Genomic DNA, 1,153,433 nt, shown 5'->3' on the forward strand with positions numbered 1-1,153,433 from the left:
AGCCTATTCTCAATACCGCAACTTGAGTACTCCTTTTAAAATGAATGTTAAATCTTGCTACTCCTCCACATAAAACCCTCATTGCACTGAGTGTAAGTCCTTACAATGGCTTGCAAAACCCGGTATATTGCTCCTCTGACATCCTGTCCTAATATCTGTCTCTTACTAAATCTGTTCCAGCCCCACCAGCCTTCCTCTGGTTCCGTAAGCCCCCAGGCATGCACCTACCATATGGTCTTTGCTTTAGCTGTTCTCTCGGCCTGGAGATCTCTTCCGTCAAATATCAGTTTGGCTGTTTCCCTCTCTTCCTGCAAGTGTTCACTCAAATGTCGCCTGTTCAACCAGGAACATTCCAACCATTTATTACTCTAAACACCCCTGTTGCCTCTCTTCACTCAAGCCCTTTATCATTTTTTTATCCATAACACTTACTATGTAACATACTATATACTTTATCTATATATATATTTGTGTGTATGTATATATATTCTTTTTCAGATGCTTTTCCATAACAGGTTATTACAAGATATTGAATATAGTTCCCTGTGCTATACAGTAGTACCTTGTTGTTTATAGTTTTGTTCACTGTTTATTGCCTGTATATTATTATATTTTAAGTTCTAAAAAAACAGCGATCTCTGTTTTGTTCACTATTCTAATCCAAGCACCTAGCATAATGCCTAGCCCATAGTGAGCACTCAATAACTATGTGTTGAATGGATCAAGCTATCAGAAAGTCACATTGACTCTACTTTCAAACTATGTCTTGAATCTGACCATTTCATATCACATTGTCAACAATTCCATTGCAACTAAGTTGTTTTTAGCCATCATTATCATTTGCCAGGATGATTGCTATTAACTTCTTGAACAGGTTTTATTTATACTTTTGCTTGCCCTCCTTCAGTCTATTTTAAATACACACACATATACACACTACAAAACAAGCAAATATAACAGTAACAAAGTTAAATTAGATTGTGTCACAGTTTCACCCCCCCCCCAGTGTTCTCCTTTTATTCACACTGTGTAAAATCCACACTCTTTACAGTGGCCATTCAGGTCCTGCAGGACACATGACCACCCCACTTTAAATTTCAAAGTTCTTCAACATTGTTATCCCCCCGCTTCACTTTTTTCACAATTATTATTGCTATGTCTCATATAATTTTGCACATTTATTTTATTCATTGTCATTTCCAACTAAGCTGTAACTTTACAAGGGCAATGGCTTTTTCTCTACTTTGTTCACTGCACTGTCCTCATGGTCCATAACAGTCTTAGCCCATGGGAGGTACTCAATAATTGTAGTGGAAAACATAAAGTAAGTACTCTTGGCATTTTCCGGCCTTCCAAATGGAAGTCAGAAAACAAGATTTGGTCTGCCCTCCAGGCATCAAGAAAAAGGGAGAAGGATGTAGAGTAGACCTAAAGGGTCAAACAAATGATATTCGGAATAATAGCATTGGTGATTTTTTTAAAGATATGACTGAAAGAGAGTCAATAACATCTCAAGCAACTGTTCTCTATAGTCTCAATACCTATATATTTAAGTAATTTAAATTACTTAAATACATAACCACAAATTACCACTATTCACCTAACTTGAAGACCTACCCTAGTTTATCTTCTAAGACTGACCTTAGGTGCCATTGTGAATAAGACTTCCCGGATTCCTGGAAGAGTGCATTATTGTAGTGCTACTAAAGGAGGACTCATTTCATAGGTAATTATGCTGTAAAGTGGATCACTTCATGATTATAAATGACTTTAACAAACAAGTAAGATCAAGTAGTTGAAATAATTGGAACAGAAATAATTAAGGCAAAGTGCTAGAGCATAATGATGGGTTACTTTAGGTAACTGGGGGAGGACTTCTCTGAAGAAGTGATCTGTGACCTTAGATCTTAATGATGAATAGAAACCAAGCCAAAGTTGTGCCATAGGAAGAGTATGTTAGGCAGAGAGAAGGTGGAGTGTACAGAAAGGTTTGGGGAACAAAAATCTCAGTGGACTCAGAACATAGAGAGTAAGGGGAAATTGGGAGAGGAGGATATGAGGTGTAAAGTTAGGCAGGGACCAAACAGATGATTTGTGACATTGTCTGCCATTGAAGGAGTTGATATTTTATTCAAAGGCAGCAAGATGCCATTGGAAGGCTCTGAACATGGAGATGACACAATCTGATGTACATTTAAAAATATTCTCTGGCCAATATGTAAAGAACATTGCAACTATTTAGTTTTGTTAAAATTTCACTGTAATGTTTCTTCATATAACTTTACTTCCCACATTTATATGTCACTTAACTTAGCTGTCTCTTGAACAACATGTTGTAGGAATTTGTTTTAAATTATTTTTGTTATTTTAAAAATTTCTATATTTTACTTAAATTGATATCAACTTTCTTATTTTGATTTCTTCTCCATGCTCCCTCTTTTTTGGAGAGATCTCCTTCTGAATATTTCCACCTTTTATAAAATTGATGGAGAACTCTTTGTTGCAGTTTAATTTCTTAGTTATTTGGATGTCATACATTCCACTACTCTTCTTCTGGGCAATTCATTTGTTGAATTTAAATTTAACAAACAGTGGTTAAGAGCATACATTCAAGAGCCAAACTCATAGATTCTTACCCTTGCTCTACCACTTAACTACATGTATGATCTTGGGCAAACTACTTAAACTCTCTGTGCCTCAATTACCTTATCAGTAAACATATAATAGCACATAGATATAGATATAATAGCACATAGTTCATAGTTTAACTGGGAAGGTTATATCAGTTAATACATATAAAACATGTAGCGCTTGATATACTATAAGTACTATAAAAGTTTATTTTTGTTTTTCAACAAATGTTAAGACATTGTAGAATTTGAAATGTGACCTCCCAAAAGACATGTCTACATGTGAATATGACCTTATTTGGTAAAGGAGTCTTGGTAGATATAATTTGTGTAAGAATCTCAAGATGATATCATTTGGGGTTAGGATGGGCTCTAAAGCCAAATATGGGTGTTTTAATAAGAGATAGTGAAAGACACACAGAGAGGAAGGAAGGAGGTAGAGATAGGAGGTGATGAATCTACAAGCCAAGGAACACCTAGAACTGCTGGCTGCCACAAAAAGCTAGTTGGGAGGCACGGAACATATTTCTCCCTCAGAGCCTGCAAAAGGCACCCACACTTCCAACACCTTGATTTTTGAGAACTGTGAGAGAATAAATTTCTGTTGTTTCATATTCAGTTTGTGATAATTTATTACGGCAGCACTAAGAGACTAATACACATATTCACAGTGCTTAAAATATTTCAATTTCTCCCACAAACCAAGACAAGAGTCTCAGCTGGCTGTTATCTCTTTCCTGTGTTCAAGGCCATTTCATGTTGTTGAAATCATCTCGATTTTTACTTTCATTTTGTTATAATTTTGTGTTGTCTCCATGTTTTTACCAATCATTCCTTATTCATTGTCTTAAAATTCACAACTATTGTATTAATCATTATTTAGACAGTAATATAACTTACAGGTGTTTTAGTCCATAATGTTTGTGAAGTCCACATCTTCTTTATTCTTGGATTTACTTTTGGTTTTGTAAGAATATATTCTCAAATAATTCATTAAGAAAAAGTTTGTGGGTGGAAAATGTTCCTTCCTTACATAATAATAATGCCATTATCTAGTCCTCACACTTGAGTGCTGTTTTGGATGGGGACAGAAAACAAGATTCAAAGCACTCTTTCCCCAGAATGCTAGGACATTGTTTCTTGCTTCAAGCTCCCTTTGTTGCTGAAGCAAGTTGCCTTCTTATTGCCATTTAGATAATCTGTGTTCTTTTTTTTTTTTTTTTAGGGTCTCTTCTTTTTCTTTCTAGTATTTGGTGAGTTTATTCAGTCAGAAGCCTCTTATTAGCTCTGAATACAAAATTTTAATTTCCTCAAATTGGGTGGGTTGAACCTCCCATCAGGTGAGTGACTCCTTCTCTGTGTAGGAAAGTTCCTCAACACTTCTGTCTGCCTTTATCACTTGCTTACTTTTTAGGCCTATACAGTTACCTTGGGATATCTTCCTCTGAGAAATTTTTGGAGTCAGGTGCTCTATAATTGGGGAACTGATGCAAAGTTTGTCTTTGAAATAATTTCCGGGTGAAATTTTACCACATTCAGATCCTTCTTCCTGATTCTGTCCCTTTAGATCTCTTAGCATTATCCTCACATTCTCCCAGATAAACGCTTTGTTTATAAATCCTCCCTGATACCTGATGATGTTATAGAGGCATCATACCTGCTGGGCTTCACTGTCAAGCTCCAGAAATCCTTACCATTCTTCTGTGCTAGTGGCACTCCTCCTGACTTTCCAAGGTTACTATGAATTTACTTTTATAGTTTTCCAATAAATCTGATGAGATTTGAATGAAAGAGAGTTAAAAATTTTTTGATCAGCCATCTTGATACCTTGAAAGGTATCAAGGTATCAAGAAAAGGAAAGGAAAATACCTTTCCTTTTCTCCTCAATTATACACACATTTTTGAAGAAAAGTGACAGAAATATCAACGTTCACTAATGTACATTCACTAATTTCAAAATAAAATTGCTTAAACTGCCCAGAAGAGTGTTTAGGATCTTCCGTTGGCAGCACAATTCAGTAATACTGCCAAGTCTCTCGTATTTCACAGAATTATTTAAAGTGTGTTCCTGGCCCGCATCCATCTTCTCCAGCCATTCATTCATTCATTCAAAAAAGATCTTTGATCATGTGGCCTGTGATGCGCCCTGTTATTGGCATGTGTATTCCAGAAGAAGAAAACAGACAAAGCTCCAGCTCTGTGGAGCTTCCATTGTAGCAGGATTTCAGGTGTAAACAAGCAAGCAAATGAAAGATGGCAGTTGAGATAATGATAAACATCCAAAGAAACGAGCAGTGTTAGAGGGACAGAGTGAAGCTATGTTATTCTGATAGAATTTGGTGATACTCTGTGAGTGTCTGTGTTTTCCAGTTGGTGCTTAACTTACTGGTTTGTTTTTCCATTTTACTTTTAAGTCAACCCAGGACAGAAAAATACCAGTAAACATCAAGGAAGTTCTCTAAGAAGAGGCAGGGAAGAGCCTCAAAGACTCAAAATAGCAGTTCTCACAAGCAGTGAATATGGCCAATGACTCAAGCTTCTCAGGAGGAGGAGCAAGGTGGAAATAACATAAGGATTGAAACAAAGTTTATTTTAGGAGTTTGGGAGTAACAGATACACACTACTTTATATCAAATAGATAAGCAACAAGGACCTACTGTATAGCACAGGGAACTATATTCAATATCTTGTAATTACTTATAATGGAAAATAATCTGAAAAAAAATACATATATATATATATGAATCACTTTGCTATACACCTGAAACTGACACAATACTATAAATAAACTATACTTCAGTGAAAAATAAAAGTTATGAATACAATGTATGACAAAGAACTTTTAGACTTGAATTCCAGAAATGAAAAAGATGAAGGAAACAGACCTAGCATTTATTAGCTAAGGCCATTCCTAGCTCAATCATCTGTGACCATTTAATCAGTATATATATGTACAAATATATATTTTTACTTATGTATATATTATACAAATACATATAATATATAGTGCATTTAATTTTTCTATAACCTGTTTATTTATTCTTCCTATTTATGTGGTTTATCAGAAAAATTCTATGATCTTTAAAATTCTCATAATAGATTTCCTACCTTATTTCTCTTGAGAAAATTCACTTGGATTGAAGCTTTCGAATGACCTATTGCTTTAGTCAAATCACCAAGTCATTTCTTAAGTTGAGAAACATATATTTTAAAAAAACAAGTGAGATTGAAGGAAGGGGGGGCATGCTGGGGTGCAGAATCAATTTTAGCAATCAAGGAACAACATTAGGCTGTGTCAGGACCAAGAACTCAAGAAAAGGAAGATGAGGGCTCCAAAAAATGAAAGGTAGTAAAGACTAAGTTTACTCTAATGGACATTTTCCCTGGGGTTGTCAAGCCATTTTTATTTTGGAGAAGGCAACCATATGTCTTTACATATTAGTCATCCACCTCTTGTATCTTGGTGTTCACTGAGTCAGTTTTAAAATGACCTCACAAGTTTAAGTGGTGTCCTAAATGATACTGACTTTATTTTTGCTGTTTAAAATCTGTGCTAAACAGTTCAGACTACTTTTGACTGTGTGGGATGCATAAAATAGCCAGTCTCCTTGGGAGTAAAAGACCCTTTTATGTTTTATACCAATGAGATTTTTCTACAACTGAAGCACATCTCAATACTTGATATCTTATGCATACCCCATTTAGGATAGAGCTCCTAAATAAAAATTCTCAGTATTTGCTCTTTTGCTCATCTTATTGGCATTACTGTAAAACATGGTTCATTCTCATTCCACAGAAGCAGCAGAAATTTTACCCTCATCTTTTTATATTGATTTGATGGGATAAAATGCAGGTAAATCTCGATATCCATGTTGTTGTTTCATTGCAATGGAAAGCAATTGACATTGCGGGAAGCAGGTGTCTACATGCTTTTAAAGTAGCTCAATCCTTTGCAAAACAAGCATGTCTTCTCAAAATGGAATTGGTTTCCCCCTTCAAACTTGCAGACAAGATTTGCTAACATCCATGGGGCTAACACCTGCTGTTGAGGTCCATGATAAGATGGTCCAAAAGCACAATAAGTCTATGACATTCACAAATGAAGATGGGTGGTCCAACATTTTAAAATGGAATATTTTCCAAATGTGCCTTTGTAATATGAATTTTAGCAACATGGGAACATTTCCCATGGATCTATTGTTCTACTTTGGCAATCTCTGTTAGCTTCCTCCAATTTTATGTGAGATGGTAGTGGTGAGCAAGTGGAGATTGAGGCTTCTTAATCCCATAACAACAAGAATAAATTTTATATTATTTAATCATTTATACTTAATGCTAAAATGTCACAGCCAAAGAAGAAGTTGAAAACCATAGTGCCAGCTTCCTTGTTAAGCTTTGTGAAATTCCATGTATTCTCAACTTCTCCAGCTACAGAACACCTAAATATGCTCATAAAATTCAGCTTTAAAACTCCTTCTCAGTACTAGCTAACATCACAAGAGAGCTTCAGAGATACAGACAACAGAATGATAATTGTTACCAGAGAAATCTTTACATATCAAGACCCAGAACAAAAGCAAATCCAGCATGGTAAATGGACAAGGATGCTAAGGGTTCCTTTGGTGCAGAGGCAAACACAGTAATCTAGAGTTTGACCTTTAATCATAACACATGTGAAACAATATTACTTGAGCTTGCTCAAAATAAAAAACCGGAATCGAGACCTCTACACAAAGCTGCAACCTCCCAAAACCTATGTGCTCAGGAAAAGAGTAGACTTCAACAAATACGTGTAAAAGGAGATGACAAATAGCATTGTCTATTCACCATTGTTATGATGGAAAAGGAAAAAAAAATTCAATGAGTATGTGTCTACATAAAACAGCCTAAATTAATTACCAAGTGTAAATTCTTATTTCCTAATTTAACAAAAATCCCCAAGCTGAGAACACATTTTATAGTAGGACCAGTTTGACAATTCTCCTGGAAGCCCAGGAAAACCAAATGTAAATAATCTCTTTAGGAATCTTTCCTAAACATAGACATCATAGAATTCCCCAAAATAAAGGCCCCCAAAAGTAAAATTAGACAATTTTTCTAACATCTTTATTGGAGTACAATTGCTTTACAATGGTGTGTTAGTTTCTGCTTTACAACAAAGTGAATCAGTTATACATATGTTCCCATATCTCTTCCCTCTTGCATCTCCCTCCCTCCCACCCTCCCTATCCCACCCCTCTAGGTGGTCACAAACCACCTAGCTGATCTCCCTGTACTATGCGGCTACTTCCCACTAGCTATCCACCCTACGTTTGGTAGTGTATATATGTCTATGCCACTCTCACTTCTTCACAGCTTACCCTTCCCCCTCCCTATATCCTCAAGGCCATGCTCTAGTAGATCTGTGTTTTATTCCTGTCTACCCCTAAGCTATTCATGACATTTTTTCCCCTTAGATTCCATATATATGTGTTAGCATACAGTATTTGTTTTTCTCCTTCTGATTTACTTCACTCTGTATGACAGACTCCATGTCCATCCACCTCACTACAAATAACTCAGTTTTGTTTCTTTTTATGGCTGAGTAATATTCCATTGAATATATGTGCCACATCTTCTTTATCCATTCATCTGTTGATGGACACTTAGGTTGTTTCCATGTCCTGGCTATTGTAAATAGAGCTGTAATGAACATTTTGGTACATGAGTCTTTTAGAATTATGGTTTTCTCAGGGTATATGCCCAGTAGTGGGATTGCAGGGTCGTATGGTAGTTCTATTTGTAGTTTCTTAAAGAACCTCCATACTGTTCTCCATAGTGGCTGTATCAATTTACATTCCCACCAGCAGTGCAAGAGTGTTCCCTTTTCTCCACACTCTCTCCAGCATTTATTGTTTCTAGATTTTTTGATGATGGCCATTCTGACGGTGTGAGATGATATCTCATTGTAGTTTTGATTTGCATTTCGCTAATGATTAATGATATTGAGCATTCTTTCATGTGTTTGTTTGCAATCTGGATATCTTCTTTGGACAAATGTCTATTTAGGTCTTCTGCCCATTTTTGGATTGGGTTGTTTGTTTTTTTGTTATTGAGCTGCATGGGTTGCTTATAAATTTTGGAGATTAATCCTTTGTCAGTTGTTTCATTTGCAAATATTTTCTCCCATTCTGAGGGTTGTCTTTTGGTTTTGTTTATGGTATCCTTTGTTGTGCAAAACCTTTTAAGTTTCATTAGGTCCCATTTGTTTATTTTTGTTTTAATTTCCATTTCTCCAAGAGGTGGGTCGAAATGGATCTTGCTGTGATTTATGTCATAGAGTGTTCTGCCAATGTTTTCCTCTAAGAGTTTGATAGTGTCTGGCCTTACATTTAGGTCTTTAACTCATTTTGAGTTTATTTTTGTGTATGGTGTTAGGGAGTGTTCTAATTTCATACTTTTACATGTACCTGTCCAGTTGTCCCAGCACCACTTATTGAAGAGGCTGTCTTTGCTCCATTGTGTACTCTTGCCACCTTTATCAAAGATAAGGGGACCATATGTGTGTGGGTTTATCTCTGGGCTTTCTATCCTGTTCCATTGATCTATATTTCTGTTTTTGTGCCAGTACCACACTGTCTTGATTACTGTGGCTTTGTAGTATTGTCTGAAGTCAGGGAGCCTGATTCCTCCAGCTCCTTTTTCCTTTCTCAAGATTGCTTTGGCTATTCAGGGTCTTTTGTGTTTCCATACAAATTGTGAAATTTTTTGTTCTAGTTCTATGAAAAATGCCAGTGGTAGTTTGATAGGGAATGCATTGAATCTGTAGATTGCTTTGGGTAGTAGAGTCATTTTCACAATATTGATTCTGCCCATACAAGAACATGGTATATCTCTACATCTATTAGTATCATCTTTAATTTCTTTCATCAGTGTCTTATAATTTTCTGCATACAGGTCTTTTGTCTCCTTAGGTAGGTTTATTCCTAGATATTTTATTCTTTTTGTTGCAATGGTAAATGGGAGTATTTTCTTAATTTCACTTTCAGATTTTTCATCATTAGTGTATAAGAATGCCAGAGATTTCTGTTCATTAATTTGGTATTCTGCTACTTTACCAAATTCATTGATTAGCTCTAGTAGATCTCTGGTAGCATCTTTAGGATTCTCTATGTATAGTATCATGTCATCTACAAACAGTGACAGCTTTACTTCTTTTCTGATTTGGATTCCTTTTATTTCTTTTTCTTCTCCGATTGCTGTGGCTAGAACTTCCAAAACTATGTTGAATAAGAGTGGTGAGAGTGGGCAACCTTGTCTTGTTCCCGATATTACTGGAAATGGTTTCAGTTTTTCACCATTGAGGATGATGTTGGCTGTGGGTTTGTAATATATGGCCTTTATTATGTTGAGGAAAGTTCCCTCTATGCCTACTTTCTGCAGGGTTTTTATCATAAATGGGTGATGAATTTTGTCAAAAGCTTTCTCTGCATCTATTGAGATGATCATATGGTTTTTCTCCTTCAGTTTGTTGATATGGTGTATCACGTTGATTGATTTGCATATATTGAAGAATCCTTGCATTCCTGGAATAAACCCCACTTGATCATGGTGTATGATCCTTTTAATGTGCTGTTGGATTCTGTTTGCTAATATTTGGTTGATGATTTTTGCATCTATGTTCATCAGTGATATTGGTCAGCAGTTTTCTTTCTTTGTGACGTCTTTCTCTGGTTTTGGTATCATGGTGATGGTGGCCTCAGAATGAGTTTGGGACTGTTCCTCCCTCTGCTATCTTTTGGAAGAGTTTGAGAAGGATAGGTATTAGCTCTTCTCCAAATGTTTGATAGAATTCGCCTGTGAAGCCATCTGGTCCTGGGCTTTTGTTTTTTGGAATATTTTTAATCACAGTTTCAATTTCAGTGCTTGTGATTGGTCTGTTCATATTTTCTATTTCTTCCTGGTTCAGTCTCAGCACATTGTGCATTTCTAAGAATATGTCCATTTCTTCCAGGTTGTCCATTTTATTGGCATACAGTTGCTTGTAGTAATCTCTAGTAATCTGTTGTATTTCTGCAGTGTCCATTGTTACTTATCTTTTTTCATATATAATTCTATTGATTTGAGTCTTCTCCCTTTTTTCTTGATGAGTCTGGATAATGGTTTATCAATTTTATCTTCTCAAAGAACCAGCTTTTAGTTTTATTGATCTTTGCTATCATTTCCTTCATTTCTTTTTCATTTATTTCTGATCTGATCTTTATGATTTCTTTCCTTCTGCTAAATTTGGGGGGGGGGGGTTGTTCTTCTTTCTCTAATTGTTTTAGGTGTAAGGTTAGGTTGTTTATTCGAGATGTTTCTTGTTTCTTAAGCTAGGATTATATTGCTATAAACTTCCCTCTTAGAAGTGCTTTTGCTGCATCCCATAGGTTTTGGGTCATCATGTCTCATTGTCATTTGTTTCTAGGTATTTTTTGATTTCTTCTTTGATTTCTTCAGAGATCACTTCGTTATTAAGTAGTGTATTGTTTAGCCTCCATGTGTTTTATTTTTTACAGATCTTTTCCTGTAATTGATATCTAGTCTCATAGCGTTGTGCTCAGAAAAGATACTTGATACAATTTCAATTTTCTTAAATTTACCAAGGCTAGATTTGTCACCCAAGATATGATCTATCCTGGAGAAAGTTCCATCAGCACTTGAGAAAAATGTGTATTCTGTTGTTTTTGGATAGAATGTCCTATAAATATCAATTAAGTCCATCTTGTTTAATGTATCATTTAAAACTTGTGTTTCTTTATTTTCATTTTGGATGATGTGTCCATTGGTGAAAGTGGGGTGTTAAAGTCCCCTACTATGATTGTGTTACTGTCAATTTCCCCTTTTATCGCTGTTAGTATTTGCCTTATGTATTGAGGTGCTCCTATGTTGGGTGCATAAATATTTACAAGTGTTATATCTTCTTCATGGATTGATCCCTTGATCATTATGTAGTGTCCTTCTTTGTCTGTTGTAAGAGTCTTTATTTTAAAGTCTATTTTGTCTGATATGAGATTTGCTACTCCAGCTTTCGTCTGATTTCCATTTGCATGGAATATCTTTTTCCATCCCCTCACTTTCGTTCTGTATGTGTCCCTAGGTCTGAAGTGGGTCTCTTATAGACAGCATATATATGGGTTTTGTTTTTGTATCCATTCAGCCAGTCTGTGACTTTTGGTGGGAGCATTTAATCCATTTACATTTAAGGTAATTATCGATATGTATGTTCCTATTATCATTTACTTAATTGTTTTGAGTTTGTTCCTGTAGGTCTTTTCCTTCTCTTGTGTTTCTTGCCTAGAGAAGTTCCTTTACATTTGTTGTAAAGCTGGTTTGGTGGTGCTGAACTCTCTCAGCTTTTGCTTATCTGTAAAGTTTTAATTTCTCCATCAAATCTAAATGTGATTCTTGCCGGCTAGAGTAATCTTGGTTGTAGGTTTTTCACCTTCATCACTTTAAATATGTCCTGCCACTCCCTTCTGGCTTGCAGAGTTTCTGCTGAACGATCAGCTGTTAACCTTATGGGGATTACCTTGTGTGTTATTTGTTGTTTTTCCCTTGCTGCTTTTAATATGTTTTCTTTATATTTAATTTTTGATAGTTTAATTAATATGTGTGTTGGCATGTTTCTCCTGGGATTTATCCTGTATGGGACTCTCTGTGCTTCCTGGACTTGATTAACTATTTCCTTTCCCATATTAGGGAAGTTTTCAACTATAATCTGTTAAAATATTTTCTCAGTCCCTTTCTTTTTCTCTTCTTCTTCTGGGACCCCTATAATTCGAATGTTGGTGCATTTAAAGTTGTCCCAGAGGTCTCTGAAACTGTCCTCAGTTCTTTTCATTCTTTTTTCTTTATTCTGCTCTGCAGTAGTTATTTACACTATTTTATCTTCCAGGTCACTTATCCGTTCTTCTGCCTCAGTTATTCTGCTATTGATCCCATCTAGAGTATTTTTAATTTCATTTATTGTGTTGTTCATTGTTGCTTGCTTGCTCTTTAGTTCTTCTAGGTCCTTGTTAAATGCTTCTTGCATTTTGTCTATTCTATTTCCAAGATTTTGGATCATCTTTACTATCATTATTCTGAATTGTTTTTCAGGTAGACTGAAAAACAGTGGTTTTCATGTGTTAGGTCTGGTGGTCTTTTACCTGACTCCTTCATCTGCTGTGTGTTTTTCTGTCATTTCATTTTGCTTATCTTACTGTGTTTGGGGTCTCCTTTTTGCAGGCTGCAGGTTCGTAGTTCCCGTTGTTTTTGGTGTCTGTCCCCAGTGGCTAATGTTGGTTCAGTGGGTTGTTTAGGTTTCCTGGTTGATGCATCTAATGCCTGTGTTCTGGTGGATGAGGCTGGATCTTGTCTTTCTGGTGGGCAGGTCATGTCTGGTGGTGTATTTTGGGTTGCCTGTAGCCTTATTTTGATTTTAGGCAGCCTCTCTGCTAATGGATGGAGCTGTGGTCCTGTCTTGCTAGTTGTTGGGCATAGGGTCTCCAGCACTGTAGCTTGCTGGTCGTTGGGTGAAGCTGTGTCTTGGTGTTGAGATGGAGATCCTTTGGAGATTTTCACCATTCGATATTACGTGGAGCTCGGAGGTCTCTTGTGGACCAGTGTCCTGAAGTTGTTTCTCCCACCTCAGAGACACAGCCCTGACGCCTGTCTGGAGCACCAAGAGCCTTTCAACCACACAGCTCAGAATAAAAGGGAGAAAAAATAGAAAGGAAAGAAAGAAAGGACGGAAGGAAGGAAAGATGGAAGGAAGAAAGGAACGAAGGAAGAAAGGAAGAAACAATGAAAGAAGGAAGATAAAATAAAGTAGGATAAAATAAAGTTATTAAAATAAAAAATAAATATTAAGAAGAAAAAAATTTAAAAAATAAAAAACAAAACAAACAAAAAGAAGCAGGACAGTCAGAACCCTAGGACAAATGGTGAAAGCAAAGCTATACAGACAAAATCTCACACAGAAGCACACACATACACACTCACAAAAAGAGAAAAAGGAGAAAAAAATAATATATCTTGCTCCCAAAGTCCACCTCCTCAACTTGGGATGATGTGCTGTCTATTCAGGTATTCCACAGATGCAAGGCACTTCAAGTTGATTGTGGAGCTTTAATCTGCTGCTTCTGAGGCTGCTGGGAGAGACCTCCCCCTCTCCTCTTTGTTCACACAGATCCTGGGGTTCAGCTTTGGACTTGGCCCCACCTCTGCACGTAGGTCGCCTGAGGGCGTCTGCTCTTTGTTCAGACAGGACAGGGTTAAAGGAGCAGCTGATTTGGGGGCTCAGGTCCCTCAGTCCGTGGGGGAGGGAGGGGTTCAGATGTGGGGCAATCCTGCGGTGGCAGAGGCCAGCATGACATTGCACGAGGCTGAGGCATGCCGTGCGTTCACCTGGGGAAGTTGTACCTGAATCAGGTGACCCTGGCAGTGGCGGGCTGCACAGGTTCCCTGGAGGGACGGTGTGGATAGTGATCTGTGCTTGCACACAGGCGTTTTGGTGGTGGCAGCAGCAGCCTTACCGTCTGTCTCAAGCCCCTCTCTGGGGTCCACGCTGATAGCTGCGGATCACACCCGTTTCTGGAGCTCCTTTAAGCGGCACGCTTAATCCCCTCTCCTCACGCCCCAGGAAGCAGAGGGAAGAAAAGGTCTCTTGCCTCTTCAGCAGCTGCAGACTTCTCCCGGACTCCCTCCTGGCTAGCCGTGGCACACTAACCCCTTCAGGCTGTGTTCACGCCGCCAACCCCAGTCCTCTCCCGGCTTCCGACTGAAGCCTGCACCTCAACTCCCAGCCCCTGCCCGTCCCGGTGGGGGAACAGACAAGCCTCTCAGGCTGGTGAGTACCGGTCGGCACTGCTCCTCTGTGCGGGAATCTCTCCGCTTTGCCCTCCGCAACCTGTTACTGCGCTCTCCTCCGTGGCTCTGAAGCTTCCCCCTCTGCCACCCGCAGTCTCCACCTGTGAAGGGGCTTCTAGTGTGTGGAAACCTTTCCTCCTTCACGGCTCCCTCCCACTGGTGCAGGTCCCGTCCCTATTCTTTTGTCTCTGTTTATTATTTTTTCTTTTACCCTACCCAGGTACGTGGGGAGTTTCTTGTCTTTTGGAAGGTCTGAGGTGTTCTGCCAGCATTCAGTGGGTGTTCTATAGGAGCAGTTCCACGTATAGATGTATTTCTGATGTATCTGTGGGGAGGAAGGTGATCTCCGCGTCTTATTCTTCCACCATCTTCTCTCTCCTCCCGACAATTTTTAAAGAAATGAATAAGCAAGACATATAAGAATGGCAAAAGATACTACAAAATAATGAGACATTTTTATCAGAACCAAATAAGTTTTTCGTAAATAAATTTATACTTGAAATTTAAACTCCAATAGATGTATTAAATAATAGACTTGATTTAGCTAACAAGAGAATTAGTGAGCCAGAATATGGATCAAATAAAATTACTCAGAATGAAGCAAAGAGGTCTGTAGAGAGATTAAGTGATACAAGGAACAGACTGCTAATGCCTATCACAGATCTAAACAAATTTCCAGATGGAACTAATACAGAGGATAGAGTTAAAGTAGTTTGAAGTCATAATGGCTTAGAATTTACCTGAAATGATGACATCAAACAAGATGTTAGGAAATACAGTGAAGCCAAATCAGGATGAATTTTTAAAAATTCACACAATTATTCTCTAGTAAGATTTTGGAATGTAAGGTAAAGTATTAAACATATCCAGAAAAAAAAAAGAATGCCTGAAAGAAATGAAAATTACGTTGACTTCCAAGAGTAGAAATGGTATCTAGAAGATAGTACAATAAGTTTACAATAATACTTTAAAGGGCTAAGAGAAAATAATTACCAACTTAAAATTATAAACCCTAATTTATTGTCAAAAACGCAGACAAAATAACAACATTTTCAAACAAACAAACAAACAAACAAATGAGTTTACCACCACAAGGCCATCACTAAAGGAATTTCTGGAAACCTATTTCAATAAGAAGAAAAATAATTCCAAATATAAAATTAAACTCCAAGGAAAAATAATAGTTCAAGAAAACAATAAGGAGAAAAAGAAATCTAAACAACTTAAGTGACATAAAACAGTAATGATAATGTATAATATGTGGATATAAAACAACTAAGCTTCTTGACATGTATCATAACCATGGGATAATTTGCTCAAAAAAATTTTAGGGTACTTATGTAATTCAGAATTAAATGTCTGTTAAAATGTTTATAATAATCACTAATAAAATTGAAATACATAGCATAACCTTCAAAAATACAGAAGGATAACTGGAATAAGATTAAAAAATACTAAATTCTAAGGAAGTCAAGAAAGAATAAGAAGTATTTAAAAGTAGGACAAAACTCCACTCAATGCTCTGTGGTGACCTAAATGGGAAGGAAATCCAAGAAAGGGGATATATGTATACATATAGTGGATTCACTTTGCTGTACAGCAGAAAGTAACATAATATTGTAAAGCAACTATACTCCAATAAAAATTAATGGAAAAAATAAATAAAAGCAGGACAAAACAAGCACACAAAATAAGGTACTGGAAAAACCCCCATAATCACTCTAAATAGAGACTAGTCTTGATAGTTAAAAGATAAAATTTGTCATGTTTTATAAATAAAACAGTATCCAGTTATATGCTACTTATAAAAGACATTTAAATCAAAGAAAAACAGAAAGGTTAAGTGAAACATCATCTAAAAGTTGCCAGGCATTTACTAGCCAAAGTATAGAAAGTATAGCTATATTGATAGAGAAAAAAGTAGACATTAAGCCAGAAGACACTGCTAGAAATAAAGAGTATATCTCACTAAAAATAAAAGTTTTACTTAAAAAAAACTATATGATGATTCCAGACTTATAATAACTTTATGACATAGTGTCATAATACACAAATAAAGCCTTATAAAAGGGCAAATTAAGAAAGTATCATCATAGTAAGAGTGTTTAACACACACTTATTCAGTAATGGTTAAATTAAGTGAACAAATCAGCAAAGTTCAATGTCTATAAAGTTATGGTTATACAAAATGAATACGTTCTAGAGATCTGCTGTACAAAACAGTGCCTATAGTTAACAGTATGGCATTGTGCACCTAAAAATCTACCCTCAAAAGAGGGTAGATCTCATGTTAAGAGTTCTTAGCATACACAAACACACATGCACTCGCATACACACACAAAGGAAATACAACAACAAGAAAACAAATAACCCAATCAAAAACTGGACCAAAGACCTTAACAAACTCTTCACCAAAAAAAAAAATATAAAGGTGGCAAATAAGCATATGAAAAGACGTTCCACATCAAATATCATCAGGAAAATCCAAATTAAAACCACAATGAGATATTACTACACATGTATTAAAATGGTAAAAATGGAGAACACTGACAAAACCAAATGCTGGTGAGGATGTGGAACAGGAAGACTCATTTGTCACTGGTGATAATGCAAAATGGTACAGCCAGTTTGGTGGTTTCTTACAAAACTAAACATTCTCTTACCATATAATCTAGTAATCCCACTTTTAGTTATTTACCCAAAAGAGTTGAAAACATGTCAACACAAAAACTTGTACTACTTTTACTAGTTTATAGCAGCTTGATTCATAATTGCCAAAACATGAAAGCAACCCAGATGTCCTTCAGTAGGCAAATAAATAAATAATCTGTAGTATATCCAGACAATGGAATATTATTCAGTGTTAAAAAGAAATGAGCTCTCAAGCCATGAAAAGACATGCAGGAACCTAAAATAGATATTCCTAAGTGAGAAAAGTTTATCCGAAATGACTGTATACTCTATAATTCTAACTACACGACATCCTGAAAATGGCTAAAATATGAAAAAAGTAAAAAACTCAGTGGTTGCCAGGAGTTGGAGCTGAGGGATGAATAGGTGGAGCACAGAGGAATTTTAGAGCAGCAAGAATACTCTGTATAATACCATAATGATGGATACGTGTCATTATACATTTTTCCAAACCCATAGGATGTACCACAGGAAGAGTGAACCATAATGAAAACTATGGACTTTGAGTGATTATGATATATAACGTTAGGTTCATCAATTGTAAGAAATGTACCACTCTGGTGGGGGATGTTGATAATGGGAAAGGCTATGGATATATGATGTCAGGGACTATATGGGAAATCTCTTCACCTTCATCTCAATTTTGCTGTGATCCTAAAACTGCTATTAAAAAATAGTCTAATAAAAAGCAAGGAGACACAGGAAATCTTTTGGAGGTGATGGATATGTTTATTACTTTGATTGTGGTGATGGTATGATGGGTGTATGCTTATGTCCAAACTTATCAAAATGTATACATTAAATCCACATAAATTTTTGTTTATTAAGTATACCTCAGTAAAGCTGGAAAAAAGACATAAAGGATTTGTACAATTTGATCAACTGAACGTATAAACAACACAGCATCCAATGCCAAATAAGGGCGTTTGGCTACTTACTGGGCCATGAAGTATGTGTCAACAAATCTCAAAGAGTCATTATCATTCAGAGCATATTCTAAGGCCATAGTGCAATTAAGTAAGAAATAAATAATAAATTTTAATTTTAAAGGGATAATAAAATTGGAAATTGAAAACTACACATTTCCAAATAACTCATGGGTCAAAGAAAAGTATCAAAATGGAAATGTAAGAATTCTAAGAACTGAATGATAATTAAAATAATGCACATCAATAATTGAAGTTTACAGTTATAGAGCTAATGCAAGAGAAATGTATTAACTCAAATGTTTATATTGAAAAACAGCTAAATGTTTGTTAGAAATTAGATGAAGAGCAGTAGAATAAATTCAGCAAAAATTAAATGAATTTAATAAATATAAGGGATACAATAATGAGAATTTTAAAAGCCAATTTACATTATTTGAAAAGGCTGAGAAAGTAGGCAAACTTGCATAATAATTGGTCAGAAAAGAAAAAGAGAAAAAATGAGTAAACCATTGTCGGAATGTAAAAGGGAATATAGCTTTAAAAACACATTCAGGAAGGGAGGGGGAGGAGCATCAAGATGACAGAAGAATAAAACACAGAGATCACCTTCCTCTCCACAAGTACATCAGAAATACATCTACATGTGGTATAACTCCTATAGAACACCTACTGAATGCTGGCAGAAGACCTCAGACCTCCCGAAAGGCAAGAAACTCCCCACATACCTGGGTAGGGCAAAAGAAAAAGCAGAGACAAAGAATAAGGACAGAACCTGCACCACTGGGAGGGAGCTGTGAAGGAGGAAAGGTTTCCACACACTAGGAAGCCCCTTCCTGGGCGGAGACTGTGGGTGACAGGGCGGGGGATCTTCAGAGCCATGGAGGAGAGTGCAGCAACAGTGGTTCAGAGGGCAAAGCAGAGAGATTCCCGCACAGAGGATGGGTGCCAACCAGCACTCACCAGCCCAAAAGCCTTGTCTGCTCACCCGCTGGGGTGGGAGGGGGCTGGGAGCTGAGGGTCAGGCTTCGGTAGGATCCCAGGGAGAGAACTGGTGTTGGCTGCGTGAACACAGCCTGAAGGGGGCTAGTGCACCACAGCTGTCCAGGAGGGAACCCGGGAGAAAGTCTGGAGCTGCCAAAGAGACGAGACATTTTCTTGCCTCTTTGCTTCCTGGTGCGCGAGGAGAGGGGATTAATAGCACCACTTAAAGGAGCTCCAGAGACGGGCACGACCATAGCTATCAGTGCGGACCCCAGAGACGGGCATGGCACGCTAAAGCTGCTGCTGCCACCACAAAGAAGCCTGTGTACAAGCACAGGTCACTCTCCACACCTCCCTTCCCAGGAGCTTGTGCAGCCCACCACTGCCATGGTCCCGTAATCCAGGGACAATTTCCCTGCAAGAAACCATGGTGAACCTTAGGCTGTTGCAGCGTCATGCCAGCCTCTGCCTCCGCAGACTTGCTCCACATACGTACCCATCCATCCCCCCAGCCTGAGTGAGCCAGAGCCCCCGAATCAGCTGCTCCTTTAACCCCGTCCTCTCTGAGCGAAGAACAGTTGCCCTCAGGCGAACTACACACAGAGGCGGGTCCACAACCAACCTGAACCCCGGGAGCTGTGAGAACAAAGAAGAAAAAGGGAAATTTCTCCCAGCAGCCTCAGGAGAAGCGGATTAAATCTCCACAATTAATCTGATGTACCCTGCATCTGTGGAATGCCTGAATAGACAACGAATCATCCCAAATTGAGGAGGTGGACTTTGGGAGCAAAGATATATATATTTTTCCCTTTTTCCCTTTTTGTGAGTGTATATGTGTATGCTTCTGTGTGTGATTTTGTCTGTATAGCTTTGCTTTTACCACTTGTCCTAGGGTTCTGTCTGTTGTTTTTTTTTTTACTTAAAAAATTTTTTTTCTTAATAATTATATTTTATTTTTTATTTTAATAACGTTATTTTATTTTACTTCACTTTATTTTATTTTATCTTCTTTGTTTCTTTCTTGCTTGCTTGCTTGCTTTCTTGCTTTCTATTTTTTCTCCCTTTTATTCAGAGCCCTGTGGTTGAAAGGCTCTTGGTGCTCCAGCCAGGTGTCAGAGATGTGCCTCTGAGGTGGGAGAGCCAACTTCAGGACACTGGTCCACAAGAGACGTCCCAGCTCCATGTAATATCAAACGGTGAAAATCTCCAAGAGATCTCCACCTCAACGCCAACACCCAGCTTCACTCAATGACCACCAAGCTACAGTGCTGGACACCCTATGACAAACAACTAGCAAGACAGGAACACAACCCCATCCATTAGCAGAGAGGCTGCCTAAAATCATAATAAGGCTACAGACACCCCAAAACACACCACCAAACGTGGACCATCCCACCAGAAAGACAAGATCCAGCCTCAACCACCAGAACACAGGCATTAGACGCATCAACCAGGAAACCTAAACAACCCACTGAACCAACTTTAGCCACTGGAGACAGATAACAAAAACAATGGGAACTACGAACCTGCAGCCTGCAAAAAGGAGACCCCAAACACAGTAAGTTAAGCAAAATGAGAAGACAGAAAAACACACAGCAGATGAAGGAGCAAGGTAAAAATCCACCAGACCTAATAAATGAAGAGGAAATAAGCAGTCTACCTGAAAAAGAATTCGAAATATGATAGTAAGGATGATCCAAAATCTTGGAAATAGAAGAGAGAAAATACAAGAAACATTTAACAGGAACCTAGAAGAACTAAAGAGCAAACAAACAATGATGAACAACACAGTAAATGAAATTAAAAATACTCTAGATGGGATCAATAGCAGAATAACTGAGGCAGAAGAACGGATAAGTGACCTGGAAGATAAAATAGTGTAAATAACTACTGCAGAGCAGAATAAAGAAAAAAGAATGAAAAGAACTGAGGACAGTCTCAGAGACCTCTGGGACAACTTTAAATGTACCAACATTTGAATTATAGGGGTCCCAGAAGAAGAAGAGAAAATGAAAGGAATTGAGAAAATATTTTAACAGATTATAGTTGAAAACTTCCCTAATATGGGAAAGGAAATAGTTAATCAAGTCCAGGAAGCACATAGAGTCCCATACAGGGTAAACCCAAGGAGAAAAACGCCAAGACACATATTAATCAAACCATCAAAAATTAAATACAAAGAAAACATATTAAAAGCAGCAAGGGAAAAACAACAAATAACACACAAGGGAATCCCCATAAGGTTAACAGCTGATCGTTCAGCAGAAACTCTGCAAGCCAGAAGGGAGTGGCAGGACATATTTAAAGTGATGAAGGAGAAAAACCTACAACCAAGAATACTCTAGCCAGCAAGAATCACATTTAGATTTGATGGAGAAATTAAAACTTTACAGATAAGCAAAAGGTAAGAGAATTCAGTGCCACCAAACCAGCTTTACAACAAATTCTAAAGGAACTTCTCTAGGCAGGAAACACAAGAGAAGGAAAAGACCTACAGGAACAAACTCAAAACAATTAAGTAAATGATAATAGGAACATACATATCGATAATTACCTTAAGTGTAAATGGATTAAATGTTCCCACCAAAAGACATAGACTGGCTGAATGGATACAAAAGCAAGGCCCATATATATGCTGTCTACAAGAGACCCACTTCAGACCTAGGGACACATACAGAACGAAAGTGAGGGGATGGAAAAAGATATTCCATGCAAATGGAAATCAGACGAAAGCTGGAGTAGCAAATCTCATATCAGACAAAATAGACTTTAAAATAAAGACTCTTACAACAGACAAAGAAGGACACTACATAATGATCAAGGGATCAATCCATGAAGAAGATATAACACTTGTAAATATTTATGCACCCAACATAGGAGCACCTCAATACATAAGGCAAATACTAACAGCGATAAAAGGGGAAATTGACAGTAACACAATCATAGTAGGGGACTTTAACACCCCACTTTCACCAATGGACACATCATCCAAAATGAAAATAAATAAAGAAACACAAGTTTTAAATGATACATTAAACAAGATGGACTTAATTGATATTTATAGGACATTCCATCCAAAAACAACAGAATACACATATTTCTCATGTGCTCATGGAACATTCTCCAGGATAGATCATATCTTGGGTGACAAATCTAGCCTTGGTAAATTTAAGAAAATTGAAGTTGTATCAAGTATCTTTTCTGACTACAATGCTATGAGACTAGATATCAATTACAGGAAAAGATCTGTAAAAAATACAATCATATGGAGGCTAAACAATACACTACTTAATAACGAAGTGACCAATGAAGAAATCAAAGAAGAAATCAAAAAATACCTAGAAACAAATGACAATGAAGACATGATGACCCCAAACCTATGGGATGCAGCAAAAGCAGTTCTAAGAGGGAAGTTTATGGCAATACAATCCTAGCTTAAGAAACAAGAAACATCTCAAATAAACAACCTAACTTTACACCTAAAGCAATTAGAGAAAGAAGAACAAAAAACCTCCAAAGTTAGCAGAAAGAAGGAAATCATAAAGATCAGATCAGAAATAAATGAAAAAGAAATGATAGAAAATATCAATAAAACTAAAAGCTGGTTCTTTGAGAAGATAAACAAAATTGATAAACAATTAGCCAGATTCATCAAGAAAAAAAAGGAGAGACTCAAATCAATAGAATTTGAAATGAAAAAGAAGTAACACCTGACACTACAGAAATACAAAGGATCATGAGAGATTACTACAAGCAACTCTATGCCAATAAAGTGGACAACCTGGAAGAAATGGACAAATTCTTAGAAATGCACAACATGCTGAGACTGAATCAGGAAGAAATAGAAAATATGAACAGACCAATCACAAGCACTGAAATTGAAACAGTGATTAAAAATATTCCAACAAACAGAAGTCCAGGAGCAGATGCTTCACAGGCGATATCTATCAAACACTTAGAGAAGAGCTAACACCTATCTATCTAAAACTCTTCCAAAATAGAGCAGAGGGAGGAACACACTCAAACTCATTCTGTGAGGCCACCATCACCCTGATACCCAAAACAGTCAAAGATGTCACAAAGAAAGGAAACTATAGACCAATATCACTAATGAACATAGATGCAAAAATCTTCAACAAAATACTAGCAAACAGAATCCAACAGCACATTAAAAGGATCATACATCATGATCCGCTGGGGTTTATCCCAGGTATGCAAGGATTCTTCAATAAATGCAAATCAATCAGTGTGAAACACCATATTAACAAATTGAAAGAGAAAAGCCATATAATCATCTCAATCGATGCAGAGAAAGCTATTGACAAAATTCAACGCCCATTTATGATAAAAACCCTTCAGAAAGTAGGGACAGAGGTAACTCTTCTCAACATAATAAAGGCCATATATGACAAACCCACAGCCAACATCATCCTCAATGGTGAAAAGCTGAAACCATTTCCACTAATACCAGGAACAAGACAAGGTTGCCCACTCTTGCCACTCTTATTCAATATAGTTTTGGAAGTTCTAGCCATGGCAATCAGAGAAGAAAAAGAAATAAAAGGAATCCAAATCGGAAAAGAAGAAGTAAAGCTGTCACTGTTTGCAGATGACATGATACTCTACGTAGAGAATCTAAAAGATGCTACCAGAAAACTACTAAAGCTAATCAATGAATTTGGTAAATTAACAGGATACAAAGTTAATGCACGGAAATCTCTGGCATTCCTATACACTAATGATGAAAAATCTGAAAGTGAAGTTAAGAAAACACTCCCATTTGCCATTGCAACAAAAAGAATAAAATATCTAGGAATAAACCTACCTAAGGAGACAAAAGACCTGTATGCAGAAAATTATAAGACACTGATGAAAGAAATTAAAGATGATACTAATAGATGTAGAGATATACCATGTTCTTGTATGGGCAGAATCAATATTGTGAAAATGACTCTACTACCCAAAGCAATCTACAGATTCAATGCATTCCCTATCAAACTACCACTGGCATTTTTCATAGAACTAGAACAAAAAATTTCACAATTTGTATGGAAACACAAAAGACCCTGAATAGCCAAAGCAATCTTGAGAAAGGAAAAAGGAGCTGGAGGAATCAGGCTCCCTGACTTCAGACAATACTACAAAGCCACAGTAATCAAGACAGTGTGGTACTGGCACAAAAACAGAAATATAGATCAATGGAACAGGATAGAAAGCCCAGAGATAAACCCACACACATATGGTCCCCTTATCTTTGATAAAGGTGGCAAGAGTACACAATGGAGCAAAGACAGCCCCTTCAATAAGTGGGGCTGGGAAAACTGGACAGCTTTCCAGTAAAAGAATGTAATTAATGTAAAAGAATGAAATTAGAACACCATACAGAAAAATAAACTCAAAATGGATTGAAGACCTAAATGTAAGATCAAACACTCTCAAACTCTTAGAGGAAAACATAGGCAGAACACTCTATGACATAAATCACAGCAAGATCCTTTTTGACCCACCTCCTGGAGAAATGGAAATTAAAACAAAAATAAACAAATGGGACCTAATGAAGCTTAAAAGCTTTGCACAACAAAGAGAACCATAGAAAAGACGAAAAGACAACCCTCAGAATGGGAGAAAATATTTTCAAATGAAGCAACTGACAAAGGAGTAATCTCCAAAATTTACAAGCAGCCCATGCAGCTCAGTATCAAAAAAACAAGCAACCCAATCCAAAAATGGACAGAAGACCTAAACAGACATTTCTCCAAAGAAGATATACAGATTGCAAACACATGAAAGAATGCTCAACATCATTAATCATTAGAGAAACGCTAATCAAAACTACACTGAGATATCATCTCACAACGGTCAGAATGGCCATCATCAAAAAAATCTAGAAACAATAAATGCTGGAGAGAGTGTGGAGAAAAGGGAACACTCTTGCATGGTTGGTAGGAATGTAAATTGATACAGCCACTATGGAGAACAGTATGGAGGTTCCTTAAAAAACTAAAAATAGAACTACCATATGACCCCACAATCCCACTATTTTGCATATACCCTGAGAAAACCATAATTCAAGAAGAGTCATGTACCACAATATTTATTGCAGCTCTATTTACAATAGCCAGGTCATGGAAGCAACCTAAGTGTCCATCAACAGATGAATGGATGTGGCACATATATAGAATGGAATATTACTCAGCCATTAAAGAGAAATGAAATTGAGTTATTTGTATGAGGTGGATGGACCTAGAGTCTGTCATACAAAGTGAAGTAAGTCAGAAAGAGAAAAACAAATACCGTATGCTAACACATATATATGGAATCTAAGAAAATAACAACAACAAAAGGTCATGAAGCACCTAGGGGCAAGATGGGAATAAAGACACCGACCTACTAGAGAATGGACTTGAGGATTCAGGGAGGGGGAAGGGTAAGCTGCGACAAAGTGAGAAAGTGGCATGGACATATATACACTAGCAAACGTAAAATACATAGCTAGTGGGAAGCAGCCGCATAGCACAGGGAGATCTGCTCAGTGCTTTTTGACCACCAAGAGGGGTGAGATAGGGAGGGTGGGAGGGAGGGAGATGCAAGAGGGAAGAGATATGGGGACATATATATGTATAACTGATTCACTTTGTTATAAAGCAGAAACTAACACACCATTGTAAAGCAATTATACTCCAATAAAGATGTTAAAAAAATATTCAGGATTCAAGAGACAAAAAGAACATACAATAAAAAAATCATGACAATAAATTTGAAAATTTACATAAAATTTACAATTTTCTAGCAAAGTAGAACTCACCAAAACTGTCTCTGGAAGGTAGAAGAACTAATTATTCTATACCCATTTTAAAAATGCATCACTAGTTTAAAATCTTCTGATGGAGAATAAACCAAGTCTCAAATATTTTATAAGCAATTTCAGTTAAACATTCCAGAAATAGGTGTTTCTAGCATCATTTATGTTTTTAAGAAAAAGAAAAAAAAGAAGGGGCAGGGAAACAATCCATTAAATTTTGTGAAGCCAGCAGTACCTTGGTACTAAAACAAGACAGACAAGGTGTAGCACTGGAGAGGACTATTATAGTCTGATCTTATTCATAGTTACACCTACAAAAATCACCAAAATCTGCATGACAAAATGATCCATCAATATTCATGTTAGGGATGCAAGTCTCATTTGACTTTAGGAAAGCTCTTAATGTATTGATAATTCATCCTATTAGCATATCAAAGATGAAGAAAGCTATATGAACATGGAAATAGAGGCATAAATTATAGTAGGTAAAATTTAATCCCCATCCATGACAAAAACTCTTAACAAGCCAAGTAAAGAAAGAAATGTCTTAAAATGATGAAGATGGTCTAACCAAAGACTACAGTGAGATTATATATCATGATAAGTCTTTATATGTATTCCCTTTAAACTCAGAAATGAGGTGAAAATGAGGAGGCAACTGTTCTTTACATTATATACTCTCCTTTTCATCATTTATTGAGCTCCTAGTCATAATACTTTGAAAAAAGAAGTTTACAGGTTTAAAAAGAATAAACAATAATGTCATTATCCACAATGTATAAGATTATCTACATAGAAAACCCATGTGAAAACACTAAAAATTTCTTAAAATTAAGATATTTTATTATATTTGTTGAATACAAGACCAAATATAAAAATCAGTTATATTTCATTTCCATGACAGATGAGATAGAAATGTAATTTTAACAAGATAAAAATATATGCTACATAGGAATTAAAATTTAAAAAGAGGAAATGACCTTTATAAGGGAAAATTTCAAAAATTACTATTAGATATAAAAAAGATCTAAATAATGGAGAGATATACCATGTTCATGAATAGAAATCTCAACATTTTAAAATGTCAATTCTTTTCAAATTGATGTGTAAATTTAACCTAACTTTAGTAAAAATTCCAACAGTTTTTTATGTGAATTAGATAAGCTGTTTATAAAATTAATATGAATGAAAAAGGCCCAACATTAAAAGATATTTCTGAAGAAGAATCAGTTGAGGGGACTTATTATATACATTAAGACTTGTGATAAAAGTATAATAATTAAGACACTATTATTGGCACAGATTAAGACAAAGAGAACAATGGAATAGAATAGGAAGTTCAAAAATAGACCCACTACTTTATGCAAGCTAGATGCATGATAGAGGTAACATTTCAGAGCAGTGAGAAAATAGTGGACTTGTAAATAAATGCTGCTGAGGCAATTGGTTATCTATATGGAAAGAAATACAATTATATCTCTACCTCAAACACTTTCTTTGGTTTAGGAGATAAATTTGAAAGGTACATTTTTACCTTTTTAGAATAAAATATAGAAAATTATCTTCATGACTTGATGTAGAGGATTTTAAAATATATATAATCCATTAAAGCAAAGACTTAATGAATGTAAATATTAATAATTTTAAAACTTCTGGTTATCAAAAAGTACCAGAAGAAGAGTGAAAAGATAAGCCATAAACGGGGTGAAGATTTACGAGCCAGTAAAGACTAGAATGTAATAAAAATCCTATAAATCAATAAAAGACAAACAATCCAACAGAAAAATGGGTAAGATGCATGCACAAATACTTAACAAGAGGTGATATACATATGGTAAATGAATATATTAAAAGATGCATAATTAGAGAAATAACAATAAAATCACAATAGGTATCATTTCACAGACTGAACAAAAATTTTAAGATTTTGACAATGCCCCAATTAGGCAAAGGTATAAAGTAATGGGTAATTTCTCATACTGTTGGTAGCAGTAACACTGCCACAGCCACTATTCTTTGGAAAAAAAACCTTGATATTATTTGCTAATGCTGAAGATGTGAATAACTTATAGCCCTAAAATGCTTCCTCTAGGTATACACGGGAAAATTCTTATTCATTTGTGCCAGAGGATATGTTCAAGTATGTTTGTAAAGCCCATTGCTAATAGCCCATGGACACTTTCCAAAGGTTATCAAAAGCAGAATGTTTAAATAAACTGTGGTCTATTCATCCAAAAGAATACTATACAATTGCGAAAATAAATTATGTAGACTATACATATAATCCATAACAAAAAGTACATCTCTAAAAATAATGTAGCATTTTAATATTACGTAAAAACAGGCAAATTTAAGATAAACAGAAAATTTGGGTTCCTGGTTATCTCTGGATGTAAAGATGGAGATGGAGAAAGTAAACCTGCAGATGGTTTTATAATGACCTTGATAATGTGCTACTTCTTCAGCCTGTATTACATAAGAATTTGTTATAATATTATGCACGCATACACAGAAACATACAAGATATATTTATATATCTTTTTAAAAAATTTTATTTATTCATTTATTTAATTTTGGGCTGCATTGGGTCTTAGCTGCTGCACGTGGGCTTTCTCTAGTTGCAGTGAGCCGGGGCTACTCTTTGTTGCGGTGCGCGGGCTTCTCATTGCGGTGGCTTCTCTTCTTGCGGAGCATGGGCTCGAGGCGCACCGGCTTCAGTAGTTGTGGCATGTGGGCTCTAGAGCACAGGCTCAGTAGTTGTGGCACATGGGCTTAGTTGCTCCGCGGTATGTGGGATCTTCCCGGACCAGGGATCGAACCCGTGTCCCCTGCATTGGCAGGCGGATTCTTAACCACTGCGCCACCAAGGGAAGCCCTATTTATATATCTTATACATGTATATCTTATATATAAAGTATATAATAATTTTTAAAAAATATTTTTATTAGGCATCAAGGCAAGCCTACTTCATCATTCAGGAGTCCTCTGGTTGCAAGGAAATTAAGCATAACCCAAACTAACATCAGCAGAAATAGAATATGTTGGTTCAGGTGACTGAAATTGGAAGCTGAAAATGATGTTCTGGAGATTTGATCTCTTTGCTGGTTCTTGCTTTCTCCAAACTACTGGCTTCATTTTCAGTCTCTTTGTGGTAGTAGTATAGCTGAAGTAGCTCCAATTTTATAACCTCTCAGGTTACAATCTAGGAGGGAAGGAATGACCCCTGTTTATGATCCCACAAACAAAGTCTCTGGGATTGGTTCTGATGGGGTTTGCCTCTTGGGTTGAGTCACATGCCTGTCCATCCCTGAACCATTCACTGTGCCCAGAGCAGTTAATACTCTCCCTTGCTCAGTGTGTGCCACATGTTCCATATCTAGTCTTTGGTTAAGTGCTCACCTTCTGAAGAACATGTACTGAGTGTTGGAGTGTTGTTTTCCCAAATCCCATTTAGGGTGCTAAAACCAAGAAATTGGTAAATAGGATAGAATAAGGAAAGGTGCTCAATATACCCACAAAATCCTATTTAAATTCAAATGAACTATAGTTCAAATAGAACCTAATTACCATTCAGTAATTAATTCATGGAAAGAGCATGCGTTATAGTGGTTAAGGATTTGAGCTTTTTAATCAGACAGAACTGGGTCATGTCCCAGCTTTTCCCCATGCTACCTGTGTAACCTTGTGATTTTCTACAATATGGAAATTATATTTCTCCCTCACTAGAGTGTTGTGAGGATCAAGTAATAAATGCAAATTGAGTTCCTACAACATAGCAAACATGCAATAAATGTAAACTATCTCCATCATTATTGTCAACATAATCACAAACTTCATTTTTATCATCATCATCAACAGCATCATCACTATTATCATTAACTGAATATTCACCAGGAATATGTTCCTTAGGAAACAATTTTCAGAGTTTCTTTTAGGCACATCAGGAAAAATATCTTCCTCTATATCTCATATTATTTTTTTACATTTTTCTAGTATGATATTTATCTGAGTGTATTATAATTGTGTTTACATGTCTGTTGTCTCACCAGATTGAGATCTTCTTGTACATAATATTTAATTTATCATTGTATCTTCTCATATGGTTCCTTAAACGCAATGGGAATGTAGGGGCATTATGGCAAAAAAAGGAATCCATATTGATTAGGAGTTTACTATGTGTAAAACACTATGTGACATACATACATACATCATGCTCTATCTTCCTCATAAGAGCTCTGTTACATAAGCAACTTTATTCTCATTTTTAAATATAAAGATATTAAATCATCTAATCTTACTAAAATAAAACGTCTTATAAATTCCAGAGCCAGGATTAAAATTCTGGACTATTTGAGTCTCAAAACTATTTATTTTCCCACTATGCTAGGATTTCTAAACTGCAGAATGTCTTTGTGATTCTTAAGATAAATTTTTCTAGGTCCATATTTTTCTAGGTCTCTGTAAATTTCTTGCTTGAGTTTCAATGATATTAAATATAAATATGAATATATCTTTGAGGATCACCTTATAATTTGCTGCTGGTATAACGTTTCAAAGACTCACTTTTGAGTTTGTTTTCAACAATATTGGTATCAAGGGAACAACTAAAGTGACAGCCTTAACTTTTACTGCAGTGTTTCACAAACCTGGCATCTGCAGACCCCTAAGGATCACTACACCCTACTTGATAAATGTTGGTTGAATAAGCAAATGATTATATTCTCCTCAGAGAATAGCTCTCCCTGTGGCAGAATTAGGGAATTTCCCTCCCCCCCCCAACCCCCGTCCCTTCCTACTCATCAGTCAGTGACAATAGGGAGTCCTCAATTTCAAGTTCTAGGTTCCATGGCCTTGAGAAGGCAGGGGCTGGAGTGGAGCTGGAGAACACCAGGGAGACTGAGCAGCAGATAGGGATAAAGGCATCATGAACTAACCCATGAAGGTAAGGCCCTGTGAAACCCTGAGTCTGGGTACATTTCTTAGATGGAAACTTCAGGAACATTTATAAATCTCTCAGTCTGAGTCCTAATACCCTACAAATGGAATAAACCTTTAAAAGCCACAGTGACTTCATTCTGTTCTATCACCTTTTTCTTCCTAGTTTCTTTCTGTTGAAGTTCTTTCTTTTTGTTTGTTTTAGTTGTTTTTTTGTTTGTTTGTTTGTTTGTTTGCCTCAATTCTCTGCATTAGGGATCTCCCTGATCAGGGATCACACCCAGGCCCCCTGCAGTGGAAGCGTGGAGTCTTAACCACTGGACAGCCAGAAAGTCCCTCCTCCTAGTTTCATTGTCCCAGATGAAACCAAAGCAGTTCTAAGGCCTTCCAAGAAATGATCGTACTGCAATACACAAATGCATGTGCAGCAGTGTGCATGTCGTCCTATAACTCTTCACATCGCGTGTCAGTATTTTCTCACTCTTATTCCCACCTCTTCCATGGAGGGGAACAGCTAAATTTGATTAGTGAGAACCTAACATTGCTAAGACTACACTTTTCCTCATGGGTGAGGGCACAGTGCTGCAGATCTCTGCTCTTGCCGGGCATGGGCTCTTGCTCTCTTGGCACTGGTTATACTTATAGGGGGTGAGCTTTCCCTCTCTCTTCTCTGTTCCCATAAGTCCTCTGAAGGAGACCTGCCCTTCCTCCCCGCTTTCTCTCTCATTCTCAGGTAACCATGTGTGTGGCAGGCCTACACTCTTTTAGTAGACTGGTTTTGTATCATTGGAGTATGTTTTGCTAACCCAGCTCTCCCCTCAGACCTTATTTTGAAATGAAAATAAAAAGTTTTCATTAGGCTTTAGTTCTAAGCTACATTCTCCAACACACTTTATCAGGAGCCTTGTAGTTGGAGGACAATGGGCACCTGATTAGCCATTAGCGAAACTAACATCTTGTCACATTTAGCTAGTGATCCTTGTGTCTAGTCTCTATTATTGTAACACAGAAGGAAGGAGGGATGATGAGTCTTAGCCCTGTAATCTGTGAAACCAGATTTTAAGGGATTCTTCATAGGTCATGCTCTATCTTTTCTTACTTAGCTGCAAAGACACAAATGGATGATATTCTCCTGGTAGACAAAAGTGGCCTGGAACCTTTGTGCAAGAGTCCATGATGACCAAAGATTAACTAAGACATAAACTGCACTGAGACTTAGAGGAAGACATGGGAACAACAACAAAAAATAAATTTAAGATTTGTTGGGGATAATATACCTTTATTATCTACTTTGTTACCTCCCCTGGTTAATTCCTAGCAGCTATTTGTACATGAAAGGCACATAGAAAGTTAGCAAAACGTCTCTTGGAAATGTCTTTCTCACCAAAAATATAAAAACAGCTACAATAACATAAATCAAAATCTCTAAAACTTAATTTATTAAACTCAGAACCCATCAAACAGCAAGCATTATCACTGATTTTAGAAAATCTAGTACTTACAATAATATTTTGGTTACACACTTGTAATATCACTATGTGGAAACAAATCCAGATATGAAGGTATTCTCTAAGTTGAACCAAAATATGTATAATTTTCTTTTAAGGACTAGTAAATGGATCATGTCAAGTTAATGTGACCACTGAAGTAGTCCTGCCGAGCATGGAATTAGAGTTTGATAAAAATGCTCTGACACCTAAATCTTATAAAGTCACAGTTTACTGCAATAAATGCAAAATATTTATTTTAGGTAAATATTGCTAGAAATGGTCATCAAGCTATGGATATTCAGTGACTGTAGCTCCTCAAAAATCTCCCATCCAGGATAGGAATAAAGGAAGGAATGGAAGGAAAGAATGAAAGAGGTCTCTTGTGGTTTATTCAAGCTGTAATCATTCCTTTCTGCATTTGCCTGAAGGACATCAAATCAAATGGATGGATAGATAGATAGATAGATAGATAGATAGATAGATAGATAGATAGATAGATATACAGATATATATCCTATAGGTGTGTGTATGTATACATATATATACTTAAGATTCCGATTTATCTATTTCTATACATGTATATCTTTAACTATTATCTATATCTATCTATACCTATAGATATATAGAAATGCCTAAGGACATCATATTGGATATATGTATACCTAACTTTCAAGTGGCAGATTTTGGACACTGGCAGTTTGGGTTTCGAGTTATACTTTGTTTGGTACTAGCTGAATATCCTTAGCATTTAGCTTTCTCATCTTTCAAATGGACTTCATCTTACCTAATTTATAAGATGGTTTCTAGAATTAAATGACAAAGTACCTGTTACATAATAAGCATATAACAAACTTTAATTTCCCTCCTTTTTAAACATACCCTCCTTAAATATTCTATCAGGTCACAAAATCTTTAAGAAGTAGATCTGCAAACTAAGTTTTGTTATTTGCACAAAAAGTTGTTCCAGACATATTTACTGAGTGTGCTAATGCCTAGCTTAACCTTAAGCTGATCTTACTAATTTAAGACATCTTGGGTTTGGGCATGTTTTCCTGAGTGGTAAGGTTGACCAGTTGTAGAAATCTAGTTGTAGAGGAGTGAAGAGCCTCCTAAAACAAAATAGAGAGAACACCCTTACATGGGGTCATGTACAAGGTCATGAGATAAACTTGGTATAGAATCCTAAGGCATTGTTTTACTTAAAAAAATTTGGGGGGCTGATCACTTCATACTCTCCCAGGAGAAAACATCCATGATTCTCTAACTAAGGGATATTTCAGTGGAAATGCTTAAGAAATAATGATCTAAGTCAGACATCATTTACTAGGTACTTAGGGACCAAATGGAGATGCATTGTGCTTGGCCAGGACTTTAGTTTTTGAATTAGTTGCCAAGATTCAAAAATCAAGTGAGTACACATAAAAGTCTAGATTTGAGCTTTACCAGAAAATTTAGGTCTGATTATATTTGGCTCACATCCTAGCATGACAACAATTGGCTCAAGCTGAAAAATACTTTTAAATAGAGAATGAGATTTCTTTCTTTGCTAGAGTCTCCTCCCAGCCTGGCTCACTAATTTATCCACTCTCTTAGATCTTGCAGGCCCATGCTATGCTTAGCCCATGGAAAGAGAGTGAGATAGACAAGTTTTGCTCAGTTAGGAGGCATTTTCTACCGGAAAGTAATGTGTGGTGCACAGATTTTTATTTGAATGTGTCTCATGTTCATCTTATCACACTCCTCTCAGAGACTCATGGAGAGGCAAGTACTAAAACTGTGAACTAAATGTGTTGGTATCAATTCTGAACATTCCTGGGGGCAGCAAAGAGCTCTGAATGGTTACCCACATATCAAAGTATACCTGTAATTAAAGGGGAAAGACAGTTTTCTTCCCACCACTGCCTGGAACACAGCTTCTGTTAATGGGGTTTCCAGAAGACTCTGCAAGTTGTCCCACAAATTTGGAAAGGTGCCTGAACAGTGCCCTTCAGGAGATGACATAACAGGAAAAAGCAGTGGCCAGAAAATGTGAAGGTGACACTAAGAGAAGATTCTGTCAGACCTAGCTTTGAGAAAGAAACTGTAGACACCAGGAGATGGGACTTGTTAATAAGTACATAAAAGACCATCCCCCCACCTCTGTCTAATAAATCTCTAAAATGCATCAGTAGTGGAACTAGCTGCCGGAGACTGAGTTTCTGTTTAAGCCCATGGGACTGACAGCTAAGGAAATGCAGGATACAAAGAAATGAATGGTAATTTGCAGGCAAACTACTAGAGTCTAATATTATTTTTGGACCTCTCTGCACCGTTACTTTTAAATAAAGTAGAGCGGAATGAGTGTTAATACAAGTGTAGAATTACACTACAAGCTCTATTTGTATGTAGCCCTGCCATTCAGGCAAAAAAGGTAATAATGACTTGAAGATCAGATTGGCTCATTGGAGCACAGCAGTAGCAAAGAAAAGCCCCAAATGACTTACACAGAAGAAAGAAAAGGAAGGCAAGATTGGCCTTTTTACATTCAGCTGCATTTCCTTTACTTGGTCTTACTAGCAGCTATTATGAAAATTCTTTTCACCAAAATATTTAATTCATGAATTAATTCATGAGGGATAAATGAAGACATTTTTAATTTCTTGTGAAAGTGAGAATGTGAATTATTACTTTTCACTTTTTAGGATATTCATCAAAATTACTTGAAGAAGGCTTCCATATTTCACACACCTTATGATCTCCACTGTACCTTCCAGACTGCAGCAGTCTATAGACCCAGCTATCACAGATATCCAGAGGGCATTCCCCATCACCAGATACATGTGAGCCATGTATAAGCATTTGTTGGACACGTGCTTATTTCAATGTTAAGTGTGTTTTAGTGACTCATCCTCATCAAGTCTTTAAAGCACTTCAATTAGTTTTATAGAATCTATAATTCTCTTCTTTACACTCATAATCGGTTTACCTATTTAATTAACTCACACAATTACACTAAAAAGCACAGCTAGCACACACAAAAAATTTAGAAATACGCACTACTGGTTCTTCATAAACCAATTGGGCAGGAATAGCTGTAGGCATTCACTGCGCTAAGGGCAGTGGCCAGTATGTTTTAGGGGAGGGATGGAGGGCTTGATTGATCTGGCAAGTTGGTCAGGTTTGAGAGAGCCTTTTCCATATTACCTCACCCTATATACAGATATAAGAAAAGGCTATGCAATGACACAGCAGCTTTGTTCAATCATTCCTTGTTCACTAATGATACCCAGTGGCTAGAAGTGCCTGATATATAGTAGCATCCTAATTAGCAGTTTTTGACTGAATAGATGATATATGTATACATGTTCATGAGAATATAAAATTTAGGTATCTTTACTCAGCACCTATCTTTGTTCTCTTTGCTGCTAAAATATTTATATTGTTTTATAAATGACTGCTAATTGAAAAATGCTAGAGTTACTGACAACGTTCTAAATTCCAATTATCCAGAACTGGATTGATAAAATGTTCTTCTAATGCTATTATCCCAAACTTAAATACTGTTTTTCTCAGGGTTATTATCAAGTGTGCTCTCCTCCATGCTGCTGTTGTTGCTACTGGATGATCTTTATATCACATTTCATCCCTTTCAAAAACATGCAGGGGTAGGGGAAAAGAAGGAGAACAGGGAAAGTGTGTACTATTTTATTGCTATACACTCTGTATGTAGCACATTGATTTGGCAAAAAAAAAAAAAACCACCACTATTGAATAAATAAATGAACTGTTCTAGGAACTTAGGGCTAAACTAAAGACTATAGAAATGTACCACCAATGTCATAATGGCAGCACCAGGTAGAGGGCCTGGGAACAAGGACCTATCTTCTTATTTAGGGAAAAAAGAAAGAAAAGAGACCTTTGAGTTTAAGAAAAAAATCCATATAATTTCATGATGGAATAGAACAATTTGAGAGTGGTTGCCATGGTTCTGAGTTATAAGAAAGACCATCAAGTAGTTTCATGAGAATATGATGTAGATGGCGTTGGACCTGGGTGCAAAAATCATGGAACTCTGACAACAAAGGGCCTTCTCTGGTCTCTGAATTAGCACATCTGGCCTCTTGACACCCAAACTCCTAAGGTAGCTATAGAAACAAATCAGTCCAGGATTTGGTATCAGTATGCTTGTGTTGAGAGGACGTAGGAGCCTCCCTACCACCTTCTGTCATTTCTCTCACATCCCACCCATACTTTCTTGTTGATGTGTGAGCACTTGGCCATATGGTCAAGGTGCTGGTTCATTACTTCCAGCCCTGGGATCTCTCTTCTGGCCAGGAATCGGGGTAATGGTCACTCACTACTAATGACTTGCAAATAGAATGAACATTATCCTGGACAAATCTGACTTTACTTTATGAAATCTTTGGGACCCACATTGAATGAATATGATCTTTGCTATCCTAACCAAGATCTCTGTATTTGGCAGATCAGAAGTAGCTGGAGGGGAGCTTTCAACCAATGGAAAATTTCAAAGTGAAATGAATGAGTTGGTAAGTTTACAGACAAAAAAAATGAGTTGTGTTCTGCTGTAAATAAGGCTGAGAGATAAGGCAGTCCATTTCCAGCATAGAACAGGTAGAAGTTCATTACAGCAACTTTGGGAGATTGTTTCTTTGCAGTGTGTTTTCATTATTTAATTTGAATTAGAGTGGATTTCTAGGTAATCAGGGATGTCTGTTTTCAGAAGCTAGTAGAAAACATATCTCCATATAAAATAAAACTCATGAAATGATTGTTAGGTTGTAATATTAATTTCAGATCCTCTAGACATCTACACTCCTCCATGATTCTAATACAGATAATAGCAACCACCCCTTACTGAGCTTTTAAACTGTGCCAGGCACCCTGCTGAGCCCTCTGTATTCCTTTTATTCCTCCAACATCCCCTACAAACTTAGTCATTATTCTCATTATACTGATGAGGAAACCAAGGCTCAGAGAGGTTAAACAGCTTATCTAAGTCACACAGCTAATTAGTAGCAGAACAAAGGATGAAACCCAGCTTTGTTTGACATGACACCAAAGCATATGTTTTTTCCTTTATACTCTGTTTTGGCATAGATATTCTCCAAGAATTCATTGTAGGCATTTGTGTAATATTCTGAAACATGCTGAGCACAGATGAAAGAGGAGCAAAAGCCATAAAAATGTGGGGACAGTATAAAATGATTTGACTTTTAAGGCAGCTATGCTGTGATACAGAAAGCTTTTCAATTCATACTTGTTAGCATTTCCATATAATAGCTTCCATAACACTACTCTGTTGAGAAGGCAGATAAAAAGGGTCCCTTTTTGTGTTTGTGCACAGAATAGAATGCCTTGGAGTTGAATTGATATAACATGGAAGGGGTGCTATTGAATATTGGACTTGTTGATTAAATACAATGAGTCCTTTTTTTCTCTTCCTCTATAAACTAGTAGGCAGGCTAGTAACCTGATAAACGGGAAACACCCCACTCTCCATCCTCTCTCTTTCAAAGCAGGAAAAAAGAAGGAAAACAAACATTCTTTATAAATACATTAAAATTCTAACTAAAAAGCTAATTATAAGTGTATTTGTTTTGTTGGAGGTAAGGCACATATATTATCATAAAGATAATTAACTCAGTCTGACAGATCTAATAAAAGGACAAGTTTAGCACTGGCTTAGCCGGAAGCCAAAGGCAAGCAATTCTTATAATTACTAGTTATTGTAACTGGGCTCAGAGAAAATGGTCTGTGATATTTAAACAGTAATGTTAATTTGCATTTAGACTCGCCCTTTTTTTCCCATGAAAGAATAAGTAAGACTGGATTAAGTACAAGAAACGTCAATAACTAAAATATTTTTAAATATATTAAAGCATGTGGAATGAAAATCTTTTCATCTATAAACTCAAGAATTGCTCTAAATACATAATGAATATCCATACAAAGTAAGTGTTTTAGCAATGACCAAAGAACTAAATAAATTAAACCAACTTTCTGATGCATAAGGGGAAATTATCCAATCTACAAAGATGGGTAAAACCATTATGCTGTGCCCTGTTTCACTCTCCCATCTATAAATATGTGTGATTGTGCCTACCATTGGCTAGCTCTTGAAGTGGGAATTAAAAAATAATAATTAAATAAAGAGCACTGCAAATAGGCAAGTGAGAATACTGACTTTGTAACCAATTACTTGCAGTGCAAGAAAGATGAGGAAATAAAAGGATAAGTATCATGCAAAGGAAATGAATGATTTCCATTATTACCTGGCAGCTGTCCTTATCTAAAGCTTGTCTCAACATTTCACACAAGACTCCTTCCTGGAGCAAAACAAATCAACCTTTTTAAGAGTGGAAGTTACTCTTTAACTGCTCCTGTAATAAAGGCTGTAGAAATAAGTAATAACCAGTGTCAGAAAATAAGTTTGTAATACACCAAGAAAAGCACTTTAAGGTAAAATACCTGTTAGTCAAGAACACGTTATTTTGTTCTACAAATATGGTGATAGAATCAGCACATTACATTTGGTAAATATGTTGTATAATTTCTCCTGTAATGCCTTGTCCGTGCTCCTGTTACCAAGGTATTTAATCCATCAGGCTAATTGCATTATCAATACTTGTAAAAAAAATATGTTGACAAAGTATGTGGAAAATGGTCTTTTTCACTGCACTCTCCATGGAAGCCACTCTCCAGTGGCTTCAGATTTATTTCTTCACATTCTCCTTGGCTTCCCTTCATTTTAAAACTTTTATTTTTTTCAGTTTTCCGAGTGATTATAAATGGAAGCAAGTTTGACAAAATTCTTGTTTTCATCTTTGCACTGAGATGTGGTAAAAAGCAAAAAGCAGTCCTGTGAAGGACAACACTTCTATTCCAACACTGACAAAGCAGCACTCTTCTTCCAACTCCATATTCTTTATCTCCCCACTGGTTCCCACATCGAACCCTTACTGTGCTAGTCTTATATATTTACTGTATCATGTTCTCATTACATGTCTTCATGATGCACTTTCAACTAATACTCACTAATGCAACATATGAAAAGATTAGTGCTCATAAAAGGAAAAGAGAAGAAAAAGAAAGAAAGAATGGGATAAAGTTTCTTCCTTCAAGGTTCTCAGGTCTATGGTTTGAAATCAACATAGACTTAGGCACTCATATTACAGTGGGCCCTCAGTATCTCCAGGCTCCACATCCGTGAATTCATCCAGATGCAGATCAAAATTGAATCTATGAATGCAGAACCCACGGATACAGATGGGTAACTGGACTGCACCATTTTTTTAAGGGACTTGTGCATCCATGGAGTTTGGTATCCATGGGGTTCCTGAACCAACTCCCAGGGGTACTGAGGGATGACTGTATCAAGTGAGAAGTGCCACTCGAGGTAAGTATAGCTTACTTTGGGGAAAACGGGACTTGTAAACCAAATTTATGAACAGAAAGTTGAACTAGAACGAATCCTAAGAAAAAGAAGGAGCCAAGATAATTTCTGCAGGATAAGTAGGAGGAAGGGGAAGGACATGCTAGATAGACTTTCAAGGTCAGTGAGGCAAGAGGGAATGAAATTATTAACAGAAACTGCCAGTGTCTATTTTTTTCTTCAAGATTTAGCCCTCTTCAACTCTATCTGACTCATGTAAAGATTAGACAGATAATTTGAGTGTTTTATGCATTTGTATGCATCTGTGTTTTTTCTTTGATTCTAAGTTCTTAAAAATCAAGGACCATACCTATTACTTAAGTTACAGAACAAAAAATCTACAGAGCACCGACAAGCTGTTGAGGACCTCATACTAAGATATCAGGGTAAGAGAAATTTAAAATACTAAAACATTCCATAGCACAAGATACTTCTCTGCAGGCAACTAATTCTTATTCTCATCAGCCTCTGCACTGCCCCAGTGTGGTAGATTTGAAGCATCAGAAATGAAGCCTTAAGCTTTTATGGTGCTAAGGTTGTAGTCTTCAAACTTAAGAGTTTTCCAATAATTTCCCTTTAGCCAGATGTCTGTGAAGTAGACAAACTGGAATTGATTCTATATTTTTCAAGGTCCCATTCCAGGTCATTGCTGGGAATGTACCAGTGGCAGTGGAGCTTGAAAGATGGGGAAAAAACTGATGGAATAGGTGTCTCCAACCTTTCTCCACAAATGGGTGGGCAGAGCACATGCTTCATTTCTTATGATTGCCAGGGGTCACTGTGTAAAGGCAGGGTTCATCTGCCTGAAATTGAAACCAAATTGACTATTATTTATATAGTCTTTGGTAGGAGTACATAGCTTTGTGTGGTAAGGGAAAGTTGTTCAGAGATAGGAGTGAAAAATCAGCACTTAGGGTCCACATCCTACTCTTGCAAGTACAGCATAATAAAGAACAAATGAAATAAGGTGACACAGAGTAGGTAGGAGGTCACAGTGAGAATACTCCACTGAAAAGATGTAGCCAGGAGCCTTCATTTTGCAAAATGTGAAGACAGAAGAGTTGGTGTAATGGATTGTCAGGTTGCTTCAGGACAAGGTGTGGCACCTGGAGGAAGCTCTGTCTCATTACCTGAGAGTGGAAAGATCAGCAAAGGAGGCTAAGATGCAAGATGGAACGATCAGGGCTTCCCTGATGGTGCAGTGGTTAAGAATTCGCCTGCCAATGCAGGGGACATGGGTTTGAGCCCTGGTCCGGGAAGATCCCACATGCCGTTAAGCTCGTGCACCACAACTACTGAGCCTGCGCTCTAGAGCCCGTGAGCCACAACTACTGAAGCCCACGTGCCTAGAGCCTGTTCTCCGAAATAAGAGAAGCCACCGCAAAGCCCGCACACTGCAATGAAGAGTAGCCCCCGCTCGCTGCAACTAGAGAAAGGCTGATGCACAGCAACCAGAGACCCAACTCAGCCAAAAATAAATAAATTTATTTAAAAAAAAAAAAGATGGAAGGATCAGATTGTGAGGAGAGAGAGAAATTACACAACATAGGTCCTGACTTTTAAAGACTATGCTTTTGGGTTTTTTTTTGTCACTGATGCAGAGTGTAAATGATTGAACAAGACTTTACACACTGAATCAGGAAGAAAAACCAATATGAAACATAAAATGAATATTTTTTCTTATAATTCTTCTTAGAAACTCATTTGTGCATGTACTGGTTAGAAGGAAGAATCTGGAAGCATATGAGTCTCCCTGAAATTTTACTGAAGCCCTTTCATCCTCATTTTCACTGCAGTGTAATTGGTGAGACTCTCAGGAAAGAGATTTGATTGTTTTAACTGTGATTCATTAGTGGAATCAGTCACAAGAGGTGGGACAACACTGCCGACTTTGTTATACAAAGGCGGTGCATTTTTATTATTATCCTTAATTTCTCACACAACAGGCCTGTTAGCCAAAGCTGTTCAGAATTAGTGTGCAATTCCTCCTCAACTTTTAATGCAGGCCAACTTGTGGGTCTTAAAAGATTGACTATGGCCCTTTAAAAACATTCTCCAAGTTGTGGTGTGTAATTAATCAGAGCAACAGAAGCAAAGTATATTGTTTCCTTGCTGAGAATAGCATGTTTTCTTTGCTTATGAATTGATCCCTTAAACATTCCTCATGGGAATATATTTTTCCCTCCTAATGCAAACTGGCTTTAAACTACAGATGTGCTAATCTACCTGTAGGAAGTTCCAGGGCTCATTGATTTGTGAGATGCACAGGTATTCATCTACTTTCGATGGAAAACTAGAAGTCTGGACAATTAACTGTCATCCTGCAGTGATTTTTGAAAACTGTAATGTAAGAAGTGACCAGGAAACCCCCAAGTCTTTAGAGTTTGTATTTGGTTTCGAAAAGCCACTGAACTTTTGCAGACTGGGTTGATTTGAGGAAAACAGTTTGATTTGAGGAAAAATAAAAATACTGTGTCTTGCATTGAAGAATGTACACATTATACTTCTCATACAAGGATTATCATACTCAGCCTTCAGTTTAAGGTGCATGTGTGATAGAGTGAATCTTTTTGTGTGTCGGTGGGCATGTGATGTCTCCACTATTTGATTACAAGGGCCTTTAGAAAGAGATTGTGTCATGCACCCCACCACAGGCTGCTCAGTGCTTCGTCTAATAGTTGTCATTGCATACAAATCATCCATACCTTACACCTTCAATAAAACATTCATTCATTTATTCCTTTGTTACTAAATACTAGCTGAGATCTGCTAAGCATCATCCACAGGCTCAGAGAGCCCACAATTAGTAGAAACCCATAAGCATTATTTAGGGGAAAGTAAACAATTCCTTCAATGCCAGTCTTCCGGTTTTAGAAACTGATGAGTTTTTGAGAAAAATCATTACCATAATTGTATTATCTGCACAGTGCCCCAAATCCTTTTGGAAAAAGGCAGGCTCTAAATATAAAACAAAGGAGATTTTTAGTAGAATTATCCATGAAATATTCAATTCAAATGAAATATATTGAGCATCTACAAAATGCAAAGGTCAAAGCTAAGTCTGTGGGTAGCATACCTATTAAAGACTTCAAAGAAAGCAGCAAGAAACATCCTTCAAAATGTATATTTAATTAGTCCATTATCAAGTTCAGAAATTGCCATTGAAGTCCCAGCTCTTTAACAGAGCTGATGTGGCCTCCACACTCTGTACCCTCTTCTTTGGCCTCCCCCATCTTTATTTTTCCCATTGCTGTCGGGATTCCAGGCATTCTGAGAACCTCCAGTTCCTCAGCGGTGCCAAGTTCTCTCTCTGTCTCTCTCTCTCTCTGTCTCTCTGTCTCTCTGTCTCTCTGTCTCTGTCTCTGTCTCTGTCTCTCTCTCTCTCTCTCTCTCTCTCTCTCTCTCTCTCGTTTGGACCTTCAAGTGTACTGTTGGTCTTGCCTGGAACCTCCTCTCTGTCACCGTATTTTCTAGTTGTTATCCACTCACCATTTAGGCCTTCACTTGAACTTCACTCTCTTTCTCTAAACCTTTTCTTATTTCTAGACCTGAGTTCATTATGGATGCCTGGACATCCAATGCTTCTACTATCTTAATACCCAGTTCATTGGTTTAGGGTGTCTTCTCTGATCGATTGTAAGCTCCATGCAGACAGAATAATATCGCTAGCAAAGAGTATGGGTCCTGGTACTTAATATGCACTTAGCAAATAATTGTTGAATGAATGAATGAGTGAATAGAGAGTTATATACTTTTGTCAAATTTCAACAGAAGTGTTATATAGAAAAATAACTTTTTTTTTTTTTTTTTTTTTTTGCGGTATGCGGGCCTCTCACTGTTGTGGCCTCTCCCGTTGCGGAGCACAGGCTCCGGACGCACAGGCTCAGCGGCCATGGCTCACGGGCTTAGTTGCTCTGCGGCATGTGGGATCTTCCCGGACCAGGGCACGAACCCGTGTCTCCTGCATCAGCAGGCGGATTCTCAACCACTGCGCCACCAGGGAAGCCCGAAAAATAACTTTTAACATTACAAATACAAGAAACACATTTGAAAGTTTCTTTTATGCATAAAATGCTTTGGGATTTCTCAGTGTGGTCATTGTTTTGAATGGAAAGTCATTTTGCTGCAGACACAGTGAGAAAGTAAAAGAGAAATTTTTGCCTAAGTGAAAAATACGCATTTTATTCAATATAAAATATTTCAAACTATGAAGTTATTTTCCATATCTAAACTCTCAAAATCACCTCGATGAATAGAAGAAAGATAAAATGTAGCCTTTCTCTTACCAAATATCAGAAAAGATGTAGTTACTTTTTGTTTCTACTTTTAGATATCAATTGGTATAGGTAATTTAAAATATTAAATTAAGAATATTCTGGGGGCTTCCCTGGTGGCGCAGTGGTTGAGAATCCGCCTGCCGATGCAGGAGACACGGGTTCGTGCCCTGGTCCGGGAAGATCCCACATGCCGCGGAGCAACTAAGCCCGTGAGCCATGGCCGCTAGGCCTGCGCGTCTGGAGCCTGTGCTCCTCAACGGGAGAGGCCACAACAGTGAGAGGCCCACATACCGCAAAAAAAAAAAAAAAAAAAAAAAAAAAGAATATTCTTTTTGCTTGGTTTGTCCTAGTGGGAGAGGCAGAAAAAAATGCAATGGACTCAGAATCCGAAGATCTATGTTAATACATACCCCATCACTCACCTACCACTGCCCCTCTCCCCCAACACACACATAGGTCATGGCTTTCCTATTCCCCTGAAATGGGCATTGTTATCAGCCTAGGGTATATTCTTCCACTACTTTCCCTATATTCATACAGAAGTATCTACACACATTTATGTACAGGAGTATTTGCTGTCAATGCTTGTAATTACAAACCTGGGATCATATTTTATATATAACTTTAGAACTTTCTTTTCTCACTTAAAACTCTTATTGATGTCTGCCCAGGTCAGAAAATATGGACTGGAGCTAACTCATAATAATTGCATGATATTTCATAGTATAGGTTTACCACAAGTGATTTGAACATCTCTCTATTGATGAACATTCAGGTTTTTTCCAGATTTTCATATTTCTGTTTCACTTTGTTTATTTTACCACTATACCACTGCAATGAAAATCCATGCATGTCCTTATATGATAGTAATGTTATTCCTAAGGCATAAATTCCTCAAAAGGAGGGTGTGGGGCTTATGATAATAGAGTATTACTCTCCCTAAAACTCTGTAACAAGTCATGCTCTAGCCAGAAATATATGAGTGTGCTTGCCCATATCTCCGTGAGCACTGGATATTATTGTTCTTGTTCCTTGTGGCCAACCCAAAGGGTGAAATATAGCACCAAATTATTAATTAAATCTGCATTGTCCTGAGTGCTAGAGTTTAAATATTTTTTTCATAAGTTTCTTTTTCTATTTGTATATGCTCTTTTAAAAATGTACCTAATTGGATCCTCTGCATATTTTAAAGATTTCTTTGCAGATAATTTTAGACTTACAGAACAGTTGCAAAAATATTACAGAGAGTTGATGCATAGCCTTCACTCAGCTGCCACTAGCATCTTACATAAGCACTGAGCAATTATCAAAACTAAATTTGGTTAGAAATTAACCTCGGTAAAATACTATTAACTAAACTACAGACTCTATTTGGATTTCACCAATTTTTAAACTAATGTCCTTTTTCTATTCAAGGAACCAATCTAGGATTCCAAATTGCATTTAGCTGTCACATTCTTAGTTTCCTCCAATCTGTGACAATTCCAAAGTCTTTCCCTACCTTGCACATTCAAAAATATGGTCATTTATTTTGTGAAATGCTCTTCAATCTGGTTTTGTCTGGTACTTGTTCATGATTAAATTAAAGTTTTCTATTTTGGTGAAGAATATCAAAGAAGTGATGCATTCATCTCAGAGGGTATGTAGTGCTGCTATGTATTCTGAGCAATGGGTAACATTATTTATTTGATCAAGGTGGTGTCTGCCAGGATTTTTAGTGTAAAGTTACTATTTTTTACTTTGTAAACTCTAAACGTTTTGAGGTGGATAACTGGAGACCGTGCAGTTGTCCATTTCTGCTACTAATTTTAAGAACCATTGGGGAATAATGCCTGTGGCAATTACTACTGTTGTGTTCTAATGTTGATCTAGTTCTCTAATTCCTTCAGCATTTACTAATGATAATTATTCTGTAAGGAAGAGTCATTCCTTCTCCCCCATTCACTTGTTTATTTATATCAGTATGGAACCCTGGATAATTATTTTATCCTTTTGATTTGAATACAATACTATTATTGTTTACTTTGTTGCTCAAATTGTTCTCACTTTGGACATGCAAAGCTTTTTCACTTGCCTCCTGTGCCCTTTCAATATGTCCCCACATATATTTAAGCACTCCAAGATACACTAGACATATCTTATATTTTTCCTGTGCCATTCCTATAATCCATCAGTTCTCCAAGGGGTCCTGTTATTTTTATTTTTTTAAATTACAGAATGGCATTTAGAAAGCAATATCTGAGCAGTAGGTGTGCTCAGCGATACAGGTTATGTCATCACTTTTAGTCTTTGTTAGTAAACAGAGTTAGAAAATATATGTATATATACTATCTCAGGCATACACACACACACACACAAACAAGCATTTTTTTCTGTGTCCATAGTGATTCAGTTGATTCTAACCCAAAGCTCATTCTAACCTTCCTCATTTTCTTAATCATATTTTTTCCTCCAACTGTGAGAAGTGTTTCTCATTATCTACAATAATTTGCTCATTTGTTCAAACCTAATAAAATATAGTTTCAGACTTGCTTACCTATATCCTTACGAATAACAAACTTGTAAATTGAAGTACACTGCTTATGTATAATCATTTTTGTCATTAGCCCTATAGTATCCAGTTAAGACATTATTACCAACATTCTTAGATCAGCTTTTTTCCCCAACCCCTTCAGAGTGATGATATGATTCAATATAATAATTAGATTTGTTTTCTGTCTGCATTCCATCATTCCTCCATATCATGGTTGATTTCTTAAAATTTATATAGAGTACAATTCATTCTCATTTGGTACCATTTTATGCATTTTGACAAATGCATACAGGCATATGTCTCCTGCCTCCATAAAGAGCCTCCATCATCCCCTAAATTCCCTTATGCTGTCCCTTTCTAGTCAACATCTCTAACACTCCAACCACTGGAATTCACAGCTTACATGTGAAAAAATTCTCATGTTTTCTGAAAAATAAGGAAACATACAATTACAACAGTTGTATCCATGGTTAACTATATGAATTACTCCTGAAATACATTTACAGACCTACTAAATAAGTAAAAACTAAATTGTGAATTTAAATTCTAGTGACTTGTATATAAAATAAAAATGGGAAGAATGAAGAGAAGAAACAGGATATTATATACAAAGAAACACATACATATAGCAAGCAAAGAGAAAATATGCATATTTACTTACAATTCCTTTTTAAAATAATTGTTCACAAAGCCCTATGAACATCTGTGGCATTTTTTCCCCACTCTTAATTCCACATTTCTATTGCCCTCAGCTAGAAGCACAGTTTCTCAGGATACTTTACCTGGTAGAGTGACAAAAATTTTTATTCTTGAAAGGGCTAAGGCCTCAATCATTCTTTATTTTTTACTGTACTTTTTCATTAATCTTTAGAATTGGAAGTTAAAATATTAAGAGACATACCAGAGAATACCCTGCGTTTCAGACATAGTTCTCTTTTCCCCATAGTTTATCAGTAACCCAATTTCCTGTCATCATAATCTATCACTCCAGACAGCATAGTAACTTGTATTCTTGGTTTTTGCCTGTTTTTTCAGGGGCACAGGAAGTACAAAATTGTTATCTCATTTCCAAGATATCAACAAAATTGATAAACCTCTAACCAGGGTAACTAAGAAAAATAAAAATAAAAAGAGAGAGAATACAATAATCATTGATAACAGAGAAGAGTTTCCATCACTACTGATCCTGTGTATAAAAGGATAATAGAGGATTATGAACAATTCTGTGCCTACAAATTTGACATCTTGAAAGTATTGTCTTCCTATCCATGTACATGGAGTATTCCATTTATTTAGATCTTATTTGATTTTTTTCATTGGAAATTTTTAGTTTTCCTCATAAAGTTCTTGTATGTACTTTGTTAGATTTATACCTAAGTATTCATTTTATTGGTGCTAATGTAAATGATACTGTGCTTTTAGTTTCAAATTCCAATTATGCACTGATGGTATATAAGAAAGCAGTTGACTCCTATATTTTAATATTGCATCCTACCAGGCTTCCCTGGTAGCACAGTGGTTGGGAATCCGCCTGCTGGTGCAGGGGGCGCGGGTTCGTGCCCCGGTCTGGGAGGATCCCACGTGCCACGAAGCGGCTGGGCCCGTGAGCCATGGCCGCTGAGCCTGTGCTCCTCAATGGGAGAGGCCACAGCGGTGGGAGACCCGCGTATTGCAAAAAAAAAAAAAAAAAATTGCATCTTACCATCTTCTTACAATTGCTTATTAGATTTAGGAGTTTATTGTTGTTGTTGTTGTTGTTGATTGTTTGGGATTTTCTACATAGAAAATTATGTTGTCTGTGAACAAAGTTTTATCTCTTTCCCATCTGTAAACATTTTATTGTCTTATTGCATTAGCTAGGGTTCCATTATATTGCTGAATAGGAGTCGTGAAAAATAATATCCTTGCATTATTCCTGCTCTTAGTGGAAAAGCATCTATTTTCTCACCATTAAGTATGATGTTAGCTGTAGGGTTTTTGTAGATATTTTTTACCAATTGAATAAGTTCTCCTCTATTATTAGTTTGCTCAACATTTTTATCTTGTATGGGTTTTTATCTTTTTTCTTTTCTTTTTAAATGTAATTTGATTTTCTGACCTATATAATTTTTCTTCTCTCTGAAGAATGTATTTTAGCATTTCTTACAAAGCAGGTCTACTGGTGACAAATTCCCACAACTTATATTTGTCTGAAAAATTTTTTATTTCTCCTTTTGAAGGATAATTTCAATGGATAGAGAATCAAGTCTAGTGTGTGTGTGTGTGTGTGTGTGTGTGTGTGTGTGGTGTGTATGTGTGTGTGTGTGTGTGTGTGTGGTGTGTGTGTGTGTGTGTGTGTTTTAACATTTTAAATATTTCACCACTCTTCTTGCATGGTTTCTAAGGAGTTGTCTTAATTCTTACCCTTGCTATTTACCAGATAGTGTGGCTTTTTTCTCTGGCATTTTTCAAGATTTCCTCTTTTCTTTGATTTTTTTTTCAGTTTTAATATGATATACCTAGGTGTGATTTTTGTGGTATTTACCCTGCTTGGTGCTCCCTGGGATTCCCGGATAGTTTTCCCACAGTTTGGTGGCTGTTATTAATTTTGGAAAATTATCAATCATTATTACTTTAAACATTTATTCTGTTCCTTTCTCTCTTTCTTCTCCTTCCAGTATTTTCACTGCATGTGTGTTAAACTTGTTGTAATTGTTCCTCAGTTCTTGAATATCTTGTTCCATCTTTTTCACTTTTTTTCTCCTTGCATTTTGTTGGAAATTTCTATTGATATTTCTTCAAGTTCACTGATTCTTTTTGCATGATGTCTAGTCTGTTGATGAACTCATCAAAGGAATTCTTCATTTCTTTTACAGTGTTTTTGATTTCTAGCTTTTCTTTTTGATTCTTAGAGTTTTCATTTCTCTGATTACTTTATCTAACTGTTTTTGTATGATGTCCACTTTGTCCATGAGAGTCCTTAGCATATTAACTATAGTTGTTTTAAATTCATTGATCTGATAATTCCAAAATCACTGCCATATCTGAGTCTGGTCCTGATACTTGTTCTTTTGCTTCAAACTGTGTTTTTTGTCTTTTGGTATGTTCATAACTTTTCACTGAAAATCATACATGATGTACTGGGAACTCAGGTAAGAAAGCTTTAGGGTGGATTTATGTTTATTGTGACTAGAAGTTAGGCTGCATTTACTATTTGTTTTATCTGTAGTTATCAGAGGCTAAAATTTCCTCTAGTGTTTTTGTCTTCCTTGTTGTATTTGTGTTTCCTTAGAGATGTCTTCTTAAATAAGGTTTACAATGTATAATTATATTCATTTAATTTGTTGTTATTTTACAGGAGACATGATGTGGTGGTAAGGTATGGGGGAGGGGAAGTGTTCTAAAGTCCTATCAGTAAGTCTCAGTCTTCTAGTCAGCCTGTGCCCTTGGGCTGTGACCTTTACAAGTGCTTCCCACTCACACCCTTGGATGAGACAGAAAGTTTAGAGGGAGCTAGGACTGGGTATTTCCTTTCCCTCAGGTAAGTTATGCTCTGGTAAAATCCTGATTCGTCTCTGATAAAATGTTTTCCTTTGAATAAAGGTCTTACTAAGAAGGATAAAATACTCTAAGCATATATCAAAATGACTACTTTTTTCTTCCCAGTACTGGAAGCACAAGGAGATTTTTCCCTGACTATCATTCTGCAAATCTGGTATGGCTCCTGGAGATAAAATTCATGAAAGTGTAGGGGTATCACTGACTCTGAGCCCTCTTGGAGTATTTAAATCTCAAAATTGCCCACATGAAACTCCAGCAATTCATTAACCAAAGTTTAAGTTTTCCTTCTCTGGTTACTGACTTCAACAATAGTTTCTGCTCTTGGGCTTCTGCTCCAGTAAGCTGTGATTCTCTGAAACCACCTGTCTGTCTCCAAATTTCAGGACATCAGTTTGCCCTGAGACCTTAACTCTATGATGGATCTAAGAAGAGTTGCCAATGGATTTTCAGTTTTGTTTGTTGTTTTAGTTGTTATGGGGACAGTAGTGATGACTTCCAAGCTTCTTACATGCCAGATCAAAAACTGGAAGTCTCCTCAATAGATTGCTTTTTAATTTCAAATTCTTTTTGTTCACTGCTAGACCACAGAAATACATTTGAGTTCTGTACTTTTACTTTGATTCTATAACCTTGTTAACCTCCAGGAGCTTTTTATGTAGATTATTTAAGATTTAACACGTAGAAGTATTACAGACTTCATGCTTCTCTATCTTTCAAATCTGTATTCCTTTTTTAAATTTTTCTTGCCTTATTACACAGACTATAACATGCAGCATGATGGAGAATATGATATACTTGGGAAGTATATTTGGGAATATAGTTATTCCCAAATTTGAGGAGGTGGATTTCAGTCTATCACTACTATTAAACAGGATGTTAGCTGCATTTTTTTGTTTGTTTGGTTTTGTTTATTTTGTTGTTGCTGTTGTGGTGGTACGTGGGCCTCTCACTGTTGTGGCCTCTCCTGTTGCAGAACACAGGCTCTGAACACACAGGCTCTGGACACACAGGCTCAGCGGCCATGGCTCACGGGCCCAGCTGCTCTGCAGCATGTGGGATCTTCCCGGACCGGGGCATGAACCTGTGTCCCCTGCATCGGCAGGTGGATTCTCAACCACTGCGCCACCAGGGAAGCCCGTTGTTGTTTAAACATATGTTCTTTATCAGGTTAAGATAGCTTACTTTTCTGCCAAGTTTGCTGGGACGTTTAGAATCAGGAATGGCTCCTGGGTTTTGTCAAATGGTTTTCTGCATTGCTTGAGATTATAACATGATTTTTCTTCATTCATCAGTCAACATAATAAATTACATCAATTAATTTTTGAATCCTAATCCAGCATTCTTGGAGAAACCCCACTTTCCCAAGATATATTATCTTTTTTATATACTGCCAGATTCAGTCAGCTAATATTTTTTTCTAACCTTTTATATCTCTATTAATGAGTGATATTATTCTGTACTTTTCTTTTCTTGTAATGTTTTTATCTGCTTTTGGTAATAGAAATGCTCACCTGCCCTCATAAAATGAGTTGGGATGTGCTCCCTCATATTTTCTAGAATATATTTTGTAGACTTAGTGTTATTTTTGTTCCCTTAAATGTTTGGTAGAATTCACAAGAGAAAACATCTGGTACTGGATTTTCCTTTTTGGAAAAGTTTTAACTATAAATTCAATTTCTTTAATTGATATATGATTAATTAATTACCTATGTTTTTCTTGAGTTAGTTTTGGTAGTTTGTGTTTTCAAAGAATTGGTACATTTCCCATAAACTGTAAATTTATAGTAGTTGTTGTTTATATTATGCATTTAATCCTGTTAATATCTGTGGGTCTATGTTGTGAGTTGTTCATTTTCTTCCTTTTTTTCTATTAATGTCTGTGGGGCCTGTAGTGATATCCTCTCTTTTAATGCTGACATGGTAAATTGTATCTTCTCACTCATTTCCTCAGTCTGGCTGGAGATTTATTAATTTTATAAATGAACAATTTATCAACTGTTCATTGATTTTATCTAATGTTTCTTTATTTTTATTTATTCTTTATATTTATTATTTTTATTGTCTACTTGATTTGGATATAGTTTGTCCTTTTTCTAGTTAAGATTATTTTACCCTTTTTCTATTCTAACCATTTAATCTACAAATTTAACAGTGAACATTGTTGTTGATGGATCCACACATTTGAATATATTGTATTTTTATTTAGTCCAAAATATTTTTAAATTTCCCTTGAGACTTCCTATTTGCATCATTTGTTATTCAGACCTGTGTTGTTTAATTTCAAAGTATTTGGAGGTTTTCCAGCTATGTTTCTGTTATGGCCAATAAACATAATTTATATGATTTCTAATCTTTAAATTTGTCAAGATTTGTTTTATGGCTCAGAACATAGCCTGTCCTGCTGAATGTTCTGTGTATATTTGAAAATTAAGTGTTTTCTGATATTGTTGAATGAAATCTATTAATATCAAATAGGACTGTTGGTTATAGGGTATTCAGTTCTTCTATATCTTTATCTTTTCTTTTTAGATTGTCTATTATTTCTTTTAACTCTATGAGTTTTCCATCATGTACTTTAACACTCTGCTGATAAATGCATATGTATTAGAATTGTTATGTGTTTTTGGAGAATTGACTGTGTTATCATTACGTAGTGTTTCTATTTATCCAGGTTTTAGAACACTTCCTGCTCTAAAGTCTACTTTATGTGATATTAATCCTACTTTCTTTTGGTTAGTGTTTGCATCATACATCTTTCTCCATCCTTAATATATTAATTCACATTTAAAATTGGTTTAAACATAGATCTTCCTAAATTTTTAAAATAGTTTTACTATTTTACATTTTCATTGAAACCTTAAATTGATCTTATTTTTTTTCATATAGTGTAAAGGTATGGTCTTCCTTTGTTATCTTTCAAGTGGATAGCAAATTTCATCAGCACTATTTATTACAAAAATCATTCTTTTCCTTGAAGAAGTTAAGTGACACTCTTTTCATGTATTGATTGCTCATATATACCAAAAGGTATTTTGAGTTCTTTTATCTAGTTTCACTAATATTTTCTATATATTTTGCTAGATATACTATCATTAGACTTTTAAGACTTCCCAGTAAATAATCCTACAACTTCACTTTATGAGAAAATCTATGGTCTTGAAAAGCCTATGACCAGAAAGATCTAAAATCAGAATCTGTCATACTTCCATCCAAAATCATTCAATTGTAAGGTACCTATCTCCCTTCAAAGCTGTAATAATATGTATACTTTCACCTGAACAAAAAGACTTTTGCAGAAAAGAAGTTTAATAATTGTATTCTCATGCTGTCCTTCAAGAAAAAGGAAAATATTTGAATATACGGTAGTTCTGTTGGTTTTTATTTCTTTTTCCAAATTTCAATTGTGAAATCTGATTTTTATTTTAATCTAATTATTCAGGATCCAGTATCATAACATGCATTCATATATAATTAACTTTATTCAGTGATGGAATATCCAATAAAACTTAAAAAAAAATTTCTGTTTTATGCAGCCATGTCTCCTAGGTTCTTTGGAGATGCAAAATCATATAATAACACACAATTAATTTGCTTTTTTGGCAATCTTTTTAGGTGACCTAACATAGACAGTGACATTTATCAGTAATATAAAGCACTAAAGTTCAAGCATTCAATGAGGGATTTAATTTATAAATGGTTAGGTGGGGAGCTATTCAGAAGGAGCTAATGTTTAAGGAGCCATGAACTTTTGACACATGTATTACAAATATGTTTATTAACCCTTGAAACTACTTTGTGACTAGGAATTAAGATGCTAAGTATACTTTTGAGGAAATGGAGGCTAAGAGAGGATAGGTCTCACGGACTAAGTATTTGAACTATGGCTGGTTCATAAGGTGCATCGACAGTAAAAGTAAATGTTATGGGACCTTACTTGGAAATAAGATCAGTGCAGATTATAAATTAAGATAATTAGTTAAGACAAGTTCATACTGGAATAGGATGGGCCCCAATCCAATATGACTTGTGTCCTTACAAGAAGACAGCCATGGGAATACAGGGACAAGCAGAGAGATCTCATTGTGATAACAAAGCCAGAGATTGGAGTTATGCAGCTGCAAACCAAGAAATGTCAAATATTACCAGAAAATCACCAGAAGCTAGAAAGAGGTAAGAGAGAAATCCCCTACAGTTTGCAGAGGGAGTACAGTCCTGCTAACACCTTGATTTTTGGACTCTTAACCTCCAAGAACTATGAGATAATAAATTTCTATTGTTTGTTGTTTTAAGCCACCCAGTTTGTAGTACTTTGTTACAGCAACTCTAGGAAACTAATATAGCAAGTGATAAATGTATAGTAATGGCTTAGTGGGGAGTGTGCTCTCCAGACTGCGTACTCCATGTTGGGTGCATGCAAAAGTATGGAGCTGAGTAAGAAATGCATTATTGCAGGTCACCAATATCAGGTCATTGGTTAGACCACAGAAGTAAATTCCAACCATACAGTACTATTCCTGGAGAGGATGATTATGAGTTAAAGACAGGGAACTCTGGTAAATGTGCTAATATAGTTACCAGTTGATCCACTATAACCATAAAGAGAGCTTTATATACTTAGGAAGAGAGAAACAGGTATAGACAATGCTCAATTTGTATGGCAGTGCAGAACCATAAAAATGTGAGGTAAACTGAAACCCCGCAAGGCAAACTTAATAATCAATGGAAAATTATGACTGTTCTGTAACTTTAAAAAATTTTTGTCAAAATATTAAAAATCTTTTACTGTCTATTGTAGATGTAGAGAGGAATGAAAAAGAAAAACTACAGTAAAACTAGTACTTATTTAGTACACTGTAATTTAAAACATTGGAAAGACTGAGAATTAAAGTTTTATTTCTTTGCATTAAGAATAGCTTGAACATTGCTTTCCTTCCTGTCCTATAATTTAAGATATGAAGTGAACATCTTTTCTATGCCTTGGCGAATTGCCATATACCTTTCTAATTTTGGATCACCTTCCAAAATTGTACCTTTTGCACCTTCAATGTCATGAAATATCTTTGAGAGGTATATTAATGTGAAGTTTTTTCTGGCATTTCTTATATGGGATATGGTCATGTTTTCCATCATAATCATTTTCTTCATGTATGTTGATAAGTTCATCGTCGCTAATTTCCTCTGGCTTCTTGTCTGGAGTCTTTCAAGTAGTGACAGTGTCTATATTTCACAGTCAGCAATTTCTTCTATAACTCCATTTACATTTGATTGCAATTTCACTTCCAGTGTTATCACTTTGTTTCTTTGCTGTACTTTTATCTTTGTTAGCCAATTCTCTCTTTTGATTATCCATTTTTGTAAAATGCCACATTGCTTTATTACTGAGGGATAAGGAGGTAAAACAACTACATGCTTTGCTGTCTGCAGGTAAACCAGCAATGCCCATGGTAGCAACCACCAACGGATTTTCAAAGAATTGACATGATTGGTCATTATGCACATCTTTTATTCACACAGTGATTTGTGGACTGCAGAACTGGCCATAGAAGTCTGTACTTTATGCAATCACTCACAGTTAATGTACTATAGTAATTAAAATTTAAACCATGTTGTGGGGGACTGGTATTTTTTAACTAAATCATGATAACTGAAGTTCACACATATTGGAACTATCAAAGGGAAGATTGTTTGAATACATCTAATTAGGAGTTAGAAGTAATATAGAAGGGAATGAGGTGAGAAGAGAAAGTAAATGCATAGGATAGTGGTTCTCAAAGTGTGATCAGCAGACCAGAAGCACTGGCATTATCTGGTTACCTGTTAGAAATGTAAATCTCAGGTCCCAAGCCAGACAGACTGAATCAGAAACTCTGAGAGTGGGGCAAAGCCATCTAGGGTTTCATAAGGTCTCCAGGTGATTCTCATGCTACAAATTTGGGAACCATTGAAATAGAAGATACGGATTGATATGATGGAGAGTGAGAATAGAACAAGGATAAACCCCTTATTTTAGAGTTGAGATGAATCAGCAGAAGTTCCTTAAGGTTCTATGAGTCAGCACTTCCTCTAAATGGCTGCTATGAGAATAGGCTCTTTCAAGTTTATACTAACTAGAAATACAAATTAATGGGAGAAACTAGCATAGCTGTCTCAAATCTATGTGGTTTAGGCCATGGAAGATTATGGTTAACAGGGTACATTATCTGAGAGGCCACAAAAATCACACTCCCAGTAACTAGCAGAGAAAACTTTTTAATTTAGGTCTTTTTGCCTTGAAATTTTATGCTAACTTCTCTCACAGTGTTTATTCATGGTTTCAGGGAAACCCACTATAATGAACACTTTATTCATGGGTTCAAATTCAAATTTCACCATTTAATGTGTGTGCGGTTTTGAGGATAATAATACCTATTGATACTTCAAGTGGTTTTCAGAAGGATTCAAAGAGATTGATAATGTAAAGTTCCTAGTCTGATCAATTATACTTAATAAGAACTCAATTCTGTTTTTAAATTCTTTCATGGATTCCAATCTCCCATTTTTTGCTATTTTATAGTATCATTACACCTATAAATATTACATCTTAGTAATTTAAGATGTCAGTGATCTTTCTTTTATTCACTGATGTATTCTAAGACCCTAAAATTGTGCCCAGAATGCAGTAAGTGCTTAATTACAATTTGTTGAATTAATGAATGACTTCTCCCACTAGTCCTAGTGCAAGCTACTCATTCTCCATGAAGACAACCTAGAGAATTTTCAATGCATTAGAATGATTATGTGACAATGAGAATGGTATTGGCATGTGATGTGGCAGTGCCTGAGTTTTGTCTCAGTCTTGTTTGAAGAGCTAGCATGAACTCAGTAGAAGATTCTTAAAGGAGAAAAGGGCCACCTTAAAAAGTTGAAGATCTCAGCATTATACATTATGGGATAAAGATACCATATTCAGGGAAAAATGTAAATCATATTCAAGAAAGGAAGCAAAGGCTATAACTATAAAAGTGCCAGGGTGAACATATCAAAAGGTCAGAAATTAGAAGAATCAAGTGCAAATTAGGGAGTAGAGAGTCAGAGGGATCCAGGCAAATGGTACAGGAATAACACTATAAAAATTTGATGCCCTGTGGTGCTCTCTGCATGGTGCTAAGCCTTGCAGGATTGAAAAATTTTTCTTGCATGCATTTTAAATGCTTTGATTTGTACTTAATGACAGGGAACTTGTATATGCCACTCAGTAAAGATGGATTTGTCCGAGGCCCTGCTAAATCAATGCATATTCACTGAAATCTCTTGTCATTGTTCTGTCAGAGAAAGCTCTGCATCCATTCTGCCACATGGAGATCTGGCTAGTCTGTATCTGTGTTTTTAACCAGCTGGGACTTTTACTGGCTTCATTATGTCATTTATTTTACCAGTAGACAGTTTTCCTTTAGTCTTTGTTTTCCTTGGTGAAAGTTATGCTCCTTTTGTTTGTGTTATAATAGAGAACAAGCCATTTCCTTTTCAACATTAACAAGCCCATCAGTCATGCACTTTGACTTATAATTTTGAGTGCCTTTCAGCACTTTTAGGAGCAAGAAAAGATGACATTATGCTGAGCCACCACATTATGGGGGCAAGAAATTCCCTTAAGAGGTCCTATAATCTAATCCTCTGACTCCAACTGAACATTAGCTTTTGAAGAGATCATCACTTATAGATAAAATCTTCCTTTTTGCATTATATTCACATGACATTGAAGGGGGCTGCATTTTCAGTGAGCCTAGAGGAAGAGAAAATGGCTTTCTTCAAGCCAAAGAACCTCACTTCTCTCTTTTCCCAAGATTTACAACCTGGCAAAGAAACCTGAAAGTGGACCATCTCTGTTAAGTCACAATTCTGACTATATCTAAAAGTTGAAGGACTAGATTGGTATATTTGTTTTCTCCTGCTGCGTAACAAATCACCACAAATTTAGCTCAAAACAAAACGAATTATTATCTCATAGTTTCCATGAGTCGGGAGTCCAGGAATCTGGGGGCTTTGTTCAGTCTCATCAGGTTGAAATCTAGCTGCCGACTGGGGCTGTGATCTCATCTGTGGTTTGGGGTCCTCTTCCGAGATTTTAGTTGCTGAAAGTTTTCAGCTGGAGGACTAAGAGTCCCATTGCCTCGCTGCCTGTCACCTGGGAGCTGTTTTAATCTCTGAAAGCTGCTCACCATTTCCTGTCATGTAATCATCTCTACAACATCGCAGATTATCTTTTCAAGGACAAACGAAGCATATCTGCTTCTGTCTCAGGTTCTGCTGATCTCTTTTAAGGATGCAACTTATTAGGTCAGCCTCACCTAGGATAATTTCCACTTTGATTAACTCAAAGTCAACTGATCAGAGACCTTAAGTGAATCTGCAAAATCCCTTCATCTTTGTCTAAACACAAGAGTGACGTCCTCTTCCATTCCCCAATTATATACAGCATTCAGGGGACAGGAGTCTTGGGAACCAATTTAGAATTAAGCCTATCAGAGTTGGAGACACGTTAACCCGTTATGTTAGTTTTTGATGCATATAAGCCACCCTTACACGTAGTGGCTTAAAACAGAAATAACTGATTATTAGCTTATGATTCTATGGGTTGGCAATTTAGACTGAGCTTAGTTGGGCAGTTCTTCCAATCATCTCAGCTGGATTTACTCATACAATTGCAGTGAGTTTTTGAGTTGACTGCATCTTGGTTGTAGATGGTCTCACTTACGTTTCTGGTGACTGGGTGGGGCAACAGGGGCAACTAGGCCACTTTCTTCCAGAATCTTGAAAGCTATCTCAGTCTTCTTCACAAGGCAGCAGGGTTCCAGAAGCAGGAAGAGTAAAAGAAAGCACTTTTCAACCCTTGGCTTCTATCATGTTTCTTAATGTCCTTTTGGTCAAAGCAAGTCATGTGTCCAAGCTAAGATTCAAGAGGTGGAGAAGTATATTCCTAATTGTAAGAGCTGAAAAATATTGTAACCACTTTTTAAATCTGCCACACCCATTAGAAATGTAAAGTCAGTCCAACAAGGGATAAGGAAGGCTACTGGGTGCAGCAATACCACAATACACACATATACTCTATTTCTATAAAGCAAAGAATGATTCTATAATTTACTTGAAAAAACTCTTTTAGTTTATTTTCTAAAATTAGACCGTTCCTTTTGAAGCTTGGATTTTGCCATATTTCTCTCAATTAATGTGTTTCTTCTGGTTTCATTTTTAAAGCAGCTTTTCTCCTTGAAAATACAATACAGAAAGATATGAATCACTATTTCTCTATTACCTCATGAAAGATTTTGTAACTACATGCACCCTTATGACCACTTCTCATTTCAGCTTCATTAAAAATTAGGATGTACAATTAGAATATGTAATTTGGCTCAATTATATTGAAAAACCAACCAAATTGGACCTCATCTCTAATGGCATTGAAGCCCTCAGCGTTCAAAGAAAATTACAAATGACTCAGCAAATTTAATGATAATGCAGACAGCTCTCTCTGATCAAAGACTACAAGAAAGAGCGGAAATCAAGCAAAAGAAAAGACAAGAGGAGAAAAACAGTATTTGGCTTCATCCTGTCAATAAAAGGAAACCAAATTAAGGAAAATCCCAAGTGTAGTTTCTGGAAAAGCAGGATAGAAGGAATGCTGATTTAACCTAAAAAGGAGGCACTGTGACATGGGATTCTGAAAAAAAAAGTGTTTAAGATGAGAATGTGAGCATGAAAGAGAGAAGGAGCAAAAGGAGAGGAAAGAGGCTAGAAAGTAACTTTTTTTGAGGAGCACAGGCTCCGGACGCGCAGGCTCAGCGGCCATGGCTCACGGGCCCAGCCGCTCTGCGGCATGTGGGATTTTCCCGGACCTGGGCACGAACCTGTGTCCCCTGCATCGGCAGGCGGACTCTCAACCACTGCGCCACCAGGGAAGCCCAAGAGAATATCTTTTCAAATAAGCAAATACCTAAATTAAGTGTAGTTAAGATGTTTAAATATTTAGCACATTATTATACTTAGGTTTCCAAAGAACCATGTAAGCATGGGAAGGACATTATATAGATTCACCTCCCCTTAATACTGCCAGCAGAATTACATTTTCAAACACATGTGTGTTTGTATCACTTACCTGCTTTAAAGCAAAAACAAAAGCACTGATGGTTCCTTATTATCTGTAGGGTAAAGCCCTGATTCCCTAGCCCTTCAAACAATCTGCCACAACCTAATGGATAGGATAAGTAACCTGCACAGCTGTACCTTGTATACCTAAGAGGGGTTATTTAATATCTCTGTCTTTTTGTTTTACTTTTTCCCTCTCCACCTAGAGGATTAATTATTGTAGGCTTGGCCAGTTTCCCAAGGAATAGTAAGGATTTTTTCCATGCTTTGTGTTTCACAAACCATAGTTTATTACTCTAATGGCATTTATTCCTCTGCCCAGTAAATATCTATTTATTAACCTGCCTTCTTCATTGGCAGATTAAAAATGTGAATGACTCTGGGACAGGGACTGTACCTGGTTCACTGCTCAACTTGTAAAATTCTGGTGATGTATAAGGGAATCAGAGCCCAATTACTCCAGCCTTCAGAAGCACTCACTGAATACCAATGGTCCATGGACTCCCTTAGGAATTGTCTGTACACATCACCTGCCATTTTTGTAAAATATTTTAACCTGGGTAGAGTGATACCAACTGGTCAAGTGAGCATGTATTGTGCTCTAGAGACACTCTAATATATATTTTTGGGCTACCTATTAGGGTGTCCTTTGATTTCACTGAAGTACAGATTACCCATACACTCTAGATTGCCTGGACTAAATCTGGTTTATGCCTATTGTCATGGATTAATTTTTATTTATACCTCTTTTCACTGCCAAAGGTGTTATTCTTCAGATGATGAATTATGTGATCATCCTGAGCCATAGTCTTTTCTTATTAAATTTATGTGTCTAATCTAAGAGAATATTTAGAGGGTAAAGAGTAGACTGAATCTGGAGCAACAATATCAAGGAATTAGAAGATTCAGATTTTAACTGAAGTCCTGCCAATAACTTGAAATAGTATTTATTGGAATCCACCTAACATTTAATTCACTTCAGTTAATATTATCTGGAAAATGAAATAGGGAAGGGAGGGAAAACAGTATAATATAATGATTAAGGTAAAAAAATTAAATCAAACTCTTGATTATACAAGGTTAAGGGAAAGAAACCTAGTGAAGAGAAAGGTACAGAAGATCCTCAGATCCGATTGTATTCATTACCTTTTTTATGCTTTTTCCCTTACTAAACTTTTTACAAGAGTTGCAAGCAAATAAAATGTTGACTGGTTTGGCTATCACATCTTTTCTCTCTAGTAGAGGTGCAAATGAGCAATAAAATGGTTACCTGACTGGTAATAGAAGGGAGATAGTGAAAAAGTAGAGGACCAAAGCAATCCATAAATGGGATAATAAGATCCAGGATAACTGAGCAGATTGTGAAAGAGGAGAAGGAAAATGATGTATAAATATGACATTTCAAAAGGACCTTATGGGATTAAAACCATGAAATTCAGCCAGAAAAGGATTAGCTTTCCCGGAGGTTAATGACTTGTCCAAAGTCACAATGCAAGAAATATTCATAGCTCACATTTACTGTGTTCTCAGCATGCATCTTGTTATAAAGCCATGTTGACAACTGATCATTCTTCAAACATACCATGCCATTTTAGAACTTTGAACATGCCTTTGACCCTATTTGCAATGCTTGATGACCTTCTTCTCAACCGTCAAAGCTCAGTTTTGCTATCACTGTGTCTTCCTTCTCTTCCACTTCAGTTTACTACTATGCATCACCTTGTTCAGACTTGAGAGAAGTTCAACAGCTTTCTTATTTACTGAAAATCAGCCAGCACTTTTTGCATACTTCTATTGTCACACATACCACTGCATTGCTGAATTATTAAGGACATGAATTGTGGAATCAGAAAGGTTTGGATTTGAGCTCTGTCATAAGCCATGTATCTCTGGACATTCTTTAAAACTTCTGTTAGTCTTAGTTTCTTCACCTAAAAAAATTAGTGAAAATAATATCAATGTCATAAGATTTTTCTGATGATCAAGTGAAATAATGCACAGAAATTGTTTACCATATGCTCAGAAGTCAATGAAAACTAACTGTATGAATTTTTTTTTTTCTCTAAACTGTGCAACAAAAATTTCATTATTCACTTTTGTGTCTGTAGCATCTCTCTATGGTTCCTGTCTCAAGAATGACACATTCCAATCACTCGTGTCATTTCCCTCTTCTGCTTTGTGCCCCAATTCTAGAAGAACTGGTCAGAAAATTTATGATTATTTTAAAATTAACATCCAAAGAAACATGTATTAGTGTTTTCTCCATGGTTTTATCTGGATAAAATATGCCTGGCTAACTAAGACCTAAACCATCAAGGAGAGGTAGATACAGATGGGTGGGAATGGGAGTGCCTTACGTCAACCAACTTCCTGGAGGGAAAACAATCTTTTTGTAATACTGTGACCACTACATCAAAGAATAATCTCTTGTTTTACTCTCTGCAATCAGTGACAGACCATTCCTGTCTAATATCTTCTCTTCCTTCATATCATTTTGTGCTTCTTCCATTCTCTTCCACAAGACATTTTCCTACCTTGTTCAGATTTCTTGAGAGATGTTGCCAAAGTTACCCGTTATGGCAGGGCAAGTTGAAAATGACATTTCAGGACTATGGACAGCAGACCACATCTATTTTCTATACCTTCTTCTCTCTCCATATCCAAAGACATTTCCTCTGTCAGAGCCTAGCCATGATACATCTACACATGTTGAAAGAATTCATACGAATAAAAGAGAGGATACAGATTATTTCTGTCACCACCACTTCTATCCTGGTTTTGAAATGAGATAAAGGAAAACCCAGGTCTGGAATTTAGAGAGGAGGAAAGCTCTTCGGTCTGTGGCAGAAATAATAGAAGAATTAAAACTAGAGTACTTCAGTGACAACTTCTGGTACCAACAGAATAAGCCTACAAAATCAGGCCTATAACCAGATGAACTTGGGACTGCTTAAAACTTTAATCTTACACAATTGTTACTTAAAAGTTTTCATTTAGGTCTTTAATCTATTTTGAGTTTATTTTTGTATATGTTAGAGAATGTTCTAATTTTATTCTTTTATATGTAGCTCTCCAGTTACCCCAGCACCACTTATTGATGTGACTATCTTTTCTCCATTGTAAATTCTTGCCTCTTAGAGTAATTGAGCATAAGTGTGTGGGCTTATTTCTGGACTCCCTATCCTGTTCCATTGATCTATGTGTTCGTTTTTGTGCCAATACCATACTGTTTTGATTACTGAAGCTTTGTAGTATATTCTGAAGTCAGAGATCATGATTCCTCCAGCTCTGTTCTTCTTCTTCTTTTTTTTTTTTTGCGGTACGCGGGCCTCCCACTGTTGTGGCCTCTCCTGTTGCGGAGCACAGGCTCCGGACTCATAGGCTCAGCAGCCATGGCTCTCTGGCCCAGCCGCTCCACAGCATGTGCGATCTTCCTGGACCAGGGCATGAACCCGTGTCCCCTGCATCGGCAAGTGGATTCTCAACCACTGCACCACCAGGGAAGCCCTGTTCTTCTTTCTCAAGATTGTTTTGGCTATTTGGGGTCTTTTGTGTTTCTGTACAAATTTTTAAATTATTTGTTCTAATTCTGTGAAAACTGCTATTGGTATTTTAATAGGGATTGCATTGAATCTGTAGATTGTTTTGGGTAGTCATTTTAACAATATTAATCCTTCCAATTCAAGAACACGGTATATCTTTCCATCTGTTTGTGTTGTCTTCAATTCCTTTCATCAGTGTCTTACAGTTTTTTTAGTACAGAGCTTTTACACCCTTAGGTAAATTTATTCTTAGGTATTTTATTCTTTTTGATGCAATGGTAAATAGGATTGTTTCCTTAATTTCTCTTTCAGATAGTTCACTGTTATTTTAGAAAAGCTGCAGTTTTTCAGTATATTAATTTTGTATCCTACAACTATACCAAATTCTTTGATGAGCTCTGGTCATTTTCTGGTGTCTTTAGGATTTTCTGTGTATTGTATCATGTCATCTGCAAACAGTGACAGTTTTACTTCTTTCTTTCCAATTTAGATTCATTTTATTTCACTTGTCTGATTTCTGTGGCTAGGACTTCCAAAACTATGTTGAATAAAAGTGATGAGAATGGGCACCCTGTCTTTTTCCTGATTTTAGAGGAAATGCTTTTGGCTTTTCACAATTGAGTATGATGTTAGCTGGGAGTTTTCATATATGACCTTTATTATGTTGAGGTATATTCCCTCTATGCCTGCTTTCTGGAGAGTTTTTAACATAAATGGATGTTGAATTTTATCAAAAGCTTTTTCTGCATCTATTGAGATGATTATATGGTTTTTATTCTTCAATTTGTTAATGTGGTATATCACACTGATTGATGTGCAGATATTGACTGTGATGAAAGGGGAACCCTTGTACACTGTTAGTGAGAATGTAAATTGGGACAGCCACCATCAAAAACAATATGTAGGCTTCTCAAGAAACTAAAAATAGAACTACCATATGACCCAGCAATTTCACTCCTGTGTACATATCTGAAAAATACAAAAACACTAATTCAAAAAGATACATTCACCCCAATGTTCATAAAAGCATTACATACAACTGGCAAGATATGAAATCAACCTAAGTATCCACCAACAGATAAATGGGTAAAGAAGATGTTTTATATATATATATATATATATATATATATATATATATATATATATATATATATATATATATGTACACACCCATACCCACAATGGAATACTAGTCAGCTATAACAAAGGATGAAATTTTTCCATTTGCAGCAATGTGGATGGGCTTGAAGGGTATTACACAAAGTGAAATGAGTCATACAGAGAAAGACAAATACTGTATGATGTCACTTATATGTGGAATCTAAAAATACAACAAACAAGCAAATAGAACAAAAAAGAAACACTCATATATAGAGAGAACAAACTAGTGGTTACCAGCAGGTGAGAGGGGAAATATAGGGGTGGGGAGTGGGAAGTACAAAGTATTGGGCATAAGAGAGACTACAAGGATGTATTTTGCAACATGGGGAATATAGCCAATATTTTGTAATAACTGTAAATGGAGTGTAACCTTTTAAAATTGTATAAAAATATAAAGTGAATAGTGCTAGAATTTGCAACAATAATACCAAAAATTTTTCATATTTCTCCCAGTCCCCAAGAGCCATATTAAAACCTTTCAAGAGATGTGAACAAGTATGATCAGCCTAAAAGAAAACACATGGAACTGGGGTCTAAAATGAGGCACTGGGTCTCATCCTGCCACTATGACCTTAGGAATGTTCCTTCATCTTCCTAAGCTTCAGGTTCTCCAGCATTGGTATGAGTCACTAGCCTAGATAATATTCAGTTAAGTTACCCATTTTTCTAGACACTATAATGAGTAAATGTATTCTGAAATATTTAGGTCCTTGAAAAGAACTTTTCACATTTGGAATCATGTTGAGAAAATCAGGACTAATGGCTCCTATAACTTCTAAAGTCCTCAGATGCATTAAAATTTATTAATCTGTGTAATCCTTTTAACTCATCTAGTCTCCTAACATTTAAGATTATAAAGAATGGGTATGATGAATTCCAATGTCTAATAAGAAAACATTGACTATGAAGCCCAGAATTAATTTCCCAGAAACTAATGAGCAAGTGAAAACAAAGATAATAATAAGAGTCTACCTAACATGGACTACCATGGTGATTACAATCCCACAAAATTCTTCTTACTGACAAACATAATACTGATTCTAATATTAAACAAATTATTGCCAGTGTTTCCAACCAGACGGTCAACAATTTCGAGCTCCTTGCTGAGAAGTTCTTGAAGGGGTGACAAAGCTGTTGTGTGGTTCTCGTGATCATTCTGGATGTTAGCCATGTTGTGCCCCATTGTGAGTTTTGTCCTGGGGGTAAACACTGGCCACAAATGGTCAAAGCACAGTCATTGAGCTGCAACACCTCATGAACAGGAAAGGCATCTTGAGCTTATGGATAGAGGTAAATGCATGTAATTGTCCAAACTCAACAACAAAAAGCTATCTTTTTAGTTAGATAGATAGATGATTTTACTGGAATGCTTTTCAGGTACCATGATATCCAGGTATGCTTCTGCAAAAATCTAGAGGAATGGACCATTTCATATTCACCAAGTGTTATGAAACCAAAGTACTCTATTTGTACTATTTGTAATCAGAAATTTATTCGAAGCTTTTTGCTTGACAATGGTGGGAATAGTCCCAGACTTTTAAGAATCTTAATATTAGATCAGTTAATAGTTTCAGTGCTTTTACATTACCACATTCCTTTCAGGTGGCTTTGTGCTGTATACCTCATTGTGAGTCAAGTCTGTAAAATTTAGATTCTTTATATTTGTAACTACTTGGATCATTGCTTTATGACAGTTGACAAGTCATTTGTTTTTCTGAGACCCAATAACATGAGTTGAGAAAATCATAGAGCTTCTGGAGTCTCCTTTAGCCCTGATATCTACAGTTCACACAAAAAATAAATGGAAGTGATTTCAACTTTTTGAAAGTTATTTAGATAGCATATTATTTGTCACAATACTTGAAGATTTTTCTTCAAGCTCCTGAGCTATTGGGAGGTAGGAAGGTGAAGAAAGGGAGGGTGTATACATTATTTTTTCTGCAGTATTTAAATGAAATTAATCATGTTTACTTCTGATTGCAAATGTAATCAACCTTCACTATAAAAATATTGAAAATTGTAGAATGCTATAATAATAAATAAAAACTACCAACAGATACCTAAACAGAAATAAACACAGTTGAAATTTTGAAACAGAGTTCTCCAGGCTTTTTTCTATTCCATTTAACACACATATATCTTTAACAAATTTATTTTTATCTTTAACAAAATTGAGATATCTTCTTACTGCTTGTAATCTGATTTTATTATTTGGATGTCACTGTGAACATGTTCTATGCCATTAAATAGTTTTCAGCAATCTGAATATAAATAATTGTACCTTATGCCCTCATATGGATAAATAATAATTTATACATTCAATCATTTTTTATTGTGAGGTTAGTTTGTTCCCAACCTTTACCACTTAAATAATATTGAAATAAACATTCTGATAGATAAATACTTCTGCAAATGTCTTATTATTTTTATGTAAATTTCCAAAAGTAATATTACTACATCCAGTGCCAAACTTGATTTTTAGAACTTCAATACATACATATACTGGACTATCCTTGAAATATATTTAACATTAGAATGATATAATAAGGAACTTCTAGAGGTGCAGAGTATGATGGAGACCATATAAAAACTTTAACTCCCATCTTCAGATGGGAAAAACAGCTCCAGAGTGAGCAAATAATTTCCTCAGCAAGTTATTGTTAGAATCTGAAATTAGTCATAGTATAAATCCCAATTAAGTCCTTTTGTTCAAAGCCAGTGTCTTCCTCCTTCCCCTGACAAAGAATTTTCTCTTTGTGATTGTATTTGTAATGATAAATTGGAGAAGTCCACAAGAAACATAAGTGTTGGTTCTGTTCCTCCAAGGAAACCACAGTATGGAGAAAGGCAGTATGCTGTAGCTATCTCTATACCAGCATGGGACCAAAACAGTCCTGGACTCAGCACTCTTCACATGCTTTTTGAAGACAGAGCTACTGGAGTGAGACAGTCCTTTCCTCCCACTGAAGCTATCTTATCAGTTTCAGCTCTTCATCCCCTGTGGATGCGGGGGAACTGTTAGCATAAACCCTTCCATAAACAACTCAGTCAGCTGAAGTACCAAAATTAAGCTTCTTAATTTAGCACTTTGATTTGAAAACCTTCTTCTCTCTCAGTTTCAAGCCAGGTATTTATAAAAGTTTTTACTTATCTAGCAGAGTCTAGCCTCTTCCAAGTAACTTTTCCCTTCCTCTGGGAAGCACTTATTCAGTAGCTTGCCTTCTGGAGCAATGAAGGAGAGCATCCTAGGGAGGAAGGGCTTCGGGAATTGCCAGAAATTAAGAAACTCCAAGTGGGAGGACCCTGATTTTACTGAATTCAACATCGGAAGGCAAGATACATCCAGGGAGGTCACCAAACCCGTCAATGTCTCATTCGTTGAATCCCTAATAGGGTATGTCTGGCACTGTTTGGAGGCCTGGAACAAGGAGATCTAAATCTGAGATTCACAAATGTCAATCAGTCACAGCTTCCATGTGAATCAGAGTCAGTGAAATTAGAACTGAAAGAAACATTAGAGATAATCTATTCTAGTCTTTCAAAAATGCCAGTATTTTGGATCATTAAGCATATGAGTTCTGTATCTTCCATACTGCAGCTATCCAGGAGATATTTAATACAATATGCTAAGGCCTTGCCATATTCCAAATGCCCTTTCAATTACTAAAGAAACAATAAACCATTTTCAATACATTTGTGTTGAGTGTTTGTTTCCGTGTATTCTTGTCTTTAAAAGTCTAAATCGTTTTGATATTGCCTGATTCTTTTTTGATATTGATATTTTAGAAATACAGTAAAATGAATAAATGATTTCTATTTTTTTTTCTTTTTTCTTTCTATCATTTTTTGGTTTTTGATTCTTGGAGCTGAAAGGTGAATGTGAAATTCAATTAACATCTAACCTGGCCTTGATGATCTGTACTTTTTAATTTTTACATGTTCTTGATTTTCTACTTATATTTTATTTGTATTGTAAGTGGCTTAAAATTCTTCATGAAATAAGCAAAATGTATACTAAATTAAATGAAATGTCAGGCACTTTAGTTCAATGTAAAATGTTGTTACTTCAGCATTACTCAAAACCTTTGTTAACTGGATTGTAGTGTGGGATGGGAATTTGAATGAAATTCTATTGTAATAACTGTAAATGGAGTGTATTAAAATCTGAAATGGCTTTGAATATTTTTTAAAAATATATGCACTTTTAAAAAGTTAAAAACAAACACAGAAAAATGTTTAGATAATATCTATAATGCATCACTCTGTTAATCAGGATGCGTGGATTAACCATTTCACACCTATACTTGGATAAATAGATATTTCTGTATGACAAGGTGAATCTGCTACATAGCCATTGTCAGCCTTTGGGTCCAATCATTTTGCTGAATTCACAGAGTTTCCTTAAAGGAAAAAAATATATATATCAAAGTGATCAAATATATGAATGTGCTTTTTGGATCTACAAAGTACTCTTACAATATAAGATTATTATTACTTTGAGCAAAATCAGTGTACAAGGACAGCATGTCTAACATAACTATTTACCTTACTTTTTGTTCATTTATGAAGTTCATCATATAATGGTCAATGATAATAATGAGCTGTGAAGGTCATATTGGGCTAATCATAGCAGGATGCATATTAAAAAACAGATCAGAATGAAGCTCACCCAAGAGATCACACTGATGTAGCATGGAGTCAGAGAAAGCCCTTGGAACTGGAAGTCAAGAAATGGGACTTATCATTCCATCTCTGCCTTTTCCTGTTTGGCCTTGAGCAAGTCACTTCCTTGTGTGAAGCTTTCTTCATCTGTTCTATGAAATAAGGGCTCTATAGAAGGTAGTTGCCTAAGCGCTGGTGCTCTTGGGTTTGAGGAGTCTACCGGTTCTTATCAATTGGAAAAAGGACAAAGAAGACAGGGATGCCCTTCTGAAATTTGGAAATGAACAGTAGGGGAATCATGAGTTTCCCAGAAGTAGAGAACATAAATTTGATTAAAAATATGATGTAACTTTGAAGGCAAAGTGATCGTGTCTCTGCCAATTGCTGAGTGACAGGCTCCATGGGTGGCCCTGCTGGCTCCAAAATACAAACTGTATTTGCAGTCAGAATGGAACAGACTGCAGGTCAGAAATGAGCCCCTTTAGCCACACTTGAATGACTGGGTAGCAGCCTTGTCAGATGTGTGCATGTTCAGTACTGAGAACAGTGATGGACATATATTGGCTATCTCCCATCCGTTAATATTCTAGACATTCAAGAAGAATGTCTGTAGCTCAAGAATGTAGAAGTCAGTTACTGCATGTCCTCAGATTTTGCTAGACAATTTTGCTGTTCAGATGCAAACTTCTGCCACCTGAACGTTAAAAGATACTTATAGTCTTCCCCCATACCCAGTTCTTTTCACTTCTGAGAAAGCAACTTGAAACGTTTTCTTTAGACTCAGTTCTGAAAGTCTTGTTAATTGATTTCGGCGTCCTGGTTTGTATTCTTGGTGTTGATAACAAAGAGAAGTTCTATTCTCTTTGAAGTAGAGATCGAAAGGGATGCCTGATTATCTACCCTTAGTTGGAAATCTCTATCTTTCTATACCTCCTGACCAGCACAAATTTATATGTCAAAACTCCTGATGTGACTTTAACAGACCTATCCTGTTCTCAAATGAGCACCTACACAAGCTTGAGAATGAAGAAAGAAAACTGAAAGTTACAATAAATTATGAATGAATGCAATTTTATAAAAAGAAATTAATAAATGGAAATGCAACTAATTTTCCAAAATTGTAGAGCCCATAGGAACTAAAGAATCACCTTCTCCAAATTCCTCAGTTAATAAACAAAAGCCTGGGGCTCAAAATTATAAGATGACCAACTCAGTAGTTGACTATAACTTATTTATTACATCTGAAATTACAAAGTTACAAGGTTAAGTCTGTGCCTTTATTTATGTAAGGATATATATTTTTAAAAACACTCTCAGGGAAAATTCATGAAAGTTATTCTTTTGGGGGGAAATATGTTATGCTACTTCATATTAATTTTAGAAATGGACTTTAAAAATGAAGTGCCAGAGTGTTCCTTAAAGAATATAGTTTTCCCACTGGAATTATATAATGAGGAATTTATATAATTAAAACTTTCCTGGCAGGTATCGTAAAAAAGCTATCTAATACCTAAAACCATAAACCAGGGCCCTAAATATTCCCCCCTCCCCCTGGAGAGTTCCAAAAGACTATTAAGAAGATGAGAGAGAAAGAGGCCCTAAGATTGGAATATAACAGGGTCTAGAATAATAAGGATAGCCACCACAAAATGAATTCTATAATAAAGTGATCCAATATTGGATAAGGGTAAACTGCCTAATCATTTCATAGATTTGCTGCAACTTATTCCAGAGATTGGGGAGAGAATGTGGATGAACCAGTATAGATCCATCACCACAGCTGGAAAACCTACTTGACATTATCACCCCCCAAAATGCAATGTGTAATAATTACATATATCTCCCAGATGTGTATACATATACACATAACAAAATTAACTATGCTGACTAATATGCATTGAGTGTTAAAAATGATATAGAGAGTAGAGAAAGGCAAGAAAAGGCGGGGAATAAAGGAAACACTATTTGGATAGGATGTTCTGTGGACCAGGCTATTTGTGTATAATTACAGTTCCACTTCTCAAGAAGCAGGTGAAGCAAATAATACTATTCCCACTTTGCCAATAAAAAGGTTAATATTCAGGAAGTTTAAATAATCTTTCTTAGTTCATAAAATCTAGTGAGTGATAAAGTCAGGATTCATACCAATATATATCTGACTTGAAGAGAAGAGAGAAATTCCTGTGAACTAAGATAATCAAGAAAAGCTTAATGTGATTTGATCATGGCCTAGTAGTAGAAATATTAGAAGACATTTGGAAGAATAAGCTTGAAAGTAAGAATGGAAAAATGTATGATAGATAGATAGATAGATAGATAGATAGATAGATAGATAGATAGATAGATAGACAGAATTCCCTGGAAAACTAAACCACTGGTTAAAATTCAATTTATAATAGATAGCTCAAGCCCCTACCCCAATTAGCTTTCCTTCTGGAAAACTGTTCTTTTTTTTCTTCTAAGAAAAGTGTAGATAACAGAAAATTAGTAATTTCTAATGCCCTGTTAAGATAATATTGCAGAGTGTGGAAGAGAACTGACTCTAATGTGGCCCCATGATTCCTACCTCCAGAAATTCATGTCTTTGTGTAATTCTTGTGTGAGTGTATGTGGGACCTATGACTTTACTCTAACCAGTAAATTAAGGCAAAGATGTTGAGATGTCACGCATATATTATGTTACATAACACTTCATCTTGCCAGCCGACCAGCTTTTGCTCTCCTACGGGCCTTGAAGAATCGAGCTGCCATGCTGTAAACTGCCTACGGAGAGGTCCACATGGCAGAGAACTGTGGGCAGTCTCTTAGATCCAGTGATCTCCAACCAATAGCCAGAAATAAAACCAAACTTCAAGTCCTACTGCTGCAAGGAAATAAATTCTAACCAATAACCTGAGTGAACATGGAAGTGAATTCTTCTTCAGTTGAGTCTTCATATGAGAAGGCGGTTTGTTGGCACTTTGATTGCAGCCTAGTAAGACCCTGAAGGAGAAAATCTAGCTAAGTCATGCCTAGACTCCTGCCCTCAAAAACAGTGAGATAATAATCATGTGTTATTTCAAGCCACTAAGCTTTTGGAAATTTTTTTATGTAGCATAAATAACATGCTTTGCCATGCTGGAAACTTTTCCATGCTGGAAACTCACAAAGAGCCTTATGCTATTTATTGATTCTAGTTGCATTTCTAATAGTGATGACTCTTAATGGTGTAAATTGGTTAGCAATTTGCTCATCTGCTTCTAACACATGTGACTCTCATTGGAGAAATTTTCCAGAAACTGTTCCTCTCAGTAGGATATCTGGATTATACGGCCTGCCATGTTTCTTCTGCCCTCAAATAGATCCTGGTACTTGCAGACATGACCCTTTACCACCTCCACTAGGGTATAGGTCATACCAGAGTCCCTGATTAACCAGATTGACCATATAATTCATTGTCTAAACTGGGACACTCTCAAGAGTAAAAGGAGCACTATTACAAATTAAACTGGCCTCATGCCTGTTAGGATGTCCATTATCAAAGAGACAAGAGATAACAAATATTGACAAGGATGTGGAGAAAAGGGAATGCTTGTACACTGTTGGTGGGGATATAAACTGATAAAACCACTGTGCTAAACAGTATGGAGGTTCCTCAAGAAATTAAAAATAGAATGATCATATGATCCATCAATCCCACTTCTGAATATATATCCAAACAAAATAATTATCTCAAAGAGTTATGTGTACTCCTATGTTCATTGCAGCATTCATTATTCATAATTTCACAATAGCCATGGTATGGAAACAACCTAAGTGTCCATCAATGGATGGAAAAAGAAAAAAATATATATATATATAATGTAATACTATTTAGTCTCAAAAAAGAAGGAAATCCTGGCATTTGTGACAACATGTATGAACCTGTAGGGCATTATGCTAAGTGAAAGAAGCCAGACAGAGAAGGACAAATACAGGATGGTATCACTTATATGTGAAACCTAAAAAAGAAATAAAAAATCCAAAAGTCAAATTTACAGAAACAGAGAATAGAAAAGTAGAAAAATGGTTACCAGGAGCTGGGGGATTAAGGGGAGAACAGGGAGAGGTTGGTAAAAGGATACAAACTTTCAATTATATGATGAATGAGGTCTGAGAATCTAATAGATAACATGGTGACTATTGTTGGTAACACTGTGTTGTATAATTGAAATTGGCTAAGAGAGTAGAATTTAAATGTTCTCACTAAGCAGAGAGAGAGAGACAGAGAGAATTAAACTTGGACACCAAGCATAAATCTGGACTGTCCCAGACAAACCAAAGCAGTGTGCATGGCCATCCTATTGACTAGAATGGCTAAACTAAAAAGATTTACATTACCAAATGTGAGTAACTGGAACATAATGGTACGAATGCAAAATATTACAGATGGTATGGAGAACAGATTGATCATTCTTCTATTTTAAACATACACTTTTCATACTACCCGGCAAGGCGACTCCCAAGAGAAATGAAAATGTATATCTATACAAAGACTTGTACACAAAAATTCATAACAACATTATCCACAATAGTGGAAATCTATAAACAACCCAAATTCTATCAACTAGGCAAAAGACTGGCAAATTGTGATATAATCATACAGTGGAATACTGCTGGGCAATCAAAAGGAACAAACTACTAATACAAAAAACATCATGGATGAATCTCACATCCTTAATTTTGAGCAAAAGAAATCAGACTCAACAAACCTAATTTATCTGAAGTTCAAGAACAGGAAGCACTAAGTTAAAGAAAAATATATAAGAACAGGGGTTGTCCTTGTGTTAGGGCTAGAGGGAATTGTTTCGAAAGAGACATGAGGATATATTCTGGAGAGGTGGAAATATTTATATTGTGAGAGGGTGTTGGTTAAACAGGTATAACCATGTTAAAACTGCATAGTTAGTATTTATGTATTTTAGTGCATGTACATTTCACATCATTTAAAAAAGAGTAACTATGAAAGAGAATAATATAAAAGATATCTTATTTTGAATAGGGTTAATTTTAAAACCACCTGAGGATTTTGCTTTAAATTAATGGCATTTTAGCATCCCAAGTAAGGGAGATGATAGCTTCAAAATACTGCCTATAACTAGAGCCACCTCTAGGATATTATTTTGTCCCATGAGGGTTATTGACCAAATAAAGCATGTTTAGATCAGAAAAAACTGAATGACCAAGAAGCTGAAAATCATGTCTTACATAAAGTCCTGGAAGGAACTGTGTTTATTTTTCTAGGAAATGATTGGAAGAACAAGTCTAGCTGTCTTCTGACATTTGAAAATGTGGCTATGGAAATAAGAATGTACTCTGTGATGTCCCAGTGGAATAGGACCAACAGTTAGGATAAACTTGCATACATATGAAGTAGACTGTTTGAGACATAGCAATATTGCAGAGAAACAATTAGCATGGTGAAGTAGTAAGTTCTCCATCAGTGGGAGTATCAAACAGAGGCTTCAGCTATGTTTCGTCCTGGAAGTTTCACAAAGAATTGCTGCACTGAAGGGAGATTGGCCTTCTCTGTTTCTAAGATATCATGATTCTGTGTGTTAAAGCCTGAAATCTTAGATTTCATAGGTTTCAAATCTTAATGGGAATCAAATGTGACATATGATGCACATTCATCAATACCAGTAGAATAAAATAGTACTGTTTCCTTATCATTTTCATGGAAATGGCTTTCACTACAAATGTAAAGGTATCTTTAACACAGACCAGATCTCCTGGTCCATGCAGCCATATTGTCTCCATATAACTGCAGATAATTTATCTTAGCCCTTGAAATAACTATCAGAATGATGGGATCCTGAGTAATCTTGTACTCACACTGTGTATTTTCGTTTGTTGTTGTTCTTGTTGTTGTTTGACACAATAAAAACAAAAGGAAAGCTGAAGTGTTTCTAAAAGTGTGTTTATCCCAATAGAATAACAAAGATACCATAAGTTTTTCAGCTCTGGAAGACTTTCAGAGGAAGTGTTACATGAGACCAATGTAGAATTATTTTTACAGCAGAGCTGAGTGTTTTTTAAGTTGCAGGGCATCGAGTGGGAATTACTAGGCCCAGTAAGGTGTCTTCTCACATCAATCCCTGTGTGATTGAGAAGAATGTTGTAATATATTTTGTAGTTAATACAAAACCACAAAATTGTATTTAAACGTATTGTAAATAAATCTGAGCCTTGATTTTTGTATAGAATTCAGTCTGTGTGTTGTACACCTTCTACAGTCATCTTCTATCTTCTTTCACTTCTTTTTTTTTTATAACGTCTTTATTGGAGTATAATTGCTTTACAATGGTGTGTTAGTTTCTGCTTTATAACAGAGTGAATCAGTTATACATATACATATATCCCCATATCTCTTCCCTCTTGTGTCTCTCTCCTTCCCACCCTCCCTATCCCAACCCTCTAGGTGGTCACAAAGCACCGAGCTGATTTCCCTGTGCTATGCGGCTGCTTCCCACTAGCTATCTATTTTACGTTTGGTAATGTATATATTGTCCATGTCACTCTCTCACTTTGTCCCAGCTTACCTGTCCCCCGCCCCATATCCTCAAGTCCATTCTCTAGTAGGTCTGTGTGTTTATTCTCGTCTTGCCCCTAGGGTCTTCAGAACTTTTTTTTTTTTTTAGATTCCATATGTATGTGTTAGCATACAGTATTTGTTTTTCTCTTTCTGACTTACTTCACTTTGCATGAAAGACTCTCGGTCCATCCACCTCACTACAAATAACTCAGTTTCATTTCTTTTTATGGCTGAGTAATATTCCACTGTATATATGTGCCACATCTTCTTTATCCATTCCTCTGTCAATGGACACTTAGGTTGCTTCCATGTCCTGGCTATTGTAAATAGAGCTGCAATGAACATTGTGGTACATGACTCTTTTTGAATTATGGTTTTCTCAGGGTATATGCCCAGTAGTGGGATTGCTGGGTGGTATGGCAGTTCAATTTATAGTTTTTTAAAGAACCTCCATACTGTTCTCCATAGGGGCTGTATCAAGTTACATAGCCACCAACAGTGCAGGAGGGTTCCCTTTTCTCCACACACTCTCCAGCATTTATTGTTTCTAGATTTTTTGATGATGGCCATTCTGACCAGTGTGAGATGATATCTCACTATCATTTTGATTTGCATTTCTCTAATGATTGGTGATATTGAGCATCCTTTCATGTGTTTGTTGGCAATCTGTATACCTTCTTTGGAGAAATGTCTATGTAGGTCTCCTGCCCATTTTTCACTTTCCTTCTTTTATTCTTGACTTTAACCACGTCAATGTGATTGTTAGAAGCTCCTTAACCAGAAGGGCAGAGGCTAAAGAAAAGAACAGTAGTGAAAATCAGTTCAGATATTGCCCTCATAAAATTTTAGTGAAGACGTTTGAAATTACTGGTTGGAGGTTTCATAGGTCTATGCAGACTTTCCTCCATTAGTAGGTATAATTGAGGGTTATCTATGTCTGAGTTCCATGAACTACTTTAGAAATTATGATGTTTCTTTACACTTGAATATTCCCTCAAAAATTCCATGAAAATATTTTAAGCTACTACTGTGAGTGAATATTTTTCTTTAGATTCCACTTAAAATGCAATAGTCTTTAGCTCTGTGTATTTTCCTTAAACAGTTGATCGATTTAAACTTCGAAAATTACCTCTCTGAAACCACTCATTCAGGAAAAACAATAGAAGAAGGAAAAGGAGAAGAAAAAGAAGTAAATTTCACCACCAGTAGGTAGATCTTAGATTTGAAGTAAAGAAAAACTTTTGAGGTGACAAATAGTGGATAAATTTTGGGGAAGACCTAGGGAAAGAAGTAAAGGAGTTTTCTTATAAGCTTTATTTAAACACAGGGCACATTCTTCTTTAATGGGATGTTTTTCTTGTGGCCTTACTGGAAGGCAAGGTGAGCTTAATGAAATCACAGCTCCTTCTAAACTCAGTGGTCCTATGCAAATCATTCCAAGCCTCTTTTCTTGAAAAACTTGCCTGCACGTGATGATAGCGTAAAGAACTCACTTCTGTTTAGACTCAAGAAAGATTGCCCACTATGCTGTTTCAAATAGGGTTTCCTTAAGAGCTGCCCAGAAGGCATGGTGATTACTTCACAGAAACAAAACACATAAATAATAAATGCAGAAAAAAAATTACTTTTCAAAAATCTAAAATAATCTCTGAATAGAGCAGTGGTTTAGAGTTATAAACACAAAAGTCACGTTGATTTATATTCCACTATTATGAAATTTATAATGATTACTTGACAGGTAGACTTGAAAAAAGTTTGCCATGTAATTAGATAGTATAAACAATATGGCTGAGATAAATCAAGTGTATGAATTAATTTTGAAACATTAATATGGAGGCTAATGATTGGCCAATTTCAAAGGCATCTAGTACTCAGTCAACTCAAACACTAACTTGAAATCTTCTCTCCCCAAACTTGGTTCTCTTTCAGTTGCCTCAAATTCATTCAATCAAACCACCACTCATCATTCTCCATGACATGTCATTTTCGATATCTCCATTACTCCCCATTTCAAAAGCCTTTAACAAATCCTGTCCATTTTACGTACTAAATAGCTCTCATGCCTCTCTGTCTTCCATTGCAACTATGACCATCACCACCCTTGTCCAACTACTCTCTTTGCCTGTATTTCCACAATCATTTCCTAACTATTCTCCTTTTCCCATCTTTTTTTCCTTGCAACAGCTAGAAATAGATTTTCAAAATGTCATCTACAACTTATACTCTTAAATCCTTCACTAATTTCTTATTACTCCTAAGATAAAGGTAGATTTCTTTAAAGTCACCTACAAGAGCAGCTTTTTGCAGTCCAGCTCTGCCTCCATCATTTTTTTTTTTTTTTTTTTTTTTTGCAGTACGCGGGCCTCTCACTGCTGTGGCTTCTCCCGCCGTGGAGCACAGGCTCCGGACGCGCAGGCCCAGTGGCCACGGCTCGCAGGCCCAGCGGCCACGGCTCACGGGCCCAGCCGCTCCGCGGCATGCAGGATCCTCCTGGACTGGGGCACGAACCCGCGTCGCCTGCATAGGCAGGCGGACTCCCAACCACTGCGCCACCAGGGAAGCCCCTGCCTCCATCTTTATCCTCTACCTGAAAAAAATTTGCTTCAACTTTTGGGGGAGGGGATTATTTATCCCCTACTCCATCTGCTTCCCTGTGAAGGTTATTCTGTTTTGAGTGACACTCCTAGACTTTTGTGCTACCCCTACTCATTCTGATCTCCATCTATCTGCTGCCTCTGCATCTCTTGATTGGTTCTGTGGAAAAGGAAAAGACAGAGAGAGCCAATGTTGACCCCCTATGTTGCGGCAGGATAAATTTCTTTATTCTCACCACTCCAGCTTTCTCTCCTGCTAGAGATCATTTTCTAAGCTGTTCCTTCTGCCTTGGACATACTTCCCTTCTCATATCACTTCTCTTATTTCACTTCAGGTTTTTCCTTGTCTCTCTCACTGAGGTAAACATTTCTCTTATAGCCTCTCTCAGCAGAGTCACGCTTACCACAATGTCAAGTTCGCAAATTTTTGGTAACAAGTTGAATAATATCCATCTCTTTCCGTATTCTAGAAACCTTCCAAAGACAAGGACTACCTAGTTTTGTTCCCCACTGAATTCCCACTACTTAGCCCCTTAAACATTTGTTGATTGGCTGAGTGAATGAATGGATATCAAATAATCTTAGATAATAATTATAATGATAAAATCTCAAATTTGGTATCACTGTGTGCTATGTACACCCTATGACCATGTACTCCATAAAGTTGATCAAATAAGCAGAACTCTAAAGTTGCAAGGAAATTTGGGTGAATTTATACTCATCAAATATTTCATAATTCAGACTTTTTCTATTTAGCATAGATGTCCCCCTAGACACACTTTGTTACATTGGCAAGGCTCTACTTTATGTAAATAATTAAATATGAGGAATGCCAAAGGAGAGGACTAGGGAGTAATTCATCAGTTGATTCATAAAATATTTGCTAAGTGCCTATCTTACATTTGGACAAATTGCTTAACTTCAGACAGGTGAGCCTCATTTCTTTAAACATGAAGATAATGTCTTATCAGAGGGCTACCATTAGGATTAAATAAGATAAAGTATGTGAAATTACCCTGCATTATCACCTGCTCATTGTGGGATCTCAGTGATGATTTTTCATATTTATTGAATACTGAACACCACTTTATCTTATTTTTACAACAGTCATAAAACAAAATAATTATGCTAATCTCTAATTTTTAGATCAAAAACTTCAGAAAGTTTAAAGGGCTCCTGTCAAATGTTGCCCAGAAGTTAGCAACAGAACCTATGATAAAAATGTCAGTTCTCCTAACTTCTACTCCAGTGGAGTCATTTTTAACAAGGAATAGGTAGTCAGAACCTAAAATGGTAGAACTTAAGTCTCATCAGTGTTCAGAAGAGAGGGTTCTTGCTGTTTAGTAACTATGGAGATAAACTTTGGTCCTGATGAACCATTATGACATTTACAAACAGTTAAGATAACACCTTTTTTGTAGGCTTGAAAGATTTGCAGGTAAAATAGTCTCTGCAATTAAACAGAACAAAAATAAACTAAAACAAATAAACTAAAACAATAACTGTATCCCATTTCAGAAACAGAAGATAAAGAGGAAAGAAATGAAATTTACCAACATATTGCCTTTAATTTTTTCTTTTCCTATTTATATTTTGAAATATTCTCCCTTTTTATTTTTTATTTTTGTTTTGTTTTGTTTTGTTTTGTTTTTGCGGTATGCGGGCCTCTCACTGCTGTGGCCTCTCCCATTGCGGAGCACAGGCTCCGGACGCGCAGGCCTAGCGGCCATGGCTCACGGGCTTAGTTGCTCCGCGGCATGTGGGATCTTCCCGGACCAGGGCACGAACCCGTGTCTCCTGCATCGGCAGGCGGACTCTCAACCACTGCGCCACCAGGGAAGCCCGCTCCCTTTTTATTTGAAATATGTTACTTCATATATTTTGAGTATTTTTTGACTCCTCCCTCTGAATGACCCTTGCCTGTCCAGACACCCCACATATACACCCTTACAATTACTACCCTCCCACCTCCTACTTCTGCATTACCCAGATGTCTTCATCCCTTTCCCCAATCTTCATTGACATCTTCTCTGCACCCTTAACAATGAGACTTCCTTGTTATGCACTTGCTTAATGTGTGTATGTTTTACACAATATTCATTGCCAAGACATCTGGTTCCTTCCAGTCATGAAAAACACATAGAAAAAGAAGAAAATTCATTTTTCCAATGGAAAACATTTAAATGGTTAAATAAATTAGTTGAAACTCTTCATTATTTTTTTGTTCCCTTTGTTCTAATCTTATCTGCCATCCCTTAACATCTCTATGCCTGCATTTCTGTCTTCCTTCTGCAGATATTTACTGAGTACTTGTTATGTTCCAGACCCTTACTTCCTTGGGATGGTAAATGCAGAGATGACAAATTGATAATGCATGATGGATAAAGAGAGTGTGCATATGTCTGTGAGTACATGTGCATGTATCATGTGCTGTGTGTATGTGTGTATTCCCTGCCCTCAAAGATCAGAAGGGGAAACAAGTAATTAAGAATATAAAAAAAAAAAAAGTACAATCTATTTCTTTCTCTAATGACCCTTAGGCAGTGTCTACCGGGCTGAACCATATGAAATTGCCAATATTCAACTTTTTATAACCACAAAAAATGGCTTTGTCATATTGTTCAATCTAATGAAAGCATTAAGACCATTTGTCAAAAAGTGAGAAATGCTGTCTCCCAGCTACACCTGGTTGTTTTGTCATTATGAACTCAGCTGAATGATTTCACTTTTTAAGTGACTTAATGGAATTGACCTGAATGGGCCTTTTTCAGAAGCATTTTAACTTAAGTAAACTTTTGTTTTGTTGCTACACTACTCACATATGGATTGTAGATAATATAAAGTCAAAGTTCAGTGACCCCTTAACTGACCACCCCAGTTGGCCCTTTTCCCGTGGAGTGGGGTACAGGGAGGAATTCTGCCTGGCTGCCTACCACGCTCCCTCTCTCCCCCCACCCCGTCCTCCTCCCCGCCTCCCGCTCCCCCCATCCCCCTCCCACTCCCCCACAACTGCTCTGCCACCTCATTTCTCTTTGCCTGCGCTCCAATGCCAGCTTAAGCAAATGTTGTGCTTTTTTTTCCCCGCAGTCAGGTAACATTTATCCTAACCAACATTTACCCAAATCAATGCATTTTAATCGAAACTAATGGCAGTTAGCTTAAACCAACAGATTTTTCACAGACCCAAGTACAGTAAATCAATGTATTTCTCAAAATTGCTATATCTTATGTAAAACAATGCATTTTCATTTTATCCAGGACACATTTTTATTTCACTCTAATCTGCCAAGTTAAGGAGTCAGACTGAAGTAATAGGTTTCTTTTTTCATAGCAGCCCTAAGATCTTGAATGAAAGAAACATATTAATCTTTCAGATATATGAATTCGATTTCATTCGTTTGAATGTAACAGACATTTATTGAGCACCTACTGTTTGTGAGATACTGTGTGTGACACTCTGGAGGATATGGAGTGATTAAGATAGAGTTCCTACCCATAGAAGCTCATAATTTCGTGGTGAATACTTCCATGGACAGAATTAATTATAACCTAAGACAAACAGCTAGGGAAACATAATGAAGGAAGGTATGAACTGTGACGGGGATTTAGGAGGAGATGCCAAAGAAGTTGCATTTAAGTTCATCTTTGAATGATGGACACCTGGAGTGGCAAGAACATGCTAGATAGATTGGATAGATGGAACAAGGTATTAGTTATATCATACTAGCTATTGTAACTAAATATACACCCTAAATTTTCAAGAGCTTAACAAAATAGAAATTAATTTCTCACTTCCATTACAACCCACGGTGGCCATTCCTGATCAGGAGTTCACAATTTTTAACTTGACGTTTCTAAAATGAAGGGTCCTTCCAACTGGTGACTTCAGCATCTGGGACTTCGAGGACTCTGCATCCAGCAAGTGTAAGGGGAAAGAGCTTGGAGAAGGCACATCTGATTCTAAGAGCTTTAGCTGAGAAGTGATACCAGTCACTTCTGCTTACATTCCGTGGGTAAAAACTGGTTTTGTGCTGTACCTTGATGCAGATGGACTGGGAGATGAAGACCTTGTCTGGGAAGTGACACCTAGTGATAACTACATACTGTGCAGGGAGGAGTATGAGTTTAAGTGGACACCAGCTACTTTGTCACAGTCAAAGACACAGGTGAGAAATACAGAGGGTTATGATTATGGCATAGAAGGGAGGTGATGACTATTTTAGAAGGAAAGCAAGGCCAGAGTATGAAGAGTGCTCTACACCACCCTGGAGTGCTAATTCTGCACATAAATGGGAGTTACTGAGTGAGATTCATGTTCTTATGAAAGAGACCCCACAGAGCTCCCTCCTGCCTTCCCCGTGTGAGGACACAGTGAAAATTCAGCGGTCTGATCCTGGGACAGGGCCTTTGCCAGTCCCTGACCATGATGGCACCCTGATCTTCCAGTCTCCAAAACTATGAGATTTAAGTGTCTGTTATTTATAAGCTACCCTCTCTATGGTAATTTGTTATAGGAGCCCTAAAGGACTAAACAGACCCCTACTAAGTTTTCTCGTCAGTAAAATGGAGTGAGCAGTACTCTCACACAGCAGTTTCCTCTGTGATTTACCTTTGGATTACCCAAAAAAGACAACGAAGTGGCCTTCTGTAATCATTTCTTTTAAAAGGAAAATGTATATTTATGTCACTTAGGTTATGTAAGCTCAAGAACAATTAACGAGATAATGTAGCCATCATTTGTTAAGGAACTACTGTATGCTAGGTGTGCTATATATTGATAAATTATTTCTAATCCTTACATAGTTAAAACCCACCCCACTTTGAGATTCCTTTCACTTCATTGTTCGGCCTTCTGATAGCCTTCTCTACCCTCTTCATTTTTTCAACTGAATTTCAACAGGAAGTATCCTTGTGATGTAAGTAAACTGCATAATTGCTGTGTTTTAGAGATGGTGCACCTGTACCTCATTGGGTAAAGCTGGCAATTGCTTGCCTAATTGGGCACATGACTGTATTCTGCCACCACGCCAGCATTTCTAGCAGGTGGGACCCACGAGAAATGAAATTAACTCTTACTTTGGCGAGAGCCACCAAACAATTTTTGACCCTAGGCTGGGGATTATGACCATTTTTGAGCACTCAGGTACACATGAAAGATTATTTGTTGCTTGACTGCTTACCTAAAATTTATTCACAAATTTACTTGTATAATTATGAATTTTTGAAAATCACTGGGCTTATAAAGCTTTGGAGCTGCATTTTCTCTCTGTCCCAAGGGATAATATGTGATATTTACATTGGTCATAAGTATATGTGCATTTATTTATTTATAAAAAGTGTCACATTCGCTGACAATAAGAAAAATCCCCTTCCCTCTCACACCCCAACACATTTCCTGATAGTGTTCCTATTTTGCCAGATGGAAACTTTTCCCCTCTTTGCCTCGCCCAATATGGTTGACTTGCTATGATTAGGAAGAAAAGTCCTTCCTATGTCCTGTTTCTGAAAAAGGAGGAGACTGGGTCTTGTGTTCATTTTTACGGTGATTACGGTGCCTGAGAACACAGATACTACATCTTCAATTGTCAAGGCCTAAGAGGCTGCTGCTGCAGTGCTTACTAAAGGCCAATGAGAAACTCAGCAGAACCAAGGATCTTGATTTGATCCATTGACTTGATTCCTTTCTGTGAATCTCAAAATACAAATATTAGTTATGGCACATTAGCTATAGAATTTTTAAAGTCTATCCCCATATATTATTCTTGTCCATCTTTTACATATATATATGGAAGTGCTATACTAAACCTGAATTTTAGAACTGGGCACTCTTCAGCTTTAGCTTTCTTTTCTGTATAAAAAGGATTAATAACATTGTTTGGATGATTAAGCAGGGAACATATGTAGAGAGTCTACTACAATGCCAACCATCTAATAATCTTTAAAATGTTGGTATTAATCTGGACAAATATATGACATATGCTTAATGATTGCATGCTATGATTTATAAGTCACACATAAATATATAACACAAAATTGAGTGGGATTCTTCCTTTTGCCCCGGGTTTAGTGCTTAATGCCCAAAGCTGAAGGAAAATCTGTACTGAGTCCCCTACATGCAAAAGAGAACTTGCAACAACTGTATCCTGACAGCTCCTCCCAAGTCTTTCTTTAAGGCAGCAGAACTGGCCCTACTACCAGTTGCCAAAAACAGAATGCTCCACAATTCACTTATGATTAAAAAATAATACTGGAAAGAGGAAAAGTTAGTTACCATCCTCGGCAAGGTAGTGTTTATGGTTAAAAAGAAAGCGCCCTTCCACTCCTTTGCAAAGCTAAGTCATGGTGTTAGGAAGAAACCTCTTCTTAGAGATTGGCATTGTGTGAAAGGAGGAAGAACTTACATCTCTGTTTCCTGCTAGATGATTAATTAACTAGTGTAAAAGAGTTGTTGGGAGAGAATGACTGCATTTTCTGAAGGTTAGGGGCTTACAAGAGCACTGATACAGAGGTCTGGTTATTATCTGGAGATTTCTAAAAGTGATAGGGTTGACGACAACACAACAAAAAGAGATCACAATATAGAAGGCCTAGGAAGAAAATGGGGCAGCTTTCCACCCTATCCCAGTTTTCTGCAGCCCTCAAAAAACATTGATAAAGAAAACAGCTATTCCAATTCCAAAGAGCCCAGAGCTTTGAGGTAGAAGCAGATAACTTGGGCTGGCCACGTGTTCAAAACTAAGAGAACGTGTTAGAGGCATGAATTGCTGGTAAGAGCTGGAGAGAGGTATGACTTCCTCCTCTAAATGGACTAATCATAATAGAAAGTGTTAGGTTAAAGCTGACCACTGACTCAGTAAAATTATACACACTCTCCATGTGGAGACCAATACATTGGCAGAGACACCAACAGTGAATGGTAGGTACCAAGCCAGAGTGAGATTAGGGAAACTTTCCTGCAACCAAGTCTGAGAAAATGGTTTCTCACTTACCTCCCTTCCCATTCCTGATTCCTGAGGGTTTGAAAAGGGGCAGATGCTAGAATAGAATGAAGAGGGAAAGTAATGGCCCTTCCCCAAGTCAGATCTCTTTGAGACATAAGAATGTGTTGAGGAAAGTGATAAAATGATAATGAAAATAACAATTATTATATTAATAGATAATACATATTTCTTTCACTCGATTCCAGGCAATATTCCAAGTTCTCTACATATAGAAGAGCCATATAAGGTAGGTTATTTTATTATCTCCATTTGATTGCTGAGGAAATGAAGTCCATTTGAGTTTGAGTGACTAAGTCAAGGAACCAAAGCTAGTAGTTTGTGGTTCTGGCATTGAAATCAATAGAATATGGCTCCAGCATCTGCACTCCTAGACTGGAGTTCAAAATTGTAATCTGGACTGAAATTTTAATAATCAACATGTATGTACATTTTCACTGAAGGATGTGAGAAGAGAATTTGACAGAGCATGTCTAAAGACAGATACCAGAGAAAAATAGAAACACCTTAGCTTTATACCTCAACAAGTTAAAACTGCTTGATAAACTCCCAATAAACTGATTTTAAAAGCATAAGTAAATATATATATGATATACAATATATATGTATTTTATATATGTGTGTGTATGTATATATACATGTGTGTGTATATATACATATATATATATATATACACTGATATATATATATTTTTATATCTATATATAGAACAAATTGAAGACTTGTAAGGGCACCCAGTAAATTTTTGTTAAAAGAATGTTACTTGTATATGTACAGCTGATTCACTTTGATATAAAGCAGAAACTAACACACCATTGTAAAGCAATTATACTCCAATAAAGATGTTAAAAAAAAAGGTTACTCATATAACAACTACTGTACTGTGTATAATTTGCATAATATATGTGCAAATTCTATGAAAATGTTAGAGATCATTATTGATCATAATTGAAATTATTGATCACAATATATTGGATTTATTTTTATTTCCTAAATGTTCACCATGAGCTTTCTTTATTGAAAAGCCAGAGAAGATAAACATAGATGCATTCTCTTAAGAAAACCAACTCTCATTCTTTATATTTATGTCATTACAATGGAAAAGGTAGATGCATGATCACAAGGGAAGTTTAATATTAAATTGAAGAAAATATTAAAAAGTACAGCAGACTGGCTAAAACAAGTCTGTACTGGCACAGGGAAGGGTCCTGGTGACATGCTAGGTCTTCTCCACATCTAATTTTGATAATATGATTGATGATGTGATTTCTCATAAGTGGTGGAAAGAAACAACATCAAAATTAATCACATTATGCTGGCATTTGGAAGTCTAAACAAAAGGTATGTGAACTCATTACAGGAAGATATTTTTTCATTTGAAATTTAAATTTGCCAGCCCATCCATATTTGTCTGGGAAACTTGTGAATTTGTTTGTAGATGAAAATGACCAGAGTTGAGTAATCAGTTCTAGCTGATTACGGTTTATAATAGGCAACCCAGGGACTTCCTGGCAGTTACAGATCTGCCTTTACTAATATCAAGAATAAGGAGGATTATGGGATGCCCTGAGTCTCTGTGGCCATGTTTCCCTCCTTCAAAGAAAGAAATGACCACCCCCTCCACCAGCCAAATGCCAATGAAAATTCTCTTTGCAAATTTGGTTTGCTCAGTAGTTAGATTTTTCCTTTTCAGTTGAGAGGATAGTACGCTTTATTTCATAGACTTTTCAATGATATAGTCATGACTGTGTGGCAGTCTCCACCAAGGGGGAAATTAACTTTAATATAAAAGCACACGGCTAGGAGAACTCAAGAAGTCTATTATTTTTCCAATATGCAGTATTCAAGCCCCACAGTAGCACACCCTACACTTAAACTATCAGGAAATTTAGGCTACTTGAAATGTTACAAATGTGCAAGCAATACCCATTTTCCTAGATGGGCAATACAATTTATGGAAGATATAATAAATAGAGGGAGACTTAGTATGTTTGTTCAATATAGAGTAGGCAATTGAAGTACAGGATCCAAAGTTAAACCATAAACAATAATTAGATAGATAGTGAAAATGTGGAGAGTTAACTGTGACCCACATAATAATACAGCTGAGCATCAGCCAAGAGAAAAGTTGCCTTGCATTTGGAAGCAGATTATAAAGGGAATCTCTGCTTAATAAACATCTGGAGAAACTGTGATGATATCTGAAGAAGAGTATTCCGAAGAAGGAAACTCTCTAATCTTAACCTTACAATCTTAATTTGTGGAAGAACATATGATTACCTAGATGTTATTATGTACATCTGGAATGGAGTTAGTGAGATGTCTCTGTGAGCCTCAGCGTTAAGTAAATTGCAATAAAAATGTGTAGAGTTGCTTAGTACAGTTAGTACCACTGACAGTTTCAAGTTAAAAGTTCTCTTCAAGGTTGTTGTACTGTTTAGGGTCTTGGGTGCAAATAAAAGAAAGAAATTCTGTCTATGTTAAACAAAAATAGAATTTAATGGAAGGATGTGAGAGGCTCACAGGATTACTGGGGAGTGAAAGGATAGGACTGGAGAAAGGAGTAGGGCAAAGCAGCAGGAACATCCTTGGAAAATGCATCCTCATTTCAGCTGTAATACATACTTTCTAACCAGTATCTACCACATGATCAAGAGTCAAGATACCGGGAGAGAACACCTGATTGGTTGATGGAAGATTGAAGGTACACCCGTCATTGTACTGGGACAGAGAGAGGCAGAATATGTACCTTGAAACTTTCCTCAGGAATCATGTGCTTTTTAATGCCTATTATGTAATAGACACTTTTGAGTGTCTGTTATATAATAATATTATATATTATACATATAATATTATTATATAATAAATACTGCAAAGCACTAGGATGCAGAAGTTCTGCCTTTTAGGAGTTTATTTGATACTTTTAATCACTGCAGGAAGTAGGAGAGAGCAGTACAAGATAGAACCAAAAGAAGGAGCTACTACTATCCTCGTTTTACATACGAGGAAGGAGATGCCTAGAAAGGTAAAATAACATGCCACATATTACATAGCTTGAATGGAAAGAAATGAAAATCATGAGTAATGTCGAATTAGGCAATTAAGGTGGCTCTAATTTGTTGACCAAACTGGAACATTTTTGAGATCGTTATTAACATTTATGCCAGGACAACAGGCTTAAATAAGAGTATCCCTGGTTGATCATATCCTTGGCATATCAGAATGCAATAATCCTGAGAATGACAACAAGCTACGAAGGACACTGCTTACTGTCTTTGTCCAGTTCAGGCAGAAGAAACAGGAACAGTGCTGACCAATAGAAATTTCGACAATGAAGGAAATGTTCTATTTCCACGTGTCCAGTATGTGGAATCTGTCCAAAGAGTGGCAGCCATTAACCACATATGGTTATTGACCTCTTGAAATGTGGCTAATATGACTAAGGAACAAAATATTAATTTATTTAAATTTAATTAATTTAAATGAGAATACACATGCCTGGTAGCTACCCATATGAATAACATAGAACTAGATTTTAATTTTAACTTAGGGTTCATTGGATTTTTATAGCTATTTATCACAAGACTCTAAGAGATGATTTAACTTGGAACTTTATTATGACAAAAGGATTAATGGTTACCTAAAAATGATATTCATAGACTAAAAATGATAAATGATATTCAGTTGGAATAAGTGAAAATATATATATATACTAAATATGGCAAATCAGTCTCTGATATTTATTTATTTATTATTTGTTTTGCTGTACGCGGGCCTCTCACTGTTGTGGCCTCTCCCGTTGCGGAGCACAGGCTCTGTATGCGCTGGCTCAGTGGCCATGGCTCACGGGCTCAGCTGCTCCGCAGCCTGTGAGCTCTTCCCGGACTGGGGCACGAACCAGTATCCCCTGCATCGGCAGGCAGACTCTCAACCACTGCACCACCAGGGAAGCCCTCTGATATTTATCTTTAATTCCACTTCACTAAGGAGTTGTGAGATTCTGGGTATTCTCTTTGCTTGTCATTGTAGCAAAAGGAAAACAATTTCCCCTCTCCCTTTCTAGGTTCTTGGCTGAAACCCTCCTGTAATGAAATATATTAACAAGAGAAAAACAAATAGAAATTTAATAACATGTACATTTCCTATAAACTTCAGAGATACCCAGGAATATTGAGTAACTCCCAAATGGCTCAAACCACCACGACTATCTTCAGCTATTATTTTTCTTCCCTACATTTGCTCATGCAGTTTTGCTTTGTTTTGTTTTGTTTCCTTTTATCTGTGACTGATCTTATGCTTTGGAAGCCATGTAGTTCTCATCCAGGTTGGTGTGAGATGCTAGCTAATTGCTTTACCCTGGGAATGACCTCTGTCAAAATAATCCCCAAATCCTCAGTTCCTTTTCTTATCTAACTGTTTCTGTGTGAGTCCACACTGTCTCTGTGGGAAGAAAGACATTTTATATCTCATTTCTTGGCATAAAGAGTAACTGCAGCTTGAGTCTAACAAATTAGGTCCCCCACTGGGCTGAAGTTTGGGATACCACTAAGCAGTATAATAGCATGGTTGGAAATACAGGCTCCAGTGAAATAGAATACATGTGAACTACTATTCAATCAATTACGAACTGGATGATCATGGGCAAATTATTTACCTTTCTTAAGTCTCAGTCTCTTCATTTATAAAACAAGTTTTAAAAAGTGCTTTCCTCTCTGAGTTACTGTGGGGCTGTACATATAAAACACAAAGCATGGTTTATAATATAAAGTAAGCATTCATTCAAATCAACTAAACTTTTGAGCCCCTACCAAGTGTGCTAAAGGCTGAGGAATGTAGCATGGAGCTGACAGTTTAGTGGGCAATTCTGCCAATAACCCAACCCCTGACTCTATGTTGATACGTGCTATGATTGGTAAATATTGGGTTCTATAAGAAGATGCTAAGGAGGTCAGAGAAGGTTTCCTGGGAAAAGAATTAAACATTCCTCAAATTCTGCTAGTGTAACCTTGGAAATTTTGTGTACAGTTAGGTCCTAGGAAGTTAGGACTCATTCACAACTGAACTTAAATGGTTTTGCTTCTCTTTTTTTTGGCTTTTGTTTTGCTTTGTTTTTTGTATGTTTGCTGATCTTTAGCTATTTTCAGGAGTGTGTATTAATCCAAGGAGTCAAAATTGTTTAATCATAAGTTGTAGTGTCATTTATTTATGCATTTACTCAATAACGACTTATTGAGTATCTAACACACCAAACACTGTGCAATCTTCAAGACATAATGGTGAATAAATCAGATGAGACTCCTGCCCTCATGATGCTTAGAATCTAGTGTGTGGCTTATTATCTATGTTCACTATATTATTTCTTTATTGAAGTATAGTTGATTTACAATATTATATTATTTTCAGATGTATAATGTAGTGAGTCAGTATTTGTATAGATTTTACTCCAGTTAAAGTTATTATAAAATATTGACTATATTCCCTGTGCTGTACAATATCCTTGTATCTTAATTATTTTATACATAGGACTTTGTATCTCTTAATCCTCTAATGCTATCTTGCCCCTCCCCACTTTTTCCCTACTGGTAACCACTAATATTTTCTCTACATCGCTGAGTCTGTTTCTGTTTTGTTATACTCACTCATTAGTTTTATTTTTTAGACTCCACATATAAGTGATAACATGCAGTATTTGTCTTTCTCTGTCTGACTTATTTCGTGAAACATAATACCCTTCATGTGCATGGATGTTGCTGCAAATGACAAAATTTCATTCTTTCTTATGGCCAGGTAGTACTCCACTGTATATATGCACCACATCTTCTTTATCCAGTCCTCTGTTGATGACCACTTAGGTTGCTTCCATGTCTCCATAGTTGTAAATAATGCTGACATGAACATTGGGGTGCATATATCTTTTGGTATTTTTATTTTCTTTGGAAAAATATCCAGGGGTGGAATTTCTGGATCGCATAGTAGTCCTTTTTCTTAGTATTTTGAGGAACCTCCATATTGTTTTATACAGTGACTGTACCAATTTACATTCCCACCAACAGTATACGAGGGTTCCCTTTCCTCCATATCTTTACTAATGTTTCTTATTTCTGGCCTTTTTGATGATAGTCGTTTGAGCAGGTGTGAGGTGCTATTTCATTGTGGTTTTGATTTGCATTTCCCTGATGACTTGCAATGTTGAGCATCTTTTTGGGTGCCTGTTGGCCATCTATATATCTTCTTTGGAAAAATGTTTATTTAGATCTTCTGTCCATTTTTTTAATTAGGTGGTTTGTTTTTTTGATATTGAGTCATATGAGCTGTTTATGTATTTCAGACATTAACTCCTTATCAGTTATGTTATTTGCAAATATTTTCACCTGTTCAGTGTGTTGTTTTTATATTTTGTTGATGGTTTCCTCTGCTATGCAAAGGCTTTTAAGTTTAATTAGGTCCCATTTGTTTATTTTTGCTTTTGTTTTCTTTACCTTAGGAGATAGATCAAAAAAATATATTGCCACCATTTACATCAAAGAGTGTTCTGCCTATGATTTCCTCTAGGAGTTTTATGATTTCTGGTAATACATCTAGATTTTCAATCCATCTTAGTTTATTTTTGTATCTGGTATTAGAGAATGTTGCAATTTCATTCTTTTACATGTAGCTGTCCAGTTTTCCCAGCACCACTTATTGAAGAGACTGTCTTTTCTCCATTGTATATTCTTGCCTCCTTTGTCGTAGATTAATTGATGACCATAAGTGTGTGGATTTATTCTGAACCCTACATTCTGTTCCATTAATGGGTCTGTTTTTGTGTCAGTACCATACTGTTTTGATTACTGTAACTTTGTAGTATAGTCTGAAGTCAGAGCTCATGCTTTCTCTAGCTCTGTACTTCTTTCTCAAGATTGCTTTGGCTATTCAGGTTCTTTGTATTTCCATACAAATTTTGAAATTATTTGTTCTAGTGCTATGAAAATGCCATTGGTATTTTAATAGGAATTGCTTTGAATCTGTGGCTTGCCTTGGTTAGTATGGTCATCTTAACAATATTCATTCTTTCAATCCAAGAAAGTGGTATATCTTTCTATCTGTTTGTGTTGTCTTCAATTTCTTTCATCAGTATCTCACAGCTTTTGAAGTACAGGTATTTTGCCATCTTAGGTAGGTTTATTCCTAGGTATTTTATTCTTTTTGATGCAATGATAAATGAGATGGTTTCCTTAATTTCTCTTTCTGATAGTTTGTTGTTATTGTATAGAAATATGACAGATTTCTGTATATTAATTTTGTATCCTGCAACTTTATCAAATTCTTTGATGAGCTCTAGTAGTTTTCTGGTAGCATCTTTAGGATTTTCTATGTACAGTATCATGCTATCTGCAAACAGTGACAGTTTTACTTCTTCTCTTCCAATTTGTATTCCTTTTACTTCTTTTTCTTGTCTGATTGCTGTGGCTATAACTCCCAATACTATATTAATAGAAGTAGCTAGAGTGAGCATCCTTGACCTGTTTCTGATTTTTAGTGGGAAAAGCTATCAGCTTTTCACCATTGAGTATGATGCTAGCTGTGGGTTTGTCATATATGGTTTTTATTATGTTGAGGTATGTTCTCTCTATTCCAACTTAGATAAGAGTTTTTATCATAAATGGATGTTGAATTGTGTCAAATGCTTTTTCTGTGACTATTGAGATGAACATGTGATTTTTATCCTTTCTTTTGTTAATGTGGTGTATCATATTGATTGTTTTGCTGATATTTAGTCATCTGTGAATCCTTGGAATAAATGCAACTTGAATGATTTATAATCCTTTTTATAGACTATTGAATTTGGTTTGCTAATATTTTGTTGAGGATTTTTGCATCTATACTCATAAGAGACATTGTCTTGTAATTTTCTTTTTTTAATGTCTTTGTCTGGTTTTGATATCAGTGTAATAGTGGCCTCGTAGGATGAATTTGAAAGAGTTCCCGCCTCTTTAATTTTTTGGAATAGTTTGAGAGGGATAGGTATTATCACTTCTTGTTTGATAGAATTCCCCCATGAAGCTGTCCAGTTCTGGACTTATGTATGCTGGGACTTTTTGATTACTAATTCAATTTCACTATTAGTGATTTGTCTGTTCAGATTGCCTATTTCTAATTGTCTGTTCTAATTGTCTATTTCCTTATTTGGTCTTGTATCTTTCTAGAAATTTATCCATTTATTCTAGGTTGTCCAGTCTGTTGACATATAACTGCTTGTAGTGTTCTCTTACGATTTTTTGTAACTCTGTGATATCACTTATAATTTCTCCTCTTTCATTTCTTATTTTGTTTATTTGGGTCCTCTCTCTAATTCTTGATGAGTCTGGCTGAAGGCTTATCAATTTTGTTTATCTTTCAAAAACCAGCTCTTTGTTTCATTGATCTTTTCTCTATTAATTTTTGGCCTCTATTTTATTTATTTGCTCTCTGATCTTTATTATTTTTTCCATCTGCTAACTTTGGGCTTTGTTTATTCTTCTTTTTCTAATGCTTTTAGATGGTAGGTTAAGTTGTTTATTTGATATTTTTCTTGTTTCTTGAAGTAGGCCTGTATCACTATAAATTCCCATCTTAGAACTGCTTTTGCTGCATCTCATAGATTTTGGAAAACAGTTTTCTATTTTCATTTGTCTCCACGTATTTTCTGTTTTTCTCTTTGATTTCTTCACTGACCATTGGATTTTTAGTAGCATGTTGTTTACTCTCTACACGTTTGTGGTCTTCTCATTTTTCTTCCTGTAATTCATTTCTAGTTTCATAACAAGAGTGGTCAGAAAAAAATGCTTGATGTATTTTCTATCCTCTTAAATTTGTTGAACATTTTTTATGGCCTAGCATGTGATCTATCCTGGAGAATGTTCCATATGCACTTGAAAAGAATGTGTATTCTGCTGTTTTTGGATGTAATGTCCTGTAGATATCTATTAAATTCAGCTAATCTGGTGTGTAATTATACTACTGTTTCCTTATTGCTTTTCTGTCTGGATGATCTGTCTATTGACATAAGGTGTTAAAAGTCCACTATTATTATTGTATTATTGTCAATTTCTTCCTTTGTGTCTGTTAATATTTGCTTTATATGTTTAAGTGCTCGTATATTAGGTGTATATGTGTTAGCAAATGTTTTATCCTCTTCTTGTATTAATCCCTTTAGCATAATATAATGCCTTTCTCTGTCTTTTGCTACAGATTTTGTTTTAAAGTCTATTTTGTCTGATATGAGTATTGCTACCCCTACTTTCTTGTCATTTACATTTTCTTACTTTCAGACTGTGTGTGCCTTTAGTTCTGAAGTGAGTCTCCTGTAAGCAGCATATAGATGGGTCTTGTTTTTAATCTAATTAATCACCCTATGCATTTTGATTGGAGTATTTAGTCCATTGATTTTTAAAGTGATTGTTGACAGGTATGTACTTATTGCTATTTTGTTAACCTATTTTCTGATTGTTTTGTATTTCTTCTCTATTCCTTTCTTCTTATTTTAGTTTCTTCCCTTGTGGTTTGTTGATTTTCTTTAGTAGCGTGCTTGTGTTTTCTTCTCTCTGGTTTTTGTGCATCTATAGTAGGTTTTTGATTTGTGTTTGCCATCTGGTTCATGTATGTTCACCTATAAATATATTTACTTGTTTTAAACTGGAAGTCGTTTAAGTTCAAACACATTCTAAAATATCTACATTTTCCTTACTCCCCTCTCACGCATTTTGTGGTTTTGATGTCATATTGTACATCTTCATGTTTATCCCTTGACTGTTTATTGTAGTTATGGTTGATTTTGCAATTTTTGGTCTTTTAATATTTAGAGTAGCTTATTTAAGTAGTTGATCAACATTCTTTACTAGATACTGGCTTTCAGTAGTGTGATTTTTTTCCTTTTGTATAAATTCTTGCTTCTTACTATAGCCTTTTATTTTCCACTTAGAGAAGACCCTTTAACACTTCTTTTAGAATAGGTTTATTATTGATTAGCTCTTTTAGTTTTTGCTTCTCTGAGAAGTTCATTGTCTCTCCTTCAATTCTGAATGATAATCTTGCTGGTAGAGAATCCTAGGTTGTAGGTTTTTCCCTTTCAGCACTTTAAATATATCATTCCACTCCCTTCTGGTCTGCAAAGTTTCTGCAGAAAAATCAGTTGATATTTTTACTGGAGTTTGCTTGTATGTGACTCTTTGTTTTTATCCTGCTGCCTTTAGAATTCTCTCTTTAACTTTTGCATTTAATTATGATATGTTTTGATGTGAGTCTCTTGGAGTTCATCTTGTTTGAGACTCTCTAGGCTTCCTGTACCTTGATATGTGTTTCCTTCTTCAGGTTCAGGAATATTTCAGCCATAATTTCATCAAATATATTTTCAAACTTTTTCTTTCTCTCTTCTCCCTCTGAGACCCCTATAATGTGGAAGTTAATACACAGAGGTCCCTTAAACTGTTCTTGTTTTTCTTTTAATTTGTTTTTCTTTTTGCTGTTCTGATTGCATGATCTCCATTACTCTATCTTCCAGATCACTTATGTGTTCTTCTGTATCACATAGTCTGCTCTTCATTCTTTCTAGTGTGTTTTTCATTTCAGCTATTGTATTTTTCAGCTCTGACTGGTTCTTTTTTATTTTCTAGTTCCTTGTTTAAATTCTCACTGTGTTCATCTATTCTTTTCCCTAGTTCAGTTAACATTCTTAATACTAATGCTTTGAATTCTTTATCTGGTAAATTATTTATCTGTTTCATCAGTTGTATTTTTCATTTTTTTCCTTGTTCTTTCATTTGAAACAAATTTCTCTGTCTTTGCATTTTGCTTAACTTTCTTTGTTTCTAGTAAATTAGGTGAAACAGTTACCTATTCTGGTCTTGAAGTGTTGTGTTTGTGTGGAAGCATCCCTCTGCAGTCTGTGCATGACCTCTGGCTTTGGTGGGAGACCTGGATCAGAAGTGGGAATGAGTCATGTCTTCTTTCAAGGTGTGCTGACAGCTATCACCTGGTTGGGAGGTAGGGGAGGAAATGGAGAACCTAGAGCCAGAGCCCAGTGTGAGCTCAGGCTTTTGCTATGCTCAGTGGCCAACACCACCCTATCAGAGGTGGGGTTGGTCCCAATGTACTGGAGCAGAAGCCCCAAGGGTTGGGTTCTAGCTTGTTCCATTCCAGTAATGGTTGCCCTTGCCCTGTTCAGATATGGTGCCAGGTCCAAGCAGGCTTCTTCCCCACAACTGCGCACTGTCCTCACCAATGGCAGGTTTTGCCCTAATTGGGAGCTACACAGCAGAGCAAGAGGGGCCAGAGCAAGAACTTGGCCTGGGCCAGGGTGCATGCTGGGGTAGTCAGGGAAAATTGGCCAGAGTAACAGGCAGTCTCAATTTAATTCCTCCACCTTGTTTTCAGAGCAAGCAAGTGTGAACATACTCTTCATGAGTAGAGTTTGAGTTTCTCATAGTCGCCCTGCCAGTTCCACTGGTCTTCAAACCAACCAAGAGGAATCATCTTCCTGGTGTTGGACCCCATGACTGGTATGCCCAGTAGGTGGTTTGAACCTCTCACTCCCCAAGGAGGATCTCCAAGACTGTGTAATCCCCCTCTTCTGTGTCCCCTCCTGGGGCACAGATCCCAGCCTAATTGCTGCTCTTTTTCCACCTGACTCCATGTGGATATTTCTTATAGCCTTAGTTATATAAGAGTCTTTATGCCAGTCTCCAGTTTATTTTCAGTGAGAATTGCTCTACATGTAAATGCATTTTTGATGTATTCATGGGTGGTGGTGACCTCTGTGTCCTCTTACTCCACCATCTTTATCTCCTTCCCCTATGTTCACTATTATTGTAGGTGGCCTTTTCAGATACAACTTGCAATTTTACTTTGTATGTACATCATATCCTCTGTGTGTGGACCAATGTTTCTCAAACTATCAGGGTTGAGGATCAGTTCTTTTTCTAACCTGTTGCACTGATATTAATAGGCAGCTCATACTACACACAATCCATCGCACAAGATAGACAACATTAAAACTAATTAGTAGGGCTTCCCTGGTGGCGGAGTGGTTGAGAGTCCGCCTGCTGATGCAGGGGACACGGGTTCATGCCCTGGTCTGTGAGGATCCCACATGCCGCGGAGCAGCTGGGCCCGTGAGCCATGGCCGCTGAGCCTGCGTGTCCGGAGCCTGTGCTCCGCAACGGGAGAGGCCACAACAGCGAGAGGCCCACGTACCGCAAAAAAAAAAAAAAAAAAAAAAAAAAAAACAGAACTAATTAGTAACCAGTGCGATGATGTAAATCCATAGTCTATGAGCTTGAATGTCACAGTGATGGCAAATTGCCATAAAAGTTTCTAGACTCTTTTTATTTGTATACCAGCAACAAACTCTGTGTACCAACTCTTGTCCACAGATCACATGACTAGCAGCTGTGATATAAGTTACACTAATATGGGAATAAGCCTACTGTGTTCATAGAAGCTACTGCAAAGGGGTGGAGGAGGAGGAGAAATCTTCCCATTTTAATGGCTGTGTATTAGATAGACTGTGTATCATTTGCACCCTGTTCATACTGAGGACATTAATGTGCATCTATATCCACAGCAAATAAAGTGTTCTATCTTTTGGCGCCAGTGAACCCTACCCAGCAAATGAAAAAGCTGTGCAGCTGTTGTGTTGTAAAGTTAAGGGAGGAAGTTTTCAACTTGCCTTTATGAAACTTAGATAGGAACATAAATGGAAATATTTAGATTTCTAATTGGCAGTAGGGTAAGGGATCAATGGTAGTAGTAGCTATAGGATAGTAATTTAGTACCCTATATATCCTAATATATATGAAGGAGAATACTTTCTAATCACTTTGCTGAAAAATGTTAATACTGCTTTTATAATTATTCATTTTGCTCCCAAAGATTATGAACAATATCAAGTCAGATCATATCCTAGGTGCCATTTCTATAAAGGAAAGACAAATTTAATAAACTACTTTATGACATATTTATAAATACAACTAATAAAAATGTATTTTATCACTTAAAATTATTTTTATAAACTAAGGTGAAATGGATATAATTATTGAATTTAAGCAGGAGGGGATCACAGCACTAATTAGTCACATTTGTAAATGTTTGCTCTTTTCCAACTCCTAAAAAAATGCTTTTTGATGACTTGAACATTATACAATGACACCTTCTATATTTTTAATTGGAAAATAAAGAAATGTAGAATCTAAAATTATCCATAATCTTATTATCTAAACTCAAACACTAAATTACCTTGTGTTGTACTCAGCAATCATTTCAATAACACCAGTTTTTGTGCTTGACGTAACTAGGCCTGCCTAACATTTCTACTTCCCATAGTAATGAGTTTCTATGGGAAATGAGGATTCCCAAACTTCAGCAAAACTTCGAATAGGAAGCTCTATGTTTATGCAACCACTACAACATTTGACTATCTTGGTCTTGTGAATAAGACCCTGATACTCACAAAAGAAGAAATTATCTGGAGATTTTTAGCTCAGCAAGAATCATTTCTTAAGTCGTATCTGAATTCTTGTAAATTCAGAACCAGTGGAATCTGAGCTAATGGGGTTTGATTGTATCCTGGGCTACTCATACAATTGCAATGCCACAGATTCAACACAGTGACTCCCACCGCAGCTTCAACAAGGGTTGGAGAGGGCAGATTCTTCCTGGTACCCAACATCAGCGCTTTTTAATTACACTCTTTTGTGGTATAAGATAGACCTATAAGATGACCTACCAGAGGAAGTCAGCACTTTTTGAGTCAGCACCAGCATATTTTTCACTTTGCTCTGCAGCCCCCTATTCACTTTCAAATGGATCAGGTTTCCTTTCTTTGGATCTTTAACTTCTGTCCATTAGAGTTTCCCCTAAAGACTATTTTATCAAACAAAGCAAAACACTTTAGAAAAGACTGTAGTAAGTTCTTTGCAGAGTTATAGCCTATGCTTTGTTTATGTATAGGGAACACTTACTGAGTTAGCACTCCCCATAGGAAAATCTGGGGAGACAGCAGAAAAATGTTTTCGGTAACTGCTACTTGGTTTGATCTCCTGGTATTTTGTGGTGTGATATGCAGCTTTAATAGTATAGCCTGAGATTCTCAGGGTATAAAAGAACTTCTAAGTACAGGTCCATTATCAGATATAAGGGAGTAATTTTTAACCCTCTGAGGGAATCAAGCAAATTGGTATTTAAATGTTGTTCTTGGGCTTCCCTGGTGGCGCAGTGGTTGAGAATCCGCCTGCCGATGCAGGGGACACGGGTTCGTGCCCCGGTCCGGGAAGATCCCACATGCCGTGGAGCGGCTGGGCCCGTGAGCCATGGCCGCTGGGCCTGCACGTCCGGAGTCTGTGCTCCGCAACGGGAGAGGCCACAACAGTGAGAGGCCCGCGTACCACACACACACACAAAAAAATGTTGTTCTTCAAGGAATGTGACAACATGCCTCCAGAAGATTTAATCCATTTTAATGTCTGTGCGTATGTTTGTGTGTACGTGTACAATCATGCCTAATCACAAATGTTATCCAGTACCTCTCTTTCAGGTACACAGAAATATCTAATCAAATTATATATTTTTTGGCAAACCAGCCAATTAACTTTCAGTATCCCTCTAATGCCTGTTTATAATTTATGTAAATTTTGGAGCTCCTGAAAAGTCTTTCAATTTCATTTAACGTGGCCTGAAAATTGTTATTTCTGGTCTTTAAGCTTGAATATTTTTATTCACAATACTTGGGACTTGGAGAGTGATAGAGCAGGAAGGGAGAAGATTGTAGACAAGTTTATATCACTTTACTACCTTGGGTAGTTCACTAAGTTCAACTGCTCTGTGTCTAAACTCTTCTCCTAGATCTGAAATCTGGTCTTATCAATGGGTAATAAAAATGCCCATTAATTTGGTGGAAATATAAGCACATCTCATTATCTGTAATCTTCAGGATACACTCATTTTTATTCCATATTATACTGTATCTTTATTTTGCTGTATTTTTATTTTGGGATATCTAAAGTGTATATCACTAGGATAGAAGCTCCAGACAGATTTTCTATGTACCTCGTTTCTAGTTCTACAGGAGACAGAGCACAGTATCAAACTCAGTTGCTAGAATTCCAGTTAAGATGGGCACTGAGAACTGTTTTTCTGATGGTACTTGGAAGCATGAAGTATGCTATTAAGAATCTGGTTTTTGAAGTTAATCAGTCTGAATTCCCACTAAGTTACTTCCTAAACTACTTGGATAGCCTCCTCTCCATCCCTCAGTTTTCTCAGGTGTGAAATGGGTTGAAAGGACATACATTGCAGTGTTGCCATACTAATCAAAAAAATAGGGTACGCTAAGAACTTATTGTGGGTAGCTGTCACTTTAGACGGTTGAAGAAAAGAGGCTGAATCTCTGATGCTTAAAGGAAAGAAAATATGGGTACAGATATCTTAACTGAACCTAAATAGTGATTCCATAAACTAAGTTGTTAAGAGGTATTGGGAGTTTACTGGGAGGATAACACAAAGTCTGCCCAGTATACCTGAAGCTGTTTACCCACTAGGTGTGCTATGGACCCTGAAATTCCAAATTCATATTTCTTATGTCCTTGGATATTAAATTACATATGTAAAAACATCAAATAAAAATAGTAAATGGGATGATGAAAGTTAATATAGATTGAGTGATTTCTAAGCAGCAGGCACTGTCATAGGATACTTACCAATATTACTTTGTTTAATCATGTCAATATTAAAAGCAATAGCTAATATTTACTGAGTGCTGACAGTGTGCCAGGCAATATTCCAAATGTTTGATTTAAGCTAAAAAAAAATCCTATGAGGTAGAGATGTTATTATATTCACTTTAAAAATGAGGCACAGATAGGCTATTTTGTCCAGTGCTTTTTTGCTAGTAAATAGCAAAACCAGATTAGGAATTTGGACAGCCCAATTCAAGTACAGAGCCTTAATGCATAAATTCACCAAAGAGCATTCTGTCTTCACCCCATACCTTGCCTTTTATCTAAACGTTGATGTGTCTATTTTTTTTAAAAAAAAGTTTAACTGTGTTGACTCTTTGGTTAACTTCAAAGCATAAAAGAAAGTGGTTGTGTTTTATGTGTCAAAAGTGGAAGCCTGGTTTAAGTAGACATTAAAAGAAATCACAAGAGAGTAGAGATTGGTCATGGTTAAGTGTGTTGGCTCTGGAGCTACATACTTCATTTTACATCCAGCTCTGCCACTTCTTAGCAATTACTTCTCCTTTCTAGCTCAGCTTCCTTATCTTAAAATGAGCATATTAGTACCTTCTCAGAGATTTCTCTGAGTTAATATAAGTTAATGTGCTTAAAGTATTTAAAACCAGTCCTGACATAGTAAGCAATATATAGATTAGTTAATATCATAATTTGGCTCCATATGCAAAGCTAGAATCATAAGGTAGAGCATTCTGGAAACAGATTTCAACACTCTAAGAACTGATTTAAAAGACTGTGCAAAGATGAGCTCCTCATCATTAGAAGCATCCAAGGAACCTGGATTTGGTGTAAATTCCAAAAGATCTAGTTAACTCAATGGATCACTGTCAGGCCAGCTCGCTAGAAACTGACTTTTTTTTTTTTTTTTTTTTTTTTTGGTTTTTGTGGTACGCGGGCCTCTCACTGTTGTGGCCTCTCCCGTTGCGGAGCACAGGCTCCGGACGCGCAGGCGCAGCGGCCATGGCTCACGGGCCCAGCCGCTCCGCGGCATGTGGGATCTTCCCAGACCGGGGCACGAACCCGTGTCCCCTGCATCGGCAGGCGGACTCTCAACCACTGCGCCACCAGGGAAGCCCTGAAACTGACTTTTAATTAGGAGGTTTTGTGCTTCTATGACCCTTTGTAATCTTTATCAGTGATGATCACATAAGTGCCAGTTAGTACATGAGAATGAAGAGCTAAAGGAGTTAGCATTGTGAGGTGTACAGGAAAGAAACAAAGGCTTAAGTCAGCAGAGTATTTGACCTTGCGATCTGGGGAAATTCCTTAACTGCTTTGAATTTTAAAGAGAGAAAGAGAACTTATGAAGAACTATAGATAAGGGTTTCATTTAACATGAGAGAGAAGGAATCAACAAAGGCCTTGAGTGTGAAACACCACCCAGGATGATCTAGAGCTAAGGGAGCAGAGAATCAGGAGGAAACTGGTTTGATGGAGGAGTTGGGTTGAACAGGATATTAAAGAACAGAAATGGAGAACATCCAGATCTTGAAAACAAAACTAGTTGCGGCATAAATCCCCCTGAGACCTCTAGCAACATCTCTGCCACCCTTTTTTGAGAAACAGCTCTGTCTGGGTTTCCCAGTCAGAGCTCAGTCAAGAGAATTCTGTGAAATAAATAACACCCCTACCCCACATTTCAGCTGTCTCTGTCTACAATACTATAGAAGCCACCATTCTTAAAGTGTGTCATCTTTTATTTATTAGCATCATGAAATATCCTGGAAGTGACTGAATTATGCGATCAATGTTAATGCTAATCAAAGTTATCAACGTGGAGTGTTCTCTTCTCCACATGGCATGGTCCTTGCTGCTCCCATGATGCCAATTGCATGATTTGTACATAGCCCTAATTTGCTGATTGCACTGATCTTCTCAGTTCCTGCTAGTCTGAGTCCTTACCCCCTTGCTATTTTTGGTTTCAGTTCAGCATTAATATTAGGGAAATGCCATTAGGAAGAACAAGGTATTCAAAAGAAAATCCAGTCAGATAAATTTTAGAACCTTAAATATGTGAATCTTTTGAGTATCTAAGTTATTAACCATTAGACTTTTAATAAGTAATTCAGTCAGATTAGGAGGAAACTGGTTAAAAATATATACATTTATTTCCCATATAAGCTTCAGTCAAAATTTAACAGCAATCAATAAGTCATATGCCAAGTACCAGAAATTACTTCCTATAATAAGTGCATCTTGTCTTATTTCATTCACTGTCAGCTGGTAAGTACAAATTCATACGTAGCTGCATTAGAACATCATTGCATAATACTCTATTTCTTCTTGGACAGAAGGGGAGTTTCTGGAATGAGAGGAAATGATTCAACAGGTGTTAAAAGGATATGTAAGCTGGGGGAAGGGGAGTAGGAGAGGGTTGGATGCAGAGTTTGGGACTAGCAAATGCAAACTATTATATATATTTAGAATGGATAAACAACAGGTCCTATTGTATAGCACAGGGAACTATATTCAATATCCAGTAATAAACCATAATGGAAAAGAATATGAAAAATAATATGTAAAACATAAAAATAAAATGAAGGGAAAACACAGGGATCATTTTCAAAACAAAACAAACAAACAATCAAACAAAGGAAATGAAAGCGAATACACAAAGTTGGTACAAGCTCCCTACCATTAATGCCCCAAAGCAGGAGGTGCACTTACTGCTCCCCTCTTTTTTGTCTTGTCCCCTCTTTGTATTGTCCCAAGGGAAATGGAAAAACAAAAGAAAAATATCCTGGCCACTTGCTGTGGCTTGTGGCCTTGGGTACTTTGCACTTTATTTCACATCCTATGAGAAACGTGAGAAACGTTTACTTCCCTGAGGGTTGTGAGGTTGAAACAATGCCTGCCACAGGGCTGGAAGTATAGCACACAGTCAGCTTCTGTTTGTTTGTGACACCTCACCCTTATGTCTTCACCCTTTGACATTCATGATGCCTTAGCTTTAGCAAAACAAAGATGTGTGTTGGGTCGAGAGATAAAATGGGTGGAAATTCTAGGTCCTGCTCATCACTAGGAAATATAGCTTCTGGCTTTGGAACTGGGTTCTCTGCTGCATTAGTTTTTACATTCATACTCTTGGTATAGCTGTGGATTGGAGAAATTCCTAGCACAGTATTCCGAGTTAGTTTTTACAGTAGCTATGTTGTCGCTCTTTTTCTCATAATAAAGTTATTGCTTGCCAAATACTGTGAATTTAGATGAAAAAAAAAAAGTATAAAGAAAACAAAAATTGTCCATAATTCCACAGTTCACATCACTCTGATATATTTATTTCTGGCCTCTGTTTTTCTATCTATCTATCTATCTATCTATCTATCTACCTATCTACCTACCTATCCGTACATACCTATATATAAACAGATGGATATAAATACTTATAAATACAACCATACACATATATAAAACATGTAATAGACCCATATGTAAACATATATATACATTTACAAATATGTAGAAATGTGCCAAAAAATACATATACATGCACATCTGACATATATGTACACACCTATGCATAAATGTATGTGTATATAAAATGCATGCCTATACAAATAGCTGATAAAGTCTGGTGTGTGTGTGTGTGTGTGTGTGTGTGTGTGTGTGTGTGTGTGTGTGTATAATCTATGAGATTGTTTCCAACTTTTTCTCTCTTAGTATTAATGGTGTAGCCTATATATTATAAACTTTTATCTAATTTACATTGTGACCTTAAAGTGGATCTCAGAAAATGGACTCACTAGCTCCAAGGCAAGTCTAGTATTTAACTGCTATGCATTCAAATGGCATATCTGCTGGCATTCACTTGGATTAGTAGGTGGTAATGCTGTATCAATAGTTTAACATTTTCAATAAGAACTACGTTCTAAGAGTATGGAGATTTTAAAATGTGTTGCTTTATAAAATAGATTTTTACAATTCAATTTGCAGAGTCTCCACCAAGCTGAGCCAAGAGAATAAAATCTACCAGGTTATCTTGAAGCACTCTGCTTGCAAACACATGAAACACAAATTTATCACAGAGGTTTAATCAATCGAATATAATGTAACAAATATTAAATCTGTAGATTACCTCAAAAATTGAAAATCTCCCTCAAGGAACATTCTTTGTGGCAGATCCACAAACTCATTTCAGGTGCTCAGAGGACTAAGTGACTTCTGTTCTGCAGCCTCCCAGCTCTTCCCCACTCTCCCACCCTGGTCCTGTACTGTAGGCCCTGCTTCCTGTTCGATGGGGCTACCACTACTGGTTTCAACAGATCCTCATCACCATTTCCACCTTATCTCAGTTCTCCAGACTCTTCTCCAGTCTTATTTGGAGAAGGAAGGATCTCATCCTTGGGTCTTCTCTGTGAACTGCCACTTCCTCTGGTCCTTCCCATCCCTCCAAGCAGGACAAGCCCTCTTCTTGCCATTGAGGCAGCACACAGAATACCTTTACTTTAGCTCTCCCTTGGGAGGCTTTGCTGGCTCTTACCTAACAGCAGACCTGCTTCCCATTTGGTGATGGAAAGGTAATATCCAGATACCTCAAGAAAGGTGTAAAAAGGGAGTGTTACTGTGGCCTATCAGCCTTCAATAAAATGAATCTAAACATTAAATACAAGCATGTGAAATAAGCACATTAAATGTATCACTTTTTATAATGTATCACTTATTATAAAAGATGCTAAACAAATAAATGGATGATAAGAAAAGCTTTGTTTTTCTGTAAACATCTAATCTTTTTCAGAAGACACTGACCAATGGATAGTCAGGGAGGTTTACAGAACTTAGAAATTATGAATTTATTCCTCTTTCTCAATTTAAGCCCATCTATCTCACCCTCCTTTCCTCTGCTCCTTACCAAGACAGTATCTGAGAGTAGGAGAAAGCTTTCAGCCTATATGTGCTGGTAAAGAGGTGATATCTCACATCTGGCTCCTGTCCTCCACATGCAGGCAGCTGGTCTCTGAGTGAGCACCATCTGTCAGGCATCTTTTTTTTTTTTTTTTTTTTTTTTTTTTGCGGTACGCGGGCCTCTCACTGCTGTGGCCTCTCCCGTTGCGGAGCACAGGCTCCGGACACGCAGGCCTAGCGGCCATGGCTCACGGGCTTAGTTGCTCCGCGGCATGTGGGATCTTCCCGGACCAGGGCACGAACCCGTGTCCCCTGCATCGGCAGGCGGATTCTCAACCACTGCGCCACCAGGGAAGCCCTGTCAGGCATCTTTTGAAATGTACATTTGGCTGCATCTCTGGGGTTCCTGGTGGGATGTGCTGCTGCTGTCTGCCCCTGGGGCTCCGTGGTCTGTCCATTTGACTTGGTCAGGTTCTCAGCCCCATCTTATTTCTTGTAGTGGCTCCAGAGTCCAGACTTTGACAACTAGACCATCCCTAACCTGGGTGCTACTCAGTTGCCTTCAGTTATAGAGTAACATCCTCCTGTCACAGAAATACTCCCTGTTAAGTTTCCCAACCAATCTATCAGCTTTCTTCATCCCCAGACCCATCACACCCATGCCCCACACTTTGTCAGGCATGACACTGATCCCACTCAGGATCTCAGTGTCCAGCTCTGGGTTATTAACCTGGGCTCATCCTTGCCCACCCCTGCTCATTCCGCATCTTCAGAGAGCTTCTGCCAGGAATATAAGGAGGAGCTCATCAAACCACTGTTGCTTTTATCTTTTCCTCGGTTATGATGTCTCTTTTCTCTGGAAGGAAGATCAGAGGACTTTTTCCTACTAACTCTTCCTTTTCCTTTCCACGATTGCCAGGCCAGAATTTTCCTTTTTCTATTACTCTCTGGCATTGACTTTTACCTTGCTTACTCATTCTCTCTCTCTCTATCTCTGTCTCCGTCTCTCTCTCTCTCTCTCTCTGTCTCTCTCTCTTTCTGGAGGCCTTAAACCTGACAACTTAGCTTTCTTTAATTACAGACAGAATGAAGAAAGGAAAATAAGCTTACATATAATGAGCACACATGACTAAAATTTTAGAAGTAGTATTTTCATGACTAATTTTATATTATGGCTTTATTGGTACAATATGTTTTTTATTTGTGACTGCCCTGTTTTTCAAGTATGTTAACCCCTTCCTATATCTACGTGCTTCAGACTAGGAGTCACACAGCCTCGAGCATATTCTAGAAAAAAAATTACATTTTCTTACTCTCCTCCCCCACATTTTATGGGTTTTTTTTTTTTTTTTTTTTTTTGTGGTACGCGGGCCTCTCACTGTTGTGGCCTCTCCCGTTGCGGAGCACAGGCTCCAGACACGCAGGCTCAGTGGCCACGGCTCACAGGCCCAGCCGCTCCGCGGCACGTGGGATCCTCCCGGACCGGGGCACGAACCCGCGTCTCCTGCATCGGCAGGCGGACTCTCAACCACTGCGCCACCAGGGAAGCCCTATTTTATGGTTTTGATGTCCTCGTTTACCTCTTCATGTTCATCCTTTTGCTGTTCATTGTGGTTATCATCATTTTCACAGAAATTATTTGATTTTATTTTAATCTGTATACTGGCTTATTTAAGCGATTTAGTTTCCATTTGTGATTTTCTCTTTCCTATAGATTCTTACTTCTTTCCTATTTAGAGAAGACCTTTCAATATTTCCTTTAGGATAGGTTTAATATTGCTGTATTCTTTTAGTTCTTGCTTGTCTGAGAAATTCTTTATCTCTCCTTCTGTTCTAAATGATACTGTTGCCGGGTAGAGTATCCTAGGTTGCAGACTTTTCCTTTTCGGGACTTTGAATATATCTTGCCACTCCCTTCTGCCCACTCCGTTTCTGTAGGGAAATCAGCTCATAGCCTTATGGAGTTTCCCTTGTAATTAACTCTTTGTTTTTCTCTTGCTGCCTTTAGAATCCTCTTTATCTATAATGTTTGCCATTTTAATTATAATATGCCTTGGTGTAGGTCTGTTTGGGTTTATCTTTTTGGGGACCCTTGTGCTTCCTGTACCTGGATATCTGTTTCCTCCTTTAGGTTTGGGAAGTTTTCAGCCATAATTTTTTTTTTGCGGTACGCGGGCCTCTCACTGTTGTGGCCTCTCCCGTTGCGGAGCACAGGCTCCGGGCGCGCAGGCTCAGCGGCCATGGCTCACGGGCCCAGCCGCTCCGCGGCATGTGGGATCCTCCTGGACCAGGACACGAACCCGTGTCCCCTGCATCGGCAGGCGGACTCTCAACCACTGCGCCACCAGAGAAGCCCCATAATTTTTTCATATACATTTTCAATCCCCTTTTCTCTTTCCTCTCATCCTGGGAACCCTATTATGCATAGGTTAGCATGCTTTATATTAGCCCATATGTCTCTATATATTGCTTTCATTTTTTTTTTTTTTTTTCATTTGGGTTTCTGTCTGCTGTTCTAATTGGGTGATTTCCATTATTCTAGATCACTTATTCCTTCTTCTGCATTATTCATTCTGCTATTCATTGCCTTTAGTTCAGCTTTCATCTCTGCAAATGAATTTTCTAATTTTCTTGGCTCCTCCTTATAGTTTCTGGTTCCTTTTTACAGTAATCTGCATTTCTGTCAATAGCCTTTCTTAATTCCTTTAGTATTTTCGTTATCTCCTTTTTGAACTCAGCATCTATTAGACTGAAGAGGTCTGTTTCATTGTTATTTCAGGGGAATTCTCTTGATCTTTTAATTGGGAGTGGTTCCTCTGCTTCTTCATTTTATTTATATTTCTCTTGCTCTATGAGTTTACCTACTGTGGTCTTGGAGGGCTATTTTTATGTGGGAAAGTCCCTGTGTAACCTGCGTGGGTCTAGTATTTCTCCGCTGGAGCTGTTCACCTATGAGTGTGCTCTGTGTTGTCACCTGTCGTGCAGGTTCACAAAGTACACTGTTGTTGGCATTGCCCTTGGCTCCTCCTCAACCATAGGAATGATTGCAGTTGGCCCTAGTCTGCCTCAGGCATTGTCTTCACAAGGCCACCAATACAGATCCACTGAAGTCGGGTCCCAGGACTGCAGTAGTTGCACATCTGGACCCGCTGTGAGAGCTATGGAGGTGACTCAGACCCTGGCCTGGCCCAGCCCCTGCATGCACACACACACACACACACACACACACACACACACACACACACACACACACACACAAAGTCCACAACTACTAATGCCAGCCCTGCCCCAGCTGCAGGAACACTTGTTTTCCACTCAGGATGTCCCATAGGTGCTGAATTTACAAAGCTGGCAGTGGAGGTGTAAATCAATGGCTCACACAGCCGTGAGGAGAGATTTCAGCCCTGCTTCCTAAGTTGCATGGCTCCTGGGGCTCAGCTCTGGTTTCAGCCCCACCTCGGCACATGGGTGACCCACTGGTGTCTGCTCCCAGGTCCTGCCAAAGTGGAGGTTTGTGCAAGAGCCTCCCAAGAGATGGCTGGGGCTCACTCTCCCAGAGCCTGCAGAGGCCAAGTGGGTGCTGGCATATGGAGAAAGAGGCTGCTATGGTGCTCCCCACCCCCAGCTTTGTGTACCACTTAACAATGGTGCTTTGTTCCTATGGTGGGCCTGGGCTTCTTCCAAGAACAACCCTGGTTGCAGAGGTACCATGCTCCAGCCCCTTCAGGCTGTCTCGGTTCAGCCAACAGCAGTCCTCTCCTTGCGTCTGTCCTCTGAATCCTGAATTCCAGCACCCAGCCCCTGCCTGTACCACTGGACACACCTCTCAGACTCGGGCACACAGGTCAGGGGGATGGACCATTTGTGCATGTCCCTTTCTGTTTTGCCTGCCGCAAACCATTTGTTGTACTCTCCTCTGAGCCTCTGAAGCTCCCTTTCTGTCCCAGCTGGTCTCCCCACCAGTGAGAGGGCTTCCCAAGGTGTGGGACCCTTTCCTCTTTTTCAGCTCCCTCCCAGGGGCACAGGTCCCATTTTGCTTCCTCTTTTCTTTTTTTTTCCTTTCGTCCTAACCCATTTGTCCTTTCAGGTATTTGAGGTCTTTTGCTGGTGTTCAGTAGGTGTTCTGTGAGAATTGTTCCATTTGTATAAGTATTTTTGATGTATTTGTGGGAGGAGGTGAGTTCCACGTTCTTCTATACCATCTTGATTAGTTATATTTTAATGCACATTAAATAAGTATATAATTTAATATATGCCACACTTGAAGTTCATTGCTTTATTTTCTTTTATTCTCAACCATTTTGTCAGCCTCCATCTACTTTTACCCTATTTCTTGTATGGAAATTCCGGCAGACATGGAGCCAAGCTTATCCTAAAAGACCTATCGAAAACTAGCAATTCATATGGAAAAGAAGAGAAAAGAAAAGAAAATATTTAAGGTTTTCATTGACTACAAATTCTGTATGAGACAACAATGAAATGTAGTAGCTCAAATGATCACATGAATTCAGAGATACTAGCAAACCAAAGCCCACTAAAATGAGGACAATCCAAGTGATAAGGGTAAAAAAAAACAAACTCCAAATTAGAGTTTGAAGTATCTGAGGATGTTTATACCAGAAAAGAGAAAACTACAGAAAATGATACTGATCTCCAGATCTTTATAAAGCACTGAGAAACCAAAAATAGACTTGCTTCGTGCCCTGGAACTATAGTTCTCCCATGCATCTCCCAGTGGGACACACTGTTTTCCAGTTGGTAGGTGAATCCCAAAGGATGAAAAATAATTAAAAACCACTAGTCTGGGATTGAGTCTTACTTGTTATAAACTAGAGAAGATTGGGGCTATTCTTAATACATACTTTCATTCATTTGTTATTGAGAGAGATACAGGTGAATTTATATCCAGTATAAGTGGAATTACACTCTGTTATCCTCAAGGGACTCTGAGTCACTCAGGAAGTTATCAATAGAACCAGTGTCTGGGAATTACATAGAGCCTGACTTCAATTCAATATAATGATATAGGATCTAATAATGGAATGGTCAGAATGTAACATGAAAATACACAGATGCTATTAGATGGAGCCTGATACTCAGTTATGTGGCTGGACTCAATGTCTAACTTCCAAAGAGATATGTTTTTTATTTTAAAAAAATCAGAATTTCTGACTTTCTTTCCTTCCTTTAGCTTTAGGATTTACCTCCTCTTCCTAAATATTTGTTGTGTGTATCCCAGCCTTTCCCAAAATGTGGAACACTTACTATGTGACTTAAGATTTTAGCAAGCATATGTAATGGCTTTAGTTTGTGGTACCTAAACTTCAAATCAAGTACAAAGATACAGTCCTCTTAACTCTTTCAGTCTGATGAAGTCAAGGAGAAATTCTCAGTTTAATTCTGTCCATCTTTAATACATTTTATTTATTTATTTATTTTAACATCTCTGTTGGAGTATAATTGCTTTACAATGGTGTGTTAGTTTCTGCTTTATAACAAAGTGAATCAGTTATACATATATCCCCATATCCCCTCACACTTGCATCTCCCTCCCATCCTCCCTATCCCACTCCTCCAGGTGGTCACAAAGCACCGAGATGATCTCCCTGTGCTATGCGGCTGCTTCCCACTAGCTATCTATTTTACATTTGGTAGTGTATGTATATCCATGCCACTCTCACTTCGTCCCAGCTTATGCTTCCCACTCCCTGTGTCAAGTCCATTCTCTATATCTGCAGCTTTATTCCTGTTCGGCCCCTAAGTTCTTCAGAAACTTTTTTTTTGATATACATATAAAACATATATATGTGTTAGTATATGGTATTTATTTTTCTCTTTCTGACTTAATTCACTCTGTATGACAGACTCTAGGTCCAGCCACTCACTACCAATAACTCAATTTTGTTTCTTTTTATGGCTGAGTAATGTTCCATTGTATATATGTGCCACATCTTCTTTATCCATTCATCTGTCGATGGAAAATTAGGTTGCTTCCATGTGGTGGCTATTGTAAATAGAGCTGCAGTGAACATTGTGATACATGACTCTTTTTGAATTATGGTTTTCTCAGGGTATATGCCCAGCAGTGGGATAGCTGGATCTTATGGTAGTTCTATTTTTAGTTTTTTTTTTTTTTTTTTTTTTTTTTTTTTTTTGTGGTACGCGGGCCTCTCACTGTTGTGGCCTCTCCCATTGCGGAGCGCAGGCTCCGGACGCGCAGGCTCAGCGGCCATGGCTCACGGGCCCAGCCGCTCTGCGGCATGTGGGATCTTCCCGGACCGGGGCACGAACCCGTGTCCCCTGCATCGGCAGGCGGATTCTCAACCACTGCGCCACCAGGGAAGCCCTATTTTTAGTTTTTTAAGGAACCTCCATACAATTCTCCATAGTGGCTGTATCAATTTACATTCCCAGCAACAGTGCAAGAGGGTTCCCTTTCCTCCACACCCACTCCAGCATTTATTGTTTGTAGATTTTTTGATGATGGCCATTTGACTGGTGTGAGGTGATACCTAATTGTAGTTTTCATTTGCATTTCTCTAATGATTAGTGATGTTGAGCATCCTTTCATTTGTTTGTGGGCAATCTGTATATCTTCTTTGAAGAAATGTCTATTTAGGTCTTTTGCCCATTTATGGGTTGGGTTGTTTGTTTTTTTGAAATTGAGCTGCATGAGCCACTTATAAATTTTGGAGATTACTCCTTTGTCAGTTGCCTCATTTGTAAATATTTTCTCCCATTCAGAGGACTGTCTTTTCGTCTTATTTATGGTTTCCTTTTCTGTGCAAAAGCTTTTAAGTCTCATTAGGGCCCATTTGTTTATTTTGTTTTTATTTCCATTTCTGTAGGAGGTGGGTCAAAAGAGCATCTTGCTATGATTTATGTCATTGACTGTTCTGCTTATGTTTTTCTCTAAGATTTTTATAGTGTCTGGCCTTACATTTAGGTCTTTAATACATTGTGAGTTTATTTTTGTGTATGGTGTTAGGTAGTGTTCTAATTTCATTCTTTTATGTGCAGCTGTCCAGTTTTCCCAGCACCACTTATTGAAGAGGCTATCTTTTCTCCATTGTACATTATTGTCTCCTTTATCAAAAATAAAGTGACCATAGGTGCATGGGTTTATCTCTGGGCTTTCTATCCTGTTTCATTGATCTATATTTCTGTTTTTGTGTCAGTACCATACTTTCTTGATTACTGTAGCTTTGTAGTATAGTCTGAAGTCCAGGAGCCTGAAACCACCAGCTCCGTTTTTCTTTCTCAAGATTGCTTTGGCTATTCAGGATATTTTTTGTTTCCATACAAATTGTGAAATGTTTAATTCTAGTTCTGTGAAAAATGCCATTGGTAGTTTGATACGTATTGCATTGAATCTGTAGATTGCTTTGGGTAGTAGAGTCATTTTCACAATGTTGATTCTACCAATCCAAGAAAATGGTATATCTCTCCAACTGTTTGTATCATCTTTAATTTCTTTCATCAGTGTCTTGCAGTTTTCTGCATACAGGTCTTTTTTCTCCTGAGGTAGGTTTATTCCTAGGAATTTTATTCTTTTGGTTGCAATGGTAAATGGGAGTGTTTCCTTAATTTCTCTTTCAGATTTTCATAATAAGTATATAGGAATGCAAGAGATTTCTGTGCATTAATTTTGTATCCTGCTACTTTACCAAATTCATTGATTAGCTCTAGTAGTTTTCTGGTAGCATCTTTAGGATTCTCGATGTATAGTATCATGTCATCTAGAAACAGTGATAGCTTTACTTCTTCTTTTCTGATTTGGATTCCTTTTCTTTCTTTTTCTTCTCTGATTGCTGTGGCTAAAACTTCTAAAGCTACGTTAAATAATAATGGTGACACGGGATAACTTTGTCTTGCTTCTGATCTTATAGGAAATAATTTCAATTTTTCAACATTGAGAATGATGTTGGCTGTGGGTTTGTCATATATGGCCTTTATTATGTTGAGGTAAGTTCCCTCTATGCTTACTTTCCAGAGGATTTTTATCATAAATGGGTGTTGAATTTTGTTGAAAGCCTTTTCTGCATCTACTGAGATTATGATATGGTTTTTCTCCTTCAATTTGTTAATATGGTTTATCACATTGATTGATTTTCGAATATTGAAGAATCCTGTCATTCCTGGGATAACCCCCACCTGATCACGGTTTATGATCCTTTTAATATGCTGCTGGATTGTGTTTGCTAGTATTTTGTTGAGGATTTTTGTGTCTATGCTCATCAGTGATATTGGCCTGTAGTTTTCTTTGTGACATCATTGTCTGGTTTTGGTATCAGGGTGATGGTGGTCTCGTACAATGAGTTTGGGAGTGTTCCTCCCTCTGCAATATTTTGGAAGAGTTTGAGAATGATAGGTGTTAGCTCTTCTCTAAATGTTTGATAGAATTCTCTTGTGAAGCCAACTGGTCCTGGGCTTTGTTTGTTGGAGCATTTTTAATCACAGTCTGAATTTCAGTGCTTGTGATTGGTCTATTTATATTTTCTATTTCTTCCGGGTTCAGTCTTGGAAGGTTGTGCATTTGTGGGGAGGAAGGTGATCTCCATGTCTTACTCCTCCACCATCTTGAAGGTCTCTCTTTAAGTTCTTACCCATCTTCTTGTGTTCAGTCTTCCTAGGCAAAACAATAATATCTAACAATAATATCTAAAATATTATTTTGTTTTTATTTCACCTTTATGTGATTACTTAATGTGTAATTGACTTCCTTTTATATTGGAAATATAAACTCTCTTTTTTATACAAAATGATTTAAACAAAAAAGTAAATCAATATAAAGAAAAATATTAAGTACTAGTACAGTTGGTACAGGACAATGCCAAATTTGAAAGCTGGCTTGATGATGACTGGATCTTGAGAAACATGGGACAATCTTTATAAATATCCCTAACCTTACCCCAAAACATGTAAAGATAATGTGATGGGGAGATATGCATATTTTCAGTCTTCATTTTGGCATTTACTCTTTTAATTAGATGACCTTCTTTCCTCCTTCCTCATTCACACAGGGTTTCTTATGCACTTTCATGGCAACCTGTAACTATCCCTATTAGGGAACATGACCCTCTGTATTTAACCACCTGTTTAGTAGTCTATCCCTTCAGAGTGTAAATTCCTTGCAAAAAAAGCAACAGATCTGGAATCATTATTTTTCCCAGTGAAATTTATGTGATATATCTGATTTTCAATAACTTTGATTGAATAAATAAAATCACCCACAAAGAGAACCATGATTTGCATACCCAATCTAAACACTTAGATCCTTTTTCCTCTTGAGTTATAGTCTACTTTGGACTTATTTCTCACTTGGATGCCTTCATGCCACAAGATCCATATTACAATACTCTGCTTTCAGGTTATACATTAGCATAATATATTTATTATGCCTCCAAAATTTTTAGGCTTTCTATGTCAGTTTTGTTTGTTCTTAGTGTGTAAGATTTTGGAGGCCAAAGTGGAGATTATGTCAAACATTCCCTGCCATCAAGTAAAATGTTATAATAAATTAAGCATATCATGATTGCATTCTGTGTGGTGTGCATTTAACTCATTAAGAGAATGGCCACTAATGATTGAATGAAACATGTTGTGCCCTTTAATATCACTGGTCTAAGAAGCTATGTTTATGAGTTTGTTTTAAATCTCTGGGATTTAATCCTATAACTGAGGGAATTCACTTATAGGTAAATAATTGGAAATATCATCTAATGCAAGAATTTTTTTAAGTATCCAGATTCTTTGGGGCACCTCTGCTTACTTCCCAAGTTTCAGTTGTGATTGAGTACTATTTCATTTATGCTCGATTTATAGGAGTCTGCTTTTTCTCTCAGGGAAAACCAGAGCTTTTAATACCATTGTCATATCTGTCATTTCTCCTGCCATATTCTTGAACTTAGGGCCTTAATATTTGACTTATTGAGACTTCTCCTAAAGCTGACCATATTTTATTATACATTTCTTTATAACTTCTTTTAGAAGAGTGCTCTACTTCCCCAGGTATCAGTGGCTCTCACCATCTTATCCATGAAGACATGGGAAGAAAACTATGTTTAACTTCACTTTTTACTCAGTTCTGTGGACCCAAAATGTATTTAAGGTGACAAAATCATCCCAAGACTAGCAGGTCATCTGCCACAGTTGTCCTCCTCAAAATGACATATTATCCCATCATTCTTGTTCCAGATGTGGTAATTCATCTTTAAATAAATGTTTTGTGTGATTTTAAAGCTTTTTCTCCCTCCTCTCAGACCCCAGATTGTTTTATTTCTCCTCATATATTCAAAGATAAGGATGAGAATATATTTCTCATTGGAAACAAATCAAGTGAGAGGATAGTGGAACATCTTTAAAGAACTGGGAGAGAAAACTATCAACCTGGAAATTTATATCCAGTGAAAATACCTTTGCAAAACAAAGGCAAGACTTCTGGTTTCTGATCCAACATATAAAGAGTTTGGAAGTCATCACTCTAATTCTTACAACAAGAAAAAACTGAAGAAACTGAAAATCAATGACTTCTTAGACCCATCATAGAATTGAGGTCATAGAGAAAACTGCCACCCTCAAAGCAGGAGAGACAGGAGAAGATAGAAAATTACAACCAAGATCACCTAACCCTTAGCAGAAGCCACTGGAGCCATACAGTGGTAGGAATGTTTGAAAAGTAATTTTAACTTTGAAAAGTAATTTTAACAAACTGCTGATTCCCTAGTGTGGGAATGAGAAACTCCTAGGGGTTGTGGTCTTAGACCCCTCTACTCCTCACACATAAACATATATTTTCATGGTATTTACCTCCAGGAACTCCATCAGTTTCTTGAACTGAAGAACAAAGAAACATCCCTTTGGGTTTTAGGCAGGGAAAGGATAAGCGTAACCATTTGAAATATACCCAGAACAACTATTTGAATTAATAATGGCTGAAAACTTTCCAGAATAATGGAAGACACCAAACAGTAGATCCAGGTAGTTCAGATAATGCCAAGCAAGAAAAATATGAAAGAAAGCAAACAAACAAAAAGCCCTATGTAGGCAAATAATATTAAAATAATGGGAAACCAAAGACAGAGAGAAAATCTTGCAAAAAATCAAAAGCCCAAGAGAAAAAATATGCCTTACTTATAGAGAAACAGGCTTAAGAATTACAGTGGACCTCCCATCAGAAACGATGCAAAGAAGAAGAGAGTAGAGTAAAATATAATATTTAAGGTGTCAAAAGGAAAACAAAACCACCAATCTAGAATTCTATATCCAGAGAAATTATCCTTCAAAAGTCAGGAATAAATAGATTTTCTCAGACAAACAAGAAATGATGGGATTCATTGTCAGTGGACCCACCCTGCAAGCAATATTAAAAGAAGTTCTTCAGATAGAAGGGAAATACATAGGTAGAAAATGGGAACTACATAAAGAAACAGTGGTGGCAAAGGAATAAACTTAGGTAAAATAAAATCATATACTTTAAAATTCTTAATAGATAAATGTTTATTCAAAGAAATAAGAGTACCAATATACTGAGTGCTAATAACATGTGGATAGGTGAAAGAAACTAGAGCAATTTATATGGGGCAGAAGAGAGAAATTGGGGAAAGTCTGTTACAAGGTACTTGACATTATCCATGAAGTTGGTATAGTATTATTTGAAGGTGAACTTAGAATAGTTGTAAGTATACATTGCAAATTCTACGTTAGACACTAAAAAACTTTTAAAAGAATTGTACTTGATATGCTAAGAGAAAAGCAGAATAATATAAAATGCTTAATTAAAACCAGAGAAGGCACAAAAATAAAAGAGGAGAAAATAAAATGATAGAAAAAGGCAAAAGCAACAAACATAAAACAATTATAAACATGGTAGATACTAATCAAAATATATCAATTATCAATTTTAATGTGAATGGTCTAAATACAACTAAAAGACAGACTCATACTGATTTTTTTTTTTTTTTTGTGGTACACGGGCCTCTCACTGTTGTGGCCTCTCCCATTGCGGAGCACAGGCTCTGGACGCACAGGCTCAGCGGCCATGGCTCACGGGCCCAGCCACTCCGCGGCATGTGGGATCTTGCCGGACCAGGGCATGAACCTGTGTCCCCTGTATCGGCAGGCGGCCTCTCAACCACTGCGCCACCAGGGAAGCCCTCAAACTGATTTTTTTAAAAAGGCCTGTCTATATGTAGTCTACAAGAACTTGCTTTAAACATAAAGACATAAATAGGTTAAAAGAAAAAGGATGGAGAAATAGATACCACACTAAATAATGAAGAACAAAGAAGGCACAGATGTACTAATATCATGAATGAAGTAGGTGTCATCACCACAGACCCCATGGATCCTCTCAGTTAAGATGACAATAAGGAAATATTCTGAGAAACTCTAGGCCCACAGATTTGATAATTTAGATGAAATGGACCAATTCTTTGAAAGACACACACTACCAAAGCTCTCACAAAAGAAGAAATAGATCATAGAATTGGCCTATAATTATTAAATAAATTAAACAAATAATTAAAAACCTTCTAAAACAAAGAGTACCTGACCAAGACAGTTTCACTGGTCAATTCTACCAAACATTTAAGAAAGAAACAATTCCAATTCTTTACAATCTCTTTCAGAGAATAGAAACAGAGGAAAGATTTCCTAACGCTATGATGCTGACATTACACTAATACCAAAACCAGATAAAGACATTACAAAAAGGAATACTACATGTCAATAACTTTTATGAACATAGATCAAAAATCCTCAACAAAATATTAGCAAATTGAATTCAATAATGTACAAAAAGAATTATACAAAATGACAAAGTGGGATTTATTCAAGTTATGCAAGGCCTGTTCCACATTTGAAAATCAACTTATGTAATCTACTATATCAATAGGCTAAAGAAGAAAAATTATATAAATTGAGGCAGAAAATGCATTGGACAAAATCCAACATGTATTCATGATAAAAACTCTCAGAAAAGTAATAATAGATGATAGCTTTCATAAATAACATCTACAAACTATGTTCAGCTAACATTTACTTAATAGTGAGTTACCAGGATAATTTCCCCTTAAGATCAGGAATAAAGCAAGGATGTCTTCTTCTCCCCACTTTTTTTTCCACATTATAGTAGGACAAGGAAAGGTAATAAAGGTATACAAATAGAACAGAAAGAAAACTGTTTTTTCTTTTCTTTTTTTTTTGTTTTTTTACAGATGCCAGGTTGTCTTCGTAGAAAAACCCAATGCATTGAAAAAATTCAGAAACTAATAAGTGATTACACCAAGGTCATAGGATACAAGGTCAATACACAATATTGGCATTTGAATGTAAAATACCATACCATTTACATTAACATCAGAAATAAAGTATTTAGGTACACATTTAACAAAATACACACAGGATCTATATGTGAAAACTGTAAAACTCTGATGAAAGAATTTTTAAAAATCTAAATAAATGGAGATATAGTCCATGTTCATGGGTTGGAAGACTCAATATTTTTGAGATGTCTATTCTTCCCAACTTGATCTATTGATTCAACACAATCCATGCAAAATATCAGTAAGGTGTTTTGTGGATATTGACAAAATGCTTCTAAGGTTTATATGAAAATGTAAAAGAACAAGAGTAACCAACACAGTATTGAGGACAAAGAACAAAGTGGAGGACTGACATTACCCAGCCTCAAACTTACTATAAAGCTACAGTGATAAAGGCAGCATGGTTTTAACAAAAGAATAGGGAACAGAATAGTGAGCCTAGAATTTGTCCCACATAAATATATTAAATGAACTTTGATAAAGGAGCAATGGTAATATAATTAAGAAAGAACCTTTTTTTTTCAACAAATGGTACTGGCTATCCATATCCAGAAAAACAAAAATAAAAACAAAAACCGAATCTAGCCACATAACTTATACCTCTTACAAAAATTAACTCAAAATTAATCATAGACCTAATTTAAAAATCTAAAAATTTTAAACTTCTAGAAAAAACATAGAGTAAAATTTAGGTGAACTTAGATTTCCTAACACTTTTTCAGATACAACCAAAAGTATAAACCATGATAGAAAAAAATTAATAAGTTGGACTTTATTAAAATATAAAATGTTTGCTCTGCAAAGGACACTGTTAAAAGAATGAAAAGACAAGCCACAGAGTGTAAGAAAATATTGACAAAACACATATTTGATAAAGGACTGATGTCCAAAATATGCAAAGAACTTGAAACTCAACAATAAGAAAACAATTCAACTTAAAAATGGGCAAAAGATTTGAACTGACTTCTGCAAAGGAGAAAAACAGATAAAAATTAAGCATATAAAAGTTTTCAAATACCTACAATATGGAATCTCAAATTACTACACAACTAGGTAGTACCACAAACCTATTAGAATGGCTAAAATCCAAAAAAAAAAAAAATGACAATACCAAATGCTGATGGGGATGAGGCACAACAAGAACTCTGGTGGTGGAAATGCAAAATAGTACAGCCACTTTCCAAGACAGTTTGGCAATTTCTTACAAATCTAAACATATTTTTACCATACATGTGAACCAATAATCATGTTCCTAGATATTTGTACAAATGAGTTGAAAAATTAAGTCCACAAAAAGGCCTGCACATGAATAACAGCTTTATTTGTTAAAAATTAATGCAACCAATATTTCTCCAATAAATAAATAAACAAATTGTGATGTATCCATACAATAAGATATTATTAAATACTAAAAGAAAAAGCTATTAAGCCACATAAAAGGACATGGAAGAACCTTGAATTCATTGCTAAGTGAAAGAAGCCATTCTGAAAGTTCTATAACCTGCATGATTCCAATTATATGACATTCTGAAAAAGGCAAATGTATAGAGTTAGTAAAAAGATCAGTAGCTGCCAGGATTTCGAGTTTGAAGAAATAAATAGATGAAGGAGATAAATAGGAGATTTGAGGAAATAAATAGATTTTAAGCGTTGTGAAACTCTAGGATGCTATAATCATGAACACATGACATTATACATTATTAAAACCAACAATAGTTTAAGACACACAAAAAATATAGTATGAAAAAATTTTTAAATCTTTTAAGAGGTCAGAGAATCCTAGTAGAGAATACAGAGGATGACAAGAGAATGTATGAAATGACCTCAATGAAGAAAGTAGGGGAAAGGTGCTACCCAAATCACATTAGAAATGAATGAAGTCCACAAGGCTGAAGGCAAAAGGAACTGTACATAAGTCCTTTAGTAGTTAAAGTAGTTTTCCATGGAAGTATAGGTTAACAAATATGATACTGCTATAAGTGTATACTGGAATTGAACAATTAAGTAAATGAATGAAGGATGGCAGAAGCTAGATTTGCAACTATTGGAGTGGAAATTTATGTTGGCTAAGGGCAAAAGCTAGAATGATCCATGTTTTAATAGTTAGATCTGGAGCCATCAGTATGAACTCATGTTTAACTTAATATAAATAAAAATGCCTACATAAAGAAATATTTATAGGTGTATGTACATACACGGGTTAGCATATACACATATATTTCCTTGCTTAGTCAGTTAAGAAGGCAAAAATAAAAACAAAGCAACTCTCTAGTAGCAATGAGTATATCTAACCTCCAGATACTGGTTTATAATGCCATTCCAATAAAAGGAAACAGGGCTTATTGGTTCTTGGACTGGGATGGGAACTGTACAAAATGAGCCTGGGGCATCTTATAATGGCAGAAAGTAAGAAATTGCATAAAATAAAATTTTTTTAAATTGATGTGGACGTCAAAAGGGTACTGGAGCTATCTGAAGAAGATTCCAATGGCCAAATTTGGAATAATTTGAGCAAAAAAAATAAAATAGTATTAGATTATAAACCAAAGTATAAAACAAATATCAGTTTATCCATACACGTATGAAAAAATGATTGAATAAATTAATAAATGGGAAAGAGAAGCATCTTCCATGCAGAAGAATTCCAAGTAAATAATCCACTCTAAAGGAGGTGGATCTTGATTCCTCACTCCTTCAGAGTAGATGGCACAAAATGGCTGCCTTCCAAAGGGGACAGTATGAAAACAGGGGAGAAAAAAAGTAACTTTACAGCAGACAAACCTGAAAAACACTATGTCAGCAAGGTGATCAAAGCTAACAACAAGAGTGATAAGAAGTCATGCTGATAGAATATACTCTTGAAATGATGTGATAAAATGGCACTTTACCTCTGTGATCTTCCTCCCCAAGTGCTACAACCTCAGTCTAATCATGAGAAAAACATCAGATAAAACAAATTGAAGGATATTTTACAAAACCTGACCAGCACTCCTCAAAATTGTTAAGGTCATCAAGAAACAAGGAAAGTTTGAGAAACTGTCACAACCAAAAAGGAGTTTAAGGAGACATAGCAACTAAATGTAATGTGGCATCTTAGATGGGATCCTGGAGCAGAAAAAGAATAGTAGATGGAAAACTAAAGAAATCTGAATAAACTATGAACCATAGTATATTAATACTGGTTCATGAATCATAACAAATATACCAAAGTAATGTAGATGCTAATAATAAGAGAAACTTTGTGTGAGAGTACATGGGAAATCTCTATCTATTCACTCAATTTTTCTGTAAGTCTAAAAATGTCTCTTAATCTAAAATGATTCTAAAAGTAAAGTTTATTAATACAATTTTTAAAATGAAGGTGACATAAAGATGTGTTAAGGAATGTGCAAGCTAAAAAAGTTTATCACAGACTTGCACTACAAGACATATTAAAGTAAGTTCTCAGGCAGAAGGATAATGAGACCAGAAGAATATATGGATCTACACAAAAAAAGAATGCATCTGAAAAGGAATAAATATGTGGGTAAATATAAAATATTTTTCATTATTTTTAATCTCTGTAACTGATAAGTGACGATCTAAGGTAAAAATAATACCAAAGTATCATGGAGCTTATAGCTTATGTAGAAATAAAATATATGACAAAAAATAGCACAAAATGTAGGAGGGAGTAAATTGATGTACTCCATTTTAAGTTTCTTATGCTTTACATAAAGTTATATAATATGATCTGACAGCATACTATGATAAATTAAAGATATATATTGTAAACATGACAGCATCTGATAAAATAAGTATAATAAATAAGTTAATATTGAAGATAAAAAATATGAAAAGGGGTCAATCTAAAATAAGTCAGAAAGTGAAAATAAGAAACAAAAAGGTTTGTTTTGTTTTCTTGTTAGAAATTGAGGTGATTCTAAAATTTGTGCAGAAAATCAATGAGAAGAAAAAAATAATTCTCACTACCTGATGTCAAGATTTTAAGATAAAGATACAGTAAGGGAAAAAATAACTATATTTATTCACAATTAGGATAATTGTGAACACAGAAAATCACAGAGGGCAAATATGCACAGGAAAAGAGCTCATCGTCATTAGTCACAGTGGAAGTGCAAATTAAAAACAATGACATATCACTACCTCCTACTGAAATAGTAAAACTAAAAAGACTGACAACGCTAAGTGTTGATGATGATGTGGAAAACTAGAACTCCTCACATATTGCTTGTGAAAGGTAAAATAGTACATCACTCTAGAAAATAGTTTGGCAATTTTTCATAAAGATACAGATATAGAGATAGAGAGACAGAGACAGAGGTAGAGAGATAAAATAAAACAAAATCCAGCAATCCTACTTATGGATATTTAGCAGAGAGAACTGAAAACCTATGTTCACTTATGGACATGTATACAAATGTCTAAAGCAGTTTTATTTATAGCAACCAAACACTAGAATAACCCAAATATGCATCATTTACATATGAACAAATAATTTGTAATACATACATATAGTAGAATACTATTAAGCAATAAAAATGAACTAGTGATATATGGATGGACAGTATGGATGAACAACATGGATGAATTTTAAAAGCATTGTGCATTATATATAGAACATATATACTATATGATTCCATTTACCGGGAATTTGGAAATGATAAATATACAGGGACATACAGTAGAAGACTAGTCATCAGGTCTGGGAGCAGAGGGAGAGAAACAGACAAGAGAAAACATACGTAGTGAAGAAAATACTCCTTTTTCAATATTCTGATGATTATGTAACTACACATTTAAATTCATCAAACTAAACACTTAAAAGAGTGAATTTTATTGTTTATAAAATATACATCAATAAACAACTTTTAAAAAATTAAAAAAATAGTAATAACGATCTTTGTCTTGTTCCTAACTTTATGCAGAAAGATTCTATGTTTTTACAATTAGCTATAATGTTGTTTGAAATAGATAGCCTTCATCACCTTGGGGATTTATTCTTATCTCCTATTCCTAGTTGACTAACATTTTTTTAATCAATAATTGATGTTGAATTATTTTTAAATGCCTTTTCAACACCTATCAAGATAAACTTTTTCTTTCTTCTCCATTGATCAATTATTGTTATGAATTATTACTTGGCTTCCTAATATTGAATTGTTAGTGCATTCCTGGAATAAAAACCTATTTGCGGGCTTCCCTGGTGGTGCAGTGGTTGAGAGTCCACCTGCCGATTCCGGGGACACGGGTTCGTGCCCCAGTCCGGGAAGATCCCACATGCCGCAGAGCGGCTAGGCCTGTGAGCTATGGCCGCTGAGCCTGCGCGTCCGGAGCCTGTGCTCCGCAACGGGAGAGGCTACAACAGTGAGAGGCCTGTGTACCACAAAAAAAACAAAACAAAAAACTATTTGGTCACAGTGTGTTATCTTTTAATAACCAGCTACATTTGATTTGCTAATATATTGCAGTGATGGTTCTAAATATCTTTAGTCTTTTTTATTAATTGACTCATTTTTCTCATGTTTTGATAGAGAATTTTGCTTGGTTTATAATTGAAATTGGGAAGCTTTTCATCAACTACTGTAATAAGAAATAGTTTAAAACTGGTTTCAAAGAACTCAACATAAAATTATTGGTAAGAATAATCTTTTGGTAATTATTTCCTAGGTAATATTTTCTATTTCATTAATGTCTATGAGATTATTTTTAAGCTTCTTCATAAAATATCAATTTTTATAATAAATTCTTTTCTGGAAAATTTTCTATTTCATTGATAGTTTTCAAAAATATATAGAATTTTAAATTATCTTTAATGTCCTCCATATTTGAGGCTGCATTCCTTTTATTTCCTAATGCAACATAAGTGCATTATCTCTTTGTCTTCATTATCTTTGTCAAAATTTTCTCAATGTCAGTAGCTCACAATGTCCAATATACTTTGTAATAGCCTGGACAATTTTTCAATATAAACTTCTCTGAGCTCAATCATAGAACTAGTGACTTAATATTTTTGATATGGGAAAATAAAATGAATATTGAATTTGATCTTTTGTCCTCCATTTAAAATTTCTTTTATGAGTATTCTTTTTTGCTGCCTATGATTACTTTTTTGTTACTTTTAATGCTGATTTCGAATTTGGAAATCTTGTTTTCATCATATATTTTCCCACAGGTTAACTTTAAAATATCCGAGAAAAAAACATTGGACTTTTCTTTCACAAAATTACAAATGCCAAAATCACACATCTTATTTGGAATTCTTCTGTATAGGAGACCTGTCTCTTCTCCCCATTTATTTATTTATTCAAAAATTTATTTATACCCATGTGTACTCACAGATTTATTTTATAGTCCAACATTATTTTCTTTGCTCACATTGTTACAACTTTGGCCACTGGGAATTCTTTTCTTTTTTTTGCGGTACGCGGGCCTCTCACTGTTGTGGCCTCTCCCGTTGCGGAACACAGGCTACGCATGCACAGGCTCAGCGGCCATGGCTCACGGGCCCAGCTGCTCCGTGGCATGTGGGTTCCTCCCAGACCAGGGCATGAACACGCGTCCCCTGCATCGGCAGGCGGACTCTCAACCATTGTGCCACCAGGGAAGCCCTGGGAATTCTTTTAATGTCTCTTGTGTCCTTTGACATGGTCCCATCATAATAGGGTTTAAAATATATTTTTATTAGCATTTCCTTACCTCTGGCACTGCAAAATACTTCAGGATCATCTTTTATATTTCCTACCCCAGCCCACAAATCAGCCATTTCTCCAAGGAACTCTACATTCTTTTATTGAAAAATAATACTTAGGAGCTAAGACCTGGGTACCAGATATACTTGTTGATACTGGGACATTGCTGCTTCCAGACTGTCTCAGTTGACAGAACAAGGAAATATATATGTGTATACTAACCAGTGTATGTGTACCTCTCTGTAAATATTTCTATATGCTATTATCTGTGTATATTAAGGTAAACATGAGTACATAGTGATGCCCTCAACTTTAATCCATTAAAACATTCTTACCTGTAAATTCCCACTTCCCACCTGGCTCTCACCATCTACCATCCATTTACTTCATTGTTCAATTCCTGTAAACATGTATAGCAGTAGGATCATTTTTAACTAATAACCCTGTAGGAAGCAACATTATCAGCTAAATTACAGTAATTATGTACTGTTTTTGACTTTAGTTTTACAGATTCCATTAATTTCCATAGTTACTTAGATAAGCACATTTTTCTCTCATCTCCTTTAGTGAGGTTGTTTCCTAAATTTTTAATACAGTCAGATTGTTTTGTCATATTCTGCATTCCATCCTGGGATTTTCCTAACCACCTAGATGACTTTTTTATTTGCATACATTATGTAGATTACCCACCCTTAAGTAAGTGAACCATAACTCCTCACGTCTTGACTGTTGGCTGTACATTCCAACTTCCTTCCAAAGAATATAGAATTGAATGAGGGGTAGAAAAAAAGTCTTTACAGTGGAGAAACCTGACAAACACTATCTTAGCCGGATGACCAAAGCTAACAACAACAATGATAAGTCCTATGGATAGAATGTATCTTTGATATTATGTGATGAAAATGGTACTCTACTTCTGTGGTCTTCCTCCCCAAAACCCACATAGTGATGCCCTCAACTAGTCATGAAAGGAACCCTAATCTAGTCATGAAAGGAACATCAGACAAATCCCTTTGAAGGACTTTCTACAAAATATCTGACCAGGAGACTTCCTTGGTGATCCAGTGGTTAAGACTTCACCTTCCAATGCAGGGGGTGCGGGTTCAATCCTTGGTCGGGGAGCTAGGATCCCACATGTCTCACGGCCAAAAAATCAAAATATAAAACAGAAGCAATATTGTATTGTAACAAATTCAATTTAAAAAGAGACTTTAAAAATGGCCCACATCAAAAAATAAAAATAAAAAATAAAAAAATCTGACCAGCACTGCTCAAAACTGTCAAGGTCTTCAAAAACAAGGAAAATCATAGAAACTATCCCAGTCAAAAGGATTCTAAGGAGACACAGTAAGTAAATGTAATATGGTACCAGAATGGGATCCTGGAACCAAACAAAAGGACATTAGGTAATGCCCAAGGAAATCTGAATAAAAAGTGGGACTTAAATGATAACATACAATACTGGTTCATAAATTGTAACACATGCACCATTAAACATAATAAATGTAAGATGCTAATAGAGGACAACATGAACATTCTATGAAAATCCTCTGTACTATCTTTATAATTTTTCTGTAAGTATAAACTGTTCTAAAATAGAAAGGTTATTTTTTAAATGACATGTTTCTAATCACTATCCCTTGATAATTAAAACAAAATTACTGGGCTTCCCTGGTGGTGCAGTGGTTGAGAATCTGCCTGCTAATGCAGGGGACACAGGTTCGAGCCCTGGTCTGGGAGGATCCCACATGCTGTGGAGCAACTAGGCCCGTGAGCCACAACTACTGAGCCTGCGCGTCTGGAGCCTGTGCTTCGCAACAAGAGAGGCCGCGATAGTAAGAGGCCCACGCACCGCGATGAAGAGTGGCCCCCGCTTGCCACAACTAGAGAAAGCCCTCGCACAGAAACGAAGACGCGACACAGCAAAAATAAATAAACTCCTACCCCCAACATCTTTTAAAAACAAAATTACTTTCTTTTATTACCTTCTTTTTTCTTATAATCTAGTGTTTTAGATTATGATTATTTGACATTTTACAGAATCAAAATTTCCTGTTTCAAAAATGTATTTTCATATATGCAATTTAAAACCCATATTAAAGTAGCAGTTTGGGGAACTTTTATTGGTTTATTGCTCACAGCTGTTTAGCTAATCCTATGTCTTGAGGAAGTTGGTTCATATGTCAGTAGGAGTACTTCTGTGGGTGGTGTCATTTTCTGAGTCCTTTACATATTTTCCAATTATTTTTATTCTACAACAACAAACTTTTCTACTTAGGTTTTTCTTTGATCATTTTAGTGAGAATCTGGGATGGGATAAAATAAGATATGGATGTATTTATCCCATCATCTTTGTTCAGGAATTCTGACTGAAACACTAAAGAACCAATGGGAGACAGGCAGACACATTGGGGCATAAGGACATGTAAAGTGCAGGAAGCAGTCTGACCAAAATGCTGTAGGGTGCTGAGAAGAAAAAAAATCAATAAGTCCTATGAAGGATATTAATCACAGAAAGCACGGTGTTGTAATCCAGGCTTTTCAATGCTTATCCTGGCAGTGACTTAGAAGGTAAATAGGAGAAAAGTGAGACAAGAGGAAAGGATTCCAAGTAGAAAATCATTGCAGTATCTCACGTAAAAACGTATGGAAAATTAAGCTAAGGCAATATTAGTGGGTCTTGAGAGAAAAAGGCAAGTTATACTATGTTTCCCAAACACCATCGCTTGCATATATTTTCCCTATATTAGTATAGTAACGTAATATTATTTAATATCTTCCTTTAAATTGACTGTCATTTAAATACATTTTGATTAAAAACATATCCAAACTATAAGTGTAAAATAAGAATAATTTATCATAGATAGAATTTAAACATAAAATTGACAAAGTCAACTCTCTCAAAGTCCGACTTGTTAAAGTTTCTGAAACATCTCTATTTGTTAAAATGGGAGTTTCTGAAATACTATAGAAGCACTAAAGACATATTAAGTCCAAAACAGAAGCTTCCTCTTTGATGTAGCTTGAAGGATTTGAATTTAAAAAATGAAAAGTGAGGGCTTCCCTGGTGGCGCAGTGATTGAGAATCCGCCTGCGGATGCAGGGGACACGGGTTCGTGCCCCGGTCTGGGAAGATCCCACATGCCGCGGAGCGGCTGGGCCCGTGAGCCATGGCTGCTGAGCCTGTGCGTCCAGAGCCTGTGCTCCGCAACGGGAGAGGCCACAACAGTGAGGCCCGCATACCACAAAAAGAAAAAAAAAAAAAAAAAAAAAAAAAAAAAAAAATGAAAAGTGAATACTATTTTTATTATCTAATTAAATGGTACCTATTGCTATGGTCGTATAGCACCTAAAATTATCTTATGTACACCAAAAGTGGTGTCATTTATTGAGACAAAGAAACAAGAAGGGGGCAGCTTTCTGGTGCACACAGACAATGGATTCGGTGTTGCACATTTTATATTTGAATTTCCTATGGGACATTTAAGGGGAGATGCTCAGTAAATACTTAAGATATACCAGTTTGGAGTTAGACAAATTGCTCAGGTTGCAAACTCTCTTTTTTTTTTAAGTGAACCCTTAGAAAATGGTAGTTGAAACTGTGAAAATTTAGATTAAGAAGGAAAGAAAACTCAGGGGAGAAAATATTTGACAGATATCCACACTACGTGGGAAGGAAAGGAGAGAGGTTAGAGCAACCAAAGCACTAAGAAGAGACTCAAGAGGTGATGCTACTCCATGAACAGGGAGAGAGAATTTCAATGAGACAATAAAGAACAGTGTCATAGGATTAGGGAGAGGGGTCGCCTGGAAGGAGTTAACCACTACTGCCTGCCTCCTGCAAGCCTTTGTGTTGGTGGTGGTTGTAGTTGCGGTGGGTTTTTTAAATTTCTTTTTAAATTGAATTATAATTGATTTGCAATGTTGTGCTAATTTCTGCTGTACAACAATGTGACTCAGTTATACACATTCCTTTTTATACTCTTTTCCATTATGGTTTATCCCAGGAGATTGAATATAGTTCCCTGTGCTATACAGTAGGACCTTGTTGTTCATCCATTCTAAATGTAATAGTTTGCATCTACTAACCCCCAACTCCCACTCTGTCCCTCTCCCACCCCCTCTCCCTTGGCAAACAGAAGTCTGTTCTCTATGTCTGTGAGTCTGTTTCTGTTTTGTAGATATGTTCCTTTGTGTCATATTTTAGATTCCACATATAAGTGATATCATATGGTATTTGTCTTTCTCTTTCTGACTTACTTCACTTAGTATGATAATTTCTAGTTGCATCCATGTTGCTGCAAATGGCATTATTTCATTCTTTTTTGGAAGTCTTTCATATAATATCTAATTTATTATTCCAGAGATCCTGCTCAGATGAAATTAACATTGCCCCTTAAAAGAAGAAAAAACCGAAGCTGAAGGAGTCTAAAAACACCATCAGTGATCACAATGCTAAGAAGCTAAAAATAAAACTGAAATCCTAGACTCTAAACCCAAGGTCCACACTTTCTTCTCTGTGCCCAGTGAATATGGCAAATAAGAGACATCTTTAGAAAACAGTTCTAATGTTGATGGAAAAGCCTAGATTTTTCAGAAAATTGAGAAAGTTATTGGAGGTGAGAACATGGAAATTATGAAGGTAGATCTTTAAAAAAAAAAAAAGAAGTAGACAAATGTAAAACTTATAGCTAGTGGGAAGCAGCCACATAGCACAGGGTGATGAGCTCGGTGCTTTATGACCACCTAGAGGGGTGGGATAGGGAGGGTGGGAGGGAGGGAGATGAAAGAGGGAAGAGATATGGGGATATATGTATATGTATAGCTGATTAAAAAAAAAAAGACAGGCCTTTTAAACTGAAAAAAAAAAAAGGTAGATAAAAAGACCAAAAAAAATAGAAAATTTTTAAAAAGACAAGAAATTTTTAAAAAAACAACAAAAAATTTAAAACAACAACAACAACAAAAAAGGAAGATAAAATCAGAACTCAAGAAGGGAGTTGTGAAAAAGGAAAACAAAATTAAAATAAGACCCTTTGATCTGGTTTAATATACTAGGGGAAAAGAACTAGTAGAATTGAAGATACAGGAGAAAAAGATGGGAAAGAGATGGAAGTGATCCCTGAGATGTCAGGAGTAATAGGGATAAAGACAAGGGAGGATTCATTTGCCTTCAGGGAGGAATGGATTTTCACTGATAATGGAGGGGGCAGTGGAAGAAGCTCTGTGTCCATGCATGTTGTTTTTACTGTTTATAGACAGAAAGTGAGAAGTCTGTGAGCTGAGCAAATCCCAACCTAATGGCAACGAGTGCTATCATTTTTCCCTGTGATGTAGGAGATGAGAGTGAGGTAGGTGAGCAGGTGACCCAGTAAATAGTGATAAATATATTCTATCTGGGGGGAAAAGGATGTAGCATGGATATTCTTGCTTGCAGTTCTGGAGGCCCATTGAAGTTTGGAGAACGTGAGTGTGCATGTGCTAATAGACACAGCACAGAGTTGCCTGGTGGCTTTGAAAATAAGACTAAATGGAAGGACTATTTAGCAAACAAACGGGGTAAGCGATATATCCAAGAATCCTAAGAAGAGAAACATAACTAGAAACATAACTAGAATGAAGGGAAAGAGTGAAATAGGGGTTCTGGATTAAAGAATAGTTGTAATCCACTAATTTGCAAACTGATGTTCTGTGGATCACTAGACCTCATTGTTATTTTTTTTAATTGCTCATATAAATTAGTTTAAAGCTGTTGCAAATCTTGGTTATTCAGAATAAATGTTAGTGTACTAAATTTCTTCAGTAAAGAAGTATTTCTACTTTTATTAACCCTATTCTTCTAAATGTATTTGACCACACTCCATTTATCTTCCCTTGTGTACCATTAACTATACTAAAACACTACCGTTCCATACAATAATATAACTTGTAACTGATGATGTAAAGGAAGTAGAGAAATGAGAAAACTGGTCTGAGCAGATAGTGGGAAAGGATGGAGTATTTGAATTTAAATTTTTAGACCTGATGCGTATACGTATACAGTGTACAGGCTAGATAGAACATGCAAATGATTAGGCAGTGTAAGCGGATAGCAGTTGAAGGTCACTTGAGTTGAAGAGATGAGGAGCTAATAGTCATTGGATGGTTCCTCCCTGCCACACACATACAAAAGTAATCTGGCATCCAGTAGTCATCACGGGTTGAACTGTGTGTCCTCAACATTCACATTGAAGTTCTAATCCCTCAGTACCTCAGAATGTGAACTTATTTGGAAATCGGGTCTTTACAGAGGTGAAAATGGAGTTATTAGGATGGGCCTTCATCCAATACTACTGAGACTGACATCCTTATGAAAAAGGGAAATTTGGAAACAGAGGAAAGGTGATGTGAAAAGACATATAGGGAAATGCCAGCAATCTACAAGCTAAGGAGAGTGGCCTGGTATAGATCCTTTTTCATGGCCCTCAGCAGGAATCAACTCTGGCAATATCCTGATTTTAGACTTCTGACCTTCAGAGCTATGAGACAAGAAATTTCTGCTGTTTAAGCTATTCAATTTGTGGCATTTTGTAATGGCAGCCCTAGAGAATATAAGTATATGTGGTCAAAAGGATGAATGGAAAGTGTTTGAGTTTTCTTGTTTTTCCTATTTTTTTTTAAGCATGGAATGGGTTTTTCCAAGAACATAGTTGTAAGGTCTAAGAGAGAGAAGATAGCCAGCAGGAGCTGGTTTTCTCTCCCTTAGAAAGCTGACACCACACCTTAGAGAAGCAAGGAGGTGGGATTGGATGGGCTGGTCATTGTTGCTTCCTTATCCTTAAGAGTAAGGAATTTACCTCACGGTGCTCTTTTCTTTTAATCAATATGCTCTGAGAGGTCACAACATCATGGAGGGGTAGAGATGACCTGAATTCTTTAATACAGTCTCCATTCATATTTTAATTTCTTTTGGTGCAAACTAATCCTTGGCAAATAAGCTGGCATTTTGCTTTTCAGAGGGCAAGTGACTCTCCATTGTGGGGACCATTCTGTTCACATCTTTTTTCCTTGCTGCATTTATTTGCTCGCTATCTAAGGTACTTACTACACAGAGATTCTTGTTGGCGGGAATAAGTTTTTCACTGCACATGACATCTTGAATGGTAATACAGGACCTATGATACTCTGATGTGCATAGAACTTGAAATTTTAGCGAATCAGTCCACTGGGGGTTGGAATTTTTCTATATACTCTAAAATATTTCTGTTCCTGGAAGACAGCAGGAGGAAGAACTGCTGTTTGAACCAGAGTCCGGTGAAGTATGATTTTTTAAATATATATAAAAGTGAATACTGTGCAGACCAAGGTGGCTCCTTTTCCATCTGTCAGCACGTTCTTTACAATCATGCATAAACCTTATTATCACACTCTGTGTGTTACTGCAAAAATTATCCCGTCCTCAGAACAGTCTCTCTACAGCTTTGAGTGGAATTCAAACTTCAATGCAGTTCATGTAAAAACAAGCAACCTGGTAAATGAGAGAGAAAGCGACAGACATTTACCTTCCACAGAAAATTTGCTAGAGCTCCTTCATTTTGTCATGTGTACAAGGATAAATATTTTGCATTGAATAAAATACTGGCTGATGACACATATTTGGCCCTGATACAATTTTTCCACTGGATTCACATATATTAACCTTTGATGAAAAGACAAGAAGAAAAAGTCATAAGAAGAATATGGCATAATTTCCGATTTTTTTTTTTTTACATTAACCTTTGAGTTCTGACCTGGTGTAGTTTTGTGTTTGGGGGTATATTTGGATAGAGACATTACTGCCATCCTGTTCATATTTATGGGCCTGACCTTTGTATTATAGTAGCCTGCTTTGAAGCACAGTTATTTTTAATTGCTTCATGTGTCCGTAGAGACTGTTCTTTGCCTCTGTCAGTTATATACAGTACCCTGGCACATATGTTTGTTTAATGAATCTTTCAATGACTGGATATTTACAACCACATCTGAATACAAGAGGAGGAAATGTTACATTTTGGGGATAGTGTGTGTCTTGTGTTTGTGCGAAAATGTGTTTTATTGTCAACGTTGCCATATACTTAATGAGGTGACAGGAAGAATTAAAAGAGACAGATTGTTTTGGTTGCACCGGGGCCATCTGAGATATAGTCTCCTATAATGCAGCTCAATAAACCCAGCCTGTGTGAAGCCCTCAGTGTATGATTCATGGCTGCAGCAGGGCTATACAAAGAGGTTTAATGAGAGATAGGGGCTGGGCAGCAGGAGGATGAAACTGCCGTCAGAAGACAATGGAAAGTTCTATGTGCTAAAACCATGCCTGAAATCTGCAGAGGTGTCTTGATCACCGGTGTCCTTAATGACATTATTCTATAGGTGCCTGACTGAGAACTGGACAGAATGACTGCTGAAAATGCACAACTCAGGATAACTCATTTGGAAAAGAGAGCTGCACCTTCCTTTCTTGCCTGAAGATAGCATGTATTCTGTGTTCTTTTAGTTGATGGGCAGTTAGGTGTAGCCACAAGAGGGGACACAGAGGGACAGAAGAAAACAAGTTTATTCTATTCCTAGGTCCTAAAGAGAGGATCACCGCATGTTATGTGGAGTCACAGGGGAAGTGCCACGTTTTGATCAAATAGCAAAAGACAGGAGTAAGCAGAAAGCTTAGGCAAAAAGCTTTATTGGAGTTTCCATGAGAAAGTCGAAACAGGGTAGAGAAAACAGTTAGGATTGGCTAGTTTGAATAGTTTGTTGGGCTTTGGGTCATAATGGTGGTCTCTAGCTGCCTGGTACCTAACCCTGGGACGAGTCAATCAGAGGAATATTGCTTCCTTCGGTGTATGGGCCAGATAGAGGCGATTTGGATCTGGACTAGTTAGTTTACATATCAAAGGTATGCTCCCAGCTGAGTCCTTTGCTGTCTCTAAAAATTGGCTAGCCTCAGGAGGGACACTCTCTCCTCAGCCAGAAAGGTTTTTTAATATGGCAAAGCATCATGATATACAAAAAAAATTTTTTTAAATATAAACAATATAGCATGGCTGTGAAGTTTCTTCTGCAGATGGGTTTTTGGATTGTGACAAACATATCTCGAGACATCCACCAATGGTAATATCAGCTGTGGCTGTGCTGTTAAAGATGTGGTTTCTGAAACAAGAGGCTCTCCATCCCCTGAGAGCTTATTAGGCATGCAGATTCTCTGCTCCGTCCCAGATCTCTAGAACAAGAATTTCTAGGGTCTGCAAGGGGAAGGGGGAGAGAAATCTATGTTTTAATCAGCTTGCCAGATTGCTATTCTGCACACTAAAGCTGTAGCCTTTAGAAGCCCATACAAGTGACTATAAGAAATGAGAAAAGAAAAATAATTCTACTTATCAGAGATTCAGTTGCATCTAAGGTAAAACTTCAGTTAACGAGAACCAATTAAGTGGAATCCTAAAGACAATTTTAGTTCTTACTCTACTGTGTATTTGCTTGGACCCTCAGGAAATCACATCCTATCCAAGATTCAGCCACCCGATTGGTAAAATAAGAAAGATAATGGATCTTGGAATTTATGAGACTTAAAGGTATTGATGTATTTAAATATACTTTGTAAACGGTAAAGTGTAGACAGATATTAGTTGTATATTAATAATCCTTATCGGGCATGCCATTTGAAGACAGATCACAATGAAACAAGTTTACAACAGGACCTAGGTAATACCAGCTACTCTGTATTTATTGGATTCATATTGTGTACCAGGCACTGAGTTAAGCATAGTACATACATTATCTTATTTAACTCTCAAGACAACCATATTAACGAGGCTGTAAAATTGTATCACCATAATTTTTGAAAGAGAAAATTAGATAAAAGAAGTTAAGCCATTTGTTACAGGACACACAGAGTCCCGTGCCTGTGATTCATACTCAGAGCTATCTGACTTCATGGACTTTCTTAACCCCAGCACAACTCCTTCTCTGAGAGAAGAAAACAATTTTCACTGTATTTTCTAGTATCATAAATTTATCTAAGTCTTGATCTATAGTACCATAATTGCTAAGCAATAATTATGCCCATGAATTATAGTAAGATGCCTTAGAATTTTAAAAAAATGTGGGTACTATGAATAGTAAAATAGAAAAAGATAATGTAAAGTATTTTTTAAAATTGTAATAGCATGAGAAGATGCTAAGAGGGGTTATCTTAAGGCTTCACAATTAAATTAGTGTTGTTCTAAAGTATCTTAATTATTCAGGATCTCACTGTCTTATATAAATAATATTATACAACACATCTTATTGTGGGAGTCCCCCAGGAACTGTGGTATGATTTCTGATATATGTATTTTGACTCATCAAATATACAGGCATAAAGTAAAAGATCAGGAAATACCTAAACCAGAGACATTTCAGATATCAAGATCTTACCTATTCTTATAGCAAGTTCCCAGAGCTTGACAATATAAGCTGTTCCTTGTTTGGTTTGATTTATCACTGCCAGGAAAACAAGGGTTTGGAGTATTGAAAGTGATTTTGTACTGCTGCATCCTCATAGTTTGTACATCCCAGGGCTGACACTACCTCCCACTCTTTCTTTTCCCTCATGTGTGTGTTGGGGAGTGGAGAGAGAATTTCTTTCTCTTTTCCTTAAGGAGCCTGCCCAGGCATTGCTACTGAGTAGTTTCTTTGTAGGCTAGACACTGAAAAAAACTAAAGCAGGCAAAAGGATAGGAGAGCAAACAGCAACAGAAAGACACAGTAACAAGCTGCCTTCCTGAAAGGAGAGCCATTGTATCCCACAATGGTCCGAGTATTTCAATGCACAGGGCAGAATAGAATGCCCCAAACTGTCCTTTGCTCATATCCTGAAACATGAAAAGGGTTGTCCTAGTTTCAGTCATTTGCTTTTCTTCTTCGGCTCAAAGGGAGCTAATGAAACAAAAAGCGAGGTCTATACAAGTGCTGCTCTCTGAGCGAGCTGCAGGGGAAGTGGCATTTCCATCCTTAGTCCTGCTATTCTCAGATTGTTTCTGAGCCCGAGTAAGCATTTCTCTTGGTGAGACAGATTCTCCTGGATGGCAGAATCAACTTCTCCAAGTTCCTAGCTTTTCTCATCAAATCCAGATGAATATCACGTAGTCCACTGGCCAACTTGATGGAACATTAATATAATGGAAGCCAAGAGTTATCAAAAGTATGAAATCACTTCGCCCTGTAGAACTGATAGCATAACCTTTCCACACTTGCTCTCTTTCTCTTGATTACCAGAAAGGTTGGACACAACATTCTGGGAGGCCACTTTATGGTGGAATAGACATTTTTAAGCCCTGTGAACTAGGGAAATATACTTAACCTTTCTGAGTTTCAATTTTTGAATATGTGATCAGAAGAATAAAGCCTAATTAATGGGGGAATGGGCCTGTAAAGTTTAAGTTAGATGAAATGTTAAACTATTTCTTCCTTCATACATTTGGCTGACAAACATTTTACGTTTTTTCTATATTCCAGAACTATACAAGTCCTGGGTATATTAAAATGAAACCCTTAAAGAACTTATGGTCTAAAATTGAAACAAAGATTCTAGAATTCAGGTTCTCCATGAACTTGGTTTGAAATAATAATTATATATTTAGTTTTGCTTACCTTTAGTAAAATTTAGCATTTGTTAAAATCAGGAATGTAGACAACAAGCCACAGTAGTACTTTGGCACAAGTAGAAATTACAAATATCGTATTAGAGTGGCAGAAGATATCCTGAAATATATTTTTTTTACTAACCACCACTTCTAAAATACAATAGTTAGTGGACTTGCTGCTAGGCTTTCTTAATTAATACTTTAATAATTTTATTAAATATATTTAAAACATATAATATATTAGAATATGTTTTGTTAATATTTTGGTAACTTTATATCATTATAATTTTTTCTTTATAATCAAATTTTTTTGTTGCTTTATGTGTTTAAAAACATGGTTCTGAGGATAGGACTACAGGCTTCATCAAATCGCCAAAGGGGTCCATGGTATGAAAGGGTTAAGAATCCTGGCTCTAGAAAAAGTGATATTTAAGTAAATCAACAATTCCAATACATTGTAATTAATGTTATCGCAGCAGTGTAGTTAATGTTGTGGTAGGAATAATGTCACAGTCTGGGTCAGTGTGTGTGTGTGTGTGTGTGTGTGTGTGTGTGTGTGTGTGTGTGCGTGCGTGCGTGTGTGTGTATTTGTGGGATGAGGGTTTTGGGGAGAGTAGTCCTGGGAGGTTAGTCTTGGAAGATCTCAATGGTAAATAATGCTTTAGCTAAGCCTTGAGGAGGTGAGAATTAGCCAGGCCAAATAGAAGGTCAGGTGAGGATAAGATATGAGGGAGGGAAGATGGACATTGCACAGCAAGTGTAAAAGAGGGATGTGTAAGAAGGCTGGGTGTACCTGGCAACGTGTACATGCGACAGCATGGGAGATAAAGCCAGGGAGGTTAGCAAGGGCCAGACCAGGCAAGGATCTGGATACCTTGTGAAGAAGTCTGATCATTGCCCTAGATGAGGTGTGGGACCACAGCAGTATTTTTAGCAGAAGGATGTTGTCAGCAGATTTGTGTTTTAGAAAGATCACTCTGACTGTATTATGGAGGATGGAATACTGGGGCATAGCAATTGTATGGGTGGAAGCAGGAAGCAGTCAGGGGAGGAACAAGAGCTGTTATGAGCCTTCCGCAGCAATCCAGACAAGAAACAATGAGGGCCTGAAGCACAGCAGTGGCAGAGTGTGAAATTACTTTGTAGAGTGTGAAATGTCACAGTGGCATTGAGAGAAAGAAGGGAGGAAGGAAGGGAGGGAGGGAGGGAGGGAGGGAGGAAAGGAAAGAAAAAAAGGAAGAAAGGAAGAAAGGAAGAAAGAAAAGAAAGAAAGAAAGAAAGAAAGAAAGAAAGAAAGAAAGAAAGAAAGAAAGAAAGAAAGAAAGAAAGAGAGAGAGAGAGAGAGAGAGAAAGGAAGGAAGGAAGGAAGGGAAAGAAAGAAAGAAAGAAAGAAAGAAAGAAGAAAGAAAGAAAGAAAGAAAGAAAGAAAGAAAGAAAGAAAGAAAGAAAGAAAGAAAGAAAGGGAGAGAAACAGAAAGAAAACAGTTAAGGGAGAGAAGGGAGACAGAGGAATTGAGTTTTCAGCTAAGTTGACATTTGAAGTCAAAGTGTTTCATTAAACTACAGTCACAACTGTTAGTCTGCCCTGAGGTGCGATAGGATTGCTAGTATGCCAGGTCTCAGCCAATCAGCCAGAAGGCCACTGATTGGTTCTACTGAAAACTAATCAGAACCTTCTTCAGTGGTTCAATTGCTGTGCAAATAGCCACAGCCCAGGTGAGCTCACTGAACAGACCATGTTCTCAAATACACATCCAAAAGGAAACAGGAAAGGTGGCACAGTTTCTTTTTTGACAGTCAGCAGTAGCTAGGTTTGTTTACAAGTTCCCAGAGACTGACAGCACACATATATACACACAATTCTGGAATTTTGTATTTAAGGAACATAATATAGGCTGTATTTCATAGTAGATTCAGTATGAGGGAGTTGCAGGAGCACATCTAAGCGTATATTCTGACCCAGAAGAAGTAAATTAATACTTGCTCATTCTAACATGGAAAATTCGAATGGAAAAATATTTTCTAAAAGCAACCATGCAAGATAAAATCTGAAGATGGCTTCAAGAGATCCAAACTGTTCTATGAGCTCAATTATGTCAATTCTTCAGTTCTTCTTTCCTTTTTTATATTAATTATTGATGTCAAGCAGGAATTACCTATTAGACACCACTAAAGCTATTTTTGAGTTGTTAGGTTATTGAAACTTGTTCTTCTACATGACTCTATTCCAAACAAATGACATTCTGCTTTCATCTTGATGAATTCTTGAGTAATTGAATAATTGTCCAGAAGAGCACGAGTCTGATTTTGGAAAATACTCCAAGTCAAAGATGCTAAGAGGGGAGTCCCCGTTCAAAACACGTGGTTATGCAAATGAATGAAGTTACATATAATTCCAGAAGAGATCTTAAACAACTCTCTCCATTCAACAACAAAGGTTCTAGTCAAAGTTCACAATTCAGCGAATCCGAATCCAAATCCACTTATCAATAGATTAGTTTTTACATAATGGAAGGGTAAGAGAAAGGTAGATAATCCCAAATAAAACAGGAAAAGCAAAGGACACACTTAGTGTAAAAGTTCATGAGAGCAGTGTCATCACAAAAGCATGAAATTAAATTTAAAAAAAGGATGTCAACATAGCTTTTTTAGGATAAAACTTACATGAAGGGTGCCATTTCTTTATTATGTAGATTAAGATTTAAATCTCTGTTTTATATAATGTTGATGGTACTTTGTAAGATAAAGCCTGGTGCACTGTTGTTCCCAAGGTTTAGGATATAAAAAATGTGTGCAAGTTCTATCCATGAAACCCTTGCCCTTTTGAGGAACTGGGTTTGTGTGAACATCTGCCAGACCAACAGAAAGAAAAGCTCTTATTTCACGCAATTTTCATAGAGCCAGAAGCATTTTCAACACATTCCAAAAGCCCTTAATGACACTTCACCCAATTCAGCCTCCTGAAGCTTGGTACATAATTAATGAGGTAGTGGAAGTTCTCAAGAATTAGTTTTCATCTAAATAAAGGTGGCTGATGCTTATCTGTACCCTTTGTACTCATTGTTGCCTTGAATATACCAAGCTTCCTGTTGGTACAGGGAACTATGGATTTGCTGACTAATCTTTTTATCTGATCATTATAGATTGTAACTCTCAGTCTATAACCTTTACACACACTGCTATTGTGGTTAAATAAAACACAATACAAAATAATTAACATGTTCTTATATCGATATTTCTCTTCCAGGAAAGAGCAGGAGTGAGACTTCGACTTGACAACTGGACATTCGTATTTTTAGAGAAAAATATAAATAAAAGATGAATATACAATCTTTACTTCTTTAATATAAATTACTCAGGAAGAAATAGTATGGAGCCTTGGGGAAATCAACAGCTTCTTCAATTGGATTGCTTCTGTCACTGTATGGACACAGTCTTGTTTGATGTCCTCCCACCATTTGTCTTGTATGGAGTCTTTTATCTAAATCCAAAGTAATGCAGTCATAAGGGCTGCAATTCAATAATGGCTCCACAGGAGCTGTCATCCACAGTTTGCTATTCATCTTGTAAAAGGCTTTGAGTTTTCAAAGTACCAACTAAGGTTGGCATTTCAATGCCGCCGGATAGATCGCTTAAAGTTCTTTTGTGTTCACAAGAAAGGGAGTGAAATGGAGAATGGGGTGAGATTAAATGGCCAACCTGCTACTCTACCTGACTACCTAGGGGTAACCCTGAGCTACCCAAGGGAGCGAAGACATTAGGTGATCTGACCCTCACAGTAATGGGACATTATGATGAATGGGGGACTCATTGTGTGGTGTTTCCTTCACACTGAGCTCTACTGCTATAATTAAGAGGCAACAAATTTATGGAAATTGACCCAGAAAAGGCAAAGTTAAAAAAAAAAAAGCAATGATGAGGAAGAGAATTGCTTGAAACATTTTCAGAATCAAAGCATCTTAGAATTAAGAGTATCGTTAATGGATTTAAAGATGGATAAACTAAAGCTGAAGATGTGAATTAATAGGTCCAAGTTCTCATGCATGGCTGTTGCTCTTTGTATGTGAACAGTCTGGACTGGGATTACCATCACTGGACCTGATCGTTTAGCTCTTTGGCTGGAAGTATGGATATTTCCCTGTTATATTCAGACTCAGTTTCCTAGTTCTTCCATGACCATGATATATGTACATTAGGAATGACTAGACTAATAAAGCCTAGGGTAAGAGTTCCTGGAACCATGGAGTCAGTAAGCCAAAAACCACTCTCCCAGACCACCAACATTCAAATATTTGCTTCATAGTCCCTGAGTATGAAGGAGTGTGGAGACACTGAAGCCACCCAACTCCTGCACTAATTCCCTGCAATTCTGGCTCAGAGCTTGCACTTTTGGAATGAGGAGGTTAGATGAGAGGAGCTATAACATAATAAAAAGAGTTCAGAGTAGTAGTGAAAACCTACATTCTAAGTCCAGTTCTGTCATTGTGATTAACTGTACGATCTTGGGCAAGTCATTTGGTTTCTAGGCTTCAATTTCCCTAACTAATGAGAGATTTAAAATAAAAGTTTTAAAAGTACTTTTTTTCCCAAACACACTATGATTCTGTGAATGTAACAGGCGATGACTATAGTTTTTGCACATCCATTCATTCACTCATGAAACATCAACAATATTAATAACTAGGTATTGAGTTTCTTCAGTTCGTCAAAGTGCTGTGATAGTGGTTAAGGACGGAATGGGTTTAAAAAGCATATTTTGTTCCTGTCTTCATAGAACTTGCACTCCAGTGAAGAAAACAGACATTTTATCTATCGCAGCCACCGCTGTACATTTACCATTGTGGTAAGTGCTAAAACTGTAAAAAATGCAAGGTGTTGTGAAACTGACCTGGTTGAAGGGATCGGGGAAAGCCTCCCTGAGGATGTAATAAATAAGCTGAAATCTAAAAGCTAGTGAGGTGGTCTTTTTTGCCATGATCAGTCTAACCTTCTTCCTGAAAAGAATCAAGAATCATTGGAAGATTTTAAACAAGATATAGCATAATCAGATCTGTATTTGCCTCAGATTTCAGAAAGACCATTCTGCTGAAAGTATAGAGAAAGAGTTGAAGGAGAGCAAAGCTAAAAGCAACATTAATGTTCCTTGTAAGATGAAACAAGTGGAACTAATTTTCAGCAGGAATATTAGGAGATACAATAGTGCTTAAACTTTGCATTGCCAAGAATTGAGGTAAGACACAGGTAGAGAGCTGTGTGTGACTATCCCTTCAAATCCAGCTCTGAGAGTTGCACCCTAAATTTAAAAGTATTACTTGCTTCCAGTTTGTGACCATGTTATAGAGTTTTCTGTCAAATCAAAAATGTTGGCTTAAAGAGATATAGGTTGACTTTAAAGAAAACAAGATTTCTTCATCCTTCTTCTTCCCATGTGACATTGAATGATGACTTGCCATGAGAGCAGGTGTTAATATCTGTGGCAATTGTAAATAATTCTGGTGAATACCAAAGCTGAATCATGACTTTATAATGGTCGGACTAAAATGATCATCCCACAAAATTTTGCTAGTTCTGCAGCATGGTCCATAATCTTTTAAATGTTATTTTGTGAACATGCTTCTCAGAAAGGTCACGGGTAAATGGGAAATCTTGATTGAGTATTTTAAAGGCTGTTCATGGTGACTGACATATTACTAAAAAGGAGGAATTTCCAAGCAGATCCAAAATATTTCTTCAGAGTAACTTCTAAATGTTCTGTCACATCCATAGTTAAATCGGGGAAGATAACTTATTTCTGCTTGAAACACCCTTTCCAATTTTCTTATTACTCACAATTCTTTTCACCAATATATTCATCTTTCCAAATTGACATTCTCAGTGTTCCAAATTGACATTCTCAGTGTTCCAAAATAAGCTTCACGTGATTTCATCTTCACCCTTTATATCAACTCATGCCTACATGCTTCACCCATCTCACAGTCTCCTAATCCAACTCCTATCATTCCTTCAAGGCCAAGTTCAAATGTTTCCTCCTGAAGGAAGATGTTCCATTGTCTCTCAATTTCTACAGGTTTTTTTTTTTTTTTTTGGCGGTACGTAGGCCTTTCACTGTCGTGGCCTCTCCCGTTGCAGACGTACAGGCTCAGCGGCCATGGCTCACGGGCCCAGCCGTTCCGGGCATGTGGGATCTTCCCAGACCGGGGCACGAACCCGTGCCCCCTGCATCGGCAGGCGGACTCTCGACCACTGCGCCACCAGGGAAGCCCTCTACAGGTTTTATTAGCTATAGTATCCTTGATCTTTATACCATTATACTAGGTTATTTTATATATAGCTATAAATATATTGTTTTTTATATATTTATATTTATTTGATATATTTTTAATGTATACTTAATACATATTTAATATCACCTGAAAGAATAGATAAGAGATATTTGTTGATTGGATAAAATAATACCAAATGAAGAATGCTTCAGATCCTTCAAAAAGATTATATAGAAGAGCTTCAATATAAAAAGTAAAGTTATAATCAGGATATTACCAAGGAAATTGATTGACTTGGATTAATTTTTCTAAACTGGATGTACCAGCCAAATGTACGGGATGCTTTCTAGTAGAAGCATTATTAAAATCAAGAGTTAATGTGGTGATCAGGGAAATAAGAATAGATTAAAAAATTATAAAACCTGGTCCCAAATCTCTGCTGCTACTTGGGGCATTCATGTAGTGAATACAGCCTTTGTTAAAATTAATGTTTTGGACCATTATTAGAGGACTTTATGGTATTAACTAGATATTAATAAAACTTAAGAGGCAGACACTCTCAGCCTTTCCATAACCCATCAAATTATAGCTCCCATGACTTTCCTTGAAAACTCTAAAATAAAAAAGAATATGGATCCTCCAATTTATTGAGGGTCTGGAAAATTATTGTAGCACTTACAGAAAGCATGAAGAATACATCAGCAGAGCTGTGTGGTCTTACCTTCGCTTATAAGACCCTGCATGATCTGGTCCCTGCCTCCATTTCCAATCTCATCTTGCACAAGTCAGCTTGGGCTCTAGCCTCAGTGGATTTCAAAGACCAGAGTCTTTGAGCATGCAGAACCCATGCATATTCTGGCTATTCACTCTGCTTGGAATGTTCTTTGCATTGATCATTTCATGGCTCACTCCTTCTTGTTATTCATAGTTTAACTGAAATGTTACCTGTTCATATTGGTCTTCTGCCCAACTGTTTTGGAGTAAGCCCCCATCAGTCAAACTCAACCTCTGTCATCAAGATTTGTTTTCTTCATAATACAGCATATCATAGTATAACAGATGATATATATGGCATACACATGTTCATGTCTGGGCCAGTAGAATCACTCGCACATACTTCCCCCAAGGTGTGAAGGTTCATCTTCATCTTGAACATCTCTGCTTTGGTCCATCCAGCAGGGTAGCAGTGGTTAATCAATCTCAGGTCTTCCAGATTTCTATTACGAAAGTTGGATATCATTAATTACATCCTCTTCAAAATGCAGGAGTTTCACATCAGGCTCTTAGTGGTCCATTTAAGTTGCTCTCTCTTGACTGGAGGTGAAGGGTGAAGGAATCCCATCTCTCACCCTGGGGGGTTGGATGGGCCTAATACCTCAGTGTTTCCCAAAGACATCTTGCCTCCCATCTCCATTATTACCCTGATGCCTTTGTACACCTCAAGTGAAGCATGGGAGAGTTTGCTAGTTAGTACCCAGACACTACTAAAGTTCTATTTGATGCTCAGTCTCACATCTCATGATATTACCTGATATGTGCAAGTTTCCATCTTAATCCAAATCTCTGTTTTAATAATTCAGCACCTTTAGAAATTTTTTATAACTATTATATTTTCTTCCTCAGAAAAAGAACTTCTTCCTCAGATCCCACTTTTGTTTTGTATTTTGAAACACCAGACAAAGGAGAAAAGTTAGAGAAAAACAACAAAGTCTAGAAGATACATGGAGTGGGAAAGAAAGAAAAACAAGTAAACAACTACAACAAAAACAAGCCCTGAGTTTACCAGCTCCAAAGAAAATATATGATCACTGTTAATTTAAGGGGAAAAGATATGTCAACTCAATGAATTAGATTCATCAGTTCTCAAACGTTTTGATCAAATTTTAAACTCTTAAAAATTAATGAGAATCCCCAAAAGTTTTTGTTATGCAGATTATATCTATCAATATTTACTGTATTAGTAATTAAAAGAGACATTTAAAAATACTAGACTATATGTGTGCATGCCTTTACATTGGTGTATAATCTGTACTTATCGATGGATCTCAAAAACACATTTCTTTTTCTTTTTCTCTTTTTGAGTAAGGTCTGAAAATTATTCATACCTGCAACATAAAATAAACTTTAAATTTAGACTATTTCCAACAGCACTGGGAAATGTCACCTCAAAGATAATAACATGATAGCAGTTACTAAGAGCACCAAACTTGCATGAGTTCCCTTCACAAAGGAGAGCATGGCCTACTTTATGAAACACCCCAGAGGATATTCCAGTATCAATATCACTGACTCAGACAATTTATTAAGATATTCTTTAAAAAGTATTCTCTAAGAATTATTCTTTCCTATTTTATAGTTAACTGATCACCTCCATACATTTTTATTAAGAATACTTGCCCTGAGGGAGGTATTTAACAAAAGTTCCTGCAGGTCCAGAGTGGCAGAGATGGTGGTTAAAACTGAGATTCAGTGGATGCCCCATGGGCTTGCTGTGATCAGTTTTGGGATGAACAACTCAGGCCTGGTGCGAGATGAAATTTACAGAGATTTGCATCTCAGAGAACCAGTGTCAGCCGGAGCAGGAGCCCAGCCAGCAGGGGGAGAAAGTGATCTCCTCACCCAGCTTTGCTGATACAAAGAAAACAAATTTCACCAGAGGAGGTCCAACCCAGAGGCAATACAAATGAACACAACCCTCCATTTTTGCCAGGATAATAGGTACACCCTGCTACAGAGTTTAGGGGAAAAAAAGAAAGACAGGAGAATCCTGAATGAGAGATTTCATTTAAAGTGGAAGTTCCCAAACTGACCGTGAATTGACAAAATTCCGTTTTAAGTTAGTGGGAGAAATAGAGCCTTGAGAACTAAGTTTATTTCAGACATAGAGAAATAATGAAAAGTAAGTCTTTGAACTTTGCATTCACAGAGTGTTGTGATGGTGAATTTTATACTTAGCGCATGAGAATATAAAATACTTGTTCAGGACCATCCCACTGATGACAAAATACTACTTAATGTGGGAGAACTTGAATGCAAGGCAATATGCAAGGCAACCTTACAATTTTTAAATACACTATATTTATATATTTTTAACTGTCACTTCTTCCTCTACCCCAATCCCAAGGGAAAATCAGGGAGTTTCACCTGCTTTGTTTATTACTATATTCCAGTGTCTGGTACGTATTAAATGCTTAATAAATATTTGTTGAATGAATGAATGATTTGACAAATGAATGCATTAGTCAGAATCTCCTGGAAAGTTCTTTAAAGTGTAATACCCACCTCCAGCCGCAGAGTATCTCTTGAGTGGGCCCTGAGTCTGGATTATTAACAAACTCCCCAGAAGATTCTGATGTACTTTGAAGTTCAAGAATTATCGTGTGACTGGACTGGTGGATAGGGGAAGCATAGAAAACCAGATAAAGGGAAAGGAGACTCAACTTGTACTTGGCATTAAATCTCTCCATGAAATGACTCCACAGCCTACCTTTTTAAAATTTCTATCTTAATAAAATTGTGATATTTGGATTCATGTAGATCAGAGAAAATGGTGCATTAGGCTACCACAAACTTTAAAGTTGATTTCCTACATCTCGACAGTTTTTTAAAAAAAATTTTCCAATAGATTTTTTCTTTTCCTTTTCTCTGAAATATTATTATATCTTCACTTGGAAGCCTCATATGTATCTCAAAATTATCATGTCTTGCATACAATTTTTTCTTTCCATCCAACTCCTAAATAGTTAATATTGCATAGAAAATCTAACACTTCATAGCAGTTATCACAGTTTGCAATTATATCTGTGTTTATTTTTAAAATTTGATTTTATTGTGACAAGAACCCTTAACATGAGACCTACCCTCTTAAATTTTTGAGTGTACAGTACAGTATTGTCGACTATAGTACAATCTTGTACAGCAGATCTCCAGAGTTTATTTATCTTGCTTGACTGAAACATTATGCTCATTGATTGTTAGCTCCACATTTCTCCCTACTCACCCCTCAACCCATGGCTACCACCATTCCACTCTTTGTTTCTGTGAATTTAATTATTTTAGATATCTCATATAAGTGGAAACATGCAGTATTTGTCTTTCTGTGATTGACTTATTTCACTCAGCATAACGTCTTCAGGTTCATCCATGTTGCTTCATATTGCAGTCTTTCCTTCTTTTTTAAGGCTGAATGGCACATTCCATTGCATGTATACAAAAAATTTTTCTTTATCCATTTATGTGTCGATGGACATTTAGGTTGTTTCCACATCTTGGTTATGGAGAACAGTGTTCCAATGAACAAAGGAGTGCTAATGTCTCTCTGAGATCCTAATTTCAATACTTTTGGATAAATACCAAGAAGTAGGATTGCTAGATCATAGGGAAGTCCTATTGTTAATTTTTTGAGGAACTTCCAAAATATTTTTCATAGTGGCTGCCCCATTTTTACATCCCTATCAACAGTACGAAAGGGCTCCAATTTCTCCACATATTTGCCAACACTTGTCTTTTGATCTGCGTTTGCCACTTATATCTGTTTTCTACACTAGAAGGTAAGCTTGATGAGGGGCATTCATTCACCTCCATGTTCTTATTACCTAGAATAGTATACCATGAACCACTACACTATCTTGGAGGCTGAGTGCATTTAAAATGTTTCTGTGTACACTGTATCTTCCTAACACCCCTATGAGGCAGACATTGCAATTTTCCCAACATTACAGATGAGGAAACTGAGGCTTAGAGAAGATAAGTGACTTGTCTACAGCCACACAGCTTGCAAGTAGCAAAGCCATATTTGAAACCTAGTAGGGCTGTTTCTTCTCTATTTTTGTTATGTTTTGTTTGTCCTACACCCTGTATGTTAGCCTTGGCAGATCCCCTCTACACATCCAACAGAGGAATAGAAAGAAGTAATATTTCCAGTTACAAATATTATTAATCAGTATTAACTCAGTTCAATATCCCTCTTATCTGGTCAGAAGTCTTCTAGGATCTTAACCTTCAACTGCAGGCTTGAATCTGGAGTTAAGTCGAAGCTATTTCAAGGCTCTCATAGTAGCTGTATCATAGCCCCAATCCTAAATCCAGTCTTTACTGACCCTAATTTGCTGCCTATTGACTGGTTTAACAAAAAATTTCAACAAGCATGGCTTTTTTTTTTCCTTTTGTACCATGTTAGAGGCAGAAAATTAGGAGAGTAGGACACTGCATGAGACAGGTGCAAAAAGAGAAAGCTGATGCCTCATAGCAAGACAGAAGAAATAAAAGGAAAACAAAACAGGGTAGAGGATATCCTGTCTCTTAGAATGTCCTTCTCTCTTAGAAATGGTGGCCCAAAGTCATGGAGAAAGATTTAAATTACATATAAATACAACTTTTTTTAGGAAGACAAGTAGGTGAATAATTCATTTTTATAATGATTTATATTAAAAATAGTTTATACAATCTGTCACTTGCAAGCTTCAACTACTTAGAAAATTAATATTTGACTTTAAAAATGATACACCAGTGAGGGCATTATTGCTACCACTTCTCTTGTTCAAAAGTCTTCAAAGTGACATATCTGACAATCTGCAAACGGACATGGTCATCTTCCTTAACTTTTATGCTTTCAAATGCTCTTTATTAATCACTAAGTCCAGTGTCTCTATTGTTTCCTATTTCAAGCCATCATCAAAACCAGTGCATTAATTATCACTGTCTTCCCACTTTCCCTATCATAGTCTAGGCATAGTCTAGGTCCTCGTCACTGTATACCTGTATTACTAACGTTGGCCACTTTGGGCTACTTAGCATCCATTCCCCTGTTCTTGGTACAGTATCCTACTTTTGGCTCAGATATTAGTTCTTCCACCTCACAGCCCACATGCCTCAGGGAAGCTGACTTCTATCCTGTCATAGAGGTGGGCCTTGTAAAATTTTAGCCATTTGGCCACAGCAAAATTATTTTTGGATGAGTACATGACCTAAGAGCCAAACAAAATGAAGTACAAGACTTTTTGGACTTTTTGGTTCCATGATTGAAAGAAGAGGTGCAGTTTGCTTTTCTGCATATATACAAAGGGTGTAGTAGCCCTTGGAGGTGCAGGCAGACATCTTGGGACTGTAAAGAAATATCATTGCTGAACTTGGATTTAAGACTGAATAGAGAAGAGAAATGGAAAGAGAGAAACCAGGGAATATTTTGTGTTTGACTTCTCATATACCATTAGGCTCCTTAGTAATGAAGGAATATATGAAAATGTGAATAATATTTGTCTTTAATACAGTATTAAGAATTTTTGAAGTGCATCTATGTACATCATTTAATTTGAACAGCACTTTTCAATTACAAAAAGTAATTACATATTTTAATTTACTCTATACACATATATGTTATAAGGAAAACAGCAAAGATTTTTGTGTCAAAATTAACTGAGATTTTCAGCAGACTTTGTTGTGTGTTCGTTGTATGATCTTTGGTAAATCACACACTCACACAAATCAAAACTTTCCATATTTTAGAAACGGAACTGCCATATAGCATGATCAAATAGGAAGATATTTTCACTTTATAATATTTATGTTTTCTAATGTGTAAATATCAATGTAACTTTCAAAGTTTTAAAATAAAGCCAACTTTTAGACCATATTTTAAAAGATTTTTGCACACTTCTAATGTTTGAATCAAGAATGTATTTTTTCATATATATATTTACTTTGCAAAGTAATACATATATATCATAGAAATAAATATACATTGTACTGTTACATATATTACATATGTATGTATATGTATGTATGTATGTATATGTATGTATAATGTACATACATTACATATGTACAAATACATGAACATTGTCAAAAATTTAGAAAATACAGAGGAACTAGAAGAAAATTAATCCTAACACTGAAGTAATAAACATTGACAATATTTTGGCATATATCCTCCAATTTTTTTCTTTTTCTTTCTTTTTTTTGTTGTTGTAAGAACACTTAACATGAGATCAGCCCTCAACAAAATTTAAGAGTACAATGCAGTATCATTAACTGCAGGTGCAATGTTGTACAGCAGATCTCTAGAACCCTACTACTTGCTTAACTGAGACTTTATACTTGTTGATTAGTAACTCCACAAGGAATGTATTTTTAAATTGACATTTTATATACTAATTCAAAAATGTGGTTTCACAAGTTATTTTTAGTATTTTGTAGCCATATTACTTATTCCCATCATATAAAATCCTAAGACTGCCTTCTCTCTGTTGGTAGGAAAATCACATTATCTTTAAAGAATTTTCTTCTCATGATTCTTTAAAAAGCGTTCAATATCTGATTTTTTTCTTGCCCAAATCAAAGCCAGACTTCATTATTTCCTAACTATCACCACAATTTGTTTTGGTAGACATTACTAGTGTTCACCAATATCTGGTTCATTCTAATTTTCAGTCATGATGCAATTGGAGGAATTCATGAGACTAGATCTGGCCAGTGGCTGTGGTCAGATATAACATGTGAATTTCTGGGCAGAAGTAGAAAAGAGCTGGTCAATACCTTTCCAACTGTCTCTTCTTCCTCTATCACATTGACTGAGTAGATCATGTGTCTACACAGGCATAGGATGATGGGATCTTCCTCAGCCTAGATGGCTGCCTTAGTAAGTGGAGGACAGTTGCCCTACAGTTGAGGCCCCGAGAGACAATTAAGCCCTAATTTGTGAGGGCAAATTGACTTCTCTCTTACGCATCTAGAATGATGATCATATGTATCATCCTACAGAGAATTGAAAAAACAGTTCTGTTGTGAAAAGCTGCCCTTAAAAAGGTGCTAGACTTGCAGTGGACTTTGCCTGAATGAGAAATAAACTTTGCTGAGCTTAGCCACTGAGACTTTGAATTTTTCTTTTTTTTTGGCTTCTACAAAACAATGATGTCTATCCTAACACTGTTGTTTTAGGAAAATCTTACCTTGAATAACCATTTCAAATTGTCTCAGTGTGAGTGAGAAATCCCAAACCACGTTTTTTTATATGCATGTAATTTAATTCTTCATATTATACCTTGAAATGGCCAGGATGCATCAGTTTTCTCTGTTCTCAGGGACCCACAATTACATCTCCAGCTCTCTATACACTTATGGCACTTATTTGTATTATTCTATTTATTTATATTACAATTTTCCTCTTGAAATGTACTCGAGTAATATTCAGATAACTCTTATTATTCCAGCCTGAAAGAGAACATCCGTGATAGTCATAAATATGGTCTGTGGCTCTGAGTTTCCATTCAATGTAATTTCTAATATATAAGCATTCTAACTCCCTCTTTCTTCAGGCAGAGTCCCAAGTACCTCAGGTGATTTTTTTGGCAACCATTCAAATTCTGATAAAGCTACTAGTGCCGACCTCATCCCTACCAATACCCTGAATCTGCTGCTTTTCTGCCTTGTGACTTGACCTTGACATTTCTGCTAGAATGTGACATTACTATCACTTCCCACATTGTTGTCACTTCCCTTTGTCAGTACCAATGGTCCTTTTTGAAATAAAGGGGTCCCTCTGTCTGCATCCCCACCCAGTATTACCAATGAATACTAAGAGAAAACTTAACTCAATGTTTTGGGCTAACTCACAGTGTAGGGGTGTCTTTAATGTTCTTTCATTAGCAATGAGCGATTGATCCTAAAATTAGGAAATATAGCTTAATTATGATTTTCATTGGATGGTGGCACTTAGATTGCTGGAAATACATAGTGCTCAGTCTAGATAACCTCAAAGAATGTGGCAGAACTGGGCTTGCTCTCATGGACCTAACTATGAGAAAGAGATGTGAGAGTCAGGCAAAAAACAGATGTGGGAGAATCAAAGTGGGAAAAGAGGAAGACAAGGCATACTATTTTAAATATAATGAGTTTGAGGTAACTGTGATGAAATTGGGAACACTAGTCAGTGGTTTAGAAAAATAGAAAAACACATAGCTTTAGCAGTCAGCAATATAAATGAAACTCTGGAAGTATATATATGAGGATTTTCTATCTATCTGATTAGTTACAAGGAACTGCCACACCTGAAAACGTGGCTAACTAGATACCCAAAAAGTTTCTGCTATGAAACATCTAGGAGTATTGAATTGTAATATAATAATCATCTTTAAAAATACATAGCTGAGCTTGAAAGTAAAAAGAGGTTTCTCTAGGGGGACAAGATCATAAAGGAAGCTGAAAATAAGTGGGGTGATGAAGCTATACCTACCCTGACTGCATGTATAAATCTTCTGTTACCCAGAGACTTGTGTTTCAGTGATGTTGGGCTCACTCAAGCTAAGGATTTAGAATTAGAAGCCAGTGTCCTTAAGGGGCCATGTGAAAGTATGGACCAGAAGAAAAAACATTTGCCTGAAAGGAAAGGGAGAAACAAAGGAAACATATATTTTAGCTCAGACTTAGATGAACACAAAAGTTTCCCTTGAAAATTTATTAAAATCAAGCCATCCCTTAAGTGTAGTTGGAAGTATTTGTACTATTTATATGATCTGACAAACTATATACTAAAAACTAATGAATTCAAAATGATTTCAGGTTAGTAGAACCCTAGTGTGTCAAGCAGAAGCAAACATAGATATTCTCTGGAAAATGTGCGCTAATAAAACGCTTGCAGAATTTCTCCAGATAAAGCCCAACCATTTGAACAAGAACTTGTAATTCAACACTAATAACACAAAGGGAAACAGGCCACCAGAATAAAAGTCAGAAGAATCAACCAATAATAGAAGTAGACTTCCCAGGAACTTCTGATACTGAAATTCCCAGCTACAAAATTTAAATAAGCATTTTAAAAAAATAAATAAAAAGTAGAATTGAAACATAACAAGAAGTTAGACTATCAAACACAGAGTTGAAAAAATAGAAATTCTCAAAATAAAAAAGTATAATCATTAAGATTAAAAACCTCAGTAAAGGTGTAAAATGTAAGATTAATCACAGCTGAAGAGAGAATTAGTAACCTGGAAGAAACCTGAAAAAAAAATACCTAAGATCCAGCACAAAGGAGCAGAGGTGTCAAGCATGAAAGATTGTTTTAAAAGATGGAAGGTAATGAGGTCATATGCTTCTAGATGGAGTTTCAGAAGTAGAGAATACAAAGAATGAGCTAGAGACAATATTTGAAGGGTTAATAGCTGTGACATGCTCAAAGATTCTAATTCTCAGTGTGGGAGACTGCTCTTGGCACAGTAACCTAGTTTTTCAAGCCCCCCTGCATTTAGGAGAGCCATTCAACTAGTTCTCAGAAAAAGAATGTAAGCCGAAAAAAAAATGAAATGGTCACTTTCTGACTTATACAGTTACAAGTAGGTGCACATTTCCCATTCCCAATTTCTCTCTCTCTCCACTAAACATGATGAAATCATGTCAAGCTTGAAGAAACCTGGATTTCAGAGTTCTTCCTTAGAGGACAATAGCCCAGGAAAGCCACTACCCAGGAACATCTGCATTGAAATTTGCATGAGTAAGAAATAATACTTCTAGTATGTTAAATCAATGACTCTGAGGGTTATTTGTTACAGCAGCTAGTGTTAATTACCCTGACTAATACACTGAGACACAGGAAAACCAGTGAATCTTAAACATGGTAAATAAGAAATACTTATGGGGATTTCCCTGGTGGCACAGTGGTTAAGAATCCACGTGCCAATGAAGGGGACACAGCTTTGAGCCCTGGTCCGGGAAGATCCTACAAGCCACGGAGCAACTAAGCCCGTGCACCACAACTACTGAGTCTGTGCTCTAGAGCCCACGAGCCACAGCTACTGAAGCCCACGCACCTAGAGCCCATGCTCTGCAACGAGAAGCCACCACAATAAGAAGCCTGCACACTACAACAAAGAGTAGCCCCTGCTCAACGCAACTAGAGAAAGCCCGCGTGCAGCAACGAAGACCCAATGCAGCCATAAATCAAAATAAATAAATAAATAGAAATATTATGTATATCAGACTAAAACAACAAGAGAACAACAAAAGTAAAGAATAATCTTAATCAGAAACCAAGTTCTATATATTCTTCCTTTGATATATCTCTCAAAGTTGACTACTTTTTCCTGTCTCCATCACAAATCCCTAAATCAAAGCATCTGGCATCCTTCCCATGAAACACTGAAAGAGCTTCCTAACTGATCTCCTATCCTCCACTCCTGTCCCTCTTCCAGTTCTTTCCTCATCTATAAGAAAGTAAGATCTTAAGAAGTGGAAATTCACTATTACAATACTTCTGCTGTAAAATTTAAATGGACTTCCATTTCTCCTTGGTATGGTTCAGACTTTATAACATAATTTTCAAGGCTTTCATCAATGTGACTAAGGCTACCTCACTGATTTTGTCTCTTGCTATTCTTCTCATTGTCTCTGACCATACCAGACTTACTTTATTTCATTTAATGAGTCATTCTCTCATTTAATGAGTCATTCTCTCATTTCCAGGTGTTCTAGCATTCTGTTTATTTACTTGAAATACTTTCCTTTTCACCTAAATATCTTTTATGCATTCTTCAGGTCTCAATTCAAATGTCCTTTCACCTGAGAAGTTTCCTCAGATAACCAAGATTAGTTTCAATCTTTGAGTTTCACGTTGGAAGCATTCAGAATCCTCCCACAGTAGATATGATTTACTTCTACTTTTTAAGCATTTACCATTATAATAATTATTGGTTTATTCTGATTTGGGGATTGAACCTTAGTTTGTGTCTTAGGGATTGGGTTTATAAACTTCTTGATGGCAGTATACTGAATATAGTTGCCAGTGCATAGTAATGCTCAGTAAATATTTCTAGAATGTGGTTGAATAAATGGATGAATGAACCAAAAGAACAGAATAAGATCATGTTTCAGGAATTTTTCTGCTTGTTTGAAAGAACTGGTATTTGATCTTGGTCTCTGTCAGAAAAATAATCAAATCTTGGTAATTAAAGTAAAAAAAGTCATCTCTCATAATTTGCTCTAAGTATTAATGGATTTCAGATGAACAAAATGGTGTTATAACCACAAACTTTGGTACATTTGGATTGTGAATAGTAGTATATTCATGTTCCTCACTCACTTATTTGCTTGTTTGCTTATTTGTTTGTTGGTTTATTCATCTACTCATGCATGAATTCATGCATCCAATTGTAGTGGTATTATAATGAAAATTTGTGAATGCAGTATCCAACCTAAGACTTGAAACTCTCCTTGCCCTCTGACTTGCCCACGCTCTGATGTAAGAACTATCCTGGGTCTTGTGTTTATAATTTTTTTTGTTTCTTAGAATTATATTATTATGTACACAGATATACCTCAAGTATATGTGTTTACTTTAAGTCCTAATTTTAACTACAATAAAGGGTATTTTTCAGCATGTCATCTGGGACATTTTTGCTCAGTATCCTATTATTGAAATTCATTCATGTTTTTGCATGTAGCTGAGTTTATTTTGCTGCTGTTTAATATTTCATTATATATTTATTATTATTTATTTATTTATTCTTTGTCCTACTAGTGGGCATTTAGTTGTTTCCAGTCTTTTGCTTTTATGCATAGCACTTCTTATGGATATTCTCATGCATGCCTTTTATGGTAAATGTGGAAGTATTTCTTTTGGGTCTATATGTAAGAGTGGAACTACTGGGCCATGAGAGATAATGCCAACTTGTCTTCCAATATGTCTATACGAGCAATGTGTTTGAGATCATGTTGATTTATAATCTATCAGACACTTGGTGTTAACAGACTTAATTTTTGCCAATTAAACTGTTATAAAATTTATTTCCTGGTGGTCTTGTTTTATATTTTCCTTTGCTTTCTGTTATTATAAAATATTCAAAATCAAAATGACCTATTTGCAAGTTAGTGACCTCCTTGCTTTTGAAATGGTCAAAGATTAATTAGATATTCAATTGATAGGGTTTCTTCTTTGGGCCAGGCTTAGACCATTCATCATTCATTCAGCAAACATAATTTACCATCATGTTGGGTTCTGAGGATATATCAGGGAACAAGATAAGCCTGGTTGCTGCTGTCATGGAGAAAGACTCTAAGAGTCAATTTTTAATGTGATGAGTACTATGAAGAAGTGTAGCGAGCTATTGAGTGAATAACATAAATATCTGTTCTGATCAGAAGTTGGGAAGGATGTAGGGAAATGTTTCCCACAGTAAGTGACCCCAAAAGCTTAAACCTGAATTATGCATAATTTTACCTAGGAGATCAGGGATTTTGTGGAAGGGCTCTCCTCAATAGAGGAAGTAGCATGTGAAAACACTGTCTTAGATTTCTGTCTGCATTTCCTCTCTCCTAAGGCTTAAACAGAATTCTAGGTTCCAAGGCAGAAATTAGTGCCTCAGCAGCCATGTTTATGTTCTCTCAAACTTTATCTCTCCCAGGCAGGGCTTCCTCTGCCAAAGGAACCAAAATGTAGCCTCCAGCTGGGGCCTTGTACTACAATTAAAACATAATGATTATTGAGTATCTCTGAGAAAGAAATGCAAACTTCAGAAAACAGGTTGGGGAGTAGACCTCACATAAGATTGGCTCTTACATGAGAGCAATCTTAACACCTCTAATACATTTTAAATAATATGTATTAACATATATATAACATATATAATATATTAAATATACAATTAATATATGATATAGATAATTTCAATATTTCTAGTCATGTATATGCCTTCTCTTATTCTGGGGACTAATTCTATGTTTTTCATTTTTGAGTTGTTTTCAACTCAAGATGCTAAGAAATTTAAAGGTTGTGAACCTACTACAGAAAGGTGTTTTTTTTTTGAGGGGGGGCTCCTAACAGCAGAAAAAACTCCATAAATAATCAGCAATATTTTGGGGAACCTACTAGATATTTATTGCTATTCTCTGATCTGAAATAAACCAGACAAACATAAGATGCCATATTTGAATCTCATCTTGTTGGGTGTATTTATTTACATATATGTGTATTCTTTTATATTAAAACTTTATACACTATATAAATATACACATAATTAATTATAATTTAATATATGTACTCTAAAAATGTATATTATTTATATATTAAGCTTTCTCTTCTGAGGCCTTAATTTGGAAAATTGAATTTGTTCTGTCCTATTATAAAGCTTATGCATGGCCTTCTAATATTCTTTGTGAAATCTGTTTGACAATAACAAACTTGTTCTCCTTTAATCCTTGGGACAAACAGTAATTTCTATTTATTTAAGTCTTAGTTTTCTGACTATTAATGTGCAAGGGGTCATACTGTGAAATAAAAGCTTAACAAATGTCCTCTTTGGAATATCAATGAGTTCCCTTTAATCATTACAAGGAAAATGCAAAGATTCTTTGAAAAAGTAAATACTAAACTGTCACAAAACTCATTCTGGAAAAAAAGAAATGAAAACATATTCATTTGACACTGCCTGCCTTACAGCTTGTTTTCAGGCATGGCACGACAGCTATAAATCTGGAAGTCACCTTACAGCTCCTAAAATAATAAAGTCCCTTCTCCACCACTCCATTCCACAGATAAGGAGACTGAGGTCAGGAAAATCAGTATGAATCCAAAGTCACACAGCAACTTGATGCAAAGTCAAGCTTCGAATCCATGGCTTTTGACACCTGATTGACTGTTCTCTTCACTATACTATGGTTTATCCCTGATAAGCAATTTCATCCCAGAAAAGTGTTTATGTCCATGGTGAAGCATTAAAAGATTAAACAAAAAATTGGATTAGTGGAGTGGGCATCTCTTTCTTGAAAATTTTCTTGAACTGGCATATCTGCCTGCCTACTATACCACCCCCCCACACTTACCCACTCATATATACAAATACAAACACACATAAATAATTGGGAGATACTGAAGGATGAGGCCTTCTCTTAATCCTTGTGATCCCGCAGGAAAGAACCTAGTTCCTTGCACATAATTAAGCTGAACTGAAATTTTCTAAGCACATTTTAGCATCCCTAAAGCCCCCAAGTGTACCTGTTTTATATGTACCTGTTTTATAAGCTTCTTTTTACACTCTTCATTTTCATCGTCTCTCCTATTTTGTGTTGGGATGGGTGGCTGTCTGGTGTGAGCAAAGGAGTTCAGAATTTGAAGTCAGACAAAACTGGACTGCAATATTTACTTAAGTTTCACTACATGTGCTACATTGGAGAAGTTAATATTTTAACATTAAGCATTCAGTTATCTGGCCCTAGTACTCAAGTAGGTTATTATACACGTAGTTGCGTGGGCTGTCAGTTTCTGTCCATATTCTCTCAGGCCTTATATTTCTGTGCACACAAGCCTAACTTCTAACTCATAGTATCTTCATCTTTTTGCTAAGGGCTTATGTACACAGCATGCTGATGGTGCCCTGGAATTATCTCCTGTCCACCAACACTCTCGCACCATTAGCAATAGCCCCTCAAAACAGCAATGAGTGGATATTGGTGTATAAATAATCAGCTCCCTCACTCTCCATTTGAAACAACTGAGACATACGTTTGACATTGATTTCCAGAGTTCCTCAGCTGATTTATGCTCCGGTTGCCAAAATGGTAACTTGTATGATGATGCACACTTTATTGGCTTTCCTCCTCCCCCTGACTCATTTCTCCACTCCCCTACCAGAGTTGCCTGGACTCAGCTTCCTAATAAACTGTTTGTACTCAAATTCTCGTGTCAGCATCTGCTTCTGAGTGAACTCAAAGACTGAGACAGACAAGTGAATAGACCATTACAAAACAATGTGTGAAGTTCTATGAGAAAGTTAACTCAACATTGTAAATCAACTATACTTCAATAAAATAAATATATATATATATATATATATATAAAAGAGAGTTAAGAGTGGGATTTTGCAGAAATATTGATATTTAATACACATTGTAAGGGGCTTTGTTCAAAGAACATTTCCTGCTGTAGGTGGTATTTAAGTTGCTGCTTTTTTTTTTTTTTTTTTTTTTTTGTAGCCACACAGCATAGCTTGCAGGATCTTAGTTCTCTGAACGGGGATTGAACCTGGGCCCCCTGCAGTAGAAGCAGAGAGTCCTAACCACTGGACCACCAGGGAATTCCCCTTGAGGTGCATTCTTGAAAGTATGAAGAGGCTAGCTAGACAACCAAAAGATGGAGGGTTCCAGTAAGGAGGAATTACAAGTACAAAGTCTTGGAGGCAAGAGACAGTATGTTATCATGTTTAAGGAGCTGAAAGTGGTCAGATGCGCCTAAAAAAAGAAAAAGAGTGAGCATTAGGGATAAATGATGAGAAGAAAGCCTGTAGAGATAGGCAAGGGACAGACCAGAAAGACTTTTATGAGCTAACCAAGGAGATGCTCCTTTAGGCAAGAGTCATAAAGAGGCACTGTGGGAAGTTAAGCAAAGCAGTGATATCAGATTTCTGTTTCAGAAAGATTCACATTTGATAGCACTGGGGAGAATAGATTGCAGCAATCAAGATAAAAAGCTGGAAGACCCATTAGAAGCCTGTGGCAATAATCCAGATAAGAAATGATATGAATCTGAACAAAGTTAATGGTAGAGAAAAAGAAGAGAAAGGAAAGATCTCAGAGATATTGTCTGCATCACATCAACAGGACTTTTTGACTGATTGCCTCTGAAGGGTAATGGGAAAGCTAGAATTTGAGAATGACTCCCAAGTGTCTGGCATTGGGGATTGAGTCAATTGATGCAACTGGAGTGGTAGTCACAAAGGGAAAGGTATGGCATGACACTGGGTAATGCCAACATTTAAGGGGCAGGCGGAGAGAGAAGAATTCCATTAGGAGACTGAAACATTGGCAAGAACTGAGACGCCAGCTGCGCAGCATAAGGACCACCAAAACCTATCCATGTGCCCACAGCACACATAGTAATTCATCACAGATCTCTTTCACTTCATCCTCTGATTCAGCCTAGAATCTTCCTCAACTCAGCACACTTGGAGTAGCAAGGGTCATAACTACTACAAAAAGCTGTTGTGTGGATTAAATAAGGTAAATATGTGAAGCACTTAGCATACCACTCCACAAATAGGCCAGAACCTAATAAAAGATATATAACAAATGATAGGGGTGAATGCATATAATTTGGTCATAAGAGATGGGGCAGGGGAAGCTGAGGGAATTCTCTTCTGAAAGTCTATTTTCTCTGAAGTAGGCATCCAGGCTATCTCTAAAGAGGAACAGAGGAAGTGGTAGGGGAGAAGCATGAGGAAATTGGAGATAGTTCCAGATAGCTATTGTAGGAAATGGGTACAGGAGCTGACAAAGGACCCACACAGGAATTTTAGGGAATTGCTGTAGACCTGGATGAGGCTAGACACAATAAATGACTTATCCTAAATAAAAAGTTTTGAATCATGGTCTCATTTTCCTTCAAATGTGAGACATGAAAAAACAAACAAACACTACACTAGCAAAAAGGAAAAAAGGGAAACAATGTTCATCGGTAAAATAATCACTATGCTATGTGTGTTACATAAATTACATAAACTTCACAGAAACTACCTGAGTAGTATGTTATTATTTCCATTTTTTATATGAAGAAACTGAGGCTAAAGATTCTATATCAATCACCTAAGATCACGTTTGTAGTAACTGGCAGCGCTGGGGTGGAATTCAGGTCAGCCTAGAACCCAAGTCTCTGCTATTGGCAGACATATCCTTAATGTGGAATCCACATCTCCATTTTTTATAATTGCTGATGTATTTCAGCTTCTTTCTTCTCTGTTCTGATATTTCACTCCTCATATTTAAGGGAATTCCTTCATAGTCAGCTATGAAGTAGACACTGAATTGCTGTTAATGATTTCAAACCAGCCTTTGTTGTCATGTTGTTTTTTTCTTCTCTTACGGTTGTGGAGTATTTGATCTACTTCAAATGAATTTGATTTAATGCAAAAATTAAAATAAATGCCTTCGTCAGCAGAGATGAATATTCCAAAACAAAAGACATTTTAATACTATTTTAATACTCACATTTTCTATTCTTTTCTCTGTTCTCTGCTCTCCCTCCCTCTCCCTTTGCTCCTTCCTCTCTCTCTCTCTCTCTCTCTCTCTCTCTCTCTCTCTCTCTCTCCCTCTCTCTCAGCAGGTGATTCTCATTATACACAGTCACTATGTCTATAAAATCTCCACAAAAACTGAATCAGTGAATTACGAACCACTGCTCCTAGGAGAAATACAGAGTTAGGTTCCTATGAGACTCTGGTCACAATATTTTTGTCAACCCATAAATACATTATCATGTTTTATCTGTATTTCTGTTTAAAAACACCTTATTCAATAATATTGTGGATTCATTAACACTGAACTCACAGCCAGCTTCACTGTAACTCCTGCCTGAACGAAGCTTACCCGACACACGTATTTTCTCCCTATGGCACATCACAGCCTTCTTGCACTCATGAACACTAGACAGTGCTGTGCTTGGGGACGATTTTAAATGGCGAAATCACCAAAAAAAAGCACACAAAACTTTGAAAAACGTGGTCTTAAATAGACCACGAAAGGACGCTTATTTATAGTATGAGAGTTGAAACAAGGAAACAAAGCATTACCATGTTAGACTTAGCTCAGGACATCAGCAACTCACATTTTCTCCACTCTGTGCAGGTCTGTGAATGACCAAAATATACCATGAGTATTGATTGTGAGGTTTCAGATACATTTTAACAAGTTGACAAGTTCAAAAATACAAAAATCTGTGAATAATGAGGACTGGCTCTGTGTTTGTCACAAATTTAAAAGCTATCCCAACCGCCAGCTAATATTTCTTTATGTATCAGAAACTGTCCCATGCCACAAACAGAAAGGACTGTGTATTGATGGAAAGTTCCATGTGAAGTTTCCTTGGGAAAGGATCCCTAGAAAATCTTGTGAAATTTGGAAACTACTAGAGAATAAACTCCTAACATTTGACCTGCTTTTTTTTTTCTTTTAATAATATGTCTCCTTTGAACTGCCTTCTTTCCATGAATTTTTATATCTTTGCATCTCTTTCAATAGCAGCATGTCAAAAGGATGGCTATATTCTGTGCACATAAAGCCAAAGTACAACACTGGACTGGAAAGACCTTGAAATTTGTTTAAAGCATTTCTGCTTTTGCCAGAACATTAGAAAATCGTTTTTGGCTTTTACTTTTTAAACAGTGATTGTCAGGATATACTAATATACATTTTTAACCAATCCTTTAGATTATGGCACTTCTATCCTTCAACATTTTGCCTGCTGGAGTCAGAGGCTCATTGCCTCTGGTGAGCATAGTAGCAAAGAGGATATAAACTCTGCAGTAATACATCCCCTTCACCTTCAAAAACAAAGTAGAGTATCTTGGACTCTATTCCTGGACCTATTGCTGTCCTAATGAAACATGTTTTGTGTAAAAATTGTAATAACTCTTTTGCTGCAAAACAATTGTAGAAGCCGTAAATGCTTTGGGGTTCTCAGTGAGCTTCCCCTCAGATATTCAGAAGTCCCCATCTTCACATCATCATGCACCAAATTATCTTCTTTTGCTACATCTTGGGTATAATGGTCAATTTCTTTCCAATCCATTGCCTAAATAATTTCATATCAAAATAGATTGTATGACCATTAGAGCTTGATATTTAAAATCCCTTTTCAAGAACTCTCTATCCTCTAGCTAGCTTCACTGAGTAGGAATGTTATGGTAAAAGCCACTCCAAGTGTATCTTCAGAGCCCACAATATTATCATACAATAAGTTATCGGCCCTAGGCTGTATACCCACCCCAAACACCGAGGCCTTATTCATTAGGAACAATTCACCCCTCTAGTGGAAGGATGTGGGTATTGCAGATTGAGTTCTGACAAATAGCTAACTGAGCTTAAGGCTGGAAGAACCCCTACAGCGCTTTTTTATTGTAAGATTCCCCTTTTTCTGCTGATTTTATTAAATATAAGCCAAAAGAGAAATCCCTTAAAAATGTTCACTTGCTTTCTTATGTTTATACACTGGAAAATGCTTAGAGCTATAAACAGGCAATACTAGCATTTGACTAATAGATTTCTGTTTATATTCATCTCCATTTTTCCCTTGTTCACAGCCAAATAGAGATTGATTGAAAAAATGGTGTGTTGTATACTTTACAAAGTTAAACAGTAACAGAAGATAGCTTTTCTCATATGCTTCCTATAAACAGTTAGGTTATGTTAAAATCCACAATTTGGCACCAAAGGGGAAAACTGTTCAGCTGAACTGGATTATAATGGGAAAACAACGATGTCACTACCGGTAAATACTGGTAGCCATAGTGGGAATGATGTGAAAATTCTGATTTCAGCTCTGCTATTGTGATGTCCTTGTCAGTAAAAATGTTGGAGTTGAAAAATGCTTCCAAAGATTTACTAGTCCAAAAGTCTGGAGGGGTGAAAGAATTTGTCCTAAGTCGCACAGTTAGTGGCCAAGCATGAGTCCATTTCTCCTGATTCGGAAATTTACACCTCTTCCTAACACACAATCCTGGTAATCACGGCATGCCTCTGAAGTCTGGCTGAATGAGTTTGAATCCCACCTTGACTGTGGACCGCCTGGATGATCATAGACAAGATCCTTAACCACTCCTCACTTTTCTATTCTTATCTGTACAGTAGGGGTAATGGGGATGCCCATCTCAGAGATGCTTTTGCAAGGATTAAAAGGAGATGCTGCAGGAAAATTACTTATCATAGGACATAATGCATAATATGTACTCAGTATGGGTTGACAATAACTCCTATTAGGATTATTACTACTATGGGCTTTTCTCTCTGCTGTTTTGGAACGTTCTAAAAACAGAACTGCTTTTCACTCCCAGGAGTAAATGAGTATGTAAATTAGGGAAATTTAAGTCTTTGTATTTTATTCCATTACTCATAAGTATTTCAGTACTATGAGAGCATTACTAATCTTCCCCTTCATTTATGCAGTGATATAAGGGTGATAACAGCTGTTTTAAGAGAGAATTTTGATTTTTTTTTTTCAGAGTATCATATGCACTGCCTCTATTAAGCCAGATTTGTAAAATAATTCTAGTATAATTTAAATACTGTGGTATATTAGAAACCAAAGATTATAAAGTGTAAATGAGATTTTTTTTTTCTTCTGCTGACATCATAACAGTTTTTACAGGGCCATTATCATCTCAATGGATACGGATGTCATGCAGTCATTATCCTCAGATCATAACGAGGTGGACCATTAGTGCTTCCTTCAGAGACCTTATGGTCTGAGATGTTAATGAGCCTTTGGGGAACCCTAAATCCTGGGATGGTTGGGAGGGTACTCCAGACCATAACAGAACCTTCTTTGCAATGACAATGGATCCTGTCAGTTTCTATTAAGGAGCTTCTTAATTCCCCAATCATTAAGACAGTGGAAGGACTTATTGTACTAGCCTATAATTAAGGACGCTTTCAGCCATAAATCCCTTCCGCAGAGTCCTTCCTTTTATTCAATATGGAATGAATAAAAGGTAAGTCTTCCACAGGAGGAACAATGTAGACATTATCCATCTCAGGAAAAATCTTGTAGGATGAGAATTCTCTCTGGTTTCCCTCAAAACCTTCAGCCTCTACTCACTCCTTTATAAAGGCACAGAACAAGTGAGAGCCCTTGAGTAAAAACTAGAGGTCCCCAGCAATGGCCCAGTGGGCATCTCTTGTCACAACTGTCATTTGGATTGAACGGTGTTCGAGTATTTATGCTAGGCATTATGACAGAGAAACACACAAGCTCAAAGCGCTATCTCTGCCCTTAAATAATTCACAAACTGATTGAAAAGAATGAATAAGAAAGGTATAGTAATGACATCAGAATTCAAGGCAACAACACAGAGAGGAACACAGGCAGTACCAGAATGATTTTCCAACAGTAGGTACAAAGACTATGTGCTATGAATTAAACGACAAACTACGCATAGAAGTTGATGCTTCATGAGTATTGCATCCTATTTTAGAGGAGGATGAGTTCAGTAGGACTTGTTTACTATTGACCTTATTTCTTTATGCCTCAGTTTCTCAATAGCTAAATGACTGGATTAACATCCTGCTATAAACTATTACCAGAAAGTCAAATGATCATGTTACATTTTTCTGTTATTTTCTATAAAAGGAAGTGATCCCTGGCGTGCTAAAGTGATAGGTGCTATAGAAATATTCAGATAGGGAGAGATACAGGCTTCATTACAAGTGAGGTTTACTATCATAACCCAAAATTTATTGCTTAAGAAAAAAGCAGGGAGCCAACTAAGAACAGAAATTATGTGCTGCCATAAAAATCAAAAATGAAAGAATCCAACCCGTTGACCTTGAATGCACAGAAACTTGAAGTTCCCTCATTCTTTTTGATAATCCCAGACTTTTCATCTAAATTTCATTCGACCTCAAGCAGACCTGCGTTTGGCTTATTACTAAAATTTCATTGCTGAAATTTTCCAATGTAAGAAGTTTTCTAATCAGAAGTTAAATTTATAGAAAATCTCCACTATATTGAAGAAGAAATAAATGTCTGCTTCTGCATTTTCTGCTTTGGGAATTTGAGTTAGTTTTATTGTGGTGTTTCCAAATCAGGTCTTCTTCAGTACCAGCAGAGGAAAGAATCACACAGCACTCCATCTCAGAGTGAAAGCCCTGAATGAATTGAAGATTTATAAAGGGGTCTGAGCTTTGCTTTAAGTTGCTAATAAGAAACTCCTGGGTTTCAGTCTCTCATCTCAGGTAACTGGCGCTTTAAGGGCATTCAGAAACCAAGGTCTATGATACGATATTTGAGACTTTCTTTATTGTTCTATTTAAGTTCCTTGAGGCAATTCATCTTTTTGGCTGTCATTGTTTCTCCTCTGCTTCTAATCACTTCGTATTTGACTGTCATGTCAGGGAAATCTGCATAGCTCTACTAAGCCCTAAAGGTAGGTGCAGTAAGCTAGCTGGCTTGAACATTTTCAGCCTCCAAGGGCATTTCACTAGCATTCCTCAAGTTTATCCATCATATTCACTCCTCCTACTTGTCGTAACAGGAAAGGCCTTTACAACACTGACCACTCTCTGCTGTTCCAACTATGCCCAATGTGAGCATACAGCCTTCTGGCCACAAAGTTGCTTAAAAGGAAATGTGAAAAGCAAAACAACAATAACAGCAGCAAAAGGGAGTGAGGCACGTGGCTTCTTGCTCCCTGCCTGCTTCCTGGATCCTGGACATGTGCTCATGCACGCACGCACACACACACACACACACACACACACACACACACAACCCACATATGTTTTTTCCTCCCTCTATTCATACCCCTCTGCCCTCCTGCAAAGAGCAGATCTGTGGAGAGAGGCTTTCATTTAGAAATTCAGAGAGCATTTCAGAATTCCATTGACTATCTGAATAAGCCCCAAGTATACACAAGCTCTGACTCAGGAACTGAGCTTCTTCTTAAAGGATAGCTCTGTACTCTTAACAACTGCACAAGCAACTTTGGCTGCATTATCCAAGAGCATGCCCCCTTGTTTCAGTCTTCAGATGTGGGTGATGTGCATTTATGAGAGATATATACTGGAGCTGTGAAAAAATGATCTGACATTAGTCCCAGATCAAATTAGAGATTAAAAAAACAATACTCAACCAAATATAAGCCCTTGAAGGGCAGATGTAAATTGGATAAGCTTCCATATTACAAGACTAACAAGAAAGGATTCTGAGACAAGAATGAAAAGCAGAATGCATCCACTCTAAGTTGCTGTTGAAGGAAAAGATAGAGTGAAACTTGGGCTCATGGGTTGCTTTTCTTACTTATACAGGAAGGCATTATCTGGGCATCCCTGGGATACCATGGCAATTATTGGTAAGAGCTACATTTCCCCCGGGAGGAGTCCAGTTAAACTAAGAAGAGTCAACAGCTTCACCTGGGGTGAGGGAAGGAGGTAGAATTTAGAAGCTGATCTGCACAAGTGCCTTCCAACTTGGGCATGAAGGATTCTGTTTGTTTCCTGGGATGCTGATACTCTAGCAGGTGCTGCCCAGTAGAATTTTCTGCAATCATGGAATGACTCTGTGACTGTTCAGTCTAGTATGGTAGCCATTAGCCTCACCTGGCTATAGAGCTCATGATTCCTGGTTCATGTGACCAAAATAATGAAAAATAAATATCCATGTGCCTGTTCTGATATAAATAAGTGATTGAATAAATAAGTAAATGGGGAAAAGAAACAAATCTCTCATACAGAAGCATTCCAAATAATTTATATTATGTAGATATACCTCCTTCAAGGATTAATGTTTAATTTTGTATTTATTTATTTACTTATTTTTATTATTGCTGTTTATGTTATTTGTGATATTGTTGTTAACTAAGGGCATGGTATACTGTTTGTTTATTTATTTTGTTTTAAATTAGGGGACAGTAACATAGCTAAGAGGTATGGCTGAAAGTCAACAAGGAGTGTATTCAATACCCATTCCATTAAATGGGCCAGTGCATGGAGAAGGAGCAGAGGAACTGGTAAAATAGTGACATCAAAATGTATCATCCAGGGCTTCCCTGGTGGCGCAATGGTTGGGAGTCCACCTGCCAGTGCAGGGGACGCGGGTTCGTGCCCCGGTCTGGGAAGATCCCACATGCCGCGGAGCGGCTGGGCCCGTGAGCCATGGCCGCTGAGCCTGCGCGTCCGGAGCCTGTGCTCCGCAACGGGAGAGGCCACAACAGAGAGAGGCCCGCATACTGCAAAAAAAAAAAAAGTATCATCCACCAAACATTAATGTTATATTACGATGCTTCAGGTATTAAAATTGGATTATTATTCGTGTGGTCTCTCCCAGCAAGGAAATACATTGACTTGGGAAAATTAGTTATGTTTTATTTTGCTGCAATTCTACTATTATTTGTACTATAGAAGAAACATCTATGTAGGAAATTTCCTCCAAGGGTACAAAACCCTTTGAAACTAACCTTCATTAATCTTCCCAGCACCATCTGTGTTAGGGGACAAGCTCTGTTCTTCAGAGCTGCTACCTCAGGACTCAAGTTGATGAGCTTATTAGGGCATGTGGCTAAGGCAAGATGGGCTGAGACCCAATTCATGGATTCAGTGTCTGAATACGTGGCAACTTCTAGGCTGTTTCATCTGAAGAATCCATAGAAGTAATGAAAACGGTTTCATCTGAAGTTTGCCCTGTGCCAGTGTGACCCCTGCATTTTCCTCATGAATCTGCATGTTGAGAGAGGTTAAAGGAGTTAGTCCTCCAATGAGTCAGCAGTGTTCAATGGAAATAAGCACACGACACCAAAGCTTCATCCAGGGATCTTTCTAAGGTGAAAATCAAAAATCAAAAACTATAACTATGATCCCCCACCAATTGCTTCAACATTATCAACGACCTCCTCAATGCCTTGGGGTAAAATGCAAAACTTCTGGGCACAGAAGGCAGACCCTCGATGATTTTGAACTGCCTCATCAGACTCATCTTGCATAATCCCTTCATACATTTCTACCAATGAAACTAAACTCCTGATGCATCCAAGCCCTCAGACCCATGCTGTGCCTTTTTGCACGTTGTCCTCACGGCCTGCCACTGACTCCCCACCCCTACTTGTACCTCCATATGGCCCACTTGGCACATGGCTCATTTTACCATTCAAATCTCTCATCTGCAACTTCTACTACAACATAGGGTGACCAACCATCCCAGTTTGCATGGGACTAAGAGGTTTGTAGGGACTCAGAATTTCAGTGCTAAAACCAGGAGAATTCCAAGCAAGCTGGGGCAGGTTGGTCACCCTACACCACCCCTCACTGACAGAATGAATCTCTCTCTCTCCTCTAATTTTCCTCCACTTTTTACTTTTAATGTTTCTAAGAGGGGCACACTATATTGCATTGATTCACACCTTCTCTTTTAGAGTGTAAACTCAGAGGGCAAGGAGGGGGTTTCATTATCTTTGTAGCCTTAGAAAGTATCCCTTAAGGGCAGCAGCATGTTAGAATTGGCCAGAAGGTTTGCTGTTGTTGTTGTTTTAATACCCTCGAACTTCCAAAGATTCTGAATGAATTGATTGGGGTGAGACCTGGGCATGGGTTATTTTCTGAAGCTTAACCAAGTGATTCTAATGGGCAGTCAAGGTTGCTAACACCTGCTCTAGGGTAATGATTCTGCACTGGGGGTGGTGCGTGCCTCAAAACTACACACAGCACCCCAGGCCCAACTACCCACAGATTCCAATTTAGTTTATCTGGAATGGGGTCCAGGCAGCTGTATCCTTTAAGCTGTATCCTTTAATCAGGTGATTCTAATTCATAGTGGTCATTAAGCCCTATTTAATTACATATGTACATATAACCAAACTAAATTCCAGGCCATTCCTATTGCCCTTAACTCTTTCCAGGCGTCTATAAATAATTGCTGATCATAAACAGATATTAACATCTAATGGAATTAATACTTCAATTTTTCACTCATTCCATTATACAAGCTTGTTTTTCTCAATGAATCTCTCCAAGTTGTTTCCTTCAAACCTATATCAACCAGGTAAGTACTCCTTCTCTGCCTTCAGGTCCTTGTTTATAAAAAGCCCTTCTCAAGGCCTTTCTCCTAATCTCTTTTTTATTCTATTCATATTCATGATTTTATCTTTCTTCCTTCCCATCATGTAGCACTTGTACAAAGATTAGTTTTCCAACTCTGTTGTGCCATCTCTCTAATTCTCTCCTGGTGTCCTACTACTCCCCAACTCACCCATCCACCCCCCACCAGCACAGCCCACAGACACACTGGACTTCTTTCTCTCTCTTGAACACACTAAGCTAATCCCCCAAATCAGAAACCTTTCACTTTGGCTGAAAGAATTTGCTCGCAGATTTTCAGATGTCCTGCTTCTTTCATGTCACTAAGGTATGAGCTCAAATATCACCTCCCCGGAGAGGCCTCTCCTGTCTGCCCAGTCCAGAGTAGCTTCCCCACAGTAATCGTTCTCCATCCTTCCAGCCCCTGTTTGTTGTCTCATAGCATTTATCATTTTCTGAAATTACCTTGCTCTGTTATTTGCTTTTCTTTTTATGTCTAACTCCCCTTTAAAGAATGTAACCTCCACGAGGAAAAAGAATTTGTGCATCTCTTGTTTCCTGCCGTGCCACCAGCACCTACAGCAATACCTGGCCAACAATATGTGTGGAAATGAAATAAATACTGACATATGCGTAAGAGCATAGGAGCTAATTAGGTAACCAAATCTCTGAGTCTGGAGCTATTGACTTTTCTACCAAATGGACCTATATGTAGCATAATTCAGACTCCAAGCCAAAAGTATGCCTCCCCAGCCAAAATTTATGGCAACATGGTCAAGACAGTGTGATTTTAGGAAATAATGTACTCTGAAGTTAGACACTCATTGGTTGGAATTCCATCTGACACCTCCCAGCTGTATCATCAAGGGCAGTTTAATCAGTGACCATCAACAGTAGCATCATCTGGGAGCTTGTTAGAAATGCAAGTGTTTGGGCCCCACCCCAGCCCTACTGAATCAGTGTGTCTGGAGATGGTGTCCAGGAAATTGTTCTACCAAGCTCTTCTCGTGACTCTCATGTACACTGAACTTTGAGAAGCACTCATCTAGGTCAAATTAGGACACCCTTTGAACCCCAGTAATATCCTTTATCTTGCAGTAATTGTTAGAGGACTAAATGATAACGATGTATGCAGAAATGCTTAGCACACAGGAGGTACTCAAGAGATAATGGTCTCCTTGCATTTACCTTTATTAAAAAAAAAAAAAAAACACATTGTAGACCTAATTAATTTCTGTTGGGCAGAATTCTGACAATCTGCATTTTTCTTTTTCTGGATATCCAACCCACTAGGAAAAGAGAGAAAGTGAAGGCAAGCTAACTGTGTATCCGTAAGGAAAGAAACAGAAGCACCATAAAAAGGATAACCATCTGGGGTCATTTAGGACAGGGGCAACCAGTCCTTCATACCTCAGTAGCCCCCTACACTACAGCACAGTTCAACAACTGATGTCTGTAATGATGATCCTGCATTATTGAGTGAATGCAAAATTCTTCTCCTGAGTCTCTCCTCAAGTGTGTTCCACTTCTATTAGGAAGATTTCCATTTGAAATATTTAAATCACTTTCTGGAGGCCCAAATGGGACAAGTTTGGTTACTTGAAACATTTTACTGGATAAAATTATCTTGTTCTCTGCAGATTCCCGAAGAATTAGACATTAGTGTGTGTATATATATATACATTTATATGTATGTCAACATATTTCTCCTGGTGAATACAGCAGTCTTTAACAGAAGGGGCTGTGTCTTCTCTGCCCTTGGAAATCCCATTCAGCACCTAGTTCAAGTGACTCTACACAAAAACTCCCCCAGAAGTTCTGTGGTCTGAAAGGCTGGTTGAACTCAGTAACCTGTTTTTTCTGCTGAGAAGAGGATGGGTCATCACTACAATCACTGCCCTCTTGGATACCCTTTAAGCTTGTGCTCTTGCCAGATAAGCTAAAGGGAGAGCAGTTCTCAAAGTCACTGGCATTTATTGAAAGCCAAAGAAATTAGTGAGCTCTGACATTTATAGGTCTTAAACATTACAGAAGTTGGAGCAAGGTTCAAGTCTCAAATGTAATTTCATAAGAGTTGCTGTTAATTCTTTAATAATTACTCTGTTTATTATTTTAACAGCCAAATTTACGGTCCTGGTCAGCCCTAAGTTTAACAACGTTGTCTCTCACGTTTCAAACTTTTAAGTTTCCCAATAACCTAAATTGTCTCTGATGGGGCATTCCCAAATGGTTCACAATTTTGAGCACTTACTATATGTCAAGATTTGTTACAGTTGCTTCACGTGTATTAATTCATTTAATCATAAAAATAACCCAGTAAGGCAGGGACTATTATGAAATTTGTTTTACAGATGAGGATTCAAAAGCACAAAGGCTAAGCAGGGTCCCCAAAGTTCCACAGCTAGTAGGTGGGTACACAGGCATGCCTTACACTCAGAGTCTGTATGCTAAATTTCTCTGCAACACTGTCTTCCAGTGAAGTAAGTTTCAATTGAGGAAAATACAATAAACTCTTAATTATTTATTATGTGGGATAGAGGCTATAAAGCTCTGATTTAGGAAAAACTAGAATGCAAGGAGACCCTTCCACCCCATTGGCATTCTCCCCCTTTCTCTGCTCCAGCACCCACATCCCCCATCCCTCAGCAGCACTGCGGGAATAGAGGGAACTGTCTCTCAAGTTCACGTAAAGCACTTGCATGACTTCTCTGCAGCACTTGCTGTTCCAGACTTGGTGCAGGTAGTCTGGGCAGCAAGAGCTTTGGGAAAAGATTTTGTTGCAAATGAGGTCAAAACCATTGTTAATACGAGGTTTGGACAGGCTTTGTTGATTTGACTTTATGCAGCTATTCTTGGTCTTGGTCTCCATTAGCGTCAATAATTGATGCCTGGCTACATTTCTTTTGAAATCACTGACTTTGAACGATACATATATATGCATACATATATACACAGCACATTCATATACATGCATATATGTATTTACACTAACATACATATATATCCATATATATGATATACATACATATATATGTATGTATATATCTGCACAGCTAATGCTTCACCCTATACGAGAAAATAGTGGAGGGTAACACTAGTGCAAAACTAATCCAAAAAGGAGGCAGGCATTTGCTTAGCTGTATTGAACAAAGTAAACAAAACCTGTCAAACAAGCTTGAACTATAAACAAAATAAAGCCTCTGATGAGCACAGCAGGTTCATCCTTGAAAGAAGCCATTTTGTCTGGACAGGTCTTGAGCCTGAAGTTCGATGCACGAGCAGATAGGAGCAGCCTCTTTCACCTCTTCTGGGTGAGATGCAGGGCTCAGTTGGTATGGGTGAATGAGAAAACTCTTTTGGCTTTTCAGTGAATGCAGAATAAATGTCACTTTCTTTGGAAATGACCTTTCTGCTATTCTCATCTTTGTATATAAAGTTGCTGTGTGAGAAAATCCATGCCTATGAATTTCATTTCCGAAGGTACAACAGAATCATTCCATAGACATTTTCAAGATGGATGGGCTAAAAAGTATCAGAATCAGAGATGAGAGTCGATTTCTTCAGTGATCTTGAAAGAATCAGGGTTCTCATCCAGTGTAATTCAGTAGGGGTTTTAGACTCTCATCAGATGAGTATTTGGATCGAAGTATGCAGTGCATTTCTTAGAAAGGGGTTTGTCTGAAATTGTTTGGCTTTCATCTACCAAAGAAAATCGACAGCACGTAGCCTTCAATGGGGACTTTTCTTGGCCTCTCTATCCATAAAACAGAGCTCAGATTAATCCCCTTGAAATTTTAGAGATGGGCATATTCCTGGTGGTGTTAATGAAAAACAACAGTATATACTCTGTGGTAGAATGGCCAGGAAAAACACAGGGGTCTAAAGCACAGGTGGTCTAAACACAAATGGCCAGCATTTGTAAGAGATGGATATTCTAGCTTGTGCAAACTGAGAATTGCTACAAATGTGTTGCATTCTTCCAGGACTAATAACACAATGCCAAAAACAATCAAGATTTTAAAAAATCTCAGCTGTCCAGCAAATGGATGATCATTATTACAGCAAATCACTAAGCACCTAAGAACAAATAAAGTTTATAATGCAGTGTAATTCAACCTCAGGATTTCATCACCAGCTCTCCAGGGTAGTACAATCTGTCATAGGAATACAATTGGTAATTTCAATCTGGAGACCTAACCAAGGTCTAATTAAGCAACAATTGCAATCTCCTCCCACTCCTCTCTTCCTAACCCCCCTCCCCACCCCAAAGCTGGAAGCTTCCTCATCTTAGAATGGGTATCTGCCCTAAACATTATTTTGGGAGGTATTCTTTCAAAATTCTGACCAGAAATCTCATCCTTTTGGTGCCAGGCCTTACCTCAAAACACTGATATCAGATTTCGGATGCAAAAAAAAAGTTGTGTGCAAGTGCTATCACTGGGTTGCAAGCTCCTTGAAAGTAGTAACTGGATCTTATTCACTACAATGAGACCATTTTAGCCCCAACACAATGCCTAGGACCCAGCACTATAGTTATTGAATAAGGTAATGAGTTATAGTAAGATACCATTAATTTAGAATCCCTTAATTCAGGATTTGTGTTAACTCAGGCAAATCTCAAGCCTAGGTTGTGATCTGTCTGCTTTTATGATGAAAAGTCAATTATTATTCACTTATTTAGGACTAATACATTGACAGTTTGCAGGTGTGTATGGGAAAGGATAAGCTCTGTTATACAGCAGTATTTTAAATGCAGTATTTATATACAAATAATTATTATGTTAATTTCACAGCATCTTGATCTACTCATTAACACAGATACAAAGAATCAGCATGGTGTGGTGGGAAAGCATTAAAAGGGTAATTAGGAGCCCTGGGCTCTGTTCCCAACTCCACCACTTATTAGCAATGTCACCCTGGCCAAGTCACTTAACCCCTCTGAGTGTTTCCTCACCTGTAAAATAAAGAGATTAATCTAGAGCATTCTGAGTGCCCTTCCAGCCTTAACATTTTATGAGTCTATGATCCCAATGAACGCCCACGTGGCAGCCATACTCCCCTTTTAATTCATCCTATGCACAGTTCCCCCTCTTATCACAGGACCAGCTTTCGCACACGATGTTCTCTGAGCCTGAGACACTCTTTCTTGGTGAATTGCCCACACCTCCCTTACAGTGATTAACTCTTCTGTTGCTTCAGGAGGCTGGTTCCGCAGGAAAATCATCCTTGATTTCTCAAGTCAAGTTCTACTATGATCTTGCACAGTTATGTCCCTTTCCTTCAGAGTATGTATCACAATTCTAATTTTAATTAATGTCCATCACCTCCACTAGATTTTTTGTTTCACGAAGACAGGGACAGTGTCTGTTTTTTTCTTGCTATGGCTTTACGAACACCTTCTATGATGCCTTTCACAGAATAGGTACTCGATAAACAGTTATGGAATAAACAATTGAGTGAATGAATGAACATGAGACACAGGGCCAAATACACTGATAAATGTCTTTAGATGAAAGGCAGTGGGGAAGGGGGTTGACACATGTTAGCCTGACTCTCATTACTATGTGAATTTAAAAGTCATAAAATTGCCCCTTTTCAAATGTACCTCATTTCTTTAATTAGATCACTTGCAAATTAATCCAAGTTAAAACAATTTTTTTTTCCTAGTTTCCATGTCAGAATTAAAGTAATGTGAATTTGAACCAGGATTTTTAAATGGTGACATTTGTGGAAGGAGAGAGGTCTTATGGTTAGTGCCAACATAAAGTTGAGCCTATATAGTATTTTTCCTCCATAAATGCTGCCATTATTCTGTTTTAATATGTGTACAATTTCAGCGTTTAAGTTTTTCTGTCATAGTTTCATCCATACATTCATGATCATCTGTGAAGATTTTATAAATGTACATATATATAAAATTTTACTAAACTCTCTTAGTGTCAGATCATTCTTTTTAGTTTTATCTTGCATTTCTCTTGTTTTTTCAAGCCTGGTATGTTTTCAAGCAGCTTTCCCCAGTCATATTCTCTGGTTTTAAACCTTTTCATTGGTAATGAATTTTGATCATGAAGCACAGAAATTTCACATTTGCAGAAGTTCACTGTATGAATATATTTCATGCTATTAACTCATCTCAAATCATATGTAACTAAGCACAGGTACCCCCTGTCATCGCTGTCTTCTGCCCCTTTCTTTTTCCAGAGAAAAGAAGAAATGGTGATTTATACTAAATCCTGGCATTAAAAGAATACCTTGTATGTCTCCTTTTGTGATTTGTTCTGGTCTTGAAGGAGGGCACGTAATAATAAATAGGTTTCTAAGGTGACAGTTTAGAATTTCAAAAAAGAGAAATGACGTATCAGGTAGCAATATTACCATCAGAAGTGTAGGTAAATAGGTTGAGACAAATGAATCTAATTCACTACTTTTGTATGTGAGCCCCTGGCTATAAATCCTCACACTATCTCTTCTGATTTTTACACAGAACAGCAGTTTTTGACACAGCATCATTGGGGAGCCTACCATTTATGTAAACACCATAGACAAGAAGACTTTCATTTATCATTATTCCACATTTTCAAAACTTAAGATGCTGTCACCAAGGGCATTATGAGTACATTCTTCACATAAGCATATTCCAAATCTTCCCTCCACTCAAATTTGTGGACTGGTGACTATCAAGTTCTTAGAAAAATAAAAACTGGGCTACAACAATCCTGAGAGAATGTTTTTCTTCCTCTTTTGTCTTAGATATGACCTTTGTATTTTGATGCAGCAGTATTCTTTAAGGCATCCATCAATAAGCATGCCACTTTTTTTGGTTTGGGGTTTATAAACACATTAACATATAAGTCCTAAGAGAAGATATCTTTCTGAATAATAAACCGCCCAAAGTTATCAAGAGTCAGGTGTCATTTGGGTGTTTTTTCTGGTCTGTGCCTGGTGACAGCCACATTCAGCTGGGACTCAGCTGGGACCTTGTTCTGCTCAGCTCCAGTCCTTAAACCTACCCAGCTAAATGTGAGTATCGCAGATTAGAACCAGAGACACAAAAACCAGAAACTCCACTAGGAAGTTCAGTTGGTGCCTGTGTAAGGGAGGTGAAAGATTTCCACGTACTCTGGCAGAGCTAGTTTCCCTCACTCCCAATGTCTAGATATTAAGATGTTGTAAAATGGAGAAGAGTGGGAAAGAGGAGCCACTCAGGTGAGAAAAGATGACACTGAAAAAGAGTGAGTTTTCACAGAAAGAGAATTAGACCACAGTTCAAGGGAACTGGCTGCATTCTGAGTCATCATCTAGAGGATCTTTCAGTTAGTTGCCTTCAAGTTTCATCCTCAGCGGTCCATCTCATGTCGTCATCTCATTTGGAGTGATGTGTCTATGCTTTGACACTTATACAGGGCTCTACACAGACTAACTGTGGAAAGGAACCCATCCAATGTACCACTCAGAGGATGAGAGTATTTAGAATATGTTAGGAGCAATGGCATAGGAAAAGAATTCTCTTATTCCTGAACAAAATGTAAGAATAGACAGAATAATTTTGAAAACCACCACTAATCTGGAGCAACACCATATTATGTTTTTTATGAAATATGGGAATATTTCTTTAGACTTATGCATGCCTAGCCCACGAGCAAAAGTATAAAGGCTTTCCCCTGTCTTTTCTTTTTTTCTCCAAATTTTATATTTATATAAAATACAGGCCTATGTGAGTGCTGCAATTTTTAAAACCATATTTGACAGACTTTTCAAGTCTTTGGAACAGTTAAAAATTGATCTGGGACTCACCTTCCAAGAATATGTTACTTGCAGTAATAATACCATCATCCTCTAGTGGGCCATTAAATGTGTTTACAGATCAGACATGCAAAAAGACATTTTATCATAATCCTTTTTGCTGGTTTGTATTTAGATTGCTTCTTACAATTTCTACTTTTAGTGGTTAAGAGTCTTTCTGGTTCACTTTTTAAATGTACAAAATCAAAATGCAGAGGCAAAATTCCTGTCAATGTTGAAAAAAATATATTGAAGAACTGTTCAAATCAAATTTATATTTCAGTCATTTGATTTCCCCAAAATGGAGGAAAAAAAGCCTAATCAACAGAAGAGCTTTTTTCCAGTGCTTCATAATTCTCTTTAAGTGAGAACTCAAGAAAAACACTCTCCCAGCACCACACTGTGGAGAAAAGAAACTCCCTGAAGACATATTAAAGCGATGAGGGAGAGATTTTAAGGGAGGGAGGGAGAAATAGCGACAGTGGGCGGATCGGCTGGCCGGAAGCAGTCAGAATGGGGATGGCTCTGACTGAATAAATGCCGAATAAACCCAGAAGCAGTGGTACCAGCCTTAGACCACATGGACAGCCCATCTGCACATTCAGTGAGGAGGACTCTTCTGCTGGCCACGTAATGATTGTCTTGGAGACATGGGCATCCAAGGGAAGGGGAGAGGGGAATGCAACTTTCTTCACGATAAAAAAGAACAACAGCCACACATCCAATTCTGTGCTTTCAAAAGTTCCCCTTTTGAGATAGTGTATAGTAAAACCTCATAAGTTTGGACCCTATTTTAGGTCCTTTCCCCCAGCCATCACGATGGTTTCCTGGGAAAGTTTCATTGCCCACCTAAAGATAAGGAGCTCGGTGGGAAAGAGTGATGTGACAGCTCAAGTCTGTCTTGCAGAAGTGCATTTTTAGCCATGCTTATTTTATTCACAAAACCTCCTGCTCCTTTAACATAGAGCAGGATAGGAAGCTCCTCTTTTTACGGAGACTTATCGCCTATTTGTAACAGGATTCTGGCTTGAGCTGGGGTCTCAGCTCAAAACCACTTCCTCATTGGAGACATTGACTACCCGAGCTACACCAGCTCCTTCCTTCATTTTGTTCTCTTAATAGTTATTTTTACTATGTAAAATCATCCTACTATTTACTTGTGTTTTTATCTGTCTCCCCCATGCAAATGAAAGTTCCATGAAAGCAAGGACCTACTGGGGATTGTTTAGTACTGTATTAGTTAGTACAGTATTGTTTAGTACTGTTCTTTTAGAACAATGCCCAGCATGTAGTAGGTGCTCAATAAATATGGTTAAATGAATGAATCAATGAGGTAGTGCTTGTGGACCCCATATGACATAGAGACAGGTGGTAAGGGAAGGTATCTAATTTGAATTCTGGTCCCCAATTTCAAGATACACGTAGGTGGGGCATGGTTCCCCTATATCAACAAGCAATGCTTGGACCCCAGCTGGGTGCCCTACAGTTCAAGTAAATTCTGACATTATCTACCTTGAGATAGCATCAGGTCTCACAGGTTAAGGGCTCATTTCTACAAGACTACCCACCCCAACTTCAGATGCCAGTTGCAAGCCCAAGTTATCACCTGTGTTTCCGATCTACAGGCTATAAATTAGAGAATCCAAAAATTCCCTTCTTGGATTTCAGACAACACTCACAAGTCCAGATTACTACCTGTGCTTCCAACTGACTGGCTATAAACCACAGGTTCCCACGACCTCTCTTTGGGTTTGAGTAATCTGCTAGGGCAACACACAGAACTCAGAGAAACATTTTACCTACTAGATTACCAGTTTATTGTAAAAGGATATAACTCAGGAAGAACCAGATAGAAGAGATACACAGGGTAAGTTATGGGGAAAGTGTGCAGAGAGAGCTTTCATGCCCTCTCAGAGCATGCCCACTCTCCCCAAATCTCCACATGTTCACCAGGAAGCTCTCTGAACCCTCTCCTTTTGAGTTTTTATGGAAGCTTATTTGCATAGGCAGAATTGATTAAGTCATTGGCCATTGGTGATTGATTTTATCTCCAGCTCCTTCCCCTCCCGAAGCTCCTAAAACATACAGCTGATTCTCTGGACAATCATTCTCCCAGCCCTAGGTACAGTCCCAAAGTCACTTCATTAACATAACCGAAGACACATTTATTACTCTCTTCAAAGGAAATTCCAAGGGTTTGGGGACCTATGAGCCAGAACTGTGGACTAAGACCAAATATCTATGAGAAATATATTTTGATCATCTAAATGACCAAGTATATATTTCTTATAAATCACAATATTGCACTGTATTTAAGAAGAAACCATTGATACTGATGTCAGAAGAATATAGTGGGAATCAACTAAGCTGAGGAGGATGGGGAGCTAAGCAAAGAGTGAATGGAGTGGAGGGGTTGGAATTGGAGGCAGGAGCTAGAGCATGTAAGGTCCTTTGCTCCTAGCATGGAGTTTAGATTTCATTCTAAGTGCAATGAGAATCTAACTTGCATTTTGAAAAGTTTTCAACCATTGTGGATGTACTTTTAAAAAATTTACTCCTATTAACAATTTTTTAAAATTGTTTTTAAAAAATTTAAAAGTTTAAATTTTTTTTTAAATTTAATTTAAAAATTTTTTTAAAAATTTTTAAAAATTTACTTTTTAAAATTTTAAAAATTTACTCCTATTAACATCCCTGTAATGTATAACAGTTGCCGTTTTGTCAAACTGAGATGTGAGTAACACACATCTTTAAGCAGCTAAGTGGATTAAAAATCTCACAATGAATAGGTAGTATGAAAGGAATTTAAACCCATGTCCCTCCAGTACAAAGAAAGTATAATTTCCTCCACTCCAAACACTTTCCAAGAGGCACGGCATGCAAACAATTATCACACCATTTATTATTGCTATTTGCTGCATGAATTATAAACCATTTTAAAGTTATATGTTAAAACAGGTTTCCTGAAGAGCTCTGCTTTGCAATACTTTATTTGGTCTAGTTCGAGTAATTGCTTGCTCTTGAAAGCAGTAAGGCTGCATAAACTATGCAAAAGCTATTATTTCTTGATAGTATTTAACCATTCTGATTTCTTACTAAGTCAATTCCCCCTCCAACCAGGGATGATCAGTTACATGCAACTGTAGAGAGCTAGGGAGAAGCACACTTTTGAGGACTTGAGCTCCTAAGACCTAAGCTGCTAAAAAAACCCACAGAAACCTCAAGCTCCATTCTCTTCAAATCTGAAGAAACAGGGTCACAGATGGTTTCATTTCTAAGACTATCTGCAATCTTTTTTTTTTTATTTTTCCTGTTCAAAATAAGTTTCCTGACTCAACTACAGGGAGTGCCCTCAAGCTTTCCATCTTCTTGGAAAAATAATTGACAAAGCCTCTTCCTTTTCCTGTAGTAATTAGGAGGTTTCTGGCTCCTTCTTCCCCAAAAGGAAAACACTTTCATCAATTTTGCCTCTGCCTTTTTTGAGCTCTGGATGAAACTCGGGGAGCTGCATGAAGTGTGTGGAGGTGTGCCATCATCACTGCTAACCCAGAGCAAATCTCTCCCTCTGACACCGACACGCTTCCCATCTCCCCAGAGAGTGTGAATCTGTTCAGAAACACCTGCTAACAACTGAAAAAGGAGAACTGCCTCCTGAAGGGATAATCCCACACAGTTTTTGATCTAATGTGGCAGCCAGAAAGAAGACTTGCTGTAGGGTCAGAAGCACTGCTATTCCAGAACTGCTAGGCACCACCCCACAAGCATCATGTGAGGCCTGGGAGACAGAATAATATAGGAGTTGACAAGGGACTCCAGTCAAGGGGCTGCTGAAGGCTTCTGATAGCAGGCTGGGAGCTGTCCTTTCCCCTTCTGCAATGCAAACTGGAAGAGAAACTTGCCTCATTTAAAATACCCCTTAGAGGATGAAATAGCAGAGTGAACGTGGCAAAGTAATATCGAGTCATTCCTTCAAAAATGCCTGTTTCTCTGGACTGGCTGCAGAGGTGACCAGGGTAGGTTGCCTCTTGCTGCTCCTTTTGAGGAGTGGGTTCTAAGTTGTGTGCTTGAGCCCCCCTGCCCTAAAGGTAATTTTCCAGGTGGCTATCAATAAAATCAGATGATTTGTCAGGAATAAAGCAGGCCAGGTGCAAGGTCCCCAGGATCCCAGACACAGCCTGCTGCTAATGGAATCAACTGCTTAATGAATGAGGGACTTTACACAGACCCCGAGGTTAAAAGTCAACAGGAAGGGCATCAACAACAACTTTATTAGGCAGATGCGCACCATGGTATTCTAGCCTGAAAATACCTGTCTTGGATGGTTTCTCTTCTATTTAAGGATTCCAGTGGACAAAAACAGATTAAAAAACACATACATACACTTAAAATTACCTCAGGATAACTTCCTTTTCAGGTCATTAAAACTACTTGGCTTTAAGCCTCTGACTTAAAATACCCCCCAAGATGTGCAAATAATGGCTTGGAAGTATGAATCCATCACAATTGTTAGGTAGAAACTTTCTCAATTAGGGCCAATATGTGGAGGAGGAAATTACCAGTGAGGGAATACTTAACACAAGTTTGGAGGAACTGATACACTGCCAATGTTATTACATAGTTTATTAATTTAAGAGCCAAGTTTGTAAACTTAATTTGAAAAACACAGGATCTGATTCTGGTTTTAATTGGCATATGACTAGTGGCTCTTGATGTAGGCACTCCAAGTTTCTTAGGAAAATTTCCAAATAAAGATATAAAACAGTCTCACAACATCACCAAAATCTAAAACTAAAGTCAACTTATTGCTAGACTCTTGGAAGAATTAATATTATCAGTAAGGTCAATGGGAATACACACTATACAACAGAAGAAAACTAAACACACATGAATTAACAGGGCTTTTTAAAAATACGAATTAAAAATCAAAAATTTCCAAAGAAGCAGCATGAAGAAGAAAAAGCCAAAATAAATAAAATTCTATATAAAGAATGACCAATAAAATTCAGACATCTCCAGACTGTAGAGAGAAACAAAGGATAAGAGAGAGGTAACACACAATCAAACGTATGATGTATAGAATACCGATATAGATGTTTCAACATCCAAAATAAAAGGATTTTTTAAAAAGACATAAAGAAATAAATTATTGGAGCAATAAGAGACAGACATTTCCCCAGAGACGCAAAAGTATATAGGGCATTAAGCTTAAACAACCAACAGTTGTTGGTTGTGCAGAGTACCTGCACAATAAGTAAAAAGAAAACCACACCAAGTTTTAAAATCTGCAAAAATTTAAGACCCCAAAGATAAAAGAGAGATTCTGAAAGTCCTTAGAGAGACAAAACTGATCACATAAAAATAAGAAAAATCAGACTGATATTTTTCCAGCAACACCATATGCTAGAAGGCAAATAGAATGGTGCCACAAATATACTAAGAAAAAAATTATTTTCAACCTTGAGTATTATACCCAGCCAAATTATCCATAAAATTTGGAAGTAAAATATTTTCAAGCAAGGACTCAGGAAATGTTTCCCACACACCATTTTTAGAAGCTACATAAGAATATATTGCTGTAGAATTACACCAACAGAAAAGTCAATACCAAAATGGTCTCTTCAAAGAAGATGGGTGGAGAATGGAGATAGGTACTCCTTTTAATTAAAACACTGAATTTAAATGACTTAACATAAGTGGAAAATGAATCAAAAAATGATTTGCTTAGAAGATCATTTTTCTCTTACTCTGAGTTTCTCTTAATTAAATAAAAAGTCTACACTAACCACTAGATCAGTCATTTAACAAACTTAAGAATTCACAAGAAGTACCCAGGTTTCTGAAATTATGGGTTAGTAGCTCTGAGATGAGGGCCAGGAATCTGTTCCCCAAATCGTTTTAAAGCAGTTGGTCTATGGACTACATATTAAACAATACTAGATTGTGCATTTCTTTGGAGCAGAATTGATGCTTTTCCTCTTGACCACAGCAAATTCAGAACACAGCATTTTCATAAAGAATTGAATGCATTCAAAAACTGGGTCTCGGGGCTTCCCTGGTGGTGCAGTGGTTGAGAATCTGCCTGCCAATGCAGGGGACACAGGTTCAAGCCCTGGTCTGGGAAGGTCCCACATGCCACAGAGCAACTGGGCCCGTGAGCCACAACTACTGAGCCTGCGCATCTGGAGCCTGTGCTCTGCAACAAGAGAGGCCACAACAGTGAGAGGCCCGCACACCGCGATGAAGAGTGGCCCCTGCTCACCGCAACTAGAGAAAGCCCTCGCACAGAAACGAAGACCCAACACAGCCAAAAATAAATAAATTAATTAATTTAATTAAAAAAAAAAAACTGGGTCTCAGACCATCTCTCTGTAGATTCTACTCTTTTGGATAGAGTGTTATTCCAACTTAAACAACATCTTGTTCTATATCTAGTCCTAGATGGAGACTTTCAGGAAATAACAAGAGGAAACATGAAGACAAAGGGTTCAGCGCACTACAAGTTATAAGCCCTACAAGTAAAGGACTGTGAGTGAGGCAAAGATGGGGAAAACAGTACATTTGGTGGTACAACTTTTCTGACCTTCGTTTGTTCACTGTCAGGGAGCAGTAATTGATCAATGTAGAGCCAAATGAAAATCTGTTTGAGATTGTGAACAATGTGCCTCACTTTGCTCTCCAGCTCTAAATCCAAAACAATGATCTAATTAGCACCCAAGAGGAAATTATTCACCTGACTTGTTGACAGATGACTTGATTTAAGATGGGCTCCAGTAGAAGAAGAGCCTGAGATAAGGTGAGGGTACAAGTAGATTATATGGGAGGAGGTCCCAAGAAGCTTCCATCAGGGAATGAAGAAGTAATGAACAAAAGGGAAGGCAGCCAATACAAATGCATTAACAAGCAAGTTTTGCTATGAGAAACTGGTGCTCAGACCCACTGCAGATCTCTGGGAAAGAGCTTAGAGCATGCCTTAAAGGTGTCCCAACTGAGAATTTAAGAAGCTGGGCATTCCACCTTGGGCAACCCCCATGAGGACTACCCTCAGGGATGCCAATTCTCTGGCATTTCTGTACCCAAGCATGTTGGAGAAGCCTCAGGTGCAGAATCCCAGATGCTTGTAATAAGAAGCTAGTAGCCAGCCCAGAAAGAGTAGTGAAGGGATACAGCAGCATCTTTTATGTACCTGTTGTGAAAGGTCTATCTTCATTACATAAGAGAACTCAACATAAAATCACAACCTCATGGAGGTGGGGGATTTTGAAATTAAGAAACAAAACAATTTCATCTTAAGAGCACAGAGAAGAAACATATCTCTGAAAACTATGTATTATAATAGCTAGAAACAAGTTTTGGAAAATGTTTTATATTCTTACAAGTATATAAACAGTATGGCCTCTATGTAAGCAAAGCAGAAAGCCATAGGAGAGAATAGACTGTGATAGAAAGACCAATAGCATGTGAAGAAAGGGGAAACAGTTGGAAAAGAAAGTCTGGGGAGAAAGAAAGATGGAGTTAATTACAGAAATTCTGCACTGAAATGAGTGAATAGTATAACTGATATAGTAGAAAATAGAATGGGTGATACAGAAGAAAGATTTGAGCTCTTAGAGAATGCACAAGAAAAAGGCAAACAATAAAGTTTTCTGAAAAGGAGAGAAAGTTGAAATTCTCCTGAAGAACTATGAGATTGCCTCTCCAGCCTTACTTAGCAATGGAGCTTCTCCCCAGGTGCAACAGAATATGTAAGGTACAACAATAATAAAACTAACACTAATAAGAGAACAAAACAGTAGCTCACAGTTGCTGGACACTAGTCATTATCAACAGTGTTCCAATGGCATTATGTTTGCTAATTCATTTATTCCTTTGTTGTCTAGCCTGAAAACTGAGGCAAAGAGAGCCAGTGTGTAGCAAGAGAGAGAAACAGGCAACATGTAGAGCAAGGCAGAGATGAGACAAGAACCACTGAAAGAACAGACTTTCCTCACTTCCATTGTTCCTGCTACTTTTTGACTTTACCTTTGCTCTTTTCTTTCTTTTTTTTTTTTTTTTTTTTTTTGGTACGCGGGTCTCTCACTGTTGTGGCCTCTCCCGTTGCGGGGCACAGGCTCCGGACGCGCAGGCCCAGCGGCCATGGCTCACGGGCCCAGGCGCTCTGCGGCATGTGGGATCCTCCCGGACCGGGGCACAAACCCGCGTCCCCTGCATCGGCAGGCGGGCTCTCAACCACCGCGCCACCAGGGAAGCCCTCCATTGCTCTTTTCAACTCTGCTTAGCCTGTGGTCCTTAACCTAGCCCAGGATCCTTACGTTAAACTCCTGTTTTTGCTTAAACTGGTTAGAACAAAATTTCTGTCACTAGCATCTAAAAGGTCCTTACAAATACAGAATACCAGTCCAAGAAAACTATGAATTACTATTATTGCTAAGGAAGAAAATGAAATATTTGGAGAACCAATCATTAGACTTAAAGAAAATTTTTCCTGAGTGGGTTTGTGGTGGACACACCCTAAAGTGACTCTTCTATACTCCTCTTCCTTGAGTACCTGCAGAAACTATCACTTACTTCTAACCAAAAGAAAGTGGCAAAGGTGATGAAATGTCACTCTCATGATTACACTTCATAATATAAAATCCTGCTTTTGCAGATAAAGAGAGATTCTCTGTGCTGGTTTTAAGAAGCAAGCTGCCATGTTGTGAGAGGGCCTATGGAAACAGAAATCTTCTAGGAGCTGGGGGCAACCTGCAGCCTACAAGCAGCAAAAATCCAGAGCATTTAGTCATCCCACTGTAGGAAAATGGATTCTGCCAACAGCTTGAATGAGTTGGAAGCAGTCAACACTAGACGTCGCCTAGTGAGGCCGTAAGATAGGACACAATCAAGCTGTGTATAGACTCCTGACCCACAGAAACTGTGAGATGATAAATGGGTATTGTATTAAGATGCTAAGTTTGTCATTAGTTATTCAGCAATAGAAAAGTAATACAACGGTGATAGGCTTATCAAGTTACTGGCAAAACAAATGAAAAGACTAAGCATATCTGCTTTGGCAAAATTTTTGTATTACATTCCACCAGAAATTTTGTATTACAATTATTTTTTTTAATGTCCTACATAGAAAAAATGGTGGGGGGTTATTTATATAGGAACCAAAACTAAATTTAGTTATTAAAAAAAATTAACCTCCAGCTTCTCATCTAAAACAGTGAAAGTCTGACGGCAATGTGGCAACATTTACAGGGCTACAGGAGAAGGATTTTTACAAGAAGCTTTCTACCACATTACATATATATATATATATCGTCACTTATATACGTGACGATATATATGAAGATATAGATATACACACGTATGCATTTTTTGAAATATACAAATAGATACATTATATATATATATATAGGTTTCTTAGCTGTATCTTCATCTGTCTATTAGTATATCTTCATATGTATCTTTCTCTCTATATATATATGTATATCTTCATATATGTGTGTGTTATGCACTGAATGTTTGTGTCCCTCCAAAATTCATATCTTGAAGGCCTAACCGTGAATGTGATGCTATTTGGAAGGGGGGACTTTGGGAGATAATTAGGTTTAGAAGAAGTCATGAGGGTGGAGTCCTCATGATGAGATTAGTTCCCTAATAAGAGGAGATCAGAGAGCTTACTTTCTCTTTCCTCTTTCTGCCTTGTGAAGATACAGCAAGAAGGCAACTGTCTGCAAAACAAGAGAGTTCTCACTAGAATCCCACCATACCAGCACCCTAATCTCATACTTACTAGCCTCCAAAACGGTGAGAAATAAATGTCTGTTGTTTAAGCCATCCAGTCAACAGTATTTTGTTATAGCAGCCTGAGCTAAGACATCATGTATTTATCAGCCAACCAAAAGTTGAACAAAATTAACACCTGAATAGTGAATAAATCTTGGTATAAAAAGGTTGTGGATTTTCCCGTACGAATATCCGCTAGTCCAAAAACTAACCTGCTCACCACAAAGCTAAGAAGGAACATCAACTTATAAAATAAATTTGACTGAATTGGCCCCAGTAATGAATCTCCAAGAATACTGAGGCGCTGATGATATTTCACAATCCCATCTGGAAAGAAAAAGTCAAATGAAAAGAATTTTGTTTTGATTCCTTATCTTTCATCATAAGAATACTTATAATGAAAGAAAATAGACATTTAACATTTCTCTGTTTTAGAGTCAGATTCAGAAATACAGATAAATGTCATTACAACCCTGTGAAAACCAAACAGATGCCACCTGGCCAGGGGCAGAGGATGGGTAAGGCATAAAGGGAGGTGGAAGAAAATATGGCAAAACTTGAATGCATTTGTTTGGGTGACAGAACAATTAGAAAATTGTTTTCTGCTAATTCTTCAACTATTCTTTAACAAATAGGATAACATAAGCCTCCTTACTAAAAAGAATAAATATGAAATAAGAAATATAAGTCTTTCTTTCATAGCCACACTATTCACAATAGCCAAAACATGGAAGCAACTGAAATGTCCACCAACAGATGAATGGATAAAGAAGATGTGGTACATATATACAATGGAATACTACTCAGCAATAAAAAAGAACAAAATAATGCCATTTACAACAACATGGATGCAACTAGAGCTTATCATACTAAGTGAAGTAAGTCAGAAAGAGAAAGGAAAATAACATATGATATTACTTATATGTGTAATCTAATATATGATACAAATAAACTTATCTACAAAACAGAAATGGACTCACAGACATAGAGGTCAGACTAGTGATTGATCTCACAACCTCTCAAGGGGAGGGGAGCAGAGAGAGAGGGATGGACTGGGAGTTTGGGGTTGGTAGATACAAACTATTACATTTAGACTGGATGAACAACAAGGTCTTACTGTATAGCACAGGGAACTATATCCAATTTCCTGGGATAAATCATACTGAAAAAGAATATAAAACAATGAAAGTATATATGTCTATAACTGAGTCACTTTGCTGTACAGCAGAGATGGGCCCAATGTTGTAAATCAACTATACTTAAGTTTAAAAAAAGAATAAAAACTGCATAAATTAAAGAGAAAATCTGAAGAAATCTCAGGAACATTGGATTAATCCACACACAATGCAATAAGTGACCCTGATTTGAATGTTTTGAACAACTTATGAGCATAGGAATCTCCAATCTTGTTTTCACAGACTAAGTACCCTTTGTTTTCTTTCATTTCTTTTTTTTTTTTTCGTTGGGGGTAGGAGTTTATTAATTAATTAATTAATTTTTGCTGTGTTGGGTCTTCGTTTCTGTGCGAGGGCTTTCTCTAGTTGTGGCAAGTGGGGGCCACTCTTCATCGCCGTGCGCGGGCCTCTCACTATCATGGCCTCTCTTGTTGCAGAGCACAGGCTCCAGATGTGCAGGCTCAGTAGCTGTGCCTCACGGGCCTAGTTGCTCCGTGGCATGTGGGATCCTCCCAGACCAGGGCTTGAACCCATGTCCCCTGCATTAGCAGGCAGGTTCCCAACCACTGCGCCACCAGGGAAGCCCTCTTTCATTTCTTATGATGTTCACAAGCCCTTGTCCATTTGCCCTCAAGGCTCAAGGAGATTAGAGAGATCACTACTATGTATAGCCTCTTTTTTAATCTACTTTAAGAAGAATTTCATCTAACCCTACATCATTGTAAATATCAAATGTTGTAAGAAAATATTTTAGGTAATTGTATAAAATCACATTCTCAAAGCATGGCTATTAGTTAAATATTTAAGAGATAATGAGATCTCAGAATCTCTATTTTTTTCTCCTAGTCCACCTGTGTAGGTCCTTTACTTTAAACTATGAAAACTGTGTAACTTCTGGTGTTTGAGACAGGAAATTATTCTGTGTATCTACTCTCTGATGTGGCTCAATAAACTTAAAAAAACTATACTACTATTTGTACAGTTGAGCCAGTAATATGCTTCTAGGAATTTATACCAAGGAAATAATCAGAAATATAGTTAAATGCTATATGCAATAGTATTTAGCACAGCATTATTTATAGCAAAATTAGATGAATTTTAAAAAGAAAATTAAGGGTATAGTTAAATGGATTGTGGCAAATTACTGGGCAAATAAATATGATGGTAATTTACTAAAATCCAATGCCTTGCCTTCTTTATAATGATTTCAGTAAATAAAAACAAATAAAATAATGATTTAATTATATTTTCTTTTTGTAACAGTTGTATATGCTCATTGTAGAAAGCTTATAAAATACAGAACTATAAAATGAAGAAGTAAATCACCCATAATCCATCATAGAGAGATATCCAATACTGGCTTCCTAGCTCTATCTTGTTCTCTTTTAAACAATTAACATAGCTATTTAGCTTTCTAATTTTACTTAATATTTTACTGTACAAAAAAGTTCTGGAGTCAAAATGCCTGGATTCAAACCCTAGCTAGACCACTTAAATGCTGTATGTTATTTTGGCAAGTTATAAAACCTTTCCATCTGTATCTTTTCTTTCTTTTTTTTTTTTTTTTTTTTTTTTTTTTTTTTTTTTGTGGTACGTGGGCCTCTTACTGTTGTGGCCTCTCCCATTGCGGAGCACAGGCTCCGGACGCGCAGGCTCAGTGGCCATGGCTCACAGGCCCAGCTGCTCTGCGGCACGTGGGATCCTCCTGGACTGGGGCATGAACCCATGTCCCCTGCATTGGCAGGTGGATTCCCAACCACTGCGCCACCAAGGAAGCCCCATTTGTATGTTTTCTTACCTGCAAAGAGGAGATAATACTAATACTTATTCACAATAGTGGCCTTACACAAATAATTATTTTAAAGAATAAATAATATAACATATATTGAGTTGAGACATGGATGGATCTAGAGACTGTCATACAGAGTGAAGTAAGTCAGAAAGAGAAAAACAAATATCGTATATTAATGCATATATGTGGAACCTAGAAAAATGGTACAGATGAACTGGTTTACAGGGCAGAAATTGAGACACAGATGTAGAGAACAAACATATGGACACCAAGGTGGGAAAGCCATGGGGTGGTGGGGGTGGGGGTGTGATGAATTGGGAGATTGGGATTGACATATATACACTGATGTGTATAAAACTGATGACTAATAAGGACCTGCTGTATAAAAAAATAAATAAAATTAAATTTAAAAATTTAAAAGGAAAAGAAAAAGCTCAAATGCAAAAAAAAAAAAAAAAAAAAAAATCGAGTGTTTAGCATACATAATGCAAGACAGACCTGAAAGGATAAATAGAGAAATGAACCATTGTAGCTGGAAGTTTCAACGCTCTTCTTTCAGTATTGGAAAGAATAAGTAGACAAAGAATCAGTAAAGATGTAAAATCCCTGAACCATACTAAGAAATTACTTGAATTAATTAACATTTATAAGACATGCCACTCAGTAACAGCAGAATACATATTCTTTTCCAATGTAAATAGACATTCCATAGACATTCAGATAGACCACAGACGTTCAAATAGACCATATTCTGAAAAATAAACCTAATCTCAATAAGTATAAATAAATTGAAATCACACACACACACAAACACACAAATGTTCTATGACTACATGGAATTAACTAAAAATCATTATCAGAAAAAATACAAGGAAAGTCTCAAAAAAATGGTTAAAAAATAAACAACACACTTCCAATAACACATAGCATTTTGAAGATAAAATAACAATGAACATTAAAAAATATTTTGAACTGAATGAAAATGAAAACATATCAAATTTTGTGGGAATGCATCTAAATCAGTACTCAAAGAGAACTTTAGCGCCTGAAATGTTTATATGAAAAAAGAAGAAAAATTTGCAAAAAATACCGTAATTTTCTATCTTAAAAAACTAGGAGAAGAAAAGCAAATTAAATCCAAAGTAAGGGGAAGAAAGAAAATAATATAGATAAAATTATGAATATACCGGGCTTCCCTGGTGGTGCAGTGGTTGAGAATCTGCCTGCCAATGCAGGGGACATGGGTTCGAGCCCTGGTCTAGGAAGATCCCACATGCCGCGGAGCAACTAGGCCCATGAGCCACAACTACTGAGCCTGCACATCTGGAGCCTGTGCTCCGCAACAAGAGAGGCTGCAATAGTGAGAGGCCCGCGCGCCGCGATGAAGAGTGGCCCCCACTCACCACAACTAGAGAAAGCCCTCGCACAGAAACAAAGACACAACACAGCCAAAAATAAATAAATAAATATATTTTTTTAAGTATGAATATATCAATGAAATAGAAAATAGAAAAAAATCAATGAAACCAAAAGCTGTTCTTTAAAAAGTTTAATACTTAATAAACCTCTAGCTGTACTAATTAATTCTTTTAAAAAGGCAAGAGAAGACACAAATTTCCAAGATCAGATATAAAAGAGAGAACATCACTATATCAATCCTATAGATGTTAACAGGGTAATAACAGAATTTTATGACAACTGTTTGTTTATTCAACAACTTCGATGTGATAGACAAAGTCTTTGAAAGATTCAAATTACCAAAGTTCATTCCAAAGGAAATAGATAATATAAATAGCTCTATACCTATTAAAGAAATTAAATTTATAATTAAAAGCCTTCAATCAGAGGTATAAAGGGGTTGGGGAGACTCCAAGCCTAGATGGCTTCATTAATGAAATCTACCAAATATTTAAGGAAGAAATATTATAAATTTGACACAAACACAAACTCTTCCTGAAAATAGAAGAAACGGAATACTCCCCAACTCATTAAGTTAATATTACCTTAATACCAAAAGCAAATAAAAATAATCCAACAAACAAAAAAACCACAGATCAATATATCTTACGAATGTAGGCACAACAATCATTAGCCAAAATTAGCAAATTGAATCAAGCAATACATGAAAAAGATAATACATCATGAACATGTGAGGTTTATGCTAAGGATGAAAGTTTGGTTCAACATTTGAAACTTAATTAATGTAAACCATTAAATCGACAAACAAGAAAAGAGAAAACAAATGATCATCTTATAAATGCTGGAGAAGGTGTGGAGAAAAGGGAGCCCACTTGCACTGTTGGTGGGAATGTAAATTGATACAGCCACTATGGAGAATAGTATGGAGGTTCCTTAAAAAACTAAAAATAGAACTACCATACAACCCAGCAATCCCACTACTGGGTATATACCCTGAGAAAACCATAATTCAAAAAGAGTCATGTACCACAGTGTTCATTGCAGCTCTATTTACAATAGCCAGGACATGGAAGCAACCTAAGTGTCCATCAACAGGTGAATGGATAAAGAAGATGTGGCACATATATACAATGGAATATTACTCAGCCATAAAAAGAAATGAAATTGAGTTATTTTTAGTGAGGTGGATAGACCTAGAGTCTGTCATACAAAGTGAAGTAAGTCAGAAAGAGAAAAACAAATGCTGTATGCTAACATACATATATGGAATTTTTTTAAAAGTTCTAAAGAACCTAGGGGCAAGATGGGAATAAAGACACAGAACTACTAGAGAATGGACTTGAGGATACCAGGAGGGTGAAAGGTAAGCTGGGACGAAGTGAGGGAGTGGCATGGACATATATACACTACCAAAGGTAAAATAGATAGCTAGTGGGAAGCAGCAGCATAGCACAGGGAGATCGGCTCGGGGCTTTGTGACCACCTAGAAGGGTGGGATAGTGAGGGTGGGAGGGAGACGCAAAAGGGAGGGGATATGGGGATATATGTATATGTATAGCTGATTCACTTTGTTATACAGCAGAAACTAACACGCCATTGTAAAGCAATTATACTCCAATAAAGATGTTTAAAAAAAATGATCATCTTAATAAATGCAGAAAAAAAATCACTGGAAAAAATTTAGCTTTCATCATGAAAAAACTCACAGTGATCTAAGAATACAAGACTACTTGTTGGGTCTGAAAAAGAGTATATACAGGAAAGCTATATATAACATTATACTTAATGGTGAAAGAATTAATCAATTAATTAAATAATTGTTTTAAACTACTGCCACTTACAGACAACAAAATCATTTATATAGAGAATCCTAAGAAATTTTAAAACTACTAAAACTAATACATGGGTTTAGTAAGGTTGCAGAATAGAGGCTCAATATTCAAAATCAATTATAATTCTCCACACAATAAGTGAACATTTGGAAATCAATTTTTTAAAATACCATTTACAATAGCATTAAAGACATAAAATATTTAGGGATTAATTCAACAAAATATGTGCAAGATCTGAACACTGAAAACTTCAAATCATTGCTGAGAGAAATTAAAGAGATCGTAGAGAAATGGAGAGAAATACAGAGCTCATGAATTGGAATATTCATTATTGTTAAGACATCAATTATTTCCAAATATATCTACATGGTTAACATAATCTCAGCGATAATCACAACATGTTTTTGCAAAAATTACATGTTGAATATAAAATTTATATGGGAATACAAAAGATCTATCATAGCCAGAATAATTTGGAAAATGAAAAAATTTGGAAGAGTCATACTCTCTGACCTTAAGATTCACTCTAAATTTACAGTATCATTGGTATAAGAAGAGAAATACAGATCAATGAAATAGAATAGAGAATTCATATATAGAACCACAAATATCAATTAATTGCTTTTTTTTGGAAAGTGAAAGGTCATTCAGTGGGAAAAGATAGCCTGATTTCAACAATAGTGTTGGAACAATTTGATAACCATGTGCACACAAATGAATCTCAATCCTTACCTTACAACATGTATAAAAATTATCTCTAAATGAATCATAAACCTAAATATAAGAGCTAAAACTATAAAATACCTAGAAGAAAATATAGGGGAAGAGCTTTGCAAACTTGGAATAAGTAAAAATTCCTTAAATAGGACACAAATATGAACCATAAAAGAAAATTGATTGTTGGGTTTCATCAAAATTTAAAACTTCTGTTCCTCTAAACACACTATTAAGAAAATGAAAATACAAGCCACTCATGGGGAGAAAATGATTGGAAGGAACATATCATATAAAGGACTTGTATCCAGAATATGTAAAGAATTTTTGCAAGTTAATAATGGGAAGATAAACAATCCTGCTCTCTCCATTCCCCCAAAATATATGTGGATAATTATTTGAAGAGTCACTTCATACAAGATGATATACAAATGACCCTGAGCACATTAAAGATATTCCACATTGGGCTTTCCTGGTGGCACAGTGTTTGAGAGTCCGCCTGCCGATGCAGGGGACGTGGGTTCATGCCCTGGTCCGGGAAGATCCCACATGCCGCAGAGCGGCTAGGCCCGTGAACCATGGCTGCTGCGCCTGCGCGTCCGGAGCCTGTGCTCCGCAATGCAAGAGGCCACAACAGTGAGAGGCCCACGTACCGCAAAAAAAAAAAAAAAAAAAAAAAAAAGTTCAACATCATGAGTCATCAGAGAAATTCAAATTAAAACTACAATAATATATCATCATAAGCCTACCACAACACTGTATTAGAGTTCTCTAGATAAACAGAACCAATAGGATGTGTGTACAGAGAGTGAGAAAAAGATTTATTTTAAGAAATTTTGTCTTGCAATTGCAGAGGCTTGATGAATCCAAAATCTGATGGAAGAAGCCAACAGGCTTGAAACTCAGTAAGAAGTTGCAGTTTAAGTCCAAAGGCACAGTGCTGGAAAAGCAAGAAGAGCTAATGTTGCAGAAGAAGAAAGTCTGCTGGCAGAACCCCTTTTTGCTCAGTGCAGTTCTGCCTTTTGGTCTATTCCAGCCTTCAACTGATTAGATGAGGCCCACCCACATCATGGAGAAAAATCTGCTTTACTCAAATTCCACCATTTTCTATGTAAATCTCATTCAAAACACCCTCACAGAAACACCCACAATAATGATTGACCAAATATCTGGGCACTGTGGCCTCATCAATCAATTTGACATAAAATTAACCATCCCAAATATCTAAAATTTAAAAGACTGATAATACCAAATGTGGGTAAATTTGTGGAGCAATTCCAAGTCACATACATTGCTGGTGGACATGATACAGCCACGGTGGAAAATAGTGGGGTCACTTCTTGTAAGTTATACATACCTTTATCACACAATCCAGCAATCCTACTCTAAGAGATATGAAAACACTTGTTCCCCCAAGACTTGCATGAAAATGCACATGAGTGATATTCATAATAGCCAACTACTGGGAACAATTCGAATTTCTATTAACTGGCAATGGATAAATAAATTGTGGTATATTGATACAATAGAATACTGCTCAACAGTAGGAGCAAACTACTGATAATACAACATTGTGGAGGAATCTCTAAAGCATTTGTTACGTGGAAAAGGGGATATGTGAATGACTACATATGAGTTCATGACTGTATGAGCCCATTTATTTGACATTCTAGAAAAGACAATACTATAGGAATACAAAATATATCACTGGTTGCCAGGGACTGAGGTGAGAGGCAGAGATAGACTGAAAAAGGATTCAAGGAAACTTTTGGGGGGAAGAAATTGTTCCATATCTTGATTATGATTGTAGTTATAGACTGTTTACATCTGTCAAAACTCATCAAACTGTCTACTTGAGAGGGTAACTTTTAGTAATGTAAATTATATTGCAAAAAACCTAACTCTTAAAAAAATGGACCAAGAAATGCATTAATTAATTAAACAATTAACTTCTAATAAATGTTTTCAGATCATGAAAACTGAAATTATCAAAAAATATTTAATTAGTATTTAGTATTGTATCATTATTTTCTCATATCAGTAAATTATCCTTTGATAATGTCTATAAATTAAAACTGAAAGATCAATCTCTCTCTCTCTGTGTTACAAACACATGCGTACACACACACAAATACACAGGCACGGTTTTCTGGAACATTGGAAAGGCAACAAAGATTTCCTTGGTATCAGCATAACAAAAAATGGCATGACGGAATGTGTGAGTAGCGACTGAATTCTCCCTTTTTCCACAGCGTGCTGTTAGTGTAGAGACACTGGCCTCAAGCAAAATTAAGGGAGCCAATTTAAGAATCATGAATTTGGTAGGTCAAACTTACATCAGTGTTAAAACCAGTGACTCTTAAAGGGTTGTTTGAGAGCACAGGCAGAGGTGGAGGAAATGTGGCAGTTGCCATGCAGTGGTGAAGATTACACGTTCAGCTTCTCTCAAGGGGAAGCCCCTGGGGTCTTCCATAAATAGTTGATGAGACCTGTTCCCTTCAACGGCAGGTAGGTATGAGCCTGGGAGGTAGGTTTGACACTAACTCTAATGAGCACATAATGTTCCAAATCCCGATGTTTTGATCTTTGATGTAACAGAAACTGTTTCTACACTAAGCCTTCAAACAAACTGAAAGCAAAAGGATATATGAGGTTTATGAATGCATTTGAATATCAGAGCTGCATGTTTATTTTAAAACGAGGAGACATGATCTGCATTTGAGGACATGAAATAAAGTCCACTATTGCCTGCATTTTGGGAGCTTCCAGTCCTGCCCCTGCCCCTGCCTGAGCTCTGTGACTGGACAAGGCACTTGGTTTTTCTACATCTCATTTTCCCTACCAATAAAATGGAAGAGTTTAACTAAATATAAGACTAAAAATGACTGGATTCAGGACCCAGGCATGTTGTTTGGCATTTTGTTTTGGCATATATATGTATATAATTTTTAAAATTACATATGTTGCCAACATTGAAAAATTAAGAGTTTTTACACAACATACAGATTTACAGCTGCTTCAGAACACCTTAAAGATACTCAACCTACATTTAAGCTTGAGGCCAAATGTCTGGATTTGATGTACAGTTGGCATGTTTAAACAACGTGTCGCTCTCCATTAGCCAGAATCCCATTACTCTACGTCACCTACCTGACTCTGTAAGGAGTGGGAGTTCATGACATCTGAACTAGCTGCTACTAGGTCCCTTCCATCCTTAAGAAGCCATAGGCCTCCCACTTAATTACTGCAAACAGCAAAACTTGTGAGAACTGCTACCAAAACAAGCTAAAATCCGCCAATTGTCTATTCTATTGTACAACGCCAATTGCTGCCACTGCACCCCAAATACCCTTCTTCTGATCAGAGAGTAAACTTCGAGGAAGCTGTTTCACAAGAGGGGAGGAAAATGCAAGAGAACCCAAAGGAATATGTCCACTGCTTTGTAACCAACCGCAAAATACCACCTCATGACAAAACTTCCTGACCTGATCGGTCAGCAGTTGAAATGCTGCACCCACTCTGTCAAGGAAGATTAGCGTCATTAGTAAGTTTAATTGAATGGACATTTTTGAGAACCAGTGAAGACCAGACCCTATACCACATAATAAGAATACGGAGATCCATAAGACACAATCCTTAGCCTCATAGCCTCAGACACTTAAATACATAATTTTTAAATATATACTTTATATAATATAAAATATATTTAATTAAAATTTTAATAATCGAGAATTACAAAATATTTTAATCAATGTACTAATAGAATTAGATATGGGACAGAGGTAACATAAAGAAAAAGCAGCTCTCCAGAGACTTTGCATTTACTGTTTCTCTCTCTGGAACATTCTTCCCCTAGTTTCCAAGTGGTTCATTCTTTCTCCTCCTTCACATCTTTGTTTATATGTCTTTGCCAACCAATCTGTTTCAATTGAAACTACCCCTCTCCCCAGCCTTAGCATCCTGTACTCTTTCCTGCTTTATTTTTTCCATAGCACTGATAACCATCTTTCATTCTCTATATTTCACTTGCTTATTTTGATTATTGTTCATGTCCCTACTGGAATGTAAGCTCCATGAGGCAGGGATTTTTTTTTAAATGTTTTGTTCACAACCATTTCCTTATTTGCTAGAATAGTGTGTGGACACAGAAGGCACTGGGTAAATATTAGTTGAATGATTCAATGAGTGAAGTCATCAGCTCTCCTCAAGTAGGTCAGGGCAAACTTCTTGAAGATATGATTTATGAATAGATGGGTTTTGAAGGATGAATAAAAGTTCACTATGTTAAATGATGAACTCAGGGAAGAGCATTTTAGGAAAAGAGCTGCATGTGCAAAGGCAAGAATGTGAGAAATGTCACTGCATATTCAGAAAGAGTCAGTGTTTATAGTTATTACATATATATTATTATCAATAATAGTAGTGGTGCAACTTTACAAGTTACAGTTCCAAAGAGTGTTAGACACTCTCATAAGTTCTTTATAGGCAATGTTTAATTTCACTTTCATAAATCCTTTGAGGTTATTAGAATTCACCCTGTTTTGGGGGCTCAAACAGGTTACATCTTGCCCAAAGCCACAGAGCTAGTAAATGCCAAAACGACATTTAAATTAGTTTGGTGTCTCTAAACATGTGCTCTTTCCATAGGTAGACTTTAGACAATCCGATCCGACTTTAGACAATACCAGCTCCATAATTAACCAGAGGTTTACCTTAGTCAAGTACGGTTGATGATTCTCATGCTTTTGAACCCTTTAAGAATGTTTTTATGAGTCACATACATGACAAAAGGACTGGATGGCATAGAAAATCTTCACTTCTTTGGTCTAAAATGACTTACGTGCAAGTTAAACTGATGTTTCCCCCTCCCAGATTCCATTTCTTTATCTGTGTGTCTAAAGACACACATGCATTCTGTGATAAGAAGCCAAAAGTTTCAACTAAAATCTCCTTCTTCTTTTCCAAGAATCCTTTATGATATCATAAAAGGAAAAACAAGGAAAGGGAAGTTAGAGAAAAAGAAAAAGATAACTTCTAATTTCAAAACATACTAATCTTGTCTCTCTAAGGACTGCTATTAGGCATTTGTTTAGTTGTAGCTGATTCAGAAGCCAACTGAATATACAGTGTTTATTTCAAAGCATTATTTTCCTCTGCCACCCTGTAATTTTTCTGGGAGAATATTTGCATTTAGATGCTACCTGTATAAAGTGATGGATATGACCATAAACAATTTGAAGACAATGAGAAAAATAATAGTTAAAGCAAAGTGAAAGAAAAGGCAGCTGCGAAGGCAAGAAGTGAGAAGATAAAATAAGAAAAGGGGGTTCATAGATTTAACTTCATATAAAATAATGGGAAATCAAAAGAGACATGGGAAAGAGTAAGGACAAGTCAAAGAAAAATCAAAGGCAATGAGGGTGCTATTTTTGTATATTAAAACATAATTAATATTCATCATGCTCTTTAAAGGGGAAGTGGACAATTGAGGGAGACAGAAAAGCAATGGAAAGGAGGGAATAAATGGTTCAAGATAATAATAAGGGAATAAAACAGAGATAATTGGAAAGAGTCTATGGCCCAAGCCAAAGTATAAGCAGTCCAACAAAATGCTATTTTTATAATGTTATAAAATAGAATGGAAAACAATAATTCATTCATTCATTCATTCATCCATCCATCCATTCATTCAGCCAGTGTTTCGAGGGTACCTACTGTGTAGCAGGCCTGTGCCAGACACTGGAAATATGAAGATGAATAGGCCTGGTCTTTCCTTCAAGAAAACTAGGATTGGACACTTTGGTTAGGATCAAATTTTTTGAGTAGAAGTAAGAGATTCAAGAGTCATTTCATATTGCCTCTCCACTACAAAATCAAAATGTGTTATTTGAAATATTAAACTACCTTGCATTAAACAGCAGACTCTATCTTGTTTTTCATAAGGATGGCTTTTGACCTATACTTGGCATTCTATGTAACTTGCATATGTCATGAGTTTAAAAAACAGAGAATAGAAGGGGCACAGGACAAGAAAAAACGGTGAGAGATAAACTTTGCAATTTGTAAAGATTAAAACAGAGAACATAGGTCTGGTTCAAGTCATGCTTTAACAGAATAATTGCTTGCCTATTTTCTTGGAGACATCCATAGGTCCAGAAGAAAACTGGTTATGTGCACACGTACATGGATGTGCTGCACACATGTGTGTCGGATGGCAGGGGATCTCAATCTACAGATGGCTGATTACATTGAAGCCAGTGAAGATCTGACTTACATTGAAGGAGAGACACACACTAGTTGAGTCAGAGAAGAATTCTGTGCTGGGTTATCATGTGTTAGGTGAAGCAAGCCGTAAGTGGAGAAAAAGAGTTCTGAGTAAACCCAAGAATATTATCTCTAACCTGACCTTTGCAACAGCCTCCAAAGTTTCCCCTTCATCTTCAGCCTTTTCATACTCTATGCATTTTTCTTATTGATGCTTGATTATTCTACCTGGGCCACAGATCTAGTCTGACCACACAGGTCTGGTCTCCTATCTGATGGTGCTTGATTGTTCTTATTAATTCTGATTACTTATTAAGCGTTTGACATCATCTAAAACCTGACCCTACACTCTTTCCTATTTTATTTCTCATTTTACCCTTTGGCAAACCAATTACTGCCTAATCTTAGGGAATGTCCTACAAGTTTCTATTTCCAAACCTGAGTGCCTTCTGTTGGCAGTGCCTCCCTCTCCCCACTGCTTCGTGCTCAGGCCTTACTCATTCAAGATCTGGCTTCAACGTTACTTCTTCCATGAAATCCTCCTTGATATTGCCAGATAGAAATAACCACTTTCATCTCTGAATTTCTAACGTACATTTTCTGTTTTGGTCCATAGTATTGACTACACTCTGCTTAGGTCAGAGGAATTTATTCTTTTTTCCCTTTCTAGATTATAATCTCACTAAAAGAAGTACCTGTTTCTGAGTCAGGTTTATATAACCTAAAGAGTACAACACCATACCTGCCTGTAAATGACGAAATTAGAAGGGGAAAGGAGCTCATATAGGTGTGATTAGATGGAAACAGTAGAATGGGGGTAAAAATAGAGGGAAACGGGTTGGACGTAGGGACTGGAAATAGTTAGAAGGTGATCAGTAAACCGGTCTTCAAATACTCAGAAACACTATAATATTTGTTAACACTAGGAGATATCTTACATAAACTGCCAGAAGTCAATTTAGAACACATATACCATGTACTTAATTTTATAGTTTTATTAAACAATACGCAATTCAAGAATTACATTTTTCTGTTTACTGTATATTGGTATAGATAAATATTTGCTGGAGTTATCAAATGTGTTTATCCATTTGGGATGCATTAAAAACTTTTATACAAGAGAAATGGTGCCTTCTCTCATAATTTCACATTTTTTCTTCCTCTCTTTGTACCTTTACTTAATCATTGTATTTTGAATGTTCATAAATAATTACATCATGTGCAATAACCTTGTCCATGGGGGTAAAAACAAACATTTTTTGGTCTGCAAGCATTGATTTTACCAGACTAGGGAATCTCTCTGTGTATTTCTGACACATTCTAGAGTCATGGTCTTGTGCCCTGATGTGATTAGCCCAGTTAATGTCTGAGGATGAACACATGAGACTCTTTTCCAGTGATCAGAACCCCTCACTGCTGGAGTATCATTTTAGGTCCTGCAAAACTGCAGCCCAATTAACTTGCAAGCTTTGCACATGACTTTCTTTCATACCTATGGTATACATGTACAATGTATTAGATTTTAATTTTAAATAGATTGTATAAAGCCATTGCAATGATCACTTTACTAAAATGCTAAACTCTTCAACCAGATACATTTATTCCCTTTAGAATGGTCACCTTGAGAGTGTCTGTATTCATTCTAGAACTGGAGTATTTTCTCACTGCATAAGACTGCATTTACAGTCTTAGGGATATTATTTAGGGGTTCCCCTCCTTTCCCTTGGCCTCATGTTTCCATGAGGTAACATCAACATCAACATCAAAGTGCTGGCTGCTTACCTCAGTGCAGTGTCTCCTAGGAGCAGGGCTGAGTTCCTTGTTTGTTAGGTGCCATTTATTGGCCCATGTTTCTCATTTAGCTGTAATGAATCTAATACAAACCTGGAGGCCCTGGGGACTGTCTTCCTATACTTCTCTCTCCTCCCTCCATTCCTGCAGGGCAGCCCAAGATGTGCATACAGTTCTGGTCACCATGGGTGAGGAGCCCGCCCCTGCATCAGACATCTGCTTCTGCCCCATCAGTCACGGATTGGGTGGATCACTCTGTCTCATACCAGGGTTGATAGATCACCAAGGCAACACATTTCCAGAGGTCTCAAGTCATATGTTGCAATGAGCATTAACACTGTTAATGTGGTAAGTTGCTCTCTAACTATGGAACTCCTACATCTGTCTCTTAGCTGCTTCCAAATTCAGCAATGGAAAATAGGGATGTTATATATTGGCACCTTGAAATTCCAATCAAGTTATTTTGATCATCTTTATTGGCAGCAAATCTACCTTCTTTAAGGATGCCTTTATATTTTGAAACAGCCAAAGATATTTTATAAATCTTTGGGTGAGTTGAGTGTTGTGGGTCAGATGATGGGACAAAATTGAATGTTGCAATTTAGGGCTATAAAAAATTGAAACCATGGACTTTGTTTGATTCCTTAAGCTGGCACTGAATGCGTATTTTCAGAAACAGTTTTGAGCCACAGTTGCATCATTAGCACAGATTCACAGCCTCCCAAGGTGATGACTTGGAATGATAGCACTCATTTGGATGTACAATTCCAATGTCCTTATTAAAAAATAAATCATACTACTTTATAATTACACTTGGAACTTGAGAAAAATTGCTGCTAGATGCTTCAATCTGGGTTACGAGGCTGCACAACACTCAGCTATGATTTAGCCTCTCACAGAATTGTTCATACAATACTGTGTTTGGCACTTTGCTGGAGGGTTTGGTTGAGAGACACTATAAGAAAAGTTCAATCACTACTTGCCACTGTTTTTGTGCTGCTGTGTCATTGATAGCATATTCCAAGACATCACACTCATCCCCCTTTGAGAGGCCATGGAAGAACTTTAGTTAAATTTGTTACTAAATGAAAAATGTAGTCCCTTTCTAAGCCAAAGTTCTTTGTTTTTCCTGTCATATTGTATGTTTTTATATTCAAAGGCATGAAACCCTGCTTATAACCAAGTGGAAATAAATAAATGCAAAAAGATGGGAAAAAATTGTATTTATCTAAGGTATTCTTATGAATATCACTGAATGTGCTTGAAAGAACATCTTTCATAAGACTCTTCATGCAGCGGCAAGATCTAAAAGTCATACTCAAATAAAAACAACAGCGACAACAACATTCATTGGGCTCTCGAGATGACATCATAGTGTATGAAGGTTAAGAGTGTGGATACAGGTACCTAACTGCTTGAGTTCAAATTCCGTCTCTGCCTCCTACAGACTACGTGACTTAAGCCAATCACTAAATTTCCCTGGGTTTCAGTTTCATGCTGTGTAAAATGAGGAAGAAAAGCCAAACTGCAAAATACCTTTCTCATAGTGTTATTTTTAAGATTAAATGAATTCATGCATGTAAAGGTCTTAGAAGAATGTCTAACACATAAGTTCTATGGAAGCTTTCCTTTTTTATTATTAAGAATAATAATAAGTAAACAATGACTGTTTCAGTCATTGTTCTAAGAGTTTAAATGTACTATTTCATTGGATTGTCACTTCAATCCTGTGAGGCAGGTAATATTATGTCCATTTTGCAGATAAGAAAACCAAGGCATAGGAATGTTATATACTTGCTTGAGATCATATGGATAACAATTGGTAGCCAACAACAGCTACAAAATGATCACAAAACTGCATCTAAAGAAAGATGAGTTCTGTTGGCACTAGGGCTTTGAGTTTTTGTTGTTGTTGTTATTTTGGAATATGCATATTTAAAATAAGAAGAGAGTTTCTCAGGGCAGCAAATGAGATACTGAGCACTGTGGGAGGGAACTCCTAAGAAGAGACATGTGCAGTGCCTTGGGAGACGGTAAACTTGAGATCAGAGCTATCAGATGACGCAGCATTGGAGAGCATTTGCTCTGAGTATGCAATGCAGGCTTCCTCTCACTATGACATCCTCAGTAAATGTATGGAATATCAAACAATGGTTTCAATTCATCATTCTCCTCATAGCAGAATGACACATCCACACCCTTGCCATGGCCTCATCATAGGCTTGATTGTATACCCCACCCACTAACGTTTGGATTGTCCACATTGTTTAGACCAATGAAGTGTTATTAGACGTGATATGAGTTAATGTTTAAAATGTGATTATGCAGTTGGGTTTATTCTTTTGTGCTTTTGTCATCACCACGAGGAGAACATACTGTAGGTATTCACTGCTCTTCAGCCTGAAATCCAGAATGAGGTACGTGGGTCAGACCTGCCACTTGGATCTGAACAATCCACAGTCTAAAACAGAGCTGTGCCAGCTGACCCTCAGATGCATAATTGACAAGAAATGAAAATGTTTATATCTGTAAGTGTCATGACTTCTAACACCAATTACCTATAGTTAAGCCAAACTTCACAGGTTAAGGGCACAATCCTCCCTAAGACTGCCTTCATGTTAGACACCAGTCACATGTTTGAGGATCATTTCTGGTCAACCTGTTATAAATTTGGGGGTCCCCACTACTGCCTCAGGTTCAATAATTTGTCAAGATTCCTCATAAAACTCAAGAAAGCACTATACTTATGATTACAGTTTGATTATAGAAAAGGATTCAAATCAGAACCAGCCAAAGGGATTGATGTATAGGGCAAGGTCTGGGACGTTTCCAAACATGAAACTTTCCTTGTCCTCTCTCCCCATAGAGCTGGAATGCATTGCCCTCCTGGCACACTGACATTTGACAATACTCAGAACATTGTCAACCAGGGGAGCTCAGGCAAACTTTGGTGTTCACATAGTCATGACTGACTAAATCATTGCCTATGTGGCTCACTCTCCAGTCTCTCTCCTCTCTCCAGAGGTCCGGCTGGTATCACATGGCTTCCCCAACCCTGTAATCATGAGGCTGGTCTTTTTGGCATGACCAGCCCCCATCCTGGGTTAGCATAAACTACCAGGACCTACCATGACTAACAAAGCCACTCCTATCACTCAGAGGATTGCAAGGCTTTAGAGTCTACCTCCTAGGAACTGGGGACAAAGGCTAGCCAAATTCTTTATTACACAGTAGGCCACTGAATCTTTCAGGTGGTTTGTTATGCAGCATAATTGTAGCAATAGCTGACTGATGCCAAAAGTCCATTACAAACAAACAAACAAACAAAACACTAAATACCATACTGGTTCAACTTTTTTATGAAAAAATAAATGGGGATAAGGATCAGATGAAGAGACAACCACACATCTCGGTCTCACATTCAAGCAGATATATAATCTCAACCACTTTAATATATACTGAGCTCTCATTCTGGATTTTTAAAATATGGCTTTGTAGTCCATGATCTATTATATTTTTCTGTCTCCCTTGCTTTGATGTAAACCATGAAAGATTTTAGGGCTAAGGATGAAATTTTTTGTTACTGTTTTTTTTTTTTTTTTTTTTTTTCTGGCTGCGCTGCACAGCTTGCAGAATCTTAGTTCTCCGTGACCAGGGAACCAACTGGTGCCCCCCCTATGGTGGAAGTGCAGACTCCTAATCACTGGACCACCAGGGAATTCCAGAAATTTGTGACTCTTTATGAAGACTTTTTCTCCCAAGAGATAGTTACCATTGTTCTCCTTTAAGTGTTGAAGAGGGAGTATTCATTCATACCAATATCAAGTGGGGTAGCCAATTACCTAGCTAGTACTAACAACCAAGAGTCTGGCATTTGCTTTACATGCAGATTTTTAAGGTTCTCCCTAAAAGTGTCTTTAGTGATTCTTCTTTCCTTCATGTATTTAAAAACATAGTTAAACCTTGTTTCATTTTAATTTTTATAGGGGTAGCATAATGACAAGAAAAGAATAACTAGCCTATCCTCAGGGAATCTACTTTAGAAACTCTGTTCTTCATTTGCTGTGTGACATTGATCAAGTCACTCCTCTTCACTAGACCTCAAATTCTTCATCTATAAAATAAAAAGGTAAAACAGCAGATCTCTGAGTTCCTATTCATCCTGGAGAACTCTATTCCTTGATGTCTTACCAGGGTAACCTTTGAGGAATCATTTAACATCCTCCAGCCTGACTCTCTGGAGTACACTCGCTCACCTCAATTAATAGCAAAATCTATCCTTAAAGTCCATTCTTGACTCCTACATCTCAAACCCCACATTCAATCTGTCAGGAAATCGTGTGGGTGCCAACTTCAACATATACTCAGAATCCAATCACTTCTTACAATTGTTACAACCTGGTCTTCAAAACCCAGTGTGTACTTTATTCTTAGAGCACATCTTAATTTGGACTAGCCATCTCGATTTGAACTAGCCATACTTCAAGTGTTCAATAGCCACATGTGGTTAGTAGCTACTGTATTATGAAGCAGAAGTCTAGCATAAAAGTGTATTCTTCTACCTAACCAATGTCCCCACAGACATTGTTCCAAACAGAGCTGCTTGCTCATGACTAATAATACCTGATACATTCCTTTATTTATTCAACAATCTTTTATTGAGCTTCTGCTACCCGCCATAGTGGGTAACTTGTGGAGAGGAGAAAAACTACTGATTTCATTATTCTTCCCAGACAGCTGCTTCTATAAAGAGGATCGCTGGAAATAGACTGCTGTTATCCTAAGGGATAAATTTCTCTCTGATGGTAAGATTCAAATTGAGTTAGGGGTCAGGGAAAGAAAGAAAAATGATAATTTAAGACCTAGGTGGATTTTTTTCTTGCTCCTTATATCATAAATATTGTTGCTTTCTCTACTTATGCATTACAGGAGTTAAGACAAATATTCCTTTTTTCCCCAATTCGTTTGTTTATTAGTTTAGTGTTCTATTGATCACAATGGACCAAGCACTAACTTAGTGCTGCAGGAATGCAATTATATGTTCTCCATTCTCAGCAAACAAAGAAGTTAGAATGTTTTCTCTGGATGACTTTTCAAGGTACTATCTAATCATCTTAAAGTGCAGGAGCAACAAGAATCTTTGGATATGTTAGATGCATACTCACTTACACCATGCATGCCTTATGTGGGCATTTTATTGCAACTTCTTTTCTAAACTCTTAAAGTAAATCAAGTTGTCAAAATCAGAAAAGCCATTCTATCAAGTGTTAAAGAGTAAAAGTAATCTAGAAACATTTTTCCCTTCCATAGGATTTCAGAATCACTGAGTGGAAAAGATCATCTAGCCCCACCCTTTACTCCATAGAGAATACATGTGGGCCAAAAGGATAAGTAGCTTTTATAAGACCATATAATTAAAAGTGATGGTGCTAGGACTGGGATTTTTTTTTAATGCTTGATTTTCATTGTTTTTAGTTCTTTGTACAAAGGAAAGCCTGGGAAGTTTGTCTTTGTTCTCCAACTCCTTCTCCTCTGAGAATTACACAGTATTAAGGGGATGCTGGAGTCCTCTCCTAAGAGTGGTGGTTACATGTAAGCAACCAAGAAGTCCTCCAAAGATGTACTGAGTTGCACCCTTCCCACAAGCATAAAAGAGCTTGAGAGGTCAAGAGAAAGGCTGTCAGGCTGAGCCACTGGAGGGCACCAAATTATCTCTTTTAACTGGAACTATCCACTTGTGGAGAGGAGAAAAACTACTGGTTTGTGTGGGTGTGAAGACAGAAGAATGGGAATTCCCACAATGCTGATTTTAATTCCACAAGCATAAAACTAAAAAATACTAAACACAGGCCAGGTATTCACAGGTAGGTATTATTTCCTGGGATCAGGGGTCCTCCTGGTTTATGCCAGACTCTCAGTGGTCCAAGACCCAAGGGACTGATACTCTGTATTTTCACAAAGTGATTCTTTGGAGAAGACGAAGAAAGGTCTGTGCAGAGATTTTACTGAATCAGAATGATTTTTCACCTTTATTTTAAGCTGTTCAGCCAGAGTCACTTGCCAATAGCCTCAGCAAAATATAAGATGAATGTCCATCTGTTCAGAAACCTACAGAATCATCTGTTTTCATGGAGATAGGACTCGTCAGCATGTCATCCCATTTCTTATAATTCAGCCTCTTCGTCCTCCAACTGATTTAGGTAGTACTTCAGTTGGTGACCCTCAAAGCCCATTAATGAGTTTGATATTCCTTTTTTGCTCTGCTGGTTCTTCATTTGTCTGAGAAGTAGCAAGAAGCAATGAAATCTTACCTGGCATCTCTGTCCTATAGCAAGGGGAGATAATTGAGACTCCACAGCAATACCACAGGCTCACTTTGGAAAGCAAGGAAGCTTCAGTAATATGTGCACAATTCAGAGAATTACAAATCTTCAATGAAGTTACTAAAGGCCTTTGTTTCTGATGATCGTCATGGAGAGAATAAAAAGAGCTCTGGTTTAGCCTACAGAATAAGAAGTGAATAAAGACCTGCCTGGGTACCTCAACTAGTGATTGAGAACATGGTGTTCCATTTCTCAGTGTGAAGCAATTTGTAGAGCTCTGGAAGATGCTACGTAAAATAAATTTATCTAGTACCAGGGTATAATTTGTCCTTTCACACTAATGCTTTCCAAACAATACAGCTAAACTCACAAACATCCCAGGAAATCTCAGGAATACAACTGATTGCTTTTGTATCACACCACTAAAAGCCAAGAACTAGACAACCCAGGCTCAGCCACTGTTCTACTATTAGGCAAGTAATGGAGAAGGCACTGGTTCAGGTTAGAACTGCAATTCTAATGAATTGTATCTATTAACTAAAGTAGATTATATATATTATTCTATAAGAAGATGCTTCTTATTTCACTCATGGAGGTTAACCAAAAAAATACTAACAATTAGAAACTGTTAATTTCTGTATCATTGTCAAAGCACTTTTCCCCTATATATCCTACTTAATCCTTTCAATAACCTATGAGGTTATTATTATTTCATATTAAAAATGTAGACCAAAAGTAAAACAAAACTAAGGCAAAGAATGGTTGAACAATTTGTGTTAGGCAATGCAGTAAGTGGTCAAGTCAGGGTTCAAATTCTCCTTTTTCAGGCAAATATATCCAGAGATTACTGGAATTGTAAATGAGTATTAGTCTTCTAGAATGTTCTCAGTTCAAAAGGTGTAATTTTGTTGATTCCTGTACACATTTACTAAGTAAATGTAGTAATGTTTCTGCCTCCTTGTTTCCCATAGAAAGCTCTTTATGTATATCTGATATGATTTGCTCTGTGAATATTTATTTTAGCCACTGCATTATAAGCTCCTTGCAGGTTGGGACCATGCCTCATTCATCTTTACAACCCTCTTTCCTCAGAGCCTAGCACAGTGTCTATCCATATAATAGATCTTCAAATATTTATTGAATTACATTGAATTAGTTGCTATAGTAAAGTTTGTAATGGTCTGAGGCATCTCGCCAAATGATGCCTGCTTGAATTTCTTCCAAGACCCAAAGTGAGATATTTAATTGTGTTATACTCTATTTGGAACAAAAAGAATTTTAAAACCAATATAAGAACTATAATTATGATGAACTATGGAGACCCTTAACAGTGACCCCACCTTCTGCATTCTAGACTTAAGTAACTGAAAACATTTAAGAAGTGGAGAGCTGGAGACCATTTTGTAGCAGCAAGCAAAATGCAGCAATATTGCAGGATATATTCTTACAGTTTTGTCTAGTAACAGCCCATGGACCTATCCATCTACTGTCTGGCAAAACAGATTGCATTGACCTGAAGGATCCATTAGTGTTTATCTGGAGACTGCTGCAGAAGAAGGCTTGTGTGTCCCGTGTAGGCTAGCAAGTAGAATTATTCTTCTCTTTGCTTCACAGACATTCTCGGACAAAGGCTGATGACAAACTTGAACATGTTCACAGAGAGCAGAGTGAGAATGTTCGTGTACTTGTGGGGTATGGAAGGGAAGAGGGAAGACAAACCATCATATGAAAAAGAGACAAAAAATTGGGAGTGAGTACCCTGGAGGCAAGAAAATTTAAAGTAGATATTTAAAGAATTTTTTTTTTACATGGAATATACACAGTGTACAATCACCTGCCATAACTATTACTGATGATGGCTTGGACTGAAAAGTAGCAGTAGGTAGCATATCACATACAAAGATACACTTGTAATTTGTTCTTATTCTACCTAACACCTTCTCTCTGATGAAAAATGTACTTTCCCTTCAAGGTTCATTTCAGGTAACATCTTCTCCATGAAAGATCCCTGATTCCCCAACAATATTACCTCCATGGTAATTTACCTCATTCAGCATGTGCCACACTCTTTTACAGCTTTTTGTCTACTTGACTATCACCTTCACTAGATTGTGAGCTTGGAGTAGGATGCAATAAATATGGTTATTTTATCTTTGTATGCCTGGTGTTTAGTAGAGTGTTTAGCATGTACTAAATGCTCAGTGAGAATTAAAGGGAAAAAGAGAAGGAGAAAGAGAAAAAGAGAGGAAGGAAAGAAAATAGAAGAGGTTTATTAGGAAAGGAACTATAATACAACACAGAATTGAGCTATAACAGTCATGTCCCTGAGCTGTTAGGGGTATAGAGTGAGAGTATAATAGTGCTGCCTAGGGAGTGGCATGGTACTGTCAAATGGCCAGCATCAGAAACAAATAATTCCACCGTAATTTTTAATTGCCCCCATTTTAATGCTGCTAAGCTCAGAGAAAATAGTATTCCTACCAAAAGACTCCAACTGTCCCCGGAGAACCTGGTCTCAGTGCACTCTGTTTAAAGAGGCAGAGAGCTGCAGCATCTGGCAGACTTAAATAAAAATGTCTAGAAGCTTCAGAAATTAGTACCAAGAGAACTGAAATGAGAAACCGTGCCCCGTAGCAGGAAGCACAAGGCAAAGATGGCTTAGAATGCCCACAAAAGGATGTAGACTGGATAAGGACAGAAGAGAGGTGATAGTCTTGCTTACACTGGGTAAACAGTGTCACCGGTCTGTTAGTCAAGAAGAGTTAGACACTGACATGAGAACACTTGGAACCACCCTGCATGGCTCATTGTGTGTGTATGGAATAAACTGCATACAATTCCCTACCATAGGGATGGGTTCAGTCATTCTCAATAAAGCTTTTTCTTAATGAAATCTCAAGTTAACATGCCTATCTAAATATTATTATCTATAGATATAAATAGATATATACCTGGAAAGGATGAGCTCTACCTGAAGATGGAAATCAAGATTTGGATGCTCACTATATGTAACACAGGTAAGCAATTCCCCTTTAAGAAATTTCTAATTGGGCTATCTTCTGTGTAGTTGTGTAATACATCCAAGAAGACCTTCAATAGTATTGTATTCCCAGTTGTGCTTTTGTATTCCTACTGATGGCCCATGGTATTAACACTGATATTCAGATTCTACTGTGTCACATGACCAGGTCTTATAGCAACATGAGGCTTGAGTCTCCCAGATCTAGGACTGGCTGGGCACAATTTTTAGCTGTGTCTGGGGACCAAGGCTTTAGATCCCAGTCCATTCTTGTGACCTCACTGTGACTCATTGCTCACCAGCATATCCCACAGTGAGTTTGTGACATCCATGAGGATGAATGCAACAGGCTTTTCAAGGAAGACGTCTATATGTGGGGGGATGGGGTGTCACTCCCCAACCCCATCAGTTAAAAACAAGTCTGTATGAGAAAGTTTTGAAAATTATAAACAACAGGTTTTTTTTTTTTTTCACTTTTTGAGTTCCAAAAGCACCCCAAACACAAATTTCTATAGCTTCACCATACTCTAAGGAAGGAGGACATGAGTATCATTGCCTAGGTTTTCTGCTTCATGAAATGGCAGCTCAGAGAGTAGAAGTGCATTGTGTAAGGTGCAGAGCGGGTCAATTGCAGAAGGTATAGAGAGCTGATGTTTCTAATCTAACCTGCTAGCAATTTAGTTCTTAAGCCATTGCAGCATTCTTCTACGTAAAATTACACAGCTCTCAAGGATGCTGCCTAATAACTTTCATAGATGTTTCTACATGAATTGGAGGAGTATATCTTTGAAATGACATCTGCAGTCATGGTTATATGGTTTTGAAAAGCACTATGCCCTGTACTGCAGTCGTAGTCATTAAATCATTTTTAAAATACCAGCTTACTTTGACGACAATCGCCATGTTAGAAGTTTTTGATGGAAACAGCCCAGTCATTTCAGTGTGAAAAGCCCGGCATTCTAAAGCCAGAGAGCTGAAGGAGCTTTTGTGTTTTTAGCTAGGTCAGTTCTTTATAATTTTTATGAACCTGAGACAGTTGTGAGACCACATTAAGAACTCAATGTTAAAAGCTTACTGAAGGAATATTAATAGTGATTTGAACGAGGTGGGAGGATGTGAATGTCCCCAAACCCAATTCAGCCCTTAGAGAACCCTGTGCAAGTGTCCAACTGCACTGGATCTAGAGTCAAGAGTCCACATGACTTGGTCAAATGTGGCTGCACAGCTGCCAGTTATTTTTTATTTAAGTCTTGGAGCAAGGTATTAGGAATAGAAATCAATCCTGCTCTTTGATCACTGTCCAGAAAGCTGTACTAGTTTCCTAGGGCTGCAGTCACAAAGAAAAAAAAAACTATGTGACTTTAAACAACAGAAATTTATGGTCCCACATTTCTAAAGGCTGGAATTCCAAAATCAAAAAAGCCTGGAATTCTAGTGGATCCTTGGCATTCCTTGGCATTCTTGGCTTGTAGATACATCACTCCAGTCACTCAGCCATTTTCTCCCTGTGTGTCTTCACATCATCTTCCCTCTGTGCATGTCCACATTTCCCCTTTTTATAAGGACACCCCTTTTTATAATCCATATATTGGATTAGGGTCCATCCTGAGGACCTCATTTTAACTTGATTACCTCTGTAAAGAACTTACTTCCAAAAAAAAAAAATCACATTTTGAGGTACTAGGGGTTAAGACTTCAACATATCTTGTTTGAGGGACACAATTCAATCCACAATAGAAGCCTGGAAAAAAAAAATCAAATCTCCGAAACTATGATGGCTCTGATTCACATTCATAAGCAAAGAAAAATCTAAGCTTATGTTTTCTTAAATGATCGATGATCTGAATTAGAATTCCAATGTAAATAACTAATTTTGGAAAATCAAGCCTATAAAGAAAGAATATTCTGTGTAATTCTAAACTCATCCCTCTTCTCTATTCCCACAGTCACTCTCATGATATTTATCATTTTGTGGCTGTATCTTAACACAAATATGACTGTTCCACTGGGCTGTGGTGGCTTAAGGCAGAAGCTGCTTTATTTTTCTTTGAATCTCCAGTGCTTAGTAGAGTGCTTGGATCATATTGATCACTTGAAAAATTTTTTGTCACATGAAGGAATGAATTGATAAAAAGTAGGGACAATATAGAGTACACAAAATAAAAACCTTGGAACTCAATACACTTGGCTCCAGTCCATAAGCTCTTAATAATGAGTTATGTGACCTTGGGCAAGTCTTTTCACCTGTATCTGATTTCTTTATCTGTACAATGGCAGTGTTTAACTAAGTGACCTCTAAGGTCCCTGTGGGCTCCCACATGGATTCTAAGGGACACCTGAAATAGATGGTGGTGAATAGCAGACCTGCCACAGCATTTTTATGCACACTTGCAACTGACTAATGCAAGTAGGGAAATTCAGTGAAACACTAAGGACTCTCACTAGTTCCTTACAACCATCCTTCATCCTCACCTACGTGTCCCCTTTGACTCTCTTGACTGGGTTCAGATCACTCATCTCCTTAGAAAGATCTCTTTGTGCACATCCTTCCTTTGCTCTCTGCCCAGAAATCCCGTGATATATTTCTGATGCCCTTTAAATTCGGCCAAAAGTGCATAGAACTCTCTGTAAGTTATGGGTCATGACCCTCTGTTCCTTTCAAATAGAACAGAACATCCACTTGCATTTTTGTCGACATCCTGACTGTGCTCTCTCTCCCTTCCAAAATAGATCATGATTCAACAGTTTAGTATGTCAGTCAGTTCTGATGTTTTAGGCAAGTGTTATAAATATATCTATGATGATAGAAGGATTTTCTAAAAAAAAAAAAAATCAATTTCTATGTTCAAGCTTAGTCCAACAGGTTCTGTATTAGCTTCTTACTGTTTAGTATTTTCTCCCTCATTCTGATTCCCATTATGTGTTGGAAACTAACCTGTTCTAGACTAGAGATGGAAGGTGGGAAAGAAAACAAGTATTTTTTTCCAGAATTGCTTGTAACACGGGAATAAAAGTCAACACTAAACATTCTCCCAATGCCTCAGTTTCCCATGGGCAAAATGAGTTCAATGCTATTAGCCCCCTACCTCAAAGACTTGTTGGAAGGATTGATTAGGTAATTACCAAACTCTTTGATCTTGTCCAATATACATCAAGCAGTCAACTAATGATTTAGAAGTCTATCTCCTAGTCTTTCACAGCCCTGGACTGGGACATTTACAGCCAAAAATCTATATTCATTGCGGTGTCAATCATTTTCATCAAAACTAAACTAAGAGTAGCTTTAAAAGCCTAAGCTATAACAGTATCTCTACAGAAAGAGGATGTAATTAATTGGTCATGAAAAGAGATTCCTCTCTGGACCCTGGAGCCCTGAGACTAAAAGACATTAAAGTATCCTTTCAAAATCAGGGAATTTACTACAGTGATTCAAAAAAATATGGAAGGTTTTAAAAATTGACTTAGAAAAAACAGAAACATAGTGACACATTCTGATTTGGGGCATCAGAAAAAGGGACATTGATATCCCTTTTCTCTTAGAGAATATCTTACGGCAGGTTTTAGCTAAAAATATTATTTTGAAGACTTATGAGTACTCCCTTTTCCTTTATGGATAGGAGGTCTGTATGTATAAGAAGTGAAGTGGCAATTCTGGGGTTATTTTCTGCAAAAAAGCCTCCAGTTGACTCCTTTAGGTTTATGCCACAAGGAACATCACATTTTAGCTTTGAGCAACAGAGCAGTGGAGGAAATGAAGGAATCGGACTCAGTACCATTTGGCTAGCTCCAAGATATAACCAAGATGCTTTACCTCCTTAATTTTAGTTCATTTATGTATAAATGGAAACCATATTACCTGCTCTGCTACTTCAAGCTTTTCTAATGCAATTTTCATAGGCCCATGCTCTTCTTTTGTATTTTTGTTTATGTGTCCCTCTCCCATCTTTTGCACATGATTTTTAGAATCTGGATGCATGAGAGGGCTCCTTGTGCAGCCATGTTGGTTTCTGTAGCTACCTGAGGTCCTATTTGCAGAATTACATTTTAAAGCTTGCTGTCATTACTTCTTGAGCCATCTCTCTTTTTAGAAGTTCTGCTCAAAGGAGCATATCTCATCTTCGCCTGAGTCTATATTAACTGGTTCATTGTAGGTCTTCTGTAACTCTGCTGAATGAACTGTGAATGAAAACTGACTTCCTAAAGTACTCAACTATCCCCAAAATTTCATTCCTTGGCTGTTAAAGCCCCTAGAAGTTTATTACATTCACTCTCTCCCAAGGTCCCTATCTCTTTTGCTTCACAAGAATGAAGTTCAGGGCAGAGGTTTTCTGGTTAGCTTATTCAATCTTAAAATCAATGAAATTGGAGGTAAGGGATTTGAAAGTTTATTAGATCATCTCTTTTTCCAAGAATTATATGCCCAGGTATTGAAATATATCCTTCATTACTCAACCCTTTAGATCAGTGCTTCCTATACTCACCCAATCATTAAAATTACCTAGAAAGATTGTTCAAAATAGAAAAGCAGGTTCTTTCCCAAACATACTGAATCTGAAGCTCCAAAAAGTAAAACTTAGACATCTGCATTTTTTAAAAGTTTCCCCAAGTGTTTCTGGTATGTAGCCAGGTTTGGGAACCACTGTCTTCGAAAGTTGCTCTTTGAACTGAATGGAAAGCCCTTCTACATTTTTTAAGACGTAAAATATAGTGTCTTTCTCTTGAGGTGGGCAAGGCAAATAGATTCTCCAAAATATTTTTCTTTGACTTAATCTATGCCTTTAAAAAAAAAAAGTCAGATAATGGGGGTGGGATTAATTATCTAAGACTATTGTAACAAGTACCACAAACTGACTGGCTTAAAAACAGAAATGTATTCTCTTAGAGTTTATTTTCTTCTTTATTGGGGTAAAATTGCTTTCCAATGTTGTGCTAGTTTCTGCGGTACAATGAAGTAAATCAGCAATATGTATAACTATACCCATCCCTCTTGGACCTCCCTCCCACCCCACCATCCTACCCTTCTAGGTCATCACAGAGCACCGAGCTGATCTCCCTGTGCTGTACAGCAGCTTCCCACTAGCTGTCTGTTTTACACATGGTAGTGTATTTATGTCGAACTTAATCTCCCAATTCGTCCCACCCTCCCCGTCCCCCCTCCATGTCCACACATCCGTTCTCTACATTTATGTCTCTATTCCTGCCTTACAAATAGGTTCATCTGTACCATTTTTCTAGATTTCACATATAAATCAAGGTGTCAGCAGGTCCATATTCCCTCTGAAGTTTCTAGGGAGGGATCTGTTCCAGACCTCAATCCTCACTTCTGGTAGTTCCTTGGGTTTTGGCCGCATAACTCCAATTTTTTCTTGGCATTCTACCTGTGCATGCATGTCTGTCTAGATAGTAAAAGATACAAAAGGTGAGAGTGGAGGGAGCTGCTTCGTATGCTTGTATGTACCTTGCTATCTTTTTAGCTGCCAGAGTAAAAATAGGCAATAGATTCCTGGCCATACAGTAGAGAGAAGACAAGATGCTACTCTCAGGAAATCAAAGGTCATGGGGAGAAGAAAATGTCTGTAGACAAGACATAACAGGAGGAACATTAAGAGACATGCTGACTGATGCATGAGAAATTTACAATATAACTGGCAGGAAATTATAGCTTGAGTGAAAGTGACAAGTCATTAAATGAATATCAGAGAAAAATAAACTGAAAATGATATTCCTTGGAGACAAATAACCCAGTAGACACTATCAAGCAACTGCTAACAAATGTGCACGTGGGAGAGAAAAAGAGCTTCAAAGCAACATTTGTGATGACATACGGTGACAAATGGAGAAGTACTACTTTAACTAGTGAAAGAGACAGCAACGCATTCCAGGGTGTTAGCATAGGGGAGCACAATAAAACCTGCCTAGAAAACAATGCAAAAGCACATGGACCAACACATGAGGGTTAGACGTGCAGAAACACTGGAATATTCAATCAACTGGGGTTGATCTAATCACCTTGAAAAAATTAACAAAGTATTCTAACTTAAATTACTGACCTTACACAACTTAAACACCACCGAAGACCTGCTAATCAACTAGAGCCTACGTTGTTTTCTTGTAGCAAATGGACTGAAAAAGTAGTATGAACACTTAATCCTATATAATTGATGAAAATCAGAGCAGATTCTATGTCTGAGAATTAAAACTATGCATTAAACTGTACTGTCCTGAACTATTGGTTTATCTTATCCTTTTGGGGATGCATACAAAAACATTTTACTAATCCAGAACTCAAATTCTGGTTATGCTACCTTTGTGAGACACAGCTGAGAACTAAAAAGGAAACACAGAAGTCCTTTGAAGAGTCACAAGAAGTATCCCAAATCTATTTCATTAAGGCTCATGTAGTTTCCTCTTAGGGAGATGTTCTCTGTTCTTCCTTCTGAGACTATCTGGGCAGGCTCTGCATATAGCTCCAGTATACATGATTATCTGGTTTCCCAACTAGTGTTAGCTGAAGAGCAAGTGCTTGAAAGGATACAGTATATCAGTTCATGGTGACACACTGATAGCTGCAGCAAGTGATAGGTGACAGCAAATGAGAAATCAGAGAAATGATAAAAATGAAACTTAAGAAAAAAAAAGCACAACAATGATCTGAAGTTGTTTAACAAAGGGAAACAGTTCTATCTATCTCAATTATTCCAACAGCATCACTGAATTATAGCATGGTATCATGACAAATGATTATAGTGATGACCCTAAGCCATCAAGAAAAAAATAAATTTGGTTCAAGATGTATCATTTAAGGTGGCAGAAAAAGTGAAATAAAATTTTCGATCATCCAAGTGATTACTTTTTTAAAGTTTTAGTGTTTACAGTAATGAATCCTTACTATTCAAAAAATTCAACTCTTAAAAATAACTCACTCTTTGCAGTATTCATGAAATATCATTATATTTCTGTGGTCCTGACCTGTCTCCTAACATTTAGATCCAGATTTTAAAAAGTTTGAGAACATCTCTGTTTAAGTATCCCAATGATTTTTCTTATTACATGTCTGAACTCATATTATGACATTCAACCTCCAAACTTATCCTTGCATCAGTTGAGTGCCACTAGCCATGCAGGAATATGAGTCAGAAATTTCGAGACCCTCTCCCTGATTATGTCAATACCATCTGCCTCTCACTTACATGCAGTCAACCCAATATTTCCATCTAGACCTAAAACCTATTTTGTATCTATGTTTCTATTTACACCTTAGTACTTTTGCCTGAGCTTGCACCATTTCCAGCACCTCTCATAGGCATCCTATGTTAGAGTCACACCAAATCATTTTCCATTTGCCATTCTATCTTATTCTCTCATGTCTTTCCTCCTGCCTGGTCGGAATGAGTCAAGTGCTCTCTTGTCTAGGTAACTCGTTTTACATGTGTGTGTTTGTCAGCTTTTTTTCTTTTTCTTTTCCTTTTTTTTTTTTTTTTTTTTGCAAGACAAAAAAAAATAGATATCTGAGACTAGGTATCATTTCTTAGGCACTTAGTGATTATCTCTTGAAATATTTACTGAGTAGTTAATACAAGCCAGACAGTCTACTAGCACTGGAGTTAGTTTCTTCCACTCAAGAGCACTGTGAACAGGCAAGTTCCCTGAGTCTGAATTTCATCACTTGCTAAATGAGGGAAGTAACAGTAATCTCATAGCATTTTCTGAAGAATTAATTGAGATAATGGAAGTAAAGTGAAGTATCTGACGTACATGGTAAGAGGTCACTACACATTTATATTTTAAAATCCCATTAGAAAGAGTAAAGGATACCCATGTATATGATAGACCCCTAGTTTTCTGAAATGTATAATATACAGAATTAAATCACATTTATAAAGTGCCCAATTATTGTAGTGCTCCCATGTCTATTACCTTTTTTTAATGAACACAGTGTGTGAGCAATTAGTCAAGTTTAAAATACCTCACTTTATACATATATTTATAGAATACAGTCTTTTCATTGGATCATCTCATTTGTTCCTCATACAGCCTTCTGACAGGCATCCTTATTGTCTTTGCTGTGATAAAGAAGTTGAGTCTTGCTGAGGTTCTAGAAGTTATTTGCCCAGGTTTACATTAGGAAGATGGACAGAAGCAAAAACAGACATAGTTTTTGGACTTAGTCTAGTATCTTTCCACTGATGCTTCTCCCCTGCCCAACTGCCCATCCATCAAAACATACATTTGTCAAACATGAAAATCTTCATGCAGAACATACTTTTGTCAAACATGAAAATCTTCATGCAGAGGAAGGTGAATGTTTAGTGAAGAGAAACTGCTTTTACCTTTCTTGAACTATGGACAAGTTTGGCCATTCCATCTACAACAGGAAACTGTATCAGTGGTGGTGCTGGTAAAAATCAGATGGTCCATTCAAAGGGTTATTAATTGGAGAAGGTTCAATGAAGTCTCTATTTACTGAGAGGAAAAGAAAGTCAAGGTAACTAGCAAGAGATGGTGGAGCACCCAGGGACTAGCAATAGTAGGAAGCTGTTATCAACCGAGACCTGAAGGGGCAGAGGAGGGAAAAATGTTACTGGTACTCAAAAAAAGTTGTAGCAAGAGAAAAGACACCTCCACATAGGATATGTAACCATAGAAAAAGGAACACAGTAACTGTAAAAAACATGGCCCAGCAGGGGAAAGTAGAGATAGAAATATTGGTAGCTCTCCCCCAGCTCTTCCTCCATTTTCTCGCCAGTGCCTTCCATTAGCAGAAGCCAATTAGAAGTAGAGAAAAGTGGAGCCCAAATTACGCCATTCTTGAGGTCAGATTTTTGGGGCAGAGTACAGGGATGAGAAGGGCAAAAAGAAAAACAAAAAAGAATCTGGAGGGAAAATGGAGAATGATCAGCACAGAAACTCGTCTACATGATGAAGAAAGGAAGCATGTCATTTTCCTATTAATTCTTAGGATTCTTGTGGCAATAGGATAGGGGTTATGTTATTCAGTGGCCTCTGATTAAAATTAACTATGTCAAGTGACTCTTGGCTTAACAAGGCCACATTTAAAACCATGGACCTCAGAACCTGCCCAAGCAGTTTCCTCCACTCAACAGCACCATGAATAGGCAAGTTCCTTAATTTCTTTGAGCCTCAGTTTCATCATTCGTTAAATGAGGGAAATAATAGTATCCATCTCATAGCAAGCTCTGAAGAATTAAATGAGACAATGGAGGTAAAGTGAAGCCTCTGACACATGTGGTAAGAGTTCAATAGACATTTATGACTTTAAAGTCATGTTAGAAAGAGTAAAGGATACTCAAGAAGCACCATTCCCCAAAGAATATCTGTATTAGGTAGAGAAGGCATGTGGAAAACCCAAAGAATTTAAGTTATGATGACCTTATTTTTATAAATACTTTATTCACCCATTCAGGACCTATTTCTATGCCATGCCTTTGTCAAGCTGATGAAATCTGTGGAAAATAACTTTCTCAGAATAAACTTTTTAAATGCATAAACAAAATTTATAAGATCATAAGTGAAAACAATTATGGAATTATTTGCATATTTGATATTAACCAATCATAGAAATAATTAGAGAAAACATTTATGATATAGTAATGTGTGTTCTTTTTTAGTAATACATTATGAAATAAAATCTCATGGTAAATCAAATAATCAACATAATTTTAAAATACAGTTGATCTTTGAACAGTGCAGGTTTTAACTGTTCAGGTTCACTTATACACAGATATTTTTCAATAGTAAGTACTACAGTACCACACCATCCATGGTTGGTTGAATCCTTGGATATAGAGGAACCATAGATGCAGAGGATTGACTATAAATTATACTCAGATTAACGTCCTGTGTTGTTCAAAAGTCAACTATGGTAACAAAGGTAACATTTCTAGACCTCAACAATAACTGTAATGTGATAATAAAATATTTGTGATTTCTAATGATGACAAAAATCACAGACACTGCTAATATTGCTGGAATTAGCTGCTTTACATTTGCAACTTGGAGAATTAATGATTAGCTAGTAAGAGATTTTTAGGGCAAAGATAGATTTATTTTTCCTACCCCAGTTCACAGATCACATTGGTTTCCATCCACAGTGTTCAGGGTCCATGGAACTCCTGACCTAGAGAGTAACACAATGGTTGTTAAGTAGTATACATTCAATAAATATTCACTAAACTGAAATAAACATGACAAAAGAACCATACCTAAAGACACAAAGTATTAGATAGAATTTCTTGCAGATAGTGAATGACTCTGAGTAAGCCAATAAGATTGGAGTCAATAAGGTAAGATTTCATTAGATCCCACCTGTAATCCCACCTGTAGGTCCCACTAAGCATAGACATGAAATGTGTCATATGTGGAAAAGAACTAGGTCTTTGAATTATCCTGTAATCAAAAGGCTTTACAGAAAGACATGAAGAAAAACTGTGAAGTATGTTAAGGAATAGACATTTTAAACTTCCTGATAAAGGAAAAAGTAAACCAAGAATAATAACACTTTCATACATAAAACTTCTTTTCTGAGGAGGAGAAAATTCTCCTAAGTCAGTAAGTGACCCCAATCAACATGGCAACCAGTCTATGAGAACATACTCATTCTCTCCGAGAAGCAAAGCAGCAGGACTTGAAAAATAACAAGACACTCCTTCTATCTACTGAATCACTGTGAAAAAAAAAAAAAAAAATGCTAAGAAAACTGTGATGAAATGGGAATTTTTCATACTTTACTTATAAGAAGGTAACTTGGAGCAACCATCTGGAGAATGATTCAATAATAAGCATCAAAACCTTACAAGCTATTTAAGAGCTTTACGTACATTATTTCATGTAATATTTAAAACAACACAGTGAAGCAGATATGAGTATCCCCATTTTATAAATGTAAACCCAAAGGATCTGTGAGTTAAGTAATGTGTCCAAGCCACAGGGCTAGAGAGAAGCAGAAACAGAATTCCAGTCCAAGTCTCTCTAGCACCAAGCCCACGCTTTGTCTACCACATCACACCACCACACTTTTGGTAAAGTAATTAGATCTTTGCTAATTTGACCTAATACAATAACTTAAATACAAAAAATTACATGCACCAAGACAGTTACTGCAACATTATGAGTAATATTAAAGACAAGCTCAACAATAGAGGAAATGTTAAGGGAATTATCATGAATTACATTTCTAATTAGTCTGCAGCTATTTGAAATTCTATTGCAAAGTGCTGATAATCACATGGAGAAATATCTATGGTATTTAAGGAGGAAATGAGAGTAGAAAATAGTATGATCAAAACCAAGAAAAGTTTAAAAAATAATTATACATAGAAAAAAATCTTAAAATGTTAAACGTAACACCCGTTTACCCTAAATGGTAAGCTTTGAGTAATTATTTTCTCTCTTCTTTCTACCTTACTGGATTTCTATATTTTTTATAAAGGACATTCACAACTTTTGTGATGGAGGAAATATAAATTTAATTGTGAAAGCTAAAAGTAGAATCATATTGCAATATGTAAATGTATCAAACCAAAACCTTGTACACTTCAAACTTACATAATATTATATGCCAATCATATCTCAATACAAAAATAATTTTTAAAAAGCCAAAAGTAGGAGTTAAATTAGTTAACTAATATATTTAAATTGTTTAAGAGCTTAAATATCATTATACTAAGTCATAATATTGTCCCATTGATCCTAGTACCCCATTTCTTTTTTTTAAATTTAATTTTATTTATTTTTGTATACAGCAGGTTCTTATTACTTATCTATTTTATACATATTAGTGTATACATGTCAATCCCAATCTCCCAATTCATCCCACCACCACCACCCACCTCCCCACTTTCCCCCCTTGGTGTCCATATGTTTGTTCTCTACATCTGTCTCTATTTCTGCCTTGCAAACCAGTTCTAACAGTGACTTTTTAATGTGTTGTAGGAAGCATAGTTACTTTTGATATGGCCCTCAAGAGACCAGAAATAATGGCCACCATGGCAGCAAAATAGGGTTGAAAATTCTCGATTTCTCCCTGGACTCTGCAACTTATTAATTAGTTTTGTGATTTGGGGCAAAGTCCTGAAACTCTCTGATCCTCATCTGCAAAAGATTGCTATCATCAAATTATTATTAAGATGGTTACAAAGAGTATATTGGATATTGTATGTACTGTTCCACATGACATCAAGCCACAGTTGACAGAGTGGAAATCATCATCTCATACAGATATTTACCTCACTGCATTTAATTGCACTATATCCACCTCTTTCTAAAAATAATAATAATATCCAGCTGTCAGAAGAGATCAACATAATACAATTATATAAGAATAAAGTTTATAATGGAAAGATGGTCAAAGGAGAAAAGCCAACCATTCCAATCAGAAGACCAGTACAATTTATGTGACTAAGCATAAAGTCTAGCTCTAAGTTTTCCAGCAGCCAAAGCAAAGCTACTTACACAACGTTAATCATCAGACAAAAGGAAACAGGCTAGTTCCTCAAGAGATATTAAGGTTTTACCAGAAACAAACTTGGAAGTGTTTTTTCCTATGTGGAATATTATGCAGAAGAATTAAATGATATAATGGGTAAAACTCACAAATAATTTTTCACATCAAATGGAGAAGTAGATTCCACATGACTAGCTTTTATAGTGACTTCTGTGAAAGCCAAGAATATAACATAAATCCATAACTCAGTGAAGGCAATTCCATAAGGACTCAAGTGGTATCAGCCAATATTATGGATGTTCAGTTCTCTTTTCTCCCTTTCTTTCATTTTTCCCTCCTTCCCTCCCTTTTCTCTTTAAACTCATTTGGAGACAGCCACTAAAAGTAGCTAACAATGTGGACTCTTGGATCAGATTACTTGGTTTAAATTCTTATCCTCATGTATACTAGTGATTGACCCTGTGCAAATTATTTAATCACTCTGTATTCTCTTCTGTAAAATGGAGTTAATCATGATACCTTCCTGCATGGGATTTGTATGAAGGTTAAACTAGAGAATGCATGCAAAGTAGTTAAAATAGTGCCTAACACAGAGTAGGTAGCCCATAAAGGTTAGATTTAATAATAATAATAAGCAGATTAAGAAGAAGAATATGAATAATTATTTGAATAATATTAATAATTATTTAATTATGAATCATCTTTGAATGCCTATTATGCATCATTTAATATGCTAGATATTGACTGCTCAAAAATAAGTTTTTCTCTGACCTCAAGGAACTCATATATAATGTTAGAGACAGACATCTATAGAGATAATTCTAAAACAAGTTAATATTGTAGTTGATTATAAAAGAAGCACAAAACCTAGTTTGGTAGAGAGAAGAGAGGGAATCAAGGAAAGCTTCCTGGAGGAGGTTATGTCTGAGGCAAATCTAGTAAGAGTAAACACTTGCATAATGCGTTACCCTATACCACTCACTGTTCCACACACTTGCATATTTTAACTCATTTAATCCTCTCAACAATTCTGTAGTGTGCTTTTATCACTGTTTACAAACAGGGAAGCTGAGACATGGGGAAATTAAATAACTTGCCCAAAGGCACACAACTAGAAAGTGACAGAACTGAGTGTTTTCCTAATCACTCTAATTGCATCTTTAGTGTCTTAAACCCAAAAGGACTTGTGGCAGTTACCCATGCAGAATGAGGCATACCATGCAGACAGAAAGGGACAGCATGGTATGGGAAAATAAGATGATTATTTCTCAGCAGTAGATAATGTCAGGGATGTAGCAATAGGAGGTAATAAAGGTGGAGGTTCAGGAAATGGGAATTTGTGAAGATTCTTGCATGCCACACTAAAAAACTTGCACTTTATCCTGCTGGACCTGAAAATGATGATATGTGAATTTGAAACATGCCAATTGAGCAAGAATTTTGCTCCATGTGACATTGAGCAAGTTACTAAATATCTTTAAGTTTCAATTTTATTAGGGGGAAATGGAACAAATAAGTTACATTACAAGGCAAGCAATGGTGTATGCATATATGTAAAGTGCATGGTAACTTGTAGACATTCAACAAATGACCTTTATTCTTGCAAAACACATAGTGAGCAGCCTGAATGGAGAAATAGAGGACACATATGTGCCTAAGGCTCCACTGATGCCAATGAAGTGCAGAGGACCTACATCCTATATAGAGTTGGGGCCTATCCTGAACAGGTGCTGTAGTCTGAATGTTTGTGTCCCCCTCATATATTGAAATCCTAACCACCAAAGTTGATGGTATTTGTAGGTGGAGACTTTAAGAGGCCAGTTAGGTCTTACGGGTGGGGCCCTCATGAATGGGATTAGTGCCCCTTCCATCATGTGAGGCTACATGAAGTGTGCAATCCAGCAGAGAACCCTAAAGCCACCATGCTGGCCACCCTGATTTTAAACTTCCAGCTTCCAGAACTGTGAGAAACAAATTTCTGTTGTTTATAAGCTACTCATTCTGTGATATTTTGTTATAACAGCCCAAATGGACTAAGAGAGCAGGTAAAAATCTCATGAAGCTAAAAAGTACCCTTGAAATTCCTTTAGGAAGTTGTTGACATATCATCTCTCAGCAAGTGCAACATTCAAGCATTGCAATATATTAGTGCTGCTTCTACTGATGAAGGGTTTTCTTTCATCTCTGTCTTGTCTATGTGTTATCTCTCTTTCTTTGTGTCTATCCTTGCTGAATGAGAATAGCTGACTTCACATAAATTAAATGAACATATAATTCAAGTGCTTCTTAGAAAGGCCAAATGGGGGAAATATGATTTGCCCATTAAGTGTAAAAAAATCCCTGAAGCAGACAATCTATCATTAATTGAGTCAAAATAAAGTCTTCATACACATACTTTACATTTTTAAGTGAATTATTCCAAAAATTACTTTATTTTCAGTCTTATAAATCCTGAAACTCATCTATTATACAGAGAGAAAAACAGACTGAGAAAAGGAATGGAAAAAAGCAGAGTTAATAGTTTCAGAATTAAAACCAGTCATCTTGCTAAGAAACTAAGGGCTTTATGGCTCCCCCTGCCCTCAGGTGCTTCTTCACACTGTCTCACTGGAAAGAAACCTTGGTACAGAAACACAGGGCATCTCGCCAAAAACCTCCAGGGAGTATTGACAGGTATGAGTCACAGAGTCTCCAGAGCTAATAAAGCAGGGAAGAAAAAAGAGAAAGAAACATGGATATAGAGGGACTCAATAGACTAAGATTTACCCCAGAACAAAAGCCTTCATCGGGAAGAAATAAAAGGACTAAATTTAAGAGCCAAAATCACCAAACAGCTAGGAACCACCACCACACTGTTTCTTATAATGAAACTGGACTGAAGAAAACAATAGAGATCAGATATGGAGAATAGAGGTGAAGAGGTACTACTTTTAAAAGCTTAGTTCAGGAAGAAACAGTTTAGAAGTGCTCCTTATATAATATTTACAGTGGGAATGATTGCTGAAAAGTAGAGAGTTTGGGATATGCTTAAAGGTACTCGAGGATTACTAAGCATAGAAAGTCGTTCCTAGAAAAAGAAAAATAGTAATTATACATATTGATCAACCACCTTTTGCTGTGATACTGTCCTTAGAGTGAGCCCAGTGTCACCCTCTGCTGGCCCAGTTGTCATACTGCTGGCAAGTAGAAGAAATGGATTTAAAACCAAGTATAAATCCTACAAATATTTCTTCCATATAATACCGAATAAAAAAGCAAATGATGTCAAAGGAAATAAGCTTATGTAAGAATCTTGGGGGGAGAATGTGTCCAGAAGGAAGAAATATGAAATAAATAAAACCTCTTACATGAAAACAGAGCAAGATTAGAATACCACAGAGGGAAAAAGACATCTATCCCATAAGGAAATTTTTCCTTTCCTGATTATTTAAAATTCAAGTAGTGTTTTTCAGGCTCAAAAATTTTATCCTGCCTCCTGGTACCCTAAGACTAATCCATTTCCATTAGTCAGCTTTAATGATCAATGTAACACACCTGAACTTACAAAAAGATTTAGCTCTCACTCACTTCACATGTTGGTGGCTGTGGGTCAGTGACTGTGTCTCTATGGCATGTGTCTTCTGATTCCATTCTCCAGGTGAACAAGCAGCCTCTTGCTAGGATATATATTCCTTGTGGTGAAGGGAAAAGAGCAAGAGAGTTGGAGGAAACTCGAGATACCTCTAAAAGCCTCTGCTGGCAAGTGGCCTAAATCAAGCTGGCTCATGTTGCTTCACCAAAACACATGCAGCTCAATATCAAAAAAACAAACAATCCAATCCAAAAATGGGTGCAAGATCTAAACAGACATTTCTCCAAAGAAGACATACAGATGGCTAAAAAGCACATGAAAAGATGCTCAACATCATTAACTATTAGAGAAATGCAAATCAAAACTGCAATGAGGTACCACTTCACTATGGTCCGAATGGCCATCATCAAAAAATGCACAAACAGTAAATGCTGGAGAGGGTGTGGAGAAAAGGCAACCCTCCTACACTGTTGGTGGGAATGTAAATAGGTACAGCCACTATGGAGAACAGTATGTAGATTCCTTAAGAAACTAAAAATAGAGCTACCATATGAGCCAGCAATCCCACTCCTGGGCATATATCCAGAGAAAACCATAATTCAAAAACATACATGCACCCCAGTGTTCACTGCAGCACTATTTACAATAGCCAGGACACGGAAACAACCTAAATGTCCATCAACAGAGGAATGGATAGAGTAGATATGGTACATATATACAATGGAATATTACTCAGCCATAAAAAGGGATGAGATAATGTAGCAACATGGATGCACCTAGAGATTGTCATACTGAGTGAAGTAAGTCAGACAGAGAAAGACAAACATCATATGACATAGCTTATTGAAAACAAACTTATGGTTACCAGCGGGTAAGAGGTGGGGAGGGATAAATTGGGAGATTGGGATTGACATATGCACACTACTATATATAAAATAGGTAACTAATAAGAACCTACTGTATAGCACAGGGAACTCTTCTCAGTACTCTGTAATGGCCTATATGGGAAAAGAATCTAAGAAAGAGTGGATATATTCATATGCATAACTGATTCACTTTGCTGTATATCTGAAACTAACACAACATTTTAAATCAACTATATGCCAATAAAAAATTTTTTTAAAACCCACACCATATGGCCACTCCTAACATCTGTGGGGAAATCTGTGCACTTTCCCACATAAAGGGCAATGGCTGAGGATGAGGATGTATAATCATCTTACAGGGAAAGGAGGAACAAATCGTCAGGAGTAACAGTACAGTCTATTTCAGTCTACTTAAACAAGGAATACAGGCTTCCTTCCGGCAAACAAAATTCACTTAACCTCTATTCATGGAATACACTCTTAAGGTCTCATGCAGTCACAGCACTGGATCTCTTGGTCTGTAAAATGCATAAATGTGGCTTCACTTAATTCACAGTCCTGTGAACTGAAAACAAATAAACAAACAAAAAACAGGTCGTTCACCACCTATCTGATGCTTATTTGCCAAAAAGGGACGATGAAAGCAAAGATCACTCTTCTGCAGAAGGGAGAAAACCTTGAAGAACACAGCAGTGCTGGTCCAAAGCAGTTCTGAAGTCTGGGAGAGACTTCCTGTTTCATTATCTACTTCAGCCATGTATGAATAAGAATTTGCATCTAACCCTCTCTTAGCCCAGTAGGGAAGTGTGTACTGAAAGGCAATTTTATAGTTTGAACGGTAATAATCTGTTCAAAGCCTGCATCCAGACTGTCTGCAGCTTTGACAATTCAATTTTCTGAAATACCTTGCTAGTGTCTGTTTTGTTTACTTGTTTGTTTGACTCTAATCATCTTCATATGCCAAGAGCCACACTCCCAATTCTGTTCCAGATTTTCCTCTCTCCTAAGAGAGCTAATCAAATGTCCATGAGACCACACTCTTAGTCCCTTTTTCCTTGAGTCATTTTGTGCCTGGAAAGGACTGACTTACTTAACCCTGAATTCATTCAAAACTTTTAATAGAATTATGACAGCCACATTAAGGAACTCAACTTTGTTGTACCAAATGTTAAAGCTGCTTTATCTCATTTGTAGGCATTTTAAAGTAAATCTAGCACGTTATCATGGCACACGGGAGTTGTGCAATTTGACATATTGACTGTAGCTTGGTGAAATATAGCAGCATTTAGAAAATTCTGCAAAGAAAAATGCAATGGTGATATATCTATATATCATATAGATGTACATATATCATATATATATAATTTATATTTATATTATATATACATTAAAATGTGATATGTGACAATCCATGATGAAAGCACAGTGCTGGGATTTTTTTTAAATGGTGTTTATAAAATTATGTGAGTAGTATGGCTGAGTAATTTTCTTAAAAGCAGAAGTCCTGGGGCTTGAGTGCTCTCCTTAATAATTTATCAATCCATCATTGAGCATAAGAATATATGTGTTTATTCACAAGCGTGTTTTGTAAATTATCTTTATAAACAAGAATACATAAGATGTAGAACTTCCTTTTTAGTGAAGGGTGAAAAATTTAGAGAAGTAAGATTTGGGAAATAAATGAAATCAAGGAATCCAGTCAACAGAAACCTAGAGAGCTTTTATGGATTAATATTAGTTTCAGAAAAGTATCTGTGTACAAATTTATAGAATCTCTCATAGAACTTTCACATGGTTAAAACTCCCTGATGCTTGTTCACAGACATACTCCCTAGGTACCCTGAGCCCCAGGTTAAGAGTCATTGAATTGGAGTGCCTGTAGTCCATATAGTCTATGAATATGTAAACTTTCTTGGCAATAATTTTTATTGTCTAGCTCCTCTTCCTATGCTAACTTGGGTAATGTCAGGACTCACTCCTGAGATCCCTTATCTTTCCATGCTACTGCCTCTCTAAGGGACTGCACCAATAATATGCTTCTAAATGCCTCTAAATGTTGCTGTTTCCAAATGTATATCTTTAGCCTAGACATTTCTCCTAACATGTAGACTTGGAAAGCAATCTCACAAGTGCCTCAAACTTTGCATGCCTCCCACAGACATGTACCTCTCCTCAAGTGAAACTAACTTCTATTCACCCAAATGATCGCATCATAAATCCAGGAGTTGTCCTTGGTACCTTCTTCTCTCTCAACATTCCTGTACCAACATGGGCAGGCTTTACTGATTCTACCTTCTAATTATAAACTCAAGTCTGCCTACTATCTCCACCTCTAAGTTCACCTTCTTGGTCCAAACCACCATCATCTCTTTCTCAGAGTGCAGTGATTGCCTCCTAAGTGATACCCTTTTCTTCTCTAGCCTCCCTCTGTTCCATTGTCCACAAAGCTGCCAGAAGGCTCTTTATAAAATCCACAGTAGGCCACAGAATTCCTTTGCATGTGCATAAAACCATTCAATATTTGCTCAGAAAACTTGGAATCAATCCCCAAACTTGGGCATGACACGCACGTCCCAGACTTCTTCATGCCCCTCCATCCTCTTCTCATGCCACCCTCCCCTTCAGAGTTCTCCAGACACACTGGCTTGCTTTCCTTCAATTCCTTGAACATGCCATGTTCTTTCCAACCACAGGACATTTGCACAGGCTTTCCCCTATGCTGGAAGTGTTTTAATCTCTACCATGCAATGAGTGAACTCCTAGTTATCCTTCAGGCCTGAGCATAAATGGCACTTCATCAGACAAGTCTTCTTTGATTCCTCAGTGAAAATGAGGACCCCTTGTAATAACCATTCAAAGTTCCAATTCCTACATTTCCTACAGCACATTCCTTACAATTAGTAATTACACAGTTTCTGATTATTATTTGTTTGATTTCTGACTACCTACCTTACTAGATTGGAAACTATATGAGAGCAGAAACAAATCCTACTTTTTAAAATAAGATACACTGCTGCATCCTCCACATCTACACTTAAAACTGTGCATTACATGCCGAAATATATGCAGAAAAAGTTGCATTGTGACCAAGCATATGTTTATAGAATTGTTTATAAGTCCAGCAATACTTATGGAGTGTCTACTATGACTAGGTACTGGGAATTGAGCAGCGTTTAAGCAGGACCTCTTCCCTGCCCTCATGGATCTTGTGGTCTATACCCCTACAGTCATATTTCCTATAGAGAATTGTCCAAAGCCTCCTTAAAATTATGGCACTTATGCACTTAAATTTCCCCTTGAAAAGAATCATAATTCACGGCAGAAACACAAAGTCAAAAAAAGAAATTCTGTCTTCAGTTTAAGCTATCTTATTCACTTACTCTACCTATGCTAGCAAATCATAAAAGTACAGATCATTGACTTTAGTCTAAATTCCTTTTGTTCATTTGTATCAGAACCATAATGTTATTTAATCTTTGTTTTTTGTGCTTAATGGATATGAGTGTTCTGATAAATGCAGTGCAGCAGTCAATAACACACCAAAGCCTGTACATAATTGGCTAACTTGCTGGGAAATGAACAGCCTTGCTTGCTAAGTCTTAAATAATATTCCCTGGGAAAGTCTGAATATCATTTTATCACCTTTATAGGAATTTAGATGTTTAAATCCAGGTATTATTAATGGGAGTTATAATCCAGTTGCCCACAACCTACTCTAAAAATATACCAAGAGCTATACTGAATTTTCTACTCACTTCAAATTTTTACCTGATCTCCCTGTGCTACATGGCTGCTTCCCACTAGCTATCTGTTTTACATTTGGTAGTGTATATATGTCCACACCCCTCTCTCACTTCGTCCCAGCTTACCCTTCCCCCTCCCTGTGTCCTCAAGTCCATTCTCTATGTCTGCGTCTTTATTCCTGTCCTGCCCCTGTGTTCATCAGAACCCTTTTTTTCCCTAGATTCTATACTTATAGCTGATTCACTTTGTTATACAGCATAAAATAACATAACATTGTAAAACAATTATACTCCAATAAAAATGTTTAAAAAAAAGGTACAATCCAGAAAAAAAAAGTTTTACCTGTTTCTTTCAGTTAAAAATGGGCTTAGTATATAGCCTCAAATAATTTTTAGTCTGGTTCAGTTAAGAGAAATTTAAGATTGTAAATTTAAGATTGTAAATACCCTTTGCATGTTAATAGACAAAGATATACAACTTAACCACATACAAACTATAGACATCATATTTAAATTATAGGAAAATGCAAATAGTACCTCAATTAGTCTCTATGTCAGAGGATTTGCAATTACTTTTCACTGTCAAGCATGATGTCAAAGTATGAACTCTGTCATTTAGACTTCACTAATAATTAGCAGGGAAGGTTTGACAAATTTTCATGTAACTCCATATAAGATAGCAATGTAAGCTAATCAGCTAATGGAAAAGCTTTGACACTTCACTAGTCTCTAAAAGGCTACAGGATGGTAATAGATAACCACATTGCAGTAAGGCAAATAAATCTGAGAATGCATGTGCTGTGTATCGGTTTCATGTGGTACTTAAAGAATTTCCTGGAAATGTCTGCAATGTATAAAGATAATGAGACAGGAAAAACACATCATTCATCAAGTAGAACATACCAAAGCATACTTTCTCATGCAATTCTTGAAGGAATAATACATAAAAAGAAAATAATCCATTCAAATCCATAGAGTTCACTGCCTCATTCTAAAGCACCAACTGATCAAAAACAATTTCAATTGGCAGAGTGAAAATAACCTACACAACACGAGAAGCAAATGAGGAATTCTTAAGGGAGCAAAAAATGGGCTTCATAAGTTCTAGAGCTGGGACTGGAAATCAAGAACACTTGAGTTCCAATAGACAGCAATAGACTAGACTGGCTGGCTTCAGCCATATGCCATTCTATGTCATATGTCATATATCTATGTCAATGTCTGTGCCTACCCATGTCATCTATGTCTATTAACATATATGTAAATATATTCAACAACTATTATGCATCAGATATCAATGCTGGTATAGTATCAAGCATTAAGGAACTCAACGGAACAGAATACACAGAGAATGCCATACAATAACTAGCAACATGACCTACAAAGCTCTACTCATTAGACACTACATGCACAATGGCTCAGGCCCATGAACTTTTCAGAGACCAAGAAAATAGTTGAGTCTTGAATTAAACAATCAAATTTATGGTCTAAAAGAGGAGATCAAAACTGCCAAGTCAAAATTCACAATGGTTTAATCAGATGTTTATAAACATACTATGTCAGCTTCATTCACGATAACATCCAGCATTCATAAACATTTCTTTACACTTGAAATCAACTTGTAGGTTAGATTTTCTTGGTTCACAAAAATTTCTGAGTGTGCGCAAAGATTGCTGAGAAATTGTAATTGACTTTAAATTAAATTAGATATTTGTAGTCCCAAAATTTTGAGGCCCATTATAAGTATCCTCATAAAAATTTCACTGGCAAAAATATACTATTTTGAATGTAGGATTTGGATGCATGTTTATAGGGTTGATATAATGTGGGGTAGGGACTCCAAAAGAAAGAGTGCCAGAGCCTATGGAAGTCTCAGAATCACCTGGATGTGCCAAGGGGAAACATTGGCATACATAGAAAGGGTTTCTTTGAAGATGAGAAATTTGAAATACAATTAAGAGTTCATATGACAAAGGGAGAGAAAATACATACATCTTCAAAGACACAGTCATGCATTTTGGGGCACTGGTAAGGCATTTCTTATGACTGAAGGCTCAGCTCAGGTTTGCAGCTGGAAGGGAAAAAGTTCCTGGAGAAGGATTAAGGCCAAACAAAGAGCAACTCAGGAGAAAAGGACCAGCGAAGCTTTCTCAACAAGAAAATGACATGATCAGATACACTTTCTTATAAGGTAACCCTGGTGGCAATATGGACAATAGATTTAGTGGGGTCACCCATTCGGAGACCATTGCAATATAAGACAGATAAAAGATGATGAGAGTCAAAGCTCTGGCTGGAAATTCAAGAGATATTTAGTTTGTGAAAGTGATTCTTGGAGATAAAAACAGTCTCCTGCTCTGCACTAAGCCTTTGAGAGCAATTCAGAGAAGTGTTGAGTGGGATCATTTTCTCTGAGGTGCAAGTTATTTTATAAAGTGGGTAAGTCCAATCCACAGCAACCATTAATGCATCCTTTCTCTTTTAGAAATGTAGTATGATTCTCTTTTGTTGAGTCCGGCAAAAATCCGAGTGCCCACTATGCAAGCAACATTATTACCTTGTAAGGATTCGAGAAAATAAGCAGTGGCTGTCACACGGCTTTAAAACATGGCTCTTGCTTCTCGTCTACCCCTTTACCTGTTCTTTGTACTTGGGTGGCTCTTTTGTCTTTAGCCAGTCAACTTGCCATCCCCAAATGATGCTCTCATTGTGAACCCAGTGTGCTAACCTCACTACCCGTTTTATCCTCCTACCATCAAGTTGCTAATTATGCTTACCTAGCCTGTATCAGGCTAACTTACCTGCCTTACAAACCATCAATATCCTACACCCAACACTCATCTGGGATTTGCCTTCCCTTCTAACCTGAGGCTGACTACCTTGATCTGCTAAATTAACAGCTCCATGCTTTTTTTTCTGTCTTTCAAAGCCATATTATAAATAGTCCTAATTCTATTGTTTATGACCTAATAATACCTTAACATATTTAATAAGGTCATGACAACCCTGCAATTCATTACTGTTTCTACTCCTAGAGATAATGATAACAAAAGAAACGGAAATGTGATTTCTGTATCAGGTATCCAAGAAACCTGTTTATCCTAAGAGAGGTGGTAAAGAAAGATTTTATTATTGCCTTTTAAAAAATACAGTGACTGAGCCAGAGAAAGGTTAACTGGCCACGTTTACCAATTATTTGGTTTCCATGCCAAGGTAAAGTTCATGCTTCAAATACATCTCCATACTCTTCTCACAAACTTTTTGTTTTTGTTTTTTCTCAATAATCCCTTACCTCAACAGAAACCTAGCACAATTCTTATAAAGATGTTTGTCTTATAAATTGATGTTTGCCTCTGGGCTTCAGATATTTATTTTTGTTTTACTTAAATTGGTTTAAGGTGCATCCCCTGAAGACCAGTGTTCTAACAGTCTCCATCACTCTAGAGGGGTAAGAAAAGGGAGAAAGAAAATAATTGGCTTTCTTTTCCTTTCTGTCCCTGCTCCTGTACCTCCTCTTCATCTCTAGCTTTTCCCATTGTTAAATCTTGTTCCAATAAAGGGAAAATTTAAAAATGGAATAGGAAAATGTGAACAGTGAAAGAAGTTCTCTGATTAACCACTGAGTCATAAAGACCTCAGCTACAGTGTTCTCTGGTTGGTTAAGAATTTAAAAAATAATAATAATAACATATCTGAGAACATTTATAACATAGTAGGTGTTCAAAGAATTTTGTGGGGTTGTTTTTTCCTTCTGTGCACTCCAACCAACAATTTCAGTTCAGTTATTTTTTATAATCCCAAATTGTGTGTTACTGTAATTATGCATAGATCATACATAAACCACCATATTTTAAAAATTATTCATTTTGCATATGAGCCACCTCATAATTGTATTCATTAAAATGATCCTTATTTGAACATCCATCCAGTGCAACCTTCAGAATGCTGGACATTTGTACATAACCTGGAACTATGGGCTTCATTTGGCTTTCTTTGTTGAATTACCAGCAAATATAGAGAACTGCTTTTGGGCAGTTTTATTTGAATTTTGAAGGCAGGTAATTTACTAATCCTCCTTTCAGATGCTTCCTTTGTTATTTTCTGAGATGTGTGTTGACTGAATGTTTCAAGGTCTTCATTGTTTAAAGTCAATAAGATAATGGAATTCCCTTTGATAAACTAAATTTGTTGACAGAAATTTTAAAAAGTGCAGAAATAAAATATTTTATTTCCTTTGCAGAAATAAAAAAAAGTCCTCAATGTATAAATATATGTTGATGGAGGTGACTGCATCTCTTGGTGAAACATTTAGCTGCCTGTCTTCATAAGATCTGGTATCTTAATAGGAGAGCATAACTTTCTTTCTGTTGTAACTTTAACCACCTAAAGGTGCTGGCAGCGAAGCAAAAGCAGGAAGTCTAATAAAGACATTAATAATGCATGTCCACAAATCCTCATTTTCATAGACACTTCCTACGCTGCATCTACACTTAAATGAACAATTTACTTCCTTGGAATCATTTCTAAACCTTCTCCAACACATCCTCTCCCCCAACGATCTACATCTGGGCACCATATGCATGCTCAGCTGCTTTCCTACTGTCTCATCCCACACTCTGCACTGAACTGAGACATTTGCTGAAGAAATAAGAAGAGTACTGCCCCCAAAGTAGAAGACAATGAGTTCTATGGCCACCCTCACCATTTATTCTCTCTTTCTGCAAACCACTGAAATTCTCTAGGCACCAGGAATCTCATGTGTAAAGTAGAGATCATCATAGCTTATCTTCCTAAAATTAGATGATCCCTGAATGCTCTTTCAACTTCAAGGCTCCATTTCAATAGAAATATATGGAGAGGACTTTAAGCCTTGTCAAATTCAAACTTTGTATTTTGACCCTATCTTCCCTATCTCATAGGAATAATATGAAAGCACTTTAAAGATGTACGAAATAATTATCTAAGTGTAAGGGGAAAATGAATTATTGTAGAAAACCTTAAAAAAATCTTAATAACTAACACAGGAATGTCTCTTAGGGTAGAAGTGAAGCTGTGCAGAGAAAATACCTTAAGAGGTTGCTTGTTGGAAGAAGGTGAGGCATACGCTGGGAGAAACCAAGGTAAAAAGAGAGGTAACTGGAATTGAACAGAATTCTGGTACCTGGGCCAGAATTGAACCAAAACTTTGTGTTGGGGGATAGTCAAGCAGAAAAGGGTAACGTTGGAAGAAAGCTGCATGACTAAAGAGTATATGATGGACATCAGGAGCCTCGGTTGAAGTTATAATTTTCACTTTGACTTGAATGTAAATCCCTCAAACCTATATGCTAGAAAGACTGTTTCACACACAAAATCCTGGTGAGTAAGTCTTCTTAGTAGAAATTACAGAAAATGGTTAAAGTTCTGTTTCTCAGTCCATGCGTTAGAGTTGAAGGATAATCAAGTCCAGAAATAAGATACTGTCTAAACTGAAATAATTCAGAAAAAGTAGCGTCTCAGAAACACAGTAGAACATGAAAAACTTTAGAACGTGAAAACCTTAGGATAAGTGTAAAATTTGTTTTGGTCATGATCTGAATCTTACTTTTCTGAAATATTAAGGGGAGGTGATCAATCTCAGCACATATCTGGATGATTATGGTGATGAGGAGGAAGGGGAAGAGAAGAAAGGAGGAGGGGTACGGTGATGATGATGACTGGTATCAGGAGAATTTTTATTTCCACATAAATTTAATGATATAGAAGGAGAAGAATCAATATGCCCTAGTGAAAAAGGGGGTTGTCAGTGAAAAGAATAGCTTTATAAACAAGATAGTAGTTAAAAACCATGAACCAAAAGGTCACGGGTAATTTGTAATGGAGAAAATAAGTTAGGACAGAGGAGTGGTGAACAATCCAGAAAAGAAATGTAAGACTTTGAAGGAGATGCTATGAGGTTAGACTACATCTTAACATGCACAACAAGTTTCCATAAAATTAGCATTCCTTTAGGAATCATAATTATTGTAACATTCAAAGAAATAATTGAAATGAATTAGTAGTCTTCTTCAATAAATGTCTTAGCTACTATTTCAACTAATAGAACAGATGCACTTCCAGAATTCATTTATAATAGTAAGATGAAAAACAACATAAAATGAAGGTGACTAATGTGATGGAGAAAAAAGAAAAGAACTGGACTTAAAGTTCTAGGATCTAAATTCAAACTTTGCTTTAGCTATTGAAAATTATTTACTGAATTTCTATGTGCCTGACTTTGTGTTACATTCAAGGATATAAAAATGACTAACATGGCGTCTGGACTGAAGACATGCACAGTCTACTCAAACAAACATGAAAACAGATTACTTTATTACAATATAAAACGCTACCTTAACAATTTGAATGGTAAGTACAGCGCAGTGTGGCAACAGAGAGCATAGACCCAGAAGCTAGACCTCCAGAGTCCAAATTCTGTCTCCTGCATTTAATTGTGTGATCTTGAGTGATTATATAACTTCTCTGTGCCTCGGTCTCCCCACTAATAAAATGGAAATACTAAGATTGCTTCATGAAGTTATGGAAGATTGTAAAATACTTACAATGATTCCTGGCATATAAAGAGGGTTGTGTCATCACCATTCTCTTCACCATCATCATCATCACCATCATCTTTATCACTATGGAAACGCTAAAGTGAGAAGAGCTAATCTTGCCTAAGAAAACCAAGAAAGGCTCACAAAGTAAATGTGAATCCACTTAAAGTGGATATTCCAGGTAGGTAAATGGGAAAGTATATGCCAAACAGCATGAACTACACATCCAAAAGTGAAAAAATTAAGACAAGCCCTGCTGAATTGCTGGCTACGAGGTTAGGCTCAACTGGATTCCTGTCCCTTTCTCTGTAGTCTCAGAGCTTCTCCACATGGTTCCTCCAGCAGAGTCGTCAGACTCCTTATTGGTGTCTCAGGGCTCCAAAAGACAGAGGCAGAAGCTGCCAGTCCTCTGAAGTTCATGTGTCTATTGCATGCCATTGGTCAAAGAAGTTACATGCAGTCCAGGTTCAAAGGGAAGGGAAATTAACCCCACCTTTCAAAGGGAAGAGGGTCAAGGAATCTGTGGCTATCCTCCATACATGTAAAGGGTGGAGGACAGATTAAGGGGCTATGTCTCAGAATCAGCAGGATATGTTGTCCATCAGTGTGTGGAATGGAAATGAAAGATAAGAATCATGAAGAAACACAGTCAAAGATAAGAGGATCATTTTTGCATAAGAGGATCATTTTTGCAATACTCAAGCATATGGAAATGGAAATTGTAAGTCCTGAATTTTCCAAGAAATTATGATCAAAATGATGGTCACATCCAGGAGATTTATTTCAAGATGTTATTTGTGTAAGATGCTTATAAAACTTCTAAAAAAACATACCAAAAAGCATATGTTAAATCAAAATAAACTTTATTTTAGAAAGTCACTTTAAGTATGTGGTGATATAATTAAGCCTTATTAATATGCTGTTTATTTAACAGATTAAAAATGCATAAGAAGCATGTCTCATTCATCTTAATTAGACAATATGCTTGTCACAATTATTTGCTTTATATTTTCATTTTTCATGAACACTTTGAGGATATCCATTGATGCTATTAAAATCAAGTTTCCCCTTGGTTTGTAGTTCTCTGATCTCAGTGCCACAGCTCTCCTGAGGCACTACCCAGGATTTCTCACCTGACCCTCTGCCAACGCCTGGCTGTTAGATCTGTTCTGGAGCTAAGAACAGCTACAAGAAAATGACTGCATGTATTTTCATGTTCTCAAAAGTGTTCTTGCTTTGTGATTCAGATTTCAAAATTTGCCCACTCTCAAGTATTGCACATAGCTATGGGTGTGAGATAATAGATACTGGCTGACAGAATATCAAATTCTAGAGCTGCAAGAGGTTTTCAAAATTATTCCTTCCAATTTTTTCCAAACACAATCATTTGGAATCATTTTCCAAACTCACCACTTTCACCACATTGCACCAACCATTGACATACTATTATTTTTTCCTGTAAATGTATTTACATTTTTACTCATATACTTTGAGGAATGTATATATTGCTATTACAAATAGAAAACTAGTTGAATCTGCCATAATTGAAGATGATAATGCAAATGAATATAACCAAAACAAAATGATACTAATAGATTCTAACCTGATGTTTTTGCCTGCCTGAAGCTCAGGGCCTGAGGTTCACTCACTCTGTTAGAAAAGTAAATTCTCAAGTTTGAGATTACCAGGATCAAATGGAAGGTTTCTCCTTGAACCAGAAGGATTAGAAGAAAGTTGTAAAGGTATAAATGCCTCCACCATGTCATCCAGTAGACTGCACCTTTGAGGTATCACCAATCACTTTGGTATTTTCAGTGGCATGGAACCCTTGCTTGGGAAGCATGTACTATTCCTTTCCCCTCATCAAAGACACACTTATTGAATATACCTTGTGCCCAAATCTTGGTTTCTAATACCATTTCTGATAAAAGAAACCAGGGCTTCTCGGTGATTCTAGGACTGAGAGAGAAAATAGACAAAATTAGCCTAGAGCATCTTGTAGTGCCAGAAAGTAAGGATATTCTGAAAAAAAAAGAAAATCAAACCATGATGATGGGGTATGTCAAAGGGACAAAGGAGCCAATCAAAAGGGCTTCCAATGGTCAAAGCTGGAACAGTTTGAACAATAAAAAGTCAAGTAGTATTGGATTATAAAGAAAAGCACAGAATAAATAACCATGAGTCCATGTTGATAAAAAAAATAACTGAGTAAATAAGGAAGAAGAGACAAATCTCCCAAGTAGAAGACTTCCAAATCATTTATGTAGATACTTCATCCTCAAGAAGGTGGAGCATAACCATCATTCCTTAAGTGCAGATTGAGCGCAGTGACTTCTTTCATGGTATGGAAAAGAAGAAAACTTTACAGTGGAGAAACCTTACAAACATTACCTCAGCAACAGTGATCAAGGTCAATAACAACAGTGATAAGTCATTTTGATAATATGTGCCCTTGATATGATGTGATGAAAATACCACAACCCCAGGATAATTATGACAAAACATCAGACAAATCCCAATAAGGGAACATTCTACAAAACATCTGACTAGTACTACTCAAAACTGTCAAGGGCATCAAGAACAAAGGAAATATGAGACACGACAACAAAATGTAATGTGGTATCCTGGATAGGAAACTGGAATCAAAAAAGAAAGAAAGAAAAGGACATTAGATAAAAACTAAGGAAATTTGAATAAAGTATGGATTTTGAATAAAGTATGGAACCAATAATGTATTGGTTTATTAATTGTAACACTGTACCACGCTAATGTAAGATGTTAATAATAAGGGAAACTGGGTGTGGGATATATAAGAACTCTTTGTTCTCTTAACAAGTTTTCTGTAAATCTAAAAGTCTTCTAAAAAATAGTTTATTTTTAAAATATGCATTTATTCGTCCATTTAACCCATATTTTTCAAGTGTCTAATAGATGCCAAGGTCCAAGCTAGATGGAAGGGGCACAAGATGGTAGTTGCCCTCATGGAAATAACTGACACACTAAAAAATTAAGTGGCTCATCAAAAGTCATATAGCTGAGAAGGAAGAATTGCCTCCAAACCCATGATTTTGCCACTCAACCTTAGCAGCCTACTTCCTTCCATATTCTGATATATTCAAGAAGATATTCCTTGTTGAGTTATTGTATGTAAATGAACCTGAATCAATCAGCAAATGTTTATTAAAAATGTATCTTGTTCCTAGGACCAAGCTACTTGCTGAAAATTAAAAAGGGAACCAGTGGTCTCTGTCCCCAACAACGAATATGTTCTTTCTGTGACTGTAGAACAAACATACACGCGTAAGATTTAAGGATGATCCTCAATAAATTTGAGGGGTAAGGATCACAAAACAATAGTGGTCAAATAAAATGAGAATGTTTTAGAAGAAAAGGGGACTTAAACTGGGCTGTCGTTCTAGGTAGAGTGTTCATTTGGAACAAGGATTTTTTTTTTTTTTATTAAAGCGTTATAATGTGGTAAAGCTACACTTCCGGTGTTCCAATCCCAACTATTCTACTCACAAGATTTGTGATCTTCTGTAGATTGCTGAAGCCCAACTGTTTTCCTCATTTGTAAAATGAGGCAATAATGGTATATTCCTGAGAAGGTTGATTTAAGCATTCCATGATATATCAGCCAGGGTTCCAAGAAAAAGGATGACCCATTCACTCTAGGGAAATTCAAGGAGAATATATTTTATGTCATAGCCATATATATATATATATACAATTGATCATAAACACATAATTGACAATGACATGAGTTTAAAGGAGTTGGAATATGAACGTTGGAGGACACTAGGAAATGGAGTTGCAGGGGGAGTTCATGAAATCCTTAGAAAACAAAAATCACTCTATTAAAATATCTACTGTTCCACATAGAGGGACAAGTTAGGAAGTGGTAAGGGGTAGTGAGATGCAAGGGACAGATTCAAGCTTCCAGACACAGAAACATGTTCGCCCATGTCTGTATGTCTTTAAGCAAGTTTCTTTCCCCTCTGAGCCTGTGTAATTTTATTTGTCAGCATGACTGGACCACAGAGTGCCCATTCATTTGGTCAAACATTATTCTGGGTGTGTCTGCAACGGTGTTTCTGGATAAGATTAACACTTGTATGGGTAGTAAGCAGGTTTCCACCTCTAATGTTGGAGGTGGGACCCACCCAATCAATCAAACACCTGAATAGAACAAAAAGGCTAAGTAAGTAGGAACTCCTGCCTGACTGTTGAGCTAGGACATGCGTCTTTCCTAGCCTTTTGGTCACCAACCAAAACAAGGGCTCTTCTTGGTTCTCAAGCCTGGTGGCTTTCAAACTGGGCTTACAGCATTGGCTCTTCTAGTTCTCAGACCTTCAGACTCAAAGTGAAAGTACAACATCTGCTCTCCTGGGTCTCCAAATTGCAGATCTTGGAATTTGCCAGCCTCCATAACTGTGTGAGCCCATGCTTCATAATACAGACACACACATGCACACGCACACGCACACACAATCACACACACACACACACACACACATAGGTTCTGTTTCTCTTGAGAAGCCTAATACAGAACCCTAATGCCCTAATTTATAAAAGAGGGATTATCAGGAGAATTCAGTGAGAAAACCATGCAATTATTGCCAGCACATAGTAGGCATTCAATGAATGTGTTTGTTCCCCCTGCACAGTTGAGGGATTGAAAGCACTCCAGTAGAAATAAAATAAAGGGCTATCTTTCTAATAGACATCCTTTCTGCTTCCAGTCTTTAATAGAGTCCATTAATATCTATCAAACATTCCTGGGAATGGAAATATAGAGCTATCGTTGCTATATATGTGGCAGCCTAATGAGCCAGCTTCTCCCAGTGAGGCAATAACTTACTCAAAGGTCCCACACTGGCCAGCATGAGTTCAGACAGCTTTCCAAATGGACCAGTTCTTGCACAAAGAGATTGCATTGTTGTGCTACCCTTCCTGTGTGGTTTGCTCAACGAAGCTCTATGTAGGATAAACCAATGTGATATCTGCCCTCTAGGACATTTCCCTGCAGGGATTTCAGTGCCAACTTCAATCCCCCCAAAATCATGCAGTCAGCTCTCCTAGTTTCAGGCCAATGGAGTTCTCCTAAAACACAGCTTTCTCTAAGTCATGTAATATCCATTTCCCCCAGGAGGGAACGGAGGGGCAGGGGAGGTGGTGGTAATGGGGGCTGGAGGAGGAATGACATTGGGCAATTTCTCAAGCTCCATTTCTCAGTAAAATGTCTCAATATTTGTGTGCATAAGAGCTTTTTTATATTGGCCAATGCATATTTGGTGATGATATATGTATATGTCACTTCACAGTGATGGAAGGCCCAGCTGCAGAAACCATTTTCTGAAGTCAAGGATTGCAGCCCCAGTGCTAATTTGGCAAGAGAAATATTTATGACTTTAACAATGGTACCAGAAGGCTCTCTGTCTCCCCTTTTGAGTCTGGACAGTGCCTGTGGAGAGACTGGATTGCATTTTATTCACCAGAGTTTGATGTTTAAACGTATTAGAAAGCACTTAGCCAAAATGACTGAATAAAATGATATGGAAAATGAATTTAGTAGAAAGAGCACTGCCTTAGAAAGCAGAAAACTGAGTTACCAGGCCTCTTCCAGTCCTATCAGTGTCACCTTGGGCGAGTCACTTAATCTTTCCATGATGAAATTGTGTGACCTGAAAAATGGGTTAATAATATCATTCTAACTTTAAAGCCTAAAAAGAAAGTAAAAAGATTTCCTGAGGTTCTTTCCTGCACTCTTATATCTAAAACTGTGCTTTTTATTCTAGGTAAAGGCAACATTAATCACCATCAGCCTATTAACACTTGATAGATTCCCTTTGTATGGTGCTTCTGATTTGACAAAGTATTTTTTAAGATTATTTTATTTTTGGACTTCCCTGGCAGTCAAATGGTTAAGACTCAGTGCGCACTTCCACTACCAGGGGTGCGCATTAGATCCCTGGTTGGGGAACTAAGATCTCACATGCCACGAGGTGTGGCCAAAAAAATAAATAAATAGGGCTTCCCTGGTGGTGCAGTGGTTGAGAATCCACCTGCCGATGCAGGGGACACGGGTTCGTGCCCCGGTCTGGGAAGATCCCACATGCCGTGGAGCGGCTGGGTCCGTGAGCCATGGCTGCTGAGCCTGCGTGTCCGGAGCCTGTGCTCCGCAACGGGAGAGGCCACAGCAGTGAGAGGCCTACGTACCGGAAAAAAATAAATAAATAAAAGGGTAGATGACTAAAAAAAAAATTATTTGATTATTTTATTTTTTATTGAAGTACAGTTGATTTACAATGTTGTGTTAATTTCTGCTGTACAGCAAAGTGACTCAGTTATACATATATACACATTTCTTATATCCTTTTCCATGTGGTTTATAGAGAAAGACAAGTACCATATGATACCCCTTATATGTAAAATCTAAAATATGACACAAATGAATCTATCTATGACACAGAAACAGAATCACGGAGGTAGAGAACAGACTGGTGCCAAGGGGGAGGCGGTTGGGGGAGGGATGGAGTGGGAGATTGAGGTTAGCAGATATAAGCTTTTATATAGAGACTGGATAAACAACAAGGTCCTACTGTAAAGCACAGACAACGATATTCAATATCCTATGACAAAGTATTTTTATGTACATTGCCTAATTCAATACACACAGTATTGCTCTTAAACACTGGCAAAATGAAATTATCATTCTCACTGGGGAAATGAAGAAAATGGAAGCTAAGAAGGATAAATGACTTACCTAATGTGCTCCAAGTACCAAGTACACTGCTGCCTCAGTTTGAGATTACTCTTCCCTGCCACACTTTCTCAGCTATCTCCCATCTCTCTTCTTCACCTCATTCAAGCATCTCTACTCAATACCACTTTTTTATAGAGTCTTTCTTCCCTGATCACCCCAGATAAAATAGTATCACTCTATCCCCTTATCTTGCTTTATCCTTCTTCAAAGAACTTAATATGTCAAGAAAAAGTCATCATTTATGTGTTTATTCATTTATTGGTCCCTTGTCTCCACTTGTAAGCTCTATAAGAGTAGGAACTGTGTCAGTTTTTTGCTCATTCTTATGTTCCTAAAACCAAGAATAGTGTCTGATCAGTAGTAGGCACTCGATAAATAATTGTTAGTGAATAAATGAACAAATGAGGTGAAACAGGAAAGCCACTGGAAACTTTGGTTTTTATCCTTAAAAAAAATGGAGGTTATCCATGTCCCTTAACTGTTTGAGTTTCCTAGGATATCTTGATTGAATTTTATTTCACATATATTTTTATCTATCTTTCTCATGAAAACTTAGACCCTATTTTATTATTTTTTTCTTAAACCATGGGGAAATGTAATTATATTTTTCTAGTTCAGTAATTATAAGAGTGGTCCTTCAGATAGAAAATAAAAATAAATATCAGTGATTCCAAGCTTGTCTGTATATCAAAATCACCAGGGGACATTTTTTTAAACTCTAAATTCCTGATGCCTACCGTTGAAAATTTTGAATTCATTGGTAAAGTCAGGATTTGTACATTTCAAACATTCCCCAGTTGATTCAGATGCACAGCCATGTTAGAGAACTAATGAGTTCAGTGAGAAATTCCTTTCTGCTCTGCATATTATTACCCGAGGCTTGAGCAAGCACCATGATGGTTGAGTTACAGCCATAAGATCTATTTTGGAAGAATAAGAGTTATATTCTCATCAGAAGCCATCCAAAATTTGTTAGCCATAGGGATTTCTGATTACGTGGATAGAACACAGAGGTCAAGAAGTAGTGTTTTCCTTATGCTAAAGGTCTATCCTCAGGGAACAGAAGCCCAGTCATTTTTCTGAGCTTTTGACCCCATAAGGAAGCCAGGTAAATACAAAGTAGTACAACCCAAAACCTAGAAGCAAGGAATAAGGCAAAATTTTGGCTCAGTGCACTGGGGCAACATGATGGATGGCATGAAGTGAATCTGAGAACATTCATTCAGCCTTCTATGGATATTTACTGAGCATCTACTAGGGCCTAGAAACATACAAATGAGCAAGATGTTCTCTGCCCTCCAGAAACATACATTGAAGAGAGAGAGAGAGAAACATACTAAACATAATGATACAGAAGAATTGGATTTTGGTGGTTAAACATTGAAGAAATGTCTACCTCACTATGAAATAAGGAGAGTTAAATCTAAACCCAAAACGGAAGGATGTGTTAAAGATGACAAATAGGAAATGAAAAGAGGAAAAAGAGTGTTGCAGAAAGTAAAAAGAGCACAGAGGTTGGTCCAGACTTATGCTACAGCTTCAGCATGTAAGGAAGTGAAAGTCTAGAGAAAACAGAATGACAGAGATTAGAAGTCTGAAGTGATAGAAGACAAGTTTGCTTGAAAGACTGTGTATAATATTTTTAATGACTTTTTTAAAGAGAAATTCAGCAAATATATGTTGAGTTGACCCAATATATAGGTTGTGCTTAAAACAGGGCATTCATTGTTCTCGGCATTGGAGATACACTGGAAAGAAAAAGGACAGACCAGATCCTCGCAACCTCAAAGCTAGCATCTGAATAATTGGTTAACCAATATACAAGTGAATAAAAATGTTACCATAGTTCAAGTGACGGTGACTTAAGCTAACTTTGGCAATGGGAATGGACAAAATGAAGAACATGTAAATGACCACCTGCAGAGATATAGCATGAAGAATGAGAATGGAATGGCATCCTTATAGGGGTTACCTGACCCTTGGATGAACCTGACTCTGTCTGGATGAGTGGCTAAATTCTAAGCTCCACTATATGAGAGATAATGAATTTTATATTCTGCCTGCTTCAGTGTATGGACTCCAGTTCAGTGGATCCAGCTGAAAGGTTCTAGGAAGGAATTGCTTGGAAGAATTGAAACTGAGGCTGATCCCATTTATCTGTGAAGAATAAACAAATTTTTTGCATTTGGAAAGTTGTATAATTAAATTCAAATACTGAAGTAAATATAAAACACCAAAATGTTCTCTCTAAACCCCAGTGATCATTGAACTAACATTAAAATAATTTTGAAGGTGACAACAAAACAAAGAGTTTAAAGTCAAGATTAAACCTACATTTATCTTGTTTTATTTTATAATGGGGTGAACTTGTTTGTTATTCCCTTGAAAATCAGATATCTGATAGCAGCACACCTTTTGAGTTATTACATTATGATCTTATAAATCTCTTCTCAACCTTCCATGTGAATGATTCATAGATGTAAAATGAAAGGGAGGGCTTATAGCAAATGGAAGAACGTATCCATAATCCAAGTGGACATAGGCAAGAAGAATTAAATCATAGTAAGACAAACAGAAGAGACAAGATCTGAAGGAGTTAAGAGAGGTTAATCAAAATGTGTACTCACTCCAGAAAAGAAGAGAAAGTATAGAATAATTGATAGCCTCAGGAAAAATCCAAAAGTTATGGGTAATCTAGTATCTGATGGGCTGGGTATGAGACTTCTGTACACAGTGCCCTACAAGCAAGTGAGACTGGACTACGCATAAAGGAAAAGAAAAGGTTTGACATCAGTTGTCTATGGAAAATGAATAGATGATCTTCTAAGCCCCTGGCAACACCATAATGCTTTCTGCCTCTATGACTTGGACTATTCCGTGTGGCTGACAAGGGCTTCATGCTCCAGTTGAGTGTCAGGCCTATGCCTCTGAGATGGGAGAGCTGAGTTCAGCACATTGGTCCACCAGAGACTCCAGGCTCCATGTAATATCAAATGGCAAAAGCTCTCCAAGAGATCTCCATCTCAATGGGAAGACACAGCTACACTCAATGACCAGCAAAGTACAGTGTTAGACACACTGTGCCAAACAAGTAGCAAGACAGGAACACAACCCCACCCTTTGTGAGAGAGGCTGCCTAAAATCATAATAAGGTCTCAGACACCCCAAAACACACCACCAGATGCAGTCCTGCCTACCAGAAAGACAAGATCCAGCCTCATCCACCAGAACACAGGAACCGGTCTCCTCCACCAGGAAGTCTACACAACCCACTGAACCAACCTTAGCCACTGGGAGCAGACACCAAAAATAACAGAAAATAAAAACCTGCAGCTTGCAAAAAGGAGCCCCAGACACAGTAAGTTAAGCAAAATAAGAAGACAGAGAAACACACAGAAGATGAAGGAGCAAAGTAAAAACACATCAGAGCAAACAAATGAAGAAGAAACAGGCAGTCTATCTGAAAAAGAATTCAGAGTAATGATAGTAAAGATGATCCAAAATCTTGGAAAGAAAATGGAGAAAATACAAGAAATGTTTAACAAGGACCTAAAAGAACTAAAGAGCAAACAAACAATGAGGAACAACACAATAAAAGAAATTTTAAAATCTCTAGAAGGAATCAACAGCAGAATAACTGAGGCAAAAGAACGGATAAGTGACCTGGAAGATAAAATAGTAGAAATAACTACTGCAGAGTAGAATAAAGAAAAAAAAATAATGAAAAGAATTCAGGACAGTCTCAGAGACCTCTGGGACAACATTAAATGCACCAACATCTGAATTATAGGGGTCTCAGAAGAAGAGAAAAAGAAAGGGACTGAGAAAATATTTGAAGAGATTATAGTTGAAAACTTCCTTAATATGAGAAAGGAAATAGTCAATCAAGTCCAGAAAGTGTAGAGAGTCCCATACGGAATAAATCCAAGGAGAAAAATGCCAAGACACATATTAATCAAACTATCAAAAATTAAATACAAAGAAAAAATATTAAAAGCAGCAAGGGAAAAACAACAAATAACATACAAGGGAATCCCCATAAAGTTAACAGCTGATCTTTCAGCAGAAACTCTGCAAGCCAGAAAGGAGTGGTAGGACATATTTAATGTGATGAAAGGGAAAAACCTACAACCAAGATTACTCTACCAGCAAGGATCTCATTCAGATTCAACAGAGAAATTAAAACCTTTACAGACAAGCAAAAGCTAAGAGAATTCAGCACCACCAAACCAGCTTTACAACAAATGTAAAGGAACTTCTCTAGGCAGGAAACACAAGAGAAGAAAAAGACCTACAATAACAAACCCAAAACAACTAAGAAAATGGTAATAGGAACATACATATCAATAATTACCTTAAATGTAAATGGATTAAATGCTCCAACCAAGAGACATAGACTGGCTGAATGGATACAAAAACAAGACTCATATATATGCAGTCCACAAGAGACTCACTTCAGACCTAGGGACACATACAGACTGAAAGTGAGGGGATGGAAAAAGATAGTCCATGCAAATGGAAATCAAAAGAAAGCTGGAGTAGCAATTCTCATATCAGACAAAATAGACTTTAAAATAAGCATTATTACAAGAGACAAAGAAGGACACTACATAATGATCAATGGATCAATCCAAGAAGAAGATATAACAATTGTAAATATTTATGCACCCAATATTGGAGCACTTCAATACATCAGGCAAATGCTAACAGCCATAAAAGGGGAAATCGACAGTAACAGAATCATACCAGTGGACTTTAACACCCCATTGTCACCAATGGACAGATCATCCAAAATGAAAATAAATAAGGAAACACAAGCTTTAAGTGATACATTAAACAAGGTGGACTTAATTGATATTTAAAGGACATTCCATCCCAAAACAACAGAATACACTTTCTGTTCAAGTGCTCATGGAACATTCTCAATAGATCATATCTTGGGTCACAAATCAAGCCTTGGTATATTTAAGAAAATTGAGTTGTATCAAGTATAGTTTCTAGCCAAAAAAGCTATGAGACTAGATGTCAATTATAGAAAAAAAAAGCTGTAAAAAATACAAACACATGGAGACTAAACAATATGCTACTGAATAACCAAGAGATCACTGAAGAAATCAAAGATAAAATTAAAAAATACCTAGAAACAAATGACAATGAAAACATGACAAACCAAAACCTATGGGATGCAGCAAAAGCAGTTCTAAGAGGGAAGTTTAGAGCAATACACTCCTACCTCAAGAAACAAGAAAGATCTCAAATAAACAGCCTAACTTTAGACCTAAAGCAATTAGAGAAAGAAGAACAAAAAAACCCCAAAGTTAGCAGAAGGAAGGAAATCATAAAAATCATATCAGAAATAAATGAAGAAGAAATGAAGGAAATGATAGCAAAGATCAATAAAGCTAAAAGCTGGTTCTTTGACAAGATAAACAAAATTGATAAGCTATTAGGCAGACTCATCAAGAAAAAAAGGGAGGACTCAAATCAATAGAATTAGAAATTAAAAAGGAGAAGTAACAACTGACACTGAAGAGATACAAAGGATCATGAGAGATTACTACAAGCAAGTATATGTCAATAAAATGGACAACCTGGAAGAAAGGGACAAATTCTTAGTAAAGCACAACCTTCCGAGACTGAACCAGGAAGAAATAGAAAATATAAAAGACCAATCACAAACACTGAAATTGAGACTGTGATTAAAAATCTTCCAACAAACAAAAGTCCAGGACCAGATGGCTTCACAGGCAAATTCTATCAAACAATTAGAGAAGAGCTTACACCTATCCTTCTCAAACTCTTCCAAAATATAGAAGAAGGAACACTCCCAAACTCATTCTGAGGGCCCCATCACCCTAATACCAAACCAGACAAAGATGTCACAAAGAAAGAGAACTACAGGCCAATATCACTGATGTATATAGATGCAAAAATCCTCAAGAAAATACTAGCAAACAGAATGCAACAGCACATTAAAAGGATCATACACCATGATCAAGTGGGGTTTATCCCAGGAACGCAAGGATTCTTCAATATATGCAAATCAATTAATGTGATAAACCATATTAACAAACTGAAGGAGAAAAACCAAATGATCATCTCAATAGATGCAGAAAATTGTTTCAACAAAATACAACACCCACTTATGATAAAAAACCTCCACAAAATTCAACACCCATTTATGATTAAAAAAAAAAACCTCCAGAAAATAGGCACAGAGGGAACTTACCTCAAGATAATAAAGGCCACATATGACAAACGCACAGCCAACATCATTCTCTGTGGTGAAAAACTGAAAGCATTTCCTCTAAGATCAGGAGCAAAACAAGGCTGTCCACTCTCACCACTATTATTCAACACGGTTTTGGAAGTTTTAGCCACAGCAAACAGAGAAGATAAAGAAATAAATGGAATCCAAATTGGAAAAGAAGAAGCAAAGCTGTCACTGTTTGTAGATGACATGATACTATACATAGAGAATCCTAAAGATGTTACCAGAAAACTACTAGAGCTAATCAATGAATTCGGTAAAGTAGCAGGATACAAAATTTATGCACAGAAATCTCTTGCATTCCTATACACTAATAATGAAAAATTTGAAAGAGAAATTAAGGAAACAATCCTATTTACCACTGCAACAAAAAGAATAAAGTACCTAGGAATAAACCTACCTAAGGAGACAAAAGATCTGTATGAAGAAAACTCTAAGACACTGATGAAAGAAGTTAAAGATGATACCAACAGATTTAGAGATATACCATGTTCTTCGATTGGAAGAATCAATATTATGAAAATGACTATACTACCAAAAACAATCTACAGATTGAATACAATTCCTATCAAACTACAAATGGCATTTTTCACAGAACTAGAACAAAAAAATTCACAATATATATGGAAACACAAAAGACCCCGAATAGCCAAAGCAATCTTAAGAACTAAAAATGGAGGTGGAGGATTCAGGCTCCTGGACTTCAGATTATACTATAAAGCTACAGTAATCAAGCTGTACAGTATGGTTCTGGCCCAAAAAAAGGAGTACAGATCAATTGAACAGGATAGAAAGCCCAGAGATAAACCCACACACATATGGTCACCTTATCTTTGTTAAAGGAGGCAAGAATATACAATGGAGAAAAGACAGCCTCTTCAATAAGTGGTGTTGGGAAAACTGCACAGCTACATGTAAAAGAATGAAATTAGAACACTCCCTAACACCATACACAGAAATAAACTCAAAATAGTTTAAAGACCTAAATGTAAGGCCAGACACTATCAAACTCTTAGAGGAAAACATAGGCAGAACACTCTATGACGTAAATCACTGAAAGATCCTTTTTGACCCACCTCCTACAGAAATGGAAATAAAAACAAAAATAAACAAATGGGACCTAATGAATCTTAAAAGCTTTTGCACAGCAAGGGAAACCATAAACAAGATGAAAAGACAACCCTCAGAATGGGAGAAAATATTTGCAAATGAAGCAACTAACAAAGGAGTAATCTCCAAAATTTACAAGCAGCTCATGCAGCTCAATATCAAAAAAACAAACAACCCAATCCAAAAATGGGCAGAAGACCTAAATAGACATTTCTCCAAAGAAGATATACAGATTGCCAACAAACACACAAAAGGATGCTGACCATCACTAATCATTAGAAAAATGCAAATTAAAACTACAATGAGGTATCACCTCACACCAGTCAGAATGGCCATCATCAAAAAATTTAAAAACAATAAATGCTGGAGTAGGTGTGGAGAAAAGGGAACCCTCTTGCACTGTTGGTGGGAATGTAAATTGATACAACCACTATGGAGAACAGTATGGAGGTTTCTTAAAATACTAAAAATAGAACTACCATATGACCCAGCAATCCCACTACTGGGCATATACCCTGAGTAAACCATAATTCAAAATGGGTCATGTATCACAATGTTCATTGCAGCTCTATTTACAATAGCCAGGACATGGAAGCAACCTAAGCATCCATAGACAGATGAATGGATAAAGAAGATGTGGCACATATATACAATGGAATATTACTCAGCCATAAAAAGAAACGAAATTGAGTTATTTGTAGTGAGTTGGATGGACCTAAAGTCTGTCATACAGAGTGAAGTCAGAAAGAGAAAAACAAATACTGTATGCTAACACATATATATGGAATCTAAAATAATAATAATAATAAGTTCTGAAGAACCTAGGGGCAAGATGGGAATAAAGACATAGACCTACTAGAGACTTGAGGACACGGGGAGGGAGAAGGGTAAGCTGGGACGAAGTGAGAGTGGCATGGACATATATACACTACCAAATGTAAAATAGATAGCTAGTAGGAAGCAGCCGCACATCACAGGGAGATCAGCTCAGTGCTTTGTGACCACCTCAAGGGGTGGGATAGGGAGGATGGGAGGGAGATGCAAGAGAGAGGAGAGGGCTTCCCTGGTGGCGCAGTGCTTGAGAGTCCGCCTGCCGATGCAGGGGACACGGGTTCGTGCCCCGCTCCGGGAAGATCCCACATGCCGCGGAGCGGCTGGGCCCGTGAGCCATGGCCGTTGAGCCTGCGCGTCCGGAGCCTGTGCTCCGCAAAAAAAAAAGAGAGAGGAGATATGGGGATATATGTATATGTAAAGCTGATTCACTTCGTTATAAAGCAGAAACTAACACACACTTGTAAAGCAATTATACTCCAATAAAGATGTTAAAAAAACCACAACAAAACACTGTGGGTAAAACACACATCCTAGAAAGAGCATGTTATGAAAAATATGGAAATCTGGATGCTATAGTTTTAAGAAAAGACCTTTGTAACAAAGTCATGTAACACAAGATTGTGCTTTACTTTAGGTGTTTTAATTTTCTTCTCAATCAGTCCAAGAGCTTTCTTGTCTCTCTTCCTCAAGTCTCTCTTTATCTTTTTCCTATACTCAAGCTACATTGGAATAATACATTGGAATAATCTTGATCCTATAAGTTGATTTTTTAAAATATCTTTATTGGAGTATAATTGCTTTACAATGTTGTGTTAGTTTCTGCTGTACAGCAAAGTGAATTAGCTATATGTATACATATATCCCCATATCCCCACACCTCTCTCCCACCACTCTAACTGGTCACAAAGCACCGAGCTGATCTCCCTGTGCTATGCAGCAGCTTCCCAGTAGCCAACCATTTTACATTTCATAGTGTATATATGTCAACGCTACTTTCTGACTTCATCCCAACTTCCCCTTCCCCCCCGTAAATGTGTTTTCAAAGTAGGTTCATCTTTACCGCTTAAAGAGAGGTTTACCTGCTTTTTGCCAGGCAAGCTGTTTGATCAAGTCATTTAATATCACATATTTGGGATACAAGCAATATAAGTTGTTGAGATCAAGAGGAGCTTTGCACTTAAAACGAGTATGTAGTTGTTGACTGACCTCTAATAAAATGCAGTGTCCTGTTTTCTTTGAGAATTAGATGAGAGGGTGGTTTTTACATCTATTTTTATGTTCCGTTTCCAAGATGATTCCAACAGATTCCATGAAATCCACAAAAACAAATACTCAAACTACAGGATAACATATGCTAAAATTACATGTGCGTTTAAACCAAGATCAGTACAAACAGACCCAAGCTGAGCAATTTTTTTTTTAAACAGCAGGTTAATTTTACATACTTTTTATAACTGAAATAGTGGCTAACGAAACATTATATCAGCATATGTGGTTTAAAATTAAATGATAGCTTGGATTTCCTTGTTCAAGGGTTCTGTCAAAGATCATCTTAAACTTAGAGAAACTATTATGATATAAAATGGGATATAAATGGCAAAATCAACCCCACCCATGATTTGTAATTTTGAAGAACCATAACTAATCAGTACCAGAAAGAAAAGCAGCCAAAGAGACATACCAGTGTAATTGATATATATTTAAATCCCTAATCTGACTTCGGAATAAGACATCTAAACTGATAGTGCTATTCATGTACCACTAAATAAAACTATAATTCAAAGTACAGTGATACTGAGGGTCCCTTAAAGAAGTTATCTAACAAAGATATGGAAAGAAATAAAAATGCAAAAGCCAAATTTCAAGGTAAAACTGATTCCAGGCTGCTTTCTCTGTTTCCCAATAAGACTCCATCTAAGCTGTCTCTTTCCTCCCTAAATCCCCTTAGCCATGTAATCTGGAATTGAAACATCAAGCTTTTGGGTAGCGAGAATCTCGTGGCTTTCTGTTCACTGAGTTTTCTTGCCTCTGTACATAAAGAAGCCAATCCTAACACTGGGAACTTGATCCAATTGGCTTAACTACCTAGAAAAACACTCTTGGTCACCTACCTTCTTAAAGAACCCCGTTTCAGCAAATCGTTAGCAGGACAAAGTGGAAAACTTCATATCTATAATGCTGAACCAAAGAATCAAAATTCCTATTTCTTCAGGAGCTAAAGTTTGAAAGATTCTATCAGTAGATTGTGGAGAGAAATATGGTATATAAAAGTAAAATAGCATGATTTCTACATTTCAGCCTCCTTCAAAATGCTGAGCTTTCCTTATCCTAATAGTTTTCACTTTGGTATACATGGAGTGGAAAGTAACTAAACCCTTCTGAGACAGTCAGTGTACAGATTCAATAATAATCATCCTTATTTCTCCTTTCAGGACATGCATAAAGACTGTTTTAATGTTACTGAAAAATAAGACTATATATAACTAGCTTTCACCAGAGCAATAAAAACACATGGTTCAACTAACATTTCTAAAGCTTTTTTATATTCCAAATTCTAGCAACAGGTGTGGTCAACTGAACCCCTAATGTCCACAAGGATGAAAGCCCTGCATTTGAAGAGATATTGAAATTCTGAGATCTAAACCCTGGTGTTTCACATATGAAGAATCTGTTAAGTTATATAGCTAGTTAGCTGCAGCAGTGAGAGTAGAAATCGAGAGCAGGTTTCCAGACCAGGGCTTTTCCTCATGCATCCTCCTGTCTCTCTCTGTACCTTGTCCTTGTAAAGTTACTTGGACACAAAATTGGGAAAGGCATGGTGATTTTCAAAAGATCATCTGATGGCCATTGGTCTTGGAGGAAGGCATTACTGAGAGGAAGAAAGAGATATCCTTAATATCTTATGAGTGGAGACTGAGTTATTGAATAAGATAGTTCACATAAAGACAATTAAAATGCTGCCTAGCAGGCAGAAAGTCTGCCTAGCACCCCATGAGTGTAATAAATGTAAACTACTACTGCCTTCATCATAGTCTTTTTATTTTTTCTCCTTCTCCCCTCTTCTCCTCCTCCTCTTCCTCCTCCTCCCCCTCCCCCTCCTCCACCTCTCCCTCCCCTCCTTCTTCTTCTTCCTCTTTATTACCATCATCATAATTACCATCTTCACCCATGTCTCCTTCACTTCACAACAACCTAAGGACAAGGAGCATGGGCAGGTGTGAGTTTCACCAGCACCCAGTACAGTGGGGAGTTCTTCATCCATACTTTGGACCCACTTATTTGTAACATTTCCTTGATTTCTTTGGCCAGTATAAACACATCTCCACAAATCAATATCACATTGTTAGCATCCTCACAGAATTATTTCCTAGTGTTTGTGTTGAAATAAGTGTATTCAGAGTCAAAGTTTTTTTTCCAGGAGAAAGTGAAATGAACAAGTTCCCTGAAACAAGCCCTCCACCTGGAGCAAGGATGATGGAAAAGCTAACTAGACTCTTCAGAAGAGATGAGCCTGACTCTAATGCTCTCTGTGCATCTTTGCCTTCTTTGGGTGAAAAAGAAACTTAATTATGACATTTCAATATTGAAATAAAATTAGTTTGGAATATATTCCTCACTCTTGAGAGGAAATTATGCTCCATTTTTAACTGTGCAAGACAACTAATGATTCATCTGTGGAGTGATAGCAGTGTTATTTTTGTGCACAATCAACAAACTGTACATATGCAGGACCTGCTCAGGGCTTCTTTTCTTGTGGGTGCAACTTGGCATCCAAACTTGCTTACAGGAACTTTCATGGACACCTCACATGTCACAATGCCTACCCTGCCAACTGCTCATATTGGTTAAATTTCTTTAGCAACAATAAGCATAGCCAACTGTGATGACATATTTTGTCTGTATCCCATATTTGTTCCTAGTTGTAATGGACCAAAATAAAAGGTTTAGAGAATTATCTTATCCAATTTAACCTAAATATTTTTTCATCCCAAATAGAGTATGTGCAACTTCATAATGTCCCTAGATAATGAATCATATATTAAGGTATTGTTTAATATATTAGAAAAGTTTAAAAATCATGTAATAAATATTAAAGACCACATAGTCAATGTAGTTTCACTCCTCTTTAAATGCCTCTGGCAAGGACTTAATTTAGATTTAATAAAAGCATTATTATATTATTTATTTGATTATAAATATGCTAATGTAAATGCTATGCTATAAATACTTCTGCTAATTAAATATTAGCTGACTTATGGAGTTTTATTTAGGCACAACTAGCAGTTTCTTAAGATCTATAAGTTGAAGCTCAATAACTGTATTCTCAATAATCCATTGATGTTTAATAGGTAATAACCACATTACACTCAATGCAGTGTCTTTACATGTATTCTTTCTATTGAATGTTAGTTTAAAAGTAATTATCAGTAGCATATTTACTAAGCTTTGATTGTTTAAGAGATATTCATCTTAACAAAAGAGGTTGTTATGTGCCAATAGATATTCACAATAATCAGTTTATATTTAATTAACATATAATAACTCCCTCATTAAACCTAAATTAAATCCTTATTTGAAATCCTCAATTTAAAGTGCAACTGAGGGCTTCCCTGGTGGCGCAGTGGTTGAGAATCTGCCTGCCGATGCAGGAGACACGGGTTCGTGCCCTGGTCCGGGAAGATCCCACATGCCGCGGAGCAACTAAGCCCGTGAGCCATGGCCGCTAGGCCTGCACGTCCGGAGCCTGTGCTCCGCAACGGGAGAGGCCACAACAGTGAGAGGCCCGCATACCGCAAAAAAAATAAAAATAAAAAAAATAAAAAATAAAGTGCAACTGAAAATATCGCTATAGAAAATTAAACAGCTTACCCTGCATTGCTTTCACAAGCACAATGAGCGAAGGTCCTAACCACCCAAGATGGAATTTCATAGGACATTGAAGAATGTTTAGAGTACTCTTTAAGACCACATATATAGATCGATCATAAAATAGGACAAGTTTTAAAGTAAATGACATTTCTTGTTGAACTCATATTTAAATGTATTTTATAATCACTAAATTCTAATTATCTAGAAACTAAATGAAACACTAAAGCATTTGATGTTCTTAAATAAAATATACCAATTAAGGTGAAAGGGAAGCTGTAGCAGATATTCATTTCTCCCTTCATACCCTCTCTCCACCTTCCCCTACCTAGTTCTCTGACCCAGGAGGCTGACCCCTAAGGAATGCCTCATCAGGGTCCCTTGCCCTCTAGATTCCAGTTGGTTTTGGCCAATGGGAAGCACCATCAGGAGAGAAGTGAAAGAATAGAGAGATGTTAGGGTCTTTATCCTTTCATCTCTCCTTGGTTATGTTTCTGTACTTAAAGCCACAGGTTCTGTCTGGCAGTCCTTCCAATAGCTCTAATTCTCATTGCGTGGTGGCAACACTTCCTTCTCTCTGCTCTTTCAGTTTTGGGAGAAGTAATGATTTCCTATATTTGCTAGTTCCAGGGTGTTTCTCCCTTGTTGGTTCCCTTAGCCCTGCCCAGAACTTTGTAAATTCTCTATTAATAAAATTATCTCCAATTACTCCTTTTGACTGTGTCATCTATTGCCCTCTATTTAAGAACTTGGACTGATATGCAGCTTAAATTAACAAAACAAATAACAACTAAAACAGCAGCAACAAACCTTTGTAAAACTTTTCATATGGACTCAGGTTTTCTGCACAAAGGCACATGGTTAATAAATGGAAAAGCCAAAAATCAAACCAAGGCCTCCCAATTCCATATCCTAAATATCTTCTATTATATCAAATAAGAATTAAATCCTACTTAGTTTCAAGCAACATTCTGCTAAAGCAGTAGTTGACAAATTTTTGAAGCCATAGAACCCTTTCTTCAAACAAAATCCAAAGGATTTCAACAAGTAAAACAGATAAAAGTAGAGCATCTTTGGTTGAGGTAATCTTTAGTAATCCCATTCAGACCCTGAGGAGATGACTTCACAAAATCTTGCTCCTGGGATTGTCACGTGTCCCAAGACTGCCCATTTAGAGTGCTCTATCTCCCTCACTACAGTGATTAGTTCACCATAATCACATCATCCAAATGTCCCCTATCTTCCCCAGAAGTGCTGCTTTCTTCTGGAATGTCAAGCTGAAAATATATGAAAGCCTTAGATCTGCCAGTAGTTACCTTGGCTGTCATACAAACACAACTATCTTGAGAATATAGCCAAATACAGAGGAAGCCTGAACCAAGTGGAGGGGATCAGAAAGTCTTAATAACACCTTTTGAACCCATGGATTCAAATAAGACTGAAGGCAATGCTATCTTTGGAATAAGCAGGTATGGGAATCATACCTGCTTAAGTTAGTTTGAATTATATTCTCTTTCTGCTTAAGTTAGTTTGAATTATATTTCTAACACCTACAACCAGTAAAACAGAGCTCCACCAAAGTTATATAAGTAGTTAGTTTGGTAGTGACTTATTTTTTATCCAAGAGGCACAGTTCTCCCTGACTTGGAGGTTTATCTGGAGATTTGATGGCTTATTTCTAGATTACTCTTGATGGTAGTGAAGTTGATCCTTGTAAAGAATTAATACAACACAAAATTTTCCAAAATATATGTAACTCTTTTGTTTCATGGTAGAGTAGAATGAGCACTGAGATCTCCAACTTTGTAGCTACATCCTTTGCAAAACTCAATCTCCTTTTCAAACTTTAATTCCTCACTGATCAGCAAATTAAAATTACCAATCTTGCTTTTTCACAGCGTTACTGCGAGGTTCAAATTGGGTTTAAAATTTTTTATAATGTAGAAGAGTTCTATATTGTACAAAATATTAGACAATCTGTCAGTAGTTTACCAAATGTTCATTTTAATTATTTTTCAATATTTTTTATATAAAAGCATATCAAATTATATATTTGTGCCATATATACTAAAGGAGATAATGTGATTAAAAATATGTGTCACTATTTGTTGTTTTTGGTCTGAACCCTGTAGTTAATGTTCTTAAAGCATTTTACAAACATGAAATGATCAGATTTCTTAACAGTCTTCTGACACATCAGTGTTATAAAGGGGAACACTTCACTGCTATAATGCAGACTTGTATTTATTTTCCAGATTTTAAAAATTCACTTAGGGAAAGTCTGGGCATTAAAAATCAATTTAAAATACAAGTAAACTATTAGTGTATCCAAAAGAGACCAATAACAACATGAGGCTATGTCTATTACTGGGTCAAATGACTGGGGAGTGCAGGCAAACGTCCAGACACTTAGGACATAATGGCCTAAAACATCAACCATGGGAGCAGAAGACGTTGGGAGGACTTGAGTTTCCCAAACTAACTCTCCTGAATGAAATCCATGTAGATATTATTCTACCTCCATGTGCCTAAATAAACCCAACTTATGTCTTTATATATTTTTTTGATACACTCAGTTGGTATGTCATAGGTAACAACCATATTATATTCAAGATATTGCATTTAGATATCTTATTTCTATTGAATTTTTAAGACTAATTACTGGTAACTTTATTTTTTTACAACCAAAGTGTATTTCCATCTTGTGACCTCATCCATCCACATGGTGTAAACATAATCATTATCAAATTGGGGTTTCCCTCCACTCAACCTGGATCACATGTTTGCCCTGAGTATGGGTGAGCCCAAATTTCAACCACAACATCCCATTCTACCATTCCTGCTCTAGCTCCTAGGGGGGGAAAAAAGCAATCATTAGTACTTTCTGGCTTTTTAGAACTTAAAAAAAATTTTCCTAGTGACAAAAAATAAAATTGGCCATTGCTAAAATATATTATTCTACTTATATCAATTATTAAGGAAGGGCAGAAAGAGAGCAAACTTGAGACATCTGGAAATAATGATGTGAGATCAACACTTTGCAGAGTCTACAAGTGACAGCCCCTCACATCCCTCTACGGTTCCAGGATAAATTTAATATGTACACTGCCAATTGGCATAAATAGAGTCAACTAATTTTATGCCTACCTAGCAAATAACAAATATTATAAAACTTTTGGTTGGGTCCAGTTCTCATATCTATAGTCACATAAATCACTAGATTGTTAGAACAAAAATCTCTATAATTGTCTTTCCTCACCACGTAAGAGAGTACAGACTAGTTATTAGGTATGTGCGCTCTATTTTCAGACCGCCTGGGTTTAAATCTTGGCCTCACCTCTCTCTCGCCTTGTATTTAACTTCTTTACATTCCATTTCTTCATATGTGGAGTTAATGATAGAGCCTGGCTCATGGTAAAGGACTTGATGTGTGCCTCAAAAATATCCTAAGTGAACACCAAATATTAACAATTGTAAGCTCTGCTTGGAATGTTACCTCTGCTTAAAATCCCACTCTGAGCCCTGTCCAGTTAGCTCCAGCTCAGCTTTTAGATTTCTTTTGGTCACACACACCTCAGTCTAGATTCTGCCTTCCTGTTAAAGCTTTCATATCACTCGGCACTTTTCTTTCAGAGATATGATTACTGCTTTTTATTATACACTTATGGGTTTTTATAATTTTAATATTTGTATCCTCCATTAAACTCTAAGTTCCAGAGAAAAGAGGTGATATTTTGCTCACATCTTTATTTGTAGTGCCTAGCAGCATCTGGTACATAATAGGACCTCAATAAATATGTGTTGAATGAATAAAGGAATGAAAAAATAAATGATTATAATATAGGTATTAATTTTATTTCTTCTTTACTTCTACATATCTTCACTCTTTGAACAACCAATGCTTCAGCAAATATTGCCTTCTTTCCTATTCAGACTTTTCCTATAATTCCAACTGTCTTGCTTAAACTATTGAATTATTTTTCATGATGGAGTTAGGCAAAATCACTCTAAACTCAGCATTTTGTAAGACTTACAATATGACAAACAGAATGTAAGCAATGAATTTGTTAACAGTGCTCCCAAACTGATTCTAATTTAATCTCTTTTTTTCTGCAGCAATATAACAGGATTAAAATTTTCCTTTATATTGCCACAAATCAATAAATATGCATTTTTATGCCCACTATGGCTTATGCACTATGGCAAGGTATCCTATTTACAATAGACATTGTGCCTGTTTCAATTGCTTTATGTAGCACATAACCATGTAAAGATTCAATGACAAATAAATACATCTTTATATCAATTAAATAAATTGGTGGCCACAAACCAGGGCCAATTAAAGAGTTCTAGAGTCAGAATTCTAAGTTTATTGCCAAAAGGAAATGAAACTACTTAGGAGCTCCACATGGAGTAGATGTTAGAAATTACAAATGCAGTAGGAATATTGGAGAGGTCCACATCTGAGCAGAGTCATCACCATCTCCATAGAAACCAGCCCCCCAACCCCTTCTGGGGAGAAAGCAGCAGCTGTTCAACAGCACACAACCAAGAAAAATGCAAATCAGTAGGAAGTGGAAAACTCAGGATCCATTTCAAATTGTTAAGGGGGTGAAATTTGAGGTAAAGGAATGAGATTAATGAAGCCATGATTTAGCAAATAGGCTCTATCAGCCTCCTGTGCATTGTGAAGAATGCCAGGGAGGTAGAGGGGCAAGGTGAACAGAAATTCACATCAAACATCATTACATAGCTATGTTGGAATAATATATGGTAGGAATTTTGAAAAGTGCATTTGCAAGGAGAAAAGCATAGTTTTTAAGAAAGAAACCAGTGGAGATATGTTTGGGGTTAGTTTTGAAGAAGAAAGAAGAAAGTTAGGCATGCCATTAAGTACCATATAGAAGAAAATTTGGAAAAGTAAGGGAAATAAAAGAAAAGGTTGTATTCTATGGGCATGATCAATAAACTTGATTGCTTTATATGTTTCTTTCATGTGAGCTTTTATGTTTTTCTCATAGGTATATGTTCTGCTACAAAGGTTTTACTTAAATGTAATACTCAATACTCAAATAGGGAGCCTTACATGACAGCCTTAGGTGAATACATGCAGCCAAATCAGACAGTTTTAGCCATAGCAAGAAGGACGAGGATCTGGATGGTTAGTGATCTGTTTGCATGAAGAACTCACGATTAAAATGAGAAGAAATACATGAACACTCCTAAGTGCTAGAGTGAGAAAGGCCTCCTGTCTCATCAGATTTTACCTCTTCAAAATTTAGAGCTTAGATTCCTTTAGTCAGCTGCAGAATGAGGAGAAGCTACGATGCAAGATTCCGCAATGGAGATGGAGATGGAGATGATGATGGAGGAGGAGGAGGAGGAGGAGGAGGAGGAGAAAGGAGAAGGAGGGAGAGAGGGAAAAACAGGAGGAAGGGGAGAGGAAAGGGCGAAGGGGAGGAGGAGAAAGGGGGGATGCAGGAGGGGAAAGGGAAGGATGAGAGGGAGGGGGAGGAGGTGGAGAAGGAGAGGAGAGGAGAAGGGTAGACCTTCAAAAGAAGAAAGCAGAGAGAGTTTCTAATACCTGCCCATTTCCTGTTTTCAGCCCCATTTCAAGGTCCATCTACATCTATGCCCTAAAATCCTCAAAATACCACTTTATCCTTATAAAGAATTTCCCCTTATTACGTACAGTAGTTCAAAAGGATTTCCCTTACTGGTAGCCCAAGAGACAGATTGTTATTGCCCTGCTCCCCATTATGCACTGCCTGGGGGTAAAGGACATCTTTAACTCTCTCTGATATAAACACATATACAAACATTGTAACAGCTGGAAAAAGAGGTCAGTTTGTGGGGAGAAATATTCAGAATTTTAGACTTGTGTGAGAACAAGTACAATAATCACCGATGAGGAAGAGTTTACCAGATTCAGTAGAATTTGCAGAGGAATATGTGCTGAAAAATACCAATGTATTTCCTTTAATTCCCGCCCTTTTTTAATGGGAGTAACCTTAGCTATTGTTGGGGCTTTCCCCAGGGTAATGCCAAGATCCTAGGGTCAATTCCAGTGGCAAGCGTTGGATGGTTCACTGCAGTCTTCAGCCACTCGCCAAAAATGGTTATGGATGAAATGCACATGAGCCCTACTTATGTGGTCTTTTCAGGTTAGTCATTGAGACACTTCCCTACTGCTTTTGAGGCTCAAGCATTTGTAAAGATTGGGAGCCTAGGCCTAAGATAGCAACTGAGTACTTCCAACCGTATGCCACTTTCTCAGGGTAGTGCCAACGTACTACCTTGGGACCCACATACCCCTCCCCTCCCCACAGCCTCAGAAAATGATATTCTGGACTGAGGTTAGCACTCTCCCTCTCTTTTGCTTTTTAGAAACACTCCATCTTATTCTATCTTACCCCATCCTTGTTTTCATTTTTTGTTTTGTTTTGTTTTGTTTTTTAATGCTCTCTGTCTTTTGGATGCAAAAAAACAGGAAGTCTTGCAGGTTGCTACTTTTTCTGATTTGCCACATTCTTCTTCCTGGGCTTTAAAGAACAGAGCTTGAACATGTGGAAGAAGAAAAAAATAATGGGAGAAAGTAGTTAATACATCAAATTATGTTCAGCTCACCCTCCCATAGGCTTTCTCTGACTTTTCTTTGAAAAAGAACTGAAATTCTTGTGAAATATAAAGTAAAAATTTTAAAGTTCCATCCTGAAATTTCTGTTGGAAACTCGGAGGACTCAAGGCAAGACTTCTTCATGACCTAATGCAAATAATGGGGAAGGTTCCTTGATGACAGTTGGGCTTACAGAAAGCTGTATCTGAGAAGCAGTTTTTGAACTCTCCAAACAGTGACAGTGACACTTGGTATCCCTAGAAGAAAGTTCTGTATTTTGAATTCCGTTCACCAATTGACTTTTGTGAAAGATTGGGAACACCATTCCAATAGAAAATATCTGATCCTCAAGATATCATAAATTCCATGTGCGGGTACAATAAAGCTTTAAAAGTACATATTTAAAAGAAAATGCTGACTTCCTGATAAAATATTAATACTGTTACTCAAATTAAGTCACTAGATAGGAATGCAAAGTAGCCTAAGTTATTATGTTTAGTCTGATAGCTTAGGCTCTGAAGGAAAAATAACAACCTTCACTCAGCAAAAAGCACTTATATGATTGCCAAGTTCCTTAATTTCTGTCCAGCCCATTCTCCAGTTTCTTAGCATTCTGCACATGGATGGAGACCTTGAATGAAAAGCTAGGGAGGCAGAAGAAGAAACAGTGTGCCCTGGGCACTAAACTCCAAATTAGGAAACAGGAAGAAAATTCTAGAAACATATCCAATCTTCCATGTCTTTCAAAACACCCATTCCTATCACCTCCTGAGCCTCCTCTCATTATTTTGTATCATTTTATCATTTTCCATGGGTGTGATAAGTGATTTAGGATATAAGTGGCTAGGGATTCATATATTATTAAATATCACAGTATAAAGATGCTAATATAATCTTTAATAGTATTCATGCCATATAAAGACAAATTCTTACTTTTCCCATTTAACAAGTGATGCATACTGTTTCCTTTACTTTGAATTAATTATGTAATGAAAAGCATGAATTGTCAACAAATAAATTCAAAAATGATATATATTGTTTTTGTTTGGAGAACTAATGAGTATTAAAATGTAGATTAAAATTTAACTATGCCTCATGTCATAAAAACATAAGACAAAAAACTTTTTAGTGACTTATAATGTGGAGTCTTTGAAAACTGCATTTAAAAGAAACAACTTTTATTTTTTAATTTGCTTATGATTTTTTTCTACATGATGGGATATAAATGTTACTGTTTGCGGGGGGGGGGGTGTTGCCAGCAGTTGGCAAATAGCAGGCTGAAGATGTAAACACTCCTTATTTCAATAAATCAAAAACCAAATTGGATTCAATTGTCACTACCTCTTCAAGTTTCAGCCAGGTAAGCCATAAAAGAATATCTGAATTAATTCAAAGATATGCTATGTTCCTGGAAGGGAAGACCTAATAGTGTAAATATATTAATTTCCCCCATGTCAAACTAAAATTTCAGTTAAAGACTTATTAAAACTCCAACAAGATATTTTTATAGAACTTAATAAGGTGATGCTATTTCTGGAAGAGAAACTATGCAAGAGGTACTGGAAAAAAAATTTTAAGATAGAATAATGATGAGATCTTGTTTTACCAGATAACAAGATATATTACACACCTACAGAAATTCAAATAGTATGATATTGGTATGAGTATAGAGGAACAGATTGAAGAAAAATTATACAGTCTAGAAACATACTGACACATATATGCCTGTGTTATGTGTTAAACTTGATACTATATCAAATTTAGTGGGCAGAGTATAAACAATTCATTAATGTTGAAGTAATTAGTTCACCAGTTTCAAATATTTTTATCACTTTGGTTTAGGAAAATCTTAAAATGCAAGAACAAATAGCAGAAAGGAGGTGGGGAGAGGTAAATTTTAATTCACTAATTTTTTTGTGTGATTGAAAATGATCATAAGAAGCCTCAAAATAAAACATACACAAAAATATTAGCAACACATGTAACAAAGGATTTATATTAATAAAATAGAATGTCTTTAAAATAAATAAAACCAAATAATCCAATAGAAAAATAAGCAAAGCATTTAAACAAAAAAATTCATAGATGAAGAAATATATACGATCAAAAACCAGAAAAAGTTATCTAACCCTAAAATAATTAGAAAAAAATTAAATTAGAACAATAAAGATATATATTCATCCAACTGGTAAAAACAAAAATTAATTGTTAATATCCAGTGTTGGTCAGTGTTTAAAACAAACATTCTCATTATTGAGTTGTATGGCATTTTTGGAGGGAAACTTGACAATGTCTTATTTTGCAAATGTGTAAAATGTATTCCCTTTGATTACCAAACCATAAATTTTTAATTTAAAACCATAAATTTATTTATTTATTAAAAACCAGAAATCTGTAATACATATGCACATATAAATGTATGTATGTATGAGATGTATGAATGGGTACAGCTAGATTCCTGTGCCCTACACTACGCCTCCTGATTTACTATTTGAGGAGATGGTATCTAGGATTTTTATTTTTTAAATATTTCTCAGAAATTTTCATGCAGCCATGTTTACAAATTACTGAAGCTAAGCCAAACACAAAGAACTCTCGGGCATCTACATTGTTCATTCATTCAGAAATATTTATTGAATGCTCATTATGTGTCAGTCCCTGTTCTAGCCTCTGGAAATTCAGTAGTGAACAAAATAACAACTGTGACCTAACAAAACCTCAATTTTATAAGGAAAGAAAACAATCAAATAAGAGAATTTACTGCAAAATGTTCTCAAAACTTGATGTGCATTTTAATTTTCTTATTCAATAGATACAAAATATACAGCTACTCTCTTTTGAAGATACTGAACATTTGTTACATGAAAGAGTTCTTGACACTGAAAACCAATAAATAAATAAATAAATAAATAAAGGAACCATTAATACAGATCTGCATTTTCTAGTTAGTGAATTGTGTACTACCCTAGGTTTCAAGAAATCATTCCAAAATATTCACACCTATTAAAGTAATGGTGTGTTAGTTTTGCTTATACCAGAAACAGTCATTGCTGAGATTGAAGTGGAGCTAATTTAAATGAGAGATGGTTCCATGAAACACTGACAGAGGGACAGCATGTGTCTTAGAGTTATACAAGGAAGCTGGGGTATTTAAACACCAACTTTCATTAGCCATAGAATGAAGAGAGGTTTCTGGGGGTGTTACTTCTCCATAACTCTAGCCACATACTCAGAGAAGGCTGCAGAGGTCAGAGGAAGCCCTTAGAAAAACCTTGCACACACTCACATTTGAACACTGAGTATTGAAAAGATAGATGGTTAGTCTTAGTTGTCAACTTCTCTAGGTTATATTATCCAATTAGTTCATCATACATTAATCTAAGTGCCGCTGTGAAGGTAATTTGTAAATGTGGTTAACATCTAAAATCAGTTGACTTTAAGTAAAGGAGATTACGCTTGAAAATGTGGATGGGGCTCATCCCACCAGCTGAAGGACTTAAGAGCCAAAACTGAGCTTCCCTGGAGAAGAAGACATTTTGCCTCAAGGCTGAAGTACCAAATCCTACCTGAGTTTCCAGCCTGTCCTATGGGATTGCAGATGGAAGCCTCATAACTGCATGAGCCAATTTCTTCAAATCAATCTCTTTCTCTTTCTCTCTCACATGTATGTATGAGTAATATAGACATACATTACATATATAATGAGTATATGTATTATATATTATAATACATTCTCTCTCTCTCTCTCTCTCTCTCTCTCTCTCTCTCTCTCTCTCTCTCTCTCTCTATATATATATATATATATATATATATATATATATATATTCTGATTCTCTGGAGAACCATAACTAATGTAAATGGTAAGGGCCAGGAGGATACAAGTCAGATGCTGAAAGCACTTGCTACAAATGATATTTATACCCATTTCTTTGTTTTTTTTAATTAAAACACAAAAAACACCAGCATAAATTCCATCCCACCTCCATCATGAACACTAAAGATTCAGAGAACTTCTTAGTGTGTACTATTTGAACAAATGGAGACTTGAGTGGAAATCAGATGAATACATCATGTCTTAAACATAGCACTCAGCTAAATCCTAATAGCCAGCACGATATTCATGACTGCTATGAACATTCAATTATATTTTATATATATTGACTTATTTTTAATTTATTCCCCAAATTACAATTGTTTAAGTGCAGGGTTCAGAAAGAACACTGCTATTTAAACATTCAATACAAATTAATAAGCATTAAAATAAAAATAGGAAATTCATCATTAGATGATCTACCAGATCATTTATCTGATCAAAATCCTTCTATGAAATAGCAATATATTCTCAATACATATTTTAAAATTAAACATACAATATGCAAATGTGCTCTTATTTTTTAAATCCAACACTATAAAAGTATATCAATTAAAAAGCAAACATAGCACTTGATGGATGCTTCTTGCCCCTCTCATTCTTCCTCTGCAATTCAGATAAAGATAACTATTGACCATTCGGAGTTATACTTCCAAACTTTTTATACACACACACATACGATACAGGCCATCAGTGACCTAGCCTTTGAAAAATACCAAAAGGCTGGAGGACCTGAGGGATTTACATCTCATCTCTTTTTTGTAGGTATCTATCAGTCTCTGATTTATTATATTTCTTATTCTGAATGCTTTAATACAGTAGAGACTGTATAAAATCCTACATTAAACAAATTTAATAAATTCTACTTAATAACTCCAAAAATTGTACAGTATTGTACTTATGAAAACAATTATATATATAACAATTATATATTGTTATTTAGTGGCTCCTGGTTTCATGTAGAAAACTCAAATTTGGCTCTTCCTGCCCAAGACTCTAATGAAAGAAAGTGATGACAAGCATGCTTGAGCCAAAGTCATGAATAAGATTAACATCATGACCAAGAAGATCCTCAGTCAAAAAACACATTGAAAACTTTTGACTGACAGTGAGTGGAACTGAGAGCTCTGGGTAAGGAAGCTATAGGAGTCAAACAGGAACAGTAGAGTTGTCTGTCCAGAAGAAGGGGCCAGCTACCTGCTATGAACAGAGTGCTTGTGTTCCCTCCAAAATCATGTTAAAACCTTAATCCTCAATATGATGGTATCTGGAGACAGAGCCTTTGAGACATAATTAGGTCATGGGGATGGAGCCCTCCTAAGTGGATTAGCGCCTTTATAAGAAGAGACACAAGAGAACTGCTTCCTCTCTCTCTCTCCACTATGTGAGGATACAGCAAGAAGGTGTCCCTCTGCCAACCAGAAGTTGAATTGGCTGGTACCTTGACCTTGGACTCCCCAGCCTTCAGAATTGTGAATATGAAATTTCTGTTGTTTAAGCCACCCAGTCTATGGTATTTTGTTAGAGCAGCCTGAACTGACTAAAACAATCCCAAATAACAAAATCTGAAGGAATATTGGTCTAAGGTGACTGATTAAGAGCTTGAGATAGGGGCAATTGTTCTAGCTAATGGGCATAAGCACCAAAGGTCAGCAACTTTCTTGACTTACAAAGACAATAGACAGTTTATAAGGGGAAAACTTGTGTCTAAATTCCTCCTAATAATAAAAAGCTTAGGTTTCATCATTCTCAACTGATTCAATGTGTCAAATAATTCTGAGCTCATAAATATTCTACTTCCCAGCGTATCAGTGACCTGTTGTGTTTTATTCATGGTCATGTGCTCAGGAAAACACAACTTCCATATAATCTAATGGGTTAGAGAGTGCATTTTGCAAAGAGATCAATATATGCTGAATTTTCTCCTGCTGAGAAAGCTTCAAAAGATGTAGCAGTCCTCCAATATAAAATCCAAATACAGATGAGTTGCATTACAATAAAGGTCTAATAACAAAACTGAATTTAATTCACTTTTGAAATGGAGTTTATTCTCTAATATAAAGTAACAAGACACCCTTTATAAACTTCTGTTTTAATCTTTCATTTACCCAAGATCAATGTCAACTAGCAATTTCCTGTAAGTTTTTTTAATTTCTAAAGGAAAGTAACATAGTACCTTTACACATCTATAGTACTTAATAGAGTGCTTGATTATACTTTACAATCCCATTCATAAATGTAACATTCTTAGGAGCCAGCATTTATGATTTTCAGAATAACAGGTAAAATTAGGTAACAAGAACCCCTAAGCTGATAGTGTGGAATAGTAGACCAATCTTCCTATGCACAATATGCATACATATTTCATACATATATATGAACACATATATATATATATTTCTTATGTATGCACGTGTAAAGATGTATGTGTTTGCTACAGCTCCTTTCACGTTTTTAAGGAAATATCACATCTATATATACACAGATATATGACACATAATATGTAATATGCCCATAGATAAGAAATAACATATAAATATATACACATAATAGGAATATATATAATTTATACATGTGAAAATGTATATTTAGGAACAGGAAGGACCTGAATCCTTCAGTTTACTGAGAAGCAACTGAGGTCCAAAGACAATACATGACTTCATCAAGGTTACAGTAGTGAGAAAAAAACAAAAGCCTGAGTGTTGTGATTTCAACCTAATGTTTTTCCCACTCAGTATTTTGATTTTATATTTTGAATTTCAGAGATGGAGAATGAACTGTAGACTCCTTTTTACCTCAGCATTCAGGTGACTTGTCTGCTAAGATTTGCCTTCTCTGAGATTTGGATTGTTATCACAAGGCTCTGTTTTAGAAGGACCAATTGCCATTTTAATGCAACTTACTCATCAAGCAGACAGCCAGCCTTTCATAAATCATGTAAAGTACCTGAAAGTGTGATTTATGAGCTAAGTTATGGGAAATGGGGCCCTTTAATATCCTTAGTTCTTCAGAATGTTGTTACCTATCACAGAGTCCCCTTACCTGATTCAACTGAAGGTGTGTCTGAATGTTTTCAGCCCAAACTACCCCTAACTCCACCCCAACTAACACTGACCTTTACCCATCCCCCCCATACATACAGAATTTTAAGCTTCTTTAATTTCATCAGCTGAGTCTGAAATCTTCATTCAGACCCTTACTCTGCTGTGCCTCTTACAGAATATGCTCCTGAGGCATTGCCTCACACGGTAATTAAAGAGCTGCATCGAATATCATCTTACTATAGAATTAAAAGAGCCAGAGTATTACAGCTTGTTGTAGAAAACAGCCCACAAAAGATCTTGAAAACCCAAGATGAAACTAATTTAAACCATATGCCTTGTTGAAAAGGAATATGGAAAAAATGTCTGTAATATGCAGTAAATGAGGCCCATAACTCATTGGGGCCTCCAATGAGTTATGTGTTAAATCCATATTTCACAACATGGTCATGCAGTTTTTTAGATCTCCCGGTCTATTAACCCTTTGCTTTGTGTGGGAGAGTTTCTAAGAACAACATTGTTCTGTGGGTATTAACATATTTAGATATGCAAATAGAAATCCTATACCAATAGTTTTCTTTTACCCCCTCCCTTATGGCTCAACATATTATCGCTTCACCAAACCAACAAATTAAAAACAACTTCCAATTTCTTCCACAAATATCTAGTGGCTAAATGTTATTAATGCATTTGTCTGAAAGGCACAAATTCAAACATTGCTCAGTTAGGGAAGAAGAATATACAGTGCTGATTGCTTGCAATCAGTTTCAGTAATCTATATTTTCTTCACGGAGGTGAAAGTTTATCTCACCATAGAACAACAGTTATAATTTTGCTTCTACCATTCATCAACTCTGATATTTCAGAGCCTCAAATCATCATTTTCTGGAGCTACAGAGTAAGCAAGCTGTTGACTATTTTCTTTTTAACACACTCCTTTAAAGAAAAAATGTTTGCCTGCACATTATGGGTTTATCTTCTGCCTGTGAGAGACCCTAATAAATCACATTTGCTTTCAGCTTTCATAGATTATTAGGCTTTTATAATCATGAAATAAACCCAATAGACTATTGCTATTTTCAGAAAATTGAAAATCACTAGGTAGTTGCCTCTTTGTATGAGTACATGATTCCCTCATTTCTTAGGAGAGTAGTGTTACATGTTGACACTTCCAGTGTATTGCTTGTACAACAATGATGCTTCCAACAAATTGTGATCCAGGAGGTAGGAGACAGAGTAAGCACAGGAAACAAAGGAGCTCCAGAATCACAGGGCTTTAGTCAGCCTCTGCCATCCTTCAGTTAAAAGCCTGAAGTTTATTTCACAATGTGAACCTCTCAAATTGTTCTCTTTCACCCTGTCTCTTTTCATATACAATAATTGCTGATAATCTTTTGTAGAACAATACTTTGAAATCATTTTAGCTTTAAGAGAGTACATTAAGGCCATCAAATGGAATGAAGCCCCTAAAGGAGATTTATGTGAATTCTTTTCACAACACAATTACTGCAGTTAGACACACGTATACCTTTGTGTCCTTAATATTGTAATTTTCATGGGGCAATGATTTGAAGGAGTTCCTTACTAGAAATAAATCTAAAACACAGGGTTTCGATGACAGTCTCAGCTAAACTAATTGTGTGAGCTGGGAACAAGGTAATGAGGACAGATGTCAAGGTCAACATAATTACTAATTTCTGAATCCAGGTTAATATTTCCAAGGGCCTTGAATATAAGTTACAATGTATAACTACCACTAATGGAAAATTCAACTTTGGTTTTCTGGTGTGGATGTAATGTTTGCTTTTTCACAATTGTGTCCCAAAGTGAACTTTATTCGCCAAAGGAACAAAACCAAATCTACTTTCTTGTCGACTCTTCATCATATCGAAAGATGCAGATGTGAACAACAAAAGAAACACTTGGCATGATCGCTGGAAATATGTGCATTTCAAAACGCAGCTCATAAAAATCATATTTATCCCTTTGAGAGGAGACAGGCATAAAAGGGGACAAATTCAAGGAGGAATTGTGGTGTTGGGTTATTTACATTGCTAATAGTATGAAATTATTAGCTAGCTATTTTCTTGGATCTTTTTTTCCCTATCAGCCACAGACTGTACATCTTGTGTCATAATTGCTATGAAAGGACCTTATTCCAAATGACATTCATTTCCAGGTTTTTATGCCTAAGTTGCTGGCTGGTCACCACGTTTCAAAGTGATATAAGAGTATTCCAGAAACAGTGCTTTAGAACTCTATTCACTTATCTTGGCTAGGAAAAATCAACAAAGGTAGAGAGGTGCTGATTAAACGGCATGCTTCAGTGGAAAATTATTTCAAAGCCAAAATTAATAGAAACTGCTTAACTAAACAGATTTAGGGGCCTGGGGAAAAACTGGCATATAATAACACACAAAGGTTAGCAACAAAATCAATCTCTCTATTTCTCTCTCTTTCTCATACACACACATGCACACACACAGAGAACTGCTCAATAATAATGCATGTTTGTCTTTATATTTTATATGATAAAAGTTTCTCTTTAATTAGACTTCTTTTTTTTTAAAATGTGCTTGTTGAACAGAATTCTATTCAACACACTATTTCAGTGTTCCAGAGACAGTGTGGATTGCAAGCTCTCTGAGTTGTAATTGTCCAACAGGTTTCTGGAACTATTTGGCTAATTCAGAAAGGCATCTCCTGTCTTAGGCTTGGCTGACTCTCCCCTCTCTGCAGTGTTCCACTGCCAGTCTGCCTCTGTCTGTCCTGACTTGCTCCACTTTAACACTGAGCCTTGCCTCATGCCAGTTGCTGAGTTCCACTGAGAAATCCCTCCCTTGCGGAACCAAACATTTAAAATCCTAATTAAAAAACACTTCTCAAATTCAACTAAAAGAGAGAAAAGGAAATCTTTCCATCCCCCTTCCCCTTCTTCCGACAGCTTGTCTCTCTATTTTTCATCCAAATAAGCAGAGCTCTGTAAATCTTGTCCAGAAGACACGGACTGAAAGAATTAATCAAAGTGTTGTTTATGAGCTGCTCAGAGCAGATTAAATGTTGTGTTGACAACACAATTTGCAAATTATCTATCAACATCAACAGACATAAAGCAATGAGCCAAGCCAATTGGATACCTTTGGACACAAGAGGACCATGTATCTCCTAGCCTTGCTTCCAAAATTAAGTCCTTTTGAAAGAGTTTAATCCAACATTATTTGCAGTCTCATTGCTGCAGTTGAGCTCCTTTTACAATTTATGTTGGACAATGTCAGTTTTATTTTTGCCACATTCAAGTCAAATTTTCATAATCTGACTACGACTTTTCTTCCCAGTCTTACTTGACTATCCCACTTCAAACATCCTGTGTACCAATTCACCATCAGATGTCTACCAGATAGCCACCTCTGGAAAATACCTAAAGCAGCCAGCCTCCAAAATGATCCCAACCTCCTGATATTCACAACTTCAGAACACTGTGTACAGTTCCTTACATGTAATAAGATCAACCGTGTGACCAACAGAATAGGATAGAAGTGGTGGTATGTCTCTTCTAAAGTTTGTTGTTGTATCTTTAATGTGTTCCTGTATACTTCTGAGGAGTTTTTCATTGTCTTGTTATACCACAATTGGCCTATACATTTACCTATTGATGAATATTAGAGCAGTTTCCAATTTTGGCAACCATGAATAAAACTACTGTCAACATATGTATACAATTCATTTTGTGGGTATATGCTTTCAGTTCTCTTAAATAAACACCTATGAGTGGAACCGGTCACAACATAACTTTATGCTTTGCTTTACAAAAATTGAAAAACTGTTTTCCAGTATAATTTTACAATCTCATAAACAAGGTATGACAATTCCACTTGCTCGACATCCTTGCCAATACTGGCTATTCTTGGTCTTTAAAAAATTTTTGCCAATCTAATTGGTGTGAAATGTTATCTCATAATGGTTTAATTTGCATTTTTCTGATGTCCAATAATTTTCAGAAACTTTTCACGAGCTTATTGGCTATTTGTATACCTTTGTGAAGTGTTCATTCAAATCTTTTACCCATTTTTTTCTTTTACCCATTTTTAATTGATTTGTTAGCTTATTATTGAGTTGTCAATTTTTTAATATATTCTTTTTTTAACATCTTTATTGGAGTATAATTGCTTTACAATGGTGTGTTAGTTTCTGCTTTACAACAAAGTGAATCAGTTATACATATACATATGTTCCCATCTCTCTTCCCTCTTGCATCTCCCTCTCTCCCACCCTCCCTATCCCACCCCTCTAGGTGGTCACAAACCACCTAGCTGATTTCCCTGTGCCATGTGGCTGCTTCCCACTAGCTATCCACCCTACGTTTGGTAGTATATATATGTCCATGCCACTCTCTCACTTCGTCACAGCTTACCCTTCCCACTCTCCATATCCTTAATAAAAGTCCTTTGTCAGAATTACATACAGTGATTATTTTCCCCAATCTGTGGCTTGATATTTATTCTTAATACTGTTTTACTACAGATTGAGCTTTACTCATCACCTTTTATGGTTAGTAAAACTTTTTCTTTTTTATGAAACTGTCCAAGAAATACTTGCCTACCCTAAGTTTGTGAAGATTCTTTTCTATGTTTTCTCCTAGAAGCATTATAATTTATCTTCTTGATATAAATTGTAGAATAAGCCTAATAAAATCTATGAAAAAAATTTCTGGGCTTTGAATGGGGATTACATTAAATTTAATTCAGGAAGAATCAACATCTTAATAACATAGTCTTCCAATCCATGAATATTGTAACCCTCTCTATTCTGTAATTTTTTTGGTCAGTCTCAATGTACTAGTCTTGCATGCCTTTTGTTACATTCATTTCTAGGTATTTTGATGCCATTGTTATTGTTGTTTTATTGTTATTTTATTTTTCAGATATAATAGACATACGATTGGTTTTGTTATAAATCTTATATCCTAAACCTTGCTAAATTCACTTATCAATTGAAGAAGACTGTTTTGTAGATTACCTAAAATTCCCTAGTACTTTCTTTTACTTCATATGGTCTGTAAATAAATACAATTTTAAATATTCCCTTCCTATCTGTTTAGTTACAAGTATGCTCCTGTTTTGTTTTCTTTTGTTTTCTCCTTCTTGTTATACTTGCAAGGACCTCCAGTATTATACTGAATAGAAATGAGTAGAACAGACATTTCTGCCTTACTCTCATTCTTACTCTGTTTTTATTGTTAAGCATAATGTCACTTTTAGAAATTCATAAATGTTTTTTATCAAATTCAGGAAATTCTCTTCTATTCTTAGTTGGCCGAGTGATTTTTAGTGCTTAAACCAACCTTGCATTCCTGGGATAAATACCACTTGGCCATAATGTGTTATCTTTTTTAATTCATTGTTGTTTTCAATTTGATAATAATTTCTTGAGAATGTGTCTGGGTTCATAAGGGATACTGGTGTGTACTTATCTTTTTAATAATGTGTTTGTCAGGTTTGGGTATCAGCATTATTCTTACCTCATAAAATTTGTTGAAGAGCATTCTATCCACCCCTATTTTGTGAAAGAATTTTTTCTAAAAATGATATTATTTATTCCATAAATGTTTCATAGCATTTACCAGTGAAATCACAAGAACTAAAATTTTCCTTAGGAGTGCATTTTTTACTGTGTGTTCAGATACAGAGCTATGCAAATTTTTCTACTTCATTTTTTTTCAGTTTAGGTAAAATATATTTTTCAAGGTACATGGCCATTTCATCTAAGTTATTGAAAGTATGAAAGTATTGGCATAAAGTTGTCCATACTATTCTTTATATTATGTTTAATGTCTGTAAGATCTGTAATGATATTCCCTTTTTCATCTATGGCATTGCTAATTTGTATTTTGTTTGTGTTTTGCTTGATCATTCTAGTCAGGTGTTTCTCAATTTTAGTAATCCTTTCAGGGATAAACTTTTGGCTTTGTTAATTTTCTCTATTGTTTGCCTACTCTAATTCATGGATTTCAGGTTTTTTTTAATTCACATATTTACTGTTTTTCCTATTTTACTTTTTACTGTCTACTAATTTACCATTTTTTCCTAACTTCTCAAGGTAGAAAATTGGGTCATTAATTTAAAGAGGTCTCCATTTCAAATATAAATATTTAATACTTCAAATTTCCCTCTAAGAAATCTCTAATATTTCTTCCCACAAATCAATTAATTTCGTTGATAGTGTTCTTCAAATTTTCTATGGCCTGATATTTTTCTACTTGTTTCATCTTAAAGAGAGAGGGTAGTTAAAATTTTCAACTATTATTATCTCTCCCTTTACTTCTGCCAATTTTTGTATAATGAAATTTAAAGTTCTGTTACTAACTGCATACATCTTTAGGATTGTTATGTCTTCCTGTTGCATTGCTCGTTTTGCATTATAAAATGTCCCTCTTTATCTCTAATAATATTTCTTGTCCTTAAGTCTATATTGTCTGATATAAATAAACTCAATAGAGCTTTTTCTTTGATTAGTATGTCCATAGTATGTTTTTCTATCTTGTCTCTTTTAAACTACCTATATCTTTATATTTAAAGTACATTTCATGAAGACAAAATATAACTATCTTATGTTTTATTCTTTCTAAAAATCTTTGCTTTTAACTAGAATGCTTAAACACTTTGTATTTAATGTAGCAATAGATATGGTTGAGTCTAAGTCTATACACTTGCTATTATTTGTCTATATATCTCACTTGTTATTCGTTTCTGTTTTCCTCTTATATGCCTTCTTTTGGATTAATTGAATGCATTTTATTATTCTATTTTATGTCTTCTATTGGCTTATTAGCCACATTTCTTTTATTTTTAATTACTGTTCTAGCATTTACAACATCCCTGCTTAACTTATCAAAGTCTATTTAGAGCCAATATTGTATTACCTCACACTTCATACCTGATAATTCAGCTTTATCATTTCTCACATCCCTACTGATGAACTTCCTATTTTATACTTCACAGTTCCCAATTAGCAAATCTAGTAACCTTTTGTCTTTTCTTGTACCATAAAGCATACTTTAAAGCATTACTTCTTTATCTCTACATATATTTTAACCCTGACTTCAATATTATTTTTATACTAAATAGAAGTGTGTTTTAAGAAACTTATGAGAAAAAAAATAAGATTTTCCTTTATATTCTCCCATTCCTGTTTCTTTCCTTCCTGTAGTTTCCATTCTCTGCTAAGATGTCCTATCTATTCATGTATTTAGATCATATTTCTATTAGTTATTTTAACTTATTTTAATTCTTTGAGCATATTTATTCATTTGTTTTACAATATTTGTCTGCTAAGTCTAATATCAGGGCACCTTGGATTTGGTTTCTAATGCTTGTTTGTTTTCCTCTACTTAACACTGGATTGCATTTTCCTGCTTCTTCGCATGTCTAGTTATTTTCATTACATACTGGACATTATGAATAATATTGTAGATACCAGATTCTTTTATTTTCCTCTGAAAGTTATTCATTTTTGTTCTATTAGGCATTTCAATTGTGGCTTCTCATCTTTAAATTGTATCAGCTTAATGTCATGTGTTGTTAGATGGATTTATGGAAAACCAAAGACATATTCTTTAGCCTCTCTTATATTATAGACTCTACTTCCAAACTCTCAACTCTAAAGATCTTGTCAGGGCTTCTTTTTGGCTTGGATAAGGCTGGTCCAGAATAGATTTAGCTTAACGATGTGGGTCTTATTTCTGAGGGAAAGTAATTCCTAAAGTGCCTTACTCTTGAGGAGTGTTACTTTCTGGTATCTCAGCTAGGTTCCAAAAATGTTAATGAGATTTTTCTACTCTAGCTGGGCCAGAACGCCAATGTCCCCTGGCAATATTCAAATTCTTGTATCTCTATTCTGCTATCAAACCCATAGTAGCTGCTCTCTAGTAAAACCGGGTAGTCTTATGCTGTGTATGTGTACCTAGGACTCAGTCAGGAACTCATGAGGAACTCCTGTCCCACAAAATACTGGACTTGTCTATCACAAAGAGCTTCTTTCTCTCCAGTGCCCTGTCTTGTAGATTCCAGCTTCTTCAGGATCCTCATACTTAAATCTTAACTTCTTTAGCTCAGCAGGAGCCATTTTATTTTCTTGGAATCTAGCTCCTTGGATTCTAGCTCCACAGTGGGGGATTTGTCCCAGGAAGAGAACCAGAGAAATCGCAGGATTCCCCTTACAAATTTCTCTTTTTCAGGGATCATTGTTCTGCCGTTGTTGAAAGCCTCAAATCCAATAATTCATATATTTTGTCCAATTTTATGGTTGTCTATGGTTGATTATGATGTAATGGTCTTATTTATTATTCTATTATATTTTAATATGATTTATAAGTAAAGAAATTTCAATGTAGATTATTCATGTTTGTGAATGAATTATATTACATTGACTCCTAAGCCCTAGTCTGGGTTTGAGAGTCACTGTAATGGTTCTGCCTACTCAGTATGATTTAAATTTGCCAAAAAAGCTTGTTTCTAAAGAATCCATGACCCATCTATCATGAAGCCTCTTGATGGCTTTTTCCCTTGGTCCAAAATTCCCATTAATTTCTTTCAATGTTGCATTACATGTAGGGACATACCCTTCAAGAGACACCAGTTAAAATTCCATTTGGCACATATTTTTGCAGATGGCCATATGAGTTTTAGAGTAGTATAGCTGCATAAGCTAAAGATTCAGAGTTGAGAGAGGACTACTCAGCCTCTCAAAGGCTCTGTTTCCTAATGTGTAAAGTGTGCTAGAGCTCTTTGTGAATTGTTAAATTCTGTCTGAAAAGAAGGCACTGATTAAAATATGCTTTCTTTTTGGAGGGAAGAGACAGATGAAGGGACAAAAAGCAGAAGAACAATTTTCTTTAACTTTTGCCCATTTTCATATATTAATTTACCAGAATATTTATTATCTGAGGAAATAAAATGGAACTTGTCCCACTGAAGTGTGAAGAAAGGGGTTCATGACATCAAAAATACCAACACTGTTGAGAAGTATTGCAAAATGGAAAGAGAAATACCATAAACTTAAAAACTTGTAGTAGAGGCAATGAAGATAAATTACATTCAAGTTGCCCTGATTTTCAATAGCTCACTCTGGCTAATTATTCATTTTTACCTTCAGCAAATGAGCAACTAATAGATGATACTAATATATAATCTGCCATCAAGTGCCAAGCAGAATGTTAAGCACTTTATATGGATTATTGCACATGGTTGGCATTATTTATTCCCACCATGCAGAAGAAATGAAAGTTTAGAAACTGTGAGAGACAGACTTTAAGGTAGCCTTCATGATCCCTGCTTCCTGGTGTCCGTGACCTGTATAATTTCCTCCTCTTCAGTGTGAGTGACATCTGTGACTTGCTTTTAACCAATAGAATATGTCAAAGGTGATGAATCACTCCCATGATTACAATACATTATACAAGACTCCATCTTAATAACATACTTTATTGGTGGCTATGAAGAAGCAAGTTGCCATGAATGCTACAGTCACAAAGAAATACTGACAACAGCTGAAGGAATTTGGAAATAGATCCTTTCCCAGTCAAAGCTCTAATGAGAACCCAATCCTGACTTAAACTTTATTTACAGTATCGTGTGGCACTAAGAAAGCACAGTTAAAATGTGTCCACACCCCTGACCCACAGAAACTGTGAAATGTATGTTTGTTTAAGCCACTAAGTTTGTGGTGATTTGTCATGCAGCAAGAGATAACTGACATAAGAGGTAAATTAAGTTGCACAAGTTCACACAGCTAGGAAGTGGCAACAATAATAACCAAATCAGACCTATTTGAATTCCAAATCTTTGTTCTTTACTTATATTCTATTTTAAATACCACCCCTCTGCTCTATAGTACCCAGTCCTCCACTAGTGAAAGTGTGATAATGCCAAGAAGTTTCACAAAGTAATTCAGAGTTTCAAATAACTTTGAACCTTGATTATGAAATCTTCTTGTTTGTTATGTGAAGTGCTTATAATATCTCCATGTGTGAATAAGAATAATAATAGGGCTTCCCTGGTGGCGCAGTGGTTGAGAACCCGCCTGCCGACGCAGGGGACGCGGGTTCGTGCCCCGGTCCGGGAAGATCCCACATGCCGTGGAGCGGCTGGGCTTGTGAGCCGGGGCCGCTGAGCCAGCGCGTCCGGAGCCTGCGCTCCCCAACGGGAGGACCACAACAGTGAGAAGCCCGCGTATCGCAAAGAAAGAAAAAAAAAAAAAAAGAATAATAATAGCTGCTTCTTACTGAGTGTACCATGTATGAGAAACCATTGTCAGGGAGGTACGTGCATTACCTTATTAATCCTTTGACACTCCTATAAGGTAGGGACTATAATTATTTTGCAACAGAGAAAACAGCAAGTTAGAGACTTCAACAGATTTGTCAAAGGCCATATAGCTTCTAAGTAGCAAAGTACAGATTTGAACTCAGGTCTGCTTTATCCTGACAATTTGGATTTAGAGTCAGAGGAATCTTCAAGCTCTTTACAGAAATTCACTTAAGTCCTAGGAAATGAAAAAATTGGAAAGTGATGGGTTTCAACTGCAATTCCTAGTCTTTAATGTGTGTGTATGCAATTATTTAAGGAGACAGACACTGTTTATTGACCCCAAGTACCATACACTCTATTGGGTTCTATAATAGTATTAATAATAATAATGAACTTCATCTATCTACTCTGCTATTATTTATTGATTTTTCTCCTATGGTCTAAGCACACAGCAGATCCTAGGAAAGAGAAAGGAAAGTCATAGTGTATGACTTCAAGAAGCTTACAGTCAACTGAAGAAGAAAGACAAGCGAACAAACTAATTACAATTATGGAAAAATGTTGAATCTCTCTACTTGCAAATTCAACTTTCTTATTTATTGGCAAGTGACAAAATCATCCCTGCCCAAATATGTAAACCTCAAATAACTGAAAACTTATTTAAGTGATGATTTCCTCTGAAAGTGAGGTATTAGCATTGCAAATATAAATTTATCTCTATATTTTGTTAAGTGATTAAACAGAAATATATACTCTTTATGAGGTATTTAGGAGAGACATCCAGAATTTGAAAAACATTTTTTTCTTTTCTTTCATCTTTTTTTTTTTTTTTGGAAGAGAATAGTAGTATAAGTTATGCTCATTTTGGTAGAGTGTATGTATCTGGTTAGATCAAGTCAGAGCTACTAATTCTAATAAACATGAATATTTGTCCCTGTACCAGACATTGCGTTTCCTTCCTACATTTTTTTCCATCCTTTTCTCATCATAAAGCAGCTGCTTATTGGGATGGGTCTTAAATGATGGACACATTGAGAATAATCCCTTCCCTTTTGCCACACTGATGGTCCAACCAGAAATATGTTCAGCTAATGAACGTAGATACAGATGAAACTCCCAGGAGAATTTGGCAACCAGTCTGCCACTATGTAAGGAGTCCATTTTAGGATGAAAGCATGACAACAAAATTTAAAAATTAGTTAATTAAAAATATTTTTTTAAAGTAGGTCCTAGATGACATTGTTGAGTACTTAGATTAAGTCCATCTTATTCCTAGACTTCCCCTTTATGTAAGCAAAAAATATCCTCTTTATTTAAGCCAGTATAGATTGAATTTTCTCTTATAGATAACAAACCGAGTGACTGAGTATTATAAAACCTTAAAATTTTTCTCATCACACACAAAAAAATGTTAATTATGTAATACAGTAGAAGTGTTAGCTACCTAAGGTGGTAAAACATATAAATGTAAACATATAAATGTATCAAATCAACACTTTGTATATCTTAAACTTACACAGTGCTATATATCAATTATATCTCAATAAAAAATAATTGCAATTATAGCTCTGATTATTCCTATTTTGCAGATAAGGAAACTAATGCATCAGGAAGTTGAATGATTCACAATCATAGCTGTTTTAATTTACTTAATTTTGAGGTACATTGTTATACAGCAATAGCTAATACAATTATCAGGTATTTAATAAGCGTGTATGTTTTAGAAGCAGGGGAATAAAAATAATAAAATACATCTTCCTGGTTAACAAAAAACTTACAATCTTATTGGAAAGATAATAATAACAAATGAAGAAAACACTCTCCTTTCCATATAGTTGACATACAAAAATGCAACATTAATTAACTTAGAGACCAATACATAATAACCTTTTAACAAAGGTTAGATTGTGCAGTTCAAGAAATAGCTATGAAGTTAGTCAGCTGCTCACCATTTTCTGTAATCAAAAATTGTATATTGTTTTATTAGAATTTATTAGCTTAAATTGTGTTAAAAAATTAAGATTACATCTTTAGGTCTTTAATTCCTACAGTAAAATTTGAAAATTTAATTCCTACAGTAAAGTTTGACTAATAAATGGTTTCTAGCTCATTAATAGGCAGTTTACATTTTAAGGTTATAGAAACTATCCTAGAAATGGTTTATGAGATATCAAAAAAACAAGAAAGCTAATACAGTAATCAATCAATAACCAAAATTTTATATAATTAACATTTGAAATGGAAGCTCAATTCTCAGGTTATAAATATATGTCCCCTTTAATATTTTCCTCTGAAGATGGAGGACTGGAAGAAACAGTATGACCATAGGGTTTTGACAAAGATTTACATCAATGGAGAGCTTAAAACACAGTGTTTCCCTCACTTATGCAATAGCTACATACAGCATATGAAATAGGAACTGAGGATCCCTTTAGTATATAACAAAACAAAAAAATGATAAATATATTTGCTGAGGTCTACAGGATAATTACTCTAATAGGTGAAAAATAAACTTCTATAATGTGGTCAGCAATTTGCTGGAGGACCAGGAACATCTAATACCAATGATTTCATTAAGCTATTAGATTCTCTTTGATTAACAATAACAATTGGTGTTACACCACCTGACAATGGAAGCTTTTCATCAGGGCAGCTAGTCAAAATACAGCAGCATTGTCTCTCTTATCACTGCTTCCATATGAAAATGCTAAGAATAGAGCTTTCTCAGTCCAACAGCTGGAAAACTCCACTTCTGAGATAAGAGATGTTGTGTTCATTGTAACAAAAAGTGCAATATTATGAAGGAATTTGCAGAAATAATAGGATCTACAGGAAATGCTGAAGACAATTTAACAAATGTATCCAGACACTTATGTTTTAAGCTTCTCTCCAAAACTGGCAATTGCATTCATTGGCTGCTAACTTGCACTCGGCTTTTCAGCTTTGAATACTCACACGTAGCTATTCTCTCTCTCTGTCTCTGTCTCTCTCTTTCCCTCTCTCTCCAAAAACAGTAATGATATTTAACAACCAAAACTCAGAAAAGAATTGACTACAGCCAATTTTTCTAAATCTAATAGTAAGTTTTTTATTTAAAGATTGAAGATTTCTTTTTTAGCAGAAATAAAAATAACACTTGCTAGACACTAGACTCAGCTACAAAGATAAGTAAACTAATGCATCAGAAAGTTGAATGATTCACCAAAGGTCATGTAGCTAATAAGCTTTGACATCTGTTCCAGACTCCATGCACTTATTGCCCAACTAACTAGAATGTATGTTCCCCTCACCCAACATTTTTTTTTCATTTTTAATCAAGGAATCAAAACTCTGAATAGAGCTGCCAGACTTTTTTGTGTTAGACAAAGTATTTTTTGTCTGTTGTTCCATCTTTTTAAAACGGCTCCAATATAAGCAATCTACCAGCTAGAGCAAATATATACATTCTTGAAAATGTTTGTGCAAATCTAATACTTTTGTACATAAATAGCATTTTAAATGAACTAAGAGAGCTACTGTTTAAATTACTTTTTGAAGTACATTTTAGAAATTCAAATTCCCATAACTGGGCTTGGTTGAAGCGTGTCTCCCTGTAAATGATTTTTTTACCCTTCTTGGTTAAAAAGGAAAGAAAGACATCAAAGAATGATAGAAGGAATGCCAAGTTGTAAGAAGAAAATATTTTAATGTATTATTTAATCATATGACCCTTGAATAAATAAAAATAATTATAATAAATCCCTGATCGTAGAGAACATTGTGGTTTACAAAATGTTTTCAAATTCATTTGTGTTTTGAGGCTTAAAATGATACTGTGATGAAGAAAGTCCACGTGTAATTATAATCACATTGCATGTGAGTAATTGCTTGGCTGTCAGCTCTTGAAAGATGGGAATAAATTTTTGTTGTTCACTCCTGTACCCCAGCTCTTAACATAATATCTGGAATGTGAGGCACTCAATAAGTAGCTGCTAAATAAATAAATGAATCAATCATTTAATGAGTTGATGTGTGGATGAGAGATCAAAATTTTTATCTCTGGACTGATGGCCTGGGTATGAAGCCCAGCTCTGCCGCTTAAATATTTTGTAACTTTGGGCAAGTTTTCTAACACCTCTGAGTCTCAGTTTCTTCATGATGGGGATAACAGCACCTACCTCATGAAAAGATGCAAGATGCATGAGCTAATGCACGAAAAGTACACAGAATGGAGCCTGGCACATAGTAGGTGCTGAATATATATTTAGTGAATGAATGAAAAAATGCAACTATTAAGTGAACTAAGGCTTAAAACAAGTCTCTGACTCCAGTGCAGGCTCCTTCTATTATCCCATCACCCAAGAAAAATTTAAGTCCTCTGAAATACACCCCCAGAGCACTTACTTAAAGCCATGGTGCTAATGGACTGACCCAGACACTTGACCAAGTACTTGATAGATTTTTTTTTCTTTTTTCTTGGAGTATAATTGCTTTACAATGTTGTGTTAGTTTCTGGTATACAACGAAGTGAATCAGCTATATGTATACACATATATCCTCTCCCTCTTGGACCTCCCTCCCATTACCCCATCCCACCCGTCTAGTCATCAAAAAGCACTGAGCTGAGCTCTCTGTACTATCCAGCAGGTTCCAACCAGCTATCTAGTTTATACATGGTAGTGTATATATGTCAATCCTAATCTCCCAGTTCATCCCACCCTCCTCTTCCCCTCCCATGTCCACATGTCCACTCTCTATGGATGCATCTCTATTCCTGCCCTGGAAATAGGTTCATCTGTACCATTTTTCTAGATTCCACATATATGTGTTAATATACTATATTTATTTTCCTCTTTCTGACTTTCTTCACTCTGTATGACAGACTCTAGGTTCAGCCACATCTCTACAAATGACCCAATTTCATCCCTTTTTATGGCTGAGTAATATTCCATTGTATATATGTACCACATCTTCTTTATCCATTCCTCTGTTGATGGACATTTAGGTTGCTTCCATGTCCTGGCTATTGTAAACAGTGCTGCAATGAATATTGGGTGCATGTGTTTTCTTGAATTATGCTTTTCTCTGGGGATATGCCCAGCAGTGGGATTGCTGGGTAATATGGTAGTTCTATTTTTAGTATTTTAGGGAACCTCCATACTGTTCTCCATAGTGACTGTATCAATTTACATCCCACCAGCAATGCATGTGGGTTCCCTTTTCTCTACACCCTCTCCAACATTTATTGTTTGTAGAGTTTTTTGTTTTTGTTTTTGTTTTGCAGTACGCGGGCCTCTCACTGCCGTGGCCTCTCCCGTTGCGGAGCACAGGCTCCGGACGCGCAGGCTCAGCGGCCATGGCTCACGGGCCCAGCCACTCTGCGGCATGTGGGATATTCCCGGACCAGGGCACGAACCCGTGTCCCCTGCATCGGCAGGCGGACTCTCAACCACTGCGCCACCAGGGAAGCCCTGTTTGTAGAGTTTTTGATCATGGCCATTCTGACTGGTGTGAGGTAATACTTCATTGTAGTTTTGGTTTGCATTTTTCTAATAATTAGTCATGTTGAGCATCTTTTCATGTGTTTGTTGGACATCTGTGTGTCTTCTTTAGAGAAATGTCTGTTTAGGTCTTCTGCACATTTTTGTATTGGGTTGTTTGTTTTTTTGATATTGAGTTGCATGAGCCGCTTGTATATTTTGGAGATTGATCCTTTGTCAGTTGCTTCATTTGCAAATATTTTCTCCCATTCTAAGGGTTGCCTTTTCATCTCATTTATGGTTTCCTTTGCTGTGCAAAAGCTTTTAAATTTCATTAGGTCCTATTTGTTTATTTTTGGTTTTATTTCCATTTCTCTAGGAGGTGGGTCAAAAAGGATCTTGCTGTGATTTACATCAAAGAGTATTCTGCCTATGTTTTCCTCTAAGAGTTTGATAGTGTCTGGCCTTACATTTAGGTCTTTAAACCATTTTGAGTTTATTTTTGTGTATGGTGTTAGGGAGTGTTCTAATTTCATTCTTTTACATGTAGCTGTCCAGTTTTCCCAACAACACTTATTGAAGAGGCTGTCTTTTCTCCACTGTATATTCTTGCCTCCTTTGTCATAGATTAGGTGATCATATGCACATGGGTTTATCTCTGGGCTTTCTATCCTGTTTCATTGATCTATATTTCTGTTTTTGTGCCAGTACCATACTGTCTTGATTACTGTAGCTTTGTAGTAGTGTCTGAAATCAGGGAACCTGATTCCTCCAGCTCTGATTTTCTTTCTCAAGATTGCTTTGGTTATTCAGGGTCTTTTGTGTTTCCATACAAATTGTAAAATTTTTTGTTCTAGTTCTGTGAAAAATGTCATTTATAATTTGATAGGGATAGCATTGAATCTGTAGATTGCTTTGAGTAGTATAGTCATTTTCACAATATTGTTTCTTCCAGTCCAAGAACATGGTATATCTCTTCATCTGTTTGTACCATCCCTGATTTATTTCATCAGTTTTTTTATAATTTTCTGAGTACAAGTCTTTTGTCTCCTTAGGTAGGTTTATTCCTAGGTATTTTATTCTTTTTGTTGCAATGGTAAATGGGATTGTTTCCTTAAATTCTCTTTCTAATCTTTCATTGCTAGTGCATAGGAATGCAAGAGATTTCTGTGCATTAATTTTGTATCCTGCAACTTTACCAAATTCATTGATTAGCTCCAGTAGTTTTCTGGTGGCATCTTTAGGATTCTCTATGTATAGTATCATGTCATCTGCAAATAGTGAGAGTTTTACTTCTTCTTTTCTAATTTGGATTCCTTTTATTTCTGTTTCTTCTCTGATTGCTATGTCTAGGACTTCCAAATCTATGTTGAATAAGAGTGATGAGATGGACATCCTTGTCTTGTTCCTGAAATGCTTTCAGTTTTTCACCATTGAGAATTTGGTGAATTTTCTGTGGGTTTGTCATACATGGCCTTTACTATATTGAGGTAGGTTCCCTCTATGCCCACTTTCTGTAGAGTTTTTACCATAAATGGGTGTTAAATTTTGTTCAAAAGCATTTTCTGCATCTATTGATATGATCATATGGTTTTTATTCTTTAATTTGTTAATATGGTGTATCACATTGTTTGATTTGCATATATTGAAGATTCTGATCTGATCTGGTTAAGGGACTCAGCCTATGACTCAAAGTAACTTTCCTTAATGGTTCCTTCAAGCCTTCTTTGGAAATAGCCAACATTCTTGGAGTCATCTAACCTAAATATCAAATGATGGATTTATATTCCTTAATTTTGTGGTTTTAAGTGGCGTTCTCAGTAAACTGCAAGTTCCTTGAAGGCAAGGACTTCATCAGTCTTCTTCCCCAGAACTTAACATAGTACTTGGCACCTAGCAGTACTCTGTAAATATTTGTTGAATGCATGGACATGCCACAGAAATCTAAATATCCACAGGGAAGCTTTGGGACTTCTGAAATATTTTTTAAAGTATTTATTTTTAATAAGAATTTATTTTATTTTTAATAAATATTTATTTTAAACATTTTAATTATTTCAAAATCTGTAATAAAAATAGCATGCTTTACAGTTCAAAATGTCACATACTGGATACCAGCAATACAATGAATCATACAGTCGGGTGAACACCAGTGTAGTTGCTACCTTGCATAGTGTTTCCTGCCATTTTCTGTGCTTTCATTTACTCATTCATTTAATTCAACAAATATTGATTAAGCAGCTACCCAGTGCCAGGCACCATCTAGGTACTTAGGAAATATCAGCAAATAAAAAAGACAAATATTTCTGTCTTCATGGAGCTAACATTCTAGTGGAGACACTGACAATAAACAGTAAATTGAATGGTTTATCATAAGGGAATAAAGTGTTATAGTCAAGAGTTGTGTTTGGGGAGTGATTGGATGTTGCAGTTTTAAGTAGTCAGGGTAGGTCCCATTGAAAAGATCAAATGAGAGCAGAAACTTGAAGCAAGTGAGGATGTTAGCCAGATGGATATGTAAGGGAAAGATAATTGGATGCCCACATGGGAAAAAAATTAATATTACCTCATGCCTCATACCATGAGCAAAAATAATGTTTTGAATGGAATAAAGATATAAATATAAAATTCAAAATAAATAATGTTTTTAGAAGACAAAACAGGAGAATAACTTCATGACATCGGGTTGGGAAATTTTTAATAGGACATAAGAACTCTAATTATAAGAGAAATGATAATAAATTTGACTATATTTTGTTCATCAAAATCACCATTAAGCAAATAAAAAGACAAGGATGGACTGGGAAAAGGCATTTCATCAAATATAACTGACATAAAACTAGTATCCAGAATATATAAAGAACTTCCACAAATCAATAAGAAGTAATGGCAACCAAATAGAAAGAAATGGAGATTGGAATAGGTACTTCACAAAAGAGGCTCTCCAAATAGTAGCCATATGAAAAGGTGTTCATTCTTAGTAGTCATAATATAAATGTAAATTTAAAACACATGGATTACGGCTGCAGGCCTACCAGAATGATAAAAATTTTTAAGGCTAAAGTTACAAAATGTTTTCAAGGTTTTGGAACAACTGAAACTTTCATGTACAGATTGGTGAGAATGTAAACTGACACACTTTGGAAAGTAGTATGACATTAAAACTGAAAATATGCATCCCTAATTTCACTTCCATTTATATATACCTCTGAATTGCAATACACACAATAATCAAGACACATGTATGAGAATGTCCACAACAGCACTATTCAAAATAATTCAAATCTAAAAGCAAACCAAATGCCCATCAATGGTAGAATGGAAAAATCAACTGTGGTTAGTGCAGTGTGCAGCAATGAAAATGAACAAATTCCTACTACACACTGCATAGAAGTAATAGGATCACAATCATAATATGAGGGAAACAGGCCAGATACAAGGAATACAAAAGCACAAAGACTATATCGCCCTATTTATACAAAGTTCAGAAACAGACAAAACTAAACTAAACCACTTAGATATGTACAGCTAGTATGTGGTGTATATCACAAACAGATTGATATTTTTGAAAAATCATATAGTGATTACCTGTTAGAAGACACCGGGGCAGTAACTGGAAAGACACACATGAAGGGCTTTTGAGATGATGGCAATATCTAATTTCTTGATCTTCATGGTTTTCATGAGGGTTTCTTTATAATAAGTTATTAAGCTATCAATTCACTTTTAGCTAATTTTTGCAAATTATATTTCATAATAAAATATCTGAAGCCATTAGAAAGATACTAAAAATTTAAGCAATTTTAAAAATTGGGGAGCAGGGAGAATACATGGGACATCACTGTACCTTCCTCTCAATTTTGTTGTAAGCTTAAAACTGCCCTTAAAAAAATAAAGTCTTAATTTTTTTTTTACAAAAGAGATAAGATTTTTTCATTTTTTTCTTCCAGTTTTATTGAGATATGATTGACATACAGTACTAAGTTTAAAGTGTATAGAATAATAATTTGACATATATACATCATGAAATGATTATCACAATATGTTTAGTGAACGTTCATCATCTCATATAGATGCAACATTTAAGAAATAGAAAAAATTTTTTTCCTTGTGATGAGATCTCTTAGGGTTTACTCTCTTAACAACTTTTATATATAACATGCAGCTGTGTTCATTATATTCATGTTGTACATTACATCCCTAGTATTTATTTATCTTATAACTGTTAAGTTTGTACCTTTTGACTGCCTTCATCCAATTCTCCATCCTCCCACTTCCCACCTGTGGTACTACAGACCTGATCTCTGATGTGAGGAATCCAAACAAACAAAACAAATGAATAACATAACCAAATGGAAACAGAGTCATAGATACAGAAAATAAGCAGGTGATTGCCAAAAGGGAGGGGATGGGGAGAGGAGATAAATAAGTGAGGAAGATTAAGAGGTACAAACTTCCAGTTGCAAAATAAATGAGTCATGGTACAAAATGTACTGTATGGGGAAAACAGTCATTACCTATAAAATATCTTTGTATGGTGACATTGTAACTAGACTTGTGGTGATCATTTTGAAATGTATAGAAATACTGAATCACAATGCTGTGTAACAAGAACTAACATAGTGTTGTAGGTCAGTCATTCTTCAAAACCAAACAACCTCATAGAAAAAGAAATCAGATTTGTGCTAAGGATTTATTTTTTAATTATGAAGAAAAAGAATTAGAGATTATGACCATAGACTATACTTTTGAGGAGTTCTGTTTCAAAAGGGAGTAAAGAAAGGAGGCTGTAGGTCTTGGGGGGAAGTAAACTCAAGAGGGAGATTTATGGGAGAAACTGATTCTGTAGAAAGCAAATGTAGAAGAAATAAAGGAGAATTTCTGAAGCAAGGTTTTTGAACAGGCAAAAAGAGATGGAATCCAGGGCTCAAGTAGAAGGGTTGGCCTCAGACAGAAGCATGGCTACTTCATCTTTGGAAATAAGCAGGTTGTACTGAAAACAGATGTTGGAAGGTGAATTGATGTGATGGTGCCCCACAGATATTCTCTTCTGATAGATTCTAATTTATCAACGAAGTGAGAGGCAAGGTCATTAGCTGAAAGGGAGGATAGAAAAACTGTGTTAGGGATTGAGAAGAGAAAAAGTGTAAAACAGTTCTCTAGGAAAGTAAAACAGTAAAAAGTAAAAAAGTAAAAGATTAAGGAAGTGCAGTATAAACACCAAGTAGCAGTGAGTCCTCTTCAAGTTAATGGAAATAAATATAAAATGGGAAGAGTCAGCACATTGTGTATTTTTCTCCAGCCCCTATTGAACTGCACAGATGCAGGTTTTGATTTTAGTACACACACATGTATACACTGAAATGTATTCATTTATATGCTTATGTACACATATGTGTGTATTTATTTTCTGTCTCACCTTATCAGAATGTAGTCTCCAAGAGCCAATTACTTTTTTATACAGGATATTAATTATAGTTCCCTGTGCTATATAGTATGACTTTGTTGTTTTCTCATCCAATACATAATAGTTTGCATCTGCTAATCCCAAACTCCCAATCCTTCCCTCCCCCACTCCCATACATGGCATCTATAAGTCTGTTCTCTATATCTGTGAGTCTGTGTCTGTTTTGTAGATAAATTCATCTGTGTCATATTTTGGAATCCACATGTAAGTGATATACTGTATTGGTCTTTCTCTTTCTGACTTACTTCACTTAGTATGATAATCTCTAGGTCCATCCATGTTGCCGCAAATGGCATTATTTCATTCTTTTTTAATGGCTGAGTGCTATTCCATTGTGTGTGTGTGTGTGTGTGTATATATATATATATATATATATATATATATATATATATATACCACATCTTATTTATCCATTCATCTGCCAATGGACATTTAGGTTGTTTCCATGCCTTGGCTATTGTAAATAGTTCAGCTATGAACATAGAGATACATGTATTTTTTCAAATTATAGTTTTGTCCAGATATATGCCCAGGAGTGGGATAGTTAAATCATATGACAACTCAATTTTTAGTTTTTTGAGGAACCTCCAAACTGTTTTCCATAATGGCTGTACCAATTTACATTCCCACCAACTGTATAGGAGGGTCCCCTTTTTTCTGCACCCTCTCCAGCATTTGTTATTTGTAGACATTTTAATGATGGCCATTCTAACTGGTGAGAGGTGGTACATCATTGTAGTTTTGATTTGCATTTCTCTAATAATTAGTGCTGATGATCATCCTTTCATGTGCTTATTGGCCATCTATATGTCTTCTTTGGAGAAATACCTATTTAGGTCTTCTGCCTATTTTTTGATTGGGTTGTTCTTGTTTTGTTATTGAGTTGTATGAGCCAAATACTTTGCTATCTTATACATCACTATATCCCTACCAACTAAAATAATGCTGTTCTTATAGTAGATTCTCAAGAAATGTTTGAATATTGAATAATGAATGAGAACCACTGGTAAATATTACCAGTGCTTTAGTTTTTGTTTTTGGTTTTGGTTTTTTTTTTGTGGTATGCGGGCCTCTCACTGTTGTGGCCTCTCCCGTTGCGGAGCACAGGCTCCAGACGCGCAGGCCTAACGGCCATGGCTCACACGCTTATTTGCTCTGCGGCATGTGGTATCTTCCCGGACCGGGGCACGAACCCGTGTCTCCTGCATCGGCAGGCGGATTCTCAACCACTGCGCCACCAGGGAAGCCCAAGTGCTTTAGTTTTAAGGCAAAATTTTGTACTGTTTCTTTCAAACATCTGATTCATTTCACTTGAAAAGTATCTTGCAGTTATAAGAACAATGGAGTTAAAAACTAACCAAACAAACTATTTCAACTACTTCTATTTCAATCACAATATTCTTAATACTGTGCAACCAAACAAAATATTCAAGTAAATTAGATGATAAGATTGATCTAATTTCAGCTGTCATCCATAAACACTGATTTGAAATTTTGTGTTCAACAATAACCTCCTCATTTAGCTAATATGAAGAACTTCATAACGAATAAATATTAATTATTTAACTTGCAAAATAAAATTATACTGACAAATGTCTCTTTTACATTTTAGGATGTTGTATAACAGTTTACTTCAAAAAACTTTCTGTTCATGTAAATTTTAATCCACTGCCTTAGATAATAATTAGAAAGACGGGCTCATCAAAATATGAGAATGACATGAAACTGGGGAGAGGGGGAACAGCCATTCATTGGCTGATGAAACCAAAACGGAAAATATTTTGACAGACTGAAGCATTGTATTACATCTAGTAAGTTAAAATTTAACAGGAAGAAAAACATTTAGTTACTATTGGGGTTCCCCAATAAACTACTTCACAAGTAGAACACAGGGACAATTTGGCTTAATATAACAGGTGAAAATAATTGTTGTAGCTGGCAATAGGCTCAAGGAATGCTTATGATGAGATGAAACTGCCCCCCAAAGAGCTAATGTGATCTTAAGCTGCATTAATAAAAAATGTATCTTGAACAAATGAGAAGGCAACATTCTTTTCTCTGTACTACTCATAACACACTTAGTGTACTAATCCAATTCTAAGTATAACAATGTAAGTCAAATTGGAACATTTTTGGAAGATAATGTATAAGATGGTGAAGAAAAAATCCAATGTCTTAAGTGAAAGCATTAAAAAGGGGGGCAGGGGGGCAATGGAGTTATTTACCCAGAAGGGAAAACACTGGCTTCATCAGATGATGCCTGCATCTCCATTCAGTCCACACATTTTTATTGAATTTCTACTGTGTGTCAGGCACTATTCTAAATGGCAGGTTTACAAGAGGGAACAAAATGTTCTTCTCCCAAAGTCAGTTTTCCCAAGTATCAAAAACTCCTCAATTCTCACCTTCTCAATAAAGCTGACTCAGACCTCCCCACTGAACACTACATCCTGCTTCCATCATATTACATCCCACCCTCATCCTCACACCTGAGTCCTAATATCCTGTTATCTTTTCCATTTCTTATTCTTATTTTTTTTCACAGCATTTGCCAGTTTCTAATATCTGTTGCAACTCACTTACTTGGAGCTTAGATTCTTCAAATAGAGTTTTGACTATTTCATTTACTGCTAAATCCCCAGCACACAGAAAAGTGCCTAGCAACAGTAAACACACAATAACTACTTGTGAATAAAAGAATAAAAAGCCTGGCACTGCCTGCCAACTGCCTTGGTTGCTGCTGACTCTCCTCTGGGACATGTGGGAGGTTCCTGGTCAATCTGGTGATCAGTCTTAGGTCGAACCTACCGTAAAAACATTGCAGCAACTAGTATAAGATTTGCCCCAGTTGGGCAGAAGAGTCTACCTCCTTTCAGGTACAGTTAAAAAGACAGGAACTGGGGCTTCCCTGGTGGCACAGTGGTTGAGAGTCCGCCTGCCGATGCAGGGGACGCGGGTTCGTGCCCCGGTCCGGGAAGATCCCACATGCCGCGGAGCGGCTGGGCCCGTGAGCCATGGCCGCTGCGCCTGCGCGTCCGGAGCCTGTGCTCCGCAGCGGGAGAGGCCACAGCTGTGAGAGGCCCGCGTACCGAAAAAAAAAAAAAAAAAAGACAGGAACTTACACTGAAGGTGAAAGGAGAAAAATTCTGACCATTGTGGGCAGAAATCAAGCAAATCATTAGAACTTTGTCTGACTGGCTTAGGAAACTGGGGGTGGGGTTTGATGAATATCACTTGATAAAGAAGGGTGGGCAATATTACAGTTCAGCCCCTAATGTAGTTTATCATGCCAGCTAAAATCCATCAGAAATGATAGTAAAAGTTCTCAGATTTCTTTTGTAGTGGGTCCCAGCTGCTATAAGAAAGCTTTGGTCCTCTCAGGGAGATTTCCGTGAGAATGAAAAAGTCCTGTGAAAAACCATAGGTGGAGCACTGACTAATATTAAGACTTTTAATGGCTGGATTGGGTTCATAGAACTGATGAATGTGACCCAACTGGAGAATTGGAAACTGACCCAAATAAACCTAGATAAATTTTTTTTTTTTTTTTTTTTTTTTGCGGTATGCGGGCCTCTCACTGTTGTGGCCTCTCCCGTTGCGGAGCACAGGCTCCGGACGCGCAGGCCCAGCGGCCATGGCTCACGGGCTTAGCTGCTCCACGGCATGTGGGATTTTCCCGGACCAGGGCACGAACCCGTGTCTCCTGCATCTGCAGGCGGATTCTCAACCACTGCGCCACCAGGGAAGCCCAAACCTAGATAAATTTTTGAAGTCACCTACACTGCCTTGGAAAACTCCCTTAGGCCTTCTGCTGAAAGTGGTCAAGAATTTAAGTGGTGTTATCTTGATGACGGGGTAGCAATGTCCCAGATCAAGATAAACTCCTTAAAAGAACATTGATGCTGTGCTAGTAAATCCCAAATCAGCCACAGGGTACAAACCCCATGGGCCACATCAGAAAGCAATGTGGCTATGACTGCTGGATCAAGGGACATCCAAAGCTGAAGTAGGTTATGGCAGTAATGATGACCTCCCCACCTGATATAAAGTATTATGGCCGAAAACGTTGGACCTTTGTTTGTATGAACCATGAGCTGCTGCTCTACCACTTAAAACTAAAAGTGCAAAGCCTTCTTTACTGGTGCAGAGCCATTTCCTTTCCATGGCGCCTTATTCCTCCATCCTCTCCTACCCTGATCTTGGCTGCTTTAAGGACAAAGATGATGAGGCATAGGTCAAAGATCTCACTGTTTCCAAAGGAAACTGAAGGCCACGTTCACCTTTGAGCAGGCAGTAAAACCTTGGGGAGAGAGGGGCACAAGCTTCTATCGTTTTTTTGGATAAAGATAATCAATTAATCATCTGATTCAGTGCAGCAGTGGAGATGGGGCAACTGGATTGGGTTAAGAGTGGAAAAAGAAAGTGAACATGACCTTGTGGATGGAGGCTTTGGGCTGATTTACTGTACTGTTGCTGTTGCTTCTTCATCCAAATGTATAAGAGAAAGAAATGATCTACGTGCTTATTTGCCCCATCCTGTAAGTGCCACAGGAGATTCTCCAGATTTAGAAGAACCACATGAAGAGAAGTACTGATAAATTTGGGACTCACCACCCTAATGACCCATTTAAGCTAAAAGTCTCTGTGACTGAAGAGTCTGTGAAGTGGAGCCTCTGGCAACAGGTGGTAGCCTCAACCCAGAAGAGGGCCCTGGTGTTTGCACTCATTATCTCTAACGACTACCAGTACACTCCTTTTGAGAACTATCTTTTAGCTTGCTACTAGGCCCTTGACATAAATGAACTCCTGGCACATAGAATCTTTGTGACTCTCCGGACTGGCATTCCCATTTTAGAGTGGGTCTACTTAGACTAAATGGTAGAAGGTAGAAGAATCCCAACAAGACATGCTTGTCAAATTGAAATGATATATTCAAAAATGCAGCCAATTTGGTCCCAGCAGCATCTCAACTTTGCATGAAAAAGTGGCAGTTATCCCTTTAGGGGAATATTATACCCCACAAAACTACTGATTCAATGGGACTTCAACGTGCCAAAGTTCCCCTAAATTCCTGAGTGTGGTTTATTGATGGGTCAGCTAACCTGAAATTCAATGGTGTCCACTGGCTACCACAGCAGTTCAACATCAACACTAACTGAACAGAAAGTAGATGTGATTCTTGGGCTCAGTGGCCAAAACTCAAGGCCATTCTTAGCTTATACTAACTCTTGAGCTTGGGACTCTTGTTGCCAATAACCTAGCTGTCTGGTCTACCACTTGGAAAACCGTAGACTGGCAGATTAATGACAGCCCTCTCTGGAACCACGAACTGTAGAGACAAATCATAGCTGATGATGGAAGCATGAGTCACTCACAAAGATGCCTATGGTAAGGGTCAGTCAGACCAAGTGGAATAAAGCTGCTGAGCAATTCCCAGATTGCCACTAGTGCTGCCTAGATACCATCCTAGTACAGGAAGTGCATCCATCATCACAAGCTGGGCATAACACAAAGGATTTCCTATATCTCAAGCAGAAGCTACCATTGCATGCCAGACTTGTGAATCCTCCCACAAGTTGACCAGTTTGCTTTGAAGTGAGGAAGACCACATTGCATAGGGTGTGGCCCCCACCTGTTTGCTATAGATCGATTATATCAGACCTTTGACCCTCTCAGGACTATTGGCAATGCCTCACAAATGCGGACACTATTTCAGGTTGTAAGTCACTTGTCAGTCTAATCAGTCGGCTCTACGCCTGGCATTGCAACCTATAAAACTAATCTGTGTTGGGTTTTCAGCTTTCTGGACTATTTGCAATCTGGCAATGTTGCACCTCTTACTGCTGAAGCCACTTAACAATGGCTGATAGTCAAGGTATTTGATAGACCTTTCCATCCCATCCCGAGGCATCTGGTATTGTTGATGGTTTCAATGGCCTCCTCAAAAATTGACTCAAAGACCTTTCTGACTCTACGTTTCTTAACTCCTTCTGGTCCACACAGCTTAGTTAGTCAATTTGTTCACTAAAACTGTCCACAGAAAAAGATTTTCTCCTCTTGTCTACTTCTAGGGTAATTGTCAGGAAGAAAGTGGTGGGCATCATATAGACCTATTTTGAAAATTCAGGATTTCATCCTGACCATTGCTAGCCATGAAGCTACCTTCTTTCCCTTAACAGCAATCCCAGAATGACCTAGATGATATATCTTCAAGGTGTCTGACCACATAAAGGCCAAAGGGACTCACAGTGAATTCTGGGGTTCAGCCTCCTGGATTCTCCTGTTGGATTGACATGAAACTACATCATAAGGATAATAAATACATGGTCACTGAGTTTTTCTACCATCGCCCAAGTAAGCCAGAAATGTTGAGTATGTAATAGGTAGGTGTCTGTATATTTTATAAAAATATTCTTAGCCCTTTTACAACAGTCTGTTCCAAACAAAAGGTCTGGGCATGAACAGAGGATGACTGGTAACAAGTGTGAAGTTACAGCTACTGGAATGGAGCATACTGACTTTGTGGCAGTGGAGAGAGAACAACACCCCAGCACCCAGTAGCTTCGACCCTGTGAGGTACCTCAGAGGGAGGGACATTGATGGTCTTTTGTCTTTCATAGCCACCTCTAGAACATTTCTCATTAAGGAAAACACCCTCGTACAGCCCTTCCAAAGTACTACAAGCAGATTCAATGACTGCTGGGCCTGCCATCCCCTGCCAGACAGCTCTGAACACAATTTGATCACATCCCCCTTAACCTTACTGAGGAGTCTATCAGAAACATCAGGGTATTCCCCAGTCCCTGTGTCTCCCACTCACAACCCCCATCAGCAACTCAGGATGTCTTCCCCACCTCCATTGCCATAGCTCTTGAACAGGTGGTGGTGCAGACAAACAGGACAGACTGGATGGACTATTCGTGGGTAGTCCCTTCTGGAAAAAGGACTAGACACAATTATTCAAATTGAACTGGGAAACTTTAGGCTTATTAGATGTCCAGGGGGCCATGTTGGAGGCACTGTTAACCTATGTCCCCCAACTGATGTAGGTCCCATTTGGTGGTGTAAACATTTTCTTTCAGGCATGGATGCCCCCATGTATGTTCCCCGTACTGTACTTCTTGTATGGAAGCCAGATGTTAATTTGCTTCCCTCTGCAAAACATGGTAATTTGAACCATTGCAAGCTAAGTCTGTTGGCATGGAAGACTCCAGATGGGGGTACTCCGGGTATTTATGAGGCAGTACTGAAACAAAAGTGAGTACTTGAGTACTTTTGACAGTGGAAGTACTGAGTGCAGTCAGTTTCCATGAACTAGACCATTTTTGCATAGTTTTTTTTTTTGTATAAAAGGAATGTAACCTTTTGTAGCCATTGTAGGGTGAGGGAAAGAACATATTACATAAGGTGGAACAGTTAGAGTGCTTCAAAGATGAGTAAATTTGCTGATTGTGGGTATTCTGTAACTAGAGGCACTCAAGTATGGAATATATAGTTATTTAGTAAAAGTGTTTTAGAAAAAATTCAAATGTTGGCTGCAAGACTGGACTAGATTCCATGATACTTCTTTCTTCTTAATTTTGATCTAAGAAAAAAATACTCCAGCATAAAAGTGTGCACAAAAATTTTAAACTATGAAGCTTCAAAACCCCTGAGCACACCATCAATATAAATAACCCCTCTGCATAATACCTCCCTTCTCATTCACCTGAGATTCTCTGAGTAACAAGCCATCTCAGAAATCGACCAGCTCCTCTTATTTGACAGATAAAGAAAATGATACCCAGTGTGATTAAATGGATTTCTCAAAATCTCACAGATTTATGACATACCAAAATTAGAAATTGAGTATCATGACTCTTAACCAGCCTTTCTCATCTGGGGTTCCTTATCTAATCGACAGAACTCAGAAAAAATCATTTGAATGAATATGTTCTTGATTCTCCCAAAGAGGATACCTAGCACCATTTCAGATGCTAAGGAGAGAAGACAAGTTCATGTGTATCTGGATACCTAGAGTGCTGGGTGTTACCCCCTGGATCCCTAGTGGAGATGGCTGTCCCTGGAAACATGCTGCATCTCTTATCCCACCCAAGTCACTCCTTTTGTCAACATGAAGGAATGTTTTCCCCTCAGAATTAACAGGCAGTCCACAGAATAGAGTGAACCACAGGTAGAATAAACAGTCCTTTTGTAGACTTTGGGTTCTTTGGTAGAAATGGAGGGAAGCATACTTAGAGAATTTGCTGAAAACCAAGTTAGCGCTCTGGCCCTTTGCTGCAAGCAAGCTACCTTACTTTACCAGGGTTCATGCTATCTCAGAAAAACACCGACATTTTTATCCTCAATATATTATTTGCGAAGCAAAATGCCCAGTTGAGCCACTCTGGGGTTCAGTGCTGATTAAATCCTTACTCTTTAAAAAGAAGCACATTCCCTGAGCACTTTGGGGGGAAGTGGGGAGGCCAGTGGCCAAGGCACAATCTGTGCCTCTCTCTATTCTCTTTATCTTTAAACAGCCTGCTAAGTTGTGCAAGTGTGTGAATTATTATTTTCCTAACATTATACACTTGATGTAAAGCATATTCCCTTTGAAGGAAGGTATAATTTGGGAATTATTTGAAGTCTCTAAGTGATTAGAAACTGAGCTTAGCCAGATTTCTAGCTGTAAGCAAAAGTCAGCCTCTGATAAGAAGCTGTTGCACTTTATTGATGCAAAGGAGGTAAGTACCCTCTTGGGTGTTTCTTGGTTCAAGAGCATCCTAGTTGTTATTTGCAAACTGCAGTGTGCAATTCTGAATGTTTTCAGAGAAACTGACCCCATATAACTGAGTTCTCATCGTAGGAAGCTTCCAAGTACCTGCCCAAAGTTTTAACGACATATTGGTTGCAACATGGGTTTTGTGAGGCAGGAAAGCTTCCCTCCATTACCTATTCATATGCAATATTGAATTATAAAATAAAGCACAGAACCGAAATAGATAGACTTTCCAACAGATAGACATGCAGCCGCATTACAAAGTCAATTTCATATATGGGATCCTGCGCTGAATCATTTAGCTATTTAGGAATGCATTTCGCAGCTAACTCATCCTGGCAGGCCCAATGGGATGCAGTTCCTCTTAAAATAAATATGGAGTCATCAAACAGACATCACTGTGACAATTAACTGCTGGGCTTGAAGGAACTTTTGCTTGGCTTTTCAAAGCAGCCAGAACAAAAAGAGAGACTCCATGAGTCACAAGCACAATCCCCATATGGGAATAATCTTTTGCAGAAATCAATCTTGAATAAATACACTATATTAGTCCTCTTTTTCACTTAGCATAGTTAGGAAATAAGGGGTTCCATATAACTGAATTTTCCAAATAACTTGAAACTTACAACTTTAATAATAAAAAAGATTAAAAAAAGGAGAGAGTGGGCTAGAAATAGTCCTAAATATCTTACATAGACCTTGGTTTCCTTTAATAGAGGCTGGGTTATCATTTAATTTTATAAGTTTTTTAGTTGACCTGACATCATCCATTTGGCAAAGCCCTTGCAATAGTTCCAGGAAGGGATGGTGCATGTCTGGACTGGGTAGGGGCAATGGAGAGAAGGGGACAGATTTGAGATATAATTTGGAGGTAGAATTGACAGAGCTTAGTGACTGATTGAATGTGGCACTTGGGCCAAGGGTGAAGGCAAATATGATTCCCAATTTCTGGCGCAAGTTACTGAGAAGATGGGTGTGCTATGCATGGTGATGTCATACGTAAAAGAAGGAGTAGGTTGTAAAGAAAAAGTATCAAATGTACCATAAGGTCAGTAATCAAGAGCTTAATAGAACTCAGAAATAAAGGAAAAAGACCCTTGAGCCAGAGAAATAATGTCTGCAAAAGTCAGGTCTGAGTTCACACAGACTTTGGTGAGGTTCACTCAGCACAGATTGGTTCTTGACTGACCCTCAGGTGGAAGGCATGATGTTTCATGATTTTAGCATGTTGGAAGCAGTACATGAGAGAGGAGAGGCTTCATGAAGCTGATACACTCACAGTTAAAGCAGTGGCTTAAAGCCTGAAAGGAAACCTGGTATATTATAGCATGAAACAATAAGTGATATTCGTCATAAAGTCCCCTACATTGGGTGAGGACCAAATGAGGTATTATCTTTAAGTTCACAGCTCACCATTTCTTTTAATACTCAGAGCAATTCTGTGTGGTCAGCAGATTATCAGCATTTTACAAGTGAGCCAATGGATACTCAGAGAGTTCACGCCACTTGCCCAAAATCACCAGTCAGTGCCTAAGTCGCGATTTTGACTCCCAAGGCTAGCTCTCTTTTTCTCACACTGAGGCTAATGAATGGAATTTATGGATGATATAGCTAGCTCTGTTCAAAACAAAAATTATTCTGAGCAAGTAGAGTTGTACTTTAAAAATACTTGGCATCCTGAAGTCATGGGCTCCCCGTCACCTGAATTTTTCAAGGACAAGTAACTGCAAGTGTCCATTAGGTTTTTAAACGAGATTCTTGTGTTGGATGGGAAGAGAGGTCACTTAATTCCTTTCAATGGCAATATTCTATGACTTCAGAATCCAGGTTCAAATGAACTTGTGGGTAGAAAAGTGCTGCAGATATTATAAAGTGATATTCAGATGTTAGCACCTTTGTTATTTGTGTCAGTGTGGGCACATCAACAGACCCTATTCTACAATAGGCTGAATAATCCAATACTTAAGTATTGTAATCAGATAATCCTGTACTGCCCTGCCCACCTTCATCTGTCTCATTCTTTCCCTCTGATTCTATCTACATTGAAAGGCATGTCATTTCTTTGAATGACTAACAAAATTAGGCATTTTCTCCAGAGGGCCACTATTGAAACGGACACATATGCCACGATGAGGATTGCAGGAGCTCAAACAGCTTCTATCACTGTTTTGAATTATCATATTCACTTAGATGAAGCTGTTTAACAGACTACCTAGCGGTCCCTCTGGGAGGTAAAGACACATGGACAAATCATCTTTGATTGGCAGTGACGTGAAAATGTGGCAGAAAGAGTTTTGCATTATTAATTTATGTTTTCTCTGTCTTTCCCATGTCTTTTGCCCACATTCAAGCAGGCAACAGGCTCACACCCAGAGAGATTTGTGACAAGTCTCCTGGCTTTTACAGTCAAAAGCCTAAACTCATTAAGAATAGTAGCGGGCTTCCCTGGTGGCGCAGTGGTTGAGAGCCCGCCTGCCAATGCAGGGGACACGGGTTCGGGCCCCGGTCTGGGAAGATCCCACATGCCGCGGAGCGGCTGAGCCCGTGAGCCATGGCCGCTGAGCCTGCGCGTCCGGAGCCTGTGCTCCGCAACGGGAGAGGCCACAACAGTGAGAGGCCCGCGTACCACAAAAAAAGAACAGTAGTAGTGCTTGAAATAAGAGGGATACCCAACAATTAAAAGCAATTTTCCTGAATGGAAGAGAGTTGGTGAAAAAAAAAAGTCACATAGTTCTCCGTGCTGAGGACACCTGCAACCTACCTCTTTGTGGTACCAGATGGTGGACAAAAATTCAGTGAATGACCACATACTGTCCCAGAGAGACTAGAGTCCAGGGCTCACAACCTTACCAAAGATTCCTTAAATGCATTGTGCATTGTGGAAGCTGGGACCATGCACTTCTCAATAGAACCAGTACATTGGTACTTTGTGATGATCCCAGAACCTTGGTACAACCTCAGGGAAGTGCTCATAGGAAACCTCAAGAACGTGTCGTTCAATTTTCCATAGGAGAAAAGGTGGGGCCTCGAAAGGTAAAAATTTAGTTGGTCTAAAGTCAAAGAATGTGAAAAAAATTGTTGTTCCTCTAACAAGGATAGAGATGGAGCTGCACATCTACTCCAGAATTTAAAGCCCTAAGGAACAGTAGAGAAACTGCATGGAAGGTTAAAGTGGAAATGCAAACTCTGGTGAGAAAATCCAAGGAAAGCCAGGAGTTCCTAAAAGGATATGAGCCCATACATGACAAGCCCTAGATAATGAATAATCCTGGGTCTAAAAAGGAGCTAAGCACTGCCACAGAAAGAGTAAACCCTCAGAGGAAGAGGGAATCCTACATCACCTATACCAGACTCATATAGTTCCTAAACAGCAGTCTTACCTATGAGATTCATATTCTTGCATGTTTTCATGGCAAACCCTAATTTTACCATCTCCCCAAAGGCCAAGCAGAGCCTAATTTAGTGTGACACTTTCATGTCCAAACTAGTTTTACTCCTCAGAGTGAGCTGGGCAGGACAGGAATAAAGACACAGACATAGAGAATGGACTTGAGGACATGGGGAGGGGGAAGGGTAAGCTGGGACAAAGTGAGAGAGTGGCATGGACATATATACACTACCAAACGTAAAATAGCTAGCTAGTGGGAAGCAGCCGCATAGCACAGAGAGATCAGCTCCGTGGTTTGTGACCACCTAGAGGGGTGGGATAGGGAGGGTGGGAGGGAGGGAGATGCAAGAGGGAAGAGATATGGGGACATATGTGTATGTATAACTGATTCACTTTGTTATAGAGCAGAAACTAACACACCATTGTAAAGCAATTATACTCTAATAAAGATGTTAAAAAAATGAAATTTCAAATACATTAGTGTTTTTTCCCCTAAGCCATGAAACTTTTGCTAGAAAATCCATGGCACTATGAAAGAATTTCTGCCTTCTAACAGAAATACTACAGTTCCCTCTATGGGTAGGAGAAATTCACCCATAAAATCAACTCCAGCCATTAGCCGCTTCTATGGCCAAGTGAAATCCTGGGTTTTCTCTTTGCATATCAGGAAGTTGGATGCATTTTCTTCCCACTCTCCTGTGGTGGTAGATAGTCTTCAAAGATGGCTCTCATCAATTGCCCTTCTCCCTGTTTATGCAGCTTGTCCCTTCATTAAGAGGGAGAGACTATGAGAACTTGTTATATAGCATAGGGAACTCTAATTCACTTCACAGTACAGTAGACACTAACACAACATTGTAAAGTAACTATACCTTGATTTAAAAAAAAGAAAGAGAGAGAGTGTCTACTTCAATCATTCTCTTTGAATCTGGGCTGGCCTTGTAATTACTGGAATGTGCAGAACTGACTTTGTTGAGTTTCATTCCTCACTTTGAAGAAGTCTAGCAACTTTCCCTTCTGTGCTCTCGAAGGAAGCCAACCTCCACACCATAAAGAAGCTAGCAAGATTATTAAATGATAACACACAATGTGGAGACAGAGAAAGAGAGAAGGAAGGGAAGGAAAAAAGAAAGGGAGAGAGAGAGACAAAGAAAGGCCATGTAGAGGTGCCAGACTTGGAAACAAATTAACCTTAGACCTTCCAGCCCAGTCTAGGTCAGATGAGTAACCTAAGTGATGGCATTTCACCAGAAGAACTGTCCAGCTGAATCTTGCCTGGATTCCTGACCATGAGAAACAATAAATCTCTGTTATTTTAAGCCATTCACTTTAGGAGTTATTTGTTATGCAGAAATAGAGAACCAAGACACAAGTCTAGACCTCACAATTTCAACCATTCTTTTGCCACCACTTCAACTCCCATGAAAGTTCCCAATTCACTATAAATTAAAGCATTTATCTCTTAGACAATACCTGCCAGGACCTTCTGGAGAAGAGTAAACATATGTTCTCTGTCCTCAGCTGGGCTTTGATTCCCCTGAACAATTCTTCCATATGTCCCTGGATCACTCTTTCATTCCTCACAGCAGCCATTACACACATTCACTATGTTTCCTCAGCCCTCCTACCCCTATTCTCACCTCCCTCAAACATAGGAAAAACTCACTTTCTGCTTCAAATAATAAATCCAAGTGAGAATTCCCTCAACCTCATCAATTTTCCCTGTTGGAAAGGGGACTTCCTTTATCACCGGTCTCATGGTGCCAGAATTAAGTATCTGATTGGTTCGTATGGAAGAAAGGACTGGACATGCTCACTTCAACCCCTTCTCTCTTTGAGATCCATCTTCAGAGAGCACACATTGGCAACTGCTCACTGTTCTCGGCCCCAGAGAAAGGGGCCCATTCTGTCTGGGGAAGCTTGGATATGTCCAGCTGTCCAGCTCTAAATGCCTGTCTAATTCCTAACTCATGGCTAGAATATTAACAAGTCTCTGGACCCATACCTCACAGGGCGTTTTCCAGTCAACCCATCATTTATAAAGCTTCCACATTGAGTTTCATCTCTCTGCCTCATTGTGTGATTCTTCATTTGGTTCTGAATTCAGGGAACATGGTGTAGAGTGGGGAGAGTTATATATTGATTCCTTAATACCCCAGTGTTCCCCATATGTTTACTTGTAAACACCACCATTCTCTCCTCTCAACTCCAAAGAACAAATAATCTTTTTTTTTCTTTTGGGGGCTAATGCCTCCATTTTAGATCTGCATCCCAACTCCTATTTCTCCCCACACAGAATGGGCCCCTTCCTGCAGGGCTGAGAAAAGCTTAGTCTCTCTCTCCTTCATTTTCAAACTCTTGAACAGCACTGAATCTATCTGCCCAACAATTCTCTCTTGTATGAGAAATAACGTTCTCTTCACCTTATATCCACCTTAAATCGCTTCCTTATTTCTATGCTACCCTTCATATCTGGTTTCTTAAAGACTCATCTATAAACATAATCTTCTACCCATTATACCCCTTAGACTTTTCAATACACTGTAGTTTGTCTTCCATTCCCAAAACGCCTCTGATAATTTTTCTTAGTAAGGTGGGGAACTCCTTGGTCTCCATTCCTTATCTTCAGTGGTCTCCCTATACTACCGAATCATGGGGGTCATTCCTTTCTTTCTTGACTTCCATGACACCACGACACTCTCCTTATCTTCCCAAATCTTTGATGATTTATGCAATATCCCATTCACAGGTAGTATTTCCTCTACCTAACAATAAAATAGTAACTTTCCCCAGAACACCAACCTTGGCTTTCTTATCACTCGGCAGATTCTAGTGGGACAATGACACTACTCATCATGGTTTAACTGTCACTAACTATTCCTGCTCAGATCTCTATCACCACCTTTCTAAACTTGTATCCTAAGTTCTACCCACTCACTTCACTTATTTTTAATTACTCTATGACTCCTCTGGGAGTTCCTTGGCACAAAAAACTCAACATTTCATTAAAAGTATTATTTCCCCAAACCTGCTCATCTCTTAATTTTCCATTTATAGCTAATATCATCACAATCCAATCGGTCACTCATACTAAAAATATCAGAATTATCTTAGACTCATCCTTGTTCCTTGCACTTCATCAGCTATCAGTTACTGATTCGTGAGAGGTCTTCCTTTTAAATCTTTCTCAGACATGACCCCTCAGCTATCTGATTCCATTGCCTTAAATGAAGTCTCCACCAGTATCCTGCAAATGGTTTCTTAGACACCAGAGGCATTTTCTCCCATCCATCCTATGCTATCACTATTTAAAAATTTAAATCGCATAATTTCTCCCCTGTTCAGTCCTTCAGTGAATACCTGTTGTCTTTGGGACAAATCTGATCTCTTTTGCTTTGCAAGTGAGACCCACCATCATCTGGCTCCTCTATTGCTCTACCTGTACAACCTCATTTCCAACTTCTACCTTGTACGTTCCCTGTAATACATCTAAGTGTATTGCTTGCACCTTCTTTCCACAAATATATACACAAAGTGGCTCTCACACACCAGTGCCTTGTCATATGTTGTTTTCTATCCAGAACGCATTCCCTCACCTGTGATAGTCTAGTCTGCCTGGTGAAATTCTCATCATGCTCCCAAATCCTGCACTAATGTTACCATTTCTCTAATCATTTCCTCAAGCTTGTCTTCACCCTCATGTTAACAGAGATGGAAAATTTCTATTTTTACTTTTAAAATAACTACAGACCTCCATCATCACACTTACCAATTGTTTGATATTTCACTGTCTTGTCTGTTTCCCACCATGAAGATAGTTACTTTCATTTTTTGAAAAATATATTTATCAGGTACCTGCTTTTCTCAGACACTGTTCTAGGCTCAGGGAATAAATCACTGAACAAGCAAAGGTCCCTTTCTAATGGAGCTTACATTCTAGCATTAAGAAGAAAGACAATTAACAATAAACATAATAAATATGTAAATTGTGTAATATGTTAAAAAGAACAGGGTAAAGGAAATCAAGAATGCCAGGGTTAACTAACACACACTGTAAATCAACTATACTCCAATAAAAATTAGTTTTTTTAAAAAATGCCAGAGTTGAGGGAAAGGAGGAGGGTTGATTTCAGTTTTAAACAAGGTACTCAGTGGCCACTGAGAAGGTGAGGTTTAAGCAAAGTCTTACAGGAAGTGAGAGTCAGTCATTCAGATATTGAGGGAAGATCCAATAAAAGAGCACTAAGTTGGGAGTGGGTCTGTCTTGTCTGCGAGAAATAAGGAAGAAACAAGCTCTGCAAGTAAACAGAGGCCTGGATCTTGTAGGACCTTGTAGCCTCTGCACGGGCTTTGGCTTGGACTGTGGTAAAATAGGAAGCCAGGGAAGGGTGTTTTGCAGAGGAGGGGTATGACCTGACTTATGTCCTAAAAAGATCTCTCTGGCTACAGGGTTGAGCACAGACTTTAGGGGCAAGGGTAGAATCAGGGAAACCAGTTAGGAGACTATTGCAGCAGCCCAGGTAGGAGGAATGAAAGAAAGCAGGAAGAAAGGAAGAGGAATAGGGGTGGGAGGTAACTTGGAGAAAGCAAAAAAGTGTATAAAGAGCAGAAATAATAACATGGAAAAAGAAAGAAATGAACAGACAAACAAAGCCTCCCTGTGCAAACTTTGAACCACTGGCTAACACATCAGGATGATATTCTATCAGCTTCAGACTCACCAGTGTGTTGTTTATTGGTCTGTTACTAATCTGAGAGTAGTTTTTGCTGGCTGAGCTATCCACTGTAGGTGTGTCTGCTTCTTGAACAACAAAATCAATCAGCCTCTGGGACAAGAGCCTAAAAGAAATTAGGATAAAATTTGGTGGAAATCAGGCAACTGGCGTAAATATAATGTCCTACTTCTCTCTTCAATCTCTCTTTGTCTTGTTTTCTTGTGAATCGGTGTTTGGGAGAAAATTCTATCTGCCTTTACTTCAAGAAAATGTTTGTGTTCTCTTAGCCTAGTAAGATGCTGAGAAATGGAGTGATTCAACAGTGACTCAAGGTCTGACAGGAGAAGCTGAAAAACAGGATGGTACAAATCTCATGTGGGAAGCCAATCGGTCTCCTGCCTTAAGAAAACTATCTTAATTGAAGCAATATTTTTAAATCATCAGAAATAACTAGTTTTAAAATTGTAAGTTGTACTATTTTAATAACATAACTATTTTCTATTTTCTTATAACACGTCAGCTTGATTTTTAGCTATAGAAGAATAACTCTCCATGTTTCTATAGGTCTTCTTCTGTTTCCCATTTTCTACCTAGCAGCCATTTTATTACAATGTTGTTTTGCTCTGATAAACCTGCTAGGATATTTAATAATTGCCCTTCCTGTGTTGGAAGTTGTTATATTGATCACTTTGAGAGATAATATTTACTTTTTGGTCTGTGTCTATTTGCTCAGTGCATTTCTAATGTAGTCACAGCAATTACCAGAGCTAATTCTTAAAAGCTGAGCAATTCCAGTCCTTGGCTCCTATCTATAGGTTTTCCTTCACTTTTACAAATAATGATTTATGCAAAGTCGCCAAGACAGCTATTGCTTCAATGCAAGGTTTATTATCTCCAGGATGAACAGACAAGCCATTAAGCGCTCATGGAAGGATTAGTGTAGAGAAAGATCACCACATTGTGATTTTCTGGTTACATGGTTCAATACAATGATGGCTCAAGGAAGTAAAAGCCAATTTTAGCCCTGCCATTGTAGAGCTGTGTATATCTTCAATAAGCAGTTATAAAAGCTGTGACTGATAGGAATTTCCCTACCATAAAAGTTTCTTCCATCACATACCCGCTAAGTGAGTCACATAGAAGAACTTCTAAGCGATGTGATTGATTCCCCCAGTTTTATTTTCTGATATATTTCTTATATAGGAGCCAAGGCTATAGAATAATAAGATAGGTTCCACAAGAGCCTTGTGCAATTAGCATCATTACTTTATAACCACATTTTATGTGTGGGTTTCTTAGTGTACAGCATATGTGTTTGTGAGTCTATGACCATATCTGTTGTCCTGAGAATAGCTAAGACCTTTTTAGCTACATTCCTAATGTGCATTAGAGTGGATGGAGTACATGGGTGGGTGACGCAACTTAATCATTCCCTTATTAAAAAGACTCAAAATCTCCCATTTTCATAACTAATGAGAACCTACTGTATAGCACAGGGAATTCTACTCGGTACTCCGTGGTAACCTAAATGGGACGGAAATCCAAAAAAGGGGGGATATATGTATACGTATGCATGATTCACTTTGCTGTACAGCAGAAACTGACATAGCAGTGGAAAGCAACTATAGTCCAATTTTTTAAAAAATCTCCCATTTTCCTCAGAACAAAGCCCTATTAAGTTAGAGTGAAATTAAAGATCTCCTATAGTGTGGCACCAACCTCCCTCTTCCACCTGATTTCCTACTTCTTCACCCCACAAGCTCTCCACCTCAGTCATACCGGCCCAGCAGCTCTCTATCAGGCCAGATGGATCTCCACCTTTCTACCTTTACTCACACTAGAATGCACCCCACTTCACCTTAATTTGTTCAGCTTTCCTAAAGCTGTAATGGCATATAATACAAATAATATTAATAACCACTGCAGCAATCACAAAAATAACAACAAAAATAGTCATAGTGGTGGTGGTGGTGGTGGTAGTATAGTAGAAGTAATAATAGAACTGATGTCTGTACAGTTGGTAGAGTTTAGTAAAGAACACAGATTTAAGGCCAGATACCTGGGTTTTAACCACATTTCTCACAATTCCAAATTGTGTGAGTTAAGGCAAGTCATTTAATCTCTCTGGACTTTAGTATTCATATATTTAAAATGGGAATAATAATGCATGACCTCATGGGGTTGCTGTCAAGCTGAAATGAGTAGACATGTGTAAGTAGTGCTTAGAACAAGTAGATGATCAATAAAATTAGCTCTGATTACAGAGCACTTTCCACGTATCAAGCAGTATACTAAGTGTTTTTTTATGTCTTATTTAATTTTCTCAACAACACTTGAGGTAGAACCAATTATTCTCTCCCCAGCTTACCAATGAGCAAGTTTAGGCTCAGAGTCACTTCTGAGAGTAACTGAGTCAAGTTACTTAACCCAAATTCACACAGCATGGGATTGGTTGGGCTGTAATTCAAATCCAGGAACCTAAACTCCAGAGCCTTGCTCTTAACCACTTTGATTTTACTTCTTTCAAGAGCCAGTAAAAATCTTCCTTCATCTGTTGAGATTTCCTTGACCACTAAATATTTCAATATTCTATAACTTTTATTGTTTAGACACTTGTTTGATAGTAACATTATTTGAGTGTTCATTAGGTATTAAGCATCTAACAAAACTGTATTAGCTCATTTGACTCGATATCTGTAATTTGATATTTCAAATCTCCTCTCTTATGTTGCCATGAAAATCACTTGTGTGGTATTTGAACAGCAGGCCTTGACTCCTATGTTCTTTTGTATATCCAGTGTACCATGCAAAATATTCTTTAAACATAATAACTGCTTTTCAGAAGAACTGCCATGGAGTGTTTTGGGTGATAATGGTAATGACGTGGATGATAGCTAAGTATATTATAAGCATATATAACAATTTAGTTTGAACAAACAATATGTGAAGCAAGGCAATCAATTTAGAGGGTTTTGGAAGGATAAAATGAAAAGCATTTTGTTAGATGGCTCTACCACCAAACTAAAAGCTGGGATTCTTGGTTTCATACCTCTGCTTTGTCACAATGCTTTGTGTGATCTTGGGGGTGTCACCCACTGCTATGTTTCTCATTTGAATTATCTGTAAAAATAAGTTAGCAAAATATTCAGCTGGTCAACCTCAAAGTGGCAGTAAGGTCCAAATAAGATAACATATGTGAAGGAGTTCCCCAAACATACAAAATGAACCCCTGACATAGATGAGGTTTCCATCTCAAGTGAGAGTTTCTTAATCCCAAATTGTGAACATCAGTGTAGCATATATTTTCTTCATAAAGTACATTCAATTGCAACTACAAATTTTTAAGTTGCTTCTTTAAAACCTTAATTACAATTACTGGGCGTGTAATAAAAGGAAAACAACACAGCTACCTTGAGCTGTGATTCACAGGTAGTCGATCAGGTTCACTCTCCATTTAAAGGGTGCTCTAAGACCAGCATCATCGGCACCCTTGGAGAAAAATGCAGATTTTTAGGTCCTTCTCTGGACCTAGAAAACCAGGATATGAATTTTCATAAAGTCCTTTGGTGATGTATGTGTAGAATAAAAGTAAGTCACTGCCATAAGTTCCCTAATTACCCTACACATTTGCCTTCAATGACAGCTGAGGTGAATTCACACCAGAAAAAAAAAAGAAAAAAAAAAAAAAGAGCTATTACTACATTTCAGGGATATCCAAGATCACACCCAACATATCAAAGCCACAAAGCTTAAGTCCCAGGATTCCCAAAGGTTGCAGGTAATGAACTAATGGACTAAATACCTAAAATGTACAGTCACTACCGATAACTGGAGCTATTCGAGTATCCTGTCTACCAAGTGATGTTGCTTGATAAAAGGAGCCAGTCTTAGATTCAAAGATTCTTCTGGGGATAACTCATGTATGAGGCATGTGAAGAAGGAGCAATTAGCTGATGAATGCAGGATAAGTACTGGGTTGGCCAAAAAGTGCCTTTGGTTTTTAAGTAAAAATAAAAGACACATTTTTCTTTTCACAAAGAATTTTATTGAACAATGTATTCACCCTTTTGTTCCACTACCTTCTGTCATTTTTCAGGCAACTTCATAATTTCTTCCTAAAGCTTTTTATCTTTTTGAGCAAAGAACTGTTCCAGGTGTCTTTTACAGTCTTCCAGGGAATTGAAATATTTTGCATTAAGAGAATTTTTTAAAGACCTAAATAAATTGAAATCTGAAGGTGCAATGTCTGGTGAGTGTGGTGGATGAATCAGAACTCCCCAGTGAAGCTGTAACAGTTTTTGCCTGGTCATCAAAGAAACATGCGGTCTTGCATTATCCTGATGGAAGATTATGCATTTTCTGTTGACTAATTCTGGACGCTTGTCATCGAGGGCTGCTTTCAGTTAGTCTAATTGGGAGCAGTACTTGTTGGAATTAATTGTTTGGTTTTCCAGAAGGAGCTCATAATAGAGGACTCCCTTCCAATCCCACCATTACACGACATCCCCTTCTTTGGATGAAGACCGGCCTTTGGTGTGGTTGGTGGTGGTTCATTTCACTTGCCCCACGATCTCTTCCGTTCCACATTATTGTACAGTATCCACTTTTCATACCCCGTCATCATTTGTTTTAAAAACAGAACATTTTCATTACGTTTAACTAGAGAATTGCATGCGGAAATACAGTCAAGAAGTTTTTTATCCCTTAACTTATGTGGAAACCAGACATCAAAGTGATTCACATAACCAAGCTGATGCAAATGATTTTCAGCGTTTGACTTGGATATTTTGAGTATTTCTGCTGTCTCCTGCATGATATAACATTGATTGTTCTCAATTAATGTCTCAATTTGATCGCTATCAACTTTAACTGGTCTACCCAACCATGGAGCATCATCCAGCGAGAAATCTCCAGCATGAAACTTTGCAAACCACCTTTGACATGTTCGATCAGTCACAGCACCTTCTGCATACACTGCACAAATCTTTTTTTTTTTTTTTTTTTTACATTTAGCTTGGGTTTTTTCCTTTCTTGAAATAATAAAGCATAATAATATGCCAAAAAAAGTTGTTTTTCTTCCATCTTCAATATTAAAATGTCTACACAAAAATTCACCAATTTTGATGTCTTTTTTAAAATGCACCCTGCTATGACAGCTGTCATATACAATCAAACACAATTGTTTTGAAGGAAGTTAAAGACAACTAAGTATTACTAGAGCCATCTTACAGAAAAAAATGAACGAACCTTTTGGCCAACCCAATAGGTGGCCAATTTTCCCTTTGAAAAAAAAATTTTTTTTTCCCAAATAAAGGCCATGGTTTGTCTTGGTGAGTTACTGACCTATCATGTCCATAGGGGTTCAGCTTGTACACATAGATGACCTTGGGGACTATTGTCCATACCTGTGCAATTTGAGTGAGTTAACGAAGTAAACTTGAATTCACTAAATAATTCACAAATTTTTGAGGCACAATTATTGTCAACAATCCCCTAATTCCCACATATTAGAGCATAAAGGCTCATTACCATTTTACCAAAGCAGAAATTATATTACTTCAATATTGTCCACTGAGAAACAGAGCACAGATCAAAAAACAATTTTAAATATTTTTCTTCATTCTCCATTCTACAAATTTAATTCATTTTCAAAGGAATGTTTGGGGTCCCAATAGGTGGTTAAGGCTGGTTAAGTCTATAGCAGCAGTGAAATGGACTAAAGAGGTGATTATCTGTGTAATTTGGGATAATTTGTTTCCACCTGAATTGTAATTGAGACAATAATGGGAATGAGAATTCCATAAGATCATGGATTTTATCTGTGTTGTTCTCCCAGTTTTCCGGAGAGTAAGGATTTTGTTCAGTTCTGCTATGCCCCAAGCTCAGAAAAGCAGGTACACAGTAGGTGATCAATAAATATTCTCTGTAAAAATGAATTCCAAAATTCCTTGAATCTTTAATTTTATTATGGAAAAACCTAATATTTGGTGATATATCATAATACCTCACAGGATCCTCATAGGTGAAAAATGCAGGCAACTGACTGATTTTTTTCCATGTACTCACCATTTACAATTGTCTTTTTATTTCATTGGATTTTCTGATTATTAGACAAAATATATTCCATCTATCAAGAATTTAATATCATGAGGGACAACATGAAATAATTAAAAGAATACAGAAAATTAAATTAGAACTTGGTGTGACTTCTAACTCTGACACTTACCAGGTGCAAAACCTTGGACAAGTTATTCACCCTCTAACTTCCTAATTTTTAAAAAATAGGGAGGATAATGTTTTCTTACAAGAATATAGAACTTCAGTGTGATAATATCACTGAAAGCACTTAGCCTGGCATTCAAATATATCAGTTATTATCACTAATGTTAAAGTTATTTGTGTAAACATAATTTGGATGACAGGTCAATGAGCATATACCCCTAGTCAGAAATATGGTACAAATTAGAAAGGATTACAAGTGGAGAAAAAGGCAGTGAAAATTATTCAAGATGGGCAAGGAGAAAGGATTTTACTTAAAGCCATAAGTTACCTTTCCACCTGAAAGACTTGCTTGGATATTTTCTCCTTGCCCACGTTGAATAATTTTCACTGCATTTTCTGTAGAACTTCGTGGCATTTTGACACAGATACAGATTTGAGGGAAAAATCAATCTCAGGAGAAGGTCTTTATGATACTAAACTTTTCTACAAAATTCTACAAAATAAAGGCTATTTGCACTTGAAATAAAGATCATAGTTATGTCTGGAGCTTAACCTTTCTGGCTGCTCAATATTATCATAACCTGGGGGAAATTGTAGACTGTCTATAACCATCAGACTTTCAGCAAAATATGAGTTCATTCACTCATTGATTCATTCATTCATCCATTCATCTGGCAAACATATATTAAGCATTTACTACAATCCTAGTTCTGTGCTGAGAGCTGGGGGTGGAGAGATTATTGAGACTTCCTCCTCTCTCCAAACAGACGACTAGACAACTAACCTGTTTTGATACACAGTTACACTTCTTACAGTAGAGGTAAGCATACATACCTGTGAAAACACAAAGGGAAGTCCCCTAAACCAGAATGAATCTGTCCCAACTGGGACAGATGGGGTTTTTAGTGGGCTATTGCTAGCCCACATTTAAGAACAATCCTGATTCCTCAGGACATCAATGAGGAAGAGCGATTTAAGGGGACTTTGGTTTGTGAGCACCACAGTGTTGGACAGTGACTTAAGGAGGCAAGGAGGTGACTCCACCAGTGAAGTTGCAACAAGTCAGGGTCCCATGTCCTGTACCCCCATCTCCCCTTGCCATACTTCTAGGCATCCATCATAGAAGGAAATTGAAGGTGCTTAACCACCAATCCCACTCCAGTTATAGATGAATAATAAGGCTCTAAATAGTTGAGCAGTTAAGGTCACAGAGCTATTCAGTGGGGAAAAAAAGTTAAAAGCCCCTGAGTCTCTGGGGTCTCTGATAAATATCCTACTCCCAGATTTATGGAGCCGATGGCCCCACCTTCCTGATTCACCAGAGCCTTTGAAGAGAAGGTTGACTTCTCGTCACTCTGGGATCCACACTGAACACATGACTTTCCTCTCACCACTCCCTCCCCACCAATCTGTTTATTTAAGAAGTTCCACTTTTTTCTTTTACATTGTGTAATTATACCAAGAAAAGGGCATTGTAGTCGATGGGCTCACATAGACATTCCCCCACCAAACTATAAACATAAACTCTTTGAAGAGAGTATAGATTCTCTTACCTTTTTTTTTTCATCTCCAGTACCTATCTTAGCCCAGTAAATGTTTGTTGAATCAACAAATGCTTTCATCTACATTTGGTTACTGATTCCTTCAGTCCCCTGAATTCACCCTCGAAAATTCTAGAATCCCTTCCCCCAAATTTCACACAACTTGGTTTGAACTCTCTCTACTGGTGAATCTGGTAAAAAATCCCTACGACTACTGATCTAGCTTACAACATTCACTGAGAAAAACAGAACGCTACCATGCAGAAAAAAAGTCTAAAATGGACAGCATTTTCTGAGGGAGTATTATACATCATCTTTAAGAGATCATTGCTTTGTGCAAGGAAACACTATAAAGAAGAGTGAACCTTATCATCAGCTTCACTGTAGTTGAGTCTGGGAGTAAAAAGCAAGAGATTGAGAAAACTCCTGGGCAGAGATAGGAAGACTAATGAACTAGAAGATATCTAGGGGGTGTGATCCTTAATTGTACATTTCATTGCTTTTACTATTTTCTATTACAACTTTATAGGTGGCTAGCTGTATTTTCCAAGAGCCAATACTTGGCAGTAAGAATTTGTTGAAGAAAATAAAAAGAAACTCTCAACTTCTTTAGAAACTTTTTTCCCCTTTAATAGATTTTCACCTTTCTCCCCTTAAGCAGCAATTCTTTCAAAAACAAGCACACTACATTTATTTCAGAAATTCATAAGGAACTTTTTAATATCTCACACTCATTTTCTCCTTACCTCAAGAATTTGTCTTCCTTATATTTCAATGTAAGGCAATAACATGAGTCATAAGATTGATATCTAATTATTACAAGTGAAATAACTGGAAGTAATGGAAATTTATTTCTCTCTCAGAGTGTTGAGGAAATTCAAGCATTTTCAATTCGATAAACAGTTATTGGCTTTGAACTGTGCAGAATTTGGTGAGTCTTAATCCCATTCAAGAAGTTCTCAGTTAGATGAGGCCAACTGAAGTACAAAAGCTCATATAGACCAAATTCACTCCTACAAACTCAAGTGGAAAAGAAAACAACATGGAAGGTCATAAACATTTATTTAGTGCTCAATATGCATGAGAGATTCTCATAAACATATCTGATATTTATGTCAGTTTATCTTCATGGAAACCCACTGAGGTTTCCTTTGGTTTACAAAAGAGTGAATAGGCTTAGAAAGTCTAGGTAACTTGCCTAAGGTCACACAGACAATAAGTAAGAGAGCCAGGATAATAATTCAGGTCTGTAAATCATTGAAGAAGAGAACGGAATGGTGGTTGCCAGGGGTTGGGGGATAGGGAAAGGAGAGGTATTGTTCAAAGGGTATGAAGTTTCCATTATACAAGATGAATAAGTCCTAGAGGCCTACTGTATATCATGGTGCCTACTATTAACAATACTACATTGTATACTTAAAATTTTGCTAAGAGGGTAAATCTTATGTTGTGTTCTTATCACAAAAATATTAATAATAATGTATAGAAGGGTGGAAGAAAACTTTTGGAGGTAATGAATAGGTCTATGGCATAAATCATGATTATGATTTCATGGGTGCACACTTACCTTCAAAGGCATCATGTTGTATACATTAAATATGTACAGCTTTTTGTATGTCAATCATACCTCAATAAGGTATTTTTTAAAATTATGACAATTCTACTCTTCTCACTAAATACTTTTTGTTTGCAAATGTTATTTTTCCTTAAAAAATGTTATTTCTGTAAACAAACCAGAAAACAAAAGCCCTTAACGTTTAAGTTGACTAAAAAAACATAGTATGACACATAAAGTAAATGTGTTATCAATGACCTCTCATAAATCTCAAATTAGAAATAATGGGTACTGTAGAAAGAATATCTGCTCATCCTTTCTTGCTCAATGGGCAATTTCGCCTGAAGTTTCTGGCAGGTGTTTATAATTTGCTCTTCTTTCTATAGATAATATGCACACTGAAGTATTTTATGTTAAAAAAAAAAAAGAATTCAAGTCTGTTGGACTCTAACACCTCCTGATAGTGGTTAAAGAAGAGATAAAATGAACTTCTGGTGTCCCCTCTTTTCCAGTCCTTTAAGTGATAGGAACAGTGAGGACCAGAAGATCTTAAAACTTGTTAGTTTGTGTCAGATCTAGAGGAGACCCATTCCGATAAAGTCTCTGTTTAGAGCACAGATGACCCTTTGTTTAGAGCATAGATGACCCTTTGCTTCACTTATCTGGTATTTCAGCTTAAGTACTTTGAAGATCGGAATCATCTCAGAAAGTTATCTAATTCCGTTTCAGCCAGCACCAGCTGTGTCCACATATGGTGACTGAATTGAACTTAGACTTTAAATAGAGTCAAGTCGGTGAGCAGAACTGCCCAAATGATCCATTGCACCAGTAAACACAGCAGCAAGATGCACCCTAGCTCAAGTGGTCAACACCATCCTTTAGTCCTATTCTTATTTTGAGGAGATAGTGTATCATTATACTATTTTAGAACATACATTTAAAAATATACATTCTGGTCACTGAGAAAAATTTTCCTTCTGAGATTCTATTTGAAAAGTGTGCTGAACCTTCTCAGAACTTCTGAATAAGTAATAAAAATAAAATTGTTTCTCACATATATAAATAAATGTGTTATATTCTCTGGCATTGCTGTCTCATTTGAACCTCACAGCCACCCATTAGATGAGGAAAACTGAGACTCAGAGAAGTTAAATGACTCATCCTGCAAAGTCCAGTCTTTTGAGTCTAAGTCTAGGACTCTTTCCACTGAGCCTGCTGCCAACTAGAAAATTACAACTGGACACTTAAGGCCCTCACACACTTTCCCATAGCTCACATGCAGACAGGACCTCTTTAGTCTACCACTCCTTTGTCAATTCTGACAAGGCTGAGGAAGGAGAATGAGCAGGCAAGAGCATTGGCATCAGGAAGAAAACCCTACCCTTTGTGTCTTCTCCTTTGCAGACTAGGTTCTTAAGGAGATAGATTTCATCTCTAGAAATTTGAAGTACAAACGAAAAAAGAAATACAAAGGAAATACAAAGAAAAAAGAAACACAAAGGAAAAAAGAAATAACCAAAGACCCAAACTCTTGTCTAAAGAGGTGAGGCTGTTGTACTATGATGCCATTTTCCTTCTCACCGTGGGATCACTGCATACATCGCATCTTCCATTTGGGAAACACTCACCTTCACCACCTTCTCTTGGCCAACAAATGCCTATGGTTCCTTCAGATCTCAGCTCCATAGCAGTTTCTACAGAAAGCCTTTCCTGGTCCTCCAGGATAGATCAAATCTCACTTCTCTAAGCTTTCCTGACACTATAAACCTGTCCTTCCTAGCATGTGTCATGATTATAATTTTACATCTCTACTACTGTGATTTACAGATTAATGTCAGCCTTCTCTCCTGGATTACAGTATCCATCAGAGTAGAGACAAAGAGTGGCCCATCATTGTTTCTCTAATGCCTATCATAATATCTGGTATATAGCAGATGTCTACAAATATATGTTTACATGTTCAGTGAATGAATAAATGAAAGAATAAGCCAAGAGAATATGGAAGAAGAAGAAGATATGCATCCTAGGATCACATGCAGAGATAATTGGGGAATTTTCAATTATACAATATGTTGAAGCTTACCTGAATGAATGCAATGAGATATTTTAATTTTAGTCATTATTGTTTTTATTATATTAGCATTTTGATATTATTTTATGGGTCTTTTTGGCTTTTTGCAGGGGAGGTGTAGCAGAGAGTAGATTAAAGAAGATTTGAGGTAAGTAGAGAAAGAAATAAATAGGGAAATTATTTGATGTAATACTTCTGGTTTTCTGCCCTAATAAACCAATAGTCAGGTTGTCAATACAATGAAGCATTATTCAAGGACTGCATTTCTTACCGTTTACCAAGAACAAAAAATCCAAAAAGAGTATATTTCTAATTTACTCTTTGAATCCTTTAACTAACATAAGACTTTGAACTCTGAAAGAATTTCCACCATTTAATTCATGTTCATCATCAGGCCCTATACTCAGTTTTTAAACATTTCATTCTCAATGCTATTGTATTACAGTTCACAACAGAAATGTTTATTCCCCCAAACACCTGTTTTTGCTCAAACAAAACAAAAACCATCAATACAGTTCAAATGCAGTAAATCCTATCTACAATCCCCAGTATTTTCACTGGGAAATAATAAAATTCCTGAACCTGAGAATTGGAAACTCCATTCAACTTCTGTAAAGATTTTCATCAGCAAAACCCAGAGCACTCAAGTATACAATGATGAGATTAGAGTCTGCTAAAACTATTGCATTGTTGGGCTTTCAGATAGTGCTCATTTGACAATCTCTATGTTTTAAACCTAATGAAGTATGGCCAGCATATAAGCAAATTAAACTATGTTGAGAAATACTGCATTGTCCATATCATCAGAAACCCTCATGTGGAAATGGATCATTTCTGTGGCTTGGGGTAGCTAATTATTCCTGGAAAAGGGAGGGGTGGTAGTCAGAGAAGGAAGTGCAGGTGGAAAAATGGGGCACCTGGAAAAAGCAGAGAGTCAACAGAGATAAAAGGGGGCGTTTGACTGCTGAGATGGAGAGACAGAAAAGCCAAAGTCTCCCCAGCTTATCTCCCAGCTGTAAAATCAGCCCAGGATCAGATGAAAAATATCATTAATTTCAATGTAATTAAATATCATTAATAAGATGCTCTGGAGTGTGTGCTGCTTAGAGATAATGGAAGCCCGTGAGCATGACCTATGGGAAGGCTGTATCTCAGGATCACACCGACTCTGGGGTTCCATGCAGAGCTAGAAAAGTAAAAGTTGTGCAGTTAGTTAACTTTGTTTATTGACTTCACAGCTCTTTCAACAACACTGCCTCCAATAAAAAAAAAAATCAGAGAAGATGGTTCATGGTAACCATAAAATTTATCTTCATCAAATCAGTAGAAAGAATTTCATAACCTAAACCCAACCATTTCACCTTAACAAAAACCCCTATGAATAAGTACGTGGTAGGAAGGCCTTTATAAGTGGAAGAACGTCTTACAGGGGTTTCAGTTCTACACTTTGCTTATAAAATCATGTATAACCAAAACAGTTCTGGGTTGCACTGGCTTGTTGAGATGCTAACACATGCCTGTGAGAGGTTTTGATGGCTGTGAAGTTGCCCCTCTTCCTCCGTGAGTGTGAGACTCAATTATGACTCCCTTGAGCTGGAGAGCAATGCACATCACAAAAGCACAGCCTGGGAGAACAGGAGGCATGACATTCCATGTTGAATTTTATTTTCTTTCTAATTTTCTCCCTCCCTTCCTTCCTGTCTCCATAAATAAATAAATTCAGGAAAATGAAATGAATACCTGATGCTATTACACTATACTCTTCCCTCTGTCTGCAAGATCATTTCTCTAACCTGTGTTCTCACACCTCACTCTTTATACAGCCCATTCATACCCAATACAACATTTGAGACTCCACTCGATACCCCTGACTCTCCAAGTCTAATTTACTTGGCCCTCTTCTGGGTTCCTAGAATCCTGTGTGCCCCTCTATGCAATCGCTTATCATGTCTAGAGTAATAAATGGTTTACATAGTTCCATCTGCACTAGTCTAGGAGTTCAGCAGTCTGTGTCATATGTCTCTTTGTATCATTAACATTGAAAACAATGCATGGCATCTGGGAGTTATTCAGCAAATAAGGAAGAGAGGAAGAAGGGAAAGAAGAAAGAATGAGAGATCTGTGTGACTTGAGCAATTTTTCACCGCAAGGGGCATCAATTTCCTTATCTGAAAAGTGATGGGGTGGCTAGTTCCAATTTTGGAAATCAGTATTCTATGTTTCTAGACTTGGAACAACCTCACTGAGACCTAACATCAGGCCAAAAAGAAGCAATTAAAGGAGATACTTTAGATAAGAAATAGGCTTTAAAAATAATCCAATCAGCAGAATGCATCTCAAAATATGTGCACAGCTCTGAGCCACTATCTAAACAGTTGGGAAGTAGCACGTTCAGCAGTGAAAAAATATCTAGGGACTTGGCCAGCATGAACTCACAGATGTTCCTGTTGAACTCAGCTGATGAGTTTCCTTCAAAGCCATGGTTAACCAGAGTCCTTAGTTCACCTCCAGGACACAGCCCACTCAGGCCCTGCACCTTTGGCTTATAAAAAAAGAGAAGGAAGGAAGGAAGGGAGGGAGGGAGGGAGGGAGGGAGGGAGGGAGGGAGGAATGGAAAGAGAAAAAGAGAAAGGTATCCCCTAACAGAGAGTACAACTTGTATCATGTGTTCCAAGAGTTGATGATCTCTCCCTTTCTAAAGAAGAATTATCATTTGAAGTAAGAGTGCCAAAAAAAATAGATTTACTCATTATTTTATGGTTACTCTTCACTTATAATTCCTCCCTCCAGGCCAGAAAGCCCTACCACTATCCACAGGCAGCGGGTATAGAAATTGGAAAAGGCATAGATTTTCTTATCAGGGGATTTTTAGTTGTACATAGGGGAGTTGGAAAGGTGTGGAGAAGAAATTAATTTGTTGAGTGTTGACTCTGCAGCAAAAGCTTTATATACAATATCTCATTAATTTAAGCTTCACAAGGTCCCTTCCAGGTACTGTCATCATTTTACAAGGAGGAAGAAAGGGAAGAAAAGGGGTTTCAAAATACATTGCTTAAGTCATCCAGTAAAAAAGTGACAAAGCCAGAATTTGAGCCTCAGCCATGGAGAGTGCAAAGCCACCAAAATTCCTCCTGACCTATAACCCACCTGCTCAATCACTGCTTCCCTAGTTACTCCAAAACATCCACCTGGGTGCCAAGGGTTATAAGTGAATGGAGTGATACACTCAGATCTCAGAGAAGCCTAGTGGGGCCTAGGGAAGCATGAGTCCCTGGGCCCATTCTTCCATCACAAGTGACTTCATCTGTTTAACCCAGTGCTCCAAATGAAAGAGGAGGGAAGAGGTCAGAGCACAAGCTTTGAAAGAATGACACAGCCTAAGGACATGATATAAACTCATTAGAACCAAATGGGTCCAAGATGGTAGACAAGTCGACTTCCACTAGACCTTGAGCCTCAATATATGCTCACTGTAATACATTAGCAAGCTAAGCAACACACCCACAGGTGCCATTACAGTTCCAAGGCTGACCATAAGGATCAAAAAGTGGGCAGTGGCCCAATTCCTGGAAATCCCTGCACCTTCCCGAAATATCTGGAATACTGCTCCCACTCATTAGCCTATGAAATTACACACCCCTATAAAAACTGACAACCCCATACCCTGGTGCCACTCTCGCCTTCTGAGATGACCCACACTCTGTCTGTGGAGTGCGTTTCTTTCTAAATAAATCCACTTCTTACCTATTGCTTTGTCTCTCACTGAATTCCTTCTGCAATGAGACATCATGAACCTGAGCTTTGGTCAGAGACCTTCAAGATGGCAGAGGAGTAAGACATGGAGATCACCTTTCTCCCCATAAATACATCAAAAATACATCTATATGTGGAACAACTCCTACAGAACACCTACTGAATGCAGGCAGAAGACATAAGACTTCCCAAAAGGCAAGAAAATCCCCATGTACCTGGGTAGGGCAAAAGAAAAAAGAAAAAACAGAGATAAAAGAATAAGGACAGGATGCACACCTCTGGGAGGGAGCTGTGAAGGAGGAAAAGTTTTCACACACTAAGGAGCCCCTTCACTGGCGAAGACAGGGGGTGGTCAGGGGGAAGCTTCGGAGCCACGGAGGAAAGCGCAGCAACAGGGGTGCAGAGGGCAAAAGTGGAAAGATTCCCACCCAAAGGATTGGTGTCAACCAGCACTCACCAGCCTGAGAGGCTTGTCCGCTCACCCGCTGGGGAAGGTGGGGGCTGGGAGCCGAGGCTCAGGATTCGGGGGTCAGACCCCAGGGAGAGGACGGGGATTGGATGAGTGAAGACAGCCTGAAGGGGGCTAGTGTGCCACAGCTAGAAGGGAGGGAGTCCGGGAAAAGGTCTGGACCTGCTGGGGAGGCAAGAGAAGTTTGTTTTGGGGTGCACAAGGAGAGGGAATTCCTTCCCAGTGTGCCCACAGAAGACAGAGCACTGCCAAACGAGCTCCAGAGAGAGGCGTGAGCCACAGCTATCAGCTTGGACCCCAGTGAGGGGCATGAACTGCTAACGCTGCTGCCGCTGCCACCAAGAATCATGTGTGCAAGCGCTGGTCACTATCCACAACCTCTGGGAGCCTCTGCAGTATGCCACTGCCAGGGTCCCGTGATCCAGGGACAAGTTCCACAGAAGAACACACAGTGCACCTCAGAGTGTCCTAACATGCTGGCCTCTGCTGCCTCAGGCTCAGCCCACATTCCAATTATGACTAAGGTACCCCTCCCTCCCCCTGGCCTGAGTGAGAAAGAGAGCCCTAATCAGCCGCTGCTTTAACCCCCTCCTCTCTGGGCAGGGAACAGACTCCTGAGGGTGGTGTACACACAGAAATGGGTCCAAAACCAAAGCTGAACCCCAGGAGCTGTGCGAACACAGAAGAGAAAGGGAAATTTCTCCGTACAGCCTCAGGAGCAGCAGGTTAAATCCACACTTATCAACTTGATAAACCTTGCATCTGAAGAATACCTGAATAGACAACAAATGTTCCCAAAATTGAGGCAGTGGACTTTGGGAGCAACTGTACACTTGGGGTTTGCTTTCTGCGTCTAATTTGTTTCTGGTTTTATGTTTATCTTAGTTTAGTATTTAGTGCTTATTATCATTGGTGGATTTGTTTACTGGTTTGGTTGCTCTCTTCCTTTTTTTTTAAATATATATATTTTTCATTTTGTTTTCTTTTTCTCTTTTTGTGTGTATGTGTATGCTCCTTTGTGTGACTGTATCTGAATAGGTTTGCTTTTATCATTTGTCCGAGGGTTCTGTATGTTCGTTTTTGCTTTTTGGTTATATTTTTTTCTCCTCTCTTCCTTTTCTTCTGCGCCATGTGGCAGGGTCCTGGTGCTCCAACCAGATGTCAGGCCTGATCCTCCAAGGGGGGAGGGCTGAGACCAGGACATTGGACCACCAGAAACAACTGGCCACATGTGATATCAATCGGTGAGAGATCTCCCAGAGATCTTCATGTTAACACTAAGACACAGGTCCATCCAACCACCAGCAAGCTCCAGTTCTGGATGCCCCATGCCAAACAACTAGCAAGAGAGAAACACAAACCCACCCATTAGCAGAGAGACTGCCTAAAGTCATATTAAGTTCAAAGACACCCCAAAACACACCAACAGATGTGGCCCTGTCCACCAGAAGGACAAGATAGAGCTCCACCCACCACAGTACAAGCACCAGCCCCCTCCACCAGTAAGCCTACACAAGCCACTGAAGCAACCTCAACCACTGGGGGCAGACACCAAGAATAACAGGAACTATGAACCAGCAACCTGCAAAAACGAGACCCCAAACACAGAAAGTTAAGCAAAATGAGAAGACAGAGAAATATGCAGCAGATGAAGGAGCAAGGTAAAAACCCACAAGACCAAACAAATGAAGAGGAAATAGGCAGTTTACCTGAAAAAGAATTCAGAGTAATGATAGTAAAGGTGATCCAAAATCTCAGTAATAGAATGGAGAAAATACAAGAAACATTTAACAAGGACCTAGAAGAACTAAAGACAAACAAACAATGATGAACAACACAAAAAATGAAATTTTAAATACTCGAAAAGGAATCAATAGCAGAAAACTGAGGCAGAAGAACACATAAGTGACCTGGAAGATAAAATAATGGAAATACCTGCCACAGAGCAGAATAAAGAAAAAAGAATGAAAAGAATTGAGGACAGTCTCAGAGACGCTGGGACAATATTAAATGCACCAACACTTGGATTATAGGGGTCCCAGAAGAAGAGGAGAAAAAGAAAGGGTCTGAGAAAATATTTGAAGAGATTATAGTTGAAAAGTCCCCTAACATGGGAAAAGAAATAGTTAATCAAGTCCCGGAAACACACAGAGTCCCATACAGGATAAATCCAAGGGGAAACACACCAAGACACATTAATCAAACTATCAAAAATTAAATACAAAGAAAAATATTAAAAGCAGCAAAGAAAAAACAACAAATAACACACAAGTGAATCCCTATAAGGTTAATAGCTGATCTTTCTGCAGAAACTCTGCAAGCCAGAAAGGAGTGACAGGACTTATTTAAACTGATGAAAGGGAAAAACCTACAACCAAGATTACTCTACCCAGCAATGATCTTGTTCAGATTCAACAGAGAAATTAAAACCTGTACAGACAAGCAAAAATTAAGAGAATTCAGCAACACCAAACCAGCTTTACAACAAACCCTAAAGGAACTTCTCTAGGCAAGAAACACAAGAGAAAGAAAAGACCTACAATAACAAACCCAACATAATTAAGAAAGTGGTAAAAGGAACATACATATTGATAATTACCTTAAATGTAAATGGACTGAATGCTCCAACCAAAAGACATAGATTGGCTGAATGGATACAAAAACAAAACCTGAATATATGCTGTCTACAAGAGACCCACTACATGGGGCTTCCCTGGTGGCGCAGTGGTTGAGAATCCGCCTGCCGATGCAGGAGACACGGGTTCATGCCCGGGTCCGGGAAGATCCCACATGTCGCGGAGCAGCTGGGCCCGTGAGCCATGGCCTCTGAGCCTGCGCATCGGGAGCCTGCGCATCGGGAGCCTGTGCTCCGCAACGGGAGAGGCCACAACAGTGAGAGGCCCGCGTACCACAAAAAAAAAAAAAAAAGAGACCCACTACAGACCTAGGGACACATACAGACTGAAAGTGAGGGGATGGAAAAATATATTCTATGCAAATGGAAATCAAAAGAAAGCTGGAGTAGCAATTCTCATATCATACAAAATAGACTTTAAAATAAAGACTATTACAGGACACAAAGAAGGACACAACATAATGATCAAGGGATCAATCCAAAGAGAAGATAAAACAATTGTAAATATTTATGCACCAAACATAGGAGCACCTCAATACATAAGGCAAATACTAACAGCCATAAAAGAGGAAATCAACAGTAACACAACAATAGTAGGGAACTTTAACACCCCACTTTCACCAATGGACAGACCATCCAAAATGAAAATAAATAAGGAAAAACATGCTTTAAAGGACACAATGGAACAGATAGATTTAACTGATATTTATCGGAAATTCCATCCCAAAACAACAAAATACACTTTCTTCTCAAGTGCTCATGGAACATTCTCCAGGATAGATCATATCTCAGGTCACAAATCAAGCCTTGGTAAATTTAAGAAAATTGAAATCATATCAAGTATCTTTTCCAAACACAGCTCTATGGGACTAGATATCAATAACAGGAAAGCAACAGTAAAAAATACAAACACATGGAGGCTAAACAATACACTACTAAATAACAAAGAGATCACTGAAGAAATCAAAGAAGAAATCAAAAAAATCTAGAAACAAATGGCAATGAAAACACAATGAGCCAAAACCTATGGAATGGAGCAAAAGCAGTGTTAAGAGGGAAGTTTATAGCAATACATCCTACCCCAAGAAAAAAGAAAAAGCTCAAATAAACAACCTAACCTGACACCTAAAGCAATTAGAGAAAGAAGAAGAACAACAACAACAAAAAACCAGATAGAAGAAGGAAAGAAATCATAAAGATCAGATCATAAATAAATGAAAAAGAAATGAAGAAAACAATAGCAAAGATCAATAAAACTAAAAGCTGGTTCTTTGAGAAAGTAAACAAAATTGATAAACCGTTAGCCAGACTCATAAAAAATAAGGGAGAAGACTCAAATCAACAAAATTAGAAATGAAAAACGAGAAGTAACAACTGACACTGCAGAAATACAAAGGATCATCAGAGACTACTACAAGCAACTATATGCCAATAAAATGGACAACCTGGAAGAAATGGACAAATTCTTAGGAAAGCACAAACTTCCAAGACTGAACCAAGAAGAAATAGAAAATATGAACAGACCAATCACAAGCACTGAAATTGAAACTGTGATTAAAAATCTTCCAAACAACAAAAGCCCAGGATCAGATGGCTTCACAGGTGAATTCTATCAAACATTTAGAGAAGAACTAACACCTATCCTTCTCAAACTCTTCCAAAATATAGCAGAGGGAAGAACATTCCCAAACTCATTCTAAGAGACCACCATCACCCTGATACCAAAACCAGAAGAAGATGTCACAAAAAAAGAAAACTTTCAACAAAATTCAACACCCATTTATGATAAAAAATCTCCAGAAAGTAGGCATAGAGGGAACTTATATCAACATAATAAAGGCCATATTTGAAAAACCCACAGCCAACATTGTTCTCACTGGTGAAAAACGGAAACCATTTCCTCTAAAATCAGGAACATGACAAGGATTCCCACTCTCACTATTATTATTTAACATAGTTTTGGAAGTGTTAGGCACAGCAATCAGAGAAGAAAAAGAAAAGGAATCCAAATCAAAAAACAAGTAAAACTGTCACTGTTTGCAATGAAATAATACTATGCATAGAGAATCCTAAAGATGCTACCAGAAAACTACTAGAGCTAATCAATGAATTTGGTAAAGTAGCAGGATACAGAATTAATGCACAGAAATCTCTTGCATTCCTATGCACTAATGATGAAAAATCTGAAAGAGAAATTAAGGAAACAATACCATTTACCACTGCAACAAAAAGAATAAAATACCTAGGAATAAACCTACCTAAGGAGACAAAAGACCTGTATGCTCAAACTATAAGACACTGATGAAAGAAATTAAAGACGATACAAACAGAAGGAGAGATATACCATGTTCTTGGATTGGAAGAATCAGCATTGTGAAAATGACTATACTACCAAAAGCAACCTACAGATTCGTTCCAATCCCTATCAAGCTACCAATGGCATTTTTCACAGAATTAGAACAAAAAATTTTACATGTTGTATGGAGGCACAAAAGACCCTGAATAGCCAAAACAATCTTGAGAAAGAAAAGTGGAGCTGGAGGAATCAGGCTCCCTGACTTCAGACTATACTACACAGCTACAGTGATCAGGACAGTATGGTACTGGCACAAAAACAGAAGTATAGATGAATGGAACAGGACAGAAAGCCCAGAGATAAATCCATGCACCTATGGTCAAGTAATCTATGACAAAGGAGGCAACAATATACAATGGAGGAAAGACAGTCTCTTCGATAAGCGGTGCTGGGAAAACCGCACAGCCACTTGTGAAAGAATGAAATCAGAACACTCTCTAACACCTGCACGAAAAGAAACTCAAAATGGATTAAAGACCTAAATATAAGACCAGACACTATAAAATTCTTAGAGGAAAACATAGGTAGAACACTCTATGACATAAATCACAGCAAGATCCTTTTTGACCCACCTCCTAGAGTAATGGAAGTGAAAACAAAAATAAACAAATGGGACCTAATGATGCTTAAAAGCTTTTGCACAGCAAAGGAAACCATAAACACGACAAAAAGGCAACCCTCAGAATGGAGAAAATATGTGCAAACAAAGCAACTGACAAAGGATTGATCTCCAAAATATACATGCAGTGTATGCAACTCAATATCAAAAAAACAAATAACTCAATCCAAAAATGCACAGAAGATCTAAATAGACATTTCTCCAAAGAAGATATACAGATTGCCAACAAACACATGAAAGGATGCTCAACATCACTAATCATTAGAGAAATGCAAATCAAGACTACAATAAGGTATCACCTCACATCAGTCAGAATGGCCATCATCAAAAAATCTACAAACAATAAATGCTGGAGAAAAAGGAGTCCTCTGTACTGTTGGTGGGAATGTAAATTGATACAGGCACTATGGAGAACAGTATGGAGGTTCCTTAAAAAACTAAAAATAAAACTACCATACGATCCAGCAATCCCACTACTGGGCATATAACCCGAGAAAACCATATTTCAAAGAGTCATGTACCTCAATGTTCATTGTAGCACTATTTACAATAGGCAGGAGATGGAAGCAACCTAGGTGTCCTTCGACAGATGAATGGATAAAGAAGGTGTGGCCCATGTATACAATGGAACATTACTCAGCCATAAAAAGAAACGAAATTGACTAATTTTTAGTGAGGTGGATGGAACTAGAGTCTGTCATACAGAGTAAAGTAAGTCAGAAAGAGAAAAACAAATACCATATGCTAACACATATATATGGAATCTAAAAAAAAAAAAAATGGTTCTGATGAACCTAGGGGCAGGACAGAAATAAAGATGCAGACATAGAGAATGGACTTGAGTACACAGGGAGGGGGAAGGGTAAGCTGGGATGTAGTGACAGGGTAGCATTGACATATATACACTACCAAATGTAAAATAGATAGCTAGTGAGAAGCAGCTGCATAGCACAGGGAGATGGGCTCAGTGCTTTGTGACCACCTAGAGGGGTGGGATAGGGAGGGTGGGAGGGATATGGGTATATATGTATACATATAGCTGATTCACTTTGTTATACAGAAGAAACTAACACAACATTGTAAAGCAATTATACACCTACAAAGATGTTAAAAGGGAAAAAGGGAAAAAAAAAAAAAGAACCTGAGCTTCATTAAGTCCTGAGACAAAGTGTGTGATCTCAGTTGGAAGAACGTGGGTTTTGGCCAGGTTTGAGTCCTCGTCGTGTGTGTCGGAGTACCAATCTCAGTTTTGGCTGGGTTCAAGTCCCAGCCGTGTGGGCTGGAGTCCTAGCACATGGGTTCAAGTACTAATCTGAGGTGCATGGTTTCACAGACATGTAAGGCATACATGTGCCATGATGTGAAAAATTTTGGGAAACACTGCTGTAGTCTCGTCTTCTGTCACCCTACACATGTGATGCTCCAGTCACATGAAGTAATATAATAAACAACTTACAAATGTATGTTTATATCATGCCTATGTGGATTTACTCCTTGGTGTATCCACTATACTGGATTCCTTCCACTTCTTCTCTACCTGGTAAATCCTTACCTACTTCAAGAGCAGTTGAAATTTGACTTCAAAAAGAGAAATTTGCATTTTTTTTCTCAAGCACTTTATACCTCTGTTAGGGTACTCATCACATTGTACTGTAATTTACAGGTTTATACAGCTGTCTCATCCACTTAAAGCACATAGGAGATATTCAGTAAAGATATGGTGAATGCATAAATGCATGAAATGCGGAGGGCAAAAACTGCATTTTAATCATTTTAGCATTACCAAGAACTTGCTAAGGGGTAAACAAACTATGGCCCTTGGACCAAATCTGGTCTGTGGCCTGTTTTGTTTTTGTTTTTTAATTAAGACATTAATTTTTTAGAGCAGTTTGGGCTCACAGCAAAACTGAGGAGAAGGTACAGATATTCCCCATATACTCCTGTGCCTACCCATGCATAGCCTCCTCCATGATCAACATCTCCCACCCAGCGTGGTACATTTGTTACAATTTATGAATCTACATGGAAACATCATAATGACCCAAAGTGGCCTGTTTTATATAGCCAGCAGGCTAAGAATGGTTTTTACATTTTAAAAGTTGCTAAAAAACAAAAATAAAAATATTATGTGAAAGAGACTGTACATGGCCAGCAAAGCCGAAAATATTTACTATATCAGGCTCCTTATGAAAAAGTTTGTGAATGCTCCATACCTAAATCAAACAATCAAGATTAATTGGTTGATTTCATAAATATACTCTGTATAAATAATTTTCCTTCTTAACTCATTCTTGTTTTTCACCCAACCCTCTTTCTGGCTTCAATTATACCACTTTTTCCTGTTAACCCTCTAGTCAATATTTCTTAATTTACTATTGAACTATAACACAGATACAAAAGAAGCAAAAATCATAACTGTAGAGTTCAAAGAATTATCACTAAGTGGGCACACTCAAGTGACTACCAACCAGGTCAAGAAATAGAAGATTGCCAACAAATCAGAAGCCCCTATATGCCTTCCTAATCATTATTCTCTTCCTTAAAAGTAGCCATATCCATTACTTCTAGCTCCACAGACTGTTTTTGCCATTTAAGTACTTTTTTATCTTTATATATCAATAAATGGAGTAATTCAGCATGTAACCATTTATATCATAACTCAGTTTTTTGCTAAATACTAGGTTTGTGATACTTTTCTACTTGATTGTAGGTAACAGTAGTCAGTTCATTTGCCTTACTGTATAGAACTCCATTGTTCGTGCATTGTTTTCCTTTCTAATGTATTTTACTGTTGGTAGACATTGGCATATTTTTATGATTTGGGATTAATGTGAATAATTCTGCATTAAATGCTCTTACATGTGCATTTTTAAGGCATCTCTGATCACTTTTCCCACTCAGTTGAGTTCCCACATGATCCACCTTCCTCTGGTAGTCTCCTTCTCTGTGGTTATAGATCCTAGTGTCATCTCAGGAAGACAAAACAGAGTGAGGTTAAGAGCTCAGAGTTTGGAGCTACGCCACCTGGATTTAAATCTGGGTCTCCTGTTACTATCTATGTGATCTTAAATAAATTACCTACCTTTTCTACACCTTGATTTTCATATCTGTAAAATCAGGATAATAAAATTAATTGGGTTAATATTTGTAAACTACTTACAGCAGTGCTTGGCACATAGTAAGTGACAAATATTCATTTCCTCAATAACTAAATAGTTATGCGGAAACACATCTGCGTTTAGAAAGATGACTTTAGCTTGAACAGTTCACATGACACAGGTTAACTACTTTCTTCTATTTGAGAGCAATTAAAAAAAAAATCTAATGGTTCAGGAACTGGAACTTAAATTAAACACACACACACAAAAATTACCACAGCCTTAAGTTTTTGTCTAGGGATATATTCTTTATGTACTCTACCCTAAATATATCCAAAACAATTGAAAACCTAGGCAACAGATAGGTGTTCAAAACAAACTTATTGAATAAATGAAATAAATACCATGCCCCCGAAAAAAGGGATCAAAAAATTCTGATCACTGTAGTCTCAAAATTAAAATCAGTTCACAAAATAACTAGCTTTTTCATTTAACTACAGTTTGTTATACTACCTGAGAAATACTCTCTAATTCAAGTTAAAAACCAAGTATGTATTTATTAAATCATGTTCTCAGTACCGTGATAAACTCTGTGAAAAAACACTAGAGGAACCAGCTTTATTAAATAAATAAATAAATAAATAAATAAATAAATAAATTTTAAAAATTCAAAAAATAAAAGAACACTAGAGGAGTATAATATACCATATTTTCCCTAAAATACTTGCAATTTTGCTATTCATTCATTCATCCTGCATTTATTGATTGTCTATTGGATTCTACGCACTTGAAGTCTACCCTTTTGTCTTAAATAATTAAAGAATATGGGATGACAGCTACTCAGATACTAAAGCAGGGCTGTTTTTGTTCCCAAACCAAAACAGAATGCCTTTCTGGAATCTTTCTCAGAATTGTACAAGCTATAACAACACCCCCGAACCTCATTTTAACTAGAGCTTCGTTCTACATGGGTGAAATTAATTTTCAAATCAAGTAATACAATATGTTGCTTTAGAAGCATGTTTAAAAATTAACATTTTCATATCCATCAGCTAGGTTTCCTAAGTCAATGGAAAAATCCCATTTCTCTTGAGTCCGATGTAAGGCCAGCCTATCTAATATGGGATACTACAGAAAGAAAATACCAAGTGGAAAGAAGGAAAAGGGTGTAGGTAATGGAGAACATGCAAATGTTTAACAACCAGCTGTCTGAAGAGAAGGGCCTGACTTGTATCTTTTGCTCACATCTCTGGTGTAAATATTACCAGCACGGCAGCTTTCAAGCCCCCGGGGAGATGTCACTAAACTTGGAGCTGGAAAGCTGTGCCATCAGCTATCACGAACCAGGGCAAGTTGGTTCCAGCACACTACTGAGGGCAGACAGAGTAAGAGAGCTTCAAGTTTCCTTTGAAGAACAACCCATCCTTCATGGCATGGTGGACCTGACAATGAAGGTGTCCTGCCCTGCTTTGAGGAGTAATCAGAACTGAGGTGGGTCAAATAGATTCTCTCTCCCAGGAATCTGAATCTTGAGTGGAGCCCACTAAAGAACAAGCGCTTGGAAGAAATCCCTGACAGTTTTTGCCTTCCATCCCAGCCCCACCCAGTGCCCAGGCTCTTGGCCACCTAATTTATGAAACCTGGATTTTCCAGGTTTCTCCATGGTTCTGTGAGCTTTTTGAAATCCTTCTTATAGATTTGTTTCCCCTTAATCTGCCTAGAGTCAGTCTCTGACTTAGACAAGGAGTAAAGCAACAGATTTCACACTTATTAGTTTGGGATAATGTGTATTGAAATAGTTGCTCCACAACACTCTCTCCCAGACTCATTCTCAGTCTTATGAGGAAGGAGATGGCATGGAAGGAGTCAAAAGTAATTTAGTGGCAAAGGCACAAGGTGACACAACTTCTTTCCCACCTTTTCTCATTATGCCAACTAATTACATCTAATATTAAGAGAGAGTGGTTTGGGTAGTGGAGGAGTACTATAACAGATTAAAAGCTAAGCTGCTGTAACAAGGGGATGAGAAGCAATAAGGAGGCTTAAAGCAAAAAGGACTTTATTTCTCTGTCTCACAAGAGTTCCAGTGTGGATGATCTGGGTAGGGTGAGCTTCTCTGCTCCACTTGGTCACTCAAACATCCAGGCTCTCACCCCTTGCTGCTCTATCTTTCCTTAGGCATCTTGTTACCTGTATGATTGAAGTTGGGTTTCTACCAAATCCAGTTTCCAGCCATCAGGAAGCAGATGGAGAACAGGGAGGAGGCATGCTCACATTTCAAGGGCAAGAACTTTGCCATATGAAAAAATGTAGGTAACTGGTCATCCACATATCCAGATACAACTTAGTTACAATGCAAAAGAGAAAAGGAAACATTGACTAGAAAACTAGCCATCTCCCCAACAAGAGCCTTTTAGAACCATTTGCTTCTACTTTTTTTTTTTAAGAACACAAGCACAGATCATAAATGTGAAATGTGTTCCAAAAAATTAAAATATAGTCCAACATTCTATACGTTTTCTATATAATAAGTTTACATAGGTTAGCAGTTCTAAACCAGAGTGAAATAATACACTGGGACATGTTAAATGTTTGTGAAATGTATAATAAGGAATCTGTTAGTAATAATCTTCAATGTATTAAAAGTTGAAAAGAATTTATTTTTGAAAAATTAGAGCCAATTCAAGATTATTCCTATAGCAATATTTCCTAAATGTCTATCATTCAATTAGTACTATCAGGATTTTCTCTCTAACTATATTATTATTATAGCATATCTGCATTATTATGCATTACGGGATATATCTTTACTGTTATCTACTTAAATCTTTTTCTTTAAATGGACTCACTTTTTGACTTAAATAAATGTATTTATGAAGGAAACTTTATGTCACTACTATAAATGGAAAACCAGTATCATTTGCCAAAATAGAAAATAAAATTTAAAATAAAATTAATAAACAATTAATAAAATAAAATAAAAATTAAATTAAATTTAAATAAATAAAACTACCACACAATGTTGTCATGTTTTACTTAGATACTGTTACTCACTAGAGACTGTTGCTAGCTGAGAACTCTGAGTCAGAGCTGAGTTTTGATCTGTTCAAAAGGGAGATAGTAAAAGCTGAGATGTTTAAAGAAACACTGGCAACAAATTGAGTCTTTCCCCTTGATGTAATCTAAGAATTGAAAGAGAATTTAAATAGGATTAAGTGGCTATGTGCGTCAATATTATTTGATTCCTATCTATGAACTACCTAAAATCACTCTTTGAGAAACCTGGACCTAAGGAAAATGCCACTTTTACTCATTTGCATATGGATATGTTTTGTGAGTGAGAGAGAGAGGTGTGAAGTTACAGTTGGCACACAGAAGTTCTATAATAATAATCCTGCCAATGCTATGGGTTGTGAACATCATCATTCATCTATGTCCAGGAGTAAGAGGGGACAAGGAATTTCTGTCCTAAATCTAGCTATTGTCTCAGAACCATGAACTGGAAAAAAAAAAAAAAAAGCCACAAAAAATTAGTCATTCATACCCATGGGCCTCATATATGAACCATCTTTCCCTCCCAAATGCAATTTGGATGAAGTTTGACTTCCTGGCTTCACAGGGCTGTTTTCCACTACCGGATCTCCTTGACATGCTCTCTGGAATGTTTGTGTCAGATGCTGCCTCAAATGTTTTAATCAACCACACACTCCTCCCATGAAAAGAAGATGATTTGAATATCTGGTTGGCAAAACTAACCTATAATTATGCTGAGTATCTGACTGCCTTTGATATTCCTAAACTTATACTGCACTCTAGGAAAACATTTTCCTTTTAGAAACAGACAGTCATGAAGCATGAAAATAGCTGTGGCAGCCAGTCTGCCTCTTCAAGTGGCATCCAGCTATTGCCAGTCATCAGGGCTACGAAAGGGAAAGACTTCAACTCTCCAAAAAACTGGAACAATGGAACACTACGGCCACAGATAGACTAGACAATGCAAGAGAAGTGCAGCAGAATATGCCACCCCAAAATATGTCACTTTGACATAAGGATTATTCTGAGCTGAAGGCAATTGAGAAGAAGCAGATACTAGAAAAGCTCTCTGATCCCCCTCTATTTGCCTAACAGTGGAATATAATTTGTAAAAGTGTCCCTTCTTCCTATCAGGAGGGACAGAAGTAAATCACTGGAGACAACTCTAGGACCTTACCAGCCCAGACACCCATCAGAGGAAGCTACATAACAAACCTCCCTAAAAGCACCCCTTAGCTACCCTCAGTTTCCCCATATATTTGCTTTCCCACAATGTATCACACCTAGAAGCTCAAAGTCCTTTTTCTTTGTCACTTCTCTACAAAAGTATTATTCTTTGCTAAGATGCTACATAAGCCAAGTTCTAATGATTCCGTTTGAGTTACTCATCACTGAGGGCTACCATGTATGTGTGACATACATGTTAATAAACTTCTGTTTGTTTTTCTCTTGTTAATCTCTTGTTAATCTTGTTAATCTTGTTAATCTCTTGTTAGTCTTTGGACAATCTAATTTACAGGGCCCCAGCCAATGAACCTAAGATGGGATAAAGAGAAAAGAATTTTCGTCCTCCCCTACACAGAGATACAAAGACTAGATGTACAATTTCTCGGCGATAGGGATCAAGATTTAACTTAAATATCTGGTTACCATAGTGAGACACCAATTTAAATGTGACGTTGAGATGTATTCAGAGATAACTGAGGAAACAGTATTGATGATGGGGTTAAAGGGACGTGTTTTAGTCATGGGTTATGTACATTATAAAGGTTAGTTCATTTGTTTCTCCCAAGTCTTTGAAGATTTGCAGAAGAATATGAGGATAATTTATTGCAATTATTCTCCCTAGTGGCAAGCCAATCAGACACTCAGAGTCAGCAAAGTGCAGGTTCAGGAACTATCTCAATTTCAATCTATCATTTGCTCCCTAAACCATTTACTCTCAACTTGGAAGTGATGAGGTATAGTGAGGGAGTTACTGTACAGGAGCTATTATAACACACTCCTCCAAATCCCCAAGATTTTGATGTTCCTAAGTGTTCCCTTTCCACACCATTGAGAAGCATTGCCTTAGTAAATTACTGTTGTTAAGGGTAATTTAAAATATTCTTCAGGTAAATTCTACAGGTAAGTTGAGAACTATTTCAATACCTCAATTATAAACGATCCCTGAAGATCTTATATTTCAGAGACTTGGGCTACATGTCTAAGACTGCTCCTTACAACTAGAAATAAGAGAGAAATCATTTTCAAACCATATTATGCTATCTTTCCCTGAGTAGAGCCCAACTCTCCAAATGTTGTGTCTCTCCATTCCATCTAAAGTAATTTTCTTGGTGTCCCAGGGACATGTACAGGAGGACATTTCAACATGTCCTCCACCTTGAGATATCTATGATCCCATAATATAATCAGAATAGAAAACATCACTAATATCTGTCAAGTAACTGAACCCAAATATCTCAAAACTTTAAAGAATCCTATTATAGCCTTCCCAGTACTTCTCAAATGAGAAGAAATGGACCTTATCTGGGGAATTATTTTCAGCTGCAATTTTTAGCCACTATAAGCCAGGCTCAAACTCCAGAGCAGTTGGATAAACACTCTTAATTTGCATTTGGAAAAATATATTTAAATCTCTTCACACATGTGTTTGTATTTATTGTGTATAACTAACTTATCTGATAACAGAAGGCTTACAGAATGCTAGCACTGGGGAAGAGCTGTAAGTGGAAAAATGTTGCATTAGTCTGGTTCTTTAATTACAGGCTGTTTGCACTGTGGGTTGCTTATCGATGTATTTTTGTTTGTGTATAGAGAGGTTGATCCTGGATATTTGCAAATAAACTTGTGAATAGGAATAGTTAAGACGGTTTTGTTATTCCTCCTAAAAGGAGTCTAGTGTCTTGATTCCTTTTCCCAAATCACAAAGATGTAAAGATTTCAGGGGTAGAGAGGAAGTTATGCAATCCAATTATTTATTCAATTATTCTTCTTACAATATACTTGACAAATGGTCATTCAAACCCCATTCAAGTGCTTTGAGTCAAAAGGAATTCCTGGAACAGTCTATGCATTTGCAGCAGATGACTAATGTTTTAGCTCTGCATCTTGAATTTCTTCTTCTTCCGAAGGATACACCTTGGTTTTCCTTTGGGGAATTGTCCTTCTGCATTTAATGTTGTCTTAATAGTACCATCAGCTGAGGTGTCCTCCTCTCTGTTAGCCAAGGAGTGCTCATGTGATCCAAGCTATGACAATCCAAATCTACCTCCCAGGGATTTAAATTCTGAGTGTAAGGGGGTAAGAGAGAAAAATAGTTGGAACCAATTTATCCTAATGGCAGTATCTTGAAGAGCCTGGTTTCCTTAAAGAACAGGTTCTTCAACCTAAATTTCAGATCTCTGAGCACACAATACTTTCTCATAAATTTGATTTTTGCCTAAAACTAGGTAAAAATCAATTTATATTATTTTCAACCAGAAAACGTATTTGCTACCCTACTGGCCGTGTATTTATCCACCTGGAGAAATGTAGACAGGCATATTCCCTCTTTAATATTACAGTCTTTCATATGCATGACTAGTTGGCATGTTCTTCAATCAGTTTTATTTCCTTGTATGACTTTTTAAGAGGCCAACTCACCTTTCCTCAACTTCTGCTATGTGTCATATGTTTACTTTTCTGCCCTCATTCTCCCTTTTCTCCCCCACTGTCAGGTATTCCTGAAAATATCTGAAATACAGGATGATAAATGCTTGCCCAATTTTTATTCTGGCACTTTTGCAATGGTTTGTAAAGGTTGTACAGGAAAAACTGTAAAACTATAAATACAATAACCAATGAGTTGACATATGGTGAGTGGAGGTTGGAATTCCCCATGCCACAAAATTCCACTGTTCTGCACGTCCTTTTTTCACTCTCGGTGACTGAGGTATCTCAAGTTTCCTTGACTTGCTTTCACTTTGACTTCCATTGTGTACAATGTGGTGATTCTGGGCTTCATCATCCTTGGGGCTTCAGTCACTGGCATTATTTTCCAAGACTCAAAGAAAATCCTTCCATTTCTGGCTTAAATTCCATTGTATGTTTGGATACCTGAATTCCTTTGCAAATACATGGACACATATTGCCAAATGGTGGGGAAGAAGAAAGAAAACTCATAACTTCTTTTTTCTTGCATCACGTAATTGCTTTATCCCTTTACATACAGATTTCTCATTCTTGCTCTTGGAACAAGGTAAAGAGTACCTTCTGGCTTCCCCTGGAGTCTCTCTTCCCAGTCAATTTACAGACCCTTTCCACAGTACTTCCTATGAGGGGATGAGCTCATCCACCCCTACAAGGAAGAAGCCCACTACCAGTAAACTTGCTAACTTAGCATGACCTGACTCCAACTGGGTTTCATCACGACTTCAAGTCCTTTCACCTTTCTACTTGATCTTCTCCAAACATGCTCCAGCTGGTCTGTTCCTCTCAATTCCATATGTACTGAGCCCCTACTAAGTGCCAGAATCTCTGGGTTAAAAAATCGAATTAGACCTACATCCTGCCTCCAGGACAGATGGACACATAAACAACATGGCAATGAAAAGTGATGAATGTAATACTACAACTGAGTCTGCGCAAGATGGCAGTGATTAAATCTGGTGAGCATGGGGTCAGGAAAAGGGTCATAGAAGACAAAAGGTGACCTTGAGCTGGCTTTGGAAAGATGAATAGGAATTTACCAGGCAGACAAGGGGGCATGCCACACACTTAAAAGGGAATGTGTCACTCCAGGTGTGCAGAAAAAGGGGAATGATCACTTTCTTCTATCCTCTATAATTGCAGCCTATGATCATATTAGTCTTTTTGGCAGCCACAGCACACAGCTGGCTCACAGAAGGCTAAAACCACATCTTTCTTGCATTGTTTTGCCATATCAACGCTCATCGTTCATGCCAGTGAGTCATTACTCTAAATCAAGGAAACAAAAACAAGCCCTGAGCTTCTTTGTCTGTCCCTCCTTGATCACTGCTTCTTGGTTCTGGAAAACGCAGTCTCGTCTCTTCCACACTCAGTGTGAGAACCCCTCCTCCTTCGCCAATTTCCCCTTCCACTCTCCCTCACATGACTCCTTCAGAGATGACATGTTCCGAGTTTTGCAGGAGGCACAAATCATCTTTCGACAAGTTTTACAGACAGTTAGATGCAGTTTCTACCCAGGTGTTGTCCAGTGTTCTCTGAAACCATTCAAAAGAAAAGAAACCAAAAACATGTTTGCAGAAATCAAATTAAAGCCCAGGTCTGAGAGAGACGCAGCTATCTATGCCCATACGAGCTGCCTGCCAAGAATGTTTTTAATGTAATAATTGCTCATCCATAGACCCATAATAATTGATATCTGCAATTCGATAGTGCTTCTTAACAATTTTTTATTTGTTTCCAATCTCTCTGCTTCTCTCCTCACCTCATCTGCTCAACAACCCCCTGTGTCAGTACATTCATGGCTCTTAATGACCGTCTCAGCAGCTACTGATCAAGGTCGAATTTTAATTACAAGTCTAATTTTGAAGTTTGCTTCCTTTTAATCTGAACTTTTAGAAGGTAGTCAAATGTGTGCTTGCAACAACTCACAGGAAAGACATCAAGATCTAGGACTAGTTAATTAGAGATGGCCACCTAGTTTTGAGCCTCATGCTTCCTACCAGTTTGTATCTACCAGGTGATTACACCTATAGAATGTGAAATACATCACTAATGACTGCAGTATGACCTGGGAGATGGGAAGAGTGGAAACAAGATGCAATTGTGTGACCACAGAAATTTATCCTCATCATTTGAGAATGGCTACTTTTTCTCTAATAGTCTTTTCTTTCCCCAGTTTGGTCTGAGCCTACACCAAGCTTTCTCTGCATCTCGGCACTGTTACCACTATCCCTTCAAGAATATCTTACTTCAGCCTTTTGAAATCTTAACAATTCTTACAAGACCACCTCAAAAACTCCATCTTCTGTGCAGCTTTTTTGAGCCCTCCCAATAAAAATGACCTCCCTCTGGAAATCCCATAGCACTTTTTGTCATCATCAATATCAAATAGTAATCACAATGATAACTAGCATTCATTGAGTGCACACTATATTGGTGATTAGGAAACATTATCTGACTTTATCGACCCAACAATTCTATTGTGTAGTATTTTCATCCCCATTTTCTAGATAAAGAAAAGAGTCTCAGACGTGTTAAAATGTGTCAAAGTGAAGTAACCATTTAGTGGTAGATTGAGAATTTGAATGCCAGGTCTATCATAGCAAATCACAAGGATTTATATTCCTCCTACACGCACAAAAATAATCATCATTAGAATGTAAGCTTGTGCAAGAAAGAAATTATATCTCATATTTCTTTGAATTTTCTAATGTTCACCAAGTTGTCATTTAATAAATATTTTTGGATTGGATGACTCCCTCCTAGAACAAATACAAATATATTTAGAAACGTGTTCATAAGGGGGAATGAGTGACTTTTTACAAATGATTTCTCTGCTTCCCAACGTCTTTATACATTTGGCACTTCAAAAAGACAACGAAGGTGATGCCTATACACACCACAGAAAAGCTCTAACAGAAAGATAAAAGTACAGACTTATGCATCAATAGTGTCATTATTAGACAGTAGTTATTTAGGCCCTAATATGTGGGCAATCCCATGCTAAGTGCTGTAAAGGACATGAAGATGAACAAAATTGTTCTTGCCATCAAAGTAACTTACTATCTAGTTTAGGGGCGCAACTAAGAAGAACAGTATTTGCTTTGGCTAATCCAGATTGCCTTCTGAAAAGGTTAGATAATGATAAAAGCAGAGATTTTTTTTCTAGAGAGTATTTAAATGAATAAGCTGGAGACAGAGGGAGAACTCAATTGCTATGAATAACAGAAGGATAATTCCAGATAGACTCTGGACTGAGACGAGAAGGCAAGAGAGAAAAACTGTCAATAGCAATGTTTTAGGAGGGGAAAAAAAAATGTGAGCTGTGAATTGCAAATTGTTTGCTGGTGGGTACATAGTATATAGCCCTCCTCTATGAAATCTTCAGTAGGGTCTATACTGATCACTCATAATCTTAGGTAAGTCAACTTTTCTGGGAAATAAAAAGATGCTCAATTGTACTGCTGTGTCAGAGCAATAGAGTCCAAGGACAGCATGAAGGCTGGAGGGGACCTGAGAGATTTACTAAAGCTAACAGTACAGGACAGCTTCTGTTCAAGATGATCACAGGATCTGCCCCCCACACCCACTCCTTTGTATGGAAGTGCCTGTACTTACTCTCTCTTCTCCTTGGCTTTGGCTTCCTGCTCCTTTACCACAGGGCCAGTGCCCTGACCCTGGACCCCACTGTTAGAATGGGGAATTGGTGGAATTCCCTTTTAGCTTCTCGGGCTCTATACTGGGTTGAAGAGTGTCCTCCAAATATTCATATCCCAATCAGAACCTCAGAATGTGACCTGATTTGGAAACAAGTGTTTTTGCCCATGAAATCAAGTAAAGGTGAGGTCATACTGGATTAGGGTGGGCCCTAATCCAGTGACTGATGTCCTTGTAAGAAGAGAGAAGTTTGGGCACAAACACTCCATTGTTTAACAATGGAGGCAAAGATTGCAATGGTATGTCTACAAGCCAAGCAATGCCAAGATTGCCAGCAATCATCAGAAGGTAGGAGAAAGGCATTGAACAAATTCTCCCTCAGCATTTCCAGGAGGAACCAAACCTGCCAACACCTTGATCTTAGACTTCTGACTTACAGAACTATGAGATAATAAACTCCTATTGTTGTAAGCCACCCACTTAGAGCAGCCCTAGGAAATAATACAGACCCTTAATTTCCTAACAGAGGTTCTGGCAACCCCCAATACTCAACAAGACAATCTTTCTCTGTCCCAGGCCTCAGACCATTTCTAGCCAGATCTACCCTGAAAAATGAGAGGATTCAGTGGAGATCCATACAGAACGAGTTTAGTTTTTTCTAAGATCCTGACAAGGAAAACCATAAGACATATTTTTTTCTACCACAACCCTTTCTGATTCTCTACAATAATAACAGCTCGGGACTCTTCAGAGGTTTAGGGCTCTTGAGTGATAAAATCACTACAGGAACTCAATAGCCCAGTCATGCTAACAGACAATAAGTACAATGTGGCAAACTTCATTTATACTTGAAAACACAGATGATAGGACTGTCACTGTCCATGAACTCACATGTGCTCACTCCATACCCTGCAGACAGACAATAAATGCACACTGCCTAGAGTCAGGATGTTCCTCTGCCATGTGGGCACCTCCGTAAATGACCTAGTCCAAGAATTGTTATGTGAGATGAGCACAAGATAAATACTATTCTGCTCTGATAAGTGACTCCATTCATCCATTTGACAAATATCTTTTTCCTTTCCATTATGGTTTATCACAGGATATTGAATATATTTCCCTGTGCTATACTTTAGGACCTTGCTGTCTATCCATTCTGTATAGAGTGGTTTTCATCTGCTAATCTCAAACTCCCAATCCATCCCTCCCTCACCCTCCCTACCCCTTGGCAACCACAGATCTGTTCTCTATGTCTGTGAATCTGTTTCTGTTTTGTAGATAAGTTCATTTGTGTCATATTTTAGATTCCACGTGTAAGTGATATCATATGGTATTTGTCTTTCTCTTTCTGACTTAACTTCCCTCAGTATGATGATCTCTGAGTCGATTCATGTTGCTACAAATGACATTATTTCATTGTTTTGGGGGGTTTTTTTATGGCTGAGAAGTATTCCATTGTATATATGTATACCACATCTTCTTTACCCATTCATCTGTCAATGGACATTTAGGTTGTTTCCATGTCTTTAGTGCTGCTATGAACATAGGGGTGCATGTGTCTTTTTGAATTATAGTTTTCTCGTGGATATATGCCCAGGAGTGAGATTGAAGGATCATATGGTAGCTCTGTTTCTAGTTTTCTGAGGAACCTCAATATTTTTTCCATAGTGGCTGCACCAATTTACATTCCCGCCAACAGTGTAGTAAGGTTCCCTATTCTCCACACCCTCTCCAGCATTTGTTATTTGTAGACTCTTTAATGATGGCCATTCTGACCAGTGTGAGGTGGTACCACATTATAGTTTTGATTTGCATTTCTCTAATAATTAGTGATGGTGAGCATTTTTTCATGTGCCTATTGGCCATCTGTATGACAAATATTTTTAAGTGCATTGTTTTGGGGACTTAATTCTTTTTTAAAAAAAGACATGGGACTCAAGGTATGATTATGAAGGAAGAGACACAAACACTCATTTATAACACATGGAGATAAATGCTAGGGCATGGGCTTTGGGAATTCTTAGACTGCACTGAAGTTTCACATATTTAGGAATGAGATGAAGGCGCTTTTTACCCAAATTTGTATTGTCAGGTTTAATTGGGTGGGTGAGTCTAGCTAACTGCCCAACATCAGCAACTCAATACAGGTTCACGGTTCTCTGTTCATCTTGTGCACATAGTTATTCTAGTGAGTGATAAAAACCTTTGTTTCTTTGAGATAAAACTTTGGTGTGAGCTGAAAAGGCATATAACTTGCCTTGTGCTTCTAAAGATTCCAAAACATCTATAGACATGGAATTTAACAGAAACCAAGTAACTTATTCAATATTGTTGTTGTAGAAACTGAAGATTTTGAAAGACACCATGAGGGATCACAGATATGTGGCAAAGGTCCACTTTAGTGAAAAAGAGAGAGAAAGAGAGCCTTTGAATACAATTAAGTAATGAAAGTCTGATGTTCCTTTGTTTGGGGGTAAGAAGTCTGTAAAAGGTTTGGAAAAGAATCTCCATCCTCCTGTCCTTGTATTCTCATGAGAAAAATTCAATTAGAGTGAAAATGCTGGTCTCTCTTTCCTCTTCTTATGGATCCTTCAGAAGGACAGACAGGGGATTCATAAATTAGGCAAAGACACTAGGCAAGTGTGGCTTAGTCCTCTCTGTCCTCTGTTTTTCAGAACTGTTTGTCTTTAAGACGCACTTCTACAAGAAACCAGATCCTGGTGAGGCAGAGCAAGACAGCAACTGCCCCCTTTGCCTTCCACTCAGTGGGTGAGTGTAATTCAGTAAAAGCAAGTCTTAGGAATTCAGCTGAGGGACAGACACCCAAGGTGCACCACCCATCAGCTTTATCAGTCACAAAGCTGATCCAGATTCTTACTCCTGCATTTCCTTCTCCCTTGGCTCCAAACTCAGGAAAGAAAATATCAGGTGTGATTTACCAATGCCTCAGACAGTCACTCCTTATGACTCACTTCTGCACTATCCACTGGGATGGCTCCATGCCTTTTCTTATCTCCTTAACTCTGCAGCCCTCCCTGCCAGGTTTCCATTATGAAGCGTTTTTAGGCTCTTTTTAAGGCTGGGGAATTGTGTCCACCCACGTGGGCTCCCCCTCTTCCACTGAACACCGTGGCTTGTCATGAATGTGAGTCTGTGGCAGTTTTCATTCTGTCTTGAGTTGTAGTTTTAGAATGTATTTGATCTGCCCTGCTAAACTCTACCCACACACCACCATGCCATCGACTCCAACCTCATCCCCTTCTTCACATGACTGAGCTTCAAGTTCAGGGATGATGGGGGACTCAAATCATCTTCACAGTTCCTACGGCACCTGTGATAAGGTTTGTCAAAAGGGAGTACATTTCATTAAGAATCTTTATTCTGACACCCCTGTGCCCTGCCTCCCCAATTTCAAGGTACAAATATCATCACACATCCAATCAACTACTCGAATATCCCCGTGCCTATATTAGCAATGAGTCCGGGGGTCTCCTCTGGAGGCTCTCTTCCACCACAGGCTTCAGTTTAGAGGGATGCACTCATCTGAAGATGTGGGTCAGTTCTGCTTCCAAATGGCAGTGACATGCAGGATCATGCCAGTCACATGGCAACACCTGGGCATCAGATGATTCCGTCACTCACCCGTCCTCTTTCCTTGTGGAAAATGTGGTCTCTCTGGGGACCTTGGGGCTCTTTTCTGCCAGTCAGTTGGGACTATCTCGATCCATCAAAGAGATTCTAGTTGCAATCTGCTCTTCTAGGAGATACCTTGGCCCCTATGCAAACTTGCCGCCCCACAGTTGTCTGATCAACTCTGCACTGGGAGGGGGTAGCCTTGGTCAGGACTCAAAATATTCAGTCCCACACAAACGCATCCACACTCATTGCACATTTGCAAAACTAACTCGTCCTTGAAAATACAATGATGCTCTAAGCTCACTAGCTGGGTCCACCTGACAAAGCAGTGCACAGCCCCTATAGCTACAATCTAAAGTTAAGTTTTCCCTCACAGGCACATCACCAAAATTACTTATGCCCAGAAAATATGTGTATGTGTCTGTCTGTTTGTTTGCCAATGCAGAGTTTAGAATTTTTTTTTAATACAAATGCCTTTAGGAAGGATATATACACGCTTGTTCTCCATGGGATCCACCTAAACGTGGAAGCTGAGCTTTCTGCCTGGCCTCTGTAGGCATTTAAGTTTGAGCACTCCGCTTTATGAGTCCACATGATTAGTTACACCCCTGGGGCTGTGGGATACACACACACACACACACATACACACACACGAGGCCACATGAGCTGAGAGCAAGCATGACCTTCACAATACTTGTATGTTTCTGCTATTGATCCTGGAGCTCTTTTTAGCAAACTTGTCCTCTGAACAACCACAGGTAAAGGGGTGGAAATTGAAGCTTATCTGCATAGGAAGAGAAGATGGCCCTACGATCATAAATAGGACCAAGGCTTTTCCCAGTCTTGCATGTTACTGTGATGGTCAGATTGTCTGTTGGATAGTTTAAAATTCTACTCCATAGGATGTATTGAAGTCGGTCGGTCACTGTCCTGGGGGTGGGCGTGGGCACAAGGGCCATCTGCAAGGGATGTGTGGCCTGAGGGGTGATGAATGCTAGCCAGGGTCCCCCCACCACCACCTTCTTCTTTGGTGAAGGAAGTTCTGTTTTCATCTGTTTTACCCAGTGGTGATCCCACCAGGAGAAAATGAAGCAGATGAGAAAACCAATGGGATAAGTTAAAATAATGTTTTTTAAAGCACTCTCTTTAGAAAACCCTACACTTCATTTATTTTGCTTAAGTGAAGTTGAAGAGTAGTGATACTCAACCTTAGATGTGCATTAAAATCATCTGGGGAGGGCTTCCCTGGTGGCTCAGTGGTTGAGAGTCCACCTGCCGATGCAGGGGACACGGGTTCGTGCCCCGGTCCGGGAGGATCCCACGTGCCGCGGAGCGGATGGGCCCGTGAGCCATGGCCGCTGGGCCTGCGCGTCCGGAGCCTGTGCTCCACAAGGGCAGAGGCCACAACAGTGAGAGGCCCACGTACAGCAAAAAAAAAAAAAAAAAAAAAAAAAAAAAAATCATCTGGGGAGAGATTTTTTTTTTTTTTTTTTTTTTGGCGGTACGCGGGCCTCTCACCGTTGTGGCCTCTCCCGTTGCAGAGCACAGGCTCCGGACGCACAGGCTCAGCGGCCATGGCTCACGGGCCCAGCCGCTCTGCGGCATGTGGGGATCTTCCGGACCGGGGCACGAACCCGTGTCCCCTGCATCGGCAGGCAGACTCTCAACCACTGCGCCACCAGGGAAGCCCATGGGGAGATTTTTAAGAATACTGATGCCTAGGTTCAACCTCCAGAGATTCTGATTTTTAACTCATCTGGGCTGTGACCTTAACACTGCAGTTTTTTAAAGCTCCCAACAGATTCTGATGTGCAGCCAGGATTAAGAACACCTGCAGGAGTGGGAAAAGAACAGATTTTGGAGTTAGGGAGATAGAGTGGACTCCTGACTCATCTCTAACTGTCTATAACATAAGCTTATTATACAAACTCTCAGATCCTCCATTTTATGCATTGATATATTTATGTATGTGTATGTTATTATTCACTTACACCTTTTTTATCCTCAAAATAGCTGCAGGTGCCTTAAAGAAATGCATGTAGTATAGCAAGGAGCTTTGGGAAAAGAAAAATGAAGCAAGAGTAGAATATTCCCTAATGGTTGTCAGATAGACCTCTACATTTCCTAGAACTTCATAGCAGTGAGGATAAGTAAAGAGGGACACACAACCATTTGCAAAATATACAGCTCCCATAAGCCACCAACTGCTCAGTGAATCACTAGCAACAGGGTTTTGTTCTGGGGTTCTCCAAAGGGATCACTGTGTGACGTGATAAACAAAATCCTTAAAGCCACAGTAAGAATAATAAGGAGCTCTACAGAGTGGACCCTTTGTTTCATACCTACACCTATAAAAATGGAGACCATGACAGAGATTGCTAGTACCTGCCCCATAACCAGTGTCTCCTTCCTTACTTCTTAGCAAAAGAAGCATGGTTTTTGGAGGCAACGATGTACCCAGGTATGGAGGAAGAGGGAGAGGAGGAGGCCAAGAACAAGAACAGGAACAGGAATAGGATGAAGAGGAGAAAAAAGAAGGGGAAGAAAAGGAGAAGAAGAATGAGAGGTAAAGGAGGAGCCCTATATCTTCCCCATTTGCTTGCAGATGGTAGTGGCCAATGGGAAGTAAGTAGAAGTCCTTAAAGACAAGCTTATCAAGGATATCTCTTTAAAGGGAGATGCCCTAGGTGGGAAAAGTGCTCTTGTTCTTTTTCCTTTCCATTTATAACAGGGTGTGATGGCTGGACTGCAGCAACCACCTCACGACTACTAGGAAAAGCAGAAAGAATTGCAGAACCCTTGGTCTTGAACTATGAGCTCGTAAACTCTAGTCAGTGACACTTGGACTCCTGATGACATTAAGCCTTTGTTGTTGCCATCATTATAGTCAGGTCTCACCAACTTGCAGCCAAACTCAACTCTTAACTAACATAGGGACAATTATATCTTAAGGTCTTGTGAGACTTGAAATGAACATGAGCAGAATTTCTGGAATTTCTTTGTGCTAATTATGTTATTTATCCATTCCATCAGAATTTACGAAATGCCTCCTCTGGACCAGGCACGATTCTTAGCGCTAGAGAACATGACCCTACCCTTATGGGGATTACATTCTACTGAAGCATTACTTCTGTTTGCCCAGATGTTTCCTGTTTTTATCTCTCTACATTTTTGGGGGTAAATTTTTGGCTTATGAAAAATCTGGATTTAACTACTTTCCATGGCACTTTTTTAGCATTAGATCCATTGCTCAAATCAGATTTACATGTATGTGTGTCTGTTGCTATGTAGGTATTGAATATATCTAAACCACACTCTTTATTCTCAAGAATTAAGATTTCTACTGGGAGATATAAGACATGAAGGGATTAAAAAAGCCAGAAGGGCCAACAGACAATAAGGCTAGTTGCTAAAATCCACCAACCTAACTTATTATGTGCTAGACATTTTTCAAGCATGTCACATGAAGTGTCTCATTTATTCCTCACATCTATCTCTAGAGAGAGTGATTAATATTATCTTCATTTGTACCTTAAGTGCCTCCAAATCACAGAACTCTTAAGTGGTAGTGCCAGGATTCAAACACACTTAGTCCAATACTGGAGCCCATGGATTCCACTGCTACTCTAAACAGTCACAAGTAACCAGAGATGCCAAAAAGAGGTAATGACAGCCATCAGTGGAAAGTTTATTCAAACACTATTCGAGGAGCTCCTTCTGAATGCCAAACATTGCTTGGGATACAAACAAGTCCATCAGAAAACAAACAAAAATAGAAAAGTAGGAAGGAGAACTGTCCATCAGCGGGGTCATCCCTTACACTATCACGATATCAGTAATCACTGTGAGGAAAGCAAAGATTTTATGTGGGGAACAAGGGAGATGCTTTCAGTATTGTTTTTAGTATTTTAAGTACCTGTAGACAAAAAATTAGACCATGTTCCTCAGTAATCCACCCAGTTACTGAGAAATCTCACCTCTAGTGACTCTCTCCCCCTGTTCTTCCCAGATCACTTGTGGAAAAGTTAATTTTCTGTTCTCTTTCTTTCCCTCCCTGGAGACCTAAGCGATGACTGATTTTTTAAATCTCCTAACAATTCCTTTCCTCTTCCTCCTTAAAAAAATAGGTGTCGGGCTTCCCTGGTGGCGCAGTGGTTGAGAATCCGCCTGCCGATGCAGGAGACACGGGTTCGTGCCCTGGTCCGGGAAGATCCCACATGCCGCGGAGCAACTAAGCCCGTGAGCCATGGCCGCTGAGCCTGTGCGTCCGGAGCCTGTGCTCCGCAACGGGAGAGGCCACAACAGTGAGAGGCCCGCATACCGCAAAAAAAAAAAAAAAAAAAAATAGGTGTCAAAATAAGAGTCTGTGAGGGCCTGCCCAAATTTGGTGAGATGTGAGAGGCAGTGACCAGCATGACAAACCAGAATGGTATTTCAAGGACGGCTCTGCTAGGGGGAATCATTTGCAAAGAGTGTGGTCTCTAGTGAGAGAAGGGCCCACAAACTCATCCCTAATAGAAACCCTTAGCCACAGGCTGTGATCATGCTTTTAATCCTGAGGGCGCTTCACTTTCACAAACCCCAGTGAGCCATGTTGAACGACTGTTCGTTTCTCTTTAAGAGTAAAGAATATTCTCAGCTTCACACCTTCACTCTTTAGGAAAGAAAAAAAAACCGAAGCTCTCACATCTTTTTTGGGAAGTTAGTCTCTTGTATAAATATGTCGTATCCTTTACAAATAATAGCCACCATTCATGAGGCATTGACTTCTGGCATGTACCTGCCATGGTGCTAGTGTTCTCTGAGCATTTTCTCATTCAGTCTGTCAACAACCTTGTGAGGTGGAGTCTTCTGTACACCCCATTTTACAGAGGAGAACAATGAGGCTTATAAACTATGAAATACAATTTAGTGGTTCCTGAGAACATTAAACATAGAGTCACCATATGACCTAGCAATTCCACTCCTGGGTGTATATATACCCAAATGGCTTGAAAATGGGTATTCAAACAAATATGCCTACACAAATGTTTATAGCAGCATTATTCACAATAGCCAAAAGGTGGAACAACCCAAATGTGTGTCAATGGATCAATGAATAAGCAAAGTGTGATGCAGCCACATAACAGAATGTTATTCAGTCACAAAAAGGAATAAAGGACTGATAACACATGAATACAATATGAATGAACCTCAAAAACATTGTGCTAAGTGAAAGAAACCAGGTACAAACATCACATATTTTATTATACCATTTATATGAAATGTCTATCATAAGTAAATCCACAACAATACAAAGTACATTAGTGGTTGCCAGGGGGCGGGGGAGGGGAAAATGGGGAGTAACTGCTTAATGGGTACAAGGTTTCCTTTGTGGGTGATAAAAATGTTTTGGAACTAGGTAGAGTTGAGGGTTGTATGCAACTTGCACACGTAATAAATGCCTCTGGATTATATAATTTTAAATGGTTAATTTCATGTTATGTGAATTTCACCTCCATTTTAAAAAGAATAAAAGTTTTTAAATGAGACAGAGCCTGTGGTGGCCATGGAGGTACTCCACTCAGCTCTTGCTCTAAGAGGACTGGCCGCAAGGGAGGTGGTTGGCTGACAGCCTCCAGTTACCGCAGTATTTATGCCCCAACTCCATGCTCTCTGTGGGTTGTTCCCAGTCAATGATGAGGCGCAGCAGGGGTACTGGGGCTGCGCCAGTCCTGCCCAATGCAGGACCGCTCTCACAGGCGAGCTTCGCTTACAACTGAGCTGCAAGCTGAGGTTCCTTCCACTCACTTCTACTTCCCTCTCTTCCTTAACACATCAGATGTGTACTTCGCTCCTCCACCTACTCCGGCTCCTCATCGCTTATCCATCGCAGACACTTCCCCCCAGTAACTCTTTGGCACATCTAACCGCATTTGATGTTTGCTTCTTAGAGAGCCCAAACTGACACAGCAAATAAATTGCCCAGAGTTACACAGGTAGCTGGTGGCAAAACCAAGACACCGTATCTAGACAACGAATCTTCATCAACGGCACAAAAATGCAAAATAAGAGGTATTTGATGATGAGAGCTACCTCAGAAGAATTTTCATGTATTTCTGGTGGAATGGTTCTGATTCTCTCGTTAAACAGCTGTGATTTTGAGCAAACCACTTACCTTGCTGTATCTCTGGGTTTTAAAACGTAAAAATGAAAGGTCACCCGCTTACAACTTGTAAACCACTTCTCTCTCAGGTGGCCATGGTTGAGCTCATTAATCCTTCTCAGCCCTTTCTCACACTGAGGCTCCAGGCAGCTATTCTAATTAATTAGAGTTGGGCATGTATATATATGATGAAACACTTGCCTCAGATGTGTAGGGTCTACTACAGCTAGTCCAGCCCAACGTGACTAAATCATCACGTTCTTTTTGACCTTGGCACTACCCAGAGCAGTGAGTTCTCCAAGCAAGACCTCCACTCCTTCCTGCCCAGCATCCTCACTGCCCAAATCAGCCTAAACCAGGACATCTGGATGAACTGATCTTCCCCTGCATCCATATTTATGTCAGTCCACACCAGATGCCCCATCTCCCAGGTCATCTTTCACCACCCTATAATTCTGCATATCTTCTATGTGACTCCATCTCCCAATCCTCCCCACGAGCCTTCTAGAATTCATGGCCCATTGTCAGCAAACCCTTCCTTTTATCTGCATTCCCTTCTGCCTCTCTTACTTACTCTAACTGAAGAGCCCAGCTCCCTCATAGCACTCTTAAGTACTTGTTCCTTTCTCTCCCATACTCCTTATACCATTGAACCTAGGGGCAGGCTGCTGTCTGCACCTCCTAGCCATTTCTAGATCATTGCCTCTTCCTCTCACTGAAATTCCCAGGTTTGAACTTAGCTCAGTTGGACGATGCTACCACTGCCACCCTCCTTCTTAATCACTAGCCCTTAGTCACTCCTCATTTCTTAACAATTTCAGTACATGACTCATGATTAGTCTCCAGTATTCTTCCTGTCATGACTCTTAGTGACTTTCCATATCCATTTAGACAGTTCTTTTATTACTCTAGCTTCTTGGTTAGATGTTTTCTGACCTCCCCTCTCCATGCTATTGTCTACTCAACTTCAGCCATCCAATCCTTAGGCTATTTCCTGAACTTAGTCATCACCATAGTTTCAAGTATCCTCTTCTCATACCACACATCCTCTCTGCGCAGCTTAACTCACTCTTATGTCATGACTCAAATAATTAACAAACCCCACAGGAACCAGTAGACCGTCCATCCCAGCACTCATTCTTCATTTGTCCTCATTTCCCCACTGTCCCCCAACTTAAATTCCATGGTTCTTTGCAAACAAGCTGAAGTCCCTTTCCCTATCTTCCTCCATCGTGATTCCCGGGCCAAGCCCCAATCTTGGCTAAATGTAATCCCCCACTTTCTCTGTGCCTACACCAGGGTAATTGAACTTAGCTGGAGAAAAACATACACAAATGCTCACTCATGTCACTTACAATCATTACCATGGCTCTCAGCAGGGTCCTTAAAGCTGCCTGACAGGTCCCAATTCGGTTTTTTTTCCCATGATTCTAGGTGGCAATTTTACATCTTCTCTTTAAAATTTCAACGTCTCCTTCCTCGTCTTTACTCCCCACAATGATGTCACTTCCAAGTGCACTGAGAAAATAGAAGCAATCAGAAGGGAACTTCTTATGCTCCTACTATCACGTTTACTCTCTCCTCACTCCTTTTCTCTTACTCCCATGGTGTCCCACCAAGGACCTGATTATTACAGAATGATTATATATGTCATCATTTCTGTATTGCTTTGTCATCCACTTTCCCCTGTAGAATCTAATTCCCAAGATAATAGAGATTTGTCTTTGTCCACTGCTATATCCTGAGCACCAGAGTACTGCCTGGCATATAGTAGCATTCAATATTTTCTAATTGTGCAGCCATTATGTTGAACTGGCAACATTTATGTATTCAATCAGCAAACAACCTTGCTTTGTCTCCCATTCCCCTCGTAAGCCCACTCTCATGATTCTAGTCCTGCCAGGAACCTCTGCAGGATTCATGACTTTTTTCAAAATTTTGGTCATCCTTCAGTTTATAATTCGTTTTTTTTCACTTTAAGTAACAAAACACTCTCCCAGTTCAGTAATTAAAATGTGTAGTTCCATGTATATCTTCAATTAAACAGTATATCTTCAATTAAAATTAAAGCTTCTCCCTCACCTTTGCCTCAGACTTTTCCCTTTCGCAGTATTTTCCCCTCTTCCCCAATTTGCCACACAGGGTTTTTGATGGCTTCCCCCCAAATCCAACATTTAGGGACGTAAGAGAAGAAAGTAAAGAGAGAAGGACATTTCTGATTAGCTGACACTATCAAGTTGACTTGTCATTGACTCTTTCTGAAGTTGTCAGCTGTTGACCACTGACTCTCTTATGAAGCTTTCAAGAGTCATTTGGTATCCTTCCGTCACTGAAGATCTCACCTGCAGTTCCTTAGATGGGGTGAATGCGTTTCTATTTTGGCTGACTCTTACTCCTTTTCTCAGATCCTAGGAATCCTGTAGCATCTCCAGCTCATCTCTGCTTAGATCTGCCCACCGCTTTTGGAAGAGACTTAAGACGGTTCCTTGCAGATGTCTCTTGTGTGTAGCCACATGGATTCATATAAAATATTAATTCTTCCTTTACCCTCACAAACTCTTAAGTGCCTGAGGTTCAATGCAGCAAACTTGCCTTTGTTTTACCAAAATGATCATTCAGCCAGCCAGCCCATTCTTGCTGGAACTTGACAGCAAACTGAAGTCTCCAAACAACCATGTCATAATAGCTTACTTTGATACTTAATATATGCCAGCTGCATTTGAAGTGCTTTAAATATATTAATTTATTTAATCCTCTAACAGCCATTAAAGGTATGTATTATAATCATTTCTATCTTACAAATGAGGAACTGAGTCATCCCCTTTGTGGCAAGTCCTGCATGATGGATTCTAGCCCCACTCTTTGGGGCATGATTTCTAGTACCTTTAGCCTTAGCCAAAACAACTCAACTGGTTAACTAATAATTCTAGAGTAGATAATTTCTCAGGTTATTTCCAGTAGTTATAATTTTAAATTTTTAATGATATCATTTTCCCTTCTATCCATGGTGAGGAATAGGAATGGGTTTAATTCATGGTGGTCATGATGGTGCTGACAGTAGAAGACTGGAAAAGGATTTTCCTGGCCTAAATCCCTAGAAGTCCCCCAATGTGATTCTGGCTATGACTTTGTAGTTCAGCAGAAGACTAGCATAACATAGAAAGTATTATTCATGGAACCATGGAGTTATAACTCTTCCCTGGTCCTATTAACAGATGTTTAATTGACTATTCAAACTGGCACCAAACTGCATGAAGCAAATGAAAGCATAGTGCCAGAGAGACTAGATACGAAGGCCTGCTTTTTTAAATGTATATACTTAAAACCAAGCTCCCAACTGTTTATGCATCTCTGCCCCCATACAATTGTACCATTCCTCTATTGCAAAGATTTCAGGAGAGTGGGAACAAAAATTAACTCCATGATAACTAGTTGGAGATATTCTGATATAGGAAAAAGAGGCAATAACCATGAATTTTATGACAATATTTTGGTACTTGTCACTGGGGCATCTCCTGCCTGAAAGGGAAGAAACAAGGGAACTTAATTAGGCATTCAGAAAGATATTTAATTTGGGTTCCTGAACTTTGGTCTGTGATGATCACAGACTTTATAACTGTGTAGCTGAAGAGCATCACCATGATGTAGAACTAAGGAAAGCAAAGAAATATTAAAAGTTAGAAAGCTCCTATGCCTCATGTCTTGTATTTTGAAGGCTCTTCAGTGCACCTGGAGAGCAGAGTCCCCTGTCTACCACTATGCAGCTGTAACTGGTGAGGCATCTGGATCTCATAAATAAAAGCCAAAGAGAATCCGTGAAAGTAAGTATGTAATAATAAGGTGGGTGTAGAAAGAAAATGATACCTGGTTCTTTCCTCTCTATCCCTGCTACCATTGTCTTGACATTGCAGTTATTGCCTAACTCTTTTCTCTACTTTCAGCCTTCCCTACTCTTATCCAAACTCAACTTCACAGCCAGAGTCATATTTCTAAAATGCAAATCTGATCATGTCACTTCTCTGCTCAGAACCTGTTGCTCCCCACTGCCTACAGGCTAGAGTCCAAACTCATTAAACTGGAAGTCAATGTCTTGAAAAGCTGACATCCACCTTCTGGCCTCATTTCTTAATGTAACATTTCCAAACCCATCATGCCCTCTTCTCTGTGAGCCTTTGCACATGTAGCCCTCCTATCTAGAATTCCCTGCAGTTAAGATAAATCAGTTGCAAGTAACAGAAAACTCAGCTCAAACAGGCTTCAATAATGAAGTGTATATATGGGCTCACAGATTGGAAAGCCAAGAGGTGGACAGGATTCAAAGTTGGTTTAACCAATGACTCATCAGCATTATCAAGGGTTCACATCTTTCCATCCCTTTTCTCTGCCTTCTACAGTATCTATTTCAGTATCTGGGAGGCTCATCTTGGGGTTACAGGATGAATATCAGCAGCAACATGGGATGGAGCATACAAACCTTGAGGAAAGAGTGGTTCCCCAGAGAAAAATCTGGATGTTGAAAGGAGAAACAGAGAAATAAATTAAGTGCATCTTTCAAGTCCCAGCTCATCAACTGTGGGGAATCCCCCATTCCCCCACCACCACCACGAAGCTAATAGTTTCCACCTTAATGCTCATCTGATGCATTATACATAGCTCTTTCCTATTTATTAGTACTCCCACAACTCATAAAAGTTTTCATGTTGGCCTATTATGTGCTATTTGATATATGTTAACATATTTAACACTAATAGTAAAACTTTGAAATAGGTATTGGTATCCATGTTTTATTTATGAAGAAACTGTTCTGAGGCATTAAATAACTCTCCCCAAACTCTCTAACTTCTGAGTTCATATTCTTTGCTCTATACTATGTAAATGAAAGCACATTACAAAATATTCACTACATAGCAGTGACCAGAAAGGTATGTTGAATGGATCATATCTTATCATATCTTCAACTCAATCATATCTTGAATGAATCACAGCTTACCATATTGTCATATATTTATGTATCTCTCTTCCACACCAACCATAAAATCCTCATAAAAAAGGGATTGTATTTTATTCCAGTTGAGAGCTCTAAAGTGTCATGATTGAAATCGTGGACTTTAAATACAAACTTCCTGGGTTAATACCTGAGTTCCTTCACTTCCTATGAGATTTTGGGCAGATTTCTTTTTTTTTTTTTTTTTGCCTCACGGCCTGTGAGAACTTAGTTCCCCCAACCAGGGATTGAACCCGCGCTCCCTGCAGTTGAAGTGCAGAATCTTAACCACTGGACTGCCTGGGAGGTCCCCCAGGCAAATTTCTTAACCTTCCTATGCCTCATTTGCCTCATGTGTAAAATGAGGATAATAGTAGTACCTATATCATGGAGTCGTTATAAGAACTGAATAAGGTACAGAAAATCCAAACAACTATGCTTGAAACATTGAATGACCTCAGTAAGTATTACCTATAAAGTATTGCTATAAAGTATTGCTATTGCTATCTGTTGTCCCCTTAGGATAATGCCTGACACAAGGCAAAATAGTCAATGAAGTATAATCAGTCATGGGTAAGATCCTTACCCTGCAGAAAATGTTTAACCTTTCCTCACATTTTTCTTCCCTCTTCTAGTTTCAAGGACACAGAACTATTTTGTTAATCTGCAAAGCAACCAAGACTTGTTCAGCACTGAACAATGACCTTTTGATGTTCTGGACAACACAACATAGGGGAGAAAAAAATCATGTTATGGTGAGATGGAAATTAAACGTCTAAGAATCAGGAGATTTCAGTTCTTAGAGTTGCTTTTTTTATTGGAGTATAATTGCTTTACAATGTTGTTAGTTTCTGCTATACAATGAAGTGAATCAGCTATATGCATACATATATCCTCATATCCCCTTCCTCTTGGATCTTTCTCCCACATCCACCGCTAATCCTACCCATCTAGGTCATCGCAGAGCACTTAGCTGAGCTCCTTGTGCTATACAGCAGGTTCCCACTAGGTATCTATTTTACACATGGTAGTGTATATATGTCAATCCTAATCTCCCAATTCATCCCACCTTCCCTTTCCCCGCTGTGTCCACATGTCCGTTCTCTACATCTCCACCTCTATTCCTGCCCTGGAAGTAGGTTCATCTGTACCATTTTTCTAGATTCCACATATATGTGTTAATATACAATATTTGTTTTTCTCTTTCTGACTTACTTCACTCTGTATGACAGATTCTAGGTCCATCCACATATCTAGCTGTTTTTTTTAAAAACTCTGTGGGACACAGGTGAAATCAATAGAACCAGATGACTGTCTGAATGTTGGGATTGAGAAAGAAAAAGAAAGTAAGAATCATTCTCAGTTACTCTGATCTAGTTTGTTCTCTATATCTATGACTGTGTTATTATATTCATTCTTTTATTTCTTAGATTCCACATATAAGTAATAATATACAGTATTTGTCTTTCTCTATCCAACTTATTTCACTAAGCAAAATAACCTCTGAGTCTATCCATGTTGTTGCAAATGGCAAAATTTCATTCTTTTTTTACCGCTGAGTGATATTCCACTGTGTGTGTGTGTGTGTGTATCACATATTTTTTATCCATTCATCTGTTGTTGGACACTTAGGTTGCTTCCATATCTTGGCTATTGTAAATAATGCTTCTATAAACATTCTATGAACATGTATCTTTTCCAATTAGTGTTTTTGTTTAACCAAAATCTTACTTAAAATGGAGGCAGGAGGCCAGAAAAGAGAGTTGTCATGCCCTACCACTCCACGTCAATTGCAGACCCGACAGGAAGAGATATATCTTGCATCTCCAACAAAAAGAAGGTTACTACTTAGCAGGAGGAAGGGAGAATTTCTTCTTCCCTAGCAACACCCCAGTGAGAGACTGTCACAACTTTAGATGAAAAGAACAAGTAGCTATAAAACATATTATAACTCCATTTGTTTACATTTCAAAACTGAGCAAAACTGTAATAGAGCCAATCCTTGGTATCCACTGAGGATTGGTTCCAAGATATGCCTTGGATATCTAAATCCAGGGATGCTTAAGTCCCACAGTCTGTCCTCCTCTCTCCCATTATCTGTTGATTCTGCATCTGAGGGTTCAACCAACCTGGGAAGGATTGTAAGCATAACACTACACAATTTGTGGTTGATTGAATCTACGAATGTAAAACAGCTAATAGGGAGGACCAACCTTATAACACAGTTGACCTTTGAACATCATGGGTTTAAACTGTGTGAGTCCACTTACACGAGGATTTTTTTCAAAACATACTACTATGTTTATGGTTGGCTGAATCCCTGGATGCAAAATCCCTGAATAGGAAAGGCAGACTATGGGACTTGAGCCTCCACAGATTTTGGTAACCATAGCAGGTCCTGGAACCAATACCCTGCCAATAGAGAGGGATGACTGTATAATATATTGTAAAGATACATATATATGTGGCAGAACTATAAAGAAAAAAAGGGGATCATTAACAAAATGCAGGATAGAGGTTTTCCCGGGAGGCAGGGGCACATGCAATCAACATCTTCAAAGATGTTGGTGATTCCTAAACCTTAAACTTGTTGATGGATACAGGGATGTAATTTTATTATTATCTTTTAAACAATACATTTAAGTCCTCTAAATTCTTCTATTATATAAAATAGAATGTGTGTATGCTATATTTCACAATAAAAACGAAGAATTTAAAAAGAGTCTATTGTCTTGGTCCAGGTGATGGTGGCTTAGTCCAAGCTGGTGGAGACTAAACTATGGGGTCAGATTGGTAATATATCTTAGAGGCAAAAGGCAGAGGACTTTGGGATGGTTTGCATGTTAGTGTTAGGGGTGAGAGTGTCAAAGATGACTCCTGAGGATTTGGAATGAAGACTGGGTATACATGGCATTAGGCACTATTTCTTAAAATGAGAGGACTTGAAGTGAAGCAGAGTTTGGTCCTCAGTAAATTTGGGATGCCTGTGAGATAACTGGGTGGAGATAGCTTTAGGCAACTGAGTATGTAGGTCTTGTTCAGAAGAGAGACTGAGACAGGAGGACTCAATAGGGAGTCGTCAGCAAGAAGATGACATGTCGTGCTGTAGGAGTGGATGGTATCAGCGGATACTAAGCACAGAGGGCTGTTTGTTCAGTGGTGAGTGCCTAGGTCTCAGAGTCAAATCCATCCTCTGCCAGAATGACTTGGGAGAGTTACTAAATACTCTCTGGCTTAGTTTCTTCATTACATGAAGACAAAGGCAATTGAGGTATATTGCTGGTGCTTGATTAAAGGTAGCCCTTAACTAATACTATTATTCATTAAGGTCACAGAAAGTTGACCCAATGAACGAGTAGGGAGACTTGAGAAAGCGTCCCTATTCAATTCTGCCCTTTTCATTCTTGCTGGGGAGAAACATCCACCCTTTTACCAAAACTGTACCTTTTATTCCCAGCCTAAGGCAAGTGGAAAGCTGTGTGGAGAAACCAAGGAAGGAGGAAGGAGGGAGGAAACACTGGCTCACCAGATTATACTGCATTTGAACACAACATAAATCTCACCGAACTTGTTTCCTGCCTATTAGCATTGCATCCTGCTCACTCTCTGAGTAGGCTGCCCAAGTCCGTAAATGTATCTGAACCATGCATAAACTTCATTTTCCCTTCCTCTTTTCTTTACTTTTCATTGAGCTCATCCACCCACATCATTTTCTCTCGATGAAAGCCACCATTCTCATCTAGAAAAAACATTAAGCTCTCAGTATTGTCTGTCACTGGGAAACATTTTCAGAAATTTGGTACGAAGATTGCTGAAGAAAAACAAATTCTCTCCAACCTGCCAGAATGACTGTTGCTATACCAAATTTAGTGGAAGATTGCCATCAGGTGTCTAAATGCTTAAGAGACCCAAAGGTCAGAGGATGCCTTTATCTGCTGTTGCAAAACCTAATGCAAATTACAGACTCCTAGAATCAAGGGAGGGAGAGTAAACAACAGATACAATCATGAAACTCCTTCTCCTTTGTCTTGTCCATATGTTCATGCAAATTTTCAAAAATATTAATAATATAAAATATTTTCTATGAAAAATGTGAAATTAAAAGCTCACCTTTTCCATTACTCACTGCAATGTGTTGTTACATCTTCTGAAACTTAAATATTTTCTAAAATTATTATTATTAGGAATGAGCTCTTTAATTGTAAAAAAGTATTAACTGAAAACATCATTCCTTTTGAGTGAAAGTGAAATGATATAAAATATTGAAGTGGTTTTAACTCTCAGGAAATTACAATGCTATAATTCAATTTGAAACATAGTAATCCATTCATTTATTCAACCACTATTTAATGAGAACCTACTAGGTGCTAGAGACTTCTAGACTCCAGGAAGAAGCAACAGAACTAAATAGACAGGGTCTCTACACACTTAGAGTTTGCATTATAAATGGGGGGCAGGGAGTTGAAGTGGGAGAGGCTGACAATAAGTATAAACAAATATACAAAGATTTTGATTTCAGAGCATACGAAGTGCTTTGAGGAAAAAATAAACAGGGTAGGGACTCAAAGGACCCCGTGAGCAGAGTGCTCAGGAAAGGAAGCAAACCCTCTAGGAGCTGGTTTTAATACCAGAAGGATGGGAATAAGCCATTCAGGTGATGATGGGGGTGAGGAAAGAGTCTTCCAGGCAGTGAGATTTGGAAATGCAAAGGCTCTGGCTGGGAGAGCACTTGGAATGTTTACAGATCACAAAGTAAGCCAGTGGATGGGGTATTTATGTAAAGAAAGTGACTGTAAGAGTGCACCTGCAAAGCCTCATGGCCAATGAGAGGGTTATATTCAAAATCAACCCATTACCTTTGGACTCAGGATTCTTACTATTGACCTAAAACTATAAAACAGCCAGGTATTTTAACCAGCAAAATGGGTTTATTCAGCAACAGCAAAGAATTGCAATTCGGGACATGCAATCTATGGCAAACCACAGGCAAGTCTGGAGAACAAAGGAGAGGAACATTCTTTACAGAGGAGAAAGGGGAGTTGGGAAGGGTTATTTTAAGTCCATTGGAGGAAACTGAGAGTTTGAAGTGTAGTGGCTTTTCAATGGCTGAGATGTGACAGTCTCTCATTGGCTGGGGTCTTGGCAGGCAAGGAAAATTCTTCCTTCCTCCTGCTGACTAGTAAAGTAGTAACCTTCTTTCTGTTGGAGATGCAAGATATATCTCTTCCTGTTGGGTCTGCAAATGAGGTGGAGTGGTAGGGCATGACAGCTCCCCCTTCTGGCCTCCTGCCTACATTTTCAATAAGGTTTCTGTGAAACAAAAACACTAATTGGAAAAGATACATACACCCCAATGTTCATAGCAGCATTATTTATAATAGCCAAGATATGGAAGCAACCAAAGTATCCATCAACAGATGAATGGGTAAAGACGATGTGCTATGTACATACAATGGAATAGTACTCAGCCATAAAAAAGCATGAAATTTTGCCACTTGCAATAACACGGATGGAGAGTATTACTCCTAGTAAAGTAAGTCAGACAGAGGAAGACAAATACTGTATGTTATCACTTATATGTGGAATCTAAAAAATAAAAGAATGAGTATAACAAAATTGAAACTGACTCATAGATATAGAGAATCAACTAGTGGTTACCAGTGAGGGGAGAGAAAAGGGGAAGTAGGGGATTGAGAGGTACAAAATACTATGCATAAAATAAATAAGCTACAAGGATATATTGTACAAAATAGGGAAGATAACCAATATTTTATAATAACTTTAAAAGAAGTATAATCCATAAAAATAGTGAATCACTATGTTTCACACCTGAAACTAATATTTTAAATTATAATATATTGTAAAATGTACTTCAATTTTAAAAATTGTGTCCACAAAAATAAATAAATAAGGTTTCTGTTTCTTAATTTTCACATTACCCACTTGTGATCAATCTGAGGAGAAAACTACTACAAATCTAGCAGCTGTTTTGATTTCTCCTTTTTTGTCAGCTCTGTCTTATGGCTGATCAGGTTTACTTATGCAATGTTTTACAAATCCCACCCAAAGCTCCTGGTCTAATTTAGGTCTTCAACATTTTTCACCTGGCCCATTGAAGAAGCCCTGGGCTCTGGCGTCCTGCTGTCTCCCTCTCCTCCTTCAGCCTAAAGTTTTTCCACTCTGCTGAAAAGTTAGCTTGTTAAGGTACCTCTAACCAGGCTACTCAGCCTCAGACAACCTCAGAAGCTCCCGGCGGCTCAGACTGCTGGGCACACAAATGAAGGGCTCTCACAGTCTAGCCCCAATTTACATTTCCTGCTTCACCTCCTATATTAGTTTCCTAGGGCAGCCCTAACAAACTACCACAGATGGGATGGCTTTAACAACAAATTTTATTGTCTCACAGTTCTGGAGGCTAGAAGTCCAAAACCAATGTGTTGACAGAGTTGGTTCCTTTTGAGGGCTGTGGGAGAAGGATCTGTTCCAGACCTCTTTCCTTGACTTATAGATAGATGCTTGTCTTCTCCCTGTGTCTCTTTACATCACTTTCTCTCTATGTGTATCTGTGCCCAAATCTCCTCTTCTTAGAAGCATACCAGTCATATTGGATTAGGGCCCACCCTAATGACTTTGTTTTAACTTGATTACCTATGTAGGGTTCTATCTCCAAGTAAGGTTACTTTCTGAGGTACTGGGGCTTATGACTTCTGCATATAAATTGGGGGGAAGACACAATTCAACCCATAACACCTCCCATCTCCCATCCAATATTTTCTTATCCTATGGTCTGATCCCATTGAATATTCAGGTCCCCAAATCATCCTATACTCTTTAACACCACCAGGAGTTTCCTCATTCTTTTCTCTCTGCATATGGAATATCCTTCATGTCTTATTCAATTTGGTGAAATCTTACTCACCAAAAAAGCCAATCTCAAAAGCCAGGACCTCCATAAAGTCCCTTATCTCCCCCAATACACACATACCTACAATTGGAAGAAATGGCCTCACCCACTTGTGTTTTTGTAGCAGTTTGTTTATAAGTTGACATGACTTGTAATGCATTGTATTAATTAGCTTGAGGCACATCCATATCCCCAGATAGAGAGTGGTGAGCTGCTCCATGCTCTGCATGTAATAAATCCTCAATAAATGTTTCATGGACCACACTGCATGTCACTGCTTTTACTCTTACTTTTTTGGTTTTTTTTAGAAATATATTTTTTGGAGACTTTGACAGTGACAAATAGCATTATAAAAATGATGATGGAGACAATGTGATGGATCATGTTGTCAGACTCTACAGTTTCTTTTATATATGAGGTATTGACCAGCTGTGTGATTGAAGGAAAATAAAAGTATTATCCATTGGATGAGTGGTTGGACTTGACAACCTTTAAGCTCTCTTCCATCCCTGCCATGTTATGATAGAACTTTCAGTTGGATTTGAATATGTAGCTGTTTAATTACTAGCCTATCCCATAACCCCCATAAACAATACTTTATTACCCAGCTTTTAAACATACATGGCAGTGAATAATAATCCAAACCATTAGCCAATGAATAAAGGTGTTTCATGGTCAAATGAGTTTGACTAAAGCTAAATTCCAAATCTCCCTCTTGAAGATAAGAATGATGTCAACATATTAAAGACTCTGAAAAATCCAGCAGCAAAGAAGACTTTTTAAATGTATTCCAACATTTCTGCCATGTATTTGATTACATAAAATTTTATATATATACAAATATAAATAAATAATGCATAAATTTATAAAATGTTTATTTGTATGTAAATAGATACACATGTATTTACCTATATTATAAAATTCATGTTTTGTATGTAAATGCAGGTATAAATGCAGATAGATATATAAATAACAATATTGCAAACAGACATTTCATCTTAAGAAACTAGTGTTCTGGATTGGTTCAAGATGGCGGAATAGAAGGACGTGCACTCACTCCCTCTTGCAAGAGCATCAGAATCACAACAAACTGCTGAACAATCATTGACAGGAAGACACTGGAACTTACTAAAAGAGGTACCCCACATCCAAACACAAAGGAGAAGCCACAGTGAGATGGTAGGAGGGGCACAATCACAATAAAATCAAATCTCATAACCACTGGGTGGGTGACTCACAAACTGGAGAACAATTATACCACAGAAGTCCACCCATTGGAATGAAAGTTTTGAGCTCCACATCAGGCTTCCCAACTTGGGGGGGTCCAGCAATGGGAGGAGGAACTCCCAGAGAATCAGACTTTGAAGGCTAGTGGGATTTGATTGCAGGACTTCAACAGGACTGGGGGAAATGGAGACTCCACTCTTGGAGGGCACACAGGACCCAGGGAAAGGAGCAGTGGCCCCATAGGAGACGGAACCAGACCTACCTGCTAGTGTTGGAGGGTCTCCTGCAGAGGCAGGGTGGCTGTGGCTCACCGTGGGGACAAGGACACTGGCAAAAGAAGTTCTGGGAAGTACTACTTGGCATGAGCCCTCCCGGAGTCCACCATTAGCCCTACCAAAGAGCCTGTAGCCTCAAGTGCTGGGTCGCCTCAGGCCAAACAATAAACAGGGAGGGAACTCAGTCCCACCCATCAGCAGAAAAGAGGATTCAAGTTTTACTGAGCTCTGTCCAGCAGAGCAACACTCAGCTCTACCCCCCACAAGTCACTCCCATCACGAAGATTGCACAAAACTCTTAGATAGCCTCATCTACCAGAGGGCAGACAGCAAAAGTAAGAAGCACAATCCTGCAGCCTGTGGAACGAAGACCACATTCACAGAAAGACAGACAATATGAAAAGGCAGAGGACTATGTATCAGATGAAGGAACAAGATAAAATCCAGAAAAACACTTAAGTGCAGTGGAGATAGGCAACCTTCCAGAAAAAGAATTCAGAATGACAGTGAAGATGATCCAGGACCTCAGAAAAAGAATGGAGGCAGAGATGGAGAAGATGCAAGAAATGTTTAACAGAAACCTGGAAGAATTAAAGAACAAACACCTAGAAGAATTAAAGAACAAACAAACAGAGATGAACAATACAATAAATGAAATGAAAAATACACTAGAAAGAATCAATAGCAGAATAACTGAGGCAGAAGAATGGATAAGTGACCTGTAAGACAGAATGCTGGAATTCACTGCCATGGAACAGAATAAAGAAGAAAGAATGAAAAGAAATGAAGAGAGCCTAAGGGACTTTTGGGACAACATTGAACACACCAACATTCACATTATAGGGGTCCCAGAAGGAGATGAGAGAGGGAAAGGACCGAAGAACATATTTTAAGAGATTATAGTCGAAAAATTCCCTAACATGGGAAAGGAAATAGCCACCCAAGTCCAGGAAGTGCAGAGAGTCCCAGGCAGGATAAACCCAAGAAGAAACACACTGAGACGAATAGCAATCAAATTGACAAAAATTAAAGACAAAGAAAAATTATTAAAAGCAACAAGGGAAAAATGACAAATAATGTACAAGGGAACTCCCATAAGGTTAACAGAGGATTTCTCAGCAGAAACTCTACATGGCAGAAGGGAGTGGCATGATATATTTAAAGTGATGAAAGGGAAGAACCTACAACCAAGATTACTCTACCCAGCAAGGATCTCATTCAGATTCGACAGAGAAATCAAAAGCTTTAGAGACAAAAAAAAAAGCTAAGAGAATTCAGCACCACAAAACCACCTCTACAACAAATGCTAAAGGAACTTCTCTAGGCAAGAAACACAAGAGAAGAAAAAGACCTACAGAAACCAACCCAAAACAGCTAAGAAAATAGGAACATACATATTGATAATTACCTTAAATGTGAATGGATTAAATGCTCCAACCAAAAGACACAGGTTCAGTGAATGGATACAAAAACAAGACCCATATATATGCTGTCTACAAGAGACCCACTTCAGACCAAGGGACACATACAGACCGAAAATGAGATGATGTAAAAAGATATTGCATGCAAATGGAAATCGAAAGAAAGCTGGAGTAGCAACACTCATATCAGATAAAATAGACTTTAAAATAAAGAATGTTACAAGAGACAAGGAAGGACACTACATAATGATCAAGGGATCGATCCAAGAAGAAGATATAACAATTCTAAAAATACATGGACCCAACATAGGAGCACATCAATACATAAAGCAAATGCTAACAGCTATAAAAGAGGAAATCAACAGTAACACAATAATAGTGGGGGATTTTAACACCTCACTTACACCAATGGACAGATCATCCAGATAGAAAAATTAATAAGGAAATACAAGCTTTAAATGACACAATAGACCAGATAGATTTAAGTGACATTTATAGGACATTCCATCCGAAAACAACAAACTACACTTTCTTCTCAAGTGCAAACGGAACTGTCTCCAGGATAGATCAAATCTTGGGTCACAAATCAAGCCTTGGTAAATTTGAGAAAATTGAAATCATATCAAGCATCTTTTCCAACAACAATGCTATGAGATTAGAAATCAATAACAGGGAAAAAAACATAGAAAACACAAGTACATGGAGATTAAACAATATGTTACTAAATAGCTAAGCGATCAATGAAGAATCAAAGAGGAAATCAAAAATTACCTAGAGACAAATGACAACAAAACATGATGATCCAAAACCTATGGGATGCAGCAAAAGCAGTTCTGAGAGAAAAGTTTATAACAATAGAATCCTACTTCAAGAAACAAGAAACATCTCAAATAAACAATCTAACCTTACGCCTAAAGGAACTAGAGAAAAAAGAACAAAATCCATAGTTAGTAGAAGGAAAGAAATCGTAAAGATCAGAGCAGAAATAAATGAAATAGAAACAAAGATAAAAACAGCAAAGATCAATAAAAGTAAAAACTGGTTCTTTGAGAAAATAAACAAAATTGTAAACCTTTAGCCAGACTCATGAAGAAAAAGATGGAGAGGATTCAAATCAATAAAATTAGAAATGAAAAAGGAGAAGATACAACAGACACCACAGAAATACAAAGCATCAGAAAAGACTAATACAAGCAACTTTATGCCAATAAAATGGACAAGCTGGAAGAAACAGACAGATTCTTAGGAAGGTATAACCTTCCAAGACTGAACCAAGAAGAAATAGAAAATACAAACAGACCAATCACAAGTAATGAAATGGAAACTGTGATTAAAAATATTCCAACAAACAAAAGTCCAGGACCAAATGGCTTCATAGGTGAATTCTATCAAACATTTAGACAAGAGTTAACACCCATCCTTCTCAAACTCTTCCAAAAAATTGCAGAGGAAGGAACACTCCCAAACTCACTCTACAAGGCCACCATCACCCTGATACCAAAACCAGACAGAGATACTACAAAAAAAAAGAAAATTACAGACCAATATTACTGATGAATATGATACAAAAATCCTCAAAAAAATACTAGCAAACAGAATCCAAAAACACAATAAAAGGATAATACACCATGATCAAGTGGAATTTATCCCAGGGATGCAAGGATTCTTCGGTATACGAAAATCCATCAATGTGACACACCACATTAACAGATTGAAAAATAAAAACCATATGATCAGAGACCTTCAAGATGGCAGAGGAATAAGACATGGAGATCACCTTCCTCCCCACAAATACATCAGAAATATATATACATGTGGAACAAATCCTACAGAACAACTATTGGATGCTGGCAGAAGACCTCAGACCTCCCACAAGGCAAGAAACTCCCCACATACCTGGGTAGGGCAAAAGAAAAAAGAAAAAATAGAGACAAAAGAATAGGGACAGATCCTATACCTCTAGGAGGGAGCTGTGAAGGAGGAAAGCTTCCACACACTAGGAAGCCCCTTCACTGGCAGAGACGGGATGTGGTGGGGGGAAGCTTCAGAGCCACGGAGGAGAGCGCGGCAACACGGGTGCAGAGGGCAAAGTGGAGGGATTCCTACACAGAGGACATATGCCAACCGGCATTCACCAGCCCGAGAGGCTTGTCTGCTCACCCGCCGGGGTGGGTGGGGGCTGGGAGCTGAGGCTCCAGCTTCGGGGGTCAGATCCCAGGGAGAGGACTGGGGTTGGCTGCGTGAACACTGCCTGAAGGGGGCGGGTGTGCCACAGCTAGCTGGGATGGAGTACGGAAAAAAGTCTGGACCTGCCTAAGAGGCAGGAGACCATTGTTTCAGGGTGCACAAGGAGAGGGGATTCAGAGCACCGCCTAAATGAGCCCCAGACATGGGTGTGAACCACAGCTATCAGCATGGACAAAAGAGACAGGCCTGAAATGCTAAGATTGCTGCTGCAGCCACCAGGAAGCCTGTGTACAAGAACAGGTCACCATCCACACCTCCCCTCCTGAGAGCCTGTGCAGCCCACCAGTGCCGGGGTGCTGTGATCCAGGGACAACTTTCCTGGGAGAGCACACAGAATGCCTCAGGCTGTTGCAACATCACACTGGCCTCTGCCACCGCAGGCTCACCCATCATTCGTACCCCTTCCTTCCCCCTGGCCTGAGTGAGCCAGAGCCCCCTAATCAGCTGCTACTTTAACCCTGTCCTGTCTGAGCAAAGAATAGATGCCCTCGGGTGACCTACATGCAGAGGCGGGGCCAGATCCAAAGCTGAACCCCAGGAGCTGTGCAAAGAAGAGAAAGGGAAATCTCTCCCAGCTCAAAAGCAGCAGATTAAATCTCCACAACCAACTTGATGTACCCTGCATCTCTGGAATACATGAATAGAAAACGAATTACCCCAAAATTGAATTACCCCAAAAATAACCCCAAAATTACCATTGACTTTGGGAGCAACTGTAGACTTGTGGTTTGCTTTCTGTATCTAATTTGATTCTGGTTTTATGTTTATCTTAGTTTAGTATTTAGAGTTTATTATCATAGGTAGATTTGTTTATTGATTTGATTGCTCTCTTCCCTTTTTTTTCTATATATGGATAACATATATTGTTCCTTTATCTCTTTTTGTGAGTGTGTATGTGTATGCTTCTTTGTATGATTTCATCTATATAGATTTCCTTTTACCATTTGTCCTAGGGTTCTGTCTGTCCTTTTTTTTTTTTTTAAGTATATTTCTTACTGCTTGTTATTAGTGGATTTGTTCTTTGGTTTGGTAGCTCTCTTCCTTCTTTCTTTTTCTTCATTTTTTATTTAAAATTTTTTTATTATTTATTTTAATAACTTAATTTTATTTATATCTTTTTCTCTTTCTTTCTTATTTTCTCCTTTTTCTTCTCAGTCCTGTGGCTGACACAGTCTTGGTGCTCTGGCCGGGTGTCAGGCCTGTGCTTCTGAGGAGGGAGAGCCAAGTTCAGGACGTTGGTCCACCAGAGACCTCCCAGATCCATGTGATACCAAATGGCAAAAGCTCTCCCAGATATCATCATCTCAAAGTAACAACCAGCTACACTGAACGACCAGCAAGCTACAGTGCTGGACACCTTTTTCCAAACAATTAGCAAGACAGGAACACAAACCCACCCATTAGCAGAGAGGCTGCCTAAAATAATAATTAGGCCACAGACACCCCAAAACACAAAACAGGAAGTGATCCTGGCCACCAGAAAGACAACATCCAGCCTCATCCACCAAAATACAGGCACCAGTCCCCTCCACAAGGTAGCCACCAAAACTCACTGAACCAACCTTAACCACTGGGAGCAGATACTAAAAACAATGGGAACTACACACCTGCAGCCTGCGAAAAGGAGACCCCAAACACACTAAGTTAAGCAAAATGAGAAGACAGAGAAACATACAGCAGATGAAGAAGCAAGGTAAAAACCCACCAGACCAAACAAATGAAGAGGAAATAGGCAGTCTACCTGAAAAAGAATTCAGAGTAATGATAGTAAAGATGATCCAAAATCTGGAAATAGAATGGAGAAAATACAACAAATGTTTAACAAGGACCTGGAAGAAATAAAGAGCAAACGAGCAATGATGAACAACACAATAAATGAAATTTAAAATTCTCTAGAAGGAATCAATAACAGAATAACTGAGGCAGAAGAACAGATAAGTGACCTGGAAGATAAAATAGTGGAAATAACTACTGCAGAGCAGAATAAAGAAAAAAGAATGAAAAGAATTGAGGACAGTTTTAGAGACCTCTGGGACAACACTAAATGTACCAATATTGGAATAATAGGGGTCCAAGAAAAAGAAGAGAAAAAGAAAGGGATTGAGAAAATATATGAAGAGTTTATAGTTGAAAACTCCTGTAATATGGGAAAGGAAATAGTCAATGAAGTCCAAGAAGTGCAGAGAGTCCCACACAGGATAAATCCAAGGAGAAACATGCCAAGACACATATTAATCAAACTATCAAAAATTAAATACAAAGAAAAAATATTAAAAGCAGCAAGGGAAAAACAAATAACATACAAGGGAATCCCCATAAGGTTAACAGCTAATCATTCCTCAGAAACTCTGCAAGCCACAAGGGAGTGGCAGGACATATTTAAAGTGATGAAAGGGAAAAACCTACAACCAAGATTACTCTACTCAGCAAGGATCTCATTCAGATTCGACAGAGGAATTAAAACCTTTACAGACAAGCAAAACTACGAGAATATAGCATCACCAAACCAGCTTTACAACAAATGCTAAAGGAACTTCTCAAGGCAGGAAACACAAGAGAAGGAAAAGACCTACAATAACAAACCCAAAATAATTAAGAAAATGGTAATAGGAACATACATATGGATAACCATTATATGTTAACGGATTAAATGTTCCAACAAAAAGACACAGACTGGCTGAATGGATACAAAAACAAGACCCATATATATGCTGTCTACAAGAGACCCACTTCAGACCTAGAGACCCATAGAGACTGAAAGTGAGGGGATGGAAAAAGATATTCCATGCAAATGGAAATCAAAAAAAAGCTGGAGTAGCAATACTCATATCAGATAAAATAGACTTTACAATAAAGAATATTACAAGAGACAAAGAAGGACACTACATATATTTATGCACCCAACATAGGAGGATCTGAATACATAAGGTAAATGCTAACAGCCATTAAAGGGAAAATCGACTGTATCACAATCATAGTAGGGGACTTTAACCTCCCACTTTAACCAATGGGCAGATCATCCAAAACGAAAATAAATAAGGAAACACAAGCTTTAAATGATACATTAAACAAGATGGACTTAATTGATATTTATAGAACATTCCATCCAAATATAACAGAATACACTTTCTTCTCAAGTGCTCATGGAACATTCTCCAGGATAGATCATACCTTGGGTGACAAATCAAGCCTTGGTAAATTTAAGAAAACTGAAATCATATCAAGTATCTTTTCCAACCACAACGCTGAGAGTAGATATCAATTACAGGAAAAATATCTGTAAAAAATACAAACACGTGGAGGCTAAACAATACACTACTAAATAACAAAGAGATCACTGAAGAAATCAAAAAGGAAATTTAAAAATACCTAGACACAAATGACAATGAAAACACAATGATCCAAAATCAATGGGATGCAGCAAAAGCAGTTATAAGAGGGAAGAAAATAGCAATACAATCCTACCTCAGGAAACAAGAAACATCTCAAATAAACCACCTAACTTTACACCTACAGCAATTAGAAAAAGAAGAACAAAAAACCCCCAACGTTAGCAGAAGGAAAGAAATCATAAGGATCAGATCAGAAATAAATGAAAAAGAAATGAAGGGAATGATAGCAAAGATCAATAAAACTAAAAGCTGGTTCTTTGAGAAGATAAACAAAGTTGATAAAACATTAGCCAGACTCAACCAGGAAAAGAAAGGGAGAAGACTCAAATCAACAGAATTAGAAATTAAAAAGGAGAAGTAACAACAGACACCACAGAAATACAAAGCATCCTAAGAGACTACTACAAGCAGCTCTATGCCAATAAAATGGACAACCTGGAAGAAATGGACAAATTCTTAGTAATGCACAACCTGCCGGGACTGAACCAGGAAGAAATAGAAAATATAATCAGACCAATCACAAGCACTGAAATTGAGACTGTGATTTAAAATCTTCCAACAAACAAAAGCCCAGGACCAGATGGCTTCACAGATGAATTCTATCAAACATTTAGAGAAGAGCTAATACCTATACTTCTCAAACTCTTCCAAAATATAGCAGAGGGAGGAACACTCCCAAACTCATTCTACGAGGCCACCATCACCCTGATACCAAAACCAAACAAAGATGTCACAAAGAAAGAAAACTACTGGTCAATATCACTAATGAACATAGATGAAAAAGTTCTGAACAAAATACTAGAAAACAGAATCCAATGGCACATTAAAAGGATCATACACCATGATCAAGTGGGGTTTATCCCAAGAATGCAAGGATTCTTCAATATACTCAAATCAATCAACGTGATACACCATATTAACAAATTGGAGAAAAACAATATGATCGTCTCAACAGATGCAGGAAATACCTTCAACAAAACTCAACACCCACTTATGATAAAAACCTCCAGAGAGTAGGCATAGAGGGAACTTGCCTCAAAATTCTAAAGGTCATATATGACAAACCCACAGCCAATGTTGATCTCAATGGTGAAAAATTGAAACCATTTCCTCTAAGATCAGGATCAAGACAAGGTTGTCTGCTCTCACCACCATTATTCAACATAGATTTGGAGGTTTTAGCCACAGCAATCAGAGAAGAAAAAGAAATAAAAGGAATCCATATTGGGAAAGAAGAAGTAAAGCTGTCACTGTTTGCAGATGACATGATTCTATGCATAGAGAATCCTAAAGATGCTACCAGAAAACTACTAGAGCTAATCAATGAATTTGGTAAAGTAGCAGGATACAAAATTAAAGCATAGATATCTCTTGCATTTCTGCACACTAATGATGAAAAATCTGGAAGAGAATGTATGGAAACACTTGCATTTACCATTGCAACAAAAAGAATAAGATACTTAGGAGTAAACCTACCTAAGGAGACAAAAACCTGTATGCAGAAAACTATAAGTCACTGATGAAAGAAATTAAAGATGATACGAAGAGATGGAGAGATATACCATGTTCTTGGATTAGAAAAATCAACATTGTGAAAATGACTATACTATCCAAAGCAATCTACAGATTCAATGCAATACCTATCAAAATACCAATGGCATTTCTCACAGAAGTAGAACAAAAAATTTCAAAATTTTTATGAAAGCACAAAAGACCCCGAATAGCCAAAGCAATCTTGAGAAAGAAAAACGGAGCTGGAGGACTCAGGCTCCTGGAATTCAGTCTATACTACAAACCTACTGTAATCAAGATAGTATGGTACTGGCACAAAAATAGAAATATAGATCAATGGAACAGGACAGAAATCCCAGAGATAAACCCACACACATATGGTCACCTTATTTTTTATAAAGGAGGCAAGAATATACAATGGAGAAAAGGCAGCCTCTTCAATAAGTGTTGCTGGGAAAACTAGAGAGCTACATGTAAAAGAATGAAATTAGAACACTCCCTAACACCATACACAAAAAGAAACTCAAAATAGATTAAAGATCTAAATGTAAGGCCAGATACTATAAAACTCTTAGAGAAAAACATAGGCAGAACCCTCTGTGACATAAAACACAGCAAGATCCTTTTTGACCCACCTCCTAGAGAAATGGAAATAAAAACAAAAATAGACAAATGGGACCTAATGAATCTTAAAAGCTTTTGCACAGCAAAGGAAACCATAAACAAGACGAAAAGACAACCCTCAGAATGGGAGAAAATATTTGCAAATGAAGCAACTGACAAAGGATTAATCTCCAAAATATACAAGCAGCTCATGCAGCTCAATATCAAAAAAACAAACCAATCCAAAAATGTGCAGAAGACCTAAATAGACATTTCTGTAAAGAAGACACACAGATGTCCAACAAACACAGGAAAAGGTGTTCAACATCACTAATTATTAGAGAAATGCAAATCAAAACTACAATGAGGTATTACCTCACACCAGTCAGAATGGCCAGTAACAAAAACTCTGCAAACAATAAATGCTGGAGAGGGTGTGGAGAAAAGGGAACCCAAATGCATTGCTGGTGGGAATGTAAATTGATACAGCCACTATGGAGAACAGTACGGAAGTTCCTTAAAAATCTAAAACTAGAACTACCATATGACTCAGCAATCCCACTGCTGGGCATAGCCAGAGAAAATCATAAATTCAAAAAAACACATGCTCCCCAATGTTCATTGCAGCACTATTTAAAATAGCCAGGACATGGAAGCAACCTAAATGTCCATCAACAGAGGAATGGGTAAAGAAGTTGTGGTACATATATACAATGGAATATTACTCAGCCATAAAAAGAAACAAAATTGAGTTATTTGTCGTGAGGTCGATGGACCTAGAGTCTGTCTTACAGAGTGAAGTAAGTCAGAAAGAGAACATCAAATATCGTATATTAATGCATATATGTGGAATCTAGAAAAAATGGTACAGATGAACTGGTTTGCGAGGCAGAAATAGAGACACAGATGTAGGGAACAAACACATGGACACCAAGAGGGCAAACAGGCAGGCAGGGATAGTGGTGATGGTGATGGGATGAATTGGGAGATTGGGATTGAAATATATATACTAATATGTATAAAATAGATAACTCATAAAAATCTGCTGTATAAAAATAAATAAATAAAATTTTTTAAAAAGAAATTAATGTTCTGGGGAACCAACTTTAGGAAAGGCAGACCCTGTAACATTCATTGGCTCTAATAACAAAATAGTATGTTTTATTAGAAACAGCTATTTATATTTTTTAATACCATATGCTTGTATTTTTCTCCCACTCTACACAAAAATGGAATTAAGGGAGTAATATAAAACTATTTCTCCACCTAATTCCTCCCTAGAGATATACCAGCAATAGTCCTGAACTTCTGAAGACAAGGTAAAACTAGTGATTATAATTTCGAGGTAAAATTGTTAGCACTTTAGGTAACAGATTCTCATATTTGCTCACCAGTCACTGTGATTTTGGAAGAGATCTCTGACTTATGAGGATTTTGCAAATGATGATTGTGATAATCAATTTTATGTGACAGTTTGGCTGGCTCTAACCCCGGGTTATTCAATCAAACACTAATCTAGGTGTTGCTCTGAGAGTATTTTGTAGACAGGGTAAAAGTCTATAATCAGTTGACTTCAAGTAAGAGACTTTGTTTTAGATAATCTGGGTGGACCTGATTTAATCCATTGAAAGGTCTTAATTGCAGTTGGGGCCTCCCTTATGAAGTACAAATCTATTTGTGTCATCAGCTTCACTTGATCCCATGGATTCCAGCAGGCCCTTCCTGATGGCCCATCCTATGCATTTGAGACTTGCCTAGACAGTCCCCACTGCATAAGCCAATTCTTTGCCATAAATCTTTTAATATGTATCTCCTGCCAGTTCTGCTTCTCTGACTAAGCACTAATTGATATCAAGGTAATGTGTCTTCTATGGCCACCACCTTACATTTTATTTTGCCTTTTTTGATCTGGAGACTTTGAAGGGCAGGGAGCAAATCTCATTCAAGTCGGGGATCTCAGTACCTATGGGACTTGGCAGACTCCAGCTTAGTAAGTGTACATTGAATGAAATATTAATCAACATAGGCTGAACCCATGGCAAAGGCACATTTAAATAGGCTTTTCTGTGCCTCTGTGTGGTTTTAAAATAACCCACTGTGGTCATATTTTTTTTGGTTTTGCTGATAAAGGAAAATAATTCTGTTTTTCTCTATCCTTCTATGGAATGAAAGAAAAATATAAAAGCACTATAAACACAAGCGTTGGCTAATTTTTAGGGAAATTATATGGAACAACCACAACAAAATAGTTTCAAGGGTAATAACACTGTGGCATTTTATATAACTATACACTTTTGTAATGGAAAGGTTTCTTTCCAGTCATATGATAAAATTCCATAATTTTGTAACTAAGATTAATTTCTTTTAAATCATATTTATCACACTCTAAAATTCAGGTGTATCATAAGGAAGAAACTCAGAGTTTCAATGGGGCTGTGTTGGTAAGAAAAAAAGAAAAAGAGCATAATTTTCATTGAATGTGTATATGCTAGGTGCTGCCCTGGGTCATTTGCATTCCCAGCAAACATGTCCTCCCTCAACAATAGGTCAAGTGATTATGATAAAGTGAAATGAATGTACAGAAGATGTGTATGTGAGGGGGTGGAAGATAAATAAATGTTACTTGTTCAAGAGAAGAGAAATGAGGAAAATAATTCAGAGTTCTACTATATGCCAGCTTTGGTGATATTGAGACATAATGAAGTTATACATTTTATATCATTTAATCTTTACAATCCTGTAAGACAGGTTTGTTTGTGATATTTCACAGATGAGGCTCAGATAGGTTGAATAATTGGGTAGATAAATGGTTAGTCAAAGAGGCAAGGTTTGAATTCAAGGCTGACTCCAAGGTTGATGCTCTTTTCATTACATAAATGTTTCCCTTACATTTTATCACACTTTTTACTGGACAAACTCTTTAATATGTGTTTGGGTTAGGTTTCATAAATAATCATACCTATTTCCCACATCCATTTATTAAGAAAGCAGAAGAAACGTTAGGTAGTTGGAGAATAAGTATCCCCTTTATTACAGGTAAAAGTGGAAGAGAGAAGCCAACTTAAATGGGCTTCCACATTAGGGTTTCCCAATACTGACCCCTCAAATCTGGACCTTGGGAAGACCCACCTGAGGGAGAATGTAGACATGCAGATCAGACACTGTTACTCAGAAACTTTGGACCACATGCCTTTTTTCTTACTAGTAGGAAGAGTCAGAACTCCAGCCCACCCTTTAGAAACCAGGCTTAGCCCTGATTCACATGTACTAGTCATATGGAAAACCAAGGCAGAAAACAGCCATGCTGTAGGCAGGCAGATCCAAAGGGAGAAACCAGAAATGGATTCACCTATGCATGTTTACGCTCTTTCCAAATCTCAGCAGTCAGAAGAGTCACACTTCCCCAAAGGAGAGGAGTGAGTGAGTGATGGAGAGATATCAGAAGCACACCTTCTAAAATTTTCCCTCTGGCAAGTGTAGTGGAACCCCACTCCACCAGCATTCCTCACCCTGCTAGTCACAGAAATTTAAGGAGTGAGAATTGAGGCCCTTTCTAATACCTTTCAACAATGTCAATCGGAATGTAGCTACCTTTCTGGCTGCAGATAAAGGAGGAGTGGAAGATTAGCATTTTATTTGGAACAAACTTACTCCACTTTCATGAGATGGTTCCCCTCACCACTGCTTCTTTGGAAGAGCAGGAGGGCAGCTGAGTTTTTCCTTAGAGAAGGCTCTGAATTATTTTTTTAATTGATTAAACACCAAAGCCAAGTCCCACCCACGGTTGCAAATTCATTTCTTAGTCTATTTATCATCCAAAATTTTGCCTATTAAATTATTCTACACGGCTTCCCGGAGCTATACGAAGTGTATTCGTTTCCTAAGGCTGCCAAAACAAATTACCACAGACTGGGTGACTTAAAACAACAGAAATTTCTTTTCTCGAAGTTTTGAAGGATAGGAGCCTGAAATCAGTTAGAGCCATGCTCCCTCTGAAACCTGTACAGGGAATCCTTATTCTTCTTTCAGCTTCTGGTGTTGCTGGCAATCCTTTAAGTTCCTTGGCTTATAGATGCACCACTTCAATCTCTCTCCCCATCATTAAATGGCTGTCTTCTCCATTTGTGTGTTTGTGTCTTCACATGGTGATCTCTTTTCTGTAGTCCCTTTCTTCTTGTAATAAGGACACCAGTCATATTAAGTGCCTACCCTACTGCAGGATGTCCTCTTCTTAACTCAACTAATCACATCTGCAATGACTCTTCCAAATAAGTTCACATTCTGAGTACTGAGAGAACTTCAACACATATTTTGGAAGTACACTATTCAACCCGTAACACAAAGTTATCACATAAATACATAAAGGTACTAAGATGATACAACATTAGCAACCTACACAAAAGAGCTCCAGATTTCAACAAATCTTTCCATTCCTAGAGAAAAATTAAGGCTTCAAGATTAAACGTTCTTGCCTTTCAATTTAATGTCCAATGATATTACAGTCCAAAAAATCTGAAATTCAGGTCCCAAATTTATCTCATTCTGCTGCATCTCAACCAGAATATCTCTCCATGATGTGTTCCTCCAGGAGTCCTATAGTACTACCTGGAATGGAGGTGATTCGTCCATGAATTAGTTCAATACAAAGAATTAATTCAATACAGTTTTTTTGTGTGTGTGCTTTTTACTCTCAAAAGTCTGAAGAGTCAACAGGACACACAGATAATCACAATACCCCTCAAGTCCACACAATTCAGAGAACAAGACCAAAAGAAAAGTTCTAATCCAGCAGTGGGTATAATCCTAGTAAAGGAGGAAATATCCAAATAAGTGAAGACATCCGAGTGAAAGAGGAATGTTAGTGGTAAGATGGTTACTACTATGTTTTATGCTTTCCAGCAGGTCCACTCCTAATAACTATGGGGTTCGGAGCAAGAATATATACAAATGGAAGCCCTCATACCATTGTCTAAACATTCAAAAGTTACAGATCAAGTTAAACTATGAAATACAATATGTTCTATCCTCCTACTTACATAAAAATACAACCTGGAAGTCAAATTAGAATTCAGAATTCTCAAACTCTTCTGTGTTCTTCTAACAACACTTTTAAGAGCAACTAGACCCCGTGGCATCCCCCCTTTTCTCCTGTACCCTGTGATCACAGAGCTCTTCTCAGCAGCTCCCTCTAATTTTTTTTTTTTTAACTTTTTGGTTCTACTTCATTTTCTCTGCTAAATCAGAGCTAAACACTTTGCCTGAGTTCTGGTTCTAAGTTCATCTAAAATATCTTCAATTAGGTTTATCTGCTCTCGCAGGTCTTTGCACTCTTCCCATGTTCACCTGATTCCTAAGAGAAGACATTCCAGATAAAAGCTATCTTTGGTAAATTTGTGGCCTTTGGGTTTGTGATGATCTCAGGCAATTTTTTTTCCTCCTTTGTTCATAGAAACCTTTCCAGTGGATCAAGAGCACCATTACCCTCAATCTGTTTATCAATAAAACACACAACTCTTGCATGATTGAAGCCAGTGTCCAGGCTTCTGGAATAAAAAACACTGTCAGAACTTCTATAATTGAAAAGTCTAGAACCAAAGTGGAACAACGTGATGGGGGGGGGGGGCGGGGGGGAGAGAATTAATGACTGTAGGACTCTGTGAACAATCCACCTGCAACCAAGACGTTGGTCCTTCCAGAGTCCTATCATTGACCCTCTTTATTGGTAGTTCACAGAAAAGAGGAAAGAAAGCGAGAGAGAGAGAAAAGAAACAGAATTGGGGCAGCTAATTGATTGCCCTTTATACCTAGCAAAAACAATTTAAAGGCTCACATATAAAATATAGTTTTTTCTGTTCCAGTGGAACTTAGCTGCCCTCTGCATTTTCAAGTCTTGTTCTGAAGCTCTAGGTGAGAACACAATAAAAGCAACAACAATAAAGATATTGTGACAAATACTGATGGATAAAAAGTCAGCATGTTGCAGATCTACTCTACTTGAAGTGAGCTTTAACAAAAAATAAAAATAGCCTTTTCCTTATAATCTAATCACTGTTTCAGTTAAGCCTGAAAGGTCAAAATCAGCTTTAAAAGTCAGTTCATTCAATCCCCAGATGACTAGGCTTAGCACAGCCCAAGTGAGTTTCAACAGCAAAAACAACAGCAAGGATACACAATTTTAAAACTTTCCTTGCTGTTCTCTCTGGTCCTTACTATCACAAAAAAAGGGTCAATTCCTTCCAAAGGGATTAAGATAGGTTGAAGGAAGAGTTAACCTTGTAAGCAATATACTAAACCAAGTCTGGGAGAAAAAACTTAATGATCTGAAACAGTCCTCTGTAGGAGCTCAGAATAGATGTGATTTGGGGGGGAAAAAAATTGTAATTTACAGACACATTATATGGACAAAGGGGCACTGCACCCTAGAAAATGTCCTTTTCCCAAAACCTGAACCAATAACTTTTACTGAAAAGACCACAGAACTCTCTCTAGTAAAAATAGTTATTTATATCATTAAGGCATACACATAGTCTTGAGAAATACAAAACGCATCAAGACACTTTTTTAAAGAATATTAAATATAGGTCACTCACAAATCTCCCTGGCCGATCACACCGAATGCATTCAAATTACACTCTGATGACTTACACTGTGCCAGCCTGGCATGACTTCCGAGTGGCAGCAGCTGAGATGTGCTTTAAAAATAGATTTTCTTTAATTGGATTCAAAATCAATTAAAATCCCATTAGGAACATAATTGTAGTGATACAAATCATAAAATGATATCTTTTAAAATAAACTAAAAAACGGGGGATGCTGGCATAATTAAGGTTAGGTACCACATAGACAGCATTGTACTTTTCAGTCACCACCTGCCCAGATGCAGGTAGATGCTTCCTTTACTGAAGAAGGAAAAATTGGAAGAGCATGTCAAATGCAAGTGTGGACACCCATAAAACGTACAGATTCCCACTGGTTCTTTTCTGAGAGCCAAAAGCCTTATGTATATCCCATCATGGTTCCAGACACATTCTACATCTTTTCTATCAACTAATTAACCAGTAAGAACATACTAAGCAACACCCCCTTCTACTTACTTTATTCAAGATCCAACCCAAATGTTGTTCTTTTGACAAAGCTAAGCCCGCTTCTCTCAGCTGCAGTTACTAGTTGGCTTCTTAGAACAACCATAACACAGTCCTTTGGCCTTTATCACTTCAAAACTGCTTCCAGTATAGACTCTGTCCTTGTTCTCAAAGGGTGGTCTTCAAACCAGCAGCATTAGCATTGCCTGGGAATCTGTTAGAAATGCAGAGGCTCAGGACCCACTCAGACCTGCTGAATCAGAATCAGCAGTGTGACTAGATGCTTGGGTAGTTTGCCTAGACATTGAAGTTTGCGAGGCAGTACACTTTGCCTTGTTCTTAGGAGAGTGCCTTGGAAAGAACTAATTCTCAATGTACAATTTTAAATAAATTCTTTTAAATTTTTGATGTGTTAGCAAAATTACATTTAAAAATTGAGCCCATTTTTTTTCTATATTGAGGGCATCCTTTGCTTCTGAGTGGTAAGAATTAAGTGAGACAATTACATATAATGTGCTTATACAAGGCAATTACATTTAAAGCACTTAGAGTGTCTATCATTGAGCTTATTAAATGCTAGTTAATAACATCATTATCTAGACTATTATACCAATTGGTTTCTTTACCCATATACGCATGATCTCCCTGTTTTGGTCACTGTATTCCAGTATAACTTGGCTGAATTTTGCTTCCATTTTAAAGCAGAGATATGACACAATATTGTAGAATCATTATTTTAAAAACTAGTGGGAAAGGCCATGGAAATGTGAACTTTTTCTCTTGTAGCAGATGACTGTGAGCCTTAATGTGAGGAATACAATTATTGTGGTCATTGTAGAGTACATTTAAGTAGCCACTGAGTATCTGAGAAAATTCAGAGCCCACAGAAGATGTGTGTTCAATTTAGCATAGTGCTACAAAAATGGTTTTTGTGGAAGGCGGAGTGGGAGGAATCTTCCTTCAACCAAAGTAAATTCTAATTTTCAGTCACTGCCTTGTCAATCTTGCTTTTAAAAATCTTTTTAAAAGAAGATATTTAGAAAAAAAAAAGTTGTGTTAGAAAAGCACATTTCCAGTTTCTGGAATGATCGCTGAAGTAAAAGCCTGTATAAAAATGAAGTACATAGTTTAATTGTCCTTTTATCAGATTGGGGGTGGGTGTGCCTGATAAGATTCCCTTCAGCAGACTATTGACTCTTTCAACCTTGCCTCTTGAAACCTTTCTGAAAACAGGAGCTGATACTGCAGGTTTTATATTTATAATGATTAATTAATTCTGCGCTAAGCAATGTTCTTGACTGCAAGAACAAAATCCACTTTACAAAGCCTAAATGACAGCTTGCCTAAAATAATTAACACCCATCCTGATAGAATTGAAATGTTCTTACTCTACCCAGGCAGATTCCAGCAATTTAATTACTAGTATTTCTAGTTGTTCTAGAATTATAATAACAATAAGGAGAGTTTGATAAAGCAATGGTGTAGATGAAAAAAATCAAGCAAGGGATAGGAAATGAAGAAACAACATTTAAACGAGGATGCACCTAAAATTATTACATACAACCCAGGCACAAACAGGTATTTTGGTTGGGTGAACTACAGACATAAAAATGGAGCTGATTATGGTCTAGGTTTGGAGAGAAAGCTCTGAGAACACCATTGTAGCTCTCTGGAACTATTAAATACCTCAGTGAAGTATTACGTAACTGTGGCTTCTGAATGTCAGAAGTTTAGCATTTTCTTGAAAGTCCTTGGCCCTGTCAACTTTATTATCTAGTTCATCAGGACTTAAAAATCTCCAAATTTAAGAGTTCTGACATCTGGTTCATGTGACATAAGTAAATAAAAGAGGCAGAAGCATGTGATATTGTCTCTTGCCTTTTCCCATGAATTTCTGAGTGTAGTTCATAAAATTACCTTACAAGTGGATGCTTTCAACCAAAGCAAACTCAGTGTAGGGCCTGTCAGATTACGTCTCTATAAAGTGACAGCTTTGCTGATAAAAGACTTTGATGGTATCCTCACAGTTTTCATTCTCCCATCTCCCTGTTTCGTATTGCCTAAATATCTGGGAAATGAATTCTAAGTATTTCCTCCTGTTCCACATAAAATCCTCACTAAAATTTGCTTTTAAAAAAGTAAAAGCAACCGAGCTCCTATTCTGAATGAGCAAATCAGTTTTTTTTCTTAAGAGCAAAGTAAGTTAGACTCTTCTTTTCTTTGTAGATTTAGCGAGTGTAGTCCAAAATTTCACTGACAGGATTGATTCATAAAATCTTTGATCACATTTTCCTTTTTGTTAGTTTTACTAGTTATACTGTGACAATCTTGCTGTGGCTACCAACTTCAATCCCTTCCATAGCTTGGAGGATCATCCAAATTTACAGAGCTGCTGTCTAAAGCTACCCTATCCAATGTGGTAGCCACGAGCCACTTGAGGATTTCCATTACTATTTGAAATGTGGCTAGCCGCCACTGAGATGTGCTGTAACTATAAAATACGTAATGGATATCAAAGACTAAGCACAAGGGGGAAAAACAGAATGCAAACACCTCATTAGTCATCTCCATATTGATTACTTGAAAATGTGTAAAAATATTTCAGATATATTGAGTTCAATAAAATATATTAAAATTAGTTTCACCTCTCTCTTTTTAACTTGTTTTAAGGTGACTACTAGACAATTTTAAATCACATCTGTGTCCTGTTTTGGGGGCTCACATTCTATTTCCATTGGACAATAGTGGTGTGCAAAGGGCTATATACTCAACATTTTACAAAATACGCATCTGTATGTTCTTTTTAAAAATAAATAAATAAATTTATTTATTTATTTATTTATTTTTGGCTACTTTCGGTTTTCGTTGCTGCGCGCGGGCTTTCTCTAGTTGCAGCGAGCAGGGGATACTCTTCGTTGCGGTGCGCGGGCTTCTCATTGCGGTGGCTTCTCTTTGTTGTGGAGCACGGGCTCTAGGCACGTGGGCTTCAGTAGTTGTGGCGCATGGGCTCCGCTGCCCTGTGGCATGTGGGATCCTCCCGGACCAGGGCCTGAACCAGCAGGCAGATTCTTAACCACTGCGCCAGCAGGGAAGTCCCTGCATCTGTATGTTCTCAGTATGGAAAGAGAGTAGGCTTTAGAATCTGTGAATTATGGCTTTAGATCCTCTTTCTGGGATTTTCTATAAATGAAAAGCAGAATGCCTATGTCTCAGAGTTATTGTAAACAATAAATGAATGAACTATTAAAGAGTCAAAGATGATGCCTGGCAATGCTGTAGAAGAAAGGGCTTGGAACATCTTTGAGTACGTGTCTCTCCCAGCAACATGGTTGTGGGTCAGGTAACCTCCAAGCATCAATTTTTTTCACGCACAAAGGAGAGGGATGACACAGCCTTTTTGTGTCATGGTGGTGACAACGAAGCTCTCAACAAGTAGAGACCATTATCAATAGTCTCCATAAACACAATTATATTCCTTTTTCTTTCTACCATTTACGGCTTAGCAGATGCCAGGCACTGTTTTCAAGAATTCAGATACATTTTACCATTTAATCCTCACCACCACCACCATCACAATAATAATACAGTAACAGCCAATGTTTGTAGAGGTTTGACCAGGTGCTGAGCAAAGCAGCTCATCTGTGTCAACTTAGAGCATCACGATGGAGTGTGCACTCTGGTAAGGAAAGTGCAGACACCAAGCATAATTAGACACATTTTATGGATGAGGAAATTGAGATTCAGAGAGGCTAAGTAACCACCCAAAGTCACACAATTAGTAGGAGACAGAGCTGAGAGTCCAATACATTGGTTTTAAGCCATTCTCTTAATCACCACAGCACTGAGTCTGCCAGCATCCTCTCTCCCTTCTCGACTTTGTTCCTTTCTGCCTTCTTCCCCTTCCTGTCTTTTCCTTTCTCCTTCCCATCCTATTCTTCCTTCCTTCATGTCTCGTTTTCATTTATTCTTTCTTCTCTCCAACCACTTTTAAGATGTCAGTTTACATGTAAATACAATTTTTTTTCTCTCCCAGTAACGTGTAGCTCAGTGCATCAAATAACTGTTTTTCAACTTTTTAAAGCATCTCTGCCAAAACTGTCTCTGCCTGTGATGCTGGGTTTGCGCTTTTAGTTGTAAAGTAAGATCTGGTTACTGCTCCTCTAACATATTAACAGTGGATTCATGCAGCCTGTTGGAGTTGCATTTGAGGACTGTCAGATGTCCCAGCAAACCAGTCACATAGCACTGCTGCTGGGTTCCAAATTGTCAAGAATATATATGTGCCACATCTTCTTTATCCATTCATCTGTTGATGGACACTTAGGTTGCTTCCATGTCCTGGCTATAGAGCATGGCCTTGAGGATATGGGGAGGGGGAAGGGTAAGCTGTGACGAAGTGAGAGAGTGGCATGGACATATCTACACTACCAAACGTAGGGTGGATAGCTAGTGGGAAGCAGCCGCATAGCACAGGGAGATCAGCTAGGTAGTTTGTGACCACCTAGAGGGGTGGGATAAGGAGGGTGGGAGGGAGACACAAGAGGGAAAAGATATGGGGACATATGTATATGTATAACTGATTCACTTTGTTGTAAAGCAGAAACTAACCACTATTGTAAAGCAATTATACTCCAATAAAGATGTTTTTAAAAAAAGAATATATATGATCTCATAGTATAAATCATAGAATTTAGTACTAATCAGCATCTTGGACGTCATCTAGTTTCTCCATTTTACATCACCATTATCATCATCATCTCTATATTTTACAAATAAGGCAATTCTACCCCAGAAAGAGTTTGACTTGATTTTATATTTCACATAGCTATTTAGTCATTAAGGTCTAGAGCTAATCCTGTGTTCTTTGTATTATACTAGTTTATCTCCAAGCTTACTTATCTTTTAAAAAATATCTAAAATTGTACTGTTAGATACAAAGCTCCATTTGAGAAAAGAAAATTCAGGGAAAGCAAAGCAGTATTAAAATTTTTGTGGCTGAATCCCATTATTACTTTTTTACCTGTATTGCTCTATTACTATATTATCTATATTACTACATAATTATCTATATTACTGTTTATCTATATCTCTTGACCCTGTTTTAAACTGTATCCTGTCCCATAGCCAAACTTTCCTTGGCTCCAAACTTCAGTGCAGAAAAGAGCAAGCAACCTGACTTTTCCCCGATGTTTGATCTTCTAGCATCCAATGGAAAACCGGTCGCTTGGTTTCAGAGCTGCAAATCCACACCTGCCTAGTGTACAAATCACAACAACAAAGGTTTCAAGTTTGGCTAATGTCTCATTTGCACCTGTCTCCTTTCACAGATCTAAACCCTCAGTACATGTTAGGTATTATTGTTATACTTAGGACTGGAGCTTTACCATTTTAAAAACTACTCTGGAGGAGATATGGGGATATATGTATATGTATAGCTGAATCACTTTGTTATAAAGCAGAAACTAACACACCATTGTAAAGCAATTATACTCCAATAAAGATGTTAAAAAAAAAAAAACTACTCTGGGAAAATATGCAAAGCTGAGTGAAACCCTCTAAGCATTTCTGATCCAACTTTACTAATCATTTCTCTGTATACCTCTAATAAAGCTTTTCGAACTTGGGAGCATCACTTCCTGTTTATCTACTCTCAGTAACAGTGAGCCATTGTGCAACACTGGGGGGAGGGGTGATTATTTGAAAACGCCTTCACAAGTAGAGTTGCCTCAATCTGAGAGAATATTTACAAACCCGTCGTTGTGGCAGCTTACTCCCTCTGTGTTTCATACAATCCCCCCCTACCACCTCCATGTCTTGTCACTTTCCACAGTCAGTTACTGTGATTATATCTTCTAAGGAAGGTGGCAGAAATGATCGTTTATTGTTCTACATCTTTAATATGCTGATGAGAAATGAACTACAAGTTTATTAACCTTGACCAGACTGTAATAAATTTGATGGAAATAATGTTAATTTGTAGAGACCACAGTACACGTTGACATTCCCCTAATCTCTGAGGCTGGTTACCAGTCCTTCTGATCCATATCTCTAGCAGGGGAATCTAAATCTTTCATATCTCCTGGGGTCATTAGTTCTTAGGAGAGTTAGATATATTTTCCAATTGTGCTTTCTGGTGAGTGAACAGAAAGAAATCACCAGCACCAGTAGCTTTAAATAGCATCAATGGAGTATCCATCTACTCCCAGCAGAGCTCTGGGCATCATATAAAACCAGATAAGTAGAGGCCACCCTGCCCTCTAGGAGCTTAAAACACATACCAAGTCTGTGGATACATATAGGCTTCAAGCGTGTATTTCTAGCTCCTATGTGATAGACACAGCCCTCAGTTATATAACATAAAAATATTGGGTTTCAACAGCACTTATTACTGTAGTCTCTATTCATAGCAAATTCTGTAGAAGTGTATTAAGTACCTTCCTAAGAGAGTATGTTCTTAAAACTTGTGTTGACTACCATTTTGCTTCAAGACTGAGCCATAAATTGAACTTGAGTTATAACTCGGTGCCGTCTACAGCCTCTTCCTTTCACGTCAATCAAACTCCGGTGCAAAGATGCAGATTTCTGAGCGATGTGGGGTGGATGTCCCAGGGAGTAAATACCATACATCAGGCATATCCTTTCTATAATATAGAGAGAATTGTTCTATTGTTTCTATAATATAAAGAGAATTAAAAGGAAATAGATCCCTGTTTTTTCCCATAACCCCAAACTTAAGAGACTAAGTGTGAATATGTTCCCTTTGAGAGTAATCATTCTTGGATGCCTGATGACCTGACATGCATGTAAAAGGTATTTCAATTTCCCTCCTCTGAATTCTCTCTTGGTTATTTCTTGAGGTCTCCTGGGTGTGTAACGTACCCTCTGAAGCGTTTTCTTGCTTCACTCCAGCCCATCAGTTGACATCCCTCCTCCCTTCATCTAGGGTCCTCAGTGGGATCAAAGATGTCCACCTGGGGGTCAGAGTCAGAATGTCCCTCCTCCCCACACTGTGAGCTGAGGGGTTCCCAAAACAGCACTGCTACCCTTTCAGGCCTCGCAGAGGCACCAAGCCACGTTTCACACAGAAACGAAGAGAAAGATCACGCACCCAAGCTATCCATGCAAGTGCTGCTGAGACCCCAGCATCTAGAATCCTCTCAAAGTTGACAGAAAGTAGTCCAAGAAGCTGAACCTCCCAGGTATCTGAGGTTTTCCCCAGCCTCCCTTCACTCCCTCCGGACCTCCCCTTCCACACAAAATCAAATTATGAAAACTAGATGTTTAGCTCCTGAACCCAAATAGAGCCAGGCAAGGGATTCCCAGGAAATAGCAGAAGAACATCTCACCCTTTCTGAGCACCTAATGTAAGCCAGGCATTGCTCCAAGCACCTGGTGGGTTCAAGTCCTGACTCTGCCACTTCTGACTGTGCAACTTCAGGCAAATTTCTAAACTCCTCTATGCCTCAGACTCCTCAGCTGTAAAATAAGGATAATAATAATCATAATAACAACAATTCCTTTGTCATAGGATTGCCCTGAGAACCAAAGGATTCAGACATAAAAGACTTAGAATAACACCTGACACATAATAAGCAGGATGTTGTTTTTAATTGTTAATCATTCTGACAATAACCCTCCTAGGACTCATATTATTCCCAACTTGCAGATGAGGAAACCAAGGCCCAGAGAAGTAATGTCACTTGTCCAGGGTAACCCAACAAGTAGGTGACAGACCTGGGACTCAAAGTCAGAGATTCCAGAACAACCACAGCCCAAGCTTTTAACCCCAACTTCTGGACCTGTTGCGTGCAACAAAATTCAAATCTGCAGATTACCTAGCAAGAGTTTTGTAAAATCCCCATTTTAGCCCTTCTGCTTGATTATCTCCAGTTTTTGCATAGTGGTGGCAACAAGGAATAGTAAGCAAAGAGCCCCCAAGCACAAAATACCCTAGCAGTGCCCTCTGCAAAGATGTCTTTTCCTCTCAAATGCAGTCAGTATTACATCTTTAACGCCTGGTGCCACATCCCCTCAACACCAGTAATCGCCAACCATTCCTCTGATTTTTGTCTTGTGTTGTCCTGTTTTGTTATCCTCCAGTAACAACACTGCCTTCACTCCCCCACTTCTCCACTGCAGCTGGGCATCTGCCCTGAACTTTTCTCTTTTGCACTTTATTCCATCAAATAACCTATAACCAAAGTTCTGAAGCAGAAAACTCGGGCAGTGCAGCCCTCCCCCTAGTGGTGATGCAGGGAATATCCTAAATTTGCCTGCGTTACAAATGAGTTGTTTTGTTAAAACCTACCTACTTCTTGGAAAGATATTACAAAAAGAAGCAGCAGACGAGTGTGGAATGTCCAATGAGGATGAAACAGGTTTCTGAGGCGCCCTAAAAACATAGGTACTTCAGTCATCTGGAGGCTAAGTAGAATTCATAAGTTGGAGTAGGGGAAGGGTAAGAAAACTCAAATTTACAGGGGAGACCCTTAGGGTGCATTCAAAGTCCCTGATGCAAAAGGGAGTAAGCTACGTGTGGGAGGGAGAAGGGAATAAAGGAAGGCCAGTGTGGCTGGAATTCACAGAGGAGAGAAAATTAACAGGGCCAGAACATGCAAGCTCTTCTAGGCAAAGTTTAGGATTGGGGGGTTTTGTCTAAAAGCAATGGGAAGCAATTAAGAGTCTTTAATTAAAGAAGGGGCATGATCAGACTAGAATTTTTAGCCAGTCCCTTACATCATATCTATGCCATGTTAGAGCTGGGAGTCTTTCCCAATCCAGTGATTTTGTTATCCGCATTATCTTCATTTCATATTCCTTGACATGGGCGAGACTAAACCAATAGCAGTTGAGACCTGCTCGCTTAACCCAGACTGTAGGAGAGATGCTGTCACTGGGAAGCAAGGGATATTTATAAGTCAGCGTTCCCTCCTGGGCAGATGTCAGCTCCATCTGGAAACGGCTAAACTTATTTGTTGGAATAACAAGTGTAATAATTCCTTGGCAATCTTCCCCTCTGTGAAAGGAAAAACTGTTCAATATAAATGCTTCTCTGTGGTTATAATATATTTGCTTATCCGTTTACTTATCCAAATGACAAGGGAGTCCCAGAGAAGCCTGGAATTTAATACTGCCAAAACTCTACCCATCCTCGAGGCACTTTTCCATGAAACATTTCCGGCTATGATCTGCCTCTTTCTTCTCTGCTCTCCTGTAGTAACTGGCATCACTCCTTGGAATCTAATAGTCAAACCTTTGTTAGCATAGTCAAAAGAGAAACTGTGAGATCTCCTCGCTGCCCCCAGCCTGCTAATGCCATATGGAGACAAATGCAGAGATGAGGAGATGCATCTACATGCCAAGGAACACCAAGGATTGTCAGCGAACCACTGAAGCTAGGGGAGAGGCATGAACCAGATTCTCCCTCACAGTTCTCAGTAGGATCCATCCGTACCAGACCTTGATCTCGGACTTCCAGTCTCCAAAACTGTGAGACAATACATTTCTGCTGTTTAAGGCACCTGGTTTATAGTACTTTGTTAAGACAGCTCTAGCAAACTCATACAGATTTTTGTCTCAGTCTTCCATGTCTGAGGAAACATCACTCGTACTTCCCAAAAATTCAACGTCACAAAGTTAAGAGTCATCCCTGATTTGTTCATTTTCTTCAACAACTCCCTGTATTCCAACCACTAATCAATAAGCAGTCCGTCAGGGAGAAACATTGCCCCCTTCCCTCCATTTTCACTGCTATCCACTAATCTAAGCTTCCATTATTTCTTGTCTGGGCTGTTACAAGAGATTGTCTTATTTTTCTATTTAAAACCTTCCAGTGGCTTCTATCGCATTTCAAATAAAATCCAAACTCTACTCAGTGGCCTCCTGGGCATCACATGACCTTACCCTGCCCATCTCTCTGGCCTCCTCTCTTACCCACCTTATACCCCATGCTTCAGCACACTCACCTTTTTCTGTTGTTAAAAAATCACAAAGCCTACTCCCATTTCAGGGCCTTTGCACTAGCTGTTCATTTCTGAATGGAACGTTCTTCATCCAGGTATTTGCATGGCTGACTTCCTCTTGCCTTTCAGACCTCAGATCTAATGCTGAACTCTTCAGTGAAGTACTCCCTGACTAGCTAATCTGAAATAATCCCTCAATCCCCCTCGATCACGTCTTGATTTGTTTTCTACTTGTTATATTCTATTACTTGGAAGTTTATTTTTGATTAATTGAGAATATTGATTGAACTCTTACTCTGTGCTGAGAACTCTTCCAGGTATTATGGAATGCTGTCATGGACTGATAAAGTCTTTGTTCTCAAGTTCACCTTCCAGTGGGGAAAGACAGAGAAGTGACTTATCCCTACCTGATGTTTTTCTGGTTTATTCATTTCTTAACTGTCTGCCCAGCCCACTGCTCCTTCCACTAGAATGTAAACCATAAGACATCAGGGCACTCCTCTACCTTGTTCATCTCTGTATCTCCAAGGCCTTGAAAAGATCCTGGAACATTTTTATTTAGATAAAAGTATTGAACAAATAAAAGCAAAAAAAAAAAAAAGAATAAAAACAGGACTTGCAACATGGCACTGCAAACTTAAATCTCAACTCTATCACTGAGCACGCCAGGTCGCAAAACTGAGTTTCAGTGAACTCACCTGTAAAGATGGAAGTAATGATAACTACCTCCACGGTTATGTGCACTAAAGAAGACTCTGCTTTGTAATATTTTGCACAGTGTCTCATACACAGGGCATGCACAGTAAATGCTTAATGAATTAAAATTTATGAAAGTAATTAGGAGCCTTTCTTTGAAACCTAAAAATTATGACTGGGTTCCCAGGTAAATTTTTAGATTTTACTAGTACCTTAATTATGCAGTCATCTTCCCTTTCTTTTTACTCCTATACAATCTCTTTCTTGCAAAATTGTGATTTTTTTAGTTTAAACCACAGGTGTTCAGACACATGCTTCATCTGTAATAAGCAACGCCACTTATTTTTACAAAGAATTACACACAGCCTTGTATTAATTAACAATTCCTGTTGGTTACAGGCCATCTCTTCAACTCCACTGCAATTCTCTTGGGAAATGGAAATGACTCACACCCATCTTTTGGCTGCCATAGAGCCCACTCAACACTGCCACACAAAACCTCCTTATCGGTGGAGGAGAGAAGATGGCGGAAGAGTAAGACGCAGAGATCACCTTCCTCCCCACAGATACATCAGAAATACATCTACATGTGGAACTGCTCCTATAGAACACCCACTGAACGCTGGCAGAACACCTCAGACCTTCCAAAAGGCAAGAAACTCCCCACGTACCTGGGTAGGGCAAAAGAAAAAACAGAGACAAAAGAATAGGGATGGGACCTGCACCAGTGGGAGAGAGCTGTGAAGGAGGAAAGGTTTCCACACACTAGAAGCCCCTTTGCGGGTGGAGACTGCGAGTGGCGGAGGGGGGAAGCTTCAGAGCCACGGAGGAGAGCGCAGCCACAGGGTGCGGAGGGCAAAGCGGAGAGATTCCCGCACAGAGGAGCGGTGCCGACCGGTACTCACCAGCCCGAGAGGCTTCTCTGCTCCCCCGCCGGGACGGGCGGGGCTGGGAGCTGAGGCTCCGGCTTCAGAGGTCGGATCCCAGGGAGAGGACTGGGGTTGGCTGCGTGAACACAGCCTGAAAGGGTTAGTGCGCCACGGCTAGCCGGGAGGGAGTCCGGGAGAAGTCTGGAGCTGCCGAAGAGGCAAGAAACTTTTTCTTCCCTCTTTGCTTCCTGGTGCGCGAGAGAGGATTAAGCGCGCCGCTTAAAGGAGCTCCACAAACGGAAGCGAGCCGCGGCTATCAGCGCGGAACCCAGAGGCGGGCATGAGACGCTAAGGCTGCTGCTGCCGCCACCAAGAAGCCTGTGTGCGAGCACAGGTCACTGTCCATACGTCCCCTCCCAGGAGCCTGTGTAGCCCGCCACTGCCAGGGTCCCGCAATCCAGGTACAACTTCCCTGGGAGAACGCACGGCACGCCTCAGGCTGGTGCAACATCACGCTGGCCTCTGCCGACGCAGGCTCGCCCCGCCTCCATTCCCCTCCCTCCACCCGGCCTGAGTGAGCCAGAGCCCCCAATCAGCGGCTCCTTTAACTCCATCCAAGCGAAGAGCAGAGGCGGGGCCAACCCAAAGCTGAAGCCCGGCAGCTGTGCGAACAAAGAGAAAGGGCAATGTCTCCCAGCAGCCACAGGTGTAGCGGATTAAATCTCCACAATCAACTTGATACGCTGCATCTGTGGAATACCTGAAAAGACAATGAATCGTCCCAAATTGAGGAGGTGGACTTTGGGAGCAAGATACATTGTTTTTTTCCCTTTTTCTCTTTTTGGGAGTGTGTATGTGTATGATTCTGTGTTAGATTTTGTCTGTATAGCTTTTCTTTCAGAACCATTTGTCCTAGGGTTCTGACCATCCCAGTTTTGTTTTGTTTTTTTTTTTAATTTTTCTTAATAATTATTTTTTATTTTAATAACTTTATTTTACTTTATCCTACTTTATTTAACCTTTCTTTCTTTCTTTCTTTCTTTCTTTCTTTCTTTCTTTCTTTCTTTCTTTCTTTCTTTCTTTCCTTCCTTCCTTCCTTCCTTCCTTCTTTTCTCCCTTTTATTCTGAGCCATGTGGATTAGAGGCTCTTGGTGCTCCAGTCAGGCATCAGGGCTGTGCCTCTGAAGTGGGAGAACCAACTTCAGGACACTGGTCCATAAGACACCTCCCAGCTCCACGTAATATCAAACAGCGAAAATCTCCCAGAGATCTCCATCTCAACACCAAGACCCAGCTTCACTCAGCAACCAGCAAGCTACAGTGCTGGGCACCCTATGCCCAACAACTAGCAAGAGAGGACCACAGCCCCATCCATTAGCAGAGAAGCTGCCTAAAATCATAATAAGGCTACAGACACCCCAAAACACACCACCAGATGTGGACCTGCCCACCAGAAAGACAAGATCCAGCCTCATCCACCAGAATACAGGCACTAGGCCCCTCAATCAGGAAACCTACTCAACCTACTCAAATCAGAAAAAAGCTGGAGTAGCAATTCTCATATCAGACAAAATGGACTTTAAAATAAGGACTATTACAAGAGACAAAGAAGGACACTACATAATGATCAAGGGATCGATCCATGAAGAAGATATAATGAATGTAAACATTTATGCACCCAACATAGGAGCACCTCAATACATAAAACAAATACTAACAGCCATAAAAGGGGAAATCAACAGTAACACAATCTTAGTAGGGGACTTTAACACCCCCCTTTCACCAATGGACAGATCATCCAAAATGAAAATAAATAAGGAAACACAAGTTTTAAATGATACATAAAACAAGATGGACTTAATTGATATTTATAGGACATTCCACCCAAAAACAACAGAATACACATTTTTCTCAAGTGCTCATGGAACATTCTCCAGGATAGATCATATCTTGGGTCACAAATCTAGCCTTGGTAAATTTAAGAAAATTGAAATCGTATCAAGTATCTTTTCCAACCATAAGCCTATGAGACTAGATATCATTACAGGAAAAGATCTGTAAAAAAATACAAACGCATGGAGGCTAAACAATACACTAATTAATAACGAAGTGATCACTGAAGAAATCAAAGAGGAAGTCAAAAAATACCTAGAAACAAATGACAATGGAGACATGACGACCCAAAACCTATGGGATGCAGCAAAAGCACTTCTAAGAGGGAAGCTTATAGCAATACAATCCTACCTTAAGAAACAGGAAACATCTCGAATAAACAACCTAACCTTGCACCTAAAGCAATTAGAGAAAGAAGAACAAAAAAACCCCAAATTTAGCAGAAGGAAAGAAATCATAAAGATCAGATCAGAAATGAATGAAAAAGAAATGAAGGAAATGATAGCAAAGATCAATAAAACTAGAAGCTGGTTCTTTCAGAAGATAAACAAACTTGATAAACCATTAGCCAGACTCATCAAGAAAAAAAGGGAGAAGACTCAAATCAATAGAATTAGAAATGAAAAAGGAGAAGTAACAACTGACACTGCAGAAATACAAAAGATTATGAGAGATTACTACAAGCAACTCTATGCCAATAAAATGGACAACCTGGAAGAAATGGACAAATTCTTAGTAATGCACAACCTGCCGGGACTGAACCAGGAAGAAATAGAAAATATAATCAGGCCAATCACAAGCACTGAAATTGAAACTGTGATTTAAAATCTTCCAACAAACAAAAGCCCAGGACCAGATGGCTTCACAGGTGAATTCTATCAAACATTTAGAGAAGGGCTAATACCTATCCTTCTCAAACTCTTCCAAAATATAGCAGAGGGAGGAAAACTCCCAAACTCATTCTATGAGGCCACCATCACCCTGATACCAAAACCAGACAAAGATGTCACAAAGAAAGAAAACTACTGGCCAATATCACTGATGAACATAGATGCAAAAATCCTCAACAGAATACTACCAAACAGAATCCAACAGCACATTAAAAGGATCACACACCATGATCAAGTGGGGTTTATTCCAGGAATGCAAGGATTCTTCAATATATGCAAATCAATCAATGTGATACACCATATCAACAAACTGAAGGAGAAAAACCATATGATCATCTCAATAGATGCAGAGAAAGCTTTTGACAAAATTCAACACCCATTTATGGTAAAAACCCTGCAGAAAGTAGGCATAGAGGGAACTTTCCTCAACATAATAAAGGCCATATATGACAAACCCACAGCCAACATCATCCTCAATGGTGAAAAACTGAAACCATTTCCACTAAGATCAGGAACAAGACAAGGTTGCCCACTCTCACCACTCTTATTCAACATAGTTTTGGAAGTTCTAGCCACAGCAATCAGAGAAGGAAAGGAAATAAAAGGAATCCAAATCAGAAAAGAAGAAGTAAAGCTGTCACTGTTTGCAGATGACATGATACTATACGTAGAGAATCCTAAGGATGCGACCAGAAAACTACTAGAGCTAATCAATGAATTTGGTAAAGTAGCAGGATACCAAATTAATGAACAGAAATCTCTGGCATTCTTATACACTAATGATGAAAAATCTGAGAGTGAAATTAAGAAAACACTCCCATTTACCATTGCAACAAAAAGAATAAAATATCTAGGAATAAACCTACCTAAGGAGACAAAAGACCTGTATGCAGAAAATTATAAGACACTGATGAAAGAAATTGAAGATGATACAAATAGATGGAGAGATATACCATGTTCTTGGATTGGAAGAATCAACATTGTGAAAATGGCTCTACTACCCAAAGCAATCTACAGATTCAATGCAATCCCTATCAAACTACCACTGGCATTTTTTACAGAACTAGAACAAAAAATTTCAAAATTTGTATGGAAACACAAAAGACCCCGAATAGCCAAAGTACTCTTGAGAATGAAAAATTGAGCTGGAGGAATCATGCGCCCTGACTTCAGACTATACTACAAAGCTACAGTATGGTACAGTATGGACAGTATAGTACTGGCACAAAAACAGAAATATAGATCAATGGAACAGGATAGAAAGCCCAGAGAAAAACTCACACACATATGGTTACCTTATCTTTGATAAAGGAGGCAAAAATATACAGTGGAGAAAAGACAGCCTCTTCAATAAGTGGTGCTGGGAAAACTGGACAGGTACATGTAAAAGAATGAAATTAGAACACTCCCTAACACCATGCACAAAAAGAAACTCAAAATGGGTTAAAGACCTAAATATAAGGTCAGACTCTATCAAACTCTTAGAGGAAAACATAGGCAGAATACTCTATGATATAAATCACAGCACGATCCTTTTTGACCCACCTCCTAGAGAAATGGAAATAAAAACAAAAATAAACAAATGAGACCTAATGAAACTTAAAAGCTTTTCACAGCAAAGGATACCATAAACAAGATGAAAAGACAACCCTCAGAATGGGAGAAAATATTTGCAAATGAAGCAACTGACAAAGGATTAATCTCCAAAATTTACAAGCAACTTATGTAGCTCAATATCATAAAAACAAACAACCCAATCCAAAAATGGGTAGAACACCTAAATAGACATTTCTCCAAAGAAGATATACAGATTGCCAACAAACACTTGAAAGAATGCTCAACATCATTAATCATTAGAGAAATGCAAATCAAAACTACAATGAGATATCATCTCACATTGGTCAGAATGGCCATCATCAAAAAATCTACAAACAATAAATGCTGGAGAGGGTGTGGAGAAAAGGGAACACTCTTGCACTGTTGGTGGGAATGTAAATTGATACAGGCACTATGGAGAACAGTATGGAGGTTCCTTAAAAAACTACAAATAGAACTACCATACGACCCAGCAATCCCACTAGTGGGCATATACCCTGAGAAAACCATAATTCAAAAAGAGTCATGTACCAAAATATTCATTGCAGCTCTATTTACAATAGCCAGGACATGGAAGCAACCTACATGTCCATCAACAGATGAATGGATAAAGAAGATGTGGCACATGTATACAATGTAATATTACTCAGCCATAAAAAGAAATGAAATTGAGTTATTTGTAGTGAGGTGGATGGACCTGAAGTCTGTCATACAGAGTGAAGTAAGTCAGAAAGAGAAAAACACATACCATATGCTAACACATATATATGGAATCTAAGCAAAAAAAAAAAAAAAAAAAAAATGTCATGAAGAGCCTAGGGGTAGGACGTGAATAAAACACAGACCTACTAGAGCATGGACTTGAGGATATGGGGAGGGGGAAGGGTAAGCTGTGAAGAGGTGAGAGAGTGGCATGGACATATATACACTACCAAACGTAGGGTGGATAGCTAGTGGGAAGCAGCCACATGGCACAGGGAGATCAGCTAGGTGGTTTGTGACCACTTAGAGGGGTGGGATAGGGAGGGTGGGAGGGAGGGAGACGCAAGAGGGAAGAGATATGGGAACATATGTATATGTATAACTGATTCACTTTGTTGTATAGCAGAAACTAACACACTATTGTAAAGCAATTATACTCCAATAAACATGTTAAACAAACAAACAAACAAACAAAATCCTCCTTATCTGTTGGGTAGCCCTAAGGAGAGGCCCACATGGCATGGAACTGATGTCTCCCATCAACATCCAACTAGGACCTGAGGCCTCCTCATAGCCTTGTGAGTGAGCTTGTCAATGTACATTCTTGAACCTGTCAACAGCCATGTGAATGAACCTGGAAGTGGATCCTTCTCCAGCTGAGCCTGAGATGACTGCAGTCCCCAAAGATACCTTCATTTCAGTCTTGTGGGAAACCCTGAACGTGGGGCATCCAGCTAATCCACTCCTAGATTCCTAACCCACAGAAACTCTGAGATAATGAATATGTGTTGTTTTAAGCCACTAACTTGGGGATTACCTATTACACAGCAATAGATAACTAATACACTGATGTAGGGCACTTGGTAGTTGCTCAATCAATGTTCTTCAAGTAACCAAATGAATATCTGCTGACTCTTGATTGACAATTAAGACATACGAATTCAGAGATTTATAAAAGCAACTTTTTTTACTTTACTCTGCAATCCAAAACTACACAAATATAAGTATAGAAATCAGAGATTCTTATTCAATTAACAAAATTTTTTGAAGGCACTAAGTGTCAGAAAGTGAATACGATACATTCTCTGACTCCAAAATGGACCTTGCAAACTAGAAGGAACACAGCAGTCTTCTTATCACTCCATATAGTGGCACCCTTTATAGAATTCTGAGCAAATGAGAACTTAATAAATCTGATAATAATTTTAAAAGAATATTGAACCAGACAAGCCTGTAATAAGTCTTGACTCTCCACTGACTAACAAAGATATCTGGAGGAAGTGAATAAATCTCTCCAAGGCCTCAACTTCTTTATTTATTTCATTGTAAAATAGGTATCATGATATCTACCTTGTTAAAGATGTATATGGTCCAAACCCCAGGTTCAGAATTTCTAATCAAAAAAAAAAAAAAAAAAAAAAAAAAGATGATTTATGGCCTCATTTGCCATAAATAAAAACAGTATCATCAAGTAGGAAAAATACAGAGAGGGTCAACTACAAGGATCCCATAGAAAAGCAAGTGACTCATGTTGGGAAATTGAAAACCTACAGGCAGGAATTTCTGACCAAGCATGACTATAACTAAACCTTTAAAACGAATTGGGGTACACTTAGATCTCAGACTTTTCTCCACATCCTCCAAGTCCATATGGAAGCAGGAGTCACTTATTTTGAGAAAAATCAACTTTAAAAATGACTGTGTAAAATAGGTAATAAACATAAGAAACCAGTAAACCTGAGAAATGGTGTGGGATGAAATGGAAATTCAGAAATATAGAACTGAAAGGGGATTTGAAAACCCAGGGCTTATCTGTGGGAAGCACTAGTCTGACAGAAAGAAGACAAATGACAAAATATCAGACAAAACCTGAAAAACAATAATAAGAGCACTCTGAGGCCATTTAATGAAGAGGAAGGAAGTCCAACTTCACACATAACATCAGTGCATCCCTATTTTATAGAAGTACATAAGTATTCTGATTAAACTGAATCTTTCCAAAGATGAAAAAAATTGTTTTGCATTTTCTCTCTCTAAACATGAAAGTGTGCCATAACTTTTAAAAAAAATTTATTGTTATTTTTCATTAAAAATTATATACAGTGTCGCATTTCAGTCATCCATTGAATTCAAATATAAATCCCCCTAACTTTGTGACAGCAGGTAAATAAAATATTAAATAAATGCATTAAAAAAAGATCTCAGACATCTAATGAATCACTGAGGGATGCTAGGCTGCATGAAGTAGCCCCTAATGTTTGATTTTGACATCCAGAAAGACGGGCATATCTATGTTTCACATGTCCGTTGGGACGATCAGACAGAGGGTTCTGCAGGTGAGAAAGAAGTTTCAAACTATGGTGCCTGGATTTTTCTTTCTATGTGCAGTGATGGGAGATACAGAGGCACACCATGGATGACTCTTTTACAATATCACACTGTACTTTCCTGGTATAGACAGCGTTCCTCAATCAATTTGCCCTGTATTGTCAATTGTCCCATTTGCAAGTCATTTAACTAAGAAGTATTTTCCTATCTAACATTTTTCTCCCCGGTGGTTCTTCAAGGATCTCCCATGGCATGAAAACATTCTGTGCTGGATATTCTCCACTTGCTCCTACGGATCTCTCCCCACTCTGCTCTGGGCCCCAAAAGGCTGACCTCTAAGCCCTGCCTCACAGAACTCCTGGTCCTCTGGCTTCTGGGTAGCTACCCTACCTATGAGAGACGATGGGAGGGGTGGAAGATTGTATTCTATCCCCCCAGTTTCCTTTCTGCTGGACCTATCGTTAAATGTGGCTTCCTTCCTTCCTTCCTTCAATCCTTCCTTCCTTTCTCACTCTCCTCTCACTTTTTTCTTTTTTCTCTCTCTCTGTCTCTCCCTGTCTCTCTCTTTTTTTTTATCAACTTTATTTGCCTGTTATGAAACCCCTTTCACTTGTACTGTTCAATGCGTCTTAACAAATGTGTAACCACCACCTGTGTAACCACCACCGCAATCAAGAAAGAAAGCCTTCCATCACCACAAAATGTTATATAGTCTCCCCTCGCAGTCAGTCCCTGCCTTCCCGGGCGCTGGTGACTATGGATCTGATTTCTGTCAGTATAGATTAGTTTTACCTTGATTAGAATTTAATGGAAATGGAATCACAGAGTACGAACTCTTTTGTTCAATATAATTATTTTGAGATTTATCTATGCTGTTGAGTCTATCAGTAGTTCATTACAGGTTATTGCATTGTAGTATTCCATTTCAGGCCTATCACAACAAAGATTGACATTGGTTACTTTCATATAGTTTCTCCTACAACTGGTATTTTCCCTGGTTCCACCACCCTTTTTGGTTTCCCTTAAGTCTTCTGCCATCTTTTTAAAGAGCTGCTTTATGAAACTCTTGTCAATGATCCCTTGTGGCTATGCCCTTTGTCTCCTGCTGGGCCTCTAATTGACCCACCATCACATAGGAAACACAATATGAAAAGAGCATATACAACGTTCATAGCAACACTGTTTACAATAGCCAAGACATGGAAGCAACATAAGTGTCCATTGACAGGTGAATGGATAAAGACAACGTGGTACATATACACAAAGGAATATTACTCAGCCATAAAAAGAATGAAATAATGTCATTTACAGCAACATGGATGGACCTAGAGATTATCATACTAAGTGAAGTCAGAGAAAGACAAATATCATATGATATCACTTATATGTGGAATAAAAAAAATGATACAAATGAGCTTATTTACAAATAAGAAACAGACTCACAGACATAGAAAACAATCTTACGGTTACCTAAGGGGAAGGCGTGGGGAAGGGATAAATTAGCAGTTTGAAATACATGTACACATTACTATATATAAAAGAGATAAACAACAAGGACCTACTATATAGCACAGGGAACTATATTCAATATCTTGTAATAACCTATAATAGAAAAGAATCTGAAATATATATATATATCTGAATCACTTTTTTATACACCTGACACTAACACAATATTGTAAATCAACTATACTTCCATTTTTTTTAAAGTGAAGAGAAAAGAGTATATAAACTTTTGTTCTCTAAAGTTGTGAATGTTTCAATAGACATTATTTTATCATCCTTCATTGTGTCCCACTATGGCAAAGAAAAGTAGATATCAGCCTTTTTTAACTGCAAAGAGGAGAGAAATGTAGAGATATCCAGCTCCTTGCCTGTGGTAGGTCAAGAAACAGTAAGTAGAAAAGGGTGAGGGCAGAAGAGTCTGGAGCCCTTGAATTTGTAAACCTTGTGTCCCTTTAATTATTTAAAAATAGCCTATTTCTTCAGCTAATAGAGATATGGATGTCAAATAAATATTTGAAAAATGTGGGAAAATTAAAGAAGTAAAATTTTAAAAATTCATAATCCCACTTTCCTAAAATAAACATAGTTTATTTCTTTCCAGCCTTTTTTTTTTCAGGTGTCCATATGCAGCTGTTTTCTTTTTTTTTTTTTTGGCATGCAGGCCTCTCACTGTTGTGGCCTCTCCCATTGCGGAGCACAGGCTCCGGACGCGCAGGCTCAGCAGCCATGGCTCACGGGTGCAGCCGCTTCGCAGCATGTGGGATCGTCCCGGGCCGCGGCACGAACCCGCGTCCCCTGCATCGGCAGGAGGACTCTCAACCACTGCGCCACCAGGGAAGCCCTGCAGCTGTTTTAAAGAAACAGGGTAGTTGGTTTTCTGCCTTTTTGCACCTAACTGTATATTGCAGCATTTTCATTATCATTAAATATTATTTGTAGAGATTTTTTTTAATGGCCATATAAATCTTATATTGAATAGCACATGATTGTTTGTGATCCTTGGCTTCTAGCAAGGAGCTACACTTTGCAGAAAGCAAACCAAGTTTCAATCCACTCATTGGCCATTGTGATGGTGTTCTTTGACATTTAGGGCCAGCCTCAATCCTAAACAGAATTTAAAATCAAGGGACTTAAGAACTGAGAGAAAGGTGCTTGACAACTAGTGGAGGCATTTGGGGAATATTCACTGGGTCTAACAAGAAAAATGGTGGGGTTCTCAGTCTCCACCTCCAGATAACTTCCAAAGCCTGCCCTGCTGAGGTTCAGTTAAGATGAGAATGATCAGCTAACTTCACAGGAAGACCATAATTCCTGCAATAACAAATGCCAAATTCTACCATTTTAGCAGTTCTGAGTGACTGCCTTGTTATTTCTAAGGGTTTTAAGGGTAGTATTTGTCAGTGGTAGTCTCACTGACTTTTCAAAGTAATTAACTTTGTATCTAAAAATAAACTTAATTGTTTAACCACTGATGTGTTAGGCACCAAGGGAGGGATGTACCACTTTTTTGGGAAATAAATCTGATTCCTTCAGCCTCTCGATTTCTTTCTCCGGGAACCACGTTATTGTCTTGTAAAATGGGCCACCCCTCCCATTATCTCCTAAGTAGCAGTTAGGCTGGGGAGAAAACAGTTATACTGATATATGAAGTTGGAGGCAGATGCCAAGCTAATTGATTAATTGAGTAGGTTAAATGGGAGAAAATACTTCCAAGAATCAATAGAGGTGCTAATTCGGCTAATTGTTGGATAGTGTTTCTTTTTTAAGTGAGTGATTTTCCCAATTACTGTTTATCATGTTGATTTTTTGTTTTTTACCCTGAGTTTATCAGTTTTAACTTTACTAACCTTCTATGATATTGGTTTCCAATGTGTCTTGGTCCCAAAGTTTTTATCTCCAACCTGATGACAGGTAGTTTTCCTGGATGTGCTGCTCTTACAGTGCAAAAACCATGCTTGGTCTTTTACCAAAATGACTCCAGCAGGGACAAGTTTCTTCCAATGGCATATGAAACAAAAACAAAAGTCCCTGTCTCACTAGAGTGGATGGACCAGGAAATAAATGTTGAAGCACATTACTTAAATTTACAAAGGTAAGAAATGGACAAATGGAAGATTAATATCTTACCAATTAAAAACAGGGAAGGGCTTCCCTGGTGGCGCAGTGGTTGAGAGTCCGCCTGCCGATGCAGGGGACGCGGGTTCGTGCCCCGGTCCGGGAAGATCCCACGTGCTGCAGAGCAGCTAGGTCCGTGAGCCATGGCCGCTGAGCCTGCGTGTCCGCAGCCTGTGCTCCACAACGGGAGAGGCCACAACAGTGAGAGGCCCACGTACGGCAAAAAAAAACCACAAACAAACAACAGCAACAAAAAAAAACAGGGAAGAGAAATGCAGAGGGAATGGATAATAAACCAATGTCTTACCTTTCTAAAGGTGTTGGGAAGGGGGCTTCAGTAGATTTTGCTCAATATTGGTAGTTCAAGACTTTGGTCAACAAGGGATACAAAGAGTGGACATAGGGAATGCAGTGATGGGACAAGAAGAGAGAATTTTCTCTCTTTTATTTAACCTTTCTATGTAATAACTTAAAATTAATAATAACATGACCACAAAGGTGTTAAGAGTTTGGAAAGAATAGTGAGCAGATAAGAAGGGAAGAGGAAACCTGGAATCCTAGAATGTCAGTGAAAGAAAGCAGGACCTTTTGGTCCTCGCCCTCCATGTCCTCTGCCTGCCTTTTGTCTGTGGAAAAACTTTAGCCAAAGAATAGGTTTAATCAGAGAAGTTAGAAAATGCAGAAGCAAAAGAAAGCAGTCAAACAGGACAAAATAATAATAGTTTAGTCAGAAGGCAAAGTCAAGGAAGTTTAGTTCCTTCTCAAGGGCTGTAGATAATATTCTGAGCCATCTCCTATTTACTTGTGAACTGTCCAATAGATACTGAAACCCCCATCTAGTGGAAGAAGTTAACTACATGATCATCAGACTGTAGCCATGACCTAAGCTGCCACAATTCTGAGAACTGGCCTCAAGGAAATGGGAACAAACCGACCCTGGAACTGAAGATTAACTGTACTTACAACAACCAAGATGATGCTGGTCAGACCACCGCATGACCAATTTCAAGATGACTGTCAGAGCTGACTGTGCTGTTTCTGCATGTACCCCCTCCCTCCATCTATGAAAGCTCTTGTGAGCCTTTGGACAGGATTCCGCCCTCACCCCACCCCCTGTGGCTGGCATCCGATAAAAAGCAAACTTTCCTTTCCACCAACTTGCCTCTTTAATGGCTTGGGCAGCAAGCAGCCGGACCCCACTTTCGGTTACATCAGGACTAAAAGAGACCCAGGAGAACAGTCTTTTCCCATTTACCTCCTTTACAAATGACAGACTGGGGGACAGATGGTTGACTACCAGCGATTATTACAAACTTTGAGCTGCAAAAATGACAAAGCAGAGTATAGTCTATTGATAAGTGTGATATTTTCTTGGAATAACACTTGGAAAATTCTCCTTGCTAATCCCCACTCCCAAGCCTGCTCACTAATGCCTGAAATTCTTTTAAGACAGGACTAAGCCTTTCATTCCAAAATGAGGGATACCCTAGGGAGAAATTTACACATTAACTCAGGGTTCTGCTTGAGTGATTCTGACCTAATTTGAAACAAAGGTCTAATGTCTGCTATTAGAAGAGAACAAAACTCTGAATGCAGAGACAGAGGAAGCCCTATCAATATGAGCTCAAAAAGGGATGACCAGAGACATCGGATACAAATATTTTACATCATAACTGTTTCCTGGTGTCAGCTCTTTCTCCAGCCTCCTTCTTTCTTTCTGTGCAATGGCCCATGACGTTGGAGTTGTTTTTTATGGCGAAAATCAGCATTAGAACTGGAATTTCAAAGAGTTACTGTCAGAGTCTAGCTGGCATCTTTTGGCAGATCTCCCTGCTGGAATGTTCACTGTCATATCAGGGTGATAATGATAAACTGGAACCAACATATCAGCTGGTGGCTAACCTGGAACAGAGAAGAATTTTTCAAGGCCTTTCTCAGGGAAATAGGAGTTCACTGATTAAAAGAATTCACACAAACATCAAGGCACCACCACACCATCACCAGGTGTCTCCCTGCAAGTAATGTGGAGACATCATCACCATCATCATCAGCACTGCACTTGGGTTGCCATGTGACCTAGAACTTATTTCACTTCTCTGAGATCAGCCCGCTCATCTATAAAATGGAGATGTTGAACATGGCCCTGTCCACCTTGTAAAGAGACATAAATGTGGATAAATAAATGAGGCAAAGATGCGTAAGAAAGCTATGAGAAGGCACTAAGCAAATATGAAAATAATCAGAAATGATTCCAAGGTCATGAGCTGTTTGAGGTCGCAGATACCAAAGAGCATTGCATGGAGTGTGGCACATTGTAGATATTCAAATGTGTTTTATGCACATGTAACAGAGAAAACAGGGCAAAAATAGATAAGAATGTAAATGATAACAAAACTGATTCTATAAGGTGGCATATGATTAGTGAGGGGTATGAGTAGTCAGTGCTATAATTTTAGAGGATACTGAGCCCTCCAGAAGGATTCTGGAGTGAAATTATGGAGGAGAAACTTCAGCTGAGCTTTGAAGGACAGATCAGATTTAGCTATTGAAGAAAAGAAAAGATGACCAAAGGTAGGGGCAACATATAACTGGCAAATTAATCCAGTTCTTTTTTTTTTTTTTTTGGTATGCGGGCATCTCACTGTTGTGGTCTCTCCCATTGCGGAGCACAGGCTCCAGATGCCCAGGCTCAGTGGCCATGGCTCACGGGCCCAGCCGCTTCGCGGCATGTGGGATCTTCCCTGACCGGGGCACGAACCCGTGTCCCCTCCATCGGCAGGCGGGCTCTCAACCACTGTGCCACCAGGGAAGCCCTAATCCAGTTCTTATAATACATCCAGATATGGTTACATATCACAAATTCATTTATTGGATTTGCTAACTCCTCTTGGGAATAAAATTGAAGTTGGAGGCAGGGACAGAGGTGAAGAATGGGACGGACAGACAGTGTTCTGAACCAGATGGACAAGCACAGATGGGTTAGCACAATAGTGAGGGAGATGGTGTCAGGCAGAGCAGCTAGATAGAGTCTGGTGTGTGAGATTCTGAGTGTGAGACACTCTAAAAGGAAGCAAGGAGGGGACCAGTGAGCACAAGCTTCTGCTTCTCGTTATTTTATCTTTGAAAGAAGGACCACTGTACATAGCTGTATGGGAAGTGGCCATTGCAGTCAGTAGGAATTATGCAACGTGACCACCCTCTTCCTGAAAGCCTAGTTAACTCTCCAGTTTGGGCCTACAAACTCTACAGTCTCCTCTTCAATATCTTCAGCTGGGATTTGCCCATCCCGGTCTCTGCTTCTAAGCCATCCCCTGGAGCCAGTGCCCATCAAGTCAAAGGAATGTCTAGGCCTGGAGACTGCCTGAAGCTGCCTATCATCAAGGTTCAAAGCTTCTTTCAGGGTTCATGTTTTATCACGGAAATTCAGAGACTCGGGTGAATTTTGTGTTACACTCTATAATGGACCTGTGCCTATGAATGCAACAAAAAAATAACATAAAATTAACATTTTAAGAATAACAGTTAATCTGTATGCAACACTGATCATGAGCCAGGCTCTGATCTATGCCCTTTACTTTCATTGTCTTTTTTAATCCTCACAGTATGAAACAGTATGATTATTATTGTCATCATCCTCCTTTTACAGGTGGAGAAACGAAGGCTTGGAAAGAATAATTACTTTACCCAAACACACTCAGCCAATCAGTGCTGGAGACAAGATTGAAACCCAAGCTGGCTCACTCCAGAGTGAGTGAAGGTGGATCCTTCAAGGCCCAAGCAAAGTTTCTCCTCCTCCACGGATCTCTCCACATCCCCTGTACTGAGTTCAGTGTCCTCTGAAGTCACTGCATTTATCATCCATCCCCTTCTGTAATCATATACCCCTTATGGTATTAGGTATATTGTCATTCACATTTTTATGTCAACCTGCCTACCCCAGGGCCTCTAGAACTCCCAATCTCAAGACCTCAAGTTTGAGGACAGAGCTACATGACGAGGCCTGCCAGGGAAAGTCTTAACATTGTCTGAGCTAAGCAGTAAGCTTCAGCATGTGTCACAGCCTGAAGGCCTCCAATTGGGGGGAACAAGATAAAAGAGGGCAAAAGAAAGTGGTGCTGAGGGGAACAAAATAAGATTTTTAAAATCTAATAGAGGGAAAGGAAGACGGGATAGAAAGAAAAATAAATACAAGTAGTGTATTAGCCTGGGTGTGTTAGAGCGAAAACAAGAATGAGAAAGGTGTCTGCTACCATGCATATCTCATGGGTTACCCAACTCACATGGGCTGGCCCAAGCTCAAGGCTAGTCATTAGAAAACAAGAGCTCTGACCCTGCATTCACTACTAATTAGTTAGAAAATCTTTAGCGATTCAACCAATTTCCAATCAGTACACCTCACTTAATCTCAGTCTCTTCTACTCCATTACTTCTCCTGACCACTGCATTAGATGACTGGAAGACCCAAATGGAATTATGCAACATGTGAAACGTTGTGTGAAAACATTTTTGGGGAAAAAATGCGTTCAGCAGAATATTCCATTGCACTTCTAAAAAGTAATGTACATCAGCCACGCTCCATGCTGAGTGTTAGAGATCCAGAGATGGGCAAGACCTCATCTCCACCTTCAAAGGACCCACAAGCCAGGGATGGAGACAAGATGGATTAACAAGTGTATTACAAAACATTATGACAGGTGTAATAAGAAAACACATTCCAAGAGTAGGGAATGGTTAACCCTATCAGAGGATGGCAGGGAAAACATCATAGAAGAAAACAAAGGCATCAGTATTTGTTTTATGGGGGAAAAAAAAGGAAGGTGATGAAAGAAAAGACAAGAAGTAAATAAAAATGTCCAGCTTTAAACCCACCTGATTCTGTATCAGAGTAACAATATATTTATTAATGTCCGACTTCTTTTCTCTGCAATTTTAATCAAGTCCCAAAAGACACTTGCGAGATTAAATCACCACCCACAAGACCTTGATTTATCCAGGGAAAATGGACTATTTCAGCCTCCATTCCCTGAGCAGAACAGACAAGCCAATTTTGCCTTTAAAAAATCAACAGGTAGAGGTATAACAAAGGTCGTATATTATGAGGCTGCAGATGGAAATTCAGCCCCAGCAGTTACATCGACACAGTTATTACTGTTATTACAGCTAACCCTCCTCATTCCACTGACATTATTAACCAAGACAAACGTGGCCCTGCAGCTTTATTTCATGGGGCAGATCACCTGTTAAACCAAGAACAATATCACTGTCTTTTGTAGCACTTCCAAAACTGCTTCCTGCCTCTAAGAGATTTCCTGGGCTTTTTTCCCCTTATACTCAAAATAGACACCATCTATCTTGATGTTGTTGTATGGCCAGAATCTGTTTTGCATATCCCCGTATATCCCCATGATATTCAGTCAGGTAAAAGATGTGCAATTGTTGGGATCATTTGTGAAACCATCAACACGCTCTCTGGTAATATTATTTAGGTGCTTACCGAGTGAATCCACCCCTTAAAAAGCTCAAAATTTATCAGGGTATTTTTTTTTTCCTCTAACCAAAAGTGCACATTTCAGAATCCATGAGAGGAATTCACCCCAGAATCTGAGAGTGCTACATTCATCTAGAGGAAGAAACCATGTCCCAGACAGTATAAATGATTTGACCAGAGCTACACAGCTATATGTGGCTGAAGAGGGACTAAAACTGAGGTCATATAAAATGATTTTTGCCTATTTAATCTAGGGAAATTGGCTACTCTTTTGAAACAGGACCACAAATCCTTATTTGCTATGTGGGTGATAACTAAAATTCAAACCACCTTTATTTGGCTGGTAGGGTGGGCTAATTTTTGCATGGAAATATCCCACATTTAATTATACTTTTTTCACCTTAATTAATATATTGAGTAAATCATTCCCACACTCCATGTCATGTGCCTCAGATTTGTTTCAATTTGAGCATGGTCCCTTCTTGTCAAAGGGGGAAAAAAAATCCCCTCCAAGCATTGATGATCACGGAACTGACAATATTGACTTTTTGATGTAGCCCTGGGTGCCCTGTATAATTGTAAATAAAAACCCAGACAGAAATAACTACAGTAGTCACTCAATAGTATCCTTGGTTTTCTTATGAATGGTACCCTCAAGAGGCAGAGTCCAGCCAGAAGTTTAGGACAACGTGATCCTTAAGAAAGGGGAAATATCTTCTTGGTTTTGTGAAACTCCAAATGACCAAAGCTTTCCCAGGAGGAGTGCCATATGGCTTGGGCTTTTGCATGTCTTTTCTTGAATTTTCTTCTCTAGTAAAACACACCAACATGCTGCTGTTGAACGACAACAAAATAGCAGGACTTGATGTTCCAGTCGCGTCAAGGTCGGAAGCCTGAACCGCCAGGACCTCTGCCTTGGCCTCCACTCTCCCTGCCACGCTGGCTGCCGGCAGACAAGAGAGAGGAGCAAGCGCAGAGCCTGTCGCCTCGCTGGCTCCTCGGGTCTGTGTGCAGCCGGACTGATCCAGGGCCAGACCTGGCTCCCCAGCTCTCTGCCTTTTGGCAACCAGCCACCTGGAGTCTGTTCAAATGAACAAGCTGCCTTTTCTTCCTACATATTGGTTTCTCCTCCATTTGAAAACAAAACTCTTCCCCATCTGCTTGCTTCGGGGATCGCCATAATTGCATGGAGGATAATTGGCGGCCACTCAATCTGAGGAAAACCCTGTTGATTCAAAGCACAGTCTCCATAAACGTTTGTGTTTCATCGTTTTGCTAAACAGAGCCTGTGTCCCAGCCAGCTTTGCTAATGCAGGAGAAGAAATTAATGGGAGGCATATAAAGAGGAGGGGGAGCACTGAGCGATATTCTACCATGATCTCTTTGTTTCTAAGAATTCGCAACTGTCAGGGGATCCGTTGATTTGTCTGGAACGTGCCCCACCTCCAACCCCAATCCATAAAGCACCAAAGTAAATGACATCAGAATGGAGCCCTAAAAACCATGGCACTGCCAAGAATAGGGCTATTTTCCTGACTCCACGTATTAAACTGTGGCCTTGGATATAAGTACTGAGCCAGTCAACTTCCATTAAAAAAAAAAATCATTGCCTTAATACCTAACATTTGCTTTCTGAAATAGTCCTTGATGCCATGAAATAAGCCTCTCAAGTTTGTGCATAGTCCAAGCGGGGAGTACAAGAGAATAAACTTCTCATTCAGGAACCTGGGTTTGAGTCTTGACACTCACCAGCTGTGTGACCTTGAGCATGTCCTTTAATCTCAGCCTCAGGGTCTCATCTCTAACATGGGGGTGAAGAATCATTTCAAACTCACTGGGTTGCTGTGAATGGGATCGTTCATGTAAGGATTACATCAGTCTCTGATGCATAGTAAGCTCTGTAACACTGGGCTATTATTGCTTATTACATTTAGTGTTCATTCATCAAACCTGTACTGAGCATTTCCTATCTATCAGGCACTCCTTTATGTTCTGGAAGTATAGCATAGAAAAAGATAGACAAGGGTTGGCAATCATGAATCTTAGAGACTCGGAAGGGAGGTAGGCAATAAAGCAAGGAAATAAATTAGTAAACAAGATTGTTTGAAATAGTAACAATTTCTATGATGAAAATAAAACAACCTAAATATCCATTGATAGATGAATGGATAAAGAAAATGTGATACACACACACACACACACACACACACACACACACACACACACAATGGAATATTACTCAGCCATAAAAAGGAATGAAATAATGCCATTTGCAGCAACATGGATGAATCTAGAGATTATCACACTAAGTGAAATAGACCAGAAAAAGGCAAATATCATATGATATCACTTATACGTGGAATCTAAAAAAAATTACACAATGAGCTTACATACAAAACAGAAATAGATCCACAGACACAGAAAACAAACCTATGTTTACCAAAGGGGAAAAGATGAGGGAGGGATAAATTAGGAGTTGGGGATGAACATATACACATTACTATATATAAAATAGATAACCAACGAGGACCTACTGTTATAGCACAGGAAACCATACTCAATATTTTGTAATAACCTGTAGGGAACAGAATCTGAAAAAGAGTATATATAACTGAATCGCTTTGCTGTACACCTGAAACTAACACAACATTGTAAATCAGCTATACTTCAGATAAAGAAAAGAAAACAAAGTAGAGGAAGACTAAGACAGGGAGACAGGGACTACTAGCTTACGTAGAATATTTAGGAAAGGCCTCCCTAAAGAGGAAATATCCGAATTGCAACTTGAATGCTTAGGCATAGGAAAGAGTTACGGTGAAGGTCAGTAGTGGGAATGATATTGACATGTTCAAGGGGAAAAAGGTAGACCAGTGAGGCTGTGGAACATAGTGAACAAGGGACGAGAGACATGAGATGAAATCAGAGGATTTGGCAGGACCTAGTAGTTCAAGGTAAGTGTTCTTTTGTAAACTGTGGAAGGCTCTGGGAGGAACTGGTGTTTTGTGATTTTTCATGTTTAAATGCTCACTTGGATGCTTTGAGAACAGGTCATGGGCAAGAACAGGAGCACACCAACAGGAGGCTGGTGCTGTGACCTTGTTGGGACGTGATGGGGACTTAGACCAGGTGGAAGCAGCAAGATGGAGAGAGGTAGACAGCATTCAATGCATATTCTAGAACAGCAATCTCTATCAGCCTGGCACTTGCTTACTTTCCCTGATCTGATTAAACTCAGGTTCTGAATTTCAATCATGAGATCACCTGTCCAGCAGCATTCACACAGACATAGAGAGGGTTGAAAAGAGGTATATTCAAGGGACTTCTTTTTACTATGCCAAGTAGGCACCATAGGATAGACGAAAATACCCTGGGCTTTTAGTCAAAAGAACCAAGAATGAGCTGGACTCCACCACCTACCAGCTGTGTCACTTTGATCAAGACAGTCAGCGTCCAGCCTCAGCTGTTACATTATCTGTAATATGAGGGGGTCATACCAAACTCATGGAACTGTGGATGATAATATATGTGGAAACTGTTCTGTGAACTTTAATGTGGTATTAAAATATAAGAAAGTATTTCCAAACAGAAAGCTGGAACAGATGGTTTCTGCTTTTCTTGATGTTCGGTGCCCAAGCGTAGGGCCAACTGGGCCCCCATCTTGTTTGAGTTTCTATATGTGTTTCCTACGCCTGCAGTAACAAATTAACACAAACTGGGTGGCTAAAGATAAGAGAAATTTATTCTCTCACAGTTCCAGAAGCTAGAAGTCCAAAAACAAGGTGCTAGTAGTGCCATGTTCTCTCAAAAGACTCTAGGGAAGAGTCCTTCCTTGCCTCTCTAAACTTCTGGTAGCTCAGGTGTTCTACACTGGTAGAACACCAACTAATGCTGGTAGTTTGGAGCAACATTACTCCAATCTTTGCCTCCATCTTCACGTGGCCCTCTCTCCTCGATGTCTGTGTATCTCCGTCTTCACAAGGTGTCCTCCTTGTGTTTCTGTTTTCTCTTCTTATAAGGGCACAGTCATATTAGATTAGGGTCCACCTTAACCGAGTATGACCTCATATTAACTTGATTACTTCTGCAAAGACCCTATTTTCAAAGGGTACCAAGTACCAGGGAGTAGGACTTCAACATATCACTCAAATGGACACAAAAAAGGAAATATGCAGATTTGGACTATCTTGGTATCTTGCTAAACAAGAGAGCAATGCCCAGTTTTGAGTTGCGGGAGATAGCTTGGCAAGAAGGCAAAATCAAGAATCCAGGGTATAGGACCATTGGTAGATGGGATACATGGGATAATGTATGTTAAGGTTAAGGTTGATGTTAAGGTTAAAAATTAAGCTGGAGCCATCTGGTGGCCCTAAGGAGGGTTGTCAAGTTGGAAGAACTACGGAAAAGAGGGACCAGAGAACAAGCCAGCATTGTTATGGGGAAAGGAAGAGTTGAACTGGTACAACTGGGGTCTGGGGGCAGTTGCCACACACAATGGACACTGCCAAGGCATTCCATTTGTCAGGCCAAGAGTCGGTTACCCAATAAGAAGCAAAATGATTCAAGGAAAGCAGGTTTCAAGTTCTGCAGTTCATTAATTGAGCACAGGTGGAAGCCCTAAAGAAATTAGACTGTGAGTCACTCTGAATTGTATGTGTGTTAGATGGTGGCTCAGTCTGTCAGGTAGCCCTGTTCCTAGGCAGACAAAATGGAGAATTAAAAAAAAAAAAAATTCGTCTTTTGTTGGTTTCCTTTTTGGTTTTTGTTTTACTAAAACTTCAGTTTAAACCTTTCATGAATATATGCTTAATTTCACTAAACAGAGATAGTAAGCAATAATCCCAACTTATTAACATTTTCCCTTTCTCAGCTGGGGGAGGGCCTCTAATCCTGGAATTAACTAGGTGCATTAAAAAAATATTCAGATGGAGCTTCATGGGATGTCTTCTGAAAGAAATTAATTCAAGGAATGTCACATTGTATGTAGAAAAGAAAGAACTGGAATATTCTCTTTCCACAAGAAATCATAGTGGCTTTCAGGGATCAAACAGTAGGCAAATCATTATCCTAGTGCTAGTGAAATGAAGCGTGCACTTTGAATCCATAAAGTGGAACTGACAATGTTTCTTTCTCGGCATCAAGTACTGCCATGTGAATTTCACTATATATAATTTCACCCATATATGCCATATCAAACCACATTAGCAGACATTTAGAAGTACCAACACTGTACCAACCTCTGAGATTCAATAAGCTAGTGTAGTTGTATGGCACTGTTATATATAAACAAATAAATATATGTGTTATATATTAACTCACCTATCTCCCACCCTAGACTGAAAGCCCCCTAAAAGCAGGGGCTGTCTTTCATTTCCATATCCCTGGGACACTGTTTGGTCAAAACGCAAAGAATGAATTTACCTGGCATACAAATATCTCACATCCCCCTAACTCTAGGAGAGAAAGCTCTCGGGGAAGATAACATCCAAATTGTGGTTTGAAGGAAGAATAAAAGGACATTCCAAGCAGAGAAAATGAAATGAGCAAAGGCATGGAAGGAGGAAATCATGATGTGACGATTAGAAGAATGTAAATTTGATGTTAAGACCAAAAAATTAGCTGGAGACATAGAGTGGCCCCATGCGAGTGATCCCAGACTGTCTTCCAGGCTTCAATATCAGTTGGGGCCCCATATAGAAACAGAAAACACCCTATAGGTGTTTTAGTCAGGGAGGGATTTAACAGAGAAAATAGGGAGTTTATAGGATTCTTGGAGCTGCTGGCCTGTACCTTCAGGAACGTCTGCTGATCTATATAGAATTAGCCACCAGGAAAGCTCGTATATCTGAGACCCCTGGAGCTATGCCAGAATCAGGAAGCTGGAACTGCCTCTCCTGCTCCACCATGATTTCCTCCAAATGCCCAGGAAGCTGATGGTGGTCAGTGGAAAGTTTCTGCAGAAACACCCACCTATCCAGGCCCTTGTCCAAGAAGAGAAGGAAGATAGCACCTTCCAAATATCGCACAAAATCACTCACTGGTAGCACCGAATTCAAACCCAGAGCCCTATCCATAAAGAATTCTAGGAAATGTAATTTTAATGTAGTTTTCAGCTTTTTAACCTCTTCAACTAGAAGGAAGCTGGTGGTTTGAGTGATGGAAACCACAGTATTCAGAAAATCTATTACAGGATTAAAGCGCTGATGATAAAAATGATGGTTTGAGAAATTTTTCCAGGATGAATTAGAGTCTGAAAACAGAGAAACCAACATAAACAAATGAAAAGACCATTTTACAATGTGAACTAAATATTAATCAGAGATTTTATTGATGACAAAACTCTTTTTTAAAAGAATATCTTTCCTGCTTTGGAGTGTGTGTGTGTGTGTGTGTGTGTGTGTGTGTGTGTGTGTGTGTGTGTGTGTGTGTGTGTTTTAAGGAAATTGTTTTATGACTGATAAGGGCATTTATCAGTAGGGAACAATGAAATGCTGATAAGGAAAAAGTGCCCCTCAGCTCAGAAGGACTCCTACTGTTGTCATCTTACACTGTAGCTCACTGGATCCTGGAGCCATCCACGGGATTTCTTGAATTCATTTGGCACTTCAAATATCAGCCGCAGTTTTAGGTCAAGCGTTGGCTTAAATTTCTATGGGGTTTGTTCAATGTGGTGTCTCTGGTTTGGGTATTGGCGAACTGTCATTGTAATTGTGCATCTCATTTGATGTGACTTCAGTATGTACCTTTCACTAAAATCTCCTGAGCAGCTTTTAGAATCCCTGATTAGCTTAGGAAAAGAAAAAAGTTTCTCCATTAACAGAAAGAAATAAAAATGGCCACATTAATCATGAGGGTTTCAAGATTTGTAGTTGTGAGAGAACAAAGTTTCCATCACTTCACAGCTACTTTCCAAGTAAGCTCCTCTCCAATGCACCATCGGGCAGTGGGGACACACGTATTCAGCCTGGACTGAATCCCAAAGCTGCTCTGTACCAGCTAGTTATTTAACTACTCCAAACCTCAGTTTCATCTTCTGTAAAATCGAGATGACACATTTTATAAGATGGTTGAGGGGATTAATATGATATATAATTTCTGGCATATAGTACACAGTTTATATACTATGTACAGTTATAGTTTCAATAAATGTTAATGCATGCTTTCTCTCCCTCTCTCTCTCTCCTTTTCTACTTAACTATGTGTTTAAAGAGCATACTGTGTGTCCTCTTGTTCCTAGTACCTACGTATATACCTGGCATATAGTAAGTTCTTAATAACTGGTTTTTGGATAATTAGTTAACGTTAGGATGGACAGGTGGGTTGTTCACAGCAGCCACTCATACCATGAGCCACTGTTGGTTGATTGTCCGGGCTGTACCTACATCTCTGTAATGCTGGGTAGTGAGCTTATAATGCAGGCTCCAGCCCATGCTAAGCACAGAAGTAACAGTCAAATTTACTCCTGACTAGAACTGAACAGGACCCTCCCCTTACTGCCTCGGGAGGCCTGACTTGCATTTGAGGCCCCAGGAGTAATTGTCCTTTCCAACGGGCTTATTTCACAGTCGATTATGCTGTGGCAGACCCAGACATCCCATTTTAAACATGTATAGCATGTCCTTGAAGAACCGAATTGCTTCAACAAGAAGCAGTCACTCAAAATATTAAATATCACTCCATCTTCAAAGCAACTTATCGTATCATCCAGCCTCTCCTCTGGCAAGATCTCCTACTATCAAAAAATAAAAGAAAAAGAAAAAATACTAGGCTTGGAGATGCAATCAGACAATTACTGAGCCATGGTAGCCATAGTGCTGGATATCATCAAAGAAACGTCACCTGGTGAAAGGCTCAGATATAGCCATTTGGCCACGAATATCCAAACTAGTGCTTTGCACCAAATACACACAGGGCTCCGATTCTCCACAACATGAAAGAACTTAGATGTGCAGCTCCCATGGTCCTGGTGGGAGCCCCATGACTTACTCTCACCTCCCGGAGCCTCCAAGGGGTTATTTACCTTGGCTGCCTAAGCCACTGCTTGTTTCATCAGTGACTGCAGAAAGAAGCGCCAAGTCCACTCCGCTGCTTCCAAGTCACTGTGAACCACAGAGACAGGGTGGTTTGGATAACTCCTGAGAAGCAGGCTGCTAGATGAGGTTTTCTCTCCTCCCTGAGAAGTGAAATTATGCGAGCCTTTGATCTTACTTTATTTTCCTTCTCTGAAGTGAACTGTTTTGCTTGTGGAAAGTGCCAGACTAGCAGGCCAGGAAAATGAAGGACTATACTTGCCAATGAGAAAGGTCAAAGAGGAGGAACAACCTTGCTGTCAATGGTCACTTTTGCCTGCTCCCCACCCGCCCTTGTCTAGGGAGTTGAGGAGAAAACAGTCCAAAAATCATTCGGTGTCTTGTCCCTGTTTCACTCTAATTTGAAAGCTTGGCCAACTTCCTTGCTCCCCCTCAATTTTCCTTTCTGTTGAGCGGGCAGTCACTCAGATTTTTATTCCTCGGAGAGATACTTGAAAACAAAGGTGCTTTCAGGCTTGAAGTACTTCTGAGTTTACCGGAGCACAGGCAGGAGAGTAACTCAGTCAGTGAGAACCGGGTTTGCTTCCGGGCTAGGAGCAGTGTACGCAAGGGAAACCATTCATCCGCTGTGTTCATCAAGTGCCCACTCTGTTCCCCAGACTGTGGCTACCTCTACATGGAGTAGACAGAGACATAGGAATGGAATCCTGTCCTCAATCAAGGACTGTCTCTGCAGTTTCTTGATTTTTCTGAAAATGGAAATATAGATCTAACCAGAAAAATAAAACGAAGCCAATGAATAACTGAGGAGGAAAGAAGTTAAACCAGAACTGACTTCACGTAACTTAAAAACTGTGAAGCATTGTGGAGGTAGCAATTGCACCAAGTAACTACCACCCATAGGGATGGGAAAACTAAGGGAACGGATTAGCATCATTAAAACAGAACAAAGACCCAGTAAGGCTGAAACTCAACTCAGACTTTCGAAGAGGGAGTGCTGCGCGGCTGGAGCTGGTGTCTCTGAGGGTATGTGATGGGATTGGTCCTACAAGGGTTTGAAAAATTTCAACATGCTTTCAGCTGCTGGGGTGAAGAAGCATCCCCTGAGGGATACGGACAGAAGCCGGAAGGTGAATAAAGCAAGCAGGAAAAAACAGGAAGTAGCAGGTCCCTTCACACCTCCAGCCTTGCTCACAGTCTCCCTCTAGTGTCTGCTTTTGGCAAAACAACAGAGATGAGAGAGCAAAGCAGAAATGTGGTTGCAGAGCCCCAGTGCCAGCATGACAAAGAGGAAAAAAGAAGGGTTAGTTTGGAGTGGGGAGACAGTTCCTTAATAACTGGCCCTCGGAAATAACCAAGAAGAGAAAGATATGTACCATTTGGGGGGCAGTGCTATAAAGACAGAGGGTAGAGAATAAGACTCAGGAGAAGCAAAAGAGTGGAACAAGAGGTAATTGGTAAAAAAATGTAAGCCTTTGGAATTCACAAGCAAAATCTGAAGAGAGAGTAAACATCACACAGAATGTAAGATTAGGGCGAGGCCATTGGGGCGGGGACAGGTGGCAGTGAGACAGATAGATCTTAACATCAGAGGCACGAACTTTGATTTAAATACAAGTTCCATCAATTATTCAATGTAGGACGCTGGGCAACTTGCTCAAACTCTTTGAGTTTCTTTGTCTACACCTGCAAAGTGTGGATGATAACACTATCTATGTCATAAGGTTATTGTGAAGGGTGAATGAGATAATTTTGCAAAAGAGCTTAATGGAGTGAATGGCATAAACCAAGGTCTCATTGTTTTGTTTTGTTAACATATTTCAAATCTATTTACCTTTATTATTCTCTTTAGTGATGCTATGGAAGAAACTGTTATTTGTGTCCCAATATCCACTTTTCTTTCAATATGATAATTTTTAGCTGGGCACATGGCTATGTAAAGTAATAAGTTATCTCTCATCTGTCTTATATCTGTACCCAGTAGACTAAGTTCTGACCAATAGAATAAGTCAAGTGACGGAGCAATTTCTAGCTAGTGCCTTTAAAAGAACAGGGCACCCTCTCCTCTTCCCTTTCTCCCTTCTGCTGGCTGGAATGTAGACATCATGGGGAGCCATCTTCAACTTTATGGATGAAGGCAGCACCTTCGGGATGGCAGAGCAACAACATAAAAGGAACCCACACGACAACATAACACAGCCGTCACAGCAGGTCAGACTTTGTGTAAGAGAGAAATAAACTTCCACTGTGTTAAAGTCACTGTAATTTGGAGTGAACTAGACCTGGTCCCTGTCTTCATGGGGCTTGCATTCTAAAAGGAAAGTGTAGCTGTTATAAAGTTGTATCAGAGAAGATACTTTTAGTTTCAGCAAACAAAATAACCAGAAACTAAAAGGTTGTGATATAAAGGTTTGTTTCTCTCACATAAAAAAGAATTCGAGTGGTTCTGGAGTTCATTCAGTAGCTCAGCAATAACAGGACTCTGTGTCATCTTCTCTGTGATGCTCTTGCACCTGTCCTCATGGTGTAAAGATAGCGGCCACACCACCAAACATCACATCCTCTCACACAAAAATATGTAAAGCAAGAAAAACGGGGAAAGATGTACTCCCTGTTTGTCCTTCTCTTCCATCAGAAGGGAAAGTCTTTGACAAGTGTCCTTATCAGCTTTGGTCTCAGGTCCCGTTGGTCAGGATTGGAACACAGGCCAATGCCCTAGCAGCAAAGGAGGCCAGACAAGCAAGGAACTGATATTTTAGGCTTTATAAGCTTTGGAAGGTGGGCTCTGCAGGACAGGAAGAAGTAGGGTAGCAGTACTGTTAGGCAGCAATCTTTATAGGAATGCTTCTCTGCTTTCTGTAATTTTCATGTGGGCAGGTTACTGCTGAAATTCTTCTCCAAATGTGCTTATTTATACCCTACCTTCTTGTTGAGTTGTTCCCTTGTATTGTAGAGGAAATAGAGTAGGGGTAATTACTTTAAAAAAAAAATTCTGTAACTATTTTTTAATTCAATTCTACCATGCATCAGGCTCTGCGTTGAATGCTTGATACACATTATATCATTTAATAAAGCATGCTTTCTGAAAATTGCTGGTCATCTGCTTGTTACCTTCCAAAGCACTGCATTTTTGTATGAATAAAAATAAAGCTGGATGATAGAAGGCACTGTGAATCAATTTTCAATATGCTCAAGAATCAACATTGCAGAAAACAGACATCTTATTACCTTGGCCAAACTACATAAAGTGTTGGCTTAGCTTTTAGCTATAGCTTCAAATCAATTCTGATAATGGTGACAGAAAACACAGTGAAAAACTAAAACATATCTGGAATTTTCCTGTCAAACATACCAACCACTCCTTGGGAAATGAGACATTGGTCAAGAATTTAGATTGACTTACCAGGGTCATTTCAGGACTTATCAAAAAGTCTCAAAGTTCTTCTAATTTGCTTAAATATTTGCTGCAGTTTTGCACTCTGACAGTTACTTGCAATGCATAAATTGCTACACATTCTCCTGTAGATTGTGAGCTTGCCTTTAAATCTGCTGAGTTTAAGGAATTAGTGCTTGGAGACTTTATTAAAACTGTCACTCTTACACCCCATCACCCTCAAACAAATGGTCAGATTGCAGATATGGTAGAAACTACTATACATGCAATGAAGAAACTTGTAGAAAGAATTGTCCAATGAGACTAGACGGATTCCTCATCACGGAGCATGGCTCGAGGGTGGAGCCAGGTCTAAGGTTTAGCCAGCTATGCAGAATCTCATGTCTTGGCTACATCTAGACTTCTATATGTATAGGCTCAACACAAACATAGCCTAGAATCATTGTTTCTCAAACCCGTGTAGCCATAATAATCACATTAAGGAGCATATTAAAAATATATATTCTTGTATCTTATCCCAAACTGTGTATTGTGTAGATCTGGGCTAAAGTAAATGAATCTGCATATTTGACATGAGTCCTAGGTGGTTTCTATGCAGGTAGACTAGACCACAGACCATAATTTGAGAAACATGATCTAGATGCTCCTTGGTTGGCATCTACTATTCCAAAGTTGAGTTATACAATTTTAGTCTTTGTAAATAATTATGAAGTTGGCTTAAAGTGGATTCCTTTAAAACTGAAATCACATAGGCCAATGATTAGACATCAGAAAAATCAACATGGCATTACCATGTTAACCAGCATGAGGTTTGTATGTGTGTACATACACACACACACACACACACACACACACACACACACACACACACAAACACACACCAGCCCAGTGACTGACAGAATCAGAGCTATTAAAGCATCTGATCTCCATCACTTAGCAAATAAACTATCAAACCTATCAGAAATAGAATGTAAAGAACATGATAATTATTTTAAGACTACCACAAACTTCTATAATCAAGTCATCTGATAGTTTTATATCTATTGGTACAACAAAGATCAACTTGAGGTGTCCTCTTCCAGGATAAACACTTATATTAATGTTAGGGAATAAGAGTAAAGATTTGATAGCCAAGAACTTAAGACACCTCAAATCTTACCCTAAAAAATATCTTTATCTCCCCATAAGGTTCCCAAGAGAGATCTATGCAAAACATAGAAGCAGCACCTTTAGAATAAAAGAACCACTAAATTAACAGCAGCAGAAGAGCCTCCTACCATTTTACTCTGTTATGAGGCAGAATTGGAGCAAGTTTGTTTTTGTCTAGAGACCTAAGAAGGGCCTAAGATTCCCTCCCTCTCCCTGCAAATCTAACTTCTGAGGCGATTATACAAAGTCAAAGCTGTGTGGAGGGGAATGGAAGACAGGCGCCAGGATACGGAGAAGAGAGAGTCAGTGAATGAGGAGTACACACAGAGGGCGGGCCCTGGTCTGAGTCACGTACCACATCATACTCTGAGAGAGACCGGAAAATAATTAACTATGGTTCTCTAGAATGGCAGGCTCTGCCTAGATCTGCTTATTATATGAAGAGATATCGCAAGGGAGAAGGAACTAAGCCATTCCCACCTGTAAGAACTGGAAGCCCGCCTGTAACAATGGTATGGCCCTAAGGAGCGCTTTCATCTGACCAATCATATTAACAACTGCTTCCTGGCAGCAAGAACAGGGGGATGGGGCAGGAGCAGCGGAAGGGGAGACCAAGTTCGTTCCGGCTGGGATTCACTCCATAATTGGTTCTGATGTCAAAATGGAGTTGTCAATCTGTTTCCTCACTCCTGCCCACATTTCTAAATCTTAACCAACTTTTAGGAGTCAGTTCAAACACGTTCTTCTGCCTGACACCTAGGCAGGCAATTCTTCCCCTGCGATCACGTGGCTCACAGCCGTACCATCCGATATTTGCCAGCTCACCTATTGACAGGTCGTGAATGACTACACTTATGAGAAAGTAAGCTAACCCTTGTATGAATTCATAGAATAATCAGGAGGGATCTCAGAAATGCGATCATGCCTCATCTCAACTGGATTCTGTATTCCCCAAACGCAGAATTTCTCTTTCAAATATTTTTGTAATCTTTGTATCACCTGTAATGTATAATCCAGAAATCCCCTCACTTACGAACAGTCAACTTACAAATTTTCATAGTAGCAAAGATTTTCACTCGCTGGCCATCAATAGATAGTTGGACATGGTCCCCTGAGATGTGGGGATCAAGTCTTTCATTAATTAATGGCATGTCTGAAGCAGTTACCATGTTATCAACTTATTTTTGATAAAAAAGAAAAAAAACGAAAATGCAAGCATATTTGGAGAAAATGTTTAAGAGGGTTTTAAAAATCAGAGCTGTCAAATAATCACAGTTTTTCTGCAAAACTTGACAGAAATATGCTGAGAGATTGCTTGTCGGGTATCCTGGGACTTCTGAACAAATAAGCTAATGAACAGCCTTTTGAATCTTGACTTGATCATAAGTTAAAGATGATTCGGTACTGGCATGTAGTAAGTGCTCAGTAAATTTATATCTGATTTTAATTTCTTTGACTTCAGAACTAAATTTTAACCTTCTCAAAGGCAAGAGCCTTATCAGCTGCTTCTTTTGGATTCCCCACAAAAGACCAAGCGCAGTGCTAAACAGCATTGCCCACCATAGAAAGAGAACAAATTTTTAAAAATCATCATCCAAATAAGTCCACAGTACATACTTGTGTGTGAGATTCTACATGCTAACCCATATACTTTCCCTCCAAGAAAGTATCCCAGGGAAAGAAGGGAAGGGAAAGAATATGGAGAAGATTTTCAGACACTTGTGTGCAGCAGAGTACGTAAGTTCAGGTCAAACAGCTTGGTTTCTTCAGATGGAGGCACTCATTAAGTATTCAGCTTTAGGTAAGTTGCCTAGTCCTTCTGTGCCTCAGTTTACTCTTCTGTAAAATGGAGGTGACAATAATAGCAGGACCTATCTCATACAGACACTCTGAGGCTTAAAAGAATTAGGGGTTGTCAAACTACCACCCACAGCTGAAATCTGGCTCACTACCTGTTTTTTAATAAATAAAGTTTTATTAGAACACACGCACAAAAGAGTTAATTCATGTGACTGCTTAGAGACTTCCTGTCCTCTAGCCAACTCAGTGAATGCTAGCCATTGTTTTTGTGGTGTCAGGAGACCTAGATGGTAGTCCTAGCTCTGCTGCTACTGAACCTTTTGATTCTGTTTCCTTGTCTAAGAAATGGAAATATTTAAACCAGATGACCTCTCGCACTAATTCTAACCCGAGTTCTTCATATTCATATTATTTATTCAGTAAAGAAAATGCACATGGTATTTGAAAGAAAAATATCGACAAAGAAAAAAGAAACTGAGCAGAGTAAATTATTTGACAGAAAGCATCCTGCCTCCCCCTCTCACACCCAAAATAAAAAGCAGCTAAGAGAAGGAACAGGATACAAGAAGAGATAGTGACTCTATAAAAAGAAAGAAGAGGCAACATTTCACTCAGGGCTCTATTGCTTTCATTAACTGGGAGACAAATTCACTCAGAACTTTTAATTCTTCAAATAACAGGCATCATAAACACCATTATCTGTTTGCTTGTGCCTGTAACATTTACTGTAATTCCTCAGATGAAAACCTCAGCTTCTAATATTACAGTACAAGGACAGAGTGAGGAAGGCTTAATGTAATTCAAGATATTCAAAGGTAAAAGGCTTCAAATGAAAATTATCACAATGAGCAAGAATAAAATTATTATAAAACTGTCACATTTCTAATATTTCCTATCATTTCTGACCATAAGCTCTGCAGCTATAAAAGCAATATCTTTTACTCCCCAGTGTGCAGTGGTGATGGTTCGCATTCTTCAAGGCTTATGATGTTAAAAATGCCTTTAATTATGTTCCAGATAGCTATTCGTAAGGCATTCTTAAACCTCTCCAAGGTCAGCATCTTCCTTCTCACTGATTCTCAGATCATCACTCTCTGACTCTAGCTTCACTGACACAATATTCATTTTATCCTGGGGAAAGACACAATTGCTGAATTGGTCACACTGGCATCCGGGACGGGAGCAAGATTGTCCCAGAAGGTGCCTTTGCTGGGCACTTGACGTCTGCATCGGTCTCCTCTGCCATTCTTTAGAGGTCAGCCAAAGAGAAAATTCAGACGGGTACTTAATGCAATTCAAAAGTCTGAGCGCTGCAAACAGCCACCACCTTTTGAGGCCATTTGGAGACCCTGAGTATCAAGCAGATGGTAAGCGGCACAGCCCCTTATAGATTTGTGTTTCTGGCGACACCTTGTAATGGGGAGCACGAAAGCAATGTTGAGTTGCCCATTGCAGTGCTAAGTGGGCACCTTGAAAATTGAAAACCTATGTCTACCCACAGTTTATCCTGAATTTAAACAATCGCTGGTTATCCTGCATACAGTAATAGACTTTGTTCCCAAACCATTCATTTAAATGCTCAGACACTAAAACCCAAAAAAGAATCAACTTCGTGGATGGCTGGCCCTGTTAACAAGCAGCGACTGGGGTATGTTATATTTCCGGAGCACTGGCTCACCAAGTTCTTGTTAAGGGCATGGTAATTTTGGAAATGTCCTTGTTTTCAGGGATTTTCTTTTCATCTACACACATACCCACCCTCACAGACCCATACATCTGTTTCCCCTATGTGAAAGTTCAGAAAGCCTGCGAAAAATAAGTAGAAAGGGAATCCAAAGCCCAAAGCCATGCAGAAGAGAGACCAAGTACAGACTGGGATATGGAGTCGCTTCCAGGTGCCAGCCAGGTAATGGGGAATGACTTCGTTCTCTTTTAATAATTTTTAATAATAACTTTACTGTGGTTTTTCTGCTGATCGAGAGAAATCTATGCCTATTATAGAAAATTTGGAAAATACAGAGATGCCATGGAATAAGTTCTACTACTCAGGGACCATCACTGATAAGTTTTTTTTTTCTTAACATCTTTATTGACATAAATCACAGCAAGATCCTTTCTGACCCACTGATAAGATTTTGATGTAAATTTTTACTGAGTTGTTTTTATAAGCATAATTGCATTGTTTATTTGGTTTATACCTGTTCATTTCTAACCTCTACCTAATCACAACATTTAATGACTTTGCTTATTTATTTATTGTCTGTCACCACACCCCTGTCCCCAAATGCTCCTTCCTCCCTGGAAAGTATGCTTCCGAAAGGGAAAGTTGTGTCCTATTCTTTCCTTTCACAGAACCTGGGACCTCTTGGGTACCCAATAGATTAGTGAATGCACCAATTCATTGAGAGCCTATTGAGCATGAAACTTTAGGTCTCATATTTCTCTCCCAACACTGCAACAGCGTAATAAGCACATCTTGTATATCACTACACAATCCCTCCAATCTCTCCACTTATCCAAGTACTGCAGGAGTGGCAGATCCCTGCAGGCCCTGATGCAGCTAGAGAATGCCTCCCACAGACTTTTGCTTCCAGCCTGAAGGCACCCCTCATTCCCCAGACAGGGAAACTCATGGGAACCCTGTGCATAACCTGGAGGTGTGCCCATAAGCCATGCTTGACCAATGACAGCCAGGAGCCAGTGGATAAATCCTCTTTTCATCCCTGAGGAAGATCGTTCTGAGATACATTATATTTAAACCTCTCTGAAGATCCTGATGGGTTTGAGTTCATCAGCCATGGACAACATGAAAACACTTCCGCATTTTGTTTCTCCCTGTTTCCCTCTCCTGTGTTCTGTAAGCCTGTTCCATGGAATCCCATCCTAAAGATCCTACTGGCACAAAGCCTTCATCTCAGATTCTGCTTCATAGGAAAGCAGCGTAAGAAAAATAGAATTTTTATACATGATTATAAATTATTGAAGACAAATTTAATGGCTGTATAGTATTCTACTAATATAAATTACTATAGATAGGTAATAATTTTAATATTACTGAATGTTTAGGTGGTTCGCTGCTTTTAATCTTACAAATAAAGCTATGTAGAACATCTTCACATGTAAAGCTTTTTCCTCATTTAAGAAATGGAATTAGTGAGTCAAAGCTAAGAACCTTTTTTTTTTTTTTAGTTTTAGATTGTATTGGCCAATTTCTTTCTGCAAAAGACTGTACCATTTTATAGTCCCACTAACAATATATGAACTTGTTCTTTCATTGCAACATTGCCAATGCTGGATATTATCTTTACTTGTATTTTTGATAATTTGGGAGTTGAATAGATTTTTTTACTCTAATTTGCATTTCTTTTATTTATAGTATTTCCTCTTTTGGAAACTGTCTCTTATGGAAGAGCAATACTTTTCAGAATCTTGTGAAGCTCTGGGTTAGACATACCCTACAGCATAAGCCAAATCCCCCTACAAGATGGCCATTTGGGTAATGAGGTTGGAAAGCAATTCAGAGGGAAGATTTGAGTTGAAACAAGAGGGAACTCTTAAATTGAATAAATATGGTGCCTACTACATGCTGGGTGCATTAGAAAATACTGAAGATCCAAAGATGAAAAAGATAGAAATGTCATCTTGGAGCTAATAGTCTAGTGATCATGCTGAGGAGGAAACTAAATGTCTGAAATAAAGTCATTCTAGAGGATGGTTCGAATGGAAAGGGCAAAAACTAGTTCAAAATCCTCTCATTTTAGATTAAGAAAAATAGATTGTTTGGACTGCATTTAGTTTGGCTATGAAAGAAAGTAAACAATATTCATGGTTTAGAGCTAGACATACTGGATTAAGCTCAGATGACATCAAGGGGGGTAGATGGTAATGTGATACTATAATAATAAAACCTGAGCATAAGAATCAGGCAACCCTGGTTTTAAAACTGAATTCAACCACTTCTAGTTTATGGCCTTGGGCAAATTAGCTTCTCTGGATCTCTATTTCTTATCTGTGAAATGAAAATTATAATACCTTCCTGACAGAGTTGTTATGTGACTTCAAATAAGATCATGTATGGAATAACCTAACAAATTCAATGGCACAAAGTAGAAAACCAATAAAAATCATAAAGGAAAAAAGTTAATGCTTTTTTAAAGTCAAAGGCAAAATTCCTCTGAGGATGAGAATTGTATTTTGTTACATAAAATAGATCAGTGTCACATTTCACTGTGAAAAGATAGACCCGAGACCGGAGTCTGAAAATGAAGGAAAGACTCTAAAAGATAGGAACTATGAAGAAGGTAAAAAGTAGAAACCAAAAAAAAAGTGGTGATTAAAGAGAAACTGTTCCAACAACTTTTTCAAGAATGAAGGATATGAAACATCCACTTAAAAGTTGTTTGTTGCATGGTGACAAAAGTTAATGATACCTGAAATTTGCTAAGAGTGTAATGAAATTTGCTGAGAGTCTTTTGTGTTCTCATCACTCAAACATGTAAAAGGTAACTATGTGAGGTGATGGACATGTTAATTTAAATGATTGTGGCATCATCGCACAATGTATATCAAATAATTACATCATTCACCTTAAATACATGAATATTATCAATTATACCTCAACAGAGCTGGAAAAAAAAGTGACTTTTCTGCTCACCAAAATTGGGTGTTATCATCTTCAATTTTGACAATAAGATTTGTGAATTGTTTTTATTTAATAATTGTTTTAAGTTGCATATTTTATTATTAGTGGGGTTGAAGACTTCCCCCACATTGAAATAGAAAAAATATTCTCTTGAAAAAAAGTTATTTGCTGTGCAATGTTGAGATGTAACCCATCCTTCTATTTCTAGAACTACAACAAAACAAATACCTCTGTGATGAACGTGTTAATTAATTTGATTGAGGTAATCTTTTCACAAGGTATACATATAATCAAGAATCACATTGTATACTTTAAGAATATTACAATTTTATTTGTCAATTATACCTCAATAAAGTTAGAGAACAAAAACAAATATCTCCAAAAATCTTTGCTGTACACATAGTCTAGTATCAAGTGTGTTAACTAATACACATATATGGGTTTAAGATTACTAGCAGCTCTTTTCCTTCCACAGTCAGGACCAGTTTGTTGAAAAAACGTGTTAGATATAGGAATTACAAAAAATGATGCATACATACCTAAAATATTTTTATCTACTAATTTTTGCATGTGAATCTAATACCTTCTACTCAAGTAAAATTCTCTCAGTTGGCTTCCCAGCCATCTTTCTTGCATAAACCATACCTATAATACAGCATGAATTTCCATTTTGGTTTTGCTAAAGTGGAACAAGAACTTAAAGAGACTTGCAAAATAATCTGAGTACAGAATCCTTCTAGAGTCTTCTAAATTTTTCCAAATCTATTACTGTTATTTTTCCCAGTTTTAACTTAATGCTGTTTTTAAACAACTCATCTTTATGGAGACTTGCCATTATTATTTCAAAATAGACAAAAGTTTTCTTAATTATTTAATCAGGATAATATTTCTATAAATTAATTACTTATACTAAAACACATATGTAGTAAGGCAGTTTGGTAACAGACATCTCTAATTTTGCTAAGCATACAACCTGACTGGTAGAGGTGCATGTGCATGAGTGTAGTTCTAGAGGGTGGCCTATAATGACTTCTGTTTCTAGCAGTATGGCAAACTAGATCTTTTTGAACAAACTTCTTGACCGGCACAGCTAAATTGTTGCATAAAACATATATATTCAATCCTCTAAAAAGAACTGCTGAGTCAGCATAAAAGGAAGTCCTTCACAGAGGTCACAGAAAAAGTGGAAACAGGAACCTTGAAAGATAAAAAATAACAAAATCAAATTATATGTAGAGGTTTCTAGTAAACTCTGAAGTTCCTGAGCTCTGCTTTGATGCTGTAAAAGGTAAGGGGACTGGAGTTAAAATCTAGGATTTGCCCAAGGATGGGACCTGTGAAGACATACTCCACTAGGCTCAGCTTCCAAGGACTGCTTACTCAAGGTAAAAGGAGACACAAGGAAAATTGTATCTATCAGTTCATTGCATTTATTGATTCTATGCTGAGTCGAGAAAGAAAAAAATCTCATTTGAGAATTTGTTGCCAATAGGCAATCACTATAGAAGTTTACAATCCAAATCCATGCTACCATTTGAATAATAATTTTAAAAATTCTAAACAAGTAGAGTGATCCTGTGTTAGTAATGCTACCAAATATCCTAAACAAACACAAATGTAGTTTGGAGGAATCCAACTACAACCTTGGCCTCAAGAAATTGTCACAAAGTGCCAAGGAAAATGAGTAGACCACAGCCAAAAATCACAAAACACAAAAGTAACAGCCAGCAGAAACAATGAGATGGCAAATCAGAACTGAAAGTCTTCAGTAACTGCAATATCAGATGCAGAGTATAATATACACAAATTCAATATATTTAAAGAAATAAAAGAGAAGCTTGAAAGTAAAACAGAGGAAAGAGACTCTAAAGATCAACTAAATAGATTTGGAAAGACCTAAATTATACTCCTAGACATGAAAAATGAATTAATTAAAATTAAACATAGAATGGGTAAATTAAACAGCAAATTGCAGACAACAGACAAGAGTGTTAATGAGCTGAAAGATCCAAATAAATTATCTAGAATGCATCCCAGAGAGAAAACTGATTGGAATCATAAAAGGGGGTAAGAGCCATAAAGAATAGAGGGAAAATGTCCAGCATAAACCTAATTGGTGGTCCAGAAAGAGAAGGTATTAGTCAAAATAGGCTAGTCTATGACATAGCAACAAAGTAAGCCCCAAGTTTTAGTGGCTTAACAAAACTAGTGTATTTCTCACTCACTTAAAGTCCAGTATGAATCAGTCAACTGTTCAGGGAAATATTCTCCCCTGAAGAGCCCCAGATATACTGTGGATCTTCCATCTCAATGAGTGGTCCCCACAGTTTCTGCCAAAGGAGAAGAGAAAGTTGTAGGGTCACAGAATAATCAAAAATGATAAGGTGAATGCATAGCATTAGCTCTGCCTCTGTTTACCCTTCAGTCATGAAACCATTCCATTCTTCCACCCCCACACAGAACACACTCAATCCGAACCCAAAGTTCCATCTAGTTACTGCTCTCAGCTCAAAATGCAAAGATTTTGATAATCATATTAGTCTCTTCAAACATGGGCTCTCTTTTCATGAGATCTGTGAATTAAAAAGTCATCATTATGCTCCATCCTATCAAATCAACAAAGATGAAAGGGAAAAAATTGCAATAAATATTTCCATTCTGAAAGGAAATGAATGAAAGATATAATATAACATAACATAATATAAGATTTCACTAAAAACCACTGGGCAGACATAGTGCATGCTCCTTATTCAAAGGAGATTTTCCTTGATTAAGCCCTAATTTTCCTATTTTAAAATCTTTTTCCATTGGTCTTATGCCCTGTGGTGTCATGCTGTAAATTATTCCTTTTTACTTACTATCCTTTGCCACATCTAAAGTGGGCTTTGGGAGTCAATCACTCTTGTGGTCTGCACAGATTTCACAATTGATTTTCTGTTTATGAAAAGCAGGAACCCAAAAGTTGGTTTAAATTGTAAAAGTCATATGCTTTTTAAAAATCCAGGCTGGGCTTCCCTGGTGGCGCAGTGGTTGAGAGTCTGCCTGCCGATGCAGGGGATGCGGGTTCGTGCCCTGGTCTGGGAAGATCCCACATGCCGCGGAGCGGCTAGGCCCATGAGCCATGGCCACTGAGCCTGCGCGTCCGGAGCCTGTGCTCCGCAATGGGAGAGGCCACAACAGCAAGAGGCCCGCGTACCACAAAAAAAAGAAAAGAAAATCCAGGCTAATAGTTTCTTTGTCAATATAGGTTTTCTAAAAAATTAAGTTTCTGATCTATCTGCTTTCAGTCTGTTACACATGCCCATAATGATATCAGAAGTACCCTGAGAGAAATCATCTTCAGATACGATTTAATTCTTTGTTTTTTGGTCCCTCATACCTCTCTCAATTTAATGGCAGATATTTTAAGGCTATTTGGAATAATGAGTGAAGTGGCCAAACCTATAATGTGATGTTAGCCTGGATCATTTTATCTCTTGATAGGTTTGTGTTTTTTTCATCTTTATTGGATTATAATTGCCTTACAATGTTGTGTTAGTTTCTGCTGTACAACAAAGTGAATCAGCTATATGTATACATATATCCTCTCCCTCTTGAACCTCCCTCCCATCCACCCCATCCCATCCCTTTAGGTGGTCACAAAGCACCGAGCTGATCTCCCTGTGCTATGCGGCTGCTTCCCACTAGCTATCTATTTTACACATGGTAGCGTATATATGTCAATGCTACTTTGCTAGTTGCCACTGTTAGATCTTTTGGCTTTTTCAATTTTGCAAGGTTTTGAGTTTCTAGATTCCCTCTATTTTCTTTTATTGTGCTAGCAAACTGACTCTACCTCTCTTGAACAAATCCCATTTTTTTTAACATTGTCACAGGTTGGATTCTCCAGAAAGCAGAATTCAATAGGAGTTTAATGTACAAGATGATTATTAATGAATGGCCTCGGATCAGCAACTGTGAAAGAAAAGGAAAGACAAGAGGGTTAAACAGAGGGAGAAATTGAAATATGAAGGAGGCCCATGAAAGCCTCAGTCTACCCCACAGGGAACTCTGGAACTAAAATAGCCCAAGAAAATTGACACATACTGTGCCAAAATGACTGGGTGTTTATATATCAATTTTAATCAGTCAGTAGATATAAGCCACTCCAGGAAGGTTGTGACTTTGGGCAAGGTGGCTATCTCCAGCCAAGAAATTCTATGAAGAGACTGTTATCTAAAGGATCGCCGGTAATAGAATTTCCAGACACGAGGGAATGAATCCTGTGAAGAGACATCTAAGCAAAACATCTTCTTGTCCATCACATTCCACCCCTTGTGACCCTCAACTATACTTCTTAGCATGTTTGAGGAGTGGCTTCTCTACAACCCCAGTAGGCCTCTTTTCCTGGAGGAAACTTAGAATAGGAAGTATAGTGGAACAAAAAGACAGCCCCCACTACTGCAGATTGTTTCTGGGCCATAACTAATATTCAGTGTCTCCATCCTCCACTATACAATGCAATCCACAGATGTCATGGTTGTAGGCCCACTTGCATGTTTATTTGCTATAAACTGGCATAATATTATGTGGATGGACCAGTGAGTCAAAGATCTGGAACCCCTTCAGTAGTGGTGCTGGTTGAGCCCCTGAAGGCAGGAAAAAGAGAACACATACATGAAATATGTATTTATTCCTGTGAGACTCAGTCACTAGACCTTCAATGGTAGAAGGAACCCAATGCAGTCAACTTGCCATCACTTGGCTATTGGTTTATTCAAAGAGTGGTGCTGTATCAGGGTCTCATCATTGATATCTATCATCAATCAATTAATCATTCAGCAGTGGCAACAGCGCTATCAGCCTTGATGAGTGTAAGCCCATGTTGTTGAGGTCATTCATGGCCTCCATCTCTGTCACCATGGATATCTCATTCATGTGCCCATCATACCAGCAATGGATGGCCAAGGACAGATGCTGGCCAATGACAACCAGCCAAGTCAGTACCTCTTTCATGGAAGATGCTCTCTTATGGACATTAACGTCTTATAAAGATTTTCACACTTAGCATCTATTCTCATGTATTCACCTATATGCCTCTATGCCAGATCACCTTGTCACGAGACTTCTATTTTTTCTCCTTTCAGATGTCTGATCACCTGTTCAGGACATTCACATCTTCCCATGAATCCATATATATTTTATCCTGAGGTGTCCCTCCTCTGGTCACACAAAATGATAACCAGGTGCACCACTTGTATATCTGCCAAACTTGAGTGGAACCAGCATCCCTTCCACCCACATTCCACTGGCCATAACTCCATCTCTTTCAACCCTAACTGAAAGACAGCTAGACAAGCTAATATTATTCTATGCCCGAATGTTCAAAGCTTTGCCTCTGCCACAGAGATAATAGAGAATACAGAAAAGGTAATGTTCAAAAATTGTTGAGAATTTTCCAGAACTATTTAAAGACACCAATATTCAGGTCTAGGTACTACAATAAATCCCAAGAAGATTAAATTAAAAGAAATAGAAACTTCAATCATCATCATAATACTGAAGATCACCAAAAAGAGAAGATCTTAAAAGACAAACTGCCTACAAAGAAATGGATATTAGACCAATTTATGACTTTTCAATAACAACAATGAAAGCCAGATAGTAATGGAATAATACCCTCGATGTTATGAGAAAAAAGTTTAACTATTGTTCAAGAAAAAGGGTAAAGACATATTTAGACAGATAATATATGAGAAGCTCAACCCAGCTTCTCCCTAAAGTCTATGGGATGTACTTTAAGCAGGAGGAAAACAATCACAGAGTATCTGAGATAGAATGATAAGAAAAAAATAGGAAATGTGGGTGAATTTAAATCAACATTGACTGTTCAAAATAACTATAAGAAATTTTAGTTGTTGTGGAAAATAAAGGAGAATTAAAATACAAAATATTAAGACTTAAATTGGAAAGAGGGGTGATCAAGGTTAAAGTATTTAAGGTTCTTGAATATCTCGTAGGACAATGAAATGGTGGTGATTAGTGGTGGTGGTTAAATAAGCCTGTTAAAAGTGTTTGAGTAACAAAAAATAATACATTGAGCACATAACATCTAACTATATAAAGGGAAAAAATAAAGAAAAGAAAATAAGACTTAGCCAAATAAGTATGTCACAGAAGACAGATATAGACATAGATACATCATATTATTTTACTTACAGATAGATAAAAATAAGACAATACATTTTCATGTGTACATATAAAATCATAAAGGAAATTTAGAGAGTAATTTAGAGAAAATTCAAGGCAGTGTTTACCCTGCGGAGAGTTCGAGGGGGTGGGGGGAAGCAGTGAGAGGGTGCTGTGAGGGAGGGGCATACACGTTTCTATTTTTAAGCTAGAGGGTGGGCACTCAGGTATTTACCTTACTATTCTCTTCTAAAGGAATCATAAATGTTTTAAATACTCTTTTGCATGTGTAATATATTTCATCAAAAAAATATACTTACAAAAAACGTGAACTGCTAACTGATTATTCAAAGTGCCAGGAGTGTTAGTCGGTATGAATTGTCAGCACATATATTTTAGAGAAGGAATGGAGAGTGTCAATTAAAGCAATAAATCAATCCAGAAAAGCATTAATCCAGCAATTTGATTAAGTAGAGATCAGATAAAAGTGATTTCACTCTGGGTAAATACAACTATTTAAATGTGCTCTCCCAGGGGAGGAGAGAAGAGGAGAGAAAACCTAGTAGAACTCAGTGCTCTTGGTTTGGTTTCTTGGAGACTTCTCTGAATCTTGGATGTGAATTTAACTCACTGTGATGCTTGTTTCAGTAGGACTCTGTATGCGTTAACTGCATTTGTATTGTGTGCCTACTGAATTTCACTTCTTAATGGGCTGTATCTTTCTACACTGCATTTTCTCCTCCATGAAAAGCACAGCAATAGGTTACCGTTCAACAAAAAACGATGATAGTTTATAAGGTTTGTGTTTCTTATAAAGTTGCTTGAATAGTGTCTGCTCAGCTCCCTGAAGAAACTGGGATGAACTAATTGTACACATTTTAATAAAATATGCAAGGAGTTTGAACACTGAAACTGCTGTTATCAGTATTACCATTATCAGCAGAGAAGTTGTATACCTAATTCTCCATACATTGTACTAAAAAAATTAAAGGATTACATCTAATACAATGTCAAAGACAACTTAAGGCAAAAATTAACTATAGGAATGCACAAAAGTGAAAGAATGGAATTCTAAATGAACAGATTAGAGAGATGGTAGCATTAAGATGTCTTCAGTTTCTAGATTAAATACAGAGTTTTCTAACGTGCTGCTCTGAAAAAAAAATCATTCATGGAAGTTCTACCTATAGCCATTTACATTTTCATAAATGATCTGTAGCATGACTAGTTGTTAAAATGCAATATTGACTTTAGGTAGATAATGAATTGACAACCAAGAAATGCCCAAAAGTGAATTCATCCAAACTGTCATCATTAGCCAAACACTGTTTTGTTAGAAGTACAAAGACACAACAATCAGGATTCCTGCCTAGTCAGGTGAGTGAAGCAAACAAGTCAAGAGACTCCATGCTCACATAGTGAGTCCCTGGTTTCCTGTTCTCTCTTAGTAGGTGCTTATTGAAATGTTATTTAAATGATGGCTATGTGGTATGTTGGGTCAAAGTGCTTTCAGAATACCAAGGAGTTGGTGATGTTTGAGCTGAATCTTTAAGGAAGGACAGGACATTTCCAAGAAGAGAAATATTCAGCTGGAAGAGATCAATGGAAAGAAAGATTTTTTTTTCCACTTAAAATGTAAGGTAATTCAAGGGTAAATGGACATGTAAGCCCTTAAAGGTTCAGAGGATGAGGGTAGAGATGAGACTGGGAGGTAGAATGGGCCATATAATAAAAGACCTCTATTCCAAACTAAAGAGCTTGTAGTTGCTCCTACAGAAAATGAGTCCTCAGAGGTTTTTCTGTAGGGGAGTATGTATGCAGGCTTGTTTCTATAAAGAGCAGATCTCCTGTAGCATAACAGATGCTGGATCGGGAGAGGAATGCCATGTCTTAGGCCCTGTGTTAGTGGCCACACAAAGATAAAGAAGATGCTGTCACTGCCTTCCAGGTGGTGGACACCTAGCGAGGGATGCAGGTAAAATCAGGAGACAGATAATAGCAAAGGCTAAGTGCTGTGATGAATTTATACACAGTGGTGCTTTGGAAGTACACAGGAGGACTACCTACCTCATGGTGGAGAAGTCAGGGAAGGCTTCTAGGAGGAAGTGTCAGCTGAACTGAGGCTAGAAAATCAGGACATAAAGGCACATATGCTGTACTTTAACTCACTGCTCAAGTCACACCATAAGGTTAAGAGAACATAACTGATTCTTATCCAATCACATGTGTTTTGGGGAACATGGCAGGGTATAAATATAAAAGCAATTAATTTAATAAATCAATAAAATAATAAGAGCAGTATTTAATCTTATTAAGCACAAAGAATGTTTCATTGATCAATCATGCACAGAGTGTTTATCAAGGGCTAGGCACCAGAAAAGCTTAAGGGGAATTTTCAGAAGTACCAGAACTATGACCAATGGGATTCTCACAATGGGAAAGGGCTTAGAATAGGTCATATTCCACGAAGTCCCTTTGAATACTGAGCTCCCACTTCTGCCACCATTAAGAAGCTTATAACCTAATAGATGAAGCAGATTTTTTTATACCAAAAAAAATAAAGGTATAAAACAAGGCTTATAAAAATATAAGAATGAGTGGTATGATACAAACAGAAACTTCTATGGGGATTATGAGAGATAAAACTGAGAAATTCCAGACGGAGGGAATACTCTGAAAACAGTGCCTAGGAATAAGCAAAAACATGGCATTGTCTTTTTCCTTCCCTCCTAACTTCCCTTCCTCCTGCCCTTTCTTCTGCCCTCCCTCCCTCTCTCTTTCCTCTTTTCTTTCTTTCCTTCTTCCATAGATATTTATTGAACCTAAAATTATTATTATTTTTTTTTTTTGCGGTATGCGGGCCTCTCACTGTTGTGGCCTCTCCCGTTGCGGAGCACAGGCTCCGGACGCGCAGGCCCAGCGGCCATGGCTCACGGGCTTAGTTGCTCCGCGGCATGTGGGATCTTCCCGGACCAGGGCACGAACCCGTGTCTCCTGCATCGGCAGGCGGATTCTCAACCACTGCGCCACCAGGGAAGCCCTAAAATTATTTTTAAAATCAAAAACATACTCCCTTACTGCAGATTGCTTACAGTTCAGTGAAGGGACACCAAGAAAAGAGAACATAACTGGCCATCCTTCCCCTCCTAAATCTAATTCCATCTTCTGGAGTCAGAAATAGGGAGTTGATCAGGGAATACATCCCCAAAGAGGTGATGCCCAAACTAAATCACAAAGGAGCCCAGAAGGTACGCAAGGCAGAAAAATAGCTCACACCAAAGCAAAATACAGAGTGTGGCATATTCAAGGAAATACAAGGATTTAAACATAGCTGAAACTTGGGATGTGCTGGAGAGGGATGAGGGGTAGAATGTGAGGGGCAGTGCGGTGATGACTCACAGGACAGGAGACTGACCCAGCTGGTGGTCGAGGAACAGTAGGAGATAAAGTTGAGTAGGTCAAATAAGGTCCTGCCAGCTAGAGGTGAGCAGATGGGCCTTGCATAAAAAAGGTTTCTAATAGTTCTGCAGAACTGTGTTTGTTAAGCAATTTTGCACACTTGAAAGCAATCTGGGTACATTTAGGCCTTACAACTATAGTTTGTGTTACCTGTAATTATTATTAATTAAGGCAGAGACAGGTGTATATGAAAGAAGTGTGGAAATCTGCAGGGTTCATTTTTGTATTTGTCAACTTGTATCTGAAAACAGCAGGTGAAATCCTGATTTGAGCAACATTTAGCCTCAAACTATCATGCAGATTGTCTTGGTATCTATATAATTGCAAAGTACTGCTTTGGTCAAAGCTCCTGAACACTTTCTGTTGCTAATTTTGGCAATAAACCTGTTAATTAGTTAATTGTAAAACGTTAGTGAATCAAGCAAAAAGAATCCATCTGTTTATAAAATTTCATCTCTTCTGGGCATAGTGTTTAAAAACAAGAGCTGGCTTGCACTGTACTGCCTACTAACTGCAGACATTGTCTGTGAAATATTTGTATAGTACCCCACTTAGGGCTAAGAGGCGATATTTTAATGCAACCATTTGCCGTATTTGAAGGTAATTTTTAGGTACATGGTGCTGCATACAATTTGCTTCAGGGACTATTGGAAACTGAAAAATTGGTGAGAGATATATGACTTTTTCCTCTATATGCCAAGCTGAACCTAGAAATAATTAGCCAGGCAGGAAAAAAAATCAGAAGGGCATTTCACACAGAGACACACAGTTATAAAAAGCAAGGAGAAAAACAGAAAGAAAAAAAAAAAAAAAACAGAGGATGACAAAAATTCCTAAACAAAGAAAACTTGTAGTGCACCTAGGAGAAGGGCCAGAGACAACACTGGTGTACAAGGCAGGGACCAGACTGTAAAACAATGGTTTCCATAAAGAGGGATTTCTCTGCAACTGTACCATCAAGTTATGGGAATACATTGAAAATCCTCCATTTGAAGAGTGTAATGAAATATTTGTTTTTAGGAAACTTTGACAATCATCCCCTTGGAAAACTGGGGAGATTCCTAAGGTCCTCCATTTCCCAGCTCCCAGGGGGAAGTGTAGTGAAGAGCCCAGGAAAACCCAGGCATCCAAGAATGAAGTAGGGAAAATGACACCAGACTGGGAGCCAGAGACACGGGTTCTAACCCTAGCAGCATACAGACTAGCGGGTGAGCAAAGTCAGATCATTTGGCTCCCTGGGTCTCTCCTTTTCTTGGTAAATGGGAAAGTTGTTTGGGGACACACTTGGTCTGGGTTTAGGAGGATGGGTTTACATAGTTCTATTCACAGTCACTTTCATGTATAGCTAAGTTATTGATAGCCACAGGGATGTAGGGATGGCTTTAAGGAACTTCTACCACTGGGAATTGGAGTTAACCTGCCTCCTGACATGAAGATGCAAGGCAAGGGGCCAAATCACAATATGAACTCAGGCTCCCATAACTGGAATTATGTAGGCTTGGAGGAAGAAACAAAGTTTGAAATATAAGATACCAGAAGCTAGTCCATTGTCCAAAATCATAAACAGAGGATGTAGATTTGATGGACACCTAATCATAATGGAAGTTACTGCTTTGGTTATCATCTGAATTTTTGGTTACAATTTACCTTTTGATATCAGAATGATTACTATTGATTTTTTATTGCTGATCATCATAGATTTTGTTTTGTATCCCATTAATTGTCTGAAGTTTCTTGTGAATCTTTAATAAATAAACTTAAAGATAACAAAGGAAGGTACCCTTCAGATATATCGACATCCAAACCACTTGTTTTGTTTCTTCAAACATTCAGAACATCTTAAATCTCTTTGTAAAATGCGATGAAAATGAAATAGATTAAGCCTCTGGAGAGGAGTATCAGAGGATCTGAAACTCCCAAACATTTAACCTCTCATGTATGCTCTCCCTATCTGTGGACTTTATTCTGTCTTGACGCAACTAGTCATTTCAACACTGAGGGAGACCCACCCACTAATAACTCCCGTGCTCATATTTCTTCTTCCACCATAGATTACCTAGTTGTAAGTCAAAATTCCATTTATTACATTATTTTAAGGCCTATCTTGCTTTGATATTCCACTTGGGGGTCCCAGTGAACATCTGTTGTTAACAACTCTGATTTGCTCATGAAGTCTTCACTTAAATATTCAGCTAAGCCGATGAAGAGAATGTACCATGATATGTTGAAGCATGTAGAGCCAAATTAGTGGAGTCACTTATGTCAGAGACAGAATGGAGATGGTCAGTGCAGGCGCATAATGGAACCTTAACCTAACCATACAGGAACTTACAGCTCTTCTCAGAAATCAGCAGAGCAAGTCAGCCACTCCCCAAATGCCAAGTGTGTTCATGCTATCTTCGGACTTCCTTGTTCTCCCAGCTCAGAGTCCCTAATCCAATAGGGAAGAAGACCTCTAGGCAACCAATAACCTGAAAAAAACCCAAAAACTAAATGACTTCTACATTTACCACATAAAAATCCCCTAGTCTGTGAGCAACTTGGAACTCATTGCTCCCATCTTCTTGAGTTGCCTGGCTCTCTGATGGAAAGCTTTGCAATAAACTCATGTTTTTCCTTTGTTTTATTCAGGGTGCAGAGCTTGGTTTTTGACACAGCCCTGAGTTGGGAGCCAGAAAACCTAGTCTCCAGTCTAGTCTTGAGAGCTGCGTGGCCTTTAATAATTCATTTAATTTCCTTTAGCCCCAGTTTCCTCAACTATAAAAACAGAAAGTTGGACAAGGTATCATTTTAGATTCCTTCCAGTTAAAACATTCTGGAATTTGATTTCCCAGGCTAATTTGGGGAGCATCCATTTGCTTCCAGCCCTGGTAAACAGAGGCCAATGCTGTTACAACCTGACAGCTGGAGAGATAGATGAAGAATAAAAGTTTCCCTAAGTGCTCCTGTTCCTCCTTTTTTTGTAAATAAATGAAAAGACTTCATTTTCCAGAGCAAATCCTGAGTCACAAATGCCATTTTTTTCTTCATGGGGAAGTGAAAAAAATTAGCATTTAAAAATATGCAAGCAAGTAACATTTCGTTTGTTTCCCTAATGTCTGATTTAAGGATAAAGATCTTTTTTCAGCACTAAAAGCAGAACCACCTAATTCATCTGGCTTAGAGGATCGTTTACATATCCAATGGAACATTTATTTTATCTGACCAGAATTGAAGATGATACAACATTCTTGGCTGAGATTAAAAATATATAAGGATGGAATATTGATGGCAATATGCAGGATAGAGAAGAACAGCCCAGATGATGCACTGTGGATGATAAGAATGAAATGGTTCTTTGCTAAAGTGAAATGATAACCTCAAAAGATATAGATTAATGACAGTAGTTTCTAAGATTGAAAAAGGAGAGGCAAGGATAAAAGAGGAATAAATTTAAGCATTTCAACAAAGGATGGAGAAATTTAAAGGATAATGTTAATTGAATTATGTGTTGTAACCAGATAATACTCTATTATACAAAGATGAAAGCCACAGTCGTATCAAACCATCTAGTGGAAAGACATCAACTGAATCTGCAAGGGTTATTTTTAAAGTGGCAGATTCTAATGTGAATCCAAATTTCTGGGGTACAAGTTTAGTTTAAGCTTCTCAATTTATAATGGTGGTAAGTTTAGTTTGATTGCTCAGGAACAAATTTGGCAGATGTATGGCAACTTCAGGATGACTGAATGCATTGTTACTTTTTGTCCAGAATTCATTGATTCATTTTATATACATTTATTGAGTTCTTCTATGTGTCCACAATCCCAAATGACTCAAAAGGCACTGTTTTTCAATCTTCATTCATTCAACAAATCTCTCCTAAGTACCGTCTGTGTGAAAAGCATTGTGCTAAAGTTCAGAGGTTAGAATAAATTGTTTTTTGAGGACAAGAGCTATATTACCTTTACCTTTCCATGCCTGCCAAGAGGGCCTGGCCTGATATAAGTAGTTGATAGATGTTAAAATGAACTAAACCTTTTGGGGAAGCAGATATACATAAAACTATAAGTTAAGAGAACCAAATATTATCTTACAATGTATAGAATCATGAACTAAAGAAGTTGGAGGAATATATGGAAGCAACCTAAGTGTCCATCAACAGATGAATGGATAAAGAAGCTGTGGTATATATATTCAATGGAATAATACTCAGCTACAAGAAAAAAAAAAAGAATGAAATTTTGCCACTTGCAGCAACATGGATGGACTTGGAGAGCATTATGCTAAGTGACATAAGTCAGATAGATAAAGATATGGATCCTGTTGGATTGGTTTATCCATCCCTTGATATGCTCACTTTTTATGTCTACTTTGCAGAACACTGTGTAAAGTAACATATAATGTCATAATAACACAAACACTCCCCAAAATTATAGACATAGAATTTTATTTGTCTGATCACTTTATCCTTTCAGTAGAATCAGTTCATTCTGTCTAAAATATTTTATTTGTTCAGAAATGTTAGCTCTTCATTCATGTTAATCAATGGACAACTCATCACAGATGTCACCTTGGAACCTGTACTTCAGTTTGTAGGAAATTTTCAGAGGTCTAAGAGAGTTTGTTCTGTCTTAAGGGTTACTTGGCCACTGAAGAGGAATGTTAACAGCTGTGGGAGAAGCAATTAGTGTCCATTCTATCCTGATTCACAATTCTGTAAAATGCCTGGTAGCGTTTTCTATGGTTTTACAAAATGGCGACCTTCTGTTTCAGAGTGCTGGGTAGATTGAGTTCTGTATACAGTTATCATCATACGGATGCCCCATGTAGCTTCCAATTAGGAAATCAACACTAATTTCACTCCCCAACCAGATTGAAATATAAAAGAGACAGATAAGACCTTCACAGTGAGGTAGGAAAAGAGATTTCAGGCAAGCAGAATTCATGAATATCAACTTTTAGGAGCATTCAATTAAAAATGCAAAGGCAGAGCTCTCTGAAAAACTGGAAGGTTCTGGATGAAAGGAGAGAGATTAGTGAGAACCCTGTGATGAAATGTACTGTTTTCATACAATGCCCTAATCAGGAGATGAGTGGTAGCTGTTATGAAGCAGTGAGTTGGGAACAATGCTTTTCCCAGGGAAGTAGTCACTACAAAACAAGGGCTGCAGTAGGACGATACTGACTTGTACACATGAAAGAGAATAATTACTTTAAGACGTTGTGTTCGACATCTGGTGAGCTTCCTTGGTCCCAAACCAAAAATACTAGAAACTGGAGAGTAGTGGGTTATTTTTCCCTTGGCTTCCAAACTTCCTATTTTTCTCGCTACACGTTTCATATGATCCCAATTATCTAAGTTGGTGCATTAATATAGAAATACTATGATCTTCCATTTTCCCTAATTAAGACTATTAGGAAGACAGTTTATGCTCTTATTTTTTTAATGAAACTCAATCTAAAGTCACTGTATCAGATCTTATTAGCTGCCACATTATAACATACAATATTTCATTGGGGGCAAAATGCCTAAATCAAAAATTAGATCCAAACTTCAAGAATGCAAACTATGATAGTAACATAGTCATGGTCTTTTGCATATATTTCATCCTGTATAAAATAAAACTTCCCTTGTGTCAAGTTTTAATCAAGCATGTCCCCAGGAAAAACTGTGACATGGGAGACCTGGGAAGACATTTTACCATTCCATCTTTTCAATAATAGGGTGTCCAAATTAAAAGTCCCACGTATTTTAAGGAGGATGTGAGAGGTGAATAAAGAGTTGACCCACACTACGTCATATTTTAAAATAGGAAACTTTCGTTCAATTATTTCAGGAAATACACTTAAGTGTTAACTGCATTGTGAGCATGAAATTAATCACAATGGGATGCGGTAACATACTGGAGAAAGGTGTCTCCACTGCCCAGCATATAGTAGTTGCTCAATACAATATTTTTTAAAATAAATGTGTAAAGTCCTTATTCTTTTCCCTAAAGAAACATGCAATCTAGGTGAGATTAATAGACATTCTCTCATCTACTGTTCACCATACTTCTGTAAGGAAGGAAATATTTTAAAGCTAATTTTGTACTTGGGGAAACAGGGGTTCTGAAAAGCTAATTTGTCCAACCAAGTTCAGAGAGCTAGAAAGTGTGGAGCAAGGAATTCAACCCTGTCTGTCTCGGGAGTCCAGACTGTTAACTCAGACTTGCATCTTTCAGCCACTGATGTTTCACTCTTATGAGAGCTAAGGAGTGCCCTCAATGACCTGCTAGTCCTTCAGTTCTGGCCTCTTTTTAGTATGATTTCTTCCCTTCTCTATTATTCTCCTTTAGAAATGTTATAGGAAGACTATTCAGTCTCCTACAGGAAATCTTCCACCCATAATTATTAAAACACAAGTAAACATGTACCCCCAAAGCTTGAGGGAAAAACCATATTTCAAGTAAAACCTTCAGGACTGCCTGGCAAGCTGCTTTGCATGTGCCCAGGGCTCAGAACAACCACCACTAGGACAATTGATACTCAGGCATGTTTTCTTTGTCATTGCTGGACGGGAAAGACCTTTCTCAATGATTTTCTGTCACCACTTGAAAGTGATAAGTTCTATGAACAGTTTAACGGCCAAATAAAGGATTTCTGGGTACCCCATTGAGGGGATTCTCAATTTTGCTGTTTTCCCAGTACATCTCACAGGTCTGCTTTGAGGACACGTTGATGTTCAAATTTTCACCAGGGCTCAGAGTCGTCTATTTCTCTTGGAACAGCTCGCACTGGCAGAGCTCAGCTGAGACTAGAGATAAAGAATCTTAGGAAGCTGACAATCAATATAATACAGGGCCTCAGTTTTAGCTTATGGGGACAGAAAGCTTTTTCGTTTAAGGCCTAAATTTTTTAAGCCTTAATAAATTTGAATAATAGGAACTGTACAGCGGGGAAATACACCAGAAAATAAAAATGACATGTAGCATTCCTCAACTAACAGGAATGAGTTGCTTCATGCAGCCAAGATATTGTGTTGCCTGTTTTCTGGCTTTTTTGTTTGTTTCGTTTTTTACAGCATTAAATACTTAAACTATAGCATTCTTTCCTGACACTCTATTACTCTTGAAGTAGGTATAGCCCCTCTTGGCCAAAAGGCTTCATCCATCCACCTAGAATTGGAACCAACTGAGAAAAATGGCAGCTCTGATCCCCCCCCAAAAAATGACAGAGTGCCAAAACACCATAGAATTGTTCTCACCCAATTTTTCTGTAAAGTCTGATTTGTGGCCTATCAATAGTCTGCACTGCGTTCTTCATGTCACCAAGATTATTGGAGGTCAGAGATTTGGTCTCTCCTCCCTCTGGGAAGCCTTCCCCAATCTTTGGGCATCTGTTCATCGGACACACTAGCTAGAGATGGACGATCATGATGAGAGCTGAGAAACTTTTACATCTCAGGGTTTTTTTTTTTCAGTTTACAAAATGCTTTCAGATATATAATTTGATTTGTAACAACCTTGTTATAAGAACACGCATTCTATAATGAGGGAAGAAACTTAGAGCAGTTCAATGGCAAGACTAAGATGATCAAGGCATTTAAACAGTAGCACTGGAAGCTCTACTTGCATCTTCTGATTCTTAGGCCAGTGCTCTTGCCACCTACCTTGCCACCATTAATGTTAGTTGACTCACTGGAATATACTAAGGCCTCTCAAAGTGGGTCAGCATCTGGCAACTCTTGAGAAATGCAAATTCTCAGGGCTTTCTCTAGACGTGCTGAATCAGAAATTCAGGGATGGGTCCAGCAATCCATGTTTCAACAAGACCTGTAGGTGATACTAATGCCCACTAATGTTTGCGAACCACTGGCATTTGCTAAACATTGTAGCCCACATATTACTATGATTGCCATATAATTTTCCATCAAACTTCTTAAGGACCAAGCAATATGCTCGTACTTACAGTAATCATAAAGCCATCCAAGGAAATAGTCCCTGTATCAATCGTTTTTATATTAAGCCTCCAGAAAATCTCAAAGCCATGAGGACAAGAATGTTTAAAGCTTATCCACACAATGCAGGTGACGTGGCCATTATTTGTAGCTTCCCTTCCCCTTATTCCCTACCATTTGGAGATAAAGAAAATTATTTTTATCTCTCGAAGTCAAGATCGTCCAACTATTCAATTTTGTCAAAGTAAAAAAATCTCTATCCTAGCTATGCAAATTATTTTTCAAGGGTCTTCAATTCTTTCTCAGTCTGCCCAGAACTGTGTCTTTATCCAATTCATAGGCAGTCAGAAAGAGTGATTACTTCTCCCCACCCCTTGCCCACTTCAGGGGTACTGTAAACATAAACTCTTTCAGGGGCTTTATTCCACTGTAGTTTGAAATGTGCATGCCTTGGATTTCATCAAGAAAAAAGAAGGGAGGTTAGGCCCCCCTGTCACATGATCCATAGAACTCTGTGCTTCTCCTTTACAGTCCTCATCACACTTCTAATTACTTGTTCAATGTCACTGTCTAATTACTTGTTCCCCACATGTTCTCAATTAAGACTTTTAGAGGCCCTAAGCTCTGACAGGATAATGGTGTCCACTCCAACACCATATGGATTTTGAAATTAAGAAAAAAAAAAATCAAAACTTTCAAGTAAGTTTAAGATGTCCAGCAAGGTTTTATTTCCCATCATGACTGCTTTGATGCTTTGCTCCAAATATCATATACCAAGCTTAATTTTTAAAAGAGTGCCAGAAGGCAGCTCCCTGGCTGGTGTCCTAAGCATGTGTTGGTCTCCCTTTGGAAAATCCCACACCATTTCCACATAAATTGTAAGTTTCATGAGGACCAAAGCTGTATCTGTCTTGGTCACAGTGTAGTCTTACAATGCCTGAGGTAAGATAGGTTCTTAATAAATATCTGATGAAAGGATACGAGAATGAGTGAGTGAGCAAGTGCGTGAGTGAATGAGTGAGTAGGACAGAGCAATAGGAAGAGAATGAGGTAGAAAAAATAAAGTGACAGGGAGAAAAGGAGGAGGAAAGGAAAAGAGGGGGGTAAGGAGGCAGAAGAGAGAGAAAGAAGGCAGGAGAGAGGAAGGAAATAAAACCAGTTGGTCACTATCTTAATTCTGCTATAGTTTACAGAAAAGGTGTACCGGTACTAGACGCTCTAGTCCATTGTTAGAGCTCGAAGAATTATTTGGTTCACTATTGCTTAATTCCAGAATAAATGTTGCCCTCATCCTTTTATAGAATTATGAACTGGGTATTTACTTGCATGGCACAATTTTCAAATATGTGACAGCCCGTTGCTCACAGTGTCTTTGTCATGGAATTAAATTTGCAGCTGCCATCCAATCAGTGAGGAGGGCCCACCGTGCAGATAGCGCTGTGATACATGAAGTTAGCTATTCAGCTGTTACAGTCCTTGGAACTTTTGATTTCTGTCACCCTGGAAAATGAACAGCATTTGTGCTGACAGCTTTTTTTTTTTCTTCCCAATTCATCCCTTACTAATGAAGCTATTCCAAACCGAGGTGTGCATTTAAATAAATTTTACAAGCCATATCAAAACAGCAATGTTAACAATACTTGTTGCCAAAAAAAACCCCATGCAAATTACAGGGAACTTACACATGCAAAACATTTAGCCAAAATGGGGCTTTCAGATGACATCAATCTTATAAGGTGTAAACACATAAGCAGTGATATTCAGACCTTGTTTTTCTCCTTTTTCTTGATAAGAACAAATGTATGCTTTGGCACAGCATTCAAATTCATCAGATAAGCACCCAAGAATGGTTGTATTGCACAGTCTAAAGTTTAGTAGGAAAGGCCCATATGCTGTATAAAAAAGCTCCTATATCTTTAGGTCCCCAGGTCCTAATGTGACAAGGATATTATTATCCACCAGTCAAAAAGCCTTTTATAGAGATATTTTCCCCCTTAGCCCTGTTATTTTAATTTGTTCACAGATTTTAGCACAGGCAATTTCCCCATGCAAGGGCCTTTCACTAATAGAACTATACTACCTTAGCTCAGGATGGCCTTTGGTTCTTAGTCCACTGGGTTCAAAAGATTATTTCCTGCGCTGGAAAGTTTTCCACACCACCCAGGAGCCCACCATTATCTGCACGAAACACCCCAACCCGCTACATCCTCCAAGAGGCTACACAGCTGGGCCCAGCATGAAAATGACAAGCATTAGAAAACTTCAAGAGTTTATTTTCCTCTGGCTGGGCATCTTGGCTTCTGGACTCCCATCAATGTCACCACAATGCATGCCTTTCAATAAAAAGTGATCTTAACAGGATTAAATGTAATTTAGAGTCAATAAGAAGTTTGCCATCGGGCAGAATTATAATAGACAGCGTGATCAGAAGGAAAAGAATCTGGAAGGTTTTCAGAGCCCATTCTACTGTAAAAATGAAACACAGAGAAGAGAAAAAAAATGTATTCTCAGCCAAACCCTTTCACTAGTTCCATCTTGCACACAAATCAATTCACAGTCTATTAAAATAGTAAGAACCATGTATTGTCATTTACGGGGAGGAAAAGAAGAGAGAGAGAAAAAAAACAAGTGTGATTTCTATACCAGTCTTCTTTGTCGCTATGCAAGTGGTAAATCAAATGTTTTCAGTTCTGCCTGATGTGTGACCTGAACCCACAAGAGGCCCCTAGAGCCCAACACAGAATTATATTTGAAGCAGGACAGTTCCCAAATCATCGCTCAGCAGCCAGCAGCTTTAGGAAGGCAATTCACTCTTCTGAAAGGCAGCCCTCCATCCCCTGGGCAGGATGGACCTGGTAAAGTAATGTAGGAATTAAGCACGGGATTGGAACTCTAGCCCGGGGAAGGATAACCCTCCTCCGCCAGAAGGATGAGCTTTTGCTTTCTTGGAGCTGCCAATGGATGCCCTTCACTGAATCACTGCTCTAGTACAGAGGGAAGGGATAAGGAAGCAAAGTAGGCATGTAGCAAGAGGTGACTGCCTGAAATTATTTTCCTAACTTTCGAGTCTTTGCACTAATATTAACAGAAAAAAATAATAATAGCTACCACTTAATGGACATCGTAAGTACCACTTAGTGGAGGGTGTCCTAAGTTACCTTATGTGTAACACCTCATTGAAATTCTTACTACAGTCCTATAAAGTAGGTAGTTTTATTTTAATTCTCACTTTACAGATGAGGGAAAGAAAAATCAGAGGTCGGATTTAGTCACTTGAGGGCGTGTGTTCCATAAATGCTGGGTCTGTGATCAAACCCTGGGTTAGCTGGTGTTATCCATGCGCTTAATACATCTGCTCAACTGGCAACTGGAAATGCAGCAGTTTTATCGTGGGAATAACTTTGGTTTGGTCAATGCCATTACTGGGAAGAGTGACTAATTTATTAAAAGAGATTCAAAAACAAAACAGCCTGCATGAGTGAAGAAACAAAGAACATAATGTTTGGTATAAACAATGGAAGACTTAGGAAAGAAAGAAGCTACACATCTACTACTTTGTGAAATAACTAGCCATGAAATATGGAAAATCAACTAAAGTTTCAGAGACACCGAAGATCTTATACTGAAATGTTGTGGTTTGGCTAAATCGTGTGTCATTGAAAATAGCTGGGAGCCAAAAGCCCCGGTGCCAGGCTTGATTCTGCCACAACTTTATCATTAAAAATATGAAGTAGCATTTTGATATTTGGAAACAGACTGTCTGGTTGCAACACTGGCTCCACTGCTTAACTAGCTCTATGGTTCAGGCAGGTTACTTACCTTTTTTCTGCCTCAGTTTATTCATCTGCAAAATGAGGATAATAGTTGTAGGATTTGCATCATAGTAAAGGATTAAAGGAGTTAATCTACATCTTAAGTTTCCATTGCAAATAAGAATTACATCACTGATTTAATACACATTTATAAGTTGCTTAGCTATGCCAGATATCATGCTCGGTACCAGAAATATTAAGATAAGAACTCAAAGTTGTTTGCCATCAAGAAGGGCAAACAAAAAACATTATGTGTGACAGAGATATAATAAATTGATGAGTATAGACTAGTGGTAACAATTGGTTTATAAGTATCTAGAAAGTGTAACAAGTATTTAAAGAACAGCTGTTGCCATGATGTGTTTAAAGTATCACCTAGAAGGAGTGAAGTGTATACTTGTCAATTTCTGTCACTTGTACCATTGTTTCCTTACAGAGTCATCACTGGCTTATCTATATGTCCATTACTCCAACACCCAGTGAATCATCTGACTGCTGACATCTGTCTTTAAAAATATGTTTTAATAATAAAATAAAACAGAAGCTAAGTAAGAAAATTTAGGAACAAATTATAAAGAAGGAAAAAGTTTTCACACCACAACCCAGACAGAGAGATAAAAGGAAATATCAAGACATTAACAATGGTTATTTCTTTCTTATCTTTTATCTCCATCATCTCCATATATGTTGATTATATTTCTATAGCTAATATATACTCTGAATATATTAACTCTTCCCACGTACAATTTTAAAACTTTTGGCTGGGGGGGGGGGCGGGAGGGAATAATTTTAGATTTACAAAAGAGTTGCGAAGAGAGTCCAGAGAATTTTATATTCTTCATCCAGCTTCCCCTAATGTTAACTTCTTACATAACCATGGAATATTTATCAAAACTAAGAAGTTAACAATGGTAAAGTACTATTAATTAAACTGAAGACTTTATTTGGATTTCCAGGTTTTTCCACTAATGTCCTTCTTTCTATTCCAGGACTCAATCCAAGGGACCATGTTGCATTTCAGTTCCTGAGTACTTTTGATACATTAATTATAATTATACATTAACTGTTCATTTATGCACTTCCCACCTTAACCAGGGCCCTTAACACATCAACTGTATTCTTCTGCAAAGAAGCTTTCTATCTGGTTCCTACATCCCCAGTTCTGTGCCATCTTTCAACATGTTGCTTTTAAATCATCACCACCCTGTCCAGAAATCTTTAGCCTTGCTCTAAGAGGAAACCAGAAAGTCTTTAAAGAACATCAGAGACTCTCCACATTCTGGTCCCAACCTGCCCATCCTCTCCCCTAAGGAGAGCTGGAGTAGACCCTGCCTTGCACCTCCAACAAGCTTTATGCTTTCCACCTCTGTATTTTTACATGTAATATTTATATTATATTATTTTTATATTACATTATTTTCCTTGCCCATGGAGTCATATCCGACCACAACATCTCGCAGAGAACTCTCTCTGCTCTTAGCTCTGGAAAATTCACGCAGCATTGTTTGTTATCATTTCATGTCCCTTTCCTAGTTCCCAAACCAGACCATGAGCTTCTTTTAGAGAAGAACTGTCTTGTCTGCAGTACTGCATCTCTACAATGTACTGCACAGTTTAGTTTAATAAATATGTACTGATTAGGCTGCTAGAGACCTTCACTTCTAATAATTATAAAAATAATGGCAACTGGTTTGCCATTCCAATATGTTGACTGGTTTCCTGTCCAATATGTAAGGAGCTTGCAAGTCATTGCTCCCATCCTAAGGACAAGAAGAAAGTCAAACAAACTGAAAGTGAACAATTCTTAGATCCATCATACAATTGAGGTAACAGGGGAAAGTGTTGCCACAAAAAATTGGAGAGACGGTGAATCACAAGTTCCCAGAGCAGAAAACTCTGCAGGAACCAGAGGGAGTGAACAAGTATGAAAGTTAAACATAATGGCTCACACTCATTGTGCCCAACCTCTCTGAACATGTGACATCGATCGGCTTGTTAAACTCTCACAACAACCTTATGAGGAGCCCGTGTTACAGATAGGGAAACTGAAGCTCAGGGACACCCAGTAAGGTACTTAATATCACGTGGCTAGTGCATGTCAGAGCCAGGATTTAAATGCGGGTGAATTGGCTCTTAATGATTACAGTATATTGGCCTCAAAACAGGTACCAATACCATCACTCAGGCAAAATCACATAAGACTGTCGTGGGTCAGGTGACACTTAGAGACCCTAGGAAATCCTGGGACAATGGGCTCCATTTACTCTCCACAAGAGATACTCATTAACTCTCACCATTGGGAATCTAACCCAGCACTTCCGCCATCTCCCCATCTCATCTACTGCCACAGTCTATAATGTTTCTTCTCCCTTCCTGCTGCCGTAACCCATAATTCTAAAGCCCACCATAAAGTATCTCCATGTCAAAATGTCTTCTGATTTCATTCTTTAAGGCTCATCATGCTTTGTGCTCTGTACTATATCCCTCCCAGGACAACTGGAGCCTAAAATATCATGATCAGTGATGAATATGTGTTCTCCAGGTAAGGAGTATTGCTAGTAATTAAACAGTATTAATTCCATCAGTCTTGATGTATTCTGCTCTTTCAATAATGAAGCTCAATCTTCTATTTTCTTTCTGCCTTGCTCCAAGCAATAGAATTGATGTTTGAGGATTATCATATAAATCTACTTTTTGGTCAGCCAGTGCTGGGGAATTTTTTCAATATATTACAAATGTATTCATTACTCTCTCGTTCATAAAAATAATTAAAAACTACAGGCCGAATACAAATTCCCAGACCACAGAAGCCTGACTGGCACTCCACTGCCAAATACCAGGGTTGCCAGTGTCTTAGTTTACGGGTTTCTTAATGAGAACTTGTACTGCTCATTCAATAAAGGACTTAAGTGGACATTTCCTGGTGTTGTTTGCAGGAGTTACAAAAGTCCTATACATCAAACTGAAAAGGGACTACTATTACTTTCTGCATGTTTTTAGCAATTCAGAAATGACTTACTCTAAAATGAAAACTATCAAAAAAAAAATTCTTTAAAAGTGATCCCCAGGATGTTAATAACGTATTCACAATGCCATTTTTTTAAAAAAATCAAGGGAGGAAGGTAGAGAGAAATACAAGTAGATCCAATCCATCACTGTGATATCCAAGTTTCTTCTTAGATAAAACAGACATAAAACATGTGCTATACAAGCCTCAGATGACCTTCAAGACATCTAAGTACAGTGTATATGGATTTTTCTGTATAATTAACACCTCCTGTTTTTCCATTTAAAGAATACAAGTTCTGTTTCTTTGACAGGCAATAGCAAATCAATTCTGTTCTCAAATGCTAAAACAAGCAATCAAAAATAAGATTAATTACAATACAACAAGGGCTAATAAGGTTTTGGCTGGTGGACTTTTTTTTCCTCACCTTAACTTACGGCAATATTGTTTTGTTTGTTTTGACACTTTTTTAATTAATTAATTAATTTATTTTTTAACATCATTATTGGAGTATAATTGCTTTAAACTGTTGTTACTTTCACCTCTATAAAAAAGTGAATCAGCTATATGTATACATATATCCCCATATCCCCTCCCTCTTGCATCTCCCTCCCACCCTCCTTATCCCACCCCTCTAGGTGGTCACAGAGCACTGAGCTGATCTCCCTTTGCTATGCGGCTGCTTCCCACTAGCTATCTATTTTACATTTGGTAGTGTATATATGTTCATGCCACTCTCTCACTTCGTCCAGCTTATCCTTCCCACTACCCGTGTCCTCAAATCCATTCTCTACATCGGCGTCTTTATTTCTGTCTTGCCCATAGGTTCATCAGGACAATTTCTTTATTTTTTAGATTCCATATATGTGTTAGCATACAGTATTTGTTTTTCTCTTTCTGACTTACTTCACGCTGTATGACAGACTACAAGTCCATCCACCTCATTATATATAACTCAATTTCGCTTGTTTTTATGCCTGTGTAATCCATTGGATACATGTGCCACATCTTCTTTATCCATTCATCTGTCGATGGACACTGGGTTGCTTCCATGTCCTGGCTATTGTAAATAGTGCTGCAATGAATATTGTGGTACATGACTCTTTTTAAATTATGGTTTTCTCAGGGTATATGCCCAGTAGTGGGATTGCTGGGTCATATCATAGTTCTACTTTAAGTTTTTTAAAGAACCTCCATACTGTTCTCCATAGTTGCTGTATCAATTTACATTCCCATCAACAGTGCAGGAGGGTTCCCTATTCTCTACACCCTCTCCAGCATTTATTGTTTGTAGATTTTTTGATGATGGCCATTCTGACTGGTGTGAGGTGATACCCCATTTTAGTTTTGATTTGCATTTCTCTAATGATTAGTGATGCTGAGCATTCCTTCATGTGTATGCTGGAAATCTGTATATCTTCTTTGGAGAAATGTTTAGTTAGACCTTCTGCCCATTTTTGGATTGGGTTGTTTTTTTGGTATTGAGCTGCATGAGCTGCTTGTATATTTTGGAGATTAATCTTTTGTCAATTGCTTTGTTTGCAAATATTTTCTCCCATTACAAGGGTTGTCTTTTCATCTTGTTTATGGTTTCCTTTGCTGGGCAAAAGCCTTTAAGATTCATTAGGTCCCATTTATTTATTTTTGTTTTTATTTCCATTTCTCTAGGAGGGGGGTCAAAAAGGAACTTGCTGTGATTTATGTCATAGAGTGTTCTGCCTATGTTTTCCTCTAAGAGTTTGATAGTGTCTGGCCTTACATTTAGGTCTTTAATTCATTTTGAGTTTATTTTTGTGTATGGTGTTAGGGAGTGTTCTAATTTCATTCTTTTACATGTAGCTGTCCAGTTTTCCCAGCACCATTTATTGAAGAGGCTGTCTTTTCTCCACTGTATATTCTTGCCTCCTTTATCAAAGATAAGGTGACCATATGTGTGTGGGTTTATCTCTGGGCTTTCTATCCTGTTCCATTGATCTATATTTCTGTTTTTGTGTCAGTACCATACTGTCTTGATTACTGTAGGTTTGTAGTATAGTCTGAAATCAGGGCACCTGATTATTCCAGATCTGTTTTTCTTTCTCAAGTTTGTTTTCACCATTCAGGGTCTTCAGTGTATCCATACAAATTGTGAAATTTTTTGCTCTAGTTCTGTGAAAAACAGTTCACAGAACTGTTTGTGAACAGTTTGACAGGGATTACACGGAATCTGTAGATTGCTTTGGGTAGTAGAGTCATTTTCACAATGTTGATTTTTCCAATCCAAGAACACGGTATATCTCTCCGTCTGTTTGTACCATCTTTAATTTCTTTCATTGGTGTCTTATAGTTTCCTGCATACAGGTTTTTTGTCTCTTTAGGTAGGTTTATTCCTACGTATTTTCTTTTTGTTGCAATGGTAAATAGGATTGTTCCCTTCATTTCTCTTTCAGATTTTTCATCATTAGTGTATAGAAATGCAAGAGATTTCTGTGTATTAATTTTGTATCCTGCTACTCTACCAAATTCATTGATTAGATCTAGTAGTTTTCTGGTACCATCTTTAGGATTCTGTATGTATAGTATCATGTCATCTGCAAATGGTGACAGTTTTACTTCTTTTCCAATTTTGATTCCTTTTATTTCTTTTTCTTCTCTGATTGCTGTGTCTAAAACTTCCAAAACTATGTTGGACAATAGTGGTGAGAGTGGGCAACCTTGTCTTATTCCTGATCTTAGAGGAAATGGTCTCAATTTTTCACCATTGAGAATGATGTTGGCTGTGGATTTTGTCATATATGGCCTTTATTATGTTGAGGTAGGTACCCTCTATGCCTAGTTTCCGGAGAGTGTTTATCATAAGTAGGTGTTGAATTTTGCTGAATGCTTTTTCTGCATCTATTGAGATGATCATATGGTTTTTCTCCTTCAGTTTGTTAATATGGTTTATCACATTGATTGATTTGCATATATTGAAGAATCTTTGCATTCCTGGGATAAACTCCACTTGATCACGGTGTGTGATCCTTTTAATATGCTGTTGGATTCTGTTTGCTAGTATCTTGTTCAGCACTTTTGCATCTATATTCGTCAGTTATATTGGCTTGTAATTTTCTTTCTTTGTGGCATCTTTGTCTGGTGTTGGTATCAGGGTGATGGTGGCCTTGTAGAATGAGTTTGGGAGTGTTCCTCCCTCTGCTATATTTTGGAAGAGTTTGAGAAGTATAGGTATTAGCTCTTCTCTAAATGTTTGATAGAATTCATGTGTGAAGCCATCTGGTCCTGGGCTTTTGTTGGTTGGAAGATTTTTAATCACAGTTTCAATTTCAGTGCTTGTGATTTGTCTGTTCATATTTTCTATTTCTTCCTTGTTCAGTCTTGGAAGGTTGTGCTTTTCTAAGAATTTGTCCATTTCTTCCAGGTTGTCCATTTTATTGGCATAGAGTTGCTTGTAGTAGTCTCTTAGGATGCTTTGTTTTTCTGTGGTGTCTGTTGTAACTTGTTCTTTATTATTTCTAATTTTATTGATTAGAGTCCTTTTCTTGATGAGTTTGGCTAATGGTTTATCAATTTTATTTGTCTTCTCAAAGAACCAGCTTTTAGTTTTACTGATCTTTGCTATCATTTTGTTCTTTTTCACTTTTTTCTGATCTGATCTTTGTGATTTCTTTCCTTTTGCTAACTTGGGGTTTTTTTTGTTCCCCTTTCTCTAGTTGCTTTAGGTGTAAGATTAGTTTGTTTATTTGAGATTTTTCTTGTTTCTTGAGGTTGGATTGTATTGCTATAAACTTCCCTCTTAGAACTGCTTTTGCTGCATCCCATAGGTTTTGGGTCATCGTGTTTTCATTGTCATTTGTGTCTATGTATTTTTTGATTTCCTCTTTGATTTCTCCAGTGATCTCTTGGTTATTTAGTAGTGTACTGTTTAGCCTCCATGTGTTTGTATTTTTTACAGTTTTTTTAATGTAATTGATATCTAGTCTCATACCATTGTGGTTGGAAAAGATACTTGATATGATTTCAATTTCTTAAATTTACAAAGGCTTGATTTGTGACCCAAGATATAATCTATCCTGCAGAATAGTCCATGAGCACTTGAGAAGAAAGAGTATTCTGTTGTTTTTGGATGGAATGTCCTATAAATATCAAATAAGTCCATCTTATTTAATGTGTCATTTAAAGCTTGTGTTTCCTTATTTAATTTCATTTTGGATGATCTGTCCACTGGTGAAAGTGGATTGTTAAAGTCCCCTATTATGATGGTGTTACTGTTGATTTCCCCATTTATGGCTGTTAGCATTTGCCTTATGTATTGAGGTGCTCCTATGTTGGGTGCAAAAATATTTATAATTGTTATATCTTTTTCTTGGATTGATCCTTTGATCATTATGTAGTGTTCTTCTTTGTCTCTTGTAATAGTATTTATTTTAAAGTCTATTTTGTCTGATATGAGAATTGTTACTCCAGCTTTCTTTTGATTTCCATTTGCATGGAATATCTTTTTCCATCCCCTCACTTTCAGTCTGTATGTGTTCCTAGGTCTGATGTGGGTCTCTTGTAGACAGCATATGTACGGGTCTTGTTTTTGTATCCATTCAGCCAGTCTATGTCTCTTGGTTGGAGCATTTAATCCATTTACATTTACGGTAATTATCGATATGTATGTTCCTTTTACCATTTTCTTAATTGTTTTGAGTTTATTATTGTAGGTCTTTTCCTTCTCTTGTGTTTCCTGTCTAGAGAAGTTTCTTTAGCATTTGTTGTAAAGCTGGTTTGGTGGTGCTTAATTCTCTTAACTTTTACTTGTCTGTAAATATTTTAATTTCTCCAGCGAATCTGAATTAGCTCCTTGCTGGGTAGAGTAATCTTGGTTGTAGGTTCTTCCCTTTCATCACTTTAAATATGTCCTGCCACCCCTTTCTGGCTTGCAGAGTTTCTGCTGAAAGATCAGCTGTTAACCTTATGGGGATTCCCTTGTATGTTATTTGTTGCTTTTCCTTTGCTGCTTTTAATATTTTTTCTTTGTATTAAATTATTGATAGTTTGATTAATATGTGTCTTGGCATGTTTCTCCTTGGATTTATCCTTTATGGGACTCTCTGCACTTCCTGGACTTGATTATTTCCTTTCCCATGTTCGGGAAGCTTTTGACTATAACCTCTTCAAATATTTTTGCAGACCCTTTTTATTCTGTTCTTCTTCTGGGACCCTTATAATTTGAATGTTGGTGTGTTTAATGCTGCCCCAGAAGTTTCTAAAACTGTCCTCAATTCTTTTCATTCTTTTTTCTTTATTCTGCTATGTCATAATTATTTCCACTATTTTATCTTCCAGGTCACTTATCCGTTCTTCTGCCACAGTATTCTGCTATTGAGTCCTTCTAGAGAATTTTAAATTTCATTTATTGTGTTATTCATCGTTTGTTTGCTCTTTAGTTCTTTTAGGTCCTTGTTAATCGTTTCTTGTATTTTCTCCATTGTACTTCTGAGATTTTGGATCATCTTTACTATCATTACTCTGAATTCTTTTTCAGGTAGACTGCTTATTTCCTCTTCATTTGTTTGGTGTGGTGGGTGTTTACCTTGCTCCTTCATCTGCTGCATATTTCTCTGTATTCTCATTTTGTTAAACTTACTGTGTTTGGGGGTCTCCTTTTCACATGCTACCAGTTCGTAGTTCCCATTGTTTTTGGTGTCTGCCTCCAGTGGATAAGGTTGATTCAGTGACTTGTGTAGCCTTGCTAGTGGAGGGTACTACTGCCTGTGTTCTGGTGGGTGGGTGCTGGATCTTGTCTTTGGGGTGGGCAGGACCATGTCCGGTTTTGTGTTTTGGGGGTGTCTGTGAACTTAGTATGATCTCAGGCAGCCTCTCTGCTAATGGGTGGGGTCGTGTTCCTGTCTTGCTTGTTGTTTGGCATGGGGCATCCAGCACTGGAGCTTGCTGTTGGTTGGGTGGATCTGGCTCTTAGCATTGAGATGGAGATCTCTGGCAGAGTTCCACCAATTAATATTACTTTGCACCATGAGGCCTCTGGTGGTCCAATGTCCTGAACTCAGCTCTCCCACCTCAGAAGCTCAGGCCTGACACCAGGCCAGAGCACCAAAACCCTGTCAGCCACATGGCTCAGAAGAAGAGTGAGAAAAGAAGAAAGAAAAATAACAATAATAAATAAAAATTTATTTAAATTAAAAAAATTTTAATTAATAATAAAAAATAAAAGAGAGCAACCAAACCAATAAACAAATCCACCAGAGATAAGAAGCGCTAAAAGCTATACTAAGATAAACATAAAAATCAGAAACAAATCAGTCGCAGACAGCAAACCCTATTCTACAGTTGCTCCTAAAGTCCACCGACTCAATTCTGGGATGATTCATTGTCTATTCAGGTATTCCACAGATGCAGGGTATATCAAGTTGATTGTGGGAATTTAATCCACTGCTCCTGAGGCTGCTGGGAGAAATTTTCCTTTCTCTTCTTTGTTCTTAGAGCCCCTGGGGTTCAGCTTTGGTTTTGGCCCCACCTCTGCATGTAGGTCACCCTTAGGCATCTGTTCCCCACCCAGAAAATAGGGGGTTAAAGCAGCGGCTGAGTAGGGGGCTCTTGCTCACTCATGCCTGGGGGAGGGAAGGGTACGGTAGTCCTAATTGGAATGCGGGGTAAGCCTGTGGCCACAGAGGCCAACATAACATTGCAACAGCCTGAGGCACGCCATGTGTTCTCCCAGGGAAGTAGTCCCTGGATCACAGGACCCTGGCAGTGGCGGGCTGCACCAGCTCCCTTTGGCAGCGGGTGGTGGGGGGTGTGGATAGTGACCTGTGCTTGCAAACAGGATTCTTGGTGGCTGCAGCAGCTGCATTACCATTTCATGACTGTCTCTGGTGTCCAGGCTGATAGCTGTGGCTCACGCCCATCTCTGGAGCTCATTTAGGTGGTGCTCTGCCTTCTGTGGGCAGACAGGGAAGGAATCCCCTCTCCTTGTGCACCTTGAAACAATAGTCTCTTGTCTCTTATACAGGTCCAGACTTTTTCCTGGACTCCCTCCCGGCTAGCTGTGGTGCACTAGCCCCCTTCAGGCTGTGTTCACACAGCCAAGCCCTGTCCTCTCCCTGGGATTTGTACTCTGAAGCCCGAGCCTCAGCTCTCAGCCCCCACCTGCCCCGGTGGGTGAGCAGACAAGCCTCTCAGGCTGGTGAGTGCTAGTTGGCACCAATGCTTTGTGCGGGAATCTCTCCGCTTTGCCCTCTGCACCCCTATTGCTGCGCTCTCTTCCATGGCTCCGAAGCTACTCCCCGTCTCCACCAGTGAAGGGTCTTCCTAGTGTGTGGAAACTTTTCCTCCTTCACAGCTCCCTCCCAGAGGTGCAGATTCTGTACCTATTCTTTTGTCTCTGTTTTTCCTTTTTTCTTTTCCCCTACCCAGGTATGTGGGGATTTTCTTGCCTTTTGGGAAGTCTGAGGTCTTCTGCCAGCGTTCAGTAGGTGTTCTGTAGGAGTTGTTCCACATGTAGATGTATTTCTGATGTATTTGTGGGGAGGAAGGTGATATCCATGTCTTACTCCTCTGCCATCTTGAAGGTCCCCCACTTATGGAAACTTTAATTTACAGGGCTAATTAGAGAAGCACCTTTGGTTTGATCCATCTCTTGGGACAAAGAGTTGGCCTTTCAAATGCAGCAGAGATCTGCAGAGGCCACAGCACTGTGAGGCAGCCCAGCTACTTATGCTAGATTGTTTGTTTCACTTGGTAGGCCAAATGTGACAGATCGTTTTACTTACAGCAAGAATATTAGTTTTCTAGTTTTGGTAACAAAAATACAATGCTATTTTGTATTGTTGTAAAACTTGTAAATATGCCCTGCAGGATAAGTAGTATTCAAAGCAACATCCTAATTAAAAGGAAAACTCAGTTGTCTTGCAAGATAATATAAGGAGGACACATAAACTGTAAATAAGATGCATGGTAAAAATGAAAAAGACAGGCTGGATAGGAGAAGAATGAAATAAGATTTGGAAATGTGCTTTTAAAATGAACACAAATTGTGAGATAATGTTTCATTAAACAATAAAAATAACAAACAAGTGGCAAAGACGTAATAGAAATTCCTGTGTATACCATTTTAATTTTAATATAATTTTCCCCAGTGCATCCACGTTTATTGAACGACTATGATGGTTTCTTTCTCACCCTGTCCAAAGTTACTGAGAGAATGTACTTTGCTGTAAATAATTCCCTGTTATGAACATGAAAACTATCCAGAAACTGACCACAGTGTTTTTTAAAAATGGCAAGCATCCGCTCGGGTCCAAAGCCTTAAAAGAATGGCAAAGTATGTTCCATTTCCTCAGGCAAGCAGAAGGAGAATATAGAAAACCACCTTCCCTATGTCTTCTTGCATAAAGTAACTCCACACACTTGTTTCTTTTTTACTTTTTCAAAAAAATGCAGAGAAGACTTCGATGACACCACAATCTACACTGTGCTGGCCATAACAGAGCTAATGCCAAGGAGGTGCCAGGTCCAGTAAACAGGCATTGATGTGACTTGAGGAAGATGCACAAGAAGTGCAGATGCACAAGATGCACAACTCAGTGCAGCCTCAGTTTCTCAGTCTGCAAAATGGGGTGATAATACTTACCTCTTCTCTTCAAGCCTGATAGACACATGAAAGTTTAGTAAATATTACTTAAATATGGATGTGAGGGCACAAAGTCCACATATGTGGAAGATGTGATGGAGTGAAGATAGGAAGTCCAGTGGGAGCCCTATATCTCTTACTGACCCCCACTGAGGAAGCTGAGTAAAATGTCCAAGTCCAAGCAACCTCACATACACCTCAGGCATTTCAACCACTGAGGTAAGAAATCCTCCCCTCCTTTGCTTACACTCATGTAAGTCAAATAACTCATGTATTTGTTTCCTGGCTGTCATCAATGTTCTGACGGATCCTTAATTGTTTTTTAATAAATTTATTTATTTATTCTTTTATTTAATTTTTGGCTGCATTGGGTCTTCGCTGCTGCACGCTGGTTTTCTCTAGGTGCTGAGAGCAGGGGCTACTCTTTGCTGCGGTGCACGGGCTTCTCATTGCGGTGACTTCTCTTACTGTGGAGCATGGGCTCTAGGCGCATGGGTTTCAGTAGTTGTGGCACACGGGCTTCAGTAGTTGTGGCTTGCGGGCTGTGGAGAGCAGGCTCAGTAGTTGTGGGGCATGGGCTTAGTTGCTCTGCGGCATGTGGGATCTTCCCGGGCCAGGGTTTGAACCCATGTCCCCTGCATTGGCAGGCGGATTCTTAACCACAATGCCACCAGGGAAACTCCGGATACTTAATTTTTTAAAATATCCAAAAGTAGACACCATGCCCTGCTCATTCTTTTGCTTTTAATATGATGTGGTTATAGGGTAGGAATCCAATTTCTGTTAAACATCAACGCTCAAATACTCTTTTTTGCCATTCACATTCTGGTTTGTTTTATTACTTCCTTATTTTCCAAAAGTTTATCAGGCAAGAGAAAGATGTGCTTGTTCATGCATAGGTAAACTATGTGCCAAACATATCAACCAATCCATTTTATTAAGTAGGTTATCAGTTAATCCCTTTGGTGAACAAAATGCATAACGATACAATGGGACTAACTTTTAAATTTGATTTTTATACTAGATTAACTAGTAGAAAGTTATGGAACACATGACAATGGACCTACAAAAGCAAAGAATAGCTTATGTAAATAGAAAAAAATAGGCTCATAAACAAGTATTTTTATAATAAGTGTTCTGCCATTAGAGCTGCAAATCATGAGCACACTGTGTTTATAAATTTTGCATTATTTTTTCCCAGAAAAATTCTAAGGATTTAAATCGAAGTTTCCAAGTCCATCTGATTTCTTAATATAAAAATCAACTGCAGCAGTTTTCTATTCTATTTTTTAAAAAAGCTTCATTGATCAAATACAAATAGAGTAAAAGCCATCATTAAATACATCCCCAGCATGGCACAGGGAGATCAGCTAGGTGGTTTGTGACCACCTATAGGGGTGGGATAGGGAGGATGGGAGGGAGGGAGACACAAGAGGGAAGAGATATGGGAACATATGTATATGTATAATTGATTCACTTTGTTGTAAAGCAGAACTAACACACCATTGTAAAGCAATTATACTCCAATAAAGATGTTAAAAAAAAAAAAAAAAACACATCCCCAGGCATTACATATTCAGACTTCATGATCACGGATCAGCTGGTAGGACCTATTTATTACAAAGGCAACTTGAGGATGTCTGAGGGATCTACCAAAGCAGATTTCCTTTCCGAGAGCAGAGGCCCCTTCTCCAGGTGAAATTGCCCAGCCACCCTTCCTATAGAGGTCCCTCCAGGCCATCATTTCAGATAATCTTAGCATACTCCTTGGCTGACCTGTGAGGCACTCGGGGTCTTGCTGGGTTTTCAAGACCAATGTGGAAGAGACCAAACCAGCTGCTGTACCTGTGGATCCACTCAAATTATCCAGAAAAGACCAGGCACAGTATATTTGAAGACTGACTTTATCAAGTTGGATAGCTAAAATTACAAAAACAAAAAATTACCATTTCCCCAAAGGTTTTATGAGAACACGAAATCATTGATGACCAGTGTGGATGGGTGTCTTTCTCCTGCAGAGGATCACAGTGGGAACAGAAAAAGCCTTGTCTCAATACTCTTTTTAAATTTCCTGTTTTAACCAAGCAAGGGCTTCATTCAAGAAGTTAATTTACATGCCTTTTTATTTGTTGGCTTCCCCCTTCTTTAGATAGGGGAGCTCTTTAATCTCTGAATTTCAGCCAAGGTCCAAGAATATAATAGGCCCCAATTAATTTTTATTAAAACTGTAAATAAATGAATAAATAAATTATGACACTAAAAAAAGAAGTTAGGGCTTCCCTGGTGGCGCAGTGGTTGAGAATCTGCCTGCCGATGCAGGGGACACGGGTTCGTGCCCCGGTCTGGGAAGATCCCACATGCCGCGGAGCGGCTGGGCCCGTGAGCCATGGCCGCTGAGCCTGCGCGTCCGGAGCCTGTGCTCCGCAACGGGAGAGGCCACAACAGTGAGGCCCGCATACCACAAAAAAAAAAAAAAAAGAAGTTAAATTACATAATTCTAAATATTTGTTTATTCATTCATTTTATTCATTGCCTTTTACTCAGTACACATCTTTTCAACACCTACTATTCTTCAGACACGAAGAAACACACACAGTTTCTCCCTAGTACCCTAGAAATGTATTCAGTAAAAATACTACCCAGATTCTAAATACAACTTCAAGATAATCTAGAAAGCCCATTGGTAAACTGGAAAAAAGTGATAGTAACACAGCTGAGGAAGCCCCAGTACTTACCTTGTGACCAAACTGAGATATAGCTTATAATTCTGGAAATAGAATCTCCAAAATGAAAAGGATCAGCACAGGGTTTATCCTAGACTGAGTAGACACAGAAATGCCACAGCATCTTCTCTGCCCCACATCTAAACTCAGAGTAGTGCTTAAGCCCTAAGAGCCAAAGCACTAGACCACCTCCCCTCCAAATGCACATATGCACAAACACAATATTCTATACAATTTCATCTGTGGATGCCCCAGACGCCATCCGTGGACTCCATATTAAGACACCAAAGTGTGGAGAATTCTTTAAGTAGTTTTACAATAATTTCTCTCTTTTAGTCAGTGAATTGAGCTCATTTTTTAATTAGCATTTTAAGTTTGGCAAAACCTTTAGGTTGTGTGAATCTTTGCATTGAGCATTTTCTTTTTTTAAAACCATAGCAAGTAAACCTTATCTATGAGATGTACTTAAATCTGTTTCATGGTGCAGAAATTAAATTAAAAGGCAAGTTTTCTTTATAAGGTAGACATAATCCTAAATAAGGTGAAAATGAACATTTATATAATAAATCAAATTTTAATTTTACTGGGGCTTTCTTTCAACGTAAATGACTCTTCTAGCTTCAGCAAACCAAGATCCACTTTTAAATTTTTTCTATTATAAATCTGTATTTTTCAGGTCTCTGAAAATTATTATACCCATATACTATTACACATGTGTTGATCGCCAAATCTTAGAATTTTTTTTAACTATGGATAGTCCATAGACAAATGGATTTTTTTTTTTACTATGGATATTCTGTAGACAAATGGAATTTTTTTTTTTTTTTTTTTACTATGGATAGTCCATTGACAAAGGTTCTCTGACAGGTTAATTGATGCATAACCCCTCTACCTTTGTGCATGGGGCCATACAAAGTGCTTTACTTAGAGAATGCCCTGTGAATGGCCTCAAGGCAGGAATTAAACCAAACTGGATTGACTCTTTTTAAATAAAGTATTATTGGAAAATGAAATATATACCATTCAAGCACATCAAGCTTTACAGGAGTTAAAACATTTACTAGGTATTCCTTTTCCTCCCACTTGACCACCTTGTCACATGTCTCCTCCCCTCTCTTGTCAACCACAATCTGCAAAATACCAATATTTTTAAATAATCTTTTAAAATTTAATTTCTGGAAGGAATATATCTAAGAATGAAAGTGACTAAAACCAAATACCAGGCCATAAAATGGCAATCTTTTTTGACTGCCTTATAATTCAATGTGGGGACAGGTGAAAATCTGCATATCTTCTTTCTCATTTGCAGAACTACTTCTCAACAAGGCAGTCTGCCAGGTATAAAGCCAGACAGTTTCTGAAAACATGCACAGTCCCACCAATCACGTACAAAAGGATTGATTCATGTGCTAAACTAGGAGATAAAAACAATGCCCTGCCTGCTTGGAAGGGAGCAAAAAGGAAATCTTGACAATTTCATTGTTAACTGCCAGGAGTTCCGCAGCAGGTACTAAATGGCCTGAGTGACACTGGTGGATGTCTCTGCATTTTCATTACAGGAACATTCAAGTAGAGAATTACCTGGTTAGGGCTGAGGAGCTAGTCTGCTGGAATCCTTCTGATGGTGCTACCACTGGTAAAAATTACAAAACCGTATCGGAACCTGCATGCTTCTCCTGTTCCTATCTCCTCAAGAACAGAAAGAGACCATCATCGCATTTCTTGTCACCATGATTTATGGGGTCCCAAATCTTAGTAGGGAAAAAACATTTCTGTGAATTCACTCTCTTTCTTTAAGCAGAGTTGCAGGCAAAGTAAACACAGACTGCCAGGAACCACAGATGGGTACAAAGTACACGGAGATGAATATGATACCCATCCTGGGGTCAGAGTTTGCTTTTGGAATAAAAGGCCAGTAGGAAAGATCTCACCGTCAGCAGGTTGAATTTAAAGATGCAAGGAGAAAAATATCTAATACTTATTAATATATTATAGCCTTCAGCTGTTCTCATTATAAGAAATCCATGCCAGTGTTGTACTATACTACACACACACATACACACACACATACTTATGCATGTACACATACACTTACTGCCCTGTGTTGGCCAAACTGAAAAGGTTGAGGAAACAGTCCTTCACCGGACTGTTCTCACTGCTGACACCACCTTCAAGTTCAAGGGGTTCCCCAAACCATGCTCAGTTTCAATAATTTGCTACAAAAACTCTCAGAACTCACAGAAACCTCTTATAGTCACAGTTATGGTGTATTACAGCAAAGGATACATAATAATATAAGCCAAAGGAAAAGACACATAGGTCAGAAATTGATGTCTTCAAACACAAAGTTTACATTGTCTTTTTCCCTAGCAGTCAAGACAAGTTGTCCTCCTGGTGTTGACATGTGACAACACACACAGAGTACTGCCAACCAGAGAAGGTCACCTGAGCTTCGGTGTCCAGAGTTTTTATAGGGACTTTGCCACATTGGCATGATTGACTGATTGGCCATGTGGATGTCTCAATCCCCAGGTCCAGTGACACCATGTGACCCAAAGACCCTCGCTCAGTCATGTGATTGGTCTTCCTAATGTGACACTAGCACTCACCCTAAACAAGGACATTCATCAGGTTGGAATAGATTTTTTTCTCCCAGAAGCTAAGGGCAAAGGCCAATCCATGCTTTGGGCAAAAACAAACTCTTTACTACATACACACATATGAACACACACATTTTAGAAACACCTTGTTTCATGGTATTGGGCAAATTCCTCTCAATTTACTGACTTATAACAAGGTGTCATCATTATGCCTCTGTCTATCATGTTAGAAAGGGCTAGAAATCGGGCACTCAGCATCAGTGGGATTTATTTCCCCACAGTTTATAAACATAGATAATCTGTGTTTTCAAAATTGCCTAGGACTTATATAAGACATCCATGAATGTGACATAACTATGAAGCTATGAAACATATCACTACAGACCCAAGCTGCCAGGGCACAAAACAGTGGAAATGTCCAGAACAGTGTAAAAGGCAGCACCTCACAAAAAAAAAAAAAAAAAAAGAGAGAGAGAGAGAGAAAGAGAGAGATAAAGCACCAAGAATGGATAAGAAGAAAAATTATAGGCCCTTAAGTCATGACCCTGGGGGTGAGTTGGACACAAGGCGGGGTCCAGGAGTGACCTGACTGTGAGACTACTTTCCTCCTGAGACATCTCTGTGCTGCTCATTTTAAAGGTATTTCTTGGTTGAGTAGAAACGTGTTTGCATCAGACCATTTTAGGTTCAACTGTTTAGTGCCCAAGAGAATAAATCTAAAACTTCTCATCCAGAGAAAGGCAACAGTCAGGCCTTCAAGTTCAGGTCACTGCAGATATTTACCAAGACAGTTCACTTATTCATTGAACAAATGTTCATTAACTGTCTCCTATGTGCTGGGTACTGTTCTGGCTCTGAGGTTACAGCATAAGAGCTGTGTGGCTGACAAGGTCTTGGTGCTCTGTCCTGGTATCAGGCCTGAGCCTCTGAGGTGGGAGAGCCAAGTTCCAGACATTGCACCACCAGAGACCTCCTGGCCCCAAGTAATATCAATCAGCAAGAGCTCTGCCAGAGATCTCCATCTCAACAGTAAGACCCAGATCCACCCAACCAACAACAACCTCCAGTGCTGGATGCCCCATGCCAAACAACCAGCAAGACAGGAACACAACCCCATCCCATTAGCAGAGAGACTGCTTAAAATCATACTAAGTTGACAGACACCCCCAAAACACACCACCGGACATGGCTCTGCCCACCAGAAAGACAAGATCCAGGCCCCACCCACCAGAACACAGGCACCAGTCCTCTCCACCAGGAAGGCTTCACAAGCCAGTGAACCAACTTCACCCACTGGGGGCAGACAAAAAAAAAAGGGAACTATGAATATTCAGCCTGGAAAAAGGAGACCCCAAACACAATAAGTTAAACAAAATGAGAAGACAAAGAAATATGCAGCAGATGAAGTAACAAGGTAAAAAACCCACCACACCACACAACTGAAGAGGAAATAGGCAGTCTACCTGAAAAACAATTCAGAGTAATGATAGTAAAGATGATTCAAAATCTCAGAAATACAATGAAGAAAATATAAGAAACAGTTAACAAGGATCTAGAAGAACTAAAGAGCAAACAAACAATGATGAACAACACAATTACTGAAATTAAAAATTCTCTAGAAGGACTCAGTAGCAGAATAACTGAGGCAGCAGAACGGATAAGTGACCTGGAAGATAAAATAGTGGAAATAACTACCACGGAGCAGAATAAAGAAAACAGAATGAAAAGAATTGAGGACAGTCTCAGAGACGTCTGGGACAACATTAAACACACCAACATTCAAATTATAGGGTCCCAGAAGAGGAAGAGAAAAAGAAAGGGTCTGAGAAAATATTTGAAGAGGTTATAGACAAAAGCTTCCCTAACATGGGAAAGGAAATAGTCAATCAAGTCAGGAAGTACAGAGAGTCCCTTACAGGATAAATCCAAGGAGAAACATGCCAAAATACATATTAATCAAACTATCAAAAATTAAATACAAAGAAAAAATATTAAAAGCAGCAAGGGAAAAGCAACAAATAACATACAACGGAATCACCATAAGGTTAACAGCTAATCTTTCAGCAGAAACTCTGCAAGCCAGAAAGGAGTGGCAGGATGTATTTAAAGTGATGAAAGGGAAAAACCTACAACCAAGATTACTCTACCCACCAAGGATCTCATTCAGATTCGGCAGAGAAACTAAAACCTTTATAGACAAGCAAAAGTTAAGAGAATTCAGCACCACCAAAGCAGCTTTACAACAAATGCTAAAGAAATTTCTCTAGGCAGGAAACACAAGAGAAGGAAAAGACCTACAATAACAAACCCAAAACAATTAAGAAATGGTAACAGGAACATACATATCGATAGCTACCTTAAATGTAAATGCATTAAATGCTCCAACCAAAAGACATGGACTGGCCAAATGGTTACAAATAAAAGACCTATACATATGCTATCTACCAGAGACCCACTTCAGACTTATGGACACATACAGACTGAAAGTGAGGAGATGGAAAAAGATATTCCATGCAAATGGAAATTAAAAGAAAGCTGGATTGGCAATTTTTATATCAGACAAGATAGACTTCAAAATAAAGACTATTAAAAGAGACAAAGAGGACACTACATAATGATCAAGGGATCAATCCAAGAAGACGATATAACAATTATAAATACTTTTGCACCCAACATAGGAGCACCTCAATACATAAGGCAAATGCTAACAGCAATGAAAGGGGAAATTGACTGTAACACAATAATAGTAGGGGACTTTAACACCCCATTTTCACTAATGGACAGATCATCCAAAATGAAAATAAATAAGGAAACACAAGATTTAAATGACACATTAAACAAGATGGACTTAATTGATATTTATAGGACATTCCATCCAAAAACAACAGAATACATATTCTTCTCAAGTGCTCATGGGACATTCTCCAGGATAGATCATATCTTGGGCCACAAATCAACCCTTGGTAAATATAAGAAAATTGAAATTGTATCAAGTATTTTTTCTGACCATAACACTATGAGACTAGATATCAAATACAGGAAAACAACTGTAAAAAATACAAACATATGGGGACTAAACAATACACTACTAAATAACTAAGAGGATATCAAAAAATACCTAAAAACAAATGAGAATGAAAACATGATGACCCAAAACCTATGGGATGCAGCAAAGGCAATTCTAAGAGGGAAGTTTATAGCAATACAATCCTACCTCAAGAAACAAGCAAATCTCAAATAAACAACCTAACCTTACATCTTAAGCAATTAGAGAAAGAAAAACAAAAAAATCCCAAAGTTAGCAGAAGGAAAGAAATCATAAAAATCAGATCAGAAATAAATGAAAAAGAAATGAAGGGAACAATAACAAAGATCAATAAAACTGCAAGCTGGTTCTTTGAGAAGATAAACAAAATTGATAAACCATTAGCCAGACTCATCAAGAAAAAAAGGGAGAAGATTCAAATCAACAGAATTAGAAATGAAAAAGGAGAAGTAACAACTGACACTGCAGAAATACAAAGGATCATGAGAGACTACTACAAGCAATTATATGGCAATAAAATGGAAAACCTGGAAGAAATGGACAAATTCTTAGAAAAGCACAACCTTCTGAAACTGAACCAGGAAGAAATAGAAAATATTAACAGACCAATCACTGAAATTGAAACTGTGATTAAAAATCTTCCAACAGACAAAAGCCGAGGACCAGATGGCTTCACAGGTGAATCCTATCAAACATTTAGAGAAGAGCTAACACCTATCCTTCTCAAACTCTTCCAAAATATAGTAGACAGAGGAACATTCCCAAACGCGTTCTACGAGGCCACCATCAACCTGATACCAAAACCAGACGAAGATACCACCAAAAAAAGAAAGCTACAGTCCAATATCACTGATGAACATACATGCAAAAATCCTGACCAAAATACGAGCAAACAGAAACCAACAGCACATTAAAATGATCACACACCATGATCAAGTGGAGTTTATCCCAGGAATGCAAGGATTCTTCAGTATATGCAAATCAAACTTATACAGCATACTAACAAATTGAAGGAGAAAAACCATATGTTCATCTCAATAGATGCAGTAAAACCTTTCAACAAAATTCAACACCCATTTACGCTAAAAACTCTCCAGGAAGTGGGCAGAGAGGGAAACTACCTCACCATAATAAAGGCCATATATGACAAACCCACAGGCAACATTGTTCTCAATGGTGAAAAATTGAAAGCATTTCTACTAAGATCAGGAACAAGACAAGGTTGTACACTCTCACCACTATTATTCAACATTGTTTTGGAAGTTTTAGCCACAGCAATCAGAGAAGAAAAAGAAATAAAAGGAATCCAAACTGGAAAAGAAAAAGTAAAGCTGTCACTGTTTGCAGATGACAGGATAGTATACATAGAGAATCCTAAGGATGCTACAAGAAAACTAGTAGAACTAATCAATGAAGTTAGTAGAGTAGCAGGATACAAAACTAATGCACAGAAATCTCTTGCATTCCTATACACTAATGATGAAAAATCTGAAAGAGAAATTAAGGAAACAATCCCATTTACCACTGAAACAAAAAAGAATAAAATACCTAGGAATAAACCTACCTAAGGAGACCAAAGACCTGTATGCAGAAAACTATAAGACACTGATGAAAGAAATTAAAGATGATACAAATAGATGAAGAGGTATACAACATTCTTGGATTGGAAGAATCAACATTGTGAAAATGACTATACTACCCAAACCAATCTACAGATTCAATGCAATCCCTATCAAACTACCAGTGGCAGTTTTCACAAAACTAGAACAACATTTCACAATTTGTGGAAACACAAAAGACCCCAAATAGCTAAAGCAATCTTGAGAAAGAAAAACAGAGCTGGAGGAAGCAGGCACCCTGACTTCAGACTTTACTGCAAAGCTACAGTAATCAAGACAGTATGGTACTGGCACAAAAACAGAAATATAGATCAATGGAATAGGATAGAAAGCCCAGAGACAAACCCACACACATATGGTCACCTTATCTTTGTTAAAGGAGGCAAGAATATACAATGAAGAAAAGACACACTCTTCAATAAGTGGTGCTGGGAAAACTGGACAGCTACATGTAAAAGAATGAAATTAAAACACTCCTTAACACCATACACAAATATAAACTCAAAATGGATTAAAGACCGAAATGTAAGGCCAGACACTATAAAACTCTTAGAGGAAAACATAGGCAGAACACTCTGTGACAGAAATCACAGCAAGATCCTTTTTGACCCACCTCCTAGAGAAATGGAAATAAAAATAAACAAATGGGACCTAATGAAACTTAAAAGCTTTTGCCCGGCAAAGGAAACCATAAACAAGATGAAAAGACAACCCTTGTAATGGGAGAAAATATTTGCAAACGAAGCAACTGACAAACGATTAATCTCCAAAGTATACAAGCAGCTCATGCAGCTCAATATCAAAAAAATAAACAACCCAATCCAAAAGTGGGCAGAGGACCTAAGTAGACATTTCTCCAAAGAAGATATACAGATTGCCAACAAACACATGAAAGGATGCTCAGCATCACTAATCATTAGAGAAATGCAAATCAAAACTACAATGAGGTATTACCTCACACCAGTCAAAATGGCCATCATCAAAAAAATCTACAAACAATAAATGCTAGAGAGGGTGTGGAGAATAGGGAACCCTCCTGCATTGTTGGTGGGAATGTACAGCCACTATGGAGAACAGTATGGAGGTTCCTTAAAAAACTAAAAGTAGAACTACCATAGGACTTGGCAATCCCACTGCTGGACATATACCCAAAGGAAACTATAATTCAAAAAGAGTCATGTACCACAATGTTCATTGCAGCACTATTTACAATAGCCATGACATTGAAGCAACCTAAGAGTCCATAGACAGATGAATGGATAAAGATGTGGCACATATATACAATGGAACATTACTCAGCCATAAAAAGAAATGAAATTGAGTTATTTGTCACGAGGTGGATGGACCTAGAGTGTGTCATACAGAGTGAAGTAAATCAGAAAGAGAAAAATAAATAGTGTATGCTAACACATATATATGGAATCTAAAAAAAAAATAAAAAGAAAGAAATGGTCATGAAGAGCCTAGGTGCAGGACAGGAATAAAGACGCAGACCTACTAGAGAACGGACTTGAGGACATGGGGAGGGGGAAGGGTAAGCTGCGACAAAGTGAGAGTGGCATGGACATACATACACTATCAAACGTAAAACCGATAGCTAGTGGGAAGCAGCCACATATCACAGAGACATCAATTCGGTGCTTTGTGACCACCTAGAGTGGTTGGATAGAGAAGGTGGGAGGGAGGGAGATGCAAGAAGGAAGAGATATGGGGATATATGTATACGTATAGCTGATTCACTTTGTTATAAAGCAGAAACTTACACACCATTGTAAACAATTATACTCCAATAAAGATGTTAAAAAAAAATGTCATGTACCAGAATGTCCATTGCAGCACTATTTACAGTGGCCAGGACATGGAGGCAACCTAAGTGTCCATCAACAGATGAATGGATGAAGGAGATGTGGCACATATATACAATGGAATATTACTCAGCCATAAAAAGAAATGAAATTGAGTTATTTGTAGTGACGTGGATGGACCTAGAGTCTGTCATACATAGTGAAATAAGTCAGAAAGAGAAAAACAAATACTGTATGCCAACATATATATATATATATATATATATATATATATATATATATATATATGGAATCTGAAAAAAAAATGGTTCTAATGAACCTAGGGGCAGGACAGAAATAAAGAGGCAGACGTAGAGAATGGACTTGAGGACATGGGGACAGGGAAGGGTAAGCTGGGACGAAGTGAGAGAGTAGCACTGATGTATATACACTACCAAATGTAAAATAGATAGCTAGTGGAAAGCAGCTGCATAGCACAGGGAGATCAGCTCGGTGCTTTGTGAGCACCTAGAGGGGTGGGATAGGGAGGGTGGGAGGGAGACACAAGAGGGAGGGGATATGGGGATATATGTATACTTATAGCTGGTTCACTTTGTTATACAGCAGAAACTAACACAACCTTTGCCAAGCAATTATACTCCAATAAAGATATTTTAAAAAAGGAAATTATAAGCCCCTAGATTTCTGTGCTCAGGTAATGGCAGATTACACTATTCAATCAAGTAATGAAAATAAGTAAACATGCTGACTAACATTTTTTAAACATATTTTCAAAACAATGGAAAGCTGTTAATTTCATAGGGAATTACCAGGACAAAGCAAGAAGTGGGAACTGAGATTCGTCGGCATCACAGCTACTTTTGCCTGATGGAATTTTCCAGTCTTAGGAAATGAGAAATTTGTTCTATTTTCTGGGGTGAGAATAAGTGTCAAAAAAATCTACTATGAGACCCCACACTCAGAAAACTAAGATCCCAAAAGACTAAACCCTGAGTGTAAGTGTGAGCCAGAAGCAAACCAGTCACTGGAAAGTCTTAAGTCACATGGTGGTTCAGAAAATATTAAGTCTGGATCCTGGATTAAGGTGATCCCAGACTAACAGTACCCAGATACTGGGAAGATACACATTCAAATTCTTTGTAAAGGGAGATACCTATATTCTAAACCTCAAATTATTATTACAAACATTTTAAAGTATAATCATCAGCACATGTATAACCATATAGACTGCTGGAAAATAATGACATTTAAAAAGTCACCGGAATCAACAGACAATAAGTAACAAACCCAGAATGATCTCAGTTATTAGAATTGTCAGACAGACTATAAGATAACCATGTTCATTATGTTTAAATCATAGAGACCAACTTGGAATATCTTTTGAAAAAGAAACCTCTGCAAGATTGGGTTTGAACCCCAGGTCCAGCAGTCACTAGCTGAAGGGGCCTCTCATTTCTCCTGAGTACAGTGGAGACACTAATACTTACTCCTAGGACTGTTGTAAAGACGAAACAGGATAGTGTGGACTCCAGCACAATACCTAGCCCATGGTGGGTTTCTGTTCCTTTCCTCTGGCCACCCCTTAGAAGAATATAGAAGCCAAAGTAAAAATACACTTTGATGTGCCCTCTCCCCCACCCCAAACATTTTGATAAAATAGAAATTGGGTTTAATGAACATCTGCAACAGTGTAAAAGGGAAAAGGGAATCACAGGGACAATATTCAGTCTGAGAAAGGTGACTGTAAGGACAAAGGGAGAGCTACAGACTGTGTAAATCTGAAGGCAGGGCTCTTTACATCAGTTGACAGACTCCTTTCTTTGCTCCAGGGTGACAGCTCCAAGTCACTGCCTGGCCTCCTTCCTTCCTGAGCCCTGAGAAGCAGTTCTAAGAACCCCGTAAAGCACTGAGTTTCTGATGTCCAAGCTCTCAAACTCGTGTGATGTTAAGTTGAGCAGGTGCATCCTGAGATTTACTTCTCAAGCAGCAAATGCTTTCTGAGATGTGGAAAAAACTAGTAGAGTGGATCTGAGTCAAAACCTTAAATACTATGTGGCTAAGCCAATGTCATAACAAGTCCAAAAGACAGTATGCAAAATCACCTCAGATTCAAGGTTATTGAACTAGAATGGGAACAGGTCTCAGACAGACACCAGAGTTGGGGAGAGGTCTTGGGCAGTGTTCACAGAGGGTCATGGAGTATCTTCTATTTGTATTAATTTGTTGCTGCATATGTGATGTATGGAAAAAAGCAAGACAATATAAAGACATGGAGCCAAAACAAATGTTAAAATGATCACCAGTCCACCAAGGAATTTTCTCAAATTGTTGACTCTGACCACCTAAAGCAGTTAGATCTTGGGGTATAGCTTTAAAAAAGTTTGTTAGCCTCACCCCAAACCCACTAAAATCAGAGTCTCTTGGGTTGTGGGTTATGGGCTAAATTATGTCCCCCATAAATCCACATGTTGAAGTCCCAACCCCTAGTACCTCACTCAGCACATGACCTTATTTGGACATAAAGTCTTCAAAGAGGTGATTAAGGTAAAATGAGGTAATTAAGTTAAAATGAGGTCATTAGGGTGGGCCCTAATACAATATGACTGGTGTCTTCATAAGAAGAGTCACTAGGGGTGCATGGGCACAGAGGAAAAACCAGTGAGGACACGGTAAGAAAGTGCTTATCTGAAAGCCAGAGACCTCAGGATAAGTCAAACCTGCTGATACCTTGATCTTGGACTTCCAGCTTCCAGAACTGTGAGAAAATACCTTTCTGTTGTTCAAGCCACCCAGTCTACGGCACTGTGTTACAGCAGTGCTTAGCAAACTAATACAGGTTGAGAACTGAGAATTTCTATTTTCAATAAACTCCCTGAGTGATTTTTATACTTAATCAAGTTTGAGACTGATAAGCCTAGGATAAGTTCTGATGGTCAACTATGATTTTTTTTAACACAGCTTGCAGCCCAAGAGGCATCCCTCTGGAGGCTTATAAGTGTTAGAGAATCACCATCAGCCCCTCTCCTCAATAGTCATAGCTAGAGGAGCTCTGTGCAGAGACACAGCTATGTGCAGGCCAAGTCACAGCACCTTTCAGGCATGAGGACCACAAGACACTAAGGGAAAGATGCTGCATGCTCAGGAGTGTCAAAATGCCTTATCATCCCACTGCTTAGTCGAAGCCCACCCTTATCCTGGTAGACCATGAGAAATCCTCTCAGTTCACCATGTGTAATGGCTTGATTGGAGGCTCCTCCAAAAGATTTGTCCATCCAAAACCTGTGAATGTGTCCTTATTTGGAAAAGGGGCCTTTGCAAATGTAAGTGAAGGAGCTCAAATGAGATCATCCTGCATAATGGTGAGTCCTAAATCCAATGACAAGTGTCCTTACAAGATGAGAGAAGGGGAGAAGATATACAAGGAAGAAGGCAATGTGAAGACAGAGGGAGAGACTGGAGTGATCTGCCTACAAGCCAAGGAATGCCAAGGCAGCCACCAGAAGCTGGTTAGGGGGGCATGGAACAGATTCTCCCTCAGAGCCTCCAAAAGGAACCATCCTACTGATAAGTCTTCATTTCAGACTTCTGGTCTCCAGAACTCTGAGAGAGTAATTTTCTGCTGTTTAAGCCACCAAGTTTGTGGTAATTTGTTACAGTAGCCACAGGAAAGAGATGCACCAGATTCTTTGGTGTGGATGCCAACAGGGCTCCAAGTCCCAAACCACCCACCTGAATAGGCTGAGTGCTTATATGAATCTCTCTCAAGGCCTGCAAAACTGGAGAGAGAAAGCCTTCCCGGGACACAGTTTGAAGTCGATTTTCTGGCAATTGCCCCACACGCTAACTGAGAAATTGTGTCTCTCTGAGTCGAATCTGGTGCAAGTGCACAAGAGCACTAAAACTGGAGGACAGCTTTAGTTGTATAAGAGTTCCTAAAGGAGAACCAGCACGCCTGCTGTTTCCCCTTTCTTTCAAAAAAATAAAATAAAACAACATCAGGAAGATCTAAACATAGAAAATGCACAATAAGCCTACCCCCCTAACAACTCCAGGTGAATATCTGCGAAAATGCCCAAATAATCCCAAAGCAGGAGGCCCCACCTGCACATGGGAACACCCAGAAGCAAAAACTATGACTCTCTGAAAAGAGAGTCTTTGAAAAGCAAAGGCTAATGTATAAATATTTTATATGAAAATGACAATTAACCAGAAATGAGCTGTGAAGTTTTCTGAATTATCTGCATCATTCCTATTACTTACATTAGATTGGGGGAAGGGGGGTGGAAGCTATAAATAGCAGATAAAAGATATAATATAAAATCATATTTTTATTTAATTATAAAGCTGATTGGAGGATAGGTACACATTCATTGTCATCTCCCATAATTTCTACATCAATATTATTTTTATGGTTACTTCTGCTACAGTGGGTAAGTTCTTATTAGAACCAAAGTTCTCAGCAAATAAATCTGTCTTCTACCAGAAAAGCTTCCTTCCTTGCCCCATTCCCTCCTTTTCTCTCTTCCTTCCGAGACTTAACTTTTCCTTCTGTAAAATGGGGGCAATAGCATCTTCTTCCTAGGATTGTTGGGGAAATTAAATAAATCAATACATATAAAGCTCTATGAATAATGCCTAGTTTATAGTAAACACTCAGTATACACTGCTTGTTGGTACTGTTGTTCTTGTTATTTCTCGCAGAGTCTGGAAGGGCAATGAATGAAATCTGTTTTTTCTCTTCCTCCCATCTGGCTCCAAACAGCTTTCAGAGGGTGTAGAGTCAGCACAAAGTGCTCAGTGCTGAGAACCAGAGAAATCAGGGCATCAAGGGAAAGTGCAGCATCTGGGGCAGGGTTTGTGCTCAGTCAGAAAGGGTCAGTTGTGGGTCATGAAAAATAAATTACTAAAGACAAGGATCTTAGGGTGAGGCTGCCAGGAACACTGAGTGTTGCTGAAGCCTCCCTGCCCTGGGGCACTAGGAGCTGGGAATGGCATCACTTAAGCTTTCTGGGATCCTACATCCATCCTACACTTATTCAATAAATATATATTGTGCTAGGAATTGGAACTATAAGGGTGAGCAAAATAAGTGGCCTCTCTTTGTGAAGAGCTTAACAGCTTATATGGAAGACATATCTTAATCCAATTACCACTCTGTGAGCCTTTAATTACAATCCGTGAGAAACATTATGAAAAGAAAGACATGGGAACTGTGGGTAAGAACAGCATATTAGCTAATGTTTATTGAGCACGCAGGTACCACTTTAAGGGTTTCATGTATGCATTAATTCATTTAATCTTTACAGTAAACCTGTGAGTTAGATGGATATTACCATTGTCTCCATTTTACAGAGAAAGGAAGGGATCACAGAGAGCAAATATCAGGTCAGTAGGAGGGTTGAGACTGGAACTCAGGCAGGATACCAGCAGAGCCTGCATGCCAAGCCAGGACACTATACTGAGTCATTTGTTTGTTTTGCTTACAACTCCAAGTTTCTTTTTTAATTTTTAAAAATTTTTATATACTTATTAAAGGTTACTTTCAACTCCAAGTTTTATTTTTAATTTTTAAAAAATTTTACACACTTTTTAAAGGTTACTTTCCATTTACAGTTATTACAAAACATTGGCTATATTCCCCATGTTGTACAATACATCCTTGTAGCCTGTCTTATACCCAATAATTTGTACCTCCCACTCTTTCACCTCTATATTGCCCCTCCTCCTACTGGTTACCACTAGTTTGTTCTCTATATCTGAGTCTGCTTCTTTTTTTGTTATATTCACTAGTTTGTTGTAATTTTTAGATTCCACATGTAAGTGATATCATACAAAATTTGTCTTTCTCTGTCTTATTTCTCTTAGTAATGCCCTCAAAGTCTATCCATGTTGCTACAAATGGCAAAATTTTGTTCTTTTTTATTGGCTTAGAAGTATTCCCCACACACTACATCTTTTGTGGGTTTTTTTTTGCAGTATGCGGGCCTCTCACTGTTGTGGCCTCTCGCGTTGCAGAGCACAGGCTCCGGACGCGCAGGCTCAGTGGCCATGGCTCACGGGCCCAGCCACTCCACAGCATGTGGGATCTTCCTGGACCGGGGCATGAACCCGTGTCCCCTGCATCGGCAGGCGGACTCTCAACCACTGCGCCACCAGGGAAGCCCACACCACATCTCTTTATCCATTCATCTGTTGATGGACACACCACATCTCTTTATCCATTCATCTGTTGATGGACACTCAGGTTGCTTCCATACTTTGGCAATCCTTTGGCAATTGTAAATAATGCTTCTATGAACATTGGGGTGCATGTATCTTTTCAAATTAGTGTTTTTGCCTTTTTCGGATATATACCCAGGAGTAGAATTGCTGGGTCATATGGTAGCAAGACTGGAGAAAAGGGAACCCTTTCACACTGTTGGCGGGAATGTAAACTAGTGCAGCCACTGCAGAAAACAGTACGGAGATTTCTCAGAAAACTAAAAATAGAACTACTACATTGAGTCTTGACAACATGCTGTAGTGGAAGATCTATCTAAGTCAGCAAGGGTTGGAGAACGGGGAAAATGGGACAGTTTCCTAGAGTGAACTAGAGCTCAGAGCTCAAGGATTAGTTGGAGTTATTGAATGCTACAAGCCAGGGTTCTTTCTTACTTGTAAGTAACAGAAGCTCAAAGAAGGTGTCAAGCTGGAAAACTTGGCTCAAACGAAGCTTTCAGAAACAGTGCCCAAAAGCATACCACGGAACTAGTGGGTGGAAGACACTTCCTTAACTGCTAATGACCTAATGGGCACTAAGTCCCATAGTTCGTGTTGCTGTCAAAACCCAACTTTCTTGCAGCCATGCAGCCACAAGCATCTCAACTACTTCTGCACCAGAAACTAGACTTTATAACCACTGTCATTCTCTAAAGCTGGATGCCTCTGTTGCTATCCTCACCAGCACGTGATAGGTTCTGCCTTCTTCAAGCTGTTTACTTTCAGATTCAATTCTTACATGAGTCAGTCTGACTGGTGGAGACTAGATCACATGTGCATGCCCTTGCTCCAAAGAAACCTGGGGAATGTCATTCTCTACCTTGACTAGACACAGCTCTTAAGACTGGCTATTCCTCAAATGTAGCAAGTGTATTCAACAAGTGCTAAGCAGTCAGAAAACTTGACAGATGTCCACTTCACTAAATGAAGAAGAATAAGAAAATCCAAGAAAAATAAACAACATATGTCAAAGATCAGGCATGGGAAAGTTCACAGCACATTTAAGGAATTTAAAGAATATAGTTCAATGTATCATAAAGAATTATCAGGAACTCATCGAAACAGAGACTGGAATGGTGGTTACCAAGGGCTGGGGAGTGGGGGAAATAGGGAGACATTGCTCAAAGGGTACAAAATTTCAGTTATAAAATGAATAAGTTTGCAGGATCCAATGTACAGTATGGTACATTTAACAGTACTGGCTTATGAGACTGAAAGTTGCTAAGAGAGTAGATCTTAAATGTTCTTGTCACAAAAAAGAAATAATAATTATGTAAGGTGATGGAGGGTTTAGTTGATGCTATGGTGGGAATTATATCACAATACATAAATGTGTCAAATCAACATGTTGTATACCTTAAAGTTACACAATGTTGTATGTCACTGTATCTCAAAAAAGCTGTAGGGAAAAAATAGAGAGAGAGAGAACACGCACTCCAGGAGGCAGGGACTGAGACTTGCAGGGCCTTATAAAGATTTTAAGGATTTTGATCTTTATCTCAACAGCAATGAAAAGTCATGGAAGGAGTTAAGCAAGGGAGTGAGTTTAGCTAATTTGCATTTTTAGAAGAGAACTGTGACCTCTGTGGAGAATAGACTTGAGTGGAATCCAAGAGAGCATTTAGGAGTGATTGCAGTAAACCATGAGGGAGATGATAGGAGCTTGGTCTGGGTTGGCATAAGTGAAGACAAAGAATCAGATGGATTCAACAGATACTCAGATAAAATCAACAGGACTGAACAATTTATTGGAGATTAGTGGTGAAGGAGCTAAGGTAATAAAGTTAGCACAATTTAATGGATAGTATTGTCAGTCTCTAAGTTAGGAAATATTGGGCATAGACAAGTTTTGGAGAAAAGGCAGGGAAGATAATGAATCAAGCTTTGGTTATGGTGACATTAAGGTGCTTTTTTGGCCACTAAATGAAAAGTTCAACAGGTAGTTGGACAGACAAATTAAAGAGCTCAAAGTAGGGTCTGACATGGAAATGTAAATTTTGGAGTCATCATGTAAAGATGGTAATTGAAATCATGGCTGTTGAATAGAATTTAGAGAATAAGAAAACAAGACTTGGTACAAGCCTCATGTTATCCCAACATTTAAAGATAAGCTGGAAAGAGAGATGGATGAGGAGGGCCAGAAATGCCCCATGTCCTTGACCCGATACAACCATAGGTGACACTTTCTGTGGATGTAATTTGACCAAAGTCACACAACTAAAAGTGGAGAATTTGGAAATGAATACTAAAACTGTCTGACTCCAAAGTCCATGATCCTTCTATAAGAATAACATGGAGGGCTTTCCTGGTGGTGCAGTGGTTAAGAATACTCCTGCCAACGCAGGGAACACAGGTTCGAGCCCTGGTCCGGGAAGATCCCACATGCTGCGGAGCAAATAAGCCCGTGCGCCACAACTACTGACCTGTGCTCTAGAGTCCGCAAGCCAAAACTACTGAGCCCACGTGCCACAACTACTGAAGCTCGCGTGCCTAGAGCCCATGCTCCGCAACAAGAGAAGCCACTGCAATGAGAAGCCCATGCTCCACAATGAAGAGTAGTCCCCGCTCACCACAACTAGAGAAAGCCCGTGTGCAGCAACAGACCCAACGCAGCCAAAAATAAATAAATAAAAATAAATTAATTTTTTTTAAAAAAAGAGTAACATGGAAACATTGCAAATCAAGAAAGATTGCACATCTAGGACTTTGGGTGACATGCAAGGGTCAAAGCCACTATGGGAATCACATGGCCAGAGCATAAAAAGCATGTGGAGAGCATAAAGCTGGGGGTGACACCTGTAGCACTGACTCCTTAAGAGCAAAAATCTAGTGCTTGTAGTGTAGGGAAAATTCTCAAGTCTCCTCCAGCCCTTTTATAATCCTCTTATATCTCTCAAGGGAAAATTCAAGATCAAAACCAAAAAACTAGCACCATTGAGAAAGAGGAGTACTCAGTAATTGGTCCAAGTTTTTCTGGAGTGAGAGTTTTAAAGGGGATCACCTTATGGAGTTATAGCCTGCATGAGTCGGGGTCTCTCCTTCATGCGCCTTGAAGTCAGAGTGGTCAGATGGCACAGATTCTTTCCCCCTTGAGCACACTTGGCCAATGTTCAGATTTTGTTCAGTCTCTCTTTTTGCTACTTGAAAACAGAGCTTCTGGAATTGCTCAGGCCCAGGACAGAGGCAGGTTTGTGGGGTGGGGAGAGGGGGCAGGGAGCACTGGGAACACACTCTCTCCTGCTGTCTGTTGCACTGCTTCCATTTCCTAGGGTGTGGAACACTGGTGTGTTCTTATTTTTATCCTATTAGAAGGGTAAGTTCAGAGATGCTTAGACGAATTTAGGGGGAATTATGGCCTTTTCAGCCTATTTTAACAACACTGGGTTTTATTTATTTATTTATTTTAACATCTTTATTGGAGTATAATTGCTTTACAATGGTGTGTTAGTTTCTGCTTTACAACAAAGTGAATCAGTTATACATATACATATGTTCCCATATCTCTTCCCTCTTGCGTCTCCCTCCCTCCCACCCTCCCCATCCCACCCCTCTAGGTGGTCACAAAGCACCGAGCTGATCTCCCTGTGCTATGCAACTGCTTCCCACTAGCTGTCCACCCTACGTTTGATAGTGTATATATGTCTGTGCCACTCTCTCACTTCGTCACAGCTTACCCTTCCCCTCCCCATATCCTCAAGGCCATGCTCTAGTAGGTCTGTGTTTTATTCCCGTCCTACCCCCAGTCTCTTCATGACATTTTTTTTTTCTTAGATTCCATATATATGTGTTAGCATACGATATTTGTTTTTCTCCTTCTGACTTACTTCACTCTGTATGACAGACTCCAGGTCCATCCACCTCACTAAACACTGGGTTTTAGACTAACTCTAACCCACCCCTAATTAGGCAAAAACTATGTCATGTGGCTCATCTTAGCTCATTAGACTTCTAAAAAGAATTGGGGCCACAACCTAATTTGGTTCATGGATCCTCTGGTCAAATATATGACGACACCAAAATTAATATCTCTAGCTCTAGCATCTCTCTTACCTACAAAATCTATATATAATTCACAACTTTACTTCTGCTCTTGTGATCTAAATGACATTTAAAATTTAAGGGTGTATTTGTACACTAATGTCTGAAGCAGCATTGTTCACAATAGTCAAATGATGGAAACAATGCAAATGTCCATCACTGGATGAATGGATAAACAAGATGTGGTGTATACCTACAATGGAATATTATTCAATATTTTTAAAAAATAAAATTTTGATATATTCTACAACATGGATGAATGTTGAAGACAGGCTAAGTAAAACAAGACAAACTTAGAAGACACATACTGTATGATTCCACTTATATAAAGCACCTAGAATGTCAAACTCACAAAGGCAAAAAGTAGAATAATAGTTACAAGGGATAGTGGGGAGGAGTGATGGGGAGTTTAATAGGTACAATGGGAATATGAAAAAGTTATGGAGATAGATGGAGATCATGGTTGCACAACAAAGTGAACTGTAAATTTAAATTTATTTTAAATTTTTTAAATAAATAAATAAAATTTAATGTATATAAAATAGAACTCTTGATGTATAACCCATTCCTCAAACCTGCCCCCACTCTATTTTTGAATCTAAAAAAATGGCATCACTCAGTTCTTCATACCAAACACCTACACGTCATGCCTGCTTCTCCCTTTTCCATATCCTCTTCGCCTGCCCATCTGTAACAGGCTCTCCCCCCACCCACCTCTTGATCCCTCTACACCACCGCAATAGCTTCCCAACTAGTCTCCCTGCCACAACTCTTGAAAACAATGTATCCAGAAAGTGTAAATCTTCGAAAAACCAATTTACCTTATGTCCTTTTCTAACTCCCCCACTTAATGGTTTCCTATTTCACTTAGTGCAAAATTTTACATTCTTATCTGACCATTAAGGTCCTACATGATCAGGCTTCTGCACAGCTCTCCCCCGCCCTCTCCTTCCTGCTCTCCACTGGCCATTCTCTAGGCACGCTGGGCTTCTTTTGCTTCCTATAATGTACTGAGCTGTTTTCCATTTTACGGCCTTTACACAGACTTCCCTTCTGCTTGAATCACTCCTGTATGTCTTTACCTTATGGCTGCCTATTTCCATTCAGGTCTTGATTCAAGTTTACCTCCATAAGAGGTCTTTTTTGATGCCTCTATTTATGTTCCCAACTACCTCATTCTGTCTCATATTATCCTGTACTGTTTTCTTTGTGGCCCTATTATTAAGTGAAATTGCCTTGTTCATGTACTTATTTTTTATTATTGATCCTACCTGGAAGACTGAAAATCCCATGAGAAAAAAAGGGACCTTGTCTGTCTATTCTTTTCAATATTCCTAACCCTGAGAATAGTACTTAACACATAGAAGATGCTAAATAAGTACTTGTTGAAGGAATGAAGGAGACAAGGAAATGAGGAAGGGAAAAAGGTATAGGAGGAAGAGAGAGGAAGGAAGGAAGGAAGGAAGGAAGGAAGGAAGGAAGGAAGGAAGGAAGGAAGGAAGGAAGGAAGGAAGGAAGGAAGGAAGGAAGGAAGGAAAGAAGGGAGAGAGGGAAGAAGGAAGGGGGGAGGGAGGAAGGGAGGGAAAAAGGGAGGAAGGGAGTCATCTTAATATAATCTTAATAGGACTCTGGTCTCACTATTCCCATCTGGATATCAGAATCATATTATCTTCAGGCTGAACAGCCAAGATGTCAGTGCCATTGATTCCAAGTCCCCATCCAGCACCTGAATCCCTGCTACTGCACCGCTGGATATTCCTGTCCCACGGGAAACCAGACTCTGCTTCCATTCCCAACCTGGCTATTCCAACTCACTACCCATTCAGACCTAAGATTCCCCATCACTTTCCACTGGCCTCTCTTCTCTGACATTTCCCAAAAGCTTCTCTGCTCTCTCAGCTGCTGCTACCACACTTCACCTCTGATTACCAGTATCTCTCAAGGAACCCTTTATTTGGCTCTTGGCTGTATTTCTGGGGTGGTCTTCTTGAATGTTTTCCCCTTCTTGAGAATTATCACTGTGAGTGCTCAGTGCTCTTGAGCAAGGTCACTACACTCTCCTGGACACAGACTAAGCTTGAGTGGTGGCTCCTTGGTCCCAGAAGCCCCTAGGGTACCATAGTAGAGCTTCAGAAGAAAACATCTCTCATCAAACGACCTTATCCCTAGGCCTGAGGTACACACTTTGGAATAGCTATTATTTTTTAGATCATAAGAATGTTGATCTACTTGTATATAGAACTAGCCTATCTCTAATAACTACAGTGACCTAAGAACAGCCTTCAACAAAAGTAGCTGGTTCCCCAGATAGAAATATCAGAGTCCTGTATTTCTATACACAGGTGAAAGGCTAAGTTCTATATTCTAGGGCTCTAGAGGTGGAAAAATAGGCACACAGGTAAATAAAAAATGGTATAGCTGCACGTGAGAGCAAAAGAAAAATGTGTAGTTTTGCTCTAAAACTAATTTAGGGCTCTAGAATTGTAATTTGTCCAACTGTATTCTGAATAAATGGACTAGTGTTAGTACTTCATTCTTAGTTTCTTTCTTTCATTCCTCCCTTATATCCACAAAATACTTTATACTACATAGCATCTACTATATACAAGTTATTGTTTTAGGCATAATGATTCTCATTTGGGGGCGTGAGGTGGTATGGAACCTAATGCAGACCTTGCCCTCAAGATGAAATAGAAGAGCAAAGACCCCATACAGTTTCTCTGTTATATGCATTCACTCACCACTGTTACCTTCCCTTTTGTAACATGAATAAGACATGGAATTAACTATTTGTTCAGTGTCTGTCTTCTACTCCAGACTCTAAGCTCCATGAGGGCAGGAAGCACATGGATCTTATATTCCTAAAACTTAGCACAGTGGCTGGTGAAGGATAATTGTCAATAAATACTGCTTAAATGAGTGAATAACTACAAATAGATACAGAATACCAAACATGTTAGCAAGATGAGAGTAGAAAAAAGGTCATTCTCAAGAAGGCAAGATTATTTACTTGGCCAAGATGACAAAATTCAACTCCAAATTCACCTTGTCCAAATAAACAGAAATATCTCCTTCCAATATGATCAACTCACTGCACACTTGGGTTGCTGGAATATTTTTCTGTGGTCACTTGACTTCAGGACCATGTCTATTGTCAGTTACTAGTATTTCCATACCTATACGATAAATGTTGAATAAATTACATTAAATACCCCTTAAAAAGCCATTCTCAGAGAAGTTAAAGTTAATGACAAAGGGAGAGAAAGCAAGTGTTAGCATTCTCCACACCACAATAATACCACAAAAACACGAGTGCTTGCGTTCGGCGGCCACTGTAATTGCCCAGAGTCAAGGGATACAGGAAAGTGAGCAACAGAGTTGGGAAGAAAGAGCAGTGGCACGTCTTTAAAATGCTATTGTGTATGGTTTCATATTGCTGGCACCAAGTTCAAGCCCAGGTGGGTACACCTCACCCAGACTGCCTGTCCTGGCCTATTGTATAAGTCTCGCTCGTCTGCTTTTTAAGGACAACGAAGGACACTGCTTGGTGATGTGGCCACAAGCTGTTCAGGGAAGAGACTTTGCTCAGCACATTTCAGCTCCTGAGCAAGGCTGGGCTCATTTCAGAGAGCCACATAAAATAAATAATCATGCAAAAGCATATTCGTTCTGATAGGCCTCTGACAGCTGCTCCGAGAGGTAGGTGCTTGCAAGCCCATCTTTCAACAATGAACTGACCCAAAGATCCAGGAAAGCTCCAGACAGGACCATATGGCCTGGAATAAAAGCATATTTCAAACTCTGTTTATTATGCATATCTTTCAAAGGTTCACTACTCTGTGATGAAACATTGCACCTGCAAGGCTTTAATAAGCTTCCCAAGCAAGTACAATTATAAAATCCAGGAACCTGAAGAGTTTGTCTTCTCTTACACCCACCCATGCACTGCCCACCGATGACTTCCCTCATTCTTTTTAATTAAATAGGTTTGCAGTATTTTTTAAGCTGCAATCAATACTTATTCAGAAAATAAAACTTCTTATAGACCTCAGAGTGAGGGCCATGAAATATATCTCTTCCTAAATTCTAGGGACTCCAACATTATTGCCTATCGAACCCTCCAGCCTGCCCGAAAATAAAAGCAGCAGTTTAATCATGCAGCCCCTCAAAGACAGGAGAGCATTTGACATGAATTGAGGTAGGGCTTCATTAATCAGCAATGGCCAGAGCAGAGGGGGCAGGAACTGTTTCCCTTCACAAGTGAGCCCTGTGGCTCCACAACTGAACCAAATATTTGAAAAGTCATATTTGTTCATTATTCACTCAACAAATATCCACGGAGCAGCTATTATGTGCCAGACGCCAGGCAGGGTGTGGTGATTCAGAGATGGATAGCATATAGTTTCTGCCCTCAGGAGGTGATGGTCTCATTGGGAAGACAGATCCAAAGAGAACTGGTTGGAGAATATGAAGAGACACTGGTGGCACAAAGAGGAGGTGACATAGCTCTCCTGGGAAGTTCACGAACAGCTTTCCAGAGGAACAGGCATTTGAATCAAAACTTGAAAGGTAACTATGAGTTCACTAGCTACCAAGTAAGCGAAGGTTGGAACTTTGTCCATGTGTCAATTTTAATGGCCTCTCCTAAGGCCACCAGCAAGGTGATAACAGTTTGAGGCCCAGAGTCCTGTTTCTATCTCTGCCTCTAATTAACCTATGCATGAATAAGACGTGTATGTCTGAGATTGCTCATATGGTCTAATGATGGGTTTGGAATAGGTGATCTTTATAGTTCTATATGGCATTAGAATCTCTCTAGGGTTCTTTCCAAACTAAAAGTCTACATGAAACTAATAAGTCTACCCCAAAATAGTACACAGTGAGACATTTTAGGATTTTAGTACACAGTGAGACATTTTAGGATTTTAGGAATGGATTTTATGTAAGATGCTTAGTCTAATCATTATGCAGAGTGTTAGAGTGATTGAGTCTTGACCGCTAACATCATATCTTATTCCATTTGAACACATGGGGCCTATGGATTTGTATCCTAGAAGGATTATATCATACAGACTTTAAAATAAAGAATGTAAAGCTAACGATGGTAGATGATATAAACATTTTGACTCTGGGATTACATGGTAGACCTGGAGTCATAAGAAAAAAATAACTAGCTTCCTAGAGGTATGATGATGACATCAGTAATTGAAAGAAGATGAGCTTCTTTAACCAGGGGTCGTTATTTGACAAGTGGATAGAGGGCAAAAAAGAGAGAAAGATGGAGGGAAGAAGGGAGAGAGGAGGGGAATAAAGGAGGGAGGAGGCAAAGAGGAAGAGAAGAGGCAAGAGGAAAGGAGGAAGGACCAACAATTAACAGTATCCCTAAACTGTTGTTATCTCCAGGCTCTCAGCAATGATTCACAAATATATAGCCAGGGCATTAGGTTTCAAGCCTTTTCAGACTCAAGGAGAAGAACAGAGGATTATCAAAGATGACACCTGATACTGTCCAGGCACAAAGGAAAAGGAACAGCTATGATTTATTGCTAAAAACCATGCTGTTCACAACAATTCTTAAAGACTGATGCTATTCTGTCCATTATATGAACACAGAAAATGAATTGCAGAGAAAGTAGACGTGTGCAAGGTGATAAGAGAACAGGTAACAAAGAAAAGATTAAAACCCAGCTCTCTGCCTCCAAAATCCATGTTCTTCCCAAGGTTCTATCTTGTCCTCTTCCTGATTCATCTTCATGAACATTCACACCCGTGCTTAGGAAGTAGAAAATAGCCATTTTTTCCCTCTATTTTACTTATGCTTTGAAAGACTGCTGATCACAGCCATGTAGGTGACCACAGCAGACGAAGTATCAAAGGAATTCTGGACAGGTACCTGACACTGAGCATGCGACTGGCTTGGGCCAGTCCAACCAATGTCTCTTCATTTGACCTCTCTGTCTCTCATATATCAGTTAATCATTTCTGGTTTTGAGTATTAAAAAAAATAAAAATGTTCCTAAGCGGCATCAGCAGAAACGCAGAAAGTGTAGAGAATATGCATAGGAATAGAAACTCTTTTATTTTACTGTGAACTGTATGGCAAAGAAAATCATCAAACCAGGAGAGAATGGGGTCAACAGAGTTTTGTTTTTCTCTTGCTTATGCCAGAACTCTACAAGTCTTTGAACTCCATTGTTTTTCTTGATGATTTTTTCTTTACTTGCATGATAATAAATCTACTCTTTTATGAGCTCCTTCATTGAGATCAAGAAAACCTACAGACCACCTCTTCCACCCAAACTTTCATTGACCACCTCCAAGAGCAACTTTCTTGAATGAAGGATGGGGTGAATTCACTTCCATTTGGAACTAATAATATAGTAGCAATTAATGTTTACTGTGTGTTTACTGGATACCAAGCACCCTTTTAAGAGTTTTATATGCATATTTAATTTGCTCTTTCCAACAGTACTGTAAGGTAGATACTCATTATTCCCCCTTTACAAGATGAGAAAAATGACTTAGGGAATGCTGTGTCATTCGCCCAAGATCATGCGTCTAACAATACATGTCAAAGATGATCTCCTTTGTAAATCTCTTGTAGAGTGGAGTGGATTTGCAACTTGGAGATGATTCTTGAAGGGTAACTACATCATCTTATTCTCATTGAGCATAATATTTATTCTTCCATTCAATCAACATTTATTGTGTTTTTTTTTCCCAAGCCACTGGGAATACAAAAACAACTTGGATGAGATCCTAATCCTCAAGAGTTCATCTTTCTTATAAGAAAGAGAGATACATAAAGGAGTAGTTGAGATACAATGCAATCAGGGCAAACACTGGGCATCATGGGGGCACAGAAGAGGAACTGTTAACTCAGGGCATCGGGGAAAAGTGATGTCAGAGAAGGCTTCTTTAAAGTAGCTGATGCTAGAATGAATAATCTTGAAGGGCAGGTAAGAAGATAATGGGAAGGAAAAGGCCAGAAAGCACAAGAAAAAGATATGTTCCGGGGAACTATATCTAATTTGATGTGACACAAGGCATTGATAAAGGCAAAAGGGCAAGAGTGATCTTGGGGGAATGTGCAAAAAGTGTGTAAAAAGCCATGTCATGAGAGAGCTTGCTCACCATGCTAATAAATTGGAATTTTATGCTGAAGGCAATGAGAAACCACTAGGGAGTTTTAAGTAGGAAAATGGGAAGAATGAATTTGCACTTTAGGACAATCATTCTGGTAAAAGACCGAAGAATGGAGTCTGGAAGGCCAGTTAGGAGGATGCTAAAAACCTTATATTTGAGGAAATTGCAGTGGATGGGAGGGAGGGGCCAGATACTAAAGATATTAAGAGAAGAATCAAATCTTACAGCCAACTCATTGAAAGGAAGGGTTTAATATGACTCCCAGTTTTACAGCTGTGTCAACTGGGTTAATAAGAAAGAGAATTCAAGAGAATAATCAGGTTTGGAGAATTTAAAATGATAATGCACATGAGGCTTTACAGTATACAAATGAAATTGATAGATAATGTTTTATTATTTCTTTAAACAACCCTATGAGGCTGGTGTTGTCCTCATCTCAGACAAGAGCCCTGAATAGAGAGATCAAGTGATTTGTCCAAGCTCCCACAAAATAGCAGAGGGAAGAATTAGAACTTGAACACTTTCTAAATCTCATTTTCTTTCCACTACAAAATACATGTAATAATAGTAGCAAAATAATAACGATGATAGCAAGTGTGTGTTGAATACCCAGTCCCTCTTCTGAGAACTTCATATTTATCAATTCATTTAATCCCCATGACAATTCTACCCAGTAGGTATTATTGTTGGCTCCATTTTATAGCTGAAGCAAATGAGGCACAAAGAGGTGCCAGCAATAAGTGGTATCTGTTGGGGCAAAGAATCTACCTGTTGCCATCTCCCCTACGGGGAGGGTCTAGTGCCACAGCAAACAGAACCACACTGCCGTAAGTCAGTGCCTTGACACATCTTTGTGTTCCTCAACAGAAGCCATGATTCTTTCTAAGCCTGTGAACTAGGGAAAAATCCAAACACAAGCCCTCATTGTTTTAACCCATATATGAAAGTTGAGAGCCATTTCCACCCCCACCCCCCATCCTCAGTTTCTTGAGTTTACCAGCACAGATATCCAGGCCCTCCTTGCTGGGCTGTTGCCTTCTGAAAGCTAGAGCCAAGCACTGTGGATCCAGTTTATGTTTTCAATATGGAACCATTTTCCAGCAACTTTAGTGTGCAGGCCTGGGCTATCCTGGAGTGGGATTAACAACCACAGGCTTGATTGCTCAATGTGACAGGCTATGGAAACAGCCCTCTGGAGAACACTGCTCACCAAAAGCCCATTAGCTAATTACTCAGAGCCCATTTAGTAAATGAACTTTCTGTGGATTAATTGGAGTGCTGTGAAAGTAAACTTGCAGTGAGAAAGTAGTTCTCTGTAGTCAGATTCCTCCCTTGGTGCACCCGGAATCAGGTGTCCTGGAGAAGCAGATGGTGTAGTGGTGCAGCCACAAGCTCTCAGCCTGGGCTGCCTGGATTGAAGTCCCAGCTCTGGCCCAGCTGTGCAGACTTCAGCAAGTTATTCTGGCCTCAGTTTCCCCATCTGTAAAATGAGGATCATAGGACCTATTTCAGTGGATTTGGAGCTCTCAAATGTGGTAATGTCCCTGTGATCGGCACATAAGAACAATTCAGTAAATGTTAGCTGGTTTTATTTACTGCCCTTGATTATCTGTGTGGAAAAACCCACTTTATTCCGAAGAATACAGTATTAAAAAGTGAGAGGAGGGAGAATAAACTTACTCCAGTTTGATTACTCAGTTGTTGGTTTTTTGAAGTCTTTGAAAAGTGGAAGCACACCGTGTGGCTTGCAGGATCTTAGCTCCCTGACCAAGGATCAAACCTGGGCCCCCTGCAGTAGAAGCACAAAGTCCCAACCACCGGACCTCCAGGGAATTCCCTGATTACTCAGGTTTGAGTAAGTAAACTTACTAAGGGTATCTGTGATGTCTGCTACACCCCTCATTTGGCAATTAAGATACACTTTATCATTAGTTTGTATCACTGTGTTGCTAAGTGACTTTTCTTATACCTAAACATTATCTCATCAATCTGATTTTATGCTCCTTGAAGACAGGTTCCATATACCTTCATGTCCACCCATACCTTCCGAACATTCAACAGATATTTGTTTGCTGATTGATGTTCTTGAGTAAATTTCTGTCATTCCTGATGAAAATCAGCTAGAGTGAATATTGGTTTGTTTGCTCTATTACCATGAATATTTAATTCTTTAAGATTGAAAGATTCCAATCAATTTCACCTCTATTTATGTTGTGCTGTCAAATTAGATATACATATAATCAGACCCACAGAATGAAATGATAATAAAATAAGCCAAGGCAAGAACTTATACTTCTTCTGAGCCACAGGTAGTTTATTTTCTGAGGACATCATACGAAAGTTAAAGTAGATGAATGCAAAAGCCTTCATGATCTTAATGCCACTGGAGTTGGTCAACAGTTTAGCCTAAGTAGTAGAAGAGACTCTAAAAAGGAAATTGAGGAAATTCCCTGGTGGTCCAGTGGTTAGGACTCTGCTCTTTCACTGCTGTGGGCCCAGGTTTGATCCCTGGCTGGAAAACTAAGATCCTGCAAGCCGCTCAGCACGACCGAAATTAAAATAAAATAAAAAGTAAATTGAAGTTCTGCATGAATTAACTGTAATTGTCATTGAAGCTGTGCAAACCTGATCAAATAATTTTATTGTCTGCAAAATCTGAAGTCTATTTTAGTATAGATGAAAACAGTATGTATCATATTATTGAAACAACATTAACCCAGTAAACATTTTATGGGTTTGAGTACTTGATGATTACTTATTGAAAATTATAATTATCAAGGTAAGTATTGAACATAATAACCTCATAATGTTGTAAAAGCCAATTATTGCTATTCAATCTCTTTTATCTTTTTAATTTAATCTCCTTAAAAGCATACAAATAATATATTGATTTTTTTAAAGGAAAAATAAGAAAAAACATGTGACATATTTTGATAAACATAGGTAGATGCTGAATGGAAAAGTCAGAACTGGATATCTGCAGACCTGTCATTCAAACAGACTCAGGTAAAAAGTTAAATTATCAAGTTTCTATGGAAATAACTTTGTGCTTTAAAAAAGAGAAGAAAACCCTGAAATAGCTTCCTTTCTTCAGTGTGGTCATTTTTCTGATTCTACAAGCAGAAGCAAATACAATGTGACCTGCTAATTCCCAGCTGTGTAAAGATTTAAATCCATGTCTGAACATTGGACAATCAAATTATGTGGTAGCTCAGTAGCCAGAAATAAACTCAACACATAAATGCAGTTTATTTAACATTATTAACACAAATAAAATTTACACCTACAGTCCTGTGCATTAAAAATAACTTCTCTCACATCAAATAGCAGTATTTTGCTATACCAATCAAATTAAACCACCAGAAACATAGAGAAATAAATCAATTCTGTAACAAACCTTTGAAAAGTATGGCATTCATCATGTTCAAGACAGGTTAATTCCCATTCTAAACAAACTTTCTCTTTCAAAGTTGGGGCCTTTGTTTTATATTCTTTTCTTTTCTTTGCTGGGAATGTGCACAACACAAACATTCTGTCAGTCTGCCACAAAATTCTTTTCCTCCCAGCTACATGAATTAAAAGGAGAAAAAAAATAAAAACAACACACACACGCGCACACACACACACACACACACACACACACACACACACACACACTATCCTACTAGACCCAGAAAAATTTAACTGTATTGATTTAAGGCAAAAGTGGGACTAAAATCCTATACCAAGAATGAGAGTTGAATATCCTGGTGAGAAATGTTTATAGAAAAAGCTGTCCCCTTGTTTCTTGTCAACAGCTTCAGAAACTGTAAAATCACTTCAGCAAATCTATTTGGCTAAAGGGAAAGAAGCCATTTTTAATGGCCTTCAAAACCCTACACTCCACATAGCTCTACAGATAGAAACTGATAGCCCCAAGCAGAGCCCTACTCTGAACAATAACTACATCATCCACACTACCTGAATCATCTTCCTAATTTAGCATCCTACGCAGCCACCATTAGCTCACATTTGAAAGACAGAGTCAGGACCAGTCATCCAAATCATGGACGACAATAACCTCACCTGTAAGTCATGAGCAAAGTAACAATGGCTGCTCAAAAGTGCATACAGAAAGGAAAGAAAAGCATAAGGTGTACATTTTAGAGCAGAAAGAGACCTTACCGATTACCTAGTCTGATCTTGTAGCTTCCATTACATCAGAGTGCGAGAGTGAAAATATGGAATGCAAAAACTTTCCCCACTGGCAAAGAAGAAATGAACCTACAGTGCCAAATGCCCATGGGACTTCTCAGCATTTGTGCAGGTACCTAGTTATTCTTCACGAAAATGGAAACAGTCAAAACTATTGTGTCAAAATTAAGAGAGGAGTTGGTTTTTTAGCTAGGGCTTTGAAAGTTGCATTTAGTTAAAACCAGTCAGCTGAAACATCAAAGTAAGTTTCTTTGTTTTTGTCTCAGTTTTGCTCTATATATCCTAATTAATTTATCAGGCATTCACTTATTAAGTCAACAAATATTTACTGAGAGCTACCAAGTATCAGATACTGCCCTGACTGAAGGGGTAGAAAAATGGACCAAGCAGAAAAAGTCCCTGGGAAAGGGCTGTCAATAAACAAGTACAGGCATGTATATATCAGCTGGTGATAGGTGATACAAAGAAAAAGAAATCAGGTAAGAGCTGAGACTGTCAGAAGATGCTATGTTATATAGAATGGTCAAGAAAATCCTCACTGATAAAATGATATTTGAGACAAGATTTACAAAAGAAAGGGAGCAAATCTGAGAGTATACAATATGAGCATTCCAGGCTAAGGAAACAGCAAGTTCAGGGCTCTCAGGTGAAAACATTTTTGACATGTACAAGGAAAAAGAAGGCCAGACTAGATTTGAATGACCAGAGGAAGAGTGGTAGAGCAAGAGGGAGAGAGGAAATGAGGACCATCAGGTAGGGTCTTGGAGGCCACAGCAAGGAATTTGGATCTAATTCCAAGTGAGATGGAAAGTCATCAGAGTGTTTTGAGCAAAGAAGTGACCACTAGGAAGCAAGGGCAGAGCAGTTTAAAGAACACCTGTAAGCAGTGGCAGCCCCTTCCCCACAGAGCTTGCTTCATTCAAGACCTCAGTTCATCACCCACCACCACAATCATTACTAACACTCCACCCAACCCAGCAGATATGAGTAGAACCAGGAAGGCAAAGAGGTCATCTTATTACAGGTCATAGAGCAGCAAACATCCTTTCTTCTTGGACCTCTCCATCATCCCCTTCTGTAATAGTGATGTGATCCAAATGTCCTCCCCCACCCCTTCTAAGTCAGGGACTGGTGAATATTCCTTTGCTCAGGACTAAAGGCAAAAGAAGGATGGCAGAGGTAAGATGGGCAATGGTTGGAGAGAAGCCTGCATCCGCCACAGTTTACCATGGCAAAGATATAGAAAGTTCTTATGGGTTGACCAGATGCCAGAAGATAGAGGAATTTAAGCACTTCCAAAAGGGCTATTCGTTAAATGAGGGGACCCTGCAGCAAGAGTTCATGGGATGAGTGGCCTGCCCATGGTCTGGACTGAAGCTGGCAGGAAGACATCAAGATTGGGCCAGGTCTCCTGGGCCAGGTGACTGTGTAGGGCAAGTATGACAACAGCTCTCCCGTGAGCACCCATAAGAGGTAACTCTTGGAGAATCTGCCACAAAGAAGAGTGAAAACCAGTTGATAAAGGAAAGTAGACTAAAGGGCTCTAAGAAAGCCTAAAAAGCCCCTTACCCTAAAACTGTTGCCATTTTTGTGATAATAATGTAATTCTGGTGATAACTCATTGAGGAATTTGCAAACACATACGGTTTAAATTGTGAAAACACCCAGTGAAAATTTTCTACATTAAAAAATTCTGTAACAAGAGACTGATTAAATAGAGCTTATACATATATTCTCCTTTTACAGAATTAAATCCAAAACAATTCAACACAGAAAAGTTTAATAGTTTTCTCATGAAGTCATATTCATTTGCTCTTGGATTTTCCAAATTTTTGAAATTAGGCAAAAATATCACTTACAAAAATTGACTATTTTTTTAATCATGTGTATGATTAACTTAAGAAATAGCCTGGTCTGTAAGTAGAGCATTAGAATGATGTGAGCCTGCCTCTACCTTTTAAACTGATTCTATGGACAAGTCACTTCCTTTTGCAGAGATGATATCCTCATTAAAGAGTTCGCATATAGAAATACACAGTTCCTAATCTGTGCATTTACAGTCCTTTGGGGAGAGTTCCTCCTAATACTTCTTACCTCCCATCCTGTTTTTACTGCAAGGTAGCCTGGAATCCACTGTGAACATCTCACAGGCATTGGTTAGTTTTGCCTATCTTGCATCTACCTCCCACCAACCACTAGTAAGAACACCTCAGTTTTTCTGAAAAATCATACTGTCCATACTCAGTGCACATGTTTGGATGGGACTGGCTCCATCCCCTAGATCCAGGTCTGGACACAAGATCTATTTCTGGTCAATCAACCTTTAACTAAATTGAAGTCATAATGATGTTGGCCCAAGGATGAACTCCTGATTCAAGTTGCATAATCAGAGCTAAGCCAAGCATTGGTTAGTGAAATGGGAGGATGTCATTCTCTTCTAGTTGATCTTTTTTCTTCTCCAAAAGGTTTTAATTAGAATAAGTTGATGTGTCTATTACAGGATATAATAGAATATGAAATTTATATTTAAAATATATTTATATAGTATTTTCCTTTTAAACAATAGCTATGAAAATAAGGCAAAATCCAAAAATTACTTACATTTATAATGCTGACCCTGTTGTAGTAAGTATTAAAATTTTATGAATATTTCTATTATATACAACATTCCTTCCTGCAGATGAGTATCCTAGACTGGCTAGCCTAGTTCTTCAAGCCTACATATTTTTTTAACATCTTTATTGCAGTATAATTGCTTTACAATGGTGTGTTAGTTTCTGCTTTATAACAAAGTGAATCCGTTATACATATACATACATCCCCATATCCCCTCCCTCTTGCGTCTCCTTCCCACCCTCCATATCCTACCCCTCTAGGTGGTCACAAAGCTTACCGCGCTGATCTCCCTGTGCTATGTGGCTACTTCCCACTAGCTATCTGTTTTACATTTGTTAGTGTAGATATGTCCATGTCACTCTCTCACTTTGTCCCAGCTTATCCTTCACCCTCCCTGTGTCCTCAAGTCCATTCTCTAGGTCTGCATATTTATTCCTGTCCTGCCTCTAGGTTCATCAGAACCTTTTTTTTTTTTTTAGAATCCATATATGTCAGCATACAGTATTTGTTTTTCTCTTTCTGACTTACTTCAGTCTGTATGACACACTCTAGGTCCATCCATCACTACAAATAACTCAATTTCATTTCTTTTTATCACTGAGTAATATTCCATTGTATATTTGTGCCACATCTTCTTTCTCCATTCATCTGTTGATGGACACTTAGGTTGCTTCCATATCCTGGCTATTGTAAATACTGCTGCAGTGAACACTGTGGTACATGATTCTTTTTGAATTATGGTTTTCTCCAGGTATATGCCCAGTAGTGGGATTGCTGGGTCATATAGTAGTTCTATTCTTACTTTTTTAAGGAACCTCCATACTGTTCTCCATAGTAGCTGTATCAATTTACATTCCCACCAACAGTGCAGGAGTGTTCCTTTTCCTCCACACCCTCTCCAGAACTTATTGTTCGCAGGTTTTTTGATGACAGCCAATCTGAACAGTGTGAGGTGATACCTCACTTAGTTTTGATTTGCATTTCTCTAATGATTACTGATGTTGAGCATCCTTTCAGGTGTTTGTTGGCAATCTGTACACCTTCTTTGGAGAAATGTCTATTTAGGTCTTCTGACCATTTTTGGATTGGGTTGTTTGTTTTTTGATATTGTGCTACCTGAGCTGCTTGTATGTTTTGGAGATAAATCCTTTGTCAGTTGCTTCATTTGCAAATATTTTCTCCCATTCTGATGGTTGTCTTTTTGACTTGTTTATGGTTTCTTCTGCTGTGCAAAAGCTTTTAAGTTTCATTAGGTTTTATTTGTTTATTTTTGTTTTTATTTCCATTTCTCTAGGAGGTGGGTCAAAAAGGATCTTGCTGTGATTTATGTCATAGAGTGTTCTATGTTGTGCTCTAAGAGTTTGATAGTGTCTGGCCTTACATTTAGGTCTTTAATCCATTTTGAGTTTATTATTGTGTATGGTGTTAGGGAGTGTTCTAATTTCATTCTTTCACAAGTAGCTGTGCAGTTTTCCCAGCACACTTATTGAAGAGCATGTCTTTTCTTCATTGTATATTCTTGCCTCCTTTAACAAAGATAAGGTGACCATATGTGCATGGGTGCATGGGTTTATCTCTGGCCTTTCTATACTGTTCCATTGATCTATATTTCTGTTTTTGTGCCAGTACCATACTGTCTTGATTACCGTAGCTTTGTAGTATAGTCTGAAGTCAGGGCACATGATTCCTCCAGCTCCATTTTTTCTTTCACAAGTTTGCTTCAGCTATTTAGGATCTTTGTGTTTCCATACAAATTGTGAAATTTTTTGTTCTAGTTTTGTGAAAACTGCCATTGGTAGTTTGATAGGGATTGCACTGAATCTATAGATTGCTTTGGGTAGTAGAGTTATTTTCACAATGTTGATTCTTCCAATCCAAGAACATAGTATATCTCTCCATCTGTTTGTATCATTTTTAATTTATTTCATTGGTGTCTTAGAGTTTCCTACATACAGATCTTTTGTCTCCTTAGGTAGGTTAATTCCTAGGTATTTTATTCTTTTTGTTGCAATGGTAAATGGGAGTGTTTTCTTAATTTCACTCTCAGATTTTTCATCATTAGTGTATAGGAATGAAAGAGACTTCTGTGCATTAACTTTGTATCCTGCTACTTTACCGATTAGCTCTAGTAGTTTTCTGGTAGCATCTTTAGGATTCTCTGTGTATAGGACCATGTCATCTGCAAACAGTGACAGTTTTATTTCTTCTTTTCCAATCTGGATTCCTTTTATTTCTTTTTCTTCTCTGATTGCTGTGGCTAAAACATCCAAAACTATGTTGAATAATAGTCATGTGAGTGGGCAACCTTGTCTTGTTCCAGATCTTAGTGGAAATGGTTTCATTTTTTCACCACTGAGAATGAGGTTGGCTGTGGGTTTGTCATATATGGCCTTCATTATGTTGAGCTAGATTCCCTTTATGCCTACTTTCTGGAGAGCTTTTATCATAAATGGGTGCTGAATTTTGTCAAAAGCTTTTTCTGCCTCTAATGAGATTATCATATGGTTTTCTCCTTCAATTTATTAATAGGGTGTATCACATTGATTGATTTGCATATATTGAAGAATCCTTGCATTCCTGGGATAAACCCCACTTGATCATGGTGTATGATCCTTTTAATGTGCTGTTAGATTCTGTTTGCTGGTACTTTGTGGAGGATTTTTGCATCTATGTTCATTAGTGATATTGGCTTATAGTTTTCTTTTTGTGTGACATCTTTGTCTAGTTTTTATATCAGGGTGATGGTAGCCTTGTAGAATGAAATTGGGAGTATCCCTCCCTCTACTATATTTTGGAGGAGTTGAGAAGGATAGGTGTTAGCTCTTCTCTAAATGTTCGATAGAAGTCACCTGTGAATCCATCTGTTCCCGGGCTTTTGTTTCTTGGAAAATTTTTAATCACAGTTTCAATTTCAGTGCTTGTGATAGGTCTGTTCATATTTTCTATTTCTTCCTGGTTCATTCTGGGAAGGTTGTGCTTTTCTAAGAATTTGTCCATTTCTTCCAGGTTGTCCATTTTATTGCCATATAGTTGCGTGTAGTAATCTCTCATGATCCTTGTATTTCTGCAGCGTCAGTTGTTACTTCTCGTTTTTCATTTCCAATTCTGTTGATTTGAGTCTTTTCCCTTTCTTTCTTGATGAGTCTGGCTAAAGGTTTATGAATTTTGTTTATCTTCTCAAATAATCAGCTTGTAGTTTTATTGATCTTTGCTATTGTTTCCTTCATTCCTTTTTCATTTATTTCTGATCTGACTTTTATGATTTCTTTACTTCTGCTAACTTTGGGGGGGGGGTTGTTCTTCTTTCTCTGATTGCTTTAGGTGTAAGGTTAGATTGTTTCTTTGAGATTTTTTTTGTTTCTTGAGGTAGGATTGTACTGCTATAAACTTCCTTCTTGGAACTGCCTTCGCTGTATCCCATAGGTTTTAGGTCACTATGATTTCATTGTCATTTGTTTCTAGGTATTTTCTGACATCCTCTTTGATTTCTTCAGTGATCTCTTCGTTATTTAGTAGTGTACTCTTTAGCCTCCATGTGCTTGTATTTTTTACAGTCCTTTTCTTGTAACTGATATCTAGTCTCATAGTGTTGTGGTAGGAAAAGATACTTGATATGATTGCAATTTCTTAAATTTACCAAGGCTTGATTTATGACCCAAGATATGATCTATCCTTCAGAATGTACCATGAGCACTTCAGAAGAAAGTGTATTCTGTTGTTTTTGGATGGAATATCCTGTAAGTATCAATTAAGTCCATCCCATTTAATGTATCATTTAAAGCTTGTGTTTCCTTATTTAGTTTCATTTTGGATGATCTGTCCATTGCTGAAAGTGGGGGGTTAAAGTCACCTACTATGATTGTGTTACTGTCACTTTCCCCTTTTATGGCTGTTAGTGTTTGCCCTATGTATTGAGGTGCTCCTGTGTTGGGTGCATAAATATTTATAATTGTTATATCTTCTTCTTGGATTAATCCCTTGATCATTATGTAGTGTCCTTCTATGTCTCTTTTAATAGTCCTTATTTTAAAGTCTATTTTGTCTGATATGAGAATTGCTACTCCAGCTTTCTTTTGATTACCATTTGCATGGAATATCTTTTCTCATCCACTCACTTTCACTCTGTATGTGTCCCTAGGTCTGAAGTGGGACTCTTGTATACAGAATATATATACAGGTCTTATTTTTGTTTCCATTCAGCCAGTCTATGTCTTTTGGTTGGAGCATTTAATACATTTACATTTAAGGTAGTTATCGATATGTATGTTCCTATTACCATTTTCTTAATTGTTTTGGGTTTGTTATTATAGGTCTTTTCCTTCTCTTGTGTTTCCGGCCCAGAGAAGTTTCTTTAGCATTTGTTGTAAAGCTGTTTTGGTGGTGCTAAATTCTCTTAGCTTTTGTTTGTCTGTAAAGGTTTTAATTTCTCCATTGAATCTGAATGAGATACTTTTTGGGTAGAGTAATCTTGGTTGTAGTTTTTCCCTTTTCATCACTTTAAATATGTCCTGCCACTCCCTTCTGGCTTGCAGATTTTCTGCTGGGAGATCAGCTGTTAACCTTATAGGGATTCCCTAATATGTTATTTGTTGCTTTTCCCTTGTTGCTTTTAATATTTTTTCTTTGTATTTAACATTTGATAGTTTGATTTATATGTGTCTTGGCGTGTTTCTCCTTGGATTTATCCTGTATGGGACTCTCTGTGCTTCCTGGACTTGATTGACTATTTCCTTTCCCATATTATGGAAATTTTCAACTATAATCTCTTCAAATATTTTCTCTGTCCCTTTCTTTTTCTCTTCTTCTTCTGAGACCCCTATAATTCGAATGCTGGTGCATTTAATGTTGTCCCAGAAGTCTCCAAGACTGTCCTCAATTCTTTTCATTCTTTTTTCTTTATTCTGCTCTGTGGTAGTTATTTCCACTATTTTATCTTACTGGTCACTGATCCGTTCTTCTGCTTCAGTTATTCTGCTATTGAGTCCTTCTAGAGAATTTTTAATTTCATTTATGGTGTTCTTCATCATTGTTTGTTTGCTCTTTAGTTCTTCTAGGTCCTTGTTAAACATTTCCTGTATTTTCTCATTCTATTTCCCAGATTTTGAATCATCTTTACTATCATTATTTTGAATTCTTTTTCAGGTAGACTGCCTATTTCCTCTTCAATTATTTGGTCTTGTGGGTTTTTACTTTGCTCCTTCATCTGTTGCATATTTCTCTGTCTTCTCATTTTGCTTAACTTATTGTGTTTGTGGTCTCCTTTTGCAGGCTGCAGTTTCGTAGTTCCCGTTGTTTTTGGTGTCTTCCCCCAGTGGGTAAGTTGGTTTGGTGGCTTGTGTAGGCTTCCTGGGACTGGTGCCTATGTTCCAGTGGATGAGACTGGATCTTGTCTTTCTGGTGGACAGGACCGCATCTGGTGGTGTGTTTTGGGGTGTCTGTGAACTTATTATCATTTTAGGAAGCCTCTCTGCTAACGGATGGTTTTGCGTTCCTGTCTTGCTATTTGTTTGGCATGGGGTGTCTAGCACTGGAGCTTGCTGGTCATTGAGTGGAGCTGGGTCTTAGCACTGAGATGGAGATCTCTGGGAGAGATCTCACTGATTTATATTATTTAGGACCAGGAGGTCTCTGGTGGTCCAATGCCCTGAACTCAGCTCTCCCACCTCAGAGGCTCAGGCCTGACACTGGCCAGAGCACCAAGACCCTGTCAGCCACACGGCTTCAGTCCTGTGTAACTTCTCAATGGCAATAGTTTTCCTGGTGATACAAATAGGGCTGGTTTTCCTTGAACCTTCAGGCTTCAGTTTTGCCTCAGTCATAACATGCATGTGAAGAAAACACCCGAGTCCAAGGAAAGAATCAAAGCAGGAATCTTCCCTTTGATCTTTTTTTGTTTTTTTTACTTTTTATTTTATATTGGTGTATAGCCAATTAACAATGCTGCGATAATTTCAGGTGCACAGCAAAGGGACTCAACCATACATACACATGTATCCACTGATGCAAGCCTGGATCTGTTAGCACCCACCACAAGGAGAGAGACTGGGAGTTGAAGAAAATTCACCAGAAAAAAAGTAGAACCAAGAAATGGAGAAGGAACAGATCTCTTTAAGCCTCTAAGTCCAATTAATTTTAAAAACTATCCTTGGACATTTCAGCCACTTGAGCAAATAAACTCCCTTATTTCTGTTAAGTTTTTTGTAACTGAAACCAGTTTCTGTTAAGTTTTTTGTAACTGAAAGAGATGTATCTGATGTACATAGTCTATACGTTGAATTATTTATCCAGTCTAATTCAGTGATATACAAATATTTTTATAATATATGTAGATAATGAGCCAAATAAAATATAAATCAGCATAGAAATAATTTTCTATATGTTTTTAGTAGGATTTTCTCAACCAATATATAGTAAAGGTACCATTAGAAAATTTTGCAGAGTCGTGGATGGACCTAGAGAACCATACAGAGTGAAGTAAGTCAGAAAGAGAAAAACAAATATCATATAATATCGCTCATATGTGGAATCTAGAAAAAAATGGTACAGATGAACTCATTTGCAAAGCAGAAATAGAGACACAGATATAGAGAACAAACTTATGGCTACCAAGTGGAGAAGGGGGGTGGAATGAATTCGGAGATTGGGATTGACATATATACACTACTATGTCTAAAATAGATAACTAATGAGAACCTACTGTATAGCACAGGGAACTCTACTCAATGCTCTGTGGTGACCTCAATGGGAAGGAAATCCAAAAAGGAGGGGATATATGTATATATATGGCTGATTCACTTTTCTGTACAGCAGAAACTAACACAACATTGTAAAGCAACTATACTCCAATAAAAATTAATTTAAAAAAGAAAAAGAAAGAAAATTTTGGCCATCCCTTCAGGTTCTAAAACTCTATGATGTTTAAAAGTCTTTGCATTACATACATCAAGGTATAAACTTGTTCATAAATGATATAGGGACATTAGTCCTCATAGATTAATCAATAAGCAGCTGTGTACATTTGCCTGGTATTGTGAAATGTGAAAACTTTAAGACGATGTTACATTGTGGGTTTTGCTGATTAGGGTCATGGAAATAAGGTTGTGGATTCTGAGTAAGACCAAAAAAATTTAAAAATCCTAAAGATGCCTTTTGTTTTGATCTTTCTTTTTGTGCCGGTGGAGATTTCACTCTGGGTAATATAAATCACCAATATGCTAATTAAGCTGTGTTTCTCACTTTAGGTCTTTCTGTGCTTCCCTCAAAGTGATAAAATATGGAACGTCATCATTTTCCTTAGATCTGAGATCACAAAGTGTGCACAAGCTGTATACAGTTGTAGTGATACAATAGCCAGCAAAAAATAAGGCTTTAAATATCACCCACCACAAAACCTGGAATATAAAATGTGAAATTTGCAGAGGCATGACTAATGGGGTGATTTCTATTTTTCTGGTAACTGAACACCCAGTCCATGAACCGTGCACATATAATACTTAGAAAACAGTCTTAGAGAAAACTGACAGATATATGGGGTATTTTATCTTGCATTATGTGATCTGTAGAAGTAATCTCCACTGGAAGCACTTCAAAGGAAGGCATTAAACAAGTATAAAATAACTAATCTACAAGTATTTATTAAGTGTTTGCTATGTGGCCAGCCAAATCCAAGGTGGCTGAGGAGGAAATAAGGGTGTGAAATCTAAGGGCCCTGTTGAGAGTAACCTGCTAACCGTGTCCCCTCTTTCAGCTCATCCTTCTAAACCACTATACATGTGGCTCCCAGGCTGACTGATTCAAAGCACAGTCTGACTCATTTCACTGTCCAGCTCAAGGATCTTCTGTGGCTCCCCACTGCCTATTAAATACATTCTGGATATCTCAGATTGGCACAAGATTAGATATCCTAAACTTAGCCTTATCTCCCAGCATTCCCCTTCCGGTGACCTGACACAAATTAGCATTTTTATCTGAGAAGGAATTGGTTCTAGAATGGCTATGACAATGAAGACAACAATGATGATGGAGAAGAAAAGGAGGAGTAAGAGGAGACTGACATTCTTCTATTGGTTACCACGTGCTGAGTATTAGCTGTTGTACTAAGTATTTAATGTCCATAGTCTTATTATAACCCTATGAGGGGTGTACTATTTTATGTCCATTTTTTTCTATTGAAGTGAGATTCATATAACACAAAATTAACTGTGGGGCGCGGCAAAGCGTTGCCGCAAAGCAGGGTAGAAAAAGCTGAGTCATCCATCCTGTAGCCAGTGCGCATGCGTTGAGATATGCTAACAAGGTTTTAGAGCAGTAACCAGTCCGAAGGCGACGTGTAATTATGCCTTCGATATGAACCAATCAGAGACTTGCACAGTATCCCGAATCTTATATAGGCAGCTGCCGTTACGGCTGCGGGGTCTTCCTTCCATCTTTCCTCAACCAAGCTGTACTCCAATAAAGTGTGATACGAGAAGAATCTAGCGTGTGGCGACTGTTATTCTGCTGGTCAGACGCAGCTCGCCATAAGTGGTGCCGAAACCCGGGAATCGTTGCACCTCGCATGGAGGACCGATTCAGAACTCGACACACGGAGTGAACCGTCGGTGAGTAGTCCAGTCAGGTAAATTTTCGCTTTCACTTTTGTTCCTTTTGTTGTCCTCGCGTTCTTCCTTTGTGTGTTGTCGGCGTGGCCGAGTGCGCACCCCTGGTCGGTAAACAGTTCGAGTGTTCTCCAGCTGCTTTCAGTAGGAATCGGCGGTATGGGGAATAGCTCATCTGCCGAAACTGCCATTGAGTTTCATGAACCCATTCAAGCCTTATTGAGAGATAGGGGACTTAAGCTGTCACAGAAAGCCATAAACAAGTTATTACAAGATATTGATGGCGCTGCACCCTGGTTTGCAGTGTCTGGCAGCTTGACTGTTCCATCATGGGAAAAACTCGGAAGAGATCTAACTGAGCACAGTAAGCTGGGAGAGCTTTCTCGGTGCACCCTCCCTTTGTGGAGGTTGATACACTCGTGTCTCAAAGGGGGAGGATGTGAGGATATAATTCAAAGGGGACGCAAAGCTCTTAGTATGTGTCAAGATAGTGCGTCAGAAGGCGAAAATGTAGGGACTACTGTAAATAGGCCTAAAAATCCAAGAAGAAGAAAAGAAAAACAAGCAGAAAAACAAGGGCCGGCGCCAAGATTGTATCCGCTCTTAGATGAGTTTAAAGCTTTACATTTATCTCAGGAAGAATTGAATCCCAAAGAAGAGGCAGCTTTAGAAGAGGCAGCTGCAGAGTATGAACGGGGACAGTATGGGAGTTCCCCGTGTGCTCGTCCGCCATTATATGCCCCCGCTGCGGCACGAGCTTCCGCGCTTGTATCACTTGCCTTATTTACTATAAATTTTTTGAATGTGCATGATGATGATAAAACTGCTGCAGAGCGTCATGTGGCATTGACTCATAAAGAATATAGTACAGTGATGTGGAAAGATGTATTATCCAACCAATGGAAAGGCCCGGATCGCGTTATTGCTCGATCCAGGGGATCTCTTTGTGTTTCTCCACAGGATCAGGACCCGATTTGGGTGCCGTCAAGATTGACACGGAGCGTGGAAGAGAAACTCGAAAGGGATGCCGAGTGTCGCACGGATGATGCAACAATGGATGATCATGCACTCAATAAAAGCAGAGTGATCGGAAGATTCAAATATTGCGGCTTAATGCTACCAAACTGGAGCCAGTTACTTTCGGGGACTTTACCTCTTGGCTCTCCTCCGCTTTCTCCTTTTTCAAAGAGTGGGTGGGAGTAGCTACGTTTGCAGCCTGCTGCCTGTTTGGGATTGTGCTATGTCTCTGGTTGGTCTGTCGAATTCGTATCCGAGCGCGTCGAGATAAGGTTCTGCTCACTCAGGCGCTTTTGGCTATCAGTGAAGGTGATTCCCCTGCAGCCTAGCTCTCTGCCCTGAATAATCCCAGATGACTGCCCTTGCACGGAGAGGCCTTGCTGCCATTGCACCTCCATAGGGAGCTCTGTTTTAGGTCTCGACAGCCCTTGCACCCTGCCGCCCTATGATGGCATTGCACGCAGGAGGGTGTCGTAGGTGTGCCATCGACAGCCCTTGCACCCTGCCGCCCTATGATGGCATTGCACGCAGGAGGGTGTCATGGATGTGCCAGTGGAAAACTGCCGTTGAACCGTGAGCACACCATGGTGTGAGCATGTGTACCGGCAAAACTTCACTGTGCTATAGTAAATAAATAAGGGGGAGATGTGGGGCGCGGCAAAGCGTTGCCGCAAAGCAGGGTAGAAAAAGCTGAGTCATCCATCCTGTAGCCAGTGCGCATGCGTTGAGATATGCTAACAAGGTTTTAGAGCAGTAACCAGTCCGAAGGCGACGTGTAATTATGCCTTCGATATGAACCAATCAGAGACTTGCACAGTATCCCGAATCTTATATAGGCAGCTGCCGTTACGGCTGCGGGGTCTTCCTTCCATCTTTCCTCAACCAAGCTGTACTCCAATAAAGTGTGATACGAGAAGAATCTAGCGTGTGGCGACTGTTATTCTGCTGGTCAGACGCAGCTCGCCATAATTAACCATTTTTAATTTTTTTATTACTTTTTATTGGAGTATAGTTGCTTTACAATGTTGTGTTAGTTTCTGCTGTACAGAAAAGTGAATCAGCCATACATATACATATATCCCCTCCTTTTTGGATTTCCTTCCCATTGAGGTCACCACAGAGCATTGAGTAGAGTTCCCTGTGCTATACAGTAGGTTCTCATTAGTTATCTATTTTAGACATAGTAGTGTATATATGTCAATCCCAATCTCCGAATTCATTCCACCCCCCTTCTCCACTTGGTAGCCATAAGTTTGTTCTCTATATCTGTGTCTCTATTTCTGCTTTGCAAATGAGTTCATCTGTACCATTTTTTCTAGATTCCACATATGAGCAATATTATACAATATTTGTTTTTCTTTCTGACTTACTTCACTCTGTATGACAGTCTCTAGGTCCATCCATGTCTCTGCAAATGGCACAAAAATTAACCATTTTAAAGTGAAAAAGCATTTAGTACATTTACAATGTTGTACAACCACCACCTCTGTCTAGTCTCAAAATATTTTCATCACCCTAAAGGGAAGCTCCATATCCATTAAGCAGTTTCTCCCCCTCCGTCCCTCGTCCCAGCCCCTGAAAATCACCAATCTGCATTCTGTCTCTATGACGTCCCCACTTTAAAAATGAGGAAATTCAGTCTTAAAGAGGGGAAACTACTTGTCCAAATTCTCACTGGTAAGAATAGTAGATCTGAGATTCTGTCCCCTGCCTTAAAACAATTAAGCTATGGGGCTTTTGAAACACATTTACTTGAAGAATTAACTTGCCATGAATACAGGGATTAGAGAGTGGTTGAATGGTGCACCATGGGGAACTAATAACTATAAAATAGACCAGGTCCCCCACCCACCCCGAAGATGCCACAGGCAATGGGCCAAAGAGACATCACTGGTAGCTCTCAGCACCATGAAGGCCCCCAGAGGTTCATTTCTAACAAGCATCTGCTCCCACCATTTATGTATTATGTGATACGTATTGAGCACCTACCATGAGCTCAGTGCATAAGTTTCAGCTATAAGCATAGTCTACTTTAAAACCTCCCAGAAGGGACAAGGTTCAAAACAAAATATCTGTAAGCCTGTACATGCCATCCCCCTTAAAACAGGCCATTGTTCTTCTCATGTTGGGATCCTAGTTCTTTTGTAGAATATAGTATGAATATTATAAAATATCTTATATAGCAGATGTAAATATCCCAGACTATAATATGATATGCATACCACAATATTATATTTATATATTACATATTATGATAATTCAATCCAAATCTAGATATAATATTATTATACATAAGAAATCATACATATTAACTCAGTATAGTGTTGTAAGATATCTCACTTGACCCTGGTCTAGATGAACCACTACAACAGCTGTCTGACTTGTGCCCCTAATCGCAGCCCTGCTACCTGTATTAGAGCACTCCAGAGAAACAGATCCAGTAGGATGGAGCAGAGGTGGGGGTGGGGGGATTTTTTGTAGAGAGGCAGGTTTATTTTAAGGAACTGGCTCACTTGCTTGTGGGGACTGACAAGTACAAAGTCTTCAGGGCAGGCTAGAGCTGATGTTGCAGCTTGAGTCCAAAGGCAGTCTGGACACAGAATTCCTTCTTCTTCAGGGAACCTCGGTCTTTTTCTTTTAATTTCCCTAACTGATTGAATGAAGCCCATCCATACATTATAGAGGGTAATCTGCTTCACTCAAAGTTTACTGATTTAAATGTTAATAACTACTGAAAAAATACCTTCACTGCAACATCTAGACTGGTGTTTTATCAAACATCCGGCCACTATAGCCTAGCCAAGTTGACACATAAAATTAACCATCATATTACTTATGGACTAGATTTTGAACCACATCGCCACCCCACCCCCAAATTCATATGTTGAAGCTTTAACCTCCAATGTGACTGTATTTGGAGAATGGGCTTTAAGGAGGTAATTAAGGTTAAATGAAGTCATAAGGGTGGGGCCCTGATCTTATCAAACTAGTGTCCTTATAAAAAGAGGAAGAGACAGCAGAGATCTCTCTCTTTTTTCCCCATCCACATAGAGGAAAGGCCATGTGAGGACATAGCAAGAAGGCAGCTATGTAAGCCAAGGTGAGAGGCCTCACCAGAAACCAACCTGTTGGCACCTTGATCTTGGACTTCTAGCCTCCAGAAATGTAAGAAAATAAATTTCTATTGTTTCAGCCACCCAGTGGTATTTTACTATGGCAGCCCTAGCAGACTAATACTCTACCCAAATCTCTCCCTGATAGAGTAGTCAGGGACCCACTGAGAACACACATTAAATTCTCTCCATCCTTTGCCCAGAACCTTACAAGTACTCCTATTTCCATCAAATTATCAAAGAAGAAGCCAATGCCATTAAAGGCCTACCCTGTCCTACAGGATCTGTTCACAGAGGTTTCCTCTCTCCCTCAGTGACTTCTTCCCCTCAGCCATGTCGTTCCAGCCACGTTGGCCCCCTTGCTGTCCCTGGGCCATGCGAGGCCAGATCCCAGCTCAGAAATTCTATGCTGGATCTTCCCTCTGCATGGGAGCTTCTTCCCAAATGGAAAGACTGTTTCCACTCTCATCTCCAAGCCAACCCTCACAAGACCCCTACTCAATGAGATGTATGCTGCAACCAGCCCTTGACCTCTACCCCTACCCTCTGCTCCCAGGACCTCTGGTCCCCCTGCCCCTGCTTTACCTCATCAGTTCTCTCAGGAACCCCATGAAGTACATGCTATTATTACCCCCATTTTACAGATGAAACTGAGAAACAGATGGTTTCATTACCATGACTTTGCCCATGAATCCCTGAAGTCTGAAGAGACCAGAAAAGACCAGAATTTGAAGCCAGGCTGCCTTACTCTAATTCCAAACCCTTAACCACTCAATTAGACTGTCTCTAGCTGTTTGTGGGGAGAGAAGGAACTGCCATTTTTTCCCAGCTTTACTGAGATATAATTGACATAGAACATTGTATAATTTTAAGATGTACAGTGTAATGATTTGATATATGTATATATTATGATATGATGACCACAGAAAATGCTGCTTTCTGAGTGAGCCATGCATTAGGCACAGCCCACAGCCCCACGCCAGTGCACATCCTTAGTACATTGTCTCATTTAACTGCCAAACAATTCTGTGAAGTCAGCATGGTTCCCTTTATACAAATGTGGGCATGGCTTTTTAGGAGAGACTGAGTAACAGCAAATGAGAGAATTCCAATCTACTCTCCAAAATACTTATCTGCATGCTCCAAGGATCCGGGTTCTCTCCATCTGTCTATTCTGACATCCATGATATCTGCTTCAGTTTCAGGATTCTCTCAGTGCCCCCCCAAAGCTCTGGGCTCTCTTCTTGTGAATGTAACACAACAGCCAGAATTTCAGACTTCCCTTTCTCACACCACGTGAGAAAGACCAAGTGTCTCCTTTAACTGCTCCAATGGAGGAGACAGAAACCATCTTTGTAGAAACTCCAACCAATATCTTCCTGAACCCCTTTAGCTCTGTCTGGGTAACATCCCTTTCCATGCTCCAATCAAGAGTGTCTCGGGAAAGGGATTCTCTTATTGACTTGAACTAACTAGAGCTCGTCTCTGAAGCTAGGGTGGAACCATTCTTGCTAAAATTAGGGGGTTGAAATGGGAACCAAATGAATTGCTCAGGGGAAATGTGGGACAATGTCAGAAGAGGTAACATATGTCCACTGGGAAAGGGTAAGGTGTAAAACCATTTCAAGTTTTTAATACTTAATCAGGGTATTGGTGCTTTCACTGATTGTCAGTACAAGCCTGGTACAAGGAAGGAAGAAGAGTGGGGGGGGTTAGTCTGTGCGGGAGTTTGGGGGGTTGTGGGATAAAGGGGGTGCATTTCATCTCCTACAGCAGGAAATTGGTAGAGCAAGCAAATGCAAGAACCAGGTCAGACCGAGAGGACCCAGTGCCTTAGGTCAGCCGTGAGCATCAGAATTTACAAGGCAGAGCAAGAACAGGAAGGCAGAAAGGTGAAGGAAAGAGAAAGAGGTTTTGCCTACATGACAATTTGCCTTCTCTGTGAGGCATGAGCTATCTATCGGACAGGCAGGCTACCAAACAAGAAGAGATCGACTCTGCAAAAACAAGCATACATTATAGAAATTCTCAGATGGGATGATCCTCCCGAGAATTCTTTTATGTCCTAGCTAATCAGCCAAGTAGATAATTCATTTTACTCTTGAGGATCCAGTTTTCCCTGAGGGGGGAAAATATACAAGGACTGCAAAAAGAGAGTCCGATATGACTGTGAGTGTTGCTAAGTACCAAGTGTTCGTCCTCCAGGTCTGGAGCCCAGCAAGGGCAAAGCAAAGCCAAATTATCTGGCTTTGGCAGTAGCCACCCCCCTCATCCTTCCCATCACCCCCTCCCATCTCATTTTCCTGTCCCCTCCCCTAGCATTTAGGCCTGGAGATATCTCATGCTATGGGAATGCAGATCCTGGGGAGAATTCCTCTTGTTACTGCCAAAATATATAGTAGGGAGAAGCACACAGTATGATGTTGGCAGAACACAGGGGGAACAAAAAGCGTACCCAGTGCTCAGTGAGTTAGAAGAGCACCACTGGGTAAACATGGATGAGCAAAGACAGCTGCAGAAATTCTCTTGAGCAACACAGTTCCCCCTTGCCCCCATGCTGGAACAGAACAGGGCTGAACAAAGCCATAACGAAGGTGTGGCTACATCTAAAGACAGAATGGAGCAAGAGAAAAGAGAAGTTTAGACATGAAAACATAGGAAGTTGGGCAGAATTTATCAATATGTGTCCAGCACATCCAGGGATTGGTGCCCCGAGCAACAAGTACAATTTTTGTGCCCCCATGTAGGAATATTATTATAATAGAGGTGAATGCATTAGGCTAAAAGATGATGAGGCTGTTAGTCCTTGCCCTGACATGACCATCTAGCTACCTTTTAAGCTCTTCCTATGTTTCACTTATAGCTTTTATCCAGAAAGAGAATGTGTTAACTAATTGACACAAATACCTTATGTCTTCAATAGTTGTATTTCAAGTCATAAATTAATAAATCGACACTTTGGTTTATATATCAGTGTCTTGCAAGTTGTTAGCTACAAGTCTGTTCCATGAGAAGCTGCTATAGTCTGGAAATGCTGACACTTTAGTTTCTGAACAAGCAAAGGTGAAGAGCATGGCCATGGCCGTCCTCCAAAGGGCCTTGTCCAACTATCTGGCTGGATTCTGTGGGTCTCCTTCCTTTTGTTCATGCCTTTCAAGCTACAATAGCAATGCAGGGTCATCAGCAAGGTCGACTTCATCGCAAAGGATTAGCCTCCGCTCTAATTAGAAATATGAGATAGTTTTGTAGGTTGGAATTTTGTGGCCACCTTATTCGAAGCAGCCAAAAGGCAAAACACCCTACAGAATCTAAGAGCTGTAATGAGTCCTCATTTCACAAGTGATGACAAGGAATCTCAAAGAAATCAAATGACTTGTATATGGCCACACATTTCTGGCAAAAACAAAACCAAAGATTCTTGGTTTAAGTCTAGGGTTTTTTCCATTGTAGCACAAGGGTCCCCAAAGACCATCAAGGTTATCACCATATCCACCAAAAACCGTGTTTCTACAACATCATTTGAAATCATAGTTATTTTGAGTGAATTAAATTTGAAAATATAGCCAATCTCAGTCTATGTCCTCAGTGTAGAAATCTGATTGCATTTCAAAGGTGAAATACTCTGATTAGTTTGTAACCAAATTATAACTGCTCTTATGTCCTCCATTTCCTTACTATAATGATCCTAAGATTTCATATAAAATTTCAACATAGATCAAGTGAAATCTCAATCTCAATACATTGTCAATTAAATGTGAGTTCTAATTCTTACAGACCACACAGTAAGTTACTATAAAGTCACAGACTATCAAGTGTTATTTATTTTGTTATCAGGAGATAATACTATTTAGCCTCTTGAAGAACTCACATGCACCCTTCCACTGGGTGAAGAAAACAATGCCGCCCACAGTATTTTTCTTTTCATCCTGGCTGATAGGTGACTCAGCAGTAAACATAATGCTCAATCACAGGAACTGTGCTAGACCAATGTTTTGGTGTATTCATGCCTTTCACTCTAAGCCAGCCAAGCTGGGCTCAAGCCACATTCAGGCAGAGCTGCCCAAGAAGAAACTACATAGCGGCCATGAAAAGTGGAGAGTTTAGTGATGGGTCACCTATATTATAGGATGGGCTAACAAACTAAAACTTTAGCAAAATGAAAAGCCAGGGAATTAGAATAGTGTATCAGACTTGAGAGAGAAACTACAGACAATAAAATAGAAGTAAAACATATGGTGCCTAGAGATCATGAAATCTAGAAAAGAAAGGAACTGGTCAGGGCAAAACTCCTGTGAATTTAGCACAAGTGCTCTGCCATCTTCCTTGTGATTATATTGATTGGTTTCCTAGCCCAGCTTAGATTCCTAAAGAGTTACCTTCCTTTAGCTTTTCACTTTTGTTACTAATCTAATTGTATATGTTCATTTTGTTTTAAGCACTGTCTATTCCTATATGAAAGCAAGCAGCCAAAGTAAATTAGCTATTTTTAAAATCTCTGATGATTGCAGGAGCTAACTGGTAATGCAGAAACTATATGTGGATGGGTTAGCAACCATCTTTCTTTTAAAATATGACTCTGATCCTAACTCTGGGCAGTCACGTGTCTGGAGTGTTGAGAAACAGAAAGAAGGCAAGTGTGGCTGGAGTGAAATGAAGCAGAGAGAGTAATGGGAGATGAGGTCCAAGAGTCTGAATAAGAAGGAGACTGTGTAGGACCCTGTCAATCAGTTAAGCATTTTCACTATTACTCTGTGTGATGTGGAAAGCCATTGAGGAGCTCTAAGCAGAGTATTTATATGATCTGACTTACATTTTAAAAGGATAATTCTGGCTTCTGTAAGATGGAGAAATGAAAAACCAGGTAAGAGCCTGGTCCATTAGTCCAGGCAAAGATGATGGTAGCTTAAACCTAGGTGTCTGCAGATTTATTGGTTGAGAGGGCACAAAAAAAAGAGAGGAGACAAAAATGACTCCATGATTTTGAGCTCAAGTCATTGGAAGCTGGGAGTTGCCACTAAATGAGACGCTGTGTCAAGGCATCAAGCACACAGAGATGAACAAGACACAGTGGCTTTGAGAACCCACAGTCTAGATGAGGAGATGGACAAGAAAACACATGTCAATAAAAGTAATTCCATTTCTTAAACACTTACTTTGTACCAGACACTGAACTAAAATTCTACAAATACGACATAATTCAGTCCTCAAAATGACTTCATGTGGTTGATACAATTCACCCTATTTTATAGATAAGAAAACTGAAACTCAGCAGAGTAAAATGACTTGTCAAAGGTCTGAGAGCTGAAAGATAGAGAATTGGTTTGAACCCATATCTGCTTAACCTCAAACTTACGCTCATAGGTACTGTACTTGAGCCTAACTCTGGCTTGTCCTAATCTGAGGAAATAAGAGAGGCAGGCTATATGAAGCAGGCCCATGAGGGCAGGGAGCAGTTTACCTATGACAGAATGATTGCACGATCGCTTTTAATCCATGAAACAAGAAGGATGGACTCGACGATTTCCATGGTTCCTCTCAGCTCTCAAAGCCTGTAATTTTAAAACATGGTCATGCTTCTTTTCAGTCAAGTGGAAGTCATTTTTATACCTTAAGATTGAAGAGCATATAACACAGTTCTCTTATTTATACAAAGCTATTTCAAGCCGGGCTGAATTGAGCCTCAAACCTTACAGTTTGCCCATTTTGAAGTAGAAAGACTATTAATGGTGAAAGAATAGCAGTAAACACAGAAGGGTAAAGAACAAGGCACATCAAGGAAATAAAGGCCTTGTCATAAAATAAGCAAGGGGTATAAAAATGAGGTTTGGAAAATTGTCATTTTCCAGAAAACTGAAGGACAGAGATCTTGATTGTTGACTAAAAAGTTCAGTAACAACTAAAAAAGCATCTTGCATGTTAACAGAAACTTTAATTTTCATAGTCTTTTTTGCTCCAAATCCTAGTTTGTAATATCACACCTTCAATGTATCAATGTATCACAATAGCAAAATCATATGAACATATTTTCACCCAGAAAGGGCATAAATCATAAACAGCCAGAAAAAGATAATGCAATATATTTGTTTGCCTTCAGTATGAGATATGTCTGTGAGATTAAACTAAAGTGTGGCCTAGATTTAAGGAATCATAAAATTAACTTTGGATTTAATTAGGATGTAACAAGCAGCATGTTTTTCTCCATCATCATCATCCCTAAATTTATGATAGGCATCCGTAATGTAGGTATCCCTGTAGCAGTAGGCAGCTAGGGGGATATGTCACTTGATTTGCTGACACTGAAGGCAAATGAAGTTACAGTAAAATGATACCAAAGTGTTTGATTAGCATAAACAGAAAAGGAAAAGTTCTAAACTTTGGTTTTTAAACTATGCTTCATGGAACTAGAGTGTTATATCCCACAGGGGAAACTCTCCCTCTCCTCCTCTCTCTCCCTCACTTTATCCTCTTTTGGACACTTTCACATGATGTCATTAATATAATTACATCTTAAAAATCTCATTTTGAGCTTTAAAATATGTGTAAAACTGCATCTAAGACTATAAAGAATGGATTCAATGTTAAAAAATATATAAAGAAAATTGAAGACTTTACCGCATATTTTAAAATCATCATTCTCTACATGCTTTCTGGAGACTGCTAGGGGAAATGACAATCAGCTATTATAATGGCTGGTATTTTCTTAAAACATATGCTAAACATGAAAACCACAATAGAATGTTTAGAGGACTTGAACAGAAGTCTTACAGAAGAATTTCAGATAATTAATAAATAAATAAAATATTATCTTCTCTAAAATTAAATAAATATAAATGAAAACAAGACAAACATACATGCAAATGTAAACATCATTTCAAATTATCAAATTGTATGTTGTGTGTATGTGTGCATTTTAAAGACAATATCTACTATTGGTGAAGATATGGCAAAATGGGTATCCTAATAAGTATTAAGAAAAAATTTAATTTCCGCAAATCTATTTGAAAATATATATTTAAACACTTTTAAAACTACATATTTTTTGACTCAGTAATTTTCCATCTAGAATTATATTTTAAGGACATAAACAGAAGCTGGATCAAAAAAATATCTTCCAATGATTTATCATGATTTTACATAAGCTGTCAATATAAGCACCTAATTCTCCCAATTTCCATATTCCTATAAATATTTTTAAATATACAATAGGTAAAACCTGTATTAATTCTGGAAACCATACAGGATTTGCTCCATTTGCCAAAAAAAAATGTAAGTTTTCTAGCTTGTCTGCTGGAAAGAGAGGGCAGATGGCACCAGGCTGAAGGAAGAACAGAGGGTAGATGGATGTGGACAAGAAGTAAATACAGAACACCCTTGTGGAAGATGAACACCCCAGCAGGAAGGCCACAGCCTGAATTCCACCTAAATGAGGAGGAAAACAATTAGACCCTTGAAAAGTTACTGCCTTCCATAAGAAAAGAACTACACCTAAAAACTATAGAAAATGCTTTACTCTAAAAGAGACTTATTGCAAGAAAAGTATACATGTTTAAAACATTTCTGTCCTTTTGTCTCAAAATTATATGAGGGTTTATTGTATCTATGAAACTAAAGTAAGTAGCCATGAGATCAGGAAAGAACACATGGAGAAAATAAATTACTGAATCAAAAATCACCAGGGTGGTAGAAATCAGATAACCAGGCATAGTCAAAAATTGAATTAGCATGGTGGAAGACACAACTGGAAATCTGCCCAAATCTCACCGAAGGGCAAGAAGATTTAACTATAAGAGAAAAAATAAAAGACATGGAGAACAGATTCAGAAATGCTGACACTCTATCTGTAAAAATTAAAATCTCAATTAGACGCTATGGTACAGATAAGACAGACCTAACTCTCAAAGATACAATAGCATAAATTTTTTGAGAGCTTAAGAAAAACCTGAAACTCTTGTTGCAAATGGTTTATTGGCAGGCTACATTAATGGAAAGACAGGAATCATGGGTTGCATACCTCAAGAAAAAACAGCTATTCTCATAAGCATCCATGTAGATGCTTGATCATCTACAAAGAAACACAAATCAATTTACAAACTTCGCTTCCACAACAGTAACATCCAGAAGAAAATGGATCAAACTTTTAATTTGAAAATGAGGAGAAGGAGAGTTTTAGAGGCATACACGTTGCTACTCATGTGCAAGTGCAACGGAAATGCACTCTCAAACAGTAATGTCGGAAATGCTCTGAAAACATTACACCTGTATAAAACTCATTCCTGAGTAATTTTCAGAAAGATCCTACCACTTCACAATAGATCAGCATAAATGAGAACACTGGTCTGAAGTATCTCTTAGAAACTAGGTCTTTTTCAATTCTCAGATCCACAGAGAGTCTATGTTCTATGCAAATTATGCTCCACAAATAATACCATGGAAATTTTTAGATTTCTCTTTAATATAAGGAGATCAAAGCCCCTAAATCAGTGATTCTTAGCATTATCTGCACATTAGAGTCTCTGGGGAATGTGTAAAATCCCTAATGTCCAGGCCACACCCCCTGTATTTAAATTAGACTCTGTTTCTGCCCTCCCATGTGTATTGCAGCATTATTCACAATAGCCTAGAAATTGAAACAACCTAAGTGTCTGTCTACAAATGAATGGATAAAGAAGATGTGATTATATATAGATATAGATCTCATATATATGTGCATATGTGTATATAATACACTATACAGAGTATATATACCCACTATTATATATATATATACTATACATATAATATATATTATAATATTATTCAACCATGAGAAAGAAGAAAATCCTGCCATTTGCAACAACATGGATGGACCTTGAAGGCATTATGCTAAGTGAAATAAGTCAGAAAGAGAAAGACAAATATTGTCAAGATCTCACTTATATGTGGAATCTAAAAAAGGCCTAACTCACAGAAACAGAAATAGAATGATAGTTGCCAGGGGCAGGGAGGGAGGGGATGGAAGTTTGGTCAAAGGGCACAGACTTCCAGTTATAAGATGAATCAGTTCTGGGGATTTAATGTACAGCATGGTGACTATAGTTAATAACACTGTATTGTGTATTTGAAAGTTGCTAAGACAGTAGATCTTAAATGTTCTCAACAAAGCACAAAAAAAGGCAATTACATGAGGTGATGGAAGTGTTAACTAACTCTATTGTGGTAATCATTTTACAATATACATATGTATCTAAACATCACCTTGTACACTTTAAAATTATACAATGTTATAAGTCAATTATATCTCAAAAAATGGGAAAAAAAATAAATTATAATCACTGGGGTCAGGGGGGAACCAGGTAGAACTCACTATTTTTGAAATCTCCCCAGGCTATTCCAGTGTGCAGCTGAGATTCAGAAGCAGTGCTCCAAATGTTTGCTCTGTATATAGCAAAAAATAGAGTAATAAAAAGAGAGTAATGTCAGAATATGCAAACTTCTATTTTAATATTTTTAATTTCCCAAATTTTTTGCTTTCCCAGCTAAGATCCTTTAAAAATACTTGCATATCATCCTAAATGGAAGCTTTAGGCCCTGTTGGCTGATCATTCTTAGCCACTCCAAAGCAAAGGCTTGGGAAAGTTGTCTCCATCACACACTCCCTCTGTGCTATATCCATTACTCACAGCACATTAATCTAAACTACACTGGGAAAACATAATTTTAAACTGGATTAATTTCAAGGTCAAAAAATGGAAAAAAGAGACACACAAAGGGACACTCTCCCATAGAGGAAATAACTAGGTCCCCAGACTATATGGCAAAGGAATATTTTTAAAGACTTCCCAAGTATCTTGCATATTTACTAAAACAGTAAGGTAAGCAAACATTAAAGATCTGAGGCTGTAATCTACTCAGTGCCAAAGTGGCTCCCAACGTTATAAGTAGCCTAAGGAACTATGTTCATCTCTTAGGTCACTGGGATAGCATGTGGACCAGTCACTGCAGGAAATATGTTAATCAGATTCTAACACTCCTTTCTGAAGTGTGTGAAAGACAGAAAGGCCAGATCCACGCAACAGCCAAGTTCAGGTCTTTGGCACAGCACAGAGAATTCAGACCAAAATGTTAGGTTCTTAATGTGATATCCAAACATAACGCCCCAAAACTGTTCCATCCAGACATTTATTTACTAATGTTCTCTAGTGCCCTGAAGGAGGTTTTCAAGTCAAACACGTTGTGATTGATTGAGGCAGACTTGACTTTAAAGAGTTAAGTGTGCTTACTTATAATTCCATGAACTCTCTGCTTTATAATTCATGTTTTTACCATCAATGAGAATTCCTGAGATCCAATTCTAATGCAAAAATACCTATCCTGACAGAGTTTGATTAAATAAAACCAACAAACGTCATCCTGAGCTTGGGATTCACATTAACTTTAAAGATCAGAAGAGATGTGAACCAAAGGAAAGAAACTCACTTTTCATATGCTATAATCTTTCACGTCATGAAAGAAAAGCTACTAGATCTTAATTTTTCCAAAAACTAAAAAGAAATAGTTATGTGAGTTGATAGAGGGTGCTAATTATTGCTACCCTGGCAACTGTAGTACAATATATAAATGTTTCAAATCAATATGTTGTACACATTAAATTTACCTGATGATATATGTCACATAGGCTTCAAATTTTTAAAAAGAAAAAAAACCCAGCAAAGTGAGAGCTTAAATTCAGGGACAAAAGTAGGACTTGGCTATATGAAGTGGTTCTCTGAACCATGTTTTCCCTGCTGGGCATAAGTTTAAGTATTATTGGTAGGTTGGTGCTGTTTTGAGACCTCATAACTTTGGACTGCTCTAATGTGGAATTTGTGAGAATGACATCAGGGCCTTGGCTAAAACTCCCTGAGATTCACAGAATTCAGGATTGGAAGGTGATCACATCTAGACAGCAGCTGTGCTTTATATATTTCTGCATTCCCCACAGAAACAGGCACACCATGGGGACTCAATAAATATTAGGTGATTACACACACTTGTGGAATGACCGTCCCACATGGGGCAGACATCCTCTGAACCACATCTCTGACAGATGGGCATCTGGCATCTGTTTTCATGCCATCCATTGACAGGTATCTAATGATCTCCTGAGGACATCCGTTCCCTTACTCAGTCTCACTAATTGTTAGAAAGCCCTGTCTTATGTTGAATCAAAACTTGCTTTCATCTAATGGGCCCCCGTTGGCCTGACCTCTGCCCTCTCCAACAGCACAAAATGAGTCTTTTTAGTCTTTTACGTGATAGCTCTTACACAATTTTAACAAAAATTAACAGGCCTCTCCCTATATGAGATTATCCTTGGCGTTCTCTTCTGGGTATGATTTAGATTGTTAATATTAACATTAATGCTTAATGGTGCCACAGATAGAAGATGATATTCCAGATATAAACTGAGAGTGAGGCTATTACATCTTATAATCAGGAGATTTGACACTGTGAATGCCAAGTGAAGCAAAATTTTAAATGACTAAAACATGTATGTTTGTTTCCATGGAGTATATTCAACAATTTCTATCAAGCTTCTAGATTGACTCCTACCAAGTTTCATTTCTAAACCAGGAATGTGATCATGTCATTTTATTGCCTAATATTCTTTGATGGTTCCCCCAACTTTCTTTCAATCAACAGAAATTTATTAAGTTCCTATTATGTGCCAGGAACTATTCTATGTCCTGGGGTGCCAGAAATGAGCAGGGAAGCCCTGTCCTTTCTCTCATCAAGCTTATAGTCTATGAAGATGTTTCTAGAAAACAACTAGAAATACAATTTCAGGTAAAGAAAACAGGTAAAAATTGATTGGAAATGGAGGCCATATATTAGTCAGATGCACAGGGAAAACCTCTGTGAGGTGAAATTTAAGCCAAGACCTATTTGATGAAAAGGAAAAAACCATCATAAAAGGAGCAGCAAGCGTGTTTTTGCTCACCTTTAATGATAATTTTGTCATCTCCAAATTTGAGATGCATTCCCTCACCCAAATCATTGGTTAAAATGTTGCATGGGGCAGGGTCAGGAAGTGTATGTCAATGCTACGTTCTCGCTTCATCCCAGCTTCCCCTTCCCACCCTGTGCCCTCAAGTCCATTCTCTACATCTGCATCTTTATTCCTACCCTGCCACTAGGTTTGTCACTACCGCTTTTTAAAATTCCATATTTATGTGTTAACATACGGTTATTTGTTTTTCTCTTTCTGACTTACTTCACTCTGTATGACAGACTCTAGGTCCATCCACCACAGTACAAATAACTCAGAGGTGTTCCTCTTTATGGCTGAGTAATATTCCATTGTATATACATGCCACATCTTCTTTATCCATTCATCTGTTGATGCACACTAGGTTGCGTCCATGTCCTGGCTATTGTAAATACAGCTGCAATGAACATTTTGTTACTTGACTCTTTTTGAATTAAGGTTTTCTCAGGGTATATGCCCAGTAGTGGGATTGCTGGGTCATATGGTAGTTAATTATTTTTTAAGGAACCTCCATACTGTTCTCCATAGTGGCTGTATCAATTTACATTCCCACCAACAGTGCAAGAGGTTTCCCCTTTCTCCACACCCTCTCCAGCATTTACTGTTTGTAGATTTTTTGATGATGCCCATTCTGATTGGTGTGAGATGATATCTCATTGAGTTTTGATTTGAATTTTCTAATGATTAATGATGTTGAGCATGCTTTCATGTGTTTGTTGACAATCTGTATATCTTCTTTGAAGAAATGTCTATTTAGGTCTTCTGCCCATTTTTGGATTGGGTTGTTTGTTTTTTTGATATTGAGTTGCATGAGTTGCTTGTATGTTTCAGAGATTAAACCTTTGTCACTTGCTTCATTTGCAAATATTTTCTCTCATTCTGAGGGTTGTCTTTACATCTTGTTTATGGTTTCCTTTGCTGGGCAAAACCTTTTAAGTTTCATTAGGTCCCATTTGTTTATTTTTCTTTTTATTTCCATTTCTCTAGGAGGTGGGTCAAAAAGGATCTTGCTGTGATTTATGTCATAGAGTGTTCTGCCTATGTTTTCCTCTAAGAGTTGGATGGTGTCTGGCCTTACATTTAAGTCTTTAATCCATTTTGAGTTTATTTTTGTGTATGGCATTAGGGAGTGTTCTAATTTTATTCTTTTACATGTAGCTGTCCAGTTTTCCCAGCACCACTTATTGAAGAGGCTGTCTTTTCTCCACTGTATATTCTTGCCTCCTTTATCAAAGATAAGGTGACCATATGTGCGTGGGTTTAACTCTGGGCTTTCTATCCTGTTCCATTGATCTATATTTCTGTTTTTGTGCCAGTACTATACTGTCTTGATTACTGTACCTTTGTAGTATATTCTGAAGTCCGGGAGCCTGAGTCCTCCAGCTCCGTTTTTCTTTCTCAAGATTGCTTTGGCTAAACGGGGCCTTTTGTGTTTCCATACAAATTGTGAAATTTTTTGTTCTCGTTCTGTGAAAAACGTCAGTGGTAGTTTGAGATTGCATTGAATCTGTAGATTGCTTTGGGTAGTAGAGTCATTTTCACAATGTTGATTCTTCCAATCAATGAGCTTGGTATATCTCTCCAACTAATTGTATCATCTTCAATTTCTTTCATCAGTGTCTTATAATTTTCTGAGTACAGGTCTTTTACCTCCTTATGTAGGTTTATTCCTAGATATTTTATTCTTTTTGTTGCAATGGTAAATGGGAGTGTTTTCTTAATTTCACTTTCAGATTTTTCATCATTAGTGTACAGGAATGCAAGAGACTTCTATGCATTAATTTTGTGTCCTGCCACCTTACCAAATTCCTTAATTAGCTGTAGTAGTTTTCTGGTAGCATCTTTAGGATTCTCTGTGTATAGTGTCATGTCATCTGCAAACAGTGACAGCTTTACTTCTTCTTTTCTGATTTGGATTCCTTTTATTTTTTTTTTTCTTCTCTGATTGCTGTGGCTAAAACTTCCAAAACCGTGTTGAATAATAGTGGTGAGAGTGGGCAACCTTGTCTTGTTCCTAATCTCAGTGGAAATGGTTTCAGTTTTCCACCATTGAGGATGATGTTGGCTGTGAGTTTGTCATATATAGCCTTTATTATGTTGAGGAAAGTTCCCTCTATGCCTACTTTCTGAAGGGTTTTTATCATAAATGCATGTTGAATTGTGTCAAAAGTTTTCTCTGCATCTATTGAGATGATCATATGGTTTTTCTCCCTCAATTTGTTAATATGGTGTATCACATTGATTGATTTGCATATATTGAAGAATCCTTCCTGGGATAAACCCCACTTGATCATGATGTATGATCCTTTTAATGTGCTGTTGGATTCTGTTTGCTTGTATTTTGTTGAGGATATTTGCATCTATGTTCATCAGTGATATTGGCCTGTAGTTTTCTTTCTTTGGGACATCTTTGTCTACTTTTGGTATCAGAGTGATAGTGGTGGCCTCATAGAATGAGTTTGGGAGTGTTCTTCCCTCTGCTATATTTTGGAAACGTTTGAGAAGGATAGGTGTTAGCTCTTCTGTACATGTTTGATAAAATTCGCCTGTGAAGCCATCTGGTCCTGGGCTTTTGTTTGTTGGAAGATTTTTAATCACAGTTTCAATTTCAGTGCTCGTGATTGGTCTGTTCATATTTTCTATTTCTTCCTGGTTCAGTCTCGGAAGGTTGTGCATTCCTAAGAATTTGTCCATTTCTTCCAGGTTGTCCATTTTATTGGCATAGAGTTGCTTGTAGTAATCTCTCAAGATCCCTTGTATTTCTGCACTGTCAGTTGTTACTTCTCCTTTTTCATTTCTAATTCTATTGAGTCTTCTCCCTATCTTTCTTGATAAGTCTGGCTAATGGTTTATCAATTTTGTTTATCTTCTCAAAGAACCAGCTTTTAGTTTTATTGATTTTTGCTATCATTTCCTTCATTTGTTTTTCATTTATTTCTGATCTGATTTTTATGATTCTTTCCTTCTGCTAAATTTGAGATTTTTTTGTTCTTCTTTCTCTAATTGCTTTAGGTGTCAGGTTAGGTTGTTTATTTGAGATGTTTCTTGTTTCTTAAGGTAGGCTTCTATAGCTGTAAACTTCACTGTTAGAACTGCTTTTGCTGTATCCCATGGGTTTTAGGTCATTGTGTGTCCATTTTCTTTTGTTACTAGGTATTTTTTGATTTCCCCTTTGATTTCATCAGTAATCTCTTGGTAACTAAGAAATGTGTTTTCTAGCCTCCATGTGTCTGTATTTCTTACAGATTTTTTCCTGTAATTGATATATAGTCTCATAGCATTGTGGTCAGAAAAGATACTTGATATGATTTCAATTTTCTTAAATTCACCAAGGCTTGATTTGTGACCCAAGATAAGATCTATCCTGGAGAATGTTCCATGAGCACTTGAGAAGAAAGTGTATTCTGTCATTTTTGGATGGAATGCCCTTAATTATCAATTAAGTCCATCCTGTTTAATGTATCATTTAAAGCTTGTGTTTCCTTATTTATTTTCATTTTGGATGATCTGTCCATTGGTGAAAGTGGGTTGTTAAAGTCACCTACTATGATTGTGTTACTGTCGATTTCCCCTTTTATGGCTGTTAGTATTTGCCTTATGTATTGAGATGCTCCTACATTGGGTGCATAAATAATTACAATTGTTATATCTTCTTTATGGATTGATCCCTTGATCATTATGTAGTGTCCTTCTTTGTCTCTTGTAACAGTCTTTGTTTTAAAGTCTATTTTGTCTGACATGAGAATTGCTACTCCAGCTTTCTTTTGATTTCCTTTGGTGTGGAATATCGTTTTCCATCCCCTCACTTTCAGTCTGTATGTGTCGCTCCCTAGGTCTGAAGTGGGTCTCTTGTAGACAGCCTATATACGGGTCTTGTTTTTGTATCCATTCAGCCAATCTATGTCTTTTGGTTGGAGCATTTAATACATTTACATTTAAGGTGATTATTGATATGTATATTCCTATTACCATTTTCTTAATTGTTTTGGGTTTATTATTGTAGGTCTTTTCCTTCTCTTGTGCTTCCTGCCTAGAGAAGTCCCTTTAGCATTTGTTGTAAAGCTGGTTTGGTGGTGCTGAATTCTCTTAGCTTTTGCTTGTCTGTAAAGGTTTTAATTTCTCCATCAAATCTCAATGAGATACTTGCTGGGTACAGTAGTCTTGGTTGTAGGTTTTTCTCCTCCATCACTTTAAATATGTCCTGCCACTCCCTCCTGGCTTGCAGAGTTTCTGCTGAAAGATCAGCTGTTAACCTTATGGGAATTCCCTTATGTGTTATTTGTTGTTTTTCCCTTTCTGCTTTTAATATTTGTTCTTTGTATTTAATTTCTGATAGTTTGATTCATATGTGTCTCGGCATGTTTCTCCTTGGATTTATCCTGTATGGGACTCTCTGTGCTTACTGGACTTGATTAACTATCTCCTTTCCCATATTAGGGAAATTTTCAACTATAATCTCTTCAAATATTTTCTCTGTCCCTTTCTTTTTCTCTTCTTCTTCTGAGATCCCTATAATTTGAATGCTGGTGCATTTAATATTGTCCCAGAGGTCTCTGAGACAGTCTTCAATTCTTTTCATTCTTTTTTCTTTATTCTACTCTGCAGTAGTTATTTCCAGTATTTTACCTTCCAGGTCACTTATTGGTTCTTCTGCCTCAGTTTTTCTACTATTGATCCCTTCTAGAGAATTTTTAATTTCATTTATTGTGTTGTTCATCACTGTTTATTTGCTCTTTATTTCTTCTAGGTCCTTGTTAAACGTTTCTTGTATTTTTTCCATTCTATTTCCAAGATTTTGGATCATCTTTACTATCACTATTCTGAATTCTTTTTCAGGTAGACTGCCTAGTTCCTCTTCATTTGTTAGGTCTGGTGGGTTTTTGCCTTGCTCCTTCATCTGCTGTGTTTTTTTCTGTCTTCTCATCTTGCTTAACTTACTGTGTGTGGGGTCTTCTTTTTTCAGGCTGCGGTTTTGTAGTTTCTGTTGTTTTTGGTATCTGTCCCCAGTGGCTAAGGTTGGTTCAGTGGGTTGAGTAGGTTTCCTGGTTGGTGGGACTAGTGCCTATATTCTGGTGGATGAGGCTGGATCTTGTCTTTCTGGTGGGCAGGTCCACGTCTGGTGGTGTGTTTTGGGGTGTCTGTTGCCTTATTATGATTTTAGGCAGCATCTCTGCTAATGGGTAGGGTTGTGTTCCTGTCTTGCTAGTTGTTTGGCATAGGGTGTCCTGCACTGTAGCTTGCTGGTCGTTGAGTGGAGCTGGGTTTTGGCATTAAGATGGTGATCTCTGGGAGATTTTTGCTGTTTGATATTACATGGAGCTAGGAGGTCTCTTGTGGACAAGGGTCCTGAACTTGGCTCTCTCACCTCAGTGGTACAGCCCTGATGCCTGGCTGGAGCACCAAGAGCCTGTCCTCCACATGGCTCAGAATAAAAGGGAGACAAAAAAGCAACAATGAAAGAAGAAGATAAAATAAAATGAAGTAATTAAAATTTAAAAAATTATTATTATTAAGAAAATAGTAAAATGATACAGCCACTATGGAGAACAGTATGGAGTTTCCTTAAAAAACTACAAATAGAACTACCATATGACCCAGCAATCCCACTACTGGGCATATACCCTGAGAAAACCATAATTCAAAATAAGTCATGTACCAAAATGTTCATTGCAGCTCTATTTACAATAGCCAGAACATGGAAGCAACCTAAGTGTCCATCAACAGATGAATGGATAAAGAAGATGTGGCACATATATACAATGGAATATTACCCAGCCATAAAAAGAAATGAAACTGAGTTATTTGTAATGAGGTGGATAGACCTGGAATCTGTCATACAGAGTGAAGTAAGTCAGAAGGATAAAAACAAATACCATATGCTAACACATATATATGGAATCTAAAAAAAAAAAAAAAAAAAAATGTCATGAAGAGATTAGTGGTAGGATGGGAATAAAACACAGACCTACTAGAGCATGGACTTGAGGATATGGGGAGGAGGAAGGGTAAGCTGTGACAATGTGAGAGAGTGGCAGGGACATATACACACTACCAAATGTAAATTAGATAGCTAGTGGGAAGCTACAGCATAGCACAGGGAGTTCACCTCTGTGCTTTGTGACCACCTAGAGGGGTGGGATAAGGAGGGTGGGAGGGAGGGTGACAAAAGAGGGAAGAGTTATGGGAACATATGTATATGTATAACTGATTCACTTTGTTGTAAAGGAGAAACTAACACACTATTGTAAAACAGTTATACTCAAATAAAGATGTTAAAAAAAAAAAAAAAGAAAAGAAAAATTTTAAGTGAAAAAAAAAAAACAAAAGAAACAAAAAAAAACCAGACAGAACCCTAGGACAAATGGTAAAAGCAAAGCTGTACAGACAAAATCACACACAGAGGCATACACATACACACTCACAAAAAGAGAAAAAGGGAAAATTATATATATATATTGTTGCTCCCAAAGTCCACCTCCTCAATTTGGTATGATTATTTGTCTATTGAATTATTCCACAGATGCAGGGTACATCAAGTTGACTGTGGAGATTTACTCCACCGCTCCTGAGGCTGCTGGGAGAGATTTCCTTTTCTCTTCTTTGTTCACACAGTTCCTGGTGTTCAGCTTTGGATTTGGTGCCGCCTCTGTGTGTAGGTCGCCTGAGGGCATTTGTTCTTCGCTCAGACAGGACGGGGTAAAGGAGCAGCTGATTTGGGGGCTCTGGCTCGCTCAGGCCGGGGGGAGGGAGGGGTACGGAGGCAGGGCGAGCCTGCCCCGGCAGAGGACAGCATGACGTTGCACCAGCCTGAGGTGTGCCATGTGTTCTCCCGGGGAAGTTGTCCCTGGATCACGGAACCCTGGCAGTGGTGGGCTGCACAGGCTCCCGGGAGAGGCGGCGTGGACAGTGACCTGTGCTTGCACATAGGCTTCTTGGTGGCTACAGCAGCAGCTTTAGTGTCTCATGCCCGTCTCTGGGGTCCACGCTGATAGCCGCCACTCTCATCCATCTCTGGAGCTCCTATAAGTGGCAGTCTTAATCCCCTCTCCTCACGCACCAGGAAGCCAAGTGGCAAGAAAAGTCTCTTGCCTCTTCGGGAGCTACAGACTTTTTCCCTGACTCCCTCCTGACTAGCAGTGGTGCAGTAGCCCCCTTCAGGCTGTGTTCATGCAGCCAACCCCAGTCCTCTCCCTGGGATCCGACCTCCGAGGCCTGAGCCTCAGCTCCCAGCCCCACCCGCCCCGGCGGGTGAGCAGACAAGCCTCTGAAGCTGGTGAGTGCTGGTTGGCACTGATCCTCTCTGCAGGAACCTTGCCGCTTTGCCCTCTCCACCCCTGTTGCTGCACTCTCCTCTGTGGCTCTGAAGCTTGCTCCCTGCCCACCTCCTGTCTCCGCTAGTGAAGGGGCTTCCTAGTGTGTGGAAAGCTTTCCTCCTTCACAGTTCCCTCCCACTGGTGCAGTTCCCATTCCTATTCTTTTGTCTCTGTTTTTTCTTTTTTCTTTTGCCCTGCCTAGGTACGCGGGGAGTTTCTTGTCTTTTGGGAGGTCTGAGGTCTTCTGCCAGCATTCAGTAGGTGTTCTGTAGGAGTTGTTCCACATGTAGATGTAGTTCTGATGTATTTGTGGGCAGGAAGGTGATCTCCATGCCTTACTCTTCCGCCATCTTGAAGCTCCAAGCCTGTTTTTAGTTTTTTGTGGGTTTTTTTTGTTTTGTTTTGTTTTGTTTTGTTTTGTTTTTGTGGTACGCGGGCCTCTCACTGTTGTGGCCTCTCCCGTTGCGGAGCACAGGCTCAGTGGCCATGGCTCACAGGCCCAGCCGCTCCGTGGCATATGGGATCTTCCCGGACCAGGGCACGAACCCGTGTCCCCTGCATCTGCAGGCGGATTCTCAACCACTGCGCCACCAGGGAAGCCCCCGTTTTTAGTTTTTTAAGGAACCTCTATACTGTTCACCTTAGTGACTGTACCAATTTACATTCCCACCAACAGTGCAAGAGGTTTCCCTTTTATCCACACCCTCTCCAGTATTTGTTGTTTGTAGATTTTCTGATGATGCCCATCCTACCTGGTGTAAGGAGATACCTCATTGTAGTTTTGATTGCATTGCTCTAATAAGTAGTGATGTTGAGCAGCTTTTCATGTGCCTCTTGGCCATCTGTATCTGTTGGAGAAATGTCTATTTAGGTCTTCTGCCCAGTTTGGGAATGAGTTGTTTGTTTTTTTAATATTGAGCTGCATGAGTTGTTTATATATTTTGGAGATTAATCCTTTGTCTGTTGGTTCATTTGCAAATATTTCTCACATTCTGAGGGTTGCCTTTTCATCTTGGTTATAGTTCCCTTTGCTGTGCAAAAGCTTTTAAGTTTCATTAGGTCCTGTTTGTTTATTTTCGTTTCGTTCCATTACTCTAGGAGGTGGGTCAAAAAAGATCACTTTGTGATTTATGTCATGGAGTTTTCTTCCAATGTTTTCCTTTAGGAGTTTTATAGTGTCTCATCTTACATTTAGATCTTTAATCCATTTGGAGTTTATTTTTGTGTATGGTGTTAGGGAGTGTTCTAATTTCATTCTTTCACAAGTGGCTATCCAGTTTTCCTAGCACCACTTATTGAAGAAGCTGTCTTTTCTCCATTGTATATTCTTGCCTCTTATGTCATAGATTAGTGGACTATAGGTGCATGGGTTTATCTCTGGGCTTTCTATCCTGTTCCATTGATCTATAGTTCTGTTTTTGTACCAGTATCATACTGTCTTGATTACTGTAGCTTTGTGGTATAATCTGAAGGCAGGGAATCTGATTCCTCCACCTCTATTTTTTCCCCCTCAAGATTGCTTTGGCTATTTGGGCTCTTTTGTGTCTGTAAAAAAATGCCATTGGTAATTTAATAGGGATTGCATTGAATCTGTAGGTTGCTTTGGGTAGTATAGTCATTTTCAGAGTATTGATTCTTCCATCCAAGAACATGGTATATCTCTCCATCTGTTTGTGTCATCTTTGATTTCTTTCATCAGTGTCTTATAATTTTCTGAGTACAGGTCTTTTACCTCCTTAGGTAGGTTTATTCCTAGGTATTTTATTCTTTTTGTTGCAGTGGTGAATGGGATTGTTTCCTTAATTTCTCTTTCTGATCTTTCATTGTTATAGGAATGCAAGAGGTTTCTGTGCATTAATTTCATATCCTGTAACTTTACCAGATTTATTAACTCTAGTAGTTTTCTGGTGGCATCTTTAGGATTCCCTGTGTATAGTATCATGTCATCTGCAAATAGTGACAGTTTTACTTCTTCCTTTCCCATTTGTATTAACTTTATTTCTTTTTCTTCTCTGATTACCATTGCTAGGACTTCCAAAACTATGTTGAATAATAGTGGCAAGAGTGGACATCCTTGTCTTGTTCCTGATCTTAGAGAAAATGCTTGCAGTTTTTCACCATTGAGAATGATGTTTGCTGTGGGTTTGTCATATATGGCCTTTATTACGTTGAGATAGGTTACCTCTATGCCCACTTTTTGGAGAGTTTTTGTCATAAATCGGTGTTGAATTTTGTCAAAAGCTTTTTCTGCATCTATTGAGATTATCATATGGTTTGTATTCTTCAGTTTGTAAACATGGTGTATCACACTGATTGATTTGCATATATTGAAGAATCCTTGCATGCCTGGAATAAATATCACTTGATCATAGTGTATGATCCTTTAAATGTGTTGTTAGATTCTGTTTGCTAGTATTTAATTGAGGATTTTTGCATCTATATTCATCAGTGATATTGGCCTGTAGTTTTCTTTTTTTGTAGTATCTCTGTCTGGTTTTGGTCTCAGGGTGATGGTGGCCTTGTAGAATGAGTTTGGGAGTGTTCCTTTCTCTGCAATTTTTGGAAGAGAAGGATGGGTGTTAGATCTTCTCTAAATGTTTGATGGAATTCAACTGTGAAGCCATCTGGTCCTGGAATTTTGTTTGTTGGAAGATTTTTCATCACAGTTTCAATTCCATTACTGTGACTGGTCATTTCATATTTTCTATTTCTTCCTGGTTCAGTCTTGGAAGGTTATACCTTTCTAATAATTTGTCCATTTTTTCCAGGTTGTCCATTTTCTTGGCATAGAGTTGCTTGTAGTAATCTCTTAGGATGCTTTGTATTTTTTGTGGTGTCTGTTGTAACTTCCTTTTCATTTCTAAAATTATTGATTTGAGTCCTCTCCCTCTTGTTCTTGATGAGTCTGGCTACAGGTTTATCAATTTTGTTTATCTTCTCAAAGAACCAGCTTTTAGTTTTATTGATCTTTGCTATTGTTTTGTGTTTCTCTTTCATTTATTTCTGCTCTGATCTCTTATGATTTCTTTACTTCTACTAATTTTGGGTTTTGTTTGTTCTTCTTTCTCTAGTTCCCTTAGGTGTAAGGTTAGATTGTTTATTGGGGATTTTTCTTGTTTCTTGAGGTAGGATTGTTTTGCTATAAACTTCCTTCTTAGAACTGCTTTTGCTGCATCCCATAGGTTTTGGATCGTCATGTTTTCATTGTCATTTGTCTCTAGGTATTTTCTGATTTCCTCTTTGATTTCTTCAGTGATCTCTTGGTTATTTAGTAACATACTGTTAAGCCTCCACGTGTTTGTGCTTTTTACACTTTTTCCCTGTAATTGATGTCTAATCTCATAGCTTTGTGGTTGGAAAAGATGCTTGATACAATTTCAATTTTCTTAAATTTACTGAGGCTTGATTTGTGACCTCAGATGTGATCTAACCTGGAGAATGTTTCATGCACACTTGAGAAGAAAGTGTAATCTGCTGTTTTCGGATGGAATGTCCTATAAATATCAATTAAATCTATCTGGTCTATTGTGTCATTTAAGGTTGTATTTCCTTATTCATTTTCTGTCTGGATGATCTGTTCATTGGTGTAAGTGAGGTGTTAAAGTCCCCCACTATTACTGTGTTACTCTTGATTTCCTTTTTTATAGCTGTTAGCATTTGCCTTATGTACTGAAGTGCACCTATATTGGTTACATATATATTCATAATTGTTATATCTTCTTCTTGGTTATTATGTAGTGTCCTTCCTTGTCTCTTGTAACATTTTTATTTTAAAGTCTATTTAATGTGATATGAGTATTGCTACTCCAGCTTTCTTTTTGATTTCCATTTGCATGGAATATCTTTTTCCATCCCCTCATTTTCAGTCTGTATGTGTCCCTTGGTCTGAAGTTGGTCTCTTGTACACAGCATATATATGAGTCTTGTTTTGTATCCATTCAGTGAGCCTGTGTCTTTTGCTTGGAGCATTTAATCCATTCACATATAAGGTAATTATTGATATGTATGTTCCTATTACCATTTTCATAATTGTTTTGGGTTTGATTTTGTAGTTCCTTTTCTTCTCTTGTGTTTCCCATTTAGAGAAGTTCCTTTAGTATTTGTTGTATAGCTGGTTTGGTGGTGCTGAATTCTCTTAGCTTTTGCTTGTCTGTAAAGCTTTTGATTTCTCCACTGAATCTGAATGAGATTCTTGTTGGGTAATCTTGGTTGTAGGTTCTTCCCTTTCATCACTTTAAATATATCATGCCACTCCCTTCTGGCTTGCAGAGTTTCTGCTGATAACTTTATGGGAGTTCCCTTTTATGTTATATGTCATTTTTCCCTTGTTGCTTTTAATAATTTTTCTTTGTCTTTAATTTTTGTCAATTTGATTACTGTCTCAGCGTGTTTCTCCTTGGGTTTATCCTGTCTGGGACTCTCTGCACTTCCTGGATTTGGGTGGCTGTTTCCTTTCCCATGTTAGGGAAATTTTTAATAATCTCTTCAAATATTTTCTTGGGTCCTTTCTCTGTCTCCTTCTGGGACCCCTATAATGCAAACGTTGTTGCATTCAATGTTGTCCCAGAGGTCTCGTAGGCTGTCTTCATTTCTTTTCATTCTTTTTTCTTTATTCTGTTCCACAGCAGTGAATTCCACCATTCTGTCTTCCAGGTCACTTATCTGTTCTTCTGCCTCAGTTATTCTGCTATTGATTCCTTCTAGTGTATTTTTCATTTCAGTCATTGTAGTGTTCATCTCTGTTTGCTTGTTCTTTAATTCTTCTTGTTGTTTGTTCTTTAATTCTTCTAGGTCTTTGTTAAACATTTCTTGCATCTTCTCGATCTTTGCCTCCATTCTTTTCTGAGGTCCTGGATCATCTTCACTATCATTATTCTGAATTCGTTTTCTGGAAGGTTGCCTGTCTCCACTTCATTTAATTGTTTTTCAGGGGTTTTATGCTGTTCCTTCATCGTGTACATAGTCCTCTGCCTTTTCATTTTATCTGTCTTTCTGTGAATATGGTCTTCGTTCCACCAGCTGCAGGATTGTAGTTCTTCTTGATTCTGCTGTCTGTCCTCTGGTGGATGAGTCTATCTAAGAGGCTTGTGCAAGCGTCCTGATGGGAGGGACTGGTGGTGGGTATAGCTGGGTGTTGCTCTGGTGGGCAGAGCTCAGTAAAACTTTAATCCACTTGTGTGCTAATGGATGGGTCTGAGTTCCCTCCCTGTTGGTTGTTTGGCCTGAGGTGACCCAGAACTGGAGGCTGCAGGCTCTTTCGTGGGGATAATGGCAGCGTTTTGGAGGGCTCATGCCAAGAGGTTCTTCCCAGATCTTCTGCTGCCTGTGTCCTTGTCCCCACGGTAGGCCACAGCCACCCCCTGCCTCTGCAGGAGACCCTCCAACACTAGCAGGTAGGTCTGGTTCAGTTTCCCATGGGATGACTGCTCCTTCCCCTGGGTCGTGATGCACACACTACTTCGTGTGTGCCCTCCAAGAGTGGCATCTCTGTTTTCCCCCAGTCCGGTCAAAGTCCTGCAATCAAATCCTGCTAGCCTTCAAAGTCTGATTTTCTAGGAATTACTCCTCCCATTGCCAGACCCCCAGGTTGGGAAGCCTTATGTAGGGCTCAGAACCTTCACTCCAGTAGGTGGACTTCTGTGGTATAATTGCCCTCCAGTTTGTGAGTCATCCACCCAGTGGTTATGAGATTTGATTTTATTGTGATTGCGCCCCTCCTACCATCTCATTGCAGCTTCTCCTTTGTCTTTAGATGTGGGGTATCTTTTCTGGTGAGTTCCAGTGTCTTCCTATAGATGATTGTTATGCAGTTAGTTGTGAATCCGGTGCTCTCGCAGGAGGGAGTGAGCACATGACCTTCTACTCCACCATCTTTAACCATTCTGCTACTGTGTTTTTTCCCCTCTGATAATGAGTTCCCTATTAGTCAGTGGCTATCCAATTTTTCCTTTTTTAGCAACAGAGTTTTCTTTTCAAATGAAGATTTTTATGGATTTCTAATATATACAACCAATGAAAATGGATGTGCCCCGAAGCCCTAATTTCTCACCTTCTCTCGATACAATCTAACGGAGTCCCCAGAGGTATCTCCACAGAACCCAAGGCTCCACAGCACACAGTCTGAATACTACTGCTGTAACGAATGGTGAATCCCTTTGCCAGGAGGCTATGTGCCAGTTTTCAAGCTTTCTGTCAACATCTATGGTCAGAACATTTGTATTCTCCCTTTCCCTCCTGGTTCTGGCTTACTACCTTGTATTTCTTTTCATCAGGAACCTGAATATATAATAAAATGGCCCATCTTCGATAACTGACAAAAATTAATACCTCTCAACAAGTTAAACTGGCATTTAACTGTCCTCCCTACCATTATTCTGAATAAGAGAGATTTAACAGTGTTTGTATTATTCCAAAAATATTTTTAAAAATAGAAATACAAAAAGAAGATGATTTTTTAAAGAAGCAGATCTCTCTTAAATAAAATGAAAGCAATAAATGACTTAGACTGAATGCAATTACCCAAATTTATAAGAGAATCCAGCATCAGGAATATCAAGAGTTAAAACATAACTTAGACTTATTTGGGGAATCATTTCACAACATATATACAAATATTGAATTATTATATTGTACCCTTGAAACTAATATAATGCTATATGTCAATTATATCTCAACAAAAAAAATTTAAGAATAAGAAACTTTGTATAAATTTTCCTCAACTACTGGCCAATACAAATATTCAATATGACATTTCTGGAATGTATTGGTACAAAAAAACAGTGAAGAGATTTTAACTTCAATTTTATGAACATTCTTAAGTTTTAACATTTTACTTTAACATAAATTCATTTGTTCTGCCAAGGAGCTCTGATTCCATAATTAGGAAAATGTCACATTTTCTTAAAGAAGCCTCCTCAGTAAAAATTGACCATTTTTTTGGTCAATGGTCAATTGATTGCAATTGATGATTCTAATATACCAAAGTTCAAAATCATGGTTCTCAGAAGATTCAGCATAGCCCTATAATGTAAGTATGGTTTGTCAAACTTGAAACATTGCAATAGTCAAACAAATATAGGTTTATTGTACCTAGAGAAACAGTGATAGCATTACCATTGAGTTGTTGGTTTTAATATAGGTCTATATAAGGAGAAAAAAATTACTTTGGGGTGAAATTACACACAGTAGTAGTAATAGGTAGCTTACCTTATCAACTGATCTATGGTTACCTAGTGTGTTTAGTCTCAGAGACAGTGCAGGGTTAGAGTGCTAACTGTTGCTTTCTGGCTAGTCACCCAGGCTCCCTGTCTTCACCTAGCATGCACCCAAACATTGCCAAGGAAGACCCCATATTTTGACAGGAGTATCCTCACAAATCCTGGCTTCATACTAGGACCAACAGTCGCCTGATCTTGGAAAGCAAAATTAACACTTCACCAGCTACCTGTCCTTGCTCCCCATTTAAAGGAAACCATCAGCCTCCTTCTGCAGCCACCACTGTATTCCCTAAGTACTGGGAATGTCAGCTGGGACGTGAAGGATATTATGGAAGAGAAGACTGTTGGTTGGAAGGGGGATTTTCAGGGCAAGGCAGAGAGTTAAAGGAAGGCAGCATGAGGCCAGACAGAGAAGGACGGATGAATACTATGTCTTACAGTGATCAATTAAACCTCCAAAATCAATCTGCTTGCCTGAAAATCCACCTTACTAACTGAGATCACAAAGAAACTATACATCGAAACATTTTTAAAGACTATTTCTAACACAAGTCAGTTGTGAAGCCATCTTTTAAAGCAGCATGTGACATTATGTGGGGGACCAGACAAATGGGAGAAACGTGGATAATTCAAAGAAGAACCACAAAAATGATTAAATGCACAGAGAAGTTTTCATCTAAAAGGTTATGTAGCCTAAAAAGCCTGGTGAAGATGTCTAAAACACGATTGGATAAAAGTAAAGGTTGATGAAACACCAAGATAGATTGGTTACTAATGTCGGTTGAGATGTCCATCTCTAGAAATCCATAAGAAAAGAATGGACAAGGCCCACGGCTAGAAGATGTAGTTACTCATCTGCACAGAATCAGACTGGATGACCAGCATTATGACCTTGTGATCAAAAATATGCACAGGTCCTTGTGTAGACTCAGACTATTGTTTGAGAATATTTAATGGTTAATTCTAGAATTTCCACCAGGAAATAAAGTCAACACGTTGACTCTGAGAATGGATATAAGGCTGGTGTGAAGTGAACCCACACAGCAAATGCCCAGTTGATCCACAGGGCAGAGTTTGGGTTCCAGCAATACACAATAAACTCTTCATTAGTCAGATAGTCAGGAAATGAAGTGCTCCAGCTAATCAAATATTTTCTGTTAATTGTTACCACATGCAGAAGGATTACAAATTTTTAAAGAATGAGAATATTAAAATACACTTAACACTGAAACTAAACTGATTATAATTTAATCTTTCTCTAATTATTCAGAATGCATTTCAGGATCATCAAGAAAAATATAAATTATCAGTGCTTGATGACTGTGCAGGAAGTCACAGTTTTTCTAAAACCCTGGATAATAGATGCTGGGTAACAAAGAATTCACTGCATTCGTTATCATTTGGGGGACTTATGTGCCAAGCATTTTTCTAGGATATGAAGTATATCATTAATCCCCACCAAAAAGAACATTTCACAGATGATGAACTGAGATTCATAAAGTTAGGATAACTTGTCCAAGGTTACAAAACAAGACAGGGTGTCAGAGCCAGATTTTGAGGGCAGAACTGTGGCTTTAAGTAATATGTTCTTTCACTATGTCAAACAAGCAAATTCTTGTTATGTAAAAGTATTCATAAAATTTTCTGTCTGTATAAAACTGAAGCACAGTCAGTGGGTCATACTCTTTGTTTTTCCAGACACGCTGAAGAATTTTTCTCAGCCATTCTTGAGATTGCTACCATGTATTCATGAGGGCAGCAAACTCTGGGCATGAAATATTTTTGTAAGTTTGTTTGTTTGTTTGTTTTAATAAAAGGCCAACTGCTCATTCAAAGGATGAAGAATATAGCCTGAACATCTTCGTAAGAAAATATTTTAAGAGATTAAATTAGCACAGCCTCAGCCACATAACAAAATGATTTACCAATAAATGTATATACTTAATATATATTCATTTACTCATATTTTATTCAGTGATCTAATGTTTGTGTTAATACACTTATCTTTAACTATAAAATACATTGGATTGGCCAAAAAGTTTGTTAGGGTTTTTCCAAAACATCTTACAAAAAACACGAACGAGCTTTTTGGTCAACCCAATATTTGAATTGCCTCGTAAAAGAACATGGTCATTTAAAATTATGTAAGACTTTAGGCTGGATTTACATCTATAAAAGAAATGAATTCAACTTGTTAAGGGAGAAAAAAGTTATTTCATAAACAGGTGTGGTACATTCCTTCTCCCATCATCTACTTTTCAGTCCCAAACTCATTCACAATTTCTCCTGAGACATTTATGGCTTCTTGTTCACCCGTATTCATAAGCGCCAATTAACATTCTTCAAGGCTCAAATGACTTTTCTTCCTCCACACATAATGGTTTCACTTATCTCAAAAGCAGACAGTGATTCCTATAATGGAATATCACAAACAAGGGAGGAAAGTGGCTAAACTTTAGAAGGGCATGGAATCATCTCCGGCCATGATACTGTTTCATTAGCTAATCTCATTCACACCAAGGAGATGTTGCACTTCTGAGATGACCCTCATCAAAGAGACTGGCCTTCTTGCTGCATGTAGCATTTCCAGATAAGCCTTAAGAAGCCTTAAAAGGAACTATTTTCATCTCTAGCACCATGCTGATATTTTCATTGTATTGAAGAAAATGCTACCTAAACAGTAACTTGGGGTCAAAGGAGCCCTGATTAGAGTTATCTCTCTACTCAAAAATTCATAATAAAAAAACAGACTTCCCATATATGAAGTCTCTCCCCAGAATTATGGTGGGAAGGTAATTCTGAAATCTGATCCTCCCTTCTAATTCAGGATCTTGCCCAGAGACAAAAGTTTCATGCTCAAGTTAAATTTAAAGAAAGTTAAAATTACTGCACTGCCTAACTGAATTAAATTATGCATTTATGGCAAAGCTTGAAAATCATACTTAACTGTCTTAAAACTTTGTAGATTAGGTGGTGCTTGCCATGATCATGTTTTGAAAGGTGATTTCACTGCTCATGATTTTAACTGCCATGGAGTTGTTCACTTGGGAATTTTCCTCTAATGCTTTGAACTGATTTGTTCATTCAATTTCCTCTCAGATTTTACACTCTCCACAGTAACTTTGTAAAATTTGAATGTGAGGTGACCCTTCTGTTTCTGAACTCCAAGGGATAACTTTCTCAGGGGAAGAAAAGTGAGGTTCATTTTCAATACAAATGAATAAAGGAGGAAACACCCAGATTGAAGGTCAAGAAAATGTTACCTGGAAACTGAATCAATATCAATAGAATCAGTTCATTGGAGAGCAAGGTCTAATTTTATGCCCAGATAAAAAAGGTGTTCACATTTCAAATTAAGTAGCTGGATGAGAAGAATGAAGAAAGTTATTTTAAAAAGACTATTAATTATAATTCCTTAGACTTAATTTTTTTTTAAATAGCCTAAGAAATTACCAAGAGTTCTAATAAAATATGATCCTTGACATACCTGCCTAGAAAGAATATCTAGAGGGTCACATAATTCTTAAACTGGAAGGATCCCAAAAGAATAGCCAGTTCAAGCCTTTTATTCCTCAAATGAAGAAACTGAGGCACAGAGAGGTTAAGTGCATTTATAGAAAGAAGGTTAAAAAACTTTAGCATAGATTTCAATTATTGTCACAATACATCCAAGTTTAATGTCAAAAGGGTATAATTAGCATTCATGCCTAATTCTGATGCATGAAAATTGTTCTCATAATAGTAAAAACAATATACCATTTAAATTCTTTTAAAAAGCAAAATGGTGGTATAAATCTAATCTTCATTGAAATTCTGGAGAGTAATTCAGTTTTCCTGCTAATGTAGGTTCAATCTCCTAGTCACTCATTAAACATTTACTTAGCACTTACTGAATGCTAAGTATAGAACTAAAAACCCCAAAACTGTATTCTGGTTAGAATTTTGTCTGTAAAAAAATGGTGCATAGGGCCTTCCATGGTGGCGCAGTGTTTGGGAGTCTGCCTGCCAATGCAGGGGACACGGGTTCGAGCCCTGGTCTGGGAAGATCCCACATGCCGCGGAGCAACTGTGCCCGTGAGCCACAACAACTGAGCCTGCGCGTCTGGAGCCTGTCCTCCGCAACAAGAGGCCGCAACAGTGAGAGGCCCGCACACCACGATGAAGAGTGGCCCCCGCTCGCCACAACTAGAGAAAGCCCTCGCACAGAAGCGAAGACCCAACACAGCCAAAAATAAACAAATAATTTATTTTATTTTTTTTAAATGTTGCATAAAATCTTACTATACACTGCTCTTGCCTGTGAATGTGTATACCTTCTAATAACTTCCATTTTCTCCTAAAAATGTTTTTTTCCCTTCCTTTCAAGGATTATAATGGGCATTGTCTTCAAAAACCAAAGTGTTTCCCAAGTTCCATCTATTCAGTTGGCTTATTCAACAAGTATTCAATTGTGACAGGGCGGCAGTTGTACGAGGGTCTCATGAATCAGTTTACGGCACCAATGTTTAATGTTTTATTCATAATATTGTTGATTTTCTTGTATAGTGTCAGGCTCAATATTGAAAAAACAATATAGGGTGTAGCTAAGCAGGACTTTACTCAATGACAAGCTTGGGAAAGCTAGCAGAAACAATATTCATGTCACTGTAGAGCAACTGTCCAGTGTAAGTAATATCAAAGTTATAAATAGGTAATATAAGACCACAGAGGGGAAGGCCATAGAACTGGTGAGATTAACACTGCTTAAGGTCTAATTAACAACGCTGCAAATCCAGAGACTCATTTTCTTAGTGCACCCAGAACTAATCTCCACTGATGAACTCACAAGACTTTGATTTATAAGACATAATGTCAGTGTAATAATTTATAGTGGGGAATATCCTTTTCCAAGATTTGGAAAACTCCAAAAGTTTCCTGAGTTTCCTGCATAGGAATGGCTAACACATGGCCGTCCACTTCTCCCTCTTCTTTCCAAAAGCCCACAGCTGTCCAACAGAATCCATCTTAACACAGTTATCCAGGCAATCCCTGCCAATCACACTAAGAGAAATTCTACTAGCCTTGTTCCAAAGCAGGTTCTTAGATAACTGAGAGGCCAGGTGGTAATCAGGTTATTTTGGAGATCAAAAAATAAGAGCTAATGTAGACAGACAATTGAGGACAACTTCACCTGGGGAAAACCTGAGATGTTCACCTTCTCTCAATTCCAATAGCCCCCTCAACACCTGAATATTCCAGTATTGCTCTCTCCCCAAACAGGTGAAAAAAGTCATCATCTGTTCAAACTCTTGTTTCCATTTCCTTTGGATATATACCCAGAAGTGGATTTTGCTGTATCATATAGTAGTTCTACTTTCAATTTTTTCAGGAACCTCCATACTGTTTTCCATGGTGGCTGAATCAATTTACATTCCTACCAACAGTGTACATGAGTTCTCCCCACATCCTCGCCAATAATTATCTCTAGTCTTCTTGATGATAGTCAAGAGATATATGAACTCCTATGTTTATTGCAGCATTACTGACAATAACCAAGAGGTGGAAACAACCTATGTGTCCATCATCAAATGATCAACAGATCTACAGATGAATGTATAATAATGAAGTTTTGATATATACATACACACAAACACACAGCAGACTATTATTCTGCCATGAGAAGAAGGAAAAGTAATCCTGCCATTTGCAACAACATGGATGGAACTTGAGGGCATTACGCAAAGTGAAAAGTCAGACAGAAAAATACAAATATTGTATAAAATCACTTATATGTGGAATCTAAAAAAGCCAAACTTGTAAAAACAGAGAGTATAATGGTGGTTACCAGAGGCTGGGGGTGGAGGGAGATGTTGTTTAAGGGTACAAACTATGAACTAATATATAAATAGGGAAGTTCTGGAGAGCTAATGCACAGCATAGTGATTATAGTCAGCAATACTGTATTATAAACTGCAAAGTTGCTAAGAGACTAGATCTTAATTGTTCCTACTGCCAAAAAAAAAAAATAGGGAAATAATAACTGTAACATATTAGAGGTTTTAGCTAACACTAAGGTGGTGATATTATAATATATAACATATAAATGTATCAAATCAACATGTTGTACACTTTAAACTTATACAATGTTATATCTCAATTATACTTCATTTTTAAAAGCATTATCAAATCCTTATTTTTGCCCCTTTTTCAAGATTCTATTCAGTCTACTCTTTAGATTGGAAAAATAGATTTTCTTCAGATAAATTATACTTTGATTATTTTACAGGTCTCTTTTACAGTTATAAAAATACAACTGCACTTCTGTTTGTTGCTACATCAACACAAAAACTACTGGACAGATTGTTCTAAAAATAGAGGATGAGTTTGGAACCATCTAAATAAATTTTTTAAAGGCTGTATAGTAGTATTAAAATTCACTGGGTCTGATGTGGTGGAGAACCTTAAGTAATTATCCCCTCAAAACAGTTGGAACTGAATAAAAAAGAAGCCCAAGGGAATGTCCATCTGTGGGGACAGAGCATATGTATTAGAATGCTATGGAAATAGAAGATAAAGAATGGTTTCTAATCAGGAAGCACAAGGGCAGATGTGTGATTGAGCTGCTTCTCAAATGGGCAACTCCATGAAACCTGTTTCCAGGAAGCAGATGCACCAGGTTCTATGTTTCTAAGAGGGTGTGCCTGTTAAATGATGTATGTTCCTGATCACATCAGTATGGGCCTCACCTGGATAAGTCTGGTGAAGTAGTTCAATAGCAGTGTGTGTGTGTGTGTGTGTGTGTGTGTGTGTGTGTGTGTGTGTGTGTGTGTGTGTGTGTGTCTTTGATTCTGAGCTTTGCCAAGCACCACACCAGTCACTTGGTCATAGAACACGTTCTCTCAAACCCCTAATCTGATCCCACTGTCATAGCCCTTCAGAAACGTGCAGGAAAATAAAAGCCATAGAAGATGAGAATTGCAAATGTTGACAGGATCTGGATAATGGGCACCAAACACTTCCCTTTGCAGTGGAGAACACTAAGGTCCAGATTATGTATTTTTGGCCAGAGTGATGATGTCCCTAAAGGTGTAAAGTAACTATATCAAATATGAGAATAATATCTAACATTTTAAGGTGCTCAGGACATACATATACATAAATTATTTTATTTTCACAACTCACTTTGGGTTAGGCAGGATGGCAATTAGCATCTGTCCCATTTAACAGGTGAGGAGGTTGACATTCAGAGAGTCCTAATGAGAACTTCCCTAAGGGCACACCACCAGAACCCAGGACTTAGTCTTCACTCTTCAGACCCTTCAGACTTTCTACTCTGCCACCTTTCATACAGAAGAATGGAAGACAAAGGTAAGTATGCTACTGAACTTCGGGGAGAAGTGGGGGAGAAGCAATAGAGGAAGGTCATCTGGCATACCTCTGCTTAAGGTTTACTCTGTAATCTTTGGCTTTCTGAGTTTATGTGTGGTCTGAGTATGTAAGTTGGTGGGATACAGATATATTGGAAATTTTTTTCTTCATGACTTTTCAAATGCTACAAGTCCGTACACTAGCACACACAAACAATTCTTGTGCACGGCCTTCGAATCTCATTCTCCTTCTCTATTCCGATCTTGACTCCTCTTCACTAGCTCCATCCAGTCCAGCCAGGAGCAACGGTATTAAGTGCATCTGACATTCCACCCCACATGTTCCCAAAGCTGTGAGTTCTCCGTGAGCTATGAGATGAACAGCTCCATAGGGCTCCATAGGGCTAGGTTGACGAAGGTTTACTTTGAGAAGCAATAAAACAATAGACATGGAGTGAAACTCTATATTCAGGTAATTGAGTCTCTATTCTGAGCTTGCAATGGATTTTTAATAGGTTCATTTTTCCAAAAGGTCAATGTGTCAAACTGAGATCTTTCCCTAATTCTTAGGATTTTTTTAATACACATTTAGAAAACACAGGTGCTTAACACATTTTGTCCAGTTAAATGGGCCTGTGTGGTCTGAAACTGACATAGGCAGGTGGCTGCCAGGTCTGCACCACTTTTGGAAATGGATGTATTTCTCCTTTCCTGGTTCTCCATGGGAAGTGAGGGAGGGAGAATGCTGACAGACAACAGCAGGGTGATTCTGCGCTCAGCATCCCGTCTTGGTGGTTTACCCAAGCTGCAAGATTTATAACCTTCTTGTTACAATGCATCAGCTTCAACACTTTCAGTGAAGTCTTCAATAAATTTGATGACATCTTGCTGAGGGGTTTTGTCATTAAAAGCCTAAAGCTGGTCATTAACAAATCTTCTCTGCAATCATCTACTACTGTGCTAACTCAGGCATGGATCTCACTGGAAAGTTGGGCTGGCTCAGAAACTTTCCAGAGGCTGCTTTTTTTTTTTTCCTGTGTGGGGTATATTTCTTTAGGGAAAGAAAATACAGTTCCCAATCATTTCATCATTTATTTCTCATTATCCATTGACTAACTCTTCTCTGATAGACACAACCAAATTCAACAAACATGTGTAAAAAGCTACTACATGACAGAAACGGTGCTCTGGGCTGAAGATATAATTATAAAAAAGACACAGCTCCAACTCTCAGAGGGCTCAGAGATGCCCCCCAAAATTAACCGTCATTATGGAATCTTTCTTAATGTACCAGACTCTGTACGCTCTGTAGGCTTTATACGCATTATCTTGTTCATTTTTCACCATGTTTTAGAAGATAGATGTTCTTATTATCCCCATTTTAAAAATTAGATGGCTGAAGTGTTGTTTGCTTAAGACTTTTACCCAAATTATTGAACTTTTAAGTGGAAGAGCTAAATTCCAAACCCATGTCTTGCCTGACCTCAAGCTAGTTGATCTACTCCAAACAGGACTGGGCCAGGAAGAAGGCAAAGACCATGACATTCCAGTTGAGGAAAGATTGGGAACCAAGCCAAGAACAGGCATATATTCAGTGGGTGTGAGGAGCAGGTTGAACCCAACTGGAATCCCCTGTTAGGAGAGTTTAGGTCATGGGTCAAGTATCACCCATTGAGAATAACTTCCCCTGATTTCTCACACTTTCTCACCTGTTCAACAACATTCAGATTATTGAGGTATCCCTTTGTGTGTGATTACATACAAACTTAAACTTGCCTGCTGGCTCCAGAGCAGCAAGGACTGGTATAAATTTTATGAATATAATAAAGATTCATATCATGTGAGAAAAGCCTAACTCTTTGAAGATCACTGCTCCCCGAGCTTTTACAAAAATTCCTGTGGCAGAACAATTCCAGGTATCCAGTTGATTGACAGTTGTTTCTGCTGCAATGATTTGATTTTTCACCTAATCTGGCAACCTCTCCAAAGGAATAACGAATGGAGGGAGGTCCTGGCTGCTTTGTCCTCCACAGGGTTCAATCATAAATATCCAGAGGGCCAATGTTACAACACTCATTCAGAGCTTTCCCAAAAAGAATGATGGAGAAAATTGCCGACATGGGGGAATGTTCTGCCATAACTTAGAGACTTGAGGGAGGATGGAATTTTTTTTTAATGTCTTGGTATTCTATTTCTTAAATAATAAGGAAAATAACTTGGGGTGATAAATATGTTCTTAAAAATGCACACTTTGTAATAATTATACCATTTGTTGAGGGCCTACCATGTGCCAGACAATTGCTTGAGGTGTTTAACACAACAGCTTATTAAACAAAATCTTTTCAACAACTCTGCCAGGGAAAGTGTTATCCCATTTTTATTGCTGAACAAACTGAGAGTTTGGGAGTTTGAACCTTTTGCCATCCTTGAATAATTGGAACTGGAATGCAAGCCTAGTTCTATGTTATTTACAGTGTTTTTGTCTCCACTGTGTCGCTTTTCTCTCATCTATATCTGCATTAATTAAAACACAATCTATTTAAAGGCATTTAAATAATGCAATGATTAAAAAGATGTTAGCTGATTCTTTTTCCTTGAAATGACATATTTCCTCTTTTTTTTTTTTCTTTCCCCAAAGGAAACAGAAACATTAGCTTTCTTTTTACTGCTCAATTAATTGCTGTGGGATTTTACCTGAAGAGATTAGTAAGACCTCCAGGCAGACGCCATTGATCCAACTATGGTGTCATATGTGCCTGTCTGGATGTGTGATGTTGGAGGGAGGGCTTTTTTCATGGGAATCACAAAGCCATAGTCCATCTATGGACTCCCTGGGTTCTGGAGGGCTCCCACCTGCAGTGCTTCCCACAAATGTCTTCCTCGGTCTGTTACAATTTTTAATTACACACAAGGTGCTTCTTACTAGTAAGGTTCTCACCAACCAAGATCATTGGCGCTACCTTAGAGGAGTCTCAGGAAATCGATCAGTAACTTCAGCTCTGTGCCTCTGACAACAGGCAGAATACAGGGTGTCTGAATATTGTTCAAGCTCGTAGGACCTGTTGGCTGTTGCAGAAGCAGCATGAAGCACTTTCAAAGAATCTATGCAAGCCCAGGACACCAAAGGTGAGGAAAAGTTTCGAGAAGTGTGGTGGGACAAGCAAGCACTCTTGAGTCAGAAAGCCCAATACCAACAGTAGTAGTAATAATAATAATAATATACACATTCTGCCTTGTTCTAGTAAATATTACTTAGTAACTTTGTGATCTTGAGCAAATGACTTAGCTTCTTTGCAACTCAGTTTGCTCATCTATAAACTAGGAGCAATGACCTCATCTCACTCTTGAAAATAAAATGAGATGATGGCATCAATTAAGACTTTCTTTGTTCCAAGTGATAGAAATCCAGCCAGAAGCAGATGAAGCAGAAAGAGCACTTAGTTGTAAGTAAAAGTAATGTTTCTCAAGAACATGAATGCAACTGGCTCTGAAGAAAAACTGGAATTAGAGGTGCAAGTGCTCTCCTGAATCTCTCCCTGTTTCTTGTCTCCATTTCCCTTGGGGCACCTGCAGCTCACCTTCTCACTACTCCTAAGCTTTACATGGCAAGGCATAGCCACCAATGACCTGCCAAGGTCAATCCAAGCTATGAGACAAACAAACTGACTGGTGCAAGTTTTAAATCCTAGGGAAGAACTGGGATTGGCCCAGCTCATGTCATGTGCCTATATCTAGACCAATCAATTATCTATTGACAAACAGCAGTATTTTATTCTACTTACATGGCCCTCAGTATGGTAAGTCTAAGGATGGGGGGAGGTGGGTATTTCATAGAAAAAAACGGATTCGTTACTAGAAAAGAGTTTCACAGCAGATGAAAAAACTGTTGTCCACTACAACAACATATGAAAAATAGCTATCACTATACCCAGTCCAGAATATACACTTAATATACGGTTTTTGGTCAATGTGTACATTTCTGCACATTTTGAAAGGCTACATATTTTTTAAAAATCAAAATAAATACAATATTGTGTGTTAATTACAATGAATATAAATTATCTAATGTTAAGAATCAGAAGAGACTGCAGATGCTGTGAAAAATTTATGGTTTAAGTATGTGATACTTTTTACATCAATTCAAAAGTAAAATAGAAATTCAACAAGTTCAAAAAAACAGGATTTTGTTCCTAAACCTATTCGTCTCTCCTGTCTCTCACAAACCAAATCTTCTCACATTTTCTACTCTTGCCTTCAGTAACTTTTCTATCGTTAAGTTATCTTAGTTTGAGGGTCTTAAAGATCTAAGGGACTGTATAAAGCACTTGAGACAATTTCAGTGAGCAATGAAATGTCCTTATGTTAGCACTAAACAGAGCACCAAGCTGGGAATGAAGAAAGCCAATTTCTATTTTTTCTCTCTTTTCCCTAACATGCACAGAACAATCTTGGACGAGTCGTTTGTGGTCCCTATGGCATCCATAAATCTGATGATGGTAACTAGCCTACTAGTCTCTTGGGGTGAAGCTGGGAACATCAATGTATTAACTATGAATAGGGTCATTTATAGGGAGAAGTGGGGAGAATCTCAGAAACCTAGAGATTTCCTTTTCTTATCAGATGGGGAATTCCCACACAGAGGATGAATCCGTTTTGTCTGTAACATAAAAGAATGATTTTGCTTGGATCAATTTGTAGGAATCCAATTGCCATTGTCAATAAACTCCAGGCCCAGGTGAGGGACTGAGTCAATAAATTTTAGGTTTGGGAAAGAAACTACTTTATGTCACTTTCCAGAATTCCTTCTGGCTGATTCCAGTATGTTACTGATTTATTTTGGAAAGAATCATTCCAGGACCTCTCAAACAGAATGATGAGAAATAACTGGGCCTATCATGGTTAAAAAAAGGAAATTGAAAATCTAATTTTGCATTGAATTTTGTTGCTATGATATTATTCCTTTATAGGGAGGAGAAATTAAATTACGAAGCAACATTGTTCCAAGTGGTAGCTAAAAGGGAGAAATTAACTGGGGTAGAAATGTGTGTTACCAGTTAAAGATTATTCCTTCACATTTGTTTTCAAATATGAAAAGAATCCCATCAGGGAAATGGAGATACCAGAATAATAATATTGTCTTGAAACAAAATTCACAGATTCTATATGACAAAAAAAAACCTGTTTCTGCTACTTGGTAACAGTTTAAATGAAACATGCACTGATTGAAGATGCATACCACTTTAAAGTTTATTGAACAAATACTTAATTTTGGCCCTTTAAGACCTCTGTCAATTCATTTCTTGGTAGTTAGGATATTAAAATATGCAAATAAACATGCTCTAGTTGGTCACAGCTGATCTTTTCGTAACAACTGAGGTTCTCTCCCAACAGCCACCACTCCTTCTATTCATGTCACCTTCACCCAGGAGTCACAAAATGCTGAAGACAGTCATTTTTTACTTGCTTAAATTTCAGCAGGTTGAAGCTAGACCAAAATCCTCACCTTCCTCTTTCCTAAATACTTTTTCTCCCCTCTCTTAATTACATGGCTTTACACTGATTTACATGAATTTCAGCTTTCAAAATCATTGGTCTTTGCTGAATGCAAATAGGCACATGGGAAAATTATATTAAGCTTGCACAATTGATCTTTCATCATTTCAAATGGTACCTTTGAACAGTTCCTGAAATGTCTGTCTGAAATACTCCTAGCACTGAGCATCATCAAAATATGTCGGGTCACCCTGGGAAAACCCATTCTCTGTGATGTAAATTACAGGGTTATTATACATATCCTGGAACGAGAAAGCAGAAGTTTTATTCCAAACAGATGTTTAAAAAAAAAAAAAAGCTCATTATATCAGGTGCATTCCCCTCTACCTTCTCTAAACTACAACCCCAAAACTAGTTTTCATCAAATTGCATTGACCCTATTAACTTAATTTTCTGCGTGCTGACATTTTATAACTAACAATGGGAAAGAAAAACTGTGCAAATATCCATGAAGACAGTCAAATGACTTTTGTTATAATGAGAAGACAGAAGTATCTTTCTTCCATCAGCATGTGCTGATTGTCATTTCTCCTTAACCCCTTGGTCCCTCCCAGCAGCTACAGCCTCTATCCCCCCACACAGCAGGGATCCTAAAAACTGATAACTTAAAATTTTTAATTTCAGCTACCTGGATGCCATCCAGTGTAACAGAGACCCAAAAAGGATCCAGCTATTTCAACCCTTATTATCCCTTTTAGTAATTCCAGTTGTGACCCCAGCCTGAAAAATATGTCCAAGCTACTGTAGCCACAACTGAATTTAATTTAATTTAGGATTTAATTTAATCCTATGTTTAATAATAGCTTTGAAGCCCTTTATCAGCTAGTTAACCCCCATCGACTTAAATCCTAATCATCTCTTCCCAGGCCAACAAATGTATATGCTATTGCCTAAATCACTCTTTGTTCGGGTTCTTATACACACAGACATATGCCCGTCTTCCCATTTCCCATGTTTGAATACACTTGGACGTAAACAAAAGGTGCATTTACCTTAATGTATCTCAGTAGTTTATGTATTCTCCATGGCACCACATAGACCCAATCCAAACTTATACAAGATGGGTCTGGAAAAACTTCAACTTCCGCATCCTGAAGTAAACCCAGTTCTCCTTTCTTGTTCTCCTGGTACTTGACTCAGCAAGTCATATAATTCTGCACAGCAAAAAAATCAGCAGTGCCTTTGATCATTTTATTCTCTTCTTCTGTAAATTCTGGAAGCCTGGACAATGGATAACCTTGCTTTTTACTCATGAGGGCAACCTGCGACTTGACAACTTCAGGATAATCACCGTCAATAAATATGGGCTTAGCAAAGAAATCCAATTGGAAAGCCATGGCTCTTATAGCTGCTTCCTGGTCAGACACTGAGTTGGGATCTGCTGGTTCCACCCAGCCAGCAAAAATTGAGAGAGACACCATACCTTTCTGCTCTTTTCAGAATAAGGATTCATAGCTGTGCCAGGATCTGGCATGAGCTTTAATCAAATTATGAGCTGCCTGATAAACTTTAGTTCCAATGTAAGGCACACCAGGAGGAAATGCACCAAACTCATATGCCAGCAGGGCAAAAATATTAGGCTCATTTATAGTGATCCACTGCTTGACTTGATCCCCAAATGTACTGAAGCAAAACCAGGCATATTTGTCGAAGGGTTCAACGATTGCCTCTGACAACCAACTTCCTTGGTCTTCCAAGGCCTGAGGCAAATCAAAGTGATAGAGGGTCACTATGGGCATGACCCCATTTGTTAACAAATCATCAATGATCTTGTTGTAATAGTCAATTCCTAAGAGAAAAATAAAAGAAAGTATAAGAAAAGTTAGTTTTAGTACATTGACAATAAATAAGGATTGGGAGAGGATCAGGAATAATAATATCCTAAATAACTTTAAACCAAAATAAGGTTCATTACTTTCTACCTATAATCAGTTAAAGGCTAGGAGGAAACATGAAGAAGTCCAAGGAAGACTGGCTGATCAGAGAAGGAAATGTGATGGGGCAACACGATTGTGGAAGATGTATGTTCTGAAAGGAATTCACTTGGGCAAGTCGGTATCACTTAACTTTGTGTTATTGGCATGCTTATTGATATTATTTTATTTGTAGGGGGGAAGGATAAATTAGGAGTTTGGGATTAACATATACACACTACTATATATAAAACAGATAACCAACAAAGACCTACTGTGAAGCACAGAGAACTATATTCAATATTTTATCCTAACCTATAAGGGAAATTAATCTGAAAAACTAGATATATATGTATAACTGAATCACTTTGCTATGTACCTAACACAACATTGTAAATCTACTTCAATTAAAAATTATAAATTTATATGTTCATATTTTTAAAAAAGAAATTATTTTACTTGTTTGTATGTAGATCAACTCCACTTGAATACAAGTCCCCTGATAATAAGGGCCTTATCTATCTAATTTATCTCTGGATCCCCCAAATCCTGGGACAATCCCAGAAATTTAGTAGAGTCTCAGTAAATAGTTGTTGAATGAATGAATAGATTTCAAAAGTATTCAATATAAGTAAAGAAATTGAACCCAATGGCTGCCTTAGTGCTTCTCCAGACCCATCAGTCTCACAAGTCTAGGAAGAGAGACCCACTGATCATGGACAAGGGCTCAGCATTGGTCCCAGAGTGTGGGTTACAAGGGCAGTGAGCCAGGGGCACGGCACATTAAGGAATGCTCAGTTGGGGAGTTTGCTCTGAATTTCTGACATAGTCCATGGGAATACACAGCTACCCTTGGCTCTCAGCTGATTCTCCCAGCACTGCATGTGTGAGAGAGAGAGTTTTTGGATGTGGCAGAGTTCAGAAGAATGTTATTAAGTTGGAAATGTTCTGCCTTAGAAACCAATGCCAAGAAGATGTTGGGTCTAACCTAACAACGACTGTCAACTTGGAAGAGACTTTCTGAGGAAAGGCTGATATTAGTTCTTCATGTGACTGTATGTCTAAAAGTATGGAGGGAAACTAAGCAAAGAAGAGAGAAGTTGTCCTGTTTTGAGAGGTTGTGAATATAACTGTAAATTCATATGTAGAATTCTATTGCATTCAAAGTTTGCATAGAAGCAGGGTCCCTTTATCTCTCTTTTTTTAACTTATTATCTACCAATTTTAAATACATTAATTTAGACTTTTGCATGTGTTTCATTCAATCATTAATTTATTCATTCCTCAAATACATATTTATAGAGAAACTACTATATGCTGGACTTACAAACATAAGATAATCATTGTCCTTGTCCAAAGAAAACTTAAATTTTAGTCGGGATTACAGACAAATTCATGAGCAATTATCACACAATGTTATTACTAAAAATAAAGTACAGAATGCTATTTAAACATATGATAAGGAGTCCTTATCCCAAACTGAGGGCATTTGGAAATCCATTCTGAAAGCAATGTAGCATAATGGTTTAAAAAGTGAACTATGGTGACAGGCTACCTAAGTTCCATCCCAAGGCCTTCACCCACTAGTTTGGTGACCTCGGGCAAGTTACTTTATCTCTCTGAATTATCTTTCCTTGTCTGTAAAATGTGGACAATAATAGAAATGTATTTCAATAATTGTTGTGAGAATTTAATGAGTTGATAAACCGAATATGCTTAGAACAGTTCTTGGCATAGTTAGCTATCATCCTAATAATGATTATTATTGTCATGATTGTCATGAGTGACATCTAAGCTGATTCTCAAAAGATGAAAATAAATGACCCACATAAGGCAAGGAGGAGTGATCCAGGAAGAGAAGAAAGGGAAACAAATGTGCAAAAGTCCAAAGGAGGAATGGAAATAAACAAAGCCCACCCAAATGTGAGCAGCTTATTTATTCCAAGCTTGCTGTAACAAGGAGTCAGCCATTATCACTTGCATTTGGCAGATAATTAAAGGCTATCAGGGAAACAGGAAAGCTTTATTATTTAAAAAAAAATGGGGGGAGGATTCAGGTACTTTTGATTGAAGATTGTTGGCACAGAGAGGCTGGAGGTAGGCTAACTAGAACAAGGGCATCCCAGGCAACTGGTTTGGGAAGCATATTTGGCTTTTTCGTGTTGGTTCTAAGTTCAAAGTAGGGGACAGAGGAGCAAAAAATAGAGAAGCTGGCAGTTGTTGACCACATTCTGACTATTCTAGGCCAACTGCTGCTGCAGTGGGTGTCGTTTGGCTTCCTGAGCTTCTCTTGTGGATCAGAGTTTTATTGTCATGTGTGGCCTGGCCATTGTTTGTTTGTGTATTCATTCTCTTCTGGGAACTGCGAGTTCACCATAAGGAGAGTGTATAGCTCAGCAGAAGAGCAATAAGAATAGTAAGAGGTAAGGAGGGTAAGCAGAAGCCAAATTATGCAAGGTCGTGTGTTGTCTGCCTATCTGTCTGTAAGAGTGGGTAATTTTTAACAACAGCTCACTTATTTTGCAAGCATGAACATAATGTGAATCATGCATAACAACTCCATATTTTTTTTTTTTTTTTTTTTGTGGTATGCGGGCCTCTCACTGTTGTGGCCTCTCCCATTGCGGGGCGCAGGCTCCAGACGCACAGGCTCAGCGGCCATGGCTCACGGGCCCAGCCGCTCTGCGGCACGTGGGATCTTCCCGGACCGGGGCACGAACCCGCGTCCCCTGCATCGGCAGGCGGATTCTCAACCACTGCGCCACCAGGGAAGCCCACAACTCCATATTTGGAAGCCCATTTTGTATGCCATTACTCTCTGGGTGGACATAATAAGCTACCACTCCCACCCCAGCCCCACAAGATGTCCACGCAGTAATCCATAGAATATGTGAATATGTTAATTTATTTTTTATGTTACTGCAAAGGGACTTTGCAGATGTAATTCAGGTTAAGGATCTTGAGATGGAAGATTTCTCTAGATTGTTCAAGTGGGCCCAATCTAGCTGCATGAGTCCTTAGAAGTGAAACAGAATGGCAGAAGAGTGGATCGAAGAGATGCAGCAACAGAAGAGGCACAAGAGATGGCAGCATGAGAGGGACTCAACCTACTACTGCTGGCTTTGAATACGGAAGAAGGGAGCTACCAGCCAAGAATGCAGGTAGCCTCTAGAAGCTGAAAATGATCCTCAGCTCACAGTCATCAAAGAAATGGGGACTTCAGTCCTACAACCACAAGAAACTGAATTCTACCAACAAACTAAATGAGCCAAGAAGCAGACTCTCCCTTAGATCTTTGAAAAAGAATCGCAGCCCTGTAAGCACTGTGGTTTCATCCAGGAGAGACCTGTGTCAGACTTCTGACCTACATAACTCTAAGGTGATAAGTTTGTATTGTTTTAAGCAAGTAAGCTTGTAATAATTTGTTGCATCAGCCAAGGAAAACTAGTATACTCACCAAAGTTTATAAAGCTTTTCTTTCCTCTCTCACTAAAAGAGCACTCTGCCATCTCATCTCTGGGCCTCTGTAAGCCCACATTTCCTCACTTGTAAAATGGAATATCCAAAGATTTGTATGATGGGATGATCTTGGTATTGGACTGTGTTAAGGTTTTTACAGCCAACGCCTTCCATTGGCTTTGAATATAAAAATAATATCAGCTTTCATGTTTTGCATTCATACTATATGTACATAACATCACACATTTTGTTTAATCCCCGCACTAAGCACAAGAGGTGGGCATTTTTAGTCTGAATAAACATATGAAAAAAACTGAGATTCAGAGAGTGAGTACCGGACATAAAGCGACAATGTTGTCAGATGGCACAGCCAACATTTAAAGCCAGTCTGTCTCACTACAAAGACTGAGCTGTTCCCACTACAACATTCCCCTTCTCACACTAATGTTTCAGATCCAGAAACATGGTGATACTGCTTCTCTACCCTTAATAATCACCACTTTGGAGCTGATTCATAATATCAGGGTTTTTTATTTTTAATTTCTGGAATAATCAATGATTTATAAGCATCATTAGATACAGCACTATCATTAATGATGGCAATCAATGTAATTCAAACATCATGATGATCTGCGATTGAATTGAAATTAAAAGTTTTGGGCTTCCCTGGTGGCGCAGTGGTTGAGAGTCCACCTGCTGATGCAGGGGACACGGGTTCATGCCCCGGTCCGGGAAGATCCCACATGCCGCGGAGCGGCTGGGCCCGTGAGCCGTGACCGCTGAGCCTGCGCGTCCGGAGCCTGTGCTCCGCAACGGGAGAGGCCACAACAGTGAGAGGCCCACGTACCACAAAAAAAAAAAAAAAAGTTTTTAAGTAAAACTTTTTTTTACTCGTCAACATGGCAGAACAACAAAGCATTGCATACTTAATATTTATCATCCCAGAACTGAGCACTTTACTTCTGGTTTGTACAGTTTATTCAGTGTTGTAATGAAACCTTCCCGTGAGGCTTTTAAGAGCAGAGCTCTGGAGTCAGACAATTCAGTCAAGGGATTGTGGACAAATCACGTGGCCTCTCTACACCCACGCTTCCTCTGTAAAAGAGGACTATTAATAGTGCCACCTCAGGAGTGTTTAAGCTTTGAATGAGAACAATAGAGAGTTCTTTAGCTTTATCAGACTCATACAATTCAGGGTAACTAATTCTATGCATAAACATGTATTTTTAAATGATCATCTGTTACTAATCTAGGGAGCATGAAACCCTGAGAGGTCATTTGGACCCTGTTCTACATCTGGATATTTAGGGCAGGGTTATTTTCAGTATTAAAATCTCCACAGCCTTCTTTCATAGTTACTATCATCATCTCTGTTTCAATTAAACCCACTTCTTATTTGATCTTTGAAAATATGAAGCATATTTAAGTTAAAGTTCTTTTGAAAATAGAGAAAAGAAGCCACTCACCTTAACTCAAATGTAAAGGTGACATTAGAGGTAGAAGGCTGGTTAGTATGTGATGCAGTGGGCATTATTTGAAATGAGTGATGTCAGATACCCAATGACAGGAAAAAAATCACACCGGAACTTAAAGGAATTAAAGCTGGGAGCTGAGAAAATCTTGCCTCTCAGGAAAGACTGATGCCTCCCATCCCAACTTCTCTCAACACACCTACTCCATTCCTCTCCTGCTCAAAGAACCAGTTTCCTTTGTGCATTCAATTTGCTATGGTCTCAAAATGGCCAGCTCATATGCCAATGCCACCTCATAACCCAAGTGCCTACCACCCACCAACTCAGCCTCTCAGCTCCCCAATTCCAAACATCCCTGAGAGAGGAAGGCAATTGAGCAGTATTATCTTTTTTAATGAAGTTAAATAAATTATATGTCGCAGGAAAATAAGTCTTTCCCTCATCCAGTCAGCTGGATTAGGTAGAACAAAGAAATGGGGAGATTTGCTTAGAAGGGGATGTGGCTGAAACTTGCAAAGATGATGTCTCAATCCATAAAATAACTACACTGGAATTCTCCTAGTCAAACTGTAAATGTCTTAACACAGAATTAATTTTGACCAAATGCCCACCATGTGTCAAACATATAACTCTCTAGGTTCACTCCTCGCTAGACCCACACCACCAATTTCTTTCACTGACCTATCTTCTCTTGACATACTGACTGTGTTCGTTTCCTATTGCTGCTGTAATAAATTACCACAAACTTAATGGCCTAAACCAACACCGAGTTATTATCTTACAGTTCTGGGCATCAGATGTCCAAAATGGTTCTCACTGAGCTAAAATCAAGATGTCAGCAGAGCTGTATTCCTCCTGAAGGCTCTCAAGGAGAATCCATTTCCTTGCCTTTTCCAGCTTCTAGAGGCTCATGGCCCCTTCCTTCCATCATCAAAGCCAGCACTGAAACACCTTGTCTCCTGTCTGACCTCTGCTTCAGTCCTTATATCTTCTCTCTCTGGCTCTGATCCTCTTTCCTCCCTTTTTTAAGGATCTGTGTGATTACAGTGGTACCATCCAGATAATCCAGGATAATCTTCCCATCTAAAGATCCTTAACTTAATCACATCTGTAAAGTCCCTTTTACCATGTAAGATAATATATTCACAGTTTCTAAGAATTAAGACATGGACACTTTGAGAGGCCATTATTCAGCCTATCTCACTGCCCAACATAGAGTAGGAGATTAATAAATGTTTCTTTAGTTATTTACTTAACTACCATTCCTGCTAACTGTGCTCATATTTTAAATCTTAAAGTGCAAAAGAAATTCTGCATAACCATTCCTTTTCCTTTTTATTTCCAATACTTGGGTCTTTTGCTAATCACCTGAAACTTACATTTGCGGCAGATATGAAAATGCACTTGAACAGTTGAGAAATACAGAAAAATGTGATTTCAGTTGCCAGCTCAATCTCTTCTTGTTAAATCTCAAAAACTTGACATTTGAAGAGAAAGACTGTGTAACAGTTCCATTTTGTAAAATATTCTTCCAGCTTGGGAACACAGGATTTTACTTACAAGTTTCTAAATGTCCTCTCATCAAGCTTTAAAAATAGGGAGTCAAATACTAAAACAGGAGTTTCTTGGAAAAGATAGTGACAAGAGTTCTCTAATTCTTTACGTGCTCTTTGAGAAAATGTTTAAACAGAGAAAACAAATGATGGCCTTTCTGATCTAAAACAGTTCCAATTGCTTCAACAGATCACTGCACAAGAGTGAGCAACGACTTATTAAAATTCTGCCTACTGGAAGCACTTCCATTGCCCTTTTGTTCACAGAAAAGTCTGTAATGTTAATCAGCTACGGCTTTACAAAAGCTGGTGCCAAACATGAAAAGCTTAATGCTGAGAGCACGTGATCCCCAAGTGAGAATTGCACAAGTGACTCCTTCACGTAGTCCAGGTGGCCCCAGTGACTCCAGCCACCACCACCACTACCCTCTAGCTTTTCTGCTGCCCTGCTCTTGCATTCCTGATCTACAGCGAGCTCCATGAACTCCTGTGTATCTTAAGTTGGTGTTAAATAACTGGATATGTTGACGTATTGGTACAGGTCCACAATCCTTTATATGAAAATCTTGGCAGCCATGCGTTCAGAATTTGAGGATTTTTAGAAAAGAAACAGAGTACATATTATGTATTAAGTTCAACACCCCCAGTGGGTGTGGGTCAGTATTCCTTAATTTTTTTTTTAACATCTTTATTGGAGTATAACTGTTTTACAATAGTGTGTTAGTTTTTCCTTTACAACAAAGTGAATCAGTTATACATATACATATGTTCCCATATCTCTTCCCTCTTGCATCACCCTCTCTCCCACCCTCCCTATCCCACCCCTCTAGGTGGTCACAAAGCACAGAGGTGATCTCCCTGTGCTATGCGGCAGCTTCCCACTAGCTATCTAATTTACATTTGATAGTGTATATATGTCCCTGCCACTCTCTCACTTCGTCACAGCTTACCCTTCCCCCTCCCCAATATTCCTTAATATTTCTGCAGTAAAATAGATAAACAATCTCACCAAGCAAAATGAACTGAGATGACAAAAAACTTTCCCATCAACTCAGGTCAGTTTTTGCTGCTAAATCTGTTTTAGAAAGCTTACTAACTTACTAAACCTAAACTTACAAAAAGGATTCAATATTCAGAACGTTTTGGATTTTAGAACTTCACATAAGGGATTATGGACCTATATTACAAGTTGGTGGGGTTTTCTTTTTTAATTTTTATGTTGTTTACCATCCAAATGGAAGCTCAGTTAAAAACTCCAAACTACTAGAATCATAGGCTAGAACAGTGAAAAGAGTTTTAGTAATTCAGTGCTTCCACCTCATGTTACCAACAGGGAAATTGTAGCACAAAGAATACAAGTGGTTTGGTGAGGTTGTAAATGTCTCTGGACCTACTTTTTGACATCAGACAGACCTAGGTTGAACTCAGCTCTAACTAAATTTGTCATCTTGGCAAATTTATGCCCAGCCTTACGCCCCAGATTACCATGATTCCCTCTGTTTAGGGAGGGCCCTCTTTCACAGGGCTGTTCGGAGCATTAAATTTGCAAAAGCAGGTGCAGTGCTTGGCATAGTGAGTTGCACATACTACATGCTCAATAAAAGGCAACCATTACTGCCCTTAGAGTGATCTGTATGGTTATTATTGACCTAATTCAATTAAATTCAGTTAAGTGTTTACTGAATTCATCCCTGCAAGACATTGTTCTAGGTCACAGGGGTGAACAAGGCAGAATCATCTCCTTTTTATCCTGTAAAAAATTCCAGGGATTCTCTTATCTTCATTATGAGTGTGTAGACAGAGTCCTTGACACACAGTAGACACTTAATATATATTTGTTGGGTTGAATTAAACTCAAAGTGCTCACAGTCTAGCAGGGGATTTAATAATGCCAAGAGTGAAGAATGTAAGAAAGACCCTAAGAGTTTTTCAAAGTGCTATGGGAATTTTTTTTTAAGATTTCTTTTGTCTTGGAATAGGGAAAGACTCTAAAGAAGAGGAAATATTTGTGCTAGCCCTTAACAGTAGAATAAACATTCAGCGGGTATAGCTGGGAGTTTTTTTTAAAGGGCAATCCAGTCAGGAGGAAGAGCTTAAGAAAATTTCTACAAAGGTGGAAAATCACATAGCATGTTTAGTAAGTAATGGGTTATGTGCTTAGGGCCTTGCGTGGAGGAACTGCATGGACCACGTGCATGAATGATTCAGCCTGGAATGCTTCAGAGGTGAGTTAAGACTAAGTCAAAAACTGGAATGATATATGAAGGAGTTTAAATGACAAAAAAAAATTTTTTTTATCTTGCTTTGCTTTAGCAGGAGATGATGCAAGCCACCATGACTTGGGCCAAGCTTTCAGAAAATTGCTGTGGTGGCATTTTGTATGAAGGATTAAAGGACAAAGAAAGAGAGTGAAAGTAGGTATAACCATCAAAGGTATATCAAAAACATCTAAACCAGGGCAGGGACAGAGAAGAAGGCTATAAGGGGAGAAGTTAAAAAGGCATAAGAAGGGCTTCCCTTCCCTGGTGGTGCAGTGGTTGCGAGTCCGCTTGCCCATGCAGGGGACACGGGTTCGTGGCCCGGTCCGGGAAGATCCCGCATGCCGCGGAGCGGCTGGGCCCGTGAGCCATGGCTGCTGAGCCTGCGCGTCCGGAGCCTGTGCTCCGCAACGGGAGAAGCCACAACAGTGAGAGGCCCACGTACCGCAAAAAAAAAAAAAAAAGGCATGAGAAGAATGGATCGTATTTGGCAACCAATTAGATGTAAGAAGCAAAGAAACGAGAAGATTCAGAGATTACTCTTAGTTTTTAATCCTTGAGGGTTATGATGGTGCCAGAGAAAAGAGAGGGTACAGATGATGGATTAGAATAGTGGGAAATTATGAGTTAACTTTTAAACTGAATAACAAATTACCTACTGTTCAAAGTCAAAAAATAAAACTGGCAGGTGATGCCAAGAAAGTTGACCTTCAACCAAGAGTGGTTAAAAAAAGAGGCTAATGTCTTTAGAATCAAGTCATGAACCTGCTAATCTTGCATTGTCCTTATCTGGGGGAGGCTACTTTAAGGCCATGTGCTACGGGTGAGTGCATAAACTGTGGTTCCATTCCACAATGCAGAGATTTCCCCACCTTACAGTGCAAGTGCACAAGTCCACCAAGGAACTGTTGTCACAGGTTGTTCTTACTATGTAGGAAATGAGATAACTTACTCAAAAAGAACCCCTCAATATCTATGCCAGCCCTTTGGGCTGGAAGTGTAGCAAGGCAAGCAGGTGACTTCACGCAGAGCCTTGCAGTTGTGAGATGCTGAAAGTACCTGCCTCTCAAATTTTCCACGTTAGGTCCCTCCTTGCCTCACCTAGTCCCAACCCTGGGAGTAATGTGAAATCTTTTCCAGAACAAAGGAGCCATAACGGTACTTTATTAAGAAGTCTTTAATTTAAATTGTGATGCAAGGGTTACAAAGCGTTTCCTATAAAGGACCACAGAGTAAACATTTCAGGCTTTGCATGCTGTACGGTCTTTGCCCCAACTATTCAATTCTACCATTACATTGGGAAAGCAACCAACTATACGTAATGAACGGGCATGGTTGTATTGCAATAAGACTTTATTTTTAAAAAACAGGAATCAAGCCAAGTTTGGCCTCAGGTCATAGTCTGCCAACCCTGTTGTGTGGAAGGAGCTAGCCAGACCTTAGGCTTAAATTCCAGATCCACCAAAAAATACAAATTTACAAAATATCTGGATTTGAACATGCACCTCTGTAAAATGTGATACTTACATCGTCCTCATTGATTTGTGGGGTTTAGAGAAAATGTATGTAAAATGCCTTATAAATAATAGGCTTTCAAATAGGACAGTAGTCTTTTTCATTACAAGGCATAATATGAACAATAACTAACACTTACTGAATGCTTTTATGCTATACCAGCTACTAGTGTGTAAAGCACTTTACATAGTAAAAGTAAAGATTTTAAAAGATTATTTAAAAGATTATTTCATTTAATCTTCCAACAACACTCTGAAGTAGGAGCTATTACAGATCCTTTCTACTCATGGGGAAACTGAGGCACCAAGCACCAAGCAATGCCCAGGAGATGCTTACATAGATAGTGTGACATTGCTGTCACTTAATCCCAAGTAAACAGATTCCAGGGGCTCTGGTGCTAACCTCTGTGCTAGTTAATTAGCTCCACTAATACAGCTTCAATTGAAATGCTCAGAATCTTCTCAAGTTCCGCAGGGCTTTTCATGACTCATCACAGCATAACACAACTGAAAATAGTTTATACACAACTTTTGGAAATTCACCTTCAGGTCAACAGTCAAATAACATCTTGCATAAATAAAACACTTATTCCACCTCCCTTCCTGCCAAAGATCTTCCACCCCTTCCACCCCTCCCATCAAAGATCTCCAGTTGAGGGAAGCCAGAATAGTCCTGAGAAAGCTAATGCAAACCAATTTCAAAAAATTTATCCTATAATCACTCTAAAAACTTGCAATTTCAAAGCTACACTGCAGAATAGCATCCTGGATTAATTATGCCAGGCTGTAGCAATAACCTTGAATTAAAGCTGCAACCTTCTATTTTTAAGAAACACTTGCCTTTCTGGTTGATGAAACCTGTCGTCCCATCAGGTAACAGACGTGACCAGGAAAGAGAGAAGCCGTAATGAGTCAATCCAAGCTGTTTGATACATTTCAAATCTTCCTCCCACAGAGTGTAGCTGCCACAAGCTACATCGCCAGTCTGGTTCTTGAAAACTCTGTCTCTTCCCTGATGGGTGAATGTGTCCCAGACACAAGGGCCTTTTCCATCTGTATCCCAGCCTCCTGAGAAAAAGAAGAAAATGAAACAGTTACACTCTTGACATCAAGAGGCATATGTGGAATGTAAATATTTGTCACCCAAAGAACATCCCTCATTAACTCAATGTATCATATTGATAAGTTTAAAATATGCCTTTAAAATAACATGCATGAGTGGGTTATGTGTTCAGCTGTCCTTGATCCCTGAAGCTGATTGGTGGCAAATGAAAAATTGTTGCATAATGCCGTGGCATAGCAGGCTTTCACGGTTCATTATCTGAAGATCTCCCAGCTGGTAGACAGAGGCAGGGCTCAGCTTATGAGTGTCTGAATTGAAAACATCTCCTCCTTGTGAACATTTCTACTGGCCATGACTGACATGCCTTGTCCTCGTTGTGCACAAAGCAGTCTCGGGATCTTATCTTTGACCCTTGACACCTGAACCCTATCCTCCTGTCATCTGACCACGGAGCCTGAGATGGTCCAGTCAACTACTGTGGAGAGGAGGTTAGTTTTTGCCATTGTTGGGATGATATTGGTATCCTACATTCATTCCTTCATACCTCCCTTAATTCAGCAAATGCAATGTGTCAGGCTCTATGCCAAGCACAGTGGCTACCACAGTGAACTCTGCTGTGCTTCGGGTCCTTGGAGAACTTACACGTGATTATAAAACAGCCAACGTAAGGACCGTTGCATGAAAGCCAGGGAGGGACGTTTATCCAGATGTGGGCAGGAGTCTGAAGCCTCTTAGAGAAATGGCTTCTAGACTGAAATCTAAAGGAAATGTTGACTCATCAAGGTGAATTTCTCAGAGGTGGGAGTGGGGGGAAAATTTTTAAAAAGAGGAGGCAGGGTCAGAATAAGCCCAGAGGTAAGAGAGAGTGTCACACATTAAAGGGACAGAAGGTAAAAAATTACATGAGATTTGAAATCGCTGTTCACATAGAAATTTTGTTTAAAATGGTAGTTAGAATCCATTTTATGGTATAAAGGAGTAATGTTAAAAATCTCATGACTCCCTAATTCTACGTCTAAGGGCATAGGTTAGAGGAATGCTCATATATTTTCACAAAGAGATTATATGAGATTATTGAGGCAGAGTTTTCTGTAATAACAAACTCCTGGAAACAACCTATTTCCTATCAACAGTAGAACAGATCATTAATTTGGGGTATATCCATAGAGAGGAAACACTAATCAGCTGTTCAAGTGAATGAATCAGAGCATAGATACCCCTCTGCTCTGGTCTGTTTTTTTTTTTGTTTGTTTTGTTTTTTTTTTTTGCGGTATACGGACCTCTCACTGTTGTGGCCTCTCCCGCTGCGGAGCAGCACAGGCTCCGGACGCGCAGGCTCAGCGGCCATGGCTCACGGGCCCAGCCGCTCCGCGGCACGTGGGATCTTCCCGGACCGGGGCACGAACCCGTGTCTCCTGCATCGGCAGGCGGATTCTCAACCACTGTGCCACCAGGGAAGCCCTCTGCTCTGGTCTGAATGTTTGTGTCCCCTCAAATCCAGAGGCTGAAATCCTAACACCCAATGTGATGGTATTAGGAAGTGTGGCCTTTGGGAGGTGCTTAAGTCATGAGAGTGGAGCCCTCCTGAATGAGATTAGTGCTCCTCAAAGGAGACCCCACCACGTTCCCTAGCTCCTTCCACCCCAGGAGGATACAAGAAGTCTGTAATATGGAAGAGGGCCCTCACCTGGCCGTGCTGGCACCCTAATCCCAACATCCAGCATCCAGAACTGTGAAGAATAAATGTTTGTTGCTTATAAACCCCCTGGTTTATGGTATTTTGTTAGATCAGTCCAAATGGACTAAGACATCCTCGAAACTATAATATTGAACAACAAAAAAAAAAAATCAAGATTCAAAGAATGTATACAGGAATAAATACATGGAGCATAGGAGATTTTTAAGGAAGTGAAACTACTAAAACTGTATATGGATTTTCCACTGTGCTGTGGGTCTGCTCCCCTAACCCTGACTTGTTCATGGGTGGACTGTATTCTGTATGATACTGTAATAGTGGATACATGACATTATACATTTGTCAAAACCCATAAACTATGAACTTTATTTAATAATAATGTATCAATATTCGCCCATCATTTGTAACCAACGTCCCACACTAATGCTAGATGTTAATAGTAGGGGAAATTGGAAGAATGGGATATATGAGAACTCTGTACTTTCTGCTCAATTTTTCTATAAATGTAAAATTGCTCTAAAATATAAAGGTTATTAATTTGAAAAAGAATATGTATAGTACTTTTATCATGTTTTATGCAAAATATGTAAAACAAAACATGGATTTTCTGAACATATACATATGACGTAAACATACAACAGCATGCCTGGGGATGATCAATTCAGGCTGGTGGTTGCCTTTGGGTAGAAAATGGAGGGAAATGGAAACAAGGAGGAGCCTGAGGGCCCTTTGCATCTCTTACGTTTCACTCCTTAAGCTGGTTAACAGGTATATGAGAGGCTGTTTATTACATTATCCACAATCCTTTTTATATACCTAAAATAGTTCGTAATGACTTTCACGTAAGAAAGGAAGTCACAGCTAGAGCAAATAGACTAAAGCAATTATAGAAAAGTTTTTTAGATCCTCTTTTAGCATTTACTTACTCATATTTTTTTCACAATTCTAATAGGATTAGATGTAGTCTCCAGACCAACAAAAAGACAACCTGGGCTATAATTTATGGGAGAGAACCATGAGGAGACAGGAGAGGCTGCTAAAAGAAGGAGCTCTGACAAAAGCAAAAACAACAGTTGATATCAAGGTAGGGTACTAAAGATCTATACAAAGAAATCATGAATATTAAAAACTGTACTCTGGAGCCATGTCAAATAGAGGCAAAAAGTTTTATACATCCCAATGGCTCTCAAGTTATGTCTGTATATAGGGTTTAAAGGGAGGAAGAAAAAGAATACTGGTATTCAATCTTAGAATGAAATGGGTATGAATATTAAAATGCAATTTTGGTCAAGCATGGTGCTTATAGTTTTGGTTAATAGATTTACAATAAATGAAGACGCTTAATCTCAGTGAGTTTAGGCATAGTGTATTGGTAAATATTAACAAGTGGCTATATGTTAAAAATGTATATACCTATATGTGTATATGTTTATTATAAATTTTATTGATATAAAGGATGTGTAATACACCATCACCAAGCAATAATATGCAATGCTCTTTATTGTAAATTCCTTATAGCCAATTGATTCTCATACAATGCTTGTTTAGATTTTTGCCAAACTCTTATATCGGGAGCCAAACTGCAACATACAATCTGACAAATGTGAGTAGTCCTCACATGACTGTTGACTGATATCTTTGCTTAAATTAACAAGCACAATGAAAGGAAAATAACAAAGATGTACCAGAATTTCACTTGTTCATTAGTGACATGAGCAACTTCTTTGATGAACTGGATAATAGTTTTCAAACAGCAGAAGAATATTTCCTTGAATTTTTTGTCCTACTTACAATGTAACCGTTACAGACATGACACACAATCATTTACTCTGTATTATTAATATTTTTTCTATAACTTTCTTAGATCCAGACAACCAACAAAACAATAAATCAAATATTGACTTGTAGCACTTGCCAATATCTGTGGTATAAATACTTACACATGACCAATTTCAAGCAACCAATGTGACAGCACTGAAGGCAGAGTTGCAAAAAGATTATCAGTGGCACCTCATTATATAGTATTTCTTCTACACAGATATAAGAAATCTAAACAGCTTCAAGGACATAGCTAATAATAAACATAGTAAAATATTGAGGAAGTAAGGATTTTGAGTATTTATTACTCCTTTTTAATATAAATTATTTACTTATAAGTTTATGTAATTGAATTTTTAATGCTATGTTTAAGAATCAGCTCATAAAATTGCTGAAAACTTAACAGTAGGCACTGGTGAGCCAGTACAAGCTGGCTTCGCCACATCACTGATTGTGACTTGCCTAAGATCACACTCTTAGTAAGTAGTAGAACCAAGATGTGTCTCCAGATCTGTCTGATGTTGAAGTCCAAGTCCTTCCATTGGACCACACTGCGTTTAGTAATAATGACTGACTAATGAAGGAAGAGTCAACTGATGCCCGTGCTACTCAATTTATGAAGCCTAAGAAATGCATAACATGACTTACACATTTTGGAAGACAGTCCATCCGAGGTGCTTAAAACAAGTTTTGACAATTTCAAGAGGTAAATGTCATTTAGCAGGAAAATGTACTTATGTAGAGTAGCTCATTCTAGATGTATACTAGATGAAGCATATGTAAACAACATTGTTTCTATGAGAACTAGAAAATGAATTGCAAATTAACTATTATAAGTGAAATTTTGATTTAAAAATATACAGTGGCCTTTAAAAAAATAAAAAATTTATATAGTGGCCAGTACTCATTAGTACTTCAGTGTAAATTTTCCTGAATGAATGATATTAATAACTCATTTGCTCATTAGGGATCTTAAGATGTAATTATGTCCACATATTAAAAGTTTATTGTTCTTTATGAGGAATAAGACTACCGTTTCCAGGCAGACTACATATCCTGAGCTATCCTTCAAACAACTACAATTGCCGGATGGAATATGGGAAATGTATTGTTAAATGTGCCATCGATCTGGCAGGATGTTAGGGAACCCAAAATCAAAGTGAGAGTAATTCAGAAGCATAAGTGAGTAGCGATACAGGCTTTTGTCCTGAGAGCATCTGAGAAGCCCAGATGATGTGAGCTTGCATTTTAATGGACTGTGGGACAAGGGAGAAAAGAGACAAAGTCTAAAGCTCACCAAAATGGGAAGCCTGTGGTAAGATGCTCACATAAGTCTGATGATGCAAGGACTTCACATACAGTGCCACAATAAACAACAAGCTCTGCCTAAGAAAGAGACAACAAAACAGCTAACCCGTGGGAGAGAAATTACTCCTCAATATTTGTAACCACAACTCAGCTCTCAAACCATTAATTAAGTGTGAGAATGGAAAAAGACTTTAGCAGACATACGAGCTCTCACAGGATACTGGAAAAAAATTTTTCCTCTCGTTGGATATTACTGGAGGATAAATTTCTCCAAAACAATGATGTAAAACAAGAAAGAGAAAGATCCAGGATCCAGGAAATGAGGAATCTAACAGAATAAATCTGTGGAATGATGTAGCTGTGCAGCAAACCCAAGGAGTAACCAGTCCATGGGAAACCAGCCTATTTCCCATAGGCTATGGAAAATATTTCTTCAAGAATATTATACTACTAGAATATTTAGTTTGATTTTTTCAAATTTTAAAAAATTTACTAGAAAATTGTCAACATGCACAATAGTACAGTGAAGCTCCATGTACCCGTGGTTCAGCTTCAGCAGTTTCCAACTTTTGCCAACCTTGTTTCACCTTTATCCCACCCACGCTTCTTTATTTAATCTACACACATTTCAGTATACCTTCTAGCTGACAAGAATATTTCTAATTGGGGTAAAATACACATCACATAAAGCTTACCACCTCAACCATGTTTAAGGGTACAGTTTTGTGGCATTAAGTGCATTCACATTGTTGGGCGATCATCACCATCTATCTCCAGAACTCTTTTCATTGTGCAAAACTGAAACTTTGTAACAAATTAGCAATTATTCCCATTCTAATTGTGCATGGGGGTGGTGAGAGTGGGAAGGGAGAGGGAGAAAAAGTGGACAAATGGGTAAATCGTCATCTTTCACAGGGAGAAGTCAACAGATTATACCTACAACAGGAAAAAAAACTCAAAAACTAGTAATATAAGCATGATATTTAAGATATAGAAGTCAATGCCGAAAGGATTAACCAAAAGAATTAAAAGGGATTTCCTCTAGAGAGAGGAACATGGAAGAGAACAAGGGATTGATGGTTTCTGAAACAGTCTTGTTTTGACTCTTTAAATTATTTTGCTATATTAACTTTAGTTAGCATGAAGATGAATTTAAGAAATTATATTAAACATTAGAAAAGATGGCATAGAAAACAGACATTATTAAATATGTGGATAATCTAAACAAGCTATTAAAGTATAAAACAATAATAAAATGTCTGTTTTGTGAGAACTAAAAAGAATAGAATAACTAGATAGAACTAAAATCCTGGGCCCACAAAAAAAGAAATATATATATATATAAGCACCAAGGTAAGAAATCAGAGTTAAAGTGTTCTCAGATTCACATACTGTCTAGAAGGGGACTAAAGATATTGATTGACATTTTACTTTGTTATATTTTATATTCAGGTTAAAATTTCTAGGGTAAGCACTTAAAGAAAAAAATGTAATTTCTTTTTAAAGACAAGTCCAACACATATATAGCAGGTCTGTGCCAGGCTCTGTTCTAAGCATTTTTTATATATTGATGCTTCACAACAATATTATGAGTAACTGCAATTATTATGCCCATTTTTTGGGTAAGGAAACTGAGAAATGAAGTTAAATTAATTTGCCTAGATCAGTTTGTACTAAAGCTGAGATTCTAACTCAGACAGCTGAATTCCAGAGCCCATGCTCTTAACCATTATGCTAAATGAGGAAAACTAAATACATTTTTAAAAGGGCAGGAAAATAATAAAAAGTAAACAAAGAAATAAGAAAAATGAAAGCATAAAATAAGATGGTATGACAAGATATATAATCACTTGTAACAATATGTCAATGGGCTATACTCCCCAGAGAGAAGACAGAGATTGTCAGACTATATATATTTTTTAAATTCAGTGATATACTGTTAACCAACACACCTAAGACATAAGAATATAAAAACATTGTAAGTCAAAATATAGTGAAAGATATCCACCCTCCAAAAAAGCAAAGGACTTCAAGGAGGGAAAAAAAAGCACTAGAGATAATGTGGATCACCACATAATAAAAATGCTGTTTTAAATATGTATGCATCTAAGAATCTGGTTTCGAAACATGTGAAGCAAAAATTGACACAACTGAAATGTAAAGTTGACAAATCCACCTCCAAAACCCAAAACTCCACCTTGGATTTTAATCAACCCAAGTTCTAGCAAACAAGTAAAGAACAAAACCAATAAACTCTACTCTTTCATGAATTATTCCAAAAACTAAGAAAGAAAGAATTTCTCAACTCATTTCACATGGTTAGAATAACCTTGATACTAAAACCTCTCTCAGCAGCTGAAACAAGAGAGAATAAGGATAGCATTTAAAAACAAACTTGATCTAATTGATATATATGACACTGCACACTAATGAATGTTACAATTGAAAAATATGCATTGTTTTCATTCAAACAAAAATATCATGAAAGCTGAGCACAAATTGGTCCATAAATAAAGTCACCATAAATTTCAAAAAGCTGGAGAAATACAGACGGCAATCTCTAACCAATAATGTTAGAATTCGATAACTAAAGAACATTAGCTTTTTCCTTCAAAAATCTGAAAAGGAACATCAGAATAGCTTAAAATCAAAGATGGCATAATAGGGACTTCCCTGGTGGTCCAATGGTTAAGACTTCACACTTCCACTGCAAGGGGCATGGATTCAATCCCTGGTCCAGGAACTAAGATCCCGCAGGCCATGTGGCGAAGCCAAAAAAAATCTTTTCTTAAATGCTAGGGCATGCTAACACACGTATATGAAATCTAAAAAAAAAAAAGAAATGGTTCTGATGAACCTAGGGGCAGGACAGGAATAAAGATGCAGACAGATGTAAAGAATGGACTTGAGGACACGGGGAGGGGGAAAGGTAAGCTGGGACGAAGTGAGAGAGTAGCATTGACATATATACACTACCAAATGTGAAACAGATAGCTAGTGGGAAGCAGCTGCATAGCAAAGGGAGATCAGCTGGATGCTTTGTGACCACCTAGAGGGGTGGGATAGGGAGGGTGGGCGGGAGGCTCAAGAAGGAGCAGATGAGGGGATATATGTATATGTATAGCTGATTCACTTTGTTATACAGCAAAAGCTAACACAACATTGTAAAGCAATTATACTCTAATAAAGATGTTAAAATAAATAAATAAAATGTAAAAAAATGCTAGGGCTAAAACAATACAACATTAATTAATTAAAAAATAAAGAAGGCATAATAGTGGTCAACAGAAAATACTAAAAACTAAATCACAAAAAAATAGTAAAACACGGTGATATCTAGTTAATGCATGTATTAGAAAAATAGCAAGACTTATAGCTAAAAAATTAATAAAAGAGTTATAGCTAAAAGCCAAAAGAATATATAATGGAATTATAAAAAACAATCATCTGAAAAAGAGATAAAAAGAGGGGAAAGAGAATAAAGACAGATGAAACAAACAGAAAACAAATAGCAAGATGGTAGATTTAAACCTAACCATATAAATAATATCATTGAAGATGAATGAATCTAAACAACCCAATTGAAAGGCAGAGATTATCAGATCAGTTAAAACACCAGACTCAAGCTATATACTGCCTATAAGAAACCAACTTTAAATATAGAGACAAAAGAAGGTTAAAAGTGACAGGATGAAAAAGATGTACCATGCTAACACTAATCAAAGAAAACTGGAGTAGCTATATTAATACCAGGGTAGATTTCAGAGCAAGAATATTACCAGGTATAAGGAAAGCCATTTAATAATATTTAAAAGGGTCAATATATTCAGGGGATTTATAATCCTAATGTTTATTCACCTAATAACAGAGATTCAGAATACATGAAGCAAATACTGATTGAACTGCAAAGATAGACAGATCCACATTTGTATTTCGATAGTTCAATTAAAAAGACCAACAAGAGTATAAAAAAATGGACTAAAGATGTGAATAGTTCCTTCACAGAATGAGAAACACATGGCTAGTAAACATTTAAAAACACATAGGAGATCATTAAAAAACAGGGAAATGCAAATGAAAACCACAATGAGATACTATTCTACAACCACACAGTTGGCACAAATTTAAAAGTTGGGCAGTATCAAGCATTAAGAGAGATTGTTGCAAAGCAAGAATGTTTATACAATGCTGGTAGGAGAACAATACAGAAATATCTAGTAGAGTTAAAGAAGCACATATATCAAAACCCCATAATTCACATACCACAATATATCCTTTTTCTATAAATGTAGACCAGGAGACATATATAACCATGATTGTAAAGCAGCAACAAAAACCATCACTGGAAACAGCCCAAATTTCCTTTGTCAGGACAACAAATCAATGAATGAATGAATGAACTATGGAATAGTCATACAGTGAAAGACTATACAGGGATAAAGAATGAATGAACCACATCTGTATCAACATGCATAAATTTCCCAAATATAATATTGAGAGGGAAGAAGCCAAAAATACACACAATGTATTTCCATTTATACAATGTCCAAAACATGTAAAGCTAAACAAGAAATTGTTTAGCTATATAGTCTCCCATGCTAAAATCATAAAGAAAAGCAAGGAATGAATAAATGCAAAACTCATCTTAGTGGGTACCTCTGGGAAAAGGGGTAGGAGAAAGTACTGAAGAGGGGGTCCTAGAAATACGGTGAGTATGTGGATATCAGTTTCATTTTTGATTCTATACAAATAAATTATAAATGTTTTTTGCTATTGTTTTTTGGGAAAAGTTTTCAATTAGCAATAATCGTGCCTCGGATAAACATCATTGACTACGATACTGCCACTGCACAAAGCTTGCTATTGGTTTTTGAACAAACAAATCTTATAATACATTTCATTGTTCATAATAAGGGCCATATACTGAGCCTTAGCTTTCTATCACTCCTATATCAAAAACTTACATCGGCCATCTCATTCTCCCCCTCATGAGAACCCTTAGGAGATGTACTACTATTACTAATAAGAACAAAAGTATAAAGATTAAGTAACTTTCCAATATCATATAGCTAATAACTGTGACTATCAAAACATGATACCCCAGTCCTACCCTTATCGACATCAACAGTTTAAACTCCTTCGTTACTTACAACTTAGGTGAGTCTTAGACAAAATGAAATCTTTCTTTGTGAATTAATGTTTCGTTCCACCTCTACACATTTCCCAAACAATAACTGCAATATCTATCTTCCTTTGAGGATATCACAGTCTAGGTGATATCAGACAAAGTCTTAGACTACATTAAGATAAGAGCTATATTAAAATCATGTAAAAGCACTACGGGAGAACCAAGAAGCAAGCACTCAAGAGTTACTTCCATCATTGGGAGGCAGGCAGACTTGCCCATGAGAAAACATTTTAAGGCAGGTGCTGAAAGATGAGTAGGAGTTATACCAGTGGCTCTGATAAGGTAAAAGCAAACGCGTAATTCGGTGGCAATGCCGGGGGTGAATTGCAGAAAGAAGGAACTAGAAGCCCAAAGACCAGTTAGCAGGTTGTTCCAATATTTTTGGCAAAAATGACAAATTCCTGTATTTTGTTTTTTTAGTAATTTGGAAGAAAATAAAATTGTCTCTGAAATTCTTACCATATGAGGACATAGAAAGGATTCCCACAAAAAAACGTAAAAGATTGACATTACTTACAAATCAAAATATCAAAAACTTCTAAGGCTTCAAAGGATTACAGGAAGAGCACAGGCTCTAAAGCTGACATAGAGGAGTTTCAGCTCCATCTCTACTTGACTTCTCTGTATATGAAGTGAGAGGATAATATCCGCTTTGTAGGGTTCTCATAAAGATCAACTGAGCCAAAGCCAAAGTGTCTAGCAGGGCGTGTGGCAGACAGTATGTGTCCAGCAAGTGTTAGTTTTCTAGTCTTCTAGACTCAATGCAATAAATACTAACTAAAAATTTACACAAAAAGTGACCATTTGTTCTTTTTTCTTCTTTCTGTGGCCAGCTCTTGATGCCAGAGTACACATGTAGGAAGCACTGTAACTCATATTTGCAAACTGGCCTGTATGAAGATTCAGTGTCTGGACCTGCATGATTGGGTCTGTGGGGTCCTCGGCTACCTGGCTTAGAAGCCGTCATTACAAATGGTGTCATGTCACTTTCACGTTTGCCATGACAATGCCCTGTGTGAGGACATAGATCTATACAGACCTCAGTCCTCTGCACAAAGGAAATCACATCAAGCAAAAACTAAATAAGTGTGTGACGTGTGTGTGTGTGTATATATACTTTTCCTTCAAAACCCCAAAATGACATTACTTTACAACCTCTTCTCAAGAGCATTCTCTAACTCTTCACGATCACACCCTCCTCAGGGTACACACTAGACAAATAACACATAGTGTCGAGTCAACATTAAAAATATCTTTTGCCTTCTTTGCACTTTGAGCTCTGTCAAGGCAGGGTCCAGGTGTCACTCACTTATTTTTGTTTCTCCAGTAGCAAGAACGGCATATGGGAACAGCGTGTGCTTAGGAAAATGCTTTTTGTGTGGCATGCTTAACATAAAATAGGAATATTGATGTTTGCTATGTCATTGCTTCACAGAAACGTGGAAAAGCTGTCTCCATGTTTGTTAAGTGATTGCAAATTCTTTACTTGAAAGAGGAAATATAGGACTTCCCTGGTGGCACAGTGGTTAAGAATCCACCTGTCAGTGCAAGGGACACGGGTTCTAGCCCTGGTCTGGGAAGATCCCACATGCCGCAGAGCAACTAAGCCCGTAAGCCACAACTACTGAGCCCGCGTGCCACAACTACTGAAGTGCGCACTCATAGAGCCTGTGCTCCACAACAAGAAAAGCTACCACAATGAGAAGCCCACGCACGGCAACAAAGAGTAGCCCCTGCTCGCTGCAACTAGAGAACACCCACGCACAGCAGCAAAGACACAATGCAGCTGAATATAAATTAATTTTTTTAAAGAAGAGGAAACATAGTTAAAAATTCAAGTAATTGCCATTCAAAAATTGTGACCTGATGTACTTTCAAATGAAAACATTTATATATTTTTACAACTAACATTCATTAAGAATATTAGACATAACTATTCTATGTGAAACTTTGAGGTTGTGGAGAGCAAAGATTCCCTGATCTAGAAACAGTGCCCTGTGCCTGAAGCTAATTCAGAAGGGATGAGGGCCCCAAAAGTGATAAGAAAAACCACCATACCAAGTGGAAACGCATTTCACTATCACGGCACAGGAGGATAGAGGGTTCCAGAAGGATGTCTCCAAGAAAGTAAAAACAAAAGAAACGGATGAAGTATGTGATGTGTTTGAACAAGTCAAGAAGTAATTTACATTTCTGGCAAACAGTGTGGGGATGAATTAGTGAAAGAATCACAGAAGAGGAAGCCAACAACAACAAAGTATTAACTCTCAGGCAAAAATAAAAACCATACAAGAAAAGAAAGTCATAGGATGTTAGGCTCACTTGCACACAATATTTACATAAAACTGTGATGCAAAAACTAAATGATAATTTAAACAAAATTTGTTTAATTCCCAAATACTCACATTAGAAAATGGAGAAGAGGGCTTCCCTGGTGGCGCAGTGGTTGAGAGTCCACCTGCCGATGCAGGGGGCGCGGGTTCGTGCCCCGGTCCGGGAGGATCCCGCATGCCGCGGAGCGGCTGGGCCCGTGAGCCGTGGCCGCTGGGCCTGTGCGTCCGGAGCCTGCGCTCCGCAATGGGAGAGGCCGCGGCAGTGAGAGGCCCGCGTACCACAAAAAAAAAAAAAAAAGAAAGAAAATGGAGAAGAGAAAGTTTGCTTTGTGAGCAGACACTGTAAACAGGCCTAAAAAAAAAATCTAATCTGACATAATAGGAAGTCAATATGTTATATTTTCAACCAGAACTTCAAATAATAGCTGCATAGGCATGCTCTTTAGAAACATAAAGTAAATCCTAGAAAAAGTGAAAAGACTCAAAAGCATTGGCTTTGGGGCAAATAAATAAGAAGCAGAGAGGAGTGACATAAAAGACCTTTTTTGTTGTTGGGCATTATAACTCTCACAGTACTATCTGAGTTTTTAAACTATGCATGTATGTTACTAAGATAAAACTACAAGTTAAGTTAGAAAAATAAAGAGAATAAAGAGAAGGAAAATGGTAGACCTAGGTCCCAAACTAGTCAGCACCTGTTTGCAGGTAGGAGGGCAGGCCACGGAAGGAGGCATGTGGAAACATGCACGTGTGCTTTTGACTGTGCCAGTAACTGGGATGCTGCTGATATTTAGTGACAGGGCCAATAAGAGGTCCTGTTAAGTACAGAGCAGCCATACACACCAAGGAATGGCCAGAACAACTGCCAGCGGCACCTCCACTGGAAAATACTGCAGGAGATGGGAAAAAGAGTAAAGAAACATACAATGAGAAGGGAAAAAGGACAGAAGAAAGGGAGGAAAAAGCAAAAGGAAACTATCACATTAGAAGATATAAAATAATAAAATGGCAGAAAAAAGTTTAACCATATTGGTAATCATAAAAATTATAAATCTAGGGCTTCCCTGGTGGCGCAGTGGTTGAGAATCCGCCTGCCGATGCAGGAGACACGGGTTCGTGCCCTGGTCCGGGAAGATCCCACATGCCGCGGAGCAACTAAGCCCGTGAGCCATGGCCGCTGGGCCTGCGCGTCCGGAGCCTGTGCTCCGCAATGGGAGAGGCCACAACAGTGAGAGGCCCGCATACCGCAAAAAAAAAAAAAAAAAAAAAAAAAAAATTATAAATCTATTAAACAGTTCTGTTTCACCAAAGGTAAAGATTAAGAGGAAAAAAATATTTACATGTAAGTACTGATAAAAATAAAGTAGATTTAGTAATATTAATATGATATAAAAATGAATACAAAAAAAAGCATCAAATAAGACTAAGAATAATAAGCTCATATTAATAAAGCTTATAACCCACCAAAACTATAGAGTAATCATGAACTTTTGTGCATCTAACAACAGAGTTTTGAAATATACAAGAAAAAATCTGCTACAAATGCTGGGACATATTGAAAACTTAATTAAGACAGTGAGAAACTCTCTCACTGAAAAAGAAAGAAAGAATTTGGTTAATATAGTTTATAAGCTTATTCTCTTATGGATAGAAGTCTATGTATGACTTTACACATAATAGGTAAATATGTATGTGTGTGTATATATACATATGAAACACACACATGAACGAGAGAAACAAAGATTGGTAATCAGCAATAGAAAATTATTTTCAAACACCCTTGAAGTATTCACAAATATTAGAACTCATGCAGGCTACATTCTCTGACAATAAAACAAAAAAGAAGAAAAGAAGGAAGGAAGGGAGGGAGGGAAGGAAGGAGGGAGGGAGGAAGGGAGGAAGATTTTTAACAACCAAAGAATAAGCCAATCTATCCACTTGGATTTATTTAAAATTCTAACTAAATCTTGGAGTAAACAGAAAATAAAGCAGAATGGTTTTTGAGGAAAAATGTGTTATTAAAATTATCTTAAGAAAAGGCAAAAACCTAAAAACAAACATCTTTAATGCAGCTAAATGCTTCTATAGAACAGACTTTTCCTCAACAGATGGGAGCTGAGGTTGAATAGAGAAAGTGATGGGCTTGGGGGAGATATGCATTTGTGGTACTCAGATACTGCCCGGCACGGGGAGGTCTCCGGAAGCCACAGACGTGTCCATGAGAAAAAGAATCATCTAAATATCTGTCAAAATCTGATGTTGTGAACCAACTTAACAACTTTCCTTTTCATTACCTTGCCTTCAACCAGGTCAACCAGGTTTAACTAGGTCAGAAGCTTTGATAAACAATCGGAAATCAGAGAAGCAGAGAAAAAAAGAAGATGAACACACCCTCTCCTCCAATAGAGCTAAGAAAGGGACTTAACCTTAAATCCTATTTGGAGTTTTAACTATTTCATAGATTAATTATTCTAAATACCAAAGTGAGACTATGTGTTGCAGCTGAAGTGGCCATATGTATCAGCCAGGGTCCCAGCAGGAAACAGATGGCACTCAACCTGGGTAATTGAGGAGAGTTTTATACAGGGACATTTTACTATGGTGTCAGCAGGGTCTGGGGAAAGCAACAAGGATGGCGCAGAACCTCCAGGTTTGCAGCAGCAGGAAGTCAACAGCACCACAGAAGGTGCTGGGGCAGAATGGGCTTCCAAAGCCTGCAGAGAGTAGTGGCTTGCTGAGGGCTGCCTGGCAGGAGAGGAGTTCTTTAGTAGAGCCAACCTACTGCAATCCAGTAGATGGGGGAACAGGAAGAATAAATACTTTGTCTTCTCCCTCCTCCTACCCAGACTCCACCATCTCCTGCTAATGCTTCCTGTTGATCCAGTCCAAACTGAAGCCAAAGGACAATGCCATCCATATAGGTCTTCTCTCAGGGCCAAGAGCAGGGAAAGGTGGAGAGTGGATCCCAATGGACACATAGAAAATATCCAGTACAATAGATAAGCAACAAGGTCCTGCTGTAGAGCACAGGGAACTATATTCAATATCTTGTAGTAAACTGTAATGGAAAAGAATATCAGAAAGAATGTATGTATATATACGTAGAACTGAATCACTTTGCTGTCCACCAGAAACTAACACAACACTGTAAATTAACTATACTTCAATTTAAAAAAGAATATACCCAGTACACAATAAGACTTAAGGCCACCAGACAAACAAGAGCCCACGTGTGTTTTCTTCTAAAGAGAAAGGAAGAACTACCCCCACTAGGTAAATGTAAAGGTACAGTGGGGAAAATTAAGAAGTTACTTTTATGAGCGTGCCCTGAGTGTTGTATTTGTGGACTGTAAAAATATAATGTATAACAGAACATGATTATAAGTTAATTACTGACTTAATAATTCAGGGAAGTGATAAATTCTTCTAGGAATAAATAGTGAGAGGAAATTTAATCCTGGTTCTGGGACTTGACTTTCTGGGCTCCAACCCTGTACTTGTGTTGTTTGTTTTCTGATAATCATAATGTCTTCAGCTACAAAGACTCCTGACTCCCTCTTCATTTACTGTAGTCCTGTTTAACACTTGTCCTTTTTGTCTTAACTGCTTTTGCCTCTGCTATTCTACTGCAATTCTTTTATCTTTCAGTTAAGTCTCTTTGCATTCAGGCATTTATGCACAGAATTTCTCCATCTACTGAAAGACACTTTTCTCCGCCTTTGAAAGAAAACCTCTCTTCTTTTCATCCATCAGAGCATTGCACTCATCTAGGCTGGCTTCAGCCTCTGATTGTCACTATGCTAATCTGAGCCCCATTTGGGAGGATGGAATGGTATACTGGAAAAAGCATCATGATGATGATAATAGCTATTACGCATTAAGCCCTCGGCAGGGGGTAGGCACTTTGCTAAGCACTTTACATGTGTCGGGTAAAAAATTTTCCTTGACTCTCTAAGGGTCCCTGGCTGAGCCCGAAAATTAAACTGACAAAGACAGATTAACAAGAGAAAAGCATGCAAATTTATGTGATATAAGTTTTACATGACATGGGAGACTTTGTAAGGAAATGAAGACCAGATAAAATGGTTAAACCTCAGTATTTTTATGCTGGGTTTGATGAAGAGTAGACAGTTGTGAAGGAGTATGATAGGTCAAGGAGTATGTGCTAACTTGGGGGAAACAGCAAGGCCTGCTTATTCAGATTCTTCTCAAGGTCCCTCTGTCTTCTGAGATACGAATGCGCCTTTCCTCCAGGTATAGGGAGAACACCTCTCACATGAATGTTTTATGACCTGCTTCAGGGGCTGAAGATCAGAGAGACCTTCCTGTTTCTGCCACTTTCTCAAACTCCTTCATTTTCCAAAGTGCCATGTTTTGGGAGAGCGAGAACTTGTCCTGAACCCCATCACATGCTTTCGGCCTTCTGATTCTACCCCCTTTAGCCATGATGAATCAGAGGTTTCCTTGAGTTTAAGAAGATCACAGAGCTGGTAAGTAGTGAACCTGAAATTGTAAGCTGGTGTAACTGATCCAAGACTGTGCTCTGACTACGCTCAATGGCCTTTCAATTCATATTTTCTTTATGTTAATTTATCTCTACACCTCGCTACCTCTGTGACCTTAGAGAATTCACTCAACCTTTCTATGCCTCAGTTTCCTTATCTGCAAAATGAGGATGATAATAAACCTGGGTCTTCCTGTTTGGCAGTGTTGTTGAGAAAATTTCTTGGATGTTTATGGGAGTTGAGGCATTTAAAACTGACTTGCTGGGAGGCAGTGGTTCATTGTTGTTGTTGATAAACAGTATTTGTACCTATGACTCCAGGCTACACTCTCTCCTAAGAAGAGATCTCAAAGTAAATAGTCCTTTTAGGAACCCACCTTGACTCCCTGCCCTCCTTGACGACTACAGGGCTGGTTCTCTTTTCTGGAGATGCATTTCGGTATCATCTAGCCTCTCAGTACCGTGAGAAGGACATTCATCCTGTTCCGGAACTTTGGGGCAGGGGGCAATGGCTCCTGGACAAAATGCACTATGAAAGCTCTTCCCCTAGAGGCAAGCATTTTTTTCCAGTGGCCTTTTTTCTGTTTCCTTTTAAAAATAATAATAATAAAGTTCTCTTATTACATAACTATGGGACAAGGGATCAAACAGTGCTTAAAATGCAAAAAGTGCCCTACATTCAAACTGCTGTTGCCCAGAAGAAACACCCTTTGCAAGACTTAAATAAACCCTTTAACTCTTACCTGCCTCTGATGCATGAAAATTACAAAGAGCACCGTGCCTTTATCTGTTATTTCCCAGTGACATCATGTGATATGCAAAATACCACAACTCCTGGAATTCTGGCCTAATTCTAGAAACAAATCAACCCATGAAGTTTATAAACACTCATCTGACTTTCATTATTTTCTTATCAAACACAAATTACAGATTTTCATTGTCCAACATAACAAAGCAAAATATTGGGCTCCCTAAATATATTCCAAGAATTAGGCCTAGTAAATCAATTCTGTCAGTTAAATTCAAATGTCTTATTTTAATTAATTCCATTTTGATATATGCTTTTAAATACCTATTTAAACCTGGCATTCGTGAAAATGGGCTAATGGCATCCTTTTTTCTTTTTTAAAAATTTTTTATTGAAATATAGTTGATTTACAATGTGTAAGTTTCAGGTATACAGCAAAATGATTCAGTTATACATATGTATATATTCTTTTTCTTTTTTTTAAACAACTTTATTGGAGTATAATTGCTTTACAATAGTGTGTTAGTTTCTGCTTTATAACGAAGTGAATCAGCTATACATATACATATACCCCCTTATCTGCTCCTTCTTGAGCCTCCCTCCCACCCTCGATATACTACCCCTCTAGGAAGTCACAAAGCATCGAGCTGATCTCCCTGTGCTATGCGGCTGCTTCCCACTAGCTATCTATTTTACATTTGGTAGTGTATATATGTCCATGCCACTCTCTCACTTCATCCCAGCTTACCCTTCCCACTCCACGTGTCCTCAGGTCCACTCTCTATGTCTGCGTCTTTATTCCTGTCCTGCCCCTAGGTTCATAAGAACCTTCTTTTTTTTTTTTTTTTAAGATTCCATATATATGTGTTAGCATACGGTATTTGTTTTTTTTTTCTCTTTCTGACTTACTTCACTCTGTATGACAGACTCTAGGTCCATCCACCTCATTACAAATAACTCAACTTCATTTCTTTTTATGGCAGAGTAATATTCCATTGTATATATGTGCCACATCTTCTTTATCCATTCATCTGACAATGGATGCTTAGGTTGCTTCCATGTCCTGGCTATTGTAAATAGTGCTGCAATGAACATTGTGGTACATGACTCTTTTTGAATTATGGTGTCCTCAGGATATATGCCCAGTAGTAGGATTGCTGGATCATATGGTAGTTCTATTTTTAGGTTTTTAAGGAACCTCCATACAATTCTCCATAGTGGCTATATCAATTTACATTCCCACCAACAGTGCAAGAGGGTTTCCTTTTCTCCACACCCTCTCCAGCATTTATTGTTTTTAGATTTTTTGATGATGGCCATTCTCACCGGTGTGAGGTGACACCTCATTGTAGTTTTGATTTGCATTTCTCTAATGATTGGTGATGTTGAGCATCCTTTCATGTGTTTGTTGGCAATCTGTATATCTTCTTTGGAGAAATGTCTATTTAGGTCTTCTGCCCATTTTTGGATTGGGCTGTTTGTTTTTTTAATATTGAGCTGCTTGTAAATTTTGGAGATTAATCCTTTGTCAGTTGAATCATTTGCAAATATTTTCTCCCAATCTGACGGTTGTCTTTTCATCTTGTTTATGCTTTCCTTTGCTGCGCAAAAGCTTTTAAGATTCATCAGGTCCCATTTGTTTACTTTTGTTTTTATTTCCATTTATCTAGGAGGGGGGTCAAAAAGGATCTTGCTGTGATTTATGTCATAGAGTGTCCTGCCTATGTTTTCCTCTAAGAGTTTTATAGTGTCTGGTCTTATATTTAGGTCTTTAATCCATTTTGAGTTTATATTTGTGTATGGTGTTAGGGAGTGTTCTAATTTCATTCTTTTACATGTATCTGTCCGGTTTTCCCAGCACCACTTATTGAAGAGGCTGCCTTTTCTCCATTGTATATTCTTGCCTACTTTATCAAAAATAAGGTCACCATTTGTACATGGGCTTATCTCTGAGCTTTCTATCCTGTTCCACTGACCTATACCTCTGTTTCTGTGCCAGAACCATACTGTCTTGATTACTGTAGCTTTCTAGTATAGTCTGAAGTCAGGGAGCCTGATTCCTCCAGCTCCGTTTTTCTTTCTCAAGATTGCTTTGGCTATTTGGCTTCTTTTGTGCTTCCATACAAATTGTGAAATTTTTTGTTCTACTTCTGTGAAAAACGCCATTGGTAGTTTGATCAGGATTGCACTGAATCTGTAGATTGCTTTGGGTACTATAATCGTTTTCACAATGTTGATTTTTCCAATCAAAGAACATGGTATATCTCTCCATCTGTTTGTATCATCTTTAATTTCTTTCATCAGTGTCTTATAGTTTTCTGTATACATGACTTTTGTCTCCTTAGGTAGGTTTAATCCTACCTAAGGATTTTATTCTTTATTTTATTCTTTTTGTTGCAATGGTAAATGGGATTGTTTCCTTAATTTCTGTTTCAGATTTTTCATCATTAGTGTATAGGAATGAAAGAGATTTCTGTGCATTAATTTTGTATCTTTCTACTTTACCAAATTCATTGATTAGCTCAAGTACTTTTCTGGTAGCATCTTTAGGATATCCTATGTATAGTATCACATGTCATCTACAAACAATGACAGCTTGACTTCTTTTCCAGTTTGGGTTCCTTTTATTTCTTGTTCTTCTTTGATTGCTATGGCTAAAACTTCCAAATCTATGTTGAATAAGAGTGGTGAGAGTGACAACCTTGTCTTGTTCCTGATCTTAGAGGAAATGGTTTCAGTTTTTCACCATCGAGAATAATGTTGGCTGTGGGTATGTCATACATGGCCTTTATTATGTTGAGGTAAATTCCCTCTATGCCTACTTTCTGCAGGGTTTTTATCATAAATGGGTGTTGAATTTTGTCGAAAGCTTTTTCGGCATCTATTGACATGATCATATGGTTTTTCTCCTTCAATTTGTTAATATGGTGTATCACATTGATTGATTTATGGATAGTGAAGAATCCTTACATTCCTGGGATAAATTCCACTTGATCATGGTGTATGATCCTTTTAATGTGCTGTTGGATTCTGTTTTCTGGTATTTCATTGAGGGGTTTTGCATCTATGTTCATCAGTGATATTGGCCTGTAGTTTTCTTTCTTTCTGACATCTTTGTCTGGTTTTGGTATCAGGGTGACAGGGGTCTCATAGAATGAGTTTGGGAGTGTTCCTCCCTCTGCTATATTTTGGAAGAGTTTGAGTTGGATAAGTGTTAGCTCTTCTCTAAATATTTGATAGAATTCACCTGTGAAGCCATCTGGCCCTGGGCTTTTGTTGAAGATTTTTAATCACAGTCTCAATTTTAGTGCTCGTGACTGCTGTGTTCATATTTTCTATTTCTTCCTGGTTCAGTCTCAGAAGGTTGTGCTTTTCTAAAAATGTGTCCATTTCTTCCAGGTTGTTCATTTTACTGGCATATAGTTGCTTGTAGTAATCTCTCATGATCCCTGTATTTCTGCAGTGTCCATTTTTACTTCCCCTTTTTCATTTCTAATTCTATTGATTTGAGTCATCTCCCTTTTTTTCTTGATGAGTCTTGTTAATGGTTTATCGATTTTGTTTATATTCTCAAAGAACCAGCTTGTAGTTTTATTGATCTTTGTTATTATTTCCTTCATTTCTTTTCCATTTATTTCTGATCTGATCTTTATGATTTCTTTCCCTCTGCTAACTTTGGGGTTTTTTTGTTCTTCTTTCTCTAATTGCTTTAGTTGTAACTTGAGGTTGTTTATTTGAGATGTTTCTTGTTTCTTAAGGTAGGCTTGTATTGCTATAAACTTTCTTCTTAGAGCTGCTTTTGCTGCATCCAATAGTTTTTGGGTCATCGTGTTTTCAATGTCATTTGTTTCTAGGTATTTTTTTTATTTCCTCTTTGAGTTCTTCAGTGATCTCTTGGTTATTTAGTAGTGTATTGTTTAGCCTTCATGTGTTTGTATTTTTGCAGATGTTTTCCTGTAACTGATATCTAGTCTCATAGTGTTGTTGTCAGAAAAGATATTTGATACGATTTCAATTTTCTTAAATTCACCAAGGCTTGATTTCTGACCCAAGATATGATCTATCCTGGAGAATGTTCCATGAGCACTTGAGAAGAAAGTGTATTCTGTTGTTTTTGGATGGAATGTCCTATAAATATCAATTAAGTCCATCTTGTTTAATGTATCACTTAAAGCTTGTGTTTCCTTATTTATTTTCATTTCGGATGATCTATCCATTGGTGAAAGTGGGGTGTTAAAGTCACCTACTATGTTTGTGTTACTGTCAATTTCCCATTTTATGGCTGTTAGCATTTGCCTTATGTATTGAGATGCTCCTGTGTTGGGTTCATAAATATTTATAATTGTTATATCTTCTTCCTGGATTGATCCCTTGATCATTATATAGTGTCCTTCTTTGTCTCTTGTAATAGTCTTTATTTTAAAGTCTATTTTGTCTGATATGAGAATTGCTACTCCAGCTTTTTTTTTTTTTTTTTGCAGTACGTGGGCCTCTCACTGTTGTGGTCTCTCCCGTTGCGGAGCACAGGCTCCGGATGCGGAGGCTCAGTGGCCATGGCTCATGGGCCCAGCCACTCCACGGCATGTGGGATCTTCCCGGACTGGGGCACAAACCCATGTCTACTGCATCGGCAGGTGGACTCTCAACCACTGCGCCACCAGGGAAGCCCTCCATCTTTCTTTTGATTTCCATTTGGATGGAATATATTTTTCCATCGTGTCACTTTCAGTCTGTATGTGTCCCAAGGTCTGAAGTGGGTCTCTTGTAGACAGCATATATATGGGTCTTGGTTTTGTATCCATTCAGCCAATCTACGTCTTTTGGTTGGAGCATTTAATCCAATTACATTTAAGGTAATTATTGATATGTATGTTCCTCTTACCGTTTTCTTAATTGTTCTGGGTTTGTTATTGTAGGTCTTTTCCTTCTCTTGTGTTTCCTGCCTAGAGAAGTTCCTTTAGCATCTGTTGTAAAGCTGGTTTGGTGGTGCTGAATTCTCTTAGCTTTTGCTTTTCTGTAAATGTTTTTTTTTTTTTTTTTTTTTTTTTTTTTGTGGTACGCGGGCCTCTCACTGTTGTGGCCTCTCCCGTTGCGGGGCACAGGCTCCGGACGCGCAGGCTCAGCGGCCATGGCTCACGGGCCCAGCCGCTCCGCGGCATGTGGGATCTTCCCGTACCGGGGCACGAACCCATATCCCCTGCATCAGCAGGCGGATTCTCAACCACTGCGCCACCAGGGAAGCCCTGTAAATGTTTTAATCTCTCCATCAAATCTGAATGAGATCCTTGCTGGTTATCTTGGTTGGAGGTTTTTCTCCTTTATCACTTTAAATAAGTCCTGACACACCCTTCTGGCTTGCAGTGTTTCTGCTGAAGATCAGCTGTTTACCTTATGGGGATTCCCTTATGTGTTATTTGTTGTTTTTCCCTTGCTGCTTTTAATATTTGTTCTTTGTATTTAATTTTTGATAGTTTGATTCATATGTGTCTTGGCATGTCTCCTTGGATTTATCATGTAAGGGACTCTCTGTGCTTACTGGACTTGATTAACTATTTCCTTTCCCATATTGGGGAAATTTTCAACTATAATCTCTTCAAATATTTTCTCAGTCCCTTTCTTTTTCTCTTCTTCTTCTGGGACCCCTATAATTCGAATGTTGGTGCATTTAATATTGTCCCAGAGGTCTCAGAGACTGTCTTCAGTTCTTTTCATTCTTTTTTTAAATTCTGCTCTGCAGTAGTTATTTCCACTATTTTATCTTTCTGGTCACTTATTCATTTTTCTGCCTCTGTTATTCTGCTATTGATTCCTTCTAGAGAATCTTTAATTTCATTTATTGTGTTATTCATCATTGTTTGTTTGTTCTTTAGTTCTTCTAGGTCCTTGTTAAATGTTTCTTGTATTTTCTCCTTTCTTTTTCCAAGATTTTGAATTATCTTTACTATCATTACTCTGAATTCTTTTGCAGGTAGACTGCCTATTTTCTTTTCATTTATTTGGTCTTGTGGGTGTTTACTTTGCTCCTTCATCTGCTACATATTTCTCTGTCTTCTCAATTTGCTTAATTTATTGTGTTTGAGGTCTCCTTTTCTCAGGCTGCAAGTTCGTAATTCCCGTTGTTTTTGGTGTCTGCCCCCAGTGGCTAAGGTTGGTTCAGTGCGTTGTGTAGGTTTCCTGGTGGAGGGGACTGGTCCCTGTGTTCTGGTGGATGAGGCTGGATCTTGTCTTTCTGGTGGGCAGGACCATGTCCGGTGATGTGTTTTGGGGTGTCTGTGACTTTATTATGATATTAGGCAGCTAGCATGCGGCAGAGGCTAGCATGACGTTGCAACAGCCTGAGGCGTGCCCTGTGTTCTCCTGGAGATGTTGCCCCTGGATCACGGGACCCTAGCAGTGGCTGTCTGCACAGGCTCCTGTGAGGGGAGGTGTGGAGAGTGACCTGTGCTTGCACACAGGCTTCTAGGTGGCTGCAACAGCAGCCTCAGCGTCTCAAGCCTGTCTCTGCTGTCCGCGCTGATAGCTGCGGCTCGTGCCCAGCTCTGGAGCTCGTTTAGGCGGCTCTCTGAATCCCCTCTCATCACACACCCCAAAACAATGGTCTCTTGCCTCTTAGGCAGGTCCAGACTTTCTCCCAGACTCCCTCCCATCTAGCTGTGGTGCACTGGCTCCGTTCAGGCTGTGTTCACGGAGCCAACCCCAGTCCTCTCTCTGGGATCTGACCTCCAAAGAAGCCCGAGCCTCAGCTCCCAGCCCCCACCCACCCCTGCAGGTGAGCAGACAAGCCTCTCAGGCTGGTGAGTGCTGGTCGGCACCGATCCTCTGTGCATGAATCTCTCTGCTTTGCCCTCTGCACCCCTATTGCTGTGCTCTCCTCCGTGGCTCCAAAGCTTCCCCTCTGCCCACCCACCCCCGTCTCCTCCAGTTAAGGGGCTTCCTAGAGTGTGGAAACTTTTCCTCCTTCACAGCTCCCTCCAAGGTGCAGGTCCCATCCCTATTCTTTTGTCTCTGTTTTTTTCTTTTGCCCTACCCAGGTACGTGGGGAGTTTCTTGCCTTTTGCGAAGTCTGAGCTCTTCTGCCAGTGTTCAGTAGGTGTTCTGTAGGAGTTATTCCACATGTAGATGTATTTCTGATGTATTTGTGGGGAGGAAGGTGATCTCCACGTCTTACTCCTCCACCATCTTGAAGGTCTCTCTTGGCATCTTTTTGTAACAAGTAAAAAAATCACAAACTTCAGAGTCAGCTGGATCTTTCTTTGACTGTATCTACAAATATTTATGAATCATACAATGCTTCAGATACTGAGGCACGACTCTGGGCTTTCATTCTTAGTTCCCATTTCCCAGGAGAAGAGAGAAGAGCTGGGGGTAGGTAGACTTAGAGAGCTAGACCTGAAGAGAGGTGGGTCATATCCAGATATTAGTACCTAAAGAATGTCAAACCCACCAATTAATGGGCAAGAATTCCTTACAATCTGCCTAAGCAGGAATGTCAGTTTATTTTTTTGTCTCTAATTAAATAAAAATTCTAGAACTCCCACATACTAGTTCACCCTGGGCAACTTAACTTCTTTGAATCTCTGTCCTTATTTTTTAAAAGGGAAAGATTATATAGGAAATGTGTTAAATGTCTGTCGTGGTGGCAAACAGTATTTGTTTTAAAAAGGCACATATTATTGCTATTGTTATTATTCCCATCATTCCCATGATAGCAAGCTCTTTCTATGTGATTTTTTTTTTTTTTTTTTTTTTTTTTTTTTTGTGGTATGCGGGCCTCTCACTGCTGTGGCCTCTCCCGTTGCGGAGCACAGGCTCCGGACGCGCCGGCTCAGCGGCCATGGCTCACGGGCCCAGCCGCTCCGCGGCATGTGGGATCCTCCCGGACCGGGGCACGAACCCGTGTCCCCCGCATCGGCAGGCGAACTCCCAACCACTGCGCCACCAGGGAAGCCCTCTATGTGATTTTTATGTTTTCAAATATCTCATTAAACTTGCAAACATATATTTATATCCATGCAATATTTCCAAGTGCATTTAATGACAGGCTGTGTCATAAGGTAACTCTGCTGTGGTTTTTGTCTTTTAAAAAAATGCAGTTCAGGGCTTCCCTGGTGGCGCAGTGGTTGAGAGTCCGCCTGCCTATGCAGGGGACGCGGGTTTGTGCCCCGGTCCGGGAAGATCCCACATGCCGCGGAGCGGCTGGGCCCATGAGCCATGGCCGCTGAGCCTGCGCGTCCGGAGCAAAAAAAAAAATGCAGTTCAGAATCAATGTATCATAGAAATTAAAAGCCCAACTTGAGGTAAAATTGAGTCATAGTCCATTGCCTTAGGCGAGCAGAACCATCCATCCCCCACAGACAGGTCTACACTTGGTACTGACGGGTCTTACTGAATCTTTATGTAATCTAAGTTTTGTTATACTTGAAATAGTTAATTAAAAGAGGTAGGAGAGTCTGAAATGTCACAGCAAGTTCCTCTTGGCCCACTGTCACGTTTCATGAATTCTTGTGCTGAACCCATTTGGATTAAGCAGTGACCCAATCCAAATAAATTGCTTCTGTGCCTCTTATCTCCTATTACCTATTTATGTCCCAATACATCTGCATTGCGTGGCTCAGTAAGATCCATTAAGTCCTTGGGCAGTGTTTACGGCTAATTTTTTTTTCTTTAAGGCTCAGATTTATCAAAATAAAGTGATAGAATACTGTGCAGACAGTGAGTCAAACCCTTTTTAAAAGAAAGGAAAGAAAAGAAGTATAAGATATGCAATTTCAGTCTGGGAATTCTCCGAGCAACTCTGTGGGTGAGAGACAATCATTTCTTGTAGGTTTTAGGTAAAGATATAATTTACCTTTATTTGCAGACACAAAATTCTGAGAAAACATTACTTGCATCAATTCCTCTGGCTTTAAAAATATTTATGAAATTGAAATAGTTACCTGGAGGAAGACATTTCATTCAATGTCAAAGGTCAGGCACACTGACTAACACCCCAGATACTACTGATGTACTTTCAAAATTTAAAATAATGTTTATACCATTTATTTATTCATTCATATATAGAGCACCCATCCTGAAGTATCTGGGACACTGAACAAGGTTTACATAAATCTGACTGTTTTTTCCTCTGGGCCATTTGGCTCAGTCTGGTAGACCATAATACTTTACAATGACAAAGCATCTTTTGTGCAAACATCTCTAAGCACATTATTCACCAATATTACAATCTCCTTTTTAACCTACCGGTAAAGTCACAGAAACTAATTGACTTTCTTCAAGGTCCCATCACAAATTGTTTACTAGAGTCCAGGTGTCCTGAGCCTAGCTATAACTAAAGGGAGAAAAAAACAAACACATTTTTTTTTAGGTGCTTAAGCTGATGACCCACACTAAATATTTCTAAATTGAATCTATTAGGCAAAACGTCCTCCTTAAAGATGTTAAATGTTGTGATGCATCCAACTGAATTTTACAACTTTTCTTCCAATTTGCTCAAGGCCAGTTACCATTTTCAGAGCCCCAAGAATGACCTATTTTAATTGAATCCTGTTACAAACACTTAAACTTTCACTCTTTAATCAAATCAGTTTTCTAAATAGAAATTAAAGTTGAAGCAGAAAAATAAAACTTTTCATGGAAAGATCCAGTTGAAGTAATAACATAACTGTACCGAAATATTCAAGCAAAGTCAAAGCTTAGAATTACTGTGAGATTTGGGCAAGTCTAAAAGAGTTCAGGTTACCCAAGCAAAAGGAAATATTTTAAATTCTTTATTTTACCTCTTCTACCAAATGTTACAGTAATGCAGGTTAAATATAAAATATTAATAAAATACCCCCCAAATTGGGAGATTGTTTAAATCACTCACCACTCTGACTGCCATAATAGCACATTTTGCAAACCCACAACTCCAAGGAGTGTAATTGACTGAGGGCCCCAGCTACTGAGCCCTGAAATTATCACGTGTGCTGGAGTTGGCACTGAAGCCCACTTCCCAGGGTTGGTCCCAGCCAATGATGAGCATGGCAAGGTTATGACAATCCTGGACCTGGAAGATGTGGGACTCTTCTGACAGGAGACTTTGCATCAGGGACTCCCCAAAGACCCGGTGAACCTTCTTTGAACTTCACTTAGGTCTAAATGCTTCACTCAAACTTCCTTTCTTCCTTCCCTTACTCCTTCACTCATCAGACCTGCATCCCAGCCTCTCCTGGCTCCCACTCCAGTTTCTCTCATGGGTGTTTCCCCTAATAAATTTCTTGCATGTTCGATACTATCCTGGCATCTGCTTCTTGGAGGACCCAGACTAACACATCATCTGATGGTGATGGTGATGGTGATGAAGACAATGATGATAAGGGCTAACATTTAATGAGTTCTTTAAAAAATGTCAGGCCCTGTGCTAAGAGATTGCCTACATTATTTCATGTACTATTCCCAATAACCTCCAAAAGGTAGATATTACTCATCTGAGGGAAGTAAGTCTTAAAAGGTTAAGTAACAAAAACAAGACTATATTGCTTGTGAAAGTCTAATTTGAATGCTTGTTTTTCCTAAGCCAGTGAAGTGTAGAAGCACTGGTGCCAGTAACTAGCACATTATATCACTTCTCTGTATTACTATTTTGCAGTACAATCTTCTAGTCCTTTTTCTGGATAGTTATTACACAGTTATACTCAAAATAACAAATGTAATAAGTTAAACTTTTTTTGTAAGAAATTGTATTTTTACTTGAACTTTCTGATTCCTCTAAAATTTTCAGTTAGTCTGCTTCACTTTCGTTACATGGACCTGATCCAATCATTCAAATACTGTTAGTTAACATATTCAAATATTTTCCATATTTGTATCACATATATGTAGAGCCACTATATCAACTCTGTGTAGTGGGGAATTTTTCCCAGGCCATTAAAACAAACAAAGGTCAAGCAAATGAGCCAAGGCCAAGTAACTTAGACAACCAGAACTGTAAAAACATCCAAAATAACAATACCCAGTCTCCAATTTTAGAATTTATTGACAGTATTAAATAGACCACTTTAAATAACAAACTAATAGGCTTTTTCGAAAGAAAACAATTGGTACAATAAAATGTACTTAAAAGGATTTATATCCCATAAGCGTCTTTCTAAGAAAAGACAGCAGCTTAGAACCTGTAGCAGCTTGCTAATTCCAGAAAAGAAATTTCCAATAGCAGCAAGTGTCATTTAGAATAATTTGAGCTTCCTTTGACTCATAAACGAATTAACTTTCCTCAAGGTCCCCCAGGAAACACGGGGTCAGTCTGCAGTCTTGGCAGATTTCAGCTGATACTGCAAAACAACTCCCTGAATCCAGAGTATTCTAGAGTTTTCATGTGAAAGAATGATTGTAGTTGCTACAAATAGTTTCTACTATATGCCAGTTGGCAGTATAAAGGGGTGTTCCATCAGCAACCTTCCGAAAGAGTCTTCTTAAATAATACGCATTCTAATAAGAAAAGCATACTTGCCTTGCAAATAAAACTTTAAGGCAAGTTATCAAGATTTCGCCTCCCAACTAGGTTGTCCTCCCAAAGACCCTCCTCCATGAAAGGAAAGCTACTGCTGCCCTTCACTTCTCATCCCATCATTAAAGTTTCACTTCTACTGGAATTTGGATGGGGTCTGGGCTATAAGTGCAATGCAATGTCTATGGTAACTGCCTCAGTTTTGTAGAAGTTGGAAAGACCTACTTTCTAACTTTCTCCAACCCAGCACAAACCTTTAGCTCTGACTCTTAAATGGGCAGAGCTAAAGAAACTGAATCCCTGAATGCTTTCTTTTTTAAAAAAATATATTTACTTATTTATTTGTGGCTGCATTGGGTCTTCATTGCTGCGTGCGGGCTTTCTCTAGTTGCGGCTAGCGGGAGTTTCTCTTGTTGTGGAGCACGGGCTCTAGGCACGCGGGCTTCAGTAGTTGTGGCACACGGGCTTAGCTGCTCCAAGGCATGTGGGATCTTCCCGGACCAGGGCTCGAACCCGTGTCCCCTGCATTGACAGGTGGATTCTTAACCACTGTGCCACCAGGGAAGTCCCCTGAATGTTTTCTTAGCCTCTCAAAATCTACCACCTCTGTAACTCCTTCCCATAATATTATAACTCAGAATGTTAACCCCCATTCCTTGAAACCATGTACTGTCTCCACCACTCGGCTGGTTCCCTTTTGTTGCTGTGTTTCTTGTGGGTTTTTATCACATTGTGTTCCCCCTCAGTCACAATGAGTTTCATGACATTGATCATGTAATCCATCATCCAGCCTCTATAAAATAAAGGATGCACATCTATGTTTTAAAAACCATGTTGCCGGGCTTCCCTGGTGGCGCAGTGGTTGAGAGCCCACCTACCGATGCAGGGGACGTGGGTTCGTGCCCCGGTCCAGGAAGATCCCACATGCTGCGGAGTGGCTGGGCCCATGAGCCATGGCCACTGAGCCTGCGCGTCCGGAGCCTGTGCTCCGCAACGGGAGAGGCCACAACAGTGAGAGGCCCGCATACCGCAAAAAAAAAAAAAAAAAAAAAAAAAAAAAAAAAAAAAAAAAAAAAAACCATGTTCCCTGGAGAGGAGTCAGGAGTTGACAAGTTGACAAGAGGGAAGAAGCAGTAAAGAAGGGAACACTGTGGGGATAGGCACATGTTCTCCCACTCTTCTCTTCAACCAGAGATGCTCCGTCTGTATCTGCTTTATTAAAGTCCTGAGCTAGATTTTCCTTGAAAACCGAGTTCTGCTGCATTAAAAAAATGTTTTAATACCACTGGACTGGAAGTTTCCTCAAGTTTTTTCTAGTCATCCTCATATTCTGGAAAAATGTCACATCCTTAGGGGATCTTCTGAGTCTTTTAAATTCTTCTACAGCACATAATCCAGACTTTGCAACCTGCTCCTTTTCCGTTTCCCTCTATAACCCTATTTCAAGAATTCTCTTCCTTTATGATTTGAACTATCAGCTACACACTGATAACTAACAGCAAATCGAATCCGAAATGGAAGTATGAATCTCCAGTGACTTCCCAGGCATTTCCCTTTAAATACACTAAGGGACTCTCAAATCCAAATTGAACCTATTATATAACTACCAGACAAATTCCAAACCTGCTCCTTCTCCAGTGTATTTTATTTCTATTCCTAGTATCAGCCAGAAAGTTACCTAAACTGTTATCACAAGAGTCACCTTAGTCTTCCTCCTACTTCCTTCATGCCCTACATCATACTTATGAATGTATCCTTTTGGTTCTCCCTCAGTGATGCCTCTTTCTGCTTTTTCTCCATTCTGTCCCCTCCACCCAAATTCAGGACTTCATCAACTACCTCATCTATTCCAATAGCCTAATAACTGTTCCTTTGCTTCCACGCCTCCTTCCTTCAGTTCATCCTCCACACTGCAGTCAAAACTCTTCTAATATATACACTTGATCATAATACTCCCTGTGCTTAAGAATATTTTGTAGGTCCCAAGAACCTAGAGCACATGATCCTAACAACAACGCCTTAGCCTGGTACCTTATGTGCATCAAGACATGGACCTATCTACCTCTCTGGCTTCAGGTCCTACCATTCACCCTGTTATCAGAAAACATAGCCTGTGGCAGAAATTCTCAAGGCATGAGCCATCCACCACATGATCACACAGAGCACTTACTAAAAGATGTAAATTCCTGGGCCCCATCTGTAAATACCACTATTGTATAACCTGGTACTAGGCCCCCAAAGCTACAGTGTAACAAGAACTCCAGGTGATTCTAATACATTCTAAAGTATTAGAATTCTAAATCCCTTACCTACTTTGCTGAATGTGACTATATTATTCCCCAAATATAAGCATTCATACTTTTGATCCTTGACTCAAAATGTTTTCTCTGCTAATATGCCCTTCCTTATGTCTTTCCCTGAAAAACAAAACAAACTTCCCCTTAAAAGCTCAATTTAGATGGCATACCATCTTCCCCAGTTTTATTCTTGTATCCCCACTCTCCCCACCTATGCTCCAACATCATTTTATTTCTTCTACTGCTACTGTCCCATGATATCATAGTCATTTATATGACGCTCAACCTCACTAGAATGTTGGATTCTAATGATCATTCTATTTACCTTTTACACCTCCAGACTCTAGTACCCACAGTAAACAAATATCTAATTGGGAAGAACTACATAGCAATAATTCAAATAAATATCTATTCAATTTAACTTTAATTACTAATTCATGCCAAGGGACCCAGGTCTCCAGGTACAACATGGAGACAGAACTTTTCTGAATCTTCTTGCATAATTTCTCTCCAATTGTTTCTTGGAGAAAAGAAATCTCTAACAAGAGAAAAGTCATCATCTAACAACAAGCCAACTGTATCATAGGTTTAGTATAGTTGTACCTGGTCTTATTTTGAGCCACAGAGAGTATATTGAGATGACCCTGGAGGATGTTTGGCCCAGCTATATAGTTTCTATGCTGAGAACTCTTCCATTTTCCCTTCATCAAATCAACTGGGCAACAAGAATGTATTGTGTGCCTATGTTTGCCAAGTTCTTGGCACTACAAAGAACCAGAAGACACACTAGACCCCTTACCGTCTCCATCCCCATGTCTTGTTCTTCACACAAGCACAATAAGCAATGGCCAAAGCCACTTTGTAATACTTCACCTTTCAAAAGAGCCTTAGTCTCTTAGCCTTAGTACACTCTGTTGCAGAGTGGCTGTCGTGCATCCCTAACCAGCGCCTGCCACCTACACCTGGATGATAATTTATAAGATATATGAAGGAATGGACCATCAAGAGAAAATGTTGCTCTTTCAAAGATCCCCAAGTATGCATCTGTATGAAGGACTACAATAACTCCAAAGGAAGATTATTATCTTTAAATAATGCACTTTTTTCCCCAAGTCTGTATTTAAATGATTATTCACGGGAGCTGTGGGAGACTTTAAGCCTTAGCTTGGCAATTCCCAACATAAAAATGGATAATGTTTCAAAAACCTTGTTTATGAGTCACCTGCCCAGAAACTCACCATTGCCTCTTACATTATGTTCCAAATTTCCAGGCCAACTCCCAAAATCTATTTATCTCATTGTACACCTGAAAGTCATTCAGTGACACCAATCCCTATTTACAACATTGGTCCTTTGAGAACATGTCCTCTAAATTCCCAGTCAAGTGACATGTAAATGTATTTCTCTCTGCATGCAGGGATGCACTGGGAAAGAGGAAAGAATGAAAATGAGAAGGAGGTGAGATTAGATATTTCCAGAAATCAGAATCCTGTTAATCTTACACAAACATTCAAGAAATGCCCTTCTCCACATGGTTATTGTTCATTAGGGACAAAGAATTATAGCCTCCACTTTCAAGAGAGAGATTTTCAAAATTTGAAGTAATTCCCACCCACTCCTTGCTACCTAGTTGAAACATAAACATGGTTATAAGAGAATTTGACATTGAATCTGGAACTGTCCAACCTCTTGGCTATATTTTCAATTTTTCCCCTAACTCCATTAAGTACATGCTGTGGTTAGTATAAATTTTAAACTAGTGCATCATAGGAAATAGTCTCCTATTTTGAATCAATTTAAAACCAAATATATTTATTGTTACAAAATATAAAACAGACTCTTTTAGATTACAAAAGAAGAATATCTAGCTTGGTTTTTTTTCTATTATCAAAACATACAGGATTTTTAAATTTTCATTTATTTTGTCAATTGGTTCTGCTTAGCACTCTTCAGCTTGGTCCATTCTCAATTATCCATGGTAAGGAAGGGGGATCAGTGGCCTGGATAATCTAAAACAGCAGACAATTTTAAAAGCCCTTATATTTGGCCTGGGCATACTTTACAATCAAACTCTGCTTATCCACACTAATGAAAGGAAGAGCAGGCACCTTGAGAAAGATCCAAAGCCAATACATATCTGCTCAGCTGGTTTAGGACACCTCAAGGCAGAGGCCCACATAGCAGAATCGAAGGAAAAAAACAGGGGCCCAGCTGCTCCCTTGCCATCTGAAATACAAACACTTAGCTATAATATCCATCTTAATACCATATCAATCCATATCAGTACCTCTCATGATATTAGTCATCTTTAAAAGCATAGAGCTATGTCCAAATGCCCCCAGGTATAAGACATATTATCCATATTATTCCAAATAGTTAATACAAGAATAGATTGTTCATAGGTACTAAAAACTTCTTTGGGGGGTTTCCTTTGCCACACCCTGCTCCCAGCCCCTTACTATCTCTACCATGCTCACATAACACACTTGGAAGAGTAGCATAAACGATGACGATGAAAGAGGCAGTATGCTGCAGTAGGAAGAGATCCAGCCTGGAAGTTAGGAAACCTGGATTGGTGTCCTCTGTTGGTCTCTGCTCATGCCAGAAGTCAGGTATGCACTCAAGCAGAGGGAACAGTGCGTGCAACAGTACATGAAGGTCATGGCACATTTAAAGAACTACTTGTGCTTCATTTTGGTCAAGGAATAAGATACAAATGAAGAAGAAACAAGGGATAAAACTGGGGAAGTAGTCAGAGGTAAAATTACAAAAGGTTTTTTTTTATGCCATGCAGGATGTTCAGAAATAATTCTGTAGAAGGTAAGAGGAAAATAAGAAAATTTTAAATAATTGTTAAAATTTATTGAACACATACAGTTTGCCCAGTACAAATGTTCTAAGCATTCGATGTTCATAAACATATTCAATATTTACAACAACCCTGAGATAGACACACTTACTGTTCCCATTTTACAAATGAGGAAACAAGGTATGCAAAGCTTAGCTATCTCCCAAGGTCACACAACTGGTAAGCAGTGGAGTCGGGGTTCAAACCTAGTCTGTTTGATTTCAGAGCTCATGCTATCTCTCAAGAAATGGAATGGTGTGGTCGGAATTTTAAAAGACCATGCTGGAGCAGTGTGCCAAAGAGATTGGAGGAGAGGGGAGGGGAGGGAAGGAGAACTTAAGACAAAAGGCGGTGAGTTCTGGAACTAAAAAAAAGGAAGCAGTAATGGGGAAGAGGGGTGTAATCAAGAGGTTTAGAGGAGATAGAACAAAAAATAATTGATTTAATAAAGGAGAGATTAAAAAGAAGGGTCTAGCATTAAGTCCCATACTGTCTGGGACACTCTGTGATGAACTAATAATTTCTGAAGAATCGCTTAAGCTTTGCACCAGTGAACTTACCTGGAAAGCAACCCCTACCAGATGGGCAGGTCCAGGAAGGAACAGCATAAATAATGCCTTTTTTTCAGTACAATGTTGGCACACATTCATCCAAATAAACAAATGTTCCATCCTAACTGATGAATTTAGTGGTGATAAAATAATTTATGTACAGATTTGTAGGACAATATATAGAACCCTACTCCAAACAAATGTTTGAAATGCAGAAAATTATCTCTTATTTTTCAAAGATACATATATTTACTCACATTTAGCTTTCTATGTAACATCCACGTGTATAGAAAGATAGAGAAGGAAAAAAGGGCACCAGAAGAGGAGAAAAGAGGCAGATGTGTTATAGCCTATCAGGATATTTGTAAGGGTCTTACAGAAACCAAAACCATTTACAGAACGTACCTATTAGGGTAAACAGAAGTGCATGAAAGTCTGTGAATGTATAGAAAACGTACGTACTCAAAATCTGAAAATACCTCTCTGACTGATTTTTTATTTTGCTTTTTCTTTTTTTGCTTGTTTGTATATTTTAAATATTCTACAATTATTTTTAATACATTCATAGTACAAATAAAAATGTTTTTCCTAAACATATGTGATAAGCATCCATTCTGTACGTAGAACTTTGCCTATAGAAAAGAATACACAAGCAGGCAGACTGTTAACAATAAATAACCCACATGTACCAACAGTAATGGCAGCAGACACATTTCAGCACTGCCCATGAAGCCAGTGGAGGTACCCAGAAACTTGGTACATGGAGAATCTGTGTGTACAGGATAAAGGGAGGTAAGAAATGATGAAAAGTGCAAATGGCTTAAAGCAGCTGACCCCAGAGGCAGGCACCTAGACATATGACCTTTCTTGGTCATAGTACCCCTCCTCCGCTATGGCTTTCCTCACCCTGTCTCAATATTTCACTTTCTTTTGTTACATTGTCTAAAATGCCATCAATTCCATGTTACCTCATCCTCTTTCTAAAAAGCATTGGACTAGAAAATTTCCAGAGGTTGGATGTGTTAGTGATAGAGGAGGATAAGGGTAAGAAGAAGACAGGGAAATTCACTTGTTAACTTTGAATAAAACTGCATGGCTTATAAGGCACTTATAAACACATATTAATAAGCACTTCCAGTTCAAGATGGGGAGTGCAGTGGACATACTTAATTCCTCTCCCTCTCACAACTCCATTGAAATGACAGTAAAAAAAATTTTTTTTTAAAGTTCCACAACAGAGCTGAAAACAAAAAAGCCCCCAAAGAATATCACATTGACTAAAGTATTTCTGGCAAATGGAAAGAAACTAGGACTAAATTGCCTGAGAAACTAAAGCAAAGGATTGCAGCATACACTCACACACTGAAGATGACTGGTAAGGATTCAGAGGGGTTGCCCTAGAAAATCTGCAGGTCAGCCACTGCAGAGAGCACAGCAGGCTCAGAGCAGTCATCACAGTAATTAATTAAAGGATTATCTAATGTACTATTGGCCTGACTGGTTCCTCTCCCCCATAAACAGAGCAGTTAGTGCTGCCTTCACCCCAGGTAGAAGTTCCAAGAAATGTTTAATAAAAGTGAGAGATGTGACGGGACAAGATAGCCCTTGCTATCAACGGCACTGAGACAGTAAAGAAAAGTAGAATAAACTCTAGAACTAAATGTGAACTTGAAGGGTAGGGTAGATGGGAAACAAAGGTCAAAAGCAAACAGAGAAAGACAAATACTGTATGATCTCACTTAGATATGGAATCTAAGAAAACAGAAAAACCAAATTCATAGAAAAAGACATCAGATTTGTGCCTCCCAGAGATGGGAGGTGGGGGGAGGGGGAATTGAATGAAGGTGGTCAGAAGGTTTAAACTTTTAGTTTATAAGATAAATAAGTACTGAGGATATAATATACAATATGATGACTACAGTGAAAGCTGTTGCATGCTATATTTGAAAGTCGCTGAGAGAGTAGATCCTAACAACTTGCATCAAAAGTAAAAATCTGTTTTCTTTTTTTCTTTTTGTATCTAAAGGAGATAATGGATGTTAACTAAGCTTATTGTGGTAATCAACTGACAATATATATGTCAAGTCATTATGCTGTACACTGTAAACTTATAAGGTGCTATATGTCAATTATATCTCAATTAAACTGAAGAAAAAGAAATAGACTTAATAAACACTTTTAAAAAGCAAGGGACTTCCCTGGTGGTCCAGTGGATAAGACTCCATGTTCCCAATGCAGGGGGCCTGAGTTCGATCCCTGGTCAGGGAACTAGATCCCACATGCATGCCACAACTAAGAGTTCACATGCCCCAACTAAAGAGTCCGCATGCCACAACTGAGAAGCCCACATCCTGCAACTAAGAGTCCACATGCCACAACTAAGATCCCTCGTGCCACAACTAAGACCAGGCATGAATTGGGAGATTGGGATTAACATATATACACTCACTATTGATACTAGGTATAGAATAAATAACTAATGAGAACCTACTGTACAGCACAGGGAACTCTACTCAGTGCTCTGTGATGACCTAAATGGGAAGGAAATCCAAAAAAGAGGGGATATGTATATACATATTGCTGATTCACTTTACTGTGCAGTAGAAACTAACACAATATTGTAAAGCAACTAAACTCCAATAAAAATTTTAAAAAATAAGAAAGAAAGAAATGCTAAGTTAAATGTTGGACAAAAATAAGTATAAATAAATAAATAATTTTTAAAAAAACTACACAAGTGGTAGTCTCTCAAAGGTTGTTAAAAGAAATAATAAATAAAAAGCAAACAAAACATTCTTTCTTAAAGACCCCTTATCTGGCAATTATTGAGATCTAAATCTTGGCTCCCTTCCTTCATACACATAGTCCATTATGAGAAGCCTGACTGTCAACAGGCCCCACCCCCTTACGCAGAACCTTGCTTCTTATAGGGTCAGCACTGTTTCAGTTCAACAGAGTTACTTAACTTCAAAGGAAGCCTTTGTAGTCATCACTGAATGAGTATGGGCTTTGGCAGGGATGATATTCAGATATTCATCAGCTGATACACTGGCCAATCCAATGTTAACTGTAAACAATAGGTGTAGACTGGACTGGCACCTGCCTTAACTGAGAGTAGATGCCAGCCTTAAACAACTGGTATGGAACAGACCAGCATCAGCATCTTCATTGACGATTAAGAGTAGTGGCCAGCTGTCAACAACTGATTTGACTAGCCTGGCACCCACGTTAACTAATCAGAGTGGGTGCCAGCTGTAATCAACCACTGGGGACACACTTCCATGAACTGACTGAAAATTGACTCCCTTCCTTCATACACATAGTCCATTATGAGAAGACTGACTGTCAACAGGCCCCACCCCCTTACACAGAACCCTGCTTCTTATAGGGTCAGCACAGTTTCAGTTCAACAGAGTTACTTAACTTCAAAGGAAGTTAAGTCTTTTTTTTCTTTTTCTTTCTTTTTACATCACTTTGAAATGTTTGGATTATTTGTTTATTTGGGTCCATATCTTTTATGATATTTGTTTTTGTCAAATGGCTGGTGATTCTTGAATACCCGTTTATGTTTTTGAATGAAAGAATATGTTGATAGTTACTGCTATCAAAGTGATGTAAAAAGAAAGAAAAAGAAAAAAAGACTTAATTTTTTTAACTAGCATTCTTAAAAAGATTCGAGGGTGACTACATCCGAAAAAACATATTGACTTCCTGAAAATTAGGCAATCAAAGAATAAGAATGTGTTCCTAAAACTTAAAAATATGATCACCATAATTAAATATTCCATAGAGGAACTGAAAAATAGAATGAACAAAGCTAACATCCAAATTAATAATCTGGAAGAAAATGTTGAGGAAATCACCTCAGATCCAAAGAAGTACAAAACATAAGAAAAAGCTCTCCAACACTTATCCAATGAAATTTCAAAAAAAGAGGTGAACATTAGGAATTTTGTGGGTGAGAAATCTGAGGCTAGGAGAAATTAAGTGATTTGACTCTCTAGTAGTTCACAAATAGAGTCTGATATACTCCAGCTGTGTCCTACTCATCAGCCTAAAGCTAAAATTCAGTCAGTTCATGGAAGTGTGTCCCCAATGGTTGATTACAGCTGGCACCCACTCTGATTAGTTAACGTGGGTGCCAAGCTAGTCAAATCAGTTGTTGACAGCTGGCCACTACTCTTAATCATCAATGAAGATGCTGAGGTTGGTCTGTTCCATACCAGTTGTTTAAGGCTGGCATCTACTCTCAGTTAAGGCAGGTGCCAGTCCAGTCTACATCTATTGTTTACAGTTAACATTGGATTGGCCAGTGTATCAGCTGATGAATATATGAATATCATCCCTGCCAAAGCCCACACTCGTTCAATGATGACTACATAATTTCATGGTACATTCAAAAAAAGGGGCAACTTTGAGTTTTTGTGAATCTCAAATTTGAAACTGGGGAAAAGAAATAAGGGTTCTTTCTGTCATCTCAACTTTAATCTGTGAGAAATTTCATGAATAAAGTCTCATCTCTCTTCTTCCTTTTTCCTTATATATCAAGAAATAAATGACCATGCTTTTAAGCCTGTTCCCACTCCTTTCTTAGGTGATCCACACAAAGGGCAGATCAATCTGGTGAGCTCTGTTCTAGAAAACTACCAAGAGAAGCCAAGAGATTAAGTCCCAGACTAGAATGTTTCCTCCAAAGAATTTAGTAGTAACTAGGAACCAAGACACACCGCCAAAATTGGTTGAGGAGAGAAAGCAAACAGGAAGAGATCTAAAGAAATATGGGGCTTGTGCTGACATTTATAGCAGGTAGATAAAACGTGTCTCTAGCTCAGGTTTGAATGGACCAGTTCAGTTTTTAAAAGGTACAGAGAAGAAACAGCCTGGATAGAATCACTACAAACTGTACCTAAAACCAAGGAATTCAGCTGCTTTGTTTATTCTCCCACTTTTGTAAGTGCAAAAATAACCCCAAGCTTCTCAACTATAGCATTCCATCTTGACACACCAGGACAAACAAATGGCTAAAGTTTGAGGCCAGCCTCAATATCTGCCAACATAAAGTCAAAGTCCAAGTTAAATCAAAGTCCCAACATTACATTGATATCCAGTTCAGCATGCAGTGGTGATAATAGCATTCATAAAACTGAGGCCTTTGCCTCCTTAAAAACCACAAACTCAGGGTTCAAGATGGCAGAGTAGAAGGACATGCGTTCACTCCCTCTTGTGAGAGCACTGGAATTACAACTAACTGCTGAACAATCATCGATAGGAGGACACTGGAACTCACCAAAAAAGATGCCCCACATCCAGTGACAGGGGAGAAGCTGCAATGAGACAGTAGGAGGGGCATAATCACAATAAAATCAAATCCCATGGCCACTGGATGTGTGACTCACAAACTGCAGAACAATTATACCACAGAGGTCCACCCACTGGAGTGAAAGTTCTGAGCCCCATGTCAGGTTCCCAACCTGGGGGTCCGGCAAAGTGAGGAGGAATTCCCAGAGAATCAGACTTTGAAGGCCAGTGGGATTTGATTGCAGGACTTCGACAGGACAGGGGAAGCAGATACTCCACTCTTGGAGAGCACACACAAAGTAGTGTGCACATCAGGACACAGGGAGGGAGCGGTGACCCCAAGGGAGACTGAACCAGACCTACCTGCTAGTGTTGAAGGGTCTCCTGCAGAGGCGGGGGGCAGCTGTGGTTCATGGTGGGGACAAGGACACTGGCAGCAGAAGTTCTGGGAAGTACTCCTTGGTGTGAGCCCTCCCAGAGTCTGCCATTAGCCCCACCAAAGAGCTGGGTAGGCGCCAGTGCTGGGTTGCCTCAGGCCAAGCAACCAACAGGAAGGGAACCCAGCCACACCCATCAGCAGACAAGCAGATTAAAGTTTTACTGAGTTCTGCCCATGACAGTACCACCCAGTTCTGCCCACCACAATTCCCTCCCATCAGGAAGCTTGCACAAGCCCCTAAGATAGCCTCATCCACCAGAGCACAGACAGCAGAAGCAAGAAGAACTACATTCCTGCAGCCTGTGGAACAAAAACCACATTCACAGAAAGACAGACAAAATGAAAAGGCAGAGGACTATGTACCACATGCAGGAACAAGATAAAACCCCACAAAAACAACTAAATGAACTGGAGATAGGCAACCTTTGAGAAAAAGAATTCAGAATAATGATAGTGAAGATGATCCAGGACCTCGGAAAAAGAATCGAGGCAAAGATTGAGAAGATGCAAGAAATGTTTAACAAAGACCTACAAGAATTAAAGAACAAACAAACAGAGATGAACAATACAATGACTGAAATGAAAAATACCCTTGAAGGAATCAATAGCAGAATTACTGAGGCAAAAGAACAGATAAGTGACCTGGAAGACACAATGGTGGAATTCACAGCCATGGAGCAGAATAAAGAAAAAAGAAGGAAAGGAAATGAAAACTGCCTAAGAGACCTCTGGGACAACATTAAATGCACCAACATTTGCATTATTGGGGGGGGTCAAAGAAGTAGAAGAGAGAGAGAGAGGACACAAGAAAATATTTGAAGAGAATATGGTCAAAAACTTCCCTCACATGGGAAAGGAAATAGCCAGCCAAGTCCAGGAAGCACAGAGTCCCAGGCAGGATAAACTCAAGGAGAAACACACCAAGACAAATAGTAATCATATTGACAAAAATTAAAGACAAAGAAAAATTATTAAAGGCAACAGGGGAAAAACAACAAATAACACGCAAGGGAACTCCCATAAGGTTAACAGCTGATTTCTCAGCAGAAACTATAGAAGCCAGAATGGAGTGCCAGGACATATTTAAAGTGATGAAAGGGAAAAACCTACAACCAAGATTAATCTACCCTGCAAGAATCTCATTCAGATTTGACAGAGAAATAAAAAGTTTTACAGACAAGCAAAAGCTAAAAGAATTCAGCACCACCAAACCAGCTCTACAACAAATGCTAAAGGAACTTCTCTAAGTGGGAAACACAAGAGAAGAAAAGGAACTACAAAAACAAACCCAAAACAATTAAGAAAATGGTAACAGGAACATACATATCAATAATTATCTTAAATGTGAATGAATTAAATGCTCCAACCAAAAGACACAAGCTTGCTGAATGGATACAAAAACAAGACCCATATATATATATATATATATATGCTGTCTACAAGACACCCACTTCAGATCTAGGGACACATACAGACTGATAGTGACACGATGGAAAAATATATTCCATCCAAATGGAAATCAAAAGAAAGCTGGAGTAGCAATACTCATATCGGATAAAATAGACTTTAAAATAAAGAATGTTACAAGACACAAGGAAGAACACTACATAATGATAAAGGGATCAATCTAAGAAAAAGATATAACAATTATAAATATATATACACCCAAAATAGGAGCATCTCAATACATAGGGCAAATGCTAACAGCTATAAAACAGGAAATCTCCAGTAACACAATAATAGTGGGAACTTTAACACCTCACTTACACCAATGGACAGATCATCCAGACAGAAAATTAATAAGGAAACACAAGCTTTAAATAACACAGGAGATCAGATAGATTTAATTGATATTTATAGGACATTCCATCCAAAAACAGCAGATTACACTTTCGTCTCAAGTGCACATGGAACATTCTCCAAGACAGATCACATCTTGGGTCAAAAATCAAACCATGGTAAATTTAAGAAAATTGAAATCATATCAAGCATCTTTTCCAACCACAAGGCTATGAGATTAGAAACCAATTACAGGGGAAAAAACGTAAAAAACACAAATACATGGAGGCTAAACAATACCTTATTAAATAATCAAGAGATCACTGAAGAAATCAAAGAGGAAATTTAAAAATACCTATAAACAATTGACAATGAAAACATGATGACCCAAAAACTATGGGATGCCACAAAGCCAGTTCTAAGAGGGAAATATATAGCAATACAATCCTACCTCAAGATACAAGAAAAATCTCAAAGAAACAACCTAACCTTACACCTAAACCAATTAGAGAAAGAAGAACAAGAAAACCCCAAAGTTAGCAGAAGGAAAGAAATCATAAAGATCAGATCAGAAATAAATGAAAAAGAAATGAAGGAACAAGAACAAAGATCAATAAAACTCAAAGCTGGTTCTTTAGAAGATAAAGAAAATTGATAAACCATTAGCCAGACTCCTCAAGAAAAAGAGGGAGAAGACTTAAATCAACAGATATAGAAATGAAAAAGGAGAAGTAAAAACTGACAATTCAGAACCACAAAGGATCATGAGAGACTACTACAAGCAACTATATGCCAATAAAATGGAAAAAATGGAAGAAATGGACAAATTCTTAGAAAAGCACAGCCTTTCAAGACTGAACCAGGAAGAAATAGAAAATATAAACAGACCAGTCACAAGCATTGAAATTGAAACCGTGATTAAAAATCTTCCAACAAATAAAAGCCCTGGGCCAAATGGATTCCCCAGCCAAATCTATCAAACATTTAGCAAAGAGCTTACACCTATCTTTCTCAAACTCTTCCAAAATACAGCAGAGGGAGAAACACTCCCAAACTCATTATACGAGGCCACCATCACCCTGATGCCAAAACTAGACAAAGGTGTCACAAAAAAGGAAAACTAAAGGCCAATATCACTGATGAACATAGGTGCAAAAATCCTCAACAAAATACTAGCAAACAGAATCCAGCAGTACATAAAAAGGATCATACACCATGATCAAGTGGGGTTTATCCCAGGAATGTAAGGATTCTTCAATATCCACAAATCAATCAATGTGATACACCATATTAACAAATTCAAGGATAAAAACCATATGATAATCTCAATACACGCAGAAAAAGCTTTTGACAAAATTCAGCACCCATTTATGATAAAAACTCTCCAGAAAGTGGGCATAGAGGGAATTTACCTCAACATAAAAAGGCCATATATGACAAACCCACAGCCAACACCGTTCTCAAAGGTGAAAAACTGAAACCATTTCCACTAAGATCAGGAACAACACAGGGTTTCCCACTCTCACCAGTATTATTCAACATAGTTTTGGAAGTTTGGGCCACAGAAACAAGAGAAGAAAAAGAAATAAAAGGAATCACCAATTCAGAAAAGAAGAAGTAAAACTGTGACTGTTTGCAGATGACATGATACACTACATAGAGAATCCTAAAGATGCTAGCAGAAAACTACTAGAGCTAATCAATGAATGTGGTAAAGTAGCAAGATATAAAGTTAAGGCACAGAAATCTCTTGCATTTCTATACACTAATGATGAAAAATCTGAAACAGAAACTAAAGAAATACTCCATTTACCATTCCAAAAATACCTAGGAATAAACCTACCTAAGGAGACAAAAGACCTGTATGCAGAAACTATAAAACACTGATGAAAGAAATTAAAGATGAAACAAACATATGGAGAAATATACCATGTTCTTGGATTGGAAGAACCAACATTGTGAAAATGACTATACTATCCAAAGCAATCTACACATTCAATGCAATCCCTATCAAACTAACAATGGCATTTTTTCACAGAAATAGAACAAAAAATTTTACAATTTATATAGAAACACAAAAGACCCCAAATAGCCAAAGCAATATTGAGAAAGAAAAACGAAGTGGGAGGAAACAGGATCATGATTTCGATTACACTACAGAGCTACAGTAATGGTACTGGCACAAAAACAGAAATATAGATCAGTGGAACAGGATAGAAAGCCCAGAGAAAAACACATATGGTTCCATATCTTTGATAAAGGAGGCAAGAATATACAATGGAGAAAAGACAGTTTCTAAATAAGTAGTGCTGGGAATACTGGTCAGCTACATGTAAAGAATGAAATTAGAACACTCCCTAACACCATACACAAAAATAAACTCCAAATGGATTAAAGACCTAAATGTAAGGCAGACGCTATAAAACTGTTAGAGGAAAACATAGGCAGAACACTCCATGACATGAATCACAGCAAAATCCTTTTTGACCCAGCTCCTAGAGAAATGGAAATAAAAACAAAAATAAACAAATGGGACCTAATGAAACTTAAAAGCTTTTGCACAGCAAAGGAAACCATAAACAAGCCAAAAAGACAACCTTCAGAATGGGAGAAAATATTTGCAAACGAAGCAACTGACAAAGGATTTATCTCCAAAATATACAAGCAGCTCGTGCAGCTCAATAGCAAAAAATCAAACAACCCAATCCAAAAATGGGCAGAAGACCTAAATAGACATTTCTCCAAAGCACATATACAGATTGCCAACAAAGATGCTCAACATCACTAATCATTAGAAAAACGCAAATCAAAACTACAATGAGGTAACACCTCACACCAGTCAGAATGGCCATCATCAAAAAATCTACAAACAATAAATGCTGGAGAGAGTGTGGAGAAAAGGGAACCCTCTTGCACTGTTGGTGGGAATGTAAATTGATACAGTCACTATGTAGAACACTATGGAGGTTCCTTAAAAAACTAAAAATAGACTAACATATGACCCAGCAATCCCACTACTGGGCATATACCCTGAGAAAACCATAATTCAAAAAGAGTCATGTACCAAAATGTTCATTGCAGCTCTATTTACGATAGCCAGGACATGGAAGCAACCTAAGTGTCCATTGACAGATGAATGGATAAAGAAGATGTGGCCCATATATACAATGCAATACTACTTAGCCATAAAAAGAAACAAATTTGAGTTGTTTGTAGTGAGGTGGATGGACCTAGAGTCTGTCACACAGAGTGAAATAAGTCAGAAAGAGAAAAACAAATACAATATGCTAAGACATATATATGGAATCTTAAAAAAAAAAAAAAAAGAAGGTTCTTATGAACCTAGGGGCAGGACAGGAATAAAGACGCAGATGTAGAGAATGCATTTGAGGACACGGGGAGGGGGCAGGGTAAGCTGGGATGAAGTGAGAGACTGGCATGGACATATATACACTACCAAATATAAAACAGATAACTAGTGGGAAGCAGCTGTATAGCACAGGGAGATCAGCTCAGTGCTTTGTGACCACCTAGAAAGGTGGGATAGGGAGGATGGGAGGGAGATGCAAAAGGGAGGGGATATGCAGATATATGTATATATATAGCTGATTCATTTTGCTATACAGCAGAAACTAACACAACAATGTAAAGCAATTATACTCCTATAAAGATATTTTTTAAAAAACTATCCAACCTTACACCTAAAGGAACTAGAGAAAGAAGAACATACAAAGTCCAAAGTTAGTAGAAGGAAAGAAATCATAGAGATCAGAACAAAAATAAATGAAATAGAAAGAAAACAGTAGCAAAGATCAATAAAACTAAAAGCTGGTTCTTTGAGAAGATAAACAAAATTGATAAACCTTTAGCCAGACTCATCAAGAAAAAGAGGGAGAGGACTCAAATCAATAAAATTAGAAATGAAAAAGGAGAAGTTACAATGGACACTGCAGAAACAAAAAGCATCCTAAGAGACTACTACAAGCAACTCTATGCCAATAAAATGGACAACCTGGAAGAAATGGACAAATTTTTAGAAAGGTATAAGCTTCCAAGACTGAACCAGGAAGAAACAAAAAATATGAACAGACAAATTACAAGTAACGAAATTGAAACTGTGATTAAAAATCTTCCAACAGGGGCTTCCCTGGTGGTGCAGTGGTTGAGAGTCCGCCTGCCGATGCAGGGGACACGGGTTTGTGCCCCGGTCCCAGAGGATCCCACATGCTGCAGAGCGGCTGGGCCCGTGAGCCATGGCCGCTGGGCCTGCACGTCCGGAGCCTGTGCTCCGCAACGGGAGAGGCCACAACAGTGAGAAGCCCGCGTAACGCAAAAAAAAAAAAAAAAAAAAATCTTCCAACAGGGCTTTGCTGGTGGTGCAGTGGTTGAGAATCCGCCTGCCGATGCAGGGGACATGGGTTCATGCCCTGGTCTGGGAAGATCCCAAATGCCACGGAGCGGCTAGGCCCGTGAGCCATGGCCGCTGAGCCTGTGCGTCCGGAGCCTGTGCTCCGCAGCGGGAGAGGCCACAACAGTGAGAGGCCCGCGTACCACAAAAAAAAAAATCTTCCAACAAACAAAAGTCCAGGACCGGATGGCTTCACAGGGGAATTCTATCAAACATTTAGAGAAGAGCTAACACTCATCCTTCTCAAACTCCTCCAAAAAATTGCAGAGTGAGGAACACTCCCAAATTCATTCTATGAAGCCACCATCACCCTGATACCAAAATCAGACAGAGATACTACAAATAAAGAAAATTACCAATCAATGTCATTGATGAATACAGATGAAAAAATCCTCAACAGAATTCTAGCAAACAGAATCCAACAACACATTAAAAGGATCATAAACCATGATCAAGTTGAATTTATCCCAGGGATGCAAGAATTTTCAATATCTGCAGATCAATCAATGTGATACACCATATTAACAAATTGAAGAATAAAAACCACATGATCATCTCAATAGATGCAGAAAAACTTTTGACAAAATTCAACACCCATTTATGATAAAAACTCTCCAGAAAGTGGGCATAGAGGGAACCTACCTCAACATAATAAAGGCCATATATCACAAACCCACAGCAAACATCATTCTCAATGGTGAAAAACTGAAATCATTTCCTCTAAGATCAGGAACATGACAAGGGTGTCCACTCTCACCACTATTATTCAACCTAGTTTTGGAAGTCCTAGTCATGGCAATCAGAGAATAAAAGAAATAAAAAGGAAGCCAAATTGGAAAAGAAGAAGTAAAACTGTCACTGTTTGCAGATGACATGATACTATACATAGAGAATCCTAAAGAAGCCACCAGAAAACTACTAGATCTAATCAATGAATTTGGTAAAGTTACAGGATACAAAATTAATGTCCCCAAATCTCTTGCATTCCTATACACTAACAATGAAAGATCAGAAAGAGAAATTAAGGAAACAATCCTATTCACCATTGCAACAAAAAGAATAAAATACCTAGGAATAAACCTACCTATGGAGACAAAAGACCTGTATGCAGAAACCTATAAGACACTGATGAAAGAAATTAAAGATGACACAAACAGATGGAGAGATATACTATGTTCTTGCATTGGAAGACTCAACATTGTGAAAATGACTATACTACCCAAAGCAATCTACAGATTCAATGCAATCTCTATCGAACTACTAATGGCATTTTTTATAGAACTAGAACAAATAATTTTTAAATATGTATGGAGACACAAAAGACCCCAAATAGCCAAAGCAACCTTGATGGAAAAAAATGGAGGTGGAGGATTCAGACTCACTCCCTGACTTCAGAATATACTACAAAGGTACAGTAATTAAGACAATATGGTATTGGCACAAAAACAAACATACTGATCAATGGAACAGGTTAGAAAGTCCAGAGATAAACTCACGCACCTATGGTCAACTAATCTATGACAAAGGAGGCAAGGATATACAATGGAGAAAAGACAGTTTCTTCAATAAGTGGTGCTGGGAAAACTGGATAGCCACTTGTAAAAGAATGAAATTAGAACACTCCCTAACACCATACACAAAAATAAACTCAAAATGGATTAAAGGCCTAAATGTAAGACCAGACACTATAAAACTCTTAGAGGAAAACATAGGAAGCACACTCTTTGACATAAATCACAGCAAGATCTTTTTTGACCCACCTCCTAGAGTAATGGAAATATAAACAAAAATAAACAGATGGGACCTAATGAAACTTAAAAGCTTTTGCACAGCAAAGGGAACTATAACCAAGATGAAAAGACAACCCCCAGAATGGGAGAAATGCAAATGAATCAACGGACAAAAGATTACTCTCCAAAATATATAAACGGTTCATGTAGCTCAATATTAAAAAAAACAAACAACCCAATCCAAAAATGGTCAGAAGACCTAAATAGACATTTCTCCAAAGAAGACATACAGATGGCCAAGGGGCACATGAAAAGCTGCTCAACATCACTACTTATTAGAGAAACACAAATCAAAACTACAATGAGGTATCACCTCACACAGGTTAGAATGGGCATCATCAGAAAATCTACAAACAATAAGTGCTGAGAGGGTGTGGAGCAAAGGGAACCCTCTTGCACTGCTGGTGGGAATGTAAATTGATACAGCCACTATGGAGAACACTATGGAGGTTCCTTAAAAAACTAAAAATAGAATTACCATATGACCCAGCAATCTCACTACTGGGCATATACCCTGAGCAAACCATAATTCAAAAAGGCACATACATCCCAATGTTCACTGCAGCTCTATTTACAATTGCCAGGTCATGGAAGCAACCTAAGTGTCCACCAACAGACGAACGGATAAAGAAGATGTGGTACACAAATACAATGGAGTATTACTCAGCCATAAAAAGGAACGAAATTGGGTAATTTTTAGAGATGTGGATGGACCTAGAGACTGTCATACAGAATGAAGTAAGTCAAAAAGAGAAAAACAAATAACATATATTATCACATATATGTGGAATCTAGAAAAATGGTACAGATGAACCAGTTTGCAAGGCAGGAATAGAGACACAGATGTAGAGAACAAAGGTATGGACACCAAGCGGGGAAGGGGGGTGGGGAATGAATTGGGAGATTCGGATTGACATATATACACTAATATGTATAAAATAGATAACTAATAAGAACCTGCTGTATAAAAAATAAATAAATTTAATTTTAAAAAAATAAAAGAGAGGGCTTCCCTGGTGGCGCAGTGGTTGGGGGTCCGCCTGCCGATGCAGGGGGCGCAGGTTCGTGCCCCGGTCTGGGAGGATCCCGCATGCCGCGGAGAGGCTGGGCCCGTGGGCCATGGCCGCTGAGCCTGCGCGTCGGAGCCTGTGCTCCGAGGCGGGAGAGGCCGAGACAGTGAGAGGCCCGCGTACCGCAAAAAAAAAAAAAAAAGAAACCCACAAACTCAGATCACACCAGGAGGCCTTAACGGAGTAGTTTCGACTTTGCTTATGATTCACAGGATTTTGCAGAGCACATTCACCCCTTAAGAGATCCTCCGTGAAATCACTGGGAGGTACGAGCTCATAAGAGCTGTAGAATCAGGTCCTAAATATTATTTTCATAGCCCCTCCGTGGCCTACTGAGGAAGTAAACAAAATGCCACTGAGCTACCTGTTATTTTGGGCCTCACATTCCCTGCAGCCAAAAGCATAGGCAGAGTCAGTTTCACAAAGGGTTAAAACTCATGGGAATTTTTCTGTACTTTAAAATACTGCATGAAACTCACTTCTGCACAAATGATGACCATCTGCATTTTCTTCCCTGCCTCTTCATCTAACAAATACATTTTTATAGGTTTTACAATATTCTTTACAGCTCACGTAAAACACATAATTTTCCTCCTGCTTATATCACTTGTTTATTATTTATTTATTAGATTTATATGGCGCTTTCCTCCAAAAGGCACTACACAGCCAACTCTGATATAATAAACATTACGTTAAACTCTTCTTAAAAACCAGAGCCTGGGAAGTGGCCAGCATGAAGGCCCAAGAGACATGGACAGGAAGAATGAAGAGCCATGGGTCTGGTGAAATATGCAAGCAAGTAGTCAGTATATTAGGAGGTCCTGTGACCAGAAGGCCTGTCCTGCACTTTCTGGTCACTCTACCTGCAAAGACCCTGAGAGTGCCTTTGATTAAAAGTGATAGAGCCCAAATATCTCTACTTCTGTGTGGGAGTGGGCGTGGGTCTGTAGGGGAGTGGGGAGGGGGTGGAGTATTATAGCTATATCTCCGGGCTCCAGAGAGGATGTCTGAAAACAAAGATACCTACACAGACAGTGTGTTTTGAAAATCTCTGGAAAAAGATACACAGTGATGTTTTATAACAAATCACCGAGAGAGATTTTTTTCTGTATAAATACAATTCATGCTCATCCTCAGTTCTGCTGAGTGTCCATGACTTCCAAAAGCTCTGTAGACATTCAAAGGCCAGGGAAGCTCAAAAGTGCAAAGATTCTCAAAATCAAAAAGCGACAAGGTGACTTCAGCTTTTAAATTCCGGGCCGCATTGATTTGACAAAGCCACATGTTGACGTCCTGCATATGTGATCCTCGCAGCGGTGGAAGGGGTAGCTAAACAGTAACTCTCCCAGCCGCTGCTGGAAGATCAGGACAAGAATGAGCAAGAAGGGAGTATATTCTTACTTGTGGTCCAAAGAAGAAAAGACCATTCCCAGTAAATGCAGCAGATGATGTAGCTCTCCTATCAGTACAGAGTGGGAGAGAATCCAGCCAGGAGAAAGAATAACATCATCATCATTATTATTATTACTAGTAGTAGTAGCGGTAGTGTTGTTGTTGTTGTTATTTCGTGGATAGTATGACCCAGGCACTCTTGTGCTCCAGTTATATATGCTGACCTCTTTAATCTCCAGAACAAACCTACAGAGTGGGCAGGACTGTTTTCCTAGTTTTACAAATAAGGAACCCGAGACTTAAATAAGTTATTTGCCCAAAGTCACTCAGCTAGTAAGTGGTTGAGCTAGGATTCAAACCCCGCACAAAAGGATAGGTAAGAAAACCAAGCAAACATTTAAAAGGCATCTGTGTATTGACAAAAAGAGAAGGGAAGATCAATTTCCCTTCTGAAAGCTGTTGTTAGAGAGTTAACAGCACAATAGCAGGTTAGGGACAACAAATAAAGACCTTACAATAAGGCAGCAGCAAGCCCAGTGCAGACAGAAGAGGTATAGCAATGCGGAGACCCTGTGAAGAGAGGAGCTGAGAAAGGACCAGTAATCTTATCCCCGGGGCTGAGTGAACAGGATCTGGGAGCTGGGAACTGAAACCCACCGTTTTGTCTTGTATAACTGACTGTGTGCTTCAGCCAAGTTCACTGTGGACTTCTAAAGTGATTCATTCTCAGTAGCCTGTTTGTGACCCTCCCTTGCCTAAATATAAATACGATGCATTCAGCACTTACTGAGCATCAAGCAATTTAACACACATCATCGTATTTAAACCTCACAGCATCACTATAAAGTAGATACCATAGGGCTTCCCTGGTGGCGCAGTGGTTGGGAGTCCGCCTGCCGATGCAGGGGACATGGGTTCGTGCCCTGGTCCAGGAAGATCTCACATGCCGCGGAGCGGCTGGGCCCGTGAGCCATGGCCGCTGAGCCTGCGCGTCCGGAGCCTGTGCTCCGCAACGGGAGAGGCCACAACAGTGAGAGGCCCGCGTACCACACACACACACACACACACAGACACAAAAGTAGATACCATAATCACCCTCATCTTACCGACAAGGAGGCACAGAGAAGTTGAGTAAATTGCTCAAAGTCATACAGAGTTAGAAAAAGGTAGAGGTGGACCCCCAGTCTAGTGAGTCTGGCTCCAGAACCCAATCTCCTAGTTTCCATGCTGTACACCTTCTAGAACCTGATTCTGTGCACTGCAACCCCCTCTCAGTTCTGTCTGACCTCTCTTCTGAGAAGGAAACTAGCCAATGCCCTGTCTCTTGTTTTCACTACTAGAAGGCCAGCTTCATCAAGTCACCCACCCTGACCAAGTGAAAATTATCTGGGAACAAATGTAGAAGATACCATAGAGAGAGAAAAAAAGTGACGTGGAATCCCTATTAACCTGTACATTCCCAGACATTCTTTCGAAAGTGCTTTGTATCACAGAGCATATATGTGTCATAACATACATAGTCCCCATGGAAGATGTCTTCTACATGGCAGTTGTTGCAATTATCATAGCAGAGATTCCTCATTCTCATTTCTGGAGGTCTGGGAAATGGCAACTGAAGCTGGGAAACATAAGCATCATAAACAGCATGGATTATGCCAGGATCAACCTGCACTCTGTCTAGAAAAATCTTCACCATCTTCAAATGGCTCCCTCCTTCTCGTCCTTAAAGTTTTAAATGACAGTAATTCACAGAAATGCTCCTAAATCAAAACCTGTTATCACCCTAGCACTTACCATAAGCAGTAATTATATCTTTTATTAATTTACTTGTTTTTGTTGATGTATTTGTTTTCTAGGGCTGCCATAATAAAGTACCACAAAAGGGGTGGCCTAAACAACAGAAACTTATTCTCTCTCATTTCTAGAGCCTAGAAGTCCAAAATCAAGGTTTCAGCAGGGTCATATTCCCTCTGAGACTCTTGCTAGAACCCTTCCTTGCCTCTTCTAGCTTGCGGGAGTGGCCATCGGCCCTTGGTGTTCTCTAGTTTACAGCTGCATCACTTGAGTCTCTGCCTCTATTGTCACATGACATTCTCCACATGTGCTTCTGTGTCCAAATTTCCCTCTTCTTATATGGACACCAGTCATATTGGATTAAAGCCCCACTCTACTCCAGTATGAGCTTACCTTAACTTAGCTAATGACATCTTCAGATGGCAAGTTCTGGCCCCCCGAAGTGTGAGAGAAAACATTTCTGTGTTTAAGCCTCCCAGTTTATGGTCATTTGCTACAGCAGTTCTAGGAAAATGCTGCCAGAAATTCTCTTAGCTTTATTTATCCCTGCGTTTCCACATTTATTTGACCAAATAAATATTTTCCCATGATAGCTATTAACAATCCCTAATTCCTTAGGTGGAAAATATATATAAGAAAAAGCTAATCTAATCTTCCTATTTTACATAGGAAGAAACTGAGATTCGAGGAGGAGACCAGATTCACAAGCTCATGCCTGGCAGGATGGAGACCAGAACTCAGACCTCCAACTCCATTCTGGGTGTTCTTTGCCATCTCACAGTAAATTCTCAGCCACTCAGGAAATGGGGGTGCCTTGAAATAGAACAGGGAACCTCTCCCAACTGAAGAACATCCTTCAGTGATGTCTCTTGGACTCCTTGAAGGTATTTAGTCAATATTTTTCTAACCAATAGGAGAAATTGTTATCATTTTTAGGGGGTTATGGGAAATGTGTTCAAGAAACCAGTGATGAAAGCAGCTGGTCCACTGTACCCTGATGTCTCAGATAAGCTGGAACGGACCAAAATTACAGCCGCAGAGGGGTCTTCAGCCCCTCGTCACCACCACCCTTGTGCCTAAGGAAGGGGACATGGGAAGCAAGTCTCTTCTATGTGAAAAGGGATAGTTTCATTTATGCAGTTATGGGCTCTTCAGTCCTTTTCCTTCTCTTCTTTTTGCCTCCTCACCCGACCTTCTTCCCCAGATATACAGAATCCATGAGAAGTAAGCCATCCCAGCTCTGGAGAAGGGGAAGAAGCTTCTCCTACCTTCCACTTGATAAGCTGAGGTGACTGCCCCCCGTCCAAATCCTGCAGGAAAATCCATGCTTTCAGAAGACAGCCGACCAGAACGCTCAGGCAACTGAGCTGCACCCTTCAGGCAGGGGAGTCCAGCAACTGTGCACACAGTAAGTGAACTCTCACCCTGACCGAAGTCTCAGAATGCAAACGAGTATGCAAACAAGAAGGGAACCTGATAAAAGCATCCCACTTGACTGGCCACAGCCTTGATTTGAAGCCAAGACACTTGGTTCAGGGGGACCATTTATACTGTTCTTCTCCAGATACTCCCCGATTTTTAACAGAGTTGGGCCGGCCTGGGGACAGACCAGGTCCCTGCTTTGGCAGGGCACCCATTCATCTAATCTTTTCCCTTTTAATGAAACACATGGACATTGTTTTTAAAAGTCACATAATCCTACTAGAACTTTCCCTTGGCCAATTCCTCCCAATTCCTTATCCCCACTCCCTAGAGGCCACCATTTTCAACTGTTTCTTCTGATATTTATTCCCACGTTGTCAAATAATAGGCTGAGATTGGTGCCTCTTAATTTGTTTTTCAATTTTAGATAGTAACTATTGACTTCTGGATATAAGGGTGGAAGATCCTAGCATGTGTGCTCTCTCTCTCTCCCCTTCCTCCATCCACCCAATGTAGTTAGATTACCTCTTCTGTTTAAATAAATACTCGATATTTACATGAATTTGACTGCTATGGCTCAAAGTTGAGCTGTGTAGTATACCATGCTTACAGGCAACTTTTCATTTTCTCCAGGGTTCGTCAACTGTCTGGATTTTATATTTAAATTCCTCTATTCTTATCACTAATTTATCCCCAAACAGTCTGACAGGACTATGAATCTATGTTTAAACACCTCTGTTTGTTTGCTTCACTCTGCACTGTTTGTTTCTTAGGCAGCCACAGAGCTATGTAGTCTTTAACTTCCCTCACCAACCTCCTGGGCTTTCTCCCTTTTTTTTCCGTTTCCCTTTTTAGAGAAACAAATCCTTGAATAACTTTCTGATTAAATGGGCATGGGAGGCACGTTTTTTGAAACCCTGTAGTTCTGCAATTATCTTTATTCTAATGTCACACTTGATATGTAGTTTGGCTACTATGGGATTTTATGGTAGAAATAATTTTCATTCAGAATTCTGAAAGCATCGATTTACGGTATTCTAGCTTCCAGTGTGGCGACTGAGAAGTCTGATGACAATCCAAGTCCTAGCCTTTCATATGTCACCTGTTTTGTGCCCCAGTCCACCCTCCCTGCTCCCCAAGCTTCTGTTTCTGAAATTTCACAGTCACATGCTTGATGTGGAATTTCTCATCCACTGTGCCAGACACTCAGCCTGTGGACCGTAGTCATGCAGGATGTTGACAATAGAGGAAGCTGGGAGAGGGATACACGGGAATACTCTGTACTATCTTTGCAACGTTTCTGTACATCTAAAATTGATCCAAAATTAAGTTGTTTTTTTTTAATGTCTGTGAAAAGAGGAGTTAGGAAAAATCAAAGTGAGGAGAGTTACTAATTCAGTTCCCCTAAAACAGCAGTAATTCATCCTACACTGTGTAATGACAGGAACACAAGACTGGAATGAGGTATAACTAGGTTGAAATCCTACCCTCTCCAGTTATCCTAATCCTAACAAGAAAGAAGAGGTTACCTATCAAAGGAAATGAGGGAAGATATTTAAAGGGTATGTGTTTGGTGAAATAAACATTAAAAATACAGGGCGGAGGAGCTTCAAGATGGCGGAAGAGTAAGGCACGGAAATCACCTTCCTCCCCACAAATAATACATCAGAAATACATCTACATGTGAAACAACTCCTACAGAACACCTACTGAACACTGGCAGAAGACCTCAGACCTCCCAAAAGACAAGAAACTCCCCACGTACCTGGGTAGGGCAAAAGTAAAAACAGAGACAAAAGAATGGGAACGGGACCTGCACCAGGGGGAGAGAGCTGTGAAGGAGGAAAGGTTTCCACACACTAGAAGCCCCTTCACGGGCGGAGACTGCGGGTGGTAGAGGGGGAAGCTTTGGAGCCGCGGAGAAGAGCGCAGCAACAGGAGTGCGGAGGGCAAAGCGGAGAGATTGCCGCACGGAGGACCGGTGCCGACCAGCACTCACCAGCCCGAGAGGCTTGTCTGCTCACCCGCCGGGAAGGGCGGGGGCTGGGAGCTGAGGCTCGGGCTTCGGTTGGACCGCAGGGAGAGGACTGGGGTTGGCGGCGTGAACACAGCCTGAAGGGGGCTAGGGTGCCAAGGCTAGCCGGGAGGGAGTCCTGGAAAAAGTCTGGAGCTGCCGAAGAGGCAAGAGACTTTTTCTTACCTCTTTGTTTCCTGGTGCGCGAGGAGAGGGGTTTAAGCGCGCCGCATAAAGGAGCTGCAGAGAAGGGCGCAGAGCTGCCGAAGAGACAAGAGACTTTTTCTTGCCTCTTTGTTTCCTGGTGCTCGAGGAGAGGGGTTTAGGCGCGCCGCTTAAAGGAGCTCCAGAGACAGGCGCGAGCCGCGGCTATCAGCGCAGACCCCAGAGACGGGCATGAGACGCTAAAGCTGCTGCTGCCGCCACCAAGAAGCCTCTGTGTGAGCACAGCCCACTTTCCACACCTTCCCGTGATCCAAGTACAACTTCCCCGGGAGAACGCACGGCACGCCTCAGGCTGGTGCAACGTCATGCCGGCCTCTGCCGCCACAGGCTCGCCCCGCCTCCGTGCCCCTCCCTCCCCGCGGCCTGAGTGAGCCAGAGCCCCCGAATTAGCTGCTCCTTTAACCCCGTACTGTCTGAGCGAAGAGCAGTGCCCTCAGGCGACCTACACGCAGAGGTGGGGCCAAATCCAAAGCTGAACCCCAGGAGCTGTGTGAACAAAGAAGAGAGAGGGAAATTTCTCCCAGCAGCCTCAGGAGCCGCGGATTAAATCTCCACAATCAACTTGATGTACCCTGCATCTCTGGAATCCCTGAATAGACAACAAATCATCCCAAATTGAGGAGATGGACTTTGGGAGCAACGATATTTTTTTTTTCCCTTTTTCGCTTTTTGTGAGTGTCTATTTGTATGTTTCTCTGTGTGATTTTGTCTGTATACCTTTGCTTTTACCATTTTCCTAAGGTTCTGTCTGTCCGTTTTTGTTTGTTTTTTTATAACTTAAAAAAATTTTTTTCTTAATAATTATTTTTTATTTTAAAAACTTTAGTTTATTTTACTTTATTTTATTTTATCTTCTTCTATCTTTTTTTCCTCCCTTTTATTCTTAGCTGTGTGGAGGACAGGTTCTTGGTGCTCCAGCCAGGCATCAGGGCTGTGCCACTGAGGTGGGAGAGCCAAGTTCAGGACAGTGGTCTGCAAGAGACCTGCCAGCTCCACGTACATATCGAATGGCAAAAATCTCCCAGAGATCTCCATCTCAACGCCAAGACCCAGCTCCACTCAATGACCAGCAAGTTACAGTGCTGGACAACCCATGCCAAACATCTAGCAAGACAGGAACACAACCCCATCCATTAGCACAGAGGCTGCTTAAAATCATATTAAGGTCACAGACACCCCAAACACACCACCAGACATGGACCTGCCCACCAGAAAGACAAGATCCAGCCTCATGCACCAGAACACAGGCACTAGTCCCCTGACCAGGAAGCCTACACAAGCCACTAAACCAACCTTAGCCACTGGTGACACACACCAAAAACAATGGGAACTACAAACCTGCGGCCTGCAAAAAGGAGAACCCAAACACAGTAAGTTAAGCAAAATGAGAAGACAGAAAAACACAGCAGATGAAGGAGCAGGGCAAATACCCACCAGAACTAACAAATGAAGAGGAAATAGGCAGTCTACCTGAAAAAGAATTCAGAATAGTGATAGTAAAGATGATCCAAAATCTTGGAAAAAGAATGGAGAAAATACAAGAAACGTTTAAGGAGCTAGAAGAACTAAAGAGCAAATAAACAGTGATGAACAATGCAATAAATGAAATTAAAAATTCTCTAGAAGGGATCAATAGCAGAATAACTGAGGCAAAAGAATGGATAAGTGACCTGGAAGATAAAATAGTGGAAATAACTACTGCAGAGCAGAATAAAGAAAACAGAATGAAAAGAATTGAGGACAGTCTCAGAGACCTCTGGGACAACATTAAACACACCAACATTCGAATTATAGGGGGTCCCAGAAGAAGAAGAGAAAGAGAAAGGGACTGAGAAAATATTTGAAGAGATTATAGTTGAAAATTTCCCCAATATGGGAAAGGAAATAGTTAATCAAGTCGAGTAAGCACAGAGAGTCCCTTACAGGATAAATCCAAGGAGAAACATGCCAAGACACATATTAATCAAACTGTCAAAAATTAAATACAAAGAACAAATATTAAAAGCATCAAGGGAAAAACAACAAATAACACACAAGGGAATCCCCATAAGGTTAACAGCTGATCTTTCAGCAGAAACTCTGCAAGCCAGAAGGGTGTGGCAGGACATATTTAAAGTTATGAAGGAGAAAGAGCTACAACCAAGATTACCCAGCAAGGATCTCAGATTACTCTATGCAGCAAGGATCTCAATTCTCAAGGATTTGACAGAGAGATTAAAACCTTTACAGACAAGCAAAAGCTAACAGAATTCAGCACCACCAAAACAGCTTTACAACAAATGCTACAGGAACTTCTCTAGGCAGGAAACACAAGAGAAGGAAAAGACCTACAATAACAAACCCAAAACAATTAAGAAAACAGTAAGAGGAACATACATATCAATAATTACCTTAAATGTAAATGGATTAAATGCTCTAACCAAAAGACACAGATTGGCAGACCTACTACAGAATGGACTAGAGGACATACTGAGGGGGAAGGGTAAGCTGGGACAAAGTGAGAGAGTGGCATGGACATATATACACTACCAAGCATAAAATAGATAGCTAGTGGGAAGCAGCCACATAACACAGGGAGATCAGCTTGGTGCTCTGTGACCACCTAGCGGGGTGGGTTTAGGGAGGGTGGGAGGGAGGGAGACGCAAGAGGGAAGAGATATGGGGACATATGTATATGTATAACTGATTCACTTTGTTGTAAAGCAGAAACTAACACACCATTGTAAAGCAATTATACTCCAATAAAGATGTTTAAAAAAAATACAGGGCATGCTATTAAATTAAAGTCCTTATAGTCTTTCAGTTCTGAAGCAATCATAAGTTGAATGAAAAATAAATAAATATTAAAATATTTTCATTATGGAACACTAGATGGCAGTATTGTAATTTTTTAGGTTTACAAATTGCTGGATGAAGTGTTATTAAAATTTAGTTATCCCACCAATGGCCATCTACACCACAACCCCTAGCTAATTGTGACTGCTCTTCTAATGATTTTTCTCTAGAAAGAAAAACTCTACTTTCTCAGTGCTCCACATTCTCTGAAATTATTAGACCACAAATGGCGGAATTTAATTTTTCTCAGCTCTGATGGAATTCTCCAGTCTAGCATTCTCAAGCATTTTGGTGTCAGGACCTCTTTACATTCTTAAAAAAGATTGCAACCCCTAAAGAGCTTTTTTAAAAGTAGGTTGTATTTATCAATATTTACTCTATTTGAAGTTAAAACTGAAATTTTAAGAATATTTACTTACGACTTCATTTAAAACAGCAATAAAAAGCATGTGAGCATAAATATTTTATGAAAAGTAATCATATAATCATAAACAAAGAGTATTTAGTGAGAAGAGTGTTTTGCATTTTTGCAAATCTCTTTTATGCCTGGCTTAAGAGAAGACAGCTGGATGTTTATATCTGCTTCTCATTCGATTCGTTGCCTCTGGAGAACTCTACTGTACACTCATAGAGGAAAGAAAGATGAGAGTGAAAAAGGCAAATCTTGTCTTAGTATAAGTGTGGGCCCCCAAAAGGATCTTGAGGGGCCCAAGAGAACCTTAGCTCTCCCAACACTCTCTCTAGTAGCTTCCATTGCTGCCCACAATCTCTCTGTATTCTCACCTTACAGAGAGCTCATTCCACTAACACTCCTGCATTAAAGCCCTTCTGATTGTAAGACCTATGAATTCGCAGCCCCCATCTTGAGTAAGAAAAAAAAATTTTTTATTTCTTTGTTTTCTTTATACAAAAAGAAGTCTGATTTCATGGCCTCATCTAGCAAAACTGGCTGGTAATTTAATTTGTCATTGAGTCCCCTCCACTTCATTTTAGGGCCATACAAGATAATTAAGGTCTTGTGAAGAGCAAATTTTTTTTAATGCCTAGTGGCCCCATTCTCTCACCTCCCAATTTTGGTCCCTACTGGTTAATGCCAACATGTCCACTATCCAGTCTCCACGCCTGCCATTGTCCCTTCCAGTCCACTGACTCTCTGCTTTTGAGGCATGGGAGTACTTTAAGGGTACAAATCTGAGCCCTTAGGTTCAACTTCCTTTCAAAACCACACAGTAATCCCTTTGAGATCCTGCCATCTTCCCAGGGTACTGCCTCAGAACAGCACACCAAATCCTGCTATTCAAGACAGCCACCAAACTCTGTCCACATTCCAAGCTGGAGGGAAATGAATATGTTACTTGCATTATGGGTTTGGCTACTGGTGTGCTCTCTCTAGAAGTCCTGGAGTGCTCAGAGACTATAAATGCAGTGCCCTCTGGGGTAAAAATATATTTCGCAGAAACTCTTTGTTAACTGCAATACAAGCTGTTACTCAATAGGGATTCAGCTCCATCAGTCAAGACTTTGACTCTCCCAATTTGAAATGCCAAGATTCAAAAATCCTGGCATTAACAATGTTCCTGTGTACCTGTATCAGGAGAAAAGTAAGGTTCTAAATAAGCATTTTTCTATCTGCAGCAAAGATTGCTATGGGTTAGCCAAATCCTGGTTCTTTTTTCATCTGGGCACACAATTAGACCACATGTGTCACCTCCCTTGCAGTTAGTGGAAAGCAGGCAGAAAGAATATGCACCGTTTCCAAGCTAGATCACTGAAATCTGCCCACACAATCATCCGTGTTTTGTTCATATGTCATCATTGCCCTTCATTCACAGATCGGATTTAAAGGTGCCACTGGAGAACTCCGAGGTCCTAGGAACTCCTTAGATAGAAGAGGCCTGGTTGCCTATAACACCGCATAGAGCAGACCCCAGTACCTACCCAACAAGCAGCCCACTTTGCACTGTGGTGTGAATGAGAAATAAATGTTTACGTTGCTAAACCACTGAGATCGGGGACTGGCTGATAAATACACTCTCTGAATACGGAATAATGACTATGTTTTAAACCAAAAAAGCCAGAGGAAAAAGTTTGGTGGCTTCAAAATACTCTTTTCCAGCAGGGGAGCCTCTTGGCGATATCCTATCACTAGAGGAAAAAGGAAGTGAAACAGGAAGTGAAGGAGGGCCAGGTGGGGTGAGGCACACCAAAGGGCAATTCTACCCTCAGTTGTGTGTGCAGTGAATTATTCATCTTGATTTTCGGCCTTTGCCAAGAAAGATCTGCTCAAATCCTGACCTAAGGATGTATATTTTACAAAAGTGACCCCAAACAGGGCCCTGGACTCCTGAGACTCATCAAACTATTTTTAATATTTCAGTATTTCTAATTGCAATTGTATATTTACTTCCTATCAGGTCTCCCAGGCTATCTAAAACATCCATTTTATTGCTTTAGGCTGAATTATGTAAACTCATTGTGGTAATACCAGCTTCTCATGCGTGAAAATGCAAAAATGAGTTAGTTATAACAATGCTCTAGTTTCTTAGCAGATAGAATCTGTCAAAACATGAAGTCCAGAAAGTAAATCAGTTATAAAAGAAGTCTTCGACTGCGAAGATTCTGACAACTGTGATGTGTGTATGTGTGGAAGCCAGCAGCTGAGGCATTTCTTAATCTGGGCCATCTAGAATGCAGTCAACTCTCAGGATTCTCTTGGTAATCGAATCTGATTTTCCTTTGGGTATCTGCCTCTCCCCTATGCAGACTCTGTGCTTCTGGACATGCTGACACTGCACCCCACCCAATAACCCACAAGCTCCAGGGATTAATTTAAGGCCATTTTCACATCTCATCTCATTAGTTACTGGGATTAGATCAGAGCTGGGCTTGAAACCCAATGAGACATGAGAAAATGTATGTTAGGGTTTCTGAGAAAGAAGCTTCTCACTCTTTCATAGAAACTATCTAAAAAGTGATGCTCTTCCTGCTAATGTGGAAGGTTTTGGCAGCCATTTCATAAATATGAAGAGGACTAGCTTTCAGATCTGGAGGAAAGATGGAAGAAACCAAAACTTTGAGAACAAATAAATTCCTTTTATGGTTTAGGTCTATTTGGGTCGAGTTTCCTGCTACTTGCAACCAAAAGATTCGTATACAGTACACATATATATTTCAGGTGTGTGTACATGTATTGTATCTATATATACATACATACATATATATGCATATGTGTCCATATCTATAATATATATTTGCATGTTTATGTCTATTTATCCACACATGTGGTTTTATGTAAATATGTATGAGTATAGACATAGGTACATGAAAGTGGATGTGTGTATATATACATGATTCATGTGTCTCTATAGATCATAAATCCCCTCCAAATAAAGAAACTTTAGTTGATATTTTTTTCTAGCTGTCTTGAATGTTGGCCCATATCACCAGCCCTGCAATGAAGATATCTGTGAGATAATTAATGGCAGACCCAAGTGGGATTCCATTACATCATTTGCATTTATTGATTGAAGGCCATACACACCATAAGATTTAGCATGAAAGTCACATAAAAAAACAGCAGTGCATCACTCAACATTTCAAAAAGCCATATTGCTATATAATTAAGGATTTATTATTGAGTAATTTTCAGAACAAACAGAAAATGCTCTGCCTTTCAAAGTGCTGACAGACCAGTACTAACAATGGCATACAAGTAATCACAAGAACCACTCAATACTACTCAAAGCTCAGCCACTGAGTTTAGAAGCACTAAGAACGAAAAGCACTCAGTAGAGGCAGAGCCCTTAGAAAGCCTTTTGGGAGCCTTCCAGCTCACGCCCACAGCTGTGGTATCAGATTCTAATAGCAGCACTTCTCGGGACAATATTCATAGCGCAGCTGCCAGGGATTCTGTCTACCTCATCGACATGATTTAAATTCACCAGAATTGTTATTCCACCAATATGGATTTAGCCACTCAGATCATCCTCCTAAAAACACCCCTCCATCAAAACAATCTAAACTCCACTTACATTCCTATGAATTATTTGGAGACGTGTTAAACAAAACTGAAATTAGGATGAAGCAAGTGAGGGGCCCAGGATGCAAAATTCAAGGAGCTGTATGCTCTCAGCTTTGGCCCAGGTGTTAAATACCAGAAAGAGAACATCATTCAGGTTCGAAGGCCTTGCTGCAGGTCACAAATGAGTTTTATTTCTAAACTGTTTGTGGCAATGCACAGGTGTGCCATATGCCTCAGGACTAAACTGTAGCTAATCCACCTAAATCCCATGAGGGTTTGTGCATTTGAGAGTGTCTTTGATTGTTCATCTTGCTTCAGGGATTGGTTTGGAACTTCAGAAGCATTTTCTTCCCACAGTGAGAAAAGCAATGCATTGGAGACCCACAATCTGGAAAGGAAGCATCAAAGAGTGGAATTGAGCCAAATAAAATGGAAAATCAGATTGAAAGAGAACAATTTCGGTGAACATCAAATTGTTTTAGATGAGCTACATTGGAGAGCAAGCACAGCCTTCTGTGTGGCATGGGATGGACCGTCTATAAGAACCTGCCCAGACCTCTCTCTTAGATCCTCAACCCAGGACCACTGCACGGCCTAGATACCATCCTGAACCTTTCTCTTGTCCTCCTCCTCCTTCCTGCCATGTGCAGCCCACGGCCAAACACTGTTGACTCTAACTCATTGATATGTCTTCCATATGTCAATTTCCCTTCACCCCTGGGGGCTCTTCTCTGTGCAAAGTCAGTGGAAATCCTCTTAAGTCTGGAAACCTCCAAATGGACTCCCAACCAACAGATTCTACTGCAGCCTGAGCCATCTTTCTAAAACACAGATTGTTCGGAGATTGTCCTCTGCCCGGAAGTTCAAACTTGTTGATCTATACAAAGCCTGTGTGACCTGGTTCCTGCCTCCCTTCCCTGCACATCCACACCAGTGTTCCTCACATAAGCTCTTTTAGCCTTTTTCAGCTTTCCAAGTCTACCATGCTTCATGCTCTTTCTCCACACTGATTCTTGGCAAATGGTGCCTTCTCTGCTGGGAACTTTTTCTCACTTTATCTGGGCTATAACTCTTACTCCTCTTCGAATGGCCAGCTGAAAGTTACTTTTTTAAGGACACGTTCCCCAAAACAAGCTAGGTCACCCTGCCCCATGTTCCCTTGTACCTTGTGTACCTCTTATCCTAACACTCATGGTATTTTATTAGCTGTCTGACTGCCCCATCGATTTATAACTTTTCTGAGAACAGGGGTTGCCTTAACCACACAAGCTAAGATAATATACCAAAGCTCATTTGGTATATTTTTTTCCCTAAATTCATTGATTCATTTACCAAATGAATAATAGTCAGCAATTACAATGAGTCAACCACCATGCTAAACCCTATGAGGAAACAAGTGAAGCAACCCAAAAAGTCAGTCCCTGAACATACTGTCAGGGTTTGAATCATTTTCCAATCTACTAATTAAAGCGCCCCCAACTTTGTTTTAAAAGCATCCCTTCTCTTTTTTTTTTTTTTTTTTTTTTTTTTGCGGTACGCGGGCCTCTCACTGCTGTGGCCTCTCCCGTTGCGGAGCACAGGCTCCGGTCGCACAGGCTCAGCGGCCGTGGCTCACGGGCCCAGCCCCTCCGTGGCGTGTGGGATCTTCCCGTACAGGGGCACGAACCCATGTCCCCTGCATCGGCAGGCGGACTCGCAACCACTGCACCACCAGGGAAGCCCCATCCCATTTTTACTCTGAGTTACTCAGGGAAGAATCAAAGAGTAAGTAGAGAGTTACCTGTAGTTTTCCTAAATGTATTATTGCCACCCCTTCCCACCCCTCAATTCCTTATAGATTGAGAGTAGAGAAAGGAGATGGTTAGGAAGGGAAAAGAATACAACCAATACCACTCCTGCTCCGTTTGCCTGTGAGGTCACCAAGGGAGAAAGGAACCCTCTGAGACCACTGAAGTGGATTTAGGATTTAGGCTCAGAGAGCAGACAGTAAGGCTGTTCCTCAGAGAACTCCACCTGAAAAGTTGTCTGTGAAACTTCTGGGTCTTAGAGTAGCTTGTGCAAAGATCCACCCGGCCATTGTGAAGTACTGACGGTGTGGGGCATCTCAGCCTCTGACCAGGAAGCCCTCCTCCCTGTCTTCCAGAAGGCAACACCGTACTGGACCCACAGTCCTTTTATTTGGGATCCCCTTTCCTTGGACAACACCAGCCCTCAACTCATGTTTCTGTTCATAACATTTAGAGCTAAAATATACTTTGCTCATTTTAAGTGATTATAAAAGATTATTATTCTAGCCTCATTTCATGGGTGTTTTATGTTGTTGCATATTTTTTTTAAAAAAGATTTATTTATTTATTATTTATTTATTTTTGGCTGCATCGGATCTTAGGTGCAGCATTTGGGATCTTTGTTGAAGCATGCAGGAGTTTTCGTTGCGGCGCTCCGGCTTCTCTCGAATCATGGCGTGTGGGTTTTCCATGTCTAGTTTTGTCGCACGGGCTCTAGGGTGCGTGGGCTCTGTAGTTGTGGTGTGCGGGTTCCAGGGCATGTGGGCTCTAGTTTGAGGCATGCAGGCTCTCTAGTTGAGGCACGCAAGCTCAGTAGTTGTGCTGCAAGGGCTTAGCTGCCCTGTGGCATGTGGGATCTTAGTTCCCTGATGAGGGATGGAACCCATGTCCCCTGCATTGGAAGGTGGATTCTTTACCACTGGACCACCAGAGAAGTCCCTGTTGTTGCATTCTGATTAAAGATTTCTTGCATTATAACCTTCATATATAATAAGCAAAATGGATAATGAATGAGCAATTTATTAATATTACTCCTGAAATCAAGGTGAGGCCGTTAAAATAGGCCAAGACAGTTAAGGTCAGTAAGAAGGAGCTTGTGACAAATGAGAATTTTTCCTGAGGACCTCTTTTTATAACATTCATTTCCTGTGCTTAGAGTTTCATGGAAGAGATAAATATTATGCACGCAAACCAGCAAACAAACAAAAACACAGAAATCTATTTCTAACTATGATAAAACAGAAGTTCTAGCTTCTGATCATGGCAGAGTAGCTTGTGTCAGAATTATCCTTTTACAAATTTCAGTCGCAAACTCTTAACACCAAAGACAACTTTTTAAAGGCACTGAAGATGATGCAAGAGTGGGTAGCAACTGGGAAAGAGTCAAAACATGACAGAAGGGAAGTGAACCAGAGTGCCATTCATTTTTCAAGATGTTTACCCTGAGGATACTCCTAAGAGAATTCAAACAGAAAACCTCTGTCCTTCCCGTGCAGTGGGAGAGAGAGAAAGGAGCTTGAGGAAGAAGAGGGGCTAGAAACTGAGGGAGGAAATCCAAAAATGGAGGGAGCTAAAACTTAATAAAGTTGCCATGTTTTCATTATATATTTTTCTAGTTACATTTTATTTACAATACATGATGCTAGTTTTCCATACAGCACCATGATATAAATTTTTCTTTACAAATACATTTTTAAGTTTAAAAAAAAAAGAAGATAAGTCCATGAAAAGTAAGTAGTAATGCAGGTATTACAATGCTACAGCAAAAATGTTAAAGGTGGTATCCAAAGGTCTGAAATTTGTGTAGATCTTAGGCCATTATTTTCACCCATGCCCAAACAATAATTTTCCCTCTATCTTACATGTATTTTGACAATAAAGATGTTGATTAGCTTTCCCTTCGATGATTTTTATTGGGAAGGAAATTGGAATATTGAGTATTTTCAAACTACAGGTAATCTCTCTTTTCTAAAACAGTGAGTAGCAGAGGTATGTGGGCTTGGGTGTCAACCCATAGGCCCCATGTGAGTACGGCACAGTGTTTGCTAGGTGTGTAAGCTTGGATGCACTTACCTCTCTGAACAACAGTTTTCCCATCTGTAAACTAGTGAGCATTCTTAGTTTAACCATGCTGTGAGCGTTAAATGAGACAATATATGCGCAGCAATAAGAAAAGTGCTAGGCCCGCAGCTGACACTCCATCAAAAACTGTCATGGGTAAGACATTGTTATGTATTCAAGGTAGAATTCTGAATAGCATATAATTCCACTCTTAGTTCACTTCTGTGAAATAACATAATTATAAAATGAAGAACCAATTAGGGGCTGCCTGGGATTAGGGATAGGGGCTGGCTATAAAGGGACAGCAGATAGATGGGACCCTTATGGTGATGGTAAAGTAGCTAATTATGGTGGTGTTTACTGCATAGAGTCACACGCACACATACACACAATGAGATATGTATAACTGGTGATAATGGAATTGTACAATATCAATTTCCTAGTTTTAATATTGTACTATAATGTCTTATGTAAGACATTAACATTGCGGGATGCTTGGTGAAGGGTGCACAAGACCTCCTTGTACATTTCTGTGCAACTGCCTATGGATCTACAACTATTTCAAAATAAAATGTTAAAAAAAAAAAGGTAGCAGTTTGCCATTCAGAGGGCTATAACGAGAGCCATAAACTGGGTTGGGCAGGGATTCTTTTAGATTAACAGCTAAAGGAAGCTAATTCCCTCAGTCCATTTAACTTGGCAGTAGGAGGGGGGCTGGTGGGAGAGGCCCATCTCCAGACTTAAAGAAAGTGTTAAAATTTACAATTATGAGGTGTAGATGAGCAATATTTTTCCACAGCTCACACAGGTAAATGAATGTCTTCTCTCATTAGCACAACCTCTCTGAAGTGGGTTCTCCCACTTTTACAAGTACCTGCTCTAGTTTACACACATTTGGCCAAGGAATTGAGCCAGAACAGAAGTCACATGGGCGTATGGAAAAATGTCCCCTGCTAACTCGTTCCAATTAGCGTGAAGCTCTAGGTGCCCCCTCTTTTGCTGGACCTGTGGCCTTTAGCCATTTGTTATTCCAATCAAGTCCCAGTGTGGTCCAACAAACACTGTGAAAATAAATATCTCATTTGTCTAGGAAAAACTCAGTTTTCCTTTATTCTCACGCTCACAAGACTTCTGATATCAGATGTGAGGGTTTTCCCACACCCACCAATTATCTGACGCCAGTTGGGTAACCAGCAATTTGACCCAGTCCTGACACAATCTACCTAGAGTTGGCGTCAGACCCCACGAGTTACATGCTTAGTCCCACAGGCAGTCCACACTTTAGAGGCCAGTCAAAAATCCCAGATAGGGCTTCCCTGGTGGCGCAGTGGTTGAGAATCCGCCTGCCGATGCAGGAGACACGGGTTCGTGCCCCGGTCCGGGAAGATCCCACATGCCGCGGAGCAACTAAGCCCGTGAGCCATGGCCGCTAGGCCTGCGCGTCCGGAGCCTGTGCTCCGCAACGGGAGAGGCCACAACAGTGAGAGGCCTGCATACCGCAAAAAAAAAAAAAAAAAAAAAAAAAAAAAAAAAATCCCAGATAGTCACCTGTACTTCTGACCAACCAGTTATAAATTGGGGTTCCCACACCCACCTTCTTGGGTTCTATAGTTTGTTAGAACAGCTCACAGACTCAGAGAGACAATACTTATGTTTATCAGTGTACTCTATAATAAAGGCTATGATCAAGGAGAGAGATGAACAGCCCGATGAAGAGATCTATAGAGTGAGGTCCAGAAGGGTTCCGATTGCAGGAGCTTTTGTCCCCATGGAATCGGGTGTGTCACCATCCCAGCTTGGACACGTTCAGCAACCTGGAAGCTCTCCAAACACCATACTGTAGGGATTTTTATGGAGGCTTCATCACACCGGCATGATCGATTATTATCTCCACTTCCAGGCCCTCTCCCGTCTCCGGGAGTTGGGGGCTGTGTGTGTGCTGAAAATTCCAAACTTTTAATCATGGCTTGGTCTTTCTCATGACCAGACCCCACTCAGGAGCCCACCAAGAGTCACCCCATTAGAATAGGAAACTACAAGGATTTTAGGAGCTCTGTGTCAGGAACTGGAGAGAGAGAAGCATATATATAATCACATCAGTGATTTTTTAAATTCACAACAGTATAATCGAAAAAACACTGAATTCTTGGGATCATTCATTTCTATATTCCAAGCAATATTTGCTACATTTGCTACAATTAAATGTCAGTCCAGCAATACAGTTTGAGAAGTTCTTTATGTAGTTTTGTCATGGGGTTGGCCTTATATTCTTTAGAGAGGCATTCAGAGAAGCAAGAGGGAATATTAAGGCAGAGGTCTGGCTCCTTCCATTTTAGTCATTTGGATATTACTTTTGTTAGGACAAAATACCAGCATGTGTTGCCACATCCTTTTCTGGATCACTTTCCCCAGCTTGCAGCTTTTGTTTTATTTCTGCCTCTGTTATTTAGAAGCCTGGAGGCTTCCGCTTAAAATAAAAACTTTGTTTTATGGCATAATGGCTATTGCAAAAGGCAAATATTTTGTCTGGGGTGTTTTTCTTTCCACAAACCAATTGATCCCTAAATCAGTACTTGGTTTTTTTTTAAGTTGGATTGTCAATGACTGAATGGCAAACATTGTGAAATTCCCCCAAATTGCCTTTATTTCCCTACAATGTTCATTTATTCCATTTTGCCTATGGTCTGTTGAGCTATATCTACGCTATTTTTTTCTCATTCTGTCTTGTGGTTTTCTTTTCTCTCCCTCTCATGTATCTGAGCTTCCAGTAACTCTAGTGACTGGAATTTTGTGGCAATAGAAAGCAGGAGGCTCCCCAAAGATCTTTCTTCCTTCGTGGCAATCAATCAAACCCCTCCCCACTAAGACTTTTAAAACTTCACCCATTTAAAAGGAACACAATTCTTTATTTTACCTATTTTTTGATGCCTTAAGCAGAACTGTCAATTTTGCCAGCCTGAAGGGAAAAAGCATTTTTATTTTCAACATTCTCCACAAATATTCTACGTATAGCTTTTATAGTTAAAAACACATCATCTCCTCCAAGTGTAAATATTTTCTTGGGATGAGAAATCCAATAAAACCACAGGTCCCTGGCCTTTGTGGTTGTTATAAACAAGCTCTACTTTTAGAGCTTTCAGTCTCAAAATGTGACAGCCATGATTTTATTTTAAAGGTTACATTTTGCATTTTTTTAAGTGTTTGCAAGATTTATTCATATGTGATTAAATGTTTCCACATCTCTGAAGTCACCTGCTAGGATCAGCCTCACTTTACATATGGGAAATCATTTATGGGAAGTGTACAATATTTCCTTTGTCTCTAGCCACAAGCTGGCTCAGCATCCCCTTCACAATTAACTAAGCTTCCAAAATTATTTTCCTAGTGTGCACTGTGATTCTTTTCTTCTCTCAGAACTAGAGAATAACATTGCCTTATCCCAAGTCCTGACTTTAGCTTTTGAGTGTCAACAGTGTTTTCACTCTTCTGAAAGATTTAACTGAGCCCTGGAGGAAGTGTAGTGTAGTATAAAGAATCTGTACATGTCACAAAGGTTGCTTAACTTCTCCAGGTCTGTTTTCCTATGTGGATGTATGTATCTCCTACCTCCCAGCCCCTTTTGGCTTCTTACTGATCTATTTCTTATGAAATCTTTTTCCAAAATGTAGTTATGTCTTGGTGTTGAAGTTATGATTCTGATGGACAATAGGTATACGCTATAAATATATCAGAAGGAGGAAAGCATTTTTCTTAAAATGAGACCACATGAGGAGTTAGAGAAATTCTACCAACCATCACCAGACCCTGATTCAAACCACTAATATTCTTCAAAGCAAGTTGTGTAAGCATCCCTCCCAACCCCTTAGGAGAGAGAGAAAACAGAGCTACACAGGCCCACTGTTCTCTTTTGAGCACTTGCAACAAATGTTTTGAATGGCAACATAGATGCCCTGAGTAATAATGTCACAGCTGGCTGCCAATCGTTGGGGACTAAATAAAGCAAACATTCCAGAGGCTCCAGCCCTTCTACTCCGTGGTCTTTCTCTGGCCACTTCCACACATCGTATTTTTTTAGGAAGAAGAAATTCTGGTAGTACAGCTGTTCTTTGTGCCAGATGGCAGTTAACAACCTAGAGTCCCTTTCCAGACCTTTCTTCTCCCTTTCCACACAGTGGTGAAGTGGAAGTGAGACCTTCATTCAGAATCATAAAGCAGAGAACTGAAAAGGCCCTATACATGGAGTTTGGACAGGAAGCCTCAGTTAGGATCATGGAGTCTTCTGAGTTGGAAACCACATTAAAGGTCATTTAGGTAAATGCAATCATTTATAAATGAAGAAGATGGCCAGAGACTTGCCTAGAAAAACACTGTTAGAAGTCAGCAAACAAGAAGTCGGGTCCAGGTGTTTCCATTCCAAGTCCTGTCTCATTCCAGCAGTTCCATTTTATTTGGAAATACAGTTTTATTACTATTCTAGAAGGCACAACACATTTCCACCATAAAGCCCTTGTACTATAAGAGGTTCTCCCAAAATTTCTTTAATTTTTTTTTTTTTGTTTAGCTTTTTGTCTTTACTTGGCCTTTCCACTTTCTAACAGGCATATAGCTAACCATAACACAAAGGATCATGAAAATTCCACTCTTGGCCAAAGTTTCTTCACTCCATGCATTTTTAAAAAAATCATCTCCTCTACTCTTTCCCTCTCTCTCCCTTGTATAAAAGTAAAAATGGTGGGCTTCTCTGGTGGCGCAGTGGTTGAGAGTCCGCCTGCCGATGTAAGGGACATGGGTTCGTGCCCCGGTCTGGGAAGATCCCACATGCCGCGGAGCGGCTGGGGCCGTGAGCCATGGCTGCTGAGCCTGTGCGTCCAGAGCCTGTGCTCCGCAACGGGAGAGGCCACAACAATGAGAGGCCTGCGTACCACAAAAAAAAAAAAAAAAAAAAAAAAAAAAAAGGCAAAGGGAGAAACAAATCTGAAAATATGTGTTGATATATACCTGGCACTGGGTTTCACACGCTGAATAAAGGAAACTCATGAGATCTCAGCACACCCAAAGTGAAGTGGTAGCACCCTGACTGGAAAACAGGGAACCGGGTCGCCAAACCAGGAGGGAGATTTCAAGTGATCAGCACATTTTGGACAAATATCTCTTGCCAGGGTCAACATGCAACCAGAATTCTGGCACTCCATTTTGTTGGACCAACATTATGCTTAAAAAACAAATGCTTAAAAATTTTTTTCCATGATGTAAATGATTCTATAAAGAGAAAAAATAATAATCTATACTTGGGTAAATTTATGCAGATTAGATTAATACTTTTTTGAAGATAGACAGATAGGTTGCCTTCGACAGAGAGGGAAAATGTCATGGTTCCCTCAGTCAGATCAGATTGGTTCTAGCACTTGAGCTTCCCCCTTCAGCTTGGACTCATGTTCCAAAACACAGCCTGATTCTAGAAGCTGTACTACAAGGTCAGGTTTGGATACGAGAGTCCAGTAGGTTTTCCAAGCCAAGAATTGACCATTTACCTTTCTCCTCATTTCTTTCTTCACAAACACCTAACACAAGTGCAAGAAGTTCACAAATAAACTACGGATGTTTGGAGGAAGGAGGAGAGGTTGGAAAAACAGATATTCTTTCAATGACTATTAGCAATATGTATGGGACTTGGGTTCACCATGCCCAGACTTATGGCAACTTTAACCACTTCACTCTGTCTTAAAGCTCTTCCCATTCTTCACAGTGAAATGAGGTATTTATGAGGAAGGGTGAAGAGAACCAACAGGTGTAGACCAGGCATCATCTTATACTTACTTTGCCAAGCAAACTTAGTTTCTCTTCACAACAATCCTGAAGACCAAGAAGTCTTATTCTCTTTCTAAAGATTAAGAAATGGAGGGTTACCAAGGTTTAGCAACTTGCTCAACTTGCTCAGTTCAAAGTTGAAGAAGACTGGCATGTGGATTTCCTTGACAGTAAGACCTATTGGCTTTGCCCCAAATCATGACACTCAAAGCTAATCTTCAATGTGTGAAGAATACGTGAAGATTTTAGCTCTTCACCCCTAGGCAAGAGGACAAGCCTCAGGCCCATACCTGTTCTTTCTGTGAACCTGAATTCTTAAAATATCAGTATTTTTCATTTTTGCAGAATCCAGACTCTTCTAAGCAAATGGTGGCTGGGAAGGAGGAGGCTTAGCCCCTGGGGTGGGATTGTGTATTCATATTGATGGGTGTTAAAAAAGAGCCATGTGGAGTGAGGGGGACTCTACCTGATTTCCAGTTTAGTAGTCACTGAGACAAAAGCCCAAGAAAGCCATCTATATACATATATATATACGTATATATATATACACATATACACAAACACATACACTTATATATGTATGTATATATTTATATATTTGACAGTCAACATTATATTAGTTTCAGGTGTACAACATAGTGATTCAATACTTGTAGACATTGTGAAATGATTACCAAATAAGTCTACCTACTATCTGTCACCATACAAAGTGATTACGATATTATTGACTATATTCCTCATGCTGTACTTTACATCCCCACAACTTTTATTTTATAACTGAAAGTTTGTACCTAAACCCTTTACCCATTTCACCCCACTCCCATTCCCTTCCCTCTGGCAACCACCAATTTGTTTTCTGTATCTATGAGTCTGAGTTTTGTTTGTTTGTTTGTTTGTTTTGTTTTTTAGATTCCACATATAAGTAAAATCATGTGGTATTTGTCTTTCTCTGTCTGACTTATTTCACTGAGCATAATACCCTCAAGCTCCATCCATGTTGAGGTAAATGGCAAGATTTCAGTCTTTTTTATAACCTAGTAGTATTCCACTGTTTATACATATCACATCTTCTTTATCCATTTACTCATCAATGGACACTTAGGTTGTTTCCATATTTTGACTACTGTAAATAATGCTGCAGTAAACATAGGAGTGCAAATATCTTTTCAAATTAGTGTTTTTATTTTCTTCAGACTGATACCCAGGAGAGGAATCACTGGATCGTATGGTAGACCTATTTTTAACTTTTGAGGAACCTCCGTACTGTTTTCCATAGTGGCTGCACCAATTTACATGCCCACCAACAGTAATAAAAGAAACTGAAGAAGACACAAATAGATGAAAAGATATCTGATGCTCATGGATTGGGAAAATTAATATCATTAAAATGTCCATATTTTTAAAAATGTCCATATTACCCAAAGCAATCTACTGATTCAGTGCAATTCTTATCAAAATTCCAGTGACATTTTCCATCCTCCCTTTTATTAGATATCAGCTGTTGCAGAGATCATTTCCTTTGGAGCTTCGGACTTCCTAAACTATTAACACCTGCATATTTAAAAACTCTACCTCCCAGGGACTTCCCTGGTGGCGCAGTGGTTAAGAATCCACCTGCCTATATGTAAAAGTATGAAATTAGAACACTCCCTAACACCATACACAAAAATAAACTCAAAATGGATTAAAGACCTAAAGGTAAGGCCAGACGTTATCAAACCCTTAGAGGAAAACATAGGCAGAACACTCTATGACATACATCACAGCAAGATCCTTTTTGACCCACCTCCTGGAGAAATGGAAATAAAAACAAAAATAAATAAATGGGACCTAATGAAACTTAAAAGCTTTTGCACAGCAAAGGAAACCATAAACAAGACCAAAAGACAACCCTCAGAATGGGAGAAAATATTTGCAAATGAAGCAACTGACAAAGGATTAATCTCCAAAATTTACAAGCAGCTCATGCAGCTCAATATCAAAAAAACAAAAAACCCAATCCAAAAATGGGCAGAAGACCTAAATAGACATTTCTCCAAAGCACATATACAGATTGCCAACAAACACATGAAAGAATGTTCAACATAATTAATCATTAGAGAAATTCAAATCAAAACTACAGTGAGATATCATCTCACACCGGTCAGAATGGCCATCATCAAAAAATCTAGAAACAATAAATGCTGGAGAGGGTGTGGAGAAAAGGGAACCCTCTTGCACTGCTGGTGGGAATGTAAATTGATACAGCCACTATGGAGAACAGTATGAAGGTTCCTTAAAAAACTAAAAATAGAACTACCATACGACCCAGCAATCCCACTACTGGGCATATACCCTGAGAAAACCGTAATTCAAAAAGAGTCATGTACCAAAATGTTCATTGCAGCTCTATTTACAATAGCCAGGACATGGAAGCAACCTAGGTGTCCCTCAACAGATGAATGGATAAAGGAGATGTGGCACATATATACAATGGAATATTACTCAGCCATAAAAAGAAATGAAATTGAGTTATTTGTAGTGAGGTGTATGGACCTAGAGTCTGTCATACAGAGTGAAGTAAGTCAGAAAGAGAAAAATACCATATGCTAACACATATATATGGACTCTAAGAAGAAAAAAAAAAAGGTCATTAAGAACCTAGGGGCAGGACGGGAATAAAGACACAGACCTACTAGAGAATGGACTTGAGGATATGGGGAGGGGGAAGGGTAAGCTGTGACAAAGTGAGAGAGTGGCATGGACATATATACACTATCAAACGTAAAATAGATAGCTAGTGGGAAGCAGCCACATAGCACAGGGAGATCAGCTCGGTGCTTTGTGACCACCTAGAGGGGTGGAATAGGGAGGGTGGGAGGGAGGGAGACGCAAGAGGGAAGAGATATGGGGACATATGTATATGTATAACTGATTCACTTTGTTATAAAGCAGAAACTAACACACCATTGTAAAGCAATTATATTCCAATAAAGATGTTAAAAAATAAAATAAAATAAAAGAGACAGCAATCATTTGCAAAAAAAAAAAAAAGAAGAAGAAGAAGAAGAAGAATCCACCTGCCAATGCAGGGGACAAGGGTTCGATCCCTGGTCCAGGAAGGTCCCACATGCCACGGAGCAACTAAACCCATGCACCACAACTTACTGAGCCTGCATGCTGCAACTTCTGAAGCCTGCGCACCTAGACCCTGTGCTCTGCAACAAGAGAAGCCACCACAATGAGAAGTCCAAGCACCACAACAAAGAGTAGCCCCTGCTTGCTGCAACTAGAGAAAGCCCATGCACAGCAACGAAGACCCAATGCAGCCGAAAAAATTATTATTTTTATTAGCCATAAAAAGGAACAAAACTGGGTCATTTGTAGAGAGGTGGATGGACCTAGAGACTGTCATACAGAGTGAAGTAAGTCAGAAAGGGAAAAGCAAATAGTGCATATTAACAAATATTTGTGGAATCTAGAAAAATGGTACAGATGAACTGGTTTGCAAGGCAGAAATAGAGACACAGATGTAAAGAACAAACATATGGTCACCAAGGGGGAAAGCTGGGGTGGGATGAATTGGGAGATTGGGACTAACATGTATACACTAATATGTATAAAATAGATAAATAATGAGAACCTGCTGTGTAGCACAGCGAACTCTGCTTCACTTCGCTGTACAGTAGAAACTAACACAACATTGTAAAACAACAATACGACAATAAAAATAAATAAATAAATATAAATAAAATCTCCTAAAAAAATAATAAATAAATAAAAATAAAAAACTCTACCTCCCAGCTGTGACGAAGTGAGAGAGTGGCATGGACATATATACACTACCAAATGTAAAATAGATAGCTAGTGGGAAGCGGCTGCATAGCACAGGGAGATCAGCGGTGCTTTGTAACCACCTAGAGGGGTGGGATAGGGCGGGTGGGAGGGAGGGAGACACAAGAGGGAAGAGATATGGGGATATATGTATATGTATAACTGATTCACTTTGTTGTAAAGCAGAAACTAACACACCATTGTAAAGCAATTATACTCCAAGAAAGATGTTAAAAAAAAAAAAAACCTCTAACTCCCAGAGACTGCTTCCTATGTATAACAGAGGCTTGCAGTCTCTTTCCAAAGGTAGATTTTAAGCTCCTTGAGTACTTGGGCCCTGTCTTAACTGACTTGACATCTACAAAGAACCTGAACTTGCACGTTGATAGTTCTCTTGAATAAGGCACGCACGGAGGGGAGGGAGGATTAGAAGGAAAGAGACAAGTTTTGGCTAACAAAAAAAAAAGAAAAGGGGGAAGAAAAGGTACTACTTTTCCCAGATTTCTAAGCTCTGCCACACGTTTTCAAATTCATTTTCCATGAATCATCTTGGTTATTCTCTTTCTCATCTTGAGGCATCATTTTATCTTTTTTGTTTGTTTGTTTGTTTGTTTTTTGTTTTTTGCTGTACGCGGGCCTCTCACTGTTGCAGCCTCTCCCGTTGCGGAGCACAGGCTCCGGACGCGCAGGCTCAGCGGCCATGGCTCACGGGCCCAGCTGCTCCATGGCATGTGGGATCTTCCCGGACCAGGGCACGGACTCGCGTCCGCTGCATAGGCAGGCAGATTCTCAACCACTGGGCCACCAGGGAAGCGTGCCTTTTATCTTTTTAAAACCGTAAATTAGATAGACGATTATTCAGATGTGGCTCAAATTACTCAGCAAAGTTTAATTTTCTATTAGCAGACAAGCCCAGACCCTAAGATCTCATGATTTGTGATCTGTTCATGACTAAGTCACGCTGGGAAAATAGTAAAATAAGCTGGATCTGATGCCTATGGCAGGTATCCCATCAGTGGGTGGAGGTACGTATTGATACAATGATGTAAAGAGGAAGCAGATAAAGAGAGAACACTGGATGCTTTTATCTACAATCAGAAAGTTTCTTAGAGATTATTTCTGCTTTCTTTATTTTATAAAGAATGAATTTAAGACACTTGCTACCAACAGCTAAGACCAATGGGAATAGATCCTATAAACCATTGCCTTCTTCTTACCCTCACCAGTGTACAACTCTAGGTTGGCTAGAAGGTGCTCATAAAGGAATCAAAATGCTACAAAGATCATCTCAACAGCCCCTGGAAAACCTATAAATCTGAACTGTTACTTTCAAATAAATCACTGTACAGATTTATATTATGATTATTATTGTGAAGTATTGTTATATATATCCTGTCAAGCCCAGAAATAATTCTATTGTCTCTAAAATGTTGCTTATTTTGCATTTATATTAACCAAACCCTCAAAAAACTCTTGCTCTTGGAAAAATAGTAAGGCACAGTGATACAATACACAGAGAAGCCCTACTCCATGAGTTCAAATCCAGACCCTGTCACTTAATAGCTTCAAGTACTTGGGGCAAACTATAAATGGAAAAGGTACCTACTTTGGATAGTTGTTACGATTAATTTATCTCATTCACAGAGAACATTTATCATTGTGCCTGATATACAATAATCATTAATATTAGCTTTTATCATTTATGCTGAAATAGACATTGCACACTTTTTATCAATTTCTTTGTGGGAAGAACAAGATGATCTAAAGAAGAAAACAAAGAAATGTAAAATGCCAATGCCTACCATAACAATACTTAGAAGATAGGGAACTTGGAGTCAGAAGATCTGAATGCACTCTGTAAAAGCAGGGTGAGTTTTGGAACATCTCCTAAAATCTCTGTTTTTCAAGGTTCCTCATCTGCCTGCATCCAAAATTGCTTAAGGATCAAATGAATCCTTAGCTGAAACGGGTCATAAACTAAAAAAGGTGATACAAAATTCAGTTTGGTTATTTGTCTTAGTGTTAATTTTTACCATATTATTCCAACAATGGCTTTTATTAAAGGGTGTTATAAATTAATTCTATATCAACTTCCAACATCTTAAAGCACAGTTGTGTTCATGTTTCTCCTCTGGTGATTTCTACAAGTAAAATAAAATTCCTGTGCCCATAGTCAAGGCTTTCCTGGATCTGGCAAAGTATCCTTCTCAGTCGTATTTCCCCAAGTCTGTTCAAACTGAGTGATTAGTCATGATTTCTGTTCACAGACTGAATATTTATTTATTCCCTTTCTAATATTATTCCTGACATGTGGAATGCTTTTTCCTCTCCATCGCCATCTGTCCAATTCTTACTCATCCTGCAAGGCTCAAATGTCACTCCTATGAGATCTTATCTAATTCTCCTAGAATCAACATTACTTTCGTAACTTCTCTGAACCGTGCCGGTGCTTTATTTATGATGTCATGGGAAATCAAAGCCACTGCATGTCAACAGCCATAGCAAATGACATGCTCTTCCCCAAATCAGCTCTACTTTTCTCTCCTGGGAGAGTTTGCATGTGCTGACTCTACAATCTCAGATGCCCTCCATCCTCTCATTCACTTACTGGGCTTCTAATCCTGCAAACCTTAGTCCAGGAGCTACTTTGTCAACCAGGACTCCCCCAGGCAGGGTTGAGTAAACCCTTCCTATCATCTCATAGCACCAAAGACTCCGAGCACTTCAAAAAGCAGTAGAGGGCTTCCCTGGTGGCACGGTGGTTAGGGGTCCGCCTACCGATGCAGGGGACACGGGTTCGTACCCAAGTCCGGGAGGTTCCCACGTGCAGCAGAGCGGCTGGGCCCTTGAGCCATGGCCGCTGGGCCTGCGCGTCCGGAGCCTGTGCTCCGCAACGGGAGAGGCCACAATGGTGAGAGGCCCGTGTACTGCAAAAAAAAAAAAAGCAGTAGAAGGTGCATTTTGACACTTGACAACCCTGTGTTTGTTTGAATCCCAGCTCACTCACTTATTACTCTGATAATTTTACATTATTATTATTTATTTATTTTTGGCTGCATTGCGTCTTCGTTTCTGTGCAAGGGCCTTCTCTAGTTGCGGCAAGCAGGGGCCACTCCTCATTGCGGTGCGCGGGCCTCTCACTATCGCGGCCTCTCTTGTTGGAAGCACAGGCTCCAGGCGCGCAGGCTCAGTAGCTGTGGCTCACGGACCCAGTTGCTCCGCGGCATGTGGGATCCTCCCGGACCAGGACTCGAACCCGTGTCCCCTACATCTGCAGGCGGACCCCCCCAACCAGTGCGCCACCAGGGAAGCCCTACTCTGATCATTTTAATTGTCAGTTAAACCTACTCTAAAGTCATTTCCTCCACCAAAAATAGAGCAAGAGATTGAAAAAGAGAATATTAATGTTTGGAAGCGACTACTACAATAACTTACAAAGTCATGAGTATTTGCAGCATTGTGAATAAAGCACATGCATATTTAAAGAATAAATAAATCATACGTATTTTCACATAACTGTGTTAGTTCCTATCATACATCACAATTGCTTGTTTATTGGTGTTCCTTCTGTATCACGAGCCCCCGGAAGGTAGCTATCATGGAGCATAAGTGTCTTAGAGCCTGACAAACACACACCTGGGTTTAAATATCAGCTCTGTTACTTATGAACTGTGGGTCACAGAGCAAGATGCCTCATCTCTTTATGCCTCAATTTTACTACCTGTAATATGCAGGTAATACTACCTATGTGGGAAGGTTGTTGTAAGGATCCAATGAGTATAAATAAGAAGCTCGGGAAAAAAAGTATAGGACATAGAGACTTCTCAACATATGCAGTTATTATTTCTTTGTTACAAATAAATATAGTATACAGTAGCTAAATATAGAACATAGAAGATGCTAAATAAACATTTCTTAAATGAAGAAATGAGTAGTCTCTAAAATACTCTACAGATATTAATAATTATTCTATTGACCTGATGAGATTATTTCAGCTGCAAGAGCCTGTTCTCAGCCTTGCTTGGGCAGGAAATTTGATTCCATCATTCACTCCAGTCCCTGTGAACTGAGCTCCGGGATGCAGATAAAAGAGATTCCATCTTTTTTCAAAATGTGCTGAAAAATGTATCTGGGCCAATAGTCAAAATTTCTTTGTATGCAATGAAATAATCTATCAAATTCTCTATCAGCAATCTCCCTATGGGTCAAAACAAAAAATATTGCCTCGTATATTCTTCTGGATATTTTTTCCCCTAAAAACCCTTCTCAGTCTCTACAATCAACCAGGATATTTGTTGAGGGTCTCAGGTTTGGCATTTGTAAAGCAAGACCTTTTTTACTAACTCTTTTCTAAGAGTCCTGCTGGGACTTCAAAGTGTTCAGCACCTTGCTGGGTTCCATGGAGAGATGATAAAGTATGAGGCGTGTTCCTTTCCTTCAAAGAGTACATAATATTCAGAGCTATATTTTTTAATTAAATACGAAATAAAGAGGAGCTGCTCATTAAAATTAGAGTACATTGGTTCTCAGTTTAAGCCTGCAAACATGGCATATTCTTACTCTGAGCCACTGTTTTTCATTATTCCCCAGTATTCTATGTATTACAATATCACATATTCAATTTCAACAGCAAGTTTTATAGGAAAGACATCTTCAATGGGGTCGTCTCCTGACTGCATCTTGATTATGCTCCTGAGAGCTAACAGAAGGTGTCACCTTCTGACATGTTTCACTTTCTATAGATTCTAATGTCTTTCCCAGTCCACATTATCTTGGACACTTGTCTGTTCACTCACTTCAAATATGGCTGCGTTAAAGGTAACAGTGAGTTTCAGTGTTAACAAGCAAATGAAGCACCATATTATTATTTTTGACTCTTGCTAGAAGAGCTCTTAGGACACGATTTAGTTTTGAATTTTTGAACCGTAAATTACCTATTTCATAAAATGTATACTACTGGGTGCCTTCCTGAAAACGTTCTTAAATAACTGATTCTTTGTAGCTATTTCATTATTTTTCACTTGTATAATGTTAATTTTATACTATTTAAATGATGTGTATATTCATCCTACCTCCCCTAAAAAAAGCCAACATTTTAAAGTGCTTAATATGTATCAGACCCCACTCTCTATCATTTAATCCTCACACAACAACCATATAAGAAAGGTGTTATTATTATTAACCTCACCTCACAGCTGAGGAAAAATAGGTTTATTAAGGGTATATAATTTGCCCTAGGACCTATAGCCAGGAAGTAGAAGAGCAAGATTGGAACTCGGCTTCTGTGACTCCAAATCCTGAAACTTTCATTACTATATCTTAGCAGTTTTCCTACCAGGTTGAGTATTTCTTTAGAACAGAAACAGTATATTGCTCTGATTTCTGTATCTCTTTCTAATGCCTAGTACAGAACCCCTTGCCTAACAGCTAATAAATTCAGAAGGGGAAGGAGAAGGAGAAGAAGGGGAAGAGGAAGAGGAGGAAGAAGAAGAAAAAAAGGTGGCGGGAGGCAGGGGGAGGGAGACATGGATTCCAAGAAAGGTCTAGTGACATAATATGGTTTTTTCTTTTCTTTTCTTTTTTTTTTTTTTTGCAGTACACGGGCCTCTCACCGTTGTGGCCTCTCCCGTTGCGGAGCACAGGCTCCGGACGCGCAGGCTCAGCGGCCATGGCTCATGGGCCCAGCCGCTCCGCGGCATGTGGGATCTTCCCAGACCGGGGCACGAACCCACATCCTGTACATCAGCAGGCAGACTCTCAACCACTGCTCCACCAGGGAAGCCTGGTTTCTTCTTTCTTGAAGGCACCCCTCTGCTTCTTTCAAACCTTGGGCTCCAGCCAACAGTGCCCACTCACTGCATGGGGGATGAGCATGGGAGGTGGCTGGGCAACACATTTCTAATTTTCTGCATAGATGCCTTAGTTACTATTAAGAGACTGTCAAAGGGAAGTAATTTCAAAGAAGAGAAGCTAGCCTGATTAAGAAGTTCGATCAAGATTGACTTTTGAAATAAACTCAAAATGATTAAAGACCTAAATATAAAGCCAGACACTATTAAACTCTTAGAGGAAAACATAGGCAGAACACTCTATGACATAAATCACAGCAAGATCCTTTTCGACCCACCTCCTAGAGAAATGGAAATAAAAACAAAAATAAATAAATGGGACCTAATGAAACTTAAAAGCTTTTGCAAAGCAAAGGAAACCATAAACAAGACCAAAAGACAACCCTCAGAATGGGAGAAAATATTTGCAAATGAAGCAACTGGCAGAGGATTAATTTCCAAAATTTACAAGCAGATCATGCAGCTCAATATCAAAAAAATAAAAAACCCAATCCAAAAATGGGCAGAAGACCTAAATAGATATTTCTCCAAAGCACATATACAGATTGCCAACAAACACATGAAAGAATGTTCAACATAATTAATCATTAGAGAAATGCAAATCAAAACTACAATGAGATATCATCTCACACCAGTCAGAATGGCCATCATCAAAAAATCTAGAAACAATAAATGCTGGAGAGGGTGTGGAGAAAAGGGAACCCTCTTGCACTGCAGGTGGGAATGAAAATTGATACAGCCACTATGGAGAACAGTATGAAGGTTCCTTAAAAAACTACAAATAGAACTACCATACAACCCAGCAATCCCACTACTAGGCATATACCCTGAGAAAACCATAATTCAAAAAGAGACATGTACCAAAATGTTTATTGCAGCTCTATTTATGATAGCCAGGACATGGAAGCAACCTAAGTGTCCATCAACAGATGAATGGATAAAGAAGATGTGGCACATAAATGGAATATTACTCAGCCATAAAAAGAAATGAAACTGAGTTATTTGTAATGAGGTGGCTAGACCTGGAGTCTGTCATACAGAGCGAAGTAAGTCAGAAGGAGAAAAACAAATACCGTATGCTAACACATATATATGGAATCTAAGAAAAAAATGTCATGAAGAGATTAGTTGTAGGACAGGAATAAAACACAGACCTACTAGAGCATGGACTTGAGGATATGGGGAGGGGGAAGGGTAAGCTGTGATGATGTGAGAGAGTGGCAGGGACATATACACACTACCAAATGTAAATTAGATAGCTAGTGGGAAGCTGCCGCATAGCACAGGGAGATCAGTTGGGTGCTTTGTGACCACCTAGAGTGGTGGGATAGGGAGGGTGGGAGGGAGGGTGACGCAAGAGGGAAGAGACATGGGAACATATGTATATGTATAAATGATTCACTTTGTTGTAAAGGAGAAACTAACACACTATTGTAAAAGAGTTATACTCAAATAAAGATGTGATTTAAAAAAAAAAAAGTCATGTACTACAATGTTCATTGAAGCACTATTTACAATAGCCAGGACATGGAAGCAACCTAAGTGTCCATTGACAGATGAATGGATAAAGATGATGTGGCACATATATACAATGGAATATTACTCAGCCATAAAAAGGAACAAAACTGAGTTATTTGTAGTCAGGTGGATGGACCTAGAGTCTGTCATACAGAGTGAAATAAGTCAGAAAGAGAAAAATAAATGTCATTATGTTAACACATATATATGGAGTCTAAAAAAAAAAAATGGTTCTGATGAACCTGGGGGTAGGACAGGAATAAAGAAGCAGACATAGAGAATGGACTTGAGGACATGGGGAGGGGGAAGGGTAAGCTGGGACAAAGTGAGAGAGTGGCATGGACATATATACACTACCAAACGTAAAATAGATAGCTAGTGGGAAGCAGCCGCATGGCACAGGGAGATCAGCTGGGTGCTTTGGGACCACCTAGAGAGGTGGGATACGGAGGGTGGGAGGGAGACACCAGAGGGAGGAGATATGGGGATATATGTATATGTATAGCTGATTCACTTCGTTATGAAGCAGAAACTAACACACCATTGTAAAGCAATTATACTCCAATAAAGATGTTAAATATATATATATATATTGACTTTTGAGAAAAATTAAAAGCTCAGAGAAAAAAGAAAAGATTAATGTTGGGAGCCATTAAAGGGAACCCTCAGATACCAGAATGCCAGAGGGCGGCCGCCCATTGGCACAGAGCACAGAGTCTTTACACTAACATCGCCTTAAATCATAGCAATCACAACAGAAGTGTGCACTGTCAGGCTGCCCAAGGCCAAGCACGCCCATATCAGCTCCGATTCTCATAAACTTGGAACCTCTTCAGAGCCTGGAGGTCCTCATTTGAATCACACAGGCTCCCTGCTTATCTCCTCTCTTGCTGGCCCACTCAGGACTTGGAGCCTAATTGTAGCATCTAGTCCCGTTCCTTCGATCCTGTGAATTAATTTTTTCTCTCCTTAGAGATTTGCTGAGAACAAAGTAGACACTCTAACCACCTCTCACTTAAACAAGAGATTTATTACTCTTAACCTACCATATGTCAAACTCCTGGATGGCGGAGTCCTTGGCCAACTGTCCTGATTCCTCTAAACACACTGTGCCTCCTGCCAGTGCTGCCCAGTAGCTGATGGTCTGGCTTCTGGCCTCAGGAGTGTAGCCAAGAAAGAATGTCAACGACTGATCCCCTGGGGGGATCTCAGAGACAGGTCCTCTGTGGACAACTGACATATAGGTCCAAACTCCTTGACGTCTGCAAATTCTACCTGTTTTCATGTCTGGGTTTTATATCTTTGGCAGCATTTGAAAGCTGTCACTCAAAATGGACTCTGGCTACTCATTCTTGGTCAGTCCAAATGTAATCTAAATGTGCTCTTAACATTAACAAGTAAGAATAAAGCTGTCAGGTTGGTCATTAGCAGAGCTGCAGCCAGTAGGAAATGCCTAGAAAATTCTACTACAATTAAAACACTGGGCATCTCTGGGAAGGACAGGGACTAGAAAATTGGAATTGGCAGGAAACTAGAGGGTCCCTTTCCATTTTTTTCTTCCTGATTTTCCTCAGAGTAGAAAGCAAAGTCCTGAGTTTCAAAATCCCACCCTTTTACAGAAAAAGGGATAATGATATTGCCACCTTGGAGTTTACACTGACACATGGAAAGGTTTTGTGTTACAGTACATGTGTGCTCAATGTTTATGGAATTTTCACCTGATGAGGAAGAGAAATATGGTTTCCTCCATTTACTCTGAGAAATGTGAAACTCAAAGTGACAACAGTTTGCAACTTGTCACTTACCACCACAACTCAGGTAATAACATTGTACTTTTAGAAACCCCGAAAAGTATGTATGCGTGAGGAATGAGGGTCAGGCCAGAAATACACAACATGTCTTGGAATTAGACCTTAGAATCACATTATGTTCTAATGTTACATCTGCCTTTCTGAGCTCAGTAAACCCCCCAATAATTCTACCTTAACACTTGTCAGTTTCTTTTGAATGCGTGTCTATGTGCATATGTGTGTGGGTTTTAGTCAACTTAAAATAACTTTTTTTTTCTTATTTCCAAAGTAAATGAAGAATTATTGTAGATACATGAGAAAGAATAGAGAAACAAAAATAAGAGAAAATCCCACTCCCGGAGGTAATTAACATTTAACATCTTGGAATACATCCTGTCCCTTAGTGTGTTATGTTTTGTTCATTTAAACATGAGAAGCCCATTTCATTACATCTTTCTTCACAGTATCCTTCCGTAAAACACAAAATGACTTTTTAAAAACCCACTTTAAATATCTACAGAGTAGATCCGAGGGAGCAAAAAAGATGTGACCCAGTACCCGTTTGTATTTGAATGTGTGTAGAGAGTCAAAGAGAACATTTAAAACTAAGGGGAATTAAAATTAAATATGGTGAAGTGAATACTTATTTACTTTGTGCTCAATGCATGCTTCTTTTCAATATCCTATGAAATAACAATGTAGGGATAAAGTCACAAGGTCAAAAGGAATGGAAAAAGAGATAGTAGCAACAAAGTTTAAGAAGATAGAAAGCAAATGGACAAGTTGTAACAGACTTAGCAAAACAAGAGACATGGAAGCCAGCCCAGAAGCAAGCTGATTTAGTCCTTGGAATTCCAAAATCTAAAAGTGACATTACAGACAGAGCTGAAAACTGGAGAGTTTATTGAAAGGTTTTCTAATAAGAAGCAAGAACAGTGTGCAGTACCCAGCTCTCTACTTGCCCCTGTTCACTCCCCCCACCACACACACACAAAGCCCTGTTTACCATTTTTCATGGTGTAAATACTCCCATCATGGGTAATTTCAAGCTACTAATATAATGTTACCGAACTCAGACTTGGGAAGGGATGAGCACACCACCTCTAGAGAGCTGATTCACGCTGGCTCCAGCACACCTCCGGTTAGACCCAATTAAGCAGCAGAGGAGTTATCCTTTTTCTGCAGCTATTCTATGAAAACATTCCAGAGAGACATAGGACTCGGAAATCTGAGGCTTAATTAGGGAAGAGGCACAGCACTGAAAAGGAGGACTACGTGGAAATGTATTTATGGTACAGCCCCTTCTTCCTCTTGGCTGGAGATTGGAGAATCCTTTATGAGCAAACTGAAACCCAATAAGAAAGATCAATAGGCAGGGCATTTGGGGAGTTTCTCAAAGAAACAGAGCAGCCACATCATACAAAAGTGAAGCCCATAATTGGAATGCTCCACCCTTGCTCCAGAGCTTCCAGTCAGCGTTTCAGTGCATCACTTTTAAAAATGAAAGGAAGCAACCTAAGTGTCCATTGACAGATGACTCGATAAAGAAGATGTGGCACATATATACAATGGAATATTACTCAGCCATAAAAAGAAACGAAATTGAGTTATTTGTAGTGAGGTGGATGGACTTAGAGTCTGTCATACAGAGTGAAGTAAGTCTGAAAGAGAAAAACAAATACCATATACTAACACATATACGCGGAATCTAAAAAAAAAAAAAAAAAGGTCATGAAGAACCTAGGGGCAAGATGGGAATAAAGACGCAGACCTACTAGAGAACGGACTTGAGGATATGGGGAGGGGGAAGGGTAAGCTGGGACAAAGTGAGAGAGTGGCATGGACATATATACACTACCAAATGTAAAATAGATAGCTAGTGGGAAGCGGCCGCATAGCACAGGAAGATCAGCTCAGTGCTTTGTGACCACCTAGAGGGGTGGGATAGGGAGGGTGGGAGGGAGGGAGATGCAAGAGGGAGGAGATATGGGGATATATGTATATGTATAACTGATTCTCTTTGTTGTAAAGCAGAAACTAACACACCATTGTAAAGCAATTATACTCCAATAAAGATGTTAAAAAAAATAACTTTAAAATCTGAAAAAAAAATGAATGGAAAATCATACTGGTGTTGGTAGTATTAATATCGCTATTATTAATATTATTATGGTAAGTGAAATAATTCAGACAGAGAAGATATATGTGGTATGATATTGCTTATATGTGGAATCTAAAATACAACAAACTTATTTATGAATATAACAAGAAGGAGGCAGACTCACAGATATAAAGAACAAACTAGTGGTCACCAGTAGGGAGAGGGAAGAGTGTAGGGGTGATAGAGGAGTAGGGGTGTAAGAAGTAAAATCTATTATGTATAAAATAAGCTACAAGGATATAGTGTACAACACAGGGAATATAACCAAAATTTTGTAATAACTATAAATGGAGTATAACATTTAAAAATTGTGAATCACTGTATGGTACACCTGTAACTTATATAATATTGTACATCAACTGTAGTTCAATAAAAAATATTGCTATTATGACACTACTGGGTGTAATATGGGATAACACACAAGTGTACTGTGGGATATTCAGCCATCCTCTGTGTCCTTGAGAACTAGAATTCCTAACGTAGGAGAAAGGAGATTAAATGTAATGTAGAAGAAGTTGAACCCTCGCATTAATGGTCAAGAGATTTGGGGGCAAAGATTTCAGGGCAAATCAATGGAGAAAGGAAAGTGCCAAGACAATTGGATACTCATATGCCAAGAATATAAACTTTGGTTCATATTCACACCATATATAAAAATTAATTCAAAATCGATCACGGACATAAATGTCAGAGTCAAAACTACAAAACTTCTAGAGAAATCATAGAAGGTAATCTTTGAGATTTTGGACTAGACATATATTTCTTAGATATGACACCAAAAGTAGAATCCGTAAAATAAAGAATTGATAAACTGGATACTTTTCACAAATTTCACCAAAATTAAAACATTTTGGTCTTCAAAATATGCAGCTAGATAATGAAAAGGGAGCACACAGACTGGGATAAAATATACATAACACATATCTGACAAAGGGCTTTCATTCAGGATGTAAAACGGATTCTTGAAACTCAATACGATGCCAAGTAACCCAACTAAAAAAATAAACAAAAGATTTAAATAGACACACAGAAAAATATACACATGATTGATAAACACATGAAAAGATGTTCAGTATCAACAGTCATCAGGGAAAGAGAAATTAAAACTACATGAACTACTACTACATAGCAACTAGAATGGCTATAATCAAAAAGACTGTACCAAATATTAGCCAGAATATGAAAAAAACTGGATCTCCTGTGCTTTGCTGGTGGAAAAATAGTCTGTAAACTCTGGGAACCAGTGTGGCTATTTTTTAAAAAGTTAAACATAGACTTACCATACAACCCAGTAATTCCATCCCTAGGTACGTATTTGAGAGAAATGAAAACTTACGTCCACCCAAAGATGTAAATGACCATAGTAGCATTATTCATAATAGCCCAGAATTGGAAACAGTCCATATATCTATCAACTGGTAAATAAACAAACAAAATGTGGTATATCCATACAATGGAACACTAGTCACTAACAAAAAGGAATGGATTACTTTTACATACTACTACATGAATGATCTTCAAAAACATTATGCTTAGTGAAATGTCAGACACAAATGACTTAGAATATTGTATGATGTAAATCGAACTTCCAGAAAAGCAAATTCATAGAGACAGAAAGCAGATCAATGGCTCCCTGGGACTGAATTGGAAGTGCAAATAGATACAGGGGAACTCTTTGGGTTGCTGAAAATGTTCAAAAGTGAGATTGTGTCGATGGTTGCACAACTCTGTAAATTTATTAAAAATTATTGAATTGTAGTTATAATGGGTGAATTTTATGGTATGTAAATTGTACTTTGATAAAGCTGTTAAAACATAAAGAGAGAGATTTTTAAAAGCATATTAAATAAGTGAGCAAGAATGAACTGTGATACCTAGCATGAAGTTTTTAGAGGTGAATCTAGAAAGAAATATAAAGAAGTGATTATTATTCCACTTTTTCATTTTACATTAATTTCACTAAAATTCCCTTAGTGTTCATATCCCACTGGGTAAAAAAGACATGATACTAACTGATGGCCCAAATTTTCTAAATTTAGAACTATCTGTTCCTACGGGATTTCCTGATTTCTACAAAGTCTTCCATAATTAACTCAAAGTCCATGTAAGTATCTCACTGAACTCATAAACTGAACTCTCAAACCGAATTATTGGGTTGGCCAAAAAGTTCGTTCGGGTTTTCCATAAGATGTTACAGAAAAACCCATATGAACTTTTTGGCCAACCCAGTACCTCATGGTATCAACAATATTCTTCCTCTCACTGTCCAACACCCTTTGTTAATATCCATGTACAAGTTATAAAAAATTAGGAGACATGGAAGCAACCTAAGTGTTCATCAATAGATGAATGGATAAAGAAAGATGTGATATATATATATAAACAATGGAATATTCCTCAGCCATAAAAAAAAGAATGAAATATTGCCTTTTGCAGCAACATGAATGCACCTAGAGATTATCATACTAAGTGAAGCAAGTCAGACAAAGAAAGACAAATATTATATGATATCAGTAAAAAATCTAAAAATAATAATACAAATGAACTTATTTATAAAACATAAACAGACTCACAGACATAGAAAACAAACTTATGATTACCAAAGGGGAAAGGGCAGGGAGAGGGATAAATTAGGAGTATGGGATTAACAGATACACACTATTATATATAAAATAGATGAACAACAAGGATTTACTGTATGGCACTGGGAACTGTATTCAAAACCTAGTAATAACCTACAATGGAAAAGAATCTGAATGTGTATATATATATATATATATATATATATATATATATATATAAAACTGAATCACTTTGCTGTACACCTGAAACCAACACAAAATTGTAAATCAACTATACTTCAATTTAAAATATTATGTCATTTTAGTGATTCTACACAGTAGATAAGTGCTCTTAAAGTCACATCTAAAACTGATATTGTACACTATAAAGATGAATGGCAAAAATCTATGCTAATCATCTAAAATTTTGATTTTTCTTCATTTAGGAAGACATGAAATATGGAAAATAAAAAACACCATGAAGGTTTAAGACAGAGGCTGTGGAAGAAAGGAAAAGACTTCCTATTTTATCACCTTTAACATTTTTTTCCAGCTTTTTCAAAAAGACCTTGTATTTTCATTTGCACTTGACCCCCACAAATTATGGACCTGGCCCTGACCTGAAGGTACCATTTTGATTCAGACGATGGTGCTCTGGTATGACAAGAGAGACCAGATACTGGTAAACTGGGAGGCTGCCCCAATATCAGGATTTTTACCAAAGACCCTGGGACTTGTGCACAGTTTTACCCCTTACATTTGCAGAGTGAAGGACAAGAGTAACATTGGAGGGCCACATATGACATGACTGAATATTAGAAGTTGTAAGAAACGTTAACAAATTCTTAAAGAAAATAAAACATTTTCTGCCCTCTCATCCTGAAAAAAATATTCCTTTGTAACAACTGGAAGGCAAGACTAAGACTTAGAATTCAATTCTGTAAGGATTGTCGACCCTGGTCCCCAGTTCCCAGCTGTGATGTGATCCCATTTTCTTTCCACCCCTAGCTTCATCCCAGACCCAGAGGGTTTCATGCTAGTGTGTGTAGACTCCACAGCCCACACATTCAAGCTCTGTCTACACCCCACAGCCACCCTTGGCTTCCCTTTCCCTTAATCCGAAACACTGAGAGACTGAATATACCAACAGACAATGGCCAGACCAGATATAAAAATAGAACTCTGATCCACACCCTTCAGCAACCTGCCCAGGAGATCAATCCCCTTATCTATAATAAACAGCCCAGGAAGCCAGCTTGCTGTAAGCCAGACTTGCAGAAAGTCAGATTGTTATCTCCAGTGACAATCCAGGAAGCTAAAATAAAAATCTGTAATGGTCAGCCCCAAGTGGCCAGGATTCGATTAATAACTGACAGCTTCCCTACTTTTTCCCCTGCTTCCAACCTAGGACCAGGCAGAGAGAGCCCAATATGCAGGGTGGAGGGCAGCAGACGGATACATCAAGGCTAGTCCAAATTGACAGGATCCTTGGGGAAGGCAAGCCACGGTAATAAGATATTGAGGATGGGGAATAAGAAATTTGATCAGTTATCAAAGGTGGAGGACTTTTGCTAAACTGACCCAGGAGTATTCTTGCTAAAACTGGACTAAGCAGGCCCAGGACATATTCCCCAGGTCAGAGTCAAGTCAAAAAGAGGACTCAGAGGAACCTGACTCAACTTTGGTCAAGGAACAAGTCTTTGTTAAGCAGACTACACTCCACACACTTTATTTTTTAAATTTCTATTTATTTATTTTTGACAAATAAAAAGTATATATATATTTATGGTATACGATGGGATGTTTGGTATAGGTATACGTTGTGAAATAATTACCACAGTCAAACTAATTAATAGATCCATCACCTCCCGTAGTTACCATTGTGTGTGTGTGCAGGGGGTGAGGGGTGAAGACTTGATACCTACTCTCAGCAAATTCAGGTATACTATGCATTATTATTAACTCTATAGTCACCATGCTGTACATTAGGTCCCCAGAACTTATTTAACTTATAACTGAAAGTTTGTAGCCTTTGACCAACATCCCCGCCCCCCATTTCCTTCACCTCCCACTCAGCCTCTGATAACCACCATTCCACTCTCTGTTACTGTGAGTTCAACATTTTTTTTGATTCCACATATAAGTGAAATCATGCAATATTTGTCTTTCTGTGCCTGACTTGCTTTAGTTAGCATAATGTCTTAATAATAATATCATAATACACATGATATTTTCTTTATCCATTCATCTGTGGATGGACACTTAGGTTGTTTCTGTTTCTTGTCTACCATGAATAATGCTGCCACGAACATGGGAGGACAGGTATCTTTTTGTGATTTTATTTCCTTTGGATATACACCCAGAAATGGGATTGCTGGATCATATGGTAGTCTTATTTTTAATGTTTTGCAGAACCTCCGTACTAATTTCCATTGGCTGTACCAATTTACATCCCCACTAGCAATGCACAAGGATTCCCTTTCCTTCACATCCTCACCAACACTTGTTATCTTTCGACTTTTTGTTAACAGCTATCCTAACAAGTTTGAGGTGATGTCTCAGTATGCTTCTGATTTGCATGTCCCTTGTTGACCTAAAAGAAATAGACCACCAGGTATTTCTCCAGCAAAGATAGGTTTATTCAAGATCAGCAGAGAATGGCAGTTCGAGGTCTGCAACAGTTGTAAGCCATATGCAAGTGCCCACATGGCAAGGGAAGGAGAACACTTTCATAGAAAGGAAAAGAAAGTTGGGAGTCTATAGCCTACTATACTCTATTTACTATTACTCTATAGTAAATAGCGTTCATGGCTTTTTAGTGGCTGAGTTCTTGCCAGGAAAGAAGAGGAGAATTTCTTCTTCCTATTGGGCTCTACTTCTTCCTATTGCAGGTCTTCTAACTCTATTTAACTGAAGTTTCTGTTTATTAATATTTTACTCCCTGATGATTAGTGATGTTGAGCATCTTTTCATATACCTAATGGCCATTTGTCATGTCGTCTGCAAACAGACAATTTTTACTGGTAGTGCAGGCCAGTGGCTAGAATTAGGGCCAGATCTGGGCTCAGAAGCAGCTTTGGGGCAAGATCTGAGCTCATGCACAGTGGTGAGTACCAATGACAGGAGTCAGGGCCGATAGCGTGCCAGTCTCTGGCTGCAGGCATGTGACAGTGAAGGCTCGTGTCAGGAGTCAGGACCAGAGTCTGATTCATGTGCATTTGTGGGGATCTGAGCTGCCGATGTGCACTTGTGTGGCTGTAGAGTTAGCCACGGGAGCAAGAGTGGCAGTGAGGGCTGGCTTCGGGGACCTGGACTGGTATCGTGCACACACACAGCTACAGAGCGGAGGCTGGCTGCCTGCAACAGAGTGAATACCAGGACCCAGAGCCCAGGGCATCTCTGGCAGCGCTGGCCGGGGGGCCTCTGGCAGGAGGTGGGGAAAGAGAGGGACTCAGGTAGCTGAAGTCCACAAATGCAAAAACCCATGGAGCCCTTGGGGATGAAATCTGCAGGGGATCCACCGTGGCTTTGCTGGCCGTTGCTCTCCTCAGTGGCATAAAGCCGCTGGAGTCCTCTGTGGAGCAGTTCCCTGGAGTCCACGATGGAGTCCTCAGGGATGACATTTACGGAGGATCCACAAGGGCTATTGAGGTCCTCAGTGGTGAAGGTTGCTGGAGCCCTCTGCAGAGCAGTCCACTGGGAGCTGCAGTTTCTCAACCCCTGTGACTGATACTGGTAACCCCTGACCCTCTTCCTTGTTCCTATCCGTCTCTAGATGTCTCCCTCTGCCAGTCTTTGAGGAAGGTGAAACAAAAGTGGGTCCTTCAGGCAGTGCTCAAAAAACTGGGGAAGGTGGGAGCTCACCCTGGTGAGGGGAAGTCTCTCGGTCCAGGAAGTTCCCTCTTGGCACTGGATAGTGCCATCTGGGGGATGGGATGATGCAGGCAAAATGAAACTGTTCTTCCTACCCTTTTTGTGTGGCTGTTCCCAGGTTTTTTGCCCCATTGTGACACTGAGGTTTCTTAAGTGGACTCCAGAGCTCTCCTAGAGCTCTTTCATTCATGGGTAGCTGTCTAATTATTGTTCTTTGTGGCAAGACAGAAGCTGGGGGTCTCCTACTCCACCATCTCGGTGACAGCATCTGACAACACTCTTTTCTCACTCTCTGTTCTGCGTTAGGTTGTAGGCCTACCCAGGAGCCCTATTGCTGCCAAAGTCATCCTTTTTCCCCTCACTTCCATAGTGGGGGGAAGGAACAGAGCTTGCAGGCTGGGTGACCAGAGTTTGAATATGGGCTCCACTACTTATAGCTGTAGGATCTCTTGCAAATCATCTGACCTTGTTTAAATCGTGTATTCTTTTTTTTTTTTTTTTAATTTAAGAACATTTTTTATTGAAGTATAGTTGATTTGCAATATTGTGTTAGTTTTAGCTGTACAGTAAAGTGATTCAGGTATATATATCTATTATTTCTTTCTGGTTATTTTCCACTATATGTTATTACAAAATATCGAATATCATTCCCCGTGTTATACAGTAAATTCTTTTTTTTGAATTTATTTTTTTATACAGCAGGTTCTTATTAGTCATCCATTTTATACACATCAGTGTATACATGTCAATCCCAATCACCCAGTTCACTCCACCACCACCACCCCTCCCATGTATTCTTATTTATACCACCTCCTCATGTATAAAATGGGAATGATTGGAATGATTGATATTTATATTAGAGGTGGCTGATAGTTGGTGTTCTATAAATATTTACTACTCTACCTCCTGCTGCTACGGCTACTTTCGTGGTTATTTTCTATCCTTTTATTCAACACTCTATTAGTTCTATCTTATTTGGTTTGATGCTTAGTTCCTGTCACAATTTTGCTAAACAAGTGTATCAAATTGTGTATTTATGTAGCTAAAAGAGAATTCTCAAGCACACACACACACACACACACACACACACACACACACACACACACAGCATGTCAGAAAACAATCTTGCCTCGACAGGAAGAAGGGTAATGATACCCAATGAGTATTTTCCATTTCTAATTTCAGTTACTTTATGGTCCTGCAATTACTATAGCCATCTAATCAACTCAACATAGTTATGCACAATTCCAAACATATTAAGAAGTAATAAGGCCTTTATTTTTCATTGTGCCCTGAATGCTTGTATCATTAATGATGTAAAAACAGAATTTAATTTGTGCCCACAGAATGGAAAGTCAAAGGAATGAAAGAGAAGATAACACGGTCTAGTTTTTTTTTTTTCCTTTTTAGCTCTGAAATATATAAATACCTGCATCAAGTTTTTAAAATGTGTGAATAGCTTCACAGCTGCCAGATCATACAGGGGACTCACCTTAAACAAGCCAATATTGGAGGATTTTAGTCTTGAGTCCATAGAGAACGCCTGTAAGTACGTATCTGAAGTCTCTGATGAAATGCAAATGATCAAGTGTCATGATAAAAACTAAACATATCGGTACCAAGATCACTGGGACATATCCTGATTGTCTCACAGTCTAGCAGACGTGTCTCACTCCAGTTTTCTAAGTCTAGACTGTGTGTATAAACCGCAAAAATTAATTCCAGAAGCATATTAATGAAAAGCAAGTAGGAGCACAGGTTTTTACAAAGTAGTTATGATATAACTCCTGCAGCATATCTTTAAATGAAACAATGAATGCCACCCTGTTCTGTAATCTATACCATAGTGAATTAGGCAGAGTCGTCATTATCTCTAATGATGAAACCTACTAAAATTCTCATAATGAGAACAGAATGAAGTTATGCATCTTACCCAACATCTTCAATATACAGGCTAGTTCAGTGACTACCAGTGTATGCTCTGCAGAGAAAACCAAACAAAGCAATGCATACTCCTTCAAAATGAAAAGAACAGAAAATCTCACGATCAATTTGGGAACGATTTTAACAATTCTTTTTTGAATTCTAGGCTGAAATAAAGTGAGACCAAGCTCTGTCTCCAAAAATTAACAAAACCATAAGTTAGTTTAAATTCTAGATGTATTATAGCCCACTGTTTGCCCTGCAACGTGCTCTAATTTTAATCAGCACAACGCAAAAATTTATTCTGTGTCCTCTCAGATCTCTTTTTATATTTCTATTTAAATTTTCTTGGAGAACACTGAGCATAGCTAAACGTTCATCATTCTCTAGGCAAAACCATGTATGAATGTGGATTCCAAATTTTGTCCTTCCCGTTTTACCCTGTATGGACATACATTAAAATTCTGACTAACTTTGTGAGGGACTGTCATGAATAAAAGAAAAAATTAGAAGAGTTTAAATCCAACTAGTTGGAGTTGATATTTCAAGATCCAGGCAGGAAACACGTTGTATTTTTCTCCCCAGCTCTTTAGTCTTACACAGCTTCTATTCTTTTAGAAGTTAGAAGAATGTTGAGCTTAAACATCAAAGACAGATTATTCTTAAAAAGGAACATTTATCAGAAAAACGTATTAATTGGTTGTTAGAAATCAGAACTATAAGAATAAAGGAATCTGGGGTGAAATGAGAGATTAAAGCTAGAAAACATCGCTAATGAGGAATGGAATCTCCTTTTATGCACGTTGGAGCTTGCATACATGTGTGCATTTCTCCCAAATGTCTGAGATGCTTAGATGAGCAACAACGTGCCATTAGCTTTGCCCAGCGAGGTTTCCCTTTGCCTCTTCTGGTTTGTGATATGAGGGATTTTCCCCCCTTATTCTCCTGTCAAAGGGTTGTAATTCTGTTCTGTGTTGCAAACTGCCCACACAACCGCTCCTGCTCTGATGACTGTAAGTTGGGTTTACAGAGGAAGTACACCCCTACCTGTGATCAGGGCTAAGATGCAGTAAAGAGAAGCAAAAAGCAAGAAGGCTACTTCTTGTCCACCCAGAGACCACAGTATCCTGGCAGAACTAGGGAGCTGTTTCAGCAGGGTTTCCGAGGCCCCAATCCAAGATATTGGTATTCTCAGCACCCAAGTCAGAGTGAGGGTGGGGGAGGCGTGTGCAGACCGGCCAGGCGACAGCGTGTTGGAAGCTCTCAGGAAAGCAGAGCAGAAAGATGTGTCAGGGTATTTCCTGGCAGTCCAGTGGTTAGGACTCTGTTCTCTCACTGCTGAGGGCCCAGGTTCAATCTCTGGTCAGGGAACTAAGATCCCACGAGCTGCGTGACACAGCCAAAAAAAAAAGAAACGAAATGAAAAAGAAAGATGGGTGTCCACAATCCTTCCTGCTTGTTAATTTCTGAATCTTTGCCTAAGAAAACCCAGAAAGGTATTAGGGATCAAAGAACCAGACATAATAGGAGGGAAATAGGTGACTTCCTTTACTGTTCCCTTCCTTCTCCAAACTTCAGATCACCTTCTTTCCTCTCTGCTCTCTTCAGCTCCCTTCAAAACATGCACACACACACACATACACACACACACACACCACAGGTGCACACACACACACACACACACACACACTGATAGCGTTTCAGGTATACAAAATTATTCAAGAGAGTCTTACGTTGCCAACTCATCCTTCCACTTTCCAGCCCTCCCCTCATCTAATCTAGAGCTTTCATGCCCCAGAGGTCTTAGCCTCCAGATCAACGATAATAATGATAGCTAATATTTATTATGTGTCAGGCACGATTCTTAGGGCCCTTTCACCTTTTAAGTCATACATCACCTAACAACCCTGAGATGTAGATACTATGATCATCCCCATTTTATTTATTTATTTATTTATTTTTAAACATCTTTATTGGAGTATAACTGTTGTACAATAGTGTGTTAGTTTTTCCTTTACAACAAAGTGAATCAGTTATACATATACATATGTTCCCATATCTCTTCCCTCTTGCATCACCCTCTCTCCCACCCTCCCTATCCCACCCCTCTAGGTGGTCACAAAGCACAGAGGTGATCTCCCTGTGCTATGCGGCCGCTTCCCACTAGCTATCTAGTTTACATTTGGTAGCGTATATATGTCCCTGCCACTCTCTCACTTCATCACAGCTTACCCTTTATCATCCCCATTTTAGAGCTGAGAAAACTGAGGCTTAGAGTTTCGAAGCAGCTTGCCGATGATCAGGCAGCTTATATGTTCGGGACAAAGGTTTGAACCTTGATCTTCTGACTCCAGAGTTTGCACTTTTAATCACTACTTAAACTATCAATGTCCCTACCCCTTTCTCCTCATCAAAACTTAATGTCCTATTAGCATTGTCGTGAATGAAACTAGTTACCTAAAGCTCCTGGAGAGCGGATGCCTATATTAGGGGCTCTATTAATGTCAGTAGTCCCTTTCTATTCTCAATGGTAAATTTTAACATGCACCAGCCCAGCTATGCTGTTCAACTGCTAACTGTCCACCTGAAAATAACAGTGCCCTAAATCTCTAAGGAATAAAAAAGATACAGAGACTTTCAGGCATCCTCGGAGATGGAAGAAACCTTAGAATAGTCCTAGTTATGGGTTTCCGTGGAGGCGTACACACAACAGCCAGACAAGTGATAGTAAAGGGTGCAGAGCTGGATTTTCCTGGGGCCCATTAGATAGGAGTGCCTTTGACATGGTGGAAGCTTGATTCAGGGACTTTGCACAGTCACGACAGGGTGCTAGCTAGGAAGTTTATTCATGAACATAAATCACTATCTGGACTCAAGTGATTTGTCAGGGCTGCTAGACAAGTAAAGAGCCAATTACGGACAGTATGATTAAGTCCCCCCCACCAAAATGCCACTTCCCATAAGCTCTATGCCCATGTCTCAGCATTGATGTCAATGTTACATATATTAAAATAAAAACCAAAGACACTTGTATGGAATAGCCAAGTAAAGAGAGGAGAGAGCGGTTTTAAGAACAGGAGTAAAAATTGTTCGAATGTCTTGAGACAGGAGAAATGATGACATGTACAGAAATGCGTAAAAATGCAATGAGGTTGCTGTGGAAGCAAGTAGAATGGTTCAAGGATTTTGTTGTTTTTGTTGTTTTAATCCTTATCTCTTTATTTTCATAGCTCATACCTCCTGACCTCAGATATTCATATAAAAGAAGCCCAAAGGCTTCAAAGGACCTGTGGCCATGTCTCTAGGAGGTGATTTACATTAAACTTTTCTGACTAAAGAAGGACATGCCAGAGGATTTGGCTCACGTGCTCAGAATAAAAGGTGCTAGAGAGGACAGGACAAGGTCTCTCTCAAATTACTCAGGCTTGAGCCTTCTGGGAGGACAGCTCCAGAGGAAACTAAGAAATGATTTATTAAAAGGACTCATGTGTGGGGACCCCAAACATACAGCAAGTCTTTGTAAAGAAATGATACTACAGGTACCAGAGCTGAAATACCTTGGCTGCCTGTATACGGGATATCCAGATGGAACTACCACAGCAAGAAAGACCCTTCCTTCTTTCTCTGCCGTATTCTGGCTAATCAAATAATATGTGGCCATTTATTAGTATGAACAACACACTATCAGCAAGAATAGGGTTTAGAGACGCTCCAACAGCAGGATGAGTCTCCTTTGTGAATTGTCGATAAATAAAGGAGCCGGTTCAGGCTTAGACCTGGGCAAAAGGGATGGCTGACCTGACCCTCTGCTTTCGAGGGCCCTTCATAGCAAAAACTCACCCTTACAACAATGCCTAAAAGAATGCACGGGTCAAGTGGAATGTAAAAGTTCTCTTTATTATAAAATGTCATTAAGATGAAAAGACAAGTCAGAGACTGGGAGAAAATATGAACAATACCTGTATCAGACAACGGTCTGGTGTACAAAAAGTGTATTAAGAATTCCTACAGGGCTTCCCTGGTGGCGCAGTGGTTGAGAGTCCGCCTGCCGATGCAGGGCACACAGGTTCGTGCCCTGGTCCGGGAAGATCCCACATGCCGCGGAGCGGCTGAGCCCGTGAGCCGTGGCCACTGAGCCTGCGCGTCCGGAGCCTGTGCTTCGCAACGGGAGAGGCCACAACAGTGAGAGGCCCGCGTACCGCAAAAAAAAAAAAAAGAATTCCTACAGATTATTATTGAATAGAAGACAATCAACTCAATTGTTATTGTTTTTTTAATTTTTTGGCCGCACAGCAGGAGGGATCATAGTTCCCCAACCAGGGATCGAACCCACACCCTCTGCACTGAAAGTTCAGAGTCTTAATCGCTGGACCACCAGGGAAGTCCCTAAGTCAATTGTTCTTAAGTGGGCCAAAAACCGAAACAAACACATCTCAAAGGAAGGTATACAAATGGCCAATTAGCACACGATAAGGTGCTCAATGTCATTTATCATCAAGGAAATAAACATTAAAACCAAAATAAAATACTGATTTACACCAAGAGAATGGCCAAATAAAACAGATAAAAACCCCAAATGTCAGCAAAGATGAGGAGCAATTGGAACTCTCATCCAAAATGATATCACTTTGGGAAACAGATTGGGAATTTCTTATAAAGTTAAACATACTCCTACCCTATGACCAAATAATTCCACTCCTAGGTATTTATCATAGAAAAATGAAATCGCATGTCCATACAATGAATAGTATAGGAATGTTTACAGCAGCTTTATTCACAATAACCCCAACCTTGAAACAACCAAATGTTTACTAACAAGAGAAAGGTTAAATAAATAAAATACATATATTTTAAATATATATTTTTTCAGCAATTAAAACAACTACAAACTACACAAAATAAAATGATTCGAGCAAAAAAAGCCAGACACAAAATAGCACACACCCTATGATTTCATTTTTATGAAGCACTAAAAGAGAGAAAACAAATCAACAGCATTAGAAATTGGAACAGTGGTTGCCTCTGGTTTTTCTAAGGATTGACTAGAAAAGAGACAGAAAAGACATTCTGTGGTGGTGGAATGTTCAATATCTTGAATGAGATGGTGGCTAAGTAAGTGTACGCATCTGTCAAAAGTCATCTAATTTTACACCTAAACCTTACATTTTATTATACTAAGTTGTGCACAATAAAAAAATGAGTTTTGGATTAAAAAAATATTAACTCTAAGAAAAAAATATCCAAATCCAGATTTTACTTCATTTAAAACAATGAGTGTCTCTACCATTCAGGTACTGGTGCTCAGCACTGACAAGGTGCAACACATACCTAGGAGGAAAAACTCTACCTCAACCCTCTTAGGTTTGCGTATGAGGACTGCAAATTAAAGCAACAAAAGATAGATTAACAGGAAAAAATTTTTTCATGTACACACAGAAGCCAACAAAAGAAGTAGCTGTTTCATTATATGACTGAAGTTTTTTAGAGGCTTATATACTTAACTTAGTAAGAGAAAGTTACTTTAGACCATTACTGCCAAGAGAACACAAATTATGTATAATTTTGATTACAACAATATAATTAGTGAAATGCAGACAAGAAAAATACATTTTATAAGATAAATATATTTTACAAATTATATGTCATTATTTATTCTTAAATCTTTGATCCATCAACAGAACATCCAGCCATTTGCAAAAATAATAAAATCAGTCATCTTTAGTACAGTTTGCCAATTTTCAGTCATCTGAAATTCCTAGTTTTACATACATTTTTTCCCTTTTGTCATCATGAAGGCACATTTTTCCAAGGTAGGAAATACTGTATACTTTATTTAGTGATTTGTTATTTGATTTATATCTTTCAAATAACTAGACAATGGTATTTTGGTCTCCATTTTTACTCATGCCCAGGGCGCTGTACATGTAAGGAGAGAAAAGGTAAATGTTCCCATACGCCTGGAGCCCAGAAACCTGTCCTCTACTGCAAGAATCACTTGGTGGAACAACCTTGTGTTTGCTTTAACAGGATAGGTCTTGCTCTCTTTGATGACTCTAGACCAGACAGGACATAATACCTCTTGGTTCTTCCTATGGTCTTCTGTCTTCCATGGGTAACTGTTGACCAGTGCTAACATATATTGAGGGAAGAAGGAAATGGGGCTGGGAAAAAGGGGACCTTTTTTTTTCACTTTATGGCTTTCTGTATTCCCCAAAGCTAGTCAACAATCATTATATATAAAGGAAAAGAATTACTTACAGAGTCAGTGAACCTCCACAGTCTTGCCAGCCCACAGTGGAGATAACGTTTTCCACCATTATGCAGAGCATTTCAGTTCCACAAGGTTTTTCCTATGCATAGAAATTGGGACCTTTACAATAACTTCCACTCTACCCTTGCTCACCATTCTTAATTCTAGAAGGCTTCAAGAGAATCTTGGAATATTGTTTTCTTCTGTCTTAATCTAGATCAAATTCTAACTACTAATGTTCTTTGTGAACAGGGGGAAAAGGCACAGAACAAAGACTTACTTTCTCAATTTTAGGTGTAACTCATTATGAATGTTCTCCAATTTTCCAGAACTGTATAATCTGACAGAATGAGGAACAGTTTTCTCTCTCCTGTTACGTACATCCGTACTCCACTGTGCCCACACTTTCATGCTGATGGCTCAATAGTATTGTTTTACACTGGCAAGGACATCACTTCTTGAGAAGCAGAGCGTTGCCCAGAACAGAGTGGATGCCAGAAGATGCTGGACTTACTGTGAAGCTAAGCAAGCTTGCTTCAGAAGCTTCTGCTCCGTAGTTAGACACATTATCCATTGTGCCACTGGCCCCCAGGAGGCTTGCTTCAGAAGTCCTCACTTGCACACGTACATTCCAAAGCCCTAGAAGAGACCCTAGCAACATGTTCCCATGGTCATGTGCTTTCGTGAAATTTGCAAAAGTGGGGTCCCACCTCTCTAATTTGACTTCTCCCATTGCACATATGCTTGTTAACACAAAATAAAGTTGAAATGGCTACGGGCATTTTTTAAAAATCTAGCTAAGGGAAAGCTGACTTGGGATCCTTTCCATTTGTATGAAGGGAGATATAATTACGTGATTTGCAATCATCTACAATCAAGCTGTTGCTAACTTTCCAGTGAAGAAATTCTCCTTTCACCCACTGTGCAAACCCACCCAGCATGACAGTACAAAGGTCAGAGTAAGAGACTGCATGAAGGAATGATGGTGTAATCATTCACGATGGTTTTTTTCTCATTCATGATAAGTAGTTACTTACATATCTAATTTTTACATGTATGAATTTGTATTCTTTACCCTAAAGCAGATCTCCAAAATTATATTAGGTTCTGGCCCCATAAAACCCAGATATGTCCCTAATAGAGATTCAGTAAATGTTTAGTGTTTAATTTTATTAAAAAATTAAAAATGTAAGGGGGTAAATTAAATTCCTGGATCTTTAAATACCACTTCAGGATATCAGAAAACATTGGGGAAAAGCATATACTTCAGAGTCAGATAGAAATGAGTTTATATCCTTCTTCTTAGTAATTTAAACTTGATCAAGGTATTTAATTTTCTTAGACCTCATTTTCCCCATCTGTAATATGAGGTTAATAATACTTACTTTACAGAATTACTCTGAGGATGAAATGAGATGAGATCCATCTAGCTGTGAATCACAGAGCCTGCAAAAGGGATCTAGAAAAGTGTTCGAGGCATGTAGGTGTAGGGGTTGAGCACACAGACTCTGAAATCAGATTACGTAATTTAAATCCCAGCTCTGCAGCTAGTTACCTATGCAATCTGGGACAAAGTGTTTTACCTTTCTGTGCCTCTGTGTCCTCATCATTAAAATGGGAATAAAAATGGTACCTATACTATAAGGTATTCATGAAGATTAAATGAGGTAATATTTCTAAAACACTCAGAATGGTGCCTTTGGCACAAGGTATGCTATATAAGTATATTAAATTATCAACTATGTATTTATTGAAAATCTTTATTCCACTAAACCAGAACTGTTCTATTAGGTACATGCTATAGCAGAATAACCATAACATTATCTCTGAAAATGGGGGAAGTTTGTTCTAATTAAATCTACATTTCTTTGTTCAGGTTTCTTGTAGTTACAGATTTATAGACAACTAAAAAAAAACAAAACAAAGTTTTGAATCAATGGCATCACAATCTGCCTTGTTATTATACATAAAGACCCCAATTATACTACTTGGTTACTGCCTTCAAAAGTATTTTTATTAACAGTTAGACTAAAAGAGTTCCAACAAAAAAACGATTGTTTTCTCTGGGATCCAAAAAAGTTTAATTAAAATGCCAGCATGATCAAGCAGGCTAAGAATGTTGCCTCATTATTCGAATTAAAAGTCAGTAAGATTTGATTAATATTATTCTGACCGCATTGGGTTCTGGCAGATCTGTATATTCTCATTTAGTTATTCAACTCTCATATATCCTATTAATTATCTCTTTCTTTCTCTCTGCCTTTCTCTTCTTCAATATAACCCTTTTTTTTTCAAATGGCCTCAAGAACTTTTTCCTTAAAATAGTAAGAATTATTTTAAGTGGTACAGTTAATTTTAGTCATAACTTTAAATACCATTTTGAGTTCATTCATATCTCAGGTTCTTCATATAAAAGGAATATGTGAGTTTTAAAAAATGGAATTTTCTTAGTCTTGATATAATTTACTGTGTAACTCAGTGTCTACCTGAAAATTAAAATGATTATTTATATTCCTCAGACTCAGAGAATTAGGGAAACATTGAACTGTGCTGATTTTTTAAAAATTCATTTGGAATTGTTTAGTAATGCTTCATTTGTATGCAGAAAGCACAACACATATTAAAATGGGTTCACACTTCTGTGTGGGTTTCAAGGAAATGAAGGTGAGCCAGTTTATTGTCAAAGCTTATATATTCAGTACCCACCCCAAAATTACATAAATGAGGTGCCATGTTTGAAATATTCACTAGATAGGAGTCTAAAACCCAAAGTTATGACTCCCAGAAAAAGGATAACTCATTCGTTTATAGATTTACAATATTAAATTCTTGACTACATATATAATTCTGAATAGGTATATGAAATGGTTTTCTATGGGGAAAATGCCTAGTTAGTACTCTTTTCCAGCCTGGTAATTATGCTGGTATTTTTAAATATGTTATGGTACCCAGAGGTTTTGGAAATGGTAATATGTTTTATCAAAATATGAATAAATGTGAGCTAGAATTATGCTGCAATTTCTGGGGAAACCATAACTCTGAATTGAATGGCTTTTTTTGTGTTTTTAAACCTCACCTGCATAAACATGAATATAAAATGTGAGTTTTAAACGAAGGGCATCTATAATTATATTCTGGTTCTCTTGTGTACTTAGTTTCATGTCTCTGTGTGCTTATGTACACACACAAGTTTTTGGTTCTTGTTCTATGGAACAAGAACCCCCCCCAAACTACAATGATATTGAGAGATAATATATTAAACACAACTGCATAAAAGTGTCGCTGCTTTTTGTACTTGAGTTAGTTTCTTTTTTCAATTTTTTAATTCTTTGTTTCCTTATTTAAGAATGGGAAAGAGAACACAAAATATACATACTCTTCCCCACGTGCCCCCTACATTCACTGGAAGCTACCGCACTTGGACCTTTTCACCCTCCGGGTATGGATTTATGTCCTCAGAAGGTAGCATTCTTCACACAGATTTTATACACAAAATGCTTTCCAATTTCATTCATACGGGCTGCATTAGGTAGAGAATGGAAAGAATTATTATGATTTTAATTATTATAATTTCACATGATAAAAAAGCCTTTATCTCTCCAGTTCTTTATTGATGACATAAAGGAACTCTAAGTGATGAAGTGTCTTTTTTAAGAAATGAAGAATTAAAGGTCTTGAATGACAGTGGCAAGGAAAATTCTTCCTTGAAGAGAATCAAATGCAGCATTCTGATGCTCTCTGATGGCAAAAGGAAAAATACAGTGTGATATGGTAATGCTGTGATCATTTTGTGGCAAAATGGATGAGAGCCAGTCACTACCTGTGCTAAATCCTAATTCCCCTTACTGTGCTGTTTGTTCTTTACTTCATGTTTCAGGTTTAAAGTGAAAGGAAGAAAATTTTTTTTCTGTGTTGATGACAGTTCTCGGTGAAAAAATTCACATAAAACATTTAGCTAATGCCTGATGTATAGTGAGTGCTTAGCAAATGATAATTCCTATTTCAAAATCAGTTTTAAAAAAATACCCTCTTTACCATCTCTCACCATAGATGTCCTTTCTCTTGAAAACTTATACCTTACTACCATGCTTACAATGTACAACAGCATTATCTTAATAAAATATTTATTATCATTTTCCCATAATTCCTTTTAATTTTACTACTCATTTGTTTTTAAATTTGGAATTTTAAGAGGCACTCTTCTTTCCATTCCAAAATCGTATGTTCAGATTTTTATTTATTCACTAAATGTGTTTTGAAACAAAATTCCTCTCCTTTAAATATGAAGTATTTTCATCATGTGCACAATTTTTTTGTTTAAGGAATCTTTTTGTATTTTATTTTACCAGCAACTGTTGCGTCTACAAACTGCAGTAGCATGTAAACAAGCATTTTTCCTTAACTGTGAATTCATGAGAACATAAGAAGGTTATGTAATTTAATTTTCTTTATAGGTTCCTCAATTTTGTTTCTAAGAAATTAAAAACTCCCACAACCCTAGCCTCCTGAACAATCAACAATTAAGTTAAAACTCAGATTTAATAAACATTTTGGAAAGAAAATGAAATTATGTTTAAACTTGAAAGTTAGTTGGAATTACGAAGGGAGTAGGAAAAATTCTAAGTAACAATTTGTACACTTCCCAACTCTGCCTTGTCCACAAGAAACCCACTTTAAAACATAGAGATACATATAGATTAAAAGTCAAAGGATGGAGGAAAATATACCATGAAAGTAACAATTTGTTCTGGTTGAACTTAAGTGCTTCCCTTTGTGATGGTGCTTAATTTTAACCACGTAAATTGCATTCAGGATGCATGAGCTCCTTTATCTAATCCTAGGCTGCCAAAAATCTGTTTAGAAATTCACCTGGGTTAATATGCATATTATTGTTCCTCAGTTTGGAAAATGAAGCTTTGGACAGAATCCATTATCTGTGAGTGTTGGTTTGCCTGAGCAATTGTTTTCCAAATGCATATTAAGTATTTTTGTTATTTTTAGCTCTAATCTCTCTAGGTCTTTGTGCCCTGAGCCCTTGGATAAAGACAGCTGTAATAAGTTATGGGGAGCTGAGAAATGGATTCCAGGTGTAACTGTGGAACTCTTGGAGACCCTGACCTTCCTGAGCGCATGCTCTTCCGTCCAGTGAGGGACACTGGGCAGGAATCACTGAAGGCCTTCCAAATGTCTCCTCATAATCCATAGTGAATCCCAACCACCACTAGCCCCCCAAATGCCTAAAAATTAGTGGTCAAAATTGGGAAGAGCTGTATACTACAACCCCAATGGAGAGCCAACTTTTTTTAAATTAATTTTTATTGGAGTATAGTTATTTACAATGTTGTGTTAATTTCAGGTGTACAACAAGTGATTCAGTTATACATATACATGTATCCACTCTTTTTTAGATTCTTTTCCCATATAGGTCATTACAGAGTATTGAGTAGAATTCCCTGTGCTATACAGTAGGTTCTTACTAGTTATCCATTTTACATATAGTAGTAAGTATATGTCAATCCCAATCTCCCAATTTATCCCTCTCGCCCTTCCCCTCTGGTAACTGTAAGTTTCTTTTCTACATCTGTGACCCTATTTCCATTTTTTAAATAGGTTCAACTTCTTTATTACTGATCATAGTAAGGCTCTGAGAAGGCATGAAAAGTCTGTCCAACTTTGTTTAACCCAAAGTTTCCCAAATTTTTTTCAGGTATAGTATAGTTTTTATTGAATTATGATTAACATACAGTATTATATTAGTTTCAGGTGTACAACGTGGTGATTTGATTTTTTATACATTGTGAAATGATCATCACAAAAAGTCTAGTTACCATCTGTCACCATACAAAGTTGCTACAGTGTTATTGACTTTATTCCCTAAGTGTACATTACATCCCTCGGACTTATTTATTCATTTTAAATAAATTTATTTATTTATTTTTGGCTGCATTGGGTCTTTGTTGATGTGCGCGGGCTTCCTCTAGTTGTGGCGAGCGGGGGCTACTCTTCTTTGCGGTGCACAGGCTTCTCATTGCAGTGGCTTCTCTTGTTGTGGAGCATGGGCTCTAGGTGCATGGGCTTCAGTAGTAGTGGCACGCAGGCTCAGTAGTTATGGCTTGCAGGATCTAGAGCACAGCCCCAGTACCTGTGTCGCACAGGCTTAGCTGTTCTGCTGCACATGGGATCTTCCCAAACCAGGGCTCAAACCCATGTCCCCTGCATTGGCAGGTTGATTCTTAACCACTGCGCCACCAGGGAAGTCCCTGACTTATTTATTTTATAGTTGGAAGTTTATACCTCATAATCCCCTTCACCTATTTCGTCTGCCCACCCCCATTCCAGACCCTCTGCTGACCACCAGTTTGTTCTCTGTATCTGACTCTGTTTCTGTTTTGTTTTGTTTGCTCCTTTGTTCTGTTGTTTAGTTTCCACATATAAGTGAAATTGTATGGTATTTCTTGTTCTGTTTCTGACTTATTTCGCTCAGCATAATACCCTCCAGGTTCATCCATGTTGCTGCAAATGGCAAAATTCCATTCTTTTTTATGGTTGAGTAATATTCCATTATATGTATGAGACATATATATAGACATATATGCGAGATATTCATATAGGTTGCTTCCATAGCTTGGCTATTATAAATAGGGTTGCAATGAACATAGGGTTACATATTTCTTTTCAAATTAGTGTTTTCACATTTTTCAGATAAATACCTAGAAGTTGAATTGCTAGATCATATGGTAGTTCTATTTTTAGTTTTTTTGAGGAAACTCCATACTGTTTTCCAAATTTACTTGAGCATGAAATCCTTTAAACAAAACAGCCATAAAGACTTTCCCCTTTTTACTTTTATCTGTTTTCTGAGTTTTCTGCAATGAAAAACTATTACTAGAAAAGAAAGCAACAAATGTATGGAAAGTGAAACAAAGTTGTTTAAGTTGCCACATTAACAGAGTACAATGCCTGTGAACAGTCACTGAGATCCTGACTTTCCTCACATTTTTCCCACATATAAAGCATAGCCAAAATCACATTCTCTGACTCAGGTTATTGTTTAGAGTGGCATTTCTCAAAGCATACTCTATAGATTATGAGTTCCCAGAGATGTTAATGAATGTTTCCCCCCCCAAAAAAAAAGTTTCAAGGTCAAAAAAATTTGGGCTCTACAAAGTTGTAATTGGGCTTCTTAAAACCTTTCACATTCTAATGCCTATTGTACATTTCCAAAAGAGATGAATTTGCTGTGTTTCACCAAATTTATTTGACCATAGGTCTTCTTTTTGTTAGAAATATCTTGAGGGGTATTTTTCTACCAAATACACTTTGGATAATACTGGTTTAAAATTTTAGCTCAGCAAGTGCTTGGAGACACAGAGATGGTGGGGATTAAAATGTTTTTCATCATTTGACCTAAGATCCTGGCTGAGCTCTGAGAATTGTTGGGGACAATTTGGAAATGCAGGGACTTTGGTTTTATATGCCAAGGAAAGATATTTCATAATGATGACAATGAATTTTATATATATAACCAAAATATATTTCTCTAACTGAATGAAAGAATGTGTGTGTGTGTGTTTTCCTTTCATTTGGTCAACCAGTTCTGTGTCAATTCTATACCCAAAACAGGAGTACTGTAGTACTAAAGATACAAAGACTCTTAGTTGAGTCAATGACCTTTAAGGGTTTGTAGCCTCTTTGGTGAGGTACCCATACAAATAAACCCAGTATGAAGATTATAAAGCATGGAATTGCATTCTATAAATTTATCTTCTTTTTGTACCTCTGACAACAATGGCAATCTCTTCAAAATTTGAATTGAAAACTCTGTTTACCCAGTGATAATAAAATAGTGTCATTAAGATAATAAATGTGACCTCCTGGGCTTTATATAGAACAAGAAATTATCACTAACAAAGACAGAAAAATAGCATTGGCTCCGAGAATGAGGTGGGCCTATCATTAATATCATCCATGTTGAAGAAATACTGAAAATCTTCTCTTTTTGCTGACTGCAATCTGCCGCTGAATTGAACCTTTGAACCATTGAATCATTAATTTTTAAAAATCGCATTTTGCCAGCCAATTACTCAGCTTTCCGTGACATGATCAATGATGTTAAAGGTTTTCAGCTCGTTGTATTAATCAATTAAGCACAGAATATAAACAAAAAACACAACTGTCAGCTGATCTGGGTCCATCGCTGATGAACTGCTGTTTAAAACAATTAATAGTGAAGTAATGCTGGAAAACTAAGGGCAAAGGCCTAATTGATTTTTCCAAAGTAAGAACATTCTAAATGCTCAATTAGTTAATAATTTGCCTACTAATTGATTTCTTCAAGGTGTCTGACTAGCAAAATTGAGAAAGATTCTATAATCGCTATCTTTCTACAAAAAGCTTGTTTCTAGGCATCTAGGAAGGTTAGAAGATCAGTTTAGACTCCCATTAATAGTGTAGGAAACTTTCTCCAAGGATGAAAAAGCAACTATCAAAAACAAAGAAATCATCAACTAATAAAACTCTGGGGAGCTTTCTATGAAATGAAGCAATTTCATGAAGAACATTAATAAATTAAATAGGGAAACATAATGAAATAATGCAAATATCTATGAGAAATAACAGACATTATGCATTTGCATAAATGCAAAAGGACAAGTTTGGAACTGAGAGACGTGATTAAAATGCTTTTAATTGCAGGTAATGAACTAAATAAAGAGATATTAACATATGAGCATACTAAGAATTCTTGTAATTATTTTTTATTCTCTAATTGTATCTTTTCACTGTACAGGGCAGGTTACAAGACTTTCTGGTAATGGAACCTTATGAACAGTATGTAGATGGTATAATAGAAATTATAGGTATTAAAAACAATCCAAAAGCATACTGGGGGTAGATTACAATGCTAATAGTATGAATAGTAGTAGCTAACATTTATTAAATATTTACTATGGGTTAGCCATTTTCTAAGCATTTTGCATAGACTGGCTAATTTAATCATTGTCAATTCCTATGAGAAATTGTCTTTCCGGAGGGTAAGTAGTATTTCCAGAATTTGAAAACAGGCAATCTACTCTCAGGATCCACACCCTTCATGTCCCATATTTTATGAAACCATGTACTATTTTAACAACTGATGTAGATTTTCTTGTTTAAGCTCCAAACAACCCTACCTGTTAGGGACTATCTTATCTATACTTTAGCCACTTAGAAAGTCTGGTTAAGTAATTTGCTCAAGGAGCACTGGGCCAATATATAGTATCTTAGGAACTTACAGGACTAATAGCAGAACACATGGTCTTTGGGCACCAGTGTGGACAAACACACCAAGCTGGCGACCTTAGATTTTTAACTGAGGGGTTTGATTCAAATTCCTTACTGTTCTTCCCCCTGTCATTCCTCCCACAGCTTTAAGACCACCATCTGACTTGACTTCTTTTTCCAGGGTAGTGTGAAAATGTTTTTAACGGGTACAAATTATGTGTAAAAAGTATAAAGTAGAAAGTTATTTGCACGAGTATGAATATACAGGTGTATGTGTATAAATATTCTAACTTCATTACTGTTCATTGCCTTATATGATAACCAAACAAAACATTAGCTTAAAGTATCAAACATACGTTGGTTGTTGAACTAATGGCAAGAAAACAATTCCATCCTTCAAACCCTCTGTCAAGGCAGGGATGCGAGGACCAGGAAGCTGGAGGAAGGAGGCAGATGGGAGTCCACTCTGACTACAGGGGCAGGAGCTGGGACCCAGAGTCCAGACTTCGGTCTCCAGCTTCACAGAAACACATGGTGAGCAGCAGCTCCGTGAGCTAACACCAAATGATCACCAGTTAGCCCCAAATAAAGTTTGCAAGTCTTTTCCTCCAGCACTTCCTACCTTTTGGTTTATCCTCTAGGTAAATAGAGATGCAAATAGAATGAAGCCATAAACACATTTTAAAGAATCAGGAGCATCTAACTTTCTTCTTGGTTTGATCCTGAATAACCCTGTGATGGAACTGCCTGCTATGTATAAAAGATAAGAATTTTTTTTTCTTTTATCTTTATTTTTAATTTTTATTGAAATATAGTTGATTTAAAATGTTGCGTTAGTTTCAGGTGTACAGCAAAGTAATTCAGATATATGTATATATTCTCTTTCAGATTCTTTTCCATTTTAAGTTATTACAAGATATTGAGTATAGTTCCCTGTCCTATACAGTAGGTCCTTGTTGGTTATTTTATATATAGTAGTGAGTATCTGTTAATCACAAATTCCTAATTTATCCCTCCCACCCACTTCCCCTTTGGTAACTATAAGTTTGTTTTCTATGTCTGTGAGTCTATTTCTGTTTTGTAGATAAGGTCATTTGTATCCTTCTTTTAGATTCCACATATAAGCCATATCATATGATATTTGACTTTCTCTGTCTGACTTATTTCACTTAGTATGATAATCTCTAGGTCCACCCAAGTTGCTGCAAATGGCATTATTTCATTCTTTTTTATGGCTGAGTAATATTCCATTATATATATATATATATATACACACACACACATATATATATATATATACACATATATATATATCACATCATCTTTATCCATTCATCTGTCAGTGGACACTTAGGTTGCTTCAAGATAAGAATCCTTAATTAGGGATTTAAGATTCTAACCCAAGATCCTTTCTTTCCTTATTTTGAAATTGGACATCAGCTTTCGTACTGCTTTGTGGAGTTCTGAGGATTAATCAGGTAATTTATCCAGTGTGTGTGGACATAGACTAGCATGCATGTTAGTCAACCTTCCTCCCCCTCCACACTCACACCCATCAGCTCTCCTTCCCACTCCTTCCTCACTGCACTGAAGAGGCAAGATGTGCCCAAGTGTTGGATTAGTCAGCCTGCCAGCCTCCGGTCCCAGTCAGCCAGGTCAAATCCCCCAAGCTGCACACTTTCTCACCATCTCTGCTCCTCCCCGTCTGTGGCTATCTGTGGGTCATCCTGGCCTGAGTGAAAACGTAGGGTTCATCTTCCTTTTTCCCTTTGACCCTGACCCTGCTCAGTCAACCATATGCATTGTCTGAGGGTGCGAATTACCTGGAATATAGGGAACTAAGAGTTATCCTGCCTTTGGAATTCCAGAATTCACTCCTGAACCTCATAGTTTAAACAATACACTTGAAATTACGTTCTTTTAATTTATGAGTGCCAGGATTTTTTCTTCTCTCTCTCTCTCTCTCTCAAAATACCTGCAAAAATTGGGTTTTACATATGGAAAGTTGCACTCCAAAGAAACTGAGTCATAAACTATATGTCTAACACTAGATTGGAAAATAGGTAGTGGAGGAACCAGAATCCAATCTGGATAAGTAGATGAGGCTGTCCTTCTGAGAGAAGAAAATAATGTCAACTGCTGGTGTACGTCTCTAAGGAAGTGAGGCAGGCAAGGCTGGAGAGGTAGAAAGGAAGCAAGACAGAAAGCGCAGGTGGGTTTAGGGAGAACCCCAGGACAAAGGGACCTAAGCCTGTGCAGCGCACTTTGGTGGTGACACTTACAAAGATGTCACCACCATAACCAGTGGCAGCACCAGTGTGCCATTGCATCGGAAACAGCATCAGAAACAGTGGCAGGCTGTTTCTGGGCAGAGAGGACCTGAGTCAACCCACTGAGATTTCTTCAGCTCTGGGGAGCATGAGAAAGCATCCAGAAGTGTCTCATGTTCTTGAGAGGATAAGAGAAGTGTGTGGGAAGGGACAGCAAATGGAAGGGAACTTTCATCAGGACAGGACAGATCTTGACTGAGTGCATTAACCTGATACTAGCAACAATGAGGAGAAACCTCATGAAGTTTTCTTCATCAAGTGTGACCATTGAGGATAACATTTACACATAGTTATCTCTTTCTTTAAAAGTGTATTTTTTTAATGCCTGCGTTTGTGCTCTATAAACTATTATGCCCTCCCTACAGGGGAATCAGTTGCTTTGGAGAGACGTCTAAGCCTTTCTAGATTCGCTAAAATGGATTGGAAGTTTCATCACAATGAATTGAAAAATGGGTATGTTGACTAAGAGTAATATCAGCTTGAATAATTTTAAAATGCCACAGACAAAAATATTTTGTAGAGTACACTCATGTTTAGAGCAGCATTATTCTCAATAGCCAAAAGGTGGAAACAACCCAAGAGTCCACAGATAGATAAACAAAATGTAGTATATACATGCCATAGAATATTATTCACCCTTTAAAACAAGGAATTTTTGGCACGTGCTACATGGATGAACCCTGAGGACTTTATGCTGAAAGAAATAATCCAGTTACAAAAGGACAAATACTGCATGACTCCATTTCTATGAGGTGACTAGAATAGTCAGATTCATAGAGATGGCAAAATGGTAGTTGTCAGGACGGCGAGAAAGGGGAATGAGGAATTGTTTGATAGGTACAGAATTCCACTTTTGCAAGATGACAGGAGTTCTGTGGATGGATCATGGTGATGGTAGCCCAGCAAAGTGAATGCACTTAATGTCACTGAGCAGTGCATTTAAAAATAGTTACGATAATAAATTTTGTATTATATGTATTTTACTACAATTAAAACTGTTTTTAAGATTAAGACAAAAAAACCCACACATCTTGTAGAAAGGCAAGAACTGCTGATTGTCTGTATCCACACAGCTCCTTCACAGAAATCTTTAAAATATATGTTCCTCCATACAAGGAAGTTATGTGACTAGCCAGGGCTTTATAACTGCCAACTCCACATAGAAGTCTCCTGAATTCAAATCCAGTGCTCTCCTATTAACTCTAATAAATGTACACTTGAGTATATGTGAGCAAATAACATATACACAGTCACACAGATACAAGTATAGTGTGTGTGGTTTTTATTAGGAGACAAAGTAATAAATGCATTTTGCTGAGCATTTTCATGTTACCTTGGATTTGTGAATTTCAAACCAATATATTTTTAAACAAAAAGTATTTTCAAAGTGTTTTTCATGTCCAATAATTTTAAGTGTACTTACACACTTTGTTCTTTGAAATGGAAATCAGGTTTACTAAGTATTAAAATACTAAATGGTTAATTTCATTGTTTCTAGCTCTAAACCAACAAAAATTTATCCTTGCCTGCTCCATTAAAAGTGTATCTGAACTTCATGTACTGCCATTTTTTTTGAAGTCCAATAAAAAATCTACTTATTGGGCTTCCCTGGTGGCGCAGTGGTTGGGAGTCCGCCTGCCGATGCAGGGGACACGGGTTCGGGCCCCGGTCTGGAAAGATCCCATATGCCGCGGGGCGGCTGGGCTCGTGAGCCGTGGCCGCTGAGTCTGCGTGTCCGGAGCCTGTGCTCCGCAACGGGAGACGCCACAACAGTGAGAGGCCCACGTACCGCAAAAAAAAAAAAAAAAAAAAAAAAAAAAATCTACTTATTGCATGTATTTGAAATACAAAATACATAGCTGTCATTAAAATTGAGAATTATTTTAATGTTCATACAATATTTAGACATCATGAAAAAGAACTTAAAAGTTCTAACAGACTAAAAGCTTACATTTAAAATGGTAAAAAGAACATATCTATCTGTGATTGTATGTTTAAAAGCTTATTTTATTACATTTTATATTTATCTCAAGTTTTATTTTGCTGTAGATTTTAAAAGAAATAGAACGTTTTGTTTCTCACCATTATACTTGGAAGGGAAGAAGCATTTTATGGTAAAGAGCATTGACATGGGAATTGGACGTCCAAGCTCTTCTGCTGTGCCTTCTTGAACAATTTCACCTCCTTTGAGCTCATTTTTCTCCACAATAAAATAAAGAAGTGAGAGTAATTGGACTTGAATATCTTTCCATTTTTGATATTCTAAGACCTCATGCTCCTGAGAATCTGACGGGCATGTCAGCAGCCTGGGCTGCATCCAAGCACTCATCGCAAGGTAGACCCATGCTCTTTCTTTCAACCATGGACTAAACCAGTTCAACTCATTAATTAATGATGACGAGAATAATAACAAGTAAGATTTATTGAGCACTCACTGTGTGCCAGGCACTGACTATCGTAGATTGATTCCAAAAACAGCCCAAACTTCCCAGTCCCACCACATATCCATGCTAATTGTGACATGACTTTGCAGCTCTTCTTGTCACAAGGTGGAACCAATCTCCTCCGCCTCTGAATCTGGGTTTGTTTTGTGACATGCTTTGTCCCACAGAATGCGACAGACATCGTTCTGTGCTAGCTCTGGGAACTCTGCCGCCACCAGAACAAGCCCAGGTTAGCTGCCAGGAGATGAATGAACACATGATGCAGAGTTCTCCTAGTCAACACTCCAGACATGTGAGAGAGCCCAGCCAAGATTAGCAACATTTCCTAACACACCTACAGCTCACCACAGACGCAGGAGTGAGACACCAGGCGCCCAGCTCAACAGAACCACCATGCTGAAATAATAAAGGGATATTGCTTTAAGCCACCAAGTTTTGGGGTGGTCTGGTACACAGCATCATTGTGACAGTAGATAATTAATCTGCTCTAAACACATATGGTTTTCTCCTTTACTCCTCACAACAGCCCTATACAAGAGAGATAAGGAAATTGAGGCAGAGTTTAATTTGCCCCAAATCACAAAACTACTATACTTTGCATATTGTAAGACATCACCAATTGCAAGAGGCACCATTATTTTATATTCCACTGAGAAAGGTAGAGTGCAATGTAAAATAAGATGCGTCCTAATTTCTGAGATGTCAAAACATAAAGAAGAATTTCATGGTTTCCTGTTTCAGTGGTTGCCAGGGGTTAAAGAGGAATGAACACATGAAGTACAGAGGAGTTTAGGGCAGTGAAACTATTCTATAAAATGTACAGCACCAAGAATAAGCCCTAAGGTAAATTATGCTCTTCGCACGATTATGATATGACAAAGTGGTCTGACCTCTTGTAACAAATGGACCACTCTGGTGGAGGGCGAGGACAGGTAAGTCATGCATGTGGGAGGCAGGGGGCATATGGGAACTCTCTGTACCTTCCCGTCAACTTTTCTGTAAACCTAAAACTGCTCTAAAACTTGTCTATTTTTTAAAAAAAACATGAAAAACACAAAATGCATCTTAGAATTGATGAAATGCGGGAGCGATGGGGCCAGGTCTTTGGGCTGGCCATTTTACTTGTTTGAAATCATTTAAGGCACTTGAGTGTTCAACTGCTAGTTTGTGAATGGTAGCACATCTTACAGCTCTCTAGAGTGGCAGATGATGTGTAAGGAACCTGCTCCTCTTCAAAATCCTTTGTTAGTGTTCTGGGATTCAAATTTTTTCTCTGCCCAGTTCTACGAACTGTGTTATCCCTTATGCTCCAACCAGGACTTCTCTTCTTTGCTGTCTACTTCATTGCCTGCATTATTTCATTAACATTTCCTCCGTCTAAATCCCTCTCTGGTTGGTCTTCTAAAAATTTCTCCCATTTATCTATGTCTCTTAGAAGAAATTAGATGCTCACTTACTAAATATAATATTAATGAGACCTAATCACTAGTGCTGAATTAGATTAATTACCTTGCTTGTTTGGAATGTGACATTCATCAATCAATTAATATTCCACATATGTGTGACTGCCCCACTGTATTCCCTAAGACAGATTAGTCTGACGGTGGTTTTCAGAGGTAGAGAGACCAAAATCAAATATTGCTTCTTTCTGCCTCTCACTATTTACATAACGTTGAACAAGGTACTTAACATCTTAAGATCCAGTGTCTTCATATAAAAATGTATATAAACACATTTCAGCCTGTATCATTCAGGTTTTGTTCAAAGAAGCAGAATTACTAGAGGGAGATAGAGATAGAGTTAGAGACAGAGATACAGATACAGATATAGGTATATAGATAGACAGATGATTTATTCCAGAGATTTCATCTTATACAGTTGTAGGAGCTGATTAGACCATCTAAGTGAGGCTGTTCCTTCTGTGTCTGCTGCTATAGCCCAAAGTCAGAAAGTTCAGCAGTCTAGAAGAGGAGATAAGCATGAAATCAGGAAATAAGGATATATAAGAACCTTTGAGGGCTTCCCTGGTGGCGCAGTGGTTGAGAGTCCGCCTGCCGATGCAGGGGACACGGGTTCAGTGCCCCGGTCCGAGAAGATCCCACATGCCGCGGAGCGGCTGGGCCCGTGAGCCATGGCCGCTGAGCCTGTGCGTCCGGAGCCTGTGCTTCGCAATGGGAGGGGCCACAGCAGTGAGAGGCCCGCGTACCGCAAAAAAAAAAAAAAAAACCTTTGAGGCTGAGAGGAATCCACAAGACATTCTGGAACCAACACTGGTCTTTCACTGTCTCCACACCTCCAGCATCAATGATGGGGGTATCCTGCTGGATAAGCTGCTTCCTTCATCAATTTTTAAAAAGCTGCCTAATATTCCACTGGCTGTATATGACACATTTTCTTTATCCATTCATCCACTGATGGACACTTGAGCTAAATTTTATACACACCTGGCCCAAGAGTCAGCAAAACTGAAGGAAGAGATATGGCAGTTGCCAGAGGTTCTGCAGATCTGGCTGATTCTCATGCCAGAGGATGAACCCCCAAATCCTCATCAGTGTGTGTGACCCACAACAGTGCTGGGTGCCCTACACTTAGTGTTGCCAGATATAGCAAATAAAAATACAGAGTGCCCAGTTAAATTTGAAGTTCAGATAAGTAGCAAATACTTGTTAGGTATAAATGTGTGCCAAATATTGCATACAAGTCCCTTTTTAATATAAATATGTCCCATGCAGTATTGGGACATACTTATACTAAAGAATTATTTTTGTTTATCTGAAATTCAAACTTAATTTGGCATCCTCTATTTTACCGGCAACCCTACCTGCACTGGCCTTCGAGTGTAAAAACATTATGACTGCTACTTTACTTTCACCCTCCAAATCACACACAAAAATTCTCTTGTAGGCAAATCAAAACCACAATGAGTACATCACCTCACACCCATTAGGATGGCCACCATCAAAAGAACAGAAAACAACAAATATTGGTGATGATACAGAGGAATTGGAACCCTCGAGCCCTGTTAGGAATGTAAAATGGTACGGCTACTATAAAAACAGTACAGAAGCTCCTCAAAAAATTTAAAAATAGAACTACCATATGATCCAGCAATCCCACTTCTGGGTATATAACCAAAAAAATCAAAAGCAAGTTCTCAAAGAGATATTTGCAGACCCATGTTCATTGCAGCGCTATTCACAATAGCCAAGAGGTAGAAGCAACGTAAGTGTCCATCAACATATGAGTGGATAAAGAAAATGTATTATATACATACAATGAAACATTATGCAGCCTTAAAAAGAGATCCTATGACATGCTACTGCATGGATGAACGTTGAGAACATTATGCTACATGAAATAATCCAGTCACAGAAGAACAAATACTGTATGATTCCACTCATATGAAATGTCTAAAGCAGTTGAATTCATAGAAATAGAAAGTAGAAAGGTAATTGCCAAGGACTGGGTTGTGGGGGGAATAATGTTTAAAGAGAATAGAGTTACAGTTTCACAAGATGAGGAAGTTCTAGAGAACTGCTGCCCAACAAGAAGAATATACATACGATCCCCAAATTATGATGGTTTGACTTATGATTTCTCAACTTTATAATGGTGCAAAAGTGATATGCATTCAATAGACACCATATTTTGAATTTTGACTTTGATCTTTTCCTTGGGCTGGTGATATGCGCTACTATCCTCTCTCATCATGCTGGGTAGCGACCACCAGGAAATCATGAAGATAAACAACCAATACACTTATAACCATACTGTATCCATACAACCATTCTGTTTTTCACTATACTTTCAGTTCAAAACAGTTTCAAAAAAGTACATGAGCTATTCAACACTTTACTGTAAAATAAGCATTGTGTTAGATGATTTTGCCCAGCTATAGGCTAAGGTAAGTGTTCTAAGCACATTTAAGGCATGCTAGGCTAAGCTAGAATGTTCGTTAGGTTAGGTGTATTCAATGCATTTTCGACTTACAACATTTTCAACTTACAACAGGGTTAATGGGGATGTAACTCCATCATAAGTAGAGGAAGATCTGTACTTACCACTGCTGAACTGTCCATTTTAAAAAGTTTAAGGTGGTAAATTTAATGTTATGTATTTATAACCACAATTAAAAATAAAATCTAAATCTCTTGTGGCATATGCAGGGGCCACATACCGGGAAGGAAATTCTAGAAACATAGCTCCAACGTAGCCAAACTAACGCAAAACAAATCCTTACACAACACAACTCTTACATTTGGAAAACTGAATTAGATAATGCATTGGAAATCACTTTGTAAGTATATGTTAGTACCTAATCTGTATTGTAGAGTTTGTACATTTTCTTATACAGCAATTTTCTGGCCTCATATCATTATTATGTCACATATTATTCTATTTAAAAACCCCTCATGAGTCCTTTCCACTAGCACAATTTTAACTTCACCTTCCCCTCGTAGGACCAAGTGATGTCCACAACCAAATATAGTAAAAAGGTGTGATTGAGCAAACCTATGTGGTTCTGGAACAAATTGGTCCATGACTCTGAATTAAGGGTCACTATGAGACTCCATGGATGCAATGGGAAGCCCTGTTCTTCGAGAATAAGGAAATTGAATTTTCCAGTGTTTGTCAGCTCTGAAGAGTATTAGATGTCAAAGGATCCCAGACACCAAGAAACAAAAATGCCTGTACAAGAAATAGAATGTAAGAGAACATCAGAGAAGACAACAGGCCCTTTACAATATGTCTGCAGTGCAAGCCATCGGTGGAATTTATAAGCCCAAGAGAAAGGAAAAAGGTTGATATAGGAGTACCATGACATGGGGATGAGGGCATGATGGTCAGCATGAAAGGCAAGATGAGAGAGGGAACACTGCCTTGTGAGAAGCAGCATACTTTGGAAAGAGCCCTTTTACTCTTCAGTTTCTTAATTACCTTCCTCTTCCCTAACACATCTATTATTTTTCTCTTACTCTCCTCTCTCTCTTTATTACTTCTCTGAATCCTTCTCCCTTCATTAACTCTCCTATACTTCCCCTTTCATTATCTTTCACCCCCAAGACATAAAGAATATCCATCCTATCGACAGCACTTCTAAGCAAGTGGGCTATAACATAACAAAATAAGGGGAAAATAATTTTGAATGGCTAACATCACAATAAGAAAACAGTCATGATCATTCAAAGCTTTTCCCTCTAGCAGCAAATATACCCCCATGTTGCATATAGTCCTTGGTAAAAAAATAGCCAGAAATAATATAGCTTAACAGTATAAATATTAAAAGATCCCCCCAAATAAGGGAATGTTTCCATCCTCTTGCTTCCTATCCTCAGCCAGATGTTATTTCTATTATCTGGATGTGGTTCTATTATCTGCATGCCGAAGTCTTATATTTTCCAAGAGATAGATCCTTCTCCAACAGAGCACCACATGCTCTGAGGTGCAAGGTCATAGTGGTAACCAGGCTTTACAGGTGGCTTATCCCAGTGGTTCACTCAGACCTATGAAAGAACAATGCCCAACAGATTGGAGGTGTTCAATAGATTTTGATGAACAAATGATTGATTGAATAAGTGATTTTAGTCTGTTGTGAAATTTTTGCCACTTTGTCCTCATAGTTAGAGAAGGATTGCATCATGAGGTTATCATAAAGTTAAATTTATTTGAAATAAATAACTTGCTGGAATAAAAAACTTCTCTTTATTCTGAGAGTAAATTCCTCCTTCTGCAAAGTTGAAAAGATATACTATCTTAACAGCTAGTTCCAGAACTCCTCTTCGTGAATAAACTACCTTTGTTTGGGAAAATATCTTGTGACAAATTAAGAAGCAAAGGGATGAATGTTAGACCCAGACCAAGCCTCAAAAGAGCTGAAAGTTAAACAATTCTGCATGAAATGAGGAGAAAATTTTAACTGTTTGAGAGACGAATGAGAGCAAAATTGGGGCAGAGGAATAAAATGAGAAGCAAAATTGGGGCAGAGGAATAAAAACTTCTTAGAAACACACTTCTAAGAAGTTTTAACCATAACCAGTTCTTACATTCATCTGCAGTTCAAGTTGTTTGAAAATGGGTGGTCCAAAAAAACCTCAAGCAGAGAATTTTGTTTAAAACCAACCTGGGGGGGCTTCCCCCTGGTGGCGCAGTGGTTTAGAATCCGCCTGCCGATGCAGGGGACACAGGTTCGTGCCCCGGTCCGGGAGGATCCCACATGCCACGGAGCAGCTGGGCCCGTGAGCCATGGCCACTGAGCCTGCGCATCTGGAGCCTGTGCTCCACCACGGGAGAGGCCACAACAGGGAGGCCCGCATACCACAAAAAAAAAAAAAAAAAAAAACCAACCTGGGAAAGGGCAGAAAGGGGTGACATGGTGTTAGAAAGAAAGGACTTCATGGTGATTTCCATAACCAAAGGCTAGGAGGGAAATCTGGAAGGAGGAGAAAAGAAAGTTATGTGAGCCAGAGATAACAAGAGAAGGAGTTGGAAATGGAGAGTTTGAGCCATGAAATCTACAAGCAAGAGGGAAGTGTGATGGCAATAGTTGGAAGATGCAAAACGGGATATTAACTATGGTTGTAGACAAGTTCTATAAAAAAGAAAACCACAGACTCAGAATTTGAATACAAGATGTGGCTACTTATAAGAATTCCATTACTGGAAGGCAGAAGAGGTCTCATCACCCTGTGGCTGAAGACTACCACGTGCCTATAGCTCAATGCATAAAAAAGAAAGTTTCCACTTATGTCTGAAGACCCCCTCGAACATTGCCTTGTGGTCAGCAGGGAAAGGAAGGGTCTCTTGCTAGTCAGACAGGGAAGATGAAACACTTTAACGTCCAGCCGGGGAGAAAAAGATGGACTTTGAGAGGTCTTTACAGTATTTATCTGGTAAATATTTAGGCTTTCTAGGGATTACAGTATTTGTGCAGAGATGTATAAAATCAAGGATTTCTTTGATAACTCAGGTGCTGTTTTTAACTTTTAGAACATGTGGCAAGAACCTGTGTTGATTGTGGAGGGGGTGAGTTCCACATCAAATGCCCCTCTCAGGATAAACAAACCTGCCAGTTTTTACTTGGACATTTATAAGGCTATAAATCTGCCTTTCCAAAGCTTGTAATTGTTCATTATCTCTAAATTCCCCTTGAGGGTGGTGAACACAGTAGAGCCAGGGAAGGAGGACCTTCCTACTGACGGCCACAAAATAACCAAGTGGATTTCTAGTTCGCAGCAGTGGTCCTGCGGTTATTTGCCCATCATCTCCCAAATCATTGAGAATTTGTTGTGGACTCCCCCCAGCCAGAGACAAATGCCCCAAGATGTTTGCCTTTCCCCATTTTATTTTTTTTATTTTTTTTTGCGGTACGCGGGCCTCTCACTGTTGTGGCCTCTCCCGCTGCAGAGCACAGGCTCCGGACGCGCAGGCTCAGCGGCCACGGCTCACGGGCCCAGCCGCTCCGCGGCACGTGGGATCTTCCCAGACTGGGGCACGAACCCGCGTCCCCTGCATCGCAGGGGGATTCTCAACCACTGCGCCACCAGGGAAGCCCTGCCTCTCCCCATTTTAAGTCTGAGGCCGACACAAAGTGGTAAAACTCGGAGTCCTTTTCTGGACTTTCCAAATTTAGGTGGTATCTGTGATTTAAAGAAACCCACCTCTTTTTTTGTGGTCATTTTGACATAGCAAAGATTTCAAGTTCACAGTTCTCTGGTTTACAGTGTTGGAGAGATTTGCGAGATGTGTGGATACGTAAGGGTTATTCCAAGAACGGTGCAGCCACAGGGGTGGTCAGGGGAATTTCACAGGGCACAGCCCACCCAGGCGCAAGGTACTTTTAGTCCAGAATTCCTTTGCACAGATCCAAGACCACATTGCCGTGGAGCATGATTGATCTGGTAGCACACACATAAGCAGAAGAGGATTACAGTCAGAACAAGGCTTTATAAATGACACTTCCATGATCTCCTCTTCAGAGAAAAACAGTCAGAATGTGAGCCGGAACCTTTATGCATCATTCCCGATGATTTCAGTGACCTGAGTTAACCAGAGGGCAGAATTGCAGCTCACACCTCCATCCTGATCACTAGAAGTTCGCAGGCCACTTTCACCCACATTCACTGAGAAGTTACTTGGTCTTTCCTTAACATGACAGTTTCCTTTCTCTACTTTGTCAGAGCGCTGAGGGTAAGGGAAAATTATGTTGATAATTGACATATTTAGGATTTCACATACATATGGAAATCGTATCCTATAACATGAGAAGCTCGATCCAAGTCTACAATCCCCAGCAAGAAACCTACTTCTAAAGCAAGTTATTTCTTTTCATTATTATTGAAGCATAGTTGATTTACAATGTTGTGTTAGTTTCAGGTATACAGTAAAGTGAATCAGTTATACATATACATATATCCACTCTTTTTTAGATTCTTTTCCCACGTAGGCCATTACAGAGTACTGAGTAGAGTTTTCTGTGGTAGGTCCTTATTAGTTATCTACTTTATATATAGTAGTGTGTATATGTCAATCCCAATCTCCCAATTTATCCCTCCCCCCTTTCACCCCTGGTAACCATAGCTTGTTTTCTATGTTTGTGACTGTTTCTGTTTTGTAAATAAGTTCATTTCTACCATTTTTTAGATTCCATGTATAAGTGACATTATATGATATTTGTCTTTTTCTGTCTGACTTACTTCACTCAGTATGACAATCTCTAGGTCCATCCATGTTGTAGAGCAAGTTATTTTATTTTATTTTTTTGAATTTTAGAATTGTATTTATTTTTTTAATACAGCAGGTTCTTATTAGTTACCCATTTTATACCTATTAGTGTATATATGTCAATCCCAATCTCCCAAGTTATTTTTGATATTAATATTATTTGGAAAGTTTTGGCCCCTCCAAAGAGCATGTATAGAACAAGCAGGACATGGTTGTAACTCCCAAGATAGAAAAATCATAGTCATTTTCTAAGTAAGTAAGGGACCTCCCCACCACCCACCCAATGGGATGCTTTGTTGCACTTGTACTGGCTTCCTTCTTTTATCAGTATTATAAGAGGCAAAAAGGGGGCAGAGCACACAATGAGGTAGGACTCTGGGAAAATAGAGCAGTCTGTTGTTGTTGTTATTCTATTATCCCCAAGTGTGTCATTTAGTGGAATAACTGGACAAGGACAAGGAGTGGGGAATAAGACCTTGGGAAGCTTATCTGGATATAGCCAGAGCTTGTGAACAGGGAGGACTAAGTAATCTGTTGTATGTAGGTAGCCTTTTAAGACTCCGGGTTCCAATTTGTAGGTTAGGCAGTTAGGTGTCAAGGAAGACACTATGGGTGACAATGTAGAGGGATGATATTCTGTGATAGAACATTTTCACCTGGATCACCTCAAGCTTCCCCCTTTTAAATACTACACTGGCTCATTCAAGAAATAGAAACTTCCTGAGTATTAAATAATTCTTATTAATTAATTTTTTTTTTTTGCCGTATGCAGGCCTCTCACTGCTGCAGCCTCTCCCGCCACGGAGCACAGGCTCCAGACGCACAGGCTCAGTGGCCATGGCTCATGGGCCCAGCTGCTCTGCAGCATGTGGGATCCTCCCGGACCAGGGCACGAACCCATGTCCCCTGCATCGGCAGGCGGACCCTCAACCACTGCGCCACCAGGGAAGCCCTTTATGAATTAAATTTTAAAAGCTTATAAAGTGAACTTAATATCTTAGATGAGATATAACTGTACATAATTATTTCTTAAAATCATAAAACTGTAGTACTTAAATAGCCGCTTCAAATTAGTTAAAAGATTGTCACTCCAATAGGCCAAATTCTCCCATTTTTTATTAGTATGTACTATATCAGATAGACATAGCTTCTGTCTCAAAATGAAAATACTAATCCTAAAAGTCTGATTTTCTTAAACATTTCTGCACTTAATTCTAAATTTTCTCAAGTTGAAAAAACATTATTTCACTAAGGAAAACAGTGATCATACCCCACCACTGACATTACTAAAAGAGATTTATGCTAGAAGGATGTTATCTGTTACTCTGATGTGATTTGCTGAATACAATTTTTGTTTACTACATCAGTGCTTTCATAACTCTAAGATGATCAGTTAGCTCACTCTCTGGGATTCAAGTTATGTACAAGACCTAATTCTTCAGTCTACCAACAGCTCCTTGACACGAGCTGGTAAACTTCAAAGTAGGTAAATATCTTTCTCCTTCTAACCTTAGAGACTTTGCACTTAATGCGATCCTGAGAAGCAGAACTTTAAATCCTTTAGATCTGACGGCTCTTGCATTTTTTTCATTCTTAGAACCATAAAACTCTTTAAAATACTAATATATATAACATATATTACATAATTATGTATTATGTATTACTAATATAAATGTATACATATACAATTTAATTTGAATATTTCATGTCTGCTTTAAGGTCACAACTTATGGTATCATTCTACTCATCTTCCCTTTGAGTCAGAAAATACATTTACCAGAAGCGATTACATTTTTTGTCCCTATCCTCTTTAACAATAAAATAAATTAGTCAATAACGGCAACATGATTGCATAATAAGCCTCAACATTTTGTTAGCTTTTCTCCTTTGTACAAAATTATATATTAACATTTTTTCAGATTTAATGTGTGTCAATTGACCAGAGCCATTATCCTCCTTTTGATGCTCAAATTGTCTCAAGTACACTTTAAATTGGTTCCTGTGGTCTTTTGACATAACACCATTAATCTTCGAAGGCTTCCTAGCTTTCTGGCACAACTAAATGTTCCAGTCTCTCACAAAACCTTCCAGTCCAGACATGGAATCAACCTTTTTTTTCCAAGAGGCCCCATGCTCCTTGGCACTAGAGCACATCACAAAATGACCTTGCTCCTGGGCCATGTCAGTACACAGGGCTAAAAATGACATATTTCCCCCACTGAACGGCATGAGTTCTTTTTTTCAGCTTTATGGAGGTAAAACTGACAAATAGAGATTGTATATAATTAAAGTGTACAACTTAATGTTTTGAGATCTGCATACACTGTGAAACAATCATCAACCAAGCCAATTAAAATATTCATCACCTCACCATTACTTTATCTTTCTTTCTCTCTCTCAAGCTCTCTCTCTCTTTTTTTTTTTTTTTTTTTTTTTTTTTTTTTTTGCTGTGGTAAATATGTGAAACATCTACCTGTTAGGAAATTTCAAGTTCACAATGCAGTACTGTTAACTGTATCTATAACTGTTCTCACCATGCTGTACACATTAGACCTCCAGAATTTATTCATCCAGAAATACTGAAAATTTGTAACCTTTGACCAACTTCTCCCCATTTTCCCTCTCACCTCACTCCCGGCCACCACCATTCTACTCTCTGCTTCCATGAAACTGACTATGTTAGGTATCACATATAACTCTGATTATGCAAGTACCTGTCTTTCTGTGTTGGGCTCATTTCAATTAGTGTAATGTTCTCCAGGTTCATCCATGTTGATGCAGACGCCAGGATTTCCTTCTATTTTAAGGCTGAATAATATTCCATTGTATATAGATAGACATACACTGATATATAGATATCTGCACTCCTATGTTCATTGCCTCATGAATCACAATAGCCAAGATATAGAAACAACCTAAATGTCCACTGATGGGTGAATGCATAAAGAAAATGAATAGTTTAAATAGGAATGGTATGCCATTAGAAAGATTAGTACAAATTCATGCCTTTCCACTACGGATGAAGAGAAGGACAGGTTTGGGGGGGCAGCTAACAATCTCTGCCACAGTCCAAGCATCTGAACAAATATGAGTGAACTCAGAGCTACTATGTAACCTTGCTTAAGTTTTAAAATAAATGATTGGGAGAGACCTTCAAGATGGCAGAGGAGTAAGATGTGGAGATCAGCTTCCTCCCCACAAATACATCAGAAATACATCTACATGTGGAACAACTACAGAACATCTACTAAACAATGGCAGAAGACCTCAGACTTCCCAAAAGTGTGGCTGACAGGGTCTTGGTGCTCCAGCCGTGTGTCAGGCCTCTGCCTCTGAGGTGGGAGAGCAGAGTTCAGGACATTGGTCCACCAAAGACCTCCCAGCTCCATGTAATATCAAATGGCAAAAGCTATCCCAGAGATCTCCATCTCAATGCTAAGACCCAACTCCAATCAACGACCAGCAAGCTACAGTGCTGGACACCCTATGCCAAACAACTAGCAAGATAGGAACACAACCCCACCCATTAGCAGAGTGGCTGCCTAAAATCATAATAAGGTCACAGACACCCCCAAACACACCACTGGACATAGTCCTGCACCTCAGAAAGACACAATCCAGCCTCATCCACCAGAAAACAGGCAGCAGTCCCCTCCACCAGGAAGCTTAAAAAAACCCACTGAACCAAGCTCGCCCACTGGAAGCAGACACCAAAAACAATGGGAACTACGATCCTGCAGCCTGTGAAAAAGAGACCCCAAACGCAGTAACTTAAGCAAAATGAGAAGACAGAGAAACACACAGTAGATGAAGGAGCAAGGTAAAAACCCATCAGACCAAACAAATGAAGAGGAAATAGAAAGTCCACATGAAAAAGAATTCAGAGTAATGATAGTAAACATGATCCAAGATCTTGGAAATATAATAGAGAAAATATACCAAACGTTTAACAAGGACTTAGAAGAACTAAAGAGCAAACAAACAGTGATGAAAACACAATAAATGAAATTGAAAATTCTCTAGAAGGGATCAATAGCAGAATAACTGAGGCAGAAGAATGGATAAGTGACCTGGAAGATAAAATATGGGAAATAACTAGCACAGAGCAGGATAAAGAAAAAAGAATGAAAAGAATTGAGGACAGTCTCAGGGACCTCTGGGACAACATTAAACACACCAACATTCAAATTATAGGGGTCCCAGAAGAAGAGAAAAAGAAAGGCATTGAAAAATATTTGGGCATCTGGTGGCAGGGTCTGGGGAAGGGGCAGCAGGCGCCATGTTGGGCTGTGAAAGTGGCAAGAAGAAGCCCCTGAAGCAGCCCAAGTAGCAAGCCAAGGAGATGGATTAGGAAGATAAGGAATTCAAGCAAAAACAGAAGGAGGAGCAAAAGAAACTCGAGGAGCTAAAAGAGAAGGCCGTGGGGAAAGGCCCCCTGGCCACAGGTGGAATTAAGAAATCTAGCAAAAAGTAAGCTGTTCCTTGCGCCTGAGGCAATGATGATCTTTAGTTCCATTCCCGTTTAAACATTTGGATTAAACATTTGGATTCCATGCCATAACATCTGTTGCCACCTATAGCTAGAATGAAGTGTTGTCTTGGAACCTATTGTACATTTAAGAATAAACTTTTGTAAAAAAAAAAAAAGAAAGATATTTGAAGAGATTATAGTTGACAACTTATGTAATATAGGAAAGGAAATAGTCAATCAAGTCCAAGAAGTGCAGAGAGTCCCATACGGGATAACTCCAAGGAGAAACACGCCAAGACACATATTAATAAAATTATCAAAAATTAAATACAAAGAAAAATATTAAAAGCAGCAAGGGAAAAACAACAAGTAACATACAACGGAATCCCCATAAGGTTAACAGACGATCTTTCAGCAGAAACTCTGCAAGGCAGAAGGAAGTGACAGGACTTATTTAAAGTGATGAAAGGGAAAAACCTAAAACCAAGATTACTCTACCCAGCAAGAATCTCATTCAGATTCCACGGAGAAATTAAAACCTTTACAGACAAGCAAAAGCTAAGAGAATTCAGCACCACCAAACCAGCTTTACAAGAAATGCTAAAGACACTTCTCTAGGCAGGAAACACAAGAGAAGGAAAAGACCTACAATAACAAACCCAAAACAATTAAGAAAATGGTAATAGGAACATACATATCAATAACTACCTTAAACGTAAATGGAATAAATGCTCTAACCAAAAGATATAGACTGGCTGAATGGATACAAAAACAAGATCCGTACACATGCCGTCTACAAGAGACCCACTTCAGACCTAGGGACACATACAGAGTGAAAGAGAGGGAATGGAAAAAGATATCCCATGCAAATGGAAATCAAAAGAAAGCTGGAGTAGCAATTCTCATATCAGACAAAATAGACTTTAAAATAAAGACTATTACAAGAGACAAAGAAGGACACCACATAATGATCAAGGGATCAATCCAAGAAGAAGATATAACAATTGTAAATATTTATGCACCCAACATAGGAGCACCTCAATACATAAGGCAAATGCTAACAGCCATAAAAGGGGAAATCAACACGGTAACACAATCATAGTAGGGGACTTTAACGCCCCACTTTTACCAATGGACAGATCATCCAAAATGAAAATAAATAGGGAAACACAAGCTGTAAATGATACATTAAACAAGATGGACTTAATTGATATTTATAGGATATTCCATCCAAAAACAACAGAATACACTTTCGTCTCAAGTGCTCATGGAACATTCTCCAGGATAGATCATAACTTGGGTCACAAATCAAGCCTTGGAAAATTGAGAAAATTGAAATTGTATCAAGTATCTTTTCTGACCACAACACTATGAGACTAGATATCAATTATAGGAAAAAATCTGTAAAAAATACAAGCACATGGAGGCTAAATGATACATCACTAAATAATGAAGAGATCACTGAAGAAATCAAAGAGGAAATCAAGAAATACCTAGAAACAAATGACAGTGAAAATCCGATGACTCAAAAACTATGGGATGCAGCAAAAGCAGTTCTAAGAGGGAAGTTTATAGCAATACAATCCTACCTCAAGACACAAGAAACATCTCAAATAAACAACCTAACCTTACACCTAAAGCAATTAGAGAAAGAAAAACAAAAAAACCCAAAGTTAGCAGAAGGAAAGAAATCATAAAGATCAGACCAGAAATAAATGAAAAAGAAATGAAGGAAACAATAGCAAAGACCAGTAAAACTACAAGCTGGTTCTTTGAGAAGATAAACAAAATTGATAAACCATTAGCCAGACTCATCAAGAAAAAAAGGGAGAAGATTCAAATCAACAGAATTAGAAATGAAAAAGGAGAAGTAACAACTGACACTGCAGAAATACAAAGGATCATGAGAGACTACTACAAGCAATTATATGGCAATAAAATGGAAAACCTGGAAGAAATGGACAAATTCTTAGAAAAGCACAACCTTCTGAAACTGAACCAGGAAGAAATAGAAAATATAAACAGACCAATCACAAGCACTGAAATTGGGACTGTGATTAAAAAATCTTCCAACAAACAAAAGCCCAGGACCAGATGGCTTCACAGGCGAATTCTATCAAACATTTAGAGAAAAGCTAACAACTATCCTTCTCAAACTCTTCCAAAATATAGCACAGGGAGGAACACTCGTAAACTCATTCTACGAGGCCACCATTGCCCTGACACCAAAACCAGACACAGACGTCACAAAGAAAGAAAAGTACAGGCCAATATCATTGATGAACATAGATGCAAAAATCCTGAACAAAATACTAGCAGAAAATACAACAGCACATTAAAAGTGTCATACATCATGATCAACTGGGGCTTATTCCAGGAATACAAGGATTCTTCAATATATGCAAACCAATCAATGTGATACACCATATTAACAAACTGAAGGAGAAAAAACATTTGATCATCTCAATAGATGCAGAAAAAGCTTTCAGCAAAATTCAACACCCATTTATGACAAAAACCTTCCAGAAAGTAGGCATAGAGGGAAATTACCTCAACAAGATCAAGGCCATATATGACAAACCCAGAGCCAACATCATTCTCAATGGTGAAAAACTGAAACCATTTCCTCTAAGATTAGGAAAAAGACAAGGATGTCCACTCTCACCCCTATTATTCAACATAGTTTGGAAAGTTTTAGTCACAGCAATCAGAGAAGAAAAAGAAATAAAAGGGATCCAAATCAGAAAAGAAGTAAAACTGTCACTGTTTGCAGATGACATGATATTATACATAGAGAATCCTAAAGATGCTACCAGAAAACTACTAGAGCTAATTAATGAATTTGGTAAAGTAGAAGGATACAAAATTAATGCACAGAAACCTCTTGCATTCCTATACACTGATGATGAAAAATCTGAAAGAGAAATTAAGGAAACACTCCCATTTACCACTGCAACAACAACAACAAAATACCTAGGAATAAACCTACCTAAGGAGACAAAAGACCTGTATGTAGAAAACTGTAAGACACTGATGAAAGAAATTAAAGATGACACAAACAGATGGAGAGTTATACCATGTTCTTCAATTGGAAGAATTAACATTGTGAAAATGACTATACTACCCAAAGCAACCTACAGATTCAATGCAATCCTTATCAAACTACCAATGGCATTATTCACAGAACTAGAACAAAAAATTTCACAATTTGTATGGAAACACAAAAGACCCCAAATAGTTACATAATCTTGAGAAAGAAAAACACAGCTGGAGAAATCAGGCTCCTGACTTCACACTATACTACAAAGTTGCAGTAATCAAGACAATACAGTACTGGCACTAAAACAGAAACATAGATCAATGGAACAAGATAGAAAGCCCAGAGATAAACCCACGCACCTATGGTCACCTTATTTTTGATAACGGAGACAAGAATATACAATGGGGAAAAGACAGTCTCTTCAATAAGTGGTGCTGGGAAAACTGGACAGCTACATGTAAAAGAATGAAGTTAGAACACTCCCTAACACTATACACAAAAATAAACTCAAAATGGATTAAAGACCTAAATGTAAGGCCAGACAGTATAAAACTCTTAGAGGAAAACACAGGCAGAACACTCTATGACATAAATCACAGCAAGGTCCTTTTTGACCCACCTCCTAAAGAAATGGAAATAAAAACAAAAATAAACAAATGGAACCTAATGAAACTTAAAAGCTTTTGCCCAGCAAAGGAAACCATAAACAAGACGAAAAGACAACCCTCAGAATGGGAAAAAATATTTGCAAATGAAGCAACTGACAAAGGATTAATCTCCAAAAATTACAAGCAGATCACACTGCTCAATATCAAAAAAACAAACAACCCAATCCAAGAATGAGCAGAGGACCTAAATGGACATTTCTCCAAAGAAGACATACAGATTGCCAACAAACACATGAAAGGTTGCTCAACATCACTAATCATTAGAGAAATTCAAATCAAAACTACAATGAGGTATCACCTCACACCAGAATGGCCATCATCAAAAAATCTACAAACAATAAATGCTGGAGAGGGTGTGGAGAAAAGGAACCCTCTTGCACTGTTGGTGGGAATGTAAATTGATACAGCCACTATGGAGAACAGTATGGAGTTTCCTTAAAAAACTAAAAATAGAGCTACCATACGACCCAGCAATCCCACTACTGGGTATACACCCTGAGAAAACCATAATTCAAAAAGAGTCATGTACCACAATGTTCATTGCAGCTCTATTTACAATAGCCATGACATGGAAGCAACCTAAGTGTCCATCAACAGATGAATGGATAAAGAAGATGTGGCACATATATACAATGGAATATTACTCAGCCATAAAAAGAAATGAAATTGAGTTATTTGTAGTGAGGTGTATGGACCTAGAGTCTGTCATACAGAGTGAAGTGAGTCAGAAAGAGAAAAACAAATACTGTATGCTAACACATGTATATGGAATCTAAAAAAAAAAAGAAAAGTTTTGGCAGGACCAGAATAAATGCACCGACATAGAGAATGGACTTGAGGACACAGGGAGTAGGAAGGGTAAGCTGGGACGAAGTAAGAGAGTGGCATGGACATATATACACTACCAAATGTAAAATAGACAGCTAGTCAGAAGCAGTCGCATTGCATGGGAGATCAGCTCGGTGCTTTGTGTCGACCTAGAGGGGTGGGATAGTGAGGGTGGGAGGGAGATGCCAGCAGGGGGAGATATGGGGTTATATGTATATGTATATCTGATTCACTTTGTTATAAAGCAGATACTAACACACCATTGTAAAGCAATTATACTCCAATGAAGATGTTTAAATTAATTAATTAATTAATGAAAAAATTAAAAATAAAGTAAAATAAATGATTCTTTAAGTGGGGAAACACTGTATCCAAATGTTGTTCTAATAGTATGAAAATAAAGATAAGTAAATATTCCTGAAATGCCTTAATTTATATTTCTTTTACTAAAGCACAATCTATCTTTCTGAAATGTTTATTGGAACATCCCATAGATAATGTTCAAACTTTTTCAACGTGGTGGAAATTAAATATCAGTTGCGGAGATTTGTTACAGAATGGACTGTTTTTATGCCTACTGAAACCAGCAATGCTAAAAAATAATAAAAATTCATGTTGGTTAAAACAGTAATTTCTTTTAATTGGCTTTATCTGGGTAGTACAATGTCAATTGTTTAGAAAACCTTTACAGCCTATCATTTCCACATAAATTAGGTGAACCATTTCACAAGCTGCATATATTATCCAGGTAAAAGAAGCAACAATGCCATGGTATGACAATGGAAATTGATGATTGAGTACATCGATTCCCCGAGAGAAGGAAGGAAAAAACTAAGGAGATATTTCTTCTGAGAATCTGTTCACAGAAGCAGACCTCAAATGGATTTGGGTTTCCAATTCAAAACTACCTGCATGCTCCCCAAAAGCTAAGAAGTTAAAGTGGTCTGAAACTGGGAACTTTCCCAGGTACCTAACAAAAATACAAGCCAGTCTCCTCTAAAGAATAGATTCCTGTCATGATCTACTATGAATTTCTACAGATAAGGAGAGTAGTGGGCTTGGAGCTGACGTATGCCAGCTTGCAAGAGCCAAGTGTGTGCATTTCTTCCCAACTCTGCATTCAGCAACACCAAGTTGATAGTTTGAAATTAGCTAGGGTGGGAGTATTCATACCACAGAAATTGGCAAATGAGATTTTCATTTCAGAGATTTTTACTTTTCATCTCTAAATTTTTCATTTTTATTTAATTTTTTGTTTGTTTTTTGAATTTTATTTTTTTATACAGCAGGTTCTTATTCGTTATCTATTTTATACATATTAGTGTATATATTTCAATCCCAATCTCCCAATTCCTCATGCCACCACCACCATGACCCACCCCCTGCTTTCCTCCTTTGTTGTCCATACATTTGTTCCCTACATCTGTGTAAATTTTTCATTTTTAAATCTTTTATTTCTCTTTTCATGTTGATATTTTCCTTTAAATACTTGAACTTAATCGCATTAGTGTTTTAATGTTGTCTGCTAATTCTATCCTGTCATATCTGCTTTTATTGCTGTTGACTGACTTTTTGACTCTTTATGAATTACATTTTCTTGCTTCTTGGAATGCCTAGGGATTTTTTATTGTATACTGGACCTTTTGAATGTTACATTTTTGAGTGGGCGAACTCTGTTGTCTTCTTTAACAAGAGTTGGGCTTCATTTTGGCTTTTCAATGCTGGTTTTTAAGCTCTGATAGGAGAATTCTAGGTTAATTTATAGACTGGGGAAAGCCTTTGGTGAATGGCAATTTTCCTTAGAGTCTCTCCCTACTACACTGATCAAACTTTTTTGTGTGTGTCCATAGGATTTGTGCTTTTACAATAACTCTCACCTTTACTTGAGTTTATTTGTGTACATTTGTGTTCCTTACAATAAAGAAGGAAAGGGAACAAGAAAAGGAGGAGGAGAAGGAGAGATAAAATAGTGAACACTTGCATGGGGCTTACTATGTGCCAGGCACTACTCTGATCTCTCTCTATATAATAACATTCATATTCTTAAACAACTCCACATGAGATAGATATTACCATTGTATTTACTTTTCAGAACATGAAGGAGCAGCATAGACAGGTTAAGTAACTTGCCTAAGTTCACATAGTTAGTAAGAACTGAAGTGGGAATTTTAACCAGGCAATAAGTCATCTGGAGTCTATGTTTCTAATCACATTATGGTCACATTCTGCAAATATCCTGGTATTCATTTGCTAAGGCTGCCTTAAAAAAACATTACAGACCAGGTGGCTTAAACAACAGAAGTTTATTCCTCACCATTCTGAGGGAGGCTAGAAGTTCAAGAACATAGTGTCAGCAGATTTGGTTTCTTCTGAGACCTCTCCTTGCCTTGCAGATGGCCATCTCCTTACTATGTGCTCACATAGCTTTTATTCTGTGCCCATGTATACCTGGTGTCTCTTTCTCTTCTTATAAAGAGAAGAGTCATATTGAATTAGGGCCCCATTCTTTTGAACTCATTTGACCTTTATCATCTCTTTAAAGTCTCTGTCTCTAAATATAGTCACATTGAAGGTTACAGATTTATGGACACAATACAGTCCATAACAGTCCCTAAATCTCCAGATGGAAATCAAATCTTAGAAAGCCATGTTCATGATGCCAAGGTAAATCACTTTGGTAAAACAAATGCACCTGGCTCTCCTGTGGACTTGATTTATTGCAACCAGATTACAACTAGTTGTACTAATCATTGTTTTAATTTTTTCTTTGTTTCCAAATTGTTTATGCTTTGTGTCCCCCTACTGCCCTATGACTAGGTCAATGTTACTAGCTGTACTACTTACAACCTATTTTATAAGATTGTTGTCTCTTACAGCACCCAGTGTGTAACTAGACCTCCAACAAAATTGACGATGGCTAAACATCTTGAGGAAATAGATCACATTTATGACTTTTATAGAATAATTGTAACAGTGTGATTCTAGGTATGAGAAGAAGCAACAAGAGAAAATATCTCCTGGATCATAATTGACTAGTAAGACAGAGGATCCAGAGAACCTTTAATTATCAACAGGGCCTAATCCAGAAACTAGCACCTGGAGTGGCGATATGAACAAGAATTTTCACCTGATCTGGGAAGAGCCTCCCAGTTTTGTCCCTGAGACAAAACTTGGTCATGAAATATCTCCCAAACATTGGTCAAATTTTGGACCAAGAGGAGGAACTGAGAAATAAAATATTGCCTGCCATATCAGTAAACAAAGGATGTCACAGTCATCAGTGATTGCAGTCCTCCAATGGTGAGCTGGTGAGCCCTGAGGGAACTCAGGAGAGAAACAAAGAATACCTGCCATCTGGCAACCATCAGACTACAGCCACTCCCAATGGTGAGCCCTGAGGAAACTCAGGATGTGAAAACACAGGATACTGGCCCCAGATAGCTGAGGTATATATCAAAGGAATTATTTCAGCAAGCCCAGGTTCTTGAAACTTCCCCTACAAAGAAAAGTGCTAAATTCCTAAACTAGTGATATCTAGTTTTCTTTTATTAACAGTAATCTTTTGGTCCTACTACCTGCCCTTTGTTGCAAAACTCCTGTATATCCTAGATCACCCCCCTCGCCTCCTCGGAGCAGTTTCCTCAGGGTTACTTGAGATGCTGCTTCCTGGGCTTGAAGTCCTCTGTATGTCTGCCGAATAAAACATAACTCTCAAAAAAAAATGCAGAAATTAATAGAAAACACACACACACACACACACACACACACACACGTACCCTAATTCAGATGTCAATGTTAGAGTAGCTGATTTTAGTCATATAAAATATAAGACAATAAGCATGCAATATATATGCATTAATTACTTAAAAGTGGATTGGGGATCCCTCAGAACCTATAACCTAGAAAAGCATCCTTGCTCTATTTACATCAACATGTTTTTGTGAAAATAAAAAATAATTAGCTAATACACATCTAACATTATATGTCTTCCTTCATCCTCCATTCTCCAGCAAGAAGCACTAATTTCTAAGTGGACACTCTTCCATGTCTACAAGAAGGAAAAGAAAAAAAAAAAGAAAGAAAAATTAATTTCATGGTCTACAAGATTTATTGCACTGAAAATTTCAGTCAAATTGTAAGCTTAAAAAATTATAATAAGGTTCATAACCCTATTATTATCCTGAGTTATTGCCCTGAAGCCTCAGATTTTATTTTCTAAACATCTGAGAAGTATGGGGAATATCTTCAGGAACAATCTTACTTTGTTTATAATTTTTAAATATGTGTGTTGTACATATCCTAACTTTACCCATTGATTTGTAAATTAGTCATTTATACATTCCAAAATGTGCATGCCCTAAGGGCTGACCTTAACACTCCGATCCTTGTGAACCTCTGAATATGTCATTGTCAATAGAGATTTTCTTTTAAATAAATGTATGATTTTCTATTATGAACAAGTAATGCCAGTGCCCAAAAATGACAAGAAAAAAAAAAAAAGAACCTCAGTACATCTATTTAAAGCAAAGCTTGGGAATATATTATTTCAAAGTCATTTCAAGTAACTACAATTCTAAAATTAAGTAAATTTACATAGTCTAACACATTTTCCCTTCTTAAAAGAGTTAGACAAAGAAATTGACTCTTAGGAAAATGTCATGCTTTGGACAATCATTTAAATTAATGTTCCATAAATCACAATCTTATTTAGCATATTAGTTCATATAATTAGGTTACATACACATGATTGAAACAATAAAATGTTCTGAGTTATATAATTGTTCATAATTAGAATATTAAGCTATTGCCCTAGTTCTTAAATTCCCAAACAAATTGTCTCATCATTATTTGGTATTTACTTAGCTTATGCTTTTATTGCTAAACTTGGATTTCTACTTTGCAAGCTCAAATACAATTTGTTTAACGGGGTGAAGAAGATAAAACATTTAGGTAAATGTCAGTATAGCTGAATATGTAAATCTTGGAAATAGATACAAAAGATTTGACTCCTTTCTGACAGCACCCTAAAATCTAAAAAAGAAAAATATATATATATCATTTCAAAGGCCTTATCCATGCAGAACACAGACTTTAATAATAGAGTTTTGTTTGAATCCGACTTTAAAATCTATGGTAATTCTATATCATTTGTCTCTGACAGTCATATCACCAGGGAAGAATTAATATATCAGAGTTGCTGTCTCTTCCTCTTCTTTCTCTCCTCTATCTGCAGCTATTATTCTTTCTCCTTCTCTCCTACTTTTCCACTTTCTTTTCATCCTTTTCTTTCCTAATGCCAAAAACGCTTATTTAATTTAGCCACAGCTACTATGCCTGACCTCCTAGAATTCCATAATTAAAGTTTTTACCTTCATAAAAATAATGGGTTTTAGAATATATGATAGTTCTAATCTAGAATGTTTCTAGCATCAAACAAGAAAATTCAAATAACAAGAATTAGTCATATTTCAACTTTATTCCATGAATAAGAATTAAATACTGAAAATGTGGAGATATCATTTTCAAATTTATTATTTTAGGACCTATTTTAAGGCTCTACATGAAAGCTTTAGAAAACAATTTTATTCACTTCTCAGAAGGTAGCTGTTATGGATTCATTTGTGTCCTCCCCCAAATTTATATGTTGAAGTTCTAATGCCCAGATCCTCAGAACGTGACCTTATTTGAAGATGGGGTCTTTACAGAGGTGATCAAGTAAAATGAAGGCATTAGGATGAGTCCTATTCTAATATAACTGGTGTCCTTATAAAAAGAGGAAATTTGGAGACAGACACCACACACACAAGGAACCCCTATGAACATCAACACAAAGATCAGAGTGATGTACCTATAAGCTAAAGAACCCTAGGGATTGACAAGCAAACCACCAGAAGCTAGAGGACAGATATGGAACAGATTCTTCCTCAAAGCCTGCAGAAGGAACAAACCCTGCCAACACCTTGATCTCAATATTCTAGCCTCCAGAACTGTGAGACAATAAATTTCTGTTATTTAAGCCTTGGTTTGTGGTATTTTGTTATGATAGCCCTAGAAAACTATAATACAATATCTAACTTTTATGTTATTTCCACTTGTTAACTTTGGAGCTTCTAATTTTGATCGTGTTTTTATTTGGGTTGAAGACTCATTGATGTCAGGGATGAAAAAATTAGAATGAGAGCAGAAGTAGGAAAGTGAATCTCTATTCACAGTTGGATTATCAAAGTATATCCTACCTTCAGACTGGAAAACTTCAACAATCCGTGCATTATAGAACAAATTCTACCACATTATTACAGTAATTGGTATTCCTGATATGTTTCAGCATTTTAGTGTCAAAAAACACAGGCTCAGAATTTTGAAACAAGACTTGCCCCAGGATGCAAGTTTGATGTAATATCCAAAAAATTAGTTAATGTAATACAGCATATCAATAGAATAAAGGGCAAAAGCCACATGATCATCTCCATAGACCTAGAAAAATCATTTGACAAAAACCAGCAATTTCTCATAATAAGAACAATCAACAAACTAGGAATAGGAGGTAACTTCCTTAACTAAATAATGGGTAACTACTATAAAATCACAACTAACATCATACTTAATGGTGGAAGATTAAATGATCACACTCACAATTCCCAATTTCAAAACTTATTATAAAACTATAGTGATCAAGAAAATGTGATACTGTCACAGTGACGTACATGTTCTTGGAATTGAATAGAAAGTCAAAATAAATAAACATCTATATTTATGGTCAATTGATTTTTAACAAGGGTGCCAAGACAATTCAATGGGCAATGAATTGGATATCCACATATAAGTGAATGAAGTTGGAACCCTTCCTCACACCATACACAAAAATTAATTCAAAATGGAACTCAGTCTTAAATGTAAGAGCTAAAACTATAAAAGTCTTAGAATGTAATGTAGGAGTAAAGCTTCATGAACTTGGGTTAGGAAAAGCCTTCTTAGATATGACATCAAAATCATAAGCAATGAAACAAGAAATAAATTAGACTGTGTTCTCTGGAGAAACAGAACCAACAGGATGTATATACATATAGAAAGAGATTTCTATACATATATAGAAAAAGAAGGGAATTGGCTCATGCAATTATGAAGACTGAGAAATCCCAAGATCTACAGTCAGCAACTGGAGAGCCTGGAAAATAGGTGATTTAAGTTCAAGTCCAGCAGCTTGTAGGCCTGAGACCCCAGAACAATGATGTTTCAGTTGGAGTCCAAAGACAGGGAAAGACCAATGTGCCAGCACAAATGGTCAGGCAAGAAGAGTTCTTCTTACTCAAAGGAGGGTCAGCCTTTTTGTTCTATTTAGGCCTTCATCTGAATAGATGTGGCCCACTCACAGTAGAGAGGGCAATCTTCTTTGCTCAGACTACTAATGCTAATGTTAATGTCATCCAAAAATACTGTCACAGATACACCAAAATAATGTTTGACCAAATATCTGGGCAATGCCTCCAACATGGCCCAGTTAAGTTGCTACAGTATTAACCATCACACAAACTTTATTAAAATTTTAAAATTTTGTGCTGTAAGTGTTAAATTAAGAAAGTGAAAGATAACCTCATAAAATGAGAGGAAATATTTACAAATCATATATCTGATAAAGGACTTACATGCAGTAAAGAACTCTAGTAATGCAGTAATAAAAACCTAAATTAAAAATGGGCAAATGATCTGAACAGATATTTTTCCAAATAAGATATACAAGTGGCCAGTTAGCACATGAAAAAATAATCAACATCATTAGCCATTAGGGAAAATGCAAATCAAAACCACAATGAGATATTTTATACCCACTAGGATGGCTATAATAAAAAAAGAAAGACAATAACAAGAGTTGGAGAGGAGGTGAAGAATTTGGAACCTGCATACATTGCTGATGGGAATGCAAAATGTGGCGGTTTGGCCTTCGTCAAAACTTAAACATAGAGTTATACCATCTGACCCAGAAATTCTATTCCTAAATATATCCATATAAAAACTGTACACAAATGTTTACGGCAGCATTATTCATAAGAGCAAAATAAAGGAAACAATGCAAATTTACATCAACTGATGAATGGATAAATGAAATAAATGTATCTATACAACAGAATACTATTCAGCAATAAAAAGAAACAGAACACTGACTCATGCTACAACACAGAGGAATCTTAAAAACATGTTAAGTGAAAGGAATCAGTCTCAAAGACACATATTGCATGATACCATTTATATGAGATGTTAGAATAGGAAAATATATAGACAGAAAGTAGAGATGGAGGTGGGTTGGGAGGGAATGAGGAGTGATTGCTATTGGGCAAGGGATTTCTTTTGGGGAAGATGAAAATGTTCCAAAATTGCTTCTGGTGATGGTTTCACAACTCTGTGAGCATACTAAAAACCATTTAATTTTGCACATTAAATGAATGAATTGTATGATTTGTGAATTATATCTCAATAAAGCTGTTAAAAATTAAAGTAAAACAAAGTAAACTTTTAAGGCATTTGCAACTGACTTGTTCCATTTCCAAGAACTGCATTGCAGAAAAGAAGGAAAACGCTCATCCAGGACCATCTCCCAGTTTTTAACACACTAAAATTATAAACTTTTTTTATACCTGAGTATGTCCAAGACCCTCTTCAGGATTTGTCTTGTGATCTGCAAGAGAGAGGGTCCCTAAGACACGCTGATGCTTATTGGGAGAGGGGAAGGTTAATCATATCCTCAAAAATTAACAGACTTGGGCTCCCTGGTGGCACAGTGGTTGAGAGTCCACCTGCTGATGCAGGGGATGTGGGTTCGTGCCCCGGTCCGGGAAGATCCCACATGCCGCGGAGCGGCTGGGCCCGTGAGCCATGGCCGCTGAGCCTGCGTGTCCGGAGCCTGTGCTCCACAACGGAAGAGGCCACAACAGTGAGAGGCCCACGTACCGGAAAAAAAAAAAAAAAAAAAAGAACAGACTTCAAAAGAACTATTTTAATAGATTTGAAAGAAGTCACAGGATTTGTCCAGGGGAGTAAAATATTAAGAATCTCTTTGTTATTTGAAATTTTCAAGTATTCAACTTGTAACTCTGTTGTTTATGAGAGTTCTGATAACCCTGTCAGTCTCCACTCTGGAAGTGTATAAATCCGCATATTTTACCACATATTCTTTTTTTCCTAGAAGTTATTTAACTGTAAATATGTCTTTCCAAGGACTGTCGTTTCTCACTATCATTTTAAATGTAACTTGACGAAACTGGGTGTGGTCAGATGCAGTAGGAGAGAAGGTTTCTGTATGGAACAGCAAACTACAAATGCAAGCAAGGTAAAGACAAGTTATGAAGTCTCCAGCGGTTTTCTAGTTCATAAAGTAGTTCTGAGGTTAATTGTGCTGCATCAAAAGGCAGGCCTTTGAAATTTGGGGTAACCACATGGCATCCTCTTTTTCTCCTAGGTTAGAGCTGTGTGCAACAAAGAAGTGAAAACTTTGGCAATTCCCTTCCCATATTGCCCTGAGGCCTGGGCAGTAAGGACTATTGCCCTATGTCTCATGGCTTAGATGACTCTAAATCACAAAACATTCCAACCCCCTAAAAGAATGAAAGAGAACTTAGGCTCCTGCATCACTTAGGACCAGAGTCTTACTGCTGCTAGATGCTAAACAGCCCCTCTTGTGAATAACACTGTTCAGGGCCCAGGGAAACACTTTTCCATTCCTTTTCCTTTGTGTCCTTGCTGGTAGGGATAGGGATGAAAATTTGTGTTGTGAAACTGATGATGTTGAAGACAGACAATGCTTCAGTGTGCAGGAAGGATTTCCACTCAGGGAGTCAAAATAATCTATCAGATCCTTGCTCTCGGCGTGAATGCCATACATAACTCACATAACAAAGTACCATTTCCAATCAGTGTTCCAATATGTGCTTCAGGAAGTACTTAGGAATTAATTAGCATAGTATTTGCAACATTGCACATGACAGCTGATGGACCTTTTGTAATAGTAACTAAAATTTTGAGTCATTGCTCTCAAAATTGCATTATGTAATTTGAGACACAAATGTGTGAAGCTTGACAACCTTTACAATAGTAATTTGATGAACAGTGAACACAAGGAATGTGGTTTTAGTTTTGTAAATATACTTAATATGACAATTATATTTTCAAAAATGAATATATTTCAACTTTAATAATTTTGAGTTAAAATGTTGATGCTTATTACTATTTGTATTTGTATTTTGGTTTTAAATAATCTAGACTTGAAAAGGTCCAGGGTCCCAAAATGTTAGGGGCAAGACTATTCTGTCCAAACTTTGGAGATCATAGAAGTTATTTTTTATTTGCACCCTGTTTTGGTGGTGGTTGTAATATAATTTGCCTCATTTTCTATGGCTTTCTTGCTTATTACACAGAGCAGAAATCAATGAGATGTGCACAAATCAATGAGATTGATGTGTGCACAAACATACCACCCAGTTCTGAGGGTTCATAGGGCCTGGCCGGCCCAGGGCAAGGCAGGTGTATCTCTGGAATCTCTTTACATAGACCTTGGCTGCAGAGATGTGTGAGTATGGAGTCCAGTATTGCCCCACCTACTCTCATGCTGCAAATGAACTTGAAATGGTAATGTATATTTGACAGTGGCCACAACCTGTCTGTCAGGCATTGGAAGGAAACCGTGGGAATATGTGCTGAGGCCCATCTGGTGATAATTTTATATGTTCTGAGCCACATAGTCCTTTGAATTACATCTCCCATGTTCACCATGTTAGTTAGAAGTACTTCAGGCCTCCTACAGCCTGTTTTGTTGCAAAGTTACTTTATTTGTTTCTTATGGTTGCTATCATAAATTTGCAACAAACTATGGCTTACAGCAGAAATTTATCCTCTCACAGTTCTGGAGGCCGGCAGTCAGAAATCAGTTTCACTGGACCAAAACCGAAGTGTCTGCAGGGCCCTCCTCCCTCCAAAAGCTAGAGGGGAGAATCTGTTCTTACCTCTTTTCAATTTCTGGTACCTGCCAGTACACCTTGTCTTGAATCACACGACTCCAATTTTCAAGGCCAGCATCCTCAATTCCCTCTCTGCTCTGTCCTCACACAGCTTTCTCCTCTGTGCGTAGTAAAATCTGCCTCTGCCTCCCTCTTCCAAGGATACATGTAATTGCATTTAGGGTCCACCTATAAAATCCAGGATTCTTTCCCCACCTCAACGTTCTTCATATAGTCACATCTGCAAAGACTTTGCCATATAAAGTAACATTTATGAATTCCAGGAATCAGGACCTGCTATCTTTGGGGGAACCATTTTTTTAACCAATGACAGTTCTTTCTTAATATCATAGTTTTTCAATTCTACTTTTTCAGAGTTCTTGGGATGGTATGAGGTACAGCATTTAAATGATCTTTTAGGCCTATGTACATAATTATAGGAAACTTGCCCTTAAAACGAGAATCTCGGTTTTAGACTATATTAGGAGAAACTCTCCAGCAAGTTCTTGGAGCTTTTCCCCTAGAGTAAGGCATTTGCCTTTTGACAGGGAAAAGCTTGGGGCCATGCAGAGAACAGGCACATGATAACCAGGACATGGGAGTATCCAATCTACCTGGATATGTCAGTCAAGTCAATCTGCAGGTGGATAAGGAATCCTACCTTCCCAATGGCTTCTGCATGTATGATGCTTGGTCTGGATTCTCTGAATTACATGCAGCAAAAGTGGGGTAGCATGCACAGTGAGAAGCTGCTATATCAGAAAAGCCAGGCCTGGACCTGGCTTTTATACTTATACTTAGTTTTTTATACCTTATATAAAGTATATATATATATATATATTTATATATATATATATATATATAAAAATATATATATATACTTTATATATATTTTATATATGTTTTATACTTATTTTTAAATCTTTCCAGCCTTAAAATTTCAAATTTAAAGGTTGAGAGCAACCATCCTAGTTAATTGATGTTGTTTCTAACGTGACTTAGTGCTCTTTTCCGGGGGCTGTATTTTTCCTTTCATTTTATAATGTATAACATTTCTTAACCATGTTAACATCTCATGTTCTGGATTATCATACCAAGGTTTGCAGTATATAAATCCGATGATCCTTCAAATTAGTATTATCTTTACCCAGTAACCATGCAGTAGTTTTAAAATATGTCCATAAATCCTTTGATTTTCCTTCCTTAAAAATTTGAAGCTTAATTCCCTTCCCCTTGAGTAATGCTGGACTTAGTGACTCATTTCTAACAAATAGAACATGATGGAAATGCTATTGTGTGACTCCCAAGACCAGGTCGTAAAAGGCATGTGGCTTTCTACCTGCTCTGTCTTGGATCATTCTCTCTGGGGGATGTTAACTGACATGCTGAGATGACACTCAAGCTACAGAGGGGTTCACATGGCAGGAACTTAAGCCTCCCGCCATCAGCCAGCAAAGGATGAGGCATCCAGCCAAGAGCTCCTTGAGAAAGCTGTTATGGAAGTGGATCCTCCAGCCTGTCAGATATGCAGATGACTGCAGATCTGGCTGACATCTCTCCCACAATCTCATAAGACTCTGAGCCAGAACTACCCAGCTAAGGTGGGAGATAACAAACGTTTATCATCTTTAGCCCTAAGATTTGGGGTAATTTGTTATTCAACAATAAATAACTAATATAACCTGAAAAAAATCTTCAAATTTTCCTGGTGGAGACTCAAGGATATACCTTGCATCTTATAATTGCATATGATTAACAGAGGATAATTCATGTAAATATGGAGTGTTGAGACTTTTCCCAGGATATTGTTTGCCTCAAGTTCAAGATGTAAGAATTAATTTATATACATGTGTAATTTAATATCATATATTTATATATTATATACAGATATATTACTTATATACATATATATGTATTCTTATTTCAATTACAAATAAACCAGATGTAGAACTCAGAAGCCACAAATAGATAAACATAATAAAAATAGATATAATAATCGATATATACAAATATCTATTATTTTAATGTTATATACATTCAAATTTGTCAATTAAGAGTGTTGCAAAAGAATACATCAAAATAAACTACAATTAAACTTGTAAAATCTGGAAATTATGTGAGATATTACACTAGTATACCACACTGTTGGCCTGCACTATATCCCATCAAATTTCACAAGTTGAAGCCTTAACCTCCAGTTCCTCAGAATGTGACTGTATTTAGAGACAGTGCCTTTAAAGAGGTAATGAAGGTCAAAGGAGGTCATATAGGTAGGCCTTAATCCAATCTAAATGGTGTTCCTATCAGAAGAAAGTTAGACACACACAAGAGACACCAGGGATATGTGTGCACAGAAGAAAGGCCATGTGAGGACACAGTGAGAAGGCATTTGTCTGCAAGCCAAGGAGAGGAGCCTCAGGAAGAAACAACCCAGCTAACACCTTGATCTTGGACTTCCAGCCTCTAGAACTGTGAGAAAATAAATATCTGTTGTTGAAGCCACCCAACCTGTGGTATTTTGTTATGGCATTCAGAGCAAACTAATATACCTATCCAAGAAAGTTCAAGGGAAACTTCTCTATGCATTTTTTCCAGGTTACCTGGGTCCTGCTCAAAACTTTTATATAAAGTATTAACTTTAGGGCAAAATTTTTAAACGTTGCATGAAGCCAAATACACAGTGCCCCAAATTCACAACATCACATTTTATAGTAAGTGTACTTACCACTATAGAACCAATAAAATTCCCAATTTTTTAAATCAGATTTTGAAATATAAAACATATTTTTCAAATATCCAAAGTTGAAGTACTTGTTGTGGGAAATGAATGAGATTCAAACATGAGTCAACCAAAAAGAAGTTGGTTTGACTCAGCTCTCCCCTTTCCCCCACCTTCCATCTTACAATCTGGGCTTTTTGCTATTAGGCAAGTTGTTTTTCCTTTTTAAATTTTTTTTTATTGTAGTAAAACACATATAGCATAAAATTTAGCATCTCAACCTAGACAAGATTTTTTGTTTGCTTTTTGTGGTATGCGGGCCTCTCACCGCTGCGGCCTCTCCCGTTGCGGCCTCTCCCGTTGCGGAGCACAGGCTCCGGACGCGCAGGCTCAGCTGCCATGGCTCACGGGCCCAACCGCTCCGCGGCATGTGGGATCTTCCCAGACCAGGGCACGAACCCGCGTCCCCTGCATCGGCAGGCGGACTCTCAACCACTGCGCCACCAGGGAAGCCCATAGACAAGATTTTTGATCGTCATTTTTTTCACTCATTTTATGACCCTGACTTTAGGCCAAACCTTTTTTTTAAAATTGTATTTTATTTATTTATTTTTTTATACAGCAGTTTCTTACTAGTTATCTATTTTCAACATATTAGTGTATATATGTCAATCCCAATCTCCCAATTCAGCCCACCACCACGCCCCTCCTAAGCCAAACCTTTAATCCATTAATTATCCTATGGTTTGTTCTTAGCTGCCAAAAGTTAAATTTACCATGTTTGAGATTAAAATTCTGTGAGAAAAGTAGACTATTGTTTTAAAAACAGTTTATTTCCTTTATCTTTTTAGTGCCATACAGAGACAGCATCTTACCACGTGTGCACTTATTCTGTGTCTTATAGCTCAGTTCACATCCCAGGTTAACATATCAAAGCTAAAATATTTTTGTTTGTTTAGTTTTGGGAATTTTTCTAATACCCAGGAAGTCCCATTCCCTTTAAGATTTGCCTTGTGTTCAGCAGAGAAGGAGACCTTAGGACCCTCAGAAAGTTGAGATTTTGTGGCATTCAGCAAGGGATGGGGAAAGTAGAACTTATTGTTATGAGTTGGTAAACTTTAAAAGGCCATTTGAAAGGAGTGTTGACATATATTTGGAAAATTTTATAATAATTATTAGGTAAAACATTTAGGATCTGTAAAGGGATTATTATAGTATTTGCCCACTGAAATAAAATATTGAAGATTTAGGATTTGCATAACTGTCCAGGGAGCAAGTAATTAGGGATCTCTTTATTCTTTGAGATTTTTAAAGTTTAGAATATTTGACACAAAGTTTTTTAATTATAGAGTAGCTGATTTCCTCTAGAGTACTGTCTATTGAGTTTTACTTTTGCCATGTAAATTGTAACCTACTTAAAAGTTTTTGAACCAAAAGGCATCTAACATGGAATAATAAAATCCACAAATGCAGGAGTATTCAAACAATATATAACTTAAATCTGATTCATGTGATGTATCAGGCACTCAAATACTACATTAAATAGGGTTCATAAAAACACTCAGGGTCTTAGAATAAAAAATAATCTGGCTTTCCTCTTGAGGAGTCCAGCTCCTGGTTAAAAATCGATGTGTGATTTTTCAGGTCTGACCATAGCCAATTAAAAAGGTCCTACCTGGCAGGTCTCACAGGGGAAAGCTGCCCTCCCCACATCAGACTTGGTGCACAGCCAGTGCATTGCAATCTCTGAAGGGAGCAGCAATCAAGAACTCAGGCCTGCTCTGACTGGTCATGCTCTTACACTTATCTGCATTCCTACTCCAGGCTCCGATATTCCTAGGTTTCTTTATCTGAAGCCTTGGGCTGAGGTCCTCTTCAGGTGCCAAGGTCTTCTTAGTGGGTGAAAAGACAAACCTTGAAGACACTTTTCCCTACTCTCAGTATTCAGTACTTTTCCACCTGTAGTGCTTCGCCCCACCTGGGGTCCATAAAAATGACAGAGCCTTTTGTTCAGGGCTCCTTCAAAAGTAAGACGACACTTCCACTCAACCCTGGACCAGTGCACTGATCCATGGGGGAAAATGGAACAGGAGGAGTTAGCAATTTCTCTGATTTTAGCCTCTTTGCTTATACCATCTCAGCAAGTGGTTAAAGACTTAACTCTTTTATCTTTCACTTGTTGCTTTAATCGGTTACTCTGATATCTACCAGCTCAGCTCTCTTTTTCCCAGCTCAGTTGAGCTCCTGATACCCGACTCGTGCGTTCAGGTTATCATATATCATAAGCAACATTATTCAATACTCTGACATGCTTTACTCTTGAGTTTGCCAAGGGTGAATCTTCCTAACAAAGAAACCAGAATGGACACTGAGTAAGAGAGTAAGATGAGCAAACCTGGCCACATAGTCTATGGAGCTGAGACTTCCTAATGTGGTTTTATTGCTTATCCTGCAAAACTATGGATTAAAAACATTTGTGTTCAAATATAAATACCAAGACATATTTTTTGTAGTAAAAGAATCTTATCTATTCTGCCACACATTAATATGGATATCTCAGAATGGTTTTGGTTTCAAGAAAAAGAAAACAACACAAAGTGACCAAAGTACTCAGGAAATTTTTTGACTGCTCTTAATGACAGAGCATCGAATTTGCAGTCTGGAATATAGGAGCTTGGGCTAGAAATGAAGATAAGCTAAGCATAAAAGTATGACCAGCCAGAGGGGGCCTGAGTTCTTGACTGCAACTCCCTTCAGAGATTGCAGTGCACTGGCTGTGCACCAGGTTTGGTGTGGGGAGTTGCAATTGGTGTGGGCAGCTTTCCTCCATGCGACCTGCTAGGTAGGACCTTTGTAATTGGCTATGGTCAGGCATGAAAAAAACTCACACCTCGATTTTTAACCAGGAGCTGGTCTCCTGGTCTGTCATTTAAAAGAGTCATGGTTTGGGCTTCCCTGGTGGCGCAGTGGTTGAGAGTCCGCCTGCCGATGCAGGGGACATGGGTTTGTGCCCTGGTCCGGGAAGATCTCACATGCTGCGGAGCGGCTGGGCCCGTGAGCCATGGCCGCTGGGTCTGCGCGTCCGGAGCCTGTGCTCCATAACGGGAGAGGCCACAACAGTGACAGGCCCGCGTACCGCCAAAAAAATAAATAAATAAAATAAAATAGTCATGGTTTGATTAAAATGTAATCAGTCTATATCTCAGTCTTATTGTTATTCTTTCACCCCTTTCTTTCTCTGTATATCCTTCTTATTGGCACACAGTCTTTACCAATGAAACACTATGGCTTCCAGGGTTCTACACTTCATATCTGTGGGTTACTCCATCCAAAAGAAAAGAAGGTCTTGGTTCTCCCAGCATTCTCTCTCTCTAATTATACTAGCTTTGGTCACATGACAACTCCTGAGCCAATCATGGTGGCTAGGGGAGTGCGTTGTTCCAACTGGCTTGGTCAAGGCCATGTGCTGTGTTCTTAGAGCTGATGGATGGATATTATCTTCCCTCCAACCACATGGAATCCCAAACAGAGATCAGGGATTATGAGAAGAAGTGAATTGGTACTGGAGAGACAGCTGCAAGTATCACATAAATTGTGCAATGAAGAATTGACTGCACTTTTTTTTTGTCCAGAAATTAACATAATAATCACAAATTTTCTTACTACTTCTAGCTTACTCAATTAGTACAATGCATTTTGCACAACCACTATTTTAGAACCACATTTAAAGTAATGTACATCAAAACTCTTTTTAAGGAAAATGTTATTGCCATCAACAATTGTAAAACACATCATCATTGTAATTACTTTCTGTGGGAAAAAACCTTTAAATTGTTAAAGTACTACTGGATAAATTAATGTAAATAAGATTACAGCAACTTCAAAAGTATCTCAGTTGTTTCCATTCCTAAAAATAAGTTGGTGATGAGAGATGACTTGAAACACTCAATAGATGATAGTGTCAGTCATATGTGGGTTAATCTCTGTACAGATTTGAACAAAATAAGTAGCAAGTGATATGCTTGCAGTATGCTAAAGGCAAGAAAAATTAAATGAACAGCCTCAAGACCTCCATAATGTCTATATTAGCCTGCTCTAAACACTGAGTACTTTCTATAGATCTAGATTCCAACAAATTAATTTACTAGCTACTTCTTCCAGTTAATGCTGATGGCATAATATTTAACCAATTTTAAGTTGTCTTTGGTATAAAATATGCAACTTAATTATTATTCTTATTCAGTATATCTAATTCATTCATACTAAAAATAGCAAAAAGGATTTTCACCTTACAAAAAGTTTCAACATATACCTAAGTTTTTGATAAACAAGGATGACTAATGCCATCCTTAATGGAATGGAAAAAATGCAGTCAAGAGGTAGCCCCTTTTCATACAGCAATGATTCATCTGGACATTTTTTAAAAATCTGAATCAGCTATATGAATGATCTTATCATTTGATAAAGCAGATATTTATAGAATGTTTCAGTGCAGTAGCACTGGGAATACAAAGATAAACAAGACAGTCTCTGTACTTAAGTGTCTCACAACCTACTGTTAGAGGCAGGGAAGTAAGCAGAAATTAGCTGTGAGAGCACAGGAGATGGAGAGACTAGCTTTACCTAAATTTATAAAAGTCACACAGAGGAGGTAACATTTGAACTAGGTCTTAAAGTATGGGTAAGACTTTTACACTAAGAAGAAAGGCAGGCAGGGCATTCTAAGAAGAAAGTCAAACACAGGCAAAGAAAAAGGAAAATCTGGAATTTCTGGAGCAAAGGGTCCTTGGAGATTTCTGAACCTGGAGTTAGTTTGGGTCTGAAAAAGACAGTGTCAAAATGTTAAGGCTTGAGACTTGATTTTACATGCAGTTAAAGTCAATAAAGTATTTAAGAAGGAAATGGTGCAATTGGTTTTGTTTTTAAGGATGACCCCAGTAGAGTGTGACTATAAACTGTGGTAAGAATGGCTTTAAAGTCCAGGTGAGCAATCAAGCTCTGCATTAAGTCCATGGCAGAGTTCAGCAAGGAGAGATTAGAATGCAGAGATGCTTTTGAATTTACAACTGATAAGACTTGGTGAATGAATGAAGAAGGAACACTGAATAGTAGAAAGAACACTAGATTTGCAGCCTAGGAGAGCTGGGTTGATTCCAGGTTCTGCCATTAATTTGCTTTTTGATCTCATGAATTATTTTACCATTATTATTTATAAGGTGGATATAACCATATCTGCTCAATGGGTTATAGTGATGATTAGATATAATATTTATAAATCTCCATATCATTAGTTTTATTATGATTATTAATCACAGTATAAGAGAGAAGGAAATCCTGGTATGCCTCCTAGGTTTCTGACAGAGGAGACTGGATGGATGATAAGGCCGTGAACTTACAAAGTGACAGAATAGGTTCTTGATAAGCATGAATTCATTTCCAGTCTCTGTAGGACTCCAGGTTGAGGTGACAAGGGCACAGTTCATAATATGGACAAGAGGGGCTTCCCTGGTGGTGCAGTGGTTGAGAGTCCGCCTGCCGATGCAGGGGACACGGGTTCGTGCCCCGGTCCGGGAAGATCCCACATGCCGCGGAGCGGCTGGGCCCCTGAGCCATGGCCTCTGAGCCTGCGCATCCGGAGCCTGTTCTCCGCAACAGGAGAGGCCACAACAGTGAGGGGCCGCGTACCGCAAAAAATAAATAAATAAATAATAATAATATGGACAAGAAACTTGGGAAAGAAAGCCTGAGATTTAAAATATAGATTTTGGAGCTTGGCAGCATGTAAATGACATTTGAAGTAAAAGTAGTGGATGAAATTGGTCAAAGAGAGAAGAGCTAGAAAAAAGTATTGCAAGAACTACACTCATGTTAAATGACCTTGAGCCCTGCCCCACCAAGTTATATGTGAAGTTTTTTTTAAGAAAGGTCTGTCATTTCAAAATTTCCATTTTGTATTAGCATAGGCTTGCTTTTGCCTTTGGAGAATCCAGACTCTCATTCTGGGTAACTATTAGCTAGAAAAAATTCAAAGGTGGAGACCTGTTTTAGAAGTTCAGGCCCTTAAGAAGCTAGACTGAATTGCATAATGTAAAAAGTTGTCCTAGTTAGAGGCAAAGAGGTGACCGCAGAGATAAACACAGTGTTTACAAGTGTTACCTAGTCTTCTGCATCCGTGACCCTTACACAGAGGTATTCCTTCCCAGTTTAGCACAGTCTCTAGAGCTTCTGGCATACACTCTCATTAGTGATCATACCTAGCATCATGGCTTAAAAAAAATGTAAATAGTGATGACTTTCAAATTTTTATGTACAGCTCAAGCCTCTACCCTGAGCTCCAGACTCCTATATCTCACTGCCAAATCAACACCTCACTTGGATATCAAAGAGGCACCTCAAAGTCAACATGTCCAAAACTTAACTCTTGATTCCTTCCTCCCCCTTCAAAATCTTCTCCTCACAGAGTTTTTTCTATTTCAGAAAATGGCAAGTCCATCTTTCCAGTGGTTCATACCAAAAACCTTAGAGTCAACCTTGACTTGTCTTTCTCTCACACTCTATATCCAATACCTCAGTAAATATTATTAGTTTAAACTTCAAAATATATCCAGAATCTGCATAAGAAGCAAAGCTTTTGGAACTATTTAGCAACCCATAAATTGCCATAGAAATATCAGTAGCCATTAACAATACACCAGTAACATCCTAACTGGTCTCCTTGTGTCTGTCCTTGCTTCCTATGAGAACTGCTGCTGGCATGGCTCCCAGTGTCCCACTTCCTGGTAGCCATGCCCGCATGTAATACCCTCCCCTTGAATGTGAGCTGGACCTAATGACTGCTGTTAATGAACCAAGCACAGTAGAAGTGGGAATGTTACTTCCATGATTAGGTTACAAAGACTCTGACTTTCATCTCTCTGAGATTTCTGTCTCTGATCCTTCATGCTTGCTTGCTCTGATGGAGAGCACTAGCTGGCAAGGAACTGAGGACAGCCTCTGGCCATCAGCCAGCAAGTAACCAAGGCACTCATTTCAATAGCCCATAAGGAACTGAACTCTCCTCACAACCACTCAATGAGTTTGGAAGCAGATTCTGACCCAGTTGACCTTGAGATTACTGGAGCCCTGGCAACCTTGACTATAAACATTGGGAGACCCTAGAGCAGAGGCCCCAGTTAAGCTGTGCCTGAATTCCTGACCCATAGAATCTATGTGATAACAAGTGTGTGTTGTTTTAGGTTGCTAAGTTTTGCAACACTTTTGTTACACAACAATAGATAACTAACATATCTCGCTAAAGTCTATTCTGAAATGGCAGCCAAACTGACTCTTGTAAAAATCAGATCAAGGCGCTCCTCCACTTAAAATCATTCAATGGCTTCCAATCTCACTTGGAGTAAAACTAAAATCCTGCAACAGCCAAGATGGTCCTACCAGATCAGGCCCCTTCTTAGTTCTCTGACTGTATCTCCTATGAGTCTATCTCTCATGTCTTTGCTTCACACTGGCCTCCAGGCTGTTTTTGAACACGCAGGCACCCTCCCCTTTTCAGAGTATTTGCACTTGTTGCTTTATCTGCTTGGAAGGCTTTCCTTCAAATATTCACAAGGTTTTCTCTTTCACTCTTTTAAGTCTCTGCTCAGAAGTGTCCTTACCAGTAAAGCCTTCCCTGATGACCTTACAAAGTATCAAGTTTCCTTCCCTGGCATTGTCTACTTTTCTTCCATATTTTATTTGTCTCCCTATTTATAACATGTAACCTATACCTTTACTTGTATATTACTGTATCGTCCTTCTCCCCTTACTAAAATAAAAGCTCCAGGAGGGAAAGAACTGATTTATTCATTGCTATATCCCCAGCACTAGAACGGAACTTAAAACCAAGTAAGCACTCAGTTTGTCAAATAAATGAATGAGCTTCTGGTCCTTTCGCAGTAGAAATGGTACATTTGAAAGCTGAAAACACTTAATGGGAAAGAATGAGGGTGGGACAGGGCTCTACTCAGGAATTGTGTAGCAACAAACACATAAATAGCCAGAGGTATATGAATTGCTATGAACAACCTACCATTGGTTAGGATATGGAGCAAAATTATAATTTAATGCTATTATAAGCTAGTAATTTTTCACATAAAGAAAAGAAATCGGTTCCATAATCACAGACTGTACCCCTAACCTTGGCTAATCATCTTGCAAATGCCTGCGATTAGTCACAATGGGCAATGCGAAGGGGAGTGCTGGTGGCTCAGGCAGCACCATCCATCACCCACACCAGGAACATAACTCACATTTCGTGTCCTACTAACGGCAGGTCAGTAGCATCAATTTTGTACTTGAAGGGCAATCCAAACCAAATTCTCTAAAATACAGCAAAATGTTGGTAACTACTCTCAGCAAAAACTAACATTATGTGACAAAACTAACATGGAAAGAATTTGCAGCAGTTGGGAAAGCAACCAAATTAAAAGTATAAAAACAAATCACTCAAGGCAGTCTTGCTGGTTGGTTTGATAGAATGTCAAAATGTATGGCTATTTAAGGGAACAACATTTTATCAAATGTCAGAAAATCTTACTCATTTCTTTATGGAACCTAACAATTTGATTCAAATTGCCCTTCAGTACAAATACCATATACTGAAAATGGGTCAAATGTATAATATATAACCCTGTGTAGAATTATCATTGCATCTACCTTAGGATGTGATGTTTTAAGACTGGAAGGTGAATATAAAAGAATAAGAAGAACCTCTAAGAATATTCAGCAAGGTGAGAAACGAAGTGAATCAGGGTACCTACGGGCATTAAAAATGACAGAAAGGAGGGCTTCCCTGGTGGCGCAGTGGTTGAGAATCCGCCTGCCGATGCAGGAGACACGGGTTCGTGCCCCGGTCCGGGAAGATCCCACATGCCGCGGAGCGACTGAGCCCGTGAGCCGTGGCCGCTGAGCCTGTGCGTCCGGAGCCTGTGCTCCGCAACGGGAGAGGCCACAACAGTGAGAGGCCCGCATACCGCAAAAAAAAAAAAAAAAAAATGACAGAAAGGAATGGCATGAAGAAACTAGGGGTAGGACGGGAATAAAACACAGACCTACTAGAGCATGGACTTGAGGATATGGGGAGGGGGAAGGGTAAGCTGTGACGAAGTGAGAGAGTGGCATGGACATGTATACACTACCAAACGTAGGGTGGATACCTGGTGGGAAGCAGCCATATGGCACAGGGAGATCAGCTAGGTGGTTTGTGACCACCTACAGGGGTGGGATAGGGTGGGTGGGAGGGAGGGAGACGCAAGAGGGAAGAGATATGGGAACATATGTATATGTATAACTGATTCACTTTGTTGTAAAGCAGAAACTAACACACCATTGTAAAGCAATTATACTCCAATAAAGATGTTAAAAACAAAATGACAGACAGGCAGTTTTCAACTGTTAGGAGCATGAGAAAAATGATGGGATGGCCTACTGTTCAAAGAGTATAATGCTAACAGGTGCTAGAACACTAAAATATTTCTATTCGGTCTCCTTCAAGTTGGAAAGGCCCAATTTAAAGAAAGGAATTATAGCTCAAGATAGTTGAGAAGATAGTAAAAAGGGCACATAGCCATTTTAAGCGAATTTAAGTCTCTAAGACCAAGCAAATTACATCCTCAGAAGCTGAAGGAATTTGTAGATGGAATCTCAGCACTGCTATTTGGTATGAAGAAAGAGATAGAAGCCAGAAAATTGAAGGCAGCTCTATGTTGCTCTGTTTTACAGAAAATTTGAAATATATATATATATATATATATATGTATATACGTATATACATATTTTTTTAAGTGACAGATACAGATTGCAGGCAAAATTCAAGAGTGGATTTATTAAGCATGTCCATTTTAAACATCTAGAACATAAGGTAGTGATAGTTACACAGCTATTGGAGTTCACAAACACAAGGTCCAAACTGAACTAATTTGCATCATTGTTTTGCTTTTGGTTTGTTGCTTGTTTTCTTTTGAGAAGATCCAGGCTTGCTAGAAAGAGCTCCCTTAGCTTTGGAGGCAGAGAGCTGACCATGGATTTGAATGCTGGCTCTGCCATTCTCTTCCTGGGAGCTCTTGAGGAACGCTCTTCACTCTCTTCAAGTTTTGTTTATTTATAATAATGCCTCAAAGAGCTATTATGAAGATCTTGCAGACTAATTGAAGCACTCTGCATAGTTGACATAGTGTGATGTGTTATTGGAAATCCTCCATTTCTGTGGTTCTATATTCCCTTAGAGGGAGACTTCAGCTATAGCAGTGTTCCTTGCCTCTCTCCCTATTCTTAGTTCCCTTATTTGTGTACATGGGAGAAGGAAGTGGGCCTGTCCAACTATGACCCTTTTCTTCCTTCTCTTTTGGAACCAGTCTATTTGAGGGACACAAGCATTCTGGTCACCTTTGCTGCCAAGCAGAAAGCTTATTTGGGCAGGCTTGGTTCATGCAAAGGGAAGGCACATGGTTGATCAACACTGCCTATGACTGGGTGGATACAATGACCTAATGTAGGAGGAGATTAGAAGCCCTGGTGGCCACAGATTAAGACACATTCTTTAGTTTTATCAACAATAAGCTGATATTCTGATCTCCATCTAAGTCTGACTCTTGTATCTGTGTCACTGGGGGAGAAAATTAGGGTTGGGGATGGAGAAAAAAGTGTTACTTATCATCCAACTTAGAACCTCAACAATAAGATGACAACAGTGGTGAAAAAACTAGTCAATCAGGATAATTCTTAGATATTTTACACTTGGATTCCCCATTCCCTAAATGACAAAAACTTCTACTGCATTCTGATGAAGAAAATGGTTAAATGTCTGTTAACGAGGTAAGTAATGAATTCTACAATACCAAGAGGATTGATTAATAATATGTAATAGTTCCTTAGCACTTAAAGAACCCTAGACACTCAGTTAAGTGCTTCACGTGTACCATCTAATTCTTCTCAGCAGTCATATGAAGCAAATACTATAATATCCCATTTTATAGGTGAGAAAAGTAGAGTTCAATGGTTAAGTGATTTGCCTAAGTTCACACAGTTAACAAGTAGAAAAATAAGGATACAAACTCAGATCTGTCTAATTCCCGAGTTAATATACTGATCCAGAGGCTGGCAAACTACATCCCACAGGCCAAATTCAGCCATGTCCATTTGTTTACACATTGTTTATGACTATTTTTGCACTACGATGGCAGAGTTGAGCAGTTGTGACAGAAACCACATGGCCCTGCAAAGCAGAAAGTATTTACTGTCTGGACCTTTATAGAAAAAGTCTGCGACCTCTGTTCTAGGGTAAACCATTGTGCAACATTCTTTCAGTTGAACCTCTGAGGGTTCCCATCTCATGCCAAAAAAATGACTCAAATCTGGTCCTTCACTTAACACCGGGTGACAAGATAAAAAGCTGGGACTCTTTGAGGTGTACTCCTCTATTAAGAATTTTAGTTTAACAAAAAAATTCAACAGCCCTATAATGCTTTTACTTTTTCTTTTTCTCCCTAGAGCCTCAGCATTGTTCTCAGATCCCAATAAATCCTTTAGGTAGTGTCTGTTGATTGTACCAGATTTGACCTTTTGAACAAACTAAGACAATTCCTAAATAGTACAACTGTTAGGAACAGCTTTCAAATGGCAGGTAGAGTTTTGTCTACTTTATATTATAAAAATTTTCAAGTATATACAAAAGTAGAGTGAATGGTACCCTGAAATTCCCCATATTCATCACCCAGCTTCAAAATTACCATTGTCAAGGCTAATTTTATTTCATTTATAAACCCTGAACCCCCAATCCCCACTAGACCATTTGAAACAGATTGCAGACATCGTATCATTTGAGCCATAGATACTGAAAGTGGTTGTTAACACAGAGGCAGGGAAAATATACCAATAGGATACCAGCACATCGAACGATATACTCCTTGATATCTGCAGACATGTAATTCTTCTCAAATTCAGATATTTATACTAATTCTCTGCTTGTAGGCACAATAATGTTTACTACGTTTTCTGTCAAAACAAGGGCCACTTTTAAGAGAAAATGCTGTTCAGACTCCATTAGGAAAAGAGTTCAGGAACTGTTCTAGCAGTTTACGTCATATGGCCTCAGGTGATCTCAGTCATTCACCCAACAGTGAATCTTCAGAGAGTCAGGAATAAAAGAGAGTCCATGGAATAAATGAACATCAGGGCAAGAAAGAAGTCAACCTTGGTCATGGTGTGCCAATAAAAATAATAAATATACTGTCTGCCATATATTCCTGAAAGATCCTATATCAAGGTTACTGAAACCATTCATCATATATTTCTCAAGATTACAACAATACAGCTGTTGCTGTTGGAAGCTGCCTTTTAAGTGTGTAGGGAGAAGTTATAATATATTGTTTAAAGAGGCCAGCACAAATTGGTTACTTACAAATGTTCTTGAAAGCTACAAGTGTGATTTTACTCTATGCAAAATAGCTTAAAAAGGAACTTGTTGAATGCTGGTTCCTCAAATATCCCCAAATACGACTTGTGGGTAAGACAAAGCTAAGTGTATTGCTTACCATACTAATGGAGAACAAGCCTCTGCAAAGTTTTGGTAATGTCTCAGTAGGGGAGCAAAGTCAGAATTAATCAGGATTGGGAATTGGAAGTTTAAGTTCTTTAGTTTAGGTCTTCCCGTGCATGAGGGTTTGATGAGAATTGTGTAAGGAGTAAGATACAACAGTCCAGGATTGTTGAAACCAGCAAGGCAAGGAGTTTTAAGGCAAGACATTGAAAGAATCTTAGAGTGCAAACTGTCTGTTGAGAGTTTCCACTGAAGCATGGATGGGTCTTTTGAAAGTCATGCCAAGGAAGGCAATGGAATAGTAAAGCCACTAAAGTAAACAGCTGTGGGGAGTGAAGAGAGTAAGCATTTTAATTCCTCAGTATCCTCGCTGTGGGTAAGAAATTGGTTGTTTCTGTTCTCAACTTTCATCTTCAAATTAGAAAATTTGTCTTTAAATAAGCTACAGATAGTAGATAAGTTATATAATGAGAGATAGATAATCTCCCTCTATATGTATCTGTTTTAATATAATGTAGTCCATATAATGTTTAGTCTACCAGGTTTGTGGTTAAGATGCCAGTAAAGAGACTCTGACTATGATTCATTAGTGTCTTTCTTCCTCATTTTGGAGTTCTGCCAAGCTTCTTTCTTGTGTCTGAAAAGTGTGGCCCTATTTAATTTTCAATAGCCTTCATCAGAGGTTTCTTGCCAATTGTGCAGAACATCCAGTATCGACAGAGAACTTCCAGTCTCTGCATCCGTACTTGCTCAAAGTTCAGATGGTTAATGGAGATGCATCATCAACTGTAATAAAAGGTTGGATCTTTCGTCTAATTCTTTCCATATAAAGCTTGCTCCTGGTATTCAGAACCCAGAAATGGTTTTTTTGTTTGTTTGTTTGTTTTTAAGAAGTTGAAAATTTTATTATTAAACTGTTTCTTATTTTCCTGCAAGGCTGTTGCTTCACTGTATAAAAATAGCACCAGCAAACACAGTACATTGCAAAATTAAGATAGTAATGTTCTTCACTGGACACTATACAACTAACGAACTTTTCTCCACTGTCATTTATTTCCAGTGGCAAGTTCATTGAGTATTTTGACCCAAATCCAGGGCTGGCTGTAAGCAAGTTACAATATTATATAAGGTTAAGAAAACAATGTTATGAATTACGTAATTTTTATAACTAGTTTTACCACAGATAGTTTCAGGAATTCTGAGTATTATAACTGGAGACTAGCCTAAAAATCACAGGGTGTTGTGAAAAAGATACATAGTGTTTATGTGAAATCATTAGGAAGTTAAGGGGTATTTCCTTCAGGCAACATTGTTGCAAGTAGTTTCTTTTGCTAAAAGTTGCTTTTTAAAAATCTATCCACCACTAATTTCAGACAACTGTGCTAGATTAAGTTGTTTCAAACTAGCTTATTTAGGGGTTCCATTTTCACTCCTCTGTGTTATGCAGCATTTCTAAGGTGTCATGGATATTAACACTATCAAACATTCTCCCTCAGAGTCACAGTTTAAGGCTTAGAGTTCAGTGCTCCTGCCTGTTAACATTAAGCCCATATTTCTACACTGAATTTCTGATATCAGCAGATGACGATTTACAGAGACCTCTGAGAGGTGCTAAATCATTTTGCTGTATCAGTAATGAGTGGGGATATCTGAAAAAAAATTTCTGGGGTCACTTCCTTTCGTGATCATATCAATATGGCTAGTGATCACCTTTACTCAAGACTCATGCAATGTATATTCCACCTACCCTTGAAGGGAGAAAATTCCAAGCTTCCCTTAGGTTGTTAGCATTTCAGTTTAGAACCCAATTCACCTGGAGGATTCAGTCTCTTAAATCATGAGAGAACTAACTCCTGAAGTGGGACTCTTACCGATTCCTGAACCAACTCACTCTACAGCCTCCTGTGAAGGAAGATACTGGTTACTGTGAATGTCGACCACGGCAGCCCCTTTCAATCGCCTTACCTGACTCACTCAGCTTTTAGCTTGACAATCTTCCCCCTGTTAATAGACCGTAGCTTCCCAATTATCTGACCATCTGTCCTGTATTTATCTTGTACAACCTCTCAGTCTCCCTAATTGTCAGAGCATGATTCTAAACCACTGACTTCTCCTTACTGATTGGATGCCTGGTCTTGACTTTCCTTGAAAGAAGAAGAAAAAAAAAAAAAAACCTCCATGGGAGGGGTCACCAACTCTGTTCTTTTCTTGTGTAAGGAAACCATTTTTACTTGTAATAAAATCCAAACTCAACTTACCCCAAATTGTCAACTCAGGAAGAATTCCTGATGGACAGACATAGTCGTATCTCAGAGACTTTGGTCTTGTTCCTGGAGATTTCTCAATAATTTCCTCTGCCACTTAAAGAGAGTGCTGCTCCCTCCTTGACATTTTCTTCCAGGTTGGAACACAGGATTCATCCCTTAATTCTCCACAGCTGGGGCAGCTAGAACCAGATTGAAAGATTAAAAATAATTTACTGGGCTTCCCTGGTGGCGCAGTGGTTGAGAATCCGCCTGCCGATGCAGGAGACACGGGTTCGTGCCCTGGTCCGGGAAGATCCCACATGCCGCGGAGCAACTAAGCCCGTGAGCCATGGCCGCTGAGCCTGTGCGTCCGGAGCCTGTGCTCCGCAACGGGAGAGGCCACAACAGTGAGAGGCCCGCATACCGCAAAAATAATAATAATAATAATAATTTACTGAGTACTAAGGGCTAGAAGATACTAACAGGGATAGAAATACCAAAAGTAACTAGGTACAAATTGATCAATATTCCACTATATAATCTATCTATCTTCTACTGGGGCTTCCTTGTAGAAATTTGTCCTTGACTCATTCCTAGTCCTTGCCTAGCCCCAGATCTGCCTCAATGGAACAAAGGTAATTTTCTCCTTACTACCTGGAAGTATACTCTAAAGCATGACTGGATTCTTTGGGGACCAAAGCCGAAGAAACTTGAAATATTCCTTCCCACCTGCCTAAGACCTGTCAAAGACAAAAACTGGACAAGTAAGGAGATTGATTTTATTCATACTATTGCAATAAGGAGAACAGCCAGATCTGAGGATAAGAGTTTCTCATCAGGTTGATTTTGCCCTAGACTATTAAAGGGAGTAGCAGACAAGTAACAGATGGGGTGGTTTACAGTCGAAATTGTTTTGTAGTCAAGGGAAGTCAGCTGAACAGGGAAATATTTATCTGTGTCTAGTTAATTTCAGATGACACATATTTCTAATCTTAGCTAATCACTCATGAGACAAAGGATGGGAAGTTAGCAAGGGGCAAAAGGGGAAGGTTGTCTGGCCTTGTTAGCAGTTTCAGATAGTAGAGGAAAGCTATGTGTTTGGCCTTATCACACTTCCTTCCTCTCTTGTTGAAGACAACCACAGGTTGTCCTTAAATAGTTACATCTGGAAACAAGGAGATGGGGAATGTCCAGACCAACACCATTGTCAGTCTAGATTTGATCTTGATGTGTAAAAGCTAGAAGCTCAAATTCAGCCTCTGCATGAGAAATCAGTTGGAAGTGGAGTTGTTCTTAACTCTGATAGATCATAACACATTGTTGAATCTTATTTCAAGATGATGGCTGCACGATAGTATTTAGGACTCTGGATGGGAAGCATCGCCCAACCGCCAGGCATAAGATTATAAGCAGGAGGACTGGTCATCCTTGCGATATACCTCAAAGCCAGGATCCTATCTTTCCATTTCCTTCCCAGGAGAACAGGTCTTCTAGGCCATTTGGATCAACCTTAGAGAGCCAGGTAGCCTTGTCATTGAGTGTAGTGATTGACTTCTCTACTTGGTCTGTGACATTAATGCAAGTGCAGCAGGAAGTGTTGGCTATGAAGCAGACACCTCCCAAACTAGCGAGAAGGAAGTCAAGAGCTATGTGATTGTCCATAACAACACTGACCAATGAGTTTAGGCTTATTGCTGTGCTTCTAGGCAAGAAATAATATCATTTATTTACTTCTGTAAGGGTTAAAGAGAGATTTCTAACCACCTTTTCAAACTGTATAATTCCCATACTGGGTATAATGACCCTCATAGTACACATAAAGAGAGAATTGATGACTTCCCCTAGGAGTTTTCCTGAATACTCTGTAGTTGCCTCATTTGGAAATGATTATTTAAATATCCAGAGAGACACATGGTCAACAGGTGGGCTGGTGATATTGAATAAGTGGAAGTCCCATATAAGGTTTCCAAAGACACAGGGAAAGCTGGTGTGTGTGCAAAAGGCAGGGGTAGGCTTGCTGACCACAATAAATAGTAATATCCTGGGGTGGGGGGAACAGGCAGTTTGGGGGGGTAGGAATTATTAATAATAGCCACAGTTAACCATGGGGCATATCCCTCAGGAAGACAGAGTCTTGCTTAGAATTAAAATTTGTAAGGCTGGTTGAAAAGTGATGGAGGAAAAATGGTTCTCAGGAATTAAAAGGCTGCTGTGTTTTTTCCTACAGCTGATTCTGAGGAAGTAAAGATTTGGAGCTTGGAGATTTCAAGAGAAGCATTAATTATGTTGGGAATTAAGTTCCAGTTAGTACTTGGCTGCGAGGTTGAGGTTGATGACATGGGGGTTGTTGAAATACCAATATGGATCATTAAGGGGAAAGCCTCCCGGGGATGTGTTGAAGGGAAGGACAACTGGGTGTCCATCCTGGTGGTCAGGTGGGGGATGAGTGGAGAGTGTGTAGGGTTAGTTTGAAAAAAACTGAGTAAACTTAACAAGGGAGTTTGCCCTTCCTGGGATGAGAATGCAAAGGAGGGAAAGGACAGAACAAAGGTGGGCAAAGTCATCGTAAGGTGTTAGATAAGGGGGTACTTGGGTCAGAGTCTGATGGAAAAGAAGAAATAGTAGGACAGGGGCCTTCCCTGGTGGCGCAGTGGTTGAGAGTCCGCCTGCCGATGCAGGGGACACGGGTTCATGCCCCGGTCCGGGAGGATCCCACATGCCGCGGAGTGGCTGGGCCCGTGAGCCATGGCCCCTGAGCCTGCGCGTCCAGAGCCTGTGCTCTGCAACGGGAGAGGCCACAACAGTGAGAGGCCCGCGTACCGCAAAAAAAAAAAAAAAAAAAAAACAATAAATAGTAAGACAAAGAGAAAACAAAGAAGGAAAAGGACAGAGATTAAGCAGAGAAATCCTAGAGGATCTTGTTCTTGGGTCTTGGGTAGAAACTGACCCCTTTGTCATGCCTGTTCTGTGGGTCTTGGGAAAGTATTCTACCCCATGCTGTTGTCTGTCTAAGGGCTCTTGAAAGAGCCTCAGTTTAAGGTCTTCTGTTAGAAAGATTTCTATCCAGAGAAAGGCTTATATTTTTTTAAATTATGAAACATGAACCCAAGGTTGTACTTCTTGTAGTTTTGCAGCAGTATTGGTAATTAGGAGAACAAAGGTGGGCCCCTTCCACCTGGATTCAGAATCAATCTTTCAGGGCCATCTTTTCCAGACGACTAGGTCTCCAACCTGAAAGTCACGTAAGGCCTGCAGTGGGAAGTCTGGGGGAAAGGCAGAACTGAATGTATCGAATAACTATGAATGTATTTAATAAGACCTTGGCAGTTTTAAATACAGTTGACCCTTGAACAATGCAGGGGTTAGGGACACCAACCCAAAAATCCCCATATAACTTTACAGTTGGCTCTTCATATCACCAGTTCACATATACGGATTCAACCAGCCTTAGACTGTGTAGTACTGTAGTAGGTATTTATCAAAAAATCTGTTTCATGTATGAGTGGACCCTCGCAGTTCAAACCTGTGTTGTTCAAGGGTCAACTGTATATTGGATTGAATCAGATTAGAGTCTCCCAAGGTCCAGGATGGGTAAGGGATCTTCCTCGGCCTGCTGTAATTATTTCACAAATGCCCGATGGAAAAGAACAAATGATTATCAGAGCTAAAGGCAACACTTAGAGCCCAGGCAATATGAGTTCCTCAGGGAATTTGGTTAGTTTGACTAGTTGGCTCATCCTATTTTTCCAGAGAATTGAGAATGATAAGGAGAGTGCAATTTTTGTGAGAGTGGAATTACTTGTTTAATATCCTGAATAGGGCTTCCCTGGTGGCGCAGTGGTTGAGAATCCGCCTGCCGATGCAGGGGACACGGGTTCGTGCCCCGGTCCGGGAAGATCCCACGTGCCGCGGAGCAGCTGGGCCCGTGAGCCATGGCCGCTGAGCCTGCGCGTCCGGAGCCTGTGCTCCGCAATGGGAGAGGCCACAACAGTGAGAGGCCCGCGTACCGCAAAAAAAAAAAAAAAAAAAAAAAAAAATCCTGTATAACCTTGCCAGTGAATTGAGTGCCTCTATTGCTAGAGAGGAGCAAGGAGACTGTCCAAGTGGTTTTCTTGGCTACAGTGGTGGCAGTAGCCTGTTTGCAGGGGAAAACTTCTAGCCATCCTGAAAATATGCAGACTGTGGTTTAGAACATATTCCTAGCCATGAAACTTTGAGAATTAAATACAATCCATTTACCAACAGAGAAACTTGCTAGAGGGAGCTGGCTTCCATCCTTGCCCCTCCTTTACATGTTTACCAAGATTGTTTCTGGTGGATGGCGCAAGTTGAGATTACCTGCTCAATATGAGGGCTGATGCAATCTCATCACGATTTCTGCAGGAGACCTTTAAGATTTCCTTTGCCATGCTGTGTAATCTTACAGAGGCTGTGGGCTAAAGTTCAGGTGAGGGATGGAAAGAGACCAAGTTGGTGTCTCCAAAGCTCATTTGAATGGATAAAAATCCATCCAGTTTCTAAGTAGCCTTTTCAGCTTCAGGCGCTAGCAGCTGTTATGCCTTAAATTCCCTAAATAGAGTTTCTGTCTCCAAAGGAGGTTGAGCAAGGGGAATTATGTTGAGGAAAAGTTTTCTTGGGAAGCAGTTCCTTAGCATATTGTCAGCCAAGGAGTTTTCCTTAGCTTCAGGAGTCTGCCTATTAGTCCATGGTTTGATTTTGATAATTTTTCTTAGAAAGCCTGAAAATTACACATTTTTATTGTGCCCTTGTCATTAAAGTCTGAGGGCCTCTGAATGTTTATAACTTTGACTGATCCTATTACAGAATTACTTTTGTAGAAGATCTCATTTTGGTCTATATCTCAAAGTAGGTAAAGAGTGAGAATAGGAAATAAAGACTTGATCCCAACTCATCAGCATACGTTATTTTACATAAATGATGAATTTTATTGAGAAATAACGTTGATTTTCTGAACGGGGGTCATCAGTTCATCTTGGGTACAAATGTTCAGAAGAAATTTGCATGATCTCATTGCTTAAATTTATGTCAGGTAGCCTGGAACAAATACAGATCATAAAAAGACTGTAAAAAGGGTGAACCACATTCTAGCCTATTTGACATTATAGTGGCCCAAGGTCCCTTCAGGCTAAGGACTCCAGAAGCATTTAAAATGCATTTCAAGAATTCATGTTGATTTTGCAGGCTGATACCAAAAGAACTTCTTGGGTTAGACTTCCTTCCAAAATGGCTCTAAGTGCTTATAATTACATTTCAAACATCTGCTGCAACAATCAGCTAGTTTTTGCAACACATGGATTGACAGACACCATCCTTACTGACAATAGTTCTGATTCAACCTCAGTTTGAGTGGTGAGAATTTGTAGTCGGGAGCCTTATCTGAGCTGTCACCATTATGTCTTATCAACCCCAAGCAAATGGCCATCCCCGGATGTTACAGACTATGAAAATTGCCTTAAATAAGAATGTTGGAAGAACTGGAGTACAATATTTGCCAGATTTTTTTTTGTCCCCAGGGTTTAAGATTTTCATTTTCAACAACTGGAATTGAATTTTCTAAATTAATTATTGTGAAGAGGGAAGGAGGTGGTGACGATTCAAGTCAAGACCTGCTGTGACGGTCCTCGTCTAAAGCAGAGGTCAGCTCACCATCTACTTTTATGGTGCCCACAAGCTAAGATGGTTTTTGCATTTTTAAATGGATGGGGAAAAAAAGAATAACATTTCATGACACATGAAAATTACATGAAATTCCAATTTCAGTGTCCATAAATAGAGTTTAACTGGAAGACAGTGCTCTTTAATTTATGTATTATTTATCATTACTTTCACTATAGTAGTTGTAACAGAGACTATAGAGCTGGCACAGGCTGAAATATTTACCATCTGGCCCTTACAGAAAGAGTTTGCTGACCTCTGCTCTAGAGTGCTGAAGAGAAAGAAAAACTCACTTTGGAAGTCAGCCCTAATATTTTTACCTATTATTTTGCTGGAGACTTTGTAAAGGACTAGACTACATATTTATCTTTAAAAGACATAAATGGGCAAAAAGATGGCCCTGACTCAATGATTGACTGATAAAATAGTCTTCCATTATGACTTGATGACAACAGAATCCTTAGAAGCACCATCTGGCATGGAATTTTTAGCTCTGTCTCCTAAAAACTGAGTAGAGACACAAAGAATAGAAAATAATCATTCTCTTGATTCCTGCAATAGCTGAAGAGGAGTCAGCTGGAATCTCCATACTTATTAGTAAAACTCAGAGAAATCTCATAAAAAGTTGTGCCACCAATGGTAAAGGATTCTGTTAGCTCAGTGATGGAGCCAGGAGTGGAGGATAGAGTGTTGCTGGGTGTGGTAGGTAGGACAGGTGATTTTGTGCTTTTAGTGTGTTTTTTTTTTTCCTTTGGTGTTTAAATGGGTGTTCAGCCCCTTTGGTGTTCCAGAAGGCAATTTAAGAAGGGTTAATTTAAAATAGTAGATCTTGTTCTTGATAAAGTTTTCTTCAAACCTTATTTGTCACTAAGTGATCTCATTAACTTAGTAGAACAAAAATTCACTGATCATTTGGATTTATCGCCAGTCACTTATTATTGCATTATTAGTTTTTGAAATGCCTGACGCTTCAGTAAACGAAGAATGTTGCAGCCGTCAAGCCTTCAGCCACGGCAGCCCCCCATATGGTGCACCCTGAGGGGAATTTAGCACAGTGGAAAAACAGGATACTGGCCCTCCATAGTTAAGATATATATCAAAGGAACAATTTCAATGAGCCAGACTCTTGCATCTTCCCACACATAGAAAAGCACTAAAATCATTAACTTGAGGTGTCTTTTATAATTAGCAGTACTCTTTTGATGTTTGACCACATATTTGTTTGTTTTCCCAACAAAAACTCCTATATATCCTGGCTCCCCCCTTACCTCTTTGGAACAGTCCCTCAGAGCTATCTGAGAGGCTGCCTTCCCAGGTTATAGTTCTCAGTAATGCCCTAAATAAAACATAGTTCTCAATTTTTAGGTTGTGCATTGTTTTTTCAGTAGCCACTACTTTCTCTTGTTGCTCTGCTGTCAACACCTTTTCTTATACCTTCTCCACTGCTGCCTCTTCCTCTCCCAACATTTAAAAGTTGACTTTCTTTAGGACAGATGTCTGCTAATCCCTATCCTTTTCTCACTCTGACTTTTCTATTTAGGAAATCTCATCCTCATCCATTCCTCAAATAAAATTTATAGCCTCTGACTGAAAAAAAAATAATAATAATGGGAATTCCCTGGTGGTCCAGTGGTTAGGACTCCACACTTTCACTGCTGAGGGCACAGGTTCAATCCCTGGTCAGGGAACCAAGATCCCACAAGCTGCTCAGTGTGGCCAAAAAAAAAAAAAAAAAAAAAAAATTAGTCTCCAGCCCTTGCTGAAAACTCCAGATTATAATAGTGCACATTCAACAGCACCACTTGAATGATTAAAACAAACCTCAGTCTCAACATGTCCCAACAGCCCTCATGATGCTCTCAGGAAAACAGCTCTTCCTCCAGCGTATCTTGTCTTGGTGAATGGCATCCTCATGCACTCAGGCAAACCAAAACCTGGGAGGCACCTCTGACATCCTCCCTCCCTCATGTCCCCAACCAAACAACCATAAAAATGAGTCTTGTGGTTTCTTAAATACGATGTCCATCATATATACCCACTTTTCTTCATCTCCATTCCCACCATCCTGGCTTAAGCTACCGGAATAATCTCTCATCTCTGGCTATAGACACCTAATTATTTCCCAGAATCTATTCTTTGGCAGTCCCCCATTCTCCAAGGTGTAGGAGCCAAAAGAAGCATATAAAACTCCACCATATATGGTGTCTTCCCTCTGTTTTAAACCCTTCAATGGTTTCCAAGTGTTATTAAGGTGAAAAACATTCTCAATGAACAAAGCCACAGCCCCTGCCAGATCTTACCTTTCCTTACCTATCTAACCAGTCTCATTGGATGGCTCTCTTCCCTTCAATTTGAGTCCCTGCCAAATGGGCCTTCTATATTTTTCCAAATGTTCCATTTTCTTTCCAGCTGCAGGAGCCTTCAACAGCCTCAGAAGGGTGCTGGTCTTCAGAGCCTTCAACCTTTGTATCCAGGAATCTCCTTTTTTCCTATGCAGATTTACTTACCCTTCCCCAGTGACCTGATCTACATTTGAAGGGATATTAAAAAGAGACCTTTTGACCAACACATTACAAAAGAAAAAGGCCTCCCTTAGGGCAACGGGTACCTGCTTGCTTTATAGTTTTTACACTTACATAATCATATTTTTTACACTTACAAAATCAAGAGGATTCCTTCAACAGACTCTTCCTGGAACAAATAGGACATACTCTGATGATTTGCTGTCTACTGATGTCAAAAAAATTGAAAAGTATATTTACAATTTTTGCTCTCCATCTTTAAAATCATTTTGCCTTTTTATTAAAGAGTAAATACATGTAGAGATTTTTATAAAATCAAATAATGAAAAAAAGTACACAATGAAATGTAAGTCTCCTCACCACCAATCCCTCTCTCAAAGGTAAGGTATCCATTATTAACTGTTTCTTTATATCCTTTAGAAATATTCCATGTATATATTAGTACAAATACACATACACGCATATACTCACTATTTATAGAAATGGGGATCAATGATATCTCTCTTTTCACTTAACTAGGAGATACCACAGATCAGCACACAGAGATCCTCTTATTTTCCCTCAAGTCTTCACTTGAGGTGAAGGGTCCCTCATTTGTAGTTTACTATAACATATTGAACCCACTGTTTTATTCAAGTTGCTAATAGACGTGTTATTTCCAGTTTTTTGCCATTACAAAAAAATATGCACCAAAAAAGTTGTATCATTGATTTAGAGCATGATGATTATAGCTAATAATAATGTATCATATACTTGAATATGGCTAAGAGAATAAATCTTTAACATTCTTGCCACAAAGAAGAATGGTAACTACATGATGATTAAGACAGAGGTAGTCACTAATTACTATGGTAATAATCATTTTGCAATTTATAAATTTATCAAATCCACATGTTGACCCCTTAAACTTATACAGTGTTATGTGTCAGTTATATCTCAATAAGCTGGGAGGAAAGAGGCAAAAAAACCCCACATTGTATCAATTTGTATTGCCTTCAACCATGTAGGAAAATGTTGATGTCTCTACACCTGGAAGTCACCACATATTATCTATTTGATTTTTTTCATTTTGATGAGTGAAAATTAGTATTTCAATTTTTGTTTGTGGGTTGGTTTGTTTGCTTGCATTTCTTTAATTTTTTGTTAGGCTGAACATCCTTCCTTGTTGTACACCTTTTATTTTTCTTTCTGTGAGCTAGCTATGCATATATTTCACCTGTTTTTCTTAAGTAGTTGAAGGTTTTCTTACTGATTTGTAAATTTTTTAATATAATAAAGAAATTATTCCTCTACCATTTATGTTGCAAAATTTTTAGCAACTTGACTTTTGATTTTTTTTAATGGTATTTATTCAGGAAAAATTTATAATTTTATGAGATAAAATTGATCAATTCAAGCTTTGTGTCTTGATGTGATATATATGTGTACACACACATATACACCTATATGATTTATATATATGCATATAAATGTAATTTTAAAAACATTTTAGATTATATTTTTATATTTAAACCTTTGATATCTGTTACAGAAGAGAGGAATTTGGTGATAAGCAGGAATAATACCTGGTTACTTTTAAATAGTAATTATCCTTTGCTGAAGGAATTTAATGACCTTTACAATAGTAATTAAATGAGTGTGTATTTGTCCTCCCCATATGACAACAAATACCTTTAAGGTTTTTCCTGAAGGTTTTTCCAAAGGTTCTTTTGCCCGATGCACCAAGTCAAACACTGAGAGGCCAAGGTTTGCAGCAGAGCAAGGTTTTATTCACGAGGCAACCAAAGGAGGAGACAGCAAATGCATCCCAAATCTACCTCACCAAGCACAAGGGTCTTGGGGTATTTATGGGATAAAGCTGAGGTGTGGGGAAGAGGGGAAAGGTGATTAGAGTTAATAAAAGACAGAGCTTATCGTCATTCTGCACAGGCACAACTAAGCCACCTGCTTCCCCAGGGGCTGCAGGTATGGAAAATGGCGGCCTTAGTACGTTCTGAGGGTGGAGGTTTGGATCCACTGATGTCAAAAGGTCACAGAGCAGGTACTCATGCATGCCCAGTTGGAGGGTCCTAAGCAGTCTCAACATGCTTGGGAGCTTGTACTGGACACAGCTGACTCCAAGTTTCTGAAAAAAACCAACTTAGGCAATCATCTCATTGTTTAGACTCCTTGATGCTTGGAAGATATGAAAGTTTTTGTAAAAACAATTAAAGTGAGCGTGATCAGTGAAGGCAGTTTATAGTTTATTAAGCAAGTTATAATTTAATGGCTCTAACTGATGATTACTCTCAGTTTCAAAGGTAGTGACTAAACCTATTTATTTATTTAATTTGTCCTCAGCATTCAGAAGAGTGCTTTGCACACAGTAGGCTCAGTGATAATATTCATTCATTTATTTGATAAAAGAAATAAAATTTTTAAAAAATACTTAATTTTAAAATTATAATGCATGTACATTATAATAATGTAAAATAAAAACATAAAGAAAAATATAAAGAAAACCTTAAAATACACGTGTAAGCCTACCATCCGAGAGATAACTATGATTAACATTTTGTGACTTTTCCTTCCTATTATTTTGTTTATGTAATATACAGTCAGCACTCCATAACCACGGTTTCCACATCCACAGATTCAACCAAGAGTGGATCAAAATTATTAGAAAAAACAATTCCAGAAAGTTCCAAAAGCCAAAGCTTGAATTTGCCAAGTACTGGCAACTATTTTCATATGATTTACATTGTATTTACAAGTATTTACATAGCATTCACACTGTACTAGGTGTTATAAGTAATCTAGAGATGATTTAAAGTATACAGAAGGATATGTGCAGGTTATATGCAAACACTACACTGTTTCACATAAGGAACTTGAGCACCTGCAGATTTGGGTATTGGGTGAGGGTCCTAGAACCAATGGAACCAATTGCCCTCAGATACTGAGGGAGGATTATACTATTAGGGGTAAAGATAGCATAGTGGACAGGGTTTTCCCTACCATCAAGAATGTTCTTGGAGAGCTCAGCTGATCTTAACACCTGTTCCAGGGGGTGTATTTTCAATCCAGGCCAGGCTGGTCAGAGGACTTCTTTGCCTCCACCCCTTCTTCAGGGATGCTTGATGCAGGATAGGCCAATCACATCCCTCACTGGGAATGCTGCAAGGGGCAATTATTGGTTTTGTTTTGTTGTTGTTTTTATTTTTTTGCTGGGATTTTACAATGTGAGGATGACGTAAAGGTGAAGCTGCCAGTGGCTCTCCAATTGCAGAGTAATTCTTGATGGAGAACAAAGCCAAAAAAGTGCTAAGAGATGCAGAGAGAAACGTGGGGACATCGTTTCAGCTTCTGGATCCAGCTATGCCTGAAGCAACTTTCTAGCCACATAAACGAATATATTTCTTTTTGTGTATAAACTAGTCGGAATTGAGTTTCTGTCACTTTCACCTGTAATAGTTTGGACTAATATAGGAATAGTTTTGATAGAATTGCATGGTGTTTTGGTGAAGGATCCATGAATGCCTGACTCTCGACTTCCTCCTTTCAGAGTTCTGCTGCAAGGAGCAGAGGAGGGGGACGAATACACACACACACACAAAAGAAATAAGAGCGGAAAATATTCTTCGCCAACTGTATAATGAGTAATCCTGAGAGGCTCAAGTAAGGTGAGACACAGCACTGGATAGAATCTCCCTCTCCCCTTAAGACTCTTTATATCTTGCATTATTGGTTGCCAGAGAAGCTGTTTTTATTACATATTCCCATCGGAAGGGACTGAGTTTTATATAATGAAGATTAGAGAAGTTAAGTGAATTTAGAATTTAATATACAGAGCATTTATAGCCAACCAGGCTTCATATAGATGAGTAAGTTTCCTGATGGGGAAAGACTTTGGAGTCTTTGGATGGAGAACATGGGCTTGCTTTCTCCTAAACTTTCTGTTATGATTACCTTAATTCTCCATTTTTTCTTCCTAGTAGAAGCATTGTCTAAGAATGTTCATGGCACTTATTTTGGAGGAATTTAGAGATCTAGAGAGGAAAAGAGCTGATATATATATATATAAATAATTGTAATGTAGTGTTGTTAAAGATGAAACGCTTTTGTAGCTTATAATGTTTATAATGGTATGTTATAATTACAAAGAAAGTTTTTCCCAGTGGTTTCTTCCACACATCACTTCTTTACCTTTCCAATAATACTAGAATGTAGGGGGCAATTATTAGTTTCTCATTTTGCAGGTAGGGAAACAGAGATATTTAGCAGGTGATTTGCTTAAATCTTATCTCATGACCGGGTTTATAAGAAAGTCTGGTTATAGGTTTATAAGGGAAACCAATTACACCTGCAAAGTTTTCCTAGCTCTCTGGTTCAGGCTTTCACATGAACCAAGGGTATTACCTTAGACAGATTCATTTAACCTCCTTAGGTTCCAGCTTCTTCATCTGGAATATGAGGCAATGGGCTAGATTCAGGTTCAACTAACCTTCAATAGGCACCTATTAAGTGCAGTCATGTGCTAGTAACTTTCAACGTCATCATAATAATTTAAATTAAATTTTAAACTAAATTTAAATTAAACCTTATAACAAATGAAGAAAACTAGGCACCAAGAAGTTAAGTAACTTGTCTAAGATAAAGAATTAATTAATTTGGATTAATAAAAATTAATTTAAATTTAAATTAAAATAATTAAATCAATGTATTTAAATATAATTAAAATTAATTAAAATAATTAATCTTTATTAATCCAAAGTAATAAAAAGTAATTTGGATTAACATATTAATCCAAATCTCCTGACTTAAAAAAATCAGTGTTTTCCTCTATACTTTAGCACTATCCTCTGTGTTTTAGCATTCTATAAAGTTATAAAACATGTACATGAGTTTTGATTTATTGACATATAAACTAAAATAGTTCTCTTACCCAAAATACATGTAATGTAATGAGTAAAATAATTAATATATCTAAATTAAAATTTTAAAGTTTGACCGAGTTTATATAACCAAACTGTTTATGACTTAATAATGTTTGAGGCTTCTAAGTGACATAGGAATGTGTTTAAAAATATATTACAGAAATCCAAATAACAAGATATTCAATGTGCTATCAACATGCAGATTCAGAAGTTGGTTCAAAGTAGTAATTTCTTTGTTGAGAAGTGCATAATTTCAAATATACTTTCTCATTCTGTTCAGCTCAACAAATGGATTTTAATATGTTAACTGACACAAAGGAGGAAGAAAGCTACTATTTAAAAAAAAATTTTAGATGGAAATTTCATGATTGGCATGTTTGCTACTATGCCTATCATTAATAATTACTAGTTGGTTGATAGATTTTAATCATTATATTGGCACATAGGAGTAAAATTTATAATAACACAGATACCTGATATAACAAGACAGGTTATATTCATTATATTTTGGAGATACTCAGGAAATACAGCTATTTGGAGAAGCTATCTACATCTCTTGTGTGGACTCCATTTCTAAATTCCCCCAAAGTCTGTCGTTTCCTCTGTTATGTACCATATTTTCTATATTATTTTAAAATATTTAATTCTGATATAAAAATAATAGGAAAAAAGGAAGGACAACTGATGACACTAAGTAGAGAAGCAAATAACCTGTGAGACGTGGTAGACATAGAGAAAGAAAGTAGTCATGTGAGGTGAACAGGTAAAATGATGGACAAAAGAGAAAATCACTTTAGAAAAGGATGGAAGGATAAGTATTTATAATTCACTAAATGTGCATAAGGCATATGAGGCGTTCAGTATTTACTGGGTTGAAAACAACTCTTCATTGGTAACATCAAGTCTGGCCCCAAGTACCCTCTGTCCAGGAAGCACAAATAAAGTCTGCAGCCGCTTATCGGGCAGGTTGTAATTGTGACCAGGCACAATGGCCCCTGCATCTCTGACAGAGCAAGTGAGATATTGGCCCCAGATATCTTAAATCTGTTGGGTCACCTTGCTTAAACTTCTGCTCTGGTCCTTGTAACCCCACCAGCAGTGGGGAAGGTTGATGTGTCTGAGTCGGAAGAAAGAGAGACAGACAGATGCAATAACTCAGATTTCATAGGCACATTGTGTATGTTCAGGTGATAGATCTTTCATCTGTTTGCATTCTAACCCTTGTGGGTTAACCTACCCCAACTCTTTCCCTGCTTCTCACTCTTCCTCTGTGTTTTAAATGGATATAATAAACTGTGTGAATTGAGCATCTTAATTTGCACTGTGAGCCTTTCCTGTTCGACCACTTCTGTGCTAACCTGCCTGGTCGTGTACTTGGAGACTTCTATTACATCAAGGTAATTCCCCACGTGGCACTGCTGGTCAATTTTTGCCTCATATTTCTTCTTTATATTTACAACTGATGGTAATTACACTGCAGTGGGTAGAGAATATACCATTTCAGAAAGATATTTGGTCATCTAAAAAGAGCATTTAACTGTCACAGGGATACATTCCAATAATAGTCTGGCTGCAGCAGACAAACAAAATAGACTTCATGGTTCAGCAGGATAAAATCAGAGCACTTTAAAGCTGGTTCCAGTTCAAACTCTCACTTTGAAGGATGAGATTTAGTGACTTGCCGAAGGTCACTATTTCTAGTAACTAGTAAGCCAGAACAGGAGCCAATGCTGTCTAAAGAGGCTAGGGTGTTATTTGAGCTACTATTGCTGTTTCTGTCTGGGTCTTGGGTAATGACCAAGCACGCATTCTGGCACATGCCGTGTAATGACTAAAAATATAAACTACAGCTGTCACAATTAATAGATTAACATTAAATGATGCAAAAATAAACAGAGAATGTCTGTTTATTAACAGGGTTTATAGAGGTGTCACTGAGACATTTCAAGTGCTAAAAGTTGCTGTTCTTTCCTGCTGTCAGTTTAATCATGACATTACACATTTCCCTTTGTTTAGAAGACTGAACATTAGTCAATCTTCTCAATGCTCACCAGCTAATATATATGAAGAACTGTGTTAGATGTTTGGAACATAAAAATGAGTAAGATTTAAACTTCAAGAATCAACAAATACTTTGGACTTCCTCTATGTGTCAGGCACTGTTGTAGGCACTAGGAAACCATAACAACAGTGGCTTAAACCAGAGAATATTCATAATCAATAAAAATAAGTCCAGAGGCTTGACTGGCAGCTCAACTATGACCTCAGGGACCCAATTTTTTTTTTTTTTTGACGGGGGGTCTTTCCATTTCTTCCTATGATTTTGGAGTTTTCTTTTATGCTTTTTGCCTTGTGGTCTCAAAAGACCTGCTTCAGTTCCATGTATCATGTCCTCACAATACCATTTCCAAAGCAAGAAGGATGAGGGTGGTGAGAGAGATCTTCTCTTGTAAGTCTCTTTTTATCACACACAGAATTTCTATCCTGAAGATTCTCAGCGGACTTCCCCTCAGATTGGTATTGAAGAGTAGAACTTTCTGTGATGTTGGAACTATTCCATAGCTCGTGCTGCCCAAAATGGTATCCACCAGCCACATATAGCTAGTGAGCACTTAAATTATGGCTAGTGTGACTAAGGAATAGAATTTTTAGTTTTATTTAATTTTAATTAATTTGAATTTAAATTTAAACACGTGTCTAGTATCTACCATACTGCACAACCTACAGCACAACCTTTGATTCTTTTTGGCTAGAACTAGATTATGGCCATCAGTAGTTGCCAGGGAGGCTGGGGAAATGATTACGTAGCTTTTTCAGCCTCCAAGGGAGGAAAAGTTTGGGGATGGCTCTTTGGCAGCAACTAATGGAGTCTGCCATAAAAAGCAAATAAGACAAAGCATCACAGAGCTGGTATTGTAATGGGGGAGGCTAACAGCGTAAAACTATAAACAAATTTTAACAGGTAGCCATCTTCAGGTTTGAACAAGCCCTGTTATCTAGTTCAGTCTAGATGATTGGTCTAGATTCTAGATTAATGTAATAGGGAGTGATTGAAGGTGGGAGGGAGTAATTTAAGAAGGGGTGGGTAAAATTCTCTAGGAGCTCATAGTCTGGTAGAAAAGGAAGAAGACAGACACGTAAAATAAATTGTTAATAAATAGGGTGGTATATATGTATATACATCCCATATTTATTACATATATAAATTGTATATTTTTACACATATACATAGTTAATACGGAGTCTATAGTAGGAGGATAAACAAAGCATCTTTGAGTGTTTCTCTCGTATCTCCTACAAGCCTTACATAACATAGCAAGACAGGATTCGCAGCCTAGAAGCCTTGGAATGTGGTCCATCTACAATCCTTACAGCAACAGTTGACGCAATACAGCTTTACAGGACTACATGTACAAGAATATAGTTAATGAGTGATTTCTCAAAGGGTTCCTATAGGATGTTCTCAAGTGGGATAATCAAAAGCACTGTGAGAACTTTGAAAGGACCTATTAAGTCCTGTAACTTCAAATGGTATGATGATCTTGATGCCTGAGCAGGCATTAGCAGTAATAGACCTGTCTGACAAGAGGCTGTCAGGGCTGGGGCAGCTTAATTAAAGCCAAGATTCTGGTGTGACTGAGGGTAAATGATGGTAAGTTTCAGCAGTATCATCCTCAAAGATCTTAGTAAGTGGGGAAAGGACCATTTGCTATGTCCTTACAAACCCACGCTGGTACAGAATGATGATAATTCAGGGTTGTGTGCATTCCAAGGAATACCGGGTTGAAAGATATACTTTCTAAAGCCCTGTAATATACTGTACTATACTATTTTGCGATCTGTAGTGATTCTTATTTTCAAAGATAGAATTACTGATTTCTGTGCAAGAATGGTTGAAATTATCCATATAATAAAGCATTTCCTCCACAATTCTCCTTGGATTCATGATACGTCTTGAGATATCTCTTTGTCTTATAATTCTGTACTTTATACAACTTTCTCAACTACAGTGAAGTAAAAAGAGGATAGGTATCAAACTGATGTTAGCACTCATGGTAAACAAATATAAAAACAGACATGCACATTTATTTCAACTATAGTCTGAAATAGAGTATGTGAAGATATTCACAGATTCTGAGTTCATATGACAATTTGTAGCTATGAAAATAGTAATGTGGCTAATAAACTTCCATATTGCTATAGTAAGAAGTTTTTATCTTTATAAAGAAAACAGATGAGGATGGTGATGATTTTGTTAGGGAATAAGAATTCTTTAAATAAATTCAAGAGAATTTATTTAATTTCACCACTTAAGTTTATTTATAGATTTAAAGCTACTTAGTGGTGATGATGCTCTCCCACTTTTTCTATCCATCAGTGTCAAGAACTGCACTGTTCAACTGGGTAGCCACTAAACACCTTGGACTATTTAAATTTGAATTTAAATTAATTAAAATTAAATAAGGTGAAAAATTATCTTCTGACCCTACATTAGCTACATTTCAAGTGTTAAATAGCCACCTGCTGCCACCATATTGGACAGCGCAGATCTAGAACATTTCTAACACAATATGCACTATTAGCAATGGACACATGGGCTCACATCGTTGATTTTCAAAAAACGTCGATCAAATGAAGCATTATTCAACTTAATGCAATAGTTTGTGTTAAACAAAAGCCATTTATTTACTGTTGAGGAAGTTCTAGACATACAGAGATTCCTAGGAATCCGTCCCTAAGATAGATTCTGTCGGGCCCTTAGGCAGTAATGACCTTAGACTCAGGCAAGAAAAACCCTGCCCTGGCTCTGCATTTTAGAGGGCACCATCCTAGCTCTCCTCCCCAAGGGGCAAAAAATCTCCAGGGCCAAGGGATGTGTTCCCCAAGAGCCTGTGTTCCCTTTCTATTTCTAGACCTTGTCCAAGGAGCCCAGGACCCTGGAATTCACTGATCAAAAATTCCCAAGGCTACTTCCAGGGCCTGAGCAGGCCTCTTCCCAGAACTGTCCTCCCAAGGGAGGACCTCACAACCCGTGTATGCACTCCTAGGCCCGAGGGGTTGTCAAGGGGTGGCTGTTTGAGGGTGTGCAGGGAGCTTGGCTGAGTGGGCTGGGGCGGCGACACGTGTGCGGAAAGCCCCTCTTGTTCGTCAACAGGAAGCAAAAGTGATGGAAGTATGTGTAGACTGAGGGCTGGCGTCTGGCTCTTTCCTCCTTGCCATGTATAGGGTGCAGCTCCAACGTAAGTAAGAGCTCTGTGAACACGCCTGGCCTTCCAGATAGTTATTAAATATATTTTTCAAGATAGGAGCATAGAATATATTTTATTTGTAAGCTTGACATATTCCTTGTAAATATTTAAACATAGGGTACGTGAACCCCGGTCTTGCAAATGTTAGGGCGGAGCTGGCCGCCTTCCCTAGAATAATCGATTCAGCTGGGTTTTCTTGGCTGGTTTGCTTCCAATTGCACTAACTGGTTACATCTGAGGTATCTCTGGATGCCAGAGGGAAATTTCTTTCTCCAAAGGCTGCCGGTCCAGCGAGGCCCCGATGCATCCTTTGAAAGGGTTATAAGTGGAATTGCTGAAGGCCAGAAACGGCTTTGGAGGGTCCCCTTTCCGGGAGAGGAACCTGTTCCTAGCTCTCCTGTATTCCGGACAAATGAGACCAAGGTGTGCGAAGAGAAGGCTCGCGATCCCTGCGTGGGCAGAGAGGTGGGAAGGCGAGTCCTTTGAAGAGAGTTGGTTTGGGGCACTACCTCTCTCCTTGCCTTTCTCCAAATAAATTCAGCCCTGCTCTCCTCCCTCATCCCAAGCCTGGGACTGGGGCTTGCCGGGCGGTACGGACGGCCCCCAGGGGCGCACAGGGCGCCTTTGTCTGGAGGGCGGCGAAGGAGGAGGAGGGAAGCTTGCCAGACACTGGCCACTGTGGCTGGAGTTTGGGCTAGAACTTTCTTCCACCCTCTCCACGAGTTACCGTACTCCTGCGGGCCCACAACTCCTGCCCGGAAGCCGGGCACGCCTGGGGTCGTGGACACGCGACGGGTGGCGCTGGCCTGGGAGCGCCAACCTCCTTCCCGGAGCCACGGGCGGCGGGCGGTGAGGGGACAGGAGACCACGAGGAGGAGGAGGAGGAGAAAAAAGAAGGGAAGGAGGAGGGGGAGGAGAAAGGGCGGGGGCGGTGGCAGGGGGGGAGGAGCCGCCGCGGGCAGGGGCCGGGGGAGGCGGAGGCGGAGGCGGAGGAGGAGGCGGCGCTCCCGCTCGGCCGTAGAGCGGCGCAGGGACCCGCGCGGCCGTGACCCGGCGGCCACCCAGAGGCCGAGCGCGGCCGCAGCGGACAAAGGAGCATGTCGGCGCCGAGGAGGGCGCGTCCTCCGGCCGCCACAAGGCTCCGGGCACCCCCGGGCCCGCGCTGCGCTCCCGTCCGCCCGGGCACCGGGGCGGCCCGCTAGGCCAGCGCTCCGCCGCTCGGCCGTCAGGCCCCGACCCGCCGCCCAGCCCGCAGCATGGAGCCGCCCGAGCGCCTGCGGGGCCGCGCGCCGCCGCCTCTGTTGCTGCCGCTGGCTCTGCTCGCGCTGCTGGGAGGCGGCGGCGGGGCCGCGGCGCTGCCTCCGGGCTGCAAGCACGACGGGCGGCCCCGAGGGGCCGGCAGGGCGGCGGGCGCCGCAGAGGGCAAGGTGGTGTGCAGCAGCCTGGAGCTCGCGCAGGTCCTACCCCCGGACACGCTGCCCAACCGCACGGTCACCCTGTGAGTAGCCCGCGGGGCGCCGCTCTGCCCAAGCGCCCGGACCCCTCCCTCCTTCCCTGCCGGCGCTCTCTGTCGTGCCGCTTCTCTCTCCGCGCGACTTGCAAAAGGGTCCCGCCGGCACCCCTGTGCCTTTGTGTGAATGAAGCTGCGGGCAGGGCTGGTGCTGGGCAAGCGCCGGGGGGCTCGGTCTGGGCGCGTTTCTGCGGCAGGCGAGCAGATGTGTCCCTGAGCTGCCTCCGAGCTCCGCTAGTTTGTAAACTATAAGTTTGTAAAGTAAAAGTTTTCGGGTTCCCCGCGCGGTCCGGCGCGGCGCTTTTGAGCTGCGCGGTGCCACGTGAGGATGCAAGTAAACATGCAGTCCGCAGAGTTAAAGCTCATTCATCCTGTGCGTGGGCTGCCGGGAAACACAGTGCTAGGTGAGATTCGCCAGTCCTTCAGCTTCTTCCAACTTAAGTTACTTGGACGCAAGTTTGCAGGATACTAAAGCAACATGAGGACTTTGAACGCCCCGGTGTGTGATCCCCAAACCCCCAGACTGTTTACTTCGCTTTTGCTGTCTTAGTTTTATTACAGTTAAAGAGCACCTTTTAAAATAGAGTTGTTTTTAAGGGCCAGAAATATATTTCAGATGAAATCGTGCACCTTCCAGCTCCGTTTTCTTGGGTGTGAGCGCTCATCTTTTTAAAAGCCGAGAACTTCGGATTTGCAAACTGTGCGTTTGCTGAGCCTTGCAACTCAAGGACTTGATTTTTAGATTGAGTTTCCACCTGGAAGGAAAAATTTTTGGTCTCGTTACTCAGTTTGTGTTACGATTCACGGTCCAGTTTTGCAAGCGTGGTTCTGCCAATTCTAGCTGAACCCGTGGCCCCAGTGACTCTTGACTTTATTTTCTGAACAACGAATTGGTTTGGGAAGGCTTGAAAGTGTTCCTAATTGGTATTTTGTCGAGCTGAAATATGAGTCCCTCGGCGCCGTCTTCCTCTATGTTGTTTTGGTTGGTTCCCTAAAAAGAATCAAGGCTGCCACTATAAAAACATGAAGGCAAGGGAAGCAGCATGACCTGTGAAAGAACTTAAACTGCGGTTTTTAATTTAACCCCAAAATATGGTTTTTAATTTAACCCAAATTAACCCAAGCAGGATTTATGGGTAAGACAAGTACAGATTTCATTACCAACACCTTTGTTCTTCATTTCCATTTGTTTGAATTAGGAAAGATTTAACACAGGAAAATTGTGTGTTTCTGTTTATGGAGGCCCGAAAATGGTAAAAGAGTTTTTGTTTTGTTTGATTTCCTTTACCAACACTCAACCATTTGGTAGCGGCAGCAGCTGTATTTATTTCTTAGCCAGATTCTTTGAAGTGGATATTTTGGGTATGGGACCATAATTACAGCCTGGAGTCAAGTGGAGAAAAACCTTTGTGTTGCCCAACTCCCTTGTTACTCTGAAGAAATTAGTCATCATACATTTGGGTTCTGGATCAGTGGCACTTAAGCTGATTCAAGTTTAGGTCGAGTTTTTCTTAACTGTCAACAGTGGATTAAAGCAGCTACTTTAAATTGTTGATTTTGCGGGGGAAAAAAGTTGATATTATAGAAAATCACTTTTCAGCGTATTATCAAACTATTTCACTGAACTTTTTTGAGCTGATTAAAATATAAGTGCTTTTGAAATGCCATTTTAATCCTTTTTTTCACCTGAAAGCTCTTTAGATAAAAGTAAAATTAATAAAATTTATTCAGTGAATGGGAAGAAATTATAATTTATTTAAGGATCATATAAAGTTGACGTTCTGGATGAAGTTGGTTCAAGGTGTATCAGACCTGGTGGAGGGTCTTCTGGGCCAATTTCCTCGTTTTATTAGGGAATAAATCAGAGGGTCGCCGTGGATAAATGACTTGCCCAAGTTCCCATGGTGAACGACTGGCAAGGGGTCCGTGTCCCAGATCCCTGCCCTGCAGTTTAGATGCTTTCTCATCATCACCCCTTGTCTTCATCTTCCTTCCTAGTTCAACACGGTTTTTTATTGAACTGAGGTCGTGGGCCGTATGTTGAGGTTTCGACTAGGTGTTAGTTTCCTAGGACTATGGTAAATTACCACAAATTTGATGGCTTAAACAACAAATTTCTTCTCTTGCAGTGCTGGAGGTCAGAAGTCTGAAATCAAGGGTTTCAGCAGGGCCATGCTCCCTCCAGAGGCTCTGGGGGAGAAGCCTTGATTCTTTCAGCTTCTGACATTACTTGGCTTGTGGCAACCCAGCTCCAATCTCTGCCTGTGTCTTTGCATGGCCTTCCCTTTGTGTGTCTCTCAAATACTGTTCTTTCTCTTCTAAGACACCAGTCATTAAATTTAGGGTCCACCCGAAGTCCAGGATGATCTCATCTAGAGATCTGTGACTTAGTTACATCTGCAAAGACCCTCTTTCCAAACAAGGTTACTTTCAGAGGTATAGGGCTGAGAAGTTAACTTGGACCTATGGCTTTGGGAGACACTCACCTTTCAGTTCACTACAAAATATAGATTAAAAACATCTTTCTTCTCCAGGAACTTATGGTATTTGGGGAGAGATATTCATGAATACGTCTCAGGACAGTATGGTAAACGGTGTAATATCAGGGTGCACAAGTAGAAAAAGGGACCCAGAAGAGGGCAACCGAGGCCCCTTTAGGGCTTAGTGGGTGGAATGGAGGATCTGAGGATCCAAAGCCAATTTGAGAAGGATGAGAAAGATGATAGTGAAGGACATGGTGAGGCAATGAGAGGATGGAAGGTGGGAGCCTCCAGAATGCCCACGGGTGTGGAGATGCTTGTGAAGCCATGCATTTGATATTGCTTGAAAGTCAAGGGCAAGTATCTAGTGCCTGGAGTGGTGGTGGTGGTGGCGTTGGGGCGCGGTGGGGGGCAGGTCAAGGTCGGACAGGCTCTCTGGTTGGAGTTTTCATTCCTTAGGTGTGGCCAAGCATTTTCAGCTGAGCTGTGATGCAAGTGTTGCATGGAAAGTTGATAGGTGTTGAAAGGATGTCAAGCATTGGATAGAAGTTTTCTTTTTTCTTTCTTTAATAATGAAAAATAAGGCCTTTTCTACTTAGTGGATGAACTGGATTTCAATATATTGATAGCTTAAAGCTCAGATCTTTCAACTATCTTAGTGAACAGCACATTTTCATAGCCATGTTTCTAGAGAGGACTTGCAGAAGTCCTCAGCTTGACCTGTTTTTTGTATCTCATGTAGCCTTTTGTATTAAAGGATTAAATTCCATTTATTATTCTTACACACATGTGGAATAAAAATTTAACTGCATTTAATGTTTTTGTTGGAAATCTGTTTACTTTATTCCTATGTTTTATATGAGATGCTCAATATTAAGTTTTAAAAATTCTGAGGACATCAGTGGTAGAAGGTTGTACAGATTTAGCCCTGCTTTTTCAACGGTGTTTTCCTCATGATGCTACGTGGCGATTCTACTTTATCAAATGTTATGTTTGTTTGCTGTCAGAAAACTGATAATTGGATGTCACCAGCGTATGCAGCTCAGTGCCAGGTACACAAAAAGAAGTGCTTGCATTGTTGGGAACTTAAACCTGGTTGGAGAGAGAAGTTGCACTAAAGCAAAGCAGAAATCTCGGGAACAATCACAGAATGTCTGTAATTAAGTAATAAATCCTGTACTCTGATTGCTTAAATGCTTTAGGAAGCCTGAAAAGAGGAGAGAGCAGTGGGGCTGTGGAGGCATTGGAAGATTTTTAAATTTTCTTAGAGAAGTTAAGACTTGAGCATGGCCCAAGGGGAGTGAAAGATGGGGTTTTGGGCGCAGGGGGCGGGGAGGGCATTCTGCAGTAACAGTGAGGGGTGGTGACGGACTGGCCCCACTGAAATGCAGAGAGGGTTTTTGGAACCATTGGTCTATCCATGGTATTTCAAGCACGGGTCTGGTCGAGGTCAGTTATGTGAGAGTGTACAGATGGGAGGAGGGGGGGGGCCAGGCTGAAGCCTCCTGGAACGGAGGAAGAGCCAGAGAAGAAAGGAGCCTCTGGTGAGGTGGGGGGAGCACCTGGGGAGTATCTGGTCATAGAAGCCAAGAGAAGTTCAGGTTTGAAGACAGGAATTGGGGGCGCCCCAGTTGAGAGATGCTGAGAGATGAGGAACAGTAAGACCAAGCTGGATTTGACAGCCTGGCGCTTTGGTGCCCTCCGTGGATCAGAGGCTGGGGAAGACAGGTTGGGGTGGATTGAAGGGAGAACAGGGTGAGGATGGTGGTGATGGCACCTCGATGAGGAAGAAGTTTGGTGTGAGGGAAAGAGAACGTTAGCGCCTGAGTATGGTGGGGAATAGTTGGGGAGAGGGTGAAACGCGCGATGGAAGGTGAGATGGGATGCGAGCTGGAGCGCTGGTTTGGTTTTTTTTTTTTTTGGAGGTTTGGTTTGGTTTTTGATGGAGCAGGATGTTCCATCCCCACCTGGTGACAGGAGGGAGCGCAGGCAGGAGGCTGTGGGGGGCTGGGCAGGTGGGATGAAGAGGGCTTTCCTGCCCCCTTGCTTTTATTTTCTTAAAGACCTAGAGGCAGGGTGAGGGGAGGAGGGCTGAGTAGATGGTGTGAAGAGGAAGGTGAAAGAGGAGGGAAGTGGTTCTTTTGGAAAGTGGGAGAGTGACCGTCCTGGGGATGGCAGAAATGTCACGGGAGTGGAGTTGTGTCCATTTTGCCTTGTGATCCAGTTCCAAGGGAGATGGTCAGCGCTGTTAATTCTCTCCAGCTGCCTTCAGTTTAGAGATGAGGAGCATTGGTATTAGCCAGGCTGCTGCTTTGCCAGGTGAGGGCAACAGAGGGAGAGAAGAAGCAGGGCAATTTTTGTTGTTGCTGTTTTCGGCCACGCTCGCTGCGCGGCTTGCAGGATCCTAGTCCCCCGACCAGGGACTGAACCCGGGCCCTTGGCAGTGAAAGCGCAGAGTCCTAACAACTGGACCGCCAGGGAATTCCCAAGGAGCAGGGTGATTTTAATGAACAGCCCCCAAAGCTGTCGTGGCCTGAATTCTTGTAGGTCATGGGTAAGGTTTTTAATATTTGAATGCAAGGTCTCCTATACCTGTGTAGCTGTGTTTCCCGATACTCAGCACAACTTTTTTCCCCATGCACATCGATTGAGACACTGTTACTTTTGTAGGCACAGTTCTGCGTGCTAGGTATTCAGGGATAAAGTAAGACATGATTCTTTCATTCAAGGATCAGTCTTATACACAAATTCTCTGCTTAACCAAAGTGTGCATCTCATTGTCCCCAAGCAGATTTGTATTTTGCTTCCTGTGTGCCTTGGCTAAGTCGACCACTCTCTCCTGGTATCCCTTTTCTGGTAAAGTGTGGGTCCTTCTCAATCCAGCTCATCTGCTGTGAACTCTTCTTTCCCTCTTCCAGTGCTCTGATCCTTCCCTAGCGCTTCTCTTATCTGTGCTCTTCTGTCACTTTATAGGATACTTGATGCTCTCATAATGTACATCCCCTCAAAGGAAGGGCTCTGAGACCTCAGTGGTTGGGAACATAATTGTCTTTATTGATAAGAGTAATGCCAGTAAAGATAGGACTGTATCTTGGGAGATCAGGACAAGTGGAGGGATGTGAATTCAAATTTTTACCCTATTATAGCAAATGAGAACATTTATTTAGGTCAGCATTTCACAGCTGTTGGATCCCCTATTCAGGAACGGGTCTAGCAAATCTATGGACAGTTACATTTGAACTACATGATCTTATGTGTATGATAAGCACATACGTTAGGCAGTGTGCTGGCAAGTTGCTCAGAAATATTGCAGAATTTTGGGCAGATTTAGGCATTTGGTCCATGAATTTAAGTCTTAAGTTTTTCCAGTGTGATGAGAAGGTTTTGCATGACCCAGCCCATGAATCCTGTTGCTTCTTGCCCACTTGGAGTCCTCCGGCATCAGGAGTAGATGAGAGAAGTTGGTGAGTTTGGCAGTAAATCAGAAATAAAATACCAGAAACAAAAGAAAACAGGAACTTTCGGAGTTCCTTGCCCCAATCCAGTTACAACTTCTATTCCCAGGAGCCTGTAAAGATGGCTTTTAAAAATAGGCAAAAAAAAACCCCACAAAAAAACAAAAACAAAAACAAACCCAGAGTAAAAACTCTTGAAAGTAAGTCAGAAAATGACAGGTGAAGTTTCTTATAGTAGTACTCAGTGATTTTTTTTTCCCATTTAGCTGCTTCTCTGAAAGCAGTTGTTTTCTGTGTTGTCTGTATTCCTGTGGAGGAATCTTTAAGTCCAGAGACCATAACTAGTTTAGTGTTGTGTCAACAGTTTTCTCATAAACAGACGAAAATTAGGATACAGAATTCTTTAAATTTCAGTAACTTATTAAGTCAGTTTTTGCAAAAATTAGGAAGCTGTAGATGCAGACTTGCTCAATGAGTTTTTAATTGTTGCCTGACTGAATTTATTCTAATATAATTTTAATGCTTTATGCACGGTTTAGCTTGCATTTATGTTCAAGGGCAGACAGTTAATAGTCTGAAGAGGGAGTTTTAAAGTAAGCAGTCTGGCCCAAGCTGTTTTTCTTTCCCCCACCACTAAACTTTTAAGAAATTTTGCCTGTGTAGTGAGGGAATCTCCTGCGTGTTGGATGGAGTGGGACAGAGCTGTAGCTGGTGCCTCACAGTAGGGGGACACGTTTCTCCTGGCCACTTGTAGTGCCATGCTGAGCACATTGCAGATATTGGGATTTTCACTCAGGGAAACATTTCTTGTCCTCAGATCCCTTCAGTTCAGGACCTGAAGGGAGCAAATGGAAGGGGGTATTGGTATGAGAATTATCCAGGACTACCCCCTCCCCACTCCATGATCCCACCCCACTTCCCCCAACACCCTGTCTTCTTTTTCCTCTTTGACTGCAGGCCTGGACTTAAATCTGTTTTCCTACATACAACAGGGGCCTTCCAAAGACCAGAGCTGACTTTTGATAATCACTCTTCTCTAGTGGCTGTCTTCATAATTCCTACCCTAGTTTGTTTTTTTTTTTTTTTTTTTTTTTTTCGGTATGCGGGCCTCTCACTGTTGTGGCCTCTCCCGTTGCGGAGCACAGGCTCCGGACGCGCAGGCCTAGCGGCCATGGCTCACGGGCCCAGCCGCTCCGCGGCATGTGGGATCTTCCCGGACCAGGGCACGAACCCGTGTCCCCTGCATCGGCAGGCGGATTCTCAACCACTGCGCCAACAGGGAAGCCCCCTACCCTAGTTTTTAAAAGTGCTTGCTTTTGCGTTCATTCAACAGATACCCACTGCCTACTCTGCTTGTTGTCAGCTTGATTTAACCAAGCTTGTGTGACTTTTTTTTTTTGGCCATTAGACCAGTTTTATCCTAGTCTTGTGTGCTTGTATCCCATCCTGGAACTCCACCTCTGGCCTTCCAGATGTACAACATCTGTCACACTTCTCCTGGATCTGGCTCTTTTTGATGTGATTTAACCTGCATCTTCTTCCATTGCCACACTCTGCTAAGAGAGCTGGAGATAGCAGGGGGGTAGCTGGTGGACTTTTGGGACTTATAGGCAATAGGGTTTGTAAAGGGAAATCTGCAAGACTGGTTTTAGGAACAGCCTCGCTAAATTAGGGACTGATAGACCTTTTTGGTCAGTGACCACCTTTGCTTTCCCGTCACATCTGTCTGCCGGGCACAAAGCCTTTTCCCAACCTAGTACGTCTCAGATCTCCTGTAGCACATAATCACTTCCATTATTTACAGCAGTTCTTTCCAAGCATTTCCATGTCGTGACACACACACAGTGATTATGTTTGTGTGGAGGGTGCTCCAGGCCAGAGCCCCACTGCCGCAGGCCCTGCATCCGAGCCCCCGGGGTGGTCCAGTGGGGTGGGGCAGGGGCATTTATCTCCACCTCCCCCAAACCTGGCTGCTGAGCTTGCTGTTGAGATTTTCCACCTTGTGTTGAATCACCTGGGAACATTAAAAGTTCAGATGCCTGGGCCACAGATCTTGTGATCTGATTTGACTGGTCCAGGATGGGACCTGGAAGTTGGTATGTTTCACGGCTCTGCAGGTGATTCTGTTGTCACCTGGGCTGAGAACCTGTTTTCTAGCAGCACAGCGACCTGAAGGGGTAACCGTCTTCACCAGCTGCCATCTGCTGCAACAAAAGAAGGTAGAAGAAGGAGCAGAGGAACAGATTGAGGAACACGGTCTCAAAAGGGGGGCAGGGAGGGAGGGACTGTTCCCAGGCAGAGCAAGGATGGATGAAAATCAAGAGACATTTTTAGGACAGAGAGAGCTGAGAGCTTTAGGGTGGGGCCTTATTCATAAGAGAGAAGAAAAATGACTTTGTAAAGTGGCAAGTGATGTGCTGAAGTTGGATTTAATACCAAGTCATGGGGTTAAGGACAATAAAGTTTTGGAGATGCGTTGTGGTACTAAAGGGATGAACTGACAAAGTCTTCAGGGCAGCAAGCATTTGTCCAAACCAGTATTTGAGGGCCTGATACTCAGATGGAATAGGCAACAAAACACATATGGCCCCTGCCTCCGTCTGCCTTAAATCCTTTATTTTATATTAAATTTAAAATAGAGATTTATTTCCAGTAATAATGCATTACTGATATAAAATAATAGTATAGAGAAACTATGAGAGGCCCAGTTCCCCACATATGTGCCTGCTCTGGGAATTTTGTTTTTTAGTCTTTACTAGTCTGATAATTTTTTTTAAAAAAGCTTATTTTAATTTACATTCTGATTACAAGTGAAGTTGAATATAGTTTGACATGTCTACAAAAGGGTCATTTGTATTTGGCCACCTTCTCTTTACCGTTTTAGTTTCTAGTAGCTTTTTCCCTCCCCAGTTGACACTTTTTGTTTAAGCAACCACTCCTCTCCTGATGATATATTTCTTTCATTATTTTCAATTACTGCTTTGGCTGGGACTAAGGAGGCAGGACTGTGGGCATCTCTGTCATATTCTTGACTTGAGAACGGACAGGCTTGTTGGGCAGACGAGGACAAGAGATTTCCTCTAGCAGGGCACAGAACTTTGTTGCTAGGCTAAATCCACTCATATAACAGGCAGGCATTTGCTAGTTGCTTTTAGCTCTTTATCAATTTGCATGACTGACATTCTTGGTTCTTAGTTTAAGCAAAATAAAAAATACCTTTTGTCCTTTTTTGCTTCCCATATTTTGCCTTGTTAAGTTTAAATTACGTGTTAGAACTGTGCATATTTGAAATCTTTTGTTCCTGAGTAATCAGGATGGGGGAGGGGGAAGGGCACATCTGTGGAATATAATCCTATACAAAGAAGGCTAAATTGTCCATCACCCTCACTACCTACTTCTTAGAATATTTTTATTAAGTTCTTCTGGATGACAGTGGCGTGAACATGAAGAAAATCTTTTGGCAGGATGGGTAGCTCTACATGTAAAAGTGGTGCTTTCACCTAGTCAAGAATTGTACACAAGTCCCCTCTTATCCCCAGTTTCAGTTACTCATGGTTAACCATGGTCCAAAAATATTAAATGGAAAATTCCAGAAATAATCCATAAGTTTTAAATTGTGCACCATTCTGACCAGCATGATGAAATCTCGCTCTGTCCTGCCTGGGATGTGAATCATCCCTTTGTCCAGCGTACCCGCCTGTTAGTCACTTAGCAGCCGTCTGCGTCATCAGATCGACGGTCCTGGTATCTCAGTGCTTGAGTTCAAGTCACCCTTATTTTACTTCATAATGATCCCCTAAGCGTAGGAGTAGTGATGCTGGCAATTCGATGTGCCAAAGAGAAACTGTAAAATGCTTTCTTTAAGTGAAAAGGTGAACGTTTTAGACTTAACAAGGGAAGAAAAAAAAAATCATATACTGAGTTTGCTAAGATCTACAGTAAGAACAAATCCTTTAATCATGATATAGTGAAGGAAAAAGAATTTGTGTTAATTTTGCTGTTGCACTTTAGACTGCAAAAGTTATATGGCCACAGTGCTTGATAAGTGCTTGGTTAAGATGGCAAAGACATTACATTTGTACAATGAGAGATTCTGAGAGAGAGAGACTACCTCCATAGAATTTTATTACAGTATATTGTTATAATTGTTCTAGCTTATTGTTGATAATCTCTTAACTGTGCCTAATTTATAAATTAAACTTTATCAGAGGTATGTATGTATAGGAAAAAATTATAGTACAGTATATAAAGGGTTCAGTACTGTCCAAAGTTTCAGGCATCTACTGGGGGTCTTGGAACGTATCCCCTGCAGATGGGAGGGACTACCATACTTGCAGACCAAAATGTTTCCCCCAAAGAGGAATAAGCATGTCCCCAACCCAGGCTGGGGGGAAATAAAGGATACCTGGTGTAATCTGAGCTCCTCAAGCCTTACCCCCAGCCCTCTCCCCTGCATCTCCCCAGCACAGGACATAATGCATAGTATGTGATTGTGAGTTAAATTCATTCCCTATATGAAGACATTTCTGAATTAAAATAAATAGTTCCATGTATGTGACCTAGCCTCCCCTAGAATGTCAGTTCCATCGAGGTCAGAGAGACTGTTCTGCTCCTTCCTGCAACTGTAGCACCTAGAATAGTGGTAGGCTTCTAATTGGCAATTCTGTGATGGCCTCATATCATGAGAGGGGTAGAAAGCAGGTTGTAAATTGTGTTGAGGATGACACTTCAGTCTAAACCCTCCTGAGATTTAAATGAAGGAAACTTAAAGCAGGCTTTGGAGATGTAACTGTAATACAGATTCTGTAATGGAGTTGTTAAACTTTTCTTTCTTTAAGACTGCTTGAATCTAAGTCTAATTAAATTGATTCATTTCCCATCAAGATAAGACTTAAAAGCAATTCTTTGTTTTATTGTGCAATTCTTCCCAACTCTTTTCTCATGAAAAGGCAAAGAGAAATTGACTAGGGGTGTATTCATCTCTAGTACTGTATTTTAAGACAGATGTGCTTTCTCTTAGATTATTTGTTTTAACCTTTGATTTGTTTGTTTTAAGCAAGACCAAGTGTGATCTCTCCCTTTCTAGCGAAGATCTGATGAGAATCCTGTCTTTCGGATACCATGTGACTTGGAGTCCACCCTGGCAATCAGTGCTAGGCTGACTCCTCCATTCCTTGTGACCGCGTCCTACCTCACGTTTGCTTGCATTGCTGCAGGTGTCATACTGTTTGGAATGATTTATTTACAGTTCCCGCCCTCTTACCAGATTGTGAACTCTTTTTTTAAAAAATTGAAGTATAATTGATTTAGTTTCAGGTATACAACATAGTGATTCAATATTTTTATAACTTTAAATGGAGTATAATCTATAATGAAATAGTGGATATATTTCTCTGTGCTGTACAATCTATCTTTGTTGCTTATTTAATACATTGTAGTTTGTATTTCTTAATCCCATTCCCCTGTATTGCCCCTCTCCCCATTCCTTCTCCCCATTGGTAACCACTGGTTTGTTCTCTGTGTCTGAAAGTCTGTTTTTGTTTTGTTATATCCATCCCTTTGTTTTATTTTTTAGATTCCACATATAAGTGGTAACATAGAGTATTTGTGTTTCTCTGACTTATTTCTCTTAGTGTAATACTCTGTAGGTCCATCCACATTGTTGCAAAGGGCAGAATTTCATTCTTTTTTATGGCTTAGTAACGTTCCATTGTATACATATACCACGTTTTCTTTATCCATTCAACTGTCAGCAGACACTTAGGTTGCTTCCATATCTTGGCAGTTGTAAATAATGCTGCTGTGAACATTAGGGTTCAAATTAGTGTTTTCATTTTCTTCAGATGTATACTCAGCAGTGGAATTTCTGGATCATATGGTAGTTCTGTTTTTCATTTTTTGAGGAACCTCCATGTTGTTTTCCATAGTGGCTGCACCAGATTGTGAACTCTTTTTTTTTTTTTTTTTTGCGGTATGCGGGCCTCTCACTGCTGTGGCCTCTCCCATTGCGGAGCACAGGCTCCGGACGCGCAGGCCTAGCGGCCATGGCTCACGGGCCCAGCCGCTCCGCGGCATGTGGGATCTTCCCGGACCGGGGCACGAACCCGCGTCTCCCGCATCAGCAGGCAGACTCTCAACCACTGCGCCACCAGGGAAGCCCAGATTGTGAACTCTTGATGGTGATGTTTATCTCTGTATTCTCAGTGTCTATCACATAAACACGCAATAAATCTTTGTATAAAGAAGTAATATTTTCCCCACTATTTTTTTTCTCAAGTAGGATTAGGGGAAGAATCTTATATTATTTTTAACACAAGATGATGAATCTATCATAGATAAGCTCGAGAGTCTTCAAGGCGGAATACCCTGCCTACAAGGTCAAGGCTTAAACTCCCACTCTGCCTTCGATAGTGAAAAGTGCTTCTCTTTTGCCCAGATTATTTCATTTTTTCCCTCCACTTTTCTTGATCTATTTCCCTCCTACTTCTTGAGAAACTGTCACTTATCTTTTCAGCCTCTCCCCTAGTTTGTGATGTTTCTCCTTGGCATACATAGCCTCTGTTTAAAAAAACAAACAAACAAACAAAAAAACTCCCCTCCCCCAAACGACCCTTGTAGCAGCACCACCTTGGAGTAGTTACTCTTCTTCCTTCACAATTAACCTTCTTGAAAGGGAGGCATGAATCCATCCCTGCAGTACCTTACCTATTATTTCTTTCAGTCCATTGTCTAGTTTCTGCACTGTGCCTTGCCTGGAATCTGCTTAGATTCAGAGATCTTTCATTCCTCCACTGCATGTGTAGTCTTCTTCTGGTCACCACGATCACTTAATTATTGAATTTCAGCAATTTGACATGGTTTGGGCTCAGAAGCACCTATGGGGAAATGGCTAGCTTGGTTGCATGGTTTCCTGCCAAGATGGGCCACAAAGAGCAGTTCTTCCTTAGAGGATGGTGTGCTTTTGAAGGCAAAGCCCTAGGGAATGGGTGTCATCTACTCTGAACCATGATAAGTAGAGATTGTCTACTTGATATTATTGCCTACTTAGAGAATCCTAGTTAACTGTCTGCTATGACTTGATTTTTCAGGGCTCCTTGCTGGAAGAAAAAAAAAAAAAAAGTCTTCGAGTTCTTCCCTCAGGGATAAAGTTGAAAAACTTGTCCATCAGTTTAGCTAGAACAGCTTAGCAACCACAGACTGGGGCCATGATGTAAGAACTTTGTCAGACTTTCCCTTTTTAAGCTTTGTTAGTGTTACCATCATTTTTCATTTTAGTGTTTCTAGAACTTTAAAAATTGGAGATGTCCTGTTACCGCATGGAGCAGAGATGAGGGGGGATTATGGAGACCTCCTATACTAAGTCTGAGCCCGTCCAGAATGAGAGTAGATGGTGAGAGCTTGTAAATGGAAAGTGTTTATTTTTCTATTGGGAGGTTGATAGTAAAGCCAATGTGAAGATCCTTCTCATGGTTCTTTCAAGAGTATGGGATTTCAGGAAACTTCTTAGCTTTCTGTTGAAATTAAATTTGGTAGACCTGCTGTTTCTACTTCTGTTGAAACCTTAAAGCATCCATGATTGAGTTAGCTAATGTAGGTGGTGAAAAACTTCTAATGCTAGTTCGACTTTCTCCTAAATCCGGTTTGGTAATTATCTTAAACTACTGTGAGTAGCGCAAACTAAGGTGTCTAAAGCGCCTTGGCCTCCAGAACTTTGTGTAGTTGACCCTTGAACAACATGGATTTGAACTGTGTGGTTACACTTATGAGTGGAAGTTTTTCAGTCGTTCAGTACTATAGTACTGCACTATCTGAGGTGGGTTGAATCCGTAGTTATGGAGGAACCGTGTATACTGAGAGCTGACTATAGGTTATTATTCAGATTTTCCACTGAGTGGAGGGTTGGTGCCCTCACCCCCATGTTTTTCAAGGGTCCACTATGTGTCAGTGCCCTGAACTGATTTACAAGTTCTAATGACTACCAACATTGTGATACCTATCGTGGGCCGTGTGCTCTGCCACGTGCCCCACATACACATCCCAGTTGGTAAAACAATCTCATAAGGTTGACATTGTTCCTATTTTTTCAGGTGTGCCAACTGAGCATGGACAGGTACATTGATCCTCTCAAGTTACACACCTTTTCGGCTTCTGGCCTAGGACTGTGGCCTTTAGGCCTGGAATTCTCACTATTGTCTGTTCATAAAAGTCACAGACAACCTAAATGCTCATATTGGCAGTAGGGGTTGAGAATAAGCATTTGTAGAACAAAAGCTAGGGGGAACTTGTTTACTTTGAACCATTGCTTTAGAGCTGGCTGACTGATGGGAAAACAAAGTAACTAGTACTTTACTGTGTCCTAGTAACTGAAGGAAAGAAATTTAACATTTCATTTGCTATCATCAGGAGGTTGCAGGAATGATCAGAGCGTCCTACTTAGTTAGGACTGCAGTGTAGTATTATTGATTATTAAATAGTCCTCTTACCTGCATCTTGAGATTGAAAATTTTATCCTGGTGTAATAAATGACCTATCTCAAATATAGCTGCCCTATTAAGATGAAAGGAGTACTGACATCATAATGGGTAGTTGCATTTTAGGTGGGTCTCCTTGGGAAGTGAAAAGAATGCATAACACTCTTTTTTTTAGGGAGCGCTCACAACTACCTGTCAAAGTTATGCCTGGGTAAGCAGGGAACTGGCACGCTTATCCCATATTTGATAAAGATGACCAGAAAGCAGGATACAGAGGAAATAGCAACGAGACTGAATGGATACGGGGCCTTAACGTTAGCTTTGCTACCAAGTAGAATGGTGACCCTTAGCACATCATAATTTTTTGGCTCTCACTTTCCTGAAGAGGAAAATGAGGTTTTGAACTAGATTATCTTTAAGGCTCGTTAACTACTGAAATTCAAGATTACTGTGATATTTAAAAAAAAAATCCACAGAGTTCATGTGCATTGAATGAAGCTCAAATTATGTCTTAGAAGGAATTCACTTCGTTATAATAGTAACCAAGTACAGGGAAGTTTTCTTGGCCTCATGCCTTTTCTCACCGCTCTAGGCTGATTGCCCCTCACTCACTGGCTGAGACCTGCCCTCGTTCCCTGGGGCTGATCCCCAAATTGGGACCTTGTGCTTTTATCCTATTAAGTGTTTTTGGCTTTTTTTGTTTTGGTCCCTGAGTTCCTGAGTTAGATCTGAACCCTTGATGAGCGCCAGCACTGAACTCTGGTTGTCTCTTTGCAGATCCCCATTCTTTCCTGTTATAGGAATGTAGATTATTAAACCTCAGCTCAGTGAGTCCACCAGCCTGCTTATCTGAGTTTCTGCGTATCAAAGGAATGTACAAGTTGTCCATAAAGTTCAGAAACGTACACTTTTTTTTTTTTAGCAAAGTGAAGATGCCTTTTTTTGACTTTATATGCACAGACACGCATGTATTATTTTTCCTTTATTTTCGGACTGTATGGATGTCCTACAGATTCTGTATCACATGATTATTTCTTTTGCCTGCATGTCCCCTCCCCCCCACTTACTGCTTTGCCCGTATTACCACATGTTTATTACACATCTTTTGACGCCAGTGTTCTGGCTGATTCTTTTTCACAGCACTTCCTTGTTGACTCTCTACACAGAACTCACTCTCAGTGGGCAGGTCAGTTCCTGGTCACAATCCCCCCACCAGTTATAAAAAGTACACTGAGGTCATAATTGTCTATGATAGAGGTTCTGCAATAGAACCAGGATGGCAAGTAGATTTCTTGAATGACAGCACCTATGAATTGGGAGCAGCCATTAGGAGTGTTGCCTGAGCTTATCAGGAAAGTGCCAGGACTGACTCCTGATCTGGCATGGGACAGGGAGGTGGTGGCACACGTGCCCTTATTTGCCAATGGCCCTGGAAGCCTAAAACTCTGTTAATGACTGGATTAATTGTTTGGTTTTATAATCTTAGGGTCGTATGGCTTTTTGTACATATCAGGGTTCTTCCCTGTTTGATATAGTTTCAACAGCTACCTTAAAAGAGTGGCTCTAAATTTACAAAGGTCTCAGGAGATTTCTTACCAATAGAATTATTTAGATTCTGTGCTTAGTAGGAAGCACTGTCCTTGTCAGAAATGATGATTTCACGCCTTGGTAATAGTTTCCAAAATGTGCTCTCTGAGTGTATTCTAATAGAGACTGGCACCCAGCATTTGGACCAGCTGCCTAAGAATTTTTGGAAGATTGTATTGGCAAATGCTGGTCCCCATGTATTAAGAACCTCCTACAAGTTAGGAAGAAAAGACAAATTATCTATTAGAAACATGGGCCGATAATAACAGGTAATGTTTACTGAGTGTGCCAGATCTTGTCGTAAGTGTCTGAAGGGTTGTGTTTTATTAGTTAATTCTCATACTTCCTTAATAAGGTCATTATTATTATGATCCCTCTTTTGTGCCTGAGCAGGTGGGGCGTAGAAGCTCATTAATTTCCCCAGGGTCACCCAGGCAGTATGTGGTGGAACCAGGCTTTGAGCTGAGGCAGTCTGACTTGAGAGCTCATACTTACAATTAGTGTGTTGTAATGGTCAAAGGACAGTTCCAGACCTTCACAGGAAGGGAACACAAATTTACAATGGGAAATGGAAATTAAAATTACGAGGTACCACTTTTTTTTTTTTTTTTTTGTGGTACGCGGGCCTCTCACTGTTGTGGCCCCTCCCATTGCGGAGCACAGGCTCCGGACGCGCAGGCTCAGCGGCCATGGCTCACGGGCCCGGCCGCTCCGCAGCACGTGGGATCTCCCCGGACCGGGACACGAACCCATGTCCCCTACATCGGCAGGCGGATTCTCAGCCACTGTGCCACCAGGGAAGCCCCGAGGTACCACTTTTCACCACTCAGATTCAAGCGTGGCCCTGACAAGAATACTTGCCACGTAATGTGTGTAGTCACATCCCTCCTTCCCTCCGCCTCATTCATTAATTTAGGAGCATCCCCACTATCGGTACCCAGGTTCTCTGCACTTAGCGTCCACCCTGAGCAGAGGACCCGCTGACTCTGTGCCTGGGCTTCTGACTGCAGAACCGTGTGCCACTAAGTAGGTGTTGATTTAAAGCAGTCTGTGGTAATTTGTTATGCAGCAAAAGAAAACTAATACAGAGAAGTTATCTCTGTTTAAAAGGATTTTCCCCTTCCTGTCTGCCCTTTGAATTCATTTTTTTTTTAACAACAAAGATCAGAAATGTTTCCCTTAATCATTCTGCACTTCAGCAACATTTAAACTCTATATTCTCTTTGAATCATCATATATCCTTCTTTTGTAGCACTTCACACTGAGATTCATGTGTCATATTAGTCTGAGGTCTATTTTTGTGTCCTTTAATTAATGATGCTCCCAGCACACAGTAGATGTTCAAATGTACTCTCAGTGCGTAGTAGGTTCATCGTGAATTTCAGCTTAAAAATCAGACTCAAAATCCTAGAAAAAACTCATTCTGGTCCCAGGAGAAAGGTCTTTATTTGATTAAAATGCCAAATAAACTTGCTTTTATTATATTCATAAATATTAAGTGCCCAGTGTTCTTTATGATGTTGCAGACACCTTGAAAAATGGGCTCCCTTTTCTCATTGAGCTGATGTGTTCCTAAGATAAGATGAAGTGTTGTTTAATAAACAGTTTTTCATTTTTAGGCATTTTGGAAAGAATAGCTAGTATGGCATAAAAAACCTTTTAGTTTTTATTAATTAACCAAATGCTATTTGATTACATGCGAACTTATGGCTTAATGAGAAAGCAGAAAAATAGATTATGTCCTTTTTAGTTATAAAACTACTGAATAAAGACTCTGAAATAATTATAGGAAAAAACAAGCCTTAAAAAAATGTTAGATCTTTGATAGAAATGCCTTTCAATAACTTGAAAGGTTATTTAATGAACCATTTGAGTCGTGAAGTGTGACCATATGCCCAGGTTGACACCTATTGTCTTGGTGTAATTATTAATGTGAATGTAAACATCAGGTGTCTGGTGATAAATTATATTGTGACCCTATAATAGTATGTTAGCTGGTGATACCTTTGACTTGCTGTCTACTTTTAAAAAATGTTTCACCTTGCAGAGATTGAAGGTGGCAGTACTATTGCTTACAGCTTCACGAAGGCAGGCTTAGTCTACTGAACTCTCCTCCACTTCAGTAAATCCATGCATCACTGGGTAAAGCAAGTAAGAGCTTTAAAAGTTGCTCAGGTGAATTTTGTTGTTTAATAGTCACCAGGCCAGGGAACAGAACCACAACTTCTGCCAGCAGGCCCCCATCCAACTCCCTTGTTTTGCCTTTGGCGGTTGGATGCTGGACCAGGATGACTGTGGCACTGGCAAATGGGTGTGCTCTGCGACACCTGATTGTTTTACAGGGAACCTGGAGCTTTACCTTTGGTTGACATATGAGGCGTTGCTTTAACAGGTACCCTTGTGATTAAAAATCATCATTCTGTTAAGTGAAAGGTGGTTGAGATTTTTCTCTGGGTTTTGGCAACTTCGTAAAGGGAAAGGCTCTCCTCCCTGTGTGACGGCACGGGATTGGCTAGACAGCAAGCCTGACCCCAGGCATTCAGCATCCAGAGAGGATGCAGGAGAGGAAGGAGCCCTCCACTCTTAGGAAGTGACTCTTTTACAACCCCATCAGTGGATATACATTGAACCACGCTTGTTTACTTTTTCTCATTTCCTCCCAAAATTCTGTTGAAAATGACAGAAGTAGTATAAAAATATGAGCAAACCCATAACTAATGGGGCTGAAAACTGAGAAAGGTGCTGCAGTGCTCCAGAAGCTCTGAGGACGCTATGGAATAAATAAAACAGATGGGATCAGATTGATGGCGAAACCGCACAGTGGAGGTACTTACCCAGTAGAGACAAGAGCAGGAATAACTAGACAAGTGAATTTTCTTAACAGGATCTTGGAAGGTTCCCAGGAATTGAAATTCTAGGGAGTGGCGAAAGAAGTGGGTGAGGAGATGCTCCTCCAGGAATTCATAGCCCTGAAACAGCTCCTCCAGCTCTGCTCTCATTGAGTTTGACTCAGAGGGCTTGGTGGTAGGCTTTGCCTCGTCAACAATGCCCTTTAGCCGAGTTTTAAATAAGCTGGGAGATTTGCCAAAGCAGAATACCAGTGGGTGACTGTAGCTGGAAGTTGAAGTTTACGTCGGGGACCTCAGGTTTCTTTTGTGTCCCCACCTTGCAAGGATATGAGGCTTCTGTGCCTTGAAATAAAGGCATTTTGCTCACCTCCCTTTCCTACCCATTCCCCATTCTTTTCAAGTGCGCTCAAGAAACCCTGTGCAGCGAGGAATATACACATCAGCCCAGGCCCCCGTTTGTAAAGATGAGCAAGCAACCGCAGGTCATGAGGCCTGTGATCAACAGTATGATTAAGGAAAAGTTAATAAAGGAAACTTCTAATTCCTAGTCTCAGATCCAAGAGAAGGGCAATCTATAAAGCAGGAGTTGGTGTGGGAAAGGAGCTGTTGAGAAAAGGAGGCTGCCTGAGAAGTTCACTGTGAGATTGTAATGTTAGAACGTGCTGACTGGGGGGCAGTAAATGGGCCCAAGAGCAAAACGGGAACCGCTTCAGGCTGTGAAAATTAGTGGTCGGGAAAACTGAGCCGAGGATTTCTTTCAAAATTGAAAGCAGGTTTAAGAATTATGAAGAAGAATTGGGAGATGTGGAGGATGGGTTTACGAGACGTAGTATCCAACCAACTTAAGGAACAGACGTAGAAGGAAAAAGCAGCTGGTAGATGCCATCAACAGTCAGATGGCAAACAGCTTTTCAGTGAGGGAGCTGGTTCCTCTGTAAGTGTCTATTTCTTTTTCCCACCCCATGAAATGCCACTGCTTCAATATTTAAGTGGACACCCCGCCTTTAGAGGTCCTCGGAATCACTTGACCGTTCCTGTTAGGCATAGTGTCATTTTAACACAAAGCTTTTTACACTGTTTATTTGAAAATAATTTCAAACTCTACATGAAAGTTAAAAGAATAATAATAATCTGTAGAACCCTCATATATTTTGTATCCAGATTTGCCAGATTTTTCTATTAATAACACTTTACCCCTGTATCAGTTCCGTTTTCTTTCTATGTAGGTATGATAAATGTATTTTAAGACATTTGACAGCCCTATGCATATATCTTAACCCACTGAGCATTTTATAAAAGTGATCTTGACCTTCTCTTTTGCATCTTTAGTCTTGGCAATATGGTTTGTCTGTCTATAAAGAATATTAGGGTTTTGTTTGTCCTTTTAACTTGGTTAATTTAACAAGCTCCTCACTCCCCCTTTTAATCGTGTTTCACTGGGAGTTAAACTGCTTCCCTTATAAATTAGCTGGCGGCTTTTGAGAGACATCAGCTGCTTGAGTGATAGTTCTCCGTGACTCATGAATGAATCCCACCAGCCTTTCCTAAATGTTAAATTCTGGGAGATTTACTCTGCTGCCTTTAATTCTGCTGACTGTCATATACTATTCAGTCTTCTATTACACAACTTTTTATTTCAATGCTGTATCATAGTCAAATCTTAATGTATAAACATCAAGCCATAATTAAGGATCCAGACTTCACATTTCAGCCACGGTTTGTATATTTGCCAGTAGTGACAACTTATCCTAGTAGCTGGACATTTCTTTTGATATCCATTTTAAGATGGTTCTAATTTTAGAAGGGTTCAAATGTGGAAAAAAGTATCTTGGGACAACTTTTATTGCCATATTAAAAGAAGAAAACTAGACATATTCTGGTAGATTTTTTGACCTCCCCCAACTCCCATTTTTTTCCCGTAAGTCTCAGAGAAGGAATGAGCTTGGGACTGAGATTTATATGTCTCATCTTTACAGCTGGATGCCCGGACATTGTAGATACTGTATCATTAATTCCTTACAGAGGGATATTTGAACACAGAACATTAAACCCAGCTGTATTTTTATTTCATTCATTTATTGAACAGATATTGTGGGCATCTTATCAGTTGGATCCTCTGGGAAGCGCATGCCAGAGTGGGGTTAGAAGAATAAGATGGGGCTTCCCTGGTGGCGCAGTGGCTGAGAGTCCGCCTGCCGATGCAGGGGACGCGGGTTCGTGCCCCGGTCCGGGAAGATCCCACATGCCGCGGAGCGGCTGGGCCCGTGAGCCACGGCCTCTGAGCCTGCGCGTCCGGAGCCTGTGCCCCGCGACGGGAGAGGCCACGGCAGTGAGAGGTCCGCGTACTGTCAAAAAAAAAAAAAAGAAGAAGAAGATGTTTACCTGGGGAAATAACTACGGGAAAAAAAGGGAGATGAAGCAGAAGTGGGTATGGAACACCTCTGGATTGAGATGCAGGTCTAGCTCCTGTGAAGGGAGAGGGGGAAGGAAGGACAGTTGGGTGGAGCAGACTACCGTGCAGCTATGAGAAAGTCTTGGCCAGCCCAGCAGGGAACTCTGGTGCAGAGCAGGACTGCTGGGGAGTCTGTACTGGCCAGGAACAGAGAACCTACTTATCACTGCTGTGCTCAGTCCTGGCCTGGCATTGCCTGCAAAGTGGGTGGCCTCTGCTTGGAAACTGAGGCAGATTCTCTGGACGGTTGCAGCCGGAAGTGGTCAGCTGCCTGCTCTCCTGTGCAGGGTCTCTCTGGAAGGGAGATCTGAGTAGCGCACCTCCCTAGCCCCACAAGTCACGTGCGTATCAGGCACTGTATGAATCTTCAGTCTGCTACTTGGTCTGAATGTGAACCAGGGCAAGTTGCCTAACTTGCAAATTTCTGTTGTTACTGTTTTAGAAAAAAAGAATAGTATCGGTTTTATAGTGTTCTTGTGAGGAGTAAATGAGTGTGTATCCACATAAAGAAGAAAGGATGCTCAACATCACTAATCATTAGATAAATGCAAATCAAAACTACAATGAGGTATCACCTCACACCAGTCAGAATGGCCATCATCAAAAAAATCTACAAACAATAAATGCTGGAGAGCGTGTGGAGAAAAGGGAACCCCCTTGCACTGCTGGTGGGAACGTAAACTGATACAGCCACTATGGAGAACAGTATGGAGGTTCCCTAAAAAAGTAAAAATAGAACTATCATATGACCCAGCAATCCCACTACTGGGCATATACCCTGAGAAAACCATAATTTAAAGAGTCAGTGCACCACAATGTTCATTGCAGCTCTACTTACAATAGCCAGGACATGGAAGCAACCTAAGTGTCCATCGAAAGATGTATGGATAAAGAAGATGTGGCACATACATACAATGGAATATTACTCAGCCATAAAAGCGAAATTGAATTATTTGTAGTGAGGTGGATGGACCTGGAGTCTGTCATACAGAGTGAAGTAAGTCAGAAAGAGAAAAGCAAATACCGTATGCTAACACACACACACACACACACACACACACACACACACACACACACACACAGAATCTAAAAAAAAAAAAAGTTCTGATGAACCTAGGAGCAGGACAGGAGTAAAGACACAGATGTGGAGAATGGACTTGAGGACGCAGTGAGGGGGAAGGGTAAGCTGGAATGAAATGAGAGAATAGCACTGACATATATACACTACCATATGTAAAATAGACAGCTAGTGGGAAGCAGCTGCATCGCATGGGGAGATCAGCTCGGTGCTTTGTGACCACCTAGAAGGGTGGGATAGGGAGGGTGGGAGGGAGACCCAAAAGGGCGAGGATATATGTGTACATGTAGTTGATTCACTTTGTTATACAGCAGTAACTACCACAACATTTTAAAGCAATTATACTCCAATAAAGATGTTAAAAAAAAAAAAAAGCATGGCTGCACGATAGAATCTCTCAAATGTCCACCATTATGATTTTTTTTGTGTGTGTGGGGATGTGGTGACAGTCAAGTTGGAAAAGATCCCTATGCTTTATGAGTTTTTACCTTGTCATGGGAGACGTGGTAAATAGATAAATATCTGAACAGAGTAATTTCCGATAATGAGAAGTGCCGTTAAAGCCAGGTGATATGGACTTCCCTGGTGGCGCGGTGATTAAGAATCTGCCTGCCAATGCAGGGGACACGGGTTCGATCTCTGGTCTGGGAAGATTCCCCATGCCGTGGAGCAACTAAGCCCGTGTGCCACAACTACTGAGCCTGTGCTCTTGAGCCTGCGAGCCACAACTACTGAAGCCCGTGTGCCTAGAGCCCGGAATCCGCAACAAGAGAAGCCACCACAATGACAAGCCTGCGTGCAGCAACAAAGACCCAGTGCAGCCATAAACAAATAAATAAATAAATTTATTTTTAAAAAAAGATGATATGACAGAGTGAGGGCAAAACATTTTTTGACACGCAGGCACTGAAGCATAACACCCAGAATTTTTTCTGCAGGAATGAATGAATGGATGAATGAATGCGTCCAATTAACAGAAGGACACAATGGTGAACAAACTGATAATACTGGGGACAAAATGTGTGTAATTGCTGATGGCATGCGGAATTAAACGTGATTTTAAAATAAAGATTATTCAAATCGATGGAGAGTTTTGAAATCCAGTAGATACTCTTATTCTTACTTGCTAGGAGGAATTAATTTAGAAATCAGCATGATTTTCATTTGCCTGAAAACAGAATAAGCCGAGACAGAGTACACTAAAACAGGAGTTGGCAAAGTTTTTCTGTAAAGGGCCAGATAGTAAATATTTTAGACTTCCCTGGCCAGACAGTCTCTGTTGGCACTGCTCGTCAAGTTTTTCATCATAGCATCGAAGCCGCTGTAGACAATACGTGAACAAATGGGCATGGTCGTGTTCCAATAAAACTTTAAGAACATTGAAGTTTGAGTTTCATAGATTTTTTTCATGTGTCATAAAATATTATTCTTTTGGTTTTCTTTCAACCATTAAAAACATAAAAACCATTTTTAGAGCCCATGGACTGTCAAGCAGACAGGTAGCGGGTTGGATTTGGCTGCCCCCAAGAGTACGTGGGGAATAACCAGTTTTCATTAGTGGGATGAATGAAGCAAAGCATTAAACATTTACTTTTGAGGAGGTAACACTTTTTATTTTAACTAATCACAGTTGGCCCTAAAGGTTTAGGCTGTGTGCCTGTTGAGGTTAGTGACTCAGAAGTGTAGCCTAGCCATATTGCCTCTTTTTCTTGTTTTTGATAAAGATGTAGCAGTAACAGGTGTTATTCTACATGATAAATCTCGTACAGAATCAATTTGTATTATTATTTGAGCAAATCAGAAATGTCAAGGGATGGTAACTTTTAATATGTAAATGTATGCCCTCAGCCTTCAGTATGTCTCTGGTCTTTCTATATGAATACCTAAAGAGCTTCCCAGCCTCCCATTCTGCATGGTATCCATTTAATGGATAACTTAACCCAATCCCATATTCCTGGGACCAACTTAAATATCCAGTAATTAGCTTTTATAAACAATAGTGCAATGAATAATATATAACTAATATATAGCCTTTAAGAATTATATTCCTAATGTTTACTCTGAATATTTAATGCTCTTGAAATATAGTTTCATTTCCTCTCAAAAGGAAAATTATTCTGTGTCTTTTGCCATACAGGGTGTGGATGCTGTGAACAGCATTCCATTCTGGGAGTTGGAATAGCATGCAACTGAGAAATTGTAATGCTTAATTTTTCTTTCTTTCTGCTCCATAAACTTTCGATTTTTTAAAAAAACATGTCTGCATTAAGTCTTCTTCCTTTTTTCATGTTTCAGCATACATGATATACTGAACTAACTTGTTTCTGTGTTAAATGGTAGCAATGGACAACAAACTCTTCTTGTGTTTAAATTCAGGAGGTGTTGTCTGTAGATAATGTGGTAACATCATTAGTATAGAACAGAAATGGGTATGTATAATAAGCTTTATAACTCTGGTCAAGTTTTATATTTTTCATTTAGTTACCTCCTAGAAAGTTTGAAATTTCAAAGATGTCAGCAAAAATATTGAGTATGAATAGGTTTTAGGTTTATGTGTTACATGATATTATGCATTTGCTAGTTCCACAGTCCCTCCATCTCAAAATTGAGTGTAAAAGCTGTCTGAAGAGTAGATTTATTCACACCGATACTGTTTTCTTGCACAAAATCCTTTAACACATCAGGTAATATGTAGACTGAATATATTGAAACTGTATTTTTAAGGTTACAGTTATAACTTTTTAAGTGATGAACTGTCTTCTCTTTTACTCTCAATAAAATCTATCATTTATTCTGCTAAAGCCTTTATGACTGAGCAAATGACAGTCCTTTTGCTGAAGCAATACTGAATCTAAGTGAGTATAATTCAGTTACCACCCTGGCAGTTTTTCCCAAGCTACTTCCATAATGTGGGTTTCATTCTTCATTCAGAAACAGGATAGTAACAGCACTGAGCTTGGTAGATTGTGTTGTTTTCCTTTGTTTCCTTACTTTTGGTTTATTGGTTGTAAATTCTCAGTCACCATCAAGTTCGACAGCTTTGCTCATTACAACATGAATAATTACAGAAAATTAAAAGAAGCTGGAAGGAGCTTGGTTATCATTCTGGCCTAATCTTTTCTGTCTTAAAATTGATGAAATGGAAGTCTACCTAGAAAACAGAAGTGACTTGTCACAGATGGACTCATTTATTACTTTGTGAGGTCTCAATTAAAACCTTGGGCTCTAGATATCAACACTATTGTTCTTTGCACTACTGCCTTTTAAGTTGCAAATAGTCACTACATAAATCTTTTTTGAATGTAAATAAGAAATGCGAGTCTTTAATCTCAAAGCACAAATAAAGTATTCCTTACTTCAGTGTTTATTTCTAAGATATAATTATACTCAAAATTAAGTCAGTTTCAAGCTATACTTGGTAATTAAGATTCTTAGGTTTATCATTAGAAAGTATATTTTAAAAATAAGAGTTATTCTAGATATTTCAAAAGATACTGCAAGATTATAAAGAATAAAAGAGGAGTAGAAACCTCATCACTAAGATAGTGATCATTATGATGTATTTCTTCCAAGTCTTTTTTTTGTCTCTGCGTTCTTTTCAATCAGTGATACCAGTTTTGTTCTCTGCTTTTTAATTGATTGTAAACAATTTCCTTTTTATTAAGTTTCCTTTAAAGGCATCATTTTTTTAGTGGATGTATAACATTTTGTTGTTTGGTGTACCATCATTTAACTACTCCTCTTAACACAAACTGAACTCTTTGGTAGTTTCCAATTTTTGTCTGTTATAAATCATGTCTGAATAAGGTCATTGAATATATTTTTTGTCAGATTTGGTAACTTGTTAGCTTAGGATCAGTGCCTATTTAGGAAAGCAAGGCTGGTGGCTCTTGGGTGTGGACTGCTAGGTGGCTGAAGAAATATTGTTCCAGTGACCTTGTGGCCATGTCCAAGTCCAAGTTTGGTTTTGCCCATGCCTACCACCTTACTTGAAAAAACCTTTTGTAATTTTGATTAGAGAAAATGGTGCTTTAATTGGCGTTTTTTGAATTTGAATTTTTATTTTGTTTTAAGATTACATATGCTTAGTTAAAATGAACAAAATCTTGTAGTTCATGCTATTGGTCTTTTTAATGTGAAAATTGCCCAGAGGTGTAAGAATGGGATATTAAGCTTTATATTGGCACCTAAATTCTGTCTTTGCTGATTGAGTATGTAGAGTTCACATTCCAACTTGCATTTCTGAATGTGATTATGATGTTTATTTCTTTTTTGCTAAGTGTAAATTCCTTGAGGATACGAATCATCTTTCATTTGCATTAAAAAAAATTTTTGTTGGAGCATAGTTGGTTTATAATGTTGTGTTAGCTTCAGGTGTACAACAAAGTGAATCAGTTATACATATACATATATCCACTCTTTTTTAGATTCTTTGCCCATTACAGAGTATTGGGTAGAGTTCCCTGTGCTATACAGTAGGTCCTTATTAGTTATCTAGTTTATATATAGTAGTGTGTATGTGTCAATCCCAATCTCCCAATTTATCCCTCCCCCCTTTCCCCCAGCCCGGCATGTTTTTGATCACCATCCTTGCTTTAGTAACAGCTTGGAGAGAGAAAATACTACATAGTAATGTACTTTGATTGCCAGATGCATCTTGATTTCAGAAACATTAAAATGGGAAGATGTGTGTCTTAGAACCAAGGAAATAGAACCTTAAACTTAATACTCACTGAGTATGTTCTGCCTTCCTTCTAGAGTTATATGAGGTAGATATTGTTCTTCCCATTTATGAATGAGGAATTCTGTTACAGAAAAATGTAGTGACTTGCCCAAGACTAGTGTAATTTGAAAGTGATAGAGCTGACCTTCAAGTACAAGTACGCTTGACTTTAGAAGCCCCTAATCATCTCACCAAAATGCTGTGAAATGTTAACCTGCATTAGCGGGATTAGAAAAAAAAATTCCACTTAAAGCCAAAGAAAATCAGTCAAATGGCTGTTTTTGCTTGTTTTCATACACATAGTGGATTTTTTTTTTAAGAGAAAGATGAGAGTAGACACAATGAAAATGAATACCTGAAATCTTATGACCCAGAGGTGTTCTCTGTTAGCATTTGTTTATACAGTGTTGCACCGTCCCAGGTGGGGGGCAGCACTCAGCCTGTACGCAGTGTGAGGGTGCCCCTGAAGTTGCAACACTGTGTGGGATGGAGAATTTTCTGCTAAAATGCCAGTAAGAGTGGCTCTTGACCAACGTTGGTGTACATTGAAGAATGTGGGGTTTGGAGTGGAGCGTGCCGGGGTTCACATCTGCCTCTGCCTCCTCTAGTGTGATCTTGGGCCATTAATTTAACTTTTCTATGCCTTGGTTTTTTCATTTACTGTATCTGGGTGTCATTCCCCCAAATAAGGTAGCTTTTGCATTTTCTCCTATATGGAAATTCCCTACATACGAACGAGTTCCGTTCCTAGAGTGCGTTGGTAAGTCCAGTTTGTCCTTAAGTCCAACGGAGTTAGCCTAGGTACCCAACTAACACAATAGGCTGTGTAGTACTGTACTGTAATAGGTTTATAATACTTTTCACACAAATAAGGCATAAAAAACAAACACAAAAATAAACGTTTTTAATCTCACGGTACAGTACCTTGAAAAGTACAGTAGTACAGTGCAACAGCTGGCATACAGGGCTGGCATCGAGTGAACAGGCAAGAAGAGTTACTGACTGGAGGAGGCAGAGGAGATGGGAGATGGTAGAGCTGAAGGATCGTCAGCAACAGGAGATGGAGGGCAAGCTGCAATGTCACTCACACCTGACGTTGATGGCACAGGTTCTGGTTCCTAGCTGGATTCAATTCTACCTACCCTCTTGAAAAAACGATCCGGTGATGTCTGGATAGTAGGTCGTTTTTCCTCTTATAGATGACATGTTGGCACTGGATTGCATTCTGAACGGCTGCTGCAACCTTCGTGTACCGTTCTATGTTTGGGTCCTGTGCCTCCAAAACTAGCAGTGTCTCCTGAAGTAAAGAAAATCTCCATGCCATTTCCTGGGTCGTGAATCTCTTCAGTTACTTCTTCCTCTTGTCTCTCTTAGTCCTTTCTCTGGGCCTCCAATTCCATCAGGTCTTCATTAAAAGCGCAACCACTTGTGCAACACATGTGCGCATCTTTGAAAGTTCACAACTTGAAGGTTTGTACATAGAAGGTTTGTACGTAGGGGACTTACTGTGTTGGCATCCAAGCTGCAAAAGGAGCAGAGTTACAAAGCCTTGAGAAGGAAGCAAGGTCATGTACACATTGTCTGCTCTTAGGCAAGTCCTGCCAACTAGGACTTCTTTTAAATCTTTTTTTTTGTTTCCAGTTCATTTTTTTTTAAGAACATCATCCTAATGCATGAGATGTAGTATTGTAATACAGCTACCTGTGTCTGAATGTGTGCAAAAAGCATATTTTCACACAATACAGATTTGTATATGGTTAAGTTACAAGTAATATTCAGCATTATTGAAATGGTATCTAGATACTGTATTTCTTTTAAAGTCAGTATTTTGTAGAGCACTTGTTCTGCATTTTTCTGTTGTTTCCAGTTTTTAAGTATTCAACTTATGTAAGTTGATTAGTTATGTAAATGTACGTGGTATTCTTTATTTTTATACTGAACTTAAGATCTATTTTGTGTTGACTTCTCTCCCTTTTTATTTCAAAATGTTTGGTTCAGTGTGACAGGAACAATTTAAGATGTGACAAGATGTGCAAGTTAGCTATTTTGGGTCGTTTCTCAGAGAAAGAAGCTCCTTTTTTTTGTCAGGCATCTCAAAAATTCTTTGGGTAATAAATGACTTCTTAGAATTCCTCATATTTAGATTTAAACATAACAAGCTAAATTACTTTGATATTGATGGTGTACATATATTAGGCAACTTACCTTTTTTTTTTTTTTTTTTTTGTCATTTTTAGGATTCTGAGTAACAATAAAATATCCGAGCTGAAGAATGGCTCATTTTCTGGGTTAAGTCTCCTTGAAAGATTGTGAGTATTCTTTTATTATCATCTCTTATTGGTATTTTATTTACTGCATTTTCATTGTAAGTCTGTTACTAAACTCTCAACTTTTCAGAATAAAAATTGATTTTTCCCAATATTTTATTATAAAACATCTCAGAATTGCATTTTAAAAAACAATTCATTAAAGCAGAGAAGTGCAAACTTTCTGTAAAGGGCCAGATATTAAATAATTTAGGCTTTGTGGGCCATATGGTCTCTGTCACAGTGACCCAGTTACGCCAGTGTCTTGAGAATGCATACACAGATCAATGTGGATGTGACTTTATTTACAAAACAGGCCATGCATCATAGTTTGATGACCAGTGGCTTTTAAAGCTTCAATGCTATTTTGAAATTCTGTCATAATGTGTATGCCTTATAAGATAGTCCAGTAGAATCAAAAAAAAAAAAAAAAAACACACATCCAGGAGAAGTACTTTTGGATAAACTTTGACTATTTTATTCAGCCATCTTTGAATGTGATAATTCTGTTTTGCTTAATGATGAGGTCTAGTTTTGCTTCTGATAAGATGTGTGACAAGTAGCACTTAGTTTTTGCCTTGGTGAGTTTTTAATGGATTAAAAATGGATATTTAATTTCTTGTGTGTTGATTGCTATTCTAGGATCAAGTTTCAAATTCGCATGTTACTCATACACTTAGGATAACATTTCGCGTACATCAGGGAGTCAGTCACAGTGAGCATCTCTATTTCTGTTGGATAACAGACTTTTCTCATTTTCTTAGTTCTCTTTGCTTCACTTTTTCTCCTTCTGTGTGCCTTTCCTTGATTATTTTACTTAGTGTTTTCTTCCACAGTTAATTCCCACAGGACTTTATTGCTTTGATCACAGATGTGTTATTTAAGCATGTAACATCCAGAGTTCTTCATCCTTTTATGTAGGTCTCTGTTCTTTTCATTAAGATCAAACATCTTTAAATCAGGCTTTTAAAAAATATATATATATGTGTGTGTGTGTGTGTGTGTGTGTGTGTGTATATGCATTTACATATACATATACAGCAGTGCGTTCATGTATGCATATGTATACATATAAACGTGTATGTATACACGTGTGTACACACACACCTGTAAAATGATCTCGGCACAGCACTGCTTAATTCTCAGATTTTTTTTTTTCTGTTTTCATTCACGCCTTCATGTTCTGTTCCACACAGTCCATGTGCTTCAGAGGATGCTGGCTGTACCTCATTTCTAGGCCTAATCTTGATAGGATAGTCCACACACATTCCATGGTCACTGGTTCAGGAATGGGCATTTGACCGAATTTAATTGAGTTGAGATTTGCTTGGGGCTTTGGGGAGAGAAATTTCCTCACTTTCATCAGAAAAGATGCTTGTACTTCTGGTACAGAAGCCGCCGTGCTGCGGGCTTGGGCTGGAGCCGACACACTGAGGAGTGTGAGGTAGGCCCATCAGGGTGAGCGTAGGGGAGCTGGCGGGACCTCACCGAAGTATGGCTCCCTCTGGACTGTTAGAGTTGAATGAGGCAGCCTGTTCCTGTTTGGTTTCCCGTTCCTTGCAAGAAGAGTCATTGTGCCTGACAGATACCCTTAGCATGTAGCACATTGTCAGGCTTTGAGTAGAGGTACTCAGAATGATGGCAGGGTCAGTGCGGTTTGCCCTTTCCAAGGAAGGATGACAGGCACTCCTAGATGTTAAGTGGTGTCTGTTGTGTTTAGAAACACAAGTTACTTTTGGCACCAGGATTGCTGTGGTGGTTAATGTACATCAGAAGTGTGGACAGCGTAGCTAAAGTTCTGTGCTATGGTGTGAATTACTGTGCTTTTTACATTTATTTTTTAATTTCCTTTGTCTTTGGCCTTATTTTTAGCTATTTGTTGAAAATAAATCCCTGTACATGTTAGAAACATTAGGTTGCCAGCAACATATTAGATTATATTAAAATGTTGCTATTGTTTTCAGCCAGGGGGTCTGTTTATACCAGAATCCCGGAACACCATCTCTCTTATATAGGGCCAGAGAGAAACACACACACGTGTACAGGTATGCATGTATATATGTACATATATGTATATAATCTGCATATGTATATACATGTACACATGCGCGCGCACGCACACACACACACACACACACACACACATACACTTGGGGACTTTGAAAGACTGTTATATTGATGGGGGCTTCAGCCTGAAATCCCAGAGATGACTCTGGGACTGGGCTTCCTCTGTTGGAGATCATCTTTACCTAAGCATGCCCTGTGCTTGGCATTTTCTATGTACACTTCCAAACCTAGGCCTGAACCTTGGCCTTAACCACTGCCTCGGAGGCGGGTCGCGCATGCCTGTGGGGATGGCTGCTTCTCACACTGTCTTTGCAGGAGAGCTGCCCATTTGAGACAGGAGACAGGGATGGTAGAGCTAGGCTCCAACTGCAGTCTTGGAAGACTTGGCCCTGAGAAGGAAGGAGAGGCCGGGTGGTGCTCCTTTCCTCCTCCGCGTTCCTCCTGGGACCAGAGGCTGCAAAGGGCGCCGCGGCCTCTCGTGGAAATGCCCCTGGCCTTTGTTTCACTTGATTTCCAGAGCACAAGGTAGACCAAAGAGAACCCTTAGCCAGTTGCTTGACCCTTTTGTGGGAGTTCACTACCCAAGGCTGGTTGCCGGCTTCTAGACCTTCCCTAGCGCTGCCCCATTATTCCACCTGGGCTTGGAAGTAGGGTTTTTTTTGTTTTTGTTTTTGTTTTTTGTGGTATGCGGACCTCTCTCCCGTTGTAGAGCACAGGCTCCGGACGCACCGGCTCAGCGGCCATGGCTCACGGGCCCAGCCGTTCCGCGGCATGTGGGATCCTCCCGGACCGGGGCACGAACCTGTGTCCCCTGCATTGGCAGGCGGATTCTCAACCACTGCGCCACCAGGGAAGCCTGGAAGTAGGGTTTTGATGCAGGGGCCTCGGAGAGGAAGGTGTGGAAGAGGACTGGGGGCTTTCCTTCCCTTAGGGCACAGCACCATCTTTCATATTTATAGTTTCTACCATGTTGCTGCTTTCTGATTTGGTTTGCTAATTTTAAAGCCTCTATAAGTTTAGTACTTTCCATACCAACTTCTTGAACAATCTCTTCATTCATACTTTCTGCTCTTTCCATATTGCTTCTCATTTTCCCTCTCTGCCTGGTTACCTAGCTTTCTAACCTGCCCTGTGTCTGTGCCCTGCTGTCCTCGTCCTGCGACTGGACCCAAAGAATGTCTCTTGTACCCTTCTGTGATTTTCATCCATGTAAGATGCTTCTCATAGACTCCAGTTTGCTTCTGGCTCTTAAACAAACAATAGTGTATCTAGGTGGCTTCTCTTCCAGGACTGCAGAGAGTTTAGGACTTTGTGTCTGAAATAGAGCCCAAAACAATCTCTGTGAGTGTAGTCGTTGTATTGGTTTGCTAGGGCTGCTGTAACGAGTACCCCAGACTGGGTGGCTTAAATAACAAACATTTGTTTCCTCACAGTTCTGGAGGCTGGAAGTTTAAGATCAAGGCCCTGGCAGACTTGGTATTTTCTAAGGGCCATGAGAGAAGGATCTGTTCCAGGCTTCTCTCCTTGGCTTATAGGTTGCCATCTGTTTTCCTCTGGTATCTTCACGAAGTCTTCCCTATGTGTGTGTCTGTGTCCTAATCTCCCCTTCTTGTAAGGACACCAGTCATATTGGATTAAGGCCCACCTGTGTGACCTCCTTTTAACTTAATTACCTGTTTAAAGACCCTGTCTCCAAAGACAGTCACATTTTGAGATACTGGAGGTTATGATTTCAATATAAGACAGTTGGGGGGACACAGTTCAGCCTGTGACAATGATGTAGCATTTTGATAGATTAACTGATGTGTATTTTCCCTGCCTGTTTCCTAATTACTCTACCTCAGGAGAAAGGATGACAAAACAGAAAAAAGGACTCAGTTTTTGACCAGTGAGTTCCTGAAGTCCTACCCTAAATGTAAAAAAGAGGTTTGAAACAGATTTAAAAAAAAAAAAAAAAAAAAAAGAAAATTCCTCTTCTCTGGGCTAATTGGAGAGTTAGAGGGAGTATAGAAAGAGCTTACATGTTGGTGGGTCCCCAGGAAAGGGCTCCGTCTTTGCTCGCCTCCCCATCCCTACCTGGGATGAAGGGAGAGAGGGAAAAAGATCACATGAAACCAATATAAGGTTCTGGATCCAAGCGCAAGGGGCATCTGAGACTTCTTTCCTGGGGAAGCAAAATCCCAATTTCGCAGGATCCAGCATGATGTTGGAGCAGGATAACTGGTCATGTGGCCATTGAGGCCTATGGGCTAGGACCCTCCGCAAAAAAAAAAAAAAAATCTTTTGGCAATACCTGATTAATAGGGCTATTATTAAATATTATATAATATGTCAAGGATTCTTTATTATTGAAGAAACAGTGTATCTTTAAATCATATTATAGTCCCTGGTTATTCATGAGAGGTATTTTGTAGAAACACATGCAGTACATCACTGACCACAAATTTATGTACTGCTTTATCTAAATCACTTCCTGTTGTAGATACTGTTTAAAATCTGAAAAGGGAAACATGTTTTTTAAAAATGGAACTGACATTATATATTACTTTTTGCAGCACTTTTTTGCTTGTGTAATATAGGTCAAAAACATATTGATTGAATTTTCTCCTAAAATCATCTTATCTCTTTGAGGTATAGGATTGGGGTTGGTTGGGGAGGGGAGATGGAAACTAATAGGTTGGGCCTGATGATTAGTTGTAATTCCTGGGACTTAAAAATTATTTTTGTTCCCAACTTTTTAATTAAAATTTTCAGCATACAGAAAAGTTGAAAGAATAATCTCCCATAGTAATCTCCCATATCACCAATTTACTTACCCAGTAATTAGTAACAACATGCCATTATCTTTTTCCTTTATATTGGAATATGCCTACATATACACGTTTTCTGAATTATTTGAAGGTCAATTGCATCATGACCCTCTACCTTTATTGAGAAATGTAAGTGGTTATGAATGAGATGCAGCAGTCTCTACATTGTCTGACTATGAATATCCTAATAATTCTGTGGCTAACTCTAATTTACTAAAAAGATTTTTATCATTAAGGTCAGGTACTGTAATTCTGTTTCTCATCCATGGTTTACTTTTTCATCCACTTATCATCTGTCTAAGCTCATTCTGGCTGCTGTAATAAGATACCATAAGCTGGGTGGCTTATAAACAACAAAAATTTATGTCTCACAGTTCTGGAGGCTGGGAAGTCCAAGATCAAGGCACCAGCAGATTCGGTGTCTGGTGAGGGCCCACTTCCTAGTTGGCTGTCTTTTTGCTGCAGCCTCACTCACCTGGCGGAAGAGGATGCGGGAGCTCTCTGGGTCTCTTTTACAAAGGCGTTATCCTCATTCGTGAAGTCTCTTCTCTCATGACCTGTTCACCTCCCAAAGGCCCCATCTTTGTGGAACATAAAATCTGAGTTTGGGGTCAATGAAATACTAATTTAGTAATGGTAATCAGAGCATAGATTTTATACTATGTTTTTTTGTTTGTTTTTTTTTTGTGGTACACGGGTCTCTCACTGTTGTGGCCTCTCCCGTTGCGGAGCACAGGCTCCGGACGCGCAGGCTCAGTGGCCATGGCTCACGGGCCCCGCCGTTCCGCGGCATGTGGGATCCTCCCGGACCGGGGCACGAACCCGCGTTCTCTGCATTGGCAGGCGGATTCTCAACCACTGCGCCACCAGGGAAGCCCTTATACTATGTTTAATAATAGTCGTTTCCTTTACTTAAAGAATTTCAAGGTACCCGAGGGTTCAGTTTTATTTAGAAGAACCTGGCTCTGATTTGGAGGATCTCGAGTGGGATTGCAGTTCTCCGTCCAGCTAGGGAAGAATGATGTGTTAGGATGGGAGTGAGACACGGAAAAGGCAGGACAGGGTTTGCTGGTGGGCGTGACGTTTACGTGCACAGGATTCACTGGTTGTGGTTGTGCTTCCAGAGGAGAATTCTCCAGAATTTCTGGTCAACCTCTATCAGCCTAGCCTGTAGGAAACAGCATGGCTAGTGCTGGCAGCAGCGGTTGATGGCACATCGAGAGCGCTGGGTTTACAGCAGGGACTTACCAGCACCGTGGGGAGCAGAGGGCCAGCTGCATCAGGATGCTTTTGTGACATTGCCGGGAAACCTGTCCAGAAACCAACCCTAACTTTGTGGCTTGTCTGTATTAGTTAGATGTAGTTAGAATGAACCATTAGAAAAAAATAGCAATTTATGAAGCAGGCCATACAATGGTTAGTTTTCATTAGGTGGTGTCAGTAAAATCGAATGTGCCTCCCTCATTATTGGGAGGAAACATGTGCTCACTGCAGTAAGCCTTCCTCAGTGTCCTTTTCTTAAGCACAAGTAGACAAGTTGGATGCTTGGAACTGTTGGAAAGCAAACTGAGGATTTTCTGTTGGGAATTTTGGCTGCTTCTCCCAGGCTAGAATGGCCATGATGGGGCAATAATTATAAAAGATCCTGAGACACATCACCTCAGTGTCATGATAACAGGCGGCACCAGCGGTCCAGGATCTACTTTCAGAAAGGCCTTTTAATTCTCAACTTAAGTGAGGGACTAAAGAACCTGGGAAGGTACCTGCCACCCTGGGTTTGCATTGTGCTTTGCTCTGCATTTCTATTTTTTTTTTTTTTAACATCTTTATTGGGGTATAATTGCTTTACAATGTTGTGTTAGTTTCTGCTTTATAACAAAGTGAATCAGCTATACATATACACATATCCCCATAGCTCCTCCCTCTTGCATCTCCCTCCTTCCCACCCTCCCTATCCCACCCCTCTAGGTGGTCACAAAGCACCGAGCTGATCTCCCTGTGCTATGTGGCTGCTTCCCACTAGCTATCTGTTTTACGTTTGGTAGTGTATATATGTCCATGCCACTCTCTCACTTTGTCCCAGCTCACCCTTCCCCCTCCCCATGTCCTCAAGTCCATTCTCTACCTCTGCGTCTTTATTCCTGTCCTGCCCTTAGGTTCTTCAGAACCTCTTTTTTTTTTTTTTTTTTAATATTCCATATATATGTGTTAGCATACGGTATTTGTTTTTCTCTTTCTGACTTACTTCACTCTGTATGACAAAAACAGTGGTTAGATGCCACAAAGTAGGTGGCAATGCCTTAACTGTATGCGTGTTGTCAGGCCCGAAGGCCTCTTCTATCCTTGTCAAGGGGAGTGCTAACCTTCTCTCCTTTCACACAACACTGCTCTGCATTTCTGTATTGTTTCACCAACTCCACTAGTGTATCCCTAAGCTGAATAATTATGAAGACAATGATGGATAATTACAAGGATTGGCGTCAGAAGCTCACACACAGAGGAGGCAATGTTGCCATCCTTCCGGAAAGACTCCCGAAGAAGAGAAATTAGAGTTTCTGTTCACAGTCTGACCTGAAGCATTCTGAGAGATGACCAGAGGCCACTCAAGCCTCCACTGGGCAAGGTTATAAGTGAGTCCTGATGAATGGGCCTGCCTTGGGTGTCTAGCAGAGTTGAACTGTGGGCCAGCCACTGGCAGGAATGTGGGAAGTGGGCTACTGTTCTGCTTCTCAGCACTCCTGTGGCTGATGGTCAGCTCTCTGCAGAGGTTCGCTGGACACTTGTATGGGGCAACTGGGCAGTCTCAGCGGAGCCCAGGCACCCAGAGGACAGCAGCACCTTAGCAGGTGGTCCACATCCACCCTGGAGGAGGGATCTGGCTGTGACGCTCACTGGTGCCCCCAGTGATAGTGTGCTGGCATGGAAGAGCCGAGCACTGGAGAAGAATGGGGATACAGAAGACACCCCACCCCGTCCGAGGCTCTGCTGTCCATGGTTTCATTTACCTATGGTTAACCACAGTCAGAGAATATTAAACAGAAAATTCCAGAAGTAAACAATTCCTACGTTTTAAATTACACACTCTTCCGAGTAGTGTGATGAAATCTTGTGCCATCTCACCCGGGATGTGAATCAACCCTTTGTCCAGCATATCCTGCCCATGAGTCACTTAGTAGCTATCCCGGGTATCAGATCCACTGTTGAGGTTTCACAGTGCTTGTGTTCAAGTCACCCTTGGTTTACTTGATAACGTCCCCAAAGCATGAGAATACTGATGTGCTAAAGAGAAGCTGTAAGGTGCTTCCTTTAAGTAAAAAGGTGAAAGTTGTTGACTTTAATAAGGAGAGGAAAAAAATTGTATGCTGAGGTTGATTAGATTCATGGTAAGAATGAATCTTCTCTCCGTGAAATTGTGAAAACGGAAGAAAATGTGTACTAGTTTTGTTGTCATACCTCACTTGGCAAAAGTTATGGCCACAGTGTGTGTTAAGCCCTTAGTTAAGATGGAAAAGGCAGTACATTTATATAATAAGATACTTTGAGAGAGAGACCAATTTTATATAACTTTTATCACAATATATTGTTAAAATTGTTCTATTTCATTCTTGATCTCTTACTGTGCCTAATTTATAAATTAAACTTTACCATAGGTATGTATAAGGAAGAAAACATAGTATATGTAGGGTTTGGTACTATTTTCAGTTTGAGGCATCCACTGGGGGTCTTGGAATGTATCCCCCATGGATAAGCAGGGGACTGCTGTCAGTTTTGACTGCTATCAGATGCCATTGTAAAGGAAGCTGGTGGATCATTGCTTTGAGCTGTATTTTGTGAACTAACATGTTGTTTTATAGAAAACCTAGCCATAGAAGCCTGGGGAGGAAAAAATATGAACAACCAAATGACATGAATTTTAGAGTGTATATTTTTGAAAATGGTTTTAAAAAATTTAATTATGCTAGTGACAAATATAGTCTGATATATTTTGATAACTAAAGTGTAGCATACTAAGGAAGAGATTGTAGAAATGATGTGTGAGATTGTAGTTTAGTCATAACTTTGAATTGGAATAATATTAGGACACATATCTTTTTGACATATACCTTTATTCTTACATTGACCAACACAAACGGCTTCAGAACCAGATTTATTGATTTTGAATTCTGGCTCTACTGCTGGGGTGATTTTGGCCTAACCTTTTTGGCTTCAGTTTCCTCCCATTATTATTATTGTTATTGTTGTTTTCTGTATAGCAGATAGGTGCAGTGTGCCTAAATATTTCTTACAGTGTCAAGATGTAAATAACTTTTATTTTATTTTTAACAGGGACCTTCGAAACAATCTTATTAGTAGTATAGATCCAGGTGCCTTTTGGGGACTGTCATCGCTAAAAAGATTGTAAGTGTTTGAATTGCTGACGTATGAGTTTGAACCGTTATAAGTAACTGTTAACCTACTTTAAACTTTAACACGATGAAAAAGGGGCTTTTTAATAATTTTTAGAGGTTCATCTAGCCAGGTCCTAGATAGAGAAACAGAGTGTTTAATGTAAGTAGCTTAGAAGGCAGTTTATTTTTTTTTAATTTATTTTTTTTGCGCTACACGGGCCTCTCACTGTTGTGGCCTCTCCCGTTGATGAGCACAGGCTCCGGACACGCAGGCTCAGCGGCCATGGCTCATGGGCCCAGCCGCTCCGCGGCATGTGGGATCTTCCCGGACCGGGGCACGAACCCGTGTCTCCTGCATCGGCAGGCGGACTCTCAACCACTGTGCCACCAGGGAAGCCCCTGAAGGCAGTTTATTTATGCAGTAATTTGATTTGTTTGGTGATAGATGGTTGTATCCCTCTTACGGTAATAAAATCATGATGGTTGGCTTTGCCAGCTGCCATAATCTGTAGATGATTTTCAAGTTATGAATACATTTAAACAATCTATTGTAAATGCCCTAAAAATTGAGGCCCCTTTTTATTAATGATTTAGAATCTTGCCATTTTTCCATATATTTTCTCTATGTATTATCATTTCAAAACCTAAAGACCAGTTTTTATTATTTCTGAAGCTAAACACCCCTGTTCCCCTTACTGTGCTCATGTCATGGTTGCTATGTGAACATGCTCATATTTGAGAGGTTGACCTGTGCTCAAGCCATGTGGACTGTCCCACCACCCTTTATTCCTTCTACATGCACTTATTAAGTGCGGGCTACTTACTATGCTCTGACTTCTTTGGAAGAGCTCACAGACCCTTGGGGGCAAATTGATAACTCAGATACATCCTAAATAATAATGATAGTAATCTGCCAGGGAAAGGAGGGGGACCACCTTAGAGGGGAATGAGCTGCCATGAGAGCGGCCAGCTGTTAGATTTGACCTTGCCCCTGAGGGGTGAATACATATTGAAGAATAACAGAACAAGCATCCTAAGCAGAGTGGACATAGGTGTGAAAGAACATGTCCTTTGGCCAGATCTTCAAGTAGAACGGGGGAAAAGAACGTTGGGAGATAAGCTGGTTGGGGGAACTAGGCTTTTGATGCTCTCCTGCCATGTTGAAGAATTTTGAATCTATTTGTTAGACTAAGTAGAGACTGGCAGAACTTTTTCATTGTGGAGTTGACGTGATGAGATTTGTGGAGTCAGAGTTGCAGTGGATCAAGCTGGGTTTAGAGTTCAGTAAAAGTAATGAATTGTATCAACCAGGTATAGCAAGGTAATCGAAGTGGGAAGACAGAGATCAGCATCAGTGCAGTTACAAAAAGTTCATTGATTCTATCCTGTGTGCCCAGTAGTGAGCCAGGCTCTAGAGCTACAAAGGTAACTCAGGAACTGCTTGGAAGGTTTGCAGTTCAGTGGAATAGTATATACTGACCAAGAACCTGAATATGGAATTGGAATATACTTCCGGAGAGATGGAACAGTAGCTGGAGTTCAGCTGCTAAGAGTCTTCGAAGCTGTTAGGACTCAGCCATACTGACACAGGCAGGGGCATGGAACACGGCCATCAGTAGGCTACGTGCATCTCCAGAAACAGTCATTAGGTAGTGGAGGGGCAGCAGCTAACTGAGCTTGATGTATAACAATGAGTCATTTTCTTGTTTCTTACTGGGGCAAACTGACATCATGTTTGGATGGAACGTGAGTCCTCATGTGGGGAGGAGTGTAGGTGCTAGACCTACCCTATCAAACTCTGGGGCTGAGGCCCAGAGTTTGTTTCCACAGTCCCTCCTAGTGATTTTGATGCTGAAGTTAGAGAACTTCTAGAATATTTTTCCTTCCAACTTGTTTTTCCAAAAGGAGGGAGGGGTGTGGCATCATATGGCCTGACAAGTCCGCTCATTCTCTCCTTCTGTGATCAACACCACTGTGTTGTGTTTCCTGGTAGTAGGGAGATTAATACTGGTAATATCTCCATGTCAAGGTAGAGACTGAATGAAACTTGACTGTTAATAAAAAGCAGGTTCATCAGGATGTTTCAAGGATACTATAGAATATCTTAGGTTCTCCATCCAGTTCTTTATCCTTCAGTAAATAATTTTTCAAGTACTGCTATCCAAAATAAAATTCTTGTTCAGTAGCACTTAACTTAATTACTATTATTGTCCCAGATGTTGCCTTAACATTTTTTCATTGTATTACACATTAAGTAGTCTCTTGTGTTCTTGCCTAGGAAGGTAATTGTCATTTATAATGTTCTTCCCACTAGAAAATTCATTCTTAATTCCAAACAGCTAACTTGTAATTGAACTTATGGTGTACAGCTTGTAAGCTGAGAGAGTCCTATACGTAAACTCAATGAGATATAAAGATATTCTGCTAGTTGCTTCTAGATTACAGGCAGTTTTTCTTATGAGGCCTTAAATCATTCATTCATTTCAATTGTGCATCTCACTCAGCAGCCACATGTAAAGTATTTTTGTAAGTGTCCCATGCCTTTGCCTTTATTTTATAGATAATTTGGATCAGGAAGATTAAGTGGCTTTCTGAAGAATAAACTACCAGAAGTAGGTAAAACCTAGACCCTTTCAGTTTCTCCTTTGCTTTATCAACAAATTCAAGCTGATTCTCAATTCAAATGAAAACTCATTACCAATACCTAAATTCCATTTTAAATAGGTATAGCTGTAATGAAATTGTTTCCCAAAGAATCAGTGGTAGTTACACCATTTAAAGCTCAGAATTGAGACATGATAAGGAATAGAGCACAGAAATGCTTGTTTAAGCAACACTTCACAAGATGATGCCTAATTTTCTTAAACAGTAAAACCCAGAAATAGAGGAAAATCAGCTGGAATTTAAAAAAAGTCCCACACGATTAAATACTTAACGTTAATATTCTGAGGAGCTGGAGCACAGCAAATGCAGATAAAGACTTGCATTGCTTAAGATTTTTTTTTTTTTAATCAAAAGTTTCCATAAGAAAGGGAAGGAAGGCAGTGCTATGAAATTTTTGGAAACCAGGATTACCTAAACTAGCTTTTGAAATATCTAGAGGAAAAAGTTAATGAGTAGGTACCAGATTCAAATACAAAGTCTTTGTAATTTCTATCAGACTAATACATTTTTTTCCCCATTACCAGGTATATGATTTAGAGTCAGTTTTAATTTAGAAATGGGTGGTACAAGTCTCTAAAGAGTAACTCAGAGTGAAATTCAAATAATATATGCTTTTCTATTACAGAGAATAATATGGGCATTGATGATAAAAATATTTTTAAAATTTGGTTTAGAAAGTTTTAGTTCTTTTATTGAAATTCAAATTGATCAATAATTCTAAATCTTAACAACTGAAAAAATTAAGATTAATTGTTTTAGGGCTTTCATACTAAATCCACTGATGGAAATGTGGCAAGCCATGCTGTCTCATTTGAAGAAATTGTCAGTTATCTCCCAATTAAAATGTAATCTGATTGAAATGTAAAATTGTATTCACTGTGCTTGGTGTGAAGGAAAATAGTGTAGAAAGATAGAACAAAATACTTACTAAAATTATCACACAGATAAAAGGAAAAACGTTACATGGCTTGAGGAGAAGAAAAAAATGGATAGAAAGTAACATTTGATAGGAACTATAAGAAGTTAGGAGTGACTGGAAAAAATGGGCCGTTACCTAGATATAGTTATAAAGTAATTTGACTTGGAGCATAAATGACAGATCGGTAAAGTAGAAGCTGACTCAGTTCTTCTTTTCATTACAGTCAAAACTTCTGAGTATTTAAGGAATGAAATTAGAAAGCATTAAGTTTCAGATGTTCTTGAGGAAATAAAAGTTTCGGCATTTTGGTAATTTGCCCTTTTACCCATTGTCCGTTGGATGTTGCCTGAGATCAGGCTCTGTTCCCTAACTTAACCTAGCATGATTAGCTGTGTAGATCATTACAGACAGTAAGATAGAGTCTCATTTTTACTACTTCGGTTTTATCTTGAGTAATTTTATAGGAGTAAATGCTTGAAATATCAAGGGCAGGGCTTCCCTGGTGGCGCAGTGGTTGACAGTCCGCCTGCCGATGCAGGGGACACGGGTTCGTGCCCTGGTCCAGGAAGATCCCACATGCCGCGGAGCGGCTGGGCCCGTGAGCCATGGCCACTTAGCCTGCGTGTCCAGAGCCTGTGCTCCACAACGGGAGAGGCCACGACAGTGAGAGGCCCACGTTAAACAGTGTTTAGCCTGTACGTGCCAGAAGTAAGTGAAAGCAAGGATGATTTCTTCTCTCAGTGCTACACTTGAGAGAGCTGAATATTTCAGAGATGCTTAAAAGATAGGACTTGTGTGATACCTGGGTGCCATTCTTGAATATTGAATGTATGAAACCTTCATTAACCAAGAGAACTAATTGAAGACACTTTTTCCCTTTCTCTCTAGGGATCTGACAAACAATCGAATAGGGTGTCTGAATGCAGACATATTCCGAGGACTCACCAATCTGGTTAGGCTGTAAGTACCCCTTTCTTTCGTATTATAATACAAGGAAGCATTTGAACCAGTACCCAAATTTTTATGACCACCTATATGTTTAATATTAAAATAACAACTGTAGAGGTTACAGAAGTGGTAGGATATAAGGAGCTAGAAATTTAATCATGGAGATAAAAGGTCATCAGAACATAACAATGCATTATATCCTCTGTTCCAAACACACACACACACACACACACACACACACACACACACACACACACACACACACACAGACACAAACAATGTAGTATATACCCCAGGGAACATGTCCACATTGAGAGACATGATCAAAGCTTTGCCACTTTGGGAAAATTTCTTGGAAGAGATGAAACTTGAGCTGATGGTCCAGATCGTTAGAAAGGAAAAGAAGTCAAGCAAATGATAAAAGGAGGTAGAAATAAGAGCGAGGCCAGTTTGTCAAGGTGAAGGCCATTGGACTTATGAGTAAAATGGCCATCTGAATCACACCTCTGACCTTGTGATTATAGGTGAGTTGTTTAGCTTTTCTCTTTTTCAAATGAAAAAGTAGATTAATAAAGTAAGTAAAGTAAGTAATTAATAAAGTAAGATTAATAATACCTCAGTTATTATAAGGATTAATTAGCATTTGAATTATCTATACCTATATCTTATAATTTGTATCTAATATAACTGCAGAACTTTGTATATGCCATCAAATATATTTTAATTTTATTTTTAAAAATAGACTCTGAGAGTAACTAGAAGTAAGTTCAGTTATCTATAATAGAGCTTTATACAAGACCATATGAAAAGCAGACTGAAGCATAGAACTCATTCAACCCTAGGAAGCCACTGAAAGACATTGACGTGGGAAAATGGCATAAAATCATGATTTAGAGAAGAGCAATCTAGAAATGGCGTGCAAGGTGAAATGCAGGATTTAGGGGTAGAAGTTCTAGTATTGAGATCACCTATGCCTGGTTCTTTCTCTTTGTAGCTTTTTAGAATGTTTCTTCTGTTTCGTTCAAGTTAACTTTGAAAAAGCTGTAGTGGCTTAAGTAGTGAGATCATTTCATCTATACAGTAAGGGAGGGGTCTCCAAATCACTTGCCAGAACAGAATAAAGTTACTCATGCTTCTTAGTCAGCAAATTTATATTTTTCAGTGTGCCCTTTAATTCTGGAGGAACGATAGATGGCCAAGTTTATGTTTTTAAACAAAAGATTGATTTGGTGTACAGCTTTACTCATAGCGAGAAATTAATTAAATCAATTATGGTTTCCTTCTTTGTAACTGGATTACAAACAATTTCATTTCAGTGCTTTTATTATCTTGAGAGATTTGTAGTTTTGGTTTTAAGGAATGCATAAGAATTGGCAAAATGAGGCGTTTATGGAGAAAATTTGTTATATTTTTGGGTAGCTATGAATCAAATAATGAAAAAGGGAGTTTGAAGTTTTTTGACCATTTTCTTGACTTTAGTTTCAGATGGATATGTAGCTTTGGTCTAGGGATTTTTGACCCATCAGCAAATGTTCTTTAGGCAAAAGACCTGTGTGGAACAGTGCTTACATTAAGGCAAGTTACTATATGCTTACTATTATTATTATTATAAATTATATATATAATATTTATACAAATTATATTTATATAAATTATATATTTATATATAATAAATTATAAAAATTATATATATATTATAAATAATAATAACAATATTATTATTATTTGTCTCCTGCCTTAAAAGCAAACATTTTTGGAAGGTTTAGAGCTTGGGTTGTCCCTTACATTTTTACCAATTCTCTGATACTTGTGAGAATTTACAGGTCATGGAACACAGTGGACATACATCCAAGTGAATCATTAAAACATAGAAATAGCACTACCATGTTTCCTACTTTGAGACTGATTGAGATGATTTTGTAGCCCATGTAATAATAGATGATGGTGGCTCTTTTTTTCTTAAAGTTCTTTAAGAAAACAAGTCCACAGTTTTATATATTTACTTTTCATTAAGTTTAAATCCATGAAGGGTATAGTGTCACACGGATTCTCTGTCCAATGGCCTTAGCAAGGAGGTTGCTTTGGAATTTAGCATGAACCATGATGCCACTGTTTCCATAAGCGTAAGTTATCTTTTCCCAGATTACTCTGGTTTTGTTAGGTTTTCCACCAGGAGTTACTGTGTTGTTCTTTGTTTTGCTCACATAAGCACATCTCCTGCCTAGATAGAATTGTTTCATCTCGAGCACATACACCTTCAGTTTTCAGGAGAGCTGTTTGCTCGCTCTGGTTCCATAGATCCTGCTTATAGCCAGCAAAAATGGCTTTGGACCACAGCCTTCCAGACATATTTGTCCTGTTAGAAGTCCTGTTCCCAGCAGGCCTCCACAGGGTCCAAGAAGGCTGAAATAGAAAGGGTGATGGTGGCTCTTTTAAATGCAAAAATATGGCATATATAGAACTATACCTGACATATCCTTTAAATACTGTTCTAAGAAAAATTGGCAATTGAGGTAGCTTCTTAACATTGAAGAATGCATTGCAGTGGAGTTGCTTGTGATAATTTGGGTTGACATAGTTCTAGAACTGTGGACCAGGAAACTTTGAATGGGTGTTCTCTGTGGGCTGCTTTCTAAGCCAGGCTGTATGCCGGTTGTGAAGGCTGATAACAATTTGTATTTCAGACATGGAGAATAGCATTTTCTCAATCTGACAGGTGGAAAAGAGAATCTGATTAGTTAAGGGACATGTAGTACATTTTTTTTTTAACATCTTTATTGGAGTATAATTGCTTTACAATGTTGTGTTAGTTTCTGCTGTATAACAAAGTGAATCAGTTATACATATTCATATATCCCCATATCTCCTCCCTCTTGCGTCTCCCTCCCATCCTCCCTATCTCACCCCTCTAGGTGGACACAAAGCACCGAGCTGATCTCCCTGTGCTATGCAGCTGCTTCCCACTAGCTATCTGTTTTATATTTGGTAGTGTATATATGTCCATGCCACTCTCTCACTTTGTCTCTCACTTTCTCTATGTCTGTGTCTTTATTCCCGTTTTGCCCCTAGCTTCATCATGACCTTTTTTTTTTTTTAGATGCCATGTATATGTGTTAGCATACGGTATTTGTCTTTCTCTTTCTGACTTACTTCACTCTGTATGACAGACTCTAGGTCCATCCACCTCATGTAGTACATTTTTTAGGTTAGGAGTCAGAGATTCTGTTTCCCACCCCAAAGAGTAAGTGTACAAAAGAAATCAGTCTAGAGTAGATCACTGTTCTAGCTATTTCCTCAGCTACCTCTTCAGCTGAACTTTCTGGGTTACCCTGGAACTTGGGATCTTGGACTGACTTGCCTCTTAGCCAAGGGGGCTGGAAACCTTGGCAGACACCCTGTTGCATTCTCACCCACACTTCTCATCATATCGAAACATCTTGGCTTTGGCGATTCAGTATAAAAATTCAAAAATGACTTTTTAAAAATATGTCAGAGGATTCAGTGGACTTGGGTGTGGTGGGTAAAATTGATTAATTCTGTGTAGTGATCTCTGCCTTTATTGATGGAGAAATTCTGGGAAGTGAAACCATCCTTCCAGAGATTCCCATAGTAACCCTAGGAGTAACTGACAGACAAAGATGGGACCCAATAATGGACTTCAGTGAAGTCTCTGTCCTTCACTTAGGTAGTTAATTTACAGAGAAATTGTCAGGAGATCAAAAAAAGTAAAGATTTCCTTTTTTTTCTTTATGAATTTTGATCAGTTTAAAACCTGTATTCCCCTAAGAAAATTATACCTTTAATATTTTTCTATCAGAAATAATAGGTGAGTGATATTTATAAGAACTTCCTTTTTACAAGTAAAAATTATTGATGCTGTTAAGTAATAAACCATATAGAGAGATATGAAGCAAAAGTTAAATCTCCCCTTCGTCACGTCAGACACACCCTTCTGAGACAGCATGTACTAACTAGTGTATATATTCTCAGATTTTTCTATTGCCCCCCCCCCCAAAAAAAATGTATAGGCTTTCACATAGGGCTTTAAAAATGTGCTCTACTTGACATTTTACTTAAAAACTTTTTTACTGACATATCCTTAATAACTTTTCAGGAGAATACATATTGATTTAGTTCATGTGAATAGCTATAGAACATTCCGAGTATAGAACAGATCATAATTTAGTCAATTATTCCTCTGTGTATGTAGATACTATCTGATTCCTTTCCTCCTCCTTTAACAAATCTGCCCTGGTAAACATTCCTGTATATACACAGATGCTGCATCATACACACAAAACTTACAGGAATACAAATATATCTGTGTAGCAAAAAGTAAGTAAAGAAAAATGGCCAGAGTAAGAAACAACATGAGTGGGAGTAGGTGGGTAGTTCACCTACCACCCCATTCAGTAAACTACATCAAGGACACAAGAGCAGTGTCTTTGCTGTGAACGTTGTCATTCTCAGATTCCTTATGCTTTTTTTGGTGTAAGCACCTCAGAGTTGGAATGTGATTTTAATGTTTTAAAGTATGTGTGGGTTTTTATGGCCACCAGCCAAAGCCAGTTACTTCATAGGTGTCCAGCCAAACAAATAGCAGTCTGTTCCAACACTGGAGGAAAAATTGGTTTGTGTTGGTACTTACTGTCTCCAATGTGATTGCTTCCTCTGTGATTTCCAAGGAAAAAAAAATTTATTATACCTAATAATTAGAATAAAGTTACCTAGTAATTAGAATCTAATGGTCCCTGTAAGCTGCAATTATTTTGTTTATACTTAAATCCTATATTTGTAGAATGTATTTTTATTTCCAACTTACTACTATGGACTCTTTCAAAACATCTAAAAAAAATATTACAGGTAATTGTGTAAGGAATCACCATGGACCCATCAATCAGTTTCAACACTTAGTAACTCATAGCCAGTCTTGTTTTAGTTACACCTCACATCTCTTGTCTTCCTGCGTACATTTTATTATTATTATTTTATTTTATTTTTTATTTTTATTTTTTCCTGCGTACATTTTAAAGTAAATCCCAGAAGTCATATAATTTCACATAGGGTACCTTCATAAAAGTATAGTTGTTCATTTTAATTGCATCTAGGTTACTTTCTTAAAATGTTACAGTGATTTACACTCCATCAGCTGTACCCTTTTCGAAATCCACATTCAGTATTCACTCTGATAGGCCAAAAAGGAAAAGGGCATCGCTTTCATGGTTCTTTTGATTTGCAAGTATTCTTTTTGTTTTTTAAGTTCCTAGGCAATTCTTTTATGAAGATCAAAATTATTTTATCCAGCCTTTTTTCTATCCAAAAAATCCTAAGACAATAAAAATGAATCCAATGATGTTCTTACTGAAATCCGTTATATCAGTATATTAATTTGTGAGGGATTGGTGTTTGTGTAATATTAAGTCTTCCCATCCAGGATTACGTTGCTGCAGGTGTCATGGTAACAGCTGACCTCTCCCCCATCAATTCTCTTTCCTCTCCTCACTGGAGAATCCATCTACCCAGTTGTCACTTTCTTCCACACTTGAAGGATGAAACTCAGACTCTGGAGGAGGGGCAGGCCTCCTTGCAGGTCTCAGGACTTCTTCCTTGAGAATTCTAGGTCCAAATATCATCATTCTTTTTTTTTTTGTTGTTGTTGTTGTTTTTTGTGGTACGCGGGCCTCTCACTGTTGTGGCCTCTCCCGTTGCGGAGCACAGGCTCCGGACGCGCAGGCCCAGTGGCCATGGCTCACGGGCCCAGCCACTCCGTGGCATGTGGGATCTTCCCGGACCGGGGCACGAACCCGTGTCGTCTGCATTGGCAGGCGGATTCTCAACCACTGCGCCACCAGGGAAGCCCCCCCTTTTTTTTTTTTTTTTTTTAATTATTTTTTAAAATTTATTTTTGGCTGCATTGGGTCTTCGTTGTTGCACGCGGAAAACACTTTCTCTAGTTGCAGCGAGCAGGGGCTATTCTTCGTTGCTGTGCACAGGCTTCTCATTGCAGTGGCTTCTCTTGCGGATCCCGGGCTCTAGGCGTGCTGTGACACGAGGGCTCAGTAGTTGTGGCTCGTGGGCTCTAGAGCACAGGCTCAGTAGTGGTGGTGCCCGGGCTTAGTTGCTCTGTGGCATGTGGGATCTTCCTGGACCAGGGTTCAAACCCATGTCCCCTGCACTGGCAGGTGGATTCTTAACCACTGTGCCACAAGGGAAGTCCCAAAATTTTATCGTTCTTGTTACTACAATAGGCACAGAAAAGATCTTGTGATGGTTGGATCATGGTGCCATTTTCCCAGAGTCCTTGCTAGCGCCTCCTAAAGGTGGGGTCTGAACAGTCAGCCACCACAATTGAGCACCTACTATATACCTCAGTTTGTTACTAGCTGACAGAGGTACCCCAGTAAATAAGACACACAAGTCCTTCCTCTCCTGGAGCTTATAGTCAAGCATGGAAGAAATCACAAAAAATGATTTGGTCAAACCATGATGGGTGTAACAAACTACTCATATTGTAGCATAAGGTGTTCTACAATTCATACGAAACTCTGCAAGTAAGCCATGATACAGGGGAGACGAGAGAGGTTAAGTAATTTGCCCAAAGCCAACACGGAATTCTATCCCAAGTCTTTTTTCTTAAACCCTGGACTCATTTCACTCTGCCAACGTATTTTACCGGGTTACTGTCAGCTGTTGCTGGCCCTTCAGACCCTCCTTTTCCATGTTTTTTAAAATTTTTGCTTTCTTATGTGATACTGAGTGAACAAATGAAGAATAATTCTAGTTGCAATGAGAGTATGACTGAAGATCTAGTTCAGGAAGTCAACTTTGAGGTTCACACGGTATTTGATAGAAAAATCCTTATCCAGCAGTGATTTTATTTTATTTTATTTTTTATTTTATTTTTTTATTTTTATTTTTTTGGTATGCGGACCTCTCACCACTGCGGCCTCTCCCGCTGCAGAGCACAGCCTCCGGACGCGCAGGCTCAGCGGCCATGGCTCATAGGCCCAGCCGCTACGCAGCATGTGGTATCTTCCCGGACCGGGGCATGAACCCGCGTCCCCTGCATCGGCAGGCGGACTCCCAACCACTGCGCCACCAGGGAAGCCCAGCAGCAGTGATTTTAAATAATTTTGTTTACTGCTTTATATAAGGTTAAGAACAATTTTCTTCTTCAGCTTTGGAGAAAATATTTACTAGATGTTTCTCTTAAGATTTAAAACAACTTTCATAAATTCTTTATAACAGTATTTAATGATAGGACATTTTAGGAAATATAAAATAGATTAAATGATATATAATTGTTAGCATTTCTTAAAGTGTAATTATTTCCTTTTTTCCAGAAACCTTTCAGGGAATTTGTTTTCATCATTATCTCAAGGAACTTTTGATTATCTTGGCTCATTACGATCTTTGTAAGTAAGAATTTTTCTCCTGTTTTAGTAAATACCTTTTAGTGTTTTAAAATTAAAAAGTTATTATATGGCTTAAGAGACTTCATAGGAAAAGCTTATGATTTTGCAATAATTAGAATCTCACTTGAGAATTTGCATTCACATTGAAAAACATACCATAAACCTTAAAAATGTGTTTCAGGCTGGGACAACCATTTTCTCCTTAGAATACCAACTCTATCTCTCTAATTTATATTTAAAGTAAATAAATTGGTAATTTTTTCTCTTTGTGTTTCCAAATCTGAAAATATTTTGTTCAGCTAATTAAATTCCCAAAGTATAAAATATGCCTCCTTCCCTTTGAAGAATTTATAGTTAAGACTATGTTATGCTATAGCGATTTAATTTTATCCTGTAACTCCATCCCCAAACTGAATTCACAACTTATTACTGACATTTCTAGGCATGCTTACATAGAATGCCTGCTTTATGAAGTCAGTGTAAGGTCATATTTACATAATTCTCTGTAGCTTTAGAACTGGCTGTTTTTTTCCCCTCCAAAACACAGTTTTATTAAGTGCGAGATTGTATAGGAGTTACTTTTGAAGCTAACTGTATTTTCAGATAAACCTTAATATATTTCAAAGTATAAGTTATAATGATTTCTGTTGGAATTACAGTTAAATAGAATGTTTTTCAAATTTTTATGGTATATAACATATGGGCTTGAGTCTCTTTTTCCAGTGAAAAATGTCTTCTCTGCCAGATGTCTCTGTTTGGTGTATGCTGACTTCTTCCCTTTTTTCCCTTCCCTCCTCCTCATCTTTCGTTTTCTAAATTTATCATTTCAATCTCTTTTAGCAGGTTTCATTGGGATGTAGCTGATAGGTTAGGCACCTATGGTGCTCCCACCATGGCAGACATATGTATGTACTTCTAGATTCACACTGCGTCAAACTCTTTCTGGTCTTTTTGGTACTGCTGCGGTTCTTATCCAGAAAACTGCTTTTGAGTGAAAACATCTCCTTTTAGTGGGCTCATGTCAGCCATTTCTGTGAAGTATAGGAAATAAAGGCTGTAAAAATAATCTGGCTTTTGAGACCCTGGATAGCAGGAATGTAGGAAGTATTTTCATCCAAAAATTGGGCAAAATTGCCAGTGTTTATAAATGATAGTGCTGGAAACTGACCAGAAGGTGGTGCTTAGGAATTAGAAATCAGCCAGTCATCCTAGTCAGATAAACAGAATATAACCATGTGAAATATTCATATATTGCTTTATGTTGCCAGAATTAACAGAGTTTACAGGTATTTAAGCCAAGAACACGGCAGTGATGCTGGAAAAATTGGGGAAGGCTTCAAGATCCAGTATTTGTGCCACAGACTTGATGAAAGGGTAAAAGTTTGATAGACACAAAGGATGGGGATTGGTGTTCCAGTACCCTGGGCTTCAGGAGTTTGTTACATAGAAGAGGAATAGATTTTGTTCACATACCAACTTTGAATGAGAGTGGAGTCACTCCCCGAATCGGTGGGGAAGGCAGCTGGGGTCAGGCATTTGGCGTCATCTCAAGGGAAAGGAGACCATAACCAGTTGATGGTACAGTATGTGCTGTAGCATGGTAAGGGTGAGCAGGAGTGTGCTTGCCACCCAAAGTGTAAGCCAACATAAAGCAAAAGTGCTATTTAATTCATTCACCATAACCTCTAAATTGCATTTTGTATGCTACAGAGAATTTCAGACTGAGTATCTGCTGTGTGATTGTAACATACTGTGGATGCATCGCTGGGTAAAGGAGAGAAACATCACGGTACGGGACACACGGTGTGTTTATCCTAAGTCTCTTCAGGCCCAGCCAGTCACAGGTGTGAAGCAGGAGTTGTTGACGTGCGGTAAGGAAGACAAACTGATAAAGGGTTAACTGTATTTTACTTGCTATCTTGTTTTTCCTGACAAACTGCAGAGTTCTGTTTACACATTGGGACTGATTACAACTGTCAGTCTTCTTGGATTTGATAATATTTAGTTTTTGCTGACAAGTCAACTGGATTAAAAAACATTTTTTCAATTGGTGTTTAAAGTTCTTAGGTTCTGAACAGCTTTCTTTATGAAATCCAGTTTCAATAAATAGTATAGATCTTCAGATTTTCTAACAGCAAATCAGGAATTTGTTGATAGTAATAAAATCTCAGGATACAATCACACTTTTTGTTGGTGGGGTGTGAATTGATACAGCCTTTTTGAAGGGTAATTTGGCAATATGTATTGTTATTCTTAAAGAATTGATACAACCTCATATAGTAATTCTGCATGTAGGGGTTAATTCTTAAGAAATCATCAGCTATGTATGTAAATCTTCAGACTTTGTGAACATATCCTAAATTCTCAAAAATAGGGCATTGGTTTAATTATGGCACATCAATTCAGTGAAATAGTATGCAGCTATTAAAAATCATGATTTTTAAGAATATCTGAAAGCTTGAGGGGAATAACACATTTACCATGTGCTAAATGAAAAACAAAAAACAAAACAAAAACAGTCCTTAAAATGATAGAGGTAGGTTCTAGTTTAGTGTTTGAAAATAGACAACTGTATCAGTTTTTTCCTTTTATTTTTATTATCATTGTTTCACATGTAAAATATGCTCATTGGATTAAAGATTTATGAAAAGAAATAATGTATACATATATCAAATTACCTTGGTGTTCACTTTAAATAACTTACAATTTTCTCAGTTATACCTCCAAAAAGCTGGGGGAAAAAATGAAAAACTTAAAGAAGAAATAAACAAAACCCCTACTTACATTCTTATCACTCATAGGTAGCTAATGTCAAGGATACCTTGGTGTATCCTCTTCTATACCTTTTTATTATGTTTTGTACAAAATATCATATTCTAATGTTATTTTGTAACCTTTTGTAACTGGAAGTGGTGTAAACTTGTTTCCTCATCATATAAAAGATGCATACCAATCCATTATATAGATGTGGCCATAATTTATTTTTTCATTACAGAGATGTAGCCATAGCAATTTCCTTATTACTGCAGATTTAGGTTAATAATTTCTCCATAAACATTAAAAGGATTAATTTCCTTGTGTAAATCTTTACATATTAGCTATTTAGGATAGAATACTAAAAGTAGAGTTATTGTGTTAGACAAAGGGACTAAATATTTTAAAGGCTTTTAATGAGCCAAGAGATTTGTGTACATTTTTGCATATGTAGTTAAAATTTCTCTCTTTTATTTTTCTTACTGGAAGGAAGTATATCAGCTTTGTACAAGTTGATATGAAATGGTTTCATTTTAATTTTACTTGACGGTGTTTTCATCTTGGACCCTCTTAATTCAGTAATAGCTTTGTTGATACTAACATTAGAATGCTGATTACTAAGGAATTTGTTTTTCCATTTTTAAAGTTTCAATTAGAATTTCTATAATTTTAAATTTTGGAGTGTGAATATAGTATTGTATTTGTTAACTGAGTCTTATTTTACTGTCTCTAGACCCTCCCCTTGAATTACCATCTTTCTACATGTCTCCGTCTCATCGTCAAGTTGTGTTTGAAGGAGACAGCCTTCCTTTCCAATGCATGGCTTCATATATTGATCAAGACATGCAAGTGTTATGGTATCAGGATGGGCGAATAGTCGAAACTGATGAATCCCAAGGTATCTTTGTTGAAAAGAACATGATTCACAACTGCTCATTGATTGCAAGGTAAACTTTTTTTAGATGAGGAATTGTCTCTGTGGATTTTATTTATCATTTCAGAATTGTACTATTTAGTTAGAATTTGAATATTTTACCTTCTTGCATTTAAAAAAAGCAAACTTCTGACATTTCTTTTCCTGATTGTTACTTATCTTCTAAAATTAAATAGCTATCTTTTCCATCCGGTTTTGGAGGAAAAAAGCATAGGATAGGGCTTCCCTGGTGGCGCAGTGGTTGAGAGTCCTCCTGCCAATGCAGGGAACACGGGTTCGTGCCCCGGTCCGGGAAGATCCCACATGCTGCGGAGCGGCCGGGCCCGTGAGCCATGGCCGCTGAGCCTGCGCGTCCGGAGCCTGTGCTCTGCAATGGGAGAGGCCGCAACAGTGAGAGGCCCGCGTACCGCAAAAAAAAAAAAAAAAAAAAAAAAAAGCATAGGATAAAAGGGAAACACTGTTTAAAAGTGGGAGACTTTTTGTTTAAAGTCTTAAGAGGAAAAAATGTAAACTTTTAGTGCCAAACTTAATTTCTAACAATTTCCTGCTACTAATAAGCTTAGAATTTCACTTTTGGGAATCACCTAATTTTCACTGTCTTATGATTAATGTAACATTTTAAGATACTTCCTTTTTTCACCCCACTAGTATAAAAGAATATAACACCTGTCAACCCCACGACTGGTGCAAGCACAGCAATAGTTAATTCGAATGAACTTAAGGTACAAAAAACAGGATAAAAATAAATATGATGTTATCACTTATCATATTTTATTTTGGTAAAATCTTAATCTGTAGGTATTGAATTTTCTCTTTCCTTCTCTCTGCCTCTCATTCTGTCTCTGTGTATCTCTCCAAGCCTGTTTTCTGTCTCTCTCTGTCTTTCCTTCCTACCAATTTCATAAAGATAGACCTCAGCTTGAATATTGAAGAGTAGACCTGTAGTTTCTCAACTCTCTACTGGGGCACTTTAAGGTAGTATTACAAAAGCAATATGAAAAAATTACCAAGAAACTAAAAGCTGTCTGAGTTGAGACTCAGGTTTGGGAATTTTGAGGTTCGAATATTCTATTTTATAATATCTCTTTCTCTTCTGAGATTTCCTATCTGTCTGTTAGAAGCATATTTTCATTTGTGTCTTTTAACTTTTATAGTAGATACCCTTAAATCCTTGCTTTCATATTCCAGTACCTGGGTCATCTTGGGATCATCACCTTGACTATTTTTCTTATGAATATGGTTTATATTTCCCTATTTAAAAAATATTGTTTATATGTCTGGTAACGTTGGATTGTATCCTGGACATTGTGAATAATTTGCTATAGAAAAGTTGACAGAGTACAGCTTATGGGACAAATGTGGCCTATGAATGTTTTTCTATAGTTTTAAATGGTTACATTTCAAATGGTTATAAAAGTACCTACATAATATTCTCAGTGTTGCTTCTTGGTCAGCAAAACCTAAAGTATTTACTATCTGGCCTTCACAGAAAAAGTTTTCTGACCCCTGACTCTGGATTCCTTTGTATTCTTCAAAGGAATTAGCTAATTTTGTTTCATTGAACAGTTACCTTGGTTAAATTCAAACTCCTAGATCTGGCTTTTCTCTATTAGGCAGCCACTGAAATCTGCTTGGTGTTTGCCCTGTCTGCATGTAGGTCAGGGTCAGTTAAAGAGCTGGGTGGATTTTATGTGCAGAAGTTTGGGCTTCCAGCCAGGCTCCTTTCTACCTCTGTCCTCTGATTTTTCAACCAGTAAGATTTTTAGTTTCTATTTGAATAATGCCTGCCTTTGGGCAAAAGCCATTAAAAAAATTTCCTGGTTACTCCCTACTGCCAATCCCTTCTTCCTACTGTCAGGTCCTCTTTGGTTTCTGCTTGCTTTGGATCACTCTCCATGTGTTCAGATAGTTATCATATTGTAGTTTTGTTCACAGCTTATAACTAACTGTTAATTGCAGGGAGGGTGGTTTGATAGGAGCCACTCTGCTATTACCAGAAGCAGAGTTCTTTTATTAGGGGATAAGATTGTTAGGAAAGTTTTTTATATGTTCTTTGCATGCAATATTAAGTTCTAGTGAGAAGATTCTAATTGTTACATTATTTTTACTGTGTGATAATTTCACAAGTGTATACATATGTCAAAACTTACCAACTTGTGTATATATGTATCTTTTTGGCTGCCTTGGGTCTTGGTTGCTGCGTGGGCTTTCTTTAGCTGCAGCAAGCAGGAGCTATTCGTTGCGGTGTGTGGGCTTCTCATTGCAGTGGCTTCTCTTGTTGTGGAGCACAGGCTCTAGGCGATCGACTTCAGTAGTTGCAGCACGCGGACCCACGGGCTCAGTAGTTGTGGCGCACGGGCTTAGTTGCTCCGTGGGATGGGATCTTCCCGAACCGTGTCCCCTGCATTGGCAGGCAGATTCTTAACCACTGCGCCACCAGGGAAGTCCCCAAATTGTATATTTTAAGCAGTTTATTTTCTGAGTAGACAATAATTGACATATAATACAACAGTAAAGCTTCAAAAATGTAATAGAACCCTTTTCTGAATAAAAGAACCTTATTTTTTTAAATTTTATTGAAAAGTATAGTTGATTTACAGTGTTGTGTTAATTTCTGCTCTACAGCAAAGTGACTGAATTATATGTATATTATTCTTTTTCATATTCTTTTCCATTATTGTTTATCACAGGATATTGAATATAGTTCCAAGAGCTTTAATTTAACTCTTAAATTTTGTAGCTATAAAGTAACTAGATTTACTTTATAAATTTATTTCTGTAAGTCATGTTTAAATGGATCTAAATTCCTTTAGCATTACAAAAAAAATTAATTCTAAGGATAGCAACTTTACCTAACGTTTTTTTGTTGGTAGGGACATTTACCTAAGTGAAAATCTTTCATATGAAGACTGAGAAGTCCTTTACCCAGAGTTAAACCCAGAATAATAAAGAAGTTGTAGGAGAAGGAAATATGTGGTTATTGGACTGGTTAACCTCATACACCTCTTGATTCTTCATTGGTCTCCTCATGTCGTTGATCCTTCATTAGTAAGAATCAGAGTTTGTGTTTTTCCTAGACACTGAAATTGAAGCTACCTCCTTCTCCTTAAATCTCCTAATATGTCATGTTGAAGATTCCTGAAAAATTTATTCCGATAATTGGTTTTAGACATTGAAGGTATTGGTGAAAGTTAGGTTAGGACCATTTTCCCCAGAGGGTATGCTAATGTGTCCTGGGGTGCCACAGTGTGTTAACGGAGGTGCTGTATGGTATTTTAAGTGTTTGAGCATAGTGATACTGGACATTTGTGAGACAAGACACAGCTACCAGCTCCAGACAGTTAGGGTGTTGAATTTACATGATGCTGCATCCCTTTTGCTGGTGCCATACTTTAGATAATGGGATTTTGACAGTTACTATGGTGCAAAGGAAGTAGTGTGTGAAAATCATTTTGGAACAAGGAATATGGATATCACTGTTTGATCTGTATCTAATGTTTGATTAATTTTGGAGTGCCCAATAGGCATGCACAACCCATTAGGAAGTAGTTGTGGTTAAGAATGAAATACTTATTTTAATTGATGTGTGGTTTTTTTTTTTCAAATGGCTACTAAGTTATTAGGACATATATACACAGTTTTAGGATTACATTTAGTCATTGGAACCACCCTAGGTTTTTTTTTGTTTTTCTTTCTATTTTAGGACATATATACACAGTTTTAGGATTACATTTAGTCTTTGGAACCACCCTAGGTTTTTTTTTTTTGTTTTTCTTTCTATTTTATTCTGTTATAGTCAATTGCATTTTTTTTAACATCTTTATTGGAGTATAATTGCTTTACAATGTTGTGTTAGTTTCTGCTGTATGAGGTGTATCAGCTATACGTATACATATAACCCCATACCACCTTCCTCTTGCACCTGCCTCCTACCCTCCCTATCCCACCCCTCTAGGTGGTCACAAAGCACTGAGCTGATCTCCCTATGCTACGCAGCTGCTTCCCACTAGCTATCTGTTTTACATTTGGTAGTGTATATATGTCCATGCCACTCCCTCACTTCGTCCCAGCTTACCCTCCCCTGCACTGTGTCCTCCAGTCCATTTTCTACATCTGCGTCTTTATTCCTGTCCTGCCCCTAGGTTCATCAGAACCCTTTTTTTTTTTTAAGATTCCATATATATGTGTTAGCATATGGTATTTATTTTTCTCTTTCTGGCTTACTGCACTCTGTATCACAGACTCTCCACGTCCATCCACCTCACTACAAATAACTCAGTTTCATTTCTTTTTATGGCTGAGAAATATTCCATTGTATATATGTGCCACATCTTCTTTATCCATTCATCTGTCGATGGACACTTAGGTTGATTCCATGTCCTGGCTATTGTAAATAGTGCCGCAGTGAACACTGTGGTACGTGACTCTTTTTGAATTATGTTTTTCTCGGGTTATATGCCCAGAAGTGGGATTGCTGGGTCGTATGGTAGTTCTACTTTTAGTTTTTTAAGGAACCTCCATACTGTTCTCCATAGTGGCTGTATCAATATACATTCCCACCAACAGTGCAAGAGGGTTCCCTTTTCTCCACACCCTCTCCAGCATTTATTGGTTGTAGATTTTTTTGATGATGGCCATTCTGACCGGTGTGAGGTGATACCTCATTGTAGTTTTGATTTGCATTTCTCTAATGATTAGTGATGTTGAACATCCTTTCATGTGTTTGTTGGCAATCTGTATCTTTTTGGAGAAATGTGTAGTTAGGTCTTCTGCCCATTTTTGGATTGGGTTGTCTGTTTTTTTGCTGTTGAGCTGCATGAGCTGCTTGTAAATTTTGGAGATTAATCCTTTGTCATTTGCTTCCTTTTGCAAATATTTTCTCCCATCTGAGGGTTGTCTTTTGGTCTTGTTTATGGTTTCCTTTACTCTGCAAAAGCTTTTAAGTTTCATTAGGTTCCATTTGTTTATTTTTGTTTTTATTTCCATTTATCTAGGAGGTGGGTCAGAAAGGATCTTGCTATGATTTATGTCATAGGGTGTTCTTCCTATGGTTTCCTCTAAGAGTTTGATAGTGTCTGGCCTTACATTTAGGTCTTTAATCCATTTTGAGTTTATTTTTGTGTATGGTGTTAGGGAGTGTTCTCATTTCATTCTTTTACATGTAGCTGTCCAGTTTTCCCAGCACTACTTGCTGAAGAGGCTGTCTTTTCTCCATTGTATATTCTTCCCTCTTTTATCAAAGATAAGTTGACCCTATTTGCATGGGTTTATCTCTGGGCTTCCTATCCTGTTCCATTGTTGTACATTTCTGTTTTTGTGCCAGTACCATACTGTCTTGATTACTGTAGCTTTGTAGTATAGTCTGAAGTCGGGGGGAGCCTCATTCCTCCAGCTTCATTTTTCTTTCTCAAGATTACTTTGGCTATTTGGGGTCTTTTGTGTTTCCATACAAACTGTAAAATTTTTTGTTCTAGTTCTGTGAAAAATACCATTGGTAGTTTGATAGGGATTGCATTGAATCTGTAGATTGCTTTCACCCTAGGTGTTTCTTTTAGGCTAGGGGCATTGTGGAAGTTATCTAGTCAGTGAAGGAACCATGAACCAAGAAAATTTGGGGATCTCTGGATTAGAGAATGCTTTTTATTGCCAAAAATTTTTATGCACTTCTTCCTAGTTCAATAGAGTTATGCAAAGTATAATGTTTGACAGACTTTCTGATTATCTAAATTTAATGTCAAACTCTTCTGTGTCATTTTACCTTGAATATATTTATTTCAATGTTTTAATTTGTTTGCTAACTTAGTAAAGATGATAAATATTTTCTTTGATTCAGAATCACAGTGCCTCAAAGTCTTTATTAGAACATTTGTTGTTGTATAGCCATTAATGATTTTAGGAAGCTAGAAAAATGTGTTTTAATTTCAAGGCATTATTTTGTTAAGTTCATTAAAATTATACATGCTTTATGTCTAATGATTTGTTTGTATGTACATAAAAGCAAAGTATAGTAGATCATGTGGGGGAATAAAGTTTAATTGAAGGTTCTGACATTTGCTCTTTAATTAATAGGTTTTATATTAGAGAATTATGATTTCATCTTGAAAGTTGAATTTTCTGACAGCTATTTAGAAATATAGCTGTTATTATAAGTTGAAGTGTACTTTTAAATGGAAAGCTACTTTTGTTAAAGCATTATTGGTAATTTATTAAATCTTTTTAGAGACTTAACAGGTTTTAACCCCTTTTGCACAAAATATTTCATCTTAAATATTAATTACACACTTCATAATATTAGTCTTCTTCATGCTTGAGTGTGGATCTGAAAAGGTAGATGTAACTTGGAAACTGTTAGTTTTTTTTAAATTATCATTTTGTTTTTTTTCTATTTTTATTGAAGTATAGTTGATTTATAATGTGTTAGTTTCAGTTGTACAGCAAAGTGATTCAGTTATACATGTATGCATGTATCTATTTCAGATTCTTCTCCCTTATAGGTTATTCCAAAATATTGAGTGAAATTCCCTGCTGGTTACCATTTTATGTTATAGGATTGTGTGTATACTGATCCGAAACACCTAATTTATCCCTCCTCCCCCTTTCCCCTTTGGTAACCATAAGTTTGTTTTCTGTGTCTGCGCATCTATTTCTGTTTTTATTGCTTGTACGTATAATCTAAAAAAAAGAAGGTTACAAATGAACTTATGTACAAAACAGAAATTGACTCTTCTTTAGTTTTGCTGAAGGAAGTGCCGTGATGTTTCTGCCTTGGCACTTGGTTTTTGCTCCCTGTGGTGGCCTGCCCTCCCTTTTCTTGGAGGGAGAAGGCTCAGTGCCACTCCATTCATTCTTCTGCTATAGCTTTTACCGTAGTATTTTAGGTCTTCCTTTACCTGCCTGTTTTGACTTGCTGCTGAAGTACTTAAATGGAGGGGTTATTTTATTATTATTATTATTATTTTTAATCTAGCAAGCAAGCGCTTGGCCTACAGCATACATTCATGTTTGCTCAAAGAATGATCGAAGCACATGTTGTCTTCCTTCTTGCCTAACCATATTTTCTCTCTCTTTAAACTCTTTCTTCATGCAGTGCCCTAACCATTTCTAATATTCAGGCTGGATCGACTGGAAATTGGGGCTGCCATGTCCAGTCCAAACGTGGGAACAATACGAGAACCGTCGATATTGTGGTCTTAGAAAGCTCTGCACAGTACTGTCCTCCCGAGAGGGTGGTAAACAATAAAGGGGATTTCAGGTCAGTGACATGGAGAGTGCTGGAAAGGGCTGACTGGCCCCTCATCTTGTTTTTCTCAAAGGCATAGACATATGTGATCAGTCTCCTATCCTCAGAAAGAAAATTTGAGAAATGTATGTGTATTCACATATATATCCTTATATATCTCAGGACTACCCATAAGTGATTTCAGAATCATTTATGGAGATTAAAAGTAAGAACAGGTGCCTGAACTTTATCTCAGATCTATTGATTTATGAGTCTCTGAAGGTTGAGCCAGAAGTGTTCATTTTTATCAGGTGGTTTTGTTGTAAACGTTAAGAACCACTACTTTAGGAGACAGTTTGGAAATTCTACTAAAATACTGTGCTAATAGCATTTCCTGGTTTTTTTTAAGGGCTTTTTTTGGATGACCTTTGGAAGGTTTTGTGGTGCTAATTGACTTTTAACTGTAGGCAGTTAAGTAGACATCATAATTAGCAGAAACACATAACCATTTTTGCTCCCCTGTTTGGTTCTTCTGGCAATTAAGCAAGAGGGACTTTGAGAAAGAAAGGCTGTTGGGTGGTCTGAAAGCTGGGGAGCCACTAGTGTGGACTCTGTTAAGATGATCAGAATGGGTTAAATACTGTGATTTGTTTGCTATTTTTTTAGTAGAAAGTTTAGAATTTGTGAGAGCTAACAACTTTTACCTTAGACTCTCCTTACTTTCAAAGTTACTTTAAAACATTATCTTTGAATGTTATTTACCTAAAGTTCTTTATGTTTAGAATTTTAGTAATGAGTTATATAGTTAATATAAATGAAGGGAAATATGTAGCTCTGTAAAGCAGCATAAAGATTGTTGAATACCCAGTTTATAGCTGTCTTATGATTGGTGGTATTGCTGCCTTGTGGCTGTAAGTCTGATTTTTAAGGATTAGAAAAAAAACCCTTTGGTGTTAATCTTTCAAGTCAAAGGTAAAGAAGCAATGACATCTTTACCTCAGCTACTTCTTCAATGATTTTTTAAAAATTGTCTTTTGTCCTCCTCCCCCTCCCCCCTTTAAAATTCTCCTTGGCATGAATGTGTGGAAATCATAATTTATTATTACCAGTGGATAACTTTTTTATGTGGGTTAACTGTTAATCTATAATATTTAAATATTGGAAGTATACTTTAAAGTACAGTATATAACATTTGTTAATTTTGTTAAATTCAACATCTTCATTAAATAGTCATAGTGTGTTTCTTCTGCTTATGGTGGATCTTCTGTTTTTACTCATAGTTTTGCAGTGTTTTCCATTTTTAAAAATAGAAGTAGAGTCTAATCATATAACTGATGAATGAATTATTTATCTGTTGACATATTCCATAAGATATTATACAGTTACAACTTCCACTGCATTGATAAGTTTTAGTTTAGTCTTGCTTGATCTTTTATATAGTTTTTCATAATGCATTCTATTTTGGTGTGCCTGATATTATAATTTAGCAGTTCATATGTTATGAGTCAGCTATAACTTTTATTAAATATGTTATTTTCATTCCCAGTTTTGGAGAAATAGAGCTCAAATAAGAAAGATTTCTCTCAATCCAGTTAGTGCTGATCCATACCAGCAGGTCAGTGTAGTCACTTCACTTGCACAGTGACTGTACAATTTATCTGGGCTTCACCCAGATAAATTTGGTTGTATATCATATTGGACGTCTTCAAGACCCACCCCCTGCCATCCCAGCCAAGTGCAGAAGTTTGCTAAAAGGACTTACGGGATTCAGCGTATAGCTGTAGTGACATCTAAGATATAGTGATACAGTAATATACATAGCTGGATAATAGGGGAAAAGACACAGGTGGGTTCTGGAGAGATCCATGTGTAAAGTTCTTGATTATCTCTGCCTCCCAGGAAGGTCACACAGAGCTCACTTCCTCCAGCCTTGAAAAGACAGCAGCCTCTGTGTAGTGTTTCTGCCCAGGGAAGCCCACTGGAGACACAGCACCCAAAGTTCTTGTTGAGAGCTGCTCATGTAGGCATCCTCTGCCTACCTGATGCCAAAATTTCAGACCCCCAGGAAGAAAGCAGGTGCCCAGCATACACCGTATTGCTTGTCCAGACAGTCTAGGTACAGTGAATCACCCTTACCAGTTAACTGTTTATGGGAACACTCCAAGCCCCAAGTTCCTAGGTGCCACCGAAGGGCCAGCATTGCAAGCAGGCCTTTCTAAGGAGAGCAGTCTTGGGCCTGCTATAGTAGCTCTTTTCTACACATATACTAGCTCTCCTTCTGTGAAAGGGCAAATTCTATTTATATTGGACAAGATTCTGACCTTATGTGACTAATGGTTATATAAGCCAACAATATAGTAACAGTAATTAAAAAGAAGCGCAGGACCATTTGGTGTACCATTTTTCTTTTCTACTGGGTAAGATACAATTTCCCTGTCTGTTTATATTTAGAATATTTTAGGAAAATATTCTGAAAATGTTCTGTAATAAAATACGCTTGGCTGATAGCTTAAAACGGTTTAGTCCATTTTAACTTAAAAATTTTTTTTTTTGCTCCTTATTATTAAAGGAGTTTTGTTTCTTCTTCATTTTTCTCTGATTCTGTGTGACATGTTCTAAACCTTGATTTTCCTCCACCGTTACTAGTGTCAGTGTAGGTTCTCTTAGGCCATTTTGTCTTTGTCTCTCTAGGTGGCCCAGAACGCTGGCAGGCATTACTGCACATCTGCAGTGTACTCGGAATACCCACAGCGGTGGGATCTATCCCGGAAACGCCCAGGATGAGAGAAAGGCCTGGCGCAGATGTGATCGAGGTGGCTTTTGGGCGGATGATGATTATTCTCGCTGCCAGTATGCAAATGATGTCACTAGAGTTCTTTATATGTTTAATCAGGTAACTGGAAAGTCTTCAGATCGGCCGAGGGTGCTCATAAAACGTGGTACTCACACCAAATACTTAAGATTTTTTTTTTTAATACTAGGATTTGGTGTTTATACTTCAGTGGACTGTGTCTTTGGGATCAGACCTGTCCTTCTCAACCAGAGAAGGGCATCTCTGGCATCACTCTTCCTTTCCAGTTATGACCTGACTCTGTGCCTTTGCCTGAATACTTTCATCATCTGTATCTCCAGGCAAAATCGCAACCATCCTTCAAGTGCACCTGGGAAGCTACCCTTTAGTTCCTTTTATAAATCCTTTGTCACAAGTGATCCCTTGTTGCACTTGTACCATTCGTATGCTTTTTCTTATCTCTGCTTCTGTGTGTCTTTTTTTCAACCATAGCAGATTATAAGCGGCTGGCAGGTGGTTTCTGTGTGTTACACATTTTCTTACGTTCCTCTGCACCTGATATACACTTTTTGTAATGGTTGGTGCTGAGTCGTGTTTAAGTCAATAAATAAACAAATGGGAAACATTACTGGCAGTGCATGGCAATACAGATAAGAGGCAAATAAGTGATTCATGCTCGCATGTGGCAGGAGTTCCAGGCCAGATATTTATCCTTCCTGGCTGGAACACTTGGGAAAGGTGTTACTAGGCAATTGGAGTTGAGTATATATAGACTTTGGCTAGGTAGAGATGAAGAGATTGTGCAGCCCATTTATGTACTGTTATATTCCATTCCAAGTTAAAAATAATTCCTTCAGGTAAGTTTCCAATAATATTTCAGCCTTCTCAGTTTTGGAAAAGCACTTTAAGAAGGTCATAGTGAGTCAATGATAAAAAATTTGAATTCATTGCCATGTTTTGAAATGCAAAGGTAAGGTGTCAAAATTTTGTCCATTTCGCTAAGTGCTTCTTTTTGCCTTTTTAATATAGATGCCCCTCAATCTTACCAACGCTGTGGCCACAGCCCGACAATTATTGGCTTACACTGTGGAAGCAGCCAACTTTTCTGACAAGATGGATGTTATATTTGTGGCTGAAATGATAGAGAAGTTTGGAAGATTTACTAAAGAGGAAAAATCAAAAGAGGTATTTTCTGGTTCAGATTTGTAGCATATAGCATATCAGCAAATGGTCATGTGATAGGGTTGAATCTGTATTTTGAAAGGCTGTTTATGTTTGCTGTATTTGAACTAAATATACCTTTTAACTTCTAAAATTGTCATTGAAAAACCTATGCTCCATTATAGTGACTTGTTGGGAAGAGTAGAGGTGAACTGTCAGTTCTTGGAAATTACCGTGATAGGGCAGAGCCAACCTGTGAGAAAGCAACGTCCTGCATCCACGTTGTAGGTCAGCCTGGCTGCTGCTCTCAGGCTGCCTGGGATTTCTCTTCTCCACGCTGTCAGGTGTTCATCCTTCTTAATGAGAGTTTTAGGCCCCCAGATCTTGTGTTAAATTGCTTAACTGCTTTTGGAATGTCCTAGAGAAGTGAAAGACTACTTTAGGAACTTAAAAAAAAATTCCATGTGATTAAAATACACAAGTTAGGAAAATTTAATAGCTTTGAAAAGGGGCCACGTTAAAACTGTGATATGCTTGTCCACATGATATCTTTTAATGGAAAACTTTGACAACCACGGTTTTCAGAATGAATGAGCAGCAAATAATGTTTTGAATAAGTTTTTAGGTGCAGATTAACATATTCTTAAACTTTCAGTTTCCAACTAGGTGAGAGCTTTATATAAACTGTTACTCTTGTGCTAAAATCACTTACATAAAAATGAATTTTAGAGGTAGAAGAAACTTAGATTAGGTCATACACTGAAGCCCAGAGAAAATTAAATGATTTACCTAAGGTTTTTCAGCTAGGTTAGTGCAGAGCTGAAAACAGAACCCAAGAACCTTGGCTGTCTCATCCAGAAGTTTCTGCTGTATAACATTTACTTTCTAGTACAGTGTTGCCCTGTCATTGTATTCCAAAAGTACTGTGGGGAAAAGACTGGACTAAACAAAGTCTAATGTATTTCTTTATGTTGGACATCTCAGATTCATTAATGTGCAAAAAAGGTAAGTAATATGCCTTTTTTCCTAAATCATTTAACCAAGGAATTTTTTTTGTATAGTATCTATTAATATCTTGCATTTTGGTGGTAAGTTTTGAAACTGCAGCGCTGGTACATTAGGTACTTTACTGGATGTGACGTAGCTGTTAAAGGAAAGAAAATAGTGACATGTATGTAAATGGGATTCAGGTCAACGGACCACTTGACGATGAGTTAGCATTTCTGTGTTGTTATCTGAACTTCAGACCACAGTTTCCTAATGAACTGTTCTCTTGCTTGATTGTGTCTTTGGGCCACAGCCTGCTTCGCATGGTAAATTTTTCTAGCACTGGGAGGAGCCGTGTGAATTCTGCTTCTGTGGTAATGCTGCTCTCCCTTGTTGATTATAATCACAGGTTAGCTGCCCACATGATTAGAAGTCATTCATGGAAGGTGGTCACTAGAGTAATTGGAATGACATTTGGAAAGTGGACCTGGAGAAAGATTTTTGCCATCATGTACTAGATACTTATTCCCATGCTGCCCTGTTTTGGTGTGAGGGACTTCTGCACGCCTCTCAGCTCGGGAAGAACAATGCAGTACATTCCACCATGTTTGCCGCTGTGTGGAAAAAATGGTCTGCTACTTTAGTATGTTCTTAGGGGGAAGCACCTTGTTGAGGATTGGAAGTGGACCTGGTTCGTGAGTTATTAACCATGGGCCCTTTGTTTTTAAAATGGGGGATGATAATTGCCCTGTGTAACGTGCAAAGTTTGAGTGCGCAAGTGAGAAATGTAGGTGGAACTGTTTTGCAGAATCATTGCAAAGCTAGGATATACTTTTTATAGGGTTGGGAAATTTAACATTATTATGATCTCAGAGACTACGAAAGAGGTCCTTAAAAAAAAAAAATCACGAGACTGCTTTAGTTACTTATCTACAAACTTAGTTTGAAGGAGATTGCTGTCACTTTCACTGGCTAACATAGGAGGTAAAATTTTAATCATCTTTGGAAACAAATGATGGCAACTTATTAAGTATAAATAGAAGAAGCAGGAAAATTATTCAGGATTGAATAATTGAGGTATAAATGTGATATTACCTGTGATGCAGTGACAGATAGCTGATTCTTTGGAAACTTAGACTGCAGGCCATTGCTTTCACCGTTTATTACTATATTAAGAGGCAGTCAAATGAGGCTTAAGGGCTTCATTTTAAGTTAATTACCACTGCATAAAATTACGCTGAGGTATCCTTAAATGCATATAGCATAATTGGACAAACAATTAAATTGATTTTTCTATTATGTCCAAAAAGTTATTCTGCTGTGAATTTTGTTATAACTAAAATAACCTGTGATTGAATCTAGCCAACACAGGGTGGTACTCTTATTGTCTTAGGTGGGTGCTGGAAGCTATCAAACTGCCAGATCTAGATGATTTGTTTACTGGGGTCTTTTAAAAAGAGCTGAAGGTTGTCTGTCAGGCAGTGTCTGTTCCATATTTACGATACTGATTTCTCGTATGAAAACAAATGTATATCCATTTCAGAAGATGAGAAAGTCTATGAAGATTAGAGTTGGTTACATGGTATAGTCTCCTTACTGTGTTCTCATTTTAAATATGTGAGTGAAGCATGCACCTTAATGCTAATTTACTACATTTTTATGTACAGATTTTTTTTAATGTAAAGTTGTTTCATTTATTCATTTTAAGACATAATCACTTCAGTATTGATGGTTATGTTTCTTTTTCATTTTCAGTATTTTTAATGTTTTATTCCTTCATCTTACTTGTCAGACTTTTCTGTATTGTTAAGATTTTCAAAGACCCAGCTTCTGGCTTTTTGATCCTTCCACCACATGGTTTCTCAAATGTGTGTGTGTGTCATGATCACCTGGAAGGTTTGTTAAACACAGACTGGTGAGCCCCATGCCCCGAGGTCTGATTCAGTAGGTCTGTGAGGGAGTCTGAGAATTGGCATTTCTACAAATTCCAGGTGATACTGGGCAACAAGTCTTTGGCACAGGCTTTGAGAACCCCTGTAGAATCTTCATTTTCTATCCTTATCTTGCTTTTTTAAAAAAGTTCTCTTTGGGTTTAACTTTTTAAAAACTTTCCAGAAACTTTTTTTAAATTGGAAAATGCCAAAAACATAGGAGAAGGAATGTTATTATTAATACTTTAAAAAAATACCTTTCACAAAGCTTCAACAATTTTCAGTATTTACCAATCTTGTTTCATCTCTCCTATCCACTCATCTCCTTTGTGTTCTATCCCTGCCACCTTCTCTCTCTCTGTCTCACTCTCTGTATCTTTCTGTCTTTTTCATTGCTGGAACATTTAATAGCAAATTTTAGATGTCACATTTCATCCATAATTTTTTTAATTATAAGGAATTTAAAAATAGAACCATGATACTGTTATTATATCACCCAAATGAATTCTAAGTCCTTAATGTCATAAAATACCTAGTCCATGTTCAATTTTCCTTGATTATGGTTTTTTTAAAAAAAATGTGGACCTCATGTCTGGGAGTTCATTCATATAATTTTGTAGTTGGTTATGTGGGATTTTCTAGATAATTATGTCACCAGTAAAGAACAGCTGGTTTCTCTGTTCCTCTATAAAATACATCCTTCTTTTTTTCTGGTTATATATACATTGGTGAGGACCTCCAGAACAGTGCTGATTCATATTGGTGATGAGCGGTCTTAATGAGAATGCTCTAATGTATCATTATTAAGTGTGATATTTATGTGCTGCTGCTAAGTGCCGAGGGGCAATATCGGGGTAAGGGGGTCACTTTGAAATTAGTTCTTGGCTTGAGGTTTTACAGACCACAGAAGAAAGGTGAACTCTGCTTTCAGTCCTGTGTGAAGGTTGATTTGTGTTGACAAATTGTCAGGGAAGAGATTTTTTCACCTCCCACCTCGTGTCAGGGTCAAGACAGGGAAGTTTCAAGTTTCCTTGCCATTCCCTTCCTTTCTTGAGGCTAATTTAATGCTGGTTTGCACTGACCCTGGAGGTTTCTCCTTTGGGTTATCAGCTTTACGCAGTGGTCTTGTCCTGTTAGGCCTGTGTTGGCGGGGCCTAGGCCCTGCATGGAAGTCAAAACATAGTCGGTGATCAGCTGAGTTCACCCTCAGAGCTCCTTGGATTCATGTTGTTTTGCTGTTAGTCTCTGGTGGAGGCTTTATTTTCTCACTGACCAGTGGTGCGTTTAAAAGGTAACTTTTTTCCTTTAGCATTTTTCACTTTTATAAGAATTGTCCAGGGTACTCAGACCTTCATACTTCCAGAAAACGAGATGCACATAATGTTTCTGTAATCAGAAAAAATCCAGAATCTGCTTCCATTGGGAGAACTGGAGGAATCTTAGAAGTTCAACTTTTCCATTTGTTGTGAACGTATGACTGAGGGTGTTGCCCATTGCACCCTGCCTCTCTTGAATAGTGTTCTTCACGTGTTCTCAGAATTTTTTTCATAAAAGCAAGTTTGTCTACCTGGAGGAAATGTTCTTCTTTCTGTTAATTGTAAAATTGTCTTTATTGCCTTGACTAGAAACATAGTAAGCATCAATTTTTCCCCAGTCCCAGCAGCTCTGCCATTGACATGTAATTTTTTTTTAAATTGAAGTATAGTTGATTTACAATGTTGCATTAATTTGTGATTCAGTTATACACACACACACACAAATATATAGAGACATTCTTTCTTATATTCTTTTCCATTATGGTTTATCACAGAATATTGAATATAGTTCCCTGTGCTATACAGTAGGACCCATTGCCCATCCTTGCTATATGTAGTAGTTTGCATCTGCTAACCCCAGAGTCCCAGTCCATCCCTCCCCCTCCTCCCCTCTCCCTTGGCAACCATAAATCTGTTCTCTATGTCTGTGAGTCTGTTTCTGCATCATATACAGTTCATTTGTGTCATATTTTAGTTTCCACATATAAATGATATGGTATTTGCAGTGACGTGTATTTTTGACTTATGTGTGTCTCTCTTAAGTCTGTATTTCTCACTCTTAATTCTTTTTAAATTAAAAGATAAATAATCTTTTTAATTGTGTTAGGCTGCCTCAAATCCTTTCTGTAAAGAAATGGAGAATAAATGCAGCATTTATTCCATGTGACATTATTTTCAATCTTTTTCCCCTCTTCCCTTCCCACCCATTTCCCCATCATCATCCTCTTTACTTCTGTACCACAGTGATGTCAGAGCTTTCACCTTTGCCGTAGTCCTGATGATCATCACAATTAGACCTCTCACTGAATATTGACTACTTAACTAAACAAGCTGAGAAGCGTTCAGTGGGGTCCCCAGACCCCCAGGATGCTGAAGCCAGTTAACAGTGACATAAATACACTCTTACACCTTGACTTTCACAAAAGAGCAATTCCTTCATTAAAAGTAATCAGGGCAACATAACATACCTTGAGATAGGTATGATCTCGATATAATAGTTTGTAATTGGGAGAAAACCATGAAGACTATTTGAACTTAAATAATGATGTCAACTGCTCTCGTAATTATCTAGTCAGGTTTGGAATACATGTCAGTTCTGCACTTCCCATCTCCACCTTGGCTGTCCCCAAACAACTGCCCAGCGTACTGCCCTGCTGATACGTGTGTCTGTAATTTTTGCTTCTCTGGATCTTAGAATTGCTGAGGGTACCCCCTGCTGATTCGTGCTTGAAAACATAAAGGTGGGGAGGGGCCTAGATCTCTTGACTTTTCTCAAACTGCATGAATTACTTAATGAAGATATTTGCCTTGGGTTTTTTTTCCCCCCCCCCTCCCCTTAATTTACTATGAAGTGAGACATTCTGGGCACTTCTCATAGGGTTCTTGATCTCATTTTACAGATGGGCAAACTGAGTCTTGGAGAGGCTAAATAATTTGCTATGGGCATTTAACATGTACGGGACAGTTGAAATCTTAACCCAGGAGTACTTAACTCCAAGGCACATAAATATTCTAGCTGCGGTGTTATTTTATGCTTCTATTACATTAAAATTAAATATCATCAAGTTTAGTCAATGTATTATCTTGTGTGTTTCATGAACTAACATCAGAAATTCATGGAATTTACGGATGATTTTTGAACTAATTTTGCCCAGGGTTCTGAGCATGAATATAGAAAAGAACATGAAATATTCTGTCTCTTACGGCAGATGACATTTAACGATTTCACTGTTATTAATGTGGCATTTTCATTTCCTTATCCTTTTATCTTGGATAAAGTGCGTTCAGAGTGTTTTCATTTGATCCTCACCGTTTAGTGTGACAGGTGGAAGAGCAGGTGCATGATTCCTTCTGACCCTTTTGTGGCTGGCGTGGCCTTCAGGGAATGCGGTCAAAGAGAGAAGACAGTGCTTCCTAACGCTGGTTGCAGTTATTAAACTATATCTGTGTGTCAGATTTCAGGAATACTTTTTAAATCCAGTGTAGTTTTTCATGCACTGTTATCCTTTCTGTGTCCTTTTTTTGCCACTGTGAAGGATTCAGAACTACTTCCGTAACCAAGCTACAGAAGCATGTAGCATTTTGTGATTACCTGCCCTAGGGAATATATTGGCAACAAATCCCTTTCCTTAGTTCTTAGCCACTTGTAATGAAATAATGAGAAAAATAGCTTGTTCTCAGCTAAGGCAACCCTCTTATTAGCTCTGTACCTTCTTAGAGATATTTCTCTTCTTTACAATTATTAACACATGTTAAATTCCTTTACTGGCATTATCTAGTGACCCATAGCTGTAGTTCTTTGATCAAAAAATAGTTTTTCAGAAGAGATGATATATCAATCACGTCTCATGTTGCATTTTCAGAAAGTCCATACATGTAAAACTTTTACAGAAATTATGAAGCTGTTGTACTTGTGCTCATTTTTTAAACACTACAGAAATATTTGAGTAGTGCCTCAGAGGAGAATTGGTATTTTCCTGTATTTTATCTTTTAAGTTTTTGCAGCCAGTGGTCATTTCTTTTCTTATAGCTATAGAGCAGGGGTCCTCAACCCCCGGGCAGCCTACCGGTCCCCGTCTGAGACCTGTTAGGAACTGGGCTGCACAGCAGGAGGTGAGCAAAGCTTCATCTGCCGCTTCCCATCGCTCCCCATCGCTCCCCCTCCCTCCCCATCGCTCCCCATCCCTCCCCATCGCTCCCCATCCCTCCCCCTCCCTCCCCCTCTCTCCCCATCGCTCCCTATCCCTCCCCATCGCTCCCCATCCCTCCCCATAGCTCCACATCCCTCCTCATCGCTCCACTTCGCTCCCCGTCCTTCCCCGTCCCTCCCCCTCCCTCCTTCCCCGTCCCTCCCCCTCCCTCTCTCCCTGTCCCTCCCCCTTCCTCCCTCCCCGTCCCTCCCCATCCCTCCCCATCCCTCCCCATCCCTCCCCATCGCTCCCCATGGCTTGCATGACTGCCCGAACCATCCCCTCCTTCACCCCCCGTCCGTGGAAAAATTGTCTTCCAGGAAACCAGTCCCTGGTGCCAGAAAGGTTGGGGACCCCTGCAGTAAGGTATATCTTACCACATCATCTCTTTTTTATTTATTTTCACATACAAATTTGAAATAAAAGTTAAGAGTAAGAGATAAAAACATAACCAAATTAGTCCAGCTACTCTGAATTCCCCTTAAGAGGTGGCAGTTATTATTTCAGTTGCTGTGTAAATGGCATTGACATATACAGGAGTCACTACCCGTCTTCATAACTCCAGAAATAAGGGCTTCTGTTAAAATGAAATTTACCCTCATACCTGTTGCTTTTAGGAATATGTTCCAAGGTGTTGATGTTTTCAAGAATTGTGTCAAATGAACAGATTCAGGATTCTACAGAGTTTGATCTTGTTGATGTCTTGGGTTTGGGTGAAATGCCTCTTGAGAATATGTGAGTCTATTGGAATAGGGTTTTTGAATTATATTCCATTACTATCTATCATATACTACTCTGCTTATTTCCTTTCTTGCAGGTAGCACAACTTAGTCACTTTTTAAAAATGTATTTACTTGCTTGTTATATATTTTCTTTACTAGGTATAAACTCCAAAACAGATCTTTTATGTTTCTTTAACTGCTGAATCTTCATTGCTTGGGACAGTGTCTAGTTCACCTTGGTCCTCAATAGATATTTAGTCAGGGAGTGAATGGATAATTGTACAACTATTGGCTTTTATACGAAGAGTTACACAAATGAATAAGGGTATGGATATAAATAGGATGTTGTGCTGTCCCTGCCCCCAGGATGTTTACATTGGAATTAAAATAAGGACAGAATTGTGACACACGATGGTAAGGTCAGTATGAAGTCATTTAACTATATTTTAATTCGATGAGGCGGTGGGGCTTTCCAGAGGAGGAAGTGGCAGTTTTGCTGGATGCATTGTTCCTTTTTATATGTATGAACATATAGTCTTTAAAAATGTGGGCTTCCCTGGTGGCGCAGTGGTTGAGAATCCGCCTGCGGATGCAGGAGACACGGGTTCGTGCCCTGGTCCGGGAAGATCCCACGTGCCGCGGATCGGCTGGGCCCGTGAGCCATGGCCGCTGAGCCTGCGCGTCCGGAGCCTGTGCTCCGCAACGGGAGAGGCCACAACAGTGAGAGGCCCGCATACCGCAAAAAAAAAAAAAAAAAAAAAAAAAATGTACCCCTCTTAACACTTCTTCTAGAGCCTGTCATCCTCAAATAGACTTACTTTGGGATTGAAATGAAAATAAAAAACAATAAAAATAACAGGAAGAGCTATGTTTTGAGTGCCTGCCATGTGCCAGGCATGGTTTCAGGAGTCTTACAGTTATTAGTGGAACTTAATCTTTACAACATGCTGAAAAAACAGGATGGTTATTATCCTATTTCACAAATAAAGGAAGGTATGGGAGATGTCTGCCCTGCTCACGGTCAGGATCTGCGGTTCTGTTCTTTCCCCTGGTCTTTCTGCAGTTGCTTCACTCCAAGGCTCCGGGGGTGGGATCTGGTGGATTTCCGCAGGCTTGTCTTGTTCCTGAAGTGAACCATGGGTGGAAAGGACTGACCTTTTTTCAAACCCCTCTCAGCTGTCATAGTTACATGCTCTGGGAAGAGTATTGGAGGCAGAACAGGGTTGAAAAGCTCAGCTGGGATCTTCTGGGATGATCTAAAGGTCTGCTGAAATGGCCTTGGCTTTCTGGCTTGGCTTTGGGGCTTTTGATGCTTCTTTCTTGGTTAGAGGACCTGCCGGTTTGTAAATCCTCCAGTGCTACCTCTGGAATGCTTGTGTTCTTTCTGCCATGGCTCTCCCTCTTGTGAACATTTTACTCAGTAGCAAACCCCCTCGACAACAGGCTGCCTCCTTAGCCTGGACTGTTCAGTGCACTTCTCTGATATGGGACACACAAGTCACCATCAACAATGGCCAATTGACATTCCACTGGCATTGCCCGACAGATGTTTACATCTGTAAGTTATGAACTGAGCTAATGAAAAGAACTCAGTAAATGAAATGAAACAAGCGGTGGAAAAGTGGACACTTCTTAGGATCCATTCATTTCGTGGCACTGGGTCTTAAACCATCCCATGAGTTGGGAGGAAAGCAAGAAGCAGCTCATGCGAGGTAGAGGGAACCACATATGTATAGACAAGTTCCCAGCCCATATGGGGAACTTGCAGTAGTTGGACATACCTAGAGTTTTGAACATAACGGGATACTAAAGAGGGAGACAGTGTAAGTTTCTTGCTTTTTTTTAATTAAAAAATTTTTTTTAAGTTGAAGTATAGTTGATTGACAATGTGTGGCAAATATTTCTTAATAATAATGTTACGCACAACATTAATAAAGTAACGCAATATTAAAGTAACACGCAAAAAGAAAAGTATTTTTCCAGACAGAGTCGAGGTCTTTTTATTCTGAGAATCACATGACGTCTTTTCCCTCCCCTTGATTAATTTAATCTCCTTTCTCCCCCTCGCCCCCCATCGTTGATCAGTTTGAGTACTGCGTGTCGGTCTTTTCACCAATGATTCGACGGTTACTTACGTGCACTGTTTTGAGCTAAATATTACCAAATGTTTATAACTGACTGTGCTCTTCCTATCTGAAGATGTTTTAATGAGAAGCAAGTCAAATGCCTGTTGGGTTTGCACGTGAAAATTTAGACTGAAGGCCCATCTGGGTGTCTCATTAGGATTTTGATGATGTAAAGCCGCCTGCGTTGGCTTTAAAGAGCTTCCATTTTCTCTCCTGCATGCCTGCTAGCTCGGTGATGTGATGGTTGACATTGCAAGTAACATCATGTTGGCTGACGATCGTGTCCTGGGGCTGGCGCAGAGGGAAGCTAAAGCCTGCAGTAGGATCGTTCAGTGTCTACAGCGCATCGCCACGTACCGGCTAGCAAACGGAGCTCATGTTTATTCAACAGTAAGTGCAACGTTAGCCTAGAATTCTAAGGAAAAGGTTCATTTAAAGCAGCTCTAACTCAAAAGAGATAAGTCTGTTCCCCATTATGGGGCGAGTATTTTGTTATTGCTGATTATTACAGAATTTCCTGTTCTTAGGCATTTTAAGAGAGAATTTTGCCTCTGAAAAGTCTGTGTTCTTGGTAACTGGAAAGTGCTATCTTAATTTGTAATTTGAAAGGTTAGCACCATCTCATCCTCTGAAACTTGCTACAACACAAATAGCAGCACTATAGAATTGCCCTCCTGTCGTATACCCACTGTCCATCCTAGCTGGTATTCTGTTCCCATCCCTGAAGGATGTTTTGAGACAGTGCTGGATTTCTTGCCCAGGTTTCAGTTTCAAAAGGGAACAAGGATTCCCCCCAACCCTTCTGAACCTGTGGGCATTTTTCAGTCAGTTTCATTCTTGGGATAATGAGTTATTTATACGTAATAATCGCTCCATTAAATAGTATTGTTTTATTTGTCCTAAATTTCTTGGTGTACGGCTTCCTTCTTTTGTTCTAAAATGTGGTAAATATGACAGATGTGGTAAATATAATAAATAAATGCTTCATTCTTTCAGCAGTCATATTCTGATCCGGCCCATGATTTTCATTTTCTAACTATTTTAATGGGTCCATCGAATGTTCTGTACCTCCTCCTATGATTTTATACAATTCAAGATTGCTGTCTTTCCATTGATCAGTGGAACGTTTTTGATGAGACTATGTTTTATTGGTCCTTTGGCTCAGTTAAGTTTCGGAGTACTTTCCTGAATAATAAACAAAATGGAGGCTTAGCATGACTCCTATCTTGACAACATAGTTCAGGGTAGTTGCCTTCTCAGGCATATGATCTTACTTGAAATTAGCTTTCCAGTTTTAGGGCCACACTTGGTCCTCCAGGTCATTGAGATCCATTTTCAATCCTGTGCTTCAGCCTTGCTTATTACTCAGCACAGAGAACTTCCTTCGTTCTTCTGAGAACCCAAGGATATAATAAGGAGCAGTGTAGTGGGTATTTGCACACCATTTCAAAGTATAAAAAAGTTTCTGAGAAACTATATATCTACTTATGATATGGCTTCAAGGGCATCTCAAAATGGCAGTTTTCTTTCTTTCAACTGAGGTTTCACATGTTTATCATGATTATATGTGTCTTTGATTGACAAAAAAAATTTGAATATAATTTGCTAAATATAATTGAATTTAGTAAGATTTTTCGCAATGTGTCATCTGTGGGACAGAAGCTAATGCAAAGATTCCTTAGTCTTAAAAATTTAGGAAGCCACCAGTTATTTTCTACTGTGCATATGGTACTTGGAAAATTCTGCCTCCTTATATTTAAAAATTTTAATCTTCCCAATAGATTTTAGATGCCTCTCACGAAAATCCTATGTTTAAAAAAATTTTTTTAAAGAGGACTTCGTCCACATATGGTACTTAGAATGATGCCTTGCCTCTATAGTAGGCATAGAATGAATCATCCTTGAAGGAAGGAGATGTCATCTTGTCCCTGAAATTTACAGCACATGCTGTCATCTTGCTGGATGTGAAAGAGACCCGTCAGCCTCTCACTTCCCATGCCCTCTCTGTCGTGGTTCTCACAGAGGGAGTGGTGGCAGCAGTCCTCCAGACATGGGCTTGGTGGCTGTTTGTATTGGCAGGCCGTACATTTTGGTGGACCCTCGAGTTCAGTCTCACTCTTGCATTCCTTAAAATTGTTGGGGCACGTGCCATCTTTTTCAGGTGATTTTCTGGCCTAACTTGCTTTCAAAATCTGTTCATTTCTGTCTGGCCTAGCACCTCCCCTCTTTTTCTGAAGAAACAGCTTTGGAGCAAGTCTGTATAAAGATTTTATTGGTGAAACTTAATGCTAAGAGTTGTTGTTCCCGTGAAAGAAAAAAGGGAAGATGGCATGAAGTGTTGAGTGAAGCAACTTTTAATTTGGGACTTGCTCTTTTCCTTTTCATGGCTATCTTTCTATTTTAGGACATCCTTTTGTTTCCAGCGTCTTTTTTCATTCTGCCAGTTATCTACAGTGTCTTTGTTTAGTAAGAATGTGAGGTTTCTCTTCTAGCTTATGTATAGTGTTTTGTGTTTGAAACTCTTTGAAAGTGCTTTTTTCCCATATTATAAATCTTTTATAACTCCTGTTTGACTTTTGAAGTATTCACCCAATATTGCTCTGGAAGCTTATGTCATCAAGGCTGCTGGCTTCACTGGGATGACATGTACCGTGTTCCAGAAAGTGGCAGCTACTGACCGGACAGGCTTTTCTGACTATGGGAGGCGGGATCCGGATGGAAACCTGGATAAACAGCTGAGCTTTAAGTGCAACGTTTCAAATACGTTTTCAAGTCTGGCTCTGAAGGTACGTTATATTCTGTAATCATTTAAGGCTTTACAGTTAGATTAGAATACAGTCAACCCTCTGTATATGTAGGCTCTGCATCTGCAGATTCAACCAACTGCAGATTGAAAATATTCAGTCAAATAAAAAAGTCCCAGAAAGTTCCAAACAGCAAAACTTAAATTTGCTGCATGCTGGCAACTATTTACGTAGGTTTTACATTGTATTTTCAGTTATTTACATAGCATCTGCATTAGGTATTATAAGTAATCTAGAGATGATTTAAAGTAAGTATACTGGAAGGTATGCCTAGTTATATGCAGCTGTTATGCCATGTTTTTTTTTTGTTTGTTTTTTGTTTTTTGCTTTTTTCCGGTATGCGGGCCTCTCACTGTTATGGCCTCTCCCGTTGGCGGAGCGCAGGCTCCAGACGCGCAGGCTCAGTGGCCATGGCTCACGGGCCCAGCCGCTCTGCGGCATGTGGGATCTTCCCAGACCGGGGCACGAACCCGTGTCCCCTGCATCGGCAGGCGGATTCTCAACCACTGCGCCACCAGCGAAGCCCTATGCCATGTTAACGTGAGAGACTTGAGCATCCATAGGTTTGGGTATCCAAGGGGATCCTGGAGTCGGTCCTCTGTGGATATGGAGGATGACTGTACTCAGAATGTTTTGCTTTGCAAAGATAACCGTACTAAAAGTTATTTGGAGGGAGGGGATATTGGTATTGCCTTTGCTGTTGTTTTGAAAGAAATTTAGACCAAGAAGGGACACATCATGATTTTCATGGGCCTAGACATTTTTGTCCTCTGGACCCCTTTCTCCACACAAATATGTTAAAATTATATTTTACAACTGCAGTGGTAAAAAGATGAATATATTAATAGTACATATTGAGACATTTTCTTTGACTTTAAAGTTCATTTTTATGCTTCTGATTTTAAAGAAAAACGTTTTCGTAGACCTCCTAAAAGTATTGTGTGCCCTTGGCTCTGTGCCTCCTGGGCCTAATGGGAAAATCCAGGCATTTAATCAGGCAAGCTGTAGATCAAGATTTTTAGCACAGAAGTGCAAGCATGAGATGTGTGTTCACAAATTGTGTGTTTTATTGCAGTACGCAAAATTAAAAGCATTTTTATTGATTTTTAAAATTTGGGGTTCAGGTGTGTTTCATTAAACTGCATTGAAGCAGATGGTGAAAGTACAATTTCAGCATCCTAATGGAATCACAATTTTTTGTTGAGCTTTGTGTGGCCATGTGTAACTATGTTTTTGGTAGTTTTTAATTACACAGTGCTTTCTTTGTTTCTGGTTTGTTCCTGAATTATGTCACAAACAGTATTCCAGTCATTTTAATGCCTGCATAATAATCAATGAAATAGGTGTTAGGTGTCCTGGTGCACTGTGGAGGCTCAAATATTGAATGAATGAATGAAGAATTAATATGTTTTGTCATACTTTACCCTGGTGACCTCCATAAGGAGAGCCAGTTTGCCTAATTTAATAATAGTCCAACTTCCCCCACTGCCCAAGAGAATCTCAACTATGTCAGAATGTCTAATGATAATATATTTACTTGACACCATATATTCAAAGGAAAATTGGCAAGATTTGTTACTCTTGACTGTATGAGAGTATTTGACGCACCTAGCGATGCTACTCCTTAATGCCTGCTCCTTTCCTTAGAGTGTTTTTTTATTGGTAAAAACATACCACAAAAGGCATCAAAACAGCATCACAGGGCTTCCTTGGTGGCACAGTGGTTGAGAATCTGCCTGCTAATGCAGGGGACACGGGTTCAAGCCCTGGTCCGGGAGGGAGCAACTAGGCCTGTGAGCCACAACTACTGAGCCTGCGCGAGTCTGGAGCCTGTGCGCGTCTGGAGCCTGTGCTCCACAACAAGAGAGGCCGCGATAGTGAGAGGCCTGCGTACTGCGATGAAGAGTGGCCCCGGCTCGCTGCAACTGGAGAAAGCCCTCGCACAGAAACGAAGACCCAACACAGCCAAAAATAAATATAAAAATAAATAAATAAAAATTTTAAAAAATAAAAAGACTAAAGAAGAGATATATGGCCAATTTCTTAAAAAAAAAAAAAAACAAAAAAACCCACAAAAACCCAGCATCACACACAGGCCCATGAGAGGTGTATGTCTTTTAGGAATACTTAAAATTGATGAACCCTTCTATCTTAGATAATCTTCTAAGAGAAATTAAAAATGATGAAACCCAACATTTCATCAACTTTACAACCTATCCCTTTGGGTAAGGAGAGTTTCTGCCTGCTGAAGTAGAAAGCTTTAAATGAATACTCAAATTTGTTAATTTCATACTGTTCTATCATTTTAAGATCATCTTGGTGGCCAGAAACCAGGGACACATCACATTATTATTCATGCTTTATAGATGGACATGCCTAAACCTAGTGAAAATGGAACATATCCTTCATGACACAAAATTAGTTAAAAATTTTAATGTTGAGAGTACCAAATGCCTTAGCATTTTAACAGGAAACTTTTACATTGTAGAGTTTATACTACGGCAATTTTTACTCTTTTTGCCTGTGTTTTTTTTTTTTTTTAATGCCTTGAATATACTGACTAGACATCTTGAACATCTCGTAATTGATTGTATTACCCTTGGATGGGAGAACATGCTAGCGTAAGAAGTTAAAACCATAAAAAGACAGTCCTTAGCAGTAGAAGCCTAGCTTGAGTTGCTTTCTACATATTTCTTGAATCTCTATTGTCCTGTCTTTATTACCTTCACATTGCCCACGCTATCGTGAGCTCCTATTTAGTCTCTGTGTCTCCAGGCTCTTCTTAAAAATTCATCCTTTTCATACAGATTGGTCTGCCTAGGGCAGTCTTCAGCCAACACGTACCAATCCAACCATACCAGTTAGTAAAATATTGAAGTACTTCCTTACCCTTTAGCAAATAGCTGCTGCCCCAGTCCCCTGAATCTCCTCAGCCGGCGTCCTGGTCCTTCTTCCAGGAACACGACCCAGTCTGTCCACCCTTTAGCAACTGAAGGGCCAGTACCTACAGAGCAGAGGTCCTGTATGAGACTTCCCCTCTGAGGAAGCTGCTCAGATTGTTAAGATTGTGCACATTATCCCTGCATCTACCCAACATGGAAATGGACCTTGCAGATCCCATGATAAATGGTGTCCCTTGGAGGCTGGCTGTCAGTTAATGTCATCATTTGGCATTTATCTGCCCTTGTCTAGTGACAGAAAACTTCCCTTGTTGTCTCTTCCAACTACTGGCCATTCTTAGGCCAGGCTCATATGCTCATTCTTCTACTAGAACCCCTGCTCATCCTCTCCCCTCCCCAGCTCTTTGGTTTTATGATAACACACAGCAGAAATGTCAACTTCGAGAATCTTACCTAATACCATTTGGTCTGTCCTCGCCTCTTCCATCCTCATCTTAATTTCTCTTCCTCGCTTTGCCCATAACACTCTGCTCATCTCTGTCATTGCATGTCACACACAGGAGCCAAATGGGCTTCTTACAACTCCTGCGTTGGACTGAGGGTTACTCAAGGTCAGAACTAGTGCTTGATCCATTGATGAAATCCAGCGCCTGGCCTCAGTCATTCAGCCGGTTGGAGATTGAATTAACCTGTCATCTGACCCTTACAGCACCTAATCTTAATTTTTTTCTTAACCAAATGCTTCCTTGCACTGTTGCTACCATAATTCAGATATGTTAGCATCCAAAATATTACCTATTTTCGATTAACTGCTAAGAACTTTTAGTAGCTGTTGGTGTTTTGAGTTCAGCTGTTAATGTAGCCAGAAAGAATTGGTTCTTAAAATTTTTATTGACTGGAATTTAGAAATCAGGTTTTCTTTATGCATCCCATATTTCTCTCATCCCATCTAGGGCTTTAGCCCAACTGAAGTCCTTTGCATTTCCAAGCCAGTCGTATACATTGTCACACTTCCTGCCTTCATATGTGCCCTTTTTCATGCCCTCAGTGTCCCCTCTGCTTGGGGAAATCACTGCTCCGGTCTTCTAAGACTCCATTCGGTTGGCATCTTCCTTTTCTTCCTCAGACAGAATTCATCATTGCCTTTTAGCCCTGTAGTGTTTTGTTCACTGTCCAGAATAATTAGAAGCTGGTGTGCTGGTGAGTTGAGTTATAGTGAGAGGCCAGGGTTATCTAAATGTGTACATGTTCGGCTCCCCCACTTAAAAGCTATGCAAACTTGGGCAAGTATCTTAACCTCTCTGAATGTCAGTTCCTTTCTCTTACATAGGGATCATGAAATGGTACTAAACTCATAGGGTTATTGAGAGGGTTTAATGAGGCAAATATGTAGACATTTACAGCAGTGCCTGGCCCAGGGTTAGTGCTTAATAAATGTTAGCTCTTATTGTTTTATTATTGTTGTTGTCTTTTCCTTGCTAGATTTTTAATATTTGAGGGCAAGGACCATGGCTTATTTCATTGTATATCTCTAGATTCTGCACAGTGCCATGCATAGAGGAATGGAACATCCAATAAATGCCGTTGAACAAAAATTTAACAGCCGAACTTAATTGGCAAAGAAAGTCAGTTAAAAAAAAATTCTAAAGGCAAACATAATCCCTGTTAATCTTCAGCGGTGAGATAATCAAAAGGTGGAGTGAAGTTAATAACTAATTATACACAAGAAAATAATTAGGATGTATCATAACCTCTATCTGTTTAAAATCTAGTGAGTAGATAGTCAAGGAGACATGAACAAATTCCTGTTTTTAATCAGCTGGCTCTTTGACCCATTCTAATTTTATTGTTAGAATTCTAGAGACTTAAACAAAATTAGGATTTCAGAAAATTTTGATTTATTAATTACGTAGTGTCAGAAGTCCAGATTGTTTCATAAGTGATGATGTTAAAATCTAGTGAAAATATTTGAGTTAACATCTGTTATGATACTTATCATTTTCTTCTTAGTGTCATTCTAAGTAAGGAAATATGCATGAATTCAGCAAATAAATTCATGATTAGAGCTCTCTGATAACATCATTTCATGTGTGTATAGTTTGTCAATTTTTTAGTATTGAAGTTAAAACTAAAGCTGAGTTGTAGAAGTGAAAACAAGATGAGGTTTTAGATGATTGTTGGTTAAGTCAATTACTTTAAGGCATTTTTCTCTCTCCCCAGCCTCCAGATAATGACCTGCCACACTGTGGCAGTACAGACAGACCTCGGAGATATTGTGGGTTCGGTTCCAGATAACTGTAGTAAAGCAAATATTGTAATAAAGCGAGTCACACAAGTTTGTTGTTTCCCAGTGCATGTAAAAGTTATGTTTATACTATACTGTAGTCTATTAAGTGTGCAGTTGCATTATGCCTAAAATACAATGTACAAACCTTAAATTAAAAAATACTTTATTGCTAAAAAATGCTAACTGTCTGACAACACAGGGTTGCCACAAACCTTTAGTTTGTTAAAAAAAAAAAAAAGAAAAACCCAAAAAACCACCTCCTGCCCCCCAAAATGTAGTTATCTGTGAAGTGCAATAAAACGAGGTATGCCTGAAATAATAATAAAAATACCACCCACAGTTCCATAGCCTTTTGTGCTTGTCATGGTCATGATCCCCTTTGGTCCTCATAATCATTTGTTAGGAAGATCATTACCTGTACGTGACAGATGCGACTCACAGGGTAGACAAAATTGTGCAGTGTTAAGCAGCTACTATGTGGTGAAGCTGGGATCCAAATTCTGGTTTCTTCTTCCAGATCTCATGTTCCTCTCCCCATGGGGGGCATATGGTCTTCATTAATAGATGTTAGACACCAAAAACATGTCTTTCCGCAAGTTTTTTTTTTTAATTGAAATATAGTTGATTTACAATGTTGTGTTAATTTTTGCTGTACAGCAGAATGATTCAGTTATACCTGTATATACATTCTTTTTATATTATTTTCCATTATGGTTTATTACAGGTTATTGAATGTAGTTCCTTGTGCTTTACAGTAGGACCTTGTTGTTTATCTATTCTATATGTGATGGTTTGCATCTGCTAACCCCAGACTCCCAGTCCATCCCTCCCCACTCCCCCTCCTCCTTGGCAGCCACAAGTCTGTTCTCTATGTCTGTGTGTCTGTTTCTGTTTCATAGATAAGTTCATTTGTGTCATATTTTAGATTCTACATATAAGTGATATCATATGGTATTTGTCTTTCTCTTTCAGACTTCCTTCACTTAGTGTGATAATCTCTAGTTCCATCCATTCTGCTGCAAATGGCATTATTTCATTCCTTTTTATGACTGAGTAGTATTCCATTGTATATATGCACCACATCTTTATTCATTCATCTGTCGAAGGACATTTATGTTGTTTCCATATCTTGGCTATTGTGAATAGTGCTGCTATGAATATGAACATAGAGGTGCAGGTTGTCTTTTTGAATTACAGTTTTGTCAGATGTATACCCAGGAGTGGGATTGCTGGATCATATGGCAGATCTATGTTTAGTTTTTTAAGGAACCTCCACACTGTTTTCCTCAGTGGCTGCACCAACTTACATTCCCACCAACAGTGTAGGAGGGTTCCCCAGAGGTTTTTAGGAGAGATTTTTCTGATTTATTGGCTATAATTTGTATGTTTTATATCTATTTCCATTGCTGTAATCCATATATTTAAAAATGAATATATGGTTAAATTAAATTATTACCTTTGTGTTCTTGTCTTCAGGCTAACTGGCAAAAAGTACAGTCACAGTAAATATAACAAATGTGTTCCTTAGTGATTTTTTTCATTAGATTTACAGCCTTTCTGGAATAAATGATCAGTACTTCTTTTAAGGAGATTAAATATGCAAGTGTTATTTTTTTTACTGTAAAAATTAAATATTATTGATATAGATGAAGTTTGCTTTTCCAGCATGCCAGGCCACCCCAGGGGACCTATAATTATTATTTAGTAGTATTCTTTATTGGACTTTGAAAGATGCTTCAGAAACCGTAAGTGTCTGACAGCCTTGAATTTGTAGCTCTCATCTCTCAGGGATCTGTCCGTACACCTGAGGTTTTTCATTTGTTGTTGTTGGGATGGTTTTACAAGTTTAAATTTCTGTAGAAAACAGCTTATACTTCTAGAAATTATAGTTGCCATTTCCTTTTTCAGCTCTTTTAGAAAGTAAAGTATGACTTCTTTTTTTAAATTAATTCGATTTATTATAAAACTTTCCCAGAGAGCTATGCTTTGTTTTCAAGATATTTTGTGTTCACAACAGAATTCTTTTATGAATTTTAAAGTACTTAAGCTTAATAAGTGTCTGGTATATAACAGTTCCTCAGGATTTTGACCTTCTAATTAAATCAATCTACTGATGTTTTTCCATGTTCGCATGCATCCTTATATACTTAGGATAAATTTATATACTTGATAGAAGTATACTATATTAGTGAATGAATTTATAATAAACTTTGTTTTCCTATCAAGTTATATTTGTGAGAATAGTAGAAACCTTTTTATATGTTTCCTTAGGTGAAATATTTTTACTGAATATTTTCTCAGCATCCTCAATTTAAAAGTAATATTCCACTATCGACATTCAAACTTCTGAAATACTTTTTTTCCAACAGATATTTATGGTTATTTGCTGTGTTACAACATTGTTCTAAGCACGGCAGTTAAAAACTAAATCTGAAGTCAATCATTTGCCTCAGTAGAACCTTTTAAAAAAATGCCACACAGACTTTCATTAATTTCATAAACAGTGGGCTATTTTATCAAATACTAGTGCCAGGAACTATATTATTAACATAGGCTATCCAAAAATAAATGAGATTATCTGCATTCAAAAATTCTCTTTACTCTAGTTAAGAGGAGCAGACAGTGAGATACACAGTGCTCCTTTTAAGTATAGTTATCCTGGAGCTGTGTACAGAATGCTGCATGAGTCTAGAAGAGGGAGCACCTACCTGTAAAAGCAGTATCTGGACGAGTCGTGTAATTAATCATTCCCCCCCCCCCCCCAACCAAAAGCCCTATGTATAGAACTTTGCAGCATCTTTCTCTTGGCTGCCAGCCTTTCTCATTCTGATCCTCTATCTTTTGCATTGCCAGCGGAATTAACTTACTGAAAGTCAAATCTGACCAGTTTGAGCTCACCAAATAAAAGAATCATGGAGCATTTCAGCCAGAGATGCTGGCACGTGCACAGTGGCATTTAAAAAGGAGATTTTGCTAAACTCGGTGTGGCCCACCCAGTCTTGTGGTGTAGGGAGTGTTAGGGGATGAATTTGGGACAAGGAAATTAGCCAAATTATATGGCATACTTAGGATTTTTTGGCCATAGTTTCTAAACATTTGGGAACCAAGGTGTTATTTGAACTGAAATAACAACAGATTTGTTGAAGAGGAAATTCTGTTGGCATCGTGTATGTTGGATTGGAGAGAGAAATGAGTGCCAAGAGAGCGGCTTTGTGATGTCTTTAAAATAAGGACGTTTCTAGATAATTATTTGCCTCCCTGGTGTACAGATTCATTTTTTATGAAATGCTGAATAATTTATATAATTTTAAAATCCCTAATAAAGAAATCTGAAGAACACTCAGTGCCCAGCCAGAATTTTCACTTGTTCCTCTTTGTTACTGTGTTTTCCTAAACGTGATGTGTTTCTTAGTCTCAAGTCTTCTGCTAAAATAAGTTTGCTGAATCTAAACTTCTATTATGTTTGTGTATAATTTCTTTCTTCTGTCGTTTGACAGTTGGAACCCATCATAAACCACCTTAAAGTTTCATAAGCCCAAATTAATTATTCTCACATTTGTGATATGCTCCCTTTGTGCTCATTTACCATATTTTGTTATTGTAAAATTCATATGAAGACTGGTCATTGGGATCCCTGTTCTGTTTAATGCTATCTACTTCAGCAATGTACATTATCGGGAAAATTCACTTTATAGTTTGAAATAATCCCTTGTTCACTACTTTAACGCTTTGAAATAGAGCTTGCTTTTCTCTTCATTTTCCACTTCTTTTGTTCTATGCTATTATATGATGTTTAGACATTTCACTTAACAGATAACTTGTTCTATTAAATTTCACATACCTACATTTAAAAACTATATTCAGCATATAACTAGACAACATTCATAACTATCTAAAATATTCCTGGTTTTTACCTACTAATTTGACAACTCTTCTTTGTTTCTGTTTTTTTTTTTTTTTAATATGTTTTCAGAATACTATTGTAGAGGCTTCTATTCAGCTTCCTCCTTCCCTTTTCTCACCAAAGCAAAAAAGAGAAGTCAGACCAAGCGATGACTCTCTCTATAAGCTTCAACTCATCGCATTCCGCAATGGAAAGCTTTTTCCGGCCACCGGGAATTCGACAAATTTGGCCGATGATGGAAAACGGCGTACAGTGGTTACCCCAGTGATTCTCACCAAAATAGGTTCGTCTGTGGCATATGTCATCCTGTAGTCATTGGACAATACGACTTTATCATGCCCTGTTCCTAAAGATGCTTATTTTTGTTCCTTCTCATTTTAATGAGTCACTAGTGAAGAAGAGGTATTTGCAGAGTTCCCATTCGTGGATAAGTTGACATTTAATTGTTTATGAAGTTTGTTTCAGAAATATTTTTATCTCCCGTATCCTCCAGATGGTGTGAACATCGATACCCACCACATCCCTGTTAATGTGACACTGCGTCGAATTGCGCACGGAGCAGATCCTGTGGCCGCCCAGTGGGATTTCGATTTGCTGAACGGACAAGGAGGCTGGACATCAGATGGGTGCCGTATACTCTGCTCAGATGAAAATGTCACTACCATTCAGTGCTACTCCCTTAGTAACTATGCGGTTTTAATGGTACGGCAGTTGTTAACGTTATGCATAAACACTAAGCATTCGCATTTTTCCCTATGCGTAGTTAAGCTCAAATGAAGATTGTTTTTCTTAAAACTTTTGACATAAATTGCTCTCTTTAAGTAAGAGGCGACTTTCGGTGTAATTCTGAGTTTAAAGGGAAATTGAGTTACTACGAAGTGAAATGTATGGGATTGAATTCGGCATAGGAATTTTCAGTAAACTTTGTAAGCAAATCCATTCAACTAGACCTTGACCTTAAAATTTGGAAACATCTTGGGTGTATGCAGTCCAACTCTCAACCCAGAAAGCGTGACTCATTTGCCCAAAGATGCACGATGAACAGTGAGAGATTTTCCTTCTTTGCCGTCTAGTGCCTCATCCCACTACGCATCATAATTTTTAGACTCCTTTTGAATTTAGAGTAATGGTGATAATTTCAGTTTAGTTGCTGCAAGTGACAGTATTGACCCAAATGTCTTCAGTTTTAATGCTAATCAAGTTAATGTCTTGTGTTATTTACCATTTTTCATGTCTATTAATCTTTGGTAGAATAACCAGTTATTAATGTATAGAAACAGATCTTTTTATTAATGAGTTACTTAAGTGAATCTGATTCCTGAGTTGATAATTATGAAATTAGCCATGGTAGTGTTTATTTCATATTGTGGTTATTATAAGATACTAACATCCTGGAGTATGTATATATGCATTCAGAGCATAGTGGTAGGAATTACTGATGACTGTGAAGGATATTTCACAGCAATGGCTTGAGGCTAGCCTGGGAGTGGGGACGCCTGCATTCTGATTTCTGCCTCCAGCTCATCTAGACAGTATTTTAATAAAAGCACCAAATAATCTTGACACGTGATATATTTTACTTTAAGTGAAGTATTATTTTCTTAAAAAGACAAAAGAGCGTCTACCACTGGAAATGGTCTTGAAGCAAGCTTGAATTAGAGTAGATTTTCCTCAATTCTGTGTTTTAGTTTTCTCCTTGCTCCTCAACTTAGGATACATTACCTAGTGTCCCAAACAGGCAGAGGAGTAAGTAGATTACCTGACAGGGCGGGATTAATGTGTGTGTGACGCAGCCCAGCTGACAGTGGGTAGGGTCTACACTAGCAAAGACCCAGCTGTGTTTTATATCAGTCATCTGTCCTTTGGGGCTTAAAGTTAGTGTTGATAGTTTAGGACTCTCTTCACAAATAGATTTCATTTGTGTAAGTCTGAGTCTGGTTTCTGTAAGTTCACATTCTATTGTTTTGTAGTCACCTTTCAAAGAAAGCTTGAAGCAGTAATTAAAATATGAAGCATTTTCTCTTTCAGTTTGAAAGTGTTTTCTCATTCAGGTTTTGATTATAAAAATAACATGAAACTGAGAAGTACTGAAGGAGAAGTAAGGGATGCAGCAGCATCTCAAGTTTTTATAGTAGTTAACTAGAAAAAGTTGGGCAAGAGAAATGAAACGCAGACACACACAAAAGGCATTTTATAAGCTTCATTGTTAAAGACATGACACTGTACCATGTGAAACTTTTATTTTTATTTAATTTAATACCAGTTTAAAACATCTAGTTTTGAACTTCCTAGCTGTTCTTTTCAACAATTTAAATTAGTATAATCCTTTTCTTGAAGGAATAAGCTATTCTTTTATCTTTCCTACTTTTAATCTTTTAAAAAATGTGATACACAATTCTTTAAAGCTAAGAAATAGCACCAAGATTTTTTTCTATTTTCAGAGTATCCTTTCGCTTTTCTTAAGTATAGCTATGCCACCTAGAGGCAGCAAGGTGAAATGTATCTGAAATTGTTGACAAAATTGTAATAAAGTTAGTATATGGGATTTTTGGAGTTGCTAATGAAACATGAAGGCAAAGTTAATGAAATCATACCTACTCTTAAATAAGTCATGCCTAAGATAGAAGGAATAGCTTTAAAAATTTAGAAGTCAACATCTTTTTTTCCTTGCCTGACACTATTTTGAACAATAGGTAAAATCCTATTTTTCTTGAAAACTGCCTTAATACTGGGTTTTATATATAGCAAGTCTAAATTCCTGTTTTGGCAGCTAGCCCATAAAACTTTTCCTGCTCTGGTTTTAAGTAAATTTGTATTTATAAAATGATACAAAAGAATGTATTTCTTTGTAAATCTCGAATAGACATAGTTTGGTTCAGTAGACATCCTGCGATAGCCATTTATATCCCAAGTTCTCAAGGAAAAAAGTTAAGCAGAAACAGGGTTTGTTTGAATGATATGATCGGAAGGTACTACATTCACATGGATCAAATGTTTCAGTTATTTCTAACACTGATGTACAGTGAAAAGTTGAACTCCCGACCCTCTGTCTTATCACCTATTCTCCACAAAATAGGTAACCCCTGATTAGTTTTTTACAGATTATTGAAGAGATTTTCATGTACATTACAACAAAATGAATACATGGTCCTATTTTCTTCCATTTTTGCATGAAGGTTGCATGCTACAAATGTTCTAAACCATGCTTTTTTCCAGGAAGCAGTATATCTTATGACAATGATAATGATGTCCATGGAACAATATATATTATGCTGCTGATGATATCTTATGAAGGTGGTATTTTTAGGATGATATGAGTGTGGTGATGGCAGTGGCTAATTTTCATTAAGCATTTATGTACCAGGTGCTCTTAGGTCTTTATGTGCATTAACCTATTTGGTCATCATGACCACATCATGAAGTACACTGCTACTATTATTACTCCCAGTTTACAGGTGGAGAAACCAAGGCATAGAGAGGCTAAGGACCATGACCAAATTTTCAAAGGTAGTTAGTGTTGGAATTGGAATTTAGGCTCCAGAAATGTCTTCTTAATCCCACTACTAAATTTCCTTTCTGAAAGTTTCCATATCATTGTTAAAGAGCTTTCTCATTCTTTTTCACCTCTGAATCTTATTTTATGATCTCACCATAATTTATTTGCATATTCCTCAATTTTGTTTGTTTCCAATAATTTCCGTGTACAAAATTATTTTACACATTAGAAAACCTGCAGGATAAATTATCTGAAGTAGAATTGGTAATCAAACGGGGACCAACACTTTCCTTTTTTCGTTAAATTGAGCTAATTGAGCAATGTGCAGAGATCTTAACTATATAGCTTGATGATATTTTTATCTGTGAACACATATTTAGCTGCCATCAAGATAAAGACTTGAGCACTCAGAAGCTCTGGTATGTTTCCTTCTAGTTAATTTCCACTGTCATCTCAAGAGATAACCTTTCTGATGTCTATCACTGTAGATAAGTTTTTCCAGTTCCATATAAGTGGAATTGTATAGCATGCACTCTTTGTGTCTGGTTTCTTTCCCATCATTACATCTGTGAGATTCATCTTCGTTTTTTCATGTGGCAGCAGGTTATTCTTTTTTTTTTTTTTTTTTTTTTGCTGCATAGTAGTCCATTGTGCAAAGATATCAAAATTTGTGCATTCTACTGTTGATGGGTACTTTGGTTGTTGCAAGGATCTGGTATCAATCAAGAAAAAGCTGCTGTAAATATCCATGCACATGTTTTTTGATGGACACGTGCATTCAGGAGTGTAATTGCTAAGTTGTAGGCACCCATATGCTTTGGTAGGTAATGCCATGCAATTGACCAAAGTGGTTTTATTGGTTTACAGTCTCACCAGGAATGAGTTTTAATTGCTCCACATCCTTGTCAGTGCTTGATAGTGTCAATCTTTAGTTTCGTTTTTTAGTGGTGGTGTTGTGATTGATCATTGTGGTTTTAATTTGCCTTTCTTTGGTGACTAATGATGTTGAGTACCTCTTAATTTTCATATTGGCAGTTTGGGTATGCCCTTTTGTGAAGTCATTGCTCAAGTCTTGCCAGTTTTAATTTGGTTGTCTGTTGTTTTCTTATTGGTTTATAGGAATTCTTCATGAGTTCTGAATAGGAGCTCTTCGTTGGATTTATGTGTTGCAAATGTCTTCTCCCAGTTCATGCCTGTTTTAATCAATTCAACTGCCAGAACAGAATACCACAGAGTAGATGGTTTACAAACGGCAGAAATTTTTTGTTCACAGTTTTGGATGCTTAATTAAGTCCAAGATCAAGAAGCTAGCAGATTCAGTGTCTAATGAGGACTGCTGTCTTCTCTCTGTGTCCTCTCATGGTGGAAGGGGCAGGGGGAAGTCTCTGTTATCTCTTTTATAAAAGGACACTAATCCAGTTCATAAGGGCTCCATCCTCATGACCTAATCGCCTCTCAAAGGCAGCATCTCCAAATAACATCACATTGGAGGTTAGATTTCAACATACCAGTTTTGTGAGGGGGACACATTCAGTCTATACACATGCTTTTTTCCTTTTTCTTTTAATGTTGTCTTTTTATGAGCAGAGTTTCTAATTTTTCTAAATTTTTTTAGTAGTACTTTTTAATGTCCTGTTTAAGAAATCTTTGCTTACCCCAAAATCATGAAGATATTTTCCTTTGTTTGCCTTAAGAAGTTTTAAATGTGTTTTACCTTTCACATTTAGGTCTGTAATTTGATTGGAATGGACTTTTGTGTATGGTATATGGTAGGAGGATTAAAATCTTTAAATTATGCTTTGTTTCTTAGGGGAAAAATTAAAAGCAACATAGACGTCATAGTCTCGGGGGTTTTTTTGTTTTTAGTGGGTTTTTTTACATTTTTGATTTCAGATCTATTTTAAAATTTTATTTTATTGTCAAACTCTTAAAAATACTTATACTCTGACAAACAGAGGGTACCCTGAGATGTTTTTCTTTGGAATTCCTTCCATTATTCAGATCCTGGTGAGTTTAAACAATTACTGATTTATAATTATTCTTATTATTGATATGATGATAACGAATTATTTAAAACTGCCAGTAATTTTATATTTAGTAATTCTCAGGCTAAAAGTAAACCCTTGTAAATGTGTGAATCTCTGTCAAGTAAACAAAGAATTTCAAAAAAATTTCTTCCATTTATTCGGTTCCTTAATAATAACTATCTTTGCAGTTTTTAACATACTTTTGGGTATTCTAATATTCTCTGAATTGATGCAGTTTATTTTGGTAGAAAACTTTACTTTCCGCTTTCTGGCCTATTTTCTTAAACTTTGCACCATATTAAAGAGAGTGACTAGGATCACCATTTAGTGATGGACTGTTGAGTAAGCACCAGAGGCACAGACTTTTCCTATCTTATATATCACTATATTGCAAACTGAATGACACTTTTACTTTTTTTCTCATGGGTGTCTCCTAGTGGCCATTTATGGACCATGTATTTAGTAATTTTTTTAATACAAGTGATTTCATTTATAAAACGAGAAAGAGTGAAAGCAAGAATCATAGGTATGGGCTTCCTTGGTGGCGCAGTGGTTGAGAGTCCGCCTGCCGATGTAAGGGACATGGGTTCGTGCCCCGGTCCGGGAAGATCCCACATGCTGCAGAGCAGCTAGGCCCGTGAGCCATGGCCGCTGGGCCTGCGCGTCTGGAGCCTGTGCTCCACAACGGGAGAGGCCACAACAGTGAGAGGTCCACGTACCGCAAAAAAAAAAAAAAAGAATCATAGGTAGCAGTGAAATTATAGGATTTGAGGGTATTTGAGATGTCACCTCCTCTCCCTGTACAGGTAGATACTGTATTTTTTAAAGTAGAGGTATAATTGACATACAGCATTGTATTAGTTTTGGGTATACAGTGTAATGATTTGATATTTGTGTATATTGCAAAATGATCACCACAGTAATAAGCCTAGTTAGCATCCCTCACCATACAGTTACAATTTTTTTCTCTTGTGATGAGAACTTTTAAGATCTACTCTTTTAGCAACTTTCAAATATGCAATATAGTATTATTAACTATAGTCCCCATACTGCACACTGTATTGCCAGGACTTTTTTATAACTGGAAATCTGTACCTTTTGACCCCGTTCACCAATGTTTTCGTTATAGTATCACAAAGCCTATACTGTTGACTGATATAATTGAAAATCATTTTGATTCGAATTTCTACTTTACCTCTTTTGTTTTAATCTTTAACTTCTCTTAACTTCTTCCCTATCCCGATCTTCGCAGTTATTTTAAATAGTATTCTCTTGTATTTTTGTCATCAAGATAGGAGGTTTTTCTTAACTTGATTTGTTTCCTTTATCCTGGGCAGGGGGTCTGCAAACCCTGGCAGACATTTGACCCACAGGCCTGTTCCGGTCTGCCATTTGTTTGTTTGCTTGATGTTCTAAATGCTGGAAAGCTAGGAGTGGTTTTTAATTTTTTTAAATTTTTTTTTTGTGGTACGCGGGCCTCTCACTGCTGTGGCCTCTCGCGTTGCGGAGCACAGGCTCCGGACGCGCAGGCGCAGCGGCCACGGCTCACGGGCCCAGCCGCTCTGCGGCACGTGGGATCTTCCCGGACCGGGGCACGAACACACGTCCCTTGCATTGGCAGGCGGACTCCCAACCACTGCGCCACCAGGGAAGCCCTAATTTTTTAATGGTTATCTTTTAAGTGGTTAACAAGTACTTGCATAATAGCCTCAATTATGCTCTTGGCCCGCAAAGCCTAAATAAACTGTTTACTCTCTGGCTCTTCACACCTTTCCAAAGGTCATTTTCTCAGCAGAGGTTCTCTTTTACTTGGGAAGCTCAGTTTGTTGGGACAACAAAAATGGCCCTGCAGAAGCAGTGCGCTTTGTGACCGGTCAGTAGTACTTGCTGCTTCCTCCAGTCCTAACTTGGAATTTTAAGAGTCTGGGTGCCCTGTGCCAACATCCAGCTTCTTTCTCATACTATATCACATTTGGCTTTTGGAAAACAGCTGATTTCTTTTAAATGTAAATATTGTATGTGACATATTTTGAGAACTGAACTGGCACTTTGATGTTTTATTAGATAATATCCAGCCGCCTGTGTCTTGTTATTCTCTGCAAAGGCTTGTGGAAGACACACGTACACACCTTCTGCCCCTTCCCCAGACCCTGCCAGATGAGATAATTGTGGTGTCTCCATCTCAGTAACCACCCCAAATTATACAGCTAGTAAGTGGTGATGTATTCTTGAACATTTCCTGGAGAAATGGAAAGCAGGCAGTGCACGGAAAGAGTCTAGAGACCACATTCTGGACACTGAAAGTTTATCCTCATTATTTAGTCTACATGGGAAGAGGAGCTTTTCGTAGAAGCGAGGGGAAATGTGTGTACTAGCGTCTAACTGGTTCCAGTTGCCCTAGTAGTGTTTGAATTTCTCCTCTAATATTCTGGACTTTTAGCAGAATGCGAGTACCTTGAAGCTGTGTACCATAGACTGATCCCGCAGGTTCAGAATGGTGGCGGTAGGCTTTTGTCTTGTATTTTCCTTTTCGAGTCTTAGTTTATAGACTGTCAGCCCTGGAGGGTCCTGCGTTTAGCTGTTGCCCAGTGCTTGGCATAGCGCCTTGCCATGGTGGGTACGCAGTTAACATTTATCAAATAAAGAGATGAACTATATGCTCAAGACTCATCACAGTGGGGTCGAGTTCCTGGGCTGGAATGCAGTTTTCTGTGTTGTATCTCCCAGTTTCCCATTAACTCTGATTTTTGTCAGGCTCCGTGGCCTCTGTTTGTAATTTGTTACGGTGAGGGGCTTGTTAAGGTGTTCTAATAGGATCTTTTTGGATCTGTAATTATATACACTGTCAGCCTCTGATTCTCCTATGGGAAAATGTGCTGCTTCCTTCCGTACTCCATTGAGTCCGTTTTCAGTGTCCTTGTCTGTCACCCATTCCCTCCTGTCTTTCATCTAGTTTTTCTAGTTTCAGGAATTGTCTCAAGAACTTCCTGATTGGAGTTGCACCCATTGTGAACGCCTTCCCACATCCAGCTGACCTTTTTGCAGCTTTCAGAATCAGTTTAGAAAGAGAGTTTAGTGCTAGGATCTGGTGAATCAGTTTTGACCCTGAAACCCTGGTTGTCTGGCGTGGGTGCAGGCGTCCTCCCAGCCTGCTTTGGTCCTTTATAAGGAAGGAAGCCTTACGCTATCCACTGTTTTCATTTTAGGAAGGTACTGTCTGCCTTGGTTTTGGGATCACAGCCTTGGTAACCAAGCTCTTTTGGATCTAATCCTCCTTCCCAGCCCTTAACCTCTTTGTGCCTCAGTTTTTCAGGCTATGAAATGGGGCTAACAATGTACCCAGCTCATAGGGTTACTCTGTGTAAGGTGCTGGCACAGTGCCTGGATTACAGTAAATGCTATGTAAGTGATTTGCTATTATTATTTACTGTTAACTGATCTTTGACCTCTTCGCCCCATCACCGGGCTGCTCTTATGTTCATCAAATATTATTGTGATCTGATTGTGCATCCGAGTGCCCTGTGACTTTCAGCTCTTCAAGGGCAAGAACCGAGGTTTACCACTCTGTCCCTGTGCTTTGCACTGTGTCTGGTCCATTCGTATTTGTTGAACTTGACTGTGGGAGGTTAGAGAGATCTATTTAGGCTTTATTGACCTGGAGATACTGCTGCTTTGTGCCTTATCAGCTGGTGAGTGCACAGAGTGATAAGTGGGGTGAAAGGGCATCAAAAAGGATGAAGTCTGTGGTTGCCCTTCTAAATCACTGCTGTTCTCTCTCCATTACCCTCATAGGAGAGTCAGTATTCAGATTTGTAAAGCAGATGGTCCACGGTAAGACGAGAGTGTGTGTGTATGTGTGAGTGTATGTGTATACACACCCTGCATGAGTAGTTAACACATGGAAGTTAGGAGGGCAAAGTGATGTGTGAGGAAAATAGCATGAACCATAGTCCTTGAATAAAATGAAGAGATGTAAGGGCCAGAGTTCTGTTTATCAGTAGGTTTTAGTCACTGAGAAAATCTCAGTAACTAGATGTCCAGAGAAATGCTCCTAGAATAATGCTTTCGTTTTCCCCCCTCAGGATTTGACGGGATCTGAACTCTATACCCAGGCAGCCAATCTCTTGCACCCTGTGGTCTATACCACGGCTGTCATTCTTCTCTTCTGCCTCTTAGTGGTCATCATCAGTTACATATACCATCACAGGTAAGAAATAACACTTTGTGAATAGAGGTCTGTGGAGTTTATTTCACGTTTAATTAGGATAAAACTGAGTTTAATACCATGCTATCCTTCCAAAGTAAGAATGATTACTTCAGAATACCTACAGGCCTTCTTCACTTCTTGCAGTTCAAGACATAAATAATTAGTGCCTGTGATGGTAAATTCATCTTCTACAGCACTCAGTCATTTTGCTGGGTTTGTACCTGGGAAAGAATATGGGAAGTCTGTGTTGGTGGCTGGGGGGTGGGGCATGGGGGGGAGATAAGGTGGAGCCTGGTTACCTGCAGATGTGTCTCCCAGAACCAGACTGTGGTATTATTTCTGTTTTATACATTCTTGCCTGTTGTGATATTCTTTTTTATAGACAGCATTTAAGAATGTTTGTGGCATTTAAGTGTGGGATGTGGTTTTTGTTAATTGGAGGCAAAGCTACAGAAATTTTCATTTTATGGTGAGAAATAATGATCTGAAAGGATTTTCTAAGCAGAAATTCACTTTACAAGAGGTTTTGCTAGAATGTATTTTCCTCTTTAAGCTGGACATATGTGACATTTCTTGATATTTAGTTAAGAAACAAGGAGATTTTGATGTGAAAAAGAAAGACTTCAGCATTTCGTTATGAAAGGCCAGGAAGAAATGCACTGGGCATTTAGACCATGTTATCCTAGTAAGTCAGGAAAAATAGAGATTGGCACCTTGCAGAAATCTCTGGGAAGCAAACAAGTAATCCATCTGTCATAAGACATTGTAACTAGCAAAAGCCCACATATTTCTTATTATGAAGATTTTGTTTAGCCTTTAGTGGACATAGTAGTTCCATTTGACTTGTCTTTTTTACTGTACTGCAAAGTTAAACGTTAAGAAACTGTATTGAGTGATTTCTCAAACCCCGTGTGTGTGTCTGTGTGTGTGTGTGTCTGATAGTATGTTTTAATAAAATGTTTAAACATTTACATCTGGCCTTTTATGAGTTGGAAATGTTAACTTGAAGATGTCCAGCTTCAAGTATACTCACCTGGGTCTTATTTTTTCCCTTTTCTTTTAACAGTTTGATTAGAATCAGTCTCAAAGGCTGGCACATGCTTGTGAACTTATGCTTTCATATTTTTCTGACATGTGTGATCTTTGTGGGAGGAGTAACTCAAACTAGAAATGCCAGCATCTGTCAAGCAGTAAGTCAAAGTAAAAAACTGAAATGAAAAAAAATTGCTATTAGAAATTTCATGTTTCGTTAACTCTAAAAGGAAAATTGTTTCTTTAAAGTTTTTTTCTTTAGCTAATTAAAGTCAAACTGTATGTCACTTAAACAGTTTACCAGTATACTTCAAATTCTGAATTATCATTTCACAACTGAATATATGACTTATGGAGCTTGTCTTTTTTTCTTGGGGAATTTTGTGCTACTTGTAATGCCTGTTATAATGCCAAACATTTAATTTAAAAAATTTATAAAATCCTGACTATGATTGAAAGAGAAGTGACATTTTCCAACAGTAGGATTTTAAAAATTATTTTATCTATTTATGAAAATAGTAGGAATTAGAAAAAATTTTAACTGTAAGATGTAAAAATGAGAAACTTTTTACATGTGGTACATATAAAGAATTTTAAAATATAATCAACTCTTAATTTCAAATAAATTATTATATATGTAGCCTTAGTAAACTATTTTTGCAGTGTAAGTATAAAAAATCAAAACTAATATGGGAATAGGAAATATGTAAAATTTTATTTATTTGCATACTGTTTTCTATGTACATGATAGCAAGCAGTGTCACAGAGTATTGAGTTCAGACTACCTAGACTTGGGTCTCAGCTCTACTGTTTCCAGTGTTTCTATGGGCAATTTATTTAACTTTTTTTAATTGCAGAAAAGCACATAATGAGATCTACCCTCTTAACAAATTTTTAAGTGTGTAGTACAGTTATTAAATATAAGGACAATGTTGTACAGCAGATCTTTAGAACTTTTTCATCTTGCATGACTGAAACTATACCCACGGATCAGCAACCTTCAATTTCCCTCTCCCCTCAGCTCCTGGCAGCCACCGTTCTACTTCCTGTCTCTGTGAGCTTGACTATGTAAATACCTCATATAAATGGAATGATGCAGTATTTTTCCTTCTGTAACTGCCTTATTTCATTTAGCATAATGTCCTCAAGGTTCATCCATGTTGTAGTATGCAACAGGATTTCCTTCTTTTTTATGGCTGAGTAAATATTCCGTTGTGTGTATACATCACATTTTCTTTATCTATCGATAGACATTTAGATTGTTTCCAACTCTTGGATGTTGTGAGTAACCCTGCAGTGAACATAGGAATACAATTATCTTTTCTAGATCCCAATTTCAATATGTAACATTTTTGTGTCTCAGTTTTCTCACCTGTAAATTGCGAATAATAATCGAATTGTTGTCAGATGATGTGATTATTTATATTAAAAAAGCTAAAGTAATTTCCAGGTAAATTATTTGAAAAAAATAGGGAAGTTTAGCAAAAGTGAATGTAGTTTTTTTAAAATGTAGTTTAATATACAAAAGTTTGCTGCTAGTATGCAGAAATGCAACTATGGGAAAACAATTAATGAGAAGGTATCATTTATATAGTATCAAAAAATATCAGGTACTTAGAAATAATAAAAAATGTTCAAGATTTGCAGGTAAAAATTTATTATATATTAAAGAAGACCTAAATAAATGGAAAGATACGCTAGGTCCAAGAATAAGAAGAGTTAAAAATCAGAAAGATGGCAGTTCCTCCTAAATTAACCTATAGATAAGAGAATTTTTCATGAAACTCAATAAAATGGTCTTTGAATTTACATGAAAGTAAAGAAGAACCAAAGATAGCTAGGACACTTCTGAAAAATAGTAGAGTAGGAAGACTTCTAATGATCCAAACTTTTGAGGCAGTTGTGTTAAAACTGTAGCGTTTGGTGTAGGGATGGATAAATTGACCAACACAGAAGAACAAGCTTGGAAGCAGACCCACGCAGAGCTTTGGTATAAGACAGAGGTTACTTGCCTCATCAGTTGGGTAAAGACAGACCACTGTACAGTTAAGGGAGCTGGGGAAATCCATTTGGAAAAAGATTAAAATGGATCTGTACTTCAAGCCATTTTTTAAAAGTCAACTTTGGATAGATTAAAAACTTATAAGTCCAAACCAAAGAGTTAACATTTGTATTAGAAAATAGCATAATCCTTGGGATAAGGAGGGATTTCTTAAATATGACTAGAAAGGACGTACATCGAACTAAATTAAAAATAAGATCTTTTTGAAAAATTAAGATTCCTAAGGAAAGTGAAAAGACAAGTTTCAAATTAGAAGAAGCTATTCCCAATACATAACCACCGACAGAGCATTAGAATAAAAAAATATATATATATGTTAAAAACTGTAATCAGTGAGAATGCCACACACAGCCCCGTAGGAAAAGTGGCGAGAGTGACAGACAGCAGAGTAAACGCAAGGCCAGGGTATGCCTGAGGAGATGTTCCATGGCCTTGGTGGTCTCAGAGATGCAAATTCAGATAGCTACCATACTATGCGTTTTCTGTCAGAAAAATTAAGCCTGACAATGCCAAGTATTGAAGAACATGTGGATCCACATGTTTTATACACGGTGGGAATGTAAGCAGATGACTCCGGGAGGCTTTACCTTCTAAAGGTAAGCATTGACACAACCTGGACCCACAGTCTCACTCCTGGGCTCAGAGTGAGCTGCCACACGTGGAGTAGGCGTGTGCCTGTGAATATTCATAGCAGCACTCTACACGGTAGCAGAAACCTGGAAGCAACCTCAGTGCCGATCACTGAGAGGGTGAATGAATAAATGATGATATTACATGAGAGTCCAAATTAATGAATTACAACAAGGCATAGCAATGTGAGTCAATCTCAGGAGTATAAGTGAAAAATTAAGTCCTGTAAGTGACATTCACCCTGATATCTTTTTTTAAAATAAACGAAAACGTAACTAAAATGAAACAGCACACTTTTTTGAAAATATGTAAGTGCAACAAAACTGTATAAAAAAAGAAAGCAAAGGGATGATAAACACAGGATACAGGGTGATGATTACCTTGGGTGAAGGGGACCATATGGTTTGATACAGGTTTTTGTCAAGATCTTACTTTTTGTCTTATTGAAAGATTCATGGACACCTATTATTAGCAATAGCTAATTAACTAACTAAATAAAGGCAGGCTGTGCTTTTGTGCTTGGCCCAATCATTAGAATGGTCATTAACCTAAGGCTGATGATTAATCCAATATTGTATTCATGAGATCCAATTGAAAGTGTGTGTGCGCGTGCATAAGAATTGTTGAGAGGATTAAATGACTCAGGAGTGCCTGGCGTACAGTAAATGCTCAGTTAGATGCTAGCTATTACTACTATTGTTATTGATATAATTACCTCTTAGCTGTGCAGAATATTTCCCTGTTTCAGGCCATTACTATACAGCTGAAAACAAATTTGTTAGGGAGCCTATGAGAAGTTAGGTAATGGATCTCGGATCAACTTAATACATATACAAAAAACAGTGCTTCTCTTTTCTCAGTCTTTCTCCTCTTCTTTACCTGGCCCACCCCCACTTACTTTGTAGGTCTCAGTTTACTGTCACTGTTTCAGAGATGCAGTCCCTCCACCCCCCCTCCCCTCATTATCCTCTGGTGCTTATTAAAATTCCATGGTGCCTACAAAACTTTGTGATTGACTGTCATTTACCTGTTTGTTGTCTCTGGACTCAGAGCTCTACAGGAGCAGGAATTATATTGATTTGATTCACCAGTGTTTATCCAAGAATCAGTGTAAGACCTGACACATAGTAGGTGCTCAGCAGATACTGGATAAATGAACAAAAAAGGCCTCTGTTTGCTAATAGTAGGAATCATTCCACCTGGAGCTGTTTTGAGCATGAACAATGAGGAGTGTATTCAGCACCCAATGGTAGTAATAGTCTCAATTCTATCTAAAAAATATTCATTGATTTCTTGGAATAGACACATAAATTTATTTCACTAAGGAAATGAACAGAAAGAGGCCATAGTAAAGATGACTGCCTTTCATCATCCTGAATGGTATTTTGTACCATTTCTAGAATGAAAAGGACAGGAATTGCACTGAGTTATTAGAGTCTCAATAACAAATGTCTGTTAGTTAAAGATTTACCCAGAAAAGCTAGGGTGGGGGATGAACAGGTTTTATATGTTGTTTTCTTCTGTTCTTATTTTTCCTTTTAACAATGTTCTTTCCTTTCTCTATGAAAGACATAACATCATTCTTGTTATTTCTGACCCAGACATGACTTACTTCACTTTGTTATTCTAATACTTAATTCAGTTAGTAGCCAGCTGTGTCTGCCAGAACAGCCCATATGACTAGTTACTTAACCTTAGTAGGGGCTTCATGTTTCTTGGGCTCTTCCTCCATCTCTAAAACTGAAGCCTAAAGTGTCCACCTTTCACAGGCAATTTCTGCATGTGCACGTGATCGGTGCAGATTTGGCTTATCTCCCTTTTAGAGGTCACGTATTTTATGAACAGGGTGGTCAGGTTCTAATACAGTTTCCTTCCCGAAGTGATTGGTTGAGGTTATTAAATGCCCCACCAGCCAGGTACTTCCCACTCTGGTTCTTTTGTCATCCGTTCTGGGTGGTGCCTTGGGTACATTCTATAGCCTTGAACTCTCTTTTCGCAAGAGGAGCCAAAGGAGAACGGAGAAGCTGAGTGATAGAGTAGAAGGGGCTGTTGACTCAAGGTGGGAAAGGATCTGGGTTCTGGGTCGTGCTGTGCTGCCGAATAACTGCTTGAGCGTTAATTTTCCAGTCCTTGGTTTCCTTAGCTATGCAGTGAAAGGATTTGGCTGGATCTTATTTAAGTTACCTTGTTGCTATACCACTTCATGATTTAATCTATTAAATATCGTGCCACCTGACCTTCTCAGGTGTTCTCTGATGTCTTTTATCCAGAGGACCACTGCAGTGGCATGTGAGATGCATTGGGAAAGATTCAGCCCGTGGATATTAAGAGCTTTCTAGTTGCCAACTACTGCAAGTTTGTCATCTTAAAGTTCATATTAACTCCAGGAAGTATTTCTTACTCACAGATTTTATTAGTACAGAAATTGAGTCTTAGAGAGTTGAAAAAACTTGCCCCAAGTCACTAGGGCCTTTGGGTGGCAGAGGCCTGATTCAAATGACAGTCTCTCTGACTCTGTGTGTCCTGTCCCCCACCCCACCCCACCCCAATAACTGTGCTTGCCTATTTAGAGATGACCCGCAGAGCAGAGGGGTCTACTTTGAGTTGCAGCCCTGCCACTGACCATGTGACCTCTGGTGGATGATTTAACTTCTTTCAGCCTCAGTCTCCTTGTCTGTAACACTGAATGAATGGTGATGCTAAGAGGATAAAATAGAAGCATGTACAAAATTGTCTGATACATTTTGGGATACATAGCAGGCATTCAAAAGTGGAAGCTCTTAATTTTTATATATATTCATATCTGACTGAGTATTAAAGATCATTTTTTGCACACTTGCTGTGCATGCTGCACTATTGTTGTTTTATTGGTGGTTAAAAATCCAGTTGTTACAATGTCTGGTCTCTGGTATGTGGGCAGTTTATGGTTAGGTAATGTGTGTATAAAGTGAGACTGTTGAGGATAAGTATTTTGTATCCATTTTGCAACTTTGGATATTGATGTCCCTGAGGTAAGGTGACTTTCTTAAGTTCTAATCTGTTGCATTTAATGAATCATTTACATGCCCTAATGAATTAGATTATTTATTTCCAAACTGTTTACAAATTTCCCACATGTATTTCTTGTTTATTTGGAAGAAATTGTGACAGTGAGGTTATATTTCAAGCATAGCCCAAGTGTCTGATGGAGAATAAAATAGGAAGCACCTCCCTCCTTTCAAAAGATAGGAATACCCTCGCCGCTAGTTCTCAGTGCCTACTTTATTCTGGTTCTTCTGGAATATTTGGTGATTTGCTTATGTGACTGTTAGCAGGTGACATCAGACTCCTGTAATTCCACTATTGGTAATAATTGTTTAACTAGAAGACTTCAGTATCTTTCAGGTGTGCAAACTTCTCTGCATATTTTGAAATGCCATAAGAAACACTTCAAAATCTAAAGGTTGAGCTTTACCTCTTAGATCTAAAACAAGAAAATTCTCCATCTTGCACCTCCTATGTTGAAAGTTTTTTTTTTTTTTTTTTTTGTGGTATGCGGGCCTCTCACCGCTGTGGCCTCTCTCGTTGTGGAGCACAGGCTCTGGACGCACAGGCCCAGCAGTCATGGCTCACGGGCCCAGCCGCTCTGCGGCATGTGGGATCCTCCCAGACCGGGACATGAACCCGTGTCCCCTGCATCGGCAGGCGGACTCTCAACCACTGAGCCACCAGGGAAGCCCGTGTTGAAAGTATTTTTAACCTCTGTTTTTAAACTTATTTACAGCCCTGTCTCATTCTTTTGACCTCTGTGTCAGAGAAAACTCTAGCAACAGTAGAGTATGCCATTTTGAGTCAATATCAGTGATTTGTTTTGAATGTTTGGTTTCTGTGCACCAAATCCAAGTATACTATTTTTATTTACAATATTTCGTGTGACTCCAGATAGCTCAAAGGGTTATTTTATGCTATTTGTTCCACTTATATCTGTAAATTTTGCTTTTATAGTGCAGTCAGTAAAACTAACGAGAACCAAGGAGCCACTTTTCTTCTTAATAAGAAGATACTCTGACCACTCGGGTTTGGCCGGGCTGGATCCACCCTTCTGGCCCTTCCAGTCATTAAGGGGACAGTGACTGCCCTGGACAGTGACCACCTTAGTATTTTGCCCTGCAAAATAATACCTGAGCTTTTATGTCACCACGTTTAACTGCAGATTGGTTCTCATTAAAATGAGCCTTAGGCAGCAGTCTAAATGCTTCTTTTACTGACCTAGGTTTGATAATGTCAATCAATTTGATTTTCTTGAAATTGGAGAGCCATCCTTTAAAAACAAATTTTTTTTTCCCTTGGAGCTTTTCATTAATAGGATTTTACCCGTAATCATTGTATAAGAAGAAAGAATAAAAAAGATAGTAAGTAGTTAGATAAGAAAGCTGAACTCTGTCCTTTCTGCTCCAATGACCCATGTATTTATTTTTCTTAAAACAGATTTTAAACCTCTCTTAGCCCTATACATAACTTTATCTAGAATTTTATCTTTAACTGGTGTTGCTTCAAACACAGGTTACATGATAAACATGCCCCCCGTCACCCCTCTGGGAAGAAAGTTGGTGTCATCATTTATATATATTTCAGTTATCCATCATTTATCAAGCACTTATTATGTCTCAGGTCTTGTGCCCATTCAGTCCCTACAAAAAACCCTAGAGATGGTTATTGATAATCCTTTCACTGTTCAAATAAGGAACATTAATTTCAGAAAGGTTGACATTCTTTTCTTAAAACCATACTCCTAATAAGTAATAATAAAAATATTGCTGTATTTTTATTTGCTTATCAGGGACCAGGCGATGTGCTAAATGCTTTACGTAGCCTGTCTTTTTCAAAGCTTCATGGTAGTTTTGTATTATTCTCAGTTTACAAATGAGGAAAACAATGCTTGAGATGTTATGCAAGCTTGCTAAGGTGTCACAAGGGGTGGATTCTTGTTTTAAAACCAGGCAAACTTGTTGATTTCAGAGCTCACTCACTTAAAATAGTCAATCTGTTATATTGCTCGCTTACCATTTTGATATATAAAAGCTCTGAATTAGAACTACTCAGGCCTCTGACTCTGTGCTGTGACTCTCACCCTCTAGTTAGCCTTGACTTCTATATTCCTCCTTAAAGTGGACTTTAGGAACTCAACTCTAATTTATAACATAGCATCTACGAGTAACATGTCTGGCTTATTGTTGTCCAGGAGCGAATTCCGTGATATATTTAGAGTCATCTTGGGTATAAGTTGTAGTCTGTGGGCCTCGTAGGTCCAGCTGTTGATTTGATCCTCTATTATACATCTGTTAGAGTGCTTTCTTTGTTTCATCAGCAGGCAAAGGAATTGATCATTAGAATACACCTTCATACTGTTTTTGAGTCAGATTTTCAAAAGTAACTTACCAATCTTTTTGATAAAGCTTACTGGCAGCTACTATACTTTACGATTGTAAAGGGGAATTTTGTTTGTTTTAGTTCATGTATTCTTCAATCTTCTTTCTAGGTTGGAATAATTCTTCATTATTCCACCCTTGCTACAGTTCTCTGGGTGGGAGTGACAGCTCGAAATATCTACAAACAAGTCACTAGAAAAGCTAAAAGATGCCAGGATCCTGATGAGCTGCCACCTCCACCGAGACCAATGCTCAGGTAACTAATATCTTTGTGTACTGTTTTATGTTAAATGTCCATTACATCTTAAATTTAATGAAGCATGGTCATAACAAAAAATTGCTCAGTGAATTTTGGGAAGTAAAATAAATGGACTTGTAAGCAGCCTTGCAACTGGGAGTGCTTTGTGAAGTTATGTATCCTCTCTGTGCCTTTCTATCTCATACAAAGTGGGACTGATTGTCCTTCACAGAGTTGTTGTGAGGAATAAGTGACTTATTTTGTAAAGCACTTAAGATGGTACTGGCCACAGAGTAAACTCTGTGAAAGTATTAGCTGTTTTTATTTCCTTGAGATCATGTGATAGATTTTAACCTAGTCAAGTACATATCCATGTGGTTATTCTCTACAAAAGACAAAACAGTTTTGGGGTCATGCTGTTCCTACCATTATAATCTGAATCAGTTGTCAATGGATTCTTGTGCTGGATGAGTAGAAGTCAGTCGACCCGTGTCTCTGAGTGTGTTGAATGCTGGATGCGTACCTTGCCCTGGGCCAGGGACTGAAGGAAAACCTCCCACCCTGGAGGGGTTTACAGTCTGAGGAGACCAGTCTGAAAGAAGAACCCACTGCAGCTGTGTAAGAGCTGGATTGGAGATGTGCTATTTGAAAGTATCAACAAAGGAGCCATTAATTCTGTGGGGGATGGTAGGCTATTAGGAGTTGCTTGACCACCGGCAGGAAGGATGGAGGTTGCACTCCAGATAGAGGATCCCGTGGTGAGCTGAGCAAATTTGAGAAGTGCAGTTTGGCTGTGGCAGGAACCTAGGGTGTACAGTGTACAGTAGTAGGATTCAGAGTGAAAACTGAGTTTCAGGCCATGGGGGGGCAGGTTAAAATGTGGGGGCAGGCTAAAATGTGTTAAATGTGTCCAACATTGGAATGCTGGAGGGTAGGGGGCATATATAAATAATTCCGCTGAGGTCATTCGAGGGTCCCTGTGAGGACTGCAGCTAGAACAGTGGCATGGAGATTAGAGAGGATGCGTGTTCAGACACTTGAGGCAGTTTCTCCAGGATTGATGACCAGCTGGATTTGAGGGTGGGTGCCAAGATTCGAAGGTGGCTGCAGAGCGTTTACTCCAGTTCGCTAAGGTCCCTCTGCAGATGGTGCATCCATCAACTGAGAAAATCATAGAGGAAAAGTAGATGCGGGGACTCCGGGAGGGTAAGCACAGGGGAGGTGGGCTCACCAGTACTCTGTCGTGGAAAGTTTACATTTGGGGAGTCTGGTACACAGCAGAGAAATCGAGCTACGTGTACTCTGGACAGGACAGGAGATGTTTCCACGTGTATTCGTTGAAGCAGTGATAACGAGCAACCTCTCCTAGAGAAAAGTTAGTTAAGAATGATCCCTGGTTCCAAATGTAAATTAGATAGCTAGTGGGAAGCTGCCGCATAGCACAGGGAGTTCACCTCTGTGCTTTGTGACCACCTAGAGGGGTGGGATAGGGAGGGTGGGAGGGTGGGTGACGCAAGAGGGAAGAGATACGGGAACATATGTATACGTATAACTGATTCACTTTGTTGTAAAGGAGAAGCTAACACACTATTGTAAAACAGTTATACTCAAATAAAGATGTTAAAAAAAAAAAAAAAGAATGATCCCTGGGCCGTATCAATGGGCCACAGCTGATAAAGGGGAGAATTGAAAGAGAACATTGAAGAATCGGGGGAGAGCGGTCCCATGGGCGGGAAGGGGCAGCAGGAGTGCTGGGCCACGGTCAGATTGCAGGATGTGATTTGACACCCCTGTCAGTGGTATTAAAGGAACTGAGGGATGGCGTTTGGCTGAGAGATGGGAATCCTACCTATCCTCATGCAACTTTCTGTTAGGTTTCTGTTAGGTTTCCTTTCTGTTAGGTGATTAAAAACAAAAAGGCAGCTTGGGCTGCAAAGCCTGTGCAGTCCCTAGTGACCTGCAGGTACCCCCTTTGCTTTAGACACTGCAGGCTCACGCTTTAGGACGCTCTCCTTCGCCCATGTCCTTGAGCTTAAAGAAACCCCAGAATCACGGCTACCTGGAGGGTGGATATGAGTCTGCTGGCTGCAGAGAGCGAGGTTTCAGTAGCACGGTAGGTGGAAGCGGCCTCATCTCACAATAAGGTGACAAAGGTGGGGCACTTGATGGTGCTATTGTTTCCAGGCGTTTGTCACCAAAGGGAGCAAGAAAGAAGGTGGTGGTTGAAGGAAAGTTTTAGAAGATAGGGAAAATGTGAATAGACTTATAGGCTGGAAGGAATATGCAGTGGAGAAGAAGGTTTAAAACTGCAAAATAAGAGTTATTTGATAACAGGCAGTCCCAGAATCGGGTGGGGAAGGAGTGGCAGAGAGGAATATGGAGCCCGAGATAAATTTGGGTTGAACTGATGCCTTCTTTTCAGGTAAGAAGCAGCTATGAATTAGTATAGCAGGAAAAAGGGCAGGGTCACGGACGTTGGCCTGCCTCTAATCTGTGAAATAGAAGACAGGGTTATAGTTTTATGGGGTAATTAGCTGTCTTTTTCAGCAGTGATATCATATTGAAGGATTTTAGTACCTGTGAGCGTGACTAAGAAAAAATGTATGGAAAATGTGTTACGAATATTGCCTTTATCCAGCCAATTAGCATTTGGACTGTGTCTTTGGACCTGGCAAATGCAGAATTAAGATTGGCTGTACCCAGGGGAAGCTAGCCGGGGCAGGACGTTCCCTGTTCTCTTTTCAGAGAACTCAGAGAAGCTGCAACCTCCCCGCAAAACGTTGTTCTTCATAGAACCAGCCACTCTGTCTCCCTCATTTCTTCCTGCACCAGCCTGAGTGCTGCAGGACGTTGCTGGGATCCAGGTATCTTCCTTGTCCCAATCTCAACTGACTGAAGATAAGCATACACAGCAGTAGAACATCCTGGAATATGCAGGTTTAGCCGGACATTAATAAATAAATAACGTCATTACATATTTAGTCTGACCTGTGGTGCAGTAAGATCTTAAAGTCCATTATGTAGTGGACTAACTTTCTGCTTCATCATCTGAATCTAAAAGAAGCCAGCCCCATTCCCCCAAAAGAAAAAAGTATAAACTAAAGCCCTACCTGTAGTAGCTTACTGTTACTTTGCCTGTCCACAGGGTGGCAGAAGCTGATCAGCTTTCCTTAACTCAGAAACCTCACACTTTTTAAAAAAAAAGAAATCCAAAATAAATAAAAACTTAAAAAAATGTTATTGTTAACAAAGCAGGCTTTAAATGTTAACCTTCAATGCATTATTGGAATAGTAATGAATCTTTAAGGAATAACTTCTGCAGTACTGAGATACTGTGACGTATACACCTTAATAAATTGGATTGATGTGCTGTTATTTCCATCACTGCCCTTTCTAGGTTTTACCTGATTGGTGGTGGTATACCTGTTATAGTTTGTGGCATAACAGCGGCAGCAAACATCAAGAATTACGGTAGTCGGCCAAATGCGCCCTAGTGAGTATTTAGTGTTCTCTGCGTACCTGAGTCGATTGCTTCTCTTCTGTTTCCTAAGCACTAAAGTTTACTGCAGTTTCTGAAACAGTTTGTTGACATGTGTAGCATCTGAGCTGGTTCACCATTTTCTTTCCTAGCTGCTGGATGGCATGGGAACCCTCCTTGGGAGCCTTCTACGGGCCTGCCAGCTTCATCACTTTTGTAAACTGTATGTACTTTCTCAGCATATTTATTCAGTTGAAAAGACACCCTGAGCGCAAATACGAGCTGAAGGAACCCAGTGAGGAGCCGCGGAGGCTGGCAGCCAATGAAAATGGTGAAGCAAATCATCAGGATTCCCTGTCTCTCTCCCTCATTTCGACCTCAGCCCTGGAAAATGAGCATACTTTCCATTCTCAGCTTTTGGGAGCCAGCCTTACCTTGCTCTTATATGTCGCTTTGTGGATGTTTGGGGCCTTGGCTGTTTCTTTGTATTACCCTTTAGACTTGGTTTTTAGCTTCTTTTTTGGAGCCACGTGTTTGAGCCTCAGTGCATTCATCGTGGTTCACCATTGTGTCAACAGGGAGGACGTCCGGCTCGCATGGATCATGACTTGCTGCCCGGGCCGGAGCGCATACTCGGTCCAGGTCAACGTGCAGCCCCCCAGCTCCAGTGGGCTGAGCGGGGAGGCCCCCAAGTGCACCAACAGCAGCACAGAATCTTCATGTACAAACAAGAGTGCATCGAGCTTCAAAAACTCCTCCCAGGGCTGCAAATTAACTAACTTGCAGGCTGCTGCAGCTCAGTGCCATACCAACTCTCTACCTTTGAACGCCACAGCTCAGCTTGACAATAGTCTGACAGAGCATTCGATGGACAATGATATTAAAATGCATGTGGCGCCTTTAGAAGTTCCATTTCGAACAAACGTACACCCAAGCCGCCATCATAAAAACAGAAGTAAAGGGCACCGGGCCAGCAGGCTCACAGTCCTAAGAGAATATGCCTATGACGTCCCCACGAGCGTGGAAGGCAGCGTGCAGAATGGCCTGTCGAAAAGCCGGCCGGGCAGTAATGAAGGACACTCTCGGAGTCGAAGGGCTTACTTAGCCTACAGAGAGAGACAGTACAACCCACCCCAACAAGATAGCAGTGATGCTTGTAGCACACTTCCCCAAAGCAGCAGGAATTTTGAAAAGCCTGTTTCAACTAGTAGTAAAAAAGATACATTAAGGAAGCCAACTGTAGTTGAACTTGAAAGTCAGCAGAAATCTTATGGCCTCAACTTGGCCATTCAGAACGGACCAGTCAAAAGCACTGGGCAGGATGGACCCTTGCTGGGTATGGATAGCACTGGCAATGTGAGGACTGGATTATGGAAACACGAAACTACTGTGTAGCATTGGTGGGCTTCCTGGGCAGAAATCCATATAAACTGTGATACTCACATTCCTTTAAGCTATGAACATGTAAAAACCAACTGTTTACAGCCACCTTAGGGATTCAAAAGAATTTTGAATAAACTTCTGAGTTTTTGATTTTATGTATTTTATATCCCCCATGTGTTGCTTTTTTATGAATTTTGGAAAAAAAAAACCCTCTAAAAAAAATAAAACCCTCTAAAAACCCTCTGGTGCTTGTTTTAGTTGTCAGAGCACCAGCAGGACATTTTGGGAATCTGAAATGTAATTTTCTTGGGATCTGTAATATCTACTTAACATTTCAGGCTTGTATGTAATACAATAAATAGGTGTTTGTCATTGTGTCAATCTTATATTTTTACATTTTAGGAGCATTTAGTGCTATTTTAATGAAGTTCGTGCATTGGGATAGTTTAATGAGAATTGTACATGTATCAGTTATCAGAGTTTTACATGATTAGCTCCACTGATGGCATATAAATCAAAGAGCTTTTGGGTTGTTGTATTTTGTAAATACAGTTTTTTAAATGCTACAAGTTTTTTTTTTAATCTCACAGAATTTTTTTTGAAAATGGAGATGCCTAGAAAGCTTTTCCTAAATTGCATTACTTTTGCCCATCTTATTAATACTATTTTTGATATTTTTGTGGTGTTTCAGTGGTTTATATTTGGGTTTACTTATTCATTCTTTTTTTTCCCCCAGCACATGTTATTTCTTTTTTAATTGAAATACAATTGACATATCAGTTTCAGGTATACCACATAGTGATGTGTTTGATGTTTTTGTACATTATGAAGATAGTAATCACCACGGTAAGTCTAGTTACCATCCGTCATTATACAAAGTTCTTAAAATATTGTTGACTCTATTCCCTATGCTGTACGTTGCATCCCCATGACTTAGTTATTTTATAACTGGAAGTTTGCCTCTTCATCCCCTTCCCATATATGAACGTAAATGAAGAGGTGTCATACAAGTTTCACATTCACTTATTTTGGATTCTTCAGTATTGGCTCCTATCTGTTGCCTGTTACTTTGTTCTTAAACAGATAAAGTTCCTCAGGTTCATGCTAAAGTTCTAATTTTTAAATTCCACTCTAAGGGCACAAACAGGTCTGATGCAGAAGTTATCGTTGGTCAATGATGCACTGCAGTCCTTATCTATCTCCTGTCTCTAGGCTCACTGGGGTCCTTTCCGGGAAAGTTAGATCAGGTCTGCCCTGGCTCCTTTGTGCATTCGCTTCTCTCCGATATGCAAGCTAACGCCTGAGAAGATTGGCACAGCTTAGATCTGTTTTTGGCAGTAGTCTCAAGGTTTGAATCAGATCAGATTCAAAATATATATCCAAGAAATGCTAAAGTCAAGCTTGATAAACCTCAAAATCTAAGCAATTTACTGCTTACTTAAAGTAATTCTCAGAGATGATACCAGGTGATCACGCATTATAGTGTAAATGTTCACTTCATTGGGTTACTGCATTAGAAATTATTTTGCTTCGCAATAATAAAACTGGTGGTTCTATTTAAGCCTTTTGTTAGGCGTTGTTTTAAGGGCATTCTTTTTGGTCGAGGAAACAAGGCAATTAAGTAGATAGATCTGGCACCTGTACATTTAACTACCGCCTATCCTAGGGTCTCCAGGTAAGTTGATATATATGTGCAGGATGATGTTTAGAAATGACCAAGACAAACAAATGAGGAATGGAGTAAATAATTTTTTTAAAAAAATTGTTATTGTTATTTAAATTTTGCTCTGTTATTTTGCAGTACATCATTCCAATGTTTAATCTGTTTCTTTGACCCGTAGGTCAAATAGAAAAAGAACTTTGTTCTTCTGCTTTTTCCTGCTTCCACAGGAAGTGAGGGCTTTCCCTTCTTGGAAATGTTCACCCTTCAGTAAGCATTTATTAATTTAAACAGAGCTTCTTGTAGGTAACAGAAGGAAGAGAAGCCTGGGACTGGTAGAGTTGGGGACTGGAAAGAAATCAAATATTTGGAATAAAATGAAGATTCCACTAAAAATATTCAGTGTTTTGATACACAAAGCATAGTTGATGAGTGATGACTTGATGCATTATATTCTTAGTATTTGAATTGAAATTTGATGTTTGTGAATAAGTGAATAAAACATTGCATCCTTCCCATATTTGTCTTTTATAATCTATGGCTTGTTGCTAGTTGAGGTTTCTCTGGTTTTCATAGAATCATAAACTCTTAAGATATGTTTCAGTTTTCTTAAATATCGGCTCATTCATTTTCCTCATTTTAAATTTTCAGCAACTGAGGCACAAAGAGTTTCTTACCTGCTGAAGTACCAGCAGGTTATGCCACATCCAGGACCAGATCCATGTTCTCTGATGCCATGTCTGCTGTGCTTTGATTGCTTCTCTGAAGGCAAGCACCTGTGCTTTTCACAGTGTCTATTATCTATAATTTTACTAAACTTTATTCTCATCCTGGTTATTTTGAGTTTTGTTTTAAATTTCATTTATTTATTTATTTTTGGCTCCATTGGGTCTTTGTTGCTGCACGCGGGCTTTCTCCAGTTGCGGAGATCAGGGGCCACTCTTTGTTGAGTGTGCCAACCTCCCATTGCGATGGCTTCTCTCGTTGCAGAGCACGGGCTCTAGGTGCACAGGCTTCAGCAGTTGTGGCACGTGAGCTCAGTAGTTGTGGTACGTGGCCTCTAGAGAGCAGGCTCAGTAGTTGTGGTGCACGGGCCCAGTTGATCTGCGGCATGTGGATCCTCCCAGACCAGGGATCCAACCCATGTTCCCTGCATTGGCAGGCAGACTCCTAACCAGTGTGCTTCCAGGGAAGACCTTATTTTGAGTTTTAATTTCATAATGAGGTATAATTGATTATATTCTACTTAAGGAAACACACATCATTTATTCCATGAAAGTTTTTCTTTAAATCAAGCTGTTATATACTATGTAGTGTGTGTAATATGCACACTTTATATATATATATATATAATGATGTTATATACTAATCTATCTTTAGGTAACAATTAGAAATTAGGTTTGTGTATTTTTTGTGATTTATATACATGTGTAAAAGTATGTTAATATTTCAGGTTGTAAATAGGTGGCAGCTAATTTCTAAATCTCAGGCTGTTTTGCAGGTGTAACTTAATGTAACTCTACATCCATGTTCACTATTTATATAAATAGGTATAATATAAACATGGCAATTTATGTGTAGATGCTAAGGTCTAGATTGTGTTTATTATTGAGAAGTAACAATGTTAAAACATTTAGGCCTGTATTTAGGCCTGTATTTCAGGCATTGGGTTCAAATAGCCAAACTGAAGTTGGTTGAGACCATGAAATATGAGGAAGTAAAAAAATTAGCTGAATGCATTTGATGCAGGAATTAAACTAAATCATCAAGTTAAGTGTTGCATACAACAGCAATCAAAATTTAAAACATGTTAATTTTGTTTTTCCTTTCACGTTCCCAGAATCATTCAATTACTTTAATATTCACTTCAGTGCTCTTAGCTAAGAAATGATTTGATTATTTATAACTACTTATGGTATTTCCCGAACTTAAGTCATTTTATCACTTATGCCAGTTTTGCTGTACTTTCCCTAAATTTATATTAATACTGTCATATGGATCAACTCACTTTTTTTCCCACTGAAATATAAGTAATAATAAAACCAATAGATTTATTTGTATAAATAAAGCAAACTCTTCAAGGAGAAATTTTTAACTTTATAAATTTGTTAATAATAAAAATCTTTGACTATATGTTGCTTGGTTTTAAACAAAGATGAAATAGCAATCAATAAGATTTTTTTAAAGTTTTGGTATTAATTGAATTTTCTTCCCAACCTACCTATGGGTCTCCAGTCTAGAACCATGTCTTATATTGGCCATTAGAGACTCATAGCCAGTGTTAATACTGGAATACTGGAGGCATCAATTGAGAAACACAAGTTGAGTATTAACTTAATCATAGTAGGTTAATGAGTCCTGTCTTTCTGCCTTCCCTGGTGTACCCAGGTCTGTGTGGGATGAAGTCTCAGGCAGCCTCTGGTCGTAGCTTTTTTTCAGCATCTTTTCACTGTGGATGTCATTGATTCAGAAGTGGATACTGAGTGTGAACTTACAGGACCATAATATTAATATTAAGGAACCCCAATTTATATAGTCAGCAATGGACCGCTTTGCTTATAGAGTTGGATGCTTAGAATTAGCTTAGAACTTGTTTAACAAAGTTTTGCTTTGTTCTGTTTGAAACATGTACTGTCCTTCTGTGTCATGTATATAAAATGGTAGAAGGAAAAAGTTAAATTCTGTTGTATGCTACCATCTAGTTTGAGACTATCTGATGAAGGCTTTTATTTACCAGAGTATTCTAAGTATATTCAAAAAGTTCAAAATATGTTCGGAGGGCTCTTCAGATGCATTCATTAATGGGGTTGTTCCAAAAATGTAAAGAGTTCAGCTAATCATATTTTCAGTTTTGCAATCATTGTGTTCATTCTGTCTTGGCATATAATATTGATGAAGTTTTGCTTGTACAGAAAAATTGAGTGTTCAGATGAGCAAATATATGCAAGTTATGATTGCTTGCAAAGCCAGGTCTAGTCATGTGTACCAACTCAGGCTGAAAATTGTGTCTAGGAAGATACTCCATGTGAAAGTAATGAACTCCAGTTCTGAACAGGTATTTTTTGTTATCAGTGTCCATTCCTTAATGAAACTGTGTAAAAACATCAATTTGGTGGCCAACCATTGTTAACAAATTTTTACCGCTTAGTTTTTTTTAACTTTCATGTTGAGTCTGGGTAAACTTTTTTAAAAAGTCAACATTTTAGAGGCGTAACGCAATAAAAGTTTCTTGCTGAAGTAATAGTCTGGCATGTATGTTCCTAGCATGGCACCTCTCCCCAGGAGTTCTCACCCAGGTTTCTGCCCTTCTCTTGGTACTTCCTCAGAGGATGGAGGATGGCACATGGGAGGGTTTTATGGATCAGGCCTGGAGATGGCATATATTTTTTCTACCCACAATCCATTGGCCAAAACACAGTTGTGGCCACACCTAGCTACACGAAATCCAGGAAATGTAGTCTAGGTATGTGTCCAGGAAGGAAAGGGAGATGGCTTAGTGAGCAATTAATCAGATTGTCACAGGGGTGAATTCCTGGTATGTTCAACAGTGAGCTTTATTCCCACCTAGTCTTCATTACCTTATATTTATTTATTTATTTATTTATTTATTTATTTATTTATTTATTTTGTGGTACGCGGGCCTCTCACTGTTGTGGCCTCTCCCGTTGCAGAGCACAGGCTCCCGACGCGCAGGCTCAGAGGCCATGGCTCACGGGCCCAGCCGCTCCGCTGCATGTGGGATCTTCCCGGACCCGGGCACGAACCCGTGTCTCCTGCATCAGCAGGCGGATTCTCAACCACTGCGCCACCAGGGAAGCCCCATTACCTTTTTTAAAATCTTACTTTTAGGCACTGATCCTTTATGAGTTCCAAACAGAAATGCTAGGTTTTAGGTCAGTTTGCAAATTATGTGATGGTCAATTTTGAAAAGAATTCAATAGAAATTCAGTATCCATTCTGCTGAACTATGTCCTTCATATTCTCATTTTAAAATGATTATATTGGAAGGCTCATTTCCTAAAGGTTAAATATATACACAGTTGTTTTGCAATCAATCCCTAGAACTTTTTGGTCTTGCAAAATGGAAACTCTATACCCATTAAACAACAACTCCCCACTCCCCTCCCACAGCCTCTGGCTATCATCATTCTAGTTTGTTTCTGTAAATCTGAGTACTCTAGACACCTCATGTAAGTGGAATCATACAGTATTTGTCTTTTTCTGACTGGTTTATTTCATTTAGCATTATGTCCTCAGGGTTCATTCATGTTGTAAGCATATGCCAGAATTTGTTTCCCTTTTAAGGTGGCATGTATATTCCACATTTTCTTTATCCATTCATTTGCCAGTGGACGTTTGGGTTGTTTCTACCTTTTGGCTTTTGTGAATAGTGGTGCTATGAAAATGAATATACAGAGATCTCTTCTAGTCCCTATTTTCAGTTCTTTTGGGTTTAAGTCCATAAGGGAATTACTGGATCATATGGTAATTCTACTTTAAAATTTCTGAGGAACCATTGTACTGCTTTTCCTAGGGGCAGCACCATCCTACTTTCTCACCAACACTGCACAGGGGATCCAATTTTTCCACATACTTGCCAAGACTTATTTTCTGGGGTTTTGTTTGTTTCTTTTTTTTTTTTTTTTTTTTTTTTTTGTAGTAGCTTACCTGATTGGGTGCGAGGTGATATCTCATTTTGGTTTTGATTTTCATTTCACTACTGATAAGTGATATCGAGCAACTTTTTACATGTTTGTTGGCCATTTGTGTTATCTTCTTTGGAGAAATGTCTGTTCAAATCCTTTGTCCATTTTTTAATTGAGTTATTTGTTGTTGAATTGTAGGTGCTTTATTCTGAATATTAACTCCTTATCAGATATGTGATTTGCAAATATTTTCTTCCATTTCATTGATTTCTTTTTAATTCTATTCGTGTCCTTTGACACACAGAAGTTTGTAATTTGGTGTCCAGTTTATATTTACTTTTGTTCCCTATGCTTTGGTATCATATTCAAGAAATCTTTGCCAATCCAGTGTCATAAAGCTTTTCCCCTATGTTTACTTCTAAGAGTTTTGTAGTTTTAAGTCTTACATTTAGGTCTTTGATACATTTTATGTTAAAGTAAGGATCCAGCTTCATTCTTTTGCCTGTGGATATTCAGTTTTCCCAGCATCATTTGTTGAAGAGACAGTCCTTTCTCCATTGAATGGTCTTGCCACCCTTGTTGAAAATCATTTGACCCTGTTTCTGAGGGCATGTTCCTGGGTTCTCTATTCTATTCTATTGATCTGTATGTCTCTCTTTATGTCAGTACCACACTTTTAATTACTGTAGCTTTGTAATAAGTTTTGAGATCAGGAAGTGTGAAACCTCCAACTTTGTTTTCCTTTTTCAAGAGCGTAGTATTAGTTTGCTAGGGCTACCATAATAAAATACCACTGATTGGGTGGCTTAAATAGCAGACTTTTATTTTCTCACAGTTCTGGATGCTAGAAGTCCAATCAAGGTATTGACAGGTTTGGTTCCTTATGAGGCCTCTCTCATTACTTTCAGATGGCCACCTTCTCTCTCCATTCTCACATGGCCTTTCTTTACGTACATCCCTGACGTCTCTCTAATGTATCAAAATTTCCTCTTTTAAGGACACCAGTCAGATTGGATTAGGGCCCACACCAGTCACCTCTTTAAAGGTCCTGTCTCCAAATACAGTCACATTCTGAGCTACTGGGGGTCAGAGCTTCAACATAGGAGTTCTGTGGGACATAATAACGTACATAATGATTACTTCGGTTATTTGGGATTATTTGAGATTCCAAATGAATTTTAGAATGGGTTTTTCTACTTCTGCAAAAAACATGTTTTGGATTTTGATAAGGGATTGAGCTAAATCTGTAGGTCCCTTTGGGTCATATTGACATTATAACATGTTTATTATAGGACATGTAGTAGTTATAGTAGTAGTTACAGTAGTACACATTTTTTGAAAAAAAATCCATGTATAAGTGGACCCTGCACAGTTTAAGCCTGTGTTGTGTTGTTCAAGGGTCAACTGTATTTTATTTATTCTTGATGGTATTATAAACGGAATTGTCTTCTTAATTTCATTGATTGGATTGTTCATTGTTAGTGGAAACACAACTGTTTTTTGTGACTTGATAATTAATTGTACCTTGTAACTCTGCTGAATTTGTCTATTGTAACAGTTTGTTTTCAATGTTTAAATTTTCCTTATGTAAGATCATGTCATTTTTGAACAGAGATAATTTTATTTCTTCCTTTCCAATTTGGGTAAATTTTGTTTCTTTTTCTTGTCTAACTGCTTTGGCTAGGAATTCCAGTACTATGTTGAATAGAAGCGATGAAAGTATCTTTGTCTTTGAAAAATTTTTTTCAAATTGTAGTAGGTTGATTTACAATATTATATTAGTTTTAGGTGTACAGTATAGTGATTAGATGTTTTTATAGTTTATACTACTTTTTAAATTATTGTAAAATATTGACTATATTCTCATACATTACATCCTGTGCTGTATATTACATCCTTGTATCTTATACCTAGTAGCTGGTACCTCTTAATCCCCTTCCCCTATCTTGCCTTTCCCCCCACCCCTCTACCCACTGGTAACCATTAGTTTGTTCTCTATATCTGTGAGTCTGTTTCTGTTTTGCTATATTCATTTGTTTATTTTTTAGATTCCACATATAAGTGAAAACATGCAGTATTCATCTCTGTCTGTCTGACTTACTTCACTAAGCATAATACCCTCCAGCTTTGACCATGTTGTTTGCAAATGGTGAAATTCCATTCATTTTTATGGATGAGTAATATTCCATTATCTATCTCTCTCTTTCACATTTTCTTTATCCATTCATCTGTTGATGGGCTCTTAGGTCGCTTCCATATCTTGGCTATTGTAAATAATGCTGCTATGAGTATTGGGGTGCATATATCTTTTCAAATTAGTGTTTTCATCTTGTTCTGATCTCAGAGGAAAAACTTTCAGTTTTTCACCATTGAGTGTGATGTTAGCTGTGGGCTTTTCATATATGGTTTTTGTTATGTTGAAGTAGTTTTCTTTTATTCCAAGTTTGTTGAATGTTTTTGTTATGAAAGAGTACTAAATTTTTATCACTGCTTTTCCTGCATCAGTTGAGGTGCTCATGGGTTTTTTTTCCCCTTTATTTTGTAAATGTGGTATAGTACATTGATTGACTTTCATGTATTGAATCATCCTTTCACTCCAGGAATAAATCCTTTTTGATCATGGTATATAATCCTTTTAATGTGCTGTTGAACTTTTTTTTTGCTATTATTTTATTGAGGATTTTTACACTCATAGTCCTCTAGTATTTTGATATGACGTTAGATTTAGGTGTTTTGTAAATAGCTTTTATGACATTAAGAAAGTTTTGTTTTTTGCCATGAGTTAGCTGAGTTTTACCTCAGCTGAATTAGCTAAGTTTTACCATGAATGAGATTTGGATTTTATCAAGTGCCTTTTCAATATTTGTTGAAATGTTTGAATGGTTTTCTCCATTATTCTGATATTATAGTCAAGTACACTGACTGAATTTTGAATGTTAAAGCAACCCTGCATTTCTGGAATAAATACTATTTGATCATAAACTATTATCCTTTCAATATATTACTGGGTTTTATTTGCATATGCATTTTTAGATTTTTGCATTTATGTTTATTAAAGAAATTGGTCCATAATTTTCTTTTAATAATCCTTACTAGGTTTTAGATTAATACTATACCAGCCGCTTAAGATGAATGGTGCTACTTTAGTTATTCTCTATTCTCTGAAGGATTTTTTATAAGATTGGTATTAGTTTTACATCTTAATTTGGAAGAATTTTCAAGGAAGTTATCTGGGCATCAGTTTTCCTTTCATGGGTAGTTTTAAATTGCAGATTAAATTTTCTGAAAGATACTGAGTCATTAAAGATTTTCTATATCTTCTTGTTCAGTTGTGGTAAGTTGGGTAATTTTCTTAAGGTATCTGTCCATTTCATGTAAGTTGACACACTTATTGTCATAAAGTACTTCCTAATATCCTCTCAACCTTTAAGGTATGTACTAATTTCACCTTTTTCATTACTGATAATGCTATTTTGTGTTTTCTCCACTTAAAAAATTCAGTATTCCTAGAGGTTTGTCGCTTGTATTAACCTTTTCAGAAAATCAACTCTGGTATTGTCCATTTTCTCCATTGTGTGCTTGCTTTCTACTTTCATTGCCTTTTGCTCTTCATTATTTCCTTTTTCCCATGTTTTTGGGGGTTTGCATTGCTGTTCTTTCTCTAGCTTTTTAAATGGGGTTAATCCTTTATTTTCTATAATATACATTTAGAGCTGTATATTTCCCTCTGAATGTTGTTTAGAAACAATGAAGACCAGACCATAAGATTATCCATCTAAACCTTATAAACTATATATAAAAATCTTCGTGTTGTTTTCTTTTTTGTTTATTTTGAAGAAAATAATACATGATTTCTGTTTACCCTATAGTATAGTGAGAAACTACTGTACTGTCAAGTTTATTCATTATTTCTGTTTTTAACCTTCCCACCTACGATCCCCTTACCTGCTTAAATTTCATAACTACTTGTTTTGGTAGTTTTTCTTCCATGCCATTAGAAATTTCTGAGTGTGAATTCTGTGGGGTACAGTTGCTTGCACATGCTCCCATTTGAAGATAGGTTGCATGGGCGTCTCCTCAGTGTAGGCAGTACAGTAAGAGAATATCTTGCCGTAGAGCAATTCTAATAGTGCTTCTAAGACAATTAGATCATCTTCTCATATAGACTATTCCCCAAAATAGTTTAGCTTTACGAAAAGCTGAAGAAAACCCTGTAACTTTAGAATTATTATAATCAACAACAAAAGGAAACTAAAAGACTGGTTTGAGTCAGATAAATGGATTTTTCATTACAACTTGAGCATTCCTAACATTGAATGCAAACTGTGTTTGATAAGTGATTTTCATATGAGTTTTCCATACATTTTACTGCCTTCAGGGTTAAACTGGCAACCTGGTACCAAGACAGGCCTGGAAGGTTTGGCAGGTTTTGTTGAGTAAAGGACTTGGCTCTTGATATTCATATAGGGACAGGACTGAAAGCCTGGTGTTTGGAGAGACGGGGGTTTGTAGCCAGGATGACCACATGAAACTGAGCCCTTCAGTGTGCTACATCCACAGGAAGAAATCCTACCTACATTTAGGGACAGAGAACAGGGGATTTTTATCAGTAATGACCTGGGCTCTGGTTTGTTGCCTCTGCAAGTTTATAGCCACATGGGTTTGGTGTTCACATTTTTATTTCTTGCATCCTTCTGTGCTTATCCCCAGCCAAAGATGGTAGCATAAAACGTGGCCTTGCCTTGCTAGATGCCACTTCCACAGATGGAAGAAGCAAACATAATACAACATGGAAAGTGTACATTCTCAACCTATGGGATTTACATGCACAGATCTGAGCTGTCTCTTGGGTGTTCAGCATCACTCTATCCAAACACTTTTGGAATGACCTGCTATAGTTGTCTTTTGTGCACCCCTCCATTTCATCAATACCATCTTTATGCAGTGTCACATCGGGCTGTAGTTAATTATTCCAGGAACAGGTACATGGCCCAAGCCAGGGCAGGCAATCTCTTCCCTGGGAATTTGAACTGAGAAGTCTCTCCTAGTCACTTGATTGATAATTTGATGACTCAGGATCCTTTGGTTGTCATATATTCTGACATGTAACCCTGCAGGCAGAGAGAATGATGCAGAAAACCAGAGGGAGTAGCAACAAAAGAGAGTCCCAAAGGCTTTTGAGTGCCTGGGTTTAGAGTTATCCTAAAGTCACCTGCATTCCCTACCTGTGAGTTCTGTGACATACCTTCTATCACTGAATTTTTCTACCACTGGGTCCCTTCCCACCACCGTTTTTTTTTTTTTAATTGAAGCTATATTTGATTTCTGTTACCTATATCCCCAATGAGTTCAAGCGAATATACCAGTAGGGACTCCGTCTCATTTTTTGGTGTATTCTCAAAGGTTAGACATCTTTATTTTAATGAAATGTTTGATGGAAGAAATACTCCAGATCTGACAAGTGAAAGCTGCAATTACATTTTTGGATAAACACACTAATTCATTTTCATCATTTGAGTAAAAATGCCTAAAAATAATGTGAACGTAATTTTGGGCACCATTATTTTGTGGATTTTTATAAATGAGTTTAGCCGTTACACTAATAGAAAGAGGTTTAAGAATGAAAAAGTACATTTCTTTAAGCAAAATAGAGTATGCCAACATCACGTAGCACATTTAGTATTTTTCAGGTGAGATTTGCTCTCCAGCTAAAATTATTCTTTTTCACATGAACAGAAGATTGGTTGAGTGATAGTTCTTAATTCAAGAAGGAACAGCATAACTGACTGAAAAGCTGTTCAGAAGGAAAAACACTCTCCTAAAAATATTTTTGCATTCGACAGAATGTTGTTCATTTAGTAATCACCTTTGAATAATGAAGTTCCTTTTGACTCATCAAATACATTATTCTGTCACAAAATAAGACATGCTTGAAGAATTTAACAATTCCTGAAGATCTACTTCATATTTCTGCTTTAGGGGAATAGTTATGTACAGGATGTTAGAATGGAATGCTCCCTGCCTCAATTTCAACTAAGGTGCCAGTTTGAACTATTGGCAATATCAGGATACCACATGGGCTGAAAGCATGACGTGTAAGTTTTATTAAAGAACTGTAAAGGAACACAGTCCACAACTATATCCATCCGACAGACGTAAGGATCAAAGAAGAGGTCAGATAGGCTTTCGTGAAGAGACTGGAGAAGAGATCTTTGGAGGACCAGTTGCCATCCTTGGGCAAGGAGAGTAGTGTGCTACCTTCTTTACCTCAAGCCTAGTGGGAGGGACTTCCATGAGGAAACCCGGAAAGGCTGCTTATGTGTTCTTTGTAAATTTGAGGCATATTGAATTAGGGTCCAACACACACACCGCTACCTCCAAGAAATGTAGTAGACAGGATGTATAGGCAAAATAATGGTCCCCCCACAAAGTTGCCTACATCCTAATCCCCAGAACCAGTGAACATGTTACCTTACATGGCAAACAGCACCTTGCAAATGTGATGAAGGATCTTGAGATGGGGAAGTTATCCTGGATAATCCATGTGAGCCCAGTGTAATTAAAAGGATTCTTTTGAAAGGGAGGCAGGAGGGTCAGAGGAGGTGTGATGATGGAAGTAGTGTGGCACGAGCCAAGGAATGCGGGTAAAACCTCCAGAAGCTGGAAGAGGCAAGAAATGGTTTCTGAGCCTTCAGAAGTAACACAGTCCTACCAGCACCTTGATTTTACCCAGTGAAACTGATTTTGAACATCTGACCTCCAGAACTGTAAAATCATGAATTTGTGACAATAGGAAACTAACGCACAGAGTGCTGCTTTGGTGACAGAGTTCAGAGAGTGCTGCTGCTGTGAATATGGGGAGAAGGATGGGTGAATATTTCCCATGGGCCAGCTGTGGACCTCACAGGAGAGAGACCCAGCATGGGGTTTTCATCAGGTTTATCCAGCAGTGCCCTCTGTAGGAGCAGGGAGGTCTCCGCAGGAAGAGTCTGGAGCCATTGACTTACCGTCTAACGAAGGAATTTCAAATGACCATGCGCATCTATCTATATCAACAAAACTGTAGCAGAGTAGGGCCCAGAGAACTCAAGGCCAATGTATGACAGTTCCAGTTAAAGTTTTTCTTGTCCCTTTCCACAACGTGTCATTTCTGATAGAAGCTAAAGCAGCCTTCAGGTAGATGGGGGAGATCAGGAGCGGAAATGGAGAAGGTGGTCTCCATGCCTTTCCTGTTGCTGCCTTGGAACTATTGTAGTTACAACAACCTAGAAGAGAGTAGAAGATTGGATACCAAAGCAGATTGACAGCTTTATTATCTTGAACTGGACTTTCTAACTACTTAATCAAGAATTGTTAATGGTATATAAAGGGACTGTAGAACCTTCCAGAATTTTCTCTCGGGGAATATTTTTGTCTCTCACTGAATAAAGTATAAACAGACAATAGGGGACAAAATACAGGAACTCTTAAATTTTAGGAAAGCTTCCAAACATGTAAAAAATCGGAAATAGGAGTATGAATTCCTCTCTGTAATGATGAACTGACTTGTGTGCCCCCCGCCCCAAATTCATATGTTGAAGCCCTAACCCCAGTGTGACTCTATGTGAAAACAGTGTTTTTAGGAGGTAATTAAGGTTAAATGAGATCATAAGGATGAAGTCCTAATCCCTTAGGATTGTTAGATTTACAGGAAGAGAGAGAGCCATCCCTCTCTCTCTCTCTCTCTCTCCACATGTACACACCGAGGAAGGCCACGTGAGGACACAGAAGACGGCCATCTGCAAGCCAGGAAGAGAGCTCCTCTGCTAGCACAGTGATCTCAGACTTCCCAGCCAGACTTGTGAGAAAACATCTGTTGTTTAAGCCCCCACTACATCTGTAGTGTTTTGTTATGGCAGCCCAAGCAGATGAATACACCCTTCATCCATATCCTGTAATCAATTATCATTGACATGTCATGCTTCCTTCATCTATTTCTCTCCTTTTTGTCCCCCTCCTCCCATCTGCTCATTCTGTGAAGACTATATTATACCAAACTTCGACATCCTATGATTTTTAGTTCTAAATATCTACATCTCTGAAGAATAAAGGTGACTTACAACGTAACCATTGAGGTGTAATCATTACTGTCTGTTAGGATCTCGCTTCCCAAACCCGCTGGATATGCTGGTCATTGAAGTGAGTTGTGGGCTTGTGATTTGTTTTCACTACTGAAATGAAAACAGAAGTAGCATGTATCAGGTAGCTATTACTGTGTAATAAACCACCCCAGAATGTAGCAGCTTAACAAGCATTATTTTTCACAATTTTGTGGGTTGGGTGGGAATTTCTTTTGGTTTGAGACAGCTTGGCTTACCTCTGTGTTCAGCTGGCAGCTCTGTGTGTGGCTGTATGGTGTAGGAAGACGTCAGTTAGGATGATCTGTTTGACCACATGTTCTTTCCTATTAGTAGACTAACTTTGGATTCTTCATAGAGTGATTGCAAAGTTCAAAGAGCATTAAGAGAAAGTAACCTCCACTGTAGAAGCACTTTTTAAGCCTTTCCTTCTGACACATTTACTAATGTCCCATCCACTAAAGTAAGTCACATGGCCAAGTCCAAATTCAAGGGGTAAAGAATAGACTACCCTTCTTGATGAGAAAAGCAAGAGGGATAACGTCATATTTCAAAGGAGTGTGTGTACAAGATGGGAAGAGTTTGTGGCCATTTTTGTAATCTACTACAGCAGTGTGAGGCTTTTCCTGAGTGATGATTAACTGAGGGTTTTGTTTTGTATATAGTACGTGTGAAGGCTGGATAACAAATTAACAGCTGAGAACTGGCAGTGGAACAAAGCAAAACAGGGTTAACAGGCAAGGAAAGAAGGAATACTTTCATGATAACATATAGAAAAACTATGTGTGCATATGTACATATATATATACACACACACATACATAGATCTGCAACTTGCTAAATTTACTTAAAAAATTAAAGTAACTTTCTTGAGATTCTTTAGGTGATCATTGTTGCCTACAAATAAAGACAGTTTTAATTCTAATTTGTATGTGTTTTCTTTCTTTCCTCATTTCTAATATTAAAGGAAAAGCATTTAGTCTTTCACTATTAAATATGAATTAGGTATAGAGTTTTTATAGATGCCCTTTATCAAGTTGAGGCTATTCCCTTCTAAAGGTGGAAATTTTGTTCATTGATATTAGATTTTTCTTCTTTCCTAGCGTAAGCATTTAGAGCAATAAAATTTCTTCTAAATTCTGCTTTAGCTTGTTCCCCACAATTTTTATGTTTTCTTTCATTTTCAGTCATTTAAAAATATTTTTAAACTTTCCTCATCATTTCTTCTTTGTGTTCGTTAGAAGTGTGTTGGGAGATTTTCCAGGTATCTTTATTGTTACTGATTCCTAATTGAATTCCTTTGTCATCAGAGAACACGCTTTGTACGTCTTCAGTCTTTCCAAATTTGACTTATTTTATACTCAGTATATGATCTATCTTTTTGAATGTTTTATGAGCATGTGTAAAGAATGCATTCTACTGTTGGATAGAGCATTCTATAAATGTAAATTAGGTTAGTTAGATCGATGGTGTTTGAGATGTCTATATTATTGATTTCTGTCTAATTCTATCACTTGCTGAGAGCGTTATTGAAGTGTCGCCATAATTTTGGATTCGTCTACTTTTTTGTCATTTTATTCCTAGTGGATTTGAAACTCTGTAATTAGGTACATACAAACTTAAGATTGTTTTGTCCTTTGATGAATTAATTTATTATAAAATATTTGTCTTTTTCTGATTACTTTAAAGACTTTCCTCTATCATTGGTTTTCAGAAATTTCATTATGTGTTTGGTGTGGTTTTTGTTGTGTGTATATTTCTTGGATCTCTGTGTTTATTGTTTTCATAAAATTCATAAAACCTATAGCCTTATTCCTCTGAATATTTTTCTTTGTCTTACACATAAGTTAGCCCACAGTTGCCCCCAGATCATCAGAGTTTTCTCTCTGTTCTTCAGTTTAGTTTCTGTTCTTTTCGCTGGTCTTTTCTTCCAAAGTGTCTAATCTCTCTTAAACTCATCCATTGGATTATTTATTTCAGATATTGTATATTTTATCTCCAGGATTTAATTTGGTTCTTCTTTGTATTTTTCATTATGTGTATGTTTTTCTTTAAAATGTTGAATGTATTTATAATACCTCTTCTAAGTCCCTGTTTGTAATTCCATCATATAACTCATTTCTACTTATCATCTATTGACTGCTTTTTTTTCAAAGTTATTGGACCACATTTTTCAGCTTCTCAGTCTATTAATTTTAACTGAAGGCTGTGAACTGTGATTCTTTGCCATTGAGTGTTTGCTGCTTCTGTCTTAAGGCAGTTAAATTACATGTGGGTTTGTCTGATTCTTTAGAGGCTTGTTTGTAAGGGCTTGTCTAGTGTAGCCTTCACTGTAAGGCTGTTTTACCCCTACCACTTAGCAGTGACACTCTCAGGTCTCTACTCTCAGTGGGCAAAGAGACCTGTTCACCCTGGTTGGCTACTCTCAAACATCTCTCAGCCCTACTTAAGCTCTGACTGTTTCTCAGTTGTTCTTTCCTGATTTTGTGAAATTTCACCCTATGAATGCACAACCGAGTATTCAGTTGTAGTCTGGAGCAGAGTCCTATGCAGATTCTTGGTGCTTTTTCTTTGTATAGCTCCCTCCTCTCTGGTTCTTTACCACAAATTCCAACCACGTGGGCTTCCCTGAATTCCAGTCTTCCCTCTTGAACTCAGTGACACTCGTAAACTGTGCTTGGGTTTTCTCTTCCAGCATGGACTGTAATGTGCCTCCAGGCAGAAAGCTGGGGTGACTGTGTTCACTTTGACTGTTTTTTCGTCTCTTGGGGAATCATAGTTTTTGCTGCATGTTTTCTAATGTCCAAAAACAGTTGTTTCACATATTTTGTCCATTTTTGTAGGTCTTTATGATGGTGGACAAGTATGATCCCAGTTACTCTAGCATAGCTAGAAGTGAAGACCCCACTCCAGTAGCTTTTAAGAGAACTTATTATGTGTTTAAAAAATTTCCTCCAGAAATAACTAAGGTATATGAAACTACTCAACAGGCATTTCCTATTCATAAATGGAAGTCTCAGTTGCTATTAAGAATGTTTTTCAGTTAATGAGACAAAACCATATAATAAAGTACCATTAGATTTGTTGAGGAAGCATAATTGTTGAGAATGTATGTGATTTCGCTCTTCTCTTCTGAACTTGACAAAACATTTTTTTTCTGTTGTCCACGTATCTTATAATGTCATTGATTTTCGTCATTTTTTAAAGGCTGAACTTGGTTATATTTTGGGCACTCATTAATTCTTGGTTTACATGGCTTTTAGATACTTACCTTTCTGGATAAATTTGTCTAATTTGAATTGATAAAAATTTATTCTCTTTCCTTTCTTTAGCCTATTTAAAGACCCCAAGGGGACATTAATTTGGAATTATTCGTTCATTTAGAAAAATCAAAGAAAGCCTGGAGAGGTTTGGTTTCTTTTCATCTTTAGTTTAGAAATTGCATTTTCACAGATTTTATTAATATTGGGCTTCTAATAAGTGAAAATATAAAAGACTAGAGTTTTTGGATGAAGCAAGTAGAGTTAAAGGAGCCCATGTTACTGCAGATACAAAACAAATATAAATATTAAAAAGGCTAATAAGTATACCAGATTCTGCATTTCCTGTCATACCCATTCCTGACATCTTATACGCAATAGAAATCTCTTAATGAACTGACCATAATATTAAAGCCCACCTTCCACACTGCTGCCACTAGTATGGACACAATCATCCAAGAACAATCAAAACCAGAACCAGAAACAAATTCAGCCAAGAGTCAGATATAGCATTGTCCAATTGCTCAATTACTTAACCCGTGGCCCAATACAGAGAAGCTTGTCGGGAAAAATTGTGGATGTGGCCTTTGGAGTACAAAGTGAACACAAATAATGTTCATAGGACATGCACATACTATAAACATCTGCAGATTGTTAAAAATTAATTTTTATTGGAGTATAGTTGACTTACAATGATGTGTTAGTTTCAGGTGTACCGCAAAGTGAGTCAGTTATGCATACACATATCTCCACTCTTCCTTAGATTCTTTTCCCATCTAGGCCATTGCAGAGCATTGAGCAGAGCTCCCTGTGCTGCACAGCAGGTTTGGGGACTTCTTGGCCTCCACAGCCACATGCGCCGATTCCTTACAATAAATCTCTCTCTCCAGAGAGGGAGAGAGAGACGTAGACATAGGTATATATCTATATCTATAATATCTATGTATCTGTATCCTGTTGGTTCTGTTTCCCTGGAAAACCCAGAGTAATAACAAGTGCTGAACCAGTTTTGAGTATTAACATTAGGACACCATACTAGGGAATGCAAAACACCAAGACAGAAGGACCTGGGATTGCCATATGATCTTGTGGAGTAGAGACTCCTGTGTACCCTGGACCACTTGCCACCTGAACTGTTATACGACAGAGTAGGAAACTTCTATCTTGTTGAAGCCACCGTGTTTGCTTCTTTGTTAGAGCTGCTTAGCCTATGCTCCAGCACTGTGCCAAGAGTCAACCTGGGTACATTTGTCCCTCTTCAGGTTAGAACCTTTCTTCCTTTAAGTCCTGTGTCTTTGACTGCAAAACTTGGGAAATTAGACCAGGTACGTGTCCGTGGCCTCTTTGCACAACTGTGTAACCCATCTGGACAGCTCTAGTAAACTTGAAAAGAAATGCATGATGTGTTCACTCAGTTTGTAATTGTAATTCATTGTAATTTTTGATTCACAGTTTCTCTTCATTTGAAATGTATTGCAAACTTTCCGTTGATATGCATTCGTGGAATAGGGCCACAGTGTAAGTATCCTAAATTCAATTCAACCAGGGTTAATTTGGTACCTAAAATATGCCAGGCATGCAGTTGGTCCTATTTGGGACACAAAGTATTATAAATAATGCTGTCATCCTCATAGGGAGTTACTATTTTAATGAGGGAGAAAGGATATTCATAATTATACTATAATTTCCCCAAATGGCTATTTCAATAAAAGTAGTATTAATAATAATTATTCAGTCTTAGACGGAAATGGGCAATGATCATGAAGTGAACAAAAAAATAATGCAAAAGTTATGGCTATATGGTTTTTGGAATGCATGAAATTGTTTTTCACAGGATCACGTGGGAATTTTTTACCCTGGGTGAATTTAGGTGGCACAGAGAGGGGGATGTAAACATGACCTCAGAGGGAGAGAGCTGCTCTTTGAGGTGTGAAAAATTGCCATTAAGTGCTGTAGTTGTCAACTGAGAGTTAACTTATTTGCATCCATTATAGCTTTCTTTACTAAAGTTTTGCTATTCAAGTACTAAGGCTAAACCTTACTCAACCAGAAATGATATACAGAATAATTAGCTTCGAGTTATAATGTTTTCTTTCCCATTTCATGAGAAAAACAATTTTTATTAGAATCACATCTGGATTGATGGAATTCTCACATTGCCTCAAATACAAGAAGTTTGTGGAAACACATTATTTTGAGTGCAGCTGTTTAACCCATAAACTCTACTTTCTTCCCTGCAATCACTCAGGTCAATAATTCCAATCAAGAAATACTCACTGAGCAACTGCTATATATATAAGGCAATGTGCAGTGAAGACCCAAGTGTTAGAGCCTCAAGCGAGTGGACCAATGTGCGTACTGTAAAACAGACAATTCAAATTAGGTTTGAATCGAGTTTTAGGGGTGTGCTACAGATGCGTGATTAATTCTGAGGTGAGAAGTGTCCAATAATACATTCACCAGCAATGTGGCATTTAAATCCGCCTTGAAGGATGTATTCACTTGCTAGGGCTGCCATAACAAAGTATGACAGAATGGATGACTTAAAGCAACAGATGTTTATATTTTAAATTTATTTTTTACTGAGATAACATTGGTTCATAACATTACATAATTTTCACATGCACAACATTTCTACTTCTGAAACCCTACAGTGTGCTCATTGCCAAAAATTTAGTTTCCATCTGTCACGATTTAGTTGATCCCCTTTACTTATTTCACCCTCTCCATGCCCACCTCTTCCTCTCTGGTAACCACTACTCTGTTCTCTGAATCTAAAGTGTTTTTGGTTTTTCTTAATTTATTTTATTTATTTTTGGCTGCGTCGGGTCTTAGTTTGCGGCACGCGGGATCTTTCATTGTGGTACATGGGCTTCTCTCTAGTTGTGGAGTGCGGATTTTCTAGTTGAGGTGTGCGAGCTCAGTAGTTGTGGCACATGGGCTTAGTTGCCCTGCAGCATGTGGGATCTTAGTTCCCTGACCAGGGATCGAACCCGTGTCCCCTGCATTGTAAGGCAGATTCTCTACCACTGAACCACCAGGGGAGTCTCTGAGGTGTTTTTGTTTGGTTTGAACAGACGTGTGTTTTGTTTTTGTTTGGTTTGAACTGACGTCTGTTCTCTCACAGCTTGGAGACTAGAAGCCTGAAAATCAAGGTGTCGTCAGGAGTCCTTCTGAAGCCTCTGAGAGGAGATCCTTCCTGGTTCTTCCAACTCCCGGTAGCTTGCACTCCTTGGCTTGTGGCAGCACAACTCCAATTTCTGCCTCTGTCTTCTCACATGGCCTTCTTCTCCCTATGTGTCTGTCTTCACATGGCGTTCTCCTTCCTCTGTGTTTTCTCGTCTTATAAGGACACCAGTCATACTGGATTGGGGCTCACTTTAATTAAGTATGACCTCATCTTAACTTTATTACACCTGCAAAGCTCCTTTTGCATTTCCACATAAGGTTATATTCATAGGTATGGAGAGTTAGGACTTGAACACGTCTCATTGGGGGACATAATTCAACCCATAACCAAGGATGTTGCCCTTTGTTCATTGGTACATTTCTTGTCCCCTTCCTCTATTTTTCATCATCTTTTTTTTTTTTTTTCCTGTTTCCCCACAGTTGGCACCATTTCCTCTGCTCCTGTTAGCCTCCAATTCAGGAAGCTCTTCACTAGTATGTCAGTTAAGGTCATCTGGACCAGTGACCTAAATGTCACAGGCTCAACAGTAACTGGACTGTGAGCCCAGCCCCTGAAGCTCTGGAATCATGCTTTGTGCATCTTGTAATAACTAGAAGATATTTAACCTTTTGCAGTGTCATTTTAATGATCTATAAAAATGGACACAACAATAATGGAACATACTAAATAAGCCTGTAGTGAAGATCAAAAAGGTTCATATACATAAAGAACTGACACCTATTAAGGACCTTAGGTAAGTGTTAACCTGTTATTGGTACCCTAGTGTCCCTTATTAGTCCCACTTGATAAGTGTCTGGATAAAAGAATGAATGTGTACCTCAGTGTAAAAAAGCTTATCCAGGAGTCATAGGTTGGGAAACTCTAGAGTTAAAATATTTGGTGGAATAATGGCAGGTGAAGTTTGTATAGGCAACAAAGGCTATATGGTGTGAAATGAACTTGGATAAGAGTGAAATGAAGTTCAAATAGATGAAAAGATAAGAAAGCAACTAGCAACTACTAGCTGATAGAAATTATAGCATCCTGGCCACAGTGACTTGCAACGCAGGCTACTGAAGAACTGCAAGTGAAACCATCAAACTGCCGTTTGAGGAATTATGAGGAATAGAAGATTCAGGAAGAATCTGGGTTGGGTAAGTTTATTTATGATATTTAAAAAATGAGAAGCTTCCACACACTGTCAAGCTCACCCACACTTAGAAGACAAGGCAAAGCCAAGATCTGACTAATCAAACAGTTGAGATACAATGTGGTTTAGTTAATCTATTACAAAGAGTGGGGAGACGAGTAAGTCAGGGTGCTGGCTCCCAAGTCCTTGTCCCATGCACCAAAAATAGGAGGGGGAAATGATTCCAACATTAGTTGTGGGATGTTGCATTGCTAAGTTGCCTATGCTTCGTCAGAACCTAGGAGCTGATGAGAATCTGTCTGATAGCATCCTTTCAGGGAGGTAGGGAGGGAAGTGAGAGATGGCATCATAGCAGCTCCTTAGAGACCTCCAAACCTCTCTTCATTCCAGGATGGTGTTCAGCCAGGACTCAGGTAAGCTGCAGTTCAAGCTTTGTTTATACAGGTACTTGCAGGGTCACCATGGCAGAGCTGTTCCTCTACACAAATCAATACACTTGGATGGATCTAGAGAAAAATCTTAAACATATTATTTATAAGAAGTGAGATGATTTGTAAACACAAAGATAATGAGCTAAAGATGCAGATGTTAACAAGGTAAAATTTAATATGAATGAATATATAATTATGACTTTTGTCACGGGGAACTGACCTTTCCAAATAGGTGAGAGTGAGACCTGGTTTGGCAGAACTCTCCAAAGAAAAAGACTCAGGAGTCAACAAAACTCGAGGGTTTTACTGGACCCCTTTATATGAATGTATTGTGATCTAAGTGCCAAAAGAGTAAATGGGCTCTTAGCTTCTAGTATTAGGATACTGTTCGCAACCCCCTGGAAATGATAGGCATAGTCTAACCCATCCCATGTACAGGGACAACTAGGAGATCCCTTGGAGGATACACAGTTACGGTTAAGGGGACTGAAACCACATCAAATAGTGTTTCTTAGTTCACAGGAAGATCAAGAGAGATTATTATCGTTGTTAGTTTTAAGTACAGCCCTACCATGTGCTAGATACTGTTAAGTGCTATACATGAACTGTGAATGCAAGCTTCACAATACTGATTGAGTAATTCCCATTATTATCCTCATTTTCCGTGTAAGACAGTGAAGACTCCCTGAGATTAAATGGCTGCCCAAGGTTACCCATGTTACTAAGTAGTGCCTGAACTGGGATTTGAACCCAGGTGGACTAACTGGTCCACACTCCTAACTAGTATACCTCATTGAAATTTTCCAATACTTGAAGGGCTTTAACACTTAAATGGAATATTATGGACTGAATGGTGTTCCCCCCAAATTCATATGGTGAAGCCCTGACCTCCAAAGTGACTGTGTTTGGAAATAGGCCTTTAAAGAGGTAATGATTGTGAAGTGAGGTCATAGGATGGGGCTCTAAGCCAGTAGAACTGGTGTCTTTATAAGAAGAGACTCTGGGGGTGTGTACACAACACAGCAGGAAGGTGGCCTCTGCAAACCCAGGAGAGAGGTCTCAGGAGAAACCCAACCTGCCAACACCTTGATCTTGAACCCCAGCCTCCAGAAATGTGAGAAAATACATTTCTGTTGTTACAGCCACCTAGTCTGTGGTGTTTTGTTATGGTAGCTAGAAAACTAATACAAGGGGTTAGATGTGTTTCATATTCAACAAGTGTTGAGCTGAGAGCATGAGATGGAGGAGCCCCTGTCCTTGACCTAGTGGCCTATGAGGACCCCAAAGAAAGCTCCAAAATGGAAGGTGCAGAGAGACAACCTTAGACTCAATAAAGGGAAGAACATTCTCTAAAGGGTCTCCAAAAATATCCTTTTTGAGTTGCCTTGGCTTAGAGGTATTTCTGATTAAAATGCAATTCAGTTGTATTTAGGCTGGATGAACCTTTATAGGTGATGTTGATAAAAGGGGTTCAATGCTTAGCAGTTGGTTGGACTAGATAATCTGTAAAGTCCCACAATTCTTACCTCTCTTATCTCCGCTCTTTGTAACCACTGGGATTTTTTAAAAACATATATTTTGTTAGAATAATTTTAGATTTAAGACAAATTTCAAGGATAGTACAGAGAGTACCTTTATACCCACACCCAGTTCTCCCTTGTGTTAATATCTTACATTACTATGGTATTTTTTACAGTTAATGAACCAATAGCCCATTGACCTTTCAAACTTATTTTTTTGAAAAAAATTTCAACTTTGTCTTTAGTTTAATCAAGCTGGCACGTTTCTTTGTATTGAAAGTATTAAAAATGTAAATGCTGGTTGCTTCTTAGAGTTTTAACTGGGCAAAGAAATTTTGAGGAAAAAGCAAAAACTTGCCCCCCAAATTTCACCCAAGTGGGCAGGGCAAAAGCTTTAGAATCTTGAGAGTTGGTAGATACCTCAAAACTGGAGACTGTGAAGAACATGAGAAATGATGATATATATCAGAGGGGAAAAAACAGCAACAACCAGAAAAGCAAGACAGCTGCTTCTAAAGTTGTGTCACCAGAATGTAACTAGAATGAACTTAGGTTAAAGCAGAATGCAGAGAGTTGTTCTCCTGTTTTTTGTTTGTTTGTTAAAAAAACTTAACCTTCATGGGGAGGCCAGATTTTATTTTGCTTTCTTTGTGCTTAAGATGGCAGATTTCTCCCCCTACTTTTTAAGGGAGCTGAAACACGGCAGTGCTTTGATTGGCAGCAGAAACTTCCCAGAGAGGCTTTCAGGTGCCGATTTTTGACCTCGTGCCCCATCACACACACTGCAGTGCCTGTGATACAGGTTACTTAAGGGTCCTTCTCTGGGCACAATTTGCCTGACACGCCTTGGACACTAGATGTCTGTTGCAGATGCACAAGTGTAACTATCTGACTCTTCCTTTTAGCACCGTTTATGAATTAAAATTTTTACCATTAAAAACTATACAATGAAGGATATAGAGAAAGATTTTTATCCTGTGATTATTTCCTAGGAAATTAAATTATTACTGGAAAAAGTGTTTGAACATATCCATTGTCTCTCTGCAGGTCTCGGTATGTTGAAAACCTAACCTATATGATGGTATATCCCCACCTAAACAATCTAATCTGTAAAATCCCAACTTTCCTAAAACACTATAAACATCTTTTCCATCACAAACGGCAACCCCAACAAGCAGATTTTGATGCAACTCTGTGTCACAAAAGAACCAACATGGTAACATTAACTCAGCTCATAAAACCTATAGGAGGAGGGAATGGTATGTTTAAATGGCAGCATCCAGCTGGGCATTGAATTATGTGACACATACTAAAGTAAAAACTTTCTGTCCATTGATGGAAACTGTTCCAGACATCACTCAGTTTAGCAGCCTTTCTTTTCCTGTGAAAAGGTGATTCTGTCTCTATCATCCTCACTTTGTCATAACAAAGATTATACGTGTTCCCAGGCTGTCACAACTGGACATGGCTAACATGTTCACCAAGTTGAAAGATAAACACATTTTAATTCTACACAGATCTGTGCAGTAGCTAAGAAAAATATGAACAACCAGAGTTACAGATACATAGTTGGTGAAGACCTTAATGAACAATTAAGGTAGTCTAAAAGTATTTTTACATTAGCAAATGGCAGAATCAACATTAACACCTATGCGACAAGATGGGAATCGGCAGATTCCATGATAGCAAGACAAAGAAAGGGGATGATTTATGCAGTAATGGGACAAAAACATGACCCCAACCTCACTTGGATACAATTTTCATTAGTCCTTGAATGAGGAAGGATACGTATTAATGACAGCTCCTAAAATCTGCTGTATACATGTTTTCTTACATTAACTGTTGAATAAATGGCAAGTAGTTCATTCTATATTCCAGGTTCAGTCCCTCTTAACTAATTTTTGTGTTGGTTTCCAAAATCCTGTCATTGAATCCTTCAGCAGTGGTTGAGGGAGGTGCCTCAACTCTGTACTCACAAACTCACCCATCAGTAAGTGGCTGATCTGCCTAGTAGGCAGAACCGGGTACATGGCCTTCTGTCCAGGTGCTCCCTGAGCAAAGCATCCATGTCAGGACACAGCCATACGTTGCTCTGACATCCTTTGATCCTTCCTGAATCTTCACATCCATCCTGAATCTTCTTTGATCTGTGTTTCTCAGAGTATGGTGGGTTGATCTTGTGCATCAGAATTCCCAGAGGGGGCTTGTTTAACGTACAGACTCTAAGCCTCCCCACCTCTGCCCCCCAAGATCTAATGAATCAGAATCTCTGGGAGTGTCCAGAAATCTACATTTTGAAGACACAATAAGCTGCTTTGAATGAGCAAACAAGAGACTGAGAACTACTGTTTTATAGTCTGCCAACATTAAGGGGAATGAATTCTATATAGAAATTCTTTGGGAAACCAAGAGATAATTACCAGTTTTTAATATTTCCACAGGAACTCTTCTGTTTGTCTCCATAAATGATTTTCTCAGGAAGGCTTCATTTTGATGTTGAGAATATTCATAATATGTGTATGGAGGTAAACTATAATTACCTACCACCCATATGACAGAACCACACTATATATCTGCAGGTGGTTTTCTAATTACTCAAGCAATGTGGAAAGCACTTATTTAAAAGCTAAATTGAAATCATACAACTGAGACAAGTCTATTTTGTCAGTTCCCACATTTCTCCATACATCTAAACCCCCTAACACACTTCCATGGCTCGTTATATGTGGTTTTATAAATCATCAATGTAAATCAGAGTAATTAATGTACTAGTTAGTGTTGCTCCACTCAGAATCTTACAGAAAATATTCTCTATGTGATTATATTCACTAGACAGCAACAATTATACTGTGTACTTTTGTAGCTGGACCAATATGGGAACCAAAAATCTTAATTTTTAATTCACTGACTTGTATGAAATAATCTTTGTCTACAAAGTAATAATATAAAATTATATGTATTAAAAATTTTTTTAAATTAATTTATGTTTATTTTTTGCTGCATTGGGTCTTCTTTACTGCACACAGGCTTTCTCTAGTTGCGGCGAGCGGGGGCTACTCTTCGTTGCGGTGCACAGGCTTCTCATTGCGGTGGCTTCTCTTGTTGTGGAGCACAGGCTCTAGGCACGTGGGCTTCAGTAATTGTGGCACGCATGCTCAGTAGTTGTGGCATGTGGGCTAGAGCGCAGGCTCAGTATTTGTGGCGCACGGGCTTAGTTGCTCTGTGGCATGTGGTATCTTCCTGGACCAGGGCTCGAACCCATGTCTCCTGCATTGGCAGGCGGATTCTTAACCACTGCGCCACCAGAGAATATTTTCCAAAATATATATATATTTTTTGAAATATACAAAAGTATTGTGTTAGGAGAAACTGTATTTCAGCAAAACTAACATTATATCCCTGAAGGATGGTGGGATGATTAACACTATAGACTCTGGAACTAGACAGTCTAGACTCAAAATTCCAGTTCTAACACTTCTTCGCTGAGTAACCTTGGGCAGAATATTTAACTTCTCTGCGCTTCGGTTTTCTTATCTATAAAATAGCAAAACTAATTGCACTTCTCTCATTGATGTGCCCAAGGCTTATGAGTACATGTCTTATATATAAGACCAGTAGCACTCAGTAAATTTAGACATTATATTATTATTAATCTATGTGATGACATGCCAAAATGATGCTTCAGGTCATTAATCTGTTTTTAGTATATTTTCCTATTCTTTTTTGCTCTCTGTAGTATCTTGAGGGTTCTTTTTTAAAATTATTGAGGTATAAATGACATAACATTGTATTGATTTCAGATGTACAGTGTAATGATTTGATATTTGTATATATTGCAAAATGATCACAGTAAGTCCAGTTCACATTTGTCACCATCCATAGTTAACAGAGTTTTTCCTTGTGATGAGAACTTACAAGTGCTGCTCTCCAAGCTACTTTCAGATATGCAAATAGTAGTATTAAGGAAAGTCACCATGTGGTACATTACATCCCCATGGCTTATTCATTCTGTAACTGCAACTTTGTACCTTTTGACCCCCTTCATCCATTTTGCTCGTCCCCCATCCCCACCTCTGGCAACCAGCAATCTGTCCTCTGTGTCTTTTGAGGGTTCTTTTTTCCCCCTTCAGCCCACACCAATGCTGAAAAAAGATTAAAAGTAACCACTGACTTGAATGCTAAACTAAGATTCTTGGGTCAGTTTTTTATTATAGATCAGAAGATTGAGGGCTTGGGGCTGGGGAAAGGGAAAAGAAAGGCAGAGTGGTGACTGGAGGGAAAGAACTGGAGGAAGAGACTAGGAGTCCCCAGAGTGGGAGGGAAAGGAAAGGCCCTTGATCTGGAAATGACTCCCAGTAAGCACACCACCCAGTGTGGACACCTGCCAACTCACCTCCCATGGACAGACAAGCTGCTCTCCAGCAGCCCTGAACACCCAGAAGCTTCTGCTACCAGGCTAGGGAATTTGGCCACCTTGTGTGGGCTTAGGTGCTTGAACGGAGAACATCAGCCTTGCAGACCCAGTTCGTTCTGTATTGAAACAGTTGGGAATGTCCCTAAGAATGGAGCAGTGGACAAAGAATTGCTGTTACAATTCAAATACATGAATCTCCCTACATAATGGAAAAAATGCTACAGTGCAAAAGGGTCAAGCTGGAGTTTGGGTGTTTTTAATTTCCATATTGTAGAATTATAAGAATTAGGCAGATACACCAATTAATTATAGAGTAAAATTTGGAGTTAAAGGAAAAACACCAGTTCCTTCTCAAATTATTCTTCTCTCTAGCACTTTTAATATTTCCCTCTTAAATGAATCATTTCCCTTTATCCTTTAACAAAAACAGGTTTTTAAAAAACTCACAAATTTCTTTCTCATGACATAAATCTCAACCTCCCACCACCAGCTACCATGTCTCATAGCTTTTATTTGTACGTGGATAAAAGTACACTGCTAGTTCCATATTTTCACTATTTATTCCCTCCTATATCTATACATAGACATAAATTTAATATAATATATAAATATATATATTATATTTATATATTATATAAGTATGGTTTGTTTGGAGAATTGCATATTCCAAATTAACTAAGCCCTAACCTGTGCAAGTCTCTTTCATTCATTGTTTTCCCTGACTTCTCAGAAATATTTGACACTAATTCCCTTGTATACTTTCTTGAAATTATCTTCCCTTTATTTGCACTACATTGTGTATTTCCACTACTTTATTTCCACGATGATTTTCTTCCTTTCTTTGTAACTCGTCTGTGGTATCGTAGAGGTCATCCATGGCCTAAGAAACTTACAGTCTAGTGCAAAGACCAACATTCTGGTGGACATTGCTGAGTGGCTGACCCAGTGTCAGTGCATAACATCTTCTCCCCAGCCATTTTCCTTTATGCAGTCTACTAGTACATGATTAAGTGTTAAAACCATTAAGTAGTAAAACTATCTACTGAAAGAACATGGACAGGGGAGAAGTAATTTAAATGGGAGAGATGGGGAAGCTTTATACAGGAGGTGACACTTGGGTTGGACATCTAAGGATGGAGAAATTTCAATACTAAGAAGTTAAGATATTCCACATGGATGAAACTACTTGAGTGGTGACACAGATGTAGAAAAATATTACATATTCTTAATAGTTCTCAGATGAAGAATGAAGAATGAACACTAGGGTAAAGTGAAAGATTTGACCTATAGTAGATTGCAGGGAATGGGGAATGCGTAGATCATAGGTTAATGCTATGGAACCTGCCCGGTTTTATGTAGGTAAAAGGGAGTCTGACAGTTAAAGGAGAGAGAGTGTCACGATTAAAGCTGTGTATTAGAGAACTCCAGTGTCAGTGTGGAGAACATATTAGGGAGGAGGGGAGAGTAGAGGTGGGACGTCTTTTTTTAAGTATCTCATTCAGTATCAGTCATATGTTCTCTCATATTATCTTTTCTATGCTAAATATTTATTCATGACTTGCCTTCTAAGATCTTAAGCTCTTTAAGGCAGGAACCATATCTTATTTTTCTTTCAAGTATACCATCCCATACACAGATGTTATCACCCTGCCTGTACATTCTCATCATAATTTTCATTGTTATATTAAGTAACATTGAGCACTTACCACATACCAGACACGATGCAAAATCAGTTACATGCATTATCTCATTTAATCCTTAAGTATGATTGGCCCCAGTTTACACATGTTTAAACAGGGACTTAGAGAACTTAGTCATTTGCTCCAGATCATGGAGTTGGTGACCAGTAGAGCCAGGATTCAAAACAAGTTCTTTGTGACTGCAAAGTTATTAACAACAACGTTAAATAGGCTCTCCATGGTGGCCAATAAATGAATACTTTAGAATGACTGTGTAAATAAAAATGGTGTATCATAGAATGAAGACTTGTTCGTTTGAATTGACCTATATAGCAATTAACTGTATCCATTCATATTGGGAAGATACCTTTGTTTGAGCTGTGCAAAGTATGTCTTTCTGTATTTTAAAAGAATAAAGTTAATAATGGTATAAAGTATTACTTATATAAATGAACATTATTAAAGAACCAAGTAGTAAATAACATCAGAGCTATATCCATGTTCCCTAATATCTCTTTTCCTGTTCCTGTGTATCCCCAGACTTTAATATGCTTTTATTGCCATCATTCCATCAACTATAGCAATTTGGGGGAGAAGCTTCTTCAGTCTACTGGAGCCTTCTTTGACTGAACACATGGGAATCTATGGCCTTCTGTGTCGACCCTATATTGATGACCCTTTTCCAATGGATGTGGGAGTTTGAAAGCCCAGCTCCCTTGACTCAGATAACTCTGAGGGGTAATTTCCTCTCCAGAGTTTTCCTTGGGATCAAGCCGAAGCTACCCTGTGTGGGACTTTGTTTGAGATCACACCCTCATTTGGCTTCATTCCCTTCACTGTCTTGCTTCCTTCAGTCTTTTATTGGCTTTGCTAAATGAGATTTCCTTGATAAATCACTTACATATGGCCTTTCATCTCAGGATCAGCTTCTAGGGAAAATAATGTAGGAAAAATGATACATTAAAATCTAATGATATGCTAATATTTCCCTTTAAAATAACTAATAGTTTCTTTTCAATATTTAACATGGTATATGTGTCTTCTTACTTCATTTTAGGTGGGAGAAAACTCAACCAACATTACATGCAGTGTCATGTTAGGACACCCTCTGTTATCATATAACTTTTCATGAGATTTGATTTGACCTGTGATAATTTTTGTAGCGAGCCATGTAGAAGAAAAGTTTTCTACTTTTCACAAAAGTGAAACTTATAGATATTTGTTGTTTGAAAACTAGAAATTGCCTTAAAATTTTCACTATTGAATTTCTAGGAGCTTGAAATTCTGAGTTCTTAAATTGTATTCCAAATATAGCAAATGTGCTTTGTTAAAGTGCGTGCATTTTGAATTTACATGGTTCAGATAATTCCATTTCTTCCAGCATGATGAACAAAACGTTGATATGTTTGCTTTCTTCATTTCCCAAGCTGAACATTTTTATTTCCTCCAGCAGGACCACGGATAAGCACATCATTCCCAATTTAGTACATTGGAAACGTCTCATGTTTAAATCATAGGTGTTTTTTATGGGTTTTGTGCCTTTTGCTAATTTATCCCACACTTTGCTTCAGGTAACATTCTGAATGATGACAGTCTCTTCTGCATCCAGGCTGGCGATGGTGTTGAAATCTCACAATGGCCAGGTCATAAATATGTCTTGCATTCTTTAAGTAGACTCAGTAGTCCTCATGATCTGCAAACTCACTGGCCCCTCTGCCTTCCAGTCACCTTCCTTAGGTTGCAAGTGACCAATGTGACCCCATCTTCATTCTAATCCTACTTATGAGACTGACTACTGCTGACATGGAATGGAGCTCCCTAACCTAGAAATTCTCCTTTAACTTGTAGGGAAAGAGACTTGGGAATTTTTAGTTGAAGAGAAGATACGTTTTTATACTTAACGCTTTGAAATACATAGTATTAGCTACTTCCTGTGTCTTGGGGATTGTATACTGAATCCTGATTAGAGTATGTTCTAAAGCCTTAAAGTGGAGCGGCTGTTCTTTGTTAAGTGTTAGCTGAGCCTCCAGGTAGAAGGCCAGGGTGTGGTAATGCAGAGAAACCACTGTAAGATGGAGAATCAGCTGGAAGACAGAGGATTGATACCCAAAAATGACCAAGGAGAAATCTATCATCAAGTTCTAGCACCTATTGGATGCTGGGAAAGAAGGACGAAACTAAAAGGGCAGGGCCTGAGTATAGGCAGGGATGGAGGGGAAGGTGATGGAAGTAGCAGGAATCAGGCAGGAAGATTTGGACTTTTACAGCATTCTGAGCTGATATGACAGGGGCTACCTTCTGATGCGTTGGTAGTTTGATCCATGTTAAAACTGCAGGATCAGGCAAACAAATACTACATTAAAATCGACTTATACAATAATTAAGAATGATACACTCTTTATAATTGAAGGGCACTGCAGTAGGCACCGGGGTTGCAAATAATAATAGTGATCATCATCATCATTGTGATAATAATTGTAACAAAAATAGCTCACACTTCCATAGAGCTTACTTGTTATGTGCCAGATACTTTTCTGAGGGCTTTACATATTAACTCCTTACAACAACTCTGTGGTGCTTCCATTCTTTTATTTGTTTGCTCGTTTTGTTTTTCAGGTGTTACTGTTCAAATTCTCATCTTATGGATGATGAATCAGAAACACACAAAGGTGAAACACTTGCTCAATGTCACTCAGCCAGTAGGAGGCAGAGCCATGATTTAAATCATAGGAAGTCTGGATTTAGGGTCTGCAATAATCTGCCCTCAGATAACCTGCTATTAGATGGAGAGGCAGGAAATGTCCGTAACCATGTAAATGACCATATAACCCACTTTGTCCTAAATATTGAAATAGTGCTATACACAGTGGATGCCTCAGAGGTCTGGAGCTGAGAGACAGTGTTGCAGGTGGCTGCTTGTACAGGTTATAGAACGTTTAGGATTCAAATATCAAACCCAAACTTACAGAAACAAAGGGGGTTCATTAGTGACATAACTTAAAAACCCAAGAGTTCACCTTCTGGCATGGCTGTCCCAGAATGCAAATGATGTTATCAAGAATATTCCCTTCTTTATTCTGGAATTTCTTTCTTCTGTCGGCTTAATTCTCAGCAAGGTCCTCTTCACGTGGGCCAGATTGCCCCTAGAAGTTTCAGAATTACATTCGGCCCATTTACCACCACCAGTTAGGAGGTTGTTTGTCCTCCGTGTTTCCAGAAACGGTTCAGGATTGATGCTCATGGATTCGAATTTTCATGGCTTTAGTGACATATTTGCTTCCTGAGCCAATTACTGTGTGTTGGTCTCGGTTATTTATGCATCGCTCTCACCAAAAGGGTGCTCTTCCGGAACTGTATGGATTAAAAGTCTAGAAGTCATTTCCCAAAGGAAAATCTAAGTGCAGTTGCTAAAGGAAAGGGAGATGATGAACTCTGGAAGAAAATAAAGCAAAACAAAAGATCCCTTGTCCCTATATTACCATGTGATATATTGACTAACCAACAAGTTCAAGTGCGCAGACAATTTTAGAGAAGGTAAAGCTGAAAATGTTTATTTTGGTCAGATTATGGAGAGAACTTGAATGCCTGGCTAAGAGATATGTAGATTTTATTTTGTAGGCAATGGATAGATAACCGTTGCACATATTTCTGCAGAGAAATAAGTAAATCCAACACTAAGAAGATCAATCTACAAGAGATGGCTAGAGATCATGGGTTCCCAAATCATCTACTAATTTCATGATTGACAGTATCCATGCATTTGAGATTTTTAGAGGAAATCACACAACTGGGCAGATTGATATACTGATAAATTCACGTTCGTCAAACTCAAGCGGGTACACAACACTGCTGCAAAATCCCATTTCGCTGTCTTTAGCAATGCTCACTTTCTGAGATGAGTATTTCACACCTTTCTTTCCACTGTCTAAACTCTAATTCTTTCTTCTGCCCTTTAAGCCTTTCCTCCATCCTCACTGCTACCATATCAATCCAAATTCCCTTTCACTTCCACCTGGGCTACTGCAGTATCTCATTAGAGGCTAATTCTACCCTTGTTTTGTCGTTGCCCCATCTCATGGCTGTAGCCTACATACGAGGCACTAGAGGTGATGTGGTGGAGTCAGTCATTAAAAAATCATTTAGTGAAGTGCCAGAGGAAAGGAAGGGAACAAAAAAGGTGGATGGAGGGATATTGAACTTGTTTTTTGGCTGAAGAGATGAAGCCAGTAGAGAGAATTATGACGCAAAGAAAAAAAGGGGGATAATTAATGGAGCAAAGCCCCAGAGTGGAGAAATGTCATGGTATTGCAATAAAGACACTCCTTACTCTGAAACAGGTGACAAGTAACAAGGACTTGCTGAGTGTTGTTATTGACAAATGGATGAACTTCCGTGTGCTGCTGGCTTCCTACCCTGAACTCAAATCTGAAGATGCTATGGGGTGAGTAGGTACTAGACAAATTTATTCAATACTTTCTTTAGTCACCTTCCAGGCCTTTCTATGCCTATTTGGAGTTTGACTGTGACCCACTGAATGTGAATCATTGTGGATACATTGCATTAGGAAAAAGATGTGAATAACATAGTTAATATACCCAGGATAATAGATTTATACAGAAATAGAAATATAAAATATACATGGAAAATTTTTAGTATTGAATGCTCATAAAACATTCACAAAACTGTATAAATACTATGTGACAAAGAAGTTTCAATAAATAAAAAATCAACACTACACAAAATAATACAATCAGATTAGAAAATAACAAAAGGAAAGTAAAAAATTGGCACATGTTTAGAAGCTAAAATCATACTATTAAATACCCTTGTGTAGATATTTCATAATTAGAATAACTATGAAGTATTCATAAATCATTAGCAGTAACCTCATAACTAGAACAAATATATAAAATTGTTACATGACAAAATTTATGGAATATAGTTAAAGGTGGTATTCAGTGGGAAATTTATAGCTTTAAAACATTTACTACAGTAAAAACTAAAGCCAAATGAACTGATTGTTCATCTATAAAAGAATTAATAATGTACAAAAGAGTTAAGCCCAAGTAAGAAAAAGAAGAAAATTAAAATTATGACAGTAATTTTTATATGTAACATTGACCCAGGCATTTTATTAATGTTTAACTCAGTTGATCCACAATAATAAAGACAACTGCAGAAATTAATGAAATTGGGTAAAAATAATAGAGAACATTAATCAAACCAAAAGTTTAAATAACCATTTAAAAATATTAAAATAAATTATTTTTCTGTTGAGTTCTATCACATTATCAAGAAACAGATAATTCCTACTCCACTAATTTTTTTTCCAGAAAACAGAGAGACATATGCTCAATTCATAGTATAATTGGCTAGAAAAACCATTCTTCCAAACATGAAAATGATATGAAAAAGAAAATTTTAGGCCCCTTGCACTTAGAAATATAAGGGCTATAATTCAAATAAGATATGAATTAGGTCTAACAATGTAACATATCATGATAAAGTAGGGTTTATTCCAGGAATTCAAATATGATTTAATAACAAAGATTTACTACACTAATGGATTAAAAAAGAAAAATCACATTACCTGAATAGAAGTAGAAAATGTATTTGGTAGTATCCAATTACTATTTGTGATTTTAAAAAATCTGGACCACTAGAAATAAATGGAAAATTACTTAACTCAATAAAAATCTACTGCAAACATTACTTAGTCGTGTTTAATAATACAAAAATCTCCACTTCATCATGGTATTGGAAGTACTGACCAATGCAACCAGATAAGATAAACAAATAAGAGACATAATAATCAGGATAGGCTAGATTATATAAACCACAAGAGTTTATATCTTGCTCATGCTTAATGTTCTTTATGGGTTGGCAGAAGAGCTGGGCTCATTAACACTCGGAGAGGCGGACTGGTGGAATAGCCACCATCTTAAACATTGCCAGTTATTATATCTAAGGGAACATGGCAACTTGGCAGGGTCTAGTGTCCACAATTAAATGCTCTGGTTCCAAAGTGATACATGTCACTTGTCTCAAAACTCAGTTGGTGAGAAATAGTCACATGGCTCCACTCAAGAATAGAAGACCCAGGAAGTAAAATCCTAACATGGACCCAGAAAGGGAAGATATGGAAATATTGGTGGATGTTACTAATGACTACCCACAGAAACATATTAATTGAAAAAGAAGGCAAGACCCAAAACTTTCTTTGTAGATTTACGAGTATTTACATAAACCAACAAGAAATACAAGAAAACCAACAGCCCAGTTATCATAACTAATAAGATTTGTAGCAATGTTGCTGAATACATGATCAGTTTACAAAAACAAATAGTAGTGCTAAACACACCTGTGCTCATGTCCATTGCCATCTCTAACTGTGGATGAAATATTTGTGCTTCGTGACCACTTAAGAACCAGATTCTAATCTCTCTCATTTATTCAAACAGATTGTAACTCTCCATTTTTTATTCATTCTGGAATATTTCCCATCAGCACTCAAACATTCTACAAGTTCTCACATCTTAATAGTCCTCTATTAGTTGATTGCACATCCTCCTCTAACTCCCATCCCATTCAGTTGTTACACTTAAGAGCAAAACTTGAAAGAGTTGCCTGTTCTTGCTATCTCCAATTGCTCTCCTATCTTTGTCTCTTGAACCCACAATCTTTTTTTTTTTTTTTGCATTACGCGGGTCTCTCAGTGTTGTGGCCTCTCCCCCGTTGCGGAGCACAGGCTCCGGACGCGCAGGCTCAGCGGCCATGGCTCACGGGCCCAGCCACTCCGCGGCATGTGGGATGTTCCCGGACCGGGGCACGAACCTGTGTCCCTTGCATTGGCAGGCAGACTCTCAACCACTGCGCCACCAGGGAAGCCCGAACCCACAATCTTTTACCATTCTTTCCATGATGATTACTGACTTCTATGTTGTGAATCCAGTAATGGTTTCTCAGGTCTTTTCTAACTTGACCTATCATTAGTATTTGACAAAGTAGATTACTTCCCCTAAACCTCTATTCACTTGGCTTCTACAAACTTGTAGCCTTCCAGGTTTACTCCACCTTCACCGGCCACTCTTCTTAATATTTGTTCATTTCCTCTGCATCTCTGAAGTGATGTTGGAGTACACCAGGATCAGTCCTTGGACTTCTTTTTTCCCCTTTTCTGTTTTCCTTGGTGATTTATTATAGTCTTTTAAGCTAATATGGTAATGTTGCTCAAATTTATATCTTGTAGACAGATTTTGCCTCTGAACTCCAGACTCACATATACAACTGTCTATTCCAATCTTACCTGAGTGTCTAATGACATCTAAAATGACCTTTTAGATCCTTTTTTTTAGAAGACATCTAAAAGATTAAGGGAGTTTTTTCCTTAATTTGTTCTTTAAGTAGTCTTCTGCATTCAGTAAGTGGCAACTCTGTCCTTTAAGTCATTCAGGATAAAAACTTTGAAATCATCAATGATCCTTCTTTCTTTCCCAGACTCCACTGCCCAGTTGTCAATGAATCCAGAATCTGACTCCCCCTTACCTCCTCCATTGCTACTAAATCATCCAAGTCACCATCATCTCTCATTTACACTGTTGAAATAGGCCCTGACTGGTCTCTCTTTTCTACTCTTGCCCCACCTACCACCTAATTGCAACACAGTAGCCTAAGTAAACCTGACCTGTGGGTCAGTCATGGTTCTCCTCCTATGGTTTTCCATCCCACTCAAAGGTGGTGCAGGGCAGTGTGTAAGAGCAGAGGCTCCAGAATTAGGCTGACTGGGTTGGAATCCCAGCCTTGTCACTCATCAATTGCCTGACCTTTGGCAAAGTACTTAAGCTGTATGTGCCATTGTGTCTTCATCTGTAAAGTGGGGGATAATAGTAGTTAGTATCTCACAGAGTTGTTGAGAGGATTAGATAAAACCCTTTGAACAGTGCCTGATGAATAGTAATGCAAGATATGTGTCAGCAGTTAGTTATTTTAGTAAATGCCCAAATTTTTATAATGACCTTTAAGGCTCTACACTATCTCCCTATCCTAAGATAAGCTCTGTGGTAGTCAGAAACTTTTGTCTGTTTCCCTAGGACATAAAATAATGTCTGGGTTATAATAGGTGCTCAATAAATATTTCTTAAGTACATTAATGGATAATAGAATAAATAGAGTCACAAGGGCCAATTAAATATAATGGATATCCCAGAATCTAATCCTTATTAAATGCTATAAATTTCACCACAAATCATGGGAAACGGAAGGACTTTTTAATTAAACTTGTTGAAGAAATTGGCTTTTTATATAGGAAAAATGTACATCGGTATTTTAAAAATCTACACCAAACAGAAAACTAAATTTTATAAATATGATTTTTTAGATAAAACCCTAAATCACATACCCTAAAAGTCAAAAGTTGATTGGGCAAAGCTAGCAGAAGGAAGAAAATAATGATTAAAGCAGAGATAAATGAAATAGAGAATAGAAAAACAGTAGGAAAAAAAATCAACAAAACCAAGAGTTGGTTCTGTGAAAAGGTCAATAAAACTGACATTGGGGAATGTCCCTGAGGAATCTTGGGGCAGGAGACCCAAGAAGGAAAATTGTATTTTTCCCTAAATTGAACAGAATGAGATTGGGGTTTTTATAATTTGAACAATGAAAGAAATATGACTCTTTTTATACCCAAACCAATGAAGAAGATGGATATTGTGAATCATTTTATATAAATAGGAACATAGTATACATGCTGTTTTATAACTTACCTTTTTCTTTAACAATATGTTGTGAACATATTTCCATGAAGTAAATGTATAAATGTGAACAAATTACAGATCATAGGAAAAAAGTGGGTTGAATTGACTACATCTAAATTAAGGGCGTTTTGTAAGTGAAGGACACTGAAGGTAACAAACAGCTAATAAACTGGGAACTGAGAACCATATTTGCAACACCAGAAACCAAAGGATTATTATCTAGAATATAATGGAAATGTCTGTTGATCTGCAGTTAAGATAAAATTGAAAATAATCAATGGATGTGAGTTGACAACTCATAAATGGGGAAGCCTGAATGTCTTATAAGAGATTCTTACCCTTGCTAATAATCACATAAATATAAATTAAAAATTATATAATCCTTTATACTTTTCATTGGTAATATAATATTGATACAATCCTTTAAACTCCTCAGCTTGGTAATGAGAAATTAGGATGCTAGCAAACACTGGTGGTGGTAATGAAATGGGAACCCTCATACTCTGCTGGAGAGAGCAGAATTTGGTAGAAACCTTGGGGAGAGAAATCTGGCAATACCTCATGAAATAACATACATGTATACTCTAACACTCCTGCAACCCTGTTCATGGTTACCGACTCCTCTTCAACATGTCTAAGGATGTTTCCTGCATCCCTGTTTGTGGTGGTGAGAAACTGGAGGAACCTGTCACTGGGGAAAAAACAGGTAAAATGAGGTCGATGCACATGAGGACTTTTTTTTTTTTTTTTAAACATCTTTATTGGAATATAATTGCTTTACAACGGTGTGTTAGTTTCTGCTGTGTAACAAAGTGAATCAGCTATATGTATACATATATGCCCATATCTCCTCCCTCTTGCGTCTCCCTCCCACCCTCCCTATCCCACCCCTCTAGGTGGTCACAAAGCACCGAGCTGATCTCCCTGTGCTATGCGGCTGCTTCCCACTAGCTATCTATTTTACATTTGGTAGTGTATATATGTCCATGCCACTCTCTCACTTCGTCCCAGCTTACCCTTCCCTTTTGTGTAGCATTTAGAAGCAATAATCAGGATGTGACATGTAGGTAGCTATATACATCTTGAAAGTGTATTGTTGAGTGGAAAATAATAAAGAGAACCAGATTTATAGGTTGATGCAATTTATATAAGGTAAGACCATATATTCATAGGAATCAACCCCTGTAATCTTATAAGGATATATACATATCCAAGGAAACATACACAACAGAGATGCAGGGACCAGAGAAGGGGGAAATAATGGGGTGAAGGTGAAAATTCATACATTGAGAAAGGCCTTTGGAGACCTATGATGATGGTAAAGCATATACATCCACTATAGAGGAAAGAAGAGTGAAAACGGAGATCATTCATAGCAGTAATTCTCCTGATTCTTTTTTAGTGATTCTGCACCTGACCACTTCCCAGTGGGAGGGGGGTGCCTCCAACACCAGAAGTAGCCTGCAAGACCAGTGTATGATGTGTTATTTATGGCTGAAGGCTTGAAGACCATTGAGAAGACCTCTGCCTCCAACGCAGATAACAAACTGGATCCTCAGATTGCCTTAGCAGGGAGTTCCTTCAGAAATGAGGATGAGAAGTACAGATTCACAGGAGATCACATTTAGGGCCAGACAAGAAATTGAGAGCATAGAAAAAAAAAATACTTCCTTACGCTTAAGTAACTAAAAGGGTCAACAATTTGCAGATCTTTATAAAGTTCAATTTCTAAAAACACCACCACAGTGTCTTAGATTTTTCACATCAGACGTTAACTACAGTTTTTGGCCTATTGCTTAAGTTCGTACTGTGCTTTGGGATACACAAGCTGTAAGCCATCCCTTCTGCCCAAATTTCACTAAAACCGATGTAAACAGTTCATAAATTAGTATACCTGTCAGAACATGTCTCTGCCAGTTTGACCTCTGATTGGGCTTGTGTTTAAAAATGTAAATCTCTATTGTAGGCAACTCCCAAATTAAAAATCAATTTTATTTCAAAATTTATTTTGTGACCTTGTTTAGAAATGAGAATGTCTTTTCCCATAAAAGGAATGTTGTCAGTGGTGTAACCCACTTTCCTGGGCACTGGGCCCACTCTAAGCAAAGTTCTGAAAAGTCTGACAGTTACCCTTAGTGGTTAACCCTGCAATAGTCACAGGCTGTGCTTCCTGTGCCCGGTACATCTATCTACGCGCACACCTGCGCACGGGGAAATTACGCCAATTTTTTTTTTTAATTGGGGTATAGTTGCTTTCCAATGTTTGTGTTAGTTTCTGCTGTACAGCGAAGTGAACCAGCTATATGTATACATATATCCCCTCTTTTTGGGATTTCCTTCCCATTTAGGTCAAATATCATATATTAACGCATACATGTGAAATCTAGAAAAATGGTACAGATGAACCTGTTCGCAAAGCAGAAATAGAGACACAGATGTAGAGAATAAACATATGGACACCAAGGGGTGAAAGGGGGGGTGGAATGAATTGGGAGATTGGGATTGACATATATACACTAATATGTATAAAATAGATAATTAATAAGAACCTGCTGTATAGCACAGGGAACTCTATGCTCTGTGGTGACCTAAATGGGAAGGAAATCCAAAATTACGCCGATTCTTAAGCTGAAGAGCTGATCCGGAGGAACTGCAGACAAAGTAAAGAATAGGGATGTATTATTTTCCTAAACCCCCGGATCTCAATCCTGTTTGGGTATCGAAGTTGCCGCTCAGCATCTTCCAAAGGAGGAAATCAGAATCCTGGCAGGTGGGTGTCAGGTGCAGAAACTGCACAGGTGATTCTGGGCCCTGTAGTGTTGCCAGCAAGCACCACTGTTATTCCAGCCCTCCATTCTCTCTCCTCCACACCTGTGATATCGGCCAGGGTTTTAGGCACAGCAGGCAGCTCAGGAGGCCTCTGGCATCTAAAATCCAGCATGCAGGTGACTTTAAGATTTCATCCTTACTGGCTGTGGAATCTGTCATGTGCCCAGGCTGACAAACCCTTATCTACAACCTTATCTTTACTTGATGTGTCTAGTATAATGCTGAGATTCTCGGGAAAGTGACACCTTCTTTTGTTTTAGAAATAGGTGATCAAGATGTTGACTTTTGCTTCTGATCAACAGGAAAAAGAAGAAATCAAACCACATCATCTGAAGGGAGAGGGAATGGATCAAGTTCTGATACGGGTTCTCTGTTGACAGCTAGGCCATCATTTATGCGTTCATTCATGCAGTCTGTCAACAGCAGTAGGACAAACAAACAGTGCTCTGGCCGGACACTTCTCCAGGCTCTGGAGCTACAGAGGAGAGCAAAACAGATGAAAGTCTGTTTATAAGTAAGTAAAATATGTAAAATGTATGTTAGAGGGTACTAAGTGATAAAGCGAAAAATAAGGAAAGAGCCTCAGGAATTTTTGGAGGTGGGGGGGTGGGCTAATGAAGGCCTCGCGAGAAGGTGACACTTGCGTAAAGACTTGAAAGGGTGAGAGGTGAGCCACGTGGTGACCTGTTGCAAAAGCAGGTGGCATGTCTGGGATGGAGGGGGGTGCGGACATCAGGGAGGCTGGAGTGGCCTGAATGGGGTGAGTAAGGAAGAATCTGAATAGAAATAATGAGAAATGAAAAATGAGGTTTATTTGATTTAAAAATAAAAAACGTGTAGTGACATGGAAGGACATGCTCCCCTTTTTCTCACCACCCTCTCTGAGTCCTGGAGCTTTTGCACCAAGACTGAGAGGGTCTGCATCCCTATTTCCCACATTCCCTGATAAGGTATTATAGTAGTTTTACCCAGGACTTAAACTTACTTCCTCAAATACCCCATGTCCCCCAAATGTGTTCTTCTTTCCCCCTTAAACAATATTCCTTGCTTCCATGAAGATGAAGATAACTATGTGTTAGTTACTGAATAGAACTCAATTGAATATAGAGTTCTCACTAAGGTGCTTGTCAATAAGAATAAGTCTCTTTCTGCCTAAACATATGTGGAAATATCTACCACGTAGCAAAAAAAAAAAAAGTCTCTAATTGACGTACCATCCAGCAGCACTGGAAGGAACAGAATTCCTGACACATTGCCTGCACCTACGAGTCTGTTCTGGGTCAGGGGTTGTAGCTAGTGGTTCAGTGTATTTTCCTATTGTTAACTCCAGAACCCACCCACAGGCCCATCAGCATCAGGACCCCTGCTTGATGTCTTTTGGAAGTAATGGCACACATTTCGTGGTGGGAAGGGGCAAAGATGACAGGCCTTGGACAGAAAGAAAACTCACCTGTCAGTTGGCATTTGCAGTGCTGTCTGCTGCACTCGCCGTACTTAAGGCAGGGCCTGGGGGAATTCAGGGGCCTGCCGTGCCTTCTGAGAGCTGACTTCACACAATGCCCTGGACCTCTGCTGTTATGGCAGTGAGTCAGGGAGCACGAGGTGGGGAAACAGCTGGGGTGAAAGCAGAGAGAGGATAAATTAGTGCAGGAAGCAGCAGGCCAAAGTTTCCAGAGGAGCTGCTACCGCTGCCTGCTGCTTTGAAGTGAAAGAAAGCAGACAAGAGTCAGATGGCTCAAAGGAACCCAGAGGTGAGAGAAGAAACATTCTCAGGAGCTTCAGCACCAAAGTAGGTTTTCATTCTGGATGACCCAATCCAGATTTAGAGTCAACCAGATCACACACAACACACACCCCTCTCTCTCTATCTGTTATCTGTCCATCTATTGTCTATCTATCTATCTATGAAAAGACAAAGTCAAACCCACATTGTCTGGAACAAGAAGAAATGGGTCAAATCCTGAAAGCTGTTCCTTTGGTATACAAGCTGGAATTAAGAGATTCATTGTTCTGCCAACAAATATTAAGTGCTGCATGTCAATAAACACACACACACACACACACACAGATATATCACTTTTCAGTATGATGTCAGAGGAACACACACACACACACACACACACACACACACACACACACACACACATTCATAAAGACCTGAGGTCGGGCTTCCTTGGTGGCGCAGTGGTTGGGAGTCCGCCTGCTGATGCGGGAGACGCGGGTTCGTGCCCCGGTCCGGGAGGATCCCACATGCCGTGGAGCGGCTGGGCCCGTGAGCCATGGCCGCTGGGCCTGCGCGTCCAGAGCCTGTGCTCCGCAACGGGAGAGGCCACAACAGTGAGAGGCCCACGTACCACAAAAATTTAAAAAAAAAAAAAAAAAAAAAAAGACCTGAGGTCACTCCTGAGACCCAAGTGAAAAGTTATGTTTTACCTAATTTGGGTTTTAAACTCAAGGCTACTAGCCAGGTTAAGCAGAGGGGTGGAGGGACACTGCACCCAGGAATGAAGACATTTCACAGACTCATCTCCTGGGGGTGTTACGATTTGTTAGCAGGAAACACGCTTGCAGTTTGTGATCTAAGGCAATTTGGGGAAAATATACAAAATGTATGGAAGGACTTTTGATAATGATAGAAAAAAATGTTGGAAGATCATGAGTAAGCATGCTGAATGGTGGATTTCATTATTGTTAAGGACTGTTTTGGATAAGAACTTTAAATTTAGCGTATTCACAGTACTTAATAACAGATTTAAGGTAAGAAATTTGGTTTAATTGCTTTCCATACTACTACTCCTCCCCAACATACTCCTTATCCAGAGTTTCACACTTTGAATGGGATCCCTGGACTTAACCTAAAAATGCAACATTGGCTTAGCAGGCAGGCTGTGAAGGGAGGGTACAGGTGTGCAGCCTGGAAAGCTGGTGACCCTCGCGCGTTGTGGTGAAGCTGGTGAAGCGTGCGTATAACATTTCCTTGTGATACCCTGGAAAGGTGACCACATGCTGACTAAGCCTGCAGTTTTAGGAAAAGAAAAACATTCAGAATGCTGGTGTGTGTTCTTATCCCTACGAGAGCAATGCGCTGAGGCCAGAGCTAGCCAGCCAGCCTGCAAGCACAGCAGGAGGGGAACAGACCTCTGCACGGATGGAGGCTCTCTTACTGCAGATTAAATCCTGAATGACAGAGTTAAGTCATGTGAGGTGCAGCAGAGCTCCGCACCCCAATGGAAACAGTTGACAGGTGGCTCTAAAGAGTTTACTCAGTAGGACTGGCATCCCTAACCTTCTCCCACAATCTCATATTGAAATCTCTGGAAGGCAAGGTGAGACAGGCCTGAAGCAAACATCAGATTCAGGAAGCTGCCTTCTCCACCAAGCCTAATCAGAGACCAGCAAATCAAAGGGCAGAGCTTTTAGCTAAGCCTACTAATACATTGTGAGGGTACAGGTGGCTATGGGGGGAGCAGGTTAATCCACTTTGGAGTTCAGGGAACATTCTGACTCTCCACAGTTTTTCCATGTTTCACTTCTTGATGAATTGATGTTTAAGCTGAAACGTGAAGGACAAGTTAGAAATTAGCCAAGGGAAAGGTAGGAAGAAGACTTTCCTAGCCAAGGACACACTGCAAAAAGGGGCACACCTGAGAACAGAGAGAAGCTCCAGGATATCGTTAGCTAACCCTGGCCATGATATGGTGCTCCCTTTCCTGGCGTACTGCAAATGGCACAGGATTTTTCAGGTATCCAGATTTGAGTCTGAATATTTGAGTGCCTGTTATATGACAATGGGCCATGGTCATTATTCTCCACAACTTCTGTCAAATGGAATAGTAATAAGTACCTTGTGAGATCTGACAAAGGGAAATTACGTGAAGTAATTAGAAAGGCGCTGGGTACATGATAACAGCTTAGTAAGTGTTGACATCTTTGTAACATCATGATCCCTACATAATTTTCACAGCCAAGGTGATCCTTACTGCTTTCACAAATCCTTTCTTCTCTGATCATTCCAACTCCTTTCCCTACTTCTTTAAACTCCGATATTCCCTTCTCTTGTCAAAGGATGTAGTTTCTCATTTTTCATTAAAGTTAAAAAAAACTGATATGTTTCAAATGCATAACACAGAGATTCAGTATTTTTATAGGTTATATTCCATTTAAAGTTATTATAAAATAATGGCTATATTTCCCTGTGCTGTATAGTTTTAAAAATTAGCCTTTACTCACTAACATGATTGTAACTCTCTAAGAAAAACTTCTCATAAACTCCAGGGTACCTAGAGAGTTAATGAACACAGAGTTGGTAATTTATGATCATAAATTTTCAGGGCTAGAAAGGCCCATAAAATTATGGTTGTTGAACTACCATAAATGCTGAACTTGATGGTGTTCATACAACCAGAGAGTACCTGAAAATGAACCAGAAATATACTCAGGGAATACATTCCCATAGAAGCTATTTTGGTGTGAACATGTATACATAGGTGCTAAATGCTACAGACATTTAGCAATTTGGGGGGGTGGGGGGAGGGAGAATAATGTTATCTGTTCAAACATGTGGCACAAAGGTAACAATGGTCTGTTACACTGAGGGGGTCTGCTTACCTGGTCTGCCCCCCTGGGAAGGAGAACCCCAACTGCTGTGATCAGGTGGGTTAGTTCATTTCAGGTACATTTCCCAGTAATACCCCAGATGGTGGTTTACTTGGTACCTTAGAAAGAGAGCAAGGATTAGTTGAGAAGAACTGAACCTAAACCTAGAAAGAAGCTGTATTTACTAAATAAATAAATGAAACATAACAAGTACTCTGTCATATGCTTACTCTCAGTATAGTGTACTTCTAGGAACTGGTAAAAAACCCTTAACGGGTAGCAAAGGGAGGCGTTTCTATTCTGATTCTTGCCTGGGCCCTCACATGTCACCTGTTTCAGCATCATTCACTACTTCGGGGTGGTGCATTTGGATCCAGGTGTGTTTTAAGTTTGGATTCGGGCCTACTTCTTACTAGAAATATAGTTTTGAGTAAGTTTATCCACCATTTATTTATTTATTTATTTTTATTTTTTGCGGTACGCGGGCCTCTCACTGTTGTGGCCCCTCCCATTGCGGAGCACAGGCTCCGGACGCTCAGGCCCAGTGGCCATGGCTCACGGGCCCAGCCGCTCCGTGTCATGTGGGATCTTCCCAGACCAGGGCACAAACCCGCGTCCCCTGCATCGGCAGGCGGACTCTCAACCACTGTGCCACCAGGGAATCCCTATCCACCATTTTTTTGAATTGCAGTTTCTACAGCTAAAAGTGGGGAAAATAACTTTACCTTATGGGATGATTGTGGGAATTGGTGAGAAGAAATGTGAAGCTTGTGGTGATGTGTGTCACAGGGCTCAAGTTTATACAAAGATTGCATGAATAACGCTATGGTTTGTTACTTTGTTGTTCTTTTTAACGTCATCCTTTTCTGTGGCCCACGCTACTCTGTGGTAGGTTGATTGGTCAGGTCCTGATGGACAGGAAGGTAGAGTTCACAGCCTGCATTTACTCAGGTTTCCGGCTCTTAACCACAGAGCTGTCATCAGTCCCGTTTCTCCATCTTGGCTCTTGTGTTTCAGTAGTTTCTTGTCCATTAGCTACTGCGATGCCGACACTGGAGAAAGACCAGCATTTTTTTCAAATGTGTTCCCTACTGCAATCAGAGAATTCTTTCTCTCTGTGCTTTTTGGTAGTAGTTATGTGGGTGGGAATTTTATAGAACACTCTGGCTCAGGAAAGAGAAAAAGAATCAAGGCTGCATGCTACATCAAAACTTCTCCTCCCATTAATCAAAAACTGACTTAAGGTTTTATTTCAGTAGCACGTTGCCCTTTATACCTGTCAGATGAACCACCTGGGATTTTGTGGCTTAAACATTTCATTTTCCTGTAAGTATGAGATATAGTGAAACAACAACAACAGAAACAGTGAGTTATACAGATGAATACCGTACTGAAATAACATGCTGTACGATCTCCAGTGGCCAATTCACATGAAAAGTGACTGATTCCTTTAAATATCAATGACTCTCTCTCTCCCAGTATATTAAATTCAAATCCTCCCGATATTTTCATGGTTTATTCCAAAGTACTCTGCTCATATATAATTTTTATAGACCAGTGGAGACTTTTAGGTAAAATACTCTATTGCATTCAATTCCATTTATTAAATAAATATATATTGAAACACTACTAAATTCAGAGGGACTAACTTAAACCCCTACAGGGCTCCAAAGTTTTCCTGTTCGTAAACAACTTATTTCGTTTCTTCTCTACATGAAATACAATCTGTTTTACATATAAATAGAGGTTTCTTTTAATTATGGAACATCCAAATTGCAATCATAGCTCTTTTTATTTCATATGGCATGAATTTCCCAGGGTGAATAAGATACTTCATAAATCAGAGTAGAAGGATATATTCAATTATGCAAGATGCTACTTTTCCAAAAATGCAAGCAGTTGGACTTGAAATATTTTACTTCAATTCATACATGTATTAAATAAGTATATTTTGGGCACCTACTATGTGCCTGATACTTTGGTAGTATCTGAGAGATGAATAAAATAAGATCCTTACTCTCCAGGGACTCAAAATCCATTAAACATACAAATTACAATAAATCATGGTATGCACAGCAACAAAGATGTGTTTAAGGTATTGAGGAGGCTACTACAGATATAGAAGAGAAAGTTGGGGAAGAATCTCTTGATTTCCCGCTTCTTCCAAACAACCTGTTCTCCCTGGGTGTTCCCAGTTGGTGAAGCCAAAAATCTAGGCATCGTCCATGAATCGGCCCTTTCCTTAATCTCCCACATTCAATCCACCAGCTGGTCCAGCCAAACCTTCCCCTAAACTGTATTTTAAGCCTGCCAAGGCTTCTGTCTCCCCACTGTTACCCCTCAAATTCCAGCTCCCATCATATCTCCTCTGGTCCTCTTCAATAACCAATTTCCTTTGTCTCCCTGCTTCCATTTTTGCCACCCTACAATGCATTCTCCATACAGCCGTAAATATGATGTGTAAACATATCAATCAAATTATGTCATTCTACTGCCTAAAGTCCTTCAGTGGCTTCCCGTTACATTTAAAATTCAACCCAGCATTGGACTTTGGCCTACAAGGTCCAACTTGATTTATCCCAAGCCTTCTTTTCCTTCTTTATCTCCTTCCCTTTTCTGCTCAGTTCCCCTTTATAATAGTGGTGAAATGTACAAATAGCGCACCATCTTGGTTGCTACAAGTTATATTAATGCAGCTGTGTACATCAACCCTCTTTCTGTTTTTAAATATGTCTAGCTTGCTCTCACCTCAAACTTTCTGAATGATACTCTTTTCCCCCAGATATGCCCATGGATGGCTCCTTGTTTACTTGCAGATCTTAGCCCAGAAGTCACGTCCTCACTCTCTATCAACTCACTCTTTTTAATTCTTCACAACACTTTCCTATATCTGAAATTATCTTGGTATATCATTTCTTTATCTTTCCTTCCCAATCCCTCCTTACCCTTGCCCTCTACACACACACTCAAATGTGAGCTTCACAAGATCAAGGGCCTCTTAGCATTAGATATTTGTGGAATGAATGATTTCATAGGCAAGATGACATTAGAACTAGGTAAACTCTTATTAGATCAAGGGGGTGGAGTGTGGATTTAAAACTATAAGCTATTGTTTGTTCCCAGATTGCCTTGTGAGAGAGAAGTGTAAACATAAGGAACTGACAATATCATGGCTCACATTCCAATTGGGAATAACTTCCTGATAAGTAGGCATAGTATGGATTGAAATAAGCTTCGCTCCATGTAGCCAGACAGACTAAGACAGAGTACCCTTGGAACATGTCTTCATTTTTAAAAAATTTTGGGTGTCAGAACTGGGGTCTACACTCAGAAGTTAACACATGGTTTATATATTTCCAATTATACTGTCACTCTCTGGTATTTTTAAAGGTGGAATTGCAATTTAAAGTTTAAATACTTTTATGTGGTTTTTGTGTGTGTTCATGATTGAGAAGAGGGGTCATGAGAGTTTATTGGCAAATCTGGCATATACCGAACATATTCAGTGGCAAAATCACAAATCATTTGCAAGAGTCTCGGAAATAAAAGCTCATTTAATTATCTGTCGTGAAAGCTTTTAACGTAGGGAGACTTGAGCTAACAGTGACAAGAATCTGCAAAAAAACCCACCACCTTTATTACATTTTCAGGGGGCCATTCCTGTTCTTAACTGAATATTTCAAGTTTTTATTACGATTTATGGAGCTATTGGAAATAAATCAGCTTCTGTCTTCTCATTGTCTTTATGGGGGGTTTACCCATTTCCCAGGAATCGTGAGGATTTGTCAGGTAATTATGGAATCTGGTCTCTTCGAAGTCCAAAGTGTTGACCTCTCTAGAAACCACAAAATTAGAATGTGGATGACTTAATGAAGAGATTTTTTTCTCTTCAAATTAACATTTATATTTTCCCAAGAAATTTATATAATCATAATAAATGTCTGATGTGAATGGCATAGACATTCTTATCATCTGAAGTCTAATTATTCTATTTTCTTTTTTCTAGTAGATAACTAGCTATTGCTAACATTTTTGGTTTCTGGGAGCTTGGGTTTGTCTCTGCATCCCCTCCATCCACAGAGCTCATCTGGTTTCAGAGCTACACAATCACTTCTGTCCCAATGACATCCTGATTTCCAGGCTAGACTTCTTACCCAAGCACCAGGCTTTAAATGATCCCAGGATATTTTCATGCAAAAGCTCAACCACTGTATACAATTCAACAAACCCAACTTAACCAAGGCTACTCTGCCATACACTTGTGTGTATCTTTCACTCCCTCATCCCCTATACTCCCTCTCCTATATTCCCTTCCATCATTTCCTCATCCCTTCTGTTCAGACTGTAGCACAGTCTTATATATTATCTCTTAGATTCATTTCTTCTAGTCCCATTGGGTACACACTTGTATAGACGTCATCACACCTAAATCAAGTCATTAATGTCCCCCATCTGTCTCCCTGCTTCTTATTCCTTTGCCCTTCAAATCCAGATACATTTTCAGAAATAGTATTAGCAGCATGAAAATGATAGAAAAGGATCCAAGAGCTCTTCACTTACCACGAAAAGGAGAGCTTTGCATTACCTGTCAAGACAATTTTTCACAACACATCTTAGCTCTTAAGGCCCCACCTTCCCTTATTTTGGGTAAGCTTGCGATCTAGACAATCACATCTCTTTGCTGTCCTCTCCCCGACCTTTTCAGGTGATCCTGTGTCATTTTTCACCTTGAATGATCTCCTCTCTTCCAATCACTTTTCCAGGTTTACTTTTCCTTCAAGTCACTTTCCAAGCCTCATCTTTTCAAGGAAGTCTTCCCTGGACACTAAACTCTGTATTCACTTCTTTTTTGACAGTATATTCTCATGTGTTGCTTTGTGTGCCTGGATCTTGTCTCCCTCATAAGAACATGAATTCTGCAAGGCAGAGATGTTATTTTCTGCAACCTCTGCATCTTCCACAGTGCTAAACTTTTTTTTTTAAATGTTAGTAAACACAGCAACAAAGAATCAGTCTAGTATATAAGCTGCATGAGGGCTGGGGTCATGCCTATTCTGTTCTCAGCTATGTATCCTGTAGGTAACACAATGCCTGGCCCATAACAGGTGTCCAATATATATCTTGTGATTCAGAGAATGAATGAATAAGAGCTGAGAGAGACTCACAAGTTACAGTGAAAACCCTCCTATGTCAATTTTTATAGTGCTCATTTAACAAGTAAGGGTAATTAAGAGAAAGAAATACCTAGGGTAGAATCTCAAATCCAATGCTACCTATCCATGAGTTAAAATAGAAACCACAGCATACATATGTTAAAAAAAAAAAAAAACTAGTGGAGGAAGATGACTCATGACAGTCAGAATCCATTCACCTCAAAAAGCTCAAAAGCTTCGAGATTTCTGTTACCTTTGGTCTGGCATGGAGGACAAAGTATCACAGAGCAAGATTGTACAGTTGCTTCAGGCAGGCGGAAAGCAAAGAGGAGGGAAACTAGCTCCCACCGTCAGGAAGCAGGCAGATCTGCCCACAGAGCGATCACTGCAATATGTTCTTAACAAAGATGATATTTTAGTTCTCTTCTTCTCAATCTTAGGGTTAAGTCCCCATGTTAGGAGCTGTCATTTCACACTGTGTTCTACTATAGCATTTATTACAACTGTAATAAAATAATTTTTTGTTTGCCATGTTTCTTTAATATCTGTTACTCCTGCAAAGTGCAAGCTTCAGGAAGCCTTCTTGTGTCCCACATGCCTGGAATAGAGCCTGCAGCATAGTAGGTGCTCAATATAGATTTGTTAAATGAATGAGGAATTCTAGGTCTATACTCAAACGCATGCACACGTGTGTGTTTGTGTGTGTGTGTGTGTACACCCATGCATGTGAGAGACAGACAGATATTAAAGTTCTGGATAGACCTGAAGACTATAGGACAGTCTCAGAGAAAAATACTGAAACCCATAAAGGGAATGGAAAATACGTGCTAAGAGAAGAAAAGGTCACAGTTGATGTGAAATTTAGAGATAAGAATGTTTTAGAATGAGGCAGCTCTGTGACATGAAAAGTGCCTATTCTTGACTGTCTTATTTCATTTGTCCCTATAAAATGTGGATAATAGCCATTTTCCCTTACATTAGGGTTAATTGGGGTTGTGTATGTGAGGCATTGAACCCAGTCCCTGGTTTCTACACAAGAAACTACTCACCCTCTTGACTATTTTCTCTGAATTCATGAACTCATAGGCTATTCTTTAAGAGAATATGATGAAACAAACCTGAGAAAACAAAAAAGCGGGAAATACAAAACAGTGTAACAGATCCGATTGTTCATGTTCAAAAATCATTCAAAGCCTTGCAAAAAGGAACTAGAATATGTTTCCTCTGATGTCATCCCATCCTAAATACTATATCTATGCATACCTATATGTCTGTATCTCTCTTTCCATTCATATCTCAGACTGCATTTGTCCATATTTGTTTGTATTTTAATTAGTGGTAGACTTTTTAGCAACTGATATGTAAATACATAAAAATCAACATTTTGTAAACAAAAAGTTGAAATCTCCTTCTCTTCCTCTTCATCCTTGCTTGCTTTATTTTGTTTTGTTTTGTTTTTGAAGTGACCAGATATCAAAACAGATTTCTTCCTGTAACTTTGGAATACCTTACACAGTTTTGATGAACTTAAAATTTTGTTTTAGGTACAAAGGGCCACAATGAAGTTTTTAAAGTAAGTGCCAAGGTAAGTTCTGCTGACGTCGACATCTGACGAGTGCTGGGCATTTTCCTTTATTCACAGGCTGAGCAACATTAATCTTTGTAAAGACATTCCTCCATGACTCAAGTGCCCAGAGTGATGGTGTGAAACACTGGTGCACTGTTGACCAGCCATCTTCTAACAGGAAGCAAACCAGATATTGGGCTGGGATCTTTTCCTGAAGTGTATAGTCAGGGACTTGAGATCTCCCTCTTAAAATTAAAATCGTTGAATAAATGTTGGGATTAAAAAAAAAATCTTGGTGGTAAAATTGAGTGCATCAGTTCAAAGCCCCTTTCAACCAAGGGCCCTAATGAAGCTCCACTGTGAAGAACAATGGTTAGAGGTAAATTTTAGGATAGGGGTGAAATGTGAGCAAAACTTTCAAAATAAGAATACTTCTCTCCTAAGAGATTCTGTTAGATTTTGTCATTTAACAGTAAGGTAACTATTAATATTTATTGGACATTTAACATGTGCCAGGAATTTTGCATGTTAAGTCTTTGCAGCAACTTTGTGAAGTAAATCTTATTTTTCTTATTCGTCTCTTATAGATGAACAGACTGGAGCACTGAGAGGTCAAGAAACATGCTCGTGCCATGCGGCCAGTAAGTGGCTGAGCCAGGGTTTAAGTCCAGGCAAATGGATTCCTCAGGCCACGAGCTATGCTGTGTGCCATTGCAACTCACATTGGTAGCAATCAGAATCTGTCCTTAGGACAGGGGCTACCAGTGGACTGATTTTATATGATTGGGAGATTTTTTTTTAATTTAATATTTTATTTGTTTTTATTTTTTTCTTCTAGTTTATCGAGATATAATTGACATCCAACACTGTATAAGGTGTACATATGACCCAGCAATTCCGCTCCTGGGTATTTATCGGAAGAAAATGAAAACACTAATTGAAAAGATATATGTACCCCTATGTTCATAGCACCATGATTTACAATCTTATTTACAATAGCCAAGATATGGAAATGACCTAGTTGTCTATCAACAGATGAATTGATAAAGAAGATGCGTTATTTATATATATATATATATATATATATATATATATATATATATATATAAAATACACACACAGTGGAATACTACTCAGCCTTAAAAAATAATGCAATCTTGCCATTTGTGACAAAATGAATACACCAAGAGGTGTATTGTATTATGTTTAGTGAAGTAAGTCAGGCAGAGAAAGAAATACTGTGTGATTCACTTATATGTGGAATCTAAAAAAACAAAATAAATAAACATAACAAAAGAAACAGAATTATAGATACAGAGAACAAACAGGTGGTTGCCATTGGGCAAGGAGGTGGGGGGAGGAGAGAAATAGGTGAGGGAAATTAAGAGGTACAAACTTCCAGTTGCAAAATAGATGAGTCATGGCTATGAAATGTACAGTATGTGGAATATAACAATGATTATGTAATATCTTTGTATGGTGACAGATGGCAAATAGATTTATAGTGATGATCATTTTGAAATGTACAGACATATTGAATCACTATGTTGTTAACAGGAGCTAACATAGTGTTGTAGGTCGATTGTGTGATTTCTGATCCAGACAGAGGACTGATATGTCTTTATTATGTCTTTATTCACTTCTGATGGAAAAGAGGTATGTGTTTTCTACTGAAGAATGAAGAACTTCAACCTCAGTGAAGGCTTTGATACCTGATGTGGCCTGTGTGATAATTTACTTTATTTGCAGTTTACCTGTCACTGACCTACAAAGATAGCATCTGGCTCTGCTTACAGAAAAGCAGGAACTCATGATTAACTGCCTTTGACTGTGCTTTTCCCAAAGCCATCTGCATCTGCTGTGCTTTGCAACTGAAATTTCCAAAAAGCAGCCCCTCCTGACATGAAAATTAGGTTTCATACAAACAGAGGTTCCACATCAAAAAGGAAAATGAGTAGAGGGTTATTAATTTAGTGCTAGATGTTCAGAGAAGCAGGGCCCCAAATAATACATGGACTGAAACTGTTTAGATAACGTACTTAAAACAAACAGTATTTTAACGGGTGCAATTATTTTCCTTTTCCCTGAACATTTGACATTACTGAGCACCCTGTCAGAGTGTGTTTGAGCATGTGGGAGGGACCTAACAGAAATCAGCAAAACCTTCCTGGAGGATTTTTGAAGGAAGAGGACTTGTCAAGGCTAGAATATGGGAAGGGTGATGCATTTTAGTCAGAGGGAGAACATGAACAAAAAGATAGATGTGGGAGGAAAGAAGTTTCCGGAGGCTGGGACGCCAAGTGTGAGACGTGGAATAGCTGGCCAGGTAGTTCAGAGGCAGCTCTGGAAACACTTTTGCATTATGCAAAGAATCTAATTTTATTCGACAGGCAAAAGGAAGCCATGAAATCATGTGAAGCAGAGGAGTAACATGATTAGTTTCAGATTTTAGAAAGCTCACTGGAAGTATGGTGGCCACTGTATTGGAAAGAAGTAAGAATGGAACAAGAGAGGACTAGTCATGAGGCTACTGGAATAATCCGTGTAAGAGAGGATGCTGGCTTCAGCTGAGGCAGTAGCAATGAGTTGGGACAAGGGGGTAGATGTAAGAGGTCCACCTTAGGGGTTTGAGTCTATAAATATGGTGGCTGATTGTATTGGGTTGGCCAAAAATTTCATTTGGGTTTTCCGTAAGCTGTTATGGAAAAACCTGAATGAAATTTTTGGCCAACTCAATATGTGGAAGTAGAGGAGCCAAGGGTAACTATTATGTTTCTGACTTGGGTACCAGACGATGGAAGAGACTTGCATCTGTTTGTCTGCTAAGAGCAAAGAACCAGTGGTGGTGAAAATGTTGGCTATATGGGACAGAGGAAGGCTGTTTGATGTCCGTCTTGGAGAAGCAAGAGGACACGGGATGCCAGTGGAAGGAGAAACCCCTTCCACTGAGGTGGGAGATCAGAAGATAAAGAGGAAAGAGGATGCAGGTAAGTCCATGCTGGCATAGTGGATGGGGTAGCAGTGCTTAGAAGGCTGACAGACTTTTGAACTTTCTCTAAGAGGTAATAGACAAAAGATTTTTGGACCAAGATGTTGGATAAGAAACTCGGGGAGAGTGAAGGTTTGAACTGTTGGCACAAGAGAAAGGAAAGTAGCCTAGGAAGAGACAGACGGTGGCTGGGTAGGTTAGTGGCTTTGAAAGGACTGAAGGAAACCACAAACTGGCAGTGGTACCATCCTGCTCAGTTCGTGATGAGTAACTTGACCCTGCATTGTATTACGACTTATTATCATTAGGGCCACAGGGATGGCAGGGACTATGTTTCATTTAACCTGAAGACTCTTCAGTGTTCAAACAGAGCATGACCCATATTAAATGCTCAATATACTTTTGTTGACTTGAAATTTGTGGAGCTATGGAGCAGTAGACATGAAATACTATTAGCAAACTGAACTTTTTTTTCCAAGTGCGTTAAATGGCAGTACCTTGGGAAACACAGGATTTTAGGATGGTTCTCCAAGGAGTGACGGTTCTTTGTGTGAACAGGTGTATCTGAAAAGACCACTTTGCTGCCACTAGTCACTTTCCTGCTGCAGACTCTGGGTTTAACGATTTAAGGTGAGGCACAACACCTAGCATTGTTTACAGCGCTCTTTCTTCACAGTGACAATCTCCAAGAGTCTGTGCAGAGATTTCAAGGAGAAAAGTGAAGGGAACTGGAAAAACAGTTACAGAGGGATAATGAAGGAGAAGAGTGAGCTGAGGCCAACTGCCAAGTGAAAGTTGCTGCCTGACAGTATATGCTGCAAGACAAAGAGCACAGAGTTGGATGTAAAAAAAAAAAAAAAAAAAAAAAGGAAAACACCTAAGTTCTAGTTTGAGCTCAGTCTCTCTGAGTAATTATATCACCTTTGACCTGTGACCTTTAATCAGTTTTCTGAGACTCAATGTTTTTGGTTATCCAAGGGGAGTCATACTTTTTGCGTCAGACGATTCTTCTAGTAAACATTTGGTGAACTGCCCAGCGTTCTACAAATATGTAGTCAAAGACTACAGATGAGAACGTTGATGCAAAGCTGACTTTTACATTGCATGCGTGGCATCTCCGTATCTTTGCCTCACTGCCCTACCTTTACTCCTGCTCACCCCAGCGCAAGTTGTCTCTGTTTCTCTTTCTTCTATCTCTTCAGAATTTTATCTCCAGACAATCCTTACATGGAAGTTGCAACTTCAGTGTTTACTCCCCAAGGTATCCTTTTCAGTGTATCCAGTATGATCATTGACACACCATCCTTGCAATCTCTAAACATTTGCAAATATGAAATCATTTGTCAGTGCAACTCAATGAATGCTTAGTGAGTTGCTATTATGTGTGAAGCCCTGTATTAGGTGCAGAGAATACAGGGGTGAGGTACAATAGAGGAGATGATTCTACTGATTATACTCAGATGCTAACCATTCATATTAAAGTACTGGGTTGGCCAAAAAGTGCCTTTGGGTTTTTAAAATAAAAATAAAAGACACATTTTTCATTTTCACCAGGAACTTTATTGAACAATGTACTCACCCTTTTGTTCCACTGCCTTCTGCCATTTTTCAGGCAACTTCATAATTCCGTCTTCCCAAAACTTTTTATCTTTTTGAGCAAAGAACTGTTCCATGTTCCTTTTACAGTCTTCCAGGGAATTGAAATTTTTTCCATTAACAGAATTTTGTAAAGACCGAAATAAATGGAAATCCGAAGGTGCAATGTCTGGTGAATATGGCGGATGAATCAGAACTTCCCAGCCAAGCTGTAACAGTTTTTGCCTGGTCATCAAAGAAACATGCAGTCTTACGTTATCCTCATGGAAAATTACGCGTTTTCTGTTGACTAATTCTGGATGCTTTTCATTGAGTGCTGCTTTCAGTTGGTCTAATTGGGAGCAGTACTTGTTGGAATTAATCGTTTGGTTTTCCAGAAGGAGCTGATAGTAGAGGACTCCCTTCCAATCCCACCATGTACACAACGTCACCTTCTTTGGATGAAGACCAGCCTTTGGCGTGGTTGGTGGTGGTTCATTTCGCTTGCCTCATGATCTCTTCCATTCCACATTATTGTACAGTATCCACTTTTCATCGCCCATCACAATTTGTTTTAAAAACGAAACTTTTTTTATGTTTCAGTAGAGAATCACGTGGAATTATGGTCACGAAGGTTTTTTCGCTTAACTTATGTGGAACCCAAACATCAAAGCAATGAACATAACCAAGCTGGTGCAAATGACTTTCATCCCTTGACTTGGATATTTTGAGTGTGTCTGCTGTCTCCCGCATGGTATAACATTGATTGTTCTCAAATAATGTCTCGATTTGATTGCTATCAACTTCAACTTGTCTACCCGACCATGGAGCATCGTCCAGAGAGAAATCTCCAGCATGAAACATTGCAAACCACTTTGGACGTGTTCGATCAGTCACAGCACCTTCTCCATACACTGCACAAGTCTTTTTATGCATTTCAGTTACATGTTTACCTTTCTTGAAATAATGAAGCATAATATGCTGAAATGTTGCTTTTTTTCTTCCATCTTCAGTATTAAAATGGCTACACAAAAATTCACCAATTTTGATAAGTCTTTTTTTAAATGCATGCTGATATGACAGCTGTCACATACAATCTTAACAAAATAGTTTCGAATGAAGTTAAAGGCAACTAAGTGCTTTTAGCGTCATCTTACGGAAAAAGATGAACGAACCTTTTGGCCAGCACAATATATTAATAGAAACACAGAAAAGAAATTGATTAATTTTATCTGAGAAGTTTAGAGAAAGCTTTCTAGAAGCTGTGGTATTTGACCTTGGCCACGAAGAATGAACACAGTCTATATAATTTCACCACATAGAGAAAGGGGAAAAGACATTTCAGAGAAAACAGCCTGGTTGAAAGCCTAGAGCTAACAAAGGGTGCTGTGTGTTGGGGAGAATGACAAGTGGCCTAACTGCTCATTCTCCAACAGGAGATTTTTACTACAAGTTAAAAAATCAAATATGGACACAATGGCCTCAGAAATGGTTATTTCCATTGCTTTTGGAGAGTTATGGCTACCAGAGACTTTGGAACTGTGGCATAGAAGGGTAGCGATAATAACTGTTGAACATATAAGAAGAGCTGTCCCACCAGCAGGTGTTAACCTGACTCACTGTGGAGGTCATTTCTCAATATATGCAAATATAGAATCATTATGTTGTACATCTGAAACTAATATGTTATATGTCAATTATACCTCAACGTAAAAAAAGGAGCAATGCATAAGACCAGTGAACTAAGTAGTTCCATCTTTTGTGGAAGAGCCCAAAGATGGCTGAAGATTTGCCGTGGTTTAGGAAATGATTAAAAAGGAAGAAAGGAGCATGCGAGATGGTGTTTTACAAACAGACAGACACACGCACATTCCTGATCACTTGAGATGTTCAGATACCTACAAGGTGGATCTAAATTCTTCTAAATCTTATGGCAATTAATTACATAGCTATAGCTTGTTTGTAAGAGTCAGAGGTGAAGCTGGGTTCAATCACAGGCTTTGTTACTTGTTCCATGTGGGAACTTGGCCAAAGTATTTGATATCTATAAATACTATAAATCTCAGTTGGCTCATCTGTCTGAAAAGGTGAGAATAAGAATACTTATTTCACGATTTGACAATGAGGTTTTCCAAGGATGTACGTAAAGCAACCAGCAGAATGCCTCAAATTTGCAATGTGTTCAATGCATGGTGCCCATTATTACTCTTGTCTTAATTCTATTACCTTTTCTCTACATTTAATAATCATGATGGGCTTCCCTGGTGGCGCAGTGGTTGAGAATCCGCCTGCCGATGCAGGAGACACGGGTTCGTGCCCTGGTCCGGGAAGATCCCACATGCCGCGGAGCAACTAAGCCCGTGAGCCATGGCCGCTGAGCCTGTGTGTCCGGAGCCTGTGCTCCGCAACGGGAGAGGCCACAACAGTGAGAGGCCCGCATACCGCAAAAAAAAAAAAAAAAAAAAAAAAAAAAAAAAAAAATCATGATGGTTTGATTTGGCATATTTCACAACCAAATATCAAACTGTATTTTAAAAACTGTTATTCCCACCTAACTGGCCTTGCCAGAGCCAGGACTCCTGAATAAGAATTGATGTGGGTAATAATTTTCTTGTGACCATAAAAAGAAATGAAATTGAGTTATTTTGTAGTGAGGTGGATGGACCTAGAATCTGTCATACAAAGTGAAGTAAGTCAAAAAGAGAAAAACAAATACCGTATGCTAACATATATATGGAATCTAAAAAAAAAAAAAAAAAAGTTCTGAAGAACTTAGGGGCAGGACAGGAATAAAGATGCAGACGTAGAGAATGGACTTAAGGATATGGGGAGGGGGAAGGGTAAGTTGGAACGAAGTGAGAGAGTGGCATGGACATATATACACTACCAAATGTAAAATAACTAGTGGGAAGCAGCCGCATAGCACAGGGAGATCAGCTAGGTGCTTTGTGACCACCTAGAGGGGTAGGATAGGGAGGATGGGAGGGAGGAAGAAGCAAGAGGGAGGGGATATGGGGATATATGTATACGTATAGCTGATTCGTGTTGTTACAAAGCAGAAACTAACACACCATTGTAAAGCATTTATACTCCAATAAAGATGTTAAAAAATAATTTTAAAAATAAATAATTTTCTTGTGAGAAGATAGGTGAAGAGTTGTGCTTAACCTGTTTTATAGGTGCCCACACTGAGGCAGAAACCTTGGATGTGCCCCAAGAAATACAGACTCTGAACTGAAACTGTAATTAAATGCCTTTATCTCCAAGCCTGCAGACTCAGTCATTTGCTTCTACAATCTTGTCCACACGAGTGTATGTCATCAGAGTGCTGAAAGGAACACTCTTAAAGCTCTCTGGGCACCAAGGGCCTCTCTCATGGTGGCACAGCCATGGCTAGCATTTCACAAAGAATGAGTCCCTTAGGAAAATCCAATTTGAGAGGAGCAAGAGTAATAACAAAACAAGGATTGCCATTTAATCAAATCAAAGACATGTATATACATATATGCATACATATATATATGATAATGGTAAAAGGAAAGTAATTCATTTTTGCTGTTCTAAAATTGGAGTTTTCCCAAAGGTCAAAATAGAGCTCAATTCTTTGGACTTACGTTAATGATACTGTAGCTAACAGAGAATGCTGGGAGCAGGAGCTGGAGCCATTGCATGTGGAACAGCTTCCCTAAAAGTGATTGTCCCATTTATGCATTTGAAAATCTGAATTGTCAAAGGAATGATATATGTCTCAGTTAGGTATGGCCTTCTATGAAGTTTTTCATTTTGGAAATTTAGTAATATTCCTGAGGCAATTCTTCCTTCATGAGAAAGGCAGCGGTGGCATGGCATTTAATAAGTTTGCAGCAACATTAAGCTCTGTTGATCTGAATTAGTATATCTGCCTTTTGCTTTGATAGTTTATTACTGTGATTCAAAGGTAGAAAGGTGTATAGTCACCCAGTTTCTATTGACTATGCTAGAAAAATGTATTGCATGTCATTGAATACACTGAAAGTCTTCAGAATAATTTACAGTGTATTTTGGTTTTATATATTAAGTTTTTTTTAATCCTGGTGTTAATATCAGTACATAGACACGTAGAACAACGCACCATAAACACTGAGTGAATGAATGATTGAGTTAATATCTTGTATAACATCAAAGAAAGTAAGTGGTGGATTCAACATTCAAGTTTTAAGCTTGAGAATGTTCAAGTCTTCTGGCCAAGGAGAATGAGGTGGGTTGCTTAGGCCATAGTTAAGCCCAACAGCCCAAGACTCAGATCTTGATGTGCTATTTTGGCTGCATATCTTAATTACTTGGTCTAAGTTGGGAGGCCTGATGAAGTTTATTTGAGTCAGATTCTCTGAGGCAGCATTAAGAGCTAGAAAGCAAAGTGATAGAACATGATCATCAATAAGAATTGGACTTATGAACTGGAACCATGGTGCAACAGATTCAGGAATGAGCTGGCTATAATTTAGGAGGGTTCCAGGAAATCACTGTGTGCAGGGGTGGGTGTTTGTTGTAGTTTTTACTTGTTGATATATATGTGGGTATGTTCTATTGGCTGAAAGTTTATCAGGTCAAGATGGACTGAAAATGTTTTAGAATTTAGTTTAAATAAATAATAATAATAATAATGGTGATTGCTATATACCAGGCAGCGTTCTAGGCTTTTCCATGGATTATCCTAGTTAAATCTGGTATTATTATTACCCTCATTTTATAAATGGAGCACTGAGGTGTAGAGAGTTCAGGTGTCATGCACAAGGTAAGGAAAGTGGTAGACTCAGGACTTGAATCTTTGGAAACTGACTCTAAGGTTTGGGCTCTAAACTAGCAGTCTACAAAAGTAGGGTGTACCCTGGCCTTACCATGGACTATTCTCCTGATTTTTTTCTCACCCCATATATCTGGTTCCCGAGTTACTGACAGTCACTTCTGTGACAAAAAAATAAATAAATAGGACTTCCCTGGTGGCACAGTGGTTAAGAATCTGCCTGCCAGTGCAGGGGCCATGGGTTCGACTCCTGGTCTGGGTAGATCCCACATGCCGCAGAGCAACTAAGCCCGTGCAGCACAACTACTGAGCCCACTCGCTGCAACTAATGAAGCCCACGCGCTCTAGGGCCCATGTTCCGCAACTACTGAGCCCGTGTGCTGCAGCTACTGAAACCCACACGCCTAGAGCTCATGCTCTGCAACAAGAGAAGCCACCACAATAAGAAGCCTGTGTGCTGCAAAGAAGAGTAGCCCCCCTTCACCACAACTAGAGAAAAAGCCTGTGCGCGGCAATGAAGACCCAACAGAGCCAAATAAATAAATAAATAAAAGCTACTTTACCCTAAAAAACAGAAAAAGATCAGCCTCTGAGCATAATTCTTCTACCATTCACCATTTCTCTATGTCAGGATAATCTATGTTTCGCATTTTGTGCTGATGCTTGCATTCAGTTATTCAATATGTTTTTTACTGAGCGATTACAATACGCCAAACACTTTTAGGTGCTTGGATTCCATCAGGCGTAAAACTGACAAAGATCCCTGGCCTCATGGATCTCATATTATACCAGGGGAGACAGAAAATGGAAAATTAATAGAGCATATAAGTAAGCTGTAGGATTTATTAGAAGCTGATCATTACTGCAGATACAAGAAAAAGAAGAGTAAGGAGCATCAGGTGGGCTCCTGGTGGGCGTGGGAGGTGGTAATTTAAAATAGCGTGATCGGTACAAGTGTCACTGAGAAGGTGATAGTTGAACAAAGACTTGGAAGCAAGGGAATGCACCCTGTGTGTTGATGGGTAGTGGTGGTCATGTGACCCGGAGGCTGAGTGATCTTAGATGCCTGGCCTAGGAGACTCAGGGTTACCTGTGGTCCTGGGCAAAGTCAGAGGGAAGGGTTCTATGTACAGTTTGGTCCCATAATCTTGGCCTTATCAGACTCGAGAAAATTTAAAGTGTAACCTGTCCTTTCTCAGTGACACACTAGCTTTGCCTTAGAGTAGTCACAAGCTTCCTCCTGACGGTTCACCTCCCTGCAGTCAGCATGAACCATCAGTACAGGCCCTTCTCCAGAATCATGGCCGTTCCCCGTAATATGGCGGTTTTCCATCTGTGAGCCCCACGCATGAGGGGTTGGCACTCCAGCCTCTAAAGGGAGCTCAGGATTTCCTTTTCCCTCCACTTCCTTGTCTCACCAACCCCATCCCACCCCTTAATATTCTGACTTTCTCATCCTCTGAGATGTTGAGGCCAAGGACTGTATTAGACGTTGGAGCTACGAGTTGGAACTTTTTGGGTAAAAGTACGTTAACTCAGAATAAAAATACTGATGAACTCTTGCTAATTAGAATCTCTGGTATTTACTTAGATCTGCAATTAATAAAAATGATGAGTTATAACTTTGCAAATACAATATAGAGGACCAAATATTTCAAAACATGTTCCTTGGAGGGAATACCCATCCATCCGACGAAGGCAGCTTCCTTTTCGGTTTACTGCTTTTATGACTGTTCTCTTTCTTTGCTCACTGCAGCTTTTGCCCTCGAATGGAGTTGGCTATTTGTCTGCCATACCATGGGATCAGAATAAAAGCCAGCACTGACAAGAAGACAGTCATAACAGGATCACTTCTTTGTTGAGGCTGGGTTGACAATCCAGGAGAAAAGATTTTTCCTTTGCAGAAACTTTTATTCCAAACCTAGCCTTCTTGACAGCGATTAGTTTAGCTGCAAGCAGTTGTCAAGTACCAGCAAAGCCTCTGTAGAATGCTGACACAGGCCCTGTTCAGGGCCATCAACACTTAGTATCGAGCAGATGAAAACTGATTTTTTTTTTAATGTGTGCAGTTTGGCAGCAACTTTACTGATTGTCAAAGCTGATTTTTAATTATTCATAGACTCTTACAAATAGAGTGTGTGTGTGTGTGTGTGTGTGTGTGTGTGTGTGTGTGTGTGTGTGTGTGTAGTAAATACTTTGGGTTTGGATCTCTGATGAAATTCTATATTAGAGCAACTCAGGATAAAATAGAGAGCTTACTGTCCCAGATATGCTTGACAAAATGGATATCATGGTTAATGGAAAGGAGAGATTTTGGAGTTGAGCAAAAACTGGGTTCAAAGGACAGACCATGCTTTAGACTGACATGCTTTGTGATCATGGTCAAATTGCTTAAATATATTAAACTGCAGTTTCCTGATTGCTAAGAATCAGTATTGCGATACTTCCCACCCTGTAGGCTTCTTAGGAAGAATAAATGAAAGAAGATATGGATAACAAGGTTAAAAAAACAGAAACAAAAACGTGAACTCATCCAAGTCCCTCAATTTACAACTGAGAAGATGCAGCTGACTTGTTTATAATGTACAAACTCAGGACTCCATTCTCATGTGCTTAACTCAGAGCACAGTAATCTTTCAATGGGCTCAAGCAAAGAGAAATACCTATAAAAAGCACATGTTATATAATGTAACTATATATAACTATGCTCAAAAGAACCCACATTATCTATTTAATTCTAACTGTATGAATCTGGATCCCAACAGGCTAAACGGATGCAGGATGTGGCCACAGCCAGTTGGGTTTCTAAATGCTGCATCATGGGTGCAGGATGGGATAGTGGCTTGAGTTGCAGCCTTCAAAAAGGTATGTCCATGACTAATCCCCAGAACATGTGAGTGCAACCTTATTTGGAAAAGGGTCTTCACCGATGTCATTAAGATATAAGGATCTTGAGATGAAAAGATCATCCTAGATTATCCATGCCCTAAATCTAATGACGAGTGTCCTTATAAGAGACAGAGGAGTTACACACAAAGAAAAGAAGGAGGCAGTGTGACCACGGAGACAGAGATTGGAGTCATGCAGTCCCCAAGCCCAGAAATGCCCACGGCCACCACGAGAAGCTAGAAGAGGCAAAAGGACCAGAAGGTTCCTAGAGCCTCTGGGGCCTCACAACCCTGCCAACATCTTGATTTCAGCCCTGTTATACTGATTTCAGACTTCTGGCCTCCAGAACTGTGAGAGAGTAGATTTAAGTCACCAAGATTGTTTTCATTTTGCAATACGTTAACAGCAGTCCTAGAAAACTAATAGAGGCAGTTAAAACTCTGAGACAAAGAAATGAAAATAAGTTGTGTGCTAGCTAGGATGAAATTCACATGCAAGCATTGGCCTGTGGAGAGGGCAAAGATGCCCTATTTTTAAAGTCTCTCCTTGCTTGCATTCACAGAGTCTTGAAAGATGCTTTATCAGAGCTCTGTGTCTTGGTGCATTAATTCAATCCCCATTTGAGAAATACAGGATCTACCTTCAAGTGACTTAAGTCATTGACTAGTGAACAAACCAACCAACAGTTCAGTTGTAGGGCAAGGTGCCGAGGGCTCCAACAGAGGGGTTTTGCGAGTGTTGTGATTCACTTAGAGAAAGGAAGCGCCAGCTCTGACGGGGGCAGGGTAGCCACCAGGACAGGCTTCTGAGAGGAATGAATGCCTGAGCTGGACCTCACCTTGTTGGCTTAGAGACAGGGAGCTTTTGCTGACAAAAGGAGCAGGGGTGCTGTTTTCCCCAGCCCTGAGATGCAAGTCCTGAAGGCTAGAATTTCTGTCTGTTATCATGTCTGCTCCTCTCTTTTCCATGACCTGGCGTGTTTATGTAGGGAACACTGCAGCTGTTTGCTGGGTTAAGATAAATATTAGACAAGGAAGTATGTCTGACTAACACACGTGAGCCAGGTGTTCTGGAAAGATAAACCCTGGGTAAGGGCATTGTGTGGGGATGGAGGACTTCACGCTTCCACTGGCCAGGTGGGAGCACGTCCAGCTCTGCAGTCCTCAGCTCTGCCTGTGGCTTAATTATTCCTGCCTCCGAGGCCCTGCCCACCGCTCCCTCCGGCCTCTGACTGCCCTTCAAGTCATCACCCTAACTCCCAGTCCGGACAATGGAGCCGAGCAGGAGAGAGGGAACAAATCTTTTTATGTATGACAAGCACTGTACTAAGTTCTTTACATCTGTGATCTGATTTAGCCCTTGCCACATTCCTCAGGGCAAAGTCTTGCCATTCCCATTTGTCAAAAGAGGAAACACTCTTATTTGGTTAAGTAACGTTCCTGGAGCTGAAAGGCATAAAGACCTTTGAAGATCTGACTTTTGCTTATCTCCAACGCCAGTCACTCTCTGTCTCGAGATTTACACTCCAGCTATACCAACCTGCTTCTAGTTCTTCCTTCCACGCTCAGTGCGATGACTCTCAACTGGGTGCGATCTTGTTCTCCAGGGGTAAAATTTGACATTATCTGGAGACATCTATGAATGTCACAGTTGAGGAAGGGGATGCTACTGTCATCTAATGAATAGAATCCAGGGATGCTGCTTCTAAACATCTTGAACTGGACGGGACAAGTCCTCCCCGCAACCAGAAAAGAATTCTCTGTCCCAAAATGTTAGTGATGCTGAGATTGAGAAATCCTGCATTAGCGCTTCTCATTCCCTCTGGTCTGTTCTTATTCCTTTCTCCTCTTAGCTGGGTGTCTCCTACTCATTTATGACCCAGCTGGTGTGTCACTTCCTCTAGGAAGACATTTCTCCAGGCTGGACCAGGTGCTACCCTTCTGTGCTCCCATACACAGCCTACCTAGCATTGCACCTTTTATTGGGTCTCCACTGTCCTCTTCATGAATCTGAGGCTCCTAGTGGGCGGGGACCCATATTCCATCTACCTTTATATCCCTAGAAGACAGTGCTAATCCTGACAGGGCTTAAAGGATATTATTGCATGAATGAAGTGGTGATTTGGGATTTATACGCTATAGGGAAGGGATAATGGGGAGAGTTGATATTGTCATTCTCAGTGCATAGTGATTAGTATGGAAAAAGAATGGCAGGAAGTGCTGCTGCAGAGACGGAAACATATTTCCCACTGGTTTTAGCTCTGGTTTCCTGAACCAGAACAGAAAGATTCTCAGAACTCTGAGAAAGAGAACAGAGAACCTCTCAGAGAAAAGAGAAAGTAGCTGAATATAAAGATGCACGTCCTTTTCTTCTTAAATCCCACTTGCTCCCCATGTTGTGCTAATGAAAAGAACGACAAAAACAACCTAACTTGAACTGAGCAAAAATTAGGTCTGGCTGTTATAGCTTGAGCAGCTCTCAAATCCAGTGGAGGAAGCACAGGTAATGACAATGTTTCCACGTGGTCACAGATGCAAGAAAACCTAGTTGGCCCTTTCCTTGCTTCCGTCGGAGAAATACAAGTGACAGTTGCACTTGCGCTGTCTGCCAAAGGAATTGGCTGAAAGCAGGAGATATTTGAGGCACTTGATATGTTATTGTTTTTAAAGAGAGTGTCCCTGAAAGCCTTTGAGCTCCCCGGTTCCCTTTGGCACTTGGAAGCAATGACAGTCAAGGGAACATTGAGGACCAATCCTCATTGCTTTGTCTCTACATAAGCTTAGAATTTAGAATAGCACCCACTTGGATAAAAAGGTGGCTGCAACTGCTTTAGTTAAGCTCTTCTACCTGTAGCAGAAGAGAATCCAAAGATAAAATACGATTTGGTTAAACATAAACACCCAGGAGTCTCCACAGGCGTAGACTAAATTGAAATCTGGAACCAGGAATTCGTGCAGGATTTTAAATGTAGGAATCTTTGGGTATTATCTTTTATATTTTAAATTCATTGCTGTTTATGAACAGGAGATTAAATGTAGAACATAAAGAGGTCATTGAAAACTCCTAATTTAGTGTCAGAGCAGCCTGATGGAAAAGATAGAGGACAATGAACATCTTTTCTCCCACACTGGTTTTCCCTTTGATTCCAAATACGCCTGCTTTCTAATACTCATTTTCTTCCTGAAGGAAAAATATCATAGGAGAATTATTCTGAGACCAGCCAAAGCAATTCTTTCCTGGACAATATGCTACATGGAGCAGGCACTGTCTAGCAGTCCTGAGAATGAAATGATTATACAGTGTGACTTTGAGTGCCTTCAGTCAGGGAGGATGTTGAACAGTGTTGCGTGGGAAGCTCATGCTGTCCATCTCCTATGCAGTGGACTGTCTGTCTTTACCATACAGCCAATCCTGAAGTTACTAGTTCTGGGAGGACAGTATTTGGCAGTCTCCTTTCTCCCGTGGCATTGACAGAGAGGTCAGTGGACTAGGGGGACGTGGCCTGAATGCAGACACAGCTGAGTACAAGTCAAAGGGCAAAACCAGAGTTTGAAGTTTTAATAAAAGATTAAAATTTTAATGTAGCTAACATTTCAAAATCTTCTTCAGGATATCTACTTAAAACAATCCCTCCTTATCCCAAGGTTATGAAAATATTTTCCTGTATTTTCATCTAAACGTTTTGAAGTTTTGTTTTTCTATCTATATTTTTAATCTACTGGAATTTGGGGTTTTATTGGGGTAGAGGTGATGTAGGCATTTATTTATTTATAGAAGTATAGTTGATTTACTATATTGTGTTAGTTTCAGGTGTACAGCCCAGTGATTCAGATATTTATCAGATTCTTTTCCCTTATAGGTTACTACAAAATATTGAGTAGAGTTCCCTGTGCTATACAGTAGGTCCTTGGTTATCCATTTTATATACAGTAGTGTGTATATAGTAAGCCATCTATTCCTGTGCTGATATCAAACTGTCTTAATTATTGTAACTTCGTTATGGTTCTTGCTATCAGATAGAACAATTTTTCTACTTTCTTCAAAATCTCTTCTATTCCATGTGTAGTTTGCACTTGGCTTGCCATATTCCACAAAAACAAGATGATACAAAGCAACCAAAAAACCCTGTCATTGAAACTTTATTGCATTAATAAATAATTTGGGGGTAAACTGACAATTTAAGGTATTGATTCTTCCTATTCATCAGCATGGTTTATTTCTTCATTTATCTAGGGCAGCTTCTCTGAATTTTTCCCCTTTTAGTAATGGTTTATAACTTTCTTCAATCAAGGTCTCAAAAATCTTTTGTTAAATTTATTTCTACACATCTTAAAAATTATTTGTTGATATTATAAATGAAATGCTTTTCTATATTCTAACTGAACTATTAATGGTGTAAGGAAGGCTGCTCACTTTTCTTTCTGATGTTGCATCTAGAAACCTTGTTGAATTATTTTAGTTGTTCCAGTTTTTTGGCAGATTATCTAGGAATTCCTACAGTTATACTGTTTGCAAATCAGGACACAGTTTTTTTTATTACTTTTAAATGCTTTCATCTTATTTCTTTATCTTGTCTAGGGCCTTGTATATTGCTGAATGTAAACTATCTTATTTGCATTCTTATACTTTTGTTTTAAGGAATTCCTCTAAGGTTTGGTCATTAAGAAATAAATTTAGTGTGGTTTTCTTTGATATATAACTTTCATTAAGAAAAATATTTTTCCTTCTTTTTTAGTTTGCTTAGAGGTTTTCATCACGAAATTATTTTTGTGACATGATTTTTTCATTTGTTGAGAGAATTATGTTTTTTCCCCCTGTAATATGTTTTTCTGGTGATTATAGTAATAGATTTTTTAAAATGTAGAATTATCTTTGTTTTCCTGGGATTACCCATTTTAATTGTGGTGAATTCTTTGTTAATAGACTGCTAAATTTATTTTACTTGTGTGTGTTAAAATTTTTGCCTCTATATTTTAAAGTAAGATTGACTTAAATATTTTTTCTTGTGCTATCCTTATCTAGTTTTGGTATAAATGTCACATTAGCCTCATAGACTGAGTTTGTAGTTTTCCTTTATTTATTTGTATCCTGTGAAGCAATTTGCTTAAGAAAAGAATTTTTGTTCCTTGAATGGGTAATGGAAATCATCTAAAACCGTCTAGGCTGAGTATCTTTTGGATTTTATGGTTTGTCTCATGTGCTCAGCATTGCTCCATGTGTCTTATCTTGGGACTTAGACTGAAGGATCAGATTTTACTTGAGGCATGCTCTGGTTATGGAAGGACAGGGGCAAAAGGCCATACCAAATCATGCAAGCATGTGTATAGCTTCTCAGATGTGACAGAGAAAACCACTGTGCCTGACTAGTGGTACCATGATATTTGCTTAGCAATTGGGTGACAAGTGGTGAGCAAACAAAAATAGAAATCTAGATGGTTGAAGATCCATGTATGAGGTGGCAAAACTTTGGCAAAACTGACACCTGTGATCACTTAGAGGACTTTGTGTTGAGCCTACAGTTCTAGAGGAAGGGACTGAACCATGATGTTAGCAGGTTTAAATTGACTGTTATTAACTTCGATTTGCAAATTATTTCTAAAGTTCATAGACTATGACACGTCACAGATTGCAAGACACGCCTTTATTTTGTGTACCACTCAGAAAGAATGAAACACATCAATTAAGCTTTGATATAATGTCTTTTCACGACATCAATTATGAAATGCAACCCAATCACAAAGATGTTAAAATGAATATGCATCTTATAATCAATGAAATATGGTATAAGCAAGAGTAATAATTGGACAGTTTATATGCAAAAAAGAAAGGGAATAAGTTCTAGGAAGTCAGGATCCTGCAGAGTTGGAAAAGTCAACTGCTTCTAGACTGCAAGGAAGAGATGTGGTTTGAAAAGACCTTGAGAGATCAAGACCCAGTGAGACTTCTTAGTTGTATGGAGTGACTCAGCTTTGAGTCAGAGACCAGCTTTGAGTCAAGGAAACTGCCTGTCCACTCAAGCCTTGTAGCCTCAAGGTAGTTGCCATTAGGTTGAGAGGGGCAGGCATGGGTGTGAGGAAGTGAAAAAATACAAAATCTGTGATCCAAGTCTACAAAAGAACTTTGAATATAGTTAATAGCACATGGATCTAACTAGAAGCAAATAAATCAGAAGCATACTAATTATGTGAGAGAGTTTGCTGCCAAAGAATTCTTGAGCCTTGCTTAAAAAAAGCTTAACTGAGTCTTAAAACATCCTTCATGCAGGAAGTGGGCTGTGTGAGCTGTGTAGCTCTCAAAAGGGCACCTATTCAACACCCACATTAGATGTGGCCAATGTGGATAAGTAAACAAGAAAGAATGTCTCTGAAGTCTAGAATCATGAAGAACAAAGGGCAGGCGATTTCCTCCTTCAAGAGAGCAGAATTGGGGTCAATTCAAGAAGCTTTCACGCCTTCCATGGTTGAAGACCTTCACAAAGTTAGCCCAGTGGTATTTCAGAATTGCTAGAGACCAGTGCCTGCCAAGCATCTCCACTTTTTCCATTTCTGACTGAAAGTGTCTACATGGTTATTTTTTTCCTTTCCCACAACTGCACACTGTATGTGGGAGTGGAAGAGGGTATCTTGTCTTTTTAGTTCATAGCTTGTTGTACAATAAAGAGCCACATGCCCATGTAAATGGAAAGCTCACTCAGAAATCCTAGACTTTGAGCTAGTTTCAATGCAGACAGGATCTCCAGGTTGCCTCCTTGGTGAGGGTGTGAGTATGTTGCCTCCTTGGTGAGGGTGTGAGTATGTTCTGTGTGTAGGAGAAAGAATGAAATGCATATTTGGAAACCAGAAGCAGGGACATTTACAGTGACAGTGATAGGTATTTATCAAAACCAATTCATTTCCCCTGAATACATTGGAGGACCATTTGCTCACTTTCTTAGTGTATTAGTGGAACCAAATGAATGAGTTCTGGCCGATGGGGTGTGGGTAGAAGTGATGGGCACCACTCCTAGACCTGACAGTCAAACCCCCTGCATGACCTCTGTGTTCTCTCTTTCCCTTAAAGGAATTTAGACGCTTTGTGTTGAGATGGAAGGGGCTACTTTGAATGACTGCAAAACCCAGACAGAGAAATGCACTCGCACACCCAGACCTCTTCCTCCAGTGACTACAGTTGAGAGTAAGCAATTAAATTTTATTGTGTTCAATGAGATTTTGTTTTTTATTTCTTACTACAGAATAATTTAGCCTAGCCTCATTAACGCAATCAATCAACATCTCTCCACTGGATTATTCTTATTGGATTAACCATGTGTTGATTAATATTGGTCTCCTAGAAAATATCCTTTCTCTTGGCCTCAGAACATCCTCCAGCCCATTTCTCTGTTTTCTGTTCAAAGAACAACTTTGTGAGTCTTCTTTTTCACTCAGAGTCTCTATTTCCTTCTTCTCCCATTTAATCCCAGACCTAATGGTCATTTCCCTGTCCTTATTTAATTTGAATTCCTAGAAGCATTTGTAATGGTTGACCATGCTCTTTTCTTTGGTTTTCTTCCTACTGTATTGGCCATTTCCTCTCCATCTCCCTTGCTGGCTGCATCCCTTCACCAGGTATCAAAATGTAGGTGTGACCCAGAGCTTCTTCTCTTGGTTATTTAATTCACACCCTAGGTGATCTCATTCATGTCTGTGCCTCTGAAGGGTACCATATTTGTGCTAGTGGAACCCACACCTATAGATTTAGTCCAAAACTCTAACCTGAGCACAAGATTCATATATTCAACTGTCTATTCAATATCTCTATGTGGAGGCCTAAGTGACATCTCAAAGTTAACATGACCAAAACAGAACTATTAATAGCCCCTCTCATCATATCTGTTCTTCCCTTAGATTTTCTATCTCTATAAATTGTATTGCTATCCTCAGCCCCCAGCCTAGGATTCCTCTTTGACTTTCCTATAATTCATCTTTTCCTTACATCCCTTGGTCAATTAGTAATTTATCCTCACCATCATCACTAACCAAACTGTAATTCAAGCCAGCCTCATCGGTTGGCTTGATAATACCTCATAGCTGGTGTTGTTGCTTCCTTTGCAGTTTCCTCAGAGAAGCCAGTGGTGTCTTTTGGAAAAATAAATCAAATAATATCACCTTTCTGCTAAAGGTCTTTAGGAGTCTCTGATTGCAACTAGAATAAAATCCAGATTCTTTACTTTACCCCACAGAGTCTTGCATAATCCATCCCTTGCCTGACTTTCCAATCTCATCTTCCCCTCTTGCCCCTCACACACTAGTGTTTAGACTGTTCTTCTTATTGTCACCCAATCATGTCAGGTTCATTCCTACCTCAGGGCCTTTGCACTTCCTATTTCTTCTGGTAGGAATGATTTTCTTTTGAACCTTATTATGGGTGCATCCTCATTATTCTGATCTCTGCTCAAATGTCCTCGTCCTAGAGAAGCAAATAGACAATCCCTGAGTCATTTTCTGTCTTTTTAACCAGTTCTATTTTCTTCATAACATGAATCTATATATGAAATTATTTTTTTCTTTATGTGTGACTGATTCACTCTAAGGAGGTTTGACTATATTTTAATAAATGATACACTTCCAATATTTTAGTTTAAACTATTATATTGATATTTATAAACAAGTAAAGGAAACTGGATATTTGGCCTTTCTACTAGGAAATATCAAGCAGGAGCTAAATATAATGAATATAGCAGGAATTGAAGACAGGTGCCGGCTTTTGTGCAGAGAGACTTAATAAAACCATTGGTTCAAATCATTACTTAATTATAGCACGCCAGAGTTAGAATGCCAAATGATTATGGCTCCATTTTAATTTACCACCAAGATTCTGGTGCAACCAGCACTCTGAGATGCCATTGTAGCATTGCCTGCTGGAGCATCTTATTCTTGGTGAAAATATTTGTTCTTTCTGGTTGCTTAAGCACAACTTCCATTAAATTGCAATCAAGTCTTTGTCCTACAGTGTGTCTATTTTCAGAACCAGTCCCACCCCTTAAGCACCCACCCTCCATTTGATAGAGTGCACTTTCTCATCCTTTAAATAGACCCACGCAACCCGTCTGTAATGGAGCCGTTAGGTCTGGCTTCAGTGTCCACTCCCATCTACGGGCCTCCCCATTGGCAGCTCTTCATCCTGTTCCTATTCCTGCTTTTGTCCCTCCAGTCCTGATGAACACGTGGCCCAGTTTTCTCAGCCACAGCTCTCTCTTGCTGGCCAGGCACTTCCAAGGGTATAACACCAGTCTACTCACCATGCTCCTCTTTGTTACAACCCTGGCACTTCTAATTCTTAGATGCCAATCTTGGCCTGTTCCTACTGAATACACAGCCTGGGGGGTTAGGCTCAGAAATGGTATGACTTTCAGTAACTTGTCCTCCATCCAGAAGGCTGGGGACCTTGTGATGTTAAGAGGAATGAAAGTCTTTGGTGGCTTACCAGAAGACTGTTCTGTACTCTTTCCGCAGAGTTAAATCCATTCATGAGAAACCTTAATCCTGTGCTGGTCAGGAAGCTTTCAAAGGTGTCAACGGAGCCCCAACTCCTAGAGAACTAGGTTGCTTCTAGACTTCTTCCCATTTCACCAACCCACTTGACAAAAGTCCTGGGAAATCTAATCTGAATTAGCATTTACTATCCTTTAGTAGATCAAAATCTTTTAAGTATAAACTTTTAAATTTGAATAATAAATAGAAGGGAAAAAATTCTCTTTATTCTTGAGAATCAGGCCTGTATTTAATTTGCTTGGGCTGTTGTAACAAAATACCACAGACCGGCTTAAACAATAGAAATATATTTTCTCACTGTTCTGTAGGCTAGAAGTTCAAGATCAAAGTGTTGCCTGGGTTGTTTTCTTCTGAGTGCCATGAAGGAAGGATCTGTTCCAGGCCTCTCTCTTTGGCTTATAGCTGGTTATCTCCTTCCTGTGTCTTTATATTGTCTTCCCTCTGTACATGTCTGAGTCCAAATTTTCAGTCATATTGGATTAAGACCAATCCTAATGACCTCATTTTAACTTAATTACCTCTGTAAAGACCCTATCTCCAAATATAAGTACATTCTGAAGTACTGGGGGGTCAGGGCTTCATTGTATAAATGGGGGATGAGGATGCAGAATCCGTCCATAATAAGATTTTTAGCCCTTTGAGAAACACTGCATCAAAAGTTACATTCTGTCCCATGGTCACCTGTAACTAAATGAGTAAATGAATATGAACACCTTAGTTTATTCCTGCCCAACAATGTTTGCAATGGCTTTTTCCTTTACCTAGAATGTTCTTCTCTACACAGCTATATGGCTTTCTCCATGACTTTATTTAGGCCTTTGATTAAAGATCACTTCAATGGAGAGGACCTCCCAGCTCACCAAGTAGTGCTTTTATCTTACCCCCATCATCTGCCAGTGTCTATTACTTTACCCTGTTTTATTTTGTTCATAGCACTTAGTACTACATGAAGTTTAGAACTTTTGTTTACATAAAAGAATCAAAGATAACAACAACTATATCTAACGTTCATTGAGTCTTTATGTTAAACCCGACTTTAAGCACTTTTCATTAAATTTCACAGCAAACCTGTCAGGTTGTCACTATTTTTAACACTGTTTTACAAATGAAGAAATATGTTTATTGTCTTGACTACCAGTGTGCATTGCATAACACGTATTAGGAATTACATATATCTGGGTTTTTTTTGAATTTTTGAATTTTATTTTTTTATACAACAGGTTCTTATTAGTCATCCATTTAATTCACATCAGTATATATATATGTCAATCGCAATCGCCCAATTCATCACACCTCCACCCCCACCACCCCACCGCTTTCCCCCCTTGGTGTCCATACGTTTGTTCTCTACATCTGTGTCTCAATTTCTGCCCTGTTAACCAGTTCATCTGTACCATTTTTCTAGGTTCCACATATATGCGTTAATATATGAAATTTGTTTTTCTCTTTCTGACTTACTTCACTCTGTATGACAGTCTCTAGGTCCATCCACGTCTCAACAAATGACCAATTTCATTCCTTTTCATGGCTAAGTAATATTCCATCGTGTATATATACCACATCTTTTTTATCCATTCATCTGTTGATGGGCATTTAGGTTGCTTCCATGACCTGGCTATTGTAAATAGTGCTGCAATGAATATTGGGGTGCATGTGACTTTTCGAATGATGGTTTTCTCTGGGTATATGCCCAGTAGTGGGATTGCTAGGTCATATGGTAATTCTATTTTTAGTTTTCTAAGGAGTCTCCATACTGTTTTCCATAGTGGCTGTATCAATTTATATTCCCACCAACAGTGCAAGAGGGCTCCCTTTGCTCCTCACCCTCTCCAGCATTTATTGTTTGTAGATTTTTTGATGATGCCCATTCTAACTGGTGTGAGGTGATACCTCATTGTAGTTTTGATTTGCATTTCTCTAATAATTAGTGATGTTGAACAGCTTTTCATGTGCTTCTTGGCCATCTGTATGTCTTCTTTGGAGAAATGTCTATTTAGGTCTTCTGCCCATTTTTGGATTGGGTTGTTTGTTTTTTTGCTATTGAGCTGCATGAGCTGTTTATATATTTTGGAGATTAATTCTTTGTCTGTTGATTTGTTTGCAAATATTTTCTACCATTCTGAGGGTTGTCTTTTGGTCTTGTTTATGGTTTCCTTTGCTGTGCAAAACTTTCAAGTTTCAATAGGTCCCATTTGTTTATTTTTGTTTTTATTTCCATTACTCTAGGAGGTGGATCAAAAAAGATCTTGCTGTGATTTATGTCAAAGAGTGTTCTTCCTATGTTTTCCTCTAAGAGTTTGATAGTGCCCGGACTTACATGTAGGTATCTAATCCATTTTGAGTTTATTTTTGTGTATGGTGTTAGGGAGTGTTCTAATTTCATTCTTTTACATGTAGCTGTCCAGTTTTCCCAGCAGCAGTTATTGAAGAGACTGTCTTACTCCACTGTATATCCTTGCCTCCTTTGTCATAGATTAGTTGACCTAGGTGCGTGGATTTATCTCTGGACTTTCTATCTTGTTCCATTGATCTATGTTTCTGTTTTTGTGCCACTACCATATTTTCTTGATTACTGTAGCTTTGTAGTATAGTCTGAAGTCAGAGAGTCTGATTCCTCCAGGTCTGTTTTTTTCCCTTAAGACTGCTTTTGCTATTCGGGGTCTTTTGTGTCTCCATACAAATTTTAAGATTTTTTGTTCTAGTTCTGTAAAAACTGCCATTGGTAATTTGGTAGGGATTGCATTGAATCTGTAGATTGCTTTGGGTAGTATAGTCTTTTTCACAATATTGATTCTTCTAATCCAAGAACATGGTGTATCTCTCCATTTGTTGGTATCATCTTTAATTTCTTTCATCAGTGTCTTATAGTGTTCTGCATACAGGTCTTTTCTCTCCCTAGGTAGGTTTATTCCTAGGTATTTTATTCTTTTTGTTGCAGTGGTAAATGGTAGTTTTTCCTTAATTTCTCTTTCAGATTTTTCATCATTAGTGTATAGGAATGCAAGAGATTTCTGTGCATTAATTTTGTATCCTGCAGCTTTACCAAATTCATTGATTAGCTCTAGTAGTTTTCTGGTGGCATCTTTAGGATTCTCTATGTATAGTATCATGTCATCTGCAAACAGTGACAGTTTTACTTCTTCTTTTCCAGTTTGTATTCCTTTTATTTCTTTTTCTTCTCTGATTGCCGTGGCTAGGACTTCCAAAATTATGTTGAATAATAGTGGTGAGACTGGACATCCTTGTCTTGTTCCTGATCTTAGAGGAAATGCTTTCAGTTTTTCAACATTGAGAATGATGTTTGCTGTGGGTTTGTCATATATGGCCTTTATTATGTTGAGGTAGGTTCCCTCTATGCCCACTTTCTGGAGAGTTTTTATCATAAATCGGTGTTGAATTTTGTCAAAAGCTTTTTCTGCATCTATTGAGATGATCATATGGTTTTTCTTCTTCAATTTGTTAATATGGTGTATCACAGTGACTGATTTGCGTATATTGAAGAACTCTTGCATCCCTGGGATAAATCCCATTGATCATGGTGTATGATCCTTTTAATGTGTTGTTGGATTCTGTTTGCTAGTATTTTGTTGAGGATTTTTGCATCTATATTCATCAGTGATATTGGTCTATAATTTACTTTTTTGGGATATCTTTGTCTGGTTTTGGTCTCAGGGTGATGGTGGCCTCATAGAATGAGTTTGGGAGTGATCCGTCCTCTGCAATTTTTGGGAAGAGTTTGAGAAGGATGGGTGTTAGCTCTTCTCTAAATGTTTGATAGAATTCACCTCTGAAGCCATCTGGTCCTGGACTTTTGTTGTTGGAAGATTTTTAATCACAGTTTCCATTTCATTACTTGTGATTGGTCTGTTCATATTTTCTGTTTCTTCCTGGTTCAGTCTTGGAAAGTTATACCTTTCTAAAAATTTGTCCATTTCTTCCAGGTTGTCCATTTTATTGGCATAGTGTTGCTTGTAGTAGTCTCTTCTTATGCTTTGTATTTCTGTGGTGTCTGTTGTAACTTCTCCTTTTTCATTTCGAATTTTACTGATTTGAGTCCTCTCCCTCTTTTTCTTGATTAATCTGGCTAATGGTTTATCAATTTTGTTTATCTTCTCAAAGAGCCAGCTATTAGTCTCATTGATCTTTGCTATTGCTTTCTTTGTTTCTATTTCATTTATTTTTGCTCTGATCTTTATGATTTCTTTCCTTCTGCTAACTTTGGGTTTTGTTTGTTCTTCTCTCTCTAGTTCCTTTAGGTGTAAGGTTAGACTGTTTATTTGAGATTTTTCTTGTTTCTTGAGGTAGGCTTGTATAGCTATAAACTTCCCTCTCTGAACTGATTTTGCTGCATCCCATAGGTTGTGTATCATCGTGTTTTCATTGTCATTTGTCTCTAGGTACTTTTTGATTTCCTCTTTGATTTCTTCAGTGATCTCTTGGTTATTTAGTAACGTATTGTTTAGCCTCCATGTGTTTGTGTTTTTTTTGTTTTTATCCCTGTAATACATTTCTAATCTCATAGTATTGTAGTCAGAAAAGATGCTTGATATGATTTCAGTTTTCTTAAATTTACTAAGGCTTGATTTGTGTTGCAAGATGTGATCTATCCTGGAGAATGATCTGTGTGCACTCGAGAAGAAAGTGTGATCTGCTGTTTTCGGATGGAATGTCCTATAAATATCAATTAAACCTATATGGTCTATTGTGTCATTTAAAGCTTTGTTTCCTTATTAACTTTCTGCCTGGATGATCTATCCATTGGTATAAGTGAGGTGTTAAAGTTCCCCACTATTATTGTGGTACTGTCCATTTCCTCTTTTAGAGCTGTTAGCAGTTGCCTTATGTATTGAGGTGCTCCTGTGTTGGGTGCATATATATTTATAATTGTTATATATTCTTCTTGGATTGATCCCTTGATCATTCTGTAGTGTCCTCCCTTGTCTCTTGTAACATTCTTTATTTTAATGTCTATTTTATCTGTTATGAGTATTGCTACTCCAGTTCTCTTTTGATTTACATTTGCATGGAATATCTTTTTCCATCCCCTCACTTTTAGTCTGTATGTGTCATTACGTCTGAAGTGGGTCTCTTGTAGACAGCATATATATGGGTCTTGGTTTTGTATCCATTCAGCAAGCCTGTGTCTTTTGGTTGGAGCCTTTAATCCATTCACGTTTAAGGTAATTATCAATATGTATGTTCCTATGACCATTTTCTTAATTCTTTTGGGTTTGTTTTTGTAGGTCCTTTTCTCCTCTTGTGTTTCCCACTTAGAGCAGTTCCTTTAGCATTTGCTGTAGAGCTGGTTTGGTGTTGCTGAATTCTCTTAGCTTTTGCTTGTCTGTAAAGCTTTTGATTTCTCCATCGAATCTGAGTGAGATCTTTGCCGGGTAAAGTAATCTTGGTTGTAGGTTCTTCCCTTTCATCACTTTAGGTATATCATACCTATCATCACTCCCTTCTGACTTGTAGAGTTTCTAATGAGAAATCAGCTGTTAACCTTATGGGATTTCCCTGTGTGTTATTTGTCATTTTTCCCTTGCTGCTTTCAGTAATTTTTCTTTGTCTTTAACTTTTGCCAATTTGATTACTATGTGTCTCAGCATGTTTCTCCTTGCATTTATCCTGTATGGGACTCTCTGAGCTTCCTGGACTTGGGTGGCTCTTTCCTTTCCCATGTTAGGGAAGTTTTCAACTATAGTCTCTTCAAATATTTTCTCGGGTCCTTTTTCTCTCTCTTCTCCTTCTGTGACCCCTATAATGCGAATATTGTTGCGTTTAATGTTGTCCCAGAGGTCTCTTAGGGTGTCTTAATTTCTTTTCATTCTTTTTCTTCATTCTGTTCTGTGGCAATGAATTTCACCATTCTGTCTTCCAGGTCACTTATCCGTTCTTCTGCCTCAGTTATTCTACTATTGATTCCTTCTAGTGTATTTTTCATTTCAGTTATTGTGTTGTTCATCTCTGTTTTTTTGTTCTTTAATTCTTCTAGGTGTTTGTTCTTTAACTCTTCCAATATCTTTGTTAAACATTTCTTGCATCTTCTCGAGCTTTGCCTCCATTCTTTTTCTGAGGTCCTGGATCATCTTTACTATGATTATTCTGACTTCTTTTTCTGGAAGGTTGCCTATCTGTACTTCATTTCGTTGTTTTGGGGGGTTTTATCTTGTTCCTTCATCTGGTACAAAGTCCTCTGCCTTTTCATTTTGTCTATCTTTCTGTGAATGTGGTTTTCCTTCCACAGGCTGCAGGATTGTTGTTCTTCTTGCTTCTGCTATCTGCCCTCTGGTGGATGAGGCTATCTAAGAGGGTTGTGCAAGTTTCCTGATGGGAAGGATTGGTGGTGGATAGAGCTGGGTGTTGCTCTGGTGGGCAGAGCTCTGTAAAACTTTAATCTGCTTGACTGCTGATGGGTGGGGCTGGGCTCCCCCCTGTTGGTTGTTTGGCCAACACTGGAGCCTACCCGGGCTCTTTGGTGGGGCTAATGGCGCACTCTGGGAGGGCTCACGCCAAGGAGTACTTCACAGGACTTTTGCTGCCAGTGTCCTTGTCTTCATGGTGAGCCACAGCCACCCCCGCCTCTGCAGAAGCCCTTCCAGCACTAGCAGGTAGGTCTGGTTCAGTCTCCTATGGGGTCACTGCTCCTTCCCCTGGGTCCCAATGCATACACTACTTTGTGTGTGCCCTCTATTGTGGAGTCTCTGTTTCCCCCAGTCCTGTCAGAGTCCTGCAATCAAATCCCGCTAGACTTCAAATTCTGATTCTCTAGGAATTCCTCCTCCTGTTGCCTGACCCCGATGTTGGGAAGCCTGACATGGGGCTCAGAACCTTCACTCCAGTGGGTGGACTTCTGTAGTATAAGTGTTCTCCAGTTTGTGAGTCACCCACCCAGCAGTTACGGGATTTGATTTTATTGTGATTGCATCCCTCCTGCCATCTCACTGTAGCTTTTACTTTGTCTTTGGATGTGGGATATCTTTTTGGGTGAGTTCCAGTGTCCTTTTGTCAATGATTGTTCAGCAGTTAGTTGTGATTCTGGTGTTCTCGCAAGAGGGAGTGAGAGCATATCCTTCTACTCTGCCATCTTGGTTGAACTCTCACATATATCTGTTGAGTGAATAAATTAATGATTACAAACAGAAAGCTGAAACAAATAGAAAGGAATAAAGTCAGCTGGCATGGCTTGGTTATCCAGATCAAGAATTAACTTAAAGAGTAGTTTTTAAAAATTGCTGTTGAAATGAGAATACAACCTTAAAGTTTCCTGTGTGTCTCCAAGGATGTCTGAGAATGTGTACATGGACTCCCATGTGACAAGATTACTACATTATGTGATCAGTTGTTCTTTTTTTAAAAAATTGAATTATAGTTGATTTACAATGCTATGTTAGTTTCAGGTGTACAGCAAAGTGATTCATTTATCCATATATATATATTCTTTTCCATTATAGGTTATTACCAGATATTGAATATGATTCCCTGTGCTACACAGTAGGTCCTTGTTGTTTATCTGTTTTATATATAGTGGTGTGTATCTGTTAATCTCAAACTCCTAATTTATCCACTCCCACTTTTTCCTTTGGTAACCATAAATTTGTTTTCTATGTCTGTGAGTCTATTTCTGTTTTGTAAATAACTTCATTTGTATCATTTTTTTAAGTTTCCACATATAAGTCATATCAGTAGTTCTTGGTGGAAAGTGTGCATTGGAATCAACTGAAGAACTTTTGAAAACTAGATCTGCCTGGCACCCAGACCCGTTGTTTATAATCCTTTGAAGAAAGGTCCAGGCAGGTGAATTTTGAACTCTAGACAGATACTTCAAACTAAACCTAGAGGTGGAGGAACAAACCTTATGGCCTTGGAGACCAAGGTGATCCTAACTCTTTCTTGCTATGCAGAACCTAGAGTAGCATATCAGTACCAGCATGGACTTTGAAAGTCATTCAGACCAGGGTTTAAATCCTAGCTTTGTCCTTGCTTTTGGTGTAAATAACTTAAACTCCCTAAACCAAACCTTAACTGTAGAATGAATATAATGTTTCCTATTTCATAATATTGTTCTGAAGATTAAATGGAACTATACACTGTTTAGTACAGTTTCTGGCCCAGAAGTAGGTCCTCAATACTTTAAAAATACTCTAAATAGAAAGCCCTTGGGAATGTAAAGGATGGTATATATATATATATATATATATATAGGTAAATGGGTTAAAACCACAGATATTCAAAAGACATTTCTGTGCCAGAATTTGCTACTCTAAGCACATGAGACCCTTGAAGAAGTCCCAAGTAGTGGTATCACCCGATCAAAGTTTTCAGCTGTAGAATTATCTTCTTGGTCATGATCAATGGAATCTCAAATCTCACAAGAAGTCAGGAGTGATTTTTTTTCTAACTCAGAGGTTCTTGGGGCTGCTTCCAAGTAGCAAAAGCCAGTATCTCTACCTCAGTTAACAAGGACCAATGGTGGTTTTAGCCACAGTTGCAAGGTAATCACAGTCACTTTTTGATTTGGGCCAAGTTGAATAATTTGAGAAAGATCATCAGGTATTATTTTATCATTCCTAATATCCCAGCAGAGGAAAAAGTCACCCATGAAGGAGATTCCAGTAGAGGAACCCCTAGCAGCCGATTGGTTCTCCATCATGTGGGTGATCTAACAGGGCTCCCATCCTCAGGATACTGTCATTCTAGAATCCTGCAGAAAATCTGACCATATCAGCCTTGGCTTTCCTGGAGCTCTGTAAATGTGAAGGTGATTAACATGCAATTTGCATCACCTACTCTCTGTTGTTCGCTGGGCAGAGTTTAAATGGAAATCATTTGCATAACTGAGTTTTCCTTCTTCTGTATTGTGGAGGGAGCTACTTGTTGTGAGTTACTCCAGAAGGTGAATTATCTTAATGGAGTCAGTGTGTGGAAAATGAACAGATGTTTGTGGAAGTCTAAATCTATTTTGCTTTGCTTAAGGATGTGATTTAAACTCATCTGTCTTCAAATAGCTCCTAAATGATTCAAATAAATGACTAGTCAACCACAGAGCATGTTACTGATGGAAGCCTCTGCCCAGAGAAACTATATACGCCAAATTGTATTTTAATCTTTTCAAGGAGATGGATGACTTCCATTGTTTGAGGTGTTTACCATTTCTAAGGGAAGGCTTTAGCCTGTGCCTCTGCTTTTTTTGTAGCTTCCAGAAAATTGAGAAAATGAATTTGCAAGAGGGAGCAGCGTTCTATATTAGGAAACGTGTACATTGGCAGATAGTCAAGGGAGTGCTACCTGAGTGTTGAGAGCTATTTAGGAGTATTCAAATTTAAATCTCTGATTTGAGCTGAACACAGTAAAGCAATAAACCTATTTGTCGCATTTATGTTTGACTGAAGTCAGAGGAAACGTAATATTGGTATTATCTACTCTTGTAATTATGGACATACATTAAATGGGTCATGTTTAAAAGTATTTGGATAGTAATGAAACTATAACCACCAACTGAAAAACTTAATGAAGATAATAACGTTTATCATACATCTATTGCATAGTATTTATTGTGTGATAGGTGTAACTCTGGGAACAGGTTTACATAATCTAGGAGAGTGTATCACAACATTTCATACAACTCTGAGCTATACAGGGCTCAGAAATATATGCCAAGCAGTTTTAGATCTATAGGAACAAACAACCTACTTTTCTTTGAAAACACATTTCTATTAGTGATTCTATAAAAACTTCTGAAGCAAGCAGTTTAAAAATGAAATAGTTAGCTATTATTTTTAAACCTCCCAAAATTCCAAAAAAGGTTTTTAATGCAATTTGGTTGTAGCCGGGCACTATACCTTGGACTTTTTGACAGTAATAGATAAAAAGGCAATTGTGAAATTAACATTTAATCAAATAAGTTAGCAATTCTTCATTTAACTCATTCCTTGCACAAAACCGAAACATTTTCTTTGCTGTTTAGAGTTTATTAGCAATTTAGTTAATATAGCTAGTATGGTGGGGTAAGGGAAATTCAACATGTAATTAGATTATGACTAAACTTTAATCCCTACTTCAGAAACACAAATATTATTGGAGCTGAAAGGAAACTTAGAGGGTTTCTAGTTCAACTCCATCATTAGACAGGTAAAGATAAAGAGTGACTCACATAAGGTCAAATCACTGATTAATGGCAGAACCAGAAGAGAGGTCTAGGAGAGCTCAGATTAATTAGGATAATTAAAATTAACAGAAAAAATAAGACCTATCAATAATTTTCCTGACACTATTTCATTTTATCAGTTTTCTTTTCTCACACAAATTTTATTGAAAAACAAACTTACAAATGAGATCATCATGGTGTCCATTGTAGAATCATGTGTAATTATATGAATGCATTGAATTAACTAGAATTTCTGAATGAGTAAGGATTTCTTGAGACATACACAAAAGTGTTCTTGAAATGACATACCTGAATACCTGGAATACCTGAATAGACAGTGAATCATCCCAAAATTGAGGCAGTGGACTTTGAGAGCAACTGTAGACTTAGGGTTTGCTTTCTGCATCTAATTTGTTTCTGGTTTTATGTTTATCTTAGTTTAGTATTTAGAGTTTATTATCATTGGTAGATTTGTTTATTGATTTGGTTGCTCTTTTCCTCTTTTTCTAAATATATAGACTTTTTTTCCTTTTTCTCTTTTTGTGAGTGTGTATGTGTAGGCTTCTTTGTGTGATTTTGTCTGTATAACTTTGCTTTCACCATTTGTCCTAGGGTTCTGTCTTTCCTTTTTTTTTTTGTTTTTCGTTTTTTGTTTTCTTTAGTATGATGAAGAGGGGTTTATCCCAGGAATGCAAGGATTCTTCAATATCTGCAAATCAGTCAGTGTGATAAACCGTATTAACAAATTGAAGGAGAAAAACCATATGATCATCTCAATAGATGCAGAAAAAGCTTTCGACAAAATTCAACACCCATTTATGATAAAAACCCTGCAGAAAGTAGGCATAGAGGGAACATACCTCAACATAATAAAGACCATATATGACAAACACACAACCAACTTTGTTCTCAATGGTGGAAAATTGAAACCATTTCCTCTAAGATCAGGAACAAGACAAGGTTGTCCACTATCACCACTATTATTCAACATAATTTTGGAAGTCCTAGCCACGGCAATCAGAGAAGAAAAAGAAATAAAAGGAATCAAAATTGGAAAAGAAGAAGTGAAGCTGTCACTGCTTGCAGATGACATGATACTATATAGAGAGAATTGTAAAGATGACACCAGAAAACTAGAGCTAATCAATGAATTTGGTAAAATAGCAGGATACAAAATTAATGCACAGAAATCTTTTGCATTCCTATACACTAATGATGAAAAATCTGAAAGAGAAATTAAGGAAACACTCCCATTTACCATTGCAACAGAAAGAATAAAATACCTAGGAATAAACCTACCTAAGGAGACAAAAGACCTGTATGCAGAAAACTACAAGGCACTGATGAAAGAAATTAAAGATGATACAAACAGATGGAGAGATATACTATGTTCTTGGATTGGAAGAATCAACATTGTGAAAAAGACTATACTACCCATAGCAATGTACAGGTTCAGTGCAATCCCTATGAAAGTACCAATGGCATTTTTCACAGAACTAGAGCAAAAAATTTCACAATTTGTGTGGAAACACAAAAGACCTCAAATAGCCAAAGTAATCTTGAGAAAGAGAAACAGAGCTGGAGGAATTAGGATCCCTGACTTCAAACTATACTACAAAGCTACAGTAATCAAGACAGTATGGTACTGGCACAAAAATAGAAATATAGATCAATGGAACAGGATAGAAAGCCCAGAGATAAACCCACGCACATATGGTCACCTTATCTTTGATAAAGGAGGCAAGAATATACAGTGGAGGAAAGACAGCCTCTTCAATAAGTGATGCTGGGAAAACTGGACAGCTACATGTAAAAGAATGAAATGAGAACACTCCCTAACACCAAACACAAAAATAAACTTAAAATGGATTAAAGACCTAAATGTAAGGCCAGACACTATCAAACTCTTAGAGGAAAAAATTGGCAGAACACTCTATGTCATACATCACAGCAAGATCCTTTTTGACCCACCTCCTAGAGAAATGGAAATAAAAACAAAAATAAACAAATGGGACCTAAGGAAACTTAAAAGCTTTTGCACAGCAAAGGAAACCATAAACAAGACGAAAAGACAACCTTCAGAATGGGAGAAAATATTTGCAAATGAAGCAACTGACAAAGGATTAATCTCCAAAATTTATAAGCAGCTCATGTAGCTCAACAGCAAAAAAAAACCCTAATCTAAAAATGGGCAGAAGACCTAAATAGACATTTCTCCAAAGAAGATATACAGATTGCTAACAAACACATAAAAGGATGCTCAACATCACTAATCATTAGAGAAATACAAATCAAAACTACAACGAGGTATCACCTCACACCAGTCAGAATGGCCATCATCGAAATATCTACAAACAATAAATGCTGGAGAGGGTGTGGAGAAAAGGGAACCCTCTTGCACTATTGGTGGGAATGTAAATTGATACAGCCACTATGGAGAACAGTATGGAGGTTCCTTAAAAAACTACAAATAGAACTACCATACAACCCAGCAATCCCACTACTGGGCATATACCTGAGAAAAACCATAATTCAAAAAGATTAATGTACCACAATGTTCATTGCAGCTCTATTTACAATAGCCAGGACATGGAAGCCACTTAAGTGTCCATCAACAGATGAATGGATAAAGAAGATGTGGTACATATATACAATGGAATATTACTCAGCCATAAAAAGAAATGAAATTGAGTTATTTGTAGTGAGTTGGGTGGACCTAGAATCTGTCATACACAGTGAAGTATGTCAGAAAGGGAAAAACAAATACCATATGTTAACACATATATATGGAGTCTAAAAAAAAATGGTTCTGAAGAACTTAGGGGCAGGACAGGAATAAAGACACTGATGTAGAGAATGGATTTGAGGACATGGGGAGGGGGAAGGGTAAGCTGGGATGAAGTGAGAGAGTGGCATAGACATATATACACTACCAAACGTAAAATATATAGCTAGTGGGAAGTAGTTGCATAACACAGGGAGATCAGATTGGTGCTTTGTGACCACCTAGAGCGGTGGGATAGGGAGGATGGGAGGGAGACACAAGAGGGAGGGGATATGAGGATATATGTATATGTATAGCTGATTCACTTTGTTATAAAGCAGAAATTAACACCCATTTTAAAGCAATTATACTCCAATAAAGATTTTTTTAAAAAAACAAGAACTAGCAGGTGAAAAATAGATTAAGTGATATTGGGATTTTTAAAAAAAACGATATGACATGGTTTCTTGGTGTTGCTTTCCATTGACCTCCTTCTAGGCTTTTCTTCTGAAGGTCAGCACAGAACAGCTGAACAACATCTGCAGGGAACAAAGGCCTGAGCTTGCCTGAAGGTTGGAAAGTTTTAAGGCTCTATAGACTCTTGATAGGCATAAAGGAAGAATGTGGACTCTGAGCTAGTCATGTCTGTGTGTGTGCATGTTTGTGTGTTTGTGTGTTTCTTCCTCTTTTCAAGGATAAATACACCAAATCTCTAGCCAAAGGCATGACTATGCTCTTAGAATCCCCAAGTACTTGGATTCAAGCTCATACAGTAACCCAGTCTTCCTACCCTCCACCAATAGCGCATATTAAATCATATTTTTCTCTATGTGAATATTTTTATATTATTCCAGTCTTAGTATACACTTGAGGTTTATGTGTACATCTTTTACTTCATACATGATTTTGAAGAAGGAACAAAAAGTTGATGTTTATAATGATTTTATCTTCCTGCTGGATTGATCATTTTATCATTATGAACTGTCATTTGTCTCTAGAAATAATTTATCTTAGTCTGTTTTGTCTGATATTAACACAATCATTTGACTCTCTTTTGACTACTGTTTACCTGCTATTCTTGCACTTTCAACCTATTTGTGCCTTTTAATCTCAAGTGTATCCCTTATAGAAAGTCAATAGTTGGATGATATTTTGCATCCATTCTGCCACACCCTGCCTTTTGATTACTTATTCTATTTCAATTTAATGTAGTTACTGATAAGGTAGTGTTTACATCTGCCATTTTGTTATTTCTTTTCTATATGATTTGAGTTTCATTTCTCTATTTTGCCATTATCTTCTTTTTTTTTTTTGAAAACTCCATTGATGCAAGGTGGAACTTTATTAAAGCATTATAAGATGTAAAAGTTCCTTTAAAACTATAAATTCTTAGATAATTGCACAATTAGAGAAAATTCAGTCGGTCAAGTTATGGTAGTACTTTTCAGTGTTTTACAATATATTTGCATTTTAGCTCCATTATCTTCTATTCTGTCAAATAGATATTTTCTAGTACTTCACTTTAATTGTGGTTTTTCTGTATATTTTGTTGAGTTCTCTTCTTAGTGGCACTTTTGGAAATCGGGTATTCCCCCTACCTAGAGTTTGTTGTTTTTGTCATTTGTTGTTTTTTTACTTGTTGTTTGTTTAATGACTTTTCTGAAGTAGTTGTGTAATGTCTGTATCCTTTGTTGTGTGTGGTCACTAAAGTCTTTGCTCAGTCAGCCTAGGGGGCAAATCATGATTGGACAAAGATTTCCTTAAATGCCTTGAGCAGTCCATCTCCCACTCTTTAGGTTGTTGTGTCATGCCTTCAGTGCTTTGTCAATTTATAACTCCAACTTATTTTTTACTTACTACTTGCAAAGAGCCTTTAGGTTAGCCAGGAGTGAGAGCTTATGGTCTTCTCGGTTCTTTATTGGCATGTACATGGCCTTCTAGATCCCCAGGAATATGTTAGAACTTTTCAAAACCTTCCATAGACATTTCATTCCCTAGAATTTCCTCTTATGTGTTTTGGGAAGCCTCTTGTTTCCTAAATTATATCCCTAGCTCAGGCAGCTGTGATGTTAAACAATTGCTGCTGATTGCTTTTGACAAATGCCCTGGGATTAGGAATTTTCCCTCTGAGTGATGTCACCTGAAGATAAATCCTGTGAATGGGACTTTTATAGAGAACTGCCAGAGAGGACAAATAGTAACAATTCTCTGGGGATGGGCCTTTTTCAGTGTTTCAGACACATTCTGCCCCCTCCAGTGTCCACTAGGCTGCTGTGTTTCACAGCTATCTTGGTAGTGAGACTGCTATTTTTTAAGGCTGCTGCAGAGTTAAGGAGAAGCAGATGGGAATAGGTAAGCACAGCAAATCTCACTGTTATTACTGATACCCCAATTCTGAACCCACATTACATCCAGGGTATATCTTTGCATAGCACTTGCTGTATTATGGTGAAATGAAATGTTTCTCTGTTTCTGGTTTTCTCTCATTAGTCTGTAAATTCTTTAAGAACAGGGACAGTGTCTTATTACTCTTCATGTCCCCAACTCCTTTAACTTATTTTTTCGTTTGTGTTCTCTCTTTAGGTTTATGCCATCTTCCCTCATTCTATAATCATTCAAGGCAAATAAGAACATAATAGTGAAGGTTAAAATAAATGTTTGAGGGGACTTAAAGATAGGGAAATAAATTTAGGGCTAAGATTCACAGTGCATATGGCTGCATACAGTTATTAGATTTAGAATAAAAGTTGGCCTTGTGATTCTTTCTGGTTTTGAATACAGAGTTATGAGTATAAAACACAAATATTTTAAAAATATTGTAACTTGTATCTCCAAGTATCTGTTATCCTTTTTCATGGTCACTTTAGGAGTTGGACTTATTTTCAGGAATATTTCCCTAACTCAGATCTCTCCTTGGGAACTAGCTCTTGCCAATATAATATCATTACCGAAAATCCCCTGCATCATCAGCTTTGGTTCAGATTGATTTTGCCCCATTTCCTGTGCTCAGTCCCTCCCTTCACAGGATGAAGATTTATTTATGTCAAAGTGCTAGGAGTGAAATACATGTCATCTGAGGACCAAATCTGTGGTCAAAGAGTCTCAGGGGCGACAGTCCTCTAAGCTGCTCCCAAGGGCTCTGCCATGCTTTTCTTTGGCTGAGATATCTATCAGGAAGCCATCTCCACTTGGAGTGACATGTCCAAAGCTGCTAAATGCCTGAATGTCCAGCCTCCTTTATCTTAAATTTGTGGTACTGAATGGATTGCAAAGAAATTAAGACAAAGTGAAACAAATGGTAAAAGGCACTTGCAGGGAGACTTAATTTCTTATTCTCACACCATACTGCATACTTATTTACTCAGGAAGGGTACAGTGGTATATGAATGGGTATAAAGCCCTTTGAGATGCTGATGAAAGGATTTGTAATATGATCTGTCTTTATTTTGTGCAACCCTGGCACTGAGCTCAGCAATTCAGAACCTAGAGCCTCTCTTTCACGGAAAAATGGAAATATGAATTAACCCTTTCCTTCTCTAGAGGAAAACTGAAAAGCTGGTGACTCAGGGTCAAGAGATTTTACATTTAATAAAGACTACTTCCCGGCCACCTTCTATTCCATATCTCTTTAACGAAGCAGTTACAATTTTTAGTACAAATTCATGAGATGAGCATACTTCCATCCCTTTGAATTTTCCTTTAAAAAATGAATAGGGGCTTCCCTGGTGGCGCAGTGGTTGAGAATCCGCCTGCCGATGCAGGGGACACGGGTTCGTGCCCTGGTCCTGGAAGATCCCACATGCCGCGGAGCGGCCGAGCCCGTGAGCCATGGCCGCTGAGCCTGCGCGTCCGGAGCCTGTGCTCCGCAACGGGAGAGGCCACAGCAGTGAGAGGCCCGCATACCGCAAAAAAAAAAAAAAAATGAATAGTTCACAAACATAATGTTGTACTTAGTTTCCATTTCTTTTAAAATCAAATTTTCTTAAAAAATTATTACATCTCAAGCAGAATTCTCTATACTAACTTTGAAACTGTAATGAAACTGCCCTTGGGGTGAAGGATTACGGAAATGCTTTTCTTATTAATAACAGGAGCTGACAGGTATTGGGGAGTTTTAAAACTCTTTCCCATTGTTAATGGTAAGTGAGTTAGGTGAAGCAGGTCATATCCAGCTCAATTTAGAGTGAAGTCTCTAATTTCTGTAAAACAGGATTAAAAATTGGAATAGTTTTATGTCTGGAACGTTCTGAATATTCTCTCTTTTTATAGCAAAGACTTGGTATGTTTGATTGGCTGGGAATGTTTTTTTCCCTTGGTATTTAGCTCAAGGTATAAAACAAAGAAATGTTAGGCAGTAAACAATCTCTTTTGAATTTATTAAGATCCAGAAATAAGACAGAGAACCAAGAAGAAAAGGAACAAGAAATTCAATGAGAAAGGAGAACATACAGACAATTATAATGGTCTTGTTTTCTCTTCCACGAAAGATGATTATATGGTGACATTTCTCCAGTTCAGAGTTCACATTGTACCTGTACTAAATCCCAGTGATGCTCTGTACCTGTACCAAATCCCAATGATGCTCTCTCTGTATATAGTAGCAATCCACAAATATTGGCAAATGGCAAACTAAAGTAAACTGAATAGTTGAACTAGCTCATTAATCCATGGTATTTCATTTTTCATGTAAGGTCGTTAGAAGAGATTGTCACTTATAGGGACAGGAGCTCAAAAAGAAGTGTCATGGCTATTTCAGATTTGGCCAGAGCTGTGTCATTCCTTGAATTCCTAAGTGCCTGGGCACAGAGGAGTGACAGGGTGAGACTATTTGCATGAAGGGCAGAAACACCTCCTATGTAGAGTTATGATGAAGGAAGGAAGACATGAGAAGCAGTAGCTTGATTCAAGAATCATGCATTAGAATCAGAGAGGAAGGAGATTTGGGGTGTAATATCCTTTTCTCAAGTTCTCTCCCAGCCCAGTGTCATGGACTCACGTCTGAGTGTTCTGAATAAAGGGCTACAAATAAGAGTCAGAAGAGCAAGCTCATCAAAGCCTCACTAAGTGGGGACACTAGAAGCCCAGTGCCAACACCCACAGAGCTGAATGTAACACGAAGGTGGTGAGAGCCCGTCTCCCCTTCATAATGCAGGTGACAGCTGACAGCGCTCTCAGCTAAAACTGATGTCTTGTGATACTAACATGTACTAGGTTAAAAGAAAAAAATGGGGACGAATTTCCAGAACAGAAAAATAACTGAGCTGATTATAGGAAGGTGGCAGCAGGAACCAAAGGCAAGAGAAGAGCTTGTAAATTAGCAGCATCTTCCATATATGTCTTGGGCCATTGCAGTTCTCCTAGAGAGGTGACCTTAATTGTGGTGACAGCTTTGTGAGCCTCGGAGACCTGGGAGATTACCAGAGAGGGGAGCAGCAAGAATAACCATGGTAAAAGTCACCTAGTGTCTGAAAGGACTAAAATGATGACCCTTCAGGAAACATCTCTGAGAACTTCCAGCAGTTTATAAGGATACCATATCCAATAAGCGGAAGTGGAGGTCTTATAACTGTGGGTGGATGCAGAGTCAGAAGAGGCAGTGTGAAGATCTGAATGCAACCCTCCTCTTATCGCCAGCATGATGAGGTCAGGGGAAACTTATAGAACTTAAGAAAACAAACTGTCCCTAAATCCTTACAAACATTAAGCTTAAGGAGGAGAAAGAACTGGACAAAAAACCTTTACTTATGAATAGAGATCACTTTCACTTATGTTTTGATGCCTACTTCACTAAGGCTGGTTTTAGAGGACTTATTATCTTCACTGCGCAAACAAAGGAGATGAACCTCAGTTGCCTCAAGTTTCTAAGGCTCCAGAGCTTATGAGTGGGAGAGTTTTCATCAGCCCTCCGGGCTAATGAGTCTTCTCTGAGAAGTGCTGTTCTGGTAAACCCTTTAGAGTCCTCAATACTGTCTCATTTGCAAGAGGGCAGGTGCCATTTGTTAGCCAGGGACGTCAGGTTAGGGATGAGTTAAAAATTTTCAAGAAGAAAGGAATAATGACAAAATCACATTCTAGATTTATTAAGTTGTGCACGATGTTCTTTAAAAGAAATAATCAGAGAGCACCCACCTTCCTTCTCTGGAGTTTGGAAGAAAAACCGGTGGGAACAGTGGGTGTGTGTGCTGGCTCCTGGCAGCCCCTACAGCACAAGTGGGATGAGAAGGGCAGTGCTTGGAATAGCCTGAATCAAAAATTGTCTCTTACAGTTGAAGGGTACTTTATTTCCCACTATAAGATTGTGGTAGTTTGAGGCAATCATATTTAAATCTTCATGGGCAAGTGGACTACCTTCAGTCTGTGAATAAGGAGTCGGGAGATGCCTGGGAACGTACATGCCCCGTGGATAGTCTTTAACAATGACAGGGGTAAATGCTCCAGCTCCTGTGTCCTGATCAGGACAAATCTAAGGGTTACTTACACTGTCTCCAGACTTTCCCAGTGAGATTGAGCCAGTAATGTCCTCTCTGAAACTTTGCTTGTTACCTTGCCCTGTTTGGCCTTCTTCATGTAACCTCTTCTTGAATAAACCCTTTTCACCAGAAAAAAAAAAAAAATTGTCTCTTAGAAACAGAATCCTCACTCTGGGTATTTGTGTCCACACTGGAGCCACCAGCATGATACAGAGATTGAGAAATTTCAAAGAATTATCAGGTCAGTGTTTTTTTTTGTTTCTGCTTTTGTGTTGACGGTTGACTCAGATGAAGGCGAGACAGTACCACACCGGTAGTCCAGTTCCCCTGGAGCCCTGCAAAGCCCAGTAAAGCCCACATCCCTTTCTGCCTGGTGATGATATCTAGGGCAGCTCAGCTTTGGCTGCTGTCTGTCACGGGGCTGTGGCTGGCTAGCATTGTGCATCGCAGCTGGACCAGCTAGGACAGCTTCACTCACGCGTCTGGTAGGTGGCAGGCTATCAGCTGAGGCACCCCCGTTCTCCTCTGTGTGGACTCTCACTCTCCAGCAGCCTAGCTCAGCTTCATTCCCTAGTCTCCAAGTGCAGCAAGAGAGGGGAAACTATGAGCAAGTGCTTTTAAGCCTCTGTTTGCTTACCGTTTGCTTATTGAACCTTGCCAAATCCTCTTTCTTTTTTTTTTTTTTTTTTTTTTTTTTTGTGGTAGGCGGGCCTCTCACTGTTGTGGCCTCTCCCATTGCGGAGCACAGGCTCCGGACGCACAGGCTCAGCGGCCATGGCTCACGGGCCCAGCCTCTCCATGGCATGTGGGATCTTCCCGGACCGGGGCACAAACCCGTGTCCCCCACATTGGCAGGCGGATTCTCAACCACTGCGCCACCAGGGAAGCCCCAAATCCTACTTCTTAAACACCAACAAAATCCCAGAATATATGCTGATGCAATTAAGTTTTTAGGACTCTTAACTATGAAATTTTCAAACATAAATCAAGTAGTATAATGAATCTCTGGATATGTGTGATCCAGCTTCAATAATTATTTACACAAAGTCTGTCTTAGTGCTAAATGATTGTTTTAAACTAAATGCTATGGCATAGACTGCTAGTTCTTCCCCAAATCTGTTCACCTCTTCTCTAACAGTAGATGCCCAGATTTGTAGTCCAAAATAGAGACTGCGTTTTCAATTCCAACCAGTAGCTAGGTGTGACCGTGTGATTCCTTTCTAGCCAGTGGGATGTGAGCAAGGGTGTGCCCTTTAATGGAAGGAACTTGGCACCTGCTTCCCTTTTCCCCATCTACTTGTCTGTTTTGTAGACAAGGAAAGGAAGCTGTCTTGGACCAGAGACAAAGGTCACACCTTAATGATGGTGTGAGAAATATTTGGCAGCAAAATAGAAGGTGTCCAGGCCTCTGAAGACCTGGCAGAATTGAACTGCGACACCAGGTGGGATTATGTGAGAGAGAAATAAACATCTATCTAGTTTATGATGCTTGGTCATCTAGCTTAAACCACAGTTGACTTGGGTCTCTGTTACCAGCACAGAAATGAACGTCCTAACTAATAATCATGATAAACTATCCTATAATGTTTGGAGAGTAAAACTCTGATCGTATATATTAATGCCACTTCTTTGACGAGATGGTGTCCCTTATATTTTAGCTCAGCAATTACATTACAGACAATTTCTCCTGTTCCTATTTAACAAATATTTCCCAAGTGATCTCTTGCTTAAAAACTAGGTATCTTTGCTTACTCTTATTTATTTACTTATTTTTGGCTGTGTTGGGTCTTCGTTTCTGTGCGAGGGGTCTCTCTAGTTGCGGCCAGCGGGGGCCACTCTTCATCGCGGTGCGCGGGCCTCTATCACTGTCGCGATAGAATGGTTTGCATACTTTTAATCATACAGGTGAGAGGACCTGAGAGCACAGAAAGAATGACCAAAGTGAGTGGAAGGGCTTGGCCAAAGGCCCCCTTGGTTGCCTTGGTTTTAAGAGATACCGGCTGATTATAATCGCACTATAATGAGAAAGAATGTCAGCCAGTGAAGTAAAGAGTAATTAGAAGTAGGGCCATGTGTTCTTGTTAGATTTCCCCTGAGGGAAAGAGTTTGAAAGGACCTTCTCACAACCAGGGAAAGGGGAAGAATTTGAGTTGAGTTGATGTAAAGGACTTTGGGTGCTGAGTTCTGGAGAGAGCCCCTTTGTATAGCTGATATTTCACTTCTCCTGCTGACCTTGAGTGGAGCCGGTGGAAGGAATAAGCAATGTCGTAGCACGTCCGCGTTCAATCGCGTGGTCCACTTGGGCGATGAGACTTGGGCGGCACTCTGAATCTTTTCACTGCCCTAATAGATAGGACTTGTCCAGAAGAAGCAGCAGAACAGGGAGGCCACTATGGAGCATAAAGACAGGGTGGGTCAAACAAACAGGAGGTGAAAGTAGGTGATGAAAAAGGGAAAATCTCCGCATTTCCTGTCAGCCTTGCTCTATACCTTGTGTCTTCCCTAAGTGCTGTTTGAGTAGAAGGCCGAGGCTGTCAAGCTCAATAGAATGGAGTAGCGTATGTGGCTGATTCAGTCTCTCTGCCGTGAGCATTCCAGGGAGGGTGGTGGTCTGTGAGGGTATATTTGCCATCTCTGCGCTGACTTACTATTTTTTAGTAATAGAGACTTAAATATTTTAGATAAATGTTTCTTTTATAATTGAACACATTTTAAATTTGAGAAGAGTGGAATTCTGTCCAAAGAAAGACTGGAGATACCAATACCAAAATATATATATATATATATATATATATATATAATTTAGAGAAAGGCTTTAATCGTTTTATTTACAAATTTCATCCAGTACCCCTTGCCTTAAATTCACTTAATTTGTGATTCAATTTGTATCATATAGAAGCAAACGAAATAATATCTTTATATAAAATTATTAGGGTCAGAACTCTCTGAAATAGGGCAATGAATGTGCAGCCTCAAAATCAGAAGCAGGAATATTCTTTGTAATTTTAGAAGGTGTAATTGAATTATAACACACATACGGAATGTGTGAAATTTAGATAAGTGGAATCAAAGAGTAGGAACCCATCTGTGTTTGGTCACTTTCCCTCATTATTATGTCTGTGAGATGCATCAACACTGCTATATGTAATTCTTTTACTCTCACGGCTATGCTACGTGGTATGACTACACCTCAGTTTAATTATGCTCTCTTCCATGGATGGATACTTAGGTTGTTTTCATTTCTGTAAACATATACAGCAAATTTTGTTGGCTTTTTAACTAGGAATGGAATTTCTGGGTCATACTATAAACTTTAGCTTGGTGGATACTGCCAGACATTTTATCCAGGGTATTTGTGCAAACTTACTTTACTGTGGCAGTTATGACAATTCATTTTTTCCCCATATTTTACTAACATTTAATATTGTCTGCTTTTAAAAAATCTAACCACTCTGTTGGGTGTATAGTAATTTTGCATTGTGGTTTTGAGTAACATTTTCCTGACAACTAATAAAACAGTCCCATTTTTAAAAAGTGTATACAATAACAAGTATGAGGCAAAATATTCGCCTTCAAGTGTGAGGCAAAAGAATTTCATTGTGTTAACATATGAAGCACAAATGTTATTACATTGAGATGGTGCAATTTCAGTCTCATGGGTGAATCTGAGGTACAAAGATGAAGTGATTTGCTCTGGGAGGTCATGTTTTCTCTGTGCCAGTAGAGGTCAAAACTAATCACTTGAAGGGAAGTATAGAAGAGATTCCAATGGTATTTGTATTTCAAATCCATTTCAATGCCTAGTTTAACAGTCTCTTAAAAATGTAAACCTGCTACTACATTTTTCTTAAAAATCATAATATATTTTAGGGTTGTCTTGATTTTCTTAAGGTCATGGTCACATAAGCAGATATTCATTATAGATAGCATTCATTTTTAGTGGCTTAATGGAGCCTGAATTAGTAAAAAAGTGATTCAACTTAGAGAAAGTTTAAAATATTAAAACATGTTACATGCATATATGGCAGAAATAATGAAAATGGTCATGAGCATTCCTGTAATATTTAAAGACAAATGAAACCTTCAAGGGTTATATTAACCTTGCAAATGAGGGATGCTTTCTAGCGCCTAAAGGGTATTGTACACTTTTCCAGTGCCTAAAGTTCTTTGGTTGATGCTGTACATTCATTTAGGGCTAAAACATGTTCATTGGTGATTATGATTCAAAAAATTTTGGAGACTATATTAAATGCTGGTCAGATGCTACATCAGATATATTGCTGCTTCCTAAGGAAAAGTCTAGTGTGTTTTTTTTTTATTTTTTATTTTTTATTTTTGCGGTACGCGGGACTCTCACCGCTGTTGCCTCTCCCGTTGCGGAGCACAGGCTCCGGACGCGCAGGCTCAGCGGCCATGGCTCACGGGCCCAGCTGCTCCGCGGCACGTGGGATCTTCCCGGACCGGGGCACGAACCTGTGTCCCCTGCATCGGCAGGCGGACTCTCAACCACTGCGCCACCAGGGAAGCCCGAAAAGTCTAGTTTTACTTCAATTTGCCTCCAAGTCAAAATTCAGGTAGCTTTGGATCCAAGTGAAAGTTCTGCTTAGGTGCTTGCCTCTGTTTTCACAAAGTGTCAGCCTTAACTCCTTGTCATCTGACTTTTACATAATAAAAAACCTGCCATTCACTGAGGACTTACAGTATGCTGGGCACTGTGCTAAACATGTTCCATCTATTATTTGGTATAATTCCACAACAGCCCTATGAAGGAGGTACTGTTATCATCCCATTTCACAGATAGAAAAACTGAGACGCTCAGAATTTAAGTAACTTACCCAAGGTCATGTAGCTAGAAGGTGTTGAAGGTAGGATTTCAATTCAAACCTGGCTCTGACAAGTATTAACTTTTGTGTCCTTGGGTAAGTTGTTTTAATTTTCTGGGTCTCTGTTTCTTCATCGGAAGAAATGAGATAATATTGACAATATTGGGTTGTTGTAAAAATGATTTTAGGCAATGATCTCTCTAAAGGACTTAGTATGTGCATGTGAGCATCACATAAGAGCTCTATTCATTATTATTGTTATTATTACTTTTAGTATTAGTATCACTATTATCATCAGTTATCATTATTGATCAGGTAAATTTCTAGGTGCTCACTATAACTCAGCAAGTTAGTTATTACCATCCCCGTAGAAAGGGGCTAAGTAGCTTACCCAGTGCCTTATCAATTAGTTAGTGTGAAACCATTCTCTCCCAGAACTGGCTTACTCAAAAGGTTTCTCCTTCTTGTACACAATCTTGTAACCCTGTCTCTTCATTGGATAACTATATATTATCTCAAGTGAGATGTCTCCAACCAGCTGCTCAGAACGTTTGTATTGCAGGCCAGATCAGAGTCTACTTTGAGCTCTCTGCTTCCCAGCTCCAAACAGAAGTCCACCTGAAGGACGATGTATCTGGGGGATGGGTATATGGAGCATGCATTCCATCTACCCTGCCAGGCACTCTGCCTTCTGTCGTTGTATCTGGCTGGACCTCCAGGACACTACACACCTAACATTAGCTTGTTTAGCCTTTGGAAATCGCTTTCCCTGAATCACTGTGCAGCTTTACCTCCAGCTTCTATGAAAGATCCCTTCAAGAACCTTTTGAAAGTTATTGCTCTTGCTTCTGAGGCCGTTTCCCTCCATAGCTCTTGGTGTCCCATTTATAGAGTCTTACTTGAGAAAATTTTTTTCTGTGTGTGTGTGTGTGGTACGCGGGCCTCTCAACTGTTGTGGCCTCTCCTGCCGCGGAGCACAGGCTCCAGACGCGCAGGTCAGCAGCCATGGCTCACGGGCCCAGCCGCTCCGCGGCATGTGGGATCTTCCCGGGCCGGGGCACGAGCCCATGTTCCTTGCATCGGCAGGCGGACTCTCAACCACTGCGCCACCAGGGAAGCCCAGATGGAGCTGTTAAAAAAATCGATTATAAGAAAAATAGAGCCTTTTCAGTTTATACTTTGTAGAGTCTCATGGACAGAACAGTTATTTTTAGCATTTACATGGTTTTTCGGCCAAGACTGTAAGTCAGAAGTTCAAAATACAACCAAGCACCAGGTATGCTGTAGGGAGCTTCAGGGTGAAGGCTTCTAGGTTAAATCGTCCGAATGTGGCCTAGGAGAGGCCGTTACGCAGAAGCTCATGGAGGGACAAGGGAGCGAACCATTATTCTTGGACTTGTGGTCATCCCAGGCTTATTCACAGGCTCTTAGGGGTCCGTCCACAACACAAGGTCTGGATTTGGCTCTGTCTGTGCTGACTGCATAAGCTGTGTCTGGGGCTTTGTGCTTCTAACACCCTAACCACGGCTTCACCCACAAGGGCTGATATGTCTGGTTATTGCTGATACAATCTGAGATGGAAAATAGAATACAAAAGGGGTACAGAATGGTCTATGAGTTAGTTTTGTTAGTACGTTCTTAAGATCCACTTCAGGTCCTTCTGGGGGCAAAGTCTGAAGTGCCCTAGAGATGCCCAGGAAGATACCCAGAGAAGCAGAGGTTGGTGCTGAATTCTGAGCTCATGAAGGTCAGAGCTGGATGGCTCAGAGTTCGGAGTCCTTCTGAGCCCCATGACCCTGGCTGACCATTGACTTAATGGCTAGGCCCAATAGGTTAAGAAAACAGAAACCCAGGAAATGGGCTTCCCTGGTGGCGCAGTGGTTGAGAATCCGCCTGCCAATACAGGGGACATGGGTTCGAGCCCTGGTCTGGGAAGATCCCACATGCCGCGAAGCAACTAAGCCCGTGGGCCACAACTACTGAGCCTGCGCGTCTAGAGCCTGTGCTCCACAACAAGAGAAGCCACGACAATGAGAAGCCCGTGCACCGCGATGAAGAGTAGCCCCCGCTCGCCGCAACTAGAGAAAGCCTGCGCACAGAAATGAAGACCCAACACAGCCAAAAATAAATAAATAAAAATTAAAAAAAAAAAAAAAAACCAACCAGGGAATGTAGGAGAGGAGTACTATTCCCCTCCCTGTAATCCAAGAGGAGGAATTTCCCAGAAGCGAGCCTGGCCTCAGGGAGTGGGGTGACTTGTCTGCTTGGTGTCTGATAATCGCTGGTGCAGGTCTTCTGGGGCCCTGTTTCCTTTCCACATCTGTTCAGTGCAGTGATGCTGAGTAAGAGTGTCTTTTCTGCAGCTCAAACCTCAGGGCAACTGTAGCAAGACAGCCCATTGTTGTTACACACCTAACCCCATACTCCAGGCCAGCTTTTTATCAGTCTCCATCTGCCTGAATCCTCTGTATCTTTCAACAATTCAGATTCAGATAGTGAGGACATGGCTATAATGTATTAGCCTTCTCAGTCCCCAGTGCTTCATATCACTTACTGTAGTTTTAATTTTGACCTATATATGACTTATATAAATTAATGTTTGTCTTCCTGATTAGTAAATAAGTTCCATGGGGAGCAAGGTGGTGAGCCCACGTATATTTTGATCCCATTGCATTCCCAGTGCCTGACCCAATGTCCCAAGGGCGCACATACAGTTTGTCAAAGGAAATGAGTCTGAAAGTCTTAGAACCCCTTACCTTCTCTTAGGACCCGGCTGTCCTCCCCTCTTGCAGCATCCTCTTGCTGAGGTCTGTAAAGCTCCCTTGACCACCCCACCAAAGTAGCCAATTCTGAATCAGTCCCTGGACCAAGATTTTTTTTATTATATTTTATTTTTTTTAATTTTTATTAGAATAAAGTTGCTTTACAGTGCTGACTAACTTCTTTCTAACCTGAAACCTTAATGTTCCATTCAGGGCACTAACATATGTATATCATTCTTTTCAATCCCCTTGTAAACGTGACAACTTAACAAATATGACTGCATAAATAATATAGCATATCGTCCAAATCCCTCCAGATGAGCTTGTAAAAGAGACGCACAGAGCAGATGAGAATTTGGGTGGGGTTCTTAACCCCAGTAAAGGCAACCACACATCACAGCTTCCCCACCTGAGTAAAGGTAGCCCCGTGTAACTGCATCCCCTTCCAAGGAAAAGTCCTGAATTTTCCCATTTTTTTTGTTTTCCCCTTGACTTCTCACTCCCTGCTTTGGGGTTGTGTCTTTATTGCAAAATCTGGCTGTGGACTTGCTTCTCCTGGATACCCTTAGCATGCCTTCATAAACAAATGTATAAGTTTTCTTTTTTTAAAACATTTTTATTTTCTATTAGAGTATAGTTGGTTTACAATGTTGTGTTAGTTTCAAGTATACAGCAAAGTGATTGTTATAATTTACATATATCCTTTTTTCAGATATAATTTACATATAAATTCTTTTTCGCATTTTTTCCCCTGTAGGTTATTACAGAATATTGAGTAGAGTTCCCTGTGCTATACAGTAGGTCCTTTTGATTATCTATTTTATATATAGTAGTGTGTGTATGTTAATCCCACACTCCTAATTTCTCCCTCCCCCCCAACTTTTCCCATTTGGTAACCATAAGGTTGTTTTCTATGTCTGTGAGTCTGTTTCTGTTTTGTAAATAAGTTTATTTGTATCATTTTTTTTAGATTCCACATATCAGTGATAGCATATGATATTTGTCTTTCTCTGTCTGACTTATTTCACTTAGTACGATAATCTCTATGTCCATCCATGTTGCTGCAAATGGTATTATTTCATTCATATTTATGGCTGAGTAGTATTCCATTGCATACATGTACCATATCTTCTTTATCCATTCATCTGTTGATGGACATTTAGGTTGCTTCCATGTCTTGGCTATTGTAAATAGTGCTTCAATGAACATTGGGGGTGCATGTATCTTTTCAAATTATGTTTTTCTCTGGATATATGCCCAAGAGAGGGATTGAAGGATCATATGGTAGCTCTATATTTAGCTTTTTAAGGAACCTCCATACTGTTCTCCATAGTGGCTGCACCATCTTACATTCCTACCAACAGTGTAGGAGGCTACATGCTTTCTCTGTTGCTAGATGCCCCAGGAAAGTCCTGAGGCCTGAGAGTGGAGTGCAGTGGGCATGGGCTGACATTCTCTTTCCCCCAACCCTCTTCCTTATTTTTCTTGGTAGCTGTTTCTTCAGAACAATATACCAACATTGTTGCAGAACACGTGTAGTAACCTAACGCTGAATCTTGGGTGCTTTGGTCCTTGGTTTCTTGCCTTCTTGGTTTAGGGTCTTTCTCACCACATACTGGCAGACCTTATCTTCTTTAGGGAGATTGCTCTGGGGACTCAGTGGAAGTTGGAGCTGGTCTCTGACACAGCTCAGTGAAAGCAGCTTTGTTTGTAGATTTTTTTCTTGGAGGGTGGTAGGAGTAGGGGGTAGGGGAAGAGAATGTTTACTGATAAAAGAAATGTTCACATATTATTGAAGTCTGGGGAAGTCATTCTGGCTTATACATGAGTTAACTTGAATTTTATGCTAACTAAAACAACCTATTTGTGGCCTATCAAGCATACATTGTACATCTGCTCTAATCATTAAAGAAACGGGCACATTGACCAGAAGTAAAGAAGGTCCAGGTTGAAAATAAAGATTAAATGCTTCCCTTCCTGGGACACCCATGCTGGTATTCCTTTGATAAGACTCCTTTCCCCAGTGCCAAGGCCATGCTGACTCGCTGTGTCTGTGCTGGTCTGGTTTTGTTTCTGAAACCTTGAAGAAATGTATCCCTGCCTTGTTTAACGTTCTTTGTTCTGACAAGATATAAAACTGTGCTGAAAACCATGCTTCTCCAGAGCAATTTCTCAGAGTAATCTAGGAAGCTGGCTTCTGGGCTGTAGTCCTCAGTCAGGCTCAATAAAACTCTTTTCTGTTCTTATTATAGATTGCTTATTGATTATTTTTGTTGACACTACAAATAGGAAAGCGAAAGGGTTGCTTTGCCTTTATTTCAACTATTGCCTTTTCCACTTCTTTAAGTACAAGAGAATATTTTCTCTCCTCTCTTGCCTGGGTTTTTCTAGGTTTTCTTATTTCATTTTGACACGCTATTTTCTTTGGGTTTATCGCTGGGGCTCCTCCCCCTGCTAATTATTTTATAGGAGACAGGCAAAGTCAGCAGAAAGGAAACAAATAGAACCCAGTGGCCTGTGAGAGGCCTGCTGGTTCTAGCCACCTGCTGGAGGCATTGAGGCTGAGCCCAGCAACACTTCCTTTGAAACAGAGCAATGTGCCTGCAATCCAAGTCAAAGGTGCTTATAAAAAGAATTCCCGCTTTTGGGTCTAGGTTTTTTTTTCCTCCTGGCTCCAGGTCCTGCTGTCTTCTTGCTGTCACAAGGGAAGGACCCATGGTCTCATTCCTGCTTTGAATGGCAAAAGCTTTAAATGGTAGTACCTTTTCCTGCTCAGCTTGCTGAAGCCAACTCTGCGTGTGGTTCCAAAGCCTGGCCCAGAGCTGTTACCTACAGCTTTCCTTCTTGTTTTACTCTCTTTTCAGCCCACAATAAAAGTAATACATGCTTCCTATAAGAAGTCACTATAGAAATATGCCAAGAGAAAAACAATCACTCCTGGAGCCGCCCTCCAAAGGCAAACATTGTAAGCATGTTGGTACATCTCCTTCTAGACTTGTTTTTAGCATCCTTAGGAATATTCCTGGCCTATGCCCATTCTTTTCTTTCTTTTTTTTTTAATGGTATATTTATTTATTTATTATTTTTTAACATCTTTATTGGAGTATAATTGCTTTACAATGGTGTTTTAGTTTCTGCTGTATAACAAAGTGAATCAGTTATACATATACATATATCCCCATATCTCTTCCCTCTTGCGTCTCCCTCCCTCCCACCCTCCCTATCCCACCCCTCTAGGTGGTCACAAACCACCTAGCTGATCTCCCTGTGCTATGTGGCTGCTTCCCACTAGCTATCTATTTTACATTTGGTAGTGTATATATGTCCATGCCACTCTCTCACTTTGTCCCAGCTTACCCTTCCTCCTCCCCATGTCCTCAAGTCCGTTCTCTAGTAGGTCTGCGTCTTTATTTCCGTCTTGCCCCTAGATTCTTCATGACCTTTATTTATTTATTTATTTTTAGATTCCATGTATATGTGTTAGCATATGGTATTTGTTTTTCTCTTTCTGACTTACATCACTCTGTAGGACAGACTCTAGGTCCATCCACCTCACTACAAATAACTCAATTTCGTTTCTTTTTATGACTAATAGTCCATTGTATATATGTGCCACATCTTTATCCATTCATCTGTTGATGGACACTTAGGTTGCTTCCATGTCCTGGCTATTGTAAATAGAGCTGAAATGAACATTGTGGTATATTAATCTTTTTGAATTATGGTTTTCTCAGGGTATGCCCAGTAGTGGGATTGTTGGGTCGTTTGGTAGTTCTATTTTTAGTTTTTTAAGGAACCTCCATACTGTTCTTCACAGTGGCTGTATCAATTTACATTCCCACCAGCAGTGCAAGAGGGTTCCCTTTTCATTATTTTCTTATTCATCAGATATTGAGGATTCCCAAGTGGGATTTTATTTTTGGAGAAGAGTGTTCTAAGTAAGAGAGAGAGAGAGAGGGAGAAAGGGAGACAAACGCTGGACAGAGAAAGCAGCATAAACCTAAGCACCCTCTGTATAACAGTGTTTCATCCTCGTGAACTCCCAGATTGGTGCTTCATTACAATATTTCCCATTTAGGCCCACCTAATAATTAGGAAGAGAAGTGATGAGTCAGCAACCCCTTGAGGGCTCACAACTTGTCCCTCTGAGATGAATAGCTTTTCAGAGCCTTCAGATACTCTTCTGAATACTTCTGGTGTCCAAGAGCCTGGGAACAGTTCATTTCTACATCAGAGTTCTCCAAGGAAGCAAGTAAATATACAGCTGGCAAGCAGTTTAATAAGGTGGGGAGTGGGAAACAGCGCCCCCTCTGGGCAGACGCGGGCAGGTGCAGGTGGGTGCACAGTGTGGAGAGCTGAGTATGGCTGGAGTCCAGCCTTTGGCCAACTGTCCTTTTAGCACCTCTGGGTAGGGCACGACCTGTGTGGCCATCTACTCCGGCTGGTGACATGGAATGGGGAGTCCAGAAAACACAGTTGGAGGTTCACTTTTGGCCACTGTGGGTTTGCCTTTGGCCAGTCCCTCTCTCTGTGGATTGGCTTGTTCTCGAGTACAATGATGGCACAAAATGAAATGATCTCTAAGACCTAGCTTACACATTCCAGGTACAGAGCAAAATCTCATTCACGGCTGGTACAGACACACGTGGACCCATTCTCACATCTCACCTGAGGTCTCACAGATCTCACTGCTGGAGGGGGTAGAGTTTGCCATCGATTGGGGTCCTGAACCTGTTACTTACTAGATTCAAGTGATCTTGGACATGTTAGTTAATTTCTAAACCTCCCTTTACTTCTTCGTGACAGGGAAATAATAATATGTGTAACTTTACGGTTATCCAGAGGATTCAATTTAAAAAACGGATTACTTAATACTTAATTAATCCAATAAATATTAAGCACCTACCATCCTCTGGGCACAGTTCCAGGCATTGTGTGCAGACAGTGAGCAGGCAGGAGAAAGTCCCTCATCCCGGGGAGCTACCCTCCTGTTTGGGGTTGAGGGAGACAGGAAATAAACAGCTAAAAATACCAGTGCTGTGCAGACAAGTAAAATGGGGTGATGTGACAGAAAGTGACGAGGTGACCACTTCAGTCGGAGTAGTCGGGGAAGGATTCTCTGAGGAGGTGACATTCATGCTGAGAGGTGAATGACAAGAGGGAACCAGCCACACCACTGTGGCCTGGAGAAGAGCATTGCGTGAGCACGGAACAGTGCCCGGCACACGGAAGGAAGGCAGTGGGCCTGGCATGCTTAGGACCCGAAAGAAACCAGTATGGCTGGAGTATGAAAGGGGAGGAGAGTGAAGGTTTGAGAAGTAGGAAGAGGCCAGATCACAGAGGGACTGATAAACCACGAAAGCAAATTGGACAAGGTAGAGCCTACACAGCTCTTGGCCCAGAGGTATACTTGAATGAGAGAGCTGTCTGAAAATGAGGAGAAAAGAATGTCCTGGAGGCACCTGTTTCCTCCTAACCCTGAAAGATGAAGGGGAAAGTGTTATCAAATGCTGCTGTGCCAGATGGTTTCCTTCGTAGAGACTGTCTGCCTATGTCAAACAGAAGCCCTGGGGGAGAGATGGACCCTCCCCAGTCCTCAGAGGAGACCAGTCAGTCTCCGACAGTGGGGAAGTGCCTTCGGAGAGCCATTAGGTTCACCAAAGAAGCCTTAAAATAGATTCAGTTAGAGATGCAAATTCAGTTCAGAGCAGGTATCCCGAAGTCTTGAAGCTTCAAAGATTCCTCCAGGAGGACATGGGGTGGGGGGCAGGGGTAGGCACCCAAGGTAGAGCAGATTGTTTGATGAACATAAGCTGAATACGTCAGGCTACTCTAAGAAAGGGAGTCTTAATGAAGGGGAAGAAGCCCCAACTGGCAGAGTTGTTTGCCTGCCATTATTGATAGTATTATTCTTTTGTTCATGAGTTGCTCACAGATCCATCCTGGGCCTTTCAGGTCTGAGAGGAAGAGAACCTTACTCCTCTTCTTATTTACAAAGCCCCCCAGAGCTGCCCCTTGGTCAGCTCCCAGATTTCAAGGAAGGCTAATGTTCCAGATGAGAAGTAATTACAGCTCTTGGCTTCCAGCTGTCTGAGTGGCAGCTCAGACGGTTAATTGGCTCTGCTGTCTTGGCCTCTTCGCCAGAGGCTTTCTACAGCCTTGTACTCCCCCTTGTCCATCATGGGGAACTGTCACAGTCCAGCAAGCTCTGCACATTTAGGTTACCTGGGTTTACCATCAGGCAACCATTGATTTCCAAGCCTCTGCAGCTACCTCAGCTGGTTGTCTGTGGAGTGAAAGAGGACTAGCCCTTCATTAGCACCTGTGACACTTTCATGAGCATCAGTGAGGCTCATCTGAAAAACTCAGGCCTGGAGGGAGGGAAATTATTCTGCACCACAGGAAGCGATTGGGGAAACTTTCCTGGCTTATTGAGGCCCTAGTTAAGAAAAAAGGAGCATCAACTTTGTCCCAAGATGATGGATGATGATAGTATTACTTGAAAAGAGGAGTCTCTGTAAGCTTGGGAAATAATATTTTCAAAACACTTTATATTGGAGAATTTCAAATACACACAAAAGAGTAAAGTTCCAAAGAACCTCCACGTACTCATTGCTTAGTCTCAATACTTATTAACATTTTGCCCACCTTTTTCATCTATTTCCCCTCCCCCCCTTTTTTACTTTGCAGTTGTGAGATATTGTGCCCTCTCATCCTTAAATCTTCAGGACATATCTTCAGTAGATAGAAAATTTACCCCATGAATTGATGGAGGTTGGGTTCCCTCGAAAGCAAACTCTGAGATGAGGAGAAGCTGAGAGAGAGCTTGTTGGGAGGTTGCAGGAGTAGCATTTGTAGGAGGGAAGGAAAGGATGCAGGATTAGGCAGGTTCTATGAAGGACTCAGCTGGACCCCATGGAATGCTACAACGCTGAGCACTTCTTAGTTGGCCAGAGTCTGGGGGGAAGGCTGGGCCTTTATACTCCCATAATACTCCCATGTTGACCGGGATGTTCCCTGGAAGTAGGTATAACCTTGGAGTAAGCGTCTCCCTTCAGCTGAGGGCAATTTGTAGGCAATTTCTGGAAAGGGCAAATAGCAGGTGCTGTTAGCTGGCCGTACTCCCAGCAGCACCAGGGAATAATCTTTAATTTCTGAAGCGGGATTAGGGTGGCCCGTTCCCAGGATCCACCAAGACATTGTTATGCCTAACAAGTTGAACAGTAACTCTTTACTATTATCTAATATTATCTAAGCAAGGTCCACAAAGGGAAGAGTTACGTTAAATTAAAAGATTCCTTTAGAGCAGGTCTATTATGAATTTTATTTTTATTTATTTATTTTTTTTTTTAATTTTTTTTGCGGTACGCGGGCCTCTCAATGCTGTGGCCTCACCCCTTGCAGAGCACAGGCTCCGGACGCGCAGGCTCAGCGGCCATGGCTCACGGGCCCAGCCGCTCCGCGGCATGTGGGATCCTCCCGGACCGGGGCACGAACCTGCATCCCCTGCCTCAGCAGGCGGACCCTCAACCACTGAGCCACCAGGGAAGCCCTATTATGAATTTTAAATATGCAGAGCAGGTCTATTATAAATTTTAAATATGCAAATGGAATCATGACTCTTCTAAGAGGGTTCTTAAATGAGCAACATTTCCAAAATTTCTTTGATCACCTAACAGGTTTTTGGTTTTGCTTTGATTTTTAGTTTTTGGAACTTATCTCAAAAAACAATGCCCTGGAAAATTTAATAAACAAAGTATTCGGTTTTTTTTTTTTGGCTGCACCACACAGCTTGTGGGATCTTAGCTCCCACCAAACCCTGGTCCCCTGCAGTGGAAGCTTGGAGTCCTAACCACTGGACCCTCAGGGAATTCCCAGAAAGTAGCAGTTTCTATTTACAGTGTTGCAGAAAAGCTAAAGCCGAGAGGATCTTGCATGGGAAAGAAGCTGACTGTTTGGAGTGGAACCACAGTAAGAATAATAGGAGTAAAGGCTACCAGATGTTACAGTCCCTACTAAGACAGCCACAGATTACATGAGCATCCAAATATACTTTGCAGTTAGAACAGGATGTGTGCTAAAAATACTATGTATTTTATCACATCGACAGCCTTTCACTAACAGCTTTTTGATATGGTCATTTCTGCACAGCGGAAGTGTGGCAGAACATGTGGTAATTGCTAAGGAGTCTCTCTGTGGATGCTGTGAAGTTATTTTTAGGTTGTTACAAAGCCTCACTTATAAATGCTACCCCAATCTTAAGAGACTGGTGTTGGAGACCAAGGAGCCAGAAAGAAGTGGTCTAGGGTTTAGTGAAAGATTCATAAATCAATAGATTTCAATTGTGCTTACAGCATGGTTCCAGGCATTGGAATTGATAAAGGAGATATACAGTTTGCTCCCTAGAAATTTATACTAGAATGATGAAGGGAAAGATGTGGTTAACACATAGAGCAAACCAGGTAAACACATATGCAATTATTTTTCATTTTGTTGTATGGTTGTTTTGTTGTATGACTTTTTTACAAACATTACCTCAATTAATGTGTTATGCAAGTATTATTGCTATTTTATAGTTGAAGAGGTGGAGAAAATCCTTACTTACACAGCTAATTAACGAAAACACATTTCGTGCATTTTGATGGTAACTGTTCTGGCTCTAGCAGACAATGGTGCATTTCAGTGAGGGCTCAGAATCAGGAAAGAGTTGAAGGGGAGTGATGGGGTGTCTGGAATGACAGATGCAATTGGCATAAAATTTCTCTTGGTTTAGTGATTTAAGATGTTGTGTCCTCTTCTCTTGGAGGTGAGACACTTAGGGTTACCTGTAGTAATTTATGACATGGGAGGAATGCTTATCTCTCTACATCTACGGGGGAACTGAGGTGTTTTCCAAACACGTGGGGGTTCCTGTACTGGTCCAATGTGAGAGATGGTGCAGTGCAGAGGAGACCATGGATCTGAAGACTGACATGACACCTTTTTTTTTTTTTTTTTGGTGGTACGTGGGCCTCTCACTGCTGTGGCCTCTCCCTTTGCGGAGCACAGGCTACGGACGCGCAGGCTCAGCGGCCATGGCTCACGGGCTCAGCCGCTCCACGGCATGTGGGATCTTCCCGGACCGGGGCACGAACCCGTGTCCCCTGCATCGGCAAGAGGATTCTCAACCACTGCGCCACCAGGGAAGCCCAACACCTTTTAAGTTTAGCTCTACTTACTAGTACTGTGTTTTTGTGCATTACATTCAGAACTCTAGTTTTCTGATCCATCAAATGGGTGTAACAATGCCTACATCCTTAGGGGGTGTTTGTGGGAATTAAATGATGTGTTGTTTATTAGTGCCTAGGGTGAGCTTAATACCTGGCAGACACTCGGTAAATATTAATTTTCTTTCCTTTATTCCTTATTAAATCACTTCTCTTCAGCAGAATAAATGATTTTAGTATCAGAAGCATGAATGAATGGTCTTTCCAATAAAACCCAGAATTTCTGAACTTCTTCCCCTCTCCCATCCCATTTCCTGGGGATCCATGCAACATACACTGCTAAAGGCCAGCGCTGTGCCTACTGAGTTATTCTGTACATTGGTAGATAAGTCTCTGAAAGGTTCACGTTTTTTTGCCTTATCTTCTTAAGTTCTCTTATTCAGTAGTGAATAATAATAACAGAAGCTACAATTTACTGTGTGTTTACTATATGCCAGTTAAGTGTTTGACAGGCCATAACGACTTTAGGAGATAGATCCTGTTGTTATTCCTATCATAGTGATGATAGTTTTGAGTCTTGGGTTGAGTAATTTGCCCGAGATTGTAGAACTGGTAAGTAAAGGAACAGGCCTTCAGAACAGTTGTTTGTGATATCAAGGGATGAGAGGTAAAACCTTTGAGGGACAAAAGCTTGTGACTTGGACACATGATCCTAATGACCTAGGCTCACTTGGGTGTAGTGAACAGAGAGAATTGGCTCTTGGAGCAATTGGATTTGAGTCTCATCTAAGTACACTCTGGCCAGACCCCTTGGCCAGAAATCCAGCTTAAGGTTGCTTTAGCAAATAAGTGAAATGTATTGACTTCAATCTCTCTCTCTCTCTCTCTAACTCTGCTTCTGTGGTCATCCTTTTTCTCATATTGAAGATATTGTCCAAAATTGACCCAGGACATTTGCCAGAAATAGCTTTGGCTTAATTTTCCCTAAAGCTTGTGATCACAGAGAAAGAGGACATATTTCCATAAGATCTACCAAGTTTGAGTCCCCAAACTAATCACTCTGGACAGGAGAATGGAGGCCTCTAGTTAGCCTGGCCAAGGTCATGTTCCTGTAACCCTTGGGATTGGGTAGAATGGAGAGTAGGTTAAATCCCATTGGAAATACCTGGAATGAGACGTGAAAGGAGACATGCTGAGCAGAAGAAGACCTTTTTCCTTAATATTGGGTCACTTAAAACATGTCTAAGCTTGAGTGCTGGTTTGCAACCTCAGAAGTTCCCCAGGTAAAATTTGAAATTGAGCCCCATGCATGGAAGGCAAGGAGAGAACAAAGAAAGAGACAGCCACTCTAAATTGGCAGGTGACAGTTTTAATAAGAAGGGGGACTTACATACAAGATTTGTCTTGGGTGGCCCCAAGATGTGTACGTCTCTGTACCTACCTGCCAGCATCTTAAAGTTTATATAGAGGCCTGAACTGGGTCCAGTCACATATAGCATCCAGATGGTCTCAACAACACATACTCTCTCAATGCTGCATGCTTGAAAGCAGCTCCCGCCGTGGAAGGGTGGGCAGAAGGTAATCACCAAGGGTGGGGGAGGGGTGAGAGCCTCCAATTGCCCATGTCATGCTCATAGGTCAACTGGTGGTCCTGTCCTCTCAAAGATCTCCTCCAACTTTAAATAAATCATTTCTCTCTAAATTCCAGTCTCTTCATCTGTAACATGAGAGCAGTAATTTTCCTTGTAAGGTTGTTGTGAGGCACAAATGAAATAATAGATTCGAAGGAAAGTCCTTTGTAAACTTCACAGGCCTGTGGAAACATGACTGCAAACTAGAACCTCTGAAAACCTGCTGTTTCTCTCGCAACCTTTGCTTTGACACATGACTTAGTTTTAGGTGCTTCCTTGCCATTCAGTGACAGCAAGTCATGAACCACACTAAATTAATGAAAGTATATGTATCACCATTGCAATACATATGCTCACATTCTTTAGCCTGAAGAGACATAAAAATGGAAGCAACAGAAAAACCTGGGATACACTTATTTATATCTCGTGTCTGCCAAATTTGCCGCCAACATACAGCTTAATCTCAGCTTTACCTTAAAATGTCTCTGCTAAAAGGTAAAAGCAGGAGGACAAGCCTGTGGATAAAAATAAACAGAGGGTTTATACAAAAGGAAAATACGAAGTAAGAATACAAAGCTCAGGGACACGTGGGTGAAAATTGAGCTGTGGGTGCCTTGTGCACTTGAAGGTAAGTTGGAATTTTGCCCAAGTTCATAAACCAAGGGGAGAAAGCAGTGCTTCCTTCCTCACATGATTAAAACTTAACGTTGCATCTACTATAATACTCCAGCTAATCTAAGTGAAACTTGGATTACTTGGCCTCACAATCAAGAAGGAAATCTTGAATTTCAGTAGCTGTAGCTCCCTGTTCTAAGAATTCTAAAACCCATGTATGAGAAAGTCATCTTCAGAGAATTTCCCAAGGTGATAAATTATTTTCCCTGGTTGTATACTTGAAAATATATGAAGTTCACTTAGGACATTGCATGTATCTTTACACTGTAGCCATTGTTTTTTAAACACCTAGAATTTTCTAGGTTCTTTTAATGTTAGTTAATGGAAAGAGTGAACAATTGAAGAAAAAAAAATGACCAAGTACTGGGTATAAGGAGACCTACATTCCAACCCTCATTCAGTCAATATTCATTCAAAGAATAAATATTTGAGTATCAGGCTCCATCCTGAGTGCCGGGGATAGTTTTAAATCAAATATTGTTCTTGCCTTCAAGAAGCTCATACCTATCATGTGAGGGAGACAGATAATAAAGATAATATCACATAAATGGTGATCATATGATGAAAAACCAAGTAGGATAAGGGGATTAAGAGGAGTGTTGAGCACTCTTTTAGAGGGTGATCAATGAAGAGTCTCTGAGGGGTTAGTAATTGAAATAAATCTTGAAGAAAGTGAGAGAACAAGACTTGACATTTTGGGAGAAGGATGTTTCCAGAAGCAAGACCATATGTGCAAAGGCCCTGAGGCAGGAGTATACTTGACTTACTTGAAGAACCAACAAAGAAGTCAGAGTGGTTAGAGAGGTTTAAGCTAGGAAAGCAGGAATGATAGATAAGAAATAAATTGGAGAGCATGCTGGGATCTTACAGTCCTTGGTAAAATTTTCTATTTTATTGCTGTGTAATGGAAAGCCATTGGGGGGAATTGAACAGAGGAATGACATGATGTGATTTATGTCTTAGAAAGATCACTCCAGCTGTTATGTGGACCACAGACAGCAAAGAGTAAAGGAAGAAACAAGGAGATCGGCAGATGACTGCTACAGTAATTTAGGATGTGCACAGTTGTGGTGAGAAACGGTTTTATCGGAGATATTTTATGTGGGTAGGTCCAAAGGATTTGATGTGGGTTTTTTTTGTGTGTGTGTTGTGGAACTCTAGTCATATGTGTGACTTTGGGAGGTGATCAAATATAGTGGACATTATATTAAAAGTTTTCAAACATGCACATGGTGAAGTGAATAGTACAGTGAACTGTAGATCCACCACTCAGATTTAACAATTATTAAGATTTTACCAATCTTGTTTTGCCTATGTCATCCCACCTCTCTTTTTTTCTCTTTCTGGACTATTAAAACAAACCCTAGACATCACATCATTTTACCCCTCAGTAGTTTAGTATACATCTCCAACAAACAAGAACTTAAAAAACCTCCACAATATCATACATAAAACCCTCACAATATTAGCCTAACAAAGTTAATAGTTATTTATTACCACCTAAAATCAATATGTGCTCAAGTTTTTCCCAAACTTAAAAAAAAATTATTTTTACAGTTGGTTTGATCAAATTAAGATCCAGAGAAGGTCCACTCCATTGAAATTTGTCTTGTAAATCTCTTTAATCTATAATCACCTACACCCTCCCACACTTTTATTTATTTATAATTTTTTGGTTTTATTTTAACTTTTTATTATAAGACTGTATATTTTTTTAAAAGCAGTTTTAGGTTTACAGTAAAACCTAGAGGAAGATAAAGAGATTTCTTGTAGACCCCCTGCACCTTCACATGCATAGCCTTCTCTATTATCCACAATCCTCACCAGAGTGGGACATTTGTTATAACCGATGAACCTACACTGACACATCATAATCACCCAAAGTCCATAGTTTACCTTAGGGTTCACGGTGTTGTACCCATTCTATGGGTTTGGACAAATGTATAATAACATGCATGTATCACTATGGTATCCCACAGAATGTTTTCACTGCCCTAAACATCCTCTGTGCTTTTCCTGTTCATCACCCCTCCCACCCTTCCCCAACCTTTCACAACCACTGATTGTGGTTTTACTGTTGTGGAGATTTTACTATCTCCATAGTTTGCTTTTTCCAGAATGTCATATAGTTGGAAGCTACAGTATGCAGCCTTTTCAGATTGGCTCCTATCACTTAGTAATATGCATTTAATATTCTTCCATGTCTTTTCATGCCTTGATAGCTTCTATCTTTTTAGTGCTGACTAATATTTCATTGTCTGGATGTACCACAGCTTATTTATCCATTCACCTACTGAAGGATATCTTGGTTGCTTCCAAGTTTTGGCAGTTATGAATAAAACTGCTAGAAATATCCATGTGTGGGTTTTTGTGTGGGTATATATTTTCAGCTCCTTTGGGTAAATACTAAGGAGTGTGATTGTTGACCATATGGTAAGAATGTGTCTAGTTTTGTAAGATACCACCAAACTGTCTTCCAAAGTGGCTGTACCACTTTGGTTACCCACTAGCAATAAATGAGAATTCCTGTTGCTCTACATCCTCACTGGTATTTGGTGTTGTCAGTGTTCCAGATTTGGGCCATCCTTTTATTTTTCTCTGCCATTTTTGGTTGATAATCCTGAGTTATTTGCCCTCTTAGAATTTCTCGTATACTAGATTTGGCTGATTGCACCATACGGCATTTGAAAAATATTTCTTTATCCTCCTAATTTACTACAAAACTGTTAGCTAGATCTAGAGGCTTGATTAGATATATTTTTGGCAGGGACAGGGACAGAATAATTCATAGGTGGCACCATGTACTACTACCTGTATCACTGCATCGGCAGTTTAAATAAAGAGGTGAACTGAGGCAAGTTTAAATTACCAGAAATTGAGTTTATTCAGGAATAAGAGAGGGATTGCAATTCAGGACACATGAACTGTGTCACAATACAGGTGAGTCCGTCTAGGATTTGGGGCGGGCTGTTTTTATGTGCAAGGAGTGCAAAAATTGTAAAGTCCAGCCGGAGTCCAAGCAGCAAGTTCACTGGCTTGAGGACGGGGAGAGATTCTTGGCACACGTTCATTGACTAAGGCATAAGTTTAGGTTTTCTGTAAATCAGGCATTTACAGGAAACATCTCTCAGCCCTTCTTTCGTTTTCCCGAGTACGCATGCGTGAGATTCTCCATTTCCTCTACGCCCCTTCCTTTTTTTTTTTTTTTTTTTTTTGCGGTACGCGGGCCTCCCACTGTTGTGGCCTTTCCCGTTGCGGACCACAGGCTCCGGACGCGCAGGCTCAGCGGCCATGGCTCTCGGGCCTAGCTGCTCCGCGGCATGTGGGATCTTCCTGGACCGGGGCATGAACCTGCATCCCCTGCATCAGCCGGTGGACTCTTAACCACTGCGCCACCAGGGAAGCCCAAGGGAAGAGTTGTTTGCTTGTTTTTTTTTTTTGCGCTACGCGGGCCTCTCACTGTTGTGGCCCCTCCCATTGCGGAGCACAGGCTCCGGACGCGCAGGCGCAGCGACCATGGCTCACAGGCCCAGCCGCTCCGCGGCATGTGGGATCTTCCCGGGCCGGGGCACGAGCCCATGTTCCCTGCATCGGCAGGCGGACTCTCAACCACTGCGCCACCAGGGAAGCCCCGCCGCTTCCATTTTAGATTGAAATCTTTTCACAGCGTCCTGGGATAAACAATGGCTACTTTAGTGAAGTTCAACCCTCAGTCCACGTTAGTGTGGTTAAAACTGATCAGCGGTGTGGTAGCCCAGATAGTGCCTCGTCTCTCCAAAGATATCCAGACCCTAATCCTGGAACCTGGAAATTTGTTTCCTGTGGGGCAAAAGGGTTTTGTACATGTAATTAAGGTTGCAGACCTTCAGACAAAGGGAGAGGAGCCAGGGTTGCCCAGGTGTAGTCAATTGAGTCACGTGACCCCTTTAAAGCCGAGAACCTTTCCCAGCTGAAACAGAAGAAGCGGAGGAGACTGCGGTGCGAGTGGAGTCAGAGAGGTGCGAGTCTGACAAAGGTGTGATGAGCTGTTGGTGGCTGTGACTGGGGGCCCTGAGTGGGGCCTCTAGGAGCTAAGGGTGGTACCCAGCTGACAGCCAGCCAGGAAACCTGACCTCAGCGCTTCCACTCCGCCAACAACGTGAGTGAACTTGCAAGCGAGCGGATTCTTTCCAGAGCCTCCCAACTACAACCCAGGACAGCTGACACCCTGGTTCTGGCCTACAACTTGCAGCAGAGACCAGCCAAGATGACCCGCATTCTTCAGCGACAGAACGGTGAGATAATAATACATTTGTGTTGTTTTAAGCTGCTAAATGTGTGGTATTTGGTACAACAGCAGTAGGTAACTATACAAGTGGATGCAGGTGTTGTGAGCCTGGTCGCTCTCTTAAGTTCTCTGTGAATCTTTCACCTCCTGGTTTTGGGCAGCTGTTGAGTGTTGTTTAGGGCTGTTGTCATTAACAGTTACCAAATGGTGAATTTTCCTCTAATTCTATCATAACCTGCTGCATTTATTAGCTGGAATTCTCTAAAGAAGAACTTTTGTTTGTGGATAATTCAGTTTCCCTGAAGAAAGTTTGTATATGAAAAGCAGATAAATGCTTTACATTTTCTCTTTATTAGTTTTTGGAATACTGATGGTGGTTTTGCTATGATTTCAGGCGAACAATTCGTTGTTTTGTTGTGTGTATTGTATTATTATGAATTTCGGGAGTATTATATATTTGGGTTTCAACCACATTGCTGTCATTAATTTCTTTTTGGTGCTTCAATGGTCCCATTTTTGGCCAATGGAAATCCCTTCAAGTCGGGTCCTGTGTCTTTTTGTCAAGGCCTCATCATTTATGATAGCATTCTTACTTTCTGGCACTGCAAATTCTCCTTTATCTTGTTTATCTTATGCATTTTATGCCCCAGACATTGCTTTGTCCGTTTCCCCAAGAATCCTTTGTTTCTTTTTGGGCGTTTAGAGGCTACAGTCTGGGCGCTTAGGGGTACTTTTGTCCTTGCTTCAAGCCATCTGGGAAGACACAGATAGGACAAGTTGTTTTTCAGAAAGAAAATAATACGTTTCCAAATCAAAGGTTACAATACATGGTTTATACTTTGATTTTTAAACTTTAATCCCTTTGTTAAAAATTTTGGTTTCTGACAACATTAATATATTTTTTGTTCTGTTATCTAACAATGCAAATATTATTACTGCTAACAAGATTGCTGAATCTGGTTTAAGATTTCTCTACAGTTTGTTTTGGTGGTGGTGATGGTTAGTTTATCCCTTTAGGGAAGTACAGTGAAGATAACTGTATTTAAAGGATCGAAGTGGTCTTCACTAAGTGGTTATGCCACCAATTTCCTATTTCTTTTTTTTTAATAATTTTTTTGGGGGGTTATGGTTTTTTTTTTGGTCTTAAAAATTTGTTTTTAAATATGTAAATATTTGTGTAATTTTAAAGTGAAAAAATAAACCCAGGGGCATTTGGGAGTTCTAGCTTCTTGTCTCCTTCCTTCCCTGCCTTCATTGTCTTTTCTCTGTAGGGAGACTTCTTATTAGTTCTTAGTTTTAGGTCCATCAATTTTTAATTCAGAAAAATACAATTAAATATAGGTATGTGTATATGCACATATAATCATAGTTTTCCTAACCTAAATAAAAATTAGTCTTTTTTAGAACACCATTTACCTTGCTTTTTTAACTTAACCTATCCTGGAGATCACTTCACGGCAGTATATAGAGGTCTTTCTCATTCCTTTTTATAGCTACGTGATATTTCATAACTTATTCATAATAGATTTATTCAGCCTGTCCCCTTTTGTTGGACGCTTGATTTGTTTCCAGTCTTTTGTTATTATAAATAATGCTGTGATGAGTCCTGTGCCTTCCTTTTTTCTTGTTTGCTGTGTACACTTAGGATATATTTATAGAAATGGGGTTGCTGGGCCAAAGGGTATATATACCCTTTTTTAACGAAAAAAAATTTGATAGTTATTTTTTATTATAACAATCATAAGGCAGAACAGAAAAGTATAATTTTGGTAGATTTTCCTAAAGTCCCCTTCACGGAAGTTATGCATTTTGCAATACCATGAGCAGTTTTTGAGAGTTCACCAGCTCTCCATAGGGACTGACTTGTTAATTATTGCCAACCCATGCTCTTGAGTGCTGATTCTTCATGTGTAAATTATGGGTAACAATTCCTTTCTTGAAGAGTAGGAGGATAAAATCTAAGAAGTACAAAAAGAAAGTGCCTGATACAGAGCAAGTGTTTAATAGATACAAGCTTGCTTTCCTCCCTTCTTTCTTCAACAAATCATTCCAGTAGTTCATTTAATAAATGTGTGTTGAGAGCCATGTGCTAGACCCTTTTGTAGGAACTAAAGATCAGCAATAAACAGACGAATAAGCTCTTCCTCATAGAAACCACATGATACAGAATTTGGTAAACAGATAAAAAAAGACGCATTCCAGCAGTGCTTCGATGTAGAAACACAAAGAAGGTAATGAGAGAGAGAGAGCTGAGGTTGTCAGGGGCGATTGTGTACCCGTGTTCATTTTTAAGAAAATACATACTGTTTAATCTACTTCACAAGGTTGCTTGGAAAATGAAATAAATTTCCGGATATTTAAGTGTTTTGAAAAGTTGCTTAACCCTTTTTTATTCTTGAGGAAAAGAACAAAAAGAAAGATGCTCTGTTAGTTTTCTAGGGCTGTCATAGCCAAGTGCCACAAACTGGGTGGCTTTAAACAACAGAAATGTATTGTCTTACAGTTTTGGAGCCTAGCAATCTGAAATCAAGGTGGCAGCAGCTTCATGCTCCCTCTGAAACCTGTAGGGATCTCCTTCCTTGCCTCTTCCCAGCTTCTGGTGGTTTGTGGGCAGCCTTTGGCATTCCCTGGCTTGCAGCCGCATCCCTCCAATCTCTGCTTTCATTGTTAATGGCGTTCTCCCTGGGTGTCTTTGTATCTTCACATGTTTTCTTTTTTTAATTAAAATTTTAATTAAATTTAATTTTGACTCTTTTCTCTGTTTTTTAAAAAAACTTTATTTATTTTTGGCTGTGCTGGGTCTTTGTTGTTGCAAGTGGGCTTTCTCTAGTTGCAGAGAGCAGGGGCTTCTCTTGTGGCAGAACACGGGCTCTAGAGTGCAGGCTCAGTAGTTGTGGCGCGTGGGCTCAGTTGCTCCACGGCATGTGGGATCTTCCCGGACCAGGCCTGTGTCTCCTGCATTGGCAGGCGGATTCTTAACCATTGCGCCACCAGGGAAGCCCCACGTGTTTTCTTATACTGACATGTTTTATCGTATTGATGGCTTGGGGGCCATTTAACCCCAGTATGACCTCATCTTAAATAATCTCAGTGTATTTCCAAATAAGGTCACATAGGGAGGTACTGGTGATTTGTAGTTTAACATATTTTTTGGGGGGGAATGCACAATTCAACCCATAACAGATGTTAATGTGCAAAACTCAGCACTCAAAACAAGCTCCAAATGTTTTCTGGCAAAGTAATAGGGATAGAGATGAACAAAGTAGGAGGGCGTTCTGACTCTTCCTCATAAGAGGTCTGAGTGAGGAGCTTCCTAACAGAACTGTTATTACTGTTTCAATTCAGTGTCCAAATGACTGGCCATTTGCCTGGTTCCTCACCTTCCTTCAGAACCAGATGCCTGGGTTTCTTTCTTCCTACACAGGCATGAGATTTTTAGGGAATAAGTCAGTTGGTCTTGTGAACATATCAGCAGATAGAGCCCAAACAATTAAAATTTGCTCTCTCTCTTCCTAAAACAAAAAAAGAATTATAGTTACTTTTGGTTATAATAATAGTAAGGCAGACCAGAAAAGTGTAAAGTATAAAGAAGAGGCCACCACACACTTGAGAAAGAGATGATTACTGTTTACACTTTGGTAAATATACTTCAGTACCTGTCTTGTGTGCCAGCGTGTGCCTGTGTGTGATTGTGTATGTGTGTGCGTGTGTATTTTGTATCGATGAGGAATGCATCTGTCTGATAGTAATAGAAAACCAAACGAGGGTGGTTTAATAACTCAGAGTTTACTCGTCTCATATTTTAAGAACCCTGGAGGTAGGTAGTTTCTGGTGTTGGGTTAAGGATTCAGTGGTGTCAGGGCTAAGAATCAGCTATCCTCTTACATATTTATAAGATATTCTCTTATTCCTTTCCATTATGGTCTCACAATGGCTGCCACAGGTGTAGCCGTATTACTGGTAATCCAGGAAAGAAGACAAAGAGGAAAGCTGTCATCCGTCCCCTTTTGTAAGGAAAGCAAAAGCTTTTCCTGAAACCATCCCATGCCTCTCTCCCACCTCCAGCCATTGGATCTACTCGGCTCATTGCTGTTAGAGTCACATGACTGTTTCTAGTTGTATGGAGCACTGGGAATGTGGGGAACAGGATTGCTTAGATCAGGGATTGGCCAGCTATGCTTCATGAGCCAAATCTGCCCACTGCCTATTTTTGTAAATAAAGTTTTATTGGAACACAGCCACACCCATGACATTTACCTATTTTCTATGGCTGCATTCACACTACAGCAACAGAACTGAGTAGTTGTGATGGCAACCATGTCTCACATATCCTGATTATATTTATCACCTGGTCCTTGACAGAAAAGTTTACCAATTTTGAGGCTAGATCCAGTAATGATTCATAGACTAAGGCTGGAAACATTGTTGTTCTAAATAAAAATGGGTTTTATTAGCAAGGGAGAAAGTGGGAATGGATGTTGGGTGGGCAATTAAAAGTGTCTGTCACAGTGATTTTGGTGTTGGTTGGGGGTGCAAAGACAAGGTTGAGCTAACCTTTATAGGAACAATGGTTTAGTTCCTATTCAGTCACCTACTCCTTCAACAGTCTCTTCCATCAGTGGCCTTTGTTCCTTGGGTATCATCCCTTAATCCAATCCTTAGGTAACAAGCAACTCCTTCACCATCTCTGAAATACCTTACTTTCTCGAAAGGTTCTAATTTCACACATGTGCACCTTAGAGTAAATTTAAAGCAATATATCCTTTTAAGCCCTCATCTTACATGGGAAGAAAACTGCTCAGTGAAGAAGAATTTCAGGCTCCAGAGCAGTCTTCCTCTTCCCTTCTTTACTTCCTTCTTTTCCGGGTATTTATAAAGCATCTACACATTCCAGGCTTTGTTCTAGATGCTTAAAATACAAAAGGGAAGGCAAAGTCCCCGCCCTCAAAAAACTTACATCAATCACATGGGGAAAAACAAGAGGGTAAATGAACCATAAATATACAATAAAATAGCAAATAGTGATGAGTACTTTGAAGAACATGTAAGCAAAGGCCTAGAGAGTGACAAGTGACCAGGAAAGGCTTTTCTCAGGAGGAGACTCTTCCAGCCTGAAGGAAGTGCTGCAGAAAACCTTGCATATAGCTGAGAAAAGGATTCCAGGCAGAGGGAAGTGTTAAGTGAAAAGGCCCTGAGGCAGAGCTTTGATTGAAACTGTCATGAGCAGCAAGGAGCCAGTGCTCAGTTAACAATGAGCAAGGAGAATGCTCTAAAATGAGACTGAGGTTATAGCCAGGTGTTAGATCCCACAAGGACTTGTTAGCCATGGAGAGGACTTGGGTGTTTGTTCTAACTGCGGTGGCCAGCCATTGGAATATGTTGATCAGGAGCATAAAGTGCTCTGACTGATACTTTAAAAGATCCCCTTGGAGTACTCTGGGACAGAAAGGAAATTTCCATTTGCATAGTATAGAAATAGATAATTTACTGAATTGTGAAAGTGCTTTGAAAACAGTGACTTTCCATTCATTTATTTAATAAGTAACATTTAACAACTGTTACGCTGTGGGCACATTTTTAAGCTTTGGGGATACAATAACGAATGAGACCTAAGCCCTAACCTTGTGGGATCCAGTAGTTGAGCTTTAGAAATAAACAGATGGGCTTCCCTGGTGGCGCAGTGGTTGGGGGTCTGCCTGCCGGTGCAGGGGGCGCGGGTTCGTGTCCCGGTCCGGGAAGATCCCACGTGCCGCGGAGCGGCTGGGCCCGTGGGCTGTGGCCACTGGGCCTGTGCGTCCGGAGCCTGTGCTCCGCGGCGGAAGAGGCCGCGGTGGTGAGAGGCCCGCGTACCACACACACACAAAAAGAAATAAACTTAATTGTAACTACTATAGTAAGCTCTATAAAATTGAGGGACATCTAAGCCCATTGGAGAAGCCACACCTAAAATTGGGTGGACTGGAAAGGTAGGAAAATGTGTTCACTTCAGCTGTGTCCTGAAGGATGGGCTGGTGGGGTAGAAGGGGGATAAGGCTGCCAGATAAAATAGAGGATGACCAGTTAAATTTGAACTCTGTGTAAACAGTGGATAATTTTTTAAGTGTAAGTGTGTCTTAAATATTACGTAGAGCATGCTTATACTAAAAAGGTATTACTTGTTTAACTGAAATTCAGATTTAACTGGGCATCCTGTATTTTTTATTTCTTATATCTAGCAAACCTGGAGGATGTCCTTTGGGGGCATTACAAGCAGTTGGATAAGCATGGAGTCCAGAGTTGGAGGCAGGAGTACTGAGAGGGAAGTAGGCGGCGCCAGATTGCATCCTACTGTCAGGATAAAGTCCAGAAGACAACCAGTGAGGTGTTTTAAACAGGAAAGTGACATGCTCAGATTTCAAATTTAGGGAAAAACAGAATGCTGTGGCTCTAAGATACAGAAGATGAAATGGAGGCTTTCTTTGTACTTGAAGAGACATTATAAATAAGTCATTAGCTTTTTTTTTTTTTTTTTGCCGTACGCGGGCCTCTCACTGTTGTGGCCTCTCCCGTAGCCGAGCACAGGCTCCGGACGCGCAGGCGCAGCGGCCATGGCTCACGGGCCCAGCCGCTCCGCGGCATATGGGATCTTCCCGGACCGGGGCACGAACCCCCGTCCCTGCAGGCAGACTCTCAACCACTGCGCCACCAGGGAAGCCCTAGGCATTAGCTTTTGAATTTAATTATTTTTTAGCTGCTTGTGTATTCCCCTGAGGAAGGGTTTGTTATATGTTCTTTCTCATTAGTCCGTACTAATTTTAATACTAAACCGGCAGAAAAGAATTTGGAAGAGAAAACTATTTAACAAGAAACCGAACCACGGTTTCACCGAAAGAGAGTGCTTCTTCACAAAACTCCCAGACTGTGTTCACGGGCTTTATCTCGTGCACCCTCAGGGTCATTCCCACTGTCCACTTTAGGGGGTGAAGGGGAGTATGTATCAGAACTTTTATCTCTTGAGTTGCTCATTCTAGCCTCAAGCAAGGGTCCCCGACGGTTTCTCTGACAAGTAGGATGCTAAGGCGTTCTTATGAGGCCAAGAGGACAGCTGTGGGGAAAAGGCCATGTTCTCTCCACTTGGTGGAAAGAGACAGGCCTCAGCTCTTCAACAACAGTCCAGACTCAAAGTTCAGCCTGAGTTTGAAACAGATTCTTGAGGGTGGGACGAAATTTCTTTAGAGGTGAAAATGCAAAGGGGAATTTCTGGTCAGACACGATGCCACAGGCCACAGTAATTCTGAAGCATGATTCCCTTCTAGTAATTTTTCATCTATATCATCTTCCTGTAAGAATTTCTTGGCCTATAAAACTCACTTTTCTTAATCCAGATTTTGTCATCTCTTCTCCTTCTTCACGGTTATCCACGTAAACCTCCCAGTTTTTAGTTTGTTCTTTACACATTCATTCACTCATGTGTTCATCAAATATTACTGAATATTTACAGTGAAGAATGAAAAGATGGATCAAAGACTGTCTTCCTCCAAAAGATATTTATAGTAGTTGGGGAAGGAGAGAAAGAGAGAAAAAAAAGTAACAATTATCATTGTAAAATATTAATGGGAATAATTTACTTATTTAAAAATAATAAGTAACGATAATAGTAACAATGCAGTAAATGCTTACTAGATGCTGGAGACTCTTCTAAGAACTTTGTATATGTTCACTCATTCAATAGTCACAAAAATTCTATGAGCAAACTACGATTACCATCCCCATTTTATGAGAAAACTGAGATGCGGTTTTCATAGATTTGCTTGCAATCTCCAGGTTAGTCAGAGAGCTGAGCAGAGACCAGGAGTCTGGCTCTAGAGCTTGTGTTCTTAACGGTATGTTTTATAAGTATGCACTGTCTAGTGTATATAGAGACAAATATGTCTTATACAGTTTATTTATGTAATATGCAATTGATTATTTAAAGATCATTTTCTGTGGGTTTTCATACCATTGGTTAAGTACAGGGATAGAGGTAGCTTGGTATATTACTTGACAGTAGAACATCTACCCCAAATGTGGACCTGGTACAGCTGCATCTGCTGGTCTGAAGTTATAATGACGTTTTCAGCTAAAGATTGAGATCGGGGTGTCTTCTCTAATAGGAATTTAAAACAATGAAATAAACAGTGTCAACTGGAAGAGGTGTGTGATGAGAAGAAAACTCTGAAGCCTCAACCTTTGGAGGGCGGGCAGAAGAAGGCCCACCTATAAGAAAGAGAAGAAGGGGTATGAGGCAGGGGGAGAACAGGGAGAGAAGGCAGGGAAGGCCAAGAAATGGAGTTTCGAGGAGGGAATCACACGTGTTGTAAAATGCAGCCATGATTCACTTCATTTCCTTAGCTTCATGTATCTATAGCACTTGACACAGCTGAGCCACAATGCCTCCTGGCAACTGGCTGGAGCTGACTCACGCGCTCCCCGTCCAGGGGTTGGTGTTTTCTTTTCCTTGACTGGGTTTCTCTTTCTCAGAAATGCTTTCATGTGACTGGAGGCCATCTGGCTTTCAGCAGCTTCCACCTGCTTCATCCTGTCTGGATGAGTCCCCCTGGCTGAAAAAGGCACACCTGGGCCTTTGACTGTGCTTCTGTTTTCAGCTCGATTTTGATGGAGGAAATGAGATGAAATGACTCAGCCCTAGAGAGGATAAACTGGGCTGAACTCGTTTGAAGGAAATAAAGAAGGGAGAAGATGGAAGTCTCAGGAGGAATGACACTGTTTAAAAAAGAAACAGTGAGTAAAATTAAGCTGAATAAAGGGTCAATGTTTGAGGAAGTGCTGGAAGGTGACCATTCCAATCTTAGAAGCCCTTTGAAGTCACTATCACACTTCTCTAAAAATTCTCAGAGAGGCTAAGTTGATTATTTACTTTTCTTCCAATTCTACCAAGTACCCTTTGGGTACAGTGTGGGCGAGAAGACCTTCAGGGAGGAATGGGTCGCCGTCATGTCCTTCTCCTGAGATCAGGAGCTTGGGGTGAGGGGCATGCTGAATTTACTTTAGGAATAAAGATGCCAGAAAGTGGACCAGACTCCCAATGATTATCTCAGAAAGGAACCAAGTCTCTAGATGAGACAGTAGCTTCCAAATATTTGTGAACTTTTGAAAACGTTGTACCTTTCCCATATCTGTTATTTTGGTTTTCCTTTGTATATTCCTCCTAGTGATTAGCAATAGAAACTTTCAATCAAAAAGACTCATGTCCTGGGGCTTCTCTGGTGGCACAGGGGTTAAGAATCCACCTGCCAATGCGGGGGACACGGGTTCAAGCCCTGGTCCGGGAAGATCCCACATGCCGCAGAGAAACTAAGCCTGTGCACCACAACTCCTGAGCCTGCTCTCTAGAGCCTGTGAGCCGCAACTACTCAGCCTGCGTGCCACAACTAATGAAGCCCGCAAGCCTAGAGCCCATGCTCTGCAACAAGAGAAGCCACTGCAATGAGAAGCCCGCGCACCATAACAAAAGAGTAGCCCCTGCTCGCCACAACTAGAGAAAGCCCACGCCCAGCAAAGGAGACCCAATGCAGCCAAAAATAAATAAATCTTAGGGAAAAAAAGACTCATGTCCTTGCTTTGAGAAAGAAATTGTGTGACAGCAAAGAAAAGAGGTACTGTATCCAACTCTGCAGCCAATTTGGGGGGAAAAGAAACCCAACAGGTGCTGATAGCAGCAATTTTATTTTATTTATTTATTTTTTAATTTTTAATTGAAGTATAGTAGATTTACAGTGTTTCAAGAATACAGAAAATTGATTCAGTTAAATATATATATTCTTTTTCAGATTCTTTTCCATTATAGGTTATTATAAGATATTGAATATAGTTCCCTGTGCTGTACAGTAGGTCCTTGTTTATTTTATATATAGTAGTGTATCTGTTAATCCCCAGTTCCCAATTTATCCCACCCCTCTTTTCCCTTTGGTAACCATAAGTTTGTTTTCTATGTCTGCCAGTCTGTTTCTGTTTTGCGAATAAGTTCATTTGTATCATTTTTTGAGATTTCACATATAAGTGATATCATATGATATTTGTCTTTCTGTCTGACTTCACTTAATATGATAATAGAGCTCTAGGTCCATTCATGTTGCTACAAATGGCATTATTTCATTCTTTTTTATGCTGAGTAATATTCCATTATATGATATATACCACATCTTCTTTATCCATTCATCTGTTGATGGATATTTAGGTTGCTTCTGTGTCTTGGCTATTATAAATAGTGCCTGATAGCAGCAATTTTAAGTCAGAGGGAAGGAATCATGAGGCCTAGGGCAAGGCAGAAAGGCAAAAAAGGAGAGGCAAGGCAAAAAGAATTATCAGTATGACTATAATTTTAATATTATCGAATGATTGCAATGTTCCAGGCAATATTCTAAGTGTTTTACCAATTTTAACAAATTTAATCCACCTAATAATAGTGTGTGGGGCTTCCCTGGTGGCGCATTGGTTGACAGTCCGCCTGCCGATGCAGGGGACACGGGTTCGTGCCCCGGTCCGGGAGGATCCCACACGCCGCGGAGCGGCTGGGCTCGTGAGTCATGGCCGCTGAGCCTGCGCGTCCGGAGCCTGTGCTCCGCAACGGGAGAGGCCACAGCAGTGAGAGTCCCGAGTACCGCCAAAAAAAAAATAGTGTGTGCTTTCTGTCCCTCACATTAATGCTACCTAACAAACCTTCCCAAAACTTGGTAGTGTAAAATAATAACCATTTTCTTATGCTCACAGATTCTGGGGGTCAGGAATTCAAACAGGGCACAGTGAGCATGATGTTTCCCTATCTGTAGTGTCTGGAACGTCAGCTAAGAAGATTCAAATATCTGGGGGCTGAAAGAGCTGAGGCTGGGGGATCCATTTCCAAGATGGTTCCTTCACTCACACATTTGGCTTTTTTTTCTTTACTCTATTTGCATACGACTTTAAAAAAAATTATTGGAGTATAGTTGATTTACAATGTTGTGTAGTTTCTGCTGTACAGCAAAGCGAATCAGATATACATATACCCACTCTTTTTTAGATTCTTTTCCCATCTAGGTCATTACAGAGTACTGCGTAGAGTTTCCTGTGCTATCCAGTATGTCCTTATTAGTTATCTATTTTATATATAATAGTGTGTACATGTCAATCCCAATCTCCCAATTTATACCCCCGCTCTTCCCCCCTGGTAATCATAAGTTTGTTTTCTGCATCTGTGACTTGACTCCTGTTTTGTAAATAAGTTCATTTGTATCAGTTTTTTTAGATTCCACATATAAGCAATAGCATATGATATTTTTCTTTCTCTGTCTGACTTACTTCATTCAGTATGACAATCTCTAGGTCCATCCATATTGCTGCAGATGGCATTATTTCATTCTTTTTAATGGCTGTACTCAGCCATTAAAATACAATATTTTACAATATACAAAATTTACAAATTTACAAAATTTACAAATTACAAAATACAATAAAATACAATACAATATTCCATTGTGTGTACATATATATATATATATATACACCACATCTTCTTTATCCATTCCTCTGCTGATGGACATTTAGGTTGCTTCCATGTTCTGGCTATTGTAAATAGTGCTGCAATGAACATTGGAGTGCATGTATCTTTTCGAATTATGATTTCCTCCAGATACATGCCCAGGAGAGGAATTGCTGGATCGTATGGTAGCTCTGTTTTTAATTTTTTAAGGAACCTCCATATTGTTCTCCATAGTGGCTGTATCAATTTACATTCCCACCAACGGTGTAGGAGGGTTCCCTTTTCTCCACACCCTCTCCAGCATTTATTGTTTGTAGATTTTTTGATGATGGCCATTCTGACTGGTGTGAGGTGATAACCTCATTGTAGTTTTTGATTTGTGTTTCGCTAATAATTAGTGATGTTGAGCATCTTTTCATGTTTGCTGGCCATCTGTATGTCTTCTTTGGAGAAATGTGATTGGGTGATTTGTTTTTTTTTTTTTTTGATATTGAGCTGTATGAGCTGTTTGTATATTTTGGAGATTAATTCCTTGTCAGTTGCTTCATTTTCAAATATTTCCCCCCATTCTGAGGGTTATCTTTTTGGTATTTTTTATGGCTTCCTTTGCTGTGCAAAAGTTTTAAGTTTAATTAGATCCCATTTGTTTTTACTTTCATTACTCTAGGAAGTGGGTCAAAAAAGGATCTTGCTGCGATTTATGTCAAAGAGTGTTCTGCCTATGTTTTCCTCTAAGAGTTTGATAGTGTCTGGCCTTACATTTAGGTCTTTAATCCATTTTGAGTTTATTTTTGTGTATGGTGTTAGGGAGTGTTCTAATTTCATTCGTTTACATGTAGCTGTCCGGTTTTCCCAGCACCACTTACTGAAGAGACTGTCTTTTCTCCATTGTACAATATATTCTTGCCTCCTTTGTCATAGACTAGGTGACCAGCACATTTGGGTTCTTGGCAGGGGTGGATGGTTGGCTCGAAGGCTGGGCATAGCTAACACTGTCATTCAGGGTGTTTATACGGAGCCTCTCCATCATCGAGGTCCAGGGGAGGTTGAATTTCTTACATGGCAAGTCAGTGATCCAGGGAAGAAGGTGGAAACTGCATAGCCTTTTATGACCTAGTCTGGGAAGATACATGGTGTCACTTCCACCAAACTCTGTTGGTATAAGCAGTCATCAGCCCATCCAGACTTGCAGGGAGGAAACATAGCCTCCACCTGTCAATAAGAGGAGTGTCAAATAATTTGTTACCATTTAAAAAATGCTACACTTTTATTACTATTTCACAGATGAAGACACTAAACTCTAGGGAAATGAAATAATTTGCCAAAAATGTCATAATCAGTAAGTGGCAGAAGTAGGTATCAAATCCAGGGACTCTGGTACCGAAGCCATTGTTCTTAATCATTATGTTAATAATGCCATCACCACTGATAGTAACGATACTGTTACACCAGCTATGATTGTTGCCACTGCTTCTGCTACTATTACTGCTATTAATATTCTGCCGCCACTAAAACTACTGCTGCTGTCTCCACTACTATGACTATTACTACTACCGTTACAACTACTATAACCACTACCACTAGTACAACAACTATTACGAAAACTCCTGCTACCAAGAGCCATTCATTGGGTATGGTTGATAACACTCATGTCAGCCTATGTGAAGAGTTTTTTACAGACAATCTTTTATTAAAATGCTACATCATTTCTATCACAAAACTAGGATCACTCTCTTCTTTTTAAGAATGAAAGGACTAGGTCAGAAGTTAAGAACTTGAAGTTGGGTAACATGTTGTGGAGCCTGGGCTGTCAACCACCCCTGAGTCCTGTTCCCTAGTGCTGGCCACCCAATGGCAGGTCGGAGGTACCCCGTCTACCACCCAAGTTTATTCTCAACTCTGTGTGAGGCTGTCCTTTTGATCTTGGAAGGAACATCCACACCTTTTAGTGTTTGTCTATAAGGTAGCTATGTGAAGGAACATATACATAGCTGTTTTTTGCTTTATTGTTGGGGAAAGGGTGTTGGGGATACAGGGTTATAAGTAGAGGGAACAGGTCTCTGGGGCTTGTCCTGGCCATTCCAGAGGCTGCATACTGTTGGCAGTCAGTTCCTCTGGCTGCACCCTAATTTTTCCACTCTTTGATCAAGGGGTGAATAACGCTTCCTTCACCTCTGGTATCTCATAGCCTAGAATAAAGTGGACAGTACGGAGTTGGGGAGAGATGCAGCTTTCCTCAAGAAACCCCTGTTGAGAGCAGCTTCTCCGTGTATTTGCATTCAGAGGGTCCAACTTGTCTGGATCTACAATTGGGTTGGGAGTTTGAACAGACCTGTCACCCATGGGGAAGCGTAACTCATCTGTAAGAAGAAGCACAGGTGGGGAAAGAGTTTTAAATTGGAGATGCTTTAGCCCTGAAAACTGTTGAACAAAGTGCAGATTCTATAAAACCACAGGATTTCAGACACATTTTTATGAAGATTCTTCCAGTAATGAAATTACTTTGGATAATGCATTTCTTGGACATGTTTTATGTAAGGAGGGGAAAATAAACTTGTTCCAATTAAAACTCAAAAGTGAACTGGATGAACTGAAGCTATTAAATATTTGAAAGATATAAGCAATGATAACACTTATTATCTTTGTTTTGTCTTAACAGAAATACCAAAGAAGATATCCAATAAAATCTTAACATAAATGTGTGAACATTTGTGCAAATAAGTACTTTATTAAGGCAGTTCACGCTGGGGTGGATTTACTTCATTTTGCTACTCAGAAGTTTGTTTTGGGGTGTGTGTGTGTGTGTGTGTGTGTGTGTGCGCGCGCGCGCGCATGTGTCCAAATGCCATGTCTAGGTTTACTTTATTGATAGCTTCCAAAACATGATTGATACCAGGTATCATACTTGCAATGTCAGCTTGTGACATAACCTTTAATTCTGCTTTTCCTTGAGTGACTTGTCATTTCTGGAACAGATAATAATAAAAACAACCACAATAATGTTTATTGAGTGTTTATTTTCTGCTAGGCACTGTGCTGAGCATTGCTTATTTAGGTCTTCCAAGATTACTTATGAGGTAGGTAGGTAGGTATTATTATTATCATCCTCATCTCACAGATGAGGAACTTGAGGGTCAGAAGCATTAAGGTCACACAGCTGCTGAGAGCCAGGAGAGTCTGGGTTTGACTCCACCGCAGTCAGTACCTAGAGCACAAGTTCTTAACCATCAGGCAACACTAGCATCTCAGGGCATCCTTTCAGTACTGCATTATTTGTTGCACTGATCTGGGAGTAATGCTCTGATTCTATTCTGAAATTTGTGGCTAATGGTCTTTCATGTAGATTTATTGCATCAGCTGCCTGCTGTCCATAAAGCCAAGTATTACAGACTGAATGTTTGTGTCCCCTCCACCCCCCATCTTATATGTTGAAGCCTTAACCCTCAAGGTGATGTATTTGGAGGTGGGGTCTTTGGTAGGTAGTTTGGTTTAGATGAGGTTGTGATGTTGGGGCCCCTGTGATGGAACTAGGGTCCTCATAAGAAGAGGTAGTGCTGGTAAAGCTCTGTCTCTCTCTGCCATGTGGGGACACAGTGAGAAGCTGGCCAACTGCAAGCCAGGAGGAGGACCCCCACCAAGAACTGAATCTGCTGACACCTTGATCTTAGACTTCCCGGCCTCCAAAACTATAAGAAATAAATGTCTGTTGTTTAGGCCACCCAGTCTGTGGTATTTTGTTATGACAGCTCAAGCTAAGATCCCAAGGTGTGAGCTGTCTTGTGCATGATGTTTACAATGAGAATGTCTCAGCTTGGTGCACCTGATCCCACATCTGCTTCCTCTCCAACTCAGCAGATCCCTCTTCAGCAGCACCTGACACCAGCTCTGTGCCAGCCCTCTGGAACTCCTTATAAGGTCTCCAAGGCCCTCACCTCATCATGCCTCTTTGACTTTGCCTGGGCCCTTTCCCCTCCCATCTTCATGCCTGGTAACCTTCTACTAATCACTCACGTTTCATCCCAGGTATCACCTCCTCTAGGAAGCCCTCCCTGACCTCCCAGGTAGAGCCTCGCGCTCCTTCCATTGGCCTGATGCTCCAGCCTGTACGTTCAGTATTCTCTAACAGCACTACCCTGTTCTGTTGTAATTACTTCTTATCTTTTATTGTAGCAAAATCCCCACGTCACATAAAATTGCCCTCCCAACTGTTTCCAAGTGTACAGTACAATATTGTCAACCACAGGGACATCGTCATGCCACAGACCCACCTCATCCTGCATGATTGCAACGCCACACCCATCAAGTAACAACTCCCCACTTCCCTTCCCCCTGCCCCTGGCAACCTCCATTTTGTTTTCTGTTTCTACGAGTTTAACTACTTTGGATACGTATATAAGTGGAATCCTGCAGTGTTTGAGTGTTTGTCACTTTGCGACTGCCTTATTTCACTTAGCGCAATATCCTCAAGATTCATCCATGTTGTGACAAGTGACAGGGTCCTCTTCATTCTGAGGCGGAATGATATCCCGTTGTACGTGTATACCATACTTTCTCCAGTCATCAAGCCATGGATCTATCTTTATTTTAGCTAAACATTTTTGTTAATATGTAAGTAACTTTTACTTATTGTGATGTAATTGACAGATTACATTGTGTAAGTTGAAGGTGCACACCATGTTGATTTGATACATTTTTATATCGCAGTATGATTCCCACTGTAGCATTAGCTGATACCTCTGTCGCGTCACATAATTATCATCTCTTTTTAGTGGTGAGAACTATTAAGATCTAGTTTCTTAGCAGCTTTGACGTTTATAACACAGTATTGTTGACTGTAATCACTATGCTGTGTGTGAGCTCTCCAGGACTTATTTATTTAGTAGTTGCAAGTTTGTGTCTTTAAACAACCTCTCCCCATTTCCCCTCCTTCCAGCCCCTGGTAAGCACGATTCTATGATTCTACTTGCTAGTTGTATGGGTTTGGCTTTTCTCGATGCCCCATTTAAGTGATTACCATACAATGCTTGTCTTTCTCTGTTTATCTCATTTATCAGAATACGCTCAAGGTCCATCCATGTCCTAAATGGCAAGATTTCCTTCTTTCTAATGGCTGAATTTTATATATATATATATATATATATATATATATATTTATATATACACACACACATATATGTATTTTAAATATATATAATGTATGTATATAATATATATATAAATAAAATATATATCATATGTATGTATGTATATATTATCTAACATCTTCTTTTTTTATTTTCTTTTTTTTTTTTGGTGGTACGTGGGCCTCTCACTGCTGTGGCCTCTCCCGTTGCGGAGCACAGGCTCCGGACGCGCAGGCTCAGCGGCCATGGCTCATGGGCCCAGCCGCTCCGCGGCATGTGGGATCTTCCCGGACCAGGGCACGAACCCGTGTCCCCTGCATCTGCAGGCGGATTCTCAACCACTGCGCCACCAGGGAAGCCCTCTAACATCTTCTTTATCCATTTATCCATTGACATACTTAGGTTGTTTCTATATCTTGGTTATTACACATAATGGAGAAGTGAACATGAGACGGTGGGTAACTCTTCCATACATCCATGGATCTATTGCAGTTCATTTTGATGTGGGCCATCTGCCTTATCAACTCCATTAGTGGGAAAGACCATTTCCTATTCTACCTTGTATTCCAAGTTCCTAGCAGTTTCTGACACCTAATAGGGGCTTGATAAATATCCAGAATTCATTTCAATTTGAACAAAGACAGAACAAGTATTTGGAAAGAGGAACAATAAGCTTCCAACTAAAGGAAATACAGATTTTTTTTAAAAAGTAGCAGAGTAGGAATTTGAAGAGGAACCTGAAACAAAAAAAAAATCAAAAATTAATTGTACATTTTGCTAAGCTTTAAAATCATTCCCCAAACCACAATGATGTAACTACTTTTAGAAATTCATTAATATATTCTGGGGCTTCCCTGGTGGCGCAGTGGTTGAGAATCCGCCTGCCGATGCAGGGGATACGGGTTCGTGCCCCGGTCCGGGAAGATCCCACATGCCGCGGAGAGGGTGGGCTCGTGAGCCGTGGCCGCTGAGCCTGTGCGTCCGGAGCCTGTGCTCCGCAACGGGAGAGGCCACAACAGTGAGAGGCCTGCGTACCACAAAAAAAAAAAAAAAAAAAAAAAAAATATATATATATATATATATATATATATATATATTCTGGGGTACTGTCTTCTGTCTGAAGGAAATTTTCTTGCCAAATTGAGAATTATCTTAAGCCCCCAAGTTTTCCCCCCACGATTCCTGACTTTAAAAGGTTTGTACACAATTCCAGATAGAAGAAAGTAGTCCTTTCAGCCCATCTTCTTTCACCATTACTTTAATGAATGCTGGAACCAGTTCAGCCTTAGAATTTGTATTCCTACAATCTCTGGTCAGCATTTTTAAAGATCTCTTTGGATGTAAGTAATTCATATTAAAAATCCAAACATAATTTTCTATTCAGGAAAAGATGAACCCTGTAAAAATTTCCTTCTCCGAAAAGATAAAATGTCAGCATGTAGGAATTAAATGTCCAGTGCTATCTGAGATTTCCAAAACCTTGTGCCTTACTTTTTTTTTTTTAAGTCGGAGAGATGGATCTGCTTCAAGCAGTTCTCACATTTTCATCCCCTGTGACTAGGGGCATATATTTTGTTAGAAACTTGGCTGGTCCAAAGACCATACTGGTGTTCAAGGAAGGCAAAGGGAAGGAAACTGGCCTTTGCTGAGAATTCATTTAAGATGTGTCAGGGGCAAGCCCCCCTTGTGGGGGTAGGTATGCTGTTCCCATTTCTATAGATTCTAGCAAACAAAGGAAATCCAGACCAAACCCCAGACCACTCCAAACAACAATGAAACATGCTGTGTAGTGGCATCATGACTTACCCTTGGAGTAGCAATCCTCAAAGTAACTGAACTGAGTTCTTCAAGGAGCAAAGCCATATTTCTCTTCTTTTTATGAAGAGGGGAATTTTTGAAGATGCGCTATTTTATGGGGGGGAGTAGTATAAAGGAAACTCTTTGAGCAGAAGTGTCCACAGGCATCCTATCCAGTCAGCTTCAGTGTGAGGTATTCTTAGAAAATTTTCTTTTGTTCCTTGGTTTATATACATTTTTCATGGGGGTCCATGGACTCCCAAAGGATTTTTTTTTTTTTTTTTTTTTGTGGTACGCGGGCCTCTCACTGTTGTGGCCTCTCCCGTTGCGGAGCACAGGCTCCGGACGTGCAGGCTCAGTGGCCATGGCTCACGGGCCCAGCCGCTCCGCTGCATGTGGGATCTTCCCGGATCAGGGCATGAACCCATGTCCCCTGCATGAGCAGGCGGATTCTCAACCACTGCGCCACCAGGGAAGCCCCCAAAGGATTCTTAAATAGAATGCTGAGGTTGGACTTGGAAAGGAAAAAAATTGCATCTTAAATTTCATGAATCTCTAACTACAGTTTAACGGGTCTCTCATTATGAATTTAGGCAACATCCTTCAGTAATATTAGCAGTACTGTGCCCCTGTCATCAATAGAAAGCACAGATACTTTCATATTACATTAGAGTCATTGCTGATGTCTTGAAATGTCGTTCCTCACTACTTTGAAACTGTCATACCTACCACTGTATATTGTTATTTAATGGAATAACAGAGGCATATATGTTTTGTATCACAAGTTTGTTGCTTTAATATTGAGTAACTGTATTTACAATATAATTAGGTTCTTTTACAATCTTATGTATGCCATTTTATGCATTGAGAAATATTCTAAGAATGGGTCTATAGTCTTCCAAAGGGTCCATAGCATAAAAAGGTCTCCTAAATCTTTGCATCCTCAGTCTCTCCCTCCATCATTTGTTTTCCCTCCCTTTCATTTCTTCTTTTCTTTCCTCTTCATTTTCCTTCCTTTCTTCTTTCCTTTCTTTCTTCCTATACCTAGTGATGTTAAACATGGAGGGTCTATCCAGGTTTCTATTTGTTCTGATAAATAGTGGAGTGAGATCTCCTTGACTCCAGTTTTCCTTATCTGACGCTGTCAGTCCCCTCCTCTGAGATACAATGTACTGTACTTTATTTACCTGAATCTGAAGCATTTGGAGGGAGTGGGGAATGCAGTTGGATCTGTGTGCCATCTTTGTGACTGAACCCAGTTCTGCTTTCTCTTCTGAGATTTGGTTAAATGTCCCACATCATTTGTGCCTTATTTGTTCAGGAATATTTCCTCCTCAAATAAGCTGAGGAGGGGTGGGCGGTGCCCATATTTTATACTGTTTCCCCAATTCAACAAAGACTACTGCAGCTTCTGTCCGAGAAAGAGCGAGAGTGAGAATCCTGGTCATTCATGTTTTGGTCTCCTTGCTAATAGTCTAAGGCAGGAGGATGTGAAAAGAACTTCTTCTGGTCTTTTGTGTGCCTCTTTTCTATGAATCCAGATTTCACAAAGATACATATTTTTCATTTTCCTTCATGTTATCTACATTTCTGTTAAGTTCCTGTGTCTTACAGGTAATGATACTTCTGTGTCATTATTATTTTCCAGGTTTCTCTTTTCTTTTGACCTAGAGGCTTCAAATGTTACCCCATCCCAGTGACTTCAGGGAATGATTTTTTTTCTGTTTGGCCACGCCTTGTGGGATCTTAGTTCCCCAACCATGGATCGAACCCTTGCCCCTTGCAGTGGAAGCTTGGGGTCCTAACCACTGGACTGCCAGGGATTTCCCGGGAATGATTTTTAAGGCTCATCAAACATGGGTTAGGGGCATATAATTCTGTGTTTCTGTGGGGTTTAACTCAAGCTAGGTCATTAGATATTCTAAAACTACTGTCCTACAATGACTCCCAATATAGGTCTGTGCCGATATTTTTCTTTCTCATTTTTATTTTGGCTGTTCAACGGCATGGTCCTCATTCTTTATCTGTTCAGAAAGTGGGGGCCTAGGTTATTTAAAATCTGTTATTTGCAGGGCTGGAATTGGGCATGGAGGTGGGAGTGTGATCTGCTCTTAGGACACAAATTGTGGAGCCGAAGGGGGGGAGGTATGAAAGACCTCATCTAGGGGCCAAGTCAGGAATGAGACAGACAGAAAGTCATATTCAAGTCACTGGGGTGAGTGGTAAAACTGAGTAAAAGGTAAAACTTAGAGAGATCTAGATGGAACAGTAGGATTCTGACCAGAGAGCAGGAGACAAAGCTTGGACAGAAGCCTTGAAACACAGTGACCGTTTTCTATAGTTATTTGAGCTTTTCCAAGGCTGGGGAGAGAGAGCTCTCAAGGACATTTGTAAATTTTCTCCTTGTCTAACTTCTATGTTCTAACGAATAATCATATTCTTTTATATCTCCGTTCTTCTATTGATTTAGGAAGTGTTCTCATTATGATTACAAGAGAGAGGAGCTTCCTGGCCTATTTGAGGATCGGTGAAGATGCCCATGCTGCTGTAATGGAATTAGACAGAGAGAGAGGGGTAGGGGATAAGAATAGAGAGGAGAAGGGAGGCCACATTATGTAGGATATGTTGGTTCTTCTGATAAAGACTTTGAGTTTGCTCTGAGTATGCTGGGGTGCTCTCTGAGGGTTTTAAGTAGAGGAAATAATATAATGCAGTTGGTATTTTCGAAGGGTCTCTTTAGCTGCTGTGTTGAGAAGAGAATACAGGAGTGTAGAAATAAAAGCAGAGATCACTTTGGAGTTACTGCAGTTGTCCAGGCAGGAGATGATGCTGGCTTGGACTATACTGGGGTAGAAGAGGTGGTGAGAAGTCTTATCAGTTGGGCTTGCTGATGGGTTAGATCTCGGGTATGACAGAAAAAGAGTGTTATGGATGAAACTGGGGATTTGGAACTGAGGAACACATAGAATAAGATTGCTGTTGACTTCAGTAGGGAAGCTCTAGAACAAACATTTTGGGAAAAAGATAAATCTAAAGCTCCCTAAGCAGTGATGTGGATCCTTGGCTTATCATCCAAACGTGGTGGCCTCTCCAGAATTGCTACATAGGAAGAGTTGAGAGGCAGTGCTCCCCCATTCTAGGGATGGGGTGAAGCTTGGAACTACTTTTGCATATCATTTTGTGTGAAATTAAGAGAATTAAAGTGTCCCTATTGTAGAATAAGATGCTATTGGAGAGTTTGCCTAACCAGTACCAGCCCTTTGATATCAGCACTGCCCAGAGGGAATTTTGAAGCTCGAGTTTTGGTCCTCTGATCTTCTTGGAAGTAACACCTTCACTGACTTTCTGAGAGTTTTTCCAGTGATTGCAATGTCTCTTGCACCAGAAGCAGAGGTATGAAAAATGCTACTATCATGGAGTTCAGTGACCCTTTTTGAGACCTTTCATGAAGAAAGAATCGCCAGCATATCTTCCTTTATCAAAGAGAGGATTCTGCCTGCCAGCAGAAGCTGTGCTAGGTAATTTAATAAAAGGAATCTATTACATGCATTTATGAAAATATCAGGAAGGGCAACCAGAAGGCAAGGGAACCTCAGAAATTGCCACTGTGGGAAGCTGCTACCAACCCGAGGGTTGGAGGGATGGAAAGAGGAGCTAGGCCACCAGTGGACCCAGGGACCACACTGGTCTGCTCAGTGGGATCTGGGGCCACAGAGGTTGTACCAGAGAGAGATGCATCCTCTGAGGAGACGGTACTTGGAGCAGAGATGGGGGGAAAGGCACTGGCTTTCTCTTTCTCTTCCTCCTGCCTTTCAGTCTCCTTCTTTGCTTCCCACCTGAAGGCAGGTGGCAAGGGGACCCAGAAACATGGTTGGCAGGGGCTCGCCACTCATGCAATTCAGAGTAGAGTAGGGAGAAGGTGGGGCATAGATCTGAAGGCAGACAAGCAGATGTGATCGGTGACCCTCCTCATAAAAAGTGAAAGAAGAATCAAGTTGGTGACTTCCTGTCTCAGGAATCAAAGGAAATAAAGGGATTATGTGGGGTTTCAGGTACAACCATTGCAGAGTTGGGTCTTAGGGAATAGAGTGAGAACTTTGTTAGATTTTGAAGCTTTGTAATATCCTCATGTTGATTTTTATTTTCCTTGTAGTGATAGATTCTTTAAACAAAGAGATAGCAAGGAAGGGAGACCCATGAAGACTACTTTCTGTTTTGCAGACACTCTAGAGGGAAGAAAACCCCATATGATGCAATGGGCAAGGGAAGATTTTAAGAGGACAGAGAATAGGCAATCATGTGGAATTATTAAGACAAAATAAAAATAAAAGAGAGGTGAAGCAGTAACCCTTTAATAGCACTCATTCTCAAGTTCAGCTTTCCTTTCTGATATCCTAGACCATGGTTGGAAGTTCTCACTAAAATAACTACTCTTTTTTCCATCACCATTTGTTATTAGAGTTATGATAAGCAAACGTCTTTATTTTTCTTCTTCCACGTTGAAGTCATTGCTTTTGCATCTAAAATCACACCTACCCTCGGTGATGTAATATTATTTCCTCTTCAAGCATCATAATCTAGGGAGATTTGTGGGATACAATCAATGTGGAGTCTGGCATTCAGAGAATGAAAAGCTATATTTTTCAAAATCATGTTTTTAGAGCAGGATTCTAAGGAGACAGTAAAGTCCAAACTTTGATAATTCAAAATTCAGCTCCATGATTTGTAATTTTTGTAGACAAACCAGATTTGATTTTGCCATCTCTAAGTCTGATGTTTATAATGCATATAATTTGATTTTCTTTCTCTAGAAATATTTTGTCTATCTGATAGCAGTCTTTATCGGCTTAAGCAAAGTAAAAATTTCCATAAAAGTTACTGTAAAGATTCCCTTTACTTTTAAAGAGACTGTTAGTACCTATTGCTAATTTTAAAAGGCATTTTTAGAATTTATACTTGCAGTCTAGTAGGATGACTGCTGGACTTCAAATATAAATTCTAGTAATGTTTCTAATTCTGGATTTTACTCTTTATTGTACTAATTTGCTTTTCTTTGATATCCTCTGACATGTGATTGATATTTAATTTACCATGTTAAATTTTTGAAGATTCATCTAGCTGAAAGTCATTTTCGTATATTGAAATTTATATTTGAAACATATTTATGTCTTCTGATACCAACTGACTATTTCAAAAATTAAAATTCTGCCAGTTACTAACTATTAATAATCTCCCAATGTAGTAAGTGATGTACAATTTTCACATTTTACTTTTGTACTGTTATCTCAATAGCCCTATGGAATGGTTCGGGAACTGTCCTCTTTCGGAGGTGAGAACATTGTGGTTCAGAGGGGGATGTGTGACAGCTGTCACTGTGATAGTGTGGACCTATCAGAGGTCAGCTGACGTGGAGGCTCTCTAAGGATTCTTAGGTCTAGTGCCCAGCAGACTGAGTGGTGTAGCAGAGGTACAGGAAATGTGTGCTTTACTCCATTTACTGCCCTGTACTTGGCACATTGTCTGATTATAGAAAAAAAAAATAGGAAAATTGCTTTGCCTCTCATAGATTCTTTGCTATCTTTTAGGTATAGATAATATAATAGCTTTCAACGCAGCAAATGAACCCATTGACATTAAGCCCGTTCTGTTAATCCTGAAGGTTGTCATTTATGAAGGTGAGGTTCAGAAACTTATGAAATAAGGGAATGTATAAGTAAAGTATAAGAAGCTTACGTGCTTTGAATAGTGATTTAATCTGAAAAGCCAATAGTGTCCTGTTTCCTTAGAACTAGCTCTTCATTAGAAGGACTAGTGAATACTTAGAAATCTTCCTCTGGTTAAGGGGAAGTCTAGTCCTCCACAGAGACAATAGATATCCTCTCTGTTATGATTTTTGTAAAAGAATTTCTTTCCCTTTACTTTCCTCCCCTTCCTCAATCCCCTCCATCTAACACTGTCATTTACAGCAGAATTGTACTTTCTGGTTGGTACAGTCTGTAAATATGTATTGACATCTAATTTGGGGTCAGGCACCATGCTTGGGAATATCAAAGAACAGGACACATTCCCTAACCTTGGAAATTCAGATGATTCCTCAATTGAATTCAGTAACTCTGCCATTATTGCACTAATTGCTTTCATGTCCGCCATCTCATGAATTTTTCACCAGCGTCTTTGAGGATAGTATTAGTATTTTAATGAGGTTAAATATGCTTAATGTCTCTCAGAGATGAAGTGGGACCTAAAAGAGTGTGTTCTGACTCTTTTTTCCAAGGTGGTGGTGTCATTGTTGCTCTGTGGGATCTACAGAAAGCCATCCTCTCCTCTAGGACATTTCACCCTCCCCTTGCCTTCATGGCTTTCACCATCTCTGCCCCAAGGGATACCGTATAAGGCTCCATCTCCTTCCGGTTCTCTTGACATTACCTGATACAATGAACATGGTGCCTGTGAGGAGTGGTGTGCCTTGGTCTGCTGCAGAGGTTGGAAAGGTAAAAGAAGAACCCTGCATTTCCTAGGCTCTTTTGCAGCTGTGGTTCTGAATATAGTTTATTTTCACTAATATCACACACTCACCTGAGATTTGGAAGGGAGAGTGAGGCAGAGGCCATCTTTCTATGCCTACTACTTTCTGTCATCAAGCATGGCCATGGTTCTGGCCATGAACATGGCCAGAACATGGCCACAGCCGTGTTCTGATATAGAGCCACTAGGCTCGGAGGGGTGATGAGAAGAAGCAGGGTGTGGGGCGTGACAAGATCTTAGTGTTGGGGCGCTGGCACTTATCTCTGGATTGTAGCCTCGGTGTGTTGCTAGAACAAAAAGTTCCAGCAGTGGTCCCCTGATTCCCACCTCTCATTTATCCTCACAACAACTGGTAGGGTAGATACTACTATTACTGTTTCCATTGTATAGATAGGGAAACTAGCACAGAGAAGTTAAGAAAACTGACCAGTTCACACGGCTAATAAATGGCCAATGCAGGTTTTAATTGCCTGGTTAAATTGTCTGGCTTTGGGGACGAGCTTCAAGATGGCGGAAGAGTAAGACGTGGAGATCAGCATTCTCCTACAGGTGTAGGTGATCACCTACATCAGAAATACATCCACATGTGGAACAACTCCTACAGAACGCATACTGAACGCTGGCAGACCTCAGACGTCCCAAAAGGCAAGAAACTCCCCACGTACCTGGGTAGGGCAAAAGAAAAAAGAAAAAACAGAGACGAAAGAATAGGGACAGGACCTGCACCTCGGGGAGAGAGCTGAGAAGGAGGAAAGATTTCCACACACTAGAAGCCCCTTCGCGGGCGGAGACTGCAGGTGGGGGAGGGGGGAAGCTTCGGAGCCGCGGAGAAGAGCGCAGCAACAGGAGTGCGGAGGGCAAAGGGGAGAGGTTCCCGCACAGAGGATTGGTGCACTCACCAGCCCAAGAGGCTTGTCTGCTCACCCGCCGGGAAGGGCGGGGGCTGGGAGCTGAGGCTCGGGCTTCGGTCAGATCGCAGGGAAAGGTCTGGGGTTGGCGGCGTGAACACAACCTGAAGGGGGCTAGTGCGCCACAGCTAGCCGGGAGGGAGTCCTGGCAAAAGTCTGGAGCTGCCGAAGAGGCAAGAGACTTTTTCTTATCTCTTTGTTTCCTGGTGCGCGAGGAGAGGGGTTTAAGAGCGCCGCTTAAAGGAGCTCCAGAGACGGGCGCGAGCCGCGTCTACCAGCGCGGACCCCAGGGATGGGCATGAGACGCTAAGGCTGCTGCTGCCGCCACCAAGAAGCCTGTGTGCGAGCACAAGTCACCATCCACATCTCCCCTCCCTGGAGGGGTGGTGCAGCCCACCACTGCCACGGTCCCGTGATCCAGGGACAACTTCCCCGGGAGAACGCACGCTGGCCTCTGCCGCCGCAGGCTCGCCCCGCATCCGTACTCCTCCCTCCCTCCAGCCTGAGTGAGCCAGAGCCCCCGAATCAGCTGCTCCTTTAACCCCGTCCTGTCTGAGCGAAGAGCAGACGCCCTCCGGCAACCTACGCGCAGAGGTGGGTCCATATCCAAAGCTGAACCCCGGGAGGTGTGCGAACAAAGAAGAGAAAGGGAAAACTCTCCCAGCAGCCTCAGGAGCAGCGGATTAAATCTCCACAGTCAACTTGATGTACCCTGCATCTGTGGAATACCTGAATAGACAAGGAATCATCCCAAACTGAGGAGGTGGACTTTGAGAGCAACGATATATATATATTTTCCCCCTTTTCTCTTTTTGTTAGTGTGTATGTGTATGCTTCTGTGTGTGATTTTGTCTGTATAGCTTTGCTTTTACCATATGTCCGAGGGTTCTGTCTGCCCGTTTTTTTGGAAACGTTTTTTAAATAATTTTTTTTAATTTTAATAACTTTATTTTATTTTACTTTATTTTATCTTCCCCTTCCCTTCCCTTCGCTTCGCTTCACTTCGCTTCCTCCCCCTTTTATTCTGAGCTGTGTGGATGACAAGCTCTTGCTGCTCCAGCCAGGTGTCAGGGTTGTGCCTCAGAGGTGAGAGAGCCAACTTCAGGACACTGGTCCACAAGAGACCTCCCAGCTCCACATAATATCAAACTGTGAAAATCTCTCGGACATCTCCATCTCTATGCCGAGATGCAGCTCCACTCAAGGATGAGCAAGCTACAGTGCTAGAAACCCTATGCCAAACAACTAGCAAGACAGGAACACAACCCTACCCATTAGCAGAGAGGCTGCCTAAAATCATAATAGGCCACAGACACCCCAAAACACACCACCAAACGTGGACCTGCACATCAGAAAGACAAGATCCAGCCTCATCCACCAGAACACAGGCACTAGTCCCCTCCACCAGGAAGCCTACACAACCCACTGAACCAACCTTATCCACTGGGTACAGACACCAAAAATAATGGGAAATATGAACATTCAGCCTGTGAAAAGGAGAGCCCAAACACAGTAAGGTAAGCAAAATGAAAAGACAGAAAAACACACAGCAGATGAAGGAGCAAGGTAAAAACCCACCAGACCAAACAAATGAAGAGGAAATAGGCAGCCTACCTGAAAAAGAATTCAGAGTAATGATAGTAAAGATGATCCAAAATCTCAGAAATATAATGGAGAAAATATAAGAAACGTTTAACAAAGGCCTAGAAGAACTAAAGAGCAAACAAACAGTGATGAACAACACAATAAGTGAAATTAAAAATTCTCTAGAAGGGATCAATAGCAGAATAACTGAGGCAGAAGAATGGATAAGTGACCTGGAAGATAAAATAGTGGAAATAACTACTGCAGAGCAGAATAAAGAAAAAAGAATGAAAAGATTTGAGGACAGTCTCAGAGACCGCTGAGACAACATTAAATGTACCAACATTCAAATTATAGGCATCCCAGAATAAGAAAAGAAGAAGAAAGGGACTGAGAAAATCTTTGAAGAGATTATAGTTGAAAACCATAGATTATAGTTGAAAACTTCCCTAATATGGGAAAGGAAATAGTTAATCAAGTCCAGTAAGTGCAGAGAGTCCCACACAGGATAAATCCAAGGAGAAACATGCCAATACACATATGAATCGAACTATCAAAAATTAAATACAAAGAAAAAATATTAAAAGCAGCAAGGGAAAAACAACAACACACAGTGGAATCCCCATAAGGTTAACAGCTGATCTTTCAGCAGAAACTCTGCAAGCCAGAAGGGAGTGGCAGGACATATTTAAAGTGATGAAGGGGAAAAACCGACAGGCAAGATTACCCAGCAAGGACCTCATTCAGATTTGTCAGAGAAATCAAAAGCTTTACAGACAAGCAAAAGCTAAGAGAATTCAGCACCACCAAACCAGCTTTACAACAAATGCTAAAGGAGCTTCTCTAGGCAGGAAACACAAGAGAAGGAAAAGACCTACAATAACAAACACAAAACAATTAAGAAAATGGTAATAGGAGCATGCATATCGATAACTACCTCAAATGTAAATGGATCAAATGCTCTAACCAAAAGACATAGATGGACTGAATGGATACAAAAACAAGACCCATATATACGCTGTCTACAAGAGACCCACTTCAGACCTAGGGACACATACAGACTGAAAGTGAGGGAATGGAAAAAGATATTCCATGCAAATGGAAATCAAAAGAAAGCTGGAGTAGCAATTCTCATGTCAGACAAAATAGAGTTTAAAATAAATACTATTACAAGAGACAAAGAAGGACACTACATAATGATCAAGGGATCGATCCATAAAGAAGATATAACAATTTAAAATATTTATGCACCCAACATAGGAGCACCTCAGTACATAAGGCAAATACTAACATCCATGAAAGGGGAAATTGACAGTAACACAATCATAGTAGGGGACTTTAACACCCCACTTTCACCAATGGACACATCATCCAAAATGAAAATAAATAAAGAAACACAAGCTTTAAATGATACATTAAACAAGATGGACCTAATTGATATTTATAGGACATTCCATCCAAAAACAACAGAATACACTTTCTTCTCAAGTACTCATGGGACATTCTCCAGGATAGATCATATCTTGGGTCACAAATCAAGCCTTGGTAAATTTAAGAAAACTGAAATTGTATCAAGTATCTTTTCTGACCACAATGCTATGAGACTAGATATCAATTACAGGAAAAAATCTGTAAAAAATATAAACACATGGAGGCTAAACAATATACTACTTAATAACCAAAAGTTCACTGAAGAAATCAAAGAAGAAATCAAAAATTACCTAGAAACAAATGACAATGAAAACAGGAGGAGCCGAAACCTATGGGATGCAGCAAAAGCAGTTCTAAGAGGAAAGTTTATAGCAATACAATCCTACTTTAAGAAACAAGAAAGATCTCAAATAAACAACCTAACCTTACACCTAAAGCAATTAGAGAAAGAAGAACAAAAAACCCCCAAAGTTAGCAGAAGGGAAGAAATCATAAAGATCAGATCAGAAATAAATGAAAAGGAAATGAAGGAAACGACAGCAAAGATCAATAAAACTAAAAGCTGGTTCTTTGAGAAGATAAACAAAATTAATAAACCATTAGCCAGACTCATCAAGAAAAAAAGGGAGAAGACTCAAATGAATAGAATTAGAAATGAAAAAGGAGAAGTGACAACTGACACTGCAGAAATACAGAGGATCATGAGAGATTACTACAAGCAACTCTATGCCAATAAAATGGACAACCTGGAAGAAATACACAAATTCTTAGAAATGCATAACTTTCTGAGACTGAACCAGGAAGAAATAGAAAATATGAACAGACCAATCACAAGCGCTGAAATTGAAACTGTGATTAAAAATCTTCCAACAAACAAAAGCCCAGGACCAGATGGCTTCACAGGTGAATTCTATCAAACATTTAGAGAAGAGCTAATACCTATCCTTCTCAAACTCTTCCAAAATATAGCAGAGGGAGGAACACTCCCAAACTCATTCTACGAGGCCACTATCACCCTGATACCAAATCCAAACAAAGATGTCACACAGAAAGAAAACTATAGGCCAATATCACTGATGAACATAGTTGGAAGCATCCTCAACGAAATAGTAGCAAACAGAATTCAACAGCACATTAAAAAGATCATATACCATGATCAAGTGGGGTTTATCCCATGAATGCAAGGATTCTTTAATCAATGTGATACACCATATTAACAAATTAAAGGAGAAAAACCATATGATCATCTCAATAGATGCAGAGGAAGCTTTTAACAAAATTCAACACCCATTAATGATAAAAACCCTCCAGAAAGTAGGCATAGAGGGAACTTATCTCAATGTAATAAAGCCTTATATGACAAAACCACAGCCAGCGTTCTCCTCAGTGGTGAACAACTGAAACGATTTCCACTAAGATCAAGAACAAGACAAGGTTGCCCACTCTCACCACTATTATTCAACATAGTTTTGGAAGTTTTAGCCACAGCAGTTGGAGAAGAAAAAGAAATAAAAGTTATCCAAATCAGAAAAGAAGAAGTAAAGCTGTCACTGTTTGCAGATGACATGATACTATACATATAGAATCCTAAAGATGCTACCAGGAAACTACTAGAGCTATTCAATGAATTGGTTAAAGTAGCAGGATACAACATTAATGCACAGAAATCTCTTGCATTCCTATGCACTGATGATGAAAAATCTTGAGAGTGAAATTAAGAAAACACTCCCATTTGCCATTGCAACAAAAAGAATAAAATATATAGGAATAAACCTACCTAAGGAGACAAAAGACCTGTATGCAGATCATTATAAGACACTGATAAAAGAAATTAAAGGTGATACAAACAGATGGAGAGATATACCATGTTCTTGGATTGGAAGAATCAACATTGTGAAAGTGACTGTACTACGCAAAGCAATCTACAGATTCAATGCAATGCCTATCAAACTACCACTGGCATTTTTCACAGAACTAGAACAAAAAGTTTCACAATTTGTATGGAAACACAGAAGACACCAAATAGCCAAAACAATCTTGAGAATGAAAAATGGAGCTGGAGGAATCAGGCTCCCTGACTTCAGACTATACTACAGAGCTATAGTAATCAAGACAGTATGGTACTGGCACCAAAGCAGAAATACAGATCAATGGAAAGGGATAGAAATCCCAGACATAAACCCACACACATATGGTCACCTTATCTTTGATAAAGGAGGCAAGAATATACAGTGGTGAAAAGACAGCCTCTTCAATAATTGGTGCTGGGAAAATTGGACAGCTACATGTAAAAGAATGAAATTAGAACACTCCCTAACACAATACACAAAAATAAACTCAAAATGGATTAAAGACCTAAATGTAAGGCCAGACAATATAAAGGGAAAACAGTATAGAGGGAAAACATAGGCAAAACACCCTATGACATACATCACAGCAAGATCCTTCTTGACCCATCTCCTAGAGAAATGGAAATAAAAACAAAAATAAACAAATGGGACCTCATGAAACTTAAATCTTTTGCATAGCAAAGGAAACCATGAACAAGACGAAAAGACAGCTCTCAGAATGGGAGAAAATATTTGCAAATGGAGCAACTGACAAAGGATTAATCTCCAAAATTTACAAGCAGCTCATGCAGCTCAATAGCAAAAAAACACACAACCCAATCCAAAAATGGGCAGAAGACCTAAATAGACATTTCTCCAAAGAAGATATACAGTCTGCCAACAAACACATGAAAGGATGCTCAACATCATTAATCATTAGAGCAATGCAAATCAAAATTTCATTGAGATATCCTCTTACACCAGTCAGAATGGCCATCATCAAAAACTCTAGAAACAATAAAATCTGGAGAGGGTGTGGAGAAAAGGGAACCCTCTTGCACTGTTGGTGGGAATGTAAATTGATAAAGCCACTATGGAGAACAGTATGGATGTTCCTTAAAAAACTACAAATAGAACTAGCATACGACCCCGCAATCCCACTACTGGGCATATACCCCGAGGACACCATAATTCAAAAAGAGTCATGTACCACAATGTTCATTGCAGCTCTATGTACAATAGCCACGATATTGAAGCCACCTAAGTGTCCATCAGCAGATGAATGGGTAAAGAAGATGTGACACATATATACAATGGAATATTACTCAGCCATAAAGAGAAACGAAATTGAGTCATTTGTAGTGAGGTGGATGGACCTAGAGTCTGTCATATAGAGTGAAGTAAGTCAGAGAAAAACAAATACCGTATGCTAACACATATATATAATGAATCTAAAAAACCAAAAAAAAATGGTCATGGAGAACCTAGGGGCAAGTCGGGAATAACAATGCAGACCTACTAGAGAATAGACTTGAGGATACGGGTAGGGGGAAGGGTAAGCTGGGACAAAGTGAAAGAGTGGCATGGACATATATACACCACCAAATGTAAAATAGATAGCTAGTGGGAAGCAGCTGCATAGCACAGGGAGATCACCTCTGTGCTTTGTGACCAACTAGATGGGTGGGATTGGGGGCGTTGGGAGGGAGGGAGACACAAGAGGGAAGAGATATGTGTATATGTATAACTGATTCACTTTGTTATAAAGCAGAAAGTAACACACCATTGTAAAGCAATTATACTCCAATAAAGACGTTAAAAATTTTTTCTGGTTTTATGTCTGCCCTTTTAATTGTGCTATGCTGACTTTTAAAATATTAGTTTGTGTTTAGTTCTCATATAAGTTACGTGTCCACAGTGACCTACGAATGGAGGAATAGTGTGAGGCCCTACTCAGTAAATAGCAAATAGCTAAGCAACACCTTCCATTTACAGGCAAGGAATTGAAGGCCCAGATGGTGCAGAACTACCTCAGAGCTTTAACAGATGAAGTATTGGGGCTCAACTGCCAGGGTGTGTTTTGATTCTGTGTGTGTTGTTCTTCCCAGTCTAAAACTGATATGAGATTATGATGAAAACTTTACACCCTTTAATAAAAAAAATCCAAACAGATGCATACAGTATTTTGTATAAAATTTACTTTATTGTTATAATTGGCTTCTTAGAATTAACTTAAACCACCTTTTGGCAGTTTGGATTCCTTTTGGAAAGTTCCTTCCCCCCACTGTCTGCAGCCTTGGTGAGGGTGGGAAACTGCTTTGATGGTCCCAGCATCTTATCCCTCCCTCTATCCATGCCTTTTGCCATGTGACTAAGCAGTTACTCTCACAGAAGAATTGGAGTATATTTTCCCTATCCCTCAATTCTGAGTGACCTCCAGGATGAGGTGGGGGTGAAAGAATGCCAGTTCTGGGTGGTGGTATAAAGAGACCTTGAGTATGTCTGCCCTTTCTCTTGTGTCTTTGTGATTACCACCAGAATATGGTTGATCTAGCCTGATAGAAGAAGAGAGATGTGCAGAGTAAAGACATGTAAAGCTGAGGCCATCTTAGTTCATCCAACCGCCAGCTGATGCCAGACACATGCATAACTTCAGCTAAGATTAAAGATCTCCCTAGCTGACCCTGAGCTGACCCTGAGCTAACCCTGGATATTTGTGCAATAAACACTTGTTGCTGTATGCTACTGAGGTTTCATGATTGTTTATTATTATTTTTTGTGGTACGTGGGCCTCTCACTGTTGTGGCCTCTCCCGTTGCGGAGCACAGGCTCCAGACGCACAGGCTCAGCGGCCATGGCTCACGGGCCCAGTTGCTCCGCGGCATGTGGGATCTTCCCGGACCAGGGCACAAACCCGTGTCCCCTGCATCAGCAGGCGGATTGTCAACCACTGCGCCACCAGGGAAGCCCAATGATTGTTTGTTATTGTTATACTGCATTTTAATGGCAATAGGGAACTGAGACAGTGGAATTACGAATCGAAATACTATGCTCTTTTCCTTTCCAAATTGTTGACAGTGGCCAAAGGCTAGGCCAAATGGGGATTTAAATCTTAGGTTGAGTGAGGACAAAGGTCATGTTTTAAAAACCACCCTATTCTGTGCATTGGCCACAAATTATTTTTATCCTTCCACTTGCAAAATATGCTCACTTCTTCCCATACCTCTACTAGGGCATGAGGTCTAAGGTCCAAGTCAAGGATCTCAAAATCTAAATCAGTTTCAGATGTGAGTGAGGCTCCATGGATTTGTTTCCTTTGTCACTGTTCCTCTTAATCTGAAAATCTTGGAACTAAGGGCACATGATTGTGCCCCTGACACACCCAATATATAATGATGATGCTGGGATACGATATTTGCAATAAACCCTCTAATTCCAAAAGGGGGATATGGGAGACACCTAGTAGTCACTGCTCCATATTTACTCTGAAATCTGGGTGGACACATGCCACCAGTTTGATTAGGGCCGGATTCTGTCTCCTAAAACAAAACCAATATTAGTGCAATGAAAGGGATTGATCTGGAATTTATTTCACAACGAAGAATAGAAATAATCATTTTTTAAGAATTATAATTTTTCACCCTCCTTTTAAAAAAAATCTTTTGAAGTATAGTTGATTTACAATGGTGTGTTAGTTTCTGCTGTACAGCAAAGTGAATCAGCTATACATATACATATATCCCCACATCTCCTCCCTCTTGCATCTCCCTCCCACCCTCCCTATCCCACCCCTTTAGGTGGTCACAAAGCATCGAGCAGATCTCCCTGTGCTAGGTGGCTGCTTCCCACTAGCTATCTATTTTACATTTGGTAGTGTATACATGTCAATAGCAATATGTGTGGATCTTTGATATCCGTTTGATTTTGACTTTTATTTTCATAGGAATAAGTGCTAAAACCCCAGTTACAAAGGCATACAAGGCAAACTGAATATTCATTTTCATATGTTCTTTGTTATGTGAGGGTAGTTGGTCTCATGAAATGCTAGCTATTTCCAAGAATCTTTCTTTTGGGGTTGAATTCATGATTTCATTTCCCTTGTCCTCAAGACAATGAGGGTATCTTTCCAGAAGTTTCACATTGACGCTATGTATGTTTGCAGGAAAAGAATTAAGACTCCCTTTTCCATCTCAGCAGAAGTAATTTTCATCAGACTTTTATAGTACTTCTGAGAATGTTTGCAGACTTCTGGCCAATTGATTAGATGTTATCATTTTCAACTTCAGCCTGCTGAAACACTTCCTCTAGCATCGGGGAGTTTTCACAAATTGTGGATTCTAATCTCTTCTTCCAATGTGGCAAGTTGGCCAATGGAATCTACAGTTGTCCAGAAGCGGCATCCATCAAAGGTGACTGCAGAGCTTCCAGTGAAATGATTTACCTCATTCTTAAGTGCCCGGATAGCTGCCACCTGAGCCAAGGCATAAATGAACTCCATCCCTTCTGACTCTTCCGGGGATATGATTTACTTATCTCATAAAAACATGAAATTTCTGCCCAAATTTCAATTAAGCCCTTCAAGACTCATGCTCTTGTAAGCCAGGGACATCTATGCAGAAGACGTCTTTGTAATCAGCCTACTTCTAACCAAAACCAGCTCAGATGAAAGAGCCCATTTTCAGGGTAGCAGATGACACTCCCAGGACCTTTGGCTGTCTGCGATTTCAAGACACAGCAAAGAAACTTCATGATGTGAGCAATTTCCCTCTTCATTAGAGCAGAAAAAATTGTCATGTGTGTGACAGGTGAAACATCTGCAGAGGGCACCAAGAATTTGTGTGCCAGGGCTGTAACTGACAAACTCTTTCTGAGGTTATCAGCTGTATCCACAGTTTCCCAAAAGGGCTTAAAAAGGCATTTTTTTAAATAGATGCATTAGCTAGGAAGTAAGTTTAGATTCTGGCACCAGTGAGAGATAGTGGTAGTTCCATCCAGTCGGTGTTGAAGGAGAATAAGGTGCATAGTAGAAAGGATACTCACAATTTTGATAAAGATAATATTATTGAAGGTGTAAGTACTTCAGTTTTTTGAATTTGACCATTTCTAGCTCATGGGGTATTGTGGGCTGAATTGTGTGCCCCCCAAATTTGTATTTTGAAGTTCTCACCCCTAGTACCTCAGAATGTGGCTGTATTTGGACATAGGGTCTTTAAAGAGATAATTAAATTAAAATGAGGTCACTAGGGTGAGTCCTAATCCAATATGACTGGTGTCTGTATAAGAAGAGGCTATTAGAACACAGATATGTACAGAGAGGAGGCCATGTGAAGACACAGGGAGAAGATGACTGTCTACTAGCCAGGGAGAGATGCTTCAGAAAGGAAACCATCTCTGACAACACCTTGATCTTGGACTTCTAGCCACCATAAATAAATTTCTGTTGTTTAAGCCACCCAGTCTGTGGCACTTTATTATGGCAGCCCCTGCAAACGAATACATATGAATTATCTAAGATCTTCTCCTGGGAGGCTTTTTTTTTTTTCCCTTGGCAATGCAATAAGCATTCTTGAAGGACACTTCAAAATTGTTCCAGTTAAGACAAATCCAAGTTATGATAAAGTTGCAATCTTTTCAAAACAAGCCTCCTTCTCATGAAAAGATGTATAGTTCCTGTCCTGACATGGTGATCACTGAATATATTTGTCTAATTGTATTGACTGCAAGACTTGCCCGAGCACACAAATGAACACAAGGGCTTTGGTGTCCTGTCTCTGGAAGAAAGCAAAGCCAAAAGATACCTAAGCTTTATTCCATTGGCTGTTTTCAGTTGAAGGTAATCCTAATGAAAACTCAGAAGTTTCTCTAATTATAATGGGAAGGTGTGTTTTCACTAATTCCTTCTTTCTTTTTCTTTCATTCGTTCGTTCGTTCGTTCTTTCTTTTTTGAATTTTATTTATTTTTTTATACAGCAGATTCTTAATATCCATTTTATACATATTAGTGTATATATTCTTATCAGGGGTAAATAATGAACTAGTCACTTGGTCACAGCTATGTGCAGAAAGGCTGGAAGATGTCTTGGACTGCACAGCGTCTTTCCAGTCACAACGAAAGTATCCTGTAGTGTATAGTATAGTCCATATGGGAAGGAGTGAGCAGACTTTTGTGGAGAGCTGGCTGACTCTACCCAAATAGCTAACACCTATTGAGTACTCCCTGCTCCAAGTCCTTTCATAAGCCATCTAGTCCTCACAACAACTCATTAAGATCCATTAGTATTCCTAAAATATAGATGACAAATTGAGACAGAAATTAAATCCGTTGGTTACACTCACACAGCTAGAAAATGAGGAAGCAGGATTTCAACTCAGCTCAAGTAATTATATTATTGTCTATAAAGGTAGCAATAAGATCATGAAATAGTGAAAGAAGTATAGGACTTGGAAGAGACAGTGAAGGGTATTTTCTCAGGAAAACAGCTCAGCTAATGTCCTCTCTGCCTTCTTTCTAGCCAACCACAGTATTCCTAATTTTCCAAGACTTGAGTAAATAGCATGTCTTAGTCTGTTCGGGCTGCTATAACAAAGATACCATAGACTGGTGGTTTACAAACAGCAGTTATTTATTTCTCATGGTTCTGGAGGCTGAGAAGTTCAAGATCAAGGAGCCAGCAGATTTGTTGTCTGGTGAAGGCCCATTTCCTGGTTCATAGACAGCCATCTTTTCCCTGTGTCTTCATCTGGAAGAAGGAGGGAAGAGAGTTCTCTGGCATCTCTTTTATGAGGGCACTAACCCCATTCATGACAGCCCTGCCCTCATGTCCTAATCATCTCCCAAAGGCCCTCCCTCTAAATATCATCACTGGGGATTAGGTTTTACCATGTGAATGCTGGGGGACACAAACTTTGTCTATAGCACCCCATCTCTTTCATATATCAGAGGTTCCCTTACCTCTCTAGACTACAGGAATATTTTCCTCCATTTAACTCCCAGAACTCTCTGTATCATGTATTTTGTTCATTTATATATTTATGTATTAATTTATTGATCCATTCATTATCGATTAGCCATCTTTTAAGCATTTATATGTTCCAGTTATAGTGTTAGGTACTGATGATATACTGAATAGAACATGAATTGTAATTTCAAGTTTTCATCGTACAAAAGAACATGAATGTGGGAAATAGACACTGAATAGCTTATATTGTTGAATTCTCTTCTGTGTGCTGTGTTTCACCAATGAAATTTTGGATTATAAGGTCTATCACTCTCTCTCTCATTACGCCTAGTGCAGTGATAGTCACATAATGGGAGCTTGAAAAATGCCTGTCCTTCTAAACATGCAAATTTTATTCTTTTTACTAACTCCACATGTATCTTTAACTCACATGTATTTTGGAATAATATTTTAGCACTAGTTTGAAAATACACCAAGGAATGATAAGATACTCTATGAGAACATAGGGAAAGTTGAATTTAATAGCATGGTCAACATTTCTTGTACTATATAACTGCTTCCAGGCCTGGTCAATTTCTGCAGACTGGAGTTTGAGTGGAATTTGATATTAGGAACTGGGCTCTTGACACTGAGAGGGAAGGTATCACACGATGCCCAACCAGTTTCAAACTCAGTTAAATAAAATGTCACATTTGCTTACCTTTGACTGAGCTCACAATAGCTTATATATTGTACATAACAATCAGTTCCAACTTACATATTTTTTGTGTGAGAAGACTAATATAAAGTACTGTACATTTATAACACAGGTACATGCAAGACACACACACACACACACACATATGCATGGCTAGAGATAGGAACAGCTGTTCAATTATACATTTGAATCCAAAACCTCAAAATACATTCTGCTCAGAGTTTGGGAACTCTTAATAATTAGTCTATCATACAGCCACTGGTGAGAAGAAAGCTAGTTGTCCTGTAAGCTCTAACAATTAATTCAAGAAGTGAGAAAAATTCAATTAGCCCACTAGATTGTGTTCAATGCATAATAATTTATCGGGTTTTTCATTGGAAATGATAGTTAGAGCAAGAGCCTCAAAAACTCCAGTTTTGGTTCTCTGGGTTTTAGGCTTTTGTTTTTTTTTTAGAAATAAGAGTACTGTATTTGAGTTTGAGTAATCACTTTTGTAATGAATGTCTCTTTTGATAAAGTGCAGGGAAATTTTGATTCATTGATTTGTATAATTTTGGAGAAGTAATCCTTTATCCTTATATACCTTAATTATTAAGACAAATGAATATTTTCAAATTAATTGAATGATTAATTACCCTAATCGTCACCTTCATTTTCCTATTAGTGATTTTTCTTGTTAATACTCTTAGTAGGATAAGGTCACCTCATAGTATTATTGTAGTTGCCAGTCTGGGGAAAAAACATCTTCCATAGCAATACAAACTTTATAGATTTTTACCATATTTACTCATGCATTTTTTGGCTCTTCATTCCCTGTCCAAAAAAGGATTGTAAACTTTTATATATGCAAAAGAAAATCAAGTATTTTCTCCAACAAAATTCCTCCTGCCTATGAGAGATCTCAGGAAAATCCTCTCCCTCAGAACTGAGGTCCCCCTGTATTGTCACCAGGTAACACCGTTTCACTTTCATGAGAAGCAGATGATGCAATGAGATTATGACTCTTGCCTGTTTTTAAACAAGGTGTGGAAGGCAGCCTCCAAGATGGCTCCCAAAGGTCTCCTGTTGGTACTCACATTTTTGTTTAATCCCCTCTTCTTGAATTTACTGCCTGGCTCTAGTAAATGGAATATGGCTCATAGATGGAAGTCGCTCCTGAGATTAGGTTCTAAAAGATTGCAAGTGGAATCTAGAATTTTTAACATTTTCCATTCAGTATGTCATAGAACAAATCATTGTCCTTCATTGAAGGCTATACGTTTCCAGATTAATAGGGCCCACTTCATGCCCAGCCAAATGCAGAAGAAGACCCACACCAAGGCCTATCATCAAGAATATGCAGAACATCAGCACGAAAAAGAGGATTCTAAAAAAATTCCAGAGGGGGAAAAAAAAAGCAGGTCACATTTGATCTGGAGTTATAATGGCATCAGAATTCTCAATAGCAACAGTGATAGTAGAGAAATGCTTCCAATCCTGAGGAAAATGACTTCTACCTGGAATTACATTCTCAACCAAACTATAAATCAAGTGTGAAGGTGGAATAACAACATTTTCAGACACACAAGATGTCCATGGATTCATTGCCCATGGACTCACCCGGTGCATAGGGGCAAATAAGAGAATAAATGATAAAGTGTGAGATCCAGGAAACAGAGGGTTCCTGAGCAGAGACAGGGGGAAAAGGAGAGAAGGCCCATTACCCCTGCCATGCAGCTGGCCATGGGGGACCTAGTCCACACTGGAGCATGTGACAGACGCACCATGAGTGATGTCCCCAAGGAGAAAAGTAGATAAAAGTATGGATGTGTTTGACCTTGTTGGGAAACGTTTTGCACTTCTGACAGAGTTTGAGGACACAGTGACGATCAGCACAGAGGACACTGAGAAAACAAAACCCTTGTCTTCCTTAGAAGGAGGAAATTAAGATAATGTCTATAACTATAAAATCACGAGATTGCCAAACAGATAGCTTATGTTGAAGTTAGGTGGTAAATATCGGAAGAAACAGCTCAAGAGTTGAATATGATCATTCTGAAGATTAGGAAGTGAGAGAAAGAAGGGACAGAAGGGGAGTGCTTTAAAAAAAATAGTTGCACTTTTTGACTCAGAATTATGCATTGATAAAAAGTAACAAGTTCCCAGAACTCATACTTTATAAATGTTAAAATGCCTTATCTTATTCTTCTTCCTCCCTGTGCTCCCCTCCCCTTCGCACCTGGGACCCTTGAGCTTTTACATTCTCACTGATGTGTCTTGTCCATAGAGACCCCAGAAGTTTCTATCCCCCCATTCCTGTGTAGCGATCTCTCTTTTTCTCTGTCCTGTGCCTCCACCCCTCCTTCCCACTCTGTATCAGGAAAGCTCCCAGGGAAAGGAGTTTACATCAACACGACCTTCTATTTTTTCTCTTTCCCTCTCTAGAATTCCACAGTCTACCTCTGGCTGGGACTCACCATCAGATGGGGTCATGAAGAGGTCTTGCTAAGGATTTTTCCTCTTCTCCATTTTTGTAATGGTTTGAAAGCAATAGCTCTCCCATCTAGTCAGCCTAGGTCTTAGAGAACCTCGGGAATATTTCTTGCTTGTGTTCCCTCTCATCCTAGTCTCTACGCTGGAAATTGAATTGTCTCTTTGATCATTTAGACTTTTTAGTGAGATGTCATCCCATTAAGATGTGCTAAGGTGTGCTTGCCTGTCATTGATTTCTACATGAATTTTGGACAGTCAGGCTGTTGAACAAACATTGTTCACGGAGTTCTTTTTTTGAATGCATTCCTGGGAGGGACGTCTGCAAACTCCTCTGAAGGTCATTATCACAGCAGTTCTAGCTGGCCACTGGGATAGAGGCAGGGGGAATGTATGCAGGGGCTTTCGCCATAAATTTCTTTTCCTCTTCTGAATACCAGAATACTAAATCTGATCTGGTTCTTCAGTCAGACGCTGGTATGAATTAGCAGTGGGACAATCTTCCTTTCTTTTGCTCTATATCTCATATGACTAAAGTCTTAGAATGGACTGTGATGGGATGAGGACAGGATGCTATAGAATCATAGAAGAGAGGCACCTAGTTCAGTCTTGGCAAGTCAGGGAAAGCTTCCCTGGGCAGGGATGTGTAAACAATGACTTTGCATGAAGCTCGAAGGATGCAATTGTGGTGAGCTCTTGAGCTAGATGGGAAGACAACTAGGTACACAGCCATACTAACAACCATACCAACGATGATCTCTTACTTTGACCTAACATTTCGTTACACTGTCTCCAGATGCAAGATTAGGAAATAGACAAGCCTGTGCTTGGAGCATCTGCAAAGGTGGGCCTGAGAAAAGGAGCATAGTCCAGCTTTAGCAAATTTATCCACAATTTTGTCATAAGAAAATCAACAAAAAGTCTGTGTTAATTGCAAATCTAAGTTTTGCCTTTTGTAGTTTGTATTGGTTTTATTTTTGTAGAATATGCAGGATGAGAGGTAGTGGAATGGAGGAGACAGAATAATTTTCAAAGTGACTAATCTGGTCACTTTACATGTATTTTTCATATAACAATCTTGAGAAAGTCTGGATAATAAAATACTACTGTTATTGCCTTGTTAGTAGATGTTAGTAAGGTGATGAGGCTTAGGTCAGAGAGCTGTTAAGGGATTTTTTCAAAGTCACACTGCTGGTAAAAGGCAGAGGTGAGACTTGGACTCAGAAACCTCACTGAGAGACCAGGGCTGTGAAGGCAGGTTGACCTGGACCCAAATCCTTTTTCTTCCATGGGATGAAATTTCTTAACCTCATTCACCTTCATATGGGGCAAAAATATATATCCCATCGAGTTGTTGGGAAAATTAAATAAGATAGCATAGGGACAGTGTCTAGCCAAGGACTAGCTTGCAGTGCATGTTTCATAAATGTTAGTTATTATCATCTCCTGGTTCTTGACTTTCGTATCATTTCTCCTCTGCTGCAGCATGTGAAGAATAATCTATTAGAATCAATGCAAGACAGTAGGCAATTAAGTGTTTAGTTGCTGTCAGGGCTAGAAGCCTTGTTAGAGCACTGGGGTGATTTTGATCATGCTGTTTATAAACCTTGGTGGTCTCTACCCTTCTTCTTCCATTTTGTAGAGAGGGTTGAAACAACTTAGGTTATTTCTATGTCCAGATTCTAGATAGAATTGATATACAGGCCCATGTTTTTCAGCAGATCCTTTCTCTCGGATTTATTCAGTCTGAATGCAGTGATTAGAGGGAAAGCACAGGTGCCAGCATGGCTGGGTGGAAATCCTGGCTTTCTTTACTTTATAGCTGCATTATGTTGGAGGCATTGCTAAAACTGTGCTTCGGTTTCCCTGCCCATAAAATGAGGATAAGACTAGTATCTACTTAGGTGGTTGAAAGGGTTAAATAAGTTATTCTGTGTAAATTGCCTTTGAAAGTGTCCAAAGTCAGATTCAGTGTTTATTGAGCATTTACTATATCTCAGGTTCTATTTTAAGTGCTGGAATGTTATCAATAACTGACATAGACAGAATTTCTTGCTGTGAACAAATAAGTAATGCGAAGATTCTGAAACTCTGAGTTTTGTAATATGAGGATGCGTTTTGATGTCACTTGGTGAGAATGAAACAACAAATGTTTCCAGTGTTTCTCTGCCAGATTATTCAGATTATTCAGAACCTTGGTCAAAGCTTTAATTTTTTCTCAGGAATGACTTCCCACAAACTGGTACTTGTGACTTCACAGCAAGCAACTTCTTTATAAGAACCATTATGCAGAGGACAGATAAAGAAAATTGTGTGCTACAAGCCCAACAATTAGAACTGTCTTGTTTTGAGTTTAGCTATAACATATGGCGATGAGTTACCTGCTTAAATTAGAAGGACCTAATTTTTGTATCAAAATTTGCATTATACTGAATATAACTGAGGCTCTGTCCTTGACAAAGAAATGTGATATGGTTTCTAATATTTTGATAATCCAAATCTAAATGTCTAAATGTCTTCCTTGTTTCTCCCTTAGCATTTTGTTTTGGTAACAATTGAAATCTCCTTTTTTTTTTTTTTTTTTTTTTTTTGCGGTATGCGGGCCTCTCAGTGCTGTGGCCTCTTCCGTTGCGGAGCACAGGCTCCGGACGCGCGGGCCCAGCAGCCATGGCTCACGGGCCCAGCCGCTCCGCGGCACGTGGGATCTTCCCAGACCGGGGCACGAACCCGTGTCCCCTGCATCGGCAGGCGGACTCTCAACCGCTGTGCCACCAGGGAAGCCCTGCAATCTGCTTTTAACTGCTGTACTTTTCTGACCTGGAGAAGTCCTTTCCATTGAGTTACAGCCAGAAATTTGGCAACAGTTGATTAAGACTGAAACATTGCCTTTATATTCAAAATACACACAGAGATTAACATAAACTCACAAATAACTTGAGATCATCCTAAACCTAAGTTGTGGTTGAGCTTGTTCTGTGTAGACCATTCACATCTCAATTTCAGAAGAAGCAGGACCTTGTTGAATAACTGATAGGCAGAGTCCCAATAGACATTGTTTCCTTTGACAATAGCACACTACCACTTTGTCTGTGTCACTTGTCATACACAGAGCAAGAAATTATGCATTATAATAGCAGAGGGCCAGTGGTTCTCTATATGTGATAGACTATCTGATTTATGTGCTTTGCAGTGGCCCAGGTGCAGAATACACACGTCTATTTGGAAATTCATAGGACCTCTCCAAACGCACAGGAGGATTTAGAACCATTATACCATCATCTCAGACTTCAAATTTGGAGTTTAGTAACACCCCCCATAATGGCCATTTATGATATTTCTTGTCAAAATCCCTTCTTCTGGGAAATGCACGCCCAGCCCTCATCCTGCATCCCAGTCCACGTATTCATAGATAAGTTTGCCATAATTTAGTATAAATCTAACCACAACCCACTAGCAAACACCAGCCACAGTAGTTGAGTTTAAATGTGAGTAGCATGCTTTGCTCTATTATCAGATAAGGCTGATACTTTACCAGTAGGCATTGGTAAATCTTTACAGAAAAGCTTGTAATATCTTGGGGGTTAAGTATTTTGAATATCTCCCTAGGTAATCTTGCAGCTCTCTGAATATTCTATTAGCTACCTACAAACCTTTGCATATTCATTTAGTCCATGTAGGTAAATTTTTGTGTCTTTACAAAGTTAAAAATCTTACCAGCCTAATTTTAGAGAACTTCTAGAACACACAGTTTTGGAGAAAATGATGAGTAATTCTTGTGTTGATGATGTTGGTACCATCTTCCCCCAACACTTAATAAAACATATGGTAATGAACTAATGCTCTTTAACAAGGAAAATAATATGTTGTAAAAATGTTGGCATGAAATTGTCTACTAATCCACTTTGAGTGCCATCTGAAATCACTGACTTGCTTTACTCAAGCATAGTAATTTTTTTCTTAATTAAGTAAAACTGGCACTTGTAAAACATCACACTTCTTTTTCAATTTAACATGTATAACTGAAGGGAATACATACTATGATTGAGTTTATAAGTCAAAATCCCAGTAACAGAAGAACCTGACAAATTGATGTGCCTAAATATCTGTTTTTCAAACCAAGTATTTGGGGACTGAAACATAAGAGTCCTGGCTAACGTTTGTGAGTGCTGACCTTATTTTATATACTGTTTTTGGATGTACAATAACCCAGTTAATGTACACTAGACCCTATGTGATACTTACACTCATTATCTCAATTTTACAGATGAGAAAACTGAAACAGATGAGTTAAAGTTTATACACCTAGAAGGTAGTGGACCCGGAATTCAAACTCAGGTCCCTGGCGTGAGAGCTCATGCCCATAACCACCACAGTATGAACCTCAAAATGAAACAGGGATTGGGAATATTATTGGTCTTTATTTGAAAGACAAACTGTTAGAGAGCATATTTTATGTACGCTAACTTTTCATCTCTCCCTCCACTGAGCCTACAAATCGCTTTGGGATGTTAGCCACATGCATTCCAGGGCATAATCTAAACCCAAACCACCTATAAAAGTTAATTATTGTCTGTCCATTCTACCTATGGTTTGGACTCATGGAAACTTTTTACACAGGAAGTTACTAATTAGTTCACTGATCTGTCCATATGGGTTCTTCCGTATCTTTCTTTGGCCTCATTTACATTTCTCATCACTGGTAGCAATTCAGCAGGGCATGTTCCATGGAAGAGAACACTAGATGGAGACAGGCAAGTTCTGGGTCAATGTCTTAGGTCTGCATTTGGCATATTCTGCATTAGGTGTGAGATAGAATGAATCTGGATTGGAGCGACCTGGATTCTAAGGTTGACTTTGTAAAGAACTTTTTCTGTCTAGGTCTTAGTTTCTTCATTTGAGGAATAAAGAGACTGGTCCAGGGGATTATCTGTGCTTCTGTCTAGCTTGGAAAATCCTTTTATGCAATAGAGTTATCACACTGAGTTCCTCTTATCTATGTCAGTATATAAAGCAGTGAGTGGAGTATTAGTTTTCCATTTCTGCATAAGAAATTACCACAAAAGTAGTGCATTATGACAATGTCCATTTCTTAGCTCACAGTTCTGTGAGTCAGAAATCTGAGTGGTGATCTGTTGGGTTTTCTTCTGGGGTGTCTCAGAAGCCTAGGACTGGGTTCTCATCTGGGTTTGAAAGTCTTCTTTCAAGTTCCCTTGTTGCTGGGAGAATTTAGTGTCTTGTGGTTATAGGAGTGAAGTTTCCACTTTGTCACTGGCGGTCAACTAGGGCCGTTCTCAGCTCCTAGAGGCTGCCCGCTGTTCCCTGCCACATGGCCTCTCCACAACAAAAGAGCAATTAGCTCTTTTAAGGGCATCAGGAGGATCTCTCTCACTTTGCATGATTCTGTCCTCTTTTAAGGGCTCACCTAATTAGTGAGCCTACCAAGTATAATCTCTCTTTTGATTAACGCAAAGTCAACTGATTAGGGATTTTAATTAACATCTGCAAAATCCTTTCTGCTGTGTAACATAACATCATAGTGGGAGTGATATCCCGACATAGTCACAAGTCCTGCTTACAACCACGTGGGGGTAATTATACAGGTGTGTGCTCCGGAGTGTGGGAGTCCTGGGGACCATCTTAGAATTCTGCCTTCCAAAGAGTGTCTGGGTAGGGGGAACCTGAAATCTTATTCAGTAAAAGAAACTGACAGTTGGAAGTCACCAGTAGGTCACAATGGAAAAGACTGTGTTTGTGTTTGGCTGCCTAGAAAATTTACATAAGAGCCCAGTTAACTCTAGGGGAAAAAAAAAAAAGTATGTCATGTTCCTGGAAACTTTCCTGTAAAAGGAATTATGTTTTGAGAAATTCTGATTCTGGATTCAGAATGTCTGCATTTAAATCATAGAGTCACAACCTAGTAACTGTGAACCTAACAACTGTGTGACCTTGGCAAGTTATTTAAAGATTCTTGGCCTATTTCCTCATCTGTAGTACAGGAATTTACATCACAGGGGGTTTTGAAACTAAATGGTTTAATACATGTAAACCATTTAGAAGAATGATGAACACATAGTGAACTAGCACATAAAGCTTCATTTTTATTTTATTTAATCAACATCCATACAACATTTTCTGTGGAACAGGCACTGTCATGAGAGCTCTGTGGGGTGGGTACTGTTACTATCTCCATTTTATAGATGAGGAAACAGAATTAAACAGGAGCAGGGAATTTAACTTGCTCCAAGCCAGAGTGTTCGTAGGCATGGACTTAGGCTTTGAATCCAGGGGCCCTGGTCAGCCTGGTCAGCCTTCTGCTGTCAGAAGGCTCCAGAGGTCCTCAGGGGCAAACTGCTCATGCAGGAAGTTGGCCTTAAATCAATGCCTGGGCTTAGGTTGTTGGGACTTGGGAGTGGAGGCACTGGCTCTAGCCCAGCAAGTAAATGAGGACGAATGCTCTTCCCAAATATGTCACTCTGGACTGAATGGCATGCTTTGGAGAAAAGCAAACTCCAGGAAGGCAGAATGGTTGTACCTTGCTCATGATTGGATTCTCAACAGCTGTAACTGAGTTTTCCTTATGATTGATGCTTACAGTTGACTCAATTTTTATATCTCCCCAGAGCCTCCAAATTTACACATTGAAATCATAACCCTTAATAGGATGGTATTAGGAAGTGCTACCTTTGGAAAGTCATTAGGTCATGAGGGTGGAGCCCTCATGAATGGGATTAATGTCCAGAGAGCTCTCACTCCTTCTTTCTACCATGTGAGAGTATAGGGAGAATTTGGTAGTCTGCAACAACCCAGAAGAGGGCCCTCATCAGAATCTAACCATGCTGGCACCCTGATCTTGGACTTCCAGCCCCCAGAACTGTAAGATAAATTTCTGTTGTTGATAAGCCATCCAGTCTGTGGTATTTTGTTATCGCAGCCTGAGCTAAAACAATGCTCCATGAAAAATGATTGAATGCAAGAATGTAACTTAAACCCTTGACCTGGGGGAGCCCAAGCCTTGAGCACTCTTGGCTGAACATAAGATGGCTAAAGGAATGAGATCGTCATCTTCCAAGACATCTCAGGAGCCCACGCAGGGGTTTTCACCAACAGTGGATATAACATCAGATGCACTAGCTCAAGGTGGCATGAGATTGCCCTGACTGAGCTTAACACTGAGTGGAAGTAGCTTTCCTGTCTCCCCTAATAAACCCTAAGTTACCCCCGCCAGGTCCCATCACAACAGTGAGAGACAACACCAGGCAACCCAGATTTTGAGTAGCCAAACCACAGCAAAGAACACAGAAAATAGGACCTTCTGGTGGATTCATCATAACACCCAGTTTTCCCCCAATAAAAGCATTATTATGCAGGGTAGGCCTCTAAGCAAGCTCTAATCTAAGGCATTTCAGAGTCATTTGGTCATATAGAGATGGGATAATTAACTTCAGAAATATATAGATCATTAAAAAATGACATTTAACTATGTGCACCATACTGAGTCTAAGGGTCAGAGTGGTTGATGTTGGAATCTCTGATGCCAAGATGACAAATGTTACACTTAGTTCATAAGAAATTGAAGTGACGAGGCTGTTCAGTGAGTCAAATCGGTGAAATGATCAGGACAATCTCCTAGCTCTCGCATGCTCCCAGACCAAAGTCTTCTATTTTGCTGAGTTTTTATGCTTCAAAACCCAGAGTTAATAAAATGGGAATTTTAAGTCTTTATCTTCATCATGATTCAAGGTCCAGACACCTTTTATTTCACTGAAATAGTACTGCAAACCAGATGATGAACAATGTCACACCTACCAAGGTAGGCAGATTTTATATTCTCGTCTTTTGCTAGGGTTTTGGTAAAATTGATAGGGTTTGCCAAATATATTTTCAGACTGCAGACCTTCCAAAAAGCACAGCAGGATGGCCAAAGACAATGAAGTGCCCCAGATGAAGTGGATCTCAAGGCCTTAACTGATAGCAGTCTTCTATTTCTTATTTTTCATGCCCAGCTTGATGTGATAGTACTGGAAACTTGTTAACTCAGCATCATTTATCACAATTCTGTTTTGCTGTGCAAGAACACTTAGACTTTTTTTTTTTCTTTTAATCAATAAGTAAAAGTAAGGGTGGGGTCTAGGAGAGAGGAACCTGATTAGATTATTGGTTTCTGACTTATGGTGAAATCCAGCTGGAATATTACACTCACAGGCCTTCTGAGATGGCTGCTCCTAGGAGCACAGTATTTCCAAATAATTCAATGGCATCACTGGTATACATCGTGGCTGCTATTTCATCTCTTCACCAAGAGTAGACACGGGAAGCATGTCAATCCATCAAGATTTGTGTCATTTAGGAGATAGACTTCTTGTAGGCAGGGCGAATGCAGATTTTGGGGGGTGCGTTTGCAGAAAGAGTAGGAGAGGAAGGTACATATTAGAGGCCTATCTGACTATCCAGCCAGATAGTGAAGGGGCATAATTTAATTTGCTCTCCTTCATAAATGAAGGGTGTTCTACCCTTATTTCACAGGTAAGAAAAGGCCTATGTATCCACTGGTTTAGAAAGCTTGAGCAATAGACTTAAGATCCTGAGTCAGGAGATGTCAAATGTGGTTACAGACTAAGGTCTAAGGCCTGTGTGACTCAAAAACCCAGTCTTTATTCTTTCTTTTTTCCCACACAGGCCACAATTCTCTTGCTTAGGGTTTGTTTCTACAGTAATGGAGGGTGTACTTGCTATCTTGGTCTATAGTGAGTACTTGAGTGGGAATTTTCCCACAGAATGTAATGTTAGAGCATTTGTTTGATTTCTGCCCTTAGCCCTCTTTCTTTACAGTAAAATAAGATTTGAGGAGACGAGACTTGACATAGTGAGTTTAAGAGAAAGTAAGAATTGCAGAAGTGTATGCATATAAAAGGCTTTGATGAGATTAAAATGAGTTGTGTTGAATTTATAATTACTAGGGGGGATGGGGGAGGGATAAATTGGGAGATTGGGATTGAGATATACAAACTTCTATATATAAAACAGATAACTAATAAGGACCTACCGTATAGCACAGGGAACTCTACTCAATGCTCTGTAATGACCTAGATGGGAAAAGAATCTGAAAAAGAGTGGATATATGTATACGTATAACTGATTCACTTTGCTGTACAGCAGAAACTAGCACAACATTGTAAATCAACTATAAATAAATAAATAAAATGAGTTGTGTGGTATAAGAAATACCAAAGCCATATTTGGTACGAAGTAAATGTGAAGAGGAAATGATCTGAGTTCTGGTGAAACTCAGAGTCACACAAGGCCTCAAGGTTCCTTCTTGTCTGTCCTGAGTCATCGCCAGAGCCAGATGAGGGGTGAAATGATAACACTGGAGAGAGCAGAGCTTTAGAGATAGAAAGACTTGCGTTGTGTCAGGACCAACACTGCCTAGCTCTGTGTGTCATTTACTTAATCCCTCTGAACTTCAGTTTCCTTATTTGCCACACAGGCACGATAATACCTACCTGGTGAGGCTGCTGTGAAGATGAAATGCCAGACTGTACTTAGAAAACATCGTGCTGGTACATGTAGGCCCTCACTAAAAAAGTGAGATCGCCAAGTTCAACTTAAATGTTCATTAATAAAGGAAATATACGCATTGAGAAAAAGATGGAAGAAGTTGAAAAAAATTGTGTGAAAACATGACTCTTCCACATGTGGCCGTCCTTTGTGTAGTTACAGCAGTATTCTACCAGACATGACTTATCTGGTCCTTGGAAGGCCCATAATCTAAAATGTGAGGGCCGGGGTGGCGGGGGGGTGTTCTGAAAAAAACAATCATTAGATTTATTTTGGCTCTTAAAGTCTTTTAGGAAATGACATTTTAGGAGTAAAGGGTGGTAAGGAAACTGGGAGCAGGGAGATGGACCCACATCAAACTGAATTTTACCTGCATCACAATTTGCTAAGACCAGCTATGCTCCCCAAATCCCCCAGTGACACTTTTTGGAACCTGGAGGATGGCTCAGCTTAGATATATACTACCTTTGATTTCACTGTGAGAGAAGGGTAGTCAGGACAAATGAGTCGGGAAAAGGTACTGCTCTTAGGGACCTGAGCCAAGAAAGCCCAAGGCTTTCTTTTTGCTATTACATACCATTTCCCTCCGCCTTGCAGTCATTTCCAAAGCAAAATTTTACCTTCACGTGCCTTTCCTTCTCCCGCTGTCCTTGGAACAGTAAGATATGGTATCATTCTAGGAGGGAGAGCCCCTTCTGGGAGGAGATTAACCTGACGTGTGATAGAAAGAGATGGAAGATAATGGAATGACATAAAACCTGACCATTTCTGGCAATGAGCTAGGTTTTCTGTGGCACTTAGGAACGTGTATTTTGGACCTTCTGAGTGCACTGGCCAAGCAGCGACTCACTCACTTAGCATGGACACCTGGAAGTTTCTGTTCAGATATCATTATGACAAAGTATAATTTTCCCAGGCTGTGGTGTTCGCTCTGACTCAGCTGACACAAAGTCTACCATATTTCTCTCATGACTAACACACACGCTGAACTGAGAGTGTTATTATGCTGTCCCTCCAAAGAAACAGTTAAGGTTTTTATCCTCATAAAGGGTCCGTTTAACATTTGCCAAAACAAACAAAAGCCCACTGGCACACCTACAAGTAGAAGTACTTGTTAAGTATTGCATATGTAATCCCTCAGAAGTAACATATTAATTCTCCAGATTCCTTATTATGTACCTATTCTCTATAAGGGTGTTTGGAACTCATATCAAAACACTTGAAAATTAGACCACTTGAATTGAGACTAATAAAGTTCTCCATAAAACAGAAAAACATGGCCAAAAAGCTTTATTGTGCTGACAGTCCTAAATTTAAGAAGTAAGTTTCTGTTGTCTCCTAGATATGGGCATATATTATGATGGGATAATATTTTTCAGATTTGTTAGAGCTGTGCCTGGCATTTCCAGAGATTAAAAAGCAGCTAGTTGAAAGCAAAGGATTCATTATTTTGAAAATGAACCAGTTAAATTCAAATAACCAGTTTCCCAACTCGTCATTAGCCAAAATAAGAAGACTAAATTAACTGCGTCACTTATGGGGATATTCATAACCATAGTAGAGATAAGGAAAAATATTTAAGTATTTGATATGATCATATTTTATTATATCATTTATTTTCAACAATTTGATTTTACCCAAAGCTAGCATAGTGGGTTACATAGTAGGTACTGAATAACTCTTTCCTGAAAGAATGGATGGATGAAAAAAGGAGAGAAAATATATTATTTTGAAAAGAAGGCAGTGACATGAGTCTCTTGATGTTGAAGGAAGGCAAAATTCCTGTTAAGAAGGATCACTTTTCTTTTGTTAGAACAAATACCATAATAGTGATTTTTGATAAGTTGGGAAGGGAAGAAGTTGTCCCTCCCCCAGGGTGTGTTCTGAAAGCTAGTCTCTGCAAAACCGAGTCTCAGGAAATTTGTTATTACAGCAGCTCTGTTGAAGAGGGGAGGGAAGAATGAGGGCTTGGAAAGGGTGAAAAAGAGGAGGGAGACTGGAATTAGGAGAGGAGCTTGAGAAATTTGGCAGGAAATAGGATCCTACAAACGGGCATGACCCACAATGTTTTCTCCATGGTGGGAATGGATTTGAAGTTTTAGGGGAGTAAGTCTTGCTCTAAGCTCTTTGTTACCCAAACTTTAATCAAAAGGTTGTTACGCTCAGGAGTACCGGGGTAGTGTTTATTTTGGGAAAATGAAGGACTCTCGGTCTTTTTCAGTGTGGGGCAAAGTGGTAGGATTATGGTGAAAATAAAAAGGGTGGGTGTTGCAGAGGAGGTGGTACAAAGGAGATTCAGAAACCAATGGAAACAGGAAATTTGAGCAATAGGAACCCAGAGGAACCTAAATCTACTTTGAACCTTGGAGATTTAGGACAAGACTGGCCTGGGGGCATGGAGAAGGTGCTGGTTTTTTCCCTCACCACAAACATCCACCCATGTCTGTGCGTTTTGTCTCTATTAGCTACTTGTGAGCATCCCAGGAAGATCTCATGAAAAGTACCTCGATCAATACAGTTAATCGCTGCCAAGGATTCCAGCCTTCTGGCAGCAGAGTATACTTTCATTTGATTTCTATTTAATTAACTAGTAGCTAATGAATGTGTTTTGTTACAGTTGCCTAGAAGTAGGAGTTCTATCTTATTTGAATATACTATTATTAACTAACTCCTAAATTCTCTCTGACTCTAAGAGTTTATCACCTTAGGATCTATTTAACAAATCCTCAGTTTCTTTTGGTCACTGCTTCATGCTGAAAACATTCAAGGGCTTCAATCTATGTCTCAAGCTTGTGTCTAGTTCCTAGAAAGAAGCTGAGAAAGAGTATTTTATATAAACTACTTGTCCCTGGCTAAAGTTAGGGAAAGATGACAGAGATGGGATTTGTGTGGATTGTGTGGATTGTGTGTGTGTGTGTGTGTGTGTGTGTGTGTGTGTGTGTGTGTGTATTGGATCTGTTAAGGTTTTCAAGTTTTATTCCAAAAGTAAAGCATGTTTAAGGTGGTAGGCAGGCTCTGCAGTGGTGGAGCTAGGAATCCAGGTTTCATCCTTCTGCTTCCTGCTGAATCTAGCACAGAGTCCCTGCTCAATAAATGTCTGCAGACTTAAATAAAAGAGGCAGAGTTTTCAGGATATATGAGGTCACTGTTTCTTTTTTTGTAGGGAAATCCACACAGATTACTGCTTACCTACCATAATAATTTGAGCCTGGTAGCTAGGCTGACATTTCTCCATGACTGTAAATTCTGTAGGAGACTGTTACTCATCTGACTGTCTCTTCACTCTCTTTCTACAGAGAGTCATGCTTGAGACATGGCGGCTTAGCCAGAGGGCAGCTCTTGATAGCACAGAGAGTAGACAAGTCCTTACTTTTTCTAGATTTCTTTCTCTGTGTTGATTCTAAACTGATCTGATTCATCATTCTAGTGGAAGAACTTAAAACCCAAGTTTGACTGCCATTAAAAAGTTTTCTTCTATCCATATACTAGATCAGGGGCATTCTTTATAGAATTTTGAGTAATTTAGCTCTAATTAAGGATATCTTATTCAATTGGGATGGAGTTCAAAGAGCTGTTCTCACCTCTAAGTGGGTAAAACCATAATGCTCTGAGTATGTAAGACTTTGTAATGAGCTTCTTGCCTTGGAATACAACTGCCCTTTTGTCTTACCACAAAGCAGTTTCTAAAAGCGTTGGGAGGGGAAGGTGTGGGGATATGGCTCAAAAAATGTAAAATCAGATTTTTAAAACTATGTTCTCTACATGTTTTGAAGACAGACACCTTGGTTGGTCAGATTGTCATATGCAAATTTCCCCAGTAATATCCTGTTGAGTTTCAAATGCAGTATTCACTACAGGCACTTATAATTGCAGATTTTGTATTACATTATCAACTCGGTACATGAGGGGAATAGCAAGATAATGGAAAACAGACTCTGTAAATGAATGTTGGATGTTAATAGGAATTCCCACTCAAATTATGTTTTATTCAATTGTTGAACATCAAACTTTGTTATTAAGAGGCTCATAAGAATACATGTGGGAAACAGGGAGAAGTAAAACAAAACTAGAACTTATCAACCAGGAGAAACTAAGAAGAAATGAAGACCCTTTATAGTTACATCTTTTAAATTTCTTAAAGTTTTATAGGCAATTATATAACAAATTTAATATTCACAATTTTTTGTCCTAGAAAACATTGATTGTGGTGTGATTCCTATTATATCAGATGGCAGGCCTGGAATATTGTTCTAGCTATTTAACTGCTTGCAAGTTCATTGTTTTAATTACCAGAGCTCCCTTCCATGCCCCCAAATACCATCACCTTATAATACTAAAACAAAAGAAAAGAACAATAACAAAAATGCTTAGGAAAAAAAATCCAAGTTGATTGATTTTTATACTTCCAAAGGAGTTGCCTGGACTAGAAATGAATACAGAATCTCTTAAGAATCAGTCAAGAGATTCAGAGTTTAAAAAACAAAAAGTGGGACATTATGAGAATTTAAATTCCTGACTAATTAAAAATACCCCCATAAAAGGGAGACCTACACAGAACTATGTCCTTTGCCCATTTTGCTAAAGGTTTTAGAGAGAAAATAACTAAGCTGATATAGAAAACTGTATCTCTGTGTGTATTTATATACGTAGGTATATGTATATATGTATATGTATAGAATTTCCTTCACTTTGTTTTATGCTGCTTTTCTTTCTCTAGACCGAAGATTCCCAATGGCATTTGCCATCATGAAATTGGTTTATCTTCACAACCTTGAAAGTACCCAGGTGACCTTGCCTCGGCAGATCGGAGTATTTATAACTAAATCGTCCCAGGGCTGATCAGGAATCCTCTGAGCCTCTAAGAGGACAGGTCTCTCTAGGCACGGATCCAGTAGAGATCATCCCACAACCACTTTCACTTTTTCTAAACAAAATATTTTTCATTGAAACTAGCTGGTAAACACTTTTTAAGCATATTCTGGTAAAGGAAATAATGTATAATAAAATGCTCATTTTTAAACAAGAAAGAAGGAATATTCAGCCTAACAACATATCCAAACTCCTTTCTGCTCTTCAATTTCTTTTTCAACTGAAGTCTTGTAAAATTCTTCCCCCCATCTTTATATCTTCTGAGTTAGACACACTCTATGATTTAAAGAGCCTCGGCAGATGTTTGAAGTTTTGGTCGCACGGGGCGTAGAGCACTTTCTCTGGCTCTTCGAGTCTTGGGAACATGATTTTTTTCCAGGCTTTCAGTAATTCTGTTGACGTCCTTTGCAAAGTCCCTCTCCCCCCGCCGGCACCGGATTTCATTAAGTGCTGACTCTGCCATCTGGGGTCATATGACTTTACTTGCACTGTACTCCTATCACTGTCCCCTTTCCATCATGCTTTTTTCAAAATCAAAACAGATGGAAAAACCAGTGAGAAATCTCCTCTTCTCTAAGTGAGCCTGACTTAAGCTCCTCCTTTTCTCTGTGTGACCCAGTGACTCAGATAATGTCTCTGGTTCAACATTCTTGTCTCGGCTCCTAATCTTACTTCCACGGGCCACCCTCAGACACTGTATGTTGAGAAGGGTTTCTATATCCGGGGTTGGATTTCCTCCTTCCTCTGGGAAGCCATCCATATTACTTTCACCCCTGCCTCTGATCTGGGTTAGGGCACCTAGCCTTTTTGCTCCCATCACTTAATGTTCTAACTTTTCACACTGCAAAGAAATTACCTGTTTTATGGCCTGTTGTCCCTAAAAGGCAGAATTTTTTAAGAGCAGGAGCTGTATCGTGTTTTGTTGTATCCTGAGCTCTTAGAACAGTTTCGGCATATAAAAAGCACTCAGCTGAACTCAACTTCATTAAATTCCCAAACATTTCTGACATTTAACAAGATGCCATAGCTTTCTACTAAAAGGGGCATTGCCGTATTTTTTTTTTTAATGAACACTTTGAAATTATGGTATGGCAATAGCCAATCAGGCACACAAACAAATAAGACAGTTGTTGCAGGATTACAAGGCAGTGGTCTGTCTGTTTTTGACTAGACAGCAATCAATTCTAAGAGTAGGTAGGAGAGGGGTTGGGCTGACCTCCTGAGCAGGGCACCAAAGTGAGGCTCTGAGGAAGGTGAGGTGTCCAGGCCAACACTCGCCTTTCTTTCTAAATGTCCTGGTTCTGTGGTCTTTCATATAGACTGGCCTTTTTTAAGAGGCAGATTTCAAAAGCAGTACAGAAAGCAAATCAGTAAGGAGGAGGGAACCAAGGAATCAGCTTGTTAATCAACTGAAGGAAAATGCCAGGACAGTGCCATGCCATTTGTTACAAAAGCCACAGGGACACCCATTAGACAGGCTGTAACATCTTCAAGAAACAGGAAGAACTGACTTCTTTTTAAAGTTAGATATTATCATTCTTGTCTGGACAGCTCTCAGCTTGGGCTCTGCATTTGTCTGCCTGTGTCTTCTCTACTGAGATGAAAACAACTTCAAGAAATACAGAGAGGTCTGAGTTCTGGAGCTATTGCCCAGAACTACTGAGCCTGGAAGCCTCTGAAATGCTTTTATTTGGTGACTAAAAGTCATTACTCAATCCTCATTGTGTTGGTGCTGATAACTCGGTGGTCCCTTCCCAGACCTCCTTGAGTGTCACCTAAATTGATTGCCCACAGACTGTCAATGTGGACGGCATGGTGTAAAATGCTGTGCTCACCCTTTGCATGTTATTGTGGCAATATCAATAATAATGATGATAATAATAATTTTAACACCTACAATGTTCCAGGCTTAGTAATATATACTTTTATATATCCCAGTTAATCCTCATGACAGGTTTTTTCCTAAGTGTCTTTATCCACCCATTTTGTAAAAATTGAGTAAGTTGCTAAGATTGGATATTCATTCATCTTACTCTATGATTTGTGTTCTTCTTACTCATTCACAATACTGTAGGTTTGTGACATTTCTCCCCAACTAAAAAAAATGGGCATAATTCTAGAATGGTTCCACTACTTTATAATCAGACAGTCTTATAACAGTTTTTCTTCATATCTCATTACCTTGTGATAGCTTGTCTGGGGCATTGTTTAAATCATGTCCCTTCTGGCTCTTTTCTTTTTATTTGAGAGACATGGATTTGTAGGCAAAGAAGCCAAGCAAAAAACAAAAATACACGAATATTTCAAAGTCAGCCACAAAAAGTTTAGTCTCTGGTTGTACATAAGAGAATCACTTTTGCAGCCCTCCACAATTTGCAGGTATGTTAAATACATGTGCCATTGCATAGTCTGGTGGTCCTGTTGACAGACAAAATATGCAGTATTTGTCTCATTTTAGAGATGAATATAGTTCAAAGATTATTTACCAAAAGTATTAAATTCATATTTTCAAAAATATGTAGTAAATGCTTACTACCTAAATCTCTGCTTTTATGAACGTTTCATGCAAATGAATGGAGATAGAAAGTAAAGAAAGAAACAAATGGGACAGAATCAGATGGTGATGACAAAAATGGGACAGAGAGGGATGGTATTTTGAGCTGAAATCTGCAGGCTCAGAAGGAGCCTGTTGTGTGAAGTCTTGGGGAATGGTGATGAGAGCAGAAGAGAGAGCAAATTCAAAGGCCCTGAGACTGAACTAGAACTGGCAAGCTTGAGAACTAAAGACATGATCGGAGTGTGCTACTTAGGAAGAAAAGTGGCAGGAGTTGCTATCAAGACAGCAAGGCAGTACTTGATCCTAAAAACTTCAGAGGACAAACTTTTTTTTTTTTGCGGTACGCGGGCCTCTCACTGTTGTGGCCTCTCTCATTGAGGAGCACAGGCTCCGGACGCGCAGGCTCAGCGGCCATGGCTCACGGGCCCAGCCGCTCCACGGCATGTGGGATCTTCCCAGACCGGGGCACGAACCCGTGTCCCCTGCATCGGCAGGCGGACTCTCAACCACTACGCCACCAGGGAAGCCCTACACTTTTAAATATAGTAGTCAGGGTAGGCTTCACAGAGAAAGTTCCATTTGAGCAAAGGAGATGAGGAAGATTGCCAGTGCATGTTTTCGAAAGAGCAGTTCAGGGATGGAGAACAGCCAGTACAAAGTCCGGAGGCAGAAGCAGGCCTGACTCCTGCAAGAAGAGCAAGAAGACCATTGTGAGACTGGGGCAGCGGAAGTGCTGGGAAGAGTTTTAAGAAATGAGATCAGGTAGGGAATGAAAGGGAAAGGTCAGGTTGTGTGGGATCTTTTAGCCATTGTAGGGGTTTTGGCTTTCTTCTGAGGGTGAGGGAGTGGGACGTTGTAGATTTTCAGTGAGGAGTGACTTCATCTGACTTAAGTTTGAAGTATAATAGTAAACGTAGGGAGAGGCAGGAGCCATGGTGAAGGAGGGAGATGAATTCAGAGGCTATTGCAGTCATTCAGTCAAGGGAGAATGGTGCTAGGGCTAGGATGGTAGTAGCCGAGGTGGTGGGAAGGGGTTGGAATCTGGATTTAACAGAAGAGTCAACAAGATTTTCTGATGGCTTGTAAGTGGGGCATGAGAGAGAACACAAGGACAATCTATAGCTTTTATCCTGAGTAAAAGAAAATTATAAAGCAGAGAGTGCATGTTAAAGCTTTGAAAGTACTTAGCACAGTGTTTAGTGCACAGTACCTAATCAGTTAAGAAATTAAGGTAAATGATATGTAGAACCAAGTCACCAGTTGGCCTAACTCTTTTCATCTTTGCGAAGTTAGTTTAGATACCACTCACCCAGAAAATCTTCCCTGACTCCCTCTGGGTAAAGTGCCCTTTCTAATCCCATAGATCTTTCCAGGTCCTCCTCCATACCAACTCTGATTTATCTTATGATTTATATAAAGCACCTTCAGAGTCCACACATTTGCTCTGGGAAATCAGGAAGTGTTTTCATGGAGGAAGCAACATTTCAAATGAAACTTGAAAGAAAGGCTAGGATATGTGGCAGAAGTTGAGGGAGTAAAGTAAACAGGGTAAATTTTCATGCTGCCTGGTTAGAGAAATCTGTAGAGATGTCTACCTCACATTTCAGGTTGCCATTGGGGGCAAGCAAGCAAGAAAACCAACCACCTTCTAACTTGAGATTTCTGTACTATATCCTCTGGTCTGGCTAAAAAAGGTCACCAGACGGTGCCAGAGGGAGTGCTGGCATGCTTCCATCCTGTGAATGCATGTTGCATGCCTGTTGCCTGTGTTAAGAACAGATTAATGATTATTCTGCTTATAGGTGTTTTGCATGTGTGTGTGTGTGTGTGTGTGTGTGTGTGTGAGTGAGGTAGAGATGTCACTAAAATATTGTATATTTTTTATTTATTTTATTTATTTTATATATGTATATTTATATGATATTTTATATCATGTTTTTCCATTATTCCTTATTGACTTTTTCAGATCTTCCATATGGCTCTGGGGCAAAGTATGGGAATAAGAGGAAACTGGGATTATGTCTACACATCACAAAAAGATATGCAAACCCTAAGATAAGAATGCTGCATAGAGTTAGCTAGTATTTGTGTAGGTACATACACCTTACCTTACCATCTTAAGGATTAATGAGATCTCCACCACGTATGTAGCTGTATTCCACAGAAAACTTTGTTAATAGGCAAACCCAATAAAGGCACAAGTCTTCACTGATTTATGGTACAATATTATAAATATTGTACCATTAAAGTAAGAAAATAAAATGCAAATATATGCTTTTGTTCACAAAATATGTACAACCAAGCAAACTATAACCTCTCTTGAATCTGTTCTCATTGAAGGAATTCTTTTTCTTACATGGAATAGATAGGTTTTATGAAATGTGAGTTCAATAAAAGTGACTTTCTTTTTCTGATAGCTCACCTGCAGCAAGCAAAGATAGTCTTTGTTGCAACAAGAAAGAATTTCAAACTGTGTTGAAATTAGGTTATTCTGTCCAGTACATTTTTATTCTGTGTTCAATATGTATGAATGTCTCTAATGTGATTGAAGGTGTAAAAATGAATTTTGGTTATTGCTATGAAGATTTTTATGATATAAGAGGTTTTTTAAAAAAAATGTGAATGTAATCAAAGTACTTGGAAGTGGACTGTAGGAAGCCTACTTATGAGTAAATGGAGCCCAGAGATGTTGATTTTAGGGTGGGTGACATTGAGAAATACAGAGAAACAATCGGCATCAGAAAGTTTTGTCCACAATTCCAGGGTGGATCCAGACATAGGAATGGGAACCATAGATAGGTCTTCATTTCCTAGGAGGGAAAAGTTTAACACTTTTTAGTATGTATTAAAAGATAAAAAATGTGCATACCTTTTACCTCAAGAGTTTAATTCTAGGAGTTTTATTATGAGTAAATCATGCAAATAGAGACAGATGAACTATCCAAAGATACTGCTATTTATAATAGTAAATAAACAACTAATTAAAAGAAAAGGGGGGATAAAGGAAACACTCTAAATGCACTGTAGGATTTTAGTTAAGTTAGTTATATTTTACTTAGCTTGAAAAAAAGAAAACTGGCCTCTCTATTCTCACTCACCAATATGCCTCTTTTCTTTTCATCTTTCGGATAGTTGAGATATCACTTTTACTGTAAACCTTTCCTGACTCCTTCAAGACTGGGTGAAGACTCCCACAGCTCTTTCTAATTCTTCCTTCATATTGATTCTTATCTTACGATATGCCTGGCTTATTTTCCTAATACTATTCAAAAAATAGGGTGATATAAAAACATTTTCAAATGAAACAGTGGAACAATTTCATCAATACAGGATAGCATATAATAAATATCCAAGGAAGTTTCTTGCACTAAAGAGAAATGATAACAGTTGGAAACACAAATAGACATAAAAGAAATAATCACCAGAAATAGCAAATATGTGGATAAATATATCAGACTGTCTTCTTTTCTTTTACTTTGTTTGAGTCACTTTTTTATTTAGAGCAATTTAATAGTAATAGATTGTGGATGTTATAGCATTATACAGAAGTAAAACCTGTGACAGTGGACCAAGCAAATAAAAGGAGGTATATTTGTAAGAATCTTATATTACACATGAAGTAGCATAACATACTTTAAAAACATTACTCTATTAAAAAAAAAAAAAAAAACATTACTCTATAACAGGCTCTGATAAATTAAGAATGCATGTTGTAATTCCTAAAGCTATAATAAACACCATCACTAATATAAAATAAGATAAAACTAAAAAGCTTAATAGTATAGATAAAAATAAATAAATAAAATGGATTGATTAATCCAAATGAAGGTAAGAAAGGACAAAATGAGTAAGGAACAGATAGGAGAAATAGGAAACTAATAGCAAGATGGTAGCTAAAAACTCAACTATATCAATAATTGCATTAAATATAAATGGAGTAAACACTCCAACTAATTGGCAGAGATTGATGATAGGGAATTAAAAGCAAAATCTAATTACGTGTTACTATAAGAGATGCATTTTATTTTATTTTAATTTTTTAAACATCTTTATTAGAGTATAATTGCTTTACAATGTTGTGTTAGTTTCTTCTGTATAACAAAGTGAATCAGCTATACATATATCCCCATATCCCCTCCCTCTTGCGTCTCCCTCCCTCCCACCCTCCCTATCCCGCCCCTCTAGGTGGTCACAAAGCACCAAGCTGATCTCCCTGTGCTATGCAGCTGCTTCCCACTAGCTATCTGTTTTACATTTGATAGTGTATATATGTCCATGCCACTCTCTCACTTCGTCCAAACTTACCCTTCCCTTCCCCTGTCCTTAAGTCTATTCTCTATGTCTGCATCTTTATTCCTGTCCTGCCCCTAGGTTCTTCAGAACCATCTTTTTTTTTTTTAAGACTTCATATATATGTGTTAGTATACAGTATTTGTTTTATTCTTTCTGACTTACTTCACTCTGTATGACAGACTCTAGGTCGATCTGCCTCACTACAGATAACTCAATTTCGTTTATTTTTATGGCTGAGTAGTATTCCATTGTATATATGTGCCACATCTTCTTTATCTGTTCATCTGTCAATGGACACTTAGGTTGCTTCCATGTCCTGGCTATTGTAAATAGTGCTGCGATGAACATTGTGGTACATGACTCTTTTTGAATGATGGTTTTCTCAGGATATATGCTCAGTAGTGGGATTGCTGTGTCATATGGTAGTTCTATTTTTAGTTTTTTAAGGAACCTCCATACTGTTCTCCATAGTGGCTGTATCAATTTACATTCCCATCAACAGTGCAAGAGGGTTTCCTTTAAGAGATGCATTTTAAATAAGAGGAAAAGATTGACTAAAAGTAAAAGAGTAGAAAAAGGTAACACCATAAAATACTACTCTTAAGATACTCAGAATGATCATATTAACATCAGACAAAGTAGATTTCAGGATATGGAATATGACAATAGGTGCAGAGGGATTTTAAAAATGATTAAAGAGTCAGTTCATCATGAAGATATAGACATATCCACAATTTTAGTTGTGATTTTTAACATTTCTTCTCATTAATTGATAGAACAATTAAACAAGGAATTTGGTAAGAATATAGTAGAATTAAACAATACCATCAACTATGCTAGTCTCATTTATATATGTGGAATACTACTTCCCCAAACTGCAAAATACAAATTATCTTTAAGTGCACATGGAACATTTGTAAAGGTAGATCATATGCTGGACTATAAAAAATGTCTAAGTAAGTTTCAAATAATTTATATTCTCTGACCAAAATTAGAAATCAGTAAAGAAGATATCTAGAAAATTCTCAAATTTTTGGAAATGTAGTAACACACTTCTAAATAAATCATAAAATCATAGTGCTCTTTAGAAAATATTTCAAACTGAATGATAAGGAAAAAGACTGTATATCAAGATGTGTGAATATAGCTAAAGAACTGCTAAAATTTTAAATGCTTATATAAGCAAATAAAAATAAGTTTGGAATTAATCCATTTTGGGAAATTAGAAAAAAATGAGTAAAGTAAACCCAAAATAAGTAGAAAGAAAAAAATTAGATTAGTAGAAATCAATAAAATGAATTAAAAAGGAGATAACTAATAAAATTTAAAATGATTTCTTTGAAAAGTTTAATAAAATTAATAACCCCCTAGGTAAACTGATCAAGAAAATAGAAGGAAGCACAGTTATCAATATCAGTAATGATGGACATTACCACAAATCCTACAGATGTCTAAAGGATAGTAAAGGAATAATATGAATAATGTGAATGCACTCTGACAATAAATTGGTTTTGTATTTTTTTCTCTTAATAAATAGGTCCTTTTAGAAAAAAGTTTAACAGCTTTATTGAGGTTTAATTTACATGCCATTAAATTCATTAATTTGAAGTATGAAACAAACAATGATTTGTAGTAAATTTATAAAGTTGTGCAACCATCCCATGATACAATTTTATTTTTTATTTATTTATTTTTTAAAATTACTTTTTACTGGAGTATAGTTGTTTTACAATGTTGTGTTAGTTTCTACTGTACAGCAAAGTTTATCAGCTATATATATACATACATATATCCCCTCTCTTTTGGATTTCCTTCCCATTTAGGTCACCACAGAGCACTGAGTAGAGTTCCCTGAGCTATACAGTAGGTTCTCATTAGTTATCTATTATATACATATTATCAATAGTGTATATATGTCAATCCCAATATCCCAATTCATCCCACCCTGCTTCCCCCACTTGGTGTCCATACATTTTCTCTATATCTGTGTCTCTATTTCTGCTTTGCCAATATGATCATCTCTACCATTTTTCTAGATCCACATATATGCATTAATATAAGATATTTGTTTTTCTCTTAACGACTTCACTCTGTATGACAGTCTCTAGGTTCATCCACGTCTCTACAAAAGACCCAATTTCGTTCCTTTTATAGGTGAGTAAAATTCCATTGTATATATGTACCACATCTTCTTTATCCATTCCTCTGTTGACGGACATTAGGTTGCTTCCATATCCTGACCATTGTAAATAGTGCTGCAGTGAACATTATGGTACATGAGTCTTTTCGAATTATGGTTTTCTCTGGGTATATGCCCAACAGTGGGATTCCTGGGTTATATGTTCTATTTTTAGTTGTCTAAGGACCTCCACACTGTTCTCCATGGTGGCTGTATCAATTTACATTCCCACCAACAGTGCAACAGGGTTTCCTTTTCTCCACACCCTCTCCAGCATTTATTGTTTGTAGATTTTTTAACGATGGCCATTCTGATGGGCATGAGGTGATACCTCATTGTAGCTTTGATTTGCATTTCTCTAATTAGTGATGTTGAGCAACTTTTCATGTGCCTCTTGGCCATCTGTATGTCTTCTTCAGAGAAATGTCTATTTAGGTCTTCTGCCCATTTTTTTTTTTAACATCTTTATCGGAGTATAATTGCTTTACAATGTTGTGTTAGTTTCTGCTTTATAACAAAGTGAATCAGCTATACATACACATATATCCCCATATCCCTTTCCTCTTGCATCTCCCTCCCTCCCACTCTCCCTATCCCACCCCTCTAGGTGGTCACAAAGCACTGAGCTGAGCTCCCTATGCTCTAAGGCTGCTTCCCACTAGCTATCTATTTTACATTTGGTAGTGTATATGTGTCCATGCCACTCTCTCACTTTGTCCCAGCTTCCCTTTCCCCCTCCCCGTGTCCTCAAGTCCATTCTCTAATAGGTCTGCATCTTTATTCCCATCTTGCCCCTAGGTTCTTCATGACCTTTTTTTTTTTTTTTTTTAGATTCCAGTTATATATGTTAGCATATGGTATTTGTTTTTCTCTTTCTGACTTACTTCACTGGGTATGACAGACTCTAGGTCCATCCACCTCACTACAAATAACTCAATTTAGTTTGTTTTTATGGCTGAGTAATATTTCATTATATATACATGCCACATCTTCTTTATCCATTCGTCGATGGTCACTTCAGCCTAAGTGTCCATTGACAGGTGAATGGATAAAGAAGATGTGGCATACTAATGCCTATTTTTTGATTGGGTTGTTTGTTTTTTTGATATTGAGCTGCATTAGTTGTTTGTATATTGTGGAGATTAATCCTTTGTCAGTTGCTTCATTTGCAAATATTTTCTCCCATTCTGAGGGTTGTCTTTTTGTTTTGTTTATGGTTTCCTTTGCTGTGCAAGACTTTTACGTTTACTTAGGTCCCATTTGTTTATTTTTGTTCTTATTTTCATTACTCTAGGAGGTGGGTCAAAAAAGATCTTGTTGTGATTTATGTCAAATAGTGTTCTGCCTATGTTTTCCTCTAAGAGTTTTTTAGTGTCTGGCCTTACATTCAGGTCTTTAATCCATTTTGACTTTATTTTTGTTAGGGAGTGTTCTAATTTCATTCTTTTGCATGTAGCTGTCTAGTTTTCCCAGCACTACTTATTGAAGAGGCTGTCTTTTCTCCATTATATATTCTTGCCTCCTTTGTCATAGATTAGGTGACCATAGGTGTGGGTGCTTGGGTTTATCTCTGAGCTTTCTATGCTTTTCCATTGATCTATATTTCTGTTTTTGTGCCAGTAACATACTATCTTTATTACTGTAGCTTTGTAGTATAGTCTGAAGTCAGGAAGCCTGATTCCTCCAGCTCCGTTTTTCTTTCTCAAGATGGCTTTGGCTATTTGGGGTCTTTTGTGTTTCCATACAAATTGTAAAATTTTCTGTTCTAGTTCTGTGAAAAATGCCTATGGTAATATGATAGTGTTTTCATTGAGTCTGTAGATTGCTTTGGGTAGTATAATCATTTTCACAATATTGAGTCTTCTAATCCAAGAACATGGTATATCTTTCCATCTGTTTGTGTCATCTTTGATTTCTTTCATCAGTATCTTATAGTTTTCTTTGTACGGGTCTTTTGCCTCCTTAAGTAGGTTTATTCCTAGATATTTTATTCTTTTTGTTGTAATGGTAAATGGGGTTGTTTCATTAATTTCTCTTTCTGGTCTTTCACTGTTAGTGCATAGGAATACAAGGGATTTCTGTGTATTAATTTTGTATCCTGTGACTTTACTAAATTCATTGATTAGCTCTAGTAGTTTTCTGGTGGCATATTTAGGATTTTCTATATATAGTATCATGTCATCTGCAATCAGTGACAGTTTTACTACTTCTTTTCCCTTTTAGGTTCCTTTTAATTTTGTTCTCTGATTGCTGTGGCTGGGACTTCCAAGACTATGTTGAATAATAGTGGTGATAGTGGACACTCTTGTCTTATTCCTCATCTTAGCAGACCATGATACAATTTTAGAACATTCTCATCACCCCAAGAATCTCTCTCATGGCCATTGCAGTCACTCCCCATCCTCACCCCCAGCCTCAGGCAACCACTAATCTGCATTCTATCTCTACAGATTTACCTTCTCTGGACATTTCATATAAATGGTATCATACAAGTCCATATTATTAATTTTTTTCTATTCCTTTTCAAATTCTCTTCCTACTTAGGTTATTACAGAATATTGAGCAGAATATTACAGAATATTGAGCACCTACTTGTGCTATACAGTAGATCCTTGTTGGTTATCTATTTTAAATATGGCAGTGTGTACATTATTTTAATTAAGTGAACTAATTCCTTGAGGGACACACATTTTTAAAACAGACACAAGGAGAAAAAAATTTGAATAGCCCTATATTTGTTAAATAAATTAAATTTATAATTTAAAACCTTCCCAGAAAGAAAATACCGTATTCATATGCTGGTGAATTTAATCAAATATGTAAGGAGGCAACAATATCAACCTTGTATGGACACTTTGAGAAAATAATAAGGCAGCACTAACCTGATCAGACCTCACAAGAATGTCTATGTTTGGGACTTCCCTGGTGGTCCAGTGGTTAAGACTCTGCACTTCCAATGCAGGGGGGCGTGGGCTTGATCTCTGGTTGGGGAGCTAAGATTTCACATGTCACATGGCATGGCCAAAAATTTTTTTAAAAAAGAAAGTGTTTATGTTCATAAGATACCAATATACCTCATGAACGCAGATGGACTCAATATTAGCAAAAGAAGTTAGCAATGTGTAAAAAGCATAATACAACATGACGAAGTGGAGTTGATTCCAAAAATGTAAGATTGTTTCAACATCCAAGCCTTAATGTAACTTATCAAACTAATAGAATAAAGAAGAATTATATGATCATTTTAATAGATGCAGGAAAACTTTTGAAAAAGTTCAACACACGTTTATGGTAGCAGTCTGTCAGCAAACAGTCTAAGGGGAGCTTCCTCAATCTCATTAACTAAGGGGAGCTTCCTCAGTCTCATTAAGGATGTCTTCAAAAAAAGAAATCTCTGCTGACATGATAATGGTGACACCTTAAATCCCTTGATCCTATATTCCAGAAGAATGCAAGGACTCTACTCTCACTCATCATCTACTCTCATTATTCAACATTGTACTTCAAGTCCTAACCAATGAAAGGAAGAAAATGACCACAAAGCCATATAGACCAGAAAGGAAAAAATAAAATTGTCTTTATCCTCAAATAATATGATTTTCTATGTAGAAAATTCCAAGGAATCTACAAATAAACCACAAAAGAAACCCAGTAAGTGAATTTAGTAATGTTACAGTATACAAAAATTAATTGTATTTTTATTTATTACCAGTGAATAATTGGAAAATATAAAATAATACCATTTTCAATAATATGCAAACATAAAATATTTATAAATAAATGTAATGGTATATGTGGAAGACATAAACTAGTAATTACAAGATAATTCTGAGCAATGAACTAAATAAGAGGAGAGATGTAATATTAGACTGAAAGATCCAATAGTGCTAAGAGACCATTATCCCCCCAGTATTCCATAAATTCCATGCAACCTCGATTGAAATCTTAGCAAGCTTTTAGATAGAAATTGACAAGGTGATTCTAAGAAATTATATGGAAGTGCAAAGGACTTAGAGGAACCAAGAGAATTTTGAAAAAGAAAGAAATTTGACTTATACTACCAAATTTCCAGACTTATTATAAAGCTATAATAATCTAGAAAGTGTAGTTCTAGTATAAGTGTAGACAAAAAGAACAGTGGAAAAAAATAGACCCACACATGGGCTTCCCTGGTGGCGCAGTGGTTGAGAATCCGCCTGCCGATGCAGGGGTCACGGGTTCGTGCCCTGGTCCGGGAAGATCCCACATGCCGCGGAGCAACTAAGCCCGTGAGCCATGGCCGCTAGGCCTGCGCGTCCGGAGCCTGTGCTCCGCAACGGGAGAGGCCACAGCAGTGAGAGGCCCGCATACCGCAAAAAAAAAAAAAAAAAAAAAAAAAAAAAAAAAAAAAAATAGACCCACACATACATATTCACTTGATTGACCACAGAGGTGCCAAAACAATTCAATATGAAAAGAAATTCTGTTACCAATCAGTGCTGTAACAACCAGATATCCAAATGAAACAAAATGAGCTTTGACTCCTATCACACATCTTACACAACATATTAATTCAATTTTAATCATATACATAAACATAAAAGCTAGAACTGTTAAGCTTCTAGAAAAAAACCCAGGAAGAATATATTTGTGATCTTGGAGTAGACAGAGAAATTTTAGACAGGACACAGAAATTAGTAAGTATACACTAAATGATAAATTGAACTTTATGAAAATTAAAAACTTCCATTCATCAAAACATACTGTTAAGAAAATGAATATGTAAGTCACAGACTTCGAGAACATATTTTATATCTTTATCTGTATCTATATATGTATATCTATATTTATATATCTGACAAAAGATTTATATCCAGATCATAAAGGACTCTTATGAACAACCCAGCTTAAAAATACAGAAAATAATTGAACAGACTCTTCATAAAGGGAAATATACAAATGGCCAGTAGACACATGAAAATGTGGTCAATACTGTAATAATCAGGGAAATGCAAATTAAAGCTACAATGGCATACCACTGTACTCCCTCTAGAACAGCTAAAATTAAAAAGTACTGAGGAAACCTAACGTTGGTGAGGATATGGAGCATCTAGAACTTTCAGACATTGTTGGTGAAATTGTAAAATGGTACAACTATCTTGGCAAACAGTTTGGAAGCTTCTTCTCATATTAAACATTCACCTACTCTATGTGCCAGCAGTTTCACTCCTAGGTATTTAGCTGAGAGAAATGAAAACTTATGTCAATAGAAAGATTTATACTGAAATATTTATGGCAGCTTTATTTGTAATAGTCAGGGAATAGAAAGGACTCAAATGTCTATCAACAAGAGAATGGATCAGCAAATTGTGCCATACTCATACGATTCAGCTGTAAAACTGAGTAATCAACTATACACACCAAAATGCGGATGAATCACAAAAACATTATCCTGAAAGATAGGAGCCAGACCTTGATGTGTACTTGCTGCATAATTCTATTTATGAGAAGTTTTAGAACAGGCAAAACTGATCTATTGTAGTAGAAATAAGTGGGGTATCCTTTGGAGAGGGAAGATTTACTGTGAAGGAACTTGCTGGGTTGATGGAAATATTCCATTTCTGGATAATGATGTGGGTTACACAGTTGTAGATGTTTGTCAAAACTCAGGGCCTAGGCCTGTGCATTTTATATATCAAAATTTCATCTCAACTGTTTTTAAGAAAAAAAAATTAATTATATAATTCTGTTTGTGATATATAATTAAGCAAAAATATAAAATTTATAAATTTAAAATAATCCCTTTATGTAAGCAAGTATTTTATTGGTCAGGATTCATGATTATAAGTAACAGAAAGACTCTAGTTAGAGGCTTATTTAAAAATATTTAGTAGCACACCCAATATTCAGGATGGTCAAGGAATTAGCCTTGCCTGCTACACTGTCAAGAGTAAAACAGAAAGAGAGTCCCCCAGGCACACTCCGTAACTGTTATAGGTGAACTGCTACTGCCACTGCCATCTGCTACTTGTACTTACGATGCTGGAGTGAAACCTCCATCAGAGCTACCCCAGAGAACCAGATGTCTTCACTGCTTTAGTTTCAAGGAGATCTTGTTCCCCTATGTGAGTTTGCCATCTCACACTGCTCAGTTCCCTCTTGCAAGACTTGTGCAGTGCAGTCGGCTGAGTGGAACCCTCTTTGCAGAAGACTTGGAAATACATTATCCTGTTTCTGAAGTACAGGAAGATATGGTACAAGATATGGTACAGTCCTAAAAGGAAATGAGAGTGGGTGATAAATGAGCTAATCTGATTTGTCTGCCACTTCAATCCTTGGGGTGCTTTGTACACATTCTTTTCCATGTGCAAAATTCCAAACAACAGTAGTAGTGCGATGTGCTGATTTTTTAGCGTATGGGACCATCTTTTACAAAAACAAAGTTGGACCCACCGTACGCTCTCCAGAGGGGAGGTGCAAACTCTTGTCAGTTATGACATGCACGTCTGGGTTTATTTTTTCTTACCTTAGCTGAATCACAGTCCTGCCTTGATATTTTATAACCCATGGACTAAGTGATAAATCTAACCACCATCAACATACTCCAAAAATACAGAGCTAAGAGGAATCTCAGTTCTGTACTTGGTCATGAAGCCATCGGTGTTATAATTCCCTTCCTCCATCACACATTTCATGTTTCTTTCTTTGTTTTTTTTTTTTTTTTTTGAAAAACACCTTGGCTGGTTGGGATATTTCACCTGACAGGATGAATTAAGTTTATAGTCCTGAGGTATTTGATTTGAGCCTTTGATGGACTTTACTATATGGGTTGCTTTAGTCTTAGACAAACATTTTACAGTGGATTTGGAGACACTAGAAGGTATTCAGAATGATCCTCATTGGTCTAGAATGTTCCTCTTTGTCCTCATCATATAGCAGCAATTTTCCATTAGTAATTATGGTTAATAACCCTGTCCATCTTGTAACATAACATCTTGTAACATAAGGATCCCCCAATGGCCATATGGCCGTTTTAACTTTAAGTGCAATGGAAGAATTACTCTTTTGGGCACTCAGACCTATAAATAAGCAAAGTCTGGAGTCCTAGAGACCATAAATTTGTTTATTTTTTTGGTAAGTAGGTCAATTTTTAAAAAACTTATTTATTTGGTTGCCCCGGGTCTTAGTTGCGGCTTGCCAGCTCCTTAGTTGCAGCATGTGAATTCTTAGCTGTGGCATGCATGTGGGATCTAGTTCCCTGACCAGGGATTGAACCCGGGCCCCGTGCATTGGGAGCACAGAGTCTTAACCACTGCGCCACCAGGGAAGTCCCTGTAAGTAGGTCAATTGATGTAACAGTGAAAGGTGCCCCGCTTTCATCCATTGGTTTTGACTCTGAGGGAAATAGCACAATATGTTGATTGCTTGTCAGAGCACATACATATCCTTAGCTTCTCAAGGTGACATTTCCTATCTGGTGCTTATCTGAGTCTTCTATAGGCCACTGCATCATTCTTTAAAGTTTTCTTAGGAAATCCAAAGATGGTGTTGCTAATAGAAGTGTGACTCAGGGAAAGCTTTTGTACGTTTCCCATTCTCTCTCTACTGCCAGGTAGTAGAGTAGGCTCAGCACCCTAGGATGTGATACCATGTCAAGTTTACAAGTAGTTATTGTTGATGAGAGCGAGACTTAGCTCTTTTAAAGGCCAGGCCAGATGTGGTGAGGGGAAGTTCCTGTTCTACACGTGAACATTTTCTGTTTTTGCTAGCATGGCCCCTTTGCTCATGGGCACTGAGGGCAGTCACTGCTGTGGCTAGGGAGGGAGGTGAAATGACATCCATAGAGGAGACCCTTGTTATGAACCTTGTCAGCGAGTCTCCTCTGCTCTCCTCCCCCACCCTGGGGACCCCGTAGTTAACATTTATGTGGCCATGCATAGTCTTATACTCTGAACTCATTAAATGAGTGGCTCATCCGCATATTTCTTTCACAAATCTTACTACCAAACTTAAAACTTATTTATTCTGACTCTGTTACCAGCTGTAGGGGAGCCTATTTTGCCATCCCCAAATGTCCCTTTGGCATATGGATTGTTTTGAGCTGGAAACAGTCAAGACCTAGAAGACTCAGGAAGAAACTTTGACCTTCCCCCTAACTGCCTAACAGACTGTAGATAGAGGATCTATTCCAGGAAGAAAGCTATCCCCATAGATAAGTATAATATGAATTAAATATGGTAGACAGAGGGGAACCTAGCAAAGTCTGTTAAAATTCCTCTCTGTGTCCCATTGTCTCTGTGTGGCCCAGCAAATAATTATTTACCAAACATTTGTTTTTCCATCTCCATGTGAATTGCCTTCCCCATTTGAGGTCCCAAACATCCTCTCTTGTCTTTGGCTGAACACAGTATTTAAGGTGAGGGTTTTGGCCGTTTTGGTGAGTTACTCAGTTTTCCTGGGTCTCTTCCACATATACATGTTATTAAACTTCTGTTTGATTATTTTTCCTGTTAATCTGTCTCATGTCAGTTTATTTCTTAGACTAGTCAGAAGTACCTAGAAGGGTAGAGGAAAATTTCTTCCTCTTCAACACAGTCAATACATGTAGCTGTTACCCATGAATTGATACAGAGACTCATCTCAGGCCTTCATTCTTTCCATGCACAGGAGACTATGAGATGTACTTCTTGTAGTTTTACCAACTAGGAGCATTTCCTACAGAACTGTCCTTCAGGGCTGAATTAAATGAGGCTATAATATCACAGTGTTCTACTTTCAGGTCAGCATATTATGCAAAGTCTTCTGTAAGTCACTTTTTTCCTTACTCGGTTGGTTATTGGGAATTCTTCATGAGGGCATAGGAGTGGATTGAGGAAAACATGACAGTACCTTAGGGGAGATTTAGGGATAGGCACACTTGTAGCGAGAGCCAGTTATGCAAATTACGTGTGTCTCCAAGGATCCCCTTGCACTCAATCTTGTACATTACAGCTTCCACTTGATCATGGATACTGCTGGAAACACCTGATAGGTTTCTTTTAGGGTACACAGTTCCCTATTCTTTCATGGTGAGGTGTTCAGTCTCTAAAGAAGTCCAACAGCAAGCCAAGAACTATTTTCAAAAGAAGAGCTACCCACCAAAAGGGGCATGAATCTGCCTCCAAACTCACTGTGATTCTCTTTCTAAGGCTTGTAAGAGACTCCATAGAGCATCCTTGCCAGCCACAGACATTTTAGGCATCATGGGATCTACTGAGTTGTAGAGGTCAAATGGCAGAGGTGCTTGAATTGGAGTTCTTCCTAAGTTCCTCTCCACCTGGTAGCCATACAGGTTAACTAAGTAAATGGGGGCAGTACATCCATAGGATGTGTGTGATGTCTCCAAAATTGAAATAAGACTATTAAATATTGCCTTTTTTTTAGTAGTTACACAACGATTTTTCTTTCAATTTGGAAAGGATATGCTCTCATGATACAGACCACTGTTTTTGAACTAAGATATGGAAATTAGATGAGGAGCCTTAATGTTTTGTGTAACATACTAGAGTTTTGTTTGTTTTGTGGCACACGGATGGACTGGAATCTTAGTGGGTTACCATATACCAGTTCCTAGGGAGAGACTGTCTTGTTGCACAACTCCCGGGGGTACTGTTCACCTGATAACATGCACTGTATCAGCCAAAGATCCCTTCGGGTCAAGCTGTCCTCTTATCCATGCTGCAAATTATTGCCAGCTGTGCCATTGTGCAGCTGGTGGTTAAGTGCCGCCATGGTGTCTCATCATTTTCATTGTAATAAGGGAGTCCACTCAATAGCATTGTTTCCTACCTTTATCCAAAGTACACCCACTTTTCAAAGAGGATGGTGCTCTGCTCCCCAGTATATTTCTCAGTGTTGTAAGGAAGGGACTGTTCACTTGGAACTCTTAGGGGATATAGGGATTGGGTAAGTGGATCATGCATGATAGATTTACTGTACAAATGCAATGTAAGAAAACAGAATTGGGGTTCAAATTCAGCCCTACCTATTCCCAAAGGCTGTGCTATAGAGCTGCTTCTAAATAGGTCTCGAAGTCCCCTTTGCATCTCCAGTTTGTCTTACCATTTCCTTACAATGAAGTCGATATATACTATGTACCTCAGGCAAAGTGGCACCTGCAATTGGTCATTAATTTTTCTGAGGACATCGGGCAGTGGGTGGGGTCTAACTACTTGGGAATATTTTCCAGGCAAAACAAATAATTGTGACATCTTCTAGCATTTAGGCTGCCTAGTGGCCAGCGTAAAAAAACTAAAGGTGGGGCTTCCCTGGTGGCTCAGTGGTTGAGAGTCCGCCTGCCGATGCAGGGAACGAGGGTTCGTGCCCCGGTCCGGGAGGATCCCACATGCCGCGGAGCAGCTGGGCCCGTGAGCCATGGACGCTGAGCCTGCGCTCCACAACGGGAGAGGCCACAGAGGTGAGAGGCCCGGGTAACACACACACACACACACACACACACACACACATACACACAACAAACAAACAAACAAAAAAACTAAAGGTGACTTTACTCAGATAAAGTAACCGCTTGCACTCCTCTAAAGTGATTTAATGTCTCGTAATTCTGTATGCCATTAAGGAGCAATTAAAAGCGAGCGCGTTAAGTTTCAATTCTATAAACATTGCAGTGCTAAGTCACAGATCTTGATTCCCATTTCATTTGTTTTAAGCTTCAAGGCAATCAGGGCCCAGATCTTTCTTATTGCTTTTCCTGTTCCTCATTATCCTTCATGTCCCTCTTGCCATTTAAGAGACATTTGTCCTTATGACAGTCCTTCAGATACAAAGGATTAGGCATGGTACGGGGGAGAGGAGGCACAGAAAATAATGAGGACAGAAAAATCCAGATACCCTGACTTCCGGAATGATGCCCTTATTCTAAGTCCCTCTTGTTTGGCTCCTTGACCACACCTGACTGAACTAAGTTTTGTTACACTGGGTGAAAGGGCTTAAGCAGAAAAATGGTCCTGGAAGAGGAGAACTCATTGATGGGAGCATAAAAGATGCCTTGTACCAGATTTTTATTGTTTCTTTTTCTGAGAGCAGATTTTATTAGGGGGAAAGAAGAGGAGGAGAGCTCACAGCTTTGAGCGCCTCTCTGCTCCCACCAGCATTGGGATAAACTCTTGAGACATTTAGCCTTCGTGAGACTCCTGTGAGCTAGGTGTTTACCATCTGGATTTTACAGGTGATGAAATCAAGAAAGTTCAATTAGTTGTCTAAGGGCATACAGTTGGAGAGGTTCAGGAGCAAGATTCAAGCTTGACTTTAAAAACTGATCTCTCTCTTTGGAGGTCATCCCATTCACAGTTAACCTTTATTAATAAGTACTTTTTGAGCAGAGCACTGTTTTTGGTATTGGAGACAGGAAAAAACAACAAACAAAAACCTACTTAGATATGAATGCTGCCCACTGTTGGAAAGGGGTGGAACTTTTCCTCCCTTGTATTTTGTTTCCATATGGAGGGACTCTAATTAGAGTAACACTCATGGCTGCCTGCAGGTCCCTTGCTGTCCTGGGCAGGGTGGGATCCCTATGACTAGTGTTGCACACAATTCAGTCCTCTCCTTTCTGTTTTGGTACCTGCCTGCTGGCAGAGGGGACATATCCTTTCTCATCAGCTCTCATCCATCTGGTAATGTTAGGCTTCAAAGCCCTGCTCCTGTGAGTGAGGTTGGGCTTTCTAGTTCTGCCATTGAAGGGTGAGTAAACTAAACTCTAGGGTGTATTACTATAAGCAGGTCAAATTCAACCTTCTGTTTATGTCCTGATGTTTTTCAGTATTAACTTGGATGATAAGTCATAATTCCAACCTCTATCTGGCTGAATGTTGCTTTGTCTTTCAATTAGTGTCAAAACCAGTTGCAACCCCCAAACTTTGAATGGGTTCACAGTCTCATAGGAGGACCCAGATGTACCCTATGACAAGGTAACATGGCATCTGTCATTAGAAAGTGATCATTTCTATAGAAAGAACCACACACAGAGGGCTGGCTTCATGGGCTTTGATAAAATAGTCTCTTGATTGAACAGCTGCTTTTTTTTTTTTAATTATAAAGGAGTGTTAACAGTAAACTCTAGCGTGTATGAACACAAAGAATTCCAATGAAGGAAAACGTCAAATAAGTCAACATTTTCTCAGCAACTAGGGAAACATATTTTCCTCCTTTCAACCAGAAGCTTTGGCCTCCAGCAGACATTGTCTTTTTCCTATGTCACCCTGTGATCACCCTTATCCAACAAGAGGGCAAAGTACCAGAGAGAAAGCAGCAGAATCAACCACATTCATCATAAATCTAGCAACATGTCTAGATGATTAATTGACATTTTCCAATGATTATCCTGATGTTTGATGATTTGGTAATGTGGCCATCTTTCAAAGAAGTATTTTTTTTAGATAGCCGCTCTGCACATCAAATGCACATAGATTAGCAATATTTGGCCATTATCTAAACATCTTGGCAGGTATGGTTTAGTAGATAGTACAAGTGGGTTCTCTTTTTTATCTAATTATCTGGGTCATTCAGAAAACCTTAAAATTTTTTAGTCTAAAATACTCAAGTAACTGCTGTTGTATAGATCTTAGCTAGTTCTTAGGATTGTGAACTCACTTGGCCATGGTTGGAAGGTGGTTTTAAAAATAACCAAAGGCTCAGAAGAAAGCTGACTGAAATCATAAGTAGATATTTAGATATATCAGAATTGTGTCATCTGTTCTTTTTTATCTGCTTTTTAAGTGGAAGGTTTGATGCTGTATCTCTTGCCTCTTTTCAAAAGGTGGGCAGTAAAGGAAATACTTAAAATCAGAATTTAATTCTCATGTATTTTACTTAATGGGTTACCTAGGTAACTCTACCAGTTTTCAGTGGTCCTTAAAACTTACATTTTTATCTGGGAAGAGAAATGGATTATATAAGCTTGGAGGATTTATAAAGGATGCTTTAATATCTATGGCTAAAGAGAGTCTGCAATAATCTTTTGGTTTGCACATTAATATACCTTTACTATGTGAATGAATTATTTGTATGTTTATTGAGCATCTACTGTGGTCAAGCATTATCCTGGGTATTGAAATAGACAATCATAACATACTTTATTGCTCATTTCCTTGTGATTTAGAATTACATATATTGTGTACGTATTATATAAAAATTATATGTATACATGTTGTAGTTAAACTGTTTCATTTTCTCCAAGATGTTTTTTGGTCATTCTCACTACCACTTCTTTGCCAAAGGCATTTATCCCTTCTAGAAATGTCCTCCCCATTGTCTTCTGCCTATCTTAACTCCATCTTTCCTTCAAGGAAGATCAAACATCATTCCTTTATACAAACATCTCTGATTATTCCTACCCAGTGATGTTTCCCTAATATGGGCACTAATACAGGATCACTTACATTTTTGTGTTTTTTTTAACATCTTTATTGGAGGATAATTGCTTTACAATAGTGTGTTAGTTTCTGCTTTATAACAAAGTGAATCAGTTATACATAAACATATGTTCCCATATCCCCTCCCTCTTGCGGCTCCCTCCTTTGAACCCTCCCTATCCCATCCCTCTTGGTGGTCACAAACCACCTAGTCGATCTCCCTGTGCTATGTGGCTGCTTCCGACTAGCTATCTATTTTACGTTTGGTAGTGTATATATGTCCATGCCACTCTCTTACTTTGTCACAGCTTACCCTTCCCCATATGCTCAAGTCCATGCTCTAGTAGGTCTGTGTCTTTATTCCCGTCTTACCCCTAGGTTCTTCATGACCTTTTTTTTTTTTCTTAGATTCCATATATATGTGTTAGCATACGGTAGTTGTTTTTCTTTTTCTGACTTACTTCACTCTGTATGACAGACTCTAGGTCCATCCACCTCACTACAAATAACTCAATTTCATTTCTTTTTATGGCTGAGTAATATTCCATTGTATATATGTGCCACATCTTCGTTATCCATTCAACTGTTTATGGACACTTAGGTGGCTTCCATGTCCTGGCTGTGGTAAATAGAACTGCAGTGAACATTGTGGTACATGACTCTTTTTGAATTATGGTTTTCTCAGGGTATATGCCCAGTAGTGGGATTGCTGGGTCGTATGGTAGTTCTATTTGTAGTTTTTTAAGGAACCTCCATACTGTTCTCCATAGTGGCTGTATCAATTTACATTCCCACCAACAGTGCAAGAGGGTTCCCTTTTCTCCACACCCTCTCCAGCATTTATTGTTTCTAGATTTTTTGATGATGGCCATTCTGACCGGTGTGAGATGATATCTCATTGTAGTTCTGGTTTGCATTTCTGTAATGATTAATGATGTTGAGCATTCTTTCATGTGTTTGTTGGCAATCTGGATATCTTCTTTGGAGAAATGTCTATTTAGGTCTTCTGCCCATTTTTGGATTGGGTTGTTTGTTTTTTTGTTATTGAGCTGCATGATCTGCTTGTAAATTTTGGAGATTAATCCTTTGTCAGTTGCTTCATTTGCAAATATTTTCTCCCATTCTGAGGGTTGTCTTTTGGTCTTGTTTATGGTTTCCTTTGCTGTGCAAAAGCTTTTAAGTTTCATTAGGTCCCATTTGTTTATTTTTGTTTTTATTTCCATTTCTCTAGGAGGTGGGTCAAAAAGGATCTTGCTGTGATTTATGTCATAGAGTGTTCTGCCTATGTTTTCCTCTAAGAGTTTGATAGTGTCTGGCCTTACCTTTAGGTCTTTAATCCATTTTGAGTTTATTTTTGTGTATGGTGTTAGGGAGTGTTCTAATTTCATACTTTCCCATGTACCTGTCCAGTTTTCCCAGCACCACTTATTGAAGAGGCTGTCTTTTCTCCACTATATATTCTTGCCTCCTTTATCAAGGATAAGGTGACCATATATGCGTGGGTTTATCTCTGGGCTTTCTATCCTGTCCCATTGATCTATTTCTGTTTTTGTGGCAGTACCATATTGTCTTGATTACTGTAACTTTGTAGTATAGTCTGAAGTCAGGGAACCTGATTCCTCCAGCTCTATTTTTCGTTCTCAAGATTGCTTTGGCTATTCGATGTCTTTTGTGTTTCGATACAAATTGTGAAACTTTTTGTTCTAGTTCTGTGAAAAATGCCAGTGGTAGTTTGATAGGGATTGTATTGAATCTGTAGATTACTTTGGGTAGTATAGTCATCTTCATAATGTTGATTCTTCCAATCCAAGAACATGGTATATCTCTCCATCTATTTGTATTGTCTTTAATTTCTTTCATCAGTGTCTTATAATTTTCTGCATACAGGTCTTTTGTCTCCTTAGGTAGGTTTATACTTAGATATTTTATTCTTTTTGTTGCAGTGGTAAATGGGAGTGTTTCCTTAATGTCTCTTTCAGATTTTTCATCATTAGTGTATAAGAATGCCAGAGATTTCTGTGCATTAATTTTGTATCCTGCTACTTTACCAAATTCATTTATTACCTCTAGTAGTTTTCTGGTGTCATCTTTAGGATTCTCTATGTATAGTATCATGTCATCTGCAAGCAGTGACAGCTTTACTTCTTCTTTTCTGATTTGGATTCCTTTCATTTATTTTTCATCTCTGATTGCTGTGGCTAGAACTTTGAAAACTATGTTGAATAAGAGTGGTGAGAGTAGGCAACCTTGTCTTGTTCCTGATCTTAGTGGAAATGGTTTCAGTTTTTCACCATTGAGGATGATGTTGGCTGTGGGTTTGTCATATATGGCCTTTATTATGTTGAGGAAAGTTCCCTCTATGCCTACTTTCTGCAGGGTTTCTATCATAAATGGGTGTTGAATTTTGTCGAGAGGTTTCTCTGCATCTATTGAGATGATCATATGGTTTTTCTCCTTCAATTTGTTAATATGGTGTATCATGTTGATTGATTTGCATATATTGAAGAATCCTTGCATTCCTGGAATGAACCCCACTTGATCATGGTGTATGATCCTTTTAATGTGCTGTTGGATTCTGTTTGCTAGTAGTTTGTTGAGGAGTTTTCCATCTATGTTCATCAGTGATATTGGCCTATAGTTTTCTTTCTTTGTGACATCTTTGTCTGGTTTTGGTATCAGGGTGATGGTGGCCTCGTAGAATGAGTTTGGGGATGTTCCTCCCTCTGCTGTATTTTGGAAGAGTTTGAGAAGGATAGGTGTTAGTTCTTCTCTAAATGTTTGATAGAATTCACCCGTGAATCCATCTGGTCCTGGGCTTTTGTTTGTTGGAACATTTTTAATCACTGTTTCAGTTTCAGTGCTTGTGATTGGTCTGTTCATATTTTCTATTTCTTCCTGGTTCAGTCTCGGAAGGTTGTGCATTTCTAAGAATTTGTCCATTTCTTCCAGGTTGTCCTTTTTATTGGCATAGAGTTGCTTGTAGTAATCTCTCATGATCCTTTTTATTTCTGCAGTGTCAGTTGTTACTTCTCCTTTTTTATTTCTAATTCGATTTTTTAAAAAAAGATGTTGGGGGTAGGAGTTTATTAGTTAATTTATTTATTTTTGCTGTGTTGGGTCTTCATCTCTGTGCAAAGGCTTTCTCTAGTTGTGGTGAGCAGGTGGTACACGGGCCTCTCACTATGGTGGCCTCTCTTGTTGCGGAGCACAGGCTCCAGATGCGCAGGCTCAGTAGTTGTGGGTCACGGGCCTAGTTGCTCTGCGGCATGTGGGATCTTCCCAGACCAGGGCTTGAACACGTGTCCCCTGCAGTAGCAGGCAGATTCTCAACCGCTGCACCACCAGGGAAGCCCTCTAATTTTATTGATTTGAGTCTTCTCCCTTTTTTTCTTGATGATTATGGCTAATGGTTTATCAATTTTGTTTATCTTCTCAAAGAACCAGCTTTTACTTTGCTATCGTTTCCTTCATTTCTTTTTCATTTATTTGTCATCTGATCTTTATGATTTCTTTCCTTCTGCTAACTTTGGGGGTTTTTGGTCTTCTTTCTGTAAGTGCTTTAGGTGTAAGGTAGGTTGTTTGAGATTTATCTTGTTTCTTGGGGTAGGATTGTTTTGCTATAACCTTCCCTCTTAGAACTGCTTTTGCTGCATCCCATAGCTTTGGGGTCGTGTTCCCATTGTCATTTGTTTCTAGGTATTTTTTGATTTCCTCTTTGATTTCTTCAGTGATCACTTCGTTATTAAGTAGTATATTGTTTAGCCTCCATGTGTTTGTATTTTTTACAGACCTTTTCCTGTAATTGATATCTAGTCTCATAGTGTTGTGGTAGGAAAAGATACTTGATACGATTTCAATTTTCTTAAATTTACCAAGGCTAGATTTGTGACCCAAGATATGATCTATCCTGGAGAATATTCCATGAGCCCTTGAGAAAAATGTGTATTCTGTTGTTTTTGGATGGAATGTCCTATAAATATCAATTAAGTCCATCTTATTTAATGTATCATTTAAAGCTTGTGTTTCCTTATTTATTTTCATTTTGGATGATCTGTCCATTGGTGAAAGTGGGGGTGTTAAAGTCCCCTACTCCAATTGTGTTACTGTCGATTTCCCCTTTGATGGCTGTTAGTATTTACCTTATGTATTGAGGTGCTCCTATGTTGGGTGCATAAATATTTACAATTGTTATATCTTCTTCTTGGATCGATCCCTTGATCCTTATGTAGTGTCCCAGCTCACTTACTGTGTATGATACTGGCTTATACTGTTTGTCTTTTTCTGTTCTAGAGATCATGGTTCATAATGTAATAGGGCTAATTTCACTAGGTCTATTTTACAACTACTTTTACTATTTCATAGTCTGGTGTAGTCTTATCTCTTCATGTATATTTCACCCCTCTTATAGGAAAGGAACATGGTATTATACATGTTTGCTTCCATAGATCACCAAGCACAGTACCTGGTATAGAACAGGATCTCTGTAAGTAGTTTTTTCTGAATTTAGTGTGGCAGCAGGCACAGTAGAAATGGTACTGGACTGAAAATCAAGAGGCTTGGATTTGACTCTCTTGGTTGTGTCCTGTTGAGAAAGTCATTTTCATTTTTCTGAACTTGTTTCATCAAGTGTGTAATGAGAGACTTGATGACTGGATGTTTAAGTCCCATTTCAGCAAAAACAGCATGTGATTGGTTTGGTAATAAAAGTCTTATTTCTCTCTCCAACTCAACAAATGCTGTAGGTAGTAGAATTTCCTATAGCTGCATGAAATTTATAAGGGATTAATTTTTCTCATGTAGCAAGGGAAATGGGATTGGTACTCCAGAACTGGCTCAGGTACTTTTTCTCATTTGCTTTACCATCTTTAGCATTTTATTTTTATCTTTCTCAGTCACAAGATGGCTGCTGTACTTCCAAGCTATCATTCATGCTCTCTAGTTAGGAGGAAAGGGAAGGGAAGAAGGGCAAAATGTGTGTCAACTGAGCATGTCCCCCTTTATCAGCAAAACAATAGTATTCCTAGAAGCCCCAGCTATAAGACTTCCACCCTTTTCTCCCAACCAACTGTATGGTATGTGGTTATCCTTGGTTTAAAGAGAGTCAAGGATATAAAATGTTCTAGCTAGGCATGGCCATCTCAGAAAAGTTAATCTCAATCTCTCCTCCCTCTCTTTTTCTTTCTCTTTCCCCCACCCCCAATCAAATCAATAAGGGAGAAATGGAGAATAAATCAGTAAGGTCATTAGTAATGGTGTTGCATAAATATCTATATCTTCACATATTTCCATTTTATTAATTATTGAATAAATGTCATAATGAAACATACTGTCTGTAAGCAAATAAGAGCCAATAGAACATTTAGAGGAGGGGAGTTAAAGGACTTTAGACAATTTAGTTTGGGTATGTACCACAGTAAGTGTCTCTTCATCTTTGGATTTCCTTGTCCAAAAGGTTCTGTTGTATTTTTTAAATTGTAACTTTGTTGATAAATAATTTGTGTACAATAACCCATATCTATTTTTAAAGTGTACAATTTGTTGAGTTTTGACTGGTGTATGTATTCATGAAACGAGTACCAAAATCAAGATAGGAAACATTTCCAACACCGCCCCTTGCCCCAAGTTTCTCATGCCCCTTTGCAGCCCATCCCATTCCCTACCCCCTACCTTGGACAACCACTCATCTACTTTTTTTCACTATATATTCATTTGCATTTCTAGGTTTTTATATAAATGGAATCATTCAAGATCTACTCTTTTGTCTGGCTCCTCTGCCTCAGCATAATGATTTTGAGATTCCTCCATGTTGTTGCATGTATCAATAATTCATTCCTTTTTATGGTTGAATAATATTCCATTGTATGGGTATACCAAATTCTTTTTTTCATTCACTTACTGATGGACTTTTGGTTGTTTCTAATTTGGGGCTATTATGAATAGTGCTGCTATGAACATTCATGTACAAGTCTTTATATGGACATACATTTTCATGACTTCTGGCTAGATACCTAGGAATGGGATGTATGAATTATTTGGTAATATAAGTTTCACTTTTCAGAGTCTGCCAGGTTGTTTCCAAAGTGCTTGTGTCCTTTTCATTCCTACTAGCAATTCATAAGAATTTGAACTGCCCCACATTCTTGTCAATACTTTGTGTGGTCAGTCTTTAATTTTAGCCATTTTGGTTGGAGTAGGAGACATTGAATTTTTTTATATTCATTTTGATCCATTCGTGTCACTTACGTTTATTTCTAGTGACATATTTCCATGATATGTAAGTTGATTATCTTAGGTTTTTGAAGTAGACAACTCATATTATCTGAAAATAATGATAATTTTGATTCCTCCTTTTCAACTATAGAACTCATTTAAAAAATTTACATCTTTGTGCAGTGTTAAAACTCCTGAACTTATATTAAGTAGTATTATGTATAATGAAAGCTCACTATTTGCTTATATGATATATTTATGTTATTCCCAGTCTAATGGCAATTTCTTTAGTGAGTCAACATTTGGGATAGGTGCTTTTCACCATATTAAAAAAAAAACAAGTTTTTGAAAATTATTGACAAAGAGGTTTTTTGTTTTTTTAAAAATCATAGCTGCATGATGAATTTTTAAAAATAACTTTTTGACATCTAGTGACATGACTTCCCCCTAATTTTATTCAAATCCCTTAGGAATTTTATTGAGTAAATATTATTACAAATTTTCTTTTGTTAGTATTTCATTTATAATTTTGTCATCAGTGTTCCTAAAGGATATTGATCTATATTTGCCAGGTTTTCATATGAGCATGGTACTATCTTTATAGAAATCAATATGGAGTCTCTGGCTGCATTCATGCTTTGGAGTAATTTATAAAGCATTGATAGACAGTTTCTTGACTGTTTGGAAGAATTCATCGTATGAACTTACATGTGCTTTTGGAAGAAAATCTCCAAAAACCTTTCTGAATATATTCCATAGTTATTAATCGATTAAGGTTTCCTACTTCATGAGTCTTTATGGGATTTAACCACTCCCTGGTCCCTCTGACACACACAGTCATTCATTTCATTGTATAGTTAATTTCATTAGCACAGGGCATAATTTATATGCTTAGCAATTTAAAAAATACCTGTATCCGTGGTTTGGCTCTTCCCTAGTTTCTGTGTTTGCCTTTTATTAGATTGTTGATTTATTAGATTTTCTTAATTTTGCCAAAAATACTATTTGATGTGTTTATTCATTTAGTACTTTTGCTCTTTTTAAAAATTATTTGGTTTTGGCTTTCCTTTCTATACCTAGTTGCAAGTAGCATCTGTTCTAGCCTAGAGGTTCCTTTTCTCATTCCCACTTACGGGTGTTGGTGATTAGGTGAAGGAGCTATTAGGAGAATGCAGCTCCAAGAAGATACCAGCCAGTCCTTCCAGTCTTGTTCTGTCTAGTTTCTGAAGCCTAATTCATGTGTTTTCTCTGGTGAATTCCGTGTTTCCTACAATTTTACTTCCACCTAGCATTCATTCATTCATTCATTCATTCATCAGATATTTTTTTAAATGTTTTTTAAACCACAGGCACTGTAGCACTTGGAATAGAGGCTTAAACAAAGGAGATGAATTCCCTGCCTTCACAAAATTTATGGTCCAATAAAGTTTACAGTAAAGAGATAAAATAAAGTTTAATGAAGGGTTACATTAGGAAAATACAGGGTGCTATTGGAACAAACCAAGAAAATGTAACGTAGATCTGGGAGGACCTGTTTTGTTTCTGATTTTTGTTCTAACCATTTATTTCCCACTATGGCCAGGAAGAAGCCACCCACTGGCTTTTATGAGGTACTCTGAGACCATGCAAGATTAAGTCATGTTTCTCATCCTCAGATTATTTTAATTTAAGCTACTTGGTGTGGGAGGAAGAGCTGAATCAATAATATCAATAAATCAGTAATGTTTGTGCTCCAGGTCTAAATTGCAAATAAATCCTTAAACAGAATGAAAAATAAATGTAACAGTAGTAAGATGGTTGCAGGGAGATGAACTAAAAAATGGAATAAAAATACTAAAAATAACTCCATAGCTATTGGAGTTGTGTTCAAACATAATTCATGAGAGACTGTTAGTCTTCAAATGGATAAAATTGATTTGGCCGTGTGAGTGGGATGAGGGAGAAAGGAAGAACAACACGTCCTCTTTCTACCCAATGTTATTGCAGCTACACAGCTATCAAGATGCTTAGCATTTCTCAGAAAGCAGGAGCCTAAAACCTGCTGCTAAAGGTAGGAGGAGCATCCCTTGGTAGAGGGAACAACCTGTCATGAAGTGACATATGTCAAATGTGGTAGCTGCATTCAAAAAAAAAAGAATAATAACGTAACAAGTTTCAACAGGAAAATCAGGTTACAGAACTGAGTATTTAGCATGGGTAGGATTTGCAGTGAGCACGAACACTTCCCACCATTTCTTCTACATTCTGAACCTATAGAGAAATAACCACAGCAGTCAGCTGAGATGTAAGGTACAGTATTTTTAATTGTTGATAAAGTGAAATTGGATAAGTCAACTTTAGTAGGAGCCTCCTCTAACATCCTACAACTTTTGACTTTGAGACAATGGGGGTGATGAGTATGGAGAGGAACTCCTTACTTAGACCGCAATGTTAGACCATGCGACCTCGGGCTCTGTCGAGTCTGAGAGCCAAGGGTGAGGACTCACTTCTCAACAATAATCCTTAAGTACATGAAACCTGCCTCATGGAGAAACAGGAAAGGACGAATGTCAGACTCTCATTATGTCAGCAGTCAGATGAATCCCTCTCCTCCCATGGAGTGTGTGCATAGAAGTGGCAGGAGCTATTTCTCCCCAATGCTTGTCTGAGAATCTGGAGATTTGGGGAGATTTCTTATGGTATGAGTTGCTGCAGGAGAGGAAAGGACTGGTTCCCTTCAAGAGTATGTAAAAAAATGTATAAATGTATAGTATAATCACATAATCCCTGAAAAAAATACCAGAATGGAAAGTCATCAACATTTTGAAATATTTATCTCAGTTGAATGAGATTATGAGTGATTTTTATTTCTATATTTTCGAATTATTCTCCAGTGAACATAGGTCTCTTTCATAATTGAGAGAAAGGCGATACCATTTATTTTAAAATATATTCATAGTGACGGATTGTATTTTGAGCTTTCCCATAATAAAATGGTTCCTGAAAGCCCTTTACTTGGCAGACAGAAGATTATAAACTCTGTAAGGACAGGGATTTATTGTCAATAACAAATCAATGAATAGACTGTTATTTGACACCTACCTCATACGAGACATCATTTTATGTGCTGCAAATACCCTGCTGTACAAGACAAAGTCTCATCCTTCTAAAAGCTTTTGTTCTAGTAGTGGTACAAAGAACGAAAACATGAACAAACAAAAAAATGTAATTTCAGGTACTGATAAGTGTTAAGATGAAAATAAAGTAGGATTAGGTGAATATCTGGAGGTGTGATTTTCCATGCAGAAGGCACTGAAAATAAAGGGCCTGACAGTTGGGATTTTAAAACCAAATGATGGTAGGGGAAAAAATGACACAGACCACGAGGCAACATGGAGCAATGGGAACTCTGATAATCTGGAGAGTGCAGGTCCCATCTGAAGGAGTTGAGTATCAGAAATATGAGCTTATTGTTCCTGGATATTTTGATTTTTCTCCATGAGAAACCAGAAACACATATTGTTAAGAAGTCTCCCAGTTTTTAAATGTTTACAACCAATTTACAGTATTTTGGGCCAACAACAAAAATGCACACAAAATTATGTCTGAATTGAAACAGTGCGCTTCCAATTTCTAACTTCTTTTATAAACCATAGAGTTTAAGGGATCTTAGAGATCATAAAGTTCACCTAAGTGCTAAATATGTGAGAAAGTTGAGGTCCAGATAATTATTAGTCCACAGCTGAGAAAGTTGTTCAGGTGGGATTCATATGTGCTGTTCAGAGCTCTTTCTGTTACACGGGAGAATCTGATGTATGTCTTATTTTCTCTGACTCAGTACATGGATTATTTTCCAACATATCTGGTACCGTCCTGATTTATTTTGTTTCCTTTCCATATAGAGATATATGAAGGGGCAAACCAAATGAACACATCTCAATTATGTATAATAATCACAGCAGTTATTGGCATAATAGAGTGGATATTTGCTGTGAGGACAGCATTTGAAAGAGACATAAAACAGTGTGTAGGTGTGAGAGTATTATATCGCCTAAATGGTAATTGAGTCCATTCAAAAATGAGTCAAAAGCAAGGAAGTCTACCACTTTGATGCTGGACACTTTAAGGTATGCTCTTACTTAGAAGAAGGCTACAGGGGAATGCCATATAGGGCTCCGAGTAACTGGTGGAGAGATTCTGAAATAAATGCAGCCTCACTTTTCCTCTGTGTTGTTTTCATGAATGGTGGTATTCCCATCCTCACATGTTTTTTTATTATAATGTTTGTTGGCACAAGAAAGTAACATAATAATTGATGAAATAGCAGAATTAAGAGAGAGACCAGCCTGGACAAAAAGTGCTCTGAACGTCTCTTTTGTAATTATTTTGTTTGTTAATCATTAATGTAAATGTTGGTTTCCTAGTAAATTCCATTTCTGTCTGTTTTTTGCTGTGTCTCCATTTATCGAATGAAAGAAAGAATGAAAACACAAAGAATAATACTTAACATAATGCTTAACTTGAGTGAAAAAAAATCTGCCTTGGAAATAGTTTAGCATTTGAATATCCTGGAGGGAGGTAACTACTTAGTGGTGAGCAGGAAACAAAGATACATCAGTAGAACTGGAGTGGAGAATTTCTCTGGGACATCAATGGGCCCCATTTTGAATTCTGAAGATTGGTCCTATTATGGAAAGTTGGGAGGAGGCAGTGAGGCATGTAATTCAGGAGACCTGTATACTAAGTATTGGATCTGTGATTGGTTAATGTTGGTTTAGTTCTTGAATTTTCTGTATGTATTCTCATCTATTAAATAGAGCCAATAACAATGTGATGCCAGACCAAAAGCTTTAAAGATAGAGAGTGCTGAACCAATGCCTAGGTACTGAAGAATCTCAATTAATATGAAGACTCTCGGATGGAATGGTTCTTGGAAGCTCGTGCTTTCAATCAACAACCTAAACTTTTCTTCTTAAGGTTTGTTCCTGGTGCAGGTAAGAATTGTCACCTGTATTAAGTGAGGCAATTTACACAAAAGCACTCCCATGAGTACACTGACATATATGTATATATATGTATATATCAGATGTGTGTTTGTGTGTATATGTGTGTGTGTGTGTGTGTAGACTGAATCAATGCTGGTTTGGTGAATTGAAAAGAAAGGCCATCAGGTTGCTAAGTCCATAGCCTCCCAGTTGAGTCTTGTCTTGGTGGAATTTCTTTAGATTAGTGTGATCCATCCTCTCCCTCCCTCCTTCCCTTCCTTCCTTCTTTACTTCCTATCTATCATATATCTATAATGGACTGGATCTAGGAGACTGATTTATATTAACTAAACTCTCAAGAGGTTTATCTGAAACCAGTTTGGCATTCACTGTTGGTTAGCTGACTCACCCACAATCAATAACCCCCTTCTCCCTAGCCACTATTTCAGTAAGGATAGCCATTGTCACAGTTCTGGCGAAAAGATGTAAGCAGAAGTCTCTAGCACATGTTTTCTAGTAAGTTTTTGCTTTTTTGATGAAAAAGGGAAGACACCCCTATTGCCTTTCATCCCTTGTCTGTCTTCCTTATTTCTGCTTGGGATGAGGATATGATACTTATATCATATCCTTATGATACAGCAGCTATTTTGTGACCATGAGATTGCTCATCTAAAAACAATAGCCAAAAGAAATATGTGAAGAGCCTGGGTTCTTTAAGGTGGTGCCTCTCAAACCATCTGTGATCAATATCATTAAAAACTATTTCCAGTCATTGTGGATTGATTAAAATACAGTAAAATGAATAAATAGAAAAATGAAATGAAAAAGACTTGCAAAATACAAGTACAAATATTTTATCATGATATTCAACAGGCATAAAATAATTCTGTCAAAATGTTATCCGAGTTTCTCAATGCTTACTCTGATTTTCTGTGCTTATCTATATTCATTTGCTAGGGTTGCCATAACAAAACACACAGACTGGGTGGCTTAAACAAGCAGAAATTTATTTCCTTACCGTTCTGGAGGCTGGAAGTCCAAGATCCAGGTGATGGCAGATTGGGTTTCTCCTGAGGCCTCTTCCTTGGCTTACAGATGGCCATCTTCTTCTTGCTGTGTCCTTGCTGTGACTTTTTCTCTATATATCCCTGGTGTCTCTTTATCTTTTCATAAAGACAAAAGTCATACTGGATTCGGGCCCCACGCTTATGACCTTGTTTAACCTTAATTACCTTTTCAAAGGTCTGTCTCCAAATACAGTCACATTGTGTTTATGGCTTTGGTATATGAGTACTGGGGGCACATAAATCTGTCTATAACATTATCACATACCAGTAACAAGCAACTCATGGAGTGACATCAGCAGCCCTTGGACCACACTGTAAGATCAACTGCCCTAAGATGCAAGTGGTTACACTATTAGTCCTGGGCTGGTACCTCCAGAATTCTTGTTTAGTGAGAAAAACACACTCCTATTTGTTGAAGCCACCAAGTGTCAGGTTTCTCTTACTTACAACTGAAAGATTCTAAATGGATATTACCAGGAAGCACATTTTTAACATTTATGTTAGGAAACATAGCTGACTTGAGAACCAAGCCAGTCACATCCATTGGAGAGTTTTTCATTATTTGGTTACTTTGCATTCCCAGTATCCATTCTTCTCTGTGCTGATAACAGATATCATTTTACTTTGGGAACTCTTCTCATACATTGCATGCAATTTTCATAGGACTGTCAATCAAGGTACTTTGCCTTCCTGAGAACGAAGGACTCAGATCAGTTCATGCCTGTTCTGTGAGCTTTGTCTTACAAAGAACCCTGCTAGGGCTTCCCTCGTGGTGCAGTGGTTGAGAGTCCGTCTGCCGATGCAGGGGACACGGGTTCGTGCCCCGGTCCGGGAAGATCCCACATGCCGTGGAGTGGCTGGGCCCGTGAGCCATGGCCGCTGAGCCTGCGCGTCTGGAGCCTGTGCTCCGCAATGGGAGAGACCACAACAGTGAGAGGCCCGCGTACCGCAAAAAAAAAAAAAAAAAAAAAAAAAAAAAAAAAAGAACCCTGCTAGTAGAGTAGGACTAGAAGACAAGGACTATGAAGTCTGTTTTGTAGCAGATAATCACAAGAAAGGGAGGTACTTGAAGCATCAGCCCAAACACTGCATCTTCTGAGAAGAATCTCTAGCTGATTCCAACACTTGAGATGCTTTGTCCTCTGTGTTTCTACAGTAGTTTGTACATACTTTCCCCAGAGTGATTATTACATTATATATAGCAAATGTATGTTTACATCTCTCCTGCCCACTTAGCATGCTCCATAAGGAGAAGACTGTCTAGTACCCAGAATAGTAGAGATACATAATTGGCACTTAATAAATAATTGCTGAGTGGATGAACTGAATTATTTCAATTTATTGATTGATTGATAAATTCAGTCAAGAAAAATGGTTCAGCATCCAGTATGCACTGTGGAGGCAGTGGTAGGGATGTGAAGATGGATAAGATATGAACCTGACTCAAGAGCTTTGTCATCCAGGGGATGGAGAGGTGCAGTAGGAGAGCAGACCCAGAATACCTATTCGTTCATCCATACAACAAGTATTATCTATGAGTTAGGCATCATGAGCAAATATGCAATAGCCGTGATGCAAACATACTTTCAAAGCACCTCATGGAAAGGTCAGAGAAAGCTCCTCAGAGAAGGCAACACCTGAGCAAACCATAAAGAATGAGGAGATAATTTGAAACAGTTGCTGAAGATGATATGAATTGGCTGAGAAGACAAATCCCATAGGGTATATTTGAGGTCTCAGATGATGTTTGAGACAATAATTTTTGATAGTGTCTACATGTCTGAGTGTGATTTTCTTCAGTGCTCTGGTACAGAGTCTTAGAAACCAAGAATGTGGATGGATTTTAACAGTGACCCAACATAAGGGATTTATTGGGTGGATAATAATATAATAATGGCATTGAGTATGCTAATGAGAGAGTGATACACACAATTAACTCTTAGGTCCATCCTGGGTAGGAAAGAACAGCCAGGAAGTGGGCGACCAAAGATGGAAGCTCCATTGATTCAAAGAGCTGATTGAGCTACATGTATATGTATGTGTAAGTATGATCTTACATCGTCCTTAAAACAACATTAAGAAGGAGATAAGTTTATTGCCTGCATTTTTTTTAGGTGAAAAGAAATCGAGGTAGAGAAGTCTAGTCACTTAACTGAGATCATATACTCAGTAGTATAGAGATGACATCACGATAGGATCCAGGTCACCCCGCCCCAGAGCCTAAATTTTAAACTTATGTGGAAAGTATATTAATTTCTAAAACAGAAAAAATTAAAATGTTTCTAAAAGTATAGTAGTATAGAATCAATACATGTTCTCCCAAAAGTAATACTAAATAGGCATTAGCAAATCCTTGCTTTTACAGAATTTGCTTTTCTCAGTTATTAGATTGAAGTACTTGATGTTATTGAAATTTCACCATTTCTGACCTCTAAAAACATTTAATATGGTTCAACATAACACTACAATGTTATGGCATTGTATTCTTGGTACTCTTGGTGTAAATGGCATTAACTTCTTGCTAGGCACATGATGATATGTTTGGCCAGGTGACAGTGTCCTTTGTCCATTGAATTCTATTCTTTATGAAGATTTATTTGCTTTGGAGACACTTTAAGAACAACACAGAAGCAAGCCCCTTCTGGTGTGTTCCTTTGAATGAGGACTTATGAATCCTTAGGGAGCATCTTGTGTGCACCTGAAAGTCCATTATGTAATTATGAGTCTTTTCTCCTTCATGCCATGTGTAATAAGAGAATTTAGGTGAATAAGAATTAGAATAAGTCCTGGACAACATGGGTCTTATAACTGGTCATTTATTCTGTATTGGTTATTGAATATCAGACTGTGTGGGTTTAAAGTTATGTGAACACAACATTAACCAAGGCTTGGGATATTGCTTTGAAATGCCCTGAGATAGTATGATAAATAAAAACAGCAGAGGGAGAACATTTTCCTTGGAATACCTTATGTGAAAGCATTTGACGTGATGCTAACAGATATTGAAAAATGAAACCCTCAATTGTTGTTCAGCCTTCATTTATGATTTACAAATATCACACAAAAAGAATTTTAGGCATCAGAAGGGGAATAAGTAATATAGCAATAGAAAGCCATCAAATAATTGTGAGAACAACCTCAGAAAAATCACACTTACTCCCTTTGTAAAATAAGCTTATTTCACTTTGTCACTTGCTGTAGGCCTGTCATCAAGGCATTGACCTGATTGTCTTTTCTCTTGTCACCCCTGCTAGAGAGAGGTGAGGGAGAATAACATTTACTGTATTAATTAAACTTATTCTTTATCCCCTGAGAACTAAAAGAATACTTTTCTCTGTTAAGTTTGATTATATAATTGTCCATTATTGTTATTACTAAAATATTTTCGCCTAGTTGCATAAGATTTTTGATATGAGCAATAAAAATATGCCCAAACTGATATTTAAATTTAAAAAATAGGGGCTTCCCTGGTGGCGCAGTGGTTAAGAAATCGCCTGCCAATGCAGGGGACACAGGTTTGAACCCTGGTCTGGGAAGATCCCACATGCTGCAGAGCAGCTAAGCCCGTGTGCCACAACTACTGAGCCTGTGCTCTAGAGCCCGCGAGTCACAACTACTGAGCCTGTGCTCTAGAGCCCGCAAGCCACAACTACTGAGGCTGCATGTGACAACTACTGAAGCCCATGCGCCTAGAGCCCGCACACTGCAACGAAGAGTAGTCCCCACTCGCCGCAACTAGAGGAAGCCCGCGCACAGCAACAAAGACCCAACACAGCCAAAAATAAATAAATAAAGTAAATTTATTTTTTTAAAAAAAGTAATTTTCTTAATCCCTAAAATCCTTCTGTTTGGCTGCAACAACTTGTGATAGTGAACTTTGGAATATGTGGCACTTTTTCTTTGAAGATATAATGGACTGTCAAATACTATAAAAATTGACCTTGTTTCTCTACTGCAGGATAACCAGTCTTTGGGGTCCTTATTATCTTTTTATGCAGATGGGGTCAGTTTTTTTCCCCAGAAGCATTCTTGTTGTTTTGCCTAAAAGTAGTATTCTAAATGCAGCTGTTAGAACTAGTTAGGCAACCAAATCAGTTAAAGCAAATATTTACTGGGACGTTATTTTCTTGCATCTACGGCAAGGAAATGTTGAAGTACTCTTCTTTTTTCTTTTTTTTTAACATCTTTATTGGAGTATAATTGCTTTACAATGGTGTGTTAGTTTCTGCTGTATAACAGAGTGAATCAGCTATACATATACATATATCCCCATATCTCCTCCCTCTTGAGTCTCCCTCCCACCCTCCCTATCCCACCCCTCTAGGTGGTCACAAAGCACCGAGCTGATCTCCCTGTGCTATGCAGCTGCTTCCCACTAGCTGTCTATTTTACATTTGATAGTGTATATATGTCCATGCCACTCTCTCACTTCGTCCCAGCTTACCCTTCCCCCTCCGTGTGTCCTCAAGTCCATTCTCTATGTCTGCGTCTTTATTCCTGTCCTGCCTTAGGTTCTTCAGAACCTTTTTTTTTTTTTAAGATTCCATATACATGTGTTAGCATACAGTATTAGTTTGTCTCTTTCTGACTCACTTCACTATGTATGACAGACTCTAGGTCCATCCACCTCACTACAAATAACTCAATTTCGTTTCTTTTTATGGCTGAGTAATACTCCATTGTATATATGTGCCACATCTTCTTTATCCATTCATCTGTTGATGGACACTTAGGTTGCTTCCATGTCCTGGCTATTGTAAATAGAGCTGCAGTGAACATTGTGGTACATGACTGTTTTTGAATTATGGTTTTCTCAGGGTATATGCCCAGCAGTGGGATGAGGATAAAAAGCAATAACTTTTTTTTCCCATGTTAAGGATCTTCCAGTGAATGCTTACGATGACAGGGATTATGTGTCTGTCACTGCTGTCAGGAGGCTTAATCTTAATCTGTGATCTTGTAGCAGTGACTGCACATTGAGAGCTCTTACATCATGTCCTTCTCCCTCAGAGCCGGGGCTCCCCAGGGGCAATCAGTGGTATGAGTTTTAGAAGACTCCATGGGCAGTATTTTTGGTTCTTGTTTACAGTATTAAATTTGCTTCTATTTGATGAGATGGAGGGGTTTTGTTTAAAGCGTTTCCTTTATGATATGATTCCTGCTAATCAGTTTCTATTTAGTTTTCCTCTCTTGTCAACCTAATTTCCTCTGCATATGAATCAGTAAATCAGTTAACAAATATTTATTAAGCATCTACCGAGGACCACTGTCCATGGGATTTCACTGGGAAAAATATAACTTTTACATTCAATAAAATCAGAACTCAGCAATTCTGAAAGTGCGTTCAGAAGGATACTAACCAAAGAGAGGTACATAGGCAAATATATTTGTAAAAATCTGAATTAAATAAAGGTAAACTGTATTCTTTACTGTAGGAACTTTCAGGACCTCAAGTATGGCAAATATGGATTGTAATCTTTCCCAGGGGAACATATATTGCAACATTTTCCAAATGTGATGGACCATTTGAAATTACTTTTTATGGAATAACTCAAAGGATGAGCTTTACTTTAAAGATATTTTGGGAAGTGTTCCATAATTTGAGGAGATATATTTAATACAATGAAATGTTATTATCAGAATCTTCCTCCATGTGGCTTAAATTCTATGCATTTTCTTGGTGAACATTTCTCGTGTCTGCAATAATCTAGAATAATCCAGTGGCGTGCAGATTCCTGGGGTACATGGCATTTTCTGAGGGTACCTGAGGAAATGGACACTTTTTTTCTTTTGTGCGGTACGCAGGCCTCTCACTGCTGTGGCCTTTCCCGTTGCGGAGCAAAGGCTCCGGACGCGCAGGCTCAGCGGCCATGGCTCACGGGCCTAGCCGCTCGGCGGCATGTGGGATCTTCCCGGACCGGGGCACGAGCCCGTGTCCCCTGCATCGGCAGGCAGACTCTCAACCACTGCGCCACCAGAGAAGCCCGAAATGGACACTTTTAAGGGAATCATTTTCCAGATCCTCAAGCTTCACCTGTTATTTCTGTTTTTCCCACAAATTGATGTGGGAGAGAATGAGCCTGGTTTGGAAGAATCCCATTTCCTTTCACAGCATGCCTTCTCTCACCTTACGAAAAAATCCTGGCTCTCAACCATCTACATATTTTCCATGGCCATGGAGTGAAATTCTTACTGTGCACCAAAACCAAGAGACAGATTGGATAGTTGGTGGCATTGTTGAAAAGTGAATGACTTTAATGCCTAGGTAAAAATTTTCTTTTGTAAGACAGATGTTTTCAGTTCAATAATATTGCAGAACTATCTAATGGACTAGTCATCTGATGAATCATTAAAAGTAGTTTTGGTGCGATTGCTATGTGATATTTTTGGCAACTATAGGGAAAGAGCTGGAGAATTAAATTCCTGATAAAATCAAACTCCTTCCATTCCCATTCATTCGTTTAGACGAACAATTTTTCCCTGAGCTTAAATCTAAAGAAAATAAAAACTAGGAATGGAATTAGAGCTGTACCCCATCTTATTATTAGTCTATTTGTAGTAATGGTTATGTGTAGTATTCATCTTGGATTATGAACTGTATAGGGGAAAGCTCCAGCCTCATCCATTTAAGTAAGAGATTATTACCAATAATAGTTTACTAATTGTGTTAATAATTATTTTTGTTTTGAAAAATTGAGCCGTGTAATATTTATAATCACAACTCAATGCAGAAATAATTTTTAGTACTTAAAGTCTTCTGGTCACTCTGTGTTTAAAAATAATTTACCTTTCAATTTAGACACATATTTTTGTTACACTGAAGTATGATTCAGTGATCATTAAAGGCTCTCAAGCACAAAATGTCTTTTCTTAGGGTAAAATTCTGTGGGGGAATTGAAATGAAAATACTTTAAAGGGAATAAAGAATGATGTGAAATTTTAGACTGGAAGAGTATGCTTTTATTTATTAAATGAACGGTGGTTGTTCTCAACTTGCTGTTGTGTTTGGATTACTTTGGATAAATTTTACAGAGTAATCTAATAGTTTAATTTAAAAGTGTCATTATTTGTAATTTGCCCAAAATTACACCTTTTACAATTTAGTTACAGACTAAAGAGGAAATTTTATTTATTTAGGGAACATTGGTTTATAACATTATATGTTTCATGTGTACATTATGTTTATACTTCCGTACACACTACAGTGTGCTCACCACCACAAGTTTAGCCTCTGTCCATCACCATGTAGTTGACTCTACCCATTTTGCCCTCCCCTTTACTCCTTCCCCTATGGTAACCACTACTCTGTTCTGTGTATCTACATGTTTGTTTTTCTTTGGTTTGTTCATTTATTTTTATTTTTTAATTCCACATATGAATGAAATCATGGTATTTGTTTTTCTTCAGCTAATTTATTTCACTTAACATAACACCCTCAAGTTCCATCCATGTTGCTGTAAATGGCAAGATTTCATCTTTTCTTATGGCTGAGTAGTATTCCATTGTATACATATACCACATCTTTATCCATTCATCCAATGATGGACATTTAGGTTGCTTCCATATCTTGGCTATTGGAATGAATATAAGGGTGCATATATCTTTGCAAATTAGTGTCTTTGCATTCTTCGGATAAATACCCAGAAGTGGGATAGTTGGATCGTATTGTAGTTCTGTTCTTACTTTTTGAGGATTCTTCGCACTGTTTTCCATAGTGGCTCCACCAATTTACGTTCCACCACAGTGCAGGAGGGTTCCCATTTCTCCATATCCTCATCAACCCTTGTTATTTCTTGCTTTTTTGATAATGGTCATTCTAACAGGCATGAGGTAATGGTGAAATTTTAGATGTCAAATTATAGATGCACAAATTTTTCCTAAGAACTTTTTCATGGAAAAAGGAGCAAAAAAATGTTTAAAGACCACTGATTTAAGCCACAGTCTGTGATTACTAAATATTCTTCTGTTGTAATCCCCTCACTTACTATGAATTTGAAGTTTACTCTGTGGATTTTCATTGTTTTTGGATTGTTTTGAATTGTGATCTGGGTTCTTCAATATATAATTTTGATCTGGATGCTTCCACACATAAGAAGACCCATTTCTTAGGGTCTTCTTCCTTAAACTGGTATTAACACACTCTTTTCAGCGCAAAGTGTTGATCTCTTTTTTCTAGTACATGGTAGACATATGCTGCTATTACCGTCATCCCTTGTCTCTGAAAAAGATGTGAAGTGGGAAGAGCTGGCTTATGCAAATGACTTCAAGTGCTTAGAGAACTGAGGGTGAAGTAGGATGTGGTATCAGAGAGAGAACACCAGTGTTTAGAGACTAAGATTCAAGGTCTGTGTAACCTTGGATAAGCTATGCTGCTTCTCATAGCTTTAATATTTAATGCATTTATCAGTAGGAGCCCTTTCGGCACTAAGGTACTTATTTTTTACATTAAATTTTTTAAAATTTTGGTAAGAACACTTAACTGACACCTACCTTATTAACAAATTTTTTAAAATTTAAACTTCTCATTTTGAGATAATTTCAGACCTAAAAAATGATGCAAAATTAATATAATGAATTTTCATGTACCTTTCATCTAGCTTCCCCAGATCTTAACATCTTACATAACAGAGTATATTTATAAAAATCAATAAATGAGATTAGATGGTAGTATTGTATTAATGTTAGAGACCTCATTCAAATTTCCCCAATTGTCCCATTAAAGTCCTTTTATTTTCCCCTAGTCCAAGAGCCAGTTTTGTTGCATTAAGTTGTCATGTTTCCTTAACCTGTAACAGTTCCTAAATCTTTTAAAAATCTAGAACACTTCGTGAGTCTTTTTTTTTTTTTTCCCTCTTTCATTGTCTTGACCCATTAGAAGAATACCGACAAAGATTCTTTTCTTGAACAACTCTAGTCTGGCTCCTGAGCCCTCTTCCAGGCCTATCTGTGGCCTTCTTTATAAAATACAGTTTTAGCAAGAACCCTGCGATGTCAGTTTAGCAAGAATCCCCTACCTTCTTTATCGGATTAGGTTCCTCATCTCTCACCATTCTCCAGGTGATGTCTGGTCACCCTAGCTTGTCTTCAGCAAGAATCCTGTGAGGTCAGTTTCCTCTTAGCAGTTTTCCATCTACTGACCCTCACCCTGCTCCTTGGCTATAAATTCTCACTTGCCCATGATGTACTCAAAATGGAACCCAAACTTTCTCTACCCCCTGCAAAATTCTATTGCAGTGGTTTCTATGTCTATTGCTAAGGTCTTGAATAAAGGCGGACTTAACATCTTTAAAAGTGTCATGAACATTTTTTTCTTTGACAGTACATACCAGTTATTTTGTAGTGTGGGCTGGCTTATCTTTCTTCATGATCAAATTCAGGTTATGCATTTTTGGACAGAATGTCACAGAAGACGTTGTATCCTTCTCAGGACAGCCTGTGAGGAGGCATCTGATACCAATTTGTCTCATTATGTGAGAGCTTAACTTTGGTCACTTGGTTAAGGTACTCTTTGCCAAGTTTCTCCAATGAAAAGAGGAATTATTTTGAGTTCTTCATTGACATAATTTTCCTTTACAAATAAAAGTCCTATGTGGGAACTTCCAACATTTCTGTCTGCCTTTTTTTAACCATCAAAACGTACAGAATCTGAATTTAGGGTAGTTGGTGTTCATCTCTGACTTCACATTTCTTTACAAAGAATTGTAAAATGGAACTTTATTTAGACTTTTCATGGTGAATCTCTGCCAAACTACAGGCATAAAATTATAGCATGACATTTTAAAGAACTTATTTGGAAAAAAATACATAATTCTATATTAAAATATTTAATCTTATTCTATTACCCAATCCAGTATTTTTTAAAAAGTGATTTTTGAATCAGAAGGCCTAGGATTAAGTTCCTGCTCTGGTTTGTATTCGTTTCATGAACTTCCTGAATTTTGGTTTTCAGTTTCCTCTTTTATAAAATGAAAATACTTAAGCCTACATGAGTTAATCTTACAGAGCTCTTATGATGTTCAAAAAAAGATAACCGTGTAAGTGATGTGTGCCCTTTTGGGTCTCTGCGTGTCAGTGGCAGGAAGGTGGGAAGCGTACTGCTCAAACATCCTGTGCTCTCTGCACACCAGAACCTCCCCAGTTTGGTCCGCAGATATACTTTCAACAATAGTGGAAGCAAGTTTTTAGAAGAAATAGATTAGTCAATAATATTATAGATTATCTTTCACACACACCCCCACACACCCTAAACTACACTAATAGCAGGTGTAATCAGCACTTGTTGCTGGTGTTGAAAACAAACACCTCTCCATTAGGTGTCAGTGGCCAAAAGAAATATCCCTACACTCTTTAATGTCCTAGGCCGAGTCATGACAGCTTACATTGGACTTACTTCCTTATGGCAATTTTTCTAACTGCAGGGGCCCAGTGTTTGAACTTAAAGCGTCAGCAACTGAATTTCTACAACTCTAGCTCATTCTTTTCCTATTTGTTACTGAACAACTCTGCGTAAACACACCAGCTCCAGGAGCTGTGGCTCCATTTAAACAAGTGGTTATCAAACCCTCTTTGAGCCACCCAGGAATCGCCCCACCCGTCTCCACTGTTGTCATATGCTGCATTTTATTTAGGTGATTGACTTTTAGAGACAAACGACTAAGATATCATTAAAAAAGTGTATTCCCCTTATTCCTTCCAAGTTTATTTTCTCTTGAGTTATCTCCTACACTGTTCATCTCTTTATTAATCATTCAGCAGAAATTTCTTGAGCTCTTCACGTGGCGTCAAGTGCCGTTATAGGAGGTAGTGACCTCGAGATCTCATGGAACTTAATGGTCAAGTACAACAGGTAAACATAAAACTCTCTCCTTTCTGTGACTTTGCTCGTTAGCCATTTCATGCCCATTTCCATGTGCGTTATAAAATGTGTGCTCTAAACTGTAATGAGCTATAATAAAAATGGATTATAATTATTGATGTTGCCTTCATTATATGGTTACTATTGATAAGCCACTTGAGCCAGGTGATACACAATCAGGTAGTGAGCAAGTAAAAGCACAAGTGTACCTCCTGAGTGACTGTTTTATATCTCCCGCCCCTGCTTACACTCCCTGATTATTGTCTTTAGTCTTCAAGAAGCACTTCCATGCCTATCCTACTTCCCCACCGGGAGCCATTGAACAAAGCCTCAGCAGCAGCATGTCAGTTTAGAGGATGTCCAGACTGCATTCCTTTGTAAATTCACATTGGCTTCTAGGGATTGATGGGTCCTCTAATACTTCCCACCTGGGCTCACTCCTTTGTTGTTTTTCCAAAGGACCACTTGCTTCATAAGTAGTAGAACACCTTAGATTCTTATTCAGTGGAACTAACTGGAGTGAGACTCAGGAATCAGCATTTTTAATGAAGATCAAGGGTAATTCTAATGTAACTGGTTAGTTTCAATAGAGTTGTAATTTGGCAAAACACTACCATAAACTGTTTCTTTTTTTGTTGTTGTGGTTGGTAGCCCTTGTCCCTATCTCAGTGTCTAGAGCTTTTCGTTCTATTTAAATGACTGACATTATACGGATGTTGTCTTAGACTCACTCTATATCCATGTCTCTCAGGCGCTCAAGAAAGAAACCTAAGGTTACCTCGGAAACATGACTTTTCAACAGTTACTCAAATCAAGACATTTGTCTTCTGGAATTGGTTTTCAAAACCATATTATTTTAAATGGAGGAAAAGATTGAAAATTTGAAGCAGTAATTTACTTTTACAGTAGAAAAGTATTAATGTTCTACCAATTCTATTTTATCGCTAATAAAAGGCCTCTTGAGTAGCACAGGACTAAGATGAGGTTCACTTACAATAAAAAGCCAAAAGAATCAGTTGATGGTCATTGGCTCTTGACTTGTGCTGAACTGTTTATACCTCCCTTTGGGGTTTTACTTTTGCACTTTCCATTATCACATTGTTTATATCACCTAAAACATTAATAACAGGACTTCTAGTTGGTAAAAAAAAAATCACTGTTGCTGTTTTTATATCTAGAATCGAAGTCTAATAGACAAGTGGGCGTGAGTTATAGTTATTTAAGCATGTTGATTTCGTGTGTGTGTTTCTGCAGAATGTGGCGGTTGCCATGGCATCTCTGTGCATGATTTCTGTGAAGGTAGTGCTGATTGAATCTATAAAAGGATGAGCACAGAAAAATGTTTATAACAACCATTTTCTGATGAAATTGTTAAAGTGATGCCAATCTGTGTGTGTTTTGTTTCAGTCTGCATTCCATTATTAAATGTTTCTTAGAATTGTAGATATTTAGATTGCTGGATGGTTGCTTGAGTCTCTTACTGATGATTTATTAAATCATAATGCTCACTGGTGTGAGCTGAGACTGAAAGTTAGTTATTTATACAGTCCAGTTTACATGTATTCTTAGCTTTTATGCATGTGCTATATCTCTGAAAAGGTGGGTTTAATCGAATTTTTACAAATCAATTGAGATATCTGGCAATCTAAAACAAATCTATTGTAATTTCATACACGAATGACTTTTTTTTTGGCAGGCTAAAGCTAATAATCACTCTTCCTGTCCCCTACCATGAGTCTGAATGACAGATGAATTATTTTAAGTTTAGTTTTTGAAAATTAGAGGTCCAGCTGAATTCTCCCACTACCTATGGGACCTGAGGCAAATCAGTCCTTCACTCTGGACCTCAATTTCTTCTACTGTAACACTGAGGGGGTTGGCTAGAATAACTCTGGATTCCTTGTAGATGGTAAATATGATTGTGTGCATGCATACGTGCGTGTATGTATGTATGCAAACGTGTTGCATGTCAGATTTGTTTAAAGGAAGGTCCATTTTTCTTAAAAAGCTGGTAGTTCACACTAGATGTATTTCAACATACCACAATTCGTTGAAATTAAGAGAGCGGCATTTGGTTTCCTTTTCCATTCACAGATTTGTTCTTAATTTTAGGGTAAGACACAGTAGAAAGAGGGTTGATGTTGAAGTCAGACAAAATGGACCTGAAATTGAGCTCTGCTACAGATGACCTGAGTATGTGAGAGAGACGTGATTTTGAATGTAGATAAGAAGTTCAATGCCATGTTAGAAATGGTGGCACATGCTACACATGGTTTTTTCTCAAATGAATTGTGTATACTGAAAAATTTGAGAAAGATTTTCAGAAAAAAAGATGTATTCACAAGGAGGGGGTTCTCAGATCCTTGGAACATAGACTGAGAGTCAGTAACTTATGTATCAAAAGTTTCAGTTCCACTGGAAGGGAAACAAACTTCTGGTCACGTGGAAGTAAGTGGGTCAAAAGTTCACTGGAGCCTTTACATATCTGCTGAAAATAATGCTTGTTGTCTTAGATTCGGTTCCCGAGCAGCAGACATGGCAATGGAGAATTGTGCAGAGAAATTTGATTGGGCCGTGATCTGGGAGCGACTTACCTGTAAGAAGTAGGAAATGGGGAAGACAAGATGGGACAGAGAGAAACTGACCTGCTTTGTGGTTGCAGCTGAGTTCTTAGCTGGAGGTTCTGGAACTGGGATGGCCCTTCAGATTTGTCTCAAATCGAGAGAAGAGGGAGGAGCCTTTATATTTGTCATCAGCCCGTCATCAGCTACAGGTCAGCCTCTGGGAGGCAGTTCCCTGGAGCTGAGGGCAATAGCCCAGTGGTAGTAGCACAGCCGGGAGCATTCAGCCCCAATATTTTCAGCAGCTGGGGATGAGTGGGTTGGCCCTGAGGGGAATCCATGAGGAGCACATAGTATCCATTAGGCTTATTCATGTCCATATTAAGCAAAGTGTACTTTATTAAATGGTCCTGAGAAATGAATTTTCTATGAAAGTAAGTTGGGCAAACATGTTCTCCTAAAGAACCATATACCAAAAAAAAAAAAAGAACCATATACCATTGTTATCATGCTGAAAGTTCTATTAAGAACGTTCCAAAAACCAAAACAACCCAAAACTTGTATAACTAAATGTTCCTCATCTTATTTCAACATAAGAATCTATTTTGGCTTGACACCAAGTAACAATATGCAGAATTAGATTCTATAAAGCATTCTTTGAAAAACGTTGATTTACAAGCAAATTACTAGGGTGATGGCTATTTAATAGTGTCAATACTTAGAAAATATTTTACCATTCCAACCACTCAAGAATTAAATATTAAACACACACAGGCACACAGGTGTGTACTTACCATTCTATTTCTCCAGTTTATGCTTTGGATGACTTGGGCTGGTGGAAAAGAGACAAAGGTTAACTCTGTATTCCTGCTTAGATAGCTTTATTCTATAAAAACTTATCTATCCATTCATATATTCTCTTGTTTACTCAACCATCCATTTATTCAAACAACATTAACTGTGGGTCTCAATGGCTGCTCTGGAAACTAGAATGTAAGCTCCATGGAAGCAGGACTTTCTTGTTAACCACTTCTACCCTCAGTGTCAGCTTCAGGGTTTAGCACGACACAAATATTTGTTCAGTGAATGAATGCCAGGTGAAAGCAGTTAGGCTCTGTGCTAGGTACTGGGAATACAAAGAAAACATAGATCCTGGTTCCTGCACTGCAGAGCCCTGTATCTAGCAGAAACCTTTATAACAATGAAAGATTTAGGATGGAACTTATTATGTAAATGATTTTTAAAACATTATCTGTGGTCATTCAGAAGATCTCACACAGATAAAATATGGAGTAGATAATTCCCTTCTCATGCATATATAATACTCAAGGCCTAAGAGTAATAATCCTTGGATGTTGTTGTTTTGATATCATGTTTTAGGGCTGCTAGGAAGGGGGATTGTACAATAGGATGGGAAGGAAAGTGGTGGGTGGTAAAAATTGACAATAGTGGTGAGAAAGTGACAAAGTCCTTAAGTTTATTATGTCTAATACTGATCAACATTCTTTCTAGTTCTTTGCACATGTAATTAAATGTGCTGAGAGAATTTAGCAGAGCAATTATAAGATTTGGACTCGGGCCTAAACCAAAAGTTGATAATGGAATCCTTACTGTATTTTTCCAACCCTCTGGATAGTTCTAGGGCCGAGCCATGCGAGCACATCCGCCAGCACGGTGTCTTCCCAAACTGCCCATCTGATCTCCTCTACTCTTTGGCTCTTCTTAAAGAGATAATCTCCCTGCCCAATTCTGCTAAATTCCTCAGGGCCAACAGGATCTTGGCTTTGGGTTGTCAGCAGCCGATACGTTCAAAAACAGATGGCTTAGGATGTAAGGGAATGAACACCTGTCGTATGGTCAAGGCCAGGAAATATTCAAAGGTAAATATGAGGAGATGGTTTGGCAATAGATCCTTGTATATGAAGAAAGGAAATGAAGTAATGGTGATGGTATTTAGTCTGATTCAGTATGGTCTACATGTTCTTAGATGGAAATTTATGTACTATGTTAGAAACCTAAAATATAAGTTTGAGGCCTCCTTTGCTATTTCTGCTTTTTCCTAGATCAGGTTGTCAGTCTTCTTCGGGCAGTTTGATACTATGTCTGTTTCTCTAATTCAGAAGAATATTCATGATAAATTTGAAAATAGGAAGTAATAGAGCAGCAAGATTTATGTCTCTCAGATTCTTTTTTTTTGCTTTTCTTACTGCCTCAGTATTATCGAAGACTATTTTCTTTTTGATAAAATTTCTAATTTTTGTCCTCTATTTTTTCCTTGTTTGTACTTTTTTCAGTAATGAAGCCATACCTCTGGCACTATAATGGCTTCTTGCTCTAAAACAGACTTGGAATTAGCACCAAATTGAAATTGGACAGCACAATTGACTACTTCTTTATTCTCTCAAACCTCCTGATAGAACCTTTGAATCAGTCAAGATTACTGAGTCTCAACCCTTCCACACACTTGAATGCATTTAAAAATTCAGATTCAGGATGAAGTAATTAAATATCCTTCATAAAGAAGTAAAATGATAAATAGAATATAGAAGTCAAAGAAATAGTGTCGGGCTTCCCTGGTGGCGCAGTGGTTGAGAATCCGCCTGCCGATGCAGGAGACACGGGTTCGTGCCCTGGTCCGGGAAGATCCCACATGCCGCGGAGCAACTAAGCCCGTGAGCCATGGCCGCTAGGCCTGCGCGTCTGGAGCCTGTGCTCCGCAACGGGAGAGGCCACAACAGTGAGAGGCCCGCATACCGCAAAAAAAAAAAAAAAAAAAGAAATAGTGTCGACTAGGTACAAATAAGAATATTTGGCTAACTGAGCTGTATTCAACACAGCATCATTTAGTCTTGGGATGAGAATTTACTTAGGCTTTGCCACTGTATGCATTCTCAGCTCCTTGAGAAGGTGGATGGCTAAATCCCAGAAGCTGACACCCTAATTCTCCCTCTAGCTTGTCCTATAATCTGTCTTTAAACAAGCTCTAACTTAAGAAAAAAAATCAGGAAAACAGGACTTCTGCAGCCATTAAAAAAATCTAGACACTCGATTTTTCTACTCAGTGTTGGATATCATTCTGCTCCAGTAAATCTGTGGAAGTGATAGTTGTCAGCAGGCATCCTTCCTGCACTGGCCCTCATTCATCTCCCATGGAAAAGGTAGTTCCAAATTCCAGTCTGTCCTCTTTCTCCAGTCCCATCCCTCCATATAACTTTTCTGAGTCGTAATAGCAGGAAAAATGAACAAAACTGATTAATTCTTCTTTTCTCTCTTCCACTTGTGACTCAAGAACTAAGTACCTTCTGATCTGAAAACAGTTGCCTAACTGACAAAGTGGAATTTCTAAACACTTTTCTCAGGGTGTCTAACTAAATCATATTACCTCTGTCCTAATCAATAGCTAATTAAAACTGTGAGGCTTCTTGTTAAAATGATAGATGCCCTGCAGTTTTAGAACATCTTGAAAACTGATTATCAGCGACTTTTTCCTAAAACAAACACTAATTCTCAACGTATTTTTAACCAACAGAACAATTCATAAACAGTAGTAGATTTTTTTTACAGATCCATAAGCATTGTATCTATAAATACATTTGTAAGGGAATGGAGTGGGGGGTAGAGTGGAACCATTATTTATCATTTAAAAATATCTCAAGTCGGGCTTCCCTGGTGGCGCAGTGGTTGAGAATCCGCCTGCCTATGCAGGAGACACGGGTTCGTGCCCTGGTCCGGGAAGATCCCACATGCCGCGGAGCAACTAAGCCCGTGAGCCATGGCCGCTGAGCCTGTGCGTCCGGAGCCTGTGCTCCACAACGGGAGAGGCCACAACAGTGAGAGGCCCGCATACCGCAAAAAAAAAAAAAAAAAAAAAAAAAAAATATCTCAAGTCCTGTCTGATAATGTAATATTGAATAAGCATAATGAATAAAAGACTACAAGCAGTTCTCCTTGGTCGGAAGGTGGTCCACAGGGCAGTGTGCAAAGCTTCAGTGCTGCCACTGGGTCCCCTCTTCGTGGGAGGCAAGCAGTACAGATAAAGAGCAAAGACTTTGCAGCCCATTGGTCTTGGTTCAGATACTGACTCTGCTGATTTTTAGCTGTGTGACTTTGGGCAAGTTACTCCATCTCTCTGTGCCTCTTTTGAAAAATGCGGATAATCATAGCACCTACCTCATAGGGTAGTGAGCCTTACATTTGTTAATACATGCAGTGCCTTAAGAAACACGCTTGACGTGTGTTGAGTGCTCTTTATACGCCCCTGTAACTACTATCAGACTTAATTTAAAAATGTAGCAACAGTCTATTAGGAGACAGGAATATTCTGTAATTAAAATCTAGTAAATCAGGTTTAAACTATACCCAATATTAACTGTTTTCCTTCCGTGAACACTGACATTGCTTGGCTTCATTTTTTTCTTGGAATTCAGAGTGGAAGCGCATCGTGCCCTGCAGTGCCAGGCAGGGAGAAGTAACTTTTCCCAGCCCCCCTGTTTCCTCCTCTTTACATGTAAGTCGAGGCTTCGTTTAAGCTGATGCTTCCCAAGGGAGTTCTGGGCTGAAGCTAAAGCTCAACTGCTATTTACAGGGTGACCTAGGATAGTTCTTAGTCTGTGTGGATTTTAAGAGCCTGGGAGGTCTAGATCTGCTTTCATATAAGAGAAGCAGGGGGTGCCGGATCAGATTCACTGTAAATGTGTTTTCCCATTCTCCTTCTCTCGTTGTATTCCTTCAACGCCCAGGGTCTAAAGCTAGGTCACGTGGTTTATATTTGGAGGTTGTACATAAGATTTTAAAAAGGATCAGGTACTGAAAGTCACTACTGAAAACATCTTGCCTATGACATAGATTTAGACAATCTCACACAAGTAGACTTTGGTGGCAGTTGTTTCTGATCTCTTATGGGTAACGATGATGAGGGGATGATACTAGTAGTATCCACTTTATTGGCTACCATTAAGTATCAGTAGCTACCATTTACTGGCTAGACGTTGTACTGGGTGTTTAAACGTGTTGAGTGATTTAGTCTTCACGACAACCCTGTAAGGCATTATCCCAATTTTTTTTTTTTTTTTTTTTTTTTTTTTGCGGTACGCGGGCCTCTCACTGTTGTGGCCTCTCCCGTTGCGGAGCACAGGCTCCGGACGCGCAGGCTCAGCGGCCACGGCTCACGGGCCCAGTCGCTCCGCTCCGCGGCATATGGGATCTTCCCGGACCAGGGGTCAAACCCGTGTCCCCTGCATCGGCAGGCGGACTCTCAACCACTGCGCCACCAGGGAAGCCCTATCCCAATTTTATAAAGGAAAATAAAATCAAAGAGGCTAGAAGCTTTCACAAGGTGACACAACCAGTAGATGTTTACCAGCCTCCAAAGCTCAGGCTCCTCCACCCAGCAACATCACCTTATTACCTACCCGTCAACGATCCCCTTACAAATTTCTGCTTAGAAATGCCTTCACCCCTAATGGAGATACCTTGGCATCTCCTTTATGTGCCTTTTCTACTGCTTGCTAGTAAATTCACGTTTATATAAATTGCCTTTGTTGACTCCAAGGTATTAGGTTACTTGATGTTGTTATTCAAATTTATGCCCTTTCAAGATGCAGCCACAGAAGGAAAAAGATCTTGCAAAGCTCATGCATTTCCAGATGAGTTTATAAATAGAAGCAACATCATCCAGTCTCTTGAAATAGGAGAGACACCAGGAGAGAGGACATTTTCAGGCTTCTCTTGCCTTGACCAGGTCACTTCTTATTGTGTCCTCATTGACGAGTGAAAGTAATTGATCCCCCTGTGTCTTTTGAAGGTTTCCTGGGTGCTGTTAGTTACAAAGAGAAGCAACGGAATTCTGTTAGCTTCTGCCCATTCATCTTCTTTTAGTAGCCAGATAAAGAAGCCACACTAGCAGTTTGGAAAAAGACAGTGGAATGAACTTAGTCCAGTTTTATTTGATTCAACAAACATAAGCAAATGATTAGTCAGGCTTTAAGTGTAAAATACTGTAGAGCACATTTATATCTTGGGGTCATATTTAACTCAACAGCAGTGATAATGGTAATTCAGTGCAGTCTTACACTGAGTCATGCAGTAAGGGGTGTGACTTTATATATAAAGATGTGCACTTAAAAACTAGCAATCATTAAGTCCCAACTACTTTTTTAAAAAGTCAAAACAAGACATTTTCCAGTAACATTTCCTGGCTTCTCCATCTGCAACTTGTGCAGTGCATATTCTTTTAACCCTGCTTCCACTCAGAAGTTATTGGTTGGGGATTCATATGAGGCAGATAACGGAATTTTCAGTCTTCTGACTAGCTACCTTCTTGATCTCATGAATTACAATTAACGAGATGGTGGCAGCAGAAAAAGCAAGGCCTTTGGTGGTAAATAGATAAGGGTTGGAATCCTAGTCCACATCTTACTACTTCCTCATCTCTTAAAAAATAGGCACAAGAATCCCAACCTTTTTTGGTTATTGTAAGGGTTAAGTGGGATGGGATATCTAATAGGCTAGATTGGTATCTATACATATATATGGCACCCTATGTATATATATGATGCTTGATATCAGTGTCATCTTTCATTTCCCCATCGCTGCCTACCTGTCCTGGTTCTAAAGAATACCCGAGTCTCATAGTCAGATGAGACTACAGGTTCCAAAGTCAGAGTCCAGACTTCAAGTTCTGTGTCCACCACTTACTAAATTTTTCAGCCTAGAGCATGTTTATCTCTTTGGAGGCTCCAGTTTTTTTTTTTTTCTGTAAACTACTGATCATAATAGCACCTGTTTTCTAGGGTTGTTTTACATGAGATAATGCATATAAAATGTCTAGCACATAAGAAACACTTAATACATGTTTGGTATTAACATTATTAATGGGAAAGATGTCCGTCCTACAAAGTGGTCCAATCCTATAATAATAAGTAATGGCCTCTCATGTGACAAGTGCAGGTCTAAGAACTTGAATTTGCATTAAATCATACAGTTCCTTTAATAACCTGATGAAGTAGGTGTTATTTATAAACATGCCCATTTTCAAGATGAAAAAATTGAGGCCAAAAGAGAGTAACTTTCCCAAAGGCTCACAGCTAGAAAGTGATAGATCTGGGATTTGAATTCTGGCTGTTGAGTTTCAGGGTCCACATTTTTAATCATTGGCTACATCTTATCTGCCTCACATGTTATTTTATAACAGTTCAGTGAGGTAGAAAGGTAGGGAATGTATCATCGTTTCTTATTTTGTAATGAAGAAACCCAGGGTCCAAAGGGTCAGGCTTGGTGAAACTGTTCCTCTCAATCCATGAAACAAAAGAGCCAAACCATCCTTCAGAGGTCCCAAAAGACCAGTAAGAATTCCTGACCCCCTACTTTCTGTATATATGGGGAAGAATGGGAAAGAAATTGCCTTGAAATCTCATGTCTTATTTTAAAAATCCACCTAGTTTAGCATTTTACTCCATAAAGTAACTGTTTGTTTCAATATAAAAAATATATTTAAAATTTCTTCGTGCTTGAGTGTAATGGATATTCCAGGAAGATGTGTCATGTTTTTCCTATGGATTTTGTGTCTACCACTCTGAGAACTTGGCCTTAGGTATAATGACAGCAATGCTAAATCATAAAAATTCTTGGGCATCAATGAGACTCTATATAACTTAATATCAACATTGGGGACCTCTTTTTTATGCCATAAAGATACCGCTTAATGGTATGCATGAGAGAAGGGCCAAGATAAGCCAATTATCCTGGCAGCCATCCTGGTGAAGAAATAGCTCTTGCACTGGACTCTTGAACCCATGCATTGATTGCTGAGAACTATCACAATTGTAGTCATTGCTCAAGGCATTGCTTATGGTGAGTTAAAGTAGCTCAGGACTGGTGAGCACACCCTGCCATCATACCTGCTCCTTCCCTCACCCTGGACACTTTAGCTGTGCCAGGTAATTGTGGTCCTTGAGTGCTGTGGGCTTCCTCATACCTCCCACCTTTGCACATGCTATCCCCTTGCCTCGCAATATCTTTGCCAACTTCAAAATCCAGCTTACATTAATACAGACTTTTTAACCTCTAACTGTTGAGTAAATTCAAATGATTCCTAATGGAGAAGAGAATGATGGTGGTGATTTAAAAAGTCAGTATAACAAATGTTTATTGACTATTTGTTGAATGTCGAATGTTGTAGAGGGGATGTTATAGACATTATAAAGCCAGAGCCTGTAAGCTTTAAATTCAAAATAATAAATAACTGTTTGGTACATATTGTAAGCCAGTGACTTCATTAGGTGTCGGGAATACAAACACGAGCAAGATGTTTTCTCTGACTTGGAAAAACTTACAGATTGTCAAGGGAACCAAACGTACCAACAAAACCCATATTAAAATGTGATAAATGATAATATCAGATAAAGGCATGAAAAGCCCTATATGGGGTAGAGTGGAGAAAGGGTCTAAGAAAACTATATCATAGGCAGATATAAGGGCTGGACCACCAAGGGAAGAATATGAGTTTGCCATGCTGAAGTGCTGAGGACGATGTCCCAGAGAGGGAAAACAGCATGAGCATCTTGCAGTTTGGTGCAGGACGGGTTTTGTATCTGGAATTAGATGTATGCAAAACTGTTGGAAAGGTGGAAGAGCACAAGTTATGATTTTTGACTTTGTGATTATGCCACCATGTCTATGATCAACAGGCAATTACTGCTGCATCTTCAAGGTTAGACACTGGACCACACTGGACAGAGTTCGGCTGCTATAAGTATTCACATCTGTAGATTGTCCATTCTGCAAGAAGCAAGGACTCTGTTGCCCTTCTACTTCCAAGTCTTGCATTTCTAGCTCCTACTGGCAGAACCTCCACTGTATTTTCAGCCATAGCTACAGAGGATATAATTGTGTATGTACAGAGGATGTAATTTATTGTTTTTAGCTTTCCATCCCCTCCAGTACAGGGTGGGAAGAACCAAAAAAAGAGGTGGAAATGGATGCTAAGACTCAATATCTAATATCTCACTCACAGAATATACAAAATCTCTTTACAAAGAGGAAGTGTCTTTTATGCATCAGACACAAAGGACTGGGGATATTAAGATGAATGACATGTGGACCCCCGTCTTCAGGCTGTTCCCTTTGTCAACATAAGAAAAGACGGTTTGAAAGAACATTGTGCTAAATTAGGGTAGAAATTTAAAGGCTTTCTTTACAGAGAATAATTCAAACAAAGAAACTGGTTTGGGGGTCACTTGTAGAATTTAGCATCTGTCACCACTGCACCAACAAAACATCTGTGGTCAGTGAAGCTCTAGATCTTTAAAAGCAAAAGTATTAGAAAGTGTAATCAATAAGTGCTTAATACAGTTGGAACTGAACTCTCCAAGTACTTGCAGAGAAATGTTCTGTTTCATGCCAGGAAGCCTGTTTGGTTGATTGCAATGTCGCAAGTAGTGAGAAAACATAAGTCACCTTGAGAGCTGATTGAGTATAATGAATGATTAATGGCAAATTTGTGGTCCCTTTAATGACCATAGCTAAATCAAATCAGATTGAACCATAAATTTGGATGCTCTCTGGAATTAGGTCATGTAAAAGTAAGCTTTATGAAGAAGAAAAATCAATTTTGTAATATTACTATGAGAAGACTCATAACTCACAACTTGGAGTTTTTTATTTGGTGAGGTTTGTGTATCCATTTTACATATTTTCACATATTTAATTGGGATGGCAAAGCTGTGTAGATGTAATCTCAAAGGGTTTTCGTCAACAGCCATACATTTTCTTTTGGTTGATTTTATTTCAATCACATGCACTAAAATCAGCATGGGTTCAATCACTTAAGACTAGAGATGCTTTAATTATCATTTTAATGAAAGAAATAAGGAAGTGGACTAGGTTAGTTCGCCATACTAAGGTCTGCTTGAAGTTAGTTGAATGGTTTCAGGTCCTCTAGAAGTTTGATGACATCTCATGTTTCCATCAAGATAAACTGAACAAAATTGTAATCATGTTTTAAAAGGTATGTGATTGGCGAATTGATCTCAGGATTTATTAACTGTATGGGTACTATCTCTGAGGCTATGGTGTCAATTTCTAGCTGAAATTTAAGAGTAAAGAAAAATGGCCCTTTATTGTACCATGTGGCCAGTTCAGAAAAAAAAAAGGGAGGGGGATGGTGGATTTGGGGAGAGAGAAATTCACAGCAAGTGCACCCCCTGCTGCATGGTTTGATTTCCCCCAAGAGAAGTTGTAATTCTCCTGCTCTTGCAACTCCCATGTACACCTTAAAATGTTTTTCTAGAGACTGCTGTAGGCACAGACAGCAGAGGAAAAGGCCTATCAGTTCTCCTCTGGATTCAGAGCCAAGAATCAGAGGCTAAGAGTAGAGTCAGCGAAAGGATTAGGGCATGGAGAGCAGACTGGAGACAAGAAAGTGGGACCTTGGGGGGATAAGGGCAGCCACACCCAAGCTGCAGTCATTCTTTACCTGTCAATTTAGTGAATGGTATAGAGAAAAAGTTACTCCTTTTCAGTCAATCAAATGTAATCCCAACGACTGACATTCGACTGAAATCTTTATTAAATAAGTTTGTGGTCTCAGCGTCACCATAATTGAAGCTCATTCAGTAGAGAGAGAATTGGGTTATAACATATCTTTGAAGCAACAAAGCTAATTATTACATGTTATAGAGAAAATAGTCTTCACCTTTTGAGGTTAAATAATGGCACCCCCTCCAGATGAGCTGCCACAGTCTCCATTGCTCCTTCTGTCTAAAGATACCAGCATTCACCCAATTGCTCAAACCCTCCAAACTGGAGTTGTTCTTGACACTTTTCTTCTTCTCACACTCTTCATCTGTCATCGCAGCAATCCTTTAGAGACTACCTTCAACCTGTATTGGCGAATGCTGTCCTTTTGTTGCACCATTACCACCCTCATCCTAAGCAGTGGACTCGTGGTGTTGTCAGTGGACCACTTCAGGAGCTCTTCCCTGCTCTCTCTTGCACTGAAACCAAAACTTAAAGTGTACATCTGACAATTTTCCTTCTTGACTGAAAACCCTCCAAAGATTTCCAGACTCAAGTAACGTAAAATCAAAGGCTTCAGCACACCTCTAAGCTTCCTATGACTTGCTCCACTTACATCTTCCAATGCCAACCCCTAATGTTCTTTACCTCACAAGACTCCTTCCCCGTTCGTGGAATGACCAGCATGCTCTGCACTCACGGTCCTTAGACTCGATTGTTCCTGTTTCTCCCCCAGAAATGTTATGTCATTCATAGCTCTGCTCAAAAGTCATCTCCTGCGAGAAGCCTTCTCTGATTTCTTATTTAGTGTCCATAACACTCGCAATTATTTCCTTACTCTGCTTTTATTAAACCTTATGGCACATAGATAACTGACTTGACACCATATCTTTTTTTATTTAGCACTTTTGCTTATCACTTATAAACTTCTTGGGAATAAGGACTTCATCTTCACCACCTAGAACAGTGCATGTCACACGCTAAGTAATAAATGTTTATTGAATAAGGAAATGTATGAATTTTCACTTAAGATGGAGCCTGTTTCACTATTATATATTAACTGCCAGGATTCTCATAAGCAAGTTTCAGAACCATGTCTTAGATAATATAGCAAGAAGGGCAATGTATTACATAATCTACCAGCATAATTTAATCATTCTGGTTGTTCCAGTTGTATTGAAAAGGCTCCGCTGTGTTTTGACCTCACCACAGAGACTTCTAATAGCTAGTTTATGTTCACGAAGACACAGAATATTATACACACATAGATATGCTTTGATCCACTTTGATCTATTTTAAAAATAACATATTTAATGTTTTTCAGAGTTGTCTTTTATTTTTCCCGACTCCAAATATTAGAGATTCTCTAGTTCCAGGTCCACTATTGACTACAGTATTCAATCTTTCCTTCCTTTCTTCTTGGGGTAGTACCTTAAGAGTTCTTTCTGTTGTAGACAGCTTAAAATAGAATTACACAGAAGATCACAGCAGCAATAAACTTGAAAAGGATTCTAACCATGGCATAAAGGGAAAAGCACAGTTCAGAGGAAAACTGCCAGAACATAAAAGAGAATTTACTTTCTACAGAGAGATATTTTTAGGAACTTTCTATAGCAGGGTTGGGGGATTTGACTGCCTGGCAAAATCTATCACCCCACAGCAAATTTGTCATTCTCAGAGGTAGAAGATAAAGATTCTTGCATGTGGCGATTTTAAGATTCTAAACGTCTTTTCTTCATTATTATTTTTTCTTAAAAATGATTTTCACTTTGTATTTAAGCAGTAAATACCAGAGCCAATATTTCAATGCAGTGTTGGTTGGAGGAAAGGTATGCTGGAAATTAAACTAGAAGCCCTAGATTCAAATGATTTGCTCTTCTACTTAAAACTACATGACCTAAAGTAAACTATTCAATATGGTGGAGATACTTGTTTGTCACCATATCTGTTTGCCCCTTCTTCCTGGGTACGTAGCCCATAGTAGCTTATTATGAATGGCCATGTGACCAAAGTTCTTGCTGTATTAGTTTGCTAGGGCTGTTGTAACAAAGTACCATAGACTGAGTGGCTTAAGCAACAGAAATGTATTTTCTTATAATTCTGAAGTCTAGAAGTCCAAGATCAAGGTGCTGACAGGGTTGGTTTCTTTTAAGGCCCCTCTCCTTGGCTTACAGACAGTCATCTTTCCCCTTCCTGTATCTTCACATCATCTTCCCTGAGTGCGTCTCTCTGTCCAAATTTCCTCTTCCTATAAGTTTATTAGTCCTTTTGGGTTAGGGCACATGCTAATGATCATGTTTTAATTTAAAGTCACATTCTGAGATACTGAGGTTGGCACTTCAACATACAAATTTGGGGAGGGTTACAATTCAGCCCATAGTATTCACCAATGGCAAGCAGAAGGGATTGTATGCAACTGACATCTCACCCACCTACAAGATGCTTGTCCTAGACTTGCTTTCTCTTTTCCCTTCACTGCCTAGAAACAGCGACACGTGATATCACCTTGAAGGCCACATGTTGGGTGCCCGGTTACGGGAATTGCTGAGATGTCTTCCTCAGGTAGAGCCTTCATTCTCACCTTGTAATATCCTGGGAAAGAGAAATAGACTTTGTTCACGCCATCCCACTGATGTCCGTTTGTTACAGTAACTCACTGTTGACTCTAACATATTTAACTCCTTTTGTCTGAGCCCAGCTTTTCTCATCTCAAAAATGGGAATAAGGAACTTGCTCGGACTGTTGTGATGAAAGATAAAATCTATGTGTGAAAGTGCCCAATACCACCATGAAGCTAAAACTATAATGGGAATGATTTTCTGCATCCCACTTGGAGAAAAGCCCTATTGTGTTAATGTATGTGAAATTGTTTTATAAATTAAAAATCATCATTCAAATTTCACCCCTTAATGTCTAGACTCTGATCACAAAATTTAGTGACAGGCTTCAAGAGGTCTTTGAAAGCTGAATTTTTAGTATATTTGGTTATTTTTCTTCTTCAAAGGGTCTATAGACTTCATCAGATTCTCAAATGTATTTCTGATTAGCCACTGAATGGTTTATCTTATCAGACTGGATAAAATCCAGGGTCCTTGAGGGATTGGCCCAAAGATGGTGCTTTTAGATAATACAGCTCTAGAGGACCAGAATGGGAAGGATCACCACTGGAAGGGGATGATAGGAGTTGAGGGAAAGCCTCCCCAAATCATTAGGATCCTAAAGACAGAGGTTAGAAAAAGAGGTAGGTGGAGGTGGAGGGATTGATAGATTCTGGGGAAGCTGCGGTGACTTCCCATCTTTGTCTCAGGGTTTGCCTATCCCATTGGCCCTTGATCTCCTCAGTTTGGCCTCCCCTCATTTATATGCTGGGTATCATCAAAAAGATGCTATGAAAGGAATCTAGAGATTTTCTAGTTCAACATCCCCTTGTGTAGGTGATAAAACTGAGACCATGGGAGAAAAGGGAAATGTTGTAGCTAAGCTCACACAGCTAGTCAACATAAACAGGCTAGAATCTGGCTCTGCCATGCTCCACCATAGTATGCCATGTCCACCATACTACATCAATTACAGTGTCATTCCCAAAGAAATTAACAGGCCACAGGGTGAGAATTTCCCTCCATTAAGAAACAGCATGGCTCTACCTCTCACTTTCTCCTCTCCACTTCCTCTATCTTTATTTTCTATTTTTATCAAAGTTAAACATGTCTAGAATTTGAAGAGTCAGCTAGTGCTACAAGATTGGTTAATAAACAACAGCAGCTCCCTACCCTCCGTTACTGCATTTCTCTTTATGTTATAGAAACCACTTTCTATTTTAGCCGATTATTTGGTATTATCGTTCAGTGCTCTCAGTAACATATTAAATTACTTTTTTCCCCCAATTTTGGGCATCATCTGTTGACTTACCATTTTGAAAGATGGTGTTTCACCTCTCTTTTGCTCCTCACTGCTTCTTACCACACGTTCTAACTCTTCTTCTTCCCTATCTTCCCAATACACTGACTTCGAATTTTGGTTATATTAATATCCCATCATTGCATTATTATGACTCGAGATGTATAACATGGCAATAAAGAGCATGGAATCTGGAGCCAAATGCCCATGTTCAAAATCCACCTTTATTATTTACTAGCTGTGTCACCTTGGACAAATGACGAAATTTTGTGTGCTTGAGTTACCTTACCTGTAAAATGGGGAAACGCTAGTACCCGCCTCACAAGTTTGTTATGAGGATTTAATGAATTAACATACAAAGCTTTTAGAATCATGACTGCACTTGAAAGTAATATGTAAATATTTTCTTCAGAGCTTAGCCATATAATATATCATTTCTTTTCCTGCAGAATGCTTCCCCTGTCATTAATGCTTGTGTTGTTTTTTCTTACGAGTAATTAAACCCCACATCTTCAAAGTTGTCTACATCTTCCCTTAAGGTATTCAGATGCATCTCATAGTCTGTTGATTTCATCAGCCTAAGAAGTCTTTCCTAGGAATTCTGGAACCACTCCAACATGGACTGGTCACTTTCCATGCCTATGTCACAGCTGTCATCCTGGGATCACATTTCACTTTTTTTCTGGGAATTCTTTTAGCTTCTGTCAGTTTGAGCTGCTTGTTTCCTGTGTCCCATGTCTTTCGTCTTTCTCTTTAGAAAGAGTATGTAAGAGAGAACTGTTTGAGAGAATTCTAGGTTGAAAATAATTTCCATCCAGAATTTTGAAGACATTCTTTAATTGCTTTCGAAGTGCTGCTTTTGAGAAATCAAAGTCTTCTGATTCTGATAGTTATGTGTGTGTGTGTGACCTGCTTATTTTGTGCAGAATCTTGTAGGATCTTCATTTTTCCCAGGTGTTTTTAAATCTCATAAAGTTGTGCTTGTGCTTTGGTGTAAGTTTCTCTTTAATCCATTGTTCTGGGAACTAATAGACTCCTTCAGTATATAAACCCAAACATTTTCTTCAGTTCTAGGAAATAATCTTGATGTATGTATATATGTGTGAATATATTTGTTTTGATAACTTTCTTTCCTCCCTTTTCTCTCTTCTCTCTTTCTGGAACTCCAGTTATTCAGACATGGGAGCACTTAAGCTTGTCCTCTAACTTTTTTTTGGCTTGTGATTTGGGAGAGTCTTTCAACTTTATAGATGTTATTTATTCAAACCATCATATTTAAAATTTCTAAGTGCTCATTTTGGTCCCTGTTGCTTTTTGTTTCCTTAAATTCTGTTCTTGGTTCCTGGTTACAATATTATTAGTTTTTCCTCATGGACTGACTGGATTCCACGAAGCCACATTCATAAAAATCTTACTTGGAGGGTGAAAGCCTGATTGTCAGCATTCTAAGAGCTGAGAGGGAGAAACAGAAAAAGGGGTCCAGCATCCACTGTGAACAAATCCATGCAATCCTCCTGTTTTCATTGTGGTACCTCCAACTTTATGTTTGCCTGGTGTCTTCCAGTCCAGGGATTTTAAAATTTTTGTCATCTCCAGAAAATAAAACTCCAGACTTTGTGGAAGTAGGGGAGGGAAGATACCTAGAAGCCCAGATTGGGAAAAGAGATCTGAGGATCTGATACCTTTATAAGTGTATTTTAAATCAATTAAAAAAATTTTTTTCATCCCATGATTCATCCCCATATTTGGAGGTAGTTGATAGTGCAAGTTCCTGGGCCTTTGGGAGCTGTTCTGTGATTGTTGTCTTTTTTCCCACCTGTTTTTCTCATCTGTAGAGACTTAGGTATTAGACAGTTTTTTCCTTCCTGTTGTTAGAATAGAGTTTTAGGAGAAAGCAAAAGTGAACATGAAGCTGCTTCCCTGGAATGAAAAAACTATGGTCATCTTTTGTTGGTAACCTTACCTACACAGAGGGGTCAGAATCTTCTCTGACTAGCTTTACCCAGAGGCCAGGCATTCGCTCTTTGTGTGACTCAGTGAAAGTTTTTGATATTTTATTTCCTTGTATGTAGTAGGGGATAATCAATATCTATATATCAGGGAATCTGAGAAGACAAATGAGATAGGGTATGTAAAGTTCTTCACACAGAAGTCTTGTCCGTATTAGGCACTCAGCAAACACTAACTCCTTCAAATCCTTTAGAATGAGGTCACAGAACAATTTTTAAAGGACAGACAAAAGTTAGTTCCTCTTCCCTTTTTCTCTTCTACTTAAAACCCTAAGGACTTATTTCCCAAAGCTGCCAAAATTTCCTAAGACTATAATGTCCTTCCATATTCAATTCAATGTCAGAATGACTCTTATTTACACCTTTTTTTAAAAAAATTAATTTTTATTGGAGTATAGTTGCTTTACAGTGTTGTGTTAGTTTCTGCTGTACAGCAAAGTGAAGCAGCTATACGTATATGTATATATATCCCCTCTTTTTTGGATTTCCTTCCCATTTAGGTCACTACAGAGCACTGAGTAGAGCTCCCTGTGCTATACAGTAGGTTCTCATTAGTTATCTATTTTATACATAATAGTATATATATGTCAACTCCAATCTCCCAATTCATCCCACTCCCCTTACCCCACCCTGTATCCATGCTCCATTCTCTAAGTCTGTGTCTCTATTTCTGCTTTACAAATAAGTTCATCTGTATCATTTTTCTAGATTCCAAATATAAGCGATATTATAATACGATATTTGTTTTTCTCTTTCTGACTTACTTCACTCTGTATGACAGTCTCTAGGTCCATTCATGTCTCTGCAAATTGCACTATTTTGTTCCTTTTATGGCTGAGTAATATTCCATTGTATATATGTACCACATCTTCTATAGCCATTCTTCTGTTGGTCACCTAATCTATGACAAAGGAGGCAAGAATATACTATGGAGAAAACACAGTCTCTTCAATACATGGGGCTGGGAAAACTGGACAGCTGCATGTAAACGAATGAAATTAGAACACTGCCTAACACTATACACAATAATAAACTCAAAATGGATTAAAGGCTTAATTGTAAGGCCAGACACTATAAAACTCTTAGAGGAAAACATAGGCAGAACACTACTTACACCGGTGTTGTACACATTAAGATTCTCAGTATTAGTAGTGAGGCAAGACCTAGTAAAATGCAGGCCTAACCTCAGAGACCTCATTGCTGAAAGCCTGGAACTAGGAGTTTATTGTTTGGCATAGGCTCCTTCCAATTCCAAATGCGCTAATAAAGCCTCTATTAGGAAAACATAGACTCCTTCCTGGGAAACAAGAGGCTGTGAAGCTGCCTGTCTTTACATGCTGTTGGAGAGTTTGTACATTTGTTTTTGACTTTCTCTAATTAAATTGGAAACATTTTCTTCAGGTGAAGGATTCTATTTTCTTTCCACTATTTTGCACATTCTGGGTGGTGGAGGGATTTTGAATATCCTTGCTTCCCATCTTCATAGGTCCAACAAGATGCCAATCTCCAAGGTTCAGGTCTGTTCTCTGTGAACTTTCCACAGCACCATCCTCCAGTCTGAAGTGATATCTCTGCATAGCTCCTTTTTATGTGTTCTTCTTGTGCCCCTCACCTCTTTTTACCTTGATAAAAGAGATGCTTTTTTCTTCTTCCCCGAGCTGGATACGTTGGAGTTCCTCCAGTGAATACGTTCATGCAAATATGCCAGCAAAGAATATCTTTGGGAATCTAGAGGACTGACCCAGGTGAGAGCCAGGTCCTCCCCACTTGGCCCTATGTGCAGTTTATCGACAAACTTGAATTTTTTGAAACGAAAAATCGTGTTCACACATGATTATTCTTAAGAGCGTTAACTCCTGTTTCATTGCAAAGGTATGATAGGTAAGTGGTACCATTAGGATTTTCCAAGCTGAATCTAGTACCCTGAATTCTTGGGCCTGACTCCCCTCTCCCCATTGTGTAATAGCAGTATTGTGCATCCATACTCTTGCTTGGCCTCATGGTGGGTGGAATGTATTTCCCCAAGCCTTGTGCTTAGCCACAGGAATATTAGTGGATGTGATATAATAAGGGTCTGGAAATCTGCTACACAGCTGGCTTAGCCTCCTGGGCTCCTGCTGTTTCCAGGAGAAGAAGATATTGCAGGAAGCGCTCTCCTTTTATCCCTAGATTAGTCACACTGGTTGACATGCAGACTCCCAGACTGGCGTGAAAACAGTTCAGCTGACTTGTAGATGCATGAGTGAGAAAGAAATGTTTGTTGTTGTAAATTTTTGAGTTTTGTGGTAGTTTGATACGCACCATTATTGAAAATATTGCAGACTAAGGCCAATAAACCTCTATAACAATATATATTTTCAGCTGCTAGTATGGCTGATAATGTGGATTTCTCTCTCAGAAGGTCTCTGTGGTACATGTGATCAAAGTACTGTGGAGTTCCCTGTCATTGTTATTAAGTGATGACACTATTGAATGCCTTTCTTATTTAATGTCTTCTTTTTCTGCTGATCTCTAACTTCTGTGAATTCAATGGTTATGTCTGATTTATTTCTTATTATACCCCAGTGACTCTCATGGTAACTAACACATAGAAAGTACTCAATTAATGTTAATCAAATGAAAGAAATATATGAATGAATAAATAAAAACTAGATGGACAGGCCCTCTCCCCCAATGCAGGAAAGCTATGTATTCCCCCATCAGAAAAATTAACATAAAAATGTACATAAAGAGCATCATGCAGTATGGAAGAGCACATAATATTTTATGATCGATTGTTGAGCTGAAACTTTAGAACTCATGATCAAGATAATGTAGAAGTATCTCAGATAACAGGAGCTGAAAGGCCCCTAAGTTTTGCTCTGGTATTTTCAGAATGGATGTCTATATACATTGGCAAGACTCAGTAATTTTCCAGGGGACAGGTTATGTGGCCAGATGGGTCATTTTCCTGGTCGTGCTGTGTATCTTTCTGTATGTTATTTCATCTTTTTCTCATCAAGTAGGATAAGGGGTAGAACAGGAACAAAAGGGAGAGGGCTCAAAGGTCATTTTTCTAGAACCTAGAAGGAGGGATAAAATATGACCAGAAAAAGTGAACAAAAAAGTTAACAGCGGTCAATACTGGATGATGTGATACATTATATACGATGAGTGTGAGGCTGTATGCCGGGCACAGAAGAGAGAAGAGTAACAGGCGGGTTGCTCTTTGAGGGTATTTGTGTCTATACAGAAAGTGGGCAGAATGTCCTCATTCTTATTTTTCAGGTTGTACCTTTGTAAAGCAGGCTCTACCCAGTGACATTGGGAAAACAAAGGCAGCTCAGCAGACTGGCTGGATTTATGCTGGGGCCATCTGTTAGAATTAAATCCATTTAAATTTGGTTGGAGGAGATTTCACGTGTGGCCCCATGGAAATGGAGAGATAATTTTAAGCTTGGGTGGGATGGGGTTGTGGGTGGGAATTCAGAATTAAGATGAATGAGCTGCAGGCCAATGAGTGCTTTCTTTCTGAAGTCATCTTTAATTATATAATTTGTGGTGAGTCATTTGCTCTTTTATAAGTCTCAGAATGAGCCAGTTGGTCGTTTGATTTTGACTTCTATGGTTGGGAGTCTTATGATTTCTCCACTTTTAGACCATTCATTGTGGCTCTCAGGGTGACTTGCGTGAAGTGAACAAAACAGGGCAGAAGCAAAATAGAGATGCACACATTAAAAACGGGAAGATACGGTCTGTTCCTAATCTTGTGATTTTAGACAAGATACTTCTTTTCTCCAGGAAATGCCTTTCTCATCCCTTGAGATTATAACCCTCATTACTTATATACCTTGTTCCTGTTGAGATGATTCTTGATACCATAGGTCCATGGGAACCCAGCCATCTACTGAATAGCATTGACTGAAACATTCAAACTCATTTATAATTTTAAGCTGTTAGCAAGCCAAAAATACCCCTTTTCCTTTTATCCCAAACAGACAGTGAGAAAATTTATGGAATTGGCTGGTGTTCTGGCAATCTGTAGGCTTCAGTGTTGTATTTCATTATGACCAATGGAGTAAAAGCTATATTGAAAACAGCAGCCTTTAATACTGGACCCAAGCTCCCAACCCAAAAAGCTTATCCACATTTTGTTAAGTTTATACAATATTTGTATTTTATCACTAGAAAAATTCTCCAAATGTTTTATATAATAATATCTCATTTAAATTCAGTGCTTGACCTGAGCAAGAGGATAAATTACAAATCTTCCATCAGTCCATTTTACAGATACTAAGGAATATATTTCAGTACTAACTAAAAGAAACTAACAATATTCCATGGAAATCTTTTAAAAAGACTTCAAGTGCATTTTTGCCTTCCTGGACTTACTGTGTTGAATACAGATTAATCTTTCTTTAATAACCAATCATTATTCTTATATTCATAAGAATAATGTTATATTTATCTTATGTTATAATTATCTAATGGACACTAAGAGAGCATGCCTTTCTCTCACCTTTATTGCTGGTTATCAGCTCTAATGTTTTTCTTCCTGTGCAAACTTTTATAGTTAGTTTCCTATATTTAGGGAAGGTCAGATGATCAAGTTGTTAGAATGGCATGTAAATTAAGAGTCAACAGCATGTGAAGTAAGACCCAAGAAAACTTAGAGTAGTAAAGACCTTTAGAATGCATCTTGTTGTCTGTGAGAACTTCACTATTTACTTCTTGATTTTCCAAAATCATGTTTTTGATATGTGAAGTCTGCATTGTGTATGCATGCATATACTCCTACGTAAATATGTACATATAAGTGTGTGTGTGTGCTTATGTATGTGCATGTGTATAGGGATCCAACATGGCATATGGTCATTTTATCATCAAACAGACCTTGATCAAACCCTAACCATACTCCATTATAACTGTGTGACCTTGGGCAAGTTTCTTGTTCTTTTTTAGCCTCACTTTCCTCAGTGGTTAAATGGGAATAGGAATATTTACTTTATAGCACCTAGGACAATTTCAGAGACATGGAGTTGTAAAAATATTAATTCCTTTTCTTCTTTTCTTTATAAAAATAGGTGATCTAGTCTTTTCATCCTGTATCTATTGTCAAATAGATACTCACAGCTACTAGAAATATTGAACTTGTTTGCTATTATAATTAAAAACGGCATAGTGATTTCTTTAATTCAGTTATTTTGTCAGTTTATTTGTTTGGACTACTTAGTCCAAGAATTGTAGATACATAGTGTGTATACCACCTCTTTTTCTCCCATAATTGATATTGATTCTCTTTTCCACTGAGCCTAGATGAAGCCTCAGAATCTTTCTCAACACAGTGCCAGCTTCCAAAACCAATCCACTGGAGCTGGCACATAGGATGAAACCAAAATCCTTGATTTAGTCACTAGATTGATGATTTCCAAAATATCATAATTTTCACTGATAAAGAAGCAGGTGAATTGAAAAGTAGGCAGAAGAGCTTCCCCTAATGTATTAGTGGGTAACAACGAGAGAAAACTCAGGATCTGTTTTGGAGCAGAAATATTTAATAGCAGAAGGAGGACAGTGAAGGTGTGATGAGAATTTCTCATTACTCTAGTCAGCATCCTTGGTCACGATGCCAAGAAAATAAGCTTGCTCAGCCCTAGTGCTGGTCCAGGTCCAAGTCCATCAACTCTTCTTATCAGCCCTCCGTCTGAAAGGCAGTCCTGTTTTCATGTTCATCTCAATTTAGATGTCTTTTTTTTTGGTTCTGTCATTTCAGAGATAATATTGTTGGTCTTTCAATCCAATCTAGTGAGTATGTATTAATCACCTACTATGTGTTAAGCGTGCAATTCATACTGTATCCTTGAGGCTGTCTCAGCAGCACTCAAGGTGCTGAAATGCAGATGGAGATATGTACCTGCCGACACATTGACCCTGTCCATTGTGATAGGTTCCATGAGAGAGGAAGAGCACAGTCATCCTTCCCAGAATCTATTGTCTAGTCTTTTCACCCTGTACCCATTGTCAAACTCACTGCAACTAGAACTATTGAACTTGTTTGCTATTATAATTAAAAATGGTCAAGTGATTCATTACTTTCTGCCAGTTTATTTGTTTGCCCTACTAAGTCTAAGAATTGTAAATATGGGTGTATATGCCACCTCTTTTGAGTTAATAGCCATCTAGGTGGTTGACTTCCTAACGAGAGTGAACGGAAAAGTCTAAATCTTAGATGTAACCAACAGTGTGCTAACTTAAAATAAATCATCTTCATCAGCACTGCCCCCTTTAAAACGTCAGTCAGCCCCAGAGGCTAAGCAGACTCTCTTGGATCTGCAATGTGGCCTTGCAGAAATGAGTTCTGCAGCTTATTCTTTTGGAATAATCTTTCCATTTTTGGCAACCCTGTGATTTCAAAGCAGCAAGCTTAACACTGGGGATACAGAAGGAACTGAGCCCTCTGACTGCCGGAGTTTCTCACAGTCCAGGGAGGTACCCAACATGTAAATAAGTAATTAGCATGAAATGGAGGCACCAGGAGGCCATGGCTTCTGAATTGATATTGGATGGATGAGCAGACACTCATCAGGTAGAGAAACGGGACAAGGGCATTCCGGGAGAAGGAATTTCACAAGGAAACCACAAGGCAGCAAGCATTGGAGCAACTTATGAAGTCATAGGGACATGAGTGACCTGCCATGCTAGTACTTGTGGGATCAGAAGGAGGGAGATGATCAGGAGGTGGAGGAATGAGTCAAAATGGCATTGGAACTGAGGTTCAAGTGATGAGACATGTTGAAGTTCACGTCAAGGTGTTTAAATATTAACCATAGGTAAGGAAACTGCTCAAAAAAATCAGTCTGGGAATGACAGTATTCTAAGAGTCAGCATTTGAGCATGTCGGTATCACTTCAGCTAATCATCAGGAAATGACATTAAGCTGGTCCTTCTGTCATCCCCATTTTACAGGTTATAAAACCAAGCCTTAGAAAGATTACGTAATTGTTTTAGGTTATACAGCTAGTGAAGGTCAGAGCCATGATATGAACAGTTTTGTCTGTGGTCTCTGAACCAGTGAAATGGGAGAAGACTAGAAACAAAGACATTTTGAGTGGAAATTGCAATATTTCAGGCAGAAGATAAAGACAGCGGGCACCAGAGCATGGTAGTGTGGTTGAGATAAAGGCTCTGGTGTGGTATGTTTCAAGAGTGGATACTCCTCTGCCATTCTAGAAGGCCTAAGGAATCACATTTCCATTACTTTAAATTTGGTCCTGTTTATTTTTTATTTTTTTATTTTTGTTGTGGCCTCTCCCTTTGCGGAGCACAGGCTCCGGACGCGCAGGCTCAGCGGCCATGGCTCACGGGCCCAGCCGCTCCGCGGCACGTGGGATCTTCCCGGACCGGGGCACGAACCCGCGTCCCCTGCATCGGCAGGCGGGCTCTCAACCACTGCGCCACCGGGGAAGCCCTTGGTCCTGTTTAAACTTTAAAGCCCTGTTACCAACTTGACCATCTAGTTGGCTATTTGAAAATAGAACATTCAAGGATAAAAATTCATAACCGTTAAAGAAAGTTGAAACAAAAATATTGGAGTTAAATTCTAATGCAGAGTTCCAAAAGTGTTCCAAGTAACCTAAGTGTTGCTGGAATGATGTATAGTAATTTTCTCAATTTTTTCACTCAACAGTCACTTATTGAGAACCTGCTTTATTTCAGGCCCTGTGCAAGGTGATGGGGATATAATTTAGCAAGGGCTGAATGGGGGATCTTGTGCTTCAGGATATAAGCTCTCCACATGCCTTGGAAAATCATAGTAAAGCAACAGTTCTTATTGAAGTGTGTAGGTGTGATGTTTTTGTTAAAATATTTTTAAAAATCACTCTCTTAATACATTTCATCCACACCTCATATTGCAGGCAATGTTATTATTGGAAGAAAGGTCCCCGTGATGTATTTTGCACATTTATCAAAGCACAGATTGTAGCAAAAGACTCTACTTCTGTGACAATAGCTTTGATTAACACCTATCAAAATAGAACCATCATTTGCTCACTTAAGCACTTGTTAAATAACCCAATCTGCTCCTGAATTAGACCAGATGCCTCCATTTTCACACGTGCTGAGAGGGCAGTTGACACCTCCCTCTACACCCCCAGTCATTTATGGCCCTTGCCTACAGGATGTCTCCATCCTGTTCCAGCTCAAGGTTCTAAGATTCTATAGAGTCAGGTGTTTTTTCTCCAGAGTGGCCTGTGGTATTTCAACTGTGTTGTTCCATGAATCAAGTAAAAGATCCCATAATGGTACTCACCAGAAACAGTGCCCATTAGGACTTACTCTGGTAAGTCTTCATCACCCAGGCTAATTGCTGTGTCATCTGCAAAGCAGAGTGAGAATCTGTACCGATAGGTCATATTGATGGAAGGGGTTAACATCACAGAATCTCATACAGGTGGTGCTCAATCCGTGACTAGCTGCAGGGCTAGGACTCACTATTAATATTCATTTTTAGAAGAGGCTTCATTATTAGGATCTGCTTTATTATACCTGGCTTAGGTCTGCTTGTAATTTTCATTCCGATTTTGCTCTCTGAAGCCAAACACAGTAAGTTCATCATGACTGAATGACAAACCTCTCCCATCTGTATCAGGTCTTATTTTTCCTCAATTAAGCAGCTGGATTTCCTGCTGTTCTTCAGGTGACACCAGGTTCAGACCACCTCATTATCCTGAACACTTTCTTCTTTATATGCTCTAATACTTCAGTGTTCCTCATTAAAATGTGGTACCAGGAACTGAATTTAGCACAGCATCCTAAAGGAAATCTGACCTGTAAAAATTATAGGGCAACACTGATTCCTTACTGTTCTGTCACTGAAGTCTAAAATATCCTTAGTTTTTATCTGACAGCCACGTCGTCAGCTCCTAATACAGAACCCTCTTGCTTAAGGGCCTTTGCACTCGCTGTTCTCTCTGTCAGGAAAGCTCTTGCTTCAGGTATTCACGTGGCTCTCTCCTCACTTCATTCTGTTCACATGTCACCACCTCAGCGCCCCCCGCCCAGTGCAAGCAGTGTTCCCCTTTCACTCTCTTCCCGTTACATGGCTTTATTACTTTTTTCATGCAATTATCATCACCTGATACATAATTGTTTTCTGTATAAACTGCCTGTCTCCTTCACAGAACGTGTGCTTTATGAGTCGGAGGACTGTTTTGTTCCCTACTGCATCCCTCTGGTACACGAAATATAGAAAGCACTCAGTAAATACATGCTGACTAAATGAAAATTGGGAGTATGATCAACTACCATTTCTAGAACCTTTTCTCATGAAATGCTGTTAGATTAAGTCTTTGCCCATTCTTCACTTGGCAAATAACTTGCTTCTCTAATTAAGAAATAGCTCATATTTATTGCATATATTTAGACAATATAGATAAGCAAAAAAAAAAAAAAACCCTACTCAAATTCTCTTGTATCTACACAGCATTTTAGTACATAATTTTCGAGACTTTTCAATCATTTATATATATAAAACTAAAAACAGAAAATTGTTTACATATTTTAACCTGAATTATTTTGACTGTATATTTTCCCTTATCATAAATATTCTTATTAAGTAAGAGATACAGTATTTTACTATGCAGGTATATAATAATTTAACTTAATTTACTTGACCAGTCATCAATTATTAGAGATGTAGCTTATTTCTACTTTATTCTAACAGTACTGTATCAAACAGTGTTGTAGCTAAATTTATGGGACATCCATAATTATTTCCTTGCAACAAGAAGAACTTTCTGTATCAAAGATATAAAATATACAATGCTGCTGTTCAGTATTGTAAATAGAAACATTTAAACTTTCAACACCCAGGAATTTTTATGTTTTTAGAGGTGGAGAGAAGGCATCCATATACCACATGAATCACATACCATTTATATAGTTACTTAAAGTACAAAGTGACATAGTATTTCTGAATGATGATTTAATTATACCTACCAAGCAAGGAAAACAACCATAAGTTTATGTCTGTTTTTTGTCTGTCAAATTTATAGGTTTTTTTCCCCCTTGGCCTAAAGGAAAAATCAAAAACATTTTTAAAAAGTTTTATTTCTTCTGTCCTGTTTAATTAATTAATTAATTAATTTTGAATCCTGAGCCTGTACCCAACATAGGAGCCACTATTCTTTTTTTTTTTTTTTTTTAACATCTTTATTGGAGTATAATTGTTTTACAATAGTGTGTTAGTTTTTCCTTTACAACAAAGTGAATCAGTTATACATATACATATGTTCCCATATCTCTTCCCTCTTGCATCACCCTCTCTCCCACCCTCCCTATCCCACCCCTGTAGGTGGTCACAAAGCACAGAGGTGATCTCCCTGTGCTATGCAGCAGCTTCCCACTAGCTATCTAATTTACATTTGATAGTGTATATATGTCCCTGCCACTCTCTCACTTCGTCACAGCCCACCCTTCCCCCTCCCCATATCCTCAAGTCCATGCTCGAGTAAGTCTGTGTTTTATTCCCGTCCTACCACTAATCTCTTCATGACATTTTTTTCCCTTAGAGTCTATATATATGTGTTAGCATACGGTATTTGTTTTTCTCCTTCTGACTTACTTCACTCTGTATGACAGACTCCAGGTCCATCCACCTCATTATAAATAACTCAGTTTCATTTCTTTTTATGGCTGAGTAATATTCCATTGTATATATGTGCCACATCTTCTTTATCCATTGGAGCCACTATTCTTAATGTTGCACATTTGATAAATAAATCTGAGCCTTCATTTACAATAAGTTATAAAGTTAAGAACAGGATAGACCAAAAACACAAAATCATGTTGTGAGCTATTAGATGTCTTGTGAAAGTTTCATTTCTTTTTTTTGTTTTAATGAAGGTGGATGGGGATAAGTGAAATGATATTTAGTAGAGAGCTGCAAAAACAAATAAAATGAAGAGTTTGTAGAGGAATTTAAAACAAAGGAAAATATAAAGGAAGGCTGAATTACTAACAGCGATCTATTCCAACAAAGAGAAGTCCCGAGTATGGTTCGGTGTTCAAGCACCCTTCCTGACATTTCTAAATCATTCCTTCCGCTGCTGAAGGACTTCTCTAAGGCAAATGCTGATCCATATCTCTACCGAGGATAGAAGAAGACACTCAAAGGTCAAGGTTTTGGTAAGAAAGGAGTCCTTAGGAGCACAGAAGTTCAAGTATTGGAACATTCTGCTAATGAAGATTTTATAATCCTTATAGTATCTTTAAGAAATTAAATTGGTTCATTGTAACAGAACCTATGACCGTATAACCACCACCACCTCCCCTCCCCCTCACCCCCCAAATAAAAGAAAAACTGATAGTGGCTTAAAACAGTAATTTGTCATTTCTCAGTTTGTAGGTCTGGATCAGGTCTGGCTTATGTTTGTTGGCTTGCTTATGTGCCTGTAGGTAGCCCATGGGTTTACTGGGGACTGACGTGTCTAGGAGTTTCTATGCTGGGATGATTCAGTTCTGCTCCATGTCATCTCCAGCAAGCTAGCACTCCTTCTCAAGAAGGAGCAGGGGTGCAAGAGAGGAGCAGAAATACTCAAGCACTTTCCCAAGATCCTGCAGGCATCACTTGTTAATGTCCCATTGTCTACTGCAAGTCACATGGCCAAGCTATTCGGTGTGCAAATCAGTCACCCAAAGGCACCAGAATGTAAAACCTGGGGACTTTAATGTCACAGTCCTTTACCTGAGAGTGTTTAGTAAGAGCATCTCTCGTAGGTGGCCCCCAGGGATTACTAACCATCTCTGATTTGATTAGAGCAAGGTACCCTGATGGCTCAGGCACAGTCACATCTGAAAGCAGAATAATTGTTCGAGGTGTCATTCACATTTATGACTCTATGACAAGATACCTGGACATTAAGATTTTCTTACTGCAGGAGATTGACAAGAATGATATGCATCTTTGTATCGGGAATATATTATGGCCCAATTTCAGAATTTTATTATAGGTCCATGTTGACAATAGAAATTTTTAATGCTCTCATTTGATCTTAAACACTAGCCCTCCTATGTGATATATATGTGATTTCTGTATTTATTTGACTACATTAGAAGATAAAAAAGAGATAGCTGCTTAAAAATACCATTAAATGTACTCTCTTCAAGCTTCCCTGAGTTGTTATATCTGGGTCCCAACAGTGGGCAACATCTGCTAAGAATGTATCCAGTATAAATAAATGCAGGATTCCACAGTGGGTGAAAGAAAACCAAAAGAAGATCTATAAATAAAGTGTCTGAAAAGCAGTGTGTTTGGAAAAGCCAAGAAGATAGTTGTTCACTAAACATATTTTTAAAATTTTCCAACACTAATGCAAAAACAAACCAGTAATATTCCTAGAGAGGTATGTATATGTGTATGAAATAAAGAAGATGTTCCTTTTCTCCCTGCTGGGATTTAGTTGAAGGATGCATGATTCTGACTAGATCACACAGTCATTATTAATCTGGAGTTCACGAGACTGGAGCATTGTTGGTCGGATGAGAGGAGATAGAAGGGTGATTCATCAGGTCCTCTGGGGTGCAAAAAAATTGCTTTAAAGTTGCCTCAGTCTTAACGGCTGCAGTTATGACTATTTATGTAGTAAGTAGAGACTCCTCCTCCTCCTCTCTCTCTCCTGGGCGTCATAATGATAATTAAAATATGCCCATTACTTTCTGTTACCCCTGGAAAAATCCTTTGTTGAGAGTCAAGTCACATTTATTATTCCCATTTTACAGATGAGGAAATGGAGGATGAGATGAGATCAAGTGACTTGATCAAGGTACATAGTTAGTTGGGGCACTTCCAAATTCTAGCTCAAGGCTCTCCTTCCTACAGCATACTCTTTGTCTCTATATGGATTCAGGGTCACCATCATCCTCCTCTTTCCAAAGGCACGTGATTGACTTTCTAGGGGAGGAAAGTGGAGGTTAAGGAGGAGAATCAAGCAAGAGATCATGGAGTAGGCATATTGAAAAAAGAAAAAGTCGAGGTAGGAAATTTTATAAGAATTGAAAATAGGTGGCCTGTGAGTCAGATGTATTTCTGTATCTGACAACTTCATTTGATCTGGACAGTATTTTGAAGCACAATTTGGTAGATATCTGGTTGCAACACAGGCAGATTAGCATCTATGGCTTAATACTTCCCCTTTTATATGTTTATGTTGCTTGTTTGACTTCTGCAGATATTTGATGTTGCAACTCTGAATCTGAATTTAAATTAAGGAGTTCAGTAAAATTGCATTTTAGACAGTAGATCAAGAAGAAGAACGTATCCTTTCAGAACAGGAGATTGGCTGGTTCTTGTGACCGTTGGCCTGGTGGTCTGTAAGTAGCTGAAAGGAACGGAAACCAACTTCTGAGTAAGGAAACCCTGGATGTGCGTGGTGAGGCTGAAGCCTCCTCAGTGAGCCTGCGCAGAGCAGCCGCTGTGCCGCCGCTGTGCCGCCGCTGTGCCGGATGAGGTCAGCGTGGTGTTTGGTGTGTGCTCCCGCCTCTCTAGAGAGATCAGAGCTACTGCAACACAATATGTTCTCTGAAAACTGGCTCGGGAGGAAAAACTGTCATCCTAATTATGTCACAGAAATTGGGGACTGTAATGAAGGTCACTAATGAACACTCAGTAACATAGAGTGGTGAGTTGGATTTGATCATGACACTTCACCTAATCCTAAGAAACACTGGGGAAAAAGTGTATCCCATTTGGCTAAGGGAAAAAGAAAGGCTTTCTGCTTTTAATCACCTGCATTTTCTGGACTCTGTTTCAACATACCGTAGAGCAGTTTTGTAGCTATTTTCCAAAAATAATAATTAGATTCACTAGGACCAACCAAATTTTTCTTGATCTACAGACTTCACATTGGATATCATCCTCTTCTAAGTCATGGGTGTCTTCTACTCCTCCTAATCCATTTATTTCCCTTAGAGTTCTTCAAATCATTTGATTAAGATCACTTAGCTTGTAATAGATACACTCTGACTCTCCTTAAACATAGATTCCCATAGTGATCTAAGAAATTAGAAAGCAGACAGGAGAGTCTGAGAGAAAGAAATTAAGAGGTAATTGGAAGAGCCAGACCTGGTAAGAGCCAGACCTTACACAGAACTTACCATGTACCAGCCCTGTTAGAAGTGGTTTACATACATCAACTCACTCAATCCTCAGAACAACTGTATCCCCAATTTACTGCTACTGTCTCCATATTACAGGAAACCGAGGCACAGAGAGAAGAGGTGAGGTATCTAAGGCAGTAAGTGCCAAGATAGCACAGACAGTAAGTGACAAGGCTGGGGTTTAAACATGGATTTTCTGTCTCCTGAACTTCTGGTCTTGACCATTGTGCTTTTCTTTTTCCTTTGGGGAACTGGACAAGCCACTCACACATTTCTCCTCAGTGTCTTTGCTTAGGATCCCCCTCTTCCTGGAATGTCCTTCATCAGTCTCTGCCTGCCAAGGTCAAGTTCAGTGATAACATCCTCTGTGAAGCCTTACTTAATCCCTTCTAGCTTCTCTGTTCTGTTGCCTCCCTTTGTCATGATATTTATCACTTGGTACTTTTGTCACTATATAGTCATCTCTCTCATCTGAAGTATAGCCACGTCCTTAACGAAGAAGGACATAATGTAATTTTTTAATATTTTTATATCCATGCTGACTAGAGAAGGCATGGCACCCAGTAAGGACCCTTATTGTATTGGACATGATTGAATGAAGATGTTTGGAGATGCTTGTACATAAATAAGAGTAGGTTTTAAGTTTCTTTGAACTCTATATTATTTAGTGTCAATCTCTGGCCCAGTAGATAGTATTTTTATTGGATATTCACTAGACACTTTGATGACTCTAGGCATATGGGTCTCTGTTCATTTTAAAGCATTATTGAAATGAGAGAATGGATAACCTTGACTTAGATGAATTTGAGTAACTTCTTTGATCTTGAGTCTGTTGTTTCTGAATCTTAATTGGCTACATTGCTCAGTAAATCAGCAGTGGCCCATGGGTTATTAAATGGTAAAATAAATTGTTTGGTGTAGTTCCTTTATGAATCTGACAGAGTGTCTACATTTCTCATATTTCATTAGACGACATTATTTTCCAGTAACTGCTTAATCTGAAATAATGACATTATGTGCAAATTATGTGAAACCCCATCCACTAATGTTTCTCTGAACACTTAGGATACTAGGCTTCTTTTAATTATTTTCTCTGCATCAGAGTCCTCACTGTTTTCTCTGCTACTGCTCTGGGTATTCATGACTAAACAAATCAATTATTAAAATGGAAACATGTTCCTTTTGTGCATTGCCTGGATGTCTTGAATCTCATTATTTGATGAGTGACTTATAGAAATATTTAATTCATCCTGTTTGACAGATGTCACATGCTCAACGAGAATAATGAACGTGCTCTCTGGTACTGAGAAGACTGTGTTCACAATCATTTTACTCTGTTTGTAACACTGCCAGGGCTGAAAGGGTTCTGTTTTAATCAAAGCCATGTTTTGGCTCAGAAGTGTTGAATTGTTTGATCTTGATAACCAGTTCCACAGAGTACATTTACAAGGTTAGAATCTCCTAGAGAAATGGAAATAAAACCCAAAATACACAAATGGGACCTAATGAAACTTAAAAGCTTTTGCACAGAAAAGGATACCATAAAAAAGACCAAAAGACAACCCTCAGAATGGGAGAAAATATTTGCAAATGAAGCAACTGACAAAGGATTAATATCCAAAATTTATAAGCAACTCATGCAACTCAATAACAAAAAAACAAACAACCCAATCCAAAAATGGGCAGAAGAACTCAATAGACATTTCTCCAAAGAAGATATACAGATTGCCAACAAACACATGAAAGGATGCTCAACATCATTAATCATTAGAGAAATGCAAATCAAAACTACAATGAGATATCATCTCACACTGGTCAGATTGGCCATCATCAAAAACTCTAGAAACAATAAATGCTGGAGAGGGTGTGGAGAAAAGGGAACCCTCTTGCACTGCTGGTGGGAATGTAAATTGATACAGCCACTATGGAGAACAGTATGGAGGTTCCTTAAAAAACTACACATAGAACTACCATACGACCCAGCAATCCCATTACTGGGCATATACCCTGAGAAAACCATAATTCAAAAAGAGTCATGTACCAAAATGTTCATTGCAGCTCTATTTACGATAGCCAGGACATGGAAGCAACCTAAGTGTCCATCAGCAGATGAATGGATAAAGAAGATGTGGCACATATATACAATGGAATATTACTCAGCCATAAAAAGAAATGAAACTGAGTTATTTGTAATGAGGTGGATAGACCTGGAGTCTGTCATACAGAGTGAAGTAAGTCTGAAGGAGAAAAACAAATACCGTATGCTAACACATATATATGGACTCTAAGAAAAAAAAAATGTCATGAAGAGATTCGTGGTAGGATGGGAATAAAACACAGACCTACTAGAGCATGGACTTGAGGATATGGGGAGGGGGAAGGGTAAGCTGTGACGAAGTGAGAGAGTGGCAGGGACATATATACACTACCAAATGTAAATTAGATAGCTAGTGGGAAGCTGCCGCATAGCACAAAACCTCTGTGCTTTGTGACCACCTAGAGGGGTGGGATAGGGAGGGTGGGAGAGAGGGTGACACAAGAGGGAAGAGATATGGGAACATATGTATATGTATAACTGATTCACTTTGTTGTAAAGGAGAAACTAACACACTATTGTAAAACAGTTATACTCCAATAAAGATGTTAGAAAAAAAAAAGAAAAGAAAGATTCACATCAGGTCAAGGTTAATTGTAGTTGGTATTTGCTTAACAATTCATCCCCTATCATTCTAGCTTATGATATGATAAATGAACTACTTGGGGGAGAAAAGGTCAATGCTACATTCAGTTTACTGCGGTAGGTGAGCTTCCAATTGGGAACTTAATTTAAAGAGGATTTTAATAAAGAGAGGTATTTTTAAGCATCTAGGTCAACACAGCACATTGAAGGAATTACTCCTGCCTGTGGGATTCATTTATGTTCAGAAAAGAAAATTTCAGACCTAGGCTCAATGACCAGAGGCTTGGTTTTCACCTGAATTCTTGACTTTTGAATTATGTTTTTATAATCTGCATTTCCAAAAGGCTCTCAAGCATGTGCATCTCTAAGGGTTCCCATAATATTCTGCAGCCAGCATGATCATTTTGCACATTATACTTCGTTTGAATGGCTTTTTTCTTATACGTAGACCCTGCTGGAAGAGCCTTTTGGATGGAGATTATATCCTGCTAACACCGTATTTGTAGCACCTAGCACAGTGCCTGGATCATGGTAGAAAAACAAGTTTTAAGTGACACAACAGACCAGATAGATTTAATTGATATTTATAGGACATGCCATCTGAAAACAGCAGATTACACTTTATTCTCAACTGCACATGGAACATTCTCCAGGATAGATCACATCTTGGGTCACAAATCAAGCCTTGGTAAATTTAAGAAAACTGAAATCATATCAAGCATCTTTTCCAACCATAACGCTGTGAGATTAGAAATAAATTACAGGGAAAAAAACAACAATGTTAAAAACACACACACATGGAGGCTAAACACTGAAGAAATCAAAGAGGAAATCAAAAAATACATAGAGACAAATGACAATGACAACACGATGATCCAAAACCTATGGGATGCAGCAAAAGCAGTTCTAAGGAGGAAGTTTATAGCAGTACAAGCCTACCTCAAGAAACAAGAAAAATCTCAAATAAACAATCTAAACTTACACCTAAAGGAACTAGAGAAGGAAGAACAAACAAAACCCAAAGTTAGTAGAAGGAAAGAAATCATAAAGATCAGAGCAGAAATAAATGCAATAGAAACAAAGAAAACAAGAGCAAAGATCAATAAAACTAAAAGCTGGTTCTTTGAGAAGATAAACAAAATTGATAAACCTTTAGCCAGACTCATCAAGAAAAAGAGGGAGAAGACTCAAATCAATAAAATTAGAAATGAAAAAGAAGTTATAACTGACACTGCAGAAATACAAAGCATCCTAAGAGACTACTACAAGCAATTCTATGCCAATAAAATGGACAACCTGGAAGAAATGGACAAATTCTTAGAAAGGTATAATCTTCTAAGACTGAACCAGGAAGAAATAGAAAATATGAACAGACCAATCACAAGTCATGAAATTGAAACTGTGATTAAAAATCTTCCACCAAACAAAAGTCCAGGACCAGATGGCTTCAGAGGTGAATTCTATCAAACATTTAGAGAACAGCTAACACCCATCCTTCTCAAATGCTTCCAAAAAATTGCAGAGCAACGAACACTCCCAAACTCATTCTACAAGGCCACCATCACCCTGATACCAAAACCAGACAGAGATACTACAAAAAAAGAAAATTACAGACCAATATCACTGATGAATATAGATGCAAAAATCCTCAACAAAATACTAGCAAACGGAATCCAACAACATTAAAAGGATCATACACCATGATCAAGTGGGGTTTATCCCAGGAATGCAGGGATTCTTCAATATATGCAAATCAATCAATGTGGTACACCATATTAACAAACTGAAGAATAAAAACCATATGATCATCTCAATAGATGCAGAAAAAGCTTTTGATAAAATTCAACACCCATTTATGATAAAAAAAAAAAAAATCTCTCCAGAAAGTGGGTATAGAGGGAACCTACCTCAACATAGTAAAGGTCATATATGACAAACCCACAGCAAACATCATTCTCAATGGTGAAAAACTAAAAGCATCTCCTCTATGATCAGGAACAAGACACAATGTCCTCTCTTGCCAGTGTTATTCAACATAGGTTTGGTAGTCCTAGCCACGGCAATCAGAGAAGAAAAAGAAATAAAAGTAATCCAAACATCCTGTTATAACTGCTAACATTTTCCTCTTTTAAAAGCCTCTTGCCCAAATGGGAAGATGGAAAGCTCAATCAACTAAAATGCAGGAGACAAACCTGAATGACACCAAGGGTTGAATTTTTCTTACGGATGACTCTTGGAAGCTGCTCAACTCACTGATCACTCTAAGGACTAGGCCGTGGCCCAAGGCTGTGAGCCATCAGTCAAACTTCTAATGACCATGTCACTGAAGGGAAGCATTATGTGGAACTCAGTGCTAAGAATATTCTTTATGCAAATAAAATATATAATCAAGGATCGTCACTTATAGGAAAACTCTCAGGATATTATTCATCCCAGAGAATATTTTGTTGGTGCTGTTAAAGGAGATACTTTAAAACAGTACTTTGGTCTAACGTTATTCCTTACATTTTCCTTTTTTGAAGAAGAAAAGCATTATATATAGTAGGGTTCCTTAACAGATCAGGTACTAGAAAGAACATAGCAGAAATAAATCTTGGGTCCCCACATGACTCAGTGTATAGAATTACAGTAAAGAAACAAATCTCAACTGTTTAGTGGTAGTATAAACTTTTCATTGACTTAAACGTGAAAAGATGCCAACAGAGCAGTTTTATTCTTTCTCCTATTGTTCCTTCATATTTGCTCTGCGGGCTATTTCTTTCTCTGCCCCTGGATGAAAACTTAGACACATACCACAGCTTTTCATCCTCCTTAGTTCTAAGAACTATCTCATTTCAGTAAGCAAAGTGTCAGTCGTCAGTATAATAATCAAAACTCTGATCTAGTGACACATGTAGAGCTACTCACCTCCCACCAGCTTGCACTGCTTCAGATCTAGAAATCTCATTGGGGAGGAGGAATGCAGTTGGCTTCTTCCACCAGCTTTGATTATATCCTTGCCTTCTTGGTAGCTGGGTTTAGGGAGAGAGGGGAGCAGGAGAGAAGCATCATAGCCTTTGCGGCTGGGTGGTCACCACCTGTCATTAGCTTTTCTGCATTTCAGGGAGATTAGAATTGACTCATTCTCTCAGGACCTGTACTCTTCTCAGAGAGTCTCCCTGTGGTATAATAAAAAATAAGTATTTGGCCTTCTTTCCAGTTCCTGACACATCTCCTGAAACCCTTGGAATCTCTGAAGTGATGAGTGTCTTTCTTATGCTGAAATGATATGATTAGGGACCCCTAGATAGCTTCAGAGTTGGGGCTGGTTGCCAGATAGACCAAGTAATAATTAGAGACCTGGAATTTTTAGCTCTCAGATTGAGTTCAGTCACCAATGGTCAATGATTCAATCAGTCTTGTTTACTAGTGAAAACCTTCGTAAAAACACCTTAACACCAGAATTCAGAGAACGTCCAGGTTGGTGAAAACAGCGAGGTGCTGGAAGGGAATGGAAGCTCTGTGCCCAGTTCTCTGTACCTTCTCTTATACACCTCTTTCACTGGACTGTTCCTGAGTTGTATTGTTTATAATAAAAAAAGTAGTGCTTTCCTGAGTGCTGTGAGTCATTCTAGTGAATTATCAAACCTGAGGAGGGTTATAGGAACCTCTGAGTTTGTGGTCAGCTGGGCAGATATGTAGGCAGCCTGGGCACCCCATTTGTGCTGGCATGTGAAGTGGGAGCAGTTTTTTGGGGACTGAGACCTTAAAACTAGGGAATCTAACAGTGACTCTGGGTAGTTAGTGTCAGAGTGGACTTGAACTGTTGGACAGCCAGCTGGTGCCGGAGAACTGGTTGTTGGTATGGACACACCCGCACATTTGACGTCAGAAGTTTTGTCAAGGAGAAAAACCTCTTATGTATGGTCTCTCGTAGAGTTTCCCTAATGCAGACCTTTGGCCAGCTCTTGTTCAGTCTCCTTTCATATTTGTTATGATCCTTTAACCCGAGGGATGTTTGTCAAGCTGTTCTAGTTTCCCAGGACCTGCATGGGTCTCTTCTCTCAGGATGGGCCAGGGTAGCTGTGTGAACACGCAAGGCCTGAGCCTTGGCCAAGAGGGGGCTCTTTGCAGGTGGCTGTGTAGACAGAGCATGGACACGAGGTCTTGGTTGTCCATACGCTTGCTTGTGAAGTCCTGCACAGTACAGAACAGGACCATGTGTGGAACCAGATGGAGACAGGCTGTGGACCAGGGCCTGGCCTACTCTTCCCCTCTCCTACTCTCTGTTCTGGGACAGAACTTCAAGGAGGCCATGAATTCTAAATTCAAACCTGGCCTTCCTGACTTTACATTTGTCAAATTAGGAAAATAGGACATATTTTATTTATCTGTCTTTTGGCTTGACTTATACTTTTAAAATGGAAACATACGGCATCTGGGCTATCCACGTGACTCTTACCATAGGGGCCCACGGGTTTGCGATGAACCTGGAAGTAAATGTAAATTCTATTTTCTTCTTTAGTTTGGCCTGAAAAGGATCTTCTGTGAAAGATTCTTACAGAAACTGGACACCAATTTCACAAAGTTATTTTCCTTTGCTCCTTGACTCCATGTAAATAGACCATAGTAGGTCTCACTTTATAGCTTTTCCCTGTAGCATCTTATAATTTAATAATATCACCTAGTATAGTATATGATATACTTACATATTATGTTTATTTTTTATTGCTTGTCTTCCTATCCCCTGCCCACTGCCCTGTATCATCCCTATTTCCATTAGAACCTGATTTTCCCTGAGGATATTCCAAGAATCAGAACAGTGCTTGTAACATAGTAGGCACACAATAAATATTTTTGGAATAAAGGAATATATATATAAATATGCATATATATATGAACATAAGGTAAAATGAACATTAGGTACCCACTCTTTAGCTGGTGAGATTTGATTTCAATTTATTAATTGTAGTTCTACGTATCTTATAAATTTTCTATAGTAAATCCATCTACTGTAATAATAAGGTAATACGGTGAGTATGTTAAATTACAGTGGATCTTCCTTATCTTTAAACGCTTTATTTCTTGAAAATTGAATATTGTTATGTATATGTAGTAGATGATAAAATGAAACTATGATTCTAATAGCTACATCTTGTGAAGGATTTGGTGTTTCTCATGTTCTCCCCAGGGCCTTTGTACGTGAACATGATTGTGACTGTTTACCACATGAGATGGGTTTTTGTGTCCTACTCACTACCTCCCTTTTAGTTTTTTGTTTGTACCTTAGATGCAACTACTCTGGCAGTTTTTTCCTTGCCTGCAGCCTGGAGAGCATATACTACAGAGTACACCTGTCTTGTGCTCAGAACATAGGCAGATATAATAATCAAACCACAGTTTCTTGTCAAATACTTAATTTGTGCTCAATTCACACTATGAAAAGATGGTTCTCTTATTTTCAGAGCATACAGTTCAATCAAGGTGTCATTTTTTAAAAAGTTGTCTTAAAAATATAAGGGTGATAGAGGGGACAACTGCATATAATGTACTTTAAAAAAGTTCTGTGTCTTTGGTGACACCATAGCACCTAAATGCATACACTGCTCACAGTTAAAAAGCTGTGACTCTGTGCGCGTGCGTTGGGGGTGGGCAAAGTCACGATCTTGTTTCTTTTTGAATGTCAAGTATTGGGCTCTTTTGACACCCCAATTTTTAGTGCTGTTTGAAATAAACAAGCATCTATCTAAGTCAGGTCATCTGTCTAAGATGGTCACCTGGCTGTTTGACCATCATAAGCCAGTAGGTATTTATGACCAACACAACAATTATTTTACTTTAACTGTGATGTTATATGAAGATGAAACTGGATTTATATTGTCTTCGTTTTAGAAACATAGATAGTACAGATGCGCCATTGTTCTGTGAGCTCCTCTGCATTGTTTTTGATCCATTGCTTACTCAAGAAACAGGAAAAATATGTTTCAGTATGCTTCCTAGGATATTTCATAGTATGTAGGTGAAATTTTTATGTTTCAGAAATCTCAATTCCAGTTTTAATGGAATTACATAATTCAAACTGAACTGAAAACCAAAGCTCTAGCACATTTTACTCGTACAGATATTATTTAATCTCATGTTATTCTAGAAAAGTTATGACATTAAAAAGTTTGTAAGCCTAGTCCACAAATCACCTCCTTTATGAAAGTGACTGTAATTTCCTCATTTGAAAGAAGTATGTCTTTTTTTTTAAAACTCTGTAACATGTGACCAGATCTTTAGTAGGTACTCCACGTAGAATGAAAAGAAAGCAGACCAGCTCCCATCCTCCAAGAGCTTACATGCAGAGTCATCAAACGCAAACATACAATTACATATATTTTTCTGTTACAGAGGTGGATGAATGTTACGAAAAGACTGACAGGTGGTATAATTAAAATACCGAACTCTCTAAGGAGGAGATCTTGGGGCAGGTGGAAGAGGTAGGCCTGGTGGAGCTGAATTCATGGCTGAGGCACTGAGGTTTTGAGGCCTACACTGCTTGACTGGCTTGAAATTTTGAGAGAATTGCAGTGTGGCTGCCCCATACGAGTGAGTGGTTTAGATTTTGTGGGGTGGATCTTTTCAGAACATTCCATGGGTAAATCTGTCAAATGCTGTGCTGAGAAACACTGGGATAGAGAATTGAGCTGTCTTTTTCCTTGGGAGTGTGCTGACTGAATTTCTTTAACTGGATTTTGTCATGGTTCATATAGCAGGAATAGGGACAGCTGGAGGTTGATTCAGATCTTTGCAAATGTATTGTGTAATTCAGTCACATTGATGAATGTTTTTCAGTACCTGTTATGTGCTTGGTGCTTCAGGCACTAATGATAATAATGCTAACAATAACAATGATAGCTAACAAGTGTACATTTTTGCTATGTACCATAATAATATTCATTGATAGTTGTGTAGCTTTACTGTGTGCCAGAAACAGTTCTTAGTATTACATTTATGTTTTTTATTTTAAATTTTTTTTCTGTATTCTCTCTTTTTTTGTCTTTTGCCACACCACACAGCTTGTGAGATATTAGTTCCCTGACTGACTAGGGATTGAACCAGGGCCTGTGACAGTGAAAGTGCTTAGTCCCAACCACTGGACCACCAGGGAATTCCCAGTATTATATTTATTAACTCTTTTGATCCTTATATCAAACTTTTGAGGCAAGTACTCTTATTATCCCTTTTTTTATAGATGAAGAAAATGAGGCACAGAGAGGTTAAGTAATTTCCCCAAAGTCACATAACCGTAGAAAGTAGCAGGGCTGAATCCAAACTCACATATTCTCTTTGCAATGGCCATGTTTTGATCTGCTATGCTGTGTTGAATTGTGATTTATATTTCTAACTCTAGAGAGGAGAGTGGAAGACACCAACAAAGCTGACTATATATAAGAAAGAATAAAGTGCCATTAATTCTGATTTTGGAAAGATGGATGGCTGGCAGGAGGCTTGGAGTGGTTGGAGAGGAATCTGGTAATACTTTGTCTGTATAAATTATAATAAGCTCCCGATTAAAGGGAATTTAAGAAGTGGGCCCACCTGAGAACACCTACTAGCCAGGAAGTGTCCTAAATCAAGTTCAGACCTTGTGGTCAGGGTCATACAGCCCTACTACGCTACATGGACACTGAGGGCAGGGTTCATGCCAACCACAAGTAGACACAGAGAAGGGGTGTTGGGTAATAGGCAGGAACCAAGTTTTCTCCTTTCTTGATAAGTAGTTGGATAACAACCTTGGCACTTAGTCCTGTGTGCTGATTGCTACCAATGACCAGTGATGAGCAAACACATGGCAGCATCTGTGCTGAGGCCTGGCATCAATTACTGACAGTATCTTCAGCATCAGCTATAATGACCACCACAAGTAGCCTCCACAGGGCATTTTACACATTACAAAAGAGTTTCTTGTGTATTGTATCATTTTAATGCCTGGAAATTGATTTATTTTGCTCTCATTTATGTAAAAAAATTTTGCTTTTGCCAAAAGTAATATATGTTTATAGTTTAAAAAGTGGTACTGGGCTTCCCTGGTGGTGCAGTGGTTGAGAGTCCGCCTGCCGATGCAGGGGACACGGGTTTGTGCCCCAGTCTGGGAAGATCCCACATGCCGTGGAGCGGCTGGGCGCGTGAGCCATGGCCGCTGAGCCTGTGCGTCTGGAGCCTGTGCTCCACAATGGGAGAGGCCACAACAGTGAGAGGCCCGCACACCACTAAAAAAAAAAAAAAAAAAAGTGGTACTGATAAGCTTATAATGAAAAACAAGTGTCTTCACTCCCCCCTTCCAATTTCCACCTCTATAGAAGTAATTAGTTTTAACTTATTTTTAGCTGCTGCTTTTGACATATACCCTGATATATCTAAGTAACCTGCTTACATTGCTATTTCTTGATTTTTCCATGTTAAATATCCACTGACTTCTTATAAGAGAAGATGAGGATTTAACTTCTTAACCCTCTCCTTCCTCCGTCTTCCCACACATATACACACTCTCGTGTACCCATTTCCACTGTCCCTAGCCTGTCAATTCAGTTAAATTATACCTTTTCGTTATATCAGTATCTTTGTTTTATAACCATGAAATTTAAATAGAATTCACAATTTTAAAATTTATTATACCCTGTATCTTACCATGTGTTACTTCTTTTCTTGTCCAACTTTGCTTGGAGTAAATTTTATTTTTTAATTACATAATTTTCTCTGAATCTATCTATCACTTATTAATTCCTGAACTTTTGAACAGAACTTGAAAGTTGTTATTGATACATTCATACTCATCGAGCAGCGTATCATTTTTTTTTTTTTTTTTTTTTTCTGGAGGGACTCATTCCTGCAACAACCTCTTTTTCTACTTTTAACTGGCTGATGTGTAGACTTGCTGCATCTGGGATACCACCATCACCTTTGCCTGAGAACTCCCTCTCTTCCGGGTTGGTTCTTTGGTTCTTGAATCCCACTTTCTGATTTATATCTCTGTTTTGTGGCAGCACGTTCTTCAGCAGCTTCCCGAGAAGGACGGCAGGAAACATTTTTGAGATATTGTTTATTAGTTAGCATAGGCTATTATGGTTTCTCAACTTCAGCCAATAAGTGATGTTCACTTATCACAATAAGTGATGTTGGGGCCAGATAATTCTTCCTTGAGGGAGGCTGTCCTGTGCATTGTAGAATGCTTAGCATCATCCCTGGGCTGTACCCACTGGATGCCAGTAGCACTGTCTCAGTTGTGGTAACCAAAAGTATTTCAAGACACTGCTAAATGTTCCCTCGCAGGGCAACATCAACTCTGGTTGAGATCCACCAGGCTTTGTAAGCTTATTAACCCTCAAATCTCAGTTGCTTAACCAAACAAATGTTTGTTGCTTGTTCATGGTACATGTGCAGTGGAGGTGGGCATAGTATTTTGTTCCTCATATTAATTTATATAATTGTTCCAGAACCCAAGGTGACAGACATGCTTCCATCTTTTATTGGCACAGTAATTGTATTCTAAGGTCAAAGTTGCTGAGGGGTTAGGGGAGCAGGGGAATTTTCACTCTCTCAGTTTAGAACTGATAGGCTTCACTTCTCATATTCTATTGGCCAGAATTAGTTACATATACATTTTTAATTTCAAGGAAGAAAAGGAAAAATGATATCTATAACATCTTACAATTCTGAAAATGTCTTCACTTTACCCTTTATCTAATTAATAATTTGGCTGGGTTTAGGATTCTCCACAAGAAAGCAATTTTGTGGTACAAATGTCATTTCACAGATGAAGAAATACCATCAGAAAGTTACAGAACTAGTAAGTAGTAGAACTGAGAATGAACCAGTTGCCTGATTTCAAATCAGAGGCAATGCTTTGTGTTCACTGCACCCATTTTATTTTCCTCCTGGGCACACAGATGACCTGCATTTGCCAACTTCCTTCTGTTAGATTTGTCTCTGTGACAGTTTTGGCCAGTGGAATGAAGCAGAAGTGATATATGCCTGGACCATAAAAATGCTCCACGTGCGGTTCTCTATTATTCACTTTCTTTTCTCATGGTGAACCCAGAAACCATGAGTTGAATGGTGGCATCGTAAAATGGAAAGAGCTTGATTCTCTGAATGATGTTATAAAGAAGAATCTTGCTCCAACCTCACCGGACAGTGAATGATTAAATAATAAACTTTTACAGTGTTAAGCCCCTGAGGTTTTGAAGTTAATTATATTACCAGCTAGTGTTATTTCCCCTGACTAATAGAGGAATGGATACTAGAAGTAGAGTGATGCCATTATAGAAATTTGAAATAAGTATCTTTGATTTAATGGCATGAAGTAAACATTAAGAAACTCATGGCAGAGGTGGAAAGATAGTGACCCATGTTATGTGGTGGCAAAACATTTGGTGAAACTATTTCATGTACTGTGTTGAAAGACAGACAGTGTACCTCCTATGCTAGCAGCTCTAGGAAAAGTGATTGAAAAGAACTTCTGTATTAATGTATAAGTTACAAGAGATGAGAATTTGCCAGTTTGCCAGCAGAAATGAAAGGATATAAAAAGAGCCCAGACATGTGAAATCTTGGAGGATTGGAGAAACCAAATGCTTCTCTATCACATAGAGTAGAATACACGAGATTGAGGAATACTTTGAGCAATTAAATTCCGTAAGGATCCAGTTGAGGCAAAGAACAGGTTAAGGATGTGGTCCAGTTTTAACCTGATAGCCTCAAGGCAGAAGCCATTCTCTTAAGAGAGAAGCAGGGAGTGACAAGTCAAATAAAAGAGACTTGAGAGCTAGATCTAGAAAAGAGCTTTTGGATTAAAACTCTCAACAAATTAGGGATAGAAGGAAGTAACTCAACATAATAAAGGTCATGTATGATAAACCTACAGCTAACATCATACTCAACTGTGAAAAGCTAAAAAGCTTTCCCTCTAAGGTCAGGAACAAGACAAGGATGCCCACTCATCACTTCTATTCAATATAGTACTGGAAGTCCTAGTCAAAGCAGTTGGACAAGAAAAAGAAAAGTTATCTAAGTTGGAAAGGAAGAAATAAAATTGTCTCTATTTACAAATGACATGATGTTATATATAGAAAACTGTAAACCCTACACAAACACACACACACAAAATTGTTAAAACTAATGAACAAATTCAGTAAAGTTACAGGATACAAAATTAACATGCAAAAAATCAGTTGCATTTCTGTACTCTAACAACAAACTATCCAAAAATGAAATAGCTTCAAAACAGCATCACAAAAATAAAATACTTAGCAATAAATTTAACCAAGGAGGTGAAAGATATGTATATTGAAAACCATAAGACACTGATGAAAGAAATTGAAAATACATGAATAAATGAAAAAATATCTTGTGTACGTGGATTGAAAGAATTACATTGTGAAGATGTCTATAGAAATCCCTATTTGATAACAATCCCTATCAAAATTCCAGTGACATTTTTCACAGAATTAGAAAAAGCAATCCTAGAATTCATATGGCACCACAAAAGACAAAAAACAGCCAAAGCAATCTTGAGCAAAAAGAACAAATTTGAAGTCATCATACCACCTGATTTCAAAATATACTATAGAGCTATAATCGTAAAAGCAGCATGGTACTGGTATTAAAACAGAAACATAGATCTATGTTACAGAATAGAGAGCCCAGAAATAAGTTCACACATTTATGGTCAATTGATCTTTAACAAAGGTGCCAAGAATACACAATGGGAAAGGATGGTATCTTCAGTAAATGTTATTAGAAAACTTGTTTTCCAATAGAAGAATTAAATGGGACACTAATCTCACTCCATATACAAAAATCAACTCAAAGTGGGTTGAAGACTTAAATGTAAGACCTGAAATCATAAAATGGTTACAAGAAAAACCTTCTTGACATTGGTCTGGGCAATGATTTTTTGGATATAACCCCCTGCCCCAAGCACAGGCAACAAAACAGAAAGAGACAAAAGGGATTGTATCAGACTAAAAAGCTTCTGCACAGCAAAGGAAACAGTCAACAGACTGAAAAGACTACCTACAGAATGGGGAAAATATCTGCAAACCATACATGTGATGGGGGTTAATATCCAAAATATATAAAGAATACAAGCAACTCAATAGCAAGAAAACAAATAACTCAGTTAAAAAATGGGCAGAAGCCCTGAATAGATATTTCTGAAAAGATATACAAATGGCCAACAGATATATGGAAAGATTCTAAACATCAGTAATCACCAGGGAAATGCAAATCAAAACCACAGTGAGATATCACCTCACACCTGTTAGAATGGCTATCATCAAAAAGAAAAAAAATAAGTGTTGGCAAGAACGTGGATATGCAGATATGCCTCATGTAGATATGGAATGCCTCATTCACTATCATGATGTGTCACACATTACATTTGCTTTACAGCTTAAGAAATGGGGCATTGGCTCATATCTGTGGAATTCACTGGCTTTCTTCCATATACCAAATCATCCAGAAGCAACTACACAGCTAGATTGGTGGAATGGAATATTGATTGAAAAGGCTGACAGTGCCTTGAAGACTGGGGTTCTGTCCAATGAGATGTATTCTTGGAGTGTCTTACCAGTTTATGATTCTCCCATATCCAGAATATAAAGGTCTTGGAATTAAAAGGATGGAAAGAAAATGGCGCCTTCTTCTTATTATCCCTAAAGGTCTACTTGTAAAGTTGTTCTTCCCATCCCTGCAATGCTTGGATCTGATGGTTTTGAGGTCTTAGTTCATAATGGAGGAAAGTGTCTAGCAGTAACCACTAAAGGTTACATTGACTAGAAGTTGTGGATATCAGCTAGTCATTTGGGTTCTTCATACCAGTAAAATGACAGTTAAGAAAGGGAGTTACTATATTGTCTGGGGTGATTGATGCTGATTGTGAGGAACAAATAAGGTTGCTGCTACACAACAGAGTCAGGAGGAGATTTTTGGAACCCTGGGCATTTTATGAGACCCCTCTTAGTCCTTCAGTGCCTAGGGATCAAAGTAAATGGAAGACTAAAGCAACTCAGCACCATCAAGACCGCTGATGTTTCATTCCCTCAGGAATGGAGATTTGGGTTATTCCATCAAGTAAAGAACCATCACCAGCTGAGATTTGGCTGAGCACATAGGGAGCATGGGGCCACCAGTTACGGAACCGAGGATCGTAATAGCTATGCGTTTTCTTTTTTGAATGCTATATATAGAAGTATTTACCAATTTCTTTTTTTCCTCCTCATTGTATTAAGAGTGTTGGTGGAAGTTGCATTATAATGTAGTCTTTAAAATAAATAAGGGAATTGTAACTGAACTAGAAGAGTAGTGAACATCACCCAGAGATGGATAGTTACCGATAAAACTGGGTTTCCTGGTTTGGGGAGAGGATGAACGTGTCATTATTCATGTGAGCAATAATTGGATCATATTCAGCAGAAGAAAAACGTTTTTGTCTTACTGCTTTGAAGTTTTAAGTATATGTATAAGGTTATATATGAACACTGAGTATCCAGAAGAGCAGACAGTGCCACATATTGTTGGATCTCAGTGCTATTCCTGCCCATTTAGGCTGTTCCCCAGATGTAGGATCTAGTTTATAGGATAGATTTAGAAGGTGAGAGGCAAAGATAAACCATTCTTCTCTGGCAGCAGCTCCTGTCAGGCACATGGCCAGACAGCAGACATGAAATTTGTAGTGGCTTCCTGTGAACTCCTGCAAAACACCTGCTACCATGCTGCAGGCAGTAGGGTCCATCAGTGTCCAGCAGTGTCTCTGCTTTCCTGCTCTTTCTGAGCTCCTAAAAATCAGCAGCGAGTTTCTTGACCTTTTTCGTCCAGTTCTTCCAAAAGTTTCTAAGCACTTAATTTACTGTCTTAATTCTCTTCCTATTTAAAATAGCCAGTGATTTCTGGTCTCCTGACCAACTGCTGATAAATACCTGTTTCCTCTTTTATTTTCTCCTCTATACCACACTACACCTATTTTGTGTTTAGCTCTGTGGGATGTGATTTAGGAAAGTCAGTAGAAGAAATGGCATAGCTATATTTGGTAACTACTTGCTATATAGCGAAGCACCCCAAATTTAGTAGCATTCAACAACAACTATTTTATTATACTCACAAATTCCATGGACCAGGAATTTTGACATGAAAACACCATGGCTTGTTTCTGCCACATCACATCTTGGCCTATCTGGGAAGATGCATAATCTGAAGTTAACTCCACAGCTGGTTACTGAAATCATCTGAAGGTTTGTTTACTCACGTGCCTGGCACCTGGGCTGGGAGGACTTGATGACTAGTATTGGGGGCTGCAAGGAGCACAGGTGGCCTCTCCACAAGGCTTAGCTTCCCCACAACATGGCAGCCTCAGGGTAGCCAGACTTCTCAGAGGTGGCTCAGCACTTCAAGCCTGAGCCAGCAAACAAGGTGGGAGCTGCATCCCCTTTCATGACCAAGGTGGGAGCTGCATCCCCTTTTATGACCCAGCATTAGAGATCACACAGCATTACTTCCGCTAAACTGTCTTAGTCAGTTACAGCCAGAAGGCCATCGAGAGCCAAGGGGCGGTGCATAGATTCTCAACTACATAGGACTAATGTCTACACATTTCAAACCTTCAATACCATATGATTGAGAAGACAGAACTGCTACACCTGCAGTTGTAGTTCCTCTTACCTGGATGCTCTCTCATTATCCAGATCTCAATACAAATTTCATCCCTGCAGAGAACCCTGATCTGACACCACAGAGAAGAGTGGTTAAGCACACTGACTATGAAGCCAGCAGCTCACTGCAAGTTCCAGCTCCACTACATAAGAGCTGAGTGGCCACAGCAATTATTTACTCTTTCTGCATTGGAGTGTCTACACCTGTAAGAAGAGGACAGTGATACCTGCTTTAGAAGCTTGGTTGAAGACTTGTAGTGGATTGAATGGTGGCCCTCAACAAAAGATCTTTTCTACCTGGGACATGTGAACGTGACTTTACTTGGAGAAAGGGGATTTGCAAGTGTATTTAGATTAAGAATCTTGAGTTGGGATCATCCTGGGTTAGGGTGGGCTCTTAACCCATTAACAAGTGCCTTTATCAAGAGAACAATTATGTTTGACTTCATAAATAAGTGCTATATGAGTGTTACCTATCTTTACTTATCTCTCCTTCCATCACTCAATCCCATGACTTTGTTTTATAGTACCTGTCAATAGTTCAAATTTTCTTGTTTCTTTACTTATATATAGAATGTTAATATAAGCAGCTTGATAGTAGGGTCCTTTTACATCTTTTTCACTGTTGTATCCTCAGTCTTTTAAAACATGATAGTAGATATTAGATTATCATTATTTACTGAAAAAAATGAGTAATCAAATGGATCTAAAAAAAATCACAGAAAAAAGTAGATGCTAAACTATAGAGTCAAATAGGATTTCAAATGGGAGATTCGTAGTGTGATGGAATAGTTTAAAAGTCTTCACGAAGGAGGTGGAAATTGAGGTGGGATTTAAGGACAGTGGGAGTTCAATGTGGGGAAAGTGTATTGAAGGTTGGAAGCAAGTCTTATTCATCTTTATATTCCCATTTTACAGTACGAGTGTCTGGCATATAAAATATACTTATATTTTTAAGTTGAATTTAGGAAAGAAACATTCCAGGAAGTGAGTCGTATGAGCACCATATAGAAGGATTCTATGAGGAATAAATATGTAAGTAAAACAGGAGCAATTAAATGTTCTGAACACATTTGTTTGACTGAAGTAGGATTGAAAATCTTTTTCGTACATAATCTCCTACAATTTATTTACTACTGATTCCATTTTACTTAGAAGGAGCCTCTGTTCTCCTGGAAATATGCCCACAAGGAAGAGAAACCCCTAATATTTACCAAAACCAATGCCTACTCCAATTTGCTGTTCTGAAGATAGATAGCTCTTCTAGCATTCTTAATCTCTGCTTATGAAACTAATGACTTTTCAGTTGGCCTGCTCATCACAACTTTCTTCTTTCCCATGCATTAGAATGAATCTACCCTTAAGTAAATCAGGCTGTTTTTCCTTTGCTTTCTTTTTTATAGCTCTTTCTCTTGGCTGCACATATGGTTATTGCTTCTTAAGGAAAAAAACAAACCAAACATGAACTCTTTTTGTATTTTCTGTGGCTCCAAGCTATTCCTTTTCAAAAACAATTTCGTTTTATTAATAGGTGAGTGAATTGAACTGATTTTCCAACTCAATTTCTAAGCATTTTACCACATTTCTGATTTAAATCTTCCTTTATTGTTATGACAGATCAGTAGACCATTTTCCTTTTTTGTCTCAGTTGTGCAATGACCCGTATGAATAAAACTACTTTAAAAAGGTGCCATAACAAGTAATCAAAATTGTAAACATTTTAAATCAACATACACTGAAAAATAACTCTCCAGAAAAGGCAAGGATCTACCAGAAACACTATGGTAAAAATGAAATCATAAAAAGGAGACATTACAGTAAAATATAAAAATACAACTATAAATATAAAAGATAAATAATTTTGCTTCCTGAATAATGTTTTTCCTCTGTTTCATTTTATCTCATATCTATGATGAAATAGTGTTGAATTTTAATGAGGAAGAGAAAAGTTAAAGCTAGTTTAAATATAGGCTTTCTTTTTTTTTTTTAATAATAGCATCTTCTTTTGGCCTCGGTTTCATCATCTGTAAAATGGAGATAGTTATGTGACTGTCTCTTGGGTCAACTCACTGATACATGATTTTGTGGGTTTTGTTTTATTTTATCTCATTCCTTGACACTGTGTTGAGATGGGGATGTTTACTAAAGGGAAATGAATAGACATGACATTGAAATATGGAGCCAGTCTAATTGATTTGCTTTTTAAGTTTTTAAAGGACACTAGTAAGTTTACCTAAATTGGAAAGAAAAGAATGAAACTCATCTTTATAAGATTTAGCAGAGTGGTTCATCCTCGAGAAATGCTCTGTAGAGCATGAGATCTTGCAAAGATTCTGCTTTAATTCACACTAGTGAGCAATCTCCATAAAGGGCCAGAGTGGATCTGCTTGGGCATGTGGTGCCCAGGCTGGGCTATAGTGACAACACCTAATCAACAGAGGTGTCACCTGTAGCACACATCTTTTACAAGGGCTGAGCTTATTTCACTCCAGGGCCTTCCTACATCACTCCCTGGTTCTGTGATTAAGTTAGGTACCTAGAGAGTCATATTATTATTATTTTTTTCCACAACTGGGGTGTCACTTAGTTGAGTCCTGCACTGTTTATTTAGATGGAGCAACGGAGAGCAGAAAGTCCAATTTACCATCGTCTAGTCTCGGATTAAATGGTGAATTCTCTTTTGGGTGGAAGGACATCAGCTCAGTGAAATTGTAAATGGCCACTTACCTCTTAGAAGTGACTCATTGCTAGTCTGTTATTCCTATGTCTCCCATAATAGAACAGTAAACAATTCAAGGGCAGGGTTATTTGTTCTATTTTGATTCCTTGGTGCTTCACCTAGCATCTCCCAGCACACACCTACAGGCCTATTTAAATAACAATTATCCCACACTGAGTCAGAGCAAATAATAAAGCTTACTGTAGATTCATTTCAAACCTCAGTGAACAGGAAAGTCAAAACCTGGGAAATAAAATTAAAGAATAACTCAGCCTCTCTCAAGCTCCAAAAACAACTTGTACAGGCCAATGGCAAGTAGTGTCTGAAATATTATTATCACTTCAAACTGTCGAATCACTTTTTCATCTTAATTTAGAGATAGAACTCTTATGTACTCATAGTCATTATATAGTGATTAAGGAGAGTTAATAAAGTATTATTTCTAAATACTGTACCGAAATTAACTCATTTATCAAAACACCACGAGGTAGATAATATTAGGATCTCCATTTTACAGATGACGTAACAGACGTGTAAATGTTCGGAACTGCCCAGAGTCACACAGCTAACAGTGAGACCAGAGAGATTTGATCCTAGGCAGTTTAGGTTAGAAACCCCAAACTCTTAGCAAGTAGGCTCTTTTGACATCCGCTTATTGAAATATAAATTTAAAGAGCACGTTTTGAAGTGTTCTCCCAATTTTGTTCCCATTGGAACATTATGGGAATTTCTCTCTTCCCAGTACGCCCTTTTCCCTATCCCTGCACCTTGTCTAACTTTATGTTCTTGGGAAAAGAGTGGTAGTAGGTCTAAGAAGTTATGACATAGGGAGATTGCTTGGCCATAGAGAAAGAAGAGGGAAACCGTATTCTTGTCTCTCTGGGAGATTATGGAGAGATGAAGGAGACAAAATGGGAAGAAACAGAGTTGAGCCACTTGTGTGTTAATCTCTGTTCAGACAGAAGTCTGAGATGAGGAGGTAGGTTAGATAAGATGTGAGTAAAGCTAATAGCGGTGGGAATTTGCCCTGCCTCTAGATAGAAACTTTGGTAACCTGAATGTTAGGTTCCCCTTGCAACACCCTTAGGAAACCACATGGTTAGATGACTTAGTGTTCTCGAATCATGGAAGAAACCCTGAAGTTCCCACAGGCTTCTTAAGGTTCACATTGAGGCCACTGAAAGCGTGATGAAAGTGATTACCAGAAGCCAAAATGCAGGTGGACCACCTGAGTCTGGATCCAAGTGGCAGGGATAGCTGGTCCTTGGGGGTCTGCAGGACCAGTGAGCATGACGATGAGGCTGAATCAGCAGCAGGACCTGATCGGGTTGAGCAGGAGGACCAAGAGGGTGTACAAATCACAGACTTCAGCAGCAAATGCCAGTAGTACGTCTACAGAGAGGCTCAGATCATGCAAACCCCAACAGTGCAACTAGGGGCCAGCAAGGCACCAGGGCCCCCCATTTTTGCCATTTTTTAAAAGTTAGAAATATTAAGATGAGATTTTTAAAAGCGTTATAGGTGATGTGCAAATGCTACCTTGAAGAGAAGTAGCTGGAAGAGGGCCCAAATCTGGAAAAAAAAAAAAAAAAAAGAAAAGAGTCATTTAAAGAGGTTGAATTACCTTAAGAGACGTTTTAAATTATTCCATTATATCCTGATTGGATTAAAATTAAAGTTTTATTTCCTACTACTTATTGCAGTCAGACTCATGAGGAAGATCAATGAAAAGAAATAAATAACTACCTTTTCTTCACCCTGGTAGTGTAGTGTTTAAATTTTGATTTGTCTGCAGAATTTTCTTTAAAACATGCAGGGCTCTGCATCGATCCCTATTGTATGAGCAGAGTACAGTGTAATGTCACTTTTAAACTTTTTTTTTCTAAGGGTGCACATCAGTTTAGAAAATAGTTCCTACTACAGGTAGAAAGGGCACCATACATCTTCAACCCTCTTGAAGAGCATTCTTAAAAAGTTGGCAAAAATTTCTAAAATATTAAGTAAATGCTAAGCTTATCACATTTGATAAAACCTCTAAACTTTAGGGATCAAATCAATGCTAAAATTTAATTGACCTTATTATTGTATGTTAGTTTGGTTATATGTTGCTGCGTAATAAGCTGCTCTAAAACTAATGGCTTAACAATGATTTATTCACTTACAATTCTGCATTTTGATCTGGGTGCAGCCGGGTGGATTTCCTGTTCTTCTTACCTGGGCTCGTTCATGGGGCTACAGATATCAATGATCTCCCTTGCCATTTGGTCTCCAGTTGGGTTTGGTCAATGGTAGGAACGAGTTCTAGATGGCAGAGAGGAAAGAAAGTAAGGTAGAACCTGGTTTTTGGCCTTCGGCTTTCTCCTTGCAGGACTGCTGTGTGGCCACGGCTCTCACTGAACAGCCTTCCACAATCACAGCTATTATCTCTGGGTTCTGGGATCTGTCCCCTCTTTGTGTACTTTTCAAGCTTGAGGGTGTTAATGGCGCTCTGTTGTAGTAGTCCTGCTTCTTTACCTTTCATGCTGCCCACACTTTTATAAATTGTCCCTTGATTAAATTTGTCATAAATAGCCAGTTTGAATGTGCTCTTTCCTGGCAAGACCTTGGTATTTGGAACATGTCTTAGCATTGGAAATGTAAAATGAATCAGAAGGATAAACTGTCTTCTATTCTCCAGGGCTTTAGTCCATGCTATATCACATAAGTCATATAAGCAAAAGAGCTTGCATTTTAATGGAGGATGTATAACATAAACAGGATAAATAAAATCCATAGCAGTTTAGATAGTGATTAAGTACTAAGAACAACAACAGACTAATCAAAAATGGATGGGAGTTAGAAACTGCAGGAAGAGGAGTTTCAAAACTTTAAAATATTTATATAAGCTAGAATTGAAACTCTTTGAGAAGGGAACTTTTTCTAGCTTAGTGTTGTTTCCCTAGCTCCTAGAATAGTGACATAATGGATCCTCAATAAATATTTGTTGAATGAATGAATGAGTATACATACAAATGCATTCATGCATTCATTCATTCATTCAGTTAATACTTGTTGAATGCCTACTTTGCTATATTATATATATATTATTATATTATTATTATATTAATATTATATATATTCCCTACTTGGGATAATATAAAATGACAGAAGTTCTTGCCTTTGAGTAGACAACTAATATCTTGTCCATCCAATAGTATTATAATTTCCTTATAATGGATTTCATTTCCTGAACTTCTTTTTATTACCAGCATGTGCTGTGGCCCTCTACACATAATGAAATAAGCAGTGAACTTAGTCAAAACTCTTACAAGTGAATGAGCCAATTGATTTTAACAATAACATAGATTTATTGCATTGACTCACAGATAAGGCAAATTTAGTTCAGTGTCTGGTTGGAGCCAGGCTCTCAGGAAGCATTAAGTATTGGCCTCTTTCCTTCTCTTGGTACTCTTTTCCTCTTTTACTTGTTGTAAGCTTAATTTTCAGCTGTTCTTTGTCCATGGGTGGTAGAAATTTGCTCATGTGCAGCCTCAGGCTTACAACCTACTACTTTGTAAACGTCTGCAGAAAAACATTTCTTTCCTAAGAGTTTTCACAAAAGTTCTGGATACATCTTTCATTGGCCCACTGTGAGTCACATGCCAATCTTTGAACAAGCAATTGCAGTCAGAAAGAAGGAAATCTCTGATTAGCCATGTCTGGCTCACACGTTACCCCTGGATTCAGTAGTGAGGTTCAAACCAGCCAAATCACTTGGACTTAGAGAAGGTTCTAAGAAAAATTGGTTTTGTATTACCAAATAGAGGAATGGATGCTGGTCAAACAAAAGCAGCAGATGTCCCAAATAGTCTACTAAAAAGCTTTATACTTTATATATTAATATTCTAGTAAAAGCTTCTAATTTGGACTAACTGGGAGTGGAAATTTTGGCTAAAGTCATAGCAACATTTTTTTAAAGTTTCTGTTTATTTTAAATGAATTTAGTGTAACAGAACAAATTCACAAAGCATTGCTTCCACTTCTTGAGGCTAATTGCTCTAAAGAATACATGGAAAGAGTTTGTAATTAGCATGTCCTTTATTTCTATAAGAGAAAGGATGCTTCTAAAGTATTTGAGAGGGCTTCCCTGGTGGCGCAGTGGTTGAGAGTCCGCCTGACGATGCAGGGGTCACGGGTTCGTGCCCTGGTCCGGGAGGATCCCACGTGCCGCGGAGCGGCTGGGCCCGTGAGCCGTGGCCGCTGGGCCTGCGCGTCCGGAGCCTGTGCTCCGCAACGGGAGAGGCCACGGCAGTGAGAGGCCCGCATACCGCAAAAAAAAAAAAAAAAAAAAAAAAAAGTATTTGAGAATGATTGAAAATGTGGTTCTTTGAGTGGTTTTAAACACTTTACTGCTTTTCTTCTTACACTATGAATTTATTTAGCCAAATTATCACAGATTCTGAATTAATGAGGTGTTAGTACATATGTAGATGGTGTTATCTGGTTCGCTTTAGATAATCCTCAAGGGGTAGAGTTCCCTTTACCACTGGGAAAGTTGAGCAAATGTTTGCTGAATCTTTTTAGAGCAAAACCTTTAAAGATTAGCCCACTTATTTATTTAAATCATATAAATTTAGTTTGAAGCATAGACTGCTTTTTACTCAAGACAAAGTAGGTCTTGCTTATTTTAGATCTCTTCCTTTACAGCATTTCCTTACTGTCACTTGGAACAGTGTACCTCTAAGTGTCATTAAAGTTTGGCCCCTCTACAACCACAAATGTGCAAGAAACCAAGGTCAGAAATTGAGATTATTTAGAAACTTTTATAGCGATTAAATATTTTTGCAACATCCAAGTGCATACTCAGTGCATTAATCTTGTTGAACATGGTATGGACCAGGTCAGATGGTTCTTGAACTTATGCCAAGAACTGAATCCTAATAATGCAAAGTGGACCATATTGTGTTACCACAATGTTGGACCACATATCATTTGTAAAGGATTTGAAAAAAAAAAAAAAGGAAACCTTGTTTTTCACCTCAGATAGTTTGAAAAGAATTGAACAAAAAAAATTTGTTTGAATCAGAAAGCTACCAAGGCAGTGAAGAATTACTCAGCTCAAATGTGGAAGAAGATAGCATTATGCAAGGCCTCAAATGATTCCAGCAATTTTTTATATGCAGTGTTTGGAACCCAAAAAAACATTTTACAGGCATATGAGGAACAAGACAATGTGATTAAAGATCAAAATAAACATTACTTAATATAAATAGGTTTACTGATAATCCAGATAATGGATTCCTTAGTTATGGAATTTAAAATAACTATGCTTAATATGCTTTAGAAATAAAATAAAATTGGGAATTCTGTTAGAACTGTAGCGTATTTTATATAAGTACCAAGTGAAAATTATACAACTGAAAGGTACAACAACTGTATTAAGAATTCAATGAATGGATTTATCAGCAGATTAGACTCTGCTCAGAAAGAAAATTAGTGAAATAGAAAAATAGAAATTGCCTCAGATGAAAACATACAGAATGCAGCAAGGAGCGACAACATGATAGAGAACACACACACAAAATATAAAACATATAAGATACAGTGACAATATCTATGTATGTGTAATTAGTCTCAGAAGGAGAGAGGAGAGATAATGAAGCTGAAAAATATTTGAATATAAAATGGCAGTGAATTTTTTGAAATTCATAAAAGCTTTCAAGCCACAGATTCAAGAGGCACTATGAATCTTAAGCTAGAAAAATATAAACAAAAACCACACTGAGGCACATTGCAGTCAAATTGCTGAAAATCCCCCAAATTAAGAAAATTTTCAGAACACCTAGAAAAAAATAATGTTACCTTCAAAGACCAACAGCAGATTTCTCAACAGAAGCAACTGATGAAGAAAGTGAATGAAATGAAATTTCAAATAGTAAAAAAAAAAAACCAAACAAAAAACTATCAACCTACAGTTATATACTCTGTGGAAATTGTCTTCAAAAATAACAGTGAAATAGGGAATTTTCAGACAAATGAAAACTGGGAGAATTTATCACCAGTATATGACCCCAGAGAAAATAAGGATATTCTGCAGGCAAAAGGGAAATGATCATATTTAGAAGCTCAGAGTTGCAGGAAGAGATGAAGAGCTGCATAAAAGTAAACATGTGGATAAGTCTAAATAAATATTGGTGGTGTAAAACAATAGAATTCCTTATGGGGTTTGAAATACAAAGAGAATTAAAATAGCAACAGGTATGTTGTTACAATTGAGAGGAGGGGTAAACAGAGATAAACGATGAAATACCTTTGCATGTCCAGGAAAAGGGGAAAAAGTCTCTATTTATATTAAAACTTGCTGATCCAAGGGCAGTAGTTCTCAACCAAGGGTGATTTTGTCCTCTGAGAAACATTTGGCAATGCCTGAAGACATTTTTCATTGTCTCACAGCTGAAAGGAAGTGACTAACTTTCTATTGGTAGAAGCCAGAAGTGCTGCGAAAATCGTATGATGCACAGGAAAACCTGTCTCATAACAAAGGATTATCTGGGCCAAATTGTCAATAGTTCTAAGACTGAGAAAGCCAAATATAGAATTATCACTGAAGGATTGAATAAGAGCATGATACCCAAGCCAATGTAGAGGGAAAAAATGATATAAACAATAAATCATATGGGGGCAAAAAAAGAAAAAGGAAGGTGGAGCAGGTGGGACAAATAGAAAGTAAACCAGATGATGGTAAATTTAAAATCAGTTCCATCAGTAATTTCGTTAAGTATAGATGGACAGATTCTCCAACTTAAAATGATTGTATTACTGGATAAAATAAGCAACCGTGTGCCACTTACATTAATATACCTTAAAACAAAACGAACATGTATAATGCAGAAAGATTTAAAGAATGTTGAATATATTTCTTGAATATATTTCTTCTATAAGAATTTATACATAGTAATTTTTTTCTCTCTCTCCTTATCCAAACACCTTGTTCAAAGCCTTTTTGGGCCATGACAGTCAGCAGTAAGTATAGATTCAATTTTGTGATAGATTATTGTCTTCATGCCTAAATAGACCATGAACTTTGTGAGGGCAGAGATTAGGTTTACTTTTTATTTTTCTGCTATAAACATGGCCTACCAGGCATATAGCAAGTATTCTCTATATACAGTGATTGAAAATGTTTGGCCATTTCCTTACCCCAGTAGTTCTCTTAACTTTTGGGTCTCAGATCTTTTTACGCAATTAAGAATGAGGATTCCAAAGAGCTTGTTTAGTCATGTCTATTGATAATTTCCATATTCGATAATAAAATTGAGAAATTAAAAATACCTTTATTTATTAATTTAAAAAGAGTAACCCTGTTATATGTTAACAAAAGTTATATATTATAAACATAACTGTTTTCAAAAAATGTAATAAGAATAATAACACTGTTTACCTTTTTTATAAATCTCTTGAATGTCTGGTTTAGTGGAATTCAGCTGGGTTCTTATAACTGCTTATGTATTGAATCTGCTGTAGTACATTATTTTGGTTGAAGTATATAAAGAAAATTCTGTCTTACAGAGACATGTAGTTGGAAAAATGAAGAGTACTTTAATAGCCTTTTCAGAAATTGGTGGATGTTATTGTTTGATATTACACCAAAACTTGACAAGTAGTATTTACTTAAAGGTTAACTGCATTATGCAGTTGGAAAACATATCAATTGCCTCTTCCTACTCTGTTACTTTAAAATACATGCATCTATTTTGGATTTTGAATGGATCATTTATCCATAAATCGGTCCTTTGGAAAACATTGATTCATCGAATTGTGGAAGATCTTTCAAATGTTGATACATTTCATTGTACAATACAAAAAACACATTCATTAATATAATAACCAATTTCATCAGGAAATATTGTGAAGTGATCAAACTTATGATATTAAGTGATAGTTTCAAATATTCTAATTTTCATTTGAAAGCTCAAATTTTATCTTTGCAACAATGGTTAACAGTTGTTTTCTTTAAAGTAACAGACTCACTTAATTCATTTTAAGACAATATCTACCATATACTAAAAAGTCTGAATAATAGTAGTTTGTAATCTGTCAGTCATTTTTTTTCAAAGAAAAATGTGTTCTGTGATAAAAAATAAAAAAGCAGCTATTTCAGCTTGCAACTCAACCACACAGATACTTCTCCTGGAGATAAGTACTTTATGCATATTTCCCATTTTGTCAAAATGAAGATTAAAAAGGTATGTACTCAAATGACGAGGATTTCATAAAATTAAAAATGTTAACTACTTCTTCAGGGACATTCTTAAAGAAACTGGCTTTTTTTTTTTCTTCCTGTGAGTATATGGCAGTGAAGAATAGAATTACTAGCCAATAGTTTGGTCAGTTGTCCTTAATTTCTGCTAAGTAATCAACAGTTTTACTCAACATTGCTTTTGCAACATTAGTAAAAATGCCAACATGGTGTAAGAGGTAAATGATTTTCACCTCATGAATTCTTTGAGAGTCTTGGGGGCTCCCAGAGGTTCCACAGGCCACACTTTGAGAAGCAGTGCTTTGCACATACGTATTCAATGTAACCATTGAACCGGCTGGCTACTTGTCTCCATACATTTCTCACCTCCATGTTTGGGAATATCTTCATTAAAAATGCTCCTTTCTCTTACCTTTGCCTTCTTGAATGTGGTTTTATCCTCCCCAAGGCATGGTTCATTGATTGGCTGACCCTCAAATCAGATTTGATCACTCCCACTCTGAGTCCTGGCACTGTTTTGAACATGTGATATAATTCACATTGCATGGGCTCTAATTGTGCCATCACTATTTTACTCTGAATGTTCTAAAGGGAGGGTGCTGTGTGCTATTTATCTTTGAAAACTACTTAATGCCTAAGAAATGGTTCTGGACCTATTTTATGCCCCACATAAATATGTATACATTGAAATGAATCATATATGATTTCACTAAAACTCATGGAATTAGCTCCAGAGGATTAGATTAATATTACAAACCTTCATTTGCTTTATTTTAAGATAGCTACTTTTATCATTTACCCTAAAAAGTAGAATTAAAATGATTAAACTCAGTGAACTGGGAGATTTAATGCCAAATTTGATGGTTTTGGCAGAGACTGAATATTCATTCCTTTACTCACTTCATTCATTATTCCTTCATTAAGCTTAGTTTTTAAACAAGGATTTATTTAACACTTACTATGTAGTAGCCATGGCAGATACAGTGAGGAATAAGACACAGTGCCGCATCCAAAGGGCTTACATTCACCAGAAACTATATTATGATCCCCTGCTAAGTGTAAGGATTTCTCTAGTCATTTGCTAGACAGAGTTCCTGCCATCAAAATGTGTATATATAGTGTAATTGAAGAGACATGTAAATCAGTAAATTAAAATGCAGTGTGTTGGACACTATTACTGAAACAAGAATAATAGATGGTGGCAGTTCTGAAAGGGAGCATATAATTCTGTCTGGAGAAGTGGATGAAAGGATCACCATTGAAGTAACATTTGAGCTACTTTAATTAAAAGAATTATGACAGGGGAAAAGGGAGACAAGGACGATTCTTGAAAAAAGTAATGATAGAAGCACGGAATCGTGACAATCTTATTATGTTCATGGCATGGTTAAAGTCCAGTGGGCCAGGATCAGAGAATATATAGAAGGGACTGGTAGGAGAGGAGGTTGGAGTGTAATTTGGACTTAGATTGTTCAAGGCCAAGTAAGTCATACTAAGGAGTTTGAATTTTGTGTATGAGAATTAAGGATCCAATGCAAATTTTTAAAAAGAATCGTGATATGAATACCTCTGCTTTTTTTGGTAGGTCAGTCTGATGACCAAGTAGAAATAATGAGTGTGGGAAGATAATGCAGACAGAAGGCTACTTAAAGCAACATGGTACAATTTTAAGTCAGAAATAATGAAAACTGAATCTAGCACATTACCAGTAAAGAGTGAAGAGAAAGAGCCAGATTTGAGAGGTGTTTCTGAAACAAATAGAATTGATGTGCCTTGGCAATTATTTAGATTGTGAGCTAGAGGTAGAAGTGGAGGATAGCACAAATATTTGTACGTTGGGAAATTAGAAAAATGGAGGTGTTACTAACCAAGATCAAAAATGCAAGACGTGGAACAAGTTAGCAAGATGGGGAGAAAGTTTCTATTTTAGATAGAAGCTGGACCTTAGAAACAAATAGTCCCGTGTCCCAGCCGTAGTTGTTCAAACTGTTGTGTATGATATTTTAATTTAATCTATAAAGTGGATATGCTCATATTGTAGTAAAGAATTTGTCCTTGCCCAAAGAGAGGTCTGGCTTTTGTTTCTGACCCTAGAAAGTAACTTCTAAACCTTTGGATCTCAAGTGATAGGAGTGTTTTTGTTATTCATCATGGGCCCCTAGAACCACACCTGATAGTTTATGTTAAAAAGGTGACTCATGATAGACCTCTTGGACCACATGGTATATCAGTCTATCAGTCAGTCAATGATACCAAGGTAACAAAGCCCCAGTAAAAATTCTGGACAGTGAAGCTCAGGTGATCTTCCCAGGTTGGCAGTATTTCATGTTTTTTGTCAAACATGAATGTTGGGAGGATAAAGCATCCTGAGGATAATGGGAGCTTCATATTTGGAGCCCTCTGAGATCCCACCCTATACACCTCTTTGGCTGGTTCTAATTCATATTCTTTTTTTCTGTAATAAATCATATCTGTGAGTATAGTAGCTTTCAGTGAGTTCTGTGAAGCTTTCCAGGAATCATCAAACCTGAGGTTGATTTTGAGAAACTCCTGAACTTGCCATTGGTGTCAGAAATGAGGGTAGTTTTATATGAACTTCCCCCTCTAACATAGTGTTTGGGTCCTAACTCCTTATTGTTGGGGTCAGAAGTCTTGGATAGAGGGGCTTTCCTGGTGGCACAGTGGTTGAGAGTCAACATGCTGATGCAGGGGACACGGGTTCGAGCCCCGGTCCGGGAAGATCCCACATACCTGCTTCTCACCTGTAATTGACAGTGTACTGCTGAAACTCACAATCTGAAGTCATCAAAGTAATTTATTCCCAAGTGGCTAGGTAACAGAAACCCATTAAAATATTTGCAGCAAAAAAGAGAAACACATATACAGAAAGAAAACTCTCCATGAAGAGTTAATAGGAAGTTACATCTTATTTTTCTGATAAACTACATATCACTAGATTATAATATGTTGCAAGTGTAAATACTCCTTTGGCCCCAGTGATCTGGAATGAACATGACCCCATTTTTAAAATTTGTAATGGACATGTTAGCAAGAACACATTTTCTGAATTTTTCAAATGAGCTTTTCTGCTTTGAAAGCACTTTAGCATCCATTTCTGATCACTTTATAAATGTCATGTGCAAAGATAGAAGGAATTATTATATATTTCATGCCCAAATATAGTATGATAAAAAAAAATAAGCCTAGAGAAAGGAAGTCATGGGCAAAACTTCAGGTGAAATTGATTTTTGCAGATGACTTCATGACTGGGAAGAAATTTAATTGTACCCATGTTGTTTACTCTGGTTTCCTAGTACCTACATTGTAAAAGCTTATAATAGGCCTTCGGAGGTCCTTCTGTGATAGAGAGAGCTAGCAAGATTTCTCAAGATATAAAGCATGTTCTCCAAGTGATTGCTGGGGAAAATTGGTAATTGACTAGAGCAACTAGAGGTAGTATTGCCCTTCTCTCCTTGTCTTCATTTGTTCCTCTGTTATTAAATAATATTTCAGCCCCAGTCAGCAAGTGACCCAAATATGAAAACACTCTTCGATTTTGTCTTATGCACAAAGCAAAAACACCTCTTGAAAACTTATTTTTTAGAAAGTCAATTGCTGGAGAACAATACTGGGAACAATCTATAAATCACTAGACCAAACATCTCTGTCTTTCTAGTTTTGGAAAAGGTAAGGATAACATATTTTTGAAAAGAAGACTAGTTGTGCAATGCAGACTAACCACATTTTCAGCAAACTAGAGCATTACATTACATATGCTAATAAAGACGAAAACACTTAGCACTTCCCATTGTATTGGGTGGTCTCTGTCACACCTAAACATCATAATGAGTACAGGAAGAGTATAGTGAAATGAAGAGCTCTGCTTTGTTTTATGCCTTCTACTAAACTTTTCAATTACAGAAATTATTTTTGTAGGGTTTTCTCTGCTGTGTAAAATTATATATCTCAATCACAGATTGACTGTATTGAAACTGGATGATTAAAAGTAGGCAGATATTTAAAATGCACAGAGTATTATTAATGTATTCATTCAACAAACATTTATAACACGGGATTGTATTAAATTCTACATTAGGAAGACAATTCAAAAGTGAAAACCTTAACCATCAAAGAATCAAAAAACCTTAACAATCAAAAGAATCAAAAAACCTTAACAATCAAAGAATTCACTTAGGGGTGAATTCCCATGGCCTGATTTCATGCCCATAGTTGGAGAACTAGAATCAAAAGTTGCTCAGAATAGCAGAAATTTCAGCTTGAGTAGGTACAGTTCACTACATTGCCAACTCATATCTTATAGAATTGCTTTTGGGTTTTATTTAAAATATTGAAAACTAAATCAGAAGTTCATGTTTTTCTTCACTTTTCAAAATTTTTTTTACGCTATCATTTTCAGGTCCTTTTATCAGAATAAGGTTCTTCTTTCACCCACATCCATACCCACAAACATCCATAAACAATAGTTTTCATGTGAGATTTTTTACGAAGACGTTGTAATAATCATTGATGATCAAAGTTAAAATATTAGTAAAGCTGATTTTTAATGAATTAAGCAAATTTAAAAAGTAATGTTGACACACTGAATCATTACTTCTTTCCTTTTGATTAGATTCTATTGAAAAGATGCAACCTTTTATTGAAAAGGTAAAAAAAAAGGAAGAAAAAGGTAAGCAATGAAAAGGAGGTATCTGTTTTTCCCCAGAGCCTTCAGATCTGTTCACTTTCAAAGGTCACAATATCAATGGTTTATTGTGTCATGAGAAATATTCTATGCTTATGAAACTGTATATAATACTTGCGAGGTCTTTTAAAATTTTTTTTTTAAGTTTTTATTTTGAAATAATTTTAGATTTACTGGGAAGTTGCAAATACAGTACAGAACACTCATGCATATCTTTTACTGATTTTATCTTATGCTAACAACTTACAGGAAAATGATGTAATTATCATAAGTAAAAATTAACATAGGTTGATAATAATAAATAACATTTACATTTCAGCGATTCCCTGCCCCCAGTGTCTTTTTTTCAGGGTACAGTCCATAATCCCATATTGCTTTTAGTTGTGTCTCCTTAGTCTTCTCCAAAAGAGGGACAATTCCTCAGTTTTTCTGTTATTATTCTTGATGAGTATTAGTCAGTCATTTTAGAGAATGTCTTTCAATTTGAGTTCATCTGATGTTTCTCATGATTAGATTGTATTTATACATTTTTTCAAGAATACCATGTGTGTCTGCATCATATCAGAGGTACATGATGTGGATATATCTAAATATTGATGTTCTGCACTGATGTTATAAAAATTTAATACAGATTTTAGTATATTACACACATCATTTTGATATTTATTTAACTTTGAGAGCATTCCATTTCAGTATACTATTTTTCTTTTTTAACATCTTTATTGGAGTATAATTGCTTTACAATGGTGTGTTAGTTTCTGCTTTATAACAAAGCGAATCAGTTATACATACACATATACCCTCATATCTCCTCCCTCTTGAGTCTCCCTCCCACCCTCCCTATCCCACCCCTCTAGGTGGTCAGAAAGCACCGAGGTGATCTTGCTGTGATATGCAGCTGCTTCCCGCTAGCTATCTATTTTACATTTGGTAGTGTATATATGTCCATGTTACTCTCTCACTTTGTCCCAGGTTACCTTACCCCTTCCCCATGTCCTCAAGTCTATTCTCTACATCTGCATCTTTATACCTGTCCTGCCCGTAGGTTCCTCAGAACCATATATATATATATTTAGATTCCATTTATATGTGTTAGCATACGATATTTGTTTTTCTCTTTCTGACTTACTTCACTCTGTATGACAGTCTCTGCGTCCATCCACCTCACTACAAATAACCCAATTTCGTTTCTTTTTATGGCTAAGTAATATTCCACTGTATATATTTGCCACATCTTCTTTATCCATTCATCTGTCGATGGACACTTAGGTTGCTTCCATGTCCTGGCTATTGTAAATAGTGCTGTGATGAGCATTGTGGTACATGACTCTTTTTGAATGATGGTTTTCTCAGGATATATGCTCAGTAGTGGGATTGCTGTGTCATATGGTAGTTCTATTTTTAGTTTTTTAAGGAACCTCCATACTGTTCTCCATAGTGGCTGTATCAATTTACATTCCCACCAACAGTGCAAGAGGGTTCCCTTTTCTCCACACCCTCTCCAGCATTTGTGTTTTGTAGATTTTCTGATGATGCGCATTCTAACTGGTGTGAGGTGATGCCTCATTGTAGTTTTGATTTGCATTTCTCTAATAATTAGTGATATTGAGCAGCTTTTCATGTGCTTCTTGGCCATCCATATGTCTTCTTTGGAGAAATGTCTATTTAGGTCTTCTGCCCTTTTTAGATTGGGTTGTTTGTTTTTTCTAATATTGATCTGCATGAGGTGTTTATATGTTTTTCAGATTAATCCTTTGTCCATTGATTTGTTTGCAAATATTTTCTCCCATTTTGAGGGTTGTCTTTTCGTCTTGTTTATGGTTTCCTTTGCTGTGCAAAAGCTTTTAAGTTTCACTAGGTCCCATTGGTTTATTTTTGTTTTTATTTCCATTACTCTAGGAGGTGAATCAAAAAAGATCTTGCTGTGATTTATGTCAAAGAGTGTTCTTCGTATGTTTTCCTCTAAGAGTTTTATAGTTTCAGGTCTTACATTTAGGTCACTAATCCACTTTGAGTTTATTTTTGTGTTTGGTGTTAGGGAGTTTTATTTATAATTTCATTCTTTTACATGTACTTGTCCAGTTTTCCCAGCACCACTTATTGAAGAGGCTGTCTTTTCTCCATTGTTTATCCTTATCTGCTTTATCAAACATAAGGTGACCATATGTGCGTGGGTTTATCTCTGGGCTTTCTATCCTGTTCCATTGGTTTATATTTCTGTTTTTGTGCCAGTACCATACTGTCTTGATTACTGTAGCTTTGTAGTGTAGTCTGGAGTTGGGATCCTGATTGCTCCAGCTCCGTTTTTCTTTCTCAAGATTGCTTTGGCTATTCAGGGTCTTTCATCATTGCATACAAATTGTGAAATTTTTTGTTTTAGTTCTGTGAAAAATGCCATTGGTAACTTGACAGGGATTACATTGAATCTGTAGATTGCTTTGGGTAGTATAATCATTTTCACAATGTTGATTCCTCCAATGCAAGAACATGGAATATCTCTCCATCTGTATCATCTTTAATTTCTTTCATCATTGTCTTATAGTTTTCTTCATACAGGTGTTTTGTCTCCTTAGGTAGGTTTATTCCTAGGTATTTTGTTGTTGTTGTTGTTGCAATGGTAAATGGGAGTGTTTCCTTAAATTCTCTTCCAGATTTTTTGTCATTAGTGTATAGGAATACAAGAGATATCTGTGCATTAATTTTGTATCCTCCTACTTTACCAAATTCATTGATTAGCTCTAGTAGTTTTCTGGTAGCATCCTTAGGATTCTCTATGTATAGACAGTTTTACTTCTTCTTTTCTGATTTGGATTCTTTTCATTTCTTATTTTTGTGATTGCTGTGGCTAGAACTTCCAAAACTATGTTGAATAATAGTGGTGAGAGTGGACAATGTCTTGTCCCTGAACTTAGAGGAAATGGTTTCAGGTTTTCACCATTGAGAACAATGTTGGCTGTGGGTTTGTCATATATGGCCTTTATTATGTTGAGGTAAGTTTCCACTATGCCTACTTTCTGGAGGATTTTTATCATAAATGGGTGTTAAATTTTGTCCAAAGCTTTTTCTGCATCTATTGAGATGATCATATGGTTTTTCTCCTTCAGTTTGTTAACATGTTTTATCATATTGATTGATTTGTGTATATTGAAGAATCATTGCATTTCTGGGATAAACCCCACTTGATCATGGTGTACAGTCCTTTTAATGTGCTGTTGGATTCTGTTTGCTAGTATTTTGTTGAGGATTTTTGCATCTATGTTCATCAGTGATATTGGCCTGTAGTTTACTTTGTTTGGGACATCTTTGTCTGGTTTTGGTATCAGGGTGATGATGGCCTCGTAGAATGAGTTTGGGAGTGTTCCTCCCTCTGCTATCTTTTGGAAGAGTTTGAGAAAGATAGGTGTTAGCTCTTCTCTAAATGTTTGATAGAATTTGCGTGTGAAGCCATCTGGTCCTGGGCTTTTGTTTGTTGGAAGATTTTTAATCACAGTTTCAATTTCAGAGCTTGCGATTGGTCTGTTTATATTTTCTATTTCTTCCTGCTTCCGTTTCGGAAGGTTGTGCTTTTCCAAGAATTTGTCCATTTCTTCCAGGTTGTCCATTTTATTGGCATATAGTTGCTTGTAGTAATCTCTCATCCTTTGTATTTCTGCAGTGTCAATTGTTACATCTCCTGTTTCATTTCTAATTCTATTGATTTGATTCTTCTCCCTTTTTTCTTCATGAGTCTGGCTAATGGTTTATCAATTTTGTTTATCTTGTCAAAGAAGCAGCTTGTAATTTTATTGATCTTTGCTATTGTTTCCTTCATTTCTTTTTCATTTATTTCTGATCTGATCTTTATGATTTCTTTCCTTCTGCTAACTTTGGGGTTTTTTTGTTCTTCTTTCTCTAATTGCTTTAGGTGTAAGGTTAGGTTGTTTATTTGAGATGTTTCTTGTTTGTTAAAGTAGGATTGTATTGCTATAAACTTCCCTCTTAGAACCGTTTTTGCTGCATCCCATAGGTTTTGAGTCGTCGTGTTTACATTGTTGTTTCTAGGTATTTTTTGATTTCCTCTTTGATTTCATTTGATTTGATTTGATTTTCAGTGATCTCTTGGTTATTTGGTAGTGTATTGTTTATCCTCCATATATTTGTATTTTTTACAGATTTTTTCCTGTAATTGATATCTAGTCTCATAGCATTGTGCTCAGAAAAGATACTTGATATGATTTCAGTTTTCTTAAATTTACCAAGGCTTGATTTGTGACCCAAGATGTGATCTATCTTGGAGAATATTCCATGAGCACTCGAGAAGCAAGTGTATTCTGTTGTTTATGGATGGAATGTCTTATAAATATCAATTAAGTCCATCTTGTTTAAAGTATCATTTAAAGCTTGTGTTTCCTTGTTTATTTTCATTTTGGATGATCTGTCCATTGGTGAAAGCAGGGTTTTAAAGTCTCCTCCTATGATTTTCTTACTGTTGATTTCCTCTTTTGTGGCTGTTAGTATTTGCCTTATGTACTGAGGGGTTTCTATGTTGGGTGCATAAATATTTAAAATTGGTATATCTTCTTCTTGGATTGTTCCCTTGATTATTATGTAATGTCCTTCTTTGTCTCTCATAATCGTTTTTATTTTAAAGTCTATTTTGTCTGATATGAGAATTGCTACTCCAGCTTTCTTCTGATTTCCATTTTCATGGAATATCTTTTTCCATCCCCTCACTTTCAGTCTGTATGTGTCCCTAGGTCTGAAGTGGGTCTCTTGTAGACAGCATATATATGGGTCTTGTTTTTGTATCCATTCCTGCAGTCTATGTCTTTTGGTTGGAGCATTTAATCCATTTACATTAAGGTAGTTATCGATATGTGTGTTCCTATTTCCATCTTCTTAATTGTTTTGTGTTTGTTATTGTAGGTCTTTTCCTTCTCTTGTGTTTCTTGCCTAGAGAAGTTCCTTTAGCATTTGTTGTAAAGCTGGTTTGGTGGTGCTGAATTCTCTTAGCTTTTGCTTGTCTGTAAAGGTTTTAATTTCTCCGTGGAATCTGAATGAGATCCTTGCTGGGTAGAGTATCTTCATTGTAGGTTTTTCCCTTTCATCACTTTAAATATGTCCTTCCACTCCCTTCTGTCTTGCAGAGTTTCTGCTGAAAGATCAGCTGTTAACCTTATGGAGATTCCCTTGTATGTTACTTCTTGCTTTTCCCTTGTTCCTTTTAATACTTTTTCTTTGTATTTAATTTTTGATAGTTTGATTCATATGTGTCTTGGAATGTTTCTCCTTGCATTTGTTCTGTATAGGACTCTGCACTTCCTGGACTTGATTGACTATTTCCTTTCTCATATTATGGAAGTTTTCAACTATAATCTCTTCAAATATTTTCTCAGCCCCCTTCTTTTTCTCTTCTTCTGGGACCCCTATAATTTGAATGATGGTGCGTTTAATATTGTCCCAGAGGTCTCTGAGACTGTCCTCAGTTCTTTTCATTCTTTTTTCTTTATTCTGCTTTGCGGTAGTTATTTCCACTATTTTATCTTCCAGGTCACTTATCCGTTCTTCTGCCTCAGTTATTCTGCTATTGATTCCTTCTAGAGGATTTTAAGTTTCATTTATTGTGTTCTCTGTTTTCTCATTTTGCTTAACTTACTGGGTTTGGGGTCTCCTTTTCACAGGCTGCAGGTTCATAGTTCCTGTTGTTTTTGGTGTCTGCCCTCAGTGGCTAAGGTTGGTTCAGTGTGTTGGTAGACTTCCTGATGAAGGGGACTGGTGCCTGTGTTCTGGTGTATGAGGCTGGATCTTGTCTTTCTAGTGGGCAGGACCGTGTCCGGTGGTATGTTTTGGGCTGTCTGTTACCTTATTATGATTTTAGGCAGCCTCTCTGCTAATGGGTGGGATTGTGTTCCTCTCTTCTTCGTTGCTTGGCATAGGGTGTCCAGAAGTGTAGCTTGCTGGTCGTTGAGTAGAGCTGGTTCTTAGCGTTGAGGTGGAGATCTCTGGGAGAGCTTTCACTGTTTGATATTATGTGGAGCTAGGAGGTCTCTGGTGGACCAACCTCCTGAATTTGGCTCTTCCACCGCAGATGCACATGCTTGACACCTGGCCAGAGCATGAAGACCCTGTCAGCCAGATAGTTGATTTTGGAGCCTGAGAAGTACCTTTGCAAGCTGAAGGTCCAGGAAAGCTGGTTGTGTAGTTCTGGTCCAAGACCCAAGTTTGAAGGCCTGGAACAAGCTTCCAGTGCAAAGAGGCGGGTACCGGTTACCATGACCAAAGTGCGCACCTAGACCTTTTCCACTTGCACACTGCTGCCTGTCTTGGGGTGTGTTGTGGGGAGGCAGAGGATGGCTGTTGCTCTCTCTGGGGTCATAAAAGCTGGTGGCAGAAATATCAGCGAGTGTTCATCTACTTGAACTCTTGTTGGGGGCAGACATCTTGCTTGAGGGCATATGGTCTTACGAATTAGGAACCTCTAAGTGGTTGGCTAAGTGTTGCCCCCGCATACCATTCTTCTTGATGTCTACATAGTATTCAGTTGCACTATAGGCCATGATTTATTTAGTTAGTCTATTAATTGTTGAACAGGTTATTTCTGTTTGGTCACTTTAATTTTAACTAACAATGCTGCAAATGACATTATTTTAAATGTATTTGTGCATGTTTGTGTATATACATATAGGGTAAATTTCTAGAAGTGGAATTGCTGGGTTAAAGTTGATGTGCATATTAATTTTGATGATATTGACTAATTTCCTGACAATTTACATGCCCTCCTGAGCCATGTAGCAGAGGGCTTATTTTCTCATGTGCTGGCTGACACTTTTTGGTCTTTGCCAATAAGAGAAAAGTGGTACTTTATTATGGCTTTCATTTACACTTCTACTATTATGTCTGTTAATAAACTATTGCAATTTTTGTGAACTTACTATTCTTGTTCTTTGCCCATTTTGCTACTGAGTCATTAGCCTTTTTCATGTTAAAGAGTTACTTAAATAATGATATAATTAACCCATTGTCATCTAGTTGCCAGTGTTTTCCTCAGTATTTCATTTGTGTTTGGACTGTTTGTAGTTCTCTGCTTGTGATGGTTTATTAATTCTTATAATGGCTGATGAGTAACATGTTTCTCAGTAAAAGATCTGAAATGATTGTATAAAGTTACCCATAGTCATAATATCATTCCTTCAAAAAATGTTTCTTGTTTAAAGCCCATCATTCACTTAAAGTGTGTAAGATGATTTTAAATGTGTTTTGTGATTTACTTGCTTTTTTTTGCTTTAAGTCTGAATAGTCATAGTAGTAGCAAGAAAGCCAAAAGGTAACAGCTTTTATCTGTCAAACAATTTCACCATTACACCCACATATACTTTGGCTCAATGTATTTACTATTGTACTTGGCCCCGGTCTCAAACCTGTGCTGTGGAGTAAAATGGAATAATGACTACCTATTCATATAAGTATGTGTGTACCCACATCTATAAAGTTAAATATAGAGATATTTATGTATTTGTATTTACATTTAAAAGTACAGAAGTCATAAGCTGACAAATATGCTCTTATATGGATGTCAGATGTCCCCAACCTGAAAAAGACCAATAATTTTCTCTTGAAAAATACACCCTTAAACAAACTAGACTTAGCAATGCTGTCCAGAGTGAAAGTGATGACTGTTCAAAAAGAATTAAAGATGTATCTTAGCTGTTTTTTTTGCTTTCTTCTGAGCTTATATGACCTTCCTACATCCTACATTCAATCAGAGCTCATTTACTTTTGACATGACAGATACCAGATATGGCTGTGCTCGGTTTCTGAACTTGAGGCCAGGAAACATTTGGCTATTAAAAGGAGAGATGTATTGGAACTGGTTGAATCCTGGACTAAAGTCATTAGATTCAACATTGGACAATGTCTACATGGCATGAGAATGTCCAGCCTTCCCTCATCACCAGCCTGTCCAGCCTCCCTCACATCTGGCGTCCTTGGTGTGCTTCTGACGAGAGCCCTGGCCCAGGCTCTAGT

At 38.5% G+C, this 1,153,433-nt stretch overlaps 3 protein-coding genes, 1 non-coding gene and 2 pseudogenes across 5 annotated transcripts; 2 read left to right on the plus strand and 4 right to left on the minus strand.

Annotated features, from left to right (window-relative positions):
- Positions 1–62,116: 62,116 nt before the first annotated feature.
- On the minus strand, positions 62,117–623,667 carry LOC131758188 (cytosolic beta-glucosidase-like). The gene is given in 6 exon segments (XM_067036251.1): positions 62,117–62,167; positions 222,742–222,802; positions 554,714–555,510; positions 566,731–566,958; positions 623,322–623,434; positions 623,600–623,667. Coding segments are annotated over 5 exon segments (1,254 nt in total). The 3' UTR covers positions 62,117–62,167; positions 222,742–222,754.
- Positions 576,504–576,633, minus strand: LOC131759047 (U4 spliceosomal RNA; annotated as a pseudogene).
- A 72,978-nt stretch (positions 623,668–696,645) lies between the features above and the next one.
- On the plus strand, positions 696,646–696,840 carry LOC131758415 (translation machinery-associated protein 7-like). Its single transcript, XM_059066487.2, is given in 1 exon segment — positions 696,646–696,840. A coding segment is annotated over 1 exon segment (195 nt).
- A 52,673-nt stretch (positions 696,841–749,513) lies between these two features.
- Positions 749,514–861,240, plus strand: ADGRA3 (adhesion G protein-coupled receptor A3). 2 transcript variants are annotated; one of them, XM_059066476.2, is made up of 19 exons: positions 749,514–749,755; positions 779,100–779,171; positions 788,372–788,443; positions 792,905–792,976; positions 800,308–800,379; positions 802,090–802,250; positions 803,867–804,080; positions 811,155–811,319; positions 813,978–814,179; positions 815,107–815,262; positions 825,458–825,619; positions 827,812–828,015; positions 837,194–837,407; positions 837,618–837,826; positions 846,730–846,854; positions 847,921–848,044; positions 856,097–856,242; positions 859,622–859,717; positions 859,855–861,240. In XM_059066476.2, exons 1-19 carry the CDS (start codon positions 749,514–749,516, stop codon positions 861,095–861,097), a joined length of 3,951 nt encoding a protein of 1,316 aa, XP_058922459.1. In that variant the 3' UTR covers positions 861,098–861,240. The 2 variants fall into 2 exon arrangements, with proteins under 2 accessions (XP_058922459.1, XP_066892449.1); XM_067036348.1 differs by lacking the exons at positions 749,514–749,755; positions 779,100–779,171 and adding an exon at positions 786,670–786,675.
- LOC131759046 (U6atac minor spliceosomal RNA) lies at positions 786,305–786,430 on the minus strand. The gene has a single exon (XR_009336378.1). It is a non-coding gene; the product is annotated as a U6atac minor spliceosomal RNA (small nuclear RNA).
- On the minus strand, positions 794,980–795,350 carry LOC131758416 (large ribosomal subunit protein eL33 pseudogene; annotated as a pseudogene).
- Positions 861,241–1,153,433: the final 292,193 nt, after the last annotated feature.

Source organism: Kogia breviceps, chromosome 6 (assembly GCF_026419965.1).
Source record: "Kogia breviceps isolate mKogBre1 chromosome 6, mKogBre1 haplotype 1, whole genome shotgun sequence".
NCBI lineage: Eukaryota > Metazoa > Chordata > Mammalia > Artiodactyla > Physeteridae > Kogia > Kogia breviceps.

Coding starts and splice junctions, on each gene's coding strand:
- ADGRA3 (XM_059066476.2), top strand. CDS start 749,514: ATGGAGCCGCCCGAGCGCCTGCGGGGCCGCGCGCCGCCGCCTCTGTTG. Junction 788,444..792,904: donor CTGTCATCGCTAAAAAGATT/GTAAGTGTTTGA, acceptor CTTTCTCTCTAG/GGATCTGACAAACAATCGAA. Junction 811,320..813,977: donor AACAATAAAGGGGATTTCAG/GTCAGTGACATG, acceptor TTGTCTCTCTAG/GTGGCCCAGAACGCTGGCAG.